The 1,153,433-nt window shown below is 40.2% G+C and overlaps 12 protein-coding genes and 1 pseudogene across 27 annotated transcripts in view; 8 read left to right on the top strand and 5 right to left on the bottom strand.

Moving 5' to 3' along the window:
• kirrel1a (kirre like nephrin family adhesion molecule 1a) overlaps positions 1–15,686 on the top strand; it is a 32,829-nt gene extending 17,143 nt beyond the window's left edge. Inside the window, exons 3-15 of one of the 2 annotated variants that reach the window (XM_075451047.1) lie at positions 3,939–4,088; positions 4,181–4,338; positions 4,793–4,943; positions 6,053–6,158; positions 6,344–6,492; positions 6,643–6,770; positions 8,670–8,796; positions 9,016–9,116; positions 10,106–10,322; positions 10,536–10,643; positions 10,889–11,016; positions 11,334–11,411; positions 13,200–15,686. In XM_075451047.1, coding sequence (XP_075307162.1) covers positions 3,939–4,088; positions 4,181–4,338; positions 4,793–4,943; positions 6,053–6,158; positions 6,344–6,492; positions 6,643–6,770; positions 8,670–8,796; positions 9,016–9,116; positions 10,106–10,322; positions 10,536–10,643; positions 10,889–11,016; positions 11,334–11,411; positions 13,200–13,862 — 2,264 coding nt within the window. In that variant the 3' untranslated portion in view covers positions 13,863–15,686. Of the gene's footprint in view, positions 1–3,938; positions 4,089–4,180; positions 4,339–4,792; positions 4,944–6,052; positions 6,159–6,343; positions 6,493–6,642; positions 6,771–8,669; positions 8,797–9,015; positions 9,117–10,105; positions 10,323–10,535; positions 10,644–10,888; positions 11,017–11,297; positions 11,412–13,199 lie in introns of both variants that reach the window. The other variant, XM_075451046.1, reaches the window with a different exon arrangement.
• A 1,691-nt stretch (positions 15,687–17,377) lies between these two features.
• ndufs2 (NADH:ubiquinone oxidoreductase core subunit S2) lies at positions 17,378–29,190 on the top strand. Its single transcript, XM_075450638.1, has 14 exons — positions 17,378–17,516; positions 21,344–21,447; positions 24,368–24,558; positions 24,690–24,810; positions 25,365–25,477; positions 26,459–26,533; positions 26,851–26,928; positions 27,019–27,104; positions 27,259–27,378; positions 27,643–27,772; positions 28,124–28,219; positions 28,363–28,446; positions 28,852–28,909; positions 28,993–29,190. Exons 1-14 carry the CDS (start codon positions 17,410–17,412, stop codon positions 29,028–29,030), a joined length of 1,401 nt encoding a protein of 466 aa, XP_075306753.1. The 5' UTR covers positions 17,378–17,409; the 3' UTR covers positions 29,031–29,190.
• Positions 29,191–29,377: 187 nt separating this feature from the next.
• Positions 29,378–35,863, top strand: LOC142368464 (high affinity immunoglobulin epsilon receptor subunit gamma-like). The gene is made up of 5 exons (XM_075450639.1): positions 29,378–29,574; positions 33,033–33,124; positions 34,105–34,152; positions 34,651–34,674; positions 34,781–35,863. The coding sequence occupies exons 1-5, from the start codon at positions 29,508–29,510 to the stop codon at positions 34,832–34,834; spliced, it is 285 nt and encodes a 94-aa protein (XP_075306754.1). The 5' UTR covers positions 29,378–29,507; the 3' UTR covers positions 34,835–35,863.
• A 1,636-nt stretch (positions 35,864–37,499) lies between these two features.
• On the top strand, positions 37,500–56,859 carry nectin4a (nectin cell adhesion molecule 4a). 2 transcript variants are annotated; one of them, XM_075450806.1, is made up of 11 exons: positions 37,500–37,876; positions 41,683–41,877; positions 42,862–43,029; positions 44,251–44,529; positions 44,659–44,776; positions 50,409–50,563; positions 51,797–51,956; positions 52,290–52,365; positions 52,532–52,594; positions 54,370–54,558; positions 54,712–56,859. In XM_075450806.1, the coding sequence occupies exons 1-11, from the start codon at positions 37,825–37,827 to the stop codon at positions 55,078–55,080; spliced, it is 1,824 nt and encodes a 607-aa protein (XP_075306921.1). In that variant the 5' UTR covers positions 37,500–37,824; the 3' UTR covers positions 55,081–56,859. The 2 variants fall into 2 exon arrangements, with proteins under 2 accessions (XP_075306921.1, XP_075306920.1); XM_075450805.1 differs by having other exon boundaries at positions 54,367–54,558.
• Positions 56,860–61,570: 4,711 nt separating this feature from the next.
• Positions 61,571–72,661, top strand: otub1b (OTU deubiquitinase, ubiquitin aldehyde binding 1b). 2 transcript variants are annotated; one of them, XM_075450649.1, is made up of 7 exons: positions 61,571–61,700; positions 63,319–63,380; positions 63,681–63,779; positions 63,904–64,022; positions 71,229–71,313; positions 71,616–71,810; positions 72,055–72,661. In XM_075450649.1, exons 1-7 carry the CDS (start codon positions 61,571–61,573, stop codon positions 72,247–72,249), a joined length of 885 nt encoding a protein of 294 aa, XP_075306764.1. In that variant the 3' UTR covers positions 72,250–72,661. The 2 variants fall into 2 exon arrangements, with proteins under 2 accessions (XP_075306764.1, XP_075306763.1); XM_075450648.1 differs by having other exon boundaries at positions 72,052–72,661.
• A 585-nt stretch (positions 72,662–73,246) lies between these two features.
• On the top strand, positions 73,247–74,819 carry cskmt (citrate synthase lysine methyltransferase). The gene is made up of 2 exons (XM_075450650.1): positions 73,247–73,377; positions 74,077–74,819. The coding sequence occupies exons 1-2, from the start codon at positions 73,269–73,271 to the stop codon at positions 74,754–74,756; spliced, it is 789 nt and encodes a 262-aa protein (XP_075306765.1). The 5' UTR covers positions 73,247–73,268; the 3' UTR covers positions 74,757–74,819.
• A 1,171-nt stretch (positions 74,820–75,990) lies between these two features.
• LOC142368622 (ependymin-like) lies at positions 75,991–78,604 on the bottom strand. Its single transcript, XM_075450832.1, has 6 exons — positions 78,409–78,604; positions 78,192–78,226; positions 77,953–78,087; positions 77,551–77,743; positions 77,330–77,417; positions 75,991–76,438 (listed from the first exon to the last, which is right to left on the bottom strand). Exons 1-6 carry the CDS (start codon positions 78,473–78,475, stop codon positions 76,315–76,317), a joined length of 642 nt encoding a protein of 213 aa, XP_075306947.1. The 5' UTR covers positions 78,476–78,604; the 3' UTR covers positions 75,991–76,314.
• Positions 78,605–79,940: 1,336 nt separating this feature from the next.
• On the bottom strand, positions 79,941–82,333 carry LOC142368873 (ependymin-like). Its single transcript, XM_075451076.1, has 6 exons — positions 82,253–82,333; positions 81,185–81,219; positions 80,883–81,017; positions 80,614–80,806; positions 80,398–80,485; positions 79,941–80,225 (listed from the first exon to the last, which is right to left on the bottom strand). The coding sequence occupies exons 1-6, from the start codon at positions 82,317–82,319 to the stop codon at positions 80,102–80,104; spliced, it is 642 nt and encodes a 213-aa protein (XP_075307191.1). The 5' UTR covers positions 82,320–82,333; the 3' UTR covers positions 79,941–80,101.
• An 856-nt stretch (positions 82,334–83,189) lies between these two features.
• LOC142368496 (ependymin-2-like) lies at positions 83,190–85,315 on the bottom strand. The gene is made up of 6 exons (XM_075450673.1): positions 85,172–85,315; positions 84,691–84,725; positions 84,451–84,585; positions 83,758–83,944; positions 83,583–83,670; positions 83,190–83,495 (listed from the first exon to the last, which is right to left on the bottom strand). Exons 1-6 carry the CDS (start codon positions 85,236–85,238, stop codon positions 83,363–83,365), a joined length of 645 nt encoding a protein of 214 aa, XP_075306788.1. The 5' UTR covers positions 85,239–85,315; the 3' UTR covers positions 83,190–83,362.
• Positions 85,316–86,689: 1,374 nt separating this feature from the next.
• Positions 86,690–95,999, bottom strand: alpk1 (alpha-kinase 1). The gene is made up of 14 exons (XM_075451706.1): positions 95,933–95,999; positions 95,219–95,399; positions 93,584–93,738; positions 93,294–93,492; positions 93,082–93,141; positions 92,900–92,986; positions 92,749–92,825; positions 92,530–92,625; positions 92,307–92,414; positions 89,777–91,583; positions 89,259–89,406; positions 89,017–89,179; positions 88,211–88,397; positions 86,690–88,131 (listed from the first exon to the last, which is right to left on the bottom strand). Exons 2-14 carry the CDS (start codon positions 95,322–95,324, stop codon positions 87,902–87,904), a joined length of 3,423 nt encoding a protein of 1,140 aa, XP_075307821.1. The 5' UTR covers positions 95,325–95,399; positions 95,933–95,999; the 3' UTR covers positions 86,690–87,901.
• A 1,018-nt stretch (positions 96,000–97,017) lies between these two features.
• On the top strand, positions 97,018–138,973 carry LOC142369360 (RAS guanyl-releasing protein 2-like). Of its 4 annotated transcripts, none has more exons than XM_075451708.1 (18): positions 97,018–97,528; positions 107,012–107,142; positions 107,388–107,490; positions 107,716–107,772; positions 108,114–108,245; positions 108,648–108,798; positions 109,450–109,623; positions 118,805–118,921; positions 119,336–119,617; positions 123,046–123,120; positions 124,242–124,361; positions 126,019–126,134; positions 126,218–126,359; positions 130,927–130,963; positions 134,733–134,891; positions 135,098–135,190; positions 135,528–135,590; positions 137,288–138,973. In XM_075451708.1, the coding sequence occupies exons 2-17, from the start codon at positions 107,073–107,075 to the stop codon at positions 135,584–135,586; spliced, it is 1,887 nt and encodes a 628-aa protein (XP_075307823.1). In that variant the 5' UTR covers positions 97,018–97,528; positions 107,012–107,072; the 3' UTR covers positions 135,587–135,590; positions 137,288–138,973. The 4 variants fall into 4 exon arrangements, with proteins under 4 accessions (XP_075307823.1, XP_075307822.1, XP_075307825.1 ...); XM_075451707.1 differs by having other exon boundaries at positions 97,020–97,528; positions 124,239–124,361; XM_075451710.1 differs by lacking the exon at positions 135,098–135,190 and having other exon boundaries at positions 97,022–97,528.
• A 40,029-nt stretch (positions 138,974–179,002) lies between these two features.
• LOC142368755 (uncharacterized) lies at positions 179,003–182,537 on the bottom strand (annotated as a pseudogene).
• A 230,230-nt stretch (positions 182,538–412,767) lies between these two features.
• On the top strand, positions 412,768–1,107,606 carry nrxn2b (neurexin 2b). Of its 10 annotated transcripts, none has more exons than XM_075451531.1 (23): positions 412,768–413,105; positions 494,179–495,556; positions 556,651–556,671; positions 601,934–601,963; positions 644,948–644,965; positions 726,039–726,340; positions 743,416–743,439; positions 751,188–751,349; positions 761,130–761,568; positions 762,808–763,191; positions 764,969–765,172; positions 768,443–768,469; positions 791,334–791,453; positions 792,646–793,027; positions 795,925–796,115; positions 813,238–813,411; positions 818,808–818,927; positions 989,343–989,524; positions 1,062,516–1,062,687; positions 1,075,941–1,076,030; positions 1,086,971–1,087,293; positions 1,096,629–1,096,707; positions 1,105,080–1,107,606. In XM_075451531.1, the coding sequence occupies exons 2-23, from the start codon at positions 494,845–494,847 to the stop codon at positions 1,105,376–1,105,378; spliced, it is 4,455 nt and encodes a 1,484-aa protein (XP_075307646.1). In that variant the 5' UTR covers positions 412,768–413,105; positions 494,179–494,844; the 3' UTR covers positions 1,105,379–1,107,606. The 10 variants fall into 10 exon arrangements, with proteins under 10 accessions (XP_075307646.1, XP_075307647.1, XP_075307644.1 ...); XM_075451525.1 differs by having other exon boundaries at positions 412,771–413,105; positions 1,104,474–1,107,606; XM_075451532.1 differs by lacking the exon at positions 743,416–743,439.
• Positions 1,107,607–1,153,433: the final 45,827 nt, after the last annotated feature.

Here is a 1,153,433-nt window from a genome sequence, read left to right as displayed (position 1 = left end):
TTTGCTCATATAATTTGCGCCACACTTCTGAGTGAAGACAAGATTATATTTTCAGTGGCATCTGCTGTTTTTGCTGTGCTGTGGTGCCAAACTCAAACTGAAATTGGAGGCCAGCATGTTGCCACACTTTTGTACAGTTCATGCCAGCACCCAACAAAAATTGGACATGCACCAACATAGCGAAGCTTTGAGCTATATGCTAATGTCAGCAATGCATTTATCATAATTAACAGCCATAGTGCTGCCAGTTATGATATTTGGCTGCACACAAACTGCTTCTTACAAACCAGAGTCCACTGTAAAACCCTGCATGTTAACTAGAAGTTAACTAGTAAGCTAGAGAAAAAATTAAACAGACAAACAAATAAAAGCCTAACCTGCTGGGAAAAAAACAAATGATTGTGTTAAAAAACTCCCACCAGGGGAGGTGGTAAAAGTTAAGTAGCTGACTTTGACCACCTCCCCTGTCTATACCTCACGTTGCTCCAGTTTCTCGGTCTTAGTCGGTTTTGAATTGTAAGTAACTAATTCAGGGCTGCAACTTATAATTAATGTCATCATAAATTAATCTGCTGATTAATTGTTTTATTAATTGATGAATTGCTATGTCTAAAAATATGCCGGTAATCAATTTTATGAGCCCAAGGGCACGCGTTCACGTTTCTTTTATTTAACCAACAATCCTCAGCCATCAGGTTTTCAGTTTTCTTCTGTTTAAGTGGAAGACCAGATTCTCACATTTGTGAAGATTGTAAAATGTAGCTATCTACGTTGTCACGTGAGTCTTTTATATTTTAGCATACTGACTTCATATTTCTACTCTCACAGAGAATTGCAGTATTTTTCTACTTCACTACATTTGTCTACAGTTCAATTTTAGTCCTAAGACATAAGATCCAAAAGGGTGGCGCTGGGAAACGAAGTATAAATGTGAAGTCTGACTAGACAAAATTACGTATCTTTGAAGCTTAGTGTCTATTTACTCATTAAATTGTTTTCAGGAATGTCCCCAGCACACTGATCAGTGGGAGTAAATCTAGCTAATTCATGAGAGAAGTTTACAGTTTTGGATCGAGCTTAAAGTGGCAATAAGTGGTACTGCATTTTAAAGCAACATACGAGAAGTTTGTCAACCTTAAAACAATGTGCCTCTGACTCAGTTTTAAGTATATTGACCTTTGCTATGTAAATTCCCAGGACTGAAACTGCTCAAGGATGAGATCCCATTGGTTTCAAGTCCCGCGCTACACCATATTTTGCTTTTTCAGTCACTCAACATATTTGTTGGCTTTTAATGGCATCTTCCGCCTCTTCAAGTTGCCAAAAAAATTCTAGTTGTACATTAGCAGGGCTCACACAGATATTCGTTCCTTATCACATCCCAAAACTCTAGGAGGAGCCAAAGAGCAAAGAATTTGAAAAATTCTCTAGAATTACTTTAGAGCACTTCTGCATCGGTTTCAACGTCCAGATACTGGTTGACTTCGTCCATCTTTTCTGTACAGTCGAAGTTCTAGAAGCGGCGTTCGGATTGTCCCCACTTGGCTAGTAAGATGCTTGTACAATATGGCAGAGGGGTGAGAAGGGCAACTTTCTTTATACAGATTGCTCATTCTAAGGAAATCAAAACTCATTATTTATTATTTCAATGTAATTCGAACACCAGGCAAAATTATATTGCCATAAATGTTGTACAGTGGAATTTAAAGGATCTGAACGCTGCCTCCACCACTGCACATTTCTGCTTGATGAGTTGCTAAAATGAATAATCACACATAGTAGCTGCAGATTAATTTTCAGTGGAGTTATTGTTTAACTCTAACTGCTGCAGTTCTACTGAAATTTGCCCACAGTGTTTCGACACTGGAATGCATCTTTTAAAGCAGGATCCCAGTGTTAGTGCGACTTTGCGTGTTGGTATCTGTGGGATCTAATGCATGCTGACAAATTGCTCTTCCCGCTGAATGTTGTAAATACAGCTAGACTGTGTAAGCAAAGCACAAGATAAGAGAGCCTACTGTCACGTTACTGTCATGTGACACCTTATCTGCCCCTTCACATCCTATTGTGTTAATATGTGCACAAAATTCGGTTGATGCTACATTTACCCTGCTTCTGCACACAGGTTCGATGGGAATTTCTCAGCTCCCTCGGACACATTTTGCTGTCTGACGTCCTTCAGTTTTGGTTGAGGAACATCACAATATCACCTCTGTCAGAGAAGCCGTAGCTGACACTGACTGGCTAATATCTGATATTTATTGAGAGCTGTCTAGAGTGCAGCTCAGAGCCCTCACTGTACCGCTCACACCGATTTTCTCCTCTTTCTTCTTTGTCCTGAGTGATTTTCCACTTTGATTTTGTCGGCTTTGGCAAAACTTGGGTTGAATGACTCATCTCATCGCTGGGTTACAACATTTTGCAGAATTGCACTGTTTAGGCCAGAAGGAATGATGCAGGGGGTTGAGTAATTACTGGTCAAAACATGTGGACATATTTTTTTTAAACCCTTGGCCCAGATGAGGATATTCTTTATGTCTGGTTGTTTTGGTTTGTCTGTTAACTTTAGCTGTTTCCTTTGTTTTGGATGGCTTACTTTTCACTCCTAACTTTCCTCTTCTTCACTTCTTATCCCTTCTTCACTGTGATGTACCTTTTCCTCTCCTCTCTTCTCTTCTTCTCTCCTCTATCTGTCACACTATTCCTCTGTGACCTTCTCATCTAAGATCCCTTGTTCCTTTCTGTCCCTCTTGCTCTCTTTGTTCTTCTTTCAGCTGCCTTTGTTGCACTGAGCCCTCTCTCAGATTCTTCTTTTAAATTGTCTGCCTCGTCTCTCATCAGCTTCATTGCCTGACCCACTCCTAGTTCCTGCACTCCTCTTCATGTCCCTCCTTTCTCTCCTTCTCCCTGTCCTTGTCGTTCTTTCCTTCCCCTTTTATTTTAGTTTATTTATTCATATTATTACTGTGATCATCCAGGACTTTAATCCAAAGCTTAAAAAAAACATGTAAATGAACACTGTCCTCTGTGTATGTGTGTGTTTTTTCTGTGTATGAGCCCTCTGTCCCCCCTTTCCACACACCCCTCTACTCTTGGCTTTGCGTTCTCCCCCTCGACATTTCAAATGCAAAAGCACATACGGTATATGAAAGGCACACACGCCCAAATGCATACGGAAACAAGGACACACAAAGATTAGGCAAGCAGCAGCGGTCAGCTCAGAGGCTGCACCTATGAAACGGCAGCGAAGAGGTTCACATGTGATCCATGTCTGGACAGCAAACGCAAATTCTGCACCACGGACTTGAGTCAGTTTGAGCGCTCTAAAACGCTGCCGTCATAATGCATTCATCTTTTCCCCCTGCTGTTAGAAGAGAGCATGGACGCCACCTAATGGTGAGAATGCAGGGCAGTGACACAGCTGGACTGTGTGCTGGATGGGGGAGGGGAAAGAGGGGATTGGAAAGGCTGCTGGTGTTACTGTGTGCACAACTGTGTGAATGTGGTCAAGTGTTTATTTTTGTGCATGTCAGTCGCATCATGTGGCTGTACATCTCTCTGGTGTCCTTTAGGCTGATGCTAAAAAAGACATATTTTTTTCCCCCCCGTTCATGACATGGATCTGATGTTTTCTGATCAGCATGATGAGGTGCCACAAGCTGCATGGGGAGCCTTAGACATGTGACAGTATCAGTATCAGTATTTGAAGGTTTAGATAAAAGATAAGATAAAAGAACATAGAATACTAACATATGGGTAACTGGGCAAAAATGGGAGGCAGTTACTTAAATAACAAACAATAAGGAACATTTATGTTTTTGTTTGGCCAACTTATTATATCAAATACGTTAGATTAGAGTTACAAATGTATTCTTTGCTTTTGCTTTTTAAAAGTTGTTACTCTTGTTCAAGTCTTTGTGTTTGTCTGTTTGTTCCAGCCTGGCCCAGGTACAGTGTGCTGCTGGTCCAGGAGCTGGGCCAGCACAACCTGGAGATCCTGTCAGCCGATCTGTCTGATGACTCCTTGTATGAGTGCCAGGCCCCTGATGCCGCCCTGAGGTCCAGAAGGGCCAAACTCACCGTCCTTAGTATGTTTGTGTTGTTGTGTGACAGCCCACATATCTATGGAAATGATATGAGACTCTGTGTATAAAGCCACGCCCTCTCTCTCTTGCTTCAGTTCCGCCTGACGATCCGGTGATTGATGGGGGTCCGGAGGTCCTGCTGAACGCAGGGGAGTCATACAACCTGAGCTGTGTGTCTCGAGGGGCTAAACCGCCTTCAATGATCGAGTGGCTTAAAGACGGTCTGCCTGTGGAGGCGGCCATCAGTACCACTGTGAGTTTAAATTAGGGATGCAGCGATACCACTTTTTTTCAAACCGATACGATACCGATACTTAGATCTGAGTACTTGCCGATACCGAGTACCGATGCGATACTTCTACCACAAAAAAATGCAATGAATTGGAAGACAGGTTTCGGTCTCACTAGCCTAACCACACTGTTCCTGATTAGCTCGGCATCTCCCCTAGCCGCCAATCTAAAAAAATACAACAAAAATGACAAGCCACCCTCTGATCGCGGTCTTCATGCAATAAATTGGTATCGGTTCATGGTATCGGTTAACTTTAACGAGTATGAGTATATAAGAATAGTATAGGCCCGATACCAGTATCGGTATCTGTGCATCCCTAGTTTAAAATAAAGAAATCTGCACACAAACTCAGACACATTAAACACTCCCGTTCACTAACTGTTCTGGCACTAACTCTCTGTCATCTAAATACCAGGAGGTGCTTCCAGACAGGAAGAGGGTGACCACACGTAGCTACCTTCCTGTCCACCCCATTGAAACTGACACTGGGAGGAACTACAGCTGTGTGGCTACCAACCTGGCTGTTCCCACTGGCAAAAGCACAACCGTCACCCTTAACGTGCACCGTAAGCAATGCTACTCTTTCTATACTGGGCTTAAAATTTAGGAAAACTGATATTAATTACACAAGTTTTGTCATTTCTTTTCAATGTAAAGTCTCAATTCCAAAAAGTTGGGACGCTGTGTAAAATGCAAATAAAAACTCATAAACAAATAATTAATTCACAGTAGAATATAGAAAACATATCAAAAGTTAAAGATCAGACATTTTGCTATTTCATAATGAAAGTCTGGAACTGAAAGACCCGTTCCTGGACCTTGACTGGATGTTGTACCATTCTTGTCTGATACAGGATTCTGGTTGCCCAACAGTCTTCTTTTATAGTTTTTGTTTCACGATGATTACAATTTTTTTCACCTGGTACCACTAAACCATGCTGTTATAATAGATGCAGTATCTGGTTACCTAAAAAAAGATATTATCTGCAAGGGAGCATGTGTTGTTCTAAAGCTTTCAGCATTGATGGTGCCTTCTAGATGTGCAAGCTGTCAGGTCCATAGGCACTAATGCATCCCCATACCATCAGAGATGTAGACTTTTGATCTGAGCGCTGATAAAAAGTCGGATAGTCCCTCTCCTCCTTTAGTCTGGAGGATGCAGCAACCAATGAATTCCAAAAATAATTTCAAATTTCAGTTAATCTGACCACAGATCCACTTTGGCTCAGTTCATTTAAAAAGGGCTTTGGCTGAGAGATGTCTCCAGATTCCCTGAATCTTATGATGATATTATGTACTATAAATGATGGAATACAATAATTCTTATCAGTTTTCTGTTGATGAACATTCTGAAATTGCTTCACAATTTATAGACACAGGTTGCTCAACCTTTGCTTTACTTCTGAGAGTTTATGTACCATTACTTTTCCAGCCTTTTTTTCCCCCCAGTCCCATCTTTTTTGGGACATTTTACTGCAAAATTGTAGCTATTGTGTCTAAAATCAAAGAGAACACGCATCATAATGTTAAATGTATAACATTTGTCACCAGATCAAGGATTCTAAAGCTGTTATTAAGTAATGCATGGCAACCATTTTGCCTCAGATAATCCTCTGAATTGCAGCATGCATTAGATGTAGTAAGGTAATGTTATGTGTGTATCTCTCTCTTCCAGACCCACCAATAGTGACCTTGTCCATTGAGCCTCGCTCTGTCCTGGAAGGGGACAGAGTCACCTTCACCTGCCAGGCTCATGCCAACCCTCCTATTATGGGCTACAGGTTTGCTATATTCTAATTTTTTGGGGGGGGATTTTCAAGTTGCAGCTTAGCCACTGATAAAAAAGAAAAATGCTAATCTGAGAAGTATTCTGTTCTCTAGCTTCCATCTGTGTCATATTATGTTCAACTGCACATAGAAAACATGCTTTTTTGGGGACATGTAATAAAGTGTGTCTAAAATCTAGGTGGGCTAAGGGCGGAGTGGTGCTGCAGGGCGCCAGGGAAAGTGTGTTCACCACCAAGGCCGACCACTCCTTCTTCACTGAGCCTGTCTCCTGTCTGGTTTTCAATGCTGTGGGAAAGACCAACGTCAGCATCTTGGTTGACGTTCATTGTGAGTCACACACTAATCATCTCACCTTGTTCAATCACTCACCACAGTCGGAGTGTCTCATTCTCTCAGCTTCCCCCCCTTAGTCCCACTGCAATTTTCCTCAAACAAAACTCAGGACATCTCACTCTCTCCCTTAATCTCTGTCCCCAGTTGGCCCAATCCTGTTGGTGGAGTCGCAGCCAAAAACTGTCGACGTCGACTCTGATGTCACCCTCAACTGCAAATGGGCCGGAAACCCTCCGCTCACTCTCACCTGGTTCAAGAAGGGTTCAAACATGGTAAGAAACCAAGAAACCCTGCTGTGCTGTCTTTCCTCTCTTCTTGCATTCACACAGTGTTCGCAGGTCAAATGTTCATCTCCTGTGTTGACAGCAGCATCCTGTTTCGGGAGAGCATTAACTGACTTGTCATCTCGTTTTAATTTCAGTTGTTGTGAAGATTGAACACAATCAGACTGAACAATAAACCCTTTTACTATATATTATAACTGTAATATACTGAAATCCCATGTATTAATTTAAATCATGCAGCAGAGACCATATGAAAAATAAGTGACTGATTTCTGATGGTGTATTACACTGTTTGGCAGCCATACTGAAAATCGTGAATAACTGGGACTCTTAAAATGCCAGTCCTTTTACAAAAATAGACAAACAATAAAATTCTGTTTTCAATATTTGCACTTAGCGGATTTTTTTTACATTAACAGAGAGCGGTATAAATATTCTCTACTAAAGGAAAACCAATATCCCTTTTACCCCAAAATAACAGTGTTTTTGTCGGTATTCAAAAAGCTGTGCTGCAAACAGGTATGTTTACATGCACAAAAATATTCTGTCATTCAAGTTGTAGACGTTACTCTGAGTAAGACACTGCCATGTAAACAGCGTTTTCTGACCCCATCTGCCTGAATAAGGTCATTCAGAGAAAGCAAAAACTGAATTAAGCTCAGACACACACTGCTGCTTTACAAAGCATGCTCGGGGCTCCACACTTGCGTTGTCCGCTGACTGTGTGCAACTTTGGGATGTTTTTTTTTTAAAAGCAATGTCGCTTGTTTTGTGCCTGTTTTCATTGCTTGAGTTACTTGTTAACATCACAAGATCTGGCAAAACCGGCTCAGTGCAGAATAGGAAAACTGTGGTAGAAAGAAGGCACACTTTGGGGCAAAGGAGAAACCCGAATAAAGCTCTGTGTTTTGAGGAATATGGATGTGATTAAGACTTTGGATATGTGGAAACATTGCGGATTGCATAGGGGGGATTTAATGTTGTCAGAAATTGAACTATGAATTTGAATGGAACAACCTATCTGCAACTCATGTTATCACTATAATCAGGAATATTATTTTGTCTTATTTAGATCAAAGTTCTTGGTCAGAGCATTGTTGGTAATTAGGTGTATTCATTAAACTCATACATAACTATTACAACCCATATGTAGGTATTTATACTTCATGAATTTATTACAGGATTTATTTCACAGCCACATTTATTGATTTCATAGGCATATATATGTATTTAAAACCGAACAGAATAGAATATTACTTTATGAATCCCTGAAGACAACTCATATTGTTGCAGTAGAATATAGAATGACACATGATCTAAATAAATTTGAAAAAGAAATAAAAAACAAATAGTCCTTATAGATAAAGCTGTCATTGTTTAAGACCATTGCAGTGGGCAGAAATGACCTTTAATTATTTGATTTAATTGTTCACTTGATTCTGTTATTTAGTCTGGAATTCGATTGGTATACCATACTCTGAGTTTTATTCAGCTACAGCTCATAGCCGAGAAGACACTCGGACTAAATACAAGACAGTGAATTAAATCTGCTTCACTACACATCTGCTAATCATGGTTGAACTCTGCCGGCGCCCACGCCTGTACAGTCAGGTGTTTCTCTCTCTAGGTGGTTCCATATTTAAATATAATTTTCTCCCAAATAATTTTCTGATGGATGTGGTTGCTAGGCAACTATAAAACCCCTTGTAATGGGTTAAAAGTTAAAGGCCAAGTTTGCGTTGTTCACCAGATAAGGTTGGACTAGTTGCTCACATCGACTATTAAATGAATAAGGTATGCTGGAGTACATGAAGTACATCAGCCTTCCCTTGTGGACTTTGATCGCATTGTTTATATTTGTGTGTTTTTTTTTTCACTCCCCCACAGGTTCTGAGTAACAGCAACCAGCTGTATCTGAAGTCAGTGAGCCAGGCGGATGCCGGTCAGTATGTGTGTAAGGCCATCGTCCCACGGATTGGAGTAGGAAAGACTGAGGTCACGCTCACGGTCAACGGTCAGAAAACATCCATACAGTTTAATGTTCTGCTGCTTTTACACAAGAATCTTTTTATTTTCAAGACAGTGGCCTTGTCAGTAACTGAAAAAAAAGCTTGCATGTCCAAAATGATGGGCATATATATTCTGAAATCCCGCAACTTGAATATGATTTTCCCAAAGTTTTTGTACTTCACAAATGGTTTCTTCACATGTTCTCTCACCTTCGGCCCAACAGGTCCTCCTATCATCTCCAGTGATCCAGTCCAGTATGCTGTGAGAGGAGAAAGAGGAGAGGTGAAATGCTACATAGCCAGTACACCTCCTCCAGATAAGATAGTAAGTGAAAAGATAAGAAAATGAAAGGCATCAATTTTTTAGACAAGAATAATGAATAATAAAGAATAATCATGCCAGACAAAGAAAAGCTTTGATCACAAAGAGCACATGGTTGTAACTTTTGCTCTAACAGCAGTTTGCATTATAATCTTGCTGTACCTTTTCTTAAATGGCTTCTTTTCCTGCATGGAGAATGCTGTTACGCTCTGTCCCCTTTTCTTTTTGAGTGGTGACTCACCCACAGACTCTCTCAGAATGTTCCTCCATCCCATCACATAAACAAAGCAATGCGAACACTGAGCCGTCTGCTTTTAGCTCTGCGTCAGAAAGCAGCCCGGACAGAGCGCAGCAGCAGCAGTGGTTTCCTCAACTCCTTTGCCTCTGTGACTGATCGGTCCTGACTAGCAGTGTGCGCCCCTAATGCAAGTGGCGAAGGTTGGGGCGGAGAGAGATTTATAAAATATAAAGGACTGGGGGGGGGGACACTTGTCCCTGTAAACGCCACAACCAGGAGATTCTCGCACTCTGCAATAAGTGGGCAGATTATAGGAACATGTGGGCTTATGCATAATTAACTCACCTTAGTACAGTGCTTCAGTGCTGAATAATAAAGTTGCTTTTAGTGGCTTTAAAGGTGGAGAATGAGCAATATTTTTCGCCAGCTCAGTCACCCACTGTGCAGTGTGCATGTTTGCATGAGTGTGTGTTTATGTGGACTACTGCATTTTTAGTTTGACGGATGTTTAAGGTCAGCTCTGAGTTTGACTAAAAATCCTCTCAGCCATGATGATGTTTTGTTTTCATGAATGTATTAAAAAGACAATTCCAAACATGCAAGGAAGCAGGCGAGAATTTTTACACAACTGCTTCGATTAATATTGTTTGACAGAATTAGACCTTTCAGATGGTTTGAAAAACAACATATGATTCGAGTGGATTGGTAGATGCAGTCTCACATTACATGACCAAAAACACCTGTGTTGCGGCAGGTGTGGGCGTGGAAGGAGAACGTGTGGGAGAAGGAGAAGGGGACGCTGTTGGAGAGGTACACGGTGGAGCAGAGCAAATCGTCAGCCGAAGGCGGTGGCGTCCTCTCCACCCTTACCATCAACAACGTGATGGAGTCTGACTTCCTGTCCACCTACAACTGCACGGCCTGGAACTCGTTCGGCCCTGGCACCATGATCATCACACTGGAGGAGAAAGGTGCTGTAGATCTAACTTCCATTCTTAGTTTTCAGGAAAATGGTGAAGAACACAATTTATTTGAGTTTTTATTATCTAAGTAAGTCGATATTGTGTCAGTAACAGGCGATTGGGCACTTCTATACAGTTTAGATTCATAAAATCATACTTGTTCAGTTGCTGACTGCAATCTTTTTTCTCTCTGTCTGATTCTGTTTTACCTTTTCATTACAGAGGAGGTTCCTTTGGGGATAATAGCTGGTGGGACGGTGGGCTCAACCATTCTCCTCTTCATCTTTTTGCTGGTCCTTGTTCTTATCTTCTATCGGCAGCGCAAAGGCAGTGAGTCATGCTCTCCATATGCTTTGACATGGATTCTAAATAGTCTTTACAGTAGTATTCATGCTTTTTATGGAGGTTCACAGTTTAAATACCTCATTTAAGCTGCAGCAAACCAAAGAAAATCAAACACCTTTCCGCTGTATAGCCATAGGTCCCCTCTGAGCTCTCTCCCTCATCCTGTGAAAACTCACTGACTGACAAGCGTGTTTCCAGCTCTATTCATCCTTGCCATGTTTTGCTTTCAGGCCGGCGTGGGGTCACGCTGGGTAAGCCCGACATCAAGGTGGAGACGATAAACAAGGAGACCCACAGCTTAGAGGAGGACTCCGGCAGTGTGTCCACAGCTTCGCGCATGGTCAAGGCCATGTACTCGGTGAGCGGCAGCGGCATGTTTGTGTTTGTCTTGGACTCTGTTTTCACAGCCTGTAGTTGTAGAAAAAGCCTCAGAATAACTCTGTAACCTCTCTATACGCTGCTCTGTACCTTTTGACTAATAAAATACTGATTTCTTCTTAAATAGCTCCTTTTTAACTCTTTTAAATCCATTTTCTCTTTTCCTTTCACACTCTGTTGCCTCCTTCCCTCTTCTGTTTTGTTACGGCTCCTTCTCTCCTTTTTTCTTCTTTTTTTTTGTTTTGTTGTTTGACGGTTTAGTTTCTCCCCTCTGTGTCCTTCTCTCCCTCCAATCAGCCTTTTAAAGATGACATAGAGCTCAAGTCTGACCTCCGCAGTGACACCCTGGACACCCGTCAGGAGTATGACCTAAAGGTGAGATCATACAGATGACAGAATCAGTCATTAATATTATTTCAGGAGACAAATTTTACTTTCTTTTCAACTGCTTTTATAACTAAAATCAGCAACATTCAAGCATACTCTGCCCATTGTGCTGAGATGAGTCATTTATACATATTGACACCATGGGGTTGGGCTTAGGTGATGAATGCATTTTCGCTTGGGAAGCTGCCAAAATATTCCTCTGAAACTTTCCCCCCATGAATAATCTGTGAGGGCAAAATAAACCCGCCCCTCCAGCTGGAGTGCTGCCTTGGATCACTTTGAAGAAACACAGACATGAATCCACCGCAGGAGGTGTTTAGATCCCCCCGACAACTGCCTCAGCCAGATGGATTTTTGTTTCTCCCCACTGCCTGAAGCACCAAAGCATTAAAACAAACTTAGATGGGAAACAAGTCTGTGAGAGACAATGAGACAGCAAAATCCTGCTAGAATAAGCGGAAGAGCACTATTAAAGCATTTACAGGTGAACATGGAGAGGCAGCCTGTGGTTAACAACAACTTGAGTAACAACAGTCAAATAAGAGTTTTAGATTTTTGGGGTTTATTAAAGCAAAAATACGACAAGGTCCACACGACAAGGTCCAGATGACATAATGTACTTGTTAAAAACAGGTTTTCAGTATGTAGTTTGTGAGTTTGTAATGTATGTACATCCTCCTCCCATATTTCTGAGGTTTACATATAACAGAAATCATCTTGCAATTAGGTAAATACAACCTCAGAGAAACAGCCACACATTGCATATTACAGTGTGTCCTCATTTAATAAAAACTGAGCTAAAATGCAGAAGCAGTGTGTGAACAATTAAGGACAACTCATGACTCAACAGTTATAAAACCATATTTAGCAGCAATAACTTGAACTAATTGTTTTCTGTATGATGTTATTAGTCTCTCACATCATTGTGGAGGAATTTTGGAATTATACAACATTGCTTCAGGTCATTAGAGTTTTCAGGCATTTGGTGCCGCTGTGCATTATGAGCAAACTTCTACACTGTGGTCACATCTTTCCAAAGGATGTTGTTCCAGGAGTCTTGTGGTTTGTTCAGATGTGACTTTGAAAACCTAAGCTGTGCTTCCATGTTCGTTTTAGGGAGAGAGGCTTTCTCCTGCAACCCATCCAAACAAGCCATACTCATTCAACCTTTTTCTAATTGTACTGTCATGAACTTTAACATCTAACATGCCAAATCAGGCCTGTAGAGTCTGAGATGTAGCTCTTGGAGTTTTTTTTTTACATTTTCTCTGAGCTTTGCATGATCTGACCTTGAGGGTGAACTTGTTGGGACATTGACTTTTAGCCAGACCAGCAAAATGACAAAAACAGAAAAACTACTTTTTAACTACTTTTGTAGAGTGCATTTGATTAGCAGCACCTGACTGCTACTTACCCTCTTAATTCCTATTGAAACAATAAGGGTGGACTTAGTTTTAACACACTGTTTTGACATTTTGGCCTAGTCTTTGTTGCATTGACAAAGAGTGTACATTCTTTTTCACGTGACTATTTAAATCAAAAAGGCCTTGTTTTTGTAATGGACTCTTGTCGGAAATAGAGTGGCTGCTAAAAAGGTTTAGAATTTAACCGTGAGCTCTTACCTTCCACAGCAATAACAAATTCTTTGTGAGGATCATAAGGGAGCATACTATTTGTTTTATTTGTGTGTAGAATTCTCTCGAGGATATCCCTATTTTTTTCTTCTTTTCTATATTGCATTATGTTTCTTGCTGTCTTCCCTTCTTTACGCTTCAGGACCCAACCAACGGCTACTACAATGTGCGAGCCTCCACCCACGATGAAGTCCACCCTGCGTCCCGTTCCAACATGCACTACTCTGACTACCGCTCCCCTGGAGGAACACCAGGGGGAGCGGCATCTATCAGTAGCAGCACTGGAGGCTCAGGAGCCACTGCCAGTGGAGGAGCCCCTGGTCCCCCCGGCCCCCTCACCTCCCCCGGGCGCCCTCAGGCCTGCTACGACCCCCGGCCACCCTCCAGACTATCCCACATCAGCTATGCCCAGTTTAACACTTTCACCCGGGGGGGCCAGAGCCAGCAGCCCCCAACTAACCCAGCTCCTGCAGCCAGTGACTTCCCTGGGGACTGTAGCCTCCTGGACTCCACTTCCCAGCTGGCCTACGACAACTACGGATACCCATCGCACTACCAGACCTACCGCATGGGTTTTGCACCGTCTAGTCTGGCCCCTCTGGAGGCCGGCCCCTCCTATGAGATGTACGGGGTGGGATCTGGGGTGGGCAGCCCTGGGGTTGGAGTCGGTCCCGGAGGCCCAGCTCCTTCGGGATCAGAGACTGGACTAGGAAAGTACGGCAGCTCCACTCGCTTCTCCTACACCTCGCAACACTCTGACTACTCTCACAGCCGACACACACAAAGAATGCAGACTCACGTCTGAGACAGAGATGTGCAAACACCTCACAGTCTTAGTTGAGCATGCGAAAGCATCTTATAAATAGTGTCACACACAATCACAAATTGACATGCACACATTCCCACACAATAACACACCCTACTGGCCACACACACGAAAGAGCCACAAAAACATCTGACACACACACACACTTCCCCATGCACAAAGTCAGAAAACCATGCCCTTGAGACAAGGAGAGGCACAGAGAACAAAAAGAATTAAAAATGAAGGAGTGAGACAGGGAAGGGAAATTCCATACAGTTTAAAATTCCCACATACCCGATGTGTTTGTATATCTGAGCTCTGAAAGAGCGGACAGCGCAAGTCACAATCAAGACTGGGAAGGAGAGCAAGAACCCGAGAGAGGACGAGAGATCACAGATCTGTGGAGCCCTTAGCTTTTGCTAAAAACTGACATTGTAAAACGATGAGAGAGAACGTCTTAAAGCAAACTGACTGTGTAACATGGTACAACATGGATGATCGGAAGAAACCTCAGCCAGTGGAAGTCATTTCTGGCCGCCATTTTTTGATTTTCTGTTTGCTGATTGTTTCATTCAATAATCATAGAGCATACCACAGTATATAGTATCCCAGAATGCCCATGTGTACAGTTACCATCATGCCTGTTAGGCAGGGAAAGGGTGTGAGTTGGGTTAAGGGTAAAGCTTGGGGCTGGGAAGGTGGACATCATTTTGCACTGCATCTACAGTATTCATGCTTTGACGTCTCTCATCTATATATCTGTTATGTCTTCAGTTTTTGTTTTTTTTTGCACACCTGACTAGAGCTTTGTATTCTATTTTTTAACATTACAGAATTATTTTTGTCAATATAAAATGTGTAAAGTGTACGTATGGACCAAAAGTTTGAGCATGAGTGCACGTAACTCGAGTGACATCCACTGAGTCAGAAGAGCTGTGCCAAAAGCAGATGTATTTCACACCAGAAGGGTGCATCAGTGTAAAAAAAAAGAAAAAAAAAGGAAACCTAGTGCCAAGTGTTCATGTCGTTCTTCACCTTAGACCGTGTATATGCAGTAGAAGCTCCTTTCTAATGGCGGATGTTGCTTTACAAGCCAGGCCCAGTGAGAGTTCGAGTCATTCCTAGACATTTTTTTAGGGCTGGAGCCTTTTTTCTCTGAACTCTAAACTTCCAGCCTGGTGCAGACTGATAGGTAAAACACAGATGATGGATTTGGAGTGGCCTTATAAAGGAACATGTCATACATTTCCATTTTGAATCATTCCTCATTGTCTGTCTGCCAAAACGGCCGGAGGAGAATGTGTATGGCGAGATTTAATGAAGGCTTGTTCACAATGTTGACATGTAGTAGTGTATGACTGAGTGTGTGCGAGTGTGTGTGAGCGATAAAAATCGAGGGAGAGTGTGTGGGCGTTGGCGCATCGATTTGTACAGTGTGTTTGTATAGAAGTGCGAGTGACTGTGTGTGTCTGGGAAGGATACTGTCAACACGTATACAGTATGTGCATTTATGGTGTGTTTGTGTGGGCGGGTGGATGTGTGTTTAAGTATATGTCCATATCATTTCTCTCACAATCCTGTTACAGTACTTTTATACCTCTGGTAGGACTGTATCCTGTATTATTGTGTCTTTGAATTTAGAAAAATCCAATGTTTATCTTATCGTACTGTTCGTAGCAGAGACAACTGTTCAAAAGATGTACGACGAACGTTATCAAACTCTCATTTTTTAATTTCATTATCTTCAATATTTTTTAAAAATGGTATGTAATTATTTTTCCACACTATTACATAAATAAAAGCACTGTTTTTTATAAAAATGAAGCTTGTCGTTGTCCTGTAGATGCGTTTTTTTAACTCGAAGTAATGGAGACTCAGTTTTTTTCTTGTTTTTTCTTGTGGTTACAAACAGCTGTATAATAATAATAACATTAACTTTAATTGTTGTCACACTTTCAGATTTATTTTACTCAGTTATAAACAGTTTATTTGACAGGGACAATACATATAAATAATTATATATTTATTAAAAGATGAATCCTTTGCAATGTATACAGGATGTCCAGTCATGGCTAATTTGTAGATCCTGTCCTTGATTTGGCTTTTGAGTCTTTGAGTAAGTCATCGCTTCTATGAGAACTGAAAACTTTAAAGTTTGCGATCATTCTTATTCCTGTTGGAAAAAAATGCTTCAAATCTGTGGATCTTTAAATGAAAAGTAAGAATCCCCAAATGTTTTATACACTACTTTGATGGTTCATCTTCATGAACTGCTCCCTATGTGGTGGCTACAATTTAAAATAATTTCACTAGCTAGCTCGGGAGCAAGTTCATACAAGATTTAAATCATGAATTTCACACATGAAAAATGTATGAAATGAGCAAACCTTATTAAATTATATTTTTTTGTATATTGTAGTGGTGCAGTTTTATGGGGTTTTGATCCAGAAGTTTCAAACTTGGAGGCATAAACTATAAAGATTTGTTTGAATGATTTCATTGATACTTTTATTGGCTCTGGTTACCTTCTTAATACAAGCCACAGCTTTTAACTGTCAATCTAAAACGAACACCCAAATATTAAAACTTGTCCACATTTCTAATTTTTTCTCTTTTTATGAAAAGCTGCAGTACCAACACACACTTTCCCTCGAAAGCACATGGATGTTTATTTACAGTTCAATAACAGAAAAGTATTTTTTATGCCACTGTGAAACTCCAACAAGTTCAGTAACGTAAAATGGAATCTTGTGGCTTGTCCATTCTGCAGTTATGAAAGGATGATATTCCATTAAAACTGACAATTTCTCCTGATGTTCAAAGCATGATTTGATCCAATTAAGACCTTGCTGTGAATATTTTGATTTATACAAAAAAATCTTATATTCACATTATCAAAAGCCTTTTTCAGGTATTAGAATACTATTGCAGCTGCCCTATCATTGTATAATAATACCTTAATATTTTCAACATGACAACAAGTACCCTCTTCTGTTTAATATCTTGGGCAAAAAGATTTTATTGACCCCCAAGAAAACTAATCAACTGCTCAATCACTAACTTTTCAAACTTGTCAATACTATTTGATATGGCATGTAATAGATACATTTACCACATTTTAGTATTTTTAGTTTGTATTTGATAGTTTGATATTAAAAAAAAGAAGTGATTATTCAAATCATATAAAATAACACTCATATTTCTATTACCTGACATGTTGTTGACCTACTCGGTATGAAAACATATCCTCCGAATATCTTGATAAACTATATTACTATTAGACTATTATGTTATATAATATATAACATATATTAAGTTTAGAAGAACAACACTGCTAAAGAAAACAAACAGTATATAGACAGACAAAAGACAGTATATACTTGCTCTATAAAATTAAACTGCTACAAGAACAAAAATATTTCTCTGACGGCTTAAAGAAGTGGGCTTCTTTATACCGACAGGTGGCAGTCACACCTCCTGAGCCTCTAAAAACAACAGAAGAAATAAATCCTTTACGTCAGTGGCCTTAGGTTGTCTAACAGCCAACATGGCGGCGACAATGTTGAGGTCGGTTACCAAGCTGGGACGTCCTTCAGCAAAACTGATATTAAGCAATAATTTGCTGAGCCCTGGCTGTACACTGCTGCAGAACAGGTATGATATCAAAAAACTCAAACGTGACGCTTGTCACAGACATTTGTTTCACTTGATGTCACAGCTTAAGCTCATCTTAACGATGCATGCTGAAAGGCTAATGCTAGCATGATGGTAGATAAGCCGACATTGTCTCTGTCAAAATGTACAAGTCGCCTGGTACAGTTAGCACTGTCAATTTGAGTAAAAAACATATCCATAAGATACATACAGTACTGTAACATTAAAGTATAAATTGCACAGTAGGTCAGCCTTTTTTTTTTTTTGCTGTCCTGTAGTTGAGTTTTAGCTGCTTGCGTGTCGGTGTTTACATCACAGACCGCATTTTCCAGTCAGTATTATTTTTTTGGGAAAAATATTACATGGTACTGTTATTTCGTAAGAGACGAAGCATAGATTAGTTGCTCAGCAAGAAAGAGTAAACCACGACTATCAACATATAATAATAACATATCCTCTCGCTGTAATATTTAGATGAGCAGGATTGAATTAGGAAAGAAACTACCACTGATTATTCAGCTTAGCCTTCTGAAATGATTCGTGTTTGGGTGTCAAAAAGTCAAGGTTAGTTAAAGACATTATGGAAGGCTTGCCATGCCAACATCTTATATATGCCCCCACCTTTTGTGACGTAACATCCAGCATTAAAAATCCTGCCTATTAATGAAAGTGTTGTACTGTAGCAAATGATGCATAGCATGTGTATTTTGCTTTTATTTTCATAACTTTGATAAAAAAGCAGAATGATCATGTGGAAATGATAATAACACGGCTGCATATTTGTGACAAAATAGTGGAAACATCGTATTAAGTTACTTTTTTTTTTCTTATTTAACAGCGAGTTGGTTCTCCTTTGGTGGGTATAAGTGCTTCAATATATCAGATATTACAAGCTTTGGACAGCTGTGATTAATCCATTCCTCAAGCAGAACCTGTTCCAGCTCATTTAGAGATAATGACAGGAGAGCTGCTCCCTACCTTAATCTGGGCTTGCAACTTTGGTGCCGGTGATTTGAGCATTTTTATGAAGTGACAAGTGGAACCTGTGACCAAAGGACTTGGTTTTCTCTTCCTGTTGTAATGTGTGGTGTCATCACATTATGGTCAAAAGAGCTCTCTCTGATCCCCCAGAAAATAAAAAGGTTGGGTTGGATGCCTTTAGAGTTTCAAGAAGTTAAATATTTATATTTTTTAAAAGTATTGAAAAAAGAAATCAATACATAGCAACAGAAAGAATTCAAGAATTAAATTCTCTAAAACTAAAAGAAAATCTTGTAGCCTATTATATTAAAGTTTATGGTTATCCCATCAGAAATATATTGTACAAATTAAAAAAGGAGTAAAAATCCTTTATCTGCTTAAAAAAAAAAAGTACTTTGATCAAAACTATGGTTGCCATTCAACATAAAGGCAAAGACCAGGGGCCTCATGTACAAAGGGTGCGTACGCACAAAATAGTGGCGTACGCACCTTTTCACGTCAATGATCAGATGTATCAAGAGCGAAAAGACTGTGGAAATGTGCGGTGCCTCACGCCAACTTCAGGGCTGGCGTACGCACTTTTCTACAGCTGTTGATTCTTTGGCGACACCTAAGGTGATGTTGGGAAACTGTTATAATAAATAAATGTGAAAACAATTAGTCCTCAGATAGTGATGTGCACATTTGAGATACATGAACAATTAATACTGATAAACAATTAACACACCCATGTGTCTGCAATTACACGAGTAGATATAAAATCATGCGCAAAGTGGTGCAATGCATACCATTAAAAACAATGGCTGCTTTAGCAGTATTAGAAGACTTTGCAAATGGTGCAATTCGAAGAGAGCATGTGTTCCGTAGACGGAGAGGAATTGCTGGCGACTGGCTCATTAGCCGTTTTGAGGGAAATCCTCCTAGAACTGTGCGCAGAGCTGCGGCCGGTTTTGGAGCGCAACACAGCGAGGAACCATGCGCTGCCTGTGCTCACAGGTGATGTGCACACTGGAGTTGCGAGCAACCGGGGCATTCCAGAGGGAGCTGGCCAACCGATTGGGACTGTGCCAGTCTACCCTGAACCGAGCCATGCCAGCCGTGTGGGAAAGAATTATCCGCATCTCAGCCACGTATATCAAATTCCCATACAATGCAGTTGAACAGGCCAAAATAAAAGCTCAATTTGAAGCGAGAGCCGGTTTTGTAATCAGAGCTATCGACTGCACACACATTGCTATAAAAGCGCAATCACATGATGAATTCGTATGTTAACAGGAAACATTTTCATTCGATCGATGTACAGATCATATGTGATGCGTAAATTCAATTAACTAACATTGTGGCTAGGTGGCCTGGTTCAACGCACGATTCATACATTCTGAGTAACAGCATTGTTGGGAACAGACTACAAGTTGGCACTGTGCGTGATGGTTGGCTTCTTGGTGAGTAACTTTATTCGTGTAATTGTCCTAATATTATTCTCCGAGTATGTGCGCCCCCAATTTCTATCCCGTCTTCACAGCATCATAGTCGGTGGTTAAAGTTAGTTTCTTGCAGTTTTTTGCTGGTTAAACTTCAGCCTAAGATCTTTATAACAAGCCCCTGATCGTCTCTGTGGGCAAATGTTAATAACCTTGTGCGTAAAGTGTGAAATGTCTTAATCAGCCTCACCTTTTCCCCGGCGCACTTCTTCACGTTACCGTATGAACACATTGTGAGTTACACAAAAACATCGGTATTTACCTTGGGGGTAATCAGAGTCACCCACATGTGCTCCCACCACCCCAGAGAGAGCAGTGTCACCCATAGTTGCACCAACTCTCTGTTCAAACAGAGTCGGTCACCCCCCCACCCACCTGTTTTGGCCACACTTCGGCAGTGGGCAGCCAGTCTCCACTTCAAATCCACCTTAATGTCGGACCTTCTTCTTCACCTCTGCTTGTGTGGCTTCTCAGACCCCACAGCATTGACAGCCTGGCACACGCTCTCCCACCCACTCCTCGTGCGTTTGCTGCTTATGCCGGAGGACAGCGTGCCAAAGAACATATTTTTGCGGGCCTCCACTTCAGAAAGTAGCACCTCCATCTCGCTTTCCGTGAAGTCGTTTTTTCCCGTCTTATTCATTCTTTTTTCTTTATTTTCTGATCGTACAGAGAGGGGAATCGCAGGTGCAGGGCTCATTTAAATATGATTTGCATATTTAAGTAGGGGCGTGGCCAGGGAGGAGTCGGGTGCTCCGACCACGTTGATTGGGATGTACAAACGAAATGTGCTTGGATTGATGCGTGCGCACAGATTCATACATCCGGATATTTTTGTACGTTGGAGGGCATTGGGTTTGAGTGTATGCCATGTTTCAGTAGGAAATCCACGCAAGTACATGAGGCCCCAGGTCTTTTTAAAATAATGTGCTCTTCACAGACTCAGTGTCATATGTGTAAAAGTTTAGTGTGAACTAAAGACAGCTTTTCAGAACCCAATGCTGATTTTGAAACATGGTGCTGGACACTTTTTGGTTTGGTGTTGCTACACTTGGCATGCAATTTCAAAGCAGGGTAGTGTACTTTGTTTTCACGTGACTGTCTATCTTTGTGACTCTCTATGCACACTCCCATCATTCGTCTGATCTTGCTATTTTTCGTCAGGCTGGTAGGCAGGGTGTAGCCCAAATGATCACCATCTTGAAACCGCATCCTTACCAGATTTTGATTAAAAGCTTCTTAGCATGCAGGTAGCCAGTGTGACTTCACCTATCTTGATCCAGGATAATGTTGTTGCATCTTGGCAAAGGGTGGCTACAGTGAACTTCACCTCATGTTGAGAAAAATGTTCTGTGTTTCTTGCAGGCAGAAACAATGGCAGCCAGATGTGGAGTGGATGGAGCAGTATGCTGGAGCGGTGATGTACCCCACTGCCATTAATGAGAAATGGGTACCACCCCCATGGAATGGTATGCATATAGTGACAGGTTTAAGACTTTCAGCTAATTGATATTTAAATCCAAAGGGTAGTGTACCTTTTGCATTGTTATGGCTGTAGCAATGTCGTTGTTTTGTTATTTTAATTTTGGTAACTTATTAAGATGGAGGCAGATATTCCATTTCTGACCTAATATATAACTAAACTGCTGATATGTGGAGCTCATTACAACCACAAAAATGATGGATTCACCACACTTGGTTCAGCTTCTTTATTTTGTGAATAAAAAACAAACAAACAAAAATAGACACAGATATGACCCAGAAACATTTTTATGTTATAGCTGAACATTCACTAGGAGGAACAACAACGGGTTAAGAAGGACTCCTTTCTTTTTTTTTTACCTATAAGCTGAACCAGTATATGAAAGGCTTTTGAGTTCCTTTTCTGCCTCTTTTTGTTTAATTTATTTTATCGTGCACTTTCTATATTCAAGTCATTGCTTTGAGTTTCTGTCTGGACGCTTTGATGTTTTTGTTTTCATTTTGATTTATTTCTTATATTTGACATGCAGTCACATTTGCATTTTAGGTCTGCAAAACATTTCCATGAAAAGCTTAGGAAATTTAGGACTAATGGTGAGCTAAAAAGGTAGTTGTCCACAAATGACTGTAACCACAATTTAGTACAAAAGTAGGATCCACAAAGGGCTGAGGATTGGCAGAGGATCTTTAATGTGTGAGAAAATCGAGCTGTTTAAAAAAGCAATTTCACTCAAAGAAAAAATGGAAAGAATTTGAATATTTTTCCCTCTATAGTGCAGAGTATCATTAAACCATTCAGGGTATCTGGAGGGAAAAGCCTAAGATGGACACCCGTGATCTCCAAACCCTCAGACAGCATCAAGAACTGTCATCCATTAACAGCTGATGTAACCACATGAGATGACAACTCTGTACTGTTGTACACATTAAAGGGGATGGTTGTTGTTTTTTTTTTTAAACCTGGACCTTATTTCTGGTATACAATACGTTCATCTACTCACTGATAACAGTCGCCGCTGCAGCACAGCTCATTCATTTAGGTAAGGACCTCCATTGTACTCAAAGATGTCTTCAAAATCTGATAAATATCCTGCCATGTTGCACAAAACTAGCAGTAGAAAACTCCGTGTGAAGTTAGCCGACTGTCACAGAGCACGTAAATAAGCTGTGCTGCAGCAGGGCATTTTGATGAAGTCATCCCACTAGACGCGTGTGTAGAAAGCTTCCTATAAGCCCCTGATAGCCCTGGATAACAACAACATGGCAGCTCTGAGCTAACAGTGCAATAGTACGCGTTCATTCATTCATTCGGCTTAAAGTAATGGTGAAATAAAGATAGATCATGCCTTATTTAGAGGCTGTATTGTCTATGCCCTGTTCACTCCCGTTATGTATGTATATACGCTAGGGCCGGCACGGTATATGTATTCGTGCCGAACCGTCACGGTACGGTACGCGCATTGCCACGCAGAATACACACGGTACGGAAGTTTAATATTGATCTGAACGCGGAACTGTTATTTTGCAAGAGTTTCCTTCAGGACCCATTTAAACACTGCCACATGCAAGCTCTGATTGGTCCGTAGAGATATACGCTTTCGGACAGAGTAGTTATAAGAACGCAGTTATCAGAACTGTCCTACTCGAATTTCGTTCTGATAACTGTCCTTCCCCAGCGGAACTGTTTCAGTCTGCATTCGCACATGAGTCGGGACCGGGTCGGGACTGATGCGCAGCCGTCTGCGTCAGTGACGTGTTACGTTAGCCGTTTAGCGCTATTCAACAACAAAACAACAAAACCCGAGAGAAGAAAAAACACCACAAAGAAGCTAATATGGAGAGCGGGGAGGCCACCGTGTTCATGGTCTGCATGATGGTGATATTAATCATGGACGATCACATCAGGCGTCTAATATCGAGGCTGGAAGAGCACACAGAGAGTCAGGATCAAGCGCAGGCGATACTTCTTCGTTTCATGAAGGAAGAAAGGAGAGCAGAGCGCCGCAGACAAAGGAGACAACGTGTAAGTTTAACTTATTAAACACGCGCCGGTTCTGTCTGTGTGGTATGATGAAACATTTCAGCCGTGATAGCATGACATGGGGCGTAGCTACCGACCACCAAACACCTCCGTCAGATGCGTTCTATAGAACCATAAAAAGACCCGACCAATTACGTCTCCCAAATGTATTACAACAACCCCTGGATACGAATACATGCAGAGCAAAAAAAATTACCGAAGCAATTGGAATTTACATCGCATCTGCTATGCGCCCATATTCCACTGTAGAAGAGGCAGGATTCAGATATCTATTACATGTGCTCAAACCTCGCTACATGTCTCCTTCGGCACTGTACCAAAAATGTACCGAACCGTAGGGTCCGTACCGAGGTACGTACCGAACCGTGAGTTTTTTGTACCGTTCCACCCCTAATATACGCGGATCTCGAGTAATCTAAATATCTTCCGAAGGACGCCGACTTTAACCAAACTGTTATCGGTGAGTAGATGACCGTATTTTATGCCAGAAATAAGGTCCAGGTTTAAAAAAAACAAACAAACAAAAAAAACCTTCTCCTTTAAGCTGTGTTTGTAGGAAAAACGGAACAAAATAACGCCTGAAAGTCTTCATCACTTTTGGTATCCTCAATGCCAGAAAGTCATTTAAGTGTTTAAGTGTTGTTTTTTTTGGAATGTGTTGCAGGCTTAAAATTCATGAATGGATGTATATTAACAAATGTGGTTGTTGAGGAAAAAGACATAAATATCTTGGGTTCATACTTCAATGAAAAGTCAAACTAAAAGTAGGAACCACTGCATTTTTCTTTTGATGTGTCCATACAATTTGTTAAATTACACTCTCTTTTTTTATATATTTCTTCCTTCATTGTTTCTTCACCTTTCAGACAAGGATCCTCCAGCAGAGAAGGATGTGTCCAACCTGACAATTAACTTTGGCCCCCAGCACCCTGCAGCTCACGGTGTTCTGCGTCTGGTGTTGGAGCTCAGTGGAGAGTCTGTGAAGAAATGTGACCCCCACATTGGCCTGCTTCATCGTGGCACTGAAAAGCTCATCGAGTACAAGACCTACCTGCAGGTACACGGCTATACATCACTAATAAAACAGTTAATGTCCCTGAATTGATTCAGGATTCTTCTTTTTTTTTTTCTTCTTGAAGACTTTTATCGTAATTCTTGTATTACCTAATTCCTTCACCTCTCTTCCAGGCTCTGCCCTACTTTGACCGTCTGGACTATGTTTCCATGATGTGTAATGAGGAGGCGTACTCTCTGGCTGTGGAGAAGCTGCTCAACATCCAGGCTCCACCCCGTGCACAGTGGATCAGAGGTAGTGAATATGAATGGTCACATAGGTTTTACAAAATGTTGTGATTAACATTCTTTTTTTTTTTTTTCAGTTTGTCAGCGACAGAGATTGTTGAATGGTGTTCAGATGCATCTCAGCCATTAATTTTAGGCTACATGGAAGGATTCTAGATCACAGATGCTAGCTGTGGTTCTTTCTGTGTGCCAGCAGATCAGCTATTTACCATTTTTCCAACATAAATTTCCCAGAGGCCAATTGACGTGTTCTTATGTCTAATGAAGTGTCCAAACTCAAATATATTACATTTTTATACCAAGAACTTAAGGTGAAAAAAAGCACATCCATACGTCTGAGCAGCTGCAGCTGGTAAAATGTCAAAAGCGTCTTTATTTTGTTGCTGTTCACTGAGACCTCAATATTTAATTTAGTTCCTTTTATTTGAACTTATATTCTGCCATAGCAATAAAATCTCTTGGAATCACTTGGAACTGTCAATAAGTAAGCACTGGAGTAGTTTGCTGTCACAAGAATCCTTGGTAAACTTAGTTGTGGTCTCTGTGTTGTTTCTTTTGTAGTTCTGTATGGAGAGATGACCCGCATCTTGAACCACATCATGGCCATCACCACACACGCCCTGGACATCGGTGCCATGACGCCCTTCTTTTGGCTGTTTGAGGAGCGAGAGAAGGTCAGCACAGTGCCATGCTCAGTGCTGAATGATGCAGAAATTAGATGTCCACTGTTTTTGCTTCTTTTTTTTTTTTTTTTTGCCGTCTTTAAGAAATTTGTTAACTTCAGAAAAGTTTCATTTAGTTCTGCCTGCTTCAAAAGCTGCCATCACAAGTATTTTCATACAGTCCAGTCTCATCAGAATATATTTCATAACTGACTACAGTCTGCCATCAGCTGTTTTCTTAACAGCTTTGCAGTTTATGAGTGGGCGCACATGTAACATAAGTAGCAGTCACTCTTTCTAACTGATCCCACTCGTTAGAAAAATCCATGTAAACGTAAATTTTTTTGTGCTGCTGTTATCACATCCGGACAAGGACTTGATAAGAAAGCATATTGTGGTCTAATTGTGTTTTCTTATCATCAGTCCCAAACAGTTTAACTCAGTCCCAGGAATACTTGGTTGTCCTGACTGTTACCTTTGAAAAGAGACCAAAATGAAGCGTTTTCTCCATATAGTTCTGGAACAGTTCTCAATTTTACTTTTTACTTTGCCATGAAACAACATTTTCAACACTTTAGGGAACTACATTTCCGGAGTAATTTCCTGAATATATGCACGTGTATGGGAGTGGACAGAAAGTGTCTGGCTCTAATGGCACTGTTATAAAATCAAGTCTGGTGGTTTTTTTTTGTTTGTTCTGTTTTGTTTTTTTTTTGCTATGGGATCTCACCCGAAAATGTACATACTGTGCATTCAAAGTACCGGCTGTTTGTGTTGCAAAAGAAGTTCAGTTTTCCCATTAATATTGAATTTTAAACATCACTTGTTTGAAGAGGTAGTTTCTCTGACACCCTGTCAGACCAGCACTTTGCAAACTCAGCATCTGTGAATTTCCTGAAGTTACGAGACAGAGATGTTTGATTAAATATCACAATCCCCAATAAAAAGAAGGTAGAATTGGTCCTGCTTATGTCTCCTTTTGTTTCCCCATAGATGTTTGAGTTTTATGAGCGGGTGTCAGGAGCCAGAATGCACGCAGCATACATCAGGCCTGGTGGTGTACATCAGGTAGGAAAAGTCACCCAACTCTTTATGTGTCTTGTTTGAGGTCTATAACGTTTATTGAGCATGCAGCTGGTAGATCATTTTGTAATAGAATACTGTTTTATTTTTTCTGGAGAAATCATTTCATAACGATAAAAATCAAAGACCTCAAATAAAATGAGACTTGATGAGCTACTTAAAACAGTTTTCATGAGCGTTTCTAAGATCAGTGGTTATGCAGTTATAAAGACATCAGTTAGATCGTAGATAAATCGCTTTAACAGCTACTGTGACAACATGAGTAAAAGGAATGAATGTCACTCATCTTTATTGTGTTCCAGGATCTGCCTCTTGGCCTTATGGATGACATCTACGAGTGGTGCAAGAATTTCTCCTTGCGAATTGATGAAGTAGAAGAGGTAAATGATTCCATGTACAACTGTTAAAATCTCCACAATGAAATGTGATGCAACATAAGAAGGTGGTGAAGAGTTCTTTTATTTCTGCAGATGCTGACAAACAATCGTATTTGGAAGAATCGTACTGTGGACATCGGGATTGTTACTGCCGAGGAAGCCCTCAACTATGGCTTCAGGTAATCCTCCAATCTGAGTAGAGTAGCAGCGGAATAAATGACATATTCCAGATTAAGTTAGATTTAACTAGAAGCCACATGAATTTAGTCTGTTTGATTGGTAGACAGCATCTATAACCCTGCCATATATCTTCTCTCGTCATCCCTGTAATAGTGGAGTAATGCTGCGAGGTTCAGGAATCAAGTGGGACCTGCGGAAGTCTCAGCCGTACGACAAGTATGATGAAGTGGAGTTTGACGTTCCTATTGGATCTAATGGAGACTGCTACGACAGGTAAAAGATTAACAAAAGGCGGTAGATTATCTTTACGTAAGGCTTCAGTTTGTCAATTTGTCTCAAGTTAGGAGACTTGTTTGCCACACTATTGGCAGCTAAATTACAAGCTGTTCAAAGGTGTATTTTGCTAACTTCTCACACAGCTTTATATATGTGGCGCATGAGGCGATTATAATGTCTTGGAGTGACATTATAATTATAATGGAGTGTTAAATCAGCTTTTATATCCTACGCTTTTCTCTGTGTGCATGTGTGGTCCAGGTATCTGTGCAGAGTGGAGGAGATGAGGCAGTCTCTCAGAATCATGCTGCAGGCACTCAACAAGATGCCAGAGGGGGAGATTAAGGTGGATGACGCCAAAGTGGCCCCACCCAAGAGATCTGAGATGAAGGTGAGCAGAGTAAACCCTCTTCCTCACATGCTTATTGTTTTAGAAGCTGATGACCTTTTTCCCTCTTTGGGTGTCTTCCCTGTTGTCACATTGTGTTACTTAATTTTCCTGTTTTTGACTTTTGTAAAATGAGGCTAGTTCTGCTGCAAAATGCATTTTAATTAAGCTCAAGTTAGTTCATCGATTGTTTTCTTCCATTTGACAAGCTTCAGTGTTTCTGTTTAAAAAAATTCCACATTAAATGCAAGTTTAATTTCCTGTGAAGATTTTATTTATTTATGTTTTTTTAATTTTTCTTTTATTGTTTTTTAGCAGCTGAGATGTAACTTTTTTTTGTGCTCCTCATCTTAGACTTCCATGGAGTCTCTGATCCACCACTTCAAACTGTACACAGAGGGCTACCAGGTGCCCCCAGGGTCCACATACACAGCTGTAGAGGCACCTAAGGTACAACTTTAGATTCTTTGTTTATATCAGTTTTTTTTTTTTTTCATTTTCTGTTTTTCTGTCCTTTGAGCCTATAGATGATCATTGGCCTGCATTGTACTTAATGGAGTGTATTTGTGTGTGTGTGTTCGTGTTGCTTGCAGGGGGAGTTTGGTGTTTATTTGGTATCAGACGGCTCCAGCAGACCTTATCGCTGCAAGATCAAAGCTCCCGGATTCGCTCACTTGGTGCGGTCTTAAACTTCACAAGACTCTGAAATATTAAACTCACGGCTTATCAATAATTTAGCACGTTTTAACAGCTCACCCTTTCGGCTAGATTCAGTTCATTAACTACATTTTCGAAGGTATTATAAAACCATTTTTTAAAGTACACAGAAACTCCACCTTCCTGTTCCTGTCTTAGCTCAAGTGTACGTGAAGTACAGTTTAACAGTCGTTTGAGTTTTGGTTCGTAAGGCTAAAAATGTCTTTTACATTGCATAAACAAACTGTTAGTCACTGCTAGTGAGTTGACTTTCAGGCTACGATCTCATGAATAATGAAAATTAACTTAATTATGAGTTCATCTGCAGGGCATAATGGTTGGTCGCAGGTTATTATGTATGCTAATGCACGTTTGCTTCTTTCTAGGCTGGTCTAGATAAAATGGCCAAAGGACACATGTTGGCGGACGTGGTTGCCATTATTGGTAAGAATGTGATTGTAATTTTTAGTCAAAATCCAGTATGAAGTTGTATCACATTCAGTCTTCCCTTCATCTTCTTCTCACAGGTACACAGGATATAGTGTTTGGTGAGGTTGACCGTTAATGCGACGCTGCTGATGAAGAGGAGGGTTCTTTCTCTATCACACTTCTGTTGGACTGGCTCTCTTCCTGTTCTCTATTCGCTGTAGAGAGGTCTCAACCGATGACTCCGCTTATAATGTATAATGCCCAAATAAACGTAATAAATATTTTATCTCTGAAAAGACACTGTCTTTATCTCTGTCACGTTGTGTTTGCTGAAATGTTCTTTGAAAGGTTTTATTTCTTTAAGCTGTCTGAAAACTTGAGAAATCATGCATTAGGCCTCAGTGGTGTCTTTCCTCTGGTTTGGTGTTAAAAGGGGGAGTGGTCTGATAACATCTGAGACAAATGGACTTAGAGCTCAGACCACAACTTCCCCTCTTAGATGTGAGGTGTGCAATACCCGAGTCTTCACCAGAGCTCAGAGAAAACACGAACGAGTCGTTGTGTTTGCTGTCTGCTGAAGGAGCCCAGTTGTGCGTGCCGAGCCTGTATCGACATGACCGCGTTGGGGAGGAACCCGCTGCTGGTGGCAGTTCCTCTTTGGATGATTTTTGGAAGAGCTGGTGAGTTGGAAAATAAAGACTGTTAAGGCTTTTAAGTGTTGTGTAATGACCAGAGACTCCACAGAGGTGACTTTTTTCCCCCCATAGATCTTATATTTTGTATGTTAGATACAAATGATCAAATTCAGTATGAGTGAACAGGACTTGTGTATGGTGTAGCAAAGTGAAGATCAAGGGGTGTTGATAGAATAACTGCTCGAAACACTCAGCTGCAAAACAACCATAACTAGCCAAAAAAAATGTCCATACATTTTTTTAACGTGTTGGCAGATGGGTGTACGAAGGAGCAGTAAGATTGTCTGATTCCGCTCAATGTAGGCAACAGAGATGAAGTCACCATGTTGCAGTTCCTGTGAAAAGAAACTGACCCCTTTGGCTCTTGTGGTGGAGGACACATGCACACATTTGTGTCTATGGCCACTTCAGCTGCTGCTGCTGTTGAGGCAGTTCTCATGCACATCCTGTCTCAAGCATATATGTTCCGCTCCCTCTTAACCAAATTCAAACTGCGTTTGCCACCACATATTTTCAAGTAAAGACTACATTTTGGAACACTGCATTAGAAAAATGTGTCTTTTCACATGAAGCTCAAACGGCTCGAAAAATCTACACTCAAACTAGATTTGCTTTTAATGTATTCATTTATTTAAATTCATACATAAATGGAGACGTGTAAAATCTATCTGATCTAATCAGAAATCTTTTTTTTCTTTTTCTTTATAATGAGATCAAATTAAAGTTCATTATGTTTTTATTAATAAAACACTTATCAACAAAGCCAATAACAACTCATTTTCATTTGCTGCTGTTGGAGACACTCAAACTGCAAAAAGTGTATCAGAGATGTTATTTCTGCTTTCATTCTAAACCACAACGGATGGCCTACTTATAGAATCTGAAATGTAGTCACTACCAACTAATAAAACATTCTAATAGAAGTGTCCCATATTTGAACATATTAACACCCTTTTTATTGTTTGTTGAAAAATTGTATTTATTTCTCTGAAATAGGCAAATTTTTAAAGTTACTATGGCTGCTGGTGGAAGAACAAGTTGGTACGTTTGTTTTACACAAATTCACCATAAAAAAGGGGGAATGTGTTGCGACACATGTTCGTATATTGGTCACACATTACTTTGAGAGTAATGTCATTTAGGTGTAAGTTTTGTTTCTTTGTTTGTTTTTAAACTTTGATCATGCTCCATTTGTATCTTGTGGAAACTAGAGAAGATGTGAGTACGGATCGCCCGCCGCAGCACACAGCCCATATAGAGGTGTTACATGTAGGGCGTAGGAGAACTGCCAGTCCGAGGCCCGGCTTTTCTGCTGCTGCATTTGAAAGATTTTGGTCTGGTCATTCAGAGCCCATGATCCAAAAGCACGGCCATATTAGGATTTCTGGATAAAGAGTACCAAGAACCAATAGACTGTGGTTAAAAGTGAGTCAAAGTGGTGCAGAATCATCATGTGATTGAAGATTTTAGGGAAGTGAATCATTTTCTTGAATTTGTAGAAGAGAAAGAAAGTGGGAAGGAAGAGATGACGTTTGTGTTAATGTCACAGTATTGAGTTCTTGTGTCAAGAGAAATGGAATGTTCTAATGAAATTGTAATGAAATAGAAATAAATACTGTGTAAATAGCTATAGGCAAGTTTAGCCAAAATAATGTACGGGATTGCCATTTACAACACGTTAAACCTGTAAAATCTACTGGAATTATTTTCTGTTGTTAACAGTAACGAGTTAAATGATACATTAGAAAAGAACATGATAACTAGTGTAAATATAATCATGAGCGAATTTTGACAAAATGTTTTTCTGATTACTCCCTTTATTATCTAAAGACAAATTAAAGCAGTTAACAACGAACCAGGATACCACTGTTTCTAATTCACAGCCTCAAATTTATTTACTTTTTCACTCCACAATACCCTGGCTGTGTGAGGGAAAGAGAAGTGCTTTTAAAGTCATGTTGACACACACAATAAAAAAACAAACAAACAACATAGTCACAAATAATTTGAATAACCTTATCGTTACCATTTTGTTTTCTTATAATGTACATGTAAAATGTCATGAATCGCTCAGACACACAGAGGGTTTAAACAGATTTTGAATTCTAATTGGTCCATTTAGACTTGTTCAAACTGAATAAATAGGCACTACAAATATGACACATTTTTATGCAGTGTTGAGGCTGATAAAAGGATCTTCATCACAGTGTGTGAGTTATAGGTTTTATTCTGTAACTGCTAACGTTGGGTTGGTTTACTCTAAAGTTTCTCCAGAACACCAACATATTGAATTCACCGTGAGACGTCCACGTGCGAAACATGACATTGTGCTGTGTGACTGCGTGAAGTTTTTCCTTAATTACAGTGTATATATATATATATATATATATATACATACGTTTTTTTTTTTTTAATTCCTCACTGAGACAAAAAAAAGGCTTTCTTTGCATCTTGTAATTTCCTTGGGGAAATGATAATGTGACTAGTTATTTCAAACAAATCATGGAGGTTTTTTTCTTGTTTTTAAAAGTGCCTAAAGGTGAAGTAATTGCATAAAATGTTATCACTTACGTAACCAAACATGTGGAGGCCGAGATGGCTCATTTAGGTTAACTTCCACCAAATGTTTGATCATATATGATTAAAGCATGACTTACCAAACACTTGAGCAGCACATTAAAGGATTAAACTCACCTAAAAGCTGTAGGTTTTCTCAGAACATTTGCAAAATAACTTGTTTTTTGAGTAGTTTATCAAAACACAGCGCCTAATATATGCAGCATGGACAGGGGAAATTGAAATGAAAACACATCTAAAAACATATCTAAAACATGACAATTTTACTGTTCTGATCCTCGTCAGTGAATCATTCATCTGTAATCCTTCCAATTTCCATTTCATTGTTTACACCGTATTTCTCCATAATCTGCACTGTGTGTATGTGCGGTGTGTTTGAGATGATGCGCACGGTTTACTTTGTTGCACTCTTTTATTGCATATATATAGGCTGCTGTTGCTGCATGTTTCACAATCTGAGATGGTGACAGCGCCTACTGCTTAACAAGGCAATTGTGCAGATGTCTACGCAATAGTATCATCATCACTGAGAGAAGTTTTCATTACAAGCACTATTTAAAATGGAAGTCCAGTGCCAGAAACTGGTTTAAGTACTCAATTAAACTCTGTAACTGCCTTCAAATCACTTCTTATAAATCTTTTTTTATTTTTTTTTTTATTATCATTTTGCTCTTATAAACATTCGTCTGACCCGACTCGCCTCATCCCTTCCTGTGAAGCTCTTTGCAACGTTGTTAAGAAAAGAGCAATGCAAATATATAGAATTTTTTTTTAATCATCATTATCAAAAAAATTTTGTAGCAGTTTTACAAACAATAGCTATTCTGGTTTAACTCCTAACACATTTTTCTCCCATCTGTCCTCAGCTGCTCTCACCGAGCCTGAGATCTGCTATGTGCTGGATGGCGTCCTGTTTTTGTACGGCGTCATCCTGACCGCTCTCTACTGCAGAATCAAGGTTTGCATTGCATGCGTTTGACCCTGCCTGTATTCACATGGATACAACTTTAGAATGTTTATCTGTAATCAATAATGGATCCAGCCAAGAAAATAAGTGATAAAGAGAAGCAGTGCTGTCACTGACAGAAAGCAAAACCTGCTTCATAACAAGTAGTCTGACGCATTATCCATGGTTAACAATTAAAAAGAGACAACTGAATAGGAAAGCCTTAAAAAAAATACTTCCTTCACTGTAGTTCTGCAGATAGATTGCTGTCAGTAATGAGTCTAAATTGTAGGGAGGGTGTGAGCTTGCTATCCCCCTGTGCTGAACCTCCCCTCTTAGGGAAAAGCTAATCAACTCGTGGGAAGTATTTGTACATATTCCAGAGAAACTGACATGTAACTTTTAAATGAAAAAATTTATTAAAAAAAAGGTGTCACAAAATACTGCTATTGACAATAACCACATTTCTCAGAGAGCCTATATGTTTTATTTAGAAGTATTCAAAGCGAATATGTGAATACTGTAAATGATTTTGTTTAAGGTGCATTACATCTTGTGGATCTTTTGTTCTGACTGTTTCTCCACCTCTGACCTTTTACATTTTGAGTTTCAATTATGTACAAAAGAGGATACAAAACAGTCATGAAACAACAGATGAATTTGACCTATAACATTACTACTTTTCATTTCTTTGATTGCTTTTGCAACAATATCACTCACATAAAATCTACTGTTCATCACCTATATTACTGAAAATATGATCTAGTCATCTGAAGATTTTTGCTCCCAAAACTTGAGTGAGCTTATTTGCCTCTTTCTTTAAAGAGGTTGGCCAGTGCTTTGTAGGACAAAAGTATACGTAGAATAGTTTATTACTGTGACCGTAAAGTAACTGATGTACAAACATGATTTCATGATATGAATATTACAAGAAAAAGATGAATAATGGGCTAGTGTTGAAGTTTTCCCTTCTTTAACTTTATCCTCTACAGATCTACAATGCTAGAGAGGCACAGGGTGGGAAAGGAAAGCCGAAGCAGGTGAGCATATGTGACTAAAATATTGCACTCTGTTTAAATTGCATCTAGAAAGCAGAGGCATATACAATACACCACAGCACAAAGCTGGGTTTCAGTTGACAGAGAAAAAACAAAACTTCTGTAGAGGGAGAAATTATCTCACTGGCCAGGTCTAACCTCAGTGGACAAACACTGAGGTCTGAATGTGATGAAGACATTGAGGCTGTGCATGTGTGTGTTTGTGTCTGTGGGTGGCTCAGCTCTGCAAACGTTTCAATTTCTTCCCTGAGACCACCGCAGTGCTTTTTTTATTACAAAGCAGTTAATAGCGTCTGCTCTGTGCAACTTTTAAGCAACACCTAATAGTAACATCTTTAAAATCAGCTTTCTGATACATTTATCTTATCTATCTGTTGGCTCTCGGTAAGAAACAGCAAGTGTCTTTGATTTGGAATTGCTTCTTTATGATTGCCACAATGCGCGTTTTCTCACCGTGTCCTTTTCTTGTCTTTTCTTTAGAATGTTGAAGAGGGCATCTATACGGTGAGTTTCTGTAGCACGAATGTTGTAAAGGAGGTTTACAAAAGTTAGTCACATTTTGTGGTGTGCGCTGAAATTCTCTTTCTTTCCCTTCTTGTCTTCTTCTCAGGGTCTGACACCTCATGCACAGGACACATATGAAACTATCGGCATGAAGAAGTGATGGGATCCAGTCCAGTTGTCTTTGAAATACTTTTTTTTGTATTTAAATATAGAATTTCATACTCCGCTTTTGTACACCACTGCTACATTCTCCATTTGCTACTGTAGAATCTACGAGCAGTTTATAAGAACAGGAAAGAAGAAGTGGGACCCATGACAGGCAGGTTTCAGAAGTGCTCTTCCCTTGTTGTATAAGATAGTTTTTCTGCTCCATTGCAGATATTTAATTCTAATGTTCTGGGTACATTTGATATAAGTAATCCTTATGAGTAAGAGGTTTAATATCGCATGCTTTTGTCAGGGCCAAAATGCTGGCTGTGCCACACATGCTTCCTTTTTTAGGCCATTTGAAAGAAGGCAGTATTTTTCTTAAAAATGCATGTGAATTTGAGAGACATTGTGTTCTATACAGTTCTATTTCTTTCTGGCTTAATGTTATAAAGCTTAATATTGTTTTAATGCACAAAAATTATCATGATTTTGTATTTCAAATCTAGGTTTCTGGGTAAGATGGCAGATGGTGGAGGTGATTGGGAGGGAAGGGGAATCCAAGTTAAGCTTTACAGAGCAGCGTTTCCACAATTAGTTATAACCTGGTGTGCAATGACAATAAAGTCTATTCTATTTTATTCCTGTCCACCACAGGATGGCAGTAATGCTGTCTTTGTTGTGTTCTTTACCTGTCTGTGTTCACAAAACAGAAATGCAGAAGTCATGGAGCTGTTACATGTACACACAACGCTTAAATCATATATATATCACAAACAGACTTGTCTCTCTTTAAAATGCTCACTGAATTAAAGCAGATGTGTCTCTCAGGGATTTCCACATAAAATCCAAGCTGTTGCATTCTTTCCGCATAACCACTCAATTTAAAGAAATAATCGTTTCGTGAGAGTGGTTTTACTGTTCCACCGTAGTGAAGACATATTTATTGTGTGCAGATTTGCCTTTGTTCAGATTGATACATTCAATATAAACACAAGAAACTTGTGCTAAAGAAAATAAAAAATAAAATAAATAAAATAAAGGACCGGACTCAGTGAATAATTCCCTACACTCCGTATTATATAGATCAATGAGCAGTGCTGACCAACATATCATTGGGGTCATCAGGTGGGAACCTCCTTTCATCAGTGTTTCGTCTAGTTGGGCCCACGACACCTCCAGGAGGCTAGACAATGACCACTGGCGTCCCAGAGTCACCCCCCTAATGCCAGCCAACACTGCCCCTCACACCACAACAACCATAATCTACCTCAGCCTCTCACCAACTGCACACCAGTTACAGCGGGGTGGGGATGCAAACCCTGGTTCGGGTAGGGGAAGAAATAAAAGAGGTAAGAAAAGCAGGAATGGGATTCAAACCCTGGTTCGGGTAGGGGTAATGAAAATATAGAGGGTGCCAGAGGTGGAGGAAGGACAAGACACACTAGCAGATTCAGCAGACATAACTCACCTAAACAATCCTATAATCACTAACAATGCCAGCAAAAACAAATCCATACAACTCACTCCAAGCCAACTCACCCAAAATGGCCACCTGGTTTCAAAAGGATCACATGTGCCAAACCCTCCACTTAAATAGTTTGAACTTCTTCTTTGCTTTTTCAAAAGTCTGTTTACCCTAAGTGCCCCCCCTGCTGGGCCCCCAGTCGCTATTGCATCTTCTAATCCAAATCCACTGGCTGGATTTTACTGCTTTATCTGAAACCTCCTTCACTATTTTTCTCACACTCTGTCCACTTACACCCAGCTCCCTCAACAATGAGACAACAGCCTTCAACCTCCTTCCACCTAGGTGGTCTAACGTCCATCTTATGAGCTATCTCTCCTAATGGTGGCATGTCAGGTGGAAGGCCTACTACTCTACGCTGCTCAAGATCTGAATATGTATTTCTTAGATACTCTTCCACCTCTAACTTTGTTGCCTTAAGCTGCCCTCCCTTTTCCTGGTTAAACAAACCTTTAACAAACTTGAACGGGTCCCTATAAAATGCCGTCCTTACATATTCTTTCTTCTTTCTCTTTTTCCTAAGACATTCAGCCCTTCTAAGTATTGCTAGCCTGCCTCTCAGTTCTTCCTGCAAAACATTAATTCCCTCTCTCTCTTCTTCTGTAGCTTTTTTCCACTGCTTTCTTAAATTTCTTCTTTCCTTAACCAATTTCTCCATCTCTTTTTGCCGTCTAGACTTACCTAAATGTACTTATAAAAGGATTATTGTGCCATCATGTCAAGGCAGAAATATAGGAAATAAGCCAAGTGTAATGCCATCACTGATTTATGAGGTGGTAGTGGAATATCACATTTCCTCCCAAATGAACCATCACATTATGTGAGATTAAACGCATAAAAAAGAAGGCAAATTAATTCATTCCTGTGTTTTAGGTTATGGAAATTTTCATTGTGATTGTGTGATTAGACCCTTTCAAAAGAAAGAGTTTCCTTCAACTCCTTGGTTTCGGTGTCAGTCCTGCTGTTATGATGATCAGTCTGTGTCATTTAGGTGCAGTTTAAACAGGTTCTTTGTGCCTGCTTTTTTCACCTGCCTCTCCTCTGGGCTGAGCAAGTAAAAACGCGCAAATAACTGTCATGTGCCTCAAACAAACCGGTAAGGCAACTTTAGCGTGTGTGTGAGAGAAAACAGAGAGAGAGAGGGAGGTGTAGCTCAAACAGGTGTATCCCAAACGGGTAAAGCTGCGCCTTCTTTTTCTTACTGACATGCAAAATGGATGTCCTGATCACATTTACAGACTGAGCTACACAGCCAAAAAATTGACATATTTTGCTCCCTGGATAGCACTTTGGGAAGGATCTGGATCTCAAAGAACGAAACACCATTAAGGATGATTTTGCCACACGAGGCATGAGCACACCTCATGCTTTAAACTGACCTGTTATTTAGGAACATAATACATGGATGGATGATCTTTATTCCAGTGCTGGAATTATCCAAACTTGTGCACAGTTAGCAGTAACTGCTGAGGAGGATGACGTCTCTTCTGAACAGCCTCATTTTGTGTCTCAGTGTACTCCAGATTGGTAAGATATGGCTTTTTATTGCATGAAGTCTGGTCATTAATTGAATGTTTCACTGTGCTGATATGACATTGCTATAATTCTGTCATTGATAGTGGCCTAGCTCTCAATGTGAAGGAACAGTCTAAATGTATGTGTGCTTTGGAGGTCATTATAAATTAGTTTAAACTGATATATAAAATGTGGTGCTGACTGTGATGATGACTACTATGATCTATTCAGGAGCTTTGTTCTGTAAAGTGTGGGGCAGATGGCCTGCTTTCTTCAAGGATTGCCTGAGCTGTTAAAATAACACTTTTTTTTTAACAGCCCTTAAAACGTTATCTGATATTTCAGGAAAAACAGGTTGCTGTCAATCAATCCCCCTCCCAATTCATTGGAACTGGACGAGCCCTCCTAGCAGCTGTGTGTGTGTGTGTGTGTGTGTGTGCTTGAAGTCCTCAAAAAGCTGTACATTTGGAAGTTTTGCTTAAAATACTTTGGGACCCCCTTGAAAACGAGGTGATTCACATCAAGGGGTTTATCCTAATAAAGAAATTTGAAAATATCTCTAGAATGATTACACAGTTTTTTTCTTCATTCGATCGAATGAAGAAAAATCGGATGGTTGATTCCAGGTTGATTCCTGATGTTTAGCAGCTGCAGCCAGGTCACTTGGATAGGTCTTGACCTGGCAGCTGATGCCCATCTGCTTAGCAGAGTAGCACCACCAGCTGGCGACTCGAAGCTAGTGCTTAGCACCCGGCTAACTTCTCTTCATTGCTTGGGCTAAGTTCTCATTTTAACCGTTCTTCAGAGCAAAAATGTTTCATACCCCCTTGGTCATTTTCTCCAATCATCTATGTGAACCCAAGTTTTAAGACTGGTGTTGGTACTCAGAAGACACGAAACAGATATCGCAATGATGCACTGATGGTTGACTTTGTTCATGTTATGGCTTGTGACACCCAAAAAAAAAACCTTTTATGGATGTTGACAAGGTAAAAAAAAAAATACAATGGAGACAGCTGGCTACATGTGTTGCAGACTGGAGGTCAGGAGGTTTGTGTTGGTGCTCAAAAGCAAATTCACTATGTTGCACAATGATAGACAAAACAGTGCCATTAAAAAAAAACAAAAAAACCCATTGCTATTCCATAAACACACAGTAGACTGAGGGTTATTCCTGTAATGCAGCATAAGCAGATTCCACAGTAGGCTTAAACCTCAGGGTTACAAATGGGCACACACGCATTTATGGAAAAAAACACACCTGTCTTCACAGTACACTCATCAGGTCTGATGGTAAATCATGAATCACACCTTCCCACCCTCTTCCACATCAGGTGTCCAATCAACTCCTGCAGGAGCTGCTGAGTGTGAGACACACACACTAAAAGATTGTAACATGTCAGCCTCTCAGATGGTGCAGTTAAAGACTGACTGCACCATTTTGTATGAACATTTTGTGTATAAAAGTATACTGTTAATATTCTGTCATTTTTCCATGGAAATTAGTGTGGATCGAAAGGAACAGTTCTTATTCCAGCAGAAAAAGATATCTTTTGAATGTCATAATAATCAGCTCTGTGGATAGTAATTTCAGATGATCTGCCAAAAAGTCTCTACCATCCCCAGGTTGCATGTACTCAACAGCTGTTGGTTGAGTTGCTGAGGCAGTCATGGTTCAGTCCTCATGACCCCTACATTTTCATTCTACAGCCATCATCAGGTTTTTATTCATTGTTCATCTGTTCATGTATGAAACATTTTGAGTGATCTTTGGACAGAAATGTAATACATGAATTATGACAGTTTCAGTCATCATGACCATTGTCAGAGCCACATTTCTTACTCTGCAAAAATAAAAGACAGCCTCATCATCCTTAGCTGAAAATCTACCAATCAGTCTTGTGGAAAAAAAATGTGATATAGTCACAGAACAGAAATCTTTATCTTTGTGCTGAAGGAGAAGAAATTAGTAGTTTTTGTGTGTGCCCTCCAGCTGGATGTTCTATTGTATTTTCATAGGATGTCTGGTTCATGTCTCCAGCACGTTTTGTGTGTTTAGCTGAGGTGGCAAAACTAGGCAGGGAGTAATTCAGGAAAAGTATTTTTCAAAATGATACGTTATTAAAAGGTTATTTCTATAGTAAGCCATGTTTTCCTAACATTAACCACTTTGTTTTTTAATACCAAGTTGTTTGTAATGTGTAAAACAGTTAAAGCGAGTAAAATGACAAGGAAACAGCAACTGAATGCCAAAACGAAATTTTGAAGTAAAGTTACATGAGGGTACTAATGGTCATGACAGGACTTGATCTCAGCTCTCCCATGTGACAATCAGATGTGTTGTGCAATCCTTAATACTGTAAACGTTTTTGGCTTTTCATTTATGACGCAAGTGTTATTGGGACTATTTCAAAATATGACACTGTCACTCTATAGACTCATTTTTGTGTGCTGAAGCATTTTACAAAAAATTTGTGTCTGTGGATACAAATTAATACACAATCGCATTTTGCGAAACTGCGTTAGACAACATTAAATGCTGTAGTAGAATTTCATAAACACTTGACATTAGCCTTCAACTCAAAGTTCATCCTCAAGGTTTCTTGTAACAGTGACAGCTGATCTGAGGTGTTTTAGTACTTTAAAATGTGCATTTCTTAACCTGAGGAGGCCACCACTGCAAATTGCTCATAGCAAACCTCAAAGTGCAGGCATTTGAGAACAGATACAGTAAAATACGAGAAACCAAGTGAAAACTGCTTGTACCAGATAAGACTTTTAAAAGTAACTGTTTAAATAAATACATCAGGCTGACGAGTTATCATGTTGTGATTTGTCATGATTTTTTTGTTTGGCAATAGTGTGTTTTTTTTCTTGCCATCATCTTTAACGGGGCTATTTGATAATTGAACCCTCTGAAAACATATCAGTCACCAACAGCACAAACTTGATATCATGAGCAGCAACAAGATAAGAGACGTCAGGGGTAAACATTAGACTTGTTTGCATTAGCAAAACGTCTGCAAACCTTCCTTCTGTTTATTTTTAGCAAAGAGAATAATATCCTCCTGACAGGTACTAACAAGCTGGTGTCGCTTAACCATTAAATGCAGGTTGCAGGGATCAGCATCTCTGGTGTGTGTCTGAAAATGCTCTCATGTACAGCAACGTGACAAGGGAAGAGAAAAAAAAACAAGAAAAAAAGACATTAAGCATTGGCTGTTCGTGGTTATTGACCATAATGTTGACATGTCACAGAGTGAGCTGCATGACACGCTGTGGGTTTAGACTTTATTTAGCCTTCTAGGGGCCCTGTGACTGTTTTAGTAGTGCAGACACTGAAGACTGAGCAAAGTTTGCTTCAAAACCTTACCTTGAGCAACTAGTTAAGCGACATATCTTCATGTGTACTCATGCTCTCTGATAGACATCCTGTTTTCTTCTTCCACCTTCTTTTCTGTCTTCACTCTGTCATTAAAACCCTCCTTAACCCACTAAAGTTTGAGCTTATTTTATCTGCGCCATCACATTTTTAGTTACTACTCCTGCAGACAGACTTTCTCAGTCGAAGGTAACGGTGACAGTAGCTTTTATAAGCCGTAAAAACAAGGAAAAGATTTCCAGAGCTCCCCTCTTCCTCTCTCTGAAGCTTTTGTGTTCAAATATACAAATACAAATACAGCACCCTTTGAGCTTGTAGGCATTTAACATCCAGCTCGGAGTCACTGTATTGGAGAAGGAAGACATTTTCATGGTAATAAGCTGCAACTACCACATCTTTTAGTAGGGGGTTATACATATCTGTCTTTGTGTTGTAGTGGCAGAGATACACGGAGAGTTTGTGGATTCCCCTCCAAAGTCCTTACGCTCCATGGCAGAAGAGGAGACCTTCCTGCCCTGTCAATACCAGCCGGCTGACGGCAATGTGGTGGTGCAGGTCACCTGGTACAGGGAAAAGTCTGATGCTACCAAGGACCAGATCATCACTATACACCATATGAATGGACAGACAGGTGCTCATTCTAACAAGCAAATTTTCTGTTGGTATCACGTTTGTCACTTTTGGTTGACAGGTGCTGTCTGGAGGATTTTTTTTCTCCACTTACAGAACTTTAAAAGCTTTAAACAACAAGTGCTTAAAGGTAGGGTAGGAGATCCTGGATTTTGAGTCCAGCGAAGCTGCATTTTGAAAATACACAGGTAAAAAGTCCCAACCCTTTTCTTCACTTTTCCCCCGAAGGCACGCCTCTAGAGTACATGAACGCGCACAAGCACGAAGGTGCACGAGCGCTGTTCTGACAGCAAGCATCGATCGTTGCCGTATTTAGTATTTAGTTTATGCTAACTATACGTTTAATAATGCTAGGTGCTAGCCAAGCTGGCTCTAGTTTAGCTTCCTGCCAAGCTTCTGGACGTTCACGGAGCAGGGTACGCGCACAGGGAGAAGGAGGGGGAGGGAGGAGCAGATTGCAGTTTGACAGACGGCATCAGTTCTTCCTAGATTGTACGTTCTAGAGGCCACTAAAACTTTTCATATTTGTGTCAAAACTTTTAATTAATTGGTTGCAATGGGGGTGTGAAGAGTATTTCAAGCAATATGTAAAAAAATGTTCCAGAAAAAGATCCCCTACCCCGCCTTTAAATTAGAACTGTTAAATCAGTAGAACTGTGAACAGTTTTTGTCAGTAAAATTTCAAGACTACCAAGACTCTGATCTTTGCATTGCTAATTTTTGTTGTTGTTTTTGTTTTGTTAATATGTAGTCATTTGGGAATTGAAGCTTACAGCAACCGTGAGTGTGAGGCTAAAGACTGGGAGCTAAATATATTTAATGTTATGTAGTGCCAGGCCAGGGTGCAAACTTGTGTATTAAACTGAGAGTGACAAATGAAACCCTGAGGTCTGTTTTGAGCTCAGTGGACTTATTTTTTTTTTATTTTATTTGAGTCACTTCCTTTCTCACATGCTCATGTGACCCTCCCCCTCTCTGTCTGCAGCATTTGGGACGTGGGCACAGCGCGTGCGCTTCAAAAGCAGTGAACCCATAGTGGATTCAACTTTGGTCATCATAAACACCCAGGTCTCTGATGAGGGGAAGTACATCTGCCAGATCTCTACTTTCCCATTGGGCAACTTTGAAGCAAAGATATCACTCATCGTGTGGAGTGAGTCCCTCCCTCATTGCTCTCTTGTAAAGTTGCAGAAGATTAGTACAGTATGAGTGATATGTTTGAGCACAAGGATGAAATCTGATCATTCAAGGAAATTGAAACTGACATTCTGCTTTTTACTTGTCTAACTAAAACGCAGCAGAGTTTAAAACATAATGAATGATGTAGGAACAAATAAAAACCTATTTTCTTACTTTTTCCTCACCTTATTACTCTTGTTTTATTTAAACATTAAAAACTATAACTTTTCTGATAGGATAATAGTCACTAGTAAAAATAAGGAAAACCTTAATTTATATAATCCAGGAATTCATTCGTTCATTAGAATAATTTCTACCAGAAATGTATCCGATTTTCTAATTTTTTAGCTTTTCAGAAGCACATTTTTTACAATTTAAATCTTCCCACATATCCAATTATTAGCTCTCATTTTCTATTGTCATGGATGTTTCCAGAAGCACTTCTCACATTTGCAAAAATTACACATTATTGTGGAATCTATGGTTGATTAAGCAAATCATATTTAAGTTCAGCATACAAGTACATATGAGGCTGATTCTAGTTTAGTCATCCTTAAGTTAATCTCTTTATTGCACATGAGTAGTTTTGAGCATACACTTTAATTTTTTTTACTGTGTTCTCCGACTTCTGCCAGTGTCCAGATCAAGTTCTGTCAGTCTGGTTTGGAGCTGAAATTTGCCTCCTGACAAGAAAAAAAAATTGTTGAATGGGTCGATTCGGTTTGATGCAATTCAGTGCAGTCTGATCCCTTAATGTAGATGTTCTTTGAAAAGCCAGTTCTCTGAGTGTGGCAGTGGTTATCTGCATTCCTGCACATATTTGTGTGTTTTTCTGCCACCTCCTGCAGAAGCCCTGGTTGCCCTGATTGGGCAGCTCCATCGGCCTGACTAGGCCCCACCTACTATTACCCATCTGCTGCTGGTGTTTCTGATTTGATTTTTTAGTGACAAGGGAGTAACATAAAAATCTAAGAAAGCATTGGATTGGATGCACAATTAGTGTATGGCTGAAAGTGCTGGTTGATCCATCAACAAGTTATAAAAAATTCGGAAAATGGTTGTTCAATGCGGAACAAGTAATTCTTTGTTAGAAGGACAACATCTTTTGAGTCTTTAAGTTTATGTTGTTGACTATATTATTAAGTTCTCATTATCTTCTTCACTCTAATCGAACACTGTAACCTTTTCCCTCCAGCCAATCCCATTACCTCCTTGGATCCTGTGGTTGTAGTGGAGGGACAGTCCTATCGCCAGGCGGCCTCTTGCCGCTCTGTGGCCCGCCCGCCACCCCGTCTCTCTTGGGACACCGACCTAAATGGCCAGTCTATCAATCGCTCCTCCGACAACGGGGCGGTCTCCACGCACTACTCCCTACACCCCCTGAGGAGTATGAATGGCAAGAAGCTGGATTGCCTGGTGTGGCATCCGGCTTTCCCAGGCCCACGTAGGCTCAGAAACAACCTGGTGGTGCACTGTGAGTGTTCCTTAAAGTTGTGGATGTTGGGATGTAAAAAACAATAGAAATCAAAGGATTTGAGTTGTTTTCTGTTATTATCACTACCTTATTTAATTAAAGCTGGGAAATGACTCTTTTACCTTCCAGTCCCTCCACACGCAGAGGTGTCTGGGTACAACGAAGAATGGTTTGTTGGTTTGGAGAATGCTGCCCTGAGGTGCATGAGTGGAGGAAACCCTAAACCACACAGTTTCACTTGGATCAGGTACAAGAGCACTCACCTGCCTCTTTGACTGTCTGGTGCTCATATGACTAACTGTCTGATGTGTCTGGTCGCAGATAATTTTCTTGGAACTTCCACAGTAATAATGCCAATGATTTGTCCAGTTATTCAGTGGGTTTAAATGGGATGTTTAATGAAGTTGCTCTTAGGTTATCCACCTCTGGATAACCTGAGTAAAATTATAGTTACCAGTACCCAGTTGTTTAAGATGTAAAATTTTTGGAATTGGTCTATTCAAATTCTTCCTTTACTTTTATGAGAGTGAGAGCGATCTAAAAAATGTATACAGTGCAAAGTCTTTCTATCATTTATGTTGCCAAACTCACACTATTCAAAACCTTCTAACGCTGTGATTATTTCTTGTGATCTCAAATCCTCAGTGGAAGCCACAAACAATGTAATTTCTAGCAAATATCTCATAAAAAATAATAATTACGATTCTGCAGACTGGAGTTTATATCTGAGCGATGTATTGGATTGACTCAAAACAAACTTCTGGATGTGTGTTTATGGCAGTAAAGAAACACATTCCCAGTACAGCAGTATCCCACACAGGTGTCTTTTTATGAGTCAATGTTGTTAAATATTGTGAAGACGATATGACCTGCAATATATGAACAAATACTTTAACACATGGAGTTGCACTCAGGTGTATTGATGTGCGCTGCGTTCCACTTCTGCACCTGTGCATGCTGGTTAGTTGTAAAATATGCACAGGTGCAAAACTTCCTCTGAGTGGAATGCAGCCCTCATTAATGCTTGTCCTGTTTCAGGTCAAACTGTCTGATACATCCTGATATAAAAAGGAATCGAAAACAGTCAACTTGCTGTGTGAATCTATCTAATCTGTTAACGGTACCACGTACAACTCAGAATACAAAAGAGACCCGTGTAAACTCCACAAAGCTAGCCTTACTTAATATTAGATCTCTGTCCAATAAGTCACTGTAAGTTAATGACTTCATAATTTCACACAATTTAGATTTTCTTTTTCTGACAGAAACATGGTTAACAGAGAGCACAAGTGCTACTGTTCTTAATGAAACAGCCCCGATAAATGCCGAAATGGGAGGAAAGGTGGGGGAGAAGCTGCCTTATTTAAAGAGACATTCCAGTGTAAAGAGATCTCATTTGGTGAATTCACTTCTTTTGAATATCTTAATTTTATTTTAAAGGGTGTTTCTGAATTATTGTCTGTTATTTCGACTGATTTTAACCAGTTTATCTTGACCGGGGATTTTAACATTCACATAGGTAACATGACGGATGGTAATGCCAAAGAATTTTCTTCTGTGCTGGACATGTTTGGTTTGTGGCAACATGTAACAGAACCTACCCACCTTCGAGGTCACATTCTGGACCTGGTTATTTCTAAAGGTGTTGATATTTCTTCTGTTGTGGTTATTGATTTGGCCTTGTCTGACCATTTTTGTATTTCATTTGATTTATTGATCACTCAGAATGTTCAATCAACCAGCTTCTCAGTTAAGAAGAGGTACATTAATGAGAAAACAAGTGCTCAGTTTAGGGAGGCCATAGCTATGTTACCAACAATGAGTGCAGAGTCGGTTGAAGGACTGCTGGATCATTTCAACTTAAAAATTTTGAATGTACCATCAAACCAGGGATACCTGCCAGGGGAAAACAGAAGAAATAGAAACTCAAAATTAACAACAATAATATTGACACTTTACAAAGAAAACCGTCATGTCCCTGTGTGTCTGTATCAGTTATCCACACTGCTTCACATTTAAGGAGGTTATCTTCAATGTATCAATATAACTGGACTTGTAGCACAACGGTGTCACACCATCTTATGAAATCTATCTTTGATGACAAAGATAACACCAGTAGTTGTGTTGGAAATTGTTCTCCAAATTGTATATTCTTTCCTGTACAGGTTTGGAGAAAAGAGGCACTCTTTGTTTGCTGTTTACTGACAATGTGTGCAACCATTTTTTGTGTTTCAAGGAGGGCTCTCATAAAACTCTGACCATAAGAATTTATACCATGTGAATTTGTTTTTCAACAAAAAGTTCCCCTTTAGTACTTTTAGTGAACAAAAGAAATTAATGTAGTATTTTTTATATCAACCCAATAAGTCCTACATCACAACAGCTACTTTTTTTTAAATTTCAAAATCCACAGTTAGTTACTTTAAAATGTGTCCTAAACACATGTACACTTGAGTGAAACAACTCTTGACAGTGTAGCAGGGGAAGATCTCCACCCTTTCCACTTGACTTACTCAAACAAGCCCTGACACTGTCACCTCCCGATCCTGCTGCCTCAATGGAAACTGACAGGCTCAAATATTGCGTGTGTCGTATAACATGCAGTACACTGCTGCCCGGCTTTAAACCCAGATGAGGGTTTGTCTCACATGTCTGACTTATTCTGCTTGAGTCACTCAGTGTCATTTTTAAAGCCATTTTCTTTGGTGCATTAAATATTCTCGGGGTGTGGTGCAGGGAGAAAAACGTGCGTCACAAAAAGAGACAGTGGAGGAGTGATGGCTCCCATCATATTATTAGAGGTGACAGCAGTGCTCATGAGGGAGAAATCCACACAGAATGGCTGTTTTTGCTGAAGTTAAAAAAGATGGAAAGGCTTGGTGTTTAATTTCATTAGAGTTGTTTTTGTCAGATGATGATATTCACATTACTTGTCATTAGTCACAAACACACCTCAGGAAAGAAGATTTTATGAGTAATGCTTACCCGACACACGCAATCTACACACAGACACACAGGGAACTCCAAATCTCTTGTTACAACCAACCTCTTCTTACTCACACATGAACAGATACTCGAGCTAAAGTGCGACAGCTACACTAGCAGGCAAACCTGTTGTCAGTAAGGTGGTAGGTGAAGTAATGCTAATGTCACAGTGTCATGTTGCAGCTTGTGCTGAAAGCAGACAGATGAGACATTTTCACACGAAGGGGGGAGGAAGAGGGGGAGAGGAAACAAAAGGAAAGAGATGAGTTGTAAGACGAATGGTGAACCAGTGGAAGCAGGTAGCCCAACAGCGGTGGTGTTGTGAGCCAAAAGGAGGAAGAGGAAGTAGTGAGTGTGGAATTAGGGGAGATGTTATCGCTAAGTTTTGTTACATACATATGCAAAAACAGAAAGTTCCTCTTTTTTTACTTGTGATAGGAGCTGCCTGATACAAGTGGGCTCTGAGCAAATTGTGGTGCTCGGTGTACTTGTGAATAGAAACATTCAGAGCATGTACCTGTGAGGGTGCATGTGTTTTGATCTAAATATGGGTTGTTCAGAGGCAAACATTAAGTTCTCAGCTGTTTTGAATGAAATCTGTTCAAAACAACATCACCACAGAGACTCTTCTCTCAACTGTCGAGTCGCTGAGTCACGTGGTTTATTTGTTGAAACAGAATAAAGTAACTCATATTATAAAGACAGTTTATGACTGAGAGACAGTTTATGACTGATTTTGCCTTCACTCATGAAGCGCGTTGACATGAAACGAGAAAAAACACCAAATTATTACATTAGTTTGAGCAAAACCGTACTGTAAAAAATTCATGTAAATACATTAGCCCGACAGATATCATACAAAATCAATCTTCCTCACAACACACCCAGATAATGCATGTGCAGGTCCAATCACTCCTGCATGCCTACATTGAGCTGAGCTGTAACTGTAGCTTGACTCTACTGTGCCTGTAAATCTTCTAAGCCTGTAAGTCTTCTAAAAGAAAAGAAAAGGAAAAAAAGGAAATTGCTGCTGTGACTGCAAAGAGGGACTATGTGTGAACTGTTAGTGGTTATTTTGTAGTCATCACTTTAAGAACTAAAACACAGCATTGCACTTGTTCCTCTATGCTGAACCTCCCTGTCTGGCTGCCACCATATGGTTATCTTTCTACTGCCAGTTTACTCTTCTCTGCCTATTAGTCCTATTGTGTTTTGTCACTGTACATCTGCATTGCAAGTTTTAGTCAATGTCTAACAATGAAGCACAATATGATACTTATTTCATTGCATATTTCACATTTGAATATTTAGGTTACATTAATATAGCTTGTTACTGTTTTGCCTTGTGCCTTGTGTTTCTTTCTTTGTTCAAATAGTAAGGGAGCATGGAGTAAGATTAGCCATTCTTATACCCAATTGGTCCTCAAGATAAGGGGAAATGAGGCGGAGCACAGGCACAATGAAAGCATCTAATCAAATCATAAAGTTACTTATATTCCCACATAAAATCATCAGAATGCATCTAATAAAAAGGACTAAAAACAAAATGTGGCTTCTTTTAAAAATCTGTTCCTGTGGCTTAATTTGCTCCAAGTTAGGGGTAAGTTGATTTGTGTCAGGAAACTCATTTCATGGTCTATTTTTTATTATATAAAATGTATCATACAAATATTTTTTATTACACAAATAGTTTGCTCTTCACAGGTAGAGTTTTGCAGGGTTTCCATGGTTTGAATCCCATTCCTGCTTATCTTACCTCTTTTATTTCTCCCCTACCCGAACCAGGGTTTGCATCCTCACCCCGCTGTGACTGGTGTGCAGTTGGTGAGAGTGAGTTGTATGGCTTTGTTTTTGCTGGCATTCTTAGTGACTGTAGGATTGTTTAGGTGAGTTTGTCTGCTGAATCTGCTAGTGTGTCTTGTCCTGCCTCCACCTCTGACACCCTCTATATTTTCATTACCCCCTACCCGAACCAGGGTTTGAATCCCATTCCTACTTATCCTAACCTCTTTTATTTCTCCCCCTACCCGAACCAGGGTTTGCATCCCCACCCCGCTGTTACTGGTGTGCAGTTGGTGAAGAGGCTGAGGTAGCTTGTGGCTGTGGGAGGAAAAAAAATAAAAAATAAGATGGTGGTTGTGGTGTGAGGAGCAGTGATGGCTGGCATTAGGGGGGTGACTCTGGGACGCCAGTGGGCCCAACTAGACGAAACACTGATGAAAGGAGGTTCCCACCTGATGACCCCAATGATATGTTGGTCAGCACTGCTCACTGGTCTATATAGGGAGTATAGGGAATTACTCACTGAGTCTGGTCCTTTTTTATTCATTTTTCTTTTTCTTTAGCACAAGTTTCTTGTATTTACCTTGAATTTATTATATAAAATGTGTCATACAAATATTTTTTATTACACAAATAGTTTGCTCTTCACAGGTAGAGTTTTGCAAGACAAGGTGTATGTTTCTGTCCCTACGAAAGGTTCAAGTTTCATGCATTCAGTTACAAGTTTGTATTGTTATTATCAGCACTATTGTTTTAATCAGCCTACTGAAGGGCAATGAGAGGAAAAAAAATTTTTTTTATTGGCTCTGATGCCTTTCGATTTACGCTTGGCTCCTTTCATTTTACTGACAAAAATCATCCATAATGACAGGAAAAAACCAAAACATTTTGGTTCTCTGTATCATTTGTTACTATGCTTCTGCACTTTACTGTAAAATGCCCTTTTGAGTAAGTATTTGAAGTGTAGCACACTATCTCTGCATATGAAGGTGATGACAAACTTTGAAAAAAATATGTACCACTAAACAAGTGGGATAATCCCAAGACAAGAGGATAATCTGACTGCACTGTTATATAATTTTGTCTTGTACTTGTTGTTGTTCTGCTTACAGAATCAGTGGAGAGCTTCCAAAAGGTGCCATCGCCCACCCTAATGGAACACTAGTTTTTGGGAAACCTCTAAACTCGTCAGATGAAGGCACCTACCAGTGTGTGGCAGTAAATGAAGTGGGAAAAGCAAGAGCGGAGGTGGAGATTAGTGTGAAAGGTAGATAGCAGCACACATCAGACTAATGCCACTCAGTCGCTATATAGTCCATTTTATAGTGAGTTGGCCATTTTGTGGTGCTGCTTGTAATGCCAACTGAAACTTTTGATCACTATATGTCACAACAAACTCATATAGTACACCAAAAGTAGTGTGCAGAGCCTGCAGACCATGGGTGCTTCTCAAAGTTAAGTGGGCCAACGTCAGGTAACATTCCCACCATCAACTTCACCCAACACAAAGAACATATTAAAAATTGACACGGCTGTCAAAAGCATTGCTGAAATTTCATAGAACAAAAAGAATAAGTCCTTTGAGGGATCCTTGACTGTAGAACAGCCCTTCTTCAGGGTCTAATGACGTGGTATCTTAGAAAGGGCATCCTTTAAGGATTCTTCTTTCACTTTGAGAAGCACCTGACATTGGTAGACATAGACCATCACGCATTGCACCATGGCGCCAGGAACTGACACAGTGTGCTATCGCTGCATTGCCAGCTTGCGCTGATGTTTGCAGCACATCATTGTGGTTTTCCTAGTCATTGAGAGTGCCTGGTGAGTCAAAAACACACCCAAGTTGTCTCAGCCTCAAAGTAGTTAGTCTCTTTTTATATGCCTGAGAAGCAGGACTTGAGAAATTATTAGTAATACAGGCCTATGTAGAGGGACCATATTAGAAATTTAAGTTGGTCAGTCTAAACAGAAGACATGTTGGGGGCAGGTTGTGATGTAGCTCGCCTTTCTAGATATTTCAACGGAAGTTACGATGCATTCACCGTGGCTTTAACAAGAGTTCTTATTATCATATATATTACATTATAATTATGCAGTTACAGCATCAGCCAAAGAGGTGTAGGTGGATACAGTGCAATTTAAAAAAAATTTAAACTGCGCATATATCTGTGTCAAAAAGTTTAATGTTAGTGAAATGGAAAAAAATGACAATCATAGCATGTTCTCAACCAAAAAAAAGCAACCTGGTGTTATCTGTCTTAACGTTATTTGTCTATTGAACACATAACTGAATATACGCTGCATTCAAGTGGTGTCCGAAATACATTGGCCTCAGTCTAATCATAACCACTAGTGAGTTCTCTATATAGTGAATACTATAAAGTGAGTGAGTACAGGAGTGGGCAATTCAAACACACCATGAAACTTGTCATGAGAATGTGAGCTGTAAGCATGCATTTATATATGTATATCTGTCTAATCCTACATCTCCCCCTCACAGAGCTCCCCCGGAAGCATAAAGAGTTTGAAAACATGTTGACAATCATCGTGGGAGGCGCAGCTGCTGGGCTCCTGATCATGATGCTCATCATTGTCATCACACTTGCTTGCCACCACAAGCGCAAGAGCAAGAAACTAAAGAGGGAGCTGACTGTGAAGAAGTATGAGATAACATGTTAATTAAGATTAGATGAGATTAGATGGAACTTTAATAGTATCTACAGGGCATATTGAGCCAAAATAAATTCTATTAATGAGGCAAATCAGGGCTATCAAGCATATTACAGCTGACAGTTACAATATGACATTAGAGCATGATTACTAGATTTAAATGAGTGTGTATGAGTGGAAAATTCAATCGACAAATGACTCTGTATAAGCAGAGATGGAGAAAAATATGCAAAATAAAAAACAACAACTTATGACTCAGTAGACATATGTTTAACTGAATCTAATTCTTCTATTTTGTCTTGCCCATCTCATTTTTGACACAGGGAGGAAATAAGCACTCTCTCCAGGCAAGCTTCTTTCAGGAGGGTGAACTCTGTCAGCACTGATGCCAGAGGAGTGGTACTTACACTGAATTATTATTTTCACACTCAGTACACTGTCCTTCAGCAGCACCAGTAGTTGTAGGAGTCAAATGCAAATTTTACCCTCATCATTCCTCTGGGAAGTTTTTAATGTTTTTGAGTGGGTTTTTCTCTTGAGTGACATGTGTTTCTTTCAATCACAGATAGAAGAGTACATCCCTCTGAAAGTGGAGGGAACCCTAAGGACGAGCCTGTCATCCCTCGGGGTCAGTCTACGTATCTATCTATCTAAATCTGCATGCACTGCCAGGGCCTGGGACTGGGCTGAAAATATTAGTTGGACTATTTTTAGGTGGATGCCACCCTCACTTACTGCATAATGTGTAACTGGAGCAGTGAACAGTTTAGACTTGAAACAGGGGGAATGAGCCAACCTGGCTTTTCCCAAAGCGACGGAATCTTAAACCCAGCAGCTCTAAAACTACATAGTTGACATAAAACAAATTGTCTTTTGACTCAAAAAAATTAAACAATAATAAACAGAGAGGTCAAAATTCCAACGGGGCACCAGGCACAGAGGTAGTTCTATTTAATTGTTAGCTCTTTCCTGTCTCTCTGATAAGTAAAGCTAATTAACTACTGGTTACCTTCATTGCATACAGACACGAGCCACGCAGTCTTACTATGTAATATCTAAGGTTGAATTCACACGTACGTGTCTCAAGTGTCAACAGTCTCACTTCTCATTCACATTGAATGGGCTTACGTGTTGCGAAGCTGAATTACATTTTTTTTGTCCATTGCTTCGCTTTGCTGGCTTAGCTTACAGTTGAATGTTGAGAAGAGTTCAATCCTTTTGAGTGGCAGTGGAGGCACCAGTCGGTCAAATTGCCTGGCTAATAGTGTATTTTGTAATAAATTAAACTCTAACAAAAGTAATATTGCTGCTCTGTATAACATGCTAAAACATGCTCATAAGGATGTGGGTCAGGATAGAAAAAGGCGCTACACTGTGGAGTGCCATACCTAATTTCAGCCCCATCATTATTGTCCAAAGACTTTTCACTTTTCAGCTTTTCTATCTTTTATATTGATGTTTTCCATACTTAGTGATATTGTTAAAATGCTGTCAAAGTCAATGGCTTTTGTATTTTGCTATTTTGCTAGAGTGAAGCAACATGTTTAGGACCTAGAAAAAAAGTAGTCATTTGAATTTTTATATTAGTGATCTCACCTTAAACTGCTTAAAAATAATTCTTAGAAATAAAATCTCCTTGAAAGTGGGACCCAATTTCAACTAAACAAACAAAAAAAAACTGTTGTCATTATTATTTTTTACGTATACGTATTGTATACTGATTTATGCCCAGCTGACAGCTTTTCACAAACCCTCATATCTGTTAGCAGTCAGTTCATATAGAATTCATTAGTGAAGTGTGAAATTGTCTAATTTTTACTGTGACAATTACTGTATTAGGCTACAGATATCTTTTCCGAGATATAACGGAAATTCCAAGGATATATTTAAACATTTCAATAACATGAAAAGTATAGCTTTTGTTATCATGAAATACATTATTAGTCTGCCAATAGACTAGGAAACACACATTTTATTCTATTTGTATGAAGCAGATATTACCATGCTCCTTTCTAATATATCTTGGTAGGGGCTTTTGTTGTATTTGAACTAAAACAAATAAGCTGGTTCCCCCAGGCTTCCACTCTTTCTGCTTAGTTAAAAGAAATATATTAGTTTTTTTTTTTTTTTAGTTCGAATACAAATCTGAGGGGCAACAGTCATCTAATTTCTCAGCAAGAAAGTGCACAAGTATATTGCCTAAGATTTCAATTTAAGGCTGTTAAAGTTTGGCCACTGTCAAAATGAGCAAATCATTAAACATGATTTGGCTTGCTTTAGATAATTTGTACTTACCTAGTGAAAACTCACCTGAAAATAAAACAAGGAAACACTGCAATCTACTGCATGCATCTAATCAGTGTATCTATATATAATTATGCGTCTATTTTCCTTTGCTAGCAGGAGCACGCTCACTGCCGGGACAGCAGATCTACTATCTCAGGTGGGCGGGTAGTAGGGGGAGCATATGATTCCCTGGGCAGACCAGTCCTGTACAACAACTCCCGGAGGGGAAGAGACAGGCTTTTGGATAGAGAAGAGGAGAACCGACTCAGAGTGGAAGCATATGTGAGAAACAGCACTATGTCCTTGGTAAGTGTGTCATGTTGCATTCATGATTTTGGGCATGTCCAAGCATGATTTCACCCAACTGTAGAATTCCTCTCACCCAGCTTACTAACCTCCCCATACTTACCTGAAGTCAATGTTGCAATTAGTAAGTGTATCTGCTCTTTGCTTTTACAGCAAGAAAGTCGTTTCCACCCTCCTCTCACACAATCAACCTTCCCTGTTGTACAGTCAACTGATGTCTTAAGACAGCTAAATGGCAGCGTCATTATCCCAGCAGCTGGGGGTTCACGACAAGGAAGTGTCACCAAGACTTACCTGAACCCTGCTATGAGCTGCACCTACCCTCCAGTAACAGATGATGAGGATGAAGTTGATGAGGGGTTGGGCGGTCCTGCCAGTCAAGAGCATCCTGATGATCAAGACAGTGAGACCAACAGCTCTCGTGTGTCTGAGGCTCACAACACACAAAGGCCCAAACTTGGGACAAGCCCCCATCTGAACAGTCCCCACGCCTCGCTGATCCACAACGCCCAGATTGTTTAGCAGGAAAACATCAAGTGAAAATGTGGACCTGTTCAGCTCTGGTTTTTGGAGGTTTCAAAGTCACAGCCCCCCGAAAATCAGTCTGCTGTCAGTTTCTGAAAAATCTGCACCTTCACAACAGCGCTGTATTTTCTAATCCCTAAGTTGTGTGGACACATAATGCAATGAAGTCAAGTCATCTTCAGAGCATTCCTGATTTCTGCAAGTAGTTTGGGGATCAACGATGTGTTGTAGACTCCCAGATTACCAACACAAAGACAATATCACAAAATATCTGTTGCAGCTACTACAGTATTTAATTAGCCAGCTTTCACAGTGCAGTTGTTGCTCTAGTCAGCTGTACCTGACAGGTAAATGGATAAATGGTAAGTGGATATCGAAAGCACTCAAGGACAAGTACAGTAGAAAAAGGCAGTGGGAAAGTTGGTAAATCAGTTAAGCATATTGCAACACCTCCGTACTGAGGGCATAGTTTTGCTTTGGTGGTATTCAGTGTAGCTCAAAGTAGCTGTACATACGATAATTTTGCTTACACAACACCGTTTGGGAGCTGATCCGGATCTCTGGTTTTCTCATCTCTGGCCACACCTGAAACGTGCATACCACCCTTTTGTCCTCCTACAATTCCGAGACACTGAGACAGATAAAAAAAAAACAAGAGGAATCTGCTCCACACATGTCTGTAAATCTGTACAAATGTGCATATGAAATCATTTTTTTATCAATATATTGTTCTTTGAAATATTTTTGTAATACAATCCAAGTCACGTTTCTAGCTATCAACACATCTACATTTGCACATGTACAGTGCAAATAGAAGATCAGCATTCCCCCCTTGTATATATCTAGGATGAAAATTGAAACCTTATATGTAACACTAAATCACATGATGTGGCTGGTTTTGTAAATACATCTGAAATTTTATACTGGAGAGACAAACAGTCTGTAAGATTTCACAACTATGGACACACTGTATCTACACATATACCAGTGAGAGACGGATTTTTTTCAGCATCCATATCAGAACGATGCCTTTTCAAGTGGAATGTGACATGGACTGTTACAACTTTTTCAAACTGCATCAAAACCAACTTTGTATTGTTTATTTGTGTACCACTGGTTTTATTCTATTTTCTTTTTTTTCTTTTCATACTTTATTAGTGTTTGTGGGTTCTGTTACAGCCAAGATAGGGCCCTGACAGGGCAAAAAATGTGCCAAAGGTGAAATGTTATATGAAGTATTATTTTGTTCTCTATCCATACAATTCCACTATAACAGCATTGACTTTTCTTAAATGCTACAAATATGTCTGTGTACAAGACGAGTCAAAAGCCACTGGAGTTATTAATGTTCGGGGGGGGCAGTATGCTAGGACCGTTTGTGACAAACTCAAACTCATATCTGCAAGCAGCCAACAGAGAAGGGCCAATGAAATACTTGGTTATACTTGTTGTAAGCAGTGCCCCCTGGTGCGTATAGTTGCAAATTGCAGGGATGAGCCAACAACCACTCCAACTGCAAGCCTTGACTCTGCATACCATATTTCACTGTGATTATAAAGATCGTCCCGGTCATGTCCCTGCATTTGTCTATTTTTCATTTCTACTTTAATGGGTAAAAACAATTGTGCATGTTTTTTTGTTTTTTTTAAAGGAACACTCAAATGTCCAAAAAATTGGATTCCCTTACACATCTATTGTTTTTCCTTGATTTTCGACGTTGTAAAGCAATACTGAATACATCTCAAGTATTAAATAAACAATGTTTCAAAGTTCTAACCGGTCAAAGTAACCAGCGTTTGCTTCCAAACTGTGCATTGCCTTTCTCTACACCAGCTTTATTATGTTATCAACTAGAAAAACAAGTGCTGAACACATGACTAAACTAATGTATGCTCTTACCATATCCTCTCAAGACCCAACCTTGATATTTTGAATGCAATTTTTTCTCTCCCGTTTTTTGGGTATGACTAGAATCTGGTCAGTTTAAAACCCAAGCATATCCTTTAAATGGGAAGTAGCTTTTGTGAAATAAAAATGTCTTCATGTGGGGACCAGGATCCTTAATGAGGTTGCTGGGTCCCAGGAGGGTAAAGGGGAAGTTAAAAGTGTTCCCCTATAACAGCTAGCCCTTTTTGACAACTTTTCACATAAAAATCCTAGAGGCGTGTTTTGGTCATGCTAATATAAGATGTTTAGAATTATGGCACTATTCATTTTGCCCAATGTTAACTCCTAAGCTGCTCTTATTTTTTTCTCCGTCAGTCGTTTTCCTTGCAGCAGTTGGACCATGAAAGCCTGATTCTCACAGTTTTGCTCTTAGAAAGATTTCACGAGAGCCACATTCATCTCAGTATTCATTGTTTTTTACAACTAGGATTGAATAAAGTTGAGTAATTCAAATTTTAAGGTTGATGACCTTTCGCTTCTTATTACTTAGTTGAGCAGTTCTTGCTGCGACTTGGATTTCTATGTTTATAGGCTAGTGGGTAATGGGAACCAGGAAGATTCTTAAATGACAGTAAAGCTTCAAGGTTTTTTTTCTCTGGTTGCATTTGTAACACTGACATACACGCCAACCACTATTTGGCTGAAAGGTCAAAATATGCCACCCACATCTCCGCCTCTCAGCACTTCCTCAAATTCTCATCTCACTCTGCAAATCTCACTTTGCTATGCTCATGTTGTAAAGAACAAAAATCTATCCATCATTCCATATTCTATGCCCACTTAATCCAATTCAGGATCCCAGCTGCCACTGGATGAGAAGCAGGGTACATTCTTGACGGTTTGCCAGGCCAACACAGAAAAAAAACGAGACAAACATTTGATACACAAAATGATGCACTCTCACACACAATACTAGAGTCAATTTAGAATCATCAATTAACCTAACATGCATTTCTTTGGATGGTGGGATGAAGCCGGAGTACCCGAAGAGAACCCACGCATGCATGGGGACAACATGCAAGCACCACACAGAAAGGCCACAGCTGGCATTCAATAAAGAACAAATAGCAATGAAGCAATGATCATAATAATGGGCCGCTAACGCTCACTCACTGAGCACCAGAATCCCGATCTTTTCACATGAGATACAGCAAACGCTTGAGCTTAATTCCTTTTGACACTATGTGCCGCCACAAACAGAAAAACCCTTTGGAAAACTAAATTTACTGACATCAGTGTAGAGAGGAGTCACTGCCTGTGCAACAGCTGTTCCTCTTGGAAGAAGACACCTCTCTGTGTCACTTTACCCCAGTGAGCCAGAGCTGGTGGCTACAGCGAAAAGCAATGAAGACATGTTTGCTCTTACTTGGGACACTGCCATGTCTTTTGATAAATTAAATCCACTTGTGGTTGGACGTCATTGGCTAAGATATGAAGGCTTCTAGAAACTGATTTCATGCCATCACAGAAAAAGTCAGATCTGCCATTTTAGCAGCCAGATGAAAACACACAAACTTGATCCTCCATGTAGCTTGTGGTAGCTTCTCCTATAACTTGATATAATCCCACCCTCCTAGAAGTTCCTCCCTCACTGGAACAGTTCTGGCTATGTGAACTGCCTTTATGAGGCTAGGGGCAGTACTCTGCAGATTCAAAGCAGAAATTCTCTGCCATAGCGTTGGCGACTAATTTTGCTTGTGATATGTCTTGTAACACATAAAATACATCATATGAACATGCTAATGAGGTTAAAAAAAAGGCTGACTTTTAATGGAGGGGACTTTAAAGAGTGTGGACTTCATTGTCAGTAAAATCCTTTGTGTTTTGCTTAATCTAATAAAGGCAAAAGGTGTTGTTCAACCAATCACTTTATAGGGAGAATACTTGAAGGAGGTGCTGATCTTACACACTGCAGGAACATTTCCATAGTTCTTATAATTACTGAAGGTCCTTGGTTCTTTTTTTTCCCATTTGTCTGAACCGCAGAAGCTGCAGCCAAACGTAGTCCATAGTTCTGCTTTTAAAGGGGATTCTTTAGCTCCTGACCCAGAATAGTAACTTTCCTTAGTATGACTGGTACCATGCCTGTTAGTAACTGCACAGTGACAGGTCCTAACAGTGTAAGCACCATTTCAAAATCGTTTATGAAGATCAGTAATAAGTCATCCATAGAAATTCACTTCTCAGTTTTAGCCTTTCAAACACTTTAAACAGAGAAGCGAGAAATTAACAGTTGATGAAGCCCAGGGTTTATTAAGCTTATATGTGACTGAGGAATCACAACAAAATTCTGACAAGTCTCCCAACCACTAACTGGATGTTATTTTACTTCAGTTGGCCTATTTAGAATAGAATAGAAATAGAATAGAAAAATACTTTATTTGCATACAAAAGGAGTACCTGTACCCCCTTATTCCTCAGCCATGCTTTTGTAATGTGTGCAGAATGATGTGGCTTTGTGTCACGTTGTTGAAAGATGCATGAATGCCCCCTGGAGAAGATGTTGTCTTAAATGCAACATATGTGGTTCTAAAATCTCTGTGAACTTTTCTGAATTAATGCTGCCATCACAGAAGTGTAAACGAGCTTTGCCAAGAGCACTGATACAACCCATAACATCACAGAGCCTGGCTTTTGGGACTTGATAACATTCTGGAATATTGATTGGTCGGATCACAATAAACGTTTCAATTGAGCCCAGAGAAGTCAACACAACCTCTGGAAAAGGTTGACATAGGAGACAATCTTTTTTGCATCCTGAAGTTTTAAGTGACATTTATAATGTTCGACAATGGTTTCATACAGTGATCCCTTGCTTGTGTGATTATATCAGCTGTTAATGAAGGGACACTTTGATGCGTGATTTGAGGGATCGGAGATCATGGGTTTGCTACCTTTCCTTTCAACCACAGATTTTCCTTTGGATTGTTCTAATGGTTTAATGATATTATACACTGTTGAGGAAATCTTTTTTTTTTGTCACTCGTTAAGGGCTTCGGGTGCAAAACTTATATTTTTTCTGATGAAATTAAGTTTATAAAACAAAACTTCTTTGATTCATTCTGTCTGTGAATAAATAAAAATCAAAGTAAATCTAAAAATTGCCCCAGCTGTTTGTTTTTTCCCCCATTTATTTGCATTTTTTGTTGTCTAAAAATTCAAAAAAAGAAGGGATACTTCACCACTAACAACAAGAACTATTAAAAAGTTCCTGTGTTCTGAAAGCAAGCACACTCACACTAACTGAATACCACTCAAGGGGACTGTCATAATGAAGGTGGTTAGGACATACCAGCAGTGTAAACCTGCCATCAAGGCAAACAGTGAGAAATCTAACATATGAAACATTTTGGTTAACTTCAAAATTCCACATCTGATGTTTTTCATACCCTCTGACCACATTCTTAAAACTCTGAGTGCAGAGTGCATGTATATCTTATTCCATTGTCAGATAAGCTACTGTTATACATTTTCCTAATGCAAAGCTTACATTTAGGTGATTTTATTTCAAATTAAATTACCCTGATTTCAGATAAAGTATAAATGAATAATTTAGAAGCCAATCAAACAAGATTTTAATGTAGATATGAACAAGACACGAGCAAAAACCCCTAATAATTACATATTTGATTGCATTTTAATTCACAAGTTGTACCCTTACAGTCAGTGATTGTTGATATCACCCAAACCAACAACCTTATTATAAGGATTTATACTTCCTGCTTCATAAGCCAGATAGGGTTTTAGAACTCCTTTCAAAATAGGAGGAATATTGAAGTTTCAATAGCAACAACATGTCAACTCTTCCATCACATTGGGTGAACATAGAATAACGTTTTCCTAATTATGTCATTGAAAGTAATCATGTTCTTTTACTCAAGTACTTGTCAAGTATACTGTACTTTAAGTATAGTTTTGAGGAACTTATATTTTCCATGAATATTTGGATTCCATGCTACTTTATAGGCTACTTATACCTCTGTATTCATACACTTTTTTAAAAAAGATTCGTAGATAAAGATTAGGCAGGTGTTTTTCAGCCTTAATGGCTAGTTTTACATGTTGATGTTGCCTAAATGATCCAATATCACATTAAAAAAAAATCACAAAACCTCAAACAGATTTACACATCACTACTCCTCTAATTAATAATCTTATTTCCCGTCAGTGTGGTGTCCCTTTATCATAAGTCTGTATGAAGACGTTCAAACTTGCTCCGCCTCCAGCTCCGGCAAAGCTACCATGCTGCTTGTGTCATATAGTTAAGGACACCTAAACAGTGCTTTTGTCACAATACCTTAACAGGAATTTGGCATTTATACTTGTACATTTTTACTTAAGTATAATCTTTACCTTTATTGTGCATTTTTACATTACTGCAATGAAACTTTTACTTAAACTGATACTACGTCCGCTGAGAGCAACGTTCCTAACTTTTTTTTTTAAGGTCCTTGACATGAAAAGTTGCTTCCTAAATAATTAAATAAATAAGTAAATCAATTGTATTCTTCGTTTGGCCCCGCTCGGAAGTGTGTAATGAATGAGGTCATGCAAAACTAGGAAACAGATCACGACAACTAAGATGGCGGAGGAGCAGCAGGAATCATCACAGGGAGAGATGGAGGGCGAGAGAATCGGTGGAATCACGACAAATACAGCATGCAACGCAGGTGTTTATCTTTTAATAATATACGTTATACATAGTAGTATCTGCAGAGCGTTTCAACCGTTGCTCTCTGTGCGTTTTAAGTGGCTGACATGCAGCGATTGGACTAGTCAGAGGCCAGTGCTTCTGAGCTAACGGTAGCTAGCTGCCATTGCTACACAAAGAGAGATACAGAAAAAAACCCGCTTGTTTGGTTATTGAAAGGGAAACCGTATGTGACAGTGCAAAAGTTTTCTTTACCAGAGGAAACGTTAAAAGTATAAATTGAACATTAAAGAGGGGGCGTGTTATTTGGGGTTCTACGTTAGGACGTTTTTAGTCGTCTCTAGAATTGTTTTGTTTTCAAGCTAGCAAAGTTTAGCAGACCGACGGTAGCCAGTGTTTCGGATTAACTTATTTTCAAAGTAATTGATGACTACGTTTTGATTTGGGCCATGGTTGCCAGTGGCCAGTTGCTGAATGTAGGGAAGGACATGCATAGTCTTTAATGCCTGTTTGTCAATATTTTTATTATATTTTAGTACGTACTCGTTTGGTTCTTTCTCATTGAATGCAATTGCTTCCCAAACCAAATAAACGCGAAGGGATGTAAATTGTTTTGAAATGCAAGCAGTCGAATAACCAGAAACGATACACAAGTGTGCAACTGAGCAGTAAACACCAAGGAAGTAATTCCTGTACGCGCTGCATCTTACTGACACATATTGTTTGGCCACATGGTTCGCATAGTTTAATCAGCATAGTCAGTTGTGAATTCAAAGTGCAGCAATTACTTCCTTGTTGGCAAAGCAGGTTAGTTTGTGCTTCTGGCATTTTATTCACCCACGATACTGAAGATAAAGTAATTTCTTGAATTATGTTGTTATCTTTTTGGTCTTTGCTACAGTGTGTACAATTATAGCACTGACGTTTTAACACGACAACACTGCAGTGTTTAGATTTTCTGTATAATGATCTACTCTCGAATATGACATTCCCACACAGGGCTGTTTCTAGATTTTTGGGGGCCCTCCAGCTATCCAGCCCACATCACCCAACACATGCCTTACTTTTATCCTTGGACCGTTTTTCGCGCCACTAATATAACTTCTTTTTGATGCCATTATGGCGTTTGTCTTTACTTTTCTCGCTAACTGGAATGATGGGTAGATGTCAATCATTCCCATCATACCGGTCGGCAGCCTGCTACGCCACTTAATATGTGACAGTGCTGTCCAACAGATCTAATAATGCCACAAAAACACCAGCCACAGTTCATCTTTGCAGTTTATTGTATTTATATCCTACGTTATTTTTTTTTAAGAATATAAGGGATGTAATAAACACATGAGATAGCTATAGATAAATACAGGACATTTTGATTCTCTTCAGATGTGGCTGAACATGCAGCTTTGGGGGCCCCTGGTGGCTAGGGGGCCCTTAGCATTCGCCTAGTTCACCTATAGCAAGAAACGACCCTGTTCCCACACATTGTTTCAAAAGGAGAAACATTGACGAAAAGGCAAAAAAGGCATTTGTCCTTTTCTTGTGCAGTACAAGCTACAGTATTTTTGTTGTCTAAAAATGTACCACTTGAGTACCTGGTCTTTAGGCTCTCTGAACCTGTCAACCGTTTCTTTCAGGAGTGAACTGCCTCGCGTATGACGAGGCCATTATTGCCCAACAGGACAGAATTCAGCAGGAGGTGAGATTTTCTTTCTCTTTTCAATAGGTCAGATTTCATTTTAACAGCTGACATATCCATGGATAGCCTGCAGGATAAACAACCTTTCAGGTTCCAGTCATTTTCTTGCAGACCAACACATAACCTATTTGTGGACATAGCTGAAAACATCATGTGAACTACTGAACTTTACAATTTGCTGTAGGATTTCTGTACATGTAAATAAATGCATGGGACACAGCTTGTTAAGATAGTCCCCCTGAGTTAAGTTGCTACCAATACATGGACTAATTGTAATTTTCTGTGTTTGTGGGCATGCAGATAGCTAACACCAACCCCTTAGTGTCGGATAGACAGGACCTGAAAGTGCTGCAGAAAGAATACGCTGAGGAAGACACAGTTTATCAGCTCAAGATCAAGGTCAGTCACCACCTGCTCTTGGGTTACTGCACCCACATCTCTGCCTCAGTCCAAAGTGTTGTTTTACCCAAATGACTGTCAGTTCTCAGAACCCTTCTCTGAACTCTTCTTTTTTTTGTTGCAGGACCTACACAAAAACTACTCATACATTCGTAAGACACGACCGGACGGGAACTGCTTCTACAGAGCATTCGGCTTCGCACATCTTGAGTCGCTGCTAGATGATAGCAAAGAACTTCAGAGGTGAGTGGCATTGAATTGGCTGTTTGTGTTGTTGTGGCGTGTGGACAAACGTAACATTTCTGTCCTTTTGGATGATTGGTGCATTTCTCTCTAATCATGGCTGCACAGTAGGCACATTTGAGAGATTTATTGGTATGATTTTTACAAATCTGACCTGTGTTGTTTTATTTCTTCTTTTTCTTAATTTTATTTTTGATGGTGAGCTTTACAATCTCAAGAAAAACCTGTTAAGGGGGCAACATAGGCACTGAGTTGGCGTTAAGTAACAGACATGAGAGCCTGCATCTGACAGTGAGGGTGCAGTCGTTTTAAAGACCCAGCCTCATCCGTAAGAATGGCTTTCAAAGTAAAGTAATTGGCTGTTAAGTCATGATACCCTCTTATCTCTTGATAATTATTAGAGAATATTTTTAAAAACGGTACATTCGTTAAAAATGTTACATCATTAATTAGGGATGTCCCGATCAGGTTTTTTGCCTCCGAGTCATTTGATTTTGAGTATCTGCCGATACCGAGTCCCGATCCGATACTTCTACAGTGCATTAAAAATAAATTAAGAACAGCGAAGAAACAGATCCAGGATGTCCCTGATTTTTAAAAAAAAAAAATTTATTCACCTTATTTTATCATTTAACACTTATGAACAGAGCACTTCTGTGAGGTAGCTTGAACAATCAAGTAATAAAGAAAATCTTCACATTGGAGTTTACTGCAACAATGTCTAATATAAGAACGAACAGCAGCTTGACTTGAAATACCTGGCAGGTATGTAAGCAAATAAAAGTGCCACATTGTTCTAAAGTAAGGCCAGTAATGTGCTTTTCGGAACTGCACTCCTAATTCTTACTCTCCTCCTCTGGCTTCACAGAAGGAAATATACGTTTTTCTTGATGAAAACCAACATCTCTACCTTGTTAGGTTTGAGCCTGTTCCTGTACTTATCAAGGATGTTAGCCATGTCCTTGCCACTTCTTGAAATCCACAGTTTGCATATCTCACAGTTTGCAATTGCAACGTTTTTGTCATCCACTTTAAAATACCTCCACAGTGCAGACATTCGCGCCCCCCAGCTTCAAGCTGCTGCCGTGTTCTGCTGCGCTTTACAGCACGCAGCAAAGTGACGTCACGAAAAGCACATTATTGGCCTTACTTTATAACACTGTGGCACTTTTATTTGCTTATTTGTTTACATGCCTGCCAGGTATTTCAAGTTGAGCTGCTGCTCGTTTTTATATTAGACATTGTTGCACTAAACTACAATGTGAAGAATTTGTTTATTACTTGATTGATTAAATGATTAAATGAATTAAACTTAAAACGATAAAACTAATTAAATTAGTTAAATGATAAAATAAGTCAATAAAATAAAAAATCAGGGACATCCTGGATCTGTTTCTTCGCCATTCTTAATTTTTTAATGTACTGTAGAAGTATCGGATCGGGACTCGTAATCGGCAGATACTCAAAATCAAATGACTCGGACTCTGGGGCAAAAAAACCTGATCGGGACATCCCTACTCTATGGTAAGAATAGCCTACAGTCGCTACTTCGACAAGTATTGAGGAAAAAATGTTGTTTCATACACTCGATTAAAAAGGGGCTGTTCATGTAGGGCTAATGGTGATTTCAGTCACATTCGCTAACCATAATTATTATTATTAAGTATATTATTAACTATACTTAAAGTACTATTATTATGATTACAATTAATTGAATTCCAATTGGCTTGAATTGGACTTTATTATCTAAGTGCCTTGAGATGACATTTTTTGTATTTGGCGCTATATAAATAAAAATTAATTGAATTGAATTGAATTCTTTGTAAAGCAGGGGATGTCTGTCAGCGAGGTGCTTTGCCATGTTAGACGTGTTCCCTCCCTTCGTCTGCAGTCTTTGTAGCATGTCTTACACACCGGCTTCAGTGTGTCTGTTGGCTTACCCTCACTATCTGCGAAGTAAGCGAAATAATTCCAGATTTCGCTTCTCCCGTCTTTTTTGTTTACGGTCGGCAGGATCTTCCGAACTTGTCGCCATCTGTAGCGTTACTCTCTCCCTCTCTCCCTCACTCACTGCTCACCTGCTGAGTGCGCGAGCTGAGGAGGAAAGCAAGTTTGGCACGCCCACTAGCCCCTGCGTGCATGGAGTGTGACTAGAGAATGACAGACTTGGCGCGGCTCGCTGCACAGACACAGAAGGTTATTTCGAGAGAAGTATCAATACTAAAAAAAGAATGTATCGCATCGTTTTTCAGGGTATCATGATACCTTTCTAGTATCGGTATACCGTCCAACACTAATAGATAGGCTATCCCTGATCTTGATATAACTTCCGATTCTGATCGAGTCTGAAACCACGTGATCAACCCCGATTTCTAATCACGTGATCAGATCAGGACATCCCTATTATTAATCATAGGCTTCGAATACACTATGTGATTGGTTGAGCCTGCGTCTAGCATTCAGTGATTGGGGCCCCAAAAAAATCTGATTCATACTTCCTTATGTACACCTCAATTCCCAACAGGAACACTGTTAAACGTAAATAAAAACAAAATGACACAATGTGCAAATGTCATAAACACAGTTAGGACAGGGGCATGTTTACCACTGTGTAGCATCTCCTCTTCTTTTATTAACAGTCTGTAAACATCTGGGAACTGTGGAGACCAGTCTCTGGACCTTTGGCAGAGGGGAATGTTGTCCCATTCTTGTCTGATATGACTCTAGCTGCTCAAGAATTCTGTATCTTCTTTGTTGTATGTTGTGTTAAATGATGGGCCAAAATGTATTCTTTTGGTGATGGGTCACGGATTCTTCTACCAGGAAACCTTGCTGTTGTATTAGATGTAGTATGTGGTTTATTAGTATTGCCTCCTGGAATATGCCAAAAAAAAAAAATGAAAAAGCTATCGTCTGGATGGGAGCATATGTTGCTCTAAAAACCTGTCAGGGCTCTAGAGTGCGACAGATTTGGTCACACGTGCGACCTATTTTCTCAATGGTGCAACTAAAAAAAAAATCTGAGGTCGCACCGGTGCGACCACCCGTTCGAGGGAAAGAAAAAAAAAAGTACGCGACTCTGAAATTATCCCTGTGGTTCAACAACAGACACACATTAGACTCATATCATGGTCTAAACCAATCAGAGATAGTGAAGGGCGGGACCCCCCTCTGATTGGCCCGTGTACGGTGTGTGTACGTTTGAACACGCGCATGCTGTAGTCCGACAGAGAGGTGATTAAAGGGATAATTCACCTCTTTTGACATGAAACTGTATGACATCCCATATTAGCAATATCATTTATGAACATTGACTTGCCCCCTTCTGCGTCCTGTGAGCCGAGTTCCAGCCTCGTTTTGGCGTTGACGAAGGTAGTCCAGGCTAGTTGGCTAGGGTCCCGAAAATAAAGCGTTTTGCTTCTCAAAACAATATGCGTTCAAAAGAGTAATACATTTGCATCACAAAATCATTCGCCAGAAAAAGTCAGACCTCACAATCGCTTGGCGCTATTTTTGCCTCCCTTCGTATCACTACGGGCTATGTAAACCGTGCAGACTGAGCAGTCCCCTGCTTCTGAGCACTAAACACCGTAACAGGTGCGGCTATCGCTATGTGGCTGAACGCATTGATATGAAGGGAGGCAAAAATAGACTGACATTAATTTTACTGTTTATTCAGTTTTTTATTGCACTGTGGGTTTTTTTAGATGATTTTAATTAAATTTTATGGTTTTTATCTTTGGGTTCTTATGATGTGCAGCACTTTGGTCAACCAGGTTTGTTTGTTTTTAAAGTGCTATATAAATAGATATGGTATGGTATTTCCAAAAGAAATGTCAAATTTGGATTTATTAGACCATAGAACGGTTTTCCTTTTTGCCTCAGTCTATCTGAAATGAGCTTTGGCCCAGAAAAGACGTTTCTGGATCATGTTCAGATATGGGCTTTTCTTTGTACGGTCAAGCTTTAACCTGCATTTGTGGATGGCATGGTGGACTGTGTTTGCAGAATATAGCTGCATTCGGACTAGGGGTGGGCGATATGGAAAAAATGTTGTATCACGATTTTTTGCATAAAATCACGATTTCGATTTTTTTATCACGATCTTCCATCCAAAAAAAAAAAAAAAAGACCAATTACAGTAGAGTTAAGTCGACATGCTGAACCACAGAAGAGCTAAGGAGTAAAATAAAGAATTTGGCAGTCAACGCATGTAATTCAACTGTAACCCAATTCAAGATGAAAAATAATGATCTAATTGATGACATCTGACACGCAACCGGAAATAGAAAAACGAACCACTGATGACGACTTGACTCCACCTCATGATGCCATTTAATAACAGATGAGCAACGCTGCATGTTCGTTTACTGCAGCCACAGTCACGCACTACCATCACCAGAGCGCCCTAAAGGAATACTTTTCAACTGTGTAATGTTTGTCACGGTCGCGGTGCATCCCTTTTCTCTTGCACCGTAGTTAGCTTACGAGCTAGCGGTTTCCTCATCCGACCCGAGAGTGCTGCTGCTGGCCGTGAGTTTCTCCCGTGCGCCGCTATGGATGTGCTGTGGATGTGCTGTGGATGGTGCCGCTGCTGTAGGAGTGGGTGATATGGGCAAAAAAAAAATATCTCGATATTTTTTAGGATTTTCACGATAAAGATATTTTGACGATATTTAAAAAAAAAAAATTAAAACTTGCATTAAGATCACAATAAAATGAACACAAGCATGCAAGTCTAAGCACACACGGCCGGTACAGTGAAACTGCGAATGGCTCATTAAATCAGTTATGGTTCCTTTGATCGCTCTACCGTTACTTGGATAACTGTGGCAATTCTAGAGCTAATACATGCAAAACGAGCGCTGACCTTCGGGGATGTGTGCATTTATCAGACCAAAAACCCATGCGGGGTGCCTCTCGGGGTGCCGCGGCCGCTTTGGTGACTCTAGATAACCGCGAGCTACCACATCCAAGGAAGGCAGCAGGCGCGCAAATTACCCACTCCCGACTCTGGGAGCCGGTAGTGACGAAAAATAACAATACAGGACTCTTTCAATTCTTTAACGGGGATCAATTGAAGGGCAAGTCTGGTGCCAGCAGCCGCGGTAATTCCAGCTCCAATAGCGTATCTTAAAGTTGCTGCAGTTAAAAAGCTCGTAGTTGGATCTCGTGATCGAGCTGACGGTCCGCCGCGAGGCGAGCTACCGTCTGTCCCAGCCCCTGCCTCTCGGCGCCCCCTCGATGCTCTTAGCTGAGTGTCACGCGGGGTCCGAAGCGTTTACTTTGAAAAAATTAGAGTGTTCAAAACAGAGCGTGGCGCCGTGGTAAGGGCAGAGGACCACTGGCGCCACACTTTATTGATTTTTGGCGACTGGGGAAAAAAAAAAAAAAAATGTCGATCGATATTGCAAAATTACTCATCGTCAAAACAACATTCACGATAATTTCGCAAACGATACACATCGCCCACCCCTACGCTGCTGCTGTTCCCATTCCTGATGTGGACCAGCAGCAGTGGGTTAGGGTAGAAGAAAACCCAAACCAATTCCAAATTACAGAGGTGGATTTCCTCTTCTTCACCAGCTCGTTGGCTGCTGCATTGGCGGGAACCAGCATTAAAAATAAATAAATAAATCATTGCGCTGATTGGCAAAGGCGATCTATACGGTTTCTCTAATTTGGTAGATCGCCTGCGATTCTCCACTCTTCCTCGCCAGTCACGATTTTATATCGTCAGATCGCGCACCCCTAATTCGGACTGTAGGAACCTTTGGCAGTTCCTATAACCTTTTAATCCACAGGGCCGTTTTCTCCCGCATTCGGACATACAGGAACTCGGGACCATCTCCCTCAGTTCCTATAACCATTTTAGCTCCTTCTCCGAGGCTGGGCCTTTTCAGGGTTCTATAGGAACACATCTGACGTAGGTGTTTGGTGGTTGGTAGCTACGCCCCATGTCATGTTGTCACGGCTGAAATGTTTACTCATACGACACAGACACAACCTGTGTGTGTTTAATAAGTTAAACTTACACGTTGTCTCCTTTGTCTGTGGCGCTCTGCTCTCCTTTCTTCCTTCATGAAATGAAAAAGTATGGCCTGCGCTCGATCCTTCGTCTCCTGACTCTCTCTGTGAGCTCTTCCAGCCTCGATATTAGACGCCTGATGTGATCGTCCATGATTAATATCACCATCATGCAGACCATGAACACGGTGGCCTCCCCGCTCTCCATATTAGCTTCTTTGTGGTGTTTTTTTCTTCTCTCCTTACTTTTACCGGGTTTTGTTTTGTTGTTGAATGTGGCGCTAAAGTAACACGTCACTGACGAAGACGGCTGTGCGTGCCGCATCAGTCCTGACCTGGTCCCGACTCATGTGCGAATGCAGACTGAAACAGTTCTGCTGGGGAAGGACAGTTATCAGAACGGAATTCGAGGAGGACCGTTCTTATAACTGCGTTCTTAGAACGGCTGTGTCCGAAAGCGGCTAATCATTTCTGGAAGTGTTCCTGAGCCTGTGCAGAGATTTCCATGACAGAATCATGCCCTTTTAAGGGCCCAAAGATCATGGGCATGCAGTCGTCATTTCTGGCCATGTCCCCTGCGTACAAGACACGTCTTCAGATTCTCTGAAGTTAGTGGTGATATGATGTACTGTAGATGATGGAATATTCAAAGTCTCTGGAACTTTACATCAAAGAACACTATCTTGAAGTTGCCCCACAATTTGTGTTCCCCCTTTTTCTTTTTTGGTGATTGCTGAACCTCTGCTCATCTTTACCTGTGAGAGATTCATCCTTTCTAAGGTGCTCCTTTTTTTTTTTTATACCCAGTCATGTTACTGACCTGTTGCCAATTAATATCCTTAGTTACAACATGTTTGTCCAGTTGTTTCTTTTTAATACCTCTCACCAGACACACTCCAGACACAACTTTTTAGACTATGTGTTGCTGTCATCAAATTCAGCTTGAGCACATTTTTCAATAAAAAGTCAAATGTATCTCTTACAACATTCAGGACTTTTTCTATGCTCTATTGTGAATGAAATGTTGGTTTATGAGATTTGTTGGTCATTACATTTTGTGTCCCATCAATTCCAGCCTCTTTGGAATGTGAACAATACTTACAATTAATTTAAATGTAATGAGGTGTGGTGGGTGTAATATTCACAAGTTTATTGTTGACATGTCTTCTGTGTGTTCAGGTTCAAAGCAGTTGCAACTAAAAGTAAACTGGACCTGGTTAACGAAGGCTTCACTGAGTTTACCATCGAAGACTTCCACAATACAGTGAGTGTCCTGTAAAGCCCTAATCCTGTTGATTTTCTTTCATTACTTGTTTAGCAGGTAATATGGAATTATTCTATTTACTGAAGTCTGTTGGCCTAATGTTTTCAATCGATTGTTCTGGATAAGCACGATACACGTTAAACCCTTTTGTTGTTACAGGGTTTTGGATTGAGCGTGACTTGGTGTTTGAATTATCATTGTTGGCTTTTTGACTTGCCAAATATGATTAATGACATGATTTTTTGCAGCTGGGCTTGCGTTGTCAGTTTAACTATCTGAAAAATGTGTGCGTTTCCTCCTAGTTCATGGACTTGATCGAACTGTGCGAGAAACAACCAAGCCTGCAGGAGCTGCTGAGCTCCTTCAACGACCAGAATGTGTCAGACTATGTGGTTGTGTACCTGCGACTCCTCACCTCGGGCTACTTGCAGCGAGAACATGCCTTCTTTCAGCATTTCATCGAAGGAGGACGCTCTGTCAAGGAGTTCTGTCAGCAGGTGAGTAGCTTTTGAAAAATGAACCTGTGGGGAAAATTGGGCAATTTTCACTGAAGGTTAAGTTTTTATGGGCAAATGCATATTGAAATGTGATCGTTGTGGCTTAAAAATAGCAGATTTTTTAAATTATTTTTTTGGTAAATGCACATGGTTATTTTTGTCTATTGTTGGTGTTTTATGGTGATTACAAACTCACGCTGGACATGTTTCTGTTTTTTGTTTTCTTTCCCCTTTGTCCAAGGAGGTTGAGCCAATGTCTAAAGAAAGTGACCACATTCACATCATCGCCTTAGCCCAGGCCCTGAACGTATCCATTTTGGTGGAGTACATGGACAGAGGAGAAGGAGGAACTGTCAATCACCACGTCTTCCCTGAAGGTGGTGACCCGCGCATCTTCTTGCTCTATAGACCAGGCCACTACGACATCTTGTACAAATAACACTCCCGGCAAACAGTCCTCTTCATCTTCCTCCTGCTGTTCCCTGCAGTGTTGGGTTAAAAAAATAACCTCAGCAGCCACGTTGATGAAGAATTCATCTTGTGTATGAGATTATACTCATTTATTTGGAGAAAAAAAAAGGAAAAAAAATCACTTTACATGCCTCCTTTACCCCTTTTGCTCCAGATTCCCCCCGATTTACCCTGAGTTGTCACAAAATGGTTACCCCCCCCCCCAAAAAAAGGAAAAAAAAAAATCTTTGGAAAAATAGAAGTGACTCCAGCCATTAGAGTTGTACAGGTTTTTTTTTTTTTTCTTTTGTGGTTGTAAATGTTATCTACTTGCTTTGTTTGATTCTTTTCCTTTGTTACACTGCGTTTCATTGAGTTTTATTAAAGCAATTTACATCTTATGTGTTGTGTCTTGTTTTTGTGGTCCTCCTGCGATCTTTGAATAGTTTAATTTTTTTATAATTTTTTTAATTAAGCTATGCTGTGAAATTTCAATGTCTTCCTCTGCCCAACATCCCAAACAAGTTTCATTGCACTGACCGCAAACACGGAAGAGTTGAAAATTATTAAGTTTTAGAAACTGAAATCTGTAAGTCAGTCTATAAAATTCTATATTTTTCTCATTGGTATCTGAAACAACTCTGGGCTTGTGTGACATTGGACACGATCTTAGATCACACAGGTTTTGCTGAGGAGTCAGCAGAGAATCTGGGAGTAACGAGGTTTAGGTCAACAAACGCGACAGTTATAGTCGCACAAGTATGAAATCCAACTCGGATTATTATTTTTTTTTAATTTCGCTCACAACGAAACATTGGACATTGTGCTGATTTTTGCTATTTCTTTTTTTACGAGTACAGTTCAGTGCGTGTAGTAGCCCACTTAACGTCACTGCGGCATAAGCTAATCAAAGATCGTAAACTGTGAGAGACGATGCTTTCTCGCCAACATTTTACTGGACTGTAGCCGCAGTTGATATAGCGAAATGTGGTCAGGGTGAGAGCTCTCATGTCGAGTCGGAGAGGAAAAAATGCAAAGATGTCTCCTTTGACAAAGTCGTTGACTCTCTCAAGAAGGATATTTGCCGCGTGCGTACGGCACCACACGTCTCTAACAAGTATGTCCAAACCTGGAATTGCGTACTTTGGGACTGTTTCATTTTCTGAAATGTTTCCGTTGCAGTAGCGCACGTGGCATTGCAACTGTAGCCAACTTGCTAAGCTAACTAGCTAGAGTAGGTTAGCTGTAACGTTAAAGTTGAAGTGATTTAGGTAACTTAAAATACAACTCTCTTAGTTCTGCATAAGTTTCTTGTGCAATAGACTGAATCGACACCGACAGCTTTAACCTTGTTTAAGATATGTACCATTAAACAGAAAGCACAGTTGGCTGTGTCACCAAAAATTGAACTCATGTCACCTTGGCAGAAGGGAAAGGTTGTACAGTAAATACAATAAACCCAGCATTTATTAATTTTGTAATATAGTTTTGTCTAATATATATAGATGTTGCTGTTGTCAACAAATCCCCGTTTTTATAATTGTGGAACATATGAACAGAAATTCAGCATCTTCATTAAAAAGTAGTTTCATATACTTAATGGTCAATGTTCAGTCCAACATTGTAACGAGACCCTGACACCACATTATGAATATTAGCATTATAGTTATTATAATGTCTTTATTTAGAATTCGGCTGTGTCTATTAGTTACTTTATATGAGGCTTCAGTATATCTCAACCATGTTGGCTCTAAGGCAAGTCGTTCCTGTCTTCCTGCTAATGCTCCAATTTCATCTACCTGCTTCTTATGTCCAGATGAGCTGATTGAAAACATGGACAAGAAGTCCACCTGGGACCGCTTCTACACTGAGAACAGCAGCAGGACACCCACCTTCAAAAACTTTGAATGGTTCTTTGGTTTTGATTCTGTGCGAGACTTCATTATGCCCCTCTTGCAGACTATGTCCCATCCAGACACTTTGCTCCAAGTCTTGGATATGGGCTGTGGAACATCTGCATTAGGCCCCTCCATTTACAAAGACTCTGCTTTCCCAGTTTGTGTCACTTGTGCTGACATTTCTCCCATAGCTGTGGGACTCATGCAGGAACATGTTCGGCTTAAAGCCATTCAGCCTCACAATCTTTTGTCACAGCTTGAGTTTGTAGAGCTGGACTGCACACAGCTGGACAATCGCTATGGTTCTAATAGTCTGGACCTTATTGTTGACAAGGGAACCATAGATGCCTTGTTGAGGTCTAAGGAGGGGAAGGGAAAGGCTGCCTCTGTGCTGAAGCAGTGTTTAAGGGTGTTGAGGAGTTCAGGATCCCTACTCCAGTTCTCAGATGAAGATCCCGATTCCAGGCTTCTGTGGTTGGAGACAGCTGTGCAGGAGCAGGTGGTAGCAGCAGATGTTGGGGTACAGGAGGTTGGAGAGCTAAGGGGAGTGTGTTACTATTGCTACCATGTGACTCCTCATTCTGTTGTAAAGCTGTAATAATCTACAACTGGACTATCCGAACATCTGATTAAATTATTGAACTGAATTTCAAATGTAAAACTTGTAGTAGAGTTTTTTTTCTTAATTATTTTCTGACCTTTATACAACTTAAAGACAAGATATATACCTGAAAATGTAAATATACCTGTGCTGGACTTTAAATTCAAACCAAATACATCAGTGTAAAGAAGCACATTTATTTTGTTGTGCAGGTAAAGTGTGTTATATCACATCCACACATAAAATCTAAACCAATTTTTAGAAGAAAGCTCAGAAATTCTGCACATGTATTTCACTCCCATCTAGTGGCCAGCAGACACACTGCCTCAATCATTGTCAAGCTCAGAAGAGAACTGAAGCATACAAAGAATACTCAACCTCACTTTGATTACAAAGGTGTCAGGTTTAAAAAAAAAAAAAAAAGGTCTAAAATTATGATATGTGTTACACATTTAAATCCAGGAGGAGCTGGAGCAAAGTAAGTGCTTCACAGGGACACAAGACCCCCACATGTAGAAAAATAGGACATTACTTAGATTAAATAAAACTTATGACATTTTGGGACTTTTGGGAGGTCTGAACACATTCTGTTAGAAAACGGACCATTCTGCAGTAGCCTAGAAAAAAATACTCATATAATCATAGTTTGTTAATGGCTGTGGTAGTCTGTCACAGTACAAAAGAAATGAATCAAAAGCACATGAAACACACCACCTATAATTTCCATTGAGCAATTATTTAGATTGTTCACGAGACGGAGACACTCATGACCTTAAAATGAAAGTCTATTGTGTTGTTGATACGGATCATTTGGCAGCAGTTCTGTCATCTAACTATAAAAAATAGAAAAGTTACTTTTGGTCTCAAGATGCAGAGTTGTCTGACTGCAACGAGTGAGTCTAGCTGATTTTAGTCAAAAGGTCTTCTGTAGTCCTGTGTCTCGCGCTGGCCCTGTTCTCGGTATTGGTCTGATCTCTTCCCCATGCTTTTTCCACAGATGTAGAGAACAAGAGCTTTTGATCACAAATCATATAATAAGATTTTTTAGTTTTATTTTGCAGCAACCTTAAAATCAAGGTTGCGCTTGATGAAAGGGTTTTTGAAATCTCTTTTCACTCTTGTTCTTTTAATTAACAAAATCCTCAAAGGCATCATTCAGTCGAGAGGACTGTATTCAAGTCGCTATAAGGACAGATATTGTATACATCTCCAGACATTTGTTCATACAAAGTAGTCAAGAGTGTCTTTAATAGAATTCCATAAAATACAGAAATCGTAAGGTTTAAAAGAATTAATGTACTGTAGGTATTTTCACATCTTAACTGATTCGCATTGTGCCAGTCCACATGAAAGTACATATCTTTTCTCATTTACTATTAATTTGTAATTCATTTTAATATGTATATGATTTGGACAGAAGAGTACCTCATAACAGCAGAATCATTCCCTACCTATCAATCACTTATAGATTTTATTCACTTATAGCTTGTTTACGTCACCATGGACAGCTAGTAATTCAGTGCAAAGATTAATGTGCAGTACTCATCAACTTGTTTTAAAACAAGCTGAAGAAGGTTGCCGGATCTTCCTCATCCTCTTCCTCCAGATGGGCCCCCATACAAAAAGATGGCGGGATGAGCTCTTGAGGATCTGCCAGTCCGATGACGTTGTTGAAGAAGCTGCAAAACAGAACAGACAAAATGAAACAGACAAAAACATCCACCAAGCAGGATCAGAGGGCTTCAGAGATGAACAAAAAAGGAGGAAAATGTTTTCTAGGCTTGATTGCCATTTTATTTATGTGAAATTTTGAAGTAAAAATCAACTATTATAGAACAAACAAACTATTAAATTTCAATGCTTTGGTAAAATGTCTTTTTGGAAACCCAGAGCGTATTTGTTATAAAGTCAAGTTATTTCTTTTTCATATTAACGGTGAAGGAAGTGGTTCAACAATGGAGAAAATAAATATTTTCCTTCGAGCCAAGGTACTTATTTCAGGTCTGAAGAAGCAAAGAGAAGAAAAAAATGTGGAAAAACATTTGTATTTACCAAAAGACAAAAATGATAAATTTGTAATATATTCTGAGTAAACAAGCACATTTCTTCACACAAAAGTCCCATTGAAAAGTTATTGTGTCCTACTGAAAAAATACTAGGGAGAATAGGGAGCAACTGTTGGCTTACTTCTTCTTTGGGCAGATATGTTGCTGCTTTTCTGCTTTGCTCATTATTTTAGCATCACAGCTTGAATGAAATGCTGATAAATATTTGGCAATATAATAGCATGAATAATCAGAACATAATACATTTACCACTGAAGTTTTGGAAATGTTATATTTTGAAATGGAACATGTGTAAGAACCGTATTATGGTTAACATAAAGCTAACACAAAAGCCCTCCTTATATAATCCATGTACATTTATTTATTGGTTTATTTTTTCCCGATAGCAGCCATTCCAATTGAACTGATTTAACAATAAGTTTTAATCATGTTTCCATGCCATTGAGCCTTGCCAGAGAGTCAACCTGCAAGACTCAAACGCTCTGGTGCTGATATGACACTAACCTGGTCACCACCCATCCACTTTTGTCGGTGTGAAACAAATTGCTGACGGGAATACATCCAAACTCGGTGACTGTGCTCATGTACTTTGCTGAAAAAAACAGAAGTGGATCACAAGGGAGCAGAGGCAGTGCAAACTGGACAAACAAGAAATACGAGCAAGAATCAAGCAAAGTCATGTGCTACATTAAATCACATGATTTTATTTGGTCCTTTTACTCTACCTGTTCCCTTCTTCATCTGCAGCTCCCCAGCCCAGGTGTTGACCAGAAGTCCCTGCCCAGGACCAGAGGAGCTGCCCAGCACAACCTGGCCCAGAAGGGAAGCGTTCTGTGGAATCGCCAGTGGGTGGAAACCTGCACCCAGCTGCTTCTTGCAGCATGTGCGGTTCTTGTAGTTTATCATGTACCTGACACCCTAGAAGACAGGATAGCATTAAAGGGACAGTTCGCCTCTTTTGACATGAAGCTGTATGACATCCCATATTAGCAATATCATTTATTAAATTTGACTTAATATGGGATGTCATACAGCTTCATGTCAAAAGAGGCGAACTATCCCTTTAAGTGAATGTGGTTTATATGATCCTTATCCGCATGGTGATATCACTGTTTTGTTATTATTACCTGTCTGTAGAGTAGAAGTGCATCAAGGTGAAAGGACTTATTGTTATAAGATCCAAACTCTTTGAGACGGAGGCGCTTTCCCAGTGCATCATAACTGAACTTAGCATAGGCCATCAGCTTCTCATTTTGGGTCGACTTTGAAATAGAAGAAAATCGGGTCCTTTAGGTTTCTACCTGTGATCATATCACTACAAATTAAATTATGCTAAACAGTCCCATACAAAAGAATACAGACATACCACAGAAAGGCTTCCAGTCAGCAGTGGCGGAGATGCTGTCAAATTGAAAGAAATTGTTCCATTTTAAGTGACATGCCAAGCTATGCAAGCTGTATATACAGTATGACAACACATTTCCCATTAATGCTGAAATAAAATCAGAGTAACATGGTCAGTTTTCATGCTGCTGTTGCAAATGAACTTCTGATATTCAGATGTCCTTGAAGGTTATACTTACAGCATGGTTGTGGTCTCTGAGCTAGGCAGCCCACTGACAAACACACAAGCAGGACGAGAGCTCTCATGTTGTCTGACAGAAAATGCACTTTACTCTACAGCACTTGCAAATATTCTGGCAGCTCACTTCCTTATGAATACGCTGGTGACGTTCCCAGCCTGCATCCACTTCCGTGTTTTCTTTTATTCCCCAGCTGAGTGTACACCAATCCTGACTGAGTGTTTCGAAGCAGCCACTGTTTATAATGACGTTGCAGGTCCTGGTGACTCAGCATGGTGTTCAGGTCTGGCCCGTGATGTGCACACGGATCTTTCAACCCAACTGTTAATCTCTCTCCAAGTCCTGCTGTCTCTCTTTTATTTAGGCAGACAATCTTTACACAAATACATTTTTTTTTAACTTTTTGACATTTAGGGAATTAGGAAGGGAGAATTGGATTCCAGAGCTAAACTACAGCACTTCCACTTTCCTCCCTCCCCTTCTTGGCAGGATCAAATTTCAGTGTGACAGCTGACATCAACAAAGATAGCTTGTCATTATGCTGCCTTCTGGAGGCACAGTTGACAGATTTCCAGATTCCAGCCACTTCCTACAGAGATAAAGCTACATATACCTCAGCTGAGTTGTGGGTACAGCTTAAAACTTCCTCTATGCTACTGAACTCAAAATAAGATACATCTTTTTTTATGTAGCACAGAATAAACTGCGAATGAAATCTGCTGTTTTGTAAATTTCATGTAAAGTTGCAGCTTGACGCCTGTACAAAAATGATAGAATAAAAAGAGGTTTAGACAAAATTCCCTCCATTTTAGGTTATTTTTGGCCTGGTTCTGTCTCTTCATGGCTGCACTGCATACTGGTTCGATACTTTATGAGAATTTCACAGACCTGACACATGAATGAATTGTACACATTGCTGTCACATAAACTTTAGATTCTCTCTAGTGCGGACTGTGACCGTGGTTGCTTTTTGAATAATGTTGCATCTAACTTTTAGTGAGTGTTCCAACAGATCTAATAGGGACTTTGATACAGTTCACTGACACTTCTCGTAAATTCAAGACATCTGTTTTAAATGCCATAAATTGTTTACAATTACAAATTAAAGGTTCACAATTTCATAATAGTCCACCTTTATTGAGTCATTTAGATTCACTCACATAGAAACTGAATCAAGATTTAAAGAGGACCTGTAGATCTCAGGAAGTTGAGTTTCACTTGGTTAACTACACATGTACCTCTGAAGAGACTATCTTAGCCGTGTGTTGTAACTGAGCCCAACGTGGCACCAAATTGCTGTTAAAAGTGTTCTTTTGGCTCTAAAACAACTTTACTGCTGATAACAAAATAACAATATGACTAAAAATATTTTAATGCCAAACTTCAATTACTTCTGATAACAAAATGACAATATAACTAAAAATATTTTACTGCCAAACTTCAATTTTACACATTTATCTATTCGAATTGATTCTTTTAAATGATAATCTACAATTGAAAATACGTACAACATGCTTTTTTTGCGCCGTCTTTATTAGTAATGAATAAAAATGCACTAATCCATGGTTTATAAGGAATATTGACCCACAACAGCTAAACAAATTAACCGTGAAAGACTGAAAACATGAAAAAGTCATGTATAGTTGTCATCATCACGTTTTACTGCCGTTAAATTTATTAATTTTCTTTCATTTTAAAACAAGTTGAGCACGGTTGCCAGATTCTCCTCATCCTCTTCCTGCAGCTGGGCGTTCTTACAGAACGGCGGTGGGATGAAAGCTTTGGGATCTGCTAGTCCGATGACGTTGTTAAAGAAGCTGAAAAATAGAAACAGGCAAAAACCAAAAACAATCAGACAATGCAAATTGGTTACTTGAGCCTCAGAGAGCACTGAGCCTCAGAGAAATTATCATCAGCATTGACAGTACCAGCAGTGATCTGGTACTGACATGACTGAAGGATTGTGATCATTGTATTATATGTACTGACCTGGCCACCACCCACCCCTTTCTGTCCATATTGAACAGAGTGCTGACAGGAATACATGCAAACTCAGTAACAGTGCTCATGTACTTTACTGAGAAAACAGAAGCAGATCACAAGACAAGTTTACGCAGCACAGCAAGACAAACACGACATAAAAAAATGCAGGCAAAGTCATGTACTACTTTAAACCACAAGACTTTGTTTTTCCTCTTACTCTACCTGTTTCCTGCCTCATCTGCTGCTTCCCAGTCCACATGTTGACCAAGACTCCCTCTCCTGGAACAGAAGAGCTGCCCAGCACAGCCTGGCCGACCAGGGAAGCATCTTTAGGAATTGCCAGTGGGTGGAAGTCTACACTCAGATGCTTCTTTAAGCATGTGCGGTCCTTGTTGTTTATCTTGTACATGACACCCTATAGAACAGGGCAGCATTATGTACATGATCTTGCATTTTACATGGCATAGATATCACTGTTATATTCTTATTACCTGTCTGTAAAGCAGAAGTACATCAATGTGGAAGGTTTTATTGTCATAGGATCCAATGTCTCTGAGGCGGATGCGCTTTCCCAGAGCATCATAACTGTACTTGGCAAAGACTACCAGCTTCTCACTTTGGGTGGACTTTAAGATGGAGAAAAATATTGTCAACTCATAATTACCGCTCCAAAGTATACCATGTTGAATATCCAGTAATTCACTACAAGGGGGGGAATGCAACCTTTTGAAAGTTCCGGTGATTAAGACATTGTATTATACAATAACATATTTATCTAAGAGATTAGACTTACCACAGAAAGACCTCCTGTCATCAGTGGAGGGGATGCTGCCAATATAATAGACACATCACATGTTAGATTAATACATACAAAGCTTGTAGCTCAGTCATAATATTATTATGTCCTTAGACCCACAGCGTCCCATTCATCCTTCTACAGTATGATCTGAAACACAGTGATTGATCTTAACAGAGCCTCACCATCATCTAACCCCTTGAGAGTTGTGTGTCTGAGAAGGTGGTCAGCAGCACAGGAGCACCATACAGTATGGGACTTACTATTTCTCTTCACTCTGTACAGCTCGGACTTCAAGTACAACTCAGAGTCCTGTCATCTAGAGAAATACTCTGATGACTCTGCAGTTGTTGGGGGTATCAATGATGGACAAGAGGCTGAATACAGAGAACTGGTTGACCACTTTATAGCATGGTGTATAGGAGAAATCATATAGGATTTGACCTGGAATGAGCGAAAACAATTATTTACATCCCAGAAGAGGTGGAGGTGGTGGGATACTACAGATACCCGGGTGTTCACGCGGACAACGGATTAGACTGGATATGCAACACGAACCTGACTACAAAAAGGGACATAACAGACTGTATTTCTTGAGGAAGCTTAGGCCCTTCAATGTCTACACCAAGAAGTTGCATGTCTTTGTTAAGTCCGTGTGTCTGTTGAGGCAGCCGCTTTTAGAGCCAGTGACTCAAAGAAACTGATCAAAGTGATAACAAAAGCTGGCTCTGTGCTGGAAACTGCTCTGCAGCACCTGGACCTGAATATGCAAAGACGAATGTTGCAAAAACAACTAAAAATGATGGATAAATGCTGCACACCCTCACAACAGTGATCAAACAACAAAGTCTGTTCAGTCAGAGGCTTCTTCAGCTCTGCTGCATCAAAGAGCAGTACAGAAGGTGACTCCAGGCCACGTCAATTACTCTACACAATGATTTTTTATTATTATTATTTAAAAAGTAAAAAATAAAAAAATAAAAGTTCAGTTCAATTAATTTCTTATAAATTCTGATGCAAAAATAAAGTAACATGCAAATGAACTGCTGAAATCTGTGTACTTACAGCATGGTTGTGGTCTCTGAGCTAGGCAGCACACTGACAAGCACGCAAGCAGAACCAGAGCTCTCATGCTGTCTGATAGAAGATCCATCTTCAACTGCAGCAATGGCAAAAATTCAGAGTGCCTTAAATACAAGCTTGTGAGGCTTTTTGTCTGCACCCAGTAGATTAACAAAGATGCTCTTTGTAAGAGTGTGAAATGTAGTGTGCCTTAATGACTGAACAAGGGGAAATTCTGTGTTCTGACTGAAGTTCTGATTGATTTTGAGATTGCATTCATGTATAAACGTGACCACCACATAGTCACATTACTGTTGAAATGGTGTATCAAATGAAAAGATTATCCATTGCTTAAATAAGTGTTTTTTTTCTTAAGCACTATTTATCTTCTAAAAATAAATATCTGTTCTTTAATTAATTAATGTCACCACGGGGTGGCGGTATAGGCAACGTTGCTTGTGGTCGTAGAAGAAGACGTAGTTGTTATAACTGAAAACAAACCTTGAGAATGATTTTTTTTTAAAGTTTATAAAAACTAAAGTAGACATCCACAAAAGGAAAATAGAGAGTTGTTTTTCAGGAGTTACTTTTCTTTCTGAGAATTTCTCGAGATATTTGATCACATGTGGGAAAATGTCCGTTAGTCAGATGAGTTTGAGTCACATCATTTTAATCTTCCAGGTGAGACATGATTTATGTCCCTTATGTACACATAGTCTCCTTCAAAACATGCAAAAATAGTTAGATAAAAGTGTTTTATTTGTTTTACACATTTTTTTATATAGTCACAGGGAGTGATAAAAGTATTCCAATAGTATTCCGCCCCCACCCCCATGATCCTCTTTATGAGGACTTGGTGGCTTCTTAGAGAAAAGGTGTGATAAAAAAAAAATGAATAAAAGAATAATCCTTTAACTGCAGAAAAACATGAAGGGCAGCATTAGTTTGATATGCTTTTATTTCTATTGATATTGGTTACACATCAGAGGTAAAAAGTATGTGGAGTATTTACGAAAAAAAAAGGGCTCAAACTCAGAACAGAATAAATGATTTGAGCTTGGGCTTATGCTTTTATTGTGCATTCCTGAGTAAAAGGCTGAATCTACCCAAGCCTCAACTAGATTGCCAGTGTTTGCCATGGAATAAGCTGAGGAAGTCTGTTGGCTCCATCATCTCTGCATCTGTGCAGAAGTCAGGAGGGTTGAGCAGACCAGGGTCTTCAATCCCCATGACGTTGTTGTAGAAGCTTAAAAAAAGAAAAAAACAAGTGGGATAAGTATCATTTGTCATGACACATTATGCAGACATCAGTTCTTTTGATTCTGAAACTAACCTTGTCACCGCCCATCCATACTCACTAGTTTGATAGCTAGTGGCGATAGGAATGCACCCGAATTCAGTGACTGTGTTAATGTATTTTCCTGGAACGACAAAAGAAACCAAATGTACTGATGAAGTGGGCTCTAATAAACAGACAAGGTAGTTCTAACCATTAGATGCTCTCTTGCCTGTTTTGTCGGGAAGATCTCCTGTCCAGGTGTTGACCAGGAGTCCTTCTCCAGGTCCAGATGAGCTGCCCAGGACCACCTGGGCCAGCAGAGTTGCATCCTTTGGAATTGCAAGAGGCTGGAAGTTTGTCTTCAGGGGCTTCTTCTTGCATGTGCGGTTATGGTAAGATATCTCATATACGGTAGCCTTATGGATGATATGTGGGAGAATGACGATTATTTTTGATTAATTTAGTATTTCTTGTCACACACTTGTATACATTTAGATAATACAGTGATTTAAAGCTTGGCATGTAGATGAAAATACTAATTTACGCAGTCATGTAGCTTTCTGACCACAGAAATCTATCAGTCTCTGTGTGGGCATGTTTGGACACACTTATGATTTTAAATGGTGGCCCAACTTGTACATTCACAACTTCCCATACTTGTATTTTACTTGTCTCTTACAAAAGAGTATGGTTTTCTCGATGTGTCAACCAAAGGTAAATGATTTACTACTGGCTCATTTGATCAGTTATTCTTATGCTTTCTTGTCCTTCACCATTGCCTTTTTATGTTTATACCTACTGGAACATGAAATCTTTTGAAGCAGATCTTTGTGCTTCCACCTCAATGAAATAAATGCCCAAGTACTTTTCACATCCCATCAAAAATGAATATTTATAATGTTCTTGTCTTTGCTTTGGGCACCTCTCTGTAGAGCGCCAGCAAGTCGTAGGTGACCGACTTATTCTCATACGTCCCCATCTCCATGAGCCGTATCCGCTGTCCCAGTGCATCATACACGTATCGACCATAAGTCCACAGCTTTTCATTCTGTGTGGACTGGAGAATCATAATGTGAGCATGTTTAAATCCACCTGTTTTACACATTGTCATTGTCATTGTGCTCACGCTTGGATTTATTATGTACACAAAGAATACACTCACCACAGTGAGGGCTCCAGTCAGAAGAGGGGGACTTTCTGTGTGGAATCAAGGTTCAAGGTTTAAGGTTTTTTATTTGCTATTTGTTCATAAAACCAATAGTCCAGACACATTGGAATTCTTGTGCAGAGGCTCTCTCGTAGGTTTAGGTAATAAGAAACTTAAATAATAAGTATAAAGTATAGAGACACTATACAACGTTAGGAAAATAAGGCACTGTAAAAAAATAAATATATATATATAGAGAGAACAATATAAAAATGGATACACTATACAAAAGGTGGTGATATGTACACAATTTTAACTGTAGTTCTAAACAACAGGGAGAGACAGACAGAGACACATCATATCATCATACATACATCATATTATACTGATTCCAACAACTCTTTAAGACAGCAAAGGAAACACTGATAATGCACACATGCTTGAATAAACATAAAACAAAATTATTTTCTGATATTTTCCTTACAACATCACTTACCACATGGGTGAGGCTTCTGTGCCAGGCATCCTGCCAATAAACATGTTAACAGCACTAGCAGTCTCATACTGTAAGATTCCACGCTCCTGCTCACAGGCAGCCACAAACACTCTGGTGCTTAATTTGAGACTGACGTTTATATAAACCCCCGAAACTTGAGAGCCAGGACACACATTTGCTTCCAGGTCTTAGCTTTAACCACAGCAACACAGAAGTGAAACTCTTTAAAAGCTTCTCTTATCAGACCAAGATTGAAACAGCACCATAAAAGTCACCACCTCCAGTGTTAAAGCATTAAAAACTGGTAAATGTTTTCCTTTTGTTTAGGGATTTCACATCTACAACCAGAACGCATTTACCTTGAATAAAAGCTACAATGCATTTCACTGAGCACAAACACAAACACATGCCCCCTTTTTTTGCCCAAATTTGTTCAATGGACGACATTTCACTCAGGGATGGAATGGTTGTGATGACTGTGCACAGTGGGTCAGGGGTGAAGAATGTTGTTTTTCGCTTACAAAGGAAAGAGGCTAATAAACTCAGAACTGGATTCAGGCTCGAAGTCATCTAGGCTGTCACATGCTTGAAAGCTGATAGCTCCATGAATGACATCATAGTCATATGACAGCAGAGGTGTGTGACTCACCTTTTTTATCCGAGCACCTGGATGAGAAATAAACCCTTTTGTTGTGTGACTTTGTACATTACATGAACAAACTTCACATATATTACAATAAATCATATAAATCTGAACATTGGTTCTTGTTGAGTCAACCACGCACCTTGTGATACCTTTTCATTTGTTTGTGTGGAAACACGTTTTTGCTACCTAATCTTCAGTCACATATGTGGAACTGCAACAAATGTTTGTGAATAATAAGGATGCTAAAAAAGGTTGTATTTTTCATGATGTGCAGCATTTGCCACAATAGCAGGACTGTTGTAACTTAACTAAATACTGTAATGTGAAAGGTTTGAGTCATGGAATTGTGGGTTTCTACTTTGTTTGGTTCACTTATACCAAGGCACAGGTAAGGTTAATGTTTCAGTAAATATGGCAACAACTTTTCCACTCATTTGAATTCTCTTTACATTTAACCAACAATAAATAATTGGATGTTTAATTAGGATGTTTGTATACATTTGAGTTTTAACTGCTGGTAATGGAAATTTTTGTCAAAAACTAAATTACGTAACGTGAAGTTAACAAAAGTGGTATTAAAAGATAAATATCTACAGAGTGCCCGTAGTGGAATTTTTTTCTAAAGCTTTCCACTCAGAACTATCTGTTTGACAGTCAGGTGATTCTGCCACTACAGATGGACAGCAATCCACACAGTAAAGAGACAGTGATGGAGGACAAAATGAAAATATTTTTTTAGATAATGCAGACAAGTGTTAACATGATTTAAGAAGTCATTACTTATGTGTCATATAAACAAGCTTTAAAAATGCAATTTTTATTCAGAATATTAAAAAAAACTTTAAGAAAAATACATTACATTTTAAACAAAATAATGTAAATGAGAAAGGTGCAGAGTAGTAACGTGATTGTGTATAGAAAGAGCACCTTAGAGAGGCAGAGTCTCTCAGAAGTAAAGATACGGAAAGGTTCCGCAATTTGCAAAAAAAACTCTACAGTAAATAGCTTAAGTAAATAGTATCTTGAAAAAGATTCAGAAAATCTGGAGAAATCTCTGTGAAGAACAGACATGGTGAGAAATTAATATTGGATGTCCATGTTCTTCAGGCCCTCAGGCTGCACTCCATGAATAACAGGCATGAGTCTGTCAAGGAAATCACTGCATGGGCTCTCCAACACTTTATGAAATCATCGTCTGTGCCATCCATAATTGCAGGTTAAAACTCTGTCATGCAAAGAAGAAGCCATAGATGAATATGATCCAGAAACACCGCTGTCTTCTCTGGGCCAAAACTAATTTAAAATAGACTCAAGCAAAGTAAAAAACTGTTCTGTGGTCTGACAAACTAAAATTTGAAATTTGTTTTGGAAACCACGCGCACCGTGTCCTCTTGACTAAAGAGGAGGGGGATCATCCAGCTTGTTATCAGCACTCAGTTTAAAAGCCTTCACCTCTGATGGTATTGGGGTTCATTAATGTCTATAGAACTGGCAACTTGCACATCTGGAACGGAACCATTGATGCTGAAATGTATGTACAGAGTTTAGATGATGCCTTACAACCCTACATCAGACAAAAACGAGGAACCCCCCCCCCCCCTCTTTTAATGTGGGAACTGAGGAGACCAGTCGCTGGATATCTGTTAAAAGGAGAGGGGATGCTACATAGTGATACACATGGCCATGTCCCAACTCTTTTTTAAACATGTTGCTGCCATCAAATTCAAGATGAACTAATAATTTTCATGAAATACTAAAATGTCTAACTCTCAACATTTGATAATATTTTCTATGTTCTATTGTGAATAAATTAATGGTAAATAACATTTGCAAATCATTACATTCTGTTTTTATTTACATTTTACACAGTGTCCCAACTTTTTTTAAACATGTTGCTGCCATCAAATTCAAGATGAAGTAATAATTTTCATGGAATACTAAAATGTCTTACTCTTAACATTTGATATATCTTCTATGTTCTATTGTGAATAAATTATTGCTGAATAACATTGGCAAATCATTGCATTATGTTTTTATTTACATTTTACACAGTGTCCCAACTTTTTTGGCAATGGGGTTTCACTCTAAACATTTGAAACTCCTTTAAATGTCTGAGTAAGGACATGTGGCTGTGTGACAAGTGGAGGCAGTTTGAGTAGCTGGCAAATCATATTGCACACTGGTCCATGTTGCTCATGCAGGAAGTAGCTGAGCCCCCTGCCAGCAAAGTTAGAGGGACCTTTGGGGGTCCTGGTAGAGTGAATCTGTGGGTCAGTGAGGTACGTCAGCCCTTTGCCATTGGCTGTTGCCCATCCTGAGGGGAAAAAAGTATCATAAGGCTGTAGACAAGCATCCCACATTAAAGAAGTAATTGATGAGACAAACAGACATACCCTGCAAGTCAACAACAACTTCCTGGCAATCAGAGAACAGGTAGGTGAAGTGTCCAAAGGCGAGGCCATATTCCGTGGCCAGGAATTGCTTTTCCGTCTTCCAAGTGTTGTTGGTCAGTTTGATGAAGTCTCCAAGCATGTACGGCTCCACTGTTAAACAGCCCACAATCTCATCTCTGTTTAAAATCTACTCACCCATACAAGAAACAAAAGAGAATTTTTAAACATCTGAAGCCCGTCTCGTTTGCAGCACATTAACAATGCAGATGAAAAAGGGGTTTTGTGTTGTTGCATAACATATTAATGGTTCTGTTACTGTCACAAAATTATATTTCAAGCCATAAGCTGAAAGCTTTGGTGACTTCCAACCAGTATGATCCCCAACACATCCACATGTTGGTCAACCCCTGATATGCTTATCAGTGTGAAATTGTCGAGAGAGAAAAAATGCTTTGAATAGGTAAATAAGGAACACACTGTTAAGCGCTTTGTAAAACCAAGAAAAGGTTCAAATAGAAGTTAGAAACCATTTATGGAGCTTGTACAAAGGTATTCCATTTGAATTTTAACCATAGTTGCTCCAAGGCAGCTGCAGGCTTTTTTATTTTGGTATATGTGTTCTATTAAATTAGTAATATATTGGTATATACTTATATTAGTATAAGTATTTATGAATTCAAATTAATTTTAGACACTTTAACATCTACCATCTCTTCTTCCTTGAAATAAAATAAACTGCTTTGCATCTATTTCATGTTCTGTCTATGTGCTCCCCCAGCATTTTTAATCCTTCATTAGTGCCTCACCAGTAGTGCCTCCGATGGAATGAAGAAGATCTGGGCCATGACTTCTTTATCGTAAAGACTCTTGTTGAATTCGGTCACATAGTACTGGGCTGTCATCTGCCTTTCCACATCTGTCAGATGAAACTGGATCTCCTTTGGCTTTAAGTAATCTTTCCCCACATATCTACGGGCATTGTATAGCAGACAAAATTAGGCTTTAACTTATCGTATTTTGGTTGTAACAAGATTGCGCTGTGTCATACCTGCTTAACCTCTCCTCCTGGTGTAAAAACTGGACCCATAATGCTGTTCTCTGACTGCCCTTCATCCCCATCTCCTCTCCGATGTAAACACAGGTCTCTCTGGCTGTCCATAGCCCTGTGGCCTTGGAGAACTTTAAATGAAGACCATCTAGTAGAGAAAATGGGCAGCAATGTCTTATTTATTCTGTAAAATGACAATACAGGTGAGTTTCTTAATGACAGGAACTACTGGGGATGATCTCTTTTTTTTAAAGATATTTTTGGCATGAGTGGCCTTTATTGGAAAGTTGCATGACAGTAAATGGGACAGAGAACAAGAGAGAGGGAAAGGGCATGCAGCAAAGGGCCTCAAGCCAGGACTTGAACGTCCCCGGTTCAAGCGTCATAAGCAGCGTCAACACAAATTTCCATCTAGACTAACAGATTTATGCTGACATTCCAAGAATCAACTTCTATTGTGGCTGAAAGGATATACTAAACACGAGGAGGAGTTTGAGGTGTCACAGAAACAAACTTACTGTAGGCAACACTGTGTTTGTTGAGTTTGAAATGGGTCTCATTACTGTGCAACCTCCTCAGCAGACATTCGTGGCAAACACCAGCCAGTAGGGCTTGGTAATCCTGCTCAGACAATGAAAACTGTCTGTCTGGGCCAACAGCAGCTACTGTGCTGTGGTTTAAGCAGCTGTAGCACAAGGGGTTCTTACTTTGAGCCACATTCACTTTTTCTGTAGAGGTTGTTTTAACGTGTTGGTTTGCACTTTGATCCATCTCCAGCATCTCAAACGAACTTTCTGTGGAGGTTTCTGTGACATCACACTGACCTGGGACAGCCTTTGAAATGTAGTAAGGGGCTGCTGAAGGGTTAGTGGTTCCAGATTTGACAGGTTCTGGGTCAATTTCTGTCTCCAAATTAAATAAAACATTATGGATCTTCAGAGGCTGCGGCTTGGATGCGGCCTTGACTTTCCATCCAGATGTGTGGGTTTTGTACGCAACATGAGGAGCTGAATCGCCAGTTTCAGTTTCCAAGACAAAGAAGCTCCCATCATGAACTGGAGACTTGCTGCCGTGATTGGTTCCTGCTTTTGATAGATTACTTGGCTGTGGTTTTCTATATGTGGAGGAGTACAGGTCAGCTGAGATTTTCTCCCATGATGATTGGGAACCGAAACTGTCGCTGAGGGAGCTGGACGATGTTTTGAGCATTATCTGGGATAGGGACTGCACTGCTTCCTCAGCTGCTGATTGTTTCTGTGCCACACCATCTACATTAGTCATCCCGTCCGCATCAGTGCCCAGTGTCTCCATTCCAGCTTGTATTGCTTCATACTTTTCTGAATCACTATGTGCTTTGTTAGAGGAAGAGGCGTGTATTGCAAATCTTGAAATTTTGTGGGAACTGATACTAGAGTTATAACCTGATGGGTTTTGCTTCTCGTTTTTAACAGCAGACTGTAACATGCTGCCTGACCTGTCATCCTCCTTCTCCGTGGCAATACAACTCTGATTGTTCATGTCTGCTTCATGTCCAGTGGGGCTGCTTCCTATACAGCCACTGCTGCTGAGCCGAGGAGAATCTGAACCATTTATGGACAACTTCTGCCATGAAGAACTAAGGCTGTCAATGCTTTCCAAAGAGGTGAACCGTTCAGAATTTTGAGGCCTATGCACACCGGATGAACCTGAATCTCTCTTCTGTGGCTCAGCTACTTCAGCACTACATTCCATGTTAAGTGTCTCAATGGTTGTCCCAAGTGCTGTTAAACACAGCTTTGCTCCAACTGTCTCATCTTTAGTCCCTGTACAACTTTTACTGGCGGTCTCACACAGTGACGCGTGATACTTGTGAAATCTCTGCATTATCCTCGAGAAACCCTCCAGGGTGAAATTTACTGGGGAATCTTTGACATTTCTATAGCTGTCAGGGATAAAAGACCCATTATCTGAATTAGGAAAAGGGTCCACAACCAGCAGACGCTTTACTTGGGCAACAAGTTGCATGACTTCAGCACAGAGGCCATCTTTGTTTTGAGTATCAGCATGACAGTAATCGTGGAAACTTGCTAAAGCTTTTCGACAAGCTTGACCTGCCTTTGCCACAACCTCCTGAGTTGCACCAAGCCATTTGTGTACAACAGTTATTGAATAAGCAGCTTTCAGGAAGGTATGAAGTTCCTGCTGGCTGGTAACCAGGTCGCCCTCTGCTTTGGTGAGAAGGCCGATTGCAAATGCTTCTCTAGCCTGCAGTAGGAAGGACTTCCTCTGAGAGGCAGGACACTCCAATGAGAAACTGTACGATAATAAGCAGGTCCCTTGAGTTGTCTAAAGAAAAACAAAGGCAGACAAAGATTCAAAGGAACCAGTCACTAAGCAGATTAGCGTTTTTTTTCTTACTAAATATAAATCAGATCAGAAACACACAATAATCATGGTTTGGATTGTAAAATTTCCAGACTGAAAACTAACATTTATTCTGTATGCTTCAGTTAAATCAGCTAGAAGAACCACTGATCTGTGCCATAAAGCAGAGTGTGTAAGTGGGACAGCTTCATCACCAAAACAAAGACATTCAGTTGAAAACTGCATAATTTGACATGTGCTTACAGCTTCACCACAAGCAGTTAGTCTGCTACAGTGTGTGGTTTTCTGGTGGATTTGATGACGTGCTGGCAGTGACCCCTTTGCCTTTTTCTCTTTGAATGCTTCACCATATCCTCCTCAGTATATTCAAACATTAGTTCTTTAGAAAATGTAATCATCCATGGTTCTCCTTATCAAATTTAATGCCTGTTATTAGTCACAAGACGATTATGAAAAAAAATGTCACACGACCAAAATGATTTTCAACATTTTGGATTTTGGAATTAAAGGACCAGGTTGTCCTTTAAAAATGGCAACTTCTTCTGATATTGAGATGTAACATTAAGCTTACATTTGCTATGGTGACCAAGTCTGAAAGCTTCTCTGAGGATCTTGATGAAAAAGTATAACAATTTTTTGAGGTTGAATGCAGGTTATCATGAGTGGTTCAATGGAAAAACCTACCACATTGGTCAACACATAAAGTGAGGTGAACTGACTGTATACCACAGCCATCTTAGCTGCCTGGGCGGCTGAAAGAAGACGATGACTCCCATCTCCAAGTAAAGATGGCTAAATAACAAAACAAAACAAGAAACATCATAATATAGAACCCAGGCAGAAATACTCAAAAATAAAAGTTCTAAAAATCCAACAATGAGCAGAGAAAGATGGGACTTGAACGTACAAAATCAATATCTGGATTAGTCCTAAAAGCATGGAAGTCTTCATCATTCATAGACACCAATATGTTGGCCAGTATTCCTAAAGATGTTCCAATACCCTGAAACAATACAGAAGAGCAAAACAAAGGTTTACAACAGTGTGTATACCTGGCTGACCAGGAGGGCAACTAAATAACATGACAGCTATGATGACTGTTTACAGACATGTCAAACTCTACCACCTTTTTATCAGGCTGAGGAAGTGAGTAGTAGCCAACCAGAGAAGCCCAGATTAGCTCTGCGGCCTCAAGCCACAGACCTGAAGAGAACAACGACAGTCAAAAAGGGACAAAACCTTTTCACAACTCTTTCACTTTATAAGGTTAATCTCACCTAGCTTTTGCAAAATCATTCCACGCACTTGAACACTAACAGCCTGCACAAGAGCCCTGTCACTTTCAGAGTGGTAGATCCAGCAACCTGGATGCAAGAGGATAAAGGTGTGCCATTTGTTTGGCTTGATGTTTGCACTTTGACTGATTAAAGGTATTTCAACTGATAGGTAAAGACACTACCTGTTGTTCCACTGTTGATAATCAAACTGCTCAGGATGTGCTCTGCCTTCTGTAGTTTGCCTACAATATATGATGGATGAAAGCTTTTTAACATGTAATCTCTATGTTATGAGCTTGCAGTAAGTCATCCAGTCACATGTATAAAAAAATAAAATAAATCAGGAGGATATCATGAACAGCCTTTTAAATACTCAATTCCATGATTTACGTACCAGCATTAAGATAGACCCTGGCCTGCCTTATGACCAACTGGGGTGCTATAGGGGTATCAGGGTGGTGTCTGTGAAGCAGTCTGGCGATCTTGAGCAACCGGCTGGACTCGTCAGTCCAGTAGAGGAAGCGGTCCACTAAGAAGACCACTGCCACTGCTGAGCGTGCCTCCTGAGCCGCTATGGATGCCTTCAGAAGAGCCTGGCAGCACAACAGATACATCCTATGTACATTGTGGAGGAGCTTGAACATTTTTGAAAATAGTTAACACAAGATGCTGTCTAATTTTTACCAGTAGTTGTGTTAAGTGCTTGCTGACGAGGTCACTGAGATTGGTCTTGTCGCTAGAATCCACAGACTGCTTGTACTGCCACTTCTCTGGCACAAAAGGCCACTTCATCTCCATGGCCTCCTGCAGCAGAGAGGCCAGTTCTGGACACAGCAAGTCTACAAAGGATAAAAGAGGAATGTCCTAAATACAACAAAACTGTAGAGATACAAAGGTGATTTTTAAACTTTATTTAAATATACACTAGAAAATGCGCTACATTACCAACTTCCGTGAGAAATATTAAATATACTGCAGTGCAGATTTAAGATTAAAACCATCCATCCATTTTCTATACCCGCATAATCCAATTTAGGGTCACGGGGGGGGGGGGGTTATCCCAGCTGTTATTGGGTGAGAGGCAGGGTACACCTTTGACGGCGTCGCCAGTCCATAACCGGGCCACACAGAGAAAAAAAATCATGGATGCTCACACTTACTCCTAGGGACAATTTAGAGTCACCAACTAACCTAACATGCATGCTTTTGGACTGTGGGAGGAAGCCAGAGTACCCGGAGAAAACCCACGCATACACAGGGAGAACACACAAACTCCACACAGAAAGGCCCCACCCTTTCAAACCCTTTTTCTGTGAAGGGATGGTACTAATCATCACACCATCATGCTGCCCAAAGATTTAATCGGGAGAAATATTGTAATAAAACAACATTGAGCTCGTTTTTTTTTTAACTTTAATGTCCTTTTAACCTTCTTTTCAAGTTTATGAATTTTGCAGAAGATTTTATCCAAAGCAACAGGTAGGTAGGTAGAGTAAGGGGGTCTTTCCTAAGGACCCCTACTGGAGGTAGTACCTTTCATGCAGGGGATTTGAACCCAGGTCACATACATGAAAGGTGGCAATCTTACCACTAAATTCCAGAAAGAAAAACAAACTGGTCCTGATTAATTAGATGAACACAACCTCAGATGAACATCAGCAAATCATACAATATACTGTGTCATTGTTTGTTTAAACAAATTTTTGCTCACACTTCTCTACAATGTTGCTTCAGTTCATTGAGGCTTGCAGCATGCATTTATGCACATATCTCTTAAGGTCCCACCACAACATTTAAATCAGACTGAGTTCAAGACTTTGACTGGACCATTGACACACCTCAATTTGTTTCTTTTTCAGACATCCTGTTGTAAATGTGCTGTTGTGGGGTCATTGTCCTGTTGCATGACCCAATTTCCGCCAAACCTTAACTGTCACATGGCTGAAATTGGTAAAGGTGGACTTAGTTTTTCACTTAGTCTTTGTAAATCAAATAATGATACTGGAAAATAAGGCATGCGTTGGTGTTCATCTGGGGTTGAATTTACCTAAATTTAAGACCTGGTAAGGAACTGATAATTTATTTATTAGGTCCTGATACGTCATTTTTTAAAACGTACATTCTGGGAGAGCAGATGGCAGGGTTATAATACATGCAGATGGCATTAACTAAGCAAAAGGAAATGTGGTAAAATTCATACAAACAACACAAACATCAGGTGGACCATAAATACCCTACATTTCTTATTCTGACTCAAGTCCTAATCTGAGTTTCTACCACCAGTCAAAACCGATCAAATAGCACCATCATGTGTCTGACCTTTGCATCTACAGTAGTTCAACCTCATTGCCTCATACAGCTGGGTAGACGGTTGAGCTGATGTTGCGGCCCTGAGGCAATCCTCCAACAAATCCCCCACCTCCATTTTAGCAATAACGTGCAATAGTTGTTGCCAGGGAAGAGGGAATTTCCTCCTTTTTTGGCATCCTCACCGCTGTTCCTGCATTGGAGGGATGCAAAAATTGGGAATCCCAGAAAACAACCAAACATGTAGAGAAAGAATTGCACAATCCATTCTGTGTCAAAAGTTTCAAAAGAATACAGTTAGCCCAAAAATATATAGGAACCTGATCGAAGACAAAAAAAAGTCCTAATATTTTCCAGTCGATCAAATATTGAAAGTAAATAGAAAATAAATTCTTCATTCATAGAGAAGCAGTGTTTCATTTAATAAGAATTCTAATAAGTTGTGTTTCAAGTAGTCTAGAAAATATAATCGAGTGTATGGAAACCTTGAACATTTACCGATTCAATCAGAATAGTTTTGATGTTGTAAATGATAGGATCAGAGACAAAGTAAAGTGTCATACTGCACTTTGATCATATGCTGTAAATCCAACCATGACGACAAGATCATTATAGATACTACAATCAATACAATACAATACAATACAGCCAATCAACAGACGTTTAAGTTGTGATTTATCAATCACAATTTACAGAACATTATTATTTTTTCACAATAAAACGTACCGAGGTTTCAGATTCTCAGCGTCTTCCTGGTCGGGAAGTATTATAAAATGCTGCATTCATAACTATCGGAAATAATGGAAAGGCAACGTGCAGCGAGTTGCTTGAAAAGCAGACACCAAATTGGATCTGACTGAACAAATACCTCTTCGTAAAAATGTTGTTGGTCTGCTTAGTCAAAAAAATTTAATCAGAGAAGTTCTGCAGTGGAACCACTGACTTTACAAGGTGCTATCTTATTTAATATGCGTTATCTAAGCTTTCCTTGTCCATGAAACTCCGAAAAAACAAGAGGTAAACGTGGTTTTGAATATTTCTAAAACAAATAGATAAGATGTAACATTGAAACATGATGTAAATTACTAAGAAGAGGTAAACAAAGTGAATAGAAAAACAAACAACGCTGTAAAAATATTAGATCAAATACATTTAAGCTTTAGAACATTATTCACTTCAGCTCTCTAAACCACTGGGAATTTTTAAAGGAACAAATGTGTGATTATTTTACTTTTAAAGAGGCTGCATCTTTACATATTTGTACACTGTCGAAATGTCAAAAATACCTAAATTTCCCCTTTTCCCCCCAAAAAATCGAAAAAACTGCTTTATAATTAATGTGCCTAAATAAATGTTATTTTGGCAGTTTATGTTGGGCTGTTGTTTCTCCTTCACTCTCTTGTTCCCTGAATGTAACATGTGACGTTGAAGGGGGCAGAACCTTGCACTATAGCAACAGGTAGCGAGATTATGATGTGTAACAATGTATGGCAATTTAAAAGGGAAGAAAGAGTGGAAACATTTTAAGGAACACAAGATTTTAGTTTACAAAGAATATCGAAATATGGTGTCGTGTCTACAGTGTAACAAACATGTTTGCACATTTTTAAAGAAAATTAATTAATTTCACATTCCACCATTGCCGCAGTTTGCTTCTTACGAAACAACAACAACAACAAAAAAAACACACTATATAAGTGTCTTCCCACTAAAAGCACGTGCACAGCCCAGTTAAAGAAGTGAATTTGAAGGCAGCGCAAAACTCTCCTGGACGTATTTATATGGCAGGGAACCTGACAGATGATAAACCGCTATGGTGGTGCGTAATGGCGCGTTTCTGCTCGTACACACCAAGCATGTGTACAGACTGTGGTGTTGCTGTGATACTACCAATAGGCGGGACTGTGGCTCCGCAGTGTGATTTGTGAGCCGCACAGCTGGAACGTGAACAGAAGGGGTTGGCACGCGGTCCAGCTGCGACCAGATGACTGAGCTCAGCAGCACATTAGCACATATCCACAACTTGCTTCCGAGTGCGTCGGGCAAACACTTGTGCGCGCTTTGAGGCTATTTGTATAAAATAGCCGCATATGGCCCATTCAGAGAACCAGCATCAAGTCCGAGGAAAGATCCGAGTGTAAATCCTCCGATGAGTTCTTGTGGATTCTGATCACTGCCGCATTTTAAACCCAAGACCTGGCGCTCCCAGGCTGTGAGTTCGGCGGTGCTGGTGATGTATCGCTTTTTGTCTCAGAGCTCACTCCATAACCGTTATCTCTGCAGCCTCTTCTCACCGAGCATGGGACCCTTTAAACTCTGAAGGTAAGAAATGTGGCACAACTTGCATGTTAGTAGCCTTCAAAACTGTTGCCAGTTGAGTTTATTCGGAAATTTTTACACATGGACAGTCTCAGTTATGGCATTTTTTTTCTCCAGCCATGCCACTGTGATACATCATGTGTCCATTTGAGGTTCTGCGTAAACCCTCTACCTATTGATCAGGTGATGCACATTCAGTTTAAATGAAATTACTGCATTGCAAGATCACGCTTGGACTCCTCCTATTGCATCAGCAACTGCAGTGCCAGCTTTGGCAATTTAATTTCGATTCATCAGGGAGTCATGATTGCCTTGCACTTGTAATGGTAAAAGTATTTGCAGCTGTTGTGCTCTGACTTGCAGATGGCACAGGTTCCATCCTGTAGCTGTCAGATAAATCTACTTGTTGCACAGAGTTGGCAAAGGTGCCATCAGCAGAGCTCACTATCAGTCCATGTAAACCTGCTCACAAACAACCAAAAGACTTGGCCGCTGTGTAGAGGAATGATTGCATGAATACAACATCTTTATGGGTGCTAATCGGTTCAAAGCAACCATAACTGAAGCTCAGGTGTTTTAGGTGTAGTGATGTGACATTGATACTTGGCTTGTAGTGATTTAAATCCAGAAGTGGAGTTATGTGCACATTAATTTTCAGGAAGGCAGAGCATCTGACAGCCACACATAGAGGAGGATGATGGACGGCCTGCTCCTAAATTTAGACTGAGGGAGTGGCGGGATCTTTATCCTGCTGTGACTGGCACAACAGTGATGGTTAACTGGTGGCATGTAAAGTTGTAGCTTAAAATCTCAGTCTAGACCCCTGTCTTCCACCCTGATGGATTTTTAACAGCTGGGAGCGCTCACATTGACTTTCAGGACCTCTGGCAGCTCTGTTAAAAACCAACAAACACTTTAATATTGATGGGAATTTGCACTGACTGTTAATTAACAATGCAGGCCGGCTTATAGTGATTCTGCCTTGGCTACCGAATTAAAGATGCGAGAGGTCAGACTTGCTTACCTCTCTTTGACTTTCCTTCAATGAGCCTCCTGTCCTCTTATACAGTCTACAGCTGTCTTGTCTGTGGTTGATTTAAGGTGATTTTCTCCAGCCACCCTCTGAGCAGCAGGGATTAGGAGACATATTTGAATGCCAACTTCACCCCAGCGTTATCCACTCATGTTCTGGTGTTAGAGCCAGAGGATTTGACATGTAATTTGTAACGGGCCGCCTGTCTGGACTTTTGGAAGTATGACCTGTAGCTGCGCAGTTCATCTTTTCCTTTTGGGAAGCAGAAAAGTCACTAGAGTGTTTTCAGTCCAGCTGCCATAGCTGCTGATTAGCTGCACCCGTTTTGAATATCGGGACAAGCTCGCTTTTGTGCGCTCATTCAGTGCTCATTCCAGGTCAGTGTCGATTCAGAGAATGCAAATGAGGCGTCAGTCAGCATTGGCCCTCATATGTGCAGTGGCCACTCAGACAAATCTGTCAGCAAAGCACAGAAAATAAAGTAAATTTCATCACATGCTGGCTTATTTGATCATCAGTCACCTCAAAGTCCCCCATGGTCTGTGCATGCATGCATCCAACAACTGAAGTGGTGCTTGACTTGAAAGATATAGTGCTTCAAAAATATGGGGTTTCAAGGATTCAGAGGGCTTGCAAAATGTGGGAAAAACAACTATAGAGGAGATTAACAAAGAAAACCTCAGCATCTCTGTTTTTTTTTCTGTCTTGCCTCTGCTGCCGCAGTACAATTACTTCTGGCCTCTGGAGCGGCTACCCTTGATATTTAGCATCACTCTCAGCCTCCACATCAACCTGCAGCAGTGTTGCACTTATCAGGATAGCCACTCATAATTGTAAACGACTGTTGCTATATGCTGAAGGACCACCAGAAACATATTTGGGAGGAGCAACAGGAAGAGAGGAAGGAGTAAACTAAAGCAGAGAAAGTTGCTAAGAAAAGTAAAGACAAATCAATGTATACAATAATAAAATCAAGCAAGAAAAAAATTGATTACAGAGAGCTGCAGCTCAGACATGTGGGCTGGATGGTGGTCATCAGTGGGATGAACATCCAAGTGCACACTCTTCCTTAGTTTGCTTTCCATTTGCTAATCCAGTCTGTTCCTCCACAGTTCAGGCACAACACACTTGATTAATTGCGCCCAAGGCATGTCAGTTTTTGAGCTATTTGTAGTTGTTACTAACAGATTTAAAGACCAAAAAGATAAAAAATAGAAATTTTTCAGGCACACACACAGGCGTAGGAAGAGCTGGAATTGGCTTCGGTTTGACTCCCACTTACTTGGCAGAACAGAAGCAGTTTTAAAATTCTAACACGAAGGGATCATTTTGCGACATCTTATGTGAACTGTCTCACTTCTAACCTCAGCAAACAGTTGTCGTTAATCTTCCTGAGCACTGTTCAGACCTTTCTGTGCCTGTTGAAATGAGAATAAAGGTCACAGACCTGATGAAATCTCAGTCTGCCTCAGCATTCTGCGATCCTTACCTTTCTCCACTCTAACAACACGAAGGAGTGGGAGAAATTAAGTAGGGGGGCAAGATAGCTGGGGCTGTCAGATCTGAAGAGCTCCAAATCAAGCTGTGACTTGAATTAAGTTTGTCACAATAAAACACAATTGTGCATGAACACTGGTGGGGACACCGATCAAAACTAAGTGGTGCAGCATCTAACCACATAATTACTAAAGGCAGTGAATCACCTATCATGGCAATTGCAAGATCATGATTAGTTAAAGTCTTAGCTGGCTGGCATCAATCTATGCTGCAGGTGTTAGGTGTTCCTTTTTCAGAAGGGGAATTGTAAATGCTAGTGTTAACCTGCACCCACAAACAAAGTTAATTTGCCTGCCTTTGTCATTGTGCTCAGTCTGTTTGCAGGCTGCCTAATTTTGTATCTAAATCTACAAAATCAACAGAGTAATGTCAGGAAATGGAGGGGTTTGCGTTCTGCTCAATGATCTGAGCTTGTTTCAGGGAGGATTACATAAACAGGAAGTAGCCATGGCTGTTAAACAGCTTGTACGAGGGGAATGAAGAGGCTGGCTGGGTGAATATGAAACTGCCAACAATCGCACACAAAACTAGTTCAGAATGACTGTTTAGTATAAAACCACTGCACAGCTCAGTAAGCCCAAGCCCGTTGACAGGCGAGAGGAAATGAAACAGATACACTGCAAAGAACAAACTAGCTTTAGATGCACAGCTTGTGCATTATTTTGCAAATTGCAGGTATTTCTTTGAAAATGAGAATTGGTGAACATTTAAGGGCTCAGAGTTGCATGGTGTGTGACCTTATTTAGGGGCTGTTTTTTCCTGTGCTAGATACTATTCTTGTTCACGAATCAGTGGTTTTATGTTTCTGTATGAATAGAAAAGGCTGATATTTACATCAAAAACTGATGAAATGAGTTGAAAAATAAAGATTTGTTTTTTAAGCATATCTTTTGATTTAGCTCGGGTTGCTTTCTTTTCTATGAATCTAAACTTTTTGTAACTCATTTGATCATGGATTCTCATGTCTGCTTGCTAAATGGGGAGCTACAGCTAGACTGGGGGAAACATTTTTACAAACCTTGACAAAAAAGTCAATAACTGTAGTTCCAAAAAATGAGTTGCTTTTAATCATTGTATTGTCAATTTTAAAACTGACAATGCAAGATGAAACGCCCTGTCACAACAGGATGTGCAATTCCTCACTTTCACCATTGCTCAACACCAGAATGAACCCTGACTGAGGCGTGCTCTGAAGCTGTTTGACGGTCGGACAGAATTGCCCTTTACTAAAACACAAATCCCAACACGCTGTTGCAAAAGATGATGTATAACTTTTGCTGGATTACACAATATGCCATTTTGCCTCCTCTTTTAGTCATAGCACAGGAAGGGTTTCGAGGGAATTTATATGTGTCAGGGAGAAAAAAAGTAAAACAGTGTGAGATGAGACTGTTATAGAGACAGACGAAGGCGAACTTTATAAGTACTTATACACTTAGAAAAGTCCAACTCGGTGTGTATAGGGTTTTAAAAATGTGCAGACGAGCACAAACACCCTCCACATTTCACATACCATCGCACCCTTCCGGCATTTGTTATGAAGCAAACTCTCACATCTGTTAAAGGACAGAAGTTTGAGCAGGAAGCCCCAACACAAAGCAGCGGCAACAGTGTGACACAATGATACATTGTTGTATCAGGGAGGCTGGAGAATGTATTCTAACAGAACATAGGATCTGCAGCAATGCCCTTTTATGCCTCACATTATTGCAATTTTATTTGTGTAAGAGAGTTGATATGTGACATATGACAGTGCGCCAGATGTGGAACTGTATGTATGACATTTTCGTTCTCAAGAATATAATGAAACATTACACTTTGGCAGCTGCCATGCCTCAGCAAGGCATTATCAAATTTACATACTTTATTCCTTCCCTTCCTTCTGTTACTTCAAGAATATTGAAAATGTGCTGCTTGCCTTCACTGCATACAGTGTTAGAATGACCAGCCACATTAGTTTAATAGACATATATTAGTAGTTATCTTAGAGGCCTCTTCCATCAGTAATATCCCTTTTTGTTTAATGCCCCTTCTTTTTCAGCCAACAATATCTTTCTATGTTTCACTGATCTGAAGCTCTCTCTTCCCACTTCCCATTTATCTCCCATTCATCCTTTCCTCCCGCCACAACCCCTTTGCTCCCGAAGGAGCTGCTGTAGCTGCTAATCTCTGTTTGCAGCCTTTGCCTCCCCTCCAGTGTGGCATTCTGTGTCCAGGGAGAAGGAAATGTTTCTCTTCCTGCTCTCAGGGCCCTGGCCTGTACTCTGTAAATAGAGTCTACCACCAACCTCTGGAGAACTATATCTGTCCCATCATGCAGCACCCTTACAACAACTTCCTGAGGCAAACTAGAGGGTGTTGGGTTAGAGATAAGTGTTGAGTGTCTGTGATATGAAAACGTGGTGTTTGGATGTGTTTTTACAGCCGGTTAAGGACAGGGGGATGAGATAAAGCTCCAAAGTCCGTTTTACCCCCTCTAAAGTTTGTAAACTCACACTTACTGTCAGGTTCGCTTGTAGTTTTCGTCACTGTGACCTGTGCAAGTCTTTTGACTACATCTTACTGCCATCATGTGAATGCATATGCAAATGCTTATAAAGTATATAGCTGTTACATTTGACGAGACCATTATACTCACCAGTAAAGTGATCCATGGAAAATTGAGTGACAACAACCGGCAGGAGATGGAAGAGGAAAAAAAACTTGGGTATTTGAAGGAAAGTCGATTTATAGGAATATGGCCTAAATTTTACGAGGAAGCCTTTCCAATATAGATGCATACTCTTCATGCTAATTGCATGCAAAAACACATATTCAATAGTATTTACTGATTATTATAGTGTTAGATTATTAAGTGTTGTTTTTTTTATTTTCATGGAAAAGATAAAGTATAACCTAACCTAATTTCAGCTATGGACCATTACATATCAGTGTTTAACAATAACAAGAAAAGCAATCTGCCATTGGCACGCATGTCAACAGGTTAACGCTAACTAAGCTAGCATGCTGATATTTGGCATGTAAAATATTTTACCATAATCACTGTTTTAGTTTTTAATTTTACTTGCTTATATTAGTCGATTCAGACACAAAGTACATTTGAGGTTGATGAAGATGGAAGTTAGAAATATTAACTTGTAGGGGAAGCCCACACACGGGCCTGTCGTTGCCACTATGCAGGAGAAGAAAGGTCAGGTGATAAGCAATTGAGTGTAGCCTAAATAATCTGGGGAACAACAAAAAATTCCTGTACCAAAATTTTGAGTTGAATAAAAGCAGTGGACTGACCAACCAACCAACTTTTCCCTCCTTACACCACAGTGTGGTCAAAATTTATAGAGATGGATACAAGCATGTAAAACGTCTGCCTGTGTGATACACAATACCAATGTTGTTAAACACTTGTAATAATGATAATCGGTATTGGTTTATTTAAAATCCAAGCACTATTTTACCATGCATTTGCCCAATATGAATGGGTATTACTGCTACATGTGGGTCCGGTTGCAAAGATTTTGTAACCATTGATAAATGACAACAACATAAAAGGAAAAGTGATGCCCAAGCTAAAATATACCAGACTTTTCATTTTTTGGTTAGATTGTCTAACACATGGAAGCCAGAGCTATTTCCTAATAAGAAGTAATAACAAAAGTACCAATTAAACTTGATTTACTCAAATGAAAGAGGATAAAAGTAAATCAATTGTCGCATTGAGACTGTGCATTAGTGTGTGGTATTTACTTGCACACTCGGAAATGAGCCTCATTACTGAAATATCAATAAAAAGATGGATAACATTATCTTTCTGTTGTTCAGTGTCTTCTCATCAATTAAAGCTTGTGACAATTTCTGGATTCAAAAAGGTAAAGAAGATGAATACATTCTTAACTTGTGTAAAATGGTGCATTCACATGGTCTGATTTCATTTAGGCAGAACAAGGACATATTTATACCATCACAAAAGTAAAGAAATATCAGATTTTCCTGTTCTTTGGAGGCTTTAAGAGTGGAAACGCCAAAGGCAGCAGTTTGAAGGTGTCTGTGTCTAACCAGAGGATGTGACATTTTCATTGCCCAGTGAACCAGCAGCACACTGCAGATTCTGCTTGGCCAGGATTGACCAGGCACCCGTCAACTTCCCTTTATCCCCGCTGCGCCCCATCCCACCCCTTAATCTGCCTGATCGATGGTCCTGGGTCGTCGTCACCAGGCAACCAAGGATGACACCAAAGCTCTCACAGTGTGTGCTACTTCCACTCAATCCACTGCTTCACGGCTATAGAAACAGAATCAGAAATGAAACTATGCATGGGGGAGATAAACGACAGAAGGAGGGATGTTCTTTGGGATGAATCAGACTAAATTCTCCTGAAAGCTCAGAGAGAAATGCTTTCTGGGTTGCGACAAAGTGCTCCTGTCAGTGGGATGATGAATGGTGCATTTGCTTGGAATGGCAAGATATTATCATCGTCAAGACGGGCACAGTGTGTGCCGCAGTGCCAGGCTAGGCCAGTTCAAAGCAGACTCTGTCATTGCAAAGGTGGCCTCCTCCCCGTGCATTTTTTTCAGTATTGAAGCTTTTGAGGGATGTGTACACCGGGCACCTGTGTAGAAAATAGTTAATCTCCTCTCCTCCTTCAGTTCAAAAGGACAGACTGTTCTGGTCCTAAGTCGAAATTCAGAAGTAAAACCGATGCCCATTTTGCCACAAAAAAAGCCACCTCAGCTCATATCAACACTCATCATTAATAAAGACTCTTGTGCAGTGACAGAAGACTTTAAAACCATTTTACTATCTTTTATTTAGGAGATGTGAACAGTGGTATCTGTCCTAGAAGGGTCTATACAGATGGGATCAGAAGAAATATTGCTTTTTCTGAGCTGACTGCCACAGAGACACAAGCATTGTTTTTTTTGTTTTTTTTTCTCTGAGGTTTCATTTTGAGACAGAGACCTGCTCTGTTGCGCGGACTTGGTTCCTGTGGTAGATTTTCATGCCTATTTATAGCAGCTGAGCATCGTTTTATAATCTTGTCCATCATTCCTTTACACTTTATCCCACCATTATCTGATCATCAAATCCCAAATTGGAAGCCGACCATTCTAGTTTGGCCTCTTCATCAACACTGTGACTTTCACTCACTCTGGCGGTATGATGTTTATGATGTATGAAGACTAAAGCTTTAAGATTGTATTTCCTTATTTTTCTGTGTTTTTACTTCCCTCCATCCTCACACAATTGAGCGTGGCTACGACATCTTGTGAAGCCTGTAATTGAGTGTGTCCACCCACCGTGTTGCAGCAGAGACAGCGCGGTGAAAGGCTTTGTTGTGTCAGGCACAATAGATACGTACACGTACTCATCACACCCTTCTCACGGTCGCTGAACCACAGCATTCAAAAGCCATTAGATCGGAGATGTAGCAATGGGGTGGGTTGTTGATTTGGCTTCAGAAATGTCTCGCACACACAAACGAGTGTCACACTTATTGGCAATGAAGCAAAGAGGTTTCTTTTATCTCACATTTTGATAACAGATACTTTGATAACAACATACAAACTTTGTGGAAGATAAAAGAACGGTACTGCTCCAGACACAACTGTATAGATTACATACTGTATAAAGGATCACTGCAATGAACAGGCTGAGTCTACTTGACCCAACTGTGGTTTCAGTAACTTTTGTTGCCATGGTTTCCCATTGTTAGAACCTCCTATATCAAGAAAAGTATCAGTATGAATTTGTTTAAAAACGTATTTCATAAAAGAAAAAAAGATAAATGAGGGAATGGTGTCATGCGTGTCCACAGAATGCACTGGAACATGTCGAGAACAGATAGCTTTTGGTTTCCTGCTGATTGTGCTAGTGGTTTTGTATCTATCTATTAGACAAGCCACACACACATAGCCACAAGTTTAAGTTGTCTTGCTCCAAAGTTCACAGCCATAAAGCAGGCAGGGATGTGTAAAAAATGTAATATGCTGTAACATTATCACTTGTTTGGACTTTTCCTTTTGTGTTTTCCAAATGCAATGAAGAACTCATTTCTAGTCTGAGAATGTCATGATAATGAAGATGCCTCCTGCCTTGAAAGCGTCCTTGAATTACGATAAGCACCAACTATCAACATAAAGATTGCTTCTTAAAGTATGTCCTCAACAAAGGTTGCCATGACCATGTTGCTTCTGTTTCACAGATGAATCAACTTACATTTAACATGTGAGAAAAATTAGGCTTTATCTGACTCAGCATGTCACTAAACTCTTGGTGCAGTCCATGGTAGTCTCTTCTAACAGGTCTCCCAGCATGCACAGCGAAACCCCTGCAGATGGTTCAGATGGTGTCTGCTCAGCCAAAAAGGACATATGTCACTCCAAATTCATGTCAATAATGCTCCCTACATAGTGACTTCTGAATACATACAGGCTTATGCTACTATCGTACTGCTATCCCTAAGTCAAAGGCTGCCTCATTCCAGACTGTTGTCACATTGGGTTCCACAATGGTAAATGCTATCAGAGCAGGAGCATCCCACTGTGGCCTCAAGAATTCCTTGAATACTCAGGTTTTTTCTGAATACACCTCCTCTCCTAACATATCTAATACCACACCTAACCAGCAATTATTTGCACTTCTTTGTACTCTGTCATTTGAACAGAACTTTAAATATTGTTCCCCACTTATAAGTCATTTTGGATAAATAGCTTCTGGTGTAAACACGCACTGATCACACTTGGTCACTGTAGCATTGAGCAGGATGGATACCAAACATCAAGGAACTGCTGCTGTGAATTTACAATCCTACAATTTACAATCCTACAGTCCTACTTTACTAAATTATTCTGTTTTGCTCATGTTTTGATCTCTTCTTTTTATCCTCTATTGTGTTCAGTGAATGTCACAAACGCCAAACCAGACAAAGGGAAACGAGGGAAAAACAGAAGAAGGGAGTAATGGAATCCGTTTTATCAGAACAGTCTGCAACGGTGGATGAGCTGGTGGAATCGTGCATTCAAGCATTTGGTTTGTCATCTATATCATATGAATGATTCATTTGATTTTAACTGAAGTTGATAAAAGTAAACTGTTTTTCCCCCACTATATGTTATATCTAATTTAAGTCAGTTATTTGGATTTTGGAAATGGTCTTCTGTTGTGATGGTGTTATACATTTGTGTTGAAATCACTGCAGACCACCCAAAATAGATACTCTCAAACAAAAAGCTGCTGATGCTTATCTTGCTGATGATGAAATCTTCTCTTGAAAGATGAGAAAGGCTCTTTGAAGGATGTCTCTTTGGTCCGCATGTTCCTCATGATGCACCCTTGGTATATCCCTTCGACTGACATGGCTAAGAAGCTTGTGCTCAAGTATCCTTTAACTCTGCTCTCAAGTTTATATGCCTTTTGGTGTTTGTCTATGAGCATAGTACTTTATTCCAAACATTTTTGGATTTGAAATGGAGAAAATTGTAAAGGAATAATTTTTTCTTTGTCGTCCCAAACCTCTATAAAGTTAATGAGATTTTAGATGAAGTGGGAGTTGCTAGTTTGTTGAAAATCTACAGCACGGTTATACCTTGACTTGGGAATCAGATCTCAAGAGGAGAGTTGTATTGCAGAGCTCCGAACAAGAATATGCCACCTTGTCAAGTGAATATCTATTTTGTATAGTCTGACATTTATCTAAACTCTTCCTTCTCCTTTGTCTTTGGTTTTTTAAACTATCATCTCTTAATCTCTTTCCCTCTTTCTTCCTCCTCTTGTTGTTCTTTATTTGAACTTCATGGTGTGTTTATTTGTTTTGCCCCCCCTTTAAATGTTGACAGTTAGTACCATACAGAAATAGTACTATTTGGTGAGAAGTTTAATTTTATCACCATGTAATCAGCTTGATCGATGAAAAGTCTCAAACTAAAGAGCCTTAGACTCCTCTAGTTATCTCAGTCAAAGTCCCCATCTGTCTGTCTTTCTTCCTTTGGTCTTTTTTCCAGGTACTGGATTTCTGAGTTTCCCGCAGAGTTCAATCTGAACCCGGAGCTGGCAGACCAGATCAAAGACTATAAAGATATTCTGACCACTGAAGGCAATGAGAGCCAGAGTCAGCTCATTGATTTGGACAGTGTGTGAGTGAACTGGCTGTTAAATGTTGTGTGTGTTGCTGACAACATGACTGAAAGTATCCGTGGGAGTCGGCATGCTATTTTATTGCCTGTTATTTAACATTGCTGAGTTGTGCAAGGAAGGGTCAATGACTTTTCATTTGTTCATAAAAAAACCAAAAGATTTGTGTGTGACCTCAATTTCCTGACAAGATAAAAAAATTGTGTGTGGCCGATTTTTGACTTGGAAATACCCTTCCTATAAAACAAATTCCGAAGAAAAAAGGTGGACAACAGTAGTTTCCATCACCACTTTAAGAACATCTTTAACTTAAATGGTGGCTATAGATATGCTTCTCATAAATTTAGTTGTGTTGTTCCAAAAGACCAATGAAGAGAAAGCTGTGCTGTTTGTGCCCCTCTCAGGCCATCATACAAATGGAAACGGCAGGTGACTCAGCGTGTCCCATCGGTGTCCAAAAAGAGGAAAATGTCCCTGCTGTTCGACCACCTAGATTCCTGTGAACTGGCTGAACACCTGACCTACTTGGAGTACAAATCTTTCTGCAAGATACTGGTCAGTTTGAGAACAGATGAAGCTGTGATGCTCTTGGATCCTTTACATTGTCATGGAATTCAGAGTTTACATGCCACAGGCTTTTTGTAGTAAAAATCAGCTTTCCTCATGCAGTAATTATAATTGCTGTTTGGAAACACTTTCCTCTTTGAGTGTTATTTTTGAGACATAGAAAGATTTCATGTTTGAAGATGTATTTTTTTAGATAGAATAGTCCAGCATGGTGGTAGCAGTGGGGTTTGTTCAACCTTTGTGCCTCTTCTTAAATGGACTTAAAATGAAACAAAAGTAACACAGATCAGGTTACCCACCTGTGCACATGCACACAAATAGAAGATGTCTGCATTTGACTGTATACAAACAAATGTTTTTCTGTATTTAACAGATTGTGATGGATTGTGACACAGTGTTAATCACTCACAAGGCTGGGAAAATGATTAAACACGCATTTAAGAAAAATCATCACAAACACAGACCAGCAAACTTGGAAATACAGTCATGTGAAAAAGAACATACGTACTAATTTTACATATTGGGTCATAGAATTATTATCTGATCTTACCAGGTCTGATATTAAGCAAATAAAACCTCAGATGAACAACATGTTGTAATTTTACTTTCAGTTTCCAATACTCCACTTCTCCTCTTTAGTTTCAGGACTACCACAGCTTTGTGATGCATGGCTGCACGGTGGATAACCCCATCCTGGAGCGCTTCATCACACTCTTTAACAGCGTTTCCCAGTGGATCCAACTTATGGTGCTCAGCAAGCCCACCGCCCCGCAGAGAGCCACTGTCATCTCCCATTTCATCAGAGTGGCACAGGTCTGTCTGCTTGGTCTGTTGAGATTGGCTTCAAGACAGTTGAGGGGTTCAGGGAGCAAAGACATGCAGGCTGATAGAACGTAATCGCAGTGGGAGAAATAAGAGGAATTGTTAAAGAAAAAAGGAAGGGAATTGAGAGAGAAGGGGAAAAGTCACTGTGGAGCTTGAATGACTCACACACAGTAAAAAAGCACATTATTTCCTATTATATGGTACCAATTGTGAGTTTAAACAAATTGCAAATGCTTTGGAGATATTACGTTGTTAAGATCTCAAACATGAATAGTAAGATAGTACTGCTGGGAAACCAATATGAGTTTAATCTGTGTGTAAAAACTTGTTAGTTTGACACAATCCAGTGCTGATGATGATTATTGCTACAACCTAGAGATTCCTGGGCATCTTCTTCAGTTTAAAGTTTAAAGTCCCTGTAACTTTAAAGTCAGGCTATTCCAACAAGAAGGTTGAAACATGGCAGTCAGACAGTCAGTCTGACAAAGCTGATTATATGAGACTTTTAGCACTTCAAAGTTAGAAATAATCTCCCTGCACTCAGACAGAAAATGTTAATTATTAATAATATCATTTTGCATGTTGGTAAGTATTTGCAAATGAGCAAAAAAAAAAAAAATGCTATATATGGAACTGCTGACGGAACTGCCTCAGTGGGAGTATCAAAGCATTTCAATGGATTACATTTACATTTTCCCTATTTTAAAGAACAAATGACTCTTTCTAGGGTTTGGAATACGATGAGGCATATGACCCTGGGGATGTTGAATGAATGAGTCTAGAGACAAATGTTCTGTTGCATTTTAACCTCCATAAGACATAATTGGTATTGCATCATGTCTTTTGCAAACATCTCCCCTCCTGTATTTAAATAGAACTGTTGTATTGAGAATGAGGAGTCACGTGACTCCGGTCGGCCATGTTGGCAGAAGAATCTATTGGTTGCCAGGGGCAACGCCATTAACTTAACGGATATCTTAACGGATATCTTCCCGCATTTGTCATTTCGGCAGGGCAGAGACTAATACAAAAGAAAGAAAGAAAGCAAAGCAATGCAGAGAGATAAGGCGAAAGAAAAGGGACCTTACAGGGACAAGCTTATTACAAGCGCAAAGCAGCGGTATTTGGAGAAACTGTCCAGCATCCAAAATATTGATCCTTACGAGCTCCCTGCAGCAGGTCAGACACCTGCTCTCCCTGATGCTGCATCCATTTAGGAAACCTAAAATAACGTATTTCGTTGTTCCTATGTTTCCCAAACGTATTGTGTGAGGTACTGGAACAGTTCTTCACACAGCAGTGATTTCCAGGCATGTTCTTGCAATTCCGTACTGTATACACTTACTGATTTAAAAACACACGCGTACAATGTAAACGAATGGAGAGAACGGCGTTTTCTCGCTAGGATTCTGCCAACATGGCGGATAGGGGCGGGGCTCTGTACTATGACGACAACTCCTCATTCTCAATAACACAGCCCACAGTAAATGTAACTTAAATACAAGTTGAAATATATCTCTCCATCCGTTATTTCTACCATGCACTTCAGATAATGCAGAAGTGCTTTTCTAGTATAGCAGTACACTCAGTTACATGCACAGTGAAGTCAAGTTGCAGTTACCAACCCAGTCTCACAGAAAAACGTGTAATAGCTATGTTGGTCCACAAGGGAAAACGTGGTATTGTCACAATTTGGCCACCAAAATTGTGACAATACCACGTTTTATTTGGCCTATTCATTTACATTGCTTCGTAACCAGGTCATGTGACTATCAAATTTCCCTCAGCTAAAAAAGGAAAATGGCCAACTGTCAACCTTTTTTCTGTGAAAAACATAACATTTTAAGAAAGCATCTGCATTTGTATGCATTTCGATGGCATTTCTAGCGAGAACTATGCATAATATTTTCAGAATCTTTGTTCAGAGAATGTAGACGATCTTTCGTTTAGTAATTTCGCCGAAGATTTTGGTATCTCCTTGAAAAAACGTAAGCATATCCAGTTTTCTACCGTTGTTAAGGTGGTTGCTATGGACGCTGCTATCTCAACGTCACCGACCAGCGCCGACATTCCCCGTAATTTCTGTTAAAAAAAAAAAGAAATAAATATATATATATATATATATATATATATATATATACATATATATATATATATTTTTTTTTTGTTTGTTTTTTATATAGCCACACACTATATCTGCGTGGTGCATGCGCCAGTGGCTGAGGCACGGCAACCCGACCAGGGCAATGCAGAAACGAATTTAGGCTGACGTGAAGGAACAACGATTCTATTGTGTGCATATGACACAACAGAACTTCTGTTGTGTATGCATTCTAATATGCTTTACTCTGTTCAGTTTACATTTTTTGGAATATGTATTCACAAAAAGCAAAAGATAATTTTTTGATCATAAATAGTAATATAAGTGTATCTATGCACCCTAGACTGTTATCAGTCTATTCAATAGACGTTATCAGCACACATCAGTCCTGTTGCGTTTTTTTTTTTTAAATCAGGTTGCCAGATCTCATCTTTTATGTTTAGCTTGCCTGGTAGCTATTGTAGCAGTGTGGTTGTTGACCCAATAGAGGTGGACTGGTCACGTAATGCGTAAAAAACGCAGGTACTAGTGAACCTGGCAACCACTCCGAGCTGCTTAAAGAGCTACTTACCAAAAAAACATGACTCCTATTTATGTATGTATGCCGACATAAACATACATATGTCTATTTGGTTATATGTGTATCTGATTTGATGGAAGAAGTTGGGCTGATTAATATAGGGATGAAAGAGTAGTAGTATTATACTAGTGAATATAGCGGACAAATAACATACACACACACATATGTCTGTCTTTACAGAAGATGTATGGCGGGGCAGGGTAGGATAATTGAGGTGCTGAGAGGGCTACCTGTTGAAGAATGATCTTTATTGTTATTATTTATCATTTTTGTGAAGTGAGTGCCCTGCCGTGGTGGTATGGGATGTTGACAAACCCATGCCCAGGGGCCCATTGTCACCCACCTATGAGTAAAATAAAGTCTACAGTAGCCCAAATCCAAAATTATGAACATAATTAGGAAAATCATCAATACCTTGAAGGTTCTTTCTGACCAAAAATGAAAAAAAAAATCCAGACTTGATTTCATCCAGGCTGGACAATCAAATGGTCTTAGAACCCACACCTGAAAGGGGCTTACACCAAACACAGGTGAAAATGACACTTTGTTGTAGGACAAAATGAAAGACATTTTTGAAAAGACCTTGACCTGGTGAGTAACATATGTCAGTGTGAAGATTATAAATCGGTCGTGCCTTGAAATATTGACCTCTGAACGTTGACCACAGTGCAATTTAGAAGGCTTGTTAATCATTAACAGAAGAGGCTACAGATATGGAACCAACTGTTATAGAGAGCTCTTGACTTCAGCTATGTGACTATACCCATATGGATATGACCAACAAGTGGGGGCGCTATCAAATATGGTAAAAAATCATTTTCACCAATTTCACAATTGCATATTTAAAATCTGATGACATAAATGTGTTTTCCACCCCTTTAAATCTCTCCTTGTACTCTCAATTTAGTATTTACCACTCCAAATTATAAGAAATACGCCCGTTTTTAAAATAAACTACAATTCTTTTTGTCGTGCTATGTATCTGATCCAAATTAGCGCCATATTTGTAGTTCTTCCCAGTTTGCAAAGTAGGGTTTTAAAAACATATATATATTGAATATATCAAATATCTAGTGCAGCCGAATTAGTAATTATACTTCATATATATGATTGAGGTTTGAAAAAAGTCAAGATGTTGGTATATGTTAGATATTCTAACTGTTATTGTCGAAATGTGGTTTTGGGTTAGCAGCTTCTTCCGTTTTGCAAAGTAGGGTTGGAAAAACATACATCTATTAAATATATCAAATATCAAGTACAGCCGAATTAGTAATTACACTTGATCTCGATGATCAATGCAAAGAAAAATTAAATAAATTTACTTCAGATACTTTTAGAGCCGCACCATGTAATATCATACAAAATTAACACGGTACTCGTAGTACTTCCGGTTTGCAAGGGTTATTTATAGTCGCATAAAGACAGATTATATGTGCGTATAATATATTTATGATGAATATATTATGAGAGATACACGTTTGGTCAATAAAGTTGAAAAACAAAAAAAAAGCCCATGCCTGATAACAGGCCTTCTCTCTCTACTGGTTCACTGAAATAATGGCCCACTGATAGAAATGGTTGATAATGTTTTATCAACCATTTCTATGATAAGGTCACTATTGTTATGTGGCTATATCTTTATATATATATATATATATATACACATTTTTTATTATTTTTTATCAGAAATTACGGGGAATGTCGGCGCAGTTCGGTGACGTTGAGATAGCAGCGTCCATAGCAACCACCTTAACAACGGTAGAAAACGTGATATCCTTACGTTTTTTCAAGGAGATACCAAAATCTTCGGCGAAACTACTAAACGAAAGATCATCTACATTCTCTGAACGAAGATTCTGAAAATATTATCCATAGTTCTCGCTAGAAATGCCATCGAAATGCATACAAATGCAGATGCTATCTTAAAATGTTATGTTTTTCACAGAAAAAAGGTTGACAGTCGGCCATTTTCCTTTTTTAGCTGAGGGAAACTTGATAGTCACGTGACCTGGTTGCGAAGCAATGTAAATGAATAGGCCAAATAAAACGTGGTATTGTCACAATTTTGGGGGCCAAATTATGACAATACCACGTTTTCCCTTGTGGACCAACGTAGCTATATTACACGTTTTTCTGTGAGACTGGGTTGCAGTTACAGCTCAACTTGGCTGTTTAAGTGCACCACTGTCCTTGTCCCAGTATACATGCACATCAGCTGAATTAAGTTACTGACCCAAGTCTGGTCAAGGCCTTAACATCGTGTCAGTAAATGTACAAAACACTCTGCTGCTTCAAACCTTCTCTGTGGGAGATCATCATACAGGCAAGTTCAGCTGTAATTTTTTTTTTAAGATATTTGAATGGTTGTTCCATCAGATGATGCTGCGGTTATGAAAACTGCATTTCATTAAAGTAGAGCAACAATCTGGAACTGCTTTAAGCGACGCTGGGTTGAAACATAATTGACACAGCTTCTGACTTTTTTTGCCATCTTATAAAACAAACAGAAAAATTATGTGAATTTTTGGAATTTCAACTGTATTGATGATATACACTTAAATTAGATTGTTTTTACAAAAACTGGAACTTTTGAGTCTGTAAAGAGCGCCAAATGACTGTTTGAGTCTGTCTGAGTGTATACAGGCAGTAATTTGATCCCCAGCTGCATTATCTGGGTATGTACGTTTTGAGAGGCTAGATTTCATCCAATTTCAGTCAGACTGACATATTTCCATGCATTGAAGAAGTCTTTATTTGGTCAGACAAACACAATAACTATTTTTTTCTCTGCTGTCATGTAAACCTGCTTCGTAACCACTGACTTCAGAACATCTCTGGCTCTAACAGTTTCCCAATCAAAACATGTTAACTTCTCTCATGAAATAATAAGTCAATACATTTCTCCACCTGCCATCATGAAGTAGTTAGATTCACTTATTCTAACCAGTGTCCTGGTTGCCCCTTTAAATAAATTAGTCCAATCAGGTGTTTAGCTCTAACTCTACCTGCTTATCCAAAAATGGTCTTTTTCAGCTCCTAAAAGTCCGAAGTGGTGACAGCCAAATGTCACACTTCATGAATCATTGTGGATATGTCAAGATGGCTCCATCAATCTTCGATTTACAGTTTATCATTCCTACACTCATTGAGTCTAATCATCTCTGGTAATCTACAGGTCAAGATGGCTGTAATCCTCATAAGATAATCTTATAAACCAAACTTGTAGCTTCTCCCCTTAAATGGTTCTCTAACCAGATGTCTGGAGTCTGTCATCCCTTCACTTGCCATCCTGGGCTGTACTGTAATTGGTTTCATACGCTTTGGACTGCCAGATGGGCTGAGTGTTTTTTTTTTTCTCTCTGTGACAATTCACTCATCTGCTCAGTGAAGGGGGAACTTCAGTCAACTAGAGAAAGTGCAAAAGTATTTTTGTCTTAATAGGCTGCAGGGCTCTGTGAATGCATCCTCATTACTTAATGCAAGTCTGCTTTGGGAATGTTGTCATCATTTGGAATTGTTATAAAAAATCTCCACCTGCTCCTATTATTGTTTTTTTCATCTCTGTGCAGAGCAGACATCAGTCATTCATGATTTATTCAGCAGAGTCTCAGCAGGTTTCTTCACCTCTCTCTGTCAGAATACATCAGTTCTCCGACACCCAGGGCTCCTGTCAAGGGAGTCCAGCAGAGCTCTCCTAAGTGTTTCACACTCATTCATAATGATCACTTTGACTTGTTCCAGTGTTTCTTGAAGCGGTGACACAGTGTGGGGTAAGCACAGGTGCTGATAATGACCAGAACTCTTGAATGAGAAGAATAACTGAAGTGCAGTTCTGCTGAAAGTATAAGAAGAATGTTGTTGTGCCACAACCTCTTTTTGGTGGTTTACTGGTCAATTCACAACTTTTGCTCAGGAAGAAATGTAATTCTCTTTGGTGACTGGTGGCAACACACAGTGGGGTTACATGGCACTGAAAGGATCGGATTATTGGCTAAATTACAATAAGACTGAGTTGCTCCTTATTTGAGCAAGGGTAATTATCCTTGCTATATAAATAAATTTCACTTCACTTCACTTGGATATATGGCGGTGAATGAATCAAATCATAGGCACAAAGCATGTCATACTCCGATATGATAGGTGGCGCTGTACCCATTTCAACTATTGCTAATAGAGCCACTTCCGGTTGACCGCTTCACCACCAACAACAACAACAACAAACTCAGGTATTCGAGAAAATGGCGAATGAAGAGCAAGATGAACCTACGTCCCTCTACATTTCGTTTGTGTTGAGCTGCTTATTGCACAAACACGATGCACAACGGCGCATTCTCCATCGCGTTGTTTGTTTCTTTCCGACAGCGGCGACGACAACAGTAATATCGTCTCTTCCGACTTCTGGTTCACGACCCCGGGTAAAAAAATCTCGAGAATGCGCAGAACGCAAAGTCTAATTCACCACGTGCTTCACCGTCTACATGCACGTTTAATTTGACTTTCAACCAAGTTATCACGTGGTCTTAATCTGATTGCGAGTAATCCAATCCAAGGTGTCTACATGAACTTAATAACTCAGTTTTATTGTAATTTAGCCAATAATCCGATCCGTTCAGTGCCATGTAACCCCACTGACAATGACCTTTGTGGTTTTGAGTGAAGTACTTCCCCATCTAATTGAAGAACCGTTCAGCATTAGCCATAATAACATTGATAATTTCCTGACTCTTCACCCACTACTATCATCGGACCAGTCTCAGTTTCCCAGTCATTTGGTTTCTAATAGAATACTTGCAATACTCATTCCCATAATCCTTAATTGTGCTTTGCGATTAAGCATGCCGACCATGAAGAAGGTGAACATATTTAACTTATCAAACACAGGACTTGTGAAATATCACAATTATAGACTAATAAAGATGATCATGTTCCTTCTTGAAAACATGGCCATTATTTTATTTATCAGGTATACACAGCCTTGTGTGAATGGTATGAAGAAGTTCCTGGGAAGTCTTAGTGGGACACGTCACCCAGGCTACATAGAAAATTAGATAAAACTTTTTCCAGCTCAGTCCATGATGTTTTCCTCTCTCTAACCAAACCTCCAATGCCCTAATGCAGTCTTTGGGACTTCTTTAATGAGAAACGGTACATTCACTTTCAGAAATGCTCTTGCGGGTTGTGATCCTATGGCCAAACCATTTATAAAGCCAATCAGGCTTTGGTATCAAATGGATATTAGCATTTACCTTAAAGCATTGCTGTACGTGAAGACATCCTAACAGAGATGCAAGCAAAGCTAGGTCCCATTTTATTGTGATTTTCACAGATATGTACTTCTCCAAACCTTTGAAACCCTTGTTTATGTTAAATTTGTACCGGCATCTTTTTTTTTTCTTTCTCTCAAACGAACGAAGACACATTTGTGACATTGAATGTTTTCTTTTCTCCCTCTCTCAAACACCGCTCGCATGGTTTGAGCTCTGGCCTTTGGTCACTAAGTTGCATGAGTTTTATGGCCATGCCCAATCGTGTTTGCAATCAGTATTTTACTTTTCTGAGGTGTCATACATAGATACTGTGCCACTGTACATTGATACTTAAGGCTTCAGTTCTTTGTTATAAAGAAAAGAAGCCTGGTGCACACACATACTGGGAGTAAAATTCAGAGGCAGCACAGAAGGTAGTCCTAAAGCACTTGACATTTCTAAAGCTTCCCTCAGGGTGCACGGGTTGTGTCCCATTATAGCTTCCTCGGGTGCACATTTCAAATGCCTCATGTTCATTTTCTTGACTGCAATCTGGCATTATAATTCAAACGGCTACTTTATTTAGCAACAATGCAAAGCTCCTCTCTAATTTATATCACTTTATGCTGACAGCGACGGTGCCTTTTGGCTTTGATAAATATACCACATCACCCATCTCTCTGCCCCGTCATACACTGTTGCAGATTTTTTTCCCCACCCACTGGGAAGACCTGACAATGACACCTTTCACAGGCCAAACGCTATGTGCAATGCAAACAGAAAACATACTCTGCAATTGAGAGGCTGCCTTCCACACTGCTTTGCAATTGATTCCAAAGGGTGTTTGAGCTGGATCAAATGATCTCCTGTTGCTGCCCCCCCACGCAGCAGCGACCCCATTGATTTTTCAGTGAGAAGCCAGCAGGCTGAAGGGCAGGGTGGAGCCCTGCAGAGTGCCATTCATTAGGAGTTAGCCAAAAGTTTAACATAGAAAGAAGCGGAAATACATTAAAGTTGTGGAATATTCAGATTAGATTGTCTGCAAATTCCATGTTCAGCATAAACCTTTCAATGCTAGTTTTTTAAAGTTCTTGTAAAGCCTCATTAAAATACACCACCTTCCCTCTTTCTCTTTTTCTAAAATCTTTTTTGGCCTGCTTGCTTTTGGCATTGATTTACATGATCATAAACTCCCCCTGTTTTCACCCTCTCTCCTAATATTTCTCCCTTCTCCGTTGACAGAAGCTGCTGCAGTTGCAGAACTTCAACACACTGATGGCGGTGGTGGGCGGCCTCAGCAATAGCTCCATCTCTCGTCTCAAAGACACGCAGGCTCACGTCAGTGCAGAGACCAACAAGGTGCAGTAGAGGCTCTTCTCAATAATCACTCATCTATTTCGGGCCCTGTCAGACTCTACCAGTGTTCGCTGCATGTCGATGCTCTTAGCTAAAATGTGATATTGAATCTTGATTCAGCATCGACATCTCCTGTGTGAAAGCTGCCAAGCTGCTTATCTGTGCCCATTACTCCTACACGCTGTCTTTTTAGAACTATAAATTTTCAGCCACATGACTAGAAAGTTGGCTGCAATAGTTGGGGTGAGTTAGACTGTCTCTTCAGTTATGTAACTCGATCTGTAGCAAAGTTTCACAGAATATTTTTTAACCCTTTTTAGAAATCTCTCTAAAAAAACAGGCTTTCTCTTAGATAACCTTCATGTCCACCCTGTCCCATAAAATGGGTTTCTCTCTCCTTCATTTTCTCCCCTACAGGTTTTTAACAACTTAATTGAACTGGTGACATCATGTGGAAACTACAGCCAATACCGTAAGCGATTCTCTGAGTGCTTGGGCTTCAGATTCCCCATTCTTGGTGTGCACCTGAAAGACCTGATAGCCGTGCACGTGGCACTGCCAGACTGGGCTGACAAAGAGAAGACTCGGGTCAACCTGGCGAAAACCCAGCAGCTGTATGCGATCCTTCAAGAGCTGACACTTATCCAGACTACACCACCCAACATTGACGCTAACACAGACCTACTCAACTTGCTTACAGTGAGTGTCAGCATATGATAAATGTGAGTCTTGAATTAAGTGACCTGAAAAGATCAGATTTGAAAAGACTTCAATAGCAAATCAGGGGCCTTAATGAAGTCCAACAGAATTCATAAAGCAGTTGCTGATTAACATTTTCAAAAGGAGATGATCAAGCCTGTGTCAAAGGCAGGCTGTTTGAGACTTTCCTTTTCTAGGATTTGACAGGCTCATTTTCAGACACACTGTTGTTGCCAGCTGGGACAAATCTGTGCAAACACCAAGGACAGAGATTGTATATAACCAAAACATTCAGAGAGCAAACCTTGAATTCTAAAGCATTCAAAGTGAGTTGTGAGAATAACAGGAATATCACTTTTAAGAAATGCCACAGTGGCTTTAATATGATGAATTTCTATTAATAAAGTTTGACTCTGATGAATACACAATGGAAATGATACAACTAAAGTTTTGATAGACTAAAATAAACTGACAACCACATGTGTATCCCTTTTAGGAAAAAAAAGAGAATGATTAGCACTGACATTCTATCATAGAGAAGATAAAGAATGCATTACTTTCATATTTTAATTTCACCATTAACACAGCTGTTTAGTAACCTAGTAGACGGGAGTTATAACACCTTTTTCAATATTTCTAAACTGCAATTTATAGTTGCCCTCCAATAAAAAAGTTTGTTTTTACTGGAGGAAATTTTTACTTTACTTGACTTTTTTACAAGTTTTTAACTTGTAATAGGTCTTCCAACTTAAATGATAATATATGGCACCCGGTAAAGTCCTTCCCCTACATGCATTTTAAAATAGAGATGAGTTTGTTTGAATTTAGTCAATACCAGGAAAGGAACTTTAATTGCATGAAAAACCTCTTGTCTATTCCTTTTCTCAGTTTAAAGATTAATGCTTTGGCTGTGAGGGAGACTGTGACTTTAAAATGATCCCGAAGGGGCTCTCAGTGCAGTCTCTTCTTTTAAATCTCAATACTTTAGCAAGGAAGTCTTTTACAAAGACATTACATCATCATACTTACAGTTCAGTTTCCCTCTTCTCTTCTGTTTAATTACCAAAAAAGACCACAAGAAATCCTATTAAGTTACGAAAGGCAAAGGATTCCTCCTTGGAAACATTAAGTTATTTTAGACTTCTTTCCTGCCTGAATTTCCTCTCTCCTTGTATTACACATCTGTCAGACTCCATAAGCCAACAGGGCAGAAACTAAAGTCTAATATCTGACAAGAAATTTAAACTAGATGCTGAAAAGGGTATTTTGGCCTAAAAAAAAAGGTTAATCAAAAAAATATATTTTTCACACTTGTACATTTGAGAAATTATTTTAGTCCAGCTACAACTGCAGATATTCTGCTGAAGGTGATTCTAAATCTTAAAATTACCATATGAGACTGATATCTTGTTACTGTATGTAATTCAGCTTTAAAGCTGGGGTGCTGTTTTAGCACAACTGCTTCATGACTCCTTTTTGTGTGCATGCTTGAGTTTCAGTATTTGTTTTTTGGCAGATGTTTCCTGTTCTTTAGAGGGAGAGCTTAAACAATCCCAAGAGATCAATTACTCAGCTTGTTGTTGGTGTGAGATTGCCACCGGCCTTCCTTTATTTTACTTTATTCATTCATTTTCAGGAAACAACTTCACAGGTTTTGGATCGAGAAGGACAATTTAACTGTTTCTTCTATTCTATGTATGTATGTATGTATGTATGTATGTATGTATGTATGTATGTATGTATGTATGAGAAGATGTGTATCTCAGCCTTATTAACTAAGTAGCTTCTGTTTTATGATCCAGTATGTTGAGAAAAAATATAGTTCATCTTTGGCCTGAGATAGTAAAAATTCCACTAAAGCAAGAGGACAAACAAGAAGAAAAGCCTTTTGTCCTTTCTTGTGAGCCATTTCAAGTCAATAAAACACAGGAAACACAATTACAAGAAGAGAATAGCTCTGAGGAAAAGGCCAGCAGTGAATGAAGTGGATGATTACACAGTTGGCAGTTGGCTTTAATTTTCAATAAGGCAAATAAGACGCTGCTCCCACACCAGTTGCCATATTGGCACGAGCTGAGAGAGCAGAGGTTTGCTGGTATTAAAGAGCGCTCTACTTCACAGCTCCAACAGTGACCAGTTTTTTTATTTGCCATCAACTTTTAGAACTAAATATTTTTGATAAATGCCCATATCCAAAACCGCTACGTTCCACTAGAATTTAGTGGACAGCAGTTTTTTTTTTATGTCTGATGCTGATCAGAAGACTCCCAAGCACACAAGGGAAAAATACAACCTGAGCGTAAAAAAACAAACAAAGAATGACAGGAGTGTCAGAAAAAAGAATCAATTTGTAACTGAAAAAAGAGGAAATATAAAGATAAATTGATTAAAGAATAAATGTGGAAATGAATAAAACTCTGAAAATAACAGTTTTAACAATCTGTGAACATAAACATTTAGTCACAAGGGTTAGTTTGAATCAAGAGACATTTTTTCCACCAAGCCTGTTAACTTTAGCTAATAAAGAAGATTGTCTTCCATTTTAACTGCTGGTAAGAATAATTTTTTCATAGTGACAGTCAAATGTTTAAAAGTCAACAGTAAGTTTTGATACATGATGTCATCCAAGCTTGTGAAACAGAGCAAGGCTTTCTCTTATTAGGAATTTTTGAAAGGCTTTTTTTTTGTGGGCTTTTGATAATTTATGAAGTCAAAATGGCACTTAAGAATGTCCCCTGCTCTAAAGGAATAGTCAACAAACACTTTTAAATAGAAGCTGAACATACTACTTTCCACAATGCAAATATTTTAAATTTGTTGGGCCAAATGAGTAAATATCTGTCCTCATTTAAACGGAGACAATTAATTGCCAGTAGTCTCACTGAAATGAAACAACTTTGTTCATTCTCCCTGCTTTCACTGGAACTTTCAGATTAGTCTGCTTTACTGAACGGATTTACTGATACTCAGAGGCACAGATTTACCCACTTCCTGAACTTTCATCCACATCTGACAGTTGTGAGGTAATGAAGCCGGTTACGGTGACATCACGTGACCAAAGTGTGAGAGTTAAGGGATGAGTGACAGATTGCAAATGCTGCCGACATTCAAGAAAGCAGTATTGGATTACAAAATACAAGAAACTGAAGTACAGCAGCCATTAAATACAACTTATCCCAATATAAATGTAGGCTATAAAAGCCAAACAGGCAAAAAGTTAAGAAGATATCCTGAATGTAACATAAACTTTAAAAAACACAACTTGCCCAACAAAATTTAATTCTTTAAAAGAAGGTATAAGTCAAAAAGATGAAGTTAAAGCTTTTCTGAATATTATACTATGTATTTAATATTCCATGGTAATCCAGATGATTGACGGTGACTGGAGCTTTTTAAACAGGCCTAACTCACACAGGCTCTCTGTGCAGGTATCTCTGGACCAGTACCACACGGAGGAGGAGATCTACCAGATGTCTCTGCAGAGAGAGCCTCGCAAGCCAGTCGTAAGCAGTACACTGAAATACACCATGTGTCCCGTCAGTACTCCATTGTGCTAAAAGTTCTGACGCAAAGGATAGTGCTGATTTTCACCACAGAGGCATCACCAGGCATTTTGAAGCCGCTAGCCCTCAAATTCTATGTCCAGTCATTAGCTACATGGTAAATCCTCAATATTCTGATAAAAGGTTGAATACATTTCACCAACACTCTGTAAACATCTGGGAACTGAGGAGACCAGCTGCAGAACTTTGGTATAGCTGCTCAATAGTCCTGTGTTTTCTTGTTTTATGATGCTCCAAATGCTTTCAGCTGGTGAAAAGTCAGATAGGTCAGTCAGGTCAACACCTAGACTCTGCTACTACAAAGCCATGCTGTTGTATTAGATGCAGAAAAAAGACAGCACGTGGATGAGAGTATTTGTTGCCTAAAACTTTCACCACTGATAGGGCCTTCCAAGATTTGCAAGTTGTTGGTTCCATAGGCACCAATGCACCTCCATACTATCACAGATGCAGACTTTTAAACTGAGTCCTGATAAGAAGACGGATGGTCGTTCACCTCTTTAGTCCAGTGTCCATCATTTTCAAAAAGAATTTCAAATTTCAATTCATCTGACCACAAAACATTTTTCTACTTTGTCTGGGTCCATTTCAAATGAGCTTTGGTCAAGAGGAGACCTCAAATTTTCAGGCTCATGTTCACATTTGGCTTCTGCTTTACATGATTGAGCTTCAAGCAGCATTTATGTCTGTGTTCCCTGACAATGATTTCATGAAGTGCTCCTGAGCCCGTGCAGTGATTTCTATTACTGAATAATGCACGTTTTTAATGTAGTGTTGTCCGAGGGCCCAAAGATCACAGTAATTAAAATGATTTTCAGCCTCGTCCCTTGTGCACAGAGATTTCCACAGATTCTCATCATCTTTTGATAATATTATGGCCTGTAGATGATGTAATATGCAGAGTATTTGCAATGTTATGTAAGGGAGCATTAATCTGAAATTGCTCCATAATTTGTAGACAGTTTTTTGCAGATTGCTGAACCTCTGCCCATCTTTAAGACTTTAAGACTGCCCTGGGTTAATATTGATCACATGTTCTTTCATTTTCCATTGTGTAGCAGAACTCTAGCCCGGCTCCTGCGCCTGAACCGAAGCCCACAATGATTGATGAGTGGGCCGTGTCGGTGAAACCCAGTGCTGACCCAATGATCATCAAGAAACACATAGAGAAGATGGTGGAGGTGAGTTTTTCATCACCCTCACATCACTGGGCTAATTGTGACCTGTGGGACCTGTGAGGCACAGTATAAATATTATTATTATTTACTCCTGTCCTCTACTGAAGTACACTTTTGCATTTGGTAAAAAGTCATAATCTTACACTGTAAAAATGAGAGCTGGGAAGGTCAGTGGACAAACCTCATCTTTTTAAATCTTTTTGAAACCCATGGGAAGATTTCAGTTGTAAATGGCTACTGATCTAAAACAAAGACAATTAATATATTTCTTAAAGCGAGGGTAGTTTATTTAATCAATTGTATGCATACTTCTCATCTTAAAGGTGGGGTCTGAGATCTTGGAAAAACGGTTCCTGCAAGCTATATTTTTGAAAATACACAACCTTGCCTCTCCCTTCAGCCCACCCCTCGGAACCACACCTTCAAAACACATGAACGAGTCACGAGTCTGTGAACGCGGGTGAGGGGTGAGGGGGGCTGACGGTGGATTGGCGTGTCAGAATCAATAGAAGTAACTCTCATCATTACTTCTATTGGTCAGACATTTCCTCTTGCTGCACCCTCTACACTGGACTAAAAGATTTTTTTTTTTTTCCAAACATTCTATTTTAGTGGGTGCAATGGGGTCGTGAGGAGGTTTTCAGACAATATGATAAAAAATGCTCCAGAAAACATCACAGACCCCACCTTTAAGAGCAATGTATGTGCATGTGCAAACCTCAATACTGGGATTTACTTTAGTGGCACAAAGTTAACATAGCCATTAATAGCCATTGGAGCATTAATAAATGCTAAAAAAAAAAGTATGGTTTAACTCAATGTGCACTTAGCAAAACTGAGGTTTGCCAGTCCATCACTAGGGCCCACACAGAGACAAACAACCGTGCACTCTTGCTGTGAGGTGACAGTTCTAACCATCACACCACCATGCAGCCCTTTCCGTATGCCACACTGATTTTGAAATCCTAAATTTGTTTTTAAAACTTTACAAAGGTCTGCCACTGAGTGAACTTCTGAACTTTGCCCTTAAGGTCTCTTAGATCGTCTGAATTCTTGCTTTTATCTGTTCCTCAATTAAGGTTAGTCAGTAAGGGGATCTGCCTTGCCTTTGTGATTATTGCTCCAAAGCTTTGGAACAACATCCTGCTGTCAGTTACATGTGCCATGTCGATTGACACATTTAAGACACGTCTAAGGATATACATGTTCTCCATGGCTTTTAGCTGCCATTGTTATACAATAAATGGAGATGAAATAAATTTCATGTAAACAGCAGTGTGTGCCGTGTGGTTTTAGTAATAATTCAATAACTGAGCTGGTTTCTCTTTTGTCACTCACACGTTGTTTTGAAGTGTTGCTCGTTTTGGAGAAAGGAAGATCACAAATGCGTAGAGATTGTATGTGACATGTTAGGTTAGCTGTTGGCTTTCTGTTTTTAGTGTCAGATGACACCCCGCCCTTGCACTTTTGCCCCAGCCCTAACCATTTGGGAATTAATTTCAAGGGCATGAAAAAGACGTGTGAAAAAGGAAGCTTTGTGTAGCGTTCTCTTTATACATACTGCGTACATAAGTTCATTTTTTTTTTTTCAACTATTATTGTGAAACATTTTGCACTGTCGACTAACTTAATGGACTGTGAATTTCTTCTCTGCTTACAGTCAGTCTTCAAGAATTTTGACACAGATGGTGATGGCCACATCTCCAGAGATGAATTTGAAGCAATCAGGAACAACTTCCCTTACCTCAGCAAGTTTGGAGAGCTGGACAAGAACCAGTGAGCATCTACAAATCTATCCATATAGTCTACATAATCATTTTATAGACCGAACCAACATACAGTTTGTGTTCATCCCCCAGAGATGGGAAGATCAGCAGAGAAGAGATGATAGATTACTTTATGAAAGCCAGCTCTCTGCTAAACTGCAAGATGGGTTTCATTCACACTTTCACAGAGGCCACCTACGTGAAGCCCACCTTCTGCGAGCACTGCGCAGGCTTTGTGAGTAAACTTTTTTTTCATAATGTGAACAATCATGAAATATTTACTTGTGAAGAAATTTATGGCCTCAGTCAATCCTGAAATCGAAAGATGGTTATACATTTTTATTCAGCCGGTGCAGGCCTTCATAAAGTATTAATCTTTCTTTTACTGACTTTTGTGGTGTGATAACAGGTGTGATAGTTTCTTACAAAAGGTCAAAGGTCAGGTGGCTTGTTATTCCATTCCACAACCATCTTAGCTGTTCAGACTATTCACACCTCATTATTTGTCTGAGCAGTCGTGATAGAGCATCTTTCAGACATCCCTCCTGTTAGGTTGGTCAGGGCACTGCCAATTATTTTGAGCTGTAGCCACACACTGCCAAAGTTGCATTCTGGGAAATATGGAAGAAAGGTAATTGGGCCAGATGATGAACCTCGTCTGTGGCGATGTTACCTCTGTATGTGTTAGGGGTGTGTGTTGTCTTGCCTTCTATATTCCCCCAAAGAGCTGTCTGTTTTATAGACGGGGGGCAGTGAGTCATCACTCATCTGTAATGAGAAAAAGAATATGGCTTTGGATTGCACAAGAGACACTGAGATGGATTGTCCTTGTATTGTATTTAAGCTGCAGAGTGCTCAGAAGAGAAGTAGGGCATAGAATAGGTGTATATACTTTCATTAACACTCAACACACTCATGTACACACACACACACACATGTTCTTGGCTTAAGCTGGTATTTTCAAATCATCTTAAGGGGAAATTCAGAATAGTGAGCAGGGAGAGATAAGGGCTCTGGCAGCATGCTTTTCCCCTTCAATATATCTTTGTGTGTGGCAGAGGTAGATACACCAGCCACTTCCTTATCTGCCTGCTTTGTACTTTCCTCTTGGCTCCTGAGCAAAAACAATATTTTCCTGTGGGCCCTTTTTCAGCACTTGTTTCAAATTCTGTTGAGCCTCCGGTAAACACTGCTGAGTTTGCTCATCTCAAGTGTCTCACATGGATCCTTGTCATCTTGTACTGCTTCACCAGCAGCCTCCTTTAAGACTTAGCCTTGTAGCTTAATTAATGGCTCACAGTTTAGTTTTACTACACACAAAAAACAGGAAGACACAATACAGACTGAATTTTTGTATCTCTAGAAGATGGAGTGTGTTTAACTAAAGGCTTTGAGAAAACAGTTGACGATTTAACTTTAGAATCAAGATGAGCTGGATAGACTCCAGAGTACACATATATCTTTCATTTTGTCATGCATTGCTGGAATTTTAATTCAATCTGAAAAAGACTCCACAAAATTAAGATATTTGAAAATGTTCTCAGTGGTAAACATTTCTTCTTACAGTCACAGATTTTTTTCCCCCAAGCTGTCTGTCTTGGTCCTGTATCCTACTATAATAAATGAATAAATTTAGGCACATTTATACTTCTTTCAAGTGATGATATTTGAAAGGAGTATGTGATTCGGTATGCGATTTCCAAGTTCCAGACTATGTGAAGGTTTGTTTTGTGTATTGGTGCATTTGGCTTTTTGCTGCCTGCAACCAACCATAGACATGTCTGTGTGGTTTTATTCTGCTTCAAATATTGGCAAAGAAGAGGGGTGTATCAAAACAAGTCAGTTTCCATTTCCTGTCACTTTAGGAAATAACAGTGAAATTATCTGTTCTTTTTTCCCCCCATCCAGTTTTCCTCTTTCTGTGTTCATTTGAACGTGTGCACTGTATGGGATTTGAATAATGATTTGATCATATGTTCAACACAGGCAGTTCATCTGGTTGATGATTTCCTTTAGATGATGATGGTTTCACATCCCATTTTCCATAAAGAGTCTATGTTTTCAACAGAAGCAGATGCAAACTGAACTATTTCAAAGACTGCTCTTCACCTGGTCAGTGGAGGCACTAGATACAAAAGTGATGAATTGACCCTTTAAATGTATCTTTACTATACCTTCTTAAATCGGAACATAATGGGATTTGTTGCTCATTTTATTGCTTTGTTCTGCTGTTATAAGGATTATATATATATGTGTGTGTGTATATGTATATATGTGTATATATACATATACACATATATACATATAAATGTGTGTGTATATCCCTCAGATTCACCTGGTTCTGCAGCTGTTTCCAAGCAGAGGGAGCTGCAGATTTAAACACTCTTTTTCCTTGTTACAGTACAAATTTTAGGGGTTGTTTAAAAAGAACAAGTCTTGGGACGACAATAACATTCTGGATATTTTTTATTGACATAGGTCAAGAGATTGTTCGAATAGCTTTGTAAATATAAATATACCAATGTTTGATTCTAAAGGAGGGTCAAGCAAAACATCCAACCCAATCATACAATGATGAGTAAGGATTTATGAATGATGTTATCTCATAGGAAGGCCGGATTTGACATAAAGAACGGTTCTATGATTAGATGCTTGTTTTCTTAAATGCATTAACAGTGTGCCAGCCCATGCTCATTCACACTCAACTTGCTGATTCAAAAGTTAGTGGATATCAGTCAATGATTCCAAAAATGGAAAAACATAGATTTTCTCACAGGGTGCATCTTTGATGTTGAATGTGTAACTTCAGCTGTTAAAAGCTGCCCTTTCCTAACAGCTTACATTAACCGTCAACATTCAAGTCGGTGTGTTTCCAGCTTTTGTATGTAGTCATTGTGTTTCACCATCTACAGAGGCAGTAAAGGTCAGTTAGTGGAGGCAGAGCTGTGATGATGCTTGTGTTTAGATGTTCTGCTCATAACCGACTTCTCTTTGTTGCACAGCTTCTGCCCTTGTGTGTCTAAGACTTTCTTTGTGTGTGTGTAAATGTGTTGCTGGCGGCTTATTTGAGTTCATGTATTGCTCTGTAGTTTTGTGCATCCGAGGTGTGTGTGTGTGTGTGTGTGTGTGTGTGTGTGAAGAGGTCAGGATATTTTGTGCTTCCTCAGATGTGCTAGTGCAGTGTGTGATCTCCAGCTCAGCTCTTTCATGTCATTGTTCCCCCCACTGCCAGCGCGCTCCCTGCGCCCCGCTTGATCTTGATCCCCGTCCACCCCCTCTGTCCCACCAGTCTCTTCCACTTTCTCTCTTTTTTTCCTTTTGTCTCAACCTATATCATTCTGTTCCATTGTACATCGGCGTCAATGGTGGGTATCAAGATATGAACCAAATGGGTGCTTTAAGATGTTTTGGTCCATAAATATCTAATTGAGTGTACTTGTCTCTTTATTGCTGCCCATTTTCCAGTGCATACGTTTTTAAATGAATTCCCTACTACTCAGGTTCTTTTTTGCTTTCCATTATTTCAGTTCACAGTTCAGTACAGACTAGAAACATACAACTAAAATTAAAGAAAAGATACAATTATATGTTGATATGATGTTATTATGTGTTAGACATATCAAAATCAATTTCAGTTGTCTACACTATGGCTTAGGGTTCTCCTTTGATTCAAACTCAGAAAGGTGATGTCTGACAGACCGAATGCTCTATTTAGACTCCTTGGAGGAACCAGTTGGAGAGTAATACCCAATGAGAATTTTTTTTTTAACAAAACTTTATCTGAAAATTGTTTAACTTTAACAGACAAGTTTTAATGGGATCCGGAACTGCTGGACTTTTAAAATATACTGGAAATGACTGGAAATCTGTTAAAGAGGTTAAGGGGCCTTAAAAAAAGTGGTTAATAAATTAAATAAAATGACTGGAGTTACTCAGTTACTTAGTTTTTTTTAAGTAATATTTATCTTGTTGGTTGATTGCAAACATTAGTAAATTAAAGTTCTGCCTTCTTTGTGAAAAAAAAAGACTTAATTTTTAAAATTCTTTTAATGATTCGGTTGCGGGCAACCTGTAAAAGGAGACAAGCCACTTACTGCAATATTCAATTTAAACTGCAATCCCTTACAGCGAAAGCTTTTAAAATTCCGATATATTAGCTATTATTATTCTATTATAATACATTCCATAATTGCATAAATATCAAAGATATAAAGATAAATTGATCTCTTATAAAAGTGCAGCTGCTGGAAAAAAGCAAAGTCAGGGCCAGCCCCACAAACTATATGGCCATGGCTTGTGTTAAAACACAAACTGTATGCACATTTTCCGTCAAAATACCTTTTTCATGGATAACTGGCTGCCAAGGCCTGTCTGACTGAAATGTATTATTCTGAAAGTCTGGCTGGACACCATTAAAAAAAAGAACAACAACAGAATTTATGTTTACAGCCCAAAAATTAAGTTTTCTGTTTCGTATTTTCTGACATCCAGAACCTTTTCTTGTCATAATGTTTTGATAATAAATGTCTAAAATGATATAAAGTGATTTTATGATGCGAAATACACTGATTATTTTTATTAGGTTTTTTTTGTAGTTTTCTGTTTCCTGACAGTCTTGTATAAAATGATTGTATTTAAAAGCTCGTATTGTAATTAAAAAAAATCTTCAGCCTCGACCATCCCCACATGCAGTGCTACCCTGATGATCTTGAACATACCCCCACTTTTCTTTAGGGAAATGGAAATCCATCCTAATTAACAGCCAACCTCACTGCCCTCTCCCTTCTATGTCTTTTTTGTAGATATGGGGTTTTTACAAGCAAGGCTACAAGTGTAAAGGTAAGAGAGCAATTCACTGAGACTGTGTTCTATTTCTGCTGCACAGATGTTCTTGTTCCACCCGGAAGGCTACAGCCTCCTGAGAGTCGGTGATTCTTTTTGATGCCATTGATTTCCCATCCAGCACACACACAAATAGACCTACACAGTAAATGTCATCAACATACACAACACAGGAACCCATGGCAAAGACATTTTTTTACTCGATGTTGACGCACAAAGCCCTGCACACAAACAGCTTGATGTGCTCCATCAGCTGAGGCTTCACTACACACAATAGCCAACTATTTGCCCTTTTAAGGCCTCCGATGGGACCAGTGTTTGAAGTTACTGGCTCATTTCTCAAATGTACACACATACACAGGCCAGAGACCTCCAACACATCCCAACCCTTCCATACTCCTAGTCATTAGTTTCATAAACAAACACATAGCCATCTTCTTTTCTCTGTGGATATGCTGTCAGTGCTCTGAGCTGTGTCTGTAAAGTATGTGGTGATAATCTGCAGATGTTGCACTCTCAAAATAATTCACACTACATACTCTTCCACCCAGCTGTCACACAAAAACTTTGGAAACAATGCCTGATCTTAAATACTAATCATGCAAGTTTCCATCTGCTGGAGTTTATCAGGAAGCTATTGAAAACGGATGAATAGACAGTTTATTTTACAGTAAACATTTGACCTTCTCAGTGTTTAACAAATTTTTACTCCTGTTTCGGGATTAGACTACTGTTTATCTGTCTGTCTGTGTGTGCCCCTGCACCCCATCAGGTTTTAGTTGTTTTTTTTGGGGGGGGGGCAATTTGGACCTTTATTTGACAGTAGGTAGACAGGAAGGGTGGCAGAGAGAGTGTAGGAAGACAATGCAGCAAAGAGCCCCAGGCCAGGACTTGAACCTGGGCCAACTGTGTGGATGAAGCCTCTATACATGGATCAACCAGTTGAGCTATACACTGTTTAGTGTAATTATTCTTGCACCAAGAATTATGAAAGAATAAGGATGTAACATGTAAATATTTTCCTTGTTATCTCCTTGAAAAATGAGCATTTTAATTACTTGCTCAGCTTTGTCCATATGTAGTCTTGATATTCCCTCCCTTCACATTCACTCATGCTCACAGGTTGGCTTATTAAAAACCTGGCAGGTCATCATCAAACATTTGAGTTGCATAGGAGTCAGAGTAATTAATGTTGCTTGGAGCCTGTGAGGTCTATTATATGCAGCTTTCACAACACCCTGCACCTTGTGTGACTCCTATCTGATCACAGACTAATTTGGTAATTTGACTTTTTGTATTCTGTTTCCAGGAACAGAATTTAGGTATTTTGTGAAAAAAAAAACAAAAAAAACATAGCAATTTTAGCTTTTTAAACCCTGCTGGAAGTCAGTTATTATGAGACAATTATGAACCCATGATCTTTGCTTTTGAGATGAAAGAAGGCAAATGGCACGCCAAACACAAACAGACACATGCAATTATATGTCCTTGTATCGTGTACACACACACACACAACCACACACACACACACAACCACACACACCCGCCCCTCTCATGCCCCTGAACTCCCACACTTTTTAATGTTCCCTCCTGTCCAAAGGACTGTAGTCTGACGGGGAGTTTTAGTGTGTTCTGGCTCGTTCCATTAATGAGACCAGAGGAAGTCAATGAGACAGCCCCACAGTCATTCATCCCCATTACCATTGTTAGCGCATACTCGGGGTGTAGACAGAGAGTTTCAGGGTCGTAATAGAAATGAATCGCCCACAGCAGTGCAGTGCAGGAGTGTCAGAGCTCTGAATGTGTGTGGGTTGTTGGATAAGTGCTTCGGAGCAGCAGACGTCAGATATTCAGCTTCTTGGTGTGTAAATGGGAGTTGTCCTGATGCAATGTCAGTATTACAACACTTATATGAATGCACAGCCACAGAAACGAGTTTTAATTTGTGTTTTGGGTTGTTTCAATCACAGTTTTTGGCTTTTTGCTGAAAATTACAACCGTAACTCCAAAAATGTTGGGACACTGAGTAAAAATGTAACCTAAAAACACATTGCAGTGATTTGCAAAACTCATAAAGCAGTATTTTGTTCAGACTAGAACACAGAAAAACATATCAAATGAATCATGTTCACATACAGCTTCTTTGCTTCTTTGCATGAGAAAATGATAATCTGCATTTACGCGCAGCATGGTTAACTGAGTACATCTATTTCTGAAAGTGTTCCCGAGCCTATGCAGTGATTTCCATGACGGAATCATTTCTGTTTTTAATGCAGTGCTGCTTGGGGGCCCAGAGATCACGGGCGTACAATAGGGATTTTCCGCCATGTCCCTTTGCACACAGAGATGTATATATATTTGATTATATTATGCATCATATTATGTACTGTGTGAAGTCTCCATAATTTTACATTGAGGAACATTATTCTGACATTTCTCCAAAACTTGTAGACTCTGCTTCTTTAAGTTGCTCTTTTTTATGTCCAAGAATGTAAAAAAAAACCCGAGGCCAGTTGACCTAATTAGTTGCAACATGTTCCTCCAGCTGTTTCTTTTTAGTACCTCTTGCCTTTCCAGCCTTTTGTTGCACCCCGTTGTTGCACTTTTTAGGGGTTAGGGTTGTAAATGATACCAGTCATGTGTCTTACGCTTTAACATGAAGTTGCAGCTAACAGCTTTTTGGGGCTTAAAGGTGGGGTATGAGATGTTTTCTGGAGCATTTTTTATCATATTGTTTGAAAACCTCCTCACGACCCCATTGCACCCACTAAAATAGAATGTTTGTAAAAATGTTTTTATATTTTAGTCCATTGTAGAGGGTGTAGCAAGAGGAAATGTCTGACCAATAGAAGTAATGATGAGAGTTACTTCTATTGGATTCTGACATGCCAATCAACCGTCAGCCCCCCTCCCCCCTCCCCCCTGTGCGTTCATAGACTCGTGATTCGTTCATGTGTTTTGAAGGCGTGGTTTCGAGGGGTGGGCTGAAGGGAGAGGCAAGGTTATGTATTTTCAAAAATATAGCTTGCAGGAACCGTTTTTCCAAGATCTCATACCCCACCTTTAATCAATTTGTGCCTGTGTTGTATAGTCTAACAAAGATAAAAGACGGGTCTTTAAAAGCCCCCCACCTCTGTTGGCTCGCATTTCATTGTGAATTAAGTTAAGTACTTGATTGCTAAAAAGGGCAAGAGGATAAGATTTCTCAAATGGAGAAAAACTGTTTTTTTTTTCTTTTAACTAGCCCATTATCCTGTGAAGATGTGGCAATGACACGGAATTTTAATGTGCAAAAAGGAGCTCTGTTGCACATGACTGCCATTTCTGAAAGTGAAATGTTGAGGAGAAGGAAAAATGTGGTTATTGTTACAGTAAGGTCAGTATGAGTGTGTATTCACAGATTTCTTGCTGCCTCGCTGGGTGATCCTTCACTCCTCTCCTCTTAGACTTCCCTCGGTTGACAGAGTTGCTGTCGGGCACAGTTGGTCTTACTGTGTCAGTATTCATGTATCCATGTGGCATGTCAAAGCACTTTTCTGCCACCACTAGCTCTCCAGTTTTCCCCCATATTTCTGTTTGCACCCATCCCTCCGTCTGATCCCGTCTTTCCACCTACCACCTAATTCCCCTTGCACCTGCCCCTTCCCTTCTTTCTTTCCATCTCGGCGATCCTCCCTCCATCTCCACCGAACTTGCCGTGCTTTCACTGTCTGCCGAAACCTCTCCCTGCCGGCATCCTCCCTTCATATGAATGCTCCTGCTGCAGCCTGTGGGGTGAACTGCCACAAAGCCTGTCGAAGCCGCCTGGCTGTCGAGTGCAGGAAGAGGACCAAGAGCATCAGTCATGAGACGCCACCAGTCCTCCAGGCCAGGTCATACAGCTTTCCTCCGCCTGCCAACACCCCTCCCAGCCTGCAGAATACAGGTGAGATACACCTGTAGAACTCAAGCATAAGAAGACACCCATTGCCCAGGATTACAAGTTGAAACACATGTTGACTGGTACCTGGTTATTTTTAGTCGATGAACCGCTCTTGTATCTGTTAAATAGGACATTAAAGCCACAAAAGAAGAAACACTATAATAAAAGTATCCATAAGGCTCTCCACTGACATTGTTATATCTTTTTAGGAAGGAAACAGTTTCTAATCTCTGTGCCCAGCCATCACAATCACTTCCTGGCTGTAACTTCATGTAGATTACAGCCAAAAAAAGACAAAAAAAGTAAGAGTATTTTGGAAACTTAAGTCAACTCAGCTATCTTTGAACAACTTCAGAAGGGGTGTTTGATATGCATTTACTTAGTGTGATTTGCGATGGAAATGTAACTGACCAACCGCAGCGAGCTCTATGGGCAGTGTTTATTGGCAGAGGTGTTGCCCTGCCTGGCTCTATTTTGAACAGTGGGCTCGAAACAAGTGCCAGGCTAAAAATCTGGAATGGTTAATTTACACGAAGGCCACACTTTAAATTACCTTCAGGACATTTTTTTTTTTCATTTACATTTGATTGACCAATCCATTCCTCAATTCTGCACCTTCATCTTCTTTGTTTCTACCAGTAATTGCTGAAGAGGATCTGGAGTCAGTGGAGGAAGGAGTATTTGATGTTCATCTATAACCAGGTGAGGGGTGCCAGCCAAAGGGCTTATTGACTTGTTTGGTGTTTTTATTGTAATTCATGTTACTAATGATTTTCACTTGAGTTAATAACTTTTTATTTTGCTGTTAAGAATTTCCAGTGTCTGTATGATATGGTGTACACACAAGATTTTACTCGACTCTTGACTTAAGCAGAGTTCCCTGAGCGAAGTTACTTGAGGAAATTGATCAAACTTTGCACAGCTCCCTGTGGAGCCGAAAGGATTTAAACAGCTTTTTCACATATCCAGTATTCCAATGAAATTTCGCTTTGATGTGCAAAATCAACAAAGGTCTCATTTAATATTCATAGTGGAGCGAGTGTAGTGCTCATGAGTTTGCAGTTTGTAAAGCAGCAAATAACTCGGTCTCATTTGTTGAAGATCAGCGTTTTGTGGCTGAGCATCAGATAAATTATTTGACATTTTAGTAAATGGCTCTCTTTTCTATACTTGCTGAGAGCGTTTTGTAGAGGATTGCTGACATTCTCATGCCTGTTCATTAGATGAGCACCAGTCACAACCAACAAAGTTGGTTTACGCTAGTTAACACATTATTCCATGTTTGTTTAATCCAATAATGTAATTTTATGGTAAATAAGTGCTAGACTATTTCATGATTGTCCCCTCGGGTATAATGCAGCTGCTGGCACACTACAAAGTAAGTGCACCTGCACAAGACTTTGTCAAGTATAGTACATAACCCAAGTATATTGATTCTAAATGGTAGAGGTACTGTTAAATGGAATTTATTAGCCTTTTTGTTTTCCTTTAAAACATCCATCCATCCATTTTCTACACCCGCTTAATCTGTCGATCGGGTCGCGGGGTGGGCCGGAGCCTATCTCAGCAGTCATCGGGCGAGAGGCAGGGTACCCTTTAAAACTTGATTGTGAAAACAAAGATCAATATGTGTTTAATAACTGCACATGAACTACCTTTAGCTTTTAGCTTTTTGCCCTTTGAAGAACATCAATGCAGACTTGCGGCTTGAATTCACAGCCAAAATATGAAAATGAGTTGTGACTGGCTCAATCAGAGAGCGAGTCTCTCTTCTCGGGCTGTTTGATTTGAGTAATTCTTAAAGGTCTTCACAAGTGAAACTAATCAGTGTATTAAACTGAAAAAAAAGGAAACGAAAAAGCTACTGGAGATAACAGGAAAAAATTTGCAGGAATTTCCTTTGGAGGAATGATTCTTCTTCTTTCATAACATCTTATACCCCCGCCCCCCTTTTCTCAAATGAACTAATCAAACAACAACAAAAAGGCAAAAGGACATGGCCAAATCAACACAAAAGTGTCTCTGGGGAAAAACGATGTTCACACAAAACAAGTTTACTGGAGAAGTAAAGGTCTGTAAACTATAATTTAACACTTTTCCTGCTCTTTAATATTTTAATGACCATCATTCAGACAATTTGTCTTCATTTTGAAAACATTAAATGCTTCACATGTCCAATGCTGCTTTATTATTTAGTGACACAGGAAATGTACGGCTTTTGTGTCTCCTGAAGATTTTGGATCCCAGGACCGTTTCTTGACTTGTCTCACTTGTTCCATTGGTCATCCACGCTTTCATAGGACGCTGCCTTTATACTCATGGGTTTTCATGTAAATAATACACTACGGCATTCAGTATTACCACTAATGCTAAATATCAATGTATCTCAATCCTTGCAGGAGCCTTTAATTCAGCCAGTGACAGTCCTAAGCTCTCACTAATAGAATCCCCCCTATGGTCCGTGTGCAAGAAACCGAATCCGCGACTGTCGGGAGGCTGTGCCACAGTTATGTTCGTTTAAAAGCCCTCCACACTGGGTAGAAACTGCACTGCACACATGGATACCTACATGCTGCCACATAGTGGACTCATCCTGCAACAACACTCCTGTCCAGCTGACTCACACCAATGCGATGACCAGTGTCCGTTGAAAATCTGCATTTTGATTAAATGTCAGCCAAGAGTGTTACTGAAACATCCTACTGTATATTCAAAAAAGATAAGAAAAAAAATCCACAAAATTGTATTTTCTCAGTGGAATGTTAAAGTTTGTTAGTTTGTTTGCTGCAGTTTGGAATGGCTGTTTACTTTTCTTTCAAACATAAAAGAGGTGCTGTTACTGCCAAGAATGTAAAGCTGCCACCCAGACTAAGCTATTGTCCTCTTTACCTGAGATGCTCTGCTTGAATTTTTATTTTTTTCTCATTTGCTTTTCATATTGATTTGAAATGCTTTTTTTGCAGAACAATGATAACAGCCAATTTTGATGTCAGATGAAATATTGTTGATTTGTGGTGACCTCCCAAAGTGGGAGGATAAAAGCGATTACTTTGGAGACAGAAGAATCGGCTGAAATATCTGTGTAGACAGCTATGATTAGATGGGATTTTGAACAATGTTGTATTTTTTGTCATGTTTATCTGAATATCAGTAGCTATCCTATACTTGGTGCTGTATTGTTGTTTTCAGTATACAGTACTGTGAATGTAGCCGAAACAGTCAAATGCTGCTGTCAAATAAAGACTCCATCTGACCCAATGAGTATGTTGACAGCAGAGAGTTGGAGAGTGGCTGATTTTATTTTATTTTTTTCACTGATTCCTCTATACGTTTTTGAATGAACTCTGAAGTTTTTCTTTCAGTTGAAGTAAAGTAATCAAAAGGAAGAAACCATAACTGGAGTTGCCGAATGAGGCTTTTCATTTGACAGCAGCTTATAAAAAGATTTTCCTGAGAGTATGTTTTAATACAGGTTGTGTTTTGCTGTTTCCATTCTGCATGCAGCCTCTACACATCTATGCTGCTTAAGGTTTTATCAGTTTTTAATGTAGCTTGACAAATTCTCATTTATTAAGGAACCATTATAGAGGAAATGTTTCTGTTTTTTTGTGCCTATGGAGGGATGAATTCAGCTGTTGAGCGGCAGATTGCTAACTGCTGGTTTCCCATTGAATGAGACTCCTCAAATTGTGGGTATTTATATTTTTTGTATAAATTGCTTAAGGAAAGAAGACTAGCAGTCCTTTTGTGCGTCTCCTTGCCTAACAATGTATGTTTGTTGTTTTTTAGAAATAATGCTATGCTTTTTCTTGTGGTGCCCAAATGATTAATCAGTATTACATGGAGGAGGAATCTTTCCAATATGTGTTGTTAAAAACTTTGTGACAAATAAGATTAATACTGGAAAAAATGAGAGTTTGTGTTGTGTTTTTGAGATAAAACTTTAGTCAGTGAACAACTATCAACTTTCAAGAATCGAGTGTATTCACCTGATTATTGTTTGAGCAGCTACTTTGATCTAAAAGTATGTTTTACTTCAGTTGTATGCATTATAAATACTGTTAAAAAATAAAAGATAAAACGACTGTCTCTGAGTTTTACAATTCTGGAAAAAAAAAAGTTTAAATATTAATATAAAAAAAGCCTTAGCCAAAACAAACAGATTTTTTTTTCTTAGTTCCTAAAAAGGGGACGGTGTCAGTCAGGATCATTTGTTATACTGTCTCTGCGTTAACGGCACAACTCAAAATACAGGATAAGCTGAATGACATAGGACAAAACACTCCAAGTGAAGTGTGAGATTTAGTTGACACTAGCTGCAATACTGCTAAACAGGATAACCTTTTCTCCACATTTAATACAAATTTGCCCATTCTGCTTATAACGGCTGTAGCATGTTATAGTGTTGGCTGTTATTCAACCTTTCCAGACTCAGACCATTTTTGCAGCACAACATAAAAATTTGTAGAATTCTCCCAAAACAGGCTCCTCTTTCTACATCTGTCACACATTCCTGCCATCCTTCATATGACCATGATCCAGAGCTCTCTGCCTGCCTATTATCGACAGTAATAACCGGTCCTGAATGAGCTTTGGAGTCAATGCCACATCTAATTACTCTCAGAGATGAAGTCGGTGTAGGTCTGTGATTGCCTGGCTCTCACTCTGTATGTTCTGTTCAATAGGAGGACATTGATCTGGCCATGTTCAGCCTTTGTATTGGGTCATATCTCATTCAGTGCTATGATACCACTAAATGCTCTCATGTGGGACTATGTTGGCTAACAATGAGCCGATGAACTGCAGAAGTGATGTGTGTACATGGTTTGTTCTATCGACCCCGTTCGCACAAACATATCCGTCCAGTATTAACTGCATGATCATGGAACTGTAATATATTTATTTCTTCTTCCAGCAAAGGGACAAATCATTGACAACTATTCAAAAGAATTATGTATGTAATGATTTTAGTGGCTTCACCTGAGTTGTTTGCATACTGAATCGTCAAAAATTATTCCACAAATGAGAGGAGGCACAACTAAACAGTATGCATAATGCACTCAAGCAAACAAAGAACCCTGATTATAATTGAACTATGGTGCAAACCTTTCAAAATGTCCTACTCCCTACCTTTTACCACTGCCCCCCACCCCCACAGAAAAAGCCTGTAGAACTGCTCCTCAGTTGTCCATGTGATCATTTCCCACTGCAGCATTGAATGTGTCTTTTAGCCCAGTGACTGATACCTCCTGTTGAGCCATAGAAAAGCCCTCCTTGCAGCACTGCTATTTAGCCAACAGCCTGAGTGATATTGATCCGCAAAGTCTAAAATGAGGGAACTTGAATAGCGCTGCAGCTAATTGTGTAGTAATAAAGGCAGGAGGGAAATAGCCCCAGACATTGTTTGCAGTCTTACACTGTGACCTTGATTGCAAGAAAAAGAAAGATTTGGGGTTTGATAGATGAAACGCATTCAAGCTAAGATGCCATTTACCCCTTCAAAAAATTTAACACATCCATGATCCTGAGCAGTTTAAAAGAGATTCAACATACAGCACCCAGATAGGCTACAGAGAAGGGTATTTGTTCCACAGTAATTGGGAGATATTCCATTTAGCAGCATCCTGTAGTAGCTACACATTAAACACATCATGGATGGAGAGGGGGGTCTGGCACAATAAGTAACAAAATGCAGTATTGATTTTTTTTTGAGTAGGAGATCCCCCTTAGATTTGTTCACGCAAGACTAATGAACAGATTATTGATTTAATGTCTGCTCATCAAAAAGGGTGAGCACAGTCAAGCTCTGCTATAATTTGACATCAGCTCATCTTTTTTAACCCACCATGACACCTGCATCTGTAATGGCGTCCTCTCGTGGTGCACTGACTGCAAGCTTCTGGAGGCGTTAACCTCCTGTCAACGGGAGGTCGGGGCTTTTATTCACCACTTGGTGGCAATATTGAGCTGCTAAATGGATTTACAGTGACAAGGACTGTCTCCTATCAGGGAGTTGGGAACACCTCCAGTGATGTGGCAAAAACAGAGTCACTGTCAGGGTGTATGGTGAATCACAATGCAGATAACAGCACAACATTTGTTGTTTGTATGTTGCTTCATGTCATAATCAAACATATGCAAACATGCACAACTGTTATTCAAATGAAATATTGCTCCATTTCTGGTCCAAACACTCCCACACAGGCAAGTTGAAGATCAGACCCTCCAATCCCCATTTCATCAGATAGATACTTGGTTGCGTTTTACTTGCATGGATTGAAATTGCTTTTACTTTGCAGAGAAAAACCTAAAAAATAAGCTTTAGTTATACTCCATCTAAACATCTCTGGCAGTCTTTAAACAAATTTGATGGCGAATTAAACAACTCAGATAGGCCCCACTGTGGGAGCCTGTAAACACTTGAGCTTCACTCATCTAGTTCTGTCAACATGTAGAGAAGCAGCTTGGTCGTCTCTCACAAAGTCACAGAGGTTCTGTTCGACGGCTGTGGCTGTAATTGCATTGGGCTCATTGCTGACTCTGGCAAAGCTCTCAGGGCCACAGGGGGTTTGAATCCTCATTAGAGTAGAATCAGTTATGATGAATATTACTTTATGGAAATTTAACTTATGCCAAAGAAACCCAGTGGAACATGACCCCAGACCTTTTAGTTCTACTATGTTATTATAAAGAATTTAAATAGCACTTCTATTGTCAGTGTTAATTCTATGTTTTCAGTACTCAAAGGGATATCCAATCCCTTTGGGGCTAAGAATAATAATAAAAAAAAACAGGTGTCTGATATCAGTTAACACAGTGAAGGAAATCACACGTGAAGAGGCTCTTTAAGAAGAAAGACAGCTGTGTTCCTCAGCTGCGTTGGTACTGATAGATCTTAACCTACCTGCAAATATGAAGGTATTCAGAATTAGAAACCTGCCAACCCTTCACCTCTTCTTCCATTCTCTCCACTCCTGCCTGGAGAAGTCTCATTAAGCTGTTGCTGATACCAAAATCAAATTACTGCGGCTTGGAGGATTGACACAAAATCAATGGCATTGCATCTGCAGCGGCCACTGCTCACATATTTAATATTCTTGAAGCAGCAGAGCAGAGGAGGGGTAGGAAGGAAGTGAAACTCAGCAGCAAGTGTGTTTTTGACTGATGAACCTGTAGATTATATCTTGTGACCCTCATGGATACCAGTTCACCTCAGACTTATCTACTGTATATATAACCTTCATGGCCAAGTCGCCAACATCGTTGACAATTCCCAGATAAAAAAATTAAACGGACAAGAATTATTCCATGGTGTACTTTACTGCCCCTTTGCCTTTCATCTCCTCTGTGTATTTGAAGATCCCACTTTGCTGCATTTAGCATGACTGCTTTGAGGTATTCATGGAAGCACGGATATGATGGGCTATAAAAGTATGCATGCATAAATGACTGCAGTAAAGAGCTTTCTCTAAATGCAGGCTATCATCTCTCTGAAATGGGAGATATATTTCATCAGTGAATGCATCAAATAATCTTCCTTCGGTTCAGAGCATCTCAACAATCACGTGTTATTTATCATACCCGTGATAAGGTTTTTGTCATTCTTTCATTTATTTATTTGTCTGATGGTGCTTGTGTAAGGAAGGTCACACAGTTTGTAACTGGAGGACATCTATTAGTTTTTAAAATTTACTATTCTTCTTTTGTCCCCCAAACCGGCAATAATAAATAATCCACATATCCAAAGATCCATTTAATGTTTTTGTTATTCAAGCAGGATAAAATCGAAATATGTAAAGATAGGTTATAGATATGTAAAATGTAATTTTTTTCTAATATAGATATCTTTATTACTGGAACAACCAATCATATATTTTGTGTACATATTCGTTATACAGACAGGACGGAGGTGATATGAACCATAGTAAGGATGTCATCTACAGTCATGTGAAAAAGAAAGTACACCCTCTATAAGTTCTAAAATCAGTGTGTGAAAAAGGAGGTACATCCCTTGATGCAATTGTCAGTACAACCAACTTTAGCAGCAACAACGTATGGTAATAATTTTCTGTATGATTTTAGCAATCTCTTACATTGTTATGGAGGACTTTTAGCTCTTTATTCTTTACAATGTTGCTTCAGTTCAAGGGACATTGTTCCAGAAGTCTTGTGGTTTATTTAGATGAAACTTTACAAACTTAAGCTGTGCTGCCATGTACTTTTTCCTGGCTTCCAGGCTTTCTCCTGCAACCCTTCCAAACAAGCCATACTTGTTCAGTCATTTTCAAATTGTACCGTCATGTACTTTAATATTGAACATGCCAACTGCGACCTGTAAATTCTGAGACGTAACTCTTGGGGTGGGGCGTCCACTTCTGGGATAATTGACAACTGCGAGTGATCTTTCTCATTGTAGATTGATGGAGTCCGAATAGTTTGGAAAAAACCTTCCCGGATTCATGGGCCGCAACAACTAACACACACCTTAATGCTCCAGATCAGCCCAATGGATGATGATGATTTAATCAAGAGTATTTGATTAGCAGCACCTAGCTGCGACTAACCCTCTTAATTCATATGGAAAAGGTAAAGATGGGCTTTTTCACACCCTGGTTTCTGCTTTTTACCTTAGTCTTTGTTAAATAAAATAGCACAGTGTAATATGTTATGTGATCTTGTTCATCTGAGGTTGCGACCTGGTAAAGACCAGATCATTTTTCATAATGTCTCGATAAGTAATACCTTAGAAGTGAAAAATATAGTACTTTATTTTTCACATGCCTGTAGCTATTCTCTCTTGTGACAAAATCTCAAAACCTGCTGAAGAAGCTGTATTATTGGTGTTGATATCCTAGGGAGGTGCCTCGGTTATCTAAGAAGAGAAAGACAAAAGCAAAAACATGGTGCCAAAGTTCCGAGGTGCCATGGAGACAGATGTTTTTGGCAAACTATCAGATGAATCAGGAAGTGGAGGCAGAGCTTTGCCTACGCTTTTCTCAGTAGGGGACAAGAACTGCTGACCCTAAGTGAGTATACCATCAGCCAGAGGCAGGAACATTTTGAAAAATGCCTAACATAACTCCCACACACTCTATTTAGGAAGCAAAATCCGAGTTATTGCAGGAAACATTCACCAACTCTGTGGCCGAGGTCAGTGAGGTAGTTCCAGAGGAATAGGCATCAACAAAGAGATAGTTGTGAATGATGGCTATTGCTGGGTTGGTTTAAATGCCTTTTCAAAATTGCAGTCAGGGCTTTAGGTCACGAGTGACAGACAGGATGAGACTATAGAATAAAGACGGTGAAATTATTTGTTTAGATGGGGTGATTGGGCTCACCCAGACGGATTACTGAGCTTGGAAAAAGAGAGTCAGTTGAGACATTTGAGGTGATTCTGGAAAATGATCGACCCATTCCTGAATGCTTTTTCATGTTAGCACTGCAGACATGTCCATTTGGGAAGAGACCCTGGGGCAGGCCCACAGCACAGTGAAGGGATTACATATCTTGTTTGGCTTGGGAACCCCTTGGGATAGGAATTATGGAGGATGTGGAGAAATATCTCTGAGCAACAATCCTCCGTTTTCTATCATTAGAAAAAATCCACAAAAAGAAATTGAAAAATGTGGAATAAGTCACTTCCTTCATAAGTAATTGTCTTCACCAATATATCGTGATAGTTACTAATTCATTTAGATTTTTAGCCTTATTCACACTGCCCTCATGCCTCAGAAGCAAACACTACTAGGTACTCTAAAAATAGTTGCTTTGTCTGTTTAGTTGCGTAACCCACCTTGACAATGGACACAGAATGGCAAAGCACCAGAACTAACATAAGTATCATAATATCTACATTTTGAGCAAGGAAAATTCACAAGTTATTCAAAGAACATCCCTTTCTCTTGGTCTCCCTTTCTCATCAACTCAAGTTCATGACAAATTTGGTCGCAAAGAGAAATGGAGGGACAATAAGAGAAACATTGAGGAGTAACATGGTAAGCTTGGACAATATTAATCTCAGGACAATTATTCAAGGGTTATGAGGCTTTTGGAGGTGCAAAGAAGTCTTCTAAAGACATTATTATTTTCACTGTGGTCAGAGAATAATGCAAGAGAGGCCATAAGAGAGAATGATTCTCTAAAACCTTTAAGGTTTTTATGAGAAAATACCCGAGAGGCATGTAAAACCTACCTTTATTAAAGACCACTTAAGCTGCATTTATGATGCCAAAGACCATTTGCTGATGGATATAGCCTTAACCTTGCTTTATGTGGGTTTATGAGATTTATGGTTCATGGCTTTGGAAGTATGTTAGTGAGCATTCATGGAGGAGTGAAGATACAGTTTTTTTCAGTTTTAGACTAGTCATTCCTGTTCAGAGTCTCTTGGGGATGGAGCATATCCCAGCATGTGGCTGTGGGTGGGTAAACACTCTGCAGGAGTTGCCAATATATCACAGGGTAAACATAGATAATAGAGTGGATAATACTTAAAGCTAAAAGTCACAAATAGCAATTTAACATCTTCCAGGGCCGATTCTAGAATCAGACCTTAAGGAGGGCAAAGCCCCTGATGAGACTGTAACTTGCAAACAGTGCCCAGCAAAAATTAGACATTAAATTATTTTCTTCTGTAGTTAATCATTTTTGTAGTTAATCTAATTTGTGCACCTTAGCAAGAACAAACTGGTCTGATAACAATTTGAAACCAAAAACAACTTTCAAAGTCAATACTATTTTCTGAATTCTCTCCAAATACGCCATTGGCATGATGGCATGATAGTAATAAACAAAGCCCTTAAAATCTCACCAAAAATCTGAATGACATGTGCTCCACGTCCTGTGATCAGAAAAACCCTCTTTATTGTGCAGACTCACCACATATTAATTGTTCCATCAGTGAACATGTTTACCCTGTTTGTCTCTGCTGACCAAGTTAGACCTGCTGATGAATAATTTCCTTACTGCTTCATCAATTTCTTCACTCTGAGGCTAGAAAGCGCAGGGTGTATTTGTATTTTTAACAATGTTGATTTTTACTGCTTTTTTCTTTCTCATTCAGTTATTGGTCTCAGTCCTCTCTATTTGTGCCGGTAACCAAAAAGCAAACATAATAACGGAGCAGAATTCACGATCCCATAAAAGGAATATATTAATCCATACAAAACTTGTAGCATTGGTCTTATTAAATGTCTGGTTTCTGTGAATACAGTCAAGTAAACAAATAATAACAAGATATCTATTGATAAAAAAAGTTTTTTTTAATGAGGGATGGTTTTTTATGCTCTTCCTTTCACTGTTTATGCAGTGAACAGTACATATACATCTTCATATCAGAAAAAGAAATATTGTGTCATCTGCAGAGCACATGCATTTTAGATCACTGTATAAAATGTTATGTAGTTATATAGTACAGTCTCCTGTATAACTTTAGATGGCAAGTGTGGAACAACACAAGCTCTGAGCTCTAAGAATCAAAAGTTACTATTAGCAATCTTGGAGCTAGTTAGATAGCTAAATAGCCTAATTAGCAATCAAAGTTAGCTAACATACTTAAATACTGGTTATACCATGTGATTATAACCAGCACTTTCAGAGTCACAATACTATGGACATTCTTTGTCAGATTTTTGTTTGCTAAAGTCTCAACGTTCATTGACTTATGCAGTAGCTTTCAATGCACAGTAATTATAGAATATGTAGCATTATAGCATAGCGCATTATAGATGATCATAAGAGCTTGAATAAAGGCAACTGGACTTCTTCTTGGATCTTGAAGACGTTTCACCTCTAATCCAAAAGGCTTCTTCAGTTCACCCTTTAACATTTTTCATTTACTTGTGTTTTTTGCTGGACCACTCACAGCTTGTCCATAGCCCACTGGTAGATGACCACAGTATTTGAGTGTTAAAACTGATTGTAGGAAGTAAAATATGAATATTAATAATGCTGAAGGTTGTCTCTCAAAAGTGTTAGGGGTTGTTGACAGAAAGTGAGACCATTAGGAACACTTACCTTTCCTTAAGTATGAAACTTCCAACTATCACTCAGCGGAACAGTAAAAGGAATGAGTCACTACTCCCATACATTGTGGCTGCACAATCCCCACTCGTGGATTTTGCCCCTTCTCAAGCGCAAACCCTGATAGGGGATCACTGATCTGGGGAAGTGATTCCTCTCCTTCGGCCCCTGGTTTCCCTGACTTAGAAACTTTGTCTATAATACTGTATGTGCCTGCGCAGTCAGCCAAGCCCAGAGGTCTTGGAGCTGGTCAGGCTCCTACTCTCTTTCTCCCTTTCAATTCCTTTTTTCTTTGCTCTCATCCTACTCTCATTGCCTCAGTTTTAATTGCTTTGAAGCTGAGTGCTCGCCTCAGGGAGCTCAACAGGATGTTTTACAGAGCTTTGGGGAGACTGACTATTAATAAATAATACCTCCCCTCTGTCCTCTCTTTTCACTACACTCTCTACACTGCAGTGAGATGGAGGGAGCATGTCAGGGAGCAAACAGGTTTCGTTAACCTGCAAGCTCAAGCTAAATGGGCACACCATAACCATCAAAAGAGTAATTTGAAAAAATATATTTTTTTAAATTATTCATCTAATACATGTGTCTACAAATTTACACTTCAGGTGTAATGTTTTTTTTTTTTTTTTTTTTGCCCCCTTGTCCTGTCCAGTATTATGGCAGCAGAATTGTAATCTGAATACCGTTTATGCTAAACACATTTGCTTTGCCAAGGGAAGCTTTATGAATGTAAAGCTCCCCTTGATGCCCATCAACTCCTCATTTTTATTTATTTATTTTTGTTACAATATTTAACATGATATGATAATAGTGCCGAACCGGACCGGAGGACAGAGAGAGAGGGAGAGCGAAGTAGAGAAAAAAGGAAAGAAAAAAGGAACAGAAACATGAAGAGACAAACATAAAAAACAATGAAAAATCAGACAACCAGCTGCTACACGTGTAAAAACAAAACTGAAGACAATTCACGACTTTTGTGGGGAATCCAGCCTTAGAAGCACCAGGAGCACCTGTAAGCAGACAAGCAGAGGACAAACACACAAACAAACAAACAAACAAACAAACAAACAAACAAAAAAAACAAAACAAAATAACACAAGCAGCAGCAATCTCATATAATACACAGGTGACCTTAAACCATAGGACAGCACAACAACTGCTTAGTGAGCATGCTACTGGGCTAATGAGTGTGTGTGTGTGTGTGTGTGTGTGAGAGAGAGAGAGAGTGTGTGTGTGTGTGTGTGTGTGTGTGTGTGTGCATGAACATGCAATACACATAGATGGTCCCACATAATAACCATGCTTAAATATCAGTGGGCTGGAACCGGCCCCCGCGAGCCCGAGCGCCACCAAACCCCCCGCCAGGGGCCCCGCCCAACACCCGAGAGGGCCAGGCGCCCCAGACAGCCAACCGCAGTGGGCCAGCGCACGCCCCAGTGCCCCTGGGCAAGTGCCCCGGGAGTCAAGACGTGCCCACAGGTGGGTGAGGCCGCGAGCAGTGGGGAGAAGCAATGCCCCCCCCCATCAGGAACAGCACAAGCAGGCCAGAGGACAGCAGGACCCAGACCCAGACCCAGTCACCCCATAAATCATATAAGGAAAAAAATAAAAAATAAAAAAATACATACATAAATAGAAAAAAAAAACCACATCCACTAACACTCGTACAGCACATGCATCCATCCCCCACTCCGCTGGAGTGTGGCGCAGTGGGCACATCCGGGGGCCAGCAGCCCCCCAGTCACCACACACCCTGAACCAGCAGGACAACTCCTCCTCCTGGCCCCCCCAGTCCCAGGCAGCAACCAGGCAACAGGGGTGCTCCGGCTCTTTGATATTTTCTAATAGTGATCATTTAAAATTGAGGGGCAAGCAACCTTGTGGAACTGGGAGCGTGGCCCTCCGGGCAGCCTACATACCCAAAGAGCCCTACCCACCAGATACCACTCAGTGCTATCACCCCCCAAAACCTAATGTGTGTGTGTGTGTGTGTCTCTCATGATTAGTGATGTCTAAGGTGTAATTAAAACAAGGGCGGGGGGCTGCAGAGTGCAGCAAAGGGGACCACCTACGTGGACCCATCCGCTGCCCCCCACAGAACACACCCGCCCTCAAACCCTACGTGTGTGAATGTGTGCTGTGTACAGGAGCCAGAAGGGAGAGGGGTATGGGGGTCTAGAAGACCGGGGGAGAGAGGCTCCCCCGGAGAGGGCAGCCAAGGAATGGCTGCAATAAGCACCCCCGTTACCTGGGATCCGCCACAGAGCAGGAGGGCTCGATGTTCACCAGGTCCGAAGCCCGCAGCGTATTCGGGGAGCCACTTGGCAACCCGAAGGCCCCCACCCGCCCCACCCCAGACGGCCCCTACAAATAAAGAAAAGAACAAAACAAAACAAACAAAACACAACACAACACAACAAACAAAAACAAATAAACAACAAACAAACCACACAATCACTCCAGTCATAGCAACCCGGGCCTGAGACCCACCATCACCCAGGCCCACTCAAGCCGCCCCCAACAGGGGAGAAGGACCGCCACACCGCACCGCACCGCATGCCACTCCACCCTACCAAAGAACAGCCTGCAGGCACATCAGAGACCCCAGAACAACCAGCCCGACACCGGACCCGCACCGACCCACCTTCACGGCGGCGTGCCCAGGACAACCAGACCCCCCCGGGCACAGGCAGGGCACCCCCCGGGGCGCAAGGCAGCACCCAGACACCAGGGCCCAGGCCCAGCACTACACCCCCCGCCAGAGCGGCGCGGCAACCGACCCAGAGCCAGCGACTCAGGTGTAATGTTTTTAAGGACTGCCCTGGTTTTACACATCCTAGAGCTCAGTATTTTTTTTTTTATAATATTGCACTGCCAGTTATTGCATTCAGTGTAAAGGACAAAGTCATAAGAGTACATACAGTCTTGATAACACAAAAATTTGAGCTCTATATGCAATATTTTCCGAAGAGTTTTATTCCGACTCACAGTGGCTGTTTCACTACACAAAGCTTTGAGAATTTGCTTTGTTGTTGTCCTAAAAGGCATCAGAGCGTAAGATTTTACCCTCAGTTTATAAGAGTCTCCAAAGCTTTCATAGCTGTATTGACCTTATAACACACCTAAATGCTGAAGAAACAAAAGCTCTAAAAGTGTGCCCATCCATAATTTGTTTCACTTCTATCCAAAGGGTAGGACTTTAGTCAGTACTCTTAAAGGAAACATCTATCTGAAGACTATGTCAATGTACAGTAAAAACACGAAAAAAGTCTGTTTTCTGCATAAAATTGTTTCAGTACACTGAAGCAAGTAAACTGTAACCAGAAACAAGCTGAAAATCTGACCATTATTTTAGAGTTTTCAAATTGAAACAAAGATGTCGATTCACTGACCAAAACACAATGCAGCTTTAAACTTCTTTGCTTTGTTAAGCACTGCAGCAACAAAGCCAACGCAGTCTTTAAGAACATGTCATTTTTGGGAGGCCAATTTAATTGTATTCCACCATTAATTGTAGTCACTTAAAGGAGGCATGAACACACAGAAAACTAACAAGTAACTTCAAATGCTGCTTTGGTAAAGAAAATATAAAACAATGTTAATATTTGTGTATACTTTAAACTTTTCTGCTTGAGACTCTTCCCATCTAAGTATATGGGATTTAATTCTTAAAGCTGCCGTCAACAGGTTTTCAAAATTCCGAGTCTAAAGTCGTAAAATTCGAACTGATACAACTTTCAGGTCCCTCCCCCTCTGTGGACGAGGTTGTGCACGTGAGTTCACACCAGTGTGCGCGCACACAAGCTGGGGGCAGACTCACGCTCAGCATGGAAGACGTGGTTGGTGACTGTTCTGCTCAGATAATAGATAAATAATAAACCTAACGTGATTGGTTAAAACCAGCCGGGAGCGCTCGATTTTTGCAAGCACGATTACAGGCTTCAGAGGGAGCTACAGAATTCGGGATTTTTCCTAAACAGCCTATTTAATATTCTACTTCCAGAATCCCATGACAGTTCAAGCTAATATGACTAAAAAAAAGTTGCCGACGGCAGCTTTAAATGAAGACTTATCTATACTACAGGAGCTCATCTTGACTGTTCAGACCTGTTCCGCTCCCTCTGTGACAGCGATGCAACTAATTAGATGCTGTAATGCATCATGGAAGGGGCGATATTGAAGTTCAAAAAGGAAGAGAAGGTGTGAGATTGATCTGGTCCTAAATGATAGAGGAATTGATCACGTCTGCATGAGGTGGAGGGAATGATAACATTCCCTAATGAGGAAGAATAGCCATTAGTGACAGAGCTTACAGATAGGTGGGCAATCTCTCATGCTGATTAAAAAGGCTTATGAGTGCTGTGATGCATTTGTCCTCCATATTCAGCAAGAAAAAGGCTGGAAGGAGAAGACATACAATGGATGGTGATAAAACTAGCTGTCAGATTTGGATTCTTTCCCAACCTGTGGTCAGAAAAATAACATATTCATTCAGTCATTTAATACAGTATAGTGGCTGATGATTACCAAGTGAAAAAGCATACAGGCTACCTAGTTAACTCTTGGTAGCCTGAGGACTTATGGTATGGGTAGTAGGCAAACATATCTGTATGCTGTATGTTTGCCATTGAAAAACAGAGAGCAAAAGAGTTATACATGCAAACTGCAAATCTAAAACAACAGCTTGTGGTGTTATTTACCCAGAAAATGTCAGTGACCACGAGATGAGGTAAATGATGTGGTAAGTGATTCTGATGTGACTGGGAAATGGTTTTCAGATGTTCATGACAGTGTCGAAAAGGCGAGTTTTAAAATGACAATGTGGCTTTTGCACCTCTTGTTTTAACATGATTATAAAATATTCAAAAATTTTGGTAAAATCACTTTTAGGATTTAGGATTTCACAGTCTCTGAATGGCATTGTGGTACATCATTTAAAATGCTACTGAGTCTTAGAAACTCCAGGATAGCATTATTTGTAACACAATGGGAATGCACGACTTAATTTGTTTATTTGTTGTACAGGATACAGGCACATACAGGCTCTTCTATACAGACTAAACATAGTCTTTCTGATGCAGCTTTGATAACCACATATCAAACACTAAAATGCTCTTTTACTGTTCTGAAAATAGAACTAAACAAATGCAGATGATTGTCCCACTACATAGTTTTGCTCAGTAGAGGACTCAGAGGGGCATCCGGCTGCAGATGCATTTTAGACACTATTTGAATGCAGCTGTGCTTCATAATCATAAGCCAGGTATTTATACATATGTGTGGCATTGACAAACCACAGCAGAATACATGCACCAAATCTGACAGCACAAGTTTGTTGTTTTTGGTCAAGTACTGTTGTGATTAACATCTCTCTCCACAACACTGACATAAAACATAAATTTGCATGCACCTGTAATTCTAATTGTATTCTAATAATCAGTTAATATCACCTATGGAAAGCAATTAAATATGTCAAAACAGCTCTTGTTAAACAACAGTTTCAAAGGCCACGATTGTCACTTGTTGTAACTCACGTGCAAATATTTCAAAAATTAGCAATATCACAACATACCACAAAAATGTTTGAAATGAAACATCTAAAATTAACATGTAAAATTTCAGTCATGGTCTCTGCTCATACGTTGACAAATCCTGTGGCACACATCAGAGGAGCATTATTTGTTTCGGGTAACAAGCATCAAACGTGCTCCTCTAAAGCCAGCCTTCCTTGCTTTGTATATTTTTTCCAACTGTGGGCTTTAGGTGGCAATGCATGGTTATCTTTCCATCAATAAAGCATCCAGCTGCCAGCTGCTCACATGCACATATACTGTCTCTCACAAACAAATTCTCCTTTAACTTTAGTTATACTGGAAAATCCTGTTTAGTTTTTCTTTATCTTGTAAATGTTTTGACTATATATACAGCTCAGTTTTGAGGTCCAAAGTGGGGGATGTACTGATATCTAGTGGTATGAATTAAAACTGCAACCCCCTCAACCTCACTCTCCTCCAAAGTGTGAGAAAGTGGTGGCCATCTGATTTGTTCTTTTGGGGATACTGTATCCAAAAGCCCTTGAAACATATAGGTTGTTATGTTTGTATTTCCTATCCTTAAGGCCAGGAATATACAGTTTTTAATTATGGATATGCGTGTTTATCGTGGCTACCTCGTGTATCCTGCATTTGTTTGATGCCTCGTTTGTGCACATCCTTAGAAATTAACCTTCTGCATCACCAATAGGGGCAGTGTGGGGCCAAATTTGACTGGATGCCCGATAATATTTGGTGATGTCCCAGTTAAGATTTCCAATGTATTTTAATAATTTCAATTTGTTATAGAAATTCCAAAATTACATTCATGCATTTCTGAGAGGGATTTTTACAGATTCTACCAGGCTAAACCTCAACAATGTCCTCTTATCTAACCTCGCTGTGTTGTGAAATGTATCTTGCCTGACAACCCAATGGAGCCACACACTTCTGTGGGCTGTATAATGTGTTAAAGGGTTTTTGTCAGGACACTGTTTCCACATACACACATAACACACATTTATCCCTGTGGTTCTGTCCCTTTTCTCTTTAATGTTGACACAATATGTTGACAACTTCCAGCATTCTACCTTTTTTAAAGACAGTTCTCAAGCTTTTCCACGTCGTAAAGTTTTATGTGTTTGTGGAAATAAACTGACTTCCATCTTTGATATTCCCGTCCCCTCTCCTCTGTTTACTACTGTTTACCATTTTCTTATTGTCAGATAATTGCAGACTGTGGAGACTTGTTCAATGCGCTCATTTACATCTTACATGGTTCCAAGCTGAGACCTGAACTCCAACCCTCCTGTGTTAACAGAATTGATGTATCAGATACGACCACACACACATACACACAAGAAAGAAAAAAAATCAATGGATGGTTGTTAGCATTTATATGGCTTTTTCTTGAGTATCACTGGCTAAGAGGGAACCTGCAAGCAACGGAAACCAAATAAAACAGGTGATGTTGTCCATTTAACAAAGTCCATTAAACACCACTTTCAGACTAAATGGTTAGTGTTTTAACACAGATTCATGGCATTCATAAATGTTTAGTGTTACTTTAAACTAACCACAAACGAGGGGGAGCAAATACCTTTTGTCACAGTAATAGATGCAGACTGGGTGTTCCTCACAGAAATGATGGATTTACCATGTGAAAACTAACTGCGAGGTGAATAAAAGTGATTATTTTACCTGATATCAGTTTTATGTAGGCCAAATTCAGGTTACAACATTCAACGTCTGTATCTATTCCCCTCTCTCTTCTTCATCAGTTGGATGTTAATACTTTGACAAAAATGTAGGAGACACAGAAACACTATCAAAAGGAGACAGGTGGTTGAGAAGAATAAAAGAATATAATCTATAACCATTGGCATTAATCTTTTGATTTGGGTAAATTTCCCTCTGTCACTGAATCAAAAGGTCTATTTGCATTTTTTTAACAGATGAGGTTTTAATTTTCATAGCTCTGTGGATTATCTGAATTCAAAGCTCCCTATCAGAAATGGAAAGATCTCCATCTTCATTCACTTTCTCATCTCTTTTTCCCCTCTTGTTGTACTTGTGGATAACAAGAATTGGAAAAGCGAATATCGAAAGGTGGGTTAGTTTTTTTTCTAATGTTGGATCACATCAGATTTAATTACATTGGGCCCGATTAGCTCTCTGCTCAGCTGGATTTGCAGGTCCTGTATTGTGCTTTCTGGAAGACGTCGCTCCTTTCTGTCCAACAATGACACAGCCAGACAGCAATGCTTCATTTATTTATTCATTTATTTTTTGTTCTGTGCCAACTTTATCCTAAAAACATCTGTTTTGATTCCTTGAAGGATTTTCGATCTTTTAAACAACAGCCTTGACCTAAAGGACAGGTAGAGTCCCATGTTGCTCAGCACTTGGGGACAGGTGGAGGCTAGGGAGGCGGCAGCAGCCGAAAAGCAATTAACATCCACAAACAGCGTGAGGGAAGCTATCCACAGAGGTTACACTACCGCTGAATGTCATCAACTGCCTGGGCCCAATTCCTTCATACAACCCTCCCATAAGGGCAGACACACTTAAATACATATTTGCATACAAATGCAGTGATTAACCCTGTAAGTGCATTAGCTCTGGCAGCTTCATGGAGCCTCAACACTAATATCTCACTCACCATTTGTCTATGTGTGGTCGAAATGAGATGGAATAATGATCCTTTATTGACTTTGTTGAATTGACCCTCATTGGTTTCCTCCAGCTGTTTTGTCTTTGGATTTTGAAAAGATATTATTTATTTTACTCACCAATAAATCATAGTGAAGATTTTGCTTGCAATTGACACTATGACAGTGTGCTCTGTGTAAATAATGTATTTCCATATTGTGTCCCAAAAAAGCAATAAAGCAGCGAAGCAAAAAAGTTAAATGATCTCAGTTGCGGGAACCATATCGTTATAAAGTAAACGTTAATGACACTGAATATAAGTGTAGATGAAAAACAGCATAAATGTATGGTATTTCATCAAGTCATTGCAGTATTTTGATAGAAAAAAAGCAGAGGAGATTCTTTAAAATGAAGTGAGTGCAAATGATTTCTTACTGTTTTGTAAGCTTTGTTGTGTTTACAGCAGATGAACGCCGACATACTGTGGAAAGGCACTGAATATGCCAAAGGGCTGATATGTTTCTACACTGCTGCTGAAGTTTGTGAGCAATATACAGCCAGGCAAGTGAGCCCGGGCCTAGAAAGGAAAAGAGCAAGAACAAACACAGAAATGGAGGGTAGATGGTCCTCGTCCAATTTTTCCAGTTAGACTTCATGACCTTAGAGCCTCACCTCAAGGCTACGACTGACAACTTCCAGCAAGGTAACAAGAACAACAAGAAAAAGAGACATATTGAAAAATCCAGATAAGGTAGTAATTACTACTTTCTTTCACTGTGCACTCCCCTCAGCCCATCCTCCACCTTTACTCCATTCTAATCGAGTTACTGTGGAATGAAGATGGGAACAACTACTAAATAAGAGGCATTTAGAGTTTGAGTGGTTTTCCCTCTGCTTGCATGCCTATCTCTGTCTTCCTTCCTTCTCCTGCATTTCTTCCTCCCTCCTCTGTCCATTGGCAGCGCACACAGCCGTGAGCAGAGCTAATTAAATGCTTCTAAGTGAGTCGCCTCGCTTGCCATTCCAGCCTCAGCAAAAGGTCATCCTACTCACAGGCATGAGGCAGACATTTCTCATGACTGTTTTCCTTTTGAGAAATTTAGCAGATTGTTAATTATCAGATTACAAGTTTGCCATTTTAAAGGCCAGCTCACCGCCCCCAGTTGGATGGCTGGGCAGAGAGGGAGAGAGACTCAGAGAAGAAGTAGAGAAGAGTGGATTTATGCATTGAAGATAGCTGAGGGGGTCCAGCTTTTCTCCTTTTGGCTCAAGTTAAGTGAGGGCTATGTTTCAGGCAGGGACAATTTAAGATAAACAGGGGAGAGAAGCTTGCTGACAGTAACCCCTGTACTCTATCTGATCCTATTAGCGCCTCACAGCCACTCCCTTCATATCTCTTTAATTTGATAAACTAAAGTTGAAGGAGAAAATGCAGACATGGCATTTAAAGATGACCATACGATACATAAATAAATCCCAGTTTATGGGAACACTCCAAGAACACTTATTCACTTCTTCAGATTTCCATCCCAAAGCCACCTAGTACAGTGAAAGAGGTGCAAGGCCATAGTGAAATCTGTCACAAGACTTTTTGCATACTGCTACGAAAAGCAGAGCTCTGTGGAAGACAGACTGCACTCAAGGTACCCATGAAAGTGCTGGGATGTTGTTAATGTGATCCCTTGATGTAATGATATTGTCTGGATCCCTCAGTGCTGCTGAGTTTTAGTGTTTTGCCTTTGACCTTGCTTTTTGGTTTTCTTATGTTTTAGTTTTCCTTTTTGTCATCAGTTTACTTTTGATGCTTTGCATCCTGTTTTAATTTCAAAAGTTTGGTCCTGTGTATTTTGGACTATCAATTTCCTCCATCACAGTTTTCTGTTCCTGGTTGTTTCACCTTATTTGAAATCACCCCCTTCAATCTCCAGGTTCTCATTTGTTCACTGCCAGATTGTTATCCTAGCTCCTCACAGTCAATCTGTCCATTTGTCTGTCTGACTATCACCCTGTATTTTCTCCTTAGTTTTGTTTGTTGGTTTTCAGTTTAGTAGTTAATTTTTTCCTGCCTTGCAACACCTTTAGCTTATTTATAAAAAAGTTTTTTCACCTGCCTGTCCTCAGCTCAATTCACTTTTATTTATATAGTGCCAAATAACAACGAATGTCATCTCAAGGCATGTAAATAATATAGTCCAATTTGAGTTCAATTAATTGTAATAATTCATTTCAAAATAATCCAATTCATTCATATAGAGCCAATTCAAAAACAATTTCCTAGCTAAGGAAACCAACAGATTGCACCGAAACTTGTCTTCAGTCCAATCTCCCGTCCTGAGCGTGCCTGAGGCGACTTTGGAAAGGAACGACTCCCTTTTAACAGGAAGAAACCTCTGGGAGAACCAAACTCAGGAAGGGTGGCCATCCGCCTCCACCAGCTGGGGTTTGAGAAGACAGGAAAAAACACTGCAACTGTAATGGACGGGACAAAGGACCCAGAATTTCAGCCAGACAGCCAACAAAGGGTTAACAGGTTTATTGCGAAAAAGAGTTCAGGACAGGAACCACTGGGGACGGAGAAACCGGTTAGTGGCTTGCGAAGATCCAGAACAATGATCGAGAGCTCTGAAAGATTGCCACCAACCTTTCCGGAATCCGTTCAGGGCTGTGGGCAGAGGTTCCGTTCATTCATGGAATGGTTAGGCGTGGACCAGAGGCGAGGTCTAGAAAACCTTTGGGGTCCAGTTGAGGGGCAGAACAGAGCTCGGAATCCGAGAGGGAAAAAAAAGGTAAGAACCAGGGAGGTAAAAGCACACAATCCTTTCATGGGGCTAGGCAGGTGCAGAGGCAGAAATGGGGTCGGTGTCCAGAACAGAGATATCCAACGAGGGCAAGGCAGAACAGGGAAATCCGTGGGGCAGAATGTGGTCATGAACTAGGTCAGGCAGAGAGGGAAAGCTGGATATCTACTCACACGAAGTCTTTCAAAAATCTGATGTCGTCTGCCTGTCAGAAGGCTGAATATAAGGGCTGATGAGAGTCAAGAGTCTGATTGCTCCGCAGAGCAGCAGCAGGCAGGTGGATGAGATGAACTAATTGCAAACAGGGAGAGCAGAGCAGGCAGATGAGCCAGAATCATAACAGTAACAACTGTTGGAACAGGGAAACACAAGTTAATGACCACAATAATGTCACATGTGCATAATATAATTTGAGAGATTAAACGGGGGAAAAAGAGAGTAAAGCGAGGAAAGGTGTGACAGATTACATTTCATTACATTACGAAACAGGTGATGTCCAAAGAGGGCGGATCTGGGTAGTGTTTTGTCCTGACAGGTGGGAGATCGTTCCACCATCGGGGTGCCAGAACAGAGAAAAGCTGTGACCGTGTCGATCGTGCGCAGGGTCGGGCGGGGATGTAGGGCTTTACCATAGCCTGGAGGTATGAAGGAGCTGTTCCTTCCACTGATGTAGCACCAGAGTCTTAAACTGGATGCGAGCAGCTACAGGGAGCCAGTGTAGAGAGCGTAGAAGGGGAGTCGTGTGGGACAACTTGGGGAGGTTGAACATCAGACGAGCAGCAGCTTTCTGATGAAAGGTAGGATGAAAACATGGAGAGTGTAGAGCCAGAGACACCCATTCCCTCCAGGGTAGAGAGAAGGATGTGGTGGTTCACTGTGTTGCAGACAGGTCCAGGAGAATCAGGACAGAGGAGAGAGAGTTTGCTCTAGCAGTTTGGAGTGACTCAGTTGCTGCTAGGAGGGCCGTCTCAGTTGAGTGGCCCACCTTGAACCTGGACTGGTGGGGGTCCAAGAGGTTGTTCTGGTGGAGGTAAGAGGACAGTTGTTTAAAGACAGCACATTCAAGAGTTTTGGACAAGAAGGGTAGAAGGGATACCGGTCTGTAGTTCTTGATCTCTGAAGGTTCAAGAGTGGGGGGTGACAATGACGAGAAAGTTTGAAGTGCTCTCTTAGGAAAATATCTTATAATGAGATCTTTAAGATATGATGGAGCTCAGTCATTAAGAGCTTTATATGTGAGTAGAAGAATCTTAAATTCTATTCTGAACAGGGAGCCAATGAAGAGAAGCTAAAACTGGAAAAATATGATCTCTCCTGTTAGTTCTCAGAGACTCAGAGAATATGGAGCCCAATAATAAAGAATTACAGAAGTCCAATCTTGAAGTAACAAATGCATGGACTAGTTTTTCAGCATCACTCTTAGACAGGATGTACCTGATTTTAACAATATTACTAAAGTTAAAGAAGGCAGTCCTAGAAACCTGTTTTATATGTGAGTCAAATGATAAATTCTGGTCAAAAATAACTCCAAGGTTCCTCACTGTAGTACTAGAAGCCAAGAAAATGCCATCTAGAGTAACTATATAGCTAGACAATTTCCTTCCTGAAGCGCTCAGGTCCAAAGATAACAACTTCAGTTTTTTCTGAATTTAGAAGCAGACAGTTCTGAGTCATCCAAGTCTTTATGTCTTTAAGACATGCTTGTAGTCTGACCAACCTATTGGGTTAATCTGGTTTTATAGATAAGTACAGCTGAGTATCATCAGCATAGCAATGGGAATTTATGCCACGCTGTCTAATAATGTTACCTAATGGAAGCATGTATAAAGTGAAAAGAATCGGTCCAACCACGGAACCCTGAGGAACTCCATGACTTAATCTGGTGTGTGAGGAAAGATTCTTAATTTAGAAGAACAAACTGAAATATTTCAGATAAATATGACTTAAACCAGCCTAATGCAGTTCCTGTAATCCCAATTGCATGTTCAAATCTCTTTAATAAAATACTGTGATCGACCGCATCAATTGCAGCACTGAGATCCAGGACAAGCACAGACAGAAGTCCGCTATCAGAGGCTAAGAGGAGAACATTGGTAACTTTCCCCAGTGCTGTTCCTGTGCTATAATGTACTCTGAATCCTGACTGAAACTCTTCAAACAGATTATTTCTGTGTAAATGATCACAAAGTTGAGCTGCAACTATTTATTCAAGAACTTTAGACAAAAATGGGAGATTGGATATAGGTCGATAATTAGCTAACACTTCTGAATCAAGAGTAGGTTTTTTAAGTGAAGGTTTAATTACAGCAACCTTAAAAGGCTGAGGTACATATCGTGTCAACAAAGACAGATTGATCAAATCCAATATGGAAGTGTTGATTAAGGGAAAAACTTCCTTGAACAGTCTTGTTGGGATTGGGTATAAAATACAAGTTGATGGTTTAGAGGAGACTATTGCTGTTGTTAGCTCAGAGATCAACTGGACAGAAAATACAAATCAGGTTCTAAAGATACTTCTAAAGCTGCTGTACTTGATGATACATCACAGATAATAGTGGGAAGGACTCCATCAATTTTCTCTGATAGAAACAATTTTATTGATCAAGAATGTCATGAAATCATCACTGCTGAGAGTTAAAAGGAATACCTGGCTCAACAGACTCTTTGTCAGCCTGGCTACAGTGCTGAAAAGAAACCTGGGATTATTCTTATTTTCTTCTATCAATGATGAGTAATAAGCAGTTCTAGCTTTACAAAGGGCTTTTTTATATGTTATTAAACTATCTTTCCAGACTAATTGAGACTCCTAAATTAGAGGAACGCCACTGTCTCTCCAGCTTTCTTGCAGTCTGCTTTAAAGCACGCAGCTGCGAATTATACCAAGGAGCCAACCTCTTCTGACTGATTACCTTCCTTTTCAGAGGGGTAACATTGTCCAGTGTTGTCCGTATCGAAACTATAGTGTTGTCAACAAGAGAGTCAACTTTTACTGGAGTAAAATTTAGGTAGTCGTCGTCTGTCATATTTGCACATGGCAGTGAAGAAAAGGATGATGGAATTAACTCTTTAAATCTAGTTACAACATCCTCTGATAGACACCTTCAATATGTACATTTCTTCTCAGAAACTGTTTAGTCAAGTGATGTAAACTCAAAGGTTACATCAGATAAGACAGGGTTATGAGGAAAAACTGTTCATTCTCAATGCCATAAGTCAGCACAAGATCAAGGGTGTGATTAAGGCGGTGATTAAGTAGGTCTGTGAACACTTTGAGAAAATCCAATAGTCTAATATAGAATTAAAGTTAATATTTAGGCTGTCATTTTCAACATCTACATGAATATTAAAGTCACCCACTACAATGACTTTATCTGTTCTCAGCACTAACTGGGATAAGCAGCAGGTGGGAAGTCGCAGAGAAGTGTGTAAGACCACAACTCTGCATCCTGGTCTCAACCCTGGGTTGTCATGTTTTTGGATGACTAATAAATTCGTTCATATTTCTAGAAATGAGAGCCACTCCTTATAAAGGGGGATGGATGCCGTCTCTCCTCATCAGACCAGGTTATCTCCATAATGATTGCCCCTGCAGACAGACACTTGCACTGCACACCACTTTTATTTGACTTTGACTTACTTATGCTACAATATGTGCAATACAGTCATAAAACAATTGGATTACACCTTTTACTTTAACTTTACTATTTTTATTCTTTTTTGTATTATTTAGATATCTTTATACTGTGTGCCTTGTATATTTTTGTGTATCCTAAGCCCAGAGCTCCCGAACAAAATTTCACTATGCCTGCATAGTGACAATAAAGATTCTTGATTCTTGAATTATCTATGTAGCCCACGTTGGTTGCTGAACACCATCTAGACAAACAGCGATTGAAGGAGAACATGCGGCTAAACATGTCATCACTGGTCAGATTTGGCAGGGGGCCAGAGAAAGCTACGGAGTCCGACATTGTTTTGGCAAAATTACACAGCGATGCAACATTCATTTTAGTGACCTCCGATTGGCGTAACCGGGTGTCATTACCGCTGACGTGAATAACTATTTTACTGTATTTACGCTTATCCATAGCTAGCAGTTTTAAATAGGATTCTACGTTGCCCGCTCTGGCCCCTGGAATGCATTTGACTATGGTCGCTGGTGTCTCTAATCCCACGTTTCTGACTATAGAGCTGCCAATAACCAGGGTTTTGTCCTCAGCGGGAGTGTCACTGAGTGGGGAAAATCTATTTGAAACGTGGACAGGTCGATGGTGAAACACGGGCTTGACTTTGGGGCTACGCCTCCTCTTCCTGACAGTCACCCAGCCAACCTGGGGTCCCGGCTGCTCGGGTTCTGCTACGGGGAGGCTAATGGAGCTCGCTATGCTAGGTGGCTCCACACTGGCTAAAGGGACCTAGCTCGCTATCGGGTGATTTTCAATGGTGCAGAGCCGAGCTTGCAATTCAGATAACCTTGCCTCCACAACTACAAAAGGACTACATTTGTCACATGTACCCATTGCTAAAGGAGACAGAGGAGTAACGAAACATCTGACACACTGAGCAGGTGAAAGCAGGAGATGGAGGGAGAGAACTGGTAGCCATGCTAAGCTAGAGAACCAGACACATTGCTAAAAAGTGAAAATAAAGACTAAATATCTGTAGGAGTGAGTGTTAGAACAGAACGGTATGCTATGGAAGTTAACTAGTTGTGTAAGTTATAGGGAGAAATAAAGTGATTATCAGTCATCCAAGAGGAGCAAGAAATTCCACATTACACAAACAAGGTAACAGGAAGTGATGCAATACGTCTTCCCGCAAAGCAAAGGGTAGTTTAAAACTACCAGTGTTTACACAGTATGTCCTGTGTTTAGGTCCTTTTCCTCGTTTTTGCTCCAGCCCTGAATCGTGATAGATATAGGATTCTAGCTGCTGAAAAGTCCTGGGTCTTCTTACTGTTTTTTGTGTTTCATGACACACCAAATGCTTTTACTTGGTGAAGGATCATGCCTATTTTCATTGCAGCACCACCTGAAGGCCTGCGGTGTCCAGTCTTGATTTATGGATTTGTGTCTTTTATGCATAGCAATGTCAAGATTCTCAGAATATGTTGATGATAATGGAACATCCCAAGTCCATGCAAGTTTGTATTGATATAGATTAATCTGAAATTGCTCAATTTGTAGATGCCATTTTATTGCAGATTGCTGAATCAGTCCTTCTGAGAGACTCTGTCTCTTTAAGGTACTCTTTTAATCCTCAGCCATCTTACTGACTTATTGCTAATTAACCCCATCGGTTACAACTTGTTCTTCTGTTTCATTGATGTTTTACTGTTTCATTTCAGTACCACTTACTATTCCAGCCTTTTGTTGCCCACTTTCTGACTTTTTTGAGACATTTTGATGCCATCAAATTCAAGATGAGAAGATATTTTTCATGAAATTGTAAAATGTCTCACATTTGATGATCACAATGATCACACTATCATTGAAAGTGCACTGTTCTATGCTGTTGTCTGCTGGGGGAATTACACTTACCGACAAAAACTGTAGGCACCTGGACAAACTGGTTAAAAAGGCTGTTTCTGTAGTAGGCAGAAGGCTAGACCCTCTCAGTGCTGTGGTGGAGTAATGGATGAGGAGAAAATTATATTCTGTTTTAGAGAACAGTAAACATCTTCTCCACAGCATCCTGGCAGGACAGAGGAGCAGCTGCAGTGAGAGGCTCATCTCGTTGCGCTGCAGGACTGAGAGGTTCAGGAAGTCCTTTGTCCCCACAGCCATTAGGCTTTTTACCAGTGATTGCTGACTTTGATATTTTTCTCAAATTTATTTATAATTATTATCATTGTTGTTATTGTTCTAAGACACAATCATTGTAAATATTTTTTTTAAAAAGAAAAAAATCTGACCTACTTGACAAATTTTGAATTTCCCCCACTGGGGGGTGAATAAAGTATTTTTCTATTTCTATTTTCTCTATTTCTATTTGATGTTTTCTATGTTCAATTGTGAGCAATCACATTGCTTTATAAGCTTTTGCAAATCACAGCTTTCTGTATTTATTTCAATTATATAAAGCATTCCAGCTTTTGTTCATACTGTGGTTGTATGATACATGCAAAACTGTCTTTTAGTGATTAGTTTCCACACATAAACCACATATTAAATATCTATCTTTATGGAAGAAATGTCCCCCTGATTATCACCATCTGTTTCACTATGTAGTTGCAGATGGGCCAAGAGGCATCTTAGACCTCCATTTACAAGCAATGCTTCACTATCTTCCAAATTACTCATGTTAAACAGTGTTTCTGTAGCTGGATCCCTCAGTGCCTCTGGGTTTACTGCTTTCCATGGCAATCAATCTATAAATTGATATGGGAACTTAATGGACCAATAATTGAGTAGTGAATCAGCTGTGAAAATGGGCAATGGCAAGTTGTTTATGAAAGATCTGTGCTTTAAACCTCTTGGCTAAAAACAAAGGAAACAAACTGAATTAGAGACACATTTGACATTATGCAGCATAGCCTCACCAGCAAAAAACAATGCTACTCATGTTCAATTGTTTAAAACTAACAGTGTTTACACAGGTGACCTCTTGTAGTGTGACAAAAAAACACATGTAAGATGCCCAAATCCAACTCAACCTGTTTAATGATCCTACACAACTCCTCTATTTTTTCTATGTTACAGTAATTTCAGTAAACGTTTGTGTTATTTTTATTGTATATTTTCATTTATCAGCTTCCCATGTAATTAAAGAACAGTCATATTTCATCATAGTCACATCCAGTAACTTCCTTTTTTAGTCTATATTTTCAGCAGATGATAGCATAGAAAACCAGTGACCCAACTGTTTTAATGCTCTTACTGCACACATACAAGTGAAAGTGCAGGTGCACAAGCTCACAGCGCTGCAAGTCCCAATGGTTCTGGCATAAGCTATCCAATAAAGAACCGGAGACCAAACTTAAAATGTATAATGTGATGGCAAGCCACACAGGGTAAGAGCCACACCCTTCCACAATTTGGTTTCTTTAACTTACTTTGTAATTATTACTTTGAATATTCTTTAATTATATAATGTGTTGTAGTTTGTTACTTTATTGCCTTGCAGGGGTGTATGGAGTGCACACACTCCATATGCACTGCAAGGTAAATTCAGTTGTATTAATACTTTCTTTCTTTGTTTGAGTTACCTGTGTTTGGTGTTTGGGTTCCCCTTCCTGATGGGCAAAAGGTGTGGCTACAGGCTGAGATGCATGAAGTACTGCTGATGGCCTGATTGGACTGAACCAATGCTTCATGTCAAGTGGGGGGAACTGAAGGGGGTGTTTAGGTTCATCTCAGTGGGGTTGTGTTAGTATTTATGTGGCAGCCTTTTTGTTTTCCCCTATTGTGTGTGTGAATGGTTTAGTTAGATAGTATTTAAGGGCCCCTATGTGTCATTTCATGAGGTCAGTTTTTTGTCTGTCTGTCTGAGTCCTGTCAGTGATGTTTTTTTGACTTAGTTTCTTGATTTGACCTCTTTTATTGGCATGCCGGTTCAGTTGTTTATTTGGTTAATCTTTTTTCATGTTTTGGGTAAATAAAAACTCACTTTGAGCTCAACACCTCTGTCCTCCCCTCTGTACTGCTTGGTATCCTGCACAATAACAATACAGTGATATTAATGGAACAAAACAGTCCCTGACCCTTAAGGTGAAACTCTTGTGTTTTGGCTCCATCAAGCATGTTGCCTTTGAATGTGTAATTTACGTTTGCTGCAGACTACTTCTTATATGAAACATCTCAGATTTTGGGATTTGCAATCAACTTGTTGCATTGTTTAGAAATTCAACAGAAGTGCTGTCATTTTTTATGCAGCTAATTCTCAAAAAAGTGGATGACCACTCATCCTTGAAGGAACAATCATGGAGACTTTTTTGACTGGCCCCTGACCACAAATTAATCATCTCACCCTTGAAGTAAAATGTACTACTATGAAAACTATCAAGATTTTAATGCTATGATGATATAAATAGAAACAAAAAACAAAATTTATAAGATATGAATAATCTAAATATCATGTCAAAAGTATGTGCAGACTGGACAAAAAATACTTGTTGTTCAGAAAGATTATACTATGTTGTTTCAGCTCCTACCAACTGTGTTTTCCATCGTCTCATGCTTTTTCTTCACCTATTTCCTGTTTTCTGACCTTCACTCCTCATTGGTGATTTGTAACTAATGTGCATAAGATGTTATTTGTGTCCCTGCCTGGGGCAACCAATGGTCTCTGACCAAACAGCCCACTGCTCAGCCAACTAAGTAAATAAATGGGACAAGAAGAACAAATGAATAAGGAGATGGATGTTCCCTTCTTGGAGACACAGAGGCCTAATTTGAGCTAATAAAGGAGCACATCAAGTGTGACCCCTCGCTGAGAATGGAGGGTCGATGCAGTGTCTGAGAAGCCCAGGCAATCTCAAGTCAATCGTTCACAGGCTCTAAGATCACATCAGGTTTTTTTTCTTTACAAAAAGAAGAGAGTGGCAGAGGGAATGAGAAAAAAGGGATAGAGTAAGAGGGAGAAAGGCAGTTGATGATTTAAAAACAGCATTGGATACCTTTTCAGTGCTTATTTTCATCAGTTTAGAGTTAATCTGAAAAAAGCCACTTAACAAGCTAATGTTTATGATACCTTCACTGATGAACACTATCACAGTGGTAAAATGGTGGGGAAGCTGACAATAGAGAAAAAAACTCTGGATTAACAAAATTAGTCTCCAACCATTTCCATCCCGCCTATCTTCATCTATCCATGGACTTAGCCCCTGATCTGTAGGGGTGGGGGTAATGGGTAATCGCCAAAGCCCCCCCAGCGCCAACTGTGATCTGATTAGTGGCAGAGGGAGGACAGCCAATTACAACCATTGCGTCACTTTGTGTAAGACGGCTACTGCCTGCAGGGGGAGAAAGAGAGGGAATGGGGGAAGAGGCAGGAGGGGATAAGATGAAATGATGGGAAGGAGAGGAGATAGGAACAAGGGAGAAAGAGAAGAAAAAGCAGGGGCTTGAGGAGCTTAGAGAAAGTTGGAACGGGGCGCAGAAAGAAATGGTCATTAGCAATAACTTTCTGGTCATTAGCAAAAAGGAGGGAGGTCGATAATATGAATACATATGGAATACCTAAATTTAGTATTTAAAACTTGGGGCCTCCTTTTTACAACTTTTGCCTTCTGATAATTTTGCAATCATGCACATGTACATGTCCATGGAACATTTTTCTAGCAAGGCTGTTGGCAAACTCCGTGGTGCCTGCAATGTATTTTATAATTCAAAATAAGAGGCCGGAAATGTCCCAGTTCACAAAACTGACATTTGATAGGTCTGAAAAGATGTACCACAAACTTATTATATTTGGCTATTTGCATGCCATTCCAGTAAACATCCTGATATTAGTTGTTGAAATTTAAACCTTTAACACTCAATTATAATCTTAGAAAAAATCCTGTCTCTCTATTCTGAATGGCATGTGATCTTTTATTGTTGAATGAGAAAAAAAAACACATGATTCAAAATGTGTGAATGATTTAATTTATTCATCCCAGCTGCCCTCAGGTCTTCCACAAGCGAAGACCATAAAAACTAAAAGATGCTTCTCCATATATTTTAGGCCCCGCTTTGGGAATAAATAAGAGACCAGCCCCCGATGACCTGAGGGCTCTGGGATGCTCATAAAGTAAAAGCAAGTCAGATAAATACTTAGGACTAAAACCATTAAGAGCTTTAAAAACTAGTAAAAGAATTCTAAAATCAATCCGGAAACACACAGAAAGCCAATGCAGAGATTTTAAGACTGGAGTAATATGAGCTCTCTTTCTGGTCTTCGGCAGCAGACGAGCAGCTGAGTTTTGTAGGAGCTGTAATGGATTTATAGTCTTTTGTGGAAGACCAGAAAGAGGAGCATTGCAATATTCTATTCTATAGATGATAAAAGCATGGATCAGTATCACTGCATTGGTCTGAGAGAGGAACTGTCGCACTCTTGCAATGTTCCTTCGATGAAAGAACCCCGTCTTTGTTATGTTTTTAATGTGAGAAATAAAATTTAAATTTGAATCAAAGATAACTCCGAGGTTATTTACTTCTTAAGATTGATTAAAAGAAAGTGATTTCAGTTATAAAGACAGTTCCTCTCTGTGCGCTTCAAGACCTATGACCAAAACTTGTGTTTTGTCCGGGTTGAGCTGTAAAAAGTTTTCTGCCATCCAAGTTCTAATATCTTTAATACAATTAAAAAGGTCATCTATAGCTCGAGCCTTCTGATGACGTCCACAAGGGGGCACAATGTAGAGATTAAAAAGAATTGGACCTAAAATTGAGCCTTGGGGAACACCGTACATCAGTTTGTATCTCCTGGAAGCCAAATCATCAATGCAAATAAAAAATTCTCTGTCAGTAAGATAAGACCTGAACCAAATTAAAATAGTACCAGAGAGGCCAGCTCGGTTCTGAAGTCTGTTTAAGACAACGCTTCCGGGTAGTTCTTTTGGGAATATTAGCCGGAATAAAATTGTTTATTATAACAAAAAAAAAAAAAATCCATGAATGGTCTGAAAAACCTACATCAATAATAGAAGAGGCACAGATATCAAGGCCATGGGTAATGAACAGGTCCAAAGTGGGGCCTCTGTTGTGTGTTGGTTCTGTGATATGCTGTTTAAAATTAATAGAATTTAGAACATTTAAGAATTCCCTGGCAGATGTGTCTGATTGATGTGTAAATTAAAATCTCCTAAAATAATAACTCTATTAAAACTTGTGTAAATGAAAGAATATCTTAAAAGTCATGCACAAGATAGGAGGACTGCTAAAAATATGAGAATGGATTTCAAAAGAGGACTATTTGTTAAAGGTAATAAGACCTGATGTAATTATTGTTGCTGTACCTCCACCTCGTCTTCCAGTCCTCACTGAATATTTGTCCATAAAGTTGGGTGATGTGGCTTCATTTAAAATAAAAAATAAAAACAACATCTGTTCTGAGCCAAGTTTCAGTTAAAAACATGCAATCTAAGCAGTTATCTAAAATCAGACTATCAATAAAAATGCTTTTTTTAAAAGGGATCTCACATTTAAAAGAGCCATGTTCAACGGTCTGAGGCAAGGTTTGTCTTTACACTGTTTTTTCAGTATGTGCACAGATTTTAGATTCCGAATTGTTCTGGTGGTCCGTTTGATGCTCTTCCTGAAGGTGGTTATTAGTGATGGGCACAGCAGCTCTTTTAGATGAACTGAATCATTAGAATCAGTTCACTAAAAAGATTCGTTCACCGAATCGTTCAGTGCTTGGTTTAGTTCACGACATCCGGGACCGGGAGACGAGAGTGTTGTGGCTGTGTTTCTTTGACAAACACGTTTGTAAAAATAAATGAGTACTAAAATTAATAAATAAAAAGTATTCAAGTATGCAACTAAATGTTGGGTTTATTATAGGAAATATAAATCACATTACAAATAACATAATATAAAAAATATATGAACTAACCTACAACTTTGAGTGCAAAATAAATATTAAATTAAGAGCGAAATGAAGATAAACACTCTTGTAAAAAACTGTACATTCAGAAGAAAATATCAACTTAAATGTGCAATCTAAAAGAAACAAATATCAAATCAAGAGCAAACTGACGAGGTAAAAACAAGTATAAATACTGTGCATTCAAAAATATTAAGAAAATATCAACTTAAATGTGCAATCAAAAAGAAAATTTAAACTGTAGTGCAAAACAAAAAGTCAAGAAACTAAAATAAATAAATGAAAATAGAACAAAGACAAATCCATACACTCACTGTTGTAGGTGCAGAACAAATTAAATCCAAACAGGATCATCAGAGCGTCAGTACATTCAGTGAACGAAGCACCCAGTGAGTGAACAAGAGCGTCAGTACACTCAGTGAACAAAGCACTCAGTGAGTGAACGAGAGCCCTCAGCCCAGAGTGACAGTACTTTCAGTGATTCACGGGTGATTCACAGACCACACAGCAGTTCCCCTGCCGCCCTGCACGGTCGCTACTGAGCTCAACTACTGAACTGAGAAAGGAACGAATCAGCTGAGGAAGTGATTCCATTCAGTATGTTCACTCAAATGATTCATTCATTCGTACAAATCGTTCGCGAACGACACAACACTAGTGGTTATGACTGGGATTGACGATACAGGGCAGGGATTGTCCATTTTGTTCGTGTGTGGAGGCTGACTGCTGTTGAAGTATTGGTCCATACTGAAGAGGGAGGTGTGGTAGGCTGTGTGCTGGCTGTGGTTGTGCATAAGAAGTTGGGGGTGTGAGGGTGTGGCATGGAAACAGTCAGTCCTCTGGAGCTGATTGCATGGCGTGTTGTAGGTTGGATGCCAGTAGCCTAATTGATTCAGGTGCAGACTGTCGGACCTAAAAAATAAGAGATGGTTCCAAAACAGGTTCAAACTGTCAATAAAATCAAGGTTCAAAGTTTTGCAGGTGTGTTGGACTCCAAGCAGTCTGCTAAAACGTCTTGTTCCACGGTCTAAAGTGGGCAGCGGGCCACTGATAAAAACATACCTCCTGCCACAGTTTTTTAAAAGGTTAAAAATCTCTTTTGGTCAGTTCAGTTTGAGTGGTGTCGTTGGTCCGAACGTGCACTACAACCCGTTTTACCGTGTCCGGGAGAGAGTTTAGCAGTGTGGGGAGCTTATCTGAAATAAGTGGCACAGTGGCTACGGGAAAAGAATGTTTGGTGGCATTAAAGAAATTAATATTTCTTACCACGGAGTCTCCAACAATGAGGGTCGTTGGAGAGAGGAGAGGATGTGGAAGGGAGAGCTGGGTCGTCCAGCAGTGAGGAGGGGTCACAGAGGACACTACTTCATCACCTGCCGTAGAGGAGGAGGTGATGATCAATGTCAGGTCACCCAGCGGTGGAAACTCCTGCTTATCCAGGTTCATCCTGTCACCCGCGGTATCTGGATGAGAGGGCCAGGGTTCCATCGTTGACATATAGGTACCAGTAGGATGGACCAGCATGCCAGAGCGTCTGGGAACAGCCTCCTTGAATCCCAAATGGAGGGCTGAGGTAAGTGGCGTGATCTGCTGCGACTGTTCGTTTTTTTCCATCCATCCATTTCCTATATCCGCTTACTCCAATTCAGGGTCGCATGGGGGTCTATCCCAGCTCCCATAGGGCGAAAGGTAGGGTACACCCTGGGTCAGTCCATCACAGGGCCACACAGAAACAAATGGGACAAACAACCAGGCACGCTCATACTCACTCAATTTAGAATCACCAGTCAACCTCACATGCCTGTTTTTGGGCAGTTGGAGGAAGCCAGCGTACCTGGATAGAATCCATACATAGACATGGAGAACATGCAAACTTCACACCAGGCACAAGGATAAGTGTGTACAGTTTTCTGTTGATTTCACAGTCCAGCTTGTGCTTATAGGTCAACCTAAAGATAATCTGCTCCACTAAGAGTTGTATGTGAGACCAGGGGTTCATCCTGCTAACAATTCTTCCATGCATTGCTATAACCACAAAGAGCTTTTCATTTAGTGAAATCTCTTTGAAACGGGGCACCCCATGAGCCAATACTTTCCCTGTTATGACCATGCCCCCACCATTGACTCTAGATCAGGGGTCTTCAACGTTTTTCAGGCCAGGGACCCCCAAACTGATGGAGAGTTGGAGCAGGGACCCCCCTACTATTTATATGGCATACAATTGTGTTTTATATTAAACGGGGCCTAGTGCCGTGTATAAACCTAGCTACTCTGTTATTGTACATTCAATACTAAGCTATTCAAATAATACACAGGTTAATATATTCATGTTTTTATTTTAAACATGTGCAAGGTACAGGGTGGCCGTGAATGCGTGCATTGCTGACTGAAAGATAACGTCTTCTGCCTCCTTTTTTTCCCCCGTTCGCTACAATATTTTGGATTCGTGTTAATGTGCATTTAAAGACATTGCAATTTGTGAAAAAAAACTGTTTGAAAAACAAAAAAAAAAAACAAAGAAATATTTAAAATCACCTAATCAACCAAAGATTTCGCGACCCCCCTGAAGTACCTCCGCGGACCCCCTGTTGAAGACCTCTGCTCTAGATAAAGAGGAAGCTAGAAACATTGTGACCACCACATTATTTGACTTTGGGGGTTCTCCTATACAAGAGGAGGCAAAGAGGCACCTCTGTGATAAAATGTTGTAGCCCAAATAGGTTTTTATCTTTACTCGAGAGGGAGTGTAGCGGGAGTGTAGGTTGTTCTACGAGCAAGGAACATGACATAAGACTTAAAGATGCAAGGCTTTTTCAAAAGGTCATGCACGTAACCTGCTGAGATTGAGAATGTGTACGAGCACTTAAAAGCACAGTACAGTGAACCCTCGCTATAACGCGGTTCACCTTTCACGGTCTCGCTGCTTCACGGATTTGAATCGTGCATTGTGTTCTGCATTCTGATTGGCTAAACAGTCTCTCCGCTTCTACTCTACCTGTGTGTCAATAACGTTGCTGTTTAATATGTACACGTACACGTTCATTACAGTTCTCAAACATAATCGATGGTGGCATGTCGGTATATAAGAATCTTTTTGCCCAGAAGAAAGAAGAGCAACAACAACTACCGATAACTATGTTCTTCTCTCGAAAAAACACACCTGCACTGCGGGCTTTAGAAGAAAAAAACGCTACAGGCCTAATAGCTTCTCTGCTGCTAAAGCTGCGTCGACGTCACTTCCTTGATCTGGGAGCTTCAAAGTAAGATGAGGGTTGATCTACTACTGTAGACAACAAAGCAAGGCTGCTCAATTTCTCCATTGATAAAATAAATTCACAACTCTACAACATAAAAATTCATAAAAAATCATGTAGAATATAGCATATACTTTGTTGTCTACAGTAGTAGATCAACCCTCATCTTACTTTGAAGCTCCCAGATCAAGGAAGTGACGTCGACGCAGCTTTAGCAGCAGAGAAGCTATTAGGCTTGTGTTGATAATAATAAACTCCTGGACTATGTACAAACTTCCAAATGCATCGTTTTGTGAGTACAGACCATATTTGTACTACTGTAGAAGTTTGGTGTCATGGCATGTGATTTTAGTGTGGTAATTTTGGAGATACTGCCAGGTTCCATTAGCGCTTGTACTAAGCTATTCGGGATAACTCAGTAACTCAGCTGATGTTCAGCCAAGATCGAAAAAACTTCGGGTGGGCTACTTGGCTGGATGTCACAGTTCAAATGACCCTAGGGTGAATCTACTCCGAACTATCACTTTAAATCTACAGTTTATTGCAGCCAAAAGGACCACTCCTTCAATGCTCCTTCAAGATTTGGAACACTACACAAAAACAAATAAAAGGCTCTGTGGCTTTATCGAGGGTAATGTCTATTTTGGGAAACTTTGATTTTCTCCCATCATTGACAGACTTGGCATTTAGGAGATGGGCAGAACATGGTCTGGTCAGCATTGACCAATTGTTTGAAAAAAACACACTAAGATCGTTTTCACAACTCCGGGAAAAATTTGATCTGCCTACGAATGACTTGTTTAGATTCATGCAGATATGAAGTTACCTCACTAGACACACTGACTGGGATAGTATAAAAAGAGATCCAATGGAGGTTGAAAGGTATTTTATAGAGATTTCTCAACATAAAGTTTCATCAAAACATCAAGTGTCAAATATCTATAGGAATCTTTTGAAAGACATCTCAGACAATACCTTGCATACTAAAAGTGAGAGGGAATTAGAACTCAACACAATTATAGAATGTTTGTATGTTATGTTATAATGTATGTTTAGCAAGTCATAAAGGGATTGGGAGCCAAATGTGGAAAGAATTTGACTGGAAAGTGAAATTGAGATTCTTCAGAACACCTCTCAAGGTGTCAAAGTTTTCAAGCAATACCCCCAACACTTGCTGGAGGAACTGTGGCATGGTTGGGGACCATGCCCACATATTCTGGGACCGTCCAGTGACACAAACCTTTTGGAAACAAATTAAAGAAGAATTGGACACTGTCTTCAGAGTTGATATACCTCTGGACCCTTTAATTTTCTTACTGGAGAAGATACCAGAGAACTTGCTCTCTAAGGACCCAGGGCTGGACTGACAGTCGGGCATACCGGGCATTTTCCCGGTGGGCTGACAACCCTCGAGAGCCGGTGATGTATTTTATTTTATTTTATTTTTTTTGATTAATGTAAAAAAAAAAAAAAAAGTGACCGGCGGGCGGCCCCCTCACCGTTTACCCAGGTCATCAATCCTACTATTTGAGCTGAACGGACTAGGAGAGAACAGTCAAAAACCAAAATGGATAAACAACAGAAACGAAAGGGTGGTGCACAGAAGCTGCGAGATAAAAGGCTAAAAAGCCTACAAGCAGCAAAATGTGCGAAGCTTACTGACATGTTTGCAAGTGCTTCCACCACGACCACAGCACCGGGTGCAGGGCCATCAGATGCAGGGCCAGGGCCGTCAATATCATCAGCAGCCCCCAGTGCACGAGTGTAGGACAGTGTAGGCCAAACACAGAGGAAGAAGCTATCGAGGTGGAGGAGGAGCAGACAGACGTGACCCAGGGACAGATTGAGGAGGTCAGAATAGCCGGCCCGTTAAGAAGTAGGCTAATGTTAGGCGAAATGTTAGCAGAATGACGACATGTTTTTATAATGGGAGGACTGAGGGCTCTCCGTGTGCGTGGAGACTTAAATTAGCTATTTATAGACATCTTCACTACATCAGTATGGGGGGAATTGATCATGCTGAAATTATTACTTATTTTATCCAGTCAGGCTGGAACACGAATAAAAAACCTAGCCTGTTTTTTTGCACAACCTTGTTGGTTAGGTGGTGGTCACCGGCTGTGGTGTGTGTGTGTGTGTGTGTGTCTGCGCGTGCGCGTTTCTGTCACAGAGATCATTCAGAGTCTTTATTTTCAACTAATACCATGAGTAGATTTACTTTATTTGAAGGTGTAAAAGTGACATGCGCCTGTCATTAGCATTACAGCACTTAAACCATCATTAATTCGTATATTCGTATCTAGTGCCATTCCATTTTGTAGGCTTATGTAAAGACTGGTGTGCAGATATTGCAAATACCCAATGACATCAGTCATAGATATCCAGTGTGTCATTAATGTTTATGACACTCTCATGTAGACACCAAAGTGTTCAGTGTTATTTTAGCTTGTGATAACTATACTTTTTGCAGGTGTTACAGGTTACAGTTGCCCATGTAATATTAGTGAAACATTGCTTTGCTGAAATGGATTGGTAGGTAACCGGAGAAATACGAAATTAATATTCCTTAATATTGAAGCCTGATTGAAAGTTATCAAGACTTCCACTTTCATTCAGAAAGTCGTTGAGCTGGTTAAATACAACTTTCTCAATAATTTTGGATATAAAAGAGAGGTTAGGAGAGGTAAGGACCAATGCTACATGTTACATATTCTGTTAATGATTGCGAAGAAAATGATTACAGTTAATTGGATGCAGCCATATACACCAACAAAAGCTCAATGGATCCAAAAGATTGAGCAGATACATACCATGGAAAACATGACTGCTATTCTACAGTTTAAAATACCACTATTCATAAGAAGATGGGCCCCAGTCATTCTGGGACTGAAATTAGGCTAAAACCTTAAATGTAATGTTGCAATTTTATATCATGCATGTACTTTGACCCTGTATTATCAAGTGATGTATAACATTTAATGACAAGGTGACCTTTTTGTTTGTCTGTTTTGTTTTGTTATCTCAGTTTTTGTAATTGGTTTTGTTTTTATTTGTCTTCTTATTTGTCTTCCTGTGTATTTAATTGAATGTGTGTCTGTGTTTGTATTGCATGTAGGTTTGATAAAGGCAATAAAGTTAAAAAAATAAAATAAAATGTTACCTTAAGGATCCAACAGGTTGTAACAAATATTGGGCCTCATGCAAGAACCGTTCGTACGCACAGATTTGTTCTTAAACCGTGCGTACGAGTGATTTAAGAAAATTTGCGCATTCACCAATCTTTTCGTATTTTACGTTTTCTTTCAGGTACAAACAGAATTTACGAGTGATCCAGAGTAGAGTATGGCAACCCGACCGAAGCCCGACGGGCCCGGTCGGAACCCGACGGGCCGGGCCAGACTCGGACAAAAAATTAAAATGTCTTGTCGGACTCGGAAGCAAGCAGACATCGTGAAAATTATAAACAGCCAGAGGACAGGTTTCAGTTCATTGCAAACGTCAGTTTTTGTGATAAACATAAATAATTGAATATGCATAAATGAAAATGTTGGTAGGCTATTCGTGCCTCATGCCGTGCAGCATGCATCTGTGTGCATCTGTGGTCTGTGCATGCTTGGTGCGCACGCACGCATATCGAACATTCGAACAACTTTACATTAAACACGTGCGATCAGTGCAGCCGAGCTCAGCTGGCTGGAAGGGCTATGGAGGACATTAAAAGAAAAATAGCTTCTAGAGAACTGAAGAGTGCTTGTGCATTTGTTATGGTGCACCGCCATTAATGTGTATGTTTTATAATGGATTATGGTGGATAATGGTGCGCTGTCACCAATGTGTATTTACTGATTAGGGTGCACCGTCTTGCGTTGGTCACTGGTCTCGGGCTTCCGGCGGGCTCGGACACAAATATTTTAATTAATCTCGGGCTCGGGTCGGATTTGAGAACTTTTCTGTCGGTTGAGGGCCGGGCTCGGACAGAAAAATCCGGCCCGAGCCAGGCTCTAATCCAGAGCTGTCGTAGGAGTTTCGTAAAATGGTCAGCTGTTATTCCGATCAAGTTTGCTTGACTAATGGATTGTATATTTAATTACTTTGAGGCAAACATAAATAAATATATACATTATACCCCATAATAATGCTGACATTATTCTGTTTGACTTAAATTATGCACTAATTGAAGGTTAATTTGAATCTGTATATAACAAGGTCAATGGGAAGTGTAACCAGCGGCTGTCTTGCTACTTTTGGATGCCATAGCGCGTCAGGCTCTTGAAGAGACCGTGTAGATATCTTCTGCGGAGACAGACGAATGGCTGACATCGCGATTAAGACTGCTAAGGACTGTGATGCTGCAAATAAGCAGCTCGATAGATCCACAACTCCAGAGAAACACGCCGATCAAACCCAATTCCACCACACGTCCAGGTCTTCACCACCCCTGGATTTTTGGCCACTGGAACCTTTCAGAGGGAGATTGGAGACGGATCGGGTGTGTCCCAGTCCTCTGTGAGTCGTGTGCTCCCCTTGGTCATCACAGCTCTCATCAGTTTATCACCCATGGTACATCTAATTCCCATACGGCGCTGTCCAACAAGTACAAATTAAGAGGGACTTTCATCCCGTGGCTGGACTGCCAATCATAATTGGAGCACGAGACACATATACGCATCAAAGCACCCGTGCTGTCGTGGAGCGCACTGAGCTTAAGGCCAGGTCGGTGTGTCTCGCTACAGCGGGGGGGGGGGGCAAACTGCTCTATAGCCCAGAGAAGGTATGCCAGATTTGCACAATATTGCCATGAACGAGGGTTTCCTACTACCTGAACCAGCCCAGCTCCATCAAAGAGCCATCATGATGAGGCAACAACTGATTGCACGGCTTTAGTTGCAGTCATCGAGCGCCTGCTCATGGCGAGACGGTTTTTTTTTTTAAGCTATTTTCATATTAAACCGTTTCTTTTTTTCTTTTTTTTTTTCGGTGACATTACGAACTACAGGTGACACTGAATTAACAGCACTCATAATTGCTTCCCATGTCTTCGCTTTAGCAGGTCCCGTAATTCCACTGCTGACACTGCTAAAAATGACAGATTTTCCTTTTAGGACCTCTGAAAGCAGAACTTCAATCTCAGAGCCCGTAAAGTTGTTCTTTTTGCGCCTTGATGTCATTCTCAACATTCAACACTTCCTGGCACAAGAGCAAGGAAGCACAGCCTTATATGGTATAATTTTGGGCGTGGAGTATGCAAATTTACTATCCTTGTGCACGTGCCCCTTAAATACGCACGGGTGGGATTCATCATTTACGCAGGTCGTTTACACACTTTTTCCGAAGTTAAGAGCGTTTGTTGAATCCGACGTGGCGTGTTCGTATGAGACCTTTTTACGAAAAAAGTAAGAGAAATTTAGAATAAAAATACGAAAATGTTCTTGCTTGAGGCCCATTGTCTTTAATCAAATTCCCCATCCTAAACATGCACAAGGCGACTGTGGTAGGAAAAAACCTTCGGTAGAACCCGACTCAGGAGGGACGGCCCTCCGCCTTTACTGACTGGGGTTTGAGAGGACAGGAAAGAGGGGACAACAAGTAACATAACGAAAGTTACGTATGTAACTACGGTTCTATGAATCCTGGATGACCGCCAGAGGCGGTGCTTTCAAGCACTGGATGATACATCTTGCGCATGCGCAGGTCGAGTGTTTATACCAACAACGTCACTCGTGACCCCCTGCTGACCCCGGAGAGCCTGTAGGCTCTCAGAGCCCGCACAGGGCACAGTAGGCGTCACCTGTCCTCCCCCTCCGGGGGAACAAACTGTGCCAGGTGGATAGGTCTGTTGAGGTTAGATGAAGACAGCACCTTCGGGAGAAAAGCGGGGTTCGGCCATAGGGAAACCCCTGAGCCATCCGAGTTCCACCTCATGCAGGAGTCGCTCACCGACAGAGCATGCAGCTCCCCGACGCGCTTCGCTGAAGAAAGGCGCAGTCTTAGCGGAGACCCACCTCAGCCCTGCCTGAGCAAGGGGTTCAAAGGGAGGCGCGCAAAGGGCGCCGAGCACCAGGTGCAGATCCCATGGTGGGGTGCGCCGCACTCGTGGGGGGCGCAGCCGCCGCGCACCTTTCAGGAAAAGGGACACCAACCTGTGGCTTCCCACCGTGCCGTTATCCACTCGAGCATGCCGAGAGGAAATGGCCGCCACATACACCCTCAGGGTAGCGGGGGACCGGCCGTCATCCAGGAGTGACTGGAGGAACTCCAGAATCCTAGGGACCGGACAGTGCACAGGGTCCTCACCCCTGTCCAAGCCCCATGTAGTGAACAGCCGCCACCTCTGTTCATAAAGCGCCCGGGTAGAAGGCGCCCTCGCGTTTAGGATGGTATGGCAGACCTCGCCAGAGCACTCAGTCAGCATCGGGTCGGGCCCTGCAGTGGCCAGACCCACAGCTGCAGGCGGGACGGGTCGGGATGCCAGATCCGACCCTGCCACTGAGACAGGAGATTCCTCCTGTCGGGGAGGCGCCACGGGGAACCGCTGCAGAGCCTGTGCAGCAGTGGAAACCACGTCCTCCCTGGCCAAAAGGGGCTACCAACAGCAGCCTGTGGCCCTGCCGGAGGACCCTCTGTAGCGTAGGGACTATCAGAGGGATCGGCGGGAAAGCATAGAGGAGAACCTCTGGCCAGTCGTGGGCCAGAGCATCCTGTCCCAGGGGACTGCTCTCCTCTGTCAGGGAGAACCAGAGGGGGCAATGGGTCGACTCTTCTGAGGCAAAGAGGTTCACGTTTGCTCTGCCGAAGGTGGCCCAGATATTGAGCACCACCTCCGGATGGAGCTGCCAATCCCCCGGCGGAGGCTTGCCACGGGAGAGCAAGTCCGCCGTCTGGTTGCGTTCCCCGGGCAAATACATTGCCCTTAGGCTGGCTAAGCGTGGTGCTGCCCACAGCAGGAGGTCCCGGGATGCCTGCAGTAGCAGTGCAGACCTGGTGCCACCTTGGTGGTTTATGTGGGAGACGGCCGAAACATTGTCCGACCGCACTAGTACATGTCGGCCCCTCAAGAAAGGGAGGAAAGCCTGCAACGCTCTGTGTACAGCCCGCAGCTCTAGTGCGTTGATGTGCTGTGAGCGGTCCCGCGCCGGCCACAGCCCCTGAGCTGTCCGGTTCTGCCACACGGCGCCCCACCCCGAGAGGGAGGCGTCCGTCGTGACTGCCTCGCGACGGGATGCAATGGAGCCCATGGGCATGCCCTGGAGGAGAAACGAGCGCTTCTTCCACGGGGCCAGGGCAAGAAGGCAACGGTGGGACACCGCGAGCCTCCTGTGCCGGTGTCTCTTGGCGTCCAGGTGAAAGCTGTGCAACCACCTCTGGAGGGGACGCAGCGACAGCAATCCTAAGGGGACCACAGCAGCCGCAGCTGTCAGTTTCCCCAGGACGCGTAGGAACTCCACGTAGTGGAACCGCCTGCCTTCCCGAAACGGGAGGAGGTGGCGGAGGATGTCGTCCACCCGCCGCGGCGACGGGCAGGCCATCATGGTGACCGCATCGAGGGTCACCCCAAGAAAAATTGTGCTCTGTGATGGGACAAGGCCACTCTTTGTAAAATTCACCCTGAGGCCCAAACGGGCCACATGGGAAAGAAGACACGTCGTGTCGAGGGCCGCCTGAGACTGGGACGGTGCACAGACGAGCCAGTCGTCCAGATACGGCAAGATCTTCATGCCCCGCGACTGTAGGCGCGAGAGGGCTGCCGTCACACACCTGGTGAACACCCGTGGGGAGAGGGAGAGACCAAACGGGAGCACCCTGAACTGGAAATGACGCCCCTGAAAGGCGAATCGCAGAAACTGCCGATGGTGTGGCGCCACAGGAACGTGAAAGTAGGCATCCTCCAGGTCTATGGAGGTAAACCACTCCCCTCTGGAGACCGTACGCAGAACCTCTGCAGTGGTCAACATATGGAACCTCAAGACCTTCAGGAACCTGTTGAGGTTCCTGAGGTCGAGGATAGGTCGGAATCCGCCATCTTTCTTTGCTACCAGAAAGTAAGTCGAGTAGAACCCCCCGGGGTGCACCTGGGGGTCTACCGGTTCGATGGCACCCTTGCCCAGGAGGGCGTACAGCCCCTGGGCGAGGGCTCGGGCTTTCGCCGGGTCGCGGATGACAGTCATCCTGACTCGGCCATGGATCGGGGGCTGACGTCGGAACTGAAGTTCGTACCCGTGGGTCAAGGTGGAAAGAACCCACGGGTCCCTGGTGGAAGCAGCCCAGTAGCTGAGCTGCTGCTGGGGAAAAACGCCGACGGTCGGCCCCGTGGCCTCAGCGTCGGGCCCCCCGACCTCTAGAGGCTCCAGGGGCACGACGGTCGGTACGTGAGACCTGAGGACGCCCAGGGGGCAGTCGCTCAGGTGCCCGAAAGGGCTGCGCCTGCCGCTGAGCAGGCTGTGGGCGTGAGTACTGGGGCCGAAGGAGGCCCCTGGCCCGTGAGTGGGTGCCGCGCTTCGGGGCAGCTGGACGACCCCTAGGGTTGCCAGGCGGCGGCGCGCTTCTGTGAAGCTCAGACAGCTGCTGTCGGGTCTTCCCAGCTTGGACCGTGCGCTCGAGGGCTTCCAGAGCCGCGGAACCAAACAGCTCCCCCGGTTCCACCGGAACGCTGCGGAGGGTTCTCCTGCAGGCCTCCGAGAGAGGGGACTGCGCCAACCAAACCTGGCGGCGAGCCTGTACGAGAGTAGCCATTACTCGTCCCAACTCCCTGGACATCAGTGCAAAGGCCTGTAGAGAGGCGTCAGTAATACCGTGGACAGAAGTGTCCAGCTCAGTCTCCTGCAGGGATGACGACAGGGCGAGCAGCAGGTGGGACATGGAATTACCCATGCGAGCCATACGTGCTGCCGCCTCATAGGCCTTCGACAGCAATTCATCCGTAACCCGGCACTGGGGGCGAGGACACCTCGCCTCCTGTCTCAGAGCCTCATTGGGTGAGACGATCAGGGTGGCTATAGTGGGCTCAACCGCTGGCATGCGGTCCAGGCCGAACTTGGAGGCGTCCTGCATGGCTGCCAGGGTCCGAGCATCAGCTGTCGGACGGGCAGGGGCCCTAGGGTCCCTCCAGAACTTCTGTAATTCCCTCAGATACTCTTCTGATGGAGGTACAGTTAGTTCAGCGGGGGTTGAGGAGCGCCTGAAAAAGGCACTGGCCGAAGCTGGCTGAGCCTGCGGCACGTCCAGCTGTAGCCTGGCTAGAGCCGTACGGATGGCGGCTCCCACAGAGCCGTCCTCACTACCACCCGCAGAGCCACGGGCTGAAGAAAGGGAGCCCGCTGCAGAAGGACGGGAGGCTTCGTCTCCCAGGAGCACGTCCGGAGCGTAGTCCTGAAACATAGTAGCCGAAGCTGCTATGGGAAACGCATCCTCCTCCGGCCCGAAGGAGGCCGCTGGAGGAACAAGGGCACCTGGCAGGGTTGCTCCAGCCCCAGGCTGGAGAGCCAGGAGGAGGGACTTCATGCTGTCAAGCTCCGCTGTCAGCTGATCCACTCTAGAAGTAAGCCCGGACCCCTTGGCCCTCTTCCCGGAGGTGGGGCCTGCAGTCTCAGCAGGCCGACGCCGTGGTCGGGTAGACCGAGACGGGGCCAGCCACTGGTCAGGGGTCAACTGAGGAGACAAGGGAGGGCCCAACAGGCGCTCTACCTCGGCCAGCCTTGCAGCCCTGACAGCATGAGGCAAAATGCCACAATTCATGCAGGACTCGTCTGAGAGACCCTGCCTCAGATGTCCGAGGCCGAGGCACGAAGGACACAGATCATGGCCATCCTCAAGCTGTAGAGGAGCCATACAGGCCGAGCAGGAGTGGTTGTGATCCATGTCGGGACCACCTCTAGCTCTATATATATATATACACACACACAGTGTATTTGACGATAGTACGTATTTATGAATTCTTATTCATATATGTGTTCTTCTTAGTTATAGATGAATGCTGGGAGAGGGAGCCGTAAACGGTGCCTTCGCCAACAAACAACTATAGGCCCCGTGGAGAGGGGCAAGTTATGATTTTTTTTTTTTTTTCAAAGAAAATTCTTTACTTATAGATTTTCATACAAAAGAAAATCCTGTACTCATAGATGAATGCTGGGAGAGGGAGCCGTAAACGGTGCCTTCGCCAACAATCAACTATAGGCCCCTTGGAGAGGGGCAAGTGAAGGTTTTTTTTTTTTTTTTTTTTTTTTTTTTTTTTCCAAAAGAAAATTCTTTACTTATAGATTTTCATACAAAAGAAAATCCTGTACTCATAGATGAATGCTGGGAGAGGGAGCCGTAAACGGTGCCTTCGCCAACAATCAACTATAGGCCCCTTGGAGAGGGGCAAGTGAAGGTTTTTTTTTTTTTTTTCCAAAAGAAAATTCTGTACTTATAGATTTTCATACAAAAGAAAATCCTGTACTCATAGATGAATGCTGGGAGAGGGAGCCGTAAACGGTGCCTTCGCCAACAATCAACTATAGGCCGCCTGTTCTGGGAGCGGGGGGCGCACACGCCGCCGTATACCAGGAGAGGGGCAATTGCTGTAATTATACACTGTCTATAGTCGGATGCCGGGAGCGGGAGCCGCACACGGTGCCTTCACTGACAACCACTATAGGCCACCTGTGCTGGGAGCGGGGGGCGCACACTCCGCCTTACACCAGGAGAGGGGCTATTGCTGTATTCATACACTGTCTATAGTTGGATGCCGGGAGCGGGAGCCGCACACGGTGCCTTCACTGACAACCACTATAGGCCACCTGTGCTGGGAGCGGGGGGCGCAAACGCCGCCATACACCAGGAGAGGGGCTAGTGCAAGTTCTATTTTAGCTATAGATGGATGCTGGGAGGGGGAGCCGCGGACGGAGCCTTCACCGACAACCACTATAGGCCACCTGTGCTGGGAGCGGGGGGCGCAAACGCCGCCTTACACCAGGAGAGGGGCAGAACAATAGCAGCAACAAAATCAAAGAACCGGCACAACCGAGTTGGCCGCTTAACATAGGCAGGTTACAGATGCCGGGAGAGGGCTAGCAATGTAGCCTTCACCGACAATGCAACTATAAACAGACTGTTACTCACGTGCAGCGCACAGCACCGGGAGAAGGAGCGAGCATGCTACCTAGACCGGCGCTTGTAACAGCTGACAGTAAACTTCATCAGCCGAGGGAAAGAAAAAAGGTTACATACCTCTCGGCAGTTCGTTGCGGTCTCTGAAGGGCGAGCAGCTCGCAGCCTCGACGGAACGTCGCGAGACCACCAGCAGCGAACGATGAAGTAAAAATTGGTTTTAGAATTCGTCTCATATGCAGACGCAGTAACTTACCTTGCGCAGCGAGAAGATGAAAAAGGACTGACCGGCTGATATTGCCGGAAGTATATAGGCTCTCCGGGGTCAGCAGGGGGTCACGAGTGACGTTGTTGGTATAAACACTCGACCTGCGCATGCGCAAGATGTATCATCCAGTGCTTGAAAGCACCGCCTCTGGCGGTCAGTAAGGATGAAATAGAACATCAGGCCAGTGATACCTGCTGAGAAAGAGAAAAACAAGTTAATGACAACAATAATGTTATATGTACATGGAGAGTAAAAAGAGCAGAGTGAAGAAAAGGTGTATCACGGGAGGTCCCCCAGCAGTCTAGGGTTATATCAGCTTAACTATGGGATGTTTCAGGGTCACCTTAGCCAAATATCCGACTATGATATCTTTAAGATTTATGATGGAACTTGGTCATTAAGAGCATATATGTGAGGAGGATAATTTCAAATCCTTTTTTAATTTAAAGATTATTTGTTCACATGGACAAACTGGAATCTATCAGATAAATATGACTTAAACCAGCTTAATCCAGTTCCTTTAATCCCAATAACATATTAAAGCCTCTGTAAAAGAATGTTGTGATTCATCATATTAAATGTTGCACTGAGATCCAACAGGACAAGCACAGACACAAGTCTGCTACCAGGGCCCAGGAGGAGATCATTGGTAACTTTCACCAGTGTTGTTTCCTTAGTACGATGCACTCTGAATCTTGACTGAAAGTCTTTGAAGTGTATTGACCAGCAGGCAAAATGGAGCCCAAGGCGCATGAAGAATGCCGAATCAGCTTCCTTTGGGTTCGCAGCTGCATAGGTTCACCAAGTGCGTAATTGTTGCGCGCGCCTCCGTGTAAGACACGGACATGGACTGAGAAATAAACACTTAACACAACCAAATAAGGATAGATTTGAAAGGAGACATCCTTAAGTCAGACCATATCTCTTGGCTAAAGGCCTGGACAGTGGCCTTGAACAGGCGCTCTTAAAAGTAGGGACTTTCTCTCCAGAAGGGAGAGGGTTTTTCATCTGGCTAATTGACACATACTCTCCCGGAAGATGCATCTTTTCTGTAAATTTGAGACGGACCTGACGACAGAAATAAAGATTTCTTTGTTCGACTAAGTCCGTGTCAGCAGACTTCTTCACCACTCATTTCTACATCGGCCCGGCGACCTTCTCTCATATTCACTACATCTTCAAATACAATATTTCTGTGTAAATGATCATAAAGTTGAGCTGCAATCATTTTTTTCCAAAACATAAAAGGGAGATTGGATATAGGTCAATAATTAACTGACAATCCCTGGATCAGAAGTAGGTTTTTGAAGTAACGATATAATGAGAAAAAAAACTAAAAACTGAGGTAAAGATTGATTGATCGAAGGGGAAAATTTCCTTGTGCAGGGATTGGATCCCACATCTCCTTTAGTCATTGTCCCAATTATGTGGACCACTTGTTTATAAACAACACCATAATGAGGTGTGCTGATTTTGCCCTTGCAGTATAATATTGTTGCACCATAAAAGACACCTTGTGCACAACTAAGAGACAGTGCAGGCTTTGATGAAATGGCAGGATCTTACACTCTGAATGAGAAGTTTCACAAGAAAGTTTGTTTCTTTTACTGATGGGCTAAGACTTGTTTGGTAAGTGAGGAAAAGATTTCTTTAACATGCAATATACATTGTGAGAGGATTTATTTTAACCCTTTGTTAAGTGAAGTGTGTGAAGCCCTTATAAGTAGTCAGTGTTTAATCTGCAGTAGACAGCAAAGTGCTCTTTGTTATGAGAAGCAGAGGGATATGCTAAGACGGATATGCTAAGACTAAAAGCTACTTAGAATGTAGCGACCAAATTTTTCGCCATCTAAAACAGCACAAATTAAAACAGAATATTCATTGTGCGACAGCTATGTTGTGGATATTTACACTGCATAAAGAAAATGTGTAGTTCTCGTATTTTTTTCAAAGAAACTCATTTATGTGCAACGTGTGCGCATATACAGATATATATATATATATATATATATATATAGAGAGAGAGAGAGAGAGACTTATAGATAGATATGCATAAAAAAAATGCATCTTATTGCTTTTGACCTGATCTGAAGTGAGGAAGATCACTCACACTACTGTGTGCCTCATTCCTATTTCCTAAGTTAATTTCCGTTCTATACTCCCTTCATTAGCACCCATGTTAAGCTCTGCAGAACTGCTAATAAGTTAATTGAGGGCTTCTTAAGACTGTGTAGGTGACATTGAGAAAGATTGGCCTCACTGTGTGAGAATGAGCTTTGCATAATTTTTAATGGCCACTCCACATAGTGTATCTGTGAAGACTTTTGGACTCATATTCTCTTACGCACAAGCACACATTTGTGATGATGTGGAATTGCACAAATTCAGATGCACACTTTTTTGCTGCTGTAGCAGTATGGTGTCAGTATTAATTAAACATGTTGTCTTCCACTAGGAGAGAATTTGTGTGTGTGTGTGTGTGTGTGATCAGTCACCTTCTTTATCATGGTTCAGGTAAAAGGTTTAAACATGAAGTTGTCAAATAACTTGAGTTGAGTGCGTTTTCCCTCAGTCATATGTACATAAACATAGGGTACCCTGCAGTGCGACGGCGATAATCTGTTTTCATCGCATAACGTGTGTATATGTGTGGGCAGACAGGTTGACAGTGCGTGTAGAAAGTCTGAGAGAGCGTTGGGCGGGTAGCAGCTGCAGTGGGACTTCCCTTTGGGGCCAAAGGTTTCCCGCCTCTCTCTCTGTATCTTTGCTTCTCTCTTTCTCCTCCCCTAGAGGCTTTGTGTAGACAGGAGAGACTTCCATCGACACACTCACTCTCCCTCCATCACAGACCAATTTTACACCCACCAACAGGCCGCAGATGGTTGTCTGAGTGTCAAAAGAAATACACTGCAATGTGAAATATTGAAAGGGAAGTCTGGTATGGTAATTCCGTCTCTGGAGTTGCTGTTTGGCTCCAGTTATGTGTGAGTTTATGTGTGTGTGTGTGCATGCTTTTTGGGTATCTGCAGGACAGCTTGATTGGCTAGCTGTCCGATGTCGGAACTGCCTACAACACATCAACCTTGAACAACCTTTGTGTCCACTTGATAAGGTCCACTTACCTCGAAAAAGCTCTTATCTCATTCACTCATTCACTGCAGTGAAGAAAATGAGGAGAGAGATATTGCAGACTGGCTTAGGTTTGAAAGCTTTGTATATAAAACTCTGCAGTAGACAGCAGTGGTGGGAAGGCATCAGAACATTATTTTGGCAAGAACGCTCTTAACAGCAAAATAATGCAGATTTACTTTTACATTTATGGTCCCATTCAATTCTACAACATTAAACCTAATATTTATTTATTTTTATTTTCAATTTAAAACCAGCTGATTTCTTAAACCTTGAAAAAAAATTTAAACTATAAGAGAGACAGAGAAAAACAAGTTAATGACAACAATAACGTTATATGTACATGGAGAGTAAAGAGAGCAGAGTGAAGAAAAGGTGTATCACGGGAGGTCCCCCAGCAGTCTAGGTCTATAGCATCTTAACTATGGGATGTTTCAGAATCACCTGAGCCATCTATAAGCTTTATCAAAAAGGAAAGTTTTAAGCCCAATGTTAAAGTAAGCGAGGGTGTTTGCTTCCTGGACATATACTGGCAGCTGGTTCCACAGAGAGGGGCCTAATAACTGAAGGCTCTGCCTCCCATTCTACTTTTAGAAACTCTGGGAACCACAAGTAGACCTGCAGTTTGGGAGCGAAGTACTCTGGTGGGAAAATATATAACAATGAGATCTTTAAGATATGATGGAGCTTGGTCAAGAGCTTTATATGTGAGTAGAAGAGCTTTAAATTCTATTCTAAATTTAACAAGGAGCCAATGAAGAGAAGCTAACATTGGAAAAAGATGATCTCTCCTGTTACCTCTCATCAGAACTCTGGCTGCAGCATTTTGGATCAAAAGGAAGCTTTTCAGAATGTGTGGGACAGCTCAATAATAAAGCATTACAGTGGTCCAATCTTGAAGTAACAAATGCATGCACAAGTTTTTTTGCATCACTCAGAGACAGGATGTTCCTAATTTTGGCAATATTACAAAGGTGAAAGAAGGCAGACCTAGAAACCTGATTTATATGTGAACAAATGATAAACTCTGGTCAAAATAACTCCAAGGTTCCTAACTGTTGTACTAAAAGCCAAGGAAATACCATCTAGAGTGACTATATAGCCAGATAGTTTTTCCCTGAAGCACTCGGGTCCAAACACAACGGCTTCAGTTTTATCTGAATTTAAAAGCAAAAAAAGTTCTGAGACATCCAGGTCTTTATGTCTTTCAGATATACTTGTAGTCTGACCAACCTATTGGTTACAGCTGAGTATAATCAGCATAGCAATGGAAATTTATGCCATCCATCCATCCATCCATCATCTTCTGCTTCTCCGGGGATCGGGTTGCGGGGGCAGCATTTGAGCAGAATTTAAGAGCAAATTTATGCCATGCTGTCTAATAATGTTACCAAATGGGAGCATATATAGAGTGAAAAGAATTGGTCCAAACACAGAACCCTGTGGAACTCCGTAACTTACTCTGGTCTGTGAGGAAGATTCTATTTTTCCATGAATAAACTGGAATCTATCAGATAAATATGACTTAAACCAGTCTAATGCAGTTCCTTTAATGTCAATAACATGTTCAAGTCTCGGTAATGTAATGTTGTGATCAATCACTTCCAATGCAGCACTGAGGTCCAACAGGACAAGCACAGACACAAGTCCGCTATCAGAAGCTAAGAGGAGATCATTGGTAACTTTCACCAGTGCTGTTTCCGTGCTATGATGCACTCTGAATCCTGACTGAAACTCTCCAAACAGATTATGTCTGTGTAAATGATCAGAAAATTGAGCTCCAAATATTATTTTCAAGAAATTTTTTAGAAAAAAAGGAGATTGGATATAGGTCGATAATTAGCTAACACTTCCGAATCAAAAGTACTTTTTTATTTTTTTTAAGTAAAGGTTTAATTAAAGCAACCTTAAAAGGCTGAGGTACATATCCTGTCAACAAAGACAGATTGATCAAATCCAATATGGTAGTGTTGATTAGGGGGAAAACCTCCTTGAACAGTCTGGTTGGGTATAAAATACAAATTGATGGTTTAGAAGAGACTATCACTGTTTTTAGCTCAGAGAGATCAACTGGACAGAAACGCAAATCAGGTGTTAAAGCTGCTGTACTTGATGATACATTAGTGATAATAGTGGGAGGGATTCCATTAATCTTCTCTCTGATAGAAACAATTTTATTGGTGAAGAAGCTCATGAAATCATCACTAGTGAGTTAAAGGAATGGTTCAACAGAGCTCAGACTACTTCAGCCTGGCTACAGTGCTGAAAAAAATTCTTCTTCTTCTTTTCTATCAAAGATTAATAATACGTAGTTCTAGCTTTACGAAGGGCTTTCTTATACGTTATTAGACTATCTTTCCAGATTAATTTAGACTTAAATAAATTAGAGGAATTCGTTTTCAGTGGGGCAACATTGTCCAGTGTTGTACGCATTGAAATTACAGTGCTGTCAACAAGAGAGTCCTGTTTAGGTAGCTGTCCTCTGTAATATTTGCACATGGCAATGAAGAAAATGATGATGGAATTAATTCTTTAAATTTGGTTACAGCATTCTCTGATAGACACATTCCATATGTAAATTTCTTCTCAGAAGCTGTTGTCATGGAAGTTTTTCTTACCTCCCTATTACCTCTGAGGAGAAATGAAATATAGACTTTTCTTCTTCTACCGGCCGGCCGGCCGGCCAAGTGTTTAGTTTCTTCTGCAGGAGAGGTCAGTCAACACCACTCAGCGGTTATGGTGAAGAAAGACCCAGGACAAAGGGAATCTCAAACTTTTATACCTGGGGAAGGGGCTTTGTTCTTTTTTATGGGGGGGTGGTCTCACACTCGGAAAAACAATTATTGTGTCTCAGTGAGGTAAATGGTAATGCGGATTGGAAAGCCTGTTGTGGGGGTTTCTAAAGCAGTTCTATGAGACATAGAATTTACCATAACACTGTATAGTAAAGTAATGTAAACTCAAAGGTTATCAAAAAATGGCCAGATAAGACAGAGCTATGAGGGAATAAAGTTAACTGTTCACTCTCAATGCCATAAGTCAGCACAACATCAAGGCTATGATTAAGAGAGTGAGTTGGTTGGTGTATACTTTGAGAAAATCCAATAGAATCTAATATAGAATTAAAGTTAATATTAAGGCTGTCATTTTCAACGTCTACATGAATATTGTCACCCACTACAATGACTTTATCTGTACTCAGCACTAACTAAAATAAAAACTCTGAGAATTCAGACAGAAACTCAGAATAAGGGCCAAGTGGACAATACACAACAACAAGTAGAAAATATCTTTGTGATTTCCACTTTGGGTGGGAAAAACAGAGAATCAGAGATTCAAAAGGGCTAAAACTAGTCTTGGATCTAGGACTGATTTGGAACCCTGATCTGAAGATAGCTGCCACTCCTCCTCCTCTGCCTGTGGTTCAATGAATGTGAACATTTAAAAAGATCCTCCTGCCTCAGCCAGGTTTCTGTCAGACAAAATATATCAATATGATGATCACCAATCAAGTCATTCACTAACAGACTTGTGAAGGAGAGATCTACTCAGCTAACCACATTTAATAGTATTATGTTTTTGTGTTAAAATTTTGTGCAGTCTTAATTTTATGTAAGTGTTCTGGATTTGCTCCTTTCAAGTTTTGCACATTTCATTTTATGTTTTTGCATTAGGGTTCATTTGATACATGGCACACAGCATATTATGCATATAACAACTGAGTAGTCAAAGGTTGGAATGTTATGCTGGTGCGATCCCATCTCATAATGGACTGTAGTTATGTTGTGGAATTATCTAAGCTTTGTCTGCTATTGGTCTAGTGTTTTAAGAGCATTGCTATTATTGCTGTCAGGCACCTCTGGCATAGAAATCTCAGTTGTAAGTTGAAGCAATAAGACCTAATTTGTTTGAATTTGCCCAAGTTGGAAATTAAGCTTGTTATGCTGGAGGTCTTGTTCAACCCTGAGTGAGAGTAGGAACATGAATTTGAAGTGCTTTTAAAACACAGATAGGTTTGCTCTCCGTTTCAGAATGAAAATATTAAAGCCTTGCAAATCAAATCATGGTTACATCGATGAAGTCACTTTACTGCTGCGTTGCAGTTTTTCTCTTCGGGACATCTGACAGCTCATTATCAAGTAAAGAGATGTAGAATTCAAATAAGGAAACTGTACACGAACATAGGCTCTACAATGGATAAGTGGACAAAAATGGATGGATGGATGGATAGGCTCTACGAGTGAGCTTTGACATAAAAAAGAAAAGAAAGAGCAAAAACTGTGCAAGATTACCAATTTCTCACACAGCTGTAATGTCTGATGGGAATGATACTTGCTGCAAGTACAGTGATTTTGTTAAGTAAAACTGCTTTCTCCTACAAGACCAATCTCTGCGGGTCTGTCATGCTGGACAAGTAGTTAGAGAGTAAAAGATTGAAGGTAAAAAAGAAGAGATGGGGTGAAGAGGGTGGTGAAAAAGGGTGAGGGAAGTGAGGACGAGATATGGCTGAAGAAAAAGTGAAACGTCGAGGGTGGAGGATGAGTGTTGGGAAAATGAGAGAATGACAGAATGCAGACAAATGAGATAAAAACGAGTTAGGTTAATAGGAAGCAAAAAGAGATATGGAGAGATGGATTTGACGGAATAAACAAGAAACGCAAACTGACAAAGACAGTAGAGCCGAAGTGAGAGACTGCCCTGGGAGTGAAAAGATGTGGTGGAAGGAGAGGAGAGGACAGCTCAGCTCTGCTGCTTGCTATTCCAGGTGTCATCTTTTCCAGTCGTTGCTGATTAGTGCCTGAACATATCTCCTGGGGAGAAAATTAAATATTGATCTATTTTTCTCTCTTCATTCTAACCCCCATCCGCTTCTTTTACTCTTCTTTTTTTCTACAAAAAAGACCCTGACCAATGGAATTTCAAATGTAACCGCTCAGGGGTAAGATTTTCACATACGATTTAAAGGGGGAAAAAAAGGGGAAAAGAGAAATCCAAACCCTCTTCCCCCAATGCCCGTACATCCACAGAGCCAAATGACGTGTGCTTCTTAGTGCGTACTGTTGAGGCGTAGTGAAATTTGCCTCACATTAAGGGCATGGCTACACTGCCTTTGCGTGCTTGAAGTCTACAAAACAAAAATAAATCAGCTTTCTAGGTTTGTCACATCATACAGAAATGTATTGTTAAGCACCCCGTCAAACATGAATGATTAAAACAATCGCCCAGTCAGTACAATTGGGTCTCAAAATCATAGGAATATGATCTGTGGTCTCTGCTTTCTGCTCCCTGACTGACAGATTTCAGATCAGGTCCGATGATACACAAGAGGCAAATAGAGTGGAGTTCATTGAAAACATAGCCAACTTCAATGGCATCAATGTGAAATGCAAATATCCGGGTGTCCATTAATTCCAGATATATCTGTTAAAAGTTTGTAAAAGTAACAGAATAATAATTAAGGGCAAGTGTTGGCAGTGATCCTGAATTCTCTATCACTGCAGCTCTGCCCATATTTAATCCACATAGCATCCACTGATTGCAATTACTCCTGATACTTCAGTTCTCTTAGTGGTATGCTGCACTTGAATCTCTGTGATGCACTGCTGATTTGTTGCCAGATCTGCCATTGTGCTGCATTTCAGCTTCATTCTTCACAAAGGTAGCAAATTGTTTAGAGACAGCAGTCTCTAAATTCATGACGTGTAGTTTTCTGAAGTCGGATGCAGTCCAGTTTATTCTCCCGGGAGCAGACATTGGAAAGCAAAATAGACGGGAGAGCTGGCCGAGTTGGCTTTGTTGTTAGCCTAGCACAAACTCCAGCCCGCTTGTTGCGCTTCTGTAGTCTCACGCACCGCTTCCGGTGCTCCCTCTTTCGGCTGCCAGCTCCAGGCGAGGCCACGGTCTGGGGGCCTGGTTGCCGTAGCAGGCCAAGTCCGCGTAGCGTCTCTCGTAGCTCATCGCTTATTTTGTTGTTTGGTTGATTCCGGTGTAGGTACCAGATCGGCTCGGGGTCCGTCGTCTGCTGAACATGTCACACAATATGGCTGTATGCTTGAATGGGAGTACATTGCGATTGGCTGTACGTCAGACATTTGTGATTGGCTCGTTTTTTCTTTCATCTTATAACCTTATGTGTGTCTTGAACATGTACAACCCGATTTACCTTTGTGTATACAATGCCACAAGTTTCTGTACATTTTGTTAAAAATCTTTCAGAAAAAAAAAGAAAAAAAAAAGTTGAGATTGGCTCAGACAAACTTTGTTGCATTCGACTTCCATGACAGACAGATAGATAGATAGATGCCATTTCTAGCTACTTTGTCAGTGTGTGTATTTGTCTTATTTACCTAGACTGTATGTATAAATATATATATCTATTTATATATATATATATAGATGTAGTGTATGTATATACACACATATCCAACAGAACAATTTTTACAAGTTTTATGTACATTTATATGCAGGAACCACACGCATATAGTCAAAGAGGTTATTTCTGCTCAGCACACAAAAAATACACAAAACTGAAAATGAAGCTTCTCTTCTCAAAATGATTAAACAAAACAAACTATATTTTAAAGGTTTGGGGCTAGTGGTGGTCAAGGTGTGGTACACACTATTTTGTAGGAAATATTTAATTTCTTCGTAAAAGCTCTCCATAGTTGCTGCCGATCACCGAAAGACCGAGAAAAACACTCTCTGACGCACAACGTTTAGTTACGGTTACTATGGCTACTACAGCCAATCACAACTGTCCGACGTACAGCCAATCACAATGTACTCCCATTCAAGCGGACAGCCATATTGTGTGACGTACTCAGACGACGACGGAACCCGAGCCGATCTGGCAGCCGAGCCGATCTGGTACCTACACCGGCAATGTAGCAGTGTCTGACGGTCGTAAGAGTGGACACTGGTTGATCTTGTCTCCATGTGCCAGATAAATTAGAAAAGCAGCAGCTGCGCCGCCATCATCTTCGCCATCAACTGTAGTCACAGGAACATCAAGCTGCTTGGAGATGGTCTTATAGCCTTTACCTTTAAAGTTGGGCTGGGCAACAATTACAATTCTTAATCTAATTAATCACATGATTTCCCTGATTAATCACGATTAATCGCATTTGTAGGCAAAATCCAAAAATTAATTCAAAAGTAGTGTATAGCTTTTAGCATGTAGTTTTATTTTAAATGTGCTGCCATATGAATGAAAGTGCCATAACATTTGTTGTGCAAAGACACTTTTAACATCAACATTTTTATGTAGCTTTTATGTAGAAGCCTCGCTCCACCGTCTGTTTCGTTGAATGACTTGCTGGTACCAATTGTGTGTTTTGCCTTTAAGTGATATTTTAGACTGGAACTACTACGGTGATAACTAAGTAAACTATAATATTATTGTAATGATTATTTTCGGCACCGGTGAAATCGCGAGGGGGGTGTAGGCAGAACGGGCAGAACTCGACATGAAGGCATCTGATTGTTTTTTTGTCCTTTTTAATTATTCTGTTGAGCCACAATTCAAAAGCAATGTCTGATTTTAATTGGTTAGTTTTCAGTCATTTTTTAGTTATTACTTTTGTCAGTTTCAAGTTATTTCAGTGACCATTGTGGGTTTTCCTTTCATTGACAGAGGGGTACCAACAATTTTGTTCATGGGTGTACTGACACTGACTCTGAAGTTTTTGTTAGTCATTAAAGTTTGTGGAATAGGTTTGATTTTCTTTGTTTTTTACATCAGCCACCATAGACACAAACATCATTATCCAAAATGGCATCTGACGAACTGACTACATTTCCCAGCACAAAGCACTCTATGAGAAAACATAAATAATACAGAGAAATGGAATTTAAAAACTGGCTGTCGCACATTATTGCAGAACAGCTTGGAATTTGAAATGGTTGGTATGCTACTGATCACAAGGCAAAAGATGCACAAATGATTAGACTATGTGACTTTGCTGTAGGCAGGTAACTGATAACTATTTATTTCTCTTGTTTTGTATAACGTTAGTTGAAGTTGTAGATGAAATGTGGCATAACCCACAAAACACAACAAGCGAGAGGAACAGGGCAAGAGTGGACAATAAGCCAGCAAAAGGTGGCAATATATGGATCCAATATTCTTCAAATCATCCACGACAAAGAGAAGATAGTGTAGCCTTGAGATGCACAAAAGATAACAGCAGAGCGCAGTGTAATAGCCACAGTGTATTGCCTCATCACTTCCATAGTCTACTATAGATTGCTATACTCAAATGGACAATTATGTCATTTTTTAATCATATGGTGAAAGTCACCTTGTTCTTGACACCTCCAAATTGCATGGACCCAGTGTTTTCTTTCTCTTTGCCTACTCTGAAAAAGTGCAAGGACCACAAAATTATTCTCACTGCTTGACGAATAATTGCCTCGTATTGCGAATGTACGCAATGGATAGAATAAAAGGCATCGAACTGGGTTTACAAGCTTTCTTCCTGTGCATAATGATTCTTGTCAAATGGCGCTTTGGAAAAAAACAAACAAACAAACAAAAAAACACATTCAAAATATAGAAACTGTGTGCAAAGCCTAAACTCGAGTGAGCCCCTTTCACATCTTTAACGGTCACTGTAGTTTCTCCTAAAGTCTTGTTAGGGTAGGATGAGGTGGTAAGATACTGAATTTTTTATGACTAGCATAATAAACACTGCTCGTTTAAGAGCTTTGATACGTCCGCTAGTTCATATCTACCTATGTGTTATGTGCAGGCATGTATTGGATTTATCTGAAGTCTTTGTTGTTGTTTCTTCTTTAAAAAAGCCAGGGAACTATCTTATTGTCAGTTCTGCCTATCACATATACAGCAGCTTTAGCTTGGTAATAATCTGTGGAAACAACCTCTGGCATGGGTGCAATGTGTTGGAAGAAGGGAATAATTGTAACACCATGGCAAAAGGTAGATAGACCTCCAAGGGCAAAGAAAAAGTCACTACTTGGATTCTACATAGCAATTAGGTGAGAACTTCTCCCTGGAAAATTTCCACAAGTCATCTACCCCAAAAATAAGGGAGTGAGTAGTATCTCTGTAAACAGCCATGTCAGACATACTGTGGTCATGGAAAAGTTGCTACCATTTCAAAAGGGTCAAGCTATTGGTTTGCATCAAGGAAACAAAAATGGAGATTGCTGAATTTACAAAATTGGTTTAAGAACAGCATTCTTACCCTGGGAGGATAGTGGTGAACCATCATCTTTGAGAAAGAAATGTGGTAAAAAACTTAAATGATCGTGGTCTGAGACCACTTAAAGGTTTTATGAAAACAAATCAAAGACAATCAACAGTCCAACTCAAAGAGAATTCACAGTATTGTGATGAAGAAAACCATTTATCAGTGCGGCTTAAAAGAAAAAAAAAAAAAAAAATTCTGTACTTGCCAGGCTCAATTTTCTAGGGAGCCAAAAGACTGAACTCTTGAACAACGGAAATAGGTCATGTGGTCAGATGAGGTCAGATTTCTCCAGTTCCACTGTGATGGACACATCTGGGTATGGAGAGCAGCAGACGAAGTGCTACACCCATTGTGACTAATGCCAACTGTACAAGCCTGTGAGGGCGGTTTCATCTGGGGTTGCTTCAGTTAGTCAGTTCTACGCTCAGCAATGTTATGTGCCCAAAAGATAAGTTCAGCTGATGAACTGAATGTAGATGATCGCTAGGTTTTTCCATAAATATTTATATATATATATATTTTTTTTCTTCCCTCATTGCATGGGCTTATTCCAAGATGACAATGCCAAGATTCATCAGGCACAAATTTTGAGTAGTTCAGGGAGCATGAGACAATTTTCACATATGGATTGGCCACCATAGAGTCCAGACTTTAACCTCACTTAGAATCTTGGGATGTGCTGGAACAGACTTTACACAGTGATCCAATCAGTACAAGATCTTTGTTAAAAATTAATTAAATGACAGATGAGTGTTGTGATTGCATAAGCTTATTAAAACAATGCCACAGCAAATACCAGTATTTGGCCTTTTTTGCATTGAAAGCAGCATGTTAATTGTGTCATAAATCACTGGGGAAAAACAGTTCTCCATTCGCAGACCAATATGATTACTCCTGAGAGTACACAGATTCACAAGATGATCATATGATCAGAGAGTATCTCACAAAAGCCAAAACAATAACATGCATCGTATTTAATGCTCACTGCAGCCTCTTGTCTTCTCAGGTGGTAGAAATCCTCCTGCTGCACCTTTCTCCTGTAGACGGCATATAAAGAACAACCAAGCATTTAAATTCTCCTCTTTATCCGCTTTGTCCCTGCTCCTTTCCCTCATGTTCTGTTCTTCTCTGCAGAGAACTGGCTTTCAGTGTGACGGCCTCAGCTGTGAGGGCCCAAAGTAGTTGTGACAGACCAGGATAGCAGCCGTTCCCTGCTGTCTGGGAGGATTAGGTCTCCTTTTTCAGGATGACCCTGGGATGTCTCCTGGGCCCCATATGTAGCTTCCAAAGTGTCTTTTCCACACAACAGGTAGAGGTTAGGCCTCCAGAGTTTCTAAAACATAAGCAGTTGAAGAACTTTATTACCTTTTGTGACATTTAGAGACATGTGAACACTGTCAACTGACCAGATGATTGCATGTTTTACTAAAGTATCTGGAGGTGCTACATCTTGTCAAACATTGTGACAGTTAGATGTGCACCTGTGCCTTTTTCAGTCTTGGTTTTCCTGGTTTATGTTGACAGCTCGTCCAGCCACTCTTTCATTCAACATGGCCACAGCATTCTACTGGATTTTTAATCCAGTGAATTACATTTCAGGAATATCATTGTTTAGTGGAAGACATCTTTCCAGGTTCTTATACAAAAAAGAAATTAGAATACACACCAAAAACAAAACCTATTGCCACCAATACGTACAAGCTACTGGTCTATTATTCCTTCTCACTTCTACTAATTCACCAACAGGATATGAGTAGGAATGCCACATACTTAGTTCTTATAACCCATATGAACAGGCCAAGAGGCTCTGTCAGAATCAAGTTATTTTATCTCTTCATCTTGCTGCAGAATGAAAAACAAAAAACAAAAAACAAAAAACAAAAAATATATATATATATATATATATATATATATATATATATATTACTTATTTTATTATTGTAAAAACCTGTTGCTCACAGGCTTTTATTTTGTAAAAGTCTGTTGCTGTCTGCTGCGGAACCGGAAAAGAAAGTATTTGGGGGATCCACCAAACATGGGGAAGGGTACGGAACTTTTACTTGGCCATTTTCATTTTAAAGTTCTTCCAGATGGCAGAGTCGACAGAACCAAAGTCATCTGTAAACACTGCCAAGTTGAATTGTCTTATCACCGTAGTAGTTCCAGTCGAAAATATCACTAAAGGCAAAACACACAACTGATAGCAGCAAGTCATTCAACGAAACAGACAGTGGAGCGAGGCTTCTTCATAAAAACTACATAAAAATGCTGATGTTAAAAGTGTCTTTGCACAACAAATGTTGTGGGACTTTCATTCATATGGCAGCACATTTAAAATAAAACTAAATGCTAAAAGCTAAAAGAAACTACTTTTGAATAAATTTTTGGATTTTGCGTACAAATGCGATTAATCGTGATAAATCACAGAAATCATGTGATTAATTAGATTAAATATATATATATATATATATATATATATATTTTGCTGACAGACACTTCACTGGTATCCTGGACTAGAATACCAGTCATTCTAACTATGAGCACCCTCTTAGCTGTGTGTTAGAGGTGTCACACTGAACTGTCCCATCCCCTTTTACTCTTAATCCTGTACACTTTAGTTTCCTTGTACAACAGTGGCTACACTTACATGGACAACAATATAAACCTGGTGTTGCAGTCACAGTGTTGGATTAAGAGGCCTGGCAGCCTCTGAAGATACCAGGATTCCTGTAGGGGGATGTTTATTTTCTGGGCAAGAACAGATCGGAAATTCTACACAAAGTAGAGAGACAAAAGCCTAATTTACAACGACCTTCGGCCCTTTGAAAGCTTTTGGGAGTGGAACTAGCAACAGACACTTGCCATAAATTGGAATAAGCTCAAATCAACAAAGAACCCTTCTTTTGGAGAAGTGGGAGGCTTACCTATCTTATCTGGACCAATAAATCGAAGTTGACACTCTAACCCCATTTCCCCAGATAAGGAACCAGATGGCTAAACACGAACTGAAAAGACTTTACTAATACCACAGATTCTATAATACTATCAGATTCGCAACTCACGGTGCATTTCTGGTTTCCAACGAGGCGATTTTGGTTGCAGTTCCACCCTCTTTCCACGTGGGGCGCTCAATTTTTGGAGACCAGAATTAATGGAGTCCTATGGAGCTATACGCCCTAGCATGCCCTTATCTCAAGATATAATTTTTTCTCTAGTAATTCGACTGTTGTGTTCGAAAGAGGATGTTTAGAAAATACCCATGGCTGAGTTTTAGATTTTTAGAGCCACTCATTTGCTTAAAAAAAGGATTTTAAGTGTATATGACGTCATACATAGCTAACGACCGGAGATGCCACTTTACGGCAACAATCCTGCTTGTTCTTGGTCTCAAAGCAGCGTTTTCAAGGAAGAGCTCTAGTAAGAGAGAATCTGTGGTAACATAAGCGGAAAAAGTCCATCTTAATTCTGTTGTCACTTGGTATGGAGCCAGCCGTCAAGCGGTGCCTCTGGTCGTAATTCATTCTTTCGCCGGTCGACCAGCTGTCATTAGCACAATGCTAGCGCGTTGTGGACAACAAGAAGCCAACCTGTAAGAAATCAAAGGGATATATGTACTCGTTCAGTAGATTTTTGACTTGAAACCCATGTTGAGCTCTCAGAAACTACATTCAAATCTGAGCGCTCTTGAGGAGACTTAGGTGAAACTGACCATTTGTAGCATCTAGCTCTATTGGGCCCAATTCATTCTGGTCTCCACCGACGCGCCCAGTGGAATTCTGGTGGAACTGCAGCCAAAAAGCCGGTACAATGGGGCTTAATAGTAAGTGGCAAGGCTGTTAGATAGATAGGCTGTGCTAATACCCACTTTTAGTCGAATCTTAAAACTGTATTGAATGTGTTTGATAACCTTATACAAGTTTTTTCAGGTTTCCAGTGAGATCACAAGACGCATATAGAGACAATTTGTACGATCCTGGCTTAAATATTGACAGAGAACTGATCTTGTTGGAAAATGGCCAACCCGCCTATGGAACCACATTGCCCCCTAGTGGTCTGTAGTGTTGAACATTTAAATCCCCACGGACTCAGTAAACCGGACAGTTATGTGCAAAAATTTAATTTTTAACGATGTCCCTTCGGTATCTATTTGTATTGTTTGGTATCTCCATTGTTAACACAGAAAAATAACATTGTGTGGTTCGCTATTCATATGTCACGACTTTACAGATATTCATCTGAATTTTGAGACTCATAATCGTCTGTATCATGTTGTGTTATTTGATGTCTTTGTATCACAAGTCTATGTTATATCAATTTAATCTGCATATCTTAACAAGTTGTGGTGTTTTCAGAATCACAGAGACAAATGTTCTATGAGACAGGAGTAATGGAGAAATATAGTTTCTTTGTTTTATCCAGGAATCCCCATATAAATGCTGAACAGATAACCTCACACAGAGACACCCAGGCAGACGTCACCACAGTTCAGGCATATCATTGGCTGAAAGAGTAGTGTAAGCCTACGTCATGCCCCGCCTCCGCGAGTCAAACCACGGACCCCGCGAACCCAAAGTCAGTTGTTCAATTTTTCAGAGATTTTCAGATTTTTAAGAGATTTGGAGATGATTTGAGAAGACAAGAAGAACAGAAGAGCTCACCAGAGTTTTGGGAGTTTTCCAGAGTCTCAGGAGAGAGCGGAAAGACAGTAGAATGAGGAGAGCATGAGCGGTGCAGAAGACGACAGGAGGGAGGAAGAAGATGGCAGAAGGACCCAAAGAAAGACGAGAAAGAAAGACCCGAACAAAGATAGAAACAGAATGAAGTAGTCTGAAGATACACACTTTCTGTGTTTTTGTTCGTCCATCGTCATCCATGTCCTTTTTACGTCGCACGTTCTAACCTCCGCTGTTGCACGCCATCATCAGTTTTTTCTACCAAGAAAGCCAACTCCAAGCAACCTCCGTTAACCTTCTGTGAACGTAAGTTCACTTCATCAGAGGAATCAGCAACCGACCAACTCTGACACTCGGACGAGTTTAATCATTCTTGCACGGTGAGGTCCTCGACGCCAGCGTTCCCGTTTCCCGGTGAAAAGAAGCGACCAGTCAATCAGCCACAACCAGGCCCTGAGAGCGGAACCCAGAAGAAACCCACTCGGACTACGTGGCTACTACCTGCTGTGTTCCGAGCTGACAAAAGGACTTCAGTAAAGTAAGGCCGACCCGTTTTTCACCTTAAAGTGGGTTAGATGGATGTCTCGAGGCTTTCACTAGTAGAATGATAGATGAATCCAAGATGTCAGTCTTTAGCTTCAAATAGTAAGCCAACCTAAACTATTTGAATGAATCCAGTATCTCTCCATTCCCCATATTTTATTTTCCATTCACTAAGTGTCGTATATAATCACCCATATTCAATGCATCTCCTGTTTGTTTAAGGTTCATGTCTTTGGTCATATCATTGTAATAAATAGTTCAAATATATTTATATATATATATATATATATATATATGTTATAATCACAGATTGTGTCGTATGCTTTCTTTACGTAATGTTTTTCCAACCAAACGAGGACTTTCACGAAAGTAGCGAGATATGAGATTGATTATTAATTGAAACATTAATTTAACATACCAGGATCGTAAGATTTTGTGTTTTTCCTTCATTCGAAGGTGAGGCCCTACATTCGAGGTTTAAGGTTTATTGAGACAGTGAGAATGTCTGATAAATCCTTATATTTGATACATGTATAAATGCCCAATATCGCTACACTGGTTAAAATCTTACTTTAAATAAGACTTTTATTTTAAACAGTATTTTGTTATTACCTTAATGGGAGTAATGCCATATTACAGTCCAGTGAGGTTACTCTGGAGTAAACAGTGCAGCAGTGTGAGGATTCAGGGTGGTTAAAAGAAGGCCTGGCTCTTCTCTAATTCATCCCAAAGGTGTTCTATTGGGTTGAGGTCAGGACTCTGTGCAGGCCAGTCAAGTTCTTCCACACCTAACTCACTCATCCATGTCTTTATGGACGTTGCTTTGTGCACTGGTACGCAGTCATGTTGGAACAGGATGGCGCCATCCCCAAACCGTTTCCACAAAGTTGGGAGCATGAAATTGCCCCAAAAAACTCTAGTATGCTGAAGTATTCAGAGTTCCTTTCACTGGAACTAAGTTCCCCCCCCCCAAACTTTACACTTGGCAAAATGCAGTCAGACAAGTACCGTTCCCCTGGCAACTGCCAAACACAGACTCGTCCATCAGGTTGGCAGATGAAGATGCGTGATTCGTCACTCCAGAGAACGCGTCTCCACTGCTCTAGAGCATCCAACGCTTTGCATTGCACTTGGTGATGTATGGCTTGGATGCAGCTGCTCGGCCATGGAAACCCATTCCCTGAAGCCCTCTACGCACTATTCATGAGCTAATCTGAAGGCCACATGAGTTTTGGAGGTCTGTAGCAATTGACTCGGCGACCTCTGTGCACTATGCGCCCCGCGTATACCTCGCTCTGTCATTTTACGTGGCCTACCACTTTGTGGCTGAGTTGCTGTCGTTTACAACCGCTTCCACGTCATTATAATACCACTGACAGTTGACTGTGGATAGTGATGTGACATTTGAAGCGAGGCTCCAAGGCTTGTGTCCAGCAAAAAGGTGCGTGCCAGATGAAGCCCCGGTTCGAGGCTTGTGTCGTCACCGTAAAAATCACGTGACTGATGACAAACGAGGCCTCGGATTCTGTAGGACACGTCATTGGTTCATTTTGAGGGTCACTACCACATAAAGAGGGTTCAAGTCTCGCAGAACTTTGTGGGTTTTGAGTTGGCGTTTGGTGTGTGTGAGTGTGCGTTGGTTAAGTGTTAAGTGGTTAAAGTTCAGTTACTATATCTTAGATTATATCAGTTATCATTATTGTACTGCATTAGATTAAATTATTAGGTTAGAATAGTGTTTAGTAGGCTAGTTGACTTTAGTGTTGCTATATATCTATATTACCTATACATCTATATTATTATCTACATTAGTATATTATTCTTACAGTTCCATAAGCACTCTTGCATTCAGTGTCAGTCTACATTAATGCATTTATTTTGAGTGTTCAACATCATAACACTCAACAAATGACATTTCCATGCAAACACACACTTTTATATTCATTGAGACACAGTGGCAAAAATAGTTTATTTTATACACAGACATTCAAGGATACTCTGGCTCAGGGTTAATTTAGTCTTTGCACAGCAGGTGTCACTAGTGAGAACGATTCAATGAGGCTTCGGGTAATGAATCTTTGGGCTGGAAAGCCTCATTGGTTCATGAAGTCTCATTTTGCCATCACTAACTGTGGAATATTTGGTAGCAAGGAAATTTCACAACTGGACTTGTTGCACAGGTGGCATCCTATCACGGTACCACGCTGGAATTCACTGAGCTCCTGAGAGCGACCCATTCTTTCACAAATGTTTGTAAAAGCAGTCTGCGTGCCTAGGTGCTTGAATTTATACACCTGTGAAGTGATTGGAACACCTGAATTTAATCACTTGAATGGGTGAGTGAATACTTTTGGCAATATAGTGTCTTTCTGTCTATATTAGGTGAGAAAAGAGATAAGCTCATCTTGAAGGTCAGCTCAGTCCAGTGTGTGGACATCGAGAATCTTTTCCACTAATAGAGAGGAAAATGTTGTCCAACTTATGTCCATCATGAACAGTTTATGCACAAAAGTTACAATAGTTTGTAACTCTCTCTCCTCTGTCTTGATTCTCCTGGACCTGTCTGCAGCATTTGACACAGTGAACCACCACATCCTTCTCTCTACCCTGGAGGGAATGGGGGTTTTTGGGTCTGCACTCTCCATGTTCTCATCCTTCCTGACAGATCGCTCCTACAAGGTCACACTGAGAGGGTCTGTGTCGAAGCCACGTAGGCTCACCACTGGGGTTCCCCAAGGTTCGGTCCTGGGTCCTCTTCTTTACTCCCTCTACACATCGTCTCTTGGTTCTGTCATCCACTCCCATAACTTTTCCTACCACTGCTATGCAGACGACACCCAGCTGATTCTGTCTTTTCCCCCTTCTGACACCCAAGTGGAAGCACGCATTGCTGCGTGCCTGGCAGACATCTCGGGGTGGATGTCGATGCACCACCTTAAGCTCAACCTGGACAAGACTGAGCTGGTGTTTCTCCCGGGGAAGGGCTGCCCGTTCCGAGATCTGGCCATCACCATGGATGACTCCGTGGTGACATCAACCCGGACCGCGAGGATCTGGGTGTAACCCTGGACGACCAACTGTCGTTCTCGCCAAACATCGCATCAGTGACCCGTTCCTGCCGATTCCTCCTCTACAACATCCTGAGGATTCGCCCCTTCCTCACCGACAAGGCAGCACAGGTGCTCATCCAGGATCTTGTCATCTCCCGCCTGGACTACTGCAGCTCCCTCCTTGCTGGTGCCCCGGCTTCTGCCATCAGACCTCAGGAGCTGGTTCAGAAAGCTGCTGCTCGTCTGGTGTTCAACCTCCCCAAGTTCTTCCACACCACTCCCCTTCTCCGCTCTCTACACTGGCTCCCTGTAGCTGCTCGCATCCAGTTTAAGACTCTGGTGCTAGCCTACAGGGCAGTGGAAGGAACAGCTTCTTCATACCTCCAGGCTATGGTCAAGCCCTACACCCCCGCCCGACCACTTCGCTCTGCGGCCACCAGGCGCCTGGCTGCCCCGTCATTTAGGGGTCCCTGCGCACGATCGACGCGGTCACGGCTTTTCTCTGTTCTGGCACCCCAATGGTGGAACGATCTCCCGACTGATATCAGGACAGCTGAGTCACTGCCCATCTTTTGCCGCAGGCTGAAAACCCACCTCTTCAGGAAACACTACCCTGATCCGCCCTCTTAGGACATCACCTGCTCCGTCCTAGTTCCTTACGCACTTATTGTTTCCTCCACCACTGGCACCCTCTATATTTTCATTACCCCCTACCCGAACCAGGGTTTGAATCCCATTCCTGCTTTTCTTACCTCTTTTATTTCTTCCCCTACCCGAACCAGGGTTTGCATACCCACCCCGCTGTGACTGGTGTGCAGTTGGTGAGAGGCTGAGGTACCTGACTTATCGCACCTATTCTAGCACTAGTTATGCTCTTAGCTGTTTGGTTTTGGAAGGAAATGCACTTATGATTTCTTGTGACCTGAAGTTCTTTTGCCTACCGATGTTGAACGCACTTATTGTAAGTCGCTTTGGTTAAAAGCATCTGCAAAATGACCGTAATGTAATGTAATGTAATGTAGTTTGTAACTAAAACCATTTTAGGATTAATAAATGACTGAGGTTTCATTTAAAATCGACCACTTTACAGCATTATTCCAGCACATTTAAAACCGATGCAAAAGGTTTCAGGAGTGATGTCTTTGACGCCAAGTTGTCCTGACAACCACAGGGTTATTCGGTCCTCTGTCTCCAACTGCCGCCATTCAACTCAAAAAGTCTTGGAATATGTCTTTTAAACCTTTTTTTTTCTGCGTGTAGGTTCTAATGTGGCAGATTTGTAAAATGTTCCAGTTGAATGTGAGTTTTAATATATATTCACAACATTGTTAGAACCACAAATAATAAAAAAGACAAATGGAGAGTGAGCCTTGAAGTAGGACAAAGTTGCGGGAGTTCTCTTCTTTCAGCTATTAAGACTTATTGTCCCTGACATGGTAACTAAAAAGCTGGTAACTTTTTTCCAATTGACCCCTATTTTGCACACTGGTAAGCGATCCCCATGAAAGAAAGCCTGCCCTTTGGTTTTATGGACCTTTGGCAGTACAGAAAAAAAAAATGTCATAGTGTGATTTGAACTGCTATATTTACTGAAGAAAAAAACAACAGCCTTCAGAAGCAATGGCAAAAAAAAGGCCTTTATAATGTGTGTGTGTGTGTGTGTGTGTGTGTGTGTGTGTGTGTGTGTGTGTGTGTGTGTGTATGTGCATGTATGCTTTTGTCCACAAGTTCAATTTGAACTTTCACGCACCATAAATAGCCATCAAATGGACATTGTAAACTTGGGAGAAAAAAAAAAATCAAGCTCCTGAATTAAAAGGGTGACCCCAAAACAGATGGGATATTCTGCTCTGCTGACAAAGCCAGAGGTCGAAGAGCAGACTCCATCATGCTCAACCAGTCCACCATAGATTCCACAAAAGAAATGGCAAGTGAATTTTGACTGGCTTAGATCAAAACATCTAATTATTCTATGTCAGGGAAAGCCTCCCTTCTACCCAGCCTGACTGTATTTGAAAAATTTGAACAGGCCAAACAGGAAATGTGCTTTTATTTCCAAAGGCAGCTGAGAGCCAAGCTTGAACGCCATTTTAATGAGCTTTCGCAATGAGGTGCCACCTGCTTTATCCAGATAATTGGACAATTGGCCACCCTTAAACGACCCCAGCTTGGCAAGCAATTTCATACCTTTTCTTCTATCTTTCTTTTCTGCTTCCTCTCTTTCTTGCTTGCTTTATTTCTCTTCTTTTTTGTTTTCCTTTTTCCCTCTCAGATACAGATAAAATAATAACATGTTAACGAAAAAAGAAAAGTAAAAGGAGACGACAAACATTTATCCCTCTCTGACTGAGTATTTGATTTTTTTATGGCTGTGGTAGGCCTGTGTATTTTCTATAGAATGTTCTCACATCCCTGCATGATTCATTTCAGAATGACATGCCACCTTATTATATATTTTGTCTCAATTAGACCACAGACATGTCAAAGTGCACTAAAGGCAATCAGTCAATCATTGCTTTACAGTTTGCTGTGTCAATGTGAACGCATTTGCTGTAGAGCACTCTGGACTCAGACAATTCACACGATTTAATCCATTTCACAGTGAACAATAGAACACTACAGCCTATGATCTACTTGATAATTTTTTTTAACATTTCACACGTCTGTTTTAGATCCAGCAGACACAGCGAGCTGATGCTCTGCCTGTGACAGCAAAGAAAGTCAATCGCAATGTTTTGCAAACTCTCTGAGATAAACATTGATAGGAAACATCACAGAGGGAGATTCTTTTTTTGCTATCAAAACGGTGTGTTTGATAATGGTGTGTCAAAAAAATGTCAAAATCTTAACAACAAACCATGACAGATGCAGTCCAAGTTGTTTGGAAATGACCTCATTGTTATTTGTTTATTTGTGACAGGACTCTGCATATTAATAAACATAAAATGTAAATATGCCAGATTTAGCTCCAAGGCTAATTTCCATCTGTAGTCCATAACCCTACCCAGATTGATGGGCAGCAACAATTCCTTCTCTAAGATCATTGCTCCTTGGGATTGTGTTAACACACACCTGAAAGCTCCAATAAACTACCAAAAGTTTTATTGGAATGCTTACGCTTGCTGATGATCGGTTAAGTGCATTGAGTAGCAACACCTGACTGCTACTACCCTCTTGATTCCTATGGCACCAGCAGCAAGGCTGGACTGAAAGCTGGTTTTTCACACAGTGAGTGGGGTTACATGGCACTGAAAGGATCAGATAATTGGCTAAATTACAATAAGATTGAGGTATTAAGTGCATATAGACACCTTAATCTGACAAGAAATTGGATCGTATCGAGTTACTCGCGATCGGATTAAGACCCCGAGATAACTCGGTTGAAAGTCAAAATAAATGGGCTTGTAGACGGGTGAAGCACGTGGTGAATTAGACTTTGTGTTCTGCGCATGCTCGAAATTTTTTCACGGAGATGGAAACTGGAAGTCGGAAGACGATATTACTGTTGTAGTCGCCGTCGGAAAGAAAAACACCGCGATTGAGAATGTGCCGTTGTGCATCGCATTTGTGCAACAAGCAGCTCATCACAAACGAAATATAGAGGGACGTAGCTTCATCTTGCTCTTCATTCGCCATTTTCTCGAATGCCTGAGTTTGGTGGTGAAGCGGTCAACCGGAAGTGGCTCTTTTTGCATTAGTTGAAATGGGTACAGCACCACCTATCGTATCAGAGTATGACATGCTTTGTGCCTCTGATCTGATTCATTCACCGCCATATATCCAAGGATAATTACCCTTGCTCAACTCATTCTTATTGTAATTTAGCCAATTATCTGATCCTTTCAGTGCCATGTAACCGCACTGAGTGTTTCTGCATTTTGGCTGACTTAGATATGACATAGATAAATGTTACTGTGTTAATATGTCACGTGTTGTTCATATTAGGTTGTATTTACCTCATTGAGGCCTGATACTTTAAAATCGTAGAAATGAGAACAAATTACTTTTTCACACATCTGTGGCTATTTTATCCCCATGTTTCATTATCTGGAACTTACACTGTTTAGGTATACAAGTAAGAAAATTATAAGAGATTTCAAAGTGTTAAGTTCAGCTTCACAAATTTGAAAGTCACTTGAGTTTGGCGATCTATTTTCCGTTTCCGCAGAAAAAAAAGAAAAGCTGATTAATTTAATCTGAGGCAAAATTTCTCAGTTTATAGCAATTGATGAAATGTCTCTCTAAACTAGAATTTAAACTCGTCAATTGTCACTTTGTGTCACACTGCCATGACAAACGTTTGTACAATTTTGAAGAGTTCATCCATATTTAGAATGAATAATCATGTCCTCATAATTCAGAATTGCTCAGACAGCTGATCCCTATAGCTGCACTTGCAGATGCCATGAAACACTGGCTGATTTTAGTGTACAGCAGCACAAGAGAATTAAATTGCTCAACCATTTGAATCTATATCTTTAAAAAAAAAAAAAGGGCTTCCTGCTTCCATCAGAGGGTTATATGTTAGATAGTGTGCAAGACAGTCACTCCAAAGAGTGTAATAATCAGAGACCACCACTCGTTCCTGACTGGTGATGTGACCTTTCCATAGGAGCTGCCCCTCTATTTGCCAGCCCACAGGACCATACAGGCCTATAATAGGCATCCTCAGGAGTCACTGTTGTGGGTTTGTATAGACAATCATGGACACAAGCACAGACACACAGTGTACTGGAGTTACGCATTCAAATGTCAGACATATTTGTTGGTAAAAGGGCACAGGATCTGCTGGGTGGTGAAAGTGGAACCGTTAAAAGCACAAATCTAAAGAAAAGATTTGAAGAGGTTCTGAAGACAGAATTTCAGAAATCAATAACAAGGCTGACTTGATGAGGAGGACTTAATATTGAGGCAGATCAACAACCTTAGCAAAATGTTGAGAGTTTCAGTTTCAGACTAAAAAAAATCATGATAGTTGATACTAAATCAAAAAAAAATTCATTCAGCTACACAACAGGCCTTGAGTTTGAACCTTTCCTCGGAATCGGAGGTTCTTTTCCTCAGCCCCCTCCATTTTGACTGTAAGAACCAGGGGCTGAAAAAAGGGTTCTGGGGAGAAATTTCAGCCAAAAAAAAGAGTTCAAAACAAACAGAGGTGTTTTGCCCTCATATTGTAAGTGGTCAGTGATCTTGTCCCAATTCATTCTGACTGCTGTAGTGTGAGGAGGCTGTCAGTTCAAGACTCTACACAGAGATAATGGTCCATCATTGTAAGAGCTAGTATTACATGGAGCCTGGTTCCAGAGCAGTTTTAGGTTGAACAAGACTTCAAGAGGATGGGCGGTGCCATCTGCAGAGCACAATGTTAAGGGAGACAATTAGCCTCACAGGGCGTGTGTGTGTGTGTTTTACTGTCACTCGCAGGATAGACCGTGGCTCATTTATATTTTAACAGACTGTTTCAGCTATGCCCCATAACACAATCAATATTTTTACCAGCAACATTTATTATCTGACTGAGCTGCTCCCGCAAATGGACTTTTCTTTCTTTGTTCTGATCATTTCTGTTTGACATTTCACACAGCCAGTGGTGAACTGTCATAGTTATAGCTTGTGCTTCAACACTTAAACACCAACCAAAAAAAGCACATTTCTTTGGTTGTAAACCAAATGTAAACAAGTTAGAAAAAAAACTTGGCAATCATTTAGGCTTTAGATAGATAAAGGAAAAAACAGAATTGGTCACACGCATTATTTAGACACCTTGAAAATAAAGTCCATCCTTCAATCCCTCTCTGGGAAACACTGAAAAAGTGCTGGCATTCAGAAAACAGTCTTATGAGAACACAAGCCTTTAACCACCGAGTTGCCTGACTGATCTTTATTAAGCAGTTTCACCTGTCATTTCTCTTTCTCATCATTACTATTATGTTATAATAAAAAAGAGAACCTCCTGGTGATTTACTCTGTTTTGCCCACCTGTTTGGTGATGAGAACTGGCAGTTGCTTTTCACGGCTGTTCCTTCACAGCTGTCATGATATGCTGGAAACATCAACTCACCAATTTTTAACAAACAAGTTCACAACAACTAACAAGTCGCAGTTTCTTTGTCACATTCTCCATCATGTTTGTTGTATGTTTGTGTATTTCACCGAGTTTCACTATCCTCTGACCTCATCTCTTGTGCTCTCATTGGCTGAAGCTCCTTACTCATTAACCCCTCCTGCACCTCCTGCTTTAGAATATCAAGCACACCAGATATTTGGTCTGACACTTGGATATGAAGCGACTGATTATTGCCAATCAAACTCGAATTGGCCTCAGATCTGGGCCATATGTCTGTGACCTCAACATTTGCCTGGATGGGAAAATTTGGCTCTAAAACCCTCATAGCTCACCCTTGGTTTAAGTCTTCAGCTCTCCTCTCCTCTTCAGGGCTTTGATACAACTTTAAACCTAGTGTTTGTTTATAAGTCCTCAACTCTATTGCGTTGGTTCAATCGCACTTCTTATAAGTTAAGAGCACCTCTTGTAGTAAAAAAAACATCTGCTCCATAAACAGTCTTGACACTTTTATTTAAACATAATATCTCCTTTCAAGGACAGGGAAGCTTCTGGTTTCCGTTTATAGCTTCTTCTGGCCAATAAACACGATTGTAATTCTGATGACAAACTGGTGAAACCATTCGTGTTTTGGCAGGTTAAGAGTTAGCAGAGGCACAAAGATTCAAGAGAGAGTGAATATTTGCTTAACATGTTCCCTGAAATATTACTCTATGACTTCATAGAGTTGAAATGTGAGAGTTTTCTGTTCAAAGCAGGTGCCCCATTGTCCCCAAGTTTTCAAACATTCAGTTTCTGATTTAACTGATTTAAACAACTTTGAATTTGGTCAAGGCAATCTTTTTTTTTGTGTGTGTGTAGCATACCCCCCTGTGGTGGAGCTATGACCATGGTTACAAAAAAACAACAAGAAAAAGTTAACTTAATGTCTCTCGTGTTTTAGTACAAGATTGACCAATCGATAAGATCACGCTTATTCTTTATGTTACCCATGTTTACTTCTGACTTTATTCTTGGGTGCCATTATCATGCCTGCTACAGATAGAAGGCTTTGGCACTTACATATAGACATATTATATCTAGTTAGGTCCAAGGTGTTACAAAGGCCTGTTGTATTATTAGATTTTCTTCTTTGTCTTCTTTGCCTTTTTTTGGGGGGCATGAATTGGGATTGGGAATGCTAAAGATGTTTTACTTTGAGGGTCTCATGCATGGTCAACGGCAAAATGCTTCCATAGCACCATTGATTGTGTGGCAGCCACAAAATTGCAGCTCATAGAAATTTACAAAAACTTTGAATTTGAGACGTCACATTTTAACAACTCCAACAGATTCAATCATATTGCTCTCAAAATTGGTTATATTGTAGTATATAATAGTCATAGCCATGTGTGATTTAAAAGCTATTGAAATCTTGAGTTTTCATCAATATGCGGGCCATGGCAGCCCCTCAAAGATTAAGGTTTCCCAATAAAACAGGAAGTTTTTATAGGTCTCTCACATTATATCCAATCTTCACCAAAAGTCCTGTCCTGAAAAGCACTATGTTCCAACATCCCCAAATGACAATAGGAAGGGATATTTCTTGCACTTTTACCTACTGCTTCCACAATCTTAACCGTTTATGCTTAAAATTAATTTTCAGAAGTACTCAAGGATTTCTTGATTCTTGTTGATTCCAAATTGATGTTTTCGCCAAATTCCTTCACAGCAAAATTTAAATGATTTATTTAGAAAGAACATTGTTCTTTCTCCATCAAAATCCACTTGTTTGATTACAGTCCCACACTGAATATATGTCCCGGTAAATATTGTTATGAAATGCCTCTGTAGGACAGAGTATTTCCTCTACAGTATTTCAATTACACCCCCACCCCCTTCCCTGCTTTTACAGAAATGAATGAAATTTGGTTATCACACCTTTTAAACCTACAAAAAAGCAACATGTTGATAAAGGCTAAATCAAACAGGAACGCTGCCATTTTGAAATTAGACACCAAATCCCTGACAATTTGAAAAGGAAACACCGTGGATATTGGGCTGGAGCAAGATGGAAAATCAGGTGTAAGAAGACATACAAACCAGGTCTTCCTTCTATGGTGATGGGAAATATTAGTTCACTGGGAAACAAATTGGACATGCTTGGAACACTCAGGAGGAAATCGAAAGAATATAGAGAATGCAGAATTATGTGTTTCACTGAAACGTAGCTGCAGGAGCATATTCCAGTCTCAAATAAATCTCTCCTCAGCTTTAAGACAATATGAGCCGACAGAGACATTAGGAGTAGTGGCAACAGCAAAGGTGGTGGTATCGCAGTGCTTGTTAATAGTTAGTTAGATAGTTTAATCCTGGACATGTCATTGTGAAGGAGAGGATTTGTGTCCGGTACATTAAACCGTTAGCTGTAAATTTACGTCCATATTATCTATCAAGAGACTTCTGCTGTGTTATTCTGGTAGCGGTTTATATATTACCTGCAGTTGCTTCCGACACGGTCTGTAGCGTTATCAGCTCAGTCATTGCCAGGCAACAAACACAACATCCCAATGCATGCATGGCGATTTCAACCAAGTCTCCCTCTCAGCTACACTTTCAACAGTTTGTCAACTGCTCCACCAGAGAAAACAAATAACTGGATTTATTCTATGCTAATGTCAAGGATACATACAGCTCCTCTGCCCTGCCTCCACTGGGAAAATCAACGAACCACATTCTGGTTCTCCTAACCTCCAGCTATACACCCATTTTTAATTAGCAACCTGTCACTGAACGAACTTTGAAAACATTTTCTCAGGAGACTGAAGATGAACTGCAAGGATGATATCAGTGCCAGGACTTAGTGTGTGAAAGATTACATGAACTTCTGTGTGGAAAGTATTATTCCCACAAGGATGGTAAGGTGTTTCCCCAGTAACAAACCCTGGATCACCAGTGACCTGAAAAAGCTTTCGAAGATCAAAAGGAAAGCCTTCAGGGAGGGAGACGGAGGACTGTTTAAAAACAGTTGAAAAAGAAGACAGTAGACTGCAAGGTGTACAGAAAAAAAGCTAGAAAGAAAGCTCCAGCAAAATAATGTGAGCGACGTGTGGTCAGGGATGAAAAAGATCCTAGGCTATAAGATAAAAGAGGATCAGACTGATGGAAGCCTGGAATCTGTATTTTAATAGGTTTAGCTCAGATCAACACTCAACATGTTTCTCCCCTGCCTCCAGCAACATAGACCTCACACCCTGCTTGTACCCACATCCTCCCAGTTACATTTCCATAAGGTCCCCTCTGACTCCGTCATGGCTCTTAAAAAAGCCTCACCAACATCTCAACCCACATCAGGACTCACTGGAACCTCCTCTGCTTACCCCTCCAGCATCTTTGTCTCCAGTAGTCAGTTGAAAAATTAGCTGGAAAGACTGAATCCGAAAAAGGCTGCAGGTCAAGATGGTGCCATCCCTAGTGTTCTGAAGACCTGTGCAGAACAGCTATGTAGGATTCTACAGCACCTCTTCAACCTTAGCCTGAGTCAGGAGAAAGTCCCAATACTGTGAAAGACATCCTGCCCTGTTCTGGTACCTGAAAAATCTTATGTATCTTCCCTTAGTGACAACAGACCAGTTGTCCTAAAATCCCATGTCATTAAAGCTCTGGAGAGACTGTTATTGGTTCACCTAAAAAAGTATGTAAAACCCTTTCAGGACCCACTACAGTTTGCCTTTTGTCCTGAAGTTGGTGTGGAAGATGCCATCATCTAACTGCTTCAGCGAGCCCACTCTCATATGGACAAAGTAACATGGAATGTGAGACTGAAAGGTTGTGTGTCTGAGAAAGTGAACAGCAGCACAGGAGAGCCACAGGGGACTGGACTCTCTTATCGCGGTTTATACCTCAGACTTCCAGTACAGCTCAAGAGTCATATCATCTCCAGAAAGACTCTACAGTCACGTATATCAGATATGGAACATTTTGTCCCAAAGCGATGCTGAAAAAATACTCCACACATTCATTACATCTAGGTTGGACTAGTGTCATGCCATCGTAGCTGAGTGTCCAAACAACTCCCTTAAAATACTTCGATTGATCCAAAATGCTGACGCCAGAATACCACCTGTAAAATTTAGAATATAATTCAAAATCCCTCAGATGACATAAAAAGACCATAATAGCAATTCCCCACCTTAATTTAAATATTTTATTGTTCCTTAGCACCCCAAAAGAGTTCTTTGTTCCCAAAATGCTGGCCTACCAGGGTTATCAAGAATTTCTAAAACTAGAGTGGGTTGCAGGGGTTTTCATTTTTTTGGAACCTTACCTGTGGAATCCTCTCCCTGTCTGGATAGAAAATGCTACACTTTTGTTTGAAAGTGCAATATGAATAAAGTAGAGCAGAGTAGAGTTTGGAACAACCGTAAGGTACAAACTGTTGTCTTTTTTTTCTCTTAATCACAGTACCAACGGGAACCAGAAAAACATTTCACACACCCATGCTGAGATATATGGGCTAGCTAGCAGATGGACTGAAGGTTTGGAGAAAGGTGAAGTACATGTAAAGTACAGTTTTAAGTACAGTGCGCACAGATCAAGCATTTAGTTGCATGAATAGAAAAATCCCTTTGTGTATATTTGTTCACTCAGAAATGCTTGAACCTGAAAGTTTGGGGGAGGGGTGGAGGGATTGGAAGGCATACTTACTTTTGATAATTGAGTGTTTAATCCCATCAAAGACTGCTCCATGTCGTTTGCTCCTTCCATAATCTGCCCATAATTACACACTCACAGTATTAGACTGTCACACACATATACAGTACAAAGTTGATCCTGCACATATGTATAGAGAAACAGTCATTGCTCAGCCCTAAAAACACTTATTTATGATATTTTTTTTCCAAATTCCCCAACTCTAGTGATCTATACATTAACATCTTCAATATTATATATTATGCACACAGCTCCTTTCTAAAGCTACTAAATGCTCTAGTTTGCACTTGCTTTTTAGTTACTATGTGTTATGCCCTTTAAGGTAGACAATATCATAACTATGAACTCTGGAGTTACGTTACAGTGAATCGGTACAGGAGCCTGTGTGTGCAAGTATCTGCAGAGTTAACATCTTCAACCAGTCTTCTTTATCTCACTGTAGTCACTCACGTGTTATGACTTGACATTGCAGATAGACATTCATTGGTGTCCATATTTAGTTATATATTGTCCATGGGGGTTGCAAAACAATTTGTCTGTCATACAATGATATATTCGCAAAGTAGTCTCCAAAATACACTGTTAACCATTCGGTCACTGCAGTGGAAAATGACACTGACACAGGCTAGTTACTAAAAACACACAAAAAAAAGTTTTCCCACATAAATTCTAAATGTTACTAATAACCAAAAGATGGGGAAGAGAGAAGTAGGAACAGGGTTTTTTTTTTTTGGTTGGCTGGCATAGCAAAAGAGACAAACACTGGTGCTAGTAAACACTATGGTAAATACTGAGTCTTTTATTCCTGAGCACTTCCATCTGTCTGGCGCAGGGAGGGGAAATAAATATTGGTTGACTGGAAGAGAGGGAGTGGGGTGAAACAGCGGGACCCGCAGCAGATAAGAAATACAGACTTGACCAGAGGCATCACGGAACCCAAAAATGGTAGAAAATAAGTATGTTAAACCCTTTCTGCACCTTCAGCTATTATCAGTGTGCCCATGAGTAAAGCACTTCATCCTCCTTATTGCTTCTGTAGAGCAGCTGGTGGTTAGTAGATGACAGTAGTTCTCATTAAAGCTCATGTGTGAAAAGAGCCGCCAGTCCACTATAAGATACCATGTCAGAGTCATGTTTTGCCTCACCAAGGTGAGAAAACCACATTCCACTGCTAGCCTGGCCAGAAAAAGGGCAACAGTATCCAATTGTTTAACAGGTTTGGACGGACGGATGTTTATGTTGCATGCAGGTAGGTGATCGTTGAAAGGTTCCATCTGTGGCCAAACCAACATCTTCTCATCTTTTATATTTGCTTACTGAACATTCAGACAATTATGCTTTTCTTTTTATTGTTCTGCCAAAATTCTGTATCAGATTTCACATCAACCGAAGTGCTTCTGCTCCTTAAATCAATCTCTAATGAAGTTTTTAATCTACTAACAATTTGACTAACTTCAACAATAGCTTCTGCACACACTCAAAGCAGGAACTGATTGCTCTGATAATACCACAACGCCAGGTTAAGGGTTTGTAGGACAGTGACAGAACAGTATCAAGGTTTATTTGATAAATAGCTAATTCATTGTTATATAACTACTTTTGGGTGGCAAAGGGATCACATCTTGAATTTTATTATGCCTATGAAAATTATATTCATCTTAAATTTATCTGCTCTTATGCTGCAATTTTTTCAGTTAAGCATATTTATATATTTTTATATATATTCAAATCGGACCGTAATGAGTTACGGTCGTTGAATACATCGTAATGCAATGTGAATTATTTTGAAAGCAGATGCGCTTAAAACTGCTTTCCCCTTTCATATTTATCACAGTTTTTAAGAATCAACCTAATTGTGTTGTCTTTGCTTAAGAAGTGCCGCTGTTATCATACAAACATCCAAGAATACGACTTTCTTTGGTGAGTTATGCACAAAAACAGATTTAATTTTTCTTTGTTAGATTTCATTTTTTGTACATTACAGCATTTTAGCAAACATGAGTTGAGCATTTGTATCACGTGCAATTTGAAAATCTGCCTAAAAAGATAATGAATGGGACAGAAGCTAAATTCAAAGATAAATAAGGGTAGAGAGACTAAAAGCCTGCCAAATATAAACACCCACCAATTGCATTGAGGACACGCACACAGTCACCCACGCTCCATCAAAAGGTGGAAGGGAGCCAACATTCTCAGCGGCCAGGTTGACCCCTTGTCTTGCTCAGGTGTCTATTAGTTGAGACAGAAAGCGAGCCAAGGGAGGAGGTGAGGGGGATGGAGGGGGCTAAAAGACCGGGAGGACAGAGGGGGAGGAGGCAACAGACAGCCATATCACTGTGTGGCAGAAAAGTGTGGCCTCTGGCACTGTCACAACTGCTGCCTCTGTTGTTTTCACTGTCAGATGAGGACAGGACAGAGAAAAACAAGGGAAAGTTGAGTCAGGGAGGGTAGCGGTGCGATTGGAACAACTAGGCCTACTAATATATCCTATCCGATGTAAAGACAAAATGCTTTCACTTTTAATTTCTTTCTCTAATACTGGAAGTAATGGAGGAAAAAGCAAAAACAAGAGGTATGACAAACGTGAAATACACCTAGGGCTTGATTTAGATAGTATTACTGAAAACACCTTACATAAGAGAAATACAAGCAAACAAACAGGTGAGGAGATACTTCACAACAGTACAGACAGAAAAGTGCAGATTTAATATTTCTGAAGAGGAAAATATGAGGCCCCAAGTGAGGAAAGACTCAGTTTAGATTCTCAGTGTTTTATGGTGTTTTCTGAAGTCAAGGTTGATGCTAATGCAATCCCAGGTACTAAATCAGTTCACTTGATAAAAATGCAATTTAGCATAAAATTCTGCTGATCTAATGGACTTGGTCAAGAGGTGCATCAGTTAATAGTTTTGAGAATCCATCTTTACCATCAAGAAGTGGTTTCTTATCTAAAGATGCACTTTGCTTCTAATTTCTCATGAGGACACAAGAGGAACAACTCAGTCTGTGTTACAAGATCATTAGGTATTAAGTTATATTCCAGATAAGGTAGGTACAGTAAACAACACTTAAGTGCTGTACCATAAAACAATACATATCAGGAGGAGCTTTTGGTACCGTCTTACTCAACATGATCCTCCCTCTACGAAATGTTTGTTTTTAATCTGCGGAGTACCACCCGCAGTCTCAGGAAAGGGTTAGGTTTAGGGTTAGGTTTAGCACACAGAGATCGCAGAAGCAAGGCAAGAAGGCTCTTGACTAACGAGCAGTGCATTTCTTAAATTGTTGAAAGCGATAGAAAGTGATCACCCTACTATTCTGATTCTTTTTTACGTGTGTACCACCTTGTTTCATTTAGCATTCTCTTCTTGAGAAGGACTCTTTAGTTCAAGCATGTATGACTGAATTCCCCTAGTACGAGAAGTGACCATTGTATAAGGCATCTGTTGGTAGGCATTGCCAAATTTAGCATATTAGCAGGACATCATTCACTCAATTAAGAAAAAGTTGAGGAGTCATACCCCCAAGCCATTTTTAGGCCAAGAGTTTTTTTTTTTCGTCACAAAAACGTCAAAATGTACCATTGGTAGATTAGTTTTTAGGTAGTTTAGGGAGGCTTTTATTCAGTTAAGCTTTACCCAGTAACAATAATACACATATGCCTTATTTCCACAGTATGGTATGCTTTGCTACCAGGTAAATTCTACTGCATAATTTTCTGATGACGATGGCTTAATAAGAAGGATTAACAGCTAATCATCATAGTGATACAATGTGATACTGTTATCACATGTTTCTGTTGTTTTGACCTCTTTTTCAGTTTCCCTATTTGGGTTTGTCTCTACACTGGAAAAAATCTAAATCTTACCAGGTATATTTGTAGTCATTTCTAGTCAAAATATCTCATTATATTTAATATAAGACACAATTGCCTAACAAGTACCATTTCAGCAAGATGTAGGGACTTGCTTTAAGACAATACATCTTGGATATCTTGTTAAGTGAAAAAGTCTTGAAAATATCTTATTTTGAGTCATATGTCATATGAAACAAGCTTTTTTTGACATTTGAAGAGGTTTTTAAGCTAATTTCAAGATCACCTTTATCTCAAAAGTCCTAAATATCACATCTTATTTCAAGAAATCTGGACAAGCTGATTTTTTACTAGTTCCATTGACAGATTTATTTGCTTATTTCAAGCAAAAACGTCTTGTATTTGTTTTAGCTTTTTTCCAGTGCACCTCCATTGTATAGACAAGCCATTGCTCTTTTTGAAGCTTCCAACCACCTTTGGATGAAGACATGTCTTCAGATACAACTGCGTGCTGGAAATGTGTGCAAGAGTTCAGTGCTGCGTTGTTGGTATGCATACATCCGTGGGATGTTTCTTACTGAGCAATCAGTGGCTTTTATTAAATGACCTTTTATCATTGTCTTGCTGAAATATGCAAAACCTTCCCTGAAAAAGAAGTTGTCTGGATGGAAACACATTTTGTCAGCATTGATGGTGCCCTTCCAGATGTGCGAGCTGCCAATTCCATAGACACTAATGCACCTGCATACTATGCAGACTTTTGAACTGAGTGCTGATAAGAAGCGAGATTGTCCCTTTCCTCTTTAGTCTGGACGACGTGGCATCCATGATTTCCAAAGAGATTTTCAAATTTCAATCAGTCAGACAACAAAACAGATTTCCTCTTTGCCTTAGTCCATTTTACACGAGCTTCTGCCAGGAGAGGATAGCAACATTTCTGGATCATGTTAACTTATGCCTTCTTTTTTGCATGAAGGAGCTTTCACCTGTATTTGTGGATGGCACAGTAACTGTGTTCACAGACGATGATTTCTGAAAGTGTTTCTGAGCCCATGCAGTAGTTTTTAATGCAGTGCTGCTCGAGGACTAGAAGACATCCGATATTGATTGACAATTGGCCATGTCCCTTGTATATGGAGATGTCTCTGGACTCTCTGAATCGTGTGATGATATTTTATACTGTAGATGATAGATTATTAAAAGTCTTTGCAATATGATATTCCAAAATGGTGCTGCCCTAGAAGGCAACCTGCTGATAGCTCCTAGCTCCTATACATACTGGCCCTCATTTATCAAACTTGCGTAAGACGAAAAACATGCGTAGGTCGTGCGTACGTTTTTTTCTGCGCAAAGGTTGGCATTTATCAAATCCATCGTGAGCGCAGGAAAGATGAAATCGCCACGACAGGTCTGAGGCCGTGTATGCACTTTTCCATTTTGACTTGCGGTGACTGCAATAGCATACATAAACAGCAGCATCACTAGTGCGTCATGAGTCGCAACAAATCCCTAGGTTAAAATTACAGACTTATCACTTCAAAGAAGGCCCATGTTTTATTTGACTTCAACATAAATATAAACATAAACACAAATTAAATAAATTAAAAAATTAAACAAGTACAACTCCGTAATTGGAAGAGTGATGGCTCATTATTCAACCGCCTATTTAAGAGGTGATTCTAGCGGCGCGGTAATGGCGAAACGATGGCAGATCTGGCTTTGTTAGAGGACCTGAACGCGCGCATCAGGCGCGAGAGAGTGTTCCGGGACCGGCAGGATTTCTTTCGGGAAAATGATGAGTGGCTTATGAGCCGTTTTCGTCTCCCTAGGCATCTCCTTATTGAGCTCTGTGGCATCCTAGAGCCACAGTTAAGGCGAGACACCCGGCGGTCCAATGCCATACCTGTGCCTGTACAGGTGCTGTCCACCCTGGCATTCCTGGCCACCGGGTCGTTTCAGAGGGAGATAGGGGACAGATCTGGCATTTCTCAGCCATCCATCAGCCGAACCATGCCAGGCGTGTTAAAGGCTATAAATTCCCTGTCTGGCAGGTACGTCCAGTTCCCCTACAATGATGCTCAGCAAACGGTGATTAAAATGGCATTTTATGAGATTGCTGAGTTTCCAAACGTGATTGGAGCGATTGATTGTACCCATGTGCGTCTGAATCCACCATCCGTTGATGATTACGCATACATCAATCGCAAACACTTTCACTCCATCAATGTGCAGATAATTTGCGACGCGAAACTGTCGATTCTAAACCTTGTAGCCCGGTTGCCTGGGGGCACACATGATTCCTTCATCTTTCAAAACAGCATCGTCGGCACTCGGTTGGAGGGAGGCGCACTGCGCGGTCGGAGCCATCTCATCGGTGAGTTGGGCACAATTACAATTTATTTTCAGACGTTGCACAACCAGCCAGAGGTGGCCATAGTTGTTGTAGTAAATGCATGGTGTAAGTACAACACATATTACATAGTGGTTACACCAGTTATTCCATTGTAGCCTACCTAATGGGGTGGCTAGACGTTACTGAAAAGATAAAACCTAAAAGGACACCCCCCAAATCCTACATCAGGAGAATCAGGTGCATCGCTCTAACTGTAGCTCACTTATGCTGCCCTCGGACTGCGTTACTGGTGCAGAACTAGACAGCTAGCGAACAGTTCAAGAGAAGGCAAGCTGAAGTGTGTTTTTGTCCTTTTATTTTCTTTCTTTCATTTCCTTGCTGATTTTCAGTTGCACTTGCACTTTCACTTCTTTTACACTTCTCTTTACTTTACTGTAAAACTGTAAATAAAATAAGAAATAACATACATGAATTCCTGTAATAAATCATTTACATATAACACGTGTCAACAGCACAATCAGGGCGATCTATTGTCTGCCAACACAAAACGACCTAGCATAGCTAAGTAGACCTGACTAGCCAAACATTACAGGCAAGTAAACATTATCTGTTGAGCCAAATAAATCGAAATATACAACCAAATATCAATGTAGTTGTACTGAACTAAATCCAACACAAAAGGGTTACTTACAGACAAATAATGTCCAAGGCTCAGGTGTGAAAAGATACGGAGGCAGGACGGTTTAAATCCGTGTCATTACGGTAGATGAAACTTAATATTAACCGGAAACTACACAGGAAGTAGTTTTGCGCAGAAGGCGCAGTACCGCGTAAAATCCACTAGATGGCGATATTCACCATACAATTTACGGGAGTCATCCTAAACTAATGCATGACACGAAGTGGAGGGCAGAACACTCCCCGCTTGGCATATAACTAATATGCCACTACAAACTTATACTTAAACACAAAAAGCACTTAAGAATCAAAAGGATATGGTCTTCTAGCTTTCATCAGAAAGCAGAACGAGGATCTCTGAGATGGGTCTCAGAAGGACTTTCACAGTTCCGTCTCTTATAATCTTTACTTCCACCTTCCGGATCCTCTTGTCCCCGCTCGGCAGCGTGTTGACGATCACTCCCACAGGCCATTCGTTCCTGTGGGCTTGGCTGTCCTTGAGCAAGACAACGTCGCCGGTCCTGACACTTGGCCTTTCCTCAGTCCACTTTCGTCGGCCCTGCAGCGTGGATAAGTAGTCTCTCCTCCATCTCTTCCAGAAGATGTTTGCGAGGCACTGGACGTGTTTCCACTGCTTCCTATGCAATTCGGCCATCTGGAAGTTTCCAGAGGGCGCGGAGACGGTGCTCATCTTCTGGGTCAGGAGCATTGCCGGGGTAAGGACGGTGGGCTCGTCAGGGTCGGAGGACACAGGCACCAAGGGTCTCGCATTCATTATAGCCATAACTTCGGCAATAAGAGTGCTCAACACCTCGTGTGTCAGGCGAGTGTGTCCGGTCTGGAGCAGCATTGCATCCAGGATGCGTCTGGCGACGCCGATGAGTCTTTCCCAAGCCCCCCCATATGTGAAGAATGGGGCGGGTTAAAGACCCAGGAGCACCCCCTGCTCTGGAGGTAAGTTGTAACTAGTGAGTCTTCCGTGTCGATACCCAGCTCTTTACAGGCACCGACAAAGTTGGTCCCTCTATCGGAGCGGAGAAGCTTGGCCGGGCCCCGGATGGCGAAAAATCTTCTTAGGGCATTGATGAAGCTGTCGGTGGTCATGGACTCTATGAGCTCGAAGTGGACAGCCCTGGTTGACAGGCATGTGAATATCACTGCCCAGCGCTTGCTGTCCGCACTTCCTCCTCTTGTCCTCCGAGTCATTATGGCCCATGGCCCAAAGACATCGAGGCCTTCGTGGGTGAAGGGAGGCTCTGGAGTAAGCCGGTCGGGAGGCAGGTCGGCCATCTTCTGTTCTTGCAGATGCCCGCGTAGCTTGCGGCAGCTCACACACTTGTAGATGACAGAAGACACCAGGCCTAGCATAGCTGAGTAGACCTGACTAGCCAAACATTACAGGCAAGTAAACATTATCTGTTGAGCCAAATAAATCGAAATATACAACCAAATATCAATGTAGTTGTACTGAACTAAATCCAACACAAAAGGGTTACTTACAGACAAATAATGTCCAAGGCTCAGGTGTGAAAAGATACGGAGGCAGGACGGTTTAAATCCGTGTCATTACGGTAGATGAAACTTAATATTAACCGGAAACTACACAGGAAGTAGTTTTGCGCAGAAGGCGCAGTACCGCGTAAAATCCACTAGATGGCGATATTCACCATACAATTTACGGGAGTCATCCTAAACTAATGCATGACACGAAGTGGAGGGCAGAACACTCCCCGCTTGGCATATAACTAATATGCCACTGTTGACGATCACTCCCACAGGCCATTCGTTCCTGTGGGCTTGGCTGTCCTTGAGCAAGACAACGTCGCCGGTCCTGACACTTGGCCTTTCCTCAGTCCACTTTCGTCGGCCCTGCAGCGTGGATAAGTAGTTTCTCCTCCATCTCTTCCAGAAGATGATTACCCCTCTGGCGCACCCTCACACCGAACAGGAGAGGCGCTTTAACACTGCGCTTACGCGCACGCGTGCCACTGTGGAGAGGTGTATAGGGCTCCTAAAGGGCAGGTGGATCTGTCTCTCGGCTGCGGGGGAAACCTTCTATATACGCCCGAAAAGGTATGCAATATTATTATTGCATGCGGGGTTCTCCATAACATTGCCCAAAAAAAGGAGTGCCTTTTCCAGATGTACATCCAGAGGACCTCGTACCCAGAGATCCCTACCACCAGCCTGCACAGCCAATTGCGCTCAGGAGGAGAGAGGAACTTATTCAGCGATTCTGACTTTTGGTAAGCATTCTGTTATTCAAGGAAAAAAGAAAGGAGAACAACGATTTCTTTCAGCATTTATTCTGTGACTTCAGTGTTTCATTTATGTCTTTCAATGTACTGTCGATAGATTGCATGGTGTGTGTTAAAGCCATCTTCCACTTCACGATCTCTGTTTGTCTTTCTAGGACCTCTGTGGTTAACACGGCTGGCCGGTGTGACGCTGCAGACCGGGGGGCAGAGGCAGGCAGACGCTTCGGATGTTGACGGGGCCGCCCGCCTATTCGTCGCGCGGGTCAGGTTGCCCGGATGCCACTTCGGATTCATCTGTGAATGAAAAATATTAGTTTGATTAGGAACCTCATTTGTGTTGAAAATTAAAGCAACTGTTTTATTTAAACGTCTTGGGTGTGCAGTCATTCTTACCATTCTCGAGCTCTGACATGGGCGCATCAGTGTCAAGTCCCCCTGGCACGCCCGATGAGGACGTAGCTCCGAGCAGGCCAGCCACCCTCTCCTCCAAGGCACTCAAATCCAAACCTGGATCGGAGCTCCCCCCACCTGTTTGTCACATGCTGCGTCGGAGAGCTGCGACCTTCTTTTTTATGGCCAATTTCATATCGGACCACTTCTTCCTGACCTTATTGGAGAAAAAGTAAAACATCGTTCAATTTTAGATTTCATTTAATCTGGAGTTTATCACATTTTATTGACCATCACAGTAGGGGAAAATACATACCTCGTCCGGTGTGCGATTTACATCGCTAACACTGTTGACACCCGCGGCGATCTCCTTCCAAGTGCGCGTTTTTTGGGTGCTCTTTATGCCAGCTTTCATACTTCCAAACAGCACCAGGCGGTGTTTCTCCACCTGGGCTGTGAGAGTGTCAAGTTCGGCCTCGTTGTAGTTGCATTTCTTTGCCGCCTTTCGTCTATCCATGTTGCAAATTCTAGAGGTGCGGCCTCTCAGCCCCCTTTTGTAGAAGGCGTGATTAGGATAATTACGATGGATTTCAGCCGCTGGATTTATCAACAGCCGCTCGGTCTTACGATGGGATCGGTGTGGTACGCATGTTCTGTGAATCTCACTTGAGCCTCTGCGTACGACGAGTTCTCCGCTCATATCTACGATGCTTTCTACGACGGCTAGATAAATAAGGCCCACTGTGTCTTTCTTTGCATCTTCTTGAGCTTTTTTTCTGTTGTTGGAAGGACTTCTGCTGATAACTACCATTTTTTCTTCTGTTATGATGTATAACCATGGCAACAGGAAAGTTGTTAATCTATGGAGCAGCTAACTGAGCTTTCCGAAGCTATATAATAACAATAAGACCCTAAATCAAGATGAGTTGAAGAGAAGAAATCTATAATGCGGAGCAAGAACAAAATCCAGTCCAATCCTCCTTTATTTATAAAGCACTTAAAAAAAAAACAACCATGTGTAGCAAAGTGCTGCACAGAAGAAATTATAAAAAATAAGTAAATTCGTTGGAAGTGCGAGTTTACAGGCAGATAAAATGGACAAGCTTTTACCTCGATGAGAACATAGCAGGAATATCAGGAAGACAATATTTTATGTTCATCAAGACAGGGCTGCAGGAACATCTCTAAACACGCCTCTATGCAGGTTTAGAACTACGGGCAGACAGAGACTTCAGACAGAGAGGTAAGAGTGAAGGAGTGCGATTAAAGTGTTAACAGCAGATTGTTTTAATCATGGATGTGGATGTCTATTGATTGTCTGTTGATTTCTACCATACCATCCTTTCTGCTACACTTCAATTTTCTACATTTGTCAACTAATTTACCTTTTATGTTGTTTTCTATCTATAACAATGGCATATATTTTATAATAATAAACACTGTAGCTATATAATTTTGCTTCAGGGATTATTAAAGTATTGAATTGATTGAATTGAACTGATTATTATGCCAATAATAGCCTGGGCGAAAGCCGACTGTTGACTCTGTCAAACAGTCTGGGAAAACGCAAGAGGAATCCGTTTCCATGGAGGGCGGGACCTTACCCAGCAACTTAAATTCATTGGAGTAACGGAGTTCCCTTAACCAATCATAATGTTTAGAAATGACGTTGGTTATGCGCCAATGTTCATGCTTACTCTCGCGAGGCTCTAGCTCGCGAATCACGCTTCCCACATCCGCTTTCATTATACCGGTACCATTTGATAAATCAAACTTTTCCCAAAGCCAGTTGGAAGGAGAGCTACGACATCCTTGCCACTAACAAAATTGACGAGGCATTCCTCTTGCTCTCGTTTTAATTGTGTAATGATCTCCAGAGTTGAGACAACTTCATGGATAGCTTCTAGCGTTCTTCCGTCGCCTTGTTTATTTCCGCTGCGGTTGAACTACAATTATATGGACTACAATGGACTCCGCGCGTGAGTTCTGCGTCACCACTCTCAACTGTTTGCTGATTGGCAAAACACTGAGCGAACCGAGGTAGGGGGATTTGGCCAGACTATGTGCGGAGCCAAAATCTTTGGGCGGAAGTACGTAGGATGGCGTCGCCAGGCTATGCCAATAAAGCATTATTCTAAAATGTTTCACAATTTGAAGATGCAGTTTTTTTGCAGATTGCTAAACTTCTGCCCATCTCTACTTCTAAGAGACTTTACCTCTCTAAGGTGCTCTTTTTATAATCACATTACTGGCGTGTTAACCTAATTGATTCAATCAGTTGCAAAATACTCCTGTGGCTTTTTCCTTATTGGCACCAATGACTTTTGCAGGCTTTTGTTACTCTTACTTTTGTTACAGTTTGAGGTAATCTTTTTAATCAGTTAGGAAAATGTCTCTGTTTAAACATTTATGTTCTGTGTAAACATTCTATGTGCTTTCATAGATGGAATATTGGTTTAGATTTACAAATCATTGCGTTCTGTTTTTATTTACATTTTACACAACGTCCCAACTTTTATGGAACGGAGGTTGCACCTTATGACACATTGTCCATTAGATGATGCCAACTTACTGAGTCAAATGTAAATGTAAATAGGATGTTGCCAGCAAAGCAAAAAGGACACACCAGGCTCATGCCTAAAGTAGCACATCACACCTTTACTGACATGCAAAACAAGAAAACCCATATTAAATTCTCCACTCATGCATATCAAACGAATACATGTACAAGTACACCCACGCATATGTGTTGGGGACGTTTTGACATAGCTGCTTTTCCAATTAGCTGTTTTCACACTTGGCTAGTTAGCAGCCTGTAAAAAGTTCCATCTGTTTTTGTATCACTAGTTTGTGTTTCGCATACCAGCTTTCATAGGTCATTTGATTTGCCAGAAGGGATTCAAGTTTTCCCAAAGCCCCCAAACAACTCTGTTGTCATTGTGTTATTGTAGAAAACTCCCGTAACAGAGGTTATGTGGTTATAAAGGTAAATGATGCTGGTGTTCTAAGTGACGAGAATGACATTTTACTGCATTAGCATCTGTGCGAGTGTCAGATGCTGGAGATGTAAATGTTTTCAAAGCCTGATATAAACCGACTATTTTTAGTAACTATTTTGATGATTTGATGAGGATTTCAGTGACAACTGAGTTTTTCTTTTCCAGGTGAGACGAGATGGAGCTAATCCTGCAGCAAGATGGAGGTACAGTGTGAGAATTTCATCCTTGGTCTCAGAGAAATGGCACAGTCCAAACTCTTCACACAAACACTCACGCAAATAGACACAAGAAGTGATTACCACAAAAGTGGAAATCATCTGGTTTAATTAAATGCCATAATCTGAATTAGACTGACAGATAAAGGCAGCCCTGCATACTATGAATACACACACACACGCGCACACACATACACCTCATATATATATATATATATATATATATATATATATATATATATATATATATATATATATATATATATATATATATAAATATATAAAACTTACAGTCCAGCAGCCTTGGGGAAATTAAAGCTGATAATATAATAAAGTTGTCCATTTTATCTTACAGCAACTGTGTTTTGATCTTGGAGATATACAGGGTAATGTTTCATCAGAGATATTTATCAAACAATAGAGGACTGTCACAGTAGCATTGTCACATCGTCTGCTGGGCTTTTACCGACAAAGTTGCAGTTCCACGTGGGCCTTTTCATTTGGCTTTTGCTTTACTCTTGAATATTTTCAATATATTATAGTTTTGTTAGATTTAGTTACCAAACATACTTGTTGTTGTTTAACTTAATGTTATCTTGATGATGAAGAGTCATGCTCAATATGTTATAAATGTACAGCTTAATATAAGCAGCCTGGGCAGGAATATTTACAAGTCAGACAATCTGTAAAAAAAACATTTAATTTGTCTCCTCTTTGCGCTTTTAATGTGATTTCTAAGAGTCCACTGTCTCTGAGTGCCAGTCATTTAAAAGCAGTGATAATTCTCTAACCATTGTCAATCTCTTCTCAAGGCTTCGGTGGCAGAGTTGAAGCACAGCTGAGAGGGAGGAGAGGGTGGAGACAAATTAACCTCTAATATCCAAGCAAGGTTTTTTCTTTTTTTTTTTAAACCAGCTGCTGCAAGTTTGTAGTCAGCAGTCTCCCAAGTCTTTATCATAACCCCAAGCATAACAGTCAGTGCCATGTGGACCGTGCATACAGCTGTAAGCCTGAGAGCTGCATTTGTGAGTCATTTAAAATATTTTAACATAACGTTATTTGAAATGTTATATGTGTTAAAGGAACATTTCCTAGAGCAACTGTAAAAAGTCTTATGGACTACAGTCTTAGTTTTAATAACAGTCATGTTTAAAAAGGCTAGAGAAAAACTGAGGAAGTGGTACATTACTTTAAAAGAAGTTGTAGATTCCAATATTACCTAAAGAAGGCAAAGAGATAAAGAAGCTGTATGTTAGCAGCTAAGCTTCTGGCAGTCAAGTGTTTGGGTTAGAAGGTTCATTACCTGGACTGATCGAAAGTTTTTTTGTAATTATCACAGCCACGAGCACCACTCAGACATTTTGTTACAGACTGGGATACTGAGCTTTGATGGCATTGACCACTGTTCTCATGCAGCTTTTCATCCATCTGCAGTGCAGTGATATTATATCTATTTCTTGTGAATTTTGTGAGGTTTAGTTGAGCCATCAGGGCATATTCTGTGAGTGTTGAGGGATACTGCAAGAACAAATTTTGTCAACACTTTCCCACTAATCCAAGTGATTAGATTTACCAAAGCCGCAAAATGTTTCTGTGAAATAAATGTTTTTAAGAAACAGAGAGCAGATGTGCAAACTGCAAACTGGGGCTTCTGGCTTTTTCCAAATAGTTATTGTTTCTGTTCTATTATGAAACTGAAGAGCAAATTGCTTAGTTAAGATTGTATTGGTAACATGCGGGACTAATCGCTGTTTACTGTTATCACTGATTGTTTGCATGGGAGCCACATAATGTCTTCAGTGATCAATAAGACCCTCACCATACACACCGTACACACACATGTATATGTTTGTCCACCTGTCTGTTCCCTGAATTTCGCGTGTTGACAGGGCTACTGCCATTACACTGTGACTGTTCATCAAATCCCTGCTCCCAGACAACCTTGTCGCCTGGCAACACAAGAGAAGTTCACAGAGGGGAGACTGGGCGCAAAGGGAGAGAAATCAGAGATGAAGAAAGGGCAGAATGCACTTGCTCCACCTCTTGTCATTTACCTTTAAGTTTTAACTCTTTAACTTTAGTTTGTGTCTGTTTACACAGACTCATTATGCCAACGTTCCCTTTTTAGGCTTCTCAGTTCAAAACCTACACTTTGGCAATACACTTTAGCTTGTAATTACTCAAGCCAAGCATACAAGTTGTCCGAGTCATTGTGTTTATTGCCTGCGGCTCAATAAAAATAATTCTTTGCTTCGTATAGAGAAAGGTTCGCATTCACAATCCAAACCTCCATCACCACCCACCACGTTCACATGCATCTATACTGGGGGCACAGTGATCTAATGTGAAATGTGTCTTCATTTTAGAGCTGTTACACCGTAGAGCTGCAATTACCCACCGATGCCTGCTTACTGCCAGACAATCAACACTCCATTAGCCAATCCACACTCAGCCCTAAGACACACATATGCACTGACATCCACAGACACACACACACACATACACGGGCAGGCAGACACATGTACACACTCTCCTCCCAACAACTGCAATTCTGGAGGGGACACAAATCATTACTGACTGTTGCGGCTGCCCCCCCCCCCCCCCCCCCCCCTCACCTCTTTTTCTTTTTTTTTTGTTGATCTTGTTTTTCTCTCTCTTCCAGCATTCTTTTTTTCAATTCTTAAAATAGTGCTTCTTCTGTAGCTTCTGCCTCCGAAAGGAGAATAGATTTTTTTCCATTTTTAACATGTCCTGGAGGAGGAAACTGATCATGTAACACTTTGCCCTAGGTACAGTGAAGAGTAAATGTGTTATTCATGGCCAAAGGCATTTCTATCATGTTAAGTGGAAAATCTGCTGCAGAGAGGTAGCCGGGATGCAGGTGGTATTGAAATGAGCACAGACACGCATACTCACGCACACTCGTTGAAGTGTGTTTATAAATCAGTGCACTGCGACACAGATGCATTAGGTGCAAAAAGGCACAGTCTAAAATAGTGGAGCAAATGTGTAAATCTCCTTGCCTAGTTTGAATACGAAGCCTCAGCAGGGACTTTTGCATTCCAGTTCACATCTTTAGACGTATATATGCTCCCATTTTCTTGTCTTTTCCTTCTCCTAAGTTCCTAGATAGTCTGTCCTTCACTTTGTCTTCTTTGAATTGCAGTTCATTTGGGGATCTCTGCACAAATATTTAGCCCAGATAGTCATTACTCATATTGGTGACTCATATATACAAAGATGTATCCTGTCAAGAGCACGGACTGATGCAGTCACTACGTCATATAATAGTATATTTGAAAGGTTATTCAAAATATATGTAAGACACTCATGTATGAATAGTTATTATTTCTATGTGTGTATAATATATTTAATTTTTTTTTTACTGCAGGGGAGAAGTTGATCGACACTCAAGTATAAACCAGTGACAGCTGCTGTTATAATCAGCATGAAGCATTAAATTGTGAATCTGTGTGACAGGTGTCAGGGGAATTCAGATGATTTACTTTTTAAAAAATAAGAAAGCAAAACCTACAAATCTGAGACCATGGTCCTCGGCCGGAAAAGGGTGGAATGCCCTCTCCGGGTCGGGAACGAGATCCTTCCCCAAGTGGAGGAGTTCAAGTATCTTGGGGTCTTGTTCACAAGTGAGGGACGAATGGAACAGGAGATTGACAGACGGATCGGTGCGGCGTCTGCAGTAATGCGGGCTCTGCACCGGCCCGTCGTGGTGAAGAAGGAGCTGAGCCAGAGGGCGAAGCTCTCGATTTACCGGTCGATCTATGTTCCTATCCTCACCTATGGTCACGAGCTATGGGTAGTGACCGAAAGAACGAGATTGTGAATACAAGCGGCCGAAATGAGTTTCCTCTGCAGGGTGTCTGGGTTCTCCCTTAGAGATAGGGTGAGAAGCTCGGTCATCCGGGAGGGGCTCGGAGTAGAACCGCTGCTCCTCCGCATCGAGAGGAGTCAGATGAGGTGGCTCGGGGATCTGGAAAGAATGCCTCCTGGACACCTCCCCGGTGAGGTGTTCCGGGCCCGTCCCACTGGGAGGAGGCCCCGGGGAAGACCCAGGACACGTTGGAGAGACTATGTTTCTCGGCTGGCCTGGGAACGCCTCGGGGTCCCCCCAGAAGAGCTGGAGGAAGTGACCGGGGACAGGGACGTCTGGGTCTCTTTGCTCAAGCTGCTGCCCCCGCGACCCGACCCCCGGACCAGCGGAAGATAATGGATGGATGGATGGATGGATGGAATATAGCGGACAAATAACATACACACACACATATGTCTGTCTTTACAGAAGATGTATGGCGGGGCAGGGTAGGATAATTGAGGTGCTGAGAGGGCTACCTGTTGAAGAATGATCTTTATTGTTATTATTTATCATTTTTGTGAAGTGAGTGCCCTGCCGTGGTGGTATGGGATGTTGAAAAACCCATGCCCAGGGGCCCATTGTCCCTTACCTATGAGTAAAATAAAGTCTACAGTAGCCAAAATCCAAAATTATGAACATGATTAGGAAAATCATCAATACCTTGAAGGTTCTTTCGGACCAAAAATGAAAAAAAAAATCCAGACTTGATTTCATCCAGGCTGGACAATCAAATGGTCTTAGAACCCACACCTGAAAGAAGCTTACACCAAACACAGGTGAAAATGACACTTTGTTGTAGGACAAAATGAAAGACATTTTTGAAAAGACCTTGACCTGGTGAGTAACATATGTCAGTGTGAAGATTATAAATCAGTCCTGCCTTGAAATATTGACCTCTGAACGTTGACCTCAGTGCAATTTAGAAGGCTTGTTAATCATTAACAGAAGAGGCTACAGATATGGAACCAACTGTTATAGAGAGCTCTTGACTTAAGCTATGTGACTATACCCATATGGATATGACCACCAAGTGGGGGCGCTATCAAATATGGTAAAAAATCATTTTCACCAATTTCACAATTGCATATTTAAAATCTCATGACATAAATGTGTTTTCCACCCCTTTAAATCTCTCCTTGTACTCTCATAATTTAGTATTCCATCCATCCATCCATCATCTTCCGCTTGTCCGGGGATCGGGTCGCGGGGGCAGCAGCTTGAGCAGAGAAACCCAGATGTCTCTGTCCCCAGCCACTTCCTCCAGATCTTCTGGGGGGACCCCGAGGCGTTCCCAGGCCAGCCGAGAAACATAGTCTCTCTAACGTGTCCTGGGTCTTCCCCGGGGCCTCTTCCCAGTGGGACAGGCCCGGAACACCTCACCAGGGAGGCGTCCAGGAGGCATCCTAACCAGATGCCCGAGCCACCTCATCTGACTCCTCTCGATGCGGAGGAGCAGCGGTTCTACTCCGAGCCCCTCCCGGATGACCGAGCTTCTCACCCTATCTCTAAGGGAGAACCCAGACACCCTGCAGAGGAAACTCATTTCGGCCGCTTGTATTCGCGATCTCATTCTTTCGGTCACTACCAACAGCTCGTGACCATAGGTGAGGATAGGAACATAGATTGACCGGTAAATCGAGAGCCTGGCCTTCTGGCTCAGCTCCTTCTTCACCACGACGGGCCGGTGCAGAGCCCGCATCACTGCAGACGCCGCACCGATCCGTCTGTCAATCTCCTGCTCCATTCGTCCCTCACTCGTGAACAAGACCCCGAGATATTTGAACTCCTCCACTTGGGGAAGGATCTCGTTCCCGACCCGGAGAGGGCATTCCACCCTTTTCCGGCCGAGGACCATGGTCTCAGATTTGGAGGTGCTGATTCTCATCCCAGCCACTTCACACTCAGCTTCGAACCGCTCCAGTGAGAGCTGAAGGTCACGGCCCGACGACGCCAACAGAACCGCATCGTCCGCAAAAAGCAGAGACCCGATTCTGAGGTCGCCAAAACGGACCTCATCCACCCCCGGGGCCTTGCCACCGAGGGGTTTTTTGACCACCTCGGCAACCTCAGCCCCAGAAATGGGAGGCCCCACGTCCGAGCTCCCCAACTGCTTCCTTATCGGAAGGCGTGTCGGTAGGATTGAGGAGGCCTTTGAAGTATTCCCCCCACCGACTCACGACGTCCCTAGTTGAGGTCAGCAGAGCCCCGTCCTCACCATACACGGTGTTGACGGTGCACCGCTTCCCCCCCTTGAGCCGCCGGATGGTGGACCAGAAACTCCTCGAGGCCGTCCGGAAATCATTCTCCATGGCCTCCCCGAACTCCTCCCAATTTAGTATTTACCACTCCAAATTATAAGAAATACGCCCGTTTTTAAAATAAACTAATATTATTTGTGTTGTGCAAAGTAGGGTTGCAAAAACATACATCTACTAAATATATCAAATATCAAGTACAGCCGAATTAGTAATTACACTTGATCTCGATGATCAATACAAAGAAAAATTAAATCAATTTACTTCAGATACTTTTAGAGCCGCACCATGTAATATCATACAAAATCAACACGGTACTCGTAGTACTTCCGGTTTGCAAGAGTTATTTATAGTCGCATAAAGACAGATTATATGTGCGTATAATATATTTATGATGAATATATTATGAGAGATACACGTTTGGTCAATAAAGTTGAAAAACAAAAAAAAAGCCCATGTCTGATAACAGGCCTTCTCTCGCTACTGGTTCACTGAAATAATGGCCCACTGATAGAAATGGTTGATAATGTTTTATCAACCATTTCTATGATAAGGTCACTATTGTTATGTGGCTATATCTTTATATATACACACAATTTTTTTTTTTTTTAACAGAAATTACGGGGAATGTCGGCGCAGGTCGGTGACGTTGAGATAGCAGCGTACATAGCAACCACCTTAACAACGGTAGAAAACGTGATTATCATACGTTTTTTCAAGGAGATACCAAAATCTTCGGCGAAACTACTAAACGAAACATCGTCTACATTCTCTGAACGAAGATTCTGAAAATATTATGCATAGTTCTCGATAGAAATGCCATCGAAATGCATACAAATGCAGATGTTTTCTTAAAATGTTATATTTTTCCACAGAAAAAAGGTTGACAGTTGGCCATTTTCCTTTTTTAGCTGAGGGAAACTTGATAGTCACGTGACCTGGTTGCGAAGCAATGTAAATGAATAGGCCAAATAAAACGTGGTATTGTCACAATTTTGGGGGCCAAATTTTGACAATACCACGTTTTCCCTTGTGGACCAACGTAGCTATTACACGTTTTTCTGTGAGACTGGGTTGGTGTACACTGCAGATCATGGTAGATAGATAGATAGATAGATAGATAGATAGATAGATAGATAGATAGATAGATAGATAGATACTTTATTGATCCCGAAGGAAATTCAAGCATCCAGTAGCAGACATAATAAAGCAATAAAAATGTTTATACAATAATAAACACTTTAAAAACAATCTAAGAATTTAAAAAACTGTTTAAGAATATAAAATATAAAAATATAAAGTGACCAGTGAAGTGACACGAAAGTGAAATATAAAGTGATCAGTAAAATTCAGAAGTGTCATGACTGAGAGCTGTTGTACAGCCTGATGGCCAGAGGAACAAAAGAGTTTTTCAGTCTGTTGGTGGAGCAGGATTGAGACAGCAGGATTGAGACAGGATTGAAGAATGCAATAGAGCTACAAAAAGCATACATGCAACCCTGAAGTTCCCAAACCAGACACCCTCCTTCTGGGACCCTGTCCATGAAAACAAACAGTACTGGTGACAAGGGGTAGCCCAGGCGGAATCCAACACACACCGTAAAGCTCGCCTTTTTGCCAAATGAGAACACAGCTCTTGCTTTTTTTAAACGGGGTCTGGATAGCTTGCAAAAACAACTATGTACTACTGTAGCACACCCCACAGAATCCCTCTGGGTTTGCGGTCATAAGCCTTCTTGAAGTCCACAAAACACATGCAGACTGGGGGTTTCTTTATTCAACTGCTGCCCATCTATTGAATTGCCTTATGTCCTTATAATGTGGTGCTGTGTGGACATGTCATTAACCTTGATAGTTTTTAACGCTAAACAAATAGTTATTTCCTAAACTCAAAAAGGAAGTTACAACAGAGATTAAAAAAAAAAATTCCTGGGGGGTCACGTGATGGCGGGGAGCTGAGCAGACGCTTTTGCAAGAACTCCGGGCCTCTCGGTGCTGATTTTGTTAATATCCTGACAATATCCAGGCGTTTCATGCCATGTTTCTTATGAACAACACGGGCTATGTCCTTGGAAAACTTTTGGCGACAGTCTTTCGACGAGATGGGGAAAACCAGAAGCAATAAAGACAAAAAGGACGTCCTGTCCGAGCCCGGCGGTGATACTCAAGATGGCGACCAGGCAGAGTCTGTAATCGCAGATGGACTTGACCCAGCCCTTGCTAAGGCTCTGAGCATCATGACTTCCAACATTATTAAAGTTATCGATGGAAAACTCAGCCCTTTGGCCGAGACTGTCCAAGGGCTTGCTATAGAGCTCCATGCTGCTGGCAAGCGGCTAGACGAAGCTGAAGCTAGGCTGCTAGCTGTTGAAAACTCCGCTGAAGCTCAGGAGCCGAGGATTGTGGAGCTGGAGAAACAGGTCAGCGCCCTGACAGAGAGTTTGGACATGGCCGAGAACTATAGCAGGCGCCTAAACATTCGGGTCGTGGGCTTGGCAGAAAACACGGAAACTGATTAGCCAGTGGAGTTTTTCGAGTCATGGCTACCCCGCGTCCTAAAAATGACCACAAAGGCCGGCCGCATAAAGCTGGAGAGAGCCCATCGCACTGGCCCACCTAAGCCGGACCTGAACAGGAGCCCCAGGTCGCTGCTGCTGCGGTTCCACGCGTTCAGAGACAAACAGAGGGTTATGGAGGCGGCGCGCCGGGCTGTCCAGGACGGTGGTTTAGTCTACAACGGATCCAGGATCTCTCTCTACAGCGACTTCTCCTCGGCCGTGATGAAGAAACGTAAGGCATACGACGCAGTGAAACAGCGGCTGCGGGAGCGAGGTTTGCCATATGCCATGCTGTTCCCGGCTACCCTGCAGGTCACACACGGAGGCTCCAAAAAGAGGTTTTCCACGCCGGAGGAGGTGCGCGCTTTCATGGACACTCTGCCTGGAATATAATTTTCGGAGTTCTGTATATCTGGTTTGGGACACTTTCTCTGCAACAGCCGCAGCTGCTTTCCCACTCATGCTGGTAGGTCGGGCTCCGTTTTTCGGACACCGTAGTCTACTCTTGAACGCTATGGATATTTTGAACATGTTGAACATTTCCTAACCGAGTTGCCCGGCTGCTCGTAAGGTGAATATTACGTTTTTACCTTGTTTTGATCACTCCCTCAGGGAGGACTCTTTCAGTTTTGTTGGCGCGCTCTTTATTATAAGCCGTCAGTTCGCTCTTGGTGAGTTTGAAAGGTATGGTGGACAGTCCCTGTCTATTTGGGGAAAGACCCTCAATTTATTTTTCTTTGTTGTATATTTGTTATGCTTGTTCAGTGTAGTTTATTTGTTTAGCTCAAGACATGACATGTGTATAAGATTTAACTTTGGTATCAGTGTGGCATTTTCCGCCCCTGCTGAATGTAACAATATGTATCTGATGAGGTGGGTCTGGGGATGCAACTACAGGACGAGTGCTCGTGTAATCGACCTTTTATCCTTTATAATGGCGAATAGTATCTTTTGGCCATTTCTGATATAAATAATATTAAGCTCTGCTCTTGGAACATCCGTGGCCTCCAAAAACCTGCCAAGAGGACGGCAGTTTTATCATTTTTGAGAAAGGAAGACGATTCAATTCAATTCATTTTTATTTATATAGCGCCAAATACAACAAATGTCATCTCAAGGCACTTAGATAGTAAGTCCAATTCAAGCCAATTGGAATTCAATTAATTAATAATAATCATAATTCATAAAATAATCCAATTCATTCATATAGAGCCAATTCAAAAACAATTTCCTAGCTAAGAAAACCAACAGATTGCACTGAAAACTTTTTGTTTTTCGGTCCAATCTCCCGGCCTGAGCGTGCCTGAGGCGACTGTGGAGAGAAACGACTCCCTTTTAACAGGAAGAAACCTCTGGCAGAACCAGACTCAGGAAGGGTGGCCATCCGCCTCGACCAGCTGGGGTTTGAGAAGACAGAAAGGGGGGGAGGGGGGAGGGGGGGAGGGGGCCGCCGCCGCGGCGGTGACACTGTAACACCATTCAAAGGATATCTGTTGGAACAGGGAAACACGAGTTAATGACCACAATAATATCACATATACATAAAGAGAGTAAAGTGAGGAAAGGTGTGACAGATGAGGCCCCCCAGCAGTCTAGGCCTATAGCAGCTTAACTATGGGATGTTTCAGGATCACCTGAGCCATCCCTAACTATAAGCTTTATCAAAAAGGAAAGTTTTAAGCCTGGTCTTAAAAGTGGAAAGGGTGTCTGCTTCCCGGACATTTACTGGCAGCTTATTCCACAATAGAGGGGCCTGATAACTGAAGGCTCTGCCTCCCATTCTACTTTTAGAAACTCTGGGAACCTCAAGTAAACCTGCAGTTTGGGAACGAAGTGCTCTGTTAGGAAAATATCTTATAATGAGATCTTTAAGATATGATGGAGCTCGGTCATTAAGAGCTTTATATGTAAGGAGAAGAATCTTAAATTCTATTCTGAATTTAACAGGGAGCCAATGAAGAGAAGCTAAAACTGGAGAAATATGATCTCTCCTGTTAGTTCTCGTCAAAACTCTGGCTGCAGCATTTTGGATCAACTGAAGGCTTTTCAGAGAATATGTGGGACAGCCCAATAATAAAGAATTACAGTAGTCCAATCTTGAAGTAACAAATGCATGAATTAGTCTTTCTGCATCACTCTGAGACAAGATGTTCCTGATTTTAACAATATTACGAAGGTGAAAGAAGGAAGTTTCTATTGCGTTCCTCCAGGAGACTCACCTGGAGGACAAGGATAATGTTAAATTACAAAGGAGCTGGGTGGGACAGGTTTTTGGTACATCATATTCTTCTTTCAGTGGGGGGGTCGCCATTTTGATAAGCAAAAAACTGGCATTTAGATCTGTTGATTGTGTTATAGACAGCCTAGGCAGATACGTAATTGTTAAAGGTGTACTAGAAGGAAAGGAAGTAACATTTATGAATCTATATTGCCCCCCAGGCTATTCCCCTGATTTTCTCTCTAAGGCTTTTGCAGCTTTTATGGAGCGGGCTTCTGAGGACTCTTTTGTAGGAGGAGATTTCAATTGTCACCTTAACCCCTCTCTTGACAAACTTCCATCTAACACTCAGCCCCCATCTAAGCAAGCAAGGGTGCTCACTAATATATGTAGTGACATTGTATATTCTGATGTGTGGAGACAGCTTCACACTACTGATTCAGAGTTCACTTTTTTCTCGGCCCCACATAAAAGTTATACTAGAATTGATTACATGTTCATCCCTTCCTCAAAAATGTCTCTTGCTTTATCATGTTCTATAGGCAACATTTCAACCGTATCTTCTCAAAGATAACAAGTTTATTTCCTATTTTACTGCAGAATTTAAGATTTTTTATTCTATCAACTCACCATCTACAGATAATCCCTCTGTCCTCTGTGAGACATGTAAAATATACTCCCGTGGTTTGATTGTGTCTTATGCTGCATCCAAGAGACGTGGGAAAAATGAACAGCGTAAACTTCTTGAATCTCGACTAGCTGAATTGGAGAAAAGTCACATATCTAACCCAAGTCCGGATTTGCTTAAGGAACTATTATCTGCACGCGCCGCATTGAATACCTTTCTGATTCTGGACTCTGAACAGTCCTTAAAATTTGCCAGACAGAAACTATATGAGTATGGGGACAAACCTGGAAGATATCTTGCTAATCTTGCCAAGAAGAGAGCAGACTCTCAAAATATAGTCTCTATTACTGATTCCAATGGGGTTAGATCATTTGATACCAGAACCATAAATAAACACTTTGCATCATTTTATTCCAATCTATATAGTTCTGAACAGCCTGACAATGCCCTGACCCTTATGCATCAGTTTTTTGCAGATTTGAGGCTCCCCAAAGCTACGGAAGATCAAAAATTACAACTGAACGCCCCGATTACTAGAGAAGAAGCGCTACTTGCTTTGAAATCTATGCCGTCCGGTAAGGCCCCAGGACCAGATGGATTCGGATGTGAATTTTATAAGGACTTTGGTGGTATTCTTTTAGACCCTCTGCTGTCTATGCTTAATCATTCGTTTGAAAATGGGATTCTACCTCAATCCCTCAGGGAGGCCAACATTTCTCTCAACCTTAAAAAAGGAAAATGCCCGGATAGCTGCGCTTCTTACAGGCCGATAGCTCTACTTAACTCCGACCAGAAACTGCTCTCCAAAATCTTGGCCTTACGCTTAGAGAAGGTGCTGCCTCATATTGTCAAGGAGGACCAAACCGGTTTTGTTAAGGGCCGGAACTCCTGTGATAATGTACGGAGGCTCCTTAACATCATACAAATAACTCAAAGCTGTGAAGACCCGGCCATCGTGCTGTCTCTCGATGCTGAGAAGGCATTCGACCGGGTCGAGTGGTCGTATTTGTTTTACGCTCTGGAAGAATTTGGCCTGGGTGATAACTTTTTGAACTGGATTAAGGTTCTGTATAACACCCCGACGGCGGCGGTTTTAACTAACGGGCTGAGATCTGATAACTTCCCTCTTCATCGAGGGAATAGGCAGGGTGACCCCCTCAGCCCCCTGCTCTTTGATATTGCTATGGAGCCACTGGCCCAGGCAATAAGGCAAGACACTTCAATTTCTGGTATTTTAATTTGTAAGAGGGAACACAAAATTACCTTGTACGCAGATGACATTTTGATACATTTATTGCACCCCCAAACTTCTGTTCCTTGCCTGATTAAGGTCATTTCGTCATTCAGTGTCTTTTCAGGATACAAAATTAACTTTGCAAAATCTGAGGCTATGCCTCTGGGCTCGTTAACATGTGTTCCCAGTATGGCTGAGCCCTTCCCGTTCCGCTGGTCTCCTGCCGGTTTCATCTACTTAGGAGTGCATATAACACCCAGTTTTGACCAGATGTTCAAGTCCAATTCCCCCCCCCCCTCATGGATGCGATAAGGGCGGATTTAGACCGCTGGGCCCCTCTCCCTCTTTCCTGGTTGGGCAGGGTTGCTCTTATAAAAATGAACGTCCTGCCCAGACTGCTATACCCACTGCAAATGATCCCCATTTTGTTATCCAACAAGGTTATTAAGGTGCTTGAAGGCTGGCTGAGCTCCTTCATTTGGAGCAAAAGGAAGCCCCGTCTGAAGATGACGAAACTTCAAATGGCAAGCTCTGATGGAGGTTTAGATGTTCCCAATCTTAGATTTTACCAACTGGCATCACACCTGCGGGTGATTGCAAGCTGGCACAAGTGTGATCCAGCCTCAATTTGGCACGATATTGAATCCTCCCAGTCGAAGTGTCCCTTGCTGAATCTGTTGTTTATAAATAATCCAGAATTTGTTAAAGCAAGCCTCTGCACTAACCCTATTACTCTCAGTACCATCAGAGCCTGGAGATCCATTTGCTCTATAGAAGGCAGGGCCCAGTTATCATCTCCTCTCACTCCCATTCTTGATAACCCGGACTTCCCTCCAGACTGTGAGGACCGGGGCTTTCGAGTGTGGGGCAACCAAGGGTTAAAGAAACTGGGTGATTTATTTAAGGGCCAGATTCTGCTATCCTTTCAGCAGCTGCAACAACAATTTGGCTTATCCAAGCCAGGTGACTTCTACAGATATTTACAAATTAGAAATTTCATAATCAAAGACACCACCTTAATGATTAATAACACCTCTTCATGTGTGGAAAGGGCCCTGTCTCTACAGATAGGTAGGAAATGCATTACTGTTTTTTAGAGAGCCCTGAACTCCAATTCTCCGCTTACCTCTCAAACCACCAAGCAAGCTTGGGAGAAAGATTTAGGCTTTGCTATAGATGACGATGACTGGCGGGAGGTCTGGTCTCAGGCTATGAAAATTTCTGTATGTAATCGAACTAAATCCACACAGTTTAGAATTGTACATCGCACGCATATAACACCTGTTATCAAGAACAAAATGGATGCTAACATCTCCCCGCTTTGCTGGAAGTGTAATTCTGAGACTGGTAACTACATTCACTGCCTTTGGTCATGTGTGAAGCTACAGAGATATTGGGGTAATATTGTGAATGAACTGTCTGCTATCTTTGATGTCTCAGTATGCATGGACCCTATGTGCCTTGTACTCGGCCTCCCGGATGGTCGGATCACTGACAGTAATCATAGGAGACTTTTCAGTATACTGACTTTTGCTGCTAGAAAGAACATCCTGCTCTTCTGGATCAAGAATGATGCCCCAACAAAAAAATCATGGCACAACATTATTATAGACTGTATTCCCAGTGAATACATCACATGCATGCTTCACTCCAGAATAGACGTTTTCCACAAAGTATGGGACCTCTACTTGCAGCATATTGGGCCCACGCTGTCATCCTCTTTGTTACATGGATTCCCCAGGTCAGCTTAGCCTGTTTTTGTGACTTTGTGTTCACTATATTATAAGCACCTTGAAGCCTTGTTGTCTTTGTTGTCTTTATGCTCTGTATTGGTGATCATCTGGATATTGTTTTGTTCTGTTGTAGAGGATTGAAAGGGAGAGGGCGAGGTGGTGAATTTGCCCACTGCTAGTTTATTTTTATTGTAAATTCAATATACCAATATGCCCATATTCTGCTGTATATTTTTGTCATGTCTGAGCAGTTCTGTATGTTCTGCATTAGGTGAAAATGTAAATAAAAATATTTTACAAAAAAATAAAAAATAAAAAAATTCCTCTTGTTATTGACTAAAAGTAACCCAGAAGTGCAAAAACAGATGTCAAATCCAAGTCTTAAAGGGGAAGTTCGTTTTTTTTTTAAACCTTATTTCTGGCATAAAATATGTTTATTTACGTTGACGTACTTCGGAAGATATTTAGATTACTCGAGATCCACGTATATCCATATAACGGGAGTGAACAGGGCATAGACGATACAGCCTCTAAATAAGACATTATCTGTCTTTATTTCACCAATACCTTAAGACGAATGAATGAATGAACGGGTACTATTGCACTGTTAGCTCATAGCTGCCGTGTTGTTGTTATCCGGGGCTATCGGGGGACTTATAGGAAGCGTTCTACACATGCATCTAGTGGGATGACTTCATCGACGTGCGCCGCTGCAGCACAGCTCATTCACTTCGGTAAGGACGTCCATCGTACTCAAAGTCGTCGTCCACGTTGTCAAAATCTGATAAATATCCTGCCATGTTGCACAAAACTAGCAGTAGCAAACTCCGTGTGAAGTTAGCCGACTGTCACAGAGCACGGAGTAAATAAGCCGTGCTGCAGCGGCGCACGTCGAGGAAGTCATCCCACTAGACACGTGAGCCACCTGCCCCCTGTCTCTGGTGTCATCTTTTATCTCTTTTTTAAATATTTTACTTGTTTAGTGTATGCACAAAACTCTATTTGGTTAGATCTACGAAAAGTGGATGTTTTCAAAACCCGTCTTGGTCCTCCACCTTAATACGCCCCCTTAATAAGCTATGACTGTGCAGGTCAGAAGAATTAAACAATTACTTACTGCGCAATATCCTCTTTTGAATATGGACAGAAGTCGTTCAGTACCAAAATAGCCTTTGTAAAGTGGTAAAATTAAATGGCCCACACATCAGCTTGCTGCTGCTGAACTATGGTACCCAGCCTGAACTTTACACTGTACAAAATGAAAGTACATAAGCAGAAAAATCCCCACAGAAGTGGGACTTTTAAAGCACCATTAATTACTCATGCCTGTCAGCTTTACAGTACAAGCTGGCTAAAATCTACTCACATGTACTGAAAACCTAATGATATCCATACGGTGATAGGTACCAAATGGTTCAGTTATTCATATAGGCATTCAGTCGACTGTCAAGAGTAACAAATCCTTGTTACATCTCCGTTGATGTAAATATCTGAAACATGGCCAACAGCTTACAGTATTTTGATTCAGATATGCTACACTGTAGTAGATCATGAGTAAAAGTGCAGAGGTTAATTTGTATTAATGCAGCATCTGTGCTCTCTGTTAAACACAGGTCAAAATGCTTCAGGTGGTGAGCAAACAGATTAACTGCTGTGTTTGGAACTGCTGTGATGTAAGCATGGAACCACGTATGACTCAAACAAATAAATGTAGTGAATGGTAATTCCTTTTGATTCTATCCTGCTTTTCAATTTCATTAGACTAATGTGGTTAAGTCCAGTGACTTGTGGCCTCATCGATAAAAATGTTCTTTATGTTAGTTACAAATTAACCCAGCTCGCACAACTTGGCAATTTAGGATTATAACTTGGGTGCACAGTTGTATCAGAGAGACAATTTTTGGCAAAAATGATCAAAATCAAGGATTAGTTTAAAAAGAAGAAAAAAATCTAATAAAAAAAGACAGCCTTGATCCGTACAGCAAGATGTCCCAGTTGTGAAACAAAACCACAACAAACAACATTTTAAAGCCAAGTGATTATAAAAATCGGTTAACAAAACTATTTTGGAGATTCATACAGTACAGACAGGAAGTCCAAAAGGTCTGAATGAAGAACTGTTGTCAAATTGTTTATTTTTAAATGACCTATTCTGTTAAATTGGTTTGTCATTCCATTAGTTCTTCATTGCCAGTCTTTGTAAATAATTTAAGACTGTTGTGTGATCTAATTGCATCGGCTATGTTTACACATATGAGTCTGTAGTAACATAAATTACCTTAAATATTTATTCTACAAATGATCCTTTCATTAGCTGATTTATACATTTACTGGGCTGTAACATGTTTGCTTTTGTTTAACAGCTGGGACATGAGGCGGTATTGATTAAATCTTTCAATAAATAGCATTTATTTTAGCATAATTTCTGTCATTTTGTCTCCTTGGTAAATTAATGTTTCATTTTTGATATTTTTATTCTTTATCTCTAGGTTACACAAATGGATCCTTTTTTGTAATAATGTGTTCCATTTGCTGATTGGTCTGTTAACTTCATTGACTGTTATATTGTCACATATGCTGTCTGTATATGCGGATTAAGGCTTATGTCTGAATCGTCTACATCCTGTCACATTCACAAAGCTAACTCTATTTCAGTGAGTGCCAATTTAATTTTTAGATTTTAGTTTTACTTATAGACTTCATATCCAACAGCGTACTTGTGTCCAATTCATAAAAGATGCTTAAAAGACAAAAGATGCCGAGTTTAAAAAAGGTTTCTCATGCAGGTTGACAATCCTGTTCATAGTTACATACAGTTGTTCTTTAAATGACAAATTAACTAAAACTGGTAGTCTCGTTGCTGCTTAAGCTAGAAATCCAAAAGAGAGGCCAAAAGAGAAAAAGCAAAGATTTTGGTAGCTCATGCTAATGGACTGGAGGATTGAAATGATCAACAGTGATAAGCACTGTTGAAAAAGTGTTTCACCACTGCAGTAAATTAGGTGAAGCAGAAAGCAGAGCTGTGGCTGACATCAAAAAGAAATTACCTTAAATTATAAGGGGTAAAAAAAACAAAAGAATATCTGTACATGACACATTAGAGACATTACACCTTTACTGATAGCTTTTATCACTTTGTCCAACTATATGAACAAAGTGGATGCCTATGCTTGGATGCCTATGCACTCCCGACTGCAAAAGCCCAACACAACCAGAAGGCAAATCACTAGAATCAGAATCAAGTTTATTGCCAAGTAGGTTTGCACTTACAAGGAATTTGACTTGGTGTAGTTGATGCAGACAATATAGCTATATATACAGAATTTTGACATCACAAACTGTGAAGGATTTCATTCGCGCAGTCTCTTAGTTCCATGTTTTAAGGTGGGTCCAAAATCCCCTCTCCAGTTGTTCTAAACTTTTCCTTGGGAAGGCAAAAGTTTTAGAGCAGTGGAAACCATTTGAGGTTACTCTTGTTGGATTATTGCCTGATTATTTTAAGTCTTGCTTTTCCTCTGCACATAGTGCAAAAGACGACCTACTGCACAATCACAATAAAAAAAAAGAAAAAAAAGGGAGCAATATTTGTATACAGGCACCCCAGTTATAAAAATAGCTTTATCCTTAAAGGTCTACAGGATGGCATCAATGTGAGATAGGAAGTACAACTGTCTGACAAAAAAAGGAAGGCATAAACCACCCAATAATCTGAATTTATCTGCTGTGTCTTGATTTTACAAAAGTCAAATTGAATAAATTAAAACATAGTGTCATGTTCTTCGCGAGAGTTTGAACCCACATGCAGATTACACTCGGAAGACGGGAGAAGATTAACAGTCTTTATTAGCAAAAACCTGGAAGCAGGAATAACAGGCGTCCTGATGACTTGGAGTTAGAACTGGGCTGGCGTCCTGATGACTTGGAGTTAGAACCGGGCTGGCGTCCTGATGACTTGGAGTTAGAACCGGACTCGGCGTCTTGGTAGCTTGGTAGATAGCGAAGCGAGCATCTGGAAGGTTTCCCTCTTGGTGTGCAAGGATCACCTGGAACAAGGTAAGTAACAAAGTTTGATTTTAAAGTGGTTAGCGTTTTAGCCTAGAGGTAACGAACGTACCATAGGAGTCAACACTCTGACGGTGAGTTCCTGGCAGCAGCTTCTCCTTTATGCTGTCCACTGATGAGCTCTGATGGAGAACACCTGCCCAGGAACCCAGCAGGAGACCAGACGCCATCTTCAGGGGAGACAAGGAAGCAGCAGCCAAGGACAAAACAGAACACAGCCAGAACCCTGACACATAGAGCTTGGACTGAATATATGAAACTCAGTTTTGTAGGGTCAAAACTACTGGGACTACTGCTACTCCTATCTTTTCCAATAATTATTGGATTGGCAGGTACATAAAAGACTTTGCCACAACTGGAACAACTGCAGCCATCAGGAACTCCATGAAGAAATTTAACACATCTCATCAATGATTTTATTTAACCAGTTCGTACTCTCAGTTTTCCTGCATATTATATCCTGCTAAATCAACAGAGATAAGGTGTATGGATAATAGAAGCAAAGTTCAAGTTTCTGCTGTGAAGGTTTTTGATTAAATTAGTTGTACCAAAGTACAGCCATGAGTTTGTTATCAAGACGTTTTTTACCACCTGCAGTTGTTGGAGTGAATTTAATGTACATTACAGTACTGAACTGTAAAACTACAACCCATTTTCCACTACCCTCTTTTGTCACTACATTAGCAACATAACAAAAAAACACTCAACAGTGAACTAAAACATGGCAAAATATAAAAGGAAATGCATTTTGGCAAGAAAAGCTCTGCTTCTGACGAGTTGAGAATATATTTCTATATTACACAGCGAAAGGCCGGCAGTGCACAGTAAATTTCTGTGTGTTCAGTCTGTGTTCAATCTGCATTCAATCAGTTGTCCACAGATTCCCTACATAACTTAAGCAGTCACTACATTTTTCAGCCAAAAATGTTTTAAGATCATCTGAGAAGGAAAAAGATGTCCATCTCCAAGCACTTTTTTTTTTAGTTTGAAAATAGCTGAAATACAGCAGTACTACAGTGTTCCATTTCATTGACTAATTTGACACCGGGACAGGGACCAATTCACAGGTGTGTTTGTGCTACTCAAAGCGACAATGTGGAGGTATACATAAGTTGGTCTGAATAGGATTATTTTCCTGAGAAAATGGGGAAAAATAGTAAATGCTAGCTTTAGGTGGTTTTTGCCTGTTTTGAAGAAGAATTCATTGCACAAGGAGGAATAGAAACAACTTTGTAAAGTGGGTCTGATGTCCTGCTGTTTTCACTCAAACAATAAATTCTTGGGAATGACCTTTGTCTTCCCAGACATGATGTAATAACTCAGGTTTACACAAAGACGACTTATTCCTAAATAAGCTCTCTCCATTTTCCTCTTGTGGATGTCTACCACAGTTGTTGTTTTTTCCTCATCGAGATGAACCAACCACCGGGAAACGTAATCTGCACTGTCCCGCTCTGGTGACTCTACACAGTCTAGTCTATTTGCTTTAAACCATTCAATGGAAAAATGTCTCTTTTATATTCTATTTTTTAAGCTTTCATAAGATCCCTTCAGATTTGCTTCACTCACGAATGGAAACCTGGCAAATAATCACTCTTTAGATGTTTTAAATCATTAAGATAATTCAGTTTTTTTACATTACACTGTTTACACCAAGGCTGATAACAGATAAATGTCAACCTACAACCTGCACTTAAGAGTCAATAACAGAAAGCTACTCGCAAATCTTACTTAATTCCTTCCAATCTCATTCCCTCTTTTTCTGTTCTCCTCAGTGACACCAGCAAAGTATATAATTACCCATCGTATAGAAAATGGAAAACAAAAGCAGAAAAGAGAGAAAAACAATCTCCGAAACAAACATCTCATGAACCACCACCCTGTCAAAAATGAGCTTCATTGCCAATTTCAGTTTTCGATCTGTATGTCAGTGTATTGGTGAATGTGTTAATTAGGTTGTCAAGGAGAGCGCATGCAAAAGATACATAATAACCACCACACAAAAAGACTATGGAGGAGACAGCTGGGGGACATAAGGGGCATTATGATTAACCTGATGGCAGTGAATGTATGCCTTTACTCCACTACATCTTCTAAACTGTCATAAAAGTCATCTGCATGAAACATAAGTGATTTAGATTGAAATGAAGAGCTATAAAGCACTGTTTTCTGACAGACTTGCTACAGCTTGGAAATAAGCAAATAACCATACAGGATAATTATCCTTTCAACTTAGGCCTCTTTTTAGTTTTAAAAATCTTACTTTTACAATTATAGCAGAGCATCGTCAGATGAGGTATACTATCTCAGTATTTAGGCAAGGTATTAGCTGTCAACAACCTTTTAATTTTCAAAGCCAAACAGCTATTGCTGAGTAATTTAGCATACTGTACATCAGTCAGATTTTACTTACTAGCTGTTCAATTCAGTTAAGCTTCTGAAGCCTAGGAAAGTTCCCTTAATGACAAGGCAGACTTTTAGTCCATACCGCTGCTAATGAGCACACAGGTAAAATGTTTATGCATCCGTTTTTTTTAAGACTTGAAGGAAGGTGTTTGTGACATAATGGAAAAAAAAAAGATTACAAATGAATGAGTCAAAGATAGGGAAAAGGCCAAATGGGGAAAGGTAGGCTGCATCTATCTCAGAGAACAGTAAAAGGAGTTCAGAGACGGGAAAAGACGTGCAAAGAGGAGAACGTAATCAATGGCAAACAACGATCTTCATGAACAGTGAAGATCGATTGTGCAGAGAGAAACCTACCACCCACTTAGCATAAAATTGGGGACAGAATGAATTCCAATAGTAAAAGGATATAAAGCTCCATGCATCCTCTTACTAGGGGTTTTGATGTGTTAAGTCCTAGACATCAACCACATGCTAAGTGGCTAACTAGCATCCCACTGCTCCTCTTACATTAAGGCTATGTCTTTAATTGTAACATCATGGTGTGAAAGAGTAAAAAAATAACATGCAACAAATGCAGGCAATCTTCAGTCACAACATACATGAACCAAAAACAATTTCCAAAACCAACAATCCAATATTCACTGAAGTCACTGGTCACAAAACCAAGACACACTAACATCTGGCACTTGAGTGCATGTGGAAAAGCTTGATCTACATTCAGTCTCGTATTAAATGACTCTGCCGTAGTAAAGGGTATTTATTCGGCTTCAAACGGCTGTGAATGGAAAACAACATTCGCGTATGCAAATTTTTGCTGAATGAGTTGTTATCAATGGTACAATAATGGTCACAGTTCATATTTTATGTTATGAACAAATGTTTACTCTACGTACCGTAATGTCTCACAGAGAGACTTTAATAACTGACAGCAACAACTTGTGAAACCAGTTCTCACTCCCAATTCATCACCCATTGCATCTGTTTTTTAATGAAGGGGATACCCCCAAAGCATCATTTAAAGATGCTCAGGGTTTCCTGAGCTGGTAATGTAACAGTTATAAGATGTGTTGCCATGGCACAACATGCATTTTTACACTATATCATGATGTTTTTGGTACATAAAGTACTTTTTTCATACCTTACCATAAGAAAGTATTTTTTTTATCATATAACCTACCAAATAAGTATTTGGTAGGTTAGATGATAAAAAAAAATTGGTAAATAAATTATCTTAATAATGGATAACACTGACCTAATATTTTCAAAACTGAACCTTAGCCAAGTGCTTTTTGTTGTCTAAGGAGTAGGCTACAGTAGTACAGCAAAGGAAGTCAAAATAAAGACTGGAAGTAAAAGAAAGTCAAAAAAGAAAAAGCAGCAAAGGACAATTCAAGTTTGGACTCAAACACAAGTGGGGTTGAGTACTTGGGTGTCAAGCATCACCCTTCGCCGCAGTCTCTGTTTATTTTTGATAATCTGGCAATATAGAAGGATTTTTTCCTGTTGCCATTTATGGTTGGTGCAGCCAGTGCACTACCAAAGGATAACTGCAACAGAAGACTGGCATGCAACTGTAGAGCAGTTATCTGTGCACCGGAAATTGATGCCAAAGGGTTACCCTGTGTCTTGAATACTGATACAAGACTGTCCTGACTAAGCAGCAGTATGGAATTAACTCAGACAGTCATGCTTATCAGAAATTGTAATCCATCACAGCCTTTGCGGTACAGTGTTATGCCATTACTTCATTTGTTGTAGCTTACAGGCTCCCCTTAGAGGAAGTAATAGTCACTGTATGAAACTCTAGTTGTGTGATTACTCCTTACACCTTTAGCACTCGTCTTCTTTCTTTGCAGAGCAATTTTAGTGATTTTGGGTGTGCAGCTGAGTATAACACAAGAGTTACCCTCTAAGAGACTGTCTGAAAAGGAGCACATTGTATGATGGCTGGCTTTTCAGCTTTCGTTCAAGTCAAGCCATGTGGGAAATATAAACTATTTTGCCTTATCAAATGCTTAATGTGGTTTATTTTAGTTAAGGTAACCAAGATATCTGGGCTTACAGAATTATTCTGGAATGTGGAAGCACAGCAGTGTTTCTACAGATAGGCCCAATAGGACACAGAACAGGAGAGACTTTTATACAAGACTTTTTACACAAATGATCAACAAGTGCTGGAAAATAATTTGTAATAAACCAGAGTTACAGCTTAATATATTGCAGGCTTCTTCTACGAATTGATGTATTTATTTTTGCGATATAAAGCAAAGCTATACTTGGAGTTTTAAATGTATTTGCATAAGCATTTAAAGTCTCTTCTCTGCCTTTTCTATTTGCATTTCCACAGGAGGAAGATGCCCAGTGACCACATGCTGCAGTTTCTTCACCAGCCTTTCTCTCCTGATGAGGATCACATCAGAAAGAGGTGGGAGGAAAAAGGAGACCAAGAACAAGGGGGAGGTGGATGAAGGAGGAGAGGGCATCAGGGGAGCTCTCAAGGAACACACACCAGTTGACTCTGTTACACCCTTCACAGTGGGAGCTGTCAATCCAATTATGCCCACAGTCTGGCCCACAAACCTGCACACATAGCGTACATACGCACACACAGAGCATGCTCTCCTTACCATTACACTCCACCGCTGCACACCACCCACATGGGTTGTTCATGCACACATACCGTAATGTGCACACCATCAAACAATGTAGACATTTATAGGCATATCAACACAATCTCTGCCTACTCGCAGACGAACACACAGACACACCACTCTAAAGACAGCTTCAGCTGAGTCCCTGACAATCACCACATCCCCTGCTTGGTGAGGGTATCACAGCAACAACGTGTTCAGCAGGGGGGTGTGAAACTCTATCCAGCTAATCAAGGCATGTAAGCACCAACATCCCTACACATAGCCAGGCACTTCAAAGCCCTGCTGTTGTGTGTTGTTTGCCTGCCTGTTGTAAATTCTCCTTTCAAATGCTAGAACAAACCCTTTGAATACTCCCCCTGCCCCTTCTTCCCTTTCTTCTCTCTATCTCTTCATCTCTTCTTTCCGTCTTGGCAATACACCTCTTTCATTACAGCTTGTTTACCGTGGTGTTAACCCTTTTTGTCCCCGATTTGAACGCAGGCTTTCCTTTGTGCATTGCATCCTATTGCATTGCCTGACTGTTGTAATCGTGTCCTGGAGAAAGCATAGCGATGTCTATTTCCTACCATCCTCAAAGAAACATGGCAAGTTGTTTTCTGTGCCTCAAACAAGGGGAACACAAGTAATCTCATTCCAAGCAATTTATTTTTCAATCAAAACATGGCTTATACAATTGAAAATGAATACACTGTTAAGAATGAATCTTTTTATATACATGGGAGGCTGCAGTAAAATCCAAAGCTTGGCAGTAGCATTGGGTGTCCTGACATTAAATACATATACACCTATACAGCAAAGATTTTATGCCCAACTTGTACACTGGTCAGCAAAATCTTGGAAGAACTCTCAGTCAGAGACCAATTGCTTAATGTAAAATTATGTGTTTGCACTTCAGAGTTGAGACCAAGAAATATCTAACAAATCCTCATCGGGTTAACATTCAGTGGCATTACACTTTTTTTCAATGCAATGTTTAATAACTTGTGATAAATTGTGTTTTTAGATGTAAATAAGTAATGAAAGGAGTGTCTACATTCAAGGAAAGGCTACCCTTTATCACAGAATCTGTTCATAACCTCCATGCACACAATCTTTAGGTGCCGCCAAGAGCCGGTGGGCTCCAATTTAGTCAGCTTAGGACTGCATCTATGCTTTTTGTAGATATCGTGGTCTTGTTGGCTTCATCGAGCAGAGACCTCCTGCAGGCACTGGGGCAGCTGGCAGCTGAGTGGGAAGCAGCCAGAATGAGAATGAGCTCCTACAAGTCTGAGGCCATGATCCTCAGTTGGAAAAGGATGGATTTCCCACTCAAGGCTGGGAGTGAGTTGTAGCCTTAAGCGGAGGAGTTAAAGTATCTCAAAGGACAGGTGGATTGGAGCAGCGTTAGTGGACATTATACTAGTCTATTGTGGTTAGGAGAGAGGGTTCTAACCCTTACCTATAGTCAGGCCAAAAATACAACCAAAGGAAATTAGTTTCCTCCAAAGAGTGAATAGGCTCCTCTTTAGGAACAGGGCAAGGAGTTTAGCCATCTGGTAGGAGCTCAAAATAGAGTATCCATCCACATTGAAAGAAACCAGTAGAGGTGATTCGGGGATCTGGTCAAGATGCCTCCCAGGAGAGGTATTTCAGACATGGCCTATCAAGAGGAGGCCTGGGAGCAGACCTGGGACTCGCTGTGAGATTATATCTCTCAAATGGCTTGGAAAACACCTCTGAGTTATCCCAGAAGAGCCGGAAGTGATGTCTGAGGAAAGGGAGGTCTGGGGCCTGTTGTCCCTGTGACCTGATCACATTATAAATGGATCCATATCCATACATGGATCCATACATATCAAATCAGGCTTCTGTAGACATACAATCTCACATAAATGTAGGACGAAGTCTACATATGACACAATTTTACTGATGAATCCTACACAGTTTTATGCATCTGGCCTCTAGCCTATCTGACATCCTTCATCTCTCTAAGTTTTCACCCACTCATTTGTGTCAACTTGTCCTGTGGTGTCCATGTAACTGAGGGCAGCATGCAGTCAGAGTGGACCTTTCCAAGGAGCTGAGACACAAAAAGACTTGGAGTGAAGATAACACTCAATGTATTATATTGAACTCTTGCTTTAAAGTTGCAGAGTTGTACTGTCAAATCAGATAAGTTTGACTACAAGCTAAGCAAGGCACATTACATCCCTAAGACATGTAGGATAATGTGGTCTGGGTAAATTGCACAGCATCTACATGTTAAACACAAACAGAAAGACAGAAGCTCAGTCTCCAGGAATTATGGGTTATGAAGTCAGTGACCAGTTATATAAAAGTTCTACAGTCTTTTAATATACACATTTCTGTTTCCACTTGCATCTTCTCTGTTAAATGGCCCTGGGTTTTATATAGTACACCAAATTAATTGCAAATTGCTGTCAGGGTTGTAAGATTTTGCTTCAGCATAGTTTCTAATTTTAGCTTAGAATTTATGAAGACTATGAATACAAAGTAGGCCAGCCACATTATTACTGAATAACACATAATGTGCCAACTAAAAAAAACCTGATTTTGAACTTTTGACTGATGTTGCACATGTCTGAGATGTATTGAGGCCGCAGAACTTTGAGTAACGATTTAACAGACTAAACTTTTTGAAGTGCATAGTGGAAGGCTACGTATGAGTTACCTCTCGGTAATAAATCATGGGCAAAAATAAATATTTCATGACACTACAAAATGTTTTTGTGTCACGGCCTTTCCTTCATTTAACAGAGTTAAAATTTCAAGGTGACATTTTTAGCTGATACAGATTCAAATGGATTTGTATGAATTCAAAACTGCTTTTAAACGTAACTGCATTTAAATTAAAAAGTTTTTGTTGTTGCTTTTGAATAATTTCTGTCATAAAAATAGAAATGAAGAGAAATAACTAATTAAAATTTCCATCCATCCAAAAGCAAAATAAAACTGGTCTAAATAAAACTAGCAACAATATCTACACTGCTGTTTGGTACACAACATATATTTCACTTGCTTGTTTATTAGTATCACTAACACAAATTGGGATTTTCAGCTTCCTCTAAAGAAGAACAGAGGGAGGAGTAGACACTATTTGAAAAACAGAATATTTATAATAAATAATGATGAGTTTTCTTTTAGATAGTATTAAGATATATATCGGATCAATTTACATCCCCTCATTAGATAAATATGAGATTTCCGGATCAGTTTTTTGCTTGTTCGTCTCCCTAACTTGCAATCGATATAATCTGTGCTGTCATTTTTGAGTTATTAAGACTGGAATCGATGAAACTATCTTAGCCTCCTGATTAGATGAGATGGTAAATTTCCAGGTGTGTAGAAGCAAAGGTAAAATATGATGCTGGTTTTGTCATCTTGGGATGTTCTATATTTTTCCATTATGTTAATTATGAAGTTGGTCACGCTATTTCTTACTTTCCAGTGAGATTTGCCAAGCTGTCAGCTGCAAAGAGGAAAGCGTTTCTGTTTTGACTAAAATCCCCATGTTTGCATCACTAATATGTTTGAATTGATTATCGACTCACTTTGAAATTGGGAGTGTTGCATAAGTGTGTACAAGGTGCTATGCAAGTGCTGACCCTTTGCAGCAATAAATTAAATTCTCTGCCTCTGAAATTCAATAATCTGGTCTACAAAGTCCATATATGTTTGCTATTCGACATACTTTTGAGTGAATTAACATTAGTTTGTCCAACAGAATCTTTTTGGACATACTGTATTTTGTGTATTATCATGTCATAACAAGTGAAAGTGTTTCCTTGTTACCATGGTAACCCTTCAAAAATGTGTTGACAGACACTGAAACCAAAATTCTAACATTACGCTTACCCTTACGGATCTAATGTTTAGGATGGATTAAAATCTAATGCCACAAATTACAATCTACAACACCTAGTTTTCAACCTGGCTGCAAAAAATGCAAAAACACCACTGTCAAGTTTGGTAGGTTCCTTTTTAGCTACTCCAGTAACATGTAATTATCATGTGTCTTGCCTGAGTGGGAACTGGTAGAGCTGAATTATTCCTAAAATAAGACATTTTATATGATGCTGCTGGTGAGGGTGGCAGCTGTTAGCCATTAGCTAACGTTTTTGTGTACCTTACGGAAAGTGAGGCATCATATTCATAATAATTTACTCAATTGTTCCTCATAACTATATAGTTATTTCCAAAAACACTAAATCAAAGACTGTGTTATTAAGCGTTTTATTCATTTTTATCAGACCATAACTACAATGACATTCATACTGAGATCATTTTCATTTGTATAAAAAGGTGCAGACACAAAGAATGTGAAGAAAAGATTTTGTATTTTGTGCCCGTTGTATGTAGGGTTCAAAAGAACCATGGGAAGATGAGATAAAGAATAGTGGGACATGGCTGAGTCTTACAATAACAGCCAGCAGAGCTCTTTTCTGTTCAAACATTGATAGAGCAGAGTACCTCAACAAGTCAAGCAGAGGAGGGCTATGTCTGATGGTTAAAAGTGTATTATTATGAACAAGGTTACATTCCACGTCATCCAACCTGGAACTCTATCCATCTTCTATAACTACTTAATCCCATTCAAGGCTGCTGGCGGGCTGGAAGTCCCAGTTGCCATTAGGCAAAAGACCGGGTACACCCTGTATGGGACACCAATCAACCACAGACACAAACTACTAGGCACACCCACAAATATTTATGAGTTCATATTCCAACACAAGCTGCTACTGAGTACCCTGTTGGAATACAACCCTCATAATGGCCAGGGATTTTAGTTTTGCAAATCTTTAGACAGTAAGACCAGATGCCTGTCATATTAAATGTTCCACCAGAGGAGACTAGACTCTAGTTCCGTGCTACTCGCCACTGTTCTGTAAATTCAACCATGCAGCCATTTTCCTTATGTCAAAACACCAACACCTCCTCCCACTTGGCTCTCAGAAGGGTGGTCTGCCCAGCTGAGAGCATCAGAAAAGACCACCCTCCCCACTCTGCAGGAGCTCTACATCAAACGGTGCAGAGCAAGAGCCAGAATGATTGACGGGGAACCCAATCACACTAATAACAGACACTTTTCCCTGCTGCCATCAGCAAGACGCTACCATCTGCCTAAGGCCTGTATAGTAAGAATGAGAAGGATTATCCTCCCTCAGGCCTTCGGACGAACAGAGATTTAGCAATGCAATCTTTGCAGCATTTGCCATGGTTGCTTCGTGTCTAAAGGGTATTATTTAATTGGTTAAGTTGTGTTGGTTGTACTGTTTCTCCTTCTTAATTTCTGCACAACCAGAAAGTTATGTTAGCAAATCAGTGCTTCTTATACATGTATGATTGTGTATGTTAAGAATAAAACTTGAAACGTATCCAAAACAAATGCGATAGGTGTTGAGGAAAGGTGGGGAGGTGCGAAGCATTAAGACGAAGAGGTGTGAAAGTAAAACTGGTGAGTTAGAAGGACAATCATGCTGAGAGAAGGGATGGGGAGAAAACATGACAGCAGTTTATGTTAGAAAAGAAACATACGACAGACTTCTTCAAGTGTGAGTCTAATTGATTTCTCTTGTTCAGCCCTGATCCATTCTGACACACATCCCTGTCTGCTGTAGCTCACATTGTAAGCCCTGGCCCTTCGTCATAACTCACTGTCTGAATGTTACAGTGGTTTGCTTTGAATATAACGTGGGTGATTATTAGAAGTGTTTTTGCTGTTGGGATTTCCCACATTTGTTTAATTTCGGCTAGTTCTGACATATTGTATGGGACATATGCAAGTCACAAACAGCGCAAAGTTTTGTGTGACATTTTAAACAATGTATGAGTGAGGTAATGATGTGGTATTTTTCCTATGATCAAAACAAAACTTACACTCCTTGCCTGTTGGGACATATGATGATATGCACCATTTTTGTCCATGACATACGTCTGTGTCAGGCAATGATAAATTCAGGTCCTCTCTTAGACAGATTGATTTTTTAATTCAATGATTTCCTCAGTTTCAAATAGCTGTAAGTGTCTCCTATGCCCGTTGTCACTCTGCTAAGAAGTATAAGCCCCTCCAGTAATCAAACGTCTGAAGAATAAAAACTACATTGACTAGGAAGCACTGCCTGTCCACCAACAATGTAGCAATTCATTTTAAACTATTAACATTTAAATGCCTGCTACAATTGATTGACCAAGTTTGAATGGCAGTTTGAACACGCAAGCGATTCCTATAACTCGCAATCTGTGATGATGACTAAACATCACATTGTGGGTGCTTTGGCTATCTTGGTTTCCCTGTGCACAGAAATGACTGTCAGACTCTATTTAAGCCCTATTTAAGGCTAAAACCCTAAACGCAGTTTGGCGGAATGCTAAATTGAGTCGGTGCTGCTTTAAATACTCATCCTGATGCATAGAAGCTAATCATACATGTAGCGTTACTTGATCAAATATAAGGATTTACCAGAAGTTCTCACCGTCTTAATTAAGGCTGGGCAATGATTAAAGTTTTTTATCTAATTAATCCCATGATTTCCCTGATTAATCACGATTAATCGCATTTGTACGCAAAATCCAAAAATGAATTCAAAAGTAGTGTATAGCCTTTAGCATTTTGTTTTATTTTAAATGTACTGCCATATGAATGAAAGTGCCATAACATTTGTTTTAACATCGGCATTTGTATGTAGTTTTTATGTGGAAGCCTCGCTCCACTGTCTGTTTCCTTGAATGACTTGCTGGTATCAATTGTGTGTTTTGCCTTTAAGTGATATTTTAGGCTGGAACTAGTACGGTGATAAGACAATTCAACTTGGCTGTAAATGCAGGAGTTTTTTCTTTTTTTTTTACATTTATTTTGAAACACGTGCTTTTATGTTGAAACCAGAGCTATAGAGTAATACAGAGTTGCGACACGCTTTGAAGTCGCCGCTAGGGCTGTCACATGGTTCATGTGAACCTCCGGAGTTCCAAACATCACAGCGCTGTCAGTCAGTTTGAACTAGTGATGGGAAGTTCGGCTCTTTTCCGAGAGCTGGCTCTTTTGACTCGGCTCCCAAAGAAGAGCCGGCTCTTTCGACTCCCAAACGGCTCTTTATTTAGGATCTTTTGTAGCCTATATTTTACCTTAACTTTGCAAAAAAAAAATCATGGTTTATGTGTTGAAAACCCTTTTGCTTTCAGTGTTTTTATGAGACCTCATAATTGCCTAATTCTTTGCATTTATTCTGTGACAAAACCACTTTTACATTTGTTTATTTCAATTAAACTTTTTTGTTGCACAACTTAACAATAAACTTCAAACAAATCCACAGAACAGAACCAAACTCAAGCTAACATTAATAATGTCCTCAATTAAACTTTTTTATTGCACAAATTAACAATAAACTTCAAACACATCCACAGAACAGAACCAAACTCAAGCTAACATTAATAATATCCTCAATTAAACTTTTTTATTGGACAAATGAACCAAAAAATTTCAAACAAATCCAGAGAACAGAACCAAAACCAGAACCAAACTCCTTAATTCTCACGTGAATACCGCATGCTGGTCGCCATGCTGGCCAATCATAACAAAGCTCTGTCGTAACCAGAGCTGGGACTGAGCACTGAAAGTGAAACCTAAGCAGCGAATGGAAAAAACTGGGAGCCGGCTCTCACTTGATGCGAGCCGGCTCTTCTGATTCACTACAAAGAGCCGGCTCTCAGAGCCGATGCTTGTGCGCATGACCCATCACTAGTTTGAACGGGTCTTAGGGGCCGTTTACACGGAAACGAAAACGGATTAAAAACGCAAAACCTTTTTGCGGATGCACTATATCGTTTAGATGGAAACGCAAAAAAGTGAAAACGCCCTCCAGAGTGGAATTCTTGAAAACGCTCCACTGTCGCGCCACCGTGTAAACGATGAAAACGCAAAACTGCGTTTCTCATCACATAGAAATGACGTGACAAGCATAATAAAGCGCCAGGAAACCATGGGAAACATATCAGTAGGCTATCAACATGTCCGTCCCTGCGGACTTTCAACTCGCCTCGGTAATTGACGTTCAAGAGTAATTTCATCAGATAACAGCAATGATGAGCGAGAGTAGTAAAGAACAGACCAAAAATATGAACTACGTTCTCGAAATTCTTGAAGTTCATAGAGAGAGCAGGCAACCTAGACAGCTGTGGGTGAGACCTGGGAGGACTTCTCAGTGGTGGGATAACTTCATGAATGGAGTGGTAGAAAGACTTGGTCTTGGTAGTGTTGCCACCTAGCCATCTGGCGTGTTTACTGCATCGATAATGAAACGTCACAACACTTTTGCGTTTCCGTATGCACGCAGAGTTTCACCCTAAAACGCTCGTCTAAATTCAGATTTAAAAGTGAAAACGAAACGCCACTTTTGCGTTTTGGTTTCAGATCGTTTCCGTGTAAAGGTAGCCTTAGCGGGACGGAGCACAAAAACGATAACTTTAACATTTACGACGCAATTTTCGGTAAATATTGACCCATAATGTGCATTGATCACTTCACCGACTATGTATTTTATCAACTTTTTTCTTTTTTGGAGCGGCAGAGACACATTTATCACCATTTTAAATCGTAGAGGGTACCCCTGCATGCTAGCAAGGGGCAGCTACCTTGTCCTCCTTTATACTGAATCATGCCAGTGGTCCAGCTTACCTTCAGATCTACATCGTTCAACAGAGCCTGATGTTACTGTCTGTTCCCAGGATCTAGTCCTGTTGTCCCAAACACTCCATCTGTAGAAGATGTCATTCAGTCTGTCTGTTCTCTCTGGTGTCAGATGGACAATGAGCCCCCCCGCGACCCGACCGACGGATTCAGCGGGTATAATGGATGGATGGATGGATTAAAATATGAATTTAACTTTTTTCTGGTTAAAACCATATTAATGACAAAATAAATGTGTCGGTTGTGAAAAAAATAAACAAAACAGATTTAAACCAAACATTTTATTATAAAATGTCATCATGGAAAATGTAAAACAAGCCTTAATAAAGAAGTTCTTTTACTGCTATTTATACTGTTGGGTAGATTAATCTGCAACAATGAACTGTATTTGATCAAATTTAAGAGTTTGGACATTGTAGAAATCGGCTGAAGCCCTAATAAGGGTTGATCCATGGCAGCATGACAGCAGCGACCACCACATCTGCTGACCTCCCTGACAACAACAACAGAGAAATTAATAAATTCATTATCACAGCTGCAAAGTCATGCTGAAAAAAACTTACTTAATTAAAGACCAGTCAGCTAATGCATCACTATGCCAAAAATGTTGTAATTTAATCAATTTACCGGAGAAAATACGTCAGAAATACCAAAAATTTATTAAATGCATTATTACTATAGGCCTATATAGTATTTTGGTAATGGTTTAAAACCTAACAATCAAAACAACTTTACATAATGTCACCTGACAATAAAAAGTAACGGACTTTAGTGAAATGATCACGTTAATTACCTCAAGTTAGCCCCCGTTACCAAGCTTTCAGTTAGGTCTCTAAATCCATTACATTTTTAACATCAACATCGACATTTCATGCTAACTAAATGTAAAAATAACGATATCTAAGAGTATACTTCTGATAGATAATGCTTAAAAATGTAAAAAACTTTTAAAATGCTGTTATTTTATTAACTTACCAGTAATTGTTCTTGACGAGTAATTGAGGTTAACGGAGCTGCGTCTCTTGTTTGGAACTCTGGCGTCTCTCGGGTACCGTTCTCAGGGTCTTCCTTGGTTGTGGAGGACTTCAGCGGACTTTGCAGTTGCCTGGGTGGTCGCTTCTTTCCACCGGGAAACGGGAACTGGCTGGTATCAAGGACTTCACTGTGCAGAATGACAAAATTGTCCAAGTGTCAGAGTTGGTCGGTTGCTGACCACTCTGATGAGGTGAAATGAAGTTCACAGAATGTTAAACAAAAAGTTGCTTGACGCTGGCTTTTTGGTAGGAAAACTATGTGATGGCGTGCATCAGCGAAGGTTAAAAACGTGCAACGTAAAAAGACATGGATGACAATGGACGAACAAAAACACCGAAAGTATCTTTAAACTTCATTCTGTTTCTATCTTTGTTCGGATTTTCTTCTTCTTTCTCATCTTTCTATCCTGTCTTAGTCTTTTCATCTTCTTCTGCATTGTTCATTCTCTCTGCATCATTCTATTGTCTTCTCTCTCGTTTCTCTGGCTCATGGATGTAGCCTATGGGTTTACTCCATGGTTTACTCTTTCTGCTCTCCAATGTGGGAAAGGAAAGAGAATCGTTCTCATGGATTTCAAAAGGGGAGAGACCAAAGTAGATTAAACTGATTTTGGATCGCGGGTTCCGTGGTTTGACTCGCGGAGGCAGGGCATTATGTAGGCTTAGGCGGATTTCAGACTAGAGCGTGGCGTGGCGGCAGCGAGACGACGGCAGCGAGACGACGGCAGTCTTAACGCCGGTTATCAGGCGATGTGTTCTACTTGGCTTTTCACACCGGACAGTCCGCGGCCGCGGTAGTTCCAGCCCTGTCTGCATTCCCCATTCATTTCAACGGGACACCGCCGGCCGCTGCTGTCCAAATTCCGCTCGAGTTCTATTTTCCAAAAGTAGCGCAGGACAGAGGCGTCTCCCGCGCCGCTACCGCCCGACTATCGCCGCGTCGGTGTGCAAGGACAGATCTGTTTCCATGTAATTTCGCCTCCACCGGTGAAAATCGCTTCCGTTCCGCCACGCTTTCCCGCACCGGTCTGAAATGGCCCTTACGCTACACTTTCAGCCAATGATATGCTTAAAACTGTTGTGACTTCTGCCTGGGTGTATTTGTAAGGCCATCTGTTCAAATATTTATAGAGATTTTTGGATAAAACAAAGAAACTATTTCCATTTCTTCCGTTTCAAAAAACATTTGTCTCAATGATTCTGAAAACACCACCACTTGTTAAAATATGCAGATTAAAGATATAACATAGACTTATGATATAAAGACATCAAATACACATAACATGACATAGTTGATGATTATGAGTCTCAAAATTCAGATGAATGGGGCGGTCGGTGGCGTAGTGGGTTGGGCGGCCACCCCATGTACAGAGGCTACAGTCCTTGCTGCAGCTGGCCTCGGTTCGACTCCCGCACCGCGCGGCCCTGTGCTGCGTGTCTTTCCCCTCTCTCTGCCCCCTTCTTCCTGTCTCTCTCAAACTGTCCTAACATTAAAGGCATAAAAAGCCCCAAAAAATACTTAAAAAAAAAAAAATTCAGATGAATATCTGTAAAGTTATGACATATAAATAGCGAACCCAACAAGCGAACTTGTTCAGTTTAATCATAACAAAGGATCAAAAATTCCTCTCTAATTTCACGACATACATCTTGTTACATCTAACAATGTAGATCAACGTTACGCCACTGTATGACTTTGATGGTCCACGTCTCGCAATGTTGATCATGGTGTTAAAGTTTAACATCCTGCTACATGACGATGTTTATGTTTGACGCTGTTGATTTTGCCAGTGCTTTTTATGTGGGGGAAGAAGGCTAGCTGAAAGGTCAGAGAGTCCAGTTTAAGACCCTTCCCAATCAATGTTAACTATGCTTTCACTGTTCTATTTTGCTCCTATTTGTGAATCCTTGCTTTTGTACTTCACTCGCAGATGGTTAGGATAAGAATTAACGTACGTAGTTAGATTTAAATAAGTGTTGTCAAGCTATTAAAATGTTTTCATTGTAATTGATTACTTGTATGTGTATTTAATTGTGATTAATCGTAAATCAAATGGTAAATTAATTTATTTCGTATCTCTTTAAATTTGACCAAAATGTAATATTTTCAAATTAAAATATTTTCCATCCAAATATAACTTCCATTTTGTCTAATATGGTCCTGAAGCAATGACTGCTGGTTTCAATTTGAACTTTTGTCCAACTTTCGCCAGCATCTGAGAAGGTCATCACATCCACCTCTATGACGACACAACTCTGCCTGGCTGAAGGCTTCATTGACTCACATGACGTGTGATACCTTTTTATACATACACAATTTCAGAGAAATGAGAAAGGGATAGATTTTCTGCTTATGTGTGATTTCAGAGTAATATACCTTAATGCAAAGCTTTCAACATTACCATCAGCAAGTCTTCCTGAACCAGAAAGTCAGATAGCTTTTCAGTTGTTCATATGAGAGCTTTTCACTGGTTTATATGAAAGGTGTTCACAAGTTTAGATGAGAACCATTCACCAGTGTGTGTGAGTGCGGGACTTTTCAGTTCTGTGTATTGGAGCATTTCATTAGGATGCATGCAAGCTTTTCAATATAATGTGTTGGAGAGTTTGAGGTCCTAAGTGTGTATGGGATCATTTCAGTTGAATATATAAGAGCATGTCATTAGTATGTGCGCAAGGTTTTCAGCATATCAGTTATCTGATTTCACATAATCAGATAACTGGAAAAATACTAATAATTAGCAGTAGGTTGGCCAGGTTTTGCTTTATACCAAGCGGTGCCAAGCATAGTCCCTCTCATATTATCAGGACTAACTGCGGTGGTATTAGCCTTAACTTGGCTGTTTGCATAGGCTGGTACTAAAACTAAATAAGGTATTACAATTTAGGGATATTTTCAACATGATCATAAAGTGGACATTTTCAACTCATTAACTTGGCTGTAGTAGCTTGACTTAAAATATACATGCTCGGGGTTTGAAAGATTAACATGGTGAGGGCCCAGGGTAATATGCTTTATTTTTCATGGGTTGCGGTTCCAATTGTTTCATAGTTTTAGGTTGCCCATTACAAAACAATGGGCAACTTAAACCATTGGCATGCCGTGTTTACAGTCACACTAAAGCTGGGCATACACTGTGCGATTTTTGGCCCGATGTCGACAAGATTTTCACTCGTGCGACTATTTTGGAGATCGGGCCGAGTTTTGGCTCAATCGTGCGTCTCGCATCGTGTAGTATACATGGGGTAACGACAAACGATTAAGCCCTCCCGACCACCTCCCGATCGATCGGATGAAAATCAAACTTGTTTGAAATCCTGGTCGCCCCTCGTGAGGCTCTCGCACAGTTGAAGCAGTTGCACGAGCCGATTTACCTCATCCTGTCACACTACGCATGTGCGAACATAGGTACGGAAGAGAAAATTGTCAACAGAAGAAGAAGAAGACAACAGAACAGCATGGCAGCAACCGGCGACCGAGTCCGACGTGTCGTGTAGTGTGAGCAGCCAGATCGCATCAAACCATCGGGTCGTACAGTGTGAGAACAGGAATCGTGAGCTGTGACGTTTTAACCCTTGCGATTCACTCGTACAGTATGAGCAGCAGCTGAATACCGCGATTGAAAAAAATCGCACAGTGTATACCCAGCTTAACATATTTTTGTGCTTTGGACAAACATAGGCCTACACTATATTGCCAATTCACTCACCCATTCAAATAATAAGAATTAAATTCAGGTGTTCCAATCACTTCCATGGCCACAGGTGTAGAAATTCAAGCACCTAGGCATGCAGACTGCTTCTAAAACCATTTGTGAAAGAATGGGTCGCTCTCAGGAGCTCAGTGAATCCCAGCATGGTACCGTGATAGGATTCCACCTGTGTAACAAGTCCAGTTGGGAAATTTTCTCTCTACTAAATATTCCACAGTCAACTGTAAGTGGTATTATAACAAAGTGGAAGCGATTGGGAATGACAGCAACTCAGCCACGAAGTGGTAGGCAACATGAAATGACAGAGCAGGGTCAGCGGATACTGAGGTGCATAGTGCACAGAGGTCACCAACTTTCTGTAGAGTCAATCGCTACAGACCTCCAAACTTCATGTGGCCTTCAGATTAGCTCAAGAACAGTGCGTAGAGAGCTTCATGGAATTGGTTTCAATGGCTGAGCAGCTGCATCCAAGCCATACATCAACAAGTGCAATGCAAAGCGTTGGATGCAGTGGTGTAAAGCACCCCGCCACTGGACTCTGGAGCAGTGAAGATGCGTTCTCTGGAGTGACAAATCACGCTTCTCCATCTGGATATCTGATGGACGAGTCTGTATTTCGCGATTGCCAGGAGAACGGTACCTGTCTTACTGGATTGTGCCAAGTGTAAAGTTTGGTGGAAGGGGGATTATGGTGTGGGGTAGCTTTTCAAGAACTGGGCTTGGCCCTTTAGTTCCAGTGAAAGGAACTCTGAATGCTTCAACATACCAAGAGATTTTGGACAATTTCATGCTCCCAACTTTGTGGAAACAGTTTGGGAATGGCCTCTTCCTGTTCCAACGTGACTGCGCACCAGTGCACAAAGCAAGGTCCACAAAGACATGGAAGAGCGAGTTCGGTGTGGAAGAACTTGACTGGCCTGCAGACTCCTGACATCAACCCAATAAAACACCTTTGGGATGAAGTAGAGGGGAGACAGCGAGCCAGGCCTTTTCATCCAACAGTGTCTGACCTCACAAATGCGCTTCTGGAAGAAGCCCTCCGAAACCTTGTGGGAAATCTTGCCCAGAAGAGTTGAAGCTGTTATAGCAGCAACGGGTGGGCCGACATCATATTAAACCCTACGGATTAAGAAAGGAATGTCACATTTGAGTTCATATGTGTGTAAAGGCAGATGAGCGAATACTTTTGGCAATATAGTGACGCTGTTACATGTTTTAATATTTTTCTGCTGTGCAGACTGTATTTTTGTATCTTCTCACTTTTACAATGTTTGTGATATTTCTGAGCTGTAGCTCATTGTAGCGTTACCGGGTATTTATATACCTATTAAATATAAGGATTTATGAGATGTTCTTACAGTCTCAAATAAACCTTACCTCGAATTCAGGGGCACCACCAACCTAGGTTTTGACTTAATTTTAAGTCACAGTCAGGTAGGAAAACTGTTCGAAATCTTACGATCCTGGTGTTAAATTAATATTCAATTAATAATCAGTCTCATATCTCGCTACTTTCGTGAAGTTCTCGTTTGGTTGGACAGACATTACGTAAAGAAAGCATACGACACAATCTGTGATTATAACATATATATAGATATATGAGCTGTTTATTACAATGATATGATCTTAGACATGAACCTTTAAACAAACAGGAGATGCATGGAATATGGGTGATTATATAAAACACTTAGTGAATATAAAATAAAATATGGGAATGGAGAGTTACTGGATTTATTCAAATAGTTTGGGTTGGCTGACTATTTGAATCTAAATACTGTACTGACATTTCGGATTAATTTATCATTCTGTGAAAGCCTCGAGACATCCATCAAACCCACTTTAAGGTGAAAACGGGTCGGTCTTACTGTGCTGAAGTTCTGTTTAGTCGGTTCGGACCATGGTAGCGGCCACGCGGGTCCGAGGGGATTTCTCTTCCGCTCTCTGGGCCTTCCTGGTTGTGGTGGCTGACTTTAGCGGACTCAGTTGCTTCTCTTCACAGGGAAACGGGGACGATGATGTCGAGGGCTTTACTGTGGGATGATCAAATCCATCGTTGTGTCAGAGTTGGTCCGTTGCTGCTTTCTCTGATGAAGTGAACTTAAGTTCACAGAAGATTAATAAAAGGTTGCTTGGAGTTGGCTTTCTTGGTAGGAAAATGTGATGATGGCGTGAAACAGCGGAGGTTAGGACGTGCGACGTAGAAGGACGTGGATGGCGAGGGACGAACAAAAACACGTAAAACGTGCATCTTCAGAGTATTTCAATCTGTTTCTTTGTTCGGGTCTTCCTCGTCTTTCTTTGGGTCCTTCTTTGGTCATGGAGGGCTTCATCCTCTCCTCTTTCTTTGGGTCCTGCTCCGTCCTTCTCCTTCCTCCCTTCCGTCGTCTTCTCCACGGCTCATACTCTCATCTTTCCGTGCTCTTCAAATCTCTCTGAGCAACTCATCTGATCAATTCTCCATTGTTCTTCTCTGACCTGTTCTCCCTCTGAAAACAAGAGCGTGCTTCTGGAAAACAACAAGAGGGAAGAAAACGAGAGAGCCAGAGAGCCAGAGCACAAGCGAGCGTGTTTTTCCCGGGTTCCAGGTTTTGACTCTCGGAGGCGGGGCTTACACTACTTTTTCAGCCAATGACATGCTTGAACTGTGTGCATGTCTCTGTAAGGTGATCTGTGCTATAGGGGGATTTCTGGATGAGACAAAGAACTCTGTGTTTCTCCATTACTCCCATCTCATAGAACATTTGTCTCGGTGATTGTGAAAACACCACATCTTGTTAAGATATGCAGATTAAAGATATAACATAGACTTGTAATATAAAGACATCAAAATAACACACATGATAAAGACAATTATGACTTTCAAAATTCAGATGAATATCTATGAAATCGTGACGTATGAATAGTAAGTCACACAATGCTAATTCTAACAATGGGGACACCAAACAAATACCAAATAGATACCGAAGGGACATCGTTAGAAGTTACTAGTTGCATATATTGTCCATTTTACTGAGTCCTCTGGGATTTAAATGTTCAACTAATCAACACTGCAGACCACTAGGGGGCAATGTGGTTCCATCAGGCAGGTTGGGCGTTTTCCACCAAAATCAGTTCTTTGTCAATATTTAAGCCAGAATCGTACAAATTGTCTCTATATGCGTCTTGTGATCAAGCTGGAAACCTGAAAGAAATTGTACACAGTTATCAAACACATTTAATATAGTTTTAAGATTTGACTAAAAGTGAGTCTTCTCAGTTCATGTGTAGCCATCTGGTCGGTTTGCTGGTGAAAAGCGGATGTTAAAGTGTCAACTTTCGAGTTATGGTCTAGATAAGATAGTAAGTGTCCCACTTTTCCAAGAGTGAGTTCTTTGTTCATTCGAGTTTTCCAATTTTAATGGCAAGTGTCTGTTGGAGTTCGACTCCCCAAAAGCTCTTAAGAGAGTTGTAAATTAGGCAGTTTCTGTCTCTTTTTCCTTTGTGGAAAGAAAATGAAGATCTGGTTTATATCCACATACGTAAACATCCCCCACAGGAATGTTGGTTTTGTCAAAGTTTGAAAAACTCTTAATCCACACGGCACTGTGACTGCTACATCATGTAGATGGGAGGCCCGTAGCCAACAGCATGCAGATTGTGAAGATTTGAAAAAAAAACAAAAAAACAATCAACCTGACCAAGACTGAATATGTGGTTTACTATGCAGGTTTTCTGATCACAATTGGACACTATTATTCAATGTCTGCGATGTATGCTGTGTATGTGAATAGGTTTAGGGTTATATGAATGCAACCACTGAACTTAGAATGGTGAAGTGAAAAATTTTAAGACTTAAAAGTTTGTCTTAACTGTGACAAACTGTGAAAAAATTTGATTGTGTGAATTACAAGTGTGAAGTCATCGCTGATTCATTTGTGTCTGCTCCACTGAGCAAAGGATTTGAGCACAAGCAGTTCAGTGTTTTAAAGTAGAGGACTGAGGCTGCCCCCTCTGGTTTGCTCCACATGTAAAGGTTAGAGTCAAATAAAAGTGTGAGCATGTTGCTTTCTAACAGCAGTGTGCGAAATGCATCAGCCAGTTTAGCAACATTATTTCTATTAAAAAAAACATTATTTTCGTATATCAAGACTAAAAAAAAAAATAAATAACAAAAGAGAGAAGATTTTTATATTATGAGTTTTCTTTCTAACTTGTAAGTTTGGGTCGGATTCTGCTGAAAACACTTAGCTATGAAGCATATAAATTGAATAAGAAGGTAGGCAGGCTTTTACAGTGCATTAGCCAGAGGTGTATGGATTCAGCTAGTGTGAAAATGAAACAAATGTGGCTACCTTTTCTTTCTCTGCTGTAAAAGCTGCAGTCATGGTGTTGAACACTCACAACCTTCAACCAGTGAAGAAACCATGTTAAATGTACATCAAATGAATCTCTCCTTGGTGTGTGCTTTGCCTGAGGGGTTCATCAGTGACAAATTGCCCCCAGCCAACTCATCTGAGACTTAGGTGAGGAAAGGCCTACACTCAGCACTCTGATGTCTCATCTGATCTCATCTGGTGACTGTGTCTCTGTGAGACTTTAAGAGACAGATGTGAAGAGTTTCATGAAAAATTTTATGTCATTGGATCTTTATTGCGACATGTTTGCCTAGTTACTGCTGGCTATGCTCTGGTAGCATATGGTCATTCAAACAAGAACCCACATTAAACAGATTTATGTTTTGTGCAGAGCAAACTATGTATAGGTTAGGTGTTCAGGGAATAAGCTGTAGGCAAGTGTAATATGTGTTTTATATGTGCATATGATTGTTGTTTGACTGTATCTGCACGCATGCGCAACATATTAGATTCATATTTCCTTCCTGTCAAACAATACCCTTGTCTTGAGTTTATATTATGTGTCCACTCCAGAACAGACAGATTTCACAACAGTTTCATCCCCCATGCCATAAGACTACTAAACTCCCAATAACCCCCCCCCCCCCTATACATTTGACACTGGTCACTTTATATGGACAATGTGAACTGTATTGCACTACCATTTCTCTTTTTGATTTCTGTAAATGAGTCATATATTTTTATTCTGTTTCTATTCTACTTTATATTTATACTGTTTTACCGTCTTCTGTTTCTCTAAGCCTTGCAACAGAGTCTCGTTCAAATGTGCATTGTAAATGTGTTTTTGAATGACAATAAAGTCTGTCTAAGTCTAAAGTCTTTTAATGCTAAAAAGCTAAGTTTTAGCTACTCAACATTCAATCAACACAAAGCATAATTTCCAAGGGTGATGTGCGGTTAGCTTATGTGTAGACTTAGAGGATACCTCTGCAAGTACAAATGGTCCTTAAGTCCAGTTATCTTTTATATGCTCTACTCTTGGGCCTTTATGAGGACTTTGGAGCTTGATCAGTCAAAAATTATGCCTTTGCTCTCTCATCTAATATTGCTGAGGTCAGAGCATTATGACATTCATGCTTAAGGAAAACTTGTGTATATCTTAGAAATGCAGCAGCATATGTTAAACGTATGTTAAACCATAAGCAAAAGGCTGCAGAACTAGAGGTTAGTACTAAATTCCAACGTACTCTGAACTGGGGGTGGGTAACTCAGAGAGTTGTCTGTAGGACAGTGACGGGTCAATGACTGAATCAAACAGGAGACAACAAGAGGATGGGAGGAAACACAAACCATGGCATTAGAAAAAACTAAATACTGTGCCAGTCCAAAAGCTGAAAAAAAGCTGAATCATTTAGCAAGATAACTACAGCTCATCATAATGAGGATATGAACAATTTTAGCATATTTTGTTACAATCCAACCGACAGTTGGAATGAAAACTCCCTTACTCTTTGGAGGTGGCTATGCCACGGCAACTGGCACAGTTTTTTTTTTTTTTTAATTCTTGTGAAGAACATTCACAAATGATGTGGACTACTACTACTAAAATATGCTGCATTGCTGTTTAGTCAAATCTGGTTGAGGTGGGAATTTTAAGAGCAGGTTCAACATCAGTGTCACACTATGATTGGATAAGAAAGTACACTTTTTATGCAACAGAAGTTAAGTAGTCATCTTTTGCATAGTGATATGGATAATGAGTCTCCATCTATAGACCCCAAAGCAATTCATATTGGTGTTAGATTTTTGCAACTGTTAGTGACTATATTTTGGGGATGGATTTTAAGATGAGTTTAAAGGGTTGAGACATGTCAGTTTGTAAAAGGAAGTACTGTTGTGTTGAAAAGAGTAGTCGGACTCACCTTTGCAGCCTCTAATGGGGAATTTTCGTGCATGTTGCCATGTACATGTCTCACCCTGCCTTTGCTGTCCTTGAAGCCACCGTGTTGGAATGTCTGAAAATAGAATACACCTTGAAATTTATTTCAAGCATAGATGTTTTCTCTAAAGTGTGAATCCTAGTTTTAAAAGTAAGATGCCAAATAAAGGGCCTCTCATGAAGAAAACGACAAGAAGCAATTACAAGTGTTCAGTATTATGCAAAACAATGGGAATATTTTCCTGTCATGTCAGAGCAGATCTGCTGTTTTTTTTTTTTTTTTTGTTAATTTAAAAGATGTGCTCATCACTACTTTTCTTTTCCTTCAGGCGAGAGGAATGCAGTGAGGTGGGATCAAAACTAACCCGCATATCTGTCAGCTGTGAGTGCACAGACTGAATATTATCGCAACCGGTTTTGGTGACTCACACCACATGCTGCTTCCTTCAATAGCACAAAGGCAGAATGACTAAAATAGCATTGATTTATGTATTCGCATTTTTGATTGTGCTTCTAATTGGGTTTTCCGTGCATTCTACTGCTTGCACTCTCTACTTTGAGATGGACACACACAAACAGCAAACACTTTTACTAATGCAGCCACCGAGAAATGCACAAAGTTCCCACTGATTTCTACATTATGCTGTTGTAGGTAAAGGGGGGTATTTCACAATGCATTCTTTATCGCATGCATTCTTTTGTGAAATTAAAATTATAACCTTGGCAGAAAAAAAAAACCTCATTTATGTCCAAGCTGGTCAATCTACATCCTCTGGGATAAAATTGTTGGAAAACAAGTCCACACACACGGTCTGCTCTGCAGTCGACTGATTGCGCTTGCTCCTCAGGACTCGTTATAAAAAAGGAAAAAAAAAACAAAAAAACAAGGCAAATGTTTTGAAGATCTTATTCTCCTCTGAGTCCTCTACTTCCTGTCTTCCACACAACATCTTCCTTTCCTTCCATCCATTTCTCCGGTTTAGACCAACCACAGAGAAATTTTTTAAATATTTTTGGCCAGTTCTTCTTCCTCTTGCCCATTATAGGTTGTTTTGGAATATTTTACGATTTAACAGCTGCGGACATACGTCTCAAGTTAAATTTCCTTTTTTGAGAAATTCTAATACTGATAATGGTGCCTGTATAATCAGAATAATGGACAACTTGATTTCACAGCAGCACATAGTAAGGTACACTATTTGTTCCTCTCACATTCAAACACTGTGCTCATCCTTTTATGATTAGCATTTTTAATCTCTTTATTTTTGGAGTTAAGTGCTTGTTCTAAGTGCATATCTGCCTCATACAGTACATGCAGAAGGAGGCTTTGGTTCCTTAGAGCTTTCAATGAGTTTTACTCTTAAACCTTCTTTTAGTGACTTATTGCAGCTGAAAACAAACAACAGAGTGTTGCAATGGAAATTTGTAGGAAAGCTTAAAATGCAGTGGACTATCTAATAAACAGTTATAATTTCACAGTTGGAAAAACTAGATCATTAACTTTTAGTGTCCTTGTACTGTGCATGTTGGCCGACTTTCATATTATGATGGCTTCATGGAACATTTGAAAGGAACAAAGCTTATGTCACAGTGATGTGATTATGAGATATAAGGAAAACGACAAGGTTTACATATTGTGTGTTCCTAACAGCTGCCAATCATGTTTACACATTCAGATTCTGTTACCAAAGCAAAACAGAAAGATACAAATGTTAGCTCCATGTTTCCAGGCAACAAAATGTAGCAGACATGTCATTAGCTAAATGTCCTGGCAACTGGACAAATGCAAGGTATACAGATGCAGCCACTTAGAAACTGGTTGTTTTATGCATTCAATTCCCAGCTGATTCTCTGCGAGGGGGTATGGCTGGAAACTGGAAATCTTATACAAATATATTATATATATCTATATATCTTATACAAGTTCATATATATATATATATATATATATATATATATATATATATGTATATATATATATATATATATATATATTTATATATATATATATATATATATATATATATATATATATTCATAATTTTACAATCCAGTGTTCAAATAAGTTGGGAAGAATGTCAATGAAATAACATGTAATGACTAGCAAGTCATTTAAACTTTAAACTATAATTTTTAGAGTTTAATTTTTTTTATAATTTAAACTATTATTTAAAAAAAAGTTAATTATTTAAACTATAATTAATTAAAAAAAGAATACAGTGACAGCATATCCAATTGAGGAGTTTTATTGTCTTTTTTTAAATGTATTTTTTAGTTTTGAATTTGATCCCTGCAACACATTATCAATAAGTTAAGTGGGTGTTGTAATTTGTCAGGGTTTTTACAGGTCGGACCCAGTGATGAGCAGACACAAAAGGTAAAGGAAACAAAAGGAGGTGACAAAAGGCGCTGAAGTCCAAAAGTTGACTCGGGTTCAGGGCCGGAGTGGGACTCATTTTCAGCCCTGGATGTTCATGCATCTGACCAGCCCACTTTAGATCACAACCTATTATTAAAATCATGTAATTATAACCTTACATTTGATATGAAAAACACATTTTGACTCAACCAATTAAGATATTTTCAATGGCAAAATATGCAGGTTTATTTCATATTATTTTTATCCTATTCTCTTTCAGTTGTGGGCTTTGTGTGTTTACCATCTTACTTCTAATCCTAAAAAAAATATAACGGGTCACTACTATTGTTTGGGCATAGAAAGTGGTTTTATTGGAACTAATGCTTGCTTGTTCACACACGCAGTCCCCTCATCACTACTGGTTCTTCCTCTGACACTAAATCATATTTTAAAAATGGTCATGATTCTCAGCAAAGCCTTCTGATCAATTCAGGTCAATTTCATTAATGAAGTGCTGAATCATCTAGCATCTCAGGGCACTTTTCATAGAGCAGTTCTACACCATACTTTTAATCATTTTAATTCTTATAATATTCACTCAATCCTGCCCACTCTGGACTTGTGGGCTCATGGCTGGTGCTTAGTACTGTATCTTGCTTCTGACTCCGAGGGGCTACAAGACAAAGTTTTCCAGTTATGTGGAGTCGCATCATACTATTATTTAAATTATATAACGTCACGTTATATGCCACAACGTCACGCAATTCATTGAGTTGATAATTATTTAACTTGAACGGACGACGCTGAAGTTGGCATCCAATTCGCCGGCCTCCGCTTCACGAATTAAAGGGGTGGGCATAAAGGGCAATTTCACTGCATTTTTTGCATTTTGATCGACCAAAACAAGGTCCTGTATGAAAACTACAATATTTGCACTGACGTGTCCTGCTCGGGTTGATAACTCGGGCTCTGCGGAAGGTGAGTATCCAGTAAAAGAAGAAAACTGGAGTAAAAGTACTCAGAGCACAGTAGCCACCACGGATGAGTCGAGTGAGCAATCATCCAGCCGTCACAACCACCGCCAGGAAGTCCATGACACAGCACCGAGACCATAGGGAGGACTCAAAAAATAAAAGCATAACAACAAAAAACACACATCCTCACGGTAAGATAGGTTTACCATTGTGTTGTATCATCTCTTCTTTTAGTACACAGCATAATTTTGGCCATTGACTACGTTCTGTAATTTTGAAAAAGAAAACATTTTCCGCATTTCAACATGTTGATAGACTCAGATCTGACTTTAAGCAGCCACATCAAAGCTGTCACCAAGGCAGCTTTTTACCATCTCAGAAACATCAACAGAATTAAAGGTTTCCTCTCCCAAAAAGACCAGGAGAAACTCATCCATGCATTCATCTCCAGTAGACTCGATTACTGTAATGCTCTTTTAACTGGACTTCCCAAAAAGAGCATTAAACATCTGCAGCTCATCCAGAACGCTGCTGATAGAGTTTTAACCCGGACTAAGAGATCTGAACACATCCCACCAGTTTTAAAATCTTGACACTGGCTTCCAGTCACAGAATAGATTTTAAAAGCCTGCTGATGGTTTACAAATCCCAGAACGGTTTAGGCCCAAAATACATCTGTGATATGTTCAGAGAATATAAACCTAGCAGAGCTCTAAGAGCCAAGGACTCAGGTCAGCTGGTCCAGTCCAGAGTCCAGACTAAACACGGAGAAGCAGCATTTAGCTGTTATGCTGCAAACAAGTGGAACAAACTGCCAGTGGAGATTAAACTTTCACCAAATGTAGACATTTTTAAATCCAGGTTAAAAACATTTCTTTTCTCATGTGTCTATGCATGAAATCTGCACGATATCTTTTAATTTATCTGGACTGTTGCTTGTTTTTAAATTCATTTAAATGATTTTATTTGTTTCTCTTTATATTCTTTTATGTATTTTAATGCTTCTTCCACTCCCTGCTGCAATGCTTTTATTTTGTGTAAAGCACTTTGAATTGTTTGTACATGAAATGTGCTATATAAATAAATTTGATTTGATTTGATTTGATTCAGTCTTGGCCAATCTTTATTTCATAGTACACCTCCTCTTTTACTAAATAGCCTTCCTACTGCAAAAAAAAATATATATATATTATGTTTGCTGTTGAATTGTGCACCAATAAGTAGCTGGATGGTCCCACTGCTCATTTTGACAAAGTCCATGATTTCCAAGAAGATTTCAAATTTTTGATGTTCAGATCACAAGATGTTTTTTTTTTAAATTCACCTCATTCCATCTGAAATGAGTTTTGCCCCCCAAAAAGTAGCAATATATCTGGATGTCGTTAGTACAATATATATATATATATATATATATATATATATATAAATTGAGCTTCTCAAAACAGAACAAATATACCTAAATGATGCACCTGGGGATCAAATCACTCCTGCATGGAAACACTCAACTAGACTCACATGGGCCTATTAAAAAAAACAGTGTAGGTGTATAAAAATACAGCTGAATAAAGCTGCTCTCATTAACATATTTTTCACATTTATTCCTTTTACGTAAATATATAGTTTAAATGAAAATAATCAGCCCAAGAGAACGTGGTAACTCATGGTCACATGAACAATTTCCAGACTGTCACTCTACTACTCTAAAATTCAGATTTTATAACTACAGCGTCAGCTGACAAACCATTCAAGTAACCTAATGACAATGTCTGTGCAGTGAATTTGGTACGATGAACACCCACAGAGAAGGAAGTGATGAACATCTTCAAGTTTTGCTCACAGTCCACAACATTGCAACCTCCAACCTTAGCTCAACTCAGCTAAACTGTGCTGAGAGACAAAATGCTTACATTGACAGTGGTTGGAGCAATTTTAACAAATTCTGCGCTTGTTTAAATGCAGTGCTGCCCAAAAGCCTTTAACTCTCAGACATTTAAAAATGGTTTTGCAGCCTTGTATCCTGTGTGAAGATTTTTTCTGGTTCAGTTCAACAATTTGAGAATGTAGTTTCCCAATGTAAAAAATTACAGTCTCTCAGAAAGTGCTAAAGCCCCCTCTTCGCTTCTTCAAGACTTAGCCTCTCCGGGAGGCTTCTTTTAGATTCACATATTTTACTGACTTGTTGCCTGTTAACCAAGTTAGTTGCTCCACCAGGTGGTGTTTTTAGCCCATTTTTTCTAGTCTTTAATTGGCTCTGTCCTAACTTTTATGAAATGTGTGTGATATATCATCAAGGATTTTTTAAAACCTGACTTCACATGTCCTCTTGGTTTTTAATTAGCAAATATGATGTACTTCTTTATGTATGTACATAAATAAGTGTTGCAAGCAACTCTTTAAAATCAAATGAGTTGCCAACATGCCCAGGTATCAGTAATAATAATAATCAGGTGATTATTTGTGAAAATGACATTTTCACAAACTGTTCTTGAAGATGTGTATAATGAAAGGACAGCTAATGAAAGCACAGTCTGTGGTTGGTGAGTATTTCTGTAGCTGAGGAGTTGTTGCTGTTCGTTTTAGTTTATTAGAGGGCCCAAACACAGACTAAAAGAGGCAGACAAGCAGAATATGAAATAAAAAGCCAACATTGATAAAAGCTTATGGGCAGAAGACACTATAATGGTAACTAAACATACAGAAAGGGGAGGTGGAGAGCCAAGTTAAAGTGAAAAGTCAAAAGAATTACAAATAAATTGAAGAAACATGATACTGGACACAGAGCACATGGTTCGGACAGCCTGGGAAGGCAGGTAAATTAGCAAACCTGGGAAGTGACAACAGGAAGGACAGGACTGTTAATAAATTTAAACTGACAAGACACAGGATAACACAATGAAGCAGTTGCAAGGGCAAAATATATTCAAGGACAGTGAGAAAAATGAAAGCTTCACAAGGAAAGCCAATGAAACAGGATCTGCATTAACATGGGCTTGTGTGTGGTATATACGTTTGCTCATATCGAGGTAGATAAAAACTGAAACATTCTATTCTTTGTTGCGCTTTTCCCACCGGCTGTTTGTTTTCTCTATCTCCTCTATAGCACACACACCCACTCACACACATGTTTCATCAGCCTCCCTGTCCATCCTGTTCTCCTCCATCATACTTCTCTCCGTGGAGCTGCCAGCAAAATGGCTGTCTTTTAAATGGCCCACTCAGCATGTGAAGATGACTCGCTTATCATCAAGGTCTGCTCTCTGCGTAGACATTGCACTTGCACACAAAAACACAACACAGCTGAGGATTTATGCAAGGCTATGTATTTGCACAGCCCCATACACATATCTACACTCTACTTTGCTCTGATGCATTTTTTTATTTGCACACATGAAAATGCATTTAGCAATACGAATGCTTCAAACCCACACACACACTTTCCTGCTCTTAAGCATTTCTTGTCATCATTTCAAACAGCTTTCACAAGCACTGTAGCCTTCACTTCTCCCGCCCTCCAGGTTTTACACTGTCCGCCCCATACAGGAGATTTCCCACTGAGTGAAATACAGTGTTGCCAACATATGTCTCTAGCGATCAATTTATACCACCAGACTATCTCTCTTGGCTTCCTCCACTTAATAGACTTCGAAAGAGGGCTGAACTGAGTCTGGTGTTACTCTGCGCTCATCTTATGTAAAGATAGACCAAGTCTAAAAAGAAGCATTTGCACGACACTGTACGACTCCATGCTTACTATGAATGCACTAACAAATGAATGTGCAGCCAGTACCAAACCCGATGTTCACTTGCTGTTTACATGGTGAGCAGTCACCGAGGCAGATATTTGTTTCTGTGGTGTGCTGCCTTTTGTGATTTGACTGCAGTAGCATGAACATTTTAATCTCTGGCCCAGAGCAGATAAGAGAAAGCAAAGAGTTAGTTTTTGATATATGAGAAAATGGTGGTAAAACATCAAAAAAAGCACCCCAACCTCCCCCAAATTGCTTTTGGCATCTTCCCTAAGTGTTTTGTTTTGAAGGTGAAAATATGTTGTTTAAATGGTAATGATGGTCAGTCCAGTGTAATGTTTGTGCTCCCTGTAAACACTGTCAGCCTGCAGCCTGCCAGTAATTCCTTTGTTTCGGCACCAGTGGAGTGAACAGCTCCCTGTGAATTTTTTCCTCTCTTTGGCTTTTTTTTTCTACCCCCAAAATAAATGCCCACTTTCAGGGTGAGGGCAGCAATGCATTAAGGAAACAAGAACAATGGGGGAGAGGAAGGAGAGAAGAGGTTTTAGTGAAAGACTCAGTAGATAAACTCAGACTGTTGGGTTTTCTATTATCTTTCTCTTTTCCTTGTATTGCTGTTTTCTCAGATCGCAGGACTTAGCTGTGATAGGTCATTAATTTGCCTGCTTCTTGTGCTCCTGCTGAAGCCTGCCGTTTCAGTCGATTGACTATAGCCTCTAAGACAAGAGGCAAGATGGAGGGAGGTAAAAAGGGCAAGGATATGGAGAGATGACGCACAGATTTATGTAGAATGACATGAAAAGCACATAGAGTAGGTTGTAAGCATACACCCGCAGTTGCAAAGAAATTGATTACTTTCATTCTCTGACATGCATGTACAAACATGCACACACATGCGCACATATGCTAGCGTCGTCACAGCTACTGCGTTAAATGTAGATCTCAAATAAAAGGCTGGATGAACTGATGGACTGTCTTCATTATGTTCCAGTCCTCCTTTGGGGAGAGACATGTGGGCAGGAGAGGTTTAAATCACCATAATCCCTTCCCAGTGCCATTTCACTCCAGCTTTTAAGTTGCCTTCCTCGCTCTCTTCCTTTGTATCGGCCCCTATTTGCCCATGTCAAACTACTCATGTGAGGAAAGTAGGCGCCTTTCACGGAGAAATAATGCTAATAATCATCTTCAAATAAAAAATTAAAAAAAAGGAGGAAAGATAGCCTACTCGTGCTTCTTTGGGGCTTTTAAATGCTCAATCAGAATATTCAACTTCATACATTCATCTATAATTGGCACGGACCTCCTTCTGGCACTGTACGTCCGCTCATTCAGATTGTGCTCTCCACTTTAAAGGCGCCTATCAATTAGTTGTGCGCTAAATATTGCTTAAGGCAGCAGAGCTCCACCTTGGTGACTCAACCCATCATATTTTATAAATGTCAGCGAGTCTAAGGTACATCTGCTCTCGGAGGGACCAGTGTGCCAAGTGGTCAGCCGTGGAAACCATTTACCAGAAGAGGTCCAATAAGGTAGGGGAATAATGAGCAATGGAGTGTGAAAACGTGAGGCTTGGCCGAATAACAAGGTCAGAATCATCAAAGGGCGTCGTTTATATTGATGACGAGACTGAGCACTTCCAGAAGAATTGAACTCAAAGAGTTTTTTTTATTTTTTTTTTAACCAGAACTGAAAACCAACCATTGCAGCACTTAATGATACCATTTTTATAATACCTCTGGTAACGTGGTCTTTTCCAAGGAATAAAAGCTTTGTGTTGACTTGAGTCCTCATTAATTACAGGTGGGAGAAAATAAATAAACTTTAATTAAAAAATGTTAGTCTCATCTAGTCTGCACCTATGATAACTATTGATTTTTCAAAAAGAAAAAAACAAATAAACAACGGTTATCCACAACATACTTGTAAGAAAATGACATGGAATAAAAAGCAGAACACACAGCTTCTGTCAGTAAAAATGAGGTTCCAGGTCTGTGATCGTGTGAATAAATATAATAAAATGATGAATAAAATGAAGACAATAAAATTGGCCATGACTGAAACCTGGAAAGTTTATCAACAGGGCATTTATCTGACCAACCCTGTTGCCATTTTTCTCCATTCCCAGCTTGACATCTCCACACAAACCATTGTTATGAAGGTCACTTCGCAGAAAAGAGGGAGAAAGGGTTCTACTGGAAAAAGTTCAGGGTGATCACCTTCACTTCATTCAACCACTGCAGCATTATGCTCCCATGGATGACATACACTATTCACTTAGGACAATACAATGTGGCCTCTGCAGCCCCTCGCTAGACTGGATGAATGAGGAGACCTGGAACCAGTCCATTGGTACTTTGTCAAAAAGTTGGATGACAGTCTCCAGGGAGGCTACACACTTACTAGAAGGTTAGTTTCCAGTCTGTATAAGGCTGTGTGTGCATGGGATATAGTCACTGTGTCTTTGTTCAAAAGAGCAGTATACTGTTCACGACATCCTGCTCATATCATTTTTGCCGTTTGCTGGTTTACTTGAATTGTGCCGTATGGGTATTTGGTATTTTTGTGTTCGGGACCCTCCATTTAAAGTGACCAACAGTGCAGCCTAAATAATCAATAATTTCAAATCACATTACATCTCTTTGTAAATATTAACTGAATTTGAAAGAATTTTAATTAGATTTTTGTACACTAACTATGCATTACTGTAAACGCATCTGTACTATGGCCGCAGTCGCAATTTACTGTCTGGCCATTATCACTGATTTTTAGCTGAAATCCTGCACAAACTTGTGGTACATTAATGAGGGTGCTTCTTCAAATGTCCAACTGTGGGCCTATCAGTAATAACTACGAATGAGTGTATGTGTTTGTTCAGGGAAGAGAACCTTGTTCACATATCCTAAAAGCTGAGCATGGTAAAGGGATTCAACTCTGACTTTCTGCTTTCAATTAAGCTGGTAATGAGCTGACATTAAGGTCAAGCATGGGCAGTAGTGCAGAAGAGCTATGCACATTAATCAAAATAAACTCCTCCAAGTGGCCAGTGAATATTGTTAAACACAGTGAGGATTTGTCCATGTCCCGTATAACTAAATAGCACAGCCCTGTTATTGTGATGGCTATTTGCATGTGTGCATGTGAACTGTTTACACGTCAAAACAGCAGTTCCATAAAGCTTGCCTGATATACTGTTGTGTGTATCATTTAGAATAAGAAAGTCTGAAAGGGCATACATTAAGGACATTGTTCATAAGTTGGAGCTTCCTAGTGGTGTGCCATTTTCATCCGCATCTAAACTGATTGACTGTTTGGATGGTCCACTCATTAACTCACCCCACAGCGCTCACTGTACAGAGTAGTTTCTGCTGCAGATGCATTTCAGACACCACTTGAGTGCCGCAGTGCTTCATAATTATGCGTTCGATATTCAGTTAGTCTAAGGGCCACATAAATGGGATAGGTTCCCACCAAATCCGAGTTAAGGGAAAGCACAGTTTCGCTGTTTTTGTCTGAATCACGTTGTAATTAACATCACTCTTTACAACTCTGATATAAAACTTAAAGAGGCAAATCTCTACGTCTGTAGCTTTTCTTCAAAACTGTCCACGTGTCCACATTCACAAGTAGTGACTGCAACTGTAACTACATGACAAATCTTCAATATACCAATCATGAATTAATATAACCCACAGAAAGTAATAAGATATGTCAAAACAAAAAGACTCTTGGTAAACAAGTGTCGTTAGAGCAACAAAAGTTTTAACTCACATGCAAATATTACAATAGCATTATGACTTATCTTGAACATGTTTCATGTTTAGACCAACCGACTTAAGTTTGGAGTATGGTTCCAGTCCATATTGTATAAATTATTTCTGAAATTGTGTGGCCCATGCAAAAAAAAAAAGAAACAAGACACTTCAGTGTTGAAACATCTGAAGAGTATTGCTTGCACATTAGCATTGCTTTATTGTAGTGTATACGGTGTACATGGGGTCAGTTGCCATTGACCATAACCACTTCTCTCTTTCTGATGGCAAGAACATTTTTCCCCACAATGACTCCTCCTTCTGTTAGACACTGATTTTCTAATGATGAAAGTCAAGCAGCAAATGCTTACGATTTAAGTAATCTAGACTCTGCATATAGTTTCCTGCTCACAAACATTACTGGAGGCAAACGCATCTAGGGGGTAAAGCTGCAGTTGTCCGTCATAAAGCTACAGGTTTGTATTTTCTTGTTGACTTAGTGATGAAATAACTCATTCATAAAGCTGTATGTCATAGATCAAAGGTTTAATATCGACACGTGGAAAGCTTCACAATATTTCTTACCCCATATTTGTGTTTTTGATCTTGGTGTCTGATATCTGCAGCTTGGTGGTAATATTTGTGTCACTGAACACTATATAAAAAAATATTCATGGCAAACTATACTTTACAACATTCTAATTTTAACAGAAGTTACAGCTATTCTAAACACCTGTACAAGATATGAGTGACAGCAAGCTTAGTCAGTAACTGGAGCAGCTCGGACTGCTTCATTTCTGTACACTTATTTTGTTGTGAAATATCCTGAGAAATCATTGACCCCGTTACTATTCTTGACAATGAACGGATACACATTTACAAGTAATTAAATGGCCTCAGATACATGTAATCATGAAGCTCAGTGTTCATACAGAGGTAAATCTGCATTCATATGAATCCTAAGATGAATATACTTATATTCTCTGTCTAGTTGCAAGAGATAAAGTCTTATGACATGGGATTAGAGTGTTTCATTTTGCGACACAATGTGGGCACTGCAGATACTTGACTGCATTTAGTGAGATCCCACTCCATTCAATCTTTTTGCCTGTTGGCTCAGTTCATTGCCTTGTCATGTCTATTTAGAGGCATGGCTCTGCCAAATAAGCAGGGATGACCACTGCTCCATGTCTCCTGTTTGTGCATACGCCTCTGTGATGATGTTGCACATAAACTTGTCTTTGAATCAGTCCATCAATCCACAGGCTGATTTAAAAAAAAAAAAAAAGAAAAAAGATTGAGTGTACCCTCCACCCCAGGCACCACTACACCAAAGCTCACCAGTTGGCAGCTCACAAATGTTGGCAGCACCTAATACTAAATACTGTTAGCATGCTGTCAGCGCCTGGCTCAAAGCTGCAATGCATGATTGTCTATTCCAGAGTTTTGTCCTGTTTCAGTACACTACTTTTAGAATAGCTACGACACAGCACTAATGTAGAGAACTATATGGTGTATGAAAAGTAACAGCCATTTTGAACAGCACAAAATAAAGCCTGACCAACTACAAAGTGAACTAGCTCATGTAAGAGTGGGCAATTGGAGAACAGCTAAAGTCTAATTAAGTCACATGGCATAAACCACATTACGGTACGCTGTTCAGTAAGTTTCTGTTCAAAAGATGGATTTATTTGTGTTACCATAAATGTGGTTTCTTACTTCTGTAACATAGCCTGGAAGTTTAGCACATAGCTATATATTTCAGATGTTCATCTTATTCAGTGTGGAGGAACCCCTTTCATGGAATCTGCCCATTAGGGATGGGCATTTCAAGCAAGAATACCATTTGATAATCACTGGGAATAATTACAATTTTCCAACTATTTATAAAATACTAAACTTATGCCCTCTGATTATCCTAAAATACACATGCATGCAAAGAGTTAGTGAGAGCCTTTTTACAACGCTTATTTTGCTATCATGTTCTTTATGGCCCTGTCACACTGTTGCGTATGGCACTAGCGTATGAAAATTATCACTCATACGCTGGTATACGCTGACATACGCCAGGGGAACGTTAGGCATAGGTTGTATACGTTTCAAGCACGCTGGCATACGTTGGCATACGTTGGCATACGCTGAGGCAGAAATAAATTTTTGAACATGCTCAAAACTTTTGTGCGTATGGTTAATACGCTGAGCATACGCTAGGCATACGCTGAATACGCTAGAGGTACGATATAGGTACGTTACTGATAGGTCGAGAACGCTGGACATAAATTGCCATATGTTGGCATGAAGGTGTACCGTACAGCTAGCGTATTTATAGCCTCCGCCCGTCTGCCGCCTCCATCTCCGCCAGACGGGCGGAGATGGAGGCGGCAGACGGGCGACGATTCACGGGAGCGGTCAGGAGGAGGAGTTGGGGATCTTGATCGCTCAGAAGCATGTAACTCATCAGCTGCAGGTGCATCAGGCATTTCAGCAGGTTTGGGTGAGAATGATTCTTGTGTTTTTTTGCCTTTTCCTCGGCCCAGGGCCCGGGCAAACGACGATTGCTTCTTGGGAGGCATGATCGAGATGAATGTCTCGAGAGATGTTGATAGCGCGTCGTCTACTGCAATAATGGAGCAATGTGGAAAGGCTGCTGAGTTAATGGCGTTGCCCCTGGCAACCAATAGCGTCTTCTACCAACATGGCCGACCGGCCGACCGGAGTCACGTGACTCCTCATTCTCAATAGGCGCATTGAAACGTACGCTGGGCATGCGCAGTTCATATGCTACTCATACGCTAGTCATTCTTTATTTTCAAGGACTTTTCGTGCGTATGATTAATTTTCATACGCAACTCATACGCTTCTCTCATACGCAACAGTGTGACAGGGCCTTTAGTGATGCAATGTATGTCTAACATCAAACTTACTTTGTCTGGTGACAAAACAAACCAGTGATTGTGATATGTGGATGGACTTTGTGTTGGATGCTTCCTAAAATGACTATGCATAGTCATGGTAGACTTGATGAGTTCTAGATCAGTGCCACACTAGTAGCATCCTGTTGCAGTCGCTTCAATTCAATGCGATACCCCAGCTTTACTGAGCAAAGAGTGCACTGGATGCCGCCTTGATATTTTTTGAAAAAATGTCAAACTTTTTTGCAGTTGAGGAAATTTTTCTTTCTCTGAAGATATATATGACGATGAACCTTTTCATATGGAAACAAACTTATGTGGCAGCGAGGAGGTTGGAGGAAGGCACAAAGGTCCAGGCCCAATGTTACTCAGACAAAAAAATGAAGAGGTCGACTACGCCACTCTGGGAATTTCACCCAGAGAATCAAGAAGTGCAGACACAAGGCACACGGGTCTGTTTGCTCAGGAAAGCATGAGACATGGTCCCAGTTTACAATATAAATTTTATAATGACATACCATTAAAAATACCTGTAAAAACTCACTCACACAAGAAACAAAACAAAACTAATCGCTGGCGCATAGTGGAAAAATGGAAGCTAGTGCAGGAGTGTTACCAAGAGCTCTTCGAACAGCATGAGTTGTCCTCGGTGTCCAGTGCCCCAGATTTCATGCTCCAGGCCTTGCAGGAGTGTCATTGCGCTGGTACAACCACTCCTCATGAATTACGGAGGAATGTAAAAGTGCGAGGTAGAAAGGCTTGTCATATTCCTGGTGGTGCAATGAAAATGGTGGCTGCTACCTGTTCAGAGCAGTACTCTGGTGGTATTGTGCTCTTTGAGCCCCTACCTTCTGGGTTACCTACGGGGTTGCTTGCATCCCCTGCTTTAGTCCAGGTGATTAGGGGCACTGCTTACATTCCAATTGTCAATGTGGGTTCCTCTGAGGCATTACTCCACCCTCGCACTATCATAGGCACTTTAGACAAGGCTAGTGTAGTTAGCCTGCCTGTAGGGATCATTGAGGTGCCATCCACTGTGGCCACAGTGGCATCACAAACTATTTCTTCCACTGTTCAGGATCAGATTGAGGGAACTGTCTCCTGGTGAACGGGGTCAAGTGAGATCTCTGCTGAGGGAATATACCTCAGTATTTTCTGCTCATGATGGGGATTTGGGTTGTACTAACCTGATCTCGCATGATATTCAACTGGTTGATGACATCTCAGTCAAACAATGCTACAGGCGTATTCCTCCATCGAAGTATGAGTTGGTAAAGGAGCACATGAACCAGCTGCTTGGGGCACAGGTGATCAGAGAAAGTAGCAGCCGATACTCATCCCCCATTGTGCTTGTCAGAAAGAAGGACGGCAGTCTACGCATGTGTGTTGACTATCGTCAGCTCAATAGTAAGACTAGAAAGGATGCTTTTCCGTTACCACACATTGAAGAGTCTTTAGATGCACTTACAGGGGCCCAGTGGTTTACTACCATGGATCTAGCAAGTGTGTACAATCAGGTCCCTGTCACTGAGAAAGATCAGCCAAAGACCGCATTCTGCACTCCATTTGGTGTGTTTAAGTGAAATAGAATGCCTTTTGGCCTCTGTAACGCTCTTAGCACCTTCCAGAGGCTGATGCAAAGGATTTTTGGTGACCAACAGTGTCAGTCATGGCTGCTTTATCTTGACGATATCGTGGTCTTTTCTTCCACTGTGGAGCAGCATGTAGAGACACTGGAGGTAGTGCTGGGTAAGCTTAAACAGGAGGGCCTTAAGGAAAAACTGCGCAAGTGTTCCTTTGAATCCCTCTTTTCCAGGTGGGAGAGAGCGGTGCACTGTCAGGGCGATGGCGTCATCTGTAGACCTGTTGGGCCGGTATGCAAACTGCATCGGGTCCAGAGTGGGAGGCAGTAAGGAGCAGATGAATGATTTGACCAGCCGCTCGAAGCACTTCATGATGACAGAGGTCAATGCTATTGGGCGATAGTCATTCATGCTTGTGGCTTTAGTGTACTTAGGCACAGGGACGATGGTGGTCCTCTTGAAGCAGGTGGGGAGTATGGATAGGCTGAGGAAGAGGTTGAAGATATCACTGAAGACCTGGTCAGCGCACCCCCTGAGGGCCCTACCTGAAATGCCATCGGGGCCAGGGGCCTTGCGAGGGTTGCCTTTTTGAGGCACTGCCTCACCTCCGCTACAGACTGTCATTGTCATCAGGTAGTTCCACTACAGGGGGGTCACTGGCCTTCTCAATACGAGCATAAACCAATCCTCAGCGGGAGTGTTTACCTTGTGGCACTGAGCCTATGGTCCACTCAGTTCATACTATGCTAGACTCTGTTGCTGTTCCAGTTGCAGTGAGCCAACCATCTGCATCCTTGGCTGTCCCATCCACCAGTCACCCTGAGACCAATGATGTGGTCGTACAGCGGACCGCACGGTCAACCGCAGGGCAGCAGTCAAATGTCCATCATCTTCCCCAGCCAGTGAGGGACTTTGCTCAAGAGACTGTGCATTCTAATCATATGCATAGTGCAGTTGTGGCTATGTTTAGACCTTGGTGTTAAACTTGTTCTTATGGGTTCATCGTCGGGGCGACAATGCAAAAGGGACGGGTAAAATGTAGCAGGAGGAATATTATAATCCTATATGACTTTAGCTAACTGGTCCCTCTAATTACATGACACTTACCAGATTGTCATCCAAATGCAGCAGTCTATACAAGCAGGCTGTGCCTACAAATGGTATGTGTGCTCTCAGCTCTGGTGTCCACCCTCTTCCTGGTTGTCTACCCTCTGACATTGCTGCAGCTGGTTTCGGTGTAGGCCCTCGCTTGTATACTGGTGGATTACTGCTGGTACATCCCTCTTTCTTGATGGTATTGTGCCGACTGTGTGTTTCTAGGCCTTAGGTTAGCTGGTTGAGCTCAAGCTCTTTCTTTCCCTGGAGCCAACAAGTACTTGCCTGATCGGATCTGTAAGGCTGGATTGGGGCCTTCTGGTGCAGCCTTTCACAACAACTAATCCTGGTGCCACTGGCCTACACCTGTGAAGCTGAGCTAATACCTTAGCTGGAGCTCTGCTGCTGTTTTGCCTATTTTGGTTGTTTTGCTTATTTGGGTTGTGTTGTCTTTTGGTTTTTATTCATTTTAACGTGTGCTGATGGCCTAATGTGTGGCAGGTGGCTCGCCTCTGCAAGTGGGGGCATCTCCTTTTTGTTTGCCGTGTTTAGCCCTGTACTTGTGGACGTGGGCCTTCCTCATTTTGTGTGCCTGTGGGAGGTGACGTGACTGATGCCCCATCTCTTGCATTGCTAGACCTATCGCATTGCTAGACCTATCACATTGCTAGACCTATCACATTGCTAGACCTATCGCTGGCGGGCCTATCCACACCAAGGACTGTATTTTTAATTGCTCATATTTTTATATTACTTTTTGTGTATAAATAAATATTTGTATTGGGAAATGGATTCTCGTCTCCTGCTTGGGTGAGCGAACCTGGGTGCCTTAAAGGATATTCACATAGTAGAACATTTCTCTGGGTGTAATTCCCAGGATGGCGTTGTCAGACTTCTTCTTAGTTCTAGTATAACTCATCATAGTAAACATATGTTTTTTGTGTCTGTATTGTATGTATTTTTTGTCTGCAACAACATTCAAAAACTTGCTGTGGAGAAAAAAATTGCATCTGTGGACAAGAATCAGTATTAATCAACGTGACCATTTTACCTTTAGCTGTGAGTCTGTGCTGGTTCTTTGCCTTTAGTGAGATGTAGCAGTTCCAGTCTAAATCCAAACCTGTCGTTTGGGTAGTCATTTGCTCTTTATTTTTTTCTTACCATACCACCCATGCACACCTCTCCCTCACAGACAATGCACAACATATAGTATGCATCAACCACAACTGGGCTGCCGTGCGTTATCTTAGGATAGGGGTAAAGAGAAGCCTGTGGAGGAGTAGCTGGCAATGGTGCCAACCACCCCGACACTGTGACAAGATTACCTCTACATCCAATTCAATTAGAAGCCCACTTTAGTCACCATCCACCCCTTCAGGGTCTACATAATCATAACAGATGGCTCTCTGAGAGACACCCACCATCTTTCACCTCCAAGAGGCCTGAAGAGGAGTAAAGCTAGAGTACTTATCATTGCACAGTTGAGGATCATACTGAAGATTGTTCACTGAATGTAAGAGTTCTTTTTGTTGCTGATTATGTGTTTGGTGTCAAGAAATACAATTTTAGTAATAATATGTTTGAAAACTGAGTCAGTATTAAAATTACAAACATAGCCAAACAGATTTGATCATTTTCTAGGTGCTGGTTCGTGTTCAACCATAAATTCTATTTTTGCAGCTGGTGAAATAAAACACTAAAGCTATTCGGTAATACCTCAGAATTCTTAGGTATGGTACGTCAATATTAATACAGAGTTGTTGAAAATTAAAGGCTCTGTTGTCATTGACATATATTGTTGCATTTTAGGTATTCTAAATGTAATCATGCATTTTTTGGGAGTTCTTTTGGTTTTGTTTTGTTTTTAATGGACATTGGACTGAAAAGAAAAAAACACATATTGTAATGCAGTGTAATTGCTGACTAAAACTGAATCTGTTTATTCCGGGACAACTTTCAAAGTAATGTATTTTATAGAATAGAATAGAATAGAATAGAATAGAATAGAATAGAATAGAATAACTTTATTGTCATGCCAGCATGAAAATTGCCTTTGGTCTCACTGAATAAAAACACAAATAGACAAAAACACATATACAGATCGTTGCATCCACACCCCCCTCTAATCACCCCTCACAGCATACACATCATATACAAGTCAGGCAGTAGTTCCAGACCTATACACCTCTAGCTTTTCCATTGCTTGTTGACCATGGAAATTGCATTTGGTAAAAAAGAGTGTTTGTAGATGTTTTTCCTTGCAATGAGTGATCTGTAGCGCCTCCCTGAGGGCAGCAGTTCAAATTCAGAGTGAAGAGGATGGGTAGAATCATCTAAAATGTTCATAGTTTTCCTGTCAACTGCAGTCCTGTATAGATTGTCCAGTGGTTTTTGGGGTTGTCCTATAATCTTTCCTGCCATTTTCACCACTCTGGACAGCCTGTTCTTGTTCAGTAGGGTGAGGTGGCCATACCAAACAGACATGTTATACGTAAGGACACTCTCTATTAGGCTTACATAAGTCCTCTCCAAGATGGTGCAGCTTACTCCAAAGCCTTTCAGTTTCCTGATTAAAAACAACCTTTGATTGGCCTTTTTACATATGGCATCAACATTATCTGTGAAGTTAAGCTTGCAGTCAATATATGTGCCTAAATACTTAAAACAGTTGACAATTTCAACATTTTGGTTAGACATTAAAAGTGGTGAAGGAACACCAGTATAGTTAAGAATTAGCTCCTTGGTTTTAGATACATTAAGTAAAAGTGAGCTAGTCTTACACCACTGCTCTAGTTTAAAAACATGATCCACATAGTCAGATTATTATGACATCTGGTTTCTTTGTCAAGCACATTTTAACAGTTTGGCCAAGGGGGCTGGATTTGGCAGTAATCCAGGAAATGGACATTTTGATGCAGTACATTATTATAGGGTGAATTTTAATGTAAGACATATATTTTCCTCCCACTTTTCAAATACCTATTCTTAGCCCAATGAAACAGCTAATGAATATATAAACATTTTAAAGTTAAGTTATTTGAGGGCACCACTGGACATGACACTCAATCCAGACTATCCCACTTGGTGGTCAGATGTGTTGTGCCATCACAAAGTACTTTGACATTGATTTGCTCTATGAAGTTATTTTCATGTTCAGTATTACTCAAAAAACAAATAAATAAATAAATAAACAAAAAAGGAAAAATCGTGTGGGCACAAATAAGTAGATTAGATTAATGTGAGTGTTTCACATTGTGAATTTACACAAAATCGGTCTCATGCATTCCTGTGATTTCATATGAAAAATGCTAAACATACCCTTGTGTGTGGTGTGTGGAGCTTGTTTGAAACTGTGTTTGTGGTAAAATCATTGAATCGATAGCCATGAAATGACAGTAGTGCAGATATGCATAGTCCCTGTAAGATAAAATCTTTTATCTAAAGTTTGTACTGTCAATACAGACCAGGAGGATTTTTACAAATTTCTATTCAGACAGTTGTGTCTCCCTGGTGGTGTTGCCTGATAAACCATTTAAGATATCATGTAGTGCTCATGTTGGATTGAAGTTTAGAATTTTTAGGGCATTATAACAAACTACAGCATACGATTAGCACAAGCTTTTAAAACTGACACAAGCAGAATCAGGACAGTTACATTGAGGATGTTCATGTTTCAAGTAGCATGGATGCTAACAACTTTGGCTTTATTAAAATAATTAGCAAGTCAAGATTAAATGTTCTCCTGTCTATGACCAAACTCCTGCAAAATTAATGATATCTGTCTCAGCTGTACCTTTGAGTGATGCTGATAAGCAAACCTTAGCATCCCAGCACATTAAATAAAGACCAGTGTGGTAAACAGTAAAGCTATTTACTGTGAGCATGTTAGGATGGTGGTGTTATTATTTTGTTTAAAGCCTCTTTTTGTTGTCCATATTTATTTATTTTTTTTACTTTTACTGGTTTTAAAAGACAAAGAAAATGGAAAAAATGTTGCTTTGGTGCCTAAGCCAGATCTTAATGTTCACCCAACTGTTTCTGCCTAGTTTATTTCATGTGTTGCGGTCATGTACTACTTTGTTGTCAACATTTAATTGTTGTTTGCTCACTTCTCAGCGCAAACAACTGCAGACAGACTAAATGCGTAAGTTATGAAAGTTTCATACCATTGTCAATTGTTAGACATTTATTTTACTGTCCTCATGTATTCATGCTCTCCTCTTTGTGTTATAATTTGTTTACATAAAGCATGCTGAATTGTCTCTGTATGTGATGTACAGCACAAATATACTGGCCCTGCTCAGTTTATTAATAACCCAATAATCGACACGCATCATCATACTTTGTGAATATAATATCGTGAGTGTGAGACCCACATATTAATTTTTCACTGTTACATCTCAACAGGAGCAATCTTAACAGCCAAAAGCGTACCTGGCAGCAGGTGAAGGTAAAGTACAGGAAAATATTTCAGAGTGGTAAGTAGCCTTTGAAGAAATGTGTTTGTCCAATAAAGAGAGATATGAAAGAAACTGAAAATAAAAAAGATCAAGCCAGAGATCATGAAACTGGAGAGGGATGTTAGTATAAATTCAGATAAAGGAGAATTTGGTGTTGTGAACTGTATTTAATTCTGTTTTCTATCCACAGCTTGAGAAACATGTAATAATAATTAAACAATTCAACTCAACTTGAACTCAAACTTGTCATTATTGTACGGTTCATGCAAAGTGTTAGAAATGTGTTTTTTACATTTATATTCACAGTGGGGTGCCATGACCTAACGTGTGGAAAGTTATAAATAATCTCTGTCCATTTAGCGAGCATTAAAGGTAGGGTAGGAGATCCTGGATTTTGAGTCCAGCGAAGCTGCATTTTGAAAATACACAGGTAAAAAGTCCCAACCCTTTTCTTCACTTTCCCCCCGAAGGCACGCCTCTAGAGTACATGAACGCGCACGAGCACGAAGGTGCATGAGCGCTGTTCTGACAGCAAGCATCGATCGCTGCCGTATTTAGTATTTAGTATATGATAACTATACGTTTAATAATGCTAGGTGCTAGCCAAGCTGGCTCTAGTTTAGCTTCCTGCCAAGTTTCTGGATGCGTAATTCGTTCACGGAGCAGGGTACGCGCATAGGGGGAAGGAGGGGGAGGGAGGAGCAGATTGCAGTTTGATAGACGGCATCAGTATCCAATCATTGTGAACGGTCCGTTCACAATGATTGGATACTGTTTTTCCTAGATTGTACGTTCTAGAGGCCACTAAAACTTTTCATATTAATGTCAAAACTTTTAATTAATTGGTTGCAATGGGGGTGTGAAGAGTATTTCAAGCAATATGTAAAAAAATGTTCAAGAAAAAGATCCCCTACCCAACCTTTAAAGAGAAACAAATAAAATCATTTAAATGAATTTAAAAACAAGCAACAGTCTAGATAAATTAAAAGATATCATGCAGATTTCATGCATAGACACATGAGAAAAGAAATGTTTTTAACCTGGATTTAAAAATGTCTCCATTTGGTGAAAGTTTAATCTCCACTGGCAGTTTGTTCCACTTGTTTGCAGCATAACAGCTAAATGCTGCTTCTCCATGTTTAGTCTGGACTCTGGACTGGACCAGCTGACCTGAGTCCTTGGATCTAAGAGCTCTGCTGGGTTTATATTCTCTGAACAGATCACAGATTGTAAACCATCAGCAGGCTTTTAAAATCTATTCTGTGACTGACTGGAAGCCAGAGTAAAGATTTTAAAACTGCTGTTATGTGTTCAGATCTCTTAGTCCGGGTTAAAACTCCAGCAGCAGCGTTCTGGATGAGCGGCAGATGTTAAATGCTCCTTTTGGGGGACTCAACGAAGAAAAGACTTCAGCCTGAAAAGTTGTCCACAAGACAAAATGTATAAAATATGAAGTATACTATTAATTTAAGATGGCTCTGTCAGAAGTCAGCCATGGTGCCTGAGAAGTTTAAGCAATGAACCTGTATTTAATTTGGCCAAAGGTCATTTCTATCCGTGCCCTTGTTTTAGCATGTGCATGTGCATGTGCATGCCCTTGTTCCTGGATCAGGATATGGCGTGAGGAGGTACGGCCAGCATGCACAGCCTCTGTCCCCAAGCAGGACACCATTGAACTCTCCTGCAGAATAAGAGAAATGTTGGATGGATATACATGTGTTAAGACTTGGCAATTTGATGCAATATGTGCCTTATATGGCTATCTATAATAAAGTATGACGAGCACTTTAAATTCCTTAAGATGACCTCTACACCTGACCTCTCATTACATTACCAAAATTCTGCCTGTGCTACACCTTACTTCAAAAGTGCACTCCTTCGGGGAAGTAAAATTCTTGCGCCTTGTGCAAACCTCTGTGCCAGTGAGGATGCTCGGAAGATCCTAGAATCATGAACTGATCCCGGCCATTTAGCCTCAATGTTGGAAATGAAATGACCTCCATCACAGATCATCTGTATGCACGGAGGATAGGAGTCAATGATGAGGTTTCACAGGGCATAAATGTAACATCCCAGAGGAAAATTTTACTGCTCAAAGCTTGCTCTTCTATAACTCAGGAGACAAATTTGAGATTCTCATCTCAGCCTCATTTTAGTTTCTATTTTGTCTAAAATGTTTCTCATGTGTTTCTCCTAAAATTCACTAGGAGCAATAGGTGAGACAGAGTAATTAGAGGGAGTCATACTTGAGATTTAATGGAGATACTTTGCTAATCTCAATTCAGTGTTTTTAATGGCTCCTTTATTTCTCCTTGGACAAGAAAATGAGCCATACTGGAGCTGCTATGGAGCAATATGGTGCGCGCGCACGCACGTGCACCATATTGCTCCATAGCACGCACGCACACACACACAGTAGCATATATATATATATATATATATATATATATATATATATACACACATACACATACACCCCAACAGCCATCAGGCTATATAATTCTATAGCAAATGAGCTGACAGACAAATTGATTTCCCTTTTGGAATGAATAATCTGAATCTTTATTCAAAATCAAAACAATGACTGAGTATTTCAAGGAGCTGTAATAAGGTTAACAATAACAATAATGTTTACAAAAAAGCAAATTCTATTCTCACATTATAAAAACTGAAATATAAATGCTCTTTTCAGTAAAACTATGTTTTTAAAACAGTACCAATGTCCAACAGTGTTTTGAGCAGTATCAGCACAACTTTACAACAGTGCACATTGCACAACATTTAACAACTTTTAAGAGTCTTTAAGGCCCTCATTCAGCATTTGTATACAGGGACTTTTTTTGAACATGGTCATTTCAACAAATGTCTATCAGTATGCCCTATGAAATACTTCACAGCGTTGAGGCCCTGATGCGGCATTTATTTATGAAGGCTTTTTTTACTTTACTTTTCTCCACCGGTTTCCATCCATCCAGGGTACTACAGCGCATGATGTAAGCTGCAAGAAGAAGAAAAACAGAAAAGAAAGCACAAATTACAAATTTCAAAATGTAACAGCAGTTACAATGACAGTATTGAGAGCTTTTTTTATGTCACAAAATTCACATTGAAATATCTCTGGTTTACACGAGGAAATTCAGTAAAACTGTGAGGTCACTGAAACAATCAAAACATTAAAGGGATAGTTCGCCTCTTCTGACATGAAGCTGTATGACATCCCATATCAGCAACATCATTTATGAACATCTTCTTACCCCCTGCTGCGTCCTGTGAGCAGAGTTCCAGCCTCGTTTTGGTGTCGTTCTCAAGGAAAAAGTCAGACCTCACAATCGCTTGGCCCTATTTTCTCTCCCTTCGTATCACTGCCTGCTGCCGCCTGCCAACAGCCTGTTACGGTGTTTGCTGCTCGGAAGCAGGGGACTGCTCGGTCTGCACAGTTTACACAACCCGTAGTGATATGAAGGGAGAGAAAATAGTGCCAAGTGATTGTGAGGTCTGACTTTTTCTGGATGAACGATTTTGTGATGCAAATGTATTACTCTGTTGAACGCATATTGTTTTGAGAAGCAAAACGCTTTATTTTTTAAACCCCAGCCAACTAGCCGGACTACCTTCATCAACACCAAAACGAGGCTGGAACTCTGCTCACAGGACGCAGCAGGGGGTAAGAAGATGTTCATAAATGATGTTGCTGATATGGGATGTCATACAGCTTCATGTCAAAAGAGGCGAACTGTCCCTTTAAATGTAGCTATGTGACACATGGGGTTCTAACACATCAGAAATTATACCAAATTTGGCCAGATATTGTGATGAATGTGAGAAGGGGCAGAAGAAAGAGGGGAAAACAAACTTAGAAATTAACTAGAAATTAAAAGTAGAATGACAACAAATTAATTTTTGAAAATAATTCTTCTTTATGTTATGTATTTTAACTGATGGATTTCCACAACCTGTCCATATTTCCATAAATTGTTAACAATGAGCAATGTACTTACTTAGAATCCCACTGACTTTGAACTTATCCAGGACTGTCTTCCCATCTGGCACCTTCCCGTGCTTCCCAAAGGCCACAGCATTTCGGCACTCCTCTGCAGTAAAAAACTCATCGAAAAGAAGATGGAACAATCTGAGGCAGTCCTTCTTTGCTTCTGCATGTATTGCAGCCAGGCGGGTAGAAGACATGAATAGGCCACTTTCTGGAAACAGCTCTTGCTTCCCAGATCTGTGTTTTGGAGCCCCAACATCAGCCCGAGGTTGGATCTGTTCCACTTTGCTCAGAAAGCTTTTTAATGCCTCGAGGTGCTCACCACCTGTGACACAAAATATGAATTACCTTACAGGGACACAGCAGCAAAAATAAACTAAAGAAAAGGAAGAGACTACTTCAAAATAAATTAATAAAAAAAAATAAAAAAAATAAATAAAGAGATTTCATGATGGGCTAAGATTTTTACCAAATTGCTAAAAGCTTTTAAGTTTTAGTTTAATTTGGTACATTAGGGAAATTGTGAAAGGAAAAAGTAATAGTGTTAAAGGAACAATTAACAGCAACAGAGAGACAAAATGTACTTACTTATACTGCACAGCACATCCTGCAGTGTGGCCTTCTCCTCCACTAATTTTTCCACCTTTGCCTTGCATGCCCTGCATGGCTTCCATGATCTGTCTTCTCTTGATTCAGGCAAACTGAAAATTGACTCTCCATATTCTGGAAGTGGATCACGCTCGATGATGAAAGTATCAGCAGATGACGAGCTTGAAGAAGTCTCATGTTCAGATGTACTAGGCTGGCTCTGGTCCCCAAGAACAGCAAGTGTTTGATTTTTACTAGGACTGTACAACATTTTGAGAAAGCTTTCTTTGGCTGTTACAGTAGGAGCTGGTGGCTGTCTTTGGTGATCCAAATCCATGAAAACAGGTTGTTCTGACAGGTCTGAAGATGTGGGCAGTGCCGTGTGAGATTGGTGATGCTTTGAATACTGTGAAAGATTGGAACAATGTGTGACTGGAGACAGAGTGGGTACATACTGGTGGGGCGGCTGGATAGGTGGAAGCTCGTAACATGGATGCGTACGTGGCGATGACTGGGAAACTGGAACCTGGTACTGTGGCCGGGCAGTTACAGGCTGGTGCTGTGGCTGGATAGGTAAAGATGACTCGGTAGGTGGAGGTTGGTACACTGGCCAGGTAGTTGGAGACAGGATGACTTTGTGATCCACAGTATTTGAATGATCCTGTTCAGAGGTGGACTGATCTGTTTGAGGTAGTGATGGAAGGTTGTAGAATCTTTGAGCAGCTGCATCTTTTTTTTTCATGTCTTTCTTTGTGGCCTTCTTGGCATCCACTGTCTTGTTAACTGTTCCAACGAAGTCTACTGTGGCGCTGTAGAACTTGTTGTCGGACCATCTTGCAAGTACTTCTTCCCCTGGCTTCAGATCTCTAAGGCAGGCGGTGGGTTTATCATCTTTGCTTTGTATATCACAGACATTAAAAATCTTTGCCGTGTATCCATCTTCAAAGGTCAAAAATACAAAAAGTCCTGAAAATGAACAGATAAAGGAGATTTTGAGTAAACTAGAACAGGCTAAAAATAAATCTTACTTATCATGGTACTATATCTTATTGGTCTCAATTCTAATCCTCTTAGACCTTAGCAAAATAATTTTGGTTCTTCACTTGAGCCTTCAACTAGCATTAACTTTATTCTTTTTGCATAGACTTTATTATCTTGTTTTTTTTTTAATCAATTTCCCAGCCCCAAATGTAGTGATAATTTGACCAATACAGTTGTAAAATTCTGTCACTAAAATATATAGTTTCAAGTGGGGGTTACTCTCGCCTTTCTTGACATTTCTTTTGAAAAAATCCTGTAAATCAGTGTTTGTGGCTGAAACTGCCAATATATTGATAATAATAATCCAAGTCATAAGAGACCAGAGACTGTCAAAGATTTTGGTTATTATAGTGTCCAAAGTAAGTTAGAAATGACAATTACACCAAAAATGAGCAGAGCAATGTAGTGAAAAAATAACTCAATTACCATCTGAGTCGTCTTTGGGTGAGCCGGGGTCTGCTTCATAAAAACACATCTTCTTCGGTGGGTTTCGCGCTCTTTTGGGCATCTCTTTTTTGGCATTTCCTGCTGGGCCATCCATTCTGTGAAATACATAAAAGTAGAATACATTTTAATTATTTAAAAAGGTGATTCAATGTCTTATTTAGTTTTATCATGTCATTAAATATCATAATTTGGTACAGAAACTTGTTGAAACATTTGGATACAGAGATGTGTTACTGTAACCATATCAGACAAGTCAGGAACTGAAAAACAATGTCTTAAAGAGGATATATCCTCTTAAATTTCAACACATAACAATTTTGGCCACAGCGAGCACTTTAAATATGCATGAGGCTCCAAAGCAAATATCTTAATTGCCAAAAATCATACCTTTAAGGTTAGATTTGATCACCAAATCAGACTTGCTGTCTTGTTTGCTAATTATATATAAAATATAATTAACCAACCACAGAAATCTGAAGAACTAACACATGAAAAAGTATATAAAATTAAGTTTAAGTCATGAAACAATAAGCATCTGCTCTGAAACACTGGAGGTGTTTGCTGGAGATACTGAACTCTGTCCAGCTGCCTGCAGAACTCCCTTATAAACATACACACATTTACAACAAGCCTTGTTTAGAGCAGTCTTGGGTTAAACAACAGGGATAATAATGAAAAAATAACATTCATTAGCCACTTCAATGTCATTCGGCACATATTTTGTAGGTAAAATTTTGAAGGTCAACTATCGTTTTTTAAATTTGAAAGTTTTTTCAATGGAGTTCAGTATTATCTCACTTCACTGTTTGTGAACAAAAAAAATAGCCCAAAGTGCATATTATTTAAATCAGTGGTTCCCAAACTTTTTGTGCCCAAGGCACAACAAAGGACAAGTAAAAATATCTGACTTACCGACATGATTGCATTATGCATCACCGGCCAAACTGGCTAGCAAGTTTTTATTAACACCTACGAAAATTATTTTTAACCCACATATGGCGGGTTGGCGGCTGTTAATGTAGAACCCTGGATATGTCACAAATCTCACCGCACACCCGGACTTGACCCGCGGCACATTTGGGAACCAATGCTCATGGCCACATGTGCTCCAGGCATATAGCCTCACTAGCTAGCTTCACTATTTGCCACATATACCAACCAGTTTCTTCAAAAAAAGTATCTGAACCAACATAAGTACTCGCCATTTAAATTTTTACAAAGTTTTACCCAAATTACGCTTGACAAATATGCCACTTACCTTCTTTTACGTCCAGTAACGGCTCCTTCTTTCTCCATTTCTCCTGCCCGCAGCCCGCACTCAAACCGTTAAGGCTTTGTCAGTCAGACCAGACCTATGTCAATTTACCAATCATGATGCAGTATTTGTGACTGATGACGCTCTCTCCCAATGAAATGTTGACGTTAGGGCTGCATCATTTACTGGGTTCAAAGTTCACAACTCGTTTGCGCCAAATGCAACTCGTTGAAGAAAACAAAGATCCATGATACAGCTCCTGTAAGTGGTGAGTATATAAAGCTACACTTTTTCTAAAGAATAAATTTACTTATTTTCTTTATGAGTTTAGCTTTAGTTAGTTTCGCATGTACACTATATTTTATGAATATTTATATGCAATTAATTTCGATTAATTAATTACAAAGCTTCTAATTAATTAGCCGGCCCTATTTTTTTACACTCAGTATTTCGACATTTTCATTAAATATAATACCCTTATAATACCCCAATAATGAAATGGTGTGAAAGATAAGTTGGTGATTATTATATGTCAGTAATATATATATATATATATATATATATATATATATATATATACTGTACTATGAATATATGTAATTTGTATATGTATCATTTTCACGCATGTATCTCTACTGTTGAAATTATTTCAGGCAAACAGTTGGGCACATTTGAATATGGCACAGAGGCACAACTCACGCTGGAGGAGAAAAGTGAAGAGCCAACAAAATACTTGCAAAAGATACAGAAGAAAGGTAAGGAAATTTACATTTTATTATTTATTATCACTTGCGGTGATGGAATATAAGTATATTTACTCAAGTGTTGGTACTTAATATTTCCACTCCACTATATTTTGGAGACAAGTATTTTATTGTTTATAACAGAGCTCAAATAGGGAAAACAGTTTACACTTCCAATCAGTATGTCAAAGCCAAAAGACGGAATAATTCCACAGTCTTATTTTGTGATGGTATGCAGATCAAATATGGCCAGATTGAATTATTGTGTTCCTACAAAGAAACCAGTGAAGGTCAAAATGAGATGAATCTTGTATTTGTGAATGAATTTGCAGTTGCAGGCATAAATCTTCTAAGGGACACTTTGACAGGTGGGACATGTTTCCATATTGTGAGCCTCTTGGAAGTTCCTGTAAAAAGGACAGTAGTTGGACTTGAAAGTATTTTGGGAAAGTTGATGTTCATTGATTTGTCCTCAATGCCTTGTATTGTGTTTGCTGCACATTTCCCTAATAAACTTGAAAGGGACTAAACATTATGAACTCAAAGACATGATCTTTTTGTGAACAGAAGACCCCATGATTTTTCCAACTAGTAGAAATTCCTTACTGAAAATGTAAAGTCTCAAGTTGATGGGCAGATAGTATTTTGATGCCATATTAAGACAAATGTCAGTGATCTCAACAGTTTTATTAATCTATTGCCACACAAATAGGTCACTTTGGGGCTTAACATGAGAAGATACAGACATCTGAATATAGTACATTGACACACACCACTAATGATCTGAGTTTTTGGCAGTTAAACTTTGATACAGCTGAAACATATTTTCTTGGTCTTAAAAGCTACATCATTGGATGCTAATATAGTTTTGATCTTGAAAGACTGTGATAAGTGCAATGTTCCATGTACTAATTTTATTAAATTATTGATTTTGAGATGTCCAGTGAAACATATTGTTATAATTGTTTTTGTTGGCATTTTGTAAAATAAATTCCCTCAATGCAAATGTCAAAAGTGTGACTTTCTGTTTACTGTTTTGATAGTTATTTTCCAAACTATTTTCACAAATGTGTTTGCTATTGGAGGCAGTGGTAGTGGTAGTAGTATTTTTTTCAAGTATTAAAAGGTGCTATATTTTGATATTGGACTTTGTTGAAATAGTAACTTTATTGCTCTCAAATTACTAATAAACTACTGTCGTTTTTATTTTACGTTTTATTTGGTTCATGAAAAAAACCTGAATTACGTGCATTGGAATACTTAAAATTATTCATAGAAATATAATTAATATAAAAGCAGAAGGTCTTTGCAGCCTAAATCCATAAATTTTCAATCAATTCATTCTGAGTACAGGAATACATCATTTAAAAAAAAATCATGTGGTTTACAATAAAGTCAACGTGATTAACAACAACCAAAACATTGATCTAAGTCTGAGAAATAAATGAGTGCTTGTGGAGAGCTCTTCATTTGTTCTGTCTGAGCTTAGTATGAGATGGATAAACTGAAGCTGGGATGAGAATAGATTGAGTTTATAGAGAGAGCTCTCTAATTTCTCTGCATGAGATCACAGAGAGACACAAAAGTTGAGAAACTCTGAGAATTATATGAGAGCTTGTTGAGATCTCTTCTGAAACTTAAAAGGAGACTAAATTGAGATTTAGTGCATCTTATTGCTCCGGAGAAAAAGATGAGACACAGGAGAAATGACCTTTAGTCTCAGTTTGGTGTCACAGAGATCTCATAGTTGTCTAGGAGAAGTAAATGAAACATTGTTGAGATCTCTTCTTGAGTTTTCTTTTCCTCTGGGATTGCTCAGCATTACTCAAAGGGGTTGATGTGGTATTTTTCAAAATGAGAAATCCAGTTCAGAGTCTATGGACAATTATCCCCAAGTGTACCTGTACATTTAGGATATGAAAAAATTTTCGGTTTACATAGTCAGCCTCCACGGGTCCAGCAGGGGCCTGGACAATGTGACAATGTTTAAATCCAGACTGAAAACAGTTCTATTTAGATGTGCATATGACACCTGAAAGTATTTGATCTGCACTCTTCACTTTTAAATGAATTAATTAATGATTTTTTTGTTTTTTGGAATGATTTTATTGCCTTCTTGTGATTTTATGTAGCTGTAAAGCACTTTGAATTGCCTTGTGTACGAATTGTGCTCTACAAATTGCCTTGCCTTGGATGCGTACATGGGTACAGTACGCCCCCCCACCCTCATTCGCAATAATGACACTCTCCCTCTGTTCAAGTCTAAACTCAAAACCTATCCGTTTAACTTTGCTTACCTCCATTTATTGCTCCGTTCTGTGTATTTTTAATATGGTAAGATGTTTTAATTCCTGCGTTTTATCTAATATCTTATTTGTACAGTCCTTGACTGTTTTGAAAGGAGCTTTCAATAATTTGTATTATTAACATTATTACCTGTCCCCCATTTTTCTGAGTCTGGTCCTTCGTGGGTGTAGATCGGATGTTTGTTAGGTATTGATTAGTTTTAATGAATACCATGTTCTCTCTCATTTAATTTCATGCTCAATACGTGTGTATAGTTGCGTTTCTTTAGTTGCACTGGCACCGACTGATTGATTTTTCGAGACAGTGAAAGTGGTGATATGATAACCACAGTTTTGCTTCGTTTTTTAGACAAGACATGAGTTGCTCGAGCGCAGAATTCTTGGTGAACATTTCTTTCCGGAGTCCGTCAGCCGGTCGGACATTTTTTGAGATGCAGCTAAGCTAAGCTTCAACTTGGGACCAGGCTAGTTCAGCAGCATAAATTACCATGGTTACTCAGCGGGCGTTCAAATAAGCCACCTTTATGGAACGGAACGCTAAATTTAGCCAGAAGTAGCAAAATAAGCCAGGCTTTCCGCTAAGCCAGCTTCTAGGAATACCCCCCTGCTCTTATGTCATAACAGATTTTTTTCTTCCATTCTCTCCTCCTTTTACTTCACACAAATTAACTTGAAAAGTGACACAAAAAAAAACGCTTGAGAAAACAATAGAGCTCTGCTGATTGGCTGTGAATATGATAGAAAACAACTTTATGACTTTTAGCATGTGACAACAGTCACGTTTATTGAGCTGAGAGGGAAGTTTGCACCAAAGTGCCTTTCGTTGTAAACAAAACAGTGGATGGAAGGCACACTCTGATCCGAGAATGGAAAACATTCTACAAAAAAACGTTTCTAAACAGGCAATGTAGTTATTGCTCAAGTCTCTTTTGTTTCCAGCTGCTCTTCATTTCTGCTCCAGCATGGATGGTGTGCTGATGAACTGACATCAGTGTCATCAAAATATAAGATATAAACAAGAAATGCATCTGTATGCATGTGTGTTTCATTAATGTATTTTCTCTTGACCAAGAAACAACTGCACAAGAGGAAAGAAGGACATTGTCTTTCTTTGTAGTAAGTTTATTTGTGTGTGTGTGTTTCTGGCAGTTTGTATGTGCTGATCTAGCCTGGGCCTGATAGAGCTATTTAGGCCTCATAACGTCCTGGGGTCCCCTCACGTAATTGCCTTTGAATCCCGTCACAGATAACATTGAAGATTATATGCCTCTCCTGAGTCACTTTCAAGTTGACTGTATTTCAGAATCATAAATCTCTCAATCTGACTGCAGATACAATTGCAGTGGAGAGTGGACCGTCGTTTTCCATCTGACTTTGTTGTTTCTGTCGATGAAACACTGATGGGAGCCTTTGTGCACAATGGTTGAAGGACATAGAAACAACATGCAATAAACAATGTGATAAGATTTGATCCAATTCCAGGTATTTTAAGTACTCAGGCAAGAATTTCTCAGTGGTGGCTAAGTGTACGGGCACTGAAAGATGTGCTTTTGAAAAGTATCAACTATGGGTCTATTTGTGAGGTCATCTTGACACGAAGAGCATAGAAAAAAATAAAAATAAAATCACATTTGAAACCTCACTTCTCTTTATCAGCTTTTACCTAATAAATGCAGATCTTTATCTATTATGATTTTATGACGTCCAGTGTCCCAAAAAGCACTGTGCTTTGTAAACGGGGCTGTAAGCAGGATTTCAGCGCGTGTGTGTGTGTAAAGCTTTACGGTACAATAATCATGTACAATCTTTTTCATCATGATTTCTGCAAAGAAACAGGCTACTGCTGTTTTTATGTGGTATCGATGCGCAAGTCTCAGAACACAGTCTCAGAGCATGAGTGAACACAAGAGATATAATAAAGGCTAGGTGTGTGTATTGAAAGATAAAAGCTGGTCTTCAGCTGCAGATATATTCATGAGACAAGCTGACCATAACTGCAACTCACATGTTCAAGTGTTTTTGTTTAACACTTGTGAGACTACAGCTGAAGAAGGGTCGGAGGATTGCCAAACATCCAACAGAAAAGTTTTATTGAAACTAAGATAGGCATTCATGGTTTCATTCTTTTTAACAGCGTTTACAATTAGTCCTTAAATAAAAATCTACGCTACCCTTTCTCATTCCCTGTCAAATAGTGCAGTTTTTGTCAAAGCCTCCGCTATCTCTGCAATACGCACTAGATACCACTTACTCCGACATTCTGGTCCCACCAATATTAGACGACGCATCAAACCCAGAAAATGCCATGCTAGAGGGCTTAATTATACCCAACAGATTAATTGTTTCAAATTAGTCAAAAATGTTAGAAATCCAAGGGTGTCTCAGGTCAAAGAGAAACCATTACTGATCCCAGACATCCACAGATATCAGTGGAGTGAGTTACACTACACTATACCAAAGTGGCAGCTGAATTAAATCCCTTGATGCTACACATCACAAACCCAAGGACAATACTATCTATCAGGACTGTACCCCTTTCCAAAGTAAAACCTCCTTCTTCTGAGTTCTTACTCAGCTTTCTAATGGAGACCAAGTGGAACTCCTCTCAGTGTTTTCCGTATGCTCGTCGTCTTGCTGTATGGCCTAAGAGGAAACAAGACAGAACTCTGTCAAATTTAATCTTTTCGTAATATTTGAAAACTTACACAGAGCCACCTCCCATCATCCCACCTCCTTACCACTTTCTTATCTGCATTGGGCCACTGCTTCCTCATGTAAACTGCAGCTGAGCACTTTGCTTCTCGTGGAACGAGTCACCACGAATGATGATGATATAGATAAGAAAAAGAAGAGGAGGAGGGAATCTTAGGGAGGGGTGGGGTGCACTCAGGGCTTTGCTAATGGGTACACAATGTGCCGAGAGACGGGAAGCAGCACACTCCAGCAGACAGTATCGTCATCATAGAGGGAGTGACAAAGTGGGGGCGTGAGAGAGAGGAAGAAAGGCAGGGAGGGTTAGTATTCTCTCATTTTGTTTATCAATGATCATTGACAAGTACACACTCATGAGGACCAAAGCTTTAAATTCACACAGGCACGGACAGACACACATACAGTACATGCACACATACATGCAGACACATTCAGTGGTAGGTGGACAATGATCCATGTAGAAGTAAGTAAATGAGCAAGACACACATTCACATCCACACACGCAGCATGGTTAAGTGAATCTCCTAAATCACAAGCCAGTATTCAATTCATTAGGGAGCTCTTAGCAGCTGTTCTTGTCTAACCACATCAAGGCAGGGATTTAACACTTAGATAAGTCTGGTTTTCTAAGAGAAGGGAATTCTCTCAACAATACCCTGCCCAGAAATTGGTTTTAAATTCTGAGCTTTAAGTACCATTAACCGGACAGAATTCTACAAATGCATACAAGTTTCCATCCATCCATTTTCTATACCCACTTAATCTGCCGGTCAGGTTGCGGTGGGGCTGGAGCCTATCCCAGCGGTCATCGGGAAAGAGGCAGGGTACCCATGACAGGTCGCCAGTCCATCACAGGGCCACACAGAGACAAACAAGCACACACCAATCACACTCACTCCTTAAGAGATACCATGTATGACCATTTAGAGACATGTAAGTTTTTGGAAAGTGGGATGCAGCTGGAGTACCCAAAAAGAATCCACACATACATGGGAAGAACATACAAACTCCACACAGAAAGGCCCCAGCCGGGAGTTGAATCTGGAACCCGGAACCCTCTTGTTGTGAGGCAACGGTGCTAACCACCACACCACCGTGCAACCCGCATACAAGTTTGTGGTTTGCATTTTGTGCCAATAGATGTCATACTTTACTTGTGTAGCTGATTATAAGAAATATATATTCTATTCCATAGGACCATCAGTATATTTTGAAATTATTTTAAATTTCAAAATTATTTTGAGTTTAAGTCTTTGAATTGCAAGATGCCATCTTCTTAATCTTATATTGGAAAATACATACAAAAACACTTTAGTATTTTATGTTCTAGAATTTTAAAATGGTCCGTACCATAGTTGGAGCAGATTAGTTAGATCAGACTGATGCTAAAAATCTCATCCATCTGCGCTCAACAACTACAGACTAACTGGGGTCGAAGATGCCATCATCTACTTACTTTAACATGCCCACCCTCATCTTCAGCAGATTCTGCTTCTTGAGGAAACGTAGGTCATTCAGTATTTTTTATTCTCTGTGATGTAGAATACAGCAGCAGCTCAAACAAATGGAACAAACTGGAGCTGATTTGACAAAGAGGAGTGTTGCAAAAGCTGCTAGAAACAATGGACAATGTTGCACATGCGCGACATACATAGGGATCAGACAACTAAGTCTGTTCAGTCGGAAGTTTCTTCAGCTCTGCTGTTACAAGGAAAGTTACAGAAGCCCATTCCTGACCACAGCAATTATGCCACTCAATGCCATCCATCCATCTATCCATTTTCTATACCCACTTAATCCATCAGTCGGGCCCCGGGGGAGCTGGAGCCTATCCCAGTGGTCATCGGGTGAGAGGCAGGGTACACCCTTGACAGGTCGCCAGTCCATCACAGGGCCACACAGAGACAAACGAGACAAACAACCACACACACGCTCACACTCACTCCTAGGGACAATTTTAGAGACACCAATTAACCTGACATGCATGTTTTTGGACAGTGGGAGTAAGCTGTAGTACCCGGAGATAACCCACGCATACACAGGGAGAACATGCAAACTCCACACAGAAAGGCCCTTGTCAGGAGTTGAACCTGAAACCCTCTCGCTCCAGCCCCCCCGCAACCCGACCGACGGATTCAGCGGGTATAGAAAATGGATGGATGGATGGATTGTCAAAGTGTGAAATTCAATTTTCAAAATGACTTCATATGTGTTGAGACGTGTCCCTGTATAAGAACAATCTGGCACTATATGAGCAAATATATTGAGATTACGTCTCTCTGGAAGATTAGTATCCATTACAAATTTCATAGGATGTTACATGTTTGTCAAAATAAAAAAAACAAAAAGCTACACTACTTGGCAGTGCACAAGACACAACCAAGGCCATCAAAAGAGGCATTATCTTGGGAATATGAATATCTGTGCATTTTTGGCAATCTAAAATGTGTTTACTATAGATAATTAAATCTAGCTTTTCTAGTTGTAATGTGTTAGTGTCATTCTCTTCTACCAAATTTCTGAACATGTAAGGGAACTATGTAGGGTCTCAAACATACTTGCTTAGTAACACCAAGTTTAGTAAAATCAGTTCATTCAAAATTCTGCAGTCACACACATATTGAGCTCAATTTCACCACTATTGTCTTAAAAAGGGGAAGCTTGAGTTTATTGCTGGAAGCTATGTGAGTGCTTTAATTTGTGAAGTAAATTTACTGCCCTTCCATTGTTTGCGTTCCCTCGTTAGCCCCCAAGTTTTCCAGAGAAAGAAAAGCTGTTTATTTTGTTCGCACTGTCATTGTGCCAGCTTTTTTGACCTGGACTTTTCTAAAGGAAGGCAGTAACATATGAACTTGGGAACAGCCCCTTGACTGTTTTATTACTCCACAGCTGCTAGGAGCATGTGTGTCACAAACGTCAAATAAAAATTCTGTTCACCCACAGTAATTGTGAATATGGCTGTGAATGGTAAGTAAATTGTTCCCAGACCCTCCAGGGCAATGATGTGTCTTTACTCCTATACAACAGAAAAACAGTTCAGTTTGTACTGGTCTCACATTGAACTAAAATGCCTGAGGACTTCTCAGTTAGACTCTACAATAACAAATGTCCATCCAACTTCATTTTTATACTCATCCTATGTTCCACATTTATATCATAGTAAGTCCAGGGCATAGTATAGGCCAGTTTCTCAACCTTCGCAGACTGGTGTGCTTTTTGAGCTGACCAGGTGTTATGTGGATATATTCTTATTAATAACTAATTGCAGCCTCCATTAAAAATAAAAAAGGTAAAAGGTTTAAAAGAAGTCCCTTGGATATTTTGAAATTGATGTGTTCTTTATCAAAAAAAATCTTAAAGAGCCTTTCAGAAAAGCTCAGTAGACCTTTTGGTTGTACGATGAGGGAAGCTTTTTTACAGCCAAGCTTTATTTGAGTTAGTTGGCTTGACAATACCTAAAACTTGAATGAGACATAACCTATACCAGGGGTCTTCAACGTTTTGCAGGCCAGGGACCCCCAAACTGATGGAGAGTTGGAGCAGGGACCCCCCTACTTTTTATATGGCATACAATTGTGTTTTCTATTTAACGGGGCCTAGTGCCGTGTATAAACATAGCTACTCTGTTATTGTACATTCAATACTAAGCTATTCAAATAATACACAGGTTAATATATTCATGTTTTTATTTTAAACATGTGCAAGGTACAAGGTGGCCGTGCCACTGCCATTTATAAACAAACATCTTGCATACGACAATGAGCCATTCAAATAATCCACAGATTTTAACTTTAAACATGCATGTAGATGGGACAATGAATCCTCAAACCATCTGTGGATGCATATGCCAACTATGCGGTCACTTAGGGCCCCCACGCCACCAGGGGGCCCCGAGAACAATTTTGAATTTAATTTTGATTACAACTTTATTTTTCTGTAAGATAATGTGAATGTCATTTGATTCTATTTTGTATTTGGATTTTGAACATTTTGCACACCATTGCACATCTGAAAGAAATTAAACTATTTAACGTGTTTACTATAAATGCAGTCTCCAGCCTGCTGATGTTACTTTCAAATAGTTAAATTAATGAGCCATACTTATACATCACTCTTTATGTAGAAGTTAATTAAACCATATTTATGAGTTTGCTGACACCTGTATAGTGTAAGATGATTACAAATAATGCTAATGATTGTGGGTCCGTTACACACATAACAGTGTAGCCTATGGAATAATGAGGCATCTGGAGCTGAGGTGATGGTAGGGCAGCCCCAAATGAAATTCTGCTTAAGGCCCCATAAATGCTTGGGCCGGCTCTGTGTGGATGGCACACGTTTGCACACAATTTTTTTTTAAATCGTCTAAACAACCAAATATTTCGCGACCCCCCTGCAGTACCTCCGCGGACCCCCTGGGGGTCGCGGACCCCCTGTTGAAGACCTCTGACCTATACTATGACCCACACTTCTTTTCAGGTTCTGTGTTACCACACACACATTTTTTTTATTTTTTTACACTTTCTTTGGCTCAGTTAGTTTATTCAAGATTAAATATAATCAAATGCAAATTTTTACACAATATGTATTACATTTAATCCTTGGATCCATTGCAAAAAATAACCTACTTTTGAATGCTGTTTCTGATCCAAAACGCTATGTCCTTAGGGGAAAAAATACAATCTGAAAGCCTTTGCATTTATAGGACGTTTAAGTTACCAGGAAGATAGATACCATCATACTGTAGATACAGTCTGTCATATGCGCTATCTTTGAAGCTGAGTCTGTGCTCAAAAATCAAGTATTTTATTTTGCACACAGGCACGACCATGCCTTATTACTCTCTTTTATTTGTAACAAAGGCTAAGCAGGGAAACATGCTGTGGTGGATGTCTATGTTTTTATTTTTGGCTTTACAAGAAAGAAAATCCAATTTCTATTAACGCCACTGTGTATTAGAGGAGCGAGTGTTTTATGTTACACATATTTGTCACATGATTTTTTAATACTCTAGTAAATCTGTTGATGATTGACCTGTCTTTACCAAGGTTGAAGTGAGATTCTATTTGTCAGCCTGCCAGTTGTTGTATCCCCTGTCTTTATAGCTTATATTGTATGTTTTTTAGTTGTAGGTGTTTTTTTTCATAGATACATAAGCTCATACCCAATTACTGCAGTAAATATGTGGATGTTTTGTCTTTATTTACTACAGCTGTATGGGGACAAAGATTCTGGCAGGCAGCATTTCTCAGAATTTGTATCCCCAGTCTACGGAGCCCAAATGACCTGTAACCACCAGGTGTTATGCTATTTACAATCTTCAAATGATGCTTATTTACTCCAGTAAATATGGGAAGCTTTACTCTTTATATACTAAAGTTAAGGGGGGGGGGGGGGGGGTGTCACTTTTTGTGGTCACTTTTTAGGACCTGGGGTCATGTCGTCATTGTCGTGAATTATGTAAACTGAGGTGAGGTCACGACTTTGTGAACGTTTTGCGAGCATTTATAGTTGACATTTAACGGATATTGAAAGAGGTTAATATGACAACTCAACACCGACGACAACTGATCCCAAAGAATATCAAAACGTTATTCAATACAAACTCAAAGGCATCTATCCAGCAAGAGACAAATTTCCTCCCCAACAAAAAGCTGCTCTTTACAACATCGAAGTTGCACCGAACGACTTTCCTTTATATCACAAATTTGACGGTGAAAACAAAGTCAAATGATAAAGAATTGCCAGCCCTTACATTACCATCAGAGGTAACTGCAAGATCCCCAAGTGCTTTTGACCTTGGGGATTTTTGTGACCAAATTAGTTTGGTATTTCCAGTTAGGCTACAAAACATGCTTCTAAAAAATTATTGTACTTCTAGTCTAACCAGGGTGATAGTCATATAACATGTCCCCATACTGAGACTTCAGTCATCAGTAATTACATTTATTGAGGTCTATGGGACTTGGGCACTATTGTGTCCAAATCCAGCTTATTACCTTAACACGGTGATTAAACAATTCTGTCATTGGTGAAACACATTTTACCTTGATCTGTAACCTAAGTCTGGTAATCAAAGTGAGAAACTACATACATTAAACTGCAGTGACCAATCGTACAAGCATACATACATTCATACAAGCACATAAGCCCAATTTTAAATTTAGTCATTTGCCTTTATTTAGGGGCTGCACAGTGGTGTGGCACCGTCACCTCACAGCGAGAGGGTTCCAGGTTCAACTCCCGACTGGGGCATTTCTGTGTGGAGTTTGCATGTTCTCCCTGTGTTGCGTGGGTTCTCTCTATGTACTCCAGCTTCCTCCCATTGTCCAAAAACATGCATGTTATCAAATCAAATCAAATTTATTTATATAGCACATTTCATGTACAAACAGTTCAAAGTGCTTTACATAAAATAAAAGCATTGCAGCAGGGAGTGTAAGAAGCATTAAAAATACATAAAAGAATATAAAGAGAAACAAATAAAATAATTTAAATGAATTTAAAAACAAGCAACAGTCTAGATAAGTTAAAAGATATTTCATGCATAGACACATGAGAACAGAAATGTCTTTAACCTGGATTTAAAAATGTCTATATTTGGTTAGAGTTCAATCTCCACTGGCAGTTTGTTTGCAGCATAACAGCTAAATGCTGCTTCTCCATGTTTAGTCTGGACTCTGGACTGGACCAGCTGACCTGAGTCCTTGGATCTCAGAGCTCTGCTGGGTTTATATTCTCTGAACATATCACAGATGTATTTTGGGCCTAAACCGTTCTGGGATTTGTAAACCATCAGCAGGCTTTTAAAATCTATTCTGTGACTGACTGGAAGCCAGTGTAAAGATTTTAAAACTGCTGTGATGTGTTCAGATCTCTTAGTCCAGGTTAAAACTCGAGCAGCAGCGTTCTGGATGAGCTGCAGATGTTTAATGCTCTTTTTGGGAAGTCCAGTTAAAAGAGCATTACAGTAATTGAGTCTAGTGGAGATGAATGCATGGATGAGTTTCTCCTGGTCTTTTTGGGAGAGGAAACCTTTAATTCTGTTGATGTTTCTGAGATGGTAAAAAGCTGCCTTGGTGACAGCTTTGATGTGGCTGCTGAAAGTCAGATCTGAGTCTATCAACACTCCGAGGTTACGAACTTGGTCAGTGATTGTAAGGTCCCAAGTCTCAAGATATTTACCAACGCTGACCCTCTTCTCTTTGCTACCAGACAGAATTATCTCAGTTTTGTCTTCATTTAAATGTAGAAAATTCTCTCTCATCCAGATGTTTACTTCCTCCAGACACTGACACAGTATGTCTGCTGGGCTGCAGTCGTCCGGTGACAGAGACACATAAAGTTGTGTATCGTCTGCATAACTGTGATAATTGATGTTAAAATTCTGCAATATCTGACCCAAAGGGAGCATATACAAGTTAAACAGAAGAGGTCCAAGAAAGAATTGACCCCTGGGGGACTCCACAAGTCATGGCCACTCGCTCAGATTCATAGCTGCCAATTGTAACAAAATAACTCCAGCCTTCTAAGTAGGACCTGAACCAGTTAAGGACCGCTCCAGAAAGTCCAACCCAGTTTTCCAGCCTGTGCAACAGGATTTCGTGATCTACAGTATCAAACGCAGCACTGAGGTCCAACAGAACCAGGACTGAAACATTACCAGAATCAGTATTCAACCTGATGTCGTTTAACACTTTGACCAGAGCTAAAGTTATCAAGACTTTCATTCAGAAAGTCGTTGAGCTGGTTAAATACAACTTTCTCAATAATCTTGGATATAAAAGAGAGATTAGAGACAGGTCTGTAGTTGTTCATCATAGAGGCGTCTAGAGTTCTCTTCTTTAGGAGTGGGTTAATGGCAGCTGTCTTTAGTGACTTGGGAAAAATGCCTGATGCCAGTGAGCTGTTAACTATTCGTAGGAGATCACTTTCTACTGAGGTAAAAACAGTTTTTAAAAAGTCGGATGGTATTATGTCCAGAGAACAAGTTGTTGATTTCAGATGCCGAACTGTTTCCTCTAGGATTTTTAAATCTACAATATTAAATTGTGACATAACATCAGAGTTAGTTCTAGGTTTTAGACACAGATTAGTTTTCTTGTTTTGTGTTGCGTGAATGTTTTGTCTAATAGTTTTGATTTTTTGGCTAAAAAAGTTGGCAAATTCGTTGCATTTCTCAGTGGAGAGGAGGTCTGGGTTTGATTCTTTAGGAGGATTTGTGAGTTTTTCAACCATAGCAAACAGAGTTCAAGAATTGTTGACATTCTTATTAATGATTTCAGATAAATGCAGCTGTCTGGCGTTGCACAGCTCATTGTTAGCTATAACTACCCAGGCTTTCTTTGTACAGCTCATAGTGGATCTGAAGCTTTGTTTTCCTCCATTTACGTTCAGCTTTCCTGCATTCTCTTTTCAGGTTTTTGACCGTAGTGGTGTTTCTCCATGGAGTTTTCTGTTTGATCAAGGTGCTCTTGATTCTTATCGGTGCAACAGCTTCCATTACATTAAAAATTTTCGAGTTAAAATTATCCAGCATTCCTTCAACCGACTCTGCGCTGATTGTTGGTAACATAGCTATGGCCTTCTTAAACTGATTACTTGTTTTCTCATTGATGTACCTCTTCTTAACTGAGAAGCTGGTTGTTTGAACATTCCGAGTAATATGTAAATCAAATAAAATACAAAAATGGTCAGACAAGGCCAAATCAATAACCACAACAGAAGAAATATCAACACCTTTAGAAATAACCAGGTCCAGAATGTGACCTCGAAAGTGGGTTGGTTCTGTTACATGTTGCCACTAACCAAACATGTCCAGCACAGAAGAAAATTCTTTGGCATTACCATCCATCATATTATCTATGTGAATGTTGAAATCCCCGGTCAAGATAAAATGGTTAAAATCAGTTGAAATAACAGACAATAATTCAGAAAAATCATCAATAAAACTTGCACAGTATCCTGGAAATCTGTAAATGATTAAGAACAGGATTTTAGGAACACCCTTTAAAATAAAACTAAGATATTCAAAAGAAGTGAATTCACCAAATGAGATCTCTTTACACTGGAATGTATCTTTAAATAAGGCAGCCTCCCCCCCACCTTTCCTCCCATTTCGGCATTTATCCATAAAACTAAAGTTTGGGGGGGCTGCTTCATTAAGAACAGTAGCACTTGTGCTCTCTGTTAACCATGTTTCTGTCAGAAAAAGAAAATCTAAATTGTGTGAAATTATGAAGTCATTAACTAATAGTGACTTATTGGACAGAGATCTAATATTAAGTAAGGCTAGCTTTGTGGAGTTTACACTGGTCTCTGATGTATTCTGAGTACGTGGTACCGTTAACAGATTAGATAGATTCACCCAGCAGGTTGACTGTTTTCGATTCCTTCTTTTACTAACTAATACAGGAATCCTATTGGGCCCCAGCTTGTTCTCAGAACAGCTGTCAGAAGTCGGACTTCTATAGCAGGGACCCTGAACACATCATGGCATGGTATCTTTGGTTTGAACAGTACTATCTTTGTTTTGAACTCTGGGTTTTGTGCTGCTCCTTGAACATCCTGCACATCCCCTTGTGCCCTGCTCTGCCAGGACAGATGATGTAAGAGGAGGAGGAGGGGGTGCCCTGCGTTTCTCGGTTGATGGTGGTCGCTGGAGTCCTGGCTGGGATAGAGACATCCTTTTGAGACCTTGGGTGATGTGGAGTAAAGGGTCTGGTGAGGGGGGAGGGCAGGGGGTTGTTTGCCTCGCTGCTCTGTCCTTCAGTCTAATCTGTACAGTCATGTTTGGGTTTGCTGTCCCAACAGCATGACGTAAGTGTGCACCAAGTAATCTGCATCCAGTTCGATTGGGATGCACGCCATCAGCTCTGAAACGCTCCTTACAGTTCCAAAAGATATTAAAGTTATCAATGAACTTAATCCCATGGGCGATGCATGCATTTGACAACCATGTGTTTAGGCCAAGAAGTCTGCTGAAAAGTTCAATTCCTTTACCCACAGTAGGAATGGGGCCTGAAATGGAGACACGGTGTGCTCCATAGTGACACAGTCTCTCCAACAGCAGAGAAAAATCCTTCTTCAGGATCTCAGAGCCAGTCTTCCTTCTCAGAATATCAAAAGACCCTGTGTGGACAATGATCCTCGTGCCATCTGGATGAGTAGACAGAATGGTCGGCAAAATATCTATCAGTTCCCTGACTGATGTATCAGAAAAAGTTATATTTTCCATCTTTGCCATTCTGACATGCTGTGTTATAGAATCCCCGATTAGAATGGTGTCTATTCCTTTTTGTGTGGAGGTGTCGATCGCTTCTGTAGTCCTCACCTTGGTTGTGGGATTTGGGCTTCTCCTGATGATCTGGTTAGCCCTTGGCTGAGGTTTGGGGCCATTTCTCTTGTTTATCTTCATGTTTGGGTTACATTCATCATCACAGACTCTATTTTGAGTCAACGGATCGTATCTATTGTGCAATAGAACTTCAGGTGGCGGAGTGAGTGCTGGAGGTTTAGGTTTCGTGCTGGATTTACCTCTGCGACGGACAACATGAGACCAGATCCTGGCTGGGGTTGATGATTTGGGTTTGGCACCAACACTGTTCCAGTGGGAGATGTCAGTCGGACCGTCCGGTTTGGAAGCTTCACCAGATATTCCAGTGTCATTTGGACAGATCCAGGGAAGTGTGTCAGCCAGGTCTGCAGTATGAGATTCCACATCAGCTGTGATCCCGTGTAGAAATATCTGAGTTAGTCCTTTGGCACATGAAGGCTCCACAGCCTGCACAGGAGCTATAATAGAGTCAATAAATTCCTCGTTGTTACGAATGTCTTGCAGCGTTTCAATCCTCTTCTCGAGGTGTGCTACCTTCGCAAAGAGTAGCTCACACTGTGTGCAGCTCACTGATACTGCAGGGTTAGGAGACATTGTTCTGTCCGATTCTCTTTGTAAACAGGAGGGCTAATACCGTTTACAAATATACAATTAAAAGAAAAAGAATGAAAGAATAAAAGAATAAAATTATATCCAAGACTTGTGGAAAGAAGTAGAATGATTTAAAAGCGAATAAAGCAATAAGCAGCAGGAGGAAGCAGAGACACGTCTGCACTCTTCAGAAGCAGGAAGTAGATTGTTAGGTTAATTGGTGTCTCTAAAATTGTCCCTAGGAGTGAGTGTGAGCGTGTGTGTGGTTGTTTGTCTCTGTGTGGCCCTGTGATGGACTGGCAATCTGTCAAGTTATTATCCCGCCTTTCGCTCGCCCGTATAGGCTCCAGCCCCCCCGGGACTCGACCAACGGATTAAGCGGGTATAGAAAATGGATGGACGGGTGCCTTTATTTAGGAAAATAATTGTTTTATTGGCGTCACAAAGGTGTAACAAAAGTTGTCTCTGGTGCTAAGGAGGCCAATGGAATTTTCCAGGAATTTCACACCAGCGCTACTGGTGCACACTGTGGCCAAACAAAGACAAGAAATGCCATATCTAAACGATTCGACCAGCCAGGTGTGTCAGTAGACATCAACAACTGGGTATGTAAGCACTACATGCACAAAACAATTATCAAGCAATAACTATGATAAGGCTTGTTATTTTATTAAATGATAAAGTTATATAACTTATTATCATTCTTTAATTCTGAAAGTGATATGCAAGAACTTTCTTCTAGTATTTACATTACTTGTGTTCATTCCAAATTTGCTCTTCTTACATAACATACTGTACTTTCAGGTCTCCCAGTGCTCAGCCTGTCAAGCCAGCGACCCGTGAATAAAAAAAGCCATCATAGTTCTCCCCAAAATACTTTGAAAATACAACTATTTTAAATGAATAAGTTTCAATTCCAATAACTTATAAAAATTTGGAATTTCTTATTTAAATATTTCCTTAGCTGCTATGTGTCTTAGAACATTACTTTGTTGCTTAAAGTACAACCCATTAGATCAACATTTACTTATATTTAGCTGTCTTAAGTTGTCTTTTTCATAGAACTGTCATATGAAAACATCTATATACAACATGACAAAGTGACCCTGATATATAAGTACATTAATACTTTCCTTACTTTCCTTTAAAATTCCTTAATTTCAGAGCCTGAGTAAAGTGTTTGCAAGCCACTCCTGAAGCATGGAACGATTATCTTGATCCTGTCATGTTTAGTCTGCAAACCAAAAAGCATATGACGACACACTACTCCCTCTACTACCTCACATTTGGGAGAGAGGCTTGCTATCCGTCAGAAATCCCAGAGCACCTCTGTGGATTTATGTTCAATCATTTGGTCGGTCAGTGCCGTCTGTCACATTTGGTTCCTGCCCCACATGCAAATAAACACATAGCCAATGCCACACAGCTGACAGATGAGCAACGCAAACTGGACTTCAGCCGGTCTACTGATATTTCAGCAAAATAACTATTGTAACAATCATGTTCCTTTTTTGTAGTACACCTCCACTCATTTGTAGAATAACAGTGCCAAATGTTCTGGCAGAAGAATGTGAGCCAGTTTTTACAACGACACAGTGTGTTTGTTTTTCCTTTCATGTGCCACCTCTCTGGAGTTCATCAATTTTCAAATAAAAGACAAAATAGAAATTGGCAAAAATGACTGAGAAGTCATCTGAGAAAAATAATAAAGGATTATTACAATAAGTTGTGTATTTTGCTCAAAGATTGACAGCAGTGTAGAGGATGCAGTGGGAACGGAAGAATCAGCACAAGACATTGACCAACAAACAAGGCTCTCGGCAGTCAGAGGGCGCCTGGAGCCTATCCCATCTGTCATTGGGTGAGAGGCAGGGTTCACCCTGGACAGGTCGCCAGTCCATCACAGAAACAAACGAGACACACAACCATCCATGCTCACGCTTGGGGACAATTTAGAGTCACCAATAAATCTAACATGCATGTTTTTAGGGCGGAGGGAGGAAGCCGGAGTACGCAGAGAGAAACCATGCATACACGGGGAGAACATGCAAACTCCACATAGAAAGGCCACCGTGCAGCCCTGGGGACAAAGTATGGAAACAAAATTTCCAGAGTCAGCAAAGAAAAGAGAAGAAGCTGGAAGCTTGCTTTCTAGGACCATACACTATTATGGTCACACAAGGGGAAAGTGCTGATCTACAAGATGAGAATGGGGCAATCTATCAGAAAATTAACATTGATCAGCGGAAGCTGACTGTTGAAAGCACACCCAGAGTGCCATACATGAGTTTCAATAATTCACAACCAACAGCCCCAGCACCTACAGCCCCATCACAACCTCCTTCAGCCCCACTAAAGTCAGCAGGGGCACTAACTGCAGCACCACCAGAGCGTGACCTGATATATGTATATATATGGGGCTCAAACTGAACTTGAATTAAAAGCCAAGGTAAAAAGGTGAGTTTTAAGAAGGGATTTAAGACTATAAAGACTCTGCAAGTGGCAGATTGTTCCAGAGTCTGGGTGCTGCCACAGCAAAGGCCCGATCCCCTCTGCTTTAAATGAGCTTTTGGCTGCCCTAAGAGCATCTGGCTAGATGATCTCAGAGGTGTTTATTATTAAGGGAAAAAAAAATCCAAACCTACATGGCCCTTTGTGAAAAGGTGATTGCCCCCTAACTCTAATAACTGGTTAGGCCAGCCTTAGCAGCAACAGCTGCAATCAAGCGTTTGTGATAACTGACAATGAGTCTTTTACAGCGCTGTGGAGGAATGTTGGCCCACTCATCTTTGCAGTAATCTTTGTTGTAATTCAACCACATTGGAGGGTTTTCGAGCATGAACTGCCTTTTTAAGGTCATGCCACAGCATCTCAATCGGATTCAGGTCAGGTCTTTGACGAGGCCACTCCAAAGTCTTCATTTTGTTTTTCTTCAGCCATTCAGAGGTGGAGTTTGGTTTATCATTGTTCTGCTGCAGAACCGAAGTGCACTTCAGCTGGAGGTCACGAACAGATGGCCGGACATTCTCCTTCAGGATATTTTGGTAGACAGCAGAATTCATGGTTCCATTTACCACAGCTAGTCTTCCAGGTCTTGAGGCAGCAAAATAGCCCCAGACCATGAGACTGCCACCACCATATTTAACTGTTATAATGGTGTTCCTTTTCTGAAATGCTGTGTTACATTTACACCAGATGTAATGGGAAATAAATCTTCCGAAAAGTTCTCAGTTCACAGAGTATTTTTCCAAAAGTTTTTGGCATCATCAAGATGTTTTCTGGAAAAACTGAGTGGAGCCTTTATGTTCTTTTTCGTCTTGGACCTCTGCCATGCAGGCCATTTTTGCCCAGTCTCTTTCTTGTGGTGGAGTCATGAACACCGACCTTAACTGAGGCAAGTCAGGCCTGAAGTTCTTTGGATGTTGTTCTGGGGTCTTTTGTCACCTCTTAAGGCTGAGTTATACTTCTTTTTACTGCCCTTGCGCTTTCTTCTTGCGTTTATGTTAATGGCTCGAGACGTTTATACTTCATTTAGCTCTGCCGGCGCTTGCGTGTGCTGCGTGACGATTCACCGCCAGGAGAGTAGGTGGAGTAGCGGGTTTTTTCAATGACAAGCCTACTATGATGAAAGGAAATTCACCGCCAGGACCTCTTCGAGTGATTCATGCTTCTTCTTCTTGTAAATAGCCGGTATTTTGTCAGATTTTCAACACCTTGGGGGTCTAAATGACTACTTTCTCGCCTGAAAATGTTTCAAATGTTGCTAAAGTTATATATTTACAGAGTTTATAGCTTAAGGGAAATCAGCTTTTCAGGCTGGCTGATTTCGGCTCGGACAGGAGTGAAGTGCACTGTGTGTAAACGCTCTGCATACTGTCAGATCGATGAGTGCCGTTTTCAAGTAGTAGGCTTGCGTCTTTTCTTGCGTGAAGTTTAGAAAATTGAGGTGACACACGCAAGCTCGCAATGGGGGGCTTGCAACCGCGCAAGGGCTTGCGTTTCTTCTTGCGTCTTGCTTTGCGTCTTGCGTTACCGACTATAAACCAGGCTTTAGACGAGTCGTTGATGCACTCTTGGGGCACTTTTTCACACCACTGCATATATATGTATATATAATATAAACAAGGTGAGGCTGCGTTCAGTTTTATGCTCCTAAAAGCTCCAACAGTCTTCCAGAAGATGTGAGACAGGCCTCAACTCTGACAGTGTTTAAATCCAGGCTGAAAACAGTTCTATTTAGCTGTGCACTCTTTGCTTTTAATTTAATTAATTAATGATTATTTTTTATGTTTTATGGAATTTTTTCTTGTGATTTTATGTTGAAGTAAAGCACTCTGAATTGCCTTGTGTATGAATTGTGCTCTACAAATAAACTTGCCTCGTCTTATCTATATACTTTATATATATACTGTATATATATATATATATATGTATATGTATTACATATACATACGTGTTTTGTTATTTTGTAGGGCATTTTGTAGGGCACAGGGAGGAGGTACAGCATCTGGCCGCCTGGTGTTCAAACAACATCCTGCACCTCAACACCAGCAAAACAAAAGAACTCATTGTGGACTTCAGGACAAAAAGAGGGAGCACACACGACCCCATTCACATAAATGGGATGGCTGTTGAACGTTACAGCTTTAAGTTCCTGGGGACCCACATCTCAGAGGACCTCTCCTGGACCACTAACACCTCCAGTCTTATAAAAAGGCTCACCAGCGCCTCTTTTTCCTGAGGACACTGAGGCGACACCACCTGTCTTCAGATGACCTCAGAAACTTTTACAGCTTTTACAGCTGTGTGGTAGAGAGCATCCTGACCACTGTGTGGTATGGTAACTGCTCCGTCACAGACAAGAACGGGTGGTGAAAACCGCCCAGCGCATCACCAGGTCTCCACTCCCTGCTATTGAGGACATCCAGAGGAAACGCTGCCTGCGTCGTGCTCGCAGCACCCTCAAGGACTCCTCCCACCCTGCGCACAGACTGTTTGTCCCCCTGCCCTCCGGTAGGCGCCTTCGAAGCCTCCGGAGCAGAACCAGCACAATGAAGAACAGCTTCTTCCCCAGAGCTGTCTGCCTTTTGAACTCTGCTCCCCAATCTCTCCTCCCAAATCTGTCAAGATGTATATAGATGTATATATTACCACTGCACTTTAATCCGTATATTTATTTGTATTTCATTGCACTGTATTTCATTCATCTGTAATTATTCATCTGTAAAAATGCACTATTTATTTATTGCTGCTATTTGCACTTCTGGTGAGATGCTAAAACCTACTTTTCGTTATGCTACATGTGTAATGACAATAAAGTTGAATCTCATCTCATCTCATCTCATTGTTTTCACGGCTAGGTCAACTAGTCGTCTCCTTAATGTGAGGACGCAGACACTGCAAGCAGAGGTGAAAGTGATAACAGAGTTTATTGAGTAGAAGTGGTGTTTGTAGATTTTTAATGAAAAAAGATGGTTAGGATGGTTGAAGGAATGATAATCCAATACATATTGCAGGTGAGTCCTTACTGAGTTTCAATGGAATCCAGGTAGGAGAGGACGGTGCTGGCTGAATGCTGTGGCTCTGTCGGTGGTGGGGCGAGCAGGTAGGCAGAGAAGTGGAAGGCAGAGAATGATCTGTGAAGTCAATCCAGGCACAAGTTACCTGAGCACAGAGATCAGGCAAAGGGAACAGGACTGTGGAAGACAAAGACAAAAGGGGTAACGCTGAGAAAAGGTTTTCTCTGGAGATTTGGATATTACCACTCAGGATGTGAGATAATCTGGCAAAGACTGGAGCTCCTGCAGATCCTTCAAAAGGGTGTTCTGACAAGGGTAAATGACGAACAGGTGTTATGGCAGGAGTGATCCAGCCTCCGCCCCAGACTCCCAGGAAACCTGCCCCGCCCTCACCGAAGACTCAGAAACCAAACAGCAACAACAGCCAAGCATGATTGTGACAATTGTAGCCTTATTTGATAAAATATAAGGATTTACAAGAAGTTCTCACCATCTAAATAAACCTCGTATGTATGGGCACCACCTTCAAAGAACGAAAAAGACAGAATCTTACAATTCTGGAATGTTAAAATTAATGTTTCAGTCTCATAGCGCTTTTTTGTGAATTCTCGTTTGGTTTGACCGACATTATGTAAAGAAGAACCTGTTAGTTATATATATATATATGAACTATTTATTAAAATCGATATGATCGAATACATGAACCTTAAAGCAAACAAGTTAAATGCGCTGAATATGGCTGATTATATAGGAAACTTAGTGAATTGAAAAAGAACTATGGGGAATGGAGAGATACCGGATTTACTCAAATAGTCTAGATTTGTTTAATATTTGCAGTTAAAGGCTTACATCTTGGAGTCATTTATCATTTTAACAGTGAATTCTCTCAACACCCATCGTATACCGTCTGAAAGGTAAGAAGAGGGCAGACCTTACTTGGGTTGACACTTTAGACCTGTTAGTCAGCCAGGTGATCACACCAGGTGATAGCCAGCGGGGTCCAAGTGGGTTTCTCTCGATTCCGCGTCTCAAAGCCTTCCTTAGTTGTGGGTGACTTTCGTGGACTTTCAAGTTGCCTGGACAGGTTGCTCTTCTACACCGGAAGGGGGCTTCTGCCCAGGAGACGGAACTGGCTGGTATCGAGGACTTCACAGTACAGAATGACAAAATTGTTCAAGTGTTGGATTTGGTCACAAAATATTAACAAAAAGTTGACAAGCTTAAACTGGCTTTCTTAGTAAGAAAAACTAACTATGGTATAACATGTGCAGCAGCGGAGGTTAGAAACGTGCAACGTAAAAAAAACATGGAGACGATATGACATGGACGAACGAAAAACACAAAAACGTATACCTTTCTACTACTTCATCCTGTTTTTTTCTTTGCTCGGATCTTTTTCTTCCTTCTCATCTTTCTATCCTGTCATCTTTCTGTCTGTCTTAGTCTTTCCATCTTCTTTCTTCATTCTTCTGACTCGTACTTTGTTCTCACTTTGGATCGCGGATTCCGGGGTTTGATTCGCGGAGGCGGGGCGTGACGTAGGCTTACGCTACACTTTCAGCCAATGATATGCCTGAAACTGTTGTGACGTCTGCCTGGGCGTATTTTGTAGGATCTAATTCAACGCTCTAACGCTCTAACGCTAGAATTAGCGTTAGAGCGTAGTCTAAAACAAAGAAACTCGATTTCTCCATTCCTCCGGTCTCTTAAAAAACTTCTCTAGAGAATTCTGAAAACACCACAACTTGTTAAGATACAACATAAATTTATGATATAAAGACATCAAATAACAACATGACATAATCTAAATATCTTCCGAAGGACGACGACTTTCACCAAACTGTTATCGGTGAGTAGATAACGTATTTTATGCCAGAAATAAGATCCAGGTTGAAAAAACCAAACTTCCCCTTTAAATCTTCCCCTTTAAGTCTTGAGAATTATTTCAGAGCACTCTTTTTTTTGTAATTCGTTACTTTTAGAAATGATGGATTGATGGCGGAATTTAAATGAATAGGTCCTAACACCAAGGAGGTAATTAAATAAACTGCACATACCTGCCTCCATACAGTCTTTTTATCTACTGCTGAAATATCTGATACTTCCCTCTTTTGTTTGCCTGCCTAAGGGAACCAATATTTTCTTTTCTGTTCTTTCTTTCTCTTATTTGTTAAAAAGCAGCAACCATGGGATTGTAGTGAAAATTGATTTTCCTACCTAACAAAAAAGTGCTGCGCAGCTTTAGAAGACATTTATTCCACTGGTTTCTAATCCTGTGAGACAGATTGAAGTCGGATGAACAACAGGTTGAAATAATGTTCAGCCAAGTGTATTATTATTGTAGTAATAACTTTTAGCAGAGTCTGTGTGTGCATGCCTTTGTTCTCCCTTTTCACATTTAGAACTTATTGGCTGAAATACATCCTTTACGAAACACCACTATCTGACAGAAACAGACGTGAAGGCGCAACCCGCAACAGTATTTAAAAGCAGGAAGATATCGCGTCTTAAGGCAATATTGTAGAAAAATCCAACTGTTTGAAATGTGAGAAGAATTTCTCGTGAAAGGACAAAGCTGTTATGAAACAATGTCTACTGAGGTGTACCCCACAATTGAACACAGAATTAAAAGGGTCAGTTGGGTCACAGGGAACTCTGTTTCAGAATATTCAGCCAAAACTGAAGTTGTTTCCTTTGGACCTGAGCGCTTCAGGAAGAAACAGCTTAGCTATATAGTCACTCTATGGCATGCCCTTGGCTAATAGTACTACAATGAGAAACCTTGATTTAACTTTTGACCAGGATTTGTCCTTTTACTCATATGTAAAACAGGTTTCTAGGACTACCTTTTTTCATCTTTGTAGTATTGCCAAATTTAGGAACATCCTGTCTCAGAGTGATGCAGAAAAACTAGTGCATGCATTTGTTACTTCAAGATTGGACTACTGTAATTCTTTAATATTGGGCTTTTCAAAATAAAATCTCTGAAAAACCTGCAGCTTATTCAAAATATTTTCTTCGGACATATAAAGCTCTGAATGACCAAGTTCCATCATATCTGAGAGATTTCATCGTGCAATATTTTACAAACCAAGTACTTCGCTTGCAGACTGTTAGGTCTACTTGTGGTTCCTAGAGTTTCTAAAAATAGAGTGGGAAGCAGAGTCTTCAGTTATCTACCTTTAAGATTAGGCTTAAAACTTTCCTTTTTGATAAACCTTATGTCAGGGATGATTCAGAGGACCCCGAAACATCCCATAGTTTTGCTGCTATAGGCCGAGACTTTTGGGGACCTCCCATGATCTCCTCACTCAATTCCTCTATCTGGTTCTGCCTGTGGTTTCTTCCTGCAGTTTTTGCCTTTCCACAGTCGGCTCATGCACGCTCAGCACGGGGAATTGGATCGAAGTGAAGTTTTGGTGCAATCTGTTAGTTTCCTTAGGTAACTTTTTTTTTTTTTTTAATTTAACCAATTGGACCAATTTGTAATTTAATGAATTTGATTTGATTGAATTATGATTGTATTACAGTAAATTGAATTTTAATTGGTTTGAATTGTCTTTGAACTGCCTTAAGATGATATTTGTTGCAATTTGGCGCAATATAAATAAAAGTGAATTGAATTGAATAAAGATTTTTTAACCACTGTCCCTGCACACTATGTACCCCGATGAACATAAGCACAGTCCAGTGTTTATACTTAGCTGTCAAAAGTGATAAACTCATGGACAACATAGTGGACAGCTCGGGCTAGCAATGGTGGTGTGTGTGTGTGTGGGGGGGGTCGTTGTAGAGGTCACAGAGAGATAAATGAGAGGGACACAGGACGGACGGAAAATGTGACAGGAAAATGTACATTGTGGTAACCTGAGAATGGAAAAATCTGTGGAGCTGCTCGTATGTATTTCTATGATTGTGTATGTTTTTGTTTATGAGCAGACCCGTGATTTAACAAGTCTACACATTAGTGTAAGAGACACACCAAGAGACAAACCATCACAAGGGAAAAGGATGGCAGGTTTTTAGTGGAAACAGCTCTTTCATGGGCACTGGGATGGTAAAAGAGGGCGGAGAATCTGAGGCAGATGTAAAGGAAGAGGAGACTATTTGGCTGTGGTGGCAATGCACGGTCATGTGCCAATGGCAGGGCCATGTCAAGCGTAAATGGCTTCAGTGTTCTGATTAAGGTTGACCTTGGGATCTCACAGCCTTTAACTGACTCTGACTGCTCGGTGAACACCAGGCAGACACAGTCCCACACTCTGTTCCCGAGGCCAGTTAGCAGGAGCCACACATGCATGAGATTACAGATGTGCACTTTGTGTACTTACCCACCAGCACAGTCTCAGAGGCATTTATCCACATCTCCAAAATGTAGTGGTATTACAATCTATGATGGTAGCATATCTCTAGGCTGTTGTTTTGTGAGGGGCAGCATTTAAGTGAGATCACAGTAAGCACAAATTTTTTGTTAATTCTAACCGTAACCCTAAATTTGAACTCCGAATCCAAACTATTTGTTTGTGAGAGCAAAGTAGAAAAGCGCAAGTCTGTAGTATGCGAGTCTGCGGAATAAAGCTGCCCTCCGCTCCTCCTTCTCCTTATGATGATCCAAAAAAACAGTGTTAAATTTATACATTGTCATTTCGTAAAACATGCACATATTAAAATATCACAAATAAATGTCATCGACGTCTTCACATAATGGCATGTGAAACGGCAAAGTAATCATGCCACATCAGGTAAGCTGCACCTCTGTATTTACAAAGGGAAAAGGGTCAGGAAAATGCCATACTGTATTTCTACAGTTTGTGAACATTTGTTACGAAACTTAAATGTTAGCTATTACATATTTTGTGATCAGACTGATCACATTTTGTGATCATATCTGCATATTGTTTGGGATTTATTTTCCAAACATTTGAAGTATCTTAAATTTTTGCTGTCATACATATAGAAAGAGGTAAATATAACTTCACTGGTATTCCTAAACTAATAGAACATTCTGATAGGTAAAACAATCTAGAATGAACTGTTTCTCACAGTCAGTCTCTGTTTGAGACCAGTAATGTTCTGCTAAACCAAACTATTGTGGTGGTATCACTGCCTCTGCCGCCTATCATGTCTCTCATATCATGAAGGGTAATGCTGCCTCTTCAAGTATTGACTGTGCTGACATATAGCCTGTCTTAGTGGTGGTTCCCAGTGGTTTTATGCACCAGGCCTTGTCCTCAGAGCACAAAATCTTCCAGCGCTTCTGCCACAAAGGGTTGACTCTTCTTCAGTCCCAGCACCTTGACAAATGCCTCTCAAGTTCACATGCCATTGACACACTTGATCAACACTGGGCGCAGGCTTAGTTTTTTTTTTTCCATATTTGACCCACTCTAAGACTCTTACTGAGACACTTTGACAAAGCTGGTATCTTGCCACAGAATCAGCACCAGATCTCCAGTGTAATGTATCCATCAGCCCGGTATGCTTTCATCAGAGTGCATGTGTTTCCAGCCTTCCAACAGTTCAGTTTACTATCCAGATCTCTGGAGTCTGTTTAACCTGGCTGCTAGCATGCCCCCTGGAGGCACGTCTTCCTCTGACCCGACCACTGAAAGAGGTCCCATTTCTTGCCTGCTCTGCTGCCATCTTGAATAGCTCTCTGGGTGCCACATGTCTGCCCATCCCCATGACTGCTATTGTGACGAGGTCAGTTTTTCATTGTGCATGTTTTATTTTTTTTATATATTGCATGTTGTACACCCTTGTGTTTTTATTTATTACTTAGGTTGGATTTTACGGGAGTTGCATGCAATGTCTTTTTTTTTACTGACCTTGAACAGTAGACAGACTTGCAAGCAACAGAGTTGATTGGCGATGAGCCACAGGTGGTGGCAACTGGATTTTACGCCCTTTTTATTCAGGAGGCCGCAGTGAAGCGAGAGGTTAAAGGATCGGGAGGATCGGAGATTGAGAGAGAACGGCAGGATGCTGGAAAGACCGGGAGGCTGGAAAGGCCGGGGTCGCCAAGGACTGAGGACCTGGGCTGCCGGCGGGCAGGTACGAGACACCGCCATCGGAGGGGAGCCCCCGCGCCTGGCGCGGTGGTCATGTCCGTGGCGACTTCAGCCGGGCAATGTCCGGGAATGCAGGGGACGCCAACGACAGAGGACCCAAGCTACAAGCAGGCAGGCAGGAGACTTCACCACCGAAAGAGCACCCCCACACCTGAAGCTCAGCAGCTGTGTCCGGGACGACTCCAGCCGGGAAAGTACCGGATCAAGGGGAAGTGCCGTGGACTCGTAGAGGAGTGTTGTTACGACGCACCCCTCTTGTACCCCTCTAAGTACCCTTTTTAATTGTTTTAAAACTGAAGTGGATTTTAACAGGTCTCAGACCCTGAGGATTCTCCTCCGGTTTTAGCCCTAGTATTGACGCCGGGTGTCTCTTTTGTCTTCTCTTTTTATGTTCTGGAGCGATTGAGGCCTGTCCCACCACATTCGGAAATTGGAGGTCTGTCGCTCACCCCAGCTAAAAAGCGAGACTGCCAGAGGCTGTGGGACCCTCAGGGAGACTTTGGGCTGGGCTTACTTTTTATATGAACAAATCTTGTGTACACTACTGTTAGACTCCTCGTTTTCCAGCTCTACTCAACCCTGGTTTTCAGAACACGTGCTTTTAGAAGTCCTAGGCTCCAACCTAGGTGGCATTGTAGGCGTCTTTTAACTACCTTAGCTTTGTTATTTATTATTTTGACAGTAGATAGATTTTATTCTTTTAACACGTGTCATACTCTTTTGAGCTAACTTAAATCTAACTATTTTATGCTTTGTCCTCCTGTTGACACTTCTCAGCAGTTTTGCCTGTATACCTGGATTATAGGCTACCATTCACAAGAGCCAAGCCTGTCTTTTCGGTCCCTGTGCCACCCTCCCGAGGTCCCCAGATCCCTAATTTTGGCTTTCTTGCACAAACTATAACTCTGAGGGGGATTCTGTAAAAGTCTTTGAGTATTGTTTATGTATTTAGTTTGGCAACTGTTTTTTGGATTTTTTTTTTTTTCACTTTTTCCCATCCACGAAAGGTCCCTAGTGCCTAGATTTCCACTTACCAAACATTTTTTCATTGTCATTATCAGGACACCTGCATACACTCTCCTGATTATCCTGATCTTCCCTAAGTCCTATAAATTCACTACTACACTTGTCATTGCCAAATTCTTTTTTCAACCATATGATTCCTTTTCCTGCTCTCTCTGTTTTGAGTAACCATTTGAGGTTTTTTAGTTAAACCTTTTTTTTCACCTGATAAATTAAGCAAAGTGTTTTTTTTTGTTTGTTTTGTTTTTTTTCTGTCAACCTGCACCCCGCACCTCATATAATACTGCAGCCGGGTCCTATTTTGAACAAACCCATGACACAAAGGTTCAATGAATGGTAATGGCAACTGGTAAGCAGTCACGGAGACTGAAGAGAGAATAGATCATACAGGGTGCTAATCTTAAATATAGCTGTTATAATTAAAGGTTTTTTACAACAATAAACTACGACCACCATAAATACTGTACCTTGCTCAGATTAAAGAGCTAAATTTCAGTTTACATGTATATGTCATTATCTACATGCAATATCCTTGTTTTTAAAAAAAATGTTTTATCATGATACTAAAACGAAGGTATAGTTTTTCATCCATAGAAGTTTCTTGGGAATTTTCATCCTTCTGAGAGCAAATGGCTTTCACAATGGTACAACGGTACACAGCGGTGCTTGAATCTGAAAGGAAAACTGGGGCCCAAGGCACTTATGGTGCTGAAGGTCACGCATTCAAGTAGTTCCTGAAGGACATGCGAAAGTGATCCTGCTTTTAAAAACCCTAATGACCACACATTAGGTGGCACCTAGAGAGCAGCAGTCATGAGACACACGTACACACAGACATACAGGGGATCTTTTTTTCACCATAAAACATGTCATGTGATTTGTTGGATATCCTCTCATATTGCACATATGATCCATGCTACCCCTGTGGGTGAGCATGTCAGAGAGAACCCTTTCTGTAGATAATGATGGCTATCTTCAGGCCAAAAAATGACAAATGTGTATTTTTTTCAAAGATATTTTGGTATGGAATTGTTTGATACATACACACACACACACACACACACACATACATATATATATTTATATATATGCTGATATCTATCCTTGTATGTTTTGTTTGGTTTAAACGATATTATATAACACATTCTTACATATTTTTTTTGTGGATTCTACTGCCCTGATGTTGCTTTACTTATTTTGTTTTTCTTCTGGAAAGAGAGGTGGCTTTGACTAAATTATACAAATATGGCTGTGTACTATAACCAGTGCCTGTAAAGCATTGTATTGTTCAACTTTATGAAAGCCAGTCTGTTTGAGGATCGTTACTTGTTTTCTTTTTAGTCTACATTTTGATATAAGTGTAGTTCTGTGAGTAAGTTGTTCCCTGTAATCAAAGAAAACAGAAGACTGTGAAAGCCAGAGATTTGTGGTTTGGACATAAAAGAAATAGCAGTGGAGGATTCAACTGCATTGATTGATCAAACGAATAATTTGCAGCTATTGTTAGGTAGGTACATTTGGAAAGCAAAACATAGTGTTGTGAAGGAATATTTTCCACAAAATACTGTGTATAATGACAGTGACAAATCCTACAGAAAATACATTACTTTTGTATTCTAATGGAAAATTTTCTCTTGAAATACAAACTGAAATATTAATAATCATCACATCATGGACTATGTCACTATGACTTTCACAACTATGACTTTTCATCCAGAAGTCTCTAACTGTTACACTGTGAAATACTTCTAAAAACACAGAACAAAAACAAAAAAGGTAAGAAAAAGGGCAAGAAATGATTTTCCCTTCCTGGTTGATTTTACACCATAAAAACCCTTGGTTAAAGTTAGAAATCAAAACTACTCAAGTAAGGCTAGAGAAACATTTAGAAATATTAATATTTTACATCATAGCTTGCACCCACATGGATGCAAGTTTTACATGTTACATGCAGTTGCTCTCACATCCACTTTAGATCCCATATTCTTCAAAAGAAATTCCAAGTTATGTCTACCTGCATCAGAATAAAACCAATACGGTGCTATTTAGGAGGGGGACAGTCTTTCAGTTTTTGTGGGGCTCACTGTTGTCTAGCTGGAGGTGGAGTGACTTGAGGAACGGGTCCGTTTAGGTAGGTGGCAACGTGACATATACATCGATACCAGGATGTAAGTCTGTACAGCATAATGTTGCATTGTGACAAGATGAGTAGTGTTACTCTCAGTAGTTTTAATGTTGTGGCTGATCAGTAATGTCCTCAAACAGGAGTTTCCAGAGGGTGAGACAATAGTCTATCATAATATCAGATGCCTTTAAGAAATTCAGAATAGTTTCCAGAGGAAAATATATAAACATTTATTTTTATTCTCATCTGCTTGCATTTAGGTTCCACCATTAATGTTTACAGACACATTTCACACTAAAGGATGATAAAGCTAAGATGCACAAGTAAAGAAGGACATTAAAATACTTGTTTTTAGCTACAAAAGCATACTTGATCAACTATACATTCCAGCATAAACCAGGAACAGCTACTGACCAACAGAAGCTAACTTAATTGCAACAATCTTGTTGCATATTGTGCAGGATACCAAACAGTACAGAGGGGAGGACACAGGTGTTGAGTTCAAAAGTGGGTTTTTATTTACCCAAAACATGAAAAAAGATTAACAAAATAAACAACTGAACCGGCATGCCAATAAAAGAGGTCAAATCAAGATACTAATTCAAAAAACATCACTGACAGACAAAAAACTGACCTAATGAAATGACACATAGGGGCCCTTAAATACTATCCAACTAAACCATTCACACACACACACACACACAATAGGGGAAAACAAAAAGGCTGCCACATAAATACTAACACAACCCCCTTCAGTCCCCCCCCACTTGACATGAAGCATTGGTTTAGTCCAATAAGGCCATCAGCAGTACTTCATGCATCTCAGCCTGTAGCCACACCTTTTGCCCATCAGGAAGGGGAACCCAAACACCAAACCCAGGTAACTCAAACAAAGAAAGAAAGTATTAATACAACATAAAACTGAATTTACCTTGCAGTGTATATGGAGTGGGTGCACTCCATACAAACCCTGCAAGGCAATAAAGTAACAAACTACAACACATTATATAATTAAAGAATATTCAAAGTAATAATTACAAAGTAAGTTAAAGAAACCAAATTGTGGAAGGGTGTGGCTCTTACCCTGTGTGGCTTTCCATCACACATATACAGCAACAAAGATTAGTCTTTCGCTTAACTGTCTCTCAACATGAGTTATTACCTAACACCGAATACCATTTTGTAATCCTAATCTTTTCTATCTCTGAATTGTTGATATGAATTAACATGTGTGTTAGAGCTCCATCCATCTATTTCCTATACCAATGTCATCTAGTCACATGGGAGCTTGTTCCAGCTTTGTTTAGGACTAGGGAGTAGGGGTGGGGTACACCCAGGGCTAACAAACAAAAAAAGACAATCAAGCACTCTCACAATCCCTAGTTAACATATCATCAATTTTTTTGGACTCTTGGAAGAATCTGGGTTACATAGAAAAAAACCGCACAGGAAAAATCAAACATAACAAAAGTGCTCCATGTGATCAAATATAGCTAGGTATCAGAATTGTATGCATGTTCATTTATATTTGACTTTTTGTGTGTTTATCTGGATACCTGTGTTTGGATCTGTATTCTTAATGTTAACTGGACACATTGGCAGTGTAAACTCTGAATTAGTGCATGTGTGTGTGTGACTGTGTGCAGATAGATGTTGTGTGGTTGTATTCCTGTACTCTCTGCAGTCATTATTCCAAGAGGTTTGATGTCATTGTAATGAGGAAAGGCATATGCCGACTTCCTCTTATTTCCACAATCACGCATCAGTTGGTGATGCCATGTATTTTTTACAAGCTGTATGTGTCATGCATGTCTATTTTATAGAGCACAGTGCCTGCAACTGTACTGTTTGACCAAGTTTGTGCATTTGTAGAGTCTTTAGTGCCTCCTGACAGGTTATTTCTCTAAACTGTTTTACTAAAAATGTTCATCATTTAGTGTATTCTCTTGAGATACTTGATATAGAAAGACAATGACATTACATCATAAACGATAACCTTTCTCTTTAGAATTCTTCAGGGTTTTACCGACCATTTGCTTTTATTTATACCAAATGTTTTTCCTCACATTATCTCTGTTGGAACGAGCCAACAGCTTGGATTTCAGCCCCAGTAACAGTGAATGAACAGGGTAATTACAGAAGAAGCTTTTCTATAATAATCCCAATGGTAATATAAAGGAATTAAGTGAAAAAAAATATATAAAAAAATCTGAAAGCTTCCCTTGCAGAGCATATCCATTCCTGTTTCCAAGTGTTTCCAGCAAACGGTTTTCCTCCTGCAAACCTTTTTTTCTGTTCTTCTACTTGGTCTAAATATAGAGACTGAGAAACATCTCATGCTGGCAGTTTGTCAGATCATCTTTTTTAGCGCTGATTTTTCCAATTATGACTGACTGAAATGTAGTGTAGAAAATGGTGAGATTGTTGGTGCTGTTTTCACCGCAGACAAGAGTTAATGGGCTTTTTTTTAATCATCTATTTATGTGATTTCTGTGATGAAAGCAAAGCTATCTCTGAGAGAATACTTCCCAGATGCTTCAAATTATGATGAAGAAAATACTACCTTAAACAGCTGCTCAGGTTTGATTAAAGACATGCTATGCAACTTTTTCATGGTCATAAAATTGCTTGGCAATCATCACTTTGCTTGGCTGACCCGTTCCGATGAAAACGGTGACATTTCCATCTCCATCTGGTGGCCCTAGCCCGAAACAGCGCTTGCAACTTTGCCTGTGGCGCCGCGTGCTTTGTTTAGCTCTGGAAGTCTCGTGACACACGAGAGCCGAGAACTACTGCTTCACGGCAGGTCGTAAAGGGCTCTGAGCCGAGCCAGGTATGATATAGTACAAGACAAACATGCACATATGGTTTACAATTAATTCTTTGCTTTTATACTGCTTTGATAATTACTTTTACTACATACCTTTGAAGACATCGCGAACCTCCGTCGTCTTCTCCAACTCTCTGCCAGTGTCTTGAAAAATAAACCGTAAATTGTCTGGCTAGACTGTCGCCTATTTTCTACGGAGCTCCCCCTACAGCTTTGGGGTGTGTATTGCATGGTAAACAAACCCCGTATTACTGAGCCCTGCTTTAAGTTGCATTTGTAGTTATTTTTCTTTCCTTTTTGGGTATTTTCGAAACACCAAATGTAAACAATGTGTCCTAGTGACTTGGTGCCATATGTGTAAACAGTGACATACAGTATATGTATATATATGTATTTTTTTTTCCTAAAGCTTGGAACTTTTAGCCGAGGCATGATGCTGTTAAGCTTCTGTGCGGTATTTTTGCTATTTGTATGACTGAACTCCTTTGGAAAGAAATTCCAGATGTTTCATGTGGAATCTTGATCTCATTGTCACACTTCCCGATGTTATTTTTAGTGGCGATTTTCCTGTTAATCACACCTGGCATCTTCTGAAAATTGCTTGTCTGTCGGTACTTGGAGTCCCGCAGGGTCTTAGCTTTGTTGTTCTCAAACACTTATGGTGGTGTGCTCCTTCGGGACTTGGGTACCTTCAACTCAAACCTACTTCTTTTCCACAAATGCCTGATACTTTTTTTTACAGAATTCCTCTTTTGGGATTCACCATGGCTTAGGCCTACCTTTAAATGTTACATGTCACTCCATGTTTATCATATCTACAGTTAAATTCAGGTAAAGTACTATTTTACCACATCTTGTAACCCACATTCCTTATTAAAGGTATTATAATAACTCTGGTCTCTGTCCTGTGTGTCCTTTATCCCCCCTCCTACTCCGTCCCCCCTTCTCAACCACTGGGGATGTGCTAGAAGTGCTTTAGGGGTAGAGGTGGGAGGGCTGAAACTCACACATCAGGGCTAAATGATTATGAGTCAAGATCCAGTGACCATGAGTGTCAGTTTCTACAGCACAAACACCTTCTAACTGCTGTGGTCTGGTAGAGTGTGAACCCTCCCCACCTGGCACGGTCAGAGAAAGGGAAGGGGAAGGTATAGAGCCGTCATCCCCCACTGATGGATGGGGGACATTACGGCTCTTGGGGACAGGTGCCACTGACGATTAAAGGCCCCAGTCAGTGGCTTGGAAAGAATGGAAGTGGAGAGAGGAGAGAGGAAGGAAAGGGAAACTGTTGCTGCAGAACGAGTAAACACAAACCCTGCAGGGAAAGCAGATGTGAAACGAGTGGCAAGGAAGAGGGGAAGGAGTGGGTGCTGCAGGTAGAGAAGAGACAGATGGGAAGAGTCATCTTTTTCTTGATATTTGGATTTAGGTGTGATACAATATGGCTGCCTGCGTAACAAAACAGTGATCACACAAGCCAACATGCCAGCTAAGAAGAGCAGAAACATTTTACAGGGTCTCTTCCAGCCTCATTTGATTGATAGACTTTTTTTGTCTATCTGTCTGAGTTCAGCAGCTGTGACATTTGTTACCTAACCCTGTCAGCGAGCCTTGGGGACAATTATTGTATCTCCTTTCATTAGGGGCAATTCACCTGTCTGTCACTGGTCCTTCCCTGCATCCCTGTGTTGCCACATAATCTGTCCCATGTCTTGTGTTGGACTGTTTGTTTGAATTGATATAGTGCAGGTAGTTTATGTTTTAATTTTCATCTCCCTCATCAGTGAAGATACAAGAACCAGAGCTTTATTTGATCTGAGTCAAGTAAGAACCAAATTAAGTTGTGGTTGTCAGGTCATTTTGCCCAAAGGAGCCTCCATTTTGAGATAATAATTGCATCTCTAAAACTGAAACCTGTCTGAAGGTAAAATGTGACAAAAATAATCAGTGTGCTGCAGCTAATTTCCCCTATCATATCTGATCATGGAGAGCAGGAGAGAGGCTCTGCTGAAAGGACGACGTATGAGAGGGAGAGGACAGGAGAAACCATCCACTGGGGATGGGCCACTCTTCGTTGATGCCAAGTTCCACAGACTGGAATTGAATCTCTACAAAACCAAGGCAAGGAATAATAGGCTCTGGCTGAGAGAATGGAGCTATACTTTAGGTTTCAACTGCAGAATGAAATATACTGCCATCAGCAAAGGGGGAGAAGAGGACATGGTAGGGACCAATGCCTGTCTCTGCAGCACCAGTGATTATCTGGAAATTGCCTTGACATTCAGCTATCATTTTCTTTGTAATGACTGGAAATAGCTGGGGATGAATCCGCCGAGATTGCAGTGTTATCAAAAATTGCGCCTGTAAAAAACAATGTTTTCGCATTTGCAAATAGCAAAAGGAACCACTTCATCAACCCCCACCACCCCCCAACCCAGTCTCATCTGTTGCACTTCTGATCCTTCAAGGCTTTTTTCCACTAACTTTTTTCAGCAAGATCCAATCCATCACTGTTAATGGTTATATTGTTTAATGTTTGCTTACTCATAATCCCTCTGCACAAAGTCCATTTTATCCTTGGCCCCCATATTTAAAGGGGAAGTTAGTTTTTTTTAAACTTGGACCTTATTTCTGGCATAAAATAGGTTCATCTACACACCGAAAACAGTTTGGTGAAAGTCGGCGTCCTTGGGACGCTATTTAGATCACTCGAGATCCGCGTATATCCATATAACGGGAGTGAACAGGGCATTGACAATAGAGCCTCTAAATAAGGCATTATCTGTCTTTATTTCAACAATACTTTAAGACGAATGAATGAATGAACGCGTACTATTGCACTGTTAGTTCAAGAGCTACCATGTTGTTGTTATTGGGGGCTATCGGGGGCTTTCTACTCAAGCATCTACTGGGATGACGTCATCTTTACACAGAGTTTACTACAGTTAGTTTTGTGCAATTTGGAAATGCGCAATAATGAACCATGTTGACGTCATCCCAGTAGAGGCGTGTGTAGAAAGCCACCCGATAGCCCGCAATAACAACAACACGGCAGCTCTGAACTAACAGTGCAATAGTACGAGTTCATTCATTCATTCGTTTTCAGAAATTGGTTAAATAAAGACAGATAATGCCTTATTTAGAGGCTGTATTGTCAATGCCCTGTTCACTCCCGTTATATGGATATGCAGATCTTGAGTAATCTAAATAGCGTCCGAAGGACGCCGACTTTCACCAAACTGTTATCGGTGTGTAGATGAACCTATTTTATGCCAGAAATAAGGTCCAGGTTTAAAAAAGACAAACTTCCAATTGAAGGCTGGGTTGTCATTGACAACAATGTTGTCATTGATACAGAGCTACAACATGCCATGAACTATGACTGACAAAGCCACAGCAATATTCCTTTGAGAGAGTGAGCGATGGTGGGAGAAATTATCTTTGATGAAGAAGTTTTGATTGAGTATTTAAAATGCATTTATTTGCAATAACCAGGTGAACTATGTTTTGGATTAACCATAAGTCCTCCTTCAAGTGCTGTGACAAGCAAAACTAAAGTTGATAGAAGTTGGAGTCCACCAGCTGCTTGTGCTCTTTTAATGCACTTTCAAGAGAGAAATAGCATAAACCAAAACTTTATATGGTTGTTCTCTTAAAACCTATGCATCCTAGCTAATTATAATGAAAGTGCTGTTACCTCTTTGTAAGTCCTCGTCTGATAGGTTGTCATGCGGGTTTCTGCTGCCTCTTGAAAGTGTCCCTTTATCAGTGAATCCACACAGATACTGTTCTGAGCCTCTTGCCAGCTTATCTCTGTTAGACCGTTAATTAGTACGAAGTGCAGCAATTACACTCACATATCCTGGGTAAGAAAGACACAAGGCCCCTAACTTCCCCCACCCTGCCTTACTCAGGCCTTAAATCTAGCTCCCACAAATGATGGGAAGGAGAGAGGGGTGAGGAAAGGAAATTAAGAAGGGAGATTTTTGAGCAAAACAAAGACAAAGCTTTGATAAAGGCAGCACTGTCATTTTTAATTGGTTTGTCTCTCCTGAGAGGAGCCCCAAATCTAGAAGGTTTTAGACGTTGAGCTTTCTTCTGTAAATGCCTGTAAACTTGCAAATCTCTTTTTATACATGGCTGCAATTTTGTGCACATACCTTAAAGGTTAAAGAAAACACTCCAATTGGATTCATTGTGGTGCTCTTTGTGTTAGCCACACAGCAAAGTCAGCTCAGTCTACAGTTGCATTGCTGTTGGATAAAACATTGGAAATACCTACTATATCTAGCTTTAGCTTAGCTTTAAATTCAAAGTTTTCCTCTGGAAGGTAGGAATCATTATTTTGTCCATTCTCTGTTGAAAGAGGTGAACTTAGATAAGTGTGACTTCACACTTCAGTCTGTGGTGAGAGATTTGAAAACTTTTCCATGTGAATCATCTGTCTAAATATAAATAGATTTGACTGCTTCAGAGAACTATTGTAAAACTCACCAGTTTCAGATGTTCATTCTCTGGCAGACACACGAGAGTTTCAGAGCTCACATTTGAAGATTCCTTAGCATGTACTGCAGTTAAAAAAAAGTTCTGTTACTGCTGTCAAATGGAGTGTATAACGGAGCAGAGGGTAAATGATCAAAGTCAGTGAAAGGAATTTGTTAGTTTTCAGTGGCCACCAGCTGCAGAAAGCAGCTTGTAGCGTTCAGATTGTGTATTGCTTCTAAATACGGTCTGTAGATTCTTCACTGGGACAGGACATGAATACTCTGCTGTGAAATCATAACGGCTCACCTCATATTACATTTAGAAAAGAGCTCAGAATTCAAAGAAGGTATATTTTTGGATGACTGTGATCCTTGTAGGGTCCCAAACTTCAGATGATTTAGTTAGACAAGTTTCAAATATAGTCCTGAAAGCCAGATAGGACTGCTTATATTTGCAGTCTTTTGGGCTCAAATGTATATTAGTGTTTAGGGAATGACTAGCAATACAGAAGGACAGTTGGCAACTGTATGGATCGAGTTTTACAGCATCTGTCAGTTTTTTGAAAGGCCTCTGGTGTTAGCTTGTTCTCCCTACATGCACAATCGCTAGCTCAGTGAGCAGCTGACTAGACAGCGACCAGGAAATTGGCAACCATCTGGTGCCGCTCGGGATCTAAATAGTCCTCTATAGCATTCATCATGAACAGCCGAAACTCCAGGGGAAAGTAAACAGATAAATTAGGATGTAGTTCATAATTATGTAGGTTCTTCTACTGTTTGAGAATTAATTGTACCTTTAAAAAGGACTCACTAAGGATTAAGGACTTCACATTAAACAACATGTGACTGTGGGATTTACAGGGATTGTATTGGCAAGCAAAATTATATTATATTATTGGGCTGGTTAGCACCGTGGCCTCACAGCGAGAGGGTTCCAGTTACAAATCCCTGCTGGGGGCTTTCTGTGAGGAGCTCGCATGTTCTCTCGGTTTATGTGTGGGTTATGCGTGGCTTCCTCCCACTGTCCAAAAAATGCATGTTAGGTAATTGGTGAAATCGTCCTTAGGAGTGAGTGTGAGCGTGTGTGTGGTCTTTTGTCTCGTTTGTCTCTGTGTCCAGGGTGTACCCCGCCTCTCGCCCGATGACTACTGGGATAGGCTCCAGCCCCCCCGCGACCCGACCAACGGATTAAGCGGGTATAGAAAATGTATGGATATATTATATTACATTATGTTTTGTGTTTATGCATCAGAGGAGCCCTGAGTGTCAGTGTTAATATTTTTGATTGGAATCCAATAGCATCATGTTAATATCATGGACTATTATGGTAAAAAGAACAATAAATCTTAAAACTTGAACACACATACAGCTTTTCAATTTTTTACATATCTATCGCTTAAAAAAAAAAAAAAAAAAAGAATCAGCAAATGAGTACACTATGCACACTATGTTACAATACACAAACCCAGAAACTCTGGCACTAAATCATCCACAAATTGAACCTGTGAAAATGCCCCCTCTTCACATCACTAATGGCAGTACTATAATAATACAGTATGACAGACATTTGAAGTCTCACTGGCAGGAGGCAAGAAGATGACAAACTCATAACTTTTAAACTTTTAATAAATAAAACGAGAAGGCTACAATGCAAAAAAAGGATCCCTCATCCAAGCCTGGTGAGTGACAAACAGTTATACGACAAGGGTTCCTATTCATAAAAATTCCTAGACTTCCTAACTTAGTTTATAAAAAGATTTGAGTATCAAAGATTCTAAGAAGAATGTCTGAAAAATTTCATCCAGGATTGCTGTTCACACAAGCACAGCGGGAGGTTTTCTGCTAGAGATGTACTCTGCAGTCTGGAAATGCGAGGGTAAGGATGCGGGGGAACAGCTAGGTAGACTGAGCAGGAAACAGCTCGGGATAGGCAGCACGTTAAGGCGTTGGATGCAAGAAGTACAGAGCGATTGCTGCAAACATTTGAGTTGTCACATGCTCCAGGACATCTTTAGAACATTTCAGGATTCCAATGTATGTTTGAAAACAGTTTTGGAGTCTTAGCTTCAGAGGGATTCAGGACCAATCTCAGGAAAACTTATCTTGGTGAGAAGGCTGGGCTGAGCCGGTCAGATATGATACAACATTCTGAAGACTATGATTGGTTGTCCAAGAAAACACACACAGACACGTTGAGTTTTAAAGTGGTGTTATTTTGTGATCATGCTGCCTATAGAAAGTTAAGATAGAACCAAATCATCACTACTTCATAGTTGTGATGATTACTTTCATTTTTGGCATTATGGCATTTTTGTGCTCTGCTCTGTCGAAGATAGAAGCACATATCTAATCAGATCAATCCCTAACAAACGCTGGCAGCCTCTTTGTCTTTAAGACTAAGCTCAAAACTACCTTTTTGAAGACCTTATTTTTAACTCACTGGACTTTTTGTGCACAACTCTTTTATATATGCTTCATTTGTCTTTAATCTATTTTAAACACTTCTGATTCGCCTTTTTGATTTTTATTGTCAATATTATTTAGTTTTTTTTTGGCATATTTCCCCTATAAGTGCGGTCATTTCATATTTTCAATATTTTGATTCTTTTCTTGCTTGTGCCCCTCACATTGCTTTGTCAACCACCCTGAGTTGCATTTTGATTAAAAGGTGCCAAAATAATGAAGATTCAATTATTGGTTGACAAACATGATACCTGTACAATCAAATCTGTCTGAATCATTGTCATCCATTGTATGTCTAAATAAACTCCTAGGCCTCTCAAAAGTCCTACCTACTCCTGACAGTTTCCAACTTTAGACTAAGATGCTTCATGAATAATTTTTATTTTTTTACTAAAATCAGCTTATTAATGATCGGGGGGAGTGGCAATAGTTCTAAGAATACTTTTAGAATTTCATCACCAGGAGCAACTCTTCACTCGGAATATTTATGAATACAGCCCCAGGTGAATGACAAGCACAGGAAATTAAACTAAAAAGAATCCCAGACAAACAATTCTTACAGAATAAAACAGGAAGAAAGGCTATCTAAGGTGCAGAAGGTGTTTTTATACTAAATTACACAATATTTAATCCAAAAAACATACTCCAGATTAAGAATATACCTCTTAAGTATCACAAGTATCACACAATATGTAGGAATTAATCATGAATAAATATAAGCATGTTTTTTTTTTTTCTGCTGGTGCCCTTCCTTCTGCAGCCAAAAGACAGACAATTAGACTGTCTGGTAGTTTTTAATTGGGTAGTGTGTGCGTGCAGGTGTGAGCATACACGGCAGCCAGTGACCCAAACCCAGTTTTCAACTTAACGCAGAATCACTCCCATACAGATTTAGTGTGAGTATATGAGGGTTCAAAACGATGGGATAAAACACAACTTTACTTGCATTCAATGGCTCCTGTAACTGTCTTTCTGCCAATGCATGGAAATATTTTTCAAATTCAAAGCATATCATTGTAATATAAACGAAATTGAATACCCCCTGCACCTTTTCATCCTTGCAGTTCTGTCATTCTCTGAGTTTATGCCTCTCTCTTTGGCTACATCTACTCTCTGTATTTCTGACTCTCTATGCCAATGTCTGCTTGTGTGCTTGCAGGAGTGGAGACGAATGCGTTGGAGCTGGGCCTCACCAGCTGCTGCTCTTCATCACAATCAGAAAGTCCACTTTAAATACTCTACTCTCCCTTCTTCTCCCCCACCAGGAGGTATGCTCTCCTCCTGCAGAGTCATACAGCAATCAGCTGGGATTCCATTTTACTATGAAAGCAAATCTGAGGCCATCTTTTAAAGAATTTTCAATAGAAATGTTATTCGGGGATGTTTCAAAGACTGGTTTAAGATGTGCAGAGCTTCCAGAGACAATGAGCAGTGCAGCCTGTACTGCTATCGCTACAGTAAATAGTCATCCTAACTGGAAACAAATGTCGAAACGAAAAAAAAAAAATGCTGCGGTAGACATCTACAAGAGAAAAGTTTTCGCTGGAAATATCACAAATATTGTATATGAGCATATGTGAGTTTGTTGCTTCCTGCAGAAACAAGAGATCAGTAACATCATTTCAATCTTTGCCAGGCCAAATGTGATGCAAAAAGTAGATTACACACAAAAGTCTAATTTGAAACGGGTAGAAACCAGCTCAAACAAGCTTTTTTTTCATGTGAGTGCATTAATACATTTTTTTTAAAAAAGATACAGTGAAAAAGTGAAAGAAAACTAAAAGTAAAAATACTTTTAGTTTTCTTTCACTTTTTATTATTCACTTATTCCATTTATAAATAAAAGATCACAATGAAATGTTGCTCTATCTCATATAATTCTTATATAGATATTGTGTCCCTGTTTATCTCCTTTGGTGACTCAGTATTTGTCTGCAGACCTCCTGTCTTGTGTGTTGCCCTCAGGGCACCAGGGACGGACTAAATCTTCTCTCTTCTGTCTTAAAACCTGTGCAGACCAGCTGGCTCCTGTCTTCTTACAGACCTTTAACACATCCATTGAGTTGTTTGAAGTCACATCCTACTTCAAACACTCAACCATTATTCCGGTTCATAAGAAACTCTCGATCACAGCAGTGAATGACTACAGTCATGTCATTGTAGTCACTAGTGTGACTCATCACAGGACACCTGCTGGATCCACTGCAGTTTGCACAAGGCAAAAAAGGTTAATTGATGATGCTGTCAACATCAACATTTGTTACTTCCTGGAACACCCTGACCACTGTGTCACCCATACAACGATCTGATTTATTGATTTCAGCTAGCCATTCAATACTATCTCCTCCAGAACTTCCTGAGACTAACACCTCTCTAACCACCTGTCAGTGGATAAGCTTCCTGGAAATGGCTGGTGAGGCTGGATTTTTAAAATCCTTTCTGGTATACAGTCAATTAGTACTGGTGCTCCACAGGGATGTGTTCTTTCTACATTGCTCTACTTCCTCTACACCAAGGGAGGGAATCAGCAATCTGCCATGGCGCAGCAATCGTAATTCACTTTTTCAAATGTTAAAATCTTGTTTTGATAAATCAATAATGTCATTTGTGGAGTAAATACACACATGCCAACAAAACTTTATACTTCATAGAGATGATCATAGTAAACGAAACTGAATAGGCACTCTAGTTTGGTGCTAGTAGAAAATATTGAATTTGAAACCTATTATTTCTTCACTAACATTTTACAGCATTACATCTGATATAGTGAATGACAGAATCCAGGTGTTTAGCATCAGGATTAAATGTCGATCAAGAGAAAATGTAGTCGCAAGTTATCCCATTGTATTCTACAACTTCTCACATTTTATTTTACAAGCTCATTCATTATGGCCTTCATAAAAATCTCCATTTGTACAGACAAACAGTCCTTTTGAAGTAACGAATAAACAAGGCCACATTATTTTTCACGTGAAGGCACAGTATGTAGAAGGATAAGGGTAACAGAAATAAACATGAAAAAACAAAAACCTTCCTCAGTATGTGATGCATAATGGCTAACACTTAATAGTTTTAGGTCATGCTTTGACAATTAAGCAAACTTCCAAAAGTTCAGCCTTTTGAATGGAGGAGATACCAGAGGCCTATCAAAAATCTTCTGTTTTAAAAAAGAGTGATGAAGCACAGCTTTGGCATTTATTGCAACGCCTTTACTGTTACCAACCCAACAAGCACACATATTAAATCATTTTATGTAAAGATGATGAAATATTTTCTCACAGAAATATGTTTTGCATCAGACAGTAAGTGATTTAATTCATTTCCTCAGTCTGGTATGTTTCCATAATGACTGCATTCATGACCTTTTTGGTGGATCCTACAGCTCTAGCCCTTCCCACGCAGCCCTCTCTATCCTCTTGTCTACACATTAATTTGTTCTTATGAGAATCAAACCTTATTATAGCTGAAGGTCACACAATTATCCCCCGCACTGAGAATCCAAACATTCACATACACCACTGACTTCTTCAGACTGTGGTAGAGAGAGACAAGTGACAGTATCATCTTTGCCACTGATGAAACCCAAATGCTGGGAACCAGGCACTGTTATCCAACATAGAGGTAAAAGCTCACATATCTAAAATGCTGTTGGATAAAGACTAAAAATAGATCTTTACATCGGTCTCTGTGCGAGACACCCAGTGTATTTCGGGGAAAATTTCAGGTGGTGAGGCGCACAAGCATAGAGAGGGCTTTGAGAAAAGGAACAAGGGTGTCACATCCATTTGTGACTCCCGCTGTGATATCGGGATGCTGTCGGGGGCTCACCAACTGTGCACAGTGACACTGATGGATGCAGGTGAGCGCATAGACGTTCTCACCAAATACTCATCTGTGAAGATCTGTCTGTTTGTTGCTCCTTTATAAACCCATAGCTGAGGGCTGGCGACAGCCAAATATGAGATATAGGGGAAGAGGGGGTAACAAAGATAAGAATACAGTTGAAAGCATAGCGAAGGATAAGTTTTTAGGAGAAGAGGAGGGTAGATGTGTGACAAGTCTTGAGAAAGTCAGAAAGATGGAGAGGGGACATAAAGTTTGTGTTTCCCTCTGTCTGGATTCAAACTTTTTCTTCAATTCTGTTTAAATATTAAAGGGTTGTAATTAAAAGGTGACCAAGTGAAACGCCATAGGGGGCTCAGGCTTTATTGACCGAGAAGTGACAAAGCGTTGGCCGTTACTACTTGCATCCTGCAGCACACGAGGAGCTGAGGAAGTGTGCTCTGGGATCTTGAGGCAACTATGTCTTGATGTCAAGACGTTTTCCATCTGTTTTATATCCCAGCAAGAGCTCCACCAGCCTCCTGGGGAAGCACTGACAAATTTGCAGCAATAGATCTCACAAAGGAGAGGTATTTTTGAGCATTTATGTATCGCTTAATTTGTTTCTCTCCTCCACATGGGATTGAACTCTCACTGAGAGATGACTGGCAGAAATGAAGGAGGGGTAAAAACTCATTTTCAATTCTTTACAGTAGCATGCAGTGATGTAGCAATCCCCCTGCTGCCACAGACATTCTGCTTTGAATACACACAGAGAAATCATTCACTGTATGTGGCCCTCTGCATATTGTCTGGATGTCAATACTGTTTATCATTATTAATCAAGTGTGCCGTCCCTGAATGCACAAGAGAGGTGTGAGGGGTTGGTGTGCTTAGGCCATCTACTTCCAAACAAGAGGAGCAGTCCTTCCGAACAAAAGCAGTTACTACACCTAGAAATGTTTTTGGTAAGACAAGAGACTGCTCAAAGACAGAAAAGCTGTGAGTTGTGAAACAGGCTGAGATATTATATTGAATTCCTACCTTCATTAATCATACATGCCTTTGAGTAAATTCACAGCTCAACAGATTTAATAAGAGATGTGGTGTTAGGCCCAAGCAGCCTGTGACTGGTATATACCAATGTAAGAGAGATCATTATGGAAATTCTCAGAGGAAGGTGAACTTTAATAACTGTTCAAAATAAATCAAGAGGCGATATGAAAATTGACAGGCGTTTCTCCCCCTCCAGACTTCAGGTTGAGTGTGCAATTGAAACAACACAGAGCGTCAGAACCTCTCAAGTAATATTGCTTCTTGAGAGGGATTCTGATTATGCAGGTTAGAATATTATGTGCCACTGCTTTGGGTAATCGTGTAGTGCTGCAGCTGTACCACTATTGCAATAAATCACAGTTTATGATAATGACTCAGGAGGAAATCATTGACACTAAGGCATCTGGAACACACTGCAAGATGTTCATGCATATTCAGCTCAAATGCCTCAGTTTGCTCCACTCTTTGCCTCTAAAAGAATTCCAGCACAACATATGTGATAATGTGAGAAGATGTAAATCTGAGGCAAAGGAGTGAACACAGATGACCTTTCCCAACAAATCAGAGATGACCTCGGCGTCTGATGCAAATGTGTGAAATGAAAGATGGTTTTAAAGGGCACTTTTATTTTGTCCCATTTGGAGGGTAAATGTTCGATATGTCGAACATATCTTACTTCAGAGTATCGTAGCCTGCAAGATTTTACTGCTACACAGTTAAACATTGTACTAAAATACAGGCCTCGTCAAAATTTAAGGACACAATTCAGACTGTTGGATAAATTTCAAACCAACCAAAATTGAATATGAATATTTTAACAATTTGTCCAAGGTTATGGAACAAAAGAAAAAAAATTGACAAAATTATTATCTCCAATAATATTCGTATGCAGGACATTTGTCAATAGTGAAGATCTCCCAGAAATAATTTTTTGCCAGTTTTGTCATGGCGAAAGCTAGGTTGACTCATCAGATTCAGAGAGATTTCCATAAAGACAAGGTTTATCAAAAAGGTTGGTGCAGCGATGAGCCAACGAGTGGATCCAGGTGAACAGGCAACTCTGAGAGGAGAGAGAGATGGCTAGGCTGAGCCGGAGAGAAGGTAATTTGTCCAAGAGAAGAAGAGTGTTTTTCCTGATTGAATCTGAGAGGGTTTCCAGAATGGAGGGGAGGGTGCTGACTGTGGTGAAGTTAACGGTGGGCCGAGCAGGCAGGTGATGAGCAGGTAGGTGTCTCTGAATCCACAGTTGAGAGCTAAATCCTTTAGCTTAGGAACCCAGAGTGCAATGAACAATGGAGGAGCAGACACTAGGAGCAGGGAGGAGGAGGTTTTCACTAGGAAAAAAGCGCGGAATTCAGAGAGATCACCACTGTAGCAGTGAGAACAATCTGCCGAAGACTGGTTCCTCCTGCAGATCCTCATTAAAGGGTCTTGAGGAGCGCAGATGGAAAGCAGGTGAGAGTGCAGGAGCTGAACCGCACTCTGACCCGGGCTTCCTGGAAAACCTGAAACCAAACAAGCACCACAGCCAAGCGTGAGCATGTCAATTTTTTATTTTTTTTGCAGTTGTGTGCTGGTAGTTTCTGCTGTTCTTCTATTACTAAGTGTTGTTTTTCTTTTTTTCCCTTTTTTTGAAAGGATTGATTTCATCTCTCAACAACGGTTTTAAGTGGGATTTAAGTCCGCCTTTTTTCCTCTTCAATCATTCTTTTGTGCCGTTGGACTTCTTGTACCTTCCTTTCTTGGTCTTCATTCATGGAGCTCTACGTGGTTGAATATGCGACCTATTCTACAACTACCATCCTGAATAGAATAGAATTGTATGTACTGCATTATTGTCTTGTATTGTCTATAAAAAAAAAAAAAAAAACAGTGGTGCAGAACAACCTCTTCTTCATTCTGGGCTGTGAAATTTAGCTCTCACAATATGATTGGATCCCAATTCATATGGTCAAAATGAAATTGAAAATCTATTATCAATTCATAATCTATTTATACCTATTTATATTTATATACAAATGCTGTTTGATGAATAATATTAACTCGACTTAGGATGTCCATTTAGATAAATACATGTTCCCCCATTAAAAACCTGTAAAATCTTATTTGAAATCAAACCCGAAGTACTGTGTTGAATATCCATTCTAATATCAGTCCGACCTCATTCCTCTTTCTGCAGAAAAAAGTTAACACTCAGTATTTCTATCAAAAAAATTAAATATTAACCACATGTTAAATGCATGCATTCAATAATTGTATTTGGCATGTGAGACAGTCACCTCCAGTATTGTAGTGATGGAAAAAAAAGCATGGATGTCCAGGATGTCAGCACTTTATACCAAGGCTTCCTCAACTTTTACCTTTGTATATTTGTGCAGCTGTGGTTTTGCTTTCTCCATAGCAGCAACCTAGTGTTATGACACATTTTGGCTGAGTTGTCCGTACCAAAAATGTCAGTTTTTAACTCTTCCGCACTGGTGGAGGTCTTAAATAAAATGGATGATTATTAGTGGTTCTTTTTTCCTGCTGAGAAGATAGAGTGAGCAAAGAAATGCGTGGCATGCTTGACTTTCATTTTGCAAAACTTGGATATTTAATGCTGCACGGTGGTGTTGTGGTTAGCACCATCGCCTCACAGGAAGAGGGTTCCCAGGTTGGAATCCCGGTTGGAGCCTTTTCTGTATGGGTTCCTCCCAAAAACATGCATGTCAGGTTAATTGGTGACTCTAAATTGATCCTAGGAGTGAGTGTGAGCGTGGATGGTTGTTTGTCTCTGTGTGACCCTGTGATGGACTGGTGACCTGTCCAGGGTTAACCTTGCCTCTCGCGCAATGACAGCTGGGATAGGCTCCAGCCCCCTGCGACCCTGAGTTGGATTAAGCGGGTATAGAAAATGGATGGATGTGTGGCTCTTTCTTTCCTGGAACACTGCTGTAGAATCCAAAATGTGCTGAAACAAAGAGGAAACAATTTGGATTTCCTGCTGAATATGTGGTAGCTCAATATTGATTACCAAATCGTGAAAAGTAACTCACCGACCTGCTACCCCTGCATACCAACAGTCTCAAAAGCAAACATCGTCTTAAAATCCTCTGATTAACTTTAGCAGAAACTAACTCCATCAGCACAGAAGCCCACAGAGATGCAGGGTAGGCTAACTTTGGCAAAAAGTAGAATGTGTTAAAAATGTTTTATTTTTTTTTCTCATTTGTGAATCGATTCTGGACTTAGAAAGCAAGAATTACATTTTTTATCCTTGTATGCAGTATAATTAGATATACTGATATGGAAAAATTGAATTACAATTCCATTTCATTTATACAGCACCATTTTTCAACAAGTGTCATATCAAGTCACTTTAAAGTACAGTCTTATTTAAGCCGACTACAATTCAATTAATTGTTATCCAGTTATAATCCACCAAAGTCGAATTGATTAAAATACAATTTACTCCAATTCATGTTTTAAATCAAAGGACAGATCCTGGTCAAACAATAGATGAAAAAATATGTCACATAACTTCTTTGACATATTAGTTTTTACAACCCAAAAAAAATTCTGACCATGTGTGGATCATGTGGGATTCTCTGTGAAGTGGGGTACCTTGATACATACAGTTCTCATCTAACAATAAATGATCCCCTATTAGGAACAAACATTTCTGGCTGTGGACTCAGTGAGCTACATAACTTTTCAAAAAGAACATGAAAGTATTTCACCCCTGTTGGGACAAAAGGAGTTAATTTCAGAGCCATGAACAATCTGAGAAAATCTGCTTCTAAGCGGAAACCTTTAAGGAAAAATAAATACACTCTACAATATATTATATGATCATAAAAGTGTCCACATAAATGATTCTTCTACTTCTTCAACTTTTACAGAATACAGCAAAAAACTGGCAAATGTGTTTTCAGTGTTTTACGCCCTGATGTTTTAAATACATTTTCTGCAGCAGAAATCTTCGCATTATGCTCCTGATTTGTTTGGGTTTGGCATATTTTGTGAATTTGCCATTTACCAAGGGAACAGTTATTGTTTATTTACTTCAGATAACTACCACCTGTGGAGGCTGAGTCAGAAAAACACTGGGGGAAGAGTAAAGGGAGGCAACATCAGTGAGATTGGTAAATCAAGGTGCTTTCTGTGGCTGCAAGTAAACAAACCACTCAATTGAAGGCCAATTTTTCCACCTGCTGCAGTTCATCCTTAATCATGGTTTGAATGTAATCTAGAAAATAGCAACCCAGTGATTGTGTGCTTTCCATTGCCCTGTCCTTATCTCCCTCATTATCTCATAAAGTTGGCAATAAAAAAACATGATAAAGGCCACAGCAAAGACTCAAACTATCGCAGTTCATATTTGGACTCATGTATCCTTTCATCATATACCTGCTAGAAAGTATGGATTCTTTTTTGTGGCATTTCTAAAAGATTGGCCATAGTTATTTAATCAGACACAAACACTGTCATTGAAGTGTCACTTTTAAGTCTTTATTCCTCCATCTTTAACCGGAAAGTACAGATGATAAAAAAAAAAAAAAGAAGCTCCCTGACCTGTCATGCTCTCTTATCATCACAGACTTACAATGGGGTTTAAAAAGAAAAAGAAATATAGTTTTAGTTTGGTGACTGCTTAGCCCGCTGGGGATTTGATGGAAGAGCTGACAAGCAGTGACAAACTTCCAGGACTGTCCCTGAAGGTGCTGGGGTGAGCATTAAGCAGGGAGAGTGATGGGCCCTATTTTAGTCACTGGAAGCTGATAAGACTGCGACTCTGAATCACACATTTACAGTCACAGTTATTAAAAAGCGGGGTCACTTCACTCAGACAAGCTCTTCAGATTGAGACGGGGAGCTCGAAGAAACTATATGAACTAAGCATGTCCCCTTTTTGTCTCAGATTTTCAAGGACTTTTACCACCGATATGATTTGAGACATCGAGTCTTAATAAAATCTGTCGTGGTGTCACCCTGTTATGAACTTACATGGTTTTGTTGTCGGTATTTAAAATTTCTAAAGAGGCAGAATGTCTTCATTTACTGTGGCAAATATATTCTTTTATGATGGCTTACTATTGCTTTTCTTCGCTCTGCTCTGCAAAAGCTTTAACAGTTTTCAATGCAATATCCCAGAGGATAGGAAGCCTCTACTGGTGCAGAGCTGCAAAAATGAAAAGGCAAACTAAAGGAATTCCAGGAAAAAAGGGTTTGCATGCTGTCCTTTTTTTGTTCTATTCTGACTTATTTTGAATAATTCCATATTCTGACCCTGCAAACCTCAAGTCCTTCTCACAATTTAGTTAGAGTATTTGATTCACTTATTTTTCAGAGAACACTTTGTGTCTTTGCAGTCTTATTTTTCACATGCTGAAAAAAAAATAGTTCTTGTATAGCCTTTGGTAAACCAAGACTGTGTGGTGTAAAACCATACAAACATATTTTGGCTTTATTTTCTTCTGAAAATCAATATAAAAAAAAAACACATTATGAGGGTGACTTAAACTGTTGAATATCAACCTGTCTTTTATTCTTTGGTTCAGTTCTTGTCAGTTTATTGAACAAGAACAATCAAAACATTTTTATGCAGCAGGTGTATATGAGCTGAAAGACAATGACTCATTACTAAGCTCATTTGTCGTTCTCTTACAGTTACTGCATTCCACAGCAGAGGCGACTCCAATGGTAGACAAACTGATGTCAGGATTTTTGGGGCAACAAAAATGTCAAAACCACGAATAATGCATGCAATTTCTTAATGTCCACATCTGTTCTGGTATGTATGAAAAGCAAGTTATCATATGCTTGGTTTCTTTGCTGAATTCTAAAAATAACTCGATAGCCTGCAGAATTTCTACTTGCTGCAAATCTCTAGCTATATCATCTGTTCAACACACCACTGGATAAAATCAAATGTTATTCTCCTTTTTTTTTTACCTTACCTAAAGTAGATATTTTTGATGATTTAGACAGTTTTGGTATGTAAGAAACAGAGGGCTAAAAGTTCTTACTGAAAGTTAAAACTGATGAGCCAGTCTAACAAAGCAGAGCAAAAATTCAATTTTTTTCCAAACTGCATCCTAAATTTAATTTTGAATTTTCAATGAAACCATAATATCTTATGAACTCTATTTATCAATTCATTTGTTTAATCGTTTTCTTTCAAGTCTTATCTTTGCTGCTTCTCTGGGCACTGCTCATGTTGGATGCTATATTCTGTTTGACTAAGCCAAGAAGTAATAACATGTTGACCACAATATACAAGGCCCTGTGGTCATAATGTGGTTCATGATTCTACCCATGCAGAGCTGGAATGTGTCTCTCTGAGGGCCATAAAGTACATAATAATTTCCTATGTTTCAATGAAACCAAACAGCAAAAAGATGAATTGTGAGTTTATGAGATTCAAGACAAAAATAAATATATAAAAGGAAGAACACAAAGGTGAATTGCTGCTCCTACTGCCATTTTAGGAACCAAATTATCAACCACATAAAGCAGTGCATCATTGCCAGCTGCTTTTACTTCATCATTAATTTATAAAACAAGTAAATTTGTAACTTTTTATCGCTTTCCCTTTTGTTGAGGAGTCAAGTCTTAAGTGTTTTTACATATGAAATCAATAAAGGTGGCAGCACTCAACCTGACCCTACTATGCCCCATTCTCTTAAATCAAACACTTCCCCTTATGCTCTGCGTTTATTTGTGCAGACACACATCAGAGATGCACAAGGTCAGAGAAGGTATCATCTTGCTGATGCAAGAAATCCCCTTAAGACAACAGCAAATACCAAAGCTGGAGAGGCCACAGACATGAACCACAACTACCCACAGAAAGAAACCTCAGTGAACTTTCCCCACACTGAACCAACCAGTGATTGATTTTCTACACAGATCTCTAAACGGGTGTTACCCTGCTATCTGTAACAGTAATGAATTTCATTATATAGTCCTGCAACACAGAGAGGGACGGAGATGGTGGCCAATGCAGGGCAGAGAGGGATGGAGAGAAAATAGAAAGACAGAGGGAGATGAATGCGGGGCTGTCATTCAGAGTCTGTCTGTCAATACTGACAGTGCATCTCCCCGCTAGCCACATACTGAAATAAACAGTCAACTGCACAGCAATTAGAAATGAGTCCTCACTGCCTCCAGGCAACGTCCATACTCCTCAGCATGCCTCAGTGTCGTACTCCTGTGGAAATATGTACTGTAACATACATATATATATATAAATAGAAACATATGGGATTCCAATCTACTTCTTCCTCAACCCTTATACCCTGTAACCACGGTGCCCAAAGATGTCCCGAGGCTGGGGTTGTATCCGGAACACAGTGAGTCAGAATGCATGATTATATGAGTCATTGCCTTCTTGGGGGCTAAAAAAGGCCCTTTCATCATTATATCTCACTCTCTAAATCTGTGTATTTATCCCCCTCACCCAACCGATCCTTCTCATTTTGCACTTATCTACACTTCGGCGTTACCCACGTAAATAAAAGCCGCTGGGCTTTCCTCCAGACCCCAGGGGAAAGGGCTGTCGTCTAACACCACAGAGAGGTGTCAGGACATTCTGTTGACTTGTCAGTTGCTTAGTTTTCTTATCTACTCTAGCACTCTGTTTGGTTGCCAAGGAAGTAAATGGTTGCTCTATCATTTTCTGGTCATTAGTATTGTAGGAGGAACAGGTCAGATACCCCCAAAGTGATTGGTCCAAGTAAATAAGTCAAATGCCATTTCCAGAGACATTGTTTCTCCATTTATCTATTTGTTCCATAGTTTCAATCTCAAGTAGTCACCTGCCACAACACATGACTGATGATACTCAAGTTATTTTGAAAAAGTTACCGGTTATTTAATATTTGTATCTTTAAGAAACAATTTGGGAGATTTTTGCTGCCCGACTGGCCAGAATAGCTCTGTCATTATTTATGCAAGTCAATGTCCTTCTGAACAAAATTGTCTTGAATCTCTTTTCATCTCGATGGCCCCTGAAATGATTTCCCAGATGGATGAGAATGTCTCACAAAAATGTTGGGTTAACACTTATCATAGACTAGCAGAGTTTCATTTTGAAGTAACCTGCTTGATAAATGGCCTCTTTGGCCAATTCGGAAATTGAACATTGTCCTGCTAAATGAATGCCATACAAAAGGACAAAATAAGTCTTTATGAATGCTTCATCATGCTGTCATGAGGCATTTATATATACATATATATTTATATATTCTGGATACTATGGTATATATTATATTAACATCAATTGTTGTCACATTTTACTACGTCCAGAGACTTAACATTCTAAAATTTATCATGACCTGTATGTGCATTTCTATCTGTACGACACTATTTATTATTCTATGTTCCTATCCATCAGTCTCTTGAGGTGAGTGTGTAGCAGGGGAGAGGAGGACTCAAATACAGACTCATTGAAGGCGACTGGTTGAATAAACAATAAACTTAATCAGACAAGGCAAAAGCACTACTGAAGGTGAATGGGAATGTAGACAAAAGACAAATGAGTCAGGAACAGAACAAGGATCAGCATCCGGGAAAAAACACCATCCACAACATAAAATGATGACGAGGATCTCACAAGGTACAAGAGACCCAGATGTTTATATACCAAGGAAGTGATGACTAATGCAATGCAGATGTCGCAACCAGGATTAGAGTCCTGGTGTGCAAAAAAAGAGAGGAAGGAAAACTGAGAAGAATGAACAAGAAGGCAAGCTTTTTAAATTGAAACAGGAAGTAACGCAAACAGTGATGAGTTGAGAAGGCTGGTTATAAAATAAACAAAAATAACCATGGCTGGAGTAGAAAACAGAAATCTAAAGAACAAGGCACTAAAATCTTAAAACAAAGAAACAGAAAGGAATACAGCCCATGACGCAACATAACAATTTGAATAAAACTTTGCTTAATCTTATTCCATCATGAAACCCATGTGCCAGCCATCCTGCATCCCCGCACTGTATCTGAAAGAAGTCATACAACCAATTTAACTTATATATCCTTAACTGACATTATAAGTGATTTATTTGAATATGAAAACCTAAGATGGAATATTTTTTCTTTTGCATGTTTTTGAGATGTTGCACAGTGAAATAAAAAATAATGATGGAAATAATAGTGATAAAAATCACCAGAGAGAAAATTGTGCATTCACAATAATGACCACGTCTTTGTTTGTTGAAACTCACTGCAAAGTCACATCTTTGACATCAGAATCCACAGTCTAGTAGCAATTGCTAATGTGTTATTATATGCAGATGACACACGTGTGTCAATGTTTTTTTTTGTTTGACAGTGGTCATTTTCCCAGATGAGCTAAAATGCCCCCTATATTTTGGCTGTTGATCATGTTAAATCCCATCCCTTTGTGCAACTCTTTTACTCCTTTTACATTTTTTTCACGTCATTCTCATTTTCATTTGGGCCAAGACTTACTAAACCAAATAACATGTGCTGGGAAACAATAAACAGAGTCTATGGGAGTGTCCAGTTCTGCAGGTGATGCTTTGCAACTGTGCTGATCTACAAACACAGATGCAACCAGCTCATTTCAACAATGAGCAGATCTACTTTGACAAATCAACTTTTAATTTTACGTTAGTATTGTAAGACTTAACTCTTCAGTTTAATTAGATTTAAATTTGTTTTTGCTTTTTGGTGGTTCAGGATCAGACTGCAGAAATAGGTGAGGAAGACTCATTAAAGCCTAGCATTTAGCCAGATAACCATAATTACCCAACAGCCAGCTATCACTGCAGCCTACAGTCCACGCTTGAGATATCTGTGAAAAGCTACTAGTTAAGAAAAATTAAGGTGTGGGAATATAAACCTGTGGTGCGGAACGACTTCATCACCTTTTGGATTATATCATATTCCTATGTACTTTGAAACAATGCAGGTGAGAATGTCGAAGATGAAAACATGGCATTTCCATAAAAACAAACCAAACCAATATAAATAAAATGGAGCTAAAAATATGAAGACTTCCAAAAGTTTTCATGCAGCAACTATTTCATGATTCTGTTTTAGTTTCTTCTATTCCGTTAAGACTAATGAGGCTTAGCAGTCACTGTGGCAATGTCTTTTGGCATTCCAGATAAATTGACATAAACAAGAATTTCCCTTCCGACTGGTGCTGTGCAACACCTGTGCCTCCTTTAAACAGCAACAATCACAGTCATGTTTGGAGGACAACTGAGGACCGGCTATTCTAAGGTGATGAATGATGGTGCAATTGGCAGTGAACTGCAGGAGTAAAGCTTCTTCAATAAAAAATAGAATTTTTTTGAGAAATTCTTTGCCTAGATTTTGCATTCTGAATAGGAATCGGAGTAGGAGTTAGATGAAAACAAAATCACTTAGTCTGTGCTTTTCAGGTGCTAACCTGTTAGATAGTAAAGATAAACAGCAACATATTACCAAGTTTGTGCCATGGACAAATTGATAACATTAGGCCGTAATCCCCTCAACTGTTCCTTCTCTCTTGGCTGTCAACAGTACATCTTTTCTTTCTCTATCTTTTCCTATTTTCTTTTTGTCATCTTTTGCATTTGCATTTCACCTCTCTGCTTCTTGTCCTCCCACCCTCCTCCTCTTTCTTTCAAGAAAAGCTTTCTTGTACTGCACTTAGTTTCTTGATCTCAGTGTTTCATCTTTTTATCACTTTACCTTCCATATTCTCTAATTCTCTAACTCTTCAAGGACTGCTGCCCTTCAACTAGAACCTTTTTCTCCTTTTACTCCACTCCTCTCTTTCTGCTTCTGCCGTGACCTTTTCTTTCATTCTCCACAGGCTGCGTCGCTCGCCTTAACATCAGTTCATACATATTCTTTGCATAATTTCTGTTGACCAATACAAGTTTAATCCTTAGACAAAAATTTGTTCTAACCTGTACATTCAGAAAAATTCTGGCACAACAAATACTAACTTGTCCTTTTAGATATGGCAGTCCAGACAAACACCTACAGTCTGTGCAACTCTCTATCATGCATCCACCCGTGCACATGCTGACGGGTTGTCACCTCGCTGACGTGGCTGCACAGAGGTGACACTGCGTCTGTCACTCTGACAGCTGGCATTTCACAGCCATCCACTAAATACAGAGCTCACAGTGCTGGAGATAAACAGAAAGAGCTAGACTGGAACACAGAGAAAGGAAGAGAGGTTATGTAAAACAAAGATCAGCAAAACAAAATAAAAAATACGACAGATGGACAGTTTTGCTACATATTTCTTCCTTTGCTTACCCTTGTCCATTAAGATAAAGGTGAAGTTTGGCCTGCTGAACAGTGCAGAATAACATGTCATAGGTTTAGGGGGCAGATTAAAGGCAAAACATACTGACCAGCTTTGTTAATTGCTGCTGAATAGAATGATTGAATAGTATTTACTGAACTTGTGTCTCATAAGGTCGTTGTTGTGTACCAATCAGGGATGACTAAGATGAAATAATGAGATATAAATCCTACCTCAATGTAGCACTTGTTTAATGTTGCAAGTCAAAAGTGCACAATGGTCCTAAAATAATGATTAACATCTTACAGTCCTGTAGATGAGAGTCTTGTGAATGCTTATAAGATCAGATTGTTTAAAGCATCAACACAGTATCTAACCAAAAGACAGGACATACATGCTGCATGCTCCACTGACACAAGAGGAAACATTTTGGGCTGTTATCACTTTGAGGAAACCTGTATGTGTGAGGCTTACTGTAAGAGGATCTTACAGTGCTGAAGAGCTGCCTGCAAAGTACTGGCTTCTATTCTATGTGCCTCTGCTTATTGTAATGGGTAGACAGGATTCTGGGGCTTTGTTCCAGCATGCATCCTTGGAAGAGCTGTGCTAGGTTTCTCAACATGCCCACTGTATATCCATGCTGCCTCGATTTAAAAAAAATATATATTTTTTTCATTTTTATGCGTGTGTGTGTGTGTATCTAGTGGCACTAAACATTAGCAGTGGATAGAAATCACATTTTCAGGGATCAAGAAATTACACTGTCATTTCAGTATTACACAAAAAAACATATACCCTGGTCCATTAGTAAAATTTATTTTATATAACATCCTAAATTGTTTTTTCCCTTTTATATGCAATACCTGGCCCTCTGTCCTAGAAAAGCCAGACCAATGTTTAATCTGGCTTTATCCTTCTCTGTTTGGGGTCTTTCTAGCCAAAGAATATGGTTTCTTCAGTGGTGGAAAAGTGGTCACCAGCTGATCCCTCTGGTCTGTTTGGGAATGATTTACAATCACTAACATGTGCACATGGCCGATCTGGCAACCATAATGTAGAACTGAGATGTTTGCTTTCAACACACACAGAGCGAGCATGGCTTCATTCTGTGGTAAGGGTGCAACAGCTCCACCATATCTTTATACTGCCAATAGTTATTTGCTGTTATATTCATTTAAAAAATTCTAGCTTCGAGGATATCTATGAAATCAATTTTTTCTGTCAATAACGGTCTGGTCTAAAAATGTCAGCAATAATGAAGTATGTTTTTTTCTGATGAATTTACTATATTAAGTGTATGAATATTCTGAATTAAATAAAAAAGTGTGTATCACTTTCACTAAGTACAATTTGCAATTATATTAATTTTAATTGTTGGATATAAATTGAGTAAAGTATGGTATGATAATTCTTATAGAGTCACAGTTTCTGGCAACGATGTGTCTTTACCCCATAACGGTTCATATTAGCATGCCAAGTGCTCAGTAGTTGTTCAAAACATAAAACAGCAGGGGATGGAAATAGCTCAAAATATCCCTTTTCTACCATTTTAAGCTTGTTGAACAGTCAGTGTACTGTGAGGGTTTAATTGTGCCACAATAATACATATTGCTATTAGGAAGAGCCAGAACACAGAGAAATGTTATGTTACATATTATACTGCATATGTCATATACACAGTAGGCCTTTACACACACAAAAATGGGTTTTTAATAATGTTTTAATGTCTAGCAATGCCCCTGCCTATAAAAAACAGGATTGTACTTTCAGATAAAAGTGGGAAAAAAAAACATATTGAAAGAAATTATTATAAAAGATGAGAAGGTGAGAATGAGAGAATAAGTGATAAAAGAAAATGTAATAGTGCTAAGTGAAAGAAAGTGTGATTTGGAAAAGAACTCTGCAGGGAGCTCTTTAAATGGGTCAAAAAAGTCTGAAATTAATTTTAAACCAACTTAGGGTAACATACAAATATGTTGCAGTAACACTGATTAAAGTCAATAAGGTTGGGGCATTTTTAGGGTGATCCAGTAAAAAGAAAAAGTATTTCAGCCCTTAAAGAAGTAAAAGATGTAATATATACATATATATACAGTATAACACAAATCAAAATCTCAATGTCTGTGGGAAGGTTTATGGATGTGCCCCAGGTGTTGGAAGACTTATGGTAGGCTTTAAAACAGGGAGAGAATATCTGGTAACTGCTGAAATTTGAAGAAAAGCTTAACGAGTTAGTGGCTTTTGACTAATATGTGTCACGCCCAGAGACTCATGTTTTTAGTTTTCATGTTTAGGTTATGTTTCTTTTCAGTCCATGTTTAGTTTTCCCTTCACTTCCCTCACTCAGGCCATTAGTTCATTCCCCACCAGCTGCACCCACTCACTTAATCACTCTCACTCCCTATTTAGTTTCCTGCCTCCCCTTTCAGTTTTGCCGGATCTTTGTTACTACTGTTACTGTTGATGTTAGTTTCCACGCCACGTTTCCACGCCACGTTTTCGTCCAAGATAAGTATTTATTCCATGCCATGTCCTTGTTCTTTTGTTTTTGCTTATAGCCCAGTTTTTCTCCGGCTCTGCCGCGTTTTATGTTGATACTTTGTTTTGTTAAATAAATCTAATTTATTTTTTGAAAGTCCGCATCCGTGTCCTCCCCTTCTACACCACACCTGACAGAAAGATCCGGCCAGAAATGGACGCGGCGGACGAGGACGCCTTTTGGAGGCTGGTCGGGAGGTTCTGGGCCTGCTTGGCACGGGACGACACCGCCTGGCAGCAGCTGAACGTGGCTGACGACCTGGTGGACTTCTTTTTGAGGAAGCAGGTCCTCCAGCACTTGCCGGCTGTGGCAGACATCTGGGCGGAGGTCATGAGCGTGCAGCGCTCAGCTACCCAGGACATTTTTGGCTTGGAGCCATACGAGGTAACCATGCTGTACAGCTTCTCCTCAGCCACAGTCACCAGAGACTCAGCCGTTCCAGAGCTGGCCCCAGCCGTTCCAGAGCTGGCCCCAGCCGTTCCAGGGCTGGCCCCAGCCGTTCCAGGGCTGGCCCCAGCCGTCCCAGGGCTGGCCCCAGCCGTCCCAGGGCTGGCCCCAGCCGTCCCAGGGCTGGCCCCAGCCGTCCCAGAGCTGGCCCCAGCCGTCCCAGAGCTGGCCCCAGCCGTCCCAGAGCTGGCCCCAGCCGTCCCAGAGCTGGCCCCAGCCGTCCCAGAGCTGGCCCCAGCCGTAGAGGCCATAGGGCCTGACCACGAGGCCACAGGGCCTGACCACGAGGCCACAGGGCCTGACCACGAGGCCTTAGAGCCTGACCACGAGGCTTTAGAGCCTGACCACGAGGCTTTAGAGCCTGACCACGAGGCTTTAGAGCCTGACCATGACCAAGAGGCCACAGGGCCTGACCACGAGGCTTTAGGGCCTGACCACGAGGCTTTAGGGCCTGACCACGAGGCCACAGGGCCTGACCACGAGGCCACAGGGCCTGACCACGAGGCTTTAGAGCCTGACCACGAGGCTTTAGAGCCTGACCATGACCACGAGGCCACAGGGCCTGACCACGAGGCCACAGGGCCTGGCCACAGGGCCTGACCACGAGGCCACAGGGCCTGACCACGAGGCTTTAGAGCCTGACCACGAGGCCACAGGGCCTGACCACGAGGCTTTAGAGCCTGACCACGAGGCTTTAGAGCCTGACCATGACCAAGAGGCCACAGGGCCTGACCACGAGGCTTTAGGGCCTGACCATGACCACGAGGCCACAGGGCCTGACCACGAGGCCACAGGGCCTGACCAAGAGGCCACAGGGCCTGACCACGAGGCTTTAGGGCCTGACCACGAGGCTTTAGGGCCTGACCACGAGGCCACAGGGCCTGACCACGAGGCCACAGGGCCTGACCACGAGGCCACAGGGCCTGACCAAGAGGCCACAGGGCCTGACCAAGAGGCTTTAGGGCCTGACCACGACCACGAGGCCACAGGGCCTGACCACGAGGCCACAGGGCCTGACCACGAGGCCACAGGGCCTGACCACGAGGCCACAGGGCCTGACCAAGAGGCGGCAGAGCCTGACCATAAGGCGGCAGAGCCCGACATGGACTCACCGCTTCGAGCCCCTCCCTCCCACCCCCAGACTTTGGGGATGTCTGGGATCCATCCCTTAAAGGGGGGGCTCCCCCCCCGTCGGAGGTCCGTCCGACCGGGGGACGGTCTTCGCCTCCTGCTGCCACGCCACGGGATGTCTGGCCGCCCGCCAGACCACCGCTTCCTGCTGCCACGCCACGGGATGTCTGGCCGCCCGCCAGACCACCGCTTCCTGCTGCCACGCCACGGGATGTCTGGCCGCCCGCCAGACCACCGCTTCCTGCTGCCACGCCACGGGATGTCTGGCCGCCCGCCAGACCACCGCTTCCTGCTGCCACGCCACGGGATGTCTGGCCGCCCGCCAGACCACCGCCTGCTGCCACGCCGACGGAGGTCTGGGCGTCCGCCAGACCACCGCCGTCTCCTGCCGCCACGCCGACGGAGGTCTGGGCGTCCGCCAGACCACCGCCGTCTCCTGCCACCACGCCGACGGAAGTCTGGGCGTCCGCCAGACCACCGCCGTCTCCTGCCGCCACGCCGACGGAAGTCTGGGCGTCCGCCAGACCACCGCCGTCTCCTGCTACGCCGTCTGCGGTCTGGGCGTCCGCCAGACCACCGCCTGTTCCGGCTACGCCGTCTGCGGTCTGGGCGTCCGCCAGACCACCGCCTGTTCCGGCTACGCCGTCTGCGGTCTGGGCGTCCGCCAGACCACCGCCTGTTCCGGCTACGCCGTCTGCGGTCTGGGCGTCCGCCAGACCACCGCCTGTTCCGGCTACGCCGTCTGCGGTCTGGGCGTCCGCCAGACCACCGCCTGTTCCGGCTACGCCGTCTGCGGTCTGGGCGTCCGCCAGACCACCGCCTGTTCCGGCTACGCCGTCTGCGGTCTGGGCGTCCGCCAGACCACTGCCTCCTGCTGCCCGAAGCCGGTACCACGCCCGTTTCTGGTTCCCCGACCGGCTTCGAGCCCCTCCCTCCCACCCTTGGACTTTTTTGGGATGTCTGGGATCCACCCCTTGAGGGGGGGGCTCTGTCACGCCCAGAGACTCATGTTTTTAGTTTTCATGTTTAGGTTATGTTTCTTTTCAGTCCATGTTTAGTTTTCCCTTCACTTCCCTCACTCAGGCCATTAGTTCATTCCCCTCACCTGTTCATTCCCCACCAGCTGCACCCACTCACTTAATCACTCTCACTCCCTATTTAGTTTCCTGCCTCCCCTTTCAGTTTTGCCGGATCTTTGTTACTACTGTTACTGTTGATGTTAGTTTCCACGCCACGTTTCCACGCCACGTTTTCGTCCAAGATAAGTATTTATTCCATGCCATGTCCTTGTTCTTTTGTTTTTGCTTATAGCCCAGTTTTTCTCCGGCTCTGCCGCGTTTTATGTTGATACTTTGTTTTGTTAAATAAATCTAATTTATTTTTTGAAAGTCCGCATCCGTGTCCTCCCCTTCTACACTCCACAACTTGACAATATGCGTTGTGTATTGTGCAAAAGTTGTGAATAGAAAAGCAAAAAAAAATACTGGTGCATAACTTACACACACAACTGAACAGAGGGCATGGCTTCTAACAGTGTTTAGATTATTTAGCCAAAATACACCCCTCGCAGTAAACTGTAGTAAACAGCTCATGGCCTAGCATTGTAATGTATTTTGGGGGGTAGATTTGTATGTCCTTTGTTTACAAATGCCGCCAAAAAATCATGTAAAAGCATATTTCCAAAAGACAATGTGCCCAATTTAATATGCCTCACAACACTTGCATTGGCACCCAACGAAGCATGTAAGCACCTGAAAATAGGTAACTTGGCCATGAGCACAGGCTAAGCTGTAGCATTTCGCACGACAATGGGGTAATCATTAGGGCATCAAAGTGGTACGTGATGGAGGGAGGCTTCAAACAGAACACATAATTTATAAGGGGCCAGGCAATTATTTCACACTGGTTTTATTCAAATGTGCAGGAGAAGCCAATTAACTCCACTCAACTTTATTTATATAACACCTTTTAAACACAAGTGTAACCCAAAGTGCTCAAGACAAAACAGCCAACTATGTAAGATGCAAGCCAAAATGTATGACCATTCAATTACATAGTAGGAAAGGAGAGCTGGTTAATTAGACAAACATTTGACTTCAGCTTTATTATTTTGTTTGCGATTGCCCCCATGGCGTTGGTTTGTAATGCTGAGGGGTTGTAATTTGCCTTATTATTTAATAGTTATTAATCCCAAGTAAAACCTGTCTATTCTGAACTCATTGTTGACAGCTAACCATTAACAGCGCCAGTACCAGCCATAACTAGTAAAAGTCTAGTTGATGGGGTTCATCTGTAATAGTAATATGTAACAGTTAATCTGTTTTAACTGAATTAATCCTGTTTAGTGGCAAAAACAAGATAAGTATGAAAGAACAACTGAGTTTCTTTTCTTTTTTCTATCAGTTTTCTATCAGTTCCCATTAGGAAACAACAACTGAGCTAAATCGGATCCCCTGCTGAGCACAAGTAGTCTTCTTTATAGAAGTTGCACTATTGAAGCTGCCTCTACAAACAATCTACACTATCATTACTAAAACAGATATACCTGGAAAAGCCCCCAAGTGTAAAAATACATAGCATGCCATTTTGTTGTTGGTTAACTTGGCACAAACAGCTCATGCTCTGGTATAGGCAGGCAGCATAGACGATTATGATAGCAGCCACTCAAATGGTCAATACAATCTTATCAAAGCTGTCTTGTGCTGCCACTGAAAGTAACAGGTATCTGTGCTTGGGTGGTTCTGTGTAAGTGCAATTTTAGAACTGAAGAGCTGGGTAAATGCTATCTAGTCTATTCCTGTGTGAATGTAGAGTAAAAATAATCTTTCTTTATCCTCAGATGCACAAGCTGCTCTTCCTTGTATTAACTATACATTTCTTCTGTAAGCCCAAAAAAGAAAAACTAGGACTGCGTACAAAGTACTCATTAAAAAATAGGGAAAAAATGCAAAGAACATTACATCTACTGTTGTTTCAAACAGGTGATATCAACATTAATCGGTATCACGGCTTAGTAGAAAAGTAGCATTCACGAAAAGCCGTGTTTTTTTTTTTCGAAACAGAGATGAGCAGAGCATCTCCAGTTTGCCAAGAAATGTGTGATAATAACCTTGGTAAGTTAAAGAAACTTTTGTCAAGCTTTACAATACACACTTACATTTACTAGTACCACTTTAAAAGAAAAAAAAAAGATTTATGTTTACTTTGTTGAGAGGCAGCATTGACTTCTGCGGGCTCAGAGGCATCTTGGATTGACCATCACACAGTGGAAATGTGTATTGTGGTCAGGGTTAGGGTTAGGCTATTTCACATCTGTTTTGGAAGATATGGACACCGAGTGCTCAGGACCAAAGAGGAAACGGACCATACAGACTGTTATCAACGACAAGTCTAAAACCAAAGCTCGATGATGGTATGGGGGTTTTATCAGTGCTCTTGGTAAAGCTCATTTACACTTCTGTGATGGCACTTTTAATGCAGAAAAGTTCATTAAAATATTTTCATACTGTCTTCAAGAGAAGATCTTTTCAAAGGACTTGAATGTAGTATTTTTGAACAATACAATGCTAAACTGTACACATTACAACTGCATGACTGAGGAAGAAGAGGGCACAGGTACTGGACTGACCTGCCTGCAATCCTGACTTGTCCCCAAACAGAATATGTGTGAAAATTGGATGGTAACTTTGTACTTGTGAGCACCTTAAGACAAGTTTGCAAGAAAAATATTCTAATTGTGGCAAAATAACACCTAACACTCTTCATTGCTTTGAATCATAAATACAAAAACCCATTCATTAAGGGTTGTGAGTAGGAATGGCAAAATTGCAAAATAAATAAAAGATTTACCATCCTAATTTTGGAATATGTTAAGGCTTTAAATGCAAATGGTGAAAAATTAACAAATGAAATGAAACTGACAAGACATTACGTTAAATATAATGGGTTCATCATCACTCTACAATGATTATAAGAACCAATTCTTCTTTATGTGCATCTTTTAAAAAGTCCCAGCTTTTTCTTATTTGGGGTTTTGGATCATTAACACACAACAATAAATGGAGCAACCTGCGATAGTTCTGGCAGACCACGTAGTCAACGTGCCCTTTGCCTATTGGCTGACGCCGACCCAGCCCTTATGGCTGTCCACAAACCAAGTGCGCTATGGTTAATCAGCTGCTGCTCGCAATTGGATGCTGGCATTTGGGGCGCTTCATTTAAACTACCAATTGGTTTGCTGTCACTGCTCTTTTCGCTTCTGCTTGCAAGACGTAGCTCCGATCAGCATACGCACCGATGCTAGTATTTTTATGGCTGCTGCCTACCCTGTCGTCCGGCATGGATCCCCGCCTGCCGGCGGAGTCGGAGAGTCTGCCGGAGGACTCGGAAGATTCGGCTGAGATGGACGCCGTGGAGGACACCCAACCTTCCCAAGTCCAGCCGAGCCAAGACGCGACACCGGGCGGGCTGTCCACAGCGCGTCGCGGGCAGAGTCGAGGTCGAGGACGAGGCCGCGGCCGGGCTCCTGTAATGTGGCAGGGCCGCCGCGGGTAGACACGCGGCTTATTTTACACCGATTTCACATGATTTTGTGTGTAGCTGTGTGGCGTGGGTCTCATGCCGGCGCATTTGGATTACAAGCCATCCTCCTAATTGGTCCGTTGGGTCCTCGCGGTGATGCTTCTAAGGTGGAGCGCGCGCCTCACCTCCCCAACAGGTGCTACACGCTGCTGATTGGTATGTCTGCATTACAGTCTGATGGGTGCGGCGCCACCTGTCGTGCCGGGGTGTGGTGTCCTTTGTGCCTGTGGTTCGGTTCATTCGCCGCCGTGTGTCCGGGGATGGGTATTGCCCTCGCTCAAATAGGGAGCATAACCCAACTATAGCTATAATCGAATTAATCTCATCATGTAGATCCACTGTGACTATTATTGCTCATGTTCTGCTTGTATTAATTCGGCTCATCGTTTGATAGGCCCTGAATATAAGAGCTGATCTGCGTAGATAAACACTGCTGCTTTGCTTGGATCTCGTTCTGCTGTTCTAGGGTCTGTTCTGTTCTTGGATCCTGCTCTGCTTAGATCTTGTGCTGCTTTACTTGGATTCTGTTCTGCTTTACTTAAGTCTGTTCTGTTGAGCTTGGATTCTGCTTTGCTTGGATCCTGTTCTGCTTGCTTGGATTCTGTTCTGCTTTGCTTAGGTCTGTTCTGTTGAGCTTGGATTCTGCTTTGCTTGGATTCTGTTCTGCTTTGCTTAGGTCTGTTCTGTTGAGCTTGGATTTTGCTTTGCTTGGATTCTGTTCTGCTTTGCTTAGGTCTGTTCTGTTGAGCCTGGATTCTGCTTTGCTTGGATTCTGTTCTGCTTTGCTTAGGTCTGTTCTGTTGAGCTTGGATTCTGCTTTGCTTGGATTCTGTTCTGCTTTGCTTAGGTCTGTTCTGTTGAGCTTGGATTCTGCTTTGCTTGGATTCTGTTCTGCTTTGCTTAGGTCTGTTCTGTTGAGCTTGGATTCTGCTTGCTCGGATTCTGTTCTGCTTTGCTTAGGTCTGTTCTGTTGAGCTTGGATTCTGTTCTGCTTGGATTCTGTCTGCTTTACTTAGGTCTGTTCTGTTGAGCTTGGATTCTGCTTTGCTTGGATTCTGTTCTGCTTTGCTTGGATCCTGTTCTGCTCTGCTTGGATCTTGCTCTGCTTGGATCTTACTCTGCTTTGCCCTGCCGCAAAGCTCTGTTGCTGCTGTGGAGACTGACTATATTTTATATGGTGTACCTAAGTGGTTGAGTTTCAATGCTTGCCCCAATTAAATACTCGCATCACATTCAGTCTGTGTTCATGTAGGGCTACGGCAGTTCCACCTTTTTAACGTCAAGCATAGTCGCGGTTAATAATAAATATTTTTGTAATACTACTACTACTAATCATAATGGTGACACACGTTGGTAGCCTAATATTCGTTTCGGGGGGTTGTAGGATACCCTGGTTCCAACTAATCCAATTGGCTGGTCTGCGTTCCGGTATGGTCTGTTTGGGGGGTATGTTGCCTTTACAGCAAATGGAAGGCACTCCTCCTGAGGATGCTGCTGTTCCCTGTCTTGGCTTCCATGGAGCTCATGGAAAAGTCGGGAACTTCCTCCGAACAGAGCCATACCATGCCATGCCCTTTGCCTATTGGCTGACGCCGACCCAACCCTTATGGCTGTCCACAAACCAACTGCGCTATGGTTAATCAGCTGCTGCTCGCAATTGGATGCTGGCATTTGGGGCGCTTCATTTAAACTACCAATGCTGCTGTTCCCTGTCTTGGCTTCCATGGAGCTCATGGAAAAGTCGGGAACTTCCTCCGAACAGAGCCATACCGCCAAACACAAATTGTATGCATTCAGAATAAGCTTCTGAAACTTATCTCTGTTCTTGTCCCGTTTTCACTAGAGTGGTTCTGACAGAAATGGAGCAACCTGCGATAGTTCTGGCAGACCACGTAGTCAACGTGCCCTTTGCCTATTGGCTGACGCCGACCCAACCCTTATGGCTGTCCACAAACCAACTGCGCTATGGTTAATCAGCTGCTGCTCGCAATTGGATGCTGGCATTTGGGGCGCTTCATTTAAACTACCAATTAGTTTGCTGTCACTGCTCTTTTCGCTTCTGCTTGCACCCACCACCTCCCCTGCTCCACCGACTTCTCATTGCCAAACAATGTCATACTGTTGTCACTGTTGCTTGCTCTGTTCTAGGGGGTATGTTGCCTTTACAGCAAATGGAAGGCACTCCTCCTGAGGATGCTGCTGTTCCCTGTCTTGGCTTCCATGGAGCTCATGGAAAAGTCGGGAACTTCCTCCGAACAGAGCCATACCGCCAAACAGAAATTTTATGCATTCAGAATAAGCTTCTGAAACTTATCTCTGTTCTCGTCTCGTTTTGACTAGAGTGGTTCTGACAGAACTACTTACAGTTGCTACTGTTAGAGACAAAGCACTTGATGTTTATAACAATTATTTTTCCCTGTTCTAAAGTTCTACTCAGCTCTGGCAAAAGCAGGTGTCTTTGAGGTTGCTCAGATCTTCATCAGGCATCTTTTCGGTATCTGTGAATATGTGATTAAAAGCCACATCTTACAACAAGAAGCATATTTGTTAAACTGGAACTATGACTCATTGTTTTTTTTTAATGTTGTGCATTGTTTCTTAAGTAAATCGTCCACAATGGGTTGGATGAACCTTTTGCCAAAAACAACTGAGGGTTTCTTTTTTTTTTTTTTTTTTTTTTTATCAGAGGGAATAAAAAAACAGAATGTTTAAGTAATCTGCAGAATTCTACCAAACAAGATACAATGCAAATAAGCTCAGAGCGCTGAGACAAATTGACTGCAGACAGACAGGCTCACCTGATGTGTAGAGGAACATGAGAGGATATTGTTATCGGTGCTGGAGCTGCTATGCATCTAGAGAACGCTAACAGGCAACAGGCCTGCCTAGAGAGAGGCAGCAGGCTTATCAGAACTTCAGCAGAGGAATGGCATTTTTCTTAATTCATTTCCACCAGATTTCCAGATCAAGACTGGCATTTCCATCAGGTGCTGCTGCTTGCACACATGCACGTGTGTGCCGATGAGTTTACGTTTTCCACCAGCAGCATGCGTATGTGTGTGAGTGGGTGTTCATTTTATGCTAATCTAGGCGAATGTGGAGGTGGCAGCTTGGATGTTATTTTTTTTTGAGTATCTTTTGAATCCTCATTAATAATTTCACACAGCATGCAGGCATTTGCTTGGCAGAAGAACATCTGTCCTCGACTTAACTCTGGAGATGCTATTGTTCTTTATTTAGTATGTGGCTTTCTGAAATACCTCAACCTCACTGCTTCAGTGCTTCCACTTTTCTAATTTTCACATCTCCTTCCTCCACTGCTTCTCTAATTACCTTTCTTCGCCATCATTTTCTTATTTAGCACATGAATTGGACCAGGAGTGTTGCCGTGTGGTTCAATCACTAGGTTTGCACCTGTATGGAAGAAAGAGTAAGGCACTTGTGATGAAACACACTGAAAAATACATGATCATCACAAGTTCAAAGTTGGTAAATATTTCTTCTGTTTGTTTCATGCAGTGTTGAAGGATTTCAATCACCAAAAAACTCTTTGTTAGAAATACTGGATTACGATCGATGTTCCCTCTAAGCTGCGCACCTGCGCAATCGCGCACTGCTCGCACATTCTCAGCGCACAAGAAAATCTATGCAGCGCATAAAATAAAATTCACTATAAACGTATTAATTAATATCTAATACTAGATCTAATCTAATTAAGTAGACCAATAATGTGTTTTTCTGTACCATTTTTCAATATAACGTAGTGAGTGACAGGTGTTCAGCCAATGATACGATACGGTTTACTTATGCTATGCAGCCAATCATAGCATTGATAGTGCTTGCATATGTGCCCTGCCCATACGCGCCGTGCAGGTTAGCTAGCTAACAAAAGTGCGGTGGAGTTAGGAGTTAAAGCTGCAGTCTGCAGGATTTGTTGTTGTCATACTTAAAGTCCTAATTTTTGGCATTTTAAGAGTTTACATGATCTATCAGAATGCTTGAAGTTGAAAGCGGTGACCTCCGTAGTCGCAAAATGCAAGAAATGCTTATTTTTTAACCGAAAAATAAAAAGTTATTCAACTTCCTGTCCCGCCCCATCAAAACACATGAGAACTCGTGCACGTATACGTGCACGCCAGATGCGCGTACACGACTCCTCATTCATCAACTCACCTGTCATTTGCGATCATGGAAGACACAGTAAGTAGACTAGCCCGTAATGAAGTTCAATAGTCTAGATAAATAAGCATGGGGACGAGCCTACCTTGTATCGCGCGTGCACAATCGGTGATTGACAGGCAGCAGAGCCCAGCTCGTAACCTGATTGGTTACCTTTTACCGGTCCGGTCTGCAATTTTGTAAACAAACCTGCTGGCTTTGGAGGGACCTAGCGGGACATATAGGGGACCTAGAGAACTAATTTTTTTTTGTATTGAGGGATTTAATGTACTACTTTCAGAATCCCCGGACAGTTCCAGGCATTATGCTTGAAAAAGAGTTGCAGACTGCAGCTTTAAGAGACGCCCCTTATCATGGCGAAACGAACGGGCAGTGCCAGCAACACATTCCTTCACCAAGCCAAAGTAAAAAAGAAATGCGGTTCTTTTAGGATGGAATGGCTGTCTGAGTATGTGCAAATAGAAGAACAAGCGGTGAAACTGGGTGAATTTTTTTCTTTTTCCAGTGAGAAAGGTCTACTCTGCAAAACATGCAGGCTACATGCAGGCTGCAAGCATGACTTTTCCCATGGCCAAAGCATGACTCTCACATAACATACTACACATCTCATGAACAACAAGATTTTTGTCTTTTTCTTTTTAAGTGGGCCAAATCACTTGTATTAAAAGTAAACTAATGAAAATTGCTGTTGTGATTTGATTCTTTTAATAAGCCATGTAACTTGCCAATCCAAGGTTTTGGACAGGTGTGATACTGGTGTGTGGCCACAGCGTGCACATCTGATGTTGCTCACAGTGGTCCTCAGTGTGCTCAGAGAGCTTGTGTGTATGCCCAGACACATGAAAAATTAGAGGGAACATTGATTACGATATAGCCATTATTTCACCTAACGCATTAGCTGCTCTTAAAGCAAAGTAAAACATTGTGACTGAAAGATTTCACGCAATCTTTCCCAGATTCTCGGTATTAATCCTCATGCCTTCTTGCCATTCGTGTTTGTGCTCTGGTTCATGTTCCTAGTCTTCTTCAGGTTTCTGTGTTAGTTCTTTAGTTTTGTTTTCACAGTTTGGCTTTTTGGTTTTACGGATTAGCCCACGTTTTTTGTTACCGTTCGTAGTAACCATTGACCAGGACCAGGGACCAGGACCTTCCAGTCGTGAGATCTTTAACCTGGGGACTCATGTACAAAGGGTGCGTACGCACAAAATAGTGGCGTACGCACCTTTTCACGTCAACGATCAGATGTATCAAGAGCAAAAAGACCGTGGAAACGAGAGCCGGTTTTGTAATTGGAGCTATCGACTGCACACACATTGCTATAAAAGCGCCATCACATGATGAATTTGTATGTTATCAGGAAACATTTTCATTCGATCGATGTACAGATCATATGTGATGCGTAAATGCAATTAACCCAACATTGTGGCTAGGTGGCCTGGTTCAACGCACGATTCATACATTCTGAGTAACTGCATTGTTGGGAACAGACTACAAGGTGGCACTGTGTGTAATGGTTGGCTTCTTGGTGAGTAACTTTATTCGTGTAATTGTACTAATATTATTCCCCGTGACGTGCATTGAGTATGTGCGCCCCCAATTTCTATCCCGTCTTCACAGCATCATAGTCGGTGCTTAAAGTTAGTTTCTTGCTGTTTTTTGCTGGTTAAACTTCAGCTTAAGATCTTTCTAACAAGACCTTGATCGTCTCTGTGGGCAAATGTTAATAACCCTGTGCGTAAAGTGTGAAATGTCTTCATCAGCCTCACCTTTTCCCCGGCGCACTTCTGCACGTTACTGTATGAATTAGTTTGTTGTGAGTTACACAAAGACATCGGTATTTACCTTTGGGGTAATCAGAGTCACCCACATGTGCTACTTTCTGAAGTGGAGGCCTGCAAAAATGTGTTCTTTGGCACGCTGTCCTCCGGCATAATGGCCCTGTCACACTGTTGCGTATGAGAGAAGCATATGAGTTGCGTATGAAAATTAATAATATAATTTTCATACGCACGAAAAGTCCTTGAAAATAAAGAATTGTGCGTATACTTACCGTATTGAACCTATGAGTAGCTAATGGTCAGCGTATTGACAGGGTATGGCCAGCGTATGTCAGCATATGAACAACGTATAACCAGCGTACTCTGCGTATGACTAGCGTATGAGTAGCATATGAACTGCGCATGCCCAGCGTACGTTTCAACGCGCCTATATCAGCAGCCTTTCCACATTGCTCCATTATTGCAGTAGACGACGCGCTATCAACATCTCTCGAGACATTCATCTCGATCATGCCTCCCAAGAAGCAATCGTAGTTTGCCCTGGGCCGAGGCAGAGGTCGAGGAAAAGGCAAAAAAACACAAGAATCATTCTCACCCAAACCTGCTGAAATGCCTGATGCACCTGCAGGGGCGCCGCCAGAAATTTTGGGCCCCATGAAAGATTTTAATTTTGGGCCCCCTACCCCCCACATTTAGCCTACCTGACTTTCCGTTGCCTATTCATTGAACATCTGACTTTAAATTAATTTCTAAACTTTATAATACCCAAGTACCCAGTGCTTGAAGTGTAGAGCAAGAAGGGCAGGAACCATTGTCTGACAACACAATCCAAAAATAAGTGCAGGAACCCTGATTTTCCAACAATAGCCGCTTTCAGACTGTAGGAACCTTTGGCAGTTCTAATAACCTTTTAATCCGCGGGGCCGTTTTCTCCCGTGTTCGGACATACAGGAACTCGGGGCTTTCTCCCTTAGTTCCTATAACTATTTAGCTCCTTCTCCGAGGTCGGGTCTTTTCATAGTTCTTATAGAACGAATCTAACGGAGGTGTGTGGTGGTCGGTAGCTACGCCCCATGTCATGCTATCACGGCTGAAATGTTTACTCATACAACACAGACAGAACAGGCGCGTGTTTAATAAGTTAAACTTACACTGGTCTCATTTGTCTGCAGCGCGCTGCTCTCCTTTCTTCCTTCATGAAATGAAAAAGTATCTCCTGACTCTCTCTGTGAGCTCTTCCAGCCTCGATATTTGACGCCTGATGTGATTGTCCATGATTAATATCACCATCATGCAGACCATAAACACGGTGGCCTCCCCACTCTCCATATTAGCTTCTTGGTGGTGTTTTTTCTACTCTCCTTACTTTTACCGTTTTGTTTTGTGTTTGAATGTAGCGCTAAACGGCTAACGGCTAACACGTCACTGAAGCAGACGGCTGCGCGCGGCGCATCAGTCCCTATCAGGTCCCGACTCATGTGCGAATGCAGACTGAAACAGTTCCGCTGGGGAAGGATAGTTATCAGAACGAAATTCGAGGAGGGTAGTTCTGATAACTACTTTCTTAGAACGGTCTGTCCGAAAGCGGCTATTAGGCTACCATCAGTACCAAATCAGTACCAATCCAGTTCAAATTCTTTAATGGAAAACTTGACAGTTGTTGTATTGCCTGCACACATTTTAAAATGTTTGTTTTGAAATAGTAGTAAAAAAATGTCCAGACTGGTTAGTAAGCCTATTAGCAGCAAAATACTAAATACAAGGATTTCCAACTTTTGCTCAACTCACTCTCTGTGTGTGTGCGAGTGAGAGAGTGAGAGAGAGAGAGAGAGAGAGAGAGAGAGAGATTGTGAAGCGATGTCTGAACTGAGGAAGTCGCATTTTGAGAAGTCACCAGTCGATAGCAGCAAATGACAGAGTTAGAAAAGAAACTAGGCCTAAATTTGAATGAAAGGGGGGCGGGCAGTGCGTGGAAAAGATAAAGCAGACAGAGCCTATTTTATGCGACTGGGAGGGAGGCGGAGCACAGGGCTTTTAAACGTGATGTGGGTTCGCAGCGTTTCGAAATCCAAGTCAAAAGTTAGGAAAAGTGAGTCTTTTAAAAGTCGCTGGACTCGGAGGGGACTGCACAGAACAGAGAGCGCGCCACCTTGCTCACACAGGCTCCACACACCTCACACGACGCATCGCGTCTAAAGTCATAACCCATTGGGGGAAGTCATGTGCTTTGGCAGGCTCAAAAAACAATCTTGCGTCATTGATAACACACACAAGAATTGGCCAACCATTCATGTCCACAGCGCAACTAAATAACCAATCTTCAAAATCAACCAGCATCAACAAAAGCACCACAAACATGAACATGGTCAAACATGATCTGGCTACCCACAGCATACGAATAATTAAATGAATCTTACCTTAAAGCAGAATGACTGAGTATGTTTTTCATGCCAGCTAGTTCCATTAAAATCCCAGGGTGGTTACAGTGTAGTTCTAGGGTAGCCTCAGACATTTCTTTCTCCCTGTGTCGTTGCAACAGGGAACTTGCCGATGCTAGTTATTTCAGACTGCTTTCACAGTTTTCAAACTACTTGCCACCCATCTGCTGTTGAATATTTGCACAATGGAGCGATGGTGGTTGAATTCGGTGCTAACTGTAGTTCTCTAAACTCATTTTTTTGGAGGCTAGAATTAATCCAAGAATTCCACTTGTTAGCCTACTGCTCTCGTTCAGGGCAGCAGAGCACATTCGTTCAAAGCATCGCGCGTTGCAGAACTGGACCGTACCATTTGGCAAGAGGAGGAGGGGCAAATGACAATATGATAAAGAAAAAGTTATGGAAATCGACAACCATATTTAATTAAGTCATTTTCAAGGATCATTTTTCTTTGTAATTTATTAGAAAATTCTAAGAATGGGCAACAATATTAATATTATATTATCATCTGCCCTTCGAGGGCCCCTGGGCCCTGGTTGGGCCCTTAGAATCGTTACCACTTTTCCCCGCCTGGCGGCGCCCCTGTGCACCTGCGGCTGATGAGTTATGCTTCTGAGCGATCAAGATCCTCAACTCCTCCTCCTGACCGCTCCCGTGAATCGTCGGTTGCCTCAGATATGTCAGTTGCCGCCTCCATCTCCGCCCGTCTGGCGGAGATGGAGGCAGCAGACGGGCGGAGGCTATAAATACGCTAGCTGTACGGTACACCTTCATGTCAATGTATGGCAACTTATGTCCAGCGTACCTATATCGTACCTCTAGCGTATTCAGCGTATGCCAAGCGTATGCTTAGCGTATTAACCATACGCACAAAAGTTTTGAGCATGTTCAAAAATTTATTTCTGCCTCAGCGTATGCCAACGTATGCCAGCGTGCTTGAAACGTATACAACCTATGCCTAACGTTCCCCTAGCGTATGTCAGCGTATACCAGCGTATGAGTGATAATTTTCATACGCTGGCATACGCTAGTGCCATACGCAACAGTGCAGACATCCCAAGTCTCCCGGTCCGGGAGTCTCCCTGATATTGATAGTTAATCACGGATGCCCGCGAGTCGGATAAAATATCCCGGATTTTAGACTATGCGAGGGAGTGTTTTTTTTTTTTTTTTTCAATGCGAGTGAGAGCGTGCAGGCAATAAAATAACTCGTGCAACTTGCGCGTTTCGACTGCGCAGGCACGAGAGAGAGAGTGGTGTGGGGAGAGGTTGCTTGTGAAACCTGTCTGTCCAAAGCGACGCTCTGTTCAACGAGCGTCCAGGGCGACTGCTTGTCAGAGGGCGGCGGCGGGGTGGGGGGGGGGGGGGGGGTGGAGTGGAGAGGAGAGGGGAGGAGAGTCATCTCCCTGAAATGAGTTTTTGGAACTTGGGATGTCTGACAGTGTGACAGGGCCATAAGCAGCAAACGCAAGAGGAGTGGGTGGGAGAGCGTGTGCCAGGCTGTCAATGCTGTGGGGTCAGAGAAGCCACACAAGCAGAGGTGAAGAAGAAGTGGTCCGACATTAAGGTGGATTTGAAGCAGAGACTGGCTGCCCACCGCTGAAGTGTGGCCAAAACAGGCGGGTGGGGGGGTGACCGACTCTGTTTGAACAGAGAGTTGGTGCAACTATGGGTGACACTGCTCTCTCTGGGGTGGTGGGAGCACATGTGGGTGACTCAGATTACCCCCAAGGTAAATACCGATGTTTTTGTGTAACTCACAACAACGTGTTCATACAGTAACGTGCAGAAGTGCGCCGAGGAAAAGGTGAGGCTGATTAAGACATTTCACACTTTACGCACAGGGTTATTAACATATGAGGGGCCGTTGCTCGTATATAAAACATTATACACACTCGTCTGAAACACTTACACATACAAATGAGAAACACACACGCATACATAAATACTTCCGTGTCATATACACATACATATGAAATGCTTGCATGCATACAAGTGAAACATTTCCACGTATCTATCTGAAACACTCATGCATTCACATATGAAAATGTTACATATACATATATTGTTGAACACTTATACCTTCATAAGTGAATCTCTTGCATATGATTACAAAGATATAAAAAGTTTAGATACATGTGCAAGTGTTTCACATATATTTGTAGAAATGTTTCAAATGTGTATGTATACGTTTTTCAGTTATAAGTGTGTATGCTCTTACATGAGGATGTGCAAGCGTTTCACATGTATTCATACAAGTAATTTCAGTAGTGACCGTGAGAGCGTTTCAATAGTGTATGTAAGAGCGTTTCAGTAGTGTATGTAAGAGCGTTTCAGTAGTACGTATGAATGAAATCTCACTAGCATACGGAAGGTATCTCACTTTCACCGGAAGGCGGAAGTAAAGAGTGCAGAATTTGAACAGCGACAAACTTAGCGCCAGTTCGGTAAAGTTGGAAAGATATTGGCAGATTCGGACTTCCGGAATCAATAACTCAGAAGTGAGACGTTGTTAAAACACAAAACACGCATATTTTCAACCGTAGTAAGACAGACAAGGAGCTACAACCTAACTTTCATCAAAACGAGCCATCCTCGGAGCCACACCAATAACATTAGTGTTTATGTGCAGCCCGCTGTGAGAGCAGCAAGCAGGGACCGTCTACAAAGTGCAAACCAAGAGAGACAGTACGAAAAATAATCAATAAATATTCAATAACTTCGCTAATGAGCCAGTCGCCATCATGTGCCAGCAAATCCTCTCTGTCTAGAGAACACATGCTCTCTTCAAATTGCACCATTTACAAAGTCTTCTAATACTGCTAAAGCAGCCATTGTTTTTAATGGTATGCATTGCACCACTACGCTTTTATATCTACTCGTGTCATTGCAGACACATGGGTGTGTTAATTGTTTATCAGTATTAATTTTTCATGTATCTCAAATGTGCACATCGCTGTCTGAGGATTAATTGTTTTCACATTTATTTATTATAACAGTTTCCCAACATCACCTTAGGTGTCGCCAAAGAATCAACAGCTGTAGAAAAGTGCGTACGCCAGCCCTGAAGTTGGCGTGAGGCACCACACATTTCCACGGTCTTTTCGCTCTTGATACATCTGATCGTTGACGTGAACAACCCTTTGTACATGAGGCCCCTGATGTGTCAGCAGGACCTGGAAAAACTAGTGCATGCATTCATCTTTAGTAGGCTTGATTACTGTGACAGCATCTTTACAGGTCTACCTAAAAAGTCACTTAGACAACTGCAGCTTATTCAGAGCTCTGCTGCTCGAGTCCTCACTAAGACCAAAAAAGTGGACCACATCAGTCCAGCTCTGAGGTCTTTACACTGGCTGCCTGTCCATCAGAGGATAGGCTTTAAAGTTCTGATGCTGGTCTATAAAGCTCTGAATGGTCTCGGACCAAAATACATCAGTGACCTCCTGACCCAGTATGAACCTTTCAGACCCCTCATCTGGATCCGGTCTTCTATCAGTTCCCAGAGTCAGAACCAGACATGGAGAAACTGCATTCAGCTTCTATGCTCCACCTGTCTGGAACAAACTCCCAGAAAGCCTCAGATCAGCTGAAATACTCAGTGTATTTAAGACCAGGTTGAAGACACACCTATTTTCAGCTGCATTTGAATAAAGTCCAAATCTGAAGCTTGATCATATTTTAACTACTGATTTTATCTTCTTTCTTTCTTTTTTGTTTAAAATTTAAATCATGCTTTTTATTTCTACTGTTTTAATGTATCTGTAAAGCAATTTGAATCGCCTTGTTGTTGAATTGTAGCCTGGGTGCCAGCCGAACTTAGCCCCGCCCATAAAAGTTTTGGTCGGGAAGTTCGGTCTGGCTCTGCTGAGTTGGGAAATCATTATGCCCGACCAAGAATCGGTCGACCCAATCAGATTGCCAGGGCGGGCTTTATACGATGATGGACAGATGATCAACAGGGACATTATTGACTACGTCACTAAAGAGCTGAACATGGCTGCCGCTGGAGAGCTAGGGTGTTTAGATTCTGCCATCGAGTCTGTTCTACAGGATCTCCACATTGCATTCATTTTGAAAGACGAACAGAGGAACGCGATAAAGGCTTTTATCGATAGAAAAGATGTTTTTGCCGTCCTTCCTACAACAAGTGTGTGTTGCTTAATCTACATCACATACTACGTTGCTCTGATTGGTTGTAGGTCTATCCAATTGAGCGAAGAGGCATTTTTTCTCCTAGTTCGGTTGAAACACACCCCATACTCAAATCTCTATTGAGCGGTATCAGACTCACATTCTGACTAGAATCGTGAGTATGACGTAGTCAGGCTAGTTGAATTGTGCTATAATAAACTTGCCTTGCCAAAATCTCGTTTTGTTTCCCCTCTTTGTCTTTCTCTTTGTCTTTTGGTCGTTTAGGCACGGATAACAAGAACCTTTTACAGTGTTTAGAATTTGTATAGCAGCACCTGGGAGACAGAAGGATGAACATTTTTTATTTAAATGATCAATATCTTAATATTTCTCTTAGAATACAGGGTGAAGAGCCCAACAAAATAGACTCATGCTCCATTCTTGAATGTTATGACTGGCTTATATTAACAATAATTTTTTAGCAGCAGCAGAGATGACTTACAATGTCTTAACTGTGCTATGACACCAACAATAACAGGACACAATGATGAATTGTCAAAAAACATATATTCAAATTCCTTCCTGTATAGATCCCATGTGGCTTTGATTTAACATAAACCTTTGCCATGCCAGATAAAGAGAATATTGTACTTGCTAGCGGTAATCGTGGGGATTTTTATGACATATGAGTTTACATGGATTGGCAGGATCAAGCCACAGAGAGCATGAGAGAGGGAGAGTGGGGAGACATCATACCAAATACCCTCTCAGATTACTCTCTTCTCACATAGCATTTCTCACTTATTTCCTAATGAGCTTAATGGACTGCGAGCAGAGTCTCACCTCTTTAAACCTGATGAGGTCGGGCAGAAAATTGATCTGCCTGGAGGGCTGATATGTGCTAGTGCAAAACTTGAAAGACGCCATGCAATATTTTAGCTTTTTTTCTTAGCCCCATCATATTATTGGATAACAGTTAAAATGAAAAATAATTTTCCAAAATTTAAACAACTTACACATGCAGAATGTAGTAGTCTTCAAGCTGAGAGCCATACAACGGCTCACCTGCGGATTGTCTCAGCATGTGGTGTCAGACAAAAACTGACCTTTTGAGTGATGGTCAGCGATGCAGCTCACGCCTGCCCTCTGTCAGAGCAGTTATCATCTTATAGTTCCAGTCATAATCAATAACGTGTCTAATTTTACATCTGATGAAATGATTGTTTCTGCAAAAGGTCACCTGACAGGAGGAAAGATTTTCTGATCATACTTTCCAAGTCTTTGGTTTTAACGCTTCGTAATGAAGCATTTGACCCATCAGTTGAAGCAGAGCCTGAAAATGAAGTGCGAAATAGAAGGATTTTTGTCAACAATGAAAAGAACAGTGATTGACAATTTTGCAATCATTAACTGACAATATGTAGCAGCAAAAGGCTGTTACTTTGTGAATACTTGAATCCTTGGCTTGAGCTTTTGGAGGAGCTTTTTCCTAAAAGGGAGTATTTTTGCTGTAACAAAAATATGTCTTTGATTCTCATGAGTAAAGCCCAAACCGCCCTTCTGCAGGAAACTTGTGGAAGGTAGACAAAAAAAGAAATACACTACAAGGTGAGGCAGTGTGTTCAAGCATAGTGGAGGTCCAGGATGATCACAGGCTCCAATTGGTCTCTGACTCAATGGGAGATATAGATCTCACAGCAGGAGTTTCACAACACTCCACATAAGAGTAAATTGTAGACTCAACTTACAGCTCTAAATGGATGCACACCATCACTTAGCAAATATAGCTCCTGCCAATTGATTTTGATATATCATTTAATGCTTTGACATGAGTCTCACCTACCTAACAAACCGGACTCAAAGCACTTCAGCAGCAGAGGAGACATGGTACGCTGTCAGAGAAAGAGGCCAAACATACCTGTCTTGTTAAATCTTATGTCAGTCATGAAAAGAGACGCATGTGGTTGGACAGGAACCGGCCTTTTGCAGCCCCCTTTCTGCATCCTTGATTCTATGACACCACTCCACCTGTCAGTGTGTGAGACATGCCGTGCGTATGTGTACGAGACAATCTGTCCATCATATTTTCGCCATGCTGGGATGTCAGCACCATCTTGCTACCATCAATGTAAAGCAGCCCTGGAATGCAAGCCTACACTGGGGACAAAAATAAGCATGCTTGTTTGTCGGATAACTATTTTAAGCTCTCTGCGAATCTACCCCTTTCCAACACATGGGAGGAGCACTGATTAAAGATTTTTGGCTCCACAAGGAACAATCCATCAGGGTCGTACGTGACCTATCAAAAAACCTCAAAGCTGCAGCTTGTTCACTGCTTTGTCTTCCGATAAAGCGAAAGGCACATCAAATGGCTGACAAAACCTGGGTGAAAAGGGAATATTTTATTTACTCTGCGGCTGTCAAAGGGAGATTTGGGTGAGACGGTAAGGACATGGGGAACCTTTTGCAATTCAGATCCTGAACTCTTAACCTGTCTGTTGGGGGGTAAACATGATCACAGGTGATGTCTGAAGGGTGTCAGAACGAGAAGTGAGGAAATTTACAATAGATATAGATCTCAGGTCACAATACATAGAAAAACCATACATAGAAATATATAAATACATAGAAAAAATACGTAAAAACCCTCAAGAAGTAGACTTCTTGCATCATTGTAGACTTCATAGACTTGTTAAGTAATAATAATCCTAAATTTGATGTCCTCTGCCTTGCAAATGCAAATTTAAACATGCTTAATGAATAGCTGATTTAAAGCTGTTACAGTTGAAGAAAACTGTATCGAATATAGTGACAACAGTTGTTAATTAAATGTGAGGCAAAGTATGCCATGCTCCTTAATATATCATCAGTACAACTACATAGTATTGTTTTAGTGTTTAAAAGTTTTTGAAGCATGTGTTATTACTGCCACAAATTGTATTCTATTTACTTTCCCTTTGTGGTGTCTCAACAAATCACAACATCACAAAGTAAACTGTTGGCATGGATACAGTGCAGCAGACACAATGTTGGCAGGGATTTTGATGAAATATCTTGTGAAGTAGTGTGGTTTCTTTTCACATACTAGTTTACTGTTTCAGTTAAGTTGGCTTTACCCTCAATAGCTCAACAGAGATTGCAACAAATAATATCGTTTTACACAATTGACAGCTTACAAAAGGAGAATGGAGCAGAGAATACAGTACGTCTAGCCACTGCTGGCTTCTAGCAGCTTTGACTGTCTAACCTGGCAGACTGAATTCAAACAGTAAGGCACTCTGTTCAGAGATATCGTGAAGGCACAAGGATGATGAAAGATGAGAAAGTTTTACCTTGAACTGACAACCAGCAGTGCTTGGCTCCCAGCTTTCTATAATATATCTATAAAGAAGCGCTGAAGCTCCAACAAAAGAAGTGATGAATAGAAACAAATGAGTCTACTTCGTCCGAGTGTTGATTATAACATTAGCTGGAAGTCCATAGCAGCCTTTGTCCAGTTTTGTTACATTTTCTCAGTCTGAACTCTGGTTAAGACGTGTACAATATGTACACGAGGGAAGTATGCTGCTCCGCTAAAGCAAAACTCTACAGAACATAGTTGCAGCTAGATATTTACTACGCTGCCCAACAGAAGAAAACAGGCAATGGGCCAGTTGCCTTCTCCAAGCATGGATTTTGACAACATTACATTTGATACACATGAACAAATTTATTACTCGTTTTCTGGCAACACTGGGCCGCAAAAAACTACAAAGCCAAAACCTGTTGGTTTGAATGTTTGATAGGTTCTTCTTTTGCCCTCACTCATACTCTGCTTACTGACACACACACAGGCAAAAGGCACTGTAAAGATATCTTAGCCGAGACTCTCACCTTGGCAAAGGATTAAGTTACCCAAAATATAAAGAATAGAATCTTCCTTTGGGCTTCCACTGACATCAGAAACTGTAGAGATTTCTTATCTTCCATTTACAGGAAACAATAGTCTATTTAAAACTCTATCTGTCCCATTTCTGCACCAAACCTGTGTTACTGTAACTGTATTAGTATAAGGTTTCTTTCTGCTTTGACACCACATCTTCCTCCCAACCTTCTTCAATGCTATCACTGCTCATCCTCTTAGACAGCGCTGCTGAGAAATTAGAATATCTGGCCAGCAAGCTGCCAGGAGAGACAAGGTACATTTAATGGCCATTAACTGAAAAGGAGACACAGTTTCAATCAAGCTGCTTCCACAACTGAGCCCTGTTTTATATTAAATAGGGTGTCCAGATATACGTTTCAATGTGCGTACAAGGCCTACCAGTGTTTCTGTGTAAAGGCTTGACTATGATGACTGATGTAATCTTTGGACTTCTAAGGCAGGTGGAAACATTGGAGATGCGTGTGTGCTTGAGTGGGTGCTTGCGTGTGTTCATTTTTATTTATTCATTTATTTTCTTAGGTCTGATCGAGGTGTCGAGTATCTGCTGTCTCATCTCAGATTTGTTCAACTGGAATTGACAGTCAGATGGGGCAACAAGAGGTGGTTGTTGATCCAGAGGTGCTGTATGCATTGTTTGTGTGTGTGTGTGTGTGTCACGTGTGAGGAAGGGCACACATGTGTAAGGGCGATTTATGAGTCAGGGACAAACGTGAACATGCCACACTGACAGTCTCCTTCAAAGCGCCCTGATGAGAAGAGACAAGCGGTGTCAGAACACAAGAGAAGCAGTTTCATCATCCAAAGGGCAGATGAGAAAGAGTCCACAAGAATCATACTGAGAATTGCGGTGTTTTGCGCTGATTGTCAAAAGAATACATGAATAGACACAGGTGATCCTGCACTTTGAGACACACACAAAAGGGAAAAAAAATGACGAAGAGAAGATTTAGATCTGTCTGTCAAAGGCAGCGGTCAGACAGAGAAGTCAGCAGTAGAAATGGCAGCCTCAGAGCAATGTCACCCCTGTCATCATTACAAGGGGGTTTCTTTCCTCTACTCCACAGGCAAAAGATATAGACAAGATGCGCTCGGCTGAGCAGAGAAGCTTGATTTCTTGTTGTGAGCTTTTATTGAATACAGTTTGGCCAGTTGTTGACAATGTTGTCGAAAAAAACAGGTATTAAATCATGTTGAAATCTGTCTGTTTGTTTTTTCTTTTCTTAGAATAAGATTTTAAATGGCTCAGATAGCACTTGTGAGAGTGAAAACATCTAGTCGTTATTTGGGCTAATGCCCTTTAAATGACAAAATACACATATGAAGTGGCCTTCAGTGAGATGCTACATTAGAGGCTCATTGCCTCTGTTCTAAATGTCAGTCAGGAAAATGCTAAAAAACAATAAAAAAATTATAAAAAAATCACCTCCCTTACACTTAAACTTAAATGGCGCAATGTGTGACTAGGAAAGGCAGAGGCAGCAAATCGGCAACATTTGAACAATGCAAGTTAAATACTTTTCTCTATGACATTTTTGAGGTTGACTCTTTAGGTGAGTGAAGCATTTATCATCCAAGCTCACTGCCCAAATATCTGAACTAACAGCTTGTTGCCCTGTTTTCTTGACATTTCAGGCAGCTGTCCCCCCAAGCATTCTGATGTAGAGTTTCTGACTGAGTCAGACAGGAAAAGTAAAGGGAAAGGCAAAGCCAGAAGTGGCTTGCAAGACTTATTAATTTATGATAAAAAAAACAACTTCTTGAATAATTGGAATAATTAGTTAGAATTGAATAAATGCTATGGAAAAAAAGTGTTAATCTGAAGATCGAAAAGCCATCTTTCTTGCTTCCTTCTTGTTAGCAAAGCTAGCAGCTCAAGAACTCCAGCTAATCTTGCAGCCAGATGTGTTAGCCGTCACAAATGAACCTGTCTACGTGTGTATGGTAAATAGTTCCCACTGCGATTTGAAACATTTGTAGCCTCATTCTTGAGAAACGATTGGCAAAAGATTTCATTGATTTGCTTAGAGTATGAGGAGACACTTTCTGCCACTGTGTCAAATATTGTACATTTCATTTAGCCATTCAAGCTGATAAAAAGCTAAATCTGGCATTTTATCAAGGACTTCTAACTTCTAACCTGCAAAGAAAACAGAGACAACATTTATGCATAGGCAGTTTTATAGAAAGGTAGAGGCAGTTTTGTAATTATTTCAACTCAATTCAATTCAGTTTTATTTATATAGCGCCAAATACAACAAATGTTATTTCAAGGCACTTAAATACTGTAGTATAGTCCAATTCAAGCTAATTGGAATTCAATTTATTGTAATCATAATTGTTTTCAAAATAATCCAATTCATTCATATAGAGCCAATTCAAAATTTCCTAGTTAAGTAAACCAACAGATTGCACCGAAACTTGTCTTCAGTCCAATCTCCCGTCCTGAGCGTGCCTGAGGCGACTGTGGAGAGAAACGACTCCCTTTTAACAGGAAGAAACCTCTGGCAGAACCAGACTCAGGAAGGGTGGCCATCCGCCTCGAACAGCTGGGGTTTAAGAGGACAGAAAAGAGGGGAAAAATCCACTGTAACACCATTCAAAGGATTTCTGTTGGAACAGGGAAACACGAGTTAATGACCACAATAATGTCACATATACATAATATCATTTGAGAAATTAAACAGGGGAAAAAGAGAGTAAAGGGAGGAAAGGTGTGACAGATGAGGCCCCCCAGCAGTTTAAGCCTATAGCAGCTTAACTATGGGATGTTTCAGGATCACCTGAGCCATCCCTAACTATAAGCTTTATCAAAAAGGAAGGAATTATGCAGCCAATGCAGAATCATAAACAGAATGATCTAGTTGGTAACAAATTTACTGTATATAACAATAAGCAAACTCCTCTTCAAACACTGCTGCCTTTTCTTAGTGCTCCTCTTATGGAATGACTCCAGTAATTAATGCTGGATTAGGCTTCTGTATGAAGTCTGGTGGGTAGCTTACTGACCCAGCTGCTGCAAAGCACATTTATGCAGAAGAGTGCCATGATCGGCCAAATACGATACACGTGTGCAACACATCAAGCTTACAACTTTATTCATGTTAAAGATTTCTATTTTTTCTTCTTTAATTCATTCTTATTAATCAATTGTACAACCATAATGATTGAAAACATTTAACAACTTGAGTGCAATTTGATGGGTGGTTTCAGTGAAGAAGGTTAGTAGTTAATATCACAGGTGAGGGCAAATCTTTCATGAGTGGTGATTAAAATGTTCTAACAGGAAAACTTTGCTTTGCATTTTTGTTTTCTGTTTTTTAATAGTGGACTAAAAAAAATAAACATTTCATTTAACTTAAAATAGTACAAATAGAGATGCAGAAACTGAGGCATCTTATTGGGGCTCATTTTGAATTTGATGCTCGCAAAATATCTAAAAAAAAATGCTGCCTTAAAGACAACAAAAGAGGTGAAAACCTATCCTGTAATATCTAAAATCTGTTAGATTGATTATCGTCATTGGGAATAAAATCTTACAGAGGCTAAGTCTTGTGTGTCCTCCAATGAGGTCTCAGAAATATTTGAAATAAGCACAACATCTCTGACAATGCATGGCATGGAGGTGGCATACAATGGTCCTAATGCAACAACCGTTCATACGAACAGATTTGTTCTTAAATTGTATGTACAAGTGATTTAAGAGAATTTGCGAATTCACCAATTTTTCGTATTTTAAGTTTCTTAATTTACGAGTGACCTAGACCTGTCGCAGGAGTTTCGTAAAATAGTCCGCTGTTATTCGAATCATGTTTGCTTGACTAACAGATTGTATATTTAATTACTTTGAAGGAAACATAAATAAATATATACATTATACCCCATAATGATGCTGACATTATTCTGTTTACCTTAAATAATGCACTAATTGAAGGTTAATGTGACTCTCTATATAACAAGTTCAATGGGAAGTGTAACCAGCGGCTTACTTGCTACTTTTGGATGCTTTAAAACTCTAGCGCGTGAGCGGTGTTGATGACGTCACTATTTTGTGCCGGCTATTTATAGTGCCAGTAGTTGCAATCTTCTCCGTCACAGAGGTGTCACTGCTAGTGGTGCAACGGATCATAATTGATCCGTGATCCGAATGGATTTCTCTCTACGGTTCGGTTTCGGTGCGCGAAACAAGGGGTTTAAACATCTGCTCAATGTGCTTGAGCCACGTTATGAAATTCCCTCGCGCACCCACTTCAGTGAAAAGATCGTGCCAAGTCTGTATGAGCAGGAAAAATTAAAAATGGTTACGGAATTGTCCCAGGCTACTTCTGTTGCGCTAACCACAGACGGGTGGACCTCCAGAGCAACAGAAAGCTATGTAACTGTGACCGCTCACTATATCACAGCGAACTGGGAGATGCGAAGCCCTGTGCTGCAGACACGTCGCCTCTATGAGAGTCACACAAGCTCCAGTCTAGCGCAGGTACTGGTGAAAGTGTCATGTCTTATATTGTACTTTAATTTGTGTTTATATTATTCATTTTATTTAAGCATTGAATTGACATCTTGGGTTACATGTTTTATTTAGTGAACAAAACAGGTTGCAATAAGTGTTCTACTAAATAAATGTAAAGCAAAGTTATATTTTTGTCTAGGTTTTCTGCTGATCCGAAAAACGATCCGATCCGTGACTCAAAACCGTGATACGATCCGAACCGTCAGTTTTTTGATCCGTTGCACCACTAGTCACTGCTACGTGAGGGTTACCGCTAACTACTCTACAACGACATAAGCCGAGAAGAAAACAATGCCACTGTCAAGAGCAAGAACACTGTCATCAATGATACTGCTGCAGTATCTGAAAGATGAAATGCTTAGAACCTTGCCGGCAAAAAGAAGACGAAAGAGAAGATGGGATGTGTCTTCTCTGTATTTCACGAAGTTCATGAGCCAAGATAATTCACTTAAAGCTGCAGTCTGCAGGATTTGTTGTTGTCATACGTAAAGTCCTAATTTTTGGCATTTTAAGAGTTTACATGATCTATCAGAACGCTTGAAGTTGAAAACGGTGACCTCCGTAGTCGCAAAATGCAAGAAATGCTTATTTTTTAACCGAAAAATAAAAAGTTATTCAACTTCCTGTCCCGCCCCATCAAAACACATGAGAACTCGTGCACGTAGACGTGCACGCCAGATGCGCTTACACGACTCCTCATTCATCAACTCACCTGTCATTTGCGATCATGGAAGACACAGTAAGTAGACAAGCCCGTAATGACGTTCAATAGTCCAGATAAATAAGCGTGGGGACGAGCCTACCTTGTATTGCGCGTGCACAATCGGTGATTGACAGGCAGCAGAGCCCAGCTCATAACCTGATTGGTTACCTTTTACCGGTCCGGTCTGCAATTTTGTAAACAAACCTGCTGGCTTTGGAGGGACCTAGCGGGACATATAGGGGACCTAGAGAACTCGTTTTTTTTTGTATTGGGGTATTTAATGTACTACTTTCAGAATCCCCGGACAGTTCCCGGCATTATGCTTGAAAAAGAGTTGCAGACTGCCGCTTTAATAGAGGTCTGAAGCCACCGGCATCACCATTTCGAGTCTCTGCCTTCTTCTTTGCTTTCACGTATCTGTCCCATAGCTTCTTCCACACTCTCTTACAGAACTCTCCCTCTTTCCCCAAAGTTCTGTCAATCTCTGTCCATGAGTTTTGGGAGTTTACGTGGTCCTTGTGCTGTTTCATTGCAATTTCATACAGGTGCCTGTTCAAACACACCTCCTCACTGAGCCTGGTCTCAAATTGTTCCGTCCGGTTTGTTGTGCTAAGCGCGCGCAAAGTTACAAAATTCGACTGGTGCCCGACAACACGCTGCGCTGCCTTTTTATGGCGCGCACCAGGCCTGAAACCTCATCTTGACGTCACGGACCGCACGCGCCGTGAGCGACGCGTCAACTATAAATCCAGCTTTAGTAAGTCTCTTGGAAGAGAGCGTGTGCTCCGAGACCGTGTAGTGTTCTTGCGGAGACAGACGAATGGCTGACATCGCGATTTAGATTGCCAAGGACTTTGCTTCAGCAAATATGCAGCTTGCTAGACCCACAACTCCAGAGGGATACACGCCGATCAAACCCAATTCCACCCAATGTCCAGGTTCTCACCACCCTTGGATTTTTGGCCATGGGAACATTTCAGAGGGAGATTGGAGACAGATCGGGTTTTTTCACAGTCAAAGTAAGGTTTTTTTTTCCCACTTTGGTTTGTATATAATAAATCAAGTGTTTTTGCTGAATATCTGCATCACACGATCATCGTGACATGGACGAATCTTGAATCTTATTGTTTTCACATGCAAGTCCTGCTCATTTGTCATGTTTCTATGTAGCCCATTCAGTTAAATAATATGTTGTCATTCTCTTCATTTTCATTCTCTGGAAACCAAAATTATATATCAGTCGAAGCAGCACCACTTGACATAGTGAAAGTTTGTGAAAAATTCTTTAATTTTTTCAGCCTTGTATTTAACGCTAAAGCATGTTAGGCTTAATCTAAACAAATCTTTTTTTTTTTTCTTCTAAGCCTTACCGAGTGGCAGCAGTGGTATGCGTAGCCAAAGAAATATTATGCAAATAGATAGATACAAAAATAAGTGTTCAGTAAAATAAACTCCCTGCGGGTATCAAACCTAGCTTTCTCAGGATCTGTTCGAGCCATCTGTCACCCTATTTACCCCCAAAAAACTACTGCTTTGTTGGCTGAAAAAGCTTTCATCCACAATCGAATCAAAATCACTGCATTTGTGTCCCTGTACCAACTTTAATTAGACATGTCACTGCCGTTCATTCAAGATAAGCTTAAAGCTTTCATATCATAGTAATTTCATAATTATTGTCCCTCTTTCAACATTTGATGTTTCCCGTATTCCTTTGTGAATAAAATATCGGTTCAAAGGATTTTTCAGATTTTTGCATTCTGTTTTTGTTTACATTTAACACAGCATCCCAACTTTTTGGAATTGGAGTTGCACCTTTTACAGTGTCCTAACTTACTTATGTGGTTATTGTTTTATATGGTTGATCTTTGCCTTTCTTATTTTTGCCCTCTTATGTATTCAAAATTGGAACAGACATTTTTCCATTTTGCTGAAACATTGTGTGCTCCTTTTTTTGACAAAATGTTTTATTTCTCTTTCCCACTGTTAACCTGCATTGAAATCCAATTAACCTAAAAAGGAAACAGTTCAAGCTTGTGGGAATCCTTTAACAACAGGAAACTAATTGTTTGCCAATGTTTTTCTTTTAGTTTATTGTCTTGATAAAAATCACAAGCATGGCATCCATTTGCTGGTCAGTGCACTTCTTTACAACTCCTTTCACTGCTTTAGACCCCAGCAGATCCTACCCTCTGACACTGTACCTGAATAATTACACCACAACCAATGGCTGAGGTTAGCGTGAGTTCAGCGCTCTCAAGCTTGGCGCCTTCGTCCCTAAAGGACATTGATTCCTTTGACCTACGTGCAACTGCTTATCCTCCAACTGAGGTACACCAAGCTACTTGCAGCATGCTTCAGTGAGCAGCTAATTTCCCAGGGCTCAGTGCAAGAGGCTATTAGTGTTAAGGCTAAAAACTAGCTGCCACAAGCAGCTGCAATGGTGAGATCTATAACCAGAATGGCGGGAGAGCTCTGACATCGTCAGAGCTTGCACTGGTTATTCATGCAGGAAGTCCTTTCCTTCTTAATCTGTGTTTCCCACTAATTGGAAAATTTCACCTGGTAGATTTCGCTCGAGGACCAGCTGTTCCCACATGTCTGTAGCTGCTGCTTTACAAAATGGACTGATATCTAAATTCTTACTGTTTTTTGCAGTTAGAAGTAATGTCCACATTTTATGTTACAACAGTCATTATTGATTTAAACATAGATGACTTCTCATTGCTTTGACACAAAATGCTTTTATTGGCTGCCAAACAGCTATTCTTTTTCTAATAGAGATGGTTAGATTAGGATCATCTGCAATGATCAGAATTAGTAAGCCATTAGTAAGATGGCCCTGGATATGTTCTAAACACCACTAAGTAAAAAAATATATATATACCTAATGCAATGGGCTGCAGAGACATTTACTTTAATTGATTTCCTGGGGTAAATTCCATATTATTTCCTCCACGTGTTCAGATTGGAACAGTGCTCCAACAGCTGGAGCTCAGTGCTTTGTGAAACTGATTATTGTGTATGCGTATTTTACAATCCTTATCATCCTTAATAGACTACACAGGTGTGAGTTTTGCCAAAGGAATGGTGGCCATGGTAGACTAAACTACCAATATGAATCCCCAAAGTTAGGCATGTTCAGATTTCCAAGATAAACACGTCTGTTTGCCAGCATCAATTCAAGTGACTCAAGAGGTCTCAGTATGATTCTTTCAAATCAATGACTGTGTGATGTTATGCCTAACTGCTACTTATGAAATCATAATATCACATTTTGCACCTGAAACAGTAACTGTAATTTAATTCTGTTATACTCTTCAAGCCCATGAAGCCACTTTCAATCTCTCAGTGGTTTGACACAGAGGAGATACCATTGCCTCCAAACAAATCACCTATACTCAACCATAATAGAAGCATTGACCCTGTCCAAAACTCAGTCCCTAAGGCGGGGGGCACTACTGCACGATAAGCAGCTTTTCAGCCTCAACTCCAGTCTGGATTCTGTGTCACCCCCAGCCCATCCAGTTATGAGGCTGGATGCCAGAGGCGGGTCTGAATCTCATATACAGCAGCTGCTGTCTGTCAGTCCATAGAGATAACTAGTACTCAGTTAGGGCAGAGATAGTCAAACTGTGGGCTCATTTTGCCGCAACTCTCTGATATAGAGTGTGACAGAAAAATCACTCCAATAAAGCTCTCTGGCTCTATTTCAGCACAGGAGCTCAGAAGATTAAAATAAAAAAATAAAACACTGAGGACATGAGCTCCAGATCTCACATCACTGGGCTCACAGCTTGCTGATGAAACTGTTTTGCCAAAAATGTTTGTTGTTTTCAATAATGCGGTTGTTTGTTTTGCACAGAAGAGGAGAAGAGAGGAGACACTGTGGCAAGGCCGGCCCGTGGCAATAGCGGTATAGGCAAATGCTAAGGGCGCCGCACCTCCAGGGGGCGCCAAAAAAAAAAAATAAAATAAAAATTATAATTATAATTATAATTAAAAAAAAAAAAAAAATCCCAGACATCCCAAGTCTCTCGGAAGTTCCGGGAGTCTCCCTGATATTGATAGTTAATCACGGATGCCCGCGAGTCGGATAAAATATCCCGGATTTTAGACTATGCGAGGGAGTGTTTTTTTTTTTTTTTTTTTCAATGCGAGTGAGAGCGTGCAGGCAACACAATAACTCGTGCCCCATGCGCGTTTCGACTGCGCAGGCACGAGAGAGAGAGGGGTGTGGGGAGAGGTGTGAAACCTGTGCGTATCTGTCCAAAGCGATGCTCTGTTCAACCAGCGTTCAGGGCGACTGCTGGTCAGAAGGCGCGCTGATTGGTTTAGTTAGCAAAATAAGCCAGTAACGTTCGGTGTGGGAGGGCTTCGATTTACTCTCCGACAGTCACCTAAGTTACCACTCAAAACTGTGCATCCTGCCAAATGGCAGAGGGTGAATCCTCGAGTAAAAAACGAAAATATTAGACTCATTTTACAGCAGAACATACTAAAGTATATCCATGTCTGGTGAAGGTGAAGAATGATGACACCCAGGTCCGGCCCTAACTAATTTGGCGCCCTAGGCAAGATTTTAGGTGGCGCCCCCTTTTATCGCATTACATTTCACTGCTAGTGTACATGCTCACAAGACACTGAATAGCTTTGTCTTGAACATTCTTTTATTTAAATAAAGCAATTACACATTCAAAATACTTCAAGTATTAGATTTAAATATTCCCAAAATAAAAACTGTAAACCAATTACATTAACCCTAATCGAACCCCCCCCCCCCCCCCCCCCCCCCCCGCGCCCCTTACAGACACACTTAAGGCCAGCAACTTTTCACCAACTGTTTATTCACTAACGGTAATTAATATGATATAATAATTAGGCCTATCATTTCTACATATTATCTTTAATTAATTTACGCTTAATTTATTTTGCCTATTTGTCAACATATTAAATTTGGGATTTTTCAAAAGGCTTAGACAGGCTGGATATAGATAGTTAGATACTGTAGCTGGCTAGTTAGATATAGGCCTACACAATTTAGTAACTAAATGTGTATTGATACTTAAAATAACTCTTTGATACGTTTTGCTTTATTTTATAACAGCATTTAACCTACAGAAATAAAATGCAGATGATGGCGCGTTCAGCCTACCTCCACATGTTTTATAGTCATTAAGTCCGCTGTGGGCAATACTGAAGTCACTATTGCATACAGTGCACCTCGCCACGGTGTCATCATTCTTCACCTTCACCAGACATGGATATACTTTAGTATGTTCTGCTGTAAAATGAGTCTAATATTTTCGTTTTTTACTCGAGGATTCACCCTCTGCCATTTGGCAGGATGCACAGTTTTGAGTGGTAACTTAGGTGACTGTCGGAGAGTAAATCGAAGCCCTCCCACACCGAACGTTATTGGCTTATTTTGCTAACTAAACCAATCAGCGCGCCCTCTGACAAGCAGTCGCCCTGAACGCTGGTTGAACAGAGCATCGCTTTGGACAGATACGCACAGGTTTCACACCTCTCCCCACACCCCTCTCTCTCTCGTGCCTGCGCAGTCGAAACGCGCATGGGGCATGAGTTATTGTGTTGCCTGCACGCTCTCACTCGCATTGAAAAAAAAAAAAAAAAACACTCCCTCGCATAGTCTAAAATCCGGGATATTTTATCCGACTCGCGGGCATCCGTGATTAACTATCAATATCAGGGAGACTCCAGGAACTTCCGAGAGACTTGGGATGTCTGCTGTATTGCCACGGGCCGGCCTTGATGACACCGTGGCGAGGTGCACTGTATGCAATAGTGACTTCAGTATTGCCCACAGCGGACTTAATGACTATAAAACATGTGAAGGTAGGCTGAACGCACCATCATCTGCATTTTATTTCTGTAGGTTAAATGCTGTTATAAAATAAAGCAAAACGTATCAAAGAGTTATTTTAAGTATCAATACACATTTAGTTACTAAATTGTGTAGGCCTATATCTAACTAGCCATCTACAGTATCTAACTATCTATATCCAGCCTGTCTAAGCCTTTTGAAAAATCCCAAATTTAATATGTTGACAAATAGGCAAAATAAATTAAGCGTAAATTAATTAAAGATAATATGTAGAAATGATAGGCCTAATTATTATATCATATTAATTACCGTTAGTGAATAAACAGTTGGTGAAAAGTTGCTGGCCTTAAGTGTGTCTGTAAGGGGCGGGGGGGGGGTTCGATTAGGGTTAATGTAATTGGTTTACACTTTTTATTTTGGGAATATTTAAATCTAATACTTGAAGTATTTTGAATGTGCAATTGCTTTATTTAAATAAAAGAATGTTCAAGACAAAGCTATTCAGTGTCTTGTGAGCATGTACACTAGCAGTGAAATGTAATGCGATAAAAGGGGGCGCCACCTAAAATCTTGCCTAGGGCGCCAAATTGGTTAGGGCCGGGCCTGCACTGTGGTTCACTTTTATACTCTTCTAGTGACCTAAATTCACGGCGGATGCCTTATTCTCTTACCCAGGGGGAAGAGTGTGATTAGCATGATTAGTCTGTCTGCGTGTAATCCTGCTGTGCAAGTGTTAGCATACAGTATGTATGTGATTGTTCTGTCTCTGTCCTATTTCTATGGATGATACCACAGACATTGCCTGTTTTTAAAACTTAGCATGTTGGCTTAGTGCCTTAAGCGTATGGTTGCCACTGGACACACTTAAATAAAGCAGATCCCCTGAGACTGAATTGCCTGTACAGGCTTTCCTCACTCTGATTCTGACAGGTTAACATGCCCTTTGCTAATCCCCCTGGAAAGGTGCCTGTTCTTGGGACAGAAGCCCAAAAAGCAAGATATGTCCCTGGGGCTTTGAACAGGTGCCCTCAGGGTTTTTACTGACCTGAGAGACACAACCTCCAATCCTCAATTATCCTTGGGATGAGCCGGGAAAAAAAATGCTATTCCAAGGTGATCTCCTGCTAAAACGAACCAATGGCAGCCAGTCATGCAGGCCACATATATATATATATATTTGTGTGTGTGTGTGTGTATGTATGTGATTTATATGTGTATACACAGCTATTTCCCTTCCAATGCACTAACTCTCACTTACTTAAGGCTAACATTTGGAATGGGGATACTGTATTGCTGTTTGCTGCCTGATTGTGAGTCTGTGAAGAATTCCTTTCATCTCTCCATCCACCAGTCTTGGAGCCACTACCATCATGCAGCTTCCACATCTGCTCTCCTCCACTTACAGTGGCTGTACTGAAAGCCCCATCACTCTTTAGGTGATCGTTCACTTTAATGTGATGACACAGCGTGAGGTATAGCCATTTGTCCTTATTTGTAGGGGCCACAGTGAAGATTGGGGGCAGAGTGCAGCAAAAAATGCTTCACTAACAAACTGTGATTAATGATATATGTAATAAATAATAATCACAAGTGTTATCTCTTTTATGCTGTTTTTTTCTTTTTATGTAAATAAAAGGCAAATACCTGCAATACACATACTGTACATCTTGCTTAAAAAGCTTGACTTGAGCTTTTCACGCTGCCCATGCAAAGTGGGACAGTTTTGCCTCCACTGCGCCTCAATACTGTTTGTAAGGTACCAAAACAGAATTGAGGGTCAAAGTTGACGTGCCTCTGAGTCAGCAGGAGATGTAGTCACAAAACTGAGTTGACGTGTGAGTAGAGCCGGCATAGCATAGCAGAACCCAGCGCTCTGGGCACAGATGCTGCCGTCACTCCTCTGATTCAGTGACGCCAGTATGCTGTTTCAAAGCACATGCTGACAGGGCACTTACGCCTCTGTTTTGTCAGTGCGAATGAGATTAGGCAGTATTACGAGGCCATTTTATCATGGAGTTATAGTGCAGTTACAATGTGAAAAGGGCTCCTGTTTGGGAGAGCACAAAGAGGTAAAAGTAGTGACAGGAATTCTGCTAGACAACCAATAGACAGTCCATAGGATACATGTAATATCAGTCATGAATACGTATTATTTCAAGACTGATCGGTCAAAAGGACCGAGTGTATTTTCCAACGCATCATAGAGACACTTCGAAAGGCTGTATTTCATGGTAAATAATCTTTTTGTAACCATAGCCTATTAGGAAGGAGTTTCCATGAATGCAAGTCGTTTTAGCTCTTAAACCTTACTGGTTTAGGCCCTAACCAGTGAGTTAGCCTTCCCAGGTTTGATTCCTGCTTGTGGCCCCTTTGCTGCATGTCTTCCCCTCTCTCTCTCGGTACCCTGTTTCCTGTCAAGCTGCTTTCAAATAAATACTAGAACCAAAAAAACCTTTGAAAATTAAAAAAATTAAAAATATCACTGAAGATTCACAAAAATTGGAACTGTTCTGTGTAAGGACAACAACAATATGTGTAAATGGAGTCAAACCTATAAACTTATGGACATATAAGTCCAGTGACTTACTCCAACACCACCCATCCAACATCCAAATGTGGACTTGTTCATTGATTGATAAGACAAGAAACATAATAACTATGGGAGAAAGAGTGAGACTATTGAACTACAGAAAGTGTTTGCCTGATTCTTTGCCTGAAATGGTCCTTTCACCACAGAGCAAATCATGTTACTCATTCTACAACCAGCTGGTACCTGCAAGTAGGACATCATCTCAATATTTGAACAAACTATAATTAATTTGTGAAAAAATGTTGACAAAGAATTTGTTTGTGCAGGGGAGAAGCCAGGTAGGACCATAATCACCCATTCATGAGCCTGAAAGGATCTCTTGTCTACATGGTTTCTGACTACTTTCCTGTTTTAATAGAGTCCCGTACAACAGCTAGTCAGGGAGGTATTTCTTAGTACCACATTTACGTAAATACATTCATCATTTAATTTTATGTTTACACAAGAGATGCAGATTGAGCAGCACATCAGGCAGGCAGCAGCTGCCACCTCAGTACTCCCTGCACACAGGTCTACACTGCTCCACCACCTCTTCTCTTTGTGATTTGGAAACAGATGCTACACTCTAAGCATTTTACTGTATAAGTAACAACAAGTGGAAACACAGGGTTGGATTGAAAAACTTGCACAGAGGGGACACACACAACACAAAGGACAAAAGTGTCAGCAGATTACTGCATTCAATATCACTTCTAATTTGCATAATAAGCACTTATGCAAACCTGTTATGGGTAACCTTTCAAAGAAAGGTTAGCACTTTTAACTGTAGAGAGTGGGTCAGACATCAGGGCAGGACACACATAAACACACCCTGCATTTGGTTGACTCTGCCTTAAATAATCTACTTTGGTTGGTTCAGTCAAAATGTAACGCGAGATTTCAATGTCACAACTTTTGAATTTAGAAAAAGAAAATCAGCTGAGCCTCGGAAGGCTGTTGCACTTTAAGGACATCAGTAGATGACAAGTAGACAGTAGAGTCATATGATGCACTGTAAACCACTACAAGGGATCAACAGGATGTCAGTAAGAATAATGAAAACTGTGTGATGGCATTTTGTGAAAAATACTCCCAGTTTGTTTAGCTTTCAAAGCAGTGATTTGGCATCTTACAGGCCAGACTACAGGCATACATAAATTAATTCAATCTCACATGAAGAGAAGGTGAATCTATTTTGATTCCACCATTTTGGTAGAAAAAACTGTATTTTCAGAACTAGTGATTGCCAACCAAGCTTCCACTAAATCTAACCTTAAAGTCAAAATGCAGTTAAAGAAATTGACTACTCATATCTCCCAGTTGACAGGGTTGTAGTCTCCATTATGGTGAAATAACAGGGTCAATGTTATGGCCAGACGGGGGAAAAGCAACACCAGCATGCACTCCACTAACCTGTTTATTCCCGCTAAAGCCATAGAGCATGAAATGCACCATCCTCCCTTGTGCCACGCCCGTGAAAACACTGTCTGTATGGAGCTTATTAGAGAATCTTGAAACTCTGGTTTGAAGCAAAAGGGAGAAAATAGAATAAGGAACCAAGCAATGTAAGGTCATTATGCAAGTATCAATAACATTTAGGTCTTTGTGACTGCAAAACATGAAGGAAATTAGCTGTTCAACAATAAATGTGTTTGGTAGAAAATTAATCTGACACAATACCTAGAGTTAGGCAGATGTATGAGAACCTAAAGTCAACCTGATGTCAAGGCAGAATGTCTAATGTCACATGAATGATGCCTGAACATAGCAACAAGCTTGGGATACTTTGCAATTTACCAATTTCTTACAATGGATTGCGACATTTCTAATTTTTTTCGATATGAACAAAAGCATTTTCTGCTCTACAGCCATAAGAAATTTAAGAGAAAAATAGATAGGTGTTGGTATCAGCTGACGAGATAAGTGCAATTTTAGGTATGTTGATACTGATGAAGATTATTTTTTAACCTGGGTTAATTGCTTGTGTGGAACAAGAATTTATTAAGGTGGATGTGGATTTGATAAGAGGACAGAGGAGGTGGAAAGTAAGAGATTGGCAGCTCCCTCAGGCTTACATGCAGAAGTAGGCCAGGAGCATGAAGATGTCTCACCTCCAGAGGCTGGATGCTCTGGAATTCAGACACTGACCTTGTGTCCTTCTGGTTGAGGAAACCAGCCCTAAAAACAGACAGCAGCTCTGACTATCCTCCTATGTACACACGCACATATTCTTCAGATATTTCTATTTTCATTCCAGTTGAAAGCAGAAGTCCATTTCACGTATTCGGCGTATGCTACCCCATACGGTTACCAAGTCATTTTCTTCCCTTTTGAAAGAGAATTGGTGAGAAAAAAAGAAAGGAAAAAAAGACATACAGTTGCAGGAAGGAAATTATTAAGGGTTGCTTTGATTTTTGTTAATCCATGTGTGAAAAAATTGAGCGTCATACTGTTTCAAAAATTCCAAAAGTAAATTAATGTGGGATGATTGTTGTTCAGGCTTTTCACAGGCACCTTAAAACATACAAAGATGCCCCTATGCACTATATCTGCTGCGGTGTTTGGCATGCCTTCTACCTTCTGGACATCCAATCCTCTGAAAAATGAGACAGCATCCTGAATTAAACATCATTTTAGAGAACCTAATGGAACGCCTGCAGAAGTGGGAGTAGAAGTTTCTCGTGCTTTTGTGTGTGTATTTTTTGACTGTGCGAGTTTGTGTCAGGCATACTGTACCTGTAAGCACATTACTCTAACTTTCTAAATTCCATTTGGTGACACAGTGACAGATAAAAAAACTCAGCGGTATCGCCTCCCTATTCCTCCCACCTCTGTCTCTCTGATTCTTACTGCACTAACCTGCTGCGGTGAATTTACCCTCTTGGCTCAGTTCCCTTACCCCCCCTCTACACCTTGGAGAAACGCTTAGAAGAAAGTAACACACTATTGCCACATATTTTACAGCAGCATGGGAATGGAAATTGCCAAAAGCTGTTTTACAAGATGTGTGACTTACAAACCCACACCGAGAACCACTAAATGGCAGACACATGGTATGGATAGAGCAATCTCAAATGCACAGATTCATGTTTGACTGTTTGGACCGATCATTAAATTCTCATTTACTTTTATCTAAAAAAAATGAAAGAATACTTGAATAAAATTTCACATTTCAACAGGTCGAAGTCTAGATTAGTGCCGTTTCGTGATTGGTGGTAAACAGTGTTGTCTGCGATGGAGGTGAAATCCCAAAGGTGTTATGCACGATTATCGCACCTGATTTGACATGCAGTTTTATTTGTAATGAGCAAATTAAGTTATTTTGGAAAGATAGAGAAGAATTACTGAAGCATCGCACAGAAATTGAGTGATTTCATTAATGCACAGGTTTGATATTAATGTAAGAACAATTACTGGAGACACAGGGAGAATGTAGTGGAAGGAGAATGAAAAATTGAATGAGATAATCGCCGCTTTTTTTCCCCTCACTTACCAGGTGCAAGGTTGTTCTTTATAAATTGCTTGTTCAAGCCTATAATACATAATAACTGATAACTTAATAAAAGCAACTGATATCTCATATGTAGTAAATTAGATATTTATTTTGTGTTCATAGTTTACAGTTATCACTTTCACAGTAATTACATTCGCTGAACAGAAAAATAATTCAACCAGTAAATTTCACATTTCATTTTCTAATGGACCATCATAATTATCTGAGAGCCAATTGTCTGCTCCTCTTAAACTGTATTCATTGTTATTATACTTTTAAAATCAGATGTACTTGTTAAAATGTTATTTGTGACATGAATGTTCACTTCGTAACTTAAAAAATGTCGTGCTGACAAGTAGATCTGGACCAGAATGCAGGACAGGAGTCAGATAAACAGTTCACAGATTTATTCCAAAAAGAAACAAAAAGTCACCGACCAAAAAACAGGTCAGGATGCCCATGCTAGCTCTGCAGGGGAAACAAACTAAATGAAATCACAGCGAAACTCGCTGTTAGATGAAGACCAGCGGGCTGAGTGGAACAGCTCAGAAGACATAATGAGGTGCAAGGTGGGCACAGTAGGAATCAAAAAGAAGCAGGACAGGTATGGACACACAAGGGAGGAAGTAAAGTGACCTGAAAAACAAAAGAATCTGAGTGTACAAAATAATAGTCACTGGAAATAACTTAAAGGTGAAAACAAGACATAACTTAAACAGGTGCAGAAGTCTGGGCTGTGACAAAGAAAAGAAAAAGACTCACAAAAAGTGCACACCATCTTCTTCTTTCTCTTGTGACTCAGTAAGTAGTGTATTGGTGTCACTACAGGCCATAACAATGTATACAACATTATAGAGTTGTCCTTTACAATTTTAAGTGGAAAAAATTCAGATATAACAGGATAAAGTTGCAGGAAAAATTTATTATGCATCTTACTAATGTCTATGCAGTATTAATGTGAAATGTTAAAGATGACTTTACTAAGGAGCTGATGCTGCTTCACACCTACCATTAGGTTGGATTGTTTGATGAAAAACGTTGCTGTCAGATCTCTGCAGGAAGTATCTCAACATGACATGCAATTCATCTGAAAATCATGTCCAGTAATGGGAACATATAACACATATTATTAACACATTATTTTAGACAAAGGTTTTCTTTGGTTATTTGACCACCCGTGATTAAGTGACTGTTAAGGTCTTTGGATATTTTTCTCAACACAACAAAAATGAACACTCCTGTTTCTGAATGTTACTGAAGGTTTTATCAAAAGTTGACAGTTTTTTTTCCTGGCCCGATGTATGTAGTTTGGAACAATTTTCTTGTTTTTGATTTTTGAAAGAATTTTACACATCTAGAAAAAAAGAGAACCAAATTACACGGACAACCAGACACCAATATTATGTCATATTAGAATTCTAAAATGTTCCACAGATATGACAAGGTTCTTAGAATGCAGTTTGCCTCTTTCCAAATATAGAATAGCGGCTCTCATTAAACCCAAAAGCTCTATTGTGTCTAATTTGTCCACAACACATTTGTTCCAGCAGCCTTCTGGCTGATGTCAGGCATCAATGTGCTTTCTGAATAGGACTGTTTTCTTTACTGCAGCCACGCCATGCACACCGTTGTTGTTGTTGTTGAGTGGACTCGAGAGACGAGACGAGCATTAACATTAGCCACACATTGTGAGAGAAGTCTTCAGAGGATTAGAAGTTACACTGTTGTTCAACTTGTGGACTTGCAGACCATCACACACATATTTCTCTCGCCGTGTTATTTTTTGGTCAATGTTTTCTGTGGTGGATAACAATGGTCACAACTTTCCACCATTTCTACACAATCTATCTGACCGAGGATTGGGAAGGCAAAAATCGTTGCAGACTTTTTTTTAAAGCATCACAAGCCTAATTACCATCAACAACTGTCTCCTTGCACTTTTACCAACCGACGTGTTATGAATATCACATTTTGATTCATCCCGCTTCTTTAAATAAAACGAGGCAACTACTCATTGTCTACCTGACTGTCATCGCACTGATTGGCAACACCTGGCTCTGAACACACCATTCAAATTAATTGCTTGTTAGAAAGGTTCACCTTTTTTTCACACATATATGCAAAAATTGGAATGTTTTGCTCAGTGACCTCAGTGACAGGGTATAATAGAGTTGTCTAATGTGTTTAATTTGGTTCTCTATATCCACCCCCGAGGACTTATAGATCACACAATCACACAAAAATTTAAGCACTGCAGCTGTGTCAGTAAATTACAAAAGAGAATTATTCATTCGCATTGTACTCACTCTTTTCTTGCCCCTTAACTTCACAATAGAGTTACCCTCAATGCATCAGTTGCAGTCATGCATGTACACACTGTCATCCACCCTCAAAAAGGGGCTTTCATGGCATGCGACCACAAAACTACTCAAATTAGAAGTTACTTCATCATACTTTGATCCAGTCCTGTTGTTGCACAGGGTGGAGTCATTTGGAGGAAAAAGACAGTCATTTCCCTTCTAGAAAGTCACACGGAGCATTGAGCTCTCCCTTATTTAATGGTTCAATAGCGATACCTACTCCCTCCTGTTCGAGAGCATTGTTTCCCTACGGTTATTGCACCATCAGTTACCCCTGCGGATGCCTGGCTGACACAAATGCATACTTTCCATGCCAGCCAAGCAAATTAAACTGAATCGGAGATGGGGGGGGGGGGGGGGGGGGGGGGGGGGGGGAATGGGGTATTAAGTGAGAGATGGCCCACAGAAATAGGGAGAGAAAAAGAGGGAGAGGAAGGTTGAGCAAGAAACTGAAGGGATGACTTACAATCAGGATTGAAACCACACATACTGATGTAAATTTGCCTTATCATACATTTGATGCTCATTTGTCATTTGTCTGAGTATAACACTATCGCAGTATAATATAGCATTCACTGTCTATGCTTGAAGTTAGACATCATTCTAATGTAGACTTAAAGTAATGACACAATGACAAGTAATCTAAACTCAACCAAAAAGAAATTGAGGTGTTGTAAGACACAGTTATGGCAGGGATCGATTGCTAAATGCTCACAGCACTTTTCTCAAATATGCAATCCAACAAACTTCCAAGAGGAATAATGTGCTGTTGGCTCAACAAACTTGTTTTTTTTGGAAAAAACTGGCATGCCATGTGTACGCTGTGTAGGTATGTATGCATATGTTTATGGTTTGTAGATTTATTCACGAGTTTAAGTTTCAAATGGGCAACTTTTTTTTGCTGACAGGCTTCAGATATCAACGAAAAAGTCAGTCAATAGTGGATGGTGTTTGCAGATTGTTTCAATTGCTTCAAAGCAGTGAAATCCGCTTTAACGTAAATGATAATGACAGACAAAATATTTCTAGTATTTCTAGAAAAACAATATAGATTCATGTAATTTAATCCCTCTCTAGAAAGCCCTATAACCGAGCAGAATTTTGTGCAGGTATTGAGGATGTTAAAAATATAAAAAAACTCAATTTTTTTCTATGCTCACCAGCTGTGTATGTCTGTTTTTTTTACACACATTGAGGCTCTGCTAATGTGACATTTTTCGGCAGGGCTGTGTGAATGTGTGGATGCGTTCATATGCGCTTTAGAGTGTAACACTTGAATTAACTGTTACATCTTACTTCTCAGATTTATAGTTTTGTTCTTTGGACTGGCTGTTGTCCTGCTTTCTTTTTTTTCTTCTGAACTGCTTCTCTCATTTCTGTGATTAAAACCTTAGTTGTCCCCTTTAAGTCATACACATATACTGATGTTTTAAAGGACCGTTGGCATCAAAGATTAAATGCAGGTGGTATATTCTCAACAACAGTTTCCATCGCACCAGGTAACGACAGCAAAATAGTGTGTGACACGCTGGAGTAATGTTTTGAAGTGCAGAGTTTTTTAACTCAACCACAATTATATTCTTAACCTAACCAAGTAGCTTTGGTTTTTAAGCGTATTCTATGTGTTCAGGATTTTAACAAAGCACTTTCTGATAGTATGAAGATGGCTGAAGGAATAATGTGGTCAACAAGACTAGAGCAGCATTATAGTTAAATTTAGATATTAATAAAATCAAGTTTAAGATATACATATATATATATATATATATATACATATATTTGGTTAAGGTTGAATACTAATAAATACATTGTTACAAGTTACCTTTGACAAAACAACAGGCAGTGAACAATTTAACAATTTCACAATTTTGGGCCTTCATTGTGAAAAAACAACATTTTGGACATATGGGCAAACATAGCCATTGCACATTTTCTTGAGACAGTCAATGATGGTATTAGGGAAATACAACCCGAGGGATGTAAATGCGTAAACATACAATCACCAGCACGAATACACATGCAGACTTCAAGAAAAGACGGCAGGGAATTTTGTGCTGATTTTCTCAGCGTTGATAATACAGCACAAAAGCAGCATTGTTCACCAGTGGCTTGCGTTCTCTATCTCAGCGGGATAAAAGAGAGAGGGAAAAATTGCTTACCCTCACACTCTGTGTAAAGTGTGTGTCCTTTCAGCAGCAAGGCACGATGATAAAAAAAAATTTGGAGATTCTTCCAACACAACCCACTGCAGTCAATGTTCTGTGCTGCAACAGCAGTCACTGGAGGGCCCCCCTGGATATAAAGATGGAGATCTAGGCACACATGCCACAGAGATACATGCATTTAGGTATTAAACTAGACAGCTTTCTCGTCATCCTATTTTTTTTCTCACTCTCTCGGATGTACACAAATGTAAAAGTACGGACGGACAATGTGTCTCCAGTGGTGTGAATACGCTGCGTACGTTTATTCCTCTCTCTACAAATATGCTGATGCTGTCACTGTTGCAGTACACATGGACACACACCAATGTCCAAAGGGCTCTGTAGGGTAAATATGTTAGTAGCCATCATGCCTGATCATCTAATCATGACTAGGCCTTCAGGGAGCAGAACATGCCTCTCCCTTACAAAACAGCACATGCTGATCACACAGTTCCCCCACAACGCCCTTCGCTGCTATCGCTTCATATCTCCGTTTGGTTTAAAATTGCCAACAAAAGGAGATGCTGCTGTGGCAGTTTTCTCTGTTTGAGGAGATAATTGATGCGTTTTGAGTTTCTTTTCTTCACTGCGGTAATTTCATTCGCCTACTTTTAACAAATACAAGAGGCTGCAAATGTTTGCTCATGGTTACGTGTGTAGTTCTGATTACCTGCTGTTTTGTATATTCTCAAAGCATAAAAAAAGAAAAAATCCAATTTTCGCTAAATATCTAGCCTGTACAAATGAGCAGTGTTGATTTTGTGTAGAACAGTAGCTTTCTGCCTCAGTGGGGTAATAGGCGTGATAAAGAGAGGTCCTGGTAGGAAAAAACGATACTTACAAACTTTGGAAACCTTGCATCCAGAACATAAAAGACACTTTAAAATGTTGATAAAAATATAATGCAATGAAGAAAAAAAAACAGCCTTTAGAGAATTGAAAATAGTGCAAAAAAAACACATCAAATGTTGAAACATAAAGCTCTTATTGTTGAGCAGTTCATGCTCTTCTTAAATGTGATACAGTCAACACAATTCCTGGAAGTTGGAGCAGAATACAAAGTACTTGAAAAGCTGTAGAATGCAGAAAAAGCATCACTCAAAATAAAACCGTAAATCATTGCACTTTTCGATTTTTCATTCACCTTTTCCACTGCATCCGGCTTTTTGGAAAAGGCCAGTACAGGCACTTATGTGTCTATGTCATGGTTTATGGATTGTAATTTTGTTTTGCTAAAATGTTTTGATGTCGTTAAGTTTGCTTATGCTTATTGTTTTTTGTAAAGCTTCCCTTCTGTGTTTAGTTAGTATTGCCTCAGTTCCTTGTTCTTTATTCTAGTCAGCTGTAATAATGTTTTGTTGTGCTAATTAGGTCTTCTTCTCCACCTTGGGTAGCTTTACTCTCTGTTTGATTTTGTATAGCTATTATCCTTTAAGCATTCAGGTGTTTCCTCCCTTTCTAGTTCCATTCCAGGGTTAAGTTTCTGATAGCTCTCACCTGCTGCTCAATTGGGATAACCAACTCGTTATTTATACAGCTAGGTTCTTTTTATTTTTTGCTAGATTATCATTATTATTATTATTTTTATTTTTTTGCTGTTTAGCCTCTCCATGCCAAGGCAAGTCGGGTTGCACAATGCTTTCTGTTTTTTGTCATTTTTCTTCTTTTTTTTTGGCTTGCTGCTTCCTTCCTTTTAGATTTGTTTTATTGGATAAAATTCGAATTTTCACCAGCCTGCCTCCTGTCTGTGAGCCTGAATTTGGGTCCTCCTCTCCACAGCTACCCTGACAGCTCATACCTATTTCCCATTTATCACAACAAACAAGTTGTTGAATTAAGAATGGTGCTGAGTTGTGGTATCTGGTGGTATTTGAAGGAGATGCATTGAGACAAGTCAACAAGCCAAATCGTACCAGTTTGCACAAATTAATACCCAAAATGTTTTTCAGCATGTCTCCCGACTGAAAAAAACAAACAAAAAACCTCTCCGAGAACAACACAAGTGTTTTCGGACCCAATATGACGAAGGTTAAGTTCAGTTACAACAAACAACCTACTTACAATTTAATAGTATTTCATTTTATTATTTAAAGAATATGAATGCTTACTTTTTGAATGTGATTGAAAGGATAAAAGTTTAGAAAAAAGAAAAACAATATTGAGCTACAATGTGAACCAAAAACAGATAAGTGGATGCAAATGTTTCCCACCTTTAAATTAGAGGCTGCTACACTTTTGGACAATTTCAGCACTGTAGTAATGTTAGTAAATCCCTCATGAAATCTGTGCCTTGACAAGCAAGATGATGACGACGTCTATGCGCGACACCGAAGCTTGTAGAGTGTTAATCCAACATGGCAGCGGACACAACGTTACCGTTCGATGCAGCCTTAGAAAGTGTTTTAAGTAGCTTAGAACGCAAGTTTACTTTTAAAAAAGAGCAACGTTTGGCATTGAAAGATTTCATTGCCTTCTTCCTCGTCGAATTTCTGTCGCTCTACATACGCCATCTGATATAAGTGATACAATTGGCTATGAATAGCGCGCAAAGCAGCATGGGAAGAACCAGACGCCATTTGATAGACATTCGTAGCGCCCAATAAACGGTTCTAGGCATTCGTAAACCACGCCTCAAATACGAGAAAATGCACACCTAGTTCCCAGACCACCATCTCATTAAGATGTGGACGCGTCAGCCAGGCTAATTATTTGTAGTTTATCAAGAAAAACATTCAAAAGCCTGTTATTAGATTGTCATTACAAAGAATGGAGTGAGAAGGAGAATAAGTCAAAACTATTTTAAAATTAAAGTGAGAGATAGAGAAAGTGTGAAACATTGGATGACATTGTTATACATCACGTACAGTTACTCTTAACGTCGAATATTCTTTGAAAATTACCATGAGTCGTTTCAGCCTGCATGAATACATAACCCATTGGGTCATTTTTGGGAGCAGGAAAGTCACGAAACTTAGTCAGCCCTAACTGGAGATGCACTGCTCACAGGTGTCAAAACATAAAGAATATTATCATGACCTGCAGAATGTCATGTTACAAATTAATTTTTTCTTTCTCAGTAACACTGACATGCATCCAGCCATATATAGGAATTGTAATTTGTTATTAGATATGATCAGTGTCTATAATAACACAGAAACATGTCAGGTGGGTGGTTAAAGAAAGTCATTTTAGATAGCATGATACAGTGACAAAAATCAGTGGTGGTACTGACTAAAAATAGAGCCTAGATGATAAGCTGCTGCACCACTTTATTTCCACTTTACATTTTAAGTGAGCCTCTCCATCACCTTAATATAAAAATATCATGTCATACAAACTTTCAGTCGTAACATTGTATTTCTGCTGTTAGCATGTAGAGTTTTGGTTGGCCTAATGCCATTTTTCCTGTTGTTGTGTTCCAGTCTGGAATTGCAGCCATTGAATATTTCATATCCATTTCTAATCTCTTTTCAATAACCCACCAAAATGTATACTTCTTCAGAACCTTATCCCTGACAAGTTTGGAGAGGTGTATATAAACTTAGATAATGTCATTCCTGGATTGCACACGAGTGGACTCAATTTATCTCATTTTGTGAGTAATTGGCTGCACCACATCATCTTATTCACAGCCCTCAGAGTCACATTTCTTTTACATCTTTCAGAGACAGAGGAAGTTGTGACCGGCGGTTTTCTCTCATCTTGAAAAGATTTTTTCAAGCCAAGAAAATGAACTTAATGAGACTTTTCAGCCACAGTCATATTTAAAACAACCAAATTTACTCACTGTCAGACAACCCTCCCTCTGTGTTTGATGTGAAATTATTATTTGTAAATTTGATGGAAATGTGATAATGTGATGCCAACAAACACAAACGATGACTTTGTGCGTTGGCTTTTTTCATGTCTGATTACATGGCACACTTGATTTGTCTCATTTCAGGGATGAGCAGGACTGAGATGGTAGCACAGTGATTCAGGGGCTCAGTACCACCAATTCAATTCAATTAGTTTTAATTAGCGAAATGGAGAGAAAGAGGCAAAACAACAAGCTCACAGGGTCCTCCAACAATGAAATGAATTACTCATGAGTGAAAGCTTATCAAATCAGCCGGCTTTATATGTTGAGAATATTAAATCAATGTGCTGGAAGACATACGACTAGATGAACTTAAACAGATATTTAAAAAGCATCAAATCTCTATTGGATTCAAATCAGATCATGATAACAAGCCGGTGGTTATCTGATGCTATTTGGTGAGATTTACACTCTGTTGACATGTGAGCGCTGTGAGCTATTTGAACTTATTTTTAGATGTCACTTTGAATGGACAACTCTAGTTGCATCCATCAACACTGACTCACATTTGATTGACGGTTATGTCTAACAATAGCCGCTTTCGGACTGTAGGAACCTTTGGCAGTTCTAATAACCTTTTAATCCGCAGGGCCGTTTTCTCCCGTGTTCGGACATACAGGAACTCGGGGCTTTCTCCCTTAGTTCCTATAACTATTTAGCTCCTTCTCCGAGGTCGGGTCTTTTCATAGTTCTATAGAACTAATCTAACGGAGGTGTGCGGTGGTCGGTAGCTACGCCCCATGTCATGCTGTCACGGCTGAAATGTCTCCTCATATGACACAGACACAACCGGCGGGTGTTTAATAAGTTAAACTTACACTGGTCTCATTAGTCTGCAGCGCTCTGCTCTCCTTTCTTCCTTCATGAAATAAAAAAGTATAGTCTCCTGACTCTCTCTGTGAGCTTTTCCAGCCTCGATATTAGACGCCTGATGTGATTGTCCATGATTAATATCACCATCATGCAGACCATAAACACGATGGCCTCCCCGCTCTCCATATTAGCTTCTTGGTGGTGTTTTTTCTACTCTCCTTACTTTTGCCGTTTTGTTTTGTGTTTGAATGTAGCGCTAAACGGCTAACGGCTAACACGTCACTGCAGCAGACGGCTGCGCGCGGCGCATCAGTCCCTATCAGGTCCCGACTCATGTGCGAATGCAGACTGAAACAGTTCCGCTGGGGAAGGACAGTTATCAGAACGAAATTCGAGGAGGGTAGTTCTGATAACTACTTTCTTAGAACTGTCTGTCCGAAAGCGGCTAATGGCCACAGAGTCCAGCAGTTTGGGGAAAGGCACAAACTGTCACACACGTAAAAACTTGCTCTGATGAGACAGATATTTAAAAGTACTTTTTTTTATTTTTACTTTTTTTTCAAAGTGTTACTATATGTTTATGCATTTGGCAGACATTCATATCTCAGGTAGGCAGGTAGCATATGGGGGCCTTGCCTAAGGACCCCTAGGTCAGGATTCAAACCCTCAAATACCCACATGAAAGGTGGCAATACTCATGTTTGGTCATGAACAAAAGTTTGAAAACTGCAAAACAGCTTTTCCCACACTTTCATTCAGGGTAAACATATACTCTCTGAGCACCATCTTATTGACTGTTCACCACAGACGAGCTTCATTCTGCGGCTGATGTTAATCATGCTTGGCTTGTATATTGAAGGACACTTGCACAAATATCACTACATCAAAAATTGTTCCGTTTCAATATGCACTAGAAATTACTTATATAGTACACATTGCATACATATTCAAAATTTTGTTTTGATCCCCTCGTCCTATGCAGTAAGTTTAAAAACACTTTCTGCTGTGACAGTGGCACACCTACCCTTTGCTCCTAATGGTTTAAATCCTATATTAAGGCATAATGAATTGATTCTGAGAAGTACCAACTCTTTTTTGACCCGCTTCTCTCCACCATGCGGTTCAATAAGCCTGAGATTGACGCCCCCCTTCAGGTTCATTGACTAGCACTGTGATTTCTCTGCCGGCAAACTGCTCTCCTCTCATGTGGACAGACCTTTAAGGCTAAATATGCTGATTGCTACAAGCCAGATTGATGGAACTGACTGCCAAAGTACTCCAAAGACAAATTGTTGACTTGTGTGTCAGTTGCATATGTGTGTTAAATGGTTCCAAGTGGTTTCGGATTAGTCGCCTGCATATCTTAGATGTAAACGAAGCCATTTCTGTTACTTGTTTTGAATGTGTTTATTTCTATTGAGGAATATAACGTGACGTGGATTGTTGTGTTTCACTCTGCTCTGTAAATAAGCCTTACAGTATAAAATGAAGACTTAAGGTGGAACATGATGAGCATACTCGGATCTTCTCTCACTGAGGCAAGCCAGAGCAACAGACCACGGAGAGGCCATGAATGGTAACTAATGAGGAACTTTGTCAGCCCAGTGTCTGACATGATGAAAAGAGATAATGGAAGGCAAGTGAGAGCAGAGAGAAATGCAGTTTCTGCTTAAAACTGTCTCCCTGACTCAAATGACCCCCTTCTCCGCTAATATCAAATGATCCCACTTTTGCAGGTGACACCTTGATTTAGCCATGAGCCTTGGCTAAAAGCCAGTCTTTAGGATAACACATGCTGGTGCAGCAGAGACAGAACTGCTCGGCTGGTCAAGGCTGATCTCACATGTCTCAGAAATGTGTTACAAGTGTGCTTTTTAAACCCAGCATGGTTAAGAGTCCCACTGGTTGTCATTTAAGCAATTGATTGGGGCTGATTTACACTCCGGATGCTAACTAAATGCAATCAAGTGACTGGAAGAATTAAAGATAGGCAGTGCTTTGTTGACCTATGGAAATACAGAGATTTGAATGCAGCTGGCACACGACAAAAAAGAGGCTATAAAGTTGTGGCTATCTAGATAAACAATTCATTCAAGTTCCAGGTGAACAAACAGCTCTCAACATTGACATATATTTTAGTGCAACTGATTTTTGACTGGCTAAAGTTTAAAACTGAATATTATACAATGCAAAAATACAGGATAAAGTTAGTGGCTGGAACATTAGAATGATACTTCAGGCCGCTCACAGTATGGCAGATAATCATTATCTTGACTTCCACAGAGAAGCTTAAATTGCTTGTGAGAATACAACAGCATGCCGATATTCTTATCTTGATTTGTTCCTTTTAGGTATTGAAGAAATTCAAGGGCTTGTAGACATCAGTGTCATCCTAAACTAATATTTATTTCCTGTTTATCTGCATACTACTATTTGCCAATCTATTTTGAATTTCATGAATCTTCATGGGGTAAATGTCTCTGCAATCAAAATAATAGGAATATAAAATTATGTCTGGGAGGAAATATGATATTTTTCAAGGTTATTTCTTCTTATCATAATTTTTCTCTTAAAAGTTGAACAAGTAGACTGTTTTGTTTAGAGAACTGTCTGTAGAAATGTATTACGGCTTGTCTTTTGATAGAATTAACAGCCAAAATCTTGATCCATGTAAATGAAACAAATTTGTATTTAGTTGCTATCGTTCCATTGTGATTAAGTAAAGGTCATTTAGATCTTCTACTATACCTTCACTAATATCTACCGTTGTAGCCTGTGATCTTTGATACAGTACCATTACCCATCGTGACTAAAGGGTTCTGTTTTCATCAAATGTTTCTGCCATGGAAAAAAATAATTCTTCTTCCTCGAAGGCATGTTTTATTTATTTATCTATTTTTGCGTAAACTACTTAAAAACCTTTTTTAAGTAACTTTTTTGTAACTGATATAGCACATTTTACTACTGATTTTAGGCTATTGTAAGCACATTTATTTTCTTAAGTTAGTCTATTTGTTAATACATAACTCCAAGCGATATGCTTAGCGATATGCCTATTGCATTTTTCAGGCCCTGGACAAGGACCTTCACTTTTGTGGATTCCCTGCCTTCACTATCTCCCTGCACTCTTCAGTGGCTTGTCTCATCCACTCCTTTGGACATGCTTTATCTTTCAACATCCAACTAATGCCAGAACATTTGCTTTTATAAATAGATTAGTTTAATAACTAGTCTATACAGAGCACAAATACTGGTACTGTATGAGATTTATCATTTATTATCAATATTTTTTTATTGATAAAAATGTTCTCATTGATGTAGCCTTTTGGCTCTGGATCACCCAAATATAGCCCGTGCTTTCCAACTCACCAAGATACACTTGTGGCAGAATGGGTCGGTAGGCTATGAAAATAATCCAATTCCAAAAGAAATTGGATATGCACACTATGCTCTGCTTTGATTGACATGCCGCATTATACTCATGTTTCTATAAAAAGTTTTAACAATAAAGACCTACAACCATGACAGTTTGATGACTGACAGCTCGCTAGTAACGCTAATGTGGTTTTCCTCCTGTTATGAAATGCAAAGGCCAACTTCATGTTGTCTGCTTACCCATCTACATCATGCCACACTAATGAGGAAATACAAGTTATATAAGCTTATCATGTGTACATTATGTCCAGGAGGATGCAAGATTGAGCCATGTGTCCAATTCTTTGGCCGCCACATCTATACCGCCCGGTATACCCATTTCAGAGCTTGTCTTTTGGATGACCCTGAATTCTAACAAAGGATAATGTTTTCTAAAATCATATTTCAGTCCATTTGTAATAACAATAACCAAATGTTAACGATATCTGATCACTTTATCTAAGAAAATCACAATCTTATTAATAATTAAGATTATCAGTACAGTGACTCAGGAGCTGTTTTAATTTTCACTCATGTTTTTCAAAAATGATTTTGATCATTTAAATCAACATCATGCTTCTTCTTAAATCACACTGTCTTGTCCTAAATTATCTGCCAACACGTCATATAGTGTTTTTTGACCATCCTTTCTAACTATGTCTAGGTTTTTCTTCACATGGGCATTAACTCGGGCTGGGAAATACACTGAACAATATCCTGCTCCACCCTCCCTTCTCCCACGCCAGCCTGAAGGAGCCTCCTCCAGCCGACGCGGGGAGGGCTCTGTGGGCGGCCTCCTCAGTGCGGTGCCGCTGCCGCTGCTGATGCCGCTGTGACTCCTGTTTCAGAGGAGGCAGGTGGAGGTGCGTCAAGGGACACAGAAGTAACCACATGTAACAGGGTGACGAAAACTTCAAAATAAAAGTCCAAGCCGTATATATGATCGCATTAGTTTTAATTTGAAAAAAAAAAGGAATCTGAGGTCCCGTTTCCTGCCATGCTGGCGGCTTGACAGCAGGGATGCAGGTGGAGCGACTCGGGCAGGACCGTTCACATCTGTCTTGAAGGAGAGAAGGGGGCAAAGAAAATCTGGTCTGCTCTACGCTCTGGATAAAAACAAAAATACACATATAAGCGCGCACTACTTCCAGGCTATACCCAGGGATATTTACAAACCTCCCCTAGTCTGGAGAATAACGGGATTGCTGCAAATTACAAGTAAGGACCTTTTCTTTTCTTTTTTTTCATGTGGTAAATGAAGGCTTATGTTAGATTTTTTTTCTCTTTTCTTTTCTTTCTTTTTACCTTTTTTGGCAGTTAGGATTTGTCCCTGTCTGCAAATGCCCTCAAAATGATGACAGGTACTGTCAAGTAACAACACTAAATATACTCCAAATTGCTTGCTTTGTTCTACTATGAAGAAGCCGATAGCAAATTGTGCGTAATGGGTCAATATTTGGGGGAGATTTGGGAGGCAAATGGATCTGAGCCCTGCTGTTTGTTTTCTGTGGCTCTTTGAGTTGACGTCGGTTTGAGGGTAAATTGGTGCACATGTATGTTTTAAGACCACGCGGGATAGAGTTTAGGAATTAGAAAAAAAAAAAAAAAAGATAAATAAATAAATTGAATTAAAACCAGATCCCACTGATTCGTGACAGGGAAAGTCCGTTTCTGTGCGCCGGCCAGAGAGCTGTAGATGTGTTTACGCAATGTCCAGACGACTTGTGCGGGGTTATTCTCACAGGTTCTGACAATTAACCCGAGAAATCGTTTTAATCCAAGAGATTTGGTGTAGAAGAGAATTTACGCCCTCGTTTTAGCCGGTGAAACACGCTGTAATCTGTTGATTATTATGATTATGTATCAACATTTTTAGTCACACAGCCTGCTTACTTGTCCACATAGCTCACTTCTTCACTCTAATACACCAAATGTAAACAATCTCATTTAACTCTCCAGGGTGTCAATCCGCGATTTTATCATTATCCACTTGAGGCATTATAATTTATCTATCGTCATCAATTTCGAAGTTATGTTTGAAATGCTACATTGACATTTTTATGGCACGCCAGATTAAACCACCGCAGTTTCTTTAACAACTGCATTATATTTAAGCGGAATGGCTGTGATCGGACTTTCTCTTGCGTATAGCAGTCTCAGAAGTGTTTCTGAAGTCTATCGTATATGTGATCAGCTCGATGAGTTCTAAAGTCTCCCTCCCGAGTGCGTAGATATTTGAGACCCTATGTTGCGCCCAGTTTACAGTCAGTGAGTGCGACTGCTGCGCCACCGCGCCGCCAAACGCCCACTGGGGTGCGTAACGGTGTCCCTACACATAATCTCCTTGGCAGAAGGTAATTAACAGCTAGTAAAGATCGGAAAAATACCTGCTTATGAGATATTAGCCTGGTCGTGGTCAGCTGTGACCAACAGTAGTTGAACAGAGCTCAGGTTGTCTGGTTTGGCGGCGCAGAAACAGAGACGGATGGGAAGGACAGCATATGAGGAGAGTCTCTGTGAACGCCAGGGGGAGAGCAGTCTCGCCCTACCACTACCGTTTCCACTACAAATATGAGAGCATTGACTTGTCGTTACTCGCGCTGTTTTCACGCCTAAAGCCTGTTAGAACTCATGCTGACTTTAGTGCGGGACTATTTGTGTCGAATATTAATAATCCTGCAAAATATCGGTGATAAATCAGTGTAATCTAAGTGTTCAGTGTGGTGAAGGAGGGGTGCTGGAGCTCTGATTGACTGACCTGAAATTCATCCTCTCAAGAGCTCAGGGGAAACACAAGATGGTGTTGCTTTTTGAGCCACATTTTCTCTCAATGCATATGAAGCCCTGTGATCAGTGGAGGAGAAGTGACTCATGTCCTGATTACTTTCTAAGGTCAGAGATGTGCAGACATGTAAAGCCAGAGCAGAAGGCCTTTCTCATGTACGAAAAGACATGATACCACCAGGAGATATTCCTGGCACTTTTCTTTTAACTTGACAAAAAAAAAATCTCACACCATCAAACAGTCTTAGATACTGGATTTGAAAAGATATAAACAGCTCCTCCTCTTCATATTAAAACAAACCTTTGACAGAGAATGGGCCCATACAGTGCTGTAAGTACAGTCGTTCCACTTTGTTCTCAGAGCTTTAATGCACTCAGCATAACCTTTGGTTGTGGAAATAACTTATGATAATTGCAAATTTGAAAACAATTTGAATAAATTGTTATTTAGTGAGTTCAAAAAATGTATTTGAGGTCCTGTGCTTTTCTTTGTTTCTTGCTCATCCCTCTGCCATGAGGTTTCCAACAACTTTCCTGAATACAAATCTGTAGCTTTTCGACTCAAATGCCATCATTCTGGGTCAACACACAATTAGTGCGCCATTTGTACATGTCTGAAAAATAACCTTTTCAGATGTATGATTTATTGTTAAGCGTTCAATGGTGTGTATATGCAGAAATCTGTGGGCACAGTTTGTTAGGGTAATGGATTTGATGTAGGACCTGGACCTCAAGGAGTTATATTCATTGTCATGCTGGTTGTATTTAGCCAAAATAATAGCCCTCAAAGCAGCTGATAGATTGTACCCATCTATCCATTTTCAGGTCAGTGTTTTGAGCAGCTGTCATTTTCCCCTGACAGAATAACAGAGAACCGAGTTGCTGCCTCCTATCTCAACTCAATCAAAACATGGGTACCCTCCATACCATCCCTGCTCTGTTGTGCCCCTCCAGTTTGCCTCCAAAGAGAGTGAAAGAGCAAAATTGGAAGAGAACGGAATCAGAATGGTAATCTCTCTGTAATCCCTTGCAAGGCAGCAAAGAGACCAATCTGCTCATTAACTCACTCACTTTTGCCGCTTGCTGCCTGGGCTTCATCCATCTTTCTGTCCATTCGTCCACCATCCGCCCCCAGAATGGGAAAGAGGAGATGTTAAAGTAGCTTAGGGGAGTTATAAAGTAAGCAGGCACTTTCACCTCCAACAAAAAAGAGGGGAGAATATGCAGTAACGAAAACAAAGATTTCCCACTCTTCTTTGCCCATGTCATGCCCCTCATTCTCGCTTTGGGGGCCACGATGAAGAAGACATGCCCAGCCCAGTCTTTGCATCACCCAGAACCTTAACCTTAAACCTTAATCCTTAAAGATTAAGAAAAAGCAAAATAAGAAGAGCCTGTGATATGAACTGAGTAATTTTCCTACTGTCTGAGTGATAGCATGAAATCATTTGTGCGAGAAGGAGAAGTAGTGGAGGGAACTATGGCCTATCGATCCTATCAAGTTTCACTCTTTTCTCTTGTGTGGCCTCGCTGGAAGGATATTGGTGTCTAGATTGAGACTAATATTAGTCAGACTGGGAGGACATTTATTATTGAATATGTCAGAGTTAGTACATCTCTTGTTCATGCAGAGGAAAGGCACAAAACTGTCATGTGATGGCACCAGCTGAGTTCAAAGCTCTGTGTGCTTTTTAACAACTTGCCTTTGGTCTTTTTAATTGAGAAGGAGTTGTGAGACTTGACAATTCTGGATCTGTGCCACATGTTCCACTGTATTCCACAAAGATTGAGTCATGAATTCATTCAGTAGAGCTTGCAAGTGTATTCGAAATTTGGATGATTTTTTTTCTTCCCTCTAACGGTTGAAAGTAATGTAATCCCAACCCCCTTCTATCATATCTGAGTAACCCCAAAAACACAGGCAGTGCCACTGAATTAATGAAGTTGTTCATTGTAGCCTCCAGTGGAAGCTCGATATGAAATATTTGCATTACCATATTGCTTGCTTTTTAAACAGGCTCAAGCAATATCCCTGGTACTACAGCTCAGCTGGAATATTTGAAAGAAAAAAGCTTTATTGATAATGGACAATGAAAAAACAGACAGTACAACTTCCTATCACTTTACTGGCCTCATCTCAAATGTCATGCCCCTCAGTTTCACCCAGTCTAGACCTGTAAAAACTCTTGGCGTGAGACTTTTTCAGGACCAATTAATGTGTCAGGTGTGGGACAACTTTAGCACCTGCCAGGGAGCTGGTTAACCTAAATTACTGCAGCACAAAGACAGCTGCTGCGTCTCAGGTTTAAAAATATCACAACTATCTTCCCATTACGAGGGGCAGGTTCCAGGCTAAATGAGCTGATGTAAGCTCACTGTTGATGATGATGTACCATGTTTATCTGGACTATCTTTCCTCTCAGACTCAGTAAGAAACAATGGTGGCCTTCTGTACTACTGAGCCTGTTAGACCAAATTGTTCTGGACCTTGTCTGGCTTTGTGTTGACAGTTACACTGTCTCCATCTTTCAGTTTTACCCCTATGTTCACGTACAGTTAGCTGTATAGGATTCTATTTCAACATGCTGCTGGTTACATAACAGGGATATGGGACACAAACAACACAAAAAGCACATAGGAGCTTTATGCATTGAAGTGAGGATGTAAGTAACTAATCCTTGTGATATGGGATATCACTCATCTACACTATTTCTAGCTGTGCATAATCTAGCAGTTTGCTAGCAAAACACTTGCACATCTAAGTACACAATAGTATTTACTTCCATACACAAGTGCTGGCATAACTATTAGTCACTTACTGACTACTCTGACTGAATTTAAAATGCAAATTATTCAATGAAAAGCCCTGTCCTTTTGTCTTAGGAAATGTGTCATTGATCTATTGTAAGGTCATTTAAGCTAATTCTGTGAGTGATTTCCCTCGACAACAATGCAGAGCAATTTGTAGCAATGCAGAGTGGCAACTGAGGAAATTTCCGCATTATCAATGATTTACCAATATAAATGTACTTTGTAACCCACAATGATTTGAATCTGAATCAAACATTCAGCTCGGAGAGCCTCCTCAGACACTCTACTAACAAAGTTTTCTACCTCCTTCAATGAATCTCAGCAGAGAAACTTGAAAAATTGTGAGTACTGCACTTTGTCAAGTACCCCTGAGACAATAGATCCTCTGCCATGGTTTATTCCTCTTACAGAAATCCATTAAGCTTTTGCCGCCATGTCACACATGAATATTCTGTATCTTCAGAGAGCTATCCCTGCACCCAAATCATTTTAGGATATCCAAACTTGTGTCAGTCATGCCAAAAGATTCTTAACCTTGAGTTCTACTATGAATTGAATCTATTTTTCAGTCCCAGAATGCACCTGTTCCTTACACTCTATATAGCCACTGAAATTAGGTCTGGATTGTCCCCTACGTGTGGGATAAATGAACTGAGCAACAGGGGGCATTCAGGGGCTGATAGGGGTCATGATATTGAGATACTGTCTGCTAAGACCACAGCCACACTCCTCTCCACACGGCACTGCTATCGCCCGCCAGGCAATGGAGAGAGATGATTATTCCACAAGCCGCGATGGCCACTTCATAACAGAGAGGGAAAAGGTTTGGCAAGGCACAATGAATCTTTTAAGCAAGGTGCTTCTGCTACTGTTGGGGCTTGCTTTTGGTTTGTGCGGCCAGCATACCTTCGTCGGGCTTTTCTTGTCACCGATTCGATGGCATTCTATTTGTAGACGAGACAGAATGGAGCAATAGCCACCATTTTTCCCCATAGAACTCTCAGCAGCCAAGGACGTATGGGCTGAGCAGGCAGGGTCAAACAATTACCCGGCACTATTCTCTCATTTGTAATGAGCCTGGAATAGAGAGGCGTTATTGAGTGGTGACTGCCGACACCATTTTGAGATTCAAAGGAGAAACACAAAAATTAATTTGACTCTCAAATTCTGACACTTATTGCTCTATTGTGTTTTTAGCTTTCTATATTTTGCATTCAGACAATGGCCACATTTCTGCCTCATTTTCTTGAGCTGTTAATTTTTCGTAGTATATAAAGTGCTTTTCTAAGCCACGTTAGTAGCGTTCCCAGTGTTGGTGCAGATTTTTCCCCTCAAATTTTCCTATCTATCAGAAGAAAATGAGGCCTGTGTCACCATCATGTCAATCTGCCACTTGGGCTGCCACTTTCCCTACTTGAAGGAGAAAAGCAGAGACGTGAGGGCTAAATGTGTCAGGAAAGGAGGGGGAGGAGTAAGAATGAGCAGGGGAAAGAGAGAGGAAGAGCACAGTCAGACCATTCCTCCCTTTCTCCATCTGAGTCCAGCTGTTTCAATCCATCCATCTATCCAGATACAGTAGCTTTGGCGAGACATGCTGACGAGCTGCTCTGTTGCAGTGCAGACTTTAGTCCTATGGATTATGCCTTGATAGTTATGGCCACATATAGTGTTGCTTTTGAGCTTCTTTGTGTGTAAATGTTTTGATAATCTATGCTACCTTTACAAAGTTTTTTGCTTTAATAATTAAATTTTAGATAAATTGATTATTTTGTGTTAAAGTCTAGTCAATATCCAGGTAAAAACCCTATAGCACATGTAATACAAAAATAATGTTTTTGCATTTAAGGGCATTCCTTGAATTAGGCTTTAAAAAGTAAATAACTTTAAGCATTTTAGAATAAAACCAAGCATTCATTAATGCAAAGTACCCTGTCTTATAGATATATGTCTGGCATTTGAAACAAACCAAATCACTTAAAAATCAAGTTATGATGATGTTAACAGTGAATAGACCCCCCGCCTTGATGCAGTGGATCTATTAAGAAACAGAGCTGTCTGTATCAACTGTGAGGTAATGAAGCAAACAAAATGCAATCTGATTAAAATTATAAATGTATTTGCAGAAATGAGGAAAACATGTCTGATACATCCTCGTTCTTTGCTTTAAGTTTGGAAAGTAGAAACTTGCTGGACATCAATCAACTCTGACACACCTCCAAGGTAGACGCCAGTCTTTTCCGCTCAGAGAAGTTCCGAAATGAAATGGCTCTAATGTATCTAAGTGGCAGTCCCAATAAGATCTTGTTTAAACACTCTAAATGCTAGGAATGCTACTTCACCTCTTCCTATCCTACACCATTTGTAAAGGACATGAACCCAATGCTATGCAACATTCAGAGAGAAGCTCAGTTAATTCATACAGGTATACTAATTAAGATAAAAGTTAGCATTTGTGATCAACTACTCTCAATGTGAGTGATATTTTTCACTTTTATGGCTTTTGTCTCCTTTTCTATTGTAAAAATGATGGCGATAAATAAGTTAGAGCTGTGTTTGTCAGACTAGGAGAGGGCCAAACCATTTTAAGTTATAGGAGGGGGGAAACCTAATCTATCAAAATGTACAACCTTTTGGTCTATGCCCAAACTAACTGTTCTAATGCTTTCAATAAATATTGCATTGCTTACTTTTATACGATTATGTTTACAATGTAGTTCAGAGAAGGACAACTCTGTTTTTATGACAAGGAAATTTTGTTAATGGTTTCAAAGGGGCTGCAGTGTTAGTAGGTTGGTGATTGTGGCTTTCATGGCTCAGAGGTAAAGTCACACAAAGTAGCTGCATATTTTCAACGTTATCTGTAGTAACTTTCTTAAAGTAATGACTGAGCCAACAAGGCTCAAGCGACATAGACAAGGAAAATAAAAATAATAGTACAAAAAGTTAAGCTACCTATCACATTACTGGACAGCCTGGATGCATGAAAGGGACATTACCATTTTAAGTTGTGAAAAATCTTCATTGCAGTAACATCACTGATGCTATGAGATGATGTCTATGAGATTTTTTTTTATGTGGTTTTGACTTTGTCTTTTTGTTTCTTGGTTTTTGTTTGTTCTTGTTTTCCTTTTTGTCATCTGTTTACTTCTCGCTGTTTCGTTACCTTATTTTGAAGAAATGACTGTCATGTGTATTCTGATCTGTTAACTTCCTGCACCACACCTGGTTCTCTGTTGCTCGTTGTGTCAGTCAATTAGTCAATCCATTAGTCAGTCCAATGTGTTCTCCTGAGTTTAGTTTCTTGTTTGTTTTCAGTGTAGTGCTTTAATATTTCTGCCTTGGCAGTGCCTTTTGCTTATTTATAATAAAGTTACCAATTTCTTCACCTGCCTGCCTGTCTACAGCTTCCTGTAAATATTTCATTTGGGCACTTTTCCTCCTGTTGCTCCAGCCACAAATCATGACGGGTGTCAAATATGGAATTACAGTAGTGCTATGTAAACGGATTTAAAAGAACTAAAATGATTAATGTTGAAATAAAAAGGGATACATGAAATAACATAATTAAGGATGTTTGGTAAAAAATGTGGAAACGGTTTAGGAGATAAAGAGATTGCAAAATTAGACAATAAAGTAAGAATCGATACATATGGAAATAATGTGACAAACAAGATTGGGAACCTTTTGGTCGGTTTTCACATTATTGTCCTCATTTAGTCCTGCATGGATATATACAGATATATTTGAAATAAATGTTGTACATTTTTTTGCATTGAAATTATACAGTATGTTTTTTTTATTGTAAATTTGTGTATATCTTTGGATTTATCGATTTTTTTTCCCCCTTACTTCCCATTTTACTTGCAGTTGCTTTTAATTGTCCCATTTTCTTATTCATTTAGCTATTCATACAATGAGATCAGATGCCAGTATATATAGTAGATTACACATGCAAGTTAGCATCTTAACTCTCCCAATTTGGATGTATTTTTTGAGTTGCACTTATAACAGAAGATCACTGTTTCAATTCCTGGCCATGGTACGCCTCAATCAACCTTATTATTGATATGAGCAAAGCTGTGAAGCCATACAGGCTCAGATGTCAGCTGGATTAACGAGGTCCAACATCATATACACATATATTTATGGTTAAAATAGTTTGTGATCATTAATTTGATTTAGTTCTCTATTTATCCCTATTCATATGTCTTCATTATTGTTTTCTATTATTATTTCACATATTCACTTTTTTTCTGTGGCACTCTTCCATTCCATAGTCCAAAACTGTAGCCTCTCATATGATGGCCAAGAGATTAGATAAACCCAGATCTAATTATTTTGGGAACAGAGCCCATGAATGGTGCTTATAGTGAGGGTTTAGCACTTGCAGGTTTCCAAGTCTCTGTGTCTCTCTCCAGTTCCCCAAAGGAGTAGTGTATGGATTATCTGACACCATTTGGCCCAGGTATTCAGGGAGTAGCGTGTATTGTGACATTGGCCTCTCACTCCACAGTGACTGACTCTGGTGTACAGCTAGCAGTAGAGTGTGTGGGACAGGAAGTATGTATCACAAATGCAGATTAGTGGCAGATGTTTAAACATCAGATTTCTGGCACCATTTCAAGGATTTCTACTTCTCTTTGCCACATAACTTTTTTTAAAATCTTTTCATCAGTTTTGCATAATGGTGGATTCATTCAGTAACTTATAGCTGGGTTTTACTGTCTGCTTTACAGTAAAATAAAAAAACCTGACTCTTCACAGGGAATAGCTTCCAGTCAAACAGAGATTCAGAAATAGATACCAAGAGAGAAAACAAAACAGAAATGGAGATGAGGCCGAAAAAAAGAAAAACAGAGACAGATCATAGAACTCAGCGGACCTCTTAGGTTTCCCGAAACACAGATGCTGTGTTCAGAAGGCAGCCCCTCCAAATCCCTACCAAACTTCTTCTGGGTATTATTGATCAAAAGCTGACTCTCTTGCCAAGCCATATCCTCCAAGGATTTCACTTTCTGCAAGCCATGCTCTTTGCTCTAGTTACCCACTATTCCATCACAAACCCTGCTGTGCCCTGAATCTCTAAGACTTAGTCACACCTGTGTGGCCCAAAGCAAGTCAGTGTAAAGAGAAAGTCTTTTGTTCTCTCCCCCAACATTAACATTAAGTCTCTGTCTCATTCCTGGTTCATTCTTTTTGTGTGCTAGAAAAAAGAAACAAGAAGTACCACATTTTTATAGTGCCGCTTAGGGAGCTTGGAAACATCTGCACAATGACGCCGTCAGCACTTTTAAGTCATCAATGACAGGAGGCATAAATGGTCTCCTTTTTATTGTATCTGAATGCATTGCTAAGAATAAGAGGATGGAGACCCCTTGATGAAAAGGAGAGTGATAAGGCGGGAATTTATGATGTAGACAGTGAAACCCATTATGATCAGGACTTCCAGAATTTGTATGTCAGCTAAGAATGCCATGCAGCACTTATGAATGGGCCTTTGCTGATTGCTCACACTACTGATACAGTCTCAGATGCAACGAATACCATTTTCTTGCTGCATATTTGTTTACAGAGTGATTATGTGAATAGTGTAGATTATACAAAACTTTTACAACAACTGCAATAACTGTTTGTTTATCAAATATGGAAGCAAAGACCACTCAGTTGTGTTCAATTCAATTCAGTTTTATTTATATCGTGCCAAATTACAACAAATGTCATCTCAAGGCACTTCAATAATAAAGTCCAATTCAAGCCAATTGTTGTTCAGTTCATTGTAATCAATGGAGAATTCTGGCTGCAGAATTTTGGATCAGCTGAAGGCTTTTCAGAGAATCTTTAGGGACAGCCCAATGATAAAGAATTACAGTAGTCCAGTCTTGAAGTAACAAATGCCTGGACTAGTTTTTCTGCATCACTCTGAGACAGGATGTTCCTCTTTTTGGCAATATTACGAAGGTGAAAGAAGGCAGTCCTAGAAACCTGTTTTATACGTGAGTCAAAGGACAGATAGTGGTCAAAAATAACTCCAAGGGTCCTCACTGTAGTACAAGAAGCCAAGGAAATACCAATCTAGAGTACTCCCTGAAGCATTCAGGTCAGTGCAGACAGAATCTATACTTCTAAGTGAATACAAAAAGAGCAAATCATCCGATTACAAACCATCTAGAAAAACCTTTATACAGTACAGTAGTTAAGATGGAAACTGAGTAATGCTTTACTTGCCAATTTTCTGCTTCTGTAGATGCAGAACTAACACTCAAATGCCTGAACATATAGGATATAGGATATAGTTTTATCAATAATATTTATTACCTTTGTTCAGATCCCAACCACTACCTATAGTCAAACAGACGTTAGTTTTGAGTATTTCAATGTCTTTCCTTGATGTTATTGAAAGCTTGTGGAACATTCCACAGGGTGTTGCCACCTCCTTCCTCTCCACTTTAGCAGTACAGATAAACCAGAAACATTCGGTACAAGATGAACTGTGGAATAGGTCACAAGAGGTCAATGACCATCAAGAAAGGCCATGCTTTGTGCACACAGTCCATTGGTACATTTTAGAACTACATATTTTATAGACAGCTTCGATCGCTGCCACTGTGTTCAGGGTGTCTGTCAATTCAGCACCATGGAGAGCTTTCAGGGCATGTGAATTGTCTCATCTACAAGGTTAGTCAGCTAACCTTGGGCTCAGGAATGACTTTCTAGAATAGTACAAATGTCTGAATTTTAACTCTAGTATATAACCCTGGATACATACGCTGTATAACATAGCACACCTGCTTTATATTTTAGAAGGGCAAGTGCAGGATTAAAACATTTCGGTTTAAAGGCTAATTCAATAGAAACATTTAAGACAATTTGTGCTCTCTAGCTGTGAATAATAATTAATAACAAATAGAAGTTGTTTGGGCGTAGCTATCAGAAATGGATTACATTTAGACTATTAATTGTGCTACAAAACTCCTAACATCGATTTATCCAGTGTAAACTGTTGTACTCATATTTCATCACTGTAGCTTTTGAGAACATGACACCAACTTTTTAAATAGAAATCTCCTTCGAGAATCAATACACAGTGCAGTATTAATGGAAAATAAAGTATGTCTACTCTGTACTAATAATGCTGTACTCCGGATTTATACATGTACACCATCTTCACCTTACTACAAGGAGTGCATAGCGGATGCAATAAAATCTGTTTTTATTTAATTTTCACAATATATTTACCTGCACAGTAACAAAGCCAGAAAAATGATTGGGTGTTTGGCACTTATATGAAGTCACAGTAGTTTTTCTAGTCTTATATTGTGTTCTTTACATGACATAACGCCAAAAAACATATCTGTGCTCGTAAGCTTTGCCATCCAGGATTCAAAATCACATAACATATCAGACTAAATACCCCATAAAAGGTGATGCAGCTTTTAATTTGTGGAATTTGAAATTATGAATTGCACTGTTTATGTAAATACAATATGTCAACAACCAAAGACAAGCATTTTGTGTCAATAAACTAAGGTGGGCACTATTTATGTAGTTCCTGATGTTATTGTTGGTTCTTATAGCTTATCAAATGACCCGTCCCTTCCATACAACATGAATATTCAGTTAGATTTTTTGAATTTTTTTATCCAAAGCTACAGATAACACAATCCTATAGGCACTATATAGATGGACGGTCTTGCGGTGGCTATCTCTATTCATAGAAACAAATCTGGTGTAGAGCAGAAAGCCATGCTGTTGATTTTTTTTTACCTTAAAAAATGTCATTCCTTTTCCTGCTCTAAATCCATTATACTTCCTTCACTCAAAACCTGCCGCTTGTGTCAGCGGGAGTAAGAGGGTTTCAGTAACTCGGATAGCTCTAGTTCCCAGCCTGCTGCTGCCATGCTACAGTCTTTTTTTTTTTTTTTTAAACGCGGGGGAGCTGTTTTTTCAGCACCTTGCACCCCAAACTTGGTAGCACAGGTCACACAGTTTGTGTGCATGAATGCAAATGTGTTTAGGAGAAATTGTTCGTACTCTGAGTATGTTTTCCGTAGAGCTCCCTGGAAAACTCACAACAGAGGGACTGCTGTGCTTGGTACTTATCATAAATTAGAGGTGTGTGTGAGTGTGTGGGTGTTATCCAACTTATCTCTATCTCCAGAGTCTGAATCTTTATTTACCTTGTTTTTGTTTGCTTTCCTAACAGAGTTTATAGTTTTACTCATTGATGTTGCAGAAATTAATGACAGGTCTCAAGGTAAACAACCATGAAATGACCGAGTCAGGCACACTTCTAAATACAATGGAAAGGTTGTCTGTTTGTGTGCTTTTTTGTTTGTGTGTGTGTGTCTGTTATTGGGCTAGTGATGGCTTAAGTTGGTATTTTTTGTTTTAATTATTGTTTCATGTGAAGCTAGTGGGAAGGACTTGCAGCCCTCATGGGATAAGACTATGATTACATCTGATTTACAGCCCGTAGACATCTTAGTCATGACTGTGTAGGGCGTCCTCTTCTCCCTCTTCTCCTTCACACCATATTTTACTTTTCTTATGCCAGTTTTGCAAAGCATCCAGCACTGCTACATTTATTTGTTTATGTATTTTATTCAAGCCAGACTAGATTCATGCATTATCTAAGCTTGGGGTAAGAACTGCTGACAGAAACCTTTTGATGTTTGGGCTGCCGGTTTTGTGTCGGGTCATGGTGTACATGTTCAGTAGTGGTGAGTTCAGAGAGTGTAAAGCCCAAGCTACTTAGTGCACTTAAGATAGCTAAAGAATATCTATGTAAGCTCTTTTTGAAGCTCATACATTTTGTCCCATGGCATGTGCACCGTCAGAACTTTTTCAGCAGAGGAAATACTGTAGTGATTTATGGAGCATCGCACAACAGCATTTTTGCTCAGTGTGCACGGTTAGCTCATCGGTATATGCCTGTGTGTGAGTAAATGTGTAATATATCTAAGTAGAATTGATTATATAAAATTTGAAAATATTTTGTTAAGTTTTCATTACGCAGGCTAGAATAAGATTTGCACAAAAGCACAGTGCCCATTTTGGCAAGAATGCTTGCATCCTTTAGAATCCACATGCATATGCATATCAGTATATTTACATACATTTTATGCAAGCGTAAGCCCCGCTGATATCCCCAGGTACCACTTGTGACCATGGGAAGGGAAAGGTTAGCAGATGCTGATGAAGCCACTGATGCCTTTACACAATCCCTACAGATGGTCCTGATAATTCCATGACATAGCACAGACACAGCTGCTAAGTGTGACACCCACAAAAAGAGAGCAAGTGAGATGAAAAGTTGTGATTTACGCAAAGAGATGGACCATTTAAAGTAGTGTTTATGTTTTGGCAGTGTGCAATCTGTCAACATTGTCACAAAGGGGAAATATACTTCTCACAAATCCAAGTTTTTGTATGTTTTCTATGTTTTGCACAATGGTATCAAAATGCTGTGTAGCACCTCTTTGCATACTAATTCTTAAGTGCATATCGAATAAGTATATAGAAATACATCCCCTCATATTGTATTTCTGCAACCATCCTGCACCAAAAGTTTAAGATACCACTAAACTAAAGCTACAGTCAAGCCACAGAAAAGAAAGTGCAGTCAGTCAGGAGCACAGGCTTGATTAGCTTGGGCTCAGATGTCAAGCCAGAGGGAACGAGAGACAGGTTGAGAAATTGGAAAAATTAAGTAAAGGTGAAAGAAAAGTGACAACAATAAAAAAATAAATGAGGGAACAATAGGGCAGGTAATGGAAATTACTTTTGGAGATGGAAGAAGAGGGGGGAGAGCTGATTTGTTAATGAGAGGACAAAAGGGAGGGAAAAATATCCTTTTGCAACACACAATCAAAGACAGAAGAAGAGACTTAAGGCCTGTATATGGTCGGAAACCAGGTCGTCTGCATGTGTGTCGCAGTCAACGCAGATATGCCCCCCCCCCCCTTCCGCAGACACTCTGGTGCACCTCCCCAAAATTGTAACTGACCGCAGACACTGCCGCAGATATCGTCGCAGGGAGGAGAGAAAGGAGGCCTCTGATTGGTCAACTCTACATCCGCTCTACACTATGCGTATTTCCAGTTTGCTAACCGGCTAATGGTGATGCTAACCGTGCTAACTGTGACGATTCTTTTCGCCTCTCCAGCGCCAGTAGTAGCAATATTTCTTCTATTTCTAGATCGATCAGCTGCATCTCAATCAAAGTGCGCATTCGTCCAGTCGCCATTGTTGTTGAATGACCTCCGTAACCGGAAGAGAAACACGCCACCCACCACACTCACAATCCTAGCTTGTTTGTGATTGTCCCTCTTGCGTTGTGGCGTGGGATTAACATAGCGCAGACCGCGCTTCAAAATTGGGCATAAATCAAAAATAACTGCGTCATACCTGCGACAAGCTCACTGCGACACACTGCTGCGAGAGTATACACGGCCCTTTAGAGAGACAGAGGAGATTAGGTTTGCTGAAGTTGCAGAGTGCAACCAGCAGTCTGACACTGACTAACACTGTATGACTGTTAGTTGTTTTCCCCTTGTCCATTCTCTGCAGCTTTAATGAATTTACCGAGGCTTTAGGAATGGCAAATGTATCTATTGTCCTCCGCTTATCCAAGATCGCGGAGGCAACAGGTTCAGGAGGCAAACCCAGACAACTCTCTCACCAGTGACACCCGCCAGCTCCTGCTATGGAATCCCAAGGCATTCTCAGGCCAGAAGGGATATATAATCCCTCAAGTGCGTTCTGGGTCTGCCCCTGGGCCTCCTCCCAGTTGGACATGCCCAAAAATCCTCCAAAGGGACGTGACCAGGAAGCATCCTAACAAGATGGCAGAACCACGTCAACTAACTCCTTTCAATGTGGAGGAGCAATGGATATAGACCTTTGGAGTTCCCTCCAGATGGCCAGATTTAGCTCCTCACCCTATCCATGACTATCTCTCCCTACCCTCTGGAGGAAACCCATTTCAGCTGCTTGTGTTCTCAACCTTATTCTTTTGGTAACTAGCCAGAACCTGTGACCATTCGAGTTGAAAACCACGGCCTTGTACTTGGAAGAGCTGACTTTCATTCCAGCCACTTCACACTACAAACCTCTCCAGTGTGCACTGAAGGTCTTGGCTTAAGGAAGCTAAAAGAACCATTCATAAATGGCAGAGATTTGACCTTGAGGTTCCCAAACCAGACGCCCTCCGTTCTCCGATCACGCCTGCCCATGAAAGTTGCAAAAAGGATCGGTGACAATGGAGCCCTAGATGAGTCCAAGATGCATTGTAAACAAGTTCAACCAAGTGCCAAGAATGTGGAGACAAACTCTTGCTTTGGTTATACAGGTTATACATGAATTAAAAGCTCGCAAAATGACTCCAGTACGCAATACTCCCATAGTACCACCCACTCAATGGTCAAACTCCCATGACCCCCTCAGTAACTCTGCAAAGGTAAAGATCTGGTCTACTGTTCCATGACCTGGGCAAAAACCACGATATTCGTCCTTAATCCAAGGTTCTACAATCGGTCCCCACATCCTCTCCAACAAACTGAAGTAAACTTTCTTGGGGAGGCTGAGTAATGTGATCCCCCTGTAATTTGAACACACTCAATTTATTTATATCGCACCAATTCACAACAATTCTGATCGCTAATATTTTTTTTCTTTTTTTTGCTCTTCAAAATAGTGTAATTGTCTTTTACCTCAGAGCTGTGTGCAGCTCACTGTAAAACACGTATTACATCATCATATAGAATCAATGGGCCTCATGCAAGAACCGTTCGTACGCACAGATTTGTTCTTAAATCGTCCGTACGAGTGATTTAAGAGAATTTGCGCATTCACCAATCTTTTCGTATTTTACGTTTTCTTTCAGGTACGAACAGAATTTACGAGTGATCCAGACCTGTCGTAGGAGTTTCGTAAAATAGTCCGCTGTTATTCAAATCAAGTTTGCTTGACTAATGGATTGTATATTTAATTACTTTGAAGAAAACATAAATAAATATACATTATACCCCATAATTATGCTGACATTATTCTGTTTGACTTAAATTGTGCACTAATTGAAGGTTAATTTGAATCTGTATATAACGAGGTCAATGGGAAGTGTAACCAGCGGCTGTCTTGCTACTTTCGGATGCCTTAGCGCCTCAGGCTCTTGAAGAGAACGTGTGGAGACAGATGAATGGCTGATATCGCGATTAAGATTCCCAAGGACTGTGCTGCTGCAAATATGCAGCTTGCTAGAGCCACAACTCCAGAGAAAAACACGCCGATCAAACCCAATTCCACACACGCCCATGTCCTCACCATCTTTGGATTTTTGGCCGCTGGAACCTTTCAGAGCGAGATTGGAGACAGATCGGGGGTGTCCCAGTCCTCTGTGAGTTGTGTGCTCCCCTTGGTCATCAAAACTCTCATCAGTTAATCACTCACATCAAATTACCATACATCGCTGTCCAACAAGTACAAATTAAGAGGGACTTTCATCCCGTGGCTGGACTGCCAATCATAATTGGAGCACGAGACGCATATACGCATCAAAACACCCGTGCTGTCGTGGAGCGCACTGAGCTGAAGGCCAGGTGGGTGTGTCTCGATACCTCGTTCATGGCGCAATATTGCCATGAACGAGGGTCTCCACCTGAACCAGCCCAAGCAGACCAGAAGGTGTGGTGCCAGAAGACCCCCCTCATGGACCACCCCATCAAAGTGCCATCATGATGAGGCAACAACTGATTGCACGGCTTTAGTTGCAGTCATCCATCGCCTGCCCATGGTGAGACGTTTTTTTTAAGCCATTTTCATATCAAACCATTTATTTTTTTATTTCGATGACATGGTATTAACAGCACTCGTAATTGCTTCCCATTTCTTCGCTTTAACAGGTCCCGTAATTCCACTGCTGACACTGCTAAAAATGACAGAATTTCCTTTTTGGATCTCTAAAAGTAGAACTTCAATCTCAGAGCCCGTAAAGTTGTTATTTTTGCGCCTTGATGCCGTTCTCATGACTCAACATTCAACACTTCCTGGCACAGGAGCGAGGAAGCACCGCCTTATATGGTATAATTTAGGGCGTGGAGTATGCAAATCTATTATCCTCGTGCACGTGAACTTAGATAAGCAACGATTGGGATTCATCATTTACGCAGGTCGTTTACACACTTTTTCCGAAGTTAAGAGCGCTTGTTGAATCTGACGTGGCGTGTTCGTACGAGACCTTCTTACGAAAAAAGTAAGAGAAATTTAGAATGAAAATACGAAAATGTTCTTGCATGAGGCCCAATATTATTGCAACATAAGGGCTTGTGGGCCATTAACTGAGCCAACAACCTTCAGATTGCCACAGCCTCACCCCCAGTGGTTATAACATCACAGCATTGTAATGACAGACCTGCTTCTCATGGTAAATCATGTTTAAAATCTTAGGTTAGGCTGAGAAATGCATGTGCAATTTAATAACTGAACAACATTTTATGTTCTTAAAGCCTTTTGGCTCAGCAGTGGTTACTCATAAGTGATGTCATGAATGGGCAAATGAGATATTGAATAAAGCATGGCAGATGGTGCCAAATTAAAAGGTCAGTCATCAAATGAAGTATGCTTTATTGGCTTCCTTCCTGAACTCTTGATCATCTTACTCAGGTGTGTATTTGTGCTGCTGTTTATGTGTATGTACCACTGTAATGCTTCCAGGTGATTCTGTGCATCGTGATATCCAGTAAAAAATGTTGTCATGTTCTTGTGTTTGTGTGACTCAAGCTGTATATTGCTCTGTGTGAGTAAAAAAAATATTACAGAGCATTCCTGAATTCTAGCCTGTAGGCAGGAAACATGGTCTTTTCAAGTTTACAGAGAAGGAATGTCTCAGGGTTTAGGCTGCTTTTCAGAGAGCTTCTGCCCATTGGTATGTGAAAAGTTTATAATTGAATAATTGAATTAGAGCAGTTATTTTGGCCTAATATTTGAGGCATGCTGACTTTTATCACAACACTGCTTATGATTCGTGAGAGGAGGTCAAAAAAGAATTGAACTTTTATGTGCATCTACTTGTTAGACAAAGTAGCTATGGTGTCATGTGTGTATTTACTGTTTTGTCTTTGAAAAATTGTGGTTATTTGTACTTTTGAGATCAACATCTGTCCACTTTGTTATACTCTCAATATGTATGCACTATGTGCACCAGTTCTCTTCTGTTTATCTGTATGCCCCTCACATGTCACAATCACATATATACACATATATACACATACACACGGATATGCATTGCACAGTGGTTGCTCACGGTTGCTGGTTACAGCTAAAAATGCTTTGGCACGATCATTTATTTCAATTCGCTTTCTGTCAATTTAGTAAAACCACCTGAGGATTGATGAAAAATGTATGCTGATTTGCCATTATTCAGATATCAGCTCCATAGCACTTTACCTTCCTTGATCAACTGTTTGCATTACATCACCCAGAGATAATATATAGTAGTTCATCCATCAATTTCCCTTATAGGTCTTTTCAGTTGCATATGCGTTTTTTTTAAGGCATCCCATCTGTGGTGTTGCATGTGTCAGAGAAGATGTACATTTGCAAATTTCTGCTTTTGCATTTACTTACTCGCTGCTTTCATCAGGTATATACCTTTTTTTTGCGTTGCAACCACATCTCACCAAATCTGCTTGAGATACATTTCTTCACATTTCAGCTGCAATAATGTATTCACATGTATTGAACTAGAATCTGTTTGGTGGACTGGTTTGAAAATGGTGATGTCGTGGAAGATGTCACTACATCTAGTGAAAATTAAATCATTTGTCGTGAGCATTTTTGGGTACAGTGACAAGAAACTGCAGTGTTGTAATGTGTCATTTTGTGTAGTCTAGTATATTATTTTGTTGGTTATGCACTGTGAGTGCTGGATGAATATGAAGTAGATCTGCGTGACTGAGCTTATTTCACCTATGGATTGCAAATAAAAGTAATATTTAAGATATATAGAAGCCAGACACATAAAATATTCAATAGACCAAGTGAAAAGTGCCAAATGGGAACTGTAGTAAACTGGCATTTGACTTATTGCTTGACTGCCTGATTTCAAATAAGTCTTGTATGTCTTTGGAGAAGTTTTTGCAATATTGAAGATAGTATCTTGAGAAGTATGGGACTTTTGTTTGCTGAATTTTTTACACAATACAGACTGTGAGCGCTTAGGGACTGTTTTAATGACAAATGCATTTAGCTGTGTTAACAAATGAGAAATGATGAAGTTCAACAGGAAAGAAGACAAAAAAAGACTGGTGCACAAAGTAGATGAGCATACGGGTTAGAAAAGAAATAGGAAAGACAGGAGGTTGAAACACATTGCCATGGCGCCATGTAACATAGGGCTCATATTCACTGTGATGACCAATTTTTACGAAAGTACCGTGTTAGTCCTGCAGAAGAGACGGGCAGAGAAAATTGCTATAATTTGATAGTATTCAAATAAAAAGCTTATGCTTTATATTCCCTTTGGCTTTCTTTCAACAACTGGCCTGTCTATCATTGCCTCTTCTCGTCCCTGTCTCTCCTCTCCCTATGGACAAGTTTTCTACACTTTCATTTCAGGGTATATACAGCCTGAGGTGTGTTTAATTGTGATGCATATATAGTAGTGGAATATCTGGATGCATAGCAGTAGTTGTGTATCCAGTTTTGCTTTCTTGTCTGACTTCCATGTCTGCTCAGTGCATGCTGTAAGATACATACTGCGATCTGCAAGTGAAGGAGCATGAATCCTGACTCTGGTTCTGCCAGAGGTTTCTTCCTGTTAAAAGGGAGTCGTTTCTCTCCACAGTCGCCTCAGGCACGCTCAGGCCGGGAGATTGGACCGAAAAAGAAAAAGTTTTCAGTGCAATCTGTTGGTTTCCTTAGCTAGGAAATTGTTTTTGAATTGGCTCTATATGAACGAATTGGATTATTTCATGAATAATTATGATTACAATTAATTGAATTCCAATTGGCTTGAATTGGACTTTATTATCTAAGTGCCTTGAGATGACATTTGTTGTATTTGCCGCTATATAAATAAAAATGAATTGAATTGAATTGAATTGAATGAATGCAGTGGTCTCTTTTACACTGACTTAGTGTATTAAGAATAAAGATATCTTTGTATTTTTACAAAAAAGAAAATACGTAATGCTGTTAGCACAGGCACTCCTTCTCCTTTCTAGATTGTCACCCATAGTTTGGCACAGTTTGGTTTGGCAAATGACTGATCTGTTTATATGAACTGCAGCAAGTCATTATGACTGCCTGCTGCTTGGGCGCCTTGTCCCTCCCTGTGTGACATTCCCAAGGACATTCATCAAATGCCTAATGGCCAAAAACAGGGGCCAGGCCACACTCCTCTCAAGACTTGTGCTTTTGGCCAGCATGTTTCAGACAGCAGAAAGAGAGAATATGGCAGGCTCATTGGAATCCAATAAATCTTATTTATGCTCTTGGTGTGTAACCCTCACATACAATTGTTAAAGTGAGGTAGCCTTTTATTAAATTTGATTATTTTTATGTTTTGATATGATGATAATAATCATAATAACGATGATGATGATAATAACAATAATGATTCAGTTTAGTTGGCTCACTGGCAGAAAAGGAAATAGTATTCTTAACTATCTTTTTATTTGTGTAGAATCATTGGAATCTTAGTTGTTGCTCATAGAACAACTTAGCTCATGTTTTTTGTTTTAATCGACCACCATACTTTTTTTAAGGCACACATGACTTTTTAGTTGATTGGCTTGCAACTTTTCCACTAGATGTCCCTAAATACCACACACTGCTCCTTTAAATCCATAAGTGGTACTCATAAACATATTCCTGTATTTTACTATATAAAGTTTGGATGATTGATTCAGCAGAATCCATATTTTGACAACAAACAAATGCTAAAAATTCTGAAAACATGGAAGTACATGTTCTTCCACTCTACTTAAACTACCATAATTGCGTATAGGTTTCATCCATCCATCCATTTTCTATACCTGCTTATTCCAACTTAGGGTTGCAGGGGGGCTAGAGCCTATCCCAGCTGTCATGGGACAATTCCCTGGAAAATGACTTGTGCGGTAGATTTATATGCAACCATTGAAAGGAAACTTTGAAAATAGCTAATGTCACCACTATGCTTGACACTGAGCCTGAATATGAGTGACAGTTCAATCTTAATCACCCCTCATCAGTAATGATCATCTTCGTAAACAGTGTGCAGGGACGGCATAATTAATCATCTGTCCTTCGTTTCCAATTAGCAGACTGTTGGAGAAGTGGAAGTGAATACTCCAATTGGGCAAGCTGCTATAAAGACGACTTGTTGATGACGCATCATAGACTTCCACCATCTCAAAATTGTAACGGAAACATCTTTTTAGCCCTTAGTGTTCAGTGTAGATTGACTGAGGGCTGAGAAGTGACTGAGGAGAAGAGGGAGGAGAAGAGGGAGGACAAGAAGAGACGGCAGAAGACAGTTTTTTTTTCTTCTCTGCACATATTTGACTTGTTTATATATCCGTCTTGCATATACAGTTTTTGTGTGGGTGTACATTCAGATTTTCCTTCACAGGCAAAAACGAAAGAATCAATATGATCTGACTCTTTGAGCTAGTTACTGCACTGCATCAGCATTTTTAAACTGGAAACTGTGGCCCTACTCCCTTAAATCAATCAGTTGATGAATTGATCAGTCTAATGATCTACCCAAGCCATTTCACTTATGTAACATTTCAATTAGTTTAATGAACTTTTTGTGGCGCAGCAGTGTATAAAGTACTGCGAGATTAGTGGTGATGTCATGATATACCAGAGAAAAATTGAATACAGTCAGCACATTCAGTGAACGCTTATCTTTAATGAACCCAGTTTGAAGGAGGTGTTCCATAAGAAGCTACATTTTCAGGCCAGGACTGATGCACCTTTGTTGAGCATGTTTGAAAATGCAGAGGCGGAGCAGAAGGTCGAAGTTGATCTGCCCATGTGCTGGCAAGGGAAGTTGTGACGGAGGTAAAACGGTCCAACTTTATGAGTGCTTACACAAATTAAACTGGCATTGTGGAACACACCACTTTGAACAAAGGTTCTTTCTTCACTCCGCTGATTCTGCAACGCTGGCTTGTGTATAAGGACACAGGGATGTGGGAATGATCAGCCTCTTTTTTGACATGGGTGAATTATGAGCAGGATCAGAGGCGGGTTTAAGAGGGCTACTTTTGTGTGCTGCTAAAGCGCAACTGATGTGTGAAAGAGGCTGTAGCTTTATATTACAAGGGCAGTCATTGGATGTAAATTATGTTGAGGTTTAAGGTTTGTTCTCTTGCAAGACTTTAATCGTTTTACTGCCATCCAGTCATCCAACAGACTATGGCCTCTTTATGAAAATAAATTAATGATTACTGTTTCTTTTGAATTTCTCTTATTTGGCTGTAAGCTTTAATTCACCAGGGAGAAAAATATTTTGATCTTTTGGGGGGTGAAACAGTCACAAACAAGGAAGGAACAACATGAAAATGAAAGCAAGAAAAAGTGAAAAATAAGTCAATTTCAAGATAAAGATAAAGAGTAAAAGAGGATGGAAGCAAACAGGGTTCTGTATCAAGCTGGGGTACATCAGCTGTCGGATTAGTGCAGTTAGAGTGATGGTAAACTGAGATGAGAGTGCTGAACTTTTCACTGCTTGTCTTTTAGCTACCTTTCATGGACCCATGGCTACTTTTTCAAAAGGCATTTTATTTTCTCTCTGTGGGAACTTGGGCATCGCTGCTATCCCACTGTCTGTTCTCAGTGCCATTCCTCTTGTGATGATGGTTAGCAGTTAGCTGGCAGCAGCACGAGAAAGGGGGATGGCAGGGAATACACCGGAGTTACCTCAGATGCCTCTCTGCTTCATCTGTGTATGGAATTCCTTATGTGATTTTGCATAGGCAAGTAGCATTATTAACAGCCTTTCCTATTCACCATGAGAATAAGCACAACTGATATTTCAGGGACTCGTTTCAAATACTGTGAAGTATGAATTTATTTTCTAAACATTGTTAAATTGATTAAAGTAAAACCCCAAAATAATTAGTACCTTTTGTCATATGTGTTATAATAATTTAGCTTATTTCTCCTACCATTGGCCATTTGAAGTGTCCAGGAGGTCTTTGTTCTAGGGTTATAGCAAAACACATGCAATGGCAATGTATCAAAATGGAAGATGGAACACTGTCCGAGGGAACACTGCAGGTAACAAAGGACTGTGAACGAAGGCTATGACTGCTCTGTCTGTAATACATGTAGGAAGACACATATGTAAGCGGCAGATCAAGGATGGATTTCTAAATTAAATTATACCAATGCCGAAGTATATGTATGGATAATGATGATCAATTAGCCAGAAAGTACAAAGTACAACAGTGAGTCAGGGGTTTACAGCCTGTTATGAACCTTTGTGCTCCATGATAAACAGCATCCATCATCTGCAGAGAGCTGGCAGCGGCGTTCATGTAGATAATGTCCCAATAATCAATTGGAAACAAAAAGGTGTTAGCAATGAGCCGTGTCCTGGTGGTAAATGAAAAACAAGATTTATTCCTAAAGTAAAACCCTAGTTTTCGTTTCAATTTCTAAGGCCACAATGTTGACAGGGGCGCCTTTTGCATGGATTTATTAGAAGGGAGAACTGCTGGCATATTGTTTTGTTGGCATTTAGTAGCAAATGTAACTGAATACTATAAAAAGCAGACTGCAGATGATCAAAGGAGCAGGGCAATAGTGTTTGCACAACAATAAAAAATAGTGTAATCAGGATAAAAATTGAATGTGTCAGTAATATTCTGGCCTACATAGTTAACATAGATTGTAAAGAGAGTAGGTCCTAAAACTGAACCTTGGGGCACACCTTTGGTAATAATCCTATGTCTAAAAGCCTCTGACATAAGATGCCATAATTTAGTGTCCAATGCTTTTGACATATCTATAAAAAGTGTAACGCAGTATAGTTCTGGCATCCAAAGTTTCCACAACATCAGTTTTTATGGTGTCACCTACTGTACTATGCTGTCAGGCTGATAGAGAAATAAAATGTAAAAGTACACAAGTACTAATTTTAATGTATGGAAAGATTAAAATATGTCACTGGGATTCAGGTCCAATATCTGCAGCCAGGCGTAAGAAGTAAAGTGGAAGTTGTCTGGGCCTGCAGATTTAGAAGAATCTAGACTCTTCAAAGCTTTAGAAACTTAACTGCAGAGAAATGAGAATGTCTTCTCGAACCACAAGGGGCAGGGGGTAAGAGTGAGTGGTTTTCTATCAGAAACTGTGCCAAACAGGATGGAGTTGACGTTTAATTGAGGAGGTAACTGCAAAGACTGAGAGCTGCCTGACCGAGATTTTATTCTTTGCCAAAACCTTTTAGTATCATTTAAACATTGCATGGTATGAAATAAGTAATAATAATGTTTTGCTTTTTCACTGGAGGCAGTACAGCCATTTCATAATTAGCAAAATTTGTAGCCAGTCAGCCTCAGAACCAGACCTCCTGGCAGCTGCCCATAGTTGATTCTGCTTGTGTAAGAGGCTCGCCAGCTTGGAAGTGAACCAAGGGGCTATCATGGCCCTTTCACTCTGAGCTGGTGAAAACGGGCATATTTATCTATAAAAGGAATAAAGTTGTCACAAAAACAATTCTATGCAAGATTACATAATCTATCAATAAAATACAACCCCAGTTGAAATGATACAGATCCCAGAGTCTGTGGGCTTCTTGAGATTTCTTTTTTCAATCAAACATGTGGCAATTTTGCATTCCTAACTGCGCTGACCACACGGTATAATTAGCAAAGGCCCCAATGGCAGAGTATTTATGTGGCATATCAGTAATCGAAAGATCAATAAGAGATAATTTGTCAAGACATTTAAAATTAGGATGAGTGGGACTATCAAACTGAGTAAGATTAAAAGACAGACAGAATGCATTAAAATCATCTGACACATATGAAAGCCAATCCAAATAAGAAATAACCCACCAGGAGGATTTCTTTTAAATGTAACTGAGATGCAAAGTTACTCAGTGACTCTGCAAACAACATTAATTTATTGGTCCCTTGGCTTTGAATTTGTCTTTTCAGCATCTTATTTTCTTGAACTTTAAATTAGTCCATCCATCCATCCATCCATTATTTCCCATTTATCCGGTTGGGTCATGGAAACAACAGGTTAAAAAACAAAAGTAAAGCTTCAACAGAAAAAATATATTTAAAAAAGGAATGTATAGAGCTAAATTTACAGAAAAGCTAAATCATGTGCTCAAATAAACCTCTGTTACCGTGGTGCAGTGCAATAAGTCCCATGTTTGTTGTAAAGTTAGTGTCTTGTGGTTTAAATTTTTCCAGCCACACTAGAAAAGGTGCAGTTAATTGCTTATAGAACCTAAATTCATATGAGAAGCAAAGATCAGATTCCAGTGTCAAAATGATTGTGGTTTTGGTCAATCTGATACAAGCTTGTACTGTACAAGATGTAAAATCTTTCTTTTTTTTTTTTAATGTGCAGCAAACAATCTTTTTGACTGATGAAGAAAAAAATCTCATCACAGAAAAGAAAGCCAGACTTTATGCCATAATCAACTAAATGTAAACTATTTAGCGTGCATTTCTAAAATTGCATAGTATTTCTTCGATTAAATTTCAGGGAAACAAAGTTTGACAATGGCCCTAGGCCAGTGCAAAAAGAGTGCTGGGAATATTTTTTTCTTTTTATGTAAACAGCTGCTGGCCCATTTGGACTTATGACACTGAGTAGTAGTTTACAGATGAACCTATACAAACTGGTGCCAGCACCAGAGCAAAACATAAGAGTCTGCACACCCTTTAAATGTCCTGTTCACCTGTTCACCTGCTGGATTTAGCTGTGAAAGCAGCTTAGATGCACCGATAATTTCACATTTAAACACATAACATGTCTGACAACCAAGGCTGATGCGGTTTACGAAACACAAACAAATATGAATGTCTGGAAATCATCTGGATCTTATTTGAAGGGAGGACAATTTGACAAACGTCTGTTGAGTATCAGTAAAGTGCAGCAGTAGCACAGAGAGTCCTCAGAGAGCACATGGAATCAGAAATCGAAATTCGAAAAACACTAGTCAACAAAAGTAACTGATTTTGCAAATGCAACATCTTCTGATAAAAATCACCTTGGGCAACTGCTGTGTTTTCATTTTGATTTCACTTCCTTGTGAAATGCCTGAGACTGTTAGTTCACATAAACAGCTTACAGGCTGAAGTTGCTCTGATGAGCAGAGAGAGACAAGGGAAATGCAATAAGAGTACTTGTGCTAGCGGGGCAGTTCTGGTAACATTTTAATGGACATTATGCACTATTTTATATTTACAACTGTCTATCTCAACTAACAAGCATTAAAATGCTAATGTAAAACATTACCTTATGTGTTACTGGATCGGTAAACTGGGGGCTTTCTGTTAATTTTGTGTGTCTTTGACATTGTGGTAATTCGGTCAGACAATGTACACACTTTCCTGTATTTTTGCTTTTCTTTTGTTTGAAATGGTCTCAAACCTAAGACAGTTTTGTCTTTTTCTCTGATTGTGCTCATTGCTCTCTCTGGTTTTATCCATTGTGCCATTGGATCACACCTTTTACAAATTTAATGCATTTAAGCACGCTGTCTGACAGTAATAATTGTTTGTTTGGGATCATGGTTTGACCTTTAAGCATTGAGTTGTTTTTTTTTTTTTAAAGAAAACTTTACATTTTGACGACAACATTTCAAAAGCTTACAGCTTTAGAAGATAAAGGAATACTGGAAATTAATAAAAGTATTAATTTCATTTGCATGTGATGACAGCCTTGGATTCCACAACTTTTAGTGAACATTGATTTTGAACACATTTACACATGGTTTTCTTTTTTCCTTTTATGATGCTTTTCTGAATTCATATACACCACGATGAAAAAAGCTCTTTTGATGTTTTTTTGTCATAATTTTGTCATTTGATAAATAAATAAAGTATTTTTCTATTCTATTCTATTCTATTCTATTCTATTCTATGCACATAAAAACGACAAAAGGATGCCAGTAAGAATCCGTAACATGTAAATGTCTTTGTAATCAGTGTCCAGAAATGATCAGTTAGGAAGAGAAACGGAGTGGAATCAACATTTGTCAAATCTCGATCTCCTTGATAGCCAACAGGCACATAAAAGTGTCTAATCCACCAAACGCAGCCATCATTACTACTGACTCACTTGTTTCTAGTGCAATTCAGACCATCCCTGTTCCCCATCTACAGTATGTCCACCTTTCCCCCCGTCACTGATCACGTCTACCTGTGCCTCCCTCTCCATTGCAGGGCAACAGTCTGAAATCACCGACCTGTCTGATCAATCGTTCTCCAAGGGGAAATCTTACCCTCTTAAAGGGATAGTTCGCCTCTTTTGACATGAAGCTGTATGACATCCCATATTAGCAATATCATTTATTAAATTTGACTTACCCCCTGCTGCGTCCTGTGAGCCAAGTTCCAGCCTCGTTTTGGCGTTGACGAAGGTAGTCCGGCTAGTTGGCTGGGGCTTAAAAAATAAAACGTTTTGCTTCTCAAAATAATATGCGTTCAAAAGAGTGCATTTGCATCACAAAATCGTTCATCCAGAAAAAGTCAGACCTCACAATCGGTTGGCGCTATTTTCTCTCCCATTAAGCTCAATAACAAAGATTTTAACCACTCTTGTTAAATATGTTTACATTTAGTTTCTCAAAATTACACCTGGACTTCCACATAGCCACATGAATTAATGGCCGTCACCGATGCAACGTTTTATTTAATTAACTTCAACATCAATTTACTTGAAAATTTTGAATGGGAAAACACCTTAATTTGGGCATATAATACACATATTATTAGTGGTTGTGAGTAGAAACAAGATTTGATTTGTTCTGTGGGACTTTTAACCTGTTTTATTCAGTGTGGTGGCTTGTGGTATAAATGGAATGGTGGCGCTTCAGTGGTTAAGAAAGCTTGGAAATTCCACAATTTTTTTTTCTTGCTTTGGGTTTTTATCGGTAAATCATTCACTCAGAAGATATGCTGTGCTTGCACGCATGTTTTTCTGACTGTCGCTTTTTGTATGATGCATTCTCTTGACTGGCAAAGAGAGGAAAAAGGAAAACAAAGGGATTTTTGGGAGGTTCCGCTGCAAGTTACAGGTGAAGTTGATACTTTGCACGAGCAACTGGTGCATCCTAGTAGCTTTTTGGTCAGCTTACCAGAAAAGCAACATGTGTACCATAAGTAAGATGGCTGCCCTGACACCTGGTTTCCTTGTTTTTACAGTTAAAATGATCAAATTGAGATTCAGTAAGCGTACACCTTTACCAGTTGTTGTTTCCTTACTGTAATGTAAGCATGATGATAATGTGACATGCCTGTCAGTCCCATTCCCACATCCAACATCTTAATGTGGCAGTGCATGTACGTATGGTATTAACATTATGAATGGTGACGAATATAAATTTTCATTAACTGCACTGATTGAAAGTCATTAATATTAGACATATTATTTTGGAAAACATCACTGGCAATGATGCTGAAAATATTAAGTCTACATGAAAGTGCTCCATTTTTCATACACGCACAATTACGTAAAGAGGCTCTGTAAATTGACCATTGAATAAAATATCATTCATACGTTTTTTCTTCTTCTGTTTTTTTTACACCACAGCCAACTTTAAGACACATTGAAAATACTTTAAAAACTGCTGACAAAGTAATTATGAAAATACAGGTTGGCCTCAGCCAAACACTAAATTTACTATTTATAATGTCCAAAATTTTTGTTTTTGTTGCCATTTACCCGTTAAGCAAACTGTCAGATGTCTTTTTGTGAGACCCTGTAAAAGAATAGCAATCTTGCAGTTTGATGGAAGGTGTTTTTCTCTGCAGTAACAACATAAAAGGTCAGTCATATGTCTGATCTACTGGTCCAGTGGGGGACAAAATGCCATTTGGACATTCAAATAACCATTGTTAGGATTTTTTTAAGGTAATATTTAATTTTCCAAAATAACGAGGAGAAGTCAAATGAAGCTCTAATGGCTATTAGTGGGTTAGTATTTCAGCAGTTGACACCACAATGCAAGCTCTTTAAAAACATTGTAGTTCTAGTATTAAATCCTCAAAACACTACTGTGTATTTGATATATGAGCTGTCTGCCTTTCTCACCTTCCAGCAAATAGTAACATTTATTCATACAAAATCAGCCTTTTATTTCTTTCCCCTCTTCTTTTTAGCCTTGAAGCTTTGTGTTGGAGCTTTTTGTCTGTTTGGTTGGCTGAGCGGCTGAATTGTTGTTGTCTGAGGATTTGCTCTCAAATATCAGTCTAAGGTTTCATTCAATCAGTCATTCTTCACGTGTCTTAGCATGCCTTGTATCAATATTGGTTTGAAGCCCTTCTCTTGAGATGATCTGCTAAGGTTGATTCAGCCCCAGAGCAGAATAAGCAACTATCCATCTGTGTGTTGATGGGGGAGAAAGACACATGTCCACAAATGAAACAAATGCACAAGTGATCTACAGGCCCGCTATTGATCTAATCATACTATTGCGGCCTCTGGTATATTACACTCATGTCCAAAAGGCTTTGGAACGCCACTCAACTACAGGAGCCCATTCAGTCAAACTGACCACTGCTGCTTTAATGAACATCATTTAAACTACGGGGTGCACAATGGTGTGGTGGTTAGCACTGTTGCCTCACAGCAAGAAGATTCTCCGTTCAATTCCCAGCTGGGGCCTGTCTGTGTGGAGTTTGTGTGGGTTCTCTCTGGGTACTCCAGCTTCCTCCCACCCTCCAAAAGCATGCATGTTAGGTTAATTTGTGACTCTAATGGTTGTGTGGCCCTGTGATAGACTGGCAGCCTGTCCAGGGTGTACCCTACCTCTTGCCCAATGACAGCTGGGATAGGCTCCTGCGACCCTAGATTGGATTAAGTGAGTATAGAAAATGGATGGATTGATGATTGAACTATTTTTTTCCTCTTTGTGGATTTTTCATACTTGAGCATTTTAATCCCCCTTAATCCGTAATGACTGGGAGGTAATTCTGTTTTACCTCTTACTCCTCTGTTAAGACATGTCAGTGTACCTTTTTGTCTTTTTCTGATGGTTGTTATGTTTGTTAGATTAGTACCTAGAACTTCGATACAGCAATAAATAAAAATGTGTCTTCATAGAGACAACGGGATATTTTAAAATTTGCTGCATAGACTGTAATAATACTTCATTGATCCAAAAGGACAAATAGGCTACATTGTTGCAGTGTTATTGAAAAAAGGATTATTTGCCAAAACAAAAAGGGGAAATTAAAAAATAAGGATAAATGAAAAATGCGGTTTATGCATTTTATTTTAAAGGAGTTCCCCCTCTTGACTCAGAGATTTATTGTGTTAGATTATTGCAGGAAGGAATATATGTACAGATCCATAGTGCATTGGAGTTGGGGAAGCTTCTAACTAAACAACGAAACATTTTTCTTTGTAGTTTTACCAAGTTTCCTCTTGCTTCTGTTACTTAGAGGATGCATATATACAGTTTCAAAATATTAGTGATTATGTGTTTCTTTTGTGAACTTGGGGCATTTTAATAAACTGCAGCAACACATAAAATGTCCCCATGCTCTTTATGTGAAGAACAAGGGAGTTAGAGAAAATACTGATCTGAAAGGATCCACTGCTGCTGAATGTCATGTGGTTCATTATGCCAGTAGACAAAAAGGAAAATCATATTACTTGATTAAAGATGAATTTTCTTTATAAACGTTGCTCTCTCTTAGCTAACCAACACTCCCCTAGACATATGGAATAAACTTCAAACTCTCGATTGTTTTGTTTTTCTTGACTGAGACTTTGATTTTTATAATGGTTTGACTTGTATGGATGTTTTGGCACCTCCATATTGTCAAAATATAAAAGACTTCAGCTGAGATGTCAGCAGTCAGATGTGTACATGCACACCTGAGCTTAGGGCTGCACACACTAAATTTGGTATCAGTGACTGAGAGCGTAATGGATCCTCCTCCTGTTTCCTCCAGTGTACATATGTACATGAGCAGCAACAGTGCTGGGCAGCAGAAGGGTAAGAGACAAAAAGAAAAAGAAAAAGGAAAGGCTGCAGATGGGGACAGAGACAGGAGCTTGTAAGTAATTGTTTTTTCTTTTTTTGTCTAAAGAAGTCATAGTTATCCCTTCTGTTCAGGGGTACAGTGTTATTTCCCATATGCAGTGTGTCTGTTGCTTGTGTGTGAAGTTATTTGGTCAGGCCAGTGAAGATGTAATATATTTACTTTATATTTAGGCATAGAAAATAGCTTGTACTATACATTTTTTCCCTCTTAACATCAGATATTTGGTGGATTTTGCTGTGTGTTCAAACATGTGATCATATCCTTGTGCACATCTACTGGTGGCACAGGATGTAGTCACAGGTCTGTGTGGTGTTACTGTCATGGATGTCAAAGGGCTCCGTCATGTGACTGATGATACTGGACTCCTACTGCCTAAGGATGATCACCTTCTCCCTGATGTGTTTGCAGTTGTGTTTGTCTGAATAAGATGAGTAGAAGACCAATTACAAACATAAGCCAATTATAATATCAAACATACACTGAAAACTGTGATCAATGAAATATTATATTCTTACAAGGATGAGAGAAGATCCTAGTTGCGCCTCAAATATCCTGTTCAGCATCTCTTTGTTGGGAATATTGCAATTTTTGCAGTCCCACTTGTAGAGAAACTAGGCGTTGATCATGGCGAGGATGATGGTGTGCCAAAAGATGTAAATGTGCCAGTGGAACTTAGTCCAATGCAAATTAGTCCAATAAATCCACTCCACCCACTTGCCTGGCTGTTTCCACTTAATGAATTTCACGGTCAAAGACTTGAACTACTAATGGTACACAGGTGAAGTAGTTGTCTGCATAGATCTTGTAGTTCTGACCCTCTGGAAGTGGGGAGGCAAACTTAATTACAACATCACCCGACATTCCAAGTTCAGATTCGGCTTGTCTTCCATTGATGTTGCCTTGGTACACATCGAAGTCACAAAGGATACCAGAGATTCCAGTTCTCTCTCACATTTTGGAGTGAGATGGGATGGGATGGGATTTGCCTCGCAAATATTGTTTAATGCCACTCTATTTGCCCTTGAATGGAGTCATCATCTCATCCACAGAGTTGTGCTCTTCAGGTATGGCCTGTAGGCTTTGCAGGCTCGGAATGAATCAGGCCATGGAGTTTCAAGAGTTTGCCTCTCTTCTCTGTCTCTGACACTGTGAGGTTGTTGGCAAAATATAATGATGTCAATAAACAAAGATTGTTGCGTGACATCACATCAGAAATGGTGGTGTACGCGTCTGTCTCCCAATCCATAAGGACTCCAGACATTTGCATCAGGCCCATCTCCGGGTACATGCCAACCATTTGCTCAATTTCCTTGGTATTGGTGTTTAGAGATGTTCCATTCTTTTCAAAGCTGTACTCATTTGTGTTTTCTGTCAGAGCCTGCTGGATCATGTCTTCTCACACATACCTCTGGAAGTACTCTAGTAATGTGTGGAGGGAAACAGCGCCACTGGTGACATCTGGACCAGAGAAAGCTGTATTAGGACAAATAAAATAGTTTTTCAGTCAGGGATACCAGTCCCGGGGAATAGTCTGATGAGTTGGTTGGGTTGGTTTGGTTGGCTTAACATCCTCACCATCAACAGCTGAGCAATCAGTAGGTGTCTGATTCTATTTGTCCACTGGACCTGCATTCTCATCTACCTCCTAGTTATTTGATTCGCTAGTGTCTGATTGCATTTCAAAATCACAATCTCCGTTTTGTTCTCACGCACCGTAGACACCTGTCCTTGCTGGTAGCATTCTGAAATGGATATAAGAGTGGTTAGAGGAAGAGTATGTTAAAGTCTAAATAATTTCAATGCAAATGAATCCTAATTATGTGATACATTCCACTGAAATCCCACAATACTGTCTGGCTAGCCTAATTTACTCTCTAATTATCATACTAAAAGGAGACCACTAACCTGTCCCTGCACCCATGAAAGAACCATCATACAACCAGTGTCTGGCATTAAATATTTGAGCAGGTTTGTTTTTCAACAGTGGGCCTTACTGTATTACTGATTGTATGTAATGTGCATACAATCATTCAATGCCATTTTCGAAGCTGCATTAAAGAGCCAAGTTTAGTTAACTGAGGCTCTTAGCATTAGTATACTCACTGATATCAAATGCACAAATCAGTGTGTAGATACGTGCTGTTGTGTTCCATGTTGGGAAAGAATCATATAGAAAATTCTCACTTGTTACTTTTGTTGCCCTTTTTGGTGTTTTATTTTGGTCTATAACTCGGTCACATTAGTCAAATCTGGTGAAGAATAAAGGGTATACAGTAGATAGAAAAGGGGAGAGAAAAAGGATCTTACCAGGAGCAATGAAATAATGCAACCATGGATCCAAATATACACAGATATATATTGGACTGCAGTGCTGAGCCTAGTATTTTCATTCAAATTTGAATGAGGATAAATGTGCACATTGTGTGTAAGTATAAAAGTGACATATCCCCTTTAGCTCATGAACAGTTTCGCAGTGACTGGGTGGGATGTTAAAAGTAGTAATCATAATTAAGCTTAATTCTGCTTTTCTTTTACTTACACAGCAATACGCAATTTAGAAATAAAATGATAGTAAAGCTGAAGTGCTTTATTTACTGCCCTTGGCAGCAGTTTTGGTTGTTTGTAATCCTCTCCTCCCCTATCCCACTGATTGTCTGGCAGTTCTTGATTTTCATCCAGAGACTGCTAGTTGGGATCATCCCAGGACATTAGCAATGCAAGGAGGGTAATGGGATCCCTCGATTGATCCCTGCCTCCTTCCACCAGGGAAGTTTACAAAGCTGACATCTTAAGTACTCAAACCTCCCATAGTCATACTTCATCTTCCCTTAATCCTTTCCACCAAGAAAAAAAAAGATTTAGATCAGTGAATGAGCAGCTTAATGGGTCAAATAAATAAACTCTTGTATCAAAATCCACACTACAGACAAATCGACTCATCTATCGATTTTCTATTCCAGCCTTATCCAACTCTGGGTTGATTGAGGGTGGGGGTTGGTGTGCAGGAGCCCATTCCTGCTACCATTTGACGAGAGGCAGGGTACACCCTGGACAGTTCATGGGCCCCTCCAGAGATGATTGCTCATATACACACTCACACTCACCCAAATGGTCCAGTGAGAAACATCCATTCATATGTGTGGTGTTGGATGATGGAAGGAATCCAGAGTACCCAAAGAGAAGAGAATCCATGCATGCATGAGGAGAATGTGCATACTCCTCACAGAAAGGCCCCAGCCAGGATTCAAACAAGGAACCCTCCCCTTGTGAGGTTAACCACCACACCACTGTGGTAATTAAGGACATTAAATACAAAAAGGAATAGGAAGAGTATCAGGGCCACGGATTTTCAGTATTCTTAAGCTGGGACTTCAACAAACATTTTGATAAACAGCTGTGACATCTTGTTGATGTGATACTTGTTTAGAATTGTGGAGGATTTTATAAAATGGCATTCCTGATAAGCCCAATAGAGAATATATCGGTTTTGAGATAAGGCATTTGTTAGCCCGATCCTTTCATTGGCAGCCCAAGAACAAGCTGGATAAATCTTAAGTTAAACAAAGTAGCCCTGATATCCGGAAACTTTTCATATTCATGTTCACCTTTATCTCACAGAGGTTGTACTTACACGTGACTGAGTATAATTGGCCAGTTATTAGTGACATGAGCAGGCCCACCACCATCTTCGTCATGTTCTTTGGATGTGATAAACAACGTGTGTGTGTAAGTGTTGCTTTAGGTGTGTATCAGTCTGTCTGACAAGACAGAGAAGCTTCATCTGACCCAGTTATTTAGTCTAGTTTGGCTATTTTAAAGTCTTGGACCATTTAAGGTCATCCATTGCGTTGTATGAGCAGAGTGGAAAAGTACAAACTAGGAACATAGGTTATTTAGAAAAATACAGAATATGAATACATAATGTCCAAGAACAAAGCCAATTATAACACATTGAATCATGGCTTGTGATGCCAAACAGGAACAGAACTGCTGCTAAATACAGTTCAGAGATCTCCTAGAATGCGTGCTCACACATAACAAAATCAAATTGTTTGTCGGGAGGGTAGAAAAAAAACAACAACAAAAAATGCCCTGAATTATTCATGGATTTTCATTGGCTTGTTTTTATCATCATGTTTTACCTTCTCACTATTATATTCAGTAGAGTGTGACAAATGATCGAGCCCCACGAATCAGTGTAGACAAGTAAACTACAAAATATACAGTATACAAACTACAAAATTTGAAAACAACTTCTTCGGCTTTGCAAAAACATCATATGCCCTCTTGTGAGTTGTTGTGCATAAGGGAAGATGAAAATACCCATTGCTGATGAGTTAAAAAACATTGAAAGTATTACACACTTCTACACCAGTCATATGACTGATCATCCGTTTATGATTCTGAACAACAAACCTGGCTAATACTTGACAGCTGTGAAAATAATATACATAGAATATTGTAATATATTAATGTATTTTCTATTTTTTTTAAATCATTTCTTCACACAGCGGGGAAGATGGTTTGGGAATCCGCTTTTTTTAAAAAATTCCGATAGTAAACTTGACAAAAATATTGCAATTAAAATTATGGGGTCGACAAGTTTTTGGGTTTGTGGTTGCTTGGGAAACGAAGAAATTAGTTTTTTTTTTATGGATTAAAGTGATGGTTGCATACTTTTGCATACTCTTTTTTTTCAAAGATCCTCACCTCTTTTTGTTGATGAAAATCTTTATGAAAGGTGCTGGTGTTGTGATGAATGCTTTTTTTTTTTGGGCGGAAACTGTCAACCTGGTAACCAGGAAAAATGGAACTTGCTCTTGTTGTGTCATTCTATTCAGAGTGCAAGGCTGTGACATATCAGACAGAATTATTAGAACAAAGAAAGCCCATTTGTAGAAGCTCATCTGTCAGACACTAAATGTTGATGGTAATTGTAGCCTTTTAGTAATGTGATGGCAATGAAGCTGAAACAGTTTGTTGAAATGAAAATAAGTCTCACAGCTGACAGTGGAGCCCAGAGACACTTAAAATCGTTCCTTAAAAAGCCAAAAATAGGTCCAAAATTTGCATCCTTTAACTCTTATACAAGACTGAATTTGATTGTACTAATGTCTCCGGCAGATTGTGTCACACACCGACCTCTCCCTGTACCACAGCTGTGAGACTGCGTTGAGACAAACTCATTCAGCTGTCAGTATGAGGGCAGTTGTCCTCAGTTTGACCCTCATTTTGAAGTAAATAATGTTTAACAAAACTGATTTGGGTAAATAGGCCTAAATGAGACAGAGGGATACACTAATCCTGGAACATTTAAGGTGAAGATGTGTGCTCACAATTGTCATAGAAATAAGAATAAGAAAAGTGCTCTTTTGGTGAAAAGCCAACAGCAAGGTCTTCAGAACACCTTGCCAGCACTTTTTTTCCAACAAGATCCTTTCAAGTTTGGTAGCTTGGCTTCTAAATCAGGAAATGCAGAATGTCATTTTACTATTGCTGTATCATAATAGCAGAGCGGAAGGTGTGGTGGAAATCTTCAGTGGTCATCATCAGTGGGTTGGGATGTTGTTTTTGTGGCTTGGCAACAACTTAGCTGATGAGTGCACATGCAGCATTGGCAGGTAACACAGGTGAACTCTCTCAGTAGATAACATGGACAGGAACTCACAGCCAACATTTCAATATCAGGGTGCAAAGATGCTTTCTCTGAGTGACATGTCCAGGATTACACCATCTGTTGCTAACAAGCACTGTAATACTCCACCTTCACTGTTACCTCTCTAACCGCAGGCATTACTTGGGCTTTGGAAAGCTGAGTTAGCTGCGCCAACAATTTCCTGTTTCTATGGTTGTGCATCATACCAGAAGTGAAACATTGCCAGAATTACCAGCAGAAGCCATTTCAGTAGCACGGCATCCAAGCCAGCATAGAAAAATATTTCAGTAATCTGTGTTTTCACAGCAAGAAGCTCAGTTGAAAGACACAGTATGTCCAGAGCAAATTGGTGCACATATTTTCTGTTTTCCTGGCACAGATTTCTTAGAGCCGTTGTGTAATATTCACAAAAATTTGATCTTACACCATTACACCTTCAGTCGGAAAAACATGAATTGTCAAAACCATGTCGTCAGAAAGCTCTACGGCTTCTTGTGCCACAAAGCAAACTATTTTGATATTGAGATCTCTTTTACCCCAACTGGGGTGTTCTTTCAACAGTAAAGAGAAGAGGAGATGAAGGGAAGGCAAGGGAGGGAGAGGATGCAGGAGAAATATGGTTAAGGCCCATTAATAATGCATTTCCATCTGCCAAAGTAAAAGTTCTTAATTTCACTTGAAATAAAACATGAAACGTTTGTCACACCTGTGTCAATTTTTCCTCTTTCTGGCGACTATGCCAAATCAATCATTGTCCCACAGTCAAAAATTGAAGAGTTCTTTTTGTAATGCTGTCCTCTATTTCATTAGGTTGACATTATTCACACTTTCAACGCTTGCATGTTTTTTTTTCCCAAGTGGTTTTCAAGGTCTACTTTGAAGGGAAATGCAGGGACATCTTTTTCACAGTGGCATGGATTTCTTAGGCTGGAAGATGACATTTGTCCATTAAAATGATTTTTCTCCCTCTCTCCTCCTGTTGAAATATGCATAGTGTTGTTAGAGAGAGATCACCGAGTGCCTTCTCCTGTCTAGGACTTAAAAGTTTGTTTATGTATTCATTTTTTGCAGCATATCTAATTCCCCTTTCTTTTCTGTAGTGCCTTATTACATACACAACAGAATGATTTACACTCAGTGATCCACACAATGTCTGCAGACTAAAGTCTTGGATGAGCTGCCTTTGGGTTTCTGTGTGTATAGCCTAGTTGCTTTAATTGATATTACAGCCCTGTGTTGATCATTCGATTGTGTATCTCTATGTGGCTGGCATAAATGTAACAAACAGTAATCTTTTCATCCCTTTAAATGCTCTGCCCTGCAGTCTTATGCAGATTTTTGGCGGTGGACATTTCAGTTATTCATACCAACCACGACAGGTGTCGTCTGTTACCTCACCTCTCTATTCAGATATCGCTCGCTTGTCAGATAAGCACGCACATCATATGCTTTTACTCCCAAAGTCCAAGTTACACTATGTTGCCAAAAGTTTTCGCTCATGTGCCTTTACACGCATATTGATTTAAGTTGGTTCTCTTTTATTTCAGCACATTACAAAGTCTATTTTTTAAATCTGCAGCCAAAGGATATGCAAAGTATTACAGCTCAAAGTGCACGCTACAAATATATACACATGATATCAAAATTTAAATTATTTTGTGGTCTTTCACATAATGTGGCTACTAAAGCAGTGTGACTTGGAGGAGCTACAAGGTTCCAGGTGTAAGGAGCACTTTCATCTCTCATTGATCATAATAATGAATAAGTGGCTTATTTCTGACAAAAAATTAAATTACTTGTATTTTTAACTCTCATTTCCACATTGTTGAAACTAAGAAAGTCAACATACATCACAGCATCCCTCTGTCTCTTCTAGGATTAATGGTGTCGGCATGGTATTGGTAGATTTATTTTTTTCTACACTTTTGGCTCAGGAGGTCAGACTTTGAGGGATGTACTCAACTTAATTCAACAGAGGCTTAAACTTCTGTGCCGGTTTGTCACTTCTGAGAGCAGGGGTCTCTCATCCACATACAAACTGTGTTTGTAGTGAAAAACAAACAAAAAAAACAGATTGTAAAAACATTTTCCAAAGTGAAGATTTTTAAAATGACATTCTCAGTGTATTTGTGCTGCATGTGCATGTCTGCTCCATTCTGTTTCTCCAAAACAAACAGTACAGAGGGGTGTCACGAGTACACATCTTTGTTTTACCTTCCTAGTATGCCAACAGTACACTACCTTTCAGCCTTTTATGATGTCCTTCATGAGATTTCTACATTTCTGCAATGAACTTCAAATTCTTACACTATCCCCTTTCTTTCATGAATAAGCCAGAGCTGGGTGTGGATTAAGCCTAACGTGATTTCCATTTAAATCTTCTGTGCTACAGTGTGACCCATGCATAGCTGGCTGTTAGCATTTGTCTGGGTCTTTTTTCCAGACATTTGTGGTTGAACAGCAGGATATTGTTAGCTGACGACAACTCTCAAAGGGTTTAGTCTATAATTGTATAGTATGGGCTGTTGCACGTCACCAGCCTTGCCTCTTTTTTGCTGTGGAACAATCGACGTACACAGGGCTTTTTGGGAGGAAACCTTAAATAGAGTAGCTAAGAGTGTTTCAAAAGGTGAAGAAATGTTGCAACGTAAAAACTGTTACGAGAAGTTACAGTTCTTCTGTGCGTTTAGTTTGATTTACTTCTCTGACGGAGAGCTTTCCATGTGCTGTTGGACTTCATGAGCTTTGTGTCAGATTTTTTTCTTTCTCTTGGTTTTTCTTTAATGACGTGTCTCTAGTTGTTTGACATGCTACAACAAACTACACTTTAGGTTCCTACCTGGTTGATATATGGTGATGGATAAGAGACAAAATATTTTGCATACAACTCTACAGCTTAAAAATCATGTCAGCACAAAGCCAGTTAGGAGTAAGGACCTGCTTATTTGGGTTCTTTACATCCATCCCTCTCTTAGCACACATTTGGAGACTACTATCCATTGCCAGTGAATGGGCCTAATTTCTGCTTTTCTATCCATTTTGTTGATGAAATGGGAATATAGAGGAGTGGGATTAACAGTTACAGAGAACTGCAATATTAAAAGCAGCTCCTCTGGGTTTTAGGTATGTAAACGCTGTTACACCAAATAGGTGTCAGGAAAGAGTTATGAGGCGACTCACTCAGGGTGAGGTTCTCGATTTACATGTTTTGGGGTCTCAAGCCGCTACTACTTGAGCCTCAACACCACAGGCTAACCTGATTAGGACACCTCTGCCTTGCTTTCATCTACTTCCTCTTTATAAGTTAATAGGCTTAGCTCTCTCAAGAGGCTGCAGACATATTGGATCAGCATACCAGCCTGCGCTCTGTCTATTCCTCATTTTTATCCCCACCCTTTTTCTTTCTCTGCCTCATTACCTTTCTCATGCAAAATCTCACTTCTTCTTTGTCTTTGATACAACTGCATCTTTAAATGCCCTTGTGTATCATCTATGAACATTTGGTATATCCATGTACACAAAGGCACACATACTCGCCATATTCACTTGTCTTAAGGTGAATGAATTATTCATGTTTCTTTTCTGCAGTTTGAGACTCTTCTTCCACTTGAGACGCACACGTGCACACACAAGGAAGGAAATGTTCTGTGCATTTTTGCTGGTTGTGAAGTCATTAAACACAGACATCATCCCTGACTTATCACTTGCAGTATAAACATGATAATAAATCCACTGGGATTATGCATTACACTGTAATTGACCCTTCCTCATCTTCAAAATTGAGCCTATCATTTCCTTTTCCATGTGTGGAAAGTCATTAGGCTGGATGATGAATGAAATGAATATGGAGACTGTCTTGATACAAACTACATCTGCCTTGAAGTTATTGTTGTTAAATAGTAGTAAAATATAAGATTTATTTTTTTGTTGTTTTGTCATAGCTGATGAAGATTTTGGTTAAAATTTTAAGAAAAAAGAAAATTGTGCTAATTCTTATCCCGTTCATAGTAAAATGGCAAAAAAATTTTGTCATTCAGTTCAGGCACCAGAAACACAACACAGAAAAGTGTGAAAAAAGAAATTTGAACGCTACATCACAAAAAAATAATGACATTGAAGATCGCTACTTCTTTATCTCAAACATGACACTAACACAAGCTGTCAAAATATGTCCTCTTTTTGAGGATCATCATGGAGTTTGGGCCCCAAGTAAAGTTTACACTTTGTAGTAAAAACTCTTTCCTTTTTATGATGCTTTTGATTGATTTGGTACTTGGTCTGCAACATTTATTCTCTGTTAATCATTTATTCAAATGAAGTTAAAAATATTAATAAAACTAGGTCTTCTTCTTTGCATGATAAAGCTTTCACCTGTATTTGTGGAGGGCATAGCAAATTGGGTTCACATGTGAATATTTCTGGAAGTGAAATCACATAGAGTGATTTATATGACAGAATCATGTCTTTTTTTTAATGCAGTCCTTCCATTGCCTAAAGGTCAATGTCAATGTCTATCAAGATGGCGCGGACGGCTGCCTCGGTGCGTTGGTCCGCGTTATTTTGTTTTGTTTTGTGCTTTAATTCTGTTTTTTGCGATGGCACCCGGAGCTCTTTCACTATAGAAGAGCTCATTAAGGGTAACATCACCAGAGGATTTAATCCCCTCTCCCCTTCCAGGCCTACAGCTACATTAACGTAGCATCTTCAGAACTTCTGCGTTACATTAACGCACAGTCTCTATTTGTATAAATAGAGATTCTGTATATATATCTATATTATCTGCACCAACTACACCAAGTCAAATTCCTTGTAAGTGCAAACCTACTGTGGCAATAAACTCAATTCTGATTCTGATATCCTACATAGATATTCAGTTGTGTCACTTGTACACAGAGATGTGTCCTTATTGTCATTATTTCATTATTTAACATACACTCCAAATGCTGTAATATTCAAAAGGAACAATACTTGAAATTGTTTCCCAGTTTGCAGGCGTTCTCTGTTTATTTTTTTAAGATTGTTGAACTTCTGTTTATCTTTACTTCTGAGAGACTCAGTCATGTAACAGACCAATCACCAATGAAGCAACACATTCCTCTAGCTGTCTATTTTATGTACCACTTACATTTACCAGCCTTTCGTGGCTCCTATCACAACTAATCATGAAATGATAACATTTCTTAGTTTAAACAGTTTTGATATATTTTCTATGTTCAACATTAATTTCTAAAAAAACACATCATTTTGTTGTTATGTTTGGTTAATAAACTCCCTGTTCCCTTTCCCTGATGATCAGGCCACTTGGCTTTAACTGAGGTTAGGTCAGAGCTCTCCTTGGCTAAAAAGGCTAGAATCAAGTGAAGAACAATGGAAACCAAGGTTCTTGAGTTCATTGTGTACTATTTTCCTGATTTTGACAGGGATGATGTTGATGCATCATCAACTGCATCCTATTTTCAGCAAGGTAAATCATGTCAATGCTTAATTTTCCCAAGAATGTTTTTTTTCGACAGACTCAACCCTTCATATTGGCCAAACTCTGTATCAAGAGAACGTTTAAAGTAATATGAGGTTTTGTTCCATGTGTAACTTAAGAAACAAACATAGTTTTCATACAAATGACTTGCATCAAAATGAAGGATATGGGCTTATCCCTGGAGATTATCCTCGCTATTAGGTAAATTATAATCTAGTTCTGATCCTTTATTTATTGTTAGAGTGTGCTGGATTCATAAAGAGCAACAAAAAAGTGGACCTTCTTCCATTACACAGTAAATTGAAGTGGCATGCTGCATGAATAATGTCCTGTAGTTTTAATGATACCCGCCCATGCAGTGAGCAAATTACAGAGGATTAGTTAGGCTTTAAAAATGGCTGTATTGTCTGTGTTTTAGCAGCATTTTCTGCTGTGCTACATTTCTTCATTACAGTTATTTGTTCTGGTGCAATGTCAGTCAAATAGTGAATCATTTAAGTAAACCTATGATGTTGGCTAAGTGGAAAATACTGTACATAGAAATTAATTAGTCAAACATCTAATTCTGCTTTGCCATCAGTGATTTTATTGGAAGCATACTTCTTTTTTAGAATGCCTAAAATTATTTTAATCTGTATTATGTGAATTTATATACATATCAACTGTGACATTGTATAGGATGGATACTCAATTTTATGACTTTTGAATAGGGTTATACACAATCATCACAATTGTACATCGTGCCATATTGTAACAGGTACTTCTTATTACAAATCCTTCCAGAGTTGACTACAAATGGTTAAAATAGAAATAGGTTTTCGCAGTATAATGTCTGTCCAAATTAAGTCTGTGTCTAGGCCCACCTCATCTTGACTCCTCAATGTATTCATGAGAAAAGGTCTGTTGCTCACCAGTGAATGCTCTACGGATTAAAATAATCAAAAAGAAAACTGTGTGCTTGAAAAGGATAGAATGTCAGATGGCGTCATTGTTAGGGATATATGAATGTTTGGTTTAATTAAGAATAGGATTATAGGGATAACCAGGGATAAATGAGGAAATGAGGCATTGTGATGTCATTTGTAATTGCAGCATGACAGAAAAAGGTCCTATTCTAAAAGGTAAGGCTGTGGATGCTTTCAGAAATTTTAGTAGGAAGTGGTTTCTTTATATCATGAACAACTGAGTTGGATTTCCAGAGGTAGATACAGAAATTATCACTATGTCTTCAATTATGTGCTATTTAATTAATACTAACAAATATAGCTTAGTATGTCCAAGCTGCAGTATAGACATTTCTTGCTTCAGAGTTGGGAAAAGTATAGAGTTTAGATAAAGAGTGAGTGATTTAGATGGAAGGAGTAAAAGAGATGGAGTGCTCACCGGCAGAAAGTGTCAGGACTGCTCTGGTCTTCCCTCCCTCTGAGAGACATTGATCATAGAGTGCATGGCTGTTGTGAGATCAAAGGCTTTGTCAGTCAAAGCCCCTTGACTCTGTCTCCACAGAGCCAACAACAGGTACTCAGGGAGGCATAGACATGGAATAATTCATGACCAGAGAAACTAACCCTCAGATTCTTCCACCGGCCAAAATAAGAGAGTGTATTTGGGGTCACAGGTCTCAGAGCTTACCGTTATCAGCCTCTGTCTATTCAGCTGAGAACAGCTTCTGTGTTTGGCTTATGTTCCTCCTCTGTATTGTCTATTTAAACATCTACAGCAAAGTAGTGAAGTTTGATGTAGACAGTAGTGTCCATTCTGTGTATCTGCTGCACAAGGGATATGTTTTAACATATATTTGGATCTGCAGGTTAATTGATACTTGGCACAAGGTGTTTTGTTTTTCCATGCATGTCTCTAGATAACTTTTTTCTGCCTGTATTATGTTAGTAAGTTAACAACAGCATGCTTTACGATTACTAGAAACTTAAATGTTGAATCATTATTGGGCAGTTTTTTTTGATGATACACTTATTTGCATTTTTATTTTATTTTTTTGGGCGCTTGGGTCCTTTGACTGAAGGGAGACAAGAAATGGGACAGAGAGAGTGGGCGAAGACATACAGCAAAGTGCCCCAGACCGGAACTCAAACACGGGCCAGCTGCTTCAAGGACCTACAACCTCTAATATTGAGACATCACCCATGAAAATGTCATCGCAGTTGGGATATTATAGTTCTTCAAGGTCATCGTGATTGAGTTGCTGCCTCAAGTGGAGGAGCTTAAGTGTTCCAGCATCTTGCTCACGAGTGGTGGAAGAACTACGATATTGACAGATGGATCTATCTGTCAATATTCTGCTTATTCTCATCGAAATAAGGTAGTTAAGGTGATTTAGGCATCTGGTGAGAGATGTTTCGAACATATATCTTGCTAAGAGGAGACCTTAGAGGCAGACCTAGGACTTGGAGAAAGGCTGGAGGCTGGAGAAATCGTATCTCTTGCCTGATTTGGGAATACCTAGGTGGCTCCTGGAAGAACTGAAGGACATGGGGAGAGGGATGTTCCCAATCCTGGTTAAGTGGCAAAGAATTGATCCATTGACTTGTTTTAATTTATCTAAAGCCAGCAGTTTCAAATATAATAAGTTATATATGCATATCCTTTAACTCATTCTTTGTAGGAATAGTAGTCCACAGTGGACAGTATTTTGAATTAAAAGTCAATTAGCCATCAGACCAATCCTTCTCACTTTAAAAGGTTAAGAAGTGCATGTTTTTTTCACCTTTCCCTCCTAAATGTCCTGACTTGTTAACCACAACTATTGATAGATTTGAGGATATTTTGTCGTAGTTTTGATAGCATTTCCGTCTTTTGATTTCATAATCTTTGACAACCAAATAAGACTTGGAGATTCCTCCATTTAAAAAAAAAACTTTATCTGGGCATAATTATGTTGTCCCCCTAATATTCGCCAACTTCCATTTCAATCATCCCTACAGCACTCTGTGGCATTATCTTTACTAATCCCATTGTATACATTGCTTGTCTTTCTGTTTCAAACAGTTACTGTGAAATATGGAATTTTGGAACTGTGGTCCTCCCAAATACAACAGTATAATTTTTTTTTCTATGCAGGCCAAAATAAGCTACAATTCCAATTAGATAATAAGTGACCTCTTGTGGTCATGGGAACAAGTGCAGGTGAATAGTAAAAATGGTGTCTATGAAAGTAAATGATATGTATTCGTTTTAATCATGTTTCTTAACCTTAACCAAGCATTTCAGATTTCCAGTGTAAATGAGTGTTTTTTTTTTCTAAACCCAGCCAGAAAGTGACAAAGTTTACATGTAACTATAGCAACCAGCTCAATGGCTTCTGTGAGGGTGATGGTCTTGTCGTAAAAATAGCGTATTTCAACTGTAACTATCTGCCTAACCAAGTCGTTTTGATTTCTAAACCAAGTACTGTAATTGCGTAAATCCAACAGGAATTTACGAAGCATTTTAGTTAAGTGTTTTGGTCGGAGGTATAGGCTACCAAGGGTAAAGTGCAATAGATACAAGTTTTCCTTTGTCCTTAGTACAATCAACGCACTTAACCAATCACTAAATCATTCATGACACTTTAAGCTGCACTCAAATATATTTATTATATTTATTTTTTATATTTATCATTCCATTGTTGTCACATTTTAATGGATTACACAGACACATTTCTTTGTGCAAGTGTGGCTGAGGTTGGTTAGCTTTTTTTAACCACTGATGCACAATAAATATTTTAACTGAACTTGGAACTATTAACTGAACAAAATTCATAACTGATGTCAGTCTAGAACATCCCGTTGATAGCGCAAGAATGATTGAAAGTACTGCATGTTATTGCTCCATCCAGCCCAATGACGATTAGGAAAACACTCATTTTTGTTCCAAAATGGAAACATTATACAATTAGTTTTTGCCATCTAGCCACTTGTAGCGGCAGTACTTTAAACTATGTAAAATCATTAGTTTTTCAGATCATTAAAAGGTCTGAACCAAGAATATTTTGTGGTTTCCACACCACTAACTAATTGATGCAATTATTATTATTTTTTCTGTGGTCTGACTTGACTTAGACAATTTTAGGTCCCCAGAGAAATTGTACCAGATTTACACATAATTGAAAAATATCATAAAGGGAACTTGCCACATTTATCGTTATTGTTTTTGTTTTATTGTTAAATAAATCAGCAAATCGCGTAATTGTCTGCCATTTTTTAGAATGAAAGGAGATATACCTGGTTCTTTTTATTCAAGCAGTTAAAAAGTGGGCAAAATATGAGATAGAGGGTAACACAGAGGCCAATTTCTGAAAAGAAATAATTGAATGGAATATGGAGCAGTATCAAGGGTAAATTTAAATCAGCATGTTACATTTTGATGTGGTTGGAAACAACACGGACACTACTTCGTTAATGAGTTTATTTATTTATGTAAGTGGATGACATTTGCCCTCACTCTGCCTCATGCTTGCAAATTGTTTGCAAGGCCAAATAAAAGTGACTCGGGGTCACTTTCACTCTGTGCACTACAAGTTATGGAGACCAACCATGCAATGATCTAGTTGTTTCGATAATTTGTCCTCAACCATAAGAATTTGAATCTGTTCATTAAAGTTTGACTCAGAACTTGTACAATTTATACGGTGAATTTAATTTCTGAGTCTCAGCAAGTTCTCGAGTAATCATCTAATCCTTGAACACTTGAAGGTACACCAAACGCAAATCACATGCACAATAAGCGATAGCGTTCGACGTAATTTTCATTTTAAGTTAAGGCAACTAGAATTTTAAGTATTAAACTGTTTTTTGCACATATTTGAAATGGCTTTTAGACAAGAAAGATCTCAGCTTTGTCTTAGTTTTTTTTTTCTGTATCATAGTTGTCTCTTGCAACAAATATTGGAAAGCTGATTTAATGAAGATTGAAAAAACGTTCATAAGATAGGCACTTTGGCACTTTCTCGTCTCATTCCTCTTTCAAGTTATGGGTTTGCACACTTAATAAAAGCAGTGTGAGGAGCCAGCAAGCATCCCCGGAGTTATGTAGTTGTGGTGAGGTTTATGACGACATCAGTTATAAAGATTTAAGATGGGTCTTTTAAGGCTGTTCACAACATAAGTTCATGTACTGAATTGGATAAGGGGAGCCACTGAGTGCTTGGGGTTGCACAGACTGTCTGTCTTACCTTTTGTCATCCTGTCAGACATAACGTTGATGATTTCTACTTCTTCATTTCCTCATCATTACTGTCATAAATTAAACATGTTGGTTGTGCATCATTGGAGCTAGTGAAGGATGAGTTGGTGTTGTGTGTTGGCCTGGTGATTTTTCTCTTGTCCTCATGGCCAGACATGCTCAGTCCTTCCCTCATATGTGTGCTAAATGTGTGATCACACTTTCGAAAAAATCAGTACTACTACACTGGCTTCCAGTCAGTTACAGAATAGATTTTAAAAGCCTGCAGATGGTTTACAAATCCCAGAACGGTTTAGGCCCAGAATACATCTGTGATATACTGTACTTTACCCTTTTTGCCTTACCCTTGCAGATGAGGCATTGGCTGTGATTAGCTATTCAACACCTCCGTTGAATATGTTAGAATGCACAAACCTACTTAATAAGTTGCCTGTTAACATAATTTCAGTATTAAATTGAAACAGAAAGTTTCTTTATTAATCCCTTAAGGGAAAACATAGAGGGGCAAGGTTTTAATCCCCTAAAGGAAATGATACATGCTCAAAGTTTGCAGTCAGTCACATAATAATTGTGCATTTCCTCTATCGTTGCGATATAGTTCAAATGTCTGAAATTAAACGTTTGATAATAAAATGGGGTAAATGGCTCAGTTTTCATTCGTCTCTGATTGCTGCCCAGTGTATATATTTTTTGTACTACTGTACATTATTGACCATCTAGTTATGTTATCCAAGCGTGAAAAGATTTTCAGTGGGAAGTTGTCAATCTTACATGGTTTTATATTTTCAGTTTTGGAATATTCACTTTCATTTCTGGCATTTGAATATTATTGCTTTAGCGGGGGAATATGGAAACAATTCTTAAATGGTTGACCACAAAGTTTGGCCCTGTGTTGTCAAATTTGTGATATATTATTAACTCACCTGCCAGTTGGTGCTTGGAGAGTATCGCCCATCCCTCTTTTTCATCAGAATTTCTGTTCTACAAAAAAATTCACAAGCCTTTGAAAAGTTTTCTTCCTCACTCTTTAACATTTTTTTTTTTATATTCCAGGAGTTCTGGCAAAGGCTGAGACGCTAGATTAATAACTTGACTTCTATAAGTTTTAATACTTAGAAAATGTCATTTCCAATGTTACCATTCGGACAAACACTTTGCATTAAGGAGCTTCATGAAAATGGCAATGAAATAATTGAGCATTTGAAAATGTGGGTCTTTGTAAAAGGTCTCTTCAAATCCCAACAATCTCAACAATTGATCACCATTTTAACCTTACCAGCAGCATCACTGACTTGTTTAGTTTTTAGATTAGATCATGTATGCCATCAGACTAGCCACACACTAATCAATTTTGCTCAACTGTTGATTACTTTTTATCCTGTTTGTCCACCAGAAGGATAACCTTTTCATTTATTAGCTTGTGGCCTCTCTGCTTCCACAGTCTTTCCTGGCTCTAATTAAAGGCGTAATTGTGTGAACGGTCTCTTCTCTCATCACGTCTAATCTTTTCTTTCGACCTGCTTGCTGTCTCCCGTTCAATGAGCTGAACTGACTGCTGTGCAGATTTATTTCGTAAAGCTCACTGTGATAGAGAAGTAGATTAGAGTTAGATATGTGTATGAGCTTCATAATTTCTTCAATCTACAGTTCACTGCAAGAAATTTAATCTTGTTTGTGTAGTCTGGCTCCGTGTTTGAAATTAGAGTGTGTGGATCTTCGCCCCTTGGAATTTCATAAATTACTGTAGCAAACAGGGCTGCAAGTAATGGTTTTCACTGTTGATTATTTGGCTTGAAACATTTAATCGCTTGTTTGTTGAGAGTAGTGTTAGAAAAATGCTTTTTTTTGTGACCTACTCTCAAAAAGAAGTTGAATAATTTAATATCTTTTGTTTGTCACATTTTAGGTGCTAGAAATACCTGATTAGTTTTCTTGTGACTAATATATTAATCAATGATTTTACAACAAATACATTCTAAGACCTCAGTGTTGTTTCACTAGCCTATTTTGATAACTTCTGCAATATAAAAAACGAATGGCTTTAGTTTTTTGTGTAAAATTATGTAAATGAAGCAAGTTCCTCTGCTATGTGCGGACTTGTTCAAGGTCAGTCTTTGTCAACAGTTGCTGTACTGGGATTTGGGATTGGACAGTTTGCGTACCACATGCTGGTTGCAGCCTGCTTCTTTCAGAGTTGCAGTGTTAAGCAAAAGTGCTTAACAGAACGTACTTTTCTGAGATTTCTCTCTCACTCTGCTGTTTTACCATGGAGGATGTAGAGAGCTGTGAAATACTTTCACAGTTTGCAACAGATGCACCATTTCGTAGGAATGAAAACTTGAGCTTAATACCAACAATGCTTTTTTCTGCTTGGGGGTTTTAGACTGTAGTAACAAGAAGCCACGCTGGGATTTATCAATATATATTTTGTATTTCTTGGCATTTTCCCAAGTATATAAGTATATAACGGAAAAAAATAATATATTTTTGAATGTCCAGAAATATAAAAGAGGTCTTATCTAAGTTTGAGTCATAGTTTAAGAAAACGTCAACTATGATATACTGGAGCCATCTCTTAGATGTTTAATATTTACTGGAGTAAGATAAAACTTCATCCTTCATAGAATCCATTTTGTCAGTCTATTGCAATTATGATCTGAAAATGAGGTGAAAAATCCCAGGATTATGTTCTGCAGTTGTCCCCGTGCTGTACATGTCCCCTTTCTTTATTTCGTATCTTCACTTCCTCTTTTCTTAGGCTCGTAGAGTTTTAAATGTGGCCAAAAAATGGAGGCATGAAGGAACTGAGAGATTGCCAAAGAAGGGGACAGCAGCAACGAAAACAGACTAGCACAGCAGTGGGGAAAAGGATTATGGAATACTGGGCTATTGTTAGTGTGGAACGTCAGAGTGCATTTGTGTATAATCCAATTGGGAATGAAGGGGCACACAGAGCTTTGCCAACTGTTATTGACAGCATTCATTGGGCCTAATGCTCTGTTAACTTGCTGTCTTTATTTCTCACTGACCCCTTCGAGACATTATAAAAAACTTAGTTTGTGTAGCTATACCCTTTGTCCTCATTCAGTGTTGCACGGGTGAAGAATTATTCACTGAAATAATATGGAATGCAATGTTGAATAAGGCATATTCAAATCCCATTTTATATTATGAAGTACAAAATGTGCGCCTCTCAGACACCATGTTGCCTCAGTATATTTAAGATCAGCATTGCCCTTGGCTAATGTGTTTGCTGTGTATCTGGCACAGTAAGAGGCGAAAGGTTAATGAAACATTTGCAGATACAAACACTGACCCTAATGCCCAAATGTGCTGTTCTGTGCTCTCAAAAATGCATTTTGTTTGTTTTAGTATGCATTATTCTTCTAGGCAGACATACTATACATAGCTTTATGGCCTAGCTTTATAGCCACCAGTCAAGGCACTTTACCTCGTTAAAAGATCCTGTTAAATAATTAATCAAGTCCATCGACTTCAAAGGCAGTGATCAGTCGATTGAGCAGCTCCATCAGCCTGATTCCCGAGGAAGCTACAGCTTCCATAAAATTGTTTCCTTCCTTCTTTAATGATTTGTTCTCAGTGCTTCTACCAACATAAATCAAGACTAAAAAGTCAAACGGCAATTATGTTGAAATGTAAAGTCTACCCACATCTCAACCTTGATCATTCGATTTCAAAGGAATAGAGATTGTACTGTTTCTTTTTTTTTTTTGTAATGAAAAGTGATTTGCACACATCTATCAAAAAAGGGAAAACAAAAAAAAAAAAAGCTTGTGATCTGCAAGTGATCTGCAAGTTGCTCCAGAGAGACAGTAGTGGTGATGGTTGAAGAGGAACTCCTGAGGGACTGGTGCTTTATCGTCAGCTTTAACACTTTGGGGTCAACATCAGCAGTCTATTTCTGTATCTTGAGATCTCCTCAGCAATACAAACTGGACAGTGCTGTTTTCATTCACTTGAGCAGGTAGCGTTAATCATGCAAATACATTTCCAAGTTTATCCTATTAAAATAGCATGAGTTGATATGTAATAAATGGCTGTTTCGATGTAATAACAGAAATCAGATTGCATGTTGATAATTGTACAATGTATTAATGATTAAGTCATCGCTTTTCATAATGAGTCAACTGTGAATTTAGTAAGAATTTGCATATGATAGTGATTCAAAACTGGAACTCTTTATGCACCAGTGTACTGTTGACAAAAGGCTCATTGACTCATGTGTGCATCCTTGCATTCTAAGTCTTAAAGTTGCTTTTTTTTCCCCATTCACTTTTTTAAATGAGAAACTTCTGTAAGTAAATATGTCTGAGCATTAAAGCTGACAACCATTCATCCTGAGAATGTCGTTCTATAAATCATAAACAGTTGAAGAGAAAAGGGTAGAAAAAAAAGATGAGCTTGAGTAGGTGGGTGTAGATGCACAAAACCCCTTAAGGATAAAGCCCTTTCTCACTTTGAACCAGCATATCCTGCAAGGGCAGCCATTCTGGCTCATAATATTTCAGTTTAGAACCTACATTTGTCTGTATTTCCCAGTAAAGCTTTGAGTCATCCAACTACAGGGCATTTCTAGCTAAAAACTGCAATTTTATTGGCAGTAATTCTATGTTTGCACTTGGGCTGCAGAAAACACATATAATAACTAAGAAGCTGACAAACAATCATAGTAGAAGCCACAATGTTTGACATCTGAATACAGGTATCTACCTAGTGGCACATTATAATCTGAGTTAATGCAACTTTAGAGGTGATCTCTCAAAAAATCTAACATTGTGAGTTTGATCTCATTTGGTAAAGTCCAAAATGCTTCAGATTTTATTTGGAATAGCTGGCTTACATGTGACTAAAGGTCATTGAATAGACGTAAGCAGCATTGCACTCAAATGCAGGATAATTAATGACATAGGATGAATGATTTATGTTTGTAGACAACCAATTTTATATATACCCATATCCATAGTTAATTTATCTGAAGATTAGCCATTGAGTGGTTTCTGTTGTTTGCTTGTCATTGAAATATATCGCATTGATACTTTTTCTGTGTAGAAGGTATCTAATTAACTCCAATCCAAATCAGAGCGTAAGTGCCTGTGGATCTTCATCTTTATGTATGACCTTAACATTTGATCTGAGATGGTTTGATTTTCTTTTAACTTATTCCCCACTTGTTCAATGCAACACCTATGTGTCCTACACGTGTCTTTGGACCCCATTACGAGAGAGATGCTTGACTGGCTGAGCAAGACACCTCAGGTCATTAGAGGCAATGGAACTGGTCAGATTCCCCTTTTCACAGCTTTTCTCATTTGCATATTTTCCAAAGATTTCTCTCATGAGCCACTGTAAGAAAGTGCGAAGACATTTCTGATGGGTGAATTCATGTATTGCAGTGCCATGCATGTAAATAACTGAAGGATTTGAATATATATATTTAAAAACTCATCTTATAATAATGTTTGCAGCTTTTTTTCTAAATCATACTTTTAAATATTATCATATACACAGCACTTGTTATGGTGCGGATTTAAAGAATGTGATTTTGGTGGCATAAAACTGCCTTTTTGGACAGTTATTGGTTTCCAATGGTTAAATTGATGTGCGTTAGGGCAGATGTAGTTAATGTATTCCAAGACTGATCACACACACATATTCTGTGAAGCTATTTTGAAAATACTATTTGCTTTACAGTTACATGGAAACCTTTTTTTTTTAACTTTATTCATTAAATCCTAGTAGAATCTGACTGAGTTCAATTCAGTTTTATTCATACTGTGTCAAATAACAACATATGTCATATCAAAGCACTTGAAAGATAAAATCCATCTAAAGCTAATCATAATCCAAATCATTGTAATCCAAATAGAATGAAATTAAATCAAATTGATAAAAATCCAATTGTTGACTTAAATTAGACCAATTCATATACCAATTTAAAAAAATGTTGCCTTACTAAGAAAACCAACAGATTGCATCAAATCTTTTTGATTAAGTTCCTCTGTCTTTAGCATACAGCAGATGACAGTGGAAAGAAGTCCTTCTCAGCCTTGAACAATTGTAGTTTAAGAGCATAAGAAAGATGGGTCAGCAAGCAACACAACACTAAGCCGGGGGTATCCGTTGAGAAAAAGAAAACACAGATTAATAACAATGATAATGTCATATGTGTGCAGAGAATAAAGAAAGCAGAGTGAGGAGAGGTGCATCATGGGAGATCCCCCAGCGGTCTCGGCCTAAAGCAGCATAAGTAAGGTATCTTTCAGGGATACCTGAGCCATCCATAACTATAAACTTTATCAAAATGGAAGGTTTTAAGGCTCATCTTAAAGGTAGAGAGGGTGTCTGCTTCCCAAATCCAATTGGCAGCTTTTTCCAAAGAAGAGGGGCCTGATAACTGAAGGCTCTGCCTCCTGTTTTAACATTGAATTTATTGACTATTGATGAGATCTCTAAGAAATGACGGGGCTTGATCATTAAGAGCATTTTATGTGAGGAAAAGAATTAGATTCTAATCTGGACTTAACAGCCAATGAGGCGAAGCCAAAATTGCACAAATATGATCATCCCATGTCGTTCTCCAAATCCAAATTCCAGCTGCAGCATTTTGGATTATCTAGTGGCTTTTCACATCATTTTTGGGACAGCTTAATTATGAACAAGTGTGAGGAAGGTTCCTTATTCACTTAAACAAACTGGAGCCAATCAGATAAATAGAACTAAAACAGTCAAATGTAGTTATATTAATCCAGTAACATGTACAAATCTCCAAAATAGAATGTTGCAATCGATCGTATCAAATGCAGCACTAAGATCCAACAGGACAAGCACAGACACAAGTCCATTATCAGAGGCAAAGAGGACATACTCTGTAGCTTTGAACACTGCTGTTTACATGTTATAATGTGCTATAAATCCTGATTGAAACTCTTCAAGCAGGTCATATCTCTTTAATTATCACAAAGTCGTGGTTCTACAGTCGCCTCTAAAGCGTCAGACCTTGATTATATCAGTGAATAGTGAGAGGATTCCACGGATTTTCTCTCTAATAGAAACAGTTTTATTGATGAAGCTCATTAAGTCATCACTACCGATCTAAGTCCCGGTCTAAGATTCTTCGTCAGCCTTGCCACAGTGCTGAAATGAAACTTAGGATTGTTCTTATTCTTATATATGTCAGTGATGAACAATAAATAGTTCCAGGTAATGCTTTTTATTATGTTATTAAGCTATCTCTCCAGACTGAGGCTCTTTAAAAACTATTGGAGCACTATTTCTTTCCAGCTTTCTTGAAGTCTGTTTGAAAGCAAACACCTGCAAATTAAAGAAAGGAACCTCTTCTTATTGATGAACTTCTATCTCATGGGGCAGCATTATCAATTTCCAAATGTTTTGCTAATTGAAGCCCTTTCTCTGTCAAGAAGTTTTAGGTAGCTGGGTCCTGCTGCTCTATTGGCACATGACATTAAAGAAAATGATAATGGCCTATCCTAGCTGCCGAAGGGGGAGAGGCAAGGGACATCCAGGGCGGGTCACCAGCCCATCACAGGGCCACACAGAGACAAACAAGACAACATAAAAGAAAACATTAGCTGGAACTGTTTACTCAAATCTAATTGAAACTAATATAGAAGTTAATCAGCACCGTGTTTGCTTACTTTAGAGGCAATAAAATCCATTTTTGCAAGTAGGTTGTTGCTAGTGGTGTGTCTTTCAGTTAAATTATAACCACAATATCACATGACAAAAACAAAAAACATAGGAATAAAAGACAGTAGCTGCACCATGGTTTCAGTCACGTTTGCACGTAAAATAATAGATAGCAGAGTCTAAGTTTGGGGAAAAACTAGAGGTTTAACATTACATATGAGCAAAGAGCTCGTTGCTGCTGTTGCCCTTTGTCACTCATCAAACAAAGTGAAAGCAGACGTTTGTTTGTGACGGGACAGCAAGAATGCCTGCTTTGTAGTTGTGTTGGATCAAGATGAGAAGTGCTGCTCAGCTTACCTGTGGTTTTGATGTTATGGCTGATCAGGATAGATTTTAGGAGCACAAGAATGAAACTGTCAGAGTGCTACATAAGCATCATGAAATTCTATTTTTATTTTGCAAACATGGTTGCTGTCATGTTTTCTTTTTTCAAAAAATGTAACCACAAAGGTAATTAGCTCATCATTTAGGATCATAGTTACTTGTTATCATTTGGGTTATGAGTAGAATACCCTGATTTTTATTGTTATTTCAGAATACTTAAGGTGCTGTCCAAAATGTATTTTAGTTATTATTCATTTACAGAAAGAAATGTCTGTAAATTACTTATTTTTTGTTATTCAGAAAAATTTCCCATATGAGGGGGGAAAAGTTTAATTAAGTCAGTCTGTCCTTTGTTACCTGGTTCTTTCCTGCCTTTTGGGTGGAGGCATCCGAAGCCAGTCCTCAGCTAAACCTGTGGAAAAGTAGCTGAAACTCTGCATGGGCTGATAGGTACATTGATTTTTTCTTTTTTTTTCTTTGACATATTCCACACTGTCAAGGTTGCTGAGGAGAGAGTCCCGGAGGATTGTTGTCACCTGTTAGCCTTCGTAGCTCAGTTTTTCTCTTTGATGTGCTGATTCACCCAGCACCATCTGAGCATAGCAGAGGGCGGTTTTTCACTTAGCTGCCAGACTGATCATATTCTCCCTGAGTGCAAAGTGTTTAGCCAAGTCACGAGTGTGCAAGTGATGATTTACACAGGGTCTTTTCCTTAATGGAGATTTTCATGGACTGTTTGTCAAATGCTTGCTCAAGCTGATCTATTTCATCTCTACCGTGCATGAAAAGGTCTAATGCTAATCCCATTCAACCCTTTGCACTCTGACCCATTAGTTCATCAGCGATTCTTCTCCATTCCTTTGTTTCTTGTTGCTGCCTACTGGGACGTGCAGGTACGCCTTCCAATTTTGGCTTCACTCCTCTCCTTTTGTTCCTCCTTCACCTCGCCACTTGAGTTTCTTGAGGTGACAGGCAAATGAAGGCACTCATTTTTACTTTGGCACAGCGTTGAATTTTTAATCTGCTGTTCATTCTATCTTTCTCTCTGCTTCTCTCTGTCCTTGTGGTCTATTTCCGTTTTCATTCTGACAACAGCCTGATTTCCACCCAGTTGGCAGGCATTTCACGTGGGACCCGCAGACTTCAGTATTCTGTCTGCCCCTGTTGCTTGTGTCATGCTGAGTGTTTGTATATGTGTGCATGAGAATGGCAGACACCTCTGCAGTGTAGCTGTCCTTCAGTGCCTCACAGTTTGTGTCAGACAGTGAGAGAAGGGGAATAGGGCAGGGGTCAGCATCCATTGATTCACTGACCTTCAACCAACAGCGAGAGGCTGCTCTGGTTAACTCTTACAGAGACAGACAGTTTTCCCCCTGTAGATGGATGTCAATGTCATGTAATGAATGGCATTATTACTGAAGTCTCTTGGGTGAGTAAATCAATGATTTCATCAATAAGACACATGATGGATGTTTGTCATTGTTTAAAATAAAATGAGAATATTGTACCAGTAGTAAATACTTCTACTTTGCTGAAGCATTTTTTAATACAAAAATGTTGGTAAATGCGTATGACAAAACTGATTAATATTAATTAATTAATATTAATATTTTATTAATACTTGCCAATTGAATAGATGCGTGTCTTACATGAATTAAATGTATTACATTTGTATAAATTCTGCTTTCTGGGATTTCTTTTGGTAAACTGTTAAGAAGCAGGTTGAGGTAACGGTATGTGAATATCGAGTAAATCTTTTATGTAGTGGGACGTGTGTGTGTGTTTGTGTATGTATGCATGCATGCATGCATGTATGTATATGAATACATTTGCGGAAAAGCTTATACCTCAAATGTACCAAAAGGCTCACAAGTTAGTAAATTCGTAACTCAACACATCAATCAATCTTGCTTTGTCTATCAATGTACAATCAGTTTTTATCTCCATTCATACACTAGATAGCCATATATGATGTTGATTATTTAATGTGGAGCCAGATTTATGAATGCAATAACATGCCTCTTGTTCTCACGTGCGTAGAGACATAATGGAAGTCATTACTCTTCTGCTCAATGCTCCGTTCTAGTAGTGCATTAGTATGCTCTTAGCAGCAATGTTGGCATCGAAAACTCTCAGTCCTAAAGTAAACCTACTCCTGTTGGGTCTTTCCTCACTCTTTCCCTGTATCTCCCCTGCTGATGTTACCTCACTTCTCTGCCTCACTGATCCTCTTGTTGCTCCCTTCATCTCTACCTCCGCATTCCCTCTGTGTCGTTTTTTTCTCCTTGTGTTTAAAGACTGTGAATTAGCTCCAGCCTTCAACAGGGATCTGCCTGTAATGAAGCCTTTGTGTTTGTACTGTGAGCCGGCACAGTTTCCAAATTGAATTGGATGTTCTCTCCTCGCTCTGTTCCTCTTACCTTCCTGCTCCCAACATGGTTTGGGTTTTCTCCATTATTGCCTGCATTTCTCATCACAATGCTCCACATTGTGTGCCCAGTACACGGGCAAGTTTTTTTGAACGCATGCAAATCCTCCCAGGCTACGCACACCTGGATGCATAAAGTGCTACACACGCACACACACACACACACACACACACCCACGCACACTTGATACAGTTTGAATACTGAAATGTGCAGTCGGTCAGACATCCGAAGTAAAATTATCATACAAAGATGGCCCCCTTTGCCATGTCCCATGAACCCAGAGTTCCCCGTCTTCTTGTACTTGTTACCCTCTCATGAAACTTTGCTTTCTTGTTTCCTACACTGCCTCCGTAATGAGTGTTTATCTTTCATATCTTTTATCTTGTGTCTCTGCTTTAGGTGTTTCTGACCTTGACTCAAATTTTTTTCACACTTGGCCTCTGTCATCTGGAAAGAGTTGAAAATAGAGTTGAGTTGAAATAAAAACTTTTTACACAAGCAGTTTTTCAGGAATGTTTTATGTTTCTAATTCTTTAATTCTAACCTATAGAAACTTCATTAACATCATTAGTGAATGCCTCTGGTATGGCCTCTGAAGTGCAAATCACAACGGCGAAAAGAGATACGACAACATCAAAAGAAAAACGACAACAGCAAAAGAGAAAACACAACGGCAAATTTAAAAACACAATGGCAAAAAAGAAAATACAACGGCATCAACGGGCGACATGAATCGTCTCTGATTGGACTGGTGGTGGTCCGTGCTTTGAATCGGAAGTGCTTTTTGGTTTGTTTTCTCTTTTGCCGTTGTGATTTGCACTTCAGGGCCACCGTACTCTGGGCCAACAAATTGCATATCCACCATCTCACAAAACTCCATGACAGTGCGACTTTATGTAAAGGTCATTAAAGACAGTTTCGGGCTTGACATTTTCACTCACTGTTTGACTTAAAAGGAATAAAACATAAAGCAGAATAGTTGTTCTTCAGAACAGTGGTGCAGGCAGCACTAGAGTTTTAAAGTAACTTTGTCCTATTGGTACCAGCCTTGTTTAAAAGACTGTTTTTAATATAGGTTTGTTAAGAGACTGGAGGCCTCTTTTTTTCATTTCTTCGAGGCATACACCACTTTTCTTGCAAAAGTTTTGAATCTATTAAATGCAAACTTGCCCGCAGAGGGTGTGGACCTATAGAGAACCTCTGACCAAATTCTTCGAACATTTTGGAGATGAGAAAGATTTACAACACTGATGATGATAAACTGAAGCCAGTTTGGGGAAATTAGCTATGAGAGTCTGTCCTATTTATATACATATCGTATTGCATGTATAAAAACCACTAACCATTGCGACCAGCTGGGGTTAGTTGGTATTTTTCTTATACACCTTTTACCTTTTAACATTTTTAAATGTTTTCTTTCAAATGTGGTATGAAATTCAATTATTTAATTTATGCTGAAATAATCTAATGCTTTCTGTGTCCCCCATAAAGCTTCCAGTATGTATTTCTCCAGGCACCGCAGCCTCACGCCCACCTTACCCCCTGTGTCTGTCAGCAACATGCTAAACTCTCCTCCTTATTGCCAATTTAAAAGGTTTATTCAAGAAAAAGGTGTCCGCCCTAACATCAAGCTAAAGTTTGTGGAAGACTGTTGACAGTATAGCCCTGCAAGCAGGGACATTCTTTGTCAGGTTTCGCTGACCACTGAAGCTGCAGCTCTTTGATCACGAGGAATACACTGGATTGAAACTTTTTGTTTCAAGCACACAGAGTGGAGGTAAAAAGAAAAAAATTAATGAGAAGATTCATTAAGAATTCTGTTGCTTTGAAGATAAATTTTCTTTTTTTAAAAAAAGTCTGTTTTAATATGGCACTTAGATGCCCTTGTTTTTTTTTTCTGTTGACATTTTGTTCAATGATATTTTGACTAATTTATGAGATTATCAATAGAATACTCGATTACCTAAATAATAAATTTCTGCAGCCCTATTATGAACAGACCTTAATTGCATTACTCTCTGTGTAAGATGATCTCTTTGTGTCACATTCTTTCTTCACTACTGCCAATTATTGTAGGAGGAGCAGCATAACAATTGACATGAATGTGTATGTGTGTGTGTGAGAGAAGAAAATTGAGGCATTCAGTCACTTCTCATGCAAAAATATCAAAAGACATTTTGAGTAAAGGCAAAAAAGAAAAATCTTAGAAAAGTACAAAGGAAAATCTGAGAGAGATTTAATTTGATTTCAGTCTTTAAACAATGTATATGAAATAATAATAATAGCAATATGTAAAAGATAATAGCTTGAAATGCTATTAAAGAATGGCTGACAAAGGTAATCTTAGCTCTTAATATCTGCATGTATCACCAAGTATTAGTGTGTAAAACTCCAACACACTATCTGAAAACCAACACACATTAAGTGTGCACTGAAAAGCTCCCACATATATCCTCTCTGTGAGTTGTTATGCATCTAATAAAAACTAAGTAACACATTAATTAAGTGTGTCCACCTGTCAGACCTTTTTTTTGCAGCATTTCATGGTGTAGGATTCCACTGATTATTGCTATTACAATTTCCATAAAGTGGGAAACAGCCTAATTGCTGTAAACATAAAAACCATACGTTGTATGATGGTTGCACTGGCACTAGAAAACAACATAAATGAAATAGTTAAAGTATGAGTTTTTTTGGTACTGCAAATATTTTCTGGCTAAAAGCACTTTGATGTGTTTGTTGAAAGAATAAATTGATGTCCAATACACTTACATAAACTTTAAGATGCTTTGCATTGACCGTTTGCTGTTAAATGTGACTGCAGAGAGGGCGGGAATGAATGCTTATGGACTATGATTAGTAAAGTGAATTTAACTGAAGATATGTGTGCCCACAGTTTTACAAATCAGATTGTTTTCTCACACCGTTTCTGCCTTTTGTTGACATGTATGCCTTTATCTGGTTTCTATGCATAGTTTTATTGGTGAGGACCATGGGCTCTAATGTGAGCAGAATCATTGTGCAATATGTTATTTCTGCTGCATTATATTTGATTTTGTGCCACTGAATAGGCATTGTGAGTACTGACTTTCATTCACTTAGTCATATAAAAAATGTGGTTACGCTTTAACTTTGAGAGGGGGTTTGCAGTGTAAACACCACTGAAAGAGAGATCCTTTCGTAGTTTGAAATTTATTTTGAATTCACTCATGGGAGAGTGCTTACTAAGGTTTTTAAACCTTTATTTGTGTGAATCTTTTTAGCAGAAACATTGTTTCACCGGTTGTCTTTATTGTGGACTAGTTGTTTTTAAAGTTTTTCTGAGGGTAGTCATTTTATCCAAAGAAAGTCTCTGTTTGGTATTTTATCACATTTTAATTGAAAAGATTGACCCCGTTTTCCGTTAAAACTGTCAGTGTTTCGACGGTACCTTTTCTCAATACTTCCACACATAAAAGCACAAAGTAGAAAACATAGTGATCTAAATTTACGGACAAAGTTCATATACAGTCCAAACAAACATGGAAATATATGATATAATCCTTTAACACACTAATACTGCGAAAATAGATGATCCACATTGCAGACGTTTATTTTTTTTCCATGGAGAAAACAAATACTTACTCTGGCATATCCATTCTACTTATTGCAAAATGATTCAAAATATTTATTTATTCAGAATGCTGCTGCACGACTTTTAACAGGTACACGAAAATTTGACCATATTTCCCCTGTTTTAGTTTCTTTACACTGGTTGCCAGTATATTTTAGGATTCATTTTAAAATCCTTTTATTTGCTTTTAAAGCTCTTAATGGCCTTGCCCCTCCTTACCTGTCTGAGCTGCTACATTCCTACACACCCTCCCGTTCCCTCAGGTCAGCTGACCAGTTATTTCTCAGGGTCCCGAAGACAAAGCGCAAGCTCAGAGGGGACCGTGCTTTTTCTGTGGCAGCTCCCAAGCTATGGAATAACCTTCCTTTGGACATAAGACAGGCCTCTTCACTTGTTGTTTTTAAATCCCAACTTAAGGCCCATCTTTTTTCTTTGGCTTTTGGCACAATCTGAGATGTTTGACTTTGTTTTATTGTGTTTACATTTTAATTACTTTAGTACTGCTTTTATATTTGACCCTTTTATTTTATGATTGTGTATAGCACTTTGGTCCTGTGGGTGTTTTAAGTGTTCTCATCATTAGTGGTTGATGCTTTGTATACTATATATTGAGCAGTGGTGGACAAAGTACTCAACTCCAGTACTTGAGTCAAAGTATTGATACTCATGGTCAAATCTTACTCAACTACAAGTAAAAGTTGCTCTGTAAAAATTTTACTCAACTTAAAGTACTGAAGTAATTACTTTTAAAAATACTTAAGTATTTACAGTATTCAGTACATTTTCTAATATCAGTACTTTGCTGCATTGTTTTCTGAGTGCTTTTACAGAACCTTGTAAGTCTCTGAAACCACCTGATGATGTACTGACATGTTGACTTTTTGTACCACTGCTACAAAAAGTCTATACCACCTGTAAAAAGTTCAGGATAAAAATGCAATAAGAAATTAATAAGGACAGCTATTTTCATATAAAAAAAAAAGATTTAAAACAAATCCAGTTTTGTGCTGAGACTCCAGATCGTTTTACACAACTCTGGTGGGGCCAATTGCATTTTAGGAAAGAAAAACAGCAACAGCGGATTACAAAGCCTAAAAGGAACGAGTAACGACAAGCTTCCTAGAAATGTAGTGGAGTCGAAGGTACAATATTTGTCTTTGAAATGTAGTGGAGTGAAAGTCATAAGTTTCCAAAAAAAACCAAATACTCAAGTAAAGTACAGATACTCCAAAAATGTACTTAAGTACAGAACTCAAGTAAATGTACTTTGTTATTGTCCACCACTGATATAGAGTATTGTGAGGACATTGAATAAGAGCTGTAGTTGATGTGCAATACATGCAGGCAAACATGAAGTACTCACAAGTAGGGCTGGGTGATATATCGATATTTAAGATATATCGATAGATTTTTAAATAAGATATGGAATTAGACCATATCGCATATATCGATATTGTTCAAATTTGCGCTGTAATAGAGCTTGAAAGTCCCGCCTCCTTGACGTCATTCAACTTCCTCCCCTCGGGACCACGGAAGTGTAATAATTTGACATTCAAGTCAATGACGGAGCCAAGACGGAATAAAACAATTTTTTGCGCTTGATGGAATTGAGTCTTGCATTTCACATATGTTGTGTAGGACATTTTTTAATATTTTTTCATACCTGTAGCGTAACAGTTTAGCGGGCATAAGTGCTTCATTGTTAAGTTATTTTTCTGAGCATTTCTCGAACTACAGCATGTAGCGTTTGACACGGAAAATAAACGTCATCACGTTTGGGCGCGCGGAGGAGTGGAAGAAGAAGAGCAATCATGGCGCTGTCGTTGGCCAGTTTTACTCAGTTTTTCGAGGGCGAACGAAAACTTGTGAGCCGAGGAGAGAACCACTACCAGTCGGGGCACGTGGAGAGCTTCTGCTATGCTGGTGGTGATATGTCTGGCTTCGTCCATGGTGGGAAATATGATCAGTGACGTAGCATATGCGACGCAATGTAGTCTTTTTACCCTAACTTTTTTTTACAACGTTTAACCAGGCACTCCTACGACAAATCGCCAATGTTTTTGCATGAACTCATCCATATTTAACCCCAGAACATCATGCGTGTACTGTAAAAAGGCATATAATGACTGGGAACAGAAGACATCATCCTGCCCATGTCAATAGATCCAGGCATGAGGTCCCATGTGGACGACGGAAGTAGGAAAAAAAAGCAAAAAAGGGGGCGGGACTTTCAAGCTCTATACTTGCTTCAGGCAAGCCGTTGATCAGAGCTCTCTGCAATGCTTCCCTCGCTCCGGCTCCGCCCCTCCTCTCTCATGCACAGAGGGGGGAGGGGGAGGAACACTCCGGCACTCTTAAACAAACATGGAGAAGGCAACAACACCTGCGGAGCGTACGGAGGAGAGCCCCTTGGTTGGTAAAAGAAAAAGCAGTGGCTCAATCATTTGGAGATGGTTCGGATACAAATTGTCAGACGAGCAACAAAACCAAGCTATATGTAGGGAGTGACATAAGCACATTGCAGCCAGTGCTGGAAGCACTACGAATCTTTTTTTATCACTTAAAAACGTAGCACAAAGTGCAATATGAAGAGTGTGTGAAACTGCGCGCTGCAGCAGCCACAGGCACAAGCCGTCCCCAACCTGACAAAGCTCCAGCCCCAAAACAAAGCTCACTGCAAGCTTCATTTTCCCTCTGTGTGCCGTATGAGAAGAAAAGCGACAAGTGTCCTTTCACATTGCCAAAGACATGGTCCCTGTTGCAACAGTGGAACAGGTTGGGTTCAAAGAGCTAATTAAAAAGCTGGACCCGAGATACGAGCTTCCCAGTCGCAACTATTTTGCACGAGAAGTATTGCCGCAAATGTATAGTGAAGTTAGACAGAACGTTGCGGACCGGCTCGCTAACGTCACCCATTTTGCGTTGACCAGCGACATGTGGTCAAGCAGAACCTGTGCGAACCTTATATAAGAGTGACAGTTCACTTCATGCAAGACTGGGAGATGAAAACAGCTTGGCAACTGGTTGAGACTGTTCAGAGAAGCTATTAAGTTAACAAAAAGAAACAGGTAATCAAGCTGATGTTTAAAAACGTTTTTCTTAAACTGAGCACTTTATTTTGTTATCTCTTTATATATAAATGCTGCCCTCAGAAAAAGATTTACCTATTTTATTTTATAGGCTACTTTTATTTAAGATATTTTTTTTATTTAAATGTGCACCTTACGGAGCTTTGTTATACAGTGTTTATGTTTACATTTTATAATGAGTTTTCAATAAAACTACTCGTATTTGGCTTTGACTTTGACTGAGCATTTCATATCACAGCTCTCACTTTGCGGAACAAAAATATCGGGATATATATCGTATATCGATATTCAACCTAAATATATCGAGATATGACTTTTGGTCCATATCGCCCAGCCCTACTCACAAGCGTTAATTTCCAATACCCTGCATAAAATAAACTCCAGCATCTCTTAAGGTGACCAATCAATATGTGAGCATGTCAATTTTGTCTCAAAATAACGTGATCATCAGCATCTAGACCCTCTCCAACATGGATGGATTTTACAGGGTCATAGTCAGTGCATTTTGTATCGATCAGATGAACCGGTGATTTTCAGCTGTTCCACTCGGTTTTGGCAGTAAATCCTGAGGTACTGAGTGGCTTCAGTTTGCCTTAAGCCTGATTTATACTCGGAAACCAGGTCGTCTGCGTGTGTGTCGCAGTTAACGCAGACACTACGCAGACACTCTGGTGCACCTCAAAATTGTAACTCACCGCAGACAGTGCCGCAGACATCGCCGCAGGGAGGAGAGAAAGGAGGCCTCTGATTGGTCAACTCTACATCCGCTCTACACTATGCGTATTTCCGGTTTGCTAACCGGCTGACGCTAACCGTGCTAACCGTGACGATTCTTTCGCCTCTCTGCCAGCTCCAGTAGTAGCAATATTTCTTCTATTTCTAGATCGATCAGCTGCATCTCAATCAAAGTGCGCATTCGTCCAGTCGCCATTGTTGTTGAATGACCTCCGTAACCGTAACACCCACAATCCTAGCTTGTTCGTGATTGTCCCTCTTGCGTTGTGGCGTGGGATTAACATAGCACAGACAGCGCTTCAAGGCATAAATCAAAAATAACTGCGTCGTGTCTGCGACAAGCTCACTGCGACACACTGCTGCGAAGTATACACGAGCCTTTAGAGTCAGCTGCTGTGCCCCATAAGGGCTATCTGGACGAGGATGTAGTTTGTAAAATTCGATAGCCCAATTTTGTGGGTTTTGAGGGAGTGAGCATTATCATCTGTAATCTAATCCCACAGTCAGTTCCCAATTCCTAATTTGTCACATATACCTCATATTTTCAAGCCAAATTCTTGCCACTTTGTTGGGATACAGGTCGTTTAGGCCATTGGCGTTTAGGCCGCAGTCGTTTAGGCCCCCCTGCAGTCGTTTAGGCCGACAGAGGAGTCGTTTAGGCCAGGCTACCTGAGCAGCTGAAATCTTTATTACTGTACATTCGTTATTATAAGATATAAGTCAGCTCTACTGGTCTGTCTGGGTAGCCTACATAACTATGGTAAATTATTTAATAACCAACTTTAGTGTGGAAATGTTTTTTTTATTTAATAAATGGTGATTTATAAATTCATAAAATTGTGGAAATAATCATCCGCATTGCCACATTCATTGGACAATAATGCTGTATAATACAAATTCGGTTAGCTTAACAATGCTAAATCGCGATAATGCTAACGAGCAGAAACGGACATTTTAAAGAGTGCAAATACACACCAGGAGCAAGAAAACACTATCAGAAAGGTAAGTAACATGTACACATTCATTTCACATCAGTATGAACATAACTTACAGTGACTGCCGCACCGGTGTAAACATGTCGAGTGGTGAACGTGAAGAAAGGAAGAGGAACTGCACAAACCGTCTTCAAAATAAAACGCCCACTTCAAATAATAACGAATGTACAATAATAAAGATTTCAGCTGCTCAGGTAGCCTGGCCTAAACGACTCCTATGTTGGCCTAAACGACTGCAGGGGGGCCTAAACGACTGCGGCCTAAACGCCAATGGCCTAAACGACCTGCTCCCCTTTGTTGCTGTGATTCACAAAGTAGCACTTAATGCACGTGCATGTTTCCACTCCTTCAAATTTAGAGCTGAGCTAAAGAGGAACAGATTAAATGTTTCCAGAGCCGTGTCAGTTCCATTTCCCATCAGTTAATCTGAGATTTCATAGCATCTCAAAAGGGAAAAAAGTCTGATAGTGACAGACTGGATACTAAGAACTACTATGGGAGAACCATGGTGAAAAGTCGTTTTTTTAGACCCAGCTTTCAACCATATTACCCAAATCAATATGCCACCATAGGAAGTGCAGTGAGTGAATTGTGAGGCCAATAATGAGCTCAGTGACTCTACAAGGGCTGTGAAATTAAACACATTGCTCACCTGCTGCAGATATCTGTGAGCCTTGACTCTTAGTAATCATATTGCTGCCCTTACATCAGTGGAAATCGCAAAGCTAGAATGCTGAGCGTAATATCCATGCCCTAGTTTATTGCTTAGTTGGTCCTCAGATTCCCTTGCTGTTACTTTCGATTTAATTTTTTTTTAAATAATACAACCCTCTATCAGCTTTTGTTGAGGTATTGATTTTAAACCAAACTTTTATACTTACAAAGCTGTGTCAGTTCTCTGTTACAAAAGCTGCCAATGTCTTTTTGGCATATAGCCTATATCTATAATTTCCTCAACAACGACAATTCTATTTTTACAGTGTTTACATATTTATCTGCTGTTTTTTTTAACGTATTACAAGACAAATAATGAGCATAGTCAGCTATCAATACCTCTGGCTGGAAACGTCTGCTTTTAATTTGCAGAGCACCACCTACAACCTTAGAAAGGGGCTTTGCATGCCCTAAACCGATGAAATGAGACACTACCAAAAAATAAAATGAGAAACAAGCACAAGCTAGGTGGAGAAGGCGGTAGCAGTAAGGAGACGGTACTTGCCGCATTTTTCTCTTGCTGTGAAGTTTGCAGGCCGGACATGTTGTTTATGGTTGTGGCATCATAGCTATGATGACAGCTTTATTTGGAGACATCTTAGTTTACCATCAACAATTGTAGATAGACCCCGGCCTGCAGCCTTCATGTGTTCGGCTGCTGCCTTGCAAATTTGATCCCAAAACAACTGAGCCTTGCCTCTGGTATGATAGAGTCTGAAGCTGTTCCAGCCATTTATCTGGGAAACATCGCAGGGTGCATGTCTATCAACTCTTTTTTTAAACGCGTACAGCCAAATTACCCAGTATTTTTTTTTGAGCCATTGCATACTGTTGACAGGCAGTGTCATCTGTGGGTAGGTGACGATGTGAAAAGTTGTGAAGCCACAATAGAATATTTATAGCTGGCCATTCACTGAATATGGAGGGAAAAGTGGGGCTATTTTAATTTTTTTCATGGAACATCTTTTAATTGTAAAATTTTATGGAAGACCAGTTTGTTATTAGGGGATCAACAACTTTTGGAATGGGACTCCTTCTGCTTGTGACCCAGAAAGCATTTATAGACAAATGTTTTGAAGAATGTCTCAATTCCAAAATACACCTGGAGGACAGAGGAGCGAGGAGAGAGGCTGCTGTCTGGAGGAGCTATTGTACTCCAATTTATTTTTTGCTAAAGGCGTTTTGGCCTCTGCAATGTCTGAAGGGGGTTGTGGCATGTTAATCTTACAATGTAAACTGAATGAAAGTAAATGCACGCTTTACAGAAATAAAGAAATATCGGTATGCTTGACCAAAACTATGATTAGATGATGTAATTGTGTCAGACAGCCTATTCCATTGACATCGGTTTAAAATAACTTCTGATTTGATGTAGGCCTGTACCTCTAGTCTTGCATCTGTCCTCTCCTTCTGTGCTCCCATCTCTGGTGGGAGGGACTTAAGAAGAGAGGAGGCTGGTGTGTGCACTTTGGGAAGTGAAATAAGAAGGCTGTTGCTTCACTGGAATAGCAATTGGGGTCGTACAGGAAGCACGTGGTTTATACACAAAACAGTCACGCAGTTTCAGCTCCACTGTTTTTACTCTGTCGATGGTACTATAAGGCATTGTTTGAGATGAGACAATTGTTTCTCATCAAACTAAGCTGAGACAAGACAGGCAAATTTCCATCTGTGATTCCTCTTCAATAAACTTAACTTTTCACAACTTAACAAATTAAGTTATTGTTGAGTTACATGCTATTCATTATATTATATGTAGCGAACTCACTATTATATTACAAGAAACCTTGAAAACAGGGGCACCATCCTTCAGCAGAAGGAACATTTTCATTAATCTTAATGAGTGTCATTGGATTTGACCAAAATTACATAAAGAAACATTCAACAAAGAATTGTTAACTATATTTGAACTATTTATTGAAAGATTTAATCAAAAACATGAACCTTGAAGTACAAACAGGACAAGCATAAATTTGTGGAAAAAATCAATTGCCTATGGACTATGTATGGCGGTATATGAAAGAAGTTATGATTTGGGTAATGTGTAAGAGAATGGGGAAATGTACTGGAATTGCTGAAATTGGGTCTTAATTTGGTCACTGTTTACGGTTTGAAAGCTAACAACTTTGAAGTAATTTATCATTTTTAATACTGCGCCTCTTGAGACATCGTACTGCCTAAAGAATAGAAGAGGATGGTAGACCTTACTTTTGGTTTGCACTAGCCCAGTTAGTCAACTCTGAACACACCAGGTCAATGGCCATTCGTATTCAAGTGGTCTCTCTCGGATCCACTGTCTCTGAGCCTTTCTCAGTAGTCAGCTGTTTGTAGATGGGTTTTCATGGGCTATTAACATGCCTGCCGAGTTGTTCTCAAAAGGGCTTCTCGTAAAGACATAGCGTCAAAAATAACATAAATGTAGGTGTGTTCACCTGACTTTGAGTTGGTTTGTGTGGTCAAATGACCAACTCTGGTGAGGTGAATTTTCAACTCACAAAAAAGTTTACAAGCTTGTGCTGGCTCTTTGCAGAGAGGAATATTACTTTGTGTAGGAACTTATGCAGCAGTGGAGGTTAAAACGTGCAATGAAAACAAGTGACATGGAAGATTAGAAATAAAGAGACAGATGCTAAGAAGAATAAACAAAAAAAACAACTCTATTTTTATCTATTACTTCATTCTTTCTGCAACTTTCTTTTTCTTTGGTGGTTTTTCTGAGTTTTCGATTCACCGAGGTGGGACATGACATTTAGGCTCAACTTTCTGCCAATAATATGTCTGAAAACGTGTAAAGAAGAAGTTTTTAATTCTAGTGTTAAGAGTTTGATAAAACAACGTCTTTTTTCTTAACATGTACGTTTGTCCAGAGGGTTCTTAGTAAGATAGAAAATAAAGACATGAAATAAACGTACACAAATAAAATAGTATGAAATAAACAACATACTCTGAACTGAAATAACGTGGACCACTCGTGGGAATCTTGACCATATCTTGATCTTAAACCAAATGCAGATGGACATCTGTAAAGTTGGGGTTTAGCTACTCGGTGTTACCGACCACTAGATGGCAATGGGGTTCCATAGAATAGTTAGTAATTTTCCTAAAACTGATTTCTTCCTTGTTATATCTAGTACAATCTTGAAAAAAGTATCAGAATGTAGCTTGAGATATCAATGGAAACCTTAAAGGACCTGTACAAAGGTATAAAACATATTTAACACAGTTTCAATAATCCAATTGAGAATTAATCTGAAGAAAATACTTGATGGAGGTGTGAGGGTCTGTTTTTCTTCTTATAAGATGTATTATAAGGGGAAGATAGGTGTCATGGCATTCCTTGAGTAACATGTCCAGGAAGAGAAAGAAACATTTGGTTTGTCTTAAGACCATCACTCTACCGTTACATGAAAGGGGTCTTTTGTTTTATTCACTGATAGCTTAGCCAGTTGGTGCCAGGACGTTAAAGTCTGTTGGGAGATAGGCACCTTCAAATCATCTCCAAACGACGAGCATGCGCAGAACGCAAAGTTCAAGCACGTTTATTTTGACTTTCAACCGAGTTGAAAGTCTCGGGGTCTTAATCCGATCGCGAGTAACTTGATTCGATTCAATTTATTGTTGGATTAAGATGTCTACATGCACTTAATAACTCAATCTTATTGTAAATTAGCCAATTATCTGATCCTTTCAGTGCCATGTAACCCCACTGTGTGTATTTTAGTCAAAATTCCCACACAGGAATCTTAATGGGGAATCTCAAAGATTAAGTTCCCCATTAATCCATACTTGAGTTTACTACATATATTTACTGAGCACAGGAACTTCCTTTGCAATAGTAATCTTGAACAAAATCAAAATTCAACATTTCAAGCTTAGCTATCTTCACTTAACGAATTGTTGGACGGCCAAATCAATCATTTAACTCTGCTACATATTAAAGCAGCACACAAAACCAGGCACAAGCAAACAGCCTCTGGTATCAGAAATGGGAAAGGAAAAACCTTCATAAAGAAATATCATGATATTCCTGGAACTGGATAACGAGGTATTTTTCGTGTTCGAAGAAAGAAGCTTCAGAAATGTGATAAACCACTTTAGCTCTAAACACCAAGCAGGAGAGTTACCAGCAATGTTTTACTTCCTCTTAGTTTTACTGAACAGAAATTCAGAAAATAGGTTGTAACTTCATTTCAGTGGTATTTTATTCATCCAAATATCCCTCAGTTAAAATTAAATGTTGACCATACTGACTGTACGTTGCTTCCTTATTAAGACAGGCACAATACCTTGTCGTGCTTGAATACTATCAGATTCTCTTTTTTTACACCAGGGTTCTGATTTTTATCACGATAGTCTGTTTGAAGAGGTTGAACTTAAAAGACTGTGAGCATGTTGGCAGAAGCTTCTGGCAAGATTGCTATGTAGTGAGTTCTCCCTTTTAATCGTTTTCTCATCCCGTTACTCTCCGGTTTGTCTTTTTGATGCTTCCTAGCCCCTTCTGTCTTCCTCTATACTTACCTGTCTTTCTGCTCCTCCTTTTTCTCCCAGATAAGGCCAGTAGAGCTGCGGGCTGCTGGGCCGGTTAATTGGAACAAAAAGTCTTGAGGCCTGGCCAGTGAGCCCAGTGCTTCCTACTAAAACATTCACATTTAGACAGTCACACACTCACACTTGAACACTGAAAGCTTTTTTACTCACATTCCCACGTCCACCAGCAAACATTTTACTTTTCATGCATGCAAAGTGACTTGGGTTTGATTGTGCTCGCAAATGCATACTTTTTGCCTTTGCTATTGATGGGTGCACCAAAATGTTCACACACGCACACACACACACACACACACACACACACACACACACACACACACACACACACACACACACACACACACACACACATAGTAATGCATATCAAGTATTTAAAGGGCCATTTACTTGCTGACACACACTATCTCCCCTACGCAACACTGATGGCATCTTGTTGAAGGTTGGAAATGGTTAGAATTAAAATGTAATAGTGATAAATCTAAAGATACAACAAATCCACTTTTTTGGGTTCAAAAGAATTCAAATACTTCACCCCTTTCAACATTATTACCATGATTAATATTATGTAGCACTGTTCTGTATTGTTACATGAGGCATTGATACATTGCATACATTTGATACAGCACATTGCACTGTCTGTCATATGAAAGCACATTTGTCTATATTTTTAGCTGTATTTATATCTCCATCAGATGATTACATTAGAAGCAACAGAGGGATTCTTTCATACTCACAATCACATCCTTGTCACCTAAAGAGCTTCTCTCTCTTCATAGTCCCTATTTACAAACTGAGATTACACGAGTTTCCACATGAGGTTTAATTAACGACTCCTAAATTTGTTGCTAACATTGTACTTTGATGAGTAAAGTACTGTGGTGTAAAAGTTAGAGCCTTTTCTTTTCTGTGCCTTCAGTGGGTTGGGGGGGAGAAGTTTGAGAGACTGTAACAGAAAAAGAACTGATTGGTTTAGTTGTGGGGTTCGGTGCTTTCCTGGGTACTTTGTTTTGGTGGAAAAACATGTTGAAGTGGTCTGAAGAGCGTCTAAATTCGGCAATAATATTGCTGAGTTGGTAACGATGTAATGAAAAAAACCTACTTAGTTCCCCTAATAACATTTTAATATGAGTCTGGATTCATATGTGGGTTAGTGACATCGGTCCAACACCTGAACCTTGAATGACATCAGTATCAAGCCCAGTGCCGATATTGATTAGTCCTGATTTAGATAACCGTAAACACGGAGGGATACATGTGATGCAGCTGAAAAGCATTAGTAGGTGATTAGTGTCAGACACACCAAAGAAAAAAGGGGATCGAGGCACAATTGAGAATTATATTTAGAGCCTAGATGAGCACTCAGCCATATGTTAATTTTATAATAAATCTGCAAAAGCTGTATCTTTTTCTTTCTCAGTGCCTGTTTGATACATTACAACTCAACAGAAGGAAAGCAGATCCAATAGCATAACTGTGTGGAGGATGATTAGTGTCTTGTGCAAATCTGTCTCTCTGTTATTCACAGTCACTCCTCCTCCTCTCCCCTCTGCCTGTCCCTTTTTTTTGTCTTTTGTCATTTTGTTGGTTTGATCAGGGATCTAATTGCACCCATGAGTAACTTGCTAGCTCTGACAAATCTGATTTTCTTAACCTCTGTTGTCACTGAACTACTTCATGTTTTATTGATGCGTGTTTACAGGGGGAGCTGTCATATTTTGTATGTATGTATAGACTAGTTTAAAATAACATTTTCCAGCCCCTTGTATAGCCTTGGTTATTGATCGACTTATTAAACAAAGAACTTTGTGCAACTTATCAATAGGGCTGCACGATTATGGCCAAAATAATAATCACGTTTATTTTGATCAGTATTGATATCATGATTATTTATCCCTTTACCCTTTCTCATTTAAACACAACACTGCTTTCACATATTGTGCTACATTCCTGCTAGATATCTTGTCTTCTCATAAAAATAAAACTGATAAAACCTTGTTTATCTAAATTCAGTGTATACAAATAAATAGTAATAGCATCAACACTCATAACAAAATAAGTCAACAGGACACTGCTTTCACAGTGTGTTTAAATATTGAAAACATCTTAAAAACAAATAAGCTGCTGGTTGATGTAGGACAATTCATGTTAACAACCATTGTATTGTTTTTCTTGGCCTTAGTCATACTAATACTGGTGTGTTTTCAGATTGTTAAATAACAAAGCACTCTTTGCATATGATATGTTCTTGGTTAACATCCATCCATTTTGTATACCGCTTAATTCCAACTTAGGGTCGCAGGGGGGCTGGAGCCTATCCCAACTGTCATTGGGCGAGAGCCAGTCCATCACAGGGCCACGTAGAGGCAAACGAGACTCACAGCCATGCACACGCACGCTCACTCCTAGAGACAATTTAGAGTCACCAATTAACCTAACATACATGTTTTTGGACATTGGGAGGAAGCTGGAGTAAACCCACACATAAACAGGGAGAACATGCAAACTCCAGAAAGAAAGCCCCCAGCTTTGAATCGCACCTAGAAAACCTCTTGCTATGAGGCGACGGCGCTAACCACCACACCACCGTACAGCTCTCGGTCAACATCGCACAATTGAATATGGCCCTCCTACCCAGTTTTATTTTAGCAAGTTGCTGAGGCAAACTAACTGGTTAACATTTACCTAATGTAAAGCTGACATTTTGTTATGAACAATGTGGCACTACAACTGAGAAGAGTCTTTCACATGGAACTGTGGATGCAGGGGTGGTTAGATATCCGCGGGATAGCAGGGCCAGCTTGTCATAGGCTCCCGAATGAGCAGCCCACCACTGCAAGGGGCAGTCCACCATACTGATGCTTGGCTCTGCTCTGTACGTGTGTATGCCTCTTGTCAGGCTGCACCTCTTCATCTGATTCTGAATCTGACCCCATCAGTAGAAGGTTAATTTTCTTCCTGGGTGGACCATCTTGAGAGGTCTACAAAGACCCTCTTGGAGACTGTTCATGCAGCATGCCTCCAAGTGTGGCCCACGGCTCTTCTGTTTCACTCTTAGGTAGGCTCTTCAGGTCTTTGAAGCATGGATGTCACAAGGAGTGGTTGCAAAAGGACTCAATAGCAGGACACACACACAATGGAATATGGCAAAGAGTGTTTTTCTTTTAATGTAGCTTGAAGGCGAGAACACCACAGGATTTGTCAGCATGTAAGTTAGCAGGCATACCGGAGTTGGATCTGTGGCAGAGGAGAATAACATGAAAAACATGAAAAAACGGGCTAGGTTTGGTCAAAAAGCAAGATCCAAAGTTTGAGGCCTTGATCACACTATCATACAACCTAGATTAACAATCAGGCGATGAGTAGAAGGAGAATCCAGGTTAAATACTGTCGTAGATAAATGATGATGGTCAGGTGAGCAGGAGAAACTGGGGCAGCCATGCCTGCTGCTGGGAGGGTACACAGAGTTGGTGCTCACGCCCACAGAAACACAAGGCAGAGGGAGGAGAGAGTAGGAAAAACGGATATGGTTGGAGGGTCAGCACCTAAGAGGGCAAGAGTACCATAACAGGATCCAGTGCCGTTGCAAGCTTGAGCCATGCATTGTTGGTATTTTCGTGGCGTGAGGCCCAAGGGTCGCTTCATGGGGTTTGCCAGGCTGTGCTTAAAGTGGCCATCAATTTTACGACGTTTGGCCAAAACATTCACAAATCCACTGTCAGCAAGGCTTGCAGTGATGCTTCTTTGCTAAATGTGAGCTATACATGGCAAGTGTTCAAAAGACGGTGGTCGAGCCGCAGCTGTCATATTGCGTGCACTGTCCGTCCCTATAGTTGTCATTTTTCCTTCAGTTCCCCACTTGCGTGCTAATGTTTGAAGCTGTTCTGCACACACCTCTGCAAAGTGGCGCTCTTCTGTTTCCAATACAGTTTGTGCGATAAACTTCAGTTCCCAGAATTTTTTTATATATTGTTATTGTTATATATATTGTTATAAGATAACCATTGTTACTCACAGAAGTCCTGTGGTCTCCTGTCAGTGCCACATATTGAGCTCCAGCCAAATCTTTTTCCTTTTTTTTTTTTTTTTAGCTTCATAGAGATGGATTTTAGACATTATTGTGCCTCTTGACGGCGGCTTGTATAACGCGCTCTGTTAAACCCTTGCCCTCGACAATATTAATCTACAGTCCATGGCAATCCATTTGGCAATTGATTGAGTGAACTTATCAGAAGCAGAATTACTTAATGCACTGCGATAGGTGAGAGTAGTCTGCCGCAAGCTAGATGTCACATCTGAAGTCAAAGCCTTGACATATACGTGCTTGGGGTTGAGATGGTACTTCAGGCTAGAGGTGCTTTGGTGAAACAAAAACTCCTTTATGCACTGACTGCAAAAGACAGCGTTTTTATTGATTCTTCCATCTTTATTTTGTTATACTCAAACGGCGAACAGGTTCTTTGGAGTCTTCCATCCCCCTCCGGTCACAATCAGCTATTATCTTGATGCACCAACTGAATGGTTAATTGTGTGACAAATGAGTGGGTCCTGTTGTGCATGGTTAGGGCTAGTATGCCCTAACCATTATTACTACTTTTGATTTCCAACCCTTACTAAGGCTACGGCTACACGAAAATGAAACAAGGGTTTTTTTGAAAACGGGTACGAAAATTATTGCGACCACACAGGAAAGCTTCTGTAAAGAATTAGGTCCAGATGGAAACGATAAAAACGCTGAAAACGATGCAGTACACACGCCACACCTATATGTGCACTGTAAGCCACCCCCACCGGTTACACCAGAACAATAGAAGAAGCAATGCGCATGCGTGTACGCCCCTACTTCTACCAGCGCGAAGCTCACGTTGTTCCTTCAACAACGCTGCTGTAGTTAGTGTCTGCAGCAGTGCTACTATCAATGTTGTGGGGTCCATGATGATCGCTGTCTGTCCTTGTTGTGTTGTCTTCTTCTTCCAGATTTTTAATGGATGTTGCCGCTTTTTGTTCTGGTCATTGACGTATGTGTATACGTCAGTGGCGTTGGTCATGTGGCTGTGACGCAGATGTAAACTAATCTGTTCTGGCTGTAACAATGGAAACGAAATGACGCCGTTCTTAGATCTTCCCACTCTGGAACCCGTTCTCCAAAACTGTCGTTTTGGGGTACTGGGAACGTCGGCTCCGTGTGGCCGCGACAGCCAAATGATAAGCAAAAGTATCGGTTACAGTGAAAAACGTTTCCGTGTAGCTGTAGCCTAAGTGATTTTGTGATTTTATTTTGAAAAGCCAATGAGAAAGTGACAAGATTTGTGATGTGACCAAGACAACCAGCCTCCATGAAGGTGATGCAATTTAGAGCTAACTAAGATCGTTTTCTGACCCTTAACAACAAATGTTATTATCCAAACCTAAACAAGAAATATTTTTGTAAATTCAATTCAGTTTGATAAAGTTTTATTGATGTAGCAACCGTACACAAAAAAATAGTAATCTCAAAGTGCTTTAAAGGTACATTCCAATTCAATCCGGTTATAGTCTAATTTAATCCAATTCACTATTAGAAGTGTTGTCGTGTTAATGACTGAATTGATCTTGCATCACAAAAAGGCCCATGGTTGAGGTTGCAGTACTTAGCTTAGCTGCCTCATCCACCCCTTTCTTTTCTCCCTCTGAGGACTTTGTGGCTTCTCAAATGACAGACTTGAGAATGAGTCATATTTGTCTTCACAGGATGCAATTATGAGTATTGAAGGGTATGAAAAAATGTCTTATGTGTGCTGGTATCTTTACTTAAAGGTTCTGATTTTTCAACTCTATGGTTGATATTGTAGTGAAATGTAAACTTGGAAGACAGTGTATATAAGCAATGTTAAAGCAATGTTATGTTGGCCTTAATTTGTTTTATATAAAAATATATATAAAAAAAGACGAAAAGAACCAATTATCCTTACCCTCAGTATTTGAAGTGTCATAGCACCAGCTTCTTTTCATGTTTCAATTTGCCGTTCCCTCTCATACCACTTCTTTTTTCTTTTTTAAGTCCTTGTTTTCCATCTTGACCAGGCATATTAAAAGTGGCTCTGCATGCTGCTCTGGTTAATTAGAGCACAGCAGTCGCAGCAGCAGCAGCTTCATGCTGACTGATGGTACACTGGTGAGCTTCTCACAGTCCAGAATTAATGGACCTGCTTGTCTAGGTTATGCTGTGAGAATGTTTGTTTTCATATGAAGGCTTTATAATGCATGTATATTAGTGTATTAGACCATAGGAAAGTTATTTATACATGGAAATATTTTGTGAGCTATACCTCTATTATTCATGTGAAGATATTTGTACTGTGTTTTTTATTTTTATTATTGATTCACATCAGCCATTTTTATGGTACTTTGTGTTTTATTATCATATTTACAATGCTAAATAAAGTGTTTCCACTTAGGAGAAAGTTATTCAAATATACAACACTGAACTCTGTGTGGCCCTGATGGGCAGTGAATTATTCAAGCCAGTTCATCTGATTGTCTGTGAGCTGAATGTTTGCAGAAGAAAGAAGATGAAAGCTTGGCACTATGCCACACAACAGGTGTAGACTTGTCTGTGGGGAATCTGAAGACCGTGGGCCAAGGCGTAGCTCAGCAAGAGATGGATTAAAATCAAAAACACACATTTATGCCAAGGCATACTGCACTTTCCTCCAGAAAAAAAAAAAAAGCTAATTTTAATTAGAAAACCAAAACTAGTGTTGTTTAAATAAAACATCGTCTTAAATGGGAAATTTTAAATGATAAATGTGACGATTCAATGTACAGTATGGATGGGTCTTAATACTCTTTGGATAAGTTTCTGTCGAGACTTGGAACATGGTATGATGTTAGGTACCTGATACCTGTTAGGAAATGGGTCCGTTGTAGCTCAGATGATCATGGGGTTATTGTGAGTGTTAGAGTTCTCTTTGGACAAAAAGTCTGGTTAGGGTTTCTGCTCTCTGTCAATCTGCCCACCTCAGTCGCAGTTTAGCCAAGTAACGTGAGTGAGAGCTGTTGTTGAGGAAAGAATTGAGGGAGATGGATATCATGCTTACCGCTATTAAACAAAGAAAAAAACAAGTGGACTCACCAAATCTGGATTGTCATGGAAGAACAATGCTATGGCCAAGTATTACAGAGGATACATTTGAGAACAATCCTAAATGCATATATAGATATACACAAATTCACTGCTGGCTCTTCACTTTAAGGGAAAAAGATCATCAGAAAAGGCAATAACAATTAGACAAAGGTATGAAACTTACTCCCATAACCTTTAATCACACAGCCACCTTCCCACTTGTATAGATTGTATTCTACGATTATCACATTTTTTTTTTTTTAGCACAAACACGGAAGCAAACATACTGACAGTTTATCTCATGAGTTCTGCCTTATTGCTGTGAAAATGTCCTCATTAACCCAGCTCTGTTCCCCTTTGGTTAATCACACATACCAAATAATAGGTAGTTAAGCTTTGCATCAACGTGTGCTTACACATAACAACATGGTAATGACGAATCAGATGAAAAAGTTACAGCGACAATATAAGCTGCATGCTTATCATTTTTTATTTACCAAACAAGAAGAAAAGTTTCATGTCCTTCATCAGATTGCAGTTCTTTACTGCTCACAAGCTGTCTCCAGTGAAGAAAAACAACCTCAATATTTACTTTTGTTTTGTCTTTTTCTTTCATTTCATATATTTACTGTATACAAGACAATACAATTTATTTCTGGGAGTGGGTGGTGGTAAAGACAGTGTTTGCAATTGCAATGTTGCCAGGAGCTTTTGACACTGTTGTAATTACTGTCCTTTTCAGAAATGTCTACTTATCTTATCTATCTTTGTTTGTGTCGATGACACCCAAAGAAAAATGGCTCCAATATTATTTTTCCTCCTTTCTCAGTTCTGCCTTTCCCCTCTGTCCTCCTTAATCTATCTTCATTGATGCTGAGCTTTTCCTCTCCGAGATCATGATTTCCGTATTTCCTCAAAAACAAGCCTGGACCTTTATTTACTTGAACAGCTTAGGGTACCAGACTTCTATTAGAAGCAGCCATTTATTTCTCATTGTGATCAGTATAACTTTTCATATATCTCTACAATGCCTTATTCTAAGTTTTTTAAACAAAATCTGAAACGATTAACTTTTCATCATTTCGAAATATGTGCAGATTCATATGCAAGTAAACTGGAAGTCCATTCATTTCTATATGGATCTCCATAATCAGCTCACGTCCACGAATTAGATAGAAACATAATCTTAACAAAGCTTTTATTGTGAAATATGTGCATCCATTCGTTCTGTTCAACAGCTTACCGTACTGATCTAAAGTGGTTTAAAATGAAGAAATCAAACAGTGACTTTGACAAATGCTTAATCTAGTACAGGAATATGTTTTTTTTTTGTTTTATATAATTTTCTTCTTTCCTCTCTATACCTTCTTGACCCAGCCCTGGCTTTTAACTGAATTCCAGTTTTTATTTAATAGAATACGGTCTGCAGCGTCTTTTGCGTTTTGTATTTCTCTTGCTCTCCCTCCTTTTCTTGCATTTCATTGATGTTGTCACACTGAAGCACTACAGGATAACATAAGAAAGCATGAGTGGAGTTGAGTCTATCTTTAATTGTAGACTGTCTGTGATGAAAATTAAATCACACTCAAGAATTAATGCCCAGGGATAAGGTCAGGCTCCTGGTTCAAGATCAGCTATTCACATAGCTATTGAATCTGCAGCACTCCAGTCTGAACTACATTTGATTTAATGATGTGTGTGTGTGTGTGTATTTTCCGTATGTATGTGCATAGTGTTTATGCAAAGTTAATACAACGTGATTTACAAATGTTTATCAGTTCCGCCTAAATCTATGACAGCCCCTTGTACTGCCTTGGAAACTGTTGCATTTAATTAATATATTTTGTTTGTTTTTATTCTTTTCCCTTTCTTCCAGATTGCCATCTGCCCTTATAACCATGGAACCCATTCCTGCGTAAATCTTTACATTCCGTAAAGTTTGGGTGAAGAGTGGGTTTATGCAAAAAAAAAGAAAATGAACTCAACGTATGCTCCAGCTAACTCCAGAAAGCTTTGACTGTCAACTCTTCTGCCATTCCCTTTAGTTCCCCTTCTGCTCACACTCCCCTTAAAGATCATAATCTCCCCCCAAGCTTTTGGCTGAAGCTCAAATTTCCTGGAAATTGCACAGAAATCTGGATTCTTAAAACGGACATTCGATTTTGGTTAAGGATAGACATAGAAACTTTTCAGGAAACTCCTGTGTTAAAATTATTATAGTCTTTTTTACTCTCCTGCTATTCCACAGTCCCAGAGGCACCAACTGATGGAGAGAAGAAGAAGAGAGTCAGGATAAGGACAAGAATTAGAGCATTAGAGAGCAGAAGGAAAACTGCTCATTGGCAGGAAAAGTTGGAAAAGGATTCTTGTGAGGATTGTTTTACAAGTGATTTTTATTTCCCAATTCAGTTGTTTTAAAGTAATTCTTATTTCATTTTTTCACTCTTTTTAACTTTGATTCAGAGTGCAGCTAGGCCTTAGCTCTGTGGACCATTAGACCTTCAAGGCATCAAATAGAGAAGGGGAAACTGAAACTTTTAGCATGACAAGAGGGTTAAGATTTCTGTGCTGGCCCATGTGGTCTCTGGCCTTTTTCAGCATGCTCACGACAGTGAAGATGTTGGAATTTGGTGGGGCGCCAGGCCAGTATGCACGCTACGGGCGCTGGGAAGCTGGATCAGTGGGTGAGCTAAGCTTCAGTCTCAAGACCAATGTCAGCCAAGCATTGGTACTCTACCTGGATGATGGTGGGAACTGTGACTTCTTGGAATTGTTGATTGCTGGTGGGCGCTTTCAGTTACGCTTTGCCATTCACTGTGCTGAGCCAGCCACTCTGCACATGGAGACTCGGATGAATGATGACCGCTGGCACATGGTCTTGCTCACCCGCAACTTTCGCGAGACCTTGCTCATGGTGGATGGGGAGACAAAAGTGGCCGAGGTTAAGTCAAAGAGGAAGGAAATGGCGGTGGTTAGTGACCTGTTTGTGGGTGGAATCCCGCCAGATGTGCGTCTCTCTGCATTGACATCTAGCACAGCGAAGTATGAGCCACCCTTCCAGGGCCTGATCTCCAATCTGAAGGTGGGGGAGATTCCTCCTATTCTGGTAAATAGCCAGGGCATTGAGAGCGACCTGGAGTACCTCTGCACCAAACAAAACCCATGCTTCAATGGAGGGTTTTGTTCTATTCATTTTGGAGAGGTTCACTGTGACTGCACCCACACCCGCTTCAAGGGGAAGTACTGCAAGGAAGGTAGGGAACCAATGTATTGTACTTGCTCTAACTTGATTTTCTTGCGTTGTTCTTGCGCAGAAGTGGGTGGAAGAGTGTGCTCCTCTTAGGATCACATGGTTAATTAGTTGGCAAAAACATCTTACGGTTGAGATGACAGACTTATCCAGTACAATGAAGTGTCACGACCGCAAGATTTTGTGAACAGTTTTGTAGGTTATCTATGTCTGATATGTACAACTTAAATGAACCACTTACAGTGTTCAACAATTTGTCTCTTTGTCTAAATACAACCAGTGAAAACACATGAAAAGTAACAGACCAACATGACTTGTGCTGAAACAATAACCTTTATGAACATATATAGTTATTACGACAGAATACAATGCATGAGCATTTTCAACTCCTGTTTTGTCGTAAGTTATGTTTGCATATGCATATAGTAACAACTCCAATGAATGTCAAGTAGGCTTTGGCATGACATGGCTCTACCTTTCAAATATAAATGAATTTATAACATAGTTTGATTGGAGATGACAGTTTAAAACAGAATACATGTATAGATATTGCAGATTATCTAAAATTAAACAGAGCAGTCTACTTCCCAACTGTTTTTAAATCATTCACTCAATGAACTGAAATCAGTGTAGAATAATAAGTGCTGATTTTCATTTGGTACGATGCACCAGTAAATGATTTGCTGAATGCATAGAACATCCAGTAAAAAATATGCTCACGACCATGGTCTGATATTTGTGTTGCATGAACACAGATGCATGACATCGTGGTTAAGTTATTATCAATCTTAACCAAGTATAAGGGTTTGTTAAAACTTTAAATGTTTTTACTGGGTCACAGCAGATCAATACTGGGACATGTTCCAGAGTGCAAATGCATCACAGCACAGGGGCCTGAGAGCACCCACAGACAATTTCAGTTTCAGAAACATTGAGAATATATATCTCTGTGGCTGACATAGACATAAGATGGTATGTTTTTACTTTGGCGACTGGAATGCTGACATGGAGTTCAGAGATGCTCATTTCTTCTTTTGAGTCAGTTGGAAGGGCTGTGTTGTAGTAGTGTTTTATAGAAGGAAGACCAAACCAATCCCTCTTATGGCACACATGGAACTGTTTCAGTATTCTGTGATCAGAACCATTTTCTACAAGTTTATTTGCTTTACAGATTGAATTGCTCAACGTTTCTTTAAGAAGTGACCTAGGCAAGAGTTTTAGAATTTGCCCAGGTGTCACTTGGAATATGGCTGGATATATTAGAAAACCATATTTCACATTGAAACTTTTGAATATTTCGCATGCAAGATCACACATCGGTCTGCTCTCATACTCTCTGTTGTCTGTTTTTCTATGTATTTCATCTTCTCTTTTCAGTCTTTTGCTCTTTTTCTGTTATTCCTTTCCAAACCCATTGTTCTGGCAAACACCCTGTTCTCGCCTTCTTCTGCTCAGGGGTTGTCAGCTCATGTCAGACTCTGTTCTGTTTAAAAGCCCTGGCTCCCTCCTTCAATGACACATCCTATTTCCATATCTGTGGTTTTTCTTTGTTTCTGTCCCACAAAAATTCTCACACTCACCTCCTACCTTCTCCTTTCAGTCCTATCTAGGCTCTGCTTTTCTCTTAACATCACTCCATTTCTTTGCTCGTTCTGACTTTACTCCCTCACTCCACTTATCTCTTTCACCTTTACCCACTGTCAGCACTTCACAGTCCTACCTCTCCTCCTGCACTTATCTCCCACCTCTCTTTCTTTGATTTGAATCTGAGTCTCCCATCTCGCTTGTGAATCCTTATTCCATATGCAGCAATCAGAAATTGCTCTCTCCAGCTTGATCATTTGTACTCAAGGGACAAAAAAAAATGACAGATCCCTTTACCATTTAATATCACCATGGCCTATTACATTGCATTACTACTTTAAGAATAGTCTATAGACGCTGCAACTCTTTTATTGTCCCATGTGATTAGATGATTTGTAATTACAGTGTTCAAAAAGGTACGTAGCCATGTTGCCAGATGTTTTAAGTGTTGCATATTGTGGAACTCACGGATAAGCTTTGACGGGACTGAGCAAGAAAACAACCCAAACAAAGATGCCTTGCTAAATTGTTTTGTTGAAGTTTTGCTTTTGATGGACCTGAAAGTAATAAGTATGAAATCAGCATGTTGCCATGATTTCAATGGAACCCTTTATATATATTTTTTTTATTTATCTGTTTTTTTTTATGTAGAAAATTTAGAACTTCCTTTAACAGCTGGATGTAATGTTTACCTTTTGCGCTCACAAGACTCTAAACCAAAGTCTATGATTTCTAATTGATGGGTGATTGGTGCTTCGAGAGCCCTAGTACAGCACATAATATCCAACCCAGTATCACAGAAAAACGTGTAATAGCTACGTTGGTCCACAAGGGAAAATGTGGTATTGTCACAATTTGGCCCCCAAAATTGTGACAATACCACGTTTTATTTGGCCTATTCATTTACATTGCTTCGTAACCAGGTCACGTGACTATCAAATTTCCCTCAGCTAAAAAAGGAAAATGGCCGACTGTCAACCTTTTTTCTGTGAAAAACATAACATTTTAAGATAGCATCTGCATTTGTATGCATTTCGATGGCATTTCTAGCGAGAACTATGCATAATATTTTCAGAATCTTCGTTCAGAGAATGTAGACGATCTTTCGTTTAGTAGTTTCGCCGAAGATTTTGGTATCTCCTTGAAAAAACGTAAGCATATCACGTTTTCTACCGTTGTTAAGGTGGTTGCTATGGACGCTGCTATCTCAACGTCACCGACCAGCGCCGACATTCCCCGTAATTTCTGTTAAAAAAAAAAGAAGAAATAAATATATATGTATATATATATATATATATATACATATATATTTGTTTTTTTTTTTTGTTTTGTTTTTTTGTCTTTTTATATAGCCACACTATATCTGCGTGGTGCATGCGCCAATGGCTGAGGCACGGCAACCCAACCAGGACAATACAAAGGAATTTAGGCTGACGTGAAGGAACAACAATTCTATTGTGTGTAGTTACATATGACACAACAGAACTTCTGTTGTGTATGCATTCTAATATGCTTTACTCTGTTCATTTTACATTTTTTGGAATATGTATTCAATTCAATTCAATTCAATTCAATTCAATTATACTTTATTAATCCCCAAGGGGAAATTACAAATTTTGTATTCACAAAAAGCAAAAGGTAATTTTTTGATTATAGATAATAAAATAAGTATATCTATGCACCCTATTTGACTGTTATCAGTCTATTCAATAGACGTTATCAGCACACATCAGTCTTCTAAAAATCAGGTTGCCAGATCTCATCTTTTATGTTTAGTTTGCCTGATAGCTATTTAAGCAGTGTGGTTGTTGACCCAATAGAGGCGGACCGGTCACGTAATGCGTAAAAAAGGCAGGTACTAGCGAACCTGGCAACCACTCCGAGCTGTTTAAAGAGCTACTTACCACAAAAACATGACTCCTATTTATGTATGTATGTATGCAGACATAAACATACATAAAATAACATAGAAATAACATACGCACACACATATGTCTGTCTTTACAGAAGATGTATGGCGGGGCAGGGTAGGATAATTGAGGTGCTAAGAGGGCTACCGAAATGGATACAGATGCAGATGCTTTCTTAAAATGTTATGTTTTTCACAGAAAAAAGGTTGACAGTCGGCCATTTTCCTTTTTTAGCTGAGGGAAACTTGATAGTCACGTGATCTGGTTGCGAAGCAATGTAAATGAATAGGCCAAATAAAACGTGGTATTGTCACAATTTTGGGGGCCAAATTGTGACAATACCACATTTTCCCTTGTGGACCAATGTAGCTATTACACATTTTTCTGTGAGACTGGGTTGTAATATCACTGCTGGGCAGCTTCATAGGTCTGTCTTATGTTCACAGTTCCTTTCATTCTTAAAGCCCTGCCTCCCTCTCTGTCTCTGTACTTTGTGTCAGATTGCTGGCTACTTGCTGGAAGCAGATACTGCTGCCTGGCCCTTGGCTAAATTAAGAGCAGAATACCAATATAGTGCTACAGTGACTGCAGGAAACATTTGTCCTTTTGAAATTGAGAGAGGGGGGTAAGATAGAGTGGGAGAGAGGAGGTAAGGAGGAGAGAAACGCAAGATGGAAATTGGGGAGAAAGCGGTGGTAATGGTGAGCAATAGATTGAAGAGCGAGAATGACACAAACATATTCATTTGCTCGGTGTTAAATTATTTTCAGTGATGTTATTTGGTTTGAGGACCGTAAATTGGGTCATTATAGCTGATTGCCAGTACAGCTGTGTGTTTATTCCTTTCATCAAACACGCGGGTTGGAATGTTAAGGTTTTCTTTTGCTTACACTTTCAGTCGGTTTTAAGAACCTTCAGATGTCTGTACAAACAAATCTGTGTCTTGGTATGATAGCTTTGTGGCGATGAGTCCATGTCAAAGGGAAGCTTATTTTTAAAGCGCTGCTTCCCGCTCACTTCAGAGGAAGAGCCCCTCATTTCATGGGAAATGTAATGATGCGATGTGGAATATATTCATGTCTAGCTCAAGAAGATTCATGACATGCAAGTAAATCAATGCTTTTCTCTAAACCTCACAAGCAGAGTCATTGTTTATTTTCTCATGGGAAAGACCTGGGGGGGTATTCCTAGAAAGTAGCTAAAGAAAGCCAGGCTATAGCCGGTAAGCGTCGCTTGAACTAGCGCCATCTCCCAATTAAGCCTCAAGTCGTTCCCCGAAGCCATTCCAGCTGCATCTCGTTGAAGCTAATCCAAGCGAGGCTTACATAGCCTAGCTTAGTGCGAGTGCACGAGCAACGTAAGAAGCCCTGACGAGTGGATGGTGGAAAAACCGAGATCTGTGTGAAAATGAGAGCGAGAAGCGCTGTTATTTTTTCGGCAGCTGAACAAATAATGCTTATGGAGCTGTATGAGGATTTTAAAAGTGTCATCACCAGAAATGGTAATACAGCTGCGGTCAATAAAGCGAAGAAACGTCATGGCAAACAACTGCAGACAGACTAAACGCGTAAGTTCTGAAAGTTTCATACCATTGTCAATTGTTAGACATTTATTTTACTGTCCTCATGTATTTATGCTCTCCTCTTTGTGTTATAATTTGTTTACATAAAGCATGCTGAATTGTCTCTGTATGTGATGTACAGCACAAATATACTGGCCCTGCTCACTTTATTAATAACCCAATAATCGACACGCATCATCATACTTTGTGACTATATTATCGTGAGTGTGAGACCCACGTATTAATTTTTCACTGTTACATCTCAACAGGATCAATCTTAACAGCCAAAAGCGTACCTGTCAGCAAGTGAAGGTAAAGTACAGGAAAATATTTCAGAGTGGTAAGTAGCCTTTGAAGAAATATGTTTGTCCAATAAAGAGAGATATGGAAGAAACTGAAAATAAAAAAGATCAAGCCAGAGATCATGAAACTGGAGAGGGATGTTAGTATAAATTCAGATAAAGGAGAATTTGGTGTTGTGAACTGTATTTAATTCTGTTTTCTCTCCACAGCTTGAGAAACATGTAATAATAATTAAACAATTCAACTCAAACTTGTCATTATTGTACGGTTCATGCAACGTGTTAGAAATGTGTTTTTTACATTTATATTCACAGTGGGGTGCCATGACCTAACGTGTGGAAAGTTATAAATCATCTCTGTCCATTTAGCAAGCATTAAAGAGAAACAAATAAAATCATTTAAATTCATTTAAAAACAAGCAACAGTCTAGATAAATTAAAAGATAGCGTGCAGATTTCATGCATAGACACATGAGAACAGAAATGTTTTTAACCTGGATTTAAAAATGTCTCCATTTGGTGAAAGTTTAATCTCCACTGGCAGTTTGTTTCACTTGTTTGCAGCATAACAGCTAAATGCTGCTTCTCCATGTTTAGTCTGGACTCTGGACTGGACCAGCTGACCTGAGTCCTTGGATCTAAGAGCTCTGCTGGCTTCATATTCTCTGAACATGTCACAGATTGTAAACCATCAGCAGGCTTTCAAAATCTATTCTGTGACTGACTGGAAGCCAGTGTAAAGATTTTAAAGCTGCTGTGATGTGTTCAGATCTCTTAGTCCGGGTTAAAACTCCAGCAGCAGCGTTCTGGATGAGCTGCAGATGTTTAATGCTCCTTTTGGGGGACTCAACAAAGAAAAGACTTCAGCCTGAAAAGTTGTCCACAAGACAAAATGTATAAAATATGAAGTATACTATTAATTTAAGATGGCTCTGTCAGAAGTCAGCCATGGTGCCTGAGAAGTTTAAGCAATGAACCTGTATTTAATTTGGCCAAAGGTCATTTCTATCCGTGCCCTTGTTTTAGCATGTGCATGTGCATGCCCTTGTTCCTGGATCAGGATATGGCGTGAGGAGGTACGGCCAGCATGCATAGCCTCTGTCCCCAAGCAGGACACCATTGAACTCTCCTGCAGAATAAGAGAAATGTTGGATGGATATACATGTGTTAAGACTTTAGGCAATTTGATGCAATATGTGCCTTATATGGCTATCTATAATAAAGTATGACGAGCACTTTAAATTCCTTAAGATGACCTCTACACCTGACCTCTCATTACATTACCAAAATTCTGCCTATGCTACACCTTACTTCAAAAGTGCACTCCTTCGGGTAAGTAAAATTCTCGCGCCTTGTGCAAACCTCTGTGCCAGTGAGGATGCTCGGAACATCCTAGAATCATGAACTGATCCTGGCCATTTAGCCTCAATGTTGGAAATGAAATGACCTCCATCACAGATCATCTGTATGCTCGGAGGATAGGAGTCAATGATGAGGTTTCACTGGGCATAAATGCAACATTGCTCAGCATTACTCAAAAAGGGGTTGATGTGGTATTTTTCAAAATGAGAAATCCAGTTCAGAGTCTATGGACAATTATCCCCAAGTGTACCTGTACATTTAGGATATGGAAAAATGTTCGGTTTACATAGTCAGCCTCCACGGATCCAGCAAGGGCCTGGACAATGTGACAATGTTTAAATTAGTGGTGGGCATAGATTAATTTTTTTAATCTAGATTAATCTCACTGAAATCTTGAAATTATTCTAGATTAATCTAGATTAAAATGGCTCATTCAGGGGTCCGACAATCCGCGGGGTTCGCGGAAACAGACGTGTAAACTTTAGTTCCTATCCAAACAATAGTCGTTTAATCCTGAGACTGTTGCAATTGCCGTGTCGCGTGCTTCAATACAATAGTGTAGTAACCCCACGCATACCTTTCTCACTGCAATTAAGTTTTATTTCGGATTTATTTCGGATTTTATTTCGAATTTAGTTTCTTTTTCACAGCTGCCTCTGCTATTCCTGCTCTTCTCAGGTGTACCTAATGTAGTTTTACATCATTTGTAACGTGATGTATATCTTGTATAACAAATTGTAAATAACAAAACGTTCATTCGTGTCCCTGCCCTCACTTTCCTCATGTTCTTTTCCGCGGGGGTGCTGCACAGCCGCGGGGCCTTTAAGAATTTAACATTCTAAATGTGACGTCACGAGCTACCAAAGCTACCAAAGCAAATTCTCAAGCGAAGCTTCTCCAGCGAGGTCGCTCTTGGTGTACACGCAGCATTAGGGCAGACCAGCTTATTTACATGCATGGCTCCAGCAGTTTCTCTAGCTTCGCCAACTTCTCATATTCAGCACTTGTTGGGAGGGCCAGGTGGTGCTGCTGTTGAGATAGCGTTGTGTGCATTGCGTCTCTGTTGCGCCACACGCGCAGTATCCTCCCTGCGGCCACCATATTAGGAGCGCTGTCTGTTCCAACAGAGCAGATTTTGTCAACTATCCCCCACAGATTAGCGACCTCCATAAACTGCCTAGCACAGGCTTCTGCAAAGTGGCGTTCTTCTGTTTTAATCATACTTAACGGCAGACAAAGTACATCAGCCCACACCCGAGCTAAAATATCAAGGTAAAAGTCATCACAGTTTGCTTAGGCTACCTATTTTGACCCAGTTCCCAACCCAACTTTGAGAATAGATTAACGGCGATATTTTTTATATCGCCCGATAAGACTCTCAAATTATCGCAGCACGTTAACGCCGATAACGGCCCACCACTAGTTTAAATCCAGACTGAAAACAGTTCTATTTAGATGTGCATATGACACCTGAAAGTATTTTATCTGCACTCTTCACTTTTAAATTAATTAATTAATGTTTTTTTGTTTTTTGGAATGATTTTATTGCCTTCTTGTGATTTTATGTAGCTGTAAAGCACTTTGAATTGCCTTGTGTACGAATTGTGCTCTACAAATTGCCTTGGATGCGTACATGGGTACCGTACGTCTGTTCAAGTCTTAACTCAAAACCCATCCGTTTAACTTTGCTTACCTACAGTGATTGCTCCGTTCTGTGTATTTCTAATATGGTAAGATGTTTTAATTCCTGCGTTTTATCTAATATCTTATTTGTACAGTCCTTGACTGTTTTGAAAGGAGCTTTCAATAATTTGTATCATTAACATTATTACCTGTCCCCATTTTTCTGAGTCTGGTCCTTCGTGGGTGTAGATCGGATGTTTGTTAGGTATTGATTAGTTTTAATGAATACCATGTTCTCTCTCATTTAATTTCATGCTCACGTGTGTATAGTTGCGTTTCTTTAGTTGCACTGGCACCGACTGATTGATTTTTCGAGACAGTGAAAGTGGTGATATGATAACCACAGTTTTTGTTTCGTTTTTTAGACAAGACATGAGTTGCGGGAGCGCAGAATTCTTGGTGAACATTTCTTTCGGGAGTCCGTTTCAGCCGGTCGGACATTTTTTGAGTTGCAGCTAAGCTAAGCTTCAACTTTAGCCTGCCCGCGACCAGGCTAGTTCAGCAGCATAAACTACCATGGTTACTCAGCGGGAGTTCAAATAAGCCACCTTTATGGAACGGAACTCTCGCTAACTTTAGCCAGAAGTAGCGAAATAAGCCAGGCTTTCCGCTAAGCCAGCTTCTAGTAATACCCCCCTGGTGCCAGCGTAGAGTTGAAAATCCTGTTTTTATTGTGACGCTGTGAACAGTTGACCCTGATAATCAACCACTCAACTTTAAACAGTTTCCTTTGCGAGCATTTTTGTCTCTTCAGAATATTCTGTTAACATTCCACATTCTTCAAATGTTTTTACTTCCAGTGTTTGTGTTTACAATATGCAGAGGAGAAAATACTCTCACTGATCTTACAAATAGTCTGGTTTTATTCATCCTTTAGCTTAAGCTGTGTGTGTGTATGTATGTGCGCTTGTACGCACATACATTTTAGAGACACAACAATCCACTTATTTTGGGTTCAAATCTGATACTTGAATTTAGATATCTTTTAAAACTGATTCAGAATATTTTGATAACTAAGCTATTTTATTTGAACTATATCAGTAGAATAAGATGTTTCACAAATGTTTAGTCCTGCAGCTGGGAAATGACCAAATTATAGCAGCAAGCCGATTCATAGACTCCATGAAAGTCATTCAGGATATGAAACAATAAAAACATCTTTCAAAGAAAGTCAATGCAATGGCTTCAAAAAGATCGAGATATTTCTATTTCGAAAAGATTAATACTGCGATGGATCATGGGTCATTTCGAAGAAAATCGAAATACTGTATGAAAAGACTAATAATAAAACGAATACGTCAAGAAACAGATTTTAAAGATATGAATGTAAAAGTGAGATACTGTCATGGTTTTAAATGCAGATTTGGCCCATGTGCAGAACACACTCAGGTTGGTTTCTTGCTGTTGATCAAAAAGAGCTCGAAGGGTGGACTTATGGGATTGGAGTTGCTGGGTCTTCGTGGCCAGTGTGTTCTGTCATGGTTTTAAATGCAGATTTGGCCCATATGCAGAACACAATCAGGAAGTGTGCCTTGATAGGTCTTGATGGGGAACACCCATCACTCCCCAGCCACCAGAGCTCAGGCACCACCTACTGTATGAAAGAGGAAGCAGCAGGCAAAACAAACAGAGGGAGAAAACTCCCAGACCCCAACATCATACCCCCCTCAACGGCCGCCGCCTGGCGGCCCAGAAGAAGTAGACGGGAGTAAAGCCAGATAGTCAAAGAGGGGTCACATAAAAATGACCGGGGCACCCAAGAGCAGCCAGCCACGTCCCCGCCGACGGGAGTCCACGATCCTTCGGACCGAGTAGACTGGGTGCCCCTTAAAATCCCGGGCGGGTGGAGGGGGTTCGGCTGGAGGGCACAATGTACTGGTCTGGACAGACACGTCGAAAGTGGGATGGATTCTGACACTGGAGGGTAAACGAAAACGGAGTGCTGTGGGGCTGACGAGGGACTCAATTTCATATGGACCAATGTAACCGGGAGCGAGTTTCTTAGAGACTGATTTCAAAGGGATGTCGCGGGAGGAGAGCCAAACCTTCTGTCCAAGTGAATATTGTGGTGCGGGAGTAAGTCCATCGGCAAATCTTCAGTTCTGTTCTGCTTTGTGTTGTAAAGCTGCTATGGCACTGGTCCAGATGCGTTTACAGCGGCGAATGTGATGATGGACTGAGGTGACAGAGATTTCTCTTTTGTCAAGGGAAAGAGTGGTGGTTGATACCCAAGAGATATTTCAAAGGGAGACAAACCTGTTGCTGCCGAGATGTGTGAGTTATGGGCATATTCTACCCAGGGCAGAAACTTATTCCAGTCAGCAGGGTTGGTGGAGGTGAGACAATGAAGGGTGGATTCGAGCTCCTGATTAATGCGCTCAGTCTGACCTTTGGACTGGGGGTGATAACCAGATGTGAGAGACACTTTAGCATTTAGGGCAGAACAGAACTGTTTCCAAACCTGAGATATGAACTGGGGGCCGCGGTCGGAAAGGATCTCCTGTGGGATACCGTGGAGTCGGAAGACGTGTTTAATTAGGAGTTGGACTGTCTGGAAAGCTGACGGGAGTTTTCTAAGAGAAACAATATGGCGGGCTTTTGAAAAACGTGCAACAATAGTGAGAATAGTGATTCGTACCTTGAGAAGTGGGCAATTCGGTAACGAAGTCGAGGGCGATATGAGACCAGGGTCGCTTTGGAATGGAGAGTGATTGTAACAATCCGGCTGGAGGTGTCTGAGATGGCTTATTACGAGCACAGATAGGACAAGCAAGGACATATTCCTTTACATCCTTGTGAATAGATGGACACCATGTTCCTTCGCCCGGATGCGGGTCACCGGGGCCTCCCCCTGGAGCCAGGCCCAGGGGTGGGGCCCGCTGGCGAGGGCCTGGTGGCCGGGTCTGTGCCCGTGGGGCTCGGTCGGGCACAGCCCGAAGAAACGACACGGGTCCCCCTTCCGACAGGCTCACCACCCGTGGGAGGGGCCATGGGGGTCGGGTGCAGTGTGAGCTGGGCAGCAGCCGAAGGCGGGGACCTTGGCGGTCTGATCCTCGGCTACTGAAGCTGGCTCTTGGGACATGGAACGTCACCTCTCTGCTGGGGAAGGAGCCTGAGCTGGTGCGCGAGGCTGAGCGGTTCCGGCTAGATATAGTCGGACTCACCTCGACGCACGGCTTGGGCTCCGGAACCAGCCTCCTCGAGAGGGGTTGGACTCTCTTCCACTCTGAAGTTGCCCGCGGTGAGAGGCGTAAAGCAGGTGTGGGCATACTTATTGCCCCCCGGCTGTGCGCCTGTACATTGGGGTTCACCCCGGTAGACGAGAGGGTAGCCTCCCTCCACCTTAGGGTGGGGGGACGGGTCCTGACTGTTGTTTGTGCTTATGCACCGAACGGCAGTTCAGAGTACCCACCCTTTTTGGAGTCCCTGGAGGAGGCACTGGAGAGTGCTCCTCCGGGAGACTCCCTTGTCCTGCTGGGGGACTTCAATGCTCACGTGGGCAATGACAGTGAGACCTGGAGGGGCGTGATTGGGAGGAACGGCCCCCCCGATCTGAATCAGAGTGGTGCTTTGTTGTTGGACTTCTGTGCTCGTCACGGACTGTCCATAACAAACACCATGTTCAGGCATAAGGGTGTCCATATGTGCACTTGGCACCAGGACACCCTAGGCCGCAGCTCGATGATCGACTTTGGAGTCGTATCGTCGGACTTGCGGCCGTATGTCCTGGACACTCGGGTGAAGAGAGGGGCGGAGCTGTCAACTGATCACCACCTGGTGGTGAGTTGGCTCCGCTGGTGGGGGAGGAAGCCGGTCAGACCTGGCAGGCCCAAACGTATTGTGAGGGTCTGTTGAGAACGGCTGGCGGAATCCCCTGTAAGGAGGAGTTTCAACTCCCACCTCCGGCAGAGCTTCAACCATGTCCCGGGGGAGGTGGGGGACATTGAGCCCGAATGGGCCATGTTCCGTGCCTCCATTGTTGAGGCGGCCGACCGGAGCTGTGGCCGTAAGGTGGTCGGTGCCTGTCGTGGCGGCAATCCCCGAACCCGCTGGTGGACCCCAGTGGTGAGGGAAGCCGTCAAGCTGAAGAAGGAGTCCTATCGGGCCTTTTTGGCCAGTGGGACTCTGGAAGCAGCTGATGGGTACCGACAGGCAAGGCGGAACGCAGCCTCGGCGGTTGCTGAGGCAAAAACTCGGGCTTGGGAGGAGTTTGGGGAGGCCATGGAGAACGACTTCCGGACGGCCTCGAGGAGATTCTGGTCCACCATCCGGCGGCTCAGGGGGGGGAAGCGGTGCACCGTCAACACCGTGTATGGTGAGGGCGGGGCTCTGCTGACTTCAGCTAGGGACGTCGTGAGTCGGTGGGGGGAATACTTCGAGGGCCTCCTCAATCCTACCGACACGCCTTCCGATGAGGAAGCAGAGTTGGGGAGCTCGGACTTGGGGCCTCCCATTTCTGGGGCTGAGGTTGCCGAGGTGGTCAAAAAACTCCTCGGTGGCAAGGCCCCAGGGGCGGATGAGGTCCGTCCTGAGTTCCTCAAGGCTCTGGATGTTGTGGGGCTGTCTTGGTTGACACGCCTCTGCAGCATCGCGTGGACATCGGGGGCAGATCGGGGTGGTGGTCCCCTTCTTTAAAAAGGGGGACCGGAGGGTGTGTTCCAACTATAGGGGGATCACACTCCTCAGCCTCCCTGGTAAGGTCTATTCGGGGGTACTGGAGAGGAGGATCCGCCGGATAGTCGAATCTCGGATTCAGGAGGTGCAGTGTGGTTTTCATCCTGGCCGTGGAACAGTGGACCAGCTCTATACCCTCCGCAGGATCCTGGAGGGAGCATGGGAGTTCGCCCAACCGGTCTACATGTGTTTTACGGACTTGGAGAAGGCGTTCGACCGTTTCCCTCGGGGACTCTTGTGGGGGGTGCTCCGGGAGTATGGAGTGCCGGACTCCTTGATATGGGCTGTTCGGTCTCTGTATGACCGGTGTCAGAGTTTGGTCCGCATTGCCGGCAGTAAGTCGGACATGTTTCCTGTGAGGGTTGGACTCCGTCAGGGCTGCCCTTTGTCACCGATTCTGTTCATAATTTTTATGGACAGAATTTCTAGGTGCAGCCAGGGCGTTGAGGGGGTCCGGTTTGGCGACCTCAGAATCGGGTCTCTGCTTTTTGCGGACAATTTGGTTCTGTTGGCTTCGTCAGGCCGTGACCTTCAGCTCTCACTGGAGCGCTTCGCAGCCGAGTGTGAAGCGGCTGGGATGACCATCAGCACCTCCAAATCTGAGACCATGGTCTTCGGCCGGAAAAGGGTGGAATGCTCTCTCCGGGTCGGGAATGAGATCCTTCCCCAAGTGGAGGAGTTCAAGTATCTCGGGGTCTTGTTCACAAGTGAGGGACGAATGGAACAGGAGATTGACAGGTGCGGCATCTGCAGTGATGCGGGCTCTGCACCGGCCCGTTGTGGTGAAGAAGGAGCTGAGCCAGAAGGCGAAGCTCTCGATTTACCGGTCAATCTATGTTCCTACCCTGACCTATGGTCACGAGCTGTGGGTATTGACCGAAAGAACGAGATCGCGAATACAAGCGGCCGAAATGAGTTTCCTCCGCAGGGTGTCTGGGCTCTCCCTTAGAGATAGGGTGAGAAGCTCGGTCATCCGGGAGGGGCTCAGAGTAGAGCCGCTGCTCCTCCGCATCGAGAAGAGTCAGATGAGGTGGCTCGGGCATCTGGTGAGAATGCCTCCTGGACGCCTCCCCGGTGAGGTGTTCCGGGCCCGTCCCACTGGGAGGAGGCCCCGGGGAAGACCCAGGACACGTTGGAGAGACTATGTCTCTCGGCTGGCCTGGGAACGTCTCTGGGTCCCCCCAGAAGAGCTGGAGGAAGTGGCCGGGGACAGGGACGTTTGGGTCTCTTTGCTCAAGCTGCTGCCCCCGCGACCCGATCCCCAGACCAGCGGAAGATGATGGATGGATGGATGGATGAATAGATGGCCACCGGACGCGTCTAGAAATGAGAGCAGTTTTGCGGCTTGAACCAGGATGCACAGAGAATTTAGCTGAGTGGAACCAGTGAATGAGGCGGGACCGGACTGAGGAGGGGAGAAAGGACTTGTTGGGTGGTCCAGTACTTGGGTTTGGTTCCTTCAATTAGCCTGGTTAACAAGGTCTTCTATTTCCCATGTGAGAGCACCTACGGTACAGTTTGGAGGTAATATGGTTGTAGGTTCCTTGTCGGAGTCATCTGATGAATATTGTCGGGAAAGAGCGTCGATAGGAGATGTTCAATTTTAACCGGGAGAAGAATAGAGACCAACAGGACTGCCGGGAGTTCAAACATTTGGCTGAAGAAAGGTAGGAAAGATTTTTATGATCGGTCCAGACCAGTACGGGTTGCTCAGTACCCTCCAGCCAATGACGCCATTCTTAGAGGGCCAATTTAATGGCCAAGAGTTCTCGGTCACCAACGTCATAATTTCTATCTGTGGGTGATAAGCGACGGGAGAAGAAAGCACAGGGATGAAGTTTCCCGTCTGAATCCGAACATTGATAGAGAACTCCACCCACACCTGTATCTGAAGCGTCGACTTCGAGAATGAACTGTTTGAGAGAATCTAGGTGAATGCTTGGGAAAACTTTTCTTTGAATGCCAGAAAGGAGGAGTTGTCTTCTTGAGTCCAGTTGAAGATAGTCTTAGTCTCAGGAGTGGGCCAGTCCAAAACGGCTTTGATTTTATCCGGATCCGATAATCCTGCCCACCCTCTAGGATGAATCCAAGGAAGGTAACTGATGGTTTATGGAATTCAATCTTCTCAGCTTTGATGAGTAATCTGTTTTACAGGAGTCGTTGCAGGACCAGACGGACATGACGGCGGTGCTCAGTAAGATTTTTTGAATATATGAGGATGTCGTCCAGGTATACAAAGAAGAAGATATTGAGAATATTGAGGGAGCGTTATAAAGTCCAAATGGCATAACTAAATATTAAAAATGGCCAATAGGTGTCTTGAAAGCTGTCTTCCACTCATCCCCCTGGCGGATCCTGACAAGATGATGTGCATTACGGAGATCCAACTTGGTGAAAATGGTGGATTCTTGAACAAGCTCAAATGCTGTTGAAATGAGGGGGAGAGGATATTTGTTCTTAACAGTGATGAGATTGAGTCTACGATAATCTATATATGGCCGGAGGGACCCGTCCTTCTTCCCCATGAAGAAGAAGCCTGCCCCCAGAGGTGACGACGAGTGGCGGATGATTCCAGCGGCGAGAGATTCATTAATGTAAGACTCCATGGCTTGTCTTTTGGAACGTGAAATATTATATAGTCTGCTGGAAGGTAACGGAGCACTAGGAAGGAGGTTGATGGCACAATCGTATGGTCGATGTGGTGGGAAGAGACAAAGCTCTGCTTTTACTGAAAGCTTGTCTGAGACCATGATATTCCTCGGCGACCAAAGACAGATCAATGGGGTCGGCCTCATCAGAAGTCACCAGGGGCAGGCTTGGAGGAACGGCAGACTGTAAACAGGAGGAGAGACAGTTTGTAGACCAGGATTCAATGCGCAGTTCTGACCAGTTGAGATGTGGAATATGTCGCTGTAACCAGTTGAAGCCAAGTACCATGGCTGATTGCTTTATAGGAAAGATGTAGAATGAAACAATTTCTCTGTGGTTACCTAAGATGATGAGCTCCAGAGGCTTGGTTTGGTGGGTTACCTTGGGTAAGGCTCTTCTGTCAAGGGCGGAGACATGAAGAGGTGTGGAGAGGGGTTCAACGGCCTTCATTCTCTACAACACAATAGGGCCTCATGTCTTTGCACATAAAAAACGCAACAGCCTTGGTTATGTTTTTTGTCCATTTCCAAGTTGTCAACAACTTTTGAGGGAAAAATGTTTTCAGTGGCGTTGTTGGTCTTTCTGTACAATCGGTCTCAGTGATACTATGATGCCTTTTCAGGTGTGCCGATAGATTTGATGTATTAGTGTGGTATTTGATCTCAGCCTGACAGCCTTTGTCTCTGCACACTGAAACATCTCTTACCATAATTCCTACTGTTTTTTTTAAGCCAAAATATTTCCAAACCCATGACTTTAAGCTAACAGGAGTAAATATCTCTTGCGGTTCCATCGCTCTCACTGAGGATGGTGCATGAAAGTAGTCTAGGTTGACAGTAGGGGCGTGTGAAGTAGTAAGACAATAGCGCCACCCGCAGATTAGGAGTACGGTAATTAGAAACGCACACGTCCAAGTAGATGCTGACAATACACAGGCAAACAGGCGACAAACTATGAATTTGATTTGATCACACTGATTGATTCTCTCGCGGACGAGTCGACGCATCGAGTCGACGCATCGAATCGACGCATCGAATCGACGCATCGAATCGACGCATCGAATCGTCGGCTGTATAATCGATGAATCGACCCAAAACGATTACTAACGATTACACCCTTAGTTGGGAGAGCTGACGTCACGTGAAGGAAAGATCTGCTGTGAGACCGGTTGACTGGAGGTGCTATCTGGTGGGCTGGATGGTGTCTTGACACGGGATTCCTGCAGGAGTCTAGTTATTAGGGCTGTCACGATAACAAATTTTGCTGGACGATAAATTGGCCAAGAAATTATTGCGATAATCGATAATATTGAATTTTTCGCGACTTTCAAACAATTTAATGACAATGGGATAAAAAATGCAATAAAAATGCGAATACACCCTTTTAAATATCAATAAATGTGATTTTATTAACAACAAAGCAAGGCTGCTCAATTTCTCCATTGATAAAATAAATTCACAACTCTACAACATAAAAATTAATAAAAAATCATGTAGACTATAGCATATACTTTGTTGTCTACAGTAGTAGATCAACCCTCATCTTACATTGAAGCTCCCAGATCAAGGAAGTGACGTCGACGCAGCTTTAGCAGCAGAGAAGCTATTAGGCTTGTGTTGATAATAATAAACTCCTGGACTACGTACAAACTTCCAAATGCATCGTTTTGTGAGTACAGACCATATTTGTACTACTGTAGAAGTTTGGTGTCATGGCATGTGATTTTAGTGTGGTAATTTTGGAGATACTGCCAGGGTCCGTTAGCGCTTGTACTAAGCTATTCGGGATAACTCGGTAACTCGGCCAAGATCGGAAAAACTTCGGGTGGGCTGGATGTCACGGTTCAAATGACCCTAGGGTGAATCTACTCCGAACCATCCCTACACTGTAACAGACTGCTGACCGCAAGCGCAGTGTGTGGGAGCGGAGCGGATTCAACATAGTTTCTATTCAGCAATGGGGGCTGATCGCAAGCGCATTCATACAAGGAGAGTGAAAGCAGAGCGGATCAAATAGTCTTTGGTTAGGAGAATGCCATGATATAAAATTATAGTTTTTAGGAAAGCAGAGTAGTCTGTTACATGCATGATGCACAGACTGGTCAAATCAATACATCCACATTTGTCTTTCTCTACTTTTTTAAAGTGGTGGGGACAAATCTGCTCGTCAGACAAAGTGCCGGGGACGTGTCCCCGGCGGAAATGACGCGCCTGCATTCAAAAATCATTGCGCTGAGTGAAAGCGCCCATCATTCGGTTAGGTAGGGAAAGGGCGGGAGTGGCGAGGAAACAAAGAAATGCGCTTATCGTGGCCAGAAAAGTGATCGTGCTTGGAAAAAGTTATCGGACGATTTATTGACTTATTGGATATCGTGACAGGCCTACTAGTTATCTGTTGGATCTGTTGGTTGGTTTCTTGCTGTTGATCAAAAAGAGCTTGAAGGGTGGACTCATGGGATTGGAGTTGCTGCTGTTCATCTGAAAGAGTTCTCCTGAGTGTTTCTGCTGGGTCTTTGTGGCCAGTGTGTTTTGTCATGGTTTTAAATGCAGATTTGGCCCATATGCAGAACACACTCAGGAGGTGGAAGTAGATTTAAAATGTTTATTGAAAAACGAGGATGATGAAGAGGAATGGTGTGAAACTCTGGAACAGGTTTTTAAGGAGGAGTTGATGGTTCACCACCAGGGAGAGATGAGTGGGGTCTGAGCGATGGAAGCCGGTGCTTGAATAATCCAATGCGGGGAGGCTGCTTGAAAGTTAGTGTCTGAATCCAGGAAGTAGTTGGTGGCATGAGATGGTGGTTTCCACAAGGCAGCTGGGAGGGGGAGCAAGGTGCGACGGGAAGGAGGCTTTCTAAGGAGGGCTTGTCCAGGATGCTGCCAGCGAGGAACCTCAGGAGGAGAGGAAAACTTGTAATCTGGAGGCACAGCACGAAGACTTGAATAATGTTCCAACACTGGAAACAGGAGGACGAAGGTAACCACATTGGTTAACACACTGGCGACGAAGTGCTGGCAGCAGACTCCTTTTAAGCTTCTTCTTGATAGGTCTTGATGGGGAACACCCGTCACTCCCCAGCCACCAGAGCTCAGGCACCACCTACTGGATGAAAGAGGAAGCAGAAGGCAAAACAAACAGAGGGAGAAAACTCCCAGACCCCAACAGATACTATTGCTGTATTTTCTTTGAAAAAAATAACATGAAAGAGTCAGCTATGTTAGAATTAGTAAAGACATAATAATATTTATGAATGAGTGATGTAGGCTTTACTACGGTGGCCGAGAAGGGCAAAACAAAATTACAAACTCTGAAACACTTTTACATTTTGGAAAACAAAATAACATTTCCGAAAACAAATTAACATTTCAGAAAACAAAATTACAAACTCTGAAACACTTTTACATTTTGGAAAACAAAATAACATTTCAGAAAACAAATTAACATTTCAGAAAACAAATTTACATTTTGCGAAACACTTTTACAAGTTCCGAAACAAATTAACATTTCACAAAACACTTTTACAAAGTCGACAATATTACGGAAAGGGAGGTTCCAAACCTCCAAGCTCCGAGGTTGACCCGGAAGTTATAACGGAAGCCTTCGATTTGAATTCATAGTGATCCAAGATGAACAGCGATATAGCAGCGTTTCAAAACGCTGCTATATCAAATCGAAGGCTTCCGTTATAACTTCCGGGTCAACCTCGAAGCTTGGAGGTTTGGAACCTCCCTTTCCGTAATATTGTCGACTTTGTAAAAGTGTTTCGCGAAATGTAAATTAGTTTCGAAACTTGTAAAAGTGTTTCGCGAAATGTAAATTTGTTTTCTGAAATGTTAATTTGTTTTCTGAAATGTTAATTTGTTTTCTGAAATGTTAATTTGTTTTGGGAAATGTTATTTTGTTTTCCAAAATGTAAAAGTGTTTCAGAGTTTGTAATTTTGTTTTCTGAAATGTTAATTTGTTTTGGGAAATGTTATTTTGTTTTCCAAAATGTAAAAGTGTTTCAGAGTTTGTAATTTTGTTTTGCCCTTCTCGGCCACCGTACTTTACAGTATCAAGAGATGTTTTTAAAAAAAAAAATAAGCATCTACATTTTAATGCTAACCAGTACAGACATTTGACACCTGTCAAGTTGAGCATTTATTTTTGGATGGTCAACACACAGAATATGTAGTTTGAGACCATCACGACAACTATTATGTGTTTATAAATGCAAAGCTTAGGATATGGTTGTTTGATGTGCACATTAGAGCATAACAAAGTCGATAGTTTTTGACATATGACAAATAAGTTGCTTTTAAATATGCTTAAAGGGCAAGTTCGGCAGCTGTGAACTAACACTGTAATAATACGCGTTCGTTCATTCATTCTTTCGTCTTAACCCTCTAACCGCCAAAGTCGCAGAATTGCGACATGACGTCACCATAAACAAAACAGTCTGCAGATAAAATAAACGGGCTTTAAGGTGATCAGTCCTCCTACCACTAGTTGGCAAACATGTTACCCTTTCAAACAAGACCAAGCTCACGTCATTTTGTAGTCATTTTGTAGTTCACAGTGTTTTTATAAGGCAGTGCAAAAAAGCCGCGCTAGCTCAGACACGGAAGCAGTTATTCAGAGCTTTTCTGTAGAGACGTGCGAGTCGAATTTTTATTGTCAGCGAACTATTAGTGAGTTTTTAACACCATGGCTTGTAAGAAGTTGAACCGTGCGGAAGTATTGAGCATGCTATTTGCCGATTCCGACTCCGAAGGAGAGTTTTTACCTCGTGAGGAGGAGGATCGGACGAGCGCTCATGCTTCCCACGGTGAAACTTCCGAAGGCAATGGTGCCGGCATGCGAAGCGAGGCTGTTCTCCAAGCACACACACACACACACTCCAACTCATTCGGTGCCGTTATCCAACTTCAATGGAGTGGGTGGTAGTGGGGAACGCGGTCGCAGTGTCCGTAGAGGTGTTGGTCGAGGAATCGTGGGTGGGAGAAGTGGGTCTGGTATCTTTAGCATGCGCTCTCTCCATCCAGCCCCCGGTGCCGCGGCGCGCAATGATCCTGACATTTTACCACTTGTTTTATTATTGTATTCCTCATTCCTGATCATTATGAATAAGGTTGAACAGGTTAAAAAAAAAAAAATCAATTCAATGTCTTCCACTTCTTGCATGTGTTTTCCTACTCTATGGTAGCCTAATGATGACAGTATTTTACCACTTTCTCCTGTTTTATTGTTGGTTTCCTCCTTATGAATTATGGTAAAATACAGAAAAATGAAAATAAGTTCAAACATCAAGTCAATATCCACCATTTCCTGAAAAAATATAGGCAACTTTTCGCATGTGTTTTCCTACTATATGGTAATGATGATATAGTAATATTTTACTACATTATTCTGTTTTATTGTTGCTTTCCTGTTCCCTGATCATTATAGATGATGATAAATAGACAAAAAGAAAAAAAAAAAGTTTTAAAAAAACAAGTTCATAATCACTCAATTCCAATATTTCCTGAACATAATGAGATTCAAAATGGCTGCCATCTGATGACGTCATAATATGCAAATTAGATCAATAATTTCATACCCCACATAAACTATGGATCATGGGCAACATTTTTCTAATGTACAGTAGGCATCTATCTTTAACCCCCTTTCAGCCACCAGCTTTTGAAATATTAATGTCAAAATCCAGTATTTTCAAAAAACAATCTTGGTGCCTAAAGGGTTAAAGTATTGGTGAAATAAAGACAGATAATGCCTTATTTAGAGGCTGTATTGTCAATGCCCTGTTCACTCCCGTAATATGAATATACGCGGATCTCGAGTGATGTAAATAGCCTCCAAAGGACGCCGACTTTCACCAAACTGTCATCGTGAGTAGATGAACATATTTCATGCCAGAAAAAAGGTCCAGGTTTAAAAAAAACAAACTTCCTCTTTAATGTAGAGGTGGAAAGAAGACGAGTCGGGTTTTAAGCATGTGATCTTAACAACATTGAGTTAAATAAATCTAATCTAAGGGGACTGTTCTATTTTAGCTGACAAAATGCAAATGTATGCTAATATGGTTCCATGGGAAGTTGGTCGTAGATGAAGTGAAAGTGACATTATACAATAAGCCTAATGTATTTATTGATTTATTTGTTTTCTTTTTTTCTTCTTTTGGCTTTTTGCCTCATGTATTTTGATAATAACCTGATGCAATGGAACAGATTTTACATTTCACCTACTCAATGCTGCTTTGAATGCTCACTGATGAGCAAGCTGACATATTGCCCCGAAACAATAATGTGCTTGAAGAATGTATGACGGTGTATCTTCCTTGTTATAATCTTCTTAATAGAATGCATTTTGTAACAGTTATGGATTCATCCTTTACCAACAGGGGTTGTAATTAAAGCAGATGTGACTCTGTAGGCCATTGTTTTTATAATTGATTCTGGCCTCTGCTTTATTATTGTGTTGACCTTCAAACAGCAGTGCAGGGAAAAGCAGATATGAGCTCTCGAGTCAGGGTAATTAGAGAGTAGGTAAATGAATACTGTGATATTAATACATTAATTAATCAGCTACTGTGACCGGTGTTTCATGCTACCCAGAGTTTATTTGTATCTACACCTTAAAAGCTATTTGTAATGTGTTTGTTTATTTATTTTTTTCATACTCTGTAAATTGCCTTATACAGCTAACTGTACACAGTTGTGAGAAATGGTTAATGCAGAGAGATGACCAAGTAGGTTAATCTGTTGGGTCCATGTGCACTAAAACTAATGAGTCCTCACTTTTAAACCTAGCCATTTGGACAGCTCTTACCATGTTATCAGTGCGTGATCCTCCTTTCATAGTTCAACCTGCATAGGCACATAAAAAAACAACAACAACAACAAAACATCAAATTCGAAACTGCAAAAAAATTTTTGAAATAGAAGAATGTGATCCTTTACTGATCTGTCACCTAGTTTTTCAAATGCAGTGAATTTAGAGGGCGTGAACATATTGAGCTGATACTGAGTTGACATTACAGCTCTTTACACAGGTAGCTGCCCTTTATTTCAATTAGAGCTGTACTCAAGCACTACAGTCTTGAAACCCTTTTATTTTATATGTTTTGTTTTACATGCTTTACTGGAAGAATTGCATATTGGGCTGGAGTACTGCCAGAACTTGGATGACCTACATACCGTACTGAGCCTGAGTGCATCCTGAAGACACTGATAAAGGACAAAAGCTACTCCTATTGCACGACAAATGTGTTGCTCTCATTTACTTTATGTTCAAAGCAATACTATGTAACATTTCTACCTTAAAATAACAGCTTGAAAATAATTGTGCAGCTAGAATGAGTTTTAATATTACGATTGGCCTGTCTCCTATGCCCTTCGGGGGTCTGAGTTGGAAAAACTGCACTATGTAACTTTGCTGGACCGGCCCGGGAGCGGAAGTACTTCGACTTGCTTTCTGGCACACCTACCGCTAAAACAAATAGACCCCTCTCACGCTCCCAGGTACATTTGATTACTCTTACCTTCTCGGTCGACATAGCTTGCACCTTCTGACTCCTCGCCGGTTCGTCAACAAACGTGAAACGTGACACGAAAGGGTGTTGTATTTACAACAGTGTAACCGTACATTACCTCCAAGCCTGTAGGGGGAGCTCCATAATGGGCTTTTTGAGAAGTTACATAGTATTGCTTTAAGTAAAAACTTAAATATTTGGGCAAAAGGGTACGTAATTCACTTGAAACAGTCATATCAGAAATGGAATTGATAAAATTGATCTTTACAAGTGAAAATATGGTTGTATAATTGTATGATGAAGTGTAAAAAAAAGTTTAAATAGTTATACTAATCAGCTGTCACCTATTTTTTCGTTTTTCCAAAATTTATTGGATTGTATTAGGTGAAGTTTACCTTTTTTTTGTCTTGTGACAGGAAAAAAATTCTGGAAGTATCACATGAAATATTAATGTTGCCAGTGAAACATATACAGTATATTAGCCTTTATGAAGCAGAATGGTTGATGCAGCGGCCCTTAGCAATCCGAAAGATGATGATGTTCAAAAAGAAGAGATGTTCAAAAAGCTGGTTTGTTCATTACAGCTCACTTCTCTCCAGTTCACTTTAATCATCACTTCTCATTATGCATCTATTAGAATAAAGCAGAAACCTGTTTCTTTGAGCAGGCCTGTGGTTAACTGGCCTGCACACTGCATGTTTTGAAGACTGTCCTCTTCTCACAGTAAGAAGCTGTGACCTGAGGCAAGCCTCTGGCTGCAGTGCGAGGGAGAGAGACAGAGCTCTGTTTAGGAAGTCAAGGCATTGGCCTCAAACACATACTGTCTTTTTTATTGCCTGTGGACATGTTTTAACGCCATACGCTGTGAACAGATGTTGTTTTCCCAGACAAGCCAGAGTGATCTGGTTTATCAGCTGCTAAAATTCGTGAATAATAATAGCTTCAAACACCTCAACACCACAACATCCATAAATTGGACAATGTACAGTATATGCAGCAATTTTAGATTTGAAAACACTGAAATAATTTTTTCCCTAAGTGTCATCCAGGGCTCAAATGTGTTAACCTGACACCATCACCTTTCATTGTATGTTACCAGCTTCAAAGGGATTCTGACCCAGAGAAAAACTTACAGTTACTTTGATCCATAGCACACTATAGCGGATGTCCCAGTAAGTGCCTTTTAAAGGTAACACAATTTCTTGAAGTCTGAATGAAATGTGAGAAATGAGGGTTGTATGAGCTTTGGTCAAAATACCTGTTGGTTTTAGTACAGTGGTCCTAAAACACCCTAAAACACCCCTCCTGAGAGCAGGCTGTTTAGAGGGACAGAGATAGTGGGCAGATACTCCTACCCCCTTCCCCTCCACTCCACCTCCCCTCTCTGGTGATGTAAGCAGTTACTCAGGCACCAAGAGTTGGAATTGATCCCTCTTTGTGGCACAGTTTCTTCGCAGGTCCGGCATTGAACTAAACCAAGTTGTTAAAACGGTGAGATGAAAAGCGGTTCCTACACATACATAGTCTTTAGCTAACTCTCACTGGAACATTACCATCAAATATAGTTTATCCATTGGGCAAATATGTCCTCTGAGTCTGTTGGTAGATATAAAATGCATGCGACAGAGCATTTCCATGTGAAGCTGCCTTTATCAGTCTAGCAGGTTGGATGCAAGTGGGCTCAGAGGTTGAGGCTTACCAGAGCAAGCAGAGTAACTTGAGAAGTGATGTAAATTTGAAATGAACATCAGAATGGCTTGTTGAATGATGAACTCTCAAATACAGGGAGCACAAAAAAATGCTAGAGTTGTATATTTTTGGGAGATTTTGACTTGCTGGAGACCGTAGTCCCTCTTCATCATGTGCTACATAGCTCCTGCCAGAGATGTGGACCAGAGTCATACTGTATGATGTGGACTGGAGTTGCACTCAAATTTCATAACTTCCAATTTAACTGAACACAATGGAAGATGCTTGGCCTAATTTCTTTTAGCTTTAATATCAGTAGCACCTCTAATGCTGTTGATTACAACATTCTCCTGAATCATTTTAAGTCATGTGTTGGACTTTAGAACTTGGACCTTAGTTTGTTCTGATTTTTACTACAACTACAAAATCTTTTTCCATTACTCTGAATAACTTTCCCTTCTGAAAGGCTCAGCTGACTTTTGGTGAACTACAGAGTTCAGTCCTTGTGCTCTTCATTTACATGCTACTTCTTGGCTAAATTAATACGTACACAAATGTACATTACCATTTTTACATGTATGACACACAGATGGAAATGCCGATAAAGCCAACAGATCCCATCAGTCTTGCTAATCTCACAGTTTGTTTTTCTAACAAAAAATCTTGAATGACCCAAAATTTCCTAAATTTTGTTGAGGCCTATTTCAAAATTCTTTCAGTCCCGTTGGTTAAAAGGTTGGCAGTTTAAAAAAAATTTAAGATTCTAACCTCAGTTTTGATGCTCTGCTGGATCACTAATGGAACAAAAAGCCATAAACACATCACCCTTATGCTTCCCTCTCTGAATTGGCTCCCTTTTAGAGTTCATATTGAATTCAAAATCCTACTGCTCACCTTCAAAACATTAAATGACCTTGCTCCCACATACATTTCAGACTTACTCAACTGGTATGTTCCCTCCCGATTATTCAGATCTGCAGAGCACTGCTAACTATTCCCAAGTCCCAGTTTTGTAACAAAAGGAGAATCGGCCTTTTTTCATTAGGTCCCCCAAATACATAGAACTCTTTAGCACACATTGAGCGCACACAAAACCTCGAGCAATCTTCATATTTGGGGTGGGAAGAAAATAAATCTAAGATGCATAAAGATGCAGACTGGGTAGATTCTAAATCAATTTACTAACGTCAAGAATTTATCTTCTAAATGTTAGTTGATCAGGTAATGTTGATGGAATACAAAAAGAGGTACTTGGAAATATAGAAATTAAACATCCATGTGCACAACATGGCCGAGCAAGAAATCCTATAAGCACCCTTTGCATTAAAAGCTAGCATATAGCAGAAAAGCATTTAAACTGCAGCAGAGTTTCAAGACTTTGTCATAAGGTTTGTAAAATTGATGGAAAACAGTCATGTAAGAAGAATTAATTGAATGTCTGTTTGAAAGGAGACTGGGGATACTTACTGAGGCTTCATCTGTGAAGCAGAGAAGATAATGATACAGTTTTATTTTGTTTCAGACAAATAACATTAGAGGGATGGACATGCTGTTATTAGTATTTATTATTTTATTTGTTTCTCTTTATATTCTTTTATGTATTTTAATGCTTCTTCTACTCGCTGCTGCAATGCTTTTATTTTATGTAAAGCACTTTGAATTGTTTGTACATGAAATGTTCTATATAAATAAATTTGATTTGATTTGTGTGTGTCCTATTAACTATAGGGCAGAGTATTTGCACATATTGAAATAGCTTTATTCTAGGAATCAAATCGCTTACAAACAAAGAAACAATAAACTCTTTCTCTGAAGATGACCTTGGTAGCAATATTTTCAATATCTGCATTGAATTTCCACTGAGCCCTCGTCACTGCAGCATCTGCATGTGATTCAAATAGGATTCAAATGCACTGGATTGAAATAATCTTCAATAATTTGCAGACGTATTTATGATTGCCAAGGATGAAACAATAGATGAAAATCACATTTCTGTGGAGGAGGAAATTAGACAGCTTATCTAATATAACAAAGCAAATCGATAACTTGTTTTAGTGTCTTCACTATTCATCATTGTTATCCTGATGTACTCGTGTCAGTGGAATTGAATTTCATATGCATAGATTTTAGTGCTCGTTGCAAACCATCATGTAATTAAGTTTGTTCTTTTTTTTCTTTTATTCCCCCCATGCTTTCAGCTCTCCAACTTGTGTAGACAGTTAATTAACAGACAGGCAGCTTCCCACAGGCGGCAGTCACCAGAAAAAGGGCATATAATCAGCTGCACAGTCAGACATGTTCTATTTCAATATCTGCTCCTTCATCTTGCCTTCTTTTCTTTACTGACAACTTTCCACTCAAGTTTGCTCCTGAAACTATGGAATGGCTGCAGAAATGACTGCAGTCTCAGATTTCTTTGTTTTAAGTATGTGAAATAATGTTCTGTGTCACACTTTCTCCTCTGTAATCATGAGAAACACCATTATTGTTATGAGTTCCTACTGTATTATGTTTTACTTATATTCCTAGATTCTAAAATGCATCTTGGTGCACACACAATTTGCATCAAGGCAGAAGCAAAACATAATCAAGAATTCAAGCCAAAAACATCATAGTTTACTATTATTAAATGGTGAGTTCGCAACCTTTGTGTAGCAGTAAAGTTACACGCACTTTTAGAGTTCTTTCAGCTGGGGTAAAACACTGAAGAAGAAGAAGTGTTGTATGTAAAAATGTGCCTTGTTAAATATATTATTGTGGAAATACAACCATGAGAGATCATATTGGCTGTTTTTGCCCAGAAAGAAACAGCGCAACCAATCAGTTAAGCGTTAACGAGGCTCTCTTCACTTGGTGGTCTAATTCTGAGAGAAAACAGAATCACCACATCTGTGGCAGCTGTCAAAGATCACGATCGATGGTCATATTTGATTGTCGAGAACCCAGGATTTTAATTGCTTGGATTGATATTTCTTGGAGCCACGATGTGAGCAGATTATTTTTTATTCTTCTGGCTGCTTTCGGTTGAGATGCATTGACTTTGTTTTTATTGTGGTAAGCTAATTTGGTTTTTAAAATGGACACACTGTACAGCATTTGTTTACAATGTTCCCATTGAGGAGAGAGTGAAAGCAGCGCATGCGACTGTCCAGACGAAAGTCCCTCATTTGAGGCACTCCGTCTTTTTTTGAGTGACCGCTTCAAGAGTTTCCAGTTGAAATATTCAGAACTTTTCAGAAAGGCACCGATGACATTACTGTTGCTTTTTGTCAGCAGAGCTTGCAGGGATTGCACTCCTCTTCCACTGCACCTCATCCGGAGATGAATGAAAGAATTCTTGCATAAACCCATCCTATCCCTCGTTTGACCTAAAACAATCCTACAACCGGTGTCCCTGTACTAGTAGCCCAGCTCTTGCACATGGTGATCAAATTCAGCATATTGCGCTGTCTATGACAGATTGTGCCATGCACTCACAACCACCGTGCATCATTATTATGGCCGTGAGGTTATGTTGTATCCGACTAATCCATTGATAATATGCAGGCGAGTGATAGGACTAGATAGAAATATGTAATACTGAGCAAATGGGAATCATTTTATTATAAAACAGAGGTTGATGCGGCCATGTGCTGTATAGATCATTCTGACTTTGTTATTCAGCATTACTCTACCCCAAACCTCCTTTCTATAAACAGAGACTGTCCTTCTTTGTTACATTATCTCACCTCTCTACAAATCCCCAGCATTATATTTACACAAATGTGTGTTCAGTTCTGTTGTCTCTCTAAGAACTTGTTTTCAATAAAACTCAGTGTTGTTGTTTGTCTTGCTGCAGTTTAACAACTTCAGTGATTGCCAGCCTGTGGCTTTTAATTGCTGCTGCACTGTAAATCTTCAAGAATAAAACCATGGCTTGGTTTAATAGGCCTACATGTACAGGGATCAAGTGAAATAAAATCTTAAAGCAGTGAACTGTTCATCTCTGCGACTCTTGTAACTCCACCTATCGGGTGATCCCTGTATGCCTCTTCCTTGCATTTAGTCTGAAACATGGCAAGGTACGAAAAATGGAGGGAGCGGAACGAAGATTTAGAAAAAATTGCTAGCCCGTCCCCCCCACTTCAAATTCCACTTTAAAGAAACACCTCTCTCCCTGAGTTAAAACATTACTGTAATCGCCCTCTTTTACCAACCAAACCCCGCTTTTGTTCAAATATTTTTTTCAATCCAGACCATTCTGATATCTCAGAGCATATCCGATAGCTCTGATTTAATGTCTCGTGCAGACAGGTGCAAAATATCCAGCACTACAAACAAGCATGCAAAGGAGAGGCCTTAATCACAACATGTGGGACTCAAATTGGCATTTGGAGACTGCCTAAAGGACCTAAGGTGCCGTTACTGCTGCTTTCTGCACAAACTTGGTGACCTTCATTATTACTTTAGAGATCTCCTGTGAACCCAGCTTGTTCTATGACATTTATTTTTTTAAATTCAGACTTCCAAACAGACTGGACCACCTACAGAGTTAATACAGCACAGTCGAGACCAAATTACTCGGAAATGAGGCATGATTGCTGATGTGCTCGTTGCTGTAATGCTGTCACTCAAGTTGCAAGCTGTTTGTGTTAGTAGCTCATCAGCACTCACTGAGACCTTACAACATAGAAAATAAAACTTCTGTGTTATTCATTTTATTTTAAATTAGTTCTCTGTTGACTTTTCAGTTAAGTAACTAGGCTTATTAAAGAACTGGGCTAAATGAGAAAATTCTGAGCGTGAAGATGAGCATGATGTTGGGGCAAACTGAGACAGTGACATTGCTGTTCTTTGTCACTACATTTGGAATGATCTCTCCGCAATAACAGATAATAAGCCTGATTTTCTTCTAGCCAGGTGGAATGTTGGACGCATTTAACTACAAGTTTCAGTGATTGAAAAAATGAATAAAACTGCCTTGCGTGCCCTGGATGGTTGAGAGATATCATTAGTGGCAGCTGCACAAGTTTCCGAAGGTGGAGGCTCATTTATTATGAAGCAGGAAATGTTGCAGAAGGTTTTAAAGAGAGATTTTGGAGGATAAGCCAGGAAGCGTATCCTTTGACCACTCAGTGGACAGAAAGATGCAGCATGACATAGTGATTGACAAGTTGTCAAATGTTTTAAGAATGGGCTTATGCCTCTGATGAATTTCCCATGGTGATATTTGTCAGGGAAAATGGAACAGCTTGAGGGGCACACTGCCATGCCAGCCTGCTCATTGTGTGTACAGAGTATGGGTCTCAGTTTGTCAGACATCAGTAATGATGCCTTTAGTATGGCTTCTCTGTGTTAGGCACGGTGACGGATGCAGTGGAGAGAAAAAAGGGACAACAAGGAAAGACACAATATATTGGTGATTGTGTGAAGCACTCTCACCTTTGTCTCCCATTGAGAGACGACTGAAACAGTTTTATACAGGTACGGGCCTTGGTGACAGTTTTCTGTTTCATCAATATGATGCTACAATAATGTATTGCGAGAAAACTCTTTTTTTTTTTACATGATTGTTATGATTATTCGATCTTATGATTTGAAGACGTTGTATTTCCTTACAGCCATGTTTCTCAGCAAAAGGACTTCATCACATATTTCCATGAACAAGCAAAGACGCTGACACGCATCCCCTGGCGTCATTGCTCTCAACCTAAACACGGAGGGTCAGTACCGACTCAGTCTTCTCGCTAAAGGGCTTTTTCAATATCAAAGACTAAAAACGATAAGTAATACATTCATTACCAAATGTTGAATGTCTTGGTTAAATTTTGCTGGTGATAATGGTCACCCCTTATCTTTTTCTGTGTGTGCCTTCTGCCGAGGGATAACTTAGATCGCTGAATCAAATTGAAGGTCATTCCAGAGGTTAGGAATTACATGATTCCACTGTTATTGCTGAAAACAGTTCATGTGAATAGAAGGGTTAATCTTGTTATGCTATAAAATCATGCCAAATCCATACAATAAGCAGAGCTTCTAACCCCGCTTTCTCTACCAACTGTTGTCTGTATTCCACTAAGCCATGTATTCTTTTTTTCTCCTTTTGTATTATGCAGCTTAAAGTTAAAATAATGATAACGCCCTTCCCTAATCCCTGGTCAGCCGTGGTCTGATTTTGGTCCACCATAGCAACAAAGTCACACAGTCACCATAACCAATTTTGAAATGTTGAAAAATGTATACATGAGATTCAAAAAATAAGCTAAAGAATATTGAGTCAAGAACGAGAGAGCAAATAAAAGAACAGGAGGTAAAAGATCTTGGTCCCAAGGAGAACATTGTTCTGCTGTGCACATGTCTGATCAAGCTTAAAAATGCTATTACCTATTGTCACTGGAGCTGTTCTCCCTGGTTTAACTCTGGAAGAAGCAGTGACCTTTTCAACCACATCAGGTCTATTACACACCGACAGTTCACCTCTCCCTTTTCCTTGTGGGAGGATAATGCCAGCTCCCACTTTTATAGTGATGAAAGAGCAGGACTGGCCTTAGTGTAATTTCATTTTCCCTGCTCTTTGAGCTTCTGTTGGCACGAGTCATGACAGTCACTGTACCTGAAAGTAATCGCCAAGAGTGACACTTTCTTTATTGTGTGATTGAATATCAATAAATCTGATTATTTTTCATTGAACATAGAATAGTGGAGTGATACCAGTTTGTGTAGATGAGAGTGGATTATCTTCCGAAGTGAACTGGTGGCTTGATGAACCCGCATCACTGTGCAAAGCTTCCATCAAATATGCATTTGGAGGGATTTTTTTTAAACCAATATTATAATCTAAGTAACATTTAGGATTATATTGGTTGTTCTGTCTGCATCTGTTATACTATATGATAAAAAAATGTCTACTCTTTTGTTTGGCTTTTCACTGGAGGTTGTCAGAGCGCTAAATTCGAAGTGACTCAGACCTGTGTCTGCAGTCTTCCTCCCACTGGAGTTTCTATCTATTTGTCGGTTTCCTTTGAGCACATTTAACGTGTGTCTATTTTTGTGTGCGTAAATCTCAGCAACTACCATCGGCATCCTTCTCTCTCTTCAGTTTTAAAGACGAAAGCCCGACACAAGAATCTCCAAAGAGTGTCGTGTGATTTTGTGACGTAACAGACGATGGGGTGCGGATTGATTCCATGTTTGGTTTGTGCTGCCAGAGGAAAACAGGTTATTCCAGTCCTTAAAAGGAAAATAAAGTCTGGAAGTGAATTTGCAAGAAATGGCAACGAGATAAAATAGTAACACCCACATAGCTGGTAATGAATGAATCATCCTAATATCATCCTTTTGTGCTCTCCCACATGGGTGTTAATGTTGAGCTTAGAGTTGTTTCCATTATGACACATTTACCTAATATAAATTTAAATAGAAGCTTACAACATATTTAATATGTGTGTGTCTTTGTAAATGTTGTTTACAACATACAACATATTTGCACTCATGCAGAGACAGATGCATCTACCTACCAAGATACACACTTTGCATGAGCTGGTGAGCTAGATATGGATTTGTTTTCTCTGTCTTCTCTCAGCCAGGTAACTACTGCGATATGGCCTGGTTGTGTTGTGATGTGTGTATGCAAGGCAGTGCTGCTGCACTGCACAGGTGGTCAGCAGCAGGGACAGGAGCAGGCCAGTGAGTAGGAAGAATATCACTGAGTTGGAAATAACACACTGGACTATGTGGCTCTCAGACACCTGGCATGAAATGCTGCAGGTAGCGCTGACTGCCCACTGTTGCTCCCCCTGTGCTCGACAAAACATTGTACTGAGTTATCCATGTTGATTTTTGTATTTGCTCAAGACATGCTGACATTGACTGACATTATGCACATAACATTCATAAAACATGTACATTTGTTGCTGTTTCATGTAGAAGTGGGTTGATTAAATTTAACTGAGGCTTGAATTATTTAGGATGGTGAAAATTTGCTCTGGCAAAAGGCTGCAGCTTTCATACTGTTAGAGATTATAGTAACAAAATCTGAGGCCAAGTAATAACCACATTTAAAGCAGTACGTATGCCCATTTCGCCATATTATGAAGTGAAAAATGAGCCTGTTACCAGGGAGACAATACCATGAGTCCATCTGAGTCCAGATGACTTGGTGAAAAGAGGAGAGGGGACCATCAAAGTGCGCCCAGCTACTCCATGGCAGCTGATGGTGCGCTGCTGTCAGATCATGCTGCTTCCTGAGCCCTGACTGTGGAGGGCTGGCAATCTGGTCGGGTTCTCACAAACGCTGGAGTTACAGTACAAAGTGATTTATACTGGCTTATAAAACATTTGCAAGAAGTTACAAAGGAATGATCTACTTGGAGACTCGAGTTGTTCATTGAAGTAAATAGTTATAGATACATGCCAAGTTCTAGCACTTCTTTTCATTTTCTTTCTTTTTAAATTCTTAGAATCATATCCTGCAGAGGCTGTATAGCAGCTGCGTTTATCCGGGGCTTGTCCTCTTTGAACAGATGGATCTGTGCACCTCCTGTCATTCATGCCTCTGCGCCTTAACAGATGTGCACTCCCTGACATATAATGTCCAAGTTTCATGAATAGAGAAAGATGTCCAAGTTACTGGCAATCATAGTTGTGGCAAAAGCGAGAAAATATGTCAGATGTTCAAAATTGTATTTAGTAGGTCATCAATACTCACAGTAAGACTTATGAATAGCGTGGACAAACTATTTGCTTCCAGCACCAGCTGTAATTTGAAAAAGATGATGTCAGGGGTTTAGGGTTTTTGATGTTAAACTAAATAGTTATAGATTGTCAGACTAATCATGTATCTGCTTACATAATTGTGACTTTTCATAGACAAAGCACAGTAACTGGAGTGGAAACATGATTTTAAAACACTGGCACAATGTAGTTTGCCGCTGGCAGCTGACCGGAGCCAGAAAAAGTTTATGTGTGGCTCTGCAAATTTTCCCGACTGCTTGGGACTTTTTTTTGGAACTCCTTTTTGTTCATATGCATTTTTGAGCTAGTTAGCTTGACTCAACCATCAAAGTGTTCTTTGTGTTCTGACTCAACTCATCTCAACTTTATGTATTTAAGACAACTGATTTCTGCAGGTGAGAACCTACAGACTACCCTTAAGTGTTGCACACAACCCCACTTAAAAATATCTGAAAAAAAAAGGAAAAATACTGAATAACCCTTTAAGAAGAATATCATAAACTCCCAGACTGCCATAAATTACAGCATTGCAGCAGAAAGGGTAATGTAGGAATAAGATGGAGATGGAAGATAGAGAAAATTTTGAGAAATACAACATTGTTTACAGTTTAAAACGCATCTAACCATTTCCACACCTCTACACAATCCAGCAAGGAGTGGCTTTGTTGGTAGATTTCATGTTAGAGTCAATTGTATTCAATTCAATTCAATTCATTTTTATTTATATAGCGCCAAATACAACAAAGGTCTTCTCAAGGCACTTAAATGATAAAGTCCAATTCAAGCCAATTGGAATTCAATTAGTTGTAATCATAATTATTTATAAAACAATCTAATTCATTCATATAGAGACATTCACGTGACAGTGTTTTTGTTGTAGTCCTCACAGCTTGAAGTTGTCACTGGCTGGTGTCTACAGATGCTCAGGTTGAGGGTGGGGCCCAGAAATGTCTCAGACACCAAGGTTCTCCTCAACATACAAACACTCAGTTCATAGTTGAGAAGACAGCTGCTGTTTTCTTGCATCTTTGAGACATGCTTTGGCCAAAATAAATCATGAACTTAATCGTCCAATTGTTACAGTTTTATGCCAGTTTTGTATTGTTGCATTGTTGTCTCATACTTTTTTGAAAAAGTTATTATGCGCTTGACTGTCTGACCAGCATACATAAGTGAAACTTTATAGAATCTTAAAGTGGCTCCAAGGAGGATTACAATAAAGGAGACTCCCTTCTGTTCTGTCTGCTCAAAACGCCTTCCTTTGTTCTTAGGGTTTTGGCAGTGAGCTTCATGTTCAGTCAACTTTTCAATTTTCATCACATTTATTTGTCTGTGATACATCAATAGCTCACAGAGACACTCAAAACTCCCTTTTTAGATAATTTAAAGAGTTGAAGAGAGGTGTGAGCACAAGTGCCAGGGCTAGATATCCTGTACGGCCTGCCCTTGGTTAAAATCTGTCACATTAGAGGCAATTCTCTTCTCCAAAGAGAATACGTTTTAGCAGACAGACGGATTGACCACAAATTCCTCTGCATAACAGTTTGTTAGTGGTTGTTTCAAAACCTAATCGGATCACATTCAGACCGTTTATCCAACACTTTTTTTTTTTTTATTTAAAAAAGAGAGTTCAGCAACTTTCAAAGAGCAACCTGCAAACTGGTTACCCAGTTAGTTATCCTTTTGGCAATTTTTTAAGATCTGTATTTTTCACCACCGAACTATTTAAGTTTCATCCTTTTTGTCAAAAAACACCACTTTGTTTTGAAAAGAGAGGACTACTTCGTAGTCAGCAGTACTGCAGTAATTTTGTGACATTGACCACTGAAACTGCGTTGCACAGAATGACAGATTTGCTTTGAGTCGTATTCTTCTGTCTAAGCAGCATTCAGATGACATTCTCGTGGGAGTGTTCCACACATCAGAGGCTTGTTCAAGTAAATTAGCTCTTTCACTCCTTCACCTCATTGACCTGCATTGTAAAGTTGGAAAAAAAAGTGAAATGTGTGAGAAGTTAAATTATTATTGTAGGCAAAGTGTCAAATCATGGGGTTTTAGGTATGGTATGACATAAGATATTAAATGAGATCAGTTGCGTCCAAAGCAAAACAAGGCTAAACATGTCACAACAACCTCAGAGAAAGATTAATACAAGTTAAAAAAAAATGTCGGTAGAGGACATGGATCCTAATCCACTTCATTTAAAAAAGAAAAAAAAGTTTTATCATTGTTTACACAGATTAATTTTGCAGCAGAATAATCAACCCCAGCACATCCCATAGCTTTGGACAAACTAGCTGAAATATAGAAGGATTTCTTTACAGTGAGGCAAGTTTAACCTCATTGGAAAGTCACTGAGGCTCTTGAAATGGTGAAGCTAAGGATGATATATGTTTGCAAGTCTTTTATTCACTACATGCTGTCATTTAAGATGAATGAATGAATTAATAAATTGATGATTAAATAAATAAATTTAAAAAACTTCAGAGACTGAATTGCAAATTAACAAACTTACTAATTTGCACTTGCAATATGCTAATATTCTTTTTATGTTGCAAAGCTGTGATGAGAACAGTTTTTCCTCATATGACTTGACATTCAACTTGACCTGCCTCAAAGTTTCTGACTGTGAAACAGTTTCTGTGTTTGCCAGAAATGCTATTGTTGTGTTTTTGACAGCTCACCTATAATTACACTTCCTGCTGTGCATCCTGTGGATCCCTCCTATTTGGTGACTCACTGACCCCTCAGTCACACAGAAACCTGCACACTGTCTCTCTACATGCCGCCCACAGCCAGGTTTGCTTCCACTCTGGCGAACAAGACCCCGACCCCCACCTCACTTCTTATTCTTTTTCTATGGTTCGATGAATACTGTCTCATTGAGAAATGAAAAGGAGCCTTTGTTCCTGCTGCCTCTTTTACATAAGGAAGTGATGAATGTTTTGAGTCCAACAGGAGGGGCTCGAGACAAGGTCAGAAGCTGGTTCGAGACTATAATGAATAAATCCCAGGCAGATATAAATATTCTCTAGGAGGAGCTGGGGTCTCATTTTGGGTATAGTGCAGCCATAGGTCACAACATTATCCCTTAAAATGCATTAAAACACATTCAGTCTTAAGAACATGTTCAATGCACAGTGTGTGTCTTTGCAAATGCTAAAGTATGTACTGGACTTAAACCCTGAAACACAATGAATATACCAGGGCTGCCCTTTGTCACCGATTCTGTTCATAATTTTTATGGACAGAATTTCTAGGCGCAGCCAGGGCGTCGACGGGGTCCGTTTTGGTGACCTCAGAATCGGATCTCTGCTCTTTGCGGATGATGTGGTTCTGTTGGCGTCGTCGGACCGTGACCTTCAGCTCTCACTGGAGCGGTTCGCAGCCGAGTGTGAATCGGCTGGGATGAGAATCAGCACCTCCAAATCCGAGACCATGGTCCTTGGCCGGAAAAGGATGGAATTTCCTCTCCGGGTCGGGAATTAGATCCTTCCCCAATTGGAGGAGTTCAAGTATCTCGGGGTCTTGTTCATGAGTGGGGGAAGAATGGAGCAGGAGATTGACAGACGGATCGGTGCAGCGTCTGCAGTGATGCGGATTCTGCACCGGCCCGTCGTGGTGAAGAAGGAGCTGAGCCAGAAGGCGAAGCTCTTGATTTACCGGTCAATCTATGTTCCTACCCTTACCTATGGTCGCGAGCTGTGGGTAGTGACCGAAAGAATGAGATCGCGAATACAAGCGGCCGAAATGAGTTTCCTGTGGCGGTAAATAACGTCCTCTGCTCGGAGGCTGAGGAGCTCGCGGACCTCCTTGTCTCCCCAGTTGGCCATATTAAAAAATGTCTCGAACTTGATGTAGGCTAAAACAGAGTAAAACTTGTCCTCACCTGTCGCTGTTGTTCTGAATCAGCTGTCCATTCTGTCTTTTAAACTCCTCATGTCACGCCCACATCCGACCCGTGTCGATTGCTTTCACACCAAACTTGACTCGGCAAAAAGACTAGGGTCCGACGCGGGTCGAAAAGGCGAGTCGAGTTGACACGCCACCCCGGGTCGTCAGTGTGAAATGAACAGCGGAAATGCTAAATTCGCAAATTAAACGCGGGTTCTTCCTCAATGTGAAAGGGGCTAGAGATTCGCACAGACAATTTTCGGAATTTATTTGAACATTCACTATTTTGTGTTAGATTCCAACATGGATATCATGACATTACTGTGCTTAGATGTCCGGAAGTTTGATTAAAGTAGAAAAAGCAGACAAGATATTCAATTCTGATCAAACACACAAGTGGTTATTTGAAGGGCATGTTGGTACAACAACAGGTAATTGCATGAGGTTCCTCTGCTATACTGATACATGAAAAACCAGCAGATCAAGTAGAATGGTAAACCACAGTCAGATTCTTTTTTTTTGCCTTAACAAAATAATGACATGGACCATGTTTGTGCAAGGCATAAAGTAATACAAGGCAGCATGTGAATCTAATTTCTGAAGTCCTACCTTTATTCTACTACCACTGATTTTCATAGGCTGGTTATGTTTATGCATCTGAGATTTATCTTGATTATAAAAGCGTGAATATTGCTTAAGAAAACTTTTGGGAACAAAACATGGTTATTGCTTGATTCTTTGCAAGAAATATAAATTATTGAATGCACAACTGAGCTGCTGAAGCTGCTCAAAGTAATTCATTTCCGCATTGAAAAACAATAGACATTGTAATAGCTTTCTAGTTGAAATCTATCTTTTTTCCTCAGCATCTGTCTTTCCTGCAATATTGGATTTTCAGCTTATAAAGTGGCCCAAAGCAGCAGCTATCTCCCGCCTTACCGCCTTATTTTTCCATCATTAAAAGCACTAAGGTAATGGACCTCTTTTTAGCAAAGAACTGTATAATAAACCTCAGAACCATCAACTATAAAAACTATGCATAATGAGTTTAATAGCAGGTGTATCAGAGTCAGAAGAAAAGTTGAGGGGCATAAAAGTGCTATTAAACATGTAGAACTCCTTTATTTCTGTAAGGTCTTGTCCACATTTAAAGATTTAATAGCTTTTAGAAAAGCTGTTTTTTCTTGAGCTTCTCTCTTCAACCAGGTTCATATATTTAAAGATGTATGTCCCATAGTACTCAGTTATTCAGTGTTGTATGAATAAGTTATATCATCTGCCTTTATTATTATAGTCAATGATATATAAGTTAAATGGTGTCATGATGACGAGGAACATTTTCCTATATTCATTTTTGTAGTTACTGCTTACGTTATTGTACAAGTGATTGGATTGTCTGAATTTCCCTCCCCTTTCAACCCTGTTCACGTCCTCATCACCTTTCCTGCTGCTCTTTGTTCATTCTACTGCTTACTTATTGATTTGATCAAATTAGCAAAGGTCACAAAGGTGAATGGAACTTTGAAAGGTTTGCTCAAAAGATTGCCAATTTGTGTTTGTGCTTTTCACATGAAGAGTGTAAAAAAGTGTCTAAAATAACCAAATTTGTTTGTTAACAGTGTTATCCAGCTAGCATCCCTCCTGTGGATGACTGTGTAGATACTGTATATATGTGGGGAGAGCAGAGGGCTAAATTGAGGCCTGCACACAGCCCTGTGGCAGAACATTTAATTATTTCACATCGTAAAACATGTAAAAAAGTATTAAAATCCTACTCTAACTGTCATTAATATCTTACAAACTTTCCTACTCTAAAATGCCCTTGTCCCTGTCCCGCAGCATATGACTCTACTCTCCCCATTTACTCTGACTCTGTTTAAACAATCTTACTATTTCTAATATTGGATCAATTTAGCCCTGACTGTTGGAACCACAGATTGATTCTCAAGAAGACAAAGCTGAGACGAAAGATTTTTTTTTTTTTTTTTGTTGGATCATTGTTAACAAACTTCAAACTACACAATGTGTTTCTCTTGTGTTCAGGACTTTTAAAGTTGTGGTGTGTTCACACTACATGACTGATCTGCAGAAGACTCAACACCCAGGTTATCTGACTGACTCTGTCAAGCAGTTCCAACTGCCATACAGTCAAGTCTCTCTCTACGATAATGCTACAACAAATACAATACAAGCGGCTACTCGCGATTCAGGCTGTTTTGCTCACCTGGTTTAAGGAGAAAGTGGTCATTCCTCAGCACATATTCTCTTTGGTGTCTGTTATTTAATTGCATGTTTTAAACAAAAAGCTCTTACCAAAGTTTAATCAAATACTGTTCAGTATTCTGTCCAGACCCTGGTTCATTCAGTATGTTTTCTGTCATGTTGCTTATATTTTCCTATTCTTCTTTATGATTTTTTTATTTTCCTTTTATGGGTTTAGCCCTGAGCTCATGTTATCTTATCCCTGTCTTGTGCACACTTATTGGCTGTATCTCCTCGCTGATGTCTCACTCAATGCAAGTGGAAGTATTCGAATAGTAATGTATTTACTCCCTATTCCTTTCTACAATATTAGAAATGTGCAGCCTGCTAGTGGCCTGACTCTTGGCTCACTTGACTTGGCTGTTGGCTCTCACGGCTCTCCCTGCCAGCAGCCCCTGTGGTTCTCAGTTTGCAGCCCTGGCTTCTGGTCCACTTGTGGCTGCGAGCTGTGGCTCTTTTCTCAGCCTTGGTTTTACACTGTACTTAGACTGTAGGAACTTTTCCTGTAGCTTGCTCTAGCTTCTCATTTAATCAACTTCTCACAGCTTATACAAAAAACTCCACCCACCAAGTTGTCAGTATTGGTTCTTTAGATATTTTATGTAGCGCATACAGCCGGTTTGACATGTCCTTTTTGAGACTGTAAGGGGTGTCCTACAAATTCAAAGCAGAAATCCTCAACCATAGTGTTAATGGCCGGGTTTTCTCACTTGTTCAAAACGGAAAAAGAAAAAAACATATCTCAACGACATGTTTAAAAAAGTTGACATCTTGATTTTTAGAGGTGAGGGACTCACGTATAGTGTCAGAAAGACCAATAATTAGTATTGCGACTGAAATTTTACTTTTAACATGTGGTACACATGATCAACTGAAAAGACCTTTTCCTAAGCACATATTAAATTCATCGTAAAAAACCCGAATGTGATGCAGTACATTATTCCAGAAATGATCATGAATACTACACCCCTTTATTTTTCAGGCCATACTTTGAGGGTTATGATCCAGTGAAGTAAATGCACATCACAAACTGTCATGTACACATTCTTTTTGACCCCCATCACTTCCTACTGAGGGAAACTAAAATGCTGCACATTCACTACCTTCAACAGCTCTTGTCTTAGAGAGGTGGCATTTTTGGAGATTATGAGGGTCTTTATGAGAGGCTTGAAAAGGACATTTTGTAGATTTATTGATGATAAAGCTAAATGATCTATGGAAAACAGCAGGGATGGGTGGGTGTTTGGGGGGGTTGGGGAGTGTTGATGTTGATTGTGAAAAAAATGTTTCTTGTTTGTACGAGAGAGCTGTGCTCCCCACGATATCAATGGTCCTTTAGAAGTGGGATATGACATGTTCAGGGTGGGGGTTGGGGGAGGGTGGGGGGAGAGGTGGGCCTTTAAATGAATGAGAAAAAAGGTCACGTCAAGTCGCTTTCATAAAAGCTCATTAACTTTTATTTGTTAAAGAAATATGTCTGTGTAATTAGAATAACAGAGATTGAGCTAATGAAATTACAATAAACAGTGGTGGAGTGGAACCAGAAAATAATAACACAGAGCTCACACATGTCTGAGACTTAATTGCACATTATTGGCAGCTGACCTTTGAATGAGATTGAAGTAGATCTCCAGGTGTGTTTAGCAAGGTGTGAGTTTATTTTGTAATTGTGTGTGCTTATTTTCTTTGTGTACAATGGATATTTAAGTGTACAGGATCAGAGACACGTCATTGCTGCTTTGGCTTTCATTTACTGGGCTGGTGGTTGCATGGTGATGAAGTAGAAGGATATTTTTTGATAGAAACTGACTTTATCTCAACCTCATTCAGTGAAAAACTGCTATTGAAAGCTCACATGTGTATTTTATTAGCAGTTTTAATACACTCTGGCTACACTCATTCCTGGCTCAAAGTATACATTGCAGATATTGCTTAGGCATTTCCCTTGAAGTCTTGTGCTAACACAGACCAAAAGAATGATGATTTTTACTGCAGCCAAAAGGCAGCATGAACTGATTTCAGTAATAAGTACAATTCAACCTGAGGAGATGGAACTAATTGGTCAAATGTGCTTGATGCAGTGTTCAGGAGAAGCTGCACACCTCCAGCACTGCGTGATCAGAGTTTTAAATGGACACAAATGGATAACTTTGCTCTTCTAGCAGATATTATTGACAGCACACAAGTACTGTATGCTTTTCACTGTGCGTCATTAGCTTGTATTAGCCATAAATGATGAATGATGGTTTAAGGTAGATTGATAAGACAGTATAACTGTTATTTAATCTCAGTCAATTTAATCACCTCCTTGGTCTAATATCTCTTGTCAACACCACCTGCTTGTAGCTGCAATATCTCACCTTTCTAACCTGCGTGAAACCTGGCTTAATTCCACTGATGGGTGGGAGATTTGTCAGCCTCCCTGTTTGTTCACTCTGTGTGCTGATAACCTGGCAGCCTGTTTGTTTGTTTATTCCCTGTCGAGGTCAAAGCAGATGCCCTCGCTCTTCTTCTCTGCCTTTTCACTTTCTCACCAAGCCTATAAATCGGAGTCTCTCTCAACTCTTACAGGCCCTGTTGTGCTGACCTTTTCAAAGAACTGTATGTGCTGCTCGGTAATGTCACAACATTCAATTCTCAGATCCACAGCACATTGGCAGAAGAAACTAAGGGTTGTTGCCGGTGTTGGTTCGACCAATTGGTGCTCAACAGTGTCATATTACTTGTTTTTAAAGAATATGGTAAAGTTGACCTTTTTTTGATCGGTTGCATTGCGGGAGGATGGAGCGAAATACCTGGAGAGGACCCACGCATACACGGGGAGGACATGCAAACTTCACACAGAAAGGCCCCAGCCGGGATTCAAAACCTCTTCCTGTGAGGCGACGGTGCTAACCACCACACCACTGGGCAGCCCAAATAAAGCAAGACAGTGAAGTCTTCTTTTAAGGATATTATCATTTTTAAAATGGAGTTGTTAAACTCTAGTTTTTGTTCAAGATTTCCTTAAAAGATTAGCGTCCGTTGCAATGAAAAACAAAATCCACAAATCATTTTCCAAGTCTTTCACAATTAATCCTCAGTTTGATGAAAAAAAATTCAAAAGAGAAATTATGCTGATGCAGTATGATTTGTTTTTAGATATATCCTGCTGTTTTGGATGGGTAACAAATCAGATAAAGAATAAGAAAAAATTATTTTGAAAAAAATTTGAGAGATGTGGTAGAAATCTTTAGACATCAGAATGAAAGGATTGGAGTGTTGTTTTTGTAGCTTGGAAACAACTTAGCTGATGAGTACACACACAGTGTTGCCAGGTAAAACAGGTCAACTGTCCCAGTAGACAACATTGTCAGTAACCCACAGCCAACAGTTCATCATCTGGGGTGCAGAGATGCTCCCTCTCAGGGAAATGTCCAGGATAACACCATCTGTTGTTAACAAGCACTGTAATCCTTCATCCGTCACTGCTATCTCTCTTGTGTGTCTGCAGCCGTGTCTCATTTAAACAAATAATCATAGTTTCCTCAGATCCTGCCTGCATCCTTATCAGGGCTCAAAGCTCATCTATTTTATCTGCCAGTAGTCTCACACTTCCTTTCACGATCAAGGGGAGCAATGCTTTAAATTTCCTTCTCCTTTGGCTCCCTTTTGTTCCTGCTTGAAAACCTCGATGTCTCCTCTTCTACTCATCTGGAGTCTTATCCCAGGGATTACTTGGGTATCGGAAAGCCCAATCAGCTGCTCCCAAATGCAAACAACGTTCTTGATATTTATGCATCATAACAGATGTTAAAAAGTCCCAGAGTTTCCAACGGGAATCGTTCCAGCAGAAATGAATCCGAACCAGCATTCCGCCCCCCACACACACATAGAAATGCCCATTTGAAAATTTTAAGGAGATGCAAAGCAAGACACAGCATAAAGAGCATCTTCTGTAGGCTGCCACTACTGATGTGCCATTCTACCATTTTAACAGCCTTGAGAGCAAAATCATTCTATTTGTATAGTGGAATTCTGCTTAAATAACCTCTTTATTAAAAGCATTTCTAACTGCTAAGGATTTTTTTTTTATGTTGTGTTGTTAATGAATCAGTTATTTTAAAAGCTAAACCGGAGCTTTAAAATGACTTCACATTTCAGGTGAAAGCTGTTATGAAACAGTGTAAGCACAACTTAGAAATGAAGGAATAAGGGAATTATTTTCCTCTTTGTACAGACATAACATTTTCTGATCCGTTGCAGTCCTGATAATCATCATAAAAAAACAATGGCCACACCACTTGATCTCAACAGGAGAACAAGCCCCTGCTGTGACATCTCCAAAATAGATTTGTCCATGTGAAATCTCATGTGAGCTATGACAGTGTGCATTGAAACATGCTCGAACCCAAGCAGACACTTCCACTAGTGCGCACAGAGATAATGTAGGTCAACATGTACATACACTTGCCAATACATGCAATGCAAGCAGACAGAGTATAGATTTACTGTCATCACCTTAGAGGGAGGGCAGGTTAGCGGTTTTCCAAAAATGTAACATTACTGTCTTGGTGTACTTTGTGAATTTACGTTTTCACCTTTATTGGTGTGGCAATAATGTAGATCCTCATTAGCAATCAACATGACATACAACTAAATGCCTAACATGTGTGGCAGCGGTTGTGACAATTTCTCCTTTGTTTTCTTTCCCTTTGAGTGTGTGTGTGTGCGGATGGTGTTGTTGGGAGGAGGACAGTTAATATCTTTTTTTCTGCACTGTATGTTTAAGATTTATAATTCTAAAATGCAGCAGTTGATAAGTTAGATTCATTTGCTGTGACTGTTTGACAAAGATACTTTTTATCTGTGAACATTCAAGCTGCAGGCAGCTGATGAATACAGGGAACGTACAATAGATGCTAAGGTTTAAGGTCAACATGAAATGTTTTGTATTAATGTTTATGCAAAGTCACTCACAGTGTATATCCTTTGACCAAGAATAAGTGGTTGATCACAGAATGCTGAAGTCTTTACATTTGCATGTGCTTTGAGGCAGACTTCAGAGAGGTGATGATCAACACCACTGGGCTATTATTGCCCAGGCAACAACCCGTTTGCCCTCTTTGCCTGAACTGTTTGATTTTATAATTTCATTAAACTGAATTCATAATTAATTCTGAAATTTAAATTGATTTATCGTTAGTTAGATGGCTGTACTTCCCAGCATTACAGCTTTCAGATTGATGTACCTGCTGATGATTGAAAATGCCCTTTCTTCAGGTTTGAGCAGCAGACCCTTAAAACGTTTGCACATGTCCCTGCTGTAAACCTACATGGCAGTGAAAGAAAATAGAAATATACCTGATGATTCCAATAATTGGAGACCCCATCGAAATTACTTGAATGAATTAGTATGCTGTGAGGATCAACTATTCTAATGTACATTGGGATTAAAATTGGATTTCTTCTTTCATTATACAGTATATGGGGATTTTAGGTAACTTAGCATTGCAGATAATTAAACTGCTCTTTAATATGATTTATATTACTGTTTTTTTATTTGTTTAAATAAAATAACTTTAATAATCCCTGCAGGAAAGTTTGCTTTTGTAAATCACATGATCCACGAGGACAGCGGAAACGGATAGGTATGCTCTCTAAAGCACATCAAAGCTGCTGAGGAAGAAATCAATACTCTTCCGTAGATACTAAAAGCAAGAAATGCAGCGAGAATTAGAACTCACCTGTGTTTCTAAGCTTTTGCACTTAGTTTCACTTTTTTGGTCTTTCATTTATGCACTGTGGACTGCACTGGCTATTTTAGAATCCCCTATACATGTAATCTCGGGCCATGCTGCACAGCACCTTGGAGCCATGGCAGGCAGATCCAGACAAAGTCACATTAGCTTCTCTTGACCTCGCAGCTGTAATCGGCTCTGGGGAGAGGCAGGTGGTTAGTGTTTTGCAAGAGTCCCCTTGCTCAACGTTAATAGTTTTGCAAGCACAAGGCAGAGACTGAAAAAGCAAGGATGCAAGCGTTACAACAGCTTACCTGGAGATTACAGAATCAGCAGTTCACTTACAATGCAGCCCCACAATATTTGATTGCCATTACGCTACGGTCACTGTTGTTTTTTCCCTTCTCGGTGGTACAATGGAGATTTAGAGGATTTAACTGGGCAATTATCAGAAAGGCAAGATTAAACTGTGGTTCTTAATGAAGTACACGTGATCCCGTGATAAGTGTGTGTGTGTTCCCAGCATACTGTTCCATGGCACATTGACTTGCAGTGCATCCAGGAGGTATTTACTGTCATACTATATATTTCTAAGATAGATGAGGCCAAAAGAAGAATTGGCAGTGCTGTTTTTTTTCTTATACATTCATTTTTTTCTCGATGAAATCCATTACAATGTTGACTATATTGTAGGGATGGGGAGGCCGGCTTGCTCAATTCTAACACAACTGAGGATCATCAACAATTGTCACTAAATTTGCCTCACTAAGTCTTTAGCTTCTTTTTCAATTCATAACAAGGGAATAGGATTTTATTGGCGAGACCATTTTAACCAGGACCTGAGGATTGTACAGAGGCGTGTAAGGGTGGATCGACACAGGCGATTTACGATGAGACTTCTGGCCAAAACCATCCCAAAACAAATAATTCAATATTGTTAACATTCTGTTTTTTTTACTCACCTCCCTTTATTCTTTTTCTCCAAAAGGTTCCGATAGCCAATAAATTTATTTGTAAAGGAGCTCTACATTATGCCGAATTTTGATAAACAGTTCACCTTTCAAATGACTGATTCATCCAGCTGTTGGCAATAATTTTGAATAGTTTGGTGATGTGTAGTTGGCTCTGAAAGCACAAGGATATGTTGCCTATGAAAATCTGAGGTATCAGAAAATAAGAGCTAAAGGTATTGTTTTTTTTTTCTTGACTCCTTCATATCTGAAATTCCCAACCAAGGTATACATACATTATTTCATGTTACAGTGCATACATTTAAATTACTTTGGTTTTGTTCTGCACAGTTTTTTTTTATGATCACATATTTAAGCTATGTCCCTAAATTTGACATTAATTGGTTTTGGAAAAGGCATGTCTGTGTCATTCTGCTGATGAGAAGCTGATCACCATATACTACATGGGATCCATCCAAAAGTAAAACCACTCTATAATAAATTTTTACACTGGAATAAAGACCTAACTACGGTCCAGTTTGATACAGACTGACACTGCCTCTTTTTAGTAGAAATTTAGTCTGGATGGAACTCATGTCTGAGATGTCTGGCTTCAGATGTATAACTCAGCCCACATACATATGCAAAGCGTGAAATTCAATTTTATTAATTACTCCCATTTTTTTTTAGTTAATTGCCCCTTTACATGCTTCACCAGTACAACTAATTCAAAAAGTTAGTTTGGAGCTCTTCACAAGCTATCTAATCAGAGTGAGACCTCAACTATTCTCTTTTATTAGTCATCTGTTGGTTTGATGTAAAGTATGCCAATGTGAATGGCAACGCAAACCAGGAATAAACTTGCACTTGGTTCAGACCAGAAAACCAAACTATGCTTTAAGGATTGAATGTGTATCTCCATAAGCTCTCGGTCGGTGCCTTGCAAATGAACGTCTACATGTTATGGTCTTATGCTGGTTATGCTTTTTGTTTGAAACACAGAGAAACCAAAATGTAGCATGCTCTCTATGGAGCTACACTTCTGCACTTTTCTGACCACTTTTTTATTCACTTCAGAGTGAGTCTCCCAGGAAGACCCACTGCCTCCACCCCTATGGTTTCCTTACACCGCAACCCGTCGTCCGCCTACTTCTCCTCCCTTGTTGCCTCCGCTCTTCCGACCTCCAACATTCTCCTCCCTTGAGGTCAGTGAGGCCATGGAGTCCCTCTGTTTTACACTGAGCTCTTGTCAGGATAGTCAGTGTACTCTATACACCAAACCTGCTCGATCCAAACAGTCCCACCCTTGGCTTAATGATACCGTCCGATCGCTGCACACCAACCTCAGAGCTGCAGAAAAAGAAATGGCACAAATCAAAAGATCCCGCAGATCTAACAAAATTCCAGGCACTACTGTCATCATTCTCAGCCAGTGTCACTGATGCAAAAAAGGCTTTCTACATTGAAAAGATTCACAGTACTACTGACACCCAAAAACTATTTTCCACCGTCAAAACTCTACTTAACCCTCTGCCACCTGCTACCTATCTGACGGCAGACACCTTTGCCTCATTTTTTACTGACAAAGTGGCAGCTATAAGCAAACAGATCACCAAACTGCCCATACCTGAACAGTCCCTAGACATGTGTGCCACTAACTCAGCATGCAAAAGTCCAACAGCATCATTTTCTTCATTCACCCCTCTCACTGAGAGCTGTATGTCTATGCTTCTCATATGTAGCCCTCCTACTACATGCCTGCTGCACCCTGTTCCTACTAATCTATTCCATTCCACTGTAACTGCAGCAGTCACAAATGTGATTAATGCTTCACTGACATCGGGTACATTTCCTACCTTATTCAAGAAAGCTTGGGTTACACCGCTGCTCATGAAACCTTCCCTCCCTCAGACTCAAGTGGAGAACTATCAGCCGGACTCTCTCCTCCCGTTTCTGTCTAAGACCATTGAAAGGGCGGTCTTTAAGCAGGTCACTGATTACCTCTCACAAAACAACCTTCTTGACTCTAACCAATCTGGCTTTAAAAGTGGCCACTCCACTGAAACGGCTCTGTTGGCTGTGACAGAAGCCTTAAAAGAAGCCAGAGCGATAGCTAAGTCCTCAGTACTTGTCCTGCTTGACTTATCGGCTGGGTTTGACACTGTCAACCACGTCATCCCTTTGTCTATACTCTCTAGCATGGGCATCACAGGGAGAGCACATGGCTGGTTTGAATCATACCTGACTGGATGGACATTCAAAGTATCATGGCTTGGTCACACATCTGCAGCGCACCACCCCGCCACAGGGGTCCCCCAAGGTTAAGTACCGGGACCTCTTCTCTCTGCCATATACACCACCTCACTGGGCCAGATCATCACATGGCTTCTCATACCACTAATTATCACCAGCTAGAAACTTGGGTGTAATGATTGATGACCAGCTGACCCTTAAAGATCACGTTGCCTCTGTCGCTTGATCGTGCCGCTTCGCATTGCTAAACATGAGAAAGATCAGGCCGTACCTAATCCAACACGCCACCCAGCTCCTAGTGCAGTCTATTGTCATCTCCTGTCTTGACTCCTACAACGCCCTCCTAACTAGTCTCCCAACCTGTGCTGTAAAACCTCTGCAGATGGTCCAGAACGCAGTGGCGTATATGATCTTCAATCAGCCTAAAAGAGCACACGTCACCCCTCTATTCATTGAGCTCCGCTGGCTACCCTTAGCCACCTGCATCAAATTCTAGTCACTGATGCAAGCCTACAAAGTGCTTAATGGAACGGCTCCCATCTACTTGAATGCTCTCGCAAAGGCTTACGTCACGACTCGGTCACTCCGGTCGTTAAAGGATTATCTTCTAGCAGTGCCTACACCACGCTCAAGACACTTTTCATGTGTCGTTCCACGATGGTGGAATGACCTACCAAGCGCTAAAGGAACAGGGGCTTCAACGTGTATCTTCAAGAAACTCTTGAAAACCCAGCTCTTCAGAGAGCATCTCCTATCCTAGTACTTACCCTTTACTTTCCTTCCCCCTCTACTGAACTTCTATTTCTGTACTTCCCTCGATGTCTGCACTCTATTTCTACAGCCCTGTCACCCAGGCCTAACACAGCATTCATGCCTTAACCCTTGTATGGTATCCAGGTCAAATTGACCAGTTTTAAATTTTTAAAAGAAGAAAAATGGTACAAGTATACATTTTTCTACTTGAAACTCAACGGCCTTAGCTTATTTTCTGTGATAAACATGTACAAACAAAAAAAAAAAACAATTGGAGCACACATGCCACTCTACCCCACACATTTACATCCTTGATATGGTCTTCGGATCAGTTTGACCCGAATACACAGACACAATGGTATATTATTATCATTAAAGCACAGAGAAGCTGTTTGTTCTCACTTTCTTTTTTAGATGTTATTCCATAACATTGTGGAAATCAAACATTTTCTCGTACCATATGCTTTACACTTGCACATCAAGGGCGTGAGACAAAAAAGATTAATACGTCAATCACAGTACAGTCTTCCACCATCAGTATGACCAAAAGATTTGACTGCCAGAGGGCTTTGGAACTCATATTTGAAGAGAGTCAGACATAAAGCGATGTAGAATAGGAAGATGTCTCCAAATATGAGGATAATTTAGATGCCAATTCAGAGTGTTCTGATTCTGAAAGTGAATTTGAAGATCCCCTTCACTCAGAATATGCACCACCACTGGAGCAGCCCAAGAGCCAGCCACTGGAAGAGCCTCACAGACATATTTGTCCAAGAATGGACTAATTGAATGTTCTTTATGTGAGAGAGCCCCCCACCTAGCTCAGCTTCTAACACAATATGAACGGTACCAGATTTGCAGTGATTTATGTTCACGATATTAAGTCATCCTTTGAGCTGCTGATTCCTGACTCATTTTATATAATTATTCTGGTTATGACTAATCTTGAGCGGAGACGTGTTTTTGGTGACCAGTGGAAAGAAATAGACATGACTACTTTGGCATCCTCATCATTGCTGATGTCTACAGGTCTGTGGGATGCTGAGACAGGGAGAGCAATTTTTAGAACCACAATGTCTCTGAAGAGCTTCCATGTATTCTCCAAGATAAGGATGATTTATAACACCCAAGTCTTGAGTATACTGGATTTTTAACATCAATGATAACCTTATGACAAAAAGAATAGTCACCCATCCATTGTTATTTGTGTTCTAGTAGAGACTGATTGTATTCATTAAACATATTTTGGTCAGAACCACTCTAGTCAAAACGAGACGAGAAACAGAGAAGTTTCAGAAGCTTTTCTGAATGCATACAATTTGTGTTTGGCGGTATGGCTCTGTTCGGAGGAAGTTCCCGACTTTTCCATGAGCTCCATGGAAGCCAAGACAGGGAACAGCAGAATCCTCAGGTGGAGTGCCTTCCATTTGCTGTAAAGGCAACATACCCCCTAGAACAGAGCAAGCAACAATGACAACAGTATGACATTGTTTGGCAATGAGAAGTCGGTGGCGCAGGGGAGGTGGTGGGTGCAAGCAGAAGCGAAAAGAGCAGTGACAGCAAACCAATTGGTAGTTTAAATGAAGTGCCCCAAATGCCAGCATCCAATTGCGAGCAGCAGCTGATTAACCATAGCGCAGTTGGTTTGTGGACAGCCATAGGGGTTGGGTTGGCGTCAGCCAATAGGCAAAGGGCGCGTTGACTACGTGGTCTGCCAGAACTATCGCAGGTTGCTCCATATGTTATCTCAGTTGTTTGAAATTGAGATAAAGACATTACACGTTAATGGTTTATGAAGAAAAATTTTATGTTAGAATTGTTTTTAAAGCCCCAAATATGTCCCAGATCAACTCCGTCTGTCTAAATAAACTTTGTCTGTGTTTCGATTCTGTTGCAATTGTCTGAGAATGATCTGTTTTATATATTTGTCATATACATGGGGTTATGATATCACCAATTACACCATTAAGAATAATGGTAATGAGAGATTGGATACTATGTATTGCATAACTTTCACCATCAAAATCTGTGGATTTCACGTTAAAGCCACCCTTACACAACGGCCTTCAGTCTCATCCATCGTCTTATTCCTCATATGCGATAAGCCGCCTGCCACTTCTTACATCTCATATCTTCCCCCACCCGCACTCCACCCCACCCCACAGGTACTCACTCCCCTGTCTCTCTCCCACTCCTCTCTTTTTCCTTTATCTCCCCTCTTTCCAATCTCTTCTGTTCATAGCTTTGCAAAGATAAGATTCGATCCCCCCCCCACGAAATCTTGGTGTCGATACTAATGTGCTGCTATCTCGATGAGCTATCAAACAACCCCTCCACCCCTTCTTTACCCTTCCTCCCATGACCTTCCAGCAGCAATACATTTTTTTTATTATTTTTTAAAAGATCAAAAGATTAAGAAAAAAGTTCCTATGACACAAATTCTCAGCCATGACTTTTATTCTCCTGGACTTTAGTGTGGCCATAAGAAAACAGAGATGTTGTCACTAAATTCTGCTTTCATTTATCTAATGGGTAAAGATGGCATTTAGGTTTATTTTATTTTATTATTTCTGTTTCAGATTTTTTCATTCTTAGAGTGGGTTTGCACACAAAATATCCCCAGTACTGTATTGTAAATTGTTAAACATATCAGTGCACAATACTTGACTAGAGAGCAGCCCGTTCACAGGATTAGTCACATGTTTACTGAAATGTTTGACTGTGTGGGCTGAGCTTGTGAGAAAAAAGTCAGTGAAGCAATGATATTTCTCAGCAAACCTCTCAAGGATAAATGGATAGAATGGAATCAGTAATTGTTGAACTTTCTGTATCTGAATTAAATTGACATTTTGAGTTAAATCAATCACCTGATTTTGTTACAGTAGCCTATTTTTTCTAAATATAACAAGCTGCACACATGCTCGCAGTTTATCTCCGCTTTTGTGCTTCTTGCTGCTTCTTGTTTCTTGTAATTTACAAAAGAATTTATCACATACATCAGTATCTTCCCAGTTAATGACAGATGCATAACTCTGTCTGAAGCAGTTACTTCTTACTGATTGATATGCAACAGGCCAGCTGTGTCTAAATGAGAGAGATGCAGGGGGCAGCATTAGGCGTAAAACCACTCGGTCAGGGGTATGAAAGAGAAATGCAGCAATGTGTGACAGTTTGTGTTTTGATGTGTCTTTGCTCACAGTTGTTGGCCAAGGGCTGAGAGCTGAGTTAAAAGTCAATGACTTCAATGAGGTAGTTCTATTGCTGCTGATCGAACCTAACAAGCGTCATGGTGGTGTCACACTGTTATCCACAGCATGTCACTGCATTATAAGTATGTATAATTTTTAGCACTGGGAACCCCATCGGGAAACAAATCTCAAAAGAGCCGCATCATTACTTTTATGCTGTCTTAAGAGCTATATTACACTTTTCAGAATGTCTTTGCCATCAGGATGGAGACTTAAGATGAATAGTCCCTGAAGGTAAAATGTCATTACAATTTGACATCAAATGGTAGTTGTTTGACCTTTGCTATTTATTTTTTTTTCTTTTTAACAACAGTTGAGTCTAAGAGCCTGGATGAAACATAAAAAGGTAGAATCTGCCAAAAGTGGCAGTTACATTCACAGTTGATGTCTAACGCCCCCTCACACCAGGAGCATTGCGAGATGTGTGCAGAATGTGATGACTTTCCTTTCAGCACCAGTGTTTACAGATTAGAACATGCATACTGGCTGCATGTGATGCGCATCTTATCTGTGGCTTGAGCCATGTTGCAGTCATGAGGAATATAGAGTTTCGGCGTGATACCTATTTTTCATGTGTGAAGTAAGTGTCATGGAAAAGCGATTATCAGCAACATATACAGTAAAACAAATGTTTGGTTGTTATATTGACCTAATATCACCAACAATACACTTTTTTTTAGAACATTCATGTCGTAACCTTTCAAGTCATATAAACGAGGCATTTCACAACATTTACAGATGCATTCTTGTGTTAAAACGATGGTGCAGGCATGTAGCAGTTTAAAGCACTTCAGCTTAGCACATACTACACACACATAATGTTCCCAGCCTGATCATGATTTAATTGTTGCTGATGGCTCATAAAGCTGCCACTTCAGAGGTTATGAACAAAGACCGCCTCACTTCTAATTTAAAAAAAGTTCTGCAGGAGGTGTCATGGAAGCGAGGTATGTCAAAAGTTCTGGCTTCATTAAAGACCTGTTGTAGCTCTCTGTGGGGTAAAATGCTCGCTGTTGAACTGGATAAAACAGTGTGATTTACCAACCCTAAATATCACTCTTCTTTCATCTCCTGCCAGTGTGTAATGATTACGTAGGATTCAAACAAATTCCTTATTATCAATACCTGTGCACTCCAAGAAACTCTAGTGCTAGTGATTGAATAGAAACTTCTGCTGTGGCTCCTTGTGTATCAGAAAGAGGGGGGGATGAGGAGGAGATGGGTTACGGGAACGTTGGAAGGGAGGGACAATGACAGAACAGAGGAGATTTATGAAGAATATAGAAGAGACTGGTTGGTTAAAAAAATTGTAGTCAAGAAGGTCATTGGAAGAGAATAGTCACAATGAATTAAATGAGACAAGTTTGGACAGCTTAGAGAAATGGAAGAGACAGGATGGCAGGACGCAAATCCTTGCCACCAAGAAATGAATTCAGATGTAAGGCCATAAATCTTCCATACTGGACTGCAAAAGTTAAATTTCAGATCAGTCCGCAGTAATATTAGTAAACATTAAAGTTGTTTTACCCTTTTTCTGTTTTAAATACTGTACTACAATATTAAAAATAAATAGTGGACTTTTCACGATTCATTTCACAACTTTATTGGAAAAGTGGTAATAATTGTTTGAATGATGGGAATAATTTTGCAAGCGAGCACTGCATAAAAAATAAAGATACATTTTTTTTTTAATTAACTTCTTTACTTGAATTCAATTTAATTCAATTCAGTTTTATTTATATAGCGCCAAATTACAACAAATGTCATCTCAAGGCACTTAAATAATATAGTCCAATTCAAGCCAATTGGAGTTCAATTCATTGTAATAATAATCCAATGAAATTCAAAATAATTTGAATTTGAATTTCATTGATAATTTAAAAATAATCCAATTCATTCATATAGAGCCAATTCAAAAACAATTTCCTAGCTAAGGAAACCAACATATTGCACCGAAACTTGTCTTCAGTCCAATCAACCGTCCTAAGTGTGCCTGAGGCGACTGTGGAAAAGAACGACTCCCTTTTAACAGGAAGAAACCTCTGGCAGAACCAGACTCAGGAAGGGTCTGCCCGCCTCGACCAGCTGGGGTTTGAGAAGACAGAAAAGAGGGGGAAAAACCACTGTAACACCATTCAAAGGATATCTGTTGGAACAGGGAAACACGAGGTAATGACCACAATAATGTCACATGTACATAATATCATTTGAGAAATTAAACGGGGGGGGGGGGGTTGTTACAGATGTCCCCCAAGCAGTTTAGGCCTGTATCAGCTTAACTATGGGATCCCCTGAACCATCCCTAACTATGAGCTTTATCAAAAAGGAAAGTTTTAAGCCTTTAAAGATATGATGGAGCTCGGTCACTAAGAGCTTTATTTTTGAGGAGAAGAATCTTAAATTCTACTCTGAATTTAAGAGCCAATGAATAGAAGCTAAAACTGGAGAAATATGATCTCTCCTGTTAGTTCTCATCAGAACTCTTGCTGAAGCGGTCAGAGAGGAACGTGGTCAGAGGTGAGGCTACATTCTCTCTAAACACATTGAAGAAAGCAGTCTACTGAACATTATTGAAAGGTGAAGGATCTGAGCAAACCTCAAGCCCCTTCCCAGCCCCCTGTCTTACCACTGATGCTCCAACTCAGTCTCTCCTCAAAAACATTTTAGCAGCCTTTCTGAGGAGAGCAGGGAAACTGATACACAGTTGATTCTGTGTTTAAGTTGATATGGGTTAATTGCTATAAGTGATTGTTTTGGATATGCAACTTATCACTGCTGTCTATTTATGCTACCCTCGTCTGTAAGATGTTGCCAGGAGATTATCCCAAATAGAGTAAGAAAAAATATCTGTTCCAGGTGGCTGAATTCTGTGTTTTCTTTTGGTCAGACTCAAAGAAAACGTTTACAGCAAATCATGCCAAAATCTTGTCAAGAAGATTTGTGTTTCATGCTGATTTTAGCTACTCTTGAAGTCTCTGCAATGGTTACATACAGTGCAAAACCCGACCTACTGTCACAATAGAGAAGTATTTAGTAATTTAAATACTATATCTTTAGAGGTAAACTGTCCAAATCCAAAGCATACTAAAAATATCTGCTGTTAGAAGCACTTGTTATATTGTAATAATAATTCTCTTTAATTTTTGATGGATTCATTTGCACCATGTCTTCGAAACAGGGTACTTTAAGTAATCACTACAATTGAAAACCTTTTTCAGTGAAAGAAATCTCTAGGGTTGCATCTCTAATCCTTTCAGTTTTTTTCCAAGTTCTGTCCTCTCTTTCTTGATATCTGGTATTGAATGGAAAATCCTTTAAATGTTTTTGCTCAATAAATTGGTCAGTTTTTCTTTTTTACAAACTTTTCGCTTGTTTAATTGGATTTTAAAGCCACCATTAATTTATTTTAGCATGTTTTTTGGATGGAAGTTACATTTTCTTGTGGTTCAATTTTTGGTGCGAAATCCGTTAAGGTCATAGTCTTTGGATTGGCTTGTTATTGAAGGGAAGCTGCTTATAATGTGAGGAAATTCAGTACAAAGTTTTTTCTGATAAGAAAATAAGCGTCAGGAATCTATGTCCTTGTGCAAACATTTCCATCCATGTCATTCTCTTTCTGTGCTCTCAGTTTTTAGCACAAATGGATAAATGAATAGATAAGTAAAAAGCCTGATGTCGGAGATCATTCGTGTTTACTTCAAAGTAGTTTATGTGGCATGCAATAATGTCAAAGCCCCTTTTGTCATTTGTAGTTATTTCCCAAAAGCAAAATTACCCCAGAATTACAAACCTATGAAGATCCGAACAACTTATTGGCTTCATGACACCTTTTAGCAACCAAACAAAATGTGACTTAACTGGTTCTGGAAAACAAAGATTCCAAAATCGACATACAGGGAAAACATTTGCAGGTGTATACACAGTTTTTACCCTACCTTTTATTATTTATCATCACTAAAAAAAAAAGAAAAGTAATGTGATGAGTCTCCATATCCATTAATCAACTGCACCATCTTTGTATTAGTCACTGGTCTGTCATGTAGCCAACAAGAGACAGCCATGCCCACCAACACCGGTGGCTAATTTAGAATCAGTAATTAGCATACCATGTATTTCTTTTGACAGCAACTGAAAACCCCCTGCAGACACAAGGACAAGCTAACATCGCAGGCAGTTCAAAATGAGAACCTTTCTCCTGCAAAATGATATTCCCAACCCATCACCACTGTACCAGAAACAGTGATACCATGATGGTGGCAAACTCTCCTAAAATATACTAAATGCTGTTTGCAAGGAGCGGAGGTTTGTCCAGTTATGCTTAGAAAACAACAGTAGTTATATTGATTTTAAATAATCGTTACTTTTATGAATAAATTAAATTAGCATTGTGTCTGGCAATATTACTTAAATGTCATCCCATTTGTGCCAGCAGTTAGTTGTGTTGCTTCCTTCATGTGTAAAGCAATTGGAGGATAGTGATGAAGAGGAGGCTGTTTTCTATGCAGGGATGCTTCCCTCCCCTTGGTAAATCCTTTAGTTAGCTTAGTGAGGATTAGGTCTAAAAAGTCTCTCATTTGCCTCCAAAAGCATGAAGGGATTCATGGGTGAAAACATTCAACTTCCCCACTGTTTCCATCGGAATTTCAGTTTATTAGTCTGTGGCTGATTTCTACTTTGTTTTGTATTCTGGGAGAGTCTTTATTAATCATAGCACATATGCCTTTCGTGTTGGAGGTACAGCACACTTATTTAGAGATACACGACACAAAATATCACATTTGACCAACTGTCAATTTAAATGCAAGTTCTAGTCTATATTTATTTAGACTAGAACTAAAGAAAGCTTAAGGCAACAAAGTCAGAGGTGGAAGAGTATCTAAGAAATACATATTCAGATCTTGAGCAGTGTAGAGTAGTAGGGCTTCCACCTGACATGCCACCATTAGGAGAGATAGCTCATAAGATGGATGTTAGACCAGGTGAAAAGAGGTTGAGGAGGTAGTCAGGCGTGCAAAGGCTTCGTTGGCCCCAGGGCCAAATGGAGTCCCCTACTAGGTTTATAAAAGTGCACCTGATATCCTAAAGTTTTTCTGGAGGCAATTACAAATAGTTTGGGAGAAACAGTTCATGCCTAGAGCATGGTGAAGGGCAGGGCGCATTCTTATTCCAAAAGAAAAAGAGTCCTCGGACCTGAGTCAGTTCCGGATGATCTCTCTCCTAAATGTGGAGGGGAAGATTTTCGTTGGTGTAGTTGCACAGAGATTAGCTAGTTATTTAGAAAAGAATAGCTTAATAGATACTAATGTGCAGAAGACAGGAATACCAGGTTTCGCAGGGTGTTTAGAGCACACTAGCATGATTTGGCATCAGATTCAGACAGCCAAGATTGAGAAAAAAGACTTGCATGTTAATTTTCTGGATCTAGCAAAATCATTTGTTTCAGTGCCACATAGCCTTATTTGGAAAGTGTTTGGTTATTTTAGAGTGCCTGTAGTAGTTGTTAAAGGGATAGTTCGCCTCTTTTGGCATGAAGCTGTATGACATCCCATATTAGCAATATCATTTATTAAATTTGAGTTACCCCCTGCTGCGTCCTGTGAGCCGAGTTCCAGCCTCGTTTTGGCGTTGACGAAGGTAGTCCGGCTAGTTGGCTGGGGCTTAAAAAATAAAGCGTCTTGCTTCTCAAAACAATATGCGTTCAAAAGAGTAATACATTTGCATCACAAAATCCTTCACCAAAAAAAGTCAGACCTCACAATCGCTTGGCGATATTTTTGCCTCCCTTCATATCAATGCGTTCAGCCACCTGCCGATTGCCGCACCTGTTAAGGTGTTTATTGCTCGGAAGCAGGGGACTGCTTGGTCTGCACTTCGGTCTGCACGGTTTACATAGCCCCATAGTGATACGAAGGTAGAGAGAAAATAGCGCCAAGCGATTGTGAGGTCTGACTTTTTTTGGAGAACGATTTTGTGACGCAAATGTATTACTCTTTTGAATGCAACTACAATCAAGTTTAGCAATGGGCTTTATTTTACAACTAGTACAAAATATGCACACATGGTTTGAAAATACATTTTTTACATCTCCTTCAGAAGAAGGGAAAAAAGAACAAAAAAGATTCTCAGCATTCCCATGTGAATAACCTAATACTCTGGAAAGACTAGGATCCCAGTGGAAGTGAAAGACTGAGGCTATGTGGAGTAGACCCTAATGGAAAACAGCACTGGGATAAATGTAATAAGTTAAAAGACTACATAAACTAAATTGGATAAAAGAGGCAAAGTTGGCAAAAATGGTATATCACAACGATGCATGCCTCACTGAAAGCGTATTTCTTTGAAGCTGCTCGTATTTGGTCTGAATCAATGAGTAATCATTAAATATGGATCGTTTTTATTTTTGAAAAGCACTACCAGATTAGAGTCCATCTGAAATAGTATTAATATGTTTGTCAACTAGTGACTATCTATTTATCAGCTGGTACTCAGCCATCTCAGTGTCTATTGGTAATTTGCTGCTCAGATTCTTTAATCCCATGCTCAGTGGTATTAGATGATGAAGATACTGAATAATAACTAAATAGATAATGATTTCAATCGTTTCCTTAGCTCAAGAAAGCAAGGATGCTGTGGAACTGCATTTGGTTTTTCTGTCTTTTTAATTGAACTGTAGTGGTCTGTATGTCATTTTAGGTTTCAATAACAGACAGGAACATACCATAATGAGCCCAGTTGGAGATTAGAGACATTTTTAGAGGTATCTCTTCCTGCCACTGTTATTCTTTTGCACTTTGGGAAGGCTGCAAGGAAGCTCACTAATTCTTGAACAGAGGTCACTGTGTTGGAAACGATATGGATCTAAGTGGATTGTACTATTTCGAGGTTTAAGCTTGAACTCCTAATTACCTTACTTTTCGCAATCATATATCCTGATGAGAAGTTCATTCAAAGTACACACACACACACACACAAACAAAACTGTTAAAACTTTTGCTTTACCTGACAGCGGGCAAAAGGCCTCTGTAAAAAAAAAAGTGTCTTTGTAATTTTGTGTTGGTTCCTGTTTATGTCTTTAATTGGGGTTACCCACCCTATGGGACATTTTGATTTTAACTTGAGTGTTTTTAGTTAAACAGAACCATGTGCTAACCGCCTCCAAAATCATCCTGAGAGGTCAAGGTACCATTTACTGTGGATATATCCTGCTTCAAAATAAAACATAAAAAAATCTCTTCTAGGCTAAGAGGTGAGAGTAGCTGCAACGGTAGCTTTTCCAAGGATTCATCACTTTCAACACAGTTTTGTCATAGACAATGTGTCTGGCTGCGTGATAAGGCACCAGAAATGACGTTTGACCCACATTACTAGCCGCTAGCTTGTGACAATTTAGCCTTTAAATATTTTTGCATTAGAACCTTGGAGAGGCAGCCAATAAATACATTTAAAGAATCACCAGAAGTACCAGTGTCTTTCTTGCCTTTGAGAGGCCCTGAACCATAAATGTAGACTACCAGATTATCTATAATATCCTAGGATTATATATTTTCTTAATATGCTTTTAATTGTCTGCAATGGTACAGAATTCATGAGCTGATGTAAGGATTCAGTGAAGAACACATTTAGAATAGATAGAATTCCTTCTTTGTAACTGTTACTGTAACCGGGGGTGCTATGGAAAGTCTGGTTGACTTGTCTTTCCATCAATCCCATTGTGTCTCCAATGGTGTGATTCAGATTTTTTTAAATGGCTGTTGTTATCATCAAATCTTCATACTAAAAGCAATTTAAGAGAAGCAGGTTTCTCAGCACATGGACCCCATATGCATATGGATTTGTTTTTCTTTGTGGCTGTAAAAAACTGTTTTACTTTCAGTTTGTTTAATCTTGTAGTTTTCCATGATTTCAATACTGTTATCACAAATCCCGATGAGGATACTGCATGCTGCCGCTGGCACTGCTGCTTCTGCTAGTATGACTGAAATATTGAGCTATACAAACACCTTCAACCAGTGCAGTGTAGCGTTACATTAGAACATTATTAACAATACTACAACTTAATTTAGGAATGTCTTCTAAAGACACTGGCCCTGCAGCCACAATAGCAGATCAAAACACCAAGCCTCTCCACAGGGATGCCATGCCAAGTTAGAGGCCATTTCACGTTCTTTGGGCGCTCATTATTTTCTGGCAAAGGATTTCTACTGTGGCAGGCTTCTGCACTTTCATTTCCTTGTATTAAACATCTGCTTTTGTTAAGGAGAAGCTTTGTAAGTATTAAGTCTGCTGCTTTTGCCTGATTATGTAGTATCTGACACTGTAACACCTGAATCTATTTTCTGTCTTTTCTCTCCCTTTTCCATGCATTTCCTTTGGATCCTGAAGCTGAAGAGTATGCCGTCGAAGGTAAGATAGATGATTTACTTCCCAAGCAGGCTGATGGCTTCTTTTACTACTTTCATGGATGTCGATGCTGGTTGCTTGCTAATGCTGTTCCCCCTTTCTATGGAGAGGGGCATTGTCAGTTTGGACTGCGGTTATAAGTGACTTACAGGGGGCCTAAATTACAGTTTAAATAAAAGGGATATATTTATACAATCAAACATATCCCTTTTTATCTTCTGTTTATCTTATCTGATTTTTTGTTCTTTTTTTGGCTTTTTTAATTTATTTATTGTAGTTTGTCTTTATAGATAGCAAAAAAAAATCCGTTTTAGATGTCAGATGGAGTATTTCATGCACAAAAACAGTCAGGGCAGCTTGGCAACCCTAAATCAATGTACCGGTCATCAAAGTTTTGAAAAAGTTTCTATATGTTGTGATGATTTTGAGATGCAGCCTTCTTGCCTTATATCCTATTCTGCATCTCCCACAAAGGCGAACAAAGGCTGCTGATTGGGAAGGGCCCTCATAAGCCTTTGGCCCAGGCACTAGCCTGAGATAGACTGGTGGGATTTTTTGAAGGAGCCTTGGCTTGTCTGTTTGCAGACAATTGCCTGTCTCCAAAATGCGGTGGCAGGTGCTCAATCACTTGATTGAATCTGCTGGTTAGTGTAATCAGAGACAGAAACGTGTTTTTTTTAAATGTGTTTAGTGGCTATTTGCTAACTAGCTGGTTGTTTGAGGGGTGGATTACCTATCAGACTGCCTCATACAGCAGAGAAAATCACTATGAAAAATTTGCCCACGTTTTTAAAAATTAAAATTAAAATTTGTGATAGTAATTTTGTTGTTTTTATCCAAAGCATAAATTGTTTTTCCTCTGTTATATTGAAAATATTCCTGTTCTTTGCTCTACCAGTTGGCCTTACTCGTGCTTTTTCATGGAGAAAGTTTCTTTAAGGGATCGAAGAGTAATGATCATCTAGCCCATAAACTGTGGCGATGGGGGCCTTTTGGATGGCTCAATGACCAGTAATTGTTTATTACCAAAAAAGGGAGCAAAATGGAGGGGTTAGGGCACAAGGGAGGTCTTTGTGGACAGTGTTAAGTTAAAGTACTCTTAGGTTATACCAACAGTATCTGAGCAACATAAGCCTCTTGTTGCGACTAGATCTATTTGTGTGAAAGTGCACCCACAACCAGGTTTCATTTTAGTGTTATGAAGCTCTAGATAGGTAGATACAAGGTGGAGTGTAGGGACAGCAATGAATGGTGGCAGTTCTAAACACTGTTTGTCAGAGTGGCCAGTCCAGACTAAGGTAGAGTGTGGTTTTGGACTTAGTTTTGTTATGCACATCTATGCAGCGTGTTCTAAATAAAGAAACCTGGAAAAGTCCATATCCTGATTTCCCGAAACCCGAATTTCCAAAATAAGTGTAGTTTTGTTGTCGTTTTAAAGGGACACTATGTAATTTCTTCCCCCATCTAGTGGTGCAATTTTATTTTGCAAAGTTGAATGAATTTGCTCTCTAGCGCCTCACGTTTTCAAATGTGCGCTGCAACTTCTTGAACTACAGCAAGCGGAATGTGTCAAGATTCATGAAGCTATAGCTTCAGACTCAAGGTCCATACAAACAAAAATAAATCAAGACACACAGTACAAAGGATTACATAACACACATACAACAGCACTATAAATACAGATGACAGATAACATGTCAGATAACATAACATCTCCTTTGCTGTGCAAGCAATGCAATTAGTCATATTCCGGGAGTTACCGGAAGTGACGTCGACGCAGCGTTAGCATTAGCAGCGTTAGCAATAGGAGCATTAGGAGCGGTAAATAAACTCCCGGTAAACTTACAAACTTTCTAATACCTCGTTTTGTGAGTTAAGAGCCTATGTATACTATGACAAAAGTTTGGTAACAATCAATGCATTATTAGTGGGATCATTTACGAGATAAAATCTATTAAGCATTTTTTTTTTTTTTAAACTTTATTAGTAAATCAACAAAATAACAGTTTACAAATGTGAGCATAACGCCAAAAAGAAGATATCCAGGGGGAGCATAGGAATAATAATAAAAAGAAGAAGATTATGCACTTACAAAAAGAAAGCTAATGAACACAAAGACATATGTGCCAAGGAATAAAATCTATTTAGCATTAGCGGCTGTAATAAGCCATTTGGCGGAAATGACGTCACAATGACGTCATTTCCGCTTGTAGGCCTGGTGGGGAAATCGCGATTCGAAGTGCTTTATGTCCCTCTCGGCACTTCATCGTTTTTCATAGACCAGAAGGACATGGCAGCCTCCATAGAGCTTACCTGCTCTATGTAGATACAGACAAGTTATTCTTCACTCAGGAGGATAAGTGAGATTTTTGACAGAGATCATTTTACACCAATGAGGACTAATTTATGAATGAATATGTTGATTTGAGCTAATAAATTATTTAATTTATTACATAGTGTCCCTTTAAGGAGTGCGGCTTAGTTGTTGTTCCCGAAAAGTGTACAAGAGAACCAAATGTTTCAGTGCCCTTTTGAATGGGCTCCCAGTTATTTTTGATTGCTCATTGTGCAGTGATCTAGATTTTTATTTTTTTCAAATCCTTTGAGTTTATTTTCACTGACAAATGTACTGACATAATAGTCAGTTTCATTGAAATACTTAACTGAAAGTCCTTCATTGTTAGCATTAACATCTTGATTCTTTTGTGCTCTCAAAGCAGTTTATTAAAATGAAGGTGTTGTTCTTACTTGCATTACTTTTTTTATTTAGTGGGGTGTTGTCTGTAATACCAGACTGTTGGTGTTTACGCATTATTTTGCACTCTATTCTTAGTTTTTCCATGTGACCGGGTTTGGTGTAATTAGTGTTGTCAAAGGTTGGTAAAGATTGATGATGCAGAAAGACATTGAAGCCCATAGGAGGGAGCTACCCCCAGATTGTGGCTGGTGGCTGGTGGCTTTTGCTTTTACACTGCAGGTCCTCAATTGATGACATGCCTGAGACACTGTCCTGTTTTTACCGGCAAGCCAGCCGAGCTCTGCCGTCTGTCTACAGAAAGCAAAGCAAGTCTTGTCCTTGGAGAACTGCTAAATGTTAGTGTTGTATAGTTTCATCATGTATGCACAAGTTTGCATCACAGCCTTGTTTTTTTTTTTATTTTTTATTAAAGGTTATGAAGAAATTAAACTAAAGCTTAGGTACATTTACAGTTTATACAGTACATAGCAGCTGTATTACCACCTGGGTCTGTTGGGTGGATGCAAACTGGGTACAATTGTTTAATACTTTGAACAACAACTCTTGTTGGGAACTTGTGAGTAGATGTCAAAGTATGAAAGGCTGTTGTCATTTTTGTTTTAAATGTGATGCACAGTTGCATCTCTCTGCTTGGATATGTAAATGTAGAAAACAAAGTCTACATTTGTAATGCTGCTCATTCAAGTGCTGTGGCTCAGCTTATACTCTGATAGACTATGTCCATAACTAATAACATGCCTAAGAGGAAAAACAGCCCAAATCTGCTTTTAGCCTTAAAGACCGGATGATAGGTTTAGTGACCAGTTGCTTTGTTTGGGTGAACAATGTTCTGAGCGGCCCAAGCTGATCTTAATCATTCTGACCAAGGCTACTGATGTTTTCACTCTGAGCCATGCAGACCTCCAACTTAATCTTTCCCTTTGGGAAAGGGAATAACTCTTTTTTTTTTTTTTTATGGCCTCAATAACAAGCAGAGTTTGAGTTTGTGGAGATACAGGATTAAAGATTTAAGGTAGGCCTGTGCGAGATTACTTTGGATCATCCAAAATAGATTATGGATTTTGTTCTTTATTTCTCAGGAGGAATCAAATAAAACAATGAATAAAAAATGTATTGTTTTTTTTTTTCACTGTGTGTGTGTATTCACTTTTTTTTTTTTTTGTGAGTTCTGGAACAAGTTCGGGAGCCCATTATACTTGGTGAGTCCAAGAGGTTTAATGGGACTCAAATAGTGGGCCCCACATGTTTGGAGGGATTTTTGAAGTACAGAACTCGGTTTAATGGCCAGAGTGTGAATTAGGTTAGACTAAAGTTTAGGTTAGGCATTTAACTTTGGTGGTTTGGTAAGGGGCTGGTGAAAGCATTATGTCAATCTTGAGTCACAACAAAGATAGAAAAACAATATTTGTGTGTGTCTGTCAAGGCAATAGGAGAACACACTATAAAGCAAATGTTAGATGTAGTGGTGTTAACGTGGCATTAAGCTATTTTTTTCCATTATTGTGTGTTTTCTAGAACACATTTTACTCATACATTACATATGAATTGCCATAGATGGAGCTGTTAACATTAAAACATATGGACATGCTTTAACTTTCATTCTTATTAAAGAAATTGTGCCGCAAGTGAATCAATAGATTCCCGATCCATATCCTACTTCAGTCGATGGTTCTATATCAGTGTTGTCAATTTCCATTTACCAAAAATAATCACATCGTAGTCTTTGAATCAGTGAGTTATCATGGAGTTGCATCCTCCATACAATATCACATAACATAACACTGGCCTGGTAATATGTGCCAGATCATAGCTTACAGTGTTTGGAGGAAGAAAGCAATACGTCAGCTTTCATCAATTTATCATTCGTGTTCGAACAGTAATTAGCACTGTGATCTTTCCAGATATGTGGCATCTAACCCCTGTATGTTGTCCTTACTGTAGCCTGGCTCAGAGATGGTGACTTGGTTTTACTGTCTGGAACTATACTTTTACAGTGACAGAAAGGAACAGAGACATAGCGTCTTAAATTTCCATCACCTGGTCTATATTTCCATCTCTAAGGTCCTTATGCTGGTGTGGAGCATTTGGATAACAATTATACGAGCACCTGAACCCACCTATATATGTAGGCTGGCTTCACATTTGGAATTTTTCGTGGTATGTGCAGAATGTGATGGTTGTGAATGATGAATGTGGCTTGAGCTGCACTGCAGCCCTTAGGCATCTAGAGTTGTCATCATGGTGCTTATTTTTTCAGTTTGATGTATGGAAGCGATTGTCATCTGTTATTTCAGCAATAATATATAGCATCACTTTAGCTTCAGTGTGAAACCTGTATTTTAATAATACAGCTTAGCTGATGTCGACTGAGTTTCAGTCAATTTGGTCACTGATTTTGACTGTTCTTAAGTTACAGCTGCACAGCTTTTCTTTTTTTACTCACATGGATTTCACAAAACTCTATCTATGACCATTACCAGAGGCATCCCTGTGTTTAAAAACAATTGTGCAGCCGGTTAGGCAGGATTCACATGGCTGTAATGGCCTGATGCTTGGAATTGTGGACACAATGAGATACTTGATAAGTAAGGCAGTTGGCTTCTCCGCTGCTGCTTGAAAAATGAAAAAAGTATTTGTAACTTTTCTTTTATAGAGTTTTCAGAAATTAAAGGAACTTAATTTTGCTCTCGAGTTTCAAAGATAAATCAGCAAAAATGCAAGCTTTTCTTTCTTTCTTTTTGAAGAAAAAGACAACGTAGAGTGCCCGCTCGTCATTATTTATCATGGATGGATTTTTATATCTGACAGTATAAAAGCATAGCATAAAAAAAAAATAAAAAATTATTTCTCTTTGCGATCAATAAAAAAAAAGATTAGTGTTCAAACAAGGCAATCGAGATTCAAGAGCTGGCCAGCTTTTTGATCAGGAGTAGGATGCCAGCGTGTTGCCTCTGCCTGCCCAGCCCCTGCCAAATGTTGCAGTGAGATAAAGCTTTTTCAGGTCCTGAAGGAAAAAAAGTCCTGCCACGCTTGTTCTCACAAGACATTCATTTATTCCCTGAGTGTACACAACTCTCGCTCTTTTTTTCCTCTTTTTATTTACTGCTTTTTGATAATAGATGCTAAATAAGTGGAGTGGGCACCCCTTTGGAAGAATCTCCAAATGTTCCAGTGTCAACATACAGTAGATATGCTTAGGTTGTAGTGTTTGCTGTTATTGGAAGAAATGAACTGGACAATGCACCGAGGTTTCTCTATTGTTTTGTCTTTTGTGTATTTGTGTGTCCAAAGCCCCTTGAGAGACTCAGATTGTATTGCTCTGCATAATGTTAATGTTCTGCTTTTCATTGTAAACCTTTGTTCTATTTTAATTATTTTTTTTATTCTATTTTTGTTTCAGCTTCTTGTCCACACAGACACTCAATTTTTTGTGGAGACAGGCCTTAATTTAACACATATAATTATGGAATGCAAATTTCTCAAACCTTCATATAAAAGGCGGACATCTCCACTGTGAATCTATCCATTGAATACCATTTCAAAGCCTCATTTTTTTTTTACTTGATGTTGTCACACCCAGGGAATGCAGGAGCAGGTGATGTTTAATCCACAAGCTTTATTTGGAGGAGCAGGTGTTTCCAAAAACTCTCCAAGAGAGAACAAAACAGACTATATAAGTTATCAATAATATATATACTTCTCCCAAAATGAGAGAAACATATCTATAAAAATTTATCAAAACAATAATCACTCCTGCTGCGGAGGACAACAAAAAACCTCTCCTGAAAAATAGGAGGCACTACAATATGAAATCTTATCCAAACAAAAGATCACTCCACTTGGAGGAAAAAGCAAGAACGCTATAAAACTTAAACTATGCTTAATCAAGGCTATCTTATTAAAGTTATCAAAAAACAAAAACTCTCTTAGCGAGGATTCGGTCAGAACGATGACTTTGTACATGGACTATGGTTTAGAAAAGGCGAGAGTGAAGCACGTTAGGACCAACAGATACGACACACTGGCACAAGACAAGGGGAGACGTAGACTCTTATACACAGGGTTAACAGGGAACAGGTGGAATCATTCATGCGACAATTGGACTGGAACACGAGAGGAAGGGCAAGTGACCTGAAACGAGAGGGGAGTTAATCTTTCAAAATAAAACAGGAAATGACGAGACATGACATGCAGACGAGACAAAAAACCCGCTTGACCTCACCGCGGTGTGACAGATGTGACCATAGGACTCATACTATTTCACTTTTAGGTACTTCTGCATTGAGTGTACTTAAAATAATCAATGATTAAATCCATCATGACTATTTACTCTACAACTTTCACATAGTTTTTATCAAGACTTTTAATATCAAAGCTTTACCAAAGTGTTATGCCTATTATTATATAACTAGATTGGTAATAATTTGCAAACCCCTCATAGATAACAGTTTTCGATCCAAAAGGATTATTTCTGTTGTTTAATACTAGGAGAAAAATGTTTTGGAGTTCATATTCCCTCATGAGAATAAAATGTTCAGACTATTCATGGAAGAAGTTAAAATGGCAATGAAAGCAAGAAGTAAAATGAATAATTGGGTGTAAATATACAACAGATAAACAAAAAAAGGTATGTTAAAACAAATACATCACAGGCGTATCATGGATATCAATCAAAGAAGAATATGCGCTTTCTTTAAGTTTTAAACTTCAAATAGAAGCAGACAGGGTGCCAGTGCCCTGCACCAAAGCAGGTTGGTAATTCCACTGGAAAGGAGCCTGAAAACTGAAGGTTCTGCCTTCTATTCTAGTCATTTAGCGGGCAACAAGTAAACCAGAGTGCTAAAGGTGGAGTGATCTTGTGTGGCCATAGTGAATAATATGATCTTTCACATAAGTAAGAGGTTGGCCATTAAGGGCTTTTTATGCAATGAGAAGGATTTAAAATTGTATTCTACATCTTACAGGGAGCCAATGTACAGATGCCAATAGAGATGAAATCTCTCTCGGCAGTGCTCTGGATGCAGCATTTAGGAGCACTTTATCTGATTGTCTTCAACCAGTAATTTATGCCTAGTCAGGAATACTGTGATTCGTCCTCATCGGTCACTGAGATTTTTCTTCCCCTTCATGATCCAAGTCTCAACCATTTTCTCATTTTTTTCTGCTACCTAGTTGTGTGCCCGACTGCTCGTCCTGTATTGCCTTGCATTAGTTCTTTCACTTTTTATGTTCCTTCCTTTCTGTTCTGGGAGATGAAGTTGTAGGTTGTAGCTGGGAGGAGAAGAGCTGAAACGCTCTTATAGGAAGCTGGGTTGTTGGAGTCTATAGCGTGGCGAACAAGGATTTATTTGAGTGGTGGCCACAATACTACTTAGTAAAGTGGCATTGCTTTTTATCATTTGTTTTTTGGACTATGCAGTGTAAATGGATTACTTAGTTTTGATGTTCCCTTTGAGTACGTTGTCAACCAAACAGTCTGCACTGATTATTTCATCATGCAAATGGTTGTTTCAGTTGCCTTTTCATTCTTAATTTGTTGTCCAAGATCTACCAGATTTACCAGATTTGTGATTATGAATGAGAGGCTGTAGATGGCACAGTAGAGAAAATGTTTGCTAGAATTGTGATCAGTAGGCTGAAGAGACTAATAACTGATGGTCAACAGAGAATTGTACTATCTTCACCTCATCCTCTCTTTCACTTCCGTAAGGGGAAAATAGAAACACTCGAGTGGGCCTGTCTTGCCACAAGGGACCTTTCTTTACTTGAATGGAAAATTCTATTCTTTTGGGATTCTTGTTGATAGTTTTTTTTTTCTTTTTTCTTCCTTCATCTTCCTTGAAATGTTTGTCTTATCTCGACTCAGTTATTATGTTATGCCATCCATCTTTTGTGCCCTAATGTAAATGGTTTGCATTCTACATATTGTTCTTGGTTCTTTGTCTTATCTAAGGTCACTTCTATGCTTTGATGGCATCATAGTATTAAGATATATTGTGGGCTTATACCAATATACACTTTTTATTGTCTGACTTCCTGTAGCTGTAAATATGGTGACCTTCTAAATATTACATGACGTTCATTCTAAGGAATATTAATTAATGTAAGAGAGGACTTGTATTGGATGCTCCAGACAGATCTTTTATGTGAGGTGTTGCACAGTAGCTACATTCTTTCTAGCCATAATGTCATTCAGTTGGATGGTTTCTCAAGTTTGTAAAGAGTCATTAAGAAACGTCAGGGGTTTCAGACAGATGTAAGATGTTACGGCAGGATATTGTATCTTTGCTGCAGACGCTTACTGTTTCTTTTTCACAGTTAAACAGATTAATTCACAATTCCACATTATCGCCCAGGTCAAAAACCTTTCACACAAAACTCAAGAGAGGTTCACAGAATCACAAGAGACTTGGCAAAACAGCTGATAGATAACACTCTAATCTGTTACAGAATCATTCGTACATGTTTCATAGTGAATTCATATTTCAAAATGAATGTCCGTTACAATATTTAGACTGCACAGAATAGGCTTGAAATACAAATTATGGCCATTATTTGTGAAACAGTGTTTCCCCATATTGTGTTTTTTTTTGCTGTCAGTTAGGATGTCAATAGGTCATGCATTCCATCTATCTTCAATGTCAAACTATATGGTGTGATTTTGGGAGTCCGTCTTTATGTCTCTTATAGTTTCAAAATTGAAATTTATACACTAAGTGCTTCCTTGTCCTGCATGATTATTAACTTCTGTAAAACGAAAATAGCTGCCATCTACACAAAACCACTGTAGGTTGTTACTTTCAGTTAATTCATCACATAATAGTTGGTTCCAGGTTTTGTACAAAAATGGTAGTTTGTACGATTCTTTAGGGGTTATATTTAAAAGTTGAGAAAAAATGTTCTAATCTGCATTATTTGCTCATTGTTTTTGAGGCACTTGAAACTCAAGTGGATATACTCAAAATTCAATTTAATTGCCTTTTTTTTTAATATAGCGCCATATTACAACAAATTTTATCAAGGCACTTCAAAGATACAATTCAAGCCAATTAGAATTAAATGCATTGTAATACAATCATAATCCAATCAAATCCAATTCGTTAAATTCCAAAATAGTCCAAACTTCTAAGTAAAAAGCCAATTTTAAAAAAGTAGCCAATCTAAGGAAACCAACAGATTGCACTAAAACTTCTCTTTGATCCAATAACCCATCCTGAGTGTGCACGAGGTGACTGTGGAAAGAAAAAAAAACTCCATTTTAACAGGAAGAAACCTCTGGCAGAACCAGACTCAGGAAGGGTGGCCATCTGCCTCGACCAACTGGGGTTTAAGAGGAAGGAAAAAGGTGACAAAAAACACAATAACACCAGACCAGGAATGCCTGCTAAGAAAGATAAACACAAGTTTAAGACAATATGTACATGGAGAAAAAAGAAAAAAAAGAGAACTGAATGAGGAAAGGTGTATCACGGGACGTCCCCTAACAATCTAGGCCTGCAGCAGCATAACTATGGGATGTTTCAGGGTCACCTCGGCCACCTCTAACTATAAGTTTGTCAAAAAGGAAATCCATCCATCCATCCATCATCTTCCGCTGGTCCGGGGATCGGGTCGCGGGGGCAGCAGCTTGAGCAAAGAGACCCAGACGTCCCTGTCCCCGGCCACTTCCTCCAGCTCCTCTGGGGGGAACCCGAGGCGTTCCCAGGCCAGCCGAGAGACATAGTCTCTCCAACGTGTCCTGGGTCTTCCCCGGGGCCTCCTCCCAGTGGGACGGGCCCGGAACACCTCACCGGGGAGGCGTCCAGGAGGCATTCTCACTAGATGCCCGAGCCACCTCATCTGACTCCTCTCGATGCGGAGGAGCAGCGGTTCTACTCCGAGCCCCTCCCGGATGACCGAGCTTCTCACCCTATCTCTAAGGGAGAGCCCAGACACCCTGCGGAGGAAACTCATTTCGGCCGCTTGTATTCGCGATCTCGTTCTTTCGGTCACTACCCACAGCTCGTGACCATAGATGAGGATAGGAACATAGATTGACCGGTAAATCGAGAGCTTCGCCTTCTGGCTCAGCTCCTTCTTCACCACGACGGGCCGGTGCAGAGCCCGCATCACTGCAGAACTTCCTCTTCAAAAAGGAAAGATTTAACCTAATCTTAAAGTTAGAGAAGGTGTCTGCTTCCAGGACGTATATTGGACGTATAACTGGTTTCACAAGAGAGGGGCCTGATAACTGAAGGCTCTGCATTCTACTTTTGTCAGCGAACTCTAGGAACCATAAGTTAACCTGCAGTCTTAAAATTCTTATCAGGTGTAATTTGGCATGATTTAAGAAAATTACTAGTATATTGAATTTTATTCTTTAGGTTATTCAGGGAAAGTCTCCCCCTTTGGGCCTCCTGTGGGCACTCACAGACTTGAAAGAGTAACAAAACCGACATCTCCAAGAAAAACAAATAGCTTAACTGTCCCTTTTACAACATCAGTGCAGACAGGACTCCCCTTTTTGTTTTTTTTTCTCTCCACACTGTCAGTGTGGCCTAAGCGCTATGATGAGTTGTTATCAGAAACACAATAAATTTTTTCAGCAGCTGCCACAAAGCCTCACCCCCTACAGCTCTTATTTATTACCAGAGTGGGCCAGAGAGGATGAGCTTTAATGCCACTGACTCTTAGCGCTAGAGCCTGGGCTGCTTTATTTGTCATGTGAGGGGTGAGACGAAGCTGTGAGGAAAGTGAAGGAAGAGCATGGTTTAGAGTGAGATGAGGGTCAAGGAACAAAGGGGAGGATTGCAAAGAGGAAAACAAATAAAGATTGGAATAAAAACAAAGTGACAAGGGTTACAAATAAGAAGAGGAAGGGTTGAAGGGAATCTTAAGCCGAGGCATTGAACCAACAGGCTGTTCAGTGGAAGGAAACATGGCCTAAATATTTCACTAGTATTCACTGTTAATGACTGTTCAGTGAGGACAGAGTGAACTAAGTCAGGCACACACACATACAATATTTTTTTTCACACACATGGTACACAACTCAGCCTTGTGTGTTTCTGTACTTATGAATATATATTCAGTGAGCTGCAAAAGTAGCACTTGTGTATTTGGAAATCAGACCAGTGAGTCACTGAATCGTCAGGATAGTTAGAGTTATTTTTGTCTGGAAATGAAAATGTCAAAATCAAGTGGTGTACCGCTCTAAATCAGCAGTTTCAAAGAAAGTTTCACCAGAAACCTAAAGAGAGCAAACAACCATTTTTCTGGTTTGACTGTTGACAATGAATGAAACCGAGCCAAACGTCAGAAACTCTTTGTACTGTTTATGTTTCTAAGAGACGAAGCAAACTATATCCATATTGCTCTGTAATAGATGGAGGGTTTTAGTTTGTGTGTGTGAGAGTAAAAGATGTGCAGGGCCCAGATTAAGCTATCACACAGGCATGCCGATCAAAGTGGGACCAGTTTACAGAAAATACAGTGGTTAGTTGATGGCTTTAATTGAATGAGTGTCATTTGCTTGGCCCATCTGGAGAGAAGGCATCCAGGGAATTGGATGTTATAGTGTGCTCTGTGGTCTGAATGACTGGTATGGATGAGAAACTTTGAAACATGTTCCTCTTTGAGTAACTCAGAAGCAATAAAGGGATGTCATGTAGCTGGACAACGAGCAACAACCCTTTGTCGTAATGCTGTTAGCTTTTTTTCTCTCATTCTTCTAAACAGAGATTATACGTTTTTAAGTGTTTCAATATATATACTTCAGTCTAACAGTTCAATGGGGCTTTCCTCAGAATTCTCCCACTTTGTGTCTGTGCTGGATATTCATAGCCCATAGTGGGGGTCCTATTTTGTATTTTTCTTCTCAGTGTTGTGCAGGGTTATTCTTTGTGTGTCTTGTCCGTATCTCTGGCTCTCAGGAACAGTGTAGGTGGATTGTACTGCCAGCTGTTAAAATTGAGTCCAGCCACCGCCTGCTTTTCTAGCAGAGCCACAGCTTCAAGCAAAAGGAAGTGTCTGAGTGTGTCTTAGTTCCATAAGAAATGAACATGGAGCACTAGTGTGTTTCAAAGCACATTTATTAACATCCTGTAGGACTAGAAGCGTAGCCATAAACTGCCCAAGGGTATTGCCTCTGCATGCAGGCAGAATTTATTACAAAGAATCAACTCCTGTGTGTGTGTGCTTCTGAGTTTTATGTGTGTGCTTAATTCTTTACTACAGTCAAAGGTCCTATTGTAAAATTTGCTGGCACTCGGGAAAGCAAGCCGAACAATTCAAGCCTTAAGCGAGTGACCCAGTTGAATAAGATAAGGTCAGAACTCCACTCATGATCTAGAGGATACAGAGCAGCTCCCATCTGGACACTGACAAGAGTAGCCTTCCTCTTCTCCCTAAGCTTAGTCAATGAAGAGACTTTCTACCTGTCTTGTTCGCTGTTTCCCCTTTCCATCAGCCAGGGACCCTATACACTATTCATAAACTTTGGCAGAGGGTTGTCTGACCTTTTTGCTGAAATGTTAGGGCAAATTAGTTGTCAGAGAAGTAGACGTGGCAGTCATGCTAACTCCCAACTGCACTCCCATACAGCTCCACTATCTTTTTTCCTCCCCGGCACCACAGAAAGACTTTTGTTCCAGTTACCATCGTCCATTACTCTTAACCGCACGTAAACGTGGGCAATCACAAAGCAGCACAGAGATCGGCACAAACAAATAGACACACATGGCACAGAAAACTGACAAAATTTGCCTTTAAAAGCTTATCATTCAATCCAAAAATAAAACCGTGTGGTCTATTTTCTGCCCAAAGCTGTGCTCCAGGGTAAACTGTCAGTCCTTAAATGAAAAACAACTTTGAAATATTCTTCATGGGACTGAGAAGTAGAGTCTTACTGACTTATTGCCCTAATTGAGTTTATGCAGTACAACCAAACAAATGATTGGATTACAATCACCAACTTCTGTCTTGAACATACACCAGCTTAGAATGAGGCCAAAATGCGAACAGGACCCTTCAAAAGCAGAGTAAACACTAAGCTTGCTGAGCCACTGTCTCACAGAGTATACACATATTAATTTCCTTACGTAATGGCTTTTTAAATAACTATCACAGCATTGAGCAGGTATTAGTTATTCCTGCATAGTAATTATCTAATGGTGACACTTTTGTGTGTGTGTGTGTGTGTGTGTGTGCGTGTGTGTGTGTGTGTGTGTGTGTGTGGTATGGCTGGTGCACCTTTTCACAACAGTTAATGAGAAACATAAATGAGTTGTTACTCTGGAACTCTGTGTTTGTGTCAGTTCATACTTTTGTGCAGTTAATACATTTGCAGTAGAGCACAATATTTTTCATGCTGCTCAATTTTATGTCCTGTATATTAGACTGGTGAGTCGAAGGTTAGTAATGTCTTGGGTATGAAGCTCTGTTTTCATTCTGCTTCAGCAGCTTTGTATTCTGCGCTAACCAGACACTGAATCATCACTGCAGAGACGAGCAGTTTTTAGTTTACAGGTTGATGGTGGAACTCCTCATTTCCCGCAATCACTTTTACTTGCCGATTTGTCCTCTGTCTGAACTTGCTGATATCTTCTGCTTTAGGGCTAAACCTGATCCCTTCCCTCTGTAGACCCCTGCCTTCAGTTTCTAACCTTAGTCTGACACTTATCCTGCCTTTTGAAGACGAGTAAGATCAGATGGGAATGAGGGGTTTTGTACTTTGTGGTGCTTTTTTTCATTTTCTCCATTGTCTGTGGTTTGAGTTTGTAGCTAAACCTGTGTTGTAACTCTTTGCTGTGAGCTCCATCTTATCATTCAGCTTTAGAAGAATTGAGTGATTAACATATTGCTATGTAAGGGGGTTGTAGGTTTGTGAGTGTCATTGCATTCAGCTCCGTGAGCACAAGTTGACAGTGAGCAAATGCAGTGACAACTGTCATCAGAGGTCAGCTTTCATCCTCTGTGGCAGCTTGTAACAGGATTAAGCTTGTGTAAAAATGAGAATACATACTCTCTGTGAATTTTATCCCAATTAATTTATTGACAATTTTTTTTCACCAATATGCCAAGAAAAGTCTTTACACAACCCAGACATTCACACAACTCAAGAGTGCAAAGCTTGACCAGGATCAGCACGTTAACCTTGAAGGCAAATCAGTCTTACATGCTGACCAAGTTGTTATTGTCACCATATTGCATCGCACCTGCCCTTGCTGTTTACTCAAGGCCATGATTAAGTGGTATGATGGCAACATCCATTTCATCCATATTTGATGAGTGAATGTCTCCCACCCATTGCACACAACAGTGGGATGCTGTAATCAACATCCACACACACTGTGAATAATTATTTACCAAGACAATGACCATGTTTATGCAAGCACAGGAAAGGGTTGATATTTATTTCTCTACTGTTGTTTTTTTCTTTCTTTCTATGGTATAGAGAACTCTGGTTAGGTAATACATGGCTGATTTCCTGCTGCTTTGATGTAGCTGTAAAGTTGTTATAAGTTAAACCTCCAAGAAATCCTTTCATTTCCAAAATAACAGAATCCTTTTAAACTTCTGAACAAAGGGCCCAGCAAGCTGTTGTTTTACGATTGCATTGATATGGATCTGCTTGATCTCAAGCTAGACTCAAGGGAATACTGTGGTTGTGTTGAGCTATGTACAGGCTAGACGCCATTTCTACAGGGTTTTGTCACTCATTTGTTATCAGTGAATCTCCAAAAGAGCCAGCAAAGAAGGCTGGTACATTAATAATATAAAAATCACAGTATCTGACTCCTACCTATTACAAATGGATTCCAGAGATCAGCATATAGATTCTGCCACTTCTGGTTGACACTATGATATATACATGAACCTCAACACTCTATTTTTTTTGTATTTCAATTTTTTATTTTAACGACTAGTGACAGAGAATAAAGCCCCTTATAACAAACACATGATCTAACCCAGGGGACATGGTGTGGCAATTGGTTCCTCAATACGTAATTATTTCACCAAACCTATTTTCTCACTAAACCTCCCAGTTTTAAACAGAACAGGAGGGACTCTTTGTACCCCTTTAAAAGATATGAACCACTTTCTTGTCATTGCACGCTGCTATATTTTCATTTCACTCCTGAAGTGAGCACCCTGCAGTCTCAACAGCAGGGTGCTCACTTTTCTTTCTTTAAAACATTCTTAGAAGTTTCTTCAGCTTCAAGATCGAGAAAAGTACTAGTTTCCTCATATTAACAGCCACAACAATATCTAAGGGGAGACACCCAGAGTGCCATTTGTTTTGGAATTGCAATTTCTGCATAATTACTGTCACCATTTGAAAACCCCTTCACACTCAACAGTCTCCCACTCTCTTTCTCTCTGTTTCACTCTCTCTCTCACCTGTATCCTAGGTAGTCATTAGTGTTTCCTTCGTGATCTGTTGACGTTTCAGCCTCAACTCCCAACTCAACACTACTATTGCCTGGCACAGATAACCTCATGTAGTCAAGAACTCTGCTTTGCCCACTTAAATCTGAAATTAAATCTAAAGGAGTCTTTATCTGACCTCAACTGCAGAAAAAAACCCCCATCAAATTCATAATATAGACTGTATATCTCAGTATTTTGCACCAATATGTACTATTTTGATATTGTGATATATAAAGACAGTGCACCTATTTGATTTGTAAGTTTAGCATATCAGGATGTCTGGAAAATGTTTGAAGATGACCTTATAACCCTTCCAAGATTGATGGGCAGCAACAATTGCTTCTCTAAGATTTTTGCTGATCCCTTTTCTCTTTGGCATTGTGTGAACACACAGTTAAATGCCCTGGATTGGCAACTGACAAAACCTGTTATTATAAAGGTACTCTCCCTTGCTGTTGATCAGTTAATCAAGTGCATTTGATTGTCAGTGCCTGGTTGCTACGTACCCTCTTAATTCCTATGACGGCAGTAAGGATGGACTTAGTTTTTCACAAACTGCCTCTGCATTTTGTCCCGTTTTTGTTGAATAATAAAATGACACAATGTAATATGTCATGTTCATCTGAGGTTTACCCAAAATCCAAGACTTGATGGTTATGACGAGATGATTTATTTTGTTCTGATATGTAAGTATTACAATTACTTTCTCTCCCACATGACTGCGCTTTCATGTTGTGGGATACCGTAGTGTACAACATAGTCCAGCACTTATTTTTTCATAAACCCAAACAATAAAAGAGATGTGAATTTCAAGTGAAAATACTATTAAAAATCAGAGGAATTTTTTTTCAATAATTACCCCATCCCCAAGCTTTTAGTAGGACGGTGGTGGTATGTATAATAATGAATATCATTTGGCATTTTGACACCAAATAGTCCAGACAAATTGACAGTGTGCAATGCACTGAAAGTGAGACCAGGCTCATGACTGAGGATTAAATAAAACTAAAATATCAAATATTCCGGGACGACACGGTGGTGTGGTGGTGAGCACCGTCGCCTCACAGCAAGAGGGTTCCAGGTTCAATTCTGTATGGAGTTTGCATGTTCTCCCTGTGAATGGATGAGTTCTCTCCATAGTACTGCGTTCACTCTGTCCAAAAACATTGGTGTCTCTAAATTGTCCCTAGGAGAGAGTGTGAGCGCACATGGTTATGTGTCTTGTTTGTCTCTGGCCCTGTGATGGACTGCGACCTGTCCAGGGTGTACCATGCCTTTCGCAGCTCCCACAACCCTAAATTGGATTGAGCGGGTATAGAAAATTGACAGATGGATAGTAAATATTTGCAGTAGCTGTCATGTGTTTACCCCACCTACCTGGCAGCAGAAACCCCTGTGTGCGTCACATGGTGTAGGAGGCTGATGTCAAAGAGAGGGGGAAGCTGTAAGAAGATGAGAGATGTTAATAATTAGGAAGGAGATCCCACAACACATTATAGCTCGGTTTCCCTGCTTATTCAGCCCAAGATCTGCATGGAAACCCCTTTAGTGTTTTATAATAACTAGACGTATCACTCAACAAGGTGCTTAGAAATTGCGCCTCGTTTCCCTGGAGATTTTTTTGTTATTCTCGCAGTTTTTCTTTTTTCCTTCCCCTTTCCCCTTTTCCATTGTTTACAGCAGATGACATCTGTCCCTAATACATACTTCATGGCACACTGTTACCTCGGAGCAAGTAATAGATGCTGTCTATAAAAAAAAACCAAAAAAAACATATTGATACAATGCACACACCCCAGGCCCACTTCTCCTCATCCCTCTGACTGAGCGGCACCAAGCTCGCTACACAGAAATTGAATTGGGGTGTGTTGGGAAATCACTAATGCATTATAATGAATGGAAAACATGCTCAAATAAACTGGTAAGAAGTAGTAGTACATTTCTTGCCACTATTATTGGAACACCGGTATCAAGGATTCTCACCATTAGTCTTCTTTTTGTTCTTCTTGCCTATTAAGTCAAGCCTAACCCTTCCTTTTTCAAACATGAGATGGACTTGAACAAGCTAAGCTCCAAAAAAACAAAAAAAACAACCTAGTTTTAAATGGCATTTTCACTGATTACTTTACCTTGCAGCAAAGTGTATAAACATTCAGATGCTCTACTTAATTTACTTGGTTTCTCTGGTCACAGGACATTTCTTTTCTCCCTAAATTGAAATCTAAATCATGGATACATACCGGTGGTTACAAAATGAATTAAATGAATGTCAGTTTACTTGCCTGACTTTTAGCTTTAAGGGGAAGGAATAATCTTGATTGATTTTCTTTATCTGTTGGTATTTTGTTCAGCAGATGGGAGTCGTCAGCAAACTAAAGCAGAAGTACAGAAAATGAGAAATCAGATTCGTTATTTCCTTTAACAAGCTTTTATCTCAAATTCCCATTTTTGTTCGTGTGACAATGTTTCACTTGGCTTGTGCTATTATGTTCTTTTATTGTCTTCATTGATTGCAGAGAACTTTGAACTGGTTTAAAGGAAAAAGTGTTCTGCTATTAAGGTGCATTTTCAGTGGTCTAGCTTTGTCTACAATGGCACTAGATTGATCGCTGACATAGCTCTTGTTTTTGGAAACACTGCCGCACCGCTCTTTGTTGTGTAGTCCAGTGTAACACTTTGGCATCAGACAAGAATGTGCTACTTGGTTCAAGTAACTTGTTTGGAGGGCATAGTAATTCTATCTACAATAGCCGCATTCGCACTGTAGGAACCTTTTGCAGTTCCTATAACCTTTTAATCCACAGGGCCGTTTTCTCCCGTATTCGCACATACAGGAACTCGGGGCCATGGCCCTCAGTTCCTATAACCATTTTAGCTCCTTCTCCTCAGCTGGGTCTTTTCTGGGTTCTATAGGAACACATCTGACGTAGGTGTTTGGTGGTTGGTAGCTACGCCCCTTGTCATGCTGTCACGGCTGAAATGTTTACTCATACAACACAGACACAGCCTGCGTGTGTTTAATAAGTTAAACTTACACGTTGTCTCCTTTGTCTGCGGCGCTCTGCTCTCCTTCCTTCATGAAACGAAGAAGTATCGCCTGCGCTCGATCCTGACTCTCTCTGTGAGCTCTTCCAGCCTCGATGTAAGATACCCGATGTGATCGTCCATGATTAATATCCCCATCATGCAGACCATGAACACGGTGGCCTCCCCCGCTCTCCATATTTGCTTCTTTGTGGTGTTTTTTCTTCTCTCCTTACTCTTCGCGGGTTTTGTTTTGTTGTTGAATGTGGCGCTAAAGTAACACGTCACGTCACACAGACGTTTGCGTCCCATAAGTCTCTATCAGGTCCCGACTCATGTGTGAATGCAAACTGAAACAGTTCCCCTGGAGAAGGGCAGTTATCAGAACGAAATTCGAGGAGGACCGTTCTTAGAACGGCTCTGTCCGAATGCGGCTATTGTGGGTAAAACGGTAAATCTGCATATACGTACAGTAGGTCAATATTCATACACTGAAACCACCGCTTTGTCATGACAGTTGAATTTGTGATGGAAGACATTGTTTTGGCCCTGAGGACCTGTTGAATAAAGAGTCTACTTTGGAGCAGAATGACAGACAGCAAAGCGTAGAGAAGAGTTTGTGCTCACAACATTAACGTGGCAGGATTTAACACATGGTCACATGTTCAGAGGTGGAAATAGATATTTTATGACAGTTAAATGGGCTAATTGGTTTAAGAAAACATTTTAGATTAAGCTTTATGTAATGAAACATCTTTCATTTGTGTAAACTGCTAGTTAGCAGCTAGCTGTACTCTTTTCCCCTACCTTAACAACAGAACGAGGATTAATGTTCACAGGACGTTCAAGACATTCCGCATAGATGTAATGATAGGCTTGTGACTAAAGTCTTTATACAGAAGTTTATTGCTTGTTAAGTCACCTCACTTTTACCTGTATTCTAAAAGTGGATGCACGTACCAAAAAGCATGTCTCTGCTGCATGATATCAAAAAGTCTTTAGAGCAGTTTCCACCTAAATCTTGGTGTTTACACTTTTTAGTGGCAAATATAGTGGTGGACCTTTTTTAAGGTCGATTTATATTGACATCACTGAAATAAATTTCTTTTGCAAGAGTTTAAGACACAACAATGATGAATATGTATAACTTCACTCCTTTGATATGAATGGGTAAATGTGTACTCGTGTGCTTTTATAGACAGATGGAGAGATGGATGTGGGCTGAATAAATCCACATGTGTAAATCACAACAAAAAAGATTGAAAACTAGAATCTGAGTGAATATGAACACTAATTTGTAACATCTTGTTATTTCAGAGCAAGAACAGTCTTGTAACTTCAATAGAAAATACATTTATAGTATTTGTCATTCACTTAATGCTGTTATAACATACAGATCTGAAAGCTAATGTAACAGCCTTTGTATATTGAACAAAATATATCATTTCGTCTGGTCTCCTGATAAAATATTTTTAGTCACTTGTGCAATATAGGATTCTTCTATTGAATATAAATAAAGATTTCTTTTTTATTTCTTTATTTATTCTTTAGTATGGTTCCTCGGAAAAAAAATAGCTTTGAAACAAACTTTACTAAGAAATGGGCATTTGAGGATGATTACATTTATTTCAAGAGTCTCTCTATTTCCTCCTCTCACATTGGCCAATCAAAAGCTAATGGACACTCATACAATGAGCAGAACAAATGTTACACACCCTGAGAGCCCAATCAGCCAGTTCTTTCAAATCAAGTCCACTTCAGTTATTGCTGAGGTAGATTTGTGGCCTGAATAGGGAAATCATTGGCCCGTGTTCACCTTACCTCATATCTGTTGGAACATTCTTTGGCTCAAGAAGGATGTAAGAAGTCATTCATATGTGCATAGGTCAGAATAACATTACAAAGAATTCAGTCTTGTGAAATCCCACACATTTAATTTGATTAGAATGATGTGATTATTCATTAGACAGCTGCAATGAGCCCTGCACTTCATTTTTCAAAGAAAAAATAAATAAATCACCCAGTTATAAAATTAATTCATGTAGTCCTCTTTTTGTCTTTAAAGCATTTATTGTTGAAGTGGCTTCCAAGTCTGTAAGAGTAAGAGACACCCACGGTGTCTGCTCTACTTCTGATTGAGTCCTATTTGCAAAATTGACACATGCAGAGTTACCTTTTGATTGCAAAGCAAAGGTAGAAATTCATTCGCCTTCTTTCTGTTATTCAACAGCTACTCAGAGTGAATGCATCTACATCTTTTTTTCAGCTCAGCTAACGACACGCTGCATACAATGAAGCCAGGCATTTTCCTGGATCAACCCACACATTTCAACCTTGACATGTAGCCCAAATTTTTCTGTATATCTGTCATACAGCACTGAACAAAGAAAGAATTGAGCAGGCAGAAAAGCAGGTGCACACTCTCTTTAACAGCTTCCTATAAAGGTGATGAAGCCAGATAGGTGGTATTTGGTTTTCAGGGTAAGTTGCTTCGCACAGATGTATAAAAACACCCCCGCGCTTTGACAAAGATCACGCCAACTTAGCAATCAGACGCTCTTGGCCATGGTAAGGTCATCACCATGGGAATCTTTTATTATTTTTTCTAAGCTGTGAGTTGCAGAACTGCGCTCTCTGTTTGTGGCTTGAGAGAAGCCATCATTAGGGAAAACTATGTTATACTCACACAGCAGCCAAAGGTGTCGAAACACTTGTGTTTTCCTAACCTGTATGTAATCGTGATAAATATCAAGGTAGTTCCAGCGATTAACAGAATTGGAGCATTACAGTGAACTGAACTACAACCTGAGGGCCTCAGAACCCAGTGGATAAAGACATTTTAGATACAGCTACATTATATTCTGAGTGTGTGTCGTTGTTATCATATGATTCCACAAACATGCCGTATGTCTGTGTTTAAGGTGAGTAAAGACACAGACAATTAAAGTGAAAGTGAAATTACAAGGCAACCTCATCACAGACACTTCCTTTTATCTGCAGAGGTGTACTCTGGCATGAAAAAAAAGCAGTGGAATAGAAAAGTATTTAGCAGGGAACTGCAGCCAGAAAACATTTTAACTCATGTTTGTATAGTTGGCAGCCTAATCTCACACGTGCACATGTCAGGGACTAGGAGAGAATGTAATGGAACTGTCCATCAAGCCAAATCATCAGTGGCCAACACACGATGTCTCAATCTATTCAAGCAGCTGAAAGGAGACAAGGGGCTTGCATGAGAGTAACGGCAATGATAACAGCAATCAAATGTGTTTATAATGTAAATTCACAGTTAATGAATGATACAAGTTCTAAACTAAATACAGCAGTTGCATTTCTAGGCAACAAAGTTTGTATGTGATCCATTTTTTTCCTTTAACCAAAAATGGATGGAAAAAAAACAAAATCCCCCCCTACATTTTGCATTTGAAGGAACAAAAGAATAAAACAAAGTAACATTTGTGTCTGCTAGAGGAAGTGTGTGTTTGTGAGAAAGTGTTGTTAGTTTTTGTACCTACTTGTGAAAGCTAGAAGGATTAAAAATCCCCGTCTCTTTGTGCAGGCATATGTTTGTGTTTTTCATGTTTTCTTGGACTATTACTAGAGGCTGTTCATCCTGACAGAATGGATGGTGCTCATTGTTTATGACGCTGTCCACACAGCACCGTTTGTTGTTTTCACGGAAACTTTCAACTGCCAAAAGATGATAATCACAAAAATACCATTTGACTCGAACCTGTTAGATAAGAATCTGAGGTAAATAACAGCAAACACACACTTCTTCCTGTGAATCTGTCTCCCAAAGAGAAATACAGAGAGATAAGTTTTGGATGGACTCTTCTTCACTCTGATCACATGCATTTAACAGATTAGATTTCCAATTTAAATCTGCGTAAGCTTTCAGCCCGAGGGCGATGCTCGGCTGAGTGTGGTTGTGTCTCTAATATAGCATTTTATCACTATGTAATTATTGTAAACAAGCAAGACGGATGGGGGGGGTTGCACAGATTTGCACATCTGCTTTTACACTGTACAGCAGTAGCCATGTTGTATTGCTTTTTTAAGTGTTGAACTGCAGCAGCAATTCCAGCTGCCTAGTTTTAGTATTTGCATTTTCTTTTATATTTGCATAATGGAATTGGGGTGAGAACATGGTCCCACATCCCATCTTCTATAGGTAAATGTCACCACAATGTTGGTTACATGGTTACAAGCATAAGAGCACAACTGTCTATACAACTATCAAGGGTTTTACAATGAAAATGTATTGTAAGTATTTTGCACTTGAGAGGAATTTTGTATGGATTATTAGTCATTCTCAGTGTAGAGTTCATCCTGCTGGTAGCTTTCCACCTGTAGCTTGTGCCGATCAGAGCTCCTACTAGTTTAAATGAGGGACAGCAGCTCATATCAACAACATACTTAAAATAATATTTTTTTTTTTACTCTTTTCTCCGCCATGACTGTGCACATCTTTGGAGTGAAACATTGTTTCTTGTAAAGCTAACTAGCTAATCCCGTTAAACCATTTCAAGCATTTAGAATCTCCCAGTGACAAACTCGTTTATCTCACTTAAATAGATTATTTTCATCAAATTTCATTTTCGAATTAGACAACTTTAACATGGAGGAAAAAAGAGTGCTAAAGTCACTAGGCTGCAGTTAAATTCTGTAAAAATTCATATGTTAACTTCTGCTGTGGTGTGTGTTTTTATTTGACCATTTAGACCTTCTATCGCAGCTTTGGCTGAAGAAAGATTCTTTGAGAGCTAAAATTCAAGTAAACACTTGGAAATGATAAGTGTTGGGTTGTCACTTTAAACTGACTCTCATTTCAATCTGCCAGTTTACTTCACTCACCTTGTGCAAAATAAGTCCAATATATAAATAAGAATTCAAAAGACAAAATCCAATAGTTCCTAGTTACAGTTTGCCATTTCAGACTTTTGTAATATGAATTGACAATTGTTAATTTAATTTTTCTCAACTTTTGTCTCAGAAAAATCTATATTTTATCTATATTTCCTAATTTACTGATTAGTATTCCCCAATAAAGTTCTGAAGATTCCCCCTGGGGATCCTTAGGTGTTTCCAGGCTATATGTTATGTATAATCCCTCCAGTGAATTCAAGGATTACCCGATTGCTTTAGCCCTGTTGGATGTGCTTAACAAACCTCCGACGGAAGGTGCTCAGGAGGGATCTTTATCAGATACTTGAACCACCTCAGCTGGCTACTTTGGAAATGAGGAGCAGCAGCTTTACACAACTTACCTCCAGTATGTTTTATCCCCTCTAACCTACAAGGCTGAACTCAGCTCCTTACAGAGATAATTCCTTTTGGCTACATGTATTCATGAACTCATTATTTTGATCACTTCCCAGAGCACATGACCTTCGGTGAAATGTCGATCTGCTCCCCTTCATAACTCTGCCCTCACACTCTGTGCAAATATGCTCTGTTTCATCTCAAAAAAGTTTGTCTGCCTTCAGACACAGTGCTGCTTATCAAGATGTCCTGTTCTCCAGTTTGAGCTCTTCTCCTTGCACTCGGGCTTTTTCTGTGTGCTCACAAAACTTCTGCTCTTGGATTTTTGTTTTTATTTTCGCTCAGATTGCCAATAGAATGCCAGATAAGCTGTTGTAAGTTAAGCGTCGGTTTACATCAGAAGTCATCAAGGGTTACTTCAAAAGGAAAGTTTAAATCTAGTTCACTTGTATGCAGTCTAATTGATTATAACCCAATTCAATCTAATTAACTGTCAACTGTTAGTTGTATTACTGTGTATGAACGTGTTCATGAGCTGAACAATTACTTAATATCTGATGAGGTGTGGTGTACATGCATATACACAGTCTGTAGCCAATGCTATTAAAGAGATAGTTCGCCTCTTTTGACATGAAGCTGTATGACATCCCATATTAGCAATATCATTTATTAAATTTAACTTACCCCCCGCTGCGTCCTGTGAGCCGAGTTCCAGCCTCGTTTTGGCGTTGACGAAGGTAGTCTGGCTAGTTGGCTGGGGCTTAAAAAATAAAGCGTTCTGCTTATCAAAACAATATGCGTTCAAAAGAGTAATACATTTGCATCACAGAATCGTTCATCCAGAGAAAGTCAGACCTCACAATCGCTTGGCACAATTTTCTCTCTAACATTTTCATCTTACCAATAATGTCTCTGTGTGGTTGAAAATATGTCATATGAGAATACAGTGACATCCCATGTGTGATCGAAGATGATTTATGTTGACCACACATATTTATTCAGAGGAATAAGCTGATTTATTTTTTTTTTTTATATATATAAATCATTGAACAATTAATCAATGAAACATTATGTATTGCCTATAGTTCCCGTAGAGTTTGTTTCTTGGAGGTAACAAACACGCAGCCATAAAGTGGTCAGCCATCATGACATAAACCCAAACTGCAGATTGGCTTACAAATATCATCATTATGATGATATATATGGACTTAATGTACTGGTTTGGATAATCAGTCTTGGCAAGTGATCTGCTAAACCCAGTTAACCAGTGATTTGCTTGAAGGAGACTGAAGTTAGACAAGCTCATCCACAAAGAAAACAGTAACCTTAGTGTCATATTTGGCATTGTATTGGCAGGGGTGGGGGGGCTTTGACAGTGTCGTCTTGCATAAATCCAAGAGTGAGAGAAATTCATGAGCACACAGAAGTCTGGGTGCAAGGAGAAGGGGTCAAATTGCAGATCAAGACATTTGTACTTGCAGCACTGTATCTGAGAGCAGTTCTGAGGTGAAGCAGAGCAATTATTTACAGAAGCAGAGACTTTGAGAGTGAGGGCAGAGTTTTTCAGATCAGTGCAATACATGAGCATGAAAACAAGGAACCCTGCTCTTTTAAAAGAAATAAAAATAAATCACCTTGTAGTTTTGGCCTATTCAAAACAAAAAAAAAAACACCTTATTACCCATCCTTTCAAGTACTTTTCCTCACTGCCTGTGCAACCTAAGTACTCACAGTATTTTAAGAGAAAGGAGGACAAATAGAAAAAAGATGAGCACAAAAAAACATTTGTACATCGGATATCAAAATAGTGATGCTGCCAAGATAAGGCCCATCTCATTTAGGTTTGATTCTAAGTATTTAAAGAACACAAAAAATAAAGGAGATTATGATGCACATTCATCACAAGATGAGCTTCAGAAGTAACATGCATATCGAATTGCTGTAAACCCTCAATTAATGCTGGTGTGTTAAGAGGAATCCCATAGGCTTCCCCTTCAAATCAATATCAGCTTGCAGCAATGTACAACTACACGCTGTGTCAATTTTGCCATGAAAACATCTGTAGCTACCATTCACTGCAGCCCAAGCAGCCTTTGGCGATATGGAATGTGAATTATTGCAAATTTGTGACATGTTGATGAGCTCTGCAACAGATGAAAAACAAAATAAGGGTTGCTGTGTAGCTCCGTTGGTTGAGCTGGCGGCCTGTGGACAGAGTCCTCTATGCAGCCGGCCCAGGTTAGAGACATGTCACGTCCCTGTTTCTGCCACTGTCCTGTCTCTCATTGTGGAATAAAACTTAACTAAAGAATGCAATCCTATGTAATGCTAAACACACTTCTCTTTCACAATGCTGTACTGAGAAAGTGCTTTACATGTGTAGGACCTGAAGCCAGATTCTCCCTGAAGTGTTATCTATGTTTCTACACGAATATGGCTGCAAGAAGGAAAAAGCACAACGGAAAGAAATTATGTAAACCCACTGAGGGAATTTAGGGCTTCAAACCCACACCACTTCCGAGATTCTCTCTGTGTATTTTTCTCTTTGTCTCTCACCTCTCCCATATGGTGACATTTTTCGAAGCTGAGTGTTGACTTGAATGACAACTAGGTGCTCTTTGGAGTGCATGATGGCAGAGTGGCCTGGTAGAAGGAGATAAGGAGGAGGAGGCCACACACATGCACACATTCTCTCACACGCACATGCATATTGTCCATGCTTTAAAAGAAAAGAGAAGAAAAATAATAACATAAAAAGCTACTGATACATCCGTACTAAAAAACCAAGGGAAGCTGTTGTCATTTGGCAAATGTTTTTTGTAATAAACACAGTATATAGACACACACACACTCATTCTGTGCAGATGTTTGCAAGAGAATCATCATACATTAATGTTAACGATAATGGTTCTATCAGCTGGAAACAATAGTGGCAAGTCCAATTTCAAAATACTTTGCAGCAGGTTCAGTGAGCCGTAGATTTGTTAGTTTCTCCTTCAAGATGCTAAGTTCATTCGCATGTTAAATTGCACTTCGGATTTTATCTCATGCGCTCATACTAAAATCAAACAAACACACACTTGTTGCATTGCAATACCTTCATACTTTGTGAAAGCACTAAAAGCATTTCAACCTGAGTTCTCCGCATTAACCACAGATGCTCATTAACATGTACGACTGCACCTAGTAACTCAGGGCGCTCACATACTTGTACACTCATATTCCACACCACTAGCGTAAAACTCCAGCTTACCAGGCTGCCTTGGGAATGGCAGCGACAGATGGCGACTGTTCAGAAGTGCCGAGTACCCAGATTTGCTGGTTTGAGCCCCAAGAGGCACAGTTGATCATACAAATGAAGTGGAGATGACACTGATCACTCTTCGCTTCTTCCCGAGCTCGTGTGCTTTCAATAGATATGGAGCAGCCGAGAGCTACTTGAGATGTAGAAAGTGTGTGGGAACGGACACAGTGTGGGAGATCAAGGCAGACGAACTTGAAAATTTGTAAGGAAGCAATATGTGGGTAATTTGGATATTAAGTAAATGGAGCCCAGACAAAAAGGGTTGAGTTTTCATGGACAAGCCTGGGCAAACGGAGAGAGAGGGAAAAAAAAAACTACCTATTGATTGATTTTGCTATGTCTGAGCCAGCTCTAATTGTATGTTTTTGTTACTGACTGATGAAATACTCTATTATTGACTGTTTTTTTTTTCTTTCCCCAAAGCAGATCCATTCCACCACAGCTGTTATCAATCTTGATCCCAGTGTCATTTTCTTTCTTTGGCCGAGCAATTAATTTTAATAACTGGAGCTCATATTGGAATTGATTGATGGGATGAATGTAATATGGGCCATTTCTAAAAAAAACTTCCTCCAGTGAGTAACTTAAATGTATATTTTCTTAATTTGATTTATTCACATTCCGTGTTAGTCTAGATTGAGATACTCCTCAGTAGGGCTGGGCGGTTCTGGAAAAAATGAGTATCACGTTTTTTTTGATAAAAAATGATATCACGGTTTTCTGCACGTTTTTTTTTTTAAACAAATTTAAATCTTCATTTAACTCAAATCCAAAGTCAATTTCTGCTATTATTCAGTTTGCTTAACAAAAATATTTAACATAAAATACAGCATGACTAATACGGCCAAGGCTGTTTTGGTAATGTGCAATGTGCACAATGTCCATGGCTATAACCTCCATGAAGTTTACCTAGAACAGATATTCACACATTCTGTTAGCCAGAACACCTATAAAATAAAAAATAAAAAAGCACAGAAGACCCATTTACTTCTAAAATGAACTGCAATGAACTATATGAAGTTCACCTACAACAGGCACGTAGTAGTAGTCCACTTCTCCTAATTCGGCCTCGACAGCTGCCCGCTTCGAGTCGTACATGGCTGGTAGTGAAACATTCGAAAAATATTTGCGTGAAGGCATCGAGTAGCGTTTATCCAATGTTTGGATCATCTTTTTAAATCTGTCGTGCTCTACCGTGTAAACGGGGGCCATGTCTTTGGCGATGTGGTAAAAGCGATTGCTGCAGTAATTTCCTTTTGCCTGCTGGAGCTGGGCGGATAAGGCATCGCGTTGCGCATTGTGTCCGTTATAGAGGTCTGTTTTGGACATGCATTTTCAGGGGTCTTATTCCGTACACTTTCTTCATACTGCACTTTGTGGTGGCGTTTGAGGTGGCTAAACAGATTGGACGTATTGCCAAGCTTTGCTGATACTGGGGCAGAGCATATGCAGCAGTGTACATCATGACATTGCTCGTCGTCGTCTGGTTTAAACCCGAAGTATTGCCATACTGTAGAATGCGAACCTTTCTTAGGAACAAACTGTGTTGTACGACTTGCCTGGCTCTCTTCACTAACACCTGGGGTTTCATCGTTCTCCATTTCCCTTCACATAGGCTATCTCTTCACTCATTCATGCTGGTGTGTTTCGAAAATACAAGGATCTCCTTTTTCCCTCGCTTGCCGCTGAATCACGTGACGTGCAGGTCCATTCATTCATTGGTTTTAGAGAGAAAGGCTGTTGCCACGTGCAATCACATGATTAGGTGTGCATTTATGATTGGTTGAAAGGGAAAGCAACAACAGTGGACTTTGTGGGAGCATCACAAATTGAAGTGTTACGGGGCTCGTTATGAAAAAAAACAAAAAAAACCAGAACAAAACCGTCTCTCATCAAAAAGCGAACCTTGTGTAGGTGTGAACCGAGATCACGGTTTTTTAACGGTATACCGTCCAGCCCTACTCCTCACAATACAAATTGCTGCCTAATCGTAGGTCTGTGAACAATTCCTCACTACATATTACAATATTTGCATCATGCATGGGTCATAATGTCGGATTTTGTGTTTTGGTCCTTGGATTGTCTTAGAAATAGGATATCGTAAGGACGTTGAAAAACAGGTGAATGCAGCTTCAGATGTATTCTTCTTCAGCTCATTAAGTTTACATGTTTAATCACAGGTCCTGACAGGGCATTTCAATTGAATTGAGATGGCGACTTTGACTGGACTGTAGCGACACCTTGATTCCTTATTTATTTAGTTTTTTCTTCCCGCCACTCCGTTGTAGATTTGCAGCCGTGCTTGGGATCGTTGTTCTGTTACATGGCTCAATTCTAACCAACTTTGAGGTGCTGGACAGATATTTGACTTTAAAAATGCTTGCTTAAATGTTTAGTTGATTCCTGCCTTTCAACAAGCTGCTAACGGACCTGCTGTGGTGAAGTGAAGTTTATGCATGAAGCTGTTGTTTCCTTCACGAATGTCTCAGGCTCATGGCCAAGTCAGCAAACGTGTTATCCCTGCAAATGTTGACCCTTCGTGAAATGCATGGTGCTTCTTCTTTTTCATATTTTTACCTTTTAAACTACACTAACATTTCATGTCAGAGGGAGATCTCTGCCTACTGTTACAACAACTTACTGGCATTATTGTCTCAGGAGGCTCTGAATACTTGTTTTTTTGAAAAATTAACTGATGGTTCAAAGTGTGGAGTAAAGTGACAGGACAATGAGCTGTTAATTGGACTGACACAGATAAATGACACACGTAGCCATGTGGTATTCTTCCTTCCTTTGTTGTTACGATGACTGAGAAACACACGCGTTTTGGCTTTATTTTTGTTAAGTAAAAAAAATATAACCATATATAATATGTGGCGTTGTTGTTCATCTGAGGCTGTATTTACCTCATTTAATGAGCTGTTACAGACCAGGGGATTTTGATGTATGAAATCACTTTCTCTTTCACGTGATTGTGCACACGGGCCACACGCTGCAGACAAAATCCCAGAGACCCACCAGAGAGAAATTCATTGCCCATAAAGAAAACGGTTTCTTTTTTCAATTTGCCATTCTCAGCTGGTCAGGAAAAGCTCTTCACTTTGGTCCACACTGGATAATTGCTTATAATAATCAGATTTAACAATTCATTGACCTTGTGGTCAGTTTGCCAGACTTGATATTATCTTCTTTGGGAGAGAGAGAGAGAGAGAGAGAGAGAGAGTTTGGTTATCCGTTGTGGCTAATTAGAATCTGTTCAGTGTATGTCACTGTGGCTTTTGAAAGACAAGATGATACCAGCCTGATCTCTGTTGACCTAATTTTAGATACCCAGCAGCAATCTTTGGCCTGCTCTGAAACAGCAGTGTACATGCTGTGAGGTTTTAGACGTGCTCTTGTGGATCACTTGTGTCTATCATTTATACTTTCACAAAGGACATTAATTGGTGAGCAAAAGCAGTTGTGGGCTGCAGGTTATTTGTGTCTCAAGAACTGGCATTCATGGGAAATCATAGGAGTAATCCTGAAATGTTTTTTTTTTTTTTTCTTTTTTCTTATTTTCACAATAACTTTGTTCTGGCATTAAAACTGCTTTGTTTATGCTGTTCTTTTGCATTTGTTTATAACACTTTTTCACCTCTCTGTTTCAGTCATAATGACCCTCAGTTGCGGCCAAATTATTTATTCATATATGACCATTTTAATGACAAAGGAAGCTTTAAAACAATTGCAAACTGGACTTTTTTTTTTTTTTTTTTAACAAAGAATCAGATATTGTGTTTTAAAGCTGAGCTAACAACTTGTACAATGGGAAACCCATTAAGTGTCTTATCAGCTGTCTTCTACTTGTAAACTGATGACCAAGTAATGACCTCCCGCCTCTACACACAGTAGGGAACGAATTTAGGGGACTCTCTCATGTGTGCTCTGAGCCACTAATCCAGTTTCCTTTAGGCTGTGGATGAGCTAATCCATTGGAAACTGGTATTCAGCCCCTGACACACTGTTAAGGAGTGGCTGGCGTGAGGAGGATGAGAGCCTATGTGCCAAGTAACTGATGACTCAGGCAGCAGTAAACCCCTGTGATCTGCTGCCAGACCTCTCCATGGAGGTGCAGGTAGTGGATGCAGGATTGAGGAAAGTCAGTCTTCCTGAATCTATATGAAAATGTTTCTTTATGGAGAGCAGCCTTTGCTGCATTTGCAAGAGAAAATTGTAAAAGATCTAAAAATAACCTGGAGAACAGATTGAGCGGTTTTCCTAAAGAGCTGTCAAGGGGCTCGAAACAGCCTGGTGGATGCAGCTATGACAGATGGGACCGGTGTAGTCTAGCATAACAGTGCTATCTTATTAAGCAGTCCTGCACTTCAAGGGACCCAGCCAAAATGACAGTGGTGGAGATGGTTTCGGTAGCAGGGGGATCACATCATTCACTGAAATTCCCAAGAGAAAAAGTGCCCCTTTTCACACACAGCGATATATCAGATGGGGCTCTGAAATGATTTAACCTGTGATCCCCAGGCTTTTATTGGTCTCTATAAAGCTATTTGGGAAAACATGCTCTTGCAACTGATAGACAAATGCTAAAGGTAGCCATGTGGATTTTACAATTTGATACAATACTAAAGATGTAAAACTTTTAAGGTAAGGGATGTGATTGTGTAATGACAAATTCTGTAAGTTTAGATTTCTTTAAATTAGCCCCTTTTTACCTTAGTGTTTTACCTAAATTTTACAACATTTCCAGCTGGAAGATATAACATGACGATGGAGTTATCATTTGTGTTCCTCAGTGCCAGATTAGTGACTTGGCAGGTCATTGTTGCTCTTCAAAGAAATTTCAGCCAATGATTAGGTCCAGACCTTTGACCAGTACTGCTCTTATTGACAATAAATGTTATATCGGTTTCCCCTATCCAAAATAACTCATTCCCTCTTGTTTTATACTTATACTGCATACTACTGCTGAGTGATACAGGATTCAAAAAGGTTTTAGCATCAAAATCACTGCAGTAGGGAGATTTTTCATTGCTCTGTACCAGTATTCCATGCGGATTTTCCCTCATTTGTCGATTAACAGACATTTTGTGAACAGAATCCTTGATTCCAATGTCCCCTTGATCTGTTTACAGAACTCTCCTTGTCAGTAATATAACCTTGGTGTATATGGATGGATAATGTAATAAAACACAACAAATACTTGCAGAAAGAGATGCCCTGGAAAAGATGAAGTAAACTCCACAGTGCTGAGGCCAAAAAAAGGGGTGGGGGTGGTAATACTTTATAAAAAGCATCGAGAAGTCAATACATGAGAATGTCAGAAGAAAAAGACAGATATGACTACACCAGTATGACTGTTGTCATGGTAAGGGAAATACTGGTGCCAGTTTTCATGGCAGCAGTGGTATTGAGGAAGAAAATACACCTGCACAAGGTCTAAAAAGTGTGATGAGTGACTTTCACAGAGAGCATTGTTAGGAAGACTACAGTGCCTCCATAAATTGTAAGGAAAAATAGCAATGTCAAGGTCTATGTAAGTAAATGACTAAGTACTGATGAAAACAAAACCAGTGCTCAGGCTCTTCCAAACAGTAATCTTGATGGGTAGAACTATGGATTCTGTTTCACCCCAGCTTGTCCTATTGGCAGTTTTGTGAATTAACGCATTAGATAAGCACATTCATTAGCAATGTTCATATTATCCAGGAATTTTGAACTGAACAAGGCAGTTTTTCATTGATGAATGTGAAGTGAGCACAGCTCTTTGTTGTGGCATTGAAGGAAGTTGTTGTTGACAGTGAACGTTACATGATGAACTTCCATACCAGACACAAGTGCAACTACCATATGTACAACTATTGCAACTGCGTTAGCATACAGACGTGTAGTTGCAGACGTGCAGAACTACGCAGCAACAGTCCTGCAGCAGACAACAAGCTAGAAGCTGATAAATACTGGAGTACTAAACAAAAGATGGTTCAGAAGAAAGAATTATAAGGGAGGTAGTGGGGCTTGCCAGCAGAATCTGGAGGATATTATAGACAATGATAGACAGCAAAAAGCCAAAGGAGACCACCTACAGTGTAAATTAATCTTTTAATTCGGCCTTGACACAGACAACCGTGTTGCTTCCACATTAGATTTTGTCTGACAGCTGCTGGTCTGTTTTCTTAGTTCCTTTTAAGCAAAATTTGCTGTTTTTGTTTGTTTTGAAGTTGCATCTTTTTTCACCTGCTGCTGAAGTTACGTTTTTCTATTTTAGCGTGATGTTAGTGTGTGTTTATGTGCTTCTGAAGTGTTTGACACTGGCTTGTGGCTAATGTGCTTTAATCATTGTGTAAAATGTCCACTTGCAGATTGTGGCGCAAATTTCAAGAAGAGAGCTTGCTACACAATTTTGATGGGGAGGGCCCACTTCGGCCATGTTTTTTTTTTTTTTACAGAACAGTGCTGATTCCTTACCCGATTGGCACCAGAGCTTTGTTCGCAAAAGATTTAATAATAAGAAAATATAATCATTTAGTCATGGTATGATAAATGTAAACTGATAGAGCGCCACAGTTTGTGTTAATAAAAGGACATTAATGTTTTATTTACCTTGACCTGAGGCAGAATCTGTGATAAGACCAGAAATATAAATGTGACTTCTGAGGATAAAGTTGGATTATTTAAATCTGCTAAATTGACTGTCAGAACCTAACTGCATTTTGTGAAACATGATCAAATAAAGTAAATGTGCTCTAAAAATGTATTTTTTTTCCAAAATCACTGATTTTGAGATAGTAATTGATAAATAAACGGATAGATGTGTGTACATCTGCTCAGATAGCCGTGTGCCCACAGCACTGTTTCATGCAAGGAGGAGCATTCAGAGGAATTCATGAGAAAAAAAAGGAAAATTAATCTCAACTGGTTCCATTTTAGGACTGTGCGCTTAGTTCAGAATTTCAGATGGTAAATTATGAACTTGAACTAGTTCAGTGTGAACTGAACTTTTAACTAGTTCTATTAAGTGTGAACTTTAACAATACTGCTTGTTATAGTTTTACCTCTTTGGTAGAAATTTGTCCTCATTATTCATGTGAAACCCTCATCCAAACAGGAAAGGCAAGGCAATTTTATTTTACAGAGCACAATTCGTACACAAGGCAATTCAAAGTGCTTTACAGCTACATAAAATCACAAGAATGCAAATAAAATCATTCCAAAAAAACATAAAAATAATCATTATCATTAATTAATTAAATTAAAAGTGAAGAGTGCAGATAAAATACTTGTCATATGCACAGCTAAATAGAACTGTTTTCAGCCTGGATTTAAACATTGTCAGAGTTGAGGCCTGTCTCACATCTTCTGGAAGACTGTTCCAGATTTTAGGAGCATAAAACTGAAACGCAGCCTCACCTTGTTCAGTCCTGACTCTGGGCACCAGCAGGAGACCCCTCCCTGAGGTTCTCAGAGTCCGAGTTGGTTTATATGGTTCTAACATGTCAGAGATGTACTTTGGCGCTAGACCATGAAGAGACTTGTACACGAGCAGAGCTGTTTTAAAGTCTATTCTCTGAGCGACAGGAAGCCAGTGCAGAGACCTGAGCACTGGACTAATATGGTCGTATTTCCTGGTTCTAGTCAGAACTCGAGCAGCAGCATTTTGGATGTACTGCAGCTGTCTTACAGTCCGTTTAGAGAGCCCAGTGAGCAGGCCGAAACAATAGTCTAACCTGCTGGACACAAATGTATGGATTAGTCTTTCTAAATCTGGTTTAGACACTATTCCTTTGATTTATGACAATGTTTTTTAGATGGTAAAAAGCTGCTGATGTTATTGATTTAATGTGGCTGTTAAAGTTCAGGTCTGAGTCCAATATTACCCCATGATTTCTAACTTGATTATTAGGTTTTAGAGAGAGAGTCTCAAGGTGACATATAACAATTTTCTTTGTTTCTGTGGGCAACAGACAATGCTTACAGTTTTGTCTGAGTTAACTGGAAAAAATTGTTTTGCATCCACACACTGATCTGTTCAATGCAATGACACAATGTATCTACAGGCCCGTGTTCTCCTGCCATCAGTGACACGTAGATCTGAGTGTCATCTGCATAGTTGTGGTAGGACGCATTATAGCTGCGTATTAGCTGGCCTAATGGAATAATGTACAGATTGAACAATAGGGGTCCCAAGATAGACCCCTGGGGAACCCCACAGGTCATAGCCATTTGGTGTGAGACACAGTTACCGATTTCAACAAAATATTTCCTGTCCTCGAGATAGGACTTGAACCAGTTTAAAGCACTACCAGAGATTCCCACCCAGTCTTCTAACCTCTGTAATAAGATTGCATGATCAACTGTGTCAAAGGTAGCACTCAGGTCCAGCAGAACTAAGACTGAGACAGAGCTGTGCTATTTCACGCCACAGTAGCACCAGATGTCTCCTGCAATGTGTTTAAAATTGTTGAAATATTTGTTGAAAAGGTTCAATGCTGTTTAATTTTCTCGTGATCAGCCACCCTCTCTTCTTTCTCTCTCACCGTTGTGATCCTTCAGCTCGCTGGAACTCAGGAGCCCTTTTGTTTGATTATGCAGAAGACTTCTTGCTAGCTCTTATTTGTTTAGTTAGCCTAATAAGACTTTGGTAAGATGAAAGCAAGCAGCAGGGATTTTGCCCAGCAGTTGAAACCAAATGAGATATTGTTGTCTCCAGGAAAAAATATATTATAAGGTTTCTTTTATTTAAGGTTAATGTCTGATATTTTATGCCAGAACATCCCCCTCACAAGAATCAAAATGACAAATGATGGGCTGTATATTAGTCAGAGCTATTTTCTTGCCATTGGACATCCAAATACATATCTACATGTACTTGTATCCATATGGCAAGAAAAAAATTCCCTGTGAAATATAAGTGCTCAATTTCAAGTCAAGAAGTGGACTCTAATTGGCTTGAATTGGACTGTATTATTGAAGCGCCTTGAGATAACATTGGTTGTGATGTTATATAAATACATTTTGTGATAAAAGATTGTACACAGACATGTTTTGAAATGAACTGTCAAAGAAATCAAAACAGTTATATGGTTTTAAGGACAAACAAGTCAATAACATTATTGTAAGACTAACGTGACAAAATAATTTGTATAGTGTCCCTCTTCTGAATAAGCATCTTTTTCATAAACTTTTTATTCACTATCATGCAGTGAAGAAACACACTATTGTACTGTTGGAGGCTTACACCAGTTTGGATTTTCCAGTCTAAGTTAAATCAAGATGCTTATCGTTTCTCACTGGGAGGACTCCACCCACACAAGATAAGCTATGAATTATGAATACATTTGTTACACAAATTTCCATTAGTTTTCCCATAATTACTAGGCTCTCTCAAATGAATGAACTTCCAGGAACACTGCTGATTCCAAGGTCTAATGGTGTTTACCCGACGCTATGAGTTAAATGAAGTTATTGTGTTCTCTCTGTGGGAAAACATTAAATTTCCATTACGGGATGATGTTGTGGTTACCTGCTGACAACCACCCCCAGACACAAGGCAGAAGGTTGCCAAGACAAAATCTCTGTGAGTCACATTTTCAGGAAAACTCATTTCAAATTTGCAATTTGTTTTTCCAACACAAATCTATGATACACAGAGTGTTGCTGTTGGTGTCGAGAAACGGGATTGAGCAGCTAAACGCCAACTCATGGGGGATGATTGTCAAAATGAAGCAACAAGGTGCAGTTTGACACTAATGTCCCAGGAGACCACTTTCCTTTCACTTGAGCTTTCATAGCACAGAGGAGAAACTTTTACAAACAAAAAAAAGAATAGTTGTTCAGATTTTAAAATCTGCATTACTGGTGTCTATAGTTGTCAGAAAAATCAACACTTAAGATACTAATCAACAGAAAAAATAGTATGTAATTAGATCATGTACCTCTCTGTTCAGTAAGCAGCTACATTCACTTGCAATTCGCTCAAACCTTTGATCAATGATGCATTTTTCAAACAAACAATCAGACATGTGACAGTGGTCCTGAATTAATGATGAGGAGAAGATGTGGAATCAGCAGGCAGAGATCTCCTCCTTCTGACTTTACACACTTTATCGTGTTGTAAAGAAGGGAATTGAAAATTTAACTGCAGCGGTACTCTCTGCAGCACTTGAAAAGTAGGGAGGAAAAAAACTTTACCTATGACACAAAGCTTTACTGTGGCATTTTCCCTTAGAAATAAAACTGAAATTAGGTCGTTTTGTAAAATGTCTGTTTATGATCATATATATCATGTGTTCCATATATATATATATATATATACATTTTTATCAGTAATGTAGTCAATATTAAATAAAGAAATTTAAAAAAAAAGAATGTATTGGATTAAAGTTGATGTGCTTCTTTGTGAGGTGGTGTTCCTATTTTCAAAAGGTTTACCACTTTTAGAAGTTTAGTCTAAAACCTAAAAACTTTTCAAGCCTCCTGATTCGTTCTTTTTCAATTAGCTAAATAAAAAAAAACTATCGATTATAAAGTATTTTCTTTAGTATGGTTTAGAGTTTGAAATTTTAGGACCGTAATTACCTAATATGTCCCCTGCTTGGTTTCGGAAAGTTCTTCTCTATTATAAGCTTGTTTTGTTAATAACTGAAGAACATAACATTTTGTGTGTAAATAGCTTTCAGTGGTTTTGAATTGAATTAGTTGTTAATCTTAATCTTATATAAAATGTTTGTATTTCTAAATGGTTTCGATCAATACATTCTCTGTGCAACACAAATAGGCAAAACATTTAGTGTATTGTTATTCTTTTTTTCCTTGATAGAAAGATATGTTTATATTTGCTAATTGTCCAAGTGAAGGGAGTCTTCCCTCTTTCATTTTTTCCATCAGAGCTGACACTGAAATTATAGCTTTCGAAATCTCAAGCAACAAAAAAAAGTGTATAAATAAAAATTTAATTAAAAAATATATATCTTGTTGCTCAACCCTGTCGGTGTCTCCAGCTTTAATGAGGAGAGTCCAGAAGTGGCAATCAGAGGCATTCATTCCATGAAATTGGCTGGCAAGAGGGCGGATGGACCAGGGGATAGTTGCTGCTTACGTCTGTGACACAGGGAGTTGAAGATTAGGAAGAGAACAGAAAGGAGAAATGGATGCTTTGAGAAAAGACACTAGATTGCTTCGAGGACTGCTGATGAGTTTTGACCTCATAAAGAAAAGGAGAATAAAGGAGAATAAAGGTCAGATGATGGTTTTTCAACAAGATGAACCTGGCTTGGCTTATCCAAGCCAAAAACATTTAGTAATTGGGGAAAAATACCAACAGAAAAAGGACCGATAGACATTGGTATCAGTTGAAATATAATAGATCCAGTCTAGAACATGAGGATGTGTCATGTCTGTGATGGTCATATCAGCATTGGCAGAGTCTCTACTCTGAAGTAATGCCAATTGTGCTTATTTAAGAGCCGTGTAACATATTATCTTGTGTAAATGAGCTTCAGTGAAGTAATCTTCAACAATCCTTTCTTTGTGTTAACTTTGATGCCTAAAACAGGAAATGAATCCAAGTTATTCATCTCGACATATGGAAGTCCAATTTATTTATGAACTGTTTAATTAAGATGGAGCAGAAACTGTAAGATCTCTACCCCCCACCAATCTTCAAGACGCTGTGATTTAATTTTTCACAATATATTCCATGACATACTAGCTGAGATATAATGAGCCATGAGTAGGAGTTTAAGTGATGCGCTTAGTTATGGTGTTAATTAGGAGATGTAAGGAGGTGCAGCGTCTTAATATTTTCTTTTTTGACCCGTTCTGATCCCTCAATGCATAGACGACATGACACACTTGAGTTTTTGTAGTATGGGTTATGGGTTAATAAAATCAGCATGCTTCATTAATGGGTTTTTATGTGCAAAGTATGTATGCTTTACAACTTCAATTTTGTAAAAATCTTTAAAACTTGCAATTGTGCTATAAGCAGTCTTGCAAGTATTTATTATGTTGTATGACTCTGTGTAATTCCAACTTTAAATATTGAATCTCGTAATTTGACAGGCCTCCAGACAGTTTATTGCATTGCTCCTGACGGATGATGATTGTTGCTACTTTGTAAAGTGGAAAGCAACTATAAAGAATTAATGCACCACTCGCTTAGTGCGTCACCTGGGGTCACCAGTTCTCTGTGGGATTTCCAGGGAAATCAAATGTACGCTTAGACAGACACATACATACACGCACACAGAGATGATTCTGAAATGCTTCGAAGGGAGTGCTTTTTTTTTACATTCAGACTTCTAGCAATATGCCTTAGACTCTCAAGTCTAAGGCATATTGATAGAAGTCAAATCACGAAACTACGAAGTAAACATGCATGTGTACATTACACATCTGTGCTGTGGTCTGAATGATTCAATTTTTTTTTGTGGCATCCTGATCCTGTGAGAGGCTTTGACTAAAACCACGGCCTTATTATTGATGTTATCCAATTTCCAAATCGTTTGCTTTCCCTTGAAAAGCCCATAATCAAGATTTAATCCATTTGGGTTGCTACATCTGATCACAATACTTCTGAGAAGTTGAGTCCTGGTTTTCCTAGTAGACCAAGGGTCAGTGTGGGTATCAGGTAATTGACAGGGGGGTGATCTCAGCATGCCTAGCTGTTCTTTTTTCCTTTCATTCTAAGCTCCCAGTTCGTTGCTGGAGACCCAGTAAGTGGTTTCCACTTGATGTTAAAGAACATAATTTTATTACATCTCTCTCCTTTGGAACAGAACAATCTTTGTTAATAATTCAAAGCATTAAATGACATGGAAGCAGTATTGTAGAGGTGTTCTTAGCCCTTACCCTTTATCTATGTCTTTCTCTTCCTCATTCAATAGATATCCACAATGAATTATTAAAGCGCTCTGAAATCTGCCACAGTCTCAGAATGACTTAAGCTGTTCAAAGATGTTACATTATAGATTGGGCTACTGAAATAAGGTTCATATTCAGTCAAAACAATATTCGGACATTTTTAAACATATGTTTGGACAAATTACTTTGATTTATTTTTGAGCGCTCAAAACATCTAACATAGGAATTTGGAACGTTATCTCAGTCCTGGGATAATAAAAGCCATTGATTTATGGTGAGCAGTTTAATGTCTTGAACCAAGGGAGCACCAAGCCTGGTGTTGCGGATGAAATTATTTATTTTTCTTATCATACCTCTCATGACTTTTATCAGCCTCTGTCTTTTTTTCTTTTGATGATGCATATTCACACTGAGGTCACCGGGAGCAGTGTCCTTAAAAAAAAAAAAGACTTTAACAGCTGTTGTGTGACTGCCATTTTGCAATCAGCAAGTAAAGAAGAGGGTTTTTTGTCTGTATGGTGTGTGCTTTCAGGAGGCACATAAGTGGTTCTGGCCATATGCTGGTGAGAGTCCTTAGAGGACAATGCTGTTTAACATGCCATCCTGATGCCACTGGGGGCTTAAAAACTTAACAGATTCTTCCTTCTGACTTGGTCTGTGTGTCCATCTGATGAACGAGGGTAGAGGAAGTGAGGGAAAGCAAGTGCTAAAAGGGTGGAAAGGGATAATGATGATGACTCCCATTTTTCTTTGTCCCCTGCTGGCGTGTGTTGCTGCTGCTGTCCTAAGACCCAACACATCTGTTCATGTGTGCACTTGTGTGAAGGATGATTATGCTCATAATTTGTAAATATGTGAGGAACATTATGATGGATTAATGTTTGACAAGGTTATTCAGGAAAGAGCATGCTGTTCACCCTGAACGCAACACAAAGACACAGATCCATTCCTTCAACAGAAAGAAGTGCAGTTTTCAAATCTCAGTGAAATGATAAACATGCATATAATATTTGTTACTATCTTTACTATGTAGTATCTGGCGGGAAAGCTGTTTTTAACTGAGCAGCAGTGGTTTGGATTAGATCAGTGGTTTCCAAAGTGGTCTCAGGCCTAAGAGTAGCATATGAATGTGGCAGATGAGGAAGAAGTGAGAGAAGGAGGCAGCTGCAGCTGGCTAATGGAGGGCTGCATGTGGAGAAACGGAGGAAGAAAAGGTGAAAATAAAGCTGATGAAACAGAGGGGAACAGGAGTATGCCAAAAGAGATGCGAGCATGTCTCCTCCTAATGACGAAATTATGACTGTGCTCCATCTGCCACTCAATCATAACTAGCCAATCACAGACGCTCTCCAAACGGCACCGGTTCCGTTAGGCACTCCCATCTGTGCTTACCACACAATTAGGGATGTAATCAATGCTCAGATGTCAAGGAGTTGGGGGGGACTAGTATCGTCAATGTCATTCACAGAATGCGTCAAGCCAATACCGGTTCTGCCTGTGATAATTTGACTTGCACTTCGATATTGACAAAGAATGTAAAATAAGAAAGACAGAGCTTCTCCTTTTGTGCTTTATTTGAATGTGTGGTATAGTCATAACTAATGTAAATCACGCTGCCGACCAATTGCTTGTGAAAGCTATAGGAGGGGTCTGCCAAGCATCGCTTTGGATATCGAGTTATATGTGTGACTCTATTTACTCTGGTAGGTGGCTTTTGTATCTGATTCCTTCTGCAAAAATAGCCTGCGGCTACACATCTGTTTACAATACATCACGTTTTCACTCTTTTTTTTTTACAATGGTATTTAAGATTGACTATCTATTTATTTTATTTTTTTCAGATTTTGCGTTTTCATTGTCACCTGCACACCCATAAGTGCATTTTTGGCTAACACAGGTTGTGAATATACGATTCAACAAATTGTTGCAATTGCAAATTTTTTTTTTCATTTTCTTTCTCTCTGCTCTGTGTTTATCTTTTTACCTTCTCCTCCTTCCCCTTCTCTTGTCTTTTCTTTTCCCATAAAATTGTTCTGCTGTCTTTTGCCTGCCTGAGCTGGACCATGCTGGGATGGTAGGGTGGTGGTGTGGAGTGTATTTGAATGATTTGGTATGCAGTGACAGCATTCTGGTTCATTGCAGGAGCCTTTGCCTTTTCTCCTTAATGGATTATGAGCACGAGAACAAAAACAGAAGGTGGCAGAATGAGAATTATTGGGCTTTGTGCAAAGGGCCAGCAGGAAATGGATTGCTGCCAGATAGATGAAATACTCTGCCTGTATATTTCCTCTCCCCCTGGATCACATTTAGAAAAAAAAAAAAAAAACACAACTGAAACAGCTTGTGGTTAAGAGTCATCTGAATGTCTATAGTCTTTGCATTCTTATATGTACTTACTGGTTGTGGAATAGATGTTGATTTTCGGAACACCGGATGCCGACTTTGTCTGGGACAACTGCACCTTAGGAGGTAGAAGGAGTGGCCATCAGGAAGGGTCGGTGTAGCTGCGTAATTGGTCTATAAGTGTATTTGTGTGAATGGATGATTGTTGTTTGTCGTGTAAAACGCTTTCAGATGTCAACAAGACTAGCCATTCATCGACTGAAGACCGTTGGCTTGAGAGCAGATTTCACACACAGCATGGATAGTTGAACAATTGGTTCATGCTACAGCTCATCTTATCCATTTAATTTTAATTTTGTATGCATTCACAGGAACAAAATAGTTATTGACTGACTAACCTTCTCTGTGGGAGATCGTTGAATGATCATTTTGATGAATTCACTTCGCAGACGTCTGTAAGTTACTTGAATGGTGATTCCGTCAGATGACACTGGTTATAAAATCGTGATTTTTATTCGAGTAGAAAGGCAGTTTGGAAATGTTTTAAGCAGCAGCAAGTTGACACGTTGTCTTATTTGACTTATTATTTATCACAATTTTGGACTTATTTAGCTGTCTGACAAAAGAAACGTAAAAAAAATATTTAAAATGAGAGCAGCTTTATTGGGAATTTGTCTGTATTGATATAAACAATGTCGATACTGAGCATGTTGATTTTTATGCTAATGATAGATACTTTCGATGTCTTCAGTGTGCATCTGCAAGGGTTCTTATCAGATTTTTTGACAAGTGAAAAGCTGTGGTGAGTCGTAGTAGATCTGTGATGATTAACATTTCCAGTGTGCTGTATATCTTTTACATTTTGATCTCATCAACATTAGCCACATGAATTTATCAATGTTGATGTGGAAAAAAAAAAAATTGGATTTCAGAATATCCCTAAACTGCACTTATGCAACAAGTGAACAAGCCTGAATCATGTTTTAAACAATTCAACTGTACTTCTCTGCCTGTATGAGGGCTGTTTGTGCTGGTAAATGATGTGCTTTTTTTGTTTAGCTTTATTTAAGGTAAGCGTAGAACAACACCCCAAGGTTGCGGCATTGCTCATCCCTGATGGTAAATTGTTGCTTAAATTCAGCTTTTCTCTGGTATCGGCAAGAAATTTATATTTGAAATGGTATTGATCACTGAAAGACGGGTTGACATGGAGAGATTTGACCTTTGGAATTTACTAGTTTTACAGGTATATCGCTGTGTATATCCTGGGCTGCCCGGGGATAAATCCAATTTCCTTTAACCATTCAGTTTATTGGAGCATAAACCCTACTTTAGGGAAAACGTATTTAATTTTTCCTGTATTGCTGTTCCTCTGATAAATGTTTTTTCCTTTTTTGTAAAAAATAAAAAACAGTTACTGTACACAGCATTGTGGTTGTGAACGTGTTAATGTTTTTGCTTTAGGATTGTGCAAGAAGCATTGGTTTTTGTTCTCACAGAAACAGTAAGAATTGGTATAACAAAGCCTTTCAGAGCAAGTGAGTTTCTTTTTGCACATCAGTCAGTCTAAGGATTGACCTCCCCTAGGATGGCATTGTATAATATGTGAATGTTTTTTATGCGATGGCCTTATTCAGATGTTATTTTATTACATTTGTTCACCACCAACGATGGAGGAGCCATTGTGGACATCTCTCTTTTCAGTGTTTAGATCTGCATGTCTGGATAGATCTGTGCACATTAGCCAGCAGTTAGCTAGAGAGCCACCACTGTGGTGGTGTTGTACAGTCATCATGTTGTGCTGATATTGTTTAAATTTTTTTCAAGATACATCTGTGACCTCTCTCAGTGAGACTTTGCAGAGCTTAGATTCTTGTTTTTTGATTTGAGTACAGTCGGAGACAAGGAATTCAGTTCAAGCCTTTTCTGCCAAACAGTTCTGTGTGTTCCATAAGTACTCCAGAGGAGAAAAAAAAGCATTTGTGTGAGCAATAGCCTTCGGGGGTTGCGCCAAATGAAAATGCTTTTTTTTCTAAACCCCCTACACCTCACTCAAGAAGTGTTTGCTTGCTTTCTGTTACTATTCGCTCTATTACTCTATCTTTCTCTCTTCCTTGTTTTTTTTTCTTATTTTTTTCTTTCTTTTACCTTTGGTTTGAACTCTGACATCCGAGTCTGCCCCAGGATGTCTGTCACAAACTGCAGTCCAACGTTGTGACAATGCTTTTTTTCTTCCCGTGCCTTTTATGACCTCCTTTTTCTTCCTCTTTCTGTTCTTTTTTTCTGTTTTTTTCCCTTTCAAGGTCTGGCGCACCTGACGTTAAACGACCAAGGTATGGGTTCAATCCTTTTTATTTCGGTTCTGGTTTTTTTCTTACTTTTTTAGAGGAATTGACTTAGCCTCTTTGCTCCCAGCCGCTTGAAACTACTGCCCTCCTACACAAGTTCCTCCTCTGCTTTTTACCTTCCCTCTGTGCTATATCCTTCCATTTTCTCCTAAATCCCCTCGTAAGTTTGAATCCTTTTCATCTTCCCAGTGTTGCTGCCCTCTTCTAAGTCACCTTCCACATCTCCTTCATTGTTTTCGGTTTTGCCAACTGCGTCTCTACCCTCTCCCTGCTGCCATATCTTTGTGCTTTTCTGTGACCTTTGCCAGTTTGTGTCCCACCCTTTGTCTTGTCCTTTGAATCACGTCCTGGGCTTCACCTCTGACCACCTTTGACCCCACCGACCTGACCCCGGGGCTGAAGGTAACACTTTTCTGCTATCCCTTCTATTTGGGTTTAAAAAAACCAACGAAATATGAAAAAAAGAAGTAAAACTTCTGATTCTAATGGAAATGTGTTTGTCGGTCAATGTTATAACAACAAAATGTGTTCAGGTTCTCATTCACTAACACTTCAAGGTGAAAGTGATGTCGAATGTGCAGAGTTTCTCATCACCACTCTGCTTACATTCCTATTGTTTGGCAATAAGATTCTCTTAAAGGGCAACAATTAAAACTTTGATATGATTTCAGTTGTATATGCTGTGTGTTTTATGAGAAAATGTGCCTGCAATTGTTTTGACATTGATATGAACACTGGATATCATTGATGCTGTTTTTTATTCTTTCCAGCACACACGTCACACCAAATCTGCTCAATGTCTGCCACACAACACTTATTTTTGTATCTCTCAGATTTTACTGCCTTCATCTTTTTGTACAAAAGAGCTTGTTTTATGAGCAGCAGACTTGATGTCAACTTTTGATGTAATTTTTTGTGCTTGTTTTGTCAAAATGTATTTTAAAGTGTTCTTTAAACAACAGCCGTCAATCTTAGTTCCTTTTCTCCACAGTTATGCTACCTTCTCCCTCCTTTCTCAGCCTCTGAAAGCAAAGTTCACAAGAGAGAAGTGAACATGTGCCGTGCATGTTCTAACCCGTACCGGAATGGGGACGATATCTTTTTTTCATTTCAATTTCTTTTTTTGTCAAAGTTTCACTTGACTTTCACAATTGTTTCTCCCCAACTAGTCATTTGTACTGATACTGTATGAATAAGAAGAGTTCACATTTCAGCTGTAACGGTATTGAAGCCATGGAGCGGGAAAGTTTGGACAGTGCTGTTCTTTATTTGATCTGCATTAGTATCTTTGAACACATTTAAACACGATGCAACACACGCATGTTTTCATCTTTCAAGCTTTATTGAACAAAAGTGTTGAATTAACAAATTCAAGACGCCCAAACCTTTTTTTTTATATATCAATATTTTTTAAATGTTGATTAAAAATAGGAGTGAAGTCAATTAATTGCGATATTAGCAGATAATTTTACCCCAGCAATGGTTTTCATTGAATATTTATAGTTTATTCAGACAGAGAAATAAAAAGGTTTTAGTGGATAGCTTTAAGTTCTACAGAAAATCCAATGTCAGTCTGTGTTAATGGAAAAGCCCTGTGATGGTTATTCAGACATGAAGGTGACGCATTCAGATGTTGTCACAATGCACAAGAATACAAGTTTGGAAGAAGCTTTGATGAACTCTGTTTTCTGTGGTCAACTATGGATTCATTCCCCCTTGTATTTCTTTTCCAAAGTACTTTTACTTCATCTCAGTGGAAAAAACAACATGAAGAAAAAGGAAGATGGGCGTTCATTGAGAGCTGGGTAATGCAACCCTGATGCAAAGAGAATAATGGACTCAAATCTAGCTTGGCTTTGATATGCTGTTACAAATAATGTCATTTAACCATTTAATAATTGCAAAAGTTAGATTCTTCACTATATTAGGAACTCTTGTTCACACTCACCCTCCAGTTTTCTTATTTATATGGAAAAAATCCCAGTTAGTTAGACTGCATGATAGTAGCTGAACTTCCTGTTATGACTGCAGGAAATTACTGAGCAATTAATCCTGTCACAAAAGATGGTCCAATGTTTTCTATGCTAAAGGATGTAATGACAGAAGCATTTAGACACTTTTCTCTAGAATTTTATAGAATCTTACTTTTGCTACTACTACTATAACAAAAAGATATATTTTTATGCCAAAAAGTTTTTTCAGCTCCATCTAAATCCATGCTTAGTTTCTCTTGCCTCATTATTTGGAAAGATCTCAATATCATAAGCAAATTAGCAGTTTCCACCACTCTTAGAGGGGGGTATTTCTGATGGAAAAGAAGACCTCAGATCAGCTCAAATGAAACAGACAGTTGGCTGGTTTTAATTGAAGCAAACATCTTAAATGTGAAATCACAAAGGTACGCTGCAGAAATTAAATGTTTCCAATAGCTTTCATGTGTGGAGCAGGTTACTGACTCTTGATAAATTGTACCCCAAAGATATTTCTGGTAAAAAAAAAAAAAAAAAGAATACTTTTATCAGGTAGATCTACCACGTAAAAAAAAAAAATACATAAAGATTTCTTAAAAATAAATATGTTGGGTGTTGCTGGCAATCTTCAACTGTGCATCAGTCTCTACTGACCTAGAAACAGCTATTGAACCTCTGCGATGTGCTGCTGGCTCTGCTGGTGTATGATCTTCATATGATAAAGCCAATACAGTTGGCAAGTAAGTTGCTTGTCTGAGGCCAATTTATTATAATAGAACTATTTTCAAAGGTTCAGTGTCAGAAGTGGAGTCGCTTTTGCTCGCCTATTGTATTCAATCTCAGTGCATCGTTGAACTGTGCAAAAAATCCTGAAGAGAAAGTTGATGGAAAAAATATTTAACAGCCCAACTTCTCAATTCAGTAAAACACCTTACTGGGCCTTTTAATATGTTTTAAGCAGCTAGAATCTCGCACATCTTTGTGATGCAAATCTCTGAATTTGCTTTATTTGGACTTTTAGAGATACAGAATTTTGTTTTTCGGGGTCAGGAAAAAATGCCAGTGTTTGGTAGAGATAGGTTAAACATTTGTTGGAAAATCCAATCCAACTCTATTTATATAGCGCTTTAAAAACAACACAGTTGGCTGTGCTGTACACATACAAGTGAAACCTAAAAACCATGAAAATAAAAACAAAGTAAAACACTAAAAACAAAACAATAAAAAGTCACAGTAAAAGTCAACACCTCCGACTGAATTAAAAGCCAATAAGAAAAAATGTGTTTTAAGAGAGGACTTAAAAACATGAAGCAAGTCAGCCTGCCTGATGTGCAAAGGTAATTAATTCATTGGGGCAGCGACTGAGAAGGCACCACCCCCTCTAAGTTTTATCTTTGTTTTAGGAACGACTAACAATAACTGATCTGCTGACCTGAGAGAACTTGAGGGAGCATAAGGCTGAGGCAGATTGGACAGATACTGCTGGGCAAGGCCATGAAGACATTTGAAAACAAAAAGAAGAATTTTGAATTCAACTCTAAAACAAATTGGATCCAGAGAAGTGACGCCAGAACCGGAGTAATGTGCTCACGTTTTTTTTTTGTACCATTTAGGAGCCGAGCAGCAGCATTCTGAACCAGTTGTAGACCAGCAAGTGATGCTTGACTTAGCCTAGAGTAAAGTGCATTGGAGTAGTCTAAACGAATTGTGATGAAAGCATGGATTAAAATCTCAAAGTGATGCAAAGAAAAAAATGGTTTAGCTTTAGTAAGTTGTCTCAGTTAAAAAAAAAGCTGACTTGACCACTGAGCCAACCTGTGCATCAAATTTGAGATTGCTGTCAAGCCTTACACCGAGGTTTGTTGCAACTGGTGTCAAATGTTGACTTAACCAGCCCTAGTCAACAGGTACTGTGGAGCTATATGTAGGCCCAAACAACATAACCTCAGTGTTATTATCATTAAAGTGCAGAAAATACATTGACATCCCTTCCTAAATTTCTGAACTGCACTTGAGTAGTGGATTTGCGGAAAATCCATTTTCTTCAGTGGCATTAAATCTGACTATCGCCAGCGTAAAAATGGAACGCTATACCATATTTCCGAAGAATTAATCCAAAAGGAAGTAAGTACAGGGAGAAGAAAAGAGGCCTCAGCAGTTCCAACAAGGACACAAAAACTTCTTCTCAACTCTAAGTAGGACCTAAACCACTCTAAAGCACATCTCTGAATGCCTACCCAACTCTCCAGACGAGACAGAAGTATCAGGATGTATCAAAGGCAGCTATTAGATCCAACAGAACCAAAACTACACAGTGACCAGAGTCTGTGACTAAAAAAAACATCATTAAGAAGTCCTAATAGTGCTGATTCGGTACTGTGATGGGTTTTAAACCCAGACTGTAAAACTTCTAAGATGTTATGCTGATCTTGGCCCTGAGATGGGCCAAAAGTTAGAAAGTACACGGGGGTCTAAGTTACACTGCAAAAACTAGCCATCTTAATATAAGGAAAAACATAATAAGTTTGAGAACATTTAGACTATAATCAAGTTAAATAATCTTCCAGTGCAGTAAGATAATTACTGTCAGGTTGTATGGGGAAGGGAGGACACGGATGCGGACTTTTCAAAAGAACAAGGTAAATTTATTAAACAAAAACAAAGTACCAACATAAAACGCGGCTGAGCCGGTAAAAACGTAGCTGTGGACAAAAACAAAACAAAGAACTTAACATGGCATGGATAAATACTTAGCTTGATAGAACGACGTGGAACATGGTAGCATGGCATGGGTTTACCAACTTGACTTTAAGCAAAGATCCGGCAAAACTGAAAGGGGAGGCAGGAAACTAAATAGGGAGTGAGAGTGATTGGGGAGTGAGTGCAGCTGAGGGAAAAAAAACACAGGTGAAGTGAGTGAAACTGATAAACAGAGTGCAGGGAAACTAAAATGGCAAAAACTAAACATGGAGTGACACAAACATAACCTAAAACATGAAACTAAAAACATGAGTCCATGGGTGTGACAATTACACTTGGTAAGATATCTTGAAATAAGAAAATGATCTAAGCATTCAGCAACTGAGAAATATCTTACAACAAGTAGTTAAACAGTCATTTCAAGCACTTCATTAAGTCAAATAAACTCAAAATTAGCCTTTAAGTGCTTCTTTGATTGTTGTTTCTTTCTAATTTTGAGAGAAAAGATCTTAAAACAGGAGCAACTAAACAAGATGAATAGTCTGAATTGAAGAATTGTTTTTAGGTTTTCTGTCTTAAAATAAGACAAAGGATTCACACTAAGTGAAATTAAGCACAGATACTCTTCAACAACATTTATTTTAATTGCTTCTTCAAATAGCAACAATTGCTTGAAACATTGCACACACAAATGAAAAAAAACCAAAACAAACAAAACACAGAAATGTGCAGATTATAATACAATTAATGACATAAATTGTACATTATGTCATCATTATTTTACTAATAGTAACTCTTTTCCTACAGGACAAATGGTAAAGTTGCATTGATTTGTGTTCCTCTCACAACTGGTAAACCTCGTTGACTGTGATCAACATTGAAAGCTACTGAAACTCACTTTTTAAAGCAGAACATTTTAGGCAGATGCGTTGATGGAATACAAGTACTTTGTATTAGATAAACAACGAACAAATTAAAATGTAAATTTCTGTATTGCAAGACTTATGCCAGGTCAAAACTTTCTAACCCAGACATGACAGTCTTATGCTGTATCCATAGCCTGAACAGCTGTGTATGAAGTTGTGGTGTCTCTCTCATGGATATTGTCCTGTAACACTTCAATTACATTTAAATTACAGACAGAAGCATTGCCATCAGATACAGCAAGCCTTGACCAAGGTCTTCTTTGGCAAATGTGGTAATGGGAGTGTATCCAATTGCCACAAGACAGTGGGACCAATCGAAGAGTAAAACGGGGAAAAGAGAAATCTCCTCTGGAGGTGGATGGCTGGATCTTCTGCTGGCTAATGAAAAGAAGGACAAAAAAATCTTCATAGTAGAACAGAGAAAGTGAAAAACTACCAGAGCAGTCCAACTACCAAGAAGCCATTATTTATGACCATATATCCATTATCACAACGATGGAATACATGTGATACAGATTATCTTTATATCATTTTCTGTTTCTGTGTTAAATATGCATAGCAATTAAATCATTATGAGAAGGGTAAATTGTGCCTCAGTCACTGTTAGGCTTTCACTGTCAGCCTTTAGGCTTCTTGATTAGTGGCGTCACCACTGCATGTTTAAAACTCGTAGGTACAACCCCATTTGCGAGACTGCCATTAAGAATCTCGAGTACAGATGGTGCTATGGTCGAAAAAACCCTTTTAAAGAGATGAGGGGGGATTGGATCACTGGAAGACCCAACAGGCTTCACATGACCAATTATTTCTTCCAACGAATGAAAGACTGACAAGCTCAAACTGGTCAAAAACACCAGAGCATGTGCAAGAGATGGAGGGGTCATAAGAAGAATAATGAAGGTGGGCCCTGATGATCTTTATTAGTGAAGAAGCTCAAAAAGTTCTCACGCACTTCAGTTGAGCTGTACAGACAGGCTCATTGCGGGGCATTGAGGACAGAGTTTATGATTTTAAACAAGATACGCGGGTTGTGATAATTGGAGGAAATAATATCAGAAAAATATTTAGTTTTAGCAGATTTCACAGGTCTCTGATTAAAAACGCCAGCTCTCCTTCAGTATCTGGAAAGATGCCTGTAAATGCTCCTTCTTCCACTTTCGCTCAGCTCTCCTGCATCCACACCTAACTGCCCTGGCAGTGATATTTAACTAAGACTCAGGTTTGGGTTTGGAAAGCTTTGTCTTTAGTGGAGCCACTGTATATAATACTGTTTTTGCTTTTTTTTGCTGAGTTGAATTCCGCTGAGAACTGAGCAGCAGTGGAAGAGTTAACGACATGACAGCAGTGTCCAGATGCGCAAGGTTTACACATATGACAAGGGAGAGGCATATCAGAACACAGCATCACAAACTTCAAGGTTACAAACAGTAAAAACATTTGTTAAAACAAGATCAAGTGTATGTCCACGTTCTTGTGCAGGACCAGACACAAACTGTACAAGATTAGAAGAGTCGTGAGATTTAAAAAGTCTTTGACCAACGGCTCCCGAGAACAACACAAATGGAAATAAAAATCCCCAACTATTAAGACTCAATCATACTGAGGCATAATAAATGCCAATAGATCAGCAAAATCATCAATAAAGTCTTTGAAATACTTGGATGGTCTTTATATGACAATGCACAGCACCGGTGGAACCGAGCCCAGGTCAAACAAGACCACCTCAAAGCTGCAATAAGAGGCAGTCGGTGTTACCTGTTCACAACTAAAGTTCTTCCTGAACACTGTGGCTATACCACCTCCACGACCTGACGTCCTTGCACAGCTACAGTAAAATATGTACAATCGGGTGGTAAAAGCTCACAAAAAGCACCGGACTCAATTACAGTCATCCAAGTTTCAGTAATGCACACAAATTCAAACGCGGGATGTAAAGAAATCCTTCATAATTAATGTTTTGCTGACTAGTGACCTAATATTAACAAGGGCTATCCTGGAAGGAGCTGAAACCTGGGCACCAGGCGTCTGTGGAGCCCGAGCAATCGGCCACAGATAATGAGAGTCACCCCGCGCCCACTAAAGTAGGGAAAGGAGAGTTGGCGAGTCTGTTGTCTTTCCTTCGAGCAGACCTCAGGAACCAAGCAGGGGCATTTGTAAAATTGAACTGAAAAAACCCTCAGATTGCTTAAAGCTAATCCCAGGAGTCAACTTGTTAAAAGATCTACTAGCTTTTTAACGAGTTGATGGTTATTTTATTATTCCTTTCTAATAGCGCAGCACCTAGGCAGTTGCCCAGCAGGCATTCTCTGCCATAAACAGATGTATTGTAAGCATAATTCCCTCATTCTTATGCAGTTTAATTTCTCTTTACCATTAACATTTCTCGCAATCCTCTGCTACCTTTATTCTAGTCTTTGATCCCTCTCAAACTAAGCTGACTGTTTACCAAAGCCACATGCTCATAGGTAGAAGACCACACACTGAGAACATACCAGGGGTGCAGGAAATCTGACATGAATATTTATCCATCTCTAACTTTTCCCTGGAAAAATGCCCTAATTTTATGATCATACATTCACTGTGTGATCTCCCAGAAGGTTATAGGTCTGCTTTTCTGTGAACTTGTTCAAAAGGCATGATCTAAACTTGTAACGTGACTGTAACTGCAGTGTGCATAACTTATTTTGAGAGAAAAGTGGAGTTGGTTTTTGAAAGCTACATTTAAACCAACAATAAAACAACAAACAAACAAAATAAAGACACAATCAATCTGCTTTCTCTTAAATATCATTGATCGCAATGCACATTTATTGTGTATAAGAAAAGGTGTACATGAAGGAATTTTTATTTTCTTCCCCATCATCAGAGCAAAGTAGGATAAAGCCACACAGTAAATATCACTGCTATTCTCAGAATTTAGAGTAGGTGATCATCAACAAAAAACTATGGCTATTTAGTTTGCTATTTAACTTCTAGAAATAATGTTGTTTTTGTTCATAATGTTAAAAAAATAACATGCTGAAAGACAAAAAAAAGGTTTTTTTAATATATTTTTATTTAGCCACTTTTACTACCTGTAAAAACACTTTACAGTCTTAATAAAAGTGTGACTATCACTCTAAGGTAACTCGATCAGATATAAACAATAAAATACGGCAAAAGAGCTCTGAGCAATGATCTATATGAAAAGTTATTGGTGGGTTGTTGCTGAAATTCATTTTAAAGAAGTTATACATTTTTACACAATTTTAGAAAAGGTGCATCACATTGAAAAATATCCTTTGACTTGATCAAGGTCCTCGCCTCATGTGGGAGATCTTGATGGTATGCAGTTGATATCTATGCCGACATCCATGTTTTTTGTTCACCAGGCTTCCTGACCTGGGGTGTAATTCGGTGCAGGGACTCTGTCAGTCTGCACGATGTTTGTTCTGCACTTTAGTCTTCAGAAGGGCGGCTCCAGTGGCTCTTCAAAGCCATCGACAATGGCAAAGGTGATGCTGAACAGAAGGGAGAAATAACTCACTTTCTAATTCAAGAAACAAGGGTGGTCGTTAACCCAGAGATGCTTCAAAAGGAGAGAGTCCAGTTGCCGTGGAGGTCACGGTGTTGTATGCATGCTCCACCCAAGCCAGCTGTGAGCTCCAAGTTAATTTAGCTAGCTAGCTCTGTTTGCCAGTTAGTCTGAGGAAGGAAGTCAAAGGAGAGACTAACCTGTGCTCCGATAGCTGAGCTTTACTCCCTCCAGACAGCAGAGGTGAACTATGGACCCTGGTTTGAGACAATAACAATGGAATCCCATGGAGGTAGTACACATGGTCAATTAGCAGTTGAGCAGTCTCTAAATCCAGAGATTGGCGGCTTGGAGGTTTTCCAGATTATTGTGGTCAGTCCACACAATGATAGGAAGCTCAGCACCTTCTAACCAGTGTCGTCTCTCCTCCGGGGCCAGTTTGATAGCCAATAACTTTGACCGGGTCCATCTTCATCTGTCCCTTTTCAATGATAAAGTCAAGAACTGACACAAATTCAACGTGAAACTTGCATTTTTCACCTTTTACATACAGTTTGTTTTCAAGAACATGTTATAATACCTCGTGGACATGATTGTCGTGGGCGGAGAGGCTCTTGGAGAAGATTAGAACATAATCTCGGTAAACAAAGACAAACCAATTCAGGAAATTTTGGTTTTAGTTTGAGTACATCCTTGGAGGAAAGCTGGAGCATTAGTGAGTCCTCAAAAGGGCCTAGGTGAGTTTTAAAGGCCGTCTCCCACTCATCTCCCTCTTTAATCCTCACCAGATAAGCATTCCGAAGGTCCAGTTTCGAAAAGACGGTGGCTCCCTGCCAGAGTTCAAAAGCAGAGAACAACAGAGGCAACGGATATTTTTTCTTAAAAGTGATTTGATTCAAACCACTAAAGTCGATGCATGGCTGGAGGGTCTTATCCTTCTTTTCCATGAAGAGGAAGCCAGCCCCAAGAGGTGAGGAGGGAGGCCAGATAATTCCAGCAGCCAAAGAGCTGGCGATATAGTTTTTCCTTGCTTTGCACTTGGGTTTGGTCAGACTGTGTCGGCGGCTGATTATCAGCAGAGCAGGAAACGGATCAACAGAGCAATCACAGGGGCAATTAGTTGGGAAAGAGAGACAAATCCTTATGGAACAAAATGGAACACTTGGTAAGAAAGATTATAGTAGTAAAGGTTTGAAAAGAAGCTGCCATTCCAACCACAAAGTTTGGAAGCACAAGCTTCTGGCATATGATGGTCTGCATCCAGAAGGGTGGCTGTGGGGACTTTCCCTTAACATGAATAGATATGTTATTATGTACAGTGTTAGTCGTATGTACATGCTAATCTTTTAAATTAACATACATTTCTTGAATAATAAAGGGCTGCACATTAATACCCCCTCCCCCTTTAGTTTCATATTCTCTTCTTATTCTCACCCAGCACATATTCTCTATGGTGTTATATTGATAAGCTCATGCAATGTCACAATATTAATTCCTCTCAGAGTTTGATTCCTTTTTCTATCAAGATCTTGTATCAATGATGGGCGAGTCGGACCATGCCTTCTCCAGAATATCCCAAAGATGGTCAGTGGGATTAAGGTCTGGACTCTCTGATGGCAATGTGTGAAAATTATGTCTCGTGCTTTCTGAACAACACTTTCCCAATATGAGCCTTTTGGATGCTGGCATTATCATCTTGGAATGTCATCCTACTGGACCTAAACCGGATGCAGCAATTCATCCCACACTCTTCTTACCCTAATGGGCTTAGGAACTAGTTTGGATCTAACCAAACCACACAACCCTTTTCCATTCCATTGAGTCCAATCTTTATGCTTCCTGGCAAAATCGATTTTTTTTTTAAATTTTCCACCAGTCATGCTGCTGTTAACTGATCCCTGATCATGATCATTTAAGATTTTTGTCTGACCACATTTCTTCCTAAAAAAAGATTATTAATAATGAATGCCTTGGACAGATTTTCAACCAGTTTTTATCTTCAACATTCTCCTCTGTTGTGTTTTTTGCTTGACACAGACCAGTGAATCAACACTCCTGAACCAGTTCCATATTTTCTATGACCACATGGTCGGTCTTCTCATATGGTTATTTAAGGAATGAGAAGCTGCATCAGCTGTGGTTCAACTGCTGAAGCATATTAATCACTCTAGTTATTTTCCAATGGGAGGCTTTATCATTAGCTCAGTTACTTCCAGGTGGTGATTTTTTTTCTGGCCTGGCTGTGTTGATATAGTCTTGAAATATCTTGCTTTACGGCATGTTCTTTCAATTGTTGCCAATATCTAAAAGGGTAAAAAAAACAAAACATAAAAAAAAACATTCAAGCTGTCCTGATCATGGTTATCAGATCAATTCTTGAGATTAACAAGATTATGCTAATCAATTGTATGTGTCTCAAACTGTAACTGCTTCATAGTTATGTCTGTCTGCAAAATGAGCCCCTCAGTTTTCTCTCTGACGTGTCATAAACAGAAGGATCACACCTGGATCAAGATTACATTTTTCTTCTTTGTAGTACTTCACCAAGATTTGCTTTATTTCATCTGCATTAGTCCCTGTCGGCTTCTGCTGGAAAAATGAAAGGATTAGCTTCCCTTTTTCTTCCAAAGGCTCCTCCATTTTATTTTGGACGTCTATGTCTGTGTGTAGAGTTTGAAATGTCTGTATAGCTCCTTCGATGTGAAAATATGGCGACTCATTCTTCAGCTCACCAATTGAAAGGGGTGGGGTGGCATTAATAGTTTTCTTTGAAGGTAGGTTGTTTTCATTAACTGAGTCAAATGTCGACTCTCTGCACCAGCTTTCATTCCTCTCTGCTTTTCGTGAGACTCTTTTCATTTTTCCCTTTGGATCAGTAAGACTGCAGTCTTCTGCAGCCATATTGGTCAGCTGTTAGATTGAAATCTATTTTGGCATCCCCCATCTGGAGTGATCATTTGCACCGTTTCCTGTTTTCAGCTGATTCAAAATGGACTCGTAGCTACTGCCAATAACAGTGCCCTATCTAAAGACATTATCAGTACTTTTGGGATGCTGCTTTAAAATCGTCTTAAAGCAAATGGTTTTTCCACATTTCCTAAGTGGTTGATGTGCAATCCCAAGTCAAAATAAACAATGCCTTCAAAAACATCTAGTTTTCATATATGAAAAAAAAAAAAAACTGCATGTATACATGCAGCTTAGGACTGGTTGTCTTTGGACCAGCAGACAGTTGATTTAACTGAAATGTTTTTAAAAAAAAACTTTCTGAAATTTTGTATAACGCTATCTTACTATGGGAACCAATGTTATATGCAACAATAGCACAAACAAAACCGGCAATAAAATGTTCCTCTTTAAGAATAAGACCGAGATCCTTGAGAACCTTTATTGGTGGACTAAAAATGAGTTCCTGTCTGAAAAAATGTGGTTGCCATTGCATCCAAAGAAGAAAAGCTGCTTGTGATCAATATTGCATTTTTTTTGTAGGGGAAAATGTTGCCAAGGTTCAGATACACTTGGTATTTTAAGTTTATTTTTATATTTATTTTTATGCCTGGCTTGACAACTTTCAAAAGATCTTGAAAAAGGGTCAAGGCTGATATTTCTGTGATGTTCTGTCCACCCCGTACATCCTCAAAGACCTCATGCATATGGAGTTGAGAATGGACCCTTTCATCCTGATTTTTTTTCAATGCCTTGTATTGAAAGAGAGAAGTAAAAGTTTCCAAAAATGGGACATACTATGCAAAGCATTCTTTTCCTGAAGCATTTATATTTGAATACAAAAGCAGCAGTTCAACATATCTGATGCTGTTTCTAAACACTTGCAACAATAAAATGTACATGAAATGGATAAAAAAAAATTTCTAATGTATCATATATGCTCCTAAATTGTATTTGTAATAGTTAAATCAGACACCCCAGGTAAAGACAATTTCTCTTCAAGCTTTTGAAAATATTATAGACATCTTGGAATTCTTCTACGATACACTGCTTTACTGATACTGGTAAAAGTAGCTCAATTTGAAGCTTAAGATAAAACATAGACAAAGTCTTTAAGAAAAGGTCCGGATCCAAACCATGATAGTTCAGTCTGTCTCCTGCTGTTCATGGGACAGATGAGGATGGCTTAATCACAGCTGACATGCCATGCAAAATACCCAGCAAAACAATTTTTGTGTGTCCTTAAAATATACACCCAATGTTTTCTCAATACTCCTAAAAGGGCAAATTGTTTTTCCTGCATTCCTGTAAATGTCCTTGTAAATAGCTAAAGAGCTCTCCAGATTTAAGAACTTATCAGCTTAATCAGCCCTGTACCCATCTGTTCCCTTTTAGCACTCCTTTGAGACTTGTACCCCTTTATCAGCAATACAAAAACAATAAACACAGCTAGCCACGATATGTATGCCATGACTTAACACCCCAAACATTTATCAAATCCAACACTTGGGAAATTAAGCAACTACAACATCATAATCATCATGTTGAATCTCAATTACATAAGTTTTGGAAATTCGGCAGAAAATGAATATAAATTTATATGCAATTGCTAAAATAACTAACATTTTTACCTGAAAATTGTCTTCAACAATATGTATGATCACTCTCCATTGAACCTCGGGGTTTAGCACATGGTTTCACTCCTCTGGTTGCTAAATTATCCAAAATTTTCACAGAACCAAAGAAACTATAAATATTAAAGGCTAAGCCTTAAAAGAGTTTAAAAAAAATACATTATTAAAAGTAACTGACTAACTGTAGGCCAACTTGGAGCAAACCAAGCTGCTATATTGTGAAATCAGGATATGTTAACTGACAACTTGTAACGCATAAGAATTTTTGAGGTTAAGTACAACTTACATGTTGTGGAGCTGTTGCTCCGAGGCTTTCGTGTTCAAATGCTCTCAAGTCAACATCCTTTCTCAAACCGCATTCTGATGTTAACTCTAATTAAAAAACATGTAAATCAAAATGTACAAGAAATTTTCGGTCTGTATTGGCTGTAACTCAAAATGAAATTTCTGTCAACTACTTTAATTGTTGTAGACACATGACGCTAAGGTAGTTAAATTCAGTAAAATAGCAGAACAAATTAGTGTAAAAATGAACTGTAAAAAACTACGGCAATTTCTGACATAAATATATCAACCATGATTAAAAATGGCTGCAACAAGTGTTGTTGGTTAATGTCTAATTGCAACATTGTTGACTAACTTAGTATCTGCATTTCATTTTTACAAAGAAGACAACCAACTAAAGGAAAAATATGAATATATATTGATGTTGATATTTGATGCCTGTCCTTGCAGGCAAACTAATAGTATAATAATACTTTGTTCATTGTGTAAAACTACATAATTAATCATTAAGAGTGATGGTATTGTGTGTGTCCCATGCAACTCAATTTGTTGTCATACCAGCAGTCTATTTGAGTGTGCAGTTGACATTACACTGTGTGTACTAAAATTGTCAGTATGGCGGCTTATTTCCTCGGCTCAGTAGTCTCCAAGGTGTAGACATATTGCTCTAAACAGCTTACCCTGAAGCTGTTTCAGGTTTGTTAAGCTAATTAAAGAGACCTAAATAAACTGCCGCTTCCGCTACGAGGGGGGATGAAAAAAAATAACTTGGCTTTTGGATTGCAGTTTTGCCCATAGAGCATTTAATTTGTGTGTGAATGAAGTCCCCTCCTGCAACCACCTCTTCCTCTTTTGGAAAGGCCAGTATGATGCATTCTGGGAATCAAATTAACCAGGTCCTAAAAGACTGTCTCTTGGCAGGTTTGATGTAGATCTCCTTGGAGATATTGGACAGATAATGAAAGGAATCTCAAGCATGATCTATATCTAACCTAGAATGTAATAGACTACGTCTTGGCTAAGATAGCAATCTATCTGAGCTGACTAAGGGCATTGTTTGGACTCCATGTGGCATTTAGAAGTGTGACTCAAAGTAATAGTGAAACAGCAGTGATTTGGTTCTTCATTCACTCTGCAATTTCATAAATTAATAGATAGACAGATGAACAAATAAACAATGAACAAATTAATAGATGAACAAATAAATGCATAAAGTAAAGATTAAAGAGGAATTTCATTTTTTTTAAACCTGGACCTTATTTCTGTCATAAAATACGTTCATCTACTCACTGATAACAGTTTGGTGAAAGTCGGTCTCCTTCGGATGCTATTTAGATCAATCGAGATCCGCATATATCCATATAATGGGAGAGAACAGGGCAGAAACAATACAGCCTCTAAATAAGGCATTATCTAGAGTCTTTATTTCAACAATACTTTAAGACGAATGAATGAATGAACGCGTACTATTGCACTGTTAGTTCAGAGCTTCTGTATTGTTGCTATTGGGGCCAATCGGGGGCTTTCTACACACGCATCTACTGGAATGACGTCATTGACACGCATCGCTGCAGCACAGCTCATCCACTCCGTGCTCTGTGACGGTGAGCTATCTTTACACACAGTTTGCTACTGCTGGTTTTGTGTAACATGGCAATTTGTAAATACGCAATAACGAACCATGTTACTAGTAAATTCTGTGTAAAGATGCTGCTGCGGTGGCGCGCGTCGATGACGTCATCCCAGTAGACACATGTGTAGAAAGCCCCCGATAGCCCCCAATAACAACAACACGGCAGCTCTGAACTAACAGTGCAATAGTACGTGTCCATTCATTAATTTGTCTTAAAGTATTGGAATAAAAATTGAAATAAAGACAGATAATGCCTTATTTAGAGGCTGTATTGTCAATGCCCGGTTTGCTCCCGTTGTATGGATATACGTAGCCTGGGTGCCAGCCGAATTTAGCCCCGCCCATAAAAGTTTTGGTCGGGAAGTTCGGTCTGGCTCTGCTCAGTTGGGAAATCATTATGCCCGACCAAGAATCGGTCGACCCAATCAGATTGCCAGGGCGGGCAATCTTTATGCGGGCTTTATACGATGATGGACAGATGATCAACAGGGACATTATCAACTACGTCACTAAAGAGCTGAACATGGCTGCCTCTCGAGTGCTAGGGTGTGTAGATTCTGCCATCGAGTCTGTTCTACAGGATCTCCACAGAGGAACGCGATAAAGGCTTTTATCGATAGAAAAGATGTTTTTGCCGTCCTTCCTACAACAAGTGTGTGTTGCTTAATCTACGTCACATACTACATTGCTCTGATTGGTTGTAGGTCTATCCAATTGAGCGAAGAGGCATTTTTTCTCCTGGTTCGGTTGAAACACGCCCCATACTCAAAACTCTATTGAGCGGTATCAGACTCACATTCTGACTAGAATCGTGAGTATGACGTAGTCAGGCTAGGATATACGCGGATCTCCAATGATTTAAATAGCGTCTGAAGGACGCCGACTTTTACCAAACTGTTATCATGAGTAGATGAACATAATTTGTGACAAAAATAAGGTCCAGGTTTAAAAAAAGAAAAACAAATTTCCCCTTTAATAAAAGTAAAACTAACTAATTAATGAACTGCCAACTTGGTGTGGAGTTGGTTTGCTGTTATGTATGAACCAGACACGTCACTGTTGTCCTAGCATTAGTATCTGCAATCACAAAATGTTTGCCATTTTTGAGGCACTTTCTTGTGCCTGTCTCAAGCACCACTTTATTTATCATTACATCATGATAAATTGTTTGGGATTCAAATGGAAAGCAAGAGCAACAACAACACTGCACAAGATAAAGGCTCAGATATTTAACATTTTCTTTCTCCACAAGAACTCAGCTGCAACTCTGCAAATTCCAAGTTAATTGCAGCCTCTGTTGTCTGATTCATTGCTAAAGATTCAAAGTGTAATTTAAAGTAACAGCTTAAGTGGCTAGATACTAGACATACATTTGAGTTTTGAGAAATAATGACTAGAAAGTGAAAACAAAAATGACTAGAACTATGCATTTCTTCTGTGCTCTGAAGTACCAAAAATACTGTGATTCCCTCATCTGATGTCAAATATCTATTTGAAGGCATCTATCTATTTTAATTTAAAGATGGAAAATTCCCGTCTACAATAAAAAGATAATAAAGACTGTGTAAGACTGCATCAAACCCAATTGTTTTGTTTAAAAAAAGTGACGCATCAACGAGGTGTGTGTTTCTTTTACTATTCAATATCCACCTAGATTAGCAAATACTGTGAAGCTGCTACATTTTCTGCTTTGTTAAATTTGTGTTTTGGAATAATCCCACATTGCCACATCCTAGATCTAAGCGCAAGAAATAAGATTACCAAGGTTATTGATGAATGACCTCATTCGCTCCGAAATACGATTTAATCTAATACAGGATTGCTTCACACAGGACATTTTCATCCGATTTCTGCACAATTGAAAGGGAATAATAAAAATAATCATTGTGCATCCTAAGGGATCACTTAAAATGTAGCTGTGACCTCTTTCTCCCTGTACAGCACAGGTATAAAGGGCTGTCTTGTTTTTCAGCCTGCGAGGATACAGCCGAGACATTAGGCCAGAATGACAGAAGTCCTCACACAGGCAGAAAATTTTCCTGACACAGCAGCAGGCTTAAATGGACAGAGCTCCACAGCAGACTGCATCCACTTTACACAGTCCCCACTGTTTAAACAAAAGCCCTGGATGTGTAGATATGCGTGTGTCGAGCCGCTATAGCAACAGCTCATTTGTGCTGTTGGAATTATTATTATTATAGTGGGTTTCTTTAAATCCAAACCAAAGTTATATTTGGAGAAAATGCATTAATAAATGCTCAAAAGAGATGATATTATCAAATGTAACTCATAATCGATACTGCCAATGTATTAAAAGAAACCAGTCTGATTATCATTACCCATTAAATATATCAGAATTTTTAATGAATCTCTGTTATTGCTGTCACGAAGCTTAATCAGTATCGCGATGCCAATGCTGATTGACAGTTTTGGACTGAAGCTAGACTGCATGACCTTCAGTTGGACCCTTGGGTAGAGCGAATGGCAGTGTGAGGTGGGTGGCAGAGTTGGTCCCTATATCCTCAGTCCGAGATCGATTGGAGGTCAGCTTTGTCTTTCCCAGGCAATTCACGCCTCGTTACCGGCAGCCTCACTTAGAGAAACTGACAGGTCACATCATATGCACAGAGATCTCCCATTTTACTATGCAGTGATAACACACTGCTGGTCAGACACATAAAGAAATAAGAAGTTAGTGCAATTACATTTAGAGCACCTTTGCAATACAGGAATGGATTTAACAGTACAGCTTGTAGTGCAAAACAAAAATGTTCAGAGAACACAGGGGAGTAAAAACTTCTGTTAGATTAACGGTAAGAATGCACAGCTTTAACAATACTGTACGACTTGAAGCAAATGCATCTGAAAGTTGAATATGAGACTGTAAATAACGCTATATCTGTTGTTTTCTCTCCCTCCTCCGAGCTCAACAGTCGACCTTGACTTAAATATGTCTGACTGAGTGTGGTATTTACAAGCAGGACTTGAACAGTGTGGGCTGGCTCTGAAATCCCCGCCTGTGAATCTGTAATGAAAACACAGATCATCACCGTATGGCATTGCACAGTATGACACAGTGTGTGCCATATCTTCCAAATGCACAAAAGGGAACGGTACTGTGGTACATTTCTGAGGGAGCTGTGCCTATTGATTGAGCTAAAGCTTTGGGTTTTAAACCATTATGTTCATATAACAAATAGCGATCTGAACAACTTGCATTTAGCAAAATTTGTGTTAATTCACACTGAGATTAAAAATTAAACCCATCTTAACCATCACAACTGAATGCCTAACCCTAAACACAACCATTAAGTTAACTCAAAAATCACTTTGTACCTGTGGGAACAAGATTGGTGTCCCTACATTTACATAATATCCCCATAAATTGCTGTGCAATCAAGTTTTTGCCCCGCACACTCAAAAGTGATAGATAAAGGAAAAATTTTAAGATTTCATTTTAGTTCAGTTACATATGTAATAAGTTGTTTTATATGCATTGGTGAGTTGTAATAATGATTATGGCAATAATAATTCCTGACTGAAGACGTGCCCTGTGCCTATTAGTGTTTTCCAATCTGATGGCAAAAGAAGTGACGGTGAGGATCGACAACTGTTAACGCAATGAAATAAAATGATAGTTAAAATGTCAGTTAGAAAAGACAGAAGAAAATGTACAGGGGAGGCCTAAAAATTGTTTGAATTCCTTAACAACAAAACCATATCGGCTGTAAAGTCTTCAACAACTTTACTCACTATTTTCCCAAGTTGAAATGACTCATTGGTCTGTCTGAACCTCAGTTCAACAACAACAAAATGAAACAGAAAATTTTCACATTCAAAGGTGCCTCATAACAAAAATGCAGTTCAGGCACTCACACGCTCCTTACTTTTAATAAGAAAAGACTTATTAGCCCCATATTGAACTAAATTTGTACTCCTTTTTTTAAATGGAGCTTAATTCAATTTGGCCCTCTGGGAATTAATCTTTAGACAATGTGGTCGCAGGCTGGAAATTGGATACAGGTCAGGTTTTTACATGTTGTAATTAAGGTCACTTGGGGTGGTGGTAGTGGGGAGTGTAATATAGCAAAAGTGAGGGAGAGGCATATTGTATACTCAGCTGGAGCATTGGATGGAGGTATAAGAATACAACTGGGGAGATTGATTGTGAAATAGAGTAAAAAGCATAAGAGCAATGACCAATTTTTAATTAAGAAAAGAAGTGTCAAAGCATCACAAATCAGACTTGCTAATTAAAGGGTGTTCATAGTAAATTGTAATGAATGCAGTTGTTCTAAGTAGATCAACCATAATCTGCACTGCCATCCAATTACAGTATTAATTTTCAAATTGTAGTGTGCTTTTTTTATTTGGATAATACTGTTGTGTGCTCAAAACTCACCTAATTTTTACACTATTCCCTAAAAAGCCAGCAAATTTCAAATCCTTCTTTTGTCATTCTTAATATAATGAAACTTCAAACCAAGTGTATTTTGCACTTTCTCTGCAAGCCTTTTCGGTGATGCAGTGCACATCAATGAAAAGAAACAAAGAAAACATCACAACATTTTGTCCAATATTTTGCCCCCTTGAACATGTGGAAATAGACAATTGAAGAATTTGGGATAACAACTTCTTGGGTTACAACCTTTGCTTAGTGACATGAAATACAGCATAAGAGTGTGAGATTTTGGCTGAGTGCCACGAACCAAAACCAAGCCCCCTGTGTCTGTCTTTAACCCTTCCTCTACAGTGCGCCAAAATCAGGTAGTCAGGGTACTGATGAAGACAAGACTGTGGGAGGGAGGGAGGGAGGGGCACATTGAGATATGCACATTAGATGATGAATATAACAGAATAATAAGTGACCAGTGAACTCTAGCTTTGAACCCATCACTTTTCTACCACAGGAGGAGGAATACTAAAACCATTGTGCTCTATAACACCTTATCTAGTTACTGCCTACACTGGGTTGCTATACTTCCCTACTCGGTGAGACAGTTCGGAGGCAGTTATAAAACCCTTGAGGCACCAGGAATTGGCTTACAGAACATCAAAAGGATCGCATACTCAGAATTAATCATCCTCTTCTATGATACACTTATGTACGTCCACACTTATTGAGATGAAGTCTTGTTATTAGAGCAGGGCAATAATCTGGAAAGGCTTTAAGACGTTAGTGTTAATGGACTGATTTCAGTCACAATGCCTGACGCATGTAGCAGTCAGTAGAATATGTGAATGAGAGCATCTGTGTTGGTAATTGGCTGTGCTGATATACACTTATACGTTACTGTTTTTCCCAAAAGAAATGGACAAAGATGGAGCTTAGGAGCATGTGCACGGTACAAAGGCTCATTTGAGTTCATTTGAGTGTAAACATGCAGAGTGATTTGATCCCAAACCCAAATTATTTGGGTGTCTTAACCCAGTTTTGGAGCTCAATTTTGTGCAATTTTAAAAGTCTCGTTTTTGATTGGATGATTCAATCGGTAAAAATGTTTTTTTTTTTTATTTTTTATTATCATTTAAATGTAATCACTGTTTAGTCAAAGTTCATAAATACTCACCCTGTCATAAAAGTTCGGATAGCCAGCAGTTAAAAGTGGAAGAAAGACTCACACTCCCCTGAATTTTCTGAGTATACATATGTATAGTCATATATACAGTACTGTGCAAAAGTTTTAGGCAGGTGTGGAAAAATGCTGTAAACAAAGAATCCTTTCAAAAATGGAAGTGTTAATCATTTATTTTCGTCAATCAACAAAATGCAGTGAATGAACAAAAGAGAAATCTAAATCAAATCAATATTTGGTGTGACCACCTTTGCCTTCAAAACAGCATCAATTCTTCTAAGTACACTTGCACACAGTTTTTGAAGGAACTCGGCTGGTAGGTTGTTCCAAACATCTTGGAGAACTAACCACAGATCTTCTGTGGATGTAGGCTTTCTCACATCCTTCTGTCTCTTCATGTAATCCCAGACACTCGATTATGTTGGGATCAGGGCTCTGTGGGCACCATACCATCACTTCCAGTTCTTCTTCATGCTGAAGATAGTTCTTAATGACTTTGGCTGTATGATTGGGGTCGTTGTCCTGCTGCAGAATAAATTTGGGGCCAATCCTACCCCTCCCTGATGGTATTGCATGATGGATAAGTATCTGCCTGTATTTCTCAGCATTGAGAACACCATTAGTCCTGACCAAATCTCCAACTCCATTTGCAGAAATTCAGCCCCAAACGTTAAAGGAACCTCCATGCTTCACTGTTGCCTGCAGACACTCATTATTGTAATGCTCTCCAGCCCTTCGACGAACAAACTACCTCCTGCGACAGCCAAATATTTCAAATTTTGACTCATCAGTCTAGAGCACCTGCTGCCCTTTTTCTGCACCCCAGTTCCTATGTTTTTGTGCATACTTGAGTCGCTTGGCCTTGTTTCCACATCGGAAGTATGGCTTTTTGGCTGCAACTCTTCCATGAAGACCACTTCTGGCCAGACCTGTCCGGATAGTAGATGGGTGCACCTGGGTCCCACTGGTTTCTGCCAGTTCTAAGTTCTGTTGGCACTGCTTGACATCTTCCGATTTCGTAGGGAAATAAGCTTGATGTGTCTTTCATCTGCTGCACTAAGTTTCCTTGGCCGACCATTGCGTCTGCGATCCTCAACGTTGCCCGTTTTTTGTGCTTCTTCAAAAGAGCTTGAACAGCACATCTTGAAACCTCAGTTTGCTTTGAAATCTTTGTCTGGGAGAGACCTTGCTGATGCAGTATAACTACCTTGTATCTTGTTGCAGTGCTCAATCTTGCCATGACATGAAACTGTCTTTCACAACCTCACCTTGGTAGCAGAGTTTGGCTGTTCCTCACCCAGTTTTAAGCCTCCTACACAGCTGTTTCTGTTTCAGTTCATGACTGTGTTTCAGCCTACGTTTGACATTGATGATCATTAGCACCTGTTTGGTATAATCGGTCAACTTTGTGCAAGTGTACCTATAAGAATTTATGCTGGTTTGAAGGCAAAAGGTAGTAACACCAAATATTAATTTGATTTAGATTTCTCTTTTGTTCGCTCACTTTGCATTTTGTAAATTGATAAAAATAAGCAATCATTATTTATATTTCTGAAAGCATTATTTGTTTACAGTATTTTTTCACACCTGCCTAAAACTTTTGCACAGTACTCTATATGCATAAATATATTTAGTTATGAAAAGGAAAAATAAGAAAAACGCTCTTTCACAGCTCTCCCATGCTCTGTTCAGAGGAAAATTATATTTCTGCATTTAGTTTATAAATAAAAATTTTAAAAAAGAAAAAAAAGAAGAGAACGTAATCTCTGTGGTGAGAGAAATGCCCAATTAATGAGACATGTTGACATGTGTATTACAAAGCTGCCATAATTGAGTATTAGGATTTTTTTTGGGGGGGGGAGTGCATTATTGAGAAAAAAAGGGATTTAAAAAGAAAATAGGCGAGGCAAGCTGAGTCAAACCAGTACTTTCTGAAGAAACATGTCATTTAAGTTGTCTTAATATCATCAGATTGGTTAATTAGACTCTGCATGTTAGGACTATTTTCAGTAAGACTATGTTCAGTCGCAAATTAGCACTGTCCTGATGGTAAGAAACATTTGAAGAACATACATACACACACATACCCACCCACAAAGTAGTTTAACCACTGTTTATCAACTTTCAAATGAAGCTTGCTGGCATTTTAGAAGGCACAACTCTATTTCAAAGATGCTTGCACTGGAACTGTCTAAATCAAAAGCAATATCTGCAATAAAAGAATACCATCTCAGCCCTGAAAGACCCTGCTGTAACACAAGTTTTGTCAAAATTCAATTGAACAATTTAACTTGCATGTGTAAGGGCTGTGTGGCTTTTTAAAGGCTGTGCGGTATTCTTTCTGCCATGAAGCAACATGGAGCCTGAGCCACCGTCTCAATCTTTTTAAACTTTCCCATTTAATTCAAAATAAACTGATAAAATCCTCAAAATTAAAAGAAATGCCCGGTTTTGCATTGTGTTTTATGTTTTCTTTTTGACTGAGATGAAAGTATAACAAAATAATTGCCTGAAAGATGAATATTAATACAGCGAAGGAGTCCTACTCCTGAATGCAGAGGGCTTAAGTATCATTCCTTAAATTACATATTGTGATGAGTTTGAGTGAGGTTAGGTAATGATGAATTGAGTAGTTTGATTTTTAACAAGGAAGTGCTCTTTTATTGCACACTATTGTCTTTTACTGGAAACACAAAACCTAGAGCAAGACATGGGTGTCACTAACTGGATGAATACTTTTACTCATGTAAAAGTAACAATAATCAAACAAAACAGGTATGAAACAGCACAACACTGAATGCTGCAAAAAGAATAACTTACCACACACTCAAACACAAACACATGCTGGGAACGCTCATATACTCCCCAAAACACTACAATGAAAACAGCCCACAGCAAGTCTGAATTAAACATATTTTCATACAACAAAGTGTACTAGATTGTCAGAAAATACGAAGAAAGTTTATCCTTCCAATGAAGAGAAAATCTTTAGTCAGATGGGAGAACAGTGAGAAAAGGCTCCAGCTGGAGTAAAATATACATATTGATGTTACGCACTTTTGGAGGCATCATGTCTTTGGCATGCATTGATAAAAAGCATCGGACAGCTGTGTGCAGGTTAGTGATTTCACCTAACAGCATTTTAAGTTGCATAGTGAACTCTCACATTTGCCACAGCAACTTTAATTTGAACACATTTAATTAATAAAGACAGCATTTTCACTGCATGACAGCTGCGTTACACTGCTCACCAAACATGAGCATCTTTACACTTACGTGTTGTGTCAGGTCTTAATGGGTTAAAAGAGCTGCGTCATTGTCATTTCAATTTTGCTTTCTTGTTTCTCCCTCTGTGGCTAATTAAAATATTGTCCATAAAAAAAAAGGTCCGGTGCACTGCTCTCGATGTAACATAAAAGTAATGGTTATAATACATTGTGTGTAAAGATGAAAGAACACACTACTAGATGTAGACATGTTTGTAATGAAAGTGGAAATTAACCATCACTCGGCTCTTAATGTACCATACTGTGTCTAGTCTCTGTTTTACCTTCCAGAATGTTTCAGTCATGTAAATAACCACTTGATATTTCCCACTCAACACCTGCAAACCCTTTCTGGCAATTTAATATTCAATTAAATTCAGTTCAGTTTTATTTATATAGCGCCAAATCACAACAAATGTCATCTCAAAGCACTTCAATGATACAGTCCAATTCAAGCCAATTAGAGTCCAATTCATTGTAATCATAATCCAATCAAATCCAATTAATTAAATTCAAAATCAGTCCAATTCATACATAGAGAGGCAATTAAAAAAAACAATTTCCTCACTAAGGAAACCAACAGATTGCACCAAAACTTGTCATCAGTCCAATCTTCCGTCCTGAGCGTGCCTGAGGCGACTGTGGAAAGGAACGACTCCCTTTTAACAGGAAGAAACCTCTGGCAGAACCAGACTCAGGAAGGGTGGCCATCCGCCTCGACCAGCTGGGGTTTAAGAGGACAGAAAATAGGGGACAACAAACACCATACAAAGGAAACACCATACAAAGGATACCTGCTGAGACAGGGAAACACAAGTTAATGACAACAATAATGCCAAATGTACATAATGACATGAGAATTTAAACAGGGGAAAAAAGAGAGCAAAGTCAGAAAAGGTGACATAAGAGGCCCCTCACCAGTCCAGGCCTATAGCAGCTTAACGATGGGATGTTTCAGGGTCACCTGAGCCATCCCTAACTATAAGCTTTATCAAAAAGTAAAGTTTTAATCCTAAAGTTATAGAGATTCTCTGCTTCCCAGACATATACGGGCAGCTGAATCCACAAGAAAGGGGCCTGATAACTGAAGACTCTGCCTTCCTTTCTACTTTTAGAAATTCTGGGAACCACAAGTAAACCTGCAGTTTGGGAGCGAAGTGCTCGGTTGGGAAAATATAACAAGGGTTACTGTAATAAGGTAATATAGCAAAGGTGGGATGATTCATCTGCATACACACCAGTAGATGTTCGCTTTGGCTAACGGAGGTCGACCTTTGGTATTTGCTAAGATTACAGAATACACTGAAACTTGATTATTTAGCTTTATAAGTTAAGTACTAAATCTTTGTTTTTTTTAGTTTTTTAAATTTATTTGATCATTAATCCTAAATTGGAACCTTTGAGGGTGATGAAACAGATCTTTGTCATTAGGAGGTAAGATAGTTTAGCATTTTGTATTTTGCTTTCTCAGCCAAAGCTGCAGTCTGAATTTCTCTCCAAAGAGCAAACAGATGACTCACAGTGACCTTGTCCTCTAAATAACTCAGTGTGGGTACTGATCAAAGCGACCTATCTTATCTCCAAATGGGCCTAATTGGGCAGATGATTTGAGTAGTGAGAGGTTTTCACAGGAGGGTCAGTGAACCAAAATAATTCTCTTGTTCAGATAAGAAGCCAGAACCAACTGTCTGGAGTGATTTCAGTGCATTTTCTCTGCTCTGTCAAGGTGAACTGTTCAATAAGTACCTTATTGATGTAATCTGTTATTCATGGGCTTTCATTTTAAAAATAAATATTTGCTCATTTTGAAACGGTCTTGAAACATTGTAACCCTTTTGTCTTCATTACATAAAGAGCATGTGTGAGTAGTTGTAAAGACCTAAATTACATATTTTTTATCCCTGCACTTTTGTCCAAGACAATACGTACATTCTTGCAAATGAACTAGAAAGCAGATGTAAAGTGTTACCAACTTGTCTAAATAAATATTTCACAGTGGGCACCTTTCTCCACCTCAATTCTGCCACTTCCTAATTTAATCAATTAACAAGACGATGGGTGTTTTTTTTGTTCACCGGAGCATATGAACAGAGGCAACGAAGCAAGTGGAACAACATTAAAGCCTCTTGTTTAAAATTTCCGATCCACACTGCAGGTAAAGCGGTTGTGAGGAGTGTGAGGGGAATAGGACTTCATGTTTAAGCTCTGATCCCAATCATAACTAATGACTGCCACTCTAAATATCAAATTACAGGCACATTTTAAAATAACTGAAAAGGTTGAAAATAAAAGTCAGAATGGAGACCTGACTTTTAAGGGGAGAAAAAAAAAAGAAAAACTGAGGAATGGGACGCAGTCAAATATGCTGTTCAGTAGAAGAGAGGTTCTTTTTTTTGTGATATTTCATTAGTAGAGAACAAAAGAGGTTCAAGTTATAGGCCTGCTGAAACATTTCCATGAAAAAGATATGGATATCTCTGTCAGTGCACACTGGGATCCTGCACTTCCACTGACGTTTGCACATGGGAACCAGCCCCGATAGTAGTGGGAGCTGTCAAAAGAACAGGCTGAGAGACACTGGGATTTTGGACAACCATTTGAAAAATTATGTTAATATGTCTATATTTTAAAGCACTGATACTTACATGTACACTTGTGACAGTTTTCATTGTCACTTCCCACACCCAGTTTGTTTAATTATGTACATTTGCTCTTGGAAGAAAGAAAAACATGTCCTTAATAATGACATATAAGGATAATAGATAACGATAATAGCGCAGATAAATATATATGACACATACAAACATAATGGGTGGTGGGCTCTGACAATAATGCATAATAATTCACTCACACAGAAATATAAATGAATGAATGGAAAAATTGTTTTTGCAAAGTCTTGCAGCTGATCTTTCATTTCCCCAGTTAGCAAGGCTTAGGCTGTGTTCGAAACCGCCTACTACATACTACATACTTGAAAACGGCATACTCATCGATCAGACAGCATGCAGAGCGTTTACACACAGTGCACTTCACTCCTGCCCAAGCCGACATCAGCCGGCCTGAAAAGCTGATTTCGCTTAAGCTATAAACTCTGTAAATATATAACTTTAGCAACATTTGAAACATTTTCAGGCGAAAAAGTAGTCATTTAGACCCCCAAGGTGTTGAAAATCTGACAAAATACCAGCTATTTACAAGTTTGTTCCCACAAATTCGGCGCTACTAAAGCTAGCCGCAGTGAGCAACGCACTTCCGGTTATGCCGTTTTGACTGCTCTTGTCCCGTTAACGGAATTTGACCGTTCAAATGGCGATGGGCAACGTCACGTTACGTTGCATCTTGGGGAGTTTAAGTGTGACAAGTAACCTCATGATGAATACTCAACATTTTGGCGAATCTAGTATGCATCTAGTGTACATCCGGGAACTTAAAAAAGTATGACTAGTAGGAATAGTAGGAGAAGTAGGCGGTTTCGAACACAGCCTTAGTCTTAGTTCTGTTCATGTTTTGCTTACTTTAGATCCCTTAAAGTAACCACATTTTGCTTTGATGACAGCTTTACACACTGTTGGCGTCAACCAGCTTTACGAGTTTATTCCCTTTATTAATGCTTTTCAGTCATCAGGTGTGCCTTGTCCAAAGTTAATTAGTGAAGTTCTTGCTTTCTTAATGTCCAATCACTGGGTAAGGGCAAACTTAATTGCCCAATACAAAAGCAATTAAAAAAACTTTGTCTCATGCATGTCTCAAACCTGTATCTGCAAAACAAAAATCCACCCACTTATTCCACTGCTACCTCTCCAACTTTCTAATGTGGACTCGAATCATAGTTGGGAAAACATCTGATTCATCTCAAACAGAAATACCCTGGCAGTTGCGAGAGGTACCTAGTTATCGTATCATAATAGTTATTGTTACTTTAGTTTCTTGGTAAATGCCTAGAGATCAGTTTGCAGTTTTTACTTTGGTTGTCAGTCCCTTTATATTTGATTGAATTAGTTTCAGGCAACAAAACTACTTGGATAGGTTTATGAAAAAATCATGTTTTAGGAAGGCTGACCTCGCCAGAAATACAGTGGAGTACACTCGTGTACACTACATTGTGTTAATAGTAAATCATTACAATCCAAGTCACTCACGCAAGACTTTACCATAGTTAATAGTTTGCTTTGATAAAAAAAATTCCCCCATCTACCATTGCAACTCATAAAGCTCTCAGTCTCTTCTCTTGGCATTGACTTAGGTTTTAAAAGCTGATCTTTAGTCATCATATGATATATTGAGACTGTTCCATTAAAGATGATATATTTGTGCCTTAAACTTTACCTTATTTGGTATCATAAGATCAATGAATATTCAAAGCAGCCGCAAGAGCCGCCAAGCAGTCTTATAGACACTCACACTTAAGTGAAAGAAGTGCACACAAATCATATATATATATGTATGTATGTATGTATATATACACTATAAAACATAGACAACAAGGAAAACTGAAGTCTGCATTACCCACAGCAAGCCCAAACATCTTAAGAAAGTTAAAAACTTGGTTTTCACCTGAGGAGGTCTTTTTAAAAATCGATATTATCGCCGATAATTTAATACTCATGCGCATGGGAAGGGGGAGAGGAATTACCATTATTTGTTGCGATGGGGCATTCATATGTTTTGTATGGACAGACTTGTGAAAAACTTTATTTTGGGACAAAAGAGAATATTATATTTAATCAGACTATTGGGAAATGCACAGTATGGCAACTTTAAAGTTCAGTTTTTAGATGTACAGATCAATCTAACAGAAGGTGTCAAGAGGCACTGCTGTATAGCACTTACGAATTCTCACACTGAAATAGAAAACTAAATTGACTTTAAGCCTTTGAAGGAGAGGCAGATCACGTCTCTATCAAAGGCACATATTTACTTGAATTCTGAAACTAATTTCCACCTTAAGTTATTGGATTTTCATCTACATTTAACCCATTTCTTTTTAAAGAACAGTCACCACAGCGATAGGAGGTTTATTTCCTACTGTGTGCAACTTAGGGAGATTTGGGTCAGTGCATACTCCACTCTACTTATCCAATAATTCTTGCCCTGCATCCATTTTATTAATTATTCAGTTTCTACCCTGCTGCTTCCCCACCCTACTGCAATATCCTTGGCTTCAGGATAAACTCATGAAGCTCACAGTTTTTAACATTAGCTTTTTCTTGACTTATCGGTGGTTGTATTAAACAATTATAAATGCTTATAATCAGCACTTATAATTGTTTAAAATTGGCCAAACACACCTCATGGGGTTGCACCTATCTACTTTTTAAACTCACTTCTTTGTTACCCCAAACCGTAGTTTTTCATTTTCATCTGTAGCAAATATTCCTTTACTTGGAGTAAAAGTATCAGTCTGTGGAGAATGATTATGATCATTTGAAATGAAACATTTTCAATTCATTTTGACCTGGAGAATGTGGAAAGTAAGCATTCATCGAAAGCAAATATGTAGGTTATGTTGAACTGTTGAAGAGTTGAGCCATTTCCATAAAGTATTCAGACAAATTAGGCAGCTGCACGAAGAAAGATCATACAAACCAGTCAAGGACATTTGATTTGAAACCACTTGTAATCCTTCCATCGTATAGTTTTATTTTAATACTGTTCCAACTGAGACATCCTGAGCAAAAATCAAGGCTACAATGACTGTATATGAAATAACACCACTGGTAGCCAGTTGTTGCAGTTACAATCACTTTGACCTGGCCAATTAATTGGGAGATTAATCTAATAATACTAATGTTAAGTCAACTATTCAATAAAGCAGCAGGGCTTGGTAACAGCAATCACAGAACATTAACTTGGGTGGAAAATTGAAGTGTTAGTCGAATCACATCTAACGGGGCAGGCACACTAATCATAAAGGAACAGAGGAGGCCTTGATAGCAGGCCATTCCAGCATTTACAACTACCCTTTTTAACCCCACACAAAGCAGCCAAACATTCTGAAATGTCTCTGCTTAGTCAGACTTGGGAGAGGCTTCAAAGTGTCCTTGATATCACCATTTTATGCCTTTGCAAACACAAGCCACACTTTGATAAATTCTTTCTCTTTTAAAAGTACCTTCTTTATACTGCTCCCTTTTCCTTTGTACATGTTCTCTTTTCCAGACATTCAACCATTTGAAGAGGGACCTATACAAAAAGAGACTGAATATTTCTTCTGTTCCATGCAGTTTGATATTTTTTTTTACATTCGCTGTAAAAGAAGTCCGATTTTTTTGATTTAAGACAATAAAATGAGCACTGCTTCATGCTACATAAATGCACCAAAATTGAAGGGGGTTGTGTCATTTTGAATGTGGAAATGTGGATTACTAGAAACAAACAACAAAAAAAGTCTGTTTTGGGGGATTTTGACTTTATAGAGAATGTGAAGAAATGTTACTGCAAGTTGTATCCTGGGACATTAGCACCATTTTGTGAGGAATGCTCTCTCATCATCTCCATTTAAAAGGATAGTTCGCCTCTTTTTACAAGAGGCTGTATAACATCCCATATTAGCAATATAATTTATCACCATTTTCTTACCCCCTGCCACGTCCTGTGAGCTGAGTTCCGGCCTCGTTTTGGCGTTGACGAAGGTAGTCCGGCTAGTTGGCTGGGTTTGCAAAAAGAAAGCGTTTTGCTTCTCAAAACAATATGCGTTCAAAAGAGTAATACATTTGCATCACAAAATCGTCGTGCAGGAAAAAGTCAGACCTCACAATCGCTTGGCGCTATTTTCTCTCCCTTCGTATCACTGCGTGCTGTGTAGACCGTGCAGACCGTGCAGACCGTGCAGACCGAAGTGCAGACCGAGCTGTCCCCTGCTTCCGAGCAGCAAACACAGGCGCGGCTGTCGGCAGTTGGCAACACGCAGTGATACGAAGGGAGAGAAAATAGTGCCAAGCAATTGTGAGGTCTGACTTTTTCCTGCACAACAATTTTGTGATGCAAATGTATTACTCTTTTGAATACATATTGTTTTGAGAAGCAAAACGCTGTCTTTTTGCAAACCCAGCCAACTAGTCTATGTCAACGCCAAAACGAGGCCGGAACTGCCCCCCACAGCACGCAGTGAGGGGGGAGAAAATGTTCATAAACGATATTGCTAATATTGAATGTCATACAGCTTCATGTCAAAAGAGCCGAAGTATCCCTTTAAGACTGCTGTCGCCTGGATATATTTATTTGTGTGGCTGAAAATGGTCAAATCCAGTGGGAAAGACAATTGAGCGTGACAAAAATAATAGGAGAGAAGATGGACCTTACCAGTCGTCATTTAACTGTACAGCTGAATAGAAGATCTGCTGATCAACAAACTAGTATTGTGCCTTCATCCGATCCTCAGAAAAATCAGAAACCAATTAGTTGGCTAATTTGATGAAGTAAACAAGTTGTAACACTACCAAATAGATTCATAGATAGATTCAATTAACATGGCTTACAAACTGACATGTGACGTGAACTTAGTGTTTCCTTTGAATTTGATTTTAAAGACTTTTCTCTGTATGTAATCTCTTTTATAGTATGTATCCAGTCTTTTAGTAAAAAAAAAATTATAGAACTGAATAGAATAGAAAAATACTTTATTCATCCCCTAATGGGGGAAAATCAAAAAATGATCTATATATCACCTTTTAAAACCATGGTTACAAAGTGTTCTGCATGAAAAAAAAAATGTAGACAATAAAGGCATTAGAGGCAATTGTATCAAGAAAAATACCAAAGCAATGTAAAGTGTAAAGGAAAAAATAAAGGCATGTCAAAGGCACAAATAAAAACACCTTGACTCATACATCAAATGGCAGGCAAAAACTGCACATTGTTCTTGTGGGGACTCTAATGGCAAATTAGGGAGGCGCTTTGGTATTTTGCAAGTGAAGTATTCAATGAAATCTGCAGTAAAATGTGGATGATTTTCAGTGACAGTTTTGAGAATGAGGAAAAGAAACCCATTCAAGAAAAAGAGGCAGAAGGCAGACATAGGCCATGCACGATGGAGATGCCGAACCTTGAAAAACAAGTAACTCCTGTAAGCCTTTGATATCTTCTTCATTGTGGTGAAATACAGTCTTAATGATGAAGCATCTGGCACAGGACTAATTTTTTTTATCATAGTATGTAGCCTTAATCTATGTTTAGTACAACCTTAAACCACAAAAAAAGGATTGATATCGAAAAAGCAATATAAAAAAGGAAAAGGTAAAAAAAAAATTGAAATCTACATTATTTGTTAATATGCATTAATTTTATGCACTTCAGGTATGCAGCAAATTCTAAAATTAGTTGGGACGGTAACGCTTTTACTGCTGTTTTAGATGCTTTAGGTTTGATTTTTTGTCCTGTTCTTTCTGTAAGAGTTTATCTTCATTGCATCTGGTTTTGTTTGTTTGCACTATACGTGTGTGTATATAGTCAAGGATCACTTGACATTGGATGAGAGATATGGGTTGAAGAGAGGAAAAAGGGATTTGGTGAATTACCAGGCTGCGGTCTCAGCATAGAGTCCATCGGATTAGTGAAAAGACCTGGGTCCAGGAAAGAGAATCTTTATGTGTGTGTGTGTATGTGAGAGAGAGAGAGAGTCATTGGTCAAATAAGACCCGCAAGCACCACCCACCAACGAAGTGGTACAGAGCCATATCAAAGGGGATCACGCTCAAGGTCACTAAGAGTGTGATGTGTGGTATGTCAGTTGAAATTACTGCACTATGACACAGTTTAGCACCTTTTAAAATCACACCACATTACAGGGTACATGCTTGAATTTAACCCGATCAAATGAAATGTCTAAAATGAATAACGTAACAGACGTGCTAGTTAAACCTCACTGTATCTAGTCCCTTTGTTATTAAAGTTGACATAAAAAAAAGTGTTTGAGAGCATATGATTATGTGTCTGAAGTGACAACAAACTCTGATGTGACACAGTCATGTCACCGAGGTCTAAAAATAAATTTAATTAGGTAAGTATTTTTGGTTTGCAGGGCAAGGCAGACTCTGACCAGGGGTCAGTGGCTCATATGGACAAGCCACTGCCACCCAGGGTATCTAATAGCTGCACACACCCAACCATTTACGAGATCCAACTGATTGAGCCATAAATTCATTTTCTATTTTGTTCTTCTCAGCAGTGTGAAATGAGCAAATGCAATGCAAAATCTGGACAATGACATCAGAACAAAAATAGATGTATCAACTATGAAATAAAACTGAACTGAACTAAGCATTCAATTGTACAAAATCACAAGAAATGTCACTTCAGGATGTAATTCAAAGCTACAATCTAATTCAAACCAATTAGAATCTAATTCATTGTAATACAATGTTATATAAAATCAAATCAAATCAAATTTATTTGTATAGCACATTTCATGTACAAACAATTCAAAGTGCTTTACATAAAATAAAAGCATTTCAGCAGGGAGTGGAAGAAGCATTAAACATACATAAAAGAATATAAAGAGAAACAAATAAAATCATTTAAATAAATTTAAAAACAAGCAACAGTCAAGATAAGTTAAAAGATACCATGCAGATTTAATGCATAGACACATGAGAAAAGAAATGTCTTTAACCTGGATTTAAAAATGTCTACATTTGGTGAAAGTTCACTCCACTGGCAGTTTGTTCCACTTGTTTGCAGCATAACAGCTAAATGCTGCTTCTCCATGTTTAGTATGGACTCTGAACTGGACCAGCTGACCTGAGTCCTTGGATCTAAGAGCTCTGCTGGGTTTATATTCTCTGAACATATCACAGATGTATTTTGGCCCTAAACCATTCTGGGATTTGCAAACCATCAGCAGGCTTTTAAAATCTATTCTGTGACTGACTGGAAGCCAGTGTAAAGATTTTAAAACTGGTGTGATGTGTTCAGATCTCTTAGTCCGGGTTAAAACTCTATCAGCAGCGTTCTGGATGAGCTGCAGATGTTTAATGCTCTTTTTGGGAAGTCCAGTTAAAAGAGCATTACAGTAATCGAGTCTACTGGAGATGAATGCATGGATGAGTTTCTCCTGGTCTTTTTGGGAGAGGAAACCTTTAAAGGGGCCATATTATGCAAAACTCACTTTTTGCTGGTCTTTGTGTTCATATTTGGGTCTCTACTGTTCCTTTAAACACTCCAAGCGCGAAAAAAACCCATCCATCCATTTTCTGTAGGTCAGTAGAAAGACTTTGGTGTCAAGAAAAAAATGCTGCTGTGAGCCATTTGGATGGCTCCCCTATTGTGACGTCACAATAGGGGATTTTGCATATACCTGTCGAGTCCCCACCCACTCCCCACCCACTCCCCACCCTCTACATTAGTTGAAGATCCGCCATCGTGTATCGAGCATCGAGCATACATGGCTACGAAAGGAAAATCACACATGAAGTGTTGTGTTGTTGGCTGCACCTGTGGTGCGTTTCTGGAGACTCAGGTGTCCAGCAGCAGCTCCAGTCTCTGCCGGTGATACGGTGGTTTTCACAGCCACGAACAGGTCAGCCTGTGTGAGCTGCTCCACCGGGGCCGATGGGGGGAGCGCTCCTCCGCGCTCACGGCTCTCCTCTCCCCGCCAGGTGACCGCAGCGGCAGCAGCGCGAGGTCCCGCTGTTGAGAAAACATGTGGAAGCCTGCCGGGGGACCGAGGCTCGCCTTCAGCTCAGCGGGACCTGGCGCTGCTGCCGCCGCGGTCACCTGTCTGCTGGTGGCCGGGAGAGGCTCGTCCTCACTGAAGGAGCTGCCGGCTGCAGGGAGCACGGATGTTTTATCAACTTATTTCAGGCAGCTGGCCCGGGAGAGGATAGCCGTGAGCGCAGAGGAGCGCTCCCTGTTCGTGGCTGTGAAAAGCACCGGGAGATATCACCGGCATAGACTTCTGCTGCTGGACACCTGCAGTCTCCAGAAACGCACCACAGGTGAGTCAGGCTGGAGACTGCAGAAGCTCTGCACTGAAAACAAATGAACCCATAATTCATAGATAGATAGATAGATAGATAGATAGATAGATAGATAGATAGATACTTTATTGATCCCAAAGGAAATTCAAGCATCCAGTAGCAAGACATAATAAAGCAATAAAAATGTTTATACAATTATAAACACTTTAAAAACAATCTAAGAATTAAAAAAAAATAGTTTAAATATACACTCTCAGAAAATAAAGTACAGAATTGTACATTTAGGGGTATGATGGCTTGTCACTGGGGCAGTACCCTCTGAAGGATAGTTTTGTACCCTTATACTGAAGTAGCCTAACACAGACTGTCTATTGTACCCCAGCATGTAGAAAAAAAGGTACATATATGTACCTTTTACCACTTGAGTACATATATGTACCTTTTGGACCCTCAAAACAAAAGGGTAAACAGTACATGCAGCCAGAGGCTTCTCATGAACGGGGCGGGGCGTGGCCAGCAACAGCTTATTTGCATAAAAGTGACAGAGCCCTTTAAACGGCTCAATTTGGGAGAGACTGAAACTGGCAAGAATAGAGCTGGTGAAATCTCTTTATGTGAGAGTGATTTTGTGCAAAGAACTTCATGAACATGTTTTGTATAGCACATGGTTTAAATAGGTAAAATATGTCTCCTTTAATTCTGTTGATGTTTCTGAGATGGTAAAAAGCTGCCTTGGTGACAGCTTTGATGTGGCTGCTGAAAGTCAGATCTGAGTATATCAACACTCCGAGGTTACGAACTTGGTCAGTGATTGTAAGGGCCCGAGTCTCAAGATATTTTCCAACGCTGACCCTCTTCTTTTTGCTACCAAACAGAATGATCTCAGTTTTGTTTTCATTTAATTGTAGAAAATTCTCTCTCATCCAGGTGTTTACTTCCTCCAGAAACTGACACAGTACGCCTGCTAGGCTGCAGTCGTCTGGTGACAAAGACACATAAAGTTGTGTATCGTCTGCATAACTGTGATAATTGATGTTAAAGTTCTGCAATATCTTACCCAAAGGGAACATATACAAGTTAAACAGAAGAGGTCCAAGAATTGACCACCCGGATGGACTCCACAAGTCATGGCCACTCGCTCAGATTCATAGCTGCCAATTGTAACAAAATAACTCCGGCCTTCTAAGTAGAACCTGAACCAGTTAAGGAACGCTCCAGAAAGCCCAACCCAGTTTTCCAGGCTGTGCAACAGGATTCTGTGACCTACAGTATCAAACGCAGCGCTGAGGTCCAACAGAACCAGGACTGAAACATTACCAGAATCCGTATTCAACCTGATGTCGTTTAACACTTTGACCAGAGCTGTTTCAGTGCTGTGATGACGTCTAAAGCCTGATTGAAAGTTATCAAGACTTCCACTCAACAAATAGCTTTCTCTTCTCCTTGGGACTTGCTCTACTCCACACCGGTTTGCCTGGGCCAAGCCCCAAGCCTCCCCGGCCTATTTGAACATTACCCACAATCTCTGTATGTCTAAGAATTGCTTCTGCCTCCTGAGCTGCCATTCTTGGATTCCAATTCCTCCCCTTGTTTGGGTTTGGAACCATCTTACTAACTACCACATCTTTACTCCCAGCTAACATGAGCTCTTTCCTAACTTTAGTACATTTAAACTCCTCTAATAGACTAGATACTGGGAGCTAGAGTATGCCTTTCCCATACAGTGCCACAGTACTTAACTAATGACATCTTTTCTTTAATGTGATATCGCTGGAAAGTCGTATGTTTAAGTTGGTAAAAATCATCTGTAGATGTAACAGCTTCTTCTTTTAGACTGCGGCCCTTAGATTTATAACATTCTAATGTGTCTTGATGCATTTAGATGGCTAACCTACATGTGGCAAAACTGGTACCAGTTCATTAAGATTCTTGATAACATCATTCCCTACATGTCAGTGTCAAATTTAGAATACCCAGCAGGGGATTGTATACACTTCATCTGTTTGTGATAATGATATATTGAATCAAATCCTTTGCTTTCTTGTTAGTTCTTTAGCATCACATCCTTTTAGTTTTATAATAATACTTATTAGGTTATTATCATATAACACTTTGTTCATCCCAAGAAGGAAATAAGAATATATTTCTTATCTTATGTGGCTGCCTGGGAGATATTTGTACAAAGTAAACTTTGCATAGGTAATCACTGTCTCTGAACCTCCTAATTGGTATTTTTGGTGTTTTATTCATTAAAATAAAGCACTTTGGGATGAGACAACTGTTTATATCCATTCGGCTTAGAACATGGAATCAATTAGTAATAAGAGTTTGATCAAGTCCAAATTCCAACAGTTTTCTCCTTGTTTGCTCAGTGCTGTAGGAAGCTAATTTGCTGTAGAAAATTAGATGAAAGTAACTGCAATTCTGGGCTGTCACCTTTGTGTGAGAGTATGAGAATAGATCTCAGCACATGGACTCTCAGGGAAACCATTCTCCTTATCCCCATACTTTTCTTACCCCAAAGGAAACTTTAAAACAAAACTTTTATTCACATTGCAAGCAACCTCACTGGGAAATTTCTTTGCTGCAAATTCATGTCAGTTGACAGAGGCATGGGGGTGAGATGAAATATTAACCAAAACGCATTTTAAGTAGGAGTCATGCTAAGTTGGAGTTTTTCCACTGAATTCATTGATTTCTGCTATGGTGTTTATGTAGTTCACACTGTTTGCACTTCCGTGCATGCATTTTTCAGAAGTATCCGCTCTGAAAGGAGAAAGTCAGTTTTTATTTTTGAATACAGCTTATTCTTAAAAGGAAGAGTTTGCTAAATTAAAGGCAGTGGCATGAAAACTCTTCAGCGTTGTTCACATATTAAAAATGTTGTTTTACAACACATTATTCTAGATCAACCTGTCGTTTTCAACCTTTTTGGTTTTGGCTTTAATTTGTTAACAGTTCTACCCTCGACTAATTACTGACAGCAGTCATCTCATTCCCAGTTAGATTTAGTGTCCCTGCATTGTATGAAAAACACACTAAGTTTATTTATATGATCCAGCAGCTACAACAGCAACATGCTGCTCACACATAGACTGTTCAGTATCTAATGATGCCACTTTTACCTTGCAGCATTGAAGAGGATCTATCAAGTATTTTGACTTTAATACTTTATTTACATTTGACCCAAATTGGACTTTTTATGCACTTTTAACTGTAATTAAGTATTCTTATATTGCTGTACATGTACTCTTACATGTAATAGAATAATTGTACATTTTTCACCAGGGCCTGATATCAAAATGCAACATGAACAGTTAGATTAACTTGGAGTTGTCCAAGTGATAAAATGTTAATCTTCATAAGTTTATGTGTTGTGTGGATATAAAGTTTTTTTTAAATATTCCCGTTTTGTATTTTGATCGAACAAACTGAGGCAATGCTCTAACCAATCTTACACTTAACTAGCGTTGAGCTCAACTGAAGTGGATCAGTTTCAAGGTCTTGATATAGACTTCTTTTAAAAATAACAAGTTATGATAAATGAAAAAGAGAAGTAGATGGAACATATTCTCAAAGGTGTATCAGTACCACTGTGTGTCCAAGTATTCCACCTCAGTCAGTGTTTAGTGACAATTCTTTTTAATTTTAATGGTATTCTTTACACCAGTTATTCCTGGAATGGGAACTGAAAGAGGACATTGATCAGCAATGATCTATCATTATGAAATATGGACGCACACAGGGGTTTTGATGCTGAAGAAAGCAAAGATATGCAGTACACGTATATCGACAAAAATGATAAGAAAAGGATAAGGATCAAGAGAAATATTGTCCATCAAGGACAGTAAGAATACGACTGACAAAATAATTTGCATAAATGTGTATGAAATATGATGTATTCAAAACAGGGAGGAAAAAAAATAAATAACAAGCTAAAAGAAAATGTATTAATTATTATTCCATTCATTGTCTCTGAGTCAAGTATTTAAATTTCAGTTTGTTGGATCAGTTGTTGGATGCCCAATCTGTGTTTGTCGGTCCTACCACACCATGGACTGAAGATGTTCATTGTCAGAAGAAAACAGTCTGTACAACTCTCTTCACGGCTTTTGAGGGTCGGCTCTCCATCCAGCTAACCGGAATCTTTCCTCTTTGATGGGTGTTCTTGCAGGAGATTCATCTCAAGACCAAAGCCTGACGTAAAGACAGACCACATATCTGCATTAAAAAAAAAGATAAACAGTTTTAGAAATAATGAAAATGAAATCTTAATTCTAAAATCTGCCCTAGCAACAGCCAACAGCTCTCCCTGCTGAGTATAGTCTGGTCTGGTCATGTTACATTAAGTTAATTAATCATGGAATAATTAACTAAACAAAGTTATTTTGAGGTGGACTTTTTTTATATTTTCTCTTCTCATCCTAAACAACTGAGCAGCAGTTTTAGGATGAAAAATATTAAAAATGAAGCCTGCTCCATTTGGTGAGGAACATAAAGTTGAACTGTGCTTTTGTTTGCTTCATGTCTGTATCAGTTAAAATAAACACAAAGATCAGCTACATAGCTAGCAAAACGTTTTTTGTTGTATATTTTCTGATTAGCAAATAAAATTGAAGTGTGTATTTTGCTAAATTATACATTATCGCAAAATAAACTTGTTTATGCAGAGGAGCAGGAAAACTACTAAAAGTAGAGTTCTTTCTTTTTTTTATTTGTTACTTTGAAACCTGAAACACACACCAGTATGGTTTGCCCTCCACTCGTCCTTGTTGTCATGGCTTATGTACTGTAGATGTGTGTGTTTCATGTGAGATACAAGTGTGTCATGTTTCGTTCCACATTCACGGGTAGATGGTTTGACAGCGAGGCAGTGCTGACTGAGAAATGTGGACAGTGCGGTAAGATGTGAAAAGCAAACCGACAGTGGTCAGGGGTCACGGTTTCTGAGCGGTGAGACTAAAAACAGAGGGGGAAAAAGAAGGTGGTTAGCTCTAATTTTTTATGACGATGGTAATGCAGCTGGGCTTACACGAGCCTCCGCTGCCCCTCAGTTTGCTTGTACGCTGCAGCTTACCACCTTTAATTCATGCATGGATATATGAGTATTACATTTCTGCTGCGATCCAGCTACAGATATTTACACGTCATTACAGACTTTATATCTCTTTCTCTGGATACTACCAACTCTCAATGTTCTAGCCTCTCTAAAACATCATTACCCGGACTCTCTGTCCCACACTGTGAGGATGGCTGCGAAAACCTTTTTTTTTTTTTTTTGACAGTTGCCATGACACTGTATTACATAGGGGACGGTATTCTTTTTTGTACATCTTTATTTCTCTTATCATGTGAAGGCTGTGGCCAGTGAGAAAAGAAGAGGCATGATGGATAAGATATGTTTGATCAACTATCTCTATATATCATTCCACCATCTCCACCTCCTTGTCTCGCACACATAGACTCACTTTCTTCTCTTTTATTGGCTATGCTCTGTGTGTTAGAGCATGTTTTTCTATGCCAATGGGAGCACGGCAACTGATACCGCTTGGGGCCATGGGTATACCAAATCCAGGATATTAACAAACTAGGCCTGGGAGACCTGAGGAGTATTGATCATGTTCATTCCTCTGACACCTTTTCTATGGTCGCCTTCATCCACTATTGTGGTCATTTAAGCTCTGTCTCAGCTTGTGTGCTCTTGGACCTTAGATCAAGAACAAGACTGGCACTGCAAGAAAAAGCACCCCACACTCCATCTGTTCTGACTCGGATCGTTTTTCTGCTCCATGTGTTGAGACTCAAAAGGTTTCTTTTTTCTCCATGGACTTTGAATGACAGCCAATCCTGGGCCACTCTGTTTTTTTTCACTGTCACTATTATAAGTGAACTCTAAGGAGCAGCTTATTGGGTTGAGGTTTTCTGCTGACACAGTGCTTTTGAGAGAGCTCACCAATGATATCCCTGCGTGTCTTCAAGTAAAAGCATCAAACACACAACAGAGCAGGGCATAAACCAAGTGGAACATTGGCAGTTTTCAACAACCATTGTGTTCATAGACAAATGCGAGAAGGTGATTAAAAAAGTTTGATTTTCAGAAGTTGCTCCAATTTGTTTTTCAAATTTACATTAACTGTTTAATCTGGGTTCGTCCTTGAATGCTTATCACCTGCTACAATGTAGCACCTCCAATCTTTAATTGATGGTTTAACCCTTCATTATGGATCAATGTTTCAATATAATAAGTGATGATGATTTCCCTTTTTCTTTTTGAGTGATCTAGCAATTATGGAAGTATAAATGCAAGAAGTTTGAAAGGGTGGTCCTATGAATGTCTTCACATTTTGCTCATCCTGCCTGCCTTATTCCTTATTACTTCAGTGAGTAAGCGTCTCATGTTGGTTTTATTAGACACCATTCCTCTTTGCAATGACAGAGTCATGTGTTAGCAATAAAACCCTGACTTTTAACTCTGAGCTTCGGGATGGTGTTTCTACGCTCAAATTATACAATCGGCCTCTAAAATCATCTGTCAATCTTTATTCCTCATAGCCACCGATTAACATATCTTTCTAATGCAATTAAAATAAAAAGAAAAAAGATTTTTTGTTTTTAAAACACATTTTTATAATCCTTATGGTGATGTTCAATTAGAATTTGTTGATTTTGATAAATTGCCCAATAAAGAGCACTGCAGGGGCTCACATTTCAGCACAATACTGACTTATTGATAAGCAGATCTTGCATTCAGGAGCAATTAGTCAGTTATTTCTGTTTAGCCCTGTTCTCTTTTCTTTCTCCTCCTTTTTCATGAGATTTAGAAGTTTTTAGGCCAAATAAAAAAATAAAAAAATAACCAGGCATCAGTGGCAGTAAGCAGAGATAACAAGAGAACAGCTCTCACAATATGGTGCTCACCCAGCAGGCAACACTGCGTGTCGTACCTTCACATTCTGACATTTTCTATGTGGTGCAAAGTCTGGTTAACCATCATATGTTGATGTACCGTGCTACTCTCTCAGCAGGTAACAGGAAGAGGTGTGCCTGCCCTACTTTGTGATGCTGGCCCCAATTGCTGCTTGTGTTTTTTTATTCAAGATATGTTGCTTTTGTTTGATAAAAATGTTTTCCATAATCTGTTCTTTTGAAAGTCACGAATATGCGGTAAATGTGCCCCATGAGTGAGTTTTAATGAATGCCACAAAACTGCCTTTTTAAATTAGTTTGAGTACAAGGGTTATTTACTGAGGAGAGAGGGAAACTGAAGGTCAACAAGTTAGCTGTTGCCTGAAAGGTTTTCTTGTGACCTTTAAGACTTATCACATGATGTAAATATGAATGCTGCTTTCAGAACATCATGTGTGGTCATTGTTCTCCACCGAATCAATTTAGAGCAGCTTTGTGTTGAAGCCTCACACACAGTGAGACAATGCTCTTGTCGACATAAGATGTTAACTGCATTCTGACTCTCCTTTTTCCCCCCAGTGCTTGTATATCTCATGTAGTCGTGACTATGTTCTGATGAGCAGGTGTGATTAATATACTGCATTCTTCTTTTTACTGATCCACATTTTTTTTCCTTCCTGTTTTCCTTCCCTTACAGGTGACTCATCTCCAGCTGGTAAGTCTGCTTCCTTCTCTAAATTCTGTCCCATTTTTCACTTGTCCTTACCTTGTTGCCACTATAAGAGAATAGTTTGAAATATATAGTGCAGACAGGAACGTGGGAACACAAACACACCACTAAATATCCATTGTAATTTTGTATCTGAACATCTTCTGAAATCAGCATGTGTGCTATAAAGAGTGAAACTGACACTTGAAAACACAGCTGCCGAGCTTATTTTTTTATTCTAACGGTCTTTTTCCTCTACTTGTCACTCACTTAAAGTATCATTCTTCGTGCATTGCTGCTGTTTAATTTTGTATACTGCAAGACCGTCCAGTCTTTTGCACTGTTTACTGAAGAGGCATTTCCACAAGTTACCTGTGAATGGACAAAACTCTTAATGACCTTGCAAGTCCCATGAACAGTGTTGTCTTTCAATGGAAATGTGCATTTTAAAGGTGTCATAGAATGACAGCCAGTTTGGAAACAAGGCCTATAATTCAATCTGAATAACATATGTTGTTTTGCTACAATGATTTCCTTACCATTATCCATGATTCAGTGAGTTGTTCCTCTTTCATTTTCATGTTTATCAAGTTTATAAAAAGGATTCCTGTAAGGGTTATTATTCATATTTTTGTCTTCTGCTTCTATGTTCATGTATGACCAGTGTCTTCCAGATCACTCCAAACTTCACAATGACTTTCCCATTTATAGAGCTTTTAAGTGTGATATTCATTTATGATCAAATGGTGTTTATTTTGGAGGGCACCAGACCAAGGTTTGCCATTATGGCTTTTCTTGAAACACCGACAGAGGCTTTATGTATAATATGCTGGCATGTCACAGTTTGCTAGCTTTCTATCAGCACATCATTTGGAGTCAATGGGGGTAGAAGACATGAGTAAGGGTGGTATTGTGAGAGCAGAGATGGACAGACTAATGGGATGTATCAACACCTCGCTCAAAGAGTAAGAAAATTAGATGAATAGAGTTCAAAACTCCAGCACACAGCACTTTGTAACTATTTCCTTAGTGTTGTGTCAGTGTAAATGCCTGCCTCTTAATAATTTGCTTTGTCTTGCTCTAGTACTCTCTATACATTATAAACTAGCTCTCGTGATCTACAGCACAGCTGAATGTGCTGCATGTAATGAGAAAAACATGCAGTTATTCGATGATGATAAAAATGCTTTTTAACCAATTCCATGGTGTATATTTTTCCCTGAGAGTCTCCTCTGTGATAATTGAAGCATGTCTCCTGATCCACACAAATAAGAAGCTATTTATGTGTCTGCTTGTCAAGGTTTGTCCACTGAGTGTTTTGCCCAGAGATCTGATGTTGTCTGAATACTAATGTGTGGGACTGTCTGACTGTGGCAGCTTCGAAACGAAGGTGGGAATTGGAGCTTGGTTAGGGACATGTTCATCCCGCGGGGTGCAGTAGAGAGTAGGGGAAAACACTCAAATACCACACCCATCTCTATCCACCCTGCAAGGATCGAGATCGGAGATAGGAGGAGGAGTAAAAACTGATTAAAATTTGAACAGAGAGGCAAGTGCAAATTAAGTTTAATCTTCATTAAAGCTGCTGGGCAAAGAGGAGGGAGATAATCCAGTTTTGCTGAGTAACAACTTGTTTTTGCATCAGTCTTAAAATTTTAAAATGGCTTTGGTTCTATAGGTTCCTCAAACAGGAAACCAGTCATCAACGTTTCACAGTAGCTCGTATTTATACTATTAATGTTCAGCACGGTTTTGTTCTGCACGCATGAATTATTAAGTAGAACAGTGGTGCAGTAGTCAGAATATGGAAGCTTAATCATGTTTTTTCCAAAGGACTTGAGAGGCAACGGTAGGGAATAAATGCAGCTTACTCATGATTATATTTTTCTTTTACAATGAAGTGTATATATTTTATTGTTAGGCTGTCAAACATAGCAAACTGCATGAAAATATGATATACACACACTCACAGACATAGACATCAGTCAAAAAGATTTTTTTTCTAAACCAATGAATGCTGTTAAACCCATTTGGGAATGAATTTTAACATATCTACAAAATTTAACAATGGGTATTGGAAACTCTGTCATCCAGACAGTCCAGCTTTTTTTCCCTCCCACTCTCATGCTTATAAGGCTGGCAGTGACAGAAGTAACTGTTGTAACTGTGAGGCTGACTACGTGCAAAGATCATTATCCTTTTGCTGAATTTCAGTTTGACTAAAAGAAAATTGGCAATGGCAGAGACATCTCGCACTGTACATCTCTCTCAACCTTACAAATACAAGTCTTATTCTTTATACATCAGATGATTAGTAATTCTCCTTCTCTCTTTTCTAGTCAAAGCGGGCTAGTCAAAGTTGATGTCACCATGCTGATGATGCAATGGAAATGGCCTTATCACCACACCTATATAAAGATAACATTTGTATATTTATATATATTTTTTTCTCTTACTAGAATGTTCTGTAGACAAGCTCATTTTTGTGTCAGTGCTTGGAGCTTTTTTTTATTAATTTCTTCCTATTCAGCCATCATTTCATAAAGTTTCCAGAGTGTTCATTATGCTCAAACATATTTAGACTCTGTGCCCCACTGTGAAATAAATGGTGTGAGTAATGTAGTTTTATAAGACTTGAACTCGTTGTCAGTAACAAATATGCTGAACAGCTTTATGGATTCAAATTAAGCATCAGCAGTATTGTGACAGTGAAACACTATCATTGGCACTGTGTCTCATTTATCCCGTTCCAAACAACTTTCCTCATTTGAATTCCTTTCATCACCTTCATCATTAAAATGCTGCATACTGATGCAAAGCTCTGTTTGATTGCTGCAACCTGGCAACTGAACTAAATGAGTCGTATACACCAGCCACAAACATGGAAACCAAGACAATAAAAACACTATTATCCCCAACATTGCAACCACTACTTCAGTTGTTCTATCTGCTGATAAATAACTCAGCCTTGGAAGAGCACAACAAAACGGGCGATCCACAATATAATAGTTTAGCCTGTAGCAGCATTTACATACTAGAGGAGCATGGTAATGAGATAGCTACCTGAGATAATTACTACTCAAGGCGTCTGGCTCTTATCCCGTACCACAGGGAAACAGTGTAACTCACTACAATTAAACGGCCACTCATTTGCTCCATTTGAGGCACAATTAATGTCATTTTATGCTCTACTGTGTCTTAACAAAGTAGTGGCTCAGAGAGCAGAAACTTAGACGAGTAAATGTGAAGGAACACATGGAATATATTCTTACAGACTGAAACATAGATAGATAGATGTGAAGAAGTAATAACAATTTAAACTCTGTGTTTTGTTCCAGATTGATACAACACACTGACAACATGTGTGCAGTTACCACTTGATTCAATATCCTCTAGCATTGATATGCATCTCACATGTGAGCTACATCCTTCTGTAATTTAGCTGGATAACATCCCTGATCAATAATCCTTACCCACAACTATCCTGATGAAAGAAAAAGTTATCTGTCATTCCCTGCCTTGAATATTTGCTTTGTATGTGTTGAGATGAATTAATTAATTTACATGAACTGAAATGAATTTACATACAATGTGAGGAAAATAATAGCATGTTTGACTATATAAAACAGAATATAAAACTCTGTCCGTATATTCAATCTGCCATTACTAACGCTAAAGAAAATAAATCCTTTCGTCTATCTTCTATACCAGCCTAATCCAATTCAGGGTCACAGGGAGGGCTGGAGCCTATCCCAGCTGCCATTGGGCGAGGGTACCGGGTCACCAGTCCAACACAGGGCCACACAAAGACAAGCAAGACACAACCATGCATGCTCACTCTCACTCCTGGGGACAATTTAAAGTCACCAATTAACCTAACATGCATGTTTTAGTGGGAGGAAGCCAGAGTACCTGGAGAGAACCCACACATACACTGGGAGAGCATGCAAACTCCACACAGAAAGGCCCCAGCTGGGATTTAAACCGGGGACCCTCTTGCTGTGAGGCAATGGTGGTGAATCCCTAACCACCAGACCACCGTGCAGCCCATAATGAATCCAAACCTTTGATATGTTTATGTAATGACAATGACTCTATAACTGCTCTATGGTCTTTTTTGGTAGGCATGAGAAATCCCTGACATGGTAATCACTCAAACCTACTGCCATTATATTTCATGCTTGTCTTGTCTCAAATGAATAAATTAAACCGTAATATCTTGACTGCTTCGAAAACATTGCACTGTAATGTCAGACATCGTGCCATGTTGATCATGTGTGAATGTTTGGCTGAGTGCGTTCAACTAAGTAGTGTAGGAATCCACACGAAGCATAAGAGATCGAGTGCGCCGCTAGACGTGCATTAGGGCCAGCATGTGAAGATTAACAGCGTCGGTTTCCATTAGTCTCCGGGTAATTGTTAAGACAGCGATGAGCAGTCCATAGCTCTAATCCTCAAAATCAAAGAGAAGTTGAAAGACCACCAGCATTCAGATTTGATTTCCCTCAAAATGTAACTTAATCTTTCTATCTCGTTCATAGTACAGAGATGACTTACTTCCTGTATTTACTGATGAGCTGTAATTTGATCAGGATTCTTCAAAGACTTTTTCTTTCTGTGCGTGCCTTTTGGGATAGATTATATTTTTGACAGAGTGTTGGTGTCTTCATGTGGGTCTGAAAATGTATTAACTGTTTTTTGCTCACTGGAGCAAAAAACATTTAAAAATGGTGTGTGTGTGTGTGTGTGGGGGGGGGGGGGTTGATGCTCCATAATCTACAACTTTTGAAAAAAATTGTCAACAGAGACTAAAGGCTCAGAGAAAACAAGCTAAATCCTATATTTTAAGTTGCAAAAATAGGTTATGTTTTAGTAGGGATGGGGCATATCAGAATGAATTATCTCCACAACTCCATAATCCTTCATTATTCTGGAAAATTAGCGCTTTTGAACTGGGTTTAAACCTCATAGGCCTATTTAATTGGAAGCTGTAACGTGTAAAACTTGCTTTAGGAAGCATTGAGGAATCAAACATCTCCACAATTGTCAAATACCTCTTTGCAATCAGTAATGACAGTGTTAAAAAGATCATAAATGCCGTTGTTGTCACAGCATAAAGTCATTTTTTCCCCCACTGACAATATAAAACTGCAAAATAAAAAGAAACCTTCATGAAACCAACTTTTAGATTAGATTGCATCTTGATTATTCATTTCATTCTGTTTGATTTCCACTTGACTGTATCACATCTTCTTCCTTTTAGAAATCCTTTTCTCCACCTGGTCTCAATTGTTCATATAGTCTCTCCAATTTGCAATTTATATTTTTCTTAGTGTCTTCATTTGGGGTTAAGCTGAGTTTATTAGGCATTGGACTCTAAGCTCCTAATCGACACTTCATATGGCTTTGCTAGTGCCTTTTTGTGTAACCCTAAAAAAAAAAAAAACAGAAGTGATGCAGAAAGGTAATCCATCATTATGACAGATACTCTGCTTCTGGCACAAACAGCTGCTTCCCAAACACAATATTCTAGTTTCTCTATCTTGAATAACCTAAACTGCATGCCTGGGATCAGATTGTATACTGCCAGAGCACAGATCTGATCAGACCTACTGTATGTTAATACTATTTTAAAAAGACTTAAATATAGATTTCTGTCTCTTCACTAATACATTCACAGAAATTAAAAGAAAATGTTTTGCATCATGGGGAAAAAACAAATATCTTCATGTGATCTGCATTCCAGAAGAATCTTAATGATTACATCAGTAAATGAATAGCGCCGCTCCAACTACACATGAATTAAGCAAATATGTGTTTAGTCATGAAAACATTAGGACATTGCTCATTGGATTCTCTTTTCATGTTGGAGTATCTTCCGGTAACCTTCAACAGATAACTTCACAATAGATAAAGAAAAGTGGCGATCAGAAAATCTTCCCGAGCATCAAAGCTTCAGCAGCAGCTGTAAATCACTACTTGTGTTCAGAGCAGTCAAAATAAAATCCCAACAAAGCCTGCATGCGTGGATCTTTGATCACCTGAGTTCAGCTAATCTTGTACTCACATTGTGGGTTTTCATCTTACCTCACAAGATCATACTATGGCATTCTGACTCCCCACACCTTGTTTATTCATCCTCATTTCTTGTTTCAGTCATCAGTGATCGGACCTCACGTCATCGCACTTTTACCGTTGATTGTTGCATAGTCTAAAAATTCTTACTTATTTTAGAAATGTGTAGAAATATGTTAAATGCACAGGCACCACTACCCTATATTTTTCCCCCACTCTCCAACATAACACCCCCACCCCCACCCCCCCCATTGCCCACAAATTCCCTAGCAACTGTGTGTATATCTTAAAGCTAACTGTTCTGTGGCTCCCAGGCCTTGGTCAGCAGTATTCTGCTTGATAGGGAACCATGAATCAACCTGTCCAAATATGAAACAGCTTACATTCACGTGCACACTCTTGGCAGGATCCATACACTAGGCACTGTGCTAAAGAAAGCATTTTATATATTCACTGTAAAAACACATGATTAATATTCCATAGACCAGTAGCACAAATGAATACATCTATACGTACAGAAATGGAATGTCTAAGTATTCTCCATTTATGGAGCAAGGACATTCTGCTGATGTTTTACTCTGAGCTTACCTGAATATGTGACGTTCAGAAACGGAGAATGTATGCTGCTCACCGGAAGTGGCACTGGTATGTCAACCAAATAACTTAGGTCGACGTGAAACTCAACATGATAATTGATAGTGATTTGATTTTATCATCACTAATAAATGTTTTGGTAATAAGCAGCCAGGTAAGCCTGCAGAAATATTTAGCTTCTGTTTCTTAGCTTCTGGCAAAGATTTATTTATTAAAGTGGCCTCTGTGTTAGAAAAAGCAATTCAAAGTAATGATTTATTCTGAAATGTTCCCTTTGAAATTGAATAAAAAAATAATTGGTATATTTCGTAAATTGTCTTTATATGACAACTCGCTTATTTATCAGTAATACTGTCAGATGAGAAAGGAAATGAAATTCAAGGGAGTGCTCTTTTGAATCGGGTGCTGTCACTTTTTAGATTAGCCTGGAGACCAGTACATGAAAATGAAATGCTTCTAAATTTGTCACTTTTGCATTCATGATATGAAAATTTGTATTAAATATAGAGTATTTCCCCTGTTTCAATATGGAGTTTGAAATTGTGACAACCCTACATATAACATAACCAGATTCCCAGTCTTTTGTGGTAGATGTAGTTTCTTATGTTGAAAACCTCATTATACTGTGCAGTTTGCATTTATAAAGCAAAGCATTTAATGTATTGGTAATCAAAGCACGCCTTTCAACAGTATGAAAATGATGGCGCAAAGCCAAACAGTGTGTTTGATGATATTTAATTATGTACAATATGTACAAGCCATGGAGCCTCACGAGTAAATGTGTCAATGTTGGGTTTGTCTAAACTACTCAAATTACGTCCATTAAACATTGAGATTCAGCTGTATAGAGTCATGTGACAAATGTACAATGTACAGCCCGTTTAAATCCCCAGGTTTTATATATCAGGACATGTTAAGATGAAAAAGAAAATCTGGCTCTTAACAGTCTTAAAATTATGTACATAAAACTTTCGATGAAGGCATAAAACCTTGAATGAAGAAAATGTGACATATTATATCGCCATTATTTGTTTCTCAATGACTGAACCAAAACACAGAAGTAATGTTTTACAGAGTACTATGCAAGCCTGTGCACACACCTCCAGCAGCATCAACTTTAAGTAATGTTTTTTTTCTCGCGCTTCGCTGTTTTGTCAGACTATACTTTACAACATTATTTCGGTTCATTGAAGTTCGCAGTCATTCATGTTATGCACAGCTCTCTTAAGGCCCCACCACAGCATTTCAATCAGGTTGTGGTCTGGACTTTGACTGGACCATTACAACACCTTGATTTTTTTCTTTTTTTTTCAGTCATTCTGCTGTAGATTTGCTGCTGTGTTGGGATCATTGCCTTGTTACATGACACCATTTCAGCCATACTTTAACCGATGACAAATGGTCTCATATTTGACTGTAGAATACTTTGGTATACAGAGGAGGTCAATGTTGATTCAGTTACTGCGAGGTGCCCAGATCCTCTGGCTGCAAAACAAGCCCAAATCATCAGTCGAGGTATTTGTACCAATATACTGAGTTTGGTTCTCACACAATGGTTGCTGTGCTTTGAAGCCAAACATATCTGCTTGGGTCTCAATTGTCAAAATGGACAGAATTTTTGTCAGAGGCAACTTTACAAACCTAAATTTTGCTGCCATGTTCTTTTTAAAGAAAATAGCTTTCTACTGGCAGCCATTCCAAACATGTCACACTTCTTCAATCTCTTTTGTTATTGTACTGTACTGTAAGACTTTAACATTTAACAAGATTGTGCTGAGGTCTGTAGAGTTTGAGATGTAGAATGATCGACTCCTTACTGTTTGCTATTGGCCGTTCCAGATTGATGGAAAGCAACTATTGCTAAAATTCTTACAGAAATAAGCTACGGTCTGCTCTGTGAAAATGTGTACGCACTGTAGGTGGCAAGAGTTAAGGAAAATGAATGGCTAGATGCAGGTCTTGTCAGCAAAACACTGGACAGTAAAAATAAACATAGCTACTGACTTTACTTGTAAGTGGTTTTCACTTCGTAAGTGATCATTGTATAACTCTTAGTTGTACTTGCACTCGTTAAACATGAGAAAACAGTGTACCTGACAGTGATAGTCTATTAATTCAATGTAAATTAGCAGGCTCGAAATCCTTGAAAATGTCTGCATTTCACCACCTCTGGAGCTACATTTATGTTATCCCACCTCAATAGACTACAGATAAAAACCTCCATGGTCACCAGTGCAAAGGTCAGGAGCCCAGTTGGGTTTGTACGGCAGCATTGTATTGCTGATCTGATATTTTTTGAAGCATTTATAGTGGTTATTGGTCCCAGTTTCTAGTCTCCTGGCCCTAAAACAGTGTGAATGTTTGTTGGATGACTCTTTGGATGTTATCGGTCAGTCCATGAGGTGACTAATGTTGCCTCCTTCCTGTGTGTCCATGTAAATTCCCCAGCTGATGTCCAAATACACACTATAATGTGTAAACACCAACTTTTTGGCACATTGACACAAAACAAACATCAACGTCATACATTCGTTGTCTTTGTTGTTGTATGTTGGCAGAGTATCAGTAAGAGATGTCTTGAGATTGATACTATACAATTCAAATTCAATTCAATTGAAAAATACTTTATTTATCCCAGAGGGAAATTAAATGTTGATGTAACTCAATTAAATCAAGGAGTTATTATAGATGCTGATGGCTGTGGGCAGGAAAGATTTCCTGTAGCGGTCCGTTTTGCATACAAACTGAAGAAGCCTTTGACTGAAGAGACTCTGTTTTCCGATAACAGTCTCATGGAGAGGATGTTCAGGGTTGTCCATAATTCTCTTGATTTTATGCAAAATCCTTCTTTGCATTATTGTCTCCAGAGGTTCCACAGTCGTCCCCAGAACAGAACCAGCCTTCCTTATCAGGTTGTTGAGTCTTTTTAGGTCCCTGGTTCTGATGCTGCTGCCCCAACAGATGACGCAAGAGGAAATGACGCTCTCAACAACAGACTTGTAGAATATGTGCAACATCTTGTTGCAAACCTTAATACTGTTGATTTATTATGTAAACTTTACCCTCACAGAAAGCAGTAAACATGCAGTTTATTACTTCCTCTGGCTGGAGAATGCAGCTTTCCAATCTTGGTAAACGGAGGGTAAAATCTCAAAGGACTTACGTCTACTCATAATTATTGGTTTCCACCATTACCATTGGACCAAAGGAACAATAAAATTTATGGGAACTAAAGCAGTACCTCCCCGACTCCTTCAACTCTTTCTCAACAGTCCTGTGGTGTATTAGTGATTACAACTTGAGCCGATATTTGCAGGTTATTAATGGAAACTGCTAGACCCAAAACTTCATCAACACTAGAAGGCTTGTGAGCAAAAAAAGAATGCCATTTTAGTTCTGAGGCTGGATAAAGCCATGCTATCAGGCTGATACTAATTTTTCAGAATTAGTGCTGCAAGAGCCTCAAAGAACATTTCTTGCAGGCAACATGTCTAGTTGCTGCTAAAAGTGTCTGTTTATGGAGTGAGGGGCAGGCTGTCTTTACGCAGAAGGGAAGTGTCTTATAGTTTAATATGAATTACTCAAATATTTATTATATTTTACTGAGTATAGTGAGATGTTAAATAGACTCTGCAGTAGAGGGTGATGGGACTTTTGATCTAGCTGCACTGGCTGCACATGCGTGTGAGCGATCAATAAATGTGCTTGTTAAAAAAGGCATGCAGCGTTAAAACATCTGGCTGATTAAAGCCAATGTCCAGAGGATAGATAACCTCATACATGCATCATCGTCCCATTGCAAGAATGATACCTACAATTACATATACAGTACAAGGCAGGGACGTTGCTAGGCATACAGCTGTACAGGGGCACAGACCCCCAGCCAGAACACCACCTCTAACACTGCCTTACTGTATACAGAAAGTGTGCCTGTACCCTACTGGATGTATAAGAAAATTTATTCAAATTTGCATGAACCTCAACAGGTTTAACGGAGCTATAGGCTATCCAAGCAAATAAAAAACCCTTTGAGTTCAGCCATTTAGGTTTTCAATTCCTCCTTCTGTATCTCACCAAACATAATCAAGTAAGCCTTTTACAAGAGGTAATATTACTAAAAAACACAGTATGTACAGTATTACAATATTTCAATCCAGGTACTGAACATGTTTTAATCTTACTGTAGCACAGTCAATAAATACTTCTACAAGAGGGAATTTTGCAAAATAAAAAGTCAAAAATCTTAAATTAAGAGTACCTAATTTGGTCTGATAAGTTATTCCCCTGATTTAGTAGCCTTTTAAACTAGCCTACTCACGTTTTACCCATTTATAATGCCTAAGATAGTTTAGTAAATGAGCTATCATAGGCAGAATAGGATATCCTCTCCCGTTTTTCATATGCCATGGAACCAGACACTGTTTAAGCCAAACGTTGTGTATTTGGCGTAAGAAATTACAGTGGCCTATAGGTAGGCGTGGGCGTCGACTCAACAGAGAAAACAAATCCCTCACCTGCCTCCATTTCATTCTCAGTTCTCCTTGTTGCTTCTCTGTCCCTGACTCTCCAATGTGAGAATTTCCTTATGTCCATGATCACGATGAGGGCAATCCATCAATGTGTAGTGGTTCATATAGCCTACTACGCTTCGATTGGCAAAATGTGTGGGCCACTATCCGCTGATATATATGACGTGCGGGCGCAGTATCTTGCCTTCCAACTCTCATTTTGCACGCTACGCGTCACACACGGTCCATTCGCTGAACAGGGCCAGACGCACCCAATGCCTGCGAATACAACCTCTTCACTTCACTCTTTGGTAGGCCTATGCAACATTGGCTAAAGTAGGTTGAAAGAGGGAAAATCATGTCTATGTTATTCTTCCTTGGCACATCAGTCGCAGCGTAATCTGAAGGATGTGTATGGGAATTTTTACAGGGGCACAACGCATGTTTACAGGGGCACGTGCCACGGTAAAAAGTGTCTGGTGACGTGCCTGGTACAAGGACTTTTCACTCGTTGAAAGTATACAGAATTTCCACTGTCGTCCTGGCCCTGACATAACAATGCCCTCCCAATCATCATTATTTTGGCTTGTCAGTCCTGTCACCTCTCTTGAGAAATATATAACATACACTTCATACAACACATACGGAGGACTTTATTTACCTTTTGTAGCGAGAGGAAAAACCATAAGGAGGGCTTTGGATGCTATAAAACTCTTGATATGATAATCAAATTAAAAATAACTGTGCGGTTAACAGCCTGCAGAACACCAGCAAAAGCTTCTGGCGGTGAGATTTTCATATCTTCATGTGCAAATCCTGTGCCATCTTTCACACCTCAAGAAATAGGATGTCACCCTATTTTGGATGTGAAGGGTAAAGGATCTGCTTATGAGCCGTAATCCATATTTTTCAAAACATTGCTTCAAGATCATCTTTATGAGAATCAGAGTGTACTCTGACTGGTGCTGTGTACTTTCTATGTATTTAAAGTGTGAGAGCTGAATGTTTGGGGCATTTTGGCCTTGAATGCATAGAGCATTGCTCTGAAACCTATGTGCAGCACTCAGGAGCTTGAATCAAAGTAGATTTAAGAGAGGCGAGTGTTGGAGGAGAGTGAAGGTTTATAACTCTGATTGCAATGCCCACCACTCATAATGAGGTGCATTACAGAGCTGATGTTGTAAGATTAGAGTGACTTAAGAGACATGAGCAGCCTTGCAGATCAGAAGAGAAGGAAACGAAGCAGGGGGGGTAGAATAAGTGGTAGCGTATTGAAAGGAGTGAAGCTGAGACAGGAGTGAATAAATGGAAATGAATAAGATGAAGAAGAGAGACAAAAAATTGGATTGTGGATGGTGGAGATGTGGGGTATGAGAAGAAAAGTGGACGGAAGGGAAAATAAAACTGACAGAGGTAATATCTGCATTCCTGTCAGCATATAAGAACGGAAGAGAAGCTCTCAGTTATTAAAGCGTTGACAGCCCCTGACAGCGATATTGCTCCATTTTGCTTTGGCCCCATCACCGCACTGACTGGAATTCAAAACAGGCTGAGATGTTATGTAGCAGGCTGACAGGTGATTGGCTCTTTTTACCATTAGAATTGCCACTAATTGCCAGAAAGAAGGATAGAAGGAAAGAATAAAGACATTTTTTTTCCAGCAGCCTGCTTGTTGGAGTTGGGTTTTACAGTTAAGGTGATGTGTCAGATACCGATAAAAATATGTGCCGTACAAATGCCAAAATACAGACTGCAGTCACAATGTTTTAAAGCTAACATCTAGAAAATTACTGAACTTAGTCTGAACTGAATTTAGCTGCTGAGTATGAACCAAAGTCATTGCAGGTTAAATTCTTAGAAAACTAAGGGATTGATAAATATAAGATTGCTGCAGACTTTTTGTCCAAGGAAAACTTTTTAAATGATTTTTCCACTCAAAATTTTGTAAAAGCGATTGATCTGCCAATCAAAAATCATTGGGCCTCATGCAAGAACATTTTCGTATTTTTATTCTAAATTTTTCTTACTTTTCTCGTACGAAGGTCTCGTACGAACACGCCACGTCAGATTCAACAAGCGCTCTTAAAGGGATAGTTCGCCTCTTTTGACATGAAACTGTATGACATCCCATATTAGCAATATCATTTATGAACATTGACTTACCCCCTGCTGCGTCCTGTGAGCCGAGTATCAGCCTCGTTTTGGCATTGACGAAGGTAGTCCGGCTAGTTGGCTGGGGCTTAAAAAACAAAGCGTCTTGCTTCTCAAAACAATATGCGTTCAAAAGAGTAATACATTTGCATCACAAAATCATTCAGCAAAAAAAGTCAGACCTCACAATCGCTTGGCGCTATTTTCTCTCCCTTCATATCAATGCGTGCAGCCACCTGCCGATAGCTGCACCTGTTACGGTGTTTACTGCTCGGAAGCAGGGGACTGCACGGTCTGCACTTCGGTTTGCATGGTTTACACAGCCCGTAGTGATACGAAGGTAGAGAGAAATAGCGCATGATTGCTGAACGATTTTTTGATGCAAATGTATTACTCTTTGGAATGAATATTGTTTTGAGAAGCAAGACGCTTTATTTTTTAAGCCCCAGCCAACTAGCCAGACTACCTTCGTCAACGCCAAAACGAGGCTGAAACTCGGCTCACAGGACGCAGCAGGGGGTAAGTCAATGTTCATAAATGATATTGCTAATATGGGATGTCATACAGCTTCGTGTCAAAAGAGGCGAACTATCCCTTTAACTTTGGAAAAAGTGTGTAAACGACCTGTTTACACCGTAAATGATGAATGCCACCCGTGCGTATTTAAGTGCACGTGCACAAGGACAGTAAATTTGCATACTGCACGCCCAAAATCATGCCATATAACTCTCTCCTGTGCCAGGAAGTGTTGAGTCATAAGAATGGCATCAAGGCGCAAAAATAACAATTTTAGGGGCTCTGAGATTGAAGTTCTGCTTTCAGAGATCCAAAAAGGAAAATCTGTCATTTTTAGCAGTGTCAGCAGTGAAATTACGGGACCTGCTAAAGCAAAGAAATTGGAAGTTATTAAAGTGCTGTTAGTTCCGTGTCACCTGTAGTTAGTAATGTCACCGAAATAAAGAAGAAATGTTTTGATATTAAAATGACTTAAAAATGCGCTCGATGACTGCAACTAAAGCCGTGCAATCAGTTGTTACCTCATCATGATGGCACTTTGATGGGGCGGTCCATGAGGGGCGTCTTCTGGCACCGCATCTTCAGGTGTGCCTGGGCTGGTTCAGGTTGTGGGAGACCCTCATTCATGGCAATATTTTGCAAAACGCAGCATGCCAGATTCCTCTGGGCTATTGAGCAGTTTGCTCCCCACTGTATCGAGATACCTGGCCTTCAGGTCACCAATATTGCGCTCCACGACAGCGCGGTTGCTTTGACGCGTATATGTGTGCAGTCTATTGGTCCGATTATGTGTGGCAGTCCAGCCAAGGCATGAAAGTCCCTCTTAATTTGTACTTTTTCGACAGCGGTGTATGGAAATTTGATGTATCATGGGTGATAGAAAACGTAAAATACCAACAAATTCTATTCAATCTACTTGTGTAAGACTGTTACGGTTTCTCTGTTAACTGCTATTTTTGTTAAACAATACATGGACACCATTATGTTGACCTCCACAGTGTATTGGAACCTTAATAATGAATCATTTTCCAAGGACAGTGTGTCATTGATGGTGCACCTTTGATAAATTGACCAATGAATGCTCTGAATCACAGGAGCCTCTGTGACAAAAGCTAACGTGGTTTAATGGGCAAAAGAGTGGGTGACCTTCCATGCAACACACATCTTCATCACTGTATGAATGTATGGTATCAGTACTGTGTGATTATTATAATTTTTTTAATCACAGCTTGTGTGTCTTTAAAAAAAGAAGAGTGCTCTACTTGCAGTAAGTTTAAAGAGCTTTTATTGATACTGGTATTTCATGATGAAAATCCGAAAGGCATAAATAATGTCTGTATTTGCTCAAATAGAGCTAGGTTTAATTATGCGTGTGAGCACAAACAGCCTTCCTCGAGGTGTAATCTATAGCACACAGTGTACACCGTTTAGGACATGCAGGATGATTGCAGACACCTGAACAAGAGGCCAATCAGCTCACAGGTGACGTGTCCAGAATATCAACACAAAATGACAAAAACGATAGAAAGAGAAGGAAAGAAATTCCAATAAATAACAGTTTTCAACAACAGCACTAGAGTATATACAATAAAGACAGGACTGAAATATATATTTTTTTATTACATCTGGATAAACTGTGGCCTGCCTGTGCTGCGGATATAAAGTTTCTCTCTCACAGTTGATTTCATATGGTCTTTTTTAATGTTTTTCAGGCCCTCGATAATAAGGCTGTTGTGAACTATAAATTATGCATATGTTTAGCCTTAGGGTGATTCTATTTTTTATTTTTCTAGTTGCCTACTTATTGTAAAAAATATCATATAACAAATGGTCAAATGCTAAAAGCAGCACCCTTGTAAATAATTTGTTGGCATAAAACCAATCAGTTCAAATCACAGCATTGATCAATTTGCTTTACATTGGCATAATGCTTGCAAAAGCCGTATTTGGAAGTACTGTAATGATCAGTGAAGATAACTGTGAAGGGAGAGGACATTGCATGAACCTTTTTTTGTAATGTGGAGGCCCTTGCGAATATCCATTTGCTCTATTCTGGATGAATTGTATATATTCGTGTATTGCTCAAACAGAGCATTCACTTATTGTTGTTTTCCATTGCGAGTATTAATGTCAAAATTTGCGAAGGCCCTGAAAACACTTTTGTAGAATTTTGTTCTGTGTGAGTGACTTGGTTACCTCCCACTGTCTAAGCATAGCGTCTATAGCTTCTGTGCAGTTTCCAAAAATATTAGATTATTCATGTATGTGCAGTAGAGGGATAAGTAAAACAATTTTCACTGAATGTTTTAACCTCAGTCGCTGACAAGCTTAAACCACTGGTAATAGAGTAAAATGTTTTTATTCCCTGTCCAGTAAAAATGGTGTACAAGACATTATTGCAAGTGGATGCATGAACTACACAATACAGAGCAAGCTGTCTTTTTTTCTCTTTGCAAGCATTGCAAACTTGCAGACGCCCTAATAAGTGTGACTGTTTTCATCAGGTTTTATTTTCAGATTAAGTATTATTCAAAGGTAATGAGGATTTGCCAAATTGGTTGAACTTGGTAAGTGACAGCTGCCACTTTTCTCAGAAGAATGGTTGCCAAATTTCCTGAGGCAGAGTTCACGAGGATCCTGTTTGACAGGCAGGAGTCTGCTGAGAAAATAAAGATGAAAGTAACTGAAATGTTAGTGTTTTGATGTAATATTGCATACAGCGGCTTAGACATTCTATGAAGTTAAGGTATTGTATCATGCCTCATCTTATTAGTTCTCCTCAGCAAAATGTGGAGGCACCATGGATGCCATTAGTGTCAGATAGCATCACGGCTGAAGCTAATCAGGTAGCACTGAGCGAAATTTGACAGTTTGCTTGCTCCCTGTAGTGGCAGGCAGCACTTTCATTATTCATCAGGACAACATGCTCCTGCAGAGTGTGTGGTTTTACTGGCTTTTCTACTGCTGCTGCTATTTCCCACTATCAGAGCTCCGATATTACAATAACACTAAAACTTTGTGCCTGTTAAGCATGTGACACATGATAAATATTAGTGAAATATAATTTGATTGAATTTTTAATGTGATTCTGGGTACTTGGGCGTTTGAGCTGAATCAACTATTACTGTACCATAAAAAAACACTAGTTATGCCTTTTTTTATCCACTAGTGGCACTGAAAGCATGTCACTTTAATCCTGAGGGGAATCGAGACAAGTATTGGAAAATGATGATTTCCAAAACATTAAAAAACTAACAAAATGATACTGTATTATAAGAATAACTGGGTTTGGAGCCTGTGATGTTCGTAAGGGCTGTCAGTTTGTTTTGATGTGTTTTCAGTACATTTGTTTGTTTTATCAGTCAACGGTCTGATGTGTTTGTTCTGAAACAGTTTTTGCATACTTTACCTTTTAATTCTATTTATTTATTCATTTTCTTTGATGATGCTCAGATGACATACCAGGTTTACTCATAATTATCACCCTTCTAAGCTGGTTTGTAATCAGCTTGGGTGGGGATTGGCTGCATATAAATCCTCTTCTCTGATTGAGAACAACAATATGCTGGCGTCCACTTATGAGTTGCTTTTTTTTTGTTCACCGAAAACAGGATGTAGACGAAAGATGCTAGATGTGGGGATTTTTTCCTCCTATCAGAGACTTGGTTTAGATTTATGTAAATATTGTCATGCAAGAGGGGGTAGAATGAAGATATTTAATGTTTTTTTTTCTCAAAAGAAAAACGAGTACTCTACATTAAAAGCACTAAATTTATGGCATATTGAGCATAAAAGCTCCATATAGAATGTTTGCTGCTGTTTGCAATTGCTCGCACATTCTCAGAGAATATCCAACGCCATGCTAACTTTACCTTTGCCTTTAATTATTAACAACCTTTTTGACAGGAACATCAAAGCATGAAAGAAAACTATGATGTGCTGTAACACAAAGGAATGTGACAAAGCTAAGGCAGAGAAACATAGAGAACAATAGGTTTTTAGCATTGCATCTTTATTTTCTTTTCTTTTTCAACAGTGCCACTTCTTAGAAAGTTTTGTAGATTCTCTTTCTTTAGAGGTGGTGTGCTCATTTTCAACACTCGTTTTTTTTTCTCAACATTGTTACATTTAGCTGGAGGCCTCCTTGGATTGCAGTCTGATACAATTTTGAAGTCCTTTGTGCCATTTATTGTTTACAAATCTGTTGAAGGAGTATTCCATTTTCGAGCATCTGCTTTTCCTTACATATCTGGAAAATGCCCAAGCGTTCTGTGTAGATATTTACACAACATTTGCTCTTCTGTTGCACTAATATCAAGTTTTGCTATAAGTAACAGAACTGACAAGGCATATGTTGTATGACTCCTGAGTAAAGTATAAATAAATCCACGTTCTGAGTTTGTCATATCACAGACACACACATTGTTAACCATACAGCCAAACATGAATAATTTAATTAAAGCCATCATAAATTAATTTCAAATAGGTCTCAAAATCACTGGAAAATCAGTGGAAAATGGGTTTTCACATGCTGGGGGCATGTCTGCGCAACACCTTGACTGACAGATTTAAGATCATCTCAAACGAAACGCACAAGCAAAACATAGTGGAGTTAATTTTGACAAAGCAAAATGGTTACGTGTGAAATACCAAATGCATGCTGTAGATATTAGTATTTTTGTCACCTTCCAGCTGAGGAATAAGTTTCCAACATTGTTAAATTGTGAAACTAACATTTTCATGGTGGGTATGTCCTAGCAGCTGAGGATTCAGCAGACATACATCAGTGCAGCATGAGCACACCAGTGGGGCAATAAGACTCAGTCTGGCAGTATCAGTGTATCCATTTATCTCAGATATTTCTGTTGAAACTTTGTAAAAATACCAAGGGAATAATAAGGTGGGTGTCGGTGCCGATCCTTAACTCAGCCCTGCATCACATTAATCCACAGAGTTACCCCTGAAACTTCGGCTCCATGAGTAGGTGTGCTGCACTGGAACCTCTGTGATCCACTGCTGGCTTCTGCTGGTGTGTTGCCAGATCTGCATTGATGCCGCATTTCAGCTTCACTCCTCACAAAATTGAACCAGCATTTATTTTTTTTTTTCTCTCTGTTTGTTGTCTTTGTTCCTCTGCAATTTAAGTAGACCGTTCAAGTTCTGCTAATTCTGCCATACAGGGAAGATGCATATCCATGATGGAGGCCATTATGAAGACAGAACAGTGGGCTAGCTACAGCAGTTCCTAATCAGAGACCAATGCAATTATAATGAGCCTATTTATAATGTTTTTGCGTTCGGGGTGGGGTTAGCATTTGCTCACCAAATAAACGTAATTCTCCTGCTGTATTAATTCATGATTTTATACTTGACCAAAAATTCCCGAGCAACAGATGAAACAATACACAATTCCACAATTCAGTAAAACACAGTTCTTTTAAGCAACTGACATATACGTTTGACATGTTTTCATGCATATATTTGAATTCTTTTTATTTAAACTTTAAAATTATGACTATATTTGTAAACAATCAGTATTTAGTTACCTTAGATAAACTGTAAAGATGATGGAAAGCAGTTTGAGCTTTGTTGTACTTATAGTAGGTAGTGGGATTAATCTGTCTTGTGGTTTTCTCGTAAAATAATGACTGGTGTTCTTTGAGTATTCACAGACACACTCCCTTTGAATTGTTCACAACAAGGCCGCCTCAGATTGAGTCTCGCATTGTTGTCCATACAAAACTCCTGCTACACTTCACTGTCCAAAGGCTTTTAAATGTGTTAGGGAGCCAGAGGCCTTTTTTGTACAACAGCACTTCTGACAATACAGCTCTTATTGTGATTTGGAACAAACAATAGTGCTGTGATTTGAGCCACTTGGTCAGTGATTACTGCCAGAGCAGTCTTTCTGACTCCTCGCAAGAGAGAACATCAACAAGCAACACAGAAGCCACTCCATATTCAGGCTGTTGGGATAATGTAAGGAATATAAGTAACTTAAGGCAAGTTAAAAAAAAAAAAAAAGAAGAACTCTGCAACTGCCACAATAAATGTTACACCACTGGAATTTGATCAACAACCATATTAACCCCCCGCAGAGCCCATTATTCTCTGTTTGCATCAGAAAGCTGTAAAATGACATTATAATTGTATAAATTGTAAATCTAATCGGCAAAGTGCCTCTTTAAATTTAACCATTTCAATAAATGCACCATGTTGGGGGCTCAGTGAACGACATGGGTATGTAAGTTTTGAGTTAAATGAGCACAGTGAAGACTGAGAGCTCACTATTTGGTCAATACCTGCCACTCTACACTGATTCCACCTGCAGGTGGTGGTGTGAAGCAAACACATTCACTCAGCCAGACAGTAACAGATGACCTCTGTCCCTCCTTGTAGTGATGAAAACAAGCCAATATTAATGTACATTCACAAATGGGTTAGGGCGTTTTTTTTTTCCTCCAATATTTCCACTGATTTATTGAAATCTGACCAATTTCAATTTTAATTTCAAACTCAGGCTGACCGTTATGAGCCAAAAAAAAATGCTGTTATCTGTGCAGTCATTATGCAAAGACAGATATTCTGTCAGTTTGCGCTTATGACTAAATACAATTAGAATCTGAGCTGGAGGAACAAAGTGTTGTTGTGGACGTCGGGGCTGTCATGCATGCTTTTGGGTGTGTTGACGGTCCAAGACTAATTAGACTTCCCTCCAAGCTTTGCCAACATCAGAGGACACCAAGGCGCCCCAAGACAGATGCATTTGATGGATCTGTTCAGCAGCCTTGCCAACCGCCAGCCACACAGATACCTTGGCTCAGACAGAGACAATAAAAAGTCTGCTGTTGTTATTTCGACAACTGTGTTTTTGAGTCTATCCACTTTAAACATCTATCTTCTATCTTAAATAATGCTCTTTTTTTCTCGCTTTACATAGGTTCCTTCCTTACCATATTTAAAAAAAAAGACAGTAAATTAAGGCAAACATTTGTTTAGCAGAGGTGATTAACAAAGACATTTTAAAGTAGGTATGGAGTGGTATACTTTGGCAATGAAAAGCGGAGATTTATCATTTTCACCAAATAGCTGGCAGAAGGAGCTCAGGCATGGAACTGCCTATGAGTTGTGTGTGTCAATTATATTTGCGCCACAGAATTTCCTGTAGCGTAACGATCTGGCAAAAGGAAAAAAAACTGAACATTTTTCAAAAATCAGCTAGTGTAGATTGTGTTCAAGAGGGTTTTTATCAGTCTCTATTTAAGTCCACTGCCTTCAAAAAGTAAGCTTGAAAGCAGAGTTAAGTATGAAACAGACATTTCAATAATTCAACTAATTACAATGGATTATACAACATTTATGCAAAATTAGTAGGTTTGGGCATCTATTCTTAAGAGGCTCTTCAGTGAAAAATGTGAAATTTAATTGAATTTATTTCTCATGCTGAATTAATTATAACATACAGTGCTGAATATCAGATTACTACAGCTACCACACTCTGCAGAAAAAAAAGTGTTGCTCACATAAGTACAAATAGACAACACTGTCTCATTTTCCATGTGATTAATCTGAACACAATTATACAGAAGTGACATTTTAGATCACCTTAAGTTACAATCTAAATATGACAATATATGGTATTAATCATCAGGAAAGCAGAACATTATGACCACAGACTTAATATTGTGGAGGTCTTCCTCGTGCTGCCAACAAAGTTCTGAGGCGTCAGGGCAAGGACAAAGATCATCTGCGGGTATCCTTGAGTGTCGCGTATTTGGAAGTGAGCAATAGATTATTAGCTCCCAAACCAAAATGAAAAATGAGATCACAAATAGATTACAAATGTTCTAATTTTGTGCTTTAATCAAAAGTTGTAAAAACTTGGGTTTTACATTGAGGCGACATTGTGGTGTAAATGTCCAACTTTTGTTCTTTAGCAATAAAAGTCAGTACTTTAAACTAGAGATGGGTATTTTAAGTGTTTTTTTTAACTAGACTAATTAAGATTAAGATTAGATTTATTGTCATGCATACATGTCTTCCGCTTTTAACCCATCCAGGTAGGCACCTGTTGACACACACATGCACAGGGTCCCACACTCATAGATACAAATGCCATACACTGGGTATACAGTGGGAACCCCTTCACAGTGCCCAGGAAGCATGGGGGTACGATGCCTTGCTCAAGGGCATCTCGGCCGTGTACAAGGAGGTGGACTGACACCTCTCCCGCTGTCAGTTTCACCAATCTTTTGTTTGAGTGGTGAGAGTGGGGATCAAACCACCAACCTTCCGATTATTGGACGACCCACTCTAACCTCTGAGCCACGGCTGCCCAATCAGGCCAATTAAAGCTGATTAATCGATTAGTTGTGACGTCATCAATGAATTAACATTATTTGTACCTGCTGTCACATTACCGTTTAGCTACAAAAAAAACCCAAAAAACAGTTATATTTCGATGTCTTTCCATCTGGTCTTTTTGCTCCTGAAGGCTGAAGCGCAACATTTTTATGGCAATTGTCAATTATCCCTGGTTGAATTGTGGTAAACTAGCTTCATCCCTCATAATGTGCATTCGACTTTGTTGTCCAGTTGAGTGAAACACCTCCATGCTTCACTTTGTTTTTTTGCTGGTTTCTGCTCCGATCTGTTGCTTTCGTCTCCTCCTGCCCCAAACTGAAATTAGTCAATTAGTCGTGCACATCCCTACTTCAAACTAAGGCTTTCTCAGCTTTTATTATTGTATATGTGTACAGTTGAAGTATAGTTTTCACCATAACAAAAACATAACTCTATGACACACTTTGGTATAAATGTATTATGTACATAATCTGTTGTTGACTCCACTGTATGGGTGTGGATCTTGAGAGGAAGTTGAATCAGTCATGTCTGGCTACTTCTTTCGCAAAACATTGTAGAATCCAAAGTTTATCCAAATGGTTTCTTTCGCTGAAGATGGTACTGGTTGTATTTCCTGCTGAATTTCTTGCCTCTCCATACTGATTACCAACTGTGAAAGATAACTCAGAGATCTCCTATATACGCCAAGTATTGGGACCAAGTCTTTTTTCTTTCCCCTAACACTAGTATTTGTTACAATACTGGTATATAAAAACACATATACCCACTAAGACAGTATGCCTCAGAAAGTGATCAAATTAAACAGTTGACGTATATGTTTACCTTTTAGTTTTCAGTGATAACATAATAGATATATCCCTGATCAAGCTCTTGTGTGAGCTACAAATATGTAAATATTAGATGCAATGCTGAAAAGTGTCAGGAACTCAACAAGCGCAGTGAAGATATGAAACTGAAGGTAGAAAGCTTGCGTAGGTGGACAAATTGATATTGTAAAGGGAAAGAAGTGGCTGGAACGAATTGAGAGATGAGGTGGCAGCATTGCGCTGGATGAAGAGAGGATATCAGAAGGGTTTAATTGGCTTTCTTCTCTTGGCAGGGTTGAAGAGGAAGGCTGGACAAAAGCAAGATAACACTTCTGCCATTTCTCTGGTCTCTCATATATTGAAAAAATGTGGATTGTATTCCCTTTCAGGTTTAATTAAAAGCTGTATCCATTGTATGAGCCATAAGTACTATACTACTACTGCGGTCAGTATAGAAGAGCATGGCTGTCACTATAGCCCCTTTCACACTGCGACCCGCTACCTTAGCGGGTCCAAATTGCACCTTCGAACCGCGTCGAGCAATGTGAACGCTTGGCGTGTTGGTGACCCGTGTCGCCTGAAGCCGAGTTCAGGGGGCGTTGCCTAGTGGCAGAGCGTCACACGAAAGACATAAAATGCTGGGCGTGTACAATGACGTAGGCACAAGCCATGCGTCGGATGTAGGGATAAATACACCTTGAGGACTCGTTTTTGCAATTGTACATGCAGTTCATGGAGATTTTATTTTACGGGGTGGTTACAACGTGGGATGCCCCCGAAGAACATATGCGGAGAATACAAGAGCACTATAGTCCCCGAAATGTGGCGGTAAATAACGTCCTCTGCTCGGAGGCTGAGGAGCTCTCGGACCTCCTTGTCTCCCCAGTTGACCATATTAAAAAATGTCTCGAACTTGATGTAGGCTAAAACAGAGTAAAACTTGTCCTCACCTGTCGCTGTTGTTCTGAATCAGCTGTCCATTCTGTCTTTTAAACTCCTCATGTCACGCCTACGTCCGACCCGCGTCGATTGCGTTCACACCAAACTCGGCTCGGCAAAAAGACTAGGGTCCGACGCGGGTCGAAAGGCGAGTCGAGTTGACGCGGCAGCCCGGGTCGGCAGTGTGAACGCAACAGTGGACACGCTAAATTCGCGGATTAAACGCGGGTTATTCGGCAGTGTGAAAGGGGCTTATGTAATTGTTAAGTGAGGTGCAGATTACTTATCCAACGAATGGTAATATAACTTTGGCTTCCAATATGGAGTCAGGCCTGCCGACTGCAGAACTGAGGATTGTCAGCACCTTCTTATTTCATCCAGGATCAGACCAGTCTTTCACTTCCATTTCAACAAAGTCCACTAAAGGAAAACCATCGGAGACAGTGTTTTTGGAGTTTCACCAGCTTGACATGAGCAAAACTCTCCATGGATAAGTCCAGCCCATGTGTTTTGGACCTTCCTCAGTAGTAACTATGTTGATTGTATTGATATATATTTTTATCAATACAATACTCCTCAGCCTGTTGACGCCCTTTTGCTTTTAGAAGGAGTAGCAAGTCATTGGTCATTCTAAATAGTTGAGCAAATTAATAAAGCCAGCAGTAATTAGACAAGATTTGCCTGTGGGTATGTTATGTAATACTCTTTATTCTTTCATGAAGGAAAGAAATTGCTATTCGAAGTCACTTAACATGAAACGTTCACCATGTGAAGGAATTAGAAAAACAATCTTGGCTTTATCGATATTTTGAACACTTTTTCTCTGAATGGAATTGAGTTCTGTTGTTTTTACATGAATTCAGATTTTATTGGTGTTCACCCTGCAGACAGATTATTTGGTTTTTAGAATTTCATTTGTGTTGCACATTGCTGTGTTTCATCTCCATCAGCCTGCAGTGTAGCAGTGTTATTCTGAATCACTGTTCGGCCCTACAAGACTAAGCTCCACATACAAGGCAAAGTTTAGCCGTCTGAAAATGAACATTGATGGCATCTGCACAGATTTACTAAACCCCCCCTAATGAATCTGTTATCGCTCCTCTCTGTTATTAGCAAAGGGATTTGTAAACCTTGTAGCTCTTCACAGCTTTAGCTGCCTTAGTATCAGCTTTCAACTGTTTAAATGTAAAAACCTTTGTCCAAGTAGGTTGCATCCACTAGCATATTTTGTGAGTAGTAGTTTCATTTCTGGTTTTTCTAAAGTTCTAGTAAATCCAGGAGTTGTGTGTCCCATTTTCAACTGCTTGCTTAACTTATTCTTTAGTTACATTCATATCAATGACAGCCTGGCTGACGCGTCCACATCTCGATGAGATGGTGGTCTGGGAACTAGGTGTGCATTTTCTCGTATATGAGGCGTGGTTTACGAATGCCTAGAGCCGTTTATTGGGCCCTACGAATGTCTATCAAATGGCGTCTGGTTCTTCCCATGCTGCTTTGCGCGTGATTCATAGCCAATTCTATCACTTATACCAGATGGCGTATGTAGGGCAACAGAAATTCGAAAATGGAAAAATTTGCTCTTTTTTAAAAGTAAACTTGTGTTCTAAGCTACTTAAAACACTTTCTAAGGCTGCATCGAACGGTAACGTTGTGTCCGCTGCCATGTTGGATTAACACTCTACAAGCTTCACGCGGTGTCGCGCATAGACGTTGTCATCGTCTTGCTGCCCCCCCCCCGTTCTGTGATTGGTTCCCTAACTCAGGCAAAAATAAGGATGGTGGTTTCCAGGCTGCCTTTGAAAATGAATGAAATTGCGCGCAAAGCCGCATGGCAATTCCCAGGGCCCAGTTGTTACTTTTATGCCAGTTTTTTAAAGAAACTTTGAATCACTGTGATCCGATCCAAATACCGAATTTCAGAATTACCAAATCTTGGTTAGCAGAAGTTTAAAATAGACTCAATAGTGTAGCCTACTGGCTTAGCAAAGAACAACAGGTACACCTAAAATACAGGTGGCCACAAACAGCCATTGTTTGTTTTAACGTGAAGAAACAGAACAATTATAATAAACTGAAACATTTACATTGCTTATTTTCTTATGATAAGTAAACAAAAAAACAGCACTGTCCAATATTCAAAAAATATTAGGATTGTTTACAGGACAGAGACCAGCTCTTTCCATCTCTGCCTTTAGGAGTTGTATCTCCATTTTAACTTTTGTCTGCTGCAGTTGGGTTAGCAAGAGTTTCTCTTTTGCCCGTTGAAGCTGCATTTCCGCTCTTTCCGTTTCCCGTTGCAGAAGCAGCTCATAGGTGTCACCATCTTGGCCCGAGGAAGGTTTACGTTTTCTCTTACCAACTCTAGATACAACTGGCTCCATGCTCACTTGGGATCCATCCATCTCCTCCTCCTGAATCACTGGAGTCAGGTCCAGGGCAAATTCCTCTGCAGGAAGATTCAGCTCACATTCTCTAGCCTCTGAAATTGTGGCCTCTCCATTCTACACCTTCAATTCCATGAAGAGCCTCTGAATTTTCACCTCCAATGATATCGAGGACCATGTCGGTGTAATCACCCCTTTTACATGGCTTGTTACCTGTGCTAGGGTTTTTTGCCTCACTGAGGTCCTTTGTTGCCTTGGCCCGCAGGTTTTTCCAGCGCAGTGTAACTTGTTTTGTGGTCCTGTTTTGGCCAGACCCCATGGCATTAATCCGGTTGGTGATGTCTTCCCAAATGCTCTCTTTACCTTTCTTGGTGACTTCCCCACCCTTTGCTTAGCTGAAACCACCTACAATAGTGGCAAAATTGGCCCGAACACCCTCCAGCAGTGCATCCGTTTCTGCCACAGTGAAATTAGGCCCTTTTGACTTCATGATTTCTCCTTGGTGTAGCCAACACTGATCTTATAAGCCTTGACCATTATTGCTTTGGCCTGTGATCAATTAGGCATGCAGCAATCAGCTCGTTGGTGGTTAACTGGATCGACCACTTAAATACATCATGTTTTGCACACATTTCTCTTAACCTACAGAGGCATCCACATGGCGGGTATTGTTCATCGTTACCATAGGAGAAGACACCATGCTATGGTGTATGCTGAACGTGCCAAACCACTTGAACAATACACGTCAGAAGAACTATATGCACGGTTTCGCTTTGAGAGATGACATTAAGTACATTGCAGATCTGGTCAGACCAACACTACAACACAAAACCCAAAGGAGTCATGCTTTGTCTGTGGAGGAACAGTGCTTAATTGCGTTGCGCTTTTATGCATGTGGGACTTTCTATCAAGTCATAGGAGACAATATGGGAGTGGATAAATCAACCGTGAATAACGTGGTGAAGGTTGTGTCAGTGGCACTGAGCAGTCTGATCAATCAGTTTGTTTCCTTTCCCAAGGATGACCAGATTGCTCAGACTAAGCACACGTTTTTTCACATGGGGAACATGCCTAACACTATTGGTGTTATCGATTGTACCCATGTGCATATCCAAGCACCTCGTGAGAGGGAGTGGGAGTATGTCAATCGGAAGGGGAGGCACAGCATCAACATACAACTTGTGGGTAACGCCGACCTCATCATCACCAACTGTGTTGTAAAATGGCCAGGGTCTGTCCATGATGCATGCATTCTAAGACAGAGTGCACTTTACAGAGAGCTTCAAACCAACCGACCAAATGGCATTCTATTGGGAGACAGCGCTTACCCTCTTCTACCATGGCTAATGCCCCCTTTTCCAGTTGCAAATACACCTGAGCAGGCACGCTTCAACACTGCTCATTGCAAGACAAGATGTGCCATTGAGCGCTTAAACGGAGTGCTGAAGAGAAGGTTCGCCTGTCTTAACTACCTGCGAGTAGAACCGAAGGTGGCATGCAACATAATCTTGGCCTGTATTGTTCTGCATAACATTGCAACCAGGCGTCATGTCCCTTACGATGCCAGTGACAATTATGATGGACCTGAGCCAGATGTAAACCCAGAACAGCCACTACCTAATGAGGGACACACTGGACATGTAATAAGAGACGGAATGCTACGAAACTACTTTTAACTTAGCTACTGAATAACTGAGTAACATTTTTTGTTGTCTTTAATTCATATGGATGGCTGGTAGCTCTGAGATTTTTCTTTCGACATATCTCATTAGATATGAAATGCTTCATAGCTTTTTTTGTTTTCTTTTTACTCATCATTATCATTTTTAATTATCATTTTTTTTATTTGTATTCATCCAAAATATGAATAAATGTATATCATATGAAAACATTGATTTTGTCAGAACTCATTTTGTTTTAAAATAACTTGAAATATTTGGAAAATCACAACTGAATCCACCCTTCTGATGGGATCAGGATTATCTTGTTTTTTTTGGATCAAATATATCCCAAACCAAGTTCAAAGTTTTGAACAACACAAAACGAAGGTTTTATCCAGATCAAATGTAAGATCGGATTACATGATCTGATCTTCTATCGGAATCCATTTTTTGTTTTGAGCAACCCATTTTCAAGATTTGATCCAATCCGTTATCCGAAATCCCATTGGATTACTTTTGAAAAACTGGGCCCAGGCTATATCAATGATCCAATCTGATTAAAACCTTGAATGCGGATCAATTAGAAATAAGGTGGTATATTTAGAGGTCTACATATGTAATTTCTGATGCTTAAACAACTTGTAGGTAAAGTTGAGGTTTTGACGTCAACTGGTGCCACATATTAAGACTAAAAAGTAAAACGAGTAAAATTTATGTAGTATGACGTCGTGCTGAAGTCTGTAGGAATACAGTTTGTGGGACACGACAGGTTTCTTTGTGTTTGACATGAAACAATGTTGCAACCGTGACTGTAGCCATTTTCTCACATTCACTGTAGCCCTGAAATTGTGCAGACATTGCCTGGAGGAGTTGAATGTGAGAATGCAAATGTCCAGGCCAATACAAAGTGTCGATAATGTTAAAAAGAAGTTTGTGAGAGAGAAGACCAGAGCAGGCAAATTTGAGCACATTACCCCGGTGCTGGCCTCTCTTCATTGGCTTCCTTGTCAGGTTCGAGCTGATTTTAAGGTTTTATTGTTGACATATAAAACTGTAAATGGTATGGCACCCTCTTACCTGAATGATCTTTTAAACATGTATGCACCTTCTCGTGCTCTTCGCTCTCAGGGAACTGGCCTTTTGAATGTCCCAAAGGTCAGAAAAAAGACTGTCGGAGAGCGAGCTTTTTCTTTCCGGGCTCCTAAGCTTTGGAATAGTCTTCCTGTAGATATAAGACAGGCCTGCTCTGTGGATGTTTTTAAAGCTAAGCTAAAGACCCACTTGTTCACCTTGTGTTATGTGTCATGAGTGTTTTTAACTTTTTTATATGCTATTTTAACTGCCTGTACAGCACTTTGATTTGAAAGTGCTTTACAAATAAAATTATTATTATTATTAGAAGAGCTGTTAGTTGTCAGGAGAATTCGTGGTGAATGAATGTGTGCTGATGCAACATATTTTCATCCCTATGCAGTGACATATTGCTATTGTATTCCCTGGAGTCTCTACATGGGCACATATCATTTGGTGTTTTTAGGTTGATGTACTGTAATGGACTCTCAAGTCTTACACTTCAACAGTAAAGAAAGCAAACATTATTCTGCAGCATTTGCTCATGAACAGACAGTATGGTCCTTATAGGACTTCTAGATGGGGAAAAGAAATCACACTTTAGATTCTAGTTTGAAATCATCCTCAGAAAGGTATTCTTTCTCTTCAGTGTTTACACTTGGTTTCACTCATTGTCAGGTCAGGTTGAGTTAAATTCAATTATGATTAGGTTCAGAAACTAAAAGTAACCGGTCAGATTTTTTTTACAAATGGTGGTGACAGCACACCACTGCGAAGTGTTAAGTGGATTGGTTATGACACAGAAACACATAGTGGCAAAATGTCATTGTATGGTAGTATTTATGGAGATGATGTCATGTAAAAAGTAGATTACAAGCTTTCCATTCTAAGGTTTTAAACATCAGGACAATATAAAAAAAAATCATCAGATGCTTACTGGGTATTACAATTCAGTAAATACAATATCAGATGAAAAACAGCACATTGCATATTGCACTATTTCGTAACTGAACAAAACTAAGCCAAAATGGCTTAGTTTTGTTCGCATTATTCTTCTTGATCTTGATGAACCTGTTGAACCACCTTTAGCAACGATTATTCATATGAATCATTGTCTGTATGATGTTATCGGTCTCTCACAGGATTGTGGAGGAATTTTGGCACGTTCTTCTTTCGGTTTACAGCATTTGTTTAAGCACAACTCTGTTAAGGTCCCATGGCAGCATTTTTAATTTAGCTGAGATCTGGACTTTGGCTGGGTCATTGCAACACCTTGATTCTTGTCTTTTTAAGCCATTCTGGCGTGTCTGCTGCTGTGTTTGGAATCACTGTTCTGTTGCATGACTGAAATTCAGCCAAGCTTTAGCTGACGGACAGATGGCCTCAGAGTTTACAGAGGAGTTCATGGTCGACTCAGTGACTGCAAAATGTCCCGGTCCTGTCGCTGCAGAACAAGTCCAAATTCACCAGCCCTCAGCCATAATGCTTGACGGTTGGTATGAGGAGTTTGTGCTGATATGCTGTTTGGTTTTCACCAAATGTGGTCCCGTGCATGATGGCCAAACATGCAGCTAAACAGTCCAGATCAGCAAACAACAACAACAAAACCTGTTTTTATGGAGGTGGTCATACTTAGCCTTCCTATGAGAGCAGTAAGGGTGGACTTATTTTTCACATAATATTGCCTCATTGTGTGAAATACTGCCACATTTGGGCTTAGATTTAATTGAATTCCTAATGACACAGTGTGATATGTCATGTGTTGTTGTTACTCTGATGTGACCTAATTTTAGAACTGATAAGAACAAAATGTTTTTGTTGGAATCAAAGTGTTGTTTCTCTCTTTTATTTTTAAAATGACTCGACAGGGTAATAAACGTGAATGTCTTGGTCTACATTTTCTTTTGTTATGAATGAGCAAAGGCCAGTCCTTTTTAGGTTGAATAGGTCATTTGTAATAATCGTTTTAGTTCAGTAAACTCTAAAATAGGTCAAAAGGCTCCGGCAGGACTTTACTACGTGTTCTTGAGAAGTAGCTTTTCTTTGTTGAAACTGTGATGTTCAGTGTGATAACCTCGCCCAAAGTGAGCTGTACTACCCTGCAGCAGTGTCAATGTAAAGTGATGTTCAACCCACTTCTCAGATCTGTCACCTTTTTCAACCCACCAGAGTTTGCAGGTCTGCATCAGTTACAGCTCAGTATCTGATGCACAAATCTCTGAGGGTCTCAGTATCTCATTATATGTTTCAACAGAATGTTACACGTTAACAAACATTGTAGTAATTATTCATTAAAACAAGGATAGTATGTGACTGTTGGAAAAGTGATGTTTCTCTAGTGCTTAGCCCAAAGTTTTGACAAGTAAAATGACTAAAATCTCCAGGGAACCGATATTATTTCAGAACGCCATTGGTGGTCTCACTCTGGAGGGTCTAGCCTTGGATCACACACAGCATCCGGTGTAGGTCACTACCAAATGTTATGCAATCAAATTATCTACAGCTTACACAAAAATGGCCTGAAGGGATCATGTAATTTACATCTTTTTTTAGGAACTGTGAGTGCATGCGTGACTGAGCATGTTATGCATTTCAGGCACCCAAGTGGGGAAGGAAAAAAAAAAAGTAGAGATTATAAATAGAGCAAATTACGTCGTTTTACATAGAAAAACAAATATTCATTTACGTTTTCTTTAAAACTCGTGTCTCTTTTGAAGTTAGTGTTTCGCTTGGACTTTGTATCTTGCTCAAAGACGACCATTACGCTTTTGAATTTTAAATTGTGCTTGTATGTGTTCATTTGTATCCGGCCTATTTTTGGAAACCTCCACGCTGCCATCCACGTCAGTCCATGCAGCTCATTAGGGCTAAGGGCACATCTTAACTCTGCCATCGTCATGGCAACACTTAAATTAAAGTACTCAGGGTATCTCTGGTGCCTTCCCCTCCCCACAAAATAATGTGGAATATGTGTGATATTACCAGGCTGAGTGTATTTGTGTATGTCTGTTTTTGCAGCATGATGTATGCATACATTTAAACACCTACCTGCACATTTGAGAAGAGGCTCACCATAGGTGATGATCCAAATTGTTACGACCTGTGGATGGCCCAAAGAGCCACTTGTGCTCATCTTGAAACCCTAATAAATGTTGTCTGTCCCACAACAGTAACCAAAGCCGCTCATCACATGAGGGGATGAGAGCCAAGTGGGGCAGCAATTGGTATGCACAGAAACACTCTAGCTGTCATGAGGTGGGCTAACCCAGGATATTAAGAACCCGTCAAGGCTTTAGTGTCAGGAAGAGATCGTGTTTGGGTTTTAGTGATCAGCACTAGCTGCAACATGACAGTGTGATAAACAGGGGACTCAGACTGCATGTCCCGGTTGATTTAAATGCCGTTCCCCCACCCTCTCACACTCACCTCACTATTAACGGGGCCGTAGCTGCTTTGAAGGATGCACTCTCGACGCCTCGTGAAATATCTTGCTTTGGAAGGGCAGAGCTAGTAGAGGATGATGTACAGCCACAGATAAAGAGAGGAGGCCCAATTTACTGCTTAGAGTTGTGATTTGTTTATTTAGTCATTTATTAATATTATGAGTTAGTAGTAGTATTTTTTATTAGAATTTGTATTATTATTGTTGTTATTAATATACAATCATTGTAAATATTAATATTTTTTTTGAGCTACTTGACTAATTTGAATTTCCCTCATTGGGGGATGAATAAAGTATTTTTCTATTCCATTCTATTTCTATTCTATCTTGGGTAGAGACAACACTGGTTTTAATGATATAAGTTTTTTGTTTTGAACAGCTTTAGGGAAGCAGTTTTTCTAAATATTTATTTTTCCACAAAGAATAAAAAAGCAGTACAATAGTGAGTGTTTTCTGTCAGTCCTCTCTGTTTCCTGTGTGCTTTATGTTAGCCCTTTGAGATCCTCTCGAATGAGACCTCTCCTTGTAATACAAGTCATTATATGTTATGCTTTATTCTGTCACAAATAGGAGCCAGTGTCCACTGGACAGGCACTAATCCAGCTTGGTGTAGCTTCTTTGATCTTCTCTTCTTCTCGTCACTTTGCCTGATTCTTTTCACTTAGTTGGAAAGAATGAAAAAAAAAAGTATGGCTGGCAGTAAATTAGGGCTTTAGGCTGCAAGAATGCATAACTGGAACTAGTGGATCAGGCTTCACTATTGAGTAGAATACTGCACAGGATCTTTACTCAGATTTGTTTCAGTTTTGCTTCACAAGCTTTTAGCACCTGATGCTAACACACAAACTGTCTAATGGTTTCAAATACATTTGATGCATAAATTGGGGGAATGAGACAGAAGGATCTCAGTTAACTGATGAGTAAAGAAAAACAGAAGCAAGTGGAGGGACATCTCAGCAGGGGGAACATAATGAATCTGAACTTAATCAACAATCAGCGTTAATGTTGATGTTGCTCTGTTTATTCAAATTAATCATCAAGGACAGGGCACCCCCCTCCCTTGTACCAGAGGAGCAGAGAATTTGTCTCTGCAGTGCCTTGCCAGGGAAATTGATGATGAATTACTCTGTTTATCAAGGCGCCTCCATTAACAAGCCTGTTGACGGCCCCATCTCCATCCCAGAAGATGCTTTCTTTGGCTTCAGTGGATGATAATTTGGATCTTAAAGATGTTTTTTTTTTTTTCTCCTCCTGCCTGCCTGTCATCTGAGTGAAAAGTGAAACTACAACAAGTTTTGGTAATGGCAAGGTGGGATACTGAACCCTAATGCATTTCACTTAACATCTCACTGTTTGGGAGAGTAGCAGCGAAAAGAAGCAGCTATATAGAAGTGAGGAAGCCAGAGTGTGCGTAAATCCCAGGGCATTTTTTCTGGCAGCTCAGGGTAAACAAAGATTAATGTTGTTCGACTGATTCATCAGAGAGGATTTGTGCTTAGATCAACACGATGTAGTTAGGATATTGAAGCTCTGTTCACAGGGATTTTTGTTAAGGTTTCTTCCTGTAAGTTGAGCATTGTCAGCACTGTCTCTACCAAATGAAAAATAAAAGGAGCGATATCTGCAAATTAAATTGTAATTAAGTGTTTGTAAAGCTCTGACGTGCCTATTAATAGCTGTTAGAAGCTCAGCCCAACCTATAAGAGAAACTGTACCTTTACCTTTATCTTAAAAGAACAGAATCGAGGCTGTCGGGCTTAGTTCAGCAAAGATGTGTCCAACTTGCCGTGCTGCAGATTGAAACTAAATAAAAACATTGGAGATTCATTAACCGGTAATCTCCCTTGGGAGATGTACGTTTGAGAATAGCAAAGAGAGGTATGGAAAGCTTTTGTCGAAGGAAAAATTGCTAGAAAATGGGAGAGCACATTTCTTGTGTAGGTCATTTGTCATGTACAGCTGGAATAGGAGGGGGAGAATGGATGGAGGTGTGGCGCGGGGCACCGAAGGAGAGGCAGGAGTGATGAACAGTTGGCCTATCCCATCAAGGATGCCTTCTAACCTGTGCTACAAAAAGGGGCATCCATCACACAGGCAGGCGGCTGTGCTTCGCACAAACGCACAAGCACAGAAACACACTGCTCACATGCTGGGCCCATACTCACAAAGGGCACAGTGATCACAGCCAGAGGCTACTGTGCATCACCCAGCAGACTGTATTGTACTATTAACTGTGGAGGGATGTTCCACTACAAGATTTTGAAGGTGCAGAGATGTTACGGGTGTGTGCTGCTTTTCATTTTCATCTTCATCAGTGTGTTTTCATGCAAGTCCATGTTTTTGTGTTGGGATCTTTTCTCCCAACAAAAACACGAATTAGGATTCAGTCATCAAAATGTTGATGCTCACTGACAAAATGCCGCAAACCTTCATATGTATTCAGAGACATCTGAAAGTGCTACGGTAAACTTTGAGGTTTCACAAAAACACAAAAGCAAATTTTCTTTGAACTGATTGAAACATGTTGTTGCTTCATGGCTTTGAATTTTCGAGTGCTGATGAGTCCTTAAGACTAAATACGCGTTTTTTTTTTTTTTTACTGCAGCTTAAAAAAGAAAGTGTGGAGTTGGTGGTTTGAGGGCAGTACTTGAAAACCTTCAAAGTCTCTGTATGCTCATCAGTGTGTACACACACCCACACGCACTAATGTGTATGTCTGCATTGTGTGTTCCGCCGCATGTTTCTCTACCTCTAAGGAAACACCTTTGTTTTCCACGTACTGCAGGGCAAGCATTTATCAGTGCAGCTCTGACACTCACCCAGCTGTGTGTCAAATGCACCACGTGCATGTGTCTTATGTGACAGTTTGTTTCACACTTGTCTGTGTGTGAGAGAGAGTCTGCGTATGTCTACCGTAGTGAAGCCCGCTCATCTGTTTCCTCTATGGTCGGCCTATTTTCGATATGGGGACACAAGCGTCGCTCCTGGCTGGGCAGATGTTTGTGCTCACGCTGCTCAACTGTTCACTCTTAATCATGTGGACTCACGTCAGACACCATGCTGCTTCTGCAGTTATGGATTAGTCTCTTCCAGCTATTGACTGCTGGTGAAGCTGAAGGCTGGGGAGAGGCTGATAAAAGACACCTGAGTGTGTGTGGTATGTCACAGCTCTGGCTGTGGTTTATATTGACTACCTGGCCTAATAAACACTCTGAGCCAAAGAGAAATCTTGTTAGTGGCCATGTACTGTTTAGATGCCAGCACGATTTAGAAGCTCGGTTGGGGGATTGATGGGTTGTGGATGCGTTTGTAGAAGTGTCAAAGTGAGTTCAAGAAGATAAATGCAAGAATAGAAAACTAACTTTTTGCTGTGATTACTGTATCATGATATGTTTCGTGGAAGTCACTGAATGCAAAAGTCATTGTGCTGGCAGTCAGATTGGTTTCCAATGATTGCTTTTCTTATTTGTAATGAATGGGTTCCATATCAAACGGCACTAATAAACACATTTGATTTACATAAAACCATACAAGAAACAGTCATGCAGGTTGCAGCTTTTACAGAATAAGAGAAACTGAAGTTTGCATAATGACACGACAGTATGACATCATTAGACCTTCATTTTTTTTTTCATCTTCTTAGCAATAATGCAGTTATTTTCACTGAGGTGAAAACAAAGTTTATCCAATTCAGTTTGAATAAATTCAAAATACATTCAAACCATGTTCAACCTTTTTTTTTTTTTTACACGTTACTCTCTCTCTCTTTGCAGAGACCTTTGCCGTAAAGAACGTTACAGGGTTTCATCAAGAAAGCTGCTTATATATCCAACCCACCAAACAGTTCCCTCCATACACACAAACACACACAGATACAGGCTTTAAAACGTCTAAATTTTACAAATCAAACAACCTTAAGTGCTTTTGCACACTTTGCAGGTGTGGACTTTTTACATATAGAGGCAAAAAAAACATGTTGTTTAGGCCTCAAAACAACACTTATTGTTAAGCATTATTAAAAATGGATGAAAGCATTACTGGATTTGAATATCCGATTTAGAGTTAATGAGTGGAAATTGGAGCAGAGGGAGGGGAAAAACCTGACTGATTGTAGCAGGGAATGGGGAGGAAACTCCACTGTGGTACTTTCAGCCTTTGTTGCCATGGAGATCAGTGGGGAGTGCAATTAGAAATTTGCAGATTGTGTTTGAACAGTGTATCATAATTGAATGAAATCCTCTACTGTGGGGTTATGGTAGTATAATTGGTCATAATGAAAAATCAATACTTTATTATTGAAGTGAAAGTGACTAAAAGGTTTCTGAGTTAGAACTCAATACACAATTTAGCAGCTCCTGTTTGATGATTTTGTCTTTTGGATGTGTTTCTAGTCTGTGACAGATTAGCTTTGGTTAAACATGTTTGGTTTTCAAACAGTGGAACCACAAAATTTGATTTCATCTAATTTAATATGCTCCCTCTTTCAGATAGACAATTTGAGCTTTGAAGTTCCCAGAGTAAGAAAAGTAAGACAATGATCAGACATGCAAAACACTGTGTGAGGCTGATGTTTTTCATTCATCTATTCAATTCAGAGGCACACTAACATGATTTAATCATTTCTTTTTAAACCCTTCGACACCATCACACATATAGTCATAATCTTGTCATTGTTAGATCAACAAATCTCCTGAAATTCTCCACAAGTTTAAAAAAAAGTAACATGTGGCTAATGTTGCCGTGGTGTAAAGGAAATGTTCAACATTAACTATGTAGCCTGACCAGTAGATGACTGGAACAGTGGAAATTATTTGGCTTTGGAAGCTTGGCAATTTTTAGCATCTGGGTAATTATGACTATGAAGAAGTGTCTGCATTAACTATCATATCATGGGTCATACTGAGAAATGTATGCTGATGATAATGAAATGACCATCTATAACATACGCAGGAGAATAATATGGGCCAAATTGGAAGGCAAAAACATTTCCAAATTTATTGTTGACTTGTTGGTGGACAATGCGTTCAGGCTTTGCATCTTCCTCATCACTATCTTCATCTTTTTCTTCTTTTTTTTTTGCTGTTCAGTGATCCATTTTGGATTGAAAGTGTGATTTTTGCCGTTTTCATATTTGTGCCATGAAAGAGGAAGTTGTTATAACGCACACATTCATGATCCAATCAGGGCCAAACATCACAAGTATTTTCATAGTCACAATATATACATTCAAGGAGACCAAGATTGAGGAAATGCCATATTACCACTTAGTGGAAACAGTAAGGGTCATTTTCAGCAAATTGTTTTACTTCAAACTATCAAAAAATGAGTTTTCTTAGATTTCAACAATTAGTGTGGCCCTGTTGATGTGGCAAAAGCAAGTGTCATATATCATCAGTGTCCCAATCTTAACAGATCTTTATGCATATGTTCAATTATAATCGCTATGCCAAGAGGTGGCTATAGGGAGTTAAACACATGATTTTCTGCATCTAAGATGTTGACCCAAGCCACAAACTTGGTCACCACAAGCTTCTGACATTAATTATGTTTCTTATCAAATGTTAAACTATAACGAATGGTGAAACATATACCATTAAAGAATGTTTAATCGAATAAATAATTTATTCTGCCAGCCTGTTGACCTCATCTACCTTCATAATCAATTTACTGCATTGACTATGTTCTCAAAGTTAAAAATAAGTTAAGCCTGATTTATACTCGGAAACCAGGTCGTCTGCGTGTGTGTCGCAGTTAACGCAGACACTACGCAGACACTACGCAGACACTACGCAGACACTACGCAGACACTACGCAGACACTACGCAGACACTCTGGTGCACCTCCTCAAAATTGTAACTCACCGCAGACAGTGCCGCAGACATCGCCACAGGGAGGAGAAAGGAGGCCTCTGATTGGTCAACTCTACATCCGCTCTACACAATGCGTATTTCCGGTTTGCTAACCGGCTGACGCTAACCGTGACGATTCTTTCGCCTCTCTGCCAGCTCCAGTAGTAGCAATATTTCTTCTATTTCTAGATCGATCAGCTGCATCTCAATCAAAGTGCGCATTCGTCCAGTCGCCATTGTTGTTGAATGACCTCCGTAACCGTAACACCCACAATCCTTGCTTGTTCGTGATTGTCCCTCTTGCGTTGTGGCGTGGGATTAACATAGCGCAGACAGCGCTTCAAGGCATAAATCAAAAATGACTGCGTCGTGTCTGCGACAAGCTCACTGCGACACACTGCTGCGAAGTATACACGAGCCTTTATGCTAACCATCTTGGCCCTGGCAGCACGATAAAAGCTGATACCTCGCTATGACTAAGGAATTGTTGATGATCTGTTACCACCAGAATTCTGACTCTTATTCTAATGGTAATAGGTTGTCCACCAAAAAGACAAACAGTATCCAGTTGAGATACATGGTTATGCAGTACAAATCTTTGAGCGACATGAAACATTTTTAGTGGGTACTTTCTAACATCCCGCAAGGGGAAACGGGCTGAGTTATTTCTACTTAAGATGACATACTGTATAATGAGGATCTGGATGAATGAATGCCCATCTCTTTTTAACAAAACCCCTCGACTGCTGGCTTCACGCTTGTGCCCAGAGGTGTGAGGTTCTGTTATTGCTGCTTGCAGCTTTGATTTACTTATGATTTTTATTTCTAATTTCTTCTGTTATTTATGATGTTGCCCCCATCACAAGCAGGTCCTTGTCTCCATAGTGACAGGATGTCCCTGCCACTGCTTGGCATCAGCACTCTTGACATTTTCTGTCTGCTAGAATCAATGCCAAGCTTGCCTCTCTGAAAGTGCCTATGTGTTGCACTGAAAAACCTTCTATGACTGACACACGGCTTGTACCTTTGTCATCAATGTAACACCTGATTTTTATTTCCTCTTGCCAATACAGGCAACGTAGGCGATTTCCAAAATAAGACTTTTGGTTTTACCTAAATATTAGAATGTAGTAATTAAAGGTAAATGAACCAAATGGGATAAAAACATAAAAATAACAGTTTGTTGTTTTTATGTGAGCCAGGTGTATGTGTTTATGTGTATGTGCGTGTGTCTTCTGTGCATTCGTATGTTTAAATTATTGCTTTACCTCCCAGCCTCTCTGTGGTAAACATGTACATCTGCAAACACATTTTGAGGTGAGACATTACATAGAGCAAAAATTGGAACTAATGGGTACCACCATGAACCTTTTCTTATTTTATTATATATATATGTATGTATGTATGTATGTGTGCGTGTATTTTGATATCTGCGTTACTTGACAAATGAGAGTATACTGTTAACAGCCAGAAGAAAAAGTTTTCCCCATGTTTTTGGGAGAAAATGGGCTATGAATCAGACTTTGAATTTAAAAAATCTTTAGAATATACAGTAGATATGAGTAAAACTGAAAAGTTTGTGCTACTTGAGTGGACTTTCTTCAAGCGACAAAAAAAATTAAATAAACAAATACATTTTAAGAAAGCTGCTTTAAGCATTTGAATTGCAGAATTCTGTACTCTTTTGTTAGAAACAGGGCTCCGAACCGGTTCAAGGAACGAAAACGAAAACGAACGGAATTTTACGAGGAACGGAAACGAAATGGTCTTCAACTGTTCCGGAACAGAAACGTTATTCTAAAATCCACAAAACCGGTTAATAACGTTTTTTTTTCGTTCTCTATATATTTTATAAAATTTCACAAAAGCTCAGCCTTTGTCAGGGGAAAAAAAGACTACTTCCAGTTGTGCACTTCGCTGCCCGCTAGGCTCAATGCAGGCAGCTGTCACGAATCACTTCCTTTATCCACTACTTAGTCTAGTTATCCACTAGTTATCCACTAGTTAAATAGGAAAGTGGAGGTACAGCCTATTTGTCAGCAACAGACAGGCTACAACATGTTCGCTTATAAGCGGGGTTAGGAATTATTGAGCAAGACTTTGAAGATCTCCATATGGATAAAACTTACAACCAGTTAAGGAGTTTCTAGCAGGAGAGGGGGAGAGCAGGGACGAATGAAACAGTGATTTCCTCGAGAACAGTACACATCTGAAACATAGTAGGCTATTCTGTCAGTACATTCATCACTCAAGACTTGCCAACCCCTGGAAAGCTCGTGCTATGACGTCACCTAGTTCCAGCGTTAGCCCCACGAGCCTGTTTTTGACACTGATAAGTAAAATCTAACCCGTTGTTGTTTTTTTGTGATCAAAAGTTGTTTAGTTGTTTTATGCAGTAGGATGTTATGACCATATAGCAGATGAATCGTTACTTTAATAAATCAGAAAGTATGAAATGTTAACGTTGTCAGGTTTACTGACAAAAAGGATTTAAGTGGCAGTAGGAGGACACTGTCGGGACAGATGAAACACTTGTTTCAATCGTCACCCACGCCTTAATGCTGGGTCAAAATAAAACAGGAGGATCCCCTATAAATTCTGCAACAGGGCTCAAGTAAGTAGCCTAAAGTAGGTAATAATAATAGAATAAGTGAATTAGATGAAATATAGTCTTCAGAATGGCAGAAAAAAAGCTTAACAGAAATTTGGATCTTGCGCATTGGCGCACGTGTTTCATTCGTCCCGGCTCTCCCCCACTTATCCAGAAATGTTTTTGATAAGAAATTATTTACCATAGAATAGGTCTATAGGCTATAAGCTATGTGGGACGGATAGCCCATCTGAATGTTTTTGGATGCTGCCGGTGATTTATTATTTTTGGGCATAGAGCTACGGTGTAAATCAAGGGCAAATACTAATAAGTACGTCTATTCTAAGGTAAAGTCCACACACGTAGACTTGATAGGCCCGCCAGACACTGCCGGAACGATAAGAACAAACGATATTTTACGTTCCGAACCGGTTCAGGAACGATATGTTGGTGGCGGAACGCAAGAACGAAAACGTTAAACATGCCTGAACCGTTCGGAACGGAACGATTGAAAAATAATTTCGTTTTCAAGCCCTGGTTAGAAATAACCTTTTCCAGTCTTCATATCTGAACAGAATTAAAGAAACAACAATGTAGAACATGTGTAACAAATCAAAGCGGAAAAAATGAATAACATAACAAGGCCTTTATCTAAACAGGACCACAAGAACACAGTAATGCTCAAATATAATCCATAGTTGACCTGCCTTATAACAAGCCCTTCTAAAGCCTAACAAAAAGTTGTCATTGACGTATGACATATGAATAAATCACATCTGCCAAAAATGCAAGGAGCCAATGAAATTTTGGGCTTAGCATAAAATTCTGCCGATACAGAAGGAATTGTACAGTTTGGCTGTGAAGGCTGAAAGCGTCACCGTGATGACAGAAAATCACAGGAATCAATGACCACAGTGCTAAATATTACATTAAATGCTAACTTTTGGTGATTTCGAGAAAAATATTGAGATGCACACAAAGGATCTCAAAATAAACACTATAAAATGTAGTTTTTGACATTTTCTTTAGAATATTCTGAATTAAGACGAGTTTACAACCCAATATTTCAAAACCGACGAGTTGCTTGCTGTGTCTCGCTTTAAAGCAATAAAAAGTATTGCTCTTTTTTAAGGATAAACAAAATAAAAAGATAAAATGAATGAGTAATCAAATCAAATCAAATCAAATTTATTTATACAGCACATTTCATGTACAAACAATTCAAAGTGCTTTACATAAAATAAAAGAATTGCAGCAGGGAGTGTAAGAAGCATAAAAATACATAAAAGAATATAAAGAGAAACAAATACAATAATTTAAATTAATTTAAAAACAAGCAACAGTTAAAAGATATTTCATGCATAGACACATGAGAACAGAAATGTTTTTAACCTGGATTTAAAAATGTCTCCATTTGGTGAAAGTTTAATCTCCACTGGCAGTTTGTTCCACTTGTTTGCAGCATAACAGCTAAATGCTGCTTCTCCATCTTTAGTCTGGACTCTGGACTGGACCAGCTGGCCTGAGTCCTTGGATCTAAGAGCTCTGCTGGGTTTATATTCTCTGAACATATCACAGATGTATTTTGGGCCTAAACCGTTCTGGGATTTGTAAACCATCAGCAGGGTTTTAAAATCTATTATGTGACTGACTGGAAGCCAGTGTAAAGATTTCAAAACTGGTGTGAGGTGTTCAGATCTAATAGTCCGGGTTAAAACTCTAGCAGCAGCGTTATGGATGAGCTGCAGATGTTTAATGCTCTTTTTGGGAAGTCCAGTTAAAAGAGCATTACAGTAATCGAGTCTACTGGAGATGAATGCATGGATGAGTTTCTCCTGGTCTTTTTGGGAGAGGAAACCTTTAATTCTGTTGATGTTTCTGAGGTGATAAAAAGCTGCCTTGGTGACAGCTTTGATGTGGCTGCTGAAAGTCAGATCTGAGTCTATCAACACTCCGAGGTTACGAACTTAGTCAGTGATTGTAAGGTCCCGAGTCTCAAGATATTTACCAACGCTGACCCTCTTCTTTTTGCTACCATTTAATTGTAGAAAATTCTCTCTCATCCAGGTGTTTACTTCCTCCAGACACTGACACAGTATGTCTGCTGGGCTGCAGTCGTCCGGTGACAGAGACACATAAAGTTGTGTATCGTCTGCATAACTGTGATAATTGATGTTAAAATTCTGCAATATCTGACCCAAAGGGAGCATATACAAGTTAAACAGAAGAGGTCCAAGAAAGAATTGACCCCTGGGGGACTCCACAAGTCATGGCCACTCGCTCAGATTCATAGCTGCCAATCGTAACAAAATGACTCCGGCCTTCTAAGTAGGACCTGAACCAGTTAAGGACCGCTCCAGAAAGTCCAACCCAGTTTTCCAGCCTGTGCAACAGGATTCTGTGACCTACAGTATCAAACGCAGCGCTGAGTTCCAACAGAACCAGGACTGAAACATTACCAGAATCAGTATTCAACCTAATGTTGTTTAACACTTTGACCAGAGCTGTTTCAGTGCTGTGATGACGTCTGAAGCCTAATTGAAAGTTATCAAGACTTCCATTTTCATTCAGAAAGTCGTTGAGCTGGTTAAATACAACTTTCTCAATAATCTTAGATATAAAAGAGAGATCAGAGACAGGTCTGTAGTTGTTCATCATAGAGGCGTCTAGAGTTCTCTAAAAAGATTTTTTTTCCTATGGATAGATTGTAACAGATTCATTCAAAAGTCATTGATATCACATTTTTTTATAACTAACAAATGGCACCTTCATTGATAAATGGTGTTTAGAAGACAGATATGGCAAATATTATCCATGTACAGTAGTACAGTATTTATTTATTTTTTTTAAATCTACCTAACTATATAGCTCTTGGCTCACTGATGAGCATTTCTTCCATACGCAGGTGGCATTGTTTTTACAAAAGTACAGTAATTTCATTTTATCTTATTTTTCTATTCTTAGTGAGGGGCAATATCAATGTTTTACTTTGTTGAGCTACAAAGGACAACATATGAGCCATTTTATTTAGTCAATCATCTGCTGTCACACTCTGGGGAAGCGTCAGTATAGCCTGTGGTTTAAACCCTGTTTTTATTTGTAACGCTGGGACTAATGCCGGTAATATTCAGATACAACAACCCAAAGTTCATAACAATGTTTTCATAATTATAAAACTGGATATAGATAAAAGCTGTTGCATATTTATCATAATCATTTAGCTAACAGTTTTTTTTCCAAACATGTCATGGTTTGTCCTCCACTTCCTGTTGCCATGTTGCTCTGCTAACTTAATTGTAACTCAGAAGAGCTATTGTGGTCCTTCAGCTGTTTTCACATTTATTTTTAATTTTTCATGGCCACTGTAGTTTCAAAGTAGGTGGGTATTTACCCTGTTGCAGTTCACAACTTGTGCCCAAGATATCTCTACATCCTGCACTATTTTTGCGAATTAAAAAGAAGCAAAATAGCATTTTAGGCTTATTTTGGCCCCTCAAAATTGAAATGCATGTTTCATGTATGATTAAAGGGGCCAAACCAAGAGCAAACACATCTTTTTCTATTGCTACGCTTTCTCTTCATAATTTTTACAGAACACATTGCCATCCGAATGATTGAGTTTATAAACTTTAGATCATCTCAGTGTGTGGCACAGACAAAGCAGTTTGTTATTTCTCTGTTAAATTAAATGTAATTTGTAACAAAGTGGTGAAAAATGCCATACAAAATCAGGGTCCCTGTAATACAGTTTGCAGTCTTACACCATGCAACAAACTTCTTCATGGTCCTTCCACAATATATAGTGTACAGTACCGTATATAATGTGTGGGAGGCTACTTTGTTTCATAAGAAAGGGAAGTGTGCTTTGCCTTGTGGCAAAGTAAAGCTTTAATGAGGCTGTGATATGGTGTGCAGTTGATGGCTACATCTAGGTTTCACATTTACATTCATATTACATTCAGTATTGCACGTTCATGTGTTGTGTAGCTAAGTTAATATAAGAGGTGCATTTTCCTGAGAAGCTATCGCCCCTCAATATGTGGCAGAATTACATTTATGTGCCTTCCTACAAAGGCATACTTACTTCTTCGCATTGCATTGATTAATTAAACTTGGATTTATCATCACCGAAGCTGCGGCGCAAATTGTGATCAGCATTTTGGAAAGCATACAGTCAATGTACCGTATAGAGGACAATAGTTAAGAGAGAGCACTGACATATTGATATAGACGATACAGATTCTAAACACCATGTCTGTTCATTATGTACTCACTGATACCCTGCCAAGAATATAAAGACACATCCACACAATGGCAGCAATGAGCGATTTCCACCACACTGTGGATAAAAGGGTGTGCTTGATATTGATTCTGTGGCATTCCTAGTTATGTGCTTATTGTAACACCCACGGAACGGCTGTGTGGGTTAAAACAAATGTGATTTAATTTCTAAAAGAGCAGCTGAATTACATATGTCAGCATAGGTCAGGCACTTTTTTTCTTGACTACCCTGAATGAAGGATAGGGATTACTAGCTCCAGAAAGACCATGTTTGCAACTAGAATATGATAAATAATGTATGCTTATTGTATGAATAAGTTGTATTGGAGAGCAAGATTATGTTTTTTTACGTCTATAAAAACCTTTCTCTTTTAATGATTAATAAGTTTATTCAAAAAGAATATCATTAGGGATGTAACAGTACCTGCCTTTGCTCTGAATCTATTAGTACAGGATTAGACTTCTTTACTATATACCCTGTTGTTTAAACAGTTACTGTCAGAAGTCTCTCTGTGGCTGGCTAATTTACATTCATTTACAATAAATGTCAAACATAACTCTTATAAGACTGCCATCATATTTTTTTTTTCCAGTTGCCTGTTAGCTATAAGATAGCAGAGCTTTGTTGGCATATAGTTTTTTTTTCTTTTCAATGTTGTACAGTATGATGTTGACTTGCACAGCACATTTTAATGAGTCATTCTGAACCTTTACACTGACAATTTAATATATCCTTCTGATATTCTAACTTAAATTGTATTGTTGACTATAATGATTTTTCCCGAAGTAATTATGATATATGCATTTTGATTAGTTCTACTTTATATCCAAGCTTTTTATATGAAATTTTACATGAACTTTTACTTTTTTTTTCTTGTTCTTTTTCCCCCTTATTGACAATATGGTACAATTTAAGTACCGAAATTCTGTTGTACCAAAATTTATATATATATTTTTTTTTTTATGACACATACAAAAGACTGTAATCTTTTATTTCACATTGAAAATGGAGCATGAGCTACATTATAATAGAGAAAGGTGTAACTCCTGTGTTTGTCTGTTGGTACATTTTCAGTTTCAAGCAGTTTGAATGCAGGACTAAACCATAAAGCCATAAAAATGATGCCTTTGGCTGCTTTAGTGGTTGCACTTAACAGCCCACAAAGGACACGACCTGTGTAGGCAGCTGGATTCATCAAAATATGAATGAAGGTGTTCTGTTAGATGCAAATGAAACAAATAATTGTCATAGCCAGAAACACTCGGCTTTATTCACTTTTTCGAACAGTTTAAACAGAAGATGTAGTGCCTTGCTACTAAATACACCTGTGTCTGTGGAATTCTAGAAAACTGTACAGTGTAGTATTAATACATGCCCTTACACATACTAAAAACACCAACAGTCAATCACGTTGAAATGTTGATGCACATGTAACATTGAGGGCTTCAACTGTGATCTCTTTTTGTCTTATGCACAATCATTTCAGTGTGCCAAGTTGTCTCAGCATCTCATTTTGCACGCTACAGTTTTGTGCATTTCCAGCTGTGGTAGGCTAAAATGAATAATACTTAAGCATTTTAACTTTATGTGCACTATAGAAGGATAGGGATTGCAGTACTAGGGGTAGAGCGTCCCTCTCCATAAATCAAGTGTGTCAAATTACAAGACTGTGTTGATGATTAGCATCTACATAATGAGAAGAGTTCATTAGCCCCCTTTAATCACTGTGATTGGGGCGTTCCGGATGCCATGTCAGAAAAGCTTATGGAGTTTGAGCCCTTACATGTTTGTTGAGATGATATGTTTGGCAGTTGCTTAACAAGGGTGTATATGTGTGTTTTATGGTTCTTGTTGTTTCTTCAGATTAGCATAACAGTTTAATACATATAAATACTGAAAATGTGTCAAAGCCTATAATGCATGCTTGGAGAAGTTTTACCACATACAGTGACCACCAAATGATTTTAAAATAATGTCCCATTTTTTTTTAAGTATTATTCAGTTCAGTTTAACATGCTCTCCTCTGCTGAACAAACTCCTTCTGTGGAGCATCTGCTCAGTTTATAGTGTATATTCACCTGCCCAGGAGGCCAGTGCAATCTACTGTTACTAAATCTATTTAGTCCATATGGCTCCAACACTCCTCTTCTTCAGTGCATGTTGTTTGTGTGTGTGTGTGACTTTCCTTGTAGCTGACTATGCTTTGAAATCCTTCTTAGCGAGTCAGCCTCCCATGGGATAGCTCAAGCTATTCATTCCACTCTTCACTAAAGATTCCACATCTGTTTCACTGGCCCAATGGCTAAGACATATTTTTAGTTTCAAATTCATGATAATGATTTTGAAAGCATTTTTACAATATTGCTTTATATGTTCTGTACCCCTTGCATCCCGCTCGCCCATCCCCAATCACCTCATTCCTGAAAAGCATAATTTTTCATTTTTTAAGAGTATCATTTTTGTTATATATTGACCTGAATCTGCACCAAATCTTATGTTTTTTTTTTGTTAGTTTTTTGCTTTGCTCCAGCTAACCATATATTTACATACGCTTATCTTTTTGTTTTTTATGTACTGCTGACACACGGAGAGACAAATGAAAATGATAACATACCTCCGAAAAAAATATATACAGTCACTTGCTAAAGTATTCACCCTCTTTGGCATTGTCCTGTTTTATTGCCTCACAGTCTGGAATTCAGATGAATTTTTGGATGGAGAGAGCTTTTTGTCAACACAGAATGCCCACTCTGAAAATGCAAAACATTGGTATGTGTGAAATCTGAAATATGACGAAAGGACAGAACACTTCTGACTGCATACATGTTAGAAAGTAATTCCGTAAAAATAACTGCACGGGACTGAGAACTATGTTGTACTGAATTGTGGAGTTCGACAGTTGAAGAGGGTTGGTAAGAAATCCAGACTCCGACACAGCAGATTATGTCTTCATTGTTAGTCAACCCCACCCCTAACATTTCATTTTACTAATAGGGTTACTGCAATATGTTAGCCTTGAATTTGCCAACCATGCAATATAGATATGTCTGACATCTAGCTCGCAAACTAATCTTATCTAAGCAATTTATCGTTTTTTTGGATAACGGAATTTAACTTGGGTTCCTTCACTAGAATGCTGAGATTTTCTTTTCTTTTTCTCAGATGGAAGTTGAAATACGGTTCCACAGATGCTGAACGGGCAATTCACTTACTCATAGTGTCAGATATATGCTTGGTAGATTGAAGGACCAAGTTCACAATCATGTACAGCATTTTTTAGGAAATTGTGTGTGCACAACATGAAGTTACTATACATGGAATATCTTGTGAAAACTTGTAAAAGTTTTAACAACCGCAATGCAGAGGTTAGAGGGCTGCATAACTTCTCAGAGAATTCTAGTTACTCCAGTAATTGCCAACTATGCAATATAGATATGGCCAGTGGATACTTGGTGTATTGATTCTGTGCAGAGCCATGGTAATGAGGAGCTGAGGATCACCGCCAACACCTCCTTCACTAGTATCTGTTTTATGCCGGGCAGTTTGATCAACTTTCACAATTAGAGTTGAGTGACTGCTGATCATGGCAGTAGCAGATTGACTCTGTCCATCCACGTGTCATGCCGACATCTGCACACGATCACTTGGAGGACACATTTGTCAGGAGAGTGTTAGTTGACAGGTTCAGACAGTTTTTAATGTTTATAGCAGTCCACAGCTAGAACAGTGCCTAAATATTTTTTATATTAACATTGTAAGTTTGTGACTCAGCTCTGTTTGACCCATTAGTCTGGTTCATTTGACCAGGACTGAGTCAGTCAGCATCTCCAAGCAGAGATGAGCACTGATAATTTTCTCATGGTTTTAAACCTAATTTCATACCCTTGATTGTTTTCATCATTTCAGGTAAACCACTCAGATTTGCTCTAGGGCCAATCTGGCCATCGTCATGCTGAAAGATGAACTCTCAATTCTCTGAACACTGACACAGGTCTCCAGGCCCGACTAGTGGTGGTGTTTGGTGAGAGGTGTTGGATTTGCACCACTTGCCTTATGGGTGAATTCCAAACATTCAACTTGGTTTTTTCTTGAAATAATGGTTTTCATAAACTCCTGCTTTATGAATTGTATAGCTTAAGACTGTCCTGTGGATTTCTGCAGGTGCTTCCTTTGGCCTCTTTACCTCTCTAGTGCTGATTAGTGGTCACTTGGACTGCATAAAGCTGGGCTTTAAATTAACAATAGTGAATACACACATAGTGTGTTTTTCTATCTTTTCAACATTTAATTTTTTTATAATCTTTGAAAAATTCTTTTTTGTGCCCTTTCAAATGAACCGCTTTGGACCACACACACACATATTAGTCCATTTCATGCAATCCAAATGAATGTGAATTGCAGCTGGTATTGCAGCAAAATAGAAAAAATGGCAATTGAACCATAATTCGAGAATTTTACAGCTATGCTGCAGGGAATGGTTAAGTGAATCCGTCTTTGTATCTCATGAGGACACACTTTGGTAAGAGCACAGCAAACAAGAAATTGTGAGTTTATGTGACTAAAAGAGAAAAAAAAACGACACCTGGTTTGACTCTAAAAGTTATACACACCGACACAAACACTCTCTCTCCCTGTCTGTCGCTCTATCTGATCGCTCTTTGGCCTCTTTGGTTTTGTCTTTCTTGGTCTGTCAACAAACCATAAGTGTGGGGTGAGATGTGAAAGTGGTAAGTGGCCAGACACAACCCTACCATCCACTTGCAAACACGTTCACACAAACACAAGAATCCATAGCCAAAATTCCCCCTTGTATCTTGTCCATTCAGTCCTGATGGGACTGAGGGGCTGTCTCTCTCTAACCTGTCATGGTTGTCAGGTACTTATAGATGGCAAACAGATAGGGAGGAGGGAGAAACGAGACATAAACAATGCTTCCCTCCGCACCCTGTTCCCTCTCTGTTTCACCCTCCACATACAGCCTTTGGCAATAGTAATGGGCTTGCCAGTAGGCCTTTGAAAAGTGTATCAATATGGGACGTCTCAAACGATTTGGAGTGGCTTAAACGGATTAGTCAGTGGTGCTCACTGCAGATCCTGAATTTGATGTTCTTTGCCATGTCAATACTCTGCCAATATCCAATATTCTGTGCTTAAATGTCATGCCAACATTAAAAGTATGTTTATAACTTCCCACTGAAGAGTAATTGCGCTGAAGTTTGAGAAGTTCTAGAGCAGAACCTTCCATATCGGGCTCATGCTCAAGTAAGAACAAATGATTCACCGACAAATCAGGTTCCTTTGACTATCATTACACAGTGTGAGTGTAATCATTTCCTTCAGGTCTACTTACTGAAATCAAAAGGCAAACATCATCAAATGAAATCATCACATTCAAACTAAGCAGGGTAAATTCCTGACAGGGCAAGAACAACAAGTATGATTTAACTGAATTTGTCTTATATGAAGCTCAGGATCCATGGCCTCTAGTTCTTTGTCTTTAGTCATGCCTGTTCCTTGTTTCTTGCTGTTCCTGAACAGAATGGTAGTCGCTCTTTATATCATGCAAAAAGAGCATTATCAGTGGAGGGCAAGAGAGAGAGAACCAACAATGAGTAAATTCAGGGATAATTTAGATATATTCAGAAATTTCGGCCCTCACGTGGCATAGGTGTACATAAGGACATAATTACATACCCAGCACTGAAAGTTGAATACCCGTTTTTATTTTCAGAGCCCATGTTCTGTACTTTCTATGCATGTGTTCTGTACTTTCTAAGAAATTCAACCCACATATGAAACGGTAAGAAAAAGAGAGAAAAACATAGTTTAACATAAGATAAAACAGATTATTTTACAGAGATTGATTAGTATGATAGGGATCTTTTCTCCTCATTTTATTTTCTTATCATTGATTTTTTCTGATATACTCTAATTTAACTGTGGGGGCTATAAATAACTGCAACCCGTGTCACAGTCAAACATAATTACTATGGAAGACCGAGGCCATAAAAAGAGAATTAATATTTAAAGATTGTTCTGTATTTCTGATAAAAAAAAAGAATGACTAAATAAATCATAATTGTCTCATATCCTGATATAGTCTTCCAAGGGCTGTTTTAAACTGGTTTACATGATCCATCTGGACATCTGTGAATCACTTCTGATTATCTCAGTGCAAGGTTATTAATTCATGTTATACATTCATTTGTTGCATTTGAAGGAGTAGTTCACATGCATCAAATGAACTCTCAAAGTTAATTTAGTTCACATCATCTTTGAACTACGCGCTGATCCCATCTTTGTGTGAACTAATTTAAGTTTTCTCTTGTTTGTAATCTAAGCATTTCCTTCTGGACCTTCACACGGTCTGTTGCTCTTACTATCCAGAGTTGATCATTTTAGTCACTTTTTTCCATTCCGCTGTTTTTGATTTCACAATCTAGATAGATAGATAGATACTTTATTGATCCCGAAGGAAATTCAAGCATCCAGGAGCAGTAACTTAACATACATTGAACATACATTAGAATTATACCAGGGGTCTATACCAGGGGTTGGCAACCCATGGCTCTTTCATCCTTATGTTGCGGCTCCGCGTGGCTTGGGAAAATAAGTGAAAAAGTATCCAATTGAAGTGTAATTTATTTGTGTTAGTTCATTTTTATTGTAGTTCTTAAATTGGAAGATTATTTTGATCTTGAAATATTAAAATAAAATGACATTTATTATTTTTAGTTGGTCAAAATTTTCGTCACACTCGCCGAAAGCCGGTATATGCCCGCCAAAACGCTGTGCATTTATCAAGAATTTCAACCCCAGATATGCCAAGTATGAAGAAATGTAAGAAAAGAAAAGTATCTGAAGAAGTAGAGCATTTAATGATGCCTGAGCAGATTCATTTGCATTTACCTCTGACAAGAGTGGCTTACCAGTATGCCGAATTTGTGGTGAGAGATAAACCTTCAACTCGGCTTGTTTTTTTTTTCTATTGTTATTTTTTTAACAGTTCAAAATGTGTTCATTACATAATTAAATTTTAATTTTCTCTGTAGCACTTCATGGATTTTGTATCACACTAAACTTGTTTATACAAAGTGTAAAGGAAAAAAAAACAATATCTTCATTTTAGATGTCAAAAAGTACTTGCAGTTCCCAGTTTTAAAAAAAAACAATTTAAAAACTAGAATGTAGCTGTAGAAATATAAATAAATCTCGACCTCCAAATAATTATTTTTTCCACATTTGGTAAAACTGTGCTTCTGTTCCTTTTAATATCTGTTGGGTCTCTTACATGAAAGTGACTAATTCGGGGAGTTGTCCATATCTTTTCATTGCTAAAACTGGAAGTGGAAATCGTGTTTGTGCACATACATGTGATTTGTACAGTTTTGATCCATTGAATGAGGAGGGGGGTAGTGTGTGCACACATGCTTTCAAAATGCTTTCAGAGAACAGAGCACAAAGATTTAGTATGCCCATTATTTATTGCCGTACGCTCCTCTTGGAGGTCAACACACACGATGTCTTTGAAATGTAATTATGTGGCGATTGGTGAAGTATGGATGCCTATGTGGCATTTTATGGCCGACTTCACCATCATGGATAGCAACTGATCCATTCCATACCATTGCACACACACATTCGTTTGCACATTCTCAAAAAGTCCAAGGCCGTCATACTGCATAGAATAAACGAATGATAGTGACAAGGAAGTGGCAGCGATGAGTGCATGGCCCCGTACAAGGAGAGGGCAGTGGAGGTATTTGGCGTGTGACTGCTCTCCTAGCTGCTGCTGTTTGTCTTATTCAGGCTTAATGAAATGAATTTGAAAAGCTTCAATGGCTTGCAAATGGCTATTTTGTTTAATGTAAAAAGTTACTTAAGCTATTTCATACTGCAGCTACGATATACCGCAAAATCTTGCAAGTACTTGAGAGAGACACCTATTCAACCTTACAGCAGCACTTCGCTTTAGAGCTTCAAGGTTATTTGCTGGATGTCATATGACGTCCAATTCAGCAATCTGAAGGGGTGCAGGCATAGCCAGAATTGTTTTCCTGTTGCCATAATTAGCTCCAAACAGACATTAGGATTATTTAATTTAGGTAATATGGCCGAGGAGTCTCCAGCCTGTAGTGGTTGGGAAAAACACAGAAGGATTCATCCGTAATGTCTTATAATGAGCAACTGTAGTCTACATGCTTTGGTCCCAGCCAGAAAAATAAGCTGTCACATCATTGCTTTCTCTCTCCATTGTGACACAGCCCAGAATGGGAAATATTTTTCCATTTATTTTTTTATCTTTTTTTTCTCCAATGATCTGAGGGCCCTTTCACACAACACATTTTGCAAGAATTCTGTTTTCATTAGCACATCACATGCATACCCATGCCCCTCTCTCCTTGGCTTAAGTTGTAATTTTTGGGGGCATACTGAGTACTTGATGCTGAATCTTATTAACTGTCGATGTGCCAGTTATCCTTAGAAAGTTTAATGATACAGCTGCTCAGCTGATGAAGAGGCACAATCAGAGAGTCTAAATAAATTTGTTTTTTGAATCTCAAGCAATCAACATCTTGAAAAATAATGTTGACTTCAATTTTGGCAAGAATATAATTTGCTTGATATCTTTAACGAAACAGAACTGCATCAAAGTCCCATTTTCTTTCTTGCATTCTTGATTGCTTGCTTTCTTTCTTTCACAAAGCCAGTTGACTCCAGCTTTTCAATGCATAGTGACTTAGTACTTTGCCTGTATTAAAAGCAAGAAAGGGGTTTTCTTTCTGCATGCCCCCAAATACTGATGTACTTCAATTCTAGGGAATCTTCAGATTTATGTTTACCTGATTTAAAAGGATAATAGGAGTATAAAGAGTGCAAAAGACAGTGATGAGTGCTGACCCTGTAATTTTCTGAATGCATGTGTCTATATAGAAGCCTTCCAGAGGCTAAATCTTTTCTGCTGACAATTGATAAAGAAGAGGTTGGGGACTGTAGGCATTAGCCCATAAATATTTAAGAACCAGTGTATTATTACAGGGCTGGATTTTATGGGAAGCCTCAACTCTAATTGTTGTGGCTTGGAGGAATTCTGAATGTGTGCCTGTGCACACATTTGTGCTGTCAGTGCTTATTCAGTTTGCCAGGATATTTGTGTTGTTTATTCTTTTTATGATCTCCTGGAACTTCTGCATATCCACAGTTTGCCACCTGCTTGACATGTTTATCTGCAGCAACACCATTTTGTTGTCGTGATAGAATTTCCGGGTATAGGTTGATTGGATGAACCATTTAGTATTCTATTTGGTACAAGCTATAAGCAACTATTGATTTATATCTGCAGCATCAAACCACTATAATGCTGCAGCTCTATACACCAACCATAACATTGAAAAAGGAGAGGATGGATCCTCTGGACAGGAGCTTATTTCTCAGATTCTGCTACCTGGGAAAATTGATGAATATATGAGTTGAGGTAACAGTTCAGATGTCTTGTTAACTTATCATTTTTGGCTTAAATAATCTGTGACTATGATCACTAGATGGTAACGTAATTCGATGGAAAAATGACCCATGTTTTTTAATAAATTAGTTTTTTTCCTTTATTATCCTTCATATAATCTTGTAGGTGGTATCACAATGAAGCTCCGGATCTCAATAAAAACCTGAAATGACCTGTATAATGATATACTATTGAGTTAACCTAGTTTTAGTAACACGTCTTAAAATGGTACACATTATAAAATCCTTTTTGGAATCCCTTTAGAATATGGCACAATAGCTTCTGAACAGTATCAATAGTGTTTTACTCCAGAAGCAGGTAGAGGTCTGGTCAGAGAATCTGTGATTTTCTAAATTTATTTTAAGTTGGAGGGAGATAGCATCTGCTCAGTCTTTTGTCTGAGGTCCTTCTCTAACATTTCAATGTCTTTTGTGTATTTTAAATGAGGTCATCATTTGAATATCTGTCAGTCTGGTTAGCACCAGGACGTTAATGTTGAAAAAGGCAGGTTTTAATGAAAGGTCTGAAGAGTGGAACAGCAAACAAATCATCTCGGATAAACAAAGTGAACAATTCAAAGTGAAGTGATGTGATGTGTATCTCTTCCATGGCTGGTGAAATATTAACATCTGTTTAAACTGGTGGGTTTGAGTCAAACTGACTTATTCCACACTGAGTTAGCAACAAAAATCCAGTGTAGTTAGTATCAAGATATGGAGAGTATAAGGGGCCTGTTTTTATTTTGAGTAATATCTGTATGCCTCGTACAGTCTCCCCTCTCATTCAGTCCACTGACCCTCAGTCCCCAATGGGACAGACCACCTCAAGCTGTCTTGTTGGATTCTTTTGGCTCGCAGATAAGGAAAAATGACTGCGACATTAGCTATTGATTCCACATTAACTCATCGGGTTCCATTTTCGTCTCAGACACATTGATTTCTATTCTGGTTGTCACTGGAAAGCACAAAAAGGTGAAGCTTGCTCTGCTTTGAAAAATGAATGGGTTGTCCTTTTTTAAAAAGCTGCCAGCTCAAGACACTGTGTTTTCCCCAAAGGCGACAACATCTTGCATAAACTAAACTTTATATGAGCATGTAAGTGGAGAGTACAATGACTTTTTGTCTTCCTTTCATCTTCAGCCTGATTACTCCTTGTGATGCCCAGTTCCCTATCTAGATACAAAGAAATAAAAAACATTGTTTGAGATTAGCTTAAAGTTTTTGTGGTGTGTGAGTAACTGTTGTTCCTTGTTAAGATTTCAGCAGCCTTCACATTTATTTACTGGGAATTTACAGAAATAAAACTCCCAAAAAAGCTCATCCCACAATTAGACATATTACAGTCCTGGCTCTAGAATGCCCTGTAGTTTTAGCCAAATTTTAAAAAGCTCTGCAGAAAGTGCCAGCCCTCCAGCCGTGAAAGGTCTCTTTGCATATGTTGCCATAATTAGCCAACACAGTACCTGCAAGTTACATAGCTGCTGTGGTGGTATCATGATCTTTGTTCATCATCTGGCTGCCTGTGAAGAGGGAGGTCTGCACACAGGATAATGAGCCTGATACCAGGTGGTGATTAGCGCTAGGCATGTGAAAGCCTTTCTATTTGATAGCTGGCAGAGAAGGAAAAGGAAAAAAAACAGCTGTGTAGTTGGTCTGTTGGTGGGATGTAAGTAACACCATGCAAACAGTGGTCAGCATGCATTTATCTTTAATTGAGTTGTTTACGTTTGCTTTGTGGTTTTTCTCACGCTTGGGAGGATGTTTAATATATTTCACAGCAATGGTTATATTATCTATTTATTAACTTGGCAGAAGCAGAACCAGTTGCACAGTGGGTCAGTTTACTGCATAAGAGAGTATTTCTGGGAAGTGATCTGATAAAGAAAAATGCATTCGTGATGCTTATCCAACCTGCTGAAATTTCCCTCAGAGACAGCGGTCTGCATATGAAATTTCCACAGGGAGTTAAACCATCAAATGACAGCTTGATTTCTTTCTAAACTTCTGTTTTGTTACATATCTGTTGCTTTATCTTCAGCTGAGTTCCTTGAGAACTTTGCAACAATTTTTCAGACGCAACGAGCCATTTTTTTCAACACTTTTTCAAAAAGAAAATTTGAACAGATTTTTCTTTTCATGAATATTTATGCAAACAGTTGCAACACTTGACTGGGTGCAAACCACATCATTCTGGCTAAATGGCAGAAAAGCAGCTGTCGTGTTTGAGCTGATCACCACATGCATATGATTAGGCACGTGCCTCTCAGAAAAAAACATCCACACATTTCATGGATGACAAACCAGGGCTGCATGAGAGATTAGATGTGAATGTAATATACGGTAGGGACCAAAAGCATACCTCACTGCAATATCAATGCATTGTTTTCCAAAGTAGAGCTTTAGCACACAAATAGTAGAGTGTACTTATGAGTTGAAAACATAGAAAAAAAGATATAATGTAACATTACAGATATACTAGGGCTGGGCGAGTTAACTCGTTATTATCGCGTTAACTCATTAATCATTTAACGCTGACAAATATTTTATTGCGCATTAGCGCAGGTTTTATTATTTATTTTATTATTGCAAAAGTCTGTTGCTCACAGGCTGTTATTTTATCTAATTTTGCGATTGTGGCTCAGGATTTTGTGGGCAGTTTTTTATTTTTCATAAAGGTTAACATTAATGCCCTGGCAGTGGCGATGAGCTTTAATTTTGTATGTGCTTTGATAACATTGTTTAAGTTGAGATTTACATTAAATGTTTTATTTAACTGCTAACTACATAAAAATACTGATGTTAAAAGTGTGTTTGCACAACAAATGTTATGGCACTTTCCTTTATTAGGCAGTACATTTAAGATAAAACTAAATGCTAAAAGCTATAAACTACTTTTGAATTCATTTTTGGATTTTGCGTACAAATGCGATTAATCGTGATTAATCAGGGAAATGATGTGATTAATTAGATTAAATTAGTTTTTAATGGTTGCCCAGCCCTAAGTGCAAACCTGTTGCCAGATCAATGTTTTCAGTTTACATGTTTACAGTTTTCAGTGTAATCTGTTGGTTTTCTTAGCTAGGAAATTGTTTTTGAATTGGCTCTATATGAACGAATTGGATTATTTCATGAATTATGATTATTATTAATTAATTGAATTCCAATTGGCTTGAATTGGACTTACTATCTAAGTGCCTTGAGATGACATTTGTTGTATTTGGCGCTGTATAAATAAAAATGAATTGAATTGAATGAAAAAGAGTTGATGTTTTTTGTTTGTTTGTTTAGTTTTTTGTTTTGTTTACACAAAGCACAAGCTCATGCGTCTGTCCTTGTCAAGGCATGGTACGGACTTCCATTCACTGTGGATGACCAAACCTAACCCCTAAGCTTACCAATAACCAGTTCCTGCCTAACCGAAATTCTAACACATCAATTCACACCTCAGCATTAGCCCTAACCTTACCACTATCAATGAGTTCAATGATAAAAGATCCCGATGGAGTAACAAAAAAAGGAAAGTAAATAATTCTTTGTTATCTTACTTATTCTTTTTCCTCCTCTTCGTGTTGCTGTAAGTATTATGATTATTACCCATTTTCTTTTGCTTTCAGTATTGTAGCTGTATAAAAGTGGCTTGAACATTTGTTGTTTGACCACTTATCCAATTGTCTTTTTCTTGGACCTGAGTTTTTATTATTGTCTCTCAATTTCAAATTGGGTAAAGCTATCATTCCTCTTTGTTGTTGATTTCATTGCTTTACCAAATAACGTGATATGAACATAATTTTTAAATGCAAGTGACCAATTAATCATGCATCCATGGCTAAAGACTGAGATGGAACTTCTATTATATTATTCAGTTTCTTAAATCTGTTTTTCACTTGCGGATTTGTGCATTGTAATATGTGTATTTGTTGGTCTCATACTTTTTTTATTTTTTTTATTTTGGTGTACCTCAAGTACAACAAAGAATACCAACATCTGTCAGTTGTCACATCGCTGCTCCTTTCAGTGAGCAGTGACATTTAACTTTACCAGTCAATGTTTTGAAAAAAGGAAGAGAAAAGAGAAAGCAAATGGATCCAGGAGATGCTATCAGAGTCAGCTGTCACTGTCAATATGTCATGGCTAATTTTCATGTTAGTAGATTGCCACAGTTTGATGATTCATTTCAACCTCAGTAGTGTTGCTTGGCGACAGGCGGGAAGTTGATGCATAGCTAAACTTTATATCACTGAACAACTGAGCTCAATGTACAGTTTTTTGATGGGAGATTTATGGCCCAGTCGATGGCAACATGCCATATTGCAGGGACGTTGCTGACGGGAACGAACTGAAAACCACTTACCTTACGTTTCCATTCTAAGAATGTAAAACGTGAACAGCTTGCTTTAGAACCAAGTTTTTTTTTTGTCAGTTTTGTACAAGAAAGACCCTGTGGAACAAGACGTCTGCCTGTAAATTGTGAAAAGTGAAAAGACAGTATTGTTCATTATATTCCAGCTCTGCCACCCTTAACGTGAAACTGAAATTCAATTTTATAACTCTATTATGATTGAGGAATTGTAAGATGACGCGTTTCCGAGTCGTGTATCATTTTAGTGACATTGTGCAAGTGTTCTCTCACTTTTTACTCACTTGTAACAACTAGAATTCTGGACCTCCGGGACAGAAGTGACATTTGTGCTGTTCACAAAGGAGACATCATGTAGAGATTGATGACTAAAACAGAGTGATTACTCACAGGACCTCCTTCAGTCACCCCTTGTTTAAAGCGCTCCCTCCAGTCAACCGCGTCAAACCCATTGAGTGTCAAAAGTTTGTCAAGCAGCTTTGATTGACAAACGAAACATGTCAGTGTTTCAATGTGTGTCTTGATGAAGAAGGAAATAACATGAATCCCACATTTACAATTTAGAAGATACTTTGTAAAACTTGTTGTGCTGTACAAAGTGTGAAAAAAGATAAATGCCATGAAGCTTTAAAGAAGCTCTACTTCCTATCACTGAAATTAAATGAATGCTTGCACAGGGTCCCCCAGGTTCTTAGATGAAAAGTATCTTTGTATTCACCGACATGGAATTTTATTTCAAAGACTGCTTAGTACCACTCAGTGTGTAACTTCCCCAGTTGTGTGTTTGAAATGTGTGTATTGATTGAGGAAACTCGATCCTTCCATCTACCTCCCTGTCACTGTCAAGCAGCTGCAGCCTTTTGAAGGCAGACAGTTGGCTCCATTACTAAAAGACCAGCTTTTTGTGAACTCTCTGCTCACTGATACTGTTTTTATCTGTCTAAAGGAACAGGATCATAGATTTTTATTTCCCTTTTGGTCTTCTTCTCAAATATTATATCCCGACAGTGGTGATTGAGTACAAGGAGGACAAAGCAAAAAGGCCTGTGGCAAAGCAACAGTTAGGTTTGGGAGGAGAAAAGGCAACAGCGGGAAAATTCAAGAAGTATTCAACAAGGGAGAAGACTGATGAAGAAATTACAGACAGAGATATCCATTGCGAAGGTTAATAGCTGATACAGAGAGAAAAATTCAGGGGAAGACAGAAGAGACAGAATGTCCATGCAATTACTGTTGCTACCAGAAACACACTAATGGATTGGCACTTGGTAAAGCAGAGCTACGCTGCTCACAGCTGGTGGAGGAGGGAGAGAATGGGCTTTGACAGCAAAGAGAAAAGACGGGACGGAGGAAGTGAAAGCTGAAGAGGAGAGGCGGATCCAAAGGGAACCAGTTTTAAAAGATTCAAAACATGGGGGAAGGATGCACAAAGAGCAAGAAGCGAGTGGGGAATGAAAAGCAGAGTTTTTATTGCTCGCCAATATAAGGAGAGGGGAAGGATGGATGGATGCTGGCATGGAGAGCAAATGGTGACAGATTTGATGCATTAGAGAGAGTAGGTGGGATGACGTGGGGGGTGAGGAGTGTGAAATGTCATGCCGCATGACATTAATTTCTCTCCTCCTCTGATAGGCTACTGTATACAACATCAGCATTTTTACCTGTCATTCTCATCGTACAAACTGTCTTGAAAATATTGTGTATTAGATCCAAAAAGCAGCAGCAGAGCCAACGCGCATGTTGGTTCCTTTGAAAATAGCCAATATAATGTGTAAAGTGTGTCCTGCGTTGAATCTCTTTCATTGCAAAAAAGTATCTTTTTTGTGATTGTGATGATGAGGTGTGTTTGTTGATACATTGCATGTATATTTGTGTTACTTTAAGAAAATCACAAGAACTGAATGGGGGCTGCACGGTGGCTTGGGGGTTAGCACGTCTCCGCACAACAAGAGGGTTCCAGGTTTGATTCCTGGCTGGGGCCTTTCTGTGTGGAGTTTGCATCCCATGACCTCCCCATGCATGCGTGGGTTCTCTCCGGGGGCTCCGGCTTCCTCCCACCATCCACAAAAATGCATGTTCGGTTAATTCGTGTATCTGAAGTGTCCTTGAGTGTGTGTGGTTGTTTGTCTCGTTTTTCTCTGCGATGGACTGGCGACCTGTTCCAGGGTGTGCCCTGCCTCTCACCCAATGACAGCTGGAATAGGCTCCAGCCCCACCACGACCCTAAAATTAGATTAAGCGGGTATGGAAATTGGATGGATGGACAAGAACCGAGTTTAACAGAAGGTAGTAACAGTTTTAGCGATTGAAGCAGAAAGACAATTTTTGTTGGCACTCGGCAGCAACATGATGTCCAGTCAATTCTAATTTTAATGATTCTATAATTATTGGTGTCAAAGCTCCTTTGGATCATTTTGTGCTGTATGAGAAAGGCACATAGCATACGAGAGAGAAGGCGAATAGGCGAGTAGAAATTTTCAGCACTAATATATTAATGAAATATGAATGACCGGCGATGATGGGAGGGTGCTCGAGATGAGATAAAGGGAGAGAAAAAAATGAAACATCTCCTCTGTTACATCGATGTATAGAGTTTGGTTTCAAGGGAAACTTCTGATGGGAGTGAGGAAGGAAGACTGACCATGACCTACCATGACTCTGAAAAATTCAAATCTGACTTGGCTTCAAAAAGGCTGATTTCCCCCAAAATGTATTTGATGCATTCCTTCTGTGACACCGCCAGTCCACAGCACAAGAAGCAACTCTTTTACCTGCATGCACAGGGACTTTAATTATTCACACTATGCGAAAATAAAGGATTTCTTTCTAAAGAAAACAAAGCCTCTGTAATGCCCCCTGAAAAACTTTTCTCATGGCTCATCCATAACACTTTTGAACACCTGTTCAGTGAATGATTGTGGTAAGACTCCTGTGTTAATAAGTGCTGCATATATTCTTCCCACAAAAAAATACAGTACTCACCCTCAAAGATATCAACATTTTAATCTATTACTATTATGTGATCCCCAATTTTATCGGTGGCTTGATCTTTAACACGATAGGGGATCAAGATTTCCAGTTTGCAATTATTTGAATGATCGGTTTGATTCCAGTATGTCTCCAGCTTTTCCCTCCAAGCCCTCGCCTCTATTAAGAAGACTAACAGTTAAACAAGCTCAGGGATCCTCATTTGCTCTCTTTTCTATGTTGACATACTTTGGAGAAGCAGATGCTGACTGCCCTGCGAGACGGACCTCAAACAGTCACTACCAGCCTTGTCTTTGTAGCCAGGATGTAGAACATTTGTTGACTTCTCCAGGGTTATTTGGTTGTATTTTGTGGAGATAAATATGAAAGGTTTGGTTTTTGCCTCTAATGAAATCAAGCATACTATTTGTCTCCTATACTTAAAAATTAATAGAATGAAAAACTACTTCAGTTTTTTTAAATAAGAGAGCAAATTGAACAACTTTTTGGTTAAGGGCAAGCAGCTAAATTGATAATAGATACAGTAATAAGTAATGTAAGACTAAATGTGACTGTGATTTTATGTTCAAAGCAGCCACTGTTCTGTTTATTTGAATATAAATTGAAGCAATTAAGGCCCCGATAACATGAGTTTGAAAGTATCACAACTAAGATATACATCTTTAGTCTTTTTTTTATTTAATTTATTTTTGCATGGGCACTGTTGATGATTCTATGAAATCCAGTTGTCATTCTGTTCCCCACTCATTACTATAGGAGGTTTAGCATATTGCAGAGCATCAGATTGTCAATGTCTCTTTACTTTCAGCAATGGCTGTATTTGTCATAATATACCCTCCAGTGTTGAATGATGATTGTTGTTCAAGTTCTGCATCCGAGGTTACCTTGCAAAGCCATGAGCACAACTTCAGACGTCTACAAAGTAAAGAGTTGTGACATTGACGCAGGAGTCAAAGGGAAGTCACATCTCTCAGATTTGACAAGGCTGGCATCACATGAAGGAGAAAAAAAAGGAGAATGTTAAGCATTAGTTACCATTTTGCAAGTCAAAATGTGGCAAGCAGTAGTTATTTTTTGGTAGAATGCACCATTAGAAAGAAACTTAACAATCTTTTTTAATCCTCACAGGCCTTGGGAAACAAATACACACTGCAGCCCACATACACTCGCCCAGCAACTGCATCACACACACAAGACAAGAAAGTGTGTGTGTGTGTGCAAACATTAGCAGTTTCAGTGAAGCAGCAATAGCCTTCTTAGCCTACAGTTAATCAGGGTCAGATGGAATGAGTGAGAAGGAGAAGGGTTCGTGTCTAATCAACTTACTGCCTTTGGATAATGTGTTCATCCTTAAATCCAAGGCAAATGTCGGGGGGGGGGGTCAGCAAGACAAGAGACAGGATGCTGTGTCATGAAAATTAGACAAGAATTAGACAATGAGACAAGAATACAAGAATGACAAGATTATTGTAATCTGGTCAAAATATCACAGAAAATACACTTGGATACTTTTTTTTCACAGACCTTTTCCATGTCAGGCAGAGCAATGTGAAAAGTCCGGGTTACACTCACCAGAGCCGAGCATATCTGGGTAACGGCTGTGAGTGTTGGATACAAATGCCTCACGGCTATTTGTTCTCTCTGTTGGTTATGCCTTTTTTTCCCCCAATTCCAAGTAATACCACATTGATCGGATTGCATCACACAAGAGTTTATGGATTTTAGCACTGTAAAAATCCCTCTGTGCAAGTGTGCAAGTTTGAAAAACAAACTCAGGAAGACACATAAGACTGACAGGAAGAGGAAGAAAGGCAGAAGCCCAGGGAGACAGTGAATTAGGCTTTAATTAGACCAGTCATAGAGCGCTGTCTGCATGTATCGCGCAGGCTAGGCCTGAAGGGAAGAGTATAAAGGGAAAGTCACTTTCAAGCTTGACTAATATAATGGGGCCCTCGTGGGACTGAGCAGGGGGTAGATGCTGTTTTTTTTCCTCTTTTTTTCCTCTCATTTCTGTGTCTGTGAGTGTGTGTTCATCTTAAAAGTCTCCCTGTGTTCAACTTGTTTCAAGGTTGGCTGTAGTTCGTGAGGTTAATGTGTGACTTTTTGCTATTATCATCCTTAGCTGCAGCACAGCCCCGCACAAACAGAGCCTCTTGCTAAGCCTGATGTCATATCATTCTTGTGTGGCTAAGCAGGCTGTTCAGTGAATTGTGAAATTGAAATGCAGCCTTGGTTATTAGACAAACAGCCTATCACCCATACTGCTAGTTCACTGTCAACAGCCACTGTAGCATCAACTAACAACACAACTCATTTGTCGGTGAAAAAAGAGCTCTGTGTGTTGTGCGTGCTTATGAGTACAAACGCTTACGCAGGTTTTCGGGCTTGTGGGTGTGAGTGCTTACATTTGGGTGCCATCAGTGTATACATCCCTGAGACTCCATTAGTGTGACATATAATCCTTAAAAGCAGTAATAAATTAAAACACAGCTTCTGGTTAAATATTGCATTTAAATCCATTAACTCAATGACAGCTATACAAATAGAAATGTATAGTGTGTATACGCAGCATGCTTATGCAAACAGCTATATATATGTAACAGGTATAATCCAGTTATATAAAAGAGATTTTTTGTTAATGGGAAATGTACTCAGGTGTACAGTAACAGTGTCACACACTGTCAGTGTACAACATGTTTATTTGATTTCTGTGGTGTAGTCCTATACAGTGTATTGACAAATGCACTGTTCAACAAATACATTTGTCTATTTTTTTAGTCATAGATGGAAAAAAAGGAAGAAATACCAAAGTATGTGCAACTTTGCAGTGACCGAAATTGATCTAATTTATTTCCATGGGAGACCGTTTAGCCAGTGGGATGATGAGATGGTCTACACTTAAACGAAGTTGGGCAACAACCAGGGTCAGGATGATCATCAGGAGGATTGGGAAAATCCCAATGGACTTGTAACAATTCAGAGTTATTACTCCGGTCTAACAATATTGAACCTGGCTGCAAGCTGCTGTGTGCTTGCCGAGTCAGTAGGTCCACACACACAAAAAGTCACACTCTGTTTGGGCTCAAACCAAGTCAACAGTGTGTTCTCCATCAAACTGTAAACTGCTATCTTAACTGTTATGTAAAGAAGCAAGGTTTCTATCACCATGGTTTGAATTTGTAGAAAGTTGACCTATTCGCTGGTAGATTTCTCTGGGAGCAAAACACTAATCCTCTTTTTACAATGTACAGCAATCAAGAGAGTACTTCTTTCTGACTACACAATTACAACTAAGTCTTTCATTGTTTTTATGATTATTGATAGAATTTTAAAGCTTTAGTCACAATGAATATGCATATGGAGTAATGCAAAGGAAGTGCTCCGTCTTTCGCAGCTGGATGTGATTCACGAAAATTCTAGCAATGAATTTTTCATTACATTTCTTGGCTGTTTTGAAGCTGCATCAGAATGTGCACTGTAGTTGTCTCCAAGAGGGTGTCATTCTACTGTTTTACTCATGATTTCTTCACTCTGCACCGCTCCTTACAACAAACATATACAGGAACAGAGTGGACTCTTGACACTATGCTGTCCTCATATCTTTATCTTGGATTCCTCATACATACAGTACATCTCATCTCAATACATACATCTCTTACTCGAACTTATAGAGCAAACAGAGAAGATTCATTTACTATTTACCTGTTAAAGAAGGTACAGCAATCTTTTTTTTTTACTCATTCCTCCTCCTAAGATTAAGTTACATGCAGTTATTATTATCATTATCTTTATGGTTTATTTTTTAAATCAAAGACACGGCATTGTTCTTGATGCATTCTATCAAAATATAGCTGGGGCTCTTGTCATAACAGCGCTGGCTGGAAACAGTCTAGAGGGGGATGTAAACCACCTGTGTCTGCTCAGTAAGCGGGCAGCTCCCGCTTCACTCGACCCTGTGAACTATCAGTCCATTATTTTTTTCCAAACGAAAGATCATTCGTATCCTCCTGTGCTGTTGCAGTCTCAGCTTATAGGTGAGAGTAATGCAGAGAATCAGCAGGGGAGCGTGGCGAGAAAAAGCCAAAGATCTGCTTTTTTTCCCAGAAATGACACACACAAGTCATGTGGCTGACAAGAAAAAAAGGAAAGCAAAGAATAAAAAGTTGCTGATCATGTGTACATCTCTCAGTAAGGCAGAAGTTAGTGGGAAACCCTAATTTCAGCAAAGTTTAAATATGAAATCTGGGCAAAACATAACAAAGGTAATGAGTGTTAATACAGGAGCAGATACAATTGAGTTTTCTAAAATGAAGTGACTATTAATAACATTCAATACAGCCTGGCACATTTTAAAGGAGGTTCAGGGCTATGATTCACTGAACTCATGGGTCATGTTTAAATCTTAAACAATGGAGAAAATCAAACTTAAAAAAACAGCATTGCATGTATGTAACTCATTGGCAGTCACACCGAAATCAGTCAATGAAGTAAAATTGACATGCATTTCACATATGTTTACTTCTGAACTGCATTATTGATAAATGTTGTGATAATTGATGGACTATAGAAATGACAAAAATGCCATAGCTCCCCTTCTTCTAAAGGGTAAGATCAAGGTTATGGGAATAATTTACTTGGTGTTTCTATTTTCCAAAGGAAAGTTCATTCTTAATTCCTAGTTCCCTTACAGATCTTCTTCACGTAGTGACATTTCTTTTAAATAATTCTGTATTATCAATCATTTATCAGTAAGACAGTTAAGATATAAAAATATAAAAAATTTTGTTAGGAGCACCAATGCTACAAATGGGGGGGGGGGGACAGTTTGCTCCTCTAAATATGTATTTTTTTCCATGAAGGCAAAAACATTCCTGGTAATACGAACTTCTTTGTAGAAAAGCAGATATGTGAACTGAAGTCATTTAAGTTTCGATAGTGGCATTGATGGACTACATGTCGATGTGTGCATATGGTGGTGTACAGCACCACAAGTGTGAAAACAAAGGCTAAACAAATGCTAAAAGTCCTTGTACATGCCAAGGTTGTATTAGTGCACGCGCTGCAATGCTCAAATATGCTGACATCAGTTTTTGAGTGTCTCTACAACATAACTTTTCGCCAGTTTGTTTGTGATCCCTTAGCTTCTGCTGCTAAATCACTCTGACATTGGTAGTCTAGAAATATCCTTTTTATATTTTTTGTTTTTCATAACCGATACTTAAAAATTAGCTTAATAGAGAATGTCACACCTCACACAGAACTTGAAGAATTGAGTCACAGCAGTTTATGAAACTGTTGTGCTCAGTCGGACTCTTGATCTCAGGGTTGTGGGTTCGAGCCCCAACGTTGGGGGTATTTATACACAGTTATCTTTGGGATCAATAAAGTATCTATCTATGTAACATTTTCTGTTTATTTGTGTCCTGAAATACAAGCGTCTCCTTTTTTCCCTTTAATTTTTGTGATTTGGGGCATGAAGATACCTTAAAGTAGATTCTTATATCATCTACACTGCCAGAAAATCTTCTCTTTCCACCTCAGCCACCGACTGATGACATGAAACAAATAGAAGTTGTGCTAAATATGATTTAGGAATAAAAAGCATGTCCATCACAATGAATGTGGTAATGTTTTGTTCCTCTTTCATGTTTCACCATGATACTTGGTAGATACCTTGTGTCATTTTTTGAAGAGCTTGTATCGGCCTCTTTTTTTTTTACTCTTTTCACCGCACATAAGCAAAAATGTTATCTCCTCTTCTATAATCTAATATTGGGAAGCAGCTGACTCCTACAGGCCCAATACTTAATCTTACTGTCTGCCATGTGGGTTGATTCATGTCTCAGCATTTATCATTGACAAGCCTCCAGAGGGAAAGGTTAGCATTTAGCTAAAGGGTCTTCCAATACATCAATGGAATAAATCCCATTTAGAATCTTGCATTCAGTTTGTTGTCTAGTCTTTGAACGCTTAAGTTTATCATTTATCATTTAACAATCACTTTTAAATGTCAGGTGAAATATTGATCAGGTGTGAGACAAAAAAAAAAGTCTTCCATTGAATGTTTAATTTCCACACATATTCACAGTAACACCCCAAAGTTTAAAAACCCTGTCTCTCTACCTATCTGCAGAGAAGCACATTATCCAGTGGGCCTGTTGGCAATTATACATATTTAGTAAAAGGTTTAAATTTTGTTTTTTTTGTCTCAGCAGGATTTAAGTTTTTCTCCATTTGTTTTTTTCAGCCTTTTCTGGAATAATCTTTGACTTTATTGGGACCAAAGTTTTGTCCTAACTGTGTAGGGCATAAATTCTAAGGTCCTGGTGACGCTATGCAGTGTTTAAATTGGCTTTTGTAAAGTGGGGGAGCCCTTCACTCGCAGTGGTCAATGTCGCAAAACATTTCTACTATGTGAATGCACTGCTACTAACACACTGTTAATTCACATTATGTGTTCTTTATTAGTTATTTATCTCATATGCACATATCACAACAAAAACATAACTTTAAAGGTGCACCGTGTAATATTTTTAGCAGTTTCTTTCCAGAATTCATGCTGCCCTTTCACAAATACTTACCACCACCACCATCAGATTCTAAGTATTTATTATGACTGGGAAAATTGCACTTTTCATACACGAAAAAAATTGATCTTCTCCATGTCTACCATTTTGAATTTCTAGAAATAGACATTTTTAGCACTTACTCCTTTGCTGCTCCTGACAGTGGTACTGTTAAATGCATACAATATGATGGTTACCAATTCTAAACCAAGGTTTATGGCTGGGTTTTTTTTTTGTTGTTGCCAAAATGACCTCAACATACCCACTGAAAAAGTCCCTCAGTGTCCGCTTCATTGTCAGAGTTACAGCGTCTGAACAGAAAAATCAAGTTAAATACCAATGTATGTGGGGGTGGTCCACTATGCACTGCCTCACAAACTTGAATGTAGTTAAAATCAACATGAGCTACAGTACATCCATCTGAAGTTATTAACAAGCGAAGCAAAAAAAAAAGTATTTCAAAAGTCTACCCTACCAACACTGCCATTTACCCCTTTACCATGTGTGCTGAAGTAGGCTACCACTCATCCTTTCCATTAGAATAACTAATTTGTAACGAATAACGAAGTTTAGCGACCTCATAACTTTGGCCAAACTCATAGGATTGGGAGTCGAGCACGCTATCCAGGCTGCAAGAGAGAAGTTTGCTAGTTTCCATACGCAAAGCTACTTTGCAGCAGGCATTCGTTCAATCAGTTAGCCAACCTTTTTTTTAAACATTCTGAGGTGATATTTAACTAGCACGAAGATACAGCACAGACAGCTACCAACTGCAAACTCGTTTCACTCAGAATGACACGACTTGATGAGAAAATCTCGGACGCGCATGTTGCACTGCCTGCCTGGCTGGATTGAATAATGCTAACTGTGATGCCATGGCTCTGCGCATGTGCACAGTGCTGTAATTCACCTAAACTTGCTTTTATTTTCAGCGTAATTATTGACAAACCTTCCTGACAATTGTAATTTTTTTAGAAGACTTGAAAAATGAATTTAATCACATTAAAAAAAATAAAAAATTTTAAATATGAACACTGGAGCAGGCGGAGCGGAGCTCCGTTTGCCGGTCCGTCCGAAGTGAGCAGGCGGAGCTGTGCTCCGGAGCGCTCCGCCCCAATTTAAACCCTGACTATGTTGTAAATCTTTAATGGTCAGGGTTTGTATGAGGCTATCCATAATGAATGGAAATCAAAGCAATGAAGTGCAACAGAAACACTATCACGTACAACCTCTTCCGTTTGGATTTTTTTTTTTCCATCAGACTCTTGAGGTAGTTTGATGAGGTAAAAACTTTTTAACTTTAATACTTCTAGCTTAAAGAAATAAAACAAATGTTTTCTACTGAATATTTTCACACTTTACTGCTGCATTGGCAAAGCAGGTGCTGCTGGATGATTCTTCCGGCAATTTGTCATTGATTTTCATTCAATTAAAAAGCCACATAAAGCAACTTCAAGCACTTTTCCAAATAAAACCTAAATCGGTTTTTCGTTTTTCCTCCAAAATTCCAGCAGCAGTTTGTGATAGTGTGCAAGACCTCTGGGTTCTTATGTTTCCTCTCAGGCAGTTTACCAGACCAATTTATAAGATAAATGACAGATAAATATGTTCATTGACACACAGAACAATATTTAACAATTTAACTAAAAAGGCTCACAAACGGTCAAAGCTTTATTTTCCTTCCACAGTTCTTTAATGTGATACAGCTCCCGTTGCATTACTAATGACGTTTCCTCTCCCTCTGCGACGTGCTGATGTTGACTCCGACAACGTATTCAAGTCAGCTTCCTCTAAATTTCTCATGGCTGCTGTCAGCAAAAGTTAACTGACATTGTCAGGCAGATCTTTAATGGAGAAATGTGTACACAGCTTTTCTTTTCCCGTTGTAAATTACTATGTCTTCAAATGTATTTTAGTAGCTGTAAATTGCCTGGTCTCACTAGTTTTATTTACGTGCCCTTAAGTGGAGAAAAGGTATAGTTACATCCTATCAACAAGCTTTACATGTTGAGTATTGTTGACACTAAAAGAGGCACTCCAGTGCTTTGTATGCTACATAGTTTATTTTCATTTTGTTCATCTCTATCTTCATCCTAGAACATGTGAGTGATGTATAGGGTGCTTAATCTACATGCTTTTTCTCTTCATACTGATATTCCAAGGAGTAAATTTATCAAAAAGCAAGCCTAACATTTCTAACAGTGGCACTCACGGTACTGTGATTTTTCTGTACAAGATGGGGGGGTTACTTGCTCAAGGGAAGTGTCTGTTCAAGTTAAAAGGGCTTATTATGTTCTTTGATAAGCCTTGCAGACAGTGACTCGTTGGCTAACTGCCCTGGCTTTCTGAGGTTGATGTGTCATTTTAGTCGACATTTTCTTTATGTTCTATTCGAGCCCAGAGACTGAACAGCCTCCACTGTGGTAATACGCACCTGCCAGACACCTACTGTGGCAAATAAAAGAAAGGGCTGTAGAGAAAATAATGAGATTTGATAGGAAAGAGTACCAACCAGAGAGGTAGAGAAGATGGAGAATAGTCTCAAGGTTTCTGCCATAGTTTGTGATGTGATAACAAAATTGATTGTTTCCAAGGTGACAGATATCTGAAGGCAACTGTTTTCTTCTCGTGACGTCCCTCCTTTTCTACTTCAAATTAGCCTCCAGAACATTTGTGTTAGGACAGGTTAAGGGATAGGTAAAACTGCCTCTTGAAAAGATGGATGATAGACCAGTTGAGGAGACAGTCAGGGAGTCGACCTATTTCCAACGGACCTGTGAAACACTGGGACCTCGAGTCATTTTTAACACTTGTGGTGATTGGTGATTCTTCTGCTGCAAAATCCCTCCATGACCTCACGGTTCAACATTTACTTATTTTTCCCAAACAGCTCTGTATGTGGCTCAAACCATGATACTCCTTGTACCTTGTTTCACAGACATGATAATGTACTTCCCTTTCTGTTTTTCTTGATTATCTTTATCGTCCTATGGATTATTACAGCAACAGTGCAGTATCGGCGGATTTAACATGCAAATGTGTTTGAATATTTCAAGAGAGTATGATGTAATTATTTTTTTATTTTATTTTTTTACACCTTTGAATGCTGTCAATCAAGCTAATGGTATAAGGAATTAAACCAACAAACCATCCACCATGACTGTGACCTGCAGAAAAAAATGAAAGGAGATGGAGTAATCAATCTAATCAAGACTCTTTATGCCTTGGGCTATGAAAATGAATGTCATCTACTGCATTTCTATTAACTTAGACAATGATTTTACTTCAAGGTAAACTTGAACTTTATTTGTAAATTGACTCAAACTTTGTCTTAAGGTGTTCCCAAGAACTGCAATCAATATATGACATTTTACAATGATGTCTTAAAGTCTTTCAGCTTTTTGTCCCCTTGTATTATCTCCCAGAAATGTGAAGCCCCATCACTTGAGACCACGGCTCACTCAGACTTACAGTAGTTTTAAATAAAAAGTATAAATGTAGTTTTTCAAGGCAACAGAAACAACACAGATGTCCTCATTCTCTATCATGGCCTCACAGTTCACACAGTTCATACAATATTGATACCCCCACTTTCCTGGTTGCATACTTTCAAACAAAAGATGTGTGAATGACACAGAGCATTCACTCTTCCTTAACAGGAATCTCAACTGGAGAAGTGTATGAGTGCAACAAAGAACTTTCGCCCACAGTAGATTGGCTGTCAAGACTGCAAATTACAGTCCCTTCATTACAGGATCACAATCAGTCTGTGGATCAATACATGAAGTAATCACCAGCTGTGGAAAGAAAGGGGAGTGAAGAGGATTTGTGGAGAGAACATTGCTCCACTATTTCATCCTATACAGCTAAGTAGTCAAGAGTCCAGGTCATGCCTTGACTCTCTCGAGAGAGGAGTCATGTATAATAGAAAAGTACTATTTCAATAATACATTGAAATGTATCATTTCGGAAATTATTACATGCTTTATGATATAAGGTACATAATTGTAATGAGACTGGACTCTTTGAATTCATCAGGGTCAAATTCATGGTGAACATTTCTCTTGATTATCTTGATTATAAAGCTTAAAATGACATATTTTTGCTCAGCCTTTGTGTCTGAGGGGTGGGGTGGGTAAAATAAATGCCTGCTCTCATACAAAGGGAACAAAAATGTGAGCATGTCTTGTCTCATTGTGTCTCATACCACTAACGTTTTGTTTTGACAAGCTTTTGATAAGCTTGTTAACTCCTCAATATATCTCTCTTGTTGGGCTAAGAGGCCTGTCCAGAGTGTACCCTGCCTCTCAATGACAGCTGGGATAGGCTCCACTCCCCCCGCAACCCTAAAATCAATTAAGCGGGTATAGAAAATGGATGGGTGGATGTTGTGTCCTTTCCATCCTGTTACCTGCACTTACACCAGCTTATAAAAAACCTTGTATACAACAATTAAACTCTGCCACTGCTTATCTAAAAATGTATTTTGAGTGGTATAGTGTGATGCTGTTTTTAGGTGTCCCTTCCTTTGTCCCAATGATAAAGTGCTAGCACACATCAGATTCCGAGAGATCAGGTACAGAAACATTTATTCATTGCCTTTGCCTGAGCTCAGAATACCTAAAAAAAACTTTGATGAAGTTCAGTTCAGATTTATGTGTGAAGGATACACTAAATGTAAGGTTTAGTGCCTACAGAGATCTGCTGAGGATAAATCATCCCACCTCAGCAGTTTCTCTGCCTCCAAACCTTTAAAAATGGAACTTTATTTTAAAGGCTTCATTGTCTCAGCAGCTTTTACTCACTTTGTCGCTTGGATTAATTTCCGTCTTCCTTTTGTGTTTGTTTTGCATCTTTGCAATGATACTTTCACTTTAAGGCATGCTATGGACATCTCTTTGAAATATGGTAGCAATATACTGTATGAGAGTAATTTGTTTTTCGCCTAAGGATAAGTGGGGGTGTTCATGTACTTCTGTTTGTTTGCTTATGAGATTGGCTTTTTTTCCTCTGCTTTCTTCAAGTGTTTGAGCATATGCCAGTTCCAAAACTAGACAAATGTTAAATAAGCAAACGTGCCAAGCATTTGCCTCTGCCTTGCAGCTAGCATAGGACTGTTGCCGTTGTCTGTGGACCCAGCAGGCCTGTTTGATTCATGAAGCAGCATCTGAGCTTTCAAATGCCCTTACATTTCCCACTGCTCTCTCTCATCTTGTTGTTGAATCGTTTCTCCAAATCTGTCAGACACTCTCTCTGCAGGGTGGATGGCACTCATTGCAAGCTAATAGAGGGTGACTGTATATGCACATGTGGGTGTGTTGTGAGAGCAGCAAGTTAATGTAATGTGACGAGTGGATTTGCCAGCATGTGGTCATCTAGATTTTGGATGCTTTTGCACGCACAAACACTTTGTACTATCTTATTCCATTCTCTCTTTTCTAATTCCCCTAAAATGATCTAATTGCTCCCAATGCGTGATCCAATCAGCCAGAAATCTGTATGTTCAGGTTCATTATGCATTGACAAATGCACCACACAAGTTTGGAAAGAGCTATTCATGCAGCTCATCTTATTAAACCTGCTCTTTTTAAAAAAAAAAATCTGAATCCAATTTAATAACACATGCTGCACTGCACTGCACTTTTATTATCATTATATCCATCTAAGTTTAGCCCAAAATGGTTGTTTCATTCCATCACTGACAAAAACAGAGTACATCTGTGTTCTCATGATGTTTTACCTCCATTCATGATGCTGTTTAACTAGCGCGTGGTCACCCTGGACAGATCAAAGATCCTGGCTTTTGGTAGAAAAAGAAAACTTACCATCACGCATATAGTTGCTTGTGGCTCTTAAGTGATACTGTAACAGGGCTGACACAACTGTGCAAATTTTCCGCATGGGTTAGAGGGTGTGCTAGTCCATTTAATGACACTGGTTCTACTCAGGTTGGAATTCCATAATCCTCCTCTTCCATCCCTTCTACCCTCTCATACTTTTACAGTGCAGCTCAAATAAATGACACAAACACAATGTAGGCCACAGTGTGAAGAGGACAAGCTGCTTGACACAATGTATGCTGAAATGTCTGTTATCAGAATCAGAATCAGAATCAGAATCGCTTTTTATTGCCAGGTATGTGGACACACACGAGGAATTTGACTCCGGTTACACCTCACTCTCTTTAGTGCAACAATTACAAAAAAAATAGACATAGAACAAGATTAAATCAGAAGTGCAAATTGGTGCATGGTGCAAGGATGAAACACTGAAGTCCGGTTTTAGCTGTTTAACACAGAGACAGCCTGAGGGAAGAAACTGTTCCTGTGTCTTGTTGTTTTGGCGTACAGAGTTCTGTAGCGCCTTGCAGAAGGGAGGAGTTTAAACAGTTTGTGTCCAGGGTGTGATGGGTCTGCAGAGATGTAACCTGCCCGTTTCCTGACTCTGGACAGGTACAGATTCTGGATGGAGGGCAGGCTGACACCAATAATCTTCTCTGCAGACCTTATTGTCCATTGCAGTCTGTTTTTTTCCTGTTTGGTGGTTGATCCGAACCAAACGGTGATGGATGAACAGAGAATAGACTGAACAATGGCGGTGTAAAACTGGATCAGCAGCTCCTTAGGTAGGTTGAGCTTCCTGAGCTGCCGCAGGAAGCACAACCTCTGCTGTGCCTTTTTGATGGTAGTGACTGTGTTGGTCTCCCACTTCAGGTCCTGAGAGATTGTGGGGCCCAGAAACCTGAAGGATTCCACAGCAGACACTGCGTTGTTGGTGATGGTGATGGGTGGCAGAGTGGGGGGGCTTCTCCTAAAGTCCACTGTCATCTCCACTGTTTTTATCGTGTTCAGCTCCAGATTGTTCTGACCACACCAGCAGACCAGCCGTTCAACCTCCCGTCTGTATGCAGACTCATCACCGTCCCGGATGAGGCCGATGACTGTTGTGTCATCTGCAAACTTCAGGAGTTTAACAGACGGGTCTCTTGAGGTGCAGTCGTTGGTGTAAAGGGAGAAGAGCAGTGGGGAGAGTACACACCCCTGGGGGGCACCTGTGCTGATGGTCCGGGTGCTGGATGTGATGCTCCTCAGCCTCACCTGCTGCTTCCTGTCAGTCAGGAAGTTTGTAATCCACTGACAGGTGGAGGAGGGCACAGTGAGCTGGGTGAGTTTGTTGCGGAGGATGGCTGGGACGATGGTGTTGAACGCCGAACTGAAGTCGACAAACAGGATCCTGGTGTACGTCCCTGCAGAGTCGAGGTGTTGCAGGATGTAGTGCAGTCCCATGTTAACGGCATCATCCGCTGACCTGTTCGCTCGGTAGGCGAACTGCAGGGGGTCCAGCAGGGGGTCTGTAATGTCCTTCAGGTACCCCAACACCAGTCTCTCGAAGGACTTCATGACTACAGATGTGAGGGCAACAGGCCTGTAGTCGTTCAGTCCTGTGATGGTGGGTTTCTTGGGGACCGGGATTATTGTGGAGAGTTTGAAGCATGAGGGGACTTCGCACAGCTCCAGGGATCTGTTGAAGATCCGGGTGAAGATGGGGGCCAGTTGGTCAGCGCAGACCTTCAGGCAGGAAGGTGACACACCGTCTGGGCCGGGTGCCTTCCTGATCTTTTGTCTGTGAAAGACTGACAGAACATCCTCTTCACAGATCGTGAGTGCTGGTGGGGGGTCAGAGGGGAGAGGTGGCAGAGTGGCAGGTGATGTCAATGGGGGGGGAGGTGGAGAGGTGTGAATGTGTCAAACCTGCAGTAGAACACATTCAGCTCGTCAGCCAGTTGATGATTCGCTGCAGTGTTTGGGGATGGTCTCCTGTAGTTGGTGATGGACTGCAGGCCTCTCCACACTGACGCTGGATCGTTGGCTGAAAGGCTGTTTTTAATCTTTTCAGCGTAGCTCCTCTTGGCTGCTTTTACCTCCATTGTCAGCGTGTTTCTGGCCTGGTTGTGCAGGACTCTGTCCCCACTTCTGTAGGCCTCCTCCTTGGCCTGACGAAGTTGCCTGAGTTTTGCAGTGAACCAGGGTTTGTTGTTGCTGTATGTGCGGAAGGTTTTGGTGGGCACACACATGTCCTCACAAAAACTGATGTAAGATGTCACGGTATCAGTCAGTTCATGCAGGTCTGAGGCTGCAGTCTCAAAAACACTCCAATCAGTGCAGTCAAAGCAGGCTTGTAATTCCACTTTGGCGTTGTTGGTCCATCTCCTCACCGTCTTGACCACAGGCTTAGCAGATTTCAGCTTCTGCCTGTAGGTCGGGATAAGATGAACCATGCAGTGGTCAGAGAGTCCCAGGGCTGCACGGGGGACAGAGTTATATGAGTTCTTAAAAACAGTGTAACAGTGGTCCAGAGTGTTTGTGTCCCTGGTGGGACACTTAATGTGCTGTTTATATTTTGGCAGTTCGTGGCTGAGGTTTGCTCTGTTAAAGTCCCCCAAAACAATGAGCAGAGAGTCCGGGTGTTTTTTCTCCACGTTATTAATCTGGTCGGCCAGGTGTTGTAACGCCTCAGTAACACAGGCCTGAGGAGGGATGTAGACTCCGACCAGAACAAACGAGGAAAACTCCCTCGGCGAACTATTTTTGTTGACCGTACAGTGGTGACAAAGGTGGGTCAGTAAATATCCATATTTTGTGCAAGGTGGAAAGGCTGAGTGGAGAAAAAAAAAGGTGGACTCTTAAAGATGTTTTTCAGACTAAATTGGATCGGGAGTGCTAAGTGGTGTGATTTTGAAGTGATTCTTATAATGCCCCGGAGAACTCAATACTGCCAGACACGACAAGGCACAGATCGACAGATACAGTCAAATGTAAGCACTAAATGAGTGTGTGGAAATAATAATAGTCACAAGATAGTAAATAGACAGCATATGTTGTTTTTGGCTAAATTTATACTTTATTACATTAAATTTATTAATTTATTACTTCCAGCCTGTTTAAGAAATTGTTAGCTATGGTGTCTTTGAGAAAAGTTGATCAAAACTGCTCTGTAGTGACAATGTCGAAATGATAGTTGGCATAGTACGTTTCCAACACAGACGAGAAATCTCCTCTTCTACAACTGTAGCCGATAATTCTCCCACCTGCCTTTGATCATTCAGTTCTTGATGCCATTAATCCTCCTCTTCATACACTCTGAGTTATAAGCAACACGGAGGGCAACTGAAGTAGGATGAATACACAGAAGCAGACAACAAACACCAGCTTGCCTCATAACATGCGCTTATCAGTGAAACAGTGTCTGGTTTGAGCCCACTGCAGACAGTATCATTTTTACCGCAAAAAATACCCAACGCGAAAGGTCTTTTTAACCAACGCCATAAAATCAAACACCAGAAGAGCTCAATCTTTAATTAATAATAAAGATGCTATTACAGGTGGCTACATTTCAAATGAGTCATTTCTGTAACGTAGTCAGGGCTTTCAGTGAGGTTAATTGAGACCTTGATAGCACTTTAGTCTCTGCTGCACGCCTGTACATCTCATCTTTCCTCTGGTTAGTGTCAGCTCCTGTGCTTTACAGAGAGAGATTTGATCTAAGTGAAACATGTATACTCCAAGTGTGTATTCGCGTGTAATCAGAAGAGTGCTGCCATGGGACCAGGAGGTTTAGTGAGAGATGTGCAGTCGAAGAAAGAGGAAAAACAGATGTAGCCTATAGGAATAAGCTCAGCTTCACAGGAGCTGAAGTGGTCTCAGAGAAGGAGAGTGAAGAAACCTTATTTTGAATTAATTTATGGATCTTGGCTGAATTGATATTGTCATTCCCACTGTCATGAAGTGGGAGGAGGGATTTCCCAGTGCTCAGCAGCGCGGAGCAGGATTACAGATCACTCGAAGCATACAGGGGACACAGGAAGTGAGTCAACCTGACTCACAATGTGAGATGGAACAATGTACATGTTTCAGTAACACTGCAGTGTATAGATATCATGCCAACATAGAATTTTTTATTTTTTTCCAACCTCTGATGTCCAACCTCATAATGTTATGTTTGTGGTGACCCTAAGATCATCTCTGGAGCCATGTTGGCAGATTTACTGGTGCTACTATGAACACTCCCACCCCATCCACTCCTGTCACTCACAGCTCTTCTCCAGCTTTATCTCCTCCTCTCAGCCTTCTGTTCATTAAAAAGACATAAACAAAGGAAAGTTTTTTTTCATTTGTTTGCTGCTTGCATCTCTTCATTGCACAGGGCTCAGTCTCACTGAGCTCGCAGAAGCGATCACAAGCTGTTTGTTGCTTACCGTTAACAGCCTCTGCTATAGGAGGGGGTCGAACTTAGTACATAATTGAAAATGGTTGCTGTGGTCCATTTGCTACGCTTTTGTTCTTCCCACATCAGCAACACGGGCACCGCCAAGATGTTGCTCTGGTGGGGATTTGCTTTTGTGTGTCATTTTTCCTCTCCATCTCATCCCCTCTCTCCTTTGATGCCTTTTTTTTTTATTTTTTTTTATTTTACGACAATTCACACTTCAGTTGTGATTGCTCTAAATTTCGATTTCTGCCAAAGTGCTCTTTTAAGTAGCTGTCTCTGTCTGGATGCCATTTGTCCCTCACTTCCTCATTTTCCCTCCACCCCTGAAATGTTTTCATTTATGTGAGAGCATCCACCCATATCACGTTGTTATAGTTGTCTTCAAGCAAGCACTATCATAGTCTTAAATGTTCCAAGTACAGCAGTTGGCATGTCACTTCACACATACTCGTTCCGCCTCTCAGGATGTTTCTCTCTGCCTCTCCCTTTCCATTTGTCTTTTGCGCAAAGCACATATCCTTAAACAACTGGTGTATTTTTGTAGGTTACTCTACATTGAAAAAATTATGTTCATATCCCAGTACAGAGTGCACAGGTATCAAATGGATATGCCATTATCCTCCACCACTTTTCTCTCAGCTATGATTGCTCCTATGGCGAACTTACTTGCTCATCAGATTCAGTTTTCAGTCTGGAAATAGACGATCCCCTCTGGCCAACCCAGCCTCTCTCTCTAGGGAAATGCACCGGGATCTTAAATTGATACATCTGTAATGAAAATTGAGGATAAACTACATGTGATGATTCACCCATTCTGGGTCTTCGTGACAGTTTTACTTTGTCCTCTCTCCCTCCAAATTGAGTCGCAAATCCTATTACCTGAGTTCGATTCATTAGTCTGGCCTCCCCAAGGAAACAGGTGCGGAGGGGCAAATAAACACAGGAAGTCATGTACCTTCAGATCACAGTTCATGCTCGGAGGCCAGCTGATTTGCAGAGAGAAATAAGAAGAGATTCGGCTCATTTTGGGGATTGCATTTGTGCTTTTTCCAACAATCTCTATTTTGTGGTTAAGATCTTTTTTTTCAACCCATGTTTAAAAATTGTCAAAATTTTATCTTTATATCTGCCCACTGTTGCTACTCTCTATAAATTATTATGAGACTCTGTTGATCCTTCCCATAGATTATGTCATCACTGCTATTAAGTATTTTCGGGAAATATATCTCTTCCAAAGAATATATGGGATATATATAAGCCATATGACACATATGTAATGGTTTGAGGAATGAAAAATAATCAAGGGGAGTAGTTTACCGAATTCCATAAACACTGTTGTTTCTCCTTCTCGTTGTCTTCAGTGTCCACTTTCTGACTTGTTTGAATGAGCTGTCGTTGTTGTGAGCGTTCTTGGAGCCTTTGTTCTGTTGTGATGGCTGCAGGTGTGCGTTCTGTCCTTGACAGATGCACAAAGCATCCTCCTTGTCTGCTGATAGGCTGATGTTTGACATATGTCGATTGTACAAACAGTTTATTTTGACTGGTTACGTTTGAACAAGGTCTAATGCAGTTGTGAGATACCTTGTGCTGTATACAGACTGGCAGGTGTTTGCCAAGTTGTCGGCGCTTTTCTTTTCCTTCTGCTTAGCATTGTTCAGCTCTTCCACTTTATTCTCAGCAGTCGTGTTTCTTCTTGTTATTTTAATTGAAACCTATCTTTATTCTGACCCTAACCCTTTTATCTGGAGGTTCTTTTTACTCGAGAAACCGCCACATTGTTGTACATTATAAATAGATATTCATCTTTCTAGCTTCAGTTGTTTGATATGTTCAATAGACGATCAAAGTACAACATTTTGATTATTGAAGGCTCCACAATAAAAACTTGTGTAAAAATCTTGAGAGTGTTGTCACCAGATGTAATAATTTACGTGTCTAGATGTTATGTATGCTAATTTGTCAGTGTTCTGTCTCTGGAGACTTTAAGTTTCCAGATCATATTTTGGTCATTTGCATAGTGTATTTTTCATAAAAAACTTATCTTGTATCCATGTAATTTTCATACCTGTCTTAATATACACACACACACTTGGTAGGATAGGGTATAACAGAGTTTACCTCGTAAAATTGGTTCTTATGTTACTTTTTCCTCTCTTTTTCCAGGTAAGGAAGAGTCAGTAGCCACCTTCAAAGGCAACGAGTTCTTCTGCTACGACCTGTCGCTGACACCGATCCAGAGCAGCACTGACGAGATCACGCTTTCCTTCCGGACGCTGCAACGCAACGGCCTCATGCTGCACACCGGCAAGTCGGCAGACTATGTGAATCTTTCCTTGAAGAGTGGTGCGGTCTGGCTGGTCATCAACCTGGGCTCGGGGGCCTTTGAGGCCCTGGTGGAGCCAGTCAATGGCAAGTTCAACGATAACGCTTGGCATGATGTGCGAGTCACCCGCAACCTGCGCCAGGTAATCAATGCTTGCATAGTTCAGGTCTGTTGTAGTCAGGATGGTGCCTCTGTCTGCCAACTATGCTTTCTCCTCACATCTTTTCCTTTTCTCCTAGAACATAGGGAACATCGGAAGCCTCTGCCGAGCTGTCTTCCTGTAGTATATCTTTGTTCTTTCCCATCATAACTGAAGTTTCTTTTTTTCCAGACAGAAGCTGAACAGGGCCCATGATTTTCTTTTCTTTTTCTTTTCTTTTTTTTAAAGAAATGTCACGACACAATGACCAGAAATCCATCTCACCTTCATAGTCAATGGCAAAATGGTTCAAATACATCACAGTTCATGTGAAAATTAGATTATAAGCTGAGCTACAATAAGATCGTTATTAAATCAGAGACAATTCTAAGACTTAAGGTGTGAGCTTGTAGATTGTTCTGTTCTCTTACACTGTGTTTACACTAAAAGCATCATGTTTAAACAGTTAAATCCTTTAATGTGGGCTGTGGCCGCTCTTGTAGCCCTGATTGCAGCATCCTCAGTTAAATTTAGCATGTAGAACTGGTGTAGTGTTCACATTGATAGTGTGCCAAGTTGGAGCAGATAAAAACCTGCGACTACTGCAGGCTCTGTGATGTGTGACTGAATGCAGATTAAACCCTTTCGCATCACACTTAAAACCCAGATGTTTGCAGGTGTGTATTTTAAGCTGTGTAAAAATGGCCTTATTCATACACAAACAAGGAAAGTGCTCCGCTCAATATTTATGCATATAATCAGCTACACAAATGGAATGCACCACCTTCATCAAGTGACCAAGCATTTAAAACCTTTCTGAACAAATTTAGCCCACGCATCGTTACAAACCTTGAATTGAAAACAAAAGAGCAACCCCAGCATGACTGTACTTGTGTATGGGAGTGAACAGTGTGAAATGTCGTGCACTTATCCACTGGCAGCCCTGTTGCGTCTGCACAAGCATACAGCAAAACAGAAAGTGCATCCACATGCAGTACACCCCTGGACCCTCCGGAGGCACCGAGTCATCAATTGGCAGTTGCAACTACCAGCAGTGAGATACAATCAATTTCACTTAAACTTGCCTTGCTTACTTCTTCACATTTTTTGGGTAAATGTAATTGGAATGAATGGCTTGTCAGTACTAATAATGGGAATTGTAAACAGCCCACAATGCAAAAAAAAAGCCTAATGGGAATGTATTAACACAAAGATGGTGAATCAGCTTCTTTGTGTCTCCAAAAACATTATCAGAAAGTAGGGGAAAAAGCAGCAAACGGTATCAAGGCCTTGTGCTTTTAGACACTAAAGAAACCGCTGTGCGAAAACAAAAAAACTGAGAGCAAAGTGAATCTTAATGTGGACTTCGTACAATTAGATTATGAAGTAGTATTTCCACACCAACCATACTTTACAAAATGTTTCAAACTGTAGTGATGTTTCTATGTATATATGTAACTTCGATGAGGATATAGTCCACGATCTGTAGAGCTGATCTTTGTTATTATACATTGTACTTGCCCCAAGACGAGAGAAAATGATCACACACTTAGTCACACACAGATTACCTTTGATCTGACCGCGTTTTGACTAAGTTGTGGCTGGAAAAAGTCTTTCATATCAATGTCTTTATCTCATGCCATATGTCAGGGGTCTTCAACGTTTTACAGACCAGGGACCCCCAAACTGATGGAGAGTTGGAGCAGGGACCCCCTACTATTTATATGGCATACAATTGTGTTTTATATTTAACGGGGCCTAGTGCCGTGTATAAACATAGGTCCTCTGTTATTGTACATTCAATACTAAGCTATTCAAATAATACACAAGTTAATATATTCATGTTTTTATTTTAAACATGTGCAAGGTACAGGGTGGCCGTGCCACTGCCTTTTATAAACAAACATCTTGCATACAACACTGAGCTATTCAAATAATCCACAGATTTTAACTTTAACCCCCTGGAGTCTAAGGCTTTTTCAGAGACTTTGAGGCAGTTGTCACCACCTTGACATTTTTAATTATTTCAACTAACTGTAAACATCAATGCAAAAGTGACATATATGGTTGTGTTCTGAAAAGCCTAACAAAAAACAATATGACATTGAAGTGAATGTAATACAAACAAGTTTTATTTAAATTGAGGGGAAACACAACTGTACAAAAAAACAAGTTTTAGAGGTCTTCAAACAGTGCAAGAAAACACACTATAAATATATCTAGCCAAGACTTTTGAAGGTTGAACCTTGTAAACAAAAGTGTTGGCTGCATAAAAGTAAAAAGTGCAGTCAGAAATGTTTTTTTGTTTTCACACAAACTGTAAAAAAGTAATTGTAACTCAAGACAGTGTCTCTGTTAGTTGAATACTAATTAGATGGGTGTGTAACACCCCTGATTCCCCCCACCCCACCCCCCTGTCACTCTCCATGTGATAATTGTCTGTCACTGGCAGGACATTGCTGCCTTCCCCCACATGCTGGCTGAGGCTGCGGCTACACAAAAACGTTTTTCACTGTAAACGATACTTTTTCTTATCGTTTCGCTGTCGCGGCCACACGGAGCCGGCGTTCCCACTACCCCAAAACGATAGTTTTTGAGAACGGGTTCCAGAGTGGGAAAGTTTGAAAACGAGGTCGTTTCGTTTCCATTATTACAGCGAAAACGTTTTTGCGTCAGTCAAACGTTGACGCTGTGAGACTTCTCTATTGTCTCACAGCGTGGCGTGACACAGTGGCGTGTGTACTGCATCGTTTCATCGTTTTCATCCGTTTTCGTCTGGACCTGAGTCTTTACCGCAGCGTTGCCGTGTGGTTGCAAGAATTTTCGTACCCGTTTTAAAAAAAAAACTCGTTTTGTTTCCGTGTAGCCGTAGCCTGAATGGGGCATGTTCTCACCTGTGAATAGCCACTCAATCACCTGGTACTTTACATGTGAATAGTGATAGGTGTGGCCTAGGAAGCTGCTGCAGTCTGAGACTACAGAAAATCCAAAGATTTTTGTTCACTCTCTTTAAAAAGGGCCAGCTATATAATTTATTTAATATATATATATTTGAAAACTAGAAGTTTCAAGGTTTTTAATGGTGTCACTTATATGTTTGAATGACAAAAACTCACAGAGTTACAGATGTGTTTTTGGAGATGTGTAAAAAAATCCCGCCGGCGGGATTTAGACTCCAGAGTGTTTGCATGTAGATGGGACAATGAATCCTCAAACCATCTGTGGATGGCACATGTTTGCACACAATTTGTGAGAAAAAAACTGTTTGAAAAAAGAAAAAAAAAAAAAAAAATTTTTTTTTTTTTTTTTTTTTTAAATCGTCTAATCAACCAAAGATTTCGCGACCCCCCTGCAGTACCTCCTCGGACCCCCTGGGGGTCGCGGACCCCCTGTTGAAGACCTCTGCCATATGTCATTCTTGTAGTCCCAACTGAATTAGCACAGAGGGATTCGCCACAATCGCCTCACAGCAGGAGGGGTTCCCGGTTTGAATCCCAGCTGGGGCCTTTCTGTGTAGTTAGTATGTTCTCCCCGCGTATGTGCGGGTTCTCTCCAGTTACTTAGGCCTCCTCCCACCGTCCATAAACATGCATGATAGGTTATTTGGTGACATTAAATTGTACGAGTGTGCAGGGTTTTGTCTCTGACTGGCGCTGTGATGGATTGGGGACTCATCCAGTGTGTACCCCGCCACTCCCCGCTGCAACCCTGAATTCGATTAAGCAGGTATAGAAAATGGATGGATGGATATAGACTCTTGCTCAATGTTCCTTCCATCTTTTAAAATCTCAATGAGTTCCATAAGTCTGTGCATTGGAGACCGCACCAGTCTTCGTCGACAGACAAGTTTTACCAACCCCTGTGGTACTTTTGCAGAGCGGGCTTGCTGATAACCTCCTTGGTTTGCAGTGCAGTGTTGGTGTAGTAGTGGTGCACACCTCCACTTTGACCTGACGTCTGGGTTTTACTCATTGTAGGATCTGCAGAAAAACCTTAATCAGCCTGATTCTAATGGTATTATTTTGTTTTTAGGTTTTGTTCCCCTTTATAAACAATGATGTTTCCAAAGTAAATCAATCAGAAATAATAAAACAGGAAGTTTGATGTCACCCATTGATTTGATTTTTAGTCGTGGCCATCCTGGGCCTTTTGGAGTCAGAGCTGGCATGCAAGGGATGGAACTAGCTCATATCCTGAGAGAGCTATGCATGTCACACATTCATCTGTCTCCAAAAGTGACCTCACTCATAACAGTGCCAAACTTCAAGTTTGTCAGTTAAAGTCAGTGAGATGTATAAGAATTCACCCCTACTCCAAAACCACAGTTGTTTATAGAAGAGGCAACTGTATAGTATAAAAGCCAAGACTTGGACCAGGCTGCAGACATGTGTATTTCTGCTGTAAAGTCAGTCAGTTTTACATGGTGATCTATTACTTTTGGAGCCAGGCTCAAGTGGCCATTTGAAGATCTGCCATGTTTGCCACTTCTGCTACTGCTTCATTTTTCTTCCTCTCTGGTTGCTGCTCGGTTTGGTTGCGTGCATATTGACATCTGACAAATAGTAGTTTTTCATTCCATTTTTTACATGCAAGCGAAAATAAGCTTACCAATGCAGACAGAATCATTTTTTTCTGCCCACTGAAGCCAGTGTGATTTCTTTCGAATAGCAGTCCTTCCATAAGAAAAAGTGTTGAGCTGAGGTTATGGCACAGCCCCAGTGGTCTCCATTTGTCTCATTCATTCTGTATCCACTGTTCTTAATGTCTCTTGCAATGTCATGCATATCTAGCCCTGCATCAGAGAGCCAAAACAAGTGAAGTCTGGAAGCTCTCTCCTTCTCCTCCTCTATATGTGTTTATTCACTGTCTTTCTCCACAAAACCTATGAATTTGTCAGCTTTGTGCAGGATAAAATGAAGCAGACAGAATTAGGTGAGGTGATAGAGACTCTCTGCCGAGTGGGGGGGAGGGAGGATGCCTGACAAATGATCACAGCTTCAGAGCTCCACTCGGTGGTATCTGGCTGCACTGCAAGTGTGTATGAGCGAATGGCTTAACAGGTTAGGTTAATGGTTGTGGTATATTTGATTGGCAGGCAAGCACACGTTTCGACCTTTAATCAGTGTAGGTCTCCAGCCACAATGCACACACCTCCACACCTGCTGTGCACTATTCACTGTGCACATCAGTTAGCATAACCATCATAGACATCTTGTAGACTTCAGAGCCGTGGCCATTCCTCCCATGGGACTGCACACACTGTCTAAACACATCGCAGGAAGAAGAAGGCCGAAGGCAAACATATTAATCCTGATGTCAGGTGTGTCAGGAGTGATATATCAAATTCTCAGCAGCGAAAAAAAAAGAACACACTGGGCAAATGGGTCAAATATTAAGTATGCAATAACACAACAGTCAGTATACATCAAATCATTTTGGTCCCCATCATGATGCACGCACTGTGTTCGGTTTAGACAAAAACCGCTACCACACTGTATTTGCATAGAGTAATGATTTCTTATCTTTTCAAATTCCACATTAATTTTCCCAGAAGCCCTACAGACACAATGTACACATGTCATTTTCCATAACTGATCGCTCATGGAGGCCATTCTAGTGAACTTATTCCTGCTCTCAAGCTGAGTTCCCTGAGGGAGATCGTGCAACAATACCAGAGAGCTGCCACAGTAATTGTTTACCAGACAGACATACCCATTTATCAGAATTCTTTCAGGGTTTGGATGTAGCGTGTATTCCCGCAAAGATTTAGATGTTTTTGCTTTTCAGTGTGACTGACAAAAGAATCTTGACTGAATCTCTTCTTTCATTAAATCATTTTTCATTCATGATCTCATATTTCCCCCTTCAGTGTGAGTAATGTGAAGAACGTGCCCTCAGTGTGAGGAGGAAAACCTTGTCTATTTCTGTTATTTCTTTTGTATTGTCTTTTCCTGTCGGTCATGTTTGAGGCTGAATATCTTAAAAGTTTTGTGTAGCAGTATCTTGGACATTGCCCTGAATTGGCATCATACCCAAAATATTTTGGTTGAACCAAATAAATTTCTCATCACATCTTTTCCTTACAACTCTCCTCGGATGGACTAATAGTAAGAGGAAACATTCTGCCAATTGAGGGCAATTTGAGGGTAATTTTTGCCAGGCTGGCAATCCAAAAATTGATGAATACAATTCTGTATTCCTGAACAAACGGAACATTTATTTATATACACTTATATACATTTATACGTAAATGTGTATAGCATTTAGGGAGGAAAAAGCAATAAGCAAAAAGGAATAACCCAAAAAACAGATACCTTTAGCAAATTCTTTAATATATATATAATACAAAAAAAATATATCACTTTGTTATTAATATTTGATTCATGTCTAAATTCGTTGACTTGTTTCTTAAGATAACTGTTAAATTATTTGTCAGTTATTTAATCATCTGACTGTCAATCATGTGACAATTTAAGGCATTGGCAGAGATTAAATATTTCTGGAGGCTGACGCTGAAATGTTTCAGTCTGATTTTGCTGTCTGCGATATCATCAGTAAAAGTATGTCTCATTTTATGGACAATTTGATTGGAACAAACTGCTCAAAAGCAGGTAATATGTTCAAACTAAGCCACCGTGGTGATCTAGCCGAGCCACCTTTGTGACACTTAAAACACGTCATAGCAGAGTTTTAGGGTGTCAACCGCAGAAGAGGAAGCTTCCATTCATCATTTGCAACCCCGCGTTAATCTGCCAGATATAATAAACCTGAGCCTGAGAGTATCTGAGCAGCGGGAGAATAAGGATGAAACGGGAGGTTGTTCTGTGTTATGCAGAGCATAACCAGCAGAGACCAGCTGTCTTTGTATTCCCCAATGTGACTTTACAACTTGAAGACTCAAGTATTGTGTCACAGATGTGGGTCAGTAGCTTAAGCAGTGTCTGGAGAGTGAGAAACCTTTGAACTCAACTCATTTTTTTTTCTTATATCACTGTCACACTTTTTTTCCCTCTTTTTTTTATCAGCAGCCTCATCTGCCCTCTTATCTCTGGCCATAGCTAACTTACTGTAACTTTAAATTTTCTGTAACATTGAGGCAGGAGCTGATTTGAATTAGAGCGATGCCACCATGCAGTTGGAAGAAGTTGCTTTGAACATAGTATGTTCTCACTAAAGCAAATGATCAAGTTACAATTTATGATTGTTGAGATTCAAGCACCGCTTCTTTTGTCAGTAATTAGATATGAAAGCACCTCTCTCTCACACACACACACACACACTTTACAAGGAGCTAAACAATACAGGGAAAAACTATTTGTAAAACAAAGTTATTGTTTGCACACTGAAAACTAAATGATGAAACTTGCTAGCTCACATTATGCCTGCACATGTTCTGTCGTTGTTAGAGAGTCAGGGGATGGAAACCTTCTTGATGAAAACAAGAGTTTTCAGTTATAGGAAGCTTGATTTCAAAATCAAAGACTGTCATAAATCAGTCGCTGTGACTAATTAAAATTTCATCAAGGAGAATCATTTTATGGATTTATTTATTTATACATTATAATTACAAGGGCAGCTCACATTGATCAACTTTTCAGGGGAAGTTTCAGTGTAGCTAATTGGTTCATTTTCATCTCAAGTCTCAGAGCAGGTTTCACGACAGCCATTTTGAGACATAAAAACCAAACCTTTGCATGTTTCACATGTACACATGAAATCGCATGAAACAAAGCAAAGCTTTCTTCAGGTACCCACATACTTGATTGTGTTCCGATATGACACAGTCTCTGTTATGTGTTGGCAGGCTGTTTGATGTGTGAGCTGCTCCCAGAGGAGAAAAGCTGACTTTCCAGAAGCACTCCTCCTTAAAGGTGTTATACAATCCTCTCTAACCGTAGACCTTGTGTGCCTGTCACCAGTTGTTTTCTATTTGATAACGTGACTAAGAAGAGGAGGAGCTAAGACGTGCAGAATCCAATACACTGTCATCGTTTTAAGACGTTTCACATTTAGTGTGATCTTATTCTTCAGGAAAATGCGGAATTTGAAATGTGCTGCAGTGTTTTGCACCCTCCATTCATCATTCAGTGACTGAAATGTAACTCCTGGTGCAAATGCTTCACCATATTTAAGAGTCAAATGGCTGAGCATGTAGGAAAAAATGATCACTTTCATCATCTGTTTCATATAAGGGAGAGAATAAGAATTACATTCCTCCCATTTCAGTCAATGCCAATACCCCCCATTTTGTTTTTCTGTATCTGTATCTTACTTGTTGTGTTTTCCATCCATGTTTGTAGGCATGATCAACTGCAATTATCCTTCCCTCCCCCAACCCCCTCCGTCCATCCATCCGACACCCCGCTCCCCTTTCACCAACCCCCAGAAGCAGCCAGAATTCCTAAGACAGAGCCAATCAATTCCTCTCCCGCATGCCCTCCCCTCCCTCTCCCTCTCATTTTCACTTTATCTCTCGCTTCCATTCTCGCTAGCAATTTGTCACTTAGCAACGGAGTCTGCTCTGCCGTTGGGTAGTGAATCATCCTTGGCTGCGGTCCTGTATTAACTCCTTCGTTTCAAATATATCCTCCAGCTGAACACTATGATACTGTTGATAAAAGCATGTCTGATTCAACAGGTGTCAATCTTTTGAACGCTTCATTATTTGGTCCTTTTATTGGAAAGTGCAACAAGAAAGAAAGTAACAAATTAACTTAATTAATACAAGCTCTGATTGGTTTCTTAGGGGATTTTGCTTGGCAGACATAACCAGCCAACAGGTAAATCTTGTGGATTAGCCTCTATTCACCTGTAAGTACCTAAAAAAGGTCATCAAAATGGACTTTAGCATCAAAACAGATTGAGCATTTTCTGGCCAAAGTGAGAATGCTATTTTGAGCGTTCGTTTTTACCAACGAAAACAGCACGATCTCTTATGATGATATGGAATTGCTATTCAAGACAGGCATGGGTAGTGGATTTGTTTGATGAACATAATGGCACACTAACACCCCTGTAATCCTTTCTCAGTTTACTGCCAATGACATTTTAAGTATTCCTAATGTGCTGAAGCCATGCCGCTAGGAAGTAGGAGTGCAGTCATCATCTGTGTGTGGGAGGATGTGCATTTAGTATTTTTCTCTCTCCTTGTGTGTCTTTCTCTGTGCTGATCAGAGGTTGACACGTTAAGCCCAAATTACAAACACCCTGTGTTAAAACATAGGCCCAGCTGTTTTTTTTTTTTTTTCCAGGGTTGAGAGTGCCTCTGCATTTCAACGGGAGAAAAAAAAAAGAGGCTTATTTGCATAAAATTTTCAGAGCATTTACATATCTGCTTGCATCCCCACACTCACTCATCAGGCTCGTTTGCCACTACCTGCTCCAACACTTTAATGTTTATTCATCCCCCTGGCTCACAGAGACCTATAATCAGATCACAAATCTCTGTGCCATTAGCACATTCAAACAGGTGGAAACAGTTGATAAAATTTTATCGAGGTAGAAAGGAGGAGATTGAGACAGAGATTCCAAGGGAGCACAGGACAAGTCAGCAGAGTAAATAAGTATTAAAAAGAATAAGGAAGAAAGACCTCATGAAAGAAATAAAGATTGCTGGTCATAAGTCTTATGACTGTCCAGATTAGTGAAGGATCTGAAGCAGTTGAAAATAGTGACAAAAAAAGTTTATCACAAACTGAGTTGATGTTATGACTTAGTCTCTGTCAGCTGTGAAACTATAGTGCAGAAAATTTAGAGGAAGAGTTTCATATTGATGAATGGGAATCAGTGTTAAATGATGATATTGTCTGCCAACTTCGGACATGACAATAGTCATGAGTCTTTCAAATTCAAAAGCCACTTTTCCTAGAAATGAAATGAAAGATAATAACCATGGTCATTCTTTGCTGCTCAACTGAGAAAGCGATGTCTTTTAATGTGCCTTTTCTACTCTTCTTTGTTAGTTTTTGACTTCTCATAATCTAGTGGGGAGTCTGCAGAGCGACTGTTGGTTGACAAACTATTATTATTGTGGCAGCTCATTCAAAGGATGTCAACATTATATTGCATTGTTCCCAGCAACATTGCTCTGTGTTTATGCAGACCATTGACAATAAAATGACAGCCTTTCACTTATATCTTGGGATTAACAACAGAGCCTCACACCTTCACTGCTCATGTCTTCTATTGCAAGTTATTTTCTCCCATTGAGTTGTTTTCTAGAGGCTTCCTCGCATCTTTATTTCGTCGTGTTTGGTTCTCTTTAGCACAGCTCTAACAACTATTCGGACAGTGTTTTCATAAGATCTTACAAAATCTCAACTATGGTGAACAGCTTCAGCTGCTCTTTCTAAAACATGCAAATATACTTTAAGAGTTAAGAGCTAAGGATAAAGATTTGCAAAACAGTTAACCGTTGTTTTCCCCAAGTTATTACAAGTTCTGAAATTTCAGTGGTTACTTTAGTTAGATAGCCCATCTCAGCCCATTTCTCTCCACAGTCGCCTCAGGCATGCTTAGGACGGGAGATTGGACCGAAAACAAAGTTTCAGTGCAATTTCCTAGCTAAGTTGGTTTCCTTAGCTAGGAAATTGTTTTTGAATTGGCTCTATATGAAAGAATTGAATTATTTTATGAATAATTATGATTACAATTAATTGAATTCCAATTGGCTTGAATTGGACTTTATTATCTAAGTGCCTTGAGATGACATTTGTTGTATTTGGCATTATATAAATAAAAATTAATTGAATTGAATTGAATTGAATGAAAGATTGAAAGATTTACTGTATTCCCTTAGTTTTACTAAAAAGAGCACTGATGCTAAGAGATGCTAAGAGAGCTGTAGAAACTTGGATACAAAAGCATCCAGAAAGTAGTAACATATAATGTTTCATTGCATTGTTCAGTTAATTTGATTAATGCAAAAGGTCAGAACGTAAGGTACATCTTGAAAAGCGGTTGATAGATGAAATAGATGAAAATGAAGCTGCACCCTAAGCAGCTTCAGTTATGACATTCCATTAAACCGAGCCACATTTTTGCCCTTTCATATGCAAATGAAATCTAAAGAAAAGGAGTGAGATATGAGATTAAAAGTAGTGAAAATAGATGAGTCGGATGGGAAACAAGCGATGGAAATAATGACTGCCAGCTACTCCGCAGCATCCATGATGCTTTGCTGCAGTTTCCATGTGCAAACTCTCTGTCACAGCAACACAGAGGCACACACCGTCATGCTGTTTGTTTGGAGACTTCTCTCCACAGTAATTGCAGTGACATTTATAGTTGCACCTGAAGCCTGTCTGCCAGATTCCAATACTTTGAGGCAGACACCCCAGACTGAATGCTGGATGATTGGAATGAACACAGAACCAAATGTACCTGAAGGAGCCATTCTGTACGTCCTCTGACAGGGTCACTCACAAATGTGTTACCAAGGGCAGCCTGATTCACCGCAAATGCAGAAATCCTCAGCCAGCCATGTGTTTAGGATATAGATCGTCGCACTCAAACTCTCACACACGCTGACTTTTATGTGTCACTGATTATGAAAGCAGACGGTAAGATTTTCACCTGATGACAGATGGCAATGATTTCCTCCCTCCCTCCCGCCCATAGCACAATAGCAATGTATTACTTTTATTCCTTATTTTCAAAGGTTTAAATAGGAGATTTACTGCAGGATGGTCATCAGTCTCAGAACTTTCTCAGTCACAATGATAAATCTATCCGGCCGGGAAATCTTGGCTCCACCGCATTATCCATTGATCATTTTCACAGCTTTGGCATTAAATATTTATCCAGCTTATTCACTGGTGGCCGCAGTTCAGTAATGGCCGCCATGATGAGTGTGAAAAAGATCAGCATTTCCACAAAACACCATGATACATCTTATGTAACCCAAGCTGGCATCCTGCAGGTCTCCTCTACATATTGACCGAAACATAGTAACTGTTTGCACACAGTATTATAATCATTAAAATATTAGAATATGGCTCTTTTCCACGTTTCTTCTTTATGCCCCATCTTAACGTGCTAAGATTTCTCAGCCTAGAGTGGCATTTTAAACAGATGTAACACTTGGTTGTTTAAAAGATTGGGGGCTTTGTCCTCAATCAATAACATCAGAATACGAAGCTTCGAACATTAACACCATGTTTTTCGAACCCTAGCCCTATCCTTAACTCTAACCATTGTGACTCTACCCATGCTAATCCTTACCCTTAACCTGATTCTAATTTAGAAACAAAAAGAAAGAGAAAACAAACAGAAAAACAAGTTGTGATCCTTAAAAAAACCCTTTCAACTTGTTGAGTTCACCATTTAAATCTCCAAAGGTCTTGTGGCCCCCATAAAAGAAAATCGAAACCACGAACCCACCTCCATCACAGTTTTTTCTCAAAGATAAACTGAAACTGCTGAGAAGAATAAGTATTATAAGTAAACCACCCTGTCTGCCATTTGGGAGCAGAGGTAAAACAAAAGTTTCATTTTCTGCGCGATTGACCTTGACAACAGAGCACTTTCCATCAGTACTTACATTTTTCAAGCCTGAAGTTAAACTTCTATTAATCGCTGCCTTTCTTATTCTTTGACACTTCCATTTTTACACATCACCGCTTGTCTAGCAGTGTTTTAATTTGGTCTTTCCTTTTTCTCCTTTTTTTTAAATCATGATCCCAGTCAAAATATTCTAGGGTACTTTTAACTGAATTGTTGGCTAATAATGGTGATGTTAAAGTTTGAATGAGAAATATATCATTTAGTCACAGCTGTCCAGTCTTTTTACACAGATCAAAAAACTCTCTAACACTCTCTAACATCTGGCTTCTGATTGCAGTGTGGAAGTGTTAAATTGGAATTCAGTCCCACGTGAAATAACTCTGTTTGTAGTCACAGGTTTGTATCTGCTCCTGTTCGGCACAGCTTTGATGGTAACTCAGCACCCAGACACACACACAAATGTTCTTTTCGGATGTTGCGGTTGGGGCGACAAGTGTGGGCACAGTGTTTGTTTTTTTTTGCAGAAATGCACCAGCCTAAGCGTCTCAGATTTATGCTCTAAAAACACAAAGCAACAACTTTCAGGCAAAAAGAGAGCGGTTTGATCAATTTCACCCGACTGAAACACATCTGGCAGCTCACTCTCAGCCCCTCTGTGTGGGAATGATTTCTGCAGTCCAGTCAGACATAATAAAGTAGTCTAATTATCTCAGAAAATTATGATTATTGAAAACTGCGGTCCAGAAAGTAGTGTGACACCTGTTTAATGGGTTTAATGGGTTTGTTTCAGCAGGTTTGCCCACAGTTAAATGTGCTATTTTTGTAGTAAAAATAGTATGATCATCTTAAAGACACCAGACACGAGACAAACCAGAAATCCAAACACAAAGAACAAATTCAATGGCATAATATACAGACAAGGACTGTAATATAATCATGTTTGCTTATACATTGCATTACAGAGAACTAATATCGTAAACGTTAATAGATATATGTATGTATATATATACATATATATATATATATATATATATATATATATATATGTATATATATATATACATATATATATATATATATATATATATGTATATATATATATACATATATATATATACATTTTCCTCGTGTAAGTTCTGTCAAAGAACTTAAGAGTTAAGAGAGATCATTTAAAAATCAACAACCTAAGTGCCTGTGACGGATCTGAGACTCAGATATTTTGCATTTAGTAATGTTTAATTTATTTCCCCTGTGGTATAAAAAAACATCTTTTAAGGCAGTTTAAAAAAAATGTTTTTCCAAGGTCCTAGTTTTTTAAGCTTTCTATCACATCCATTCTTTGATCTATAAGCTGTAATTTTTATTTCTTTTTCCTCTCTGTTCTGGCTCAGAAACAGGGGAAGGCATTGCAGTGCTGATATGCAAATTCACACCCACCACTGAATCTTTCCCCCCTAATTAAGGGATTAAGAGGCGTCATTAGACACAAAGTGGGTGACTGGTGACAGCACTTTACTATGACCCAGGATCAAAGTGTGGGTGTGCATGAAATTTCAAATTGGTCATTTCTCCTCAGGGGGATGACTTTGTTTATGGTCACAACTAGAGTCACAGACGGCTCCCACACAGATAGTACAAGCACCCATCCCATACATGCCCATAGTACAGCAGTTAGTGTGTGATACAGCGACAAACTTAGAGATTTCCTTACCCAAACGGGAAGTAACGGCTTTACAGATTTGCTTTTGATGTCTCCAGATGTAACTTTCACTCCATGGACTTCACTTTAAAATGGCCAATTTTAAAAATCGTAACAACTGCATTTATTGGGAATCATTTTTCATATAACCCAAGGATTTAAATTTAGTGTAAGGCCTTAAGTTATTTTCTAAAATAACTAGTCATGACCAGTTGAATGCTGCGAGTCCCTAGTTCCCACTGTCTTTTTTGATTATTTGGACTGATTTACATTTCAAATTTTTTTTTCAGATTTGTTTCGATAGACATTCAACTGTTTTCCCTCAATTCCTAGAGTGTTGCTTTAGCAGTCTCCTTGGTGGTCATTGTCATGCTGAATGGCAGAGCCAGACTCTTGAGGTCTCTTGATTGTATTTAAACACCATCCATCATTGCTTCACTTCTGACCTATTTCTTAGGCCATACATATGAAAACCATACTCAGAGCATGAATCTGCCACCACTATTCTTCTCTTAAGGGGAAAGTGTTATTGCAGTGATTACTGAGGTTGCATTTTAATATATATATATGGGAAGTGTACCAGTTAATATAAAGCAAGTTGAGCACTTTTATAATACATATTTTCAGGCTAAACATGCAGTGATTTGATTTTTCCCTTTAATAGTTTCTCTCTCACTAACACATACACACACAAAGACACACACATGCATTGGACAAAAATACTTGATTTATTGACGAATTTATTGATTTATTGACTTTTTTTAAAGACATTTTTCACTCTTTTTTTCCAACAATAAAGCACACCTGCAGCAAAATGTGTCATTTCAAACAAACCTTAATTACCTTCTCTGTAACACAGTACCTCTCTTGCTCTCCCTGCTTCAAACACGGTGAGGAGGACCTGGTGTATTCACGGAACAATCATAACACAAGTGCGTTTCAAATTAAGGGGTAGCTAATTAGACTAAGTAAATATGATGATTTACTCCTCAGCCAAAGCTGACAAAGACATGATTGTGAATAAGAAAGAGGGAGGAGAATGAAGGCATTCCCTTGCTTCTGATGCAATAGCAATAAATGAAAATTAGAGTAATGTGGACTCTTTTATGTAGGTCTTTTGCATAATTTCCTAAAACTTAGATTTGTTTTCCGAAAAACAAATTTCTAAATTGCAGGTTGTAACGCACAATCTAATCGGATTCTTAGTGTAAATGACCCAAACTGTAACTGGGATTTCAACAGAGAAAATTCTCGATTAACTTCTCTAGATATTCACTCTGTCCTGAGGAAGGACTTGGCAAATGGTCGGGGAGCAAGATCTGTCAGTGGCATCTACGCCAACATGCTCGGCTGATTAGAGCCTTAATGCCACACATACAGCAGAGTGTGGAACATGCGATAATTCAAGACAAAAACCTACTACATCTAATTCAAAGGTCTAGATCGGAGATGTCCACATCTGGTCCTCGAGGGCCTCCGGTTTTAGATGTTTCACTGCTTCAACACACCTGATTCAAATCAAAGCATCATTAGCAGGCTGGTGCAGAACTTAACAATCTTTTGAAGAGATCCATTTCATCTGAATCAGGTGTGTTGAAGCAGGGAAACATCTAAAACCTGCAGGACAGCGGCCCTCGAGGACCAACTTCGGACATCCCTGGTCTAGATAATGCACATCTTTTAATTCACCTAACCACAAACTACTTCAAAGACAGACACTCGTTGGATTTCCTGATGATTGTCCTAATATATGCCATATTCATGGATTTATACATTTCTATTTTATGTTTGGTTTAATATCTGCTTTTCTCTTCCTAGAGGCAGCAACCGTTGCACTTCATTGCGGAAATGACAACTAAATGAACATCTCCCACTCTTTCAGGCCGTTGCAGACTGTCCACCAAAGGCCTCTGTTATTTTTTGGCCTTCTCTATCTCTCACCTCTTTCTCTCCTTTTCAAGAATAATCCAAATCAACTGCATTTTATTAAATGCCCCTTGCAATGTCACATCACTACTTTCATGCTGGAAATGTATTGCGGTTCTTGTCATAATTGATGATTTATTTTTTCTGTTTGTCTCGCATGCATCACAGCAGCCACTGCCTATGATAATTACATCAGTTTAAGTCATCAAAAAAGAAGACTGGCCTTGCCCAGCCTAAACATAGTCACTTGAAGAAGAACTACACACCATGACAGAAAGCCCACTGGCCAGATTAGTCTGTCAGAGTGGATACTAACACTGATCTACTTTCCCCCCGTTCCCTTCCCCTTTAAAAATAAATATTCCCATCAGAACTACCCAAACCTGTACCTTCCTCCCGTGGAAGTTGATTTGCTAACTCTTGTCTTTCTTACTAACAAGCTTCCAAGTTCTTCAAGTTTGATTCTTTTCATTGGTGAATTTTCTTTTCCCTTACCTTTTATAATTTCAACAACTAACACTGTCACTCACGGAATGTGTACCATCTGTTGTTTTTCTCTAATTAACTTGCAACTTACATACTAACAAATGTACTGTTACCCCTTTATTCCTTTTGTTTCTTTGATTTCTGATAGATTTTTTTTTCAAGACCCTTTAAAAAAACTAAAACAATTGCTTAAAGTTGCTTTCTTTATTTCTTTATTTGGATGTTTTTATCAGAAACAAAAAAGAAACACAGCTTTTTAGATCAAATGAACAGTTCTATTTTTTTCTCTTTTTGCTTTTTACAATCAGGTCACCTGTTAAACAGAGAAGCTTCTTTTGCAAAAAAAAAAAAACGATTTCTTTTTTTCTTTCCCACTTTTCGGGGGATTAGATATGTTTTCTTGAATTTTTTTTTAAGGTTTATCATTATTTTTTCTTTTTCCTCCCCTTGTTTCCTCCTGAAGCACGCAGGCATTGGACACGCTATGGTAAACAAACTGCATTATATGGTAGATATCATTCTAATTGTCTTACACTTTGGTTTGCCCTGGGTTTTCCGTTACCTCTTTCTATTCTGTTTGCTTAACTGAAAGAACAATCCTCCATCAGTTCCAAGGTAGCTACAGATCTCCACCTTTGTTTTTATTTTTGCCCTCTCTCTGTTTACTCTGTTACTGCTTTTTATTGCCATCTGATTTCCCCTTCCTGAGACGTAATCTATTCATCCAAAGAGGTCTGCCCAAAAGCCAAAAATGATATGCTTTATTACTTATTTCTTTATGTTTTTGCATTTTTTCCGTAATTTTCTTTCTCTTCTCCTTTATTTTATTTTTTTTTTGTACTTCAAACATTATCCGTATGAAGAAATAAAGAATCATAACACAAAAGTTTCTATCAATTTAGTTTTAACGCATTTTTAAGCGTTACCTTTACATTTTGTTAACCCTGTTCCCCTTCTGATGTGTTTTTTTTTAGTGAAACTCTATGAAGTGAGCGCACACAGTTGACTTTTCAAGAAGCTAAATATTTTACAATAACCATTGCAGTGAAAGGAAGTAAAATATATATATATAAATATATATACCAACTATGGGACAACAATAGAAAAATGGGACTTTTCCCATGGTTTATGGTGCCACAAAGAGTATTTACAACATTTGATTTAGTGGTCAAAGCCCTCATTGTAAAGTAGGTCTCAGACGAGGGCTTGATTCCATTAGTGGCCCAATGTTGATTTATGATCCAGGTGAGGCTGTTCTCAGATATGTACCTGATTCTCTTTCTTACATGTAAAATTCTATTACTGTTTTTAATGGGACATAATGGTACTGAGACAGTTTTCCCCTAAATAACATGGTAAATATACATGAGTTAGTATGCTAATCAACAGAGGTTGTCCAAAAAAATCCAGCTGGGATCTTGTTTCAAAGGCTTAATGCGTTACAGTATTCCCCAAGAACACTGGTATACTGTGTAGTTATGGTCAGTCTTACTTGTTTTCACTGAGCTTTAGAAGAATCTTTAAAATAAACTATCTGCCCATTGAAGCAGACTATGAAGAGAATTGCCTGGGAAAAGATGAACTGTGTGCATTCGACCTCTCACTAACACTAACACTAACTTATATTTCTTGTACTTTATTGGCCTCACTGCTTGCATGAAGAAATTTAACTCCAGTTTATTTTTGTCCTTGCTTTTTTTTATATAGAAATTGCATTGAGAATATATGTTTATGTATATATCACAGCTAACATATATATACATACATATATTATTTGTTCTTATATAACCAATATGGCCATAAAACATGTTAGCCATACACCTTGATTTTTATTATTATTTAATTATTTGATTTTTCTCTATTTTTTTTATTTTCTCTTATTTTAAGTTTTACTTCAAAATTAACTTACTAAAATGAATATTGACCTCACAACATCTCTTGCTAAGACAGTAATAAGGGAAAAAAATAAAGACGGGAGACAGATTTAGTTTTCTGTTGAATACCAGATTGATGCCCCAAGGAATAAATCTGGCCAATCCATCAAAACACATTAAATGGAAATCAATGTTATATGAAGAGTCTGTTTATCGTATAGTGCCTCAGTCAGCCATTGCTCTAATTTGGCAAAAATGATGAAGCAATAAGTGCACGTATTCAAGACATTCTGATGAAATTCCTGCAGAGGCATAATGAGATCTGCAGTCATGACTGAGTGCAGTTTTTTTTGTGTCCAATAATCCAGAGGATAGGAGCAGTGATGATAACACATGTTCTGCAATTGGAATACTGACTGGTCTATTCACCAAAAAAGGACTATCTGTTCTCCCCTCTCAATTTTCCCTATTCCAAAAAAAAACAAACAAAAACCCTCCAATTTCTGTGAACTTTATCTATGTTTGTTGACACATTTTGTCCCACCTCTACCCTCATCCTGACAGACTCCAGTGTTTGCATTCCTGCACCTCCTGTTTGCATGTCTATGTTGGCTAGAACATCGTTACATCTTTCAGTTTCAAAGTATGTAAATGCTGCTCTAGCCCAACACGCGTCAGTCTGTTGTACACGTCTTTTGATGGGTTTTTACGTTGCACTCTTGAACATAACCAAAAACCTCAACACTGAAGGTGTTCTTACTTTTCTCATTTGTCTGGTGTTTGTGGTGCCTGGAAATACATTGTATCGCCTTACATCCCCGTTTTGCCGCATCTTGCTCGATGGTTTGCCTTTTTATTGTTTCTGTAATTTGTTTGTGATGTGTCTAATGGAATACTCCCCCCCCCACAATTTCCATTGTCATCTTTTCATTCAAGTGCATGGCTTGTGTGTCACCCTTTTAACTTTGATGGATTCATTTTACTTCTTAACCAAAACAAACCCCTTCACGTGTTATAACACATATTGAGTTCAAATCTGAATCTGGTTTGTGCTTTCAAATTACAGAGGAGTTTTAAACAATCCTCACATATCCTTACCACCGTGACTAAATTTACTAAATCAGTGTTACTAATCAACTTTTTGAATTAAACCTCTGTTGTAACTGTACTAACAACCATTTTTGTGTCTGACTCCCCCTTACTTACAAAATTACTAACTTATCTTGTTCACCCTCCAACCCCCTTGACAGTTTTCAGCATCCAGCTAATAAATCCCCACCACCTTTTTGGTCCCCTTGCCTTTAACTTTTGGCCAAAACGGCACTTGCCCCAAACATATTCCATAATGTCTTTACTAACATCGGAAGGTAGCTAAGCTCAAAGGTGGATCTTTTAGTTCGACATCTTTTTGGTCCCGGAAGGAAATTTTGACAAGTTGCCAGACACCTATCGAAGTCAAAGTGGGGCTTTGCTTTAAAAGAACACCCCTCTTTATTTGGTCTTGCCCTGAGCTAATGACGGGGTTTTGTGTGGATCTCCAAATATTCAATGTATTGTGTTCATTCTAAAATATGATGCTTTGTTTCTTCCTGCAAAATATCCTGCAACTGTGACAGTAAACAGATGCAGTGCCATCATAGGGGTAAGTGATGCATTTTCAAGGTAAGCTGATGGCCTCCCCTGCACTGTGTACGATGTTTAAAGATCGAACATGATGGAAGGTCAGACCCTGCCAACAAATGAACTAAAAGTAGATTAGATGCTCAAAGTAGTGAGTGCTGAGAACTGGGGATAGAGCATGGTTTCTCTTGAATAAAATATGAATGAATGATGCGAGTCACTCAGTGTTTTCTCCATTCTCTCAGTTGAAGGTCTGGATAAGCACAGTTTCAAATGCTGTTATGTGCGTAATTGCATTTATCTCAACAAATATTGGGCCAAGATAAGCCTTACAGCTTCCTTTTGTGCTTCATCTCAGCCCCCAAAACCATACGGATCCAGTCTGGTCATTTCACAGAATTAGAGAAGTTGTGGCTGCTGTGCTTGCTCATTTCTTCTCTTTTTGATTTCACCCTAGTCAGCACATAAGTTGTTACCAAACTTCTGAGGATCAATACACAGTGGATGAACTGTGAATGCCCTAATACATGAGAGGATTGTGTGCAAGTGTGCCAGACATAATGTGGATATAGCTCCAAGCTAATTAAACTCAAACGTGTTTCGACTCTGGTCATTCTTAACATTTTAGTTATGGTACGACTGATAAAAGTGCATGTCAATGTTTTCACTGTAATCACTTGCACAGTTTGAATTATACTGTATGAAGCCCATAGCTACATGGAGTTATGGAGTAAGATATGGTCAATGAGCTACTAACATGCTCAGCTGAGCAACAACAGGACTCTTCAGAGAACACTCAAGAATGCAAACACAACATGTGAAATCCAATCATCATGTTGTTGGTAGTAGGTGGTAAATCAGGTGCAAGCACACAACAGAGTGATAAGGGAGGTTAAATGTATAAAAGACCGTTTTTCCATCACAGGACCATTAAGGAAGCCAGTTCAGCAGCACGTGAGTGGTTGAAATAGAAAGGTTCTCATGATTTGATATTTTTTGAGCTGTTCGAATCCCTCTGCAGTTTATCCAGCTGTAAACATATTTCGTATGTTTTGTGATCTCTAGGACGGCTTCAATTCAGCGCAGATCAGCAAGGTCAGTTTAGTTTATGTGTGCACCACGCTAAAACAAGTATTTGAAGAGCAGCGTTGTAAAAAACAGTCTGATACAGGTAGCAGCTGTGCTTCTGAGTTAATTCTGTGTCTTTTCTGTTGTTCTAGTTCTGCTTTTTGTGGGGGAGTGTTTGTTCCTTGTTTGAAGTACATCTAAAGGAAGAGCAAAGCTGAAAAAAAGAGCATAGCGGAGGATGGTAAAAATGTGATGACACGGCAGTGTCATTTTGGTATTTATCAGACGCTCTCCTCACACAATTTTGTCTTTTGGGGATTTTTTTGTTTGTTTGGCTATTTTTTTTTCCTATAGAAGAAGCAATCTCACACACCTCTATGGTACTGTAAAGAAAAGCACATACAAATTTGGCATTCAGTAATAATGCACAAGAATGTCGATCACAGACTCTGTAATTCTGTTTTGTCACTTATGTACAAGGAAACAAAGATAGTTGGATTATCTTCCACTAGTGAGTTGAACCAGGATATCAACAACCAGTTTTCCTGTGAAACAGAATCACTGTTTAACAGAAGGACAGAGAGAGTTAATGTTGGGGATTTACCTCAGAGGTTACAGTCGTTGTCAAGGGGAAGCTTTAAATTAGTAAGTGACTTTGTGGTTTCAGTGAGCTGCTTTTTTCTGCTATGATTCAGTTCAAGAGAATGAGCTTCATGGAAAATGAATCCAGAGGGTCTGATATTTTTCTGTGTCTGCGTCTCTGTACCACGCACATATGTCTCCACTCTGAGTCATGATGCTGAAAACAAACAGCAGATAATTCCTCTTGTAGAATCTCCGTGTTTTACTCTTTACGATTCTGAACAGAAAAAACAAAAAACAATCAGCCCGCATTAGACAGCTTAAGCTCGAATGGGAAGGCATGAAAGGTGTTTGATCCAGCAACCTGCAATATCATCACCCTTTTGCTCATCTGGTCAGTGATGCAAGTGGCTGTAATGTTGCCAGCGGGTCACATGCAGAGGTTGAAGTAAGCACTTGCTGACTCTTTTTAATGGTTACAAAGTTACCACAGACAAAAGAAATACATTTGGGCTTTGCCTTGTTCTTTTTTTGTGAGTGTGAGTGTGAATGTTTGTCTGTTGCAGGAAGACTTCAGATGCTTGTTTTGGGCTTTTGAGACATTGTCTCTGTACGGTTTTTATTTCTTTTTAGATCCAACCTTTGCTTGTATAATGAACATAATGAATCACTGTATATGTCTACATGATTGCCCAAGGTAATATTTATAATAAAGGATTTGATTAACCTTTTAAGTTGGGAAATCAGGGATGAGCGAGAGGTCAGTAGAAACACTGATGATCTCTGAGTTCTTGTTTCAGCAGGGAACTTGATACGTGTCTGGCAGCTTGTCAATGCTAGCCCTTCTTAGCCCCACTGACTACATTCAGCCCTGAATATGTCTCATCAGCAGTCGTCTACGGAATGTTCTCCCAAAAGCTTTGTTGGAACAGCACTTTAGTTAATGCTCTTCATCCACCGACATCTTGCAACTCCTTATTTTTGAGATTAGTTACTGAAACGTGGAGATGACTCAATCAAAGTCCGTATGAATGTGTTAAAACTGCACGTTGTGCCTATCAAGTCTCTATCATCACATTGGGAAAAGGGAGTTTGGTCCCCTTAAAGTCCCATCCATGATCCCCAAAAAATGGCCCATACCAGCACTGTGAACTGCAGATTCTTTCTGCCAGATGTATCTGGCCAGTATCAGCCATATCAGCCACCAACAGCAGACATAAAAATGAGTTGCCCTGTTCAACAGGGGAGTACTGGGGGGGAAAAAAAGGAATAGTTTAAATAAAACATTGCTCATGGAATATATAAAAAAAATAAATAAATCTCAGCTGAGGAGACTGATCTGTGGAGTGCAGTTGCTATAGTTCAGCCACACACTTCAGGATTTATGATGCTCTGAGCAAATGCATTCATTTATTCAGCATAGCAGTTATTTTTGTAGATTGAAATTAATGCTTTATTTATAGTTTAAAAAACCAAATGAAAGCATTTTCAGAGCCTGCTATTAGTGGGGGAAAAATGGCTTGTCAAAATTATGCTAAAGCAAAGTAGGGTCTCTACATCAATATGACAAAACAAAGTACAGCTTTACAGTATGCAAAACCCCTCGATAAATGACCCAAAATGGAAATGACATTTTTGCGTTTAATGCTAGCCCCACTTGCTGCAGCAGGTAATGGAAAGCGGATGGTGGTGTGCATGGCTTCCACCAGAGTTTCCCTTTTGTCCAGACCTGCTCTTTTAGAATAATTACTCAGTAAATGTTTGACTAACTGCAAACGTCTGTCCTGTATCAAACAACAGGATCGGGTAAGATATTTGTATAATGGCATAGCCTTTGTAGAACTAAAGATGAACACATTCATGATCTAGTTGGGATATAGTGCATCAGTACAATTAGCAAAATTATACTTATTTCCATTTTCATTAAGTATTCTAATTTGCTGCAATGGAATGTGTTTAATGTGAAAATACAAGGTGTTCCTTCATAATGACTCTAAGATTCTGAGAGTGGAGAAGAGACGCATTCGCATTTCAGCTGAGTGTACCTCAAATCTTGTTTTTAGTCACTCTTCAGGAATTCATTGAGCACACAGTGTGCAGTCTTGGGTGACATTTAAAACAGTTGCTTCATCTAATCTTTTAAAGTGTGATATTACTCCGAGAGCAGACTCCACGTATTCTAGTATGATTACGGATGAAACCTGTATAAGGTTAGTCAATTTCTACTCAATATTTCAGACACTAGAAAACTATTTGAGCTTTAAAAGACAGCCAACCAGAGCAACCTGTGAGAACATTAAAAATGTAGCCCAAAAAAAAAGCTTTTGGGGATTTTGCGTCTTGTTCCTTTTACTGAATCCAATCTCACACTATCAGCTTACAGCTAAGTGTCTGACCCTTGATTCCACCAGACACTCTCTACTCTGTCAGCAATCAAACATTCATTTCAGAATGTGTAACCTTTCACAAAATGCAATACCTGAGACAATTAAATCTGACAAGGGAGTTATTTTTCATGATGGTACCTTAAATGGAAACTGGTTCGGCATAGACAGTACAGAGTAGCTTTGCCAATCACAGGTAAAAACTTGTTTTAAATGCAGTGCTACCTCTAAGGATCAAATATTATTCTCTATTCCATGTAAAACATGATAAAGCTTATGTGGTTTGGATAGTTCTTAGTGGATTAATGGCCCGTTGAAAACAAACCTTTAGCTACACTCAATCCAGTGCTGGCTCTAAAGTCTTTATTTGGCTTTAGTAAGCTGAAACAGGATCGTTTTCGTACCACTGATTGTGTCTACACAATCAGATCATTTATGTTCAAGTGGCTTTTTCTTACTTTAGCAACTGCACTCTAGAGTGACAGGCTTCAGTCTGACTGGCACCAAAAGTAACCAACTAAATGGTATATATTAGTGGACAGCCCTGCCTATCACTGATGTTTAATCCAATTTCTTTCTTGTTTCTCATTTTCTCAAATTTCTCTTCTCTCTTATTATTCTCTGTTTCTGTCTTTTCCTGCTCTATTTTTTTTTCTATCTCTATCTGTATATTTCTACCTCTCGCTTCTGGCTGATGCCCATACTAGGTGACCATCTCAGTTGATGGTATATTGACCACCACTGGTTACACCCAGGAAGATTACACCATGTTGGGCTCCGATGACTTCTTTTATATTGGGGGGAGCCCCAACACTGCAGACCTGCCCGGATCGCCAGTCAGCAACAACTTTATGGGCTGCCTTAAGGATGTGAGTGGCTTTGTGTGATAGTAAAGTTTGTGCTATGTGTTGTATGTCATTATGCTATTACAGTTTTTTCTGACAACAATTCTGACCAAGCAGTCTGCAGCATTGCCCTGAGTGAGTTTTTGTCCCATTCGCATGTCTACAAAACAAAAAGGATGCCTTATGATTCAAAATGAAAGCAGGATAAAAATCAATGACACAAACATGATACAGTTGCAATGAGAATATTTGGACTATAGTGTAATGTCATTTTCACACATTTATATGAGCACCCTTGTGTTGACTGACACCGTGTCTTGAGAATCATCAGTGTGGGCCAACGTAACCCCCATATGTCAAAGTAGGAGGTGTTAGACATACAACATCCTGAATCTATCCATTCCCTCCTTGCTTCCTCCCACGCTTCCTACCCTCACTGTAAACCAAACACTTCCACAGGAATCCAACGCTCCACAGCGGGCTGGTGGAAAATAGATTCATATTTTATACTCATAGCCTTGCAAGCATACATGGTACATAGCCATGCAATATGTAAAGGACAGTTGCCTTTTAAAAACTTCATTTAAAATCTACTTAGTTTAAAACTGGCTTTTATTTCACCAGGGCTTTAACTCATGACTGAACAAGCTATCAAGAGGATCAATCACAGCTTAAACTATTATGTCTTAGTAAATGTAATGACTTGTATAGAGCCAACGCAACATGGTGCCATCGTATTTCCTCATAAAACTTCACTGATTGAATAAGTAATTACTTTTGCCATCACTTTTAATGGATCACATAGTAATTACCCTATCGCTAACTTAATTATGCCTGTAGAATTACGTTTTCATTATTTGGGTTGCTATCGGAAAGATCCCTAGTGGGTCCTAAACTTCCCAAGGCGTTTAACTATCGTCTCTCTCATCAAGACAAGGCTGGATTAACATTCAATGTGCAGACATAGTACGGGGAAGGACATCTTGAGGTGTGAAATGCAGAAAAAAGGACAGCTAACAATAACAAATCGAGGAAAAAAAGGAAGAAGCAATGTGAAAACATTTAATTGAAATGGTAGGTTAAAGCAGATGGTTTGAGAAAACTGTTGGACTGACTGAGAAATCGTTGGAAAATTGACAAAGTAAAGGGAAAGGAAAGGAGGAGAAAATGGGTTGAAGTGAAAGAGTATAATTAAAAAAAAGGGTAAAATGCAGATTTTTATGGAATGTCCTTTGTAAGAATGTCAATGAAGGAAGAAAAAATGGTTGCTTTATGGTGAATGTAAGATATGTTTGAAGTGGGTAAGTTACAGAAAATCCAATGAGAATCAAGAAATGTGAAATAAACATTCTGTATAAGTTCAGTTTCATTGACAGACTTTTTTGCTAAATCAATGTAATTATTTTTGAGCTTGCGTTGACAGGTACAACCCGTATAGACCTTTGATTCAATTCAGTTTTATTTCTATAGCGCCAAATTACAATAAATGTCATCTCAAGGCACTTAAATAATATTGTCCAATTCAAGCCAATTGGAGTTCAATTCAATTTTGTAATCATAATTAATTTAAAAATCAGTCCAATTCATTCATAGAGAGCCAATTCAAAAACATTTTCCTAGCTAAGGAAACCAACAGAATGCACCGAAACTTGTCTTCAGTCCAATCTCCCGTCCTGAGCGTGTCAGTTGGGTGTGGGTGTGAGGAAAAGGATGCGGATGCAGACTTCTTGGGAATCAAAACTTTATTTTCTCAAAGAAAAGGTTTTAACAGAAAACGCGGCCGAACCGGATATCAAAAGACTTAACATGACTGAACAAGACTGTGACTGACCAAACAAAAGACGCCCAGACATTTCGTGACGTGGCAGAGGTAGGCGGAGACTGTCCGGCAGGCGGCCGGACATCTGATGACGTGGCAGCAGGCGGTGTGGCAGGCGGCCCGACATTTCATGACGTGGCAGAGGTGGAGCCGGATACCCTCCGGCGGGCGGCCGGACCTCCGGCGACGGGGGTAGCCCCCCCCTCAAGGGATGGATCCCAGACATCCCAAAAATCTGGGGGTGGGAGGGAGGGGCTTAAAACTTTGAGTCCATGAGCTCTGAGGCTGTGGCTGTGTCGGGCCCCGCGGCCTCTGTGGCTGTGGCTGTGTCGGGCCCCGCGGCCTCTGTGGCTGTGGCTTGCTCGGGCCCCGCGGCCTCCGGGACTAGCTCGGGCCCCGCGGCCTCTGTGGAAAGCTCGGGCCCCGCGGCCTCTGTGGCTGTGGCAAGCTCTGGGACGGCTGGGGCCAGCTCTGGGACGGCTGGGGCCAGCTCTGGGACGGCTGGGGCCAGCTCTGGGACGGCTGGGGCTGGGTCGCTGGACAATGTGGCTGGGTTGCTGGACACTGTGGCTGGGTCGAGCTCAAGCTGTGGGTCCTGGGACGCTGGAGATGAGGTGGCCGGGGAGACGAGGGAGGAGGTGTACAGAGCTGCCACCTTCTCTGGTTCCATGCCGAAAAGGGCCATCATAGCAGCATGCTGTACTCCACGTGCCTCCTCCCTGATGTGGGACACATCCAGTGCCCACGTTTGGAGTGGCTTCTGAGAAAAACAGTCCAACACTTTATTTGCCGCCTCCAACTTCCTCCAGTTGTCGTTCTCCAGCCCTAAGGAGAAGAGGGCACCGACCAGCTCCCAAAAGGAGTCTGCCGCATCCATTTGTGGTCAGATTCTTCTGTCAGTTGGGTGTGGGTGTGAGGAGAAGGATGCGGATGCAGACTTCTTGGGAATCAAAACTTAATTTATTTTCTCAAAGAAAAGGTTTTAACAGAAACCGCGGCCGAGCCGGATATCAAAAAACTTCACATGACTGTGAACAAGACTGTGACTGACAAACAAACAAAAGACTTGACTTGACTTGACTTGACTTGAATAATTACGTGGCTTACTTTGACATGGAGCATCGATGACGGGAAGAATCTGACAAAGAATGAAAGGAAACCTGGAAACTAAATACTGTGGAGGGTGATTAGGGTTGAGTGCAGCTGATGGGGAAAACACAGGTGAGGGACGTGAGGCTAATGGCAGGGCAGGAGAGGGTGGCATGACATGAAAACTAAGGCTACGTGCCCACGACAACGCTCTGAAGCATAAACGCAGATGTCCGTTTTTTTCCTCCACAATTTATCTGCGTTCTCACGAGCGCTTGGGGGTGGATATCTGTCGATCCATGGGAACAGGGAAAACGTATAAAACTCATAAAACTCGCAGTATGCCGATGTAGTATGCACGCCCCGGACGTAGGTGGCAGTAGCAACAATACCTTTGTTATTGTTATATGAGTTATATTGTTATATATTAATAAATATGAGAAATGCCTGTTTTGTGGCTACTTCCTCCGCGTCAGTTGGAAGAAAATGGCGAAGCGCGGCGGAAACAACAGTACGCCTTCAAACTTTGTTTGGACAGATGATGAGGTCCAGTTGCTCCTGGACACGACACTGAACTACAAAGCCAGGAAGGCAGTGGATAATGTGGATTGGGAGAGTGTCCAAAATAAATATAGTGAGATATGGGAGTCGTTCATGGAGAACCACCCACTTAACGTGTGCAAAAAACGCACTTCTGCGTTTTGAACTGTTCCTACGGCGACGAGAGGTTGGATCGTTTTCAAGATCTCCACTCTGGAGGGCATTTTCTCCGTTTTGAACTCCTAAAAACGCCGTCGGCGTGTGCAAGATAGGCACATCTGTCGAAATGTTCTGCGTTTATCTGTCATTACCGTTGTCATGGGCACGTAGCCTAAGACCTGAACCTAAAACATGATCTAACTAAGAACTAACATAAAACATGATCTAAAACCCAAACATGATCTAAAACATAGTCCCATGACAGAGCGTGCCTGAGGCGACTGTGGAAAGGAACGACTCCCTTTTAACAGGAAGAAACCTCTGGCAGAACCAGACTCAGGAAGGGTGGCCATCCACCTTGACCAGCTGGGGTTTGAGAAGACAGAAAAGAGGGTTAAACCACTGTAACACCATTCAAAGGATACCTGTTGGAACAGGGAAACACAAGTTAATGACCACAATATTGTCACATGTACACAATATCATTTGAGAAATTAAACGGGGAAAAAAGAGAGTAAAGTGAGGAAAGGTGTGACAAATGAGGCCCCCCAGCCGTCTAAGCCTATAGCAGCTTAACTATGGGATGTTTCAGGATAACCTGAACGATCCCTAACTATAAGCTTTATCAAAAAGGAGTCTCAAAAGTGGAAAGGGTGTCTGCTTCCCGGACATTTACTGGCAGCTTATTCCACAAGAGAGGGGCCTGATAACTGAAGGCTCTGCCTCCCATTCTACTTTCAGAAACTCTGGGAACCTCAAGTAAACCTGCAGTTTGGGAACAAAATGCTCTGTTAGGAAAATATCTTATGAGATCTTTAAGATATGATGGAGCTCAGTCATTAAGAGCTTTATGTGAATCTTAAATTCTATTCTGAATTTAATAGGGAGGCAATGCAGAGAAGCTAAAACGGGAGAAATATATCCTGTTAGTTCTCATCAGAACTCTGGCTGCAGCATTTTGGATCAGCTGAAGGCTTTTCAGTGAATATGTGGGACAGCCCAATAATAAAGAATTACAATAGTCCAATGTTGAAGTAAGCATGGACTAGTTTTTCTGCATCACTCTGAGACAGAATATTCCTAATTTTAACAATATTACAAAGGTGAAAGAAGGCAGTCCTAGAAACCTGTTTGATCTGGCTTGAAGTAAGTGTTTGAGTTTTATGGCCTAAAATTTTCGGCTGCAGTCAAGCTCTCATGACTACATGAGCTGAGCTGAGTCAGAAAGGTAACCACACAGAAAGGCACCAAGAAAACCTGCAATCAGAGTGACTGAGAGCAAAAGGTAGAATAGCACTGTAGTCATTATGAGCGAAAAAGCAAGCGAGTCTTTGGAGCGGGGCGTGGGGGATGGATAGCAGTGTGTTTCATCCCGAGCTAGTTCTGTGGCACAGTTTGGATTATCAGTGGTGTTATGGTCCGGGGCAAGGCTTTCATGCTGCCACCGTCGTCAAATGCCTTTGATACGCTTGGCCAGCGCCCCCCCAGGCAGCAAAAAATCCGAAGGATGTGCACAGCAGAGGAAGACTAAAAAAAAAGCACCAAAAGAGACACTGAAACCCTTACAAGTTTTTATTTGCTGTGCTGAAAGTCACCCACACGTTATGATCATACAGCGTATTATGTACATATGTGTGCTTTCTAGCCTCGAACTCCGAGAGGTGGGGTGTGAAATCAGGTCTCTTCTTACCTCAGCCCCTCGGTCTTGTTACCACAGACTTTTCTCTTCTTCTTTATGTCACCATCTGTCCCCCCTCTGAAACCTCCGCCTCTCTGTTATTCTGCCAGTCACTGACCTTGCTATTACCCATTTCACACAACCCTCTTCTTCACTCTCTCTCCACCTTCTTGTCCTTGCAACTCGTACATTCTCTCCCTATCTCTCTCTATCTCTCTTTCTCTCCCTGACTCTCATCTTCCCTTTCTTAGGGGCAGTTTTGTGTAATTAAGTCTATGGCAGTGCTGTTGGTATACCAGCTTTGCCATCCTGACGGCCAAATTAAAAATTGATTTCTTTCACTGATTCCATACGCTCGGTGAGTGTTCTTGGCCTCTTCCTTGCCCCTTACTCTTTTTTTTCCTGCCCTCCCAACTTCATATCGATGTTCTATCTCTTCTTCTGCATCTTCCACATGGCCTCACTTTTGTTGCTCTGTGAAAAATTAACTGGAGCCATCCATCAATCTGACTCACCCCCACCTATCACAAGTCAACATTCACAGAGATTTTGTAGTTGGCAGGGTGCTGCTACTCAGCCGGACTTTTGCTTGTATTGCTTTGCAATTCTATAGTACCTTGTTTATAATAGTGCAATAGCTGCCAGTACAAAATATGTTAATACTCAAAATACATTACTAATTACTTGAATATAGCATTCGTTTATATAATATAATCGCTAGATACATAATACTGTATGGATTGGATTGATGGAGTGTCTAACATGGCAAGCTAAATGTATGTGGTAAATTGACTCATGAAGTATATTAGGGAAAAACTATTATTATTGTTGTAGTCGAGGAGAGTTTTGGCTTTGCAGTTTCTCAATGACAAAATAAATCATTGAGTCAACCCAGAGGGACGCTATAGCTGTGTGTTAGCTATACCCTTATAGCAGTGAGAAAGAGCTCGTCAGAGTCCATTACAGAGTCGCACAGTTGCTGATTTATGTATTGAAAATGGCATATTACAAAATGTCTACTTAATGAAATGGTTTCAAGAAGTGAAAGAGTGGCATATTAATGCTAAGTGGGCACAAGCTTTTTTTTCCTTCTTACATGACCTGGCCCTATCTGAATGCAGCAGAATGTTTAAAGCTTTTTGAAGGCAGCCGGTATGTCGCATCTTTCAATGAGCCTGATGCTTTACACGCTTTAGTGCCCAAAAACATTTTTTTTCTCTCTTTCAGCCTCTTTTGTCATTCATTCACAATTATCTTCCTCTTCTTCTCTTACAGTTACCAATTATGCCTGAATTCCCAGCACTCTTGCTTTGTAAAATTCTCTATTGCCCCTGGCTAACCCCTTATTTTACCATTTGTATTTGTTTTCTAGTAACAGGTAGACTTAAGTGCCTGGGTTAACAATGCAAATAACACAAAAAATGATAATGGTATGACTATTTCAACCCTTGCTGTATTGAACCTGCTTCACAACCAACTAGATTTAGGGACACACACTATAAGACAGAGATTAAATTCGCTCAGCTTGATATCAACACCATCTTGAGTGCTTGTGTGGTAGGTATCTCTCTTATTAGTGTTGTAATTAACTCTTAATCTCTGGTAAAAATGTACATAGCCAGTATCAATAGGGAACAGTCTGCATGATAGTACATCATATGCCATGTCATTTTTGACCATTTGTTGGCCAAAATGAATGTTCTAAATCAAAGTGTTTATGATCTTGGCATCACATTTTACTGGTCCCAGCGATAACAAATACCTGTGCAACAGTCACAGGAGTTTCCACTTACAAAGTGACAGATTTGAAAGAAAAGCTTTGCTCTGAATGTTGCACTCTGACAGTTAACAAGTCTATGTACACAAAAAATGTCCTGTACTTTGATGTGTATCATTACAAAAACACTAAAATTGCTAAGAAATGGCCTAACACACTTGACTTAACGAGCCATGTTGCAGTTTGAGTTACACCACATTCTATTAAAGCATGTTGGCTAGCTCCACAGATTAACTTGATTATATGAGTTAGCTTCTTGTAACAGCAAGCCTGTGTCAATGTTAATGTATTTCTAAATATCTTTTGGAATTTTAGAAAACATTCAATGATTGACAGTTATGTTGTTTGAAAATAATATTAGATAAAATTGCAATTTTTGAAGATCAATTAGAATGTCTCATAGTTTTATTTTCAGACGAGAGTGTTTTGTATCCTTTTTTTCCCCTCTGTTCTACATTAAGATTCTGGTCAAGTGTTCGTGTTGTATTTTACTTACAGTATCTTCATGTTAGTAACAAAGCTAGCAGGTGACTGTAAAGGCTTGCTGGGTGGATCAAGATCCCAGTCTTTGTAAAATCTTCCGAACCAGTATGCCACGCTGATAGCTTTGTAATGTAAGAGCTGTTCTCCTGAGCAATGTTAAGAATTATTTGTCATCGCAATGAATAAATTATGAGGATGGGTCACATGAGCACTGGCCTAAATGTGTATGTAAAAACAGTATCTGGGAGCGACATTGCTGGTAAAAACTGGTATGAAAGTCATCTGGTACAGCATGTCTCCAGCTTATTTAAGACATTTGCTTTAGGACCATTTTCTAAAAAGAATTACACCAGGCTGCTTTTTGTGGAGACTGAGCAAAAGGGATAAGCAAAGAAATAACTAAAATACCTCCCATGACTTGCTCCCCCTCACACCTAACAGGCTTTTTTTTGTAACACCTTATGCCAGGCAAGTTCACGCCTTATTAGCTGCCAGTTTTAGCATTATCATGTCTAATTACCAGGACTAATCTCTGCTAATGATGACATTATGAGGTGTACAGTATATGTAGCAGCGTGGCCAATGTAAAGGATAACTGAAGGAGGCTTAAGTTCAAGAATAACCTGGCATCTCTGTGTTCTTGCTGAGCATTCTGTGCCTATGCGTAGGTGTAATGTTTGAGAGAGAAGGGAAAGAGAGAGGAAGGTAAAAGTGCCCCTGCATGAGAAAAAATGGCTAAGATTTGAGGGCGTTTGAAAGAGATACTTTGACAGATGATGAAGAATGGCAGCGCCAGTCTGACAGATTGGGTGGTGAAAATGTGATTCAGCGGACCGTGTTGAACAAGGCAAGGCTTTAAATATGAAAATGTGAGAAATGAAAATAGGTTAGTACAAACAAAGAAAACAGAAGACAGAATGATTCTGTATTCATTCTTCGATCTTGTGTAAAGAGGATTTAAGTAGATAGAAGTGACCTGCTTTATTTTTCACTAGAATTTAAAAAAAAGTTCAAGCAGGTATTTGAATTTCATTGTCCAGACTATTGCCCACCAATGGGTAGGTGGAAAGTAGTAATAGCATGTTTGTCTGTATGAACTGAAAATTGTGTGGAGTGATATCATAGTTCCAGGCCAAAACGCAGCTTTCTGGCCCTCTGCATGTCAAAGCAAATGATCTTCTCCAAAGACAAAAAGCAGGTATTTTCTCGTGTTTTTACTGTTCAACAGAGCACATCTGCTGCTGGGACACCTTGCAATAACAGAACAATATACCAAAAAATGTGTCTTAGATAACAGCACGGATCAAAGATATAAATGTAGAAAAGCTTTCTTTTCCTGCATTATATGTCAGTGGTTATGTGTAGGTGTGCAAGAGTGCCACATGAAGAGAAAAACACACAGAGAGTACTCAGCTGGTTTACACTAGTACCTCGAGGATGGCCTCTCACAATCTTTGTACAGAGTGCTCAGCAAATAAAAGGAAAACTAAAACTATGAAAAACAAGAGTAATTTACTTTGCCTTTAGCTACTAATCCATTATGAATGCACACTGAGAGGTATAGACACACACTTTGAGCTCTAAAACTAGAGCTGTATTTCATCAAAGGTGGATGGAGACATTTGCATTAAGGCTGTAGGCAACATTCACATCGTTCTGTTTTTGGATATCCCACAGAGACTTTTTGATTTCATTCATTTTAAGGTGAGTGTTTACTTACGTTTCTAAGCTACAATTCATGCGCAACATCAAATAGTTTGTATACTTGGATAGATTTTACCAAGGGTTAGGAGTTCATCCAGTGTTAATAAGATCTTGTTGCACGCAGTATGTTATGCAACCACACAACCCTGACTCTCATTAAAATGCATGAAAGCCTGTCCAGGGCAACTTATTGGCCCCAAGTGGTCTCTCAACATTTCCATTTTTCAAAGAGTGAAGAATTTCCTTACCAAATAATTCAACATCAGTAAACTGAGCATTTATCAGACCTTAATTTCTTGTTTGGGATTTCATGCAGCTTCTTTCTAATTAAAACTAGCTTTACACTGCAGTTCAAGAGAAAATCCTTATTCCCAATGCTGACAGAATGTTGTCCTCAGCCAGTATGGCATGCATTATTTGGTTCTTCAAGTTGGGAATTGTTCTTCTTTGCTGCAGCTGCAGCACACTGTTTGTGTGTAATAGAGTTAAGATAATTGTCCACTCCTATATGTGGTATTTGAATCCAAAATGATTAATAATCTGCTTTGTCTATAGGTGGTATACAAAAACAACGACTTTAAGCTGGAGCTTTCCCGGCTGGCCATCGAGCGTGACCCTAAAATTACACTAAATGGGGATCTGGTGTTCCGCTGTGAGGATGTGGCAGCCCTGGATCCTGTAACCTTTGAGACCCCCGAGTCCTATATCTCTCTGCCCAAGTGGAACACCAAGAAGACAGGATCCATCTCCTTTGACTTCCGCACCACAGAGCCCAGCGGCCTGCTGCTCTTCAGCCACGGCCGCCCTCAAGGTCCTAAAGAGCAGAAGCCTGGCAGGGAACTGAAGACTGATTACTTTGCTATGGAACTTTTGGATGGGTATTTATACCTGCTGATTGATATGGGCTCTGGGAAAACAAAGCTCAAGGCCAGCAACAAGAAGGTCAATGATGGGGATTGGTGCCATGTGGATTTCCAGAGGGAAGGAAGGAAAGGTGAGAATGCTTAAAGTGAAGTCATGTGAAACTGACAGCTGATCTGCAATTGAGCTGAGCCACCCACTCACATTCCATCACTGTGTCGATGAACAGTGACGTTTTCACATTTAACATCCACATTTTATAACTGCATATTCTTATTTTGACATTGGGTGCTAGATTATTGTGAATTAAATACGAGTTCCACGAGGTTGACAAGAAATCAAAGTATTCAAAAACAGCTTGCAAAGATTTGTTTGGGTCACTGTATTTTTACACAACCACAAATGTGAACTTGGACGAAAAAAATAATTCATCTCAGACTTTTAACATTTTTAAAGATATATTTTAGCATGTTAGCATGAACAGCAAATTTGAGTGATTCAGCAGATGAAGATGACACAGATAGTATCAACAATGTGTCAGTGACAGAAACTGAGACTGAACTGACATTTTCCAGAAACATCAAGCTGTCTATGCTAATTAAATCACATTAAAAATTAATGTTAATATACTGATAGCAATGCAACTGGTGACATTTCTTAATTGTCATGTCTCCAAATGCCTCTACCTGCATGTGGGCTCAAACAAGAGCATCTGGATGCTGGAAAAACGTGATGCCCGATGACTGATATCTAAGTATTGAAGCACCTTGGACGTGATATTCCTTCTTAATGGTGTCTTATAATGAATAAGGGTGTGAACGAATGTGTGTGTGTGTGTGTGTGTGATCTCACTGCTGCTGCTGCTGTAATTGGCTTTTAATAGAAAATTAAGATGGAGTCGTTAATCACAGAAAGGGAGAGGGCCTTTTGTTTCACCCACTCCCTGCTGCATTCTGCTTCCCTTCTCCTCCATTTAGCCTATTATAGACACATTAGACACACACACATGCGCTCAGACAATCTACTGTCATCTTGCCCCCCGTTTGCTGTACATCCTTCCATCTTAGGTTGATGATAATAAATTAGCCACCTACTGCCCCTCTTACTCATTCACCCACTTGACCTCCATGCTGCACAGCCACCAATCCAGACCTGATGCTTATCGTTTTCACTGTTCCTTGGAGCCATTAATAGATGCATATTGAACAAAACATGTATTCTCCATAATACACAAAGATAAACACAAGCTGCACCCTATTGTTTTATTTAGGCCAGTGTATCCATTTGCTAATAAATCACAAAGACAAATTGCACCTTAGTTTTTGGAAGTTAAAATTGGCCTTTTGCTCTTATATGTGTTTCTGTCCTTTAGGGTCTATCTCAGTCAACAGCCGCAGCATACCCTTTAACTCCCCTGAGGGTAGTGAAATCTTGGACCTGGACAGTGATATGTTCCTAGGTGGACTACCTGAGTCTAAACTGGGGCTTATCCTGCCGCCAGAGGTTTGGACAGCGCTCCTTAACTACGGCTACGTCGGCTGCGTCCGTGACCTCTTCATAGATGGCAAGAGCCGAGATGTCCGCCGTCTGGCTGAGATCCAGAGTTCTCTGGGTGTGAGCAGCTTCTGCACGCGTGAGCTGCAGAAGCGATGCAGCAGTGCCCCCTGTGGCAATGGAGGCTTGTGCAAAGAGGGATGGAACCGGTACATTTGTGATTGCACTGGCACCGGATACCTGGGCACCAACTGTGAGATTGGTAAGGATAATGGTGTCTTAAGATTTGAAGTTTTTGTACAACTCAAAAGTTATGGCTATGTGTGTGTGTTTCACACTCAGCTGTGTTGAACACCATATTAATGCACAGAACAAAACTCACAAATTGATATGATACCTTTATGAAACTGCAAAGAGAAAATTAGTTTGCATGCACTGCCTAAAATAAATGTGCACAGGGAAGTTGTGAAAGTGTTAAAACAAGAAAATAAACATGTAACGCACATTTAGATTTTTTTCTGTGTGTTTGACACAATCAAGCAGCCGGTGCTGTAGTAAAATGAAAAGCTCCACTGGGAGTTGTGTGTGAAGTAAATGCCCTTCGAGGCTTAGTTGCAATGGGGTCCGGTGGTTGGCAGCAATGTGGCTGTGCTGCCGAGGCTACTGTCGGCATCTGTCCCAGTCACGCGAACCAGGGCGGTGCGGACACCACAGGGCTGTCTGCTGAATTAGTCAAATAGCACCACATTTCTTCATTTTCAGCCCAACTAACTGAGGGCACCTCAGTACATGGTTTTTGCATATCTGTGGAGGTGAGTGAGTGACTTTCAGTGACAAGGAGGCTAATAACAAGAAGACATGGGATTCAAATCAGGACAGTTGAAGCTGAGGATAAAATTTCTTTACCAGAATAGTATTATTTTAACAGTTTAGTCAATGGATGCTCGGATGACAAGTATGGTTTCTGTGATGTTCTTCTGCCATCTAGTGGTGCTTAATATTACTGCAGTAATAAGTCAGTTTTCTAATAATAATTCTTTCTGTAAACAAACGGAGGTCGTAGGTTAGTATCAGAGGAATCCATGGTGTCTCGGGCTCTTCCACTAACAGTGCATGTTGTTGGTATGTTATTTGTTTCATGAAATTTTTTCTAATTTCGAGAAGTAAAGCTGTGTTTGATCAGTATGTGTTTTAAAAAAGTCACAGCCTCCACCTGATTATTGGCCCAAAATGGGGATTTTTCTGCATCTTTTAACATCATGTATTTGCAAACTAAAACAGAAACGCTTCAAGCACCCTGTGACACTGACTCGTGTTGGCCTACGGTGAAACACATCGACCCAGACTGCAAGATAAGAGCAACCCTTAGGGAGCTGTCACTCTCCACAGCAGTCTACTTTTGATGGAGTTGATTATAGTTGCAGTAACCACAGCTGTACAACATGTTGATAAGGATGTTTCTGAAACCAGCTTAACCTTTGCTCTTGACATTTGATTCTTTTTTTTCATATGTATTGTGCTTTCTCTGGGACTACTAAGGAAAACAAGTCCAGGAAAAAAATTCTTTACAAAAGCAAACATTTGTCTGAAATACGGTACATTAAAGCCTGATTATATTTACTGACTGTAGAAAGGAGCATTTACAAAAACACATTGCCAGATGTATAGAAGTGCAGTCTAAATGCTATCCATCATTCTTACTGAAAAAAACCTATTGATCTTACTTTGCAGATAATAGATTTTATCAGATGAAATTAAATTAGAAACGCATTGATTGAATATACTTTATTTTTGCATTTCCAACCCTTTATGTAGTTTTGAAGAAACTGTACTAGAAATATGTCTGTTTGGAAGGTTGTCCAATGAAATTTTCAACATTGTTCAGACTGAATTTGATAAATACTGTCCCTCGGCTGCTAATACTGGGCTTTCACATCAATTTAACTTCCATGCCCACATTCTGGATTTATCATTCTCTCTCTCTCTCATTTCCTTTGTTATATCTCACTGACTTTAATCTCTCCCTCGCTCCTACACAGAGGCAACAGTTCTGAGTTATGACGGGAGCATGTACCTTAAAATCATGATGCCAATCACCATGCACACGGAGGCTGAGGATTTAGCGCTGCGTTTCGTGTCCCAGCGGGCGTACGGCCTGCTCATGGCCACCACCTCCAAGGAGTCGGCTGACACCCTGCGGCTGGAACTGGAAGGAGGCCGTGTCAAACTTACTGTCAACCTCGGTAGGCCACCGTGATTCATCATCGGAGTCCTTGCTAAACTTGTCCTCTCCCCTGTCTCCTCATTTTCACCCTATAGTTTGGCGCTGTATGCCATTTCTCAACTGTTCGATAGATGTGAGGGGGGAGTTTCTAAATTTGTGTCTCATTTACAAAGGAAAGTTATTTGGTACAAAGTTGACTGCGCAGTCGTTTTTTGATTTTTGATTATTATTATTTTTGATTTAAATCAAGTGGGCCACCAGTGCTCAAATGCTTTTTGAAAAAAACCGAGGTACAAATACAGAAACTTCTTCTCCACGGACAGTTTGCAGCAAGAAATCCAAACAAATTAAGAATACAGAAATATCCCCATGGCACACTCTTTTTACCCTCTGTTGGGAGCCACCCAGCAGTAATTCATGTTCCATACTCTTTGTCCCCTGTCTCAAATCCCCTCTGCATTCACTCCTTTATTTTTTTTGTTACTCTGTGAAGGCCCTAATTCCCTTAAAAAGGTCCATCTCTAACAGTATCCACGGCCTGACCCTGAGCCTTAACTCTTAAACCTGTCTCCAGAGGCTCCACAGTGGCCTTTCTCCTGTCCTCCTTTTCTATGTGGTGCTGCTCCTCTTCATGTCTTTTGTGAAGTTAGTTAAAGAGCTGGTTGGTTCCACTTCTTCAGTTCAATTCAGTTTTATTTGTATAGTGTCAAATCACAACTAATGTCATCTCAAGGTGTTTCAAAAATACAGTCCAGTTCAAGCCATTTATAATCTAATTTGTGTAATCCGCTCAGAATCCAATAAAATCAAGTCACTTTTATCCAAATTTGCCTAATTTATACAATGCCAATTTAAAAAAATAGCTTTGCCAAGGAAACCAATAAATTGCATTGAAACTTCTCTTAGATTCAGTCCATCCTAAGTATCCCCAAGCCACAATACTACCAGTGTGCCAAAAGAAAAGAAGGGTATAAAATAAGGGTATAAAAAGCAATGCTAGTGGGGAGAAGATTGGTAAAATTATGCAATGAGAACAGTTTGGAAGATGGATGGCTTCAGTGAGAGGTCTGGCTGCAGGACTCAACACTTATTAACTTATTCATATTTTATTACGAGGGATGTTATTGCTCTGGGGAAGATGGGTATCACCTTTCAGCTAGTCTGTCCTGACTTTTTGAAGGACCACACCCTCAGCAGTGAACCACGAGGAGCAGGACAGAGGTGCAGCTGGGAACAGAGGAGTTCAAGTCAACCTTGAGACAGGGAGAGAGGGCACAGGGATAAATTAAGGTTTCCCTTTCACTTCTCCTTCTCTCCTCTTTCTCTGCACACTATCTCTGTCAATCACGAACACCTGACCTTGCTAAGACTCAGACGATGGATCTTTTCATCCCTTCAATGGCCTGTATGTCTGCGGCCCTCGGATCAAACAGTCAGAGGGACCAGCTGTCAGCTGTAGTTGTCAGAAGTTTTGCACACATCTGCACTCTCTGCATGTGGCCACAGCTTTTACTGCTGGCAAGTTTCCCACTTAGGCAGACCTGCAAAAAGTCCCACGTCTCTGCGTCCACTGGCAGAATTTCAGGGTTTCCTGACGCCATTACTTTAAAATTGATTTTCATAGCACTTTTGCCAAAAAAGTTAACCACAAAAGGGAAATACATCCCACAATCAGGAGGTAATCCTTCTGATCTGTTAAGACCGTAATCCCTATCAAAGTCATTCAAATCTTGGTAATTATTTTTTTAGGAATAGCTATATTAAGATTTAATATTCTATTAGTTATGTTTATTGTTGATAATCTGTTCCTTGTGTTGACAGAAGCCAAGTCCACCATAGAAGAGATGGCAACTGTCATCTTAAAGTTCAACACCATAGACTTTGTATTGTAAAAATTTGATATAAACGTATTGATTGAAATCGTCAGAATAGCTCTTTTTTCCCCAAATTTTTTTATTATTATCAGAAACCTTTACAGCACTGCCAACATATGTGGCCCATGAATGCATTTTGCTTGCATTACTATCACATCTCTACAGAGTGATGCCGGTCCCTGACTGTTTGTGTCCACTATTCTGTAGCGGTTGACAGCTCTAGACCACAACCCAACCACACTGCCACATGCACATTTAGTTCATAGCACTAGATGTAGAAGTCTGACAGGGATGATTATTTGATACTTTAATTATATTATCGTCAATCTATATTAACTCTCATCCAAAAGGATGTCAAAGATGTGTGCTATCGTGCCAGATTCGGTTACTTGTTTAAACAAAAGCTGTTGAAAACTGAAACTCATACTTAAAGCTGAATTTTCAAGTTGAAAAATGACCACTTTACAGTTCTGATGGCACAATTTTGCACCATTTGTTGTGTTTTTTGCCACACGGCTAGTACTAAAAAGGACATCGTAGAGATTTATTTCTAATGTGCACCTGGTATACAGTGGCTGGGATGTGCAGATCACCCTTTCCTGACATTTACACTGTTGGGTTTCTAATAGCCAAAGTGCAGCAAAAGGCAAGCAGATCTCAAATTGCAAAGCAATGGGGCTAAACTTAGAAGTGTGAAATGTTGCATCTGCTGTAGATCTGGTATAGCAGATGCAGGAGAACTGGAATTTTGAGCATACTGTGAACGTAATGGTTCAACAGAGTTTGTGTAAAATCCTTGAGAAGACGACCCCGCCGTCAAAGCCAGAACATGTTGTGCAGTTGAAATAAAAAGGTCGAAACTCCATCTCGAACTTGTGCTGAAATGACCTGAAAAATAATGGTATTGAAAAGGATTTGCCATGTTTAACTTCCGAATTGCATTCCATCAAAGGGAAACTTAGAATTTTAGGTAAACAATCTGAATTTAGACCTTGGCCCTGTAATCACTTAAGTTTTTATTATGCATTGATATTCCAACAATAGACCACTTTGGATTGTTTATTTCCATGAATATGATGAGAGTCTCTCACTACTGCGCACATATTCTCCACTCTCACACTGGTAAGAGAAAAAAAATGCCCCATGGCTTGCCTTCTCTTGTGCTTTGGTGCATAAGTGGAACAAGAGCGGGATAATGACATTAATGGAGGAAAAGGGTGATCCTGACTCAGAGCCTGTCCCCGGATGGTGGCCCCAGAGAAATGCTTGGTTGTCTGCAGAATGTACCTTGAAGGATGTAAAATGTCTTTTTTTCCCTCTTTATCCTTTCTCTTCTTTCTTTATTTTTGTCTCTTTCTTTCCTCTTTAACTTTTTTTTTTTGTTGATCTCACCATTTCGCTCTCTCTCCTGCCAGATTGTATCAGGATAGACTGTAGCCTCAGTAAGTGGTTCTATCCATTTTTCCAACTTAAATGTATCATTTTTCATCTTGATTCTGTGCTGTAGCGCTCTCTGCTTTCTCCTGTTCTCATGGTTACTGACATCTCTCCATCCTTGTTTTTCACTCTTTGAATATGCATCTTTTCTTTTTACCATCGCTTATATTTTGACTTTTTGAGTTGTTTTTCATAAACCCACTATCTTTTTTTTATATAAATACTATTGTTTTTCTATTTTTACTATATAAGTTCAGTGATCATAATTTTCCTGTTAATTTCACAGATAATAAATGATTTACTTGCATAATTATCAGTATTTTTTTAATCTTTCACTTGCCTACAACACTCAGCTATGAAATTGTGTAATTTCCTTTTCCATGATTATAGCTTATTCCATTAATTTCCTGTCAACCATCGAAAGAATAAATAAATAAATAAAACAAACTACTCAAAGGCCAACTTGACACTCCTCTGTTGGATGTTCCTTTTTCCTATTATGCAGCACTGAGTCTCAGTGCCACACGACTGCACACACAGGTGTTGCTTGTTTTCTGTGTGGGACAAATTGTAGTTTTGGCCCCCAGAAAGCTAATTGCTTATCCACCAAGAGACCGCAACACCTGGTGTGTGCTTGTATTTTGGAGCAAGCTAATGTTTTTCTACCTCATGCTGACAAAATGATAGCAAACTGTTATTTCTATCATAGCCAATAACAATTGAGCAACTAGTCTGCAGGTAAGTGGTGCCAGCTATGCTGACAAAAGGAGAAAACCTCATGTTTGCAACAATGTTTGTGTCTGTTGGTACTTCCCTCAAATTTAATGAGGTCTCTGTGAAGGGAGAAAGGTGGGGATTTGATGAGCCTCTAATAACATCTGAAGAAGTCGCAGGTAGTAAAGCATCAAGGTTTGCTTTCCTGCCTCCAAGTGTACAGGATGTTGAGAATTAATTGATTGGTATTTATCGATTCCTTGGAACAATGGGTAATTTTGCTGATTAAAAAAAATGCCATTAAAGTGTTAAAATGTTTGCTTTTGTCAATCAACTCTTTTCCGTTTTCTTTTCTTGGCTATTGAGATTGCTCTTTTATTAAGCTTGTTCCCAGTATGAACTATAGGCGTATTGTCATGGTGATGGTTAAAACTAAAAAATATATACTGTCAGTGGAAGGTACCCCTGTAGGCATCCGAATATGTTTGTATTTCAGCATCACTTTTTATCTTAAGCCTTGACCATATACATTACACCAATTAATGAAAATATCCACCAAGTATAGACTTGTGTGGAGAATTTCATCACTTGTAATGTCGACTGCCAGAAGCCAGATGCCAGTACCCTCGATTTACCACTAGATGTCAGAGAAGCTCTAGGGATGGCGATAGGATTTCCCACATGTTGGCAGGACCTGGAAGCTAAAACACGTTTTTTTTTTCCTACCCTTTTTGCACAGCCGCCAGGCTATGAACCATCTTTTCGTTATCCTATTTGAACTGGCTAACCTCATTAATGTAAATGATCTTTTATGGTCGTTGAATTGTAAAAGGATAAAGGTTTTGCAGTCAGTTCCTGGCATGAAATTTTGCAGGTTCAACCACAGTGGAAAGATCATTTCAGCTACACAGTTTAAATATTGATCCGGTTGTTCACTGTGGCTGCAATAATATGCCACAGTCCTTGAACTCTGGGCTTTGCAGAAAAATATTTAACTTCATCTTTATATTACCTGGTTGTCTGAGCATACTTTGACAGTTATATCCTGCATCATAACCATTCATTCACATGTATGATACTGTAAATTAAATCCCAAAATTGGAATATGTGCTCGAAAGGGAAAGCAGGAGAGTATATATTTTTCTTAGAGAGAGCAAATCACCTAAACAACAGAAAACCATTTAATTTTTTCTAAGAGATATGGGGTACAGCATTATGACTGATCTGTGAGTATAGGTAGCTTATCGGACAAAATAATGCATCACACTTTAAAGTGTCACACAGTATTACATTAGATTAGATTGACTTCTAAAACTACAGTATGTCAACTAATTACTCTTTTTTTTTTACCCGTTGTATTTCTCCGTTGTTCCAGATTTTAGGAGCATAAAACTGAAACGCAGCCTCACCTTGTTTAGTTCTGGGTATCAGCAGGAGACCCCTCCCTGAGATTCTCAGAGGCCGAGTTGGTTCATATGGCTCTAACATGTCAGAGATGTACTTTGGCACTAGACCATGAAGAGACTTTACTTTAATGTACACGAGCAGAGCTGTTTTAAAGTCTATTTTCTGAGGGACAGGAAGCCAATGCAGAGACCTGAGCACTGGACTAATATGGTCATATTCCCTGGTTCGAGTCAGGACTTGAAGAGCAGCATTCTGGATGTACTGCAGCTGTCTTACAGCTCGTTTAGAGAGCCCAGTGAGCAGGCCGTTACAATAGTCTAATCTGCTGGAGACACACATATGGATTACTCTTTCTAAGTCTGGTTTAGACACTATTCCTTTGATTTATGGCTATGTTTTTTAGATGTTAAAAAGCTGCAGATGTTATTGATTTAATGTGGCTGTTAAAGTTCAGGTCTGAGTCCAATATTACCCCGAGATTTCTAAGCTGATTATTAGAGAGAGAGTCTCAAGGTGACTGATTACACTGCCCCCGATGTCCACGCGATGCTGCAGAGGCGTGTCAACCAAGACAGCCCTACAACATCCAGAGCCTTGAGGAACTCAGGACGGACCTCATCCACCCGGGGCCTTGCCACCGAGGAGTTTTTTGACCACGTGGGCAACCTCAGCCCCAGAAATGGGAGGCCCCACGCCCGAGCTCCCCAACTCTGCTTCCTCATCGGAAGGCGTGTCGGTAGGATTGAGGAGGCCCTCGAAGTATTCCCCCCACCAACTCACGATGTCCCTAGTTGAGGTCAGCAGAGCCCCGCCCTCACAATACACGGTGTTGACGGTGCATCGCTTCCCCCCCCTGAGCCGCCGGATGGTGGACCAGAAACTCTTCGAGGCTGTCCGGAAATCATTCTCCATGGCCTCCCCGAACTCCTCCCAAGCCCGAGTTTTTGCCTCAGCAACCACCGAGGCCGCATTCCGCTTGGCCTGTCGGTACCCATCAGCTGCTTCCAGAGTCCCACTGGCCAAAAAGGTCCGATAGGACTCCTTCTTCAGCTTGACGGCTTCCCTCACCACTGGTATCCACCAGCGGGTTCGGGGATTGCCGCCACGACAGGCACCGACCACCTTACGGCCACAGCTCCGGTCGGCCGCCTCAACAATTGAGGCACGGAACATGGCCCATTCGGGCTCAATGTCCCCCACCTCCCCCGAGACATGGTTGAAGCACTGCCGGAGGTGGGATTTGAAACTCCTCCTAACAGGGGATTCCGCCAGATGCCAGACGCCAGACAAATGTACAGTAAAATGGAAACGTAGATCCACACCCAGTGCTTTGTAACATAACAAGTGATGGGTATTTGGTGCATTAAAAAGTGACACCCAGCATCTTTCAAACGAGCTTCAAGATGCGATGACCCTAAAAAGGGAATGTGTTGTAACCTAAATTTTCAATAGCCAAACTTTAGACCATTTAACAGTTTCTCTAGCTTTTTGTCGGTGGCAAATTCGTGGATAAATTAGAGAGGGTCAGAAAAGGGAATATAAAAGGACATAGGAAGAGTGTTCATTTCATCAGTTCAGTATATTACAGATTACAAAAGAAGATTTCCATCATTGCTATTCTGATGTAAGTTTTCAATCTTAAATGTGCTTAAATGATGATTTGGGTGTGGTTTTCTCTGGAAATGTTCAAATAACTTTTGTTTCATTTGAATGTGTTAAAAATGTATCAGGTTAAGGGAGTCAGAAATTAGTCAGTTGGGAAACATGCACATCTTGGTTTTCATTTAGTAGTTAAATATTTCCGAATCAGGCTGCACGGTGAGGTGGTGGTTCCTGGTTCGAATCCCGGCTGGGACCTTTCTGTCTGGAGTTTGCGTGTTTTTCCTGTGCATTCGTGGGTTTTCTCTGGGTACTCCGGCTTTCTCCCACTGGCCAAAAACATGCATTTTAGATTGATTGGTGTCTCATGGTTGTGTGTCTGGTTTGTCTCTGTGTGGCCCGTCCAGGGGGTTTCATGGTGACAGAATTGCCACCCCACCCCTGTGACCCTGAATTGGATTAAGTGGGTATAGAATATGAATGGATGGATATCGCAGAATATTTTTTTGTGAACTAAAATAACTATTTATACTACGATAAGAACTTTTACAAATAAGCAAATTAATCTTAATATTTTTCGATTTATTTCAAACAATAATATTTACCTGTAGGACCACCCTGATGACTAATAGTGCTGGGAAATTATTGTATTGTTGTCCAGTGCTGTCAGCAAGCACACCCACACCCGCAGCGGCACATGTAATCACAGGTTCCACATGTTGTGGGCAGATACAGTAATCTGAGAATGTACCCACACACTCACACAATGCCAAAACGTATTTGTCATTGAAGCTTTCACCCTCCTCATTCTTATCGTAACTGCATCCACCCAGGTTGTCAGGTGTCACACTCCTACCCCATTTTTTTTTCTTTAAACACAGTGCTGCTGAAATATGTGGCACAGTTCATGTAGACCTGTAAACTATTTTGATTGCAGTACTTGTTTCTTGAGAGACAGCAGGTGTCATTGTCATTTTGAATTTGAATGGACGGTGTGTTCAGTCTATATATTTGTATTGAACTGAGGTCTTGCAGTACTTTCCTTACCTGCTCACTGTCACCTGTGTCCAAGACAATTGTTATAACCTGCAGTTTGATTCAGTCACCTGTGCTGAGTGTGCAATGGTTGAAAGAGAGGAAAACTACCTTTTAAGAGGAAGAGACTTACAGCAGAACCAGACTACGTGCTACGTGCTAAGAGGCTACGTGTCCACGACAACGCTCTGAAGCATAAACGCAGATGTCCGTTTTTTTCCTCCACAATTTATCTGCGTTCTCACGAGCGCTTGGGGGTGGATATCTGTCTATCCATGGGAACAGGGAAAACGTATAAAACTCATAAAACTCGCAGTTTGCCCATGTAGTATGCACGCCCCGGACGTGGCAGTAGCAACAATACCTTTGGTATTGTTATATGAGTTATATTGTTATATATTAATAAATATGAGAAATGCCTGTTTTGTGGCTACTTCCTCCGCGTCAGTTGGAAGAAAATGGCGAAGCGCGGCGGCAACAACAGTACGCCTTCAAACTTTGTTTGGACAGATGATGAGGTCCAGTTGCTCCTGAACACGACACTGAACTACAAAGCCAGGAAGGCAGTAGATAATGTGGATTGGGAGAGTGTCCAAAATAAATATAGTGAGTGGGAGTCGTTCATAACTACCCACTTAACGTGTGCAAAAAACGCACTTCTGCGTTTTGAACTGTTCCTACGGCGACGAGAGGTTGGATCGTTTTCAAGATCTCCACTCTGGAGGGCGTTTGCGTTTTCTCCGTTTTGAACTCCTAAAAACGCCGTCGCCGTGTGCAAGATAGGCACATCTGTCGAAATGTTCTGCGTTTATCTGTCGTTACCGTTGTCGTGGGCACATAGCCTGAGGCTATCAGAAGGGCCTGCGATCAGCTCGTGGGTTGAGAAGACGGAACAATGCAATGGAGCTGTGTGGGGATGTGTGAGGAAAAGCATTTCAAAGCATTAAGCATTTCCGCATCAGAACTCTTGCTGTAGCGATTTTGGAAGATTATTTTGGAATGTTTTCAGGGAATTTTTGAAATAGTTCTATAACAACGAATTGCCGTAGTCTAGTCTTGAAGAAACAATTGTTTGGACTAGTTTAACTGAATCAATCTGACCTGATCAGATTTTTTTAAATGTTTTTTTTTATAAATTGTGATTTAAAATACTTAAAAAATAAGTTATCTTAAAATAATCCAAAGCTTCCTTACTTTAGTTTTAGAAGCCATTGTAATGTCATCTATGGTAATATCTAGGCAGTGTGTTCTTTAGACACTTGAATCTGACTTTAGAAGCAGAAATTGTTGACCTTTATGTCTTTAAGACATGCTTGTAGTGTGATCAACTGATTGGTATCTGGCTTCATTGATAATATTAGCTGAGTATCATCTGCATATAAATGGAAATGTATGCCTCTGTTTTCCTATGGAAGCATAGACAAAATTAAAAATATCTGTTCAAGCACAAAACCCTGTATGACTCTGGTGTGTGAGGAAGACTTGTTCATGTGAAAAAATGGAAAATATAAGATAAATACTACTTAAACTAGCCTAATGTGGCTTTTTTTAATTCAAACCTCTGTAATAGAATTTTTTGATCGATCGTCGTATCAAGTGCAGCACTGAGATCCACAGACACAAGTCGGCTCAAGAGTCCATGAGGGAGATCATTGGTAACGTTCACCCGTGTTGTTTCTGTGCCATGATGTGCTCTGATTATATCTGAAGAAATGATCTGCAACAATATTTCTATAGAACCTTAAATATAAAGAGGACATTGTCTATAATTGGCTAAGACACCTGGATCGAGTGCAGGATTTATTTATTTTTAATTAGAGTTTAATTAAAGTAACCTTAAAAGCTTGATAAACACAACCTGATAATGGACATAGATTGATCACATCCACAGTGAAAGTGTTAAAGGGAAAACCCCCTTTAACAGTCTGATTGGGATGGAGTTGATGGTTTAGACCTTCCTACTAACTGAAATTGATCAGATAATCTATTACAGTGTTTGTGAAGTTTGACTGTGTGTTTAAGTTAAACAGCATATGTTCAAATTGTATTTCCTTTATTTGATTTAATCCTCAAAACCTCTTGACCGACCAAATGTGATGTGATGAGGCAGAGGAATAAAGGTCAAACTAAATTTTGACTTTCAACCTTGATAGTATAGTACAAACATTTTGTCTTACTTACTGTATTTCCATTTATGTTGGCATATTTCAGTAAGTTACTGCAACTATTGCTTGTTGTCCTGGTAATGTATGAGAAACTTAAGGATGATTTACTTTAATGATTTAGTGACTTTTGCACAGTTTTGTACATGACCTAATTGAAAAGGGTAGACAAAGGTAGACACACAAAAATCAAACTTGCTGACAGATGAAATCATCAGAGTGGTAGTGGAGAGAGAGAAACTAGCCATATATAGTGAGTAGTGGATTAACAAACAAATACAGAAACACAGCTTGGGAGTGTGAAGCCTCAGCATTAACAGAGCTGTGACAGGCTCCAAGTGGAAAGGGTCTGACCTTAACTTAAAAAAAAACAAAACATCATTAATACCTTGAGTCTGATATTTATTTTTTTCTTATAAAACTGATCATTCCTCTCATATTGCTCAGAAAGATCATACAAAATTCCTAAGCGACTTGAACCCATTTTGTTCCCAAACTACAACACCTAAACATAACTGATTTTCCTGCTTACCTCTAAACTAAGTCGAGACTTAGCTTAGAGGTAAGATAATTTCCATATCAAAGGGAGGTTTTCCACCCATCTGGACAATGTTTTCTATGTAAGTCATACTTAAGATCAAATTGAGTGTATGTGTATGTATTTTGGGCTGCACGGTGGTGTGGTGGTCAGTACTGTCGCCTCATAGGTAATAGGGTTCCAGGTTCCAGCCAACTCCTGGCTGAGGCCTTTCTGTGTGGAGTTTGCATGTTCTCCCTGTGTATGTGTGGGATTAAGCAGGTATAGAAAATGGATGGATGGATGGATGGTGTATGTGTTCTATAAATGAAGTGGTTGCACAAATTAGAAGACACACAGTCATTGCAAATAAGTAATGAACTGAAGGGCAATACTTTTGACCAAGTATATGTAAGGAAGGTGATGAAACGCAGTTGTAGCTGTTGTTAATGCTGCGCAAATGTAGGCGATTTTTTTGTTGATGTTTTTAGGTTCAAGGTTTTATGTGGCAGGATATGATAAAAAGTAATTTAGTTCTCATCAGGTCTTCAGATGAAGTAAATGAAGACCTTATGAGAACCAGATGACTTTTTATAATATTATTTTTAAAGCAGTGTGTGAAAAGTGTCTTGTCTTACAGCTTACAGAATTAAAAGGGTAAGCAGTAATCAAGTTCTGCTAAACTTGGACTGAAGTATTTAGAAGTGTGACAACATAATGCCAAGGAGAAAAGACATCAGCAACGAGGCAAAGTGTGGCAGGGATCTTTTGCATTTCAATTTGGTATTGTTTTTATTGAAAAAAATAACAACATGGAGAAATTAGTCTGGTGTATTTTTTCATTTTGAGGTTGTTAGCACTTAATTTAAAGATCTGGTAAGGACCAGATAATCATTAATATGTCCTGATACGTAAAACCAAAGAATTAAAGGAGGATGTACTTTTTTTTGTATTCTTTTGGACATGCCTGGAGTTTCTCCCCCTGGTAGTTCTGAAGTATAAAAAGAGGGTGGTCGGATCATATTTGAATGTCCATTGAGTACCACTGTGAAAAACTAGACTTGTTTGTTCAAATTTCAGTTTGGAAAATTCTAATGTGTTTTCTATCTACATAATAGATAAAGAGTACTCTTCTGACTCCTTAACTTGCCGAGCCCACGCTTTCTTTGCACTGGTGTACTTGAACTCTATCTTTTGAATAGATTGAAATAGATTTAGCACTTAATACAATGGCCATGGTCTCTTACTCCACTAAAGCTTTCATGTTTTCCTCACTTGTGAATTGTTTGGATAAAACCATTTGCTTTACCACTAAGTATGTGGTTTGAAAATCATGGGTGATACATATGTAGCAGGAGGAATGTTCTTCTTGTAAACTGAAGTAAATTTGCTTATTGTAGCTGTTTCTTTTTGCATCTGGTTTCGGTGTAGGCCCTTGCTTGGCTACTGGTGGATTGGCGCTGGTACATCCCTCACTATGATGGTATTGTGCCAAGTGTGTGTTTCTTGGCCTTAGGTTAGCTGGTTTAGCTCAAGCTCTTTCTCTCCCTGGAGCCAACAAGCACTTGCCTGATTGGTATGTATGTATGGTTTGCCTCTCATGGCCGGCACTTCCTTACCGTCATACATGCCAGCTAACAACTTCTTTCATACGTTATAGCATCTGTGGGGCTGGATTGAGGCCTTCTGGTGCCGCTGTGGCCTACACCTGTGAAGTTGAGCTAAAACCTTAGCTGGAACTCTGCTGCTGTTTTGCCTTTTTGGTATGTTTTGTCTTTTGCTTTTTCTTTTATTTCATTTTGACTCCCCTATCCTGAGGAAATTGTTTGGTTGGCTCACCTAGCCTGCCAGTGTGACTGGCTCCTCAGTGGCTTTCACCTGTGTGGAGTTGGGAGTTCTTTTTATTCATTGTAATGTGTGAGTGGGATTGTGATTCATCTAGAAACGGTATTGGATATAAGATCTTGGTTTATATTGATGTTCTGGAAAACCCTCCGACCTGTCACTCCCTTTTATTCTGCCTTCTTTAGGTGCTGATGGCGTAAGGCGGTGGTGGCTGGCCTCTGCTGGTGGGGGCATCTCCTTTTTGTGTGCCGTGTTTAGCCCTGTACTCGTGGACGTGGGCCTTCCCCATTTTGTGTTCCTGTGTGAGATGACTGTGATGCCCCTACTCCCTCATTGCTAGCCCCACCGCTGGTGGGCCTATCCACACCAAGGACTGTATTTTTAATTGATTATACTTTTATATATTTTTGCCCTTGTGTCCATAAATAAATATTTGTTTTGGAAAATGGATTCTCGTCTCCTAGTTGGGTGAGCGAACCTGGGTTGTAGCATATCTCATCATAGCAAAATCAACCAACACATATCCCCTTGCTACAAACTTGGCATTGTCGGCAGGACTTTCCTTTGAAAAGCAGAGACGTATGATTCTTTGTTTTTTTTTTAAGGCAAAACAGCATGTGAATATTCCAGTGGTAAGTTTGGTTCTAGCTATGTAGGAAGAGTTACAAGAACTCTGGCAGTTGGTAGCGCAACTGAAGGCGGATAATGAGAAGCTGCATGCAGCTACTAGTGTTGCACACTCTGCCTCTTCTGCACAACCCACTATTCCCCCCAGTGCTAGTGTCTCTGTAACAGAGAGGCTAGTCATATGTTAAGCATTCAAATAAGAGGGAAAATGTACTGTCAATAACAAAAACATAATCCTATGTATCTAAAAGGCCAGTGGGGTATAATGCAAAGGGAATTTTCAGATATTGCATAAACAAGTTTTATTTTTAACTTGAGTTCTCAAACACAGCGATAAACATTATATTTTTACCCCATCATGAATAGAAAAAGAAAATTCCCATGTCTACAAGGGGTGCTGGTTACCTTTGCATCTATTTTTTCTCATAGTTGTGTATTATGTCTTATGGTAAATTATAAACATAAGACAATATAGTTGCCTGGCTTGATAAGATATTTGTGGATACAAGTGCAGAGGACAGGACCGTTGTGGGACGTGTCTGCCTCACGAGCAGAGCTTTGGTCTGTGATCAGTCTGCCTCTTTTCGGTAGCACTGGTGACATATTAGATGTGGACTCTAATGAGAGAACTGGCAGCATTCTGGAACTGTTCATATTCATGCTGCCTTGCAGGACCGATGGCTGTCCCATGGGAGCATGCCCTCGTGCCACAGCATGCTGGGAAATGCGGTTCCAATCATAAATCAGCAACCCCAGCATCAGCGTGATACTTTTCTCTAGAGAGAGGGAGAAGAGTAAGAAGAGGAGAAGGATGGAGGAAAATGGAAACTGATAAGACGCAGGTTACCTAGGACAAGGATGAAAAGAGAAGAGGGCAGGTGCAGACTGCGATATGAAAGTGAGTTGCCCATCTCTGAATCTCCAGCAGAAGCTCTAAAATTCTGCGGAGGATTGGTTAAGTATATGTTTTTTTTATTGATTCTCACAAGGTATTGCTTGTCCTCTTGGCGATTAAAGTATGTCTTCCTGCGGCAGCCATCTGTAATTCTAGAAAGCTATTGACAGGAGATATCGTCATTCCAGAGCACTGGAGCCACTCCCATACAGCAGTGAGAACAGTGGGGGAAAAAGTGTGCAGCCCACGATAGCAGGCAGAATACAAATGTTGTTTGTGCAAGCAACCATCAAACATTTTACATTGGAGAGGGAAACGTAGGCCCACTTGTGTATACTCGCACGCATTCTGCCTTATCGCTGTAATTGGCATGGGGGGGGGGGGGGGGGGCAGCGTTGCAGGCGTAGATAATCATGATTGGGGGGGTCATAGTCTGTTTGCCACTCCCCTGCCTGTTTCTCTTCACTCGTGAACCCCTCTCGCCATCACAACCACACAAAACCACACACAATGTTGTGCTCTTGAAAACGGACACTTCCTATTCTTATTTGTCCTAGTTTGCAATGCAGCACATTACAGAGATGAGTTAGATGGAGCTGGGTGGCTTTTACACAAAAATAAATCTCTGCTTTTCGAGGCACAACACAGTCACTTGATCAATGAACATTCAGAAAAGTAAGTTAGCATAGTCAGAAATTTGTATGGAAATGGAGAGTATAATGATGAAAAAGGAGAGATAAGACAGACTGATGAAAAAGGATCTTATATGCTGTACACTGTATATGTTTCTTGGTTTTTATAAGTGTTATCCACTTCAATCTTTAATTTCTTTCACAGCATCTTTGCGCTAACCACACAGCTGCATCATTTTTTGCTTTTTATCAGTGTTGTCTTCTATCTTTGATTTTCTTTACATCATCTTTGCAGTAGAGTACAAAGTTGCCATTAAATAGCATGTGTGCATGCGCACATACACTGAAAAACACTCAGCTTTTCATTAGATCTTCAGTCATAGTCTTGCACTCCTTTAAGTAAGAAAGTAGGACATCTTATTATAGGAGCCTAACAGCATTATCGTCAATAGAGCTCTTATCCAGATACCTCTGAAGAGCAAAGTAAATCCTGAAAATTATATTAGTTTCTGTAGTCTCATATAGCTCTATATGCCATCCCCCTTTGCTTTTACTGAAAAATATCAAGTCCACATGGGTCACTTGTCTGCACCGAAGAACTACCAGTCTACAGCAGTTGAAAAGTTATTTCTGTTAAATGTGATAATATGGATATTCAAACAGTTAATAAATTATCTGCATAGTGACTCAGGTAACAAAAATAGAGTAGATTATATAATAAAAAACTAGAAAGGACATAAAGAGCTCCATCCAAACATGCATTGTGGATAATGCATTGTCCTATGTCGCTTGACAAATCAAGCTTTCCAATTTAGCCATTTCTCAGCTCATTTTAAGACACTTTTGCATCTAAAAGTCAATAAGGACAGTTAACACAGTTACTAGTCTTGAAACATAAAATGAAACTCCCAGATCCCCGAATAAGGCTTTTTTTGCATAGTTTTACCCCTGAAAGTGACACATTTTAGCCACATGTATAAGAATAGTTTTTGTCTCTACATACATGTAGGGACATATATGTACGTATGTACATGTATCTACATGTATCTACATGTATGTATGCATTTATGTGTATGTATGTATATATATATATATATATATATATAGTGGCAAAACAATTCAATTGTTTTTGTCACAGTTAAGGTTTTTTAAACTGTGTAATATGATTGTATGCACTTTAAAATCAGACAACGAGAACTTATTTGAATTTTACATTGGCATATATTTATTTTCAAATATAAACTGAATTGAGAAAATGTTTCAGTTTTTATATATATATTTTTTATACTCCCCATAGTACATGCAACAGAACTATAATTACCTGTTCACCAAAGGTCTGTGGTACAGTCACACCATTATGTATTGAAAACGTTCTCTTTTTTTTTAATTGGCTGATGTTTTGAAGAAAGAATGACTTCAAATCATACACCTGTGGCTATAATTAATAGATCACAGAATGGTATGATCATAAAACAGACTTTGCTGACAAATCTTTAACTCACTCCAAATATTTTCTTAACCTTTTCTTCTCACCTTTATCAATCGTTATATTTGTGTGTGAGCTGAGCTGTTTATTGATCATGCTTACTGAACAAGGAAACCTGCTCAGTGCTAAAAGTTAGCGGTCGTATTCTGTTTCAATTATTTACTTTAACAAGACTGCTACAAAGATTGGCAGTCATAGTTTAAAGTATGCATGTTATATGAAAACATGCTCAGTTTTGTATATATAAGCCTTAACAACCAATAACGTTTTTTTTGTTTTTTTTTAATCTTGCAGAATATACTGAACAAAAAAGAAAAGGCTGATTAAATGTACCGCTGGCAAGGAAGGCACTGTTTTAATGAAAAAGAAATGCTTGAAAATAAGAAGCATAGATATGTTCCCACAAAAAAAGTCAAACAAAAAGACACCTATGATATATGTGAAAAATTATAATCATAAGCCATGTCACCATGGCTTTTGCTGTGATCTTGCAGTGTGCCATTAGACAAAGCTGAATCATTAGTGGGGACTGGTGTGACAGGGAACTGTAATGCAGAAAAGTTTTTGTAATAATATACATTGTCATAAATGCTGCCAGGATTCACAATATGCCCTTATTTTATCCTTTAAGACATGGAAAGTAGTTGTTTTGAGGAGAGAATAAAACATACTGAGGTGACTGTTTCTGATGTATTCTCACATCCCTCGTGTACTCTGAGGATATATCCCAAACACATTTTGACTTTCATTTTTGGTGTTACATTGTACTGTAAGATAATGTCTGTCGCAAACCGTTCAAGTTCCAGTTGGTAGTATCTTCCTGATGATGCATCAGTGATGATAAAAGCCTTGTTCATTTGCAGGAATGTTTTGTATGCAGTGCTTGAAGCTGTTACTCCTGTTCTTTAAACTTCAACACCATAAAGTATGTGCAATTCTTCCAAATCATTTCGCAGATAGTAGCATTTTCTCACTGAAATGAAAGTCAGTTGATCGTATGGTGCTCAAAGGGTCTACTCAATTACCGAGAACTTTATTGATAAGCTTTTGACCTGCATGTAACTGATTCTTATTGGAAAGACATTCTGCTTTTCCACTCCCTCTAAGACGTACTCTTGTTTCATCTCTGGCTTTCAAAGGCAGTGATAAATGATTCCCCTTGTTGGAGTCTGTTTTGAAAATGGAGAAATACCACTGGTTTTTCCCTTTCCAAATCTTTTTTTTTTCTTTCCTGTATGGATATGATGACTTAGATCGTTTTGCAAACGAAACCCTTAATCATGCATTAACCTTTCTAATGAACATGGTGTGTGAGAGTGGAGGCGAGGAGGGCTGTGGTGTACTGGAGTTTTGGCCCCAGTTCCCAGACAGCAGCTGACTTGAGTAATCAAGTGTGAAGGTTGTAAAGAGCAAACAGCCATTAACCTCCCAAACACAGGCCATCATCGCCGTCTGCAGAGGACAGACGAGACTGTGCATGTCTGTGTGTGTGTGTGCGTGTGTGTGTGTGTGTGTGTGTGTGTGTGTGTGTGTGTGTGCATGGGAGTGACTGCCAGTACTGGTGAGTGTAGTGTAGAATCATGCATCTGTGTCTTTTATTGCTATCTGATGGAGAAAGTAGATAATTTGTGTTTATGAGTGTGTCTGCTGATAGGAGTATCCACAGTTGTGTTTGTTCGTGCATGAGTGGAGTTTGGATTTGAATGCACGTAGTGGTGCTGAGATCACACAAGTCTGAGGCACTGACCACAGTCTGGTAAATACTAATTGCGGTGTGTGTCTCTCAGTGTGTACTTTGGGACTTGCACATATATACTCTGGCGTATGTATCTATTTATTCTGATTTGCAGGCGAATCAGGCCATGTAACCCACTCTGTGAGCCTATCCAGTGTGATCTCGGCACACATTTGTCCCATATGGCTGTACAGCATGGCTGTGCTTGGCATACACAGGCCCATGACTGCCTGTTTGACATGCCAGTGTGTCGACTGGTGTGATGCCATGCTGAACCAACCCATCTGTTGTTGGCCAAACTGACACAATAGAGAACTCATAGCAGGCAAGGATGAGGAAAAAGGGCATTGGACCTGGGCTTTGGCAAGGCATGACATCCATAAAATCTCCTGAACTGCTGCCCTCGAAATGCTTCAGAGAAACGAGGGTGTGATGGATTGTGAGGGTGGGGGTGGTTGGGGTTGTTGTCAGTGGAGACTTGGAGAGTGGAGGCAGCAGATGATCTGTCCATCTTACAAGCTGCAAAGCCTTCAGTTAAAGGCTGTGGTTCATGTCTTTATTATGTAAATGACTTTGCACATATTGTTGATGAATGTAACCCTGAAGCTTGTTGTAAGCCAAGCATCCATTATTGGTTGGGATGCTGACGAATTAGGTGGGTTGCAACAGTACAGTTCAGAGTTGTTGCCAAAGTGTTACAATTTGTCAAATTAATACAATATGTAAGCCATATATAGCAGGAACAAACTACAATATTTTCTGTTCGTGCATTAAATATGTAACACATCAACATTAAAATATCCAAAAACAGCAATGCTATATTTTGTGTTCTTTAAAATTATCCCATTTGTTTCCAACATATCTGCCACCTAGATAAATCTATGGTATTTTACAATATAATGGTGCCTTTCTTTTTGTTCACCTATCAAAGCAGAAATACAGAATTTGTTCAGCCGCACAGTATCAACTTTTTATAAAGGGGATGCTTTTTGGCACAACTGTAATCCATAAAGGACCCAATTCCATGATATATTTAAATATCTCTTTACTGTAACTAACTGGAATGTGTTTCAAGTGACTCGTGGCAGCAGACTAAATAAACTAAAGCAGGTGGTAACGTTTTACCATTTTGATACCATAACGTTCAATACGGTTCCAAAGTTATCTTTAGAATGATGAATTAATTCAATGCTATAGCTACAGTTGTACTCACATCAGAACATTAGCTGTATGGCTAACTGACTCATTGAATGGTAAGTTAGTAAGAAATAACATAATGTGAATATACTGTATTTCAACAAACATTGCACGAATAACACTTTGAAATATTTCTCAGCCTATTAACATAATTTCTGCTTGAAATGTGTAGAGATCGATTTTCATTAGGGTTTGAGACAACAACTCCCACAATTCCACTTGATGGTGTTTTGATTGAGAGGTTCCATTGCAATAAAGGATACATACTGTGCATTTCATTTCCAGTATATAGTAAAGCAGTCCTGATGAGTGTTTGATTTGAGTTGGAAATGAAAACAAAGCCACCACGAAACACTTAAAAATCAATTCAGTGTTGTAAACCAAAAGCAAAACTACCATATGTGTATGTGGATATATGCAAAATGATGTATAATCTTGGGAGGCAATGGGTTGTCAAGTGTGTTTCAGAGCACTTCAGGGTCTTTTTCAACGTGCTGTATTTAAAGGACATGTTCATTTCAGGGAAGGGAGCGTTCGACTGTTTGAACTTAAGAGGCAATATACTGAGAGGTACTGTTGAAAAAAGAATAAATAAATCACTTGCAAGTCAAGCAGGCTCGGAACAGATGCTGTTTAGGAGGATGTTTCGAAAGCTGATATAGCCGGGAAAGATGAGTCGTTCGTGTGTGTTTGTAGGTAGTTGCTTGCAGTGCAGAGGGTAAAGAGAACCATTCAAAAGAGGATAGGATTGTAAGAGAGCCACAGAAGGAGACAAAAAAAAGAGAAAGCGTGTTGGGTGAGTGTGTATGCGTGTGTCTTTACTTCATTAGCGACACTAAGGAGCCATGCCAGGAGCACAGATGGCAAAGGATAGAGGGGGCATGGGGTTGGCATACAAACTGCAACACACACCCATACACCACATGCAGCAGTGTACTAAAAGAAATATTATATATATATATTTATACATATATGTGTGTGTGTGTGTGTGTGTGTGTGTAAACCCCAAGAGCCTCAAAGCTCAATATGTTTTCTTTCTAATTGTGATATAAAGTACAGTTGGAACAGCTTCTTACATTATCAGATATATAGTTCTCCCTCCTCCTCCCATTGATCACCAGCCCACACGCACAGTCAACACACAAATGTCAAGTGGTATTCCTGTGCTAGTTTGTTGGCCGGGAACTCTGCGTCCGTGCTGACGCTGCATCATCTCCTGGCCATCCACCACTCCTCTAATCCCTCACTGCTATCAGTGCTATAAACTAGCACCTAAACATAAACATTTTTATGTCCCTCACACACAAGCACACACTAGCAAAAACATCAGACACCTCATCTTCCCACACACCCCAACCCGACTTGTCTAATTAGGGGCACTGATGTGTTGGCCCAGTAAGAAAACATGTTCGTGTGTGGGAGACCTCCACACAGCATGTACTGCTCTCTTCTGCAAGGTGATACAGAGGAGCAAGCTCTCCCTCATTCACACACACTCACACACCACCCACAGATGTAGGAAGCAAGGAAGCCATGTGGCCTTAGTTCATAGCCTCCAGAACACCTGAGAAACACCCACCAGCTGCTGGTTCTTCCAGCTGAAGTCTCAAAAATCCAACTCTAACTCCACTGAGTTGGTTGGTTGGTCCTTTTACTGCTATTTCACTTTTTTTTGGTGCTTTCTCTGGGGATGAAGGCTGAGAGGTGTTCATGCCTCTAAAAAGTATGCAGAGATGTAGAAACACCGATGTAGGCATCTTTCTGTATAGTTCTGTTTCAGTGAGTGAGAGAGAGAGATACGAGCACACTATTGCGTATTTAAAGCACAATGAACGTTCCCAAATGGGTACACTAAAGGGGGTTACCTGAGGTCCATCCCGTGGTTGTAAAATGTTATTTATCAGCCTAAAATCATATGATCGCTAGTTGTTTTAATTTGATTCTGGCACCTGTCACAAACCACAAAGAAGCCGAAAATGACAGTGCCTCTCAGGCAGCTTTTGATTACTTTTTCGCTGCTTTGAGTGAAATAATTTTCTTTTTTTTCCATCCTGCCCCCTTACACCAAGCACCTCTGAGCCTGACTTTCTCTCACATCTTCTACGGGGCAGTAACGGCTCTTTATGTTGTTCTCTTCTATTCAGTTTGAATTACGAGCTCAGGCTGGCAATCATTACTGTGGTGCTCAAAGATGGCAGGTTCTGTACAGCCCTGTAAAAAGGTGTATGATTTTGTTGTAAAGGGTATCTAATATAAGTGAACCTGACTTAGTTTAGATGGTACTGATAGGATGAAAAAATGGTATATTTAGGACGCAGTACTTCTCTATTGTGACTTTCTTTTCTATTTGATGTTAAATTGTGTTCTGAAGACTGATTGTAAAACCTTCCAATGCTACACAGATGCTATAATGTACACAAATATATGTTTAATCCTACATGCTACTGCAATTTAATCAGCGTATTTTGTCTACAACTTCATCAGGGAACAGTATGGTGAAGTAAAATGGGGTATAACCTGTCTTGTTAGCTCAGACACTTATTCCTTATTCAGTTCCTCCTAGAAAACGCTGACCTTTTTATCTTGTAGACTCACCCTACAGTTAACCCCAGACAATATCAGCCCTCTAACTGCATATGCTTGAGTGTCCCTGATAAACAGTCGGCCTCCATATTGGATGACTGCATGAAGCAAATTTGCTAGACAATGGCAATATGACGCACGAGTGTTGTTGGTTGCCCAAAAAAGATCAAGCCCTCTCAGACTGTCTCCCACTGGAAGAATGGAATTAATTGATAAGTGTGAAAAACATATAATGAAAGCTTTGCTCGGTCTACAATGTGCTGATGATTTTCACTGTCATTGGGGATTTTAATTGGACTATGTGCGCATGCAAAGCTGTTAGTTGTAGAGCACAATTCGTACACAAGGCAATTCAAAGTGCACTTATTAGATTGTGGCATCTGTCCTAAACACCTTTAAGGGGGCATATGATAGAGAAAATGCACTTGAAAGCAAATATTTGAGTGTCTGAGGTCACAACTAACTCCAAAAACCGCTGCATTTTGCTTCGGGCCACAAAAATTCTGAAAGTGTGTCATTCAATGGGCCGTTCAGATTTACAGGGTAAATTTACAAAGTTATCCAGCCCATTTTTTTGTTGTCTCCGCCTGACCTTAATTCAGATGATGCTGCGTTCTCTGTACGTCAGAGGGAGAAAGTTGAGGCTCCTTTGCCTTTGTTTTTTGATTTGCTGTTTACATCAAACTCATCGTCAGAAATAAATTGGCTAATAAACCTTTGCCAGTGTTTTCTCTCAAGGTTTACATCACAACAAGAAATTCTGACATCTAGATGGTGTTCTTTTTTTTTTTGTCAGTGAGAGGTTACAAATTTCCCCATCGGTGCAGCACAGTAGCGACCAATACAAAAACGAACATCGGAGAAATATTGCCCATATGGCATCGGTTTTTGGTGTAAGAAACTAGAAAACTTTTTTTTTTCTTTAAATAGAGGTATGGGCAATACAGTGGACAGTGAAGTCCAGTGAAGACAGTGAAGTCCAGAGTTTATGGAGTATGGGATGAAATACTTGTGATCCAATTTCTCAATGGTACTATTAAATGTTACATTCTGTGGTATGTTTTAACACCAAGCCATTCACACGTTACCCACAACCTAAAAAAAAAGATCATTAGCCAACCAGCTGTTCATGGTACAACTGCAGATGAGGGAAATTTAAGTATTTAGAAATAAAATTGGCAGTCATTGACATTGACATCAGTCTGGTCATGGTCTGTTGGTCTGTTGGTTATTAAGTGCTAGATCTCAGAGGAGTAAAAGAGGGGTGGCCTGGAATTGAGTGGGTCACTTCACTCCCCTAAAATGATCTGCTTGAATGTAGATGTAAATAGCTGCATGAAAAAGGAGCTGCTGTAGCAGCACTACCGCAGTCATGCTGTGACTCAGCATATCACAGACATTTCATTAAGACCTGTGAAAAAAGGGCATAATAAGTCTCCTTTAAAGCATCATCATCAGCATTCTGACAAATACCTGTATCATGGCCTTACTCAAACAGACATTTTTCTTATCTTTCATTTCTTGATTGTGATGTTAAAAATGTTGTTGTCATCAGCCCATGGCAGACTGATGAGCAGCTTCACACTCTCAAGTTGTTTTGATTAGAGTTTAGACACGATAATTATACAACAGCGCTCAAGTACTCACTGCAGCAGCCACACAGCCTGAATAGAGGCTGATGGCAACGACCTGCAGCCTTTGGCTAAAGGCTTGTGTTCCATTGATCCGATTGCATAAATCAAGTTGTTTACATGGAAAACACAGCAGCCGATGATGGATGACTGCTGGTAATTATAGAAGCGCCGGCAAAGATCACACTTCCTACTTATAGTTCACTGACAGTCAATTAAAGATAATCCAAAGCCCTAACTATTTGTACACTAGTAAGAAATGTTGACATTTCCTCAGCTTCCATTTGACAAATTTAGAGCGTAAGAAAAAATGAGAGGATGAAAGGGACTGGGATTAAACGGGAGGAGAGATGGAGGAGATAAAGAGCTTCTATTAAGGTTATTATAGCTTTTAGCCCTGCTGAGGCCGAAGACAAAAGAAGAGGGCACAAGTGGCAGAATGAGAATTAATTGCATTTTAATAATTGCCATCTCTTTTGTTAATGAGCTCTGATGCCCTGCGTTATTTTAAGCAATGACTACAATGACTAGTTTTGCCAATGGCTGTATTAAAGACTTAGTGGCTCATTTAACCCTGGAGGGAACATTTTCAGTTTTCTTCTTTGCAGTCTTACCTTTGCAGTGATTTAAGGCTTCATTTTACTTCTCTGGCAGGAATACAACACTCGACGCTCTGTCAATATGTGGCTATCAGGGAGTCATCGCTCTCTGCTGGCCGTATGATCTTGTCTGTAAGCCAGTGTACGAATATTTAAAGCACACAGTTTCATTTTAGTCATACATACGAATAGAAAACTACACTTCCAATCATTAAAACCTGATGAGACATGTGACTGTGTAGAGGTGGCGTCACAGATCTATATGATTTTTTCTTTAAGTATGATGATGGGTTTTTCGTCCAACTGTACCTTTTCTTTCCCGTAAAGTGTTGGCCCCCATTGTTACTAATAATGGCCAAATGGCTCAGGGTATGTGGGCAGCAGTGGCCCTTGCTCTCCTGTGGCCTGCTGCAGCCAAGCGAGATAAATATTACATGAACTCCATTCTAAAGGGTAGCCGTTCCCCTTCATTTGTGCTGCACTGAGCTGTTCTTACCATCTTATATCAGCCAGCCAGCTCTGCTGCGCGTTTGTTGCACTTTTTCCCCCAAATTTTTCCGTCTTTTGCAGCATTCTTTTCATTCTCCCTTTTACATATTCTTCCATCTCTACATTTTACCTCCATCCCTCTGTCTATCCTCTCTGTCTTATTTTTAACCTCAAACAACCTCTAGTATCTTTCATCCGGTTCTGGTCTCCTTGTAGCAGTTTAGCAACTTTTTCCTCTATATGTACTTCACAGACGGTGTGATCAAAAGTCTCTCTCTATCCAATTTCGCGTGGCTGAAGACAGAAGGCCCATGAAAAAAATGATATAATAAAAAAGTAGCAGGAGTAAATGGGAAAACAATTCTTCTGAGGGCCGTATGTGTTTTTGCCAGGCGAGGCCATCAATTGATAGGACATTTTTTCCCGTAGACTAAATAATTTCACACACAACTGGGAGGGACAATCATATATTGCAAGGCTGTACTATATCATCTACTTAGGTAACTGCTGTAATACTCTCAGGTGCTGACCAGCAAACCAATCAGGGAAGATCTACTGACCATGTGTTGTTTCAAATATTGTATATTTTTAACAAACTAATAATCAATAGTGTCAATGTAAGAAAGCCAGTATGTTATGGCATTATGTGTTTATTTACCAGCTGCAATAGGTGCCACTGTACTCCACAGCTGCCTAACTTTGGGGATGGTACCGGGGAGGCTTAATGGAGGTGTCTGGTGTCTTCTGGTATTTGTCTTTTTCAACCTGCTCTCAGTATATTGTCATTTACAGAATCCTGTTCCTTTGCTCTCATCCCCCATTACTATGATGCTCTGTACACCCACCACTATTCAGCCTTCATATCAGCTGCCGATCATTTTTCCTTTCATTGTCTTCGCGCATACTTATTTGTCTATTTTGATTTTTTTTTTTTTTAAATAAATAAATCTGGCACAGCTGTTCTCCAGCCACCGCCTTGACCTTAGCTGTGAATCACATCAGCTCACCCTAGTGCATTGGGAGGATTCATGGCTGCTGTCTTAGTCATAATCCGCAGTTTCTGGTGCCGTTACTCTTTCCTGCCAACAGTTTGCTCTAATGTTGAGGCAATACGGCTTTGTTGTTTGCAGACTATTAATAGCCTGTTCCCTGCTTATGTAAATATTTTTCTAATAAGCATCTCTGTTACACCTTATGCTGCTGCACTGAACTGTCTCCCACAGTGGCGGAACCATCACATGAGAGGAGAGCAGAGGCGGAGGGAATTGGGAGTAGAGAAGTGTAAAGAGAGAATTAGGGAGCAGAGTGGTTTGAAGAATGAGCAGTTAAGCCGTCTGGTCTCACCCATCAGCTCCTCTACTTATGTTGCACTTTCTGTTTGTTGAACTGAGACATTGAAATGCTTTGTGAAGGAGCAACATAATGCTGCAACTCAGAATCTCAGGTTGTCTCCTGTTGTAATTGACTTTTTGAGATGACTCATTTCTTCTGCTGAGATTCTGATAGGACGTTTGCTTTTGCATTTTCTCCGGTTAGATATTTGATTGATTTGATCTCTGTTATAGTGGAAAAATTGTGTTGAATGTGTTTTGCAAACATGGAGGTATTCTCTTTATGTCACCCACTGTGGGCTACACGTGTGTAGGGGGGGGGTTGTATGGGTGGGTGCACACATTTCCACTGCGCTGTTTGTGATTTTAATTCCTCCTACTACAGGCAAAGGACCTGAGACTCTGTTTGCGGGGCAGAAGCTGAACGACAACGAGTGGCACACAGTGAAGGTGGTACGAAGAGGCAAGAGCCTACAGCTGTCTGTGGATAATGTCACAGTAGAAGGTTGGTTGTGTTTTGGAGACATGTGTCCTGTTAATTTATTGTGAAACTGATATTTAGGGATAGCAGTAACAGAACTAAAAAGTGATCTTTCGTAAATGTCAGATTATTGCTAACATTTGAATAATTTGTTTCACCACACATCGGTGGGTAAATATTAATACCCATCTGCAATCACAAGCTTACCAACATCCCACATTGACTCACTACGTGTCTCATTTTAAAAGGCTGATAATGATAGACAAGCTAGCTGCAACCCCAGAAAATGCGGGGGTCCAGAGTTCTATGCAATGTAAATATAGCACAAAGGAGTTTTTCATGCATGTACCTTACAGTGAGTTACCAGCTGTGAAAATAGTACAGAGGAATAAGTTCTGCCTCCTGCTAAGAAAATAGCAAAAGAAAGATGAAGGGTCAAGTGAAGAGGTGGAGTCACAGGCGCTCACGGTACTGTACCTCCAGACGAAAAAAAAAAAAAAAAAAACACTCAGGAAGAGATGAGGAACAGGTGTGAGCTAGATGAAGGAAAATGATGAGGCATGCTGAGGCCAAAAGCGAGGAATGACCCAGTGAAGTCGTGACCCGTCCACAAACTGGTTCATGAGAAAGAAAAACATGAAAATACCCTTGAGGTTCCCATCAAAGGCTTGGAAAGCTTTGGTAAGGAAGCTTACCAAGCTAATTGCACCGCATATGTCCTTAAAAACAACTTAAACTTTGGAGTGCAGAGCAGTAACAAGAGATTTTCTGCTTCTTGCTCATATAATTTACTTTGCAGCAGGTCAAAAAAAATTGGCCCATGATTTATTGAACCACTGCTGTACAGCCATGGACTCTACACTCACTCTTTAGCACAGCAGGTCTATTCCATTATCTCATAAACACTGAAAACTCAGTATAACTAAATTACCGTTGAATTTCATTCAATTCATAAAATAATAGCATTTACAGATAAATGCATCATCGATTCATCAGAATTACATTTACTTTGTCGTACAATCTCAACTTTGTGTTATTTGCGTGCTCTGAATGCTTCATTCATCTCATCATTCAACTGTGTTGCAGTGTCAAATAATTCCAAGCCTAGTTCAAATATGTCTTACAGGTCTTATTAGATATCTGTGCCATTAATGTCATGGCTGTAAATGATTGAATTACCATTTTGCAAATGTTTTGTATCATCCCCTGTTTTCAGGCCAGATGAGCGGTGCTCACACGCGACTTGAGTTCCACAACATTGAGACGGGCATCATGACAGAGCGCCAATTCGCATCGGTGGTGCCCTCAAACTTCATTGGCCATCTCCAGGGCCTGACCTTCAATAGTCTGCCATATCTCGATCAGTGTAAAAATGGAGACATCTCTTACTGCGAGCTCAACGCTCGCTTCGGCATGCGTCACATCATTGCGGATCCGGTGACGTTTCGAACGAAAGGCAGCTACTTGGCACTGGCCACATTACAAGCTTACGCCTCTATGCACCTCTTCTTTCAGTTTAAAACCACCACGCCCGATGGTCTGATGCTCTTCAATTCTGGAGACGGGAGCGACTTTATAGTTGTGGAACTAGTGAAGGGGTGAGTTTTTTTTTTTTGTTTTTTTTTTCTAATTTAATAACTTATTCTTTACTTTCCTCATGGTCTCAGTTAAGTACAAAACTGCTTTCCACTGACCCACAAAAAAAAATGCTCTGGCTTTCTCCCATTTTCCTTTCTCATTTGTTTTCCTTTCCAGTTATATTTTACAGAACTCATATGTACTAGTCGTGGGAATTGCCAGAGACACCACGATACGGTATTATCACGATATTGCGATATGTTGAGTATTGCTATACTAAATATTACCATATATAGCAAAATTTTAGGTAGCCACACCTCGGCGCCGCCTCTCAGCCTGCACGCCGATTTTTCCCAGTGGCCACTCTTGGTATTGCAACAAAAAATCCCCTGTGCCCCAAAAAGCATTTTTCCCATAGACAGCAATAGTAAAAGAGATGCCTGTAAAACTGTGCATAGGACGCCTCCAGCTGTAACCACTGTTATTTCCTAATCTTTGTATTATATATTTTTAAGTTATGGGCTTTTTATCCAGAAAAGCCCCTGAAAAATCTTTTTTCCCAGCGTGACGTCACAGCTGTGTACGTGCACTGTGATGTGTACGTACGTGCACGTCCTCATCGCCCCAGGGCATGATGGGAGACCCCAAAGCATCATGGGGGGTGACTCTACTGCGCATACTCTATTCACCGCATAACGCGGAAGTAAACCCGGAAGTCAGAAACTTTTTCGGAGTATGCGCCAGGCAAGCATTAAAATCAACGGCGGCCATTTTGCAGTCCCTTATCCAGTTAATATAATACATCCATGGTGGTAGCGGGAGAGGTGAACTCTCATGTTAGTTATTTTCCCGGAGTATTTCACTTTCGCACGACAGTCCCTGCAGATCGCATGTGTCATGTCAATGTCTTTCTTTCCCTCTTTGTTCAAAAATCCAAAATAAGTCCAGACATTTGACTTCAATTTTGATGGCGCATTTATCAGTTCTCCTCCCTCCATGTTGCTGTGCTGTGATCACCTATGACCTACGTCACGGGCCAGCCAGATCTCGCGAGAGCCGCGCCTTCGCTGTGTTGAGCTCACCAGACAGTGAACGGTTAGCACCATCTAGTGGACTAAAGAAGCAATTGATTTTATTTTGATGCATAATACAGAGTTTATTACCTCCGCCAAGGAGGTTATGTGATCGCCCGAGTTTGTCTGTTGGTTTGTCTGGATGTTCGTTCGTCTGTTCGTGCTGCAATCTTGCGACCTGCCACAAGGTGGCGCGACCTCCACAAGGTGGCGCGACCTCAAGGTGCCAAAGCCAAACAGAGCCAAAGCCAGACAGAATGCATAGTGCGCGGATTGAATGCATATTGCGCGGATTTGCTGTAATTAGCACAACAAAAGATTGCAACGGCAAGCCAGTATGCATAACTGCATATAGCGTAATAATAACGGCGAACACTGCTTCCTGACAGAACACTGCTTCCCCACAAAACATTATAATAATAATAATATTAATAATAATTAATAATAACGGCGAACACTGCTGTTCAATAATGAATAGGGAGAAGGGAATGCCTCTTCTGCTGACAGCGCCAAAGAACAAGTAGCCCACATTAGGAACATATGTCCATACATGGCTCGCTATCCACAGGTAGGTTGGCGGTTGGCGAAGGTCTGCACTCTCTGAGTGCATTTCTAGTTTTTTATGTGTATGTGACCAAAATATCGATATTTGGTGTCTCTGAATCGATACAATATCGCCACACGAAATATCGCGATATGTCACTGTATCGATATTTTCCCCCACCCCTAATATTTACTATTAGAAGGGTCAAGCTTTATTTTTGGTTTAGTGCTATCAAGTCATCCCAGTCTTGACAGCAACCCACCTCGGTTCAAACAGTGTGAAAAAAGTGAGAGATTAGATAAAACGGTGTGTTCTTGCAACAACGTGACAGCACACTGAAACTTTTTTTTTAGATCAGTGACTCATTTAATGCTGCAATGAATCATCAAGAGCTGGATGTAATTTTAGTTTATGTTGGTGAGCAATCAAAAACAGTCCTTTTAAAAGCTCAGCTGTTAACTGCACACACTGTATGTGGTCTTTACAGTAACTGGTTGGTAAACAGAAAGCAGAGTAGAGATCGTTTTATTTATTCCAAAGCTTACATCCTTCATATCTATTTTAGTTTATCAGCTGATGACTGTTAAAGCCCAATTGTGCACACAATGCACTGATCTGTGAGGTTTTTTTTGTTAAAGAAATGAAAAAGCTAGCAAACACCTCAAGTAAACTGGCTATGTTTGCAAGTTGTATCATCCCAAAGGCAGCTCATAATTAGTGTCAAAAAGAGGCTTTTGTTTGTGTATCTTTCTTTCTCTTGTGTTCTGTATTCAGCACCGTTACTACACAAAAGCCTGAGCCGATTCACCATCACAAAGACAATAGACAGCATAAAGGAGTTGTAATCAAGGTAGAGGATAAAGATAGCTTGGATGAAACAGACACAGTAGTCTTAACTCAATACACAAAAGACAGCCATATTTGTCTGAGGCAGGGACCTGTGCTACCTCCTCAGCCTGTGGGCAAACAGGGGCTTTTAGAGAAAGCGAATTTTCCATGTTTACGTGTCTTTGCAGTAGGGGAAAAATATCATCTTTTAATGACAATTTTCTTTCAAAAATTGTGAAATAGACAGTTGAGAAGAATTTGAAGAATGAGTACTGTTGACCGTAACCAATCATCACTTTGTCCTTATAGGAAAGTGTGTTTCAAGCCAAATTAAACTTTTTTTTTCAACAAATGTCTCCATTTTCTGAAAAAATAATTAACCGACACATTTATTATTTATTTATTGTTTTCTGACAAAGAATTTCTATTTGCCAAATAAACCCAGTTCTTACACAGACGCCATTTCTCACAGGTATGTCCACTATGTGTTCGATCTCGGCAATGGCCCGTCACTGATGAAGGGCAACTCGGACAAACCACTGAATGACAACCAGTGGCACAACGTGGTGGTATCCCGGGATGCCAACAACGTACATACACTCAAGATCGACTCACGCACCGTCACGCAGCACTCCAATGGAGCCCGCAACCTGGACCTCAAAGGTAAATTACATTAGCCAAGACTCCAGAATTTTCCAGAAAATGTGGTCCCTCAGAAAAATAACCATTGCTATGTCATCTTTCTTTTCCTTAAGTTTTGTTGGACCATGGACATATACCAGCTCAAATCCATCTGTATTAGTTCCACTTTCAGAATACAGTTGGATTTTAAACTAAGTCTAATGGTTATACACTGGTTTTATTATTCTTTGAGACTCTGATAATTTTGCCAGCTACATATACATTGGAAGATGTTGCTCCCCTTTCAGTGATGTTTGCTTGACAGCAGGCCAGGCGATTAACATGGAAAAAGGCTTTGTCGGTAGATATCCTAAATAATCCCAATCCAACATCACAGACCAAGCAATCATACCAAAAACAGTTTCTCAATTCATCCATCAAACTTTGTTTTTTGTGTTTTTCGTTGCTTGTTTCCACTGAGCTGCCAGTCTGACTGGGGAGAAAAACTGTTGCATTGGGTCCTCCTGACTTCTACCAACACATTTTGACTATTTTAGTTGCAGGCACCTTCGTGTATTTGACTTACAGAACCCTGCCCTTGTGGATCATTTAGAAATAATAGCTATGGTTACAGAGCTCTCAAGGGTATATAGGTATATTAGATCTGCCGGGACGCTAGAACTCGTAGCTTAGGTACTGTAATAGTAGGCATTAGACCTTAAAAGTCAGATTTTCTGAAGCAGGGGGCCGAGTAAAGAACAAGGTGTATGGACGGAATATGTTAACAGTGAATAACAGAGGACAAGCTGTAGGATCGGCAAAATCTTTCAAATGCTTGCATGCACCAATATAAAGATTACAGCTGAATGTTTCGCATTGCCTACTGTATGTCACGTCCCAGAGTCCAGAGTGCTCTCCAGGGTCTTTGTGTGAAACACATTAGAAGTCAGTGTGAGCACCTCAGCTCACTGAAGGCTGTGAGGAGTCAAAAGATCAAACAAAGACCTGGGCTTTTCTTGGAATATGATTTATTGACCAGCTTACTCTTTTCTTTTTTTCTTAGTTTTGCCTTTTGAGCTATGCATAAAGCAACGGAAGTTCTCTCATTTTTGTTGGTGTGCCGCAGTCCTGCAGGTGTTGAGGCATGCCACTTAGGTTTTTTGACCCATTTCCATCCTCATTTCCAAACTTAAGGAAACACGCTGAACATGCTGAATGGGCACATAGCCTTAGATGTTTTTACAGTTGACAAAATGTAAATGTTATATCTGATTAAAAATAAGCTTTCTTGTCCACTGTAACTGTTGTTGTGTAATGCAAGTTGTTTGCACCACCCTCTTATGAAACACTAGCAGCTAAGTATGCACAGTTAAGATCCCTTGGCTCTCCAACTGGGAGCCATGCAGCGAAAATGGCTCCATTCGCATATTCTAAATAATAGATACTCCACTGAATGCTTTTTTTCCTCAAATAAAACAGAAGGAAGCTCCTCAGTGTCCAATCAACATCACATACATAGTGTAACTGGGGAGTAACCATCCATTTGTGGTAATGATATGCGTGCTCTTACATGTAACACTTCCTTATTTTCAGGGTTTCTTTTCTTTGTCTGAGCAATTTGTGCCCGCAAGGGACGCAGATTGAGGCATCTCTGTGTTAGTGGGAAGAATTGTAAATCTTGCTTCAGAGGACCTGGAAGGGATGAAGGGGATATCGCTCCCCTCAATTCCCTCATCTGATTGGGCATTCAGAAGTTTCTCTGTGTTTCTTCCATGGCAATCCCCCTGCCAGCGTATCATGCGCAGCTCAAACACTGTAAACACAAGAGCAAACCATCAGGTCGAAATGTGGTGGAAGAGGTCTCCTGACAAATACATCAACATTTACTACAAAACTTTGTAGCACAGTTGTTTTCCCTGCTTACATTGTGCGCACAGGCCATGTGTGCTTTTCAGAGTGTACAGCAATCATACACAAAGCTATACAAATCAAACAAAAGAAATGGCAACAATAAGCCGTTTTTTCGCAATCTCTTTGCTCTCTTTTAACACCATTTCAGCCTGCATTTCAAAGACAGAGAAACCCAATTCTCCAAGCTTTATCTGTGTAATTGTGCAGAGAAAATGGGCAGGGGGGAGTGGGTTTTGTGCTCTGTCTTCCTTCTCTTTGTTTTTGGACAGCCCCAAAAAAAAATCTTCAAGGCATCCCTCTTTGTCAGCAAAAGCTTGGTGAGGGAACAAGACACACACACAGTCCCTGAGGATATTAGTCAGTGGTTTACTTAGAGAATGCAAGACAAGTTGAACATACTCCATACAGGGAATATGGCTTTGGCTTTTCAGTTGATAAAACTGAAAAGGAAAAATCAAATTAAAGCAAGAAATGACCATATTCCTTAACTGACGTAACCTGTTTGATCTCAATCAAATATGCAATAGAAGCTTTTTTAATACTATAGGGAATCAGGATAATATAGAAATTTCTTTGGAGGTTAGACAAGACACAACTCACTCTAGGCTTAAAAATATATCACAGTGAATGCGTAGTTTTAGAACTTGCTTTTTTATCTAACATAGTCACACATAACCGACATGTTTGAGTGTAGCCATACAGATAATGCGCTGATGAAAGGGTGATAACAGCTGAGTACTAATGTTGTGCATACAGGACATTTCTTTTCTTAATTTCAAGTGTTCTATTTTGGTGAATTTTAAATATAATGTTTACATCCAAGGTGAAGCAAAGGTGCCATAACTTCTGGATCGAAATATACTGTTTTACCCCCATAGCACCACATCTTTAAGCACAGTGGAAAAAGAATGGAGAAAACTGCATTTATTTTTGGATTATTGCAAATCGTTGCTTATTACTGTACTGTATGGAAAAAAAAAACCACATACTTATTAGAGTTATAAATCATTTGTATGGTTAAACATATGATTTCAGAGAAATGATGAACAAGATAACTGTTTTGGTCAACTGGGGATTTTTTTCTTTCAATTCACCCGCATCTTCATTATAAAGTGTATTTTCCCTGCAATATTTTCTAACTCAACACCTTCTGGACATTTAACCTATAGTCACTGGATGTTTTGTCCAAAATTTGAAACTGTCCACTAAAAACTTTTTTTTCCTCAGCTTCTGAGAAAAATAAAATAAAAAAAACATACAGCATTGATTCTTAAATTGTTGACCTTTTTCTTCATGTTTATTATTAATCATTTTTATGAATATAATCATTTTGTGTATTGTAATTGTTTTATGTAAATGCACACTTTGCATTGGGCTTAAAAGGCAAATGAAGATATATGCTGGGCAGACACATGTGGCTCAGGAGGTATAAGTATAGGTTATTCATTCAGTCCCAGGTTTCTGACTTCAAACGTTAGGACACTGAACCCCACTTAGCCCATCGCCTCCGCCCCTTTTTATTTTTCCGATCATTTGCATCCCAACTGATCACATCTTTTGCATTACTCCATCATAAATCGTCACCATTGATGATATATGAGTAAGATTTTAGACAAAAGCACACGGAAAGAAAAAGAAACCAGAGGATGGATTTCCACTGCTTTGATCCAGAAAATAATGCTGTTCATTATCATTGAATAAATTCAGATGCAAAAGGCCTTTCCTTCACCAAATGCATCTGCAATCGCTGCAAAGAAGTGTCCAAGAGCCTTTTGTCTTGCCTTATTATGTGTTTTTCTGTTTTTCTTTTTCATTCATTTAGTTAATATTATCTTTTTTAGGTTTCCTCCGCTTGGGAAGTTAACAGGAGCAATTAGCAGCAACCAATTCACTGACAACAATCAACAGCAATTATAGGGCAGGTCTTCATTTTGTGAAACACTTGTATCAGGGCTACCACTGGGGGTGGACAGGGGCTAATAGACTCCATTTGTTTATGCAAAATTGTGCCAGTTAGAACACTTGATATAACAATGATCTATTGATCGTTAATAAATTAGCGCTGCACATAGTACATTCAACCAGAGATACTTTAGGTTAATTAGATAATGTTCTGTTATTAAAGCCAATGAGAATATATGCCCCTCGCTGCATCCTGTAACATGTTTTACTAATTAATCTCATAGGATACAACACTTTGTGGGAGGCCACATCATTAGTCTTCAACAGTCGCAGCCAAATTCTTAAAAGTGAAGCAATCAAATCTTGAAGTTGGTTAAGCAAATAACTGCAGTTGTTATTTCAGGAATTGTCTGCTGTTGTTGAACTGTTTTATTTGTTGTATGCATTTTCATGGTTTTAAAGGTGAAGCAAACCGTGTTAAGCATGTGGAAAATCAAGCAAACACTGACGTCCATTCCTCGAAGGGTACTTACCTGTTTTACTTCCCAGGGAACATGACAAAGTCAAAGATGTTACTGTCATCATTAAGTACAGTGATGAGAAATGAGGACTGTTAAAATCGGTAGATTAAACATAATGGATTTTTTTTTAGGTCGATGATATTGATGGGGCAGGAGTAATTTGTCATACCTTGTGCCTTTCTTTTAAGATGCTTGCTAATGAGCAATACCTGTGCTGAATTATAAAATGTCATTGAATCTGACTTTTTTGAACAAATGCTAAACAAATTGAAAGATAATTTCGAAGGAGGGTTTGGAAATGGAGAGGGAGGGGAGGGTAAACAACCAGATATTAAGCCGTCAAGATTGACTTTTGGCAAGGCACACCTGTTAATTGAAAAGTATTCCAGGTGATAACTTCATGAAACTGGTTGAGAGAATTCCAAGTGTGTGCAAAGCTGGCACACAAGCCAGATGACTTGCATTCTTTTTTTCAAAACTTGTGATCTCTTTGGTGCAATGTGATAGTGTTTAAAAAAAATAATTCATAGATTTTGTATAAAGTATGTCATATGAGTATATGAGTATAAAGATGTCATACCATCAGCCAGCTGATCAACCCAACAGGGTAGAGCGAGATGATAAGATGCACGGCAGCTTTTTCATTCATTCTCATCCTATGGATCAAGAACACAACAGCCGAGGGAATAAGTGGTGAACAAAGTGAACACATTCCCAGTTTCTCAAGTTAACCAACCAACACACCTAATAAATTCCCCAAAACCCATTGAAAAAGGAAAGTGATTGAAAAATGAAGGCAGCACAGATCAATGACACACAAGCAAACAGTGCATGACTCCTGATTTCAAGGTTACTTTGAAGTTCTAAACATGAAAGCTATGTTGCTCAGTGCAGCTCCTGTCACTCCTTGACTTTATATATTTGCAAAAGTTCTTTGTGTCAGTGCCAATGGTAAAGGGGAGAAGAGGGGATTTATCCCGACATAAAACATTACTTTGGAAGTCTTAAGTTGCCCTATCAGGGTGTGAACTCATCTTTATTTACTTTATAATGTATTATGGTGATGCCAGTATGAACGGCAAAGCAAAATGGGACTAAACTTTTACTTTGGTCTACACCAGAAAACTGAACAAGCGTTCACACATCCTTTCATCCTGTACTCCTATTGTATTGTGTGTGGATGGAACATCATTACTTCAACACAAGGCTCTCTGTTATTTTAGAAGAATCCTTTTTGTTTTTTGTCATGATTTGTTTTTGCTTCATCTTACCTCCCTCTTCTGCACTGCCATCCCAGTCTGAATAACCATTAAACTCAGTACAACTCTGGGAATAGTATAAAGAAGACATTGCAGATCTAAAGAAAATAAAAGCGAACAGTATTAGGGGAGAAAATTATAAGTTGACAACCAATTTGTAAAACAACATGAGATGTCAATGCAAAAATTCCCCATGACTACTGTGGAGGTGTTATAACCTATAGCTTCTCTAATGGCCAGCGTGCTCATTAAAACACCAAGGATAACTTTCTTCAGCCATTAAGCACTGGATTCCTGTAATATTTTTTCCTCCCAGTCCCTTAGTAAAATCTCTTGGACATCAGCGGGCACATGAATGTCTCAGCAAATATTCATTTAGAGCATTTACTGCCTCTGTGCCAGTGTGGATATGTTTGTGCTGGTGAGATTTTGTCCTTTCTGCGGACCTTTGTGCTGCTCTCCACTCGCTCCCCTTTATTTTGATCATGTACAAATGCATGCAAATCTCATATCACAATCACAAACAGCTTCATCTGCTATTCTCAGTGCGTTGTACAGAAAACAAAGCAATTTCCAGAGCCTAATTTCTACATCATGCTCAAGATAGCTGTTTCCCCTGCTGGGAGAGCGCATCTCCTGCAGAAAGTCTCCTGCTGTGATTTGCTCAAAGTAAACAACTGCAGGAAAAGTCCAGACTAAACTATCAGCACTTTCTCCTGAAAATCTCCAGCTATTATAGATTTAAATACAAGGAGCTAATTTCACTTCTGCAGGGTTTCAGTTGTTTGTTACGATAAATCTTTGAAAGCAAGGAGCATGCTCAATAATATCTCAGACCATGACACTAATTCATTGTAGGATTGGAATTGGCTCCCCGACCCGTGATAAAACATGGCTTTTCTTGAAGGCTTTGAGATATTGTATCTTAGTATGCTTGTGCAGAGAGGATCAGGGTTTTGAAACTGACCCGAGAGATAAGTGGGATAAAGAAAATTCCACCAACATTTCCATTTATTTAGTTTAATTGGATCATTCTGAGATTATCATTTATATTAATTTAGGAACAATAACAGTTTTCCGGGTGGCCCCCTGAAACTTTTTAGCTCATACTGATGTGAGTACAGAAGGGTAGAACTAAGACTTTGTGTGTAATCTGACATTATTGGGAAGAGAAAGGGAGGAAATACGTCTGTACAGGGTTAATTACAACATGATGACTGAATTCAATTTTCTTTGTAACACTTCTTCGCTTTGCACCTGGTGTAGGATTGGGAATGACAGAAGAGGGAGGAGGAAATGTAATGAAGATCTGCCAAAGCAGTGCCTGAAACTATTTGCATAATAATAACTAAACAAATCACACATAGAGAATAACTGGATTAGCCTACACATCAGACAGTATAAATGTCTGAAGCAGTTTCTTCAGTCTCTTCTGTGGCGCATATGCCTGCAGAGCTTTAGGAAGGTGAAGACAGTCTGAGCTGTTTCAGAGAGGTGTTGAGTTTATCCATGCTGTGCCATTAATTTGTCTTAATCTGCACTATCATCAGTACAGTTGGTCTTATCCCCTTCATTACTCAGCAACATCCTTTTATTCCTCTCATAAGCCCCTTTCAGATATGCTCTGCTTCCTGTTAATCTGGTGGCAACCGAATGTGCCGTTTCTGTAGGAATTACTCCTCTGGTGCGTTTCTATATCATTTTTAGCTGGCAGTCGGAGTCAGTCAGCCCTAGAAACAAATTTGTTTCGTTTTCAACATGGCACAAATCTGAACTGCTCCACGGTAGCAGACAGGCCAGTCAGCGGTGGGTTAATTTGACATATAATCATCTTTTCAGAGCAACCAGAGAAATGGTGCTTTTCGATAGATAAATAACAGTGCTGTCCTAATTTTGGTCCTGCGTGTTTTTACCTGAGATAATTAGCTTGAGTACAGGTTTGTGTTTGAGCTGTAGCTTCTTTCATTTGTACTATTTCTCAATATTTTCTACTCGTCCCATCGACCACCATTTTGTCTTGCAAAGACGGTTTGATATGACTTTTTATGGGAATTTTTTTTTATACATATATAAAAAGGTCAATTTCAGCTGCTTACAGCCAACCCCACCGTGTGCTTGACATGCTAATGTGTTATGGAAATATGGCATGTTGTGAGAAGAGTGTAACTATCCAGTCTCACATGGATGGCAAATACCGCACACTCACATTCTGTTTTAGTCACATTTGAATGAACTGTGATGAACATTAACGCAAACATTAACAACGTGTGAATGACTAAATGCAGTTTCTGTAAGAAATATGAAGCCCTGAATGTTATATGTCCCGTGTCTGTAACAAGCTTCCAGCAAATAGCCCTTTAGAGACATTTGTTCCAGATTCTTTCTACTCTTTTTAAAAAAAAATTATTCATGTCCTAATCATGCTCTCCTCAGTGCTCCCTCAGCAAATGATAGGTTAGGTAGCATGAGTGCAGCAGTTGAGCAAAGTATTTCATCTTCTTTCGCACACTCACATGTCCTATGTTAAAATTAACTCTGGCATTACACAGAGCTTTGGTCATTTTTCAGCCTCATCTTCTTTTTTCTTCCTCTTCATCATCCCCTTTTGTTCAAAGCCAGCTTCCTCAGTAGCTGCGTAATCAACATGGAGACAGCTCTCCCTCTGATTGGGTGTGTGATCACATTTATGCATTTGGTTTCAGTTTGTATTCGTGTTGCTTCTCGTCTGCAGCCTCAAATAATTGATCTAAATATAATTTTTCTATTATCTTTATTCTTTTAAATTAAAATTGGTAAAACTACCATATATTTTTTGGTTAGCTCCAAATGAGTATAAATAAGTATTTAACTGAATGAATACCTGAATTATACCAAGAGCAATAACCATTTTTATTACTGTATGCACTAATCATTGCATTTTTCAAATGACCATTTAATCAGAATAATCAATAGATGAAGAAATACAAAGATTACTTTAAGGTGCTCCAAAAGCTATTTTCGTAAATTTGTCTTATTTTATCAGTTCATGGAAGTTAACATATGCAATCACAATATGAAGGAAATTTTAAGACATTATAGAAGAGTGCAATTCATCTGATCTGACGTAAAACAGTATGCAGAAGTGGAACAGCCAACTTAACAAAGACCATGTGCACACACAGTCAAATGGTTGTACATTGAAACGTGATGTCAGAAAACAGAACGGTGCTCTGATTTTATGTGCTTAAATCATCTCTGCACACAAATGGTTCAGTCAAAGAAACTTTATTTTCTGTAACTATCTGTTAAAACGTTGACAGCTTTTAATGGGAGAGCTGACGGAGGGAACAGGGCCATATGTTAATAACAAGAAGATGTGGTTTATGTGAAAAAATAAAGTAAAAAACATTTTTTTTTAAAACAGAAAAACATTTTTATGTAAAAGCTGTTGAAAATGGACTTGGGTTACAGAGACTGTATTCTAAAAGGACTCATTGGTTTCCTTTATAAACATGTTGAAATTGTCGATCGACCAATTGTTTTGTATTTAGAAAATTGCCAAATACATGAAGCAGTAAACGTAGTAAACTCTCAGTTTCAGGTATATTCAGGAGAGAATGGAAATGGCTCCGTTCCATATCATCACAGATACCTGGGGTTTGACTGGCATGCCTATACCTACTTGGCAGATTTCTGACTTGCACCATTCCCCCTAAAGTATTTGATACTGCCATGGGTGTATTTATTTTTGCTTTCTGTTGTTTCTACACCCAGAGGTCCACTTTGCCACGGTAAGATTGAGATTGTCTGGCCAAAAGAGAGAAGACTGTCTCCCTATATTACACCATCTGCCAAATTATTAATCAGGTGCCATTTTTGGTGTTTTTTTAATTTTTAATTTAATTTATTTTTTGTTTTCCCTGCATGTTCATTAAATAGTAACAGCAGGTACAGTTCTTTATACCACACCAGGAATTGATCATTTTGGCACTTTATATTTCTTAAGGACAATATTCAAAACGTCACCTTACTTCCCATTCCAGTCATCGCCCAGCCATCAGTCTTGCTTGCATTGGACGTCTTATTATAAATAGGGAAACATTTCCAACCATCCGGAACTTCATCCAACTGGAACATTCAGTCTAGTCAAGCTTTTATCAATTGATTATAAATGTTTTAAAAGAATGTGTTAGTACATATATATCTAAGTCTCCTGTCTTTCCTGGATCGACTTTATCGAATTAGATTTATCTGAATCACAAATTGTTTCACACTTTTGTTGCAGAAAAAAAAATTAACCGAACGGGTCTAGTCTATCTTAAAAATCCACTCGAAAACTACCATAACATTATTAAGGATTAATATATTTTAACTAATAAGTTGTTTATACAAAATTGTGGATATTAAACGTGCCTCTCTAATGTTGAACATCCAAGACAATAATGTAGTGAAATTGCAGTTGTTCGATGGACAGTGGAGAATAGAACAGTTAGTACATAGTGACAGCAGTCTTTGGAAATGCTATAAATAAACTGCCTTCTTACACATCTTGCAGAGTAAGAATCAGAGTTAAATTGTTGAATATATCTAGAGTACAACAGTGTTACACTCTCACTGTTCAACTGAGGACACAATCACTTCAAAAGCATTGTTGCATGTCCGGAGTTCTGCTCCAAATGTCTTTTAGGGTACAATTGAGAGTAGCAAAGAGATAGTGAAAGGAAAAGGAGATCATGGAAGACAAGGGAGATGTGGACAAAAATAGGAAATCAGATAGTGTAAGATGGTGACCGAGCAAAGTGAGGAAAACTCTGGTGGTATGAGAGCTCAGCCAGGGCCGAATGAAAGAACACTGAATTCAGAGAGACATTTCATAGAGGAAGAATGAAAGCATCAAAGTGTGTGAAAATGCCTGCTCGGGTGACAATAGAATCTTTTAAATTCTGTCACATGCAAGCGTTGGCACATTTTCTGCCACAGATCTGTCAAGAACTTTGATAACAACTGATAGAGTGCGGCTAAATAAAACACTGTGATGGAAGCCAACAGCTGCATATCTTATTCTCTGTTTGTTTTAGAATGAAGGATTTTATGTCAAATATTTTATGTTAAATTTGATATCAAGGATTTAATTAATTACATGTGCAGAGGCTTAAACACAGCAAATATCTAATAGATATGAACCAATCAAATGATTAAATTGTGGTGAGACCATGAACAAATTATTTCAACTTGAAAACAAACATACCAGTGCAACTATATAAATACTGGTATCATACTAATGTTAATTGAAATATCATTCAGTTACTGGACACATAATGGCAAAAATGTCCACCGTTTCTGCGGTCTATGGAATTTTACTGAGCACATTGGAAATTACAGCAAAGTTGGAATACAATACAAAATACAAAACAGGTGCATGATGAACACAGTCAGATAAATGATTAATTGATAACTTTGTACCAAATTCTGTCTTTCAATTGTCTAAATACTCATTTTGTTGCTGATTTAAGGTATGCAAAATACAAGATAAGACAATAGAATTTACCCTAGTGTAATTGTTTCATCACCAACATTTAACCACCTGTGGTTACAGTAGAATTCCGTAAGAACAAAACGGTTCTCAAAAGTGCACACGATGAATTAATTATAGCTTTGTTTGCCTTCAGTGTGGCTGTTTTCAGACATACACATCCAAAATATGAAGACAGAGCAGGCAACACAATTATACAACTTGCAATTTAGCATCAGGAATTAACACGTAAGCAGCATCACCATTTATTCTTTACACCAGTCATCCTGTTGTGGCATCTGCAGAATTGTAGCGCCTCTCTAATTAGCAATCAGATCCCCTGTATCTTCCTGCTGCTTGCTATTGTCTCAGCCCTGCCTGTAATACATATCATCCTGATAGGCAATCACTTGCACAGCCCACAAGAGTGTGTGTGTGTGTGTGTGTGTGTGTGTGTGTGTATGTGTTTGCATTTACTTTTGTATTTGTGATCAGTAATGATTCAATCTTAGTCAATTAGAGCCAGCCTGCGAGTGAAGCAAAACAAGAGATGGAGGACAGAAAGAGTGAGAAATCAAGAGGGAGGCAGAGCTTCTTAATAGAGCATTTAATGAAAGTTAATGGTGGACTCTGTTTTCACTGGGGCATTGGCAAGAGGGAGTCTGAGTATTGAGTGGAGATCAGACAGTATCCATTCATGGCCTTTTTCTCATTATCAGACCTCTCTTAATGATGGGTATAAACAATATACTGTATATTGGAGCATTGCTAGATATGTGCAAAAACTGCTACACCACCACATCACTTGGGAGCCAATTATAGACTAGGATGAAATATAGCTCTCGTCTTGAGCAGTGTTTTGACTATATAAAATGAATAGCTTAATTTAAACATTTTATCTAAAAAAAAAAAGAAAAAAATCAAAACTTGCCCATGATAGGAAAATCACAAACTACATCATCTTCTCATGAAAGCAAAAGTATTTTAGGCATTAAAGAAAACAGATGTTAAGATGAGAGTTGTGCGCTTAAATGCATGAAATTCATTCCTCCTGCAGATAGCTCAAAGATTATGGAAAGTGTAAAATCGGAACTTTGAAGTTTTTTTGCTTTACAGAAACTGCTTAGTTTTTAGACCAAATTATCTGCACACAGACATGGCCGGTAGTGTGAAAAGACTGTGTCAAACTATATGTAAACAATGTTCTTTCTCTCTAAGAATTGGTTTAAAAAAGCAGGTTGTGGATGGAATTTTAGCTTTAAGAGTATGTGTGACTTACTAAACCAGCCAGACTTGGTTACTACCTACTGTGGTTTGTATAAACCTCCAGCATACACACAGCTCACTGCCCTTTGGAAGACAGCAGATTACACAGAACTGGGTGCCAGTTGAACTTCAGGTACATAAACATACTGACACAACTGCAGTGTCCTGTTTCCATTTCCACTGTGCTGCACCCTCAAACTTTCAATTTTAATTGAAATTAATTTTTATTTATATAGCGCTAAATACAACAAATGTCATCTCAACGTACTTAAATAGTATAGTCCAATTAAATTCATTGTAATCATAATTATTTTCAAAATAATCCAATTCATTCATATAGAATTTCCTAGCTGAGGAAACCAACAGATTGCACCGAAACTTGTCTTCAGTCCAATCTCCCGTCCTGACTCCCGGCCTTGTTATGTGGAGCTGCCAGCGTGGCTTGTGTGTGACACATTAGGAACATTATGATTTTCATTTTGACTCCCTATATTAACAGATTATACCATCCACACCAGCTGTCTGAGACACATGTTTCCGACTGTGTATCTAGAGCCTCAACATCGTGCCTGTCTTTCACGCATGAGATAAGCTTCATGAGGCAGTTACACTAGATTACTTTTATCTAGAAGACACTTTAAACCAAAGCGACTTACAGTGGAACACACAAGGGGGCAATTTGAGGTTCATTATCTTACACAAGGACACTGATACATAGAATCGGAAAGATTGGGATTCAGCTATTAAACTTGACAACAAAAATAACCCCTCCACCGTCTCAGTGACAACAGAAACATCTGATAGCCAACATATTTTATCAAAATCACAACAATATGTTGATTAAATCCCAATAAAAAATGGAATCATCATAGCGTAGACCCACAATATCTACGTTGTGTCGCAAAATCTTTATCTATCTATAAAATTGGTCTGCTTTTTACGATGGTCTTTGTCAGAAGCTCTACTGGGCCAGATATTCAAGCATCCCGATTTTCAGTTGACACAGTCAAATGTTTTGTTAGGTTGGTCATCTACCTTTCTTTTAGAGGACTGAGTTACTTCTCAAAGTTTCTTAAACACGGACAAATGTTGTGTTTCATGTCCAGCGGACACAAGCAGTGTGCATGTGAACTGGTACAAATAGAACCCCATAAAACGCCATTGACGCTACTAAAACATTAAACAGCAGAAAAAAGCGAGACGCACTGAGGTCATGTTCTTCCATTGCTGCTCCGATCCCACATCCATGTTGAAGCTCGCTTTTTTATTCATTGTTCTCTCCTAAATGAATAAGACCAGTCTCTACCCTGGCTCTGGATTTTTAAACATGGCAGTCACAACAAGATAACTTAGGCTTTGGCTCCAAACCAGCACTGGAACCCTTCGGTGGAAAAATCCCGGGGTCGGACTCGGACTTGGTCTCTGGCTCGGAAGAAAGTTTGTTATCATCATTCTCACTTTCAAAGTCTAAAACAGTCATTAAGAGCTGCAAGCGTTTAGTCTGAGATAGGCTCAAAGTTGTCTAATTAACATCAAAGTATTTAGCACATTCATATATCAGTCTTGACTATTTTGCTGATTGCTGATTACGGTTTTCTACCGTATAAGTACAAACCTAATTATAGAGATTATGTTGAGAGGACATGTAAAATTTATGTTGAGCCATTTCGTCAGTGCTTTGTGAGGCATTATAAATCTTTTGCATGTTACCTTTACTCGCGGCAAGTTTCAAATGTTAGACACGAGAACTTTCACTTACTGCCATGTTGCATAGAAATAATAGTGTTGGGGGGGGGGGGGTGTCTGTAATATATGCTTCGGAACAAACATTCAAGGACCAAGTGAACAAAGTCAAAACTTTACCCAAACAGATCTGTAATTCAAATTAAAGTTTTGAGTCCAAACTGAACATAGAGGAAGAGTGGGTGCATGTATGCAAGCTGCATATTTATCTTTCTTCTATAGTCTTTACTTGTCTGAAAGAAAACAAAACTTGCATACCTCATTTTTACAGTACATCTGACACAGCCCTGCTTTTTCTCTTGTTTGTTGTATGTAGTTATGCAGGCAGACAGTGGAGTCTCAAACGTGATGTTGGCCTCTGCAGAAATGTACTGTTTGCTCTTTTGAGATGAACTTTACACCGAAAATTTCGTGTTAGCGAAATGATTCTCACACTCCTGATTCCAGGACATAACTCAGCTGGACAGTTAATGAATTCATTGTATTGATTACAATGTCCGGGAGCCCTGGCTGGGAAATATGAAGTGTCAAGTGCTCATTAATTCTAGAGAGGAGCTGGCAAACATCATTGACTCATTCCATTACACAAAGTCCGCTTATAATTGCCCTTGTGGCTCATTGCCTCTGAGTTGAAAGTTCTCAGCTCTAGCTGTGAAAAATATTTTTTAGTTTTGAGTCGGGAGGTTTTTCTGATGATCTTATCTGTGTAGAAGGAACTCGCCCCTATATGGAAAGTTTCTGCAGGATGTTCATTTTATGCTTCCTTAAAGATAAAGCATAAAGTAGAGGTTTTGATGATATGAAAACCCTGAAGCATTTCAAACCGTGTTTATTCATATGCCCTTACATCAAAGGCCTCCTTGTATTTTCTGTAATTTCACTCGGCATTTTCTGCAAAACTTCATGGAACAGAGGGCAGCGATAGATAGAGGGGGAATATAATTGGGTTTATAAGTGGATGGGCTTTTTTTCCCCCTTTTATGTTGGAATATAAAGAGACCATAATTGTACTTGAGAACTGAGATTTCCCAAAACCCAGCTTTATCATCTTGCTTAAGATTCACATTTTCTGCCTCCTTCGTAAGTGAGTTCCACTGAGTACACCCTCCTTTTCTTTCACGAGAGTACAGTATATAAAAATCCTTTCATACATCAAATGCCATTTCCAATACTTCAGGTTGATGCTGTAAAATCTATTCATGGCAAGTGTAAGCTACTCCTTTGAATCAGGTAATCATCAAAACACGCTCTGCCGCCTCTGTAATGACAAGCACTTTGTCAGAGACATCTCGCAGGAGCGTATCTCCTGACACTAACATTTGCTTGGCTTGGAAAAGTCAATTTCCCTGTGTCATGGTGATTGTAATTTTTGTCTGCAACGTGTAGATGATAGTACACACCTTCAGTGGATCAACACTGTGCTGCGCTTCAAAGGCACACGCTGTGGTTCTCAGGAGTCACTTTTATATATTAGATATATTAGCTCATATACCCTTTTACAGCAGCAGCTAATACAACATTTTACTTTGTACAAATCAGTCAACACAGTTAGTAGTTTTTGCTTTGTATTATATACATAATATATGTTGTTTAGTTATTTTGGTTTAATCTCTACCCTCTTCACTTCCTGATTTGCACACACCTTTCCATCCAGAGTACAACATAGTTCATGTTTTTTTTTTTTTTTAGATCAATGAATATTTTGATATGAAGTTACATGATTGTGCCTCATAACCACAGAGTAGACAATGGAATCATGGTCATATATACTAGCACATGTAGCAGCGATGTGTGTTTTCCGGCAATCCAAAATTTTTAGCTTGTAACCAAAATATGAAGGTTTATAATATAAAATATAATAACTTTTAAGCACAAGAGAATTATTCTGAATTCATTTTAAAAAAAAAATTAAACAACGAGATGCAATTTTGGTGAAGACATCACATAAAGAATCAGATCTGTCTCAATACACATTGCAGAAACGACATCAGCTGTTACAAAAATGTTGCAATGATTTCAATGTCCAAGATTTTTCGTCTGTTTCTTTTTCACTTTATTATTTTTTCCATTAAAATGAATGAGTTACAGTATCTCTTGACTGGGCTGTACTAATGCTTGAATCACGACATGACATTTTCTGTTTTCCTCCCAATTTTCCAAGTGATGTTGGGATTTGGAATAAAACCTGCACTGAAGGGAAATATTTAATGCCCATGAATATTCATTCATGTTTAATATGATATATTTCACTGATACTGCAGATATGGTTGCAATTATTTTCACAGTCTTCTCCAAGAATTTTATTTGCAGGGTGTTTATTTACTGAGCAATCTACTGGTAAATGGGAGTGCCAATTTGTATACTTGGTGACATGTTGCTGAAACACTTTCATTACACATATTAGTCAGGTAAAGACTTCTTCATTGAACATCCAGCACAAACATGCACAAGTATGTTGCTCTCTGAGAACAATGCGACACGTTTTTTGCCTTAGTTATAATATATTTTGACAATTTAAAAATTCATTACAGAAAAATGTCTTACTCAAATGTGAATCATTGTCACTGTTTTTTGTACTGTTACTGCAACAGCGCTGTTTTTATCCCATTTGCACAGAAATTGAACCAAAAATGACTTCTTGCATTTTCACTGATATTTTACCTCTGCATCAAATTGTTGCTCATTGTATTGAAAGCTTTCTTTGTCTGAATATGTTTAATTCTTAATATTGACACTGATACAGAGTCTGCTTTAGATTGTATAATATATGATATAAAGTTGTGTTCTTAATGCTTATCTTTATCCAAATTGAAGTCAGGTCAACTCATCACTCTTTACCCTCCCTGAAATGTAAAGTTAAATCGTCTCACATAGCATCTTTTATTCTTGTCAAGGTCTTACTAAGTAATTCACGATGTTTACCATTCATCTATTTACACAATCACTCACAAAGGCTGAATAGTAGCATTCATGATTGATGGAAAAAACTTGTGAGGTTTCTGTCTCATATTGCATATCTAAAAAAGCTCTTTAGTTCTTTCTATAAAAGCTATTATGTGTGTGTTTTGCAGGAGAGCTGTACATCGGTGGCGTGACAAAGAGCATGTACAGTAATCTGCCCAAACTGATTGCATCCCGGGATGGGTACCAGGGCTGTCTGGCCTCTGTGGACCTGAACGGGAGACTCCCTAACCTGATCGCAGATGCCCTCCACAGGGTGGGCCAGGTGGAGCAAGGCTGTGATGGTAAGGGTAACTGTGGGTCACATGTAGTCCTCACATATAATTATTGTCAAAGTCACTTGTAATGCAGTGCTCTTGTTGCTTTCCATCTCTTGATCAAAGGTAAGCGGAAAAAAATTGCCATAATTATATCACCTGTGGGTCACACAGGGAAAAATCAAATGGCATTGATTTCCAATGTAATAATCCAGTCTGTAATGTTATGGTTATGAATAACAATCATTTCTCTTGAAGAACACCAACTGTCCAACAACTATTCATCAAGGTTTGCTCAAGGGGTTTGTTCGAAATAAACAACACAATTATCGTGAAAAATTCAGGAGATTAGTCCCGAAATGGAAAAGCAAACAGAAGAGTTTCACCATCTATTCTGTTATAATTTACAAATATTCATTGAATTTTATGCCCCCGTGATCTGACCCCTCACAAACCCGCCATTTGAATTAAGATTCCAGTAAAGTAACTCAATTACATTTTCATCATTTGTTATCTTTTGATTCAGTTAATTTTCAATTTTTATTTATATAACGCCAAATACAACAAATGTCATCTCAAGGCACTTAAAGGCGGGGTAGGGGATCTTTTTCTGGAACATTTTTTTACATATTGCTTGAAATACTCTTCACACCCCCATTGCAACCAATTAATTAAAAGTTTTGACACAAATATGAAAAGTTTTAGTGGCCTCTAGAACGTACAATCTAGGAAAAACAGTATCCAATCATTGTGAACGGACCGTTCACAATGATTGGATACTGATGCCGTCTATCAAACTGCAATCTGCTCCTCCCTCCCCCTCCTTCTCCCTGTGCGCGTACCCTGCTCCGTGAACGTCCAGAAGCTTGGCAGGAAGCTAAACTAGAGCCAGCTTGGCTAGCACCTAGCATTATTAAACGTATAGTTAGCATAAACTAAATACTAAATACGGCAACGATCGATGCTTGCTGTCAGAACAGCGCTCGTGCACCTTCGTGCTCGTGCGCGTTCATGTACTCTAGAGGCGTGCCTTCGGGGGAAAAGTGAAGAAAAGGGTTGGGACTTTTTACCTGTGTATTTTCAAAATGCAGCTTCGCTGGACTCAAAATCCAGGATCTCCTACCCTACCTTTAAATAATAAAGTCCAATTCAAGACAATTGGAATTCAATTCATTTTAATCATAATTATTTGTAAAATAATCCAATTCATTCATATAGAGCCAATTCAAAATCAATTTCCTAGCTAAGGAATCCAACGGATTGCACCGAAACTTGTCTTCAGTCCAATCTCTGGCAGAACCAGACTCAGGAAGGGTGGCCATCCGCCTCGACCAACTGGGGTTTGAGAAGAAAGAAAGGGGGAAAAAACCACTGTAACACCATTCAAAGGATATCTGTTGGAACAAGGAAACACAAGTTAATGACCACAATAATGTCACATGTACCTAATATCATTTGAGATATTAAACAGGGAGGAAAGGTGTAAAGTGAGGAAAGTGAGGAAAGGTGTGACAGATGAGCTCCCCCAGCAGTCTGGGCCTATAGCAGCTTAACTATGGGATGTTTCAGGATCACCTGAGCCATCCCTTACTATAAGCTTTATCAAAAAGGAAAGTTTTAAGCCTAGTCTTAAAAGTGGAAAGGGTGTCTGCTTCCCGGACATTTACTGGCAGCCTATTCCACAAGAGAGGGGCCTGATAACTGAAGGCTCTGCCTCCCATTCTACTTTTAGAAACTCTGGGAACCTCAAGTAAACCTGCAGTTTGCGAGCGAAGTGCTCTGTTATGAAAATATCTTATAATGAGATCTTTAAGATATAATGGAGCTCGGTCATTAAGAGCTTTATATGTGAGGAGAAGAATCTTAAATTCTATTCTGAATTTAACAGGGAGCCAATGAAGACAAGCTGAAACTGGAGAAATATGATCTCTCCTTTTAGTTCTCATCAGAACTCTGGCTGCAGCATTTTGGATTAGCTGAAGGCTTTTCAGAGAATATGTGGGACAGCCCAATAATAAAGAATTACAGTAGTCCAATCTTGAAGTAACAAATGCATGGACCAGTTTTTCTGCATCACTCTGAGACAAGATGTTCCTGATTTTAACAATATTACGAAGATGAAATAAAGCAGTCCTAGAAACCTGTTTTATATGCGAGTCAAATGATAAATTTGATAAATGGTAAAAAAAACTAACTCTAAGGTTCCTCACTGTAGAACTAGAACCCAAGGAAATACCATCTAGAGTAACTATATAACGAGACAATTTGTCCCTAGTGCGCTCAGGTCCAAAGATAACGACTTCAGTTTTGTCTGAATTTAGAAGCAGACAGTTCTGAGTCATCCAGGTCTTTATGTCTTTAAGACATGCTTGTAGTCTGACCAACCTATTGGGTTCATCTGGTTTTATAGATAAGTACAACTGAGGATCATCAGCATAGCAATGGAAATTTATGCCATGCTGTCTAATAACGTTACCTAATGGAAGCATGTATAAAGTGAAAACAATTGGTCCAAGCACAGAACCCTGAGGAACTCCATGACTTAGTCTGGTGTGTGAGGAAGATTCTTTATTTACAAGAACAAACTGAAATCTATCAGATTAATATTACTTAAACCAGTCCAATGCAGTTCCTTTAATCCCAATAACATGTTCAAGTCTCTTTAATAAGATACTGTGATCGAACGTATCAAATGATATATATTGGGATGTTGGGTTATATTGGGTTATTGGGACATTGATATACCCCAATAACCACACCCCAATTTCTCAGAGCTCTGGGCAGTTCTTACACTCTGAATATCCTTTCTGTTGCTCCATAAAACCCGCATGAAAATGGCATCGTTCCCCTTCTAATATTACTGTTAGTGTGGCTGATCTCATGCACGTCCCACCCTCGTGGCTTTTTACTTCCTTAATCTTGCATTAGTCGTGTTTTTACTTCTGCCGTGCATGGTTTGTCACATCTCAAGCTCAATGGCTCTGGTGTCAGATAGTTAATCCTGAGTATAACGGTACTTTTTTGGCTCTAGCATCCCCGATCCACACGCCCAAACAGAGCCACACTGCACTATGTCTCAATGGCATTCTGAGCCTCAGAGACCACAGACTTAATTTCCCTGAGGCCCGCACTAAACCAACTTTTCATTTTTTGCCCCTTCTTGTTCCTTAACACTGCTACTTCTGCCAGCCAGCCTTATTACCTGCCTGTAGTTATACCTTGCAATTACTTAGCTCCAAACACAGTTTAAAACTGCATTAAGCTATCACACTGACTCCTGCAGGCACACACAATGGATGCTAATATTAGTTAATGATTGGAGGGCCAGGGAATTGAGCACTATTAACTGACCAGATTTGGAGGGGTGGACTCTTTTGAAAAATATTAGTGCACTTAGACCTGGGGCTGTTGTAAATCCATATATTCCCTTGTTGATATTACAGGCATGCATGGAAAAACAGCTTTGACCGGTTGTCTAATTCTACTATAATTGAATTCAGCATTTTATTCCCTCTAAGGTCATGATTTGCTTGTGAACTTGAAGACTGGGCAGAGGTGGCTGTTAGTGCAGTCTGTCCAGACCAAAGGCCACGCAGGGGCAACAACATTGAGGTTGTTACTTCAGCTCCTCAGTGAGTCAGCATTTTGCAGCAACAACAAAAGGCAAAGAGAGCAACACAGAAAGTAAGGTTAAGTTTTGCTGACTCACTCAAGCGTGTCAAACAGTGAAAAACACCATATATCAACAAAAAGATAGAACAACAGTAGGAGCTGCGACACAGACATTAACAGTTGTACAAAGGCAGGAAGCAGAGCTGAAATCTAATTCTGAGATTTATCGAGACATTTTCAAGTGTAATTTCATTCTGTTAGGAAAAGCCTGAATCAGATTCCATCCAAGCAGATTGCTGAGTTGAAAATTGACGACACGAACATAATGAAGATGTGTTGACTTGGGTTTTATAGTGATATTAGACATGTGCCACTTATAATAAGCAGAGCTTTCCTAAACATTCGGAGCAAGCACAGCAGATGGAGTTTCATGCTTCAACAAACCGAAGTCACACAGGTTCTCATGCAGTCATACAAAATTAATGATTACCAATAGAAAGTTTAGGAAGAAGTGAGGAAGCGTTTACACAGCATGGATTAAGGAGAAACTTTTTCAGGAAATGATGTGCATTGCCTATAGCTTTGAACTAAATGGTTTATACTATGAGGTGTGATAGTGAGTCAGATCAGTGGTGTATGGTATGAATGAGTGGAAGCCATCAGTTTTTGTGTTGTAATGCGCAAATAAACCAAACTTAAATTAACAAAACAAACCAAACCTGTGGAGGAGAACAAAGTGAGACTGATTAGACTAAAGTTGAGAAATCACATGACTTGGTGGGTCCACAGATACTGCAGATTACACTAAAACCTGCATAAGAACAGGCACAGGTTAATACCATAACCAATCAGGGGAAGACCTGCAGGGGTCATAAAACTCGCATTCTTTGATTATCTAATCATTTGCAGGATTTGGGAGAGGGAATCTTTTTATTTTTTTTCAATTGGATGATTTGTAAGTGGCACAGTGAGAAGTCTGTTTATCTATGCAAAAACAAATGACTCTCACACTGAACCATGGTTCTTTTAAATTCTGTTTAATTGAGGTTTTAATGAGAAACCCTGCTGTCGTCATCACAACAGCCACCGCACACTTACTTTTAAAACAATTATCCCAACTAAGACCTAATCTGCATACCTCTATCATTCAGTGTTTTTCAGTTGTGCCTGTTAAGAATCAACAGGATCAAAACACTTAGTCAGTCTTGTCACTTTGAGCTTTTTCAGTCCACAAGTTACTTCGTTTTGGGTCAAGCAAGGATTTCCACAGGGTAATATCAGTTTATTTAAGCCATCTTTGGACACACGCATACATGATTTGTGTTTCTACCACGACAAATCCAGTGGTTGATTTCATCATTGTTTTGGTGGTGCCTTGTGCCGTGAGTAATTATAAACTACATGAATATAAAGGCATGTGTACCGTTTGCTGCCATTGCCCAGTGGAGTGCCAGCAGATTTTGTTTGAAAGTCAACTCGAAATGCTGAATACCTCAAGATATTCCCTTTATTTGTACATTTTTGTGCATTGTTTATGTAATTCAGCATGTTATTGGGGCGGCTGTACCTCAGGAGGAAGGTCCTGCCAATTGTAAGGTTGGAAATTTGACTCCAGGCTTCTCTGGGCCACATGTCGAAGTGTCCAATGCATCCATCGGTGTATGAATGTGTGTCAATGATTATAACAAAAAAGAAAAAAGAAATATCACTGTGTAGCGTGCTGTATGAGTGTGTGAGTGAATGGGTGAATGTGGTCAGTACAGTCCATTTATCATTGGATTTAAACACTGTTATGACCTTTACCCTCTCAGGACCCAGTACCACCTGTACGGAGGACTCCTGCTACCATCAGGGGGTGTGTCTCCAGCAGTGGGAGGGCTTCACCTGCGACTGCACAATGACGTCCTATGGAGGCTCATTTTGCAATGACCGTAAGTAAAACGTTTTTCATGAAGGTTTGAATGTATGGCTGGAGTGAGTGATTCACTGGGGCTATTGGTAGGTTTGAAATTGGTCGAAAGTTAAGGCTCCACAGGCAACTTTGGTTTGTTGTTGAAGTGGCAGTGATTCTCCTGTATGGTATGAATATAGCCAGTCAGAAAAATTTCCTCTTATTTGTCTTCTTTTGTCACTTTTGTCATTAGTGAGTCCAGCTTTCTCCAATTCAAGCACTCAGTTATATCACTTTGCAAGCGCATTTGTGTGAATCCTTAGGTTCTTACTTTGTGAAAACTGGATTCTCAACATTTTCCTCAAGCTTATTGAAATATTACTGCTAACCGTTAATCGTGCTAGTACACATCAACAAGGACCTATTCCCTTTACTTTTGCAGGCCACATAGATTGTGGTACACAAATAATGTGTTCCACTTGTGGAATGTGTTCCATTAATAACATGAATAAACTCAAAGTTCACCGTGAGATTGTTTTTTTTTTTTTGGTTCCTGAGTCACTGCTAACTGATGCTTCGAAAAGAAACTGTTATTTAAGCCCCGTGTCGCTGCCATGTGGTCGGTCACCTGCTGGGTGGCTGACCGTCAAGAAGTAGAAGAAGGGGAAGAATGTGGACAGAACAAAATGGATTTGTCATAAATACTGTTAATTTTTGTTTCTTTTTGAATAAAGCTCTCAGCAAGGACACAATGGTGATCCTGAAGTGTTTAAACATGCATCTAGTACTTATTGCTTAAATGTTAGGTTTATCAAGACACTCAAACATTTTCTATGAATATTTGTTGTAGTGTTGAGTGGTTTAAAGCTAATGTGCAATCAGCACACATCTTCACAGACTTGATAAAAACAGAGGCGAAGTGACAGGCTAATAGACTTGTTTACATAAGTCTTTGCTTGCTTATTTTTTCTGTACTTAAACATTAGAATTAATTTGTGACCACATGTCTTTGATAATTGCAGGCTATTAATTTGACTTTTATGTTACTGTACAAAACATGAACCACCAAGTTAGTGTAAGGCTGATTAGCTACGTTGTTCTTTGGCTCTTGAAAGACTCAAGCAAGGAGAAGGTGATAACCGCTCTGTCGCCATGACAGCAAAGATAAGCAGAGGTTCTTTTCAGCTTGAGAGAGTAAAAAACATGAAGCAAAGAGGGAGAGGGATGCCGATTCCTGCATTCAAGTTGTTGCCTGTGGGGAGTTATGGCAGTTGTGCCTTCGCTGGTTTCTGAGTTGACAGGTAGAAGTGTTTGGGAAGCAGGTAGCGTATCAATATGTGCTCCGAAGGAGTTTTGGGTGTATGTGTGTTTTGTGAGAATGTGTAGACTGAGGGGAAGGACTTCACCAGCAGCCTGATCAAATGAATTGCCAAACCGCATGCAAAAAGTCGTTACTGCAGGAAGGTTCACTAAAGTTCTCAGTTCTGCATTTCAATCTCAATGAAAATTTCAGACACACGAAAATCAATCAATTCTGTCAGTGACTGAACATCGTCTCTTATTTTGAAATTAAATTGTAGCTTTGAGGTTTATTGGCTGCTGTTTAAAGTTCACTCACCCCTCACTGCAAATTGTATAATGATTTTATTGTCAGTGGTTGCTATACTGCAGCATAATACATCCAAAATATCTGAGAACAACAAACATCTTGAACTTGCATTGAATTGGAAGAAAACACTTAAAGTCTTGGCACTGTGATTGTGTTTTTAAACTGAAGAGGCTCATCTGGTCTGCTGCTTTAGCAGCTGGAAAGTGTGTATCCATCCACACAGGTAAATTCTGAAATTATTCTTGTGTATGACATTAGCACTCCATTGTTCCAGATGCGTGCTATGCATCAGTGTGGCAGCCTCTTACAAGTATGCAATCTTTGCTGCAGCAGATTTCTGTCGTTGCTTGTTTTTTCCTTCCCCCAACAACAGCCGCACGCCTTCTGAACGTCCCTTCTGTCATCATTTGCCAACTTGCAGCAAAAAAAACAAAACAATTTCATCTCTTGACTTTGAGCTCTTGGCTTAAGCTCAACTGTGGCACCTTCCTCTCTTTATGCTTCCTTGCATCTCGTTTTCCAAGCCGCCACGCCTCCTTGATGCACTTCACTCAAATAAACATTTTTCTGAACGTGCCAACCTTCAGGGAATTTTTCTTGAGCCTGCTCTGAAAACCAAGGTAGGACCTATTGTATGAGTCAGCCTCAGTCTTTAACATGGACACCGAAGACTTGCAGTTTTTCACTTAAAGTCCTGTTAAGCACTTTTAACCTGTTCACTTGATATCTTTGACGTGAGTTCTTTGAAGAATTTCCTTAAACCGTGAAACTCGACAGCATTTATCCTGGTTTTCTGTCGCCATGAATGGCCAAAGCTTGACAGGGTCACATGGTTGTATGGATTGTGCAGCTTTATAAAGAGTATGGATGCAGATCATAAGAAGAAGGGAAACAAAGCCAGAATGAATTCCAATAAATCAACCTTGCCTTAAAGTAACATATTTGCAATACAGAACTCACACACGTCACATTAGCAGCAATGCATTCAACTAAATCAAAAAGAAAAAAATGTCTTCAAAGAAAACAGAAATGTGGTTGGTACTGCGTTTCATTCTCAGAGTGTTATTACAGTAATTACTTGTTGTTCTGTGGTTTGTGAACAACCTGTCTTTGGTTGCCATTTTAAACAAATCATAGAGCAGCCTTGATTATTTTATACATGTCCCTCTGTGTGTGGACTTAAAACAGAAGCAAGCCTGCCAATCACTCAGCTGCGGTTTCATACAACATTAGGACTTTCTTCATGTGGATAAAATTGTTCACTGGATAAAAAACTTTTGTTTCATTTCCTCAGTTTAAGCCCAGAGTCATTTTTTTCACTCGGGGTGGAAAGGTTGTCAAAGTTATTGACACTGCAGTTATTATTCATGAATACAGATTCACAGTTCAGTGGAGAAGCTTCACACGGTGAGAAAGGAGAAGGGATTTTTCAACTTGTACTGCTTTTTATACCAGATAAACTGAAGTAATATATCTCACTTGGACTGTATTGCCTACTGGCCATCAGCCAAGACCAATTTTTTTTTTCCTGCAGGTACAGGAAATTCTTCTTAAAACCCCAAACACATAATGTTTTTCATGTTTTATTCAAGGATTCTTTCACAACAAGATTTGTCGATACTGTAAATGCAGAGTCACATCTCTGACACTGAACCCCAAGTTCCCTTATTGAATATGAAGATGAGTGCTGAGTGATGAGCTATTTCATAACTGAAAAAGTTACTCATTAAGTGTTTCTCAGTGTTAACGATGTTTCCTTGATAGGATGTCTTCTTATTAATCATGTCCTCCTTATTTAAAGGAAGACCTTGTGTTTGTTGCAGTCCTCATGGATGTCTTAAATATATTATTCACCCTTAACTTAATTAATTCCCTGAAAAAGGAACTAAAGTTTTGTGCAAAAGTAATCATCCCCCTTGGCTTTTTAACTGTTTTGTTACATTCCAACCTGTGATTTAAATGTTTCTTAATCTTATTTTTATGTATTGGATCTGCACAAAATAGTCGGTGAAACGAAATGAGAAAAAAAAATGTATAAAAAAATTGTATCTACCCCCTTTGCTATGAAGCCCCTAAAAAGTTCTGGTCCAACCAATTACCTTCCAAAGCCACATAATTAGTGAAATGAAGTCCACCTGTGTGCAAACTGAGTGTCAAATGATCTGTCAGTATAAAAACACCTTTTATGAAAGGCCCCAGAGGCTGCAACACCACTAAGCAAGAGGCATCACACCATGAAGACCAAGGAGTTCTCCAAACAAGTCAGGGACAAAGTTGTTGAAGTACAAGTCAGGGGTGGGTTATAAAAAAAAATATCCAAACCTCTGATGATCCCCTGGAGCACCATCAAATCCATCAACTTCAAATGGAAAGAACATGGTTCCACAACAAACCTGCCAAGCGAGGGCCGCCCACCAAAAACTCACAGACCGGGCAAGGAGGGCATTAATCAGAGAGGCAGCACAGAGACCGAGGGTAACCCTGAAGGAGTTGCAGAGTTCCACAGCAAAGACTGGAGTAATGCAAAAATGTATGTCCTATGGACATAGGACCACAATAAGCCACAATAACACTCCATGGAGCTGGGCTTTATGGAAGAGTGGCCAATAAAAAGCCATTACTTAGTGTTAAAAATAAGAAGGCACGTTTTGAGTTTGCCAGAAGGACTGTGGGCGACTCCCCAAATGTATGGAGGAAGGTGCTCTGGTCATATGAGACAAAAATTTTTACTTTTCGGCCACGCTATGTCTGGTGCAAAACCAACACATCCTATCACCCCAAGAACACCATCCCCACAGTGAAACATGATGGTGGCAGCATCATGCTGTGGGGATTTTTTCAGCAGCAGGGACTGTCCGAGTCGAGGGAAAGATGGATGGTCCTAACTACAGGGATATTCTTGAGCAAAACCTGTGTCAGTCTGCCTGTGATTTTAGACTGGGACGGAGGTTCACCTTGTAGCTGGACAATGACACGAAGCATTCTGCTAAAACAACACTCGAGTGGTTTAAGGGGAAACATTTAAACGTGTTGGAATGTGGCAAGCTGATAGAGACTTATCCAAAGCAACTTGCAGCTGCAGTTGCCGCAAAAGGTGGCTCTACAAAGTACCGACTTTAGATGGGGTGAACAGTTATGCACGCTGAAGTTTTCTGTTATTTTGTCCTATTTGTTGTTTGCTTCACAATAAAAAAAATAATAATACATCTTCAAAGTTGTAGGCATGTTCTGTTAATGAAATGGTGTAAACTCTCAAATAATTCATTTGAATTCCAGGTTGAGAGGCAACAAAACATGAAAAATTGCTGGGGAGGGGGGGTACTTTTGAAAGGCACTGTAGCTCATTATAGTGCAAAGGGCTGACTTGAGAAGGGCTGTCACTATTTCCAAAGTCAAGTTTTAACGAATTCTAAATAAACATGAAAATGCTTCTTGGAAGTTGTTAGAATTCCTCCAGTGTGCGGCAGCTGCTTTCTGCAACATGAACAGCTGTGTGTCTTCGTCTCAGCTCCTTAGTACACAGGACACCACTGTCAATTTTTTTCATCGCTCCAGTTCCATCTTAAGTTCCTGACAACTCTCTCCCGAAACAACACCAATGGGCTGCATATCTTTCCATATAAATAGTACTATCTTGTTGGTGATGGCATTTTTACAAATCTCAGGTGAGGCCCCTTATATGGGTTGCTGTGTCGCTGATATGTAGAGCCTCCACAGCCTCATTTAGGTGACAGGCTAGCAGGTGATTCCGCAGATTTGTTGTTGTAGAGTAAGAAAACACGTTTTGCAAATTATTCAGTGTCAGGATTTTCTTCTTTGGATAGCTTGGCTCTCTAGTTTTGTCCATTTCCATAGCAATGTAGTAGAAATACCATCAGCTTCTTTTATAGAGAGGCCACCAGGGGCTTGTGTTAGGACAAACTAATATTGGACTGCCCTCTGCTGGATCCCAAGGCACACCTCTTTTAACAGAATTATACATATCCGTCTTATTGACCTTTTTTTATTTAACGAGACCTGATGTTCAAAGTTTTCCCATGTATTAACAGAGCAGCTCTCGTTCTTAACCTTGCCTGTCCCTGAGTCATGGTGTTTTTACAGGCATGGCTTATTCATAAGAGTTCTCCTGATATATTACAAGACACACACTGCTGAGAAAAAGCCCAGCAGTTTGATCGGCAGAAAGCTGATATTGAAAGTGATCATAGCCTAGGGTTAACAATGTTCTTTCACCCTCGGATCAAGGCAGGCTTTGTGTCGTTTACTTTCTCTGGATAATTTGGTCAAGTTCTTGTGTAGCAATGCAATATTTCCAACTGCGGTGGGTGGGTATGAGCTCCGGTAGAGGAGCTTATTTTGTTCATTAGTACTGTTTTCACTTCCTTAGTGATGCTGGAAGGACTACAGCACTGCACTCTGGAGAGGCATGTGGCAGATTGGTGGTGCATGAAACATGGCTTGAGGAAAGGATCCGGCACAAATGAACTGCAATTTAACATTGTTCCATTCCACACAAGAAGAATCTGTAGCCTTTGCCTCAATATGCAAATTAATTATTTCCAGTGTATCTCTTCTGATCTGATCTGATTGACAGTAGGATTATCTTGTGCATTTGCTGTAACACTGAGAAGCACATCACACTGAACTGGAACCAGAGTTTGTTTCCTTTACTGTAACACCATGTTTATGCACGTAGAAGCATTTTATTGAACAACAAACAGAAAAGAGCTGTCTCATACCCCCTCTTGCACACACACCAAAGAGCATTTGTTATTCGGCAGCAGCCCTCAGTGATTGACTGGTCTATTTGTCTCTGCACAGCGTATAAGTGCGCCACTTGGTATTCTGCCCTATTCATAGAAGCAACTCAGACAGAGATGCTGTGTAAGAGCATGCAGTGCGAGGACTTTGTATCTGTCACTCTTTCATTCTCTGCTCATGTGCGTGAGAGAGCGAGCAAGCTGGAGAAAACAAGATGGAGAGGAACAGGGAGGGTCCTGGGAGCGGGAGGCTGTATCTGTGCTGTTCTTTGTTTAACTGTATGCATTCACTGGGTGTTGGCATAACACATGCACACGTTCAATAACTCCAGCTGCTTGTGCATAGTACTGTCAAGCATACTAACGAAGTGTAGAGTGCCAGTGTTCTTTCAGCACTGCTGATTTCAATATGCCTTCTCTTCCAATAGCTCATCTCGATTACTTCTTCTGTAACCTTTTAAACACAACATAAAGTGGACCAGGAGGTATTTTAGTCATACATAAAGCGGTCTCTGAAGCAGGACCTGCTATTTTTGGTTGTAAATATGTAACTGAACTCTCCTTTGTTTTGTTTTCTTCTCTCAGTACAGTGTTATAATTGTTTTTTTTTTATCCTCCTTTTCTCATCTTAGATTAATTTTCTCATTTGCATTTAATGCAAATGCAATTTTTTTTTTTTACGTGCCTCATTTGTTTATCTTCGATATGTGAAAAGGCTAACAGCGTTCATCCTCACGGTGATATATAACCACGTGGAGCTTTATTTTCATTAGAATACTGGCAGTCGGCTCAGTCTTTTCAGTGCCAGCCTGACTGACCCCCCTGAGTACTGTGCATACTGTCTGCTATGTATCATTCACTTGCCTCCGGAGCTGACAAGTTGCATGTAATGGCTACAGGGTATGAGTAGTGTACCCACTTATTTCTTTAGTCATCATAAAGTGTACAAACATCCAAACCACTGATGTGCAGTACATTATTTTTTCTATGTCTTTGCAAGGCAAAGACAAGGTTGGCTCAGTCTGCCTCTCTGGTACCAGTTGCCATATATATAGTATATCTATCTATCTATCTATCTATATATATATATATATATATATATATATATATATATATATCTATCTATCTATCTATCTATCTATCTATATATCTATATATATATATATATATATATATATATATATATATATATATATATATATATATATATATATATATATATACAGGGCCTGCAGTCCAGCTCTTCATTCTTGAGACTGCCACTGTTATTGTCACTGCCTGCTGCTCTGGGAGATTGCTGTGCTCATCACAGCAATCAGCTCTCAGATCTACTAGCCATGGAGCATTGGTGTTATGTCATCCTTCTTTCTCCCTTATGCTCTTCCAGTATTGTTCAGTCTATGGTGGGTCTATTCTTATCTTACAGTATAACCCTGCCACTGAGAGTACACTTTGGATGGTTCAATGAAGAACATCCTATTTCTTCTCCTGACTTCAGCTATTTTAGTGTGCCTTACCAGGCGGGTAGTTGGAGCTATGAGTTGTTGTTTGCCAGTTTTAAGTGCCTCAGACATGGAGAGTTTGTTGTATTTCTTCAGAAGTTCCCCCTTCATTGCACCTTTCTGAAGGTCCGATAGCTGTCTCACTTCCCTCCATGTTTCGTTGATCCTGGCCTCAAACCTTTATCTCCACGGAGGGTTCTGCCCCTTCATGCTCCTTTTATTGTTTATCTTGTAGCCAAGCTTCTCTAGGATCACCACAGCCTTGGGGTATAGCTTAGTGGTCTCTGTGATGGTATGTACAGTATATACATACATACATTTATTTATTTATTTTTAAACTTTACACCCTTGTGGGCTCTTTTTCGTACTCAGGTCCTCTGTCAGAGGCCTGGGAGCTTGAGGGCTCTTCGCAGTATCTGGGCTATTCCTTGAACTGTGCTCTCCTGGACAGAGACCTCTTTGATGTTGTTCCTGGGATCACATCTTTTCAACTTCCTCTTCAGTCTTTGGTATTTTTAGAGCTTCGTGTTCTTCTTGTGCTGTGACTTGGAATTGCTACATCTATCACTATATCTTTCTTCTGTAGTTTGGTTTTAAACTTTTTAAGTATTTTTTCTGGAAACTTTTCAGTTGATATGTTATTTATTTTTAAGGGTGCATGTATTAGGCCTCTTTATTTCTTTTATTCATGCTAATATGGTGTCTTAACACTGAGTTAATTGACTTCAACAATTCAGAGGAACTGAGTGCAGCTTACTAAGTATTTTACTCCTCGCTTTTGCTAGCTGACTGTTAATGCATGATAAGCTTGATAGGCTTCAATAGGCATCAGTCACGCTGAGCCCTTCTTGCAGCGTGTCCTCACAATACTTTATTGAATCCTGATCACTCAAATGCATTCGCTCTGATCCTCTCCAGCAACTCTACGGGCAATCATTTGTTTGGTACATGAACTCAAAATCAAGAATGGTTCTTTTGAGCAACACAGAATGTTTTCTCCCCGTGTGTGTAATGCACTTGCCGTGATGAAGGTCATGCTAGCTTCAGCATGGACTCGCAGCTCAACACAGCAAGGATAAGGATGGACTTAAGAGGAGGCTTTCACCCTTCTCAGATTCTCATCACCTGCTGCAATCACTCAGGCCAAAGACGAGGCAAGGCAAGGCAAGGCAATTTTATTTATAGAGCACAATTCATACACAGGGCAATTCAAAGTGCTTTACAGCTACATAAAATCACAAGAAGGCAATAAAACCATTAAAAAGGAATAAAAAAAATAAAAGAAAGAAATTAAAAAAGAAAGAAATTTAAAACCCATTAAAATAATCATTAATTAATTAAAAAGGGAAGAGTGCAGATAAAATACTTACAGGTGTCATATGCACAGCTAAATAGAACTGTTTTCAGCCTGGATTTAAACATTGTCAGAGTTGAGGCCTGTCTCACATCTTCTGGAAGACTGTTCCAGATTTTAGGAGCATAAAACTGAAACGCAGCCTCACCTTGTTTAGTCCTGACTCTGGGCACCAGCAGGAGACCCCTCCCTGAGGTTCTCAGAGCCCGAGTTGGTTCATATGGCTCTAACATGTCAGAGATGTACTTTGGCGCTTGACCATGAAGAGACTTGTACACAAGCAGAGCTGTTTTAAAGTCTATTCTCTGAGCGACAGGAAGCCAGTGCAGAGACCTGAGCACTTGCCTAATATGGTCGTATTTCCTGGTTCTAGTCAGGACTCGAGCAGCAGCGTTCTGGATGTACTGCAGCTGTCTTATAGCCCGTTTAGAGAGCCCAGTGAGCAGGCCGTTACAGTAGTCTAACCTGCTGGAGACAAACGCATGGATCAGTCTCTCTAAGTCTGGTTTAGACACTATTCCTTTGATTCTGGCAATGTTTTTTAGATGGTAAAAAGCTGCTGATGTTACAGATTTAATGTGGCTGTTAAAGTTCAGGTCTGAGTCCAATATTACCCCGAGATTTCTAACTTGATAGTTAGGTTTTAGAGAGAGAGTCTCAAGGTGACTGATAACACTTTCTCTTTGTTTCTGTGGGCCACAGACAATGATTTCAGTTTTGTCTGAGTTTAGCTGGAGGAAATTGTTTTGCATCCACATACTGATCTGTTCGATGCAGCGACACAGTGTATCTACAGGCCCGTGTTCTCCTGCCGTCAGTGACACGTAGATCTGAGTGTCATCTGCATAATTGTGGTGGGACACATTATAGCTGCGTATTAGCTGGCCTAGTGGAAGCATGTACAGATTGAACAATATGGGTCCCAGGATTGACCCCTGGGGAACCCCACAGGTCATTGCCATTTGGTCTGAGACACAGTTACCAATTTCAACAAAATATTTCCTGTCCTCCACATAGGACTTGAACCAGTTTAAAGCACGACCAGAGATTCCCACCCAGTCTTCTAACCTCTGTAATAAGATCGCATGGTCAACTGTGTCAAAGGCAGCACTCAGGTCCAGCAGAACTAAGACTGTGACTCTACTTGCATCTGTGTTCAGGCGGATGTCATTTGTCACCTTGATCAGAGCTGTCTCAGTGCTGTGGTGGGGCCTAAAGCCTGATTGGAAAGTATCAAAAGCATTGTTAGACAGGAGAAAGTCACTAAGCTGTTGGTATACAACTTTTTCTAGGACTTTGCCTAAGAATGGCAGGTTTGATATGGGCCGGAAGTTGTTCGGTACTGTGGCATCAAGATTGCTCTTCTTTAGAAGAGGCTTAATGACAGCGGTTTTTAAGGCCTTTGGAAATGTTCCAGTCTGGAGTGAGATGTTGACTAGATGAGCAAGTTGTGGTAACAAACTGCTCAGCACAGACTTTAGGAATCTAGTGGGCAACTCATCAAGGCAGCACGTTGATGAACTCAGACTGCAGATGGTCTCTTCGACTGTTTTGTCAGTAACAGGTGTGAAATGTGTCAGCTCTGGGTGTCTAGCTGGCTGCAGAGTAGTTATTTGTGTTGTGGAAATTATTGCATTTTTAATGCCTTGAACTTTCTCATTAAAGAATGTTGCAAACTCATTATACTTAGATGAAGAAATGAGTTCTAAGGGCAGTGAAACTGGAGGGGTTTGTTAATCTGTTTACTGTAGCAAACAGGACACGAGAGTTGTTGGGAGATGGGGGGGGGGGGTTATAATAAACCTCTCAGAGAGAAAATAAAAAATCCACTCTCGTACCAGCTGATCTAAAGGAAAACAGCAGGCATGCAGGAAAAAAAGATGAGCATGGTCTCACATTCAAACCAACTAAGCAAGGCCATCTGATAAAAATGTTCTCATATGCTCTCTGACGCCCCATTCTCATAACTGTTGATATCTCTGAATTCATTGCTCCCACCTTCTCTTTGGCTCCCATCTTTTCCTGGCACTTTTGCCAGCAGCCCCCAAAGTGTGGCTGTCCAGACCTTGCAATTAACCGCCACCTCATTAAGTCAGAAACACAGTGGGAATCCTGAATAATTACTTACTTTGCTTTTTCTTTTCTTCCTCATACCCATAATTCTGAGTTGTGGGTTGCACGACAAATAAGATGGAGTGAGTGAGCTATCTTACCATTTGCAGATCCTGAAAGTGTACACATGGACAGACAAAGTATGGGTGGGAAGTAGTGGAGAGAAAATGGCATGGTGACTGAAATTGTGTTTGGGCATGCAAAGGCAATTTCGGCTTCTTCAGAGGGGGGGCAGCTCTAAGCTTGCTGCACTTTAGAAGTCACCATGTCAAGAGCTTGAAGGAGATTGGTCGAAGGAGGATGGAAAGATTCTTCAGCCTGTGGTTCTGAGGGCAGTGGCTGCATGTAATTGGTTGGCCCGAAATGTGACTCAGGTGGAAATAATGCTTTTGCTGCAGTAGTCAACTGACTTGAATACTTGTATATTTGAAAAACTCCTTGAACCTGCCAATATGAAATGAGAGGTTCAATGGAAATTATTACATTGGTAGTAGCTCACATTTAAGTAATCTTTTTTATGTTTAGGTCTAGTTTTATAAAACTTTTTATTATGAAATAACTTAACTTCAGGTTTCGGTAAATATTTGCTTCTCCATCTTTACCTTTGTTCTGAGCCTGGTGGCTTTAACAGGTAAGTTGGACAACTGCCTCTATGTTTGGGTTAAATGTTCATAGGTCTTGCCGTTAGTCTTGGTGAGGTTTAGGGCTGTGTTGAAGCAATCCACAAGTTTCACTCCTTGATTAGTTTCAATTAAAGGTTGCATGAGCTTTTAAACCACATATGCATTAAATGGCTATTAATGGAGCTTTGTAATTGCAGCCAAACCACTCCACCCACTTGCAAGCATTATCAAAAAGCCCTTCACCGTGCTCTGGAATAAGAACAAGAGCTGGATATGGAGAAGGGATGTATGTGTGTGCGTGTGTTTGTGCATGGACATAAGGTGAATCATGAAACGAGTGGAACAACTAGCAAAATGCAATTATTCATCTGTGGTGCCCAGCTCACACATTTCATACCTGTCCATTCCTTTGTTCACCCTTTGTAGAGCAGCGTTGCACATGTGAGTCATGCAAATATTGTCAAACTAATTGCATTCATTGGTGCAAATGCACTTTCAAAGTGCACTTCCGAGCACTATGTTCACCCTCTGCATTGAAGCTGAATATAACTCGGAGAGGTGCTCTATTTATGTGAATTTTCTATGCCACCACATGTTAGTAAGATACACATGGCAGACACAAGCAGGTGCAAGAAAAACCTATTTTTGTGATTTTTTTTCTTTTAAATCTATTTCCAGTCATCTTTTCCTGACTTGCTTTCATTCAAAGCTTTATAAGTTATAAGTTATAGGCTTTATAAATTTAAGTGGATCAGCTTTTTAGATGAATAGCACACGTTTAGCCGTTGTCATACCTCACTTCATTTAATGTGCAAGCTCCCGTGATGCCAAATATCATTCTCTTACTGTTCCTCTCCACATCACAAACATATTTATTACTGTAAGAGCAATATATGTCTTCTTGACAGAATGCTATCTCTATAGCAGAGTGACAGGGCTAAAGTTATATTTATCATTATCTGAAAAGGGCTTTCTGTTTTCATTTTGGTCAACTTTCCCCTTGTCCCAGTTATAAGATATATGTTTTCAAGAATTGGTCCAAAAGCTTTTCAAACACCAGTGCAAATGATCAGCTTCTTGAATTTTGAATTATTGATGAACACTTAGTTGTATAAAAGTGCAACATTGTTGACTGGGCAGCTGGCAGAACAAACCTTTGTTCCAACAATGAATGTGCCATTGGTTAAGAATCTCATGCTTGCTTGATTACCCTCCATCTGTACAAACATACACACACACACACACACACACACACACACACAGACGCCTACAAACACTCAAGAATCTTAACTGAGAATGTCAATGTTCCCTAAGGGCATCAGCACAGAGACCTTTACTCAAGTTGACATGGTAGATCATCAGTACTGACACACTCACACATGGACACACATGCACGTAAACAAACACACACTTTCCTTTTATTCATCCCTCTGGGAGTTGACTTGTCAATAAGTTGAGCAGACAGTCTCCTCTTCACCTTGTCTTTCCTCTGCATCCTGTCCTTTTTCTCGTCTCCTCCACCTGCCTGGCCTTTATTCACTGTTTGACTCTCCTGTTACTCGCTTCCCCTTCTGCTCCCTTTTTGGTTGGGGCAAATCCCATTTTACTGGTAACCGTGCCTAAGCTATTAAAACATCAGAAGATTAAAGATGAACGCTAAAATGTAAGATATTTGTGGCCGAATAAGTCTACTCAGTCCTGACCCTTAAAGAAATCTTTATTTAGGGTAAAACATTAAGAAAGGCAAGAAAAACTCTGACAAGTTTGAAAGACTCTGGCTCACAGTTTGTTTGGAATATGAACATAGAAATAACATTAAGCAGACATGTATTTTGGAAGCTGCATTGACATCAACCATATTGATATCTTCTGTTAATAATGATCAAGCTTTTGAAATTGCTGGTTGTACATAAAAGTATCTTTGACTTTTAACGGCGTTTTTTAGGGTGAGGCATCAAAGCATGACTGAAGTGACAATCTGAAGCACAGACAGTGACTCCATTTTCTGAGAATAGGTGCAGCAGAATGGGTCTATCAGTATGTGGTTTTGAGTTCCATCTGATTTCTTGTGCTCTCCTGGGGGAACAGCATGATGGCAAGAGATGCTTTCAAGAACAACAAACCCATCCACGAAGCTGAAACTGTCATTGGTCAGAACCTGAAGACTATTAAGTCAGTGAGGAGGTTACAGAACACACCGCTCTCCACGATGGGCAATGTTTCCCACCGCCTTGATTACACACTACAGAGATGGTGGCATTATTAGACTCGCATAGCTTTGTTGTCATGAACACTGTTTTAGGAAATCCTCAGCAGAAGCTTTCATTTGTTGACAGTGCATCTGCCACCCAGAGAAGTGCACACATAATTGCACTGCACATCTGTATATACAGTTGTTGTTGTTTTTTTTCTGAATGTACTGTGCAGACCAACAAACACAATGCGATTCCATCATTCAACAGCAAACCTGCTCTAAGCAACTTTTTTTTAACCTCCTGGAAAAGTGGGGGCAAACTGTAGCTTTCAAGTCAAATTATCATCCTGTTCAAGTAGCAATAATGAATTCTTAATCAGCCAAGAGTTCTTAAATGTGTCTGTGTTTTCTTGCTTAAAAGTGCTTGTGGGTTTAAGAAATTACTTCTATTCATTAAACAAATTCATGGAGTATATTTGTTGTGACCAAGTGCATCAGTATATTGCAAAATACTGATGCGATATATTTTGCAACTGAACATCTACATTTTTCTTTTTTCCCTCCATCTGTCTTTCCCTACGTTTGCTAGTGGGGGGGTGCATGATTTTGCCCATACAGGGTGATACCATTGGAATTTTCCTCACCTTCTTCCCTAGAGAATGAATGTGAGCTACATTGATGAGCATTTCGCTGTACACATTCAGTGGGACGTTTCAATACATCACAGTATTTCTCCTCCGGCTTACCCAAACCCATTTCCTCAAAGCACAGTGTGGAATTTATATTTACGTTTTTTTTTGCGATCACAATGTGTGAGACAAAATATAGTATTGATATTTCATCTATTTCAAATGCCGCCAAAAAAAATATTTTATTTACGGCAGTGACAGAGCATTTTAAAACCTTGTCTTCAGAGCATATGCTTCAACTTTGGGTTTGACTTACTGGAGATATGTTGGCACTGTGTATGTGCTTGTATGTCACTGCATGTGTTTGATGCAGTTACTATACTGAGACGATCAGGGCTCTCTCCGTGTCGCTGCTTCATTTCAGTGTCTCTGATTTCTGCTCTCTAATGGATGACATAGGGATGGGCCAAGAACAGATAAGAACAGCCAAGTGAAAGAACATAAAACCCATGTAGGTTCAGAAAAAAATCCCAGAGAGAGAGATGGCACACTTCTCAAAGCTTAGCTGTCTTAGCTGTCGAGGGAAAGTTTGACTCTCATAGTTGGAATATATAATCGAGTCAGCCTTCATTTTTTACTTTCAAAGCGACTCTTATCACCAACCGATATAAGAGGTTTTCATTTTCAATATGCTCTTTTCAGTTCTTTATAGACAGGGACCATAGTAAGAGTGGCGTGTGATTTTATAACCCTAGTGTTCTATCATATCAAATCGAAGACAATAGATTACTGCATTTCCCTTTGGACACTCATAATGACTGTTAAAAAGGAAAGCAAAACCTCTCTATGAAATTGTGTTCAGTGTTTGTATTTGATTTGGTTTGCACAACGTGACACCTAAACATAAGTATCTCGCTCAAGATTGTAAAGAAAGCCCTCCTTTAGGTGTTTTTAATTGTGTTTTAGTGTCAGTCATTTGCCAAAATGCTAATATGTTGATGGCTTATTCTGCTTTCTGGGAAGTAAACTAATTTTAGATCTAATTATTTTTCTGATTTTGAATTTCACCTGAGGTGATATATAATGAACCTCCAATTGATTTGGCAACGATCTTTATGGACCAATATTCGTCCGAATATTCGTCCGAATATTGGTCGGACGAATATTTGATCTATGGTAACTAAAAGCCTAATTTTCAATCATTTTAGCCATCTTAAGGAAAGTAGAGGGGCAACTACTCAAAACTAGTTAAGTCGAATACTTTTTTTTTGTAGCTTTGAGGCTTGATATCCAGGTCAGATCACACAGGAGTAAATCATACCTACAAAAAACCTTGCCCCCACCTGATAATGTCAGCACCACAAATAGCAGGCAGATATCAACAGTAATCCAACCTTACTGCACACCGAAGATAACTTCACTGCAGCTGACCACAACCTTGTGTTCCCATAAGTTAACGATAGTTAAGTCCTGAAAAACAAGAAAACGTGCAGACATGGAGCCTACGTTCGACCATCATTTTCAGACATATATAACTGACATATACACAGACATCATTACTGAGGTTATTTCTCAACCGTTATATTTATCTTTCATTAATAAAATACACCCAATGCATATTTTCCTTGCATGAATTAAATAAATGCAAGTCCCAAAAATCAATTAATCAGTGTGGTAAACCCGGTGGCTGGGGATCAGCAAAATTAAACAAAATGGAAGATATTTGTAGCTCCTCTGAAAAATCTTTTAATTGTATATTGCTTGTTTCAGGTTTACTTGGTGCGTTGTTCTTGTGATGGCCCCCGGCTGTAGTTGTGGGTACTCTACACCATTGAGTTGTAATTTGGTCAGCCTGTAGACTGACATGGTGGAGCACACTTTGGCCCAGTGCATTCAGACTCTCCCTCTCTCTCTCTTTCCCTGCCTGCAGTCATCTTTTTCTTTGCTTTGTTTAACAATTAATAACACATGCACTACTGGCTTGCTGACTCTTACACACTTGAATGTTTATATATATATATACTTCAATCATTTTTTTTAAATTGAATATCTTTTGCATTTTGGGTGTTCCTTCCCGTTTTTGTCATGGCCCGCCATGGGTCATGACATTCTCATTTGGCTTTTATTCTAATTCTTATTTGTCTTAAAATGTGGAGATGTGTAAGAAAACCATATTTTTCAAACCCTCAGCTGTTCCCAATTACCAAGAACAGTCTGCTATGGTTTAAAAGATTAAAGCAATGGAAATGTTGTCTAAAGACAACGCTTCAGTCAAATCATGATACCTGCTTACCCTTTAATTTGATAATTATCATAGAATGTTGTTAGAAATTATAGATCCGTAAGTTATGTTAAATCATAAATCCAAGGCTTTAAATGCACTGTATGGACACTGGTTTCAGTATGGACTCATCCTAATTCCTGGAAACAGTGATCAATGACCAGCCACTTGAATCCTGATCAGAGCATCTTTAAAGGGGAACTCCGGGGCATTTGAAGCGCGTTTCCATTGCTAGAGGTTGTCAAATACTGATAGTAGGACAAAGAGAGGTGCAAATCTGCGCTCCCTGTGTGGAGATCGCGCAATTCGCAGAGCGTGTCATGCGAGGCTAATACGTGGTGGCTAAGGGGCAAATGCTAACCCTTCCACGTAAAACAACAACTTGCACACAGCAGAAACGTCACACCACTTTATAAACCATCCGACAATAAAGTCACAAGCCTTACAATCAAAACCAAATGCATGGTTCTCACATTACTGGCATGGGGACGTTACAAAACAACTTTATAAACAGCATGTAACTCACCGGCTGGTTGTAGGCTCGCGCATGTGAAAGCCCAAAAGAGTGGATGGACGATAATCCCATATACAAAACAATTATTTTCTCTAGAAAAACTGCGTTCAAGTATTTAAAACATTACAACAATACATACCCAACCTCTAGCAATGGAAACGCGCTTCAAATGCCCCGGAGTTCTCCTTTAACTACATTCAGATTGCATGTAAAATGTGGCCCAAATACGATTTTGTTTTGTTCTTGTGTCCTGGATCTGATTTTTTTCATGACGGTGTGAACAACACGAGTCACATGGAAGACAATTTTTTTTAAACTATTATGGGCCACTTCAGTAGATGGTCAGAAATCGGATACAGATCGAATTTTTTGCAATGCAACATCAGTCTGTACAGTCCAGTCAGAATACATGCAACCTTAATTCTGCGCAGGCGCGGAAGTTACCACATGTCTGTCTTTTCTAAACATGATGGAGGAGGGCATAAGGGCATAGACGTTGGCCAGTGGAAGATCGGCGAGGTGCTGGACTCAATAAACATTTGGGGGGATAATTTCTGTATCTGGTTACGTATTTGTGTTTTGCTTGTGAAGGTTGCTTCAGTGTGGTGAATCATTCACGCTGAAATCGGATATTGAGCAGTAAATTGGAATCCAGCTTTTGTTTTTACAAGAATTCAAACTGGGATACAAATTTCAATATGGCCAAACTCACACAAAGCAGAGCCTTTCTTAAGAATAAGTGATTACAAACAGTTCAATGCTATCGCAGTCAATAGACACTGACGCACTCTGCCCAGATGAAATCATAAATGTCCAAGGAGATAGCAGCAGACTCGGGAAACAGGCATCCAGGAATCCAACAACTGCTTGCACAAAGGTCAGAGTTTCAGTACCAGCAGGGTACAGCTGGGTAGAGAGAGAGACCGAGGCAGGGAAGTATTGTCTCAGTTGGGAAATAACACAACATTTTAAAAACCAAAGCATCAGTTCATTCACAGAGTGAAGATGGGCCATAACAACAATTTATTTTCAAAGCTGCAATATGCATAATTCCATCTTCGGTTTGACTCACTTATCTAAAGGTTTTCTATCAGTAACCCTTTTGATCTATAGAAAATATGCATTTTGAATGTACTGAGTGCCAATACACGAGAAAAAGGTCAGTAGTGTTACAAATTTATGTATTTATTCACATGTTTTAGATTATTTCATCTTGAAGCTTCTTGATCAAATATTTATTTGCTTTGTATTTAGAATAAACACATTCATGCCCTATAGCTTCACTTTTATCAAGCCTTTGGTTTCAGTTTAGAGTTTTGTGTCTTCGCTATCTTTTTATTGAGGCCGATGAGGGCCAGGGATCAATTCTGGGTGCATATGAGCATTACAAAGTAGACCAGTGTCCTTGAGCAAAGCACAAACTCACCCATCTGTCCGTATGCAACGATTCTGCCTGAAGCTAAAAATGCATCTCTGTAAAACTGATTATACATGCATGTCACCAGATTTGTTATCCAGCACTAATCAGAAAATTAAGGATTTTAATAGTGTTCGTGATGCACAGGATGATGCTGCTGGAACAACCGACCTGTCTCCGTGAATCTTCTTGTTGCTGAATATCTTGTTCTTCATTCTCTCTGTCTGATAAGAGATGTATCTGTCTGATAGTTTCTATGTGTGTTTCCTTGCCTGACTGGGCAAGGACCCCCCCCCCCCCCCCCCCCCAATCCCTTGTCTCCATCCCCTGTGCTTGGCACCTCCTGTATTATTCATGGCAAGGCTGCTCTCTGTAAATAGAGTCACCTCAGCCGCCCAGTCAGCTGGCATGCATTGGAAGTACCATAGGCAGGCCTGACAAAACATTTCCCCTGTAAGAGCTTTTAAAAACAGATGTGGGAGGGAAAAGAACAGAAAATGGCAAAGAGAAAAAAAAAAAAAAACCTCTGTCTCAGCATTAAATTTACACCCTCACCATACACGCACCCACAAAACGGGGAGACTGAATGAAGACTGGCTAAAAAAACAACTACTGAAAGCTCATTTTTGTTCCCACTCTTGCAAAAGGTAGACAATGTCCTTTCAGCTATGCTTTTCAATGATGTAATAATCAGAATCAGAATAACTTTATTAATCCCTTGCAGGAAATTCTTTTGTTGCAGTGCTCTTATTTACAGGAAAATAAAGATTAATAAGAATAAGATAGGGAAAAAAATAAAAATAAATAAAAATAAAATAAGAATAAAAATATCGATATGTACAAAAATATAATAAACAATAAACAGTATTTACAATGCTACTCAGTAGCTAATTATTATTGTTATGACCGGGTTATTGCACATGGTGAAGTGATGTCAGAGACTGAAATTATACAGTTTGATGGCCACAGGCAGGAATGATTTCCTGTGGCGCTCTGTGGTGCAGCGTGGTGCAATCAGTCTCTGGCTGAAGGTGCTTCTGTGGCTGACCAACACATTATGAAGAGGATGTGCAGGATTGTCCAGCATGGATTTGATCCTGGACAGCATCCTTCCGTCTGACACTGCTGTCAGAGAGTCCAGCTCCTCTCCGACAACGTGGCTGGCTTTGCGGATGAGTTTGTTCAGTCTGTTGGCGTCCTTCACCTTCAGTCTGCTGCCCCAGCATGCAACAGCGTAGAGGATGGCACTGGCCACCACAGACTCATAGAACATCCGCAGCATTGTCCGACAGATGTTGAAGGACCTAAGCCGTTTGTTGTTGTTAGAATTCATTCCATTCACTTAAGCTTAGCTAGACAATTTATCAGTCTTTTATAATTCAGGTAAATCTGAGATCATGATACAGAAAGGGAGGTTGTTTATGTATGAATAATTTATGTCCACAATGTCTTTCTTTTCATACTTTTAATCGTACTTTCATCTTGCCCCTAGCTAATAGAAGAATCCCTGCTATCTTTTCTCCCAAAAGCAGGAGGGTTCTCGCCATCTGTCATTTAAACTGATTTATATGACAAGACAGCAGTTGCCAGTAAAAACAAATTAATTATGGATGGGCTCTTTTTTTTTATTTCACAAAACAAGCCGATCATACAATGTTTGAGCATCTGGATGGTTTCCTATTGTCTGTGATAAAGTTTGGCAAAGTTTTTTACAAAACACTGGGAACGGCATAGCTGCATCGGTTATTGTCACAACCTTCTGTGGCCCCCTCACAACAGAAAAAATGACCCTCTCAGATTTGGTTACCCTGACATGGTCTTTCACCTTCACATTCCCAAAGTGAGCAGGCTGGAGGATTGAAATTTAAATCGAAAATCATATGCAGTATTGGATATAGCCTCAGGGCTCATTAAATCTTACTGTGAGGCAATGAGAGAAGAGACAAAAGTGTGTTTTGCCTCACTATTCTCTCTTTCATTAACTCCAAAACCCAACCAGCCCATACACACAAAGGTAAATACATAAGCCCTCATCTTTCATTTCACCTCTCCACTCTCCCACCTTAACATTTGTCTTTTTTTCTGGCATTGACATAAATGTCAATATATACTATTTGTAATCAGTGTAATGTGTGTACTTGTGGTTTTCAGTAATGAAAAACCCAAGTTATAAAGTCACCGTATGTTATTGACCTCATATTTTCAGCCTCTCATATGTTCTAGGCGTTCATTGACAGCAGGCTGAGATCATGTTCCTGAGAATCAAGCTGAGTTAATTAAATTAGATTGATATTTTTTTTCTTTATATCTCCATTTGAAGGTGATTCTTTCATACTTCCACTTTAAGCTCTTTGTACGTGACCAGTTGCTTAGGTAGTGTCGCCTCTGTCCCCATCATGTAGTTTATGGAAAGTCACAAACTGCTTTTACTCAATAAGGAATATCTTTCTGCTTTCCCTCAACAATTTTATATTGTGAGCTGGGCTTTCCAATAGAAGGCTTACAGACTACTAAATTGGCCCATCTTCCTAACTTGCCACAGATGGAGCATGCATGGGTAGTCTGCATGCAGGCATTTAAGTGTTTCGATCTAAAAGCCCATCAGTATGGCTCTACCTAGTGTGCAGTGTGCACATAAGCTCCCTCTGCGCACATGCACACAGACACGTACAGACAGCCTAATAAATACTGCCTCTCTTTTTCTGTGTCGTTCCACTCCCCGGAGAGTGGCCTCTATCGACAGGCAGCACAGCTTTACCTGGTCAATAGTCTCTTTCTCTGCCTCTCCCTTCTGTCTCCATCTCTCTCCCCTCACAGGTCTCCACATGTCTCATATCCCTGTTTCTGCCTCTGATCTTGTAGCTGAATTACTTCTGATCTTGAACATATAGCAAGAAAGCATACAGGCTCTGATCAGTCTCATTTAATTTTATTTTCCATCAATTACACAGTACCCCACACACTGGAAGCTGAAGGGAAACTTGGCATAGAGGGGTAGGTTCCTCAGCTTGTTTTTACTAGTAAGGGGCACACTGGCTGACTCCTTATTTGCAAAGCCAGCCACTGTCAGCAGTGCTATAATGTGTTGCAACGAAAAGGCCAAAAGGTCCCATAAAACCATTTAAGTCGAGCTAGATTGAATATGATTTTTTTTGCTTTGCAGCTTGCACTCCTATGAATAGTATAAAGCTTGAAGCCCCTTAGTTACAGACACACATGCACTTTTAGATTGGATGTCTCAGTCAGCTTCATACATATTCAAAAATAATGTGTTTGTCTTATCTCATCATTCATTTTGCCCCAAGTGTTGAAATCCCAGTGAAATCCATAATAGCAGCTGAATTGACTTATACTGACAGTGATCCATAAAGATGACTGAATTATTAGTTACACAGCTGCTACCACTTGATAATAAAAATAATGACAAATACTCGTAAAATGTATCATAGTCAATCAAAACATACGTTAAGTTAATGTACCTAAAAATTCTTGAGAACAAAAATTCTAAATGTATTTTAGAAACTGTCTGTTTCAGTTTGTGGATCACAACTTTGATTTATTTATCATTTTTGTATATCAAGGGGCATTTCCATGACAGCCAAGGTGCTGTAAAAAATTCCACAATAAATATTCAATGAAATGAGAAAACATGTATCATTTCAAAGATGGATGCAGATAACTAGCCATGACAAGATAAGTCAAGGCTGACATCGGTAACATTGATGTTATTTAGTGACCCAATTTTGAATATAAATCACAAAGAAAGAGGGGATAAGGAACGTGGAAAAAGAGAGAAGCACATGAAGGCCTGCAGTTCCCCCTTAGGGCCTAACCACTGTTTTGTGTAAACACATAACAGCAGTGCACAGCAGAACCTAGTTTCTTCACTGTGGCAAAAAGAATTTCCGAGTCCTTCTTAGAGCTGCATGCTCCCTCCACTTCTCTCCACCTTTTAAAATGGCTACCATTTGGAATTATCTGGACTGATGATTTGCACAAGTCTTCCAATCAAAAAGAACAAAAAGTTGTTTTTTTTTCTTACCTTTCAATATGACCTATTTGGGCTTTTATATTTCACACTTTCAAACTGCTTTTTTAGTGTTAGAAAATGATTATAGATTTTGGCTAAAATGCATTCTTCTTGCAATGCCACAATCACCTTGATGCATACCATTTTGCTGGTTTCCTTGGTGACACATCAACACTCCTCATGGTGACGTTCTGAATTCCTGGTTGAGTTTAAGCAATAGCACCACATGCTTATTGTTAAAAATCAAAACTACATGGTTGTCAAGTTTGGTGGTGGTGAGGTAGGACACAGAGGATGCAGACTCAGAGGATGTAGAAAAGCAAACAGGGTTTTATTTGACAAAAACAAAGTTCAAACAAAGCGCGGCTGAGTCGGATATCAAAAAACCTAAACTGTGGAATAAATACTTGACAAAATAAAAACAAAAGACTTGACGTGACGTGACATGACATGACATGGAAAAATACTTAGCTTGGAAGTAGGGTCGTGGCATGGCATGAGGGATATTGACGGGTAGGATCTGGCCAAGAAACAGGGGAGCCTGGAAACTAAATAGGGAACTGGGTGATTGTGAATGAGTGCAGGCTGATGGGGAACACACAGGTGAAGTGAGTGAAGCTAATGAACTGAGTGAGTGACAAAAAACAATGGAAAAACCTAACTAAACGTGAACTCAAAAACCAAGACATGAAACAACCTAGAACACAAAACTAAAAACATGGGGAAAATCCCATGGGCGTGACAGTGGTGAGGTTAAAAAATGGTTTGAGCTCAAACTAGAATACATTCTTTGTGCTTTCCCCCGTCATGTTAATGGACAACCTTTTTACACTTAACAAGCTCTCACGATAAAGGGTGTCTGGTTCTTGGTCGTTATTGTTTGAATGATCAAATTACCTATGGAGTTGGTTTGTTTTATTTACCCAATGTTATTCATTGGATGGCTACATGATTGTTCCCATCTTTTCCAGTTTGGGTTGCGACTTCCGAATTCCGAAGTGATAGATATATGATTTGTAATGATAAATCTTCTGAGGCTCCACCATCAAGCAGATTAAAGCAAGCTAATGCTGTCTTACTAACTTGGTATTTCAGGAGAGACTCAGATGCACTTTGAATGCCAATTTTGGAGATAGTAAATAGCGACCACCTTTAGTGTTGGACTGTCAGGTACTTTCACATTGGTTTCCCTTTCAGGTTGTGGTTTTAGTTTTTTGGTCATGAATGAAAGAAAAGGATGCAAAAGAGGAAAAGAGCATAGAAAAAACACTGATTCGGTGTGTAGTCTCTGCATCTTACATTCCACCCACACTCATCACTGGTGGCATTTGGGGCTGTCAAGGACTGAAAAAGGAAGAAAAAAATCCTTACTTTTGATGCCAGGCCTAGCTGCAGTGATAAAATATTGAAGCCGTTTGCAGCTCACAGTGCCGTCACCACTCTTCATATATTCTGCTTCAAGATAAAAGCCTGACCCCCCCTACTGCTGCTATACCTCACCTCACCCCATCAATTGCTCTCCCTTTTTCTTACTTGTTCTATCTGTATCTTACTCACCTCGTCTCGTGGTTTTTCCGGGTACGGCTCGATGTCAAATGGATTTTGTCTCATGGAAACTTTTGTTCAGACTGTTAGCTGATGTCGAAACATGTGTGATTAGCTTCTGATAAGAAGACTTTTGAATCACATTGAACCACATTCAGAGCAGATGGGGAAGTGCACACTACATTAGTCACTTGTGTGTAGGTCTATACCATAAGAAGCCCCCAGATGAATAATTAAGTACCCCCTAACATTTCCTCAAACTGTCAAGTTTTGATATAGTTTTTTTGTTTGTTTCTTTATACCAAAATCATTCTCACTCAATAAAATATTCATCCGATTGAACAATTGTTCGTGATGAGCAAAAACAAATTCATGTTGACTTGTATTTTTCCTTCATGGTCAAAATTAAGTTCAGGCCGTTAAGAGCAACTGCAATATTTAGAAATTACATGACAACAGAAGTGACAGTTTGCAGCAGAAAGGGAGGGCGAACTTGTCAGTGATCACTGATCTATGTGATGGCAATCGCATTCTTCCATAACTTCAAACTATTTTGCCACTAGAATTTTGTCAACTTTCACTGTATACACTGATTTTGTTATTGTTATCTTTTTAATAAACAGAGTTGAACATAGCTTAGAGTGATGAAACAATTCTAGATAAAAATAATTTGTTCATGGCATTAATTGTGCATGGAATTTTTAGTCTCCATCATTAAAAGGTTTACAGAAAACTCTTGAGACCAGATACATACAGCTAAGAAGGATCAAGTGTTATGCTTGTCACATGTTCCCCTTTTACAGATCTCGGTCGTTGGGAAACAGTACATGTGCACGAGTTCCACTCTCTCTCATCTTTAATTTCCCATCCCTTCATTAGTCACTAGCATTTGAAAATGCTCTTAGTACCCTATATTATTAAACAGGGCCAATTCAATGTCAGTCAGGAAGAAGAACGGTATCATTGGTGAAATACTCATGACGCATTGCATTATTTGGTGGTCTTGAATCTGGAAATTTAGAAGCCCTCTATCAAGGATCTAAGTAACTTGGATTAAAAAAAAAAAAAAGAAATTGCTAGGTTATAGGTTCCATTTTCCATCAAGCCAGCATCAAGTTTTATAAAATTTTAGTCTAGATTTCGTACAGACCGAAAACACCGAAAATATAACTCTGTCTCCTTCAACTTGGCAAAGGAATGATAATACGAATAATACATACAATACAGGGGAGTATAACTTATTTAGTTGTTTTTGGAAAAATCCCTGCATAAGATATCTTTTATCACATCACTCGAGTGGATGTGACAGAATGAAGATTGGCAGGGAAACAAATAGGGAAAGAGTGATGAAAAAGTGAGAGGTAGATGAAAGCTATTCTGTAGGAGGGGAGATTGTTTTTTTGCTTCCTGTGGTCTCCAGAGAATGAACCAGCAGTGCAGCAGTAGAAATGAGCATGAAACAGCAGAGACAGTGCGCACACACACACACAAAAACACCCAAACATACATAAACATTCTCCCGCAATACTAGATAACAAGCGGTTAGCGCTTTAAAACCTTCTCCAGACTTTTTTTCTGAATCAGCTCTTCTACGCCCCCTTTCTTTTATCCTAACTCCTAATTCTTAAACTCTCACTTCTTCCTTCTAGCTTGCTATCTCTCTTGTGTGCTCCCTTCTTCCTTCCCTCCACTTTTATGACTCATTTCCACCTTTTAACACCTTCCTCTCCTTCCCGTCAGCTCTCTCCCTTTGTTGTGTAAATACATCAATTTTCCCTTTACCATTTCCACTAACAGAATTCTTACTCTTCATTCTTCCTTCATTACCATCCTCTTTCTACTTGCACATACTTTTTCCCTCTTTTTCTCGATCCTACACCCTGGATTCGTAATTTCTCCTTTTATCCTTTCTTACTCCTCTACCAGTCCATCCCCGTATTTGTATAATAACAATTGTAGCATCTCTAGCTAAGCTTGGTCTTTCACTAGGACTCTACGGCAAAGGCCCCCAGGGGCCACAATGCCCTGTCCTGTTGTGTCGGTGAAGAGAGAAAAAACCGAGATGGAGAGCCCTCAAATGAGCAGTGACACAAAGAAATGTGCGCATCACTTGATTGAGCACTGTTGGTCAAAATGTGTATTTGTGTGTGTTGAGGAAAGTCGAAAGACAGTGTGGGAAAAAGAAAAGATAAGAGAGCAGGTGATTTGTGTTTCAGATAGAGTCAGTATCCTTTGCTCCAAGAAATCTCTCAGCCTTTGAACCCTGTCTTTACCCTCATTTCACATACAAAGCAGTGGTGTGCGTGTGTGTATATAAATGTGTGTCAAAGCGAATTTCAGCCAGCAGGAAAGGTAGAAGTGAGAGGAGAGAGTGAGAGATAAGTTATGCTCGTGCGTGCAGGGACTCAGAAAGGTAATGAGATCATACTCCGAACTGAGCACTGGAAAAACCTTTTCCAGTATCCTCATCTTCATATTACTTCAATACAATGTCTTTAAATTTCACTCATCTGCTATTGCAAAGACTTAACATCTGTATAGTTCTACTTCCAAGTTCATGACCTTTTTTTCCTTTCTTGTCGTCTTTTTAGAACTGAACTATGAAGCTTGGCTCGAAAACTGAGCAATTGTTCAGTTTTGTTATTAGTTTCGATTTAGTTGATTTTGGGAGGGAAAAACATTCAGCTGTATGTGTTATATGGTCAGAAGGGAACAAGGCGGCACATTCATGTTGTTTTGCCACCGTGATTTGTTTGCTTCCTTGGCTTAATGTTCTTTTTCACTTTCACTCCAGCTAAAAGTGGAAGCCAAATCAAAGCAGTTATGAGGTATGAACAAATTAGATTGTTAGGAAAACATGTAATCGAAAAGTGAGATGTCTTGTAAACCAAACAAATTACATTTGACTTGACAATTATGTGGTTTGAAAGAATGAAATGTTTGTTGACCTGTAGAGACCAGGAGCGTAAACCTTTTTTTCACAGCTCCTTTTTTCTAACTCATAAAACAGCAAAATATCTTTTGTCTGCCACCTTTGTACCTCCTGGATATCACTTGCAGTTCCAACACGTTAAGCTGATTTATCCACCGCCTTGTAGCCCATTTTACTTCTGTGCCTACAACCACATAACTGGTTCCTTGAAGGCTTTATTTGTGCATGAAAATAAACCTTGCATACAGCAGGATGCCAAGCAAAAAGCTAGTAAATTATTCATAATGTGCTAAAATGAGATTGTTGGTCATTGGCTTGAAAGCATTGGTGCATATGTACTTTTATGCGTGTTGAATCGTTTTTGTGCTTTCAGTCACTGTGGGTATAATTATTTTAAAGGAAAGAAATAGGAGAAACGGAGAGAAAATGGTTAGAGAAATAGAGAAGGATGAGGGGGCAGGCAAGGAAATTGGGATGTAGACAGCCTGTGGAGAGGATGAATTGCATAATTAAAAAAGTAGCCATTGCATATTGATTGTCTGGATTCTGAGATACTATTGTGGAGAAATGTCCTGGGTGTGCAGCTGCAGGCCAGAGTGAGAGACAGAGGAGCAAGGGGCAGTGATAATGAGCTTCAAATGGAAACCGCTGCTCATTTAAAACCCACTTATCGGTTTCACTTTGATGAAGATGTAAAGAAGCATTAAGTCTTACATTGTGTTTCAACGCACATAAACGCAGATGCAGGCACTGACTTTCTGCCACGCAACAGAAATGCAAATACAAACACACCTTTACAAATGCAATCAGGAATGTCATCCAACAAACAAGTAAACAAACAGACATTTTTTTTTATTTTTTTTTATTAGCAGCAGATCAGTCTTGAGATAGAAAATTACATGGTCTCCCTATATTTCGGGGGGAGTTTCAAAATGAAGCAGATAAAGTAGAAAAATTGTAAAACCAAGTTTTAACTCTGCTAGGCAATATAAACAGGAATCAGTTTTAGATGACTGCATGTAAAGAAACTTCTGCAAGGTTTTACTATGTTTACCAACAAGTTAATCAGTTATGTCATACATGAATAAAATGTTCCAACTCAAAATATATAGCACACAAGGCATTTGATTCCCCACAGTTCAAATAATGTTTGTGCTTTTTTAACGACAGCTTTCCCAGGATAGCAATACCTGCAAGTCACTAACAGGACACCAAAAATGCCATTACATCAGGCTTAAAATACAAGCAAAATACTGGTGATATTTTGAATTTTCGAAATTAAACTGAGCCTTTAACCGGAGAAAATTTGCAGACCAGCAGTGGTAACCCATGGCCCCCAAAACTTGGCCCATTGATTCACATGAGCTAAGTGCTATTGGCCGGTGACGAGTAATCACAAAGGAGTAAAGGGACTGTTGAGAGATCATTGTTATTAGATTGGAATAGCAGCCTATTATGGACATCGTTTTTTTTTGGCAGGGAGGGTTTACGGACAACGGGTGGATTTAAAGTAATTGAGCATTATGAGCTGGAACTCGGTACATTATTTGCTGATGAAGCATAATGACTATTTACCTGCAAACTAACACAGGCTACAAGACGGTGGCCACAAAAGAACAGTTGGCACGGTGGCCGACAACTTTTTGGAAATTCTTACCATTTGCTGATGGCAAACTGATGGCAGTGATTTGACTCAAATAAATGTACTGAATTAGAAAAAAAACTATCTCTTGCCTAGAATCCCTCCTCGCCAGACAGAATCAAATCCCAGCAGTAAAGCACTGTTGTTGCATTAGCGCTTTAGTGCATACCACAGTTGATGTAGTCAAAATGTCTCAATAAGGCGTAGATTTATATGGACCAAATTAAGCTCTGATTTTGGTCTTTCCTAGCAATAACCTCCACCCTCTTAATGAAAATAAATATCAAGAGCAGCATGGCTAACTCGTTGGCTACGATGTTCTCCTCATTATCACCAGTGGCTGCCATCTTGAGCAACGGACAGAAGAGCCAATCTCCTATTGAAAGTTGCACTGAAAAACATACAGGTAGTTTGTCGTCTATTGATCCACAGCATGCAGAATTTGCCATAAATTTTGGGATTACACAACCCCATTAGAAAAAGATGTGACTGGTTAATTTCACCGTCATTTCAGACCGATCTCTCTTTCGATTACACTGCACTTGCCACTCAGTCACAGAGCTGGAAGCATATGATTTTCTTGCTTGTAACATCTGGAAATCGAACCGGATGGCAAACTGGCCTCAAAACTTAAATTAAAATGCCACATTCCAGCAGAAACTACGTTAACCATTTCAAATGATTTAATTTGATTAAATCAGGGATTTGCATGTTAATATTACTTCTGAAAATGTTTGACAAATGTTTTTTTTCAAATACTAATCTAAATTTAAAATCCTAATCCTAATTTCCTTCTGCTTGTACCCACTCTGCTGTCAGAATAAGGGTTCATGAACTGTCTCACATCAAATCCCATCATTTGATCCAGCTCAAGCAATTTTTTAAATCCAGATTTGTCAGATTACTTTATTGACTTTAGAGTAAACAAGATAACCATAACAAGTGTCTTGTGTTATTTATGTAAAGCGAATTGGGCTAATTTTGTCTCCTCGTTCTTCCAATCAATTTGCAGCAGGAAATGTCCAGTAAAAACACCACATTTTACAAAAGACAATGCCTTGTAGAAAATTTGTTTGAATGCAGAGGTTCTTAAACACCTAAACAGGGACACCATCAATTAGAAAATACATTAAATGCATAGGCACATGATCCCATGCTGTTTCAAACATGCAATTTGCTTAACTTGCATGTGCGCACCTTCAGTCCACTGTCCTCTTATTTTTTTTTATCTCGTCTTTGTTGAGTTTATCAGCCTTCTGCCTTTGCTTGTTCTATAGAGAAAGGGAAAGGAGGGGAGGAGGGATGGAAGGGGGGGCAGCAATGAGAGAGAAACACAACCGCAAAGTAGCAGCAAAAAGACAGGACATTAAAATGCATGGTCGCCCTTGCCAAGTCTGATAAAGCTCACAATACACCGGCATCAAATCTCATCAAAAAGTCATCAGACGGTGTACAGCAGGCAGGGGTTCTCCGCCCTGTATGCCGTCACCCTGTCACCCATGGAGCCATGTCTGCACATGTGAGAAAAAAAAAGAAAAAAGTGTGTGGCCCTGACCTTCCTGCAGGTTACTCCATGTCCTTGTGTTCAGTGTTTTCACCTTTTGGCCGCGACTAATTGTATAAAGTGTTCCACTCACACCTGGCCTGTTCACATCGCGCTGAATCCCCCAACGTCAACCCCAAACAGCTTCTTTTTCTTTCAGTTTGATCACCACACCATGTTCCATCGTGTCCCATCATGGTTCCATTCTCTTCCTGCATTCCCCGTCTCTTGGCTTGCTGTGTGCTGTACCTGTCTGGAATGATTAAGGGACATTACAGTTATAAAAATGTGTTTACAGATCATATGTTGACCGCCTTTCTCTGCTTGAGATTAACTTGGAAGACTGGAAGGTAAATTATATAAGTCTAAAGGAGGGGTAATGAAGACTGAATGGTCAAAAAATAGGCTATCAACACACGGCTTTCTGGAAGAAAATTGGTTATTAATACATGCCCTTGACTGAGACGGACAATATCAGATAGATAGATAGATAGATAGATAGATAGATAGATAGATAGATAGATAGATAGATAGATAATGCTTTCTTTACAGTATAATGTCTGGAAAATTGAGAAACAATAATGGCTTTACTTTGTCTAACCCAATCTCATTAGGTCAATTGTGCGGGAACTACATACTTTACAGTCATTAAAACTTACCTGAGGTTGCAGTCTTTAAGATAAAACACAAACTTGACTGACATTTCTTTATTTTGTGGTTCTTTCTGTAAAGCGAGTGAAAGACGTTTGAACACAGCTACACCACATAAGCAGGTGACGAGGCACAATATTTACATGGTAGTGCTTGGAACCTGACATTTTAACTTGATGAATAATACTAATAATTCGGTAGCTATCTGCAACAGGCTTTTGCCCTTTCACAGTTGAGCCCAAGCAGCTATAAAGCCGGAGCCAAGTTCAGCTGAGTACAAATCCCAGAGCAAGACACAGCGGAAAATAAGCGAGTTGAAATGCCTCCCCATGCTCTACTTTTTTTCCTCTTTGATGATTGATGACAGACATTGTTCAGTGCCTTTTAGTCACAGACTTGTAATTGCTTTTTGATATTGTTACAAATGAGAAATTACTCTGTCCCATTACCAGTGCACGAGATAAACAATGGGGAGGCTGTAGCGGAGCAGGACGATAAGGCGGTGTTTACACATGGAGAGAAACCAACATTCGCATCCCATTCATCTGAAGTGAGTTACAGTGTACTCAGAGAATGGGGGACAATTGAGAGCCTTGTGAGAGTTAGAGACACAAGAATGTAAATCAGTAAGATGCCTCTGCGTCATAATTTTACAAAACTACACCCGCAGACAAGAGCATTTAATATTCTGTCTTATCTGGTGCAAGGAGTGATGATTCATAAAAGATGTATCCTAATGAGAACATATCACATACCCACTTCAGAAGTCAAATCCTGTCCCTAATTCACCAGAATACAGTATTATTAATGCAGTAACCATCCCATATGCAACAGGATTTAAAGTGAACTGTATTGATTAAGGGGTGTGTGGAACTGAAATTGATGACAGTTCCAGTTCTCACGTAAACACCTCCAAAGAGTTAAATTGATCTGCCATATTATTTCTCATGTCATATCTTGTAAAAGCAACGTCACTCACACCTCCTGCCTGTACCCTAACAAGATTTTCAGCACTCTCCCATCACTCCCACATCTGACAGTAGCAGCCATGTCAGCTAATCACTTATCCCTTATCTATCACCTGGCCAATGTGTGCCATGCTGATTGGTACAGCGTGTGCGGTCAGGTGTTGGATTATAGATAAGAGAAATGGAATGCTCTGAGTATGGTGGACTGGTGACTAGTGTTGAGCAACAACATTGTTGGCATTTCCCATATATCACTTAACACCGAGCATTACCCGCATAATTCAATTCTATTTATATAACGCCAAATTTCAACAAATGTCATGTCAAGGCACTTCAAAGATGCAGTCCAATTCAAGACAATTAGATTCTACAATTAGAATTCATAGTAATCCGTAGAATTCATAGAAATCCAATTCATTAAATTCCAAATTAGTGCAATTCATACATATAAAGCCGATTTATAGCTAAGGAAATCGACAGATTGCACCAAGGTGTCCTTGAGCAAGACGGCGAACCCCACTTTGCTTCGGATGCATTCATCAGCATGCGTGTCTGGCTGAGAAAAAGCACTGTGTAGTCTGTATAGATTAAGATATGCTGTATGAGTGTGTGTCTCTGTGTGAGAATGGGTGAATTTGGCTTTTAGTGCAAATGCACTTTGAGTGGTCAACAAGACTAGAAAGGCACTCTATACAAACAAAGTCCAGTCCATTTACTTATAAACCATTAGAAATATTTGATGCTGAGGTTATGTGTAGACAGATTGGAATTTAAGCTTTTTATTTTGTCCCTCTTAGCTTGCTATGCTGAAAGAATTTCAGGTTTGCAAAGGTATGTGAGGGTGGCTTTTCAAAAGAGCTGCAGGCCCAAGTTCTCTTTTACTGTGGCCAGAACTGAGACAAACATGGGCAATGAGTGAGAGTGCAGTGCACTCAATGAAACTTGCCATCTCACAAAACAAAGCAAACACGTGGAGGTGTATTTCTGTTTGTTCATAAAAACACAAAGGCAGCTCAATGTCTGAATGTTGTTTTTAGCAGATTTTAACTTGAAATGTAATATTTCACCTCACATCTCCTGCAAGTTAAGTCTATTGTAATGCAAGTTGAAGATTAATATTATAAACTTATGTGACTTGACTCTGACTATAGTCCAGGTCTATAGTCTTAAACTCTTGCTTATTATCTCCTTGGGAAATCTCGCAAAGATCCTTCCAACTCTTTCTTGCAGTTTATTCCTTGTCCTATTATTACCATTTACAGTAATTTCAGGGCAACAGTGCAGAGACGTTGTTTTAGAGGACAAGAACCTCTCACAAGGGCTTTGACTTCGTCTTTGCTTGGACAAAAGTCGCTTGATTTGGAAGGATTTCAGTCAAGACTTGCAAAAACTTTGACTAACATCTTTATGTATTGCAGAAGGAATGGACTAGCATGGACATGTGTGGAAGGAGGCCACAATTTAATTAATTTATGACTTTGTGTTGAAGATCCAGCCAATTAATCTTTCTGGACACCAGGTGACCTTAACAGGCACAAGCATATCCAAATCAGGCTATCAACAGAAAAAGTACCTGTGTTACATCAACTGCATAAATTGCATGCGTTGAGGAAAGGCTCATTAGCATGATAACCTGGAGAAATGAAAACTGGAGTTTGGGCACAGGTTAACATTTTTAATGCATACTGTTTAACCCAAACCATCCTCATTTTTCCATATCTTAAGAAGTCGGGTGAAGTCTAATCACACTAGTGTCTGGAAAGAAAGGTACACTTCAAAAAGATTGGATGGGACACAAACAGTAGTCTCTTGGATTGAGGTACTGTCTGTGAACTATTAAACCACTACTTTCTCCTCCCTCTCTGGTGGAGATTGCAGTTTACGGTTACATGACTTGAAAGCAAAGGGAAACAAAGTGTTTTTGGGGGGAGAGGTATCTCCATCTCACAATTTTACAAAATTATCATTCATTTTTATTTTTTCATCTCTGTGGGCAGTGTGGATATTTATCAGACACTATGATGTGTCCCTGGGTTAAGCAAACTACTGTCTGGACAAGCCTTAGAAAATGTATGGCACCACTGCACTATCAGTATTTGTTTTGCGAGAACTTATTTTGTAGGCCGCTGTAATCACTGTTTTAATTTTAGAAGAAGGAAGGAGGAAAAAAAAAAAACACTTGTTTGCTAGTTGTAAAAACAAGAGTGCAAGAAAGAAAAGAAAAAACAAACCAGCTCTCTGGGGTTACGTTGTCCCTGCAGAATATGTCCCTGCCTTAGTGATGGAGACAAGCTTGCGTGCAGCGAGTCCCGGCACTCAAAATTGCTCCCTCTGTGTTGTAAGCTTCCCATATGATTCCCACTCTTGCCCTTGGACATGGAAAACAACATCCCTACAACAACAACATGCCTTGTGAGGCAGGTGGCTGACTCAGACTCAGTGTTTGTTGCCTGAAGGTTGGGCTTCCCACATGTTTTTTTTTTTTTGTTATTTTTTATTTTTTGTGTTGGATGTTGCATGTTGGAGACAAAAGCAAGGTGCCAATTGCATGTGAGTTAGCCTATCAGGGAGTAAACAATAATTATAATACAAGTGTGTTTATTATAGCTACGAGAGAGACAGAAATGGAGACTATCATCAAATGAGAGTTTATGAGAAGTGTTTTAGAGGAAGCCCTTTTACATTCACCAGTCATTTTTGTTTTTCAGATTTTCCTCTTCTTGCAGAGTACTTACACTCAACCACATACAGCTTCGCCAAAAGGGAAGATGAGAGATACACTGAGAGTTGTTTATTTTGGAGGCCTCAAACTCAAGGTTATTTGTCATCTCTTAAAAGGATCTTCTCTGTTTATTTCTGCGATGGACCCAATAGAACAATTTTCTGTCCAGAGCAAAGAAATCACGACCAAAGCATTAAACAGATTCACCTGCCAACAGTATTAAAATATCTGTCCTTGTTGGCAGCTGCACAGGTAATGTGTGTACACGTGTGCACATTTGTGTGGTTTGGTTTTCTTATTAAATACATCATTATTTCCACATTTGCCCATCTCAATATTTCCTGTGCTACAAGGATTAAAGCCTCTTTATTTAGAATGTTGTCACAGTATAAAAGTGGTCATGAAATGGTGGGGGAGACCCCCAGCCCTTTCCCTGAGCCTAATCTTAAACTAATCAAGTTTCCATGTTTCAAGATTGGACAACATTTTGAATATAGTGTGCAGAGATGACACTCTGCCAATGTCTTAAAACTTTGCTGCTCCCCCATAAGACAGCTGCAGAAGTATGCATGCACACACTCAGTGACACAATATCTGTAACCATGGTTTTGATCAGTCTTGTGCATAGTAGACTTTCTGATCTGCTGTCCACTTAATACAATCTCCAAAGTGTTTAATCATTTATTATTCTGTCACTCAAGAGCAGTAGGCTCAGCAAATTCTGCATGTGTGAGTCAGAGAGTGACTGAAGCAGAAGGTGGAAGAGAGGAAGGGATGCGGGTGAGAATTTGTTGGCAGAATATGAAGAACAGCAATTATGGAATAACATCTATTTTTGTTTCTTCCCCTCATTTACAACACTTGTGCATTGAGGTGTCTGGCTCACATGCAAACTGAGATAAACTGAACATGAAAGCCTTCTGTAATGTGAAGTGAAATTTATCCTTATTGCCTTAGACAAATCATTAACAAACATCAGGTCGGTGCAACTATTTTGCAAAGTTTCTGAGGAAAGATAAGGGGCGTGGGTCCATATTACTGTATGCAGGTGTAAATGAAAATCTCAACATGTACAAAAAGATACTCTAATTTTTCAATTCTAAGAAACCACAATTAAGTCTTCATCTGTTCACGGAATATAATGAAAAGATAATCAGAAGCACATTTATCACTAGCTCCTCTTTGCCCTAAACAACAAATTGTCATATTTATTTAAATTATATGCTTTACCTTAACCCACAATCCACAAACAAGTAACTCAACCAGAGCTAAGAGTAGAAAATCTGAAAGAACTTCTGTTCTGTTTTGCTTTTATTCTCTGTTTCCTTCAGCATAATTGAAACATGCTGAACCTGCCTTTGCTGTTAAGGAACTGAGATGAAGCGTATTCTGTAGAGCTGTCCTTGGTGCTGAATTCAGTTCAAACTTGCTGGCTTTTTTCCTTTTTTTTTCTTTGGTTTAAAAAAAAAGAGGTTGGATAGCAGCTGTGCCTATATCAGGGAGAAAAGTAGCCCAGATTTCTTTGAGAAAAACCTTAAAAGGAGAAAGAAGAAGACAAAGCTGGAAGGTGGGAGAAGAAACATATATGAGACAGCTACAGGGAAAGTCTGCTTGTGTCAGGAAAGTCTGCTTGTAGGAACATTTGAGCCAGCGAGTATGTGACCTCTGCCACGCTGAAGGCATCACCAAGGGAGTGGAGCAGATGGATGACAAGATGGTGTCTCAGCACCTCTCTAGACCACTACTGGCACACTGTGTCCATTTGTCAGCATTAGGAATAAGAGAATGAAAGCCACGAGGGAGGTGCACAGGAAGCTCGGGTGAATGTTGTTACCCCCACTTGTCATTCTACCTTTACTGATAGATTTTTACATTTAAATTGGTGAGCACACAGTTGATTAGGCATGCTCATTTTTATATATTCCATATTCATATATTTTTCCCATATTGAGTAGCTCATGTTATTCCACAGATAAAGATAGAGATATTATCAGCATATTATATCAACTCTATCTCAAGGGAGAGTGGATGATATGAGTATATTCCTCAGAGTAAGAAAGTGAAGAAACTGAAAGTTGATGAAGAACTTGTGTGAGTTATAGAAAATCTGCTCAGTAAAAGCAGGGGAAAAATGTGCTTACGCTCAGCGTATAAATGAGCGTAGCTGCTGATGTCCATTTTGAATTCATCCAGATATTCTCAGAACATAAGACACACAAAGTACCCGAGTCGATATTGTGGCCTAAAGCATCGAACACAGCAAGTCTTTTTTTTATTGATGTTTTACATCTCATACTAGAGCCCTAAGCCATCTGTGCACCAAAATTGCTTGGCTCTGCCATTCACTCAGGTTAATTGCTGTAGGCAGCTCTACTGATTGTTTTTGCCTCATACTGACAGCACTGTCATAGAATACTTTATCCATGCATAGTTTTGGAGCCATAGTTCTGCATTTCGAACTTACCCGTGTGAATGATAATACTAGTGTATCATTTTTTTTGATCGAATTAGATATTAAAAAGCGTGGGGAGACTGTGTTTTGCTTACCCAGTTTCTATGCTGTTTCTTTTGCAGTAGTTAACTGGCACTGCCTTTCTACTGGCTGAGGCTTTATTACAGACATCCTTCTGCAGAAAGTCACAAGATGCTGAATAGCAACACAACCAGATGATCCCTGATTTTACCCTCCTCAGCAAGTTAGAGGCCCTTGTGGGGTTCAGTGTGCCTCAGGCTGTGCTTAGATGTCAGTGTTTTTTTTCCAGCTTTTATGTTTCTGTTTGTGCGTATTACTGGGATCTGTGTGCTTGTTGAATGGTCAAAATTGTTTGTCCGGAGGCATATTTAACCTGTGAAGATAAAAGACAGAGATTAAATAACTTTTTTCCCCTACATTAATTATCATTAGAAAAACAAGTTAAAACTATGATATACTGACAAGCGACATAGCTTTGTCTTTGTCCTCAGGTTAGTCAGTGGGACAATGGCACAGTGGGGAACAGCTAGAAAAAAAAGATGAAACAGCCTTTAACAGCAGGGGTAAATGTTTTGTTTTGTTTTACACATTTCCATGTGTACTGCTGGCATTGCTTTGTGAACATCTTGCTCTGGTGGTGGGTATTCAAAATTGATTCAAAAAGCAGTTTGTTGTCCGTAGAGGAGCAAAGCAATTCTTCATAGTTTCACACGTCAGTCTTTCTGGCATTAAAAGTAAAAGGGTTGTATTGTAGTGGAAGAGACATAAATGTATGATTTCTTTTCAAGTTTGCCACTGGGGACAATACAACTGTAATGGATTTTTTTTTCTTTCCAACTGCCACTGGGTGAGAGTAAGGGTACACCCTAGACGAGGGTCACATGTCAGAATGTACCCTGATTTTTAGGTTCTGCTTCCAGCTGCACAAAACATGTTGTTACCCCAGGTAAAAAAATAAATGGTTGAATTTTAATATAATTAATATTTGTTCAGTTCAACTTCAGCAAAGTTACAGACTGTTACCATGGATATATGGATTTGAAATTCGAAAACTGAGGCTACAGTTTTTTTTCTTTAGAGCGGTTTTCAGAAACAAAGCTGACAAAAAAATAATAACACATATAGCAGTTGTGATCATGGGACATAAATATGATTCAATCATCTTGAGATAAATTAATTCATCCATTTTCTATACCCACTAATCCAATCATGGGGGGGGGGGGCTGTAGCCCATCCCAGCTGTCATAGGGCCAGAGGTAGGATACACCATGGACGAGTTTTCGGTTCATCACACGGTCACACAGAGACAAATCATCATGTGTGCTCACACTCACTCCAAGGGACAGTTTAGAGCCAGCAATAAACACCAAAAATGCATGTTTTTGGATGATGGGAGGAAGTCGGGGTACCTGGAGAGAACCCACGTATGCACGGGGAGAACATGTAAACTCTATACAGAAAGGTCAGGATTCTTACTCGGCACTGTGAAATCCAATAAAAATTCAGTCTAATAAAAGTTTTTTTCTTTTATTTGTTTTTATAGGACTACCTTGTTTGTTGAGGGACTCGGAGTACATGTAGTCTGTTACCAACCCCCCTAAGTTACTGCAGACTGTATTGCAGCCTCCCCTTAATTAATGTTAATATTTATTTTACTAAATTCATGATTATGTTCAGTCTTATACACATCTAGCAAATGAGCGAATAGAACTACATATCACTGTTTGATATCCGTAGTACACTCAATTACACAAAACGGTCTATTCTGCAGTATTTACTTGTTTCTGACTGAATTTTAAAAAATACTGTCAAGTTCCCCCAGAACCACAGTGAATATGTAAGCTCGTCATTCACATCAAAATTATCAAAGTTATTTTTCTGTCAAAGACCTTCATGTTTCCTCGGCTCACACACTGAATATCCCCGAAACTGTTTGGAGCCCCCCCGGTGAGGCGTGTCTCACACTGCTCTAATAGAGACGTCATGTCAGTAGCTGTAGGCTTTGGCCGAAATATACTGTATGTTAATGAAGGCATCAAATTATTAATACATAAGCAAAAATACATTATAACACTTATAAATCAGTCTGGAAATTGTTATTCATTAAAAATCAACAGATAATTAAAATGTGATAAATCTATGTATATCTACATGAAACATAGTGTAAGTCAGTGGTATTTTGAATGATGAGTTGATTTGTACTTTACACGACTCCCTTCCTCACTCTTTCTCTGTTTAAAAGGTTTCCGTTTCCTCTCTCTGTTCCTTGTCTTTCTCTAGTCACCTCATCTCTGCATTGGATCAATGGCCTCCACCAGCCAAACCCCTCTTATTGACATTTTTTGTGCTCTCAGAGTAACAGAACACTGGTCAGAAAAGAGCCATCCTCCATCCTCAGCTTAGGACATAAATAGAGCTGTCATTTTGAGACGTCACGCAGCTATCATAGTTACAGTGTCATGTTTCACACTAGCATTAATATGATCTGCAAATTGCCTGTCACAGCTACTTGAGTTCGTCTAGCAAATTTAAAGATAAGCACTTTTTCAGCTCTGCAGGACTATTTAGGCAAATGGATCTTGGGCATGTTAGCGTTTTTTCTGCACATTCTAATGCCGTACATTTGTTTAAATGTTGCCGCCTCAGCCTTTTATCGAAAAAAAGGGAGGATGTACTATTCTTTGTGATTTTTAAGCTGAAAATTCCAAACGAGTGGGATGATATCAGGCTCCTCTTTATTTTTAGATGGATTTTCTTGCTAAATAATAATAATAATAACAGCATTATTCAATTCTCAACATGCCCAATGTCAATAGGTTGAAACCTTTAAATTGGTAGGGCAGGTCAAGCAAATTGACAGATGATGTGTAAACAAACAGGATGAGATGACACTGACACTGTCAACCAAACGCACAAAAACCACAAAGTCCACTGACACACAATAGACTCAGAGAAGAAGGTGAGAAGAGCAGCATGGACGAGACTGCAAACTCAGCTGAACCGTGTTGCAGGCATATTGCTTTTGTTAACCTTCTTTTGCCCTCTCCCCATGTATTGGCTTGCAGATGGAATAAACCGATTAAGAGAGTAAATGTATTCTTTTAGTAGCTGAACATCAGCCAAGGTGAGAGATGTTTTAGTTTATTCATTATCATAAACCTTACACGACAAAAATACTTTATGCAAACATATGTTATGATTCCTCTGTCTTTTTTTGGGGGTCACAGTAGAAAATTTAAAGGACATCATCCCTCCTTCAATGGTTCCTAATGCTGTGCAACTTCACTTTTATCAGAAACTGAAATATTCCTTTAGAAAATATAGAGGAGATCCACTTTTTTGGCTCTTTCTATCCCAAGGTCATTTTTCATTACAGAAATGTTCCCAATTGATTTGGCTCTGTGTTCCCCTGGCTTGCTCTTGATCCCTCTGCTGTTCATGCTGGATGGGCCAAGGTTCCAAATGGCCGTTTTAAAAACCCAGTAAAATCAGACATAAATAGAATGTAGCACTTCTTTAGGGTCCTTACAGTCATTTTCAATAGACAGGTAAATAGATATTTGAAGGCACTATACAAAGGCTACTACTACTTACTATTAGCAACTATTAGTAGTGAATGACATCTACGTTGATTTTAGATAATGAAACTGAAAAACATAGTAGACTTCTGCCAAGGATTGTTTTCATCCTTTCACTGCTGGTTGGGATGCAGTTTATCATTTTTTTGGTCTCCACCAAGGCTGTCACCACATCTCCAGCAACCGTATCTTGAAAAATGTACTCCAGCAGATTTTTCACATTTTTTGCATTTTGCTTACAAGAAAGCCCTTTTGGGTTGCCATAGTGAAACATCCCTGAGAACTCCATTAAGTATTCAGTGGTCTGTCACAGTCAAACAGGATTCTGGGTTTCAACCTTACTCTTGTTCCTTTGTCACTGATATGCACATATACAAATTACAAGGCCCGTGCTGCACTCACAGAGGCCCACCTCAATCTCATCCTGCACGGATTCATTAAACGACTTCATCACTCATCTGTGAGATTTTTTTCTTTCATTACGTGGGCTCTGGCCAGCAGTATTCCTTGGACTGGTTTGACTTTCCTGAGCAGACAGTGAATCATGAAGAGGGAAGGCTCTGGGGATTGCTGGGCATCCAAAGCTACATGATTAATCCTTTAACTCAGGCTGGATATAAGTTGAGCTGGGTGGACTGAAAAGCCCAGATCAGTGCCACTACAAATGGACCTCTAGCCCCAGGGCTGCTAACCTGTCTTTATTCAAGCTGGCTTACTAGCAGGACTTCTCATGTGGATGGTGTATGATGTCAGATGTCTTTACCTCTCATCTCCGTCTGGCCCCATTTTTCACAGCTATAGTTATAGGTTAAAGAAATCAGAATTTGGATCATGGAAGGTACCGCGGAGGTGAGTAAATCCAGGCAAAAGTAATTGAAACGTCTTTTGCCTGGATTTAAAACTGGGCCAGTTGTCAGTTGGTATGCACCTATGGGCAACTGCAGCATTTCCTTCATTTCTCTGCAGTATGATGATAAAAATTTCCATAAGATTTTAGTGATGTAAGTACATGTTAATGACAGAGTGGTAATGACTGTAGCCAAACTGAGAACCCTAAAGCTTTACTTTCCCCTCTGCAGCAATCTTGATGGATCTCAACCACACTCCATTATAGTCCTTGTTATTGCCACCTCATTTGCAGCACATTAAATGACAGTAATTGGCTGAAGTTGATCTCAGTGATGATTATGGAGACTAAAAGAAAAAGAGGGAAGGAATTCCCACTTGGTTGTTGAGAGTTAAACTATGTGAAATCCCTCTCTGTGTATCTGAGAGCATCTCCTGAAGAAACTCGTCTGAAGCTATCTGGGACACTTGTGAAACTACCCCTATGTGGCCAAGAGAGGATAAAGGGAATTGCCACCGTAAGATAGACGTCCCTATGGACTAAAACTAGCAGAGCCTACTGTTTCTTCTCTTCTTTTTCTTATTCCCCTGATGCCACCCCAACCCCATAAATCCTTGATGCAAGTCTAGAAGAGGCCACTGAGTCTTCTTTGCCAGTGAGGCATTTTTTTGTACACCACTGCAGGCATCTTTAAGAAATAGCTTTTCGCTTACTCTACAATAGCTTCCGCTCATTACAAGTCAAGAGACAGCTTCTTGGACTTTTCATATCTCTCTCACAATCCTCCTGTATCTCCTGCAACATTCCTCTTTTTTGTTATCTTCAATGTCATTTTAAGTCTCCTGTATACAACGCAGTTTGTTACCTCGAGATTCCATCTTTGCTGCTGTCAGAGAGACTGCAGTGACTCAGAACCGGACAGGTGCATTTTTGTCTGTCAGTTGTCACATAGCTACAGACCATATTTATAGCCACAGATGTGTTTTGGTCAATCAAAGGCACTACTGGACACCACTAGAATTCATTAGTTGTGGTTACGATTTGCTGCAACAAGGCATGTGTCCGCAATGTGGAGCTTGTGTTCAACTATCGTTTGTCCCACTTAAACTCAGGCTCAGAGTAATGAACACCCCCCCCCCCAACTTTGTATTAGTCCAAGCTGCATGCCGTAGCATCATATTCTTGCTGTGCCTGCTCACTGACGCCCTTCCAGCACAATACTGTTTGGTTTCCGATGTTTTCTATCCCTTGCTATGACCCCATATATATTCATTCTCAGCTAAAAGCAAATTTGCTGGTGCGACTCTGTATCCCCTGGCTAACCAGCTCCAGCCAATATAATATGATTCTCTTTAATGTGTCCCTGCTCCTCTCTGCCATCTGTGACCCTCTGAGATAATTATGAGGCAGAAATGTGAAATAATTTTAATCATGCAGGCTGTCATGATGTGAGTTTCATACCACTGTCATTTTTACATGATAGACTAAAGGTCATTGCTATAGTCGGGTTAATATATCAAATTATCATAGGTCCTCAAAGCAGTGTTCACTGACTATAGAAAATGATTACCTTAACACAGTTTTTTTTAGGGGTTTTAACATACATTTTGTGTTGCACTCTTTGCACTGATGGTTGTCTGTCTTTAATGGAGGTTAAGTTCTCCACTTGGGCACAAAAATCTAATCAGCTTGCATGAAGTGTATAGAGAGCAATATAACACAATTTCCTTGTGTGATGCATCTATTTACATTCCAACAAAACAACTAGAAATGCTGACTTCAAAACTCTAAAACAAATTGAAGGTCATTTAATTAGTTATTCTTTAACAATGCATTAATCATTCTATTCTATTGAATCACTCAGTATGAATAATGTCCCATAAAATCAGCCAATATGAACAGAATTCTAGGAGAGGTGAGACTGGATCTTCTAGGCTGATTCACAGTGTTTGTTTTCCAGTGGAACTCTTGATATATGTTAGGAAAATGCATTTAATAAGGTCAGATGGCAAGGGTCAATTTAAACATAAAACCTGAACCTAAACAGGTATTATTTTTAGCCTGATGCAGCAGTCTAAATGGGAGGGGAACTTTCACTTCTTTTTGTTTTCCTTCTTTCTTCCTACATCCATGAACATGCCAACGAAATGAATTAATAAATCGCTAAGTTAGTAAATGGATAAATCGTTAGATAAATAAACAGACAAATAAAAGATGTTCAAGGAGAAAACTGAATCTATTAAGCCTCACCCACACATTTACATTTACAGTTACAAATATAACTATATACAATATCCAGTGGACACAATCTTTCTAAAAGCAAAGCAGGTTGGTGTTAAAGGCCCACAAACAGTAAAACTGTGTCTCTACTAGACTAATGCTAAGAAAAGCCTGCGCAGAGGTACACAGGATGATGTGTAGTATATACTCCATACAGATAACAAAAGGAGCCAAGTAAGCTCCCTCTTGGACTAGGGTGATTGACTTTATGCTTTCTAAAAAGCCGCTTTCATTACTTAATTGGCCACTATTGGCGTTTTGAGCTGATGTTGTATTGTTGTGTTTTACAGTGTGAAATAAATATGAGGAGGGCAGCAATTGACTGCACAGTAAAGGCCAATGTGAATGTAAACAAAGCTCATACTTTTTCCCTTGCTCCTTCTTTTCTTTGCTTCTTTTAGTTTTTTTTTTTACCCTTTTTCGTTTTATCTAATTTGAATGTCACTACTTTATTATTTTTTATTGTTTTAGTTTCTAATGTGAGAACTACTGACATTTTGTCTTTCTCTTGGGTTTTTGGGCAATATCTCAATGAGACTTAGAGCATTGGCTCTTATCTGTGAAATATGTTAGAGATGGACCTTCACCTCCTTCAGGGCGCTGTTGCCTGATTAGTATGGAGAAAATGCTAAGCAAGCCATGCAAGTCGGCTGAAAACAAATGTCCATGTCTGACATGATCAGTGGTGTTCAAAGAAATTTTCTGCAGCGATTCAGATCTGGGCTCTGGGGAGGATTCATCCCTCCATGAGACCTGTTGCCACCGATTTTCAGTCCACTTCTTGTGTCATTTGGCATAGCTCAGCCTTTTCTCCCTGTTTCCCTTCCATGGAGACCATTTCTTGAGGCTTTGGCCAACACTAGATGGATCACATGAAGGTCCAGATGCATCTCTCAGGTCCTGTATCAGCTGGATGTTTTTCTATTTTTTAAGGACATAACTTTCACATACCGTTCATCTGCTGACGATCGTTTTTTTTAGGCCTGACACTTCTTCTTTTGTCCTCCACTAGTCCAGTTTCCTTAATTTCTTTATTAATGCATTTTCTCCCCAAAAAAATGCAATGGGAATTTCTCAACTTTCCCATCCCTGCATTTCAAATTAAGTTTTTTCTTTACTCCAAATTTAAAATGTCCTTCCTTTCAAGCTTCACACTACAAAGCCCCTCTTCATGCCTATGGTGGGAGTTTTTTTTTCCATCAAATTCTCAGCTGTGTTTTGGAACAGGCTTTATTGTGATCAGCAGAGAAACTTTGGAACGCTTTAATGCGCTCATACAGCAAAAACTGTTTTTTGCTTTTTGTTTTTCTCAGAAAATTGATTCCCCTCCCCTTTAACGTTAGAAGGCTATTTACTGTGAGTGCACTTCTCTTTCCTCCGGCTTGCTTTTCAAATAGGGAAATGGCTGACCTGTTGAGGTAGGTAGTGCAATCAAAACCATATTGATACTCGTTTCACTTAAGTGATTGCTCCAAATTACCAAAAACATTATCTCTGTGTGGGACTATGTGTTTGTTCTCTGGTAACCAGCAGCGTTTAAGAGGAGACCGTGCCATCATAACAGGAGCAGATGTTTCCTGTAACACAGTCGGAGAGACTGTCAGTCACGTTCAGTTTTTTTTTTTGTTTGTTTTCCAGTACAATGCATTTAACTCTGGATGGATACAGCTAAATTAATTAGTCTTCAAAGGAGAATAGGTTTCCATTTACATTTGATCAGACAAACATTAATTTGTGACATATTAAGACTATCTGATATTCATTTTAACTGAGGACACAGAGCTTATTCAGAGGACAATCAACTGTTACAACACACCTTGCCAGAATAAAGACAGAACCCTTCTGGCTCTGACATTTATCATCAGAGATGATAAGAGAAGGAAAGATAAAAAGAGACAATGATAAAAGTAGAAATGGGGGGGGGGGTCAAGGATGAACATGCAAAGCTGTCACTCAACGCAAATGTCAGAGGAGCAGTTAACCGCATGTTATTAGGCAAAAGGTGGGCAAATTAAACCAGATTAGACAGTAAAGTGTTTGAGGGCAGACGGCCAGGCTTGAACCTGCTTCTTTTTGTCTTTCTATGAAATGACAGGAAATAATTGGCAGAGACCAGGCGCACTTTACTTCGATAATCTTTTTATACCTGCAACTTTTGGTGGAACAGTGTTGACTGGCAGGTGTTATGATGATATGCTGACCTACTTATGGAATCTCTTGTTAGTGAACAACTGAAAATTTTTTCAATCATTTCAATCGGAATATCAATCTGGTTTTAGAAAAAACATGGCACAACCACCTCAAGGCAACCATCTGTACTGTGCAGCTCTTTTTATACACCCATCCAAAGCTATTAATACTGTGGATAGTGTATTAATCTTATTTCCACATTTATTCTTTCATTAATTCCTCTTTATATTTCCTCATTCGTTTTCTTATCCTTTTACAGATTTATTCTTTTTTGTGGCACTTCCATCATTCCGTTTCTTGTTCTATCAACATATTTATCACAAATAAAAATGTTTTTTTTCTTCCGTTTGAATTTAAGCGACATATTATTTCGATCCACACGTTTTCTTCACTCTTCACTCACTTCACTTTTTTGTTTTATTGTTTCACAGCATTTATTAGTTTAATGGAAAACATTTGCACCGGCCTCTTGTTTCCTCTTCCATTCCGTTGCTTGGCACAATATGGACCGCTCCTCTGCTTTTATTTTTGTGATTTTCACTCATATGAAATGCAATTTCTAATGCAAAGGACTAAAATAAACTAAACGATCATTCTCACCCCTGGCTCTCACCGATTCCCGTAGACGTCTCTAAATTTGAACGCCACTTTACCTGTGGACTTATGCCAGAAAATAAAACTGTTAGCAATGAAGTGTTTTCCACGCCACCCGTTGTTTCCTGTATTACATGTATTTTTACATTCTTTTTTTATCATATTCAATTCTCAATCCTTTTATATTTGCAGTGTGCTTTTGACTTATTCATTCTCTCCCTTGATCATCTGCATGCGCCTCTTTGTCCCTATTTGCTGCGTGCCTGTCATGGTGATTTTGCAGGTGCACTATAATCTGTTCCAAGGAATGAATTATGACAAAACAAACACAGAGCAAGGATGGAATAGAAAATGGTACCACAGAAGAATGACAAGGGCAGTGTATTTATCCTGTTGACATGAACCTGATTGCCACCCAAGCATGACAAGGCATGTCCTAATGATCAGTCAGGGCTCATTACAGCAGAAACAGCGACAGGGAGAGCTTTCCATATCTTTGTTTTCCTTTTTTTTAACTGGTGTCATTTGTGTGTATGGGGTAATGTAAACAAAGTTAACACTGCAGAGGGACCTTAATCAATGTTAATGCTCTTCCTGTCATTGAAGAGTGACACTGCAATTTTTACAATCCTTGTGCGAGAGTGATGAATGATGACGCTATAGGAGAAGCAATGAGCAGTGGAGCTTTTACAGTTTTCTTCCCCGCTATTCGCTGTCCAACATGTGATAATCATCAGCCAATTGTTGCGATTGATTTGAAAACGGTACCCTAGAAAAGTGCCAACTTCATAAGGTGGAAGAAAAAAGCATAGATCTCTCCGCACCACAAGATGGAAGGTTGAGAGATCGACAAACGCTTAAAATGGGAATGTTTCCTCGGTGAATCTTAAGGCTGAAGTTGTAGTCTGAGGGCTGCATGTAAGCAAAGGTGCATGTGAGCTGCTCTGTTGTATTTGTGTGACAAATACTTTCCCTCTTGTCTCCAGGCTATATGTCTTTTCCCTCTCTGTGTTGAACCTGTGTCCTGACAGCAGTTGAATAAACCACTGAGCTTGCGTGGCAAACATATTTGTGTTTGTGTGAGTCAGTGTGGAGATGTAAGAGGTTGGTGTGCTGGCTTCTCTAAGAGCAAGCTACAAAGACCTGCTCAGATGTTGGATAGAAAACATCATAATCATATTAAATGTGATGACTATGTGCTTTTTATTTTTTACAAATGGAACTATTTAAGTTACAATGAAGGGGCCTCAGCAGGTGGTGGGAAATTACATTGTCACTGAGTGTGAGATACGCTAATACACTGCACATTATCTGACTAATTGTGAGCCATATCACTCTGATTACTCCCCTGCATTCATATCTGCTGTATTCCAATCTACCCCCTGTGCTTGTAGCCCTCTGATAGTGTTGAATCACTTTAATGGCCTGCGCATGCTCCCTGAATAGTCTTGTAACACCGCAGCACACATTAGTGTGTCTTGGGTGGAGCATAGTTTAGATAGATGAACCTTCCTTGTGTGCTTATTTACTGATTGATCTTGGAAGTGTACAAAGAATAATGTCAAAATCAGTGCCAAAACGTCATCTAATGACAGCATCTGTAGACAATGGGGAGGCATCCGTTAGGCCTCGAGGTGCTCATAGCACCAATCTGTGTCAGTCCTTGAGTAGGATTAGCAGATACGTTGTTTTACTGTCGCTGGTTGTTGCTTACGTCTGAGCATTTCAAATGTGATTTGTGCAAAACTTTTTTTATACTTTTGAAATAGCATTACTACTAAAGCCCAATCTTTATTTCTATTAATCTCTGTGTGCTCATTTTGAATTTTAATTCAAATCATTCGAATTCAAAGGAAATTTAAGATTAATATAGCCCCATTGAACTCAGTTCACTAAAGCAGCCACTGGATCTTCCATCAGTAGCTTCTGCCATGGAGATTATTTTCTACATTGGCCATGATGACTGTTGCTTTGGTGGCATTGTACACAGTTCCAGTCGCTTCACTCCACTCTATCATCTCTATTTCTCTTTTGGCCTTATGTCATGTATATACTGGCCTCAGTCCAAACCTCTCTCAGTGTGGCCATTTATTCTCCCTCCTTGCATTTCTCCATCCCACAGCTCTCTCCTGAGGGAGTCAGGAAGCTAATGGTGTTGCGCAAAGTCCTCATAATTAATCAACCCGCATTAGCCAAGCCCACACAAAACTTTAGGATTAGGACCGCGGAGGAGTGTCCACATGGAGAGAGACGGCACAGAGTTGGGTGGGAAAAGGCAAAGTAGAGCGGAGAGAAGTTGAAGTCACAATTTTCAGTCGATTCATACTGATACTCACACTTGTGATTCATATTCATGGCTGATTAACAAGTGAACAGAACTGATAGGTAACTTGGCCTTCATTTCAGTAATTTTCAGTGAGATTCAAAGGTTTATTTTAAATTCCATGCTTAACTAGACTGGGTGACATTTCTGTTCCAAATATCGTTTCTGTGCAGTAATCACATTTCAACAACCTGACTCGTCAAATGTAAGTAAAATGAACTGTTCTGAAAGCCACACTTGCTTGTTTTAAAAACTAACACGTCTATAGCTCAAAAAGAGCTGAATCTGACATTATGTGCATTAGCTCTTCGGGAGCTGACGTGGTAAAGTCTATACAATGTCCGATCCAGATGACTGAGCCATCGGCTTTTTCACATGGAGACAGCCAGACTGACTCGCTGACTGTTGAAGAAACAGAAAGATGTACAAGAATATGTTTTTTTCATTTATTCATTAATGAGATTATGAACAGGACAAAGATTGTTCAAAATCTTTACTGACCATCATACCTGTTCAATTTAAATTCTAATTGAAATTGAATTATTTAATCTATCAACCATGTTGGCTGCATGACAAGGTAACGCTGAAATGTTACCGCTAAAAATGTGTTAACCATACTTTTTTTTCCCCTTATCCGGTATTACAGGTATTTCCTTACATGGAAAGTAACTCTAACCATTATTTTGCACCTCGGCTATCATCTGTCTGATGAACCAAAACATATTAGCTCTAATTTTCAGCCTCTAATAACAGCAGCATGTACTCAGTTCCCTCAAACTTAATTGAGTCCTTTGATCAGCTTTGCTTCTTCGTGCTACTTTTTACATATCCGTGCTCATGCCTGCTGTGCAGCCAGCATCCAGCGCAGACACACATGTGCAGAAGCAGACATCTTTTTTTCTCATTATGACTTGGACCAATCTGCTGAGCTGAGAGATTTCAGACAGCAATTATCTACGCCAGAGTCAGCACGCAGCACATATAGTATCTGGAGAAGGGGCTGTTAGACAGACACAACACCTCATCCTCAGAGTTGAATAGTCCCCATCAGACTATCCTGTGTTCGGGGACAATGAAAGAGAAGGCAGAAAGCTCTAACGGGGCCAATTTAATACGTTACAAAACAAGAGTATTGGTGTGTGGGTGGAAACAAGAAGGAGGTAGCCAAAGACACTGTGATATGATGCATCGCTCTGCCAATAGTAATGGCAAGTTGGAAGCTGAAACGATGCTGCTCTGCTACATCTTTAGAGGCTTCCTTTTTTTTCACTAATGGAATGAAAAAAATACAATTGCTTCTTTTTTTCAGCCAACACACGCTCTGTTCCAGGAACTGATGATATGTAACATCTAATGAGAGCAGATGGGATAAACACACACACACACACACACACAGTACTCTGTGATCCTATAACAGCACATATAGGATCTCTTACAACCTATTTTAAAATGTGGCCCTCCTCCAAGACAGATTATTTTCAATTTGTAAGTTGTGTTGGCAGTGACATTTATAAAGGTGAACACGCTGATTGGAAAGGATTGACAGTAACTTGACATTTTATCGAAGAGGAAATAAGAGGCAACCTTTGCTGCACCCAAAACTAGTCGTTTTCCATTGCTACAGTTTTTCCCAGCAGGGCCAGACTTTCCACTTCCTCCATGCACAGAGATGCTGCCGAGTTCTGAAATATATATGAGGGGGAACGGGACAGTGAAACCATTTCAGGACCTCCCATTATGACTGTGAATCAGAGCATTCTCCTTAACCCTGAATAATTCATGCGGGGAAGATATCTGCTAAGTCAGATTTTTCTCTCTACCTGATGGAGGGAATGAACACAAGCAGTCAGCACTCATTTTAGAGTAGTCTCAGAACAAAGTTCCCACTGGGATCAAGTTTTACTGATGGTACTTAAAAATAGAAAATCAAATATTCAATCTCTGCAGATAATACATAGATCTCAAAAGACAGATTGTCAGTGAAAAATAATCAATTTACCAGCTCTATTAGAATTCCGCGGGAGTGTTTTGATCACTTTGCAACCTGCAGCATTCGAATTGCAATGAGAAGAGAAAGGAGGATGGGGATGGGAAGGGCTGTTCTGGTCGCCCCCTTTGTTTTATTTATTCCAGACGCTCTCAGAGTCCCATTACTCACAGAGGAGCCTGAGAGCTCTTACTCACTGAAACTCTGCTAAAGCCCTGCATCAGCATCAGACTGAGAGAAGGGAAACAGGGAAAGAGAGGAAGGGAGAGCAATAGACAATACCGAGGTGAGACAAAACACTCATCCTGCTCTCAGCCCCATTTTGACTGAGTGTGTCTGCCGGTGGTTGCTACCCAAACCTCCATTAGCTTCTATGAATAATGAAAGATAACAATGAGTGTGTTAGCATTGAGCTATTTACCTTTATTCACTTCCTGGACATACACTCCTGTGACCAAGTGGGTGGGTATGTCGGCAGGTAAAGTTGAGAAATTAGAGAAGATTTAAAGGAGAAACATTAGAGTTCTTTGTGAAACAAACTACTCAGCCAGTCCGTCTTGCAGCCAGATGGGTTTGTGTCAGGGGAGCGACCGCTTATCTGTTTAGGATGGAACGGCTTGGGGCAGAAAACTTTTGTTTTGTTTGTTGAGAAAGTTTCAGATTGAATTTGCTTTCATTACACTTCGAACCTCCTGGAGAGCTATTAGTACCCAAAGCTTTTAGGTATTTTACTTTGACCATATCCTGATGACTTTGAAATGACAGAGATGTGTTATACTTACTGTTTAGGTTTACTTTATCCATGGCAGGTTCTAAGCTGACAGTGAGTGAGAAGCAGAGTTGGCCGTAGATGGATTGGCAGTCTATCACTGGGGAAACACAAAGAAAAACAAGCATGCTAAATCACACTGAAATATACAGCCGTTTTAGAATAAGCAATTATCCTAACATGTACAGTACATCTTTTGACTTTTGATGTGCAGCATTTGGGGAAAAGCCATCCAAAGCCCAAAGAGCCTGTTCACACTTGGTGCTAACATGATGAAGAGCCCGGTGAAGAGCGCTAAGAATGCGTGTTCACAGCATTGTGCATACCCACATGTATCTTGAGTTACTACTTGTGAACAGAGCCTGCTGAGTTACCTGCTGAGTATGCAAATAAGCACGTAGCCTACATCACTGAGCAACAAACAAGCGGGTATACTGATGTTTTTTTTAAACTTACAAATGCATTTATCAACACGAACCATATTATTATTCAGACATTTTTATTCCTGAGTCGCATTTATTATTGAATTACTCATAAGCATTTCAATAAACTCTGTTATGTAACAGAGTAATTTTAAACCCACATTTATAATGATCCCCCCCCCCCCACACACACACACACAAGCTTTTAAACATTGAAATTCATATGCATCACTGTCAGCTGTTTTATACACAACTTGACTGAATACAAGCGGTTTGACATGTGACATACCATTGGAAAAGCTGTGATTCTTGTGATCTGATTGTGTGTAGTTTGTAACACTGTATGGATTCAGGAGTGCTGTATGTTTGTGTGTGTGTGTGTGCGTGTTAATTGGTGAATGTAGTGCAAAAGCACATGTTCAATAAGACTAGAAAAGCAGATTACAAACACACTCCATTTACCATTTAGTCCGCTGATTGATATTTTCCTTTTTTTATTGACAAAAGTCCCAACAATTCAGCTCAGTGAAACACTTTACCTCAAAAAATAGTTTCTTCAGTATATTCCCACAAATTGCTGTTGTTTTTCATTTCAAATTGAGCTGGCAGCTGTGTTTGATCTTGACGATAGAAACCATGCTTGAATGTAACTTCCCTGCTTGTCTGGAGTTATGCGAGGGTCAGTATTCAGGGTCCCAGAATAAGTCAGCAGTCTGATCACATTGCTAAACTAATGTAGATAAATGTGCTCCCCCAGTCCACCTCTGAATATGGCTGGACCGATCAGATCTGAATGCGTCTTCAGCCCATCCCGAGTGTGTTCACACCTGAACATAGGACTGTCCACTTGTTATCAGAGCACCTAGAACTAGGGCTGGGCAACGATTACAATTTTTAATCTAATTAATCACACGATTTCCATGGTTAATCACGATTAATCACATTTGTACGCAAAATCCAAAAATTCATTCAAAACTAGTGTATAGCTTTAAGCATTTAGTTTTATTTTAAATGTGCTGCCATATGAATGAAAGTGCCATAACATTTGTTGTGCAAACACACTTTTAACATCAGCATTTTTATGTAGAAGCCTCGCTCCACTGTCTCTACTGTCTTGGCTGACTTGCTGGTATCAATTGTGTATTTTGCCTTTAAGTGATATTTTAGACTGGAACTACTACGGTGATGAGACAATTCAACTTGGCAGTGTTTACAGATGACTTTGGCTCTGTCGACTCCGCCGGCTGGAAGAATTTTAAAATGGCCGAGTAAAAGTTCCGTACCCTTCTCCATGTTTGGTGGATCCGCCAATTACTTTTTTTTCGGTTCCGCAGACAGCAACAGACTTTAACAAAATAAAAGCCTGTGAGGAACAGAGTTTTACAATAATAAAATAAATAATAAAACAGGAGTGGTCCGTGGCGTAGTGGGTTGGGCAGGCGCCCCATGTATAAGAGGTCCTCGCTGCAGCTGGCCCCAGTTCAAGTCCCGCAACGGACAGCCCTTTGCTGCGTGTTGTTTCCTGTCTCTCTGAACTTACCTATCCATCAAAGGCACAAAAGTCCCCAAAAATGTTTTATTTAATTTAAAAAAAAATTTTCAAATTAAACCTGCGCGACGTTAAATAATTAACGAGTTAACGCGATAATAACAAGTGAACTCGCCCAGCCCTACCAAGAACACAGGTCAGCACCAGGTCCGAATAACCCTTAAATATAACAAACTCCACACTTACAGGCTTCAACCAACCAGCAGGTTTGAACTCAGGAGCTGCATAATGCAAACTGATCCCAAACATTACACAACAAAAATCCTATAAATAAAAAAAAGAAAAATCAGTTAGTCTTGCATATTCAAGCCTGATTTTTCCAATTAAACTGTTGATATGAAAATACAATTCTCCAGCATTTCCTCACCCTCTGCTTTGTGATCCACACCCCTCAGCTATCAGCATGCTCACACTCTGCCAACAATATCACTATCTCCCCTTGGTGTAAGAACACTTGAAAACAACTGAAATCAGACAGCAACAGCTGGCCTCGAACCTCTGCTAAACTTGTCAGGCTAGTCTGAGAGCCAATGAGAGGGGAGTCAGAATTGATAGTGTAAAGAGGAAGGGGATAAATGCTGAGAGGGAAAAAGCTAATTTGATATACAGACTGAGAAAGGTAAAGACTGGCAGTGATGACAGAGATGTAAAAACCCAGAAACCAAAAAGAGAGAATGAAGCTGTGAAAACCCACCGTATTTATCATGCGCCTATTCGCTCATACTCCAACTCCTCCTTTTCAGTGACAGCAGGGAGAGATGTGACGATGCAACATGAATGGAGGTGACATGAATTTGTCAGAAACAGCCTTGCTTTGTCACATCACTTTGAAGAAATGTCAATTACTTCTGAATTGCAGAGATGCTTCACCTGTCAGTGGGCTCAAGGGGGGGGTTGTTTTTCATCTTGAAGTTGTTTCTGCACTTGTCTAGTTGTCATTCACTTTCTGCATGACAATTTTAAAAATACGAAGTCAAATTTTATGTAAATTGTGTACATACTTTGTTTATTCCTGAAATGATGTATTTTCTGATTTTTAGATGTGCAGTGTTCCAAAGACACATGTGCAGCACACTGCCTTTAAGAACAATTGCGTGAATACAATTATCACGCCTAAACAGTCATGATGTATTACAAAAGTTTTGGGATATTTTTGAAAATGCCCCTTTCTTTCATTTCACTGCAAATCGTGTTACTTGTCCAATTTTTGATTATTGTGTTTTAGCCATCCCACTTTTATCATATCCTGAACTACCGCTGGTTAGATGGTTATGGTTAATTGTCAAAGACTGCATTTTGAGAGCTATCTGTCAAAAGTGTTTTATGCTTTAAGCTTTTATCAAAAGTACTGCACAAAGTCCCTGTCAATCACACATTCACAAACACTCTCACACCTTTTTTCCTACCAGCTGTCATGCAAGGTCCAATGTCCATAGAAAAACTTGAAGTATACTACCTGACTTAACAACTATTTGACACGTGTACAGGAGGTCTTGTCGTGCTCTGAAGTTGAACTTGGTCGTGCAACCCCTCCAACCTGACTTTGCATCATCCAGATAACTTTATCTGATCATGAGTCCCACGATGTGTCAGTTAACTGCAGGCTTCCTCCTCACTTCTTTCTGCTCCACTATCTTAACATCCGCCAGTTATAGTGATGGTCAGGATCCAGTGTTGCATATCATGCATTATGGTCAATCGGTCATCTCTCATACCAAATGCAAAGCTGCATACATTTGATGCTTATAGACATGCACGTTACCTCTCAGTCCTTCCTCTCTTATTTCATCCCTCCTCCTTTCCCTTCTTCTCCTTATTCATACTTCTTACTTATTCATTTAGTCACTGTGGAAGTGGCAGAATGGAAATGAAGGTGGTGGATTTTGACAATCAGCTCCGTCTCCCTTTGCATTTTACTTTCTGAACTTTCTTTGTCCTTCACTCTTCTGACTTCCCACACAAACCGCTTTGCCTTTGGATCTCTCGGTTCACCTCTCACTTTTCCTCTTTTTTTTTTCCAATTTCCCTAAATGAGAAACATAAAATATGGATCTTATTCTGGACTCACAAGTGTTTGCTTCCGCAGCAGACATGGAGCGGTATAGGCTGCTTGATCATATGCTGTGTGTCCATCAGATTCCAGCTGGAATATCTGACTTTTTTTGCCTCATCACGGTTGTATCCATGCTGACAGTGACGTAGATCTAGGATAGCCTACTGTCCTCCATGCACCCACACAGTCATTTCTATGTATGTAATAAATGCAGTGAAGATAAGTACAGTGAGAGCATTTTGATGAAAATTATGCATGTTTGAATATATGTATGTATGTGTGTGTATTATGATATTTTGTGGCAATTTGAGTTGGGGGTGAAAAAAAGCTTTTTCCCATAAAATGTTGCCACATTGAAGTTTATCAGAGACTAAATAGTTGATTGCTGTCCCTTTTTCTTTCTTTGTCTCCCTATGATTTTAGAGTTTGAAGCTGTGTACAGTATGCTTGCTGAAAAAGATTATCTGAAATATTCCCTCATTCTTTCTTTAGACTTTTCTTGCCTTCTCTCCTTTTTTGACTTTTTTTTCCTCTTGGTGTCTCTCTCTCTCTATCTCTCTCTGTCTGTCTCTCTCCCCTCACACACACTTGGCTTTGTAGTGTTGGATCTTCAAAGAGAGAGCCTGGCAAGAGAGAGCCCCTTCTGTTTGATTGCGGAGGGGTCAGTGATGATTGCTGACGATTTTAGTTGCTCAGAGAAATTGACAGAAAAAAAGGCACGATGTGCACCTGCTTCTGTGTATGTAGGTTAAGGTCCTACAAAATGTGTGTGTGTGTGCAGTGCTGTTGCATGTGCACTATAAAGGAGCCTCAGAGAAATAAGCAGCTGTGCTGAGGTCTGCCCTGAACCCTCCTTCTACCGTAGTATTTGCTAGAATGCTGTCCCCGAGCGGTGTGGCTGGTTATTACTACCCACAGTTTTTTACTTGCTACCAATTTTACCAAGACTTACCAAAGCATGACCCTGACATTGAAAGGTTGCAAGGGCTGTAAAGAAGGGAGGGTGACAAATGAGTAGCTTTCCTCTGTGGTTTTGTATTTAATATGAGCTTTGACTGGGCTGGATAAAAAAAATGACTGCTGGTCATGAAATTGAGTATTCAGAAACTGAGGGAGAGAGGCATTTTTTACTCAAAAGCGGACTCACAAAAATAAGTAAGTACTGCTATTGATTTCTTCAGGTTAAAGGGGAAAGCTCAGTAGCTTTGGAGTGAATTGGTGAATGAAGCTTTGAACAACCAACAAACACGCTTCCCTGACTCGTAATAAAGCGCAGCTCTTACCTTTTCATGTAAATATTGTCCTTTCTTCTAACCCCAAGAGATTGGAGATTGACGTGATTAGAGGTGTAATGGTGGGGCAACAGAGCCAGGGGAAGGTACATTTTTGGTTCTTGGGGAAACCGGAAGGCAGTGAAATATGAAGCCCAAAAAGCCTAAAGATAGAAAAAAAAATGTCTCACTCCCTCCTCTGTTTCCCTCGCTTATCACTGTGAATCAGTCTCGTGCCATCAAAAAGTCCTCTTTGTGCACGCCACACCATGTGAACACTACTAAAAAGGCCGATGGGGGCTGAGTAAAAACAAAGTGATTACCTCTCTCTAGCAATGTTTAATCAGTCTCCCACAATGCTTTAGATAACTTCTGACCCGGGCTTGATGGGAAATTAAAACAACTTTCTCTGGCAATGGAGAATTCAAGGAGCACTATCCTGAAGGACATTGGGCTTAATTAAATTCTGGGCAATCCTCCATTACAGGGTCAACACAGTCAGCCTTGGAAGTGAATTACTTCCATTCATCTCGTTATTGGTTCCTCCGGTGCCCTGTGACATCCCCATCCTTGCCGTGGACTGTGTGTCCCCGATAAAGCATACGCTAGAGGAAATGGTGTGAAATGGTTGTCACATTGATAAAAACAATTGGGTGCCAATATTTGAATACTTAGTCTTTTACAATGACTGAATTATCTTAAAGATGGAAGTGTTCATCTTCACTCTTTACACAGTTTCTTACTCACCCGGTAGATGCTTGGTGCTTATTCTCAAACAATGCCTCTGGTTAGCATTCAGTGGTTGCCGTCACTTTCTCAATTCCAATGTCTAAACAGTAGTTCCTTGTGTAAATATAAAAGATATTGCATCGGTTTGGCCCCTTTGGTGTGTCGACTCTTTATTGATGTGATGAATACCCAAGCACCAAAAGCTGTGGTGCACGCAGTATCTAGCTTGACTTGAAAACAATGCAGGACACAAGGTGTGTATGCGTGTGTGTGGCGGGGGACCTGGTGTCTGTCAGCATTATGCAGAGTAGATGCAACCTTCGCACATTTACACACTTGCACCTTTACACACACATGCACCGCTGCATTCAGACCGAATCACTTATAAGACATGAGCAAATATTGTGAGCACACAAACTGCTTCCACACACAAACACTCACGAACAGAGTCTGTAATAGAAGTAGGTCATACCATCTGAGAAAAAGGCAGTGATTTCACACAGCTGCATGACGAGAGTAACTATCTATTCACTGCTTCTATCTAATCCCCGGTCATTTTACACAAAATGATTTGGTTGGCTTTAAAACATGAAGATTTTCCAACAAAAGTGTTTATTCAAGTGGTGCTGTTCATTTTTCTGTTGCAATCAGGGCTATGAAACAGTGCCCTCCCACAGAGATGGAACACTGGAAAAGGTATTTCTTAGAAGGAGGGGAAAAGTATGGTAGGCATAGATGGTAGTATAGTTAATTGCGAGATTAAGATTTTTTGTTTGTTTGTTTTTTTCTTTCTGTATGGAAGTAACGTGATGGGAATTGCAACCTTCGATTTGGTGATTTTTAAAAAGTAACAACCAGCCATTCATATATTTATAAACCAACCATTTGTGACTGATTAATAGTGAAGCAGAAAAGTGAAAACATTGTGTAAATTTTGTGCAGTATGTGTTTCAAACTCACCGTGTGTTGCATAGATTTGAATTGAGATGTGGCTAAACGTGTGGCCTGACGGGAAAAGTAGTCATGTTGAAGTACATCGTATGTAGCTGATAATACCTCTCTGGTTTATTTTGAGGGCATACGTTGCTTAAAAACAGCTGCAATAAACTGCTCTTAATGTGGTCATTTTAGAATATAAAATGACAAAATCTGTAGGTTCTGAAGTTGGCCCTTTTGGGAGGTTTATTTCAAATCACCTAAATATACAAACATATATCTGTGCTGATTTATATGAAATTCTTTGAGTTTAACAAACAATCGATTTACAAAAGTTGATACATTCTTGTAAACTTGAGTTTTCTGTGCATGCACTGTCCTCATGTTATTCCTTTGAGGAACGCTTAGGCTGTCTCTGTATCAAGTGGCACAGTGGGTGTGTATGCCTCTATTATTCCTCTATGATCCCATGATTAATGTCTGTCCACTGCAGAGTTGAGTTTGACTGATACCATGTGCTGATGAGAACGTACATGACTCACGGTGAAAGCACTTGATTGATTTCTCGGCAAAATACTACACAATTACTAATTGAAATGTGGCTGCCTGTCCTTAAAATGATACTGTCATTAGAGTACAGCGACTGCCCTGTATAACCTTGACGGCTAAATTCATTATTGAGAAGGAAATTAAAGGAATTCCAGAAAACTATCATAGAAACAATTCTAGTTTTTGACTAAGTGAAATTGTAAAAATAATGTTAATGAGGAATGATAACTTTATTTATTTATCATGATAGTCTACATTATATGTGGAAATATTGAAAACACACATAATTGGGTTGCACTTGACATGATTTTTCTGTATCTCTGTATAATGTTTTTCCCTTGGAGTAGGAAAGATTCTACCACACACAATTATGAAAGGTTTTCATTTTTACACCCCCCCACCCTATCTTCTTGTTTTGGATGATAGTACCTGCTGTGAATCATGACACGGAAGGTGTTAGGATGGAGGGAACATCCTTTGCTAACCCTGAGAGATGAGAGTGGCATGGTGAGGAAATGGGCTGGAAAACTCAGAATAGTCTTGTACTATGATGATCCCCATTTCCTGTAAAACAAGATGGAGTGCAGAGGCCATCGAATAAAGAAGAAAGAGAGGGGAATTGTCTTTAGACTGATGGGGGAGTTGCACTAATGGTCACATAGCCAGTGGAATAGACACATAGAAAGCAAGCAAAGCAGCACGGGTGCTAATACAGTGGCAGAAGGAAGGATCTCTCAGATTGTTCTATTTTTTTGTTTGTTTGTTTTGATGAAAAGTGCAAAAATGCACCTAAAAGGAAATAAAATCCAGTAATCCAATTTAAACTTTAGATATGTACAGTACATCAACTAAGTCTGATTTCTCCAGTCAGTCATGTACTTCTTATATATGTATATATATATATATATATATGTATATATATATATATATATATATATATATATATATATATATATATATACATATATATATACATATATATATATATATATATATATATATAATTCTGCAGAGATTTTATCTATATGTGTAAAATATGTATGGAGCAACGAAGCAAGGAAGACTATTGACTCAAGTTGCTGATCCAGTTTCTGCAGGCCAGTCTGATGTACGAGATAAAACCAAACATTCCCAGTCCATGGAGGCCGGCCCTACAACGAACATAACCCTAAGCCTGCCAACATTCAAGTGGTAGACCCCATAGGATTCCACACAGGGATCCCAGATCCATGCCTCCCTGACGTAGCAAACTGCACATTATCAGGCAGAGTGGTTTTAATGTTTTGGCTGATCTGCACATCCTCCAATTTTTTAAGCATGACACAAGAAAAAACATTAAATATTGTGTTAGACCAAAACCAAATGTTTTAAAATGCATGTCGACATGTTAGTCTGACTGAAAACAAACAATGTCAAAGCTCTCAAAGCTGGACTTACACACCCAGATAACATGCTCGGGGATCAAATTATTCCTACATACTCAGTTACTCTCAAATGGGCCTGGGTGCTGCACACATTCTCCAGAGTTCTATCTTTTTACTGAAAATGTAAGTGCACATTAATTCGCCCATGTTTCCAATAAAGCTGCCCTCGTACACTTGTTTTTTTTTTTACGTTTCTTTTGTCAGACCATTAAATAAGTCTGAAATTGCGTTTCAAAATGAGCCCATCAAGACAATATGCCAACTTGTGGTCACTCAAAGCATTTTTCCAGACTGTCATTCTGCTCTAATAAAACCCCGGTTTTATAAACTGAAGAATCATCTGACAAAATCCTGCTTCGGTCAATAATTCCATTTTGACAAGGATCATGCTCTGAATGGCCAGAAGACTGTAGCTCGATTCAGCTGTGCATGTAACCGTGCTGACTCTCCTTTATCATTTATTCACCACAGGTAAATGCTTTGGTCCTCAGACTCTTTCCACATTATAGAACATCATAAAGTTGTGTGAGCCTGAGTGTCAAGTCAAATGCCTGGCACATTCCAGCATGGCTTAATCAGCAACAGTAGCTAAAGTGAAGCCCTGCAGCTTTGGTAGCCTGTGGCTTGTTATCTGGGAGGAAGCAAACGCACGCTTGCTACAAACACATACATGACACAATTGAGAATGCCATCTGGCTTTTGCAGGCCCTGATGGAGTAGCAGGGCCCTCAGAGAGATGTGCAATGGAGTTGATTGTCAATGGAGTGGGAGAAAGACAAGGAAGACAGAAAGAGGCAAAGGACAAAGAGAGAAAAGGGAAGCAGGGATTTAACTGTGTGAGATATCAGACGGATGGGCCTCCACCTGCTCACTACTTACTGCTAATTGGCCATCAGGTTGTTGAAGCTTTGCCAACACAATACCAGGGTGCCAGCTCTCCATCTGACTGCCATATTTTCTGTCTCACTCTGTCTGTTTACTCAAATGAACTTTTCTGTCCTAGCGTAATATGCCTCTTCTTCTGTGTGCAGCAGTTCTTGAGAGCCCATGTGGAGTGGAGCGTAATGTGATCTGAAGGGCCAAATCCTTCAGGGAGGAATAAATGCCATACAAGACGGCTTATGGTTTCCATTTTCTTCACAGTGAGGTTGAGTTTACAATGAATCTAAACACAGTCACCATGGGCAGAAGAAATGCCCAAGTCGCCCATGAGTGTTGTTATGACTTGACATCCTGTGTCCTTGCAGCTGGGTGAGGTGAAGTTTTCATTGTAAAAACAGCATTGCTTGCTTTTCGTACATACAAAGCCTATGAATGTATAATGCACAGACAAGCAGGCTGATCTGCAGTCGGCTGCTGACTCTCCCATCCAGAAATCCCATTTGAATTTTGTCATGTCTGAACTGCATTTGCAAAGTTGGTAAACTCAGCCTCACTGGTCCATCAAAGCTCTGGTTGGTTTGGTGTCCTAAAAGGTTTTCTAATCCTGAGGTCTAACATAGGTGAAAAAGGTATATTGTGGTTATTATCTATTAATGAAATAAAGGTGGCTTTGATTAGAAATGGGGGCACTTAACCAACGTATGGTGACAAGTGGGTTTTGCCAAATAATAGCCCTTCAAAGTAGAGCTCAGGGAGGAGAATCTATTATAAAGTTGACACTGGCTAGTATAAGTGAAGAAAGAGACAAAAAATTTAATTGTCATTGAATCGCAGTTATGTGTCTCTAACAAACCAGCACTTTTTTTTTATTGTAAAGGGAGACAGAAGAGAAAATTTGCCCACAGGGAGTTGAAGCATCAGTGAAAAAGAGGAGGCAGAGGAGGAAAAACATGATTACGTAGCTGGGCATCGCAAATTGAATTATTGAAATGTACACACCGTAATCACAGCCATGGGAGTGAAAATAAAATAATGTCAAAGCCAGCGGATGAACCAGTGAACCAAGGGAGAAAGAGAGGAAAAGGGCAAGCCACAACGCGTGATGAGATTTTCTTAGATTTTGCTGCAACTGTGCACATACCAAAGTTCTCCATCCCAAAGAAAATCAGTAAATTATTTTTAAAAAGTTCACTGAAATGCAAGGATTTCCTGTCTACTGTGGTCGAAAAGGTCAGAGGACATGAACTCTGACTTTTCCTTTGGCGTTCCCTGGCAATCAAATCTTAACTCATTGGCTCTGGGAGCAGACTCCACATTTGGACAACAGTGGCAATTAGAAAACATTAAGATTAACTGCCATGCCACAGGCTAGGCTCTACATTTTGTATTCACTGATTCATTTACGTAACCTATAGTTGGAGCTCACTTATAAACCAATCCCAGAGAAGCAGGATCCATTTCCTTCCCTGATTAAATTTCAACTGAGTCATTTTGTGTGCCATTAATCCTATGTGCTTTTTCATATTACAGTTCCCCTGTACTTCCAATCATCCTAGATTAGTGATCCTCCATTGCATGTTCCCTTCTCATTTCCATAGTTATTCATCCTCTTGTGTTTCATGCTAGCAGTGGAACTTATCTCTTGGTTGACAAAAGCACATCCCTACCCATTTCCTATTATTAGTCTGGAAACCTAATGACTTTATCAGACCCTGTCGCAGAGTGATTCCTGTAAGCCTCTGCAGTGCATAAGCCAGAACAGACATGCAGCCGGGTTGAATAAAGAGTGTAAGGGTCTTTAATTAAATCTGTCATCTTGGCATTTGATAAGAACAGCAGGGCATTATGGCTGACAGCTATAGCGACTGATGGCTGGGAGAGGACTAAAGTTATCCTTATCTATCTTCACAACTACAAACAGAAGAACAAAGCATGGGAAACCCCCCCCCCCATCTTTTAATGACAGGAAATTTGGGATATAAAGGTCGGGGTGTGCGATGGATCTGCTTTCAAAAGCATTTTCATTCAAAATGCTGACATGTCAACACATTTTTGGTTAAAACTTTTTTGTCAACACTATCAAAATCTCTAAAGTTTAATAACCAGATAGAATAGACACAAGAATAATGTCACATTGATTTGTAATTGAGACCTTACTTGAGCTTCCAGAAATTGAGCGGGGAAGTTATTTAAGAAACAATGAGACACCGTCTGACCATCTTAGAGCAAAGATAAATGCCTTTACCTAACCCAAACTTCAAATATGGATTCCCCCTAGAAAGTGGCGACACAGCCCTTTTTCTTTGTCTAAATTATTAATTACACCCATCTAATGTGTTTACTTGGCCTATGTCTATATGAATAAGTAATAGTCTCCACAGAGAGCAAGTTCAGAGATATGAAGGCTGTTTCCATCCAGTACATGTATGTCTCTGTGAAGAAAATATGGATCTGTCAGAATGTTCCCGAGACTGGTTAATGAAAATGACTATGATTTACTAGGTGAAGACATCTAGAGGTTGAGATGGAGAGCCGATTGTAGTCTATACCTTGGCAAATAGTTCAACCATTTAAGAGTAATGTTTATTTCATAGTTGACAGTACAAATTATTAGTTAAAGAGCCAGACAGAGTTTGGAAAGGCTTCATTGTTGAGCTATCGGTCAGTGCTGCATGCCATAGCAGGAAATCAATCAAAACTATTGTTAGTCTGTGCATCTATAGATGCAAGTTAAACGCAGCATGAAAAGAAAATTGCACCAAAGCAGACACCGAAATGTTAAGCAGCTAAAATGAATCTTCTTTGTTCGCAAATGTTTACAGACATGATGCAGCAAAATGGTAAAGATGCCCATGTAATAGTGAGAAGAGAGACAGAGAGTTGAAGCATATAAGAATTCCTGGAAAAAAATTTGGTTTCAATGGAGGGTTTCAAAGATTGGCACAGTTTGAATAATTACCATTAAATTCTTAGCCATTAAATGTGCACAACAGCACATTTTTCTCCATCCTCAGTGACAGCATCAGTCAATACTGTGATGGAAAGTCCCATTCAGTTATTTAAAAAGACATCTCCATCTGCCTCTCGATAGCTTCATCATTCTAACTGGCCTTAATGAGTCCACATGTAGCCACTCATGGAACCTGCTCTTTGTTTAGTGTCCCCTCCTGAGTTGCAGCCCTAGCTGTTGTCAGAACAGAGAGGTAGTTTATGTGGATGGATTCATAAGAGAAACAAAAGTATAGAAACAAAAAGGATGTCTCAAAAGTTTTTGTCACCTCTACCATTAAATATTTATTTTCTTATTTTCACTTAGGGGAGCTTCATAAATTGTAAAATCCCCCCCGAGATGTGATTCCATTTGCCTGTTGTGCTTCCACATGTGAATTATAAAAATGGTGTCCACTGAAGTGACAGTCATGTTGTTAAAGGAACACACTGACGTTACTGAGGTGATGGGATTGTCTAAGCTGAAACAAGAAGTGACAAAGTTTCATCATATTGTGTAGTGGTATGTAACCAAGGCAACCTGCATATTTCTTCCGATCATACACACCCTGAACCCCCTTCATAAACTGTATAACTGATCAGTCTATGTCATGTCAAAACAGAATAGAGTAAGTGTTTCGGGGAAAAGAAAAAAAATCAAAGAAGAAATAGATAGATAGATGCTTCATTCATCCCCATAGGCAAATTAGGTCATCATAGCAGTCCGGTATATTTTTTCAATACAAAGATAGAAAAAAAATAACATAAATATACAATCAAAGTTGATCAAACTTATCAGACAAATTGGGCTCAATGCTTGGTACACAAGATGCAGCAAAGCAAACAGATTCCCTTTGTGCTTTGCTTTTCTTAAATGTACTGTACTGTGTTCAGTGCTATGGTGGCTTCTGTGTGCAGAGCGTGTAACAAAGGCTGACACATGGAGGAGCCAGCCGTCACCCCGTCCATTAACTCTGAAATCCTGATTCCAGTGAGCTATACTGCAGCAAAGGCTATGCACTTTTGCTGTACCCACCACACAGTACACACATACTCATACACACATTAAATGTGTCTGAATGTAGATAGAAATTCACTCAAAACATGCCCTAAAAGGACATTTTCACTCTTTTATGGAAAATACTTTCTCAGTCAAAATTAAACTGTACGCAGAACAGAATTTTCCCAGAGGGGAAATCAGTGCAAAGTGATTATTTCAAGGGTTTTATTCCTGAGATAAGAGACAGAACAAGGATGAACAAATATCAAAAAAGGGATGGTAACCAAACAGTCTCATAGAGAGAAACAGAACGACTAAGACTAAAGTTGAAATAAAAAGTTTAATCTAAAAGCTGGTATTGGAGGAAAGGATTAAAATAACAGGTATACATATAAAGAAAAAGACTGTGACATTCTGTCTGTACACTCAGTGCTGAGAAACTGTTAAAACTGATATCCATGCAGACAGGAATCCACAATACCGCATGGCATCACATTATTTCCTGGTTTACTCTCTGCTTATACTGGTCCTCCTTCAACCATATGCTTGAAAAAGGACATTACCTTATAAATACAAGTCATCCTAAATACAAGTTCCACTAATGGAGTCATTATTTCAGACCCTCAAAAAAAATACCTTAACACAAAAATTCAAAGCAACAGAGCTCTCTGTTTTTTAACATGCTGTTTTCTAAGCAGTTTCCTGAACTGTATTTTGTGTTGCAGTATAGATCTTTGAGTTGAAATCAAAAAACATATTTTTCCCTCCCTCCGGAAATTGACCAGGTCCAAATGTCTCTGTTCAAATCACCTAATACTTTTAGAGAATTAGAGAATAATGTTTTATCCCTGTTTTTTGCATCAAGTCATTTTGTCCTGGATCTCATGTGGAAACCTTAGCTTTGCAAATGTTTACGCCCCAATATGCCTGCTGGCTTTTGCTGTTCACCATCAGAATCAATAGCTACGTTGCAATTAATTTGGTGTGCTATCAACAATATGCACAATTTCAGCACAAGCCATGCATCTGTGATGTTTTTGTGGGATAAGACCGGGAGAATAGTCTTCCCTGTCTGTTTCATGCACATTTTTCCATGTTTTTGTGTGTTAATCTCAATGGTAACAGCCAGGACTCAGCACTCTCTGTCTGCAGATTAAATTGATAGGCACTTTCATTTATCAAACATTGACAGCAACGGAGCATCCAAAACACCTTAAGACTTAAATAAGCTACACTATGTCTTTCTGTTTCAGTCTAATTTTTCACCCTCTTTAACATACGTACACAACTCATGTTAACTGTATTTCCTCTTCACATATACTTTGGATAAATTAGATGTGATTTGGCAGGCATTTTAAACTCTGGGGTGCCTCATGCCCCAGAGCTCTGCAATCTGGCTCCCCAGAAAGATGATGACTCTTTCTCTTCATTCTTTCACACTCCCCACTCCACTGTCCTAACTTGCTATCTTGCACCATGCTCTGTTCCCCTCTTTCCCTCGTGCTATTGTTGAGCCTTTATTGCGTATAGAAATTGTATTTAAAATCCTTAAATCCTTGTCAGAATTTTTCCCTGTGTGCAAGAGATTACTGTGAGCCAGTATTATTCTGGAATGGCTTTTGTAGACACTCTCCCTCCCCACCAACCTTTCAGAGTGTACCCTGATTATTACCTTCACAATGGCCCATAGAAAGGAATCGTTTTCAGGTCACAGAAAACCTGCAAATCACACTATGAAGTTACTGCAAAGCAAAGATTAAGCAATTTTTTCTTAAATAAGAATGCATTGCTGCTACTTATAATGTTCATGGAGTTGTTGCAGCTTGGAGTTTTGTCAGAATGAGTAAATTGCACTGGCACCTCCTTTTGTTTCCCAGAATGCACCAGAAGCATCTCTTTTATATTTAGTTTTGGCTTGGTGAGAGCAATTCACTCTGGGGCTGGTCCTCCGTAGCTCCAGGTTAGGCCGCCCCACATAAACATCATGAATGAGGTGGAGATGAGCCCATCTGGCCCAGACAGCTGGGTCCACAGCTGGAGGGACAGACAGTGACAGCTGACTCACCACACAGTGTTAAGCTGCAAAGATGGATGGAAGGATGTCTGGAGGGGGACGAAGGCAGCAGTGGAGAGAAGATGAGTTGATGTGAGAGAGAGAGAGAGAGAGAGAGAGAGAGAGAGAGAGAGAGAGAGAGAGAGAGAGAGAGAGAGAGAGAGAGAAGGTTTTCAGCATCTTTCTTAGTTTGCATTTATATGATGGTGGAAGTGAGGTGGAAAAAGGAAATTGAATTGTTTTTTGTTTGCAGAAAGATACTGAAGTCAACAGGTGTTGTGGATGAATTCATGTAGATCCCCTTAACAGGTTAATGTTCTTGGTTTAATATATTTGGTTTACAAGAGACATTTACAACCTATGTGTAATAATTTATGAACATAAATTAAGATAACATAACAGACCTCTGAAAAGTATTGCATATACATATAGGTAAGTGATTCACTCGCGTGTTGAAATATTAAACATAGTTGTGCCTCTGTGTCAAAAATCAAAAGTTCATTAATCCCAAGCAGCTGACAGGACAGCTAACTGTTAGCAGACTTAGCAGAGCATAATTGGTAATGCAGCATTCAGTAATGCTATAAAAATTGCAAAATTAAAACAACACTTCAAGAATGCTAACATTTGAATGTGTAATGACTTTTGACAACATTTTTTGAAAAGTACAAATTACTCATTTACAACCACAAATTAAGTGCGAAGTGGAACTCAATTCCAAGCAGGTTTCACAAATTAAGAAGCGATGACCCTGGTCTGACCACCAAGCAGAGCTTTGCAGAGATCCCGTGATTGCTTTGTTAAAAAAATAAACTTTTTGGAGCATCGACCCTTGTCTCACCCCAGGGTGAATGAAGCCTCATACTGTATTCCCTGTGTTGCCAACACAGTGAGTTATTTTGTGGAAAGGAAAGGCTGATTCAGCTGATGAGAAACCATTGCAGCACCCTAAGGGGCAAGCCATACCTGTTCTGTTTAAACATTCAACATCTTAACCTACTGATAAATATCAGGTCTTTGTAATTGCCAAACACCCAATTAACAAGGACAGGAAGAGCTACCACAAGATTGGCTGGTAGTGTCATTCAGCATATGACTGTAAATGAAATCTCAGAGAAATTGGCTTTTATGGTGACGTGAGTGTGAAGGAGGTGATTTATACTTTTACTTCATCTCCTTGCTATCTCCCTCTAACTCTCCTTGGGGATATATCATTTCACATGATTAAGATGTGTGCAACCTGCTCATCCATCCAAGTGAAACAGGAGACACCCCCCTTAGCTAGTTATCTTTCCTCTCCTCTACCTGGGAAAGAGTACTTTTGTCCTCCACAATGCATGTTTTAGATTAATCCATCCCCTCTAATTACCAAGAAAGCTCTCAATGCTTTTGTCTCGCGTGTCAATTTTCCTGCCCCGTCCTTTTTCATCTCCCCATCTCCTTATCTTCTTCTTTTTCCTGTATCGATACAAACACGTTAAACCCTTCTTTCATTATCCCTCCCAGTTCCTGTTATCTTGATATCATACACCCCAGAGATGCATTTAACTAGGTATTCCACATTTTTAAAGCTAGTGAAGCCACAATGTTATTAGTGGATTCTTTTGCCCATAGCTCCATGCTCTAATGCATTTCTTTGCTCTATATAGATGGCTCAATATTTTTCTTTCATTCTCCATTGCTGTAATTTCTGTGGCTTACTTCGAAGGCATTGTTGGGCAAATGTATACATCTGACTACCAACAGGGTAATTGATGGTGGGTTGGTGGAAAACCAATAGATTTTAATTTACGAAACCTCCCTGAGAGCAACATATTAATGCAAGTAAATAAGCACGAATCGCATTACAAGCCACAAACAGACTATTGGTCTGTGTTACTGTCTTTTCCCCAAGCAGTCTAGTGCAATTGTAAGGTTGTAAACTCTTCAAAGACAGTGAGTCATTTGGGTCAAGTTAGAAATATACCCTGCAGGATCATTTCAGTAATTATTTGTTGATCAGAACCTAATTAGAAAATGCAATCCATGACGTGGCTTAGTGGTATGCACTAACTTAAATTAAGTGTCTGGATATCAGACTGTTAAAATATAGTTTCTTATTTGTTCCATGGCTTTGTGTGAGCAGTGTGACCCATGCTAGCTTGGAGACCATGAGCCTGTCAAAGAAGCTCTCAGAATCTCAAGCACTTCTAAGAAGATTACAACATGAAAGCAGCAGGATTCATCTGGATAAAGCTGTAAAATTGGCATTTCTCTGGAAAATAATTTCCCCAAATTGACACCTTGCACACTTGAGTTTCATAGATAAAACAATGTTTAGCACAGTGCAGCATGATGTGTGGTGGTCAGCACTGTTGACGCACAAACAAGTCTTCATGTCCCCACTTACGTGAGTAGTCTGGTTTCTTCCCTCAATCCATACACACACATGGAAGATTAACAAATGTTTTTTTTTAAATGAGGTTAGGTATGTGTGTCTCTGTGTGTGTGAGCATGCCTGGCTATCTGTTTCTTTGTAGAACCATCTTGCCTTGTCTTTTGCACAATGTCTGCTGGGATCAGCTACAGCTCCTCAGCTTTCTGTAGAGTAAAGCGGATGTAGCTCCAGACGATTGAGAGACTTAGAGACAATACAGTAAGTAGGGCTTTAAAGCCAATATTCATCTAGAGGACAGCACAGATATCTAAGAATTATGGTAATGTGTTTGCATGAGTCTCTTCCTGGCAGCAGCATTTTTAACGAGTTGAAAACATCTATCTAACAGTCTATCAGGGAAGTAATACTAGTAATAAAAAGGTATGAATATGATGAAGATTCTGAGTCATCCAGGTCATGGTAATCATAAGAGCTTGAATAAGGGCATTTGGACTTCTTGGAGCTTGAAGATGTTTCACCTCTTATCGGAAAGGCTTGTTCGGTTCTAAACTAGTTGGTGGGCATTATCAGCTTATGAGTAGAGTAGGTTGTTACAGTCACATGTGCCACTGAACCATTGTGCATGTCATTTGAGTCATTATTACCAATGAATTGTCGACCTGCCGAGTTTTGGCAGAGGCGAGTTTTGGTCACAGGATCCAAGGTGTGGGATGTTGTGAAACTGCCTGGGGAGGAGAGACAATGCTGCATTTTAAGTCCTGCTAATAACCTGATACTCCCCACCGTCTAGTTTAGAACTGAAGAAGCATTTCGGATGAGAGGTGAAACGTCCTCAAGATCTAAGAAGAAGTACAGTTGCCCTTATTGAAGCTCTTATGAAAAAGCACAAATACATTTGTTATCTTGCTTCGACAATTTATTTATTTTTTTAAATCAATCCTTAGATGCAGCCACCGAAATGTAGTCAACATCAATCATTACACCAAGATACCTGACAGGAGTGTTGGTGTTGGTATAGGTTCTGGATTCAAGATTAGAACTTAAACTCCATCTTTTCTCCTCTCAAAACAAAAAAAATATTTTAGTCCTATCTGTATTAAGATAAAGAGAGATGTATTACATCCAGTTGGTCACTATATCATGGGTAAAAATTGCAATTCTCGTAGATTTTAGCATATGACCAACATATGGAAGAATAAATAAGAGAGGCCTAAGACCTGATCCTTGAGGGACTCCAAATGTCAGTGTGCTTCTGATGCTGACTGCACATCTACTGCCTGAGTCAAGCCACCTTTTGCTAATTCTTTAAAGCCCTAAGCAGTTGTCTAGTATTTTTCGAAGTAATTCATGGTCCTCAGTATCAAAGACCTCTTAACAGCAGGACTGTTAGATTCCCTGAATTCAGGTGAAGGTTGCGCTTACAGTCAGAGATGCTATCAGCAATTGTTTTTGTTTATCAAATAAATAATCAAGTTTGTGATATCCAGAACTTCATTATGTAAGCAGCCAACACTGTGGTTCATTTTGGAAAAAGTTCCCCAGCAGTGCGTTTGTGTAAGCAGCCACTGGGCCTCAGTATGGGCAAAAGCTACTGAATAGCACAAACAGGAGACTGGTGTTAAAAATTGATGACTTGCTTTTTGTGTTGTGCTCTCAGCATCTGCACAAGCAAAAAGACTCGACATGCCTCTGTTTTCCTGACCTCATCCCAATGGAAAAACTGCACGCCATGTCTCTACTCCTTTTTAGGGTGTCTTTGCAGCTTGTACCCTTAAAAATGTCTATACAATAACAGCACGTATAAAACCCTTCTGAATTGTAATTTGCATCAGTCGTGAAAAGAGTGAAAGAAATCTTTTCACATTGCACTTTTGTCATCTTTGCTTCTTGACATTGAGAGGTGTCTGAGGTCTAATTAATTAGCTGTATAATTGTACAAATGTTTCCTCAGGATTACAGTGCAGAGGAGAAGCTTTGATCCCACATCTGTCAGTCAACTAAGCCCACTTCCTCCATCTATGACCTCACTTCCCCTGAGGGATTTGGGATTCTGTAATTTTATTGGCAGAATATTTAGCATCTGAAGTGTGCGGCTTTTGTCCTCTGAGATGTAGGCGTTGCGTCATACAGTGGTTGCTCTGACATGACAGCCTTGCGTGTGTTGTGCAATTAGCATGCGTGTGTGCATGCCTTAGACTGACTGTTCACCTGTGTGTATTGGTGTGCTGTGTGCTTCTTGTTTCTTCTGTGCCAGAGGGGAGTGCAGCAGCAGGTGTTGGCAGTCCTGTGTGTTTTTCATCGTAATGAGTTCCCAGTCCGCACACTGCCCTCTGAAGGAAACCTTTAAAAAAATCAGTGACAGTCTCTCTCTCAAAAAAAAAGATGACTTTCTAAGCTATTGATATGCTTAGGCATAAAGGTAATTGTAAAAAATATTTGACAGCGATTTAATTGTTTTTCTAAACACACTCATTGGCCACACAAAAAATGTTTCATAGCTTTTCTTTCGTCTTTCTCAAAAGCTTTTTTGGTTCCTGTTATCCTTCCCCTGAGCTCAGCAGCTCAGTCTTAGTGCAAGATCAGGACACTTGTCCCAGTCACCCTGGGTGTCACATCTCTCTCATGCTGACAGCAGCAAGCACAGCATCTCTTGTCTCCCCCCGGGATTCACCCACCTGGCAGACTTGCTTGAGTGTGTTGTCCTGTTGTGTGTATGAGCGGCTGAATAAACGAGCAATAGCCCAGTCTCTGTTCTCTCCATCAGTGCAGAATCGGTGCCCTGTCTTTTCCCGTTTCTGACATTTTTCTTGCTCCTCGTCTCCAGCACTGAACTCCTGTCCCAGTTGCGATCTCTATCAGCCCTGATTTATCTGATGCACTATCTCCCTCCATTACAGCTTTGGCTCTTTCTCACTACCTGTTTTTCTTTGACACTTTCTCCTGATGCAACCCATTTCTTTCTGCATTCATTCTTTTTGTTATATTGAACCCCTTTGTTCCCACTCCCTCTTCTTACTATTATGTTTCTTGCACCCCCTTTGTTCATCGTTTTAAGTACCATGCCCTTTTTCGACTGCTTAAGTAGATGATGTGCAGGGAGAAAATAGAAAACCTGGCTTAGGGTAAACTAATGTTTAGGCTTATAGTTAAAGATCACAGTAGAAAGTGTTTCCGCTGATGTCAGTTGCACTTGTGCTAGTTATTTAATCCAACATGTGGATTTACGTGTGTTTTGACCTTCATTATGCTTCACATAATGGGCTTGTTGGCCGAGTATCCGTTGGTTTGAAAATTTGTAGCTTCCATGTACTGTATGCGTTTGTGCAATGTATATCCCAAGCAAGCATGTGTGCCTCCCATCCTTCCTGCATGTGTCCTCTCCTCCTTCACTTCTCTCCACTCATTCTCCTCCCACTCTCTCTCTCTCTCTCTCTCTCTCTCTCTCTCTCTCTCTCTGCTTCGACCAGACACACACAAACACTCTCTGTCTCAGCTCTGCCCTATGTATCATAGTCACGGTCTTTGCATTCAAAGGATCTGAGTGTGCCCACCTTTCCCTTCTTTCTGGCTCAATTTCTGCTCCCCACTTTTGTCTTTTTTGCCCTGCCCAGTACGGCGCTGTATGCAGTTTGGGGTTGGGGTTGGGGGGGACTGGCTGACTCGATCGGAGGAAAAGGAGACGGGAGAACTGTGCGGGCAGGAAGGATGTGCTCGTTGCTGCAGCTTCTGATTCAATTAGCATGAATTTCACAGCAAAGGCAGTAGCGGCAGCAGCAGCAGCAGCATCGTCAGACTGTCTCAGCCAGCAGCAGCAGCACTCTGTGTCGGAGCTCAATTGAAAGGACCACAGGCTTTTTCTCATCCGCTTCTCACCCTGGACAGCAGTGTTTGAAAAAGGGAAAGAAACGGACTCTCAGAGGGTGAGGAGCAAACTCAAGTAGGACGGAGCTTGTTTACAAGTCTTATGATGGGAAGATTGTTGCGTTGAACTGAATTTCAGCCACTCTGATGCTTTGGTTATGGTTTAATCCTTTTAAGGTGTCTTCTTGGCGCCGCTCTGTGTTGCATGACCTATATTGATTTATTTTCTCAGAATAGAAGAGAAGGATTTCAGCACCGCAGTATTTGGAAACAGCCAACTGTTTGTCCTTCTCGACATTCCTTTTTTTCTCCTAGTCTTTATTCTGTTTCTTAATCTCTTGTTTTCCTGCTCTCAGCTGCTGGCTGAACGGGTTCAGAGCTCCTTTAGGGATTCGAAGCCCCAAAACGGGATTTGGCTGCTCCTTCATCACAGCACCTTCGTCTCTGCTCATTTGTTTGCCTCTCCTTTTTGCACTTTGGTTTTTATCAAGATATATTTTTCCATTCCACAGCTCTCTGTCTAAGTTGTGTCGAAAAGGCTTAGAGGAGATGGCAAGAGTCTTTTTCTTTGGGATGGAGGCTTGGATTATGGGTGGAGAAATCCTCTGAAGATCTCCCCAAGGCAAAATAAACCTTGTCAAACAATTAACTCAAAGAGCAGTTCACAAAATATTTTTTCAAGGAGCTAAACGGAGTCTTCCATTTCCTAAATCAGTGATGCCAAGCTGTGATTATTAGTTTTAGGGTACAAAACAAGTTGTGTATTATACAAACGAGGCTAAGCTTTATAGAAAAGGTTGATTGTTTTAGGACAGGAGTGGGGAGTTTTTTTGGTTTTGAGGGATCAAGAGGCTTTTGGATACCAATACTTGGCAGCTGGAGATTTTTGAGGTCTTTCATTTCAGGAAGGATTTTTATTCTTCACACATTTTTCCATTTTTATTTGCAATCATTTTGGGGATTTTCTTACAAGGATCTGTTTTTTTCTTTTTCTTTTTTGGCTAATATTTTTTCGTCTCTATCTTCTTTTCTTTTCTTTTTTCCTCCCCGGGCTTGAAGGCTGGGGATCATGGGCCCTGGATTCATTTGAGATGTTCACTTCCTGTTTGTGTCGTATGAGGGGGAGGGGCCTTTCGTTACTTTCAGGCCCCACCCCCATGGAGCAAGAGGTGGAAGTTGAGGTGGACGGAGGGTCTCTTTTGATGTCCAGGCCAGTTACAGCGTCACCGGTGGTGTGGGCCAGTCCAGCCTTCCTGTTCAGGCTGGTGCTCTCTCTGGCACTGCTGGTATTCCCATGCCCGGCCGTGGCCGCCCGAGTCTCCTCCTCCCTCAGTACCACCCACCATGTCCACCACTTCCACAACAAGCATGGCACTGCGCCCATTGCCATCAACCGGATGCCCTTTCTTACACGTGGGGGCCATGGTAAGATCTTCTTTGCTTTTGTTTTTCTCCTAGTCTCTCCTGGAACTTTACAGCCAATGATCTTTATGAGCAACATGGAGAAGCACATGTGTGATGTGGCAGTACATGTGAGAGCAATGACATGGACTTAAAGGTTTAGGGGGTGTTGATTGTCTTCAAGAGGTTGATTTATGGTGGCAATGAGCTTTACTGTAAGTAGAGTGAAATACTCAGGCGATTGTTTCATCCATCTATTGATCTCTGTCTTTGGAAAGAAGAGAGGAGCCAGGCCTTGAAAAGCGGTCCGCTTGCCTCGGCTCCCTTTAGGTCGGTGTCTTTTCTGTCTCTGAGTTAGTGGCTGATGCTTCTAGAGGCTGTTTCCTCCTGGGCCTTTTGCAGCGCATCCCCAGCAGAGCGGGTTCAGCTAATGGCCCTTCAAGTTTAGAGTCCATCTTGAGCCTACTGATGTGTGGAACTGTGACCAATTTAAATTCATGTAACCCCTACCAGTAGTATGGTTGCTGAAGCATGATGGTAACCACTAAAAAAAATGGCTTTAACTGGTTCTGGAGATGGTAAGCCTCATATGCTGCGTGTTACGGTACACTGTATACTCATGAAAATCCATTGATAATTGTCTGAGCACTCCTTATTTTGCCCTACTTTCCACAGCATACGTCTTTGGCTCAGTGCTCTGTGGTGCATCAGTTGCTGCGCTTTTCTTAGCCTAAGCTGTCAGGGACAAGGCAGAGTTTCACACTGATGATTTCTTTGATCTTCCCTAACTCACGCTTTTTTTTTCACAGCAATTTTTCTTCTTTCTTTTTTCATTGAATTTATTTCCCCTGCTTCATTACAGCACCCTCCTTTTGTGTTGCTTTGAAAAGAGATGTTAATAGCATTTATTGATTCCTCAGCATGTTCACGTTCATGTCGTCCACTTTGCATTCACTTACTGATTCTACAACAAGCTGTGGCCATTCCTTTGTTTTCGTCTTTTCCCAACTCTAATCTCGAATCCTCTCTCTTTCCTGTGTTTACCTGTAATCTGTATTCATTAGTGTGGTGTCAGATGGGCAAAGGAGCCTCAAGAAGCCCTTTGCACCCGTTTGGCTGTGGCGAGCCTCTGTAGACTTGATCAGTTCGCCATCTTTCCCTCAGTACTGCTTTACATTTATGGCACGGTTACATGAGCACATGTCCTTACTGCTGACATTTGACTGAGCTCACAAATAAGGACTAACATGTCATGGGGTGATGACATGGAATGCTCCATCTGTCTTGTCAGTGAGGAATTGATGAGGTAACCTTTTTAAAGTGCTAGTTGGGGTGTTTTTTTTCTTTGAAGGTTTAGCATATTTTGCCTATGTTGAATCCATAATAATCAAATAATTGATTCATTTTAAAGTGGTCTCAATATTTAATGTTTCCAATTATTTATTATTTCATTTTATTATGATGAATGTTTTTTAAATGCTGAAACCAATTCGAGTTTACAGAATAAAGTATTAAAAAAATCCCAAAATAGAAATAGAGAAATAGTTATAGTTCCTAGCGAGTTGAATTCCACAATATGTGTAAAAACATATTTGATTTAGCAATTTTGTGATACATATACTATGGTGGTGTGTTGGTTAGTACTGTCACCTCACAGCAATAAGATTTCTGGTTCAAATTTCAGCTGGGGCCTTTTTATGTCCTCCTAAAGCCCAAATATCTACATGTGAGGTTTATTGATGATTCTACTTGAAAATTAACGGTTTGGTATGACTGTGAGCATGTATGTTTGTTGTTCGTTTTCTTTTTCAGTCATTTTTGTCTCTACGTTGACCCTGTGAATGGCTGGCAACTTGTCCAGGGTACACTACCCCACCTCTTGACCCTTATCTAAAGGATAAAGTCAGTAAAAGTTAGTAAAGTGTGTAAGGAAAGTAAATGAATGAGTTACCTTTGTTAGAAGCACATTTCAACTTGATCTAATTAAAAAAAAAAAAAACACAAATCAGGAGTGATATATACGGTATTTGATAATTAATACCACTGCTATTATTTGTTATACCTTAAATGTTGCCCCAGTGGTCCGATGATGTTTTTACTTTAAATGAAATTTCGCAATGTTTGTTCCTCACAGAAGAATGGTTTGTAACAGCTTATAGTCAATTTATGCTTCTAAAATGGCAGCTTCTGCCAGCGTTTTCTCTTTATGTTCTCTTCATTCTAGCTTGGATAATTGGATTGTACCTCTCACATCTTGAGTTGCTAAGCTATTTAAATTGACATAATTAACATAAAAATGTTCTCTAGTTCTCTCTGTGGATTTATGATGGTCAAAAAATATTGGCCTGCAAGAGAAACGGTCTGTTTGCTCTGATAAACCAAAGGCTACATTTCCATAGAAAACTTGATCAGCTCAGGATACTAAGCCAGCCTGTCAGTCTTCTCTGTGTTTCTTTTCATGTCCTGAAGGCTTGACTGTCATGCATGATAAGTACATGACGTCAGATGGAGGTTTTGACTGGTTATCTATTTTTTCTTTTTCTTTTTTTTTTTCACTGACATTGTGCTGTAACAGTTAGTAATGACACCCACACAGCAAGTACTGCTGCTTCTTGTTTGGTAGGTGTTGTTTTATTTAGTAGCACATTTCCAACATTTTCATTATCTACTACAGTCAGCACACGCACATTAGAACACCACTCTTGTGTGGGAAGTCAAATACAGTTGCTGTCATTAAACCTTCAATGCACCCTGGCAAATCAAATCCTTGTCTGAAATGCCAGCTCTCCACATATTATCAACCAAGCGGGACAGCTTATTGCTAGTGCTAATACCCCACTTGGTGATAAGAGCCCACTCACTTCAGAACATTTTCAGTTGGCCATTTCTCAACTATGTTGTAAGACTCAAGAGGAGTCTTTCGCACTGCATAGACTCACACATCACACACTTCAACCACCATGGTCAGATCTGCGTCAGCGTCAAAAGCCTCCGAGAAGCACTCTGCCCGCCTGTGTGCAGTGTACCAAGCAAGTGCCAAGCTTGTAATGTCTACTATGAAAGTAGGCACCTATGATTCATTAAGCTGTCACTATGGCCCTGAACCAACTTCAGGGTTTTGGCATATCAGGTCTGTGATATTCGAGGCTCAGGCCTTAACTGCAGCTCTCATCCCACAGTGTCATTATTATGCCGCTTCTGCCTGAATAAGCTCCCGGAGGGCCATGCTGTGCTCCCTTGGGAGCCACACACCCACCTATCTATGAATACACAGCACACCAGGCAGAATGATTGAAGTCATAGGCAACATGGATGTCACAGAGATTATATTTTTCACATTGTATATTTTCTACGTGATACACGAGTAGCACATCTGCAAAATGTAAAAGCTTGTGTCGGTGGAGCCATCTGGGATGTGTTCTCATACACATCTCTTTAAATGTCTTCAAGGCAATCAGCAACCAGTTTTAGTATTCAGACAAAGTCCGTCATCCACTGTGATGGATGAAGAGCTGCCTGGTTTAGAAAGCCCTCACTGGGACTACAACCCATTGCAGCTGGTTTTAAGTAAAGCTGTTGATGACAGTTTGTTCAAATGCTGCAGTCTCGCCTACATTTCTCTCATTACAGCTAATTGGAAGGTCTTGACCACTGAACTGTGGTGTTTGACTGGGCTTGCTCCCTTGTGATAAGTGACATTTTATACATATGCAGCGGAACTTCACACTCTTAGATCCGCAGGAAGAATCCTGATGCTGGACATATATTTAAAATGCTCTGTGAAGCTGTATGGTATAAATGTGTTGTGTCTAAAGTACCTCTTGTGTTTAATGTGGGATATTTACAGTCTAAGTGGGAATACACTTGCACTACAGTTAGAGAGCGATTGCATGCAGTTGTTGACGGCCTACATTGTTCCAAATATAAACCAATAAGCCTTGCCCAAGGCTTGTGTATGTGTGTAATCACTCTTTCACATCAGTGGTATGACTGAGGTTTTGTTGGTCTATGTATCTCCTATGTTTGCAACCATACAAACACAGATACGAGTTTGCATACTTTTCATGACCCTTTTAGAATGGAAAAGGAAACGTTTGCAATGCAAGGTAATTCGTACCCGAATGCTGCAATGCATAAGACTAAAGGGATTAAAAACTCATTTAAATTCAACCTACCTTTGATGTTTTGGATATGGAGCTTCCAAGATAGCTTACTGCTGGGGTGATCACTTTGTCCTTGGCATTGAACACTGTATATCCATTTGGGATTCCCAAGTGTGTGCGCTGTGTGCGCTTGCATATGTCTGTCTGTATTTGCATGTGCCCTCTACTGCGCGCAGCAGTATAAATATTTTTTTTAAAAAAGCCGCGCCCAAGGATGAAATGTCTCCCTCAGTGGCTGGGGGCTAAATTTCAAGAATAATCAGCATCTCTCGGCCTGCCCATCATAATTGGTCCCAAAGAAAATACATGTCAGACGTGAGCTTAGCTGTGTTTGTGAAAACATAAAGAAATCGTGGCTAGAAAACGTGTCTCATATTTGAATGATAAATAAAGCAGGAAAAATGACAAAATGAACACCACGAACAAAATAAATACAGCCTATGATGGACTGGTGACCTGTCCAGGGTGTACCCCGCCTCTTATTCATCAAAAATGGATGGAAACCAAAAATACAGGAAACTGAAAGTCAGTACATGGATGAATTGCATAAGAATAAAAGGTCACGTCCAGCACAATCTTCATAATCATTAACAGCAATTTTAGATTATGTAAAAAGTGTTGCTTGATATTGTAATATAAGCTGAAGCCACAGCTTTTATATTTTAAATTTTTCTCATTGTGATAACCCACCTCGTAGTGTGCTTGAAATAATTTTAGAGATATTGTATGTTCACACATTTCGACTTCTCTTTATCAACTTAATTCCCCATTATCATCTTAAGCATCGATTTCTTTACCATTCTAACTTGAATGTATAATTACAAGCCCTTTCAATCCCATTATCAGTATTAATGTGAAACAGCTCTTTTTTCTTTGCATCGTCCTTCTCTTCAAGTCTGCATACATTCCCTTAATTTTCTTGTTATTGTTGAAGATGTCATAACTCTGTTATTGTGTTGTCTTGTCTTTTGAAGCCATGAATTCTATGGGCCACGGTCCACTTGCTTCAAGAGAACAGTCCCTGTTTGTTGTCCTCTGTGTGTTGTTGTTTGTTAGGCTTGACTGAACATGCATACTGATGAGGTCAGCTGCTGCCCACACCCATCCATCTACCCTATCCTGAACAAGCAGGGTTACCAGCCCTGTGGGTCCAAAGGTTCAAGACCCATTTTTGGCTAAAAACCTCCCATTGCGTGACCCTTTTAACTTCAGCCCTGTCCTTGTCTTTCACCAAAGGCCTATATCACTGGTTTACTGTGCTAATGACAAGCTGGTGTGTTTGATAATCACTGCTTTATCTCCAGACTGCAGGGGGAGGTCAGGTGCAGTGTGTGTGGGTGTGTTGAGAGGGAGAGCCGTTGAGAACTCCCCTTTGAGAGTCAAGTCACAACCCTTCTCTTTCAGAGTACGCCATTAGTATTCATGATTCTTCCTCCGCATGAAGTCCAAGGCGCACAGCCTCATGCACGGAAACACGCATCATGATGAGAAACAGAAAAGGACGCCTCAGGTGTTCTGGACAGTTAAGATAAGCTTGTTGGTTTGACATTTTCTGTCCTGCAACCACACACCCACTCACACACCCCCTTTCTTTTACACCTGTGCATTTTTGCTACCGTGAAAGAGAACATGAAGAAGCCAAGAGCCAGGCTACACCACTCTGACAGGCTGCCAAGTCCAAAAATGGTGCGATTGTATCATCAGCATCAGTTGGTTCAGAATTTCGGATGTTGAGTCAAACTTTTTTTTTTTTTAACAGTAACACTTGTGTCTTTTGTCTTATGCTTGATACGTCAGGCTAATGCACTGTTGATAGTTTACATATTGTAATGCAGAGAGCGAGAGCAGATGCAGTAGGATATTCAGCATAACTCTTTATTTCTATTTTAAAATAATGTACCAAAAAAATGCTCAGATCAGACTCTGACAATCCACCATGCGTAAACCTAAAAAGTAGCTATACATTTCAGTGATTTTGCCAAGTCAGTGACTATTCTCAGTGGGAGGCTAATATGCAAACATGCACCTTTTAATTTTAGTTTCAGAAACTTGTTTTCTTCTTAAACAAATGATTCAGATTTGATTAATGGTTGCTTCAATTCCACACCCTTCTATCAGTGTTGGATGAAGCGCACTAAAACACTGTTGTCAGGATGTAATAAAGCTCAGAGTAGTTGACATACATCAGCACACCAATCACCTCTGCAGTCTTCTTGCATGCAGCCCGTTAGCCAGGGAGCACATTTTCTCTGCCTGCCCGGGAAAATGATTTGGCCTGTCTCGCTGTTGCTTGTTGGAGCGCATACACAAAATAAGGTGTCATATACTGCCGCAGGGACCAGATGAACGTAGTCCGTCCAACACAGCAATTCATAGCTTTTCTATTAAAACGAAGGACCAAGTGAGAAGAAAAGACAGATAGCACTTTTCCATCTATGCTTGGTATCCTCCTCCTCGGGTTTGATTTATGCCTCTCCTAACCTAGAAAAACCATGCAGCAATTCTTGTGCCACACATAAATGGGAACCGCATTTGGGTTCTTTTTATTTGCAACGTACGTATTAGTCATACAGGGAGTTTTACAATAACGCTGAACATGGCTGTGTACTTAAAGTCTTAAATGCTGAAATCCCACCCTGTGTAAATCAAATAATTTTCTCTTCACCCTCTGCCAAACCACACTGAGGCCATCATCAAAGGCAGAGAGTATAGTTACATTGCAGTTTCTCAAGGGTTTTAATAGTAATCCATTTCCTTTCTAAGATTTAACCCCCTGAAAATGTGATGCTGAGCTCACAGGAGGTGACGTGAGTGCTCTGTATGCGTAGTGAGGGTGTTCTCTCGTTCCCACCCACCTTCCCTGCCATGGTACATGAAAGCGCTTGCAGGCACATCAGTGGGAGAGCGTCACGATGTGGGTAACGCCTTTTCTTTGTAGACAGAAGAGACAAGAAGGGGGGGCATATTTTCAGAAGGTGTACTTATGTAAACCTGCTTCAATTATTTAGCCGGCAGATATTAAAGCAGCGCAACTTGGGGGCCTGCACCAAGTATTTCAGTCTCCACCGGGAGTATCCACCATTAATAAACAAAGTGACTTTTACTATGCATGACTGATGCTTTGAAAAAACTGCCACCTCTGCCACTCTACCCAACCCAAATGAGTTTTAGGAGGCAGAGGAAAAAAACTTTCATGAGCTGTGCAAGTATATAAATGTATCGTACCACCCACGCCTTTTCCCTCAGCTAACATTTGCTGCCTCCCACCTCCCATTTCCAGCAGTCTTTGAATATGGTTTGTTTCCAAATAAAGTTCCCCAGGAACTTAATATTACTAAATGGTATACTAAAACAACTTTGTCATCACTTTTTGGCGCATGGCTCGGTTCATTAGAGACTATTAGGCATAGAAGCAATACTATATTAAGAGATAAGATAAGGAATAACTGCAAAATATGCCCCTTAATCGAAAGTATGAACAAATATAATATTCTTCCTAAAAGAAAACACATAATTACACATTTTACAAGACAAAATTGGTAGATTACACACAAAAAAAAAGATTATCAAAAGAATAAAATATATAGATATCTAAACCAGCTTACATGTGTTTTTGCAAGGATTATTAGTGAGTCATAGTAACAGTGAGAATAGCAGCTGGAGACGAGCAGAAATCGAATTCACCTGGAAGATTTTCCTCGCTTACTGATGCGTGTTTAAGAATGCTGGCATTCCCCCATGATGATACTCTTCATCTCATTTCTCGCCACCTAAAGTGAACACTGTAAGGGTCATTTAACATTAATCTATGTCGCTAGCTTTGGCTCAGTAAGTCTTTCGCTTGACTTCATCCACAGCATTCAAAAGGAAAAAAATAGGAGAAAAGCTTTGCATTGCTGTTTTGCCTTCAAATTCTTTAGTCTAATTTTCTTAAGTGGGAACACTCAGAGCAAGCAGGATGTCTGCAGGGATTTTCTTGTCAACTTTTGTCTTTCTATCTGGTTAGCAGAGGAAGCTACCCATGGGACTGGGCAGTATATGGGCTACACTTATCATTGGCTAAACCAGTGATGTATTTTTGCCGCAGTCCTTTGGGACAGTTGATTTCTGGGCTTATTTTATTCTTTAAAGCTGCATTGTTTTGTTATGGAGCTCTAAGTTCACAAAGCAAAATGTGATATATTTCTCCAGCAGAGGCTTGAAGTAATATGTCAGGAAGTGGAAATAAGGTTTACTGAGGGAGTTTGACAGACAGAAAACTCCAGCTGCCTCTGTGCCTACACCGATTTACAAAAATCCACATGTACGCACATGCATACACCCACACATGTTCTGCCAGTAGAAAGCAACTTTAGAGAGTTCAAGTGAACTTCAAAGATCACATCTTCTTCTGACACTTCTGTGTCAGGGCTGTGATGACTGACAGACGTAGCATCCATCACCATCATTCCTCCCCTGCCACCATCACTAATGTGCTCAAAAGTCATCCCTGCATGCAGCATCCATATCTGCGAAGGAAGGAGGGGGAGATGGGTATCTGGTGGAAATGAGAAATGAGTGGTGGGAAGAGTGAAGATTAATAAGGTGGGGAAAAGGAGAGCTTGCACAGCAGGAGAGGTAAGAGAAGGTTGGAAAGTGAGGAAGACAGACAGACAGAGAGAAGTATGGTGTGTTTGAAACCATAGCCCTCATGTTCTTGCACACAGAGCCCTGACACACTTAAAATCTCTCTAAAAAGAGATAAACATATTCCTATTGGAGCAGAAGTAAAGCTAGACAAACCCCCACTACTTTCCATTATGCTCTGCTACCATTTTATCCAAGCCCATCAGTCATTTCAGTGCGGAAATGGCTTATTTAAAAGTGCACCCAGGTGAGTTTCCCATCGGAGGCTAACCAACGCTCAGCGTTGTAGTTTGGGGCAGTTTGGCCATAACTCTCTACCTTTGAGTCCACTTGTTTGATTGTGGGTGGCAAATTTTAAATGTAGATTATTTATCCTTTTCATCAGTCACCACTCCACTACAACTCCCAGGTTATTGGTTTACAAAACTGTTAATCCTCAGGTTCTTATACCTTATGACCAAAGTGAGAATGTAAAGCTCAAGGTGTGGCAACCTTTTCATTTTTTTTTACTGCATGTCAATGGAACAGCTTTACAGAAGATCTGGTAGCAGCAGATAGTCTTTTTGGTTTCATCTTTAAGATATAATTATAAATAATTAAATAATTATTTGTTCCTGATTATAAATCTGAAACATGTAAATATACTAGTGTGTCCCTTCAGTCCTTTGTATTGAGTTTTGCTTTATTCAGAACTCTATCCTTTAGTGCTTTGGCCTTCGAGGTGTGTTGGAGGTTTGGGTAGGGTATGGTGGGGGTAGTGGATGGGAGAGCTTGTTTTAATGCTCCTTTTCCTTCTTTTTACAGTAAAAGACTGTCATGCATCCAGTGTTCATGAAAAGTGCTATACAAATAAAGTCTGAAGGATTGAGTGTGATTGAATAAGCTTGAGATCAACATATCCCTGTGTTTCATCAAGATAGGGTTGACATTCCACAATAAACAACTATACAGACTTTAAAGTGTAGGTTATGGTTTATTAGCAGTTATTGGATTGTAGGATTGTAATCTAATTCAGATTGGGAGTGTGTGTGTCCCTCATGGCATGGAGGAACAGTTTAGGTCAATATCCACTCAGGGGGAGTCAAGTGAAAGCCATAACTCAAACTGGCTGTAAACGTGATTGATTGCAGAGGAGAACAATGCAAGTGGAGCATTCATAATGGCGGCGGCATCATCCTGTACTCACAGAAGGAGAGGAGTCTATGATCTGTCTCTGATAACTGTAATGTGGGGGACTTTATCTGCCAAGGGATGACCAAGTGGCTCATCTCATGGCCTGTATGTAAGACAAATCAGTCAGTTGACCATCCTCCACAGTTTCACCCTATCCACCAACTCATTTTCTCAATCTTCGAGAGCTAATGTTTCATCATTGGGCAGATTATTGACCGCCAATAGCAGGGAACGTGGCCGAGCTAAGAAGTTCAGTCTGGCAGCGAATTTGAAAATAGATTGTTTCCCCGCAATCCCCCATTTATAAACTTACAGCAGTTGTCTTCCTGAAAAGTATTACAGTTAGAAACATGGCATTTTATGTGCTTATTTGTTTATGCTGGAGGACTAAAATGACGCCTTAGCCAAAAATTGAGACCAGCATTGCTCCTTAACACTAAGGAGTTGCACTTGAGTTGCACTTGCAATTTGAGTCAAATAATTTAGGCTTCTCTAAATGTTCTCGATTAAACTCACATATCCTCTGTCCTTAACTCTTGGAGCTCCTTTTAGTTAGTACTGAATAATCTTTCTGTATATTCATCAGTGAGGATAACCGTTGTCCTCTGCACAAGCTGCCCTGTCCTTTCCAGCTTTGAAAGAGGGCAACCCACAAACCGGGCTTAGTTACAGTTAACTGTCATCATGAAACTAAATCCCACAGAGGCAGAGTATTGTGTTGCCTTCAGTAAGCCTTGTTAGTTTATATTTTTGGTCCCGGTGACTCCTGTAATGATCAGATTACAGGCTTGCTTGCATTGTAGTTACCAAAGCAAACACCTTGGCATTAAGTGACAAACACAAATTACAATAAATCTGATATGGGGAAACAGCAAAAGACATGTTCCATTTGAGGAATTACACAGACGTGCAGATGCACAGCAGAAGGATTTAGCTACATGTCTTGAGAGATGGCTGCAGCTAATTAAAGCTTCGTCGAGAAACTGCAGAACAAACTGCCTCCACCTGGACACCACTTCTCAGATGCTGATGGATGGGCTTGACCTTCTGTGTTCACATCTGTTTGCATTTGAAAGATTTCCTGCACAACAGCCTCTGTCTGTTCATTTTTTTAAACTTATTCTTGATTAGCATCCCTTACTGTGATACCGTAAAATGTTTCACTGTTTCCCCCTTTTCTGTTGAGACCCTCATAAGAAGAGTGCGTTTGGAATGATTGGTCGGGGGGATGTATCACCATCGTGTGCTTGGCTCTATGCAGAGATGGAGTCCTGTGCACCATGCTTGACTTGAATCATTTCCCCCGTTGAGAGTCTGCTCCCAACCTGTCAGTCATCTGTCTTACTTTGTCAGTTTCTGCCCTCCATACATAGCCGCACCTTTTTTTTCCTGGATCTGCTTTGTGGTCTCTCACACAGTGCAGGGAAACATAAAGCTCTCCAGGTATTGATTAAATTTTCACTCACAGGTAGAGGGTACTGTCCATAAGCCGTACTTTGAAGATCAAAAGGCAAGACCCATTGAGGAGTAATAAACAGGATTGATGCTTGGCTCTGGTAGAAGCCTTTAAGTGGTAGATAATGGATGTGCTGTTGTTAAGTCATCGATAGGAAAATAAATACTTTTTATTCTTTTTCTGATACTTAGTGAAAACCTCATTTCTGCTCTTATATGGCATTTAACTTTCACCCCCGTTCCAGATGATATTTTCAATGATTTCACACAAACATAAGATGTGGGACTCTACTATTTTTAAATTCATGTGTCAGTGGTTCTCACAAGCACAGCATATGCAGATGATTCACCAGTTCTGATGTAAAAAGACTCTAAATACACTGTACCCGGTCAGCTTTGAATTACTCATTTAATTTGTGCAAATGTCACTGTTGCTCCTTCACACACACGCACGCACCCGCGGACTCAAAACACGAGCTAATCGTGTCCACTCCCATAAATGGCTTTGGAAATGCAATTAAACAGGAGTGATTTTAAGTAAACATGTTAAATACTCTGTTCACTGCATTTGAAAATTATATACGGTATATCTTTTCCTTGAAGTCCTTGGCTCAGTAATCCTCCATCAATCAAATTAATTACAAGGTAGAATTTTGACCAACAAAACATTTGTACAATGGTGTCAAAACTGAGGCGCCATTACAACATCGCTAAGGCACGCTGGGTATTTGCCCGTTCAGGTGGCTTCATGACTCAAATACAGTTCCATTAGTTTCCCTACAGTAATTACAAGGCTGCTGTTGGTCAGTTTGTGGCATATTCAAAGCATGTGAGTTAAAATATGCACAATATGATAGCAAAAATGTTTTTCCGTGTACACGATCACTGTTTATATCACGCAAGGAAGGACAGGAGCAGAGAGGGGATTGATGAATGCAGGCAGAGTGGGCGAACAGGTGAAAGATGGAGGGAGTTCTTTTTTTTCCCTCTCTCTTTTCTCTCTGCGCCGGGAGGTGACCTCCAGCTCGGCGATATGAAGAGAATGTCACGCAACATTACCACTCCCTTCGCCCTAGACGCAGATGAAGTTTTATTTTTTTGTGCCACGCATTGGTGAGAAAACAATTCTTTCCGCCTTGATTAATGTCTGCCATGTGGGCAGGCAGTAGACAAAGAGGCAGTAGAGAAAGGATTGGTATCTTTTTATACATTTTCTCTGATCTGCCACGTGCATTTATCATGAATGCTCAGAGGAGAACCAGAGTGTACAGCGCTTCCTCCCTTGGGATGTCAACTATAATCCTTTCTTGTTGGCTCACTGACCTAACTGCTAAAAAGACTGCTATGTCACACACAGACTTTGCAAGCTTTGCAGGGGTAAATGAGATATCTGGGTAAAGTCCTTGTGGCAGCGCTGCTCTTTTAGAAGAAGTAAGAACCACGTCGAAGAGCCTCTTCTTGAATACCTGATTAGAAAGACACCATTTTGATTCTGTTCAAAATCTGTTGCCACTTGTGTCACATTGGGTTCTATTCCACACCGCTGTTGTGTGGACACTGGAGTGTCATGTTAAATTTGTCAAAATGGTGCCGAGTACAAATGCACTGGTATGACAATTCTGACATACATGTCTGTATGTTAGATTTTTATGCCAAAGATCTTTTTCTTTTTTTTTCCAAATAGCCACTGCAGCTTTTACCTATGAGCTCCTCATATAGCTTATTACAAAGTAAGGAGGCAGGTCTCTTTTCAACACCACCACCTCAACCATTGCTTCCTCTCTTTAATTACCTGCCAGATTTGGCCAGCAGAAAAAAGGGACTTTCTGTATCATTAAAGCCCTTCGAATCTTCACCCTCAATTCATCATTCAACCGGCCTGCTTAGCAGTTAAAATGCCTTTTATGTCCTGTGTAGGGTGAACCTTGTTCTCTAATTCCCGGCTTTCCACTCATGTCAATAAATGGCTGATGTGTAATAGCAGTCAACATAATATGTCAGATCTGACAGAGGGTCCCTGAAAGAGGTGCAAAGCGTGTCAAGTCTGAAATATGACATGAGTTTTTGACTCTGGACATTAAAATCTGATTGGACAGATATTTGATGTTCAGCTTTGGCTTTGTCTGAACTTGTGCCCCGCTCTGAGGTTCACGTATGGATCAGAACAAAGGGAAATAGTGCTTCACAGAAAACTGCATAGTTTCTTTGCATTGTGGGAGATTAAGAAAACAAGTTGCGGTGTGTGGGTGGTTGTTCATGTTGGTAATAAACAGTATGTGAAATGGGATCTCATGGTAGAAGCAGTAAAGAGTATTGCAACACTCATTACATTGTTTTTTGTCAAGAAACACTCTACTAAGTGCTGTCGATGAATGGAAACCGACACACGGTTGCTTACTCTTCAGAGTGGGAGGCATGTGTGCGGTTTGGTGTAGCGCATGTGTGTTTGTGGGTGACGGGAAAGCTGGCATTCAAGCATCTGAAAAGGTGACTTTCAATATTAACAAACTGTTGAAGCTGGGATTTGATTGGCAGGAGAATATTCACTCCACTTTAACAGCTTTTTATTACTATTTGATCGTGAATTAAGCCCTGAATGCTTGACTTGAGCAGAAACCTCTTATAAAGAAGGCGAAGAGATAGCTGTTAATCTTTAGCTGATATTCACTCAGAACTCAAGGACGTCCGATACAATAAGAAAGCAATAAGACAAGAGAATTATCGTGTTTCTTTTTCTAATTTCATGGACACAAAAATCAGTTAAATCCCTTTCCCATCAATTAATATTGATATGTTTGACAAATCTGGATTTTCTCCCATTGGGGGATGAATAAAGTATTTTTCTATTCTATTCTATTCTATCAAACCTCACAAAATCTTTTTAAAAAGTTATAATTTGTCAATTTGTCTAGTAGTAGAAGCGCTAGTGCTCGGTGAGGTGAACCTGTTAAGCATAATCAGTGTTTTATCCAGCCAAGACTTCCAATGACTTCCAATGTTTATACACAACCGTTCTTTCATTTTTGCATAAGAAAGTTTCAGTATCATTTGGACACACCTGCCCATTTATTCTGAATGAGTGGGTGGACTCCAAATGTCAGCAAGTCCTCCAACAGAAGTGGTCAAATGGTTTTTTTGTTTTTTTTCATTCACTTCCATGGAGCTCATAAAGGCATCCTGTAAAGTATCGCCCCGACAGGCAGCAGAAGGGAAGCCCACATCGGAGCGGATGTCATTTTCATGTCTTTTATTTGGCAAGCCGCAAAGTACTCATAAGGAGGAAGGAGGGGGTTTCATGCTGCACTTTTAACCGTGTGCCTGTGAGTGACATGAGACCAAGACCCCTTTTCTCACTTCCTGGTTTAATTTAGGAAATAACATTAGTTATTTTGTCATGGTTAGTACACAAAGAAATCTTTTTTTTTATGACACCACCATCACAAATCACAGATACCATTTTTACCCTTTACATACATGACCACTAGATGTCGCATATTTTTTTAACTCAATTAATGCTCAAATCTGCCAGCGTGAACTAACACCTCTTGGGAAGGAGGGGAGAAGGACAGAGTCCTAAATGTTTGACTTGTGTTGAATAAAGGTCTTTGTACCTTGGTATGCATTTGCGCTTCAACTTCATCTTAACTGGAGTTTTCATTCTTCCACATAAAATGTAATCAAGTAATCCAAACACTGTATGCACCCATTTGGACTTTCCCTTGCATCAAGGATGGGTTGATAAAATGTCAGTGTCCTCTCACATATAAGTGTACCAGCATTTCAGCTTGATGTAGTGACATGACACGGGGAGGCGGGGGGGTAATCCCAACCCAGGCCCATAAATTACTGCCAGTGCAACTGAATCTGAAGCCATTGTCACATGGGCCAGACACAGATGTCCAAGATTTCCAGAAAGCAGACACGCAGTCTGAAAAAAAGAAGAGAATTTTCCAGAAAGGGGCATAAATATTAACACCTGTATACGCAGCTTTTAATTAGTTTAAATGGCCAGCTTAAAGAGGCCTTGTGTCGCATTACACAGTAAATGATGAAAAAGACTTGTGGGAATTCATTAAAAAAAGTCCTCAAATGATTCACCTTGGTTCAGTATACTGCTAGACACAGTTTCCCCCTTTACAGTTGTCCAAGGTTGTTTTGGGCAAACACCTGTGAGAAGAGAGCAGGGATTGGATTTTTCTCGCTTTAGTATGTAAATGGGTGCATAGGTGTATGTGTTGATGAATAGGAGCACAGGGGTGCATCCTGGAATACATAATCACCTCAGCACAATCACCACTCCTGCTGGGGAGCTGCACCATGAGCATTATCTCAAAGGCCCTAATTAAAACCTTCTCCTGATTCAGGAACATTGTTCAACATACATCAAAACATCAAGCTGCTTACCCTTACTTTAGTCACTTCAGTGATTTTCAGTTGTCTTTGACAAGGAAATGATGGAAATTTTTGTGCTCTGCTCTCAACTAAGATATGAACAGAATGGAATGAAAAGAGATACGACAGAGCAACATGTTCTCATGAAATGGCATATCGAACAAATGCCTGAGCAAATATTGCTGTTCATTTTAAGCTTTTCATGAGATAAGGTTGGACATTAGGTTTTACAGGTTCATAAGGCCAGAAACGATGGATGAGCAGTAAGAGCAATTTGTTGAAATGTAATTCTGGGTAGTAAAATATCTAAGGTGCTTAAATGTCAATGCTTTAATCAATTTATTGGCAGCTTTACAAAGTTCACAAATGATAGTGATACATTTAATCCAAAAACATTTTAGGAGACCACAACATACAATACATCCATCCAGCATATCCCAGGTGTCATTTGGTGAGAGCCAGTCCATCACAGGGAGACAAACCACCATCCAAGCTCACTACCAGGGACAATTTACCTGACATGTATATTTTTGGGCAGTGGGTGAAAGCTGGAGTACCTGGAAAGAACCCACGCAATACACGGGGAGAACATGCAAACTCTACACAGAAAGGCCCCAGCTGGGATTTGAACCAGGAACCAGAACCTCTTACTTTGAGGCAACTGTGCTAACTACCACACCATGCAGCCCCACACAACATACCAAATCTGCAAAACAGTAGCTCAAGCTGAGAAAGTGGCTTCTTCACCATTTACCAGTTTTTTCCATTTTCTCTAAATTTGAGCAGAGTTTTGCATGCTCAATCAGAAGAATGATCAGATCAGACTGTGGGTATGTGCAGCACCACCTGCAGATCAAGGATTATTAGTAAATGGTCCAGTCTTTTTTTTCAGGGATAGACTGAAACTCTCCATATCCAACTTCAGTGAAGACAGTACACAGACTGGGGTCACACTGTAGTCTTCACTACCTAGAAGGGGGTGCTATGTTAACGGACCACAATCCCTTGTTGCTCTCAGGCTGACTCCTGTTTTCATTGATCTTCTTTCTCCCGTCTGACTCCCTCAGTTCCATCCCCTCCCCTCATGGCCAGTTGTACAGTATTCCGCCATCAGTGATGTGGAGCTGGGAGGCCCTCAGGACTGCGTCTGGAGCAGCTGTCGGCGGCACAGCGGACACTCTTAATTGGCTCCCCTGGGGCAGTCCCCTTGGTGGAGCAGAGCAGGGCAGTTACAGTGGTGGTATGGAGAGGAGAGCCAAAGCTCATGCAGGCCTAGATTGAATCCCACTGGGCAAGACTGTGGGTTACAGCATTAGATTTTATAGGTTACCTTGGGAGAAAGAAAGAAATATATAAAAGGAAGAGATACAAATTTGAATCAATAGGTAATCATTTTATTATTATTTATTGTTATTATTATTATTATTGTTGTAAGATCATTTGAATTCTTAATTGAATATTCATTGTCACATCCAAAGCATAGTTGGTTTGATGACCACATAAATCTAAAGGTTTTCCTGATATCACATGTCACATGCGACTCTAAAACGGTTCTCCCAGAGCTCTCACCTCCCACAGCCATTGCAGAGGTCTCATCGTGTTAATTTGATGTAGTTCACACACCTAGTCCATGTCTTTTTATTTATCTTATTTTTTTCAGATTCACAACATCCTTTACCTTAATATTCTTAGACCTATGGCGTTTTTTTTTTTTTTTTTCTTGCTGGATTTGTGCAGCTAAGTGTCAGAGCAGAAGGATGAGTCTGTGTTTCAGACATCTGCTTTCCTCACTCCCTCATTTTTATTCCTTGGCTCTGCAATTTAGCCTGCATCCTTTCATGCCATATGCCCTTGATGCCCTTAAATTCCCCCTGTATATACCTTCTATACCTCTTATCCCCCCCTCATTTTTCTTCTGGTATTGCTGTCTGTTCATCCATTTTCTTTCTGTTTCTCTCTCTGCTGCTACAAGGCTTTATCTTGAGTTTCTGGTCTCCTCCGCCTGTCACCCTCTTTAGCTCACCCCAGACCGATGGTGTCTTCGTTTTGGGAATTAAAACAAATAAAACTGTAAACCTTTTCTCTTGCTATAACTGAGATGCAAGTTTTCTCAGAGGGGCTAAATAGATAAGGGGATGGAGGAGGAACATGACGGTAAGAGAGGTTGGAAAGCAACAGGAGCTTTAGAGCATTGCCAGTCTCACTAACTCCCATGCCTCCCCTTAACCCAGAGATTATACTATCTCTGACTTGACAGCTGATTTCAACTCAAAAAAAAAAAAATGGGAGGAATCTATGTAATACTGGATACATGTGAACTGTTATGGACTGCACCCGAACAGCAGTGACACAGTCACACAATAAAAGAGTCTGGGTGTTAATTAACATCCGTTCACCGCTCTATGAAGTGGTACCTAATTAGCGCTGAGGATAAGGAAAAAAGAAACTTTACAGTGTGATATTTTCGTAGCCTCTGGCTCCTGGCATTTTCATCTGATTTGTTAATTACACTTGGTTGGGGGGTGGGAGGGTGATTGACCTTTCAGCTCAATTTGTTTGCTTGCTGCCGCTCGATCGGGGGTGTGTTTCCTTTTTCACTGGTGAGTAACTGAGCATGCAGAAAGGGCTGTACCCGCGGGGTATCATGCAGCTGGAATTATATGCTCACCTTGCTGTCTGTGTGTACATGTGCTGTATAAACACACAAACCAAGAGAGAGATATCCATAACGCGTAGCTGTTTCGGTAGTAACATGAAGCGTGTGTGCCCATATTGTATGTAGATTGAATATGTTGCTAAACGCTTTTTGACAGTTTGCTTTAGAGGTTCCTGATCCCCAGATGTTGAAAAAAAATTAACGAACTAATTGCAAATGAATGCAGCCGAGTCACACATGTCTGCTTGCATTTTAACGTCTGATAACACACTTGTGATTATTTTTGTAAAGAAAGCCACCAGCACTGTTTCCCTAGGATATCTTAAAGCTAAGAGCCGTGGTTACACTCTGCCACAAACCATCTGTTTGACCCTATTTCAACACTGACAGTGGCTACAGACACAAATGGCATCTATTATTAAGTAAAGATATCTTAAAGCATTCAGTGAGGCCTTTACTTATTTTTGTATCTAATTAAAAGACAATCTGAGTCAGTACGTCTGCCCAAAAAAGAGAATGACCTTTTTAGCTATCAAGTTTGCTGCTCATTATCTGTACTCCAGTTTGCCAAATACCATTGAATGTTGTTCTTTATGTGCTAATATGTCCTTCTATTGAGGTATAGAAGCAGATGTCAAAATATGCACAATGACTGGTCCCGGTTAAAATACATTTTTTTCAGAAGTGCCGATAATGACTTAATGTGCCGGTGATGGCTGCAGACACAACTGAGTTTCGACAAATAAAAATCTCACACTAGAAAGTAAAAAGGGCAACAAACAAAAAGGCAGCTGTGAAGTAAACACAAGGTTTCAGGCCAAGGCCAGTTCACACAGGGGCCTGCCACTGCCTCAAATCATGAGTGATGGTGGGTCCAGACTGACAGGCACACTGACCACTGAGATGGATGACAGGTACTATTGGGAGGCTGATGAGAGTGTGATGGGAAGGTACACCTCTGATGGAACGATGGACGAAGAGGTCAAAGTTTGGAGCACAGCATGAAAAGGAATTTGTTCTGCGTACGCTGTGAACAGAGAAATGAAAGCTGCCTTGAAGTGGTGCCTTACGGTGGAAAGGCTTTGCAGCTGTAAAGCAAGGACAGTCCTCGGTAGATGTTTAGAGAACTGGAAAAACTGACACCTCTGAAGGAAACGTAAACACCTGCAGTGGATGTCGTACAAAACAAAAGCAGGACATCAGTGTGTTGTCCCTGTAAAATCAAATTACAGTTGGAGTTGTAGCTGTTGAAATTACCCAAAAAGTAAATGCGTAAACCTGGATTTTTGTGTGTATATGTGTCTGTCTGTACAGTATATTCATGAATTTTTTGATGATTTAAAACAATAGAGACTCCAAGACAGTGATAACTAGCTATATTTTAAGAGACATGAAAAAGATATATGTAAGAGAGAGACGGAGGGTCCAGTACTTCAGCCTGATTGACTCTATCCCTGGAGAGCAGAGACGAGCATACATTAGACTGAGTTTATAGCCCCGAAGAAACACAGTGGGATCCAAAAAGGGGGGAAATTTGGCAACTGTGGCAGGAACAGATGGTACCAGCTGGGTGACTGAGAAGTGACAGGGAAAGTAACTAGACGCAGGAAGTAACCTTGAGGTTATGGAGGCGTCGTAGAGAGGAAATAATGTTTTCTCTAAAGAAACAGGCATCCAAGGCACATAAGCAACTGTTGCACCGTGTATGTGCTGTGACCAGCAGCAGTCTCCAGTCCCTCTGGGCAGCTCCCCGCAGGACTGCATGAATGTCAGAGAGCAGCTGTAAAAGAGCATGCATGCTCAGTTGACTGTCCTGCATAAATAAATGTTTAGCAACAATAAAGGTCTACATGCCTGCTAGCAACCCCATTGGGGTATGTGTGGGTAATTACGGTATACTAAATATTTGGCTGCAGTTTTGCCAAATTTTCCCATTATTGTGGCTTCATTGTTAGCATTAGTGATAATCATGAATATATATATATTTTTTTATACTGAAGCCTGAAGCCATAAGGACATTATAAAGTCATTTTGTGACTTTGGATATATACTTCTTCCAGCACAGATTGTCAGAGTGTATTATTAAGTAGAACAAATGAACCATCCAGTAAAAGTAGATGAATGTTCAGACTGCCAAAAGTAACAGAAAAGCATGTGAATGAGAGCAGCTTTATTGGGAATTCAGCTGTATCAACATGCACTTATCTGTCACCATTTTTTACAAAAGCATGCAAAACAATGACCTTTTGAGTGTACAAGTGCAGGGCTTTTGAGAAGCTCAATTTGCAGTAATTTTTATTTGCATTGGTTTTCATCAAGTCCGGTTTGAGTCTGACAAACACAAATGCTCTTTTATATATTTTCTTCCCTTTCTGTCATGAAAACATGTTTACTCTGGACCGATAACCTCAGAGAAGAATTCTATCAGCAGCATCCCTTTAGTCACCGTCATGAAACTCATGCATGTGGTGATATTATCTGACATTAACATGCAATTCCACCCTCAAAAAGTCAGCTCTCATTGTAACGTGTTCAGTCACCACAAAAGCACAAAAGCTGTTGCATGTCTGCCCAAGAGACCAAGATGGATCATCTTAGCCAAGACCAAAGACGTTTCTATTCATGCCACCTCTCTCTGTAGAAGCTAATGGGTTTTTCCCTGCAGCACATCTTCATTGTCTAATGCACAATAATGTCTCGGATGTTTTATGATCTCGACCTAGCAGGCAGACATAGAAGAAAGTAACGCCAGGGCTGATCGATGGCTAGGTAGTTGATGGATACAACCATATGGAAGAGGAAGGTTGATGGGGGAAATGGGGAAACGACTGAACTGTGGTGCAAAAAGCTACATTTAGTTGCCTAATGCTGTTCCGCAGGAAGACATCTGAGCATAATGCATTGAACATGTATCGTATCTTATCGTGGTGAATAATGAATATGGATGTGTGGGAATTCGTTTGCATACAGTACATAGAAAGATTTGGACAGAAATGGGCCTCAGGCTAGTATTAAAGATGCAAATAACAGTAGCACATTTCATCTTTGCTTCATGTAATATTTTTTATATATCAAGGCTTGTTGTATTTCCTTTCTTCTGATGGAAATATTTTAGCAGTTTGCTCCACTTAAAGTCTTATCTTCAAAACATGTCAGCTTTTGACAACACTGCACAGTAAGATTGCTGTTGTACTTGTGCTTTCAGTGGAAGCCTCTGCTGGGGTCTGTTTGGAATCGAAGTGAGGCGGAATTTAAGAAGGAGTTTTGCGATCAATCCACATAAATTTAGGATGAAAGAGATAAAACTTGAGATATTCGTAATGCTCTGAGTCAAATAAATTGAACGAAGATGACTTGAAGTCGCTTTGTATCGAGCACTTTGTTTGTCAGCAGCATGTTCCTTGAATCTCTGGATCGGTTCCTGCCTCTTTTATGTCTGCAACAGTTGGCTGTACAAAGCACACATATGTAGGATCACAGGGGGTGAAGAGGAGCTGGGCAATCGCTAATCAGAGAATCTGTAACACTTGAATGTTACAGAGAGCATGAGCTGCACTGACACTATGCACAATCCAACAGACAAGCACCCATACTCCTAAAAAAAAAACTTCTAACAACCGTCTTGAGGACATTTGACGGCACAATACTCAACATCCTGTTTAACATTTATATCTTCAAAGCTCTAATTCCGGACTGTACTCAGGTCCAATGCATGTGTTTTTCATCTCAGCTGATCCCCTCATTCTTTGTTTCAAACTTCAGACTCGACAAAAAGAAACAAAACACATTTTGAAACAGATTTCCATTTACTTTTAATTCAGAGTCATATCCCTGTTGGAATGGTGGTGCTCACTACAAAATGGTACCTTAGGAAATGGTGTCATACTTGAAGGTGATTAGCTTGCCACAATTATCCTGTTTCTGTCAGAGGGCGGAATAAGAAAACCCCTTCTGCAGCCGAAGACGTGGCGAGAATACTCTGCATATGCCATAAAAAAATGATAACCTTCCACTCTGGCCGGAAAAGGCAAAAGGTCTCGCCTGCAGATAAAGTTTCACTCAGCGCGCTTACCAGATGACAATCCACTGCTGCGTTGGATAGAAGACTTTAGACGAGAGGATAGCTATTAAGCCCAGTTCAGGTTCTCTCTCATTTTCCCTGCTCCACTGCCTTCACCACCTCAGTCTTTCTGAAGTCCTCATCAGGGCATTTGCAGCATGTAGAGTCACCTGTCTTTAGCCCACCAATCCCCTTCGCTCTCGGAAAGCAATCTCCCTTTGATAGTGTGCTGACGTTCTCAGCATGAGTCCTGTCAGATATGTGTAAGGAGGTAGAGTGTGTGTCTCCAAATACCTACGTCCCTTTTTTTTTTTTAAATGGGTTTCACAGGGAAAGCAATCTCTAAGTCTGACAGCTTTTACGGTCTCAGTGCAACTTTTAGGACATTATTTTTCATTTGCAGTCAAAATGGATGCACATGGTGGGGTCTGTGTAAAGAGTCAGTCAGAGTCTCTCCAAGGCAGTCTACACGCTTTTGGCAGGCCGTATGTTTTACTTTTTGCCAACACTTTTGTGACATTTTTAACTTTGTAAAATGACCACAGCTGCAGAGATATTTTCTTTAAACATAGAGTAGAGTAGAGTAGAGTACCATTTATTAATCCCGAAGGAAATTAAGGTGTCCAGTAGCATATAAACATATAAACATATACACATATAAACATATACACATATACACATATAAACATATACACGAGGCACTATATACAACATTGCACATATAACAGCCATATAACTCTCCATACATTCATCAAAAAGGCAGATCTCACACACACACACACACACACACACATACACAGTATGTATATATACACAGTATGTATACACAGTATGTATATAGTAGGCTACCATGAAATTTGAGGACCTGTTAATAGGTGCATCTTTGCTTTATTGTATCTGACAGATTTAAGTGCCAGTTTTTAATGATTTCATAACACTTATTATCACTATGCGTGTCAGGATAGACGTTTTATCAGTCGCAGGTTGAGCAATGAGCAGAATGTGTTTGTGTTGCTGTTATCTCTGTGCCACACACAGACTTATTGGGGGATGTCGCAAGTGATTGGGTTGAGGTTGTGGTGGCGTGTGTGACAAGGGGATGTTTAGTTGCCTATCTCTGTTCCTTGTTTGGGATCGTTTGTCTCAAAGTATTGCTTTTTAGGCTCCTGTGAAAAAGATAAGTGGGTTGAGGAAGAAGAACGTGGATAAAGATGCCGAAAGAAAGACAAAGAAAAAGAAAAGATAGGCTGCAAAAGACTAAAAAAAAAAAATGCCTCGAAAGCAGTTTCTGTGATAAATAGAGGCATCACCAGGGTAATTGAACTGAGAGTGGTTATAGAAAGAATTCAGTGATGGAGGGGGGCAGTCTTCTTTGTTTTAATATTCTCTGGAATAATGTTGAAGTGAAATTACAAAAGCTTCAGCTTGGCCAGATAGATTCAAAAAGTGACTTTGGATTAATGTAGATGACTTAAGAAAAGAGAAAAACTTCTTATGGGTACTCATTTAACAATTCTTTTTTTTTTAATCACCCTTTGTCATTTCAGATATACTGTGGTAGGTGTGGGTTGTGTGACATTTGTGTGTGTGTGAGATGAAGTAGTTAACTTAGTTAAATAGGATTGAGTCCTTATGCCTGATGCTGACGGACGTGTTTCACCCACATCTCTTCAACTCAAATTAGACCTGCATATTTAATAAGTGTAATATTTATTTGATGACATGTCTATATTCAATGTTTGCTTCCTATTAACACGGTACCGCCCAGCTGAGCCACTGCACCACTTGTCTATCTACCCACGCTTTTTTTTTTTGCACCCACTCATCTGTTCATTTATAATTTCTGCCTCTGTATACATGTTGCTATAATTATGTTTTTAGTCAAACTGCACACACAGTATTTTGTCTTTCATTGATGTTTTTTCAACTTTAGAGGCTAAAGAGAGCAACTATTTTATGGTGATTTCATGCTTCATGAGATTCCAAAGTAAAATCACACCTATGTGATAACCATCTTTCATCAAGTCTAAGACATGATTAAGTTTGCAATTAAAACTGTTGCCTGGTGTGAATAGTCTCATTGTTGGCTGGTATTTATCCAACAACAAATGCAGTATATCAATTAAAAAGATACAGCTTGATGTACGATTCATTGTATAATCCATGACAATTTTAATAAGAGATCATTATGGTACTGTCTCCCTTTCTAGAAGCATGTGACCTTTACAAAAGGGCTTAATATGAGACTTTACTAATATGTCACCAACCACTTGATTGAGGTTTGGTTTATGCAGCTAAACAAAATGCTGTTCGTCCCGTATTGTTCAAGTTTATACATTACAAGAGCCGCCTCACACCAATTAAAATTATCTTATTCACAGTTCACATGTCCCTATTTGAAAATCTGAGCTGAGTGTACAGTTCGATTATTTTCGTTGATCTCTGAGCTTTTTTGATCGATGCTCCAACTATCCATCCAGCAGGCCCCAGTCATCGCCACTGTGTGTATGAGATATGCACTCAATGCATATCTGTTCATCAGAAGACTCATTCAGTACATATCAAGAAGAGTGGGGTAAGATATGATTCAGGGATGATATATTTGGTAACGATAATCTTTAGAGACCTAATTGCCACTTTAAAGTCTTATGATTTGCTGTCAATCATAGACAGAGATTACTACAGAGATTAAATCCAAGTGAAACCATATGTCACAAAGCAGGACAACTCAAAACTGCCTAATATAGCTTAGCACTGGGACTTTCAGCTGTTGGCTCATGGTCTTACCCTTTGTCCAAGATGTGTTGTTGTCATCAATCACACGCCGGACTGGTCAAATGCTTTAGCCCTTTTCAACTTGACTGCTATAGTGACTGATGTTCTGATGTGCATTTCCAAGACCCAGAGAGCAAAATTTTCTGAAGTAAGTGAGATTTTTCTTTGAGAATCTGTTCTGATACATTCAGGAAGCACCTTGGAATGTCCATACAGACTGAATACAGTGGTAGCGCTGGTGGTTGCGTTGTCGAATTCCATGCAAATATTCATGTTCATCAGGTGAGAGTGAACCGTGCTCACATCCATTACTTCTACTGAAAAATAGGCGTTGGCTGAACATATGAGCATGATATATAAATGTACTCATTGTATGGATTGCAGGATCCTGACTACAACAGTGATTGCACCACTTAACGACAGAATTAACTACAGATTTTAAACCCGATTTTTTGGAACGGACAGGTTGACATATTTTTTCAGTTCTGAAACTGGCTTTAATCTCTGTCTGGATAAAATACATGCTAATTCATTTTCTATCTGACATTCATTTACAGTCTCAGCCAAAGAGTGCATGTGGCATTGCTGGTACTTCTACATTGCTCAGGGCCCACTCATTTCCAAGCTGTGCTTAACGTGCTCTGAGAGGAAGACGACATGTATATGTATGAGTTTTCCATGAGCAAGGGAGAAAGAGAGGTTGATTGGTAGGAGAGGGAGACCGACAAAGGCAACTCGAGCGAAAAGAGAAAAGGAGCGAGGAGGTACAAACGCAAAGGAAGAACAAAGTTGAAATATCACCATAGGTCTGATGGGAAAATGCCAGTGATAACAGTTAAGTACTCCATTCCAGAGGCTTGGTGCAGAGGAGAGCAATCATACTGAGACTTCAGGTTAGATGCTACTTGTTCTACTGGCAGGATGCACTGTGGGTCCTACACAATAATATTTCAATGTGTTTGCATTACTTATATGCTTAAATTTTGCACCCATGCAATCCATTAACGTTCTTTAAATTTAGCAAATGGGAAAATTGCCCTCGAAACCTAACACTGGTTACGTTTGCATGCATCACAATATCCCAATATTAATCTGATTAAGACCTTACTCTGAATAACTGCAACGTAAACAGAATTTTTAAACTGCATTAACCCTGATAAGGTCATATTTTTGCTAAGGTTTTTCTGAAAGTAGTAAAGTTTGCTTACATAACTCGCAGCACAATATTATTTTAATAAAGCTCACGCATTGTCCATAGAGCAAAGGGCTGCAGGTTTTCATTCCAACAACAAATCACTGCGGTAGTTTCATTATTCAACACACCCTCAAGCTCAAAGAGAGAAAATAAAAATAAGGGCTAGTCGCTGTAAAAGAAGAGATTGTGAAAGTTGTTTCATAAAGTATGTGTCCATGATCAACAGAGTGCTATGATAACAGCCAATCAGCTATAAGCCCATACTTGAATAATCAATATATGCTCTCATCAACACAAACCAAAACCACAAGTGCCTCATGATTCTATCTCTTATTTATTTTCTGTGGGTATAATGACCCACAGGTGATGAATTGATATAACTGTCTGACGAGAGAAATCCTTACTACGTGAAAGCAATCTGACAGCTTTTTGACCTGTTTTTCTGCTCCTCTACTGCCCTTTGAATGTTTCGTGCAGGTTATTCGCATTATGATGAGTCGTGACTGTGTCAGCTTTGGTATGGCCTTGCTTTAGAGGTCCTGTTGTGGATATCAAAGGTCAGTGCACTTCTAAAAAAGTTATAAGCCCAGAGTTTTAATATTTACACCTCTCTATAGCTGTGTTTTAAACACATCAAACAAAACATTGAGGGGGGGGCGAGCAACGCAGCTTAAAAAAAAAGGAAGTATCATGCTGCTTCTCCGGCTGCCTTTCCTTTTCTGTTCTCTTTACATCCGCAGCCTTGAGCAGTATCCTCAGTGGATACTGATTTGAGGATTGATGGAAATAAGTCTGGACGCATTGGAACTTAGATTATTTCACTTTGACATGCGTTTTCAGTTTTCTTTTGCTTCGCCTGAATTTCCATATGTCAGTCTGCCTTTCAGATTTTTTTCCCACTATCTTTATGATTGTATGTCCATTTTCTTCTGAAAGATAAGTCTTGCATTGCAAATCGTCAAGCTTATAGTTTGTTAGGCTCTTTGCTACTTCCATCCATCCATCCATCATCTTCCGCTTGTCCGGGGATCGGGTTGCGGGGGCAGCAGCTTGAGCAGAGAAACCCAGGCGCCCCTGTCCCCGGCCACTTCCTCCAGCTCTTCTGGGGGGACCCCGAGGCGTTCCCAGGCCAGCCGAGAAACATAGTTTCTCCAACATGTCCTGCGTCTTCCCTGGGGCCTCCTCCCAGTGGGACGGGCCCGGAACACCTCACCGGGGAGGCGTCCAGGAGGCATCCTAACCAGATGCCCGAGCCACCTCATCTGACTCCGAGCTTCTCACCCTATCTCTAAGGGAGAGCCCAGACACCCTGCAGAGGAAACTCATTTCGGCCGCTTGTATTCGCGATCTCGTTCTTTCGGTCACTACCCACAGCTCGTGACCATAGGTGAGGGTAGGAACATAGATTGACCGGTAAATCGAGAGCTTCGCCTTCTGGCTCAGCTCCTTCTTCACCACGACGGGCCGGTGCAGAGCCCGCATCACTGCAGACGCCGCACCGATCCGCCTGTCAATCTCCTGCTCCATTCGTCCCTCACTCGTGAACAAGACCCCGAGATACTTGAACTCCTCCACTTGGGGAAGGATCTCATTCCCAATCCGGAGGGCATTCCACCCTTTTCCGGCCCTTTTCTTTGCTACTTCATTTATTCAATTTTCTGGCCACTGGGTGGTCTCTCGCCATAATTCACCATGTTTTTTAAACCTTTTAAATGTGCTCAGGGCAAATTCTGGGGGGAAAGAAAATTATTGCAGGGTTTACCACACCCGATCTGATGTGGTAAACCCACATTCAGTTGACTTTATTTAGAAGTCAACTGACACCAGTTGACACATCCCCAGTTTTTTAGATCTGTAAAAATAATTCAGCTGCCACCCCATTACATCTGAGACAAACTAACTTTCATTTCAAGTGTTCAGCTCAGATATCACAGCGGTTAAAGGGTGGTGAGCTTTTTGAGTGGTGCAAAGAATGTATTATAAGACTGGACAGCATTTGCAGTCTCAGTTCCTGTAACTTATAAGTGTGGTACAGAGTGTGTCCACTTTATTAGATATGTTTGGTGGCAGAATAGTTCCGAGGTTGCTTAGTTAATCCTTTAACTATTCATCCAGTCATTCATCCATCCATCCTGTATTGATGCCAACCCTGCGCTGCTCTTGCAAACACGTCATGCACACTCTCTTCTCCCTTGCAAATGGCTGCTTGCTTTCAGACTATACTGCCTGCCTGTTCAGCCATGCTAGAAAACACCTGCTGGGGCAGGAAATGAAGCTGGAGCAGAAACCTTGGGGTTGGGGATTGGGAGAGCAAAGTAACAGTCGAAGCCTGACCATGGGTTTGGCACTCCAGGTCAGGACGGGTTTAATGTCGATGTGACACAAAGTAGTCCTGCGGACATTGTTACCAATCAGATTGCTTTTGGCAGCCAGGTCTCCAGGATCACAGCTGGGCATCTGGATGGTTACACAGTAGATTTTTAACTTTTCATATGTGTGTGTGTGTGGGTGTATACGTGTATTCAGGGGTGTTGGCTTTTGTGCACACATTGTGCATTGTGGCATGTCTCTTTCTCACGTGTTTCAATTTAATGCTTCATTAAATATTTTTGTTACATCCACCTTCACCTTTTGTGTGATTTTGCCATCATGCACAATACAGTGGAAACTTTTTAAGTCAGATATGGGGACTTGCTGTTATGTCATGTTGGGTTTTATATTTGCCCAAAAATTTGGTTCAGGTTTAACAGAAATTTAAAGCACAGAGAGCTGCGTCAGTAGTGTTATTTTCTTAGGTTATGGTAATAGTGTGGAAATAAGAAAAAAGAAAATTGCTATCTGAAAAGTTCTTTTAAAAGCTGTCGGGGTGAGGGAGAGTATGCAGTACACGGAGAGCAAGCGATCGTAGAAGAAATAATCTTGGTTTATTTAAAACTAGAACAAAAGGCATGGTCAAACCGGAAAATCATGAACTAAACTGTGAGAAAACAAAACCCTAAGATAACCAAAACCAGACAGGAACTATAGCCACAAACGAATATGAACATGAACATGAACATGAACGTGAATGTGAATGTGAATATGAAGAATCATGAAGCACAAACCAGGGATGAAATGACAGTGAGGATTTGACAAGGAATGACAGAACCTGGAGCGCTTAAATATATGGTGAAGTGATTAGTGAATGGGTCCAGCTAAGAAGATTGAACACAGGCGAATGTGTGGAACTGATGACTCGAACATGGAAACTGAGGAAGCTACTGTGAATATGACACAAGAAACTCACACGACTAAACCTACTGACACAAGTAAATGACAAAAGCAAACATTAATGTAACCAAGACAGAAAACTAAAGCCTACACTTATACAGACTGCAAAAAAAAACTCATAAAAACGAGTTACCAAAATAGAAAACACAATAGAGACAAAATCCAGAAAAGCCAAGACATGAAAAATGAAACAGAGAAAACCACAAACCCTCACGAAAGATGTCCCTATCTGTGGTAAACAAAGGATTTACATTTGTAAAACAGAATATCACTGTATGAGGTATAGAAATATAAATATGTACACAGCTCATTAGCATTATGCATCTTGTCTCCCTGTTTAGCTGCAGAGCTCCTCATTCAGTCCTCATATTTTCAATTAACCCTGGATGAGGAAAGGCTGTGAACTTTCTATCCCGCTCAAGCTCTTCCATCACATACGCACACCTTTCCCTTCGCTGTATTCCTTCACCGTCCCATCCTCTTGTTCCAGCTCCTCTCTGATGACACTTGACTAAAATGGAGGTCAGAGGAAAGAGCAATGGGAATGGAAAATCTGTCTATGTGTGTGTTAGTCTGAGCGGTATTCGAACGCACACCAACAACAACTGTGTTCCCAGATCAGTCATGGACAGCCACAGCAGGCGCAATCATGGAAACTGATGGGGTAGTGCAAGGGTGCCACAAGAACTTTTCATGTGTCCAATTAGAGCCTGGCACAGGCGCCTCTTCTGCAAAGGCAAACCAATTATGGCCAGCGGGCAGCTTGAGTAGGGCTGAGTGGATATTGCATTGTTGTTTTGCGCATGATTGTTTTTTTTAAGAAGTGCCCCCGGTTGGTAGGATACAAGATCTAGACTGTGCATGTGTCAATTAGTGTTCCTATTCAAAAACATTCAAATTTTCTAGTCGTGTAACACTATTTTTTAGATGAATTTATTAAATCCAAATGGTTTTGCTCAACACGGTACAAAGCTGTGAAAATGTATTTTTAAGATTTGGAAATTCTTTTTAAAACGTATGGAAATTAAAAATTAGAAATAGGCGTAAGTACCTGCTTGTTATTCCCTCTGAGAGTGTGAGGAGGGGCTGAAACTCGTATCTGCACGTTGTATCTGCCTACAAAACACTGTGTCAGAAACCAGTGATGGCCTTCTGTTCCCAGTAGTAAGCTGTTGTATTATAAGGAATATTTTGTTCTTTTGGTGGAAGAGCCGCATCTCTTCCTACCGCAAGCATAGTGTGTAAAACAGACTGTTTGTGCTCTGAAATTTCTTCTAAGTGGGATAATATACCTATGAGGTTTTTGTTGGTTTAATGTAATATTTCAGTGTTCATGAGACTTCTGCTGCTCCGCTTCTCACTGTGTAGACTTGCAAAAATAGTTAACACTTTAATAAAGTTGTGATTGAGGAGCAGAGTTATAGAAAGCTGTCTTAGAAATTCACCAGTCATGGTGGTAATACTTGACTCGTGGACTTGTTGACTCTGTTGCAGCCAACTCTCCACCAAGCAGCTTCACCTGATTACCTTTTTGTCTTCAGCATGCCTTGGAAAGATAATCAATTATAACATATCAAGAATCAAAATGGAAGCAAATTTTTGAATGCTTCTCTTAGTAAATATTTATATTTTGTCCACTTTCATCCTCTGAAGAGCACAAGTCAGACCCTCTATTCATTCATCAGAATAAAATCTCTATCTTTTACACTTGGCTGTTTTTCCTACTCTCTCCATTGGTTAGTAGAGTATTCATTCAAATCTAAGATCCACTATATAGGTTTGCCAGCGTTAAACATTATGTAGTGATACATTTTCAACATTTAACCTTTTGAATGTGCCTATGAAAATTGAGTTATGAACTTGTAAATGAGACTGATGTAGGATCCTTGACAAATGACTTTTCAAGATCAAAAAAATCCTCTTCAAAAGTCAGCCTTGCTCATTCAATTATGTAGCGAGCTGATGGACACAAATAGATCGCATTGGCAGCACTGCGTGAGACGTGAGATACTGGAGGACCATGTCAGCACCGGGAAGTTTCACATACATTTGTTGTTTTCCTCACTCAGTCTGTTACCTCGTGTGTGTTAGGTGTGAGGATTTTCAATGTGGCTCCCACCTCCTACGCACCACGGCTATGTGACAAGAGTTTCATCTAGATATGGAGACCTAGATGAGCGTGTCACATGTTACAGGCAAAAGGAAAGCACAGCTAAAACATTTCTTGGTCATCAGATTGACCTCATATCAAATATCATATCAGCACCAATCCAACTTTCAAAGAGTTTAACCCTAACCCAGGTTTTGAGAATAAAATTTAAAATACAGTCTGGACATACAGATTACCTCGAAAGATGATTATTTTCAGCGGTCTCAGATTTGTTCTCAGCAATTTTCGTGCCTTAACTTTTTGAAAATTGCGGATTACACAAAATGTTGGTTTGTTAATAGGACACGGACAAGGAAGGCCAGTGTTAGCAGGTGGAGTTGTGAGCAAGGGACAAATGAAGAAGGAGGAACAAAGACGAGTTTTTAGAGGTGTTAAAACTCAAAAAAAGATCTTTGCATTCAGTTAGTGTAATCCATACCCCTAATTTTGTTAGTCCCCTCGCTCATTGAAACTAAGTTACAGGGGAAAGTGGTTAAAATATTCAAAATTCCATATTTACAGCTGATAGAATTTTCGAATGGTGTTAGATCAAAGATTTTTTTTTTTTTCAATAAAACGACTGTGCATTTTCCAAGAACAGCGACTTTTTTTTTTTCAAGGTGTTGTCCATCAAAATACTACCAGGAAGCCATGCAAGGGGCACCATAATTAAGGAATGTTAATTTTTCATCCACTAAAAGAGGAATACTTATTTCGGCACCCATTTAACATGAAGTTTTTGTAACTCGTAAGGGAAAACGGTGCATTTCTTCTTGCATCTAAGCGGTGACAAAGAACAGCATAGACAGTAACACCCATATGAACTCAATTTTTAAGATTCAGCAGCTAGAGTCACATCCAGCCTTTATTACTTGAATATTGGATTTGCCAGAATGCATGACTGACTAATAACATACATTATAATGGAGTATACCCATGATATTGCTGTTCATTTGTTATGATATAGTCGCGTTGGAAGCCACCATACCCAACCCCATCTCCCAAACATAAGTTATTACCCTAAACAGATGCAGTCAATTTAGTTTTGTTGTTCTCATCACTGCACATACCCAGACACACATATACACTCTCAGGACGAGTAATAACTGTCAACCAAAGTTAACGGTGCTATTAATTTAGTAAATTGGGATGTAGATAGAATTTCGTTTTGTGTGGCTTTTTCCCCCCTATATGTTGCTGTGTGTACTTTCAAGCCAGAGAGAGAAATATGCACAATTAGTTTTTTTTTAATCAAAAATAGACTTCGCTGACACTTTTGATCCACGGCATGTATAATAGCATTTGATACCAAATAACCTTGGTGTATATGTACATGTGTTGAATAATGTAAAGTCTAGAGAAAAAGGAAGTAAACCCAGTGTCAGGGTATGCCGGTGTGTTACACATAATGGTGAGGAGGAAAGAAATTATTGCTGCCCACCAATCTGGGTAAGGGTTATAGGATCATTTCCAAACTATTTGGAGTCCATCATTCTACAGTAAGAAAGATTATTGACAAATGGAAAACATTCAAGACCGTTGTCCCATCTTCCCAGGAGTGGACATGCAAGAAAGTGTACCCCACGGTCAGACCGTGTAATGTGAAGAGAAACTACAAAAATAAACCAAGAGCTACATCTGAAACTCTAGAGGCCTCAATGTTAAATAATGAAGATCATAACAGTACAATTTTAAAAATAAAGTCTGAACAAATATGGCTTGTTTGAAAGGGTTATCAAGAGAAAGACTAGTTTTTCAGCAATTTTTCACATTGTTTTTACACTGCATTTGACACCATTGTAGCTGTCAAATCTTTTACTTTTTATTTCTTTTTATTCGCTTTATTCTGTCTCTGGTTTTGATGGCTGCAGGTGTCAGGATAAAATGCTGTTTCTCTCGTGAAAAGAAATTTAGCCCAATAACACATCTTGTCATGCAGAGCCAATGGGAGTCTCATTTTGGGCTAAGAGTCAAGTGCAGCGTGTGCTGCTCTGCTCTCCCACTGAAATACCATCCATTTCAGGGACAGGGTTGGGTACTGAACTCTTTCTGGATGTTAAATATGTAGCTAACTTTTGTACTAAATAGGTAACAGTAGAACATGTTGCATATAGAGGGTGACTATCACCCACCTGTAACTAACTTCAGTCCAGAACAGTCAGGGCAATGCAGTGTTTCTCATACAGAGAATGTTAAAACAAGGCTCTTTATGTGCCTGTGCCTGAGCTATAACATGTCTATTGTACAACAGAAAATTATTTCGTGATGTGTATTGTCTTAAGAAACTCCGTCTTCGAAAAACTTTTTAAGCATATTGATACTTTAGTGGGGCATAGGCTTGCACTCTAATCATTTAGTCATAGTGATGAGTTTCAGCAGAAATTGCCAGCTGAAACCAACCTTTAAATCCTCACCCTCAAAATTACGGTGGATAGGAACAAAGGAAAAATATCTGCTCCAGAATCACGGCTGACCATAAGTTGGCTGATGTACTGTAATGAAAACATAACTATTCTTACTTTCCCACAAACCAACACAAATTACAGTCTAGTTATGATTGGATATTCATAGTGAGAGATCACATCTACACAGGAACTTTCAAGCTTGTGTCTCTTCTAGTTATAAAATGTGCATTACATTTAAAATTCACTGACCAAGCACAGATACAGTGACAGCCTTTAATTCATGAGCTATGGTTCCTACCAAACAGAGAAGAAATAAGAACATTAGGAAAGCAGCGTTTTTGTCACCTACCTGGTCGTATTGTCTGGCTGGATATTTGCAGTGGCCTTTTTATAAAGCAGTAATGTCACGTTAAATGTCAGAGAACTAAGAGACATTTCCCTCCCCCCATGAATCCTGTGCTAATATACTCACACAGCTACTCTGGCTTTGAATGTTTCCTCCAGTCCATTGCCTTGCCTGAGGGTCCTCAACCCTCTTGTGGCCCTCACGCAATCGATAAAAAGGAGAGGGGACTTTCGATCGTTCCCCATTCCCCTCTTTCTGCTTCACATCAAAGACATCTGTTGCAAAAATACACCCCCATACAATGTGGTGTCCCTCCATTTTTCACCCTGTGTCGGTTTGCGTCATTCTCTCTCTGTTGTTCTTACCCGTTTGACGCTAAACCTTCCTGTCAAATCTCCACGAGCTGCCAGAGCGCAAAGACAAATGTTTCCTGTCGAAATGAGAATTGATTTTCCCAATGGCCTCTGTAATCAGTGGTACGTACGTTCTTGCTTCAATAAAAAGTAGTGGGGGGTATCGCTGCAGTACGGACAGGCCCCATGGGGAACTGAGGGGCACCCATGGGTACAAAGGGCCGAGTGCTGGTAAAAGAGCTGATGGTGACAAGAAGATTGAACGGTTGTTTTGTATGTTGTGATATTGCTGTAATCAGAGTTTCTTGGTGATGCTTTCCTGACACACAAATCATAGGATAGGCTGAGATGTTTATGAAAAGTGAAGACGAGAAAGGCAGGAGGAATGAATGAATGAATGAATGAAAAATACTTTATTCGTCCCAAAGGGAAACCATAGAACAAACATAATGATATAAATAGATATAAAATGGACAATAAACAAAACAAAATGTTGGAACAGAAATCATATGATGTGCAGAAAAAGGCAGAAGAGTGACAGTGAATGACACACGCAGCATTTGTGAAGGGAGGGAGATGGATTAAAGTAGATGTGTAGGGCAGGAATTGGAGCCAACCTTAAAGGCCTGTGCAGTGACAGGTAGCAAGGTAGGTCAGGCTATAAATTCAAGCACTGATGTACCGAACCAGGGCTTGGCTCAATTCCCCACCAGTATTTAGCAGTTGCTTTCCACCTGACTTCCTCTTTCTTTCTGCTCTTATTTCTCTCACTCTGCCCCCCTTTCTCATTGTCACTGTTTTGACTACAGACATTTGTTTCTGTTTTGAAGGTGTAACATACAGACAGAAGCACAGTCTTCACTTCCCGTTTATTTATAGCCTTCGACAGCACAGATAAGCACAAATATTTGTTCCTTTTTAAAAACGGATCAACAACACAGACTTATAAATAATTGTGGATGCCTTTTACCCTAAAATGTCCGTGATTTCAGTCAGCTATGAGAATCAGTGGTGTCACCTCCTGCCTGATTCTGTATTTACTGCCTGTCTCCCCCAAGGCAAAAGGGAGTAGCATCTTTTTAAGTTTATGCATGAGGTATCATTACATGAACATGATAATCCGACAAATTGGACTCTTTTATTGCAGCACGGAGTAGCTTATTTAATTTAAAACAGCATCAATGTGCTAGTGGCAAACCTGCACCTCCTTTGGCCGTGGGTTTATTCTCAAGAGAAGTGCAGTCATTCTGGATTTTCTGGAAGATTACGGAAAAGACTGATTTGTCATGACTTATGCCAGGCCCAGTAGCGCCCATTACTACCCCCTTTTGGGACCGCATTCATTTTCAGGTTATTGTTTGACCCCACATCACTTCAATTGTGTTTTGTTGATCATAGTGCACCAGTGTTCTTTTCATTTAGAGATTTGCTGGTCGAAATCAACATCGTACTCTTGGTGGGGTGTGCTCTCCCAGTCTCCTTAAATGGAAATCATACTGTGATTATTCAAAAAACCACAAACATACAGTTGAATAGAAATTAAATGTTATTTTCAACTCTCATTCATATCACTTAACTTTGACACATCACCTGTCTACCTTTTCTGCGGAACGTTGTAGTAAATTTGAGAGGGTCGCCGAGCCGGTGTAGAAATGAGTAATGAAGAAGTCTGCTGACACGAACTTAGTTGAATGAAGAAATCTTTATTTCTGTCGTCAGGTCCGTGTCCAATTTACAGAAAAGATGCATCTTCTGGGAGAGTCTGTGTCAAATCGCCAAAATGGAAACCCTCTGCCTTGGAGAGAAAGTCCCTCACTCTTAAAGGCTATTCAAGGCCACTTGTCCAGGCGTAAAGCCATGAGATATGGTCTGACTTTAAGGATGTCTCCTATCAAATCTACCTTATTTGGTCATGTTAAGTGTTTATTTTCCAGTGTATCTCAGTGCCTTGCACGGAGACGCGCGAAGGCGCGCGCAACAATTATGCACTTGATGAACTTACGTAGCTGTGTACTCAAATGATCTCAGTAAAGCCTGTTCCTCCATTTTGCCTGTGGGTCCATACACCTCAACGTCAAAGCATGTAAGTGTGCACGCGTATCTAAATTCATTTGTAGTAGAAAATAAAAGAAAAAGATTACATTTTTTTGCAAGGCAAGGATTTCTGAGACAAAAATGGAATGCATTACTGTCCGTGTGTATGTGTGTGTGTGTTGGAGCACTGAAGAAAAGTGAGATATGGAACACGCTTTACCTTTTAGCCTTTGCGTCCTTTGACATTTCCTTCACACTAGCTCAGTTTCCTTTTTCTCCTCAGTTTGATCATAAAAAGATCCGCTGACAGAATGTTATAATGCTCTTTTTTGCTGCTCTATTATTCAGCTGAAGTCAGCCACTCTCAGAGGAAAATGAGCTCCTTTGTGTCTTTGTAATTCTGAGCTTAACCCAGATTCACCACTTTTAGACAAATGCGGAGGACTCACTCCTTTGGCTTAATGCAGTGCATCTCTTGGAAGGCTGGACTGTTTAGACTAATTGAAGCACAGCATGGAATTTGATAAACAAGCTGGTCCCCCCACTGCATGCTACTAATAGAATCTTCTTAGCTGAATTGATAATGGCAGAACAATTTAGTTCATATTTTCCCATGTCTGTGGATTGAATAACACTCAAAACACTAAAAAGAAGGTATACTCTCAACCTAATGTAGCTGTACCTTGATGAAGCGCTTCTTTTGCATCCAGTTTTTATACTTTGTACTACTAGTTCTGTGTATCTAGGGAAATTTTCCTTGAAGGCCCATTATTTTCAGTCGAAGAGTAGCATTAAGTGGCAAGCAGGTTACAGACTGCCAAGAGCCACTTCACAGATTATTCACTATCTGCAGCACAGCTGCCCTGTGGCAGAGTGCAGGATAAAAGTAAAACACGATAAAAACCTGTGGCAAATGGATACATCTTTTCTCAGGCTGACAGTAAGTGAGCTGGCTGGGTTACTGTAAAACCGATGTCAGTGAAAGACCAAGCGCCGTCATTCACATTTGATTGAAGCTGACATTTTGTTGCCGTTTACCCTGCCGCCCTCTCTTAATACATGGCATCAGCCCTGGTTTGCTTGTCGGACGGTTTCCATTAGTTGGGCGGTTAGGTGTATTAGAACAACTCCCTAGTGAATTACGGTGTTGATAGTCTGTCAATCTCTCAGACGCAAATGCCAGGCTTCAAAGAGTTGCCACTCCTTTCTCTCTGTTTATCACTCCCTCACTGATTGAAATCCTCTGTTGGAGTCTGCGCAGCAAAAACTCATCTTACAGTCATCATAACAATGCAGAACTCAAACATTTGACTTCCACCCCTCTTTATAGTACACAATTGTCTGTCAGAACCATTCATGGGGGAGTTCAAATCTGGAGTGGTGCTTTCCCCTTCACTCGAATCTTCTCACAATATCATGACGACATCAGACAATAAATGTACTCCAGGAACCATGTCTTTAATGTTTAATAAGAAACGGGATGTTTATCACAAATAGGGCCAGTAGTGCAGTGCACCATGTTTTTTTTTTCCCCATTAGACCTTAATGACAACATAGCCCTTTTTACATTGGTCAAAAACTAAATAAAAATGCAAACACCTACTGACGTCTGGCTCGTGGGTGCAATGGGAAAGTGTTCAATCGTCGTTCAGTCCCATGTCAAACGACTCTGCTATAGATTTTAATCGGCTCGAGCTCAGATTGTCTATGATGTGAACACAACACCCTGGTGTTCGCATTCACTGTCACCACGTATGTTTCAGTAAGAACAGTAACAATGGGCTCACATTTTCTTTTCCTACCGTTAAGTTTCACATGGAGATTCTGAGACGAGCAGCAACAACTTACAGGCAAAGATTAATTGAATTTGTTCTTTTTTTAAATGTGTTTTTTCATTTCTATATCTACATCTGTCCTCAAGACAGCTGGATTTTAGCTTATTGCCTGTCTGTGTTTGGGGCTATGGTCCAATCTAGACTTTTTATTTCAGAGTCTGCAGGCTCAGTTTTGATAAAAAGCAAAACATGAGGGCATTTTATTCCTGATTTCTTTTTTCAGGATCTCTATTTACAATAAAGTACAGTCAAATAATAAATTAAATAGGTTTGCGATCGTTTTTAGGAGCTCATAATGATGTTTGGTAAGACAAAGAGTGTGGAACAATGCACACTCTGATGACCCATTCTGTTCAAGGATGAAAATTAATTCAGTCTTAAGCAATTCTTTTTGAGTGACAGGGCTGTTGAGAGGCTTTGATTTCCTCGCAGCACCATCACCCCATCTTAAAGCTAACCTCATACATAAGAAAACCACCAATTAGGAGTTAGTCAGAGCTGCCCACCGTACTGGATTATGGTTCCATAATTGAGTGTACTGGAGGTCACTACATTTACTCTATCTCAGCAGGGGGGGCGTGTTTATTTGGAAATGGCCTCGCCAACAGAAGGTGATGGCTCACTAATAGCTGTCAGCTCTAGGCAGAATTGCCTGTCAGTGATGCTAATTGGGCATATAAGCCATTTTTTGCATTGTCAGTTTGTCTGCATTCAGTCAATGTGTAAAACCCACTTTTTTTATAAAAAGGCAGTCGGTTATATCACCATACTGCCGAAGCACACCTGACATGATCAGTAATGGAATAACACCCAGTCGCACAAGAATTTATACTATTCTATTTTAACCATTCTGGATATGTGTCTTGCACAAATAGCATTTAGCTATTTAATAGTTATTTGTCAAATGTGCTGACCTTGTAAGATGAAGTCAAGCATTAAGAGCTAGTCGATATTTTTCAGTGCAGGCTCTTTTTGGGTATTTAGTCTAGCTAGCCCGTCCTTGTGTTTGAACCACTTTATACTATTCAGCTCTGGCAGGTTCTTAAACACCACTGTCTATTCCAGCTGGCAGATTGGCCTGTGCACATATATCTTACTTTTCACTTCTTCCTTTCTTCATTCTTCTACAGCCAAAGTAGCAGGACCTGCCTGGTCCTCACAGTTGCTCAGCTATGCTTTTTTTTCACATCTTCTAAACATCCTGTCCCACCTTATTCAGCTACCAAAAACATCTGTAGTTTTTTTTTTTAATGACAAAGCTCACAGACGAAAAAGACAGCATGAAAATGGTTTTATGTGGTTTTGCTTAAGGTGGGAGTAAATGTTGACTTAAATACTGAATGAGAGCAAATACGTATCCATAAGATAGAAATAAGACATATAACCAGTTTATACCTGAGGGGGATCTGATCTGCTACCAAAGAGAAGGGCTCTACCCTTCAGCCATACTTCACCTCCACAGCTCCCATAAACCAGGAAATGTTCCAATATAAAAAAGGGGAAATTGATTTACAAATGGGAAAAACTGTAAAAGCAGACATGAAGCACCCTCTGTGCAGTAGCTCTTCGCAGTGTATGTGTGCACATGAAATACGGTGTGAGCTCAGCCATGGAATCTGAAGACAAATGAAAGTGTGTCGTCGAGCTAAGCGTTTTGAGTGCAATCCCTCCCCCGCTCTCCACCCTTCCTGACCCCATGTATCACCTCTGTATCTCACCTCTTATTCCTCTCTTTTTGCCCTTCTCTCTTTTTCATATCATTGCTCCTTTCATTTACCATGTCTCATTTTTTTGTGTGGGCTTTCCCCAGAATGTATCTGCTCATGATAGAAACCATCAAATATTTATATTAATGCAACACGGTACTGGCTGAAGTCCTCCCTTCCACACTTACCACCGACTCAACCTTAAAGCTCTCTGATGAATTATTCACAAGCGCCCTCTAGTCCGCCTGGCCGTAGACCTACAGAACTACTTCACATTTGGACTTGAATGGCCCTCTGTCTGAGGTGGCAAATAAAACTGTAGCTAAAGCACACATCATCGCCCCTTCATTCTCGTTCAACTTCCAGTGGGGATTTATGTTGCTTTCATTAGCCTGGTCGATTGCTTTAAAATGATTCACACGGGGGTGCTAAGATGATACTTCAAGTGTGCTTATCAGGCAGTGAGGTGTGTTAGCCAGTACAGCAATGCAAGGACCAGAGGAGAGGCAGAGTGAGGACATACAGTCGGTCTGGCTGCAGCAGTGGAAGTAATTGATGGGTGGGCTCTATACAGTTAGAAAAGAAGGCAAAATCGTACAAAGCGTTTATGGGGGTTATTCTATAGTGGGAACCTGTACAAGCAGTCCTATAGCATAGAGAGCTGGTGAAGGGATGTGTGGTAGCGGGGTGTCAAACACAAACATGTCAGACTGCGCAGTAAAGCCTCTTTGTGTTGTTCACGAGGAAGGCAGGTTTTTCTACTTTTCCCCAGGAGCTGCTTTGACTGGTACTCACATACAGCCAGGCTGTATAACTGCATCCACCCACCATCTAATGTGCTCAGATTTTCTTTCACTGAAGCACATACAAAATGCCCACACATTCTGCCATACAGTGGCAACGGTGTTATAATTACTGCAAAATGTTTCCTGTAAAACATGTATTATTGTCTGTTACAGATACAGACAAAATCCTGCTTCGATCTGTTTTATTTTACAAAATAAAGATCTATTGTTCAATATGTGCCATTTACTTTTTTTTATATATATTTTTTGGGGCTTTTTATGCCTTTATTGTATAGGACAGTGGAGAGAGACAGGAAGCAGGGGGCAGAGAGAGGGGGAATAACACGCAGCAAAGGGCCGTTCGATGTGGGATTCAAACCGGGGCCAACTGCATCGAGGACTATAGCCTTTGTACATGGGGTGTCTGCTGTACCCACTACGCCACAGACCGCCCCTGCTATTTACTTTTTGAAAATAAGCACTAGTGACACAGCTCAGGTTGGATAATGAGTTTCCAGCTGTCTTGAATAATTACTGGTTTTGGTAATAAATGTGTTTTTTAGAAAAACAGTTAAAGCCCACATTCAACAAACATTATTTGTGTGATAGTGATCAAACATAGGAACAAGAAGCTGTCAAATTAAGCATTAATTAAGTACACAGCCAAGGAAAGAGCCTGAGTTCTGCTTCAGCTCCTGACACCTGCTTAGCATCTGTCCACGAAAGAAAATAAAAGCCCAAATGAAACGAGAGCCAAAGGAAGTGGCTTGATGAGCAGGGGAAGTTCAAATCAATGGTGCACCGATTCAGCCACCATGTTTATCTAAGGATTTGGCATGAAGAAAACTGAAGCCACTGGTGTAGAAAAATACAGCTTCCCACAGGCCCCTCTGGTATTGATGCATGTGTGTGTTTATGCTTTGGCTCTATAGGACTGTGCAGAATGTGTTTCGTATTCTAATCTAGAAGTTTAATTTATGGGTTGAGCGCAGTCGTTGACCTACTCAAAATCAATATTGACAAAGGGAAAATACTCAAAGGCAAAACCTCATCAAACTGATCGTTTATAAGCTGCCGATGGGGGGAAATCTTCTTGTGCTGCTCCTATTTGTCTCCATGGTCACCAATCACAACACTTGGTTAGCAACGATTTCACTGCCTACCACAGCTGTCCATTGTCGGCAACACTCATCAACAGTATTGACCAGGTTATTAGCTTCCCCTAACTGATGCTATCACAGTTGTAATTGATTTGTGGGTTACTGGAGAAGCAAATGACGAACTGGAACCGCAGGGAACAGGACGAAAAAATAGAAGTTGTGCGTGTAGCTTTTATTGAAATCCCAACATGAAAATGAAGGTGGGGGGGAAGAGTCTAGGAAAATATATGGTTAGAAATGGTTGCAGGTTGTTTTTTTAACAACAGCTAATCTGATCTTTTCCTTTCTACTCAAAATCTTTCAAATACTGCATTTTCATTACTGCACATGGAAAGTTGAGGCTGTACGCTAAAGGATTTGTGTAACCACTCTCCGGTAATAAAAAGAACAAATTTACCTTTCAATTCAGTTATTTCTCTATAAAATCGTCTCTCCTCTGCTCACAAGGACATTTTGGTTACCCAAGGCAAAGACGTCCGTGTCTGTCGGCGCGTTAAATGAGAGGGGAGACCTGTACTCAGTGATTTGGCTGAGGTCGTCCTATTGTTGTCTGCTGCAGAAGTACACGGCAGATGGGTCTGGTCCATCGGTGAAATTAGCAGAATAGTCGTCCTTGGTGGCAGCGGCTGTCTTTCACTGACTCAGGCGCCTTTTTTTCAAACACATTGTGAAGCAATAGATTGGGGACAAATGATTAGCAGGGTCTTATTAGATTAGTTGCGAGTAATCGCTGTTTTATTGTTTAATTGTTTTCTCTTTGGAGTAAAGAGAGTGTTGCAGATTAAGTGTGTGGTTCTTGATGCGTGTGGATTTTGATTGTATGAGTTCAGACGCTGCTTACATGTCTTCGTGAGAATGTGCTTTAGGGGCTTGAGGGTTTTTAGAAGTAAGCACCGATGTTAGTTTCAGTCTGAAGGTGCCTGTAAGGCACCAGTTTTGTGATCATACTCATATATGTCAAAAAGTTTGAAACAAAATAATTATTTTCAGAAACGTGTGCAGATTCATGTTTTGGAATATGAAAAAAAAAAGTTCCAATGCCGCCTTCTTACACTAGAACCATGACGCTGTGAGTAAAGAAGAATGATTGATAACACTGCATATCTCGTTTCCTCCTTTCAATTGTCTAATTCTGTACGTTACCTCCTGTTCTGACATACATCTTGATGGGGTTTTTTTAGGGATGCACCGATACCGATACTGGTATTGGGTATCTGGCCGATTACTATTCTAATAGTTAACCGATACCATGAACCGATACCAATTAATTGCATGAAGACTGCGATCAGAGGGTGGCTTGTCATTTTTGTTGTATTTTTTAGATTGGCGGCTAGGGGAGATGTCAAGATAATCAGGAACAGTGTGGTTAGGCTCGTGAGACCGAAACCTATCTTCCAATTCATTGCATTTTTTTTGTGGTAGAAGTATCAGCATCGGTACTCAGATCCAAGTATCGGTATCGTATTGGTTTGAAAAAAAGTGGTAGTTTTTAGGTTTTTTTCTCTTCCTCTTTTAAAACTCTTTCTGATTATTGTTTACTATGACACGAGCAGAAAATTGTATTGTGAAACATTTTCACTGGTTGTTGTAACAGTTCTTAAGTGATTTTCTAGCAAACAGTCATTTTTACTGGAGCTTAACAAACATTTGCAGTGACTAAATTGCCGTGTTGCTGTAACAAAGCACAGTTTAGTTTCCTGCAAAATCCACTCAAAGCTTCAACTTTTCTCTGTGTGGTTCTCCAGCTCCATAGGCTGCACCTATAATTACTTCCACCTTTCGCTTTTGAGAGAGGAGAGATGTTATTCATCTCACGGTTTCTTTTTCAGAAAAACACGGGTCATGTGAAATGTTCAAAAGCAGCTCACATTATTTTCTAATAAAAGGAATGTACGTAGTAGCACTGTATGTTTTCGGGGAAAGAAATCACCCATACATCCTCTAAAAGTGTTAATAAAGAACACCTTGAAATCTCATTTAACAAACCATTCTAAGCCAGTCTTTTATCATGTTTAAACAAATTGAATCAAATAATAAATGTAATGGCCCATTGTAATTGCTCTCCATCCTACCGCCTCCTTCTCTGGTTTCCTTGAGTGCTCTGCCCACTTTATATCCTCCACCATGTCCTTCAGGGGAGGTGGACGTACTGAAAGCAGAAATAGCCACTCATGCATCACGAAAGTCACGCAGCCTTGTTTGCTCCTGATTTCACTCCATCCCCCTTTTGTCTTTTAAACAAAGGAGCAAAGTCTTAACCCTTTGAGAGTGCTGCACTGACCCACCACCTTGCAACTGGTACTTTATTTTCCACTTCTTCATGGTCAGTTTTTGGCTTGGCTGCGATAAAATGTGCTAAAGGCTGTAAGAGCATGCATATTCATAGCAGATGAAATACATATAAAGGTGTATAATCTCTCAGTTTTCATCTCTGCTTTTCTCCATACTTCTTCCTATCTTTGGCTCGTTTGGTTTTCCAGTTGGCTAACACGGCTTCTCCAGCGTGAAAGAACATGTTGATCAACCCGAAGCTAGAAGGACATCCAAGGAACATGCCCTCTGTTAGGGCCAAACCCCATTTTTATACCTTTTTAAATAAAGTAATCCAGACACGCAGCAAAATTTTAAAACCATCTTCCACCACATTAATGGCACTAAGAAGGTTGGAAGAAAAAGAGTATAACCATGGCAGATGCAGCGAAGAGGTCCAAGATAACCTTACAAAAAGAAGTGATTAAAAAGAAATAAAGTGTAGACACAAAAGACAGGACCAGAGCTACTGGACCGGCTTTTACTGCCGGTGAGCTCTGAGAGAAGACGGATACACACATAGCTGCACTGTTGTAACCAGTAAGTAATAACTGATCAGCTCTCTTGTTCGGTGATGTGTCCCATTTCCTGTGCTTTACTATGTCAATTAAGTTGCCGCTGTGTTTTTATGTAATCACGAAAATAATAAGAAAATCCCTCCCTCTGCTCTGGGTGGGACATAAATCAGAGGGGAATGCAGCTGAGGTTGAGATTCCTGTAATAAAACGTTTGAAATATGTTTAGATACATCAGAAATTTACATTAGTGCTCTTTATAACGGCTAATGGGAAACACAAAATTTAAACAGCAGCTCTCAGACGTGTAATATCATCACAGATCGAAGCGTTCATAAGTTTTACTCCTTATTGTTATCGTCACTGACTCGCAGATGAAGACTCAGCTCACCACCTCAGTCCGGTTTTCAGACTCGCTTATAAAGTCTTATGTGTGTGCTTTGTCAGTTTTGGTAAATTTCCCATCAACGCTGTGGAAGTTTGCAGCCTTTCAAAAGGATCTATGTACTGTATACACAATGCAAATCACATTGCACATGTATAGATTTTTGGGGTTAAACAATGGTGTTGTGGTAAGCACTGTCATCTCATGGCAAGAGGTTCCACAGTTCCACTCTTGGCTGGGGCGTTTTTCTGGAGTTTGCATGCTCATCCCGTAGCACTGACGAGAAAAACATGCAGTCCTATTCTTGTAAGTACCTGAAACATCACCCATCTTGTCATGGGCATTTTTTTGGTGACTCTTAATGGTGTCTTTGTCAGCCTTTTGAGGATGACAATAAATTTGGCTACACATGTGCTGCGCTCAGACGGAGATTTTTGTGACAGAGAAAAGAAATTGCCAGATTCTCAAGGATTACATTAAAAAAAAAAGAAATAGGCTGATAATCTTCAGCTTGAACCATATTTCTATCCCTAAAAAATGAACACATGCTCCAGCTAAAGTTTAACAACCCAGAATTTCTGTTTGCCCTTTATTTGGTAGCATTACAAAAAAGTTACATTATGTTGATTTATGACAGCTGTGCTTTTCCTTCCCCAGAAGCTTTATTTTGTTTTCCCATTATCTGCAGCTCCCATACTTTTGTGATACTTTCACCCATTCACTATTGTCACTGAGATTTATGTTGAATCCTGTTCATTCAATTTCAGTATTTCATCCTTGCTACAGTTCTAAATGAGCTAAACTTCCACCAGGTGAATCTATTATAATCTATCAAACACCATGTTGGTAATGTTTGTTTGTACATTTTTTGTTTGTTTGTTTCATTTGTTTGTCTCATGTGTGATTCTCCTTTTAAAAGTTAATAATCTCCTTTCTGCCCAGGCGATGAATTACATGCATTCTCTTGATCAAACAATAAATTTGTCCCTGTTTTTGCAGCAACTGCAGCAACTTTGAACCAATGTGTACGCTTGCAGCACTTAGCTGATTTTTCTGATTAATGTAAATCATGTTATGCAGTCTTACAGCTTCAGCTTTGGGAATGGAAGCACTGGATTTGACTGAGTTTTGCAATTGCAAAGACGTTTTCTTGTTCTTATTTTATGGCTGACTGTAACCAGGTCGAGAACCCAGGTTTAGCTTAGTTGTCCGCTTTTGCATAGGGTAACATTGAGGGGAAATATATAAATACTGTTACATTTAAACATTATCTGACTCATTTAATTAATTCTCCTGGGATTTCGGTCCCAATTAACTACAACTCTCAGTGCACGGGAGAAAGATTTCTACCTAGGGATGTCTCTGAATGTAAATGTTTTTTTATTGGTAGTTTTTGTGAGAACTACCTGTCAGTTTTACACATGCCTTTATGCATGTTTAATATTCACTCTATAAAAGTCCATCTTCCAAACACAAATCCTGTAATGATTACATAGTTAACAAAGAAAATGCCCAGTGTTCAATGTTGTCTCAAAAAGGAGGTTTTTTTTTTTATTTAATGAGCTCCGGCCCATGCTCTGTACTACCTGTGTACATGTCTCAGAGCCATTATATTCTTGTCAGGTCCTCAGCACAAAAGCCCATTTTTGCACATTGCAGCATTTAGTTACCCTGTTGGAAAAGGTATCCTGTTTTTTTTTTCTATGGAGGACACAAAAAGACAATGCAATAAGGCTGTACACGAGGTGTCGATGCATGAATGTCCTCTGAAATGAAGGATAAAGATTGTGTATGAGTTATGAGTGTCCCCTGGCAAATATCATGTGGCATTTAGTGAATAAGATCTTCTCTCTGTTCTTACCTTGAGGACCTAGCTCTCTGAGTGGCTTTGCTCTCCCTCTGCGTAAATGCCAAGCTCATGAATCACCACAGGCCTTCAAAAACATGTTTACTTATTTTCATCAATATAAAGAAACAGCGAACATGCCAATAGCTTGTAGCCTTTGGATATGTACCACCTGCCTCGTCTGTTGTAAAGGTACTACGAGTCGTACCTCAAACGCAGCTCAGTTTGAGGAAGTTGAATGAAGGCAATTTAAAAAGCAAGTGAGTGCGTTTTCTGTGGGGGAAAAAAAAAGAAGCTTAATCAAACATTAACCCATGAGGACTTATTGGGCTTTAGATGCTGAGCTACAGTCAGTGTGCAATAGCTGCACCTGTCTCTGGTTTTTATAACACATTTTCATAGAAATGGACATCAACCAGGTTCAGCGTCCTTACTTCACATCAGTTGTCAACTATCAAACTAAAATTCCGCTACATTAAACTCTACATAATTTTTCAGGCTTGATATTGTAGCTTCAGTTCAATCCTGTGCATATAGGAGCATATCACCCTCCCCTATACTCTCATCTTCCCTGTCACACTATAGCTGTCAGGATCAAATAAAGATAAACATTCCTCAGCTATATAAAAGAAAATATATAAATAACTTAATGTCCTCAGCACTGAGTGACAGGACATTCAGAAAGCCTCGTACAAATGTGGCCAGGAATGGCAGATCAAGGCCCAATACCATTTCTCCCCTTTCCAGCTTCCCTTATCTCTCCGCTTTACACCCTCCCACCAACAGCTCGTGTGTCCACTTTCTTCTTTGGGGAAAAAGGAGGCGAGCAAATTGATGTGGTTGCCTGGCTTTACAAACCATGGATTTTCAGAGGCACACTCTACATGCAAATATTATCAGAAATTTCCCCCCAGTTCATCACACTTTCAACAAAAAAAATTCAATGAAACGGTTTGTTATACCTGTGCATAACAAAACAGGTAAGCCAACCCAAACAGATATAGCAACTGTTATGAATGCTAATTACTATGGTTTAAAACAATATTTTACAAATATGGGATACAAACTGATCCCATCAGGTGCTGAACATGTTTCCATTTTCTTACCTTTTCCCACTTTGCTGCATAAAGCTGTAAAACACTGCCCACAGCCCCTGAAAGAGATAACAACAGCATCTGTTTACGTAGAAAGAATCAGTGACAACTGAAGGGGGTGTCCTATTTTTATCGTGGATCATTTCAACCCACTCTCACTAATACGGCCAAGTGTAATTCATCTTTAACGGTCCAGCGGTCACTCCAATGTGTAGGGCTTATACTGACACATGATATTGAACCTGTAAGTGTCTGAAATCACATTCAGTAATTTTGCATTTCTTTCCGAGCAAGTTATTCTAAAAGATTGTGTTCCCTGTGCAATTTTTCATTTGAAAAAAAGCACGTTACTTCCCCATTCTTTAAGTAATGGCACTGCCTCCAGTCAAACTCGGCCATTACAACAAATTGTATGATTGCTCATAGTACCCAAATGTTATTTCATGCACTGTGTTTATTCCTTGCCACTAATACATTCTCTGGAAGTATTTTCAACACATTTAAAGCCTCCACAATATTTACACCACCCCTATAGTCAGGCTGAGATTTACTGCATGCATGCTCTCCATTTCCAGCCTCAGAAGCAGCAACAATAACAACCCAGACCTAATAATGATTCCTAATTGAAAGAAGTAATTGGAAATAGCAACTTCATTAGTGAGTGACAGCAGCAGGTGATAAGACAGGGGAATACTGTGTAGCCAGTGATGCTAGAAACTCATTATCTGTAATGCATGCTCCACTCCTTAATTATTTGAGAGGATCCTCACACTCTTCGCGGTCCCACCTCTATCTTTGACTCTGAATTTTTAAGTAGCTTCATTAAAAGGGATATTTGAGGTGCCTCTGTTCTCTGTGTTTGGGAGGAGGATGGCCTTGGAAAGAAATGTGATGACACGGAAGAGGAGCTGTAATGAGAATTCCTGCGCTTTGGTCTTTGAAGCAAACAAGATGCAGCTATCCATATTTCCCTTTGTCTGTGTGCGTTAGCCCCATTGCAGACGGCCGCAGTTGTTTGATTCTCAATATGCCCGACATTGCCCTGCATCATTTTTTTCGTGACCTGATATAAATTTAGCTTTAGAACACGGCAAAACCGGTTTCTCACATTTCTGCTAGAAGGGAAGATTATTAAAAATAACCAGTCTTAAAACATAGAGCATAATTAATGGTTATCTCTCATGTGACACGTATTGAAACAGCACACTAAATGGTTTGGGAGGAGAAAACGACCATTCCAATTGGATGGTCTGTCCTGCAGAGTTTGATTACCTTGCAGCTGTTTGCTCTCTTATTCACTCCGTGATTGGTTGTGACTGGTGGTGGAGAACTGAAGAGGATGGAGGAGATCGAAGAAGAGACTAAGGGTGAGGGGTAGAAAGAGAGTTCTTGAATGCTTTAATGGCGTTGTTATGTTAATACACTGCTCAGAAACGACCCTGGCACTAAAATTGATATCGCCCCTCTTGGAGGATGTTCATTCAGGTATTTCGTTTTCTAGAAAAAAGAGGGGGAAAAAAATCACAGATATGACATAAAGTCTGTTTTATTTAACAGCTGACCTTTACCTCCAAAAATTCATCGGGTTGGGAAACAGGTTTGCATAAAGAAACGCTAAACTGACATGCAGTGATGAATCACCAATCTGCATTGGGTAATAAGATGCTGGTCTTTCTTTTTTGGTGCAGGTCAGATGAAATATATAAACATATGAAACATATAGATATGCCTGCCTGAGGAATACAAGCAGAATTTCCTCAATCGTTGATGAAACAGGATTGATATCAGGTAAAGGACCTGGTGAGATGGCAGTCATTTCTTCTTACAGTAAATACACTCTTTTTTCATTTCATCAGTCAGAAGGAGGTTTGATGATAGTTAAACCATTTTTCAGGATAATAATGCATTAAACCTTTCTTCAGCAAAGTCGTATCAATTAAAATAAAAAAGGTCCTTTTCAAGGTTCCATTCTGCAAAGCTAATCTGTCAGTTACTATAAAATTGGACCTAATTGATGAAAAATATTGTTTTTTCTTAGTGAAATCCAGGCCTCAAAGAATTCAAGCTATAATAAAAGCTAGAGGAGGTACAACAAAGAGGATGATTCTATCATTTTTCTTCTCGACATGATAAAAAAGGCTATTCATTTAAAAAAAACAAAGTTTAATTATTTTATCTAATTATTTTTACCTAAATAAAACAGCAGAATGAACTTCCAGTAGGAATGGTGATTCTTTTTTTTATTTGCCAGTTTTTGGTTGTGCTTTCGATGAAAAATGATGACCAGAGATCACAAACTTTATGTAAGGCTGGCTTAAAGGTCAAACTTTTCCATCATGTCTGCTGCATAGTCTGATCTAACATTACATCCCCAAAGGCCATACACAAAACTTACAAGCATGCAAACCAGGCCTCTACTCCTTCATGCTGAAAATGGATATAATTGGGAATGATTGGCTCCCCATCTGCGTCGTCCTCTGTGTCAACCTCATGGCGCTTCCACATGCCTACAGGCGTCCCCAGCTGCTCTATAAACACTTATTATCTTACATAAAATGGAGCAGTCGCAATCATTCCGAATTTATAAATACAGCTCTGTCAACAACAGAAAAGAAGCCGAATTAGTAAATTGAAAAAGCAGCTTGTATTTAAGTGTAAAGGTACACACAGAGTCAATCCGGGTGGACATCGGTGAATGTCTTAGAGGAAGATTCCATCATCATGTGGACAGCTGTGGTCGTGAAAAGAATTCCAATGTCGTCTTTACTGCGAGGATCAGCCAAAACAGCAGTGGTGCAGCAGCCAGAGAGCTGTCGCATCCATCCTGTTTGGAATTCAAATGGATCTCTCTCACTGGGATCAATACGGCATGATAATGATGTTGTGACATTTGGTGAGAAGATTTTGCGTGCTGATGTGTCTTTGCAGCACATGGCTAAATGGGAATTTGTCGGCGGATGTAAGCCCCTTTTCATGAATTTGTTCTCTGTGCAGATGCTTCTGATCATTTCTAACTATAGAAACTTCTCTACTCTCACTAATATGTTAATCATCCAGTTATTTTGCTTCACCTGTCAATCACACAATTTGACAGGATGAACTAAACAGTACGTCCCCTTACACCAGGATCTTCCAACTATTTCCTATCTCATTCAAGGATATGAAAGAACATGGCGAAAATCAAATCAGGGACTCGCACTGGCTTGTAGGAATAGAAAGTCAGTAAATCATCTCTCTAGTCGTTTCTGGGAAAAGCAATAATATTACTATAATGTTCCTGTATCAGGTTTCTCGACATTGTAATACTTACAGGGCTTTAAGGCTATCATTTGAAAGCTTTCCATTATGCAGCAGCATTGGAAGTTCTCACCTTTCAATTCAGTGACTTCTCAGCCCAACTTTTTGTTATTTCCTGTGAAGTTTTTTTTTACCCTGAGCTATTTCTACCTCCCATACCTTTCAGCTGACTCGTTTTAAACCACGAACTGATCCCCCTCTGCGCTGAATTAGTTTAAACCGGAGCATCTAGCTTTATGGGGGACATCAGTGATTTATCAAAGAAGCTGAAGACAGCCCTTTAGCCCATTGATCTATCCCCTCTGCAGAATGTGCATATATATACCTGTCTATACATCACTGGTTGACGCTCTTTCAAGAGATGGATGAAGCACAGTGGCATGCTTCGTCTGCATTTGCGATACTAAATATTTCTGAGGGTGCTTACTCTGCTGATTAATGGCTTCATAAAATGTCCACTGCCACCCCTCATCTTAGGGAAGCGCTTCAATCACAGAATGCTGTCAAACAGGTTTGTGTGGAACTTGGCAAAAGGAGCAAAAACTATAATCTGATTTGTGCTATTTTACGTATTTATCTTTTAACATAATTCACATTGTGTGATCAGAGATAAGGGGTTGTCTGCTTTATCAAACTATTTGTGTTCCTCTTTCTATCTGCTGTTCTGCCTATACTCATCACTGCCTCCTAATCTCTCCTCTCTCCGTCGACTTCACCGCTTGTCCCGTCTGTCCAGCTACTTACAGAGTTGGCTGCATTGTAGTGAAACGCTATTAATTACCTTGTCATCCCCTGACAGTTGGCAGTGACAGGTTTCAGACCAGCTCTCCAAGGAAGTGGGCGGACATCATCGCTAAATTAAAAAAGCAGGGAGAGCTTGTCATAACCTGTCACCGGAATATTTAATGAAAAGCCCAAAACGTGTGTATGTGTGTGTGTGTTTGTATGTGTGTGTGTTTAGTTTGGCAAAAGACAGGGAGATAGATGTGCAGAATTACAAACAGATGGATAGAAGGAGAGAATCAAGTGAGAGACCAAGAAACAGCTGGGGGGTTTATAGGCAGAGGTCTGGAGACAAAGAGAAATTAGGACAAAATGTACGGTTTAGGCAGCAACAAGAGTGCATCAGAAGAGCAGCCCCTATATTCTAAGAATGTGCAACATCTGTTCGTGGTATCTCAAGAGGCAATGCGGGCAATAACTTAGGACTGCGTATTTTTACCTCATTATCTATCTGCCAATCAACCCCAAAAAGAGTGCGTTAGTGGGACTGTTAAGAGAACTCGGTGATGAATTGATTTTTATCATTTCAATTTGTGGGTTAACATCTTTTTTAAAGAAAGATTCTCTTCAACTTCTGCAACTTTAAGGATCAGAGTTATGTTTAACATGTTAAAATGTTCTATTTTTATAATAGCCCAATTTGGAACTCTATGTTTACAAAAATGTTCTTAAGAAACACTTTTGTATACCAACGGGAGGCACTTTTATTCCTATTGTCTCGTATATTTTCATCATGGGGAAAGATTATGTCCCTGGAAATGGGACAATGTCGGTAGAAAGCTTACTGAATATTGAGTGTTCATCTTTTTTTGTTTTGTTTTAGACAAGTATATTTTCTAGACTTTGGTTTAAATAAAGTTTAGATAAACCAGAAATTTATTTTTTAAATAATTGCTTTTTTTCACTCTACAGAATCAAACAAGCAAAAGAAAAATCAAGAGGGGAGATTTTATTTAGAGGCCATAACACCCAGTCCTACGTGTTTTGTACTTAGGGTAGGATTTTAGTCAGTAAACTATACTTGTGAATATTTTTGCAGTTCTAGATTTGGAAAATTTGACTCTCTGTAGTTCAAACAATACAGACAACACACTGTCACTTCATACATAACACGGTTGATTTGTATGCACTGTTGCATACAACACAGTTTGAAAATGATGTGCTCTAAAAGTTGCTTTAGTTCAAATTCAGCACATAACAAGTTGAGCGACACTGCTTTCTCTGAGACGTGTCCTAAAGAGAGATCCAGATTTGTTGTTTACCTTGGAACACCCATCTTTTTCACCTAATGGAAAAGCCGTGTCAGGAGCCTCGTTCGTACGGCAGAAGCACATCACCTTCATGCTGGGGACCTGCCTCTGCCATGGCGCAGCGCTAAAACACTCTGAGACATGTCCAATCCTCCACAGTGTTGTTTACCCCGCTCCTGACCCGTGTTTGGCTGGCGAGTGTGAACAAGCAGTTGCAGCCTTGGGGAGCTGTCCATGGTGCTAAAACTAAGAATCACTCCACCACTGCTGGGACAGCAGCCAGCTGATTAACAAATACAATCATCTTACTCTGACACCGAGACAAGCATAAACGTCAACCTGAATTGTTATTATGGTCTACATTAGTTTGCTTTTCCTTAAAAAAATAAATAAAATCCGACACTCGTAAGATTTAACTTACTTTTTCTGTGCTTTCGTTTAATTTCAGTTAGTTTTTCGTAAATTTTTGCATTTCAAAATGAAAGTGCATTAGATCTGAAGAGGTTTCTAAAAGGTGAATCCTCTGATATGAGGATTTATGGTAGAAGTAAGAGTTGTTCGCTTTTTCTTAGATCCTGCTCAGTAAAGAAAAGATTTTTAGTGTAGGAAGCTGACAAAGACTCGTTCAAAACCAAAGTTAGTCATTGAGCTCATAGAAATTGATTTTGTGAAATCCCAGCAGGAAATCTGAAAATCTACACAACCCTACCTTCACTCTCATTGGCAAACTAATCAAATTTCCTTGCTTCATTGCTGTTATGGTGTGATATCAGATGATATCCGGCTTTGTTGCAACAGCACTTCCTTGCCAGGTGTTAATAAACGCAGCTTGAGTCTTTAATGTGAGATAGCAAGCCCATTATGAAAGGTCTCTTATTTTCAATCCAGTACTGAAGAGTGTGTGATGTTGCTGCAGTATGATACTGTGATCGAGTAATGCGGCGGAAGGTGAAAGAAACTGAAAGCAAGGTGTGACGGAGACTGAAAGGAGCCCTGGGAAATCTCCTGCCCCATCTTGCAGGCACCTCAGCGTCCCTGTTCCTCTCACTCACCTCACTGACTTTTAATCGCTTGAGCCAATTTGCTTGGAGAGAAGCGCCACACTGGCAAGAAATGAAACCATCTCAACTCCTTGACACACACCTACCCTAAAGCACCGTCCCTCTCCTCCGCTCCTTCCCCTTACCCATTCTCTTCTCTCAACACATCAAAGGCCTGGAAGAGAAACACGGAAACTCGTTTGGTCGCTGCTTTGCCTTCCCCACTCTTTATTTTGTACTCCATCTCTCTGTGCAGACCGAGTCCAGAGAGAGAAAGAGGAGGAATAAAAATCCCAGCATGGTACAGCATAAGCTTCAATGGCTGTTAAAGAAATATCCAAAATGATCATGAAGAGGCACTCATCCTTTGCTCTAGTGCTTTGAGATCCTTTTATGACATCTGTAGTTTTTGATTTGTATTTTGATACGAGAAAATCAACATCTACCTGCAGAGGTTTGTTGATAAGGAGGGAAAACCACTTCAGTATCAAAGGATTTGTTGGAAATTTGTACTTTCTCAGCTCAAATTTAGGGAAGAAAATGGCTCACATAGATTGAGGCATTTTTCTCTTCTCTTGTCACTCCTAACATTTGGAGGGAATGAGCATTTGTATCGATAGAGGAAGGAAACAAAGACAGAAAAGGAAAGGAAAGAGATGGAGGTTGTTTGCCCGAGGCTCTCCCCCACACAGTGGAGTCAGTGTCAGGGGTTTCGGATGATAAATAATTCAGCTTCTCTCACCAAAGCACGAACACACATGCACTGACAAAGGCCAAATTCGTTTGATCTCCTTCAGGAATGCCAGCCACATTACTATTACATTCAGTGTATTTGTCTATTTCTGTGCTGACATACAAGTGAGCAGGGAGGTAAGAAAGGAGCCAAAGTTCCAGTCAGGGCCAAGAACTAACACACATACACAATGGAGGGGAGAATCTTCAGTTCCCATTGGTTGGTTTTGCAAACATATCCTGCACACCTCATCTATTATACTCCAGCAAACTGGCTTTTTAACAAGAGCTCTGATGCATATTCAAATACCCACACCTCTGGCATTTTAGTGATGACACTAAATTACCTCTGTGTTTGTTATTATCATCTCAGCATTTAATTGCATTTTCAAATTCCCAGAGGGAGCGCAGTGCACCCTTTTACTGCTCCATTGTAATGGGTATATAGTTCCTATATGTTTGGCATAAAAACACCACTCCTTCCCAGAAGGGTCCTCCTGACATTTAACGTAGAATTCTTGGCTTGGGGGGGGTTGGATTGGTGGGTAAAAACGCATGAAGACATCGAAAGACCGAACCAGGGGCTATGTGGTGGGATGGCTGGGTAGTAGGTGAAGTAGAACATCACTGCTCTGTGAAAGGACCGCAGAATATTAGATGCGATCTGTACAGGGTACAAAGAACTGAAGGTCTAGGGGCGATGCAGAGCTGCTGGGCAATTTCATGGCCATTTGCAAGAGTGACCTGCGAATTGGCTACTGACCATAGTTGGATTATAGTGAGTATAAACTGACCTGTTAGTGGCATAGGTGCTGATTTGAAAAGTGTATTTTTTTTGCCTACAATTACTGTGGCTAAAATTACATTTCGTGAAATGACTCTGTAAATGCTGGCATACAGTTTGATCGAATCCGAGGCATGCTGCTTATGCCTTTATCATGCTGTACGTTCTCCATACATATTATCATTTACACATAGGGGCATGTGCTCTATCAGATGAGTTCCAGAGCATTCAGGAGGCAGCATGTGATGCAGAAATTACATTTCCTTTGCAACACCTTGAGAATAGCAGATGAGGCTCTTTATTGTGTTGACATGAGAACTGCATGCATCTGCTCATATCTGCAGCAGCAGGGAGGGAGCAGAAAGCGGCATACAGCATCGTGTTTTAGTCTTTTTTGTAACCCATGGAGCTACGCGCAGCCATTTGTCATTGTAGGACAACAGAGCTACGTCACATCACTGATTCTAGTGGACAGTGTGTCAATGTAAGTCCTAAATTATTAATCATTTTAATCATTTTTACATCTATGTACTCAGTACCCCATTTACAATGGTGAAAGGCATCTTGTTGTCAGCACACAGGCATTAGGGTTCTATATTTAGAATGAATATGTCACATTAGAAATCTCTGTGCTGTTGACATTTCTACTGCATTTCTAATCTGTTAATAAAACATGAGTTTGTGATAATACCTGCATAAAGTTTATGTGTTTGATCTAACCTTGTTTTCAGTGACTGAAAAGTGGATTGAAATTGGGTGCAAATCATACAATCTTCAGTGGTGCTCTATGTGATTTTTTTTTTATCATGATTTACAGACTTCAGCTGTGCATCTTCACATACTCACAGTAAGCTTTAATTGTGTTTGCTTTTTATGAACAGGTGTGCTTAGCATTAGCAAATTTTGCACACAATAGCATTTATAGCCTAAGCTATTTTACAATGCCCAGCCCTAAGTAGTAATTAGGACTAAACTGGTTTAGGTAAATATGTCCAAAATGTCGTTGGAGATATTCAGGACTACATGAGGGCTACGTTTTACGGCGACATTGACATTATAACTGCTTTTCATTGGGGCGGACACTCCACTGACAGTAAGTGTTGGCAGTTGCATTGCCACCAAACAGTCAAAATAACTATATTGGTTCATTCTTTTTTTAACATAGCAAAAAAAGAGACTGCCATGCAACATCCTGATCCGCTTCCCAACTGTGTTTTATGGATTTACCCTCTCACCCCTCCCCTCCTCTACAGTGACAGTAAATAGTAGGGGGCTCTGCGGCAATCCAAGCATCCCTTATGCTTCTGTGTTGCCTCCTGGCATAACACAGATGGAGAAGGCCGTGCCCTACTGGTGCCACTTTGTTTGGTGGTGTTTCACTGTGATTTTGAAGCCTGTGGGTGTTGGCAGGGCCACTAAGGCCTCTCTTGGCATGGAGTCATATCATCTCCACAGGATGATGAGTTAATATGAAAGGAGGGATTTTTTGTGGGAGAGTAAAATAGAGATTTTGCATGTAATCCACATTGCTTGGAGAGGGATTTAGTTGTTTTTGTCATTTTTTTTTCTGCTTTGACTTCTCATTTGTCATCAGACTTACCATTTTGTCTTTTTGCTGGTATATAGATCTGACCACCACCTCACCACTTCCCTGTCTCTGCCCTCATAGCATGTCACTGCAGCGGCAAAAGCTTATCTGCTTTCTTTGCATACTGATAGATGCTCTTGTCACACCCTCTCTTGATTTCATCTCTGCCTCCTCTCTTTCTCACCTTCCCATCTTTATGCCAGTGTGTTACGAATCAGGGTGCACGGAGCCAAGCTGTTGGTTTGCAATCCGATAAGCAGGATGGACCAAAGGGGGTGGGGGAATGGGGGGTAGAGACGCAAGCAAAGGAGGGAGAGACATTCTGGAAATATCAGGAAATTGGATTAAGCAGGAGAAAATAACAGGTATCTGATAGCACACATAGATAGACTTGATTCTATTAATGCAGGCACAGAGAGTAAAGTAGGAGGTGTATGTGCATGCATGCGTGTAAGCGATTCCATGCATGTTTAATAGTGGTTTTAATTAAGGCGGTGCAACATGGAATAGCTCCCCTCTCTCCCCTCTGTTTGAAAGCTGGCACTTTCTACATCTCTCAACATGGCTGCTCACTCCTCCATCATCCAACACCAGCAACCCAACCACAGGCACTGGAATCTAGGCCATAATGTTCATCAAAGCAGTTGTTGCTCATTGCATTTAATTAGGAGCTTTTTAAGATGCTAATAAACAATAAGGTGCAGCTTCCACCATGAGCCAAATTATGTTTTGGAGAAGAGTCTCTCCCCACCCTTTTTTTCCCATTACACTTCTCCATCTGCACAGGATTTCACTCAATTGAGAAGAAAATGGGAGGCGATCAACACCCTGTACTGTTTTCCCCCCTTCTGCCTTCCTTTTAAATTCTCCCCTGGCTGACCTAGATAGTGAAAAGCAAGGAGATGGAAAAACCTGACTTCAGCAGAATCAAAATGCTTTTCACTGGTCTTGCAGACTAGCCTTTTGTTATGCAGTCAAATAGGCACTGTATTTTTGCTTTTCCAGATGGCACTATTTATAGGAGAGGCTGCTGTTGTTCCAAACACTCAGGTCTTTCTTGTTACCCTTGTGCTAAATAAGAGTAACTTTGAATATCTAACTTTTACATTTCCTGGTTCCATGTCATGTAGGATTGCACAATTTCTGGAACAGCTTTACCAGTATCTTTGGGAGAGAAGCCATTGCCACAGGCTTACATAAACCAAGGTTTTGTCACTGTGATTGAACCCAAAAATCTTGAATATTATCTGAGCCACTCATCAGAGGAGGCAAAGTTTTACACACACTGACTGCCTGTTTAAATTCAGTTTGTAGACACAATGGCACAAGAAGACTGTGCCTTGTTTTTTTATACAGTTGCCCCACAGCAAAACCAGGTCATCAGACTCTGGATATTGAAACATGGATGGTCTATGCTGAAATACGCTAGCGTTCTTGCTTCTCAAAAAGGTGTGCTTTATGTGTTCCTTTTTCACCATGATACAATACTAAGAGTGTGCAGTTTGCATGTAGCATCAAAAGTGCTTTGAGTGGTCAGCTAGACTAGAAAAGCACTATACAAGTACAGTTCGTTTGTGGATTTTTGAATCCGCCCTTTATATCACGTCTTGCTGCTCTTGATATTTGCCTTGGATTTCTCTTTTGTCCTGGATGAGTGACTTTGTGTAAAGGACGGCATCTATTACATCCTCTAAAGAAAAGCCGCGGCTAAGTATGATAAATGAGTGATGAATTTATCAGCGTGTGATTAATGTACAATCTTGTTGAGGTGTATCTGAACTAACCAGCTTCTCTCGTGCTCTTTCTCTCCCTCATGCTCTCCTCCTGCCCTCTCCGATGCCTTGAAAACAACCAAATAGGTAAGTGACAAATTCTCACATTGCACACTAAAATGTCAAATTGAGTTATTTGGTTCATTTTCTTGGCTAGAAAAGGTAGGGACTGCATGGCTCCACACTTCACACAACAACTACAAACTAAACAGAGAATGGGCTTTAAGTATTCTACGGCACTGAAGCATTGCCACTGCCTAATGACTTTTAATGAAATTGCAGCCCTTTTGAATGAGAATGAAAATGGTGCACACTGTTTCCGTGCACCTGTGAATCCAGGAAAAGCAATGATCACAAAAAAAACGGATTAGTCTAATTACTGCTCTCTTCACTGGCCAGTCATCCTGTAGTTACAGCATTTTCTGGAAAACACGATACAGCGTTTCTAGCAGTGAATTCGGTGCAGTCTGCCCTTGCTTTTGATTACATGTTTTGTTCAAATAGAGGGACGCTTTTACCGTAGGTTTTTCATTTTCTGCTTTTGGGCCTGAGAATTTAGGTACAGCATGAATCTTTCATCGACACGGGATTGAAATGCACCTTACTTTCTTCTACCACTGATTCGTTTCTTGCTTTTTCCTCCATGTAGCATATTTCAACAGTGAGAGAAGTGCAGTATACATGTTTACGGTGATTGTAAAAGGGGACAGTTGCCACATTTTTTAGGCAAATTTCAGATATATGTGGGAATGAGAGCAGCCTGCCCATAGCTGTCGATGGGTGAATTTCAATCAAACCAGTTGTCAAAAATATGAACTTTTTTTAAACTTTTTTTCTCTGTGTGCTGGGTGTTTACAACAAATTTATCACCGGACTGCTCATAAGAGCTCAGAGCAGACTGCAGAGGCAGCATGCACTGCCTTAACTCTGGCTCCCATCAGGTTTTCCAACCCTCTCTCCTTCAAGATGTTCCTGTATTTCCAACCAGTGAAGCTGCTCATCTTTCTTTGTGGCTACATTCAGACCTTTTATCTTTTGATTGTTCTTCTACATTTTTGGACTCATTTTGACCTTTCCATAACAATGAAAACCCCTCAAACCATTTACTTTATAGAATGCATATAGAAGTAGGCAAGTCACGTGCTGCCAAACAGCTCACACCTGATATGGAGTGAGAAAAGAGCATGATGGTGTTTGTATTGCCATACAAGAGCTTAGACGTTCCAATTTAATTTTCTCATTTGATCTTGTCAAATGACTTTATTTGCAATACATGAGCCTGTTTAAATTCATGAGGTCAGATTGAGTGCTCTGTAATTGGAATCATTTGCACTCTGTCTTGAGGATGCCCTCTCAGCTCATTGTTGACAACAATATGACCAGTGTGAGTGGGTGAAAATGCACTCTTTACAACCAGAAAAATCAGAGGCAACAGCACTGCGTTCTGTTGAAAGGTCTGAATGGGAATAACCTAGTGGGCATATCTCCACATTTAACAGCCACAGTATCATTTTACTTTACGGGGCTTGAAACGCTGTGTATTGTATACAAAGACTGGCCCTGTGGAAGTCTTGTTTGTTCCATTTTAGCTACATATCCTTCCATAAATTGCAGTTCTAAAAATAAGACCTTATTTCCAGCTAAACCAATGAGAGACGGCATTATTTTGTGTGAACGAAGGTTATAAAAGGCAGAGTGAAGCAGTTAACATACCCAGATGTCACTTTGTCTTTTGCAATATGAAAATGTAGAAACACTCGGTACATTGTGAATTGGGCAATGTTTTACACGGAATTGCATCATGGTGTTTGCAGAAGAAAAGTAAGTCGTGAAAGTCGTTTGAGTCAGCTAAAGTTGCTGTACTCTTCTGTGGCAAGTGAAAGTTCTTTGAGGCATTTTTACTCTAAGAAAAATAAAGTTTTCATTTTTCTCAGTAGCCCCTCTGGGCATTCTAATAAGTTGCTGATTTTAAAACTGATTTAAAATGACCAAGAAATCACCAACTTTCATTTGAGCTTTTCTATGATAAAGGCAGATGACGGCAAAACAGTTCCCATAGTGACATGTTATTAAAGTTGAGCGATCCATGTGATAAGAGAGGAATTATATTGCTGTAAATGCAAGAGAAGACTCCCTGATATACGGAAAAAAAATATTCAATAACAAAGAGCAGCAAAATTTAGATAGCGCTGTGTGTGTGTGTGTGTGTGTGTGTTTTTTTCGTTCAAAGGCATGAATGTGTAAACAAGATTAAATAATTCAAACAAAAGAGATCTCTGGATAGTCTTGTATCTGTGCCATCATATCTCTAACCTCAGGAAGCTAAATCAAGGAATGTCGTCTTGATTACACCTCTACACTCAGCCTAATTTTTTTTCCTCTCTCAAAGGATGAGAGAAGCAGCTATTATTCAGCGTTGAAGAAGATGTATTGTGTAATTTTGCCTTCTAAAACCCCTTATCTTTTGTATTTAATTCAAGGTGTTACAACAATGTGCTGTCAAAATACTCTTTGGTGAATACATGAGAAGCAAAGCTGTTGGAGTAAACATCAAACAAGCTCAAGTCAAGAATATTCCAGATGTGGATCACTGATGTAGCAACGCTTTCAACAGTGTTTTTGTTGAAATGGCCAGGCAGAGATGAACAGCTCTTATCTCAGTGACCACCACATGTCAAAAAATAACTTACTTTTATGGACCCTGAAGGTTAAGATACATCTGGTCCTTACCAGGTCAAGGTAAATACCACTTCAGATAAGCAACATGACAGTGCCACATGCTGCTGCTTTTGGTCTTAGTTTGCAGTTGAAAGACAAGAATGGAAGTACACCAAGTCTCCACAGCTTCCTAATATAACAGACGGTGCAAAGACAGCTTCCTGAAGACCAGCCGTTATGCTCTCACTACATTTCCTCTGGCACATTTGATCAGCTATTACTCGACGGGAAAAAAGCCCATAGGTGTAAATAGTTATCATATTATATAACTATGATTGTCGTGTGAGTCTATTTTTCCATTATGATATTGTTACAGCCAGGTTTTGATGCACTGCTTAGGAAAGAGAAGTCTTTTACAGAATTTAAGCACACAACAGAAGCTCTCAATTAGATGTCAGTTACATTTACATAAGCTGTGAGCAGAATACATCAAAGTTACTACAAAGCGATTGTGTGAAAAACTGCGACGGAAAGTTTTGTGGCAATGTTAAATCCAACACTGTTTTCTGCCGTTTAAACCTTTAAAACCAGAACAAACTTCAAACGAACAGAATTGCACCACAACTGCATCACAAAATCCCGCTTGTTGCACAGACACTTACACACTTTGCTCCACTCTTGGTTTCCCACCTATTTGATCTACTTAATCTTTGTGCGCATATCCAGTAATATTATTTTCTCCTAACCCCTACATTTGCTGTGCTTAGGGTCAAATTAAAGAGACTGAATGGAAATAATATTCATTCACAATTATGTGCAGGGACTGGAGTTGTTTAGATGAGATCCCCATCATACGTCACTACTGTAATGATTTGTGAAATAAACAAATATGGAAGAATACAAGTGAAATGTTCTTCTTTAATACTATAAAAAAATAAAGACATCTTGAGGCTTTAAATGCCTAAAATAGATATCTTTAAATAAACCTCTGTTAATCGAAGAAGCCATGTGAGTCATATTAGCTTTGGTTCCATTTAATAAAAACAAAGCTAAACTAAATCCTCTATTTTTGTTGACAGATATGTCTGGACAAACACAAGTCTGAAAAGTTTGGCTGTCTGAATCAAAAAGCTCAAGTCAGGTGCACCCATCAAGCACTATACCTCCATGACTCCTGTTATACACTAAATGGACCCTTTAGAGTAGGGAGAGGTTGACCCTGCGTTTGCACTTTGCTTGGGAACATTTCCTGGAAGTATCTAAGTGGCAGCCATGATGACAGTTGTTTGAAATAATCAAATAACCAAATCAAAATACTAAGAAAATGAGCTTTGGTACCACCTTTATGATCCTCTTTAGCAGGAAAGACTGGACCATCCTTTATGAAAGGAGACGAGATAAAATCTCTGTTGGGCCTTTTCTTTCCTTTCTAAAATCTGAACCTTGAATATTTCATATCATATTGAACTAATGGGATATTTATTATATAGCCTCTGTGAAACAATGTGCTAAGAGTGCATTAGAGAAATAACTTTTTGTAGAATATTTGTTGAGCACCTGTAGTTTCAGTGCTGCAGACCCACATTACAGCAGTGTAGGCGTGGCCAGATTCCCGCGCGGTGCAGTTGTTCTTTCCTGAGTCCTCCCATCTTTTCCAAACCTCAAGATCTTTTCAAATAAGGTCACACAAAAAAACTATGGAAAAACCAGTAGGAGGCCATTTGTTTTTGTATTATTCGACCGTAGCCAAAGTGGAAAGCTTTGACAGTATGCAGGATTGGATTTGTCACCATGACAGTCAAGAGGAAGCTTCAGGAGATCAGATTTGTTCTGTCATTACAAATGCTCACACTCTAAATGTGGTCTGATCTTGAATCATTTGCAGTCCTGTGGAGGGCATGTCCTTAAAGACTCCCTATTGCACTCTGTCGACACACTAAAAATCTCTCTGTAGACATGTCTTGCTTTTTATGTCAATTTTCAACAAACAAATCACCATAAAGCCCACAAGCATTTCTCTATTGATACAAAAATTGAATTCAAGTAAATCAATCCATTGAGGTCAAAAAGGTGGGCTCTGTATCTTTCAAAAAGATTCAAAATGGAGAGGTAAAAGTTAAGATTCTCAAAGACATCAACCAGTTGATCAGCAATATTTAAGCCACTCCATAGAGACTTAAAGTGTTTTTTACACACTTCTTTTCTTTTTTTTTTAATCATTATAAATCAGTATTTTATAGAAGAAGAAAAAAAGGAACAGAATGACTAGTGTTGAGAAGGCACAGGGAGGTTGGGGGAGCAGCAGAGAGCAGAACAGCGAATGGAGACAACGTGTAAGCAGTGGGCTGGCGCTGCAGGGAGTTGGAGCTGCTGGTTTCAGTGTTGCTTTAAATGACCGTGCTCTCTGTGTTGCATTAAACACACTGCACAGCAATCTGCACGGAGCCTGAAGCCTCACCCTGTACAATCCGCTTACCTCTGAATAGCTCCAAATTAGTGGTTGGCTTTTTCACTTTCTGCCTCTGAAGGGCCAGAGGCGAGGCAAAAAGTTTTTTTTTTTCTATTCCTTTTTTTTTTCTATTTTTCAGGGTAAAGACTGAATACAGCCTGCAGAAACAAAATCTGTAAACGCACCTTAAGGGTGGTCTCTATCCTTGATTAATTAGATTGGATAGTTTCAGAGCCTGTGGCGGCCCCTGAGTGCCTTGCTCTTTTTTAAGGACTTCATCATCCCAAAATGACATCAATAAATTGTGAGCTCCTCTGACCACAATATTATGCATGCTATCCAGTGGTGATGAAAGTGGTGAGAAAAGAGTGCTAATGCAGCTTTTTATTTCATCGTCATCTTGCTTTGACGGAAAATGCCATCTTCAGTTCTCTTCAAAGTCCCTATCTTTAATGTCACCTCGTATACCAAAGCCTACTGATTTCTTTTCCTCATCTTTTTCTGTCAAATCAATCACTGGTCAGTTATACACGGCAACGACGCACCAGCCGGCAAACAAATGTGTCCAGCTGATGTGTCTTGGAGCAATGCTACATTAAGCCTCCCATCTGGTGGGATTAGGATCGCAGGTATTTAACGTGGCGGCGCATCATTAAGGCTTTGTTTTGCTGTCTCACACAGTCAAGCCTCCTCCCATATTGACAATGACCTTCATTAGCAGAGATTAGATGACAGAACAGATTTGGAAGATGACACAGCAGAGAGGAAATTTGGTTTCATGGCTGAACATTTTCTAAGGAAGGTTAAATGTTGGAGGGAGTAAACATAAAATTGAAGACAAAAAAAAAGGATTCTGAAGTGCCTCGAGATGACATTTGTTGTAATTTGGCGCCGTGTGACTAAAATTGAATTGAACTGAACTGAAAAAGGATGTGAAAAAAGACAGAAGTGCAAAGAAGTCATCTCATCAGCCTAATTACAGTCCCTCCTAAAAGCACCACAGGTATTCTGTAATTTGTTGCTAAACTTCTGAAAAGCCTCTTGATGCTCAATAAGGGGATAATGATGATGCTCATAATCATCACAAAATAGTTATCTATCCAAATATCCAAATATACATCTTTAGATCTAGTCGCTCTTGTGGTTGGACTAAGATATTACAGTGCGGCTCTTTTAATTACTGCATCTCACTTAATAATTATTTGTTTATTATTTATCTTTTCACACGTACACCTTGACATTTCCTATCAACTGTAGCCATCTGGAGTATTAACGAGCCCCTGATACACTCAGACTCAGACCTTGTGCAGCTGAAAGCTTGTGAAACTTCTGACCATTTGGAGTCAGTTATCCTTTTTTCATTCCAGCCATGGTTCTATACACTGATGAAAAGCAATTTGAGAACAATGCTTATTGACTTTCTTGCTGTTAGTTAGATTGGGAAAATCGATAAGACTCATAGCAGCATGGTGCATATTAAGCTAGAGCAAGCAGACATTCAGCAAAGAATCCAAAAGCATAACATGAAAAAGGCAATTTTTTTGTGATGAAAAATACTGCAAAAGCATCTTTTGAGCATAGATTATTTCAATTTGATGCACAGACAGGAAAATATAAATCCTATCTTACTTTTGGAATGAAAGCCTTTTCCGAAAATTTTCCAAATAGCTGATAAAAAATAAAAGGAAAGCCCAGTCTCAAACATAGACAGATATGTCTGGACAAACACAAGTCTGAAAAGTGTTGGCTGTCTGAATCAAAGAGCTGCGGACTGCACTTAAGTCAGGTGCACCCATCAAGCACTATACCTCCATGACTGTTGTACACTAAATGAACCCTTCAGAGTCGGGAGAGGTTGACCCTGCTCGACCCACTGATCGGAGCCCAGCAGTCAACACATTTAATGGACTGTTGTCTGTCTATCAGAATTTAGAGCAAGCTCCCATCGCAAGAACATCAGTGGCCCTTGTTTAACACGTTGCCCCCACAAAGAAACACATCTAGACGCAGAGCAACGGATTCAACAACAGAAAGAGACAGCTGTGACTGTGAGCGCCACTGAAAGCTGCACCTCATATATAACGTTCTGTCTCCCATCTTCTGCTGAGCCCGGCTTTGGTAGCTTTCAGCATATATGCCATTTCGTTGAGTCTTGGTAGGGCATATTCAAAGTGACAGATGTTGAAATTGTGAACTGTCGGTCAGGCAAACACTGGCTGTCATTTTTCAGGAGTGATGTTTCCTTCATGTTGGGCAACACCGGATAAGTTATTTGCCCTCAGTTCACTGCACAGTTCAGCCTCTTTGATATTTAAGGTTTAGAGAACTGAGTTTTATTTAGCATTTAGCCTGCCACGCTTCATGTGGCTAACTGTTTGTAAATGCACAACGTCTCTTCTCGGATTGAAATTAAACACCCTTAAAAAAGTTTTAGGAATATATACATGTATTTATATATGTTTACAAGATCCCTCTGGCACTGTAGTTTTCCTGCTACAGCAGCCAACAGCTTGTCTCTCGTCTGCTGGAGCTCATTAATGTGACGCAGGCAGCAATGTGCCTTTGTCACAGGGAAAGAGAATGAAGAGGCTGTCTGAAGGAGGTGCGAGGACGAAAGGGAAAGGCAGTGAACAATTGGCATGAAATGAACTGTTGTCATAGTCAATGCTTCACTGTGCATCAAACAGTCAGAATGGGATGATTTATTGTCACAGTGAGAACAAGGGCTCTGCTCTGTTTGCATAAGGTATGTGTTCAGATGAAACTGTGGACCCCATCAAGAAGAATTTCGAGAACATGAAATCATTATAATATCCAGTGTGGGAAAGAAATAGTCGACACTTACAAATTGAAAACTCTTACTTTCACAGCTTTATTTTTTTGTATTTATCATTTGCTGCGTTGAATCTTTCCTGCATTTTCTTGTCTCTAATTCTCTCCCCATCAGCACCATCTCCTTGTGGATGTCACTCCCTGATTCACATTCTGTTTACTTTTCCCCGCTGGCCATCATTTCCCTTCATTGCCAGCAGGTTTCACAGCCTCTCGCTTCTCTTATTCGATCGCACTGACATATTTCCCTGTCACCCCACTGCACCCTTCCTTTCATGCCACAAGCCCCTCGCTTCTTAAAGATCAGATGAAGACTGCTTCTTGTCTTCTGTCCCGGACACAAAAGGGGGGAAGGAAGCAGCAGTATGGCGGCTTTGTGGTAAAATTGACTTGTGTCGCGCTCACCAAATGAATGAGGCTGGCAGGTCTCTGCCGGGGCTCAGTAGTATGCATGACACACTCATTTGTCATGCATTGGCCTGTACATCTACTGCTGCCAAAATCCCGTCCTGGCACCCATCCCAACACTCGCCTTAGTTTCTCAGCACTAACACTTGGGGGGGGGGGCACATGCACAAAATGGCTGCCGCTGTCACAGCGCTGTTCTCCCACTGAAAGAGGATGAGGGAAGAAACAGTGTAGTTTTCTGTTACATGACGAGTGAGGTCATGTGAGGTTTTCAGAGGGCTATCTGTATGTGATCGCCGTACGAAGACAACGATTTTTAAAGTTTAATGATGAATCTCTCGAGTACAGTTACTTACTTTGATGATACTTGAAAGATTTCATGGCTTTACAAATTTTCCACATGTTTCAGATTTGTTTAAAAAATTAATTGAATTTTTCTTTCTTTTTCATTACTCTGCACTCAGTTTTCAACAATATGAATGAGTAGCAATTTTTCTGGTGTAGATTAATTCAAACTAATTCTGACTCTCCAGGCAGTACTTTGTTAAAGTTCATTTGGCAACAATAGCAACCAAAAGCCTTCCCGAAGATGATCTGATAGGTTTGGCACAGCCTCTCAGCATGTCGGTTCGGACTCAGGAGGGGTCCACTCCAGGACATTTTATCAAAGAATATATTGTTTTTTCTCAAAGATCTTCAACTTTCTAAAAAATAGAGGCTTATCTGCTTTTGGAGTCTTCAAAAAGTACCATGATACAGACTTGTGACACAGTTCTTCATACAATTCCCTTGATCTGATAGCTCACTTTCTTTTCTAAAATACGGCATCAACTGTGAGACAATTTATTAAGAAGTCTGGTATCTGAATCTAGCGGCCAGCCAGATGTAGTCTCTCTGTGTTTTCTGCTGCCTACAGACAGTGAGTGAAGCCCAGTTACTGAGGAGGGAACAGAAGGTAAAGAAACAGCGTTACAATTTATCAGAAAAGAAATCAGTCTTTATCAGGACTGACAATTTTCCTATTTGGCATAAAATGTTGACATAGTCAACTATTAAGCTCTGAAGAAATAGGGTGCACGCTTTTCCACTTGTGTTGAAGGAGCTGAAAACTGCACAAGTTGCCTGATTCTTTTAGACATTCTTGTCAAAAAACAAAATTTAGAAACAAAAAGAAAATGAAACACCTCTCGGGACGGCTTGCTTTATTACACTAACATGTCACAGGGAAGTGGCATCACAGCGATGGGAACTAGTTTACTTATGGCACCCATATTTATCTATAAACAGGTGTGTGACTTTTCTCATTATGTTAAATAAATTCATACGGGCACAGGTGGAGTCAAGTTGTAGAGACATTTTAAGGACTGACATAAGATACAGCATCCCGGTTGTGAGTGTAGTAAAGGGTCTGATTACGTGGGCAAATGGGATGTTTAAACTGTACAAAACACAATATAACAGTTTCTGCTTTATCTTTGCCGAGGCTTCTGACGATAATGAGATTTTAAAATTGAATTGAATCAATTTTTTGATAAGTCTGTAAGAACAAAAAGTTAATCGAATGAAATTGTCTAATAACTGCACTGTCACAGTACAGTTTCACCTCTAAAACAGTTTAGTTTTTCAAGCTAAAGATTTTGTCTTGTTTCCTTTGTTTCTCCACTGCAAGTGTAAAGTCACACAAAGCGACTCTCCAGTGCCAAAGATCCCTCCAAGGTGATAGTCCAATGACCTGCAGTCAGTGACCTGTTAGTTGGACATGATTTATGACTTTGACTTGAACAACATTTAGTCAGACATTAATCACTGCATCACTTTGTCCCCAGAAAATGGGTATAAATTGGTTGGAAAATTTTGGTAGCAGCTTACAAACAGACTCTTCCAGATCAGAGGCTTGGTTGCATCAGCCACCATTTTCTATTGGCAAGCCCCCATTTTGTAAAGGTCAATGGTATTTTTTCATTGTCTCGTTGCTTTCATTGCCCTCTCTCTGTCTCTGACTGTTTTTGAACATGGATGAAGCAAACACTGTGTGCTTTTCATTATGGCCAATTTCTATCAGTCCCTCTCCGCTCGAGTCACCAGTGCGCCTCCGCAAGGGAATGAATGGATTTTAATGGCCGACGGTTGATTAGTGCAGCGCTAATGACAAGTCAAGTGGTGTGCACGGCTGTTGAGAGTTAGGCTGATTTGCAGAGGCATGGGTCGAGAGAAAGAGAGTGACTCACTTATTGACCGACTGATCAGTTGAAGCCTTTGAGACTTTTCCATCGTCTTCTCTTAATACACACAGTCACAGTATGGAGGGTTTGTGATAAGTCGCAAAGTGAAACTTCCAGCTCACTTTGCATTGTATTTGTGTTTCACGTATCTGATTGATATACACTCATTTTGTCATTTTCTCTCGGGCACGCTACTCTCTGATGCATATGCCTGTTTGTTAGCTGTGTGTGCAGCTGAGCAGACATGGCGCGGCTCACTTTTCTCTCATCATTTCTACCTCTGTCAGCTTTTACATCCACCAAAATAAAACAGCTTTCCCCCGTTTTAAAACTGTGATTTTTCTTTTCAGCCAGAATTACAATAAACTGCATCCATCATGTGGCACGTCAGAACATAAATGGCTGGCACAACTAGTTTGAAAAAAAAACTACACAATAGAAGTCTTCATTTGTTGTAAAATAAAATCTATAACTAATTAACTTTCAACAACAGCCGCCGCCTCAATTAACCCGAGTCGGATTTAACAACCTCACACACGGCTGAGAGTATGTGAAAGTAACAGCAAGCAAAGGAAATGAAAAGGCTTGCTTAGAATAATGGATATCATTATGCTTTTCCAAACAGCTATGTGCGATGTGTCTTTTAACAAAATTACATTGTAACAATATGAACTTTAATGCAATTGGTGGTTTTAAAAATGTTAAATTTATTTGGAATCTACAAGAACTAATTGGAAAAGCAAACCGACAGCAGGCAGAGCGGTCCTTAAAGTCGACATGGCTCAGAATAGGGTTGAGTATAAATGTTTACAGCATGTGGGCCATCTCACCTGCCTTGTGTGACATCTTCAGGTATTTGAAACACGTTTTTCTTTTCATCTTTTTATAATGTTTTTAAGAGAAAGTGCTAGCGAGCTTGGATAAACCTCTCCCAGCGACAATCCCAAAATTAGCCACAACCAGGCGGAATTAGACCCTTAACTGCATGTCAGTGTCACCCAAAAACAGGTGGAGTGTCAATACCCAGTTGAATTAATATTCCATCCTTGAGTTAACACCTATCGAATGCTACATGATAAGGAGTCTTGGAAACAGACTTTATCCTGTTGTGACACTCCTCATGGAAATGAGAGAGCGAGCCGTGATGCATTTAATAAACATCTCCCATCCTCCTTTACTCTCAAATCTAAAGTAGGTCACTGAAAAACTACAGGCCACTGAACGACACCCCTTCCATGTGCTGTCATTCCTTCACTTTCACATGCAAAACAAGCCTATAAGTTGATGTTTGGACTCTTAACACATCATCTCTGTCTGACATGTGAAGTGTAAACCTCCAAAATTTCAATGAGGTGCAGGATTTCTACAAGAAACTGAAGGCAAGACAACAAATAGGCTGATGGTGCACCTCGAAAAAACAATTTTATGATGTCAGGGAATTTAGGTTCTTATTAACCGTGGCAATAACAGCTAATACCAAATTCTAGTTTCCATCAGCCAGCTCGATATTTATGAGCAGGCCTTCCTCTGCTGAGCCTGAGGGTGAAGCATTATCCTGCCGCCCTGTGCTTTAACTGCTCCTGTAGTTGCTTTCAAGAAGAGTGGCTGTAGATGGTGTGATTTTATGTTTGTTGCCTGCGAGCTAGTGTTATAGAAATGACTACAGGCTAGACAGCCTGTCCAGGTTTAATTTTCTTAGTTTGAAGATGCCCCATGAATCTGTGGCAGAGTAACCAAAGCATTTCTTTAATCCCATCTCTTTGCCTGCCAGCCACGGTAGTTTACAAGTGATCTAACTGGGCTTCACAGCATATATAGAAGTCGGGGGATCCATTCCCGAAAGACTGAATATGAATGATTTTGAAATGAACAAATTCAAATTCACCACATACAGGAGATTGCAGCCATATTCGTACAAGCTTTTGGTGAAGGCCCTTCGGAATCATTGTGGACAGCGGTGTTTAGCAGTCTTACAATCCTTGAGGGTAACATTGCTCCACTTGTTTGCGATGCCTCCTCAGCTTGTTCGACCCTCAGGTCAACCATCATTGTAGTTTAAGGCAACAAACACCCCATCAGTCACTCATTCACTGTAGATATATTCAACCAATCAAGGTCTTCCGGTTTGAATGCTTTCATTTTTCCCCACAATAAAAAGAGACAGCCCTGTTACAACACAGAAAGACTTAATATGGCACCAGTTTATAGTTCATCGCTCAGTTAAGAAAACAGCTTGTTGAACAAGTGCTTTATGGTATAGCATCGTCACGTAGGAGGAACTACAAAGCAGGGAGGGCCACACACATAAACCTTATTACCCTAAATAATGTCTTCTTGCTATTTTTCTCTTTCATTGCAGTTCCTTTCTTCCATACGTTTGTGTGAGAGCACTTATTATTTACTACAGCCATCCCATTCAGCCACACCCACTCATCGTTTAGTGGGGAATTTGAGGTGTTTGGATAATGAAACTGTTCACATAAAACCACTTCTCGTTCGCCTAAACCCATTCTGTTTTTTTTTTTCCTTGAACTTGGTAAATAAATAGTTTGTTTGTGTAATTAAACCAGATCCTTTCTCGAACAAAATAAGCAACTCAGTTCTTAGCTGAATCGTTTAACCCTGCTGTTGGAGGCTTTCTACTTTCGATTATAATTATTGGCTTCTTTAGATTGATCGTTGCCGAGCAACAATTTAGCATTTTATTCACAAAGAAACACAATAGCTTCCAGGTTAACTCTTTGTTTATCCTCTACCTTCCCCTTCTGTGGACTCAGATGTGAACCGGGGGATATCGCTTCATTAATGGCGTCCCATCACCATCCCTTATACCCTTTAAATTATTAGCTCTCATTGAATAGCTGTTTTGTTTTTTTGTCGGTGTAATTAGGTCATGCAATCAAGTAATTTCTTATACTGTGGTGTACTTTTGAGTCCTCTCTAATCTTATACACAGGGGAGGACTTGAATTAGTGCATCAGGATTACATTGTTTTCTTTTTTTCTCTTTAATGTAAATGTTTTTAGTTTTTAGATTAAAAAAAAGTCCAACTCTACCTGAGTTGATTGAGGTTAGAAAAGCTTTATTTTTCTCTCTGCTTAATTTTGCCTCTCCTTTTCTTATCTCCTCATAACTTTCCTCCTCCTCTTCCTCTTGTCCCCCTCATACTCCGACCCTTTCCTGTCCACCACCCTGTGTTAGTGTTGCTGAAGGCAAGGGGCAGTGCGAAAGTTTGAAATCTCACACGGGGCATCTCATTAGAAACAAGGCCTTTTACTGCATGCCTGCAGTCCAGCCTGCTGGCGGAGTGTAGTCTGTGTCAGCTTCTGCAGAGAGGGGAGGGCGGGAAGAAAAATTAGGGCAGAAACTGGGAGAAGTTGATGAAAGAGATAAAGAAAGAACAGAAGTAGCAGCTGAAGGTCGGTGCATAGGATAGTCAAAGGTAAAGGTGCAGTCTGTGTGCACTCACTTCTCATCTCTTCCTGCTTTTTTCTATAAGAGTATCTTCCACTTACCCAATATGTTCTGCCTTTGGCTGCTGCAAGGAACAGCTGTCAGAGAAAATGGAGTGCAAACGGTCATCTCACTGCTCCATCTGCACACAGCTAACATGCCCGCATCATGGCTGACACCATCTCATCCTTCCGCCCCTCCCTAATCTTCTTCCCTTAGGCTATAGATCTCACCTCTGCCTGGTCATACTGAGATCTCACATTTTGTCTCTATCTTCACTCAGAACAAACACACATGCTGCTGCTGAAAACCTTTCTTCTAGGTCAATATAGTAAAATAAGAATAAGTTGAACTTGCTTATCTTTATAAATACAATTAAATATTTACTCTTAACAACTTAAATAACTCAAAATGGCATAAAAACGCATAGATTGCCATCCTCAGAAGGACTCGATGTTCTGAAGCCAGCACACTAGGAATCTAGTGAATTGTTTCGCAATTTACTTTACTGAAAAGCTTTTGTTTTAGTGGTAAAACTTACAATCTAAAACTGCTGAAGCAGAGAGACCTCATCACAGACTTATATCCGGGTAAATGACTCAATATCGTCACCAACTGCAGGAAATATGTTAAGGAAGCAAAAAGAAAGTTTTTACATTCATATTGTATTGCTCTATTGAATAAAACTGGTCAATGTATTTTGATGGTGTGAAACAGATACAAACTTAAATGCACTCTATATGAGAGGGTACATATGATAAATAATTTCTAATTAATTCTGACATGAACCTTTGGATGAACAACACCACTTTATGGCCGTGTTCAGTGCAGTTTGGCTCATGGAAGGAATTACATGACCTAGATTGTGAGACTTCCATAAAAATGGGAGGTGGTACAAGATCAGTCAGCTGCTGATGATAAAACATAGCAGCGGAAGCTGTGACATGAGAAAGGAAGAGCGACCCAACCAACAACAAAAAATGTTCCCTATTGCTTTAGGTATTTGTGGTCTAGTATAAGAGCTTGTTTGAATATCCCGTTCTGTACGACAATAAAAAAAAAGAAAAGAAAATAGAACTTTTATGGCTAAGTGTGTCCACTGACTTAAATCCAACAGAACCCTTTCGGGGTATTTCAAAGTCAGACATATTGTAGCGAAATCACTCGATCAGAAATGAAACTTGGCTCCACGGATTCTGTCAAAACTAAAAGCAAACAGCAAACATATTAAATGGATCGCTGACTCTTCATGTATTTTATTTTTCCATTTTTATTTATGAGATTATTATTATTTTTTTTTAATCTCTCCTATTTAATTAAAGTGAATTTTATCAGTTAAAAATGTAGCGATACATTTCCAAGGATGGGATCAACATGTTTTGAATGTAACTTTAAATAAACTGTTATAGAGGCTTGGATTGGAAGCAGAACACAGTTTGGGATTTATTTTGTCCCAAAGTGAATCTTCTTTAAAGTAATATTCTTGTTCTTTCAGTATATATATAAAAAAGAAAAGCCAGGGCGAGCTTCCCGCAATGAACATTTGGAATGACAGAGGGTCAATCATTATATCCACACACTGTAGCTTTGTACGAGAAGCTAATGCTTCTTGACATCCGTGAAACCCTTTTTTAATCCGCTGAGTGGAAATGATGGGGAGGGAAAAGAAATGTCGAAGGAAAGGAGAGAAGATGAAGTACTGCTGGAGTTTACTGTGTGCAGGATCAGCTCCGGTCTGAAAATGATCGACTTGAGTTTCTTTTTCCCAGTGCGTTGTTGACGCATCCTTTGGTTCTGCCGAGGCGAGGGGTTCTGTTGTGATGTCTGTACAAATCCTTTTCATGCAGTCATTCATTAGTAAATATCAAAAGCCTTATTAGACAGGTATGACTTTAATAAGCCTAAATACACAGTGTGCTAATCTAAAGGCAAACTATTTTTCACTTGTATATTATGTTCAGTACTTTGTGTATAGCTTTGCATCTCAGACAAGATAGTTAAAACATGTTGTAGCACCCTAGAGAGTGGGAGAACACAGGGGGGAAATATATATATATATATATATATATATATATATATATATATATATATATATTAAAAAGTAGCAGGAACTTTATAACGTCCCAAAAGATATGAGATGCAAAAAATAAAGACCAAACTTCATATTTTGCACCTCTTCAAGGCAAAGGAAGACTCCAGTGATCACTCTAATTGCCACTTCCTATCCATTCTTTGGCAGGGAAGCTCAACTAATTAGAGAGAAAATGTTTGCTGTTTGTTTACCAGCGAAAACTGGCTGAAACAATATTTTTCGTTGCCATTGTGCGGCCCCCCCAAACTGGCTGTTGTTTGTGATGTTTTTGACGCAAATCCAAGGTGATCTAGATTCATCATTTGTTTAATTTTCCTCTTTCGCAACAGCAGATGCACTGAGTCTGAGCTTTGGGAACTGAATGTAGCTTGGATGCGGTATTTTGAGTTATTGTGATGATGAAGATGTTACCTGAGCTTGTGGGCACATGGCTGCCTGGCTGCATCAAATCCCATCCCTGTTTGAGTTTGAGGGCGACAGCGCTGTTATCTTATTGCTGTTAATAAGACATGATGAAATAAGATTTGTGCTTTATTTACCTCCAAGCATTTCTTTCAGCCGTCTTCACTTGGAGAAAGCACGTGAGCAGTGATTTTTTTTTCTTTCTTTTTAACTTAAAGGGACTCGAGTGAGCACACAGTGGGAGGAATTGTCTTTGCCTTGAGTGGTTTGGTCTTTTCCAGGACTGAAGTAGTTTTTTCTCATAACAGCCACAGCCCATCCTACCATGTCATCATGCATTGTCCAAACACTCTGAAACAGCCTGCAGCGAAACACTTGCTTGTATATTTGCCCAGTGTTCCTTCCCCTTCAGAAAAATGCAGTGTCTTTGTGTTCACTGACACTATTTAGGTTCAAACACTCCCCTGGGCTGCAAGTAGAGGAAATTATATGTGAATGGAACATTACATTACATTCCCCCAAGCATGTTGGGAAAAGTCAACAAAATTCATAACAACAAAACACACAAATGCATTTCAGTATGTATAAAAATTCAGGGTGGTTTCAGTTAAGTAAATGTTTTAACCTTCTGACACCTCACTGTGGTCACTTTCATGGTTTGTCTGAGGAACAAGAACTGGGGTGGGAGAAAAATAGGTTGAATTAACTATTGCTTAAGCTTAATCAGTTTGACGATCATGGTAATGGGTATAGGCACTATGTTTTACCCCTTTTGACTAGTTAAAGTAAGCCCCATATGTCCCCATGATATTTATTGCAGTGTTTCAACTTGAAATACCACATTAAGGTTTCATTCTGTTCATTTCACTCCCAATAGCACAGAGCAGCTGCCCCCACCCTGCCCCTGGAGGAAGGGCAAAGCCTTTCCTTCCTCCTCCAAAGGCCGGAGCTGATGTGGAGAAATATGATCCCTGCCATTGTCTGTTTGTTCGTAAGATTACATAAAAACTACTGAGCTGTGCAGGACCGTACTGCTAAAGTCTTGAGCCACTCCCCATTTCTTCATATATTGCTCGGAAAACGGTGAACAGGAGCGATAATTTATCTTACATGTGCAAACATAAATGGAAATTCAGAAGACATGGCAAAAATGGAGTTTGCACAGTTCTAACAATCTTAAATGTCAATATTTGCTATGAGCACCATCACTCTTCAACACTGCCTGAACCCTCTTAGACAAGCTATTGTTGTCATTTCTCTAAGTAGTCTTCAGGAAACGTTCTCCAGGCTTCTTGAAGGACATCCCAAAGCTTCTTTGGATGTTTTCTGCCTTTTGTTCCGTTCGCTGTCAGGATGATCCCACACTGCTTCAATGATAATAAGGTCCGGGCTCTGGGGAGGATTCATCCCTCCATAAGACCAGTTCTTGTGTCATTTGGCATAGCTCAGCCTTTTTTCCCTGTTTCCCTTCCTTAAGCATGGCTGTTTGACAGCCACCCTTCCACGGAGACATTTTCTGATGAGAATATTGATCAGCTGAAGTTTGTAGGGTCCTGATGCATCTCTCAGGTCCTGTGTCATGCTGGATTTTTTTTTATTTTCACGAGGACATCTTTATTTATCTTCCACTTGTCCAGTTTCCTAAACTTTTTCAAGGAAACATTGTAGATCGTGCTGAAATGTGGCAGCAACTATTTTTCTGTCCGTCAAACTGTGTTATCTCTGGTATTTTGTAACTAAAGAAATGGGAACAGATGATGTGTCAGACCGCGAGTAACAAAGTTACTGTTTAATTTGGTCCTTTGCTAAGTTCTCTGTTATACGTAAACGATTAAGCACTTTTCTTGTCTATTTTTACCACATTCGCCCATTCACTCACACAGCATGCTACACAGTGCTTTGCTCTAAGCATTCACACACATATCAGTTCAGTGTCTTGCCCGAGATTCTTCGACATGTAGCCCAGAGAAGCTGGGAGTTGAACCACCAACCTCCCGACATGTAGGCGACTGCTCATCCTCCCCTAGCTGTAGACAGCAACATTGGTTATTATCTTGAGTTAGGTGACTTTTGACTTTTGACACTTGAATGATTCATAGGTCAGCGTTAAGTGGCTAAACAAAACAATGAATAAATAAAACAAATTCATTAAAACAAAACTCTGCTCTGAAAATTTGCGACAAAATCAGCCAATGTCCAAAATGAAACTACGAAAGACCTTCAGGAAACCCGGAGAACCACTGATCGAGACCACTTTAAAAGCTACAAAAAAGTCTGGCTCCTTGGAAGTAAAATACAAATCGATGAGGGGTGGTTTAAGACTTCAACACAGTCCTGTGTTTCAGGAAAATCTATTAAATATTTAAGCTTCGATAAAGGAAGAATTCCTTTAACTTTGATGCTGCTCGGTATTGGAACTAGAAAATACACCATTAGCCTTTGATCTCTCTAAGCACTCTTGCCTGGGAATCCCCTACAACCTGACTACCTTTGGTGTATTTAACCTGTGATTGCAGGTTAGGTGAAACGTAAAGACCGTTGTGGAGCTTCCCTCGGATGGACGGTTTTCTTAACAAAAATATAACAAATCAAAACCTACGAAACATCCGGCATAAAGTGAGATCTCTAGATTTTAGATGAGGGGGCTTAAAAAAAATATGAAGGCAAACACGGGCCTGGGGTAGTGCACACACAACCAGCAACACACACACACACACACACACACAGCAACTTAAAACAAAGCAATTAAGTGCGCAATTTCACACTCTCCACAGCCACACCACATTAAATCTGTTATGTCCTAAATGAAGAAAACAAGTCAACAAAAGCAAAAAAAATATAAGTCTAGACCTATATTTTTGTCATCAAACAGAAATGCTGCACTAAGTAACAATAGAATCAGGGTAACAATAGGGTTACTGAGTAAAGGAAAAAAATGATCTGTAGGCAGAACAGATGTGGCCAAATCCTTTGCTAAACAAAGTTTTTGAGCCAATCAAGGCTGAATCAGTTTAAAGCCTCGCCTGCCTTTGCTGGCTTGCTGACAAACCTCTCAACTCAAAACCAGATTATCTCTAATGGCCTAGGTGCATGGCAGTCTCCAGTTATTTGATTTGAAATTGGTGTTAAAGCAACACAAGAAAAGTTTGTAACTCTTAGAACTATGTGCTTTTGATTCATTTTGAAGTACACTGACCTTTTGTTTTGCACATTCCCGGGCCTGAAACTGCCTTAGAGTACCTGGGGGATACTGAGATACTGCAGTCCACGACATTAATTTCAATCCCCGCACCGCACAGTTTTGCTTTACTGTCAGTTGTCCTTTTTGTGGGCTTCTGGTGGGGTCTCTTTGGCCTCTTCAACATGACAACAAATCCTGTGTATGGCTGCACATTTGCAGGGCACACTTGGTGATTTTTCTCTGAAGGCTGTGCAGTTATGTTGTCATCTGGACATCCACAACAATTGTCCAGCTTCTCCTCAGTATTCTTTGTCAGGTACCCTCAAACTAAGCTAAGGAATGACTCGTGTCATATTTTTTAAAGTGATAAGAGTAAACATAGTTTTATATCTAGGTTATGAACCCTGAGCAAAAAAATAAAAATAAAATTGTCCTAATTAATCACAATGCTGATTAGGCTTTGTATGCATCAAACTAGTTTTTATGTGTTAATTCCTATAAATAATCCTGTCCACAGCTCTTATTTTAACAGCCTTTAGTGTGTTTATATGCAAGACAAATGAAACTGCACTGGGATAAATGTAAGCGCCTTCAGCAGAGCATCATTAAACCCAACAGATTGCCTCAAAGACCAGCTGGTTCCTCAGCTAACAAGACGCACCAGCGAAGACGACCATAAGACCGCCATCACAAACCCCGGTTTATGTTTTCCATTCTGCTACAGTCTGTGTTTGCTTGTGTTTGTTTGCGAGCACCAGTGTCTGTGCAGATAAGGGCCGTGTTTGCTGCTGTGCATCGGCTGCACCGGCCAACAAATGGATTGTTACATAACGGCGGCGGCCTGCTACGTCTGACTGCCAGCCTGCGGAGACAGAGGAGGGATATGGGACTAAAATGGAGGGTTTAAGATGAAAAAAGGGAACGCGAGAAAGAGAGAGGGGCGGTTAGAGAATGAGAAGGAGGAAGTGACGGGCCTCTGGCTACATGTTGTGGTTCCAGACACGGCACAGTGAATCTCCTTTTCCCTAACCCCTGCCACGCGACACATTATTTGCTTGGCTTGATTTGTTTTCCATTGAAGGTCTCTCAGCAAAGCACAGTCACTTATTTAGTATCTCCCATTCATCATCACCTCATCCTTAAAGTCCACCTTTATATGTCAAATATCTGTTAACCTTCGTCTTGTGTTAGTGTCGGCACCGACCCGTTTTTAGGTTTTAAATGCATAAAATAACCATATAAATTTGTTTATTGCATCAAGGCTTTATGACTTTGTCAGGAACCTCTATTTCAACAAAATAAAACAAAAAAAAATTGTTTTCACTAAATTGTAAAATGCTCTAGTTGAAATTAAGACCTTTGTGTTTTTAGGGTCGGTTTCGACCCAGTTATAAAAATAAGATTATAAAGCAATAATTAAAGTCAAAACTGAAATCACAAGTTCACTGTCAGCCAACACACTGACAGCCAGCTCCTCTCCCAATCATGTGAGCTTTAGGGGATTCTCATTTTGCCTTGTTTTTGCCTAACCCTAACCCTTTTTTTTTTTTATTGAAATTGAGGGGTATACTGACAAAAACAAGGCCCAGGGGCCCACACCAAAAATACTAAAACCAACATTTTTTATGGATAAGGAAGCCTAACAAGGTAACCAAGAGATGAGAAACAAATTGGATGATAGATCATTGTTTTTTGTGTATTTTACAAATACATAAATTAAAACACGGGTCAAAACCGACCCGTTAACATAAGAGATGGTAACAGGGAACTAACACAAGACGAAGGTTAAGTGACAGGCACACCCGGACAGCTGCTCTGTCGAGCACGGACATCAGAAAACAGGTACCAACGACATTTCAGATGGCTGAGCAGGGTCCTCAGAGAGGTGTCATGCAGGGTTTTCTTTTGGTTAGTTTTTTTAATCTAGTCAGCTCTTCACTGTATTTCCTTTTTCTTTTAACCCGCTCAGGGCCGCTGACAGGTTTGGCTGGGCCCGGGACAAAATTCTCTGAATTCATTCATTCATTCATTCATTCATCTGGCGAGTGTCAAGTTAAATCAGTCCAAACGAAAGTTACAGGCTACCCCAAAACGTCACGTTTATAACCCATTCATTACATTCAACTCTATCTACATGTCAATTTCGCACGTTGCCATGTCTATACAGGCTTATTTTAAACAAAATAAGGTTAAACCAGAGCCGCGTTACACTGGCTGTCATTCAGCTGACCGGGAATGATTCTCAAATCAATTCAGCCTGATTGGCGTGCGTGCCTGAAACATTTTGGGCATATTTGCGGACTAATGCGCATATTCCTATTTTTTTATTTATTTATTTATTTATTTATTTTGCGCCCCCCCCCCCCCCCCATTCCTGGGCCCGGGACAAAATACCCGTTTCTCCCCCCCTATCGGCGGCCCTGAACCCGCTCTTTGTGTTTGGTATTTTACTGTTGACTTCAGTAACCACCAAAGCAGTGATGTCACATTTAAAGTCCTCTGAGATCAGAGGGAAGACAGACCACCTTCAGTTTTCAAAGGCACTGTCTTAGATGTGTTCTTCTTTCCCTTCGAGGCTAATCTTTGCGCATGCAAGCTTATGATCGCCAAGTGAACAGATACTGGACCTTATGTGTTTATAGAAATGACATGCAGTCAGGCAGTACTGAATCACACCCATCAGCTTTCATGTGTCATGAACACTCAAATCTTCACAAGATCCCAAATTCCTATGTGGACTGACCTGTGCCAGCTCCTCACATGTTCGCGTCAGAACCCATTCAGCACACATTTAATGCATGCATCACACACATCGACAACAGACTATGTTGTTCTTTCATCTCCTCACTTCATCTGCCACCCCCTTTGATGTGGGTTATCGTGGAGTCTGAGGAATACCGTCCTAGGGAATGAAACTCTGGATCTGTGCTGTTGCTCTCTGGAAGAAGCTTCCCATTGATCTCCTCTTCATCTCCTCTCTGTTTCTCTCTCCAAGCTTTTTTTTTTTTCTGTCGCTTTCATTCATCTGTCCCATCATCTCCACCAGTCTCCAACACTAAATGTCACACAAGATGACATGATTCCATCAGCTGTGCACACTGTGCTTTGTTCTTTAAACTACTCCAACATCTTTGGTAACAGGTTGCCTGAGCCCCGCAGCACACTCGGCACTCTTCATCAAAGAACCGCAGAATGCTGCTGCAACCACCAGTCAAGTGCTTTTGAAGGGGAGTTTTTCATATTAGGCTTTACGTTGTTAAAGTAGATGGTGATGTTTGCTTGGAGAATTGATTGCACAAGATGTTGATTTGTTCACTTTGTTACTGTCTGACAGGTAGTATTTTTGAGAGGCCATTATGTTCATTAAACTGGAGAGACGAAGTCAATGGAGTCACACTACCTAATGTGCAGCTCCAACTATTTTCATGTATCTCCGTCATTTTAATTGTAAACCACTTTCTTACACGTCAGATTATTGGGGAGGGGTGGGTTGTTTTCTTCACAGTCTAAACTCTGTAGAAGGTTCCTTTTTATTTGGCTTCAAAATCCTCAAATCCCCTTTTGTGCCCATTTGTGTCTTTCATGGCGTGCATGTACCCCTCATGCAGAAAATATTTTCCCCTTGTGTAACTATATAATTTCATCAGGTCACCCCATTGTGCATAAGAATGGCTACCATCAGCTTCAGCCTGTTTTTATTTGCGCACTGTGAAGGCCACTCCAGCGTAATTAGGAAGATGTTAACACTAATTGGGCCCGCGGCTATTAAACATTATCGAGAAGTGCACACACTTGCTTGCACATTTGTACCCCCTTGGTACAAACACACACAGGCACACACCTGTGTTCCCAGGCAGCAATAAAACAGTCTGACCTTTTCAGAACATTGCGGCTTAATGATTCTGTATGGGAAATAAGGATTTTATTCTACACACGTCTGTTATTATTTCCTCATCCAGCACATGTCAGTGTCCATGGGCATGTCATGGCTATCGTTTCGGACTTTACATCTCTCTTTAACTAATCTTTTTCTTCAGGCGCCTGCCTAGTTTCATCACTCGTTCCACCTTCTGCTCATGGTTATATTTCAGTCTCTCACTCTCTCTCACTTTTTTTTTTTTTAAAAAGGGGGGGGTAGCGGGGTCAATCTGGTGGTGCATTACCTCCAAACATGGTGAATAATTAATCAACATACTCCCATGGCAGACCCTCAATCTGAAATATTTACACATTTCTGTCTACTGCATCCACTTGATTGGCATGTTATTAGAAAAGTTAGTGAAAAAAAAACGTTGCTTTTATTGCTGCTCTGAATGGGTTCGTGTGTTCTTGAATGTGTTTCTGAGCACTCTTACAGTCACGTATACGATCCTCTTTAAATTGTGAGGTTTATTTCAAGACACGATGAAAGACCTCATTCATTCATTCATTCAAAATGTAATAGAATATTACAACTTGAAATGAGTAACAGAACTTGACTTCTTACACTTTTATTACACTTTTTCATTTAACAAAAACTAAGCCTCTGTAGAAGCAGATGTTTTGTCAGTTTGCTGCTCTGGAGCATTCAGATGTGTGTTAATGCAATGCCAAGGAGGAAAGACACCAGCAATGATCTTAGACAAGTAACTGTAACTGCTAAGTTGTTGAGAACCTTTCCAAACTATCTGGAATCCACCATTCTACAGAGAAAAATATATATATATTCACCAGCGGAGAACATTAAAAAAAACTGTCAAACTTCCCGGAAGTGGACGTCCCATCAGACCAAGGTCAGAGTGTGTAAACTACAAAAATGATAGAGTCCAATGAGGAATTAGAATGGTTCAATATGGAAGTAAAAATATGTCTCACTCTGAGACAAGATGTTCTCACTTTTGGAAATATCATAGGTGAAAGAATCCTAAAGATTGGTATGGCTTTTTTGGAAGTGTTGCCAGGAGCAATCATTTTCTCTCAGGAAATAACATGACAGCTTGACTTTGGTTTGGAAAGCTGCATCGGAACAAATTACAAGACACCCCATTTGGAAAATAACTACACAACAGGTCAACACAAACACTTCATACCAACCGCCAAGCACAGTAATGGAGGGCTGATGATTTGGGCTTGTTTTGCAGCCCCAGGACCTGGGCATCTTTCAGTCATTGAGTTGAACCATGAACACTGAGTCGGTGGTGAGGCCATCTGTCAGACAGTTAAAGCTTGGCTGAAACTGGTTCATACAACAGAACGATGATCCAAAGAAAAGCAGCAATTTGAACCACTGAAAAGGAAAAGAATCAGTGTGCTGTAATGGTCCTGTCAAAGTACCTTCTTTTCTTCACGTAACTGTAAACGAAAACTGTTATTCAAGTTCTTTTCAGCTTGAACTATTTTGGATCCTTCTTTCTCTTCCAATTGCGACAGATGCCTGACAAGTAAAGGACATATCCCTAACTGCAAATGTTTGCATGAATACTACATATTTAAACTTAAACTACTTAGTCAAAGGTTCTTTGGAATATTTCATCCGTAGTATTCTAAGTTCAGGTCCAATAATTCAGAAGCAAATCTGTTGCTTTAAGTTATTCACCATTATTGTTTTATCACTTTGTTGTTATAGACAGAACTGAATCAAATCAAATCTTTTCTTATTTTCATTTTCCTCCTATTTATATCTTTTTAATGTCAGTTATGCTTGGATTCACATTTGGAAGTTGCACATTAAAAAACGAAGGATGAAAACAAAATAGAAAACCTCTCCTCAGTTTCATCAAAGAAAATGTTTCTTTAATCTTACTTTGAATGATCTTTGTCTCGCTCTTAAGAGCTGATGCTCATTAGGGCAGATAGGAACACGACGAATTATCTCCAGTGCAGCAAACACTTAATTCAAATGACTCAATGTGAACAGTCTTTTCCTTCAGCTTCTAGAGAATAAACAAAGTAAATACTCACAGTTACCTTGGACTGAAAACAATTCTTGAAGGCTCCCATTTTTCTCTTGTTTTATGGCCATGGGGACCTTTTTTCTGTCTTCCTCCAAGAAATTTGGTTTCCAGTTAGTAATGCGTTCAATTAAAGCTATGCAGGACGTAACCTACATCACCACCTGCTGACGACATTATGGAGCTTAGTTTATTCACTTTAAAACAAGTGAAGAAAACAAGACTAATGGGCTTTTTCTATTAAGTGGCTCTTTAACAGTTTGCTTCAACATTTTCATTCCAGCCACATGGAAGCAGAGCTATTAGAGACTCACAATCAGAGTTATTGAGAAAATAGTTGAAATGTGTTAAAAAAAACACACACACACAAAAAAACAACAGATTCAGTTTTGACCTATAGTTCTTGGTCATGTGTGAAGGTTTCTGGGTTTATCTGTTGCTTAAGTAGTTTTCCTTTTTTTAAACATAGTTCCATAAAACTGATTTAAATCTGCTGCAAATGCTGCTATCTGATGGAATAGCTGTGTCGGGCATCCCTGTCTCAAACATAGCAGACTGTTAAGAAGCCTATCAGACAGAAGGGTGTGTTTTGGGATCATCGATAACCTCCCCAGATGTTTGAAACTGAAAATATGCAGTGCGGACATGCTTGTCCTGCCCAGCAACCTTCATGTTGACATTTCTCTTGTTATCAGAGAATGAAACATCATAAATGCATGACCTCCACCACTGTCTTTTCATGTTCTCCTGATGGTTTTTTGACCCTCAAGCCCATCCATATGCATTTTCTGTGGAATGGTATTTGTACAAAAACCTTTCTCTGATATCAATCCCCCTTTGGGTGCATGACAAGCATTCTGAGATGTTTTCAACGACCTCACAAATCACATTGTCTGTGTTGAAAACAAAAGAGGAGAAACATTCCCAAACTGTAAAAGGTGCAACTGTGTATCAAGTCCCCACTGGCAGAGACAGGGCGGGGTAACAATCATCAAAAACACCTAGCTGACCGAAGTGATTCCTGAAGCCTTTGGGAGATGATTTCCAGATGTGCCTTCGTGACAAAGATCACAACTGATATCACAGTTGAAATAAAACAGTCTGAAGTGAAAGTGCCATTTTGATATATCAAATCAAGCAAGTCATGACAGAAAAAATTACAAAAACATTAATTTTCTATTATCCGTCACACAATGTTGATAATTGTTCAGATTTGTATATAAATGGTTTTAAATAGGCTGTTTTATAGACAAAGATGCATGGTCCAATCCGATCAGTATTTTGTATGAATTCTTCCATTTCACATTTTTCACCAAAAGCAAGAAAAAAAATAATTTAACACAGAAACGACTGACTGTCCTTTTTTGAGTTTTTGAGGCATCCATGATCAAGTATTGCCTCGCATTGTGCCACAGGAGGCTTTCATCTTTGAAAGCAATCTTTCAGAAAGTGTAGATCGAAGAGAAATATTAGCCAACCAGAAGGGAATGACTTGCCATTTCCACTCTAGATGCAGCCAGTCTTTGGGTTGTCATTTCTTCTATTCTGCCACAGTGAAACAGCCATCCGACTAAGTCGGCAAGGTTGTTAGAATATAAAGAGTGGTTCATCTCAGATTATTGACGAGCGTTCCTGCACAAGTGAGAGGTGATGAAGGAAAGACCCCAAAATGTCAGGACTTGTGTGTGCTTAAAGTTCTCGTCAGGGTGTGAGTGCGTGCACATAAAAGCCTGCATCTTTAATAGATCAACAGCTCTCTGAAAACTTGTGGTAAATGTCTCATGTCAGCCCCTTTCTTTTCCCCCCTCTGCGCATCTCTTTTAAGTGTTGCAGAAATATATAAGGTGGTTAAAAAAAAAAATGTTTGAGTCTTCTGTTCTAAAAGGAATCAATAGCTCTGTCTGCCTCCTAAACAGCTTTAAAAAAATATATATCGGCCACTTCTGATGCAACCGGAATCTCTGTTATTGCTTTGAGAGCCTGAGAGGTTAAAGTAAGAAGTGTGTATGAATTTACATCAGTGCACAGCGCCAATGCCTTGAGGCTCATTGTCTCTCGAGTATTGACTTCATCACCACCATCAGTCCTTTTTTTTTTACTTTGTGGAGTTTTTATTTTATTGCTAGCCTGTCTTGGCATTTTATACTGTCAACTCCCAGGAGGCTTTGCAACTGGCATTTGACACCGCAACATTGACCGCAGGCCTTAATGAAAAATTGTGGCGTCTGCTTTCTCCAATATGACCTGTTTATCCCCACAGTAGATGGCGGTGGCCTAGAATCCACAATTCCAAATCAATGGTGCCTCACAGAGAAAGCAACTCAAATGATAAACTTGCGCGTTCTCCTCTCGCCCCAATGTGGAGAAGGAGGGTGAGGAAAAGGGGAGAGTGTGCAAAAAAAATCTAAATCAATAGGTTTTTCATTACAGCTTTGATTCATGAGTCCTTTCTGATTATTTTTTTCCACCGGATCCGTAGACAAAGGAAAATTGTATTTTCTTTAGACCGTTCCTCTTCAAACCAAATTACCAGCCAAACCCGTGTGAATGGAGATTATAATCAAGGGGCATCCCGCATGGTTCTATTCAAGGTTTGATTGCATTCTCTCCATCCCCAGATCTGGAGGTAGGATTGATTTGCCAAATCGATGACACCCAAAGCTAATTGGACAAAAGTAATAAATATTTATCTTCTTCTTTTGGATTGGAGGAGTAATGAGTCCAAAAGAACATTTCCATCATTGTTGTTTTTGTTGTAAAGGAAGACAGGATTGCTTAACTAGATCATGGTGGACTATTGGTCAGAGGAATCTATACTCACATAGTTTTTGTCGTTCGCTAAGGAGTCCCAAAGCAGCACTAGTTAAAGTTTTAACACATAATGAATGTAAACAGTTCCTACTTGTGGAATCTCAGACTTTATCTTCCGTGACTTGTTCTTGGAAGAGGATACTATGCGTTGTATGTGCACATCTTCAAAGGTCTCTGAATTTCTTTTCTTAATTTCTAAAAAATACAGTTAATCTTACACACACTTGGACTTTATGTTATGTACTATGAACCCAAGACTTTTTATATTTTGTCTTGAGAACTTTATTTCATTTGTTAATATATGACCGTTACTGCCTTTCGGGTCTGTAACACATGCAGAAAAAAAACTTGGAATGAGGGCAATGTGCAGCTAGTAATGAAGTTAGAAAAAAATCTGATAATGATGTTATTCAAAATGGTGACTGTAATCATGCTTTGGTACAAAGCAGTTTCCATGAAAGGCTGAGTTTTCGAGGGGCAGAGTAGGGCAGAGGATCTCCAGTGTGTCGACATTTGTGAGATTATTATTGAACTGGTCAAAAACAATGTTTCTCAACCAAAGATTGGAGAAGATTTGCATATTTTTCCCTGTGCAGTGCAGAATATCATTAAACCATTCAAGGAAGCATGCTACCTCCAGTAGGGGTCCTTAGGCAAGACCCCCTTACTCTACCAGTGATGCTTTGGATAAAAGTGTCTGCATAAACATCTTGGCAAAGCTAATTTTGTCTGATGGCGGCATTAATGCAGAAAAGTATACTGAGCAGCACATTGCTACCTTCTAGAAGACATCCAGAGCAGCCCACTAGACTAAACCAGAAACAAATCATATAGCTGTGTACTGATCTGCCACTTCTTGAAAAGATACGATCAGACTGAAGAAACAAATGTTAATTTTCGATAGAGATAAGTTTACCGTGCTTAATGCTACATTAAGCACAGCTACATTGTGCATTCATTCTATTCCTGTTGACCATTTTGCAAAGCAAACAGAAACTTTAAGATTGCCCATTCCTATGCAAATATTTGATGTGCTTACCCGCTGGAGAGTTAGCAAGACCTGTGTGTGTGTTCAAAGATCTTCTGCACTCTGTGCATAGATGTCCCTGATTTTATGGAGATTATTGTGTTGAAGACGACCAGGAGAGAATACCCTCCTGACCTCTTGTCCTCTTGGATTTGATAAACACCTCCAACCCCTCTTTTTAGCTCTGTCTCGTCCTCTCATTAGTGTGTGTTGCACTGCAGTATTCAGGGGTATTTTTCAAGCAGAGCAGCAGGTGCTTGCTGGAAGAAACAGTGACACATGGATGCACCCAGTCAGACTACTCATTAGAGGCTCTGTGCCTTCTTTGTCTACTCATTTAGAGGGGAGAAGAGTGCACATACACATGAGCACACGGGCATACTAGTCAACAAAGCAGCAGGTGGGCACTATCAGCTGCACAAATCAAAGAAGGCAAAGTCAACGTCAGGTGGCTAAAGGAAGAAGAAAGAAGTAGAAAGAATCTTAATAGACCTTAGAAGTTCTTATTTGACTTTTTGAGTCTGAGTCTGAGTTTTTCTGCCTGAGAACATTGGGACTTGGGTGCTCGTGAGATTTATGGCAGCAAAGAAAATGTGCAGATGATTAAGTTAAAGATGACAGGTATGCCTGTCACAGTGACATCAGGGGTATGGGGAACTCCCTGAGGAAGATGAAACATATGGTAAATGCCATGCATGAGAGGACTGTTAATTGATGAGTTATGTCAGTGTGAGTACATGCATAGAATATGTAGTGATGATCCATATTATGAGTTTAAGTTGTGGTTCATCCTAAATGAGATGTATTTCTGAGGATCTTTCGTCCTGAAATGTTTACATGACAGCACTGCAGATATTTTAATTGGAAGTTGTCATGACACATTTCTAAATCCAACTTCCTTTGGATTTAAGATGCACTTCTGTGGGTGTTTCTGTGACTTCATCTTGGTATATTAGGCTCATTAACAGGCTTTTATTTTTAATTTTTAAAAAGGTAGCCTAACCAGTTAATCCCCATGCACAGTGGCTGGAGGTCCTCCCTGTCTCTCTCTGCCCACTTTCATGTCAAACCACTTTCAAATAAAGGCCACTAAGTGCCCAAAAAAACTTTTGAAAAATGTGAGTTTTTTTGATTGATCGATAAAATCTATTTCCTGACAGCTGGCCATGTATTTATGTATCAAGACGACTTACTAATTTCTTGGCTCATGTTCAACTCTTCGCCCGGTGGCTTTTGCTCATAGTGGGTTGTCCACTAATTGTAGAAACGGCAATTTAATTCCCAATGCTTCCTTGCTTCAGAGCTTTTTTAAATATACCAAACCAACATCAAGAATCAGGCCCCCAGCTTGTTCTCTTTTTGCTGCCAGCATCTTGGCAAAAAAAAATAGAAGTGGAACACACACATCCAACTGCCAGTTAAGACGTTGGTCAAGAAGAAAAACCAAAAGCTTAAAAATGTTTTTTTTTAAAGTAAACAAAGCAGCCTTTGCTTATTGTCACATCATTGTCATTCACTCTGTATTGAGGTTTGTGTGTAGTTCTAGAATATGGCTGGTAGGATTTTTTCTATTTTGCAGTAGTGGCACTGGCTGTGGAAGAAGATACAGATATGCCGATGTTGGATCGGTTGGAAAATACCTTGACTCGGTCCCACAGTTTAGACGGTGTTTAACACGCCAAAAAGACAAGACACAGACTGTTGAATAAAGATCCAGTGGTTCTCGATGACTGGTCAACGGCCTGGTGTATAAGAGCTGTAAAATACTGAACACCAAGTTGTTCCTGATGGCTTATGTGGCTGTTCTGCTGTCATTGGTGTTTAAGTGAATAGGATTGTAGAGGGCTTTGAGTATAGCTGATGTTGAAAAGCACAATATACATATAGAAATTGAATAAAAAAAGAGTTTGAGCTTCTTGAATGAACACGTTCACACATCTAATTACATAAAAACAATTAACTCTTAATGCCTGTCAAAGTAACCAACAAGACTGCTCCAAACTGCTGCTTTACATACACATATGTAAAGGTTCAGCTCCTACCTCAGACACAGAACCTTCTCTGTATCCCTTTGTTGCTCCTCTTCATCCTCAGCTCCTGTTTCTTATGGGGTCCCGCAAGGCTCCATTTTGGGCCCTTTGCTGTTTTGTTTATACATGCTCCCCCTTGGCGACATCATCCGGCGTTATGACATCTCTTTTCACTTTTATGCCGATGACACCCAGCTATACCTGCCCCTAAAATCTGATAACTCCATTCAGCCTCTTCTGGATTGTCTCCAGGATATTAAGCGCTGGATGAGTAGTAACTTCCTTCAGCTAAATGATGGTAAGACAGAGGTCATCATTTTTGGCCCTCCTAAAGCTAGGCCCCTGATCGAAGGACAATTAGCCCACCTCTCCCCTTTTGTCAAGCCACATGCCAAAAATATAGGTGTCACCATTGACTCAGAGCTCTGTTTTAAAAGGCAGATTAGCTCTGTTATCAAGAGTAGCTTCCATCAGCTGAGAATTATTTCCCATCTCAAACCCTCCCTGTCTCCCAAGGACTTAGAAACAGTAATTCATGCATTTGTTACATCCCGGTTAGATTATTGCAACTCCCTCTATCTTGGTCTCCCCCAGTCCCAACTTTCTCGTCTGCAATTGGTACAGAATGCAGCTGCAAGGCTGCTAACTGGCACCAAAAAATATCAACACATCACCCCTGTACTGGCCTCCTTACACTGGCTCCCCATTAGCTTTAGGATCCACTTTAAAGTCCTGCTGATTGTATATAAGGCACTGCATGGGTTGGCTCCCTCATATATCTCAGACCTCCTCCATCCCCTCTCAGCATCCAGGTCCCTTAGATCTGCCGACAAGGGTCTTCTCTCTGTGGCCCGCACCCGCCTCAAGCAAAAAGGCGATAGAGCTTTTGCAGTAGCAGCCCCACGTCTGTGGAATTGTCTTCCCCCAGATGTTAGACTGTCTCCCTCTGTGACCACCTTTAAATCAAGGCTCAAGACCCACCTATACTCCCTGGCCTTCCCTGCTTCCTAGCTTTCCATCTCTCTCCTCTCTTTATATTCAAGTGTCTTCTGTTCTGTTGCTATTTATTTGTTAGTGCTGTCTATTTGTCAATTGTATTTCTGTATTTGTCTTTCTTACTCTCTTTGTGTTTGCTTTTATATTTTGCTTGTTCTGATTTGCTTTTATTTTTCTATTTTTTGGCCATATCATATGTACAGCACTTTGGTCAGTGGAAACTGTTTTAAACGTGCTCTATAAATAAAAATTACTTACTTACTTACTTACTTACTTACATACTTTGTGTCTTTTATGAGAACATCCCTGCTTTTCGGATGTTTGCTTTCACAGGCTTAGCAGTTATCCCTCTGATTAGAAAATCGAATGAGACATATATATAATTTAAAGTTAGTTACCTCTATAACTGTATGGATGCATTATCAACATTTCCTATTTCCCCCACATGGCTCCAGTCTCATCTATCACAACATGGCTCCCCTCCCTCTGTGTTTGTCGGCCATTTTAGAAATCTTTTCTCTCCTTCCTCTCCAGTAGTATGTTGCCCAGTTTCTGAAAAGCACCAGTGCTCCATTGTAAATAAATAGGAAAAAGAAAAAGACAAAACACCAACAATTTGTACTTTTCCACCCTCAATATCCCCTGCTTCCATGCCCTGTTCTCTTTATTCACCCTCTCCATGTTTTTTTCCTCCTCCAGCACACAACCTTTTTATAGCCCAGCTTGCCATGCTGCGATAATTAGTCAGTGCTGAAATAATAGAGCCTCAAGAAAGTGAGAGCTGAGCGGAGGGCTTAGCTCTGCTTAGAGGAAAGGAGGGGAGGTGGAAGGAGCAGGGGTTGGTAAGAGTCGGAGAGAGAGGGAAGGAAGCAAGACAGAGGGAGGAGAGCAGTGTGCGTCAGCCGATTTTAAATGGCTACCAGTGGATTGTTAGATAATGAAAGTGTCAGGTAGCTGAGTAAGTGTGTTTGTGCGTGCATGAGGACCGCTTGTCCCCATTCTTCATCACGCTGATATTTCCCCGTGTATGACCATCAATATGAGGATGTTGTTGGCCTGTTGGCCCTGCAGTCATCCCAGCCTCTGCTTTCCATCCTCGCAGCTCTGGCCACACCTACAGAGAAACTTAGCACGCACACTTAGACTTTCATAAGTAAGCATCGGACTGCTATAAAAGCCAGTGCTGTGTCATTCTGTGTCCATGGGAGACCGTGCATATCTGAATCCATAGTCCTGTAATTTCCTGATAAGCTAACAACAGAAAATTGGACTGTTTGCCAGATTTCATGTCCATGCTCTCGATGTCCTTTCAGTGAAACACAACTGGGAAATAGTTGGTGCTGTCAATAACAGAATCATTGAAATTCCACTGGTGTCGGTGAGTGAGTTTTTGGTGTGCATAATAAATATAACCAAATCCCTTGTTCACTTTTGTATTCATTTAGCTACATATTGTAAATGTGTTAGTATCCGTGTGTGTATATGTGTGTGTGTGTATTTATGACACAGGGGGGGCAGACAGCACCGAGTGCTGAGAGTGGTTCACTGTGGTTTCATTACTTTATGCTAATCACAGACAACGCCCATCATTTTTCTTTCCCATCTAGCTCGCTGCGGCCAAGCCAAGTCCTAACCACTCTATTACAGTTCAAACATAAAATTGCTCAGTTTACAGATAGCTTTTAATGTTAGCTTTTTTTTTTTTAATTATTTATTAATTTAGCTGCTAGAACTCCAAATACAGACAAAGTTCCTTAGACAGAGAGATCAGAGGAATATATTTTGTTGATGTTGACAGGTGACTGGTACACTAATAGCATAGCCAACATAAAAGTTTGTCAGGACACCTTATTTTGAATGCAACAAAACTCAAGGCAACTGAAACTACAATGACTTGGCAAATTAGCATTTCAAAGGGAAGCCTCAGCCAACACTGATGTAGCTGTAGCGGTAATGTTAAACTTGACTTCATGACCATGATAATCACTGCCACAAACACAAATGTCTTGGTGACCACAACGAAGCCTGTCATTCACGTGTATTTAAGCTGCACATTTTCAGCTTTTCTGCTGGAAAGGGTTGACTTTTAAACATTTTGCTCATATATTGCTCGTTAACTTTGCAACTTTCTCATGTTTACTGCACAAAATTGAATATACTAGGTTTAAAAAGGAAGCTTTACTGAACAAATTATAACATGCAGATTATTTCCACAATGTGCTCGACACAACAAAAGAACTTATCAGAAGAGAATACATAAACACCAGCTGAAATGGTATGACAACACTTAAAGACACAAAAAAAGTCTAGTTACGTGACCATAAAGTCAGCTTTCTTCTTCTTTGTAGTCAAATCTCTCCCATGGTGTACTTTCTGTTTGAACTTATTCTGCATTTGAATTTGTGAGTTTGGAAGTTTTACTTTACTGTCACAACTCACTAATCTATTTCTTCATGTGTTTTGCAGCTGGGACAACTTACATTTTCGGGCGAAGCGGAGCCCTCATCACATACACCTGGCCACCCAATGACCGGCCGAGCACAAGGGCAGACCGGCTGGCAGTGGGCTTCAGCACGCAGCTGAAGGAAGCCATTCTGGTCAGGGTAGAGAGTGCCAAGGGACTGGGAGATTACCTGGAGCTGCACATAGTAAGATCCTGGGCACATTGATTTGGGGCAGGGTGGGATGATGAGGGAACTGGAAAGCACACCAATATTTTAAAACCCTTCTGTGGCACCAGCAAGATGTTTCTATTTCTCTGGAATTAACCCAGTATATACATCTAAAGCAATGAAACCTAAACCTTTAAGAACACATTGTTTTATCTTGGAACACGATACAACACCAATTCCAAAAGAATTGGTAAAAATGTAGCTTAGAATCAGAATGCGACCTTTTGCAAATCTCACAAACCAATATTTATTCACAATTGTACATTTTTAAGATATATTGTGAATGTTGAAGACAGTGGGTGAGACATTTCACTACTGGTTTGAAAAAATGAGCTCATCCTGGATTTGATGTCAGCTACACATCTCAAAAGTTGGGACAGGAACAAAAAAAAAGGCTGGAAAAGTCAATGGTGCTAAAAAGATTTTTTTTTTTAAAAGCTAGAAGAACATGTTATGGCTAAATAGGTTAATTGGTTACAGGCCAGTAACATGATTGTGTTTTAAAAGAGCTGCATTGAGAGGCAGAGTCTCTCGGGAGTAAAATTGGCAGATATTCAGCAATCTGCAAAAAACTGAATCTAAAACTTGTAGAGTTATATCAAAATAATGTTTCATCGACAGTATGTAATATCATGACGTGATTGAGAATCTGGAGATGTGTGCAAGAAACATCAATACATCGATATTGGATGCATTAAAGAAATAAATGATGAGTCATGGAAATGATTGCATGGGCTCAGGAACACTTTCAAAGATCATTCTCCATGAACACAGTTAAAGTTGACGTTGAAGCTCTATTATACAAAGAGAAGCCGTATTTAAACATGATTCAGAAACTCTGCTGTCTTCTCTGGGCATAAGCCCAGTTACAATGTGAAAAACTGTCCTGTGGTTCGACAAATTGAATCTTGAAATACTGAATTCATGAACGCTGTGTCCTCCGAACTGAACAGGGGAGGGTCTATCCAGCTTTTTGTTTGCTCAGTCCAAAAATCTTTATCTCTGATGGGATGGTGGTGCATTAGTCTCTATGGACAGTAATTTTTTCAGGGAAAGCCTTGCATAGTTCACCAAGACAAAAACTATGACACTGCCATTCAGTTTTATAAAAACTGATAGCAATACTGCTCAAACTGTTGAGGTACTTCCTTTAACTGGTATTTCGATTTTTTAATAGAAGTCCTTCCTTGAGCCACTAAAACGTATCATCTTATTCAGAGTGCAAAAAATGACAAATCGTGCACTAGTCTTTCTTATTTCTAGTTATCACCCTCATCGTGGTTTTAAAGCTTTCCCATGAGAGGCTTAAAGGCAATTTAAACCCACACCTAATGACAAATTGAAATGGCAATTACGGGAAAGCAGACATTTAAAAATGCATTTACCAGGGCTCTAATTGTCTTGTTGACCCCTATGTTTCCTCTACCAAATATTACACTCCAGACTCACAGTCATTTTCATGGTGGGGTTTTGGTTAATCACCAAGTTGGACTGCACCTGTTAACTGTGATCCACTAATCATGTCACGCACTTAAGATATTAAGTATTTTTTTACTGTATTGGCTGACAGAAGTAATGCTTTACCAATAAGGAGTTAGATGACACTATCACTGGTATCTCCACTTATCTACCCTCAGCCGTCTGAACAAGCAGCTGTTTGTGTGTGTGATCACACCACTTCACTTTGCAGTGACCCCAATTTGTTTGGCCTACCCGTGCCTGAAAGCGACAGGAACACAGTTGACCCGGAGTCACTTCTCATCCAGTGCTCTGTAAACTGAGAGTGACAGGGTGAGGGATGATGGGGAAATAGAGAGGAATAGGTAAAAGAGGGAACGGGCAGAGCTGCTGGATAGACCAAGTGGGTCAAGGCCAATTTAAATGCTCTTGAAATCAAGCAGTAACTATTGATAATGACTGTAATTATGAGAGATTAAAGTTGTAAATATAATGGACTCAACAAATGGTGGTTGGAGTGGTGATGAATAAGAGGTCAACGACAGCAACTCTGATCTGTCATGGGTGATTTCCTGTAATGTGCTGTAATATTCCTGCTATTTTTCATGTTTTAGAGGTTGTTTGGGGAGAGTCTCATATAACTCAGTGATCCATAAATATCAATACAACACTGGAGAACAACATTAGACAGTATTATATGGTTTATGCACATAACAAATACACACACATTTTCTACTTTGCATGGTGCTTCTGTATGACAGCGAGTGAGTGTGTCACTTTCCTGCCACCCCGGTCTTTAAAATTGCTGTAGCCCCTCAAACACACTGGAAGCAAACAGAATTTTCTTGTGAAAATGTAATAATAGAATTGTAATTAAAAAAAATTAACAACAATGTTTTTATTTCAAGCAGCACAACGGTTATTTTACTAAAGTAATAGCTACTTATTCAACATTGTCTGAAGGCCCTGCTGGAAACACATTTTTGTGGAACCACTCTGAGCTGAAACAAATGTACTTCTCAGAACTTTGACACTTTAATGGCAGTAAATCCTATAAAAACAGGTGAGAAACTGAAGTGAGAACCTGAAAACACAAGTAAAGAAACACAATGAATATAAATGCTAGACTTGTAGTCAAGACCGCCTAAACCGAGACCAAGACACTACCAAGACCAGAGGGTATCAAGACCGAGACCAAGACGACACCAAGGCCAAGACAGACTGAGTCAAGACCAAGACAAAGTCGAGACGAGACCGAGACCAAAAAAAAAAAAAAGAAAAAACAGCTAGTGAACTAGTGTTACACCATAACTTGCATCAATTGAATAAAAGCAGCATACTGGGGTAAGAGGGTTCAGTCCCAGTTTAAATTCAATTTAAGAAGGTATTATGTCAACTACAGACAGAACAATGCAGAGATTTGTACTCCAAGTACCTACAACATAGGGGGAAAAGAATCTGTAAGTCATCTGTTTCTATTCAACCACAACAAAATACTGTATCTTACAAATGCAGTAATTTTAAATCTATCAATGAGTGCAGGTCTTTACATACAAAATAACCTCATCCAATCCAGTGTGACACATATACATTACTCTATCCATCCATCTATCCATCTATCTATCTATCTATCTATCTATCTATCTATCTATCTATCTATCTATCTATCTATCTATCCATCCATCCATCCATCCATCCATCCATCCATCCATCCATCCATCCATCCATCCACCTATCTACCTATCTAATAATAACATGCTGTGGTAGCCCTACACGCTGGACTGGTTACAGTTAACACAGGACAAGACGCCTAACCACCATAACCACATCAAACATGATTGTACATTTTGTAGAATGGGTGTCAGTTGCAATTATGCTCAGGTCAATTCAAACTCAAGATTCATGACGAGACAGTGGTAGAGGAGTTGCGGCGTGTGAATCAAACTCGTTGCAAGGAGTTTCGAGCTGTCGCTAAACAATCAACATGTCAAATTGTACTTTCTCCTTCATAAGTGTCTCTGGTTTTAGGACGTTTTTACCTCACAGCTTTTATGACACAATGTCAGTCGAAAACAGCTGCTCTGATATCTGGCTTCATCGGCGAGAAATGCCACTAGTGCTAACCTAGCAATGTCGAGGCACCCAAATGGCTCATCCTTCCTTGCGTGTCAGCAACCATATTATGCCAAAATCAACAACAAACCACATGGTACCAGGCCTTAAAGTGCTCACTGACACGGTTTTGATACACAGTATTTCTACTCAATGAATTCGCCAAAATATCTAACGTTGGTGAAAACTGTTAAGTAGCCAAGAGCCACTGATACGTTAACTACCTGTACTTAGCATGTAGTTACACTCTTAGCCAAAAATGTTTCAGTAAGTCTGCAAAGAACTGAAGCTTGCAAAAAAATATCCGTCCCTAAATAATTTATACCGCGCGTGTAAGAAGAGCATGTCATGATAAATAATACTAGCACATGCATGATCTGGTCATGTGAGATTGGTAGGGATAAAGAGTTTGGAGCCAGTACCAACTAGCTAGCTTACCTCTCCGGGTGTCTCCGCTCCAGGTGTCTGGTGAACGTTGATGTGGTCCCGGCCCGGCTGTTTCGGTGAGAGACACTTTGCAAAACTGCAAATGTCTTTATGGTCCGTAAATGCAACTTTGATGATGCCGGAATTCGCTGACATTATTGTTAGGCTACTAGGTCTGACTGAGACTGAGCTACGACGTAAACCTAAAGTTTTGCGCTGGCTCTACACTTGCGTCTTTTGATTGGATGAGCGCCAGTTTCTTAATCACAACAAAATACATGCATGTCATTGATTGGTTGCATTTGAAAGGCGTGAAAGGCGAAATAATTTAATGTTGCATTATCGAATGTTATGTTTTGTATCATGGACATTATTTGTTGCAAATCTCCCGAGACCAAGACAGTGAGACCAAGACAAGACCGAGGGATCCGAGACCAAGACAAGACCAAGACCAAAGACGGTCGAGACTGTGACAAGACCGAGAACACGTAAAAGTGGTCTCGAGACCGGTCTCGAGACATCCAACTCTAATAAATGCTTCCACACAGGTGTACTGCATGGTATAATTAACATCAGTTAACATCAGATCATGCTCTGTGGCAAGTATAAAAATCCAAAGCAAATAGTAGTTCACTGATAGTATGGGTTGTCGGAGCTTTAGTCTCACATACCCCTTTTTAATCAACAACCATTCCAGTGCTGGTTCAGGGCTTGTGCTAGAGCCAAGTCTAAGTTGACGAGATTCGCCGTGATATGCCAAAGGACATGGGGGCGCTCTGTCTTGGCTTACACGCCTCTTCAATGTTGCATGGAGGTCTAGGTTAACACCTGTGGAGAGGCAGACTGGGTTGGTGGTTCCCATTTTTAAGAAAGGGGACTGGAGAGTGTTTTCCAACTACAGGGGGATCAAACTGCTCAGCCTCCCCAGGAAAGTTTACTCCAGGGTGTTGGAGAGGAGGCTCCAACCGATTGTCGAACCTCGGGTTCAGGAGGAGCAGTGTGGCTTTTGTCCAGGTCGTGGAACAGTGGACCAGATCTTTACCCTGGCAGAGTTATTGAGGGGATCATGGGAGTTTGACCATCCAGTCGACATGTGTTTTGTAGACTTGGAAAAGGCTGTTCCCTGAGGGATTCTGTGGGGGGTGCTGAGGGAGTATGGGGTACCGGAGTCGCTTTTACGAGCTATCCGGTCCCTTTATAACCAAAGTTTTGAACTTTTACAGTGCGTGTTGGACTCTTCCAGGGCTGCCCCTTGTCACGATCCTGTTTGTGATTTTCATGGACAGCATCTCAAGGAGGGCATCTAGTTTGGGAACCTCAGGATTGCATCTCTGCTTTTTACAGATAATGTGATTCTGTTGGCTTCTTCAAGCCAGGAACTTCAGTGCCACTGGGGCGGAATGTTGCTGGGAAGAGGGATGTCTGGGTTTTTCTCCTGGACCTGTTGCCTTCGCGACCCTACCTCAGATAAGCAGATGAAAATGGATGGCTGGATGGAGGGAGGGAACCACCACAGTGCCATGTCATTAATTCACTTCCAACATCTTTTCTTACACGTTTGACCGTCTCTCTAGTAGTGTATTCTGAATTTCTGTACAGTGCAGTGCAGGGCGACACTTGATCGTCACAAAAACAACAGATTACAGTGTTTGTCTCGTTTTTCCAACAAACTGACATTTTTATATCATCAGTCTCGTTGATAAATGCTGTTTAAACAGCAGTTGGTGTTTGTGAACACTTCTTGCAACATTGACTGGGTAACCAGAATTTATGAGCAGCAGTACAAATGGGATTCATACACGCCATTTGGCAAGATCTATGAACGCCAGCTGACAATATCAAAACACAATTTTAATAACCATAGCTGCAAACAATTTAAATATCAACTGCAAATGATGATTGTGAAAACTGCAACACACGGCACATTGGGCAGCATTCACAAATGTAACCAGTGATATGAAACATTAAGCAGCAGGAAAATGAGAGGAGCTGAACTCATGTTCTTTCACTACTGCTTTGCTTCACATCAATGTTGCTGTTCATTTTTTTTTTTTTTAGTAATAAGTAGTAAACTAGACACAATAACGCTGGCTCTGGACTTTTTAACATGGCGGTCACAATCTTTTTGCTGGTCTGGTTGGTCTGGAGCCAGAGCTTTTGGGGTCTAAATAAAAATAACTGCTTCTGAGTTGCGCTGTGGCTCCAAGCCAACACTGGTACCATTTTTTTTGGAGAAGATAGCTCATCATGAGCAAAAAATGGCTCATCAGCCTTTCAGAAGTTAGGTTTTATGTTTATTTAGATCTATAGAATGACTGCAACTCTTCCTCAGGCAACTGATCAAAACGTCAGCAAGAACTTTCTATCCATGATTACACTGAAAGGGGATATTGCATTATAGTTGGGTTGTTGTGCCTTAACTCTTCACTCCAAATACGAATACACATTTGAGAGTTTAGTGGTGCAAAAATAATTGGAAAGTGGTCATCAAAGAGCAAGCTCCGTTGTTGTCATAATTGTTCACATAATTTCCTGTGTGTACGTCATCTGTAACCGAAGAATTCTACTAGGGGTCAAACTAGCCAGCTTGGACCATGCAAGACCTCAGGATGTAAAAAAATAAGTTGGAGACAACAGAGGAGTTTCGCATTTGGTTTAGTTTGGATTTTGGCAAGAAATATAGCGAGAGCTGCAGCTACATAGATGGTATTTCAGTCCACTAAATCAAGAAAGTTGTAAATATGCCAACATTTACCTCTACACTGCCTGGGCCTCCACCAGTTACATTTATATAGCGACTTGTGCACACATAGTGTTACCTTCTGAGGTTGTGCAAAACCTACAGTCCAAACAAACACATGATGCGGTATGTGGAAAAATGAAATTATTACTGATATCGGCATGGTCACACCCAACTGCAATTTATTGTTGTAGTTTCATCAAACAGATTATTTAAAGGGGATAGAGAATCAAAATCGTCTTTTTCACGTTTTTGGTGTTAGTTCTGAGTCTCCCCGCTGTGGGGAGTACACACGAAGTGCCAGCAAGTGTCAGAACCTCTGTTTCAAGTACTCCCCTTTTTTGAATATCCCCCAGAATATCCCCCAATCCGTTTTTGTGAAAAAGTGATGTCACTTTTTCAGCAATCCCCCCCCCCACACACACACACCCAAATCCACAGCCACCCCGTTTCAGACACGCCCCTTCAGCGAGAAACAGGAACTGGTGTGCCTTCCAAGGCTGTGAAAGCGGACTACGATCATTACATATTCTTCCCCCGGAAAGCAATGTTCGCGATCAATGGCTTTTATTTCTTTTTAACAGCATCCCCAGTACATACAAGCGCCGACTTTTCCTTTGCGCTGCGCATTTCACGGAGTACAGTTTCACAAAGCTTGCACGATTCCGAGCAGGGACAGACACAGACTGCAGCGAGGTGTGCGCTCCGCTGAGAAGGTGATCGGCTGCAGCCTCCCATCTATCCATGACCTGCACGTCTCCAGGACTATGGGGCGAGCAGGTCGGATCACAGCTGACCCTTCTCTATTTGCACCACTCCCCTCGGGCAGGAGGCTTCGGTCCATTCGGACCAGAACCTCCCGTCACAAAAACAGTTTTTTCCCCCTTGCAGTTGGACTTATGAACACTTCATGATCACCTCATAACCTGCCCAGTCACTTTACCATCATTAAAATTGCACTAATGAAGCTGCACTGTTGTTGCTCTGTATATTGGATACTGTGTATTGTTGTACATTTTATATTCATATATTTTTATTCTTTATTTTTTATTATTATATCCTATGTTACATGTTTGCACCTTACGCCGCAGCAAATTCCTAGTTAGTGAACACTGTTCACCAACAATGGCAATAAAACGAATTCTGATTCTGCTGAGCTTGAGCTTTCTTTTCAGTCAGTGTATTACTCTATAGCTCTGTTTTCAGTGAGAGCAAGGGCAGCCAATCAAGCATCGGCAACCGAATAGCGCCAACACCTACCTGCATTTCATAATGAGGTTGCCAGATAAGCTCTGAAACGACGCCAATAAGGGAAAAAAACGCATTCTAAACCCAGCATAGTAACAGCTGTTTCAGAGAGCCTTTTAGGGAGGTTCTGAGCCATTACAGACCCAACCAATTTTTTTGGGGCTACATATCACATCACAGAACAAGGATTAATGCCCCATTCAACCATTCTCTATCACCTTTAACTTGGATAAAACTTTGTGTCACTTTAGATGAACCACAGGGCTTTATTCCAACCTGAAGGAATAGCTCCTCACTGTTTATCTCAACCTGTCGCTCATGATCCCTCATCCATCATTCTTTTTGCTTGCTCTTCTCTGAAGTGCATATTCTCTATCTAACTTCAGTGTTTTTCATTTAGTCCCTCATTCCCTCATGTCTGGCCCTTTCATTCTCTCTTTCTCTCCTTCTCACACACACATCAGTGCCTCCTCTGCTCCCACTGCAATTACATTTCATTTGCTGCCGTTCCTCCCGAGTCGCTCCCCTAAATGACTCTGTTCAGCCAGTGGTGGGGGTTTTGGTCCTGTTAATTACGCCTGTCTCTCTTTGAGGGAAGAAGTACAGGCAAATTAGACCTGAAAAGCTTAGAGCCGTAGCCCCATATCATCTCACCTGATGGGGGCCTCACGGACCCAATCAAACTAGCAAATAGCTCCACGTTCCAACAGTGATGGTGGCCTTGAAGTTCAATACAAGGGGCTTTATTCGATAGCTTCAGCTAGTGTTGAAAAATAGCATTCACTTTTCACTAGGTTGGGCTCTGTGGAATCAACCAGGATTTCCAAGGTCTTAACCCCAATTGACATATTTGAAATTCCACTGGCACAGTTCTCTGAAAATGTAATGTTTTATTGTTGTCATACCCTGATCTCTGTGATTTAGAAAATAAATCCAACATGAGCTATGAATAAGGTAATTATTGTTAAATCAATGGCTTTTCCTAGCCAGTGCCATTTCTTGTTATTACAGGAAAGGGCACTCTAAGGGAGTGTCTCTGTCTGTCTAACTTGAATCATGGGAACTAGTGAGCATGTCTGATAATAGCAGGCCACCAAGATGTGATAGAACATTATTCCTTATCTTGAACAAACCACCCGTCTCTTTATAGACCATTCCCCTGTTACCAGATCTCCCCCTCTTTCATGCCACTGCTTTCTTCGATTTCCATGTCTATGTCCATTCCTGAGAATAACAGAGAGTAAGACATCACTCACTACACCTTCCTGACATGCTGTCATCAGGCCATGGGCTAGGAGATGTAAAATCCAGGTTGTGGGATGTGGGATGTTTAAGTTGAATCTGCTGACTGTGGCTGTTTTAAAAGGACATACCATTCCCCCCCTTTGTTTCTTGCACTTGCTAATTGTTTACTTTTTGTAGATCTGAAAACTCTGCAAATAGTCTAGTTGACATCTTGAGAGTTTTGAAACAAATCTGGAAAATGCCAGAGGAATGGGTTGTTGGTGAGCAGACCTAACTCATGAATGATGCAGTGCAGCATTGCTTTTAATACTGGAAAGATGCACAGTCATCTAGGTCAGAATATTTTGAGCACTCAAACAAAAACACAGGGATTTGCAGTCTATTCTTGAAGGGAATTTGCTCTATTTGAACTCCATCAGTTTTAGTGACTGGTGGGGAGTTCATCTGTATCTAATCACCCAGAGAAGTTAAGTAGCACCAAGTCCCCAAGAGTCGGTGGAAATAATTAAGCCTTTTGGATGAATGGTGAAACATTTTCATAAAAACTCACTACTTCAGTTCACCTTTCACCTACTCTGATCAGATGAGCATGTTAGGAACTGCAATATGAAAGTACTTCTGTGGGCTTCATTACTCACATTGGTCTTTTTCAATGTTTTTTTTTTAAAATATTGGTACATATTTATTTCAGTTTGTCTTTCGAACAAAATGCTCCTGTGATTAGTTTAAGAGCTGGAACTTTGTGTATTCTGCAGTTGAATTTTGCTGTGCAATTGCAGGACCCCGCTCGAGTCCTAACTTTACATGCGTATATCTTTCTCTGATCCACTGCTGATTTGTGGTTCACAAATTTGTCGCGTTTGCTTTTGTTCTGGAGTTCTATGACCAATGCGACAAAGATTCAGTGTACTTTGGTGGGGCATGCTAATAAGTGTGAAAGTTTAGATTAACTTGGCAGTGGTAGAAAAGCCAATGGGATAAAAATGAAAAGGTCAGTTTCACAACACTGATATTACTCTTAGGGTTTACTTCCCACAGCATGAATCCAGTTGGAACAGAAGAACTTTCATGTTGTCAGTAGGAATTTCCATTTCCCATGATATAGTAGACAGGAAGGGCCCAATTCCCCATAATGTCATTCACAGGATGTTAGCAATAGTAAAATTGATCGTCTGGGAGTTTGGGCTGTTTTTTTTTTTATTTTGCCAATCTTCATGACATTTCCACCATCAGGACCTGGGGTGTTAGATTCAGGGAGCGAGGTTTACTGACAGATAAATCTTCCATCTGTGGCTGTTGGAAAAGACAGATGTCCTTGCAAGACCTTTGAAGCCAGACTGCAGCCATCACCAAGTTAAAATAACCCTGCAACTCATGTGGCTTTAAATGTCTGTTCCTTTAATACACTGTATGTGTGCTGAAAGTGCTTTTTTTTTAGGTTTGCCCAGCTGAGGTAACTTGATGATTCAGTGCAGCTGAAAATATCTGTCTGTAGATTGTAGTTAAAGTAATAGTTAATGTAATACAATGCAAGTACTTTCAGAACAGATTGTGACGCAGGTGATATTGTTTTACCATCTGTGCACAAGTCAGAAGGATCAGTAACTGTAAGGATACAAACCTCTCCTGCCTTAGCTTTAACAAGCTGCATGTAAAAGCTGCAGTTATGTAGCAGTTTATTCTTCCTCTACACAAACAATGGCAGTAGTTAAAAGATATTATCTGGCACTGGTGGAAGAGCAATCCTTCATTTCAGCCTTGGTAGAATACCTATTGTGGCATTTCTTAAGGGTAATGTTTCAGAGTTCCTACCACTTATGTCAATTGGTACCAATATGTATTGTGTCAGCAATACAAGCAGGTAAACCACATATGAGAATCCATCTCTTATTTCGTCCTCGTCAGTTGAAAAGTCTTTTTTTGCGTATAGTTTGTAAAGATCATCAGAAATAAATAGAAACAACCATGTCGGGCCATCAGCGATGTACTTTGATAAAGACTTAATAGTGGAGTCATTTCGATTTCAATCTTAGCGATAAAAGCACCATGTACTGAGCAGCAAACTAAGGTGATTTGTTTTTCTCTTTGAATACACAGAGATATGAGTCATTAACAAAGAGAAGAGCAAACATCACGAGTCACGCGTTTCACGAGCCACGAAATGGCCTGTTTAGATGCACCTTTCGAACTAGAACTTGGATCATCTTTTTTGCTGTATTCTTTTTAGACGCTTCTGTTTGTATTTACTGCCGTTCTCACATTGCTGTCATTCCATTTACAGCTGGCATGTGTGCCAACTGCTCTGCAGGAAGTGTCTCATCTGCAGTTATGGCCTGGTGCACCGAGCACAGCGGGCCTCCCTTACTGTACCTCTATCACTGGCTGTCCGGGCCTGACTCAGAGCATTAAATAAGGCCTGCCTCTGATTACCCGTTAGGGAGCCATCCTTCTCTACAACCGTCTAGTTTGAGCAGGGGCAGAGAGCGCGTTAGGAGGGTGGGAGACAGCAAGAGAGGCATGGCTATATTTTCTCCTCTTGGCCGCACCCCTACTTCTGTCCCTGTAAGTGACAAATGAGGATTCAGACAGGGGTATACCAATCAAGATATGCCAGTGTTATTCCTCTGTAGAGAGGCTTTTAGTGACCAGCACACCCATGGTCAAAATGTGAAATGAGTTCATTTGCTTAACGATGATCTCTTTATCGCTGTTTGCTGCCTGGTGAGAGCAAATATGGTGTGGAGTGGAGTGTTGTGGAGTATACCACAATTTTTCCTTTTTTTAAATTAATTTCTGACTGCCACATGTTTTGTCCCAAGGGTTTGAGAGAGTAATAATTATTGATGAGTTAAAAGATATTATCCGACATGCCACAGCAGCTTTGGATAAGATGATCGGCGAGGAGCACAGGGTGGGGTGTTCAGAGTGCAGTCGGGAGCTGAGAGATGCTGGTGCAAGATGAAGGCAGATGGTGATGCGGATAAGACTGTCCAGGAGAGGCAGAAGCTTTAATCCTCTACACCCCGCCCCAAGTAATACACAGATGTGCATGAACCCATATAGCACACGGTCTGCTTTTATTCCTAACTAACTGTCAGTAACACACAGTGTCACTCAGGTTCCAGCTTCAGTTAAAGACACCTTCACATCCGCTTACAAGAATGATTAGCCCTTCAGTACACACTGTAATACATGCAGAGTTAGATGTTACAGGGGTAGCCCTGCTGTCTCCTGCACACATTGTGCTTTTTTTTTTATTACCTTATTCATAACACCTGCCCCTCCCCCATATTTTCTTCCTTAAATGGGTGTCACTTCTGCAACCTACTCTCCTTCATCTTGTCAGGGGGGGAAAAAGCCAAACATGTGGGGAGGGACAGAGGGATGGAGCGTGGAGAACAGGTGCAAAAGAGAGACACGTTGCTTTGATAAATGCAGCTGCCTTGCAAAGGGGAGAGTGGGCTGCCATGTGTAATGAGATCGGGTCCTGGTGGGTTTGGCAGGGTCGCTCTCCTCAGCCGGTGGGAGCCTGACAGCATATCGATTATTCCTTCCCTTTCACATCACTAATTAATTGCCCCTGCGAGTAAAGGAGAGGCATCCTGGGAGCTGAAGGTGGGCAGGGGCAGAGTGTATTCTAGATGTTTCATAGTGGGTGGCTAACTTTGGATGGGAAGTGGGATTGGGAGCCTCCGTTAAAAGCCCACCTTCCTCATTCGGATTGGTAGACTCCACTCATGTCTATTCATAACTAAAACTGACAGATAAAGTTAGTAGAGGGCAGTGCACAGCACGGCTTTAATTGCCCCCCAAGAGACCTGATTCACAGTGAGTACACAGTCTTTAACACTTTTGATGACCACTTCAAAGCAGTGCCTCTGCTCGTACCTGTTTTTTGTCTTGATTTTTAATTCTAAAAGTGTTCCGCACATCCAGGAAGTGACTGTTCAACCAGCGCACAACAACATTTACTTCACTAAATGTGAACTCGTCGTTTTTTGTTCCAGCAGAATGAATAAAAATTAGGGCTGGGCAACGATTATAATTTTTAATTTAATTAATCACATGATTTCCCTGATTAATCACGATTAATCGCATTTATTCGCAAAATCCAAAAATGAATTCAAAAGTAGTGTATAGCTTTTAGCATTTAGTTTTATTTTAAAGCTATAATGTGTAATATTTCACGGACAATGAATGTCTCCATGTCGCTCCGCCATTTTAAAACTACGGGATTTGTAGAAGGACATGTCATCAGCTTCGCATTTTCCGTTTCCAATGTGGAATTTCCGTTTCCAATGTGGAAACGGAAAATGCGAAGCTGATGACATGTCCTTCTACAAATCCCGTAGTTTTAAAATGGCGGAGCAACATGGAGACATTCATTGGAGTGTAACACTCTTATGTACATTCGTATGCTGAATATAAAGAATATAAGAACACTGCACTTTTGTGATGGAGGTAATTAATAACGATTGAGGTAATACTTGTGAATGATAAGACTCAAATTTGTTAATAGACAACGTGAAATATTACACATTATGGCTTTAAATGTGCTGCCATATGAATGAAAGTGCCATAACATTTGTTATGCAAACACAATTTTAACATCAGCATCTTTCTGTAGTTTTTATGTAGAAGCCTCGCTCCACTGTCTGTTTCCTTGAATGACTTGCTGCTATCAGTTGTGTGTTTTGCCTTTAAGTGATATTTTAGACTGGAACTACTATGGTGATAAGACAATTCAACTTGGCAGTGTTTACAGATGACTTTGGTTCTGTCGACTCCACCGTCTGGAAGAACTTTAAAATGAAAATGGCCGAGTAAAAGTTCTGTACCCTTCTCCATGTTTGGTGGATCCGACAATTACTTCATTTTCCGGTTCCGCAGCAGACAGCAACAGACTTTTACAAAATAAAAGCCTGTGAGCAACAGACTTTTACAATAGACTTTTACGATAAAATATTTATTGGCGTTAAATAATTAACGAGTTAATGCGATAATAACGAGTTAACTCACCCAGCCCTAATGAAAATGTACATCCACGCTGAGTTAGATGCTGTTAGAACATCATGCTTCATCACACTCAAAGAATTTAAAGCAAACACTGTGTTGATAACATCAACCAGGTTTCACAATTGACCACACACTGTCGTGGTTAGTGACGTAATGAGATTGAAAAGTGTACACAAATAAGAAATTACAATGTTTTCAACATCGTTAAGTATGGATCTCACAAGTTCATCTAAACTTTGTTGTAGCTGAAAGGCTGTCACTGTGGTTTGCAAGCTTAAAGGTGCCCAAAAAGGGCTGTATAAAGTATTTGAATAGAACATTAGCAGATGCTTTCCATGAAGTTGGCTTATAAATTGGGTTTTACTTTCTTATTGAATAACATCTTAACATACTGTACGTAAATGACCTTCAAAATGTATACATTTTTCCAATATTTGTCCAAAATGAGGCTGTTGTCTCATGTGAAAAGTTTTTGAAAACATGTTAGGATCACCTGTGGTGCTGATTATAATAAAAAATTTTTAAAAAAAACCATATTGTTAACAAGCCGCTCTCAATTATCTTTACTTTAGGTCACTGTACTTGTACCTCACACTAGCTTTTTATCCGGTGAGAGCAAAGTAGTGGATGGGTTTTCCAGATCAATACATTATTAGGCTCCATGAACAAAGTTGTCGGTATGTGTTCAGTCCAGCCTTTAATGATCACCTGGGAGAGCAAAATTTACCCATTTCTCTTTTAACTTGTCTGTGTGCCAACTCCTCTCTTCCATTTGTCTACATACTTATAATGAACAGACAAAGAGATTACCATCTGAGTCCAGATGAGCTCTGTATGACTGCACAACTTGAAAATGTCTGTTCAACATGAAGCATGTGCTGTATTTCCTCAAAAAACTTTTTAGCAGTATGAAGTATGATGGCTGTGTTGTCTTTGCTGTCATTTTTGTCAAGAGTTAACATGCAGAATTTCTTGCTTTTGTAGAAATATAACTTATTACGGCTGATATGCACAGTAAGAGCTCACAATACAAGTAGCTGAACCACACTGAAACATAAAGAGAAAGATAAGGTGTGTATACCATGGCCCCATCGTCCCAGTGCTCTGCAAAACAGAGAGAGCGGACATCATGAGGGTGAAGCTATAAAGAGAAGGGAAGGGCAGAAAAAAGTTAATAGCATGTAAGAAGATGGAGAAAGAGGATGGAAAAGAGTACATTTATCTTGTCTACTTTGGTGAGGGGCCCTGAGGAGAAAGCCACAGTGCAGTCCTTTCCAAATGTCAGTACACCCAGCCCTCAGCTCCCTCTGGATGCACTTTAGCCAGGCCTGCCCTGACTCACTGCAATGAGCAGTGGGCCAGAGAAGACAGACTATTTCCTCAACACAACGCAGGCCAACATTCCTCATTAGAAATGATGCCTTTATTTGGATTCTGATTCATCTACACCCACACTTGGCATTTAAGAATTCTCTGTGACTAATACAATCCTTTTCAGATTAAAGGCACAAGGTTTTTATTATTCCGAATGTAGATGTAACATCTTTAAACCAAGAACACTTTCAGTGTTTGTATGCAAAGTTTTTAATAATTAACTTTTCCCCTCAGATCCTGGCTCTATCGTGTAAATATCTGTGGCTTATCACCAAAAGTATCTAGAATTGATTTAATATGTTTTAGATATTTGCTTCCTCTTTGGTCCTTGATTCATCATCGCATTCTTAAATCATCCTTGCCCTTTCCACAACATTTTGTCTATTGACTTTCTGCAGTGTTTTCATAAATCTTATTTTTTTCCTATTGATTGAAAAACGTGTTAGGAGTCAGTTCCTCCCTTTAATATCACAGTCAAACACAAAAAGCTCACTCTACATCATCTTTGGCCCACTTTCCTGGCGAAAAAGAATGAAGAGATCACTTCTCAAATATTATTAGTGTTTGTAGTGTTGACAATCAGTCTAGCAGTCTAGCAGTGCGAAGGTAAAATGGAAAAAAAATTGGTTAGATGCTCAGGCAGAAATGGAAATAGACGAAAAATACAGATAGACGGACTAGAAGAAAATGTCTAGAGAAAGGCAAAAATTGTGTAAAAATCTGCTCGTTCGTGTATAACGCACACGTCTATACTTCAAGGCCTCGGTAGTGTATTCCAGGCATCAGTGAGGAATGCATCTTTTCTCAGTCTCCACTCTTAACTGTACGATGCCATGAACTATTCTTCTGCTACAAACAATGAAAAACAACTTCATAATTCAGTGCTTTTGTTGTCTGAATTGAGTGCCATTAAGAATTAATGTTTGGAGCCATCAGCTTGAATTTGGTCAGAAGACTGAATGTCTTAAAAAGCATCCGGTGTAGAGCAAGGATAGGAACAGCTCTTTACTTTTTGAAATAAATACAGAAATTCCTTCTGCCTAAAAGAGCTCTCATTAAGTGTTGCCGAGTTCAGACCCAAACGATACCTCTATGAGGAGGGGAGGTTGTATGACCTTTAGCTCACTGAGATTTGTCCACACTTTACATCAGATTAATTGTAACAAATGTTAATTTGCACGTGTGAAGAGTACACATATGAAGCATGAAGAATTTTTCTTTACTAGTTAGGCCATATGACATCAAAGTAGATCAAGGCTCAATGAATAATCTGATCTTAAAGTACTGTAACTAGTAATTGGGTAGTTTTTCACTTTTGGCTCCTCAGACAGTTGAGGGATGTAACACAGTCGGACAAACAGATACTCTATATGAGCCAGACAGACAAAGAGACTGACAAAGACCATCAGAGGCCACCAAAAAGATCAGACAAGACAAGGTAGGGTAATATTACAGGAAGGACAAGCACAATCACAAAAAGACAACGTTTCACATTTTCTCATGTGCTTTTTTTCCCTGTGAAAACACAGAATTTTGAAACATCTTCTGTCTGTATCTGGAATGATCACTGCTGCTCATTCTGGCCCTTTTTACATTTGTTATGACGTGCAAACATGCCAGCGGCAGTTTACACGTAGAAGCAGCTGACTCAGCACCCAAAGCACAAGTAATGCCTGGAATAATACCCCAAACGTGAATCCAGATGGGGTTGAAGAGGATATGTCTAAGATGGAGAGCAGGAACAAAATGGAAGGCATCTCTTTCTCTTGATCTTCGAGGAGAAACGTGAGATGACTGCCATTTTATGGCAGATAAAATAGAAAACTTTGGAGAACTGATAAAAACACAGCAGAAATATCAAGAAGTCAATATTGTTTTTATTATTATCACTGTTAATTAACTTTATCATGGCAAAAGTGTTTTTATTATCTATGTCTTGGTATTATGTGGCACCGTAAAGTAAAAAGGTTTGGTGCCGGGCTGGAAACCAAAGCTGTAAAATCAAATCAAATCAAATCAAATTTATTTGTATAGCACATTTCATGTACAAACAGTTCAAAGTGCTTTACATAAAATAAAAGCATTGCAGCAGGGAGTGCAGCATAACAGCTAAATGCTGCTTCTCCATGTTTAGTTTGGACTCTGGACTGGACCAGCTGACCTGAGGCCTTGGATCTAAGAGCTCTGCTGGGTTTATATTCTATGAACATATCACAGATGTATTTTGGGCCTAAACCATTCTGGGATTTGTAAACCATCAGCAGGCTTTTAAAATCTATTCTGTGACTGACTGGAAGCCAGTGTAAAGATTTTAAAACTGGTGTGATGTGTTCAGATCTCTTAGTCAGGGTTAAAACTCTAGCAGCAGCTTTCTGGATGAGCTGCAGATGTTTAATGCTCTTTTTGGGAAGTCCAGTTGAAAGAGCGTTACAGTAATCGAGTCTACTGGAGATGAATGCATGGATGAGTTTCTCCTGGTCTTTTTGGAAGAGGAAACCTTTAATTCTGTTGATATTTCTGAGGTGGTAAAAAGCTGCCGAGCTCCGAGTTTACCAACTTGGTCAGTGATTATAAGGTCCCGAGTCTCAAGATATGTACCAACGCTGACCCTCTTCTCTTTGCTACCAAACAGAATGATCTCAGTTTTGTCTTCATTTAATTGTAGAAAATTATCTCTCATCCAGGTGTTTACTTCCTCCAGACACTGACACAGTACGTCTGCTGGGCTGCAGTCGTCCGGTGACAGAGACACATAAAGTTGTGTATCGTCTGCATAACTGTGATAATTGATGTTAAAATTCTGCAATATCTGACCCAAAGGGAGCATATACAAGTTAAACAGAAGAGGTCCAAGAATTGACCCCTGGGGGACTCCACAAGTCATTGCCACTCGCTCAGATTCATAGCTGCCAATTGTAACAAAATAACTCCAGCCTTCTAAGTAGGACCTGAACCAGTTAAGGACCGCTCCAGAAAGTCCAACCCAGTTTTCCAGCCTGTGCAACAGGATTCTGTGATCTACAGTATCAAACGCAGCGCTGAGGTCCAACAGAACCAGGACTGAAACATTACCAGAATCAGTATTCAACCTAATGTCGTTTAACACTTTGACCAGAGCTGTTTCAGTGCTGTGATGACGTCTGAAGCCTGATTGAAACTTATCAAGACTTCCACTTTCATTCAGAAAGTCTTTGAGCTGGTTAAATACAACTTTCTCAATAATCTTGGATATAAAAGAGAGGTTAGAGACAGGTCTGTAGTTGTTCATCATAGAGGTGTCTAGAGTTCTCTTCTTTAGGAGTGGCTTAATGGCAGCTGTCTTTAGTGACTTGGGAAAAATGCCTGATGCCAGTGAGCTGTTAACTATTCGTAGGAGATCACTTTCTACTGAGGTAAAAACAGTTTTTAAAAAGTCGGATGGTATTATGTCCAGAGAACAAGTTGTTGATTTCAGCTGCCGAACTGTTTCCTCTAGGATTTTTAAATTAACAATATTAAATTGTGACATAACGTCAGAGTTATTTCTAGGTTTTAGACACAGATTAGTTATCTTGTTTGTCTTTGTTGCGTTAATGTTTTGTCTAATTGATTTGATTTTTTGGTTAAAAAATTTGGCAAATTCATTGCATTTCTCAGTGGAGAGGAGGTCTGGATTTGACTGTTTAGGAGGATTTGTGAGTTTTTCAACCATAGCAAACAGAGTTCAAGAATTGTTGACATTCTTATTAATCATTTCAGATAAATGCAGCTGTCTGGCCTTGCAAAGCTCATTGTTATAACTACGCAGGCTTTCTTTGTATAGCTCATAGTGAATCTGAAGCTTTGTTTTCCTCCATTTACGTTCAGCTTTCCTGCATTCTCTTTTCAGGTTTTTGACCGTAGTGGTGTTTCTCCATGGAGTTTTCTGTTTGATCAAGGTGCTCTTGATTCTTATCGGTGCAACAGCTTCCATTACATTAAAAATTTTCAAGTTAAAATGATCCAGCATTCCTTCAACCGACTCAGCGCTCATTGTTGGTAACATAACTATGGCCTCCCTAAACTGAGCGCTTGTTTTCTCATTGATGTACCTCTTCTTAACTGAGAAGCTGGTTGTTTGAACATTCTGAGTAATATGTAAATCAAATAAAATACAAAAATGGTCAGACAAGGCCAAATCAGTAACAACAACAGAAGAAATATCAACACCTTTAGAAATGACCAGGTCCAAAATGTGACCTCAAAGGTGGGTTGGTTCTGTTACATGCTGCCACAAACCAAACATGTCCAGCACAGATGAAAATTTATTGGCAGTACCATCCTTCATATTATCCATGTGAATGTTAAAATCCCCGGTCAAAATAAAATGGTTAAAATCAGTCGAAATAACAGACAATAATTCAGAAAAATCATCAATAAAACTTGCACAGTATCCTGGAGATCTGTAAATGATTAAGAACAGGATTTTAGGAACACCCTTTAAAATAAAACTCAGATATTCAAAAGAAGTGAAATCACCAAATGATATCTCTTTACACTGGAATGTATCTTTAAATAAGGCAGCCTCCCCCCCACATTTCCTCCCATTTCGGCATTTATCCATAAAACTAAAGTTTGGGGGGGCTGCTTCATTAAGAACAGTAGCACTTGTGCTCTCTGTTAACCATGTTTCTGTCAGAAAAAGAAAATCTAAATTGTGTGAAATTATGAAGTCAGTAACTAACAGTGACTTATTGGACAGAGATCTAATATTAAGTAAGGCTAGCTTTGTGGAGTTTACACTGGTCTCTGTTGTATTCTGAGTTGTACGTGGTACCGTTAACAGATTAGATAAATTGACCCAGCAGGTTGACTGTTTTCGATTCCTTCTTTTACTAACTAATACAGGAATCCTATTGGGCCCCAGCTTGTTCTCAGAACAGCTGTCAGAAGTCGGACTACTATAGCAGGGACCCTGAACACATCATGACATGGTATCTTTGGTTTGAACAGTACTATCTTTGTTTTGAACTCTGGGTGTTGTGCTGCTCCTTGAACATCCTGCACATCCCCTTGTGTCCTGCTCTGACAGGACAGATGATGTAAGAGGAGGAGGAGGGGGTGCCCTGCGTTTCTCGGTTGATGGTGGTCGCTGGAGTCCTGGCTGGGATAGAGACATCCTTTTGAGACCTTGGGTGATGTGGAGTAAAGGGTCTGGTGAGGGGGAGGGCTGGGGGTTGTTTGCCTCGCTGCTGTGTCCTTCAGTCTAATCTGTACAGTCATGTTTGGGTTTGCCGTCCCAACAGCATGACGTAAATGTGCACCAAGTAATCTGCATCCAATGCGGTTGAACAGCCCCCATGTGCTCTGTGGTAGTTGCAGGCCGGGAACGTGCATAATAAAAGTCACTATTCTTCAAAACACATTAGATCTTCCAAACTTCCTTTATAGCACAAAAATGAAAACACCCTCTTTTTTCAAATGTATCTGTTCACCCTGTTCTCACATGTAAGTTTCTTCTTTATGGGTCAACAAGTATTCAGCTGTAGTCCATCAATTCTGATTTGGGAGTCTGAGGTCGTAGCTCAGTACGCAGCCTGAGATGTTGTATGACATACAACATCGTCTTCCCCACTCCCAATGGATGAAATCCTGTTGTCAGACAAGCGATAACCGAAACTTGATGGGCCCCTGAGGTCTGTGCAAAGCTTATGTAGAGACCATCCTATGGATGTTTGCTGCTGAATCTTTCATCACCTGGCTGATAAGGTGCAAATAGGATTCACTCGCTGCAGCTGCTGTATTGCTTGGGAACTTTGCAGTGAAGACCATTTATGCTGCGGTTTGAACAGATGGCCGCTGTCGCTGGAGACAAGTGTGGACAGAGAGAAGGAAGTACAGTGAAGAAGAGATGATGTATCATGTTTTACTGAAAATACATACAACATGATCTTTGTCATTGAGTTGACATAAGCCATTTTATCTGCTCTCATATACAAAAAAATGTATGTTTAGTTGTCAGAAGTGCATTTGTGTTGTTACTTTGACAACATGGATGCACTCAATCTTTCAGCAGCTTTTTATTCTCATTCAAACTAATTTTCTCCCACTCCTTCTCAATCATCTGCTTGCCTGTCAGTGTGCAAACCAGAACATATTCATCTACCGCGCTCCCTTTGGGGTCTTTAGTGTCATCAGAATTGGCCCAAAATTTGATCAGAGATGGATGAGAATGACTGAAAAAAAGAAACAAAGGAATGAATAAATCGAATAACCCACTCACTTTGATTCATTTCAGCCGCCATTCAGCATCTCACCATTTCTCTAAAGATTTAGGGTCAGTTTGGCGTGAAATGCACAAGCAGCTAAAGCTGGCAAGCAGCACGGGCTTTTTTTTTCTTTTAAGCTTTCAACATCTGTGTGATTTAAGAAGGTGGATAAGACTCATAAACAGACCGTGTTAGAATATGAATATAAAGAGAAGTCACGAATCAAGGTAGTCTTCGGGCTCCTTTATTCTCACTGAGCTGCAGCGATTTACATCTTCCCCTCTTCCTTATATTTAGGGGAGGTAAAGCCACAAGAGAGGAACCTCAAGTGAGTGACTGAAAGATTGGTGCCACCACGTTTTTCCTGCACAGTTTAGGAGGAGCACAAAGTTTATCATTCATTCATTGGTTGGTGCTATCAAGGATTCTAAGTATGATTTCACAGGTTCATCTGGTTGGGAATAGGACAATCAGATGCAAGAATCTTCAGCCTCTTGAGGGCAAATTAAAAAGCTGCTTTGCTAAAAGGAAGGAAAGACGAAGAAGGAAAGCTAAGGTAATCCTCTGCAAATAAATCATGAGCCTTGATTTCATCAGGCAACCAGAAGTCACCAAAGACAGAAACTTCTTTTTAAAACTTTAGTTGGACAAACAGAATTTGCAACTACTGCTAATGGGGTGGAGGGATTCATTTTTGTTCCCTCATTTTCTGTGTCAGCCACTTAACCCTTTTATTATATTTTGAACCCCTTTGTTGCTGAATCCGTTCTTGTATACTGTACACTGTGCCGGGTTTCAAAATGGTATGCTGAATAAGTAACCTCAAATCTAAACCTGACGATGTGTTGATGCAAGCAAAGGAGAGAAAAAAGCCGCCACTTTGACTTTAAAGACGGTAGCAACTCTGATTTTGTATAGAGGACATGGAAGGAAACTGAGCAGACCAAATCCGAGCACACGCTGAGCTGTGAGTCGTTTAACGAAATATTCACAAATGTATTCACAGGGGCAGATGATATGACATGTTCCAGCAGAGCTGTAAAGTTAAACGGGATACTTAGCAATGGCAAAGACCTGTTAGGGTCAGGCAAGAAGTTACATGTCAAAGAGTCAACAAACTCTGACTATCATCCAGGCCAGTTAGGAGGATCCTTTCTGTTCAACCAAGACTGTAGCTGTTGTGAAGATTGTTTCAGAGCCAAATCAAGAGAAAAAAAAAAAACACTTGGTTGTTGGATGTCTTCCCAGAGCAATTAGCTGAACCCACATGCCTGTTTGATGAATAAACAGATGAAAATTAGCTTCTCTCAGCCACTCTGCTGAGCCTGAGCCCCTTCCACAGTGACCACGTTGGATGTCAATGTCTGTACTTCGCTAATGATGCATTGATATGACGTATAGGGGGTGTAACGTTAAAAAAAACACACTAGATTTGTGTGATTGACATTTCTGCTACTGCAGCATGATAAATGGACAAGCAGGCAGACCACAGACATCAGTGTGGACAAATGAAGCTTTTCCCCATCTTGCTTACTCCACCTGCTCACCAGTTTACATTGCCACACAATCTGCGGTCAGTCAAGCGGGGCGCAATCCATACATACGTGACAAATAGGGCATAGTTATCAAAGCTGGCAGTCTCAATAATTAGAAAAAGGCAATAGTCAAGCCTGAGGAGACCATTTCCCTGATGGATTAACAGCAATCGCTAACAGCAGTCCCAGAGCTGTTTACAGGGGGCAGTCATAAGGCAGATGTATTGGGGATCAGTAATGCATTTCTCTGGATCCACTTGATCAAAAACAATTGGCTAGCTAATCAACAGATGTAATGGCGTACAGCAGTCTGTTTCCAAAAGAAGCAGATGTATGATCTGAAAGAAAATGGGATGGGTAAACAACAGACACTTCCTGGCCGTCCTGGCTCCCTCTCTCTGCATCACACACACACACACACACGCGTTGCATCTCCCCAGGGAAGCATGATCTGAGCACTGACTGTGATGCCAGTAACATAGTGAAGGAGAACACCCAAGAGCTACTCTGACGGCCCCCACCTGCTGTTTTAACAAGACCCGGATCAGTGAGCCTTCTCAAGGGCAGATGTCAGGGGGTGCTGCCTCTCAGCTCTGCTGCCCCCCTGCCAGCTTTGCAGCTGTGTACAAGGTATCCTGCTGTATTCCTGGCATCACAGATGAGTTATAAGCAAATACTATCAGGCATGCATCGTGAGTGTCTTGAATGGAAACAGCTCAATGTTGACATCATTACACACCAGATGTGGATCACCACTGACAGAGGTATCCTGAGGTTGGAAGGTGTAGAGGAGAAGCAGAAAGGAACACACGGGTTATCACAAATACACATAGACACGCATTCAAACACATGCTTCATAAATCTCTCCATGCTGCGGGCTGTCACAGCTGCATGTTGAGATGCAATGGTTGGATAGACGATTACCTGCACATCTAGCCAGATGATTGAGTGAGTTGAACAAACAGCTGGTGTAGAGCCACTGGTCTTTTTCATGTGTACGTCTGAAAAGTCCTGGAACATTGAGAATGATCACAGTCAGAGGGACGTAAACACTGTAGATAGCTGTTAGTCTAACAAGGTGTGCAGCTCGAAGGATAACATCTGACGAGAACCTAACCCGAAAAATGTTGCTAGTGAGCCGGTTGGAAGTCAAAAAAACCACAGACAAGGAACAGAGGAAGGGACAAAACTATACAAAAGCTGTGTTTCCGTACAAACTTTTAAAAATTAAAAGAAAATGTGCCTTAGGCATGTTTCTATTACCTGGTTTTGTGCAAGTAGACTGCAGATTTTCCTCATATCAGGTTGGTGATAAAGACTGTAATAGACAGAGGTGGTCACTAACACAGACAACAAAGTCCTCCATGAGTCCTTGGGCAAAACACAAAGTCCCCCACAAGGCCAACAAAATGTACATCTGTGTGTGAGTGAAGGGGAAAAAAGGACCACAAATAGAGTGCAAATATATAATAACAAAAGGGGTGTGAGTGTTTCAATGAATGGGAAACACACTGTGAAGCGCATTAGAACCTGGATAAGATTAAATGGAGTTATATAAGTGTGGACCATTTGCCATTTATAATACAGTGTCCTATAAATAATGGATACATGAATAGAAGTCACTAGGATTTTTTCCATTTGAGTATTTTTTTTAATGTCAGGAAGTATTGTCTATTCTGTGGAGGCAGAAACAACTAACTGTTCATGTGTTTTTTCCGCAAATGTCGACTCCATCTTAATCACAAAAAATGTGTTTCCATCTCGTCTAATGCACATGAACTCTTTGTTTAAAAAAAAGACCACCTGAAGCAAGCAATAAAATGCTTTCGCAAAATGCGCACAGAAACAGTGATGGATGAGAAATAATTTCTATATCACAGCTGACAAACAAGTGTGGGTTGAGAAGACAACGGAAAAAAAACAGGATGACAAGCAGACAGGAAGTCAGGAACCACCAAAGACAAGCTCGAGAAAAGTGATTCGCAAAATAAAACATTGTACACGCATGCAAGCAGAGACAGAAGAGAGGCAGACACTAGAAATGCAAAGATGATATTACCAAGATAAAGCAGGAAATAAATATGATACAATGATGCCTCATTTTCCTTGTATAATTTGATGGCAGTTGACAAAATCTGAAACGCAAGAAGTCTGTTAGAAGTATAAACCATGTCAAAGGCTAAAGAAAAAAAGGAAAGAGGAGGCAAAACTACCCACATTCTCCACAGATGCAATAAATGACCGTAAAGTGGAAAACTAACTTGATCGGAATAACAATTAAAGGGGCTGTTTGTGAAGATGAGATGAGGGAGTCACCCCTACACACTCTTACTCTTCCACTTGCTGCATCACCAAGTCCCAGACTCGTAATTATCCCCTGGAATGATAAACATGAAAAAGAAATGGTAAAGACGGAGCCACAGCCATGACCACTGGTGGGTCATTTAGCTAAGCGTTTATTAAATGAGATCCCCCACTCAGTCAGGAATCACATTAAAAAAAAGTCTAATGCCTGTCTGCCCGATATCTGAGATGACATACGACAGGTGCAGAAGAGAGGGTGTGGTCCCACGTATGCGACGTCTTGCTAAGGCCGCTCTCTCTTTCTCACACACATTGGATATTCTGCCAAACTCACAGTCTGACCTCATTAGCAAATGAAGCAGTAGTGAATATATTTTAGCAAAAATACCACTGCAGTGCAGCTTGTCTGCTGTGTATTAATTCCAGTTTCACCTGTTTCTCCAATCTTAGACTAGGTTGCCACCGATTAGCTACAATAAGCCAATGTACAGGTGATATGAATGGCAGATGAGATGAATAGCAGTTATTGTCTGTTACAATGAAAGGGATAAATCTGGCTGCAAGGTGGCATTAGGATTTTAAGTTGATGGTTTGGAAGTAGAAAAATGGGCAAGCTCGAGATTCTAAGAGACTTTGACGCAGACCTCATTGATCACTTGAGGACCTCCAGAACAGCTGGTCCTGCAGGATGGTCTGTTTATTCGGTGGTTAGTACCTACCAAAACAAATCACAACCAATGAACCAGGTCCTCAGAGTGTGGGGAACAAAGACCGGCCCACACAGTCCAGTCCCATAGAAGCGCACTGTAGCATAAAATGCTCAAAGCCTGAACGCTGCTTACGGGGAGAAAAGTGTCAAAAAACACAGTGTGTTCCAGCTTGTGTTGGTACAGACCAGTCAGGTTGTTCAAACTGACCTCTGTCCACCATTTGGAGCACACTCAATGGACATGTGAGTGTCATAAGTGGAGCATTAAGAGAGAAAAAAGAGAGACCTAATAACTGGAGGCAGGAAACTGCAGCTTCATTCCGTAATAACACGGAGACGGAGACGTTTTACACCGGAACTCTGCCAACAACAGGATGGATTTTATCAGAGCACGTTTTGGCTTCACGTTTTTTGTGTTGCATCGTTGGGAGAGCAAGTTGTGTATTGTGAGTTTTGAGTATGTGTTGTTAACCTGAAGATGAATGCAAGACAGGCAGAGGCAATGTTGAGCTTCATGTGAATGTTACTGTTACTGATTATCTACTATTCCTTGCCATTTATAAAAAAAAACAAAAAACATATACCTCTATTTTGGACTTATTTGGAATATTCACAAGTATTTAAAAAATAGAAAATATGAGGGAACAGATGCCTCAATAAGGATAAGGAATTTTGGAATATCTTAGCATTTGTTTACCCCTATTACTTTGATTACAGCAGCATTCAAGCTCGATGTTATGTGAGCGGGCCAACTATGGATGTTGCAAAGAGATTCTTGTGATATTTAGCCTCTCAGTTTCCAAGTCAAACCATGAATGTTTTTGTGGGGTTGTGGTCTGGAGACTGTGGAGACTGACCCCTGATGGCCCCTTGGTCTTCTCTGGTCTTCAGCAGGTCATTGCAAAGCTCTGACATACGTCTGTACATTTTATGTCCCTGCTATTTAAATCCATCTGTACAAAGATGCAAACGAGTGAGTGTGGCATACCTCCAAAAACCCCTCCAGACTATTCAAACTCCCACATGGATTGAAAAGACTGCAGTATAACCTCCTACCCTGGTCATCTCCCTTATATACACCCATCTGTTACTACCACAAATCTCAAACTCTAATTATCAGTAAATAAGACTTTATTCAAGCCATCCACTGTGAGATAATGTGGTGTTTTTGCCCAGCACACTTGCAGCCTTGTTTAACTTCCTCGCATAGAATTTACAGATGCCAATAATTCTCTAACTGTGACCGTGCTGCTTTTTCTGTCTCTCAGTGAACAACCATGATATTGTTCATTTCCTTTTTGTCGACCTGATTGTACTTTAAATACAATGGATCAAGTTTTCACAAATCATGCCATGCACGGCCCCTACAGAAGCCACATGTCTCACCATTTCTTGACAAGAGAGCCCCTCTTTGCCTAAATTAACAATTTGGCTTTGAGAGTTTGAAAGCCATATTTCTCTCTATCACAGTACTACCTCATAAGGAATGTCGATTAACACTAACAAGATTCAGGCATCTTTTTTTTTTTCATTACTGCCACTGCGAATCTACCCCCTTAAAAACAGCAGCTGCAGAATGGTCTCCTCAAGGTACTCTCCTGTATGCTTCATCCAATAAGTGTATGCAGCCACGACCCTTGTTACAGCTGCTTTTATTCTATAAGGATATTAACTGCATATACCTGTGTCTCCTCGCTCTCATTTAAGAGATGCAGTGCTCATCTTCCACTCCCTGTTGGCTCCTAAAGGAGAGAAAGAACCAAATCTCTCATCAAACACAAATGTTAAAACCAGCTTTAATTAAACAGTAGACTTCTCCAATGTCTCTTACTGTACATTTAGTCAGTTGTTTTAGTGTTCTTAGATTTGACTTTTTATCATCATTAACATTAGTGCTATTGTTTTTTTTGCTCTTTTTTGGCCTCTGAAAACCTGTCACGGCCATTTTGCAAGTGATAACAAATAAAAAGAAATACCAAGAGAGAACTTTGAATCTGATAGTAATCATATGTTATCAACGATTCTGTGTTCCTCTGTGTATTCTGCTTGTACTACTTCTTCTCACACAGGTTGTTCAACACGCTTTTTTCATTTTACCCAATACTCTCCAGCTCACATTCCAATTTGAGTCTACCAGACTGTTAAAGCAAGGACATAACCTGAGTTTGAATGCGGCCTGATTTGCATGTTATAAACAGAAGCAGAAAGACAGACCCCCCCCCCCCCCACACACACACACACACACACACACACACACACACACACACTCATTAGCCCACATCAGCATCCTCTGCCTGGCGACTGCGATTAACCGTTAAGTCAGTTGAGAGTATTACAAATTGTGACCCAGGCTGTCTACCACTGAGGCCTCGTCCTTGGTATTTCTCACTCTGTTTGGTGTCACTCCACATGGGTTAATGTTAGCTAAGGTCAGGGTGTCATGTCACAATTCGCTCCTTATCACAGTCAAGATGGATACAGCATGCCTTGAGCAACTTACAGCGACACATTGTCCACATCTTAGTCACAAAGTTTGTAATTTTTCTTTCTTTCTTTCTTTCTTTCTTTCTTTCTTTCTTTCTTTCTTTCTTTCTTTCTAAATCATTGTTCATCTTTTCCCCGTTGATTAGATTATCAATCTGGCTGATATTTCCATTTAATAAAAGAATTCCATGTTGTTTCTGTGGTGGCCATTTGCTCTCAATGCGACAAACAATCCAAACCATAAATCTGATCTTTAGCTTACAATCTGAGTGCATTTTTTTTTTTTACTTTTGACAGCTGTGCTGAAGAATAACCACGTACAATTTACACTGCCCGACATTGCAGTCATCTGTTTATGATGTTCAGTGTTGCCACAGCTGAATTACTTCATCGCTGTCTATCCAACAAAATGAGATTTGCCTTGTCAGTGTTAATCAATTTGCTCATTTTGCCATCTTAGGGGCCCAAAACATGGGGGGGGGGGCTAAAAAATCACAGCTGTGATTGATAGTTTGGTGTGTTCTGTGTCTGTCTAACAGATTAGTGAGATTATTATTTCATGCAAATACAGCTTAGAAATTAACTTAGATGGTCTACTTCAATTTATCTAACGATCTCTATGTAAAAATCAATACAGTAGCATGCAGACTGATTAATGCAAAGACAGGTTTGCCATCATTAACTCAGCCATCCCCAGAGGATATAAATAACTCCCCTGGGTTCTCATTTTCAGAGGTGGACTGCGTATTTTACACCCAGACATTCACTCCTATAATTACAATGGCCTTGAATGACCTAAATATGACAGCAGGGCAGTATGTTTCTGCAATTTGATGTAACCAGCTTATTTACAGTGTGAGAGTAATCTTTTATTGTGTGGAATTAAGGGAAGTAGCTGAGTCTGTGAGAATAACAGTCCACTAACGGTAGAGACATGAATACATGACTGAAAGCATGAAGGATTATACCTATATTAAGTTGTTGGGGTGCTTCATCAGAAATAGTGCACATCGATATCATTACCAAAGAAGGGAATCAAATTCACCACAACCATCGGATTTACTCATACAACCACCAAGCACTCAAAATGGCTGTAAAATACAACCAACACAATTAGTAATCAACCAGCTTCCCTGCATATTTCCAGCCTGCTCGGCTGGACAAAACACACATGCGAGGCCACAGGCAGGTCCCTGGGCGCTAACATTATTTACAAAAGTAGCAACTATCTAAATAAACAAATAAATACAATAGATATCCATTATTATGCCCAGCAACAAGATGAAGTCTATAATTCTCATCTACATTGTTATAGTTTGACACAGAGTGGCAGCAAAAAACGGCAAAAAGCTGTCTAAACAAATAAGTGAGGTACCTTGAGTAATAATTTTGCTCTTGTTGCCATTTTTTCTATTCATACATAATGCACCAAACAGACTTTACAGAAGTAAATAAAAATATTGAGCACATTTGAGACCCACCGTGGCTCTCAAAAAAAGTCTTTAAATGTTAATATTTGACAAAGTCCACTTGTTATACTCATTCAGCCACCATGTATTCAAAAACGAGGTAATGAAAAATAAAAAGTATTTTTGTTTTTTTTTAACTTTGTTAAAGGTGCAACAGGCTAAAAAGATAAATAAATAATACGATACAATTCCTCTTTCTGCAACCTGTGGGAGCCAGACATACCTTTCTGTAACGGCAGCAATGAAATGCCATTGACATGAACTTTGTACACAAATGTTTTAATGGAAATATGCATGTAAGTTATACAAGTTTAATTTTTCAGATTTCAGCGTCTCTCGAGGCCAGCAGAAAAGATGTTGTTGGCCCAGACGGCTTATCTCTGCTTAGAAGATGGCAATGGTGTCCAATTTGAAGCCAAATGCATGCTCTGAGAAAAACACAAAGGCAATTCAATTTCAATTGCACCTAAAAATCTGTTAACTGCTTTAAAGAAGACTGTCCCGATTATGTTTTTCAAAAGCATTTATTGAGGTACGCTGCCCTCCAATTATATTGAATCTTCCCTTCATTTTTTTTCCTCGTGTCAAGCATCCCCCATTCACTCTTTTCCTTGCTTTTTTAAGCAAGTTCCCCTGAAGATGGTCAACTTAATTCATGTTCAGAAAATCTGAGCCCCGCCACGTATTTGTTCCACTTAGGCAGGGTTTAGCCAACTCTGTAATTGGTCTCTGGTTAATCCCTGCTTTTCTTTTCACCTGCTTTCAATGGAGGGGAGATGGCTTGTCCGTCTGCCTGTGGCACAACTGGTTAAGAGACTGTGTGCTTGTGTGTGTCGTGCACGCTGGAAAATAAAGATTATGCCACTCAGAAGATACTAACGTGACAGTTGACTGCAGTAAGGCTACAGGGAGAAAAGTTAAAGCAATATCAAATCAGTGATGTAAAGCTGCTATGTAAAATAACCATATACATAACCGTTTCTCAGAGACGGTGTTTGATGGACGACAGGCATGTCACTTTAAACAGCGTTGGGAACTTTGGAAACACTCATTTCCAATTAGCATCCTCGGGGTGAGAGGCTGTAAATCTGTCATGGCTCAAGTATCTGGGTATGTGAGGAACAAGTCTTAGAGGCCTATGCTGTATGGATTGCTGTGCAGATACCTGCGGAAAGTCAGATTAATAGTGATGGGAAGATGAGATGCCACAAAGAATTCATTACACCCGTCTTAAATAAATGAGCCCTGGGCTGCGACTTCACCACTGCCACCTCTGATATAATGCACAATTTAATAAGAGCTGTCGGGATGGCTGTGGCGTGAGCACGTGCGCATCCGTCTTTGAATGTCTATGCATAAGCAAGCCTCCAGATTCTTGCTTGTGACAGACAACTACATACATAGATCTGCACACGTTGAAGGGCATGATGAAGGAAGATGTAAAGGAGTAGGGAAGATAGGTGTTGGAATTCAATTTTGGCTTGAAGTGAGCTGTATGTTTGAGACGACAAGCAGTCTTTTATTGCTTCCAAGAATGCTTACAGTGCACATCCCACTTCTGGCCTGCCTGCAAATTATGGACATCTCATTGAGTTTCCCAAGCATTCACTCTGGAGATTAAGCAATCATCATCTGACATACTGCACTGTCTGTGTGTATCTACACCACCGTATTTTTTATTACTAACCAAGCAACGATAAACCTCTTACGGACACCTCACAATCTAGATGAGTATTTACGTTTTTATTCGCCACAGTGTCCTCTCAGACCTTACAATCGGACAGGCTTCTAAGTACATAAAAATAATGTTTGCAGGTCTAATAAACCAACATTTTATTCACAATAGAAAACACATCAGATGTCAAAAGTGAAACATTTTAGTATTTAATATTAGTATAAATATTTGCTCATCTTGAATTTGATGCCAACAACATGTAAAAAAAAGTTGAAACAGGGTCCTATTCAAGCCTCTGCTTTCAACAACAGTCCACAATCACCAGGCAACATTTGGGGACCACTTGCCACACCTTTGGCTTTGGATTCGAGCTGCTCAACAGTCTTCTTATTTGCATTTGACAATACATCAAAATATCAAGCAGGCAGGCCAGTCCAGCACCCAGACTCCTCTACTACAAAGTCTTACAGAAATATATAAGGCCTTCCCCAAAACAACTGAATAAACCTTTTAGCATTATTAATACCTTATTGATGTGCCCCCGTATACCATCAGAGATGCAGGTTCTAGAACTGAGTGTCGATGACAAGCCGAATGGTTCCTCTCTTTAGTCTGGAGAATTCAGATTCATCATTTCCAAAGAGAATTCCAAATTTCAAATAGTCTGACCACAGAACAGTTTTCCACTTTGCCACAACCCATTTAATATGAGCTTTGTTGCAGACAAGATGGTGGCTTTTATGGATCATGGATAGTGTTGACATTTGGCTTCTTCTTTGCATGATAGATCTTTATCCTGCATTTGTGGATGGCGCAGTGAACTGTGCTCACGGACAGTGATTTTGTGAACTGTTTCTTAGCCCATGCAGTGAGTCTTTTTTCCCAGTGCTGTCTGATGGAGACTAAGATGTCTCTGTGTTCTCAGAATCATTTGATATTAGGGCGCTCTTTTTCCACCTAGTCATGTTACTGACCTGTTGCCAATAAACCTAATCAGCTGAAGCATGTTCTTCCAGTAGTTTATTTTCAGTACCATTTACTTTTTCAGCCTTTTGCCCCTGTTACAACTTTTTTTGGGTATGTTGCTGCTATAAAATTCAACACGAACTAAGATATTTCATGAAATAGTAAAATTACTCCATCTCCTCATTTGATAGATTTTCTTTGAATATATTGCAAATCATTGCATTCTGTTTCTAACTACATCTTCCACAGTGTCACAACTGTTTTGGAATTGGGGCTGTGTAGTTTGTATAGATGTCTCCTTTTTTATTCTCTGTGGCTGTGCATGTCATTTCTTTCTTCTAGTCATGCCACACCACTCATTTCATATGTCCCAAGAATAAATAACTGCTGCGCTCTGTAATGTAGTAACCATCGCTGAGAGACCTTTGGTAAATTCAGAGGGACAGCTCTGTGCTCTGTCTGTAGTTGTATCTGCCTGTGAGTTTGCAATTCCTTAGAGCAAGTTGTCACTACTGCACAGAAAACTGTCAATGCTGGGTTCTGATGACAGAGACTTCCGGCACTAAGCACACACACAAACAGGCATTTGCACAATTGTCATTTGTGATAAGTCCCAGGCAATAAGTGATGTAGTGCCGCGATCATGCCTTTGTACAAAATTATGTCTCTCTGCATAATATGGCATCAAGTGTTGTTTCATTGTGAATGTATTCCAACCCAGCTAGTCAAGTTCCATTATATTTCATTCTGCTCTACTCTATCCTATTCAACTCTTTTACAAGTGTTAGCCAAGCGCTCTGAATATGTCAAGTCCATTCTGGTGATTTTGTGGTCTTTAAGGCTGTATCATCAGCTCAACTGTTTCAACATGGAGTCCTGTTCCCACCCCACCCTTCCTGTTCCAGGCTCTCATTTTCTCATCATGTTGCTTGGCGCCGTCTGCCAGGCTTTTGTCCTGTCCTTACTCCCAGCCAAAATAGAAGCATCTGGCTCCAGCATATTCAGCACTGGCTGTAAGATGGTTGTATTTACCAGTCAAGCAATTGGGGTTGCAAAACCTTGTCGTGTGCACACATCAGGTTGTGTGTATTGAGAATGGACAATCTTTTCCTTCTGAAAGGTTTATTTGCCTAGTTTTTATTATGTGAACATTTTTGTACAGCCAAAGGCCACTTAAGTCCCAATGGGCTTTTGAAGGATACTCTTACTAAAAAAAAAATGTTTGCTTTAGGAAATTATATGATTCAGCTGGTCCAGCATCACCTGGAAAAATTCAACAATAGAGCTCAAGTTATGCTCTCAAATAAATAAATTATTCACTGACCCTTTTGCAGAGGAGTTGTTGATGACAGCATTGCCTAAGGTGGAAGTTGTCACCTTGGTAACCAATAAGGCTGATCTGACAGAAATATGTGAAAAGATCATAAATCCTTAACATAATATATTCACAGGAAGGTAAAGTTGTTATTTTTTAGTGGTACTGTCATGTCATTTTAAAAATTAAGTTCATTAATTCAGAAAAAAAGGAATCTGAGGACACTTTACAAAGAAAGAAATCCAACAAAGTAACCAATAATCTTGTGCTTTCACTCCACAAATCAGTGATAAGTTGTGGGACATATTCCAGCATCTTACATTGATTCCAATCATCAAAATTCTTGCTTCTTGGACAGATTAAGTAACTGACTCACCAGAATGCTTTATTGTTGAGAAGGCAAAATGACTGCCTTGCAAGGAATTTGCAAGATCACAATCACAACAGAATCAACCAAGCATAATAACAGTGTATAACTCTTACAAGTTGAAACTCAGTAGCTACAAATAGATAAATGAATTTCACCAGCTAAGTCTATTTGAAAAGGTCTGGGGCCTCATGTACAAAGACTTGCGTGGATTTCCTACTGAAACATGGCGTACGCTCAAACCAAAATGCCCTCCAACGTCGGATGTACGAATCTGTGCGCACGCATGTATCAAAGCACATTTCGTTTGTACATCCCAATCAACGTGGAATTGAGCGCACATGTCGGAGCACCCGACTCCTCCCTGTCCACGCCCCTACTTAAATACGCAAATCACATTTAAATGAGCCCTGCACCTGTGATTCCCCTCTGTGTACGATCAGAAAATAAAGAAAAAAGAATTAATAAGTCGGGAAAAAAGAACTTCACGGAAAGCGAGATGTCGGTGCTACTTTCTGAAGTGAAGGCCTGCTAAAATGTGTTCTTTGGCACGCTGTCCTCCGGCATAAGCAGCAAACGCAAGAGGAGTGGGTGGGAGAGCCTGAGGCTGTCAATGCTGGGAGGTCTGAGAAGCCTCACAAGCAGAGGTGAAGAAGGAGACTGGCTGCCCACCACTGCAGTGTGGCCAAAACAGGCGGGTGGGGGGGGTGACCGACTCTGTTTTGAGAGTCGGCGCAACAATGGGTGACACTGCTCTCTCATGGGGTGGTGGGAGCTCATGTGGGTGACTCTGATTATCCTGAAGTCTAAAAATAAAACCAATTTATAACACCCCCAAGCTAAATACCGATGTTTTTGTGTAACTCACAACAACGTGTTCATACAGTAACGTGCAGAACTTTACGCACGGGGTTATTAACATTTGCCCACAGAGACGATCAGGGGCTTGTTAGAAAGATCTTAAACTGAAGTTTAACCAGCAAAAAACAGCAAGAAACTAACTTTAACCACCGACTAATTTATGTAATATAATAATGATGCTGTGAAGACGGGATAGAAACTGGGGGTGTACATACTCAATGCGCGTCACGGGAATAATATTAGGACCATTACAAGAATAAAGTTACTCACCAAGAAGCCAGCCATCGCGCACAGTGCCACCTTGTAGTCTGTTCCCAACGATGTTACTCAGAATGTATGAATCGTGCGTTGAACCAGGCCACCTCGCCACATAGTTGGTTAATTGCATTTACGCATCACATATGAATGAAAATGTTTCCTGTTAACATACAAATTCATCATGTGATGGCGCTTTTATAGCAATGTGTGCGCAGTCGATAGCTCCAATTACAAAACCGGCTTTCGCTTCAAATTGAGCTTTAATGTTGGCCTGTTGGGGATTTGATATACGTGGCTGAGATGCGGATAATTCTGTCCCACACGGCTGGCATGGCTCGGCTGGCACAGTCCCAATCGGTTGGCGACCTGCCCCTGGAATGCTCCGGTTGGAACCCCAGTGTGCACATCACCTGTGGGCACAGGCAGCGCATGCCTCCTCGCTGTGTTGCGCTCCAACGCCGGCCGCAGCTCTGCGCACAGTTCTAGGAGGATTTCCCTCAAAACGGCTAATGAGTAATCAGTCGCCATCATATGCCAGCTAATACTCTCTGTTGTAGTGAACACACGCTCTCTTCGAATTGCACCATTTGCAAAGTCTTCTAATACTTTAAGCAGCCATTGTTTTTAATGGTATGTATTGCACTACTTTGCGCATGCTTTTAAATCCACTCGTTTAAATGGAGACACATGGGTGTATTAATTGTTTATCAGTATTAATTGTTCATGTGTCTCAAATGTGCACATCACTGTCTGAGGACTAATTGTTTTCACATTTATTTATTATAACAGTTTCCCAACATCACCTTAGGTGTTGCCAAAGAATCAACAGCTGCAGAAACGTGCGTACGCCAGCCCTGAAGCTGGCGTGAGGCACCACACATTTCCACGGTCTTTTCGTTCTTGATACATCTGATCGTTGACGTGAAAAGGTGCGTACGCTACTATTTTGTGCGTACGCACGCTTTGTACACGAGGCCCCTGGTCCATTTCTGAATTATTGATTATAAATGTGAAACAAATCACCTGGCATATCATGGCCAAATGAGGGACTCCAGCAAATCTTATTTACTTTTTATTTCTACCCCAAAATGAACTATGTCTTTTCTATTTCCAAATCATGATATTCCCCATAGGATAATGGCATGTTTAGCGCCTATTTTAGAGAGCAAGGCTGCAGTAATTTACACATTTGCTCATTAATGAAGCTAGAAGGCTTGACACGCAGCTATGAAAGAGGCATCTTGTGCTTTTATACCCTGGCAACACTTCAAGCCTTAAGGATCTAAAGACGTGTCCATTTCAGAATCATCTTGACAAACCCTGCAAAGCAGTGAGCCTGGGGCTATTCTGTTCTGTATTTTCATTCTTCACTTCTGGAGGTGCTTTGCAAATAATTTGCAGACTTTATTAAGGAAATAAAACCATGCAACCATCAATGTCAGTGTTGCTTACGTGGCTGCTTTATAATTCTGACCATTTTGGAACTTCATCAATGCGGCAATTGGCACTTTGTTTATATGGCGTGTTTTAATTACAAATAAACCAATGTGCTTAACAAAGACAGAACATGAGAAAATAAGCAATGTTTAATACATTCATGGATATCTGAATATGTATATATATATATACATATAGGTGTGTGTGTGTGTGTGTATGTATAAGGAAAGGTCTGTGTTTACTTTTGAATGTACTCACACCTGTAACTGACCTCAAGTCAACATGCAATTCAAGACAACTGGACTACAGTAACTGAAAGCACCTTCAGCAAACTTTGATCTAATTCTGGAAACCTTACCTGATGACCTAAGAAACCTGATCAGGTTATAGACAGTGAAAAAGTCATTAAGTGCTTTATGGACTAGTAAGAGGATTTCCAGGTTAATTCTGTACTGCACAGGTAGCCAATGAAGTGACTTCGGTACTCGAGTTATATGTTCAAATTTCTGTGTTGGCGTAAGAAGTCTGGCTGTTGCATTCCGAATGAGTTTAGGCCGTTCTACTAATTGTATCCAAAATCCTGCAAATAGAATTCCAACAGTCTAACCTAATAAATTCAGCTTCTCAGAAACAGCTTGGGATATGAATTTTTTTTACTTTTGATCTATTTTTTAAGTGGTAATTACACTGGTAATTAAAAAAAATTAATTAAAACTGAGATCGGTGTCCAAAATGATGCAAAAAGTTCCTCGCTCGCTGTGTTTTAGAGACAGCGATGACAAGTGCAGTTTGAAAAGAGGTCAGATTATCATCGTCATATGAATGGTAAGATATGTAATGATTCTTTTGCTGATTACCAAGTGGGAGAATGTAAAAGTTTAAGAGAAGTAGACCATTTTTCTTTTTGATGGTTTTAAATTGCATATTGAAACATCAATACTCCCAACTGATTCGTGGAGCATCTGAGAAAATTTTATTTTTTTGTGAGTCACTGTTGGTTACTGTGAGTAGAGCTGTTTCTATGCTACGGTTGGCTCTGAAATCAGATTGGTGCATATCATAAATTAGGTTTTTTTAAGAAAAATTCATGCAGTTGTTTGTAAACTATTTTTTCCAAGTATTTTACTCAGAAATGACATGTGGTTCACAGAAGTAATAACCAAACTAGGGTTGAGGATTGTACACCGCAGTGAGGAGTTTGTTAACTCTACCACTGAAAGCAGAATTGTGAATTTACTCTCATCAAAGATTTTAGTCTTTATACTGTCATTATTATCAAATGCTTTTTCTCTATCTGCCATCTGGAAGATATTATCGTATCATCCTAGGGGGATATTTTGTCAGTCCTATTATGAAGGTCCACAGTGCTCCTCAAGAACATTGTAGTAAGAAAGGTGCAAGATGCCTCGCGGGACCAGAATCGGTGTCCTGTATTTGGATTAATGACGTCAGATTACCTCTGTTTATCCTCAACTCTCTCCAACCCTGTTTTCCTTCGACTGAGTGCATCTGCCAGTTCAATATAGCCCCTCAGAGATTCCAATCACCAAGAGCAAATGCATTTTATCGTCATCATTTTCAGTTCAGGCAGCAAAACAAGCCTCCAGGACCTTTCAATTTGTGATCAGAGCTCCATCTCCCACTTGCTCTCGCACCAACATCTGGCTCTCTGTCATTTAACAGCTCCAGCACAAAATATTGGGACCATTAATAAGCTTCACTACAGCACATTGACATTTCAGTGATGTCTTTTTAATTACTTTGATTTATAGTTCTGGGTTGAGATGAATGTGGGATGGCAGGTCAGGAGGATTGTTGTGGTGCACTGTGACAATTCATTCATTTGTGAAGAAGTAACCTTTCCAATTCGGAGCTTAAATGTAAACGGTGCCCCCAGGTTGATTATCATAGTATATACTGTATCAATGCCATTTAGATTCACTCGGAAAACGAATGAGCCGCTTTCAAATAAGTACCTCCCTTTTCCCTGGTATGAAAGCATATAATTCTTGGATCTTTGGCCAAGGAGGATAAATATGAAAAGTCTAGAACAGCCACTACCTGTAAAAGTCTCGAAAATATCAACCAACCTGAAGCAGAGCTTGTCAATTCCTGTCAGCCCCCCCCAAAACAGAAATGGTTTATATTTTTTTGATACGGTGTCTACAATATGTTTTTGAAATCGTTTTTTGGCATAAATCAATATCCTTGCTTGTTGACTTGTCTTCTGACCAGTCTCCTAAATGGTAGAAAGAATCAATGTTGAAACTCCTTCATTTTTACCGTGACCTGGATGCAAATTTCTAAACAAAAAGGTGTCTGTTTTTTCAAAGGGACAATTTGTGGAAAAATACAAATTACTCAACCAGATCTGAAAAGCGCATTACACTCGTCAATCCCAGAAACTCAAATATTGTTATCTCTTGCCCAAATTGCGCTCATAACTCTGCCATAAAGAGAGTGAAGCAGGAGTGAATTTGGTTGCCATCTGCTGTATTTAATACTCTATATCATCTAATTACAGGGCCATTACAAGAACAAATTTCTGCAATCAGTCAGTAGAAATCACTCTGGTTGAGAGATTTGCTGAAGGCCTTAAATATGAATTTAGTTGCGTCCCTGCCAGACGGTTACAGCGACAACTGTAGGACTCTCAGGACTGAGGGGAGCTCTCATCTGCTCTGTTTTACTCGTAAATTCTTATCAAACAGGATGACAGACATGTTTTGATGCTGAGCATGACCATCGGGGTAAGGGGAGACAATAGGCTGTTCTCATATCCTGACATAACAAGATAGATGAAGGTCAACTCACTCAGTCGGTCAGCTGTACAAATTATATTGAATTTTGAAACACCCAGTTTCACCACTGAATACACAGAATAATCTTAACAGGGCCAAGTCATGTATATTTACCGCACAACATATTGAAAGCAATTGAATGTTTTACAGATGTTAGACATGTTATATTACTTAATGAGAGCGGTGGGTCTGTGCACTTCAAGATGTTCTCTTTGAAGCAGGAAATGAACAAGTTTCACTAACACTGTAACTGATGTCTCAGAATAGTTTGATTTATACACCTCATTCTCCTTTGATTTGCTGAAGAACGTTTTTTACATTCTGAGACCGAAATAACCTCAGCGGGGATTTAAATGGGTACGAGTCACAAACAGCTATCTTTTATAGCTCATTTTCTTCAAATTGTATTAGGCAAATCTTCTCCGCTGTAACTCAGATAAGCTCTTTATTATTTAGCTTTCTGGTTGCAATGGCCAAGTCAAATCTGTTTATAAGTTGTCTGAAATACTGTAATACCACGTTAGCCTTATTATAAAACCAAACTGAAACTATGTGGTGAAAAATGTCAGACTACAAACTGCAACACTGTCAGAAACTGTCTTTGAAATGAGGACATAGTCTGTCTGATTTTCATTTGTTCATAAGTTCTCTTTTCACCCGCCTCAGGTGACAGCTCAGCTGATTAACTCTGGCTTCCTACTGCAGCTGTAGTTTCCTGATTTATAACATAATCCATTTACCATTCATAACAATGCTGTGAACAATCGCACAGGTATTTCGAAATATTGACATGAAAATATTGGCAATAATTATTTCTGGTACATCTTTCATCGGATTTAATTTGAGCCGCAGCCGGCAGACTGGTGATTATCACACACTCATTTTTCCTGACTCATGATGAGCGCTCCTTTACAATTACTTTATATGTTCCTATAAGAAAAATTAAAAAAAAGAACTCTAGAGAAAGAGCAAACATTTAATTACGTGAGCCTACAAATTTAAAACACATCTTAAAATAAAGGAAAAAATCTATCGAACAAAAAGCATTTAGAGTTTAATATGAAACTCCGCTGTGAAAGAAATTAAATGCAAACCACTGCTCGTACTCTTTATAGAATTTTAACACAAGCACCATGTTTAACACCTGAAATATCAACACTCCGAGAACCGACTTTGTTGTGTTTCTTTCTATCAAGTCATTATGTTGCACACAAGTAAATTATGAGCTTACTTTCTAAAAGTGTTGTTTCTATTCGCTCCAGCTTCCACTATTTTCTAGCTTCCATCCCATCTGCTTTTCTTGGCTCTCTCTGTCATCACTTGATGTCAAACAACGGGAGCCTCTTTTGTGGAGAGCAGTTTACTTGATTGGGATGATAATCAAAGTCTCAAGTGGCTTTTTTTGCACCTTGGTGTGAATGTGATTCACAGTTTTGGATCTAGTTTATCCCCATTTTACTTGAGGACCGATGTCTTTGCAGGTAGTTAAGAGTTTTTACGGTGTTGGCATAATTGATAGCGGAGTGGGAGACCTTTCAGTCCAACTCACAAAGAGCTTTGAAACATTACACGCTGAATGTGTTAGAATTTGCGAGCAGAGTGCCATTATTTCAGGTCGTTGGGACAGAAAACCATTTTTCTGACAAATGACACGACGTGCGCCCTCCAGTGAGTGGTCTAAGTCTTCAAGTCATAACACAGTAGGGGGTTTTGGCAATAATTCACATAAACACAAGTGTCTTCCTGGCCTCAATTCATCTTTCAGTCAAAATGTTACAGTACTCAGTACTTGGATTTCTATGCAGGATGTGTTATTTCCATATGATCATGTACATAAAACAATGAATTATAAAAAACTCTTCTTTCCAATCCATGTTTCTCAGTGAAGCACTACTCCATTCAACATGGATATGGAGAAGACCATGATCTCAGTGTTCCTCTTATTGTTCCCGCTGTTTATGTTTTAATATCGGCAGTTGAGTTGGTGAATGCTTATCTATTTGCTGCATTTTCAGCAGAATTGATAAAAACTGTGTTTGCAGCAATATGTACAAACGTTGGTGTTTTTTTTTTTTTTTATATATCACCAGCTGTGCCCATAGATCTAGCTCAAAACAGTGTGTAATGTTTTCCAAAGCTGCTCTTAAGTGCTGGTCTGCGTTGCAAAATCGGACTGTTGTAAAACGGCATTTACAAACTAGACTGATGATATGCAGAAACTGGTTCGCTGAGAAAAAGAGACAAAAACTGCTAACTGAGAAGTTAAATTATGCCTCTCCTGTGGTCCTTTTCAGAAATTCAGAAAAATGTCAATAATAGGAGGGGTCAAATGTGTATTAGAGGAGACGTTGAAGGTGACAAAATGGCCAGGTGCTCTGGTGACTCTCTGGCCATGGAAAATGGAAACCAGTTCTTCACTAGAACTCAAGCCTGGTTTATAGTCGGTAACGCAAGACGCAAAGCAAGACGCAAGAAGAAACGCAAGCCCTTGCGCGGTTGCAAGCCCCCCATTGCGAGCTTGCGTGTGTCACCTCAATTTTCTAAACTTCACGCAAGAAAAGACGCAAGCCTACTACTTGAAAACGACATACTCATCGATCAGACAGCATGCAGAGCGTTTACACACAGTACACTTCACTCCTGCCCGAGCCGAAATCAGCCAGCCTGAAAAGCTGATTTCCCTTAAGCTATAAACTCTGTAAATATATAACTTTAGCAACATTTGAAACATTTTCAGGCGAGAAAGTAGTCGTTTAGACCCCCAAGGTGTTGAAAATCTGACAAAATACCGGCTATTTACAAGAAGAAGAAGCATGAATCACTCGAAGAGGTCCTGGCGGTGAATTTCCTTTCATCATAGTAGGCTTGTCATTGAAAAAACCCGCTACTCCACCTACTGTCCTGGCGGTGAATCGCCATGCAGCACACGCAAGCGCCGGCAAAGCTAAATGAAGTATAAACATCTCGAGCCATTAACATACGCGCAAGAAGAAAGCGCAAGGGCAGTTAAAAGAAGTATAACTCAGCCTTAACTGAGAACTGACTCTAGCACCAGCTCAGTAACAAACAGTAAAACCACTCTGGTGGTAATTTGTGGTATGTATGATTGACTGCATACAATAGTGACATCTACTTTTATGAGATTAACTCATTTTGTCATGTACACTGGGAAATATGTTATATAGAAGGGGTGGGCAGCTCTGTCACTGAAGACAAAACTGAAGACAGAATTGTGACTTAAAGATTCAGCTTGTCTCTATATCCAGATGTTTTCCTTTTGGGTATTGAGCTCTTTAGAAGACAGACAGACCTCTGTACCATAAACCCATGCAAATATCAGAATCAAAGCCTCACTGCAGATGAGGAGATGGTTTGGCCATTTGCTCGAGCGGTGTCTGGAAATGCTATTAGCAGCAAGATAAAGTGGGAGAGATAGTGTGAGAGAACAATATTCTTCTTTTGTGAGCATTTCCCACTCTTCGGCTGGATCCTCATGAGTGCACCCAACTGTATACTCTCTTCTCTAATCCCATTTAGCAGAATCTAATCATAAAGGGCCCACTGGAGCTACTACTGCCCACCTCTCTTCCTCTGTGGCCTCGGCAGCACTCTTACATCATCAAGATCCCCATTTTCCCTAATCCAGGATTTGGTTTGACTCATCTCTCCTTGTTGTGATGTTGGAACTTGCAGACGCCTATAGACTGGCATCTCCATTTGGGCTACAGACAATTTCCTCTTCCTGCTGTATATTGCATGTTACATAATATTCATGTGTCATTGTTTTATACGTGGGGAATCCTAGCCGAGCTTTTCGTGTTCTTCGTTTTAACATTCACACAGAAGCACACAGTCAGTGCTGGGAGATGACCAGCACAGCACAGTGCTTCCATTTTATTATTGGGTGTTATATTTGTGGTTTTGCCCATTTTTCCTATTTCACTAATTTATTGTGTAAATGTTCTGCTAAGAAAACATCTTAGCAGAACTGGGACTAAATAACTAATCAGATATCTTTTTTTCCTTGTTGTACCATTGGATTATGGCTATAGAGAATGGTTCTGTTGCTTTAAGTGAGGAACTTTTGTGATATATTTGTATATTTGTAAAATGGATATTGTTATCAGCTGCAGTAAAAACCCACAGCCATTGTTCTGGCGAGATGTCTTCTTAATACAACCATCTCTCTGCTTGTTGTTCTGTCCATCTGTCTGTCTCAGTGAGCAGCTAGCCTGCAGTCTTGATTCTGCCTCTACCACCTCAGCACCAACAGTTTTCTATGGCATCGTGGTGGTTTGATGACAGCCAAGTAAAAAAAAGGAAAACGTCCCAATGTAGGGCACAAGCTGCATTCCATTAGCTAGGCCTGCCAACCCTTATCCATTGATCTGCTCAGATTTGGGAGACTTTCTAACTTTGTATTTTGAGGAGTTGTGTGGAGTGGGACTACTGCCTCGCTGATCTGACAGATAAAAACAAAGATGAAAGAGCTGCATTTAGGCATAGGCCTGGGACAATAAGCAGAGACAGGCGGAGGGGATTGAGCTGGAGATAAAGGGATGAAGAGGAGGATGTAGGGAATGTCTGAAAGGCATGTGTATACCCTCCAAAAACGGTGAAGGACGCAAGGCTTAATGTTAAAAAGAAAAGAAAAAAAAACTAATTGCGGAGTGGTCGATTTCAGAATGAGCTCTGAAAAATATACGTGCTGAGAACTGATCATTGCCAGACTTGCGCAAGCACTTGCTTCAATGAAATAATGAAGTACATTGCATCCTATGTTTTCCTTTTTGATGAATAAAATATTACACAGTTTATAAAATATTAGTGCCGTCACAGTAAGCATGTTTTCTAACATTGTATTAATACAATTTCACTTTATTTCCACCAATAACAATTATAGCCCATTAAGGCAAATTATTGTATAATTGCATTTCCGAGATCATTCCAGCTGATGCTGGAAATATACTACAAAGTAATAGTGGCTGAAATACTAAATCAGAGAGAAGAGATGCTGTGCAATAAATAATGTATCAATGTTATCCATGAATCACTTAGTCTAGTTTTCACTAGAGTATATACAGCCAAGGATATTACAAGCAAGCCAAAGAAAAAACTCACACCAAGACTGTGGTGTGTGCTGGTTCGACTATGACCGGCAGCCCCACTGTAAGCGGCTGCTGCCTCCTTTTGTGCCTGGTCCCGTTGTAATGTGAAACACCATCAGCTATGTACAGGTGGAAGTCAACAATATATCATCCACCACCAAATAAAGAGTAGTGTTCCGGTTAACTGTTCAATCGGTTACACTTCCCAAATGCAATGCTGTTTGAACTGTAGCTCCAAGCTGACAACTTGTTACCTTCTCTGCAGTAAGTGGGGACAGACAGACGTCGTAACTTTGCATCGATCTCGTCTTTATCTCCACTTCTGAAAACACTGACCATAATGAAAAAACATTTCGATTGTAGTTATTCTTACAGATGGGCCCATCTGGTCCATAATGTCTGATTATAAGTAATTTCACCAGCTCCATCTGGACACATTCCTCTGCTGCAACTTAACCCAGCTCTACCATTTGGTAGAGCACATTTTTCACTGCCTGTACTCTGTCTTATCAAAGATTACTGAAAGTTAACCTACCTAAACCATCTCTAAAACTTAGGTATGAAGTGCTACAATAAAGTATGTATGCGTTATGACTTACTGTTTCAAAATTACATACTTTTACCATCAAGTGTCACCTCATTCTGATTAATATTGCACCAAGGAAATGAAAAAATGCAAAGAAACATTTTTTCTTTGCTTTTTTTTCTCAGTGCAGAAGTTAAAGGGTGAAGAAAATGTCTCCCAGTCACATTACTCACAATGCCACAATTCTCACAATTCCCTCCTTAAAGGGAAAGGTTTGGCTGGTTGAGTAAGAGTAGAGTACAATCACATGGAGCATATTATCATTCACTTGAGACTGTTTCTTACAGAATACAAATTGGAAAAAAAGATCACATTAATCTCAATTTACCACAGTTATGTGACTTATGAATGAATTGTTTTTCCTTTTTTTTTAAAGATAAACATTGGCATGCTTGAGTGTATATATGACAGGAATAATTCCTCAGGGTGACAAATCAAGAAAAAGGCTTTATGGTGAGGAGAACCCGCCACACAAGTAAGGCAACAAACTATCACTTTCATTCTAGCTCTGTTACTGACTGGCTTCTCATCTGTAGCACATCGGGGTCGATCTGGACGCTTTTAACTGGCACTGCTGCTTCCTCTGCCACAGTGAAATAACCCGCCTCCACGTCTGAAAATATAAACTTTTTTTTACATAAAAAAAACTGTCATTGGGGCGGTCGGTGGCATAGTGGGTTAAGCATCCGCCCCATGTACAGAGGCTATAGTCCTCGCTGCAGCTGGCCCCGGTTCGTATCCCGCACCAGACGGCCCTTTGCTGCATGTCTTCCCCCTCTCTCTGCCCCCTGCTTCCTGTCTCTCTCCAACTGTCCTAACATTAAAGGCATAAAAAGCCCAAAAATAAATTAAAAAAATAAAATAAACTTTCATTATTCTACGATATCAATATTGTATGTTTATATCTATATATTAATTTGATTTCTTTAGAGGAGCGGGAAGGAGAACCGTTCAATTCTGCTAATTCAGATTGAGGATCAGGGTAATTCGTTAAATGATGTCCTTTCAGAAACTATAAATGTATCCCAGCCTTACTACTCCTTCTTGCGTCCTTTGTTTACATTTTTCCCTCCACCATCCTGGATAAGTTGACCTGAAAAAGCATATTTACCCAAACACTCCCTTAATTAAAAACTGTAGCTCCTCTCCTCCCGGCTCGGCAGACCCCTCCCAGCCCCCTCAGCCCTCACTGACAGCCATTTAGAGCAGAAAATCGGACTGCATCGCCCTGCTAGCAGGCTAATCTCTGCCTCTCACACCCTGTCTCTGAATTAACTGCCCTCATTATCACAGCCTCCCAGAAACTCTCCCTCACTTCTCTCCTTCTATCATCCCTCTTCTCCTCCTGTTCTTCCTCGGCTCTTCCTCTTGTAGCTTTTCCTCCCTTCTTTCCCGGCTCACACTTCGAAAAGTAGGACGACAGGAGAGAGATGGAACGAAAACCCTTTTTTTCTGTTCCCTCGGCTAAAGTTGAGAAATTCTAAATAGCAGCGAGACTAGCCACAGGCAGGAAAATACATTTTCGTGTCAGCCAAATGATAATTGCATTTCAGCTGTGGTGGTGGAGGGGGCTCATTACATAAGCAAAACACGAGAGCTTGCCATGTTCGAGGCTCAAGCTGTCGCAAAGGTGCTTTGAAATGCAGCCAAGTGAACATGACTGGATCACCGTGCCCAATCACAAAACATTTAGTCAAGACATGTTCGTTGACTAAATTAATGATGCCATGCAGTCATTATGTCCCTTATCAGTCAGGCTAGAAGTCAAAATTGTTATTATAATCAGCATAAAAATGGGTTATTCCTTTTATTCTTAGCATAAAACACATCTATATTACAGCATCTTACACTAAAATTCAAGCCTTAACCTTGTTAAGATGGACATACGTTTTTTTCTGTTTTTTTTTAATGTGTAACAAGTCATATGAGCAAAAGCAGCCATCAATTCTATAGCTGCAGATTTCTGCTTTGAATCTCAAAGCATCACTGAGTCTCGGAAAAGACGAGGTCATAATGTTCCTCATAGAAGATGGGATGAACATGTCTTATTTTTAGGCTGGCGCTGTTATTTTTCATGCGCTGTGAGGGAGTGATTAAATGAGAAGCTAGCCAAGCTACGAGGAGAAGTTATTGCAGCTGCAACCCAGGCTAAGTTGCTAGCCACAAGTACTTTGGCAGTCCCTGCTGCTCGAGGCTAACGGTCGCTTTCCGCTACAGCCTCCTTGCTCAAACAGGGGAGTAGTGTTGACCCCTGGCTAACTGCTGCTAACTTGTGCAAGCTTATCATTAAATAATGGGCAGATATGGGGATGGGGCTATATTAGCAAAATCATGGTTCTCCATTCACTTGATGAGGAAAATTATATAGTCATGCCCGAAGCCATTAAAAGGCCAAAAATGTCAAAATTTAACATTTTTAGGTGATTAATAACAGCTGTGGAGCTTTTAACACTCTCCCTATGATAGATTCTAATTTTTCAAAACCTTTTTCGTGATAAACGTTATATTCACCATGCAAAACGTGTCATTTGGGGAAAACAGAAATAAATACCATGCTCGTCTGTCATCTGCTCCATCGACTTCTCTGTAATTCTCCTCTTTAACAGTATAAACTGCTCTATAAAATATGCATTATATTAGACCATTATGTAATTGAAATTGTATAAACTTTTTATCCATAACAGTGACTGGGTATGCAGGGGAGCTATTAACTCCTAGACTAAACCATGGTCATTTTTATGCACAGTAATATATTCTCATTCATTAGGTCATCTATAGCAAAAATCCCCACACTTAATACATAGCCAGTTGGACAGCTTTATGTTACATAATGACAGAGGGGCCTATACTGTCTTGTAACCGCAGTAAATTGGTCAATTTAATCAACGACACACATTGAAAGGTCCAGATATTTCTCATATAGTAGCATATGATTAAAGGTCAAATAGAACTGCCTGCAAATTGTTACTGTCAGCACGCAGCAGCAGCCAGACATTACTCAGTGTTCCAAAATCCTAAGTTCATCATTTTTACAACCTACATGTTTGTTTATTGAGAACACCAATATAGGAAATATGAGTGAAAGCTGAAAGACTATGGCTGGGCACAGCTCCCAAACACTGAGTGAAAGAGTCCAGGAGTTGAGTACGGCATGCCCTGGCACTGGTACCACACTCCATCTCTTGCCCACTACACAGCTTTCTTTTTGATAGGCAGCTAGACAGACCATTCCATTGGCAAAGCTCCTGTTAAATGTCCAGGAGATTGATGGACAGACACCAGATGTTTGGCAACAGCAGACACAGGTGAAACTAAAAAAAAAAAGTTGGAGAAAGGAAAGATGGGGAAGGAGTGAGGTCTGGGATGAAGACCTCAAATGCTTTCATTATTAGCTGTCAGATGCCAGCGTTAGATAGAGACCGGTCTCGAAACGTTGGGTCAGGACTCCAATCTCCAGCCACAGCAGAACGAGAGGGGCTGTGGAGGAAAAACAATTCACTGCTGACAGGCGATGGGAAGAACGGTGGCTGCTCTGAAGCTCGTCAACACAGACATGCAGGTTGGATGAGATGCACAATACAGCGGTGTGTGTGTGTTTCTTTGTGTCCGATTGGATAAACATAACTGAAGTTACTCCTACAATCACGCAGGAGAACACTTGCACTAAGCAGGGAACTCACTTAAAACAAATAACTTGAAGCAAAGTCCTCCTCACACATGCACACACAGCTCAAACAAATCTGCAGGATTTTATTTCTTAGGAGCATCATTCTGAGAGCTATCACTGCATTCCACTCAGGACACAAGGGCCTCTCTTTCATCTCTGAGCTAATGACGTTCCCCCTGCACTATTCACTGAGGCCTGTTTAATGAGACGTGGGGGGAGCGACAAGAGAGAGGGGGTGGCACATTGACCTGCCCTTTATTGAGAATAATGGAGCCAAAATGGCTCCCATCGGCTCCAATATTTCCCAGGTGGCTGTTCATTTATCACTGGGCCTGCGCTACCTGAGAATCATAATACAGACGGAGAAAAACATTCGACTCCCCATTAAAGGCCTCTCAGCTAATGCTGAAATATCTGTGGAGGAAGAGTGGCATCACAAACGTAATTTCCTATCAGTCAGAATGCACCTCGTCTTTGTCTTAGCATTTCCAGAGTACCCGCCTGCTGCAGTATAACTATTTAGACTCACATTGAGTGTAGACATACTGGGAAATGCAAAAAGTAAAGATCAACCGAAGGAGAGCACATTTTATGGGAGCAGGTGTGAACGACAGCGTTCATCTAACGTGCATTTTCCCCATCCGTTTCATGATGAATTCAAGCGATACGCAGACTTTTCTCAGTCTGAGCAATGCAGAACACATTACTCATTCAGCTGAATTCAACTGCTCAAGAGCTTAAAACAAAAAACACAAAAATGAGCAGTTCTGTTTGCAGTTGGCCAATGTTTTACAGCCGCTCTAAAACATCCACCGTGCGGAACTCTTCCCAGACACCCGACACTGACTGGGTTGGATTTATCTATTTTGCTAGCGTCAGCTTGAGGCCAAGACTGCTTCACAAAACATCCCCCAAGGAATTTAAATCCAGCATTTAAAAAAAAAAAAATCCCTCCCTCTCCCTCTCTATTCCTAAATGGAGCAAATGACTGTTTTTTAACCATCTGCTGTGCAGGTTAAAGTTACTACCTTTGTCCACTTTTGGCACTGGATGCCGTGGGTTTCACTGGGAGGCAATATGCTGTGATGAAAAAAAAAACGTATGAGTCACAGAAATTCATGATAGCTTTAGTCCCAATAGAAAGTGGTGTGCTGGTATCGCAATTCAGCTTCCATTGGATTGTTATAGCCCTCCAGCTTCCCCTGTCAGTGAATAACAGCTCAATAGTATCCCGTTGCTTTTAAGTGTTGTGAGCTGTGCAGACAGATCTCTGTACAATTGGGACTAGAGCGCACATTGTTGTCCTTCAGATTGATTTTCAGGAGATTTTATTGGAACTGTGAAGAAAACTTTCAATGGGAAATATCTAGTAGTCTCCCAACGTGAGAGTTATTTCTCACAAACTTCCTTGCGGCTTCCATGTCTTGTAAAACAGTACAAATTCAATTTCAGTCACCATCTCAGTCTAACTAAACAATCCAGATAGAACACAATGCTGCATGTTAATCTCTCTAGTTATATGACCAATCTTGGCCATAAGAGCATGACTTAGTGTTAACATATTAAAAGGCAGATTTGTTTACCATCAGTGTGGGAAACTGTTGATAGTAGTTAAAGGTGTAATTCAGTATGAAGTGATCATTTTATTTTTTGTCTGCCAGTGACCGAAAATATCTTAAATGCATCCGTGGTTTAATTCTGCAGCCAACTGTTGTTGACTAAAATCATAAACTACAAAGATGCTGTACAAATTGGGTCTATTTAATCTGAAGGGAGCTGAATAATCCCATTTCAGCAGCATTGAGTCAATGACCCATTACCTTAGCCAGATTGATGTCTGTTGGATGTGAGAGGTTCTTAAATAAAGAGCTCAGTGCTGGCGTCCAGTGATCGTTGATAGCGTTTGAAATGGGGAATCAGAGCCCTCAGGCTTAGCTTATGCGCTCTAATCCTCGTGGAGAGATAACGCGAGGAGGCCTTTAATGTGACACACACGTACCGAGGAGCATATCCACACGTCACAGCATGAAGGAAACAGTACACTGATGCATTTACATACACATACAAACCGATATCGAGCTGTCGTTGTATTTGATGTTATCTCTGACACGAACAAAGAAGCCCACACTTCCCCGCACACACACACACTCACACACAGGCACTGTCAAGACACTTACAGTGTGGTGCCAGATCTGAGACATCTAGGTTATCTGGAAACAGGACTTTATCTAACGTTTGTCATCACTTCACTGAACTGCAGATCCGCGCGTGTGAGAGTGGGACTTGGCTTTCCCCTGTATTAGTCCTGAGTGTTATCATTCCTCCAGTTGTCAAGATGAGCACATGATGGGTTTTTTTCTTGTTCACATATCCCTTAATTTCCTATTCGCAACTCAGGCACCAATCAGTGTTTCATTTTACCCTGCTCCTTCTTCTCCTTCTCTGGGCACCTTACCAAGCAGTGCTGAAGAGCCAACAATGAAACATGTACAAAGAGCCAGGAGCCGGAAGGCTCTGACATGTAAACAACTCTCTATAAAGCATTTGCAGCCACGCCCGAACAGACGCGCACTAACATATCAGATCAGCTGCCTGACCGGTGCTGCAGCAATCAATCTCTATTATGTATGATCTCTGTGATCAAGGGACGTATAAGAGCGCACACTTGCATACACAATCCTCCTCATCTACCGAGGATCTGTGGTCATTAAACCAAATGAACTGTATTATGCACAGCGAAGCAGCAAATCCACAGTCACCAAAAACATTGTCTGTTCAGTCAGAATGAGGATAAGTTTAAATATATATTATCTGTCCTATGAGATGCCATTAGTGTGCAAGAATGCTATGTTGACATGCAGGGGTTCGAACCATTATTTGATGTTTACAATCTAAAGTGGGGAATGAGAGGAAAAGGGGGGAGCAACTGAGACAAAGGCTTCACAGAAGAGGACAGAGTTCAAGAGAGAGGCAAACAGAGATGAGCACAAAGAGAAGCAGGAAGAGAGCAACCAGCTGGGTAGTATTTATGCAAATTCTTATTTAACAATTATGAAAATGAATGAGGAGAATAGAAATAGAAAACTTTGAATAAATGGCTCCAGCTACACAAAAGGAAGATAATGTGAAATGAATTGGAATTGAAAGGTGTTCTGATGATTAAGATCTGACAGCAACACAAAGGCTTTTTGCACATGAGCAGTAGAACGTAACGGGCATCAAGCGGAGCTGAAAGGGGCTTCACATATGCAGGTATGGTTCTGGTTTCAGCCGTTTGATGATTTGGCCTTGAGACAAAAATAAAACTTAGACAAGTGTTGCCCAAGACCTGTATTTAATTAGCATGTAATTTCCACAGTGTTTGTCCAGTTTGCATGGATTTGGTTGGCAGGTGCAATGAGACTCAGACTGAGGCAGACAGGGAGAGGAGTCGGAAGACAGGTGGCTGTGGAGAAGAAAAAAAAAGGAAGACGGCTCATTAGGAGAAATGCAGGCAGGGGCAGATCTGCATTTTACTTCTCCTCTGTAATTAACAAATGGATTAATGAGAAAGAGACACACGTTTCTGCCAAAGCCATCGCAATTAACAAGCGGAGGGATAGTTTGTTGTTCCATGGCTGCTTGAGAGGAAGCAGAGTGCGGTCATGACGTTCTGCTTATTGAATTCCTGTCTCTTTGCATCTTGCTCCGTTCCTTTGTCATGCGCTTTCGGCTTTATTTTTGCGGCGCCGCGCCAACTCTTAAAAATAACCTTGTGCTTAAACTTTTCCATTAGCTCTCACCTTGTCCTGAATATGGCAGGAAGAATATGGTAAAAAGAAATTGACTGTAGTAGTGTTTAAGACGTGCAATTTCCACAAGTCTGTATTTTTTTTTTTTGGCTGATTTTGTCACCCGTTTGAAAATAGATATGATGTCACGATGTGTGAATTATATTTTCACACAAACTCTGAAGCTTTCATCTTCGACTTACGCTTTGGAGCAGGTTTTCTTTTCTCTGTTATTTCGCATCAATTCAGATCTTTTTGAGAGTTGATTTTAGGCTTTTAGAGGTTGACATGAATGGGGTGTTTCTTATATGGGCTGCTTTTAACGAAAGTTAACGAGAAAACGACCTGGTAGAACACTACTATCTCGTTTCTTTCTCAAGTAAACTATAAAACTGCTGATGAGAATTTTCTGTTAATAGCTAGGGGGAAAAAAAACAATAGCTTAAGGGTTTCGACTTCCAACTTCTCCTGCAAATGCAACATGATTTGAAGTTGAATTTGAAATTGTGTGGAGACAGAGATGAGAAAGCTGGATGAATATATTCTGAGCTGGGAGTGTGGCATTGAAAATCTGAATATTTTCAAACCCAGGGGGCCCCAATCAAAGTGATACTGGTGTCATTTGAACTGGCAGTGACCCAATGTTTTATTTATTTTTTTCTGAATAACAGAAAAACTAAGACTTGTTTTGTTCATAATGTGTCACTTTTGATGGGCGGGGCCTTCATTTGGACACTTATTCTTCTTTTCCTTCCACAGATCACATCATTAGATCATTTACAACACTTAACAAAATGTCCTACCTACGCTTTACTGATAGAAAACAATACAAATCAAATCCATAAGGCTTTCCTTTCATGTCTCGTAAAAGAGGCTTTTTTCATCACACTTGGATAGTAAACTTCAAATGAAAATTTCTGTTTGTTTTCTCTTAGCGTGCTAATAGTGTCAGCGACAACATCCCACTCACACATGTCCCTCTGTGTCTCTTTTAAAGTTTTATGCTGTTTTCATTCAGAACTAGTAGCAATTCACTTAACTCTTCTTTCTTTTCAGTTTTAACATTCCTTTCATGTCGCTGTAATGAAAGCACTGCATCTCTAACCAGAGAAACTAAAGTCTTTTTAGTGTCGTCAGACGGAATAATCCCTGCCAGGTTCTTAATGTGAAAAATCTGGAGGAAGTCTTAGTTTAAGAACTTTGAGTGCTTTGTTTTTGTTTGTCTAAAGTTTGTCAGATGGGCGGGTTTTGGATCAGACTTTTTTTTTCGGAATTTCAGGGTAAACAACTTCAAACCAAAACTGATGCAAATAAGATGCTCAAAATAATGAGCCGTTTCCTGTCTTTGGCCTGGGAACGCAGACAGCACAATGTCCTCACGTGAAGAGCAAAACCAACAGCTTGTTTGTCCCCATGTGTGCCTTTCTGTCGTAGTTCATCAGTCTGTGTGCGTGAGCGGACAGCAGGTGGTGTGTGTCACGGGTGGGTGATGCAGTGGTGGGGGCAGGTGTCATGCGCACAAGGCTCGAGAGGAGGTTGGTGTGTCGTGAGGTCTGTGTGTAAGATAAGTGATGATGCGTGCTGGCTGGGTTTGTCGGCTTGAGCCTGTTCCTGCTTTTTTTTCTATCTTTATCTTTTGATCACACACACTCACACACACACAGTCAGGTATATACCGTAGACAGCTAGCTCTCCAGGAGGACAGCCAGTTCTGAGATGAGCATCAGAACTAACAAAGATAGCACAGGTGCTCAGCATATAATTGAATGAAAACAGGAATCGTGACCGTTGCATCGGTTTTGCATCTCAAACAAAATGTGTGCAAAATGATTCATCTGCGTTAAACATTATTGAAGGATAAGCTTTTCATTTGCTTCACATAAAGTTCTGCAATTTACAGTTCGTTCCCCTGGGATCAAGCTGGATTTCTTTTTTGCTGCCATACCTCTAATTTTTATAGGCCCCTTTCCCTTGTCATGGAGACTCTGTGGGCTCAGCAGAGTGCTATATAATGCGATGCACCATAGCTTGCATTGATCGCATCTCAAGAAGCATGTGTTTTATGTGCTATTGCCTTTTTTTTTCTTTTTTTTTTTTGTCTACCCTCACTTTGTACAACATGCAGCACTATAATCTATATATGGGTGACATCAGTCTAACATCAGAAGCTGCTGTCTTGTAGATCAAAGATATTCATGAATATCTAATTCAGTTGCTGTTGAATGTCAGCATAGAGCATCCACAAAGGCTGTGCTACAAGCCTGAGTGCATCACCCAGTGTCAATGTTTGCATGTTTGGATGTCCACAGAGTGGAAATGCACAGCCTACATCAGCACACAATCAGCTATGGCCTGTCGTCACATCAGCGCTTTGTGTTTGTAAATGAAGTGAGCTATCATGGAAATCTCTTCACAATTCTGCCACATGCATGATCGCACATTTTAAATGATCAAATCAAATTGCAGCCAGTGGCGTGAAGATAAGAGAGAACATAGAACATTTTGACTTTGCATCCTGCTTGAATTGGTTACGGAACCATTTGAAATAGAACGTAGAACATCTTAACCATGTTTGACAGCAGTCTTGATTTGGAGCAATCTATTTTGGGACTGTCAAGGTGTTAAAGAGTGCTTGGCTCAAATATGGCCAACATCTGCAGTGTTTTTATCCATCCATCCATTTTCTTTACCCAATGATTCAAGTCAGGGTTGCAAGGGTTATGAAGCCTATCCCAGGTGCCATTGGGTGAGAGGCAGACACAAAGTGCCACAGAGACACAAAACAGACAAACAACCATGCACGGTCACACTCACTCCTAGGGTCAATTTAGAATCACCAATTAACCGAACATGCATGGTTATGGGCTGTGGGAGGAAGTACCCAGAGAGAACATGCAAACTACACACAGAAAGGTCCCGGCCAGGATTTAAACCTCTGGCTGAGAGGTGACGGTGCTAATCGACAAACCACCGTGCGGCCCTAATTTCAAAGTGAGTGTGTCAGTCCAGTGTTTAGGATCTTGGTTTCATACGATTTATGTCAGACTAATATGTTTACGTGCATTTGAGAGACAGTTTTTGATCGGGCTAGCATAATAATCAGATTTTTCCTTAATGTCATGCAGTCATATTTCTATCTATATCACCTTCAGTTGTTTTTTTTTCTATTTTTTTTTTGCTATGCAGATGAAATAAGATGATAAAAATATAGAATGAATGACTATGGCAAAAAAAAGTCTGTTTAATACAAGAAGAAAATGGGGTCTGGTATTGCATTTATTTGCAGACACATCCAGGCAACACACACTAAATAGTTGAACACCCAGGTGTTTTAGCTCTTAGCTAGCAGACATCTGTGTCTGGCTCAAGGGCAAAACACTGTTGTGCTTCCTCCAATTTAAAATGTCCCTTCTTCTCTGTGAGAGAAACAGGCATGAAGAGGCTCTGAGGATAATTTCAGAATTGTAATTCTCTGAAATTTTGGGGAAATGCTTTCAGTATCTTTCTGCTTTTAGCAGCCTGTTTCGCTTATTTTACCCTCCCTCTTCTTATCTTCTTTCCACTCGTTCCTTCCATCCAGCTGTCGCTCCTCTGCTGCAGACATTCATTTGTATGGGGAGTGATGAGGTCTGTCGTCTGAGGAAGGCTTCTCTGCCTGATTGTCTGATAAGATGTCTGGTTAGGGTTTTTAAGAGGCAACGAGCAGGTGAGAGAGCTCCATCAAGTGAAGAAGCTCTCATATGTGCCACCATAGTCCTCAAAGTAGGGAAGTGGAAGTGGTAGGGATGCCCAGCAGTTGATATCTAATTAGTAATTTATTCATTTAATCCAAGTTTTTTTTTTGTTTATTTTTCTCCGTCCTTTGAGCTTGCATAGTGGAGAAGCATATATGTTTTATGCTTCAGAGATGTGTGGTGACACATGCAGTGGGCGAGAGTAAATAGGGGCTCACATTAAATCATCTTGGATTTATTCACAGGCCAGTTTTGTAGTTGTGGGGGGCTGGGCACACATACGCACTGACAGTACAGTAAGTGGTTCTGCCCCAGCAGAGCTAAACAAGGCCAACAGTCTGCAGTTATGGACAGTAAATAGAGCAGAGCACTACCTGTAAATAACCAACAACCCAGCCTCATAAATCCTTGCTACGTGTGTCTCTTTAACGCACACAAACACAAGTTGTGTGTACTATACAAGCAGAACTTTTTGAACCTGCACATTCCTCAAATCTTTGTCTACATTAATCAACATTTGTTTAGCCTATTTTTGGGCATGTGTGTCCGTGTGTTCAGCAAGACCTGGCCTGAGCATTAACCAGAAGGACCCGACCTCTCACTAACCTTTCTGCTTTCCCCTCCCGCTGCATGCCATCACAGGTCAGGTGGTGCACACAGTTTACGCTGGCATCCTACCCAGTAACCTGATCAAGGTGGGCTTTCCCACCAGCACGGAAATCGGAGGGGCTGGCCTCAAGCCGGGCGAACAGGCCTAAAATAACATTGCCCGTTGATACAGGATATTTGCTGGTGGGGGTGTCTCGTGTAGAGAAAATTGCACAGGTTTTCTGCGCTTCCCTGTGTGTGGGGCAGCACAGCTGAGGAACTTTCACAGCTCACAAGGTCATAGAAGGATGAGGCTGTTATATAAAAAAACACAAACGTTCTGCACTGTAAGCGTGGGTAAGTTTAACATTGGAGCTGCTAACGTGTCCTGAAGGCTGAAATGAAGGCAGAGAGGTGCATTGATAAGCATTATTTAAGTTTTGCTCAGTGAATTCAAAAGTTGTGAGAGTGGACATTTGGAAAGCGCACATAATTGAATAAAAAACATAAAAACACTCATATAACATAAGACAATCAAGCAAAAAGAAGTTGCGGTCTCTGCTCTGAGATATGTCCGTATGTGTCTTCTAGAGAGGCTGATTGACAGATCGACTGAAATTTACCATATTAACGGGGTATACAAAGCTTGTTATCAGCTTTCTTAAAAAGTGCTTTCTCATGGCGGCTATGTCCTGCTAAGGATTCAGCCAGCGCACTGTGAGCACACCAGCGGAGGAGGAACAAATCTATCCAGCTGTCACAGCAGTGTATCGGTGTGGTTACTGACCGAAGTTACGCTTTTAACTTTGCTTCTCAGAGTAGGCGCACAATACTCTGCTGGCTGGCTCTTTGCACAGAGTATCCATAGTGCGTAGTACCTCCAGTAAGAACAAACACATACGATCCTGTAACAACCACAATACAAGATCGTTAACTTGGCCTATGATTCCACCGAGCATACATCTGATCCTCTGAGCGGGAGTGTTGCGAGATCTTCTGTTACATGTTAGTTTTGTTATTCACAAAACGAATTTCTTCTTCATCTGACACTGAGAGAAGATGCACTTCTATGATAAAGATAGAGCAATTAGCTAGTTGTCAGATACACAGTTATAAGGCATAGTTGGTTGGTCACATCACACTGTGGGCAGCCAGGGTCGGCTTTTGCTTACCTTAAATACCCACTCTACTTGTCCACTGCATCATAGAGCTCTGATTTTAAAGTAGAAAATTGATCAAAAACTGTTTAAAACTCCAATCACACAACTCAAATCAAAAAAAGATGAAAGATTAAAAAAAAACAGTTTTTTATTTATGAGATAATCAGTGTGTGTTTGTCAGGAATAGTTGAGTTGTAACATACGGTAAAGGTCTGTATAGTGGGTGTGTTTAAAAGAAAAAAAAAGAAAACACGAGGAACAAATTGAAGGCCCAGTCATGAGTGTTCCCTCTTACTGTCCTATCATTTTCTTGCTGCATGATTCATCATGGCTGACGGCCACTGAACTCGTTCAGTAGGGTTGCTATGGTGACACAGCAAGAGAGGAAAGAGGACCTGTGGCTGGCGAGACAGCTGTGTTTATCCCCTGCCGGGGATGCAGCTTTCACACCTGGTGAGGTAACCACCCACACGCGTACGAACAGGCACTCACAGGGAAAGTAAGCATGAGTGAGAGTTTCTGAAAGTCAGGGCAGCACATCTGGCTTTTAAAAAGGTGACACTTCCAGACGTTCTAATGACGACAGAGGACAGAAAAACAGTAGTGTAAAGGTGTTGGAGTTGTTCCTGCAGCCATGCTTTGGTGAAAAATATGATACTTCTTTCTCATAGGGCTCCCAACTTGTCCATTTTATCCACCAGTGATCTCACTAGTATAAACTTCCTCCTCCTTATTCTCCTGTTTTTGTTTTTTTTTTGTTGTTGTTGGTCCTTCCCTGCATCCTAGACGTCTTCTCTTTGACTCGTATGGATTTGGGGTCTTATTCCAGGCAATACTTGGGCTTTCGAAAACTCAATCAGCAGGTCCGACATGCAAACAAATGGTTATGCATGCTAACTGAAAAAAAAAGCCACTTAACAGCAATATCATTCTATAATTATTCCATAGTTATAAGTAAAGAATCTTTACAAGCCTGAGAAGGACACGGCTTACCAAGGAAATATTCTTGACTGTGAGAAGTAACTAGCACATTTTGCATCATTATAAGAGGTTCTAGGGAATTCAGTGATTGGCTGGCCTTGATCGTCTTTTTTGTCACCACATGAATTGTTACTGTGCTGGGATATGTAAGCCGGTTGTCAGTGACACTCAGGTCTCAGCCTCTCACACTCTGTATCCTCGGTTAGAGAAGAAATGCACGTCTTGACATCCCTCCCTTTAATACGTAGAAAGAAACGAAGCCGAAACTTTTCTTCCCTTTCCTTTTCATCGGGTTCAGACAGAGTTCTTTTAAGACTGCGGTGCCACCTTGCAGACAAAATTCACATGCAGCTGTCACTACAATTGCCCCTTGGAAGCAAACTGTTTTTCACAAACAATTATGCTCTGTTGTGTTTAACACTGTCTTTTAAAAAGCGACAATCACAAACATCATCTTAATGTTGAATCAAAAGCCATGTGCCACATCAGTGCATCTTATTCACACCCTATTTATGTAAGCGGCATGAGTTGAGAGCTGCAGTTTTACTGTATGTGCTTCTCACAAAGGTGATTGCATCAGTGTGTAAATTTTTCATCCACATTATGCATGCCTGTCACTGCCGTTACCCGGGGCAAAGGTTAGAAGAAAGCAATTTATACATTTAATTATTCATTAACTCTTAAAATATGCTGCATGATAATACCCCAAGTGCACTTCTCAGTTCCATGCTTTTACGAGATAATTCAATTCCAAATGATCTGTTTGTTCACAGCAAATGTGCATTTGCCCACTAATGTTTTTCTCCTCACTAATCTGTGAAATTTATAGACATATAATTGTAACATTTATGGAGAAATAATGAAGGCTTGTGCATGGTCAGTTAACTTTGCTTGTGTCTTTAAAAAAGTAAAATCTCACCAAGGTTATAATTGCGCCGTCAGTATCCGAGAAGTGACGCGGAACAACGATAATTTATGTTTTTGTTGTTTCTCAGGTGGATAATGGACTGGCTCTTTTCTCAGTATCGTAATGGCTCGTTTGATTTATCATTTGCCTCTGGAGATTTTAACAAGAAATTCGTTTTGACCTAGAAGCTAGAATTTAAATGGTGTCGTAATTATTTACAGCAGTGATTAATAATCATTGCGTCAGTTTGCATAAAATACTGTTGGGTAAAACAGCTTCTTTAGGATATTGCCGGCGTGGCATTTTCCCTCTGAGCAACATTCTAATACAGTTTAGAACACTTTTCTCTCGTTGCACCGTTTATTTCCAATCCTTTCTTAAAACTAAATCAGGCAGGAAATGGATACTGATTAAATTAGTCTTTTATTTCAACTATTACGACCTCACTGTCACTACAACTATTCTTATTCAACCTTTGCAGCTTATTCTGAATCTTTTTTTCTTAATCAGTTGTTAATCAAAGCAAGCTTCTAATAAGCTTCTAATATATAATTTCCCTTTGGGATGATTAAAGCATTTTTCATTTAATTTCTCGTGCTTGTTGTGAGTTATGTTTCACTTCAAAGCAGAGAAGTTCAAAGCAAGAATTTAACTTTTGGAGAAAGTGAAGCGCTGACTTGAGTTTCATTGTCTTCTTTTCAGATTCTGAAGCCTGGCTTTTTTGTTTTCTGAAACAGGTGTTAAAATTGTTTGGCAAAAAGGAAAAAAAACGGGCCAGACACAGACCACTGCCCTCTGTGTACCTTTTAATGTATAATTGACGGGCACCGTTCAAAATAGTGTTGACAGAGGGCAAACTATCAAAGAAAAAAATCCTTTGTTTTACTTGTAAATAAGTCTTCAGAAAATGGGTAAACTTGGATATTCCACATGTTAAGTCAAACACAAATGTGATGCACGCAGAATGAAACACACTACTTATGTGATGTGTATAGTCTGATTCCCTTCATAGCTTATATATCTACTGAGTATGAAATCACTTTCAGTTTAGCTCTGTGGTGGGTTCAAGGTGTTGAAACTGTTTTGGGATGAAACAGCCTCTGTTTGCTTCATTATCATATAGTAAAGCTGTGAGCTGTGAGATTCCTCAGAGACCTTCCATATGAATGTGCCTATTTTTATTTGTGAATATAAATCCTGCGACATAAGAGTGTGAATTTCCTGTTTCTAAGTTAAAATTAGATTCGCTTTGCAAAGAACAGTTTGTGTCAAAACTCCTGTGCAGCGTAGGAACACCCAGAACGACAACACCAAGATTCAATGAAAACTGGTGTCGAAAGTTGTTGCTCTGTCAGTTAGCTTTTCAGTTTAAAGCAAATTTCTGACATCGAGGGGAAAATACAATGTGTGGGAATGTCTTATTTATCTTTACATAAGTACATAATTGAATGTAGAATCTCAAATACATCGTGGCATTTCATTGCTGAGTGCCCTCTTCAGACCTGGCTTTAACATGTGTCTTGGGTGATTCAATCAGAACCATCAAACACAGTTATGAAAGCACCATGGACAGCATGTCTATTTCACATTTCTTTTGCAGCCTTGAAAAGACTGCTTGAGATTTGCTTGGCTTGTGAATGGAAACCCAGCAAATGTTTTTTTCCTTGCATCTCATGGGCACACGATTTGCTATGTTGATGACAGTCTGCATTAGTGGTGGTGCATGTAGTTGACAAAAATGATGGTTTCCAGAAGCCCATATATACCATAGTGGTATATTAGGGTGCGGTAGCTCTGCATTTTACCACCAAAAACAGAATATTTCAAGATGAATAAACAGGCCTTCTATTGCAGGCCTGCTGGATTAGAAGCCACTGGATTGTACAGGTGTGGCTAATAGGCATCATGCCCTGATGCAGAAAGACACACACTGGAAACAGATTATGGTATCAGATTTATCCTTCACCCAGTGATTTGCTTGGAAACAACATGTGCACAGTGTGTGCCTTGATTAAGCAGCATTTGGTTCTACAGCGGCGGTGGAAAGACAGGACAGGAATGAAAGGACAACAAGGCAGACGGCCAGGGATAGAGGAAGAGATTGTGTTCACTTTATCCGTGTTTGCTCAGTTTAGCGTAGGGCAAATATTAGCCTGTGTGCTCAGCAGCCGTTCTTCTCTACTGGGCTTCAACCTCACACTCTGCGTGCAGAGACCAAAATAAAAATAAAAAAGAGAACGGGGAGAGAGTGTAGAGGATGATTGAGAGAGGGACAGTTATCAGAGAATGGATGGAGAGAAGAAAAGGGAACGTAAGAAACATTGAACAGAGAGCAAATGATGGCAGAGAATAAAGAGAGTTGTAGTTAGAAAGTGGGCAGTCTGAGCAACCATCCAGCAGCCTGTGGTCCAAATCAAAACAAACCATAAGAGCACACTTAGGAATAGGAGTTATACTGATGACATATATAGCTTCTGTACTGCTGCACTTAATGGCACATGTCTGCCACAGGTCATTTGATGGATGCTCAGTATTTATTTTCCTGTACTTACTGTCTAAGAGCTTTTCTTCTCCAGGCAAAGAAAAGTGCACTATTTAAGTTTGTCCATAAAAAAACAAACCAATGGTTTATCGCAGGCCCTATTGCAGGCAGTATGCTACAAAAGGAGCTGAAAAGCAAGAGAGCGAAAACATATAGATTCTCAATGCTCAACAAGAATGTTTGTGGCTCCGATCTGATCTCACGGAAAGGTGAAATGAAGCTTGCACCACAGAAGCATTGTGAGGAAAAGGCGGTTAGAAACTTTGTCTGAATTAATGCAGAAGTTTCTAGTTACTTTGTTGATTTGAGATATTAACAAATAGTAACAAAAGTCTACATTCAGAGGTGTGATGGGATATTGGTGCAGAGGCATGACTGCAAGGCAATTAACCAGAAAGCTTGGGTGTGATTCTCATACAGACTATTGTTCCACTGTGTTGTTGTATTTCTTTTTTTTTTAAGCTTTTATTCGTTTCAGTCAAGGCACCAAAAATTATTAGTTAGGTTAAGGAAAAGGTCATGGTTTTGACAGCCTGATACAAGTGTAGTAATGCATATGTAATTTCATGTAAATTCCCCAACCTCTGTGACAACAGCACCGATTCACGTTAGCCGAGACAATGGTGCAAAAGCTCGTGGCTTTCTGTGGTGCCAGGATGTAATTTCAACAAATTACACGCCTCCTCCACATAACGCAGTGTAAAGAGGCTGCGGTCATGTTTCTGCAAGACCAGGCTGTGCAGCTCTGTTGTGCAGAGCAGAGGAATGATACAGAGACTATAGGAGAAGGAAAGTGAAGCTCTAAGGACAGGAAGTAGAGAGGAGCAAAAAGAACGGTGACACAGAACATTTCGCTCTTGATTCTGTGCGGAGGTCACAGTCATTCCCTTCAATTTCAGCCAGCTGCCTGCCTCGCTTCTCCTAAACAGAGGAACAGGCTGCACCAGAGCACACACACACTTCAAAAGATTAATACACACATCTCTCCCATAGTTACACACACAGTCACACAGCCACAATGTTTAAAAAAAAAGAAGAAAAAAAAAGAGAAAGACTGAAGGAATCGCCAGTTCAGTTTTTTCAGCCCTGTAGACTCAGGGGTGACAAACAGTGTCAATGAAAAGAGGAGTCACGTCTCTCAGCCATACAAAAGTCTATTTACTAAACAGATCAGGCACATCTCGTCCTTACCTCTTCTTGTGATGCCACATATCTGAATTTTCATAAACATAATGGGACATTGTTGAGGAGATAAAGCCCTTTTCTCTAAAGAGAATTTAATCTGCATGAATGCTGACTGTTTAATTGTATCCACATCACGTGTTGCAGTAACACGAGGCAGTGAGAAGAATCTCCTGACATCGGTGACCACTTCCAGGTGTTGGTGGACAGCTGTGTAATGTTGAACTCATTTTACAAAGTGATATATTAGCAAGCATTTAGGGATTTTAAAAACATCCGAAAAATCTCAGCAGTTTTCTCAGAGCTGTTTCAATCCATCTGTATCATCATGTCTAATATGGGACAAGTGATAAATGTTGGCCTCATTACAGCATCAAAAAAGACAGACGATGCCAAGCCACTGAATTAACCCATACAATGTCAGAAAGGATTATTATTGTACAAAGCCTAAAAAAAAAAAAAAAAAAAAAACTCCCCATGCACAATATTCAAAGACTCGACTATCTCATTTCACAGTTTGCTGACTAGATTTACGCTGCCAGGCAGGAATAATCTACAAATCTATTTGTTTTGGACAATAAAGCGGCCATCTCTGTCAGCCACAGAGTTTTCTGGGTATCACGTTTTTCTCCCAAATCATTCACAAGAGCCTGTGGATCAACTGGATTCTACCAAAGCGACTGCAGTCAACCGTAATGAGCCTCTGAGGAGGGGGCGAGCTGGAGATGAAGGCAGACGGATTAGAAAAGTACAAGCCAAAGGCCAAGGTATTTTATCTGAGGACATGTGAAGGTGAGGCAGTAGTCCTTCTTTGTTGAAGAAAGTAAATAATATCAAGAAGTGTTCTGATGGAAAGAAAACCCATTTCGAAAAGAAATCCACTGTAGAAACACTGTGCAGCTGCTGGAGTTAGCCAAGCATCCAATTCTGTTATAAAACTGATGAAATGTTGTCTGAGTCACCTGCTGTTGCTGGGCTTTGTTCCTAGGACAGTGGCCAGTCTGATTAGGTTTTGCGACAGATACAGGGATTATTGTCATATCTTAGAATCTGATGAAGGATTCAGGAGAGGCAGAAGATGCAAAGGTTAGCAAAAGAACAAAAACATCACATAGAATGCGAGACTCAAAGGCATCGTAAGCTTCTGTGTATCCCATTAAGTCCCTTTAATTGACAAATATCTAGAGGTGTCTGGACCAACGTGGTAAAGCGATGAACCGTGGGTGGACAGACATTGATTTCCACTGGCAAAGTAACAGAGACTCTTTCCTGGCTTGTCCTTTAGGACAACACCCCCACAGCTCCAGTGCTGCGCTTCCCAAACCTTTATTAGCTTTTTCTTCTTTTTTTCCAAAACATTTCTTCCTTTTGTTAACATCCTTTCCTCATAGCCCCACTTTTACTGCCTTTTTTGTGCCTCTGTCAACTATCTCTTCCATCCTCCATCTGTCTCTCGCTGAGGCCACTAAGGTGGCTTATTCCCCTATTGCCACAGGCCTGTTTTATCCCTTTTTCATATGATAACGCAGTGGAAGGCTGACTGGCCAGCTATGATGGATGCTGTAAGTTGAGAAGTGTCACACTGCACAGCTCTGAATAAAAAGGTCAGGGTAGACTTTCTGGAACAGTGCTTTTCTCTGGCCAAGTGGTCAGATACGTTTGATATCCTCATAAACACGCTCGCAGCGTACTGCTGCGTTTGTCAAGTACCACCATGAGCGCCAATAGGAGGTCTTGCTCTGCAGCCACACACACCGTCGGCTGTGGTGACTTTGATAAGAAAACTATAAAACTAGGAACGAACTAAATAAATCAGTAAATAGATTATGCTTAAGCACCATAGAAGAAGAGCTGCTACTTGCTTTGGACACGCACGATTTTTTAAGAATTCTTTCCTTCGGGAGCAGTGATGCCGGAAAATAGGACGGTGTCAAGAAGTGACTGAGGGGGTTGTAAAAGTAGTAGGAGCTGCTGTTTCAACGCGCATCGTTGGGCACCGTGTTTTCCTGACCTTTACTGGTTCACACAGCTCACAATCGAACCGGCATTACTATTTAGCTTCAGTAATCATGTTGATATGAATAAAGTACCTGAGTTCCCAGTCGTGACCATCCAGATAAAGAATTCTCACCCAGCTTTGTAGTTCACTATCTCTTTAGCTCTACATGTTATTACGCTCTTTATCTTTATGACACAATTTCTACGCATTGTGTTAGCAGTTTGTTATCCCCCCAAGTGGCTGAAAAATCCCTTAATACGGCTACAGGCAGACTTTCAGACCATAATCAATATATATCATCGGAATCACCGCACTCAGTGGATTTACTCTAAGTATGTGATTGAGTGAAATATTTTAAGTGTTTCATATAACAAATGGAAACAAATAGAGGGTTTATTTATCTATTTGGTTGACTAATTGGCCATAAGAGCAGTGTGAACTTGTCCCACTTGTCCAACGCTTCCCTCTGTACCATCAGGTGGATCTCAGCCACTTTACATGGCTAAATCTGTGTGTGTATGTTTGTGTATCTGTCCAGCAGCTTTTTGAATAAGGTAGCGGTGTGTGGCCGACTTTAGCATAACCTTGACAAGGACATTCACATGTTAGCATGCAAGTGTGCGTGCGTTGATGTGAAATGGCCATTGTGCTGGAGGACACCATCCATCAACAGTCCCAGTGGTAAACATCATGGAATCAGCTCCGTGTGTATTGTATGTGTTGTTTTTCTACCTCTGGAAATCAGAAGCCAACAAGTTTTGGTGCAAGCTTATATCAGATGTACGTAGAGGACGGTGTTTCGGTTGATTTATGTTTCCCTTTCTCACTCTTGAGCATAAATGTTGCCTCCTGTGCAGCATTTTGGCTCTCTGCCGGGTAATGTGTACTCCAGGACAAATAGGCAAGCCCAGCGTGAGTCATGCTCTGATGGGAGATTCAGATTCCGACGCGCGCACACACACACAAACACACACATTCACACACCCACACCACATTAGTCTAAATCATTGATTTTTCAATGAGATCTGATTCACCATTAGAGCAGCCAGTCCTCGTTGTCAGTGCAGGGAAGAACAGATGACCACTGTCACTGAAAAGAGGCAAAGAAAAGGAGGAGTTGAAGTGAGGGAGGGAAAGAGGGAAGGAGAGGCTAAAGTGCTATTAAGATGAAGAGATGTGTGGAGGAGGGGGGGGGGGCACGCTCAAGGTGACTGTCGGAGACCACGGCAAACACATACAAATGAGTTGGCTGAGCAGCGGCAGAGAGAAGGTGTGGTGAATGAAACCAACCACATCCTCTCTGTAAAGCGACAGTTCTCCACCGCCGACCAAATGAAAATGACACACATGTAGCTCCGTCTTAAACATCTCTTGAGGCGAGCGACGAGTTAAGCGGGGTAGACATGAAGTCTGAGCTCCTGATGACAGCACCTCGGCTCCGAATTCCTGCAGGCCCTCTGGGTTTTCCTCTTTGTGCCACAACACAACGCTCCGAAGACGCACAGTTGGAGATTTACCCGGCAAGAAGTCTCCACGTTATGCAACCGCCTATTTTTCTTTTCTTTTTTTCTTACATAACGCTGCAGTTTCTAAGTGGAAGATTAGCCCTGCTGTACTGTTCTTCTTGTAGCAGATGCCACAGCCGATCTCCTATCGCAGGCATTACGCATACATTTTGACAGGCTGATTACCCATACTGAGCCAGAATTACCCTCAAAGGCGAGATGCAGAGATATCTGATGATGGAATATGAGCTCAGTTGCAGAAGCCCGTAGGATAAAAAGATTCACCAATATTCATCCGTTACCGCAAATAGCACATGCATTTTAACATCAATGCACACATTCGGTATATAAGTTATAGAGCTGTTCTCATGCTGGAAGTCTGTATGAAACATTAAGTCAGCCTACACCACAGGGAAGTGTCAGATGTATGTGCGCATAAGGATAAAAATTGATTGCTTTTCATCGAGCATCCTGTAAAAATCTATTTATCAGTCATTTCTGTTCACTCTGCTCCACTGGCTGATTCATAAACTCATAAATATTGCAGCTCTGCATACTTACGCTCGCATGTCAAGTTAGGCTCAAGTAGATACAGGCTGTGATAGATCATTATTGTGGAAATGAGAAAGAAGCTGACGAACAGTTTGCATTTCCACCACCCGTGGGACTGTTAATATGAAATCTGTCAAACCGAATTATCGGCATCAGCAAATTCCTGAACTGGTCAGCCACTTTTCTGGACAGTTTCTTGAGGCCCGTTGATACAGCGAAAATGCAAAATACCTCGGCTGATTTAAACAGCTGTAACTGTCTCAAGCAGGGTCTTGCTGAATCCACTTTTCTCTGTTGTTTTTGCCTCCTAATTCACTTGCCCGGCATTCATGTATCAGATCTGAGAGGGGAAAGCAGAAAGAATGCAAATACAAAAGAGTAAGATGTTAGTGGGGATGAAGCTGTAGGGTGTGTTAGAGAAGAAGCCAAGTAACTGAGCTGTCAGTTAAGAAATGAAACAGAAAGAAATCTTTCCAAACTGCCTTCATATTTCCCCCATGCCCCCCCCCCCTTAATTGACTTCCAGTGTGCTGAGAAGAAACAATGAGATCTTGACATCTTCAGAAGGAGCTTTGATCTCAAAGCACCTGAAGACCCCAGAGGATCATCGAGGTTCCCCTTGTCCTTGTATCGCACAGTGTCTCACTCTGCCCCTTACTCCTCCTCCCTCCTCCCTTTTCTCTTCCTTTTCTGCTCAAAATGATCAGCTAGAGCTCTCTGAGGCTGCCAGATAACCCTGATACGCACACGCCAACTGCAGCCTCTGCCTCATTCTCATTCCCTTCTCGACAGCAGCTTTTACCTTGACGCGCTCTCGCACACTGCAAGGTCATGTTGAAATATTTCGGACGGAAATGCTCTCGTATTCCAGTACAGCTGCTGTGGCTGCCACAGAGAATTCAAAAGCCAATTTTCTTTGTCTTTGAGAACATAGAAGGAGAAACTCAGAAGAGAGGATTAAAGAAACTTTTCATTAGATTCTTTTGGGGGTTTTTGTGGTTAAACTGTATAAACTCTTGTATGGGAGACTAATCAGCGTTTTCTGTTCTGCAAATATCACCTTTTTTGTTATATTAAGATGTCAGATATTTAGTGAGGACAACAAGATTGTGCTTTAATAATTGTAATGGTGCTCATTTCCCTCCTGTGAAGCTCAATGCAACAATACCAGAAATGATTTTGGCTTTAGTTAAAACTCATTTTGAGTTGCAGACATATACCCAGCCCCTTCCCATTGTTGATCCTTGAATATTTTATTGAACAAAGAGATAGTGTCTTCCTTGAGCACTTGAGATAGAAATTGGATGTAATTTAAACTGTTTCATCCATTTCCCCTCTAGTCTACAGTGGACCCCCTACCTACACCACTGATTGGCCCAACAAAGAAAAAGAAGATGAGCTAGCCTCTAGATGAAAAAAAAAAAAAAATGTAACAATCTGATATTAGCCAACATCAGCAGCAGATTATGGACTGCTAAGCAGTACTTGAGAAGCAGTGGTGTCTAAAGAGCAGCCAGGGATTATTTAAGTTACCTTACAGTCCTTTAATTTCATTGTTGCAGGCTTGACTGCACCCAGTCATTCAAAGAGGGGTTTTTTTTTCCTTCTGTTTTCAGAGATATGTTCGCTTAAGAGGAATAGCCATTAAAATGTCATTACTGCTTCAATAAAATCATTTTTAAGAAAGCTCTGGTTCCCAGCGGCTTCCCGCCGTAATGGGCTCGATACATTCCCTCAGTTCAGAGAAGAACCCTAATGTTGCGGAACACAAATGCTAATCTCTCTGTAAATATCACTAAAATTCCCTCCTTCCCTCTGCTTTTCAGTCCTAATAGTGGATTCATTCTGCTTTGCCCTGGCAAATTGAATTAATTTTCCAAGCAAAGGTGTTGTGATTATTCTAAGCTTCCTAGTGTGGGATGATCCTGACAATTCCATCCAGAGATATTTCTCTCTCCATTTAGTTTCTCATAATGCAGCATCTCAAAGGTAACAATAATCTTAGCTTTGATTCAGTTTTCATTCTTGGGTGCCTTTTCAATCGCTCCCTGACAGTTTTCATTTTTAAGTCTGAGAGTCTATATTTTGCCGTGCATGGGGAGAGCGGGCGGAAAGACTTGCGAGGGCCACTACATAACATGAATCAATTCATTAGGTGCCTAAGAAGGTGGAAGCACTTTGCTGTTTTTCTTTACAGAATGAGATCATGTGTTGAGAAGTCCATCAGGCACCACTGTGGGCAGCTCAACCAGATCTGGTATGGGGAAGAACTACGTGGGAAAGCTGCCCGTGTTTCCTGTTGGACTTCCACATAGAGTCTTCATGTTTATTCTCCTACTTCTTACACTGTGTCTTAAAGGATGTTGATCCCTGTATTGCATTAATCACACTGGCCAGCAACGCCTTTTGAGCATGCTCAATTAATACCCTAATCAGGGCTGTCATCAGTGCACAGCCCTATTGTGTCCTTGGCTCAATGCTGTACATGATACAGCACCAAGGAGCACATACGTTGGGCTGATTACACTGATCATTAACTTACCATACAACCCCTCCACTTATTTACTTAATTAACTTGCATTTCGCAGTTCTTTTAACATTACTTTGTTGTATTTTTCTTTTTTGAAAATACTTAATCAGCCATGAATAATGGAAAATCGCTGCAAGCAAAAGCCACACGCTCACCTCTAAATATCTTGGCATATGGGAAGTGGATCAAATAAATGTACATAACTAATGAGATAATGGAATCAATGGCATTGTAGCTGCAGAGGGCAGAGAGTGATGTGCAATTCTGACCCCACCTGCAAAAGGAGCTCGACCTCTACTGGCAATCAGGAAGTGTTCCTGTCTGCGGTTACCGGAGCAGAGTCTTACAGCTGTGCAGAACAAAACTGCAACAGAGGATTTACTACCAGACAGACAATGCGTCTGTGATGGTGCTGTCCGGTATGTGCTCCAGTCTGTGGCTCTCTGGCAGACTGTAACTCTGTAAATGACTTTGACCTTTCCTGGGACAGAGGACAAAAACCACAGAGGGAGAGAGAGGAAGTGGCGGGAGAACAGAGTGGAGTAGGCGGTTGACTGTAATAAACTGGAATCAGTGGGCGGCTGTCAACACTAATAGATTGAAGAGGGGAGGGGGTCATCCGGCTGATGAATACTAAAGGTGTTGGAGTCCTCAGTGAGTGCTCTCTTCTTTACCAGCCTGATGTGTGTGAAATGTGACGCTCACAAAGTCATCAGGCTGCAGAAACAGAAGGGCTTCTGGTTGACTGAAAGAAGCATTCAGGACAACAAAACAGCAACCTTACCTCATGTATAAGTATAGTGTAATACACAGCAAGAAGAAATTTGACTTTATCTGAATGCAGTGTAACTACGGTCAGTGTTAGCAATCCATTTGTTTACTCCCTTTATCCAGTTCAGGCACATGAGTAGCAGTAAAGAGCATTTCATTAAGGGTGGCTTTAAAGGTGGATTTTGTCATTTTGGCAATTAAAAAATTACCAAAGTTACAGAGTTTATTTAATCATGTTTTGGCTCTTTTTCAGTCAATTCATATCTTTGCGTGGTGAAAGTTGCATTCCCTTGCTAGGAGCTTCCACTCTGACTCCAGTTACTGTGTTTTCACTATCACACGTGTCTATGCTGTTTAAGGCGGTAGTTTATTTGCTAGTCATTGCCAGCGCCAGCTACTGTTTCCTCTTCTTCTTTTGTTGGCTACAGGGCAGACTAAGCACTATCATGACTGCATTGTACTATTTTATGTAACATCTAGGTATTGTTTTTTCCAGTTTTACTGATAGCTGTAGTTGAATTTTTGAATTAAAAAGCACCTTTAAATCCTTTTACATTAAAGAGGTAGAAAAGGTGTAACATGGTAAACTATCAAAGACTGACCAAAGTTTTTATAGCTCTTAATCTGCAGTCCATTGTCTGCTGAAATACCGGGTGAGGCAGCTGTAGCTCAGGAGGAAGAGCAGTCACCACCAATTGACCACCAACTCTGGCTTCCCCAGCCTACATGTTGAAGCGTCCTTGGGCAAAACACTGAACCCCATGTTGCATCCATCGGTGTATGAATGCGTGTATGAATAGTTAGAAAGCACGTAATTATGTACAAACTTAAGACGTGCTGTCTGAGTGTGTGTGAATGGGTAAATGTGGCGCTTTGAGTGGTCAGCTAGACTAGAAAAGCGCTATACAAATACAGTCCATTTACCATTTACCATCTATACAAGATTGGTTGAAAATGGTTTTTGAAAGACCTTAATGTGTTGGTTTAAAAAGAAATATACATTCATACACCAATGGGTTCACTGTGGGCAATGTTGGATTCAATTTTTCACCTAAGGAACTAAGGAACGTTAATACAATACAACCACTCTATCACCTGAGCCACATTTCCCCATTGAATAAACTACAGCAAGGGGGATATTGTTCTGGAGAATTAGGCAGGAAGGGCATTGTCCAAATTCTTAAACAAAGGACTGTATAGAAGCCTGCTTAGATTTTTACAGGATCTGTCAACAATAAGAAATAAAAATACTTTCCACTCAAATGTAAAGTCCACTTTTATGGGTGGACCTTTGTGACTCAATAGTTTTGTATTGTTGGTACACTCTCCTGACATAGTTTCCTGAAATCTGCTTGTAGGAACGGGGAAGGATCGGTGTGATCTTCAACGTGGGAACGGACGACATAATCATCGAGGAGAGCGCGGTGATGGTGAGCGATGGCAAATACCACGTGGTGCGATTCACACGCAGTGGTGGTAACGCCACACTACAGGTGGACAACCAGCCAGTCATCGAACGTTTCCCCTCAGGTAGGAACAGAAACCCTGATCCAGGGAGTTTTTTTTTTTTTTAAACTGATTTCCCTGATAATCTGGATAACACAGTGGAGAGAGAGAGAAAAAAAAGAGCTTTGGAAGAACATTCATTACTTCAGAGTCCCATTTGCCAGTAAAAGTTTGTTTTAATTCTGGTTTATTTATCATGACCTTAGAGTCTGCCTGTATTATTCTGGGTGATTAAGTCAGGCGCTGGTCCTACGGGCCCCTTCCTGAGGCAGCCAATCTGCCATTTAACAGCTTCTTTCTCTCAGCAGTTAGTCTACCATTGTAGCCCCTGGCACCGTGAAGCCAGGATAGAGCGGAGCTTAGCGGAATAACAATATGACAGTCCGGTATAGCCGGTGAACAAGTTTTTAGGGCACACAGGGAGGGCATTTAATACTGAGAAAGACTGTGACGGTGTTTCTAAGTCATGCCTCCAGAATATACACTAGCACAACATCATTACACATACAGACTTAAAATGAGGGCAAACACCAGATGAGTCACTGCTGGGAGTGTTGCTAATTTACTCGCTTCTTGTTTAACAATAATGGTGGTATTCTATTTCTGCCTAAATTTTCAGGCTATATTTGCTATGCAGAAGCTCACACTTCATTTCTCTCTCCACTGTGTTTCCCCCATTATACAAGGTTGTTCAAAGGAAGACGTAATTTTAGCTTTCACTTTCCAAATAAGCTGGACTATCTGCCCGCATTGAGAACGGTTGGACCAACTGAAGAACCTGAATAGAAAATAATATATTTCTTTTCCTCATCAGCTCCGTCGATGTCACCTTTCGTCTCCTTTGTCTCGAATAATTTCATGCGAAACGTCATTGTTTAAATACAGCAGGGTGAGTGCTGCTAATGTGGCCGTGATATTTACTCTCGTTGACGTACAGTACAGACCAAAGAGGCAGTGACATTCTCTGTCACAGCAGTGGTCCCACATTTTGAGGCTTTGTTTTGGCATTTAGGGAAGCATATTCTCTTGCTCATCCATCAGCGCAGCGAGGCCAGACTAAGGGGCATGCATCACAGCCAGAGGAGGAAGCACCCTGTGACAGTTCACTCCTTTCAGTTGTTATTATGATGGAAATGCAGCCCTTTTCACGACTGAAAACGCTCCAAAGAGGAGCCTTCATCTAACAATAGCACAAACATCTAACAAAATAACAGTAGAGGAGCCTGTTAACATTGTCATCATCCAAATCTAGGTTTTGTTTCATCAAGAAACATGCACAGCCCATATTGGATTCTTTTTCTTCCCCTTCCCTTCCGCCCTCCCCACCGCTGTTGTTGTCCTCATCAAATCTTTCTTTCCTTTTCCTCTGCTGATCAAGAATTGAAGAGTGTTATTTTGTTGTTGTTTGTTAGTTTATCTGATGACTACTCGTTCGTCTGCTGGGGCTTGAAGCCCGACTGAAGTTTTATGGGATTATCAGGAGCAAGGGAAGGAAACAGAAAAAGCTTTGATTCATTTATGTGAGCCAGATACTCTCAAACTATTTTTGGGCACCCGCTTTGAAGGTTCCAGGCGCAAGTATCTGGTTGGGCGGCGTCCTGGGGAAATACAGAAATGTTACACATTAAGAAAGCAAAACCTTGGATGAGGCTTCAGCACATAGGGGCGGAGGAGTTTGTGAGGGAGTCTGTAAGTGGGGATTGTAACTTGATAACTGACGAATGAGGTGCGTAAGAAAACGAGTGAGCTTCAATTTTATAGACAAGAGAAGAAAAAGAGTTTCAACAAAGAGAGTTCTCTTGTTGAAACAAGTTCACAAGACCAAGACTGGATATTTACACATCTTCTCTTCTCTTAAACAGGACCAAACACTCCATCCTCACAGTGTGGAGATGTATTCCAAGTCCCAGCAGAGCTCTGAAATCATCTTAGAATTGTCCTAGTAAATAGATTTTGAGAAAAACAGAGCAAGTAGACCTGAAAGATGCTTCCAGTGGGGCCTTAAGTGTAACAGGTACCAATTTTGGCAAGTCTACTCCAACAAAACAAGCAAGTGCAGTTTCCTGTGAAATCTCCTCCCCAACGGGATCATTGTGACCCACATCACGCAGTCTCATTGGGATGTTTTGAGCTCTAATACTTTGTGCATACGATGAGTTACAAGCAAGGTTTCCTTCTCTCCTAGGCAGAGGAGAAGGACAAGGATGATGAAAGATAAAATGTAATTCTTTCATTTCTCATAAGTAAGACCAGTTGTCTTTCTGGATCTTTTCCTCATAAATATCCACGTTTAAGCGTGTTAAGGCTTCACTTCTAAATTAGACCCAGAAGAGTTGCATTGCTTTATTCTCAAAGCCTCCATTAAAGCCCAGGCTCACCAGCAGCATATAAACAGCCGGCAATTGCAAGCTGATGATTCGGAGGGACAAGATGTTGACAGCAAACATGGTCGTTACGGGTCAGGGCCATTCAACGGCAAAGCAACACGTCGTCTGATGTCCCATGAAGTGATGTTTGTAGACCTAAGGGAGTCTTGTCTGTGGGTTTTTTGGTCCATGTCTGATTCTATGTGTGACAGTGCATGTGTCCTTCTGCATGTATCACGCAGCGCATGTCGCCTGTGTGTCTCATGCTTTTGTGCCTCTTTGTTTGCGTATACGCATGCATGCACTTGACGGACAAAGAGCAGACACAAAATGTCAGAGGGTTGCCCAGCCAGATAATCCCAGATGTCAGGCGTCTCCGGTTGGTCCTGCAGCAACAGTTACTGGCGCACCCCACATCCCTTATTCCCAAAAATGGCAGACTGGCTCAGTAATAACGTCCGTGTGTCACCCTGAGCATCACTGCCTGGCCACAGATAAACAGGCAGCGCTATGTAATAGTACTCAATTGTAATTTCCCTTATTCTGTAAGAAAATAACTTTCTGATAGATCAGTTTCCCTTTTTTTTTTTTTTTTGTTACACGTTGTACAAGGACATAATAGTCTGCTCAATGTTAGAATGTAAGAAATTGTGTTGAAAGACTTCCTACATTGTTACCAGACTGCATCCACATTTACTCCACACACACATTTATTCAGAAGAATGTCCATGCCTTAGGAAAATAACAAGTTGCTAAGGATGGGGAACCTCCATGACTCCATGGTGTTATCTAAACTTAACAGACAGTGCAGACGAAAACTCTGCATCGGAAACCTTTAGCCGCTGCATTATTCTGCATTTCTCTCTGACAGTTCAGCACATTAGTCAAAGCAAGACTGCAGCTTTTCACAAAGAAGAAGCAACACATTCTTCTTCTTTCAAATAGAAAGTTACTTTTAGTCTTCAATCTTTAGTATTGACCAGCTCTATTTCCTGGAGTAGCCAACATTAGCCAGCGCTAAACAGAATTTTTTTAGATTGATTGCAGAATTAACTTCCAGAGTCATATTTCGTAACTTTCAGGCATCTGTTTATTTCTTCTGATTTGAACAATTATCTTGCCATTTCCACTCGTGATCACAGTAGCACAAAGTGTGTGCAAGCTTATTGAATGCCGATGACTTATTCAACAGAAACACAGTGAAAGTCACTGAGTTACTGATCTGATACCCCCCGTTCTCACAGCAACATTTATTGTCTAAGTTCATTGTTTTTAAGAGGAAAATGTGCAGTTTCATGCGTCAGATGTTACACTGTCTATCTGTAATTATCTGACTAAAGCATCTATAACAATGTTTGCTTTTCACACAGCTGCTCTTGTCAGCAAAGGGATTTTTCTAGAACTTACTTGCTAATGATGCCGTGGCAGCAGTGTTGTCTTCATTTTTACCTCCAATTTTTTAGATGAACTGCACATTTGCAATACTTCGCACAGTCTGTGTACTTAGTACATTGGGTATGCATCAGCAAATAAAATTGATTTTTAATGGCCAGAATTTGCATGTAAAAACGGATTAGTCGGATTCTAAAAATGTCGAGTGCCTGTATTTTAGATTTTTCGGGGGGGTTTTCTCTCCCAGCTCTTTAACTTGTGCTGATTGTGACCCTCAGACACAGAGGGGAGATCAGTTTCAGTGAATGGGGGCCTGGCACAGCATTAATCCCCCGCTTACAAGAAGCCAGCTGCCCTTTCAGCAGCTGCTCCAGAAACTGACCAAGAGAAAGAGAGAGCTCCAAGGTAGAAAATGTTTCTCGGCAGTGGAGGAAGCCGTGTGTGGCTCAGTATATTGTCATCATGTAGCTATTTATATGCAGATGCATCGGCGCATATAGTGTGTGTGTAGAGGTGTTATATGCATGCCTGTCTGTCTCTTCTTCATCTTATTCTTACCCCATGTCATCATCATTATCATCATCACCTCTCTGCATTAACTCTTTTTGTGTCATAGTCACTCACCACAGGAAATAATGACATTTAAGAAAAAAAGACTTTGTGAAAAGAGCGGTCCATTTCCTGTAGATTTTGGATTATCATTATGCTTTTTAAAGCCATAGTTATGCCATCACCATCATCATGTATTGGCTGTAATTATCGCACTTTTCTGCCCCCTAAATGTGTCATTATGTTCAATGTAAGAGCACAGTGATCCAGTCTTTCTCCCACACTTACAACTTCTTACTCACTTAATACAAGTTTCACATCTAACTGTGAAGCTGTCGATTTAGTCTTTGACTCGGCTGCAGCTGATTAGAATTTCAAAGAGGAAGTGGCGTGGGAGGTGAGGGGTTAGCGCGCCGATGGAAGGTGTGGTGGCAGTTGGGGAGTTGGAAAATAGGAAAAGTAAAAGTGCTTCACAGTGATACTGAATAATGACGGACTAATGGCGAGGAGGAATAAGTAGTTAGGGAGAAAGACAGGGAGTAGTTTGGTGGAGGAAAAAGATGTGAGATCGTGTGTGCAAGCTGAGAGCGTGTTGCTGGGCTGGATGAGGGTTTCCATGTGATGCAGCCCATATGTACCGCTCACATGCAGACACAGACAGTGTTGTATAAAGTACTGAAATCTCACACTCAAGTAAAAGTATAGGTACCCCTCCAAAATATGACTTTGGTAAAAGTCCAAGTCACTGACTGAAATGTTACTTGAGTTAAAGTCTTAAAGTATCCAAAACGTCTTGTACTTAAGTATGAGAATTACTGTAAAAATAGATGTACTTAAGTAATGTAATGAAAAGTATAAGTAAAAAGTAAACAAGGTAAATGCAGTTTGAATGACATTTTTTAATATTTTGGTAAACTTTGAAGGTCAAATACACTTAAAATCTACACACAACCAAATGCAGGCAAAATTTAGACCAGGTTTAGACAGAAAATACAAACTTTGTGAACCTTTAAGTTTTTCTTCTTCAAGTAAGGTCAGTGCTGAAAATGAGGCGTACATTACACCATTAAGAAAAAAAATTAAACAAAAGAGGCTGCTACTGTTATTGCCATCATTATAAACAAAATTTAAAGAAAAAAATAGGAGAAAACTGAAGCTTATCTGGCATCTGAAGAGGGAGTCCAGTTTGAAACCCCTCTTGTAAACCTTTCTAAAAAATAAATAAAATAACTCAGAACAGTACAGAAAATGCGGCCAACATCACCAAGAAAAAAAGCTGTTACGATTACTGTACTTCACAAGCTATAGGAGGTGCACACACAGCAGGTCATTATACAAAAGAAAAAAAGAATTGGGAGGGAACTGCAGCTTATCTGGCATCTGAAGAGGAAGACCTTTTTTGTAAAACTACCTTAAAACCTAAAAAAGGGGAGTTTCTGTAAGATAGAATTTCCACGTCTTTGGGCAGGCATAACATGCATGGGGTCAAAACACTGTTGCGTTTTTCTCTCTCTCTCTCTCTCTCTCTCTCTCTCTCTCTCTCTCTCTCTCTCTCTCTCTCTCTCTCTCTCTCTCTCTCTCTCTCTCTCTCTTTTTGTAACGAGTAACTAAACCGAACACTGAAAATGTATTGGAGTAAAAGTATGCAATTAAGTTCGGAAATATAGTGAAGTAAAAGTAAAAGTTGTCAAAAAATTTTAAACTCGAGGAAAGTACAAAGTATTCCAAAATATACTTAAGTACAGGAGTGAAGTATTTTTACTGCGTTACAATACAATAGACAAAGGCAGTGTAACATTGTGCTGCTTGAAGTGCCCCCAGGAAAAAAAACAACATTCCTCTTGAGTAGACCAATACTCCATTTAATACATAAATACATAAATCAAGGATTGAAAAAGAAAGAGAAAAGATAGATAAAGCACAAAGACTGGGTTATTGTCATTCCCTGTTTTCGCTCTGTAAGGTTTAGAAGATCTGTTTAGCGTGGAGACCGGCCCTAAGAGAAAAGGAAAGGGAAAGAAGGAGATTTGTGGATTCACAGAAGAAGACAGACACTCTTTGTAGCAGCGAGGTCAGCTCCAGCTCTTCCGACTGAGCTGTTAAGATGTTCTTACTTCTCAGATAAACGGTATAAGAAAAGGGGTCATCTGTGCTCTTTAGTTCCTCTTTCCCCTTTTTTTTATCACTGCTTTTATGCCTTCAATGTTTCTCAACATCCATCTTTGTCTTCGCACACTCCCCGGTCTGGGAGACAGAAAACCAAGCGTGAATAAACAAGGCAGATGAAGAGACACTCTGACAAGATTGAAGCAGCCAAAAAGATCTGCCTCCCTCTTTCCGTTGGCGAAAGAAATATGAGAACACTCTAAAAGTAGTTAGAGTAGCTAAAAGCAGGGGGAAGCAAAGGGATAAGGACAGGAGTGGGATGCCCTCTATTCAAGACACTACAGTCAGACAAATAGCTGGAGGCGGGGGGACTTTAACTGAACATGGACTAGATTTCATTTCTCTAGTTTGGGCCTCCCAACAAGAAGTACTGAAGCATTCTTGCGTAGCTTTAATGGTCCACTGGGCAGGAGATGATAGATGAGAGTGTGGCGTGAAACTCGTGTCAGGATTGGCAGGAAACCGTATTTACTCTCATTTTGCTCAGATAGAGCAGCCGTTTATTTCGTGGCTTTTGAAGTTTTTGTTAAGCTGTGGTGAAGTAAATACAACACGCTCTGTTGCAGCCGCCTCTGGCAGTGTGGTTAAAGTACGAATGATCACCGCAGCGCGCAGCAGTCCACATGAAGTTGAACCAGCCCGCAGTGGAAAGTTATCGAGTTTGGGGTTAGGTTTATGTCAACTTTTTACTCAATTTGTTTTTGTTTGACAGATGGAATATGTAACCTCTTGTTCTCTCAGACTAAAAATTGTGAAATGAGGAATGACTGACACTTGAAATTTTGGTTTTATTGTGTTCGTTTGGGATGGTGCATCAGAAGAGTCAGTGAGAGGTAAGTCAGACAGGCGTCACTGATGACATTCTGCAAGTTCTTATTGGGCCTCTGGTGCTCTGTGATTCCTTCTGATTGGATCTTGCACAGTTGGAAAGTATCTGGAATTATTAGCCTGTGGCTATGGGATGATGGAGAGGGAGAGAGATTGGGGAAATCGTCAATAAAGTAATGAAGAGGAGAGAGACAGAGAGACGGGAGAGACAGCCAAGGAGCGCAGATCGGTACAGGGAAAAGATTGCTTTAGGTAATTAGAGAAGTGACAACTCTGATTTCCACATGAGCTTCGGGAGGGGGACTTCCTTTGGCTGACTCTGGCAGCCACTCGGGCACAAATCCACTGCGGCTGAGATGAAAGGAGGTTTGGATCCTGCAGAGGTAAAAAAAAGAAAGGGAAAGACATGATAAGCTGTTGGACTGATAACTGCCGCACAGATGAAAGATGAGCAAGCAGTTAGAACGGTGACAATTATGTTTTATATGAAATGAAGACATGAGTCCTGGGTGATGTATTTACGTCGAACAAATAGGAGTGGCGGGTAGGGAAATCGTCTCCTTCCATGTGCTACACAGTAACACAACATAACTTGACTGCAATGTTTGGTTATGAGAAAATGAGGAAGGAAAGAAATGACTAAAATGCTGTATTGTTGTTTAAATTACATCCATTTTCTATCCAATCCATATAAAATGACTTAATGAAAAATAGACTCAGAGTATCCTGATAGAGAGAGGGTTATGTGGGAGGGAAGGAGACTGGTATGGCTGCTGGCCAATCGTCTCCAATATAATCTCCATTCTTGTGGATGGATTTCCGATGTGAGTGTCCTGTACAAGGGCATCTGGCTTCCTGCAGAGCTACATGATATACAGTTGGCCCCTCCGAGAGAGTCTATGCACACACACAAATGTAGTCACACAGATGTACACGTATGCGCTGATATGGATGGAGACGAAACAATGTATGATTCATGTGCTGGATTATCTGCACACTCAAGTCAAACCCTCTCAGACAGGCATCAAAACAGATACCCTACACTCCCAGCGCGCTGCTCGGGCCTCCTGCCCGTCCCCCACTGTACTGTGTGTCTCCTCAATGTGCCAGACAGTCAGTGTGCTCTGTGCCTCCTGCTATCGCTGCAGCTGTGACACAAACACAGAGATTGACAGGTTTATGGATGGATAGTTATGGCCATTGAGGGCCCCAATCTCCAGGCATGTTGGCTAGCTATGACTGTTGGGGAAGTAGGCACACAAGAATACATTTCTTCTTCTAAATGTATTCTCGCATTCTGTCATTGGAGAAACGAGAGTTTAAAAAGTTGCCCTTTTGAAAGTGTGAAAGCTCAGGTATGAAAGGCTCGAGGCTGTATTCCAACATGTGGGTTGGGCCTGCTGCACTTAAAGAGATAGTTTGCCTCTTCTTGACATGAAGCTGTATGACGTCCCATATTAGCAATATCATTTATTAAATTTGACTTACCCCCTGCTGCGTCCTGTGAGCCGAGTTCCGGCCTCGTTTTGGCGTTGACGAAGGTAGTCCGGCTAGTTGGCTGGGGCCACAAAAATAGAGCGTCTTGCTTCTCAAAACAATATGTGTTCAAAAGAGTTATACATTTGCATCACAAAATCCTTCATCCACAAAAAGTCAGACCTCACAATCGCTTGGCGCTATTTTTTTCTCCCTTCGTATCACTACGGGCTGTGTAGACCGTGCAGTCCCCTGCTCACGAGCAGTAAACACCGTAACAGGCGCGGCTATCGCTAGGTGGCTGCATGCATTGATATGGAGGGAGAGAGAAAATAGTGCGAAGCGATTGTGAGGTCTAACTTTTTCTGGATGAAAAATTTTGTGATGCAAATGTATTACTCTTTTGAACGCATATTATATTGAGAAGCAAAACGCTTTATTTTTGTGGCCCCAGCCAACTAGCCGGACTACCTTCGTCAACGCCAAAACGAGGCTGGAACTCGGCTCACAGGACGCAGCGGGGGGTAAGTCAAATTTAATAAATGATATTGCTAATATAGGATGTCATACAGCTTCATGTCAAAAGAGGCGAACTATCCCTTTAAGTATCAAACATGTAAAGCAGCAGTAAAAGAGATGAATCAAGATCCCAGATTTTTCATAATGTAACTAGAAGGAATCTGTTGTTAGATGTAGATTTTAAGGGTTCATCAGGGTTTGGTTGTTTAAAACTATATTGACAGACTGAGCAGGTGTCCACACATGACTACATGCAGGTGAAGTGCACTTTTAAAGGAACATGAGCCACACATAATCCACTGGAGCCCCCCATTAGTGGAGGTTGACTCAGAAATGAAAAATATACACCTCAACAGCTTAGAGCCATTGTTTAATTTACTAGTTTATTTCCCTCTCATGTATATCAGATTTTCTTGAGAGCACGTCTGATAGCATTGTTTCATATCAAGCAAAGGGAAGTCTTGGGAATAAAGCGAGTGTGATAATGCTAGAGTGGGAGAAGAGAAGGGCCCAGCTGTTTAATCTATCCTGCCCCCATTTTCATGCAGAGCAGGCTTCAGCTGGTGGGGAGAGTAGTGAGAAGGGAGAAGTTTCATCGGTTCACTCGGAATGAAATATTTCTCCAAGGATCCAAAGCCAAACAGATGCAAACACACAACCAGAGCACGGAGGAATTTAGATTTTCTGACGCCGCAGTGGAAAGGACAAAAACCAGCCCAGCAGGACGTTGTGGCATTTTTAACGAGGTGCATTTTTTTGCTCAGACTAATTGCAGTCACATTCTGTTCTCAATGGGCTCCATCAGATCCTGTCTCCTCCCCCGCATCTTTCTTTCAGTTTTGCATAGATTCATAAAACCTTTGTGTGCTGATTCCTCCAAAGTCTTTGCTTCTTGATCAGGATGTTGCCACTCACTGCTGTTCTCCAGGACAGAATACGAGCACATTAGCATACAGTACACACGCTCTTCATTCTCAGCATTTATTACTTTCTCTGCTGCGCACTTTGTCAGTCACTGTGCAACAATGTACTACATTAAATCTCCAAGTAATAAACTCACTATGTTGCCAGGAAATGAAGAATAATAGAGGAGTACAATGGAGTGAAGGTAAACAAAACTAAAGGAGGGAAATACGGAGTCAAGCGAGAGACGTGTGAGGGAGAGTGAGACAGGAACATAAGAATTTGGGTGGTGAAGGAATTGGGGGGAAAAGAACCAAAACAAAGGAGACTGGAAGACGAAAGAGGGGTAATGCGGGGCATAATGAATACAGGATGGAATAAATAATGGAAGAAGTGGAAGACTAGAAGGAATAGAGAGAAGGGGGCATGGCAGTTTTTGGCCAAAAAGAGATCAAAATGCGTTTTGGCAGGAGGGTGAGAGAAAGGACAGAATGAAGCGTGGATGAAGGATTGTTTGAGAACATGGGAGGGACAAGCAGGGAAGAAGGAAAGGAGCAAGCATGAAGGAAAGAATAAGTGAATACGACAAGGAAAATCGATTAAGGAAAGAAGGGTGGAAACAAGAAAAAGGAAAAAAAATGTTCAGTGGAGTGAAATACCATTTTGGAGGTAATTTCCTGTGTGTAGTGTCTGACACCTGCCACTAGAGGGTGATAAAATGGGTTGTATGTTGGTTGAAGTCACGAGAAGTGGCTTGTCAGGATTTGCGGACGACACAGCAGATGCAGCAGTGAGAAAAGAACGTCCACACACAGACAGGATTGATTCATCTCACGAAGGGCTACTCCTACTATTTTCCTTTTCCTCTGTTATCATATTGATCGCCTTTTCTCTGCAACCCCCAACATTGCCGCCACACCCCTCGAGTACATTGCTCTGCACTCTCTGCTCCCAGCAGCATCTGTTTCTCCCTCTCTAATTTAGTGATTGCAGAAGAGTGCCCATGTCATTACTAAAGCAGGCTTGTATTAGTGCTGTTATTGCTGCACTGTCTTTCCAGAAAGCCGAGCAGTACCTGGCTTATCAGAAGTGCAGTGTGAAAATTGTTGCAATTACTGCTCGACAGTTTTTCTTGTCATTTAGAACAAATTGTGTTTCAGGAAAAAAAACGTATCTGTTATCACAGGCAGGTCACAAATGAATTCAGAAAGACAGGTTCATTTCCGAGGGTTTCAAGTCAATAAAATGAGTGGAAAACTGAACTGGCTCTACCTTTGAGATTTTTGCCACACCGCCTGTAGTGTTAATTAAGGACTTGACTAAAAAACTCAATGACAGTCAATGACTTACAATAGAGACATTGAATATCTATGATTTTCCCCATCAGTCTGTTCTGTTAGCCTGCATCTGTTTTCTCACGCAAACAAACAAAGAGAGCCACAGTGACACAGTAAGCTTAGATGTTTTAGTGCTTGTCCTCAACAGTTTTTTCCCTCCAACTACCAACCATCACTTATTCCAACCTTTCGCCTTTCCATTGCTTTTCTTTACTACTTTGTTCTTGTTATCTTCTCATAGGTCTTCTTCATGCACAAACAGCTGGGGGTCTTCATACCCACACATACGTGTGCAAGCGTTTCTTCTGCCGTCTTTAAGCCGGTTTTGCACAGGCAGGCGTGGGTAGAGAGACCCCTGGGGAGAGAAGGCAGGTACTGCAGAGCTGAGAGGTAGTCTATTTTAGTTCTCTGCAGCATCATGGAGCAGTTTGGCGGGGCGGTGCAGGATATATACTTTAGAGCTTTGCTGCTGAGACACTGAACCCACACTCTCCCTCCCTCTCTTGGTCTCTCTGCAGACATTTTCATCAGTGTCGCTCAAAAAGTTGATGTCACAACCCCCCCCTTAGACTCCAATCTTCAATTTCTCAGTCAAAAATGTTGAAAATGGCTTAGTTGTTGGTCTATTACAGTGGTAATAAAAAGTTCCAGTTTTTTGTGAACGATGTTAAGCTCAAGAAAACCGCGGAGTTCCCTGATCCTACTTGCTGTCTCAGCATAGCTCCCTGATTTTTAACCTATAATCTGCAAAGATTGCTTCTTGACATTGACAATAACTCTTAATTAATCCTCTGACATTGGCACCACATCAGACTTCATCAAACCCCCAGCCTGGTCACCATCAGCCCCTCATCTCTCCTAATTCCAGCTTTGCCTCTATTGACAGTGCTGGAGATGTACGCAGCATGACCCTGAGGTTGATTGAAGTGAACTGAAGGATAATAAGTTGGCGCAGCAGTGATGAAACTTCTTTCACACGCTGATGAAGTGATGCTAATTGCCAAGCGCCACTGAGAAGTGTTCAATTAAACATAAGGAATTTAAAAAAAAGAAAAACAGCCGGCTGACAGATTCGCTTAATCGTATTTGCGTCAGGTGAGGAAGAGGAGTCGGTATCAAAGTAAAGTGGTGCTCCAGGGGCACAATGCCACGCTGTTGTTGAATTTGAGAGGTGATGACTTGCTAATTAGCAACTTTATTTGCAACGGGAACTAAAATATGTCTTCCTTAAGAACAACCATGAAAAGTGTTAACGTGCTGTGTGACTATCTCATGCTTCTGTGAAATAACAATGTTTTACTGCTGACCCTAAGATGTCTATTTTTCTACTTTATTGGCTCTTAATGTTGTACTCTTGTTGACTCCTCATTCTGTGTGCAATTCTGCTATCTTTGTAACTGCTTATCGAATGTGTTTTCACTTTGCAGACAGCTATCTTAAGTTCAACAAATGTAATCATTCTATATCTAAATTATTCATAAATCTGTTTAACATGTTGGTAATTTTTTTTAATTTTTTTTTTTAAAATCACTTAAACTCAATGTAACTAGAATACTGTTAACTTGTCTAACCAAAACAAACCAGCCAAAAAACACATCAAGTTCTTCCTGTCCTAACTAAAGCTGATTTAAAGTACATAAAATGCTAAACATTTTCCATGTTGCCCTTCTAACCTCTAACCTTTCAACTTCCAGATTTTCTTGTAACCTTTCTTAATTTGTCTTCTCCGAATTTCTTAAAGGGAACTTTGATAATGACCGCCTGGCTATTGCTAGACAAAGAATCCCATACCGACTTGGTCGGGTAGTTGACGAGTGGCTACTCGACAAAGGTAATAAAATCCATTTAACTCCACTAATGATCTAACCGCCTAACCTCCCTCTAACCACCACTCTGGAGGAGGTGCAGTGCCACGCAGCAGGGGCATGTGTGATTTGGCTCTTAAATTGAACTACAGGTCCCCAATAAACCAATGCAGATTTAATGAGCCTTACAGTGACAGACTGATTCAGTTTTAACTAAATCCTCTGAGTTATTCTTCCATTGGTGGCAAACCAAACTGGACACGAGGAATTCTTTTAAGATATACTGCTATTCGTCGCATATTTTTTTGACAAGCTGAAGCTGTTCAGTCTGCGGTAATTGGCATCCCAAAAGATTACAATATATAATCTTGAGTAGTTACATTTTTTCTCAAGCATTGCTCATATTTAGGGGACCTAACCCAAAGCACCTCAAACTGGAGCTGCATCTCTTCAACCACTTAACCCCCAAATAATCTAACATAACCCCCAATAACCTGAACACATGTAAACAGCCTACTGCTTTTTTCCTGTGTCTTCTGTTGACTGAATGTGAATATTTATTGACGATATTTAATTACTCATTAAAACAAAAACCAAAATAAGAGAAAATACGATTGTCACTGACTATTGAAGGAAAAAGTTAAAGGGACCGTTGAAGGGTTTGGCAATAAATGTGTGATAAATTTGCATTCAATGCAGCATGTGGGCTCCATTTAGCAGCCTTACATTATGCATTACTGGCACCATAAGTTCTAAATGTGGTCCCATGAAATGACGATTCTTTAACCCTTTGAGTGCCGAATGTCCCACCCTTTTGTCTGTCTTGTGCCAGGTGTTTGTGCTGCTGAAGGTGGTTGATTCTTTAAAAATGAGAGGAAGCGAATCAGTTTGACAGATTCACAATAATGCTCGCTTTAAACGCACGTCTCGGAAGATGCCGGTAACAAGAGCAGATCCCATTTAGAGTAGCAGAATACAACCCTTACGGATAACACTTAGAAGAAACATTCTTGTGCAGTTTGTCTCTGAAACTTAACAGTTCTGTCTGCATTGGCTTTCTGTCGGCCTCAGAGATATATTAAGATTATCATGAATTCAAGCCAATAACCTTCAGGGTCTGTTTTGTTACAGTACTGTGAACACATGCAGGCATGAATTCAGAAGATAAAATCTGTCTGAAAAATCAAGTATTCATGCAACAGGCAAACAAGATAAATGAAGTGTCGGCATATTTATTTCATGGAAACAAAACAATTCTTGCACTCCGATCCAGCACCCATAAACTGACTTCTTCGCTCTCCCGCGGTGCGATGGCGAATGCACTATTGCTGAGGGTAGTTAGGACACAAATCAGAATTAAAAAGGCTTGGGAGATGAAAGTTGAATGAAAAAGTGGATCAATAAAAAATGACTTACCCACTTAAGAAATGATTTTGGGCATGCTATGAAACTCTAAAGAGAATGAGCTTGACACTGAATATATTATTCCCTTTCTTCTGCGGTTTGAAATGAGTCTGCATCCAGTCGTTTTGATGAGAACATTGAGAGAGCTTAGACAGGGGAAATAAACAGATACACACCATCAAACCTCAAGTGAACGCTTTGATCAGGGTGTATTAATTTTTTTTCTTTAAAAGTTGAAGGTTGCCGATTTGTTAGTGTGATTGGGTTCATTTATGAAATGTCGCGCAAGCGTCACGGACTAAAGAGGCAAAGTGGTATAGGAGTATTTCTAAGACGCTGTTTGCTCATTAGTCCAGTAATGAGGGGGATTAGGGGACAACTTCGAGCTCAAAGGGTTAAAGCTGTTTGCTGCTGTGATTAGGAAGTGGATAGAAGTCAAATCTAAGAAACGTCTAAGCAGAATCTAACCACCTAACAGCAAATCAAACTCTACCTACACTAACCACTGAGGGTTCCTCTCAAGACTCCAAATCTTCCATGGCCGTCAACTGAGACGATTCGGCTCACTTTTCCAGCATTGCCCTGCTGGTGACAAATTCAGAGAGCCCTCAGTTTTAACCTTGTTATAAATGTTGTTTAACTTTTCAATGGGATCGAACCTGGACGTCGTTATTTGGAAGAACTTGTACAGGTTGCGGCAAACGACAAAACTAAACAAGAAGCTAACTTTATTCTAACCCTTTACTAAAAGAAATAAATCTCCAGATGACGATGTCTCCCCATTGTCTTCCCTCCATGTAAAGCAGAAACTCAGAGGGTTAAAATGAAGCAAATGGCTCGACCCAACCCAAATTCAACAAACCAGCTTTGGATCATAGCAACAAAATGTGTTTAAAAAAATTTTAAAAAAAGATGAAGGTCCCTTTAACATTTATTGTTTTCACTTCCAAGGAAATGATTGTGGCGTATATCAGTGTACTTTTGTGTATGTTATGTGTTAAGCAGCCTGACTGGTGAATGCGAATGAGGGTGTTACATGTGGCAAACAGCCTGGATCATTCATCCTGTCACAGATGTCCAGTAATGGTCCAGGCTGTGTTGCCAGGGTGGGCTCTTGGTATCAAGCCTTTTCTTAACTGAATGCTCCAGAGGGTCTACACCTGCTGCACAGTGCAGAAAACAATCAGCCCTGCGGGTCACCTCATCAAGCATCTTTCAACTTTATAAACTTTAATTAACCTCCACACCTGTCAAATCTTATAGGTGCTACTATAGTACAGTGGCGTTTTAGGCTATTACACTCTGGTGCGGGCAGAAGCTATATAAGATTGCTAATCGCTCACACTCACTCTCACAAATCAGTATTTTGGTCACACCACGTTTTAATGGAAGTCACTGGAGCCAGCAGCGTCCTCGAGGAGAACTGCACTGTCTCCCCAGATCTCATTCTGAAGCCCTTATCCAATCTCCCATACTGTGTGTGAGGCAGATCAGAGTGAGCATCTCCAGCCCACTCTGTGCCTGCTGACTAAATTCAAAACGGCAGCAATTACAGAGACCCAATGGAGGGGAAAAAATCCAAAGTCCCAGAAGTTTTCAACAGCTCTATCCGACACAAACCTTACTAAGATGCGTCCCCTTTTCCTTGCGATGGATCTATCATTCAAGGTTTTCTCCTTTCTATCTACTTTTGCCAACCCACGTTCCCCTTTGACACCCCCCCCCCCCTTCTCTTTGTTTGACCGTCAGCCCCCAATAAAAAAAAAACATGAAAAGCATTCCCTTAAATTGGAGTATTCCCTTTCTCAGGAAGCAACAATAATGTGTTGCAGTCTCCTTATCCCTCGAGGAGCTCAACTCCAAAAGAAAATAAAGATTACAAATAGGCAGCACAAATTGATCTTCATAGATGTCTCTGAGGCGGAAAGCATAAAGGCAAAAAAAAAAGCTCTCAAAAGAATGGGAGCTTTACATCTCCAAAGAGCACTCCAACAGTCTGATGATCAAGTTCCGTGTTGAGCTACAAGAGAGAAGGAGAGAAGTACCAGCACACCGGGTCTCTGTGGCCTAAAATCAAGCTGAACCAAGTTTAACGTTCAGTGTGTAATGGTCTTGTGTCAGCTCCCCCAGTCCCTAATCGAAAGCAATCAAGCCTTCCCTGTTGGTGTGCGGCCAGAGCCCAAATCAAATCTCCAGGCCAGGCATTGGTCCAGATGTACTATTCATGAAGCCTGCTTCATGTCAGAGACTCTTCCACATCTGACCACAGTCAAGTCTACAGCGGATCCCTTTTAAGTCGATCTTTCAGCTGCTCTGTGAAGCCCTTTGCCTCCCACTGAGTTATCTCGTCTTCTCATTTGATCTCTCAGCGCAATTGTGGCTCTATTTGAAAGGGAATAGGGAGAAACTGAATTAATTAAAAAATGATTGCTCATGAGTGGAGAAGTGGCAGTAAGAAAACATGTCTGTGACTGGAGAGAAATTACTCTTCTCTGTTATTTCATGGTCTCCTACCATGAAATGGCCCCAAAACAGCACGTTCACAGCTAGAGAGAATAAAAAGACAAAAGACTATCACCAGCAAACCGCCACAAAATCTCTTTGTGTGTCCCGAGACAGTATCTTATGTTTAAGATCTATATACAGATATGGGATAAGATGAATAAATGCTATCTTCCTTCTCCTGAGACCGCTGCACCACAATCTCTGCACACCTGCTCCCTTTAAGGACCTCGGGGCTCCAACACTCCCTTCCGAGGTTTTGAGTCCACAATTGGCTGCTCGTCTCCATAGTCAAACACAATTAATTCTTAGTGTTCTACTCAAAACAGCCCCGCTTTTGAGAAGTAAAAAAGCAAAACATTCTTAATTACCAAAGAAAGCCTTGTGCTGTGGAGATAACTTGAGCACACTTCATAATCGACTTTTTCAGCATCCCACCCCACCCCCCTTGTGCTTTCCTCCCTTTTTGACTCTCCCGCTCCGCATTCTCTTTTTTCTTCTTTAAAGGATGAAATGGAAATGGGGGAGTTCTTGTTTGTGTATTCTGACACACGAAAACTCATCAGGCGCATGAAGGATTTGTGAGCACAAACCCGAAAACAATGTGGTCCAACTTTCTGTTTTAAGTGTCACAAAGCAGTGTGTTGACAGAGGTGAATTCTGGGCCATCCCTCCCACCCTGCAACTCTGCAAAGAGAAGACATTTCAGATAGAAGTGCCTTGCTACCATATGGCAGCCCTCCTCCCTGCGAGATAACAGGACTGGAACGAGGATGAGAGAAGTATAATAATGTCGGTAGTGGGTGAGAGATATCACTCTCTTGAGCTGCAGCCCCTTTCACATCCCCCCATATACACTTAGATCATCCGTTACTGCACCCCCTTCCCCTCACCCTCTAGCAATCACCACCTCCAGGTTAGCACCAAGCTGTCGTTCCCTCACCTCCTCTGTACCAACAGTACATTCTGGGGATTGTAGCAGACACACAGCCATTATTCTGCAGCCTCTGACAAGCAATCTGTACATTAGCAAGCCGAGCGTGGCCCAAGCCCAACCCACTCCCTGGTTTGGCTCGACTCAGCTGGTAATTACCGACCACAGCTCATCTGAGACGAGCCATTTCGCTCTCAGTTTAAAAAAAAAAAACTCAAAAAAATTGAAGAGGATGACACATCAATGCAAAGCCACAGTTAGAAATATGCTGTTACTCCTGTAACTGGCAGCTTTTAGGGCAGTTTACTTTCGGTCACAGACATAATCTAAATAGAATGCCATTCATTCTCTACATCAGGCTTAAGTAGTGCAACTTGTACCAAACTGACAAAAACTTATTTATTTTTCTGTCAGGTAACGCATTACATTGGGGAAAAAAAATAAAGAAATCACGTACGAGTCATGTCTTTCACATTGGCAGATTAGCCAACATAAAATCGAACTGTTTCAAAAGAAAAATACCTGTTTTAGTTCAAACCATGTAACAAAGAAAGAAGAAACCACGTTTTAGTAGTTTTCATCATTATTTGACTCTGCTAACTGTTGTTTTACTTTGTTTCTTACTCCGTTGGCCTCCTTTTTGTGTTGCCAGTGTTCCCACAATAACCTTGAACAATATTATTCAGACATTGAATTACTTCAGTTTTTAAACCGAAAAGCTACATTTATATTCAGTTTTATATCTTCAGAAATACTGTTTTCACACCACTGAGCAGGTTATTTTGGTATGCTTTCCTCATATGAGTGAATGTATACCTGCTACTTCTCCATCTGCACCTCCTCTGGTCAAGCAACAGGGATACAGCGATGCATACAGCAGGAGGCAATGACCTTAAAGTGGGAAAAGTATCAATTATAAAAACCTGCCATTACCATAAAATTAACCTTGTAATTAGATGACTGCACTTGAAAATGTAGGTAGGAAGCTAGAAGGGACTCACCAAGTGGGGACCACCTTCCATCTCTTTTTGCCTTCTCTTCTGTCCGCCTTCTATCTCACTTCCTTCAACGTCCTCCATGCATTTTTCCTCATATGCCTCATATGTCTTTAACAATGCCATTTCTTTTGTTCATCCCCTACGCCACATGCCCTTGCTCTGTCTCCTTTGACATTCCATCCTCATGCATGCCCACGCTCTGTTTTCTTTGTCATTCTCCCGCACTTCTGACCCTCGTTCTCAGTATCCATTCAACCTTCTCTCTGTGTCATGTTTCTTTCTAAAGCATTAGGTAGGTTACAGTGGAACTGTCCTATTGCAATTTTAGAGGAAAAAAAGACTTTTAATAACCTTATAATTGTGATTTACTTGAAATCGATTTTCATGCAAATCAATGTGTATATATCCTGTTTTAGAGACATGGAAGATGCAAGAAAACGACAGGCTACTGTAAAGCTGGACAGAAGGAGAGGATTCACCTCTGCTGTTAAAATTGATTATCTGCCGGTTATAAAGAGGGGCCCTGCACACTGCATTCCACTGTACTTTACAAATGTAAAAATAGACACTCTCGCCGGCTGTACAGTATATTGTGACATGCAGGGCTCATTACTGCAATAATTTGATGAGTAAATCAAGGTCGGAGCACATCTCATTCCTTCATGGTAATTGCAAAGCTATCATTCCTTATGCTCCCTTGCCCCCAGTGCTTAAACTGATCAACTTATTAAAGTTTGAGAAAAGTAGAAAGAAATACGTGTTCTGCGTTTGTCATATCACAAAATAATGCGACATTGACCATTCACCCACAGCACGAACAATTGAAATAATCAACAAGTACATACAATAAAGTCTCAAAATCATAAGAAACTCAGCAGCGTTCTCTGCTCTCAAATTAAAATTTCAATAAAAACTTTATTTATCCCCAATGGGAAATTATATCTAGATAATAATCTATTATATATTCGGTTCTATATAACATTCTATAATATACAACTGTACTAAAGGGGCAAACAAAGCTTAGATCTGAAGCAAATTGCTTAGATCTGAAATCCCAAACACACAATAGTGACATTGAATATTTTGGTTACTTTCTAGCTGTGGACTAAGCACTCAACATTGTTAAATTGTGCAACTTACACCACAGCAGGTAAGTCCTGCCGAGGACTCAGCCCACATATTAGGGCAGCATGAGCACGTCAAACGAACAGGAGAGAGACTCGATCCGGCTGCTGCTGTGGTGTGTCGGTTTATGTGTTTGCACAAAATGAATCCGCCAAGCATCCCTGCAGTTACTTCTGCAGATTCTCAGAATAGGTGCTCAGTCCTCTGAAACTCCACGATGAGCTGCTGGCTCTTCAAAAGATGTATCTACGATGCGAAGTACCTCCTGTGAAATATGTGTACACGCAGTCCTGTAATGATAATAAATCTAATTCCCTGAGCAGGGGAGTTGCCAGATGTGTGGTGTTGCTGCATTTCAGCTTAATTCCTCACACAAATGTATCAGTTTTTTCTTTGTCGTGCCATTTTTCCTCTGCTATTCAAGCTGACAGTCCCAAGTTCGGGTAGGAAAGAAGCACTCCTATAATGATGAAGGAAGGAACAGTTGGTTGCGAGAACTGGAGAAAATAGCTGATAACCGGTTTAGCAGTCCAAGTCCATCCTTCAGTACAACAACGTTTTCAGGCCTTCAACCATAATCATACCCATACACCCTACTGTAACACATAGCATGTTGCTATGCAATTATCTGAACTTACTTTACTCACAATATAAGCCCACACACTATTTTTTTTCAACTTTTGCCTGTTGAATATCCTCAAATAGAATCAGAATAAACAAACCTTAGGATCTATAGATAAGACAGCCAGTTCAATTCTGAAATAGTTTATTTGAACTCATTACCAAGCCAAGGTGAGATCAAAACAAAAAAAAAAAAAAGACATTTTGTGAATGTGCCAGAACAGGTTAAACTGGATCTTAGTGTCTGATTAAAGCATCTGGTACTGTCAGACAATAGCTTTACCATAACATACATTTTTACCCACATTAGCAGCATGGCTTGCATTTTTACACCTATAAACATGCTGTTTTAAACTGGTTGGATACACAGGATAGATGTATCAGTCTTTGGTCCGAGCTCAGTATCTGCGGTGGCTCGTTGCCTGAACACCCTGGTCTCTGCACTGCAGTTGATTAAGGCTTTGTGTATGGCTCCCAATGCCTGTTATAACAAGAGGCAGGCTGTCTGCCATGCAACGCTATCACCCCCCCACCCCCGCCCACCGGGTCCCATCCACAAGCTGCTGTCCATTAAACACCTATCACCTTAAGAGCTCTGGGGAGACGAGCAGCAGCCACCCATTCCTGCTGAATTGTTCCAACAGACCTTCCTCAATGTACAAGCCTCAATGCACTGCTGGTTATCCCACGCCTACACAAAGAGGTGCATGTAAATAAATGCTGGGCACATACACACTGTTTGAAAAGGCCAGCCATCACTGACATATTTCACAAGTCATTATATACATGCGCACACGGATCTTCTGCAGCACTGTCAGATCCAGCTCTCTCATATTAGGCGCTGTGATTGCTTGTCATGCATAGGCTTGCTTTTCCACCGCCCCATCCTTCTACCCTTCTGCGTTCGTGCCCTCCACCCAAATTGGCTCTAAAATCGCATGTCACTTTTGATTTGACCTGGCAGACCCTGAAACAATAACTTCATCAGGCCCCGTTAGAGTCTCATCCTTACCAGACGGATACAAAAACAAACGCTGATTTCCCTTCATCTCGTCTAGAGGGCACCTTTCTCCTTTTTTTTTTTTTTGCCTTCGTGTGGGAGAAAAATGGAAGCGGCCGCCACTCCTGCGCTATAGGCTCATCTTTCAACAATTTCCTTAGTTACCAGATGACTTTAAATAGGCTGCTTGAATGCTGTGTGCGAAAAATGTGACGATGTGCACTGACTTTCCGAGGTATTATTAACACCCCCGACACAGAATCATATCAATGAGGAGATTGTCAATCTGTTTGTGTCACTGGCTCTGAGTGCAGCTCTGACATCAATACACTTGACACCCACGGAGTAAACAGAACAGATCGCCTGCTGACTTACTGCTCACATGCAACTTGAGTTTTTTGGGGAGGAGGTTGAGCTGTTTGGTAAATAGTATCCAGGAATAAAGGTGATTATCTGTGTCCTCAACTTCACAACATGTAAAGAGTCAGAACTAACTGTATGAAATGGGAGACCCTCTGGGCTGACTTTTAAATCTTTTATGTACATTGGGAAGGTGGTGGGTATGAGGTTGACTATTTCTGGAGCTTCCTGAGTGGTTGGGTTCTCACTCTTGATGTTTAAAGTTAAACTCTCGTGGTACAAAAGTGTGGTTATTCTCCCGTGTTTTCCTGGCTGATGTTGGGTAAACTGTCCATCCTTCTTACTCCTCCTATTTATTGCAGTAAGCCTCCCACAACAAACATGCTTAGTGATGAGATAATCAAAAGAGACTCAGCTATCTTGTCAACAGCACGTGCCAGTCGTTAACTATCATCATTAGGTTAGGAGAACCTGTCGGTCTCTGCCTGCTGAGGTGATAATAGGATGACATGGCTCATCACAGTGGAGTAGATTTAACTCTCCAGAGCCTGTGCAGAAAACATAGAAGGGTGTGTTTTAGCACCCACATATGCATTTAATAGGCATTATGCATATGTTTGTCCAACCCATCTGGGTGTGACAGGGATTTCAGAACATGTGCAGTCACATAGGAGAGTAAATCCAAATCAGAGTGATGAAGTACTCTCTAAACTTTCTGAAATTAAAACAAATGGACAGGCCTCAATGTCCCAATGCTGCAGACAAGAAGTCTGCCCCAATTTGCTTGCAAAATTACAGAGAACAACTCAAAAATGTAAAAGTTAACTTACTCACAGGATTTATTGTTCACAGCTCAGCACAATTACACACAAGGTAGCCAGTACATCAGGTGTATATGCATGCACATTCAGTCGTCCACACTCCCTTCAGGTCACATGGAATCTGTAATTTCAGATGTTTGTAGCCTGCAATCTCAACTGGGTTGATATTCTATTCAGAATTGTAAATATGTGTTGCAATTTCCTTTCAGAAACAGACACACTCCCTCTTTTCTTCCAGTTTTTTTTTTTAATCCAAAGGAGACCTCATTGGTTTCCCCTGAGTAATTACCTCATAGGGCATATTTTCGACTCACATCCTTCCAAAGTGTCCTTTTAACCGCCATGCTCGCTCATATTCACATGACTCATAATGGGGGTCAAAGTTTGCAGCAGTCTAAGGGGAGTGATGGGAAGCCCCTTAAGGTAACGGGGACGTAAAAGTATATATGAAACCTAACCTGACATCAGCTGAAGAAATCCAGGGAGAAAAACTGCACCTGTCACACCTCCCGCACTCCTCCCCTTCACCAAATGTCCTGGTAACACATTAGTATTGGGCCCTGGTTAAATGGTTGACCCCCGTCCTCCCTTCTTCCATCTATCCATTCAAATGAATGGTAATGACCGCGGAGAAGAACTGCCCCTGATGAATTAAACATTTCCTTCCAATGAGGATATCATTTTCCCTCTTTGGATGGCAGCGAGGTGACATTTTTTCTGCTGGCAGAGGTACTTTATCATTGTGCAGCTCAGGTGCATTGGAGGTCAATGGCACAGACCCAGCACTGTTCTAATATATTCCATATCAGGGAAAATCAGATGCATTTCGCTGTGAAGCGTTAGTGTCGGGGTCAATTCACAAATGCCCCTTCAATCTATTTGACTGCCAGATTTAGGTTGCCTTTCGGAAATTAGGCACGTGCCCAGATCCATAATGGCGGAAAGTGCTGCAAGCCAGGGTCCAATCTCTCTAAAGTGTTACCCAGGAAATCCCATGTGATTGAAACAGTTTCTCACTCTCCTCTGTTTCACACTGTGCTGTGTATTACTTTGAGATTTGTGTTCAAGCTCACGCAGTGACCACGAGCTGATTTGTATTCTTTACCCTTTCTCTCTTTTTCTACCCTTTTATTTCATGCCTTCTTATCTTTTATCTCCACTCCCTCTCTCTTGCATTGCTCTGACTTCTTCTGCATACCAGGTCGTCAGCTGACTATCTTCAACAGCCAGGCGTTCATCAAAATTGGTGGTGGAGAGAAGGGGCGCCACTTCCAGGGCCAGATCTCAGGCCTGTACTACAACGGCCTGCAGGTGCTCAAACTGGCAGCCGAGGGCGACTCCAACGTCCAGACCCAGGGTAACCTGCGGTTGGTGGGCGACGTGCCCTCGGTGCTCACTACTGACACCACCTCCACCACCCCGCTGGCTGATATGTCCACTACTATCATGGAGACAACCACCACCATGGCCACAACCACCACCCGCAAACAGCGCTCGCCAACCATGAGGGACAGTGTCACACAGGTGAGCGACAGTGTTAGCCATGTTTGTGTGCATGATTCATAGTGACAAAGTGAAAAGGGAAAAATTAAATAAAAGAAGGCTGTTGTTTGAGTTACTCAGACTGGGAGGTGCTGTGCGATGTGAGGAAACTTCCGAAGTCCCTCCAAAATATCAGAGCTGAAAAAACAATATCCCTAAGATTAAAGAGCATGGCTTAAGGAAGCAGATGGCCCTCCTTGGATAAGTAAATGCATATTTTATAAAGAAATCATAAATCAGCTTCGAGGTCAAACAGTTATTTCTCCAACTCTGTGTTGTGCGTCAGTCTCCTTCTTTTATTAAACCTTGACGACCTTCAGATGTTCAAAGAGCCCTCCGCCCGAGAGGGAGTCACAGAACAGCTTTGTTGGCTGGTCCTGCAACACCAATCAGCAATGCAATTTGATTTCCTCCAAGGCGACGTGGCACACTGGGAGGCTGGAAAATATAGCACATCCAGCGCCGATCAGCAAAGGCTGGAGGGGGGCCGGGCATCATGCAAAGGAAATTCTGCGTCACAGATCCACCAGCAAACTATGGGGAATTATAGTTGTGTATCTGCCTGACATGCTTGTGAGAGGCTGCCATTAATGGCCCGATAACTATCCACATGTGCTGAATTTGCCACCATGGTAAGCAACAATTTCCAAACAGTAGGGAAGGGCTGTTGCCAACTTGCATGATGATGGAAGAGGCGGGTGATCCAGGCCCTCTCTTCTCATAAGAAGACTTAATAACAGGATCCATTTGTTTCAGGGGAAATATGCTCCGCTTCACATCCACAATCATTAACTACAAGCCGTGTGCTAAGCAAAAAGTAAGTGTGATCCATGCAGTCTCTGGAGACGCAGCAAGCTTCACTTCCGTGTTTTATGTTTGTATATTTCTGCCGCTGTAAATACCCAATTTACCCAAAGTACTTGAAAGCTCTTTGCCTGTAAAAACTGTCAATATCATACTTGAAACTCCAGCTGTTCAACTTACTTCCACATTTCTCTCACTGATTTGTGTTCATTAGAGTTGTTCGACGCAGAAGAGGCCTATCTGTCAGCAAGCCACACGCACTCTTACCTGATAACCATGATCTACAGATTCAGAATTTATTCGGACTTGAATCTTGGTTCTTTACTGTCCTCTAAAACTTTTTCTTTCAAGCTTCACTTTGAATAAACACGGCAGTGCCAATAAGAGTGAAGTGTAGTGCTGCAAAATGCATGCAAATTTCCATAACAAACATCCAGTTCAACAAACATTTATAATACAAATGTAAAATTTAGAATGTTAGTTTTGCAAAAGCCTCCGATTGTATTTCTTTGTTCCTCATACATTAAAATTATTTTAATAGCTGCTGTCACAACATACTGGCCACTGCAGACTAGAGCATCATCGAGCCCATCCTGTGCCAGTAGCCTCAGCCTTAAAGCTCTGACGCAAAACCCTCTACACCTCTCAGATGTTTGAACACTGGGTTTGTAGTATAGTCCTAAAATCCACCAACAATATACTGAGTTGTTGGGAATGTGACCTGCTCTGAAACAGTCCCAGTGTGCTCCAACTGTGCTCAATTTATGCACAAAGCATAGCAGCAGTAATCCACTGCATGATTGAAGGTGTGTACATACAGCACCAATACAAAACAACCCAACCCTGATTTTTACTTCTCCACAACTTTGTCTGCTACCTGCTTGGAGAGCTCTTTGGTCTCCATGGTGTCACTAACTTTGTGGTGTCTCTTGTTTAATGTTATTACAGACTCGAAGGGGCTTTCAGAACAGTTTCACTATATATTGCCAAAAATATTCGCTCACTCATCCAAATAATTAAATTCAGGTGTTCCAGTCACTTCCATGGCCACAGGTGTATAAACCCAAGCACCTAGACATGCAGAGTGCTTCTACAAACATTTGTGAAAGAATGGGTCGCTCTCAGGAGCTCAGTGAATTCCAGCATGGTACCGTGATAGGATGCCACCTGTGCAACAAGTCCAGCCGCGCAATGTCCTCACTACTAAATATTCCACAGTCAGCTGTCAGTGGTATAATAACAAAGTGGAAGCGATTGGGAATGACAGCAACTCAGTTGCTGGACTCTGGAGCAGTGGAGACGCGTTCCCTGGAGTGACCAATCACGCTTCTCCATCTGGATATCTGATGGACGAGTCTGGGTTTGCCGTGTCCAGGAGAACGGTACTTGTCTGACTGCATTGTGCCAAGTGTAAAGTTTGGTGGAGGGGGGATTATGGTGTGGGGTTGTTGTTCAGGAGCTGGGCTTGGCCCCTTAGTTCCAGTGAAAGGAACTCTGAATGCTCCAGCGTACCAAGAGATTTTGGACAATTTCATGCTCCCAACTTTGTGGAAACAGTTTGGGGATGGCCCCTTCCTGTTCCAACGTGACTGCGCACCAGTGCACAAAGCAAAGGTCCACAAAGACATGGATGAGCGAGTTCGGTGTGGAAGAACTTGACTGGCCTGCACAGAGTCCAGACCCCAATAAAACACCTTTGAGAAGAATTAGAGCGGAGACTGCGAGCCAGGCCTTCTCGTCCAACATCAGTGTCTGACCTCACAAATGCGCTTCTGGAAGAATGGTCAAAAATTCCCATTAACACACTCCTAAACCTTGTGGAAAGCTTGCCCAGAAGAGTTGAAGCCGCTATAGCTGCAAAGGGTGGGCCGACATCATATTAAACCCTATGGATTAAGAACGGGATGTCACTTGAGGTTATATATGTGTAAAAGCAGATGAGTGAATAGTTTTGACAATATAGTGGTATATATATATATACCATAATATTTATGTACACCCTTGGATCATATGACACTTAGATTAGACATACCTTCTTTAATTCTGTGGCTTCTGATAGGTAGCATTAAATCTTGTTTAGTCCATTGCACAAAATTAAAAAAGATACAGGTTATAACAAAAAAGACTTTTTCAAAAAACACCTAGCAGGGTGAATACTTTTGCAAGCCACTGCAGTTAGAAACTTCCACATAAGTGTACCTTCGGTCCCGGGATCGCAGAGGGTAACTCCCTGCGGCTTAGAGTGGTCCTGGGCCTCTGGTCTGCACCCACAGACCTCCGCAGGTTTGCAAGACGAGCTTTCCAGTCACAAACACTCTGTTGTCCTGTTTATACAACTCCTGACCCGATACTGTGATTTCTCAAAAAAAGTATTAGTCTCTTTTTTAAGTATCTGTTTTTGTCTGTGCTTTATAATTTGCACTTTTCAAGTTTAATTGCAATCCAAAGTTGTATGTTATCTTATTTAAAGTTCAAGAAAATCTCGTGTTGACAAGACAAATTTTACTTAAAAGACCGATGAATTAAATCCTGTTTTGAAAGTCACAAAGTAACAGTGTTAAATATTCATGAACATAATATAATATTGATCAAAATAATCGTGCCTATGATTTTAGCTGTGATTTAGCGCACCCAATATAGGACGGCAGATGAATGGATGTTTCTTATTTGTTGATCATTAACCACAATTTTAAATCAAATAAACAGAAAATAGTCATTAGATTAATGAAACAGTAGCTAACTGTTAGATTATTAAAATTATAATCAAATAAATAATCAAAAGATAAATCATTAGCTGCAGCATTTCATTGTAACCAAAAGGAAGATGAGCTGCTGACTACAATAAGAGGCACTTATCAGAACATACAAGTCAGAAACCTGAAGAACTAAAAATAGATGCTTTGATTGGCAGCTTCAGATGTACATTTCAGTCTAAAAATGTGGCTGTTTAGCAAGGAAAATAAATAGTTGGCAAAAGAAAATCTCACCAACAGAACCCGCGGGGTCTCTCTGCTGATTGCAGGGTGACAGTAAGCACCTTCAGTACAGTGGACAGAGCAGTAAGTTGTAGTTCAAAGAAACTGTGAGCGGCTGAACTGCTTTGAATCCGCGTCTGACCTGAGGGTAGTTTCTTGGCCAAAAGCACTGGCCCCCCAGCCCTGAGGGAGCCCTGCTCAAACCCTGCTTGAGCCCCGGAAGGGACAGCGGAGATACTATTAGACCCGGCATGCACTTCTTCGTCTGCTTTTGGCCGGATATTGTAGCAGCAGCTGATGACTCGCCATATCTCATTTAACTGGTGCTCTCATGGCAACTTTACAACATGTGAAAGTGGTAGAGTTAAAAAAAAAAAAAAAAAAAACCTCTTCCAAGCACTTTTAGTTTTGTTGTGTTTTATGTTGCTATGTTGTTGCAAGAAGGTCAGAAATTGTCAAAGCTTCTTTCGAGTCACCTTAGCTTATTTGGATAAATGGGCTGTGACTCTGCCTTTCTGAGATCAATGAATGCTGAATATATGAAATGCAGCAAAGGCATCAGTTCAGTATCAATCTGGCCTCCAGGCTTATTGCCAGAAACTTCCGTTCACGTTCAGCATAAAGCAAGCTTTTAGAGCCACAAGCTCTGTGATGTGAAGCTGGTAGTCTCAGCCAGCCCAGTTTGATGAATTATCTATTTTAGAATAACAAAGAAGCCGCGTCTGCTTTTACGATGTTACAGTGCAAGCCTTATTGTGCACTGCAATAGCTGACTGACATTTATGGTTAGTCATAAAAAAAAGCACAATTCCACCTTCAGATTGCTTTAGATTGCTAATAATCTATTTTTACATTGTGCACACACTATGTAACAGCTCCATCTTTATTATCATGATAGACCTAGCAGAACACGGAGTATTACATCAATGGCATAAAACAGCTTTAGGAGCATTGTTTGAAAATGAACAGATATTAACAACGAGGTATTCATTCGCCTATCGCAAAACAGGTAATAACCTAAAAATACTATTGGTTTGCACATTTATGCACATTTATGTGCACTGTACCAGTGTGACTGAATATTTGTTGTTTTGGAGTTCGTTCAAATTCATCAGGAAAAGATGTTAAAGGCTCGCCTCCTCTACCCCGATGAAAAGGATGGGAGTAAAATAGAAATAACACTGCAAACAGGAGAAAATAAACAACACACTTGTAGTAAAATCGAAGCAAAAATATATATTTTTATATATATATGCAAATGTTCACACATTTTCACACATTAACTGAATTGTTATACTCTGACAACTATTTATGGTGGGGAAGATTCCATTTAATTTATCTTATTTTGCCATGCTGTTCCAGCCTTCAGAAAGGCAGAAATTCTACCAGGTAGATCATCAATCAAATGGTGTTGGAAAACAGTCCCTGGGTGATGAAAGCATGCAATCATCAAGGTTTATTTATTTGTTTTGTTTGCCACTGTGGGTGAAACCAAAAAAATTAAACTGGGGAGAAGATTAGATTTATTTATTTTTTCTTCTGATTCCATAGAAAAGGTGTGACAACATTAAACCAGAAAAGAAATAATGGATCCTGTTTAGGATGACTTGAAGCTCTGTTCAGAGAAGTCTTTGAAGAGAAGAAGTTACATTTTCAGCCGCAGCTCACACCAGCATCGTAAAACTACAGACGACAGGTTTATATCTACAAGCTGCATCAGTTTGATTAGTCACAGCTATCCAATAGCTGTCTGCTCAATTTCTTTCTTTACTAAAGAAGATAAGATAGAGTATATGTTATAAATATAGCAGTGGGCAAAGCTTACAGGAACTATAGAGCCCTAATGAATATCCCAGCATCCGGCAAGTCTCACTGAAGACAGGGTGGCGGAAAGCAGTGAGCGGAAACCCAAATTTCAATTTCTCCAAAAGCTCTGAGCTACCCGGTGCGCTGTGGCTTTGATCATAGTGGAATAATGTGCTTTGATGCTTAGAATAAAAGATCTACCTTTTGATGTGTACGTGTGTATGTATCTTTTCTTTTTTTCCTTTTTTTTTCCCCTATCCTCACCCCCTGATTATGTTTCCATGAAACAGTTGGACTCATCACTTGTCTGACCCAAATGTGGTGTCAGGGTGTTATAAAACTAAGATCACAGGCGACGCCCTGACTGCCTTCTTAAGCTTTGAGCGCTCTTGGGTGTTTGTAATCTTCCAGCGATTTGTCCGGAGGGAGGCGACACGCTTCAAAGTTATCTCTTCCAGAATCCTCCTTGAAGATTGATGGGGGGAAAAGAAAATAAGTTCTGACCAGGTCATACTGGAGTGTGGAGCTGCTCCTTCGGGCGTCCTTCAGAAGGAGCAGCACACTAGGTTAGTGGGCCTCATGACAATTTCCCATCTGATAAATTGCAGCCAGTGTTCCTATTGCGGGCTGCTCTAGATGTTTCTTGGGATCAAGTTGTGGATTGGGGTTTGTAAGTGTGTCACAGATGTTGCACTAAATTCCAACCAATCATAACGTCAGGAGACAGGAACAACCCTTTGACTTTTATCCAGTATTTTTTTCCCCATTTATAGATGTAAAGACAGCCTGCTGTGTGCATTTATTGGCATCCAGGTTGCAGTGCGCAATTTAACAGATTCATGGTGCACTGTTTTTATATGGAGAAAGGGAGGGTGAGGCAGCTACCTGGACAGATGGAATAAAAATGAAAGCGTCTGCTGGATAGAGATATTGCCGGGAAACCGAAGCAGGATCATTAGGCCCATTTAAAAGAGGCAGTTGATGTGAACGCACACACTCAAACTGACACAATGTGATTAATAAATGATAGTCCCCATGCCGTGGATTAATAACAGAAAGAAAAAAGTCTGCCAAGTAGTGTGGCGCTTGAATCAATTATGCTGATAAAAGCCCTCCATTCTCCATGGGATGACCCCATCTTGAATAATAACGGGAGGCGGAGAAGAGAGAAGGGGAGGAGGCTTGGATGTCTAGACATGCAGCTGTATGAGTCATGCAGCAGCGAGGACAAACCTCGGCCACTAAATTGGAATCACCTTGTCAAATTTAATCTGTTTTCATTGCAAGGTCCCTGCTGCTGTACCTCTTTCACTTCCAACCCCTCCACTCCACTACACACTTAGAGTCCCCCAGCCTCCTTATCAAATTGTTTTTTAAAAAGGCCACTAATCGTAAGGTCAGTTGTTACATGTCAAAATGTGTTTGGGCAGAATACTGAGCCCCTATCACTTCTGATGCGCTCAGTGTGTGTGACTAACCCCAATTCCAAAAGGCACTGTGGGGGCTGTGTAAAACGTAAATAATAACAGGAGGCAGTGATTTGCTAATCTCAAACTTTATTCCCAATAGAGCATTGAAAAGCACAGAAGCTCACCTTGAAACTGATGGCACTGACGTGTCTCATAAAAGTTTGGGACAGGGCCATGTCAGGCCCATAGGCAGGGGGTTTCAGGGGGGTTGGACAAACCCCCCCCCCACAGTCCCGAGAAGTCCGGTCGCGGCAGGTGATGAGTTAACAATTACTGATACGCGCGGCGCAAGGATTCCTTACTTATGATGTACAATAGCCTACACATTAAGGGTTGTTATAATATGTTTGAATGAAAACACCAATGAACACAGTATTTCATGGATCAAAATGATTTTGGAGAAACAGTGTATAATGAGCAGATAGACCACACATATGAAAACATTAATACAACTTCTTCAGGGGGTAATTACGAACATTTGCATGGATTTATGGGAACAGCCACTCGACAGAATTTCGAAATTCAAGAATTCCACTCTGGAGGGCGGTTTCACTTTCTTGCGTTTTCATCCCCCCAAAACGCCGTTACCATCTAAACGATATAGTGCATCCGCAAAAAGGTTTTGCGTTTTTAACCCGTTTTCGTTTCCGTGTAAAGTGCCCCTAAGTTGCCTAGCAAGTTATTCTTAAGATGCTGCAAAGTGACTGTCATTGTAGCATTTCAGATCGTCATGTGGACCTCACTCACGTTGCACCCTCTGACTTATCTCTACTACAATTAACATGTCTCTTATCATATCACCTCTTTAAATCGTAAGCACAATGTACACAAAACATTAATAAAACTCATATGTCAATGCAGGGAAGTGATTGGAATATATTAGGCTTCATATCAATTGTAGCCTGTGTAGTCATTAAGCAACAAGGTTATATTAGACAGATAATACATTAGAACAAATGAACCTAAATAATTACAATACCAAATGCCATTTCAGAGGGTTGAATTTTCAAAATTTTCCAGGGGGGCATGCCCCCGGACCCCCCTACAACAAAGTCCCAAAAATATACAAAAAGAACCCCCCCTAGCAAAATCCTGGCTACGGGCCTGCATGTTTTTCTCTGTGTGCCGTCTCCTCTTCTTCTAACTTCTCGTCTTCTCTTCACTGAACATCTGGGAACTGAGGAGGCTGGTTCCTGGATGTCTGAGAGAGGAACGTTTGCCCCATTCTTGTCTGAAATAGGATTCTAGCTGCTCAACAGTCCAAGGTTTTCTTTGTCGTATTTTGCATTTCATGGTGCATCTAAATGTTTTCAGTTGGCCAAAGGTCTGGACTGCAGGTAGGTCGGTCCGGCACCCGAACTCTTCTACTACAACCCCTTCCCTGTAAAATAGGTCATCTAGTTGAGAGCATATGTTGCTCTAAAACCTGCATACACCTTTGAGCATTGATGGTGCCTTTCCAGATGTGCATGTTGCCAGTTCCACGGGCACGAATGCACCCCTGTACCATCAGAGAAGTGTTGATAACAAGCTGGATGATTCCTCGTCTTTTTAGTACACAGGAAGAGCCTTTTGTTGCCCCAGTCTTCAGCTTTTCGAAGGCATTTTGCTGCCATCAAATCAAAATGAGCTATTGTTTTTTCAGAAAATCGTAAAATATCTCACTTTTATGTTTATATACAGTGTCCCAACTTTTTTTTAAATGATAGAGTATATGATCCATGTGTAGAACGTAAAAAGCTCTGTGTGTGTGTGTGTGTGTGTGTGTGTGTGAGAGAGAGAGAAGGAGAGTAAAAATGGCTTGGCTGTAAAGTGCTTTGAGTGATCCACACTAACAAAAAAAAAGGTTAGAAAAGCACAAAAGTTCCCATTTGAAATGAAATACTAGTCATGCAGTGTCCGGCTGACTTGCCCACACATACCCATTGTTGAAATACCCATTGTTTAGACAAGCTACACCACTTATATTGCTGGGGTTTGGTCAGAAAGGGTCTGTTTCACTTTGGTTTCTCTCACACTCCCCACCTTTGCTTTCATAAATACATAAGTGCTACTCACAAAGCACACCCACCTGCATATTTTCAACACATTCGTCACCACAAACAAACTGCCACAAGAAAGTTTGTTTCTAGTTAAAGTCAGTGTCGACGCTGCTGAAGACATCCCCTGTGATTGTGAGAGACTGTTAATCCTCTTAGATGTTCTGTGTGTCCTCTGCAAAATTAAAATTCAACCTTACATCATCACCTCTCTGTTCCTCCAGAATGCGGATGACCTTTTGGTAGCTTCAGCGGAATGTCCTAGTGATGACGAAGATTTGGAGGAGTGTGAGCCTGGAAATGGTGAGTCAACTCAGGGAGTTCTGTTGTCATTGTATTTTATCCAGAAACAAAAACCAACTTGCTTAGAGTCCTGCCTTTCTCCTTTTCTAAATGATACTCTGTGACTGGCCCCCTGTATGCAGCTCTGATTGGCCACGTGCGCACCCTCGGAGCCCCTTTCCTATTGGTCTTTAAATCAGCAGGCAGCCAGCAGCATTGTGGTTCTTCAAATGGTCTGCCAGATGTTAATATTTGGCTTTTACTCAGCTGCTGCACCTCCTGCCCTGACTTTAACAAGGCAGGACAGTTTCAATGTGCAAACGCAGCTTGTTCGGTGCAGCAAACAGCTGTAGCCTGGCAGGCCTGGTGCTTGAGCAACAGTTCGTGAGCACAGCAGGCCAAGATATATTCTGACACCACGACAGCAGGGGCCAGTTTAAGGTCATGTGTGCGCCCCCTGCCTCCGAGGTTTCTAGCTGTATTATACTGGCCATACTTGAAAACTGCCAAGAACCATCTTCATACAGTGAAGGAGAATGCTACAGTAAGGACTGTGGCTGTTATTGTGAAATTGGTTTACAGATTTAACTTACGTGGGATGGGATGATTACATCGGGCTTAAGAGCGTAATTCCATACAGGTTCAATCCACGCTCTGAAGCGTGGATGCAGAACAGTCGAGGCACAAGGGTGCAGATCCATGTTTTGATTGGCAGATTACTGCTCTGTTGGATACGAGCCTCAACAGTCAATTGTGGTCTCATAAGAAGCGCGAATCTGTCTTATCACCAAAGATCACATTGAAATGATTTCATGTACACTTTCAAAGCTCAAGACGGCTCGTGAGAAACTTGAAAATTATTGGGTGACAAACTTAACTACAGACATCTTCGCAATCAGAGTTAGGAAGATATGAAAGACATTCTAAGAAAAACTGCAAACACGTCAGAACAGGTTAAAAGGTTAAAAAGAGAAGAAAAAAAGAGGAGGAGAGAAACTAAATAATTTCTCATCTGTGAACAGCACTTCCCAAGGATAAGCAAGGAATGGGGATTAGAGCTGTGTTGGACTGTAAACAGCTGGAGATTACAGCACATATCAGTGTCTTTGTGTGAAGAGAAACGGATCTGAAACTGTGTTCAGAGACTGGAGAGCAGCATTCTCCTGCGGTTTGCTCTGTAGGTGGTTGGGACCGAAATAGAGCCTCAGTTCCCCTCTTATCGAAAGGAGAAATGAGAGTATTTTGGTGGATGCTATGCCCAGGCTTAATCTCCTGTGGGGAAATGCAGCTCCCTCTTTGCCCACACACACACACACACACACACACACACACAAACACATACAGCGGCAGACATGCTCACCTTTCCAGACAGACACTTGCCTCTCTCACTCGGTGGGTGTAAAGTTTTCCCTCTCGGGAAAAACAACAAACACGCTCGCGCGCGCACCCACATGCCCCGTATCACACCTTCCAGAAGCAACAACAGTTCCAGGAAGGCAAGCCAGCGAGGTTGGATAAGCGCCTGTGAAAGCTGTGGACAAGGAGAGAAGAATCAACATTGTCTGCAACACATGTTGTCGCCCCCTCCCCCCATCATTGCACCACAAACACAGGCCTGTGTGAAAGGAAAAATTCCCAATGTTTTCAATTATATATTGACAAAAGCTTGGCTTTATTAATAATTTAAGGAAGGAGAAAAAATGTTAAGCACAGCTGTGGATTTTCTATTAAGCTTTACCTGCTTTGACTGCTGTGAATTCATGGGGATCAATACAAGCCCTTCCTGTGTACAGCCAGTGCAGTTCCACCTGCTTTACCGATCTGTTTAGCTGCAGATGGGACACACCAGTCTCAAGACTCAAGAGATGAAACTTGTTTTCTCAAAGCTTCAGGAGTGTTTTGGCTGTGGAATGCTAAATGACGACCAATGGATGTGGAATAATCACAGCGCTCGTGGGGCAGCCACTGTCTCGCACTGGCTGACAAGCACAACGTGGATGCAGAACGGTCGAGGCACAAGGTGCAGAGAGAAAGACCCGAGGAAGAGATGAGCAAATAAGAGCTAGCGGGAATCACCGTCATTGAGATGTGTGTCACGTTCCTTTGCGCTCAGAGCAGAACAGAAAAATGGGGAGAGGAGTGAAACAGATACAGACGAAAGAGGAAGAGGAAGCGAAGGAGAGGATACAAAATTGAGGGAGCGAGTACAGTGATATTCCTGTGAACAAATCCTGACTTTCCCACTTGGCCAATTAAACTTAGACAGTTAGAGAAGCCTTAAATACATCGCCCAATTAGAGTTGTGGTTTGAATCCTCCAGTGTTGGTAATGAGCTTCAGTTAGATAGGTGACGAGACCCAGGAATGGGAAGTACTCCTATTAGAAGGCTGAACGTACTGCAGCGAGGGTGACAACGGGATCATATGCACAGGGGAATGAGACTTGAAAATATAGCCTTATTCAACATGAAAAAGTCATCTATGGACACTAACTGCATTCACAGTAGCACACAATTAAGGAACACGTCTTCCTCCAACAACAGGTTCAGCTCAATTAATCTTTCATGTTATCTCCCTATTTTACTTTCTGCGTTTTCTCTTCCCCAACATGACACTTTGCCTTTCTCTGGCTTACCTTCCAGCTACTTATCAGTCCTGGGATGTTTGTAGGCGCTATATCAGTTTTACTCTGACAAGATCAGAGCTTTGAGGAGCTCCTCAATAATTCATCAGACGACATACTATAGAGACAACCTGCAAAAGCTCAATTTAGGTGTCGGAGTGAAAGTCGGAGACAGGGGGATAGATGAGGGATGACCCAAAGCAGTGAGCCCCCAAGCCTGGTGTGATCCCGGTCAATGAGTCTTGGGTGTCTGTTGTTTGTCAGTTAGATCCTTCTGATCTCCCTTAACGAGTAAACAGCCCCAGGTTGATCATATGGGTTGCACAGCTTGGATTGCACAGTTTGGCAATCTATAGGCTTGAACTGCATCCCTGGATTATCTCTGAACAGCAGAGATCAGATTAGGTGAGTCTTTGACAGAACTGGAATGTCCAAGCCAAGCCTCTGATTGACTAATTACATAATTAATCAAAAATTCGCGAAACCAATCAAAATGCAATATCTATTTATGTTTATGACACATTGAGACACGTCTGAAAAACTAATTAAAGGCTCACATGTCCAATTTACGCCAGCATTCCGATGCTTCGCCTACAACTTGAACAAAGAACCTGTAGCGGTAAAAAGAGCCATCAGTCTTCAAGGAAATTATCCTACAAGCCCTGGGTTTTCCGAGTTCCTCTTGAGAGAAATGTACAAGCTCAAAATGATTGAATGGGGAGCATCAGTCTCATTTTCAGATCTCTGCAGAGACTTCAACCCCCTGCAGTGATGGTTTTCCATCTAAAAGCAGCCCTTCGCCCCGATTACGAAGATTATTCAGGAAGTCTGTCTGTGTCTCCAAACTTCTTTCACTTTAGCACGGGCTTTAGGGCACTTTCAGTGTTTCAGAAGGTGCCTCCACACAGTGCTGTCTCGTAGGTCGACAGACACTTGAACTTGTGGGAAATGAGGTCGATACGTCAATACTTATTCAAGTAGAACAAGTCTTCTGTTTCTTCTAAATGAATAAGATACTTAAAGAAAGACGAATACCTATATTTAAGCTCTCGAGATATGTTTGATGAACAAAATAGTGACTCTGGTTTTTTTTTAGATCAGGGTCAGGGAAATCAGTCGTTGCAGAGATGCTGACGTGGTGGTTGTCGAAGGCTTGTATCAGAAACTGAGGACTGAATTTCTCAGCCTTGTAACCGTTTAATTTAATTTCTCGTTACTGTTGCTTTTTCTCATTTCCAAAGAACAAAGTCTGCTGTGAGCTATCCAAACCATAATTTAAATTATAATTAGAATCTAATGTTAACCCACAGCGGTGGATGCAGAATGGAGTTTTTTTTTTTTTTTTTTTTTCGTGCAGCTGCCTTCTCAGCGGGGACTCTTTCAACACACACTTCAAACTATGAAGAAATATGGTGGTGTCTCCCCCTGAGAGTGGAAGAAAACACAGAATCACTGACTGTCCAAACCTCATAATCCAGTTCATTTCTTTTTTTTAATTAGTCTTACATTCCCTGAATTTTTCAGAAGAGACTTAGCTTTGCAGTTGTTTGGTTAAAAACCTTTTAATTCAACAGACATTTATTGGAAAAGACAGGGGGAAACTGAAGCAAATGTTCTCGTTTGCAGCACCATGGTAAGAAAGAAAAAATAAAACGAGATAAAAGGCAGAATAGTGGTGAAGTAGTAGAGAGCTACATCTCTACATCAGGTGGAGATTCTCCAGGCATGTCTGACTTTTATACCACAGTGAGACTGAAACAAAAGGCCGGCCAGAAAAACAAATCTGCCAGGTTTATGGAGACAATCCAGGTTCTAAAGTGCTGTGGGGAGGTGACTTTAACTGCAGGAAATGGTTAGCTCCCACCGACACACTATATATACACAGGGCATCGTCTCCTTTTTTTTTTTTTTTTTTTTTTGTCAAAATAAATCCCTCTGCCTGACAGCGACAGCAACAAATGCAGCTTTTGTAAACAGTTTATGGAGCCTTGTGTATGAAGAAGCAGGTTTGTTCCCTGTTGCACAGATTATACGGGCATAATTGCACCTATTGTAGTTGGAATTCAAAAGCAAGCAAGGGAAAATATATTATGCTCGGACACGCTGCTGGATTTTCCATCTGCAGCCTAATCAAAGCTGAATTACAGAAGGCTCAACCTCCGAACAACCTTTTTGCTCTAAATATTTCAAATGGATGCGAGCGGAGAGACGTGATCGGCAGAATAACTATGTTTGTCAGGACACTGACATTGATGCATCAGTTTCCATCTGCCCTGCTCTCATATTGAGTAAATAGAGGGGGGGTGTTGAGTCATACTCACTGTTTGGTGGAGTAGCATGTGGGTAAAGATAAAGAAATTTCATCATGTGGACTAAACATGGCTCTACAGCATCAGCTGCTCAATCAGGTCGAATATCCAAGTTTTTTCTCGCTTCAACGCTTGACAGACGGAGACAACCACACACCGGAAATATGAAGCATGAATGCTCCGGCTATGTGTGCATCAGAACTGGTGTCGGTAAAGCCTATATGGCCTATGTCGTGTTAAATCTATCTCGTATTCACTTTCACATACCTATGAAACCCTTGCATTTACTCTGGCTTACATCAGTCTGTGGTTCTTGGCACTTTTCAGTTGAACATGTAGGGACAACTGTAAAAAAAAATTTTTTTTTTTTTTTTCTCATGAACTCAACTTTCTGAGCCTGCCTGTGGATGTCAAATGGAGAATCAGAGCTGCATACAGGCACAATAAGGTGCAGTGGTGAGGGCAAGGAGAACCAATAGAAGTTGTTGATTGAGTTAAACAGCAGGTGCAGTGGCACAATGGGAAATGAAAAGATGCTTCACTTGATAACTGCACACTAAGAGTACAGCAGAGCAGTGTGAGGGATTTGATGGAACAATCCTTCACGTTTTTATAGACGTGTGTGTACAATATCTGCCTATCTTCCTCTTCAATATCTAAGCAATTCTTTTTCTGTACTATTATGGTGAGTTCGTATAAGCTGAACTCAAGGCAGAGGAACACAACATTCCTGATTCTGAAAGGATTAGAGTGTGTGTTTACTCTCACGAGGACATCCACTCTCGGTGTCGGCTGCACACACTGATGAACAAGGGTACATCATAAGTGGAGAAAACTCCTCAGTAATGGGTGACCTGCCAGCAGCAGTAAAAAGCTTGAAATTGCTCTTGCAGCATATCTGTCACAGACGGCAGAGCTAGTATGTTATCACACATGTGCCCTGGTCCCCAAATCTTGATTTATTTTTTTTTTCTTTCCTCTGGAAGTTTGACAAAACCAAAAAAATTTGCTCTCAGACACATGTGGGAAGTCCAACAAGGCGTGGCTCCTCGGTGTTCCTCAAATGTGCCACCATGCTCTGCTGTCCTCCAGTCAAGGTGAAATACATCCTTCAAAATGCAGATAGAGTGGCGAGAGAGATAACCTGAGCATTGCCATGGAAACTAGCCTCTCCAGCAATGGTACTGATATAAGAAGTTAGAAGGGTTAAGCTTTACAAGTTTTTTTTTCCCTTTACAGCTCTCACATTTTGCTGTTTCTCTGTTTTACTGAAATTTGTTATTTGCTGACATGTTGAAATTACCTTGTTAACACAAATGTGTCACCTTGTTAACGCAGCCATTCTGTGAGTGAAAAATGTGTGGTTGTATAAATTGACAAGGTGTTTGTTGTTTTTTTTAACATTGCTGAGCTGACTAAAAAGCCACAGAGAAATTCTAAAAATTCCCTTTACACCCCTCCCCCCCCCCATCATACTTGAACTGCCTTAACCATCCCTGTTCCGGCTGAGTCACTCTGATTTACCTCATCAATCAAAGAGCCAAAGTCATGATTTTATGCTGTTGATGTTGGCATTTCTTTAGTCATGTTCTGCTGTTACCTTCCCTTTTTCTCTCCCAAAGATGTGATACAATCTAATCCACTCTGCCATGTTTTTCAACTGTGTCATTGACTGTTACCCCTGCGTATCTGCCTAACTGACCAGAAAACTTAGAAAATGCACTGATTTTCTGCTTTGTACTCCCACTCCACATTCCCCAATATGTGTAATAGTTCAGTTTGTGACAGACGGATTCCTCCTGAATGCATATAGCTTTTTCCACTTCATCTTACACCCGGTAATTTTTATTTGGGTGAACATATTTAAGGTGGGCTGACGTCGAGATTACCTTAATACTTTATGAGAAGTTCTGGCTCATTAAGATTATTGTCTAACTGTCAGCGGCTGTTTGAGGGGAACAACACTGACCCATGTTTATGTATGGTGTTTGGGAGGGAAGTGGACTTGAGGGATTCATGGGGGAAAAGGCACCAGTAGGGTTTATTACTCTGTCTCTCAGAGTCCTGGACTGAGACTTTAGGGGCATCGGTTTCCTGCAGCTGCTCCTAATAAGAACTGAGCCATGAAGCCACCATGCCCAAAGGGGGTAAAATGGGACTCAGACAATTCTTTATAAGAATATTTGGGGATGGGGGAGGAGGGGGGCTGACATTGAATAATTCAACTATATATATTTTTGCAATATGATTAATTTTCACCCAAGAAAGATATGAGAGGAGGTAAAGAAGGGGGTGGGGGAGTTGTTTCACTATCCGAGAACAATCTTACACAGCTTTCTTTTTGTAATTTTTTTTTTCATGCAAAAATCATGCGGCCAATTTGTTGATGTAAGTGACCTGAACCTCGTGGTTTGCTATCTTATTTAACCACTCACAGCAGAAATATCTGAGTGCTAGTGTAGGCAAGACAAGACAGTTAGTAGTTAAGAATAGGCTTTGTAGTACAACAGATGTTTAATTGTTATTTGTAGTCTACATTTATTATGTGTTAGTGATATAACATGTAGGTGTGTGTTCAGTACAGGGAGATGAGGTCAGGACAGTCAGAAACAGGTGCAGGATAGAATGTTTTCTTACATCTTGTAACACTTACTGCAGTTCAGATTTATTCAACATATTAAGTTTTTTTAAATAGAACAGACTAAACATATAACTAACCTCATGTTAAGCTGTAGTGCTGTTCTAATACTGGTGTTGCTGTATTCATTTGAACTGTTCTTTTGTGCATTTGCAGGTAGTCTCAGTCTCAGCTGGTCTCTAACACTCTTCTCCTTCGTTGTCTCTTTCTTGTCCTAGGAGGTGAATTAGTGTTGCCCATAATAACGGTGGACTCCCTAGACCCCCCGTCCATTGCCACCCACTACCCAGTAATTCCCTCGCCCCCCACCACCTACCGTCCGTTCCTCACCCTGTTTGAAACCACCAAAGAGTCCGTCCCCTTGCCCAATGGCCGCGCCCCCTGCCCCTTGGATCAAGAGGACTGCGAGGAGACCATTGAGGTGTCAGCGTACGGCTCAGGGGAGATGACTGAGACGGATGACGAGGATTATTACAAAAACTCCCCCCTGGTCACTGACAGGACGGTCCTCCCTCCTCCCCCAGCTGTCGAGGGTGGTGTCCTGAACCCTCGAGATCGCCATTTCTCCCGATACCCCATCTCCCACCGTCCCCCTCTCGCCTCCACCCCCACTGCCAACCCAGACCAACTAAATCCTCGCATCAAGACAGCCGGCGGCGGCAGCAGCAGTAGTAGTAGTAGTAGTAGCAACAACATCCCTGCTGGAAAAATGAACACCCGGGACCAGGTGCTGCTGCCGCCGGCCCACCCCTCGTCAGATCCAGGCCACCGTAGAATCCCGGGAATAACCTACCCGCCAAATTTTCCCCATGTTCCCACTCCAGACCCAACATCTCCAGAGAGAGGCCTGCCGGGTGCCGTTGAGGTGCAGCAGTCCAGCAGCACCACAGGAATGGTGGTGGGCATCGTGGCGGCCGCGGCCCTCTGCATCCTCATCCTGCTCTACGCCATGTACAAGTACCGCAACCGCGACGAGGGCTCCTATCAGGTGGACCAGAGTCGCAACTACATCAGCAACTCAGCCACGCAGAGCAACGGAGCCCTGGTGAAGGAAAAACAACCCAGCACTGCCAAGACAGTCACCAAGAACAAAAAGAACAAAGACAAGGAGTACTACGTCTGAGAGGGCGGCACTGTCACACACAGAGACAGGCAGCATACACACTTAGAAAAGGAGAGAGACGAGAGAGGAGGAGGGAGAGAGGGCAGTGTGTGGAGAGCAGCAAACATAACGTAGTGGCAAATTCATCTAAAACTCAGTGTTTTCAGGTGGTCATGAGTTACCTTTAGTACTTTAATCAGAGGGAGGCAACAAAATTAGATGGCACAGTGGCATCGTGGTTCTGTTCACACCTTTATGTATTGTATTTTTTTATTGGACTCAATTATGATTAAATGTTAACTCGGTCGATTACAAGGAAAGGTTACAAACACACAGAATAAAAACACATACTGTGCCAACAACAATGTAGCAAATGCTGATAAAACAGTCATTCATGAGTAAGCTTTTAGCAGGTTATATAATATCTTGAGTACTGTAGGAAGGTATCGCCAACAGTATTTATGCCAAAGTCTCTGCTTCATTCTGAGGCAAGCTTGTGGTGAATACAATCACCTTAAAAGTATCAGCAATTTTTTTCCAACTTGGCTCAGATTAGCAACTTGGCATCCCTCTGTAAAAAAAAAAAAAAGAAAGAAAAGATGAAGCTGCCAACTCGGAGAAACGCTGCGTTGAATCCAGCTCTCCCACGCCTGAAAGTGTTCCAACGTCTCTCACCTCTGCTCAGAGCTCTTTCCTCCTCTCTTTCGTTCGAGCGCTCCTTTTCTCTCCTTCTCTACGGTGCCCAGCAGCTGATGCGACGTAAACTCTGCCGTGTTTCAAGCATGTAGTATTCATTTATGAAAAAGAGATAAACAGTTTTTCTTTCTGTGGAGTCAAAAAAAACCTTTTAAAAAATACGATGACTGATGATCATAACGACGTTTAAACGTAGCAACTATGTGAGGTATCAACCGCTCCAACCTATCGGATGCTAACTTGTACGTTTAGCGGCCAAAAACCTGTTGAGGCCAAAACCCCTTTGGTCGTTCGTTGTTCCAGCAGATGTGTGTGATGTGTTTCTGGGGCGCCAAGGTGCCCCCTCTTGGGGTTGCAGAGAAACTGTCACATCCTTACTAATCACAGAAATACAGAAAACACCCCCAGCAAACCTGAAGAACTCTGTTCTATATAATTATAAATATATGTATAGACGTTGCAGAAACCTATGGACCTAAATCGTAAGTGAAGAAATGAATTTGCTGAAAATGCACAGCGAAGATGGACTTTAGGATTTTTGACGTCGGAACAGTTTCACCGCCCAGTACCCTTCTTGAGACCCCTACCCTTCTCATGGACAGTATGACTGAGGAAATGCTCTGCTGCAAGACTCGGTCACTTCAGTTTGCTTTCAATTTTGTTATTTGATTATGTTCTCTGAGGAAGCGAGAGACATTAAAGGGTCATTCTGAATCTATTCTTGCTGGATTTCCACTGTGGAGAGAAATATCTTGCAGCAGAAAAAGTGACTGTGTCTTTCACCCCCCTTTTGCCTGACTGGACTGACGGCAGCCAATGGGCAAAGCAAACTTTGTGGGAGAAGCACACAAATAAAAAGGTGAACGGCAGTTCCCTGGAAGATGTACAACTGAACTCTAGTATTCCAATTTTCTCAACTCTATTAAAAAAAAAGAAAACTGAACCATGAAAAGAAAATACAGAAAAAAGTTTGTGAAATGTCTAAATATTTGACTCCCATCCCATTACTAAGAGAAACGTGTTTTCCCTTCTGTCATTCCTGTTTGGAGAGAGAAAAAAAAATGACAATGATTCTGGGAAACGGAAATTTCTATGTGCTTTCTTTTGGTGATTGAACAAATGTGATTTGGGTTACGAACAAAAATGACAGATTCTCCTTTACCAGAGGAGAGAAGTTCCCCTTTTTTCCATCCTCCATCTGTCATCCTAAAATCTGTTTTTGTCTTTTTTCGTCATCCTGCATCTCCTTCCTTGTATGGCAGATTGTATGTTTCATATCCTGTGGAGAAAGCAAGCTGTGTCAGTCCTGCAGTTTCTATTTGTTTTATATCTATCACTGTCTGTATGGTGAGACACGATGGCAGCCATTCATTTGACAGGCTCCATCGATTTACTCTCCTGCCATGTTTGTTTGGTTTCTCTCTCACTGTTCCAAGCATACTCCTCCCAGTATCTTCCTGTTCTTTCTAAATGTTATTGTAAAGTGTTCCAGTGAGATGACTCTAAATATGTGTACATTAACAGAGGGAATACACTTGGTTATATACTTCTTACTCCCTGAGTCACGTGGTCTGTTCATCGTCTCCTTGTCTTCCAAGCATGATTTATGCAGAGTATCTCAACAAATGTGCTACTACCTGCACTTGACAAGAAACAGCTCAATATCTGCCAGACAAAGCCACTACTTGTAGAACTGATCTATTTCTGATCATCACAACACTTAAACCAAACCTATGACAAACTGTTGAAAAATACTAAAATGTAATCACAAAAACCTCTCAACCACATCTTTGTAAAAATGCCAAAGTGGCTCCACTTTAGCCTAAAAGTAACTGGTGTTGAATCACTTTCCAAATAAGCCTTTACATAAAAATGAATGAAGGTCAGTTACTTTCTCTGGCTGTGTAGGGATATTTCACACCGTGCTGTGAATTAATAACCAAAAGAGGTTTCTAGTTAAAGTCGAGACAGGTGACAAATCAAAGGAAAACTTGACCTCTACAGTGCTGATCAGCACATCATCTCACTCGCAGAAAACTCAAGCGTGCATAAGAATTCCCACCCCAAAGCCGGTATTTTTGAGAGACCTTTTTAAAAAAAACTAATTAGAGCTACAAGTCTCTTTGGGTATGTCTCCAAGTTTGGCACATCCAGCCACTGGGACTCCCTGTCCATTCCTCAAGACCAAACTTCTCTCGCTCCTTCGTGCTGGATGGGTTCTGCTGGTGTACAGAAATGATTAAGTCATAAAAGATTCTCAACTGGATTTAGATCAAATACAATTAAATGTTTTCACCTTAAACCACTTGACTGTTGCTGTCTGTCTCAGTCTCAATTCACTGGGAGGCTGAAATAGGCAATCCTCAACAAATTGCCTGCATTTAACACCATTTGTCATTCTGACCAATCCACCAGGCCCAGCTGATGAAAAACATCACCAAATCATAATACTGCCTCCACCATGCTTTAATGTGAGGATGGTCTCGAGGTGATGGGAGGTGTTGGGTTCACGCTGCACACAATGTGCCTTCTTTGACATATTTGGGGAGTCTCTCAGATGGCTTTTTCCTAACCTGTCTTCGATAAAGACCAGGTTTGTGGGGAGTGTCTATCCCAAAGTGCTCCTATGGACAGAAACTCTCTGCTCACAGTTTGCAGCTCCCCCTACCTTTGGCTTCTCTGATTAACGCCTCCCTTGCCTGGTTCATGAGGTTGGTTCTCTCTTGGCTGGAGTTTTGTGGTGTCAGTCTTATTCTCTCAAACTCTATTCCTCATTGTCTTGCTCACTTAGAGGTGTTACTGCCTAAGTCTTTCACAACACATATATAGACTGTATGCAAAGTACATGTAACACTTATGTCAGTAATTTCCATGTGTGACTTGAAGTGATAACTGGAAGGACCAGATCTTCAATATTTTTCCGTTGTAATGCAACAAATTAGAAAAAAAGGCCAAGGGGGCTGCGTAGGTTTGCAAAGCTCTGTTTCTTTAACATTATTAGAAACTGACAAATATACAGTATACACAGTATTTATGCTGGAGGACATTTACACACATAAAACTGTATTTTTCCTCTCTCCCAAAATTGTCAGACCCCAGTTAAACACATCAAAGTTTTGAAAAGCAGTCATTCCTCCCCAGGAGGGCACAGAGGGGGAGATACTTCCTTAGATGAAAGAAAGAAAACTACTCTAGACACATGCACAAATGTATTAATATTTAGTGTGACTTGCACTCTTGGAGGACATTGGTGTCTAAAATTTGCCCCAAATACACACCTATAATCACATCCATCCAGCTCTAGAATGTTGCATAAGAGTCCAAGTAATCAGACAATGATATCATGTAGTGGATGGACCCGTGGATGCAAGAGTATGTCCTAGTATGTGATCATTCAGAATTTCAGCTTTTTGGCACTTCACAAAGAACGTTATCGACCACTCTGCCAACCAAAAATGAGTGAAAGATTCAATTAGACTTCAAAATCATGGGGAATCGCAAAGGGAAAGTCTGCCCAGGAGAATGACTGACAGACTTCAGACCAGCTCGAATGAACCGCACTAACAGGGCAAAGAGAGCTGAGTCCTCTTTAATGTGACCAAACTGCTTAACTGTGAAATCGCTGCAGATATTCCAGACTTTGGTCTCTTTACAGCTGACATCAATGTTAATATCAATGTTTCATTTTTAATTAAAACATCCTAAGCCATTCAAACTTATCCTGAACAAATTCTTTTAGGCTCAATGACTGAATACTATTTTATGACAGCCCATGGGATGTGTATCAGTCTGTTTTAAATTCGGCCCTTCAGCACCTTTTCCTTTCAAACCTCCAAAGGACAATGCTCCACGTAGCGAAATCGAGGTCATCACAGGTAGCCAATCATTTTGGTAAAAGCCACGGTTAAAGTATGCTAATTTTCCAAACCACCTGAGCAATACTACAACTCAAGTACGTCCTCACCACCTCTCCAATCAAACCCTGCAAGTAGGTTTTAAAAAGACAAAGGTAAGTATTCTGCTCCTGTGGTGGTGACACACTCATACCACAAAAACTTGAAAAAGGGATTTTGCTCTAAAATTATGTGATTTAACTGTGGGCCATAGAATACACATAAATATTGGAAAAAAAATATATGTTTCTTCTTGGCTTGACGATTCAAATTAATAACGTGACAACTAAATGATCGACCTCTCACAGCATAATAAATAATAATAAAGCCGGGAAAACTCATCCTGAACACCTCTTGCCATGAGATCATTTTTAAATTCAGGGCTCCTGTAGAGGTTAGACAGACTACCCTCTCTGACCTGTCCACTAGACCAACACGAGCCTGTACAGGGAAGAAGGATATGTGGCTCAAAGGGGCAGCCTGAGGTTGGACTTTCATTGTCACGAGCATGGCTCTCTTCCGACTGGGACACAGCATCGTGGTATTCCGCCTCGATGTCCCAGGGAATTAACTTGAGATATTTACAACACAGCCTATTTGCTGGTTTCAGTTAAGTGTCTTTGTTCTTTATTTGATCCCTTTACTGACTTGACAGAATAATCAAGAATCAAGAATCTTTTGCAGGCATAACGAAATTTAGTTCAGGAACTCTTGGCTTCGTATACACAAAAAATATAAAAAGATATCTAAATAATATACTAGAGAATAAAAAATAGCAAAAGTTAAAGTAAAAAGTAAAAAGGTAAAAAGTTGCAGTGCAATCCGGTTATTGTATGACTGTATTGTACATATTTCAGCATAAGTGAGTCAAATAAGTCAAATAAAAGTGCAGTGCAGTGCGAGTCTCTGTCTGCAGAGGTCTATAATAATCAGACTATGGGTGGGGGTGGAGGGGTGGATGTGTGGGGGTGTGGGGTGATGGATTTTACAGCTCTGGGGAAGAAGCTGTGTCTCAGTCTGTTGGTGTGGGTTTTGATACACCTGTACCTCTTTCTGGATGGAAGAGACACAAATAGTTCATGTCCTGGGTGGGTGGGGTCTGTGGCTATACGACTGGCCCTCCTTTGGACCCGGCCGTCGTATATTGAGTCCAGGTGTGGGAGAGGACTCCCCACAATCCCCTGTGCAGTCCTGACCACACGGGCCAAGTCCTTCCTGTCTTGTGCAGTGCAGCTCCCATAACACACTGTTGCACTGAGACAGAGGATGCTCTCTGTTGTGGCTCTGTAAATGTTTTTCAGAAGCTGAGGGTAGAGTCCAGTCCTCTTCAGCTTCCTCAGGAAGAAGTGTTGGGCCTTCTTCACCAGGTGGGATATGTGCATGGACCAAGTGAGGTCAGATGTGATGTGGATGCCCAGAAACTTGATGTTGACCCGCTCCACCTCCGCCCCGTGAATGAGGAGAGGGGTGTGTTCTGACTTCCTGGATCTCCTGAAGTCCACAATGACCTCCTTGGTCTTGCTGGTGTTCAGGACAAGGTTGTTGTCTGAACACCATCCTGTCAGGTGCTGGATCTCCTCTCTGTAGTGAGTCTCATTGTTGTCCGATATGAGACCCACTACGGTGGTGTCGTCTGCAAACTTCACAACCATGTTTGTTGAGTGAATAGCAGAACAGTCGTGTGTGAACAGAGTGAAAAGTGCCGAGCTGAGCACACATCCCTGCGGTGTGCCTGTGCTCAGGATCAGTGTGGACGATGTGCAGTCCCCAGTTCTCACCACTTGAGGCCTGTTGGTGAGAAAGTCTCTGATCAAGAAGCACAGGGGGCCAGACAGTCCCAGGTTGTGAAGTTTCAGCGTCAGCTTGTCTGGAATCACAGTATTAAAAGCTGAACTGAAGTCCACAAATAACAACCTGACGTAGGTGTCGAGATGCTCCAGGTGAGTCAGGGCCGTGTGCAGTGCCAGTGAGACTGAGTCCTCTGTTGATCGGTTCTCCCTGTAGGCAAACTGATGTCTGTCCAGAGTAGCAGGAATTGTGTCCTTGATGTGACTTAGGACAATCCTCTCAAAGCACTTCATGATCACCGGTGTCAGAGCGACAGGGCGGTAATCGTTGAGGCTGGTGATAGCAGATTTTTTTGGCACAGGCACAATGATGGCGGTCTTGAGGCAAGCAGGAACTGAAGAGAGCTATAGGGACAGGTTGAAAATGTCCATGAAAACTCCAGCCAGCTGATGAGCACACAGCTTAAGAACCCGACCTGACACCTTATCTGGTCCTGCAGCTTTTCTTGTGTTGATCCCCCTCAGGGTGGAGCTCACCTGGTGTAGCTGCAGGACAAGAACCTGGGATTGCTCCTCAAGTGGTGGCAGATGAACAGTCTCTCTGCTGCCAGGTGTGTCGAAGCGTGCAAAGAAACTGTTTAGGGTGTCAGGCAGGGTGGGGTCGTGGCTGATCTTCTGGTTGCTGTTCCTGTAGTCTGTTATGGTTCTGATGCCTCTCCACATTTCCCGTGGGTTGTTGTCGGTAAAGTACTCCTCAATGCGCTGTCTGTACCTGCGTTTGGCCTGTTGGATGCCCTTGTAGAATAAGGTTGTAGCTATCTTGCACAGTGATATAACTGAAGCACACTCATTTGATAAAATACACAAAGTCAGATCAACAGTATGTTTGCCGTAATGATGGGGGCAGTGATATGTAAAGGCCTAATAATTACACAGCAGCACTTGTTCTGTTCAGCCACACAGCTGAGTAGAAGCCTTTCAGTTAATTCTTTAAAAGAAGGTTTAGATTTTGCTCATCATTCACCCTCCAATGGAAGACTTGCTGTCACTTTCAATCAAGCTGCACATGAATGATGCATTAATATTTCAAGATCAAGTTAGTAAGAGCTACTTCGTGCTGTGCTGGTACAGAGAAGAGGCCTCCTCAGGCACACAATAGAATTTTCTTTTCTTTTCATGAATCCATTAAACATGCTTTACAGATAAAAAGTTAAACAAGGATTGAAAGCAAAAACACTCTCGTTAAAGATGGAGCATCGCAGCGAAAGTGAATGTATTAAGCAAACAATGCAACCAGGGAATGAACGAGCTGGAGGCACCGGTGAGACAATCTGTAGTGTAGAGCTGGCTCAGAAAGTGACTTTCTGCCATGCTGCATTTCTGGTCCACTGAGTTTGAGAAATAAAGGCAATTGTGACTCTTCAGACTGATCAAAGTTTTACAGCTGGAAAATTTCAGGTCTGGGTGGAATTTTCCCCAAGCAAGCAGCGATGCATTTCACAACCATCGTCTCGTATCTGTCCCCTCAAATAAATTTGAGCTATGTGGTTTTTGCATGTTTCTAAGCCCCCTATCCTCCAAGGACATGAAAGACTCTTCTGTTATCGAGTTTAAACAGTGACTCAAAGGTCTTTGCGGAACTGCCTCCACAGAGATTGAAACAGCACGTACACAGAGACACAGGATCAATTTAAAAGCTCTGTTTGTGACTCTGGAGAAGAGGTTAGTAAAGGTAAGGAGGGGGAGGGGGAGGGGGGGGGGGGGGGGGGGGGGGCACACTCCTCTGCTCCATTTTGTGTGGCGTTTTCTCCCTATTTCATCATTCAATCTTCTATCCGACTGTGACTTGTTGCCCGCGGCTGCTTTTCCCATTTACTCACCAATGTGTTACACCTGATGTGCACACATGCATGGACCATAGTATGATGAGGCACCCCAGATATTTCCCTGCTAATATCGATGACTGCTCCTCCTACCGAGAGAGAGCTTTCTTTTGTTCTGACACTGCTCCACATTCGCCCAGTAAAAAAGAAAGAAAGGAAAAAACAAAAAAAAGCTGTGGCATAATCTCTCCTTTGGCAGAAAAGTTCAGCTGTAAAAAGGCATGAGAACTTTGCTTTCACAAGAAATGTGACATCAATGGTTGGACAGACACTCGGCAACGACATCATCTCAGCAGCCACCCCTGCAGTGCACGCTATCAGCACTGTGCTGATGTGCATCTGTGCACATGTGAGTGAATGTGAAGATAAGAAGAAGAGATGCAGCTTCAGAGTCAATTTGTTTATTTGATTTTCTCCAAATAAAAGCTCCAGTAAGCTGTGAGATGCCTGCCTGCGTGCATGTTGTCAGCGTGGTGCTCTGTGTGTAATCAGCTGTGTGATCTCACGCCCAAAGGCAGAGTTTATAACAAAAGGAGGCTCCTTCAGGAATACACTTTGTTTTAAGTCCCTGCAGACAAGCATGCAGCTCAGGTGATCCTCGCCTGGTTTGGTAAACATGCACTTGGAAAAAACACGTTGAAGGTAAATCCACAGACGCCTGAACACAGAGCTGTACTGTGGTTCAAAGACGACAAGCCTAAAAAATTCTTGAAGAGTTTGTCCTAAGAGAAAAACATCACAAATACGTTGTGGTGTTTTTGATCACAGGTGGAATTTATCAATGGCTCCCCTTTTTTCTTTTTCCCCACTTGAGGGCTTGTTGTTTTTTCCAAGAGAAAAAACACTGAGATTAGCATTATTTCAGAATACAGTCACATATTAAAAGGCCCAGTAAAAGGGAAACAATCAAGACCACTGCAAACGTGACACAGGCTGTATTTTTGCCAAAGCCAGTGGCTGGCAGTGGGGAATGTGAAGGCGACTGCTTGTGTGTTTAACCCAGCAACCCACTGAACCAAACCAAACAGACCAAAAGAGATTTAACTTAAAGGGATAGTTCGCCTCTTTTGACATGAAGTTGTATGACATCCCATACTAGCAATATCAATTATTAAATTTGACTTGATACGAAGGTAGAGAGAAAATAGCGCCAAGCGATTGTGAGGTCTGACTTTTTCTGGATCAACGATTTTGTGATGCAAATGTATTACTCTTTTAAACACATATTATTTTGAGAAGCAAAACACTTTATTTTTGTGGCCCCAGCCAACTAGCCAACTTCGTCAACGCCAAAACGAGGCTGGAACTCGGCTCACAGGACGCCGCAGGGGGTAAGTCAAATTTAATAAATGATATTGCTAATATGGGATGTCATAGAGCTTCATGTCAAAAGAGGCGAACTATCCCTTTAACTCACTTTGAATCGCCTTGTAGTTGAATTGTGCTATACAACTAAACTTGCCTTGCCTTAACTTAACTTGATAAACTCCTTTCAAGGAGTGCAAAACTCTTGAAATGGCTCTACTGTTAGGCTGTGACAACCACACACTTTGTTATGAATCATCATTTAAATTGCAAATATACACATGGGATATTCTGAATACCACTTGTTCAAGGCATGTGAAATTCAAACCTCATTGTCTCCATTGAGCGGACAATGCAGGTAAAAATGTGGATGCTATGAATCAGCCATTAAAACAAAACATAGTGTTTTGGTGCAGCAGGTGTTGCATGACTCACTCGTTAGAGATTCCAGGTTGTTTTGGATTTTCTTCTGTAGCTGTTTTGTATCTTCATCTTCTGGCATTACAAATAAATTTACATAAAAGTTCATGCCCCCCCTCCACAACCAAGAATCAGAAAGGTGGCACGACCAAGTGTGAGTCACAGAGTGAAACTTCCATTCTGATCTCTGTTGTTTTGCATCAGCAGCAACTGCAAACACTAAACTGCACTGATTGCTTTTCTTCTCCATGTGTTTATGAGCAACTTTGACGATAGATAATAAAAAGTTTGGCTGTCAACAAGTATCAGTGTGCCCACATCTTTCAGGCGCCAACTAAACACAGCACCTTATTAGTAGATGCAAACAGTAAAGTCCTTTGGTCAAAACAAAAACCATCCAACAACCACTGACACCTTGCTTTTGAGCGCAGTGTCAAAGCATATAATCTGCATTTAGTCCTGCGTCAAATCATTTGGCTTCAGACGACAGCTTTTTATCAGCTTTTTATCAGCTTTGTCCCAACATCGCACAGATGGACAACACAACACCAGAGTGGACGCTCATTTGGACCTAGGATGTCAGGGCCATAAGATTGAGCTGGCTCCTCAGTATAATTCGCAGCTGTGTGGTTTAAAGCGACTGCAAGAAAGTTTGAAAGAAAAGGGTCTTTCTCTAATTTAGAAGAGTCTCAATTAGTCAGGAAAGATAGTTTAATAACATACAAGAACGCCCTTTTCTAAAGCCCTTTATAACTGCTTATTATTAATCATTGATAGAAGAGAATAAGAATAATCCCAGATTTATTTTCAGCACTGTAGCCAGGCTGACAAAGAGTTCAAGTTCTCTTGAGCCAGGTATTCCTTTAACTCTCAGTGGTGATGATTTCATGAGCTTCTCCACGAATAAAATTGTTTCTATTTCTATTTATGGAATCCTTCCTACTATTATCACTGATTTATCATCAAGTACAGCAACTTTAGAAGTATCTTTCGAACCTGATTTGTATTTATACAGCTTCTGTCCAGTCGATCTCTCTGAGCTAACAACAGCGATAGTCTCTTCTAAACCATCAACTTGTATTTTAGACCAAAATCCCAACCAGACTGTTCAAGGGGATTTCCCATTAATTGATACTTCCATATTGGATTTGATCCAACAGGATCTGTACCTCAGCCTTTTAAGGTTGCTGTAATTAAACCTTTACTACTCTTGATCCAGGAGGGTGACCTTATTATAAACCTACATCCAGTCTGACCTTTTTGTATAAAGTTATTGAAAAAATTGCTGCAGCTCAACTTTGTGATCATTTACACAGAAATAATTTATCTGAAGAGTTTCAGTCAGGATTCAGAGTGCATCATAGCACAGAAACAGCACTGGTGAAAGTTACCAATGATCTGCTCTAAGGCTCTGAAAGCGGACCTGTGTCCGTGCTTGTCCTGTTGGATCTCAGTGCTGCATTTGATGCGATCTATCACAGCATTCTATCACAAAGGCTTCAACATGTTATTTGAATTAAAGGAACTGCAATAGGCTGAATTAAGTCATATTTATCTGAGAGGGAACTCCCATGATGCACTTCTCCTTACTCTGCTCTCTTTACTCTCTATGAACATATAGCATTATTGTTGTCATTGACATGTGTTTCTCTTTCTCAGCAGGTATTTCTGGCCTGGTGTTATGGTGTTTGTTGTCTGGTCTTTCCTGTCTTCTCAAACCCTAATCAGTCAAGACGGATGGCCATGCCTTCCTGAGTCTGGTTCTGCCAGAGGTTTTTTTTCTTTCCACTGCACGCTCAGGGTGGGATTGGATCGAACAGAAGTTTAAGTGCAGTCTGTTGGTTTCCTTAGCTTGGCAACTTTTTTGCAATTGCCTCTGAATGAATTGGATTCTAATTGGCTTGAATTGGATTGTAGCTTTGAAGTGCCGTGACATGACATTTGTTGTAATTTGACACAATATAAATAAAATTGAATTGAATTGGAAAAACCTTTTCTTTTGAGGAAGCACCTATGTACAAAAAGGGTAGCATCTCACACGTTTGAGCAGTTTTACTGTCAGCTCACTCGCTCTGCTGCTGTGTTTGGTTGACGTCCACAATTCCTATTAAAACTAATAAACTAGACAAATTATTTCAAATAATTCTCATTATGAGAAACTGCAATACAGTACAGATAAATGCCAATATAAAGGCTCTGTGCCAGACACAAAGTGTTAGATGCATCAATTATGTGTGCTAAATGACTAAATCTACTCTGTACTTACAGGAGATAAGCAAAACTGAATGAATCTTTAATCTCTGAAATATTATCACCAGTATCTGTTTGTATTTTTCATGTTTTTTCATGTATTTCATTCTGGAGCACATTTTTATCTTAAAAGGTGCTATATAAATATAATTTTGCTTTACGTTTACTTAAAAAAAAATAATAATAAATACGTAGCCATTAATAATCTCAATCTCTTGTCAAAGATACATGACATCTCAGCTGCCAGTCCTCAGCACCCTGCATATGCTTCCATTAGAGCAGTATATAAAGCCATAGTGTGAAAATAATTAGTTTGTGCAGAAAACCGTGACTCAAAGTTGCTGTAAGTTACAGATCCACTTCAAGTAAAATAATCAAAGGACAAGGGGATACCCTACCCAACGGTACACTACATGCTCACTTTAAATTTTACAACATAGACATTTTCCACAGTGGTTAATCTGACATGTCGTAGCAGGAAATAGACATTAGCATTGACATTAGCAATGGCAATTCGGCATTGTCACAGTGCATGCCAGGTGCCATGGTTTTGATACTGTGCAGACTTGCTCATTGACATGGATTTCAGGGATATGTAACTGGAACAGAGCTGTGACTAATGATTTTACAGGTGTCTGCTGTCTCTCCAATCATATCCTATTTGTTCTTTGCTGTAAAAAGATAAAAAGGCTGCAGTGAAAAGACTTTTTAAGCCCTTTTTTTTTGTACCATTAAAGGCGGGGCAGGATATCTTTTTCTGGAACATTTTTTTACATATTGCTTGAAATACTCTTCACACCCCCATTGCAACCAATTAATTAAAAGTTTTGACACAAATATGAAATTTTTTAGTGGCCTCTAGAACGTACAATCTAGGAAAAACAGTATCCAATCATTGTGAACGGACCGTTCACAATGATACTGATGCCGTCTATCAAACTGCAATCTGCTCCTCCCTCCCCCTCCTTCCCCCTGTGCGCGTACCCTGCTCCGTGAACGAATTACGCGTCCAGAAGCTTGGCAGGAAGCTAAACTAGAGCAGGCTTGGCTAGTCAGAACAGCGCTCGTGCACCGTCGTGCTCGTGCACCGTCGTGCTCGTGCGCGTTCATGTACTCTAGAGGCGTGCCTTCGGGGGAAAGTGAAGAAAAGGGTTGGGACTTTTTACCTGTGTTTTTTCAAAATGCAGCTTCGCTGGACTCAAAATCCAGGATCTCCTACCCTACCTTTAACTTCAACCTTGCTGCATACTGCATACTTCTATTTCAGCCAAGAGTATATATTTTGCTGAAAAGTTTTTATGGCGGACTAACTGGCACGAATATTCAAGTGGCTGATTCGTAATTACAGCCTTCCAAACTGGCAAGTGGCAGTAAGGGGCTGAATCTTTTGTTGTGTTGCACGTTAAAAAAACACACCACACTGAACTAATCAATCCCAACTGTTTTTTGTTTGTTTTTTTTGTTTTATAACTATCTTTAAATATCAGGGCCTGAAATGTATTTTTCAAAACTGGTTCACCCTTACTAACATACACAAGTATGTGTTTATCTGCTGTAACACAAGTATTTCACAATTCGTTTTCATTAATAAGTAGACTAGCTAAGGATTTCAGACTTAATCCAACTTAGCCCTCGCATTTCAACATTGCTGCTTTTTTTATCAACTTTTTCCCACCATTCTTCTCGTACTGGCATAAAGATGACATCATTAAATTCAGGTTTCTGGCAACTGGTGATTCCTAAACCAGCACTGCCTCCAGTAACCAGGTGGTTATTTTTCTGGTGGCAGACATTGTGCCAAATGAGGCCAGGTGGATGAATTTCTACCTAAAGGCTGCTCATTGGCAGGGGTTCGCCCTGGGTCTCAAGAAGAGGTGGAACTTTCCCAACTTTGTGGGAGCAGTAGATGGGAAGCCTGTTGTAGTTCAGGCACCTCATAATTCAGGTTGTCAGTATTTAATTACAAGGGAACATACACTGTGGTGCTTCTGGCTGTTGCAGATGCGAGGTATCTGTTCAGGGAGGTGCATGTGGGAGCGTTTGGCTGCAGCAGTGATGGAGGGACCCTTTGGACAAGCCCTGCTGCATCTCCCTGCAGATGCTCTCCTTCCAGACACTGAGTAGATCAGGCACATGCTCTATGTCTTCATGGGAGATGTGGCTTTACCCCTCAGGCAGTTTTGGAGTAGATTTTAAAGTTGCATGAATCCAACATATGGGTTTCCATGGTCCAGTGTCCATATATACACATTATGAAGAAAGCCCCCACAGCAAAGTGCATGCCTTAATCACACGGACAGGTGATTTGTAGAATTCTGAACAACCAAAGCTACTCTTTTGAGCCCACAGCAGACATTGAAGCCACAAATTTGAGTCCAAAGACTACATAAAGTCAAGTAAATTTTGATGGCTTATGATAGATTTATTTGATCTAGGATGTTAAAGTTCAGCTAGCAATTATTAAATCAAATTGTCTTCATAACCTACAGTAGCTAGCAAACTGGTAAACCTAAATGTAAGCTAGCTAGCACCATTTCATTGAAGAGGCTATCTTATCAAGGTGCTAGCTACCTCAAATGTGATGCCGTTTCTTAAATAATTTTTTTGGTTTCTCTTTATATTATTTTATGTATTTTTAATGCTTCTTCCACTCCCTGCTGCAATGCTTTTATTTTATGTAAAGCACTTTGAATTGTTTTGTACATGAAATGTGCTATACAAATAAATTTGATTTGATTTGATAACTTTGCATTCTTTGTATTTCATCATGTGTTCTGAAAAAAAATCTAATTACCTCATCATCTAGCTATGTCTTTTTCCATGTCATTAGCTTCAGTGGTCCTTGCGTGCGTGCGTGCGTGCGTGCGTGCGTGCGTGCGTGCGTCCGTGCGTGCGTGCGTGTGTGTGTGTGTGAAAACCAAGAAAAGTAGTCAAACATAAAAGTAAAGTTCAAAGAACACCTTTGACAGTTAGAAACGCCTACTCAGGTGCTGACAAAACATGAAATGAAAGAACATACACTCATAAACCTTTTTCTTTTCCTTAAGAAAACTACACCATAAGTAAAGTTGTCAGAAACTCATTGTTCACTTGACTTTGTTTTTTGTTCAGGTGAAAGCCGTCACCTCACCCAAACTGAGCCTGTGGATGAAGTAGCAACTCTCTGGTATAACTTTGTTGTTTTTTTATGAGTTTTGATGAGAACTAACAGGAGAGATCATATTTCTCCAGTTTTAGCTTCTCTTCATTGGCTCCCTGTTAAATTCAGAATAGAATTTAAGATTCTTCTCCTTACATTAAGCCACTCCTAAAGAAGAGAACTCTAGATGCCTCTATGATGAACAACTACAGACCTGTCTCTAACCTCTCTTTTATATCCAAGATTATTGAGAAAGTTGTATTTAACCAGCTCAACGACTTTCTGAATGAAAGTGGAAGTCTTGATAAGTTTCAATCAGGCTTCAGACGTCATCACAGCACTGAAACAGCTCTGGTCAAAGTGTTAAACGACATTAGGTTGAATACTGATTCTGGTAATGTTTCAGTCCTGGTTCTGTTGGACCTCAGCGCTGCGTTTGATACTGTAGATCACAGAATCCTGTTGCACAGCCTGGAAAACTGGGTTGGACTTTCTGGAGCGGTCCTTAACTGGTTCAGGTCCTACTTAGAAGGCCGGAGTTATTTTGTTACTATTGGCAGCTATGAATCTGAGCGAGTGGCCATGACTTGTGGAGTCCCCCAGGGGTCAATTCTTGGACCTCTTCTGTTTAACTTGTATATGCTCCCTTTGGGTCAGATATTGCAGAATTTTAACATCAATTATCACAGTTATGCAGACGATACACAACTTTATGTGTCTCTGTCACCGGACGACTGCAGCCCAGCTGACGTTCTGTGTCAGTGTCTGGAGGAAGTAAACACCTGGATGAGAGAGAATTTTCTACAATTAAATGAAGACAAAACTGAGATCATTCTGTTTGGGAGCAAAGAGAAGAGGGTCAGCGTTGGTACATATCTTGAGACTCGGGACCTTATAATCACTGACCAAGTTCGTAACCTCGGAGTGTTGATAGACTCAGATCTGACTTTCAGCAGCCACATCAAAGCTGTCACCAAGGCAGCTTTTTACCACCTCAGAAATATCAACAGAATTAAAGGTTTCCTCTCCCAAAAAGACCAGGAGAAACTCATCCATGCATTCATCTCCAGTAGACTCGATTACTGTAATGCTCTTTTAACTGGACTTCCCAAAAAGAGCATTAAACATCTGCAGCTCATCCAGAACGCTGCTGCTAGAGTTTTAACCCGGACTAAGAGATCTGAACACATCACACCAGTTTTAAAATCTTTACACTGGCTTCCAGTCAGTCATAGAATAGATTTTAAAAGCCTGCTGATGGTTTACAAATCCCAGAATGGTTTAGGCCCAAAATACATCTGTGATATGTTCAGAGAATATAAACCCAGCAGAGCTCTGAGATCCAAGGACTCAGGTCAGCTGGTCCAGTCCAGAGTCCAGACTAAACATGGAGAAGCAGCATTTAGCTGTTATGCTGCAAATAAGTGGAACAAACTGCCAGTGGAGATTAAACTTTCACCAAATGTAGACATTTTTAAATCCAGGTTAAAAACATTTCTTTTCTCATGTGTCTATGCATGAAATATCTTTTAACTTATCTAGACTGTTGCCTGATTTTAAATTCATTTAAATGATTTTATTTGTTTCTCTTTATATTATTTTATGTATTTTTAATGCTTCTTGCACTCCCTGCTGCAATGCTTTTATTTTATGTAAAGCACTTTGAACTGTTTGTACATGAAATGTGCTATACAAATAAATTTGATTTGATTTGATTTGATACATATAAAGCTCTTAATGACCGAGCTCCATCATATCTTAAAGATCTCATTGTAAGATATTTTCCTAACAGAGCACTTTGCTCCCAAACTGCAGGTTTACTTGAGGTTCCCAGAGTTTCTAAAAGTAGAATGGGAGGCAGAGCCTTCAGTTATCAGGCCCCTCTATTGTGGAATAAGCTGCCAGTAAATGTCCGGGAAGCAGACACCCTTTCCACTTTTAAGACCAGGCTTAAAACTTTCCTTTTTTATAAAGCTTATAGTTAGGTCTGTTGAATCTGATAGTGTATCTGCTAGTGTGTCTTGTTCTGCCTCCACCTCTGGCACCCTCTATACTTTCATTACCCCCTACCCGAACCAGGGTTTGAATCCCATTCCCGCTTATCTTACCTCTTTTATTTCTCCCCCTACCCGAACCAGGGTTTGCATCCCCACCCCGCTGTGACTGGTGTGCAGTTGGTGAGAGGCTGAGGTAGCTTGTGGTTGCGGTGTGAGGAGCAGATCTATATAGGGAATTACTCACTGAGTCTGGTCCTTTATTTTATTATTTATTTTTTCGTTAGCACAAGTTTCTTGTGTTTACCTTGAATAGGGATGGCTCAGGTGATCCTGAAACATCCCATAGTTAAGCTGCTATAGGCCTAGACTGCTGGGGGGCCTCATCTGACACACCTTTCCTCACTTTACTCTCTTTATGTATATGTGATATTATTGTGGTCATTAACTCGTGTTTCCCTGTTCCAACAGATATCCTTTGAATGGTGTTACAGTGCCGCCGCAGCCGCGCCCCCCCCCCCCCCCCCCCCCCCTTTCTGTCTTCTCAAACCCCAGCTGGTAGAGGCGGATGGCCACCCTTCCTGGTTCTGGTTCTGCCAGAGGTTTCTTCCTGTTAAAAGGGAGTCGTTTCTCTCCACAGTCGCCTCAGGCACGCTCAGGCCGGGAGATTGGACCGAAAAACAAAAAGTTTTCAGTGCGATCTGTTGGTTTTCTTAGCTAGGAAATTGTTTTTGAATTGGCTCTATATGAACGAATTGGATTATTTTATGAATTATGATTATTATTAATTAATTGAATTCCAATTGGCTTGAATTGGACTTACTATCTAAGTGCCTTGAGATGACATTTGTTGTATTTGGCGCTATATAAATAAAAATGAATTGAATTGAATTGAATTGAATTGAATTGAATTGAATTGTTTATGCAGGATCAGTGACAGACGGATGACGATGAAATGGAAAAGTTAATGCAGCCAGCTCGGAAAAATCTACAGCCGCCCAAATTTTGGAAAGAAAAAATAAGAAGTGGTATGACATTAAAGTGGATTTAAGAAAATATAGGTGGGGGTTGTGCAGACAGGTCCAAAGCCAAAGATGTTGGCACATGAAGAGATGGTGACATGGTGACATGTAAAGAGCAAATTTATGCACCGTAAGCTGGCTGTACACAGTGATGAAATGCAATGGTAGATATTGTCATAGAATTTGAAGTAGAAACTAGGGAATCCAGTGCCAGAGAGACAGCGTCTTATGCCCATGATATCTGTTAATTAGAAAAGATGATGCTAGCTGGTGTTTGACTTTCTGTTGTTACTAAATCCTGAAAAATTATCAAACTAATTGCATATCTGTTAACATAATTATGATTTTTCATAAATATAGCGCAGTAACTGGAGATAAAACATTATTTTGGAGCCTTTTGTGAAAAGATAGTGCTTCCTAATTTGGCACAGACAGGATCCAGACACAAGTTTGACCGACCGTCTGTTAGAAACTTTGAGGCTCTGCCTACACATTGTCACACCACTTTAATTTGTATAAACACAAACATTTGCGTGGAAACTGGCATTTTTTTGTATGTGTGCACAAGTAGGCCACACGTCTTTAGCCAAGTTTCCATTCTCTAACAAAGCAAATGTGAAAAGCTCTAATAAAAAGTCAAGAAAAGGAAAAGATAATGAGAAACTGTTCGATAAAGTGATTCGAAGTGAATAAGTGTGTGTTTTGGCTGCCTGAGGGTAGCAGTGTAGGAAATGTGGCTGGTGGTTGTAATTCAGTAGAAGTTGTGGTTGTTTTAATAGGAAACAATCCTGGATTGTTTGGGATATCGTGACTCTTGGTAAGCACCAGTCAGTCACATCAGTTTATCGTTTGCCACCTCAAACTGAAAAATCTACAGAGTTGCTGCGTTTTAATTTTCACCAGGGCAGACGTAATTTGCATAATCGTTTCCATTCTTTCAGTGCACATTAAGTCTTCTTTGAAAGAGGCAAAAGCCACTTCGCTTGAGCGTGTACCTTTTTGTTTGTTGCTTAAGCAAAGCTCTTTATTTTTCAACCCTCCAATTAACCTCCTGTTATTAATAACTTCCAAATGCTCATCAGAAATGACAATGGAGTTTTTTTTTAGTATGTTGCCAGGGAGTGAGAAGTAGGCTGTGTGTGCAGACCATAGATAAACCAAAACATAGCCTTCCTTCAGCCTTGGACGTCCAGGCCTAACAACGCCGGTTCCATCAGGTTCATGTCAGTGAAACGTGTCTGTGTCCACCGTATGTTACAGAGAAATGCTGCAGCAGCAGCTGGAGTTCATAGCCGTGTACAGAAGAGAAGCGCAGGAGTGCCAACTCTTCTCTCCAGGACGATGGTCTGTCTCGCAGTGTTTCTGTACATTCTTCCTGCGTTCCACACCACTCCATGTTTTGGCAAATCATAATTAGATGATACTGATGTCAAAAGTTTCAGGGTAGTCTTTCTTCACAATAAGGTCTCATTTTCACAATCCTATCTGCTCTCACATGCCATGTAAATCTTATTCACCTCGACAACTGATTAAAGATAAATTCTTTATTCTCAATTTATCCCTGCTCACCCCATTACTTCCAGCTAAGATGTGTTAATCAGCCCCAGTGTGCCAGTGTCCTGATTTAATTAAATGTATATATGTATATGTATATGTATATGTGTATATATTAGTGGTGGACCGTTATCGGCGTTAACGTGCTGCGATAATTTGAGAGTCTTATCGGGCGATATAAAAAATATCGCCGTTAATCTATTCTCAAAGTTGGGTTGGGAACTGGGTCAAAATAGGTAGCCTAAGCAAACTGTGATGACTTTTACCTTGCTATTTTAGCTCGGGTGTGGGCTGATGTACTTTGTCTGCCGTTAGGTGTGATTAAAACAGAAGAACGCCACTTTGCAGAAGCCTGTGCTAGGCAGTTTATGGAGGTCGCTAATCTGTGGGGGATAGTTGACAAAATCTGCTCTGTTGGAACAGACAGCGCTCCTAATATGGTGGCCGCAGGGAGGATACTGCGCATGTGGCGCAACAGAGACGCACTGCACACAACGCAACAGCAGCACCACCTGGCCCTAACAACAAGTGCTGAATATGAGAAGTTGGCGAAGCTAGAGAAACTGCTGGAGCCATGCATGTAAATAAGCTGGTCTGCCCCAATGCTGCGTGTTCACCAAGAGCGACCTCGCTGGAGAAGCTTCGCTTGAGAATTTATTTATTTTTTATTTTTTTCTTCGCTTGAGAAGATACAATAACTATACGCCAGGGGTTAGATAATGCAGACACAAACAAAGCAGACACACATCTATAAAACAATATTAAATTTTGTACATAAATTCACAGTTTTCATTGCTTTTTTGTTCTTTGAGGCATAAATGTTTTTGAGATAAATGTTCACGTCCCTACGAAAATAAACAAAAGAAGGCCTCATTTTAAGTACTTTACACTTATGTATATGGAATTTTGCCAGAAGAACAATTAAATTACAAAGAAAATATTCCTCATCCAGCTCCTTACTAAAATTGGTAAAACCAAATAATTCATCTTGCAAACGTAACTCAAAAGTTTCACAAATATGGTCAATTTTAAAATCTTTCGCCACAAGTCTCTTGAAAACTCACAAAACCAAAAAAGATGAATAAGTGATTCTGGATGTGTATTATAAAGAGTACAATTAGTATCAATACCTTTACTGAATTTAGCTAAAAAGGATTTAACTGGGTAAAAACGGTGAATGATTTTAAAGGACACTTCTTTTACTTTATTGACCAGTAAGAATCTGTTGGGTAGTGTCCAAGCCTTGGTCCAGCATATATCGTTGGCATATCCACTCCAAGCTGAGATTGCACAATGTCCTTTAGAAATAGATTGCGCACAGTCCGGTTATTATTACGGGTAGTGGACATCAAGCATATTCTACCAACATGTGTCAGAAGAGGATCAAGCTGAGGAGTATCATAAGAACAACCTTTCAGGAGCATGATCACTCCCAGTGGAATTGCATCAAAAACAATGGCAAATTGCTTAGGAGTAACAGGTATTTTTACACGCAGAAGAAATTTTTGGTAACTGAAAAGGTTACCCTGTTCATTAAGAAGTTGAATTACTGAAACAATACCATTCCTAAACCAGTTATCAAAAAATATAGATTTCGTTTTGTAACATATATCCCTATTACTCCAGATAAAGTAAGTATTTGGAGAAAAATTGTGCTTGTAAAGAAGAGACCAAGACAAAAGAGCTTGCTTATGAAAGTTTGAAAGAGAAACAGGAAGCCTGTCAATATTATAATTACAAAGCAGAATAAACTTTAAACCACCCAACTGAGAAAACACATGACTAGAGATAAAATCCCATATTGAAGCAGGTTCCTTTAAATGGTTTTTAATCCAGTTAACTTTAAAAGTGTTATTTAGCGAACTGAAGTCAATAAATTTGAGCCCACCCTTGTTGTAGTCATTCATCATAACAGATTTTTTAACATAATGTGTTCTGTTTTTCCAAATAAAATTCAATAGTAACTGGTCAATGCTTTTACACATTTTTGTATCCACACCCAATGCTATTGCAGCATATGTCAATATGGATATGCCTTCAGCTTTTGAAAGTAGAGTCCTACCCTTCACTGACAAATCTCTTTGGAGCCACATATTAAACTTTTTTTTTGTTTTATCAATTACAGGGTTAAAGTTGACGCAACACCTGAGATTCTGATCCTTAGTTATAACTATACCCAAGTAGGTAACTTGCTCTTTTACTGGTATATTGGAAATAGAAGCAATATTACAACCTTTGACTGCCATCAGTTCACATTTGTTCACATTCAAATGTAGACCTGATGCTAAAGAAAAAACCTGAATAATGTCTAATAAAACAGAGACCTGTGATGAGTCATTTAAAAACAGTGTAGTGTCATCAGCCAGTTGACTTATAATGATCTCTCTATCAAGCACAGACATTCCCTTTAGACCACTGTTCTTTATATGATTAGCCAATAATTGGGTACATAGCAAAAATAAGTAAGGGGAAATCGGGCACCCCTGCCGAATGCCACATTTTTGTTCAAACCTGGGGGATGAGCCATTCTTTAATTTAATTGAACTATTACCATTACAATATAAGGTTCTTATTGCTTTACAAAAAAAGTCACCAAAACCAAATTTCTGAAGTGTTTTAAAAATAAATTTGTGTTCAACTGAGTCAAAGGCCTTGTAAAAATCCAAAAATAGTATAAAACTGTCATTTTGAATATAATCTGGATAATCGAGTATATCAAGTACTAATCGAATATTATTAGAGATGTGCCTACTTTCCATAAAACCTGATTGAGTTTCGTCTATAATGTCAAGCAATGTGAATTTTATCCTTTTGGCTAACATAATGGCTAGGATTTTGTAATCAGTGTTCAGTAGGCTAATAGGACGCCAATTTTCTATCATTAAATGGTCTTTTTTTGGTTTTGGTAATAGAGTAATTAAGCCTTGTGTTAAGGTTGGTGGGAGAGTGCCCTCAGAGATACTTTCTTTAAACACTTGTAATAGAAAGGGGGCTAATTCTTTACAAAAGGCTTTATAAAACTCAGAGGTGACACCGTCTACACCAGGTGATTTGTTAATTCTTAGGCTTTTTATTGAATCAATAATTTCCTTAATAGTAATAGGACAATCACAAAGTTTTTTTGTCAGTCTTGCTTATTGGGTTAACATCTAATGAATTCAGGAATGAGTTGGCACTTTCTTCACAATATTGAGAACTGTATAAATTTTTATAGAAGTTAGAGCAAAAGTTTGCTATCTGTTTCGCATCATCGCAGACTGTATCCCTTATTGTAAGTTGATGTATAGTGTTGTAAACAGACTGAGATTTTTCTAACCTGAAAAATATGCGGAATTTTGCTCCCCTTCCTCCAACCAGCGCCTTCTAGATCTTACAAAAGCCCCTTCAGCTTTAGTTTTATATAGATTATCAATTTTACCTTGGAATTCAAACAAAGTCTCTTTGTCTTCAGGAGTAAGTTTATCAGGGCATATAGAGGATAAGGTGGTAATTTTTCCTATTATATTTTCTTCTTCAATTCTTTTTGCTTTAGCTAGAGAACTACAGTAACTTCTGAAAAACTGCCCAACCTCAAATTTAAACAGTTCCCATTTCATTCCATACCTTCCTTCTACTACAGCCTCATTCCAAAAGATCTTGATAAGTTCCTTAACCCTTGCCTTAACACATATGTTACTCAGAACAGAGCTATTCATTTTCCAATATGAGCTTCTTGGGCTGTTTGAACTTGGGAGAAGAGAAATGTGAATCTTAATGCCCTTATGATCAGTGAGAGGGGACGGGAGAATCTCTGTTTTTGTGCTGCTTTTGAGATTACTAGATATTAACCAAAAATCAATTCGTGATTGTCTAGATTTGGATGCATTACTCCATGTAAACAATATGTCAGTAGGAAAATGTTCTCGCCATATATCTATTAAATCAAACCTTTGCATTAGAGATCTTAATGCTGCACTGGAATTGGTCTTGGAACCTGGTGGCCATCTGTCAACTGTGTTGTCCATAGTAATATTAAAGTCACCGCCTAAAAGTAGATGAGCATTAGGAAATTTAGACAGCCAGTGAAGTATCCTACTTTCTACCTCAGTAAGAAGATTGTTGTTACCATTTACTGTGTTGTAACCATATATGTTAATTATTATGAGAAAAACGTTATGAATGTTAATTACTGTGCATACATAGTGACCATTTTTATCTGTATCTGTATGCAGTACACTTTGCATGAATTTATTTTTAAGGGTGCAGACACCTGCAGAACGTGTGGATGCATGTGAAAAGTATGCTTCATTGCCCCACTGTGATTTCCAAAAAGGCACGTCATCACCTACAGAATGTGTTTCCTGAAAAAAACAAAAATCCGTGTTGCATTGTTTTGCAAATAAAAATAACGCTTTGCGCTTCAAATTGTCGCTTAAACCCCTGGCGTTGAGAGAGACTATAGAAAGAGAAATAGTAAATGCAGAACAAAAAAATAAACTGGTAAGTACAGCTTCAAAGTTGGAACTAGTAACTTGGTGAGATGCCCTGAGAACAGCATCGTATCAACCCTTCTTTTTTTTTTTTTTAAAGTAAGAACCATAAAGGCGCCAACATATAGGCCCGCAAAACTTTGTGTAAACAGTTAACGTTCAGTCAGTGAACAATCACCTGTTGGAGACAGCATTATGGCATGATACCTCCCTGCAGAGTAATTTCCTTTTTTTCAATGAAGGCACGGCCGCCTACAAAGTAGGCTTTTTTCCCCTTCTTCCTGGCTTTTTCCACGAACGGCCACAACGCTTTCCTCGACTCCCTGTCAGCTTTGCAAAGATCCTCCGCGAAGCGCAGGTTGTTTTCTTGAAGGAAGGCACACCCCTTTGCTGCTACCCACACAGCGTCTCTCGCCACTCGTGAGCAGAATTGCAGGATGATGCTTCTGCGGCCATTCTCCTTCTTCTCTCCAAGGCGATGCACGGAATCAATGGTATGAGGGAGACGTTCGCCTTCCTCTGGTGCCACCTTCTGGCAGATACGGATGACTTCTTGACGCACATTTTTGTCTTCCAGTTGTTCGGTTACCCCGTGTAGCTTCAGATTCCACCGTCTTGAGTACCTTTCCAGCTCTGTGATACGTGACTCCAGCTTGCCAACACGTTCCTTTTCCCCCTCAAAAGCAGCATCTAGTTGGTCTACTTTGTTCTTCACTTCACCCATTTGCTGGCAAATCGCTTCCACATCTCCCCTCAGGCTAGTTATGTGAGCAGTGTTATCTTCCACTATTCTCTTCAATTCGTCCGATCTCGAGTTTATCAACTGTGACAAAGTGCCAATTATATCTTCAGCAGCCATTTAATTTTTTCCCCTTTTAACTGGAGGTTTCTCCGGCGTTAAGGGCTCAGAGGGAAAGTCCTCACTCATCAGTTCAATCGCGCCTTTGCCGTTAGCATAGTTGTGAAAGTCTTCAACATCAAGGAGAATGTTAGCTCCAGTGTCCATTTTGCGCGGAGGCTTTCTCTTGACACCGGAATTCGCCATAACAAACGTAAACTTCCCTTTATAACGTCAAAAAGTTTGTTTCAATTGAAGATGGTCTCTGTGTTAGTCAGATAGGCCGGAATTCAGTCAATAAGACAGGTTCTTACATATTAAATTAAAATTGTTCGATAGCTGTTCTCGTGGCTGCGACCGATTACAGCGCCATCTTGGAGCTCCTCTCGCTTGAGAATTTGCTTTGGTAGCTTTGGTAGCTCGTGACGTCACATTTAGATTGTTCAATTCTTAAAGGCCCCGCGGCTGTGCAGCACCCCCGCGGAAAAAAACATGAGGAAAGTGAGGGCAGGGACACGAATGAACGTTTTGTTATTTACAATTTGTTATACAAGATATACATCACGTTACAAATGATGTATAACTACATTAGGTACACCTGAGAAGAGCAGGAATAGCAGAGGCAGCTGTGAAAAAGAAACTAAATTCGAAATAAAATCCGAAATAAACCCGAAATAAAACTTAATTGCAGTGAGAAAGGTATGCGTGGGGTTACTACACTATTGTATTGAAGCACTCGACACGGCAATTGCAACAGTCTCAGGATTAAGCAACTATTGTTTGGATAGGAACTAAAGTTTACACGTCTGTTTCCGCAAACCCCGCGGATTGTCGGACCCCTGAATGAGCCATTTTAATCTAGATTAATCTAGATTAATTTCAAGATTTCAGTGAGATTAATCTAGATTAAAAAAATTAATCTATGCCCACCACTAGTATATATATATATTCCCTACCCTTGAGTATTTGTGTACAAGAATGTATGAATGTGACTATGTATGTATATATGATTTCATTATATGGGGAATAAGGGCTCAACAGGGTGAAAGGGGTTTTGAGTTCATATTGTGCTTCCACTGTTAATATTGTATACAAATGAACAGATGTATTATGTTTAAAACAGAAAAAACAATAAAAAACAGATGAGAAAGAAAAGTTCCAGGGTAGTGGTGGCTAAATTTGTGGGAATCCGTGAAATCGTGCACAATGCCCATAGTTCCTCAAGCCATGACAATAGCTTATTATAACTAATAGCTTAAATCAAATCAAATCAAATCAAATTTATTTATATAGGACATTTCATGTACAAACAATTCAAAGTGCTTTACATAAAATAAAAGCATTGCAGCAGGGAGTGGAAGAAGCATTAAAATACATAAAAGAATATAAAGAGAAACAAATAAAATAATTTAAAAACAAGCAACAGTCTAGATAAGTTAAAAGATAGCGTGCAGATTTCATGCATAGACACATGAGCTTAGATATAAAAGTTTCTACTAAAAATCTGACATGTTCTGATCTGATCAGCTATGTGGCTATTCTTGGTGGAATATCATTATCACTTTGCATGTTTCCGTTGTTTTTTCATGTCATTGTTCAGTGATGACAGGATGTGTGTGTGTGTGTGTGTGTGTGTGTGTATATTGTGAGCAAATGTTTACATCCTCTTTGCCATACAAGTATCTCCAACATATCCAGAGAATCAACCAGCATCTCGTCACCTCCTATCTGATGATACTGTTCAGTGATGTGCTGTCACCGCAGGAGAGGTCCCCACTCCGAGCAAAAGGCCCACACTTTCCCCCTGACTTCACTTCACAATCTGTACATCTACAGCTGTTTTCCAACTGTTGCTCTCCCTCACACCCTTCTTCTCTTTTCTCTCGCTCCCTCCAGCCCAAGAAGCATCATGGTGTTTAAATTAATTGACAGCTACTCTTAGGCATGACACAAATAGAGCATAAAAAATAAACACGGCAAATCTGTTCACGGAGCAGAGCGTGAGTGGGAGGGAGCCAAGAAAAGCTGAGAATGCAGATGCTGTAGACGGTGTGTGCATATAACCGGATACAATATGCTGAGCAGGGGCTATAAAAAATGGGCATAGAGGGAGGTTGAAGATCATGAGAAAAGTCTTATACAGCTTTTGTTGCTGTCTGTGGTGCTGTTGTGGTGTTAAATGTTGAAACCAAAGCAGATGAAACCCAGGTGCATGCACACAGAACAGCATCCGTAAGCGAGGAACATCCATCCTCAGCAGGGACTGGGTCTCCTCCAGCAGAGCTGTTAAAGGGGACGTTCGTTTTTTTTCTTATTTCTGGCATAAAATACGTTCATCTACTCACCGATAACAGTTTGGTGAAAGTCGGCGTCCTTTAGAAGATATTTAGATCACTGGAGATCAGCGTATATCCATATAACGGGAGAGAACAGGGCATTAACAATACAACCTCTAAATAAGGCATTATCTGTCTTTACTTCACCAATACTTTAAGATGAATGAATGAACGTGTAGTATTGCACTGTTAGTTCATAGCTGCCGTGTTGTTGTTATCCGGGGCTATCGGGGGCTCCCACACACGCTTCTAGTGGGATGAATAGTAATAGCTGGTCAGGTTTAAAAGAAACAAACTTCTCCTTTAAGCTCAATGGCAAGTCATTTTATTGACACTTAACCAATACAAGCCAACAAAAGACTATTTACAGCATTAAGGTAGGGCCTTACAGTATCAGTGTTAACATAATTTGATTAAATTGTAAAACGGAGATTTTAGAGTAGTTGTAAAAACAAATTCATATTGTTTTGAATGCACATAAATAGAAACAACAACCATAACAATAGCAGATCAAATCCCCCCGAAAATTGTCCCTCTCCTTCATGAGCACTGAAGTCAAAAGAGCCTAAGTAAGTCAGAGCTAGTAACTCAGTGTCCAAAATTGCCTGTTAACATTTGCATAAGTGTGCAGACACCAAATTATCAACTATGTCCGTGCATCAATGCAACAGAAAAGTTGCTTCACTGATGTCTATAATGAACCACACCAGTAAAGCTGTCCTCACCCTTCTAACCTAACTGTTAAAACTGTTTATAAAAGACTGTGAAACCGTAGCACTTAGCCAAGAGGTAAACCAGCCAGAAAAGATCATCAATGTGATGCATCCATGGATGTAAAATTAAGTGAACATTGCGGTCGTGGTAGTTGCGTGGCAAATACCTGCGGCTGATCCATGAATAACATGGTGTTACAAATTTGACGTTATTACAGTGGCTTTAATGCACGTGTGTCACTTATGACACAAAGCGCAAAACCAAGTTAAGGCTTTCGTCATGGCAACAATTGAAAGAGAGCAACATTGCTCAAGCTGTCATTGTGTCACAGTGACAGTGTCCAATTCCCCAGACGCTCTCGATGGCTTTATTTTCTCAAATAAAATGTCATCGGCACCTGAAAGGAAAAGATGGAGAACCTTGTGTTGAAAAAGGCCAAAGCTTACTCCTTTCAACATGAATAATGGCATTTATAAAGGTAAACACATTGCGAAGAAAGTAAGAGTGTGCAATTCACATACTGCTCACATAACTTGACCCAAAACCAAAGTTGAGACACTGGCAAAGTGTAACAACAGAATGAAACTATCACAGCTAGGTACGAGCCAGGCATGAGCAACCTGGGCTTGGAGAGCAGGCGATGGGAGCAAAATTGTCAAAGACAAGAGACAAGGTGAGCGCTGAGAAAGATTCTCTGGGAACATAGGTGGAAGCCGTATTATTAGGAAGTAAGATAACCTGGTGAAGACTGGTTGCTCCTGCAGCTCGACGAGGGAAGATGAGCAGCAGGTGTGACGGCAGGAGCAATCCAGACTCCGTCCCAGGCTCCCAGGAAACCTGCCCTGCCCTCACCTAAGACTCAGAAACCAAAAACGGCAACAACACAGCCAAGCATGATCGTGACAGAAACAAATCAGCCTGCAGCATTTTGTTAAAAATAATCTACCAACAGTCTGCAGAAAGGCCTGAAACGACAAACAAATTCAATGTGTTAGACCTCAGTGTGACAGGTCTGCCATTTACTAACTTCATAGTTCACATTTAGGCCTGGCTGCTCATAAAAGAGGGTTTAAAGAGATATGTGTAAACCTGCTTACTTAAATCAACATGTCATGCAACACATTACATTTATTCACGCTTCATGCATATTAAGTCTAGTTAAAAATCAATTTTAAGGGTTTAGTCATCGGGAAATGGTCCTTACCAGGTCTTAAAATATGAACTCATATGGTCCCAGGTCTCATATGAACAACAACACATGATGTATTACAATCAGTATTGTTCCATTTACAGTCAGCTACAGTGACAGCTCGATGTGGCTAACGAGCTGGATCACCATCCTTGACCCAATGTACACACAGAGGAGAGGAGCAGAATAATTGGCTGAAATATGTCCAACGCAGCAACACTGTGGACCGTATGAAAAAACGCTTCAGACAATCTGCCACTTTCTTTTCTCTGCGGGAGGTCATCATACATGTAAATATAGATTCTTCTTGGCTGTTCAGGGCTGCTTTTAAAGAGGATTTTGTTCGATGATGCTGCATTTATCTGAAAAAATGAATGCATACATAGTTTTGTTTTCTTAAGACATCTTGGCCCATTTGAGTGTAGTTGTGTGCATAAATGTGGATGTATCTGCATTTAAAAACAAGTTTAAACTCACTACTTGTGTTTGGTGTAAACGCAGCACAACAAGGTATGATGAGAGTATGTGGAGGCCTGGGTGAAACCATTGCACTGCATTGAGGTTATTGGGCAGGCTTGGACCAGGAAGCACATCACGGGGGCCACCGATGTCAACTCATACGGGAGCAAGCCCGTGTGAATGCCATCGTTCAGTGGATAGAAAAGGTTTGACCGTAGGGGAGCCCATCTTACAACAACAGGCAAAGGCCTGCTGTAAAGGACATGGGGAATTACGAGAGGCACAGGCCACGGCAAAAAAAACAACTCATGCCTCTGAAAACCTGTTCTCAAACCCAAGGGAGACCAACGGGAAACGGGTGGTGATCGGTCTCCCTTCCCTTCCTTCCTCTCAACTTCCAGAGCTTTGGACACAGACTGCCCGAGCCTGAAGGTGGGAGCATAAAGAGAACGTGACATTTCATCTTAGTTGTATTGACAAAAGATAAAACTTCATTCATGTTTTGTAAGTTTCCCCTTTTTTTCTTTAATAGATAAATACATATAAATAAATATTGGACAGTTTGTCTGTAGGCCTTAGTGCTATTCACCCCTCAAATGTTCCCAAAGTGTCAGATGAACGATTGAACATGCAAGGTATTGAGATGCATTCTTTAGAATGGAGCTAGCAAAGATTCGCAGCTGTGTGAGGCAGCATGTGTGAGTGTAAATATGTGTACAACATACAGAGAAAAATCCAGACTGCAGGGCAGAGAGGAGGACAATGATGGATGAACAGGTAGCTGCCTCCAAACCTCTGCTGCTGGAATGAAGCCATACAAGCACACCACACTGGGGTATCAATCTCGCTGTGAGCAGATCACACCATCTGACACATATGCAGCATACACTAACAGAAAGGTGTGAAAGAGACGGAGGGCGAAGCGAGTGAATGGGGAGACGGGTGCGGAACAAAAGATGGAGAGAAGTCAAAGGAAGAAGAAAAAACATGTTGCCATTTTGCAAAAATCACTCACTCTCACTCTGTGAGGGTTTGCGTGTTGATGAGTGTGTGTACCCTCCGCCATGCCTCCCCTACTATTTTTGCCCAGTTTCCATGGCAACCATCATTCTTGTACTTGTGTGTGTGTGTGTCTGAGAAATGTAAAGTTAACTGCGTAGCTAACAGAAACTGCATTGTCCACACCTCAAAGCTGCGCCGATCGCCAGCTCCGAGCTTTCTGGTGACTGAACAAGGCTTAAATTAGTCCCAAACACACACTTCACCCATAATCCCCTCCTCACCTCCACGCCCAACCCCATCGCCCTCAGATAATCATTCACAGTTTGAGATTATTCATGGCCTCAGTTATGTGGAACAAATTAAGAACACACAGAATAACGATGTGCTCATTAAAGCCTATTCCACATAGGGCTCCTTGATAGAACACTCTAATTAAACAGCAGCGGTATTCAACCTGCATCCTGCTGACCTCACCAGCTCTGAAGACACTTTAGCTTTATCACACAACCAGGATCCACGCATTACTACTCTATCTGCGCTAATGACTGCGTCTGTTTGCAGGCCTCTACACTAAGTCCGGCTTCTTGCAGCAATCCCGCGTGGCAGAGAGAGACGCTTGCAATTATGAGTAAAAAATACAATTCTGAAAGATTTTTATGCTAAGAGAGTATAGATTTTTTTTTAATATATATTCATTCGTTTATTCATTTCATTTTATTTATTCATTCATTGTCGAGTGAGCTCAAACTCAAACTGATTCTCACACCTTGACTAAAAAACGCAGACTAGTCCAAATCTGTATGTCATCTTAGATTACATTACTTAAAATGTAGCTATTTCTTTTATCTATCTATCTATCTATCTATCTATCTATCTATCTATCTATCTATCTATCTATCTATCTATCTATCTATCTATCTATCTATCTATTTTTTTTATTTTTATTAATTTAAGTATATGACCATTGTATTACAGATTGAACTGACACTAAAGATCCACATGTGTTCAGAGAGTCCCGGATCTATCACTGAGCTATTGTGCTCTTAAATGACTCTAATCTGTCATTATGTAAATTAGCACTGTGGGTCGTTGGTTGTCATCTTGAGAGCATCTAGAAAAATTCTTTTGCAGAACAGGGGGTATTCTGTAGCCTTTCAGTGTTGCATTTGTGACAAATTTATACCATTTTTTAAATGTGTGCTCTACAGATTTAACAGATGGCAACACCTTGTGCGGGTAGGCCGCAGTATGTTTCCTATGTCTAGTTGCTGTTTAAGTTCTATTTGAGTTCCTTTATTCTTCTTTTATTGCTTTATTGGTTTAATTACATCCCTTTCCCTGCAGTTATCAGTGAGATGGTTCAGAACTGGTTTTAACATGTGTTGGGTGATCCGAACACAAGCGGACAGCTTTAAGTGCGTCTGTTTACACCTGGTATTTCAGTACAACCTGTCACCACATTAAGTAAGAAACAACATGTAACTGCATCTCACTTCTGCACTCTATATGCAAATAAACACATAGCAGTATACACTAACACAAATGGTGAAAGAGTCAGCAGTGGGCAATGAACAGGACATCAATCGTGTTTCTTCTAAATCTGGTTACTTACAATAATTTGTGGAATATATACATTTAGCATTTCAGACTTCTCATATGTCACATTAATTACTGACATTTTAATTATGTTTATGCTCGTTTTGCTTCTTTCATATCACATCTACTACATAAAGTTACTGATATGTGACGTTACAGAGCTGACGTCAGCACACCTCTGCCGACTTAAGACGCACGAGCTGAAGCTTTTGAATTCTCTGCAGTTTTCATTCTGAGCCTCTCCGAAAAAAAAAAAGGCTGAAAAAAGCTAAACTGCTTTTTTCACAGCAAATCGTCATTTCCCTGTCTGTAATATACCCAACAAAGGTGAGACTGGGCTCACTTGTGCTGCTGCAAAACGCTTTCTGGGAATTCTGTCCACTTTTTCCAGGAACACATCCAAATTCAGTCAGACCCCGATCTGAATGCGTCCTGATAAAGTTTCAAGTATGTTTGCACTTCTTCTAAGCCATCTACTTTAGCTTTTTAAGCTATCTACTTTAGACTTCTGAGCTATCTACTTTAGACTGAATAAACCTGGGATGCATGTTAGCACTCGGGTCGGTAATGATTTTCAACTTTTCCACTATGAGAAATCGAATAGTCTATGCGACAATCATTTCATTCTGAATGAACTGATAGCTGGAGGTAATGTGTTACGACCACCCCAAGGTGCACATAGCTGTTTGCCGACAAAAAACAACGGAAGCGTGCTTCACCGCTGCCAGGCTCCGGTACTGTGAACTCAGATGCTAAGAGTCCTCCAACAGAAGACACATACAAAGATGAGGATCACAGCCGTCAAACATTTCTGGGTGGAACTTCTGTGTGCGAATATAACATAATTCACTTGAAATGCACATAGATAATATCATGTACTTTTGGTTTGGGGTAAATAAAGCTTTTTTTTTTTGTCTAATTTCATTTAATTTCAGATCACTTAAAATACACATCCCTATCCAGGATCAAGTCCTGTAACTCAGTTCCATTAAAGACAAAACATTTGACCTTGGAGAATCTCAGAGAGTCACTCTGCAGCAGAATCTTAGTTCCAACTGAAACCTTGTGTAGACCCCTTCGAGCACTCGTCGATCTTTTAATTTGCTGAAAACAAGAGCAATGTGGATTGTAGTCTCATCCCTCTTCTAGCTTGGTATTGCGTGGGACTTCTATGCACCAACATGCACAGAAGCCTGTATATTGCCCCATGCTGCGTTTAAAAATAGCACGTTTCAGGTCAGTAGAAGAATGCTGTGCCTGTCACCTGTCATTTAGATGCACGGAGAACACAGCTGAATGCACCTGTGTGTTTTCACACTTTTACCTCTGCGTTACCGTTTGTACTTCAGTTCATCCTGCAGAATCCTCCAGACAAAGAGATGCCAGAGCTGCCACTTACATTTCGATATTTTCCAAGATCTTCTCAGTAAAAAAAAAATATGTATGAAGTGAAGATCATGTAGACAGGAGTTCTGTGAGCATAAGGAAACGATTCAATCTAACAACTGAATAACACCGGATCGGGACATATTTCTGGCTTGCTTTACTGGATTACACCTTGAAAATAGAAAATCACCAATGCTCTCAGTGTGGGGCTGTTTATCACATCATTTGAAAAGGCTCAAGTCTCGAGATTTTTTTCTTTTTCTTTTACAGCTCCAAGGACTTCCTGTCTTTTCATCAATTTCACCCCAAAGTGTTGTTAACTGTCGTCATTTACAAGCACAAAAAGTGTGTGAGAGTCTCATTAATAGATGCTTTTCCCTATAACCTCCTGAGACACAGAAAAAGAAGTTTTTGGATTTCTTTTTTTTTTTAAACCACATAAGTGTTTGGGGTGAAAAAAACATTACTACAATAAAAAATATGTCAAAACATGTTTTTGGTTTTTTTTACAGTATGTCCTTTGGAGAGGACATCGGGACTGCGTTATTGCAAAATGAACATATAAACAGAGTTGTACATTTACCTCTGAACTCTGACCACCTTTAAGGTTGTACATTTACAACTGAACTCTTTTGAACCTTAGTTTTTGGTGCAAGGAATATTCCTGAGAGAGAGGTGATACTCAGCCAAAGTAACGTCGTTAAGTAACGTAACGTAACAAAGGCACCTTACTTTGGCACAAAGGTAAGTAAAATGGCCACATCCTTTAAGCCAGTCGTTCCCATCACCTTATTTAACAAATCAAAAGCTAGCTGATTAGTGTAGTAGTTGAATCAGGTGTGTTAGTTCTGGGTTGGTTTTGGATTGTGGTACTCCATGAAGCAGTTCTTCCTCTTTGAGATGCAGATATTTTACACGATTGTATTGTGTAAAACAGGTGAAAAAAAAGTTAGCACATCCTGATGTCCTCTATGGAGGACACACATAAACAAGATATTTTTTGGGTGAAAAAATAATTACACTCCTCTGAAAACTCATCTAAACTATTCCTTAGATATTAATTTACTAGAATAAATCTAAATATTTAACTCACAAAGCTCAAAATTACACAATTATACACTTACCTTTCTTCTTTCCCTAAAATGTGCTCGTTGTGATCACAGCCATTTTTTAAGAACCAGGAAGAGAATTTTGTCAAGACTCCACCCAAACAAATGTCATATCATTGAAAAGCCCAGGATGTCCTCTGTAAGGGCCAACAGGAATTAACACGATGGCATGTATGGCTTAAGAGAAACAGACCAAAAACCTATGTCCTCTACAGAGGACAAAAATGAATTGCTGGGTATCAGGAGCAGCTAAATTAAGTGTTGTTGGGGTTTTTTGTTGGATTTTTTTGCATTTTGGTTCGGGGGTGGGGTTAATTCTAGATGGCAAAGATCAGTGGATCTGCAGTTCGGGGGGAATTTTAGCTCACATTTAATTACTCCTGAATCACTCTGCTTCTGCTGATACATCAAAAGCAGAACGTTTATTGAAATATAACACACTTAAACTTTCATGGTGTTTTCCAAAAATAAAGTATAAGCATAAAATAAAAACCACTCTTCCATAGAACTAAAAGTGTATGTAACAGACCAGCAACCAGCACTGGTGCAGCTTTGAATTTAACAGCCAGAAAGTTACCTTCACCACGCAGTAAAGTTGCTTTAGTGTTGGCATCCACTCACTCCCATTAGTGCTGACATCGCTGAGTGAAAGGTTTTTTTGTTATCTACCCACGTGTTGTTACATCTTAATGTGTATGGCCCTCTACGAGGCTTTGTTTAAAATAGTGCAGCTCTCCTCTCCATTTAAATCAAACTACAATGTGCTTGTACTCTGACTCGTAGGCTTGCCAAAGCGTGCTGGGATAGGATCCAGCTCCTCATTACAGTCAGCAGAGTAAGCAGACACGGCAACAGAAGAAGGATACTAGTGCAAAAACCAACGCTAAAGTCAATATCATCAATAAGGCAAAAGAGTAACTGTTTGAACTGTTATTACGGTATATTAGTCTATATGAGCCGTTTGATATGAAAGATTTGAATAAATGTGTACCAACAACATGGCTGAATCAGTCAAGTTGTAAACTAACACAAATTATACTCAAGAGATACCTACGAAATGAAAAACCAAATGTAAATGAAACAGAAAGTGAGACAGAAAGAGAAGAGGAGAATTTATAGAGGAATGAGGCAGGGCATATCAGCACACAGTACGCACAGAGGTGGGTCATCTCATGTGGTATATAAACACAGCCAACAACTCAACCAATTTATTATCTCCTAAGGGGGATAAATGGACTTCCCGGATTTCATTTGGATAAGAAATGAGGCACAGCAAAGAAAACCAATCTGTCATCCGTTCAGTGTGCTGAGGACAGGCTATGAATGACTCTTAAGAGCACCATTTATTACAGCTTACACTCCACTGTATACCCCTGGTTCCTCTTAAAATGTTCAATTGCACCTCGGCTTAGTCATGAATCAAAATATAAACTTACAAATCCCCAAGGACAGAGTCTCAGGGAGAAAAATTAACCGCACCATCCAGACTCGGGAGCAGTGCAACACACTGGCAGGGGTGATATCTTTATATTACACTGTTTAATTTAATATGGGAGCCCCCCGCCCCCCCCAAAAAAAGCAAGCAAGTTTTTCATTTCTTTTAGTAAATTCATGATGAAATTATTTATTTTGCTGAATGTATAATATGTTAAATAATTCTGCTAAAGTTTTCAACTGCATCCAGTTGAAAACTTTAGTGTTAATATGAGATGAATGAGAACTAAATAAACAAAATCAGGGAAATAAACAGAGGGAAAAGATGCAAAAGACTAAATGAATGCTGGCAAACACGGGGAACAAATCGATAGAAAAATTAAGAATAGATGTTTCTTTGAATGAAGTAGTTGATAAAGTACATAAGCAGCTGTCAACACAGTTAAAAATTAAAGTTGAATCTTTGGCAGGGATCAATTCATTTCACACATCTTTATGGCATAGGATCATTATTTTTATTCAATTTGGTGGAATGTCAGTCCATTTATTAATCTTTGCATGTATTTCTGACTTTGACAGATCTCTGCTGCAAGTTAAAGCCAAACTACGGAATCGGCATTGGCACACGTCAAGATTAATTTAGCAGGTCTTTTCAGAAAGAAGATTTCAGATCACTTTCAAATAGAAAGAATTTTGCAGTCTGTGTTTTGGTCACAGTCAACAGAGGACGATGCTCTCCCCATCTTTAAGCATTTAATTAAAAACAAAGAGAAAAAAAGATGAAACTGATCTGCATTAACTTGTTATGGGGGATAGATGTGGGTCTTTGAAAAGGGGGTTGTATCAGGTTTAAAAAAAACATGCACCTGAGGCTTCATATCCACTTACAGCATACTCTTAAATCCTCCAGATTCCTTTAAAAAATGTTGTTTGACCTCAGAACATAGGAGCTGCTGGTCTTCTGTTGGTTCCTGTTAGTGTGTGACTTCGGAGTTTGAACAGATCTATTTGGATCTGAAGTTACCCCTTTGAATTATTTAAGGGGGTAAAAAAAATGCTGTTCAATTCATTTTTTAAAGCTTCACAAATAAAATAGATTCTGTTTTTGAGGTTCTGTGTCCTGGCTGGTCAGATCGAAAGTTAACAGCTTAAGAACCAGGGGTGCTGGGGGTAGAATCTGAATCAGAGTCAGAATTCTTTCTTTCTTTTTTTTCAATTTAGCATGAATTCGCAATTGAGAATTTTTTTTCATATGACTTGCTGTGCTGTCTTTAGGCTTCTGTACTGCTGACGTTTGATATAGCTGAAGAAGCCTCCAGGATGCACCATAGTTGCTGTTGAAGTTCAGAGTCGGGAATCAATGTTGATCAGCCAGAAACTCTGCAGGATGTACATTCAGCTCCACCTTTAGTGAATGTGTTAGGGCAAACTTTGGATTCTACAGTGCTCCATCGACAAAGGAGCTGGGTTTGCAAAATAAAGTCAGGTCTTTTGGGAGGACAACAACCTCTGGGGGAATTTTGAACAGGCAGAAATAGCTGCCCTCCATAGCCTGTTCAATTTCAAGAACTAAGTCCGAAGAGCTAAGTGGACAATGAAGGCTTACATTTCATTTTATTCAATTCAATTCAATTCAGTTTTATTTATATAGCGCCAAATACAACAAATGTCATCTCAAGGCACTTAAATAATAAAGTCCAATTCAAGACAATTGGAATTCAATTAATTGTAATCATAATTATTTACAAAATAATCCAATTCATTCATATAGAGCCAATTCAAAGCTAAGGAAACCAACAGATTGCACCGAATTTTATACAGACGAATGACCCATGTATGCTTCATAGTCAAACTAACCGATGAACTGAACTGAACCACCATGGGACGTAATAAAGGAAGGCTTGTATGTGTTTACACACGTCAAGCCAGCATCACGAAACTCGTCACTCAAATTAACGCTGCTGTCGTCACTTGACTCATCCCGCAACACTAGCTTGATGATCCAACCTCTGTGTGGCATATATGAATTAGGTGGAGGAACAGCAGGTTAACAAGGAGGTGCTTTGTGCACCGAAAAAGGCGCAGCCCATGTGTGAAAGAGGTTAGTGATGCAAAGAAACTGAACAAACTGATCAAGAAAGGATGGCTCTGTACTGCTCAGGGGGCCCCTGCAGCTGATTAGGAAAAGAAGAATGTTGCAAAAGTTGCTCAACTTAATTAATAAGGCTGCCCACCCTCTACGTAGCACAGTGATCAAGCAACAAAGTGTGTTCAATCAGACGCTTCTTTAATTCTTCCCTCAACAATGAACAGTACTGGAGGTCATTATTTTCAATTAAGAATGCAATAGTAAACGTAAAGGAAGCCTCGGTATAAAGTATTCACTTTCCCTGCAAAAGAAAAGCTGAGCATTCACGTCTGAGCTACTGCAGATGCTGCAACATCTGGGGTCTTAAACATTTTGCTTGTAAAATGCCACGTCAGCATAAGAGTGCACACATGTAATATACACTAAGACAGGTGACCTTGTTTTAAACAGTGTGTACACTTTTTCTGGTTTAATTTCACATTTGATTACGTGTTTTTATTTTTAATGGATTCCCAAACTCACAGGACGTGTCATTCATAGAAAACCTCCAGCTTGTTCTTTGTGTTCATATCGCGGTAACATACAAGTCTGACCTAGCAGTCCCCGGAGGCCTGTTTAGAGCTGAACTGTGCAAACTTCTGCTCCTCAAAATTGGTCTTTCAATGTAACATACAGTGGCAGAACAGAACATGGAGCACCGGAGCGAGAAGGCTTGTGTTGTTGCACGTAAGCAATGGATGTATTACAGGCAGTAGATTCACTTTCAGTTTTCCATTTTTCAGCATTATCGTCACAGACAGCCCTGAATGAAAACAATTTAAATGCATTAGTTTGTGTGTTTTTATCAGTAAATGTGTCCTCACACTGAAATCTGCAACATCACAAATCCATTTTTGTTCATTTTGCCACCTTAAAATGTTGAAATGTTGAAATTATACAGTAATTGAAAGTCTGAAATGTGCAAATGTCTTAACACATACATGTATATATATATATATATATATGTATATATATATATATGTATATATATATATATATATATATATATATATATATATATTTTGATATAGAATCAATAGAGCAGATGTCCTGTTTGTTGCCCAGCTAACAGCTGATCCAATCAAAAGTTGGTCACTTGAGACACCTTCTCACACCAGCTGATAACTGGCACACTTCCAGCTGTCCACTTGTGATCAGATCCGCCACGAATCAGCACCTGGTAGGAACAGCATCACAGTAAATGTCCTTTTCTAAATAAGCTCAGTTTACACAAACCTTATTTTTTTCAACCTGGAAAACCCTAGTTTAGCTGATTGCCTCAATCTGGAAACACATTGATTTCATTAAAACCCTAAGCAATCTGCCATCGATTAAACTAATTTTCTGAGCGCAAACAAGCCGATTACGCTTGAAACTGTGTCTCTGTCTTATTGGCCAAAACAAAAAAGTCCAGCAAGTCATGCAGGGATTTCTAGGTTTTTGTTTTTTTTTTCAAACCAGCTCGTTACACTGTAAATTGACCAAAACATCTGATCATCTCCGACAGATCCACGATAAAGTGACAGAATCTATTCTTCATTGTCTTTTGGTCATTTTAACCTGTAGAATTCCATCGGAGCGACGTAAGCATTTCGTAGCCAACAGCCGGCGGGAGAGTGACATGCAGTATCCAATGAGATTTATTCCTCCACTGCTGGGGACTTCTCAAGCTCAATTAACAGCAATGGTTGCTGTCTCGGCCCATTTTTGTCACAACAATGAAGCATGTAATTGTTCTGTACACATGCTCGAAGGCCAACCGCAATGTTTACCCTGCAAACAGTTCTGCCACTAAAGTCTTTCATGCATGCAGGCACATTTATTCAGGGCTCCCTTATCGGGTGCCGCAAAACAGGCATGTTTTTGTGGCGCTGTTGTGTTGTGTAATTGTTCGTGCACTGCCGGCGAGCACGTCACAAGCGCTATCTTGGACATGCTCTTGTTGAAGCAAGTTAGTCGCAAAATCAAGCGACAGGATGGAGGATTTTATTCACCCTTTTTTCTTTTTCCTAAATACATTCTTAGTCTGTTAAAGTTTGGCACAGAGTTGTTGAGAGCATGTTGAAACAAGCTGCAAAAAAATGACCTTTGAACTGTAGTAATCGGCTGCAGTGACCTCAACAATATCTGATATGAGTCTTTCTACTAAGTGTGTGGGGGGTTTTCTTTTGTTGCAAAGAGTGGGAATTAGTAGGTATCAAAGAGGACATTTCTTCATGCTGTGACAGACACTCTGTTGGAGAAATGTGAAATATTTTAATTTTGCATACAGTTCCTCGTGTGTAATTTCCATGATCTCAATCTGTCATTCAGCCCTCCCCTGTTACATGTGCAGCTCTCTGCTGTGGGAGGGCCGGCTCTCTCTAAAAACATCATTATTCAACCCTGCCACGCAGAGTTATTTGTGACAGCGGCTCATCAAAGCGGCTCCAGATGAGCAGACAAAAAGGAAACGCACGCTCAACCTCTGACCCGATGTGGTGTTGATTGGAAATTCCCAGTCGGAGTTAGATGAGAAAACCGCGGTGGCAAAATGGCAGACTACGGTGGCAACAAATAGAGTAGATTAGTGCACAAAGTCTCATGTGATTATGCGGTGTGGTGGCTGCACCTACACACTGCTCTCTAGTGGTTACATCCGCAAAAAGCTGCTAAGTGACTGGATCCTCAGGCTGACAAATGCATGGAGAAAGAATTTCATCTTTTTAGATTAAGTGCACGGCTTAATGTCCGTGTGCCCTCCCGTCGATTTTTTTTTTTTTTCACTTTAACTATGACATGAACATTAAAATGAACAGACAATCGTTTTTAATCTGTTGGCTAATTGGCTAAATTGGTTCGTTCCCTAACTTGAACTCCTCTGCTTGAGATGTCTTGCCTTTCCATTATTACAGCACTGGAGACATCTTTGTTCCAGTGTCAATTTGTTCTAAGCCAGAGTCTTATCAGACTACTGCCTTTTTTTTTTCTCCCCCCCCCCCCTTTTCTGGCTCACTCACCAGCCTCAAAAGCACTTTGTGTAATTTGGCTGTGGGAGCACAAATCACACATCAGATTGGCACATTACGACGTTAAAGCCAGAGGATCTGACGTCCTCCAACTTAAAAGCTGGAGGCGTTATAGTTTAGGATTTTGCAGAGATAGTGCTGCTGCTGTTGTTGTAATGATCAGGGAGACACAAACCAAACGCCTCTGTTTTCAAATTCTATTTTGCAATAAGACTGTGTTCCTCCGATTGGAATAAATATCAGAGATAAATAGGCACCAATAGCATGTTAGATGCTTGACAGCCTACAACTTTATCATATCAACGCAATACTTTGTGCGTGTGTGAACTAAATCATTTTATACAATCAAATTACAGGGATGCCTCTTCATAGTAGGGACAAAAAACAAGTCCCAAAGATGTAAACATCGATATTTTGAACATTTTGGCATGTTTTAGGAGAAGGGTTTGGTTAGCTTATGGCAAATTCATCAAAATCAAAGTAGTGCTCTTTGAAATGATGAAAATAAGAGGTCTTGTCCATCTTGCATTTTAGTGACAGACTTGGTTTTAGGCGGGGCTGAGAATCAAGTGAATATTATCCAGATTGTCCAAACCCAAAGTACCGTAATGGTTAAGGTCAAGGCATGCTGTCATGGTTGCTAAAAGCCAAAAACGAGGAATGGACTCAAGAGCAAGATATCACCAGGGCAACACAGGTTTATTCAGGGAAAACGGAGTGCTGGAGAACAGCCCGGGGAAAAACCTTGGCTGGATAACTGTACGGAGAGATGAATATGAGAGTGTGGGTTCAGGGGAGTAATGTCCAGATAAGTCAATTGGGAGTGAAAAAGGCCTTACAGTTCTCGCAGGGAAAAAACATCAACAGAAGGGGTGAAGCAGATATCGGCTGACTGGGAGATGAATCCGGAGTTGTAGGAGGGCGAGCAGGCAGTGAAAACCCGGTGAGTGAATTCCTCTGGGGACTGATGATTGGAGAAGGAATGGGTCCTGGCAGGGAATGGAGAAAAAGGTCCAGGGGGGGGTACCGATCTCATAAGCCAGAGAACAGGAAACGCAACTCTGGGAAGTAAAGAAGTTGTAAGAACATACACTGAATTTCTTAGCCTCGGGGCAAAGAATCTTGGCCTGTTGTAAGTAGTTTCACAATCTAGCGAAGACTGGTGCTCCTGCTGCTCTTTAAGAAGGAGTCTTGATGACTGGAGATGAAGAACAGGTGTGGCAGCAGGCAGCAACCAGACTCCGCCCTGGTGTTCTGTGAAGGCAAGGCAAGGCAAGGCAAGGCAAGGCAAGTTTATTTGTACAGCACAATTCAACTACAGGGCAATTCAAAGTGCTTTACAGATACATTAAAACAGTAGAAATAAAAAGCATGATTTAAATTTTAAACAAAAAAAGAAAGAAATAAGAACAATAGATAAAATCAGATAAAATCAGTAGTTAAAATGTGATTAATTTTTGAAACTCAAGCTTCAGATTTGGAAGTCTGCTCGGCCCAACCTACAACCCAGAAAAACACAACATCTCCACAGCCAAGCCAGATCATGACACATGTAGATGAATATGCACAGTCTCAAACTCATGCTTAGATTTCATTGTCATTACACAATGCATGATTATACGATAGAATAGCAGGTGAAACACACACACACAAAAAAAAGCTTGAATGGATGAATAATATTATATTTTCAGTGTCACCACTACCTGACTCTTCAGCTCGAAGACACAGAAACACTTTTTAATTCTCGTGGGCACCACTGGAAAAGTGATGCTCCCGTCAGCTGACTCATATAAATAACTAAATTATGACGCAAATGTTAATTTTGCCATTTTGGAAGCAGGAAAAAAGAAGGCCCTGAAAAGCCACTTTAGAATCTAATTAGATCCTTCTCACGTGTGTTTGTTTAGCATGAATGTGCCGATTTGATTAACACCTAAATCTCCGCCGAAATTGCCTGCATTCTTGCAAAGAAGCACTTTGTTGAAGATTCACTGAAGACGCGGCAGAAACAGACAGCCATGGGTTGAATTTTAAAAGGCAGGGTTTTAACTAACAGGACCAAGTATGTTAGAAAGTTTCAGTTCACTCTTCCAATTAAGGGATGTCTTGCATTTAGAACTCATTTCAGGTCCCTGTACCGCAGTGGGGACTCAGAAAATCTGAATGCAGCTGACAGATGGCGAATCCTTCACGTCAGTAAGTGGTTTCAACAGATGTCTGTGTGTAAGACACTTTTTTTCCCCAACTGCAAAAATGTCTAATTCTGGATAATAACACAAGTTCTTTTAACCAAGTTTATTACAACAGCTTTTTCAAATCAGACATACTCATGAAGACATACTCACAATCATGAAGTGTGTGGGTGGACCCGATAAAGACTTGAGAGCTGAAACACTTAGTTTATCAATAATTTCAACATCTCATTGGCTAAAATGTCAAAGCAAATTCACCCCCAGACTAGTCGATGAAGAAACGTGTTAAGTTATAACCCATAATCTGTCAAATTCCAATCAACTCATTGCAACAACATTTCAAAAACAAAATATTGATGTTTTTTTAAGTTTCCCCCCCTGTGAATCATCCATGCTCAATTTCTCCCTCAAATATTGACACAAATTGCCACAACAATGCTCGGCAACACTCGAATCATTTATGTAGCAAAAAATGATTTATGGGTATGGACAGTTGGGCAGACAAAACACATTCCTTAAATATATCCCTCGGAGCCGAACTGTGTCCCCCACAAAAAACACCGTTTTATCTGCATGACAGTGAGTGGTTAAAGCCCTAATCATGCAGTTGATGGGAATCACTGCATACTAATCAATTTTTTTTTTTTTTTTTAAACTGTCCATATGACAAGTGGGGAACATACTGTACACACCTCGTATCTAGATCAGAGTTATCAGAGTTGATAATTAGGCGTCATTACAAATAAATGAAGAACACAGAGCAACCCGACAGCATGTTGTCTCATTTTTAAAACAAAGGGGACTTCAGCTTTCAACTCTGGATGAATCTCAGTGGAGGCACATCAACAAACGATACTACTAATGGTCGCCGACAGCGGTAAACAAGGCTTTTTTTCACAGCATATTTTCTTAACTTGTCAAAACACGTAAAACGCAGGTGAAATTAATAACACTAATGATCGCTTCCAGTAATCTATCACTTTGGGACCGCTATACACAACAGCTGGGTCTCCCCTGTGTGGGATGCCATCGTTAGTAAACTTGTACATTTCCTGCCGCGGCAGTGAAAAAAAGGTTTATGTGCAACTATTTCCCCTTCAAAACCATCTTTCTTCCTACGTATCAATCATTTCTGAACAGCACAACTTTGGTCTATCCTCTCACTTCTTAGTTTAACTGGTTCTTCATGAGGTAATACTGAGTGGGGTTACATGGCACTGAAAGGATCGGATTACTGGCTAAATTACAATAAGACTGAGTTATTAAAGGGATAGTTTGTCTCTTTTGAAATGAAGCTGTATGACATCCCATATTAGCAATATCATTTATGAACTCTGACTTACCCCCTACTGCGTACTGTGAGCCGAGTTCCGGCCTCGTTGTGGTGTTGACGAAAGTAGTCCGGCTAGCTCGCTGGGGTTTAACCCATTGACGCCGGATGTTGCGAAGCGCAACATTGTCCCTAACGCCGGTTGTTGCGTAGCGCAACATTGTTCATTTATTATTATTTTCAAGACGCATGTAATGCACAATAATTGGTATTTGTTTGGAGAGGATGAGGACGAGGACGAGGAATTTGTTGGCTTTCAAGTAGACTGGCAGTCCGCTGGATTTCGCCCCCGACGTCAACAAAAGTTTACTCGTACACCGGGGCTGAAGGTGCCAATATCTGAAGATGCAAGTCCTTTAGATGTGTTCTCGCACATCTTCACTGATGAAGTTTGGGATATGTTGGTGACACAGACAAACTTATATGCGGATCAGGCGCGCGGCCACACACCACTCAACTCGAAGTGGAGCCCCGCGTCAAAGCAGGAGATGAAATCTTTCATCGGTCTCTGCCTAACTTTTGGAATAATCAAACTACCAACTCGCCGGGATTACTGGAGGCAGAGCAAGTGGCTGTATCAGACAAATGTCGCCCGAGTGATGGCACGAGATCGTTTCGACATGATCTGGAGGTAATTATTTATTCTTGCGCTTCATTCTGACGACTTCTCATTCTTATTTGAGTGGCGTTGCCTTTATGTAAAAAAAAAAAGAGAGTCCGGTGCGAATTACTGCAGTATGACAACTATGATGTTTTAGAAGTCGTGTCACTGAAGTATAGAGTAGTATAACTGCACAATGCAAGATATATTGCAGGGTTTTTTTTATCATTCATTATTATTGCTGATATTATTATTTTGCAATGACGTCTCTATCATGGCCAGTAATGTAGCTGAAGTGGTGCCTACAACTACTACTACTACTAATAATAATTGTTTTTAGTTAAAAAAAAACCCTCAGGCATTGGGGACCTTTTCTAAAAACTGGCTTAGGCATTGAGCAGCCTTTTTTGCAGGTGCTTTAGGCGCCAATGGGTTAAGAAATAAAGCGTTTTGCTTCTCAAAACAATATGCGTTCAAAAGAGTAATACATTTGCATCACAAACCTGCCGACAACCGCGCCTGTTACGGTGTTTACTGCTCGGAAGCCGGGGACTGCTCGGTCTGCACTTCGGTCTGCACGGTCTACACAGCACACAGTGATACGAAGGGAGAGAAAATAGGGCCAAGTGAGGTCAGACCTTTTCCTTGAGAATGATTTTGTGATGCAAATGTATTACTCTTTTGAATGCATATTGTTTTCAGAAGCAAAACGCTTTATTTTTTAAACCCCAGCGAGCTAGCCGGACTACTTTCGTCAACGCCAAAACGAGGCCGGAACTCGGCTCACAGTACGCAGCGGGGGGTTAGTCAATGTTCATAAATGATATTGCTAGTATGGGATGTCATACAGCTTCATGTCAAAAGAGGCGAACTATCCCTTTAAGTTCATGTAGACACCTGGCTTAATCGGACAAGAAATTGGATCGGATCGGATTACTCGCGATCGGATTAAGACCCCGAGATAATGTTGTGGAGAAATTAGAGTCGAATCCCGCGTTGGTCAGCCGTCCATTGGGGAGTTTATTGAACAAACCGTCACAGCAAATGTGCATACAGAATGTACAAAATGTCCGACGAGCCCATCTGGTGACACCCTTTTATACCGTTTTATCATAACAAGTGTACGTGGCCCTCTCTGGAGGCGCCTAGCTTTCGCAGTTTATCATAAACACGCTCATTCTAACTATCAACAATATTCTGAACCAGTCAACAAGGCCCAGGATGTAACTAGGCCAGAAGTCATGAACATGTCATGACATCCTTCTCCCACATAGTCCCCCCTGAAATCACTTATCAGTGATTTAATAAAGAAATAATCTAAAATAAAAGAAAATCATCCCACATAGTTAATTAAGAATTAATTACCATAATAAACACTAAATTATTCTAATAATTCTACAATATCAATCAACGGGACCATTTTGAATACATGAAAAGGAATATATATATGTGTCTACTCGAATCATATTCAATGATTAACTTAAATTACACGATATTGATTTCAACAACACTACAAGTTTTACATTGCCATCACACTTGTCCACTGTTCGCAGTGCATAGGTGCGAAAAACCCACCGGCTGCTACTTCCGTAACTCATGTTCTTATCTTGGGAAAATTCACCTACGGCCCCCCCCACTGGCGACCGACCACTTTACCAAGGTCGCACTCCGAACAGTTGACTGACACAATTGGCAATGGACATATCAGTGATCAGTTTTGATTGATAATACACATAGACTGAATACACCACCTTCAAATCAGTTAATCACCGTTTTGTATCAAGTACAATACATAAAATTATGGATTATCACACAACAATAGTAATAAAATGCAATGTAATGCAGCTCCTCCAGTCCCGTCCCATCTCCTGTGCTCTGGTGTCGTCTGCTTCTGGCCGAACATCCGTCCGGCTGGGTCTGGAACTGCTAAGCTAACTCTGGGAGGAGAGGTCGCCAGTACGTCACTCCCAATCAAAGAGATCTTCAGCATCTCTTCTCCCTGTCAGACTAAACTTGGTTCCACCCTCGAGGAAAGAAACTTGTGAACCGCCCGTTGATAACCTTCATTCGTTGACCCGCTCTTCCCATGCGTTGGTCCTCAGGCCTGGTCTCGCATGGTCATCTGCCTCCTGATTCCTTCCACTGTTTGTTTGAACATCACTTGCAGCAAACACCTTCTCAGAATGGGTATAATGCAACACACCACTAGGGGAACCATTCTCACTATCAACAATATTGCTATTCCCGCCTTAACTGTCATCGCTCCCCCTTCTCCCAAAATCCCAAACAGACCAGTCCACCACCGTTCACCTCCACCAGCATCACACGTCAGCTCCTCTCTC

This window comes from Odontesthes bonariensis, chromosome 19 (assembly GCF_027942865.1).
Source record: "Odontesthes bonariensis isolate fOdoBon6 chromosome 19, fOdoBon6.hap1, whole genome shotgun sequence".
Classification (NCBI taxonomy): Eukaryota; Metazoa; Chordata; class Actinopteri; order Atheriniformes; family Atherinopsidae; genus Odontesthes; species Odontesthes bonariensis.
The sequence above is the reverse complement of the archived record's forward strand: the minus strand, read 5'-3'. Positions and strand labels throughout refer to the sequence as shown.

What these genes read in the sequence shown, in the direction of transcription:
- ndufs2 (XM_075450638.1), top strand. Translation starts at nt 17,410, where the DNA reads ATGGCGGCGACAATGTTGAGGTCGGTTACCAAGCTGGGACGTCCTTCA. An exon ending in TGTACACTGCTGCAGAACAG is followed by an intron (nt 17,517 to 21,343) that starts GTATGATATCAA and finishes TGTTTCTTGCAG; the next exon opens with GCAGAAACAATGGCAGCCAG. An exon ending in CCGTGCACAGTGGATCAGAG is followed by an intron (nt 24,811 to 25,364) that starts GTAGTGAATATG and finishes TTTCTTTTGTAG; the next exon opens with TTCTGTATGGAGAGATGACC.
- LOC142368464 (XM_075450639.1), top strand. Translation starts at nt 29,508, where the DNA reads ATGACCGCGTTGGGGAGGAACCCGCTGCTGGTGGCAGTTCCTCTTTGG. An exon ending in GATGATTTTTGGAAGAGCTG is followed by an intron (nt 29,575 to 33,032) that starts GTGAGTTGGAAA and finishes ATCTGTCCTCAG; the next exon opens with CTGCTCTCACCGAGCCTGAG. An exon ending in CTCTCTACTGCAGAATCAAG is followed by an intron (nt 33,125 to 34,104) that starts GTTTGCATTGCA and finishes TATCCTCTACAG; the next exon opens with ATCTACAATGCTAGAGAGGC.
- nectin4a (XM_075450805.1), top strand. Translation starts at nt 37,825, where the DNA reads ATGACGTCTCTTCTGAACAGCCTCATTTTGTGTCTCAGTGTACTCCAG. An exon ending in AAACAACCTGGTGGTGCACT is followed by an intron (nt 44,530 to 44,658) that starts GTGAGTGTTCCT and finishes TTTACCTTCCAG; the next exon opens with TCCCTCCACACGCAGAGGTG. An exon ending in GGTGGAGATTAGTGTGAAAG is followed by an intron (nt 50,564 to 51,796) that starts GTAGATAGCAGC and finishes TCCCCCTCACAG; the next exon opens with AGCTCCCCCGGAAGCATAAA.
- otub1b (XM_075450648.1), top strand. Translation starts at nt 61,571, where the DNA reads ATGAGGTCATGCAAAACTAGGAAACAGATCACGACAACTAAGATGGCG. An exon ending in AAATACAGCATGCAACGCAG is followed by an intron (nt 61,701 to 63,318) that starts GTGTTTATCTTT and finishes CGTTTCTTTCAG; the next exon opens with GAGTGAACTGCCTCGCGTAT. An exon ending in AGGACAGAATTCAGCAGGAG is followed by an intron (nt 63,381 to 63,680) that starts GTGAGATTTTCT and finishes GTGGGCATGCAG; the next exon opens with ATAGCTAACACCAACCCCTT.
- cskmt (XM_075450650.1), top strand. Translation starts at nt 73,269, where the DNA reads ATGTCGAGTCGGAGAGGAAAAAATGCAAAGATGTCTCCTTTGACAAAG. An exon ending in GCACCACACGTCTCTAACAA is followed by an intron (nt 73,378 to 74,076) that starts GTATGTCCAAAC and finishes TCTTATGTCCAG; the next exon opens with ATGAGCTGATTGAAAACATG.
- LOC142368622 (XM_075450832.1), bottom strand. Translation starts at nt 78,475, where the DNA reads ATGAGAGCTCTCGTCCTGCTTGTGTGTTTGTCAGTGGGCTGCCTAGCT. An exon ending in TGACTGGAAGCCTTTCTGTG is followed by an intron (nt 78,088 to 78,191) that starts GTATGTCTGTAT and finishes TCTATTTCAAAG; the next exon opens with TCGACCCAAAATGAGAAGCT. An exon ending in AGTGGATGGGTGGTGACCAG is followed by an intron (nt 76,439 to 77,329) that starts GTTAGTGTCATA and finishes TCTGTTTTGCAG; the next exon opens with CTTCTTCAACAACGTCATCG.
- LOC142368873 (XM_075451076.1), bottom strand. Translation starts at nt 82,319, where the DNA reads ATGAGAGCTCTGGTTCTGCTTGCGTGCTTGTCAGTGTGCTGCCTAGCT. An exon ending in TCAGAGACCACAACCATGCT is followed by an intron (nt 81,220 to 82,252) that starts GTAAGTACACAG and finishes TTATATTGGCAG; the next exon opens with CATCCCCTCCACTGATGACA. An exon ending in AAGGGGTGGGTGGTGGCCAG is followed by an intron (nt 80,226 to 80,397) that starts GTCAGTACATAT and finishes TCTATTTTTCAG; the next exon opens with CTTCTTTAACAACGTCATCG.
- LOC142368496 (XM_075450673.1), bottom strand. Translation starts at nt 85,238, where the DNA reads ATGAGACTGCTAGTGCTGTTAACATGTTTATTGGCAGGATGCCTGGCA. An exon ending in AGATCTTCCCGACAAAACAG is followed by an intron (nt 83,671 to 83,757) that starts GCAAGAGAGCAT and finishes TTGTCGTTCCAG; the next exon opens with GAAAATACATTAACACAGTC. An exon ending in TATGGATGGGCGGTGACAAG is followed by an intron (nt 83,496 to 83,582) that starts GTTAGTTTCAGA and finishes TCTTTTTTTAAG; the next exon opens with CTTCTACAACAACGTCATGG.
- alpk1 (XM_075451706.1), bottom strand. Translation starts at nt 95,324, where the DNA reads ATGGAGGTGGGGGATTTGTTGGAGGATTGCCTCAGGGCCGCAACATCA. An exon ending in TATCAACAGTGGAACAACAG is followed by an intron (nt 92,987 to 93,081) that starts GTAGTGTCTTTA and finishes TCTTGCATCCAG; the next exon opens with GTTGCTGGATCTACCACTCT. An exon ending in TTCCTCAGCCTGATAAAAAG is followed by an intron (nt 92,626 to 92,748) that starts GTGGTAGAGTTT and finishes GTATTGTTTCAG; the next exon opens with GGTATTGGAACATCTTTAGG.
- LOC142369360 (XM_075451707.1), top strand. Translation starts at nt 107,073, where the DNA reads ATGGAATCCGTTTTATCAGAACAGTCTGCAACGGTGGATGAGCTGGTG. An exon ending in TCAGTGCAGAGACCAACAAG is followed by an intron (nt 118,922 to 119,335) that starts GTGCAGTAGAGG and finishes TCTCCCCTACAG; the next exon opens with GTTTTTAACAACTTAATTGA. An exon ending in ACATAGAGAAGATGGTGGAG is followed by an intron (nt 124,362 to 126,018) that starts GTGAGTTTTTCA and finishes CTCTGCTTACAG; the next exon opens with TCAGTCTTCAAGAATTTTGA.
- nrxn2b (XM_075451525.1), top strand. Translation starts at nt 494,845, where the DNA reads ATGACAAGAGGGTTAAGATTTCTGTGCTGGCCCATGTGGTCTCTGGCC. An exon ending in TGAAGAGTATGCCGTCGAAG is followed by an intron (nt 556,672 to 601,933) that starts GTAAGATAGATG and finishes TTCCCTTTCAAG; the next exon opens with GTCTGGCGCACCTGACGTTA. An exon ending in TCACCCGCAACCTGCGCCAG is followed by an intron (nt 726,341 to 743,415) that starts GTAATCAATGCT and finishes TTCCTCCTGAAG; the next exon opens with CACGCAGGCATTGGACACGC.